General features: G+C 42.6%; 1 long non-coding RNA gene, 1 other non-coding gene and 1 pseudogene across 2 annotated transcripts; 1 reads left to right on the top strand and 2 right to left on the bottom strand.

Annotated features, from left to right (window-relative positions):
- Positions 1-285,042: 285,042 nt before the first annotated feature.
- LOC124735547 lies at positions 285,043-285,102 on the bottom strand (annotated as a pseudogene).
- A 310,211-nt stretch (positions 285,103-595,313) lies between these two features.
- On the top strand, positions 595,314-1,119,708 carry LOC124735541. The gene is made up of 3 exons (XR_007009445.1): positions 595,314-595,387; positions 925,005-925,072; positions 1,119,437-1,119,708. It is a non-coding gene; the product is annotated as an uncharacterized LOC124735541 (long non-coding RNA).
- Trnas-cga lies at positions 920,997-921,071 on the bottom strand. Its single transcript has one exon. It is a non-coding gene; the product is annotated as a tRNA-Ser (tRNA).
- Positions 1,119,709-1,153,433: the final 33,725 nt, after the last annotated feature.

Below are 1,153,433 nucleotides of genomic sequence, written 5' to 3'. Positions count from 1 at the left end.
AAATCCCGTAACCTACCAATAATACAATGTGATTAACCTCTCAATAAAACTGTCGCTCACTTATAACCTTTCAATAATGACTGTAAATTTAAACTTCTTGCTAGCAGCAACTTACTGCTACTGCTACACAGTTCGTACTGCAGTCAACACTGCTCTTTGGTCTCAGATTCTCTTATAGCTTACATATCGCAGGCAGCGCGTGAGCAATCCATCGAAACTACATCTGCTTGAGCGCGCTAGCAACAAATTCCTTAATCATGGACCTCTTACACACTTCTGGACCAAAGTGACACAAATCATTGGTAGCAATGAGAGCCACCACTTCATGTTGCTACTCCCTATGCTGCTTCTGGCACCCAAACGGGTCCGTTCGACTTCTGAATGATTCCACACTGTATGCACACCAGGGCACACTGACTTTCTTCCCATCCTTGGCAGCCATAAAACGCTCCAAACATTGGAGCTCTCAACTATCAATAATACCACCTTTGGTGTCTACAAAAGAGGCTGAGAGGTTTCCTGTGAATTAGGACAAGCGATTGCTTCTATCTGAGGGACAATGTCAGCCACAGACAACACCTGAATCGGTTTGTCAGACTAACCGGGGAAGTCTTATGTTGAGCCCCCTGGGAAGACTTTCACAGCCTGCCATGCCATGACGCGACATCCCACTCGTTCACCGGTGAGGGGTCAAGCTCAATGCGAGCAGTGACTGGACTGGCCGCCAGTGCCGACCGATCAGTGGACTCGTGGGTGGTGCTGGACGTCTGTTGGATCTCTATAGGCGGCCCACAACAGTGATGCCCAACACGTAGAGATTCAAAAACTAAACTACCAAAGCACACAATGAAAGCATACAGCTCGCTCCTGATTAGGAACCCGTAATATGTCACAATATCGGTAACTTCCCTGTTACTGCTGCTTTTTACCGGCTGTTTGTTCTTTCGAATCAGTGTTGGAGGCCCTAAACTTTAAATCGGGCTCCTAAACACTGTGCAAATTAGCATTTTTCATGTTAACACGTCGTTGTTAGAGATGTAAGAAGCGGTAACAGAATAGGTCTTTGGACGAACTAAAGATTAAATTTCATCCATTTTGTGGTCTGGTACTTATCCGGTTATACATTGAGCCGGATATTTGTATAATGGATTAATCGGGAACCTTCCGGCAGTATATATTTCGTTCCTGCATGTTGATGATCTACTGCCTGCTCTTGGCAACGGGCGTTGATTCTATGCTATCTCCCTACATTGTGCTACAGTTTTTTCGGTCTACTTCTTTTCTGTGAAATAAAGTTTCATTCGCAAACAGTCTCAGGGAACTTTCGAAGTTATCTAGAAAATGATTCACGTTAATCATAAACGGTGACAGTCCCACAACACTTCTTTGGTACTGTCCCAGAACTTCGTTTATATCAGACGATTTCTCGCAGTTAAGAATGACGAGTTGCGTTCTGACCTACTAGTAATTCCAGAGTCCAATGACAATACTGGTCCCATATTAAATAATCTGATATGTTGTACACTAGGTGACTGCGTGTATCTGTACAGGATCCCTTCCTGAGGCGAAAGACGCAATATCAACCAAGGAAGTGTTACCTACTGCCTTAAAAGATTTTCTCATTATCACTACTTGTGAAATCTGTATTGATTGCTTCAGAGGTAGTTTCCTTTATCCTAAAACGTCATAATAACCAAGGCAGAAAAATCGTTACATAGTTCCGCAGTAGGCTGATATCAGTGGTATTCGTCGGTAAATATTCGAGTCTGTGCTACGATCTTTCCCGAAAACAAGAATAACCTGTGCGTTCTTTTTTCAATCACGTGGATTTCTTTGCTCCGTTGACCTATATGAACTGCAGTTAGAATGGGGCAAGTGTTTTAGCACACACAATTTATGTCCAGTTACCGTTACTCAGTAGCGATTGCAGTCGATTTGCTATTTCGTTGGCATGTATCCCAATATATGTCGTTTCGGTGTTATGACGATGGTTGAAGCGAAGGACTGTGCAACTATCTGCAGTCGTGAAACATTTTCGAAGAGCTAAATTCCTTATTTCTGACATCTCTATAACAGCAATCTGTCGACAGGGTGTTGCTTACAAGGTTCGTCAGGCGCATTTTCTGTGGAATTTCGTCAGATTTTTCATATTTTGGTTTTACAATGCGAACCTGGTGCCAGCTCAAAGAAATTCTGCTCGTCCAGAGTCGACGGAAAGAGTCGCTTGGTATCCTGTTACACACACACACACACACACACACACAAGAAATGCGGCATATTACCAGTCCATTCGATAGAACGGTTCCATGGTACTCTAGTGACTTTTCAGTTTTATCGGCAGTAAAACACGAAGAATGGCCTGTAATCCACCAAATTGTATGTATTTTACTGTCGATAAACTGGAAATAGCCCTATAGTAATGTGGGACCGTTCTATTGAATTGGCTTGTAAAACTCCACATTAAAAATATATTCTTTTAACGGGAAAGAAACCAAAGCATTCGGTTCACATTGGGTGTCGCGTGAAAGTCGTGATAGTATATGTTAGGGCTGGCTCCAGTTCCACATTACAAAAACGATGTTGCTGATATCTGCCGAAACATCAGAGAAAATACACTTGACGACTCTTAGAGACACCCTGTATTTGCATCACAGCTTTATTGCCTGCTGCTTAGGAGTCACCACGTCTGAGAAGCTGAATTTTAAGATTTTACATAGTTTTTAAACTGTGTTTTTGTTCTCTCGTAAGTGTACTACGTTTCACGGAAAGCTGACTATACGTAAACGAGAGATCGCTCTGCGTTGTTCTGTAGGCAACCCGTCCGTCCTTTAATTTGTAAAAAGAATATTTTATAGCCGCTGTACAGCATACTTGTCTCCGACGTGTTTTTCATAATTTAGTCGACTCAAGACAGGATTCAAGATGTACGCTGTTATCTGAAAAAAACTGAACACGCACGTCTAAGCACTGGGTCGCGATCCCACGTATTTTCTGGTGTTAAGTAGTGCTAAATTACTCACGAATATAGCAGTTTTACTACAATAAGAACAAGTTGTTGCATCATGTTACAGAACTCTGAAACATTACTTTCGCCAATGTAAATTCATTCAAGTAAGTATAATATCAGCTATAAAATGGAGGTACAACAAGACTACGGTAAACTGACAGCTCGATATCAGAAAGAGACTAGTTGAGCTCTGCTCTAGAGCAATAACTTAGTTTTAGCAGGAAGTTTCAAGATTAACTTTTATTTCATTGATACCACATAAAATCCCAGCGGGAGTGCGGTGAGAGAGGCGAGAAACGATACGACGATTTCACTTGACACGTGGAAACTGCAATAAGACTGTCGCTCCACTAATGCGGATAGCAATAATGAAGTGATTCTGGATCTCAGTTAACACTTGGTCTTGTGCTATTGCCTCTGGTTCATGCATTACTCTTCTGCAAGTGATGTGGAAGGACTGTGCGAAAAGCAAAAACAATTTTATCTACACTGTTCATATACTTAAATAAATCACATACACTGAAGAACCAAAAAAAGAGGTAGACCTGCCTAACGACGTTTAGGGTCCCAGCGAGCACGCGGAAGTGCCGAAACACGACGAGGCATGGCCTCGACTAATGTCTGAAATAGTGCCAGAGGGAAATGACACCAAGAATCCTGCAGGGCTGTCCATAAATCCGTAAGAGTACGACTTCTGAACAGCACATTGCAAGGCATCCGAGATATGCTCAATAATGTTCATGTCTGGGGAGTTTAATGGCCAGCGGAAGTGTTTAAACTCGTAAGGGTGTTCCTGGAGCCACTCAGTAGAAATTCCGGGCGTGTGGGGTGTCGTATTTTTCTGCTGGAATTGCCCTTCTGAATGCACAATGGACATGAATGGATGCAGGTGATCAGACAGGATGCTTATGAACGTGTGACCTGTCAGAGTCGTATCTAAACGTTCCAGGGGTCCCACATCGCTCCAACTGCACACGGACCATACCATTACAGAGCCTCCGCGAGCTTGAACAGCCCCTAATGACGTGTAGGGTCCATGGATTCATAAGGTGTCTCCATACCCTTAAACGTCCATCATCTCGATACTATTTGAAACGAGACTTGTCCGACCAGGCAACATGCTTCCAACCATCACAAGTCCAATGTCGGTGTTGACGGGCCCAGACGAGGCTAAAGCTTTGCATAGTGCAGTCATCAACGGTACACGAGTGGGCCTTCGGCTCTGAGAGCCCATATCGATGACGTTTCGTTGAGTGCTTCGCACGCTGATAATTATTGACGGCCCAGCATTGAAATCTGCAGCAATTTCAAGGAGGGTTGCACTTCTGTCATGTGGAATGATTCCCCAAAGTCGTCATTGCTCCCTTCTTGCAAGCCGGCCGAAGTGGCCGTGCGGTTATAGGCGCTGCAGTCTGGAACCGCGAAACCGCTACGGGCGCAGGTTCAAATCCTGCCTCGGGCATGGATGTGTGTGATGTCCTTAGGTTAGTTAGGTTTAACTAGTTCTAAGTTCTAGGGGACTAATGACCTCAGAAGTTGAGTCCCATAGTGCTCAGAGCCATTTGAGCCTTCTTGCAAGGTCTTCATCCGGCCGCAGCGATGTCGGAGATTTGATGTTTTACTGGATTCCTGATATTCACGGTACACTCGTGAAATGGTCGTACCGGAAATCCCCACTTCATCGTTCGTGCGCCGACTATAACCCCACCTTCAAGCTCACTTAAATCTTGATAATCTATCTACCATTGCAGCATAAGTAACCGATCTAACAACTGCGTCAGACACTTGTCGTCTTATATAGGCGTTGCCGACCGCAGCGCCGAATTCTGTCTGCTGATATACCTCTGTATCTGAACACGCATGCGGCTTTCTATTGACAGCCTGTTTTTGGCCAGAACCTAACTCAGTAATTAATAACGTGTCACGAAAAATAACTAAGATGTTGATGCAGAATATATAAAGGACCTCTTACGCATTTAAAGTGTTTCTTCGCATCACGTGAACGATTAAATCTCTGGATCACAAAGGAATCTATTAACCGATTCGCTGATTTATCGCATTAGCTTTTTTTATCATTTTTAGACTTCCGCATCTTAATCATCGATAGGCGGAACCCATAAAGAGACACTGTGCTGCCCGTCTGTCTATCTGTCGGCTGTTGAACGCCATTTTTCTCAGGACCAGATAGACGCATGAAACTGCAACTTATGCCAGATACTAAGGTGAACAATCACTTGGCGGCAGAAAACATTGAAGCTTGTGAGTGAACGTAATCAGAAGATATCTCCGTTTATATCACATATTTTAATTCACGCTAACTCACTCATCAAAACCTAGAGGGTACTTCCCGTTGATCTAGGGTCCTGAAATTTGGAAAGAATCAAGTTTTACAGTAAAACTAAAATAAAAAATGCGAAATTTGTTAATTGTAGTTATATCACGGAAAACTGTTTTTGTGTTTTGTTATCCGTCCGTCTGTTAAGTCATCTTTTTCTCAGGAATGGGTGGAGGTATCAAGTTGAAATTTATGTCACGCACTAAAGTCTAAGGTCTCTAGAGAGTGCAATAAATGTATGTTTCTAAGTCAATGCAGTCAAAAGGTATGGATATTTATGTCACATATTTTGATACTCGCAAACTAACTCATAAAAAAAGGTCGGGTACGTCCCGTTGACCTAGAATCATGGAAAGAAACAAGGTTTCACATAAAAAGGAAAGAAAAAAATCAGAAAATGGCTAACTTGTTTTGTATGACGCAGAAAATATTGCTGTTTGTTATCCGTCTTCAAATTTAAAATTGTAACATTCTCGTAAGTCTTGGAATTCCCGGGACCGATATCTTGCCACTACGTCAATTTCTTGGGTAGATGAACTGCTTATGTGCATAACTAAGTCAGTACGTAACCCTAATGTCGCAAGCCCTACACGCACCTGGCCAACTATTTTTAACATCTTGCTACTTCCTTAAGACTTTTGCATCTTATTAACTTCAGCAATTAAAGGAAAAAGAGTAAAATATTGATTCAAAAGGAGTTAAATACAGTGCCTGATAAAGAAAAGAAAAATCTGAGGCACGAAGAGTAAATGGTTGGATATCAATAGAAACTCGTACACATGCACACTGTAGGTGGGTTAGAGTTGCAATTCTCTTAAGGGGCTCCGGAACGTCCTATACTTGCAATGTTAAAATAACGCTTATAAATTACATCTTTCCTCACAAAGTATTTGAGGTGGGACGTTGAACTTTTTACAGATTATTTATTGGAATATGGGCTACAACTTAACACAGGGATTTTACAAAATTTTAGTTCAGTTATTAATGATGATTTTTTTTCAATTGTAATGAAAATTCACAACATTTTTTTGCAATTTTTTATTTATATATTCAAAAATATACAGTTTTTTGGAAAAACGCTGTGTTAAATTATGCAGAAGGTACTGTGTAACATTTACTGAAAGTTTGAAACAAATATGTTTGGAAGATCCTTAGAAAACATGTAATTAGTATGAGAAAATAAAAGTTTTGGGAATCGAGCGACAAAGATTGGATTAACTTTTTAGTGCATTCCAGGTCAATAGGATGGATTATCTTCATCCTCTGCAAACTCCTCCTCCAGCTTCCTCTTGTTCCTCCTCCTGTTTACTCTTGCTTGTATTTCTAGACTCTTTACAGCCCTGTCTGCAGCCCGAAGGCGTTCCTTGTCTAAAGCAAGCATCGCTCGTACCATGTTAGAACCTATCTTCATTCCCATATTTCTAAATACCTTGCACCTTACAATGTTGCCATCATTGAAAGTCGCAACAGCATCATACACACCAAAGTGAAGTGTTTCTATTCCAACAAATACAGTCTTGGGGATTCTCGACCATATAACACTATTTACACTTTCATTGGGGTTTTGAGTTTTTCCGTCAATACACTTTTTCAACAGTTCAGGTGCTGCTAAGTCTCTGAAAATAGGTTTTATCACCTCCATTATTGCATGAGGCAGACTAAAATGTACCTGATGAACACGGACGTTAATAATAACACCATTTGACAGCAGTTTAACAGCGCCACAGTGGGTCACGCCCATGTAGAACACATTTCAAAAAAAATTTAAAAATAGTTGTAGTCTTCGGAATTGAATAAATTATATATCTATTAAAAGGTAATAGTCTGCAGATTCAGAAAATGCAAAAAACTAAAAACTGAGCTTTTCATGATTTTGAGCCTTTCCGGAGCCCCTTAAACAGGTAGAAGGGCTTCCAGAATGCATTAATGTTGTCGAGGTTTAAAGTTGTTCTCAGAGCTGGCGTGGACAGCGTCAGACGTTCAGCCATCATTGTCAAGAGCGCCGTGACGCCACGTACTCATGTGAGACAACGTTATCAGTAACTAATAGAGTAGGGCACACAGTGTGGATCTCCATCTGGGCAGCTGCTCGTGTTTGGGGCATTCGGGTGTGGCAGTAGCTCGATACTGGAATGCGTGGAAACGTAAAGGCAGGCATGTTCGTCGTCACTGTTACAGTGACCACATCTGGTCACCATAAGGGAGAATTGTAGTGTTGTGCAGCAGGCACATTGTGCGTCTGCCCTAAGTGGTAGGCCTACTGCATCATTCTGTGTGGTGCCGCACCACTGATCAAAGACTAACAGCAGCCAAACTTGCGAATTACCGTCCCCATGCATAGGCTGCCGATGTCACACAGGAATGTGCAGGGAAAGTGACGTAGGAGATCTGACCATTTGCTGGTGATATCTCAGAAAGATATGTATAACAAGTAATGAAAGAACAAAAAGTCGACAGAAGAACAGATGAAGGCATGTCTATAATATTAACATGACAAACGAGACCTGTAACAGAGGAAACTTAATCAAGAGCCAGAGCGGAAATAAGAAGTGGAAGACACAGAGAAGGTATGGAGGGATACAGAAACTTCAGTTACGAAAGCAGCCTTAGTAAAAAAGAAAAAGATGAAAAGGAGGAACTGATTAAAAATTTGTAGACAAGGATTAGGTAAAGTTATAAAGAAAAACAAGATTTTTATCTTATCTCTATGAATCGTCAGATTAACAAACAAGAAAAAAATTCAGCAAATCGAGCAATGAAACAACTTACGATAGGCTTATAAACGTAATACAAGGTGACAGTCACGAAATGCAACTGATAGCTTATAAGATAATGAAAACGCTAACTAAATTAGGAAAATAAATTACTCAAGTAATTAACACAAAACAAGCAAAATTGATAGAACTTTACAAGAACTTGTGGCGTGAAGACACATTCTAAACAAAGCAAAAAAGATAAAACTGAAATAGGATGTGTAAAGGATTTCCATATGGATGTATGAAGAGAAACCCTAAACTCCACAAAGAATAGATAAGCTACCGATAAGGATGGCATAAACACATAACTGATAAACTGTGAGGGTACCCTGCTACAAAAGGGATTACTACGTTTATTTAATATTTATTGGAGAAATGGAGTTATCCAGAAGCTACGTCACAACCAAAGATAAAATCACTGTCCACGAAGGGAGGCCTCGATAGCTACGAGAACTATTGAGGAATCAGTTTACTGGACACCGCATACAAAGTTCATGCAAGAATAAAAAACAAGATGATAAAGGTTGTAGCTGAGTTTATTGAGCGAAAAACAAACGGGATCTCGGAGAGGCAGGTGGACAACAGGTATAGTATTTATAATTAAATGAAGAATATAAAGACAGAGTGGGTATTCTAGGGAAAACCACTTAGCATTCATTGTATTCATTAAGGAATTCGATAATCCTTATAGAAAGAAACTGTGGCGAATTAGGAAGAAAAGAGGATATACACAACAGCTAATAAACGTTTTGAAAAGTGTACAAACACATGACTCTAATAGACACATATTATAAAAATGTATGTTTGTTACACATCTCCTAAACCAAGGGCCTCTTTCAACGTATCACTTACTGTCTGGAAAGTGTCGCTTTGCCAATAAGACCTACCTACCTGTCAGAGCGGTGGGTGTGAAAAATTAATGTAGGCCGCGATGTGCGAGTATTTAGCCACAAATTGAAGAAGGGAAAAAAAAGTTTATCGCTTATTCATTTTCACTCTCCATGCAGTAAAACTTTTGCATCAGGCGTGAGGTTTTAATTTACTATTTTTTGAGTCATCAGTCTTCTGACTGGTTTGATGCGGCCCGCCCCGAAATTCTCTCCGGTGCCAAACACTTCATCTCAGAGTTGACACTTGCAACCTACGTCCTCAGTTATATGGCGATTGATTCCAATCTTTCTTCCTCTACAGTTTTTGCCCTCTACAACTCCCTCTAGTACAATAGAAATCATTCTTTGATGTCTTAACAGGTATCCTATCATCCTGTCCCTTATCCTTGTCAGTGTTTTCCACATATTTTCTTCATCTCCGATTCTGTGCGTAACCTCCTCATCCTTATCAGTCCACTTAATTTTCAACATTCGTCTGTAGCATCACATCTCAAATTCTGATTTTCCCACAGTCCCTGTGTCACTGTCACACAATGCTGTGCTCCAAACATACATCATCAGAAATTTCTTTCTCAAAATAAGGCCCATGCTTGATACTAATAGACGTCTCTTGGCCAGCAATGCCTTTTCTGCCAGTGCTAGTCTGCTTTTCAAGTCCTCCTTGCTCCGTCCGTCGTTGGTTATTTTGATGCCTAGGCAGGAGAATTCCCCAACTTCATCTACTTCGTCACAATCAATCCTGATGTTAAATTTCTTGCTGTTCTCATTTCTGCTACTTCTCATTACCTTCGCCTTTTTCGATTTGTTTTCAATCCATATTGTGTACTCATTAAATTATTCATTCCATTCAGCGGATCACGTAATTCTTCTTCACTTTCACTCAGGATAGCAATGTCATCAACAAAGTGTATGATTGATAGCCTTTCACCCTGAAATTTAATTCTACTCCAGAACATTCCTTTTATTTCCATCATTACTTCCTCGATGTACATATTGAACAGTACGGGCCATAGAAAACCCTGTCTTTCACTCTTTTTAATCTGAGCACTTCGTTTTTGGTCGTCCACTCTCATTATTCCCTCTTCGCTCTTGTACATATTGTATATTACCGATCTGTCCCTATAGCTTACCCCTATTTTTCTCAGAATTTCGAACATCTTGCGCTGTTTTACATTGTCCAACGCTTTTTCCATGTCGACAAATCCTATGAACGTGTCTTGATTTTTCTTTTGTCCTGCTTCCATCGTCAGCCGCAACCTCAGAATTTCTCTGTGGTGGCTTTACCTTTCCCAAAGCCAAACTCATCGTCATCAATTTTATTTGCTATTTTTCTATATATTATTCTTGTCAGCAACTTGGATGCATGAGCTGTTAAGCTGATTGTGCGTCAATTCGCGCACTTGTCATCTCTTGCAGTCTTCGGAATTGTGTCGATGATATTTTTATGACTGGATGGTCGCCACGTTCATACATTCGACACACCAACGTTAACAGTCGTTTTGTTGCCACTTCCACCGTAAGAAATTCTGATGGTACTTTATCTGTCCCTTCTGCCTTATTTGATCTTAACCCTCCAAAGCTCTCTTAAATTCTCATTCCAATACAGAATTCCCTATATCTTCTAAATCGACCCCTGTTTCTTCTTCAATCACATCGGAAAAATCTTTCCCCCTCATACAGACCTTCAATGAACTGTTTCCACCTATCCACATTCTCCTCTGCATTTAACAGTGGAATTCCCGTGGCATTCTTAATGTTACCACTCTCGTTTTTAATTTCACCGAAGGTTATTTTGACTTTCCTATGTGTTGAATCAGTCCTTCGGACGATCATTTCCTTTTCCATTTCTTCACATTTCTCATGCATCCATTTCGTCTTAGCTTCCCTGCACTTCCTATTTATTTCCTTCCCCAGCGACTTGTATTACTGTATTCCTGAACTTCCCTGAAAATTTTTATACTTCCTTCTTTCATCGATCAACTAAACTATTTCTTCTGCTACCCATGGTTCCTTCGCAGTTAATTTATTAGTACCTATTGATACGTGTTACATGCCGGACACAATAGGAAGGACCAGGCCCCTTTGCTTTTTCTTTTATCATTCGTTTATTACGTCAGAGAAATACACATTTTAAGACAAATTTTAACTACATGAAATATTGCTCCCAGTAACGGTTAACATAAGCAGTGACAAAACTTAGTTCTCTTAAGGGTTTCTGTTGGCAACAAATTTTAAGGAGGTAATGTAAGGTTTGCCATTGAATCAGTAGTAGGTCACACTAAAGCTCATCTCTGTTCCCAGACACACATGGGGAAAATTTATACAAGACAAGATTTTGAAGGGAGCACATCAGTAAAACCGGTAGTGGAGCTAACTCGTGCCACTGAAGATCAAGGTACTAGACCGGGGCACGAGGTGGTATACAATGAGGTTGCATTAGTGGTATACTGCGCTCCAAAATATTAATTCAAATGGCCAATTCAAAATTAAGTACACATAAACCAGCATTAATTAACGAGGAGTGACACCAGTCGCTCGAAGGGATGACAACACTTAATTGAAAAGACGAATGCCGGAGGCAGCAGTAACATAAAACACCTTCTCCGAGTTTTAACCAGGAGTCAGTTCCCGCTATACAAGTAAACATTTAACCAAGCACAAGGAAGGAACCCCAAAGAGAAAATTCAAATAAAACCCCTAAAAGATTATAAAGGACAGGGAACCGCAACTATTTAAATTTAAAAGAATTAGCTCTCCCCAAAGGCAGTGTAAACGCTAAGACCACACTTGCCACCAAATCTGGTTACAAAAAGTCTTATACATTTGCTCCTTTCCTTTAAAAGAAACACAAGGCTGTTTAACTTCTGCTGGACGTCCGGTACGGCTTGTGTAGGACACACCAGGCAGAAACCCAAGCTAGGCGGTCGCAAGGCACGGCGACCAAAATCAGGAGAGCAGAAAGGCAGGCAGCCAAGACATATCCTCCATACTGAACTGGCAGACCGCGTACAATCAACTCCACATATACGTTGTTGCTTCCCACCAATAGCCTTAGAGAACTTCAAGGGTGTCTCATCATTCCTTAGTTCTTCCGTACCCCACTACTTTGCGAATTGGTTCTTCCTGACTAATCTCTTGAACTTCAGCCTAGTCTTCATCACTACCACATTGTGTTTTTAGTCTGTATCTGCTCTTGTGTTCGTCTTACAGTCTGATATCTGATTTCGGAATCTCAATCAGACCATGACTCAGAGCTTTCCGTATAGCCCGGCCTTTTCTAATCATCTCGTCTTGTGATTCTTCAACAGAGTATTCAGTATTGCTAGCTGAAATTTACTAAAGAACACAATTAGTTTTTCTCCTCATTCATTTCTTGACTCAAGCCCATACACTCCTGTAAACTTTTTTTCAACTCCTCCCCCTACAACAGCATTCCAGTCCCCCACGTCTATTAGATTTTCATCTCTATTTACGTACTGTATTACCCTTTCAATGTCCTCATATACTTTCTCTGTCTCTGAATCTTCAGCTTGTTACCTCAGCATGGTACTGGAACAATCGTTGTCGGTGTTTGTTTGCTGTTGTTTCTGATAAGAACAACCTTGTCACTGAACTGTTCATAGAAACACAATCTCTGCCTTAGCTTACTGTTCATAGAGAATGCTACTCCCCTTATTCCATTTCCTGCCGCTGTTGGTATTACCCTGTACTACTTGTGACCAGAAATACTTGTTTTCATCCATTTCACTTCACTGACCCCTAATATGCGCTATGTGACCAAAAGTATCAGGACGCCTGGCTGAAAATAACTTACAAGTTCGTTGCGCCCTCCATCGGTAATGCAGGAATTCAATATGGTTGTGGCCCACCCTCGGCGTCGATGAGAGCTTCCACACTCGCAGGAATATGTTCAATCGGGTGCTGGAAGGATTCTGGGGGAATGGCAGCCCATTCTCCACGGAGTGCTGCACTGAGGAATCGATGTCGGTCGGTGAGGCCTGGGACGAAGTCAGCTTTCCAAACCATCCCAAAGGTGTTCTATCGGATTCAGGTCAGGTCTCTATACAGGCCAGTCCATTACAGGGATGTTATTGGCGTGTAACCATTCCGCCACATGCCGTGTATTATGAACAGCTGCTCGATCGTGTTGAAAGATGCAATCGCTATCCCCGAATTCCTCCTCAACAGTGGGAAGCAAAAAGGTGCTTAAAACATCAGTGTAGGCCTGTGCTGTGGTAGTGCCACGCACAACACAAGGGGTGCAAGCTCCCTACCTGAAAAACACGACCACAGTATAACACAACCGCCTCCGAATTTTACTGCTGCCACTACACACGTTGGAACATGACATTCACCGGCCATTGGCCATACCCACACCATGCCATCGGATCGCCACATTGTATACAGTGATTTGTCACTCCAAACAACGTTTTTCCACTGTCCAGTTGTCCAATGTTGACCCTCCTTACACCAAGCGTGGTGTCGCTTGGCATTTACCGGCGTGATGTGTGGCTTATCAGCAGCCGCTCCACCACAAAATCCAAGTTTTTTTTGTCATAGTAGTTGCAAAAGCAAAACTAGGATAATGGAATGTAGTAGAATTAAATCGGGTGATGCTACGGGAATTAGATTAGGAAATGAGACGCTTAAAGTAATAAATGAGTTTTGCTATTTGGGAAGCAAAATAACTAACGAAGATCGAAGTAGAGAGGATATAAAATCGAGACTGGCAATGGCAAGGAAAACGTTTCTGAGGAAGAGAAATTTGTTAACATCGAGTACAGATTTAAGTGTCAGGAAGTCGTTTCTGAAAGTATTTGTATGGCGCTAAGCCATCTATGGAAGTGAAACGTGGACCATAAATAGTTTAGACAAGAAGAGAATAGAAGCTTTCGAAATGTGGTGCTACAGAAGAATGCTGAAGATTAGATGGTTAGATCACATAACTAATGAGGAGGTATTGAACAGAATTGAGAAGAAGAAGGGATCGGTTGGTAGGACATTTTCTGAGGCATCAAGGGATCACCAATTTAGTATTGGAGGGCAGCGTGGAGGGTAAAAATCGTAGAGGGAGAGCAAGAGATGAATACAGTAAACAGATTCAGAAGGATGTAGGTTGCAGTAGGTACTGGGAGATGAAGAAGCTTGCACAGGATAGAGTAGCATAAAGAGCTGCATCAAACCAGTCTCTGGACTGAAGACCACAACAACAGCAACTGTACTTGCAGTGGATCCTGATACAGTTTGAGATTCCTTTGTGATTGTGTGCATAGATGTCTGCCTGTAACACATTACGAACCTGTTCAAGTGTCGGCGGTCTCTGTCAGTTAACAGACGAGGTCGGCATGTACGATTTTGTGCTGTACGTGTCCCTTCACGTTTCCATTTCACTATCACGTCGGAAACAGTGGAACTAGGGATGTTTAGGAGTGTGGAAATCTCGCGTACAGATGTATGACACAAGTGACACCCAATACCTGACCACGTTCGAAGTCCGTGAGCTCCGCGGAGCGCCCATTCTGCTCTCTCACGATATCTAATGACTACTGAGATCGCCGATATGGAGTACCTGGCTGTAGGTGGCTGCACAATGCACCTAACATGAAAAACGTACGGTTTTTTGGAGGGGGGGGGTGTCCGAATACTTTTGATCACGTAGTGTATCTAGGCTAAACATTTGCATTTCCCTTTTCAGATTTTCGAGCTTCCCCATTTTCAAGATTCTGACATTCCACGATCCTGCTCGTAGAACGTTATTCTTTCGTTGATTACTCAGTCTCTTTCTGAACGTCACCTTTGCTTTGCCACTTCCCTCTCGGAGAACCGAATGGGGGCTAGTCCGGAACTTTTTCCCAACGGAGAGATCATCACGACACTTTGTTCAGTTACAGGCCATATGCCATGGTTACGTGTGTTTAATGCAGTGGTTTTCATTGTCTTCTACACCCTGATGACGTCGATCATTGCTGATTCTTCCGCCTTTTGGTTCAGTTTCCAATCCAAAGAAGATGAGGGCGCCCTCAACCTCTGTCTCCTCCTCCACCGTCTTTTACACTGACCTTGACAGTTCTTAAGCCAAAGTCTTCTGCCACCAAAACGGATTATTAATCAAAAATCAAGCGGAGACTGGTCTGGAACCAGGAACCGAGAACGTTTTGTCTAGTAGTCAGGGACGCTACCACCCTTTTCTTGCGTTTTGTTCGTTATTGTTCGTTGCATTTGTCCGTAGAGGGCGTCACATAATATCTGTTGAAGTTCGTTGTTGATCCGTTCACCCATTTTATTTTAATTTTTATTTATTTTTATTTATTTATTTTTTTATTACAGAGACAATTCAACACTCTGACGGAACACACTGAGCTACCGTGATGGCAACGCCTACATCACGAATGTCCATTCGACACATAATTTCAGGAAATAATACGTCGTAAACATTGAGCTGAGTGAAAACTACACAGCAGAGCGAAACTGGCTAGAGACACAGGTGAACTATGTGTAGAAATACACTGACGTAAAAAAGTCGCAACAACAAGAAAGAGTTGTGGGACATGAGCGCTGATGTTGGTTAAGAATACCTTTAAGCCGACGAAAACCCCATTAGCAACATCACACTGAGTTAGGACGGGGTCCTGTAACAGGGATACGACAAGGAGAACGTTTCTTCAGCGACACTGCAGAAAGACTTGGCAAGAATATCGCCACTGTACATGAATGCTGGGAGAATGGATAAATGGAAATGAGCGTATGGCATCGTTGGCTGGGAGGCCCTATTCAGGGAAGTTCGGCCGCCAAGTAGAAGTCTTATTTCATTCGACGCATCATGTCCGAGTGGAGAAAATCTCCAACCCGGCTGGGAATCGAACCCAGGCCTGCTTCCATGGGAGGCGAGCACGTTACCACCCAGCTAAGCGGGCGGATACGAGAATGTATAGCCGCTAGGAGACCGGGCTATGGACAGCCACGTAGGATTAGCGAGAGCGAACACCGTGTGCGGTGTTTGGCTCTGACGCATCATACGGCACTTGAAGCAGTAATTTGAGCAGCATTTGGCACCACAGTGGCACAGTTGTTACAAATCACACAAGGACAGCTCCGTCCCAGACGCCCAAACTGTGCATTACACTGAACTCAAGCCATTTGAGGCATCACTGGTATCAAGCGAAAGCTCATTGGAGGGCAAAGTGTAGGTCTGTTGTGTTTTGTTCTACTGGTGATAGACATATTTTGGTTAGAAGGAGTCCAGTCGAGGTCCTGCAACCCACCTGTCTGCATGCTAGACACACTGGACCTACAGCTGGAATTATGATCTGGGGTGCCATTTCTTATGACAGCAGGAATACTCTCATGGCTGTCTTATGCAGCCTGACAGGAAATTTGGTAATACGACCTGTTGTGCTGCCATTCTTGAACTGTATTCCAGAGGTTGTTTTCCAATTGGATAACGCCGATCCAAGTGCCGCTGTTGTAACGCGACATGCTCTACAGTCTCTTGGCCTGCTTCATCACCAGATCTCTCTTCAGTCCAACACATATGGGACATGATCGAACGATAATTCCAACGTCGTCCACACCAGCATTTACCGTCCCTGTATTTACTGACCGAGGGAAATCTATCCCACAAACTGCCAACCAGCCCCTGTACAACACAATACGTGCACGTTTGTGTGCTCGCGTTACATCGGTTATTAATGCACCAGCATTTCACGTTTGCAATGACTTCTCTTGCTATTACATTAACCTATGGTGTTACAGTAAGACCAATGTATTCCAGAATCTACATTAATTATATTTTATGGTTAAGAATTTTTTGTGTCTGTGTGTGAAATATGCTGAGTATGTGTGGAATATATGTGACATGCGGGTGAAACCACGGGTAAAAAGCTCCTCCTAAGAAAATACATCCATTTCACCCAAACTCAGTATCACATACGTAACAGTTTGGGGGTAAGAACAAGTAACCTCCTATTGAGGTAGGGATGATAGCTTAAAGAGGGATACAGGCAAAGGAGAGAAAATTCTTGAAGTAAAGATGATGATGATGATGATGAGCACTGACAATTTCTGGACAGACAGGTACAGTCAGTATCTGGACCACAAGAAACAACTGTTTAGGTGCCATGATGTAGCAGTGTTCCTCAATACTGGAGCCTCAGAAGTCTGGAGAGGACAACAGTATTTTAGGAGAAAAGTGGTTATCATTATTATTGCTCCTTTTCTTAGAAACGTGATTCGTTCTGACGACAGAAATGTTTGCTGTAAGATGAAAAAAATGTTTCATGGCTTGAACCGACTACGGCCTGACTTCTAGAAAACCCTACGAAATTACACCGTACTAGAGCAGCATATGTTACATCTAAATATGTACTACAATCAGGCTGGAATATGAGTAAAGTAGCTGAGTAATTCGATATGTATGGCCGCGGTCCATGGAACTCATCGGCAAGACTCAGCACAAGCAGGCGCACCTCCGAAGATGTCCAACGTAGCTTTGGGCGAAACGTCAGGGATAGAAGAGTTCCATGGACCACGGCAATACAACCCGGAAGAATTCTCGGCAGTTGAAACATCAGGTCGTGAAAGCCTTCACTGTATAACTGGATATGCCCTATTTGATCAACAATATCCATGTAATGCGCAATTTATCACTAGACGTCACAATAGACGGAGACACCAGTATAAAAGGAGGAAGGCATTATTCTGTTACTAGTAAAGAAGGAGTATCAGCAGAATCGGTAGATCAGGAGGGCTCAGTAGCTTCGAAAGTGAACTAATCGTTGGATATCACCTGCGCAACCGATTCATCATGGATAGTTCAACCCTTGTAAAGCTAGCCCTGTCAACTGTTAGTGATCTAATTGTGAAGTGGATACGTGAAGACAGCTCAACCAGGAGAAACAGACGTGACGGTCAGCATTGCGAAGGATTTGTGTAAAAAATACTACGAAATCAGCGGAAGGAACCACTTGTGAGTTCCAAGGTGCTAAGAGCAGTCCAGGTGGCACAATGAGTGGTATCTCATAAGCCACACGTTTTTGTAGTGAATTTCAAGCGATGGTTGAGGTGGTTCAAAGAGTGGCACTACTAGACGTTGTTTTATTGGGAACGAGTCATATGGACTGGAAGTATACATGCGGCAGTCCGATGGAAGAGTTTGGCGAAAGTCTGGGAAATTTTACCTGCCATCGTTTGTAGTGCCAACAGTACGAAGGAGATGGGTGTGTTTTTCGTGGTTAGGGTGCGGCCCCTTGTTGCCCTTAAGAAAACTCTGAATGCCGAACGATATCCACAAATGTTACAGCACTGTGTACCTCACCCGTAAAGGAACATTTCGAAGATGATGACTGCATCAGCATGAGAGTGCGCCCTATAAGAAAGCAACGTTCCTGAAATGGACAAACCTTCCCAGAGTCACCACCTAAACCCAATGAAACACCGTTGGAATGAGTTAAAACGTCGATTTCGTTCCAAACACCAGGGTCCTACATCAGTACCACTTCTGGTTTTGCTCTTGAGGAAGAAATGACTGGCATTCGCCCGTAGACATTGAAAAATCATTGAAAGTGTCCCCAAGAGAGTTCAAACGTCATAAAGGCGAACGGTGGACAAATTTCATATTAATGTCCACTAACAGCTGTCCGGATCGTTTTCCTCAGATATTGTATGTTTTCCTCGACAGAAACTAAATAATAAGAACCGATTTCGCACCTGCAGTTGAGAAAGTCACTGCCGTAATTTTAACTTTAGATCTACAGGGTGGTCCATTGATAGTGACCGGGCCAAATATTTCACAAAATAAGCATCAAACGAAAAACTACAAACAACGAAACTTGTCTAGCTTGAAGGAGAAAACCAGATGGCGCTATGGTTGGGCCGCTAGATGGCGCTTCTATAAGTCAAACGGATATCAACCACGTTTTTTTTTAAAATAGGAACTCCCAATTTTTATAACATATTCGTGTAGTACGTAATGAAATATGAATGTTTTAGTTGGACCACTTTCTTCGCTTTGTGATAGATGGCCCTGTAATAGTCACAAACGTAGAAGTGAGAGGTATCACGTAAGATTCCGCCAGTGCGGACGGTATTTGCTTCGTGACACATTACCCGTGTTAAAATGGAGCGTTTACCAATTGCGGAAAAGGTCGATATCGTGTTGATGTATGGCTATTGTGATCAAAATGCCAAATGGGTGATTGCTATGTATGGTGCTCGGCATCGTGGACGACATCATCCAAGTGTCCGGACCGTTCGCCGGATAATTACGTTATTTAAGGAAACAGGAAGTGTTCAGCCACATGTGAAACGTCAACCACGACCTGCAACAAATGATGATGCCCAAGCAGGTGTTTTAGCTGCTGTCACGGCTAATCCGCACATCAGTAACAGAAAAATTGCGCGAGAATCGGGAATCTCAAAAACGTCGGTGTTGAGAGGAATGTCGTTACACGTATTGCCAAATGCATTGAGGTTGACGGACATCATTTTGGGCATTTATTGCATTAATGTGATATTTATAGGTAACTACGCTGTAACAGCATGCGTTCTCAGAAATGATAAGTTCATAAAGGTACATGTATCATATTGGAAGAACCGAAACAAAATGTTCAAATGTATCTACGTTCTTTATTTTAATTTAAAAAAACCTACCTGCTACCAGCTGATCGTCTAAAATTGAGATCCATATGTTAGTGACTATTACAGCGCCATCTATCACAAAGCGGAAAAAGTGGTCCAACTAAAACATTCATATTTCTTTACGTACTACACGAATATGTAATAAAAATGTGGTTTCCTATTTTAAAAAAAAACGCAGTTGATATCCGTTTGACCTATGTCAGTACCATTTAGCGGGCCAAGCGTAGCGCCATCTGGTTTGCCTCTTCAAGCTAGACAAGTTTCGTTCTTTGCAGTTTTTATGGGCAGAAAGGGTTACAATTTTATACTCTACATGTTTTCTCTAGGTGGCCATATACCTGTAACAATTACACCCATTCGTTCTGAAATTAAGTTGCGCCACCATACAGATGGTCGACAGTAAAGGAAAAAAAAATGATTCGAGGGAAATTTCGCTGCGGTTGCGCCGCAACGCTAATCGCGATGAAGCGAACGGAAGTGTGGCGAAATAATTACACGTTTATTCCGTGAAAACGCTGGTAGCGGCGATGAAAAATGAACGCAGGCAGTCGGATCTCTGGCGCCGCCGCGGTTGGATTCCATTACACTCGGCACACGGCTAGAGCGAGAAACGGCCGCGATGGTTTCGATAAGTTGCGCGGCGCATGCTGGGTCGCGACCCCGATGGGAAACGCCGGCCGCCCGAGTGGAGGTGCGAAGCGGCCGTGAAATTACTCGCGCAGCTGGCGAGCGCGGGCGGGCGAATAAATGCGCGGCGGACGTACTGGCACATCTCAACTCTCGCAACCGCGCCGCCGTCACTTTTCTGTAAATTATCTTCCGTCTGCTTCGGAATGTGCCGACAGAGAACTGGGAACCGGTCAGCAGCGGGATTATATTTCACGCGCCTGTCTCGTCTGCGTCACAGCTCCCTCTAAATCTGTGCTCCACGTCTTGCTGTTGCAGCGCATCTCTGGTGCGTCTCGCATTTACTTGGCGGAGCGTAAACATACCCATTACGTTACTAAACGCGTGCAAAGTGCGAACGTTTTCCCTTGTAGTAACCTTTTTTTTTTCGTTTATCGTGTACTTGCAGCACAGGTACACGTCATTATGACCACCTGGTAATATCTGGAGTAGCCATCAATTGCAGAACAAACGAGTGCCCTGCAGCGACAAGATGTGGGCTCCTACTAGAACTGCATTTACACCTGTGCAACTTTCAGTGTGCCTTAGCTTAGATGCATCCGTTGGCTGCTCGAAGGCGCACTGAACGGTGTTAATTCGGGCTTGAGTCTAACTTTCACGCTCGTGCTTACTTCTGCAGGCGCTGGAATGCTCACCTTCCTGTCGGCGAGATTGATAGTACGTTAGACTTCGACCAGTGCGCAGTTTCGGTATCTAATAGAAAGCGGGATGTGGCCTCTCTTCATAACTGAGCAATCGACTCTTTCGCGTACCTCCAAGGAGGTTAGAATAAAGGGAGAAGAACCATGCTGTCGTGGGCTGAAGCCAGGGAGTGTGGTAAAACGTCACGTTTCTGTGCCAAAAACAATACTTTTTACCTCAAAACACTGCGTGAAACTTGCCCTTTCTTTTTAAAGCCACTGAATTCAGTCACACTATACGGTTATATCGAACAGTTGGGAACTTAATCCGTTGATGCGGAATTTTATTCGTTAATAATAGCAACATCGAGGCTAGACAGCTGAACATTTTAATTTAAATCTCATTATTAACTGTATTTGTTCACAGTACAAGATCTTTCCGAACATTTCGTTGCTTGTACTTATCAAAATTACCGATTTTCAAACTGTCAACATTGAAATGGCAATTTTAGTCCGATCCGAAAACTGTTTCAACTTGGGCGCATTTAAGGCTTCTCACTAAAATGAAAAACGTACACTCAACGTCAGGAAAAGCCTTTCTTTTCCCCCCACACACTATTATCTTCATGAATCACTTAGGTTAGTCTAAATGCTACTTATTTCATTTCTCTATTTTGCGAATTCCAGAATAAATATTTGACATGATTGTAAGTAACCATTACACTGAATAGTGCAGCCGTATTCAGTTATGATCTCTGTCAAAAGAAATTTCAGCAGTGGATATCACACTTAAATGATCATGTTATGTAACTCCAGTACTTTTTCTCACTAAATTCTTTCCTTTATTTCGCAAAATTATTAAGTAACATAGATTGGAGTAGTTCCATAAAACGTGAAATCAAAATGCACAAATTTTAAAAGCAAAAGGTTTTGTCTTCCTGCATACCAGTTCAAAAATCAGTATGTATAAGTTCTCAAATTGTACAATATCTCACACCACTGTTGTGTGTAGAATATATTCTTAGTGAACAAGAAGGAATGAATGTTTACTCAAAGTGGACACTAATTCATGGCTTTTGGTAATTATATTCCGATACAAAGAGTGTTACTTTGCTATTTTATTGTTTAGACATCTCCATACAATTGCAAACAGTGTTTGTAAAGTGACACACACAGTGGTTACGGTTACTACAAGCCACACCACAAGTTGGGAAACGGGGCCAAATTTCTAGTAGTTGAGATTTTCACACACAAATGTTTTATTCATATCTTACAGAAACTAGCAGTACGGCAAAATAGCCTTTCAAAACACGCCGCTAACGGCAATCAAGTAATTTATAGCAATACCACAGTTAAAAAAATTTAAAGAACATTAGTAAACAGGCTACTAAAGTAAATAGAGAAATTTGTTAATAAGGTACGGTGAGGTAGTGAAGCTACCAATACCGCCATTAAAAAATAAAAAAAATAAAATCGAAGGTCTCAGCAAACACACGATTAATGACAATAAAGGAATGGAGGAATTTAAAAAAGTTTTTAAACAAAAGTGTTCTGGAATATCATTAGAACGTAACAGATATGACGGACCCGTGTAAGGCGGCCACAAATCACCCACTCAGTGATGCTCAGGCTAGGCAGAATACTGACCAATTTAAAAACGCCCATAAACACAATTGCCACTCTCAGGCTGCTCATTGCACCGACTTTTAGCCAGCGAAAACTTGTAATAAGATGGCTTAACTTGCTGACAGAATTAGAGCTAACCTCGTGCAAGGAAACATTACATCACACAGTCCTGAATGAGCGACCACATGATCAACCAACAAGAAGCATGAATTTATTCATATCACACGACAGAGTAGCGAAACGATTAAACTGCCAAAACTACACCCCCCATCGGGCAGTAACGAGAGGAGGAGGAATGATCACAGTCTTCAATTACACCGGTGCCAGGGACAGGAAACCCGATAGCCAGAGGCCACAAGGCGGAAGAGACACTGGTTACGGAAACTTATTACTTAATGATTAAATCTTCAAATAACTTAACTTGCAATAATGCTCGAACAGTCAGTACACGACCTCCGATGGCAAGGATCCACACATCCGACCGCGCACGCGTCGCCAGTGTACCCAACACGCCACGGTCACGCGACAACACTCTCTCTCTCTCTGTCACCGGAGTTCACGTCTTCTCTGGAACGTTGACGGGTAGTGACCGCTGCTTCATGTCAAGTGTCTCCTTTTTAAACTCCAGTGTTGAAACGGAGGACTTAAAGAAGCTTGTTAACGTCCCACCAAGGTGAAATGATCAGCAACTACTTGTGGGGCGATTCTGTATACAACCAACCCGCGGGGAGCTCTTCCGTCAACTCGACCCGCTCGTTACACACAACCGACATACATCACGTGGCGACTCGATACGACGCCTGGTCCGCGCTGGCGAGCCACACTGCGTTCCCGCGCCCACCACACTCTCTTAGCGCACGCCCCTTCTTCCGCGCCACTGCACGAGGTGACAACCTGTCAAGGATCTCACTTCCTCCATAGCAGTTTCCCGGAGCAAAAACGCAGATATCGGTAGCAAACGGAAAAGACAACCAAGCAGTCACTTAATGACAGACAACATATCAAACAAACATGTCAGGGGAAGAAAAGGAAAACCAAAGCAATCTAAACACAAGGTGTAGCACGAGTCGATACACGGCTCATAAACATTTTGTGCATTTTGGAAAAATATGAACAAAGAAAAGTTCAAGAAACTCGTTCACTGCTACATCAATCACAAATTAAATGAAGAAGTTTCCCTACGCCCATACCTTCTTATTTGCATTTAACGAAACAAAAATTACTATGCTCTTTCAACTGTGATAGATGAAATTTCAATGAAAAAAATTTGTATCCTATCACGGTTACTAGAAAAGCTGTTACAGGCGTAACATTTAATATTTTTCTGGTGTGTTTGCTAGCAGTGCAGAAAAAACGTAAAATGTAATTACGGCAGCGCAGTAAATAAAACCACAATGTAGGTCCTAATACGTTTCAGTGAACATGTCGATATATTACATCAGCTCCTTGGTACAACATGTAGTACTCACTAGAACAGTTTTAGTAAGGAGAAATAATTTAAGAAGTATCCCTGTATGACTTTCTTGAATGCAAGAATTATTTGAAATGGAACATCCAGATGTGAAAGTTCATTTCTTTTCCTCTGTATCTCTTAGATTACATCTACTTGTTTCTTTGCAACATCACAAAAAATGTTTGCGTTGGCAGTTATGTTGATAGCTTCGGCCTCGCACTGTCGAACATAGTCAGGAGTATCAAACGTTTTCCTAGGAAAAATAGACAGCAGGTAATGTGTATTGTGTGAAACACAATGACAAACCTTTATCTGGCACATTTCAGAAATGTGGAAATTTAAAGAAGTTTGAAAAATTCCTTCACTCATTGCCTATTCCTCAGATGAACTTATCATGGAATATCAATGGAGTAATGAAGCGACAGGAAGAGTAGTTACAGTCACGCTGCAGTGTTCTACAGATGTTGTACTCAAAATGTTGGGACTTTAGAACCGTATATCAGGATAAAGTGCAGAGTGTTTATTAGAGAACTGAACAAAGCACTATTTACACAGAAATGGCTAACACTGTTACCAGTCCAGTTTCTTATGCTATTAAGTCTGATTATTTACAACATGAGAAGCTACCTGTTCACGCTTTTAATATGAAAATACTTCATAACCTAAAAAATAAATTTTCATATCTTAAAAGGAGGAAGAGTTCCCTTAACATTTCGAACAGCAGTATATATTTGCCACTACAATTTTCAGCAAAGAAGATTGTCGTATCGTCTAGAGATCGTGGTGCCGCACCAAAGCCGGCAACCCTAATCGATATTACAGACGTCAGTGTGTTCTCACTGCAATCCGCAACAACGTATGGAAGGCGTTCCAGAAGTTGGTGCCTCCCCTGTCAGCATAGCAAGGCCCTCGGGCTGAGGTCAGTACGGTGTCGAGTAGTAAGAGCTGTGCTCAGTTCGTAACCTCAGCTACAGCATAATCTTGTTGCACAATGACAGCTGATAAACTTCCTGATGAAATATACGTTCGTAAATATTGTATTTTGTACCAAAAAAGAACAGTTTGTTAAGTGCATCAAGTGATGCTTTGCTGGTCAATGGTAGTTGTGAATTATACAACACTCCCGCGGAAAAGAAGTGTGCAAAAGTTTAGTTAACCTTTTACCTGTTTAGATAATAAAGTTAAGTAGTATTTCATGTCTTACAGTTTGATGAGCTTTCTAATAGAGCAGTCAAAGAACTCACAGTTACGGATGGACGAAAATTGTTTCGTTTGGTCACAACAGTGGTCTTATGTTAAAATGACATTTATTTTGTACGTCCCACACAGAAAAGATACTGATGCTGTTTGAAGAATGATGAAGCATCATGTGCGGTCGTATGTGAAAGCTACACAGACTCTCATTAATGACTGCCCAACATATGTACAATATGCAAAATCCATACTGGTAATAGAAGGTCCAGCAGAGAAGTGGAAAATGTCTACCGACCAGTTAAAGCAGTAATGGAGTGGTATGGATTGTTATTCCGACACCCAAGTCTACATAGTCGGTGAAGCGCTAGGATACAAACAGGTTACTTGTCAGAGGAAGATTATGTACACTTCCATCTCGTGCACTCACTGCAGATCACAGTGTTCAAGAAGAAACACCCATAAGTCCTTACATTATCAGTTTCAATGATGAAAACTTTTCACTGTCTATTGGTCAATCAATATACGCACATCAAAAAAAGTTTTGCATCACCCTGGTGCCCAGAACTTCTGAACACAGACGTTGACTATGGATATTGTATTACAGACACAGTCCCTCTGACTGTTCAGAGGTGTCACTAAACCCGCCCAAAGATGTAAACAACAATGCATGAGCAGCGCCTACTAGACGGAGGGGGACCGACAGCTACAGTCACTCCACCAGGAAGGAGGTACACGAATCGTGTTGTTCGTAGTTGAACCATGCTTAGACGGTCAACACCGCGGTTCCATTGCGTCTGCATTGTCACTTTGTGCCAGGAAGGATTCTCAAGAAGGGAAACGTTCAGGCGCCTCGGAGTGAACCAAAGCAATGTTGTCCGGATATGGAGGAGATACAGACAGACAGGAACTGTCGATGACATGCCTCGTTCAGGCCGCCCAAGGGCTACTACTGCAGTCGATGAACACTTCCTACGGATTATGTCTCGGAGGAATCCTGACAGGAACGCCACCATGTTGAATAATGCTTTTCGTGCAGCCACAGGACGTCATGTTACGACTCAAACTGTGCGCAATAGGCTGCTTGATGCGCAACTTCACTCCCGTCGTCCATGGCGAGGTCCATCTTCGCAACCATTGCAACACTATGCAGCGCGGTACAGACGGGCCCAACAACATGCTGAATAGACCGCCCAGGATTGGCATCATGAGTGTCGCATATGCCTTCAACTAGACAATCATCGGAGACGTGTTCGGAGGTAACCCGGTCAGGCCGAACGTCTTACATACACTGTCTAGCGAGTGCAGCTAAGTGGAGGTTCCCTGCTGTTTTTGGGGTGGCATTACGTGGGGCCGATATACGCCACTGATGGTCATGGAAGGCGCCGTAACGGCTGTGAATGCCACCATCTGGTTGATAGTGCACCCATATCAGCAGCATATTGGTGATGCATTCGTTTTCATTGACGACAATTCGCGCCCCCATCGTGCACATCTTATGAATGACATCCATCAGGATAACGACATCGCTCGAATAGAGTGGCCAGCATGTTCTCCAGACATGTGTATATGAGATGTAAGAGAAATACATCTCAGCCGCAGTTGAGCACTGCATAAAATTTTCTGGTGACAAGTGAAAATTTGTGTCAGACTGGGACTGGAACTGGATTTTCCGCTTTATACGAGCCGTTACCTTAAGCCAGTCGGCTATCCAAACTCAGTCACTTCCGAACCAAATTCTCAACTTTTTGCACACTACACATGTAGCGTCCACCGTCGATTATGCTCACTGCTCATACTTTTAGATGATTTCCGCGCGGATCCAGACATAGTGCGGATTCGCACTGAAGTTATCATTACAGTCAAGGTGCATATATACTACTACAGTAATATTATTAATAGCCGTGGATTCTACATGTGTAGCATGCGACAATTTGACATTATGGATTGAAAGAAACTCGTATCCAAGCAACCGAAGCGGTAGTTCCGCTTCGCTCGCCGAGCGCGAAGGATCTTCATTTTTATGTCACTTGCCGCAACGTTGCTTGTGTGAAGTTTACATCTTTAGTGATGTTCTGTCTGCCGAACGAGTCGTAGCGCCTCTGCTCTGTCGTCTGTCTGTTTGTGTTCGTCTACTTGCAGCAGCGTCGGCCGCTCCGCTATGGCTACCATGGTTTTCAAGTGTATTCCACAAAAAGGCACTGTGAGTTTTACTTTCGATATAACAATGCGACACATGCAGTCCAGGTTTCCAGAAATCAACGATTGGCATCTCGATACAATTCATGTGAGCTCTGACCAGGTACACACCGCTTATTTCGATGCAGAAGTCTACGTGTATCACGTAAAATTTATGAATTCCCTTCACGTTGAAAGATTACTGTCGCGACAAGGTTCTCAAGTCCCGTTCAAGCATCGCAATAATTCCGTTAGTATGGTGTCACTCGCAGGTGATGAAATTAACTATACTAACGTTCGCGTGTTCAACCTCCCGCCGGAGGTTGATGAGAACTTTCTAAAGGACATATTGACTGCTTGTGGTTACTGTGAAAAATATCCGTCGTGAACCTGGTCTACTCAACACAGATTACAGTGTTATAGTGGAATTCGTTCAGTAGAAATACATGTCAAACGCAGTATTCCATCACGTTTACAGGTGTGTGGCTAACGCACTCATATCGTGTATAGTGGTCAAGAGGGAACTTGCTTCCTATGTAATGAATGAGGACACGTTCGGTCTAATTGCCCGCCGAGGGTTGTATTAAAGCCTCATTAATGCAGCGTCGAAAATTGACAGTTGCTAATCTTGTTCCTTCCACTTCCGACGTCGGACCTACTTCTGCTTCAGATCATAATGAACGAAACGTCAGTCCTGATAATCGCGTAAATGAATTTCTAACTTCATTTTCGCGACTGTTTCAGAATACGATTGCCCCCATTATAAGATCTGTAACAGTGACAAACAAGCGACGCCGCACTCAAAATAGTGAGGATTTGGCTGTGCCTTCTGCCCTAACCTCCTCCGCATCGATTGTGTCCCCGGATCCTCTCAATGCTTCGATACCTCCCGTCCGTGGTACGGTGAGTGGCGAAGAAGTTATCTCCAGCATTCCTCCTGCTCGAGAAGTGGCTCTTTCTGAGCTGCCTGTGTGTCGGAGTGGAGTCCCGTCCCCCCTCCCCCCGCACTTCGCCTTTATGTACTCCGAGACAATGCAATATCCTCCTGCTCCTTCGTCTTTAGCCGCGGATGGTTTCCCGAATTTTCCGCGTATAGCAACTCCCGAGGAGAATAAAATAAGCGACCAAGTATCACCTGTTGTATTGGTACTTCCACAGAATTCTTCCGCCTTAATGACTGGACCTACATTACATGTCCCTTGTTATGAGAGGCAGGAAGCTAAGCCTATGACCCCTCCCACGCCTCCGTCTGCAGAGACCGCAATGGCACGTAGCCGACAGAAACAGGGTATACAACCTGACCGTTGCGGTGTCACGTAAGAAATCTAATGAAAAGGGTTGCGATGATAGGGATTGTCGTCTCCCGATGCCTGATTCATCTGTGGACTCCGCGAGGGACCTTGACTCTCAGATGTCTCCCTAATTCTGCTCGATACGTTCCGTACATTCCTATGTAGCTGTGGCAAATGACACAAGCCTACACGTTCTTTTACTTAAATGTTAATCGTGTGGAGTCAGAACTGCGATGAACTGCGTTTGGCTTCGCTGCGTCAGTTCATTCACGATGCATGTGCAGACATTGTGTTCTTACAGGAGGTGTTATTTAGGAATTTCTCCTTACCTGGTTTTCGTATGTTCTTTAATGTCGCACCTGAATATTCTACGGGGACCGCCTAATTCTTTCGCTAAGCCATTCCTATCGCTGTCGACTTTTAATCTTCTCTTGGTTTTGTTATATGCCCTTTCTTGTACTGGTCGCACAGTAGATCGTTCGCACTTTTACGAAGAGGAAATTGTTTATCTGGTCCTCCGGGTATTCTGTTGAGTGGTGATTTTAATTGTATTTTGTGTGCTGCAGATCGAATTTTAATTTCTCTCTTGAATTACATGAATGGGTCCACTTCTTACGTGTGAAAGACGTCTGGATATGCAAATACCCGGCGTCAGTTAAAGATACCCACATTACTGCGACTTCTCGTAGCAGGTTAGATATGTTTCACTTATCAGACTGCCTGAGCGATAGTACTCTTAGTGATGAAGTCATCCCAGCATCCTCTATAGACCACTGTGCTGTTAATACAACACTCAATCTTGAACAGCAGCCTGTCAAATTGTTTCGCCGTCTGTGGACGTTGAACGTCGCTCATCTAGATGAACCTTCTCTCAATGACGTGATGCGAGCCATATGGGAGCGTACTCTACGGTCCGCTGGGAAATACTCCTATACCCTTGACTGGTGGACACAAGTGGCACAACAGAGGCTCAGGCAAACTTTGATACTTTTCTGTGCTACCAAATCTCAGATCACACCGCTCTGCGAATTGCTGATGTTAGGCGAGTAAAGGCAAAATTGTTGTTCTTGAAGTGAATACAAATGAAAGCCGCGTTCATTGGTGACGGAAAAACTGATTTCCATATATTACTTGCTTCGGCATCAGACCCGGCAGCGACGCATTTGTATTCATTCTCTCACGACAAATGATGGACGTATCGTAATGGCGCAAACTGATACAGTGTGTATGTTACACTAGTACTAAGTAGACATTTACGACATCGATGAGTACAATGAAACCTTTTACGACCCACTAATCAGCAGCTTGGATACGACAATTACATCTGAACATAATGCAACGCTCTTAGCTGCCTTTCAGCCTCGGGAAGTTTGCAAACGTATTGTGGGATCGCTTTCTCAGAAGTCCCCGGGTCTGGATGGACTTCCCAAGGAAGTGCGCTTTTGCCCGTTGTCGGGTGCTACCTTAACCTCCTTTTTGAATGAAGTATTAATGGATAGAGCAGTGCCGACCTCTTTCAAAGTTGGAAAAATTGTGTTAATCCAGGAATGCCCTGGACCGGCTACCCCTGATAGGTTTCGCTCAAATACTTTGTTAAACTCTGCGACGAGAGCAGTTAATAGTAGGATGACGGTTCTGATGGAGACGATTGTTGGAAAACATCGAAACTGCGTACCTGGTCGTACCCTTCTTACCCCTATAGACGAGTGCCGTGACGTGGTTTCGGTAGCTGCTGTAACGTCTGCCCCTTGTGCCCTTGCTTTTGTAGACTTCGATAAGGCAGCTGATCGTGTTAATCACGACTTTTTGCTTCGGATACTGGAGTCATTTGGTTTTACTATTGCACTCAAATCTATTTACGGGTATTTCGGCTTCGGTGGTTGTTAATGGCCAACTGATGTGAGGATAAATATCGGTAGCGAAGTGCCTCTAGGAAGCCCGCTGTCAATGACTTTGTTTGTGTTGTCTCTGGAGCCCCTACTTTGGACGCTAGCATCCCAGTTGCCAGGTTGGACGCTTTGCGGCGATACTATAGATGTTCGTTGATACGCGGATGACTGTATTACTTCGAAATACTGCGGTGATACCTCGACTGAAGGCTGTAATCGATGATTATTTTCGGAGTTCAGGTGCAGTACTTAATGAAAGTAAATTCAGGTTTCTGACCGTGCGAGGGTTTGATGACACTGTTGTTCCATCGCTACCGCAGTGGGTTCGCCTACATCTGTCGCTATCATCGTTGATCGCTGTCCTCTCAAAATGGCGACGCTCAATTCAGTTACAGAAAAAATTCAGGGAGCCATCGTAGAGCATGAAAGGAGTTCTCCCACTGTGATCCAGAAAGTCCGAATACTGGATACATATGTCTCATGCAAAGCTTCTTATGTGGGGCAAGTTTATCTGCTTCCCTCGATGTTGGCGAAGAAACTACAACAATTGTCGGTTTTTTATGGAAAAACATGTATTTCGCTTACGGTATGAGGTGATCACGAAACCTCGTTCCTTTGGGGGGTTGGGCCTGACTGATATGCGAAGGAAGACGCAGATGCTATATATGCGTCGTACATTTTTGACGATGGCTCAAGAAACTTTCACATTTACGTCTCGTTTATTTCTCTGTGTCTCTTGAACCCCCTAATTGACGTTGGTCGCATAAATTATGAGTTAAAACACATTCGTGACTTCTATCTTGCAGTGAGCTATTTAGTGGTGACATTTTATGGAGACCTGTCCTCACCATGAAATTCCTAAAGACTCGTTGAGAAGCAGTCCCCTATCCGATCCTCGTTGAAAGAGAATCGCCGCAAACGAACTGGACGACAGTTTGGTTCAGTATCAGTCTTCTGATTTTGTTGATGAGCGTGGAGTCCTCGTGGTATAAGGTATTAAACGACTTGATTCCAACGAGCGAGCGACTTTTCCGTATTGGGCTTAGCGACACGAATTTATGTAGCCGTTGTACGTCTACATCGCATTACTGGTGGAGGTCATATGACAAATTGGTCTTGGTTTAGGACACAACTGCCCTTCCTTACTCTTCTGAGACTATACCACACTACGGATATTATATTGCGCCCAGATTATTCCTTCTTCCCACTGTCGAAAACCCATACCGTTAGGTGATTGCTAGGACAATTCTTTCATGGTGTTGTAGAACGCGAGGGGGAAAATCACATGAACTTCATGCAGCACATGATCGCGACCTACTGGACATGGTTGCGAATTCCTCGATATCGAGACCTCTTCGCCAACATGTTGGAACTCGTTTTCAGTAGGTAAGGTGTTGATTAATTTCTTCAGATGAGAGGTATTTTTCTTTGTTATGTATATTCCCATTCGATTTGCTTCGGATTGTTCTCTCCTAGTTTCACTGTTCCTTTTGTTTTGTGTTTTGACTGACCATCGTTCCAGTGCTATTGTAAAATGTATGAAATAGATCAAGTATATATACACATGAGCATACACAATCATTGCAATGAAATTGGGATTCTTCTCAGTTTCCTGTTTAGAATATAATCTGATTTCGTTGTCCTTCTGCTTTTAGATTCTATATAACAACTAAAAACATGTAAAAATTACAAAAGAAAATTGACTATAACATAAAAAACTCTATAAATCAATTTTTGATACATATCATGAGAGATTGGTGGTGGTTTGTCGGCTATGTTCAACTTCTTCTTTTTTCTTTATTACTACTTCTATTTATTATTGTGTTACCATAATTAATTTTTTGTCCCATTTGCAGCTTGTATTACATGATGATTTGACTATGGTCTACTGCAGTGTCACGATAGTACCCAATCATTCTGATAATAATAAGAAAACAAAAGAAAAAACAAAAAGATTTCTGAGCTGACTACTCGAGTAAAGCGGGAAATCCGGGTTAGAGTCCCGGCTCTGCATAAATTTTCCCTTGTCGCCACCGAATACAATTCAATGTTCCATTGAGGCTAAGCTCTTTATTTCTCTTAATCCACATGTTGAACTGTTCATTCCACTCAACTGGTCCTGTAATTCTTCTTCACTTTCAATGATGATAGCAATGTCATCAGCGAGTCCTATCACTGATATCCCTTCGTCCCGAATTTTAATCCAACTATTGAACCATTCCATTACCTCCACCGTTGCCTGTTCATTGCGTAATTGAGCAGGTGGGGAAAAATAAACACATCAAACAAAGTTTAGCGTGATCTCGGTTCCGAGAGTTCCGAAACCTGTACGGAGAATTTTAATAGAAATCAACATAAACATCATTTCCGCTGTTTTTATTGCTCATGAAAACAAGAAGTAGTGGTCCACTTTGCTGTATACATCAGTACCTCTAATACCCAGTAACAAGTCCTCTTGCATTGATGCATGCCTGTATTCGTCATGGCATGCTATCCACAAGTTCATCAAAGTGGTGTTGGTCCAGATTGTCCCACTTCTCAAAGGCTATTCGGCGTAGAACCCTCAGAGTGGTTGGTGGGTCACGTCGTCCATGAACAGCCCTTTTCAGTCTATCCCAGGATTCATGTCTGGAGAACATGCTGGCCACTCTAGTCGAGCGATGTCGTTATCCTGAAGGAAGTGGTGGTGGTGGTGGTGAGTGTTTAACGTCCCGTCGACAACGAGGTCATTAGAGACGGAGCGCAAGCTCGGGTTAGGGAAGGATTGGGATGGAAATCGGCCGTGCCCTTTCAAAGGAACCATCTCGGCATTCGCCTGAAACGATTTAGGGAAATCACGGAAAAGCTAAATCAGGATGGCCGGAGACGGGATTGAACCGTCGTCCTCCCGAATGCGAGTCCAGTGTGCTAACCACTGCGCCACCTCGCTCGGATTGAAGGAAGTCATAAACAAGATGTGCACGATGGGGTCGCGAACTGTTATCATGAAGACGAATGCATCGCCTACATGCTGCCTATATGGTTGCACTATCGGTCGAAGGATGGCATTCACGTGTCACACAGCCGTTACGGCGCGTTCCATGATCACCAGCGGCGAACGTCGACCCCACATAATGCCACGCCAAAACAGCAGGGAACCTCCACCTTGCTGCACTCAGGTGGACAGTGTATGTAAGGATTTCATCCTGACAGGATTGCCTCCAAATACGTCTCAGACGATTGTCTGCTTAAAGGCATACGCAACACTCAATGGCGAAGAGAACATGATGCCAATCCTGAGCGGTCTATTCGACATGTTGTTGGGCCCATCTGTACCGCGCTGCATGGTGTCATGTTTGCAAAGATGGACCTCGCCAATGATGTCAGAGGAGATGTTGCGAATCATGCAGTCTATTGCGCACAGTTTGAGTCGTAACACGACGTCCTGTCGCACCAAGAAAAGCATTACTCAATATGGTGGCGTTGCTACGTTTCTCCGAGCCATGATCTGTAGGTAGCTGTCATCCACTGCAGTAATACCCTCCTCTGGGCCAGGGGGTTAGAATATGCTCAAGGTATAAGAGGCGACTTGAAGGAGTCTCACACGTTTCGGCCTTTGTGCGATGGTGCCCTGTGGGGTTTAACTTCCATTTTTCAAAATTTTCCCGTAGAGAGAGCCATCTAGGGAAGGGTGCCTTACATGGTGCATCGTGTCCATCGTGCATTGAGATCTTTAGCCAACTTTCTCGTCGCGGCATTGAAGTCCCGCTCATCCTCCATCTCTTCAGTGAGGGCAACTTCCTGGAAGCGTTTTCCTCCACCCACTATAGAGTGTCGTTTCCCGCGCCGACGAGGTTCAAATGGTTCGGAGCACTATGGGACTAACTTCTGAGGTTCAAATGGTTCAAATGGCTCTGAGCACTATGGGACTCAACTGCTGTGGTCATCAGTCCCCCAGAACTTAGAACTACTTAAACCTAACTAACCTAAGGACATCACAGACACCAATGCCCGAGGCAGGATTCGAACCTGCGAACATAGCAGCACGCTGCTCTGGACTGGAGCGCCTAGAACCGCACGGCCACCACGGCCAGCTAACTTCTGAGGTCATCAGTCCCCTAGAACTTAGAACTACTTAAACCTAACTACCCTATGGACATCACACACATCCATGCCTGAGGCAGGAATCGAACCTGCGACCGTAGCCGTAGCGCGGTTCCAGACTGTAGCGCCTAGAATCACTCGGCTACTTCGACCGGCCGTCGACGAGGACCATGGAATTCTTTGCACCTCATATCCAGCATGATGGCCAGTCTATTGTGGTGGGGTCGCCATGTACCATGTTGCTTGTAGCCCCCTGGTAACACAGGGATCACTCTCCTGATGTCTGCGCCATTAACTCCCCACATATGCCAAGGAGTATATGCTGTCACTCTGGGGCATTGGGACTCCTGGCAATGGCCATCCTGCCAGGTGGCCTTTTCTGTGGGTGGGTGGGGCCCGTAGGTTGGGCCCCTGTCAGAATGGGTGGCATCAGGGCGGATGACGCGCAATGAAGTGTACAAGATCATCACTTGCTGGTGATCGAATGCCAGCAGTCTCTAAGCTCTCTCAGTACAATACAATGAAGTATGATCCTACATCATTCCTCTCCTTGGCCACACCATGGAACGAATGCTAGGCTAAGGATGGCAGCGAACCTTATTCGCCACAGTACGTCATTTACGAGAGCTGATGGAGACTCTTTTCTCTCGATGAAGCCCCAGTTTTTTGTTGAGCATTTATAGGACAAGTTTGGGGAGGTGGAAGGCTGGTCGAAAACGCGGACAAAGTCGGTCTTCATAAAAACAGCATATTCTGCCCAGTAACGAGCATTACTGACTTGTGACAAGCTGGGGGATGTTTCCATTACCATCACACCTCATAAGAGCTAAAATATGATCCAAGGTTTTATATTCCACAGGGACCTTCTTTTGCAGTCTGATGACGAGCTGCACACCAACTTTGAGCGACAAGCAGTTCATTTCATCCGGCGCATCCACTGGGGTCCAAGGGGTAATCAGGTTGCCACTGGAGATTTCATCTTGGCATTTGAGGATGACACATTACCTGAGAAGGTAAAGGTGATGGTCTACCACTGTGACATCAAGCCATAGATCCCTCCCCCAATGCTGGAAGTTCAGCCACATGTCTTCTTGCTGTACTTCCAGCATCACATATCGAGATTTTGGACGTCCATCACATCCAAATACTTCATGTGCTCCACCTCCCATCAGTGTCAACTGCAGAGAGCATCGTTTCCCTGCTCACCAGACTGCCAGGTTTTACAGCGAAAAAGGAAAATCGTGGAATACAAGACCCTGGATTGACTGACCTACACTGAGGCAAAGAGGAAATTTGAGCTCCTATATCATTTGGTATGACCTCATATGTCGCCACTACAAAAACAGTTGTAGCCCCATCAGTTCGATCAGTTCCAGTCAGCCAGAACACTACACCTGTCCCCTTCATGGTGCTGTTGCTCCCACACCAACCACCTCAGGAGCACTGTCCTCCCCAACCATCGGGGGCAACAGTCTCCAATTCTGAGCCAGCTCTTTGGCTCTTCTGGCCAGGAAGGGTCCCTTGGGCCACTCCCTTCCCAGGTTTCTGATAGTGGGGAAGATGACACCTGCCAGTGGCTGAAGTGTCCAAACGCAGCTGGTCGTAGGGCTTCACGCTCATCCTCAGTCCCAGAGACTGAATCAGTGAGCCCTCCCAGCCACAGAAGAACAAAGATCAACAAAAGAAATCCAGAAAGAAGACCTCCAAGAGCAAATGAATTTTTGTGGCATCCGCACTACCACTGCCTTCAAGCTCTGCGTCTGAGGATGAGGTGAAGATCTAGATCCTCAGCAAACACCATATCTCGCCAGACCTTCAGAGACAATGGATATATGTTGTTCAGGATATAAGTCGGTGGCAGCAGGTAACCCAGAGGCGTAGACTACCTCACTGATTATTTCACACCTTCCCAGTTTCACGATCACATCATCCTCCAGTTAAATTCCAGCGGTGTTTTTCCACCACCTGGCTGAGCTACAGCAACAGTTAAGCTTTACATCTGCTTACTGCATTCCCCTCCAGGAAACCTGCTTCCCAAGAATGTGGACCCCTCCCTTTTGCAGCTACATGGGATATTACAAGAGCTGTAGCATTCCACTATTATTTATTATATATACCATGTATATAAAGAATATGTAACCCAAGTCCATCCAAATGATTAATAGAGTAACGTGTAAAAATTTGCAATAAAGCGATCCAGAATGTTAACAGTTAATTGCTAACAATAGTTCCCTATTATATTTTATGCATACACACTGATAGTGAAAAAAGTTCTGTAGCAAGGAGAAACTTTGCGACATCAACGAAAGTAGATAGATGTGTTTCTATGTCTGAAAGAAAATTTCTTTTGAAATTTCGCATCAGTCGCGCAAGAATGGCACTTGTGGCGTCGCTATGAGGATGCAAAGATGGTTTGCTTTATCCCCCTGTGGGCACAGGGGTTAGAATAGGCCCAAGGTATTCCTGCCTGTCTTAAGAGGCGACTAAAGGGAGTCTCACACCTTTCGGCCTTTATGTGATGGTCCCCTGTAGGATTGGACCTCCATTTTACCAAGTCTTCCTGATCCATCATGCATTGCAGTCTTTACCCCACTTTCTCATCGTGGCATTGCAGTCCCGGTCATTCTCCATCTCTTGAGTGAGGACACATTCCTGGGTGAATTTTCCTCCACCCACTATGCAGTGTCTGCGCTGATGACCATGGAATTCTTTGCACCTCATATCCAGCACGGTAGCCAGTCCATTGTGGTGGGGCCACTCTGTACCCTGTTGGTTGTAGCCCCCTGACAATACAGGGATCCGTCTGCTGATGCCTTTGCTGTTAACTCCCCACATATGCCATGGAGTAGATGCTCATCTCCCTGGGCATTGGGACTCCCGGCAATGGCCATCCTACCAGATGGACCTTGCTGAGGCTGAGAGGTGCCCGTGGGGAGGGCCACTGGTTGGAGTGGGTGGCATCAGGGTGGATGACTCACCATGAAGCGTAGTACGTCGTCTCTTGCTGTTGGTCCGCCGCCAATGGTCTCTGAGTGGGCAAAGTCGAACTTCAGTGATAAGATATACAACCCCAAATCCTTCCCCTCTCTGGCCACACTGTGGGAGGAACTTTAGGCCAAAGATGGCTGTGAAGCTTATTCGCCCCCGTACCTTGTATGTACAAGAGGTGATGGGGAATCTTTCATGTCTATCAAGCCTCAGTGTTTTGTGGAGCATTTATAGGACTTGTTTGGGGGGGGGGGGCCTGTCCAAAATGTGCTCTATGTCAGTCTTGACAAAAACAGTATCCTCTGCCCAGTCACAGGCATTACTCCCTTGTGACAAGTTTGAGGATGTTTCTGTTACCATCAGACCCCATAAGAGCTTAAATATGGTCCAGGGTAATGTATTCCACAGGGACATTTTTTTTCAGTCTGACGACGAGCTGCGCGCCAATTTAAAGTAGCGAGGTGATCATTTTGTCCAGCGCGTCCATCAGGGTCTGAGGGATAACCAAGTTGCCACTGGTGCCTTCATCTTGGCTGGTGACACATTACCCAAGAAGGTCAAGGTGATGGTCTACCATTGTGATGTAAAGCCATATATCCCTCCCCCGATGTGGTGCCTTAAGTGCTGGAAGTTTAGCCATATGTCTTCCAGCATCACATTTGAGACTGTGAATATCCATCACATCCCAATACTCCATGTGCCCAACCTCCCATCTGTGTCAACTGCAGAGAGCATAATTCTCCTTGTTCGCCAGACTGCAGGATTTTACAGAAAGGGAGGAAAATCATGGAATATAAGACACTGGACTGACTGACCTACACTGAGGCTACTAGAAAATTTGAGCACCTGCATCCTGTGGCTATGACCTGTTCTTACACTGCCACTACGAGAACAGTTGTCGCCTCATCAGTTTGTCGCATTCCTGTCGCCTCTCATAACCATGGTGGGGGAGGACACTTCCCTCCCTGTTGCTCCCACACCAACTAACTCAGGAGCAACACTCCCCCCCCCCCACCCCACCCCCAACCATCAGGGATATCAGTCCCCAATTCTGAGCCAGAGAAGAGTAAGTGTTTGGCTTCACTGGCCAGGAAAGTTCCCCTGGGTCACTCCATTCCCAGGGAGTGGGAAAGATGACACCCACCAGTAGCTGAAGAGTCCAAAAGCAGCTAGTCGTAGGGCTTCACGCTCATCCTCAGTCCCAGAGAATTAGTGAAGTCCTCTCAGCCAGGAAACTCAAGAAGCAGCGAGAGAAATCCGAAAAGAAGATCCCCAAGACCAAGAGAGTTGCGGTGGCACTCACACCGCAGCTACCTACAAGCTCTGCATCTGCAGATGAAGTGGAGATTCTGGCGTCCGCTGAGGACCTAGATCTCGGTGGACCCTCAGACACAATGGATATAGACTCCTCAGGCAAAAAGTCTGTGGCAGCAGGTGACCCTGAGGCATAAATTGCCTCATTGAATGTTCCGTGCTTTCCCAGTCCCATAATGACGTCGTCCTCCAGTGGAAATGCTGCGGTTTTTTCCACCGCCTGGCTGATCTATGGCAACTGTTAAGCTTTACACCTGCTTCCTGCATTGTCCTCCAGGAAACCTGGTTCCCGGCAGTGCAGACTCCTGCCCTCCATGGCTATTCGGGATACTACATGAATCGTAGCGACTATAACAGAGTGTCACAGTGAAGCTGTGCCCCTTCAAAGCCCTTTTGTAGCTATGGCTGTGAGAATAAGGCCGACCTGGAAATAATTGTCTGCAATTTATATCATCCTCCAGATGGTGCAGTATCCCTGAATGTATTAACTGCACTGATCGATCAACTTCCTAAACCTTTCGTACTTTTGGGAGATTTTAAGGCCCATAACCTATTGTGGGGTGGCACTGTGCTTACTGGCCGAGGCAGAGATGTCAGTACTCTACTGTCTCAGTTCGATCTCTGCCTCTTAAATACTGGGGCCGCCATACATTTCAGTGTGGCTCATGGTAGCTACTCGGCCATTGATTTATCAATTTGCAGTCCAGGACTTCTCCCATCTATCCACTGGAGAGCACATGACGACCTGTGTAGTAGTGACCACTTCCCCATCTTCCTGTCACTGCTCTGGCACCAGGCCCACGGACGCCTGCCCAGATGACCTTTAAACAAGGCAGACTGGGCCACTTTAACCTATGCTGTCACCACTGAATCTCCCCCACACGATAACATAGATGTGATGGTTGAGCAGGTGACTAAGACAATCGTTTCCGTAGTAGAAAACACGATCGCGCGCTCTTTAGGCTGCCCCCAGCGAAAGGAAGTTCCTTGGTGATCGCCAGAAGTAGCTGAGGCAATAAAGGACGTCCGCGAGCTCTACAGCAGCATAAGTGGCACCCTTCCATGGTACACCTCATAACCTTTAAACGATTGCGTTCCACGTTTGCCAACCTATCAAACGACGGAATTTCCTATTAAGTAGTAATGTTTTGAACTGTACTTACAGGTTGCGTAGACTATGTAAGAAACTGTCTACGCAACCTGTAAGTACAGTTCAAAACATTACTACTTAACAGGAAATACCAACCACCAGAACTGTTTATAACCTATAGGCACAGTGACAAAAATGTAAATAAAATAGCTAACATATGTACATATTCCAGGCCACTGATGGTGCCTTGCAGAAAATAAAGGCGAAACGCGTATGGCACTAAAATTGTGTTTTATTCAGTTGCTGTCAGACGGTCCATAAGTGAAAATTATCAATAAATCGTAGTATTACGTGCAACTGAGGAGGACAGGACCACAAAAGTTGAAGATCTTAATGCCGTCCGCTGCTCGATGGCTGTTGCTCACGCCGGCTTCGTTTATGTCCATGGTGAATAGCATTCCTTGCCTGATGGCTGCAGTGCTTTCATGGCCGAGGTGGTGGCTATATCTCGTGCTTTTGAGCATATCAGTTCATGCCCTGGAGAGCCGTTTCTTCTGTATACTGACTCCTTGAGCAGCTTACAAACTGTCGACCAGTGCTACCCTCGTCATCCTTTGGTAGCGACCATCCAGCGGTAGAACTATGCTCTGGAACGGTCTAGTCATTCAGCAGTGTTTGTCTGGACTCCAGGTCACGCCGGAATCCCAGGCAACTATCTTGCCGACACGCTGTCCAAAGAGGCTACAAAGAAACCGCTTATGGAGATAGGCTTCTCTGCAACTGACCTGCGTTCAGTATTACGCTGGAAAGTTTTGGGGCTTTGGGAGACGAAATGGCATAACATCAGCACGCACAACAAACTACGTGCCATAAAGGAGATTATGAATGTGTGGCAGTCCTCAATGCGAGCCTCTCGGAGGGACTCTGTGGTTCTCTGGCGGCTCCGCATTGGCCACGTTTGGTTCACCCACGTCTACCTCCTGCGGCGTGATGACCCACCTTAGTGTTGATGAGGCACTCGGCTGACAGTGGCCCATATCTTGATGAGCTGTCCTTCTTTGGCTGCCCTGCGACGAACTCTTCAGTTACTGGACTCGTTGCCATTAATGTTAGCTGACAGCACCTCATTGGCTAATTTAGTTTTACGTCTTATACGTGACGGTGGGTTTTATCATTCTATATAAGTTATAGTGCATGTCCTTTTCTCCTTTGTGTTCTGCACTCTAATACTTTTAGGATGGATGTTTTTAATGTGTCGCAGAGTGGCTGGCTCTTCCTTTTTACTCTCGTGGTCGGCCAGCCACAGTCATCTGCTCTCTTGCTTCTCTCTGTGGTTTTCTTTTCCTATTTTGTCCATAGTAGTGTTTGTTGTCCTTCTGCCATTCTTCTGGTGCTTTCTTTCTCGTGTTATTGTGCTGTACGTCTGCTTTCTTTTCTTCTTTCCCTTGTGTAATTATTTTACTGGGAACAAGGGACCGATGACCTCGCAGTTTGGTCCTTTTTGCCCCCTCTTTTAAACCAACCAACCAACCTGGTTTGCCTTTAATATTCGCTGTAACGGTTGTTATCGTTAGTTAAGATTGAGGTTGGACGTGATGACTTAAAGTTAGTCAAGATTGTCTTTAAAGTGACAAAGATGTCTTTATCATCACCCCACTGAGTTTCAACGAAGTCGTGAAGTAAGACTATGCAATACGACTGCTAGAAGCTGACTGTTCCTTCTGCGATATCGCAGAAAGGCTTAGCAGGAAAGTAGCCACTGTACATAATTACTGGCAGATGTGGGCACTGGAATATGTGGTTGCAAAAAAACCGGGCTCTCGACCGACCTTTGCGTCCGGAGTATGGCTCTGACGAATCGTAATGCATCTGCAGAAGCAATCTAAACTTGAATTGGCACCAGAGTGACACAAGAAACTGTTACAAATTGGTTCCTGCAAAGAAAGCCAAACATACTTTAGGGTGCATTCCACTGACTCTAAATCACCGTCATTTGCTACGTCAGTGGTGTCAAGCGAGAGTTCATTGGAGGGCAGCGTGGAGGCCTGTTGTGTCTTCTGACGTAAGATGGTTCTGCCTTGGTGCCGGTGATAGTTGTGTGTTGGTCAGGAGGAGGCCAGTTCAAATCCTGCAAGCAATCTGTCTGTGAGCTTGACACACTGGAGAAACACCTGGAATTATGGTCAGGCGTGCGATTTCACTTAGGAGCAGGAGCACTCTCGTACCCTGACTGCAAATCTGTGCGTCAATCCGGTGATTAAACCTGTTGTGTCGCAATTCACGAACGGGATTCTAGTGGGTGTATTCGAATAGGATAATGCTAACCCTCATGCCCTTCAGTGTTGACATGTTGCCTTGGCCTGCTCGATCAAAGATTTGTCTCTAATAGAGAACATCATCAGGCGACAACTGCGGAGTCATTCAAAAACAGCATTAACCGCCCCTGTATTGACCGACCACGTGCGACACGCATCCCACAAACTGACATCAAGCACCTGTAAGACACAATGCATACACGTTTGCATGCTTGCGTTCAACATTTTGGCGGGTACACCGGTTATTAATGTACAAGCATTTCACATTTGTAGTGGTTTATTTCGTGCATGTACTAACTTGTGATCTTGCAATGTTAATCACTTAAATATGTTACCTAGACAAATGTATTCATGAAATTTCATTACCCTACATTATTTTTTTGGTGTCGCGATTTTTTTCCGTAAATATATATTGCATGGGGGCTTAATTAAATAAATTGATTGAAAATACTTTTAGTTTTAGTAACTGTATGTCCGATTACGTAATGTCTCGTAATCGGTTGGCCCTGACTAGTATTATTACGCTATCTGACTGCAACAAACAATGTAAGAAAATTTTCGTAAACACAGTTAATTAATTAAGTCCCCAGCAACTAAAAAAACCTACAAAATCCAAGCACAAATGTAACTGTTCTGTATGTGGGAGTGTGACTCAACGTATGCATCTGGCACGGTTCTTTTCCAACAAGACAAGAATTTTTAAATACCAACTATACAGACGTGACAAAGGAAAATTAGAAAACTATAATTACGCAAGAAAACCAGAATTCCACTCTAATCCAAGAACACAAGCCAGATGCTTTGTTGACTGAACCTGTAGTGACACATTATTTCAGATAGACAATTAATAAAAAAAAACATTATAAATTTTACCTTCATATATATTGACGAAATGCACTCATTACAATAACATCTGCTATCTCTCCCATCAAATAACTGCATAAAACAAGGAGCAACACTCTTTACTACCACATCTCACTCCGACTTCACGACAATCACGAGCTCTTAACACACACTGTGCTCTCTACTAGCACTGACTGCCACGAACTCTCAACAACCACTGACTTCTACAATCTCATAACAAGCACTGTGGAGGCGGCTTAATAGTACTCTTTGGCGCACTCTCTGGCGCAGTGGCACAGTGTAGCCACCTTTCATATGCCCCTCCTCCACAGGCCAGAATTTGATGGTATTTTTGCCAGCATTGGTGGTGAAAATATCACCAAATTCGTCCACAAAAATACAGACAAAAATAAAAGATAATATTAATACCTAAATATCACATAATTAGTTAAAAATTTTGGCTTTGCACTGACCTTTCACTAACCTAACATATGAAATACAGTAAGCAATACAACTTCTTTTCATACATGTGACTTTACATAATAGTTTACAGAATATACAAAAAATCAGTTTATACAAATGTTCACATAAAATGCTTGCAATGATTAGTTTATACAAAAAAAAGACACTAACTGGTGACATCTTTTTAGTAGAAGCAGTCCATCAATTGCACCCAGTAAAGTTTAGCAGGTACACCCAGCAACAAGTCACATTAGTTCAGTAGAGGCAATCCATCAGAGGTACCCAGCAATGTTGAGTAGGTGCAGACAGCAACAAGTGACTTCATTTCAGTAGAAACAGTTCATTAGATGCACCCAGCAATGTTGAGAGCAGGTGCAGACAGCAACAAGTGACTTCATTTCAGTAGAAACAGTTCATCAGTTGCACCCAGCAATGTTGAGTTGGTGCAGACACCAACAAGTGACATTATTTTAGTAGAAGCAGTTCCATCTGTGGCACCCACTAAAGTTCAAGAGGTACACACAGCAAAAAGTCACATTAGTTCAGTAGAAGCAGTCCATCAGTTGCACCCTGCAATGTTGAGCAGGTGCAGACACCAACAAGTGACATCATTTCAGCAGAAGCAGTCAATCAGTTGCACCCAGCAATGTTGAGTAGGTGCAAACACCAACAAGTGATATCATTTCAGTAGAAACAGTCCATCAGTTGCACCCAGCAATGTTGAGAGCAGGTGCAGACACCAACAAGTGACATCATTTCAGCAGAAGCAGTCAATCAGTTGCACCCAGCAATGTTGAGTAGGTGCAAACACCAACAAGTGATATCATTTCAGTAGAAACAGTCCATCAGTTGCACCCAGCAATGTTGAGAGCAGGTGCAGACACCAACAAGTGACACCATTTCAGTAGAAGCAGTCCATTAGTGGCATCAGCAATGTTGATCAGGTGCACACAGCAACAGGGGACATCTTTTTAGTAAAAGCAGTACATTAGTGGCATCAGCAATGTTGATCAGGTGCACACAGCAACAGGGGACACCTTTTCAGTAGAAGCAGTACATTAGTGGCATCAGCAATGTTGATCAGGTGCACACAGCAACAGGGGACACCTTTTCAGTAGAAGCAGTCCATCAGTGGCACCCAGCAATATTGAGTAGGTGCAGACACCAACAAGTCTCATCTCTCAGCAGAAGCAGTTCCATAAAACTCACAAGCACTGATCACACTGTTTATCAGAGTTTATGAGCAGAAATTAAACATGTCCTAGTGGCTCCAATCATGTAGAAAAGGTACAGGTAACAGTCCATAATTTTTTTTTTTTTTTACAATCACTGATCACACAGTTCATCAGCAGAAATTAAACACGACCAAATGTCACACATCATGTTGAAAAGTGCAGGTAACAGTTCAGAATATTTATCTTCACTAATCAGACAGTTCAGGCATGAACAATAGTTTGAATGCACATACAAATGCTTTTACAGTAACATACAAATCATAACAAACACACAAATGATGTCAGATAATTGTCCTATTAACTATTACAATACACAAATACCAGTAAACCTATAATATTCATGGGTGTCAGTGCAAGCCACTACAAACAATAAAATAATGTTTAGGAGATAGGTGGGTAGGATTAGGAAAGGAAAACACACAGAACACACTCACTCATCTCTCATCCACATTAAGTACTACTGTGTAACTGAATAGTGTTAATTGTGTAAATGAAATTCTGTCTAAATCTGATGTTCATCATGTGTATCAAGTAGTACTGGCAGCAATGTATAACAGTCAATAATAGTTAGGTCAACGTCATAGTCATCATGTCAAGACCAATGTTTGCCAAGCCAGATCAAAATGTACTGTTGCTGAACAACTGCCAGTGAGCCAAGATATGCAATTACTTCCTCTCTCCAAAAAAAAGTATATACTGCTTAGTGATTTAACAAAGTGTGTGTATAGACTATCTTCCTTCTATTTTAGTGTTCTAGTCTGCTATCTTCATCCTCCTTGTTCCATAAGACCAACAAAAAAAATATGCTCCTCACTTACTTTACCTCTTATACACCAAAACTCCAATAATCATCAACTTAATCTCAATAATACCTCAATAATACCTCTTCAATACGTCTTATCATCAATATCATTTACCTTACCTCTCATCAACTTCATATAATCTCTATACCTCAATAATACGTCGATAAATGTGAACCTTATTGCCAATATCATCTCACTTCCAACACAACTCTTTCCTCTAGTCAGTCTCCTCGAACAAGTACAGATAAAATCCTAATGCAACTTCAATTCAGCATCCCATACAATCCGAAGACACAGTGTCAACACACAACCTCTGTGTAATCCATCTGACCCAAATTTTCTACTCATTATCACATAATCTCAATACGTCACTAATACTTCTTCAATACGTCGATACATAATGCAACTTCAATTCAGTATCCCATACAATCCGAAGACACAGTGTCCACACACAACCTCTGTGTAATCCATCTGACCCAAATTTTTTACTCATTATAAATTATAAGATACATTGTGGTTCCTTGTCCATCATTAAAAAAAAGAAATGCATACCTGACCTCTAACAGACTTAGTTCGAATAACTCTCAGTAATTAAGTACGATTACGGAGTGTGAATGATCATAATATTTCACAGTGTGTACACCACTTCAAGAATCATAGCAGAAGCAAACATGTGGAGTATTTTTTGTGTCAAGTGTCACTTCCTATTTCAATTGCTTACGAAAAATGCAGTCTAATAATTGTTAATGGTCTAAACCTAGTTTCGGTCTGTCATGTCGTTAGCCTCCTTCCTATTTGCATAAATTTATACAGCTTCCATAAAACCTCAGCTCATGTGACTTCAATGACTTTCTTGTACTAATGTGGTTCGTCGAATTATAGCAGTGAATTTTCATATCTTAAAAATATAAGGCACTGAGCGTAAGCAAAACAAGCAATAGCGAGTAAATAGACCAGTAAAGAACAGAATGTCAACAAGTGGATGCAGCACAATTCCTACAACGAGGCTCTGCCAAGCGAACAATCTATAATTAATACCATAGTGTGACCTAAACTCTATGTTTATACACTGTACATCAGCATTGCTATACACCAAATTAAAGAGCAGTTATGGCAACAAAACAGAAATGTGTAAATATGTAATCCATACAAAAAGCAGCAAACATATATCTTACGTAATAAACAAGTCATTAGCATCATATCAGCCTAAGCAAATAAATGTTCATATGTAATCTTAGCAAGTAAACATGGAGGCGCAAGCAGATAAATCACAAAGTATAACTTACATACATAACCACAGTCAGCACAATTAATCAGATGACAATTATAATTTAAATAAATAAGCACAGCAGGCACATAATTAAAAAATATGACATCAGTGAAAAAGCAGCGCAGCCAAGCGATGCATAATATACACAAGTTACAACCCAGTTCATTAATAATCATTGTCAAAATCAGTTAACGTACGCAAGCACGTCGCTCCACAAGTAAATTCATAGAACCTGAAATTAGCACAAAGTATGAATCACGTAATCGCGAGCAGCAAATTACGTCTAAAGTACGTACCTAAGTGGAAATATGTTACCTGAAAAATGAACTCAATTAATAGTTACCTTTTTTAGTTTATTAGTTTCTTCTTCGAAATTACATTCTTCCTGAAAATTTCCCGATAGCAAGTCGTCTTAACGTCGGACACGCACAGAATTTACCTGAAGTTCTTAAATACTTTATACAACCGTATCCTGCAAAATACTGAATGTTAATATCACAATTCAACAAGTCCTTATAGCTTTATACAGAATTTAGTCGGAGAAATTAGACTGAGTATTTGTTTACGGCTGTCAGTGCATTCGCACTGAGCGCTCGATCAGCTGTGGGCGCGTGACGTAGGAAGCTATTGTTCGCGGTCAACGACTGCCTTGTGCGGCGCGCAGACTTGACTGTTGCTTTGAGTATGTGCCGCCGCCAAAACACAGCGCGGTATCCTTGTACTCTCCGCATGTTTACATCTAGCTGTTGATTTCTCACAAGTATGTCATTCTACAAAAATTTTAACGTTTGATATATGATGTATTCCTTTAGAGCGTCGAGATTTAAGAGTTTCTACTTCAACAGTGTTATCATGTATAATTTTGCGAATTCTATATGGACCGTTATAAAGCAGAAAAAATTTGCGACACAAGCCTTTTCCTTTATGAGACAAACGGTGGGACTTAATTAATACCTTCTGACCAACTGACAAGATTTTTAAACGACCAGGACGTTTCGCTGATTTCTCTCTTCTAGCAGCCGCAGATGCAATATTTCGTAGAGCCAGGTTAACAACTTCAGAATGCCGCAGTTTCCGTGAAGGCGGAAAAGGAACGATTTCAGAAATGCGATTTGTTGGTGCTTTGTTTTTTAATATCATTATAGGCGGTAAAGAAGTTGAATCATTAGGAAGTTCATTCAGAATGTTTTGAAAAGTATGAAGATACTGATCCCACGTTCTGTGATCCTGATGACAATAAAGACGACACAATTTATTGATTTCCTTCATCCATCTCTCTGAAGCGTTAGATTGAGGGTGAAAAAGTGAAATGAAGATTGGTTTAATTTTACGACGCTGTAGAGTACGAAGCCAAATTTTAGAACGAAACTGTGATCCATTATCTGATATAACCTTATCAACATGACCAACTTCTTTAAGAAAATGTTTGATGAAAGCATTAGATACTGAACGAGCTGTTGCTTTGCGTAAAGGTGTAAAACACATATTTTGACGTCAGTTCCACTGCTACGAAAATGTACGCAAAACCATTAGTAGAACGAACCACTGGACCAAACAAATCGACTGCAGCCATGTCCTTTAATTTCGCTGGAATGACAGGAAACAACGGTGCTCTGTGAGAAATCGTTGGAGGCTTAGCCATTTGACATAATTTACATTTGGCAAGAACAGATCGAATACGTTTTTCCATATTACTGAAGTAACAATTTTCTCGTAATTTATGAAAGCATTTTCTGGGACCAAAGTGTGCATAACTGAAATGCGTATACCAAATCAATTTATTGACCCACTCATCAGGAATACAAACTAACCAAACGGAGTTGTCGACCGATTTTCGTTTAAAAAGAATGTCATTGCGAACTAGATAATGCTGTCTAATCGCTACGCTTTCCTTTCTCCTCCACTTTTCCTTAATGTCCTTCCAGATTGGATCCTTATTTTGCTCCTTAGCGATATCCTGGAGCGAAGACGAAATAAAGTTCTCAAACGCAACACCTTGAATATACATCAAACAATAATTGTTTTCTTTGCAGTCCTCTTCAGCACTTTGTTTCAAACCCATAGGTGCACGTGGTAAAGCATCGGCAACAATATTTGAAGAACCCTGTATGTAAACAATACTAAAGTCAAATTCCTGTAGGTACAGCGCCCATCGTGACAATCTGCCATGAGTTAATTTCGTTGACATAAGAAATTCCAGAGCTCGATGATCGGTGTAAACCTTAGTATGTCTGCCAAACAAAAAGGTGCGAAATTTTGTAAAAGCCCAAACAACAGCCAAAGCTTCAAGTTCCGTAATCGAATAATTCTTTTCTGATTTAGAAAGAACACGACTTCCAAATGCAATAGTTTTCTGGACTACAACGCCGTTTTCTTCTATCTCTTGAAATAAATGTGCACCTAGGCCTTTGTATGATGAGTCCGTCGCCAAACAAAATTCTTTTGATAAATCCGGATGTGAAAGAAGTGGAGCAGCAACTAAAGCATCACGAAGCTGTTCAAATTCTGACTGAGCTTCCTCATCCCAACACCAATTAGATTTCTTTCCAGATAGTTCACATAAACGAGGTGTGGCCAAATCGTCCAATTTAACAAAGCGTCTAAGAAAATTACAGACACCAAGGAAACTACGAACATCACGTTTTGTAGTAGGTACAGCATAATTACGAATAGCATCTAATTTCTCTGGATCAGGAAGAATACCTTCTGTAGAAATAATGTGACCGAGAAATTTCACCTGAGAACGACCAAATTCAGATTTTTCTAAGTTCACTGTAATACCAACTCGTGCAAAAATACGTAATAATGAATCCAAAATTTTGTTGTGCTCACTCCAAGAACGTTTAGCAATAAGAATGTCGTCAACATAAGAAGTAATGTTGTCACGAAGATAAACAGGTAAAATTTCATTTAAGCTACGAATGAATGCTGCTGAAGATACAGTAAGTCCAAACGGTAATTTCTGAAATTGGTAACAGTTACCAAAGGCTAAAAAGGCAGTATATTTTCTACAATCAGGGTGGAGTTCTATTTGCCAAAAACTTGCGCGCATATCAATCGTGGATAAGACTTTAATTCCATGGAAATGTTGAAGAAGTCCATCCAAATTTTGTGGGCGGTCAGTTTCAGGAATGATGATATTATTTATCTGTCTGGAATCCAGAACCAGACGAATTGATCCATCCTTTTTAAGAACAACGTGTAATGGGCTAGTATAAGGACTGACTGCAGGCTCAATAATGCCCTGATCTAACATGTACTGAAGTTCATTCTTAACCTTGTCTCTGTAAGCCAAAGGAATAGCGTACGTTTTTCCGCGAAATGGTGTGTGTTCTTTTACTTTAAATAAATATTGTAAGCCTTGTATAGTTCCTGTGTGATGACTAAACACTGTAGCATGTGAAGTCAAAATGTGGTGCAGCTCTTCTCTTGCAACGTCATCTGGCACTTCAGCTTTCTTAACCTTCTCTTTAATTAACTCTTCGCTATTAATTATCTCATCCATTGCGTCTCTGTATCTATTGTCATTATCATGAATAAACACATTGTCGTCATAATGCTCAACGAAAACATCAGAAGTAAGAAACCTTAAACATTTTGTATCTGACTCAGATCTTGTTAAACACTCGAAAAATTTTAAACATTTCGGCATTCCAGCAACAGTCAAATTTACACTTCCTTCTTTAAAGTTCAAAATTGCCTTATGTGCGTTAAGAAACTCCATACCTAATATAATTTGTGTACTGAGTAATGGAACAATGATAAAATTAGCAGAAAATTCGTATCCTTGACAAATGAAATTTAAATTGGTCTGTTGTTTGACCTCCACACTTTTTCCAGAAATCGCACCTCGAATTGTAGTTTTAGAAATAGGTAACACAGGACAAGCGATAGTTCTTACACATATACGAAAAACTGATTCACTAATGACATTCAGTGGGCTCCCAGAATCTAGTACTGCAGTGAACTTATTCTTACCCACACATACTTCAATAACAGGGTGTAAAAATGCGTCTACATTATTTTCCTTTTCGTCTAATAAAATGTCTCTCATGTCTTCCAGGCGTACGTAGTGTAAAGTCGTAGTGTCATTACTTTCTGAGCCGTCTATATTGCTGCCAGAAGCCGAAGCTACAAGTCATTGTCGATTGTTTGCGTCACGTCTTTGATTATTCGCGTCATTTCGCGGATCAATTTCAACGATTTGTACTTGTCTCTCAGACGTTCTGTCACGTGGAGGATGCCAATTAGGTCCCTCCTGTCTGCTAGATGCAAATTCTGGGTTGTGTCTGTTATTAAAATTTCTATTTTCCTGTCTGTCTGCATAACTACTTCTTGTATAATTTCGACTGTCACTTCTGAAATTATTATTGTACCTACTACCCTGGTTATTTCTGTAGTAAGAATTTCTATTACTGTATGAATGATTTCTGTCCTGATGATACCGATTACTGTTTCCGTATGATTGATCATTCCGATACGAATTACCGTTGTTATAGTTGTCTGTGTAATTTCTGTTAGAACGTCTGTTATTGTCATAGGGCTGGTATCTATTGTCGTGTCTGTTACGTCTGTCATTCTCAAAATTACCCATATAACGCCCGTTCCGACCACTATCACTTTTCTCTGAAAGTCTATTGTAATTACTGTTACTGAAAAAGTTACAAGAGGTCCCGTCGTCGTTGTCATACTCCAGTTCTTGCAACAAAGTCTTAAAAGTCTCAATGTCATCTTTACATCTTCCGGCCAAAGCAATTTGTCTTATGGATTGTGGCAACTTAGTTAAACAAATGCGAATTAATTCAGTCGGGCTATAAGGGTTGGACAGGAACTGATTCTTTCGAATCATGTCTTCAAAGTACTCTGCCGGCGTGCGGAACTCAGACTGTTTGAAATTACGCTGCATAATAAGACTGTGTTTGACTCTGTCTTGCGTGTTTTCGGACCAATATGCCGATAGAAATGCATGATAAAAATCATTTAGATTATTACAATCTCTAATGAGTGCGCGCATCCGCGTCGCTGGTTCGTTTTCTAAATATCCACACATAAATTCCAGTTTGTGACTTAGTGGCCAATTTGGTGGAAGTGCGTACATAAATTGATCTAACCATGCACATGGATGTATGTCATTCTTAGAATTGCGGAAAATCTTAAATTTCCGGACAGTCAAAAAGTGTTTATAATCAAAGTTTTCGCCTCGTGGCGACAAAGACCTACCGCGTCTGTCCCGGTCCGAATGTCGATTATTGTAAAGTTCGCGCGCCTGGCGCTCTCTTGTTGCATCCCGTAAATGAAACAAATTATTTTCTTCAAACCCCTCTGCTACCTGTGATTCCAAATTTCTTCTGCTATCTTTTCCTACAATTTCCCCTTCGATCTGCTTGACTTGCTTTCGTAATGCCTCAAATTCCCTTTTCACGCGTTCATTAAATTTTCCCTGATTCTCAACATGCTTATTTATGTTCTGATACTCTTCGGTTTCTGCAAATGGTAATGGGGCTGTATCATCCGAATCTCTGTCCCCATGTAAACTAAGATTTGTCAGTTTATCTGAAATTTCAACTCTTTCCGATAAGTCACCTAATTGTTCTTTCTGTTTATTTACGTCTTCCGTAAGTGTCGCGACTCGGGTTTCAGTATTGTCACATTTGGTAGCTAGCTGTTCATATTGTTGTGTTAGGTTATTTAATCTGTCATTTGGTACGGATTCCTCGATTCTTTCAAATATTTCTTTCTTATCGTTTGCACGTTGTAAATTTAACTCTGAAAATTTTTGTACTATCACGCGATCTCTTTCTTCCTGTTCTCTATCCTGTTCCCTTTGTCTGATTTCTACTGCAATTAATCTATTATTGTGAGAATTCAGAATCGGTTGTACTTCTTCCCTGATTTCTTTCTTTAATTCATCTTTCATATTTTTGAAACATGTCCCTATTCGTGAATCTATCCGTGTTTCCAAAGTTCCCATCTCTGTTTTAAATTCAGATCCTAACCGAGTTTCCATTGTTCCCATCCGTGTTTCCATTGTTCCCATTTGTGTTTTAATTGTTCCCATCTCAGTTTTAATTGTTCCTATCTCTGTTTTTAATTCAGATTGAAAATTTAATATTACACTCATCAACTGCTCCATATTAAATTGTTCAGAATTCTTTTCGCCCCTAACATCTCCCGCAAAACTAACTTCCTTCGTCACAGCTGTAAGGCTATCTGTGTTCGATACTATTTCAGAATCTTCTGTCGTTAATCTCCGATTCTGTGAATTTTCCGATTGAGAAAAATTTTGAAATGGTTCCGGACTGTCTTCCCGACTTATTACATTGTTTTCCACTTCATTATCCATCATACAGTTTTCCTCTGTTGGCGAGTTCGCCATGTCAACAATTTCGTCCTCACTATTCATCATTTTTGCCTTTTTCATTGATCGCGTAATCATTTACAAAATATACGAAAGATTCGTCACTGTACGAAAATCACACACAATGACCCCTTATCTCCAACAATACTATTCACACGCAATGTCTCCCTCAAACACGATCAATCGAACAATTGAAATAATTGCACAAGATTGTCAAACGCGTATACAAGGCAATAAAAATTAAATTTTGAAAAATACCATTAGAAGAATGCCAATTACCAAATCTACACATTCAATACAGACTACAATTACTGAACTACAAATTACTACAACAATACTACAGTCTACAATTTTCACAATCAGAAGAATCCAAGGGACGATCCGAAGCAGCGGTCGCCACGTGCATGGGGACTTAATTAAATAAATTGATTGAAAATACTTTTAGTTTTAGTAACTGTATGTCCGATTACGTAATGTCTCGTAATCGGTTGGCCCTGACTAGTATTATTACGCTATCTGACTGCAACAAACAATGTAAGAAAATTTTCGTAAACACAGTTAATTAATTAAGTCCCCAGCAACTAAAAAAACCTACAAAATCCAAGCACAAATGTAACTGTTCTGTATGTGGGAGTGTGACTCAACGTATGCATCTGGCACGGTTCTTTTCCAACAAGACAAGAATTTTTAAATACCAACTATACAGACGTGACAAAGGAAAATTAGAAAACTATAATTACGCAAGAAAACCAGAATTCCACTCTAATCCAAGAACACAAGCCAGATGCTTTGTTGACTGAACCTGTAGTGAGACATTATTTCAGATAGACAATTAATAAAAAAAAACATTATAAATTTTACCTTCATATATATTGACGAAATGCACTCATTACAATAACATCTGCTATCTCTCCCATCAAATAACTGCATAAAACAAGGAGCAACACTCTTTACTACCACATCTCACTCCGACTTCACGACAATCACGAGCTCTTAACACACACTGTGCTCTCTACTAGCACTGACTGCCACGAACTCTCAACAACCACTGACTTCTACAATCTCATAACAAGCACTGTGGAGGCGGCTTAATAGTACTCTTTGGCGCACTCTCTGGCGCAGTGGCACAGTGTAGCCACCTTTCAATATGTATATACAAAAGTTGTGCATCACCCTGGTTCCCAGAACTCCTGAAGACAGACGTTAACTGTGGATATTGTATTACAGACAGAGTCCCTTTGACCGCTCACAATGTCACTAATCCCGCCCAAAGACGTAAAAAATCATGCACGAGCAGCGCCTATTATTCGGCGGGAGTCCGACACACGATCAGTTCCAGTCATTCCACCAGGAAGGAGGTACACGGTTCCTGTTGCCTGTAGTTCAACCACGCCTAGTTGATCAATACCGCCGTTCCATCGCGTCCACATTGTTACTTTGTGCCACGAGGGGCTCTCAACAAGGGAAGTGTCTAGGCATCTCGAAGTGAACCAAAGTGATGTTGTTCGGACATGGAGGAGATACAGAGAGATAGGAACTGTCGATTACACGCCTCGCTCAGGCCGCCCAACGGCTACTACTGCAGAGGATGGCCACTACCTGCGGATTATGGCTCAGAGGAACGCAGACAGCAACGCCTCCATGTTGCATAATGCTTTTCGTGCAGCCACAGGACTCCGAGTTATGACTGAAACTGTGCACAATAGGCTGCATGATGTGCAACTTCATTACCGACGTCCATGGCGAGGTCCATCTTTGCAACCATGACACCTTACAGCGCGGTACAGATTGGCCCAACAACATGCCGAATGGACCGCTCAGAACTGGCACCAAGTTCTCTTCCCTTCAACCAGACATCCGTCAGAGACGTGTTTTGAGGCAACCTGGTCAGGCTGAACGGTCTAGACACACTGTGCAGCGAGTGCAGCAAGGCGGATGGTCCCTGCTGTTTCGGGGTGGCATTATGTGCAGCCGACGAACGCAGCTGGTGGTCATGGAAGGCACCGTAGCGGCTATAGGATACGTGAATGCCAACCTCCGACCGATAGTGCAATCATATCAGCAGAATATTGGCAAGGCGTTCGTCTTCGTGGACGACAATTCGCACCCGAATCGTCACATCTTGTGAATGACTTCTTTCAGGTTAACGACATCGCTCGACTAGAGTGGCCAGCATGTTCTCCAGACTTGAAACCTATTGAACATGCCTGAGACTGAAAAGGGCCCACCAACCACTCAGGGGTCCACGCCGAACCGCCGTTGAGAAGTGAGACAATCTGGATCAAAAGTGCCTTGATGAATATGTGGATAGTATACCACGACGAATACAGGCATGCATCAATGCAAGAGGACGTGCTACTGGGTATTAGAGGTACCGGTGAGTACAGCAATCTGGACCACCACCTCTGGAGGTCTCGCTCTACTGTGGTACAACATGCAGCGAGTGGTTTTCATGAGCAACAAAAAGGACGGAAATGATGTTTATGCAGATCTGTATTCGAATTTTCTGTACGGGTCCCGAAATTCATGGAACCGAGGTGATGCAAAACTATATATATAACCTTTGTCTTTCCGAAGTTTCATTAGGGTATCGTTAAAAATTTGAGGTAAATCGGTCCAGTACCTTTCAAAACGACGTGCCCTTGTATAGTAACGCAGCTTATGCCTCTTGATTTGTAGCACCGATTTACAGTGTCGAACGCCTTTTCCAAGTCGAAAAATCCTATGAATCTGCCTTAAGTTTTCTTATGTCTTGCTTCAGTTATTACTCGCAACGTCAGAGCTGCCTCTCTGGTGCACTCACAGTTCCTATTGTCAAATTGATCAACATCTAAGAGATTAACCAAATTTGCGCTCCTGCCACTTTTGTGATTGCAGGGCAGCCCTTCGTGTTAACGTACATCACCAAATCAGCTTTGGACTTGAGCTTTTCCGTATGCATTTAAATTTCTCTATGCGTTAACGATAAGCCCGTGTGATAAACAACAATGGACTTGTAAAATTTGTGGAAGATCGATAGCGTATTTGTTTCTTGTTGACTGATCCCGCGCACTATAAGGACGGAGTGAGACAATATGGAGGGTTACAGTTCCTCGGTCATTAAGTTCACACTGGAAACGGAAAACGTAAACCTGGACAAAGAAGCCTTCCTCTGCACTTCTGATGTTCATACAACGAAAACAAGAATAAAACGAGCGGTTCTGGTGTCCATGGTGTAAGAAAATATTCCTTCATTCTGATAAGGTAGGGGACAAACTTTTACAGTGGTATTGGACTACTAGTTTCAAGCACTGCATGTTTGCGATCCAAAGCCAGTAGACAGTGTCACAGTCCCGAAATTACTTCAAAATGACATACGGTTTCCTATTGCTCTTGTCAGACGTCCACATTTTAGTGGCGCATAATTATGTAAACCGAAACGTGTTATTCTTGCAGAGATTTCATCCCATATACTTTACAGCGTTCCATGTTTGGACACAAACATATTCGCGTATTTTGGACTACTGGCTGTAAACATTAAGCATCAAACGAAATATTTTGTTTTCCAGATAAACAAATGCTTATTGTTGTCAGCTTACCTCAGTATAGCTGTCCTATGATTTCAGCGGAGCCAGACAAAATTCTCAGATCATATTAGATATGAACACAGTAGATACCGGGAACTACAACATGAAACTGCAATGTGTAGAGCTCATTTCGTCACCATTGCTACTGACGCGGCATTTCTTATTTCCCCTCGCTATCAGTATTTCAGTAATTTAGAACACCATCTCTGAATTACGACTAAAATGTTTAAACGGTGTATTAGTTACAGTCCTCAAGTCCGTCACCGCACTAGTAATGCGTTTGGCAATCGCATCACTTCCCCTTCTTTTCGTAGTTTCATTATACTGTCGAAATAACACTGGAATATATTGCAGGCTTGTATGTAGGTATAAATGCGACACTTAGAGGCAGTGGTTAGAAAGAGGCATACATCTATACGCACGTATCATCTTTCAGCTGAGGCAAGAAGAGAAGTAGGGTTACTAGGCGCAAGCCACCCATGTGCACATGCACCTTAAAGAGGGACAGCAAGTTCCACAACAATTAAAAAAAAGACAAAAACTTAAATAGCTGTGGTCCAATAATAGACCAATGTGGACGCAGTTTCTTACACGTGGACACCATGTTTAGCATTACAAACGTCTGTGAAAGCTATAACAATGGGCGTGCAATGGACCGACTGCAAGAGCTTTGTGAACGAACAGAACGAATATTTACTATTATGTGACATTGTTAATAGTTTTACATCCGCCAGTACTTCTTCTCCTACTTTCCAAACCACTGTAATCTTCTGGCATAGCTTGTGGGGTTAGCACTCCTGGAAGAAGGTATATTGCGGAGACATCGCTTATCCACAACCTACAGGATTGTTTCCAGAATGAATTTCAATTCTTCAACGGACAGTGCGCTGATTTGCAACAGGTTCTGACTCGGTCTCGAACCTGGGATCTTTGGAATTTATCAGAAGACGCGCTGGCGGAAGATCGGCTGTGAGATCGTGCCATGATAATGTTTGTATAGTTCAGTCGGTGGAACACTTGTCCGCGAAAGAAAGGTGCCAGGTTCGAATGCAATCCAGCACACTATTTTAATCTGCTTGGAAGTTACAACTCAGCGCTTGCACCGCTACGGAGTGAAAATACATTCTGGGAACAATCCCATTGGCTGTGGCTAAACTAATACTGTGTAATATTGTATTTTGCGAGGGAAGTAGTACCAGGCATGCCGGAGAACTGTAAAGTCCGAAAAGTAGGAGATGAAGTACTGGCGAAAGTAAAGATAGTGGGTCGTAAATCGTGCATGGATACGTCGACAGAGTACTTGCCCACCAAAGGTAAGGGCCCGAAGTTCGAGTCCCGGTGCGGCACACAGTTTTGATATGTCAGAAAGTTTCAAACCAGTGAACAGTTCGGGAAAATCTTACTAGCACTTGTAAATGGCCACTATGGCCAGCAAGTGGCTGGCTGGTCGAATTAAGTAACACCCAGGCATGAGGTGCGTTTTGATGAACAGTGACACAAGGACTAAATTAATGAGAAAGCAATACAAACAAATATTTTATAAAGTTCTAGTTGACCAAGTTCCACAACACCAACGGAAGATTACCCTATTGTGAACAAAGCATTCTGTTTGACGCTGCTTAGAAAGTTTCCTCATAAAAACTGAATAGGTGAGAAAATAATTATAAACCGATTACAATTACACTTGATTACATGTACATAGACGGACATACCTACTGGAAGCCATAGGGATTGGCATCTAAATATGGTTCACCAGTTGAATACGTTAACACTTCTGCTCTTATTTCTCCCGGAACCTAGAAAGACATGTGCACGTCAAAAATTGAATAGAAATGTAAAGATAGTTAAATAATAAGTTCGTTTAGTGAGATACAGCTTTACATTGCAAAATTACACCAACAGAAATAAAAAGAAAATCGCAAGAAGGGGTTATGAACACTACTTTGAAATTAATGTAATCGAGGAACTGAAATGTTCACTGTCTACTGCAATACGCGTTTGTAATCGCTAGTGAGAGGACTTTGGACAGACTGAAAAGAATTACACATGATTCAACTAAGCACGGCCGCAGCTTCGAATCCTGCCTCGGGCATGGATGTGTGTGATGTCCTTAGGTTAGTTAGGTTTAAGTAGTTCTAAGTTCTAGGGGACTGATGACCTCAGATGTTAAGTTCCATAGTGCTCATAGCCATTTGAACCATTTTTTTCAACAAAGCGATTTTTTAAATTCTCTTGGGTCATGAACTTCTTCTTTCAGATTACCCCACAGAAAAAATTTCCAATGACGTCAGATCATCAAAACGTGCAGGACAGCTGATGCGGCCCTCATGGCGCCTATCCAGATACCGAGAAACACAGTGCGCGAAAGAATTGAAGGGTGACTTGCTGGAATCCCCGTCTTATACCTCGACTGATACGCTGAAGTCTCAAATTTGATTCTAAAGTACCTGCATCCTACCTCTGTAACGGTGAAAAGGCATGGCCCATTGCGATGTCATCCTTGGACTCAGCGACGCTTCAAAAAGAAACGTGTCGACACATTTGGAGTAAGACTGAAGCTTAGAAGTTCTTGTGGTGCGTCAAGTGGGCTAATGATGTCACATCGGTACCAAATTTTAACTACAATTCTGCTCAACGACAAGTCAGAGAACGGGGAGTTCGTCGCATCTAACCTCTTCACTTGATGCCTGCGCAATAGAGGTTAGAACTGCGACGCCCAGGACTGAAATATCACCATTTTCTTGTGAGTGAAACAGTGCGTGCTGACACCGGCAGTATTACCGAAGTGGGCGGTCTTAAAGGGATCCTTTGCTGATTCATTCGTGCACGTGTAAATGTTGTTGAATGAGTGCCTACACTGTCACTAGATTATAGTGAGCCAGGCATTCATCTTGTAGCCCCATATACATCTATGTATTTCGTGGTACTTCCATACGAAATACAGTAGCATTTTGGTAAGGAGTGATGTCTGTTTTTTGGCCATTAAGTAACGAAGTAACGACTAGTCACGTAATCTCCAATAATTCCGCACCAATAATCACCGTCTACAGCCTCATCCGGTAAGAGGTGGGAACACGTAAATCGTCTAGTAACATGGTAAAACTTTATTTGGATTTTGGAGGTCCATGTTATTGTGTGCGAGGCGTATTGACAACCAAACTTATGAACATGGTATCGCTCCCCAGTCAGTGCCACTGCTTCGAACTTTACAAATTGAAAAACTCTTTAAACAAGAGGAGATTAGCGAATGGACTAACGTACCCGTTCCCCCAACTTAAGTTCCATCGAACATATGTGATTCAAATGGTTCAAATGTCTCTAAGCACTATGAGACTTAATATCTGAGGTCATCAGTCCCCTAGACTTAAAATTACCTAAACCTAACTAACGTAAGTACCATCCATGCCCGAGGCAGGATTCGAACCTCCGACCGTAGCAACAGCGCAGTTCCGGACTGAAGCGCCTAGAACCGCTGGACCACAGCGGCCGGCGAACACATGTGAGGTGCATTGACAAGATATTTTGCAGTATGTTCATGAGAGTGTTGAGAGTAGTCTTAGAGGACCATTGCCATTTTGTTCATTCATGTGTCTTTGCAACTAAGTGCGTTCCTCGCCACAAGCGAATAGTGTGGCAGGCACTTAACTCATAGGAAAAACTCTCTCCTGCCATCTATCCACTAATGGAGCTCATAATCCTAAACCAAATGCTCAGAGCCTACCATCTAAAATGGTGAGAGACGGGAATGCGTAATTCAGCCAGGAGCTTTGTTGAACTTGATGGTTTTCTGGTTCAGATGTGGCGAGGCAAACTGTTACATGAGCTTGTGTTTTTTCTTACTTTTTTCTTAACTGAGTCATCAGCCTTCTGACTGGTTTGATACGGCATGCCACGAATTCCTCTCCTGAGTCAATCTCTTCGCCTCAGAGTAGCACTTGCGACTTACGTCTTCGGTCATTTGCTGTACGTAATCCAATCTCTGTCTTCCTCTACAGGTTTTACCTTCTACAGCTCCCTCTAGTACCATTGAAGTTATTCCCTGATGCCTTAACAGACGTCCAACTATCTTGTCTCTTCATTCTTGCCAGTGTTTTCCGCATATTCCTTTCATCGCCAATTCACCGAAGAACCTCCTCATTCCTTACCTTATCAGTCTACCTAATTTTCAACAACCTTCTGTAGCACTACAACTCAAATGCCTTGATTCTCTTCTGTTCCAGTTTTCCCACAGTCCATGAATAACTACCATACAATGCTCTGCTCCAAATGTACATTCTCAGAAATTTCTTCCTCAAATTAAGGCCTTTGCGCAAAACTATAGACCTATATCTCTGACGTCGATCTGTTGTAGAATTTTAGAATATGTTTTTTGCTCGCGTGCCATGTCGTTTTTGGAAACCCAGAATCTACTCTGTGGGAATCAACACGGATTCCGGAAACAGCGATCGTGTGAGACCCAACTCGCTTTATTTGTTCATGAGACCCAGAACATATTAGATACAGGCTCCCAGGTAGATGCCATTTTCCTTGACTTTCGGAAGGCGTTCGATACAGTTCCGCACTGTCGCCTGATAAACAAAAGTAAGAGGCTACGGAATATCAGACCAGCTGTGTGGCTGGATTGAAGAGTTTTTAGCAAACAGAACACAGCATGTTGTTATCAATGGAGACACGTCTACAGACGTTAAAGTAACCTCTGGCGTGCAACAGGGGAGTGTTATGGGACCATTGCTTTTCACAATATATATAAATGACCTAGTAGATAGTGTCGGAAGTTCCATGCAGCTTTTCGCGGATGATGCTGTAGTATACAGAGAAGTTGCAGCATTAGAAAATTGTAGCGAAATGAAGGAAGACCTGCAGCGGATAGGCACTTGGTGCAGGGAGTGGCAACTGACCCTTAACATAGACAAATGTAATGTATTGCGAATACATAGAAAGAAGGATCCTTTACTGTATGATTATATGATAGCGGAACAAACACTGGTAGCAGTTACTTCCGTAAAATATCTGGGAGTATGCGTGCGGAACGATTTGAAGTGGAATGATCATATAAAATTAATTGTTGGTAAGGCGGGTACCAGATTGAGATTTATTGGGAGAGTCCTTAGAAAATGTAGTCAATCAGCAAAGGAGGTGCCTTACAAAACACTCGTTCGACCTATACTTGAGTATTGCTCATCAGTGTGGGATCCGTACCAGATCGGGTTGACGGAGGAGATAGAGAAGATCCAAAGAAGAGCGGCGCGTTTCGTCACAGGGTTATTTGGTAACCGTGATAGCGTTACGGAGATGTTTAGCAAACTCAAGTGGCAGACTCTGTAAGAGAGGCGCTCTGCATCGCGGTGTAGCGTGCTCGCCAGGTTTCGAGAGGGTGCGTTTCTGGATGAGATATCGAATATATTGCTTCCCCCTACTTATACCTCCCGAGGAGATCACGAATGTAAAATTAGAGAGATTCGAGTGCGCACGGAGGCTTTCAGACAGTCGTTCTTCCCGCGAACCATACGCCACTGGAACAGGAAAGGCAGGTAATGACAGTGGCACGTAAAGTGTCCTCCGCCACGCACCGTTGGGTGGCTTGCGGAGTATAAATGTAGATGTAGATGTAATAGATTTCTGTTGGCCAGGAACGCAGTTTTTGCTAGTGCTAGCCTGCTTTTACGTCCTCCTTGCTCTGTCCGTTATGCGTTATTTTGCTAAGTAGCAGAAATCCTTAACTTCCTCTACTTCATGATCACCAACTTTGAAGTTGTTTCTCACTGCTCTCATTTATGCTACTTTTCATTACTTTCAACTTCCTTCGATGTACTCTATATCCTTATTCTGTATCCATTAAACTGCTCATTCCATTCAACTGATCTGCTACATTTCTGCTAAATTTCATTTCTTTTTTCTTTCTTCGGTGTACTCTCAATCCATATTCTGTATCCATTAGACAATTCATTCCATTCAACTGATCTGGAATTCTTCTTCGCTTTCGCTGAAGATAGTAATCAGCAAATCTTATCATTGAAATCGTTTCACTTTGAATATTAATTCCACTCTTGAACCTTTCTTTTGTTTCCGTCATTACTTCTTCAATCTGCAGGTTGAACAGTAGGAGCGAAATACTACATCCCTGTCTTACACCATTTTTAATCCGAACACTTGTTCTTGGTCTTCCACTTTTAATGCTCCCTCTTGACTGCTATACATATTGTGTATTACCCGTCTTTCCCTATACCTCACCCCTATATTTCTCAGAATTTTGCACATATTGCACTATATGGCATTGTCAAACGCTTTTTTCCAGGTCGGCAAATCACTTAAACGTGACTTGACTTTTTTTTCAGTCTTGCTTCCATTATCAGCCAACATGTCAGAGCTGCCTCTCTGGTGACTTTATCTTTCCTAAAGCCAAACTGATCGTCATGTAACGCATTCTGCATTGTCTTCTCCATTTTTCTGATTATTGTTCTTGCCAGCGAATTGGATGCATGAGCTGTTAAGCTGATTGTGCGATAATCCGACAACTCTAATGTCCGTTTTATGTGATCTGTTTAATGTTGTTGAGTCTGCATTAGTGCCACCTTGATCACAATGCAGTGGCACCTTTTTATACGTAGGCTATCGACTGTATTGTCAGCCTTACGATACGAATGGTTAGGAAATGGACTCAGGTGTCCGAATCTACATCAAGAAATAAGAGACACTTCTCCATGGAATTTATAACGGAGCTACAACCATTTGTTTCAAAAGTGTTATAATTTGCTATGACATAAAAAATCGCGGATCAACAAAAACGTCTTGTGTGAAGATATTAGGCCTGTCTGATTGACATAGTCGTCGGTAATAATGCTCGCCGTGAATCGGTCAACATCGTAGACGTGGGAAACGTAACTGACGTTACGCTCAGCCAGAGATAATATTGTTCCGTCGGCGAAAGACAGGGGCGCCAGCGGCTCTGCGCAGCGGGCTTGTAGCACGGGCCAGAGATACGGCGATCCGGCAGCGGCTGTGGCGGTGGAAACAGCTGAGTGTCGGCAGGAAATGGCGGGGCACGACTTACGCGCCGCTCCGGGCGATAAATATAGCTTCGGCCTGCGGGCGGGGCAGAGTAATTGCTCCTAATCGAGTCGCAGAATCAATTAGCGCGGGTCCGGTTCGTTAACACCGGGCTCGTAACGTTCGGAAGCCGCTCCTGTGGTCCTGTGGGTGTGACCGAAGACGAAGTTATGCCGTGTACGGCCAATAATGAGAAGCCAACTCGCGCCGTTAATTACGCCCTCTGCCGCCAACGCCTCTTCCTGTTTGTGCTCAGTTCTCCGCCTCTATTTTATGCTCGTGTGAGTTGTTACCAGGTGTAATACCTCTTGTTTGTAGGCACGACTATCAGGGTACCACTTTTCAGTGACTTTTACCACATACCAGTCCGATTTTTTCCATCATTATACCTTTAAATCGTACTAGTGGGAACAGAGGATAGAACTGAAATTCAGTTAAGCTCGGCAGTTAGGAATTTTATAAAAGAAAGAGTCGCTCTTACACTGTAAAATATTCACTGCCAGAAAAAAAATTAATACACCCTTTTAGAGATTTACATTTCACTCAAGATTTGTCGTTGCAACAGTGCATATGGAGTACATGGAATGATTACATTTACAGGTCAGTAGGACAGCGATTCTGATGTACCACGTATCAACCCATGCTGCAACACCCACATTAGCACGTGATGTATCCTCCATAGGCAGCAATACAGGCGCTGACTCTGACATCCAATCGATCTTAAAGATGGCGAATATTGTCCTGGCATGCTCACATAGTATTGTAAGAGTTGTTGGTTAGCAAGTCGCACGAGTCATTTCTCATCCCATCATACGCCACACATGCTCGATTGGAGATAATTCTGGAGATAATGCTGGCCAAGATAGTCGCTGCGTGTCTTGCAGAGCACATTGAGTTATACGGCCACTGTAGTGACGAGCATTATCCTGTTGGAACAATACTGAAACCTGGTAGTCAAGAGAAGGCAGGATTCGGTTACGATTGTGGGCGGGGTGGTAATCAGTTACTATTGGTTGTTTTTTACAGTCACATACAATTCCAGACTCAACAATAAATGAAAATACCATACGTTATCAATGAAGGAATAAACAACTGTGCAAATAATAGTATTTTCAGTGAATTACAATTTAGCAAATCACAATTAAATACAGATACAGCAGATAATGTCTTAGAAGCAAGCCACTGTGATCTGGGCAGAAGGCCTTACACGCCAGGAATGGCAATAAAGTAAGAATTGTTTAAAACTCTCTGCAACTTACAAACTACATTTATTGAAATATTAAAGGCAAGTCACCACAAACACAGCAAAAGTAAATTAGGTGTTAAGATTTACTGATAAAATACAAATACCAAATTAGAATATTAAGGCAAATGACCACAATCACGGCTGAAGGCCTTACACGCCAGGAACGGCAACATATAAAAAAATATAGAAACCTGCTGAAAACACCAAATACAATTGCAAAGGTTAATTAAAACAATCAAGCAACTAATCACCAAACGGGTGAAATGAGATGATGGTAAACTTTGTAACACAACCCTTAACATCGACTGAACACTACACTGCTAGATTTATTCCAGAAGGCGACCCTATCTATTAACTACACATATATAACCTTTAATGTAGGCATTACAAGGTATTGTAATAAATAATACACCAATAAACCACAAGGACCAGTACATAGGTCTCTTAAAGGGCACTGAGGCAGATTATACGCGCAGAAGGCGTGGACTGAAGGAGGGTTACACTGAACTACAGGACATCAGACCTCACATGTCTTACAAGAACAAAGGGGCCACAAACGGTGCTCCAGGAATCGACCTCTGAGAAGGTCAGGCAACAAACACTTTCGTGGGCGATGGGATAGGCAGCCAAGAGTTGCATTCACTTCACAAGACGGTAACTCAGACTAGTGGCAGTCTAACGAGTGAGTAATAATAAGCTTGCTGAAGCTACCTGGCGTCCGATAATCCAAATGCAACGATGGAACAATATGCCAAAGCCGGGACCAGCGGTCTGCTCTACGTCCCCAGAATACTGTGTATAGAGGGCCCGAAACGAGAAAGGAATCACTAGCACCAGAGTAGAAGAATCACCAACCGGCCTACAATCAAGAAAGCTGTCAAAACTACACACCTTACCGGACAGGAGCAGCAAGGCGAGGAAACGTACGCTGCCGTTACATACACTAACCCCCATGGCAGGTGACTGGGGCGTTAGCGGCCACTAGGCAAGAAAAATTACCGCTGGTTGAACTTAACAAATTGTAAAAAGCTGAACGCAGTAAATAGTGATAAGAAGTCGAGGAAAGCTAATCAGATCCGCCTTCCCCAAGCACTCCACTAACTGCTCAGCGCCTCGGCGACACTACGAACAGCAACACGAACCCAAGTCACTGGAGAATCGTGAGATTTCACAATGGTGGAGGTTTCTCTACTTGGATTGATATGCACTCATCTTAAAGCTTGCTGGATCCTGTTTACGACGAGGTCGAGCATCCTCGTGACCACAGCCGTTCCATCCGGCAGTCCACGCGTGCCTCAAGCGGTCCTAGCGTGTTCTCGTACTGCGTGGACCTGGCTCCACCTGAGTCCACAACCGAACTAGCCCACTCACACAACCCGGAAAAACAACGATGTCGCCCCAAAGATAGGGCAACAGTTACTACATGTCGATAACCGCTGCTGCTGCCACTAGCGGACAGGTAACGCTTGTGAAACCGAGTGGCGCCAGCCAACACGAGAAGGAGACAAAGAACCGCAACCATGTCAACTAAACAATACCATCTGCCCTCCAACAGAGGGCGGAAACGTACAAACAGCACAAACGTGAGCCGCAGCACAGCTCAAATGCATCACCTCCCTGTTGCAAAAACGGGTAAAGAAAGGGTCTAACAAAGTTCTGCACGTACCGAGCGCTGGTTCGCATCGCCTCCAGAAAAACAAAGGTGAACGAATGATGTTGCTTACCGCAACCAAGAGGATAAGGACTGGTCTGGGCCCAGTGTGTCATCGATGGATGCATTCTGCAGGACAGAGCTCACTACGTCTGCATCGTATGTGCAGCGACCGTCACCAGCGTGCATGCAGAATCTGCTTTCATTGCTGAAGACCATGGCGCACTATTCCATCTTCCTAGGTGGTTCTCTGAGGGCACCAAGTGAGCCGTGCCCGCAGATGCTGCAGTTTGAGTGGAAGGTGGGCTGGAGATTTGCGTCCTACTGCTAGTACTATGTTCGCGACTGTTCTTGTTGACACATCCGGGCTGACAAGCCCTCTATTTTGTGCTGTGGTAGCCCTACGATATGCTTCTGCTCCCCTTACAACAATCCTGGTGAGCATCTGTGCTGCGGGGAAGTTCAAAACCTCGTCTACAGGTGAGATAATGTTCAGGTGATCACTGTTACCAGCATTGTTACACAACTGACTCAGCACATCCAGTTTGTGTGGAAAATATCCGAAACGACCATTCGGCTACTCAGAAGGCCACAGTTTCATCTCTTTTAAACTCTCTCACTTGGCTGCAGGTATGGCTGCCAACCCGCTTCAGACGTTTGCACCACGCCCAGTCTTCTGGCTGTGAGCATATCCTATTAAAGGGCAAACACAGATGTCGATCTGGCAGTTATGCCACTACGATATACGTTGACAGGCGACCCTGAAACCATTATCATTGCATCTACTATCCCACAGGTGGCACATGCTGTCGGATCAAAATTGACGTTCTCTTTCCAGGTGTACCAATTTTTTCCTGCAGTGACTGTACGAATGCTCGATCTCAAGGCTGTATAAACTGGTGAGTTCTTTTTCGAGCTTCCAGTCTCGATGTTATTCAATATCAACGAGATTTCGTTCGGTTGTTCGTCGGTCATTGCCAAGTGGTGACTAATGCATGCTTGCGTCATTGTAGGGGAGTTTCTTTAAGTGTACCGCCTTTGAATTTTTATTTATTACACCCCAAACAGTAAGTTACAAGATTATTTAAATAATATTAACTTAATAGCAGGATGTTGCGCTTGGAATGTGATTCAAACAATGGAAACTATGTGAAAAGCAAATATTGCAATATGGGGACTTAAATTATTTTAATTCTTCATCTGTAAATATGATCCAAGACCAAAACCGGTAGATGCTTGGGTTTAAAATAAAAACAACTGCTGGTTCAAATATTCATTTTATACATTACGTAACCTTCTAAAAATGTTTACAAACAAACACACTAAACTCAAATTTCTCAACATCTGCAAGTGGTACAAATTAGGAATATTGTTATGTAATTAGTGTATCAGTGGGTTCATAAATTGTGCCAGCCTTATAAACTATGTCTCTGAGCTTAAAGAGACGTACTAGTCTAAGTTTATGCAAATGTTCCATATTTCAGTTTCTACAACATTATAGCAGGCATTGCAATATAACCTTTCCACTTCTTTCCCTCTCTTGAATAGACATTTTGAATTTCGTGCACCTGTTCATTTCTTCCATTTCTCTGTATAACGAATGAGCTTTCGTGGTCGTCTTACCACAGTCTTCAAAACACTTTCTTCTCACAGGTGCAGTTGTAGTTCCAGCTGTAATTCTTCTCATTTGCTTCAGTTAGCCCTTTGATTCGATGGACTGCTACTGACCTTACACCTTTCTTGCCTAGCCCTTGAAGTTTTTCGAAAAGCTTCCGTCATTTCCCCCTGAATTGGCCTTTTTACCTAACTCAACTTCTTCCACGCTGGAACTACGGGACAGTCCTTTTGATTTTGCAATTTCGAAGGCAGTTTTCCTACGTCGGACGTGCTCCCCCAAATCATTTGCTACTCCTTTTGAAAACACTTCATTGCAACCTAACATTTTTGTATGCTCGTTTGCAATTCTCGTTTTTATTTCCATAATGCTTATTCATTGTTGCCTTAGGCACATTTAATATATGTACAGATTCACTCAGTTATTTATGTATAGTTTTACAGATAAATGAATTTCGTCTGTGCTTCACTTTCCATAACGTATTTATGCTGACATATTCTAATACAAAACAATTATAGAATTATTAACTTAGGGTAAGAAACACATTAGAAGATTCATGAAGTCATTTCTAAACATTATGTTCCAATAATATTAAAAAAGAATTTTTTACGAGCAAGTATCTAAAATTGTACCGGTTCAATATTGGGAACTTACAGTGGTGCTTTTATATGCAGTGTCGTAATTTTCTCCTTGTTATTTCCCTACAAATGAAACACAACTAATACAGATTCACTACTGTCAGAAAACTAGGATTATTTCACGTTTGTTCCGCTCACAAAGAAATCATTATGTTACTACTTAAAACAGTGATTCTCTTCGCCATGTACAAAAAAAGTTGGTTGAAAACAACAACGGAATCAAAGCTATCTTAAGACGACCTATTCCTCAACACATAGAAGTTGTAGCTAACTATAGAGCTCTAAGAAGTACGTAGTACGAGCTGATGTCGCTGAATGTCAGAGTGCACATGCGGTACTAATTTCATGGTAGTGGGACAAATTATCAGCCCCTACAGCCGTGAATTGCCTGTCACGTCAGTGGTACCCAGTCTAGCCCCGAATAAGACAATGTTTCCATTAGTTTTCTGCCTGTGCTCTTACTGAAGCGGGGTATTTCTATCTCTCTCGCTTCTATCGTTATACTAACTTTGAAACCATCCGTATGAACAATGATGCTTCGCCATATGCAGTTCGGTGTCGGTTTACAAGAGTATGTTCTGATCTCACTGACATTTCGGAATTATGTGAGCGGAAACACCTTCCGCGCTCCGTATGGGACTGTTTAATGGTGCACACAGGTAGTGAGTAACAAAACTGTCCCTATGAGCTTTGGCACATTCCAAGTGTTCCAGGCTTCATAAGTTGTCGAATTTTCACTGGAGGCCTGAAGACTGAATCTATTTTACGCCTCTTCAGAAGCCACTTAATCATTCCTGTTACTGAACCGCACACGGCAAAAACGGCAAGACTTTCTATTTTCGTCGGGGGCAGGGGTGGGGGTGGTGGTTGGTGGAGGGTACGCGGGGAGGGCTGTTGCTGAGATATCCCTCCCTAGGCCCGACAAGACGCCTCCTGTGACGCGGCAAGGTAGGAGTAGGCGAAATGCAACAGGGATTAACAATATTAATGTGCTAATAGTAAACTGCAGGAGCGTCTATAGAAAGGTCCCACATTTGCTCTCATTAATAAACGGTCACAATGCCCATATATTACTAGGGACAGAAAGTTGGCTGAAACCAGACGTAAACAGTAATGAAATCCTAAACTCAGATTGGAATGTATACCGCAGAGACAGGCTGGGCAGTGAAGGGGGAGGCGTATTTATAGCGATAAGAAATGTAATAGTATCGATGGATATTGACGGAGATCCGAAATGTGAAATAATTTGGGTGAAGGTCACGGTTAAAGCAGGCTCAGACATTGTAATTGGATGTCTCTATAGGCCCCTGGCTCAACAGCTGTTGTGGCTGAGCGCCTGAAGGATAATTTCGAAAATATTTCGAGTAGATTTACCCACCATGTTATAGTTCTAGGTGGAGATTTTAATTTGCCGGATATAGACTGGGAGACTCAAACGTTCATAACGGGTGGCAGGGACAAAGAATCCAGTACAATTTTTTAAGTGCTTTATCTGAAAGCTACCTTGAGCAGTTAAACAGAGAACCGACTCGTGGCGATAACATTTTAGACCTTCTGGTGACAAACAGACCCGAACTATTTGAAACAGTTGACGCAGAACAGGGAATCAGTGATCATAAAGCGGTTACTGCTTCGATGATTAGAGCCGTGAATAGAAATACTAAAAAAGATAGGAAGATTTTTCTGTTTAGCAAGACAAAAAGCAGATTACAGAGTTTTGTCTCAAGTACAGATAGCGTTGAGGATCAGTGGACAAAGTTCAAAACCATCGTACAATATGCGTTAGATGAGTATGTGCGAAGCAAGAATGTAAGAGATGGAAAAGAGCCACCATGGTACAACAACCGAGTTAGAAAACTGCTGCGGAAGCAAATGGAACTTCACAGCAAACATAAACATAGCCAAAGCCTTGCAGAGAAACAAAAATTACGCGAAGCGAAATATAGTGTGAGGAGGGCTATGGGAGAGGCGTTCAATGAATTCGAAAGTAAAGTTCTGTGTACTGACTTGGCAGAAAACCGTAAGAAATTTTGGTCTTATGTCAAAGCGGTAGGTGGATCAAAATGAAATGCCCAGACACTCTGTGACCAAATTGGTACTGAAGCAGAGGATGACAGACTAAATGCCGAAATAATAAATGTCTTTTTCCAAAGCTGTTTCACAGAGGAAGACTGCACTTTAGTTTCTTCTCTAGATCGTCGCACAGATGACAAAATGGTAGATATCGAAGTAGACGACAGAGGGATAGAGAAACAATTAAAATCGCTCAAAAGAGGAAAGGCCGCTGGATATGATGGGATACCAGTTCGATTTTACACAGAGTACGTGAAGGAACTTGCCCGCCTTCTTGCAGCGGTGTACCGTAGGTCTCTAGAGGAGCGTAGCGTTCCAAAGGATTGGAAAAGGGCACAGGTCATCCCCGTTATCAAGAAGGAACGTCGAACAGATGTGCAGAACTTTAGACCTATATCTCTAACGTCGATCAGTTGTAGAATTTTGGAACACGTATTATGTTCGAGTATAATGACTTTTCTGGAGACTAGGAATCTACTCTGTACGAATCAGCATGGGTTTCGAAAAAGACGGTCGTGTGAAACTCAGCTCGCGCTATTCGTCCACGAGACTCAGAGGGCCATAGACGCGGGTTCACAGGTAGATGCCGTGTTTCTTGACTTCCGCAAGGCGTTCGATACAGTTCCCCACAGTCGTTTAATGAACAAAGTAAGAGCGTATGGACTATCAGACCAATTGTGTGATTGGATTGAAGAGTTCCTAGATAACAGAACGCAGCATGTCGTCGTCAATGGAGAGAAGTCTTCCGAAGTAAGAGTGATTTCAGATGTGCCGCAGGAGAGTGTCGTAGGACCGTTGCTATTCACAATATACATAAATGACCTCGTGGATGACATCGGAAGTTCACTGAGGCTTTTTGCGGATGATGCTGTGGTATATCGAGAGGTTGTAACAATGGAAAATTGTACTGAAATGCAGGAGGATCTGTAGCGAATTGATGCATGGTGCAGGGAATGGCAATTAAATCTCAATGTAGACAAGTGCAATGTGCTGCGAATACATAGAAAGATAGATCCCTTATCATTTAGCTACAAAATAGCAGGTCAGCAACTGGAAGCAGTTAATTCCATAAATTATCTGGGAGTACGCATTAGGAGTGATTTAAAATGGAATGATCATATAAAGTTGATCGTTGGTAAATCAGATGCCAGACTGAGATACATTGGAAGAATCCTAAGGAAATGCAATCCGAAAACAAAGGAAGTAGGTAACAGTACGCTTTTTCGCCCACTACTTGAATACTGCTCAGCAGTGTGGGATCCGTACCAGATAGGGTTGATAGAAGAGATAGACAAGATCCAACGGAGAGCAGCGCGCTTCTTTACAGGATCATTTAGCAATCGCGAAAGCGTTACGGAGATGATAGATAAACTCCAGTGGAAGAGGAGAGACGCTCAGTAGCTCGGTACGGGCTTTTGTCGAAGTTTCGAGAACATACCTTCACCAAAGAGTCAAGCAGTATATTGCTCCCTCCTACGTATATCTCGCGAAGAGACCATGAGGATAAAATCATAGAGATTAGAGCCCACACAGAAGCATACCGACAATCCTTCTTTCCACGAACAATACGAGTCTGGAATACAAGGGAGAACCGTTAGAGGTACTCAAGGTACCCTCCGCCACACACCGTCAGGTGGCTTGCTTAGTATTGATGTAGATGTAGATGTAGAGATCTTCGGTAAAGTGTCTTGCGAAAATTGTCGCTTGTTACAATCTTTTCATAGAATACATTCTATAAGCGGCTCTGTTCTTCCCGCAACATTTTGGCGTTTGAAAGGAGTTCCTCTTCATGCAGCATAATTCTCACAACGGGCCTTTACTGCGCTAGACGGTGGTAGCTGGCATTGTGCAGGTGTTGGTCCGTGTGGATGGGTTTCCGGTAAAGACTGAGGCTCAGTTTATGTTGATGCTTCACACACGAAATCAGCACACTCAATTTACTAGACAACTAAGAAATCAAATGTAGTAATAACTAACAAATGAAATACAATAATTTGAAAAAATGCACATAATCGTTATGGAAATAAGTAAATGGTGAAAGCTCTCTATTACTGTCAACGAATTAGTTTACACAAACGGTTACCTACATTACAGGAGTAGAACTCATTACCATCACAAATAAAGATTATACATTGAAGCGCCGAAGAAACTGGTATAGGCATGCGTTTTCAAATTCAGAGATATGTAAACAGGCAGAATACGGCACTGGGGTCGGCAACGCCTATGTAAGACAACAAGTGTCTGGCGCAGTTGTTAGATCGGTTTCTACTCCTACAATGGCAGGATATCAATATTTAAGTGAGTTTGATCGTGGTGTTATAGTCGCGGCACGAGCGATGTGACACAACACCTCCGAGGCAGCGATGTTGTTGGAATTTTCCCGTACGACCATTTCACGAGTACACCGTGAATATCAGGAATCCGGAAAAACATCAAATCTCCGACATCGCTGCAGCCAGAGAACAAATTCTTGCAACATTGGGACCAACGACGACTGAAGAGAATCGTCAACGTGACAGAATTGCAACCCTTCCGCATATTGCTGCAGATCTCAATGCTGGGCCATCAAAAAGTGTCAGAGTGTGAACCATTCAACGAAAAAACATCGATATGTGCTTTCGGAGCCCAAAGCCCACTCGTGTATCCTTAATGACTCGACGACACAAAGCTTTACGCATCGCCTGGGCCCGTCAACACCGATATTGGACTGTTGATGATTGGAAATATGTTTCCTGGACGGAAGAGTCTCGTTTCAAATTGTATCAAGCGGATAGATGTGTACGGGTATGGAGACAGCCATGAACCCTTCATGTCACCAGGGGACTGTTCAAGCTGGTGGAGGCTCTGTTATGATGTGGGGCGTGTGCAGTTGGAGTGATTTGCGACCCCTGATACGTCTAGATGCGCCTCTGACAGGTGACACGAACATAAACATCATGTATGATCACCTGCATCCATTCATTTCCATTGTGCATTCCGACGGACGTGGGCAATTCCAGCGGGACAATGCGACACCCCACGCGTTCCGAATTGCTACAGAGTGCATCGAGAAACACCCTTCTGAGTTTAAACACTTTCGCTGGTTCCCAAAATCTCTAGACATGAACATTTTGAGCGTATCATGGATGCCTTTCAACGTTCTGTTCGGAAGACATCTCCACTCCCTCGTACCCTTACGGATTTATGGACAGCCTTGCAGAATTCATGGTGTCAGTTCCCTGCGGCACTACTTCAGACATTAGCTGTGTCTACGCCACGTCGTGTAGCGACACTTCTGTGTTCTCGCGGGGACCCTACATGATATTAGGTAACTGTACCAGTTTGTTTGGCACTTCAGTGTACCATTTCCCTGTTTTGAAATAATTTAGAAATTTTTGTTGTGTTTCTCCATAGTCGCACATATTGTTATCAGGTTGTAATAGGTTACATTTTATCAGATTCGTTGCGACGAGGGATACATCATTTCTGATGTGATTTAGCATTTTCCACGACCTGTAGTTTAGTTCAACACCACATGGTGAGCCTTCTGAAATAGGGTAGCCGACAGGAGATTCATCCAAGGTGTAACTGAGGAACCGATATCTTGATTTTAGTCTTTTGGATCGATAAATAGTACCGTATAGTGGATGGCACTCATCAAATACCTTTTCGAACTGCTCGTTACAATCGTGAGCTCCATTACGAGACTTGGGACCGCTGAAACCTGAAGCTCGTTAGAGTTTTTCAGGAACAATGGGCTCCATGCATCCTGCGACTACCCTGCAGGTTTCGTTAAGGCTAACGATGATCTTTCTTGCATGCGCCGATCTAGACCAGACGCGTACTCAGCGGCGGAAAAACCAAGTGCTAAAGCGGTGGCTCTAAGCACAAAGGACTTACCACCACACTTACTGCCAGTCAGCGTTCTAAGTATATTGTTCCTCGCAGCTACATTATTTCGGTTTTTTTGTACTGATGTTTGAGCTGCTGCGTTTCTGGCCCCAGTTGCAATCGATTTTCATTTTCATCTTTGAATCGATTTCGACGTTGATTGCCCTCTTTCATATCTTTGGCGGCGCGCATTTAACTGCTGAGCGTGCGTTCTGCCGGACATCTTGTGTGGGTATCGGCGGTGTGAGGTGCAGTGACGTGGGACTGTGTACGTAGGCAGCACGCGGAAAGGCCGATTCGGCACGACGAAGGAGCGTGGCCAGCCGCTACGGCGTGTTGAATCGTGCAACGCCCATCCATTGCCCATGGTGATTTTATTTTCCCAGAGGTTGGAAGGACAAGTTCTATCGAGTCTGTTACAAGCTACACAGGCCGAATGAATTGGAGTCGTCGAGTTGCTTCGGGGGGTTGCGTGCATCTTAACTGAACATGCCAGTGTACTACAAACTATTTGGAATTGTTCTAGTTGTTTATCACGCAACTCAGTGTCGTGACTTGATACTTGACGGCAGTTAAGGAAGTGTGGCTACGTCCAACAAACCGACATGAAGCGTGGCTATATACGTAGCCTGCAGTGCAACGAGTAGTGCGGAGGTCGGTGTCTGGCGTTGCAAGCCATGCTGAGATATTTCTTTCTTTCCACCTTGTAGTTCATTATTGTAGTTTGGCGTTTAAATGTGTGCCGAGATAATTCTTGTCATTTTAACTTTAGGACATTATTGGTTCAAATGGCTCTGAGCACTATGGGACTTAACTGAGGTCATCTGTCCCCTAGAACTTAGAACTACTTGAACCTAACTAATCTAAGGACATCACACACATCCGTGCCGGAGGCAGGATTCGAACCTGCGACTGTAGCGGTCGCGCGGATCCAGAGTGTATTAGGATATTATCTTAATATTCCTTTTGTGAATTGATTAATCAAATTTTAATGGCCGTGAGTGGCGAAGTAACTCACGGAGGCTGATTTCATTGATAGTATTGTTCACCTGTTCTCTAGAAAAGATTGTGTATCTCTTGTCTCAGAATATTGTCCGCCAATGATGTGTTCTGCGTTGCAGTTAATTGGCAGTGTTCGACGCGAGCAAACTGGGAACAGAGTACCACGGTGGCAGAGTGATATTTAAGTCCCCCACCCCTTTACATCTCTGGTTTTGTTGTTACTGTCTTGTGATTCCATCCTTCCCGTGAAGAGTTATCTTTCTGAAGTCCCACCCCTTTACATCTCTGGTTGTGTTGTTGCTATCTTGTGATTACATCCTTCCCGTGAAGAGTTATTGTGTCTGAAGTCTTAATTGCTGTCCAAAGTTGAGTATATTTATGTTTAATTTGCTGTCTCGTGGATATCTTGTATTGATTAAAGTCCTTTGGTGTGCTCGCGTGTATCACTAATTCACATGCAGTACTAAAGCGGCCTCATTTTAGGGGCTGTCGTCATGTGGTCATGTTCTAGTAGTAATGATTTTAATAACATTGTTGATTAATCTACTGAGTTAAGTAAACTTGAAAATATGTTTGGTCAAATTAAAGCACCTCCTTAGTCGCGGAAGTGATTTTTATTGTAATAAAGCTTTTAGGAATAGTGTTTTCTTTAGGACAGTTGGCTAGCCAAATCTTAAAAGATCTGTCTTTTGTCAATTAATGTATTCTTTAGCTCGTTGGAAGTAATTAGAGTTCTGGTAGGAATCGTGTGGATATTAGTTCCACCTAAGTAACGAAGTTTATCTGAGTTAGTTTAAATGACCGGCCGGAGTGGCTGCACGGTTAAAGGCGCTCCAGTCTGGAACCGCACGACCGCTACGGTCGCAGGTTCGAATCCTGCCTCGGGCATGGATGTGTGTGATGTCCTGAGGTTAGTTAGGTTTAGGTAGTTCTAAGTTCTAGGGGGCTTATGACCACAGCAGTTGAGTCCCATAGTGCTCAGAGCCAGTTGAGCCATTTAGTTTAAATAGTTATATTAAATTTTAAGGTTTTCATGGGTCTTGTTCTAGTTAAAGAAATTTGTTCGTCATTTATCCAAGTGATCTGGCTTTATAAGGCAGTCGCTTTTATTATTGTGATTGTGATTTGATAATGCTTCATGATCGAATAAAGAAGTGTGAGGCAACTACAACGGATCACAATTGTGATTTCGGTGTGCCCTTATGACCCACACCCCAATGTTCGTATGTGAGGAGCCAGTCAAGCGGCAGTCCGAAGTATTTCGACTAGTCTGTGTGTTCAAAGGTAGACGCATTCCACGTAACATCCAGCTCTCTATTTGTTAGCCATGTGAGCACGTGAATAGTGCAAACTCTCGTTTTAGTGGGATTTTGTTTGAGAGAGTTGTCATCGCAATATGTTGATATAGCTTCTAGAGTACTCTCCAACCTTACTTCCTCAAAGATTCTTCCTTGCGCTGTGATACCCGAATCGTCAGCACAGAGAAAATGTCTCGTATTGGCTGATCGTTCGTGTACATGTTGAAGAGGATGGGGGCTAGAGCACTAAACTGAGCACGACCCTTTTTCTGCTTCCTTCAGCGACATTTCTTCCCTTCCAGTTTGATGTAAAACTGTCGATTCTGCAACAAGGAATTTATAATTTTTACTAGTTGATGGTCCCTAGTAATATCAAGAATTTTCAGTATTAGCTTCCAGTGGTTTACTGTGTCGTAGGCGGCACTTAGGCCCACCAAAGCCAAGAACATTATCAATGTTTTTAATGTATTTTCATATCCCACCTCTATATGTTCTGTGAGTTCTGGCCAGTACAAGATTTATCAGGCCTGAAGCCAGCTGGCTGCGTGACTAACTTTGAATCAGTGATGTTACTGATTTGATTAAGGATCAGCTTTCCATACAGTTAGAAAGTGTGGCACAGAAACGATAATTACTTGGTGAGCCAGGCTTTTGATTCTGCGAGTCCTATTTTGCATCTACGTATCAAGTCCATTTTCTCCGACCCATTTCTTTTGCCTTAATTCACTTGTTGTTAGTGCTGTTGCAAGAGTTTTGCCACAAGCTGTTGTGTCGTCACTGAAAGGGTCTTTTGAGTGCAGTTTCGCTAAGATGTTCTGGATGCCCTCGGAGAGGTTTGGTATGAAGTCCTGTCTACAGAATCTTGGAATGTCTTTTTCTGGCACGTTTCTGGGAATTCGTATGAAAAGTGTGTAGTTTCCGGGTACGGGATTTATGTTGTCAATTTCCTCATCTAATTCCCTGGAAATATACACCCACCTCAGCTTTTTTAACAAGTTTGACTGCCAAGAAGACCTCAGTTACAGGGGCCTAAGTTGAATTTTTTTTTTTTTTACGCAATCTGTTTTGGATATTGATGCCGACAAAGCAGTTTTTAGGATTGTAGCCTCGTTTCGAAATTTTGCTCAATAAGGAATAGGATAGCTTTGAGTCATGTAGGAGAAAGAAGTTATTGTCTTCCATCCATTCTTCTAACAGCTGGCCATTGCCATTAGTTTCTTCGTAACGGCAGTTTACACTATAGCAGTTGAAGTCACCTACGATAAGCTGTGTCTTTTTGTTTTTGAAATTCTGTAACATAATAAGCTTACGGTTTTCACCTGGGGCCTTATATACGAATGTTACTGTGAAGGTTCCGCGTTCTACAGTTAAGAGCTCAGTATCACTTACTGCAGTTTTCCCTGTGGAAGTAAAGGCCAAATCAGGTCTAATGAAAATTGCACTATTATGTTTAGTGTGAAGTATCTCTATGGTTAGATGCATTCCATTAATTTGGGACCTATGTGCTAATACACCTCTGTGTATTTCCTATATGCGTTAGGGATAGCTATTTAACAAATTAAAGGTACTTTACTGAAAAGACAAACAGCTAAAAAGTCTACCCACTCTCACACAACACACACACACACACACACATATACACACACACACACACACACACACACACACACACACACACACAGAAAGATAAAATGTAAACAAAATTCAGATTTGGCGCCAAACCCACTGATGGACAAATGAACACTGACTGGGCTGCGACACACGACCACCACGATTACAGTGTGTTTTGGTGAATTGTAAAGTGCTTTTTACGACCAGATTCCTGAAAATATGTGTTACGTTTACGTGTGCTTCACAACACCACATCAGGATTCTGAGAAAAAAGGGCTTTCCGCACAAAAACGTAAATAAAAGCGAATATATGGGCAAAATATGGCGACAAATCAAATTACCTTTAAGGCATAAAATTATAGGTTAACTCCCAACGAAATTTCACATCAACATCGTTTGGTAGCAGATGACAAGCTACCAGTACGAAAGAATTCGAAAGTGGTCATGCAAAACCATGCAAATCGAATGTAAAGGTATTAACTAACAGAAAGAAATAGTTGTTTGAACTAAATATTTCTATAATTTTGTAATCATTTAGTAAAAATGTTCACATTACATATTAAATAAAACAGAAAAGAGACGATTGCCAGAAGTGCCTTTTATTTGATTTCCTTCAGTGGTGGAGGGATTGGCTTATGTCCTCATGGACATCGTTTCCAGGAAGCGCCAGCATTTTCCAGTCCTATGGTAGCTTCGAGGGAAAATGTATACTCGGAGGCTCCTTCCGTGCTTCCCAAGTTACAAAGTACTTTCTAAGTGATTCCGATTATGTTCTTTCTTTCGTTTTAGAAAAGTAGTTGGTAGTTTGGTCCGTATATTGTCGCAGCCACCAGTAGAGTGCGAATATTATTTTCCTTTAATTCGCGGTAAACTTAAGTATCAACTTTCTTTTTTCCACTGTAGTACTGATGTATAAATTTCCTGAAGAAAGGTTTGTAACATCGGAAAACATACAGCAGTATTCTATTGTTTATTAGTAATTCTCTCAATTTGCTCTCAGCCCAAACGACGATTGTTAGCATCTCCCAGTAGCAGCTCGGTGGCTTGCTTTCGAAACTTTAAACGTCGTCATATATCGTATTGACACAGAATTAACGTTAATTTTTGTAATAAAAGGGATATTGCCCTTATGATGTAACTGAAACTCCCCGCCACCCCACCCCTCCCTCTCCTTCAACCCTGTGAACCATGGACCTTGCCGTCGGTGGGGAGGCTTGCGTGGTTCAAAAATGACTCTGAGCACCATGGGACTTAACTTCTGAGGTCATCAGTACCCTAGAACCTAGAACTACTTAAACCTAACTAAGCTAAGGACATCACACACATCCATTCCCAAGGCAGAATTCGAACCTACGACCGTAGCGGTCGCACGGTTCCAGACTGTAGCGCCTAGAACCGCTCGGCCACAACGGCCGGCGAGGCTTGCGCTCCCCAGTGATACTGACAGTTGTATCATGGGCGCAGCCGCAACGGAAGGGTATCTGTTTAGAGGGCAGACCAATGTGTGGTTTCTAAAGAGGGCCAGCAGCTTTTCGTTAGTTGTAGGGAAACAGTCTGGAGGATTGACTGATGTGGCCCTGTAACGGCAACCAAAACGGCCTTGCTGTGCTGGTACTGCGAACGGCTGAAACCAAGGGGAAACTACAACTGTAATTTTTCCCGAAGGCATGAAACTCTACTGCACGGTTAAATGATAATGGCGTCATCTTGGGTAAAATATGTCGGAAGTAAAGTAGCCCCCTTTCGGATCTCCGTGCGGGGACTTCTCCGTAAAATGTTGTCATAAGGGGAAATAAAACTAACGCTCTACGGATCGCAGCGTGAAATATAAGATAACTTAACAGAACAATTAAATGGGGTGGAAAATTTTATAAGGGAAATGAGGTTGGTGGCAGGAAGAACAGTACTATTGGTATGTGAATGCAGAGTTATAAATCGAAAATTAAACGTCTGTAATAAAGCAGTGCGTTTAGTAATGAATGAGAGAACAGGAATGCGGGTAAGCTACTATGAACAGCACAGCGAACACAGTATCAGAGCCAAGATAGACACGAAGTCCATGTCTGCCACAGTAGTACGAGTTTACATGTCAACTAGCTCCGCAGATGAAGAGATTGAAGGAATGTGTGATGAGATAAAAGAAATTATTCTGATTGTTAAAGGAGACAAAAATTAAATTGATGGGGTACTTGAATTCAATAGTAGGAAAAGGAAGAGAAGGATAAATACCACTTAACACTTCCGGGCTGAGATGCGGTGGTTCATACAAAGACTCTCCCCTGACGTTTCGCCTTCGACTGCGGAAGGTATCCTCCGAGGACAAACGGCGAACTGCAACGAAAACACGAGTGATCGCCTTATATGTAAGCCATCCAGAGGGCGCCGCCGTCAATCACGTGACGTCGGCTGTGCTATGATCTCTGATATTGCCAACTTTCTCAATTTCTCAATTGAAATTAATCGATTGTCATGCTATTGCTGCAATGTTGACATCCATATCTTATCCAGCTTAATGCCTTCATCTTTTCGATTAAAATTATTGCAGTGTTTGGCAATCTCAATGGCCTCTCCATACATTCGCGCATAATAATGCGACGTCTTTGCTATGACGGTCGTCTCACTAAACTTATTTCATGATCACCTTCCTGAAACACATGTTCCGCTACAGCCGATTTATCAATATGTGGGAGGCGGCAGGTTATTTTGTGTTCACCCAGACGGGTGTTGACGGTTCAAAAAAATGGTTCAAATGGCTCTGAGTACTATGGGACTCAACTGCTGAGGTCATTAGTCCCCTAGAACTTAGAACTAGTTAAACCTAACTAACCTAAGGACGTCACAAACATCCATGCCCGAGGCAGGATTCGAACCTGCGACCGTAGCGGTCTTGCGGTTCCAGACTGCAGCGCCTTTAACCGCACGGCCACTTCCGCCGGCTGTGTTGACGGCTATTTTCGTTGTGCCTATACAGGGTGTTCCAAAAAAGTACGGCCAAACTTTCAGGAAACATTCCACACACACAAAGAAAAAAAAAATGTTATGTGGACATGTGTCCGGAAACGCTTACTTTCCATGTTAGAGCTCATTTTATTAGTTCTCTTCAAATCACATTAATCATGGAATGGAAACACACAGCAACGGAACGTACCAGCGTGACTTCAAACACTTTGTTACAGGAAACGTTCAAAATGTCCTCCGTTAGCGAGGATACATGCATCCACCTCCGTCGCATGGAATCCCTGATGCGCTGATGCAGCCTTGGAGAATGGCGTATTGTATCACAGCCGTCCACAATACAAGCACGAAGAGTCTCTACATTTGGTACCGGGGTTGCGTAGACAAGAGCTTTCAAATGCCCCCATAAATAAAAGTCAAGAGGGTTGAGGTCAGGAGTGCGTGGAGACCATGGAATTGGTCCGCCTCTACCAATCCATCGGTCACCGAATCTGTTGTTGAGAAGCGTACGAACACTTCGACTGAAATGTGCAGGAGCTCCATCGTGCATGAACAACATGTTGTGTCGTACTTGTAAAGGCACATGTTCTAGCAGCACAGGTAGAGTATCCCGTATGAAATCATGATAACGTGCTCCATTGAGCGTTGATGGACGAAACTAAAATGAGCTCTAACACGGAAAATAAGCGTTTCCGGACACATGTCCACGTAACATCTTTATTTGTGTGTGAGGAATGTTTCCTGAAAGTTTGGCCGTACCTTTTTGTAACACCCTGTATAGACCTTTCCACAAATACACGGAATTTTATACACACCTGGTGTAGCTAGAGGATGTCGTTGATCTTTGGCAGACCTTAAACAATCTTATGCTTTCGTGGTGGGTCTGAAAACAGTTTCGACATCGTACCTGTATAAAATTTTTCCAATGCGATCAGTGACCTTACTGATGAATGGTAAGAGCACTTTACCCTTGGGCTGGTGTCGATTCTCGTCCGTCCTGGTTGTCAGTCTCCGGCGTCGTGCACGATCTATCTCTGTGTTGAAATACCCATTCTTCTTGAAGGTCACTCTAAGGTGTTCAATCATCTAAGTGAGCTGGTTCATACATTTTGTGCGCCCTGTCTATTAATGTTTTAATTAGATTAAGATTCATATCTCTTAAAGCACTAGATGAGATTTGCTATTTGGGCTGCAAAATACCTGAGAATTACTGAAGCAGAGAGAATGATAGGCAATGAGAAAAAGAGCATTACTGAAGAAGAGAAATTTGTTAACATCGACTATAGATCTAAGTGTTGGGAAATCTTTTCCGAGACTATTTGGAGTGTAAGAACGTATGCAACTAGGACATGGTCGATAAACAGTTTAGTCAGAAAGAAACTTTCGAGATGTGGTGCAACAAAAGGATGTTGTCACATAACTATTGAGGTATCGAATAGAACTGGGGACACATGAAATTTGTGTCACAGCTTGACGAAGAGATAGATTGATAGGCCAAATTGAGAGACGTCAAGGGATCACCAATGTAGTATTGGAAGAAACTGTGGGAGTAAAAATCGTAGAGGAAGAGCAAGAGATGAATACAGTAAGCATATTCAGAAGGATGTAGGTTGCTGTAGTTATTTAGAGATGAAGAGGCACATTGTAGAGCAGCACGGACAGCTGCATCTCATCAATTTTTGGACTGAAGACAATAACAGCAAAACCAACAACAATACCGCTGATGTCTCGAGGCCTCGTGTACGTTCCAGAATTTAATTATAAAACAGGTACTTTTAAATTCTCTATGCACCATGATATTCGAGATACACCTACAAAATATTAAGTGTATCTCGTGCGTCTGCACTGTGTCTTACATTTATTTGCTTCCGTTACCAAAAAAGCTCCGCTCTTGTAGACACAAGCGTAAAAGGGTCACTGGGTTTGGCATGTTATTCAGCTAGAAGTCCTCGTGGTAAAAACTTCGTTAAAGTCACCAACTGATTATTTCTAACTACACTACTGGCCATTAAAATTGCTACACCAAGAAAAAATGCAGATGATAATCGGGTATTCGTTGGACAAATATATTATACTAGAACTGACATGTGATTACATTTTCACGCAGTTTGGGTGCATAGATCCTGAGAAATCAGCTCCCAGAACAACCACCTCTGGCCGTAATAACGGCCTTGATATGCATGGGCATTGAGTCAAACAGAGCTTGGTTGGAGTGAACAGGTACAGCTGCCCATGCAGCTTCAACACGATACCACAGTTTATCAAGAGTAGTGACTGGCGTATTGTGACGAGTCAGTTGCTCTGCCACCATCGACCAGACGTTTTCAATTGGTGAGAGATTTGGAGAATGTGCTGGCCAGGGCAGCAGCTGAACATTTTCTGTATCCAGGGAGGCCCGTACAGGACCTACAACATGCGGTCGTGCATTATCCTGCTGAAATGTAGGGTTTCACAGGAATCGAATGAAGGGTAGAGCCATGGGTCGTAACAGATCTGAAATGTAACGTCCACTGTTCAAAGTGCCGTCAATGCAACCAAGAGGTGACCGAGACGTGTAACCGAAGGCATCCCATACCATCTCGCCGGATGATACGCCAGCATGGCGATGACGAATACATGCTTCCAATGTGCGTTCACCGCGATGTCGCCAAACACGGATGCGACCATCATGATGCTGTACACAGAACCTGGATTCATCCGAAAAAATGACGTTTTGCCATTCGCGCACCCAGGTTCGTCGTCGAGTACACGTTCGCAGGCGCTCCTGTCTGTGACGCAGCGTCAAGGGTAACCGCAGCCATGGTCTCCGAGCTGATAGTCCATGCTGCTGCAAACGTCGTCGAACTGTTCGTGCAGATGGTTGTTATCTTGCAAACGTCCCCATCTGTTGACCCAGGGATCGAGACGTGGCTGCACGATCCGTGACAGCCATGCGGATAAGATGCCTGTCATCTCGACTGCTAGTGATAGGAGGCCATTGGGATCCAGCACAGCGCTCCGTATTACCCTCCTGAACCCACGGATTCCATATTCTGCTAACAGTCATTGGATCTCGACCAATGGCGCGATACGATAAACTGCAATCGCGATAGGTTACAATCCGACCTTTATCAAAGTCGGAAACGTGATGGTACGCACTTATGATCCTTATTCGAGGCACCACAACAACGTTTCACCAGGCAACGCCGCGAACTGCTGTTTGTGTATGAGAAATCGATGTCTAAGTTTGTGCGGCGACTGTGTAGAGAAGTAGCTGGAATGTGTAATTAACCGTTGCAAATAAAACAGTTTTGATTTTCACTGTGGTTTCCATTTCGCGACCTATCGTTCCTTACTTTCCGAACAGCCCACGTACCCCAGAAATTGGTTCCTAAGTCAGTCGGACAGATGAATTGATGGCGTGCATGACTTTCACAGTTGGACTTGGTACAAATTTTCGGTTTCCACTTCAGTCTACATGAATATCTGTATGAGACCAATGAAATCTGTCAAATTGCGTCATTTCATTTGTATTAACAAAAGAACGGCTCAAGAGTGGAAATAAGATTCACTCATATCAAAAACTGATCTGGCTATTTTAGACAGGCAGTATATGAACACCGCGACTATCAATTTTTGCACTCGATGAGTAATGAGAAATGCATAACATAATAAGTGCATGTATATGTTACGACTGCTGCAGTTAAAAACCATTATATGTTTAATACCATGTAACTTTGATTCAAGTTGATGCAGTGATAAGAAGTGATTTGAAGATTGTCTCTTGAATGGAAATGGTTATGTCTGAATAAATATTGACATCACAACACCTTTTGTAGTTTCATGGCACTATCCTATAAATAAAGGGAAGCTACGCAACATTGTTTGAAAAAAATACTAGACAAGTTAACTGCATGCCCACCAGGATTAACCACATTTTAATCTTGAAGAAGTGCATTTCGCTGGCAAGATGACTTGTGCTTATTGATGAGTCTTCTGCCTTACTACTCAGCACAATGTCTTCAAATTGTACTGAGCGAACAATTCCTTGTCAAAAATGTTGGTCAGCTCTCTGTGGGTTTATTCAACCTATCCATGTGTCAAATTTCCTGTTGCACAGGTGGTTCGCCGGTTGCGGTGGTTTCGGCTCCGACTGAACCGCGACGCCACGGCAGTGAGTGACAGCAGCGCATGTGTTGCTTACAAACCCCGAGTTGCAAGGTGCTCTGTCCCTTCCCGCTCACCAACCTCCTTCGTCATTCGTTGTATCGCGATGACGGTTGCCGTGAAGTTCGACAACATTGGCTTGCTTTCCAGGTAGGCGCTATTCAGTCCTCCAGAATGTCAGGAACGCTGGTGTCCTGATCCTGGTGGGAAGGGAAGACATCCAAGTCGTCCCTTCAGTGACGGGGGAAGACTGTGGTGTTGAACTCTGCGATTGGTGGTTATGACAAGGTAGCCTTCTCTCACAGTAGCGACTGTTGTTGGCTGTAGCATGCACGATATCTACAACAGACTCGTACCAGACGTCACTTCGGTGCCATCAGGGAATCGAGTGTGAACATCATGCACACCATCGATTCATCTGACCGACTGACTTACCAGCTAAATTGCTGAGGTATCTATGGAGAGATGTAATGGCTAATGTTCACATGATATCATTCGTCATGATGACATAATGCTTGCTGTTACGAAGGTATAAGCGGTTTTCCTACTGTTGCGCTTGCTTGAAGAGTTCGTTACATTATAGAATTGGTTCGTGCAAGTTTTTGTTACCGTTTGTTCCATTCGCCTTAGCCTTTATTTCGTCGCATAACGAAGATGGCGTGACCCTGTTTCACTGCTGTGACCGACTAGATTTTGCTGAAGTCTGCCGCCTGGCTCGCCAGAAAACCGATGTAGTGCCTTGATGGCCATCTCGTGTCGACATTGCTGCAATGTAACAAGATAACTTCGTTCTGAGACTTTGAAAATTTTGCCCATTTTACTGCCCTATACAAACTGGTATGAAAAACAGAAAAAATAATAATAATCGACCCGCATTTTTAAGAAAAACCGAAAAATCTTAACCGGTACTGTAATAATCTTAATCCACAGATAAAATTCTTTACCAATCTAACCTATGTTACAATTTCTTTCCTCCTCTCTGGTACAACCCATTCGAGCTGGATCTCGTGTGTGGGCTTTAACTCTGATTTCGTTATTGCACTCCTTGTGGAAAGATAAACTGAACAAGTGACTGCTAGCACTGTGATAACACTAGTGGTTGCTACAATGATGGTAATTGTGACCTGCTTTCGCTCAGTGTGATATTCCTGAGCATGTTTTAACATTTGATCGACACAAATTAGCCCCTTTCTGCATCAATCAGTTTATCTATACTTTGTAATACCGTAGAATCTAGTGTGTAATTAGAAAGGAAATATTCTGAATAGGTAAAATGCTGAAGGGAACTTCTGGCCAATACAACACCGGTTGTGCGCTAGTAATTACTGTAGTACATACGATGGTTGCTGGCAGGTGAAAGTCTACTCCCTCTGTATCACATTAAGTTCTGATGGTTAAGCTGTAATTCTACTCTAGTCATTCCTGTAAAAGTCTTGTTTTATAAGACTTCATTTTTACCGTTTGGGCTTGTCTGTAGAAGAAATCCAGTAATTTCCGATTCACTTTATAACTACCTTGTTACACTCTGGTACATTCATATGTACCAAGAATAATAATAATTCTCATGATCGGTTATCTGTTTAAACTACTCAAGCAAGACAAATGATAATAATTTCATTAAAAAGCTAACCAAGATCTACTGATGAAACTATGGGTATTTCGTGTTGCTTAGATAAAAATAATACTTTATTAACCAAAAAAATAATCCATCTGTTAATAAAACTCCATCCACTTCCATATGGATGAACGGCATCACTTACTATACTCCATCTAGGCTTCATCCTCGCCATCATTCAGACGAAATAAATGTACTCACTTCCTCCTTAGAAATAAATGGGAATACAGGAGAAGGACCTATATTCCTAAGTATGCTACATGAAACAATGAAAACAAAGAAAGAAGATTCTACTATTATCTGTATCTCTACATGCACAACTATGTATTTCATGGCCTCAACCCATACGGCTTATTCTGCGGTATTTTATTTACTCTTTTCCTTCTTCATTCCAGTATGTAGCATCTCCACTAGTGCTTGAGGAAAGGTATCTGTGGATCCTCTGCAGAGGTTTAATTGTACTGATATGGGCCACAGAAATTCGTCCTGGTAATTATAACTTTACATTTACAGTCGACTTTACCTCAACCACCTGGTGGGAACATTGAAACCTTGTCAACAACTTTTTGTCTTACATTCAGAAGTGTAAGTGTTTGGTAGTAATACCCATTGACCTATCTGAAATTACGGTAAATTCGTCTTACTTAAACCTACATGCTATTGACGTTCTAGGATCATTTTAGCTTTTGCCAAACTCTGTTTAGAGCTTTTGCGAATACCTTAACGTGTTCACCTTCTTTTTCCAACATTGGTTGAATCACATCGATCGACGAAGGCATTTTGCGTTCATACAGCACCTCGTAAAGTGATAATCCTGTTTCTGAATTGTTGGCGCAATTTACAAAATCTAAATTTACGTTCCAGTCTAGGTGTTGAGAATTAATGTAATAGCTTAGCATCTTAAATATAGTTCTATGTACTCTTTTTGTATGACTATTTGCCTGCGGGTGGAATGGAGTAAGCGACACAACTGCTTAATGAGATCGGAAATGAAATTTGTCCCCTGATCCGTAATTATCCCTTGTGGCACCCTAGATTTAGGTATCCAATGATTTACCATAGCGTGAGCTACTGTGATTGCTTTCTCATCTAGTACTGCTATCATTAGCAGATACCTTCAGAAGTGATCAATAATTGTTAATACATACTTGGTATCCGACTGCCTCCTGTGAAATGGTCCCATAATATCTTCTCCTATTAATTGAAATGGATAGATTCTGGTAGTCTTTGTAATTGTACTTTTAGTGGCTTAAATCAGCACGTTGTGCACACAGAATACATTTCGTGATGTATTGTTGAATATCAGCGCATCTTGCGTCTCCACCAGAGTCTTTATGCTAAACTTTTGTCCCTTTTTCTCTTACTCTCATGACCTGATAACATATGACCGTGTGCTTGCTGTTTCTGTCCGCAAAGCTGTTGGAGTTCAGCATGCGATTCACACTTGTTTGATCTGCGCAAAACTCCATTTTGTATGACAAATTGTGGTTTTCTGCAATGCATCTGACACTCTTTATCATTTGCTTGTGCTTTGTTCACATCTTTTAGATCAAATTCAGGGACCTGAACTGCCTCAATCTCTCTACAAAGTGTGCCTTAATTTGCTATTTAACAAGCAGTTTGTGAATCACACTATACTGAAATCCACTTAGCTTCAAAACTCACTTTGTTAGACGACTTGAAGAATCATTAAGCCCTAATAGCCATTTTAAAGCTGCATGATCAGTAATCACTGTGGACTTAAGTCCATATAGATAACATCTAAAATAAGAAATACCATATATAAATGCTAACATCTCCTTTTCAGAGGTAGAATAATTTTGTTTGGCCTTACTAAGCTGAGAAGATGCATATGCAACTGGGTGTTCTGTCCCATCAGTGATAGGCCAAAAACTACTCCCAAGGCTTTACCACTTGTTTCACATAAAAAATGTAAATTCTTTTATGAAATCTGGAAGAAACAAAACTGGATATGAAGTTAATATATCTTTCAGATTTTGATTTGCTGTCTGACGCTTAGGTGTCCAGCTAAATGTAATACCTTTCTGAAATAATTTTGTTAGTGGCTGCACCACTTCAGAAACCCTTCACGAACTTTCTATACTAATTGGCTAATCAATGGAAGTATCTGAGGGAGCGAAAAGTCATGTACTGCTGGTTTAAGATGCGGATCTATTTACTCCATCTTGGATAATAGTATGCCCCAGATAGTTTATTTGTGATTGTGCAAAGTGACACTTATCAACGTTAAGCATTAGTCGAGCCTTTCTCACAGGCCGGTGGGGCCGAGCGGTTCTAGGCGCTTCAGCCTGGAACGGCGCGATCGCTACGGTTGCAGGTTCGAATCCTGTCTTGCGAATGGATGTGTGTGATTTCCTTAGATTAGTTAGGTTTAAGTAGCTCTAAGTTCTAGGGGACTGATGACCTCAGATGTTAAGTCCAATAGCGCTCAAAGCTATTTGATCCATTTGAGCCTGCTCAACTTGTCAAATATCATTTCCAAATGCTGAACATGTTCCAGCAGGCCTTTTGCAAATATAAATATATCATAGAGATACAACATGCATCTGTTTGGTTTTAAACCACTGAGTAATCCTTCCAATAAGCGTTGAAATATAACTGGTGCGTTTTTCAGCCCAAAAGGCGTCCTATAATACTGGTAGTGACCAGATGTCGTGGTATATGCTGTTTTAGGTCTATGCTCAGGGTGCACCTCGATTTCATTATGACCACTTCTTAAATCTAGGGTAGAAAAGAACTTAGACTGACCAAAATTATATAATGAGTCAGTGATATTATTGCTCAGGTACACACCTGTTATTGTTTTTTCATATAAAAATCAGTAGTCGCATCTGGTGACTACTTACCCACAATCACGATACTCCCTAATGATAGACTACCACTGCAACTGTTCTAACCAACGGAAATAACTTACCATCGAGTTCAATCGTCTGCTGCCAAAGATTGATTGTAGCACGACGCCTAACCAGTAACCAGAAATTCTAACCCAAGTATCACAACGACACTCTGTCCCACTATTGGCAACACTTCCATTTGCTCATGAAACCTTGTGTTTCCTATTCTGATTCAATCAACTACATAGCAGCCTATTGCGCGCAACCTATACCATCGCTGTAGTAGTGTACCGAGAATCAATAAGTATGCCCCTGCAGTCACCAAAAATTCATATTGTTTCCATTTCAAACAAGCTACCAGCGAACATTCTGTCTCTGCGTGCGCATTGAATGCGCTTCTGTTTCATGGGGTCGCTTCTCAATGAAAGGAAGATTCCCGTTGTCGTTTAACGATTTCTATTTCACATTATAGCACTTTGTTTCTTACACCTCTGTGCTTTGTGACCAATCCGTTGACGATTAAGACGCGGCGGTTGGTGACACTGTGCTTTAACATGATTTGTCCTTCCGCAGCGATAACATTCTTTGTTCGACACAAACATTTTCTAATTGTAACGAGACTTGATAGAACTGTTATCTCTTGCAGATAACTGGCGGCCTGCAGCACTGCTGCTGCACCTTACGGAGCTTACATTCTCATTCTGCGAGAACATTCTGGAGAAATCCACGTTAGGAACACATCCAGCGGCCTATCCCCAGCCTCTCTCAATAAAACTGCATCATTGTCCGGTTTCTCAGTCAACTCATAGGTTTGGGCGTCCAACTTGCGTATCCTTCCGAAAACGGTTCGACAGATTTTTCCGGAAACGCGTCGACAGTTTCATTTGTAAATTGTCTCATATTACTTAACTTTTCTCGAAGGAAACGAGCACTGCTTTGTCGTGCCGTTCCTTTAAGCCATTTTCCTACTCTGTAAATGTGATTACTTTGCTTAAAACCTCACAGTACGCGATGTACGTTTTAACCTCACCCAACAAGCGAATTTTTCCTTCTGCAATGGTGTTTGTTCAGACCAGTTCCACAAGCTGAATCAGGATAACACGTCTTGAATAAGAATAGTGACATCTCCGACGTTTTGCCAGGTTGGTTCAAATGGCTCTGAGCACTATGCGACTCAACTGCTGAGGTCATCAGTCGCCTAGAACTTAGAACTAATTAAACCTAACTAACCTAAGGACAGCACACAACACCCAGCCATCACGAGGCAGAGAAAATCCCTGACCCCGCCGGGAATGGAACCTGGGAACCCGGGCGTGGGAAGCGAGAACGCTACCGCACGACCACGTGATGCGGGCGTTTTGCCAGGAAAACGGGAAATAAGACTAACGGCTACAGGATCCATGAAAAGGAAAGGTACTGCCAGTATTGATTTAACTTCACTGCGAACTGATTGTGAAGGATCTAATTTTGATTACGTGACTACTTTGCCATTTGCTCGTTGTGTTCTTTCAATACTTCAATCTGTTCTGTCAGAGCTTATTCCGTGTCTGCTGTAATATCTGCTTGCGCTTGTGCCATAGTTGTGCAGTTTCCTTCTATCATAGCAAGCCTTAGGCACCAAATATACATTATAATGAATATCAAAATTTGCTTATTGCTGCCGGCCGCGGTGGTCTCGCGGTTCTAGGCGCTCAGTCCGGAATCGCGCGACTGCTACGGTCGCAGGTTCGAATCCTGCCTCGGACATGGATGTGTGTGATGTCCTTAGGTTAGTTAGGTTTCAGTAGTTCTAAGTTCTAGGGGACTGATGACCATCGATGTTAAGTCCCATAGTGCTCAGAGCCATTTGAACCATTTTTTTTGCTCATTGCTTCGTCTCATCGACACCTAATGACAGTAAAGCACTCGTTTTCATGACCATACTGCAAGTTGAATAAGTCAGCCGGCCGATGTGGCCGAGTGGTTCTAGGCGCTTCAATCTGGAACTGCGCGACCGCTCCGGTCGTAGGTTCGAATCCTGTCTTGGGTATGGATGTGTGTGATGTCCTTAGGTTAGTTAAGTTTAAGTAGTTCTAAGTTCTAGGGGACTGATGACGGCAGATATTAAGTCCCATAGTGGTCAGAGCCATTTGAATAAACCTACCACAAGATCACCAATTTAGTATTGGAGGGCCGTGTGGAGGGTAAAAATTGTAGAGGGAGACCAAGAGATGAATACACTAAGCAGATTCAGAAGCATGTAGGTTGCAGTAGGTACTGGGAGATGAAGAGGCTTGCACAGGATAGAGTAGCATGGAGAGCTGCATCAAACCAGTCTCAGGACTGAAGACCACAACAACAACAACCACAAGAATTACAAATTGTACAGTCTACCAGTACAGAATATACTTTACTGGATCCCGTCGAAATGTTGGAATTCGTGAGACAATATTGACCCTACGACGAGTCTTATAAAATAGATTAAGGAATGGCAAACCTACGTTTCTGGCATTTGTAGACTTAGAGAAAGCTTTTGACAATGTTGACTGGAATACTCTCTTTCAAATTCTGAAGATGGCAGGGGTAAAGTACAGGGAGCGAAAGGCTATTTACTATTTGTACAGAAACCAGATGGCAGTTATAAGAGTCGAGGGACATGAAAGGGAAGCAGTGGTTGGGAAGGGAGTGAGACAGGGTTGTAGCCTATCCCCGATGTTTTTCAATCTGTATATTGAGCAAGCAGTGAAGGAAACAAAAGAAAAATTCGCAGTAGGAATTAGAATCCGTGGAGAAGCAATAAAAACTTAGAGGTTCACCGATGACATTGTAATTCTGTCAGAGACGGCAAAGGATCTGGAAGAGCAGCTGAACGGAATGGACAGTCTCTTGAAAGGAGGATATAAGATGAACATCAACAAAAGCAAATCGAGGATAATGGAATGTAGTCAAATTGAATCGGGTGATGCTGCGGGAATTGGATTAGGAAATGAGAGGCTTAAAGTAGTAAATGAGTTTTGCTATTTCGGGAGCAAAATAACTGATGATGGTCAAAGTAGAGATGATATAAAATGTAGACTGGCAATGGCAAGGAAAGCGTTTCTGAAGAAGAGAAATTTGTTAACATCGAGTATAGATTTAAGAGTCAGGATGTCATTTCTGAAAGTATTTGTATGGAGTGTAGCCTTGTGGACGGTAAATAGTTTAGACAAGAAGAGTATAGAAGCTTTCGAAATGTGGTACTACAGAAGAATGTTGAAGATTAGATGGGTAGATCACATAACTAATGAGGAGGTATTGATTAGAATTGGAGACAAGAGAAATTTGTGGCACAACTAGGAGAAGGGATCGGTTGGTGGGGCATATTCTGAGGCATCAAGGGATCACCAATTTAGTTTTGGAGGGCAGCGTGGAGAGTAAAAATCGTAGAGGGAGACCAAGAGCTGAACACACCAAGTAGATTCGGTAGGATGTAGGGTGCTGTAAGTACTGGGAGATGAAGAAGCATGCACAGTATAGAGTAGCATGGAGAGCTGCATCAAACCAGTCTCAGGACTGAAGACCACAACAACAACAACAATTCTCCTTAAATTCAGATACTAGGCCTTACGAAAAGGAACTCTGACTCGCTGTCTTATTCTGGAAGTGATCACCACCAAAACACACATGTGTCAGAAACAAAGCATTTCAGTGACTGGCTCCACAACTGTTGTAGCTGTTGGCGTGGGTCGGGAGGCCCTCTCCCAGTTCGCTCATTGTCAGTTTTTCTTGTTAGGATGGTAGTGACCTGTGGTCGTCGGTAGCCGCACTGTAAGAATTCAGAATTAGTTATTTATTTATATAAAGGTGCAGGTACCGTTTCGACTCGTGGTTGGCATCGTCAGTCAATGCCCTCTGATGAATCTCGTTGTAAGTGGCCTTCAGCTTACTCGAGATAGTTGACATCGCACACTTCGTTCGAGCTGTCTGCTGCACTGTCGGTTCGCTCCTTTTGAGTGGTTTCGGCTCCGCCTGTACCGCGACGCCACGGCACAGAATGATGGCAGGGCGTGTATTGAACTTACACACCCAGACCGGTTGCCATGTAGTGGTGAAGTTCGACGATATTGGTCTGCGTCCAGGTAGACACCGTTCAGTCCGGCGGAATGTCATGAACGGTGGTGTCCTAATGCTGGTGGAAAGAAAAGATCTCCAAGTCCTGTCATCTGCGACAGAGGCAGACTTGGTGTTGAACTCTGTGACTGGTGGTTCTGGCGAGGTAACCATTTCTCCCAGTAGCGACTGTCGTTGTCTGTAGTGCGCAGGAAATCCACAACGAACTTGTGCCAGAAGTCACTTCGTCACAATCAGGGAATCGAGTATGAACGTCACGTACGCCAGCGATCCGTCTGACCGACTGCCTTACTGACGTATTTACGTCTATCCGATTTCGTTCGTCATGACTACGTAGTGCATTTCCTTCTGCCGTGCTTGCTTAACGAGTTTGTTATACGCTGAAGAGGCATAGAAACTGGTACACCTGCATAATATCGTGTAGGGCCCCCGCGAGCAGGCAGAAGTGCCGTAACACGACGTGGCGTGGACTCGACTAATGCCTGAAGTAGTTATGCAGAGAACTGACACCATGAATCCAGCGGGACTGTCCATAAATCACTAAGAATACGAGGGGTGTTTCTGAACAGCACGTTGCAAGGCATCCCTAATGTGCTTGATAATGTTCATGTCTGGAGAGCCTGGTGGCCAGCAGAAGTTTTTTAACTCAGAAGAGTGTTCCGGGAGCCACTCTGTAGCAGTTTTGGACGTATGAGGTGTCGCATTGTCGTGCTGGAATTGTCCACGACTGTCGGAATGCACAATGGACCGGAATGGATGCAGATGATAAGACCGGGTCCTTACGTACGTGTCACCTGTCAGAGTCGTATCTAGACGTATCACGGTTCCCATATCACAACAGCTGCACACGCCCCACGTCATTACAGAGCCTCCACCATCTTGGACAGTCCCCTGCTGGCATGCAGATTCCATGGATTCATGTCTCGATACCCGTAAACGCCTATAAGCTGGATACAATTTGAAACGAGACTTGTCAATCTTGTGCAGTCATCAAGGGTACATGAGTGGGCCTTAGGTTCCGAAAGCGCATATCGATGATGTTTAGGACGCGGACACTTGTTGATGGCCCAGCACTGAAATCTGCAGCAATTTGTCACGTTGAACGATTCTCTTCAGTAGTCGTTGGTCCCGTTCTTGTAGGATCTTTTGCTGGCCACAGCGATGTCGGAGATTTTTTATCGAATTCCTGATATGAGGAAATGGTCGTGAAATGGTCGTACAGGAGTATTCCCACTTCATCGCTACCTCGTAGATGCTGTGTCCCATTGCTCGTGTGTCGACTGTAACACCACGTGCAAACTCACTGAAATGTTGGTAACCTGCCATTGTAGCAGCAGTAACCGATCTAACAACTGCGCCAGACACTTGTTGTCTTATGTAGGTGTTGCCGACCACAGCGCCATATTCTGCCTTTTTACAAATATCTATGTTTGAACACGCATGCCCATATCAGTTTCTTTTGCGCTTCAGTGTATGTAGAACTGGTTGGTACGAGTTCTTCGTACCGTTTGTTGCATTCGTCTTAGTCTTTCTTTCATCACATAACGAAGAGGACGTAACCAGTTTCTTTGGTTCTGCATTATAGTACAAAAGTGGTTCGCACAAGTTCTTCGTCCCGTTTGTTGCATTTTAGCCTTTCTTTCGTCACACAACGAACGTGACGTAGCCCTGTTCGGCTGTTCTGACCCATTGCATTCTGCTGAAGTCTGCTGCATGGCTCGCTAGAAACACCGATTTAGGGTTTTGCCCCGCACCAGTCTCGATGACGAAATGTTTTCATTGTAGCCGCCTCGTGTTGACATTGCCGCAATGTAACGACATAGCTTCACTCTTGGACTTCGAAAGTTTTACCCGTTTTATTGCTCTGTACAAGGTTGGCATTGAAAAATGTGGTTGATAAATTGACTGGAAAGTTATTTATTCTGCTGTGAGAAATAGGAGGTGCTCTGCCCTCTACAATTCTGTCTCGTTTACGTTATCTTTCAAGGTCCACAGCGAATATTTAAGTCACATCAAGCAAGAGTGGGAGAATGGACGTAAGAGAACTACAAATGTGGGTGAGTACTGCTTTTGGCCAACAACTGATTAAAATAACTTGCCTTTTCTTGATTTCTGGTTTGTGTATAAAAATCGTTCTCCTTTAGAGCAAACTATCCCTTCCAAAAAGTGTGTGACATTACAGTTCATACCACCTGGAACCACTGGAGAAATTCAGCCTCTGGATTCTTGCTTTTTCAATGCGTATAAAACATTTTATGGCACTATCTGGAGCTACGCTTTAATGGATAGCCAGCTGCACGATAAGCTCCACGACAGACTATCGCATTCGGTAGCATGCCTTCATTTTACGTCTGTTCTCATCACCCTATTACACCAATATGATTCTACATGCATCCTTTAAAATTTGATACCTAGCCGAATGTCATGCACGTTGTTTGTATTTCCCTGGGAGTTTGCCTTCGATCTGGATGGCACGAATCTTTGTGATCACTGTGGCGAATCATTTTCAGTTCGATGTTCATGGTGCAAGTTAATGGTTCATTTTGAACATTTCTTGAATGTCAACGATATCCATTTTTTGAAGTGTAATACACACGTCCCATAGAAGATTGATCTCTGAACCTCTCGGACACACACTTTCTATCGTCCTCGTGATGCACATGGTGACCCATTAGCAGTCAATATTTTTCCTATCATTAAAGTTAAGAAAAAATTTTAAAATGAGCCTTACTAAATACTGAGCTGGACTCGTCTCATTCAAAGGGATTCCTGTAACCAGCGGCACCCGAGTTAGTGTCGTACACAGTTGTTATGGAAGGTAAGGACTTTATAGAAGATGCGTTTCATTCCCATACCACCATTAACTCCTCGTACCACCTGAAATATTTATTTCCATGAACTGTTTCATTATATCTGAGTACTCTGTCCTGGACGTTCAACCGTCAGCGTAATGTTCATCCTAATGGACTTGAAGAACCTGAATTTCATCTCATCAAAGTTTCGAAATAGATACTCAATAAAGGTAGGAAGAATAGAAAATTTACAGCCAGCTGTTATACGGTATAACTGCCAACGGCAACGATATCTCCAGTCAAGCTGAAAGATGTCCTCACTCATTTCCCAAGGAAAGCAAAACCGGAAACAATTGTGGAAGCCTCCATTGTCTATGGAGGCTACGTATCTCAAGCGATGTGAGGCAGCAGTGAAAGCAATTGTTCGCCAGGCTGCAGCGAAATTAGCCGCGTTCTAATTTAGCCTCCGGGATTTTTTGGTGTGGACGACGTTGTATTGTTTTTGGCCGCATCTGGAATGAGGAAATTGCAACCTGAGCTACAAATTGCTTTCTGAAGAAAGAAGGGAACCACCGCACCGTCGTGATTCACTCTCGCTTACACGTAGACACTATTTTTTCCCATGAAGGTGGATAGATATTATCTGCCTTTGGCACCAAACAACAAATTTTCCATTTCTTGAGGGGCAAATAATTAAAGCTTTCAATGTCTCCGAGAGTTATGTCAGTGGTGATTCCATTGTGCGCCAAAGTCTCACTCGACAATTCTTTTTTCTGGAAAGCCCCTATTGCTCCTCACTGAGATGTGTGTTCCTTTCTGAATGTAGGCGTGACTTGTAATTATTACATGGGGTTAAAAATGAAGAAGCAAAACTTTGGAAAACACAGTCCTCTCTGGGAAATAAGATAACACGAGATGAGAATGTGAAGAAGACTTATCTTCATCCGCGGAATTCAACAAATATCTATAATAATAAGCAGGTAGTTTTCAAAAGTGAACATTAGGCGCACAGATTGATTTGGAAATTAAACGACGATTTGGTAATTTTAGAGGAAAATAAATTAGATACGTTTGAAATACAGAATCACAGAAGCACATTAAGAAATATGTATTTTTGAGGCTCCTTGCTTGTTCCGATCTCAGTCTAACCATTTATAACGTGGTCTTCTCTTGTTACTCTTGCTTCTAGCATCCTGTTGATGTGTTCTGGCCATTTCATTGTCTTTTGCTCTGTTAATTCGGTCACTCGTGCATGATTGGCTAGCGGTAAGGCACGCGCCTGGAAATCAAGAGGTCGCGGTATCGAATCCCTGTGGGAACTTCGCAAATTTTCAGTCTGCTTCCAATCTGGTCTTCATCTCTCAACAATGTGTGTTGGTAGAACACTTGCCCGCGAAAGGCAAAGGTCCCGAGTTCGAGTCTCGGTCCGGCATACAGTTTTAATCCGCCAGGAAGTTTCAAGTTTCAATGTGTGGAGTCTCTGGATCACGTGGTTCGGATTTCGTTTTAAACTGTAGGTCCTCCTTCCCCAGTTGGATAATTAGGATAGATTAGGCACATGCGTGTGCTCCAATTAAAATTTTACAGTCGGTCATTGAGACTCCCGAAATTATCATCATCGTTTCTTATCTAATCCTACAGATTACAACCTTTGACACGCTTTCAAATTTCGCTGCTATGGCTTATTTTCTCAGTAAGTTTAACTTCCTTGATGTACACATCTGACTGTATGTCAAGGTGTACCCCTTACTTCACAAATTCTCAGTAAGTTTAACTTCCTTGATGTACACATCTGACTGTATGTCAAGGTGTACCCCTTACTTCACAAAATTTTATTTTTGTGTTCATTGTGCTGCATATCACCCATATTTATTTGCGTTCGTATTTATATTTTTGTGATGGTGGTGTACCTCAAAATTAAACAAATTAAAATGAGAAACATATTCTAAAACATGACCTTTTAGCACAATTTTGGAACATACAGTGTCTTTTCCTTTAAATGCTATGATTTTCGTATGACATATGTTAAAATTGTAGCCCTTGCATACCTGATCCAGGATATAATTTGCCTTTGCAGAGCGTCTCTACCCTTTAGTGAAGTTATTTGTTCGTGATTGAACATCCTCTTTTAATACGTCGATATGTCGTTTTTCATTGCATAACGGTGTTGTCGATATTGATACTAAAAAAATATGTGCGATAAGTTAAGCCATTATGTAACATGTCTATACAATTTTATAGTTCCAATCTTCTGCCTATATTTTCCATTATGAATTTCATTTGCCGGCCGGAGTGGCCGTGAGGTTCTAGGCGCTACAGTCTGGAACCGAGCGACCGCTACGACCGCAGGTTCGAATCCTGCCTCGGGCATGGATGCGTGTGTGTCCTTAGGTTAGTTAGGTTTAATTAGTTCTAAGTTCTAGGTGACTGATGACCTCAGAAGTTAAGTCGCATAGTGCTCAGAGTCATTTTTTTCATTTCTTGGATGTTTAATAACATATATTAAGTGCTTGGGATACAAGATACGCCGTTTTCAAAGGTAACCTCTGTGACTAGTAAATTAAACGATTTGTGTCCCTGGTTAGAAGCAGCCAATGCTTAAGATCTGAGTAAAAATCAGCAGCAATGGCAGACGAAGTCTTCAGTTGTACGGAGTCATACACGTTCTGCAAACAGCATTGTCTGAGAGGGCAGAGGAGTGGACAGAGTTTCAAGGTTCAGAAAACCCTCTTCTCCTTGAGAAGGGAACTGCGGTGTCAGAATTTATCAACGAATTGATAATGCAGAAGATATGAAAACCACGGCCATAATGACACATAATGTGTATCCACGGGACATGGGCTATTCCTTCATTCGGATACCCAGATGGAACTGCCATAGGTGAGGTGCCCTTGAGAGAAAGACTAAATAATCAACATAAAGCCAACATTGCACGAGACAGAATTTGGAATGTCAAAAGTCTGAATCTTGTCGTGATGTTAGAAAATCTAAAACGGGAAATGCAAAGGCTCGTTCTAGATATAGTAGAAGTTAGTGAAGTAAAATGAAAAGAAGATATGGATTTCTGGTCAGACGATTATATGATGAGGATTTCTGGTAAGACGAGTACATGAATATATCAACAAGAGCAGGAAATGATGTGACACGAGTAGGATTTGTCATGACCAGGGAGGTAGGGCAGAGACTGAGATTCTGTAAATATTTCAGCGATAGGATTACGCTCATCAAAATCGAAAGCAAACCAACACTAACAACAGGTACATGTGACAATCAGGAGATGAAGATAGAGAGGAATTGTACCATGGTATTGAGCGTATAATTCAGTACGCAGTAAGAGAATGAAATCTAATAATGATGAGTGATAGGAACACTAAAGTATGGGGAAGTGATAGAAGATAGAGTTACGGCTAAATATAGCCTAGGTAGCAGGAATGAGAGAGGAAGAAGTTGTGCAGTTCAGTTCAACAAGTGACACCGAATATGTTCAGAAAACACAAAAGGTTATATACTTGTAAAAGACCTGGAGGCACGACAGTATCCCAGCTGAAGATGGCTAAATATTTGCATTCGAAGTATCATGGCAGTATGTCACAATTATAACGTATACTTCATTTTTGGGGGCTCACTGCTGAAAAATGCAACTGATATTCGCTTGGCGGCGAAATTAATTAACAGAGATTGCGGCCTCAGCTTCGACAAATCGTGAAATGCTGAGCTTTCTATAATAAACTAACGAAGACGTTACCACAGTGCAGCTCACAGTGATATATCGACATACAAACGAGTATCGACCGGGCAGTCACATTACTAATTCTTAGCAAAAACTTCTAATAAATGAAACGTTTTCTCCGATAACTGCAAAATTAACCACACAGCAACTGACCTTCAACTGTCAATAACAAGCTTCCCGGAAGAAGTTTGTTTTAGAGTTGTCTGGGAGCGTACAGTTTCAACTACCGGCGAGCTAATCGGATGAAAGCACACAAAATGGTCAAAGGACCATGCTTCTGCAACTTCTCAGAAAGGGATATACAGGGTGTTACAAAAAGGTACGACCAAACTTTCACGAAACATTCCTCACACACAAATAAAGAAAATATGTTATGTGGCCATGTGCCCGGAAACGCTTCCTTTCCGTGTTAGAGCTCATTTTATTACTTCTCTTCAAATCACATTAATCATGGAATGGAAACACACAGCAACAGAACGTACCACCGTGACTTCAAACACTTTGTTACAGGAAATGTTCAAAATGTCCTTCGTTAGCGAGGATAAATGCATCCACCCTTCGTCGCATGGAATCCCTGATGTACTGATGCAGCCCTGGAGAATGGCGTATTGTATCACAGCCGTCCACAATACGAGCACGAAGAGTCTCTACATTTGGTACGGGGGTTGCGTAGACAAGAGCTTTCAAATGCCCCCATATATGAAAGTCAAGAGGGTTGAGGTCAGGAGAGCGTGGAGGCCATGGAATTGGTCCGCCTCTACCAATCCATCGGTCACCGAATCTGTTGTTGAGAAGCGTACGAACACTTCGACTGAAATGTGCAGGAGCTCCATCGTGCATGAACAACATGTTGTGTCGTACTTGTAAAGGCACATGTTCTAGCAGCACGGGTAGAGTATCCCGTATGAAATCATGATAACGTGCTCCATTGAGCGTAGATGGAAGAACTAAAATGAGCTCTAACATGGAAATTAAGCGTTTCCGGATACGTGTCCACATAACATCTTTTCTTTAATTGTGTGTGGGGAATGTTTCCTGAAAGTTTGGCCGTACCTTTTTGTAACACCCTGTATATCTCAAAGAATCTACGCTGTATGTATCGGTGCTGGCTACAGAGCGTCTTTGTAAAGTAACAACAAAGACTAGCTAATCGGGAGTTACCATGATCATGGAAATGACAAAGAAGGACTAGGCCTCTTTAACTACGAGGGGCGTTCAGAAAGTAAGCTCCCATCGGTCGTGAAATGGAAACGACTATGAAAATCCGATAAAGCTTTGCACAGATGTGTTGGGTAGTGTCTCTAGTATAACCCCAGTTAGCATCACGTCGCTCTTCTCATTTCTGAGCTCGCAGTGAGTGCGTAAAGATGTCTAGAAAATAGTGTCTGCCGCCAAGTACGAGGGCCTGGTGAGAAATTTCGCCTGAAGCTATGCAACTAACATTACATAACTGTCGTGCTGTTTCGTCTTCACGACAATTCTCAGCAGCATTCTGCAGGGGCAATGAAGATGCTCCTGCATCGTTTTCAAATGGAAATGTGAGATTACCCACAATACAGTCCGCAATTGTCACCCCCTGAGTTTCATCTCTGGTCACATGAACCGCTGTCTTTGAAGACAACATTTTGACACAGACAACGAGGTGTAGGCCAGCGTGGAGAATTGGCGGAAAGCACTGGCGGCTGCCTTCTATGATGAGACTATTGAAAAGTTGTTACAACGCTATGAAAAAAGTCTAAGTCAGAACGGCGACTACGTAGAGAAGTAGCTGAAAGGTGTAGCTAATTGTTACAAGTAAAACATTTCTGATGTTCACTGTGGTTTCAATTTGGCAATCAATCGGAGCTTACTTTCTGAACAGGCCTCGTAGCATCATTTATCCTTGGACAACAACATTTACTTTTATATAGTTTTTTAGTTAACAACAGGTCCCCTCTGAAAAACAGATAGGAAAATTGAAGTTAATTTGCCGTTACAAAGATGATGTCGTCGAAAATATTGAATCAGACAGCCTTTGAAATACAATAATAATAACAAAGAGATTGAAGAAAAAAGACGTTAAGAATATTGGCCTTTTTAAATTTTTTAAATTAAACAGTTTTAGATAAACCACCCAATTAAAATAATTCTAGATAAATTTCTTCAACACATTAGGCAGATACTGAAAATATTTAGACGAAAAATTTTACAATAAACTTATATCATGGATACAATATTATGAAACATTAAAGGGAAAATTTCGTGTTCGAAGCCAGTTAACCAAAGGCCTTTTGGCCAACGGCAAAAATTTTGTTTACACTGCAAGTCAGATAAGGTAAAATACTCCGTTTGAGCGCATACGACCAGGACGCGTGCGACTGCAGACAAACAGGAAGCCGCGTTGGGAATGCTCGAGAGCCGTGCACACAACCACAAGAAAGCCAGGTCCACGCTGCAAGAAGCCGCCGACACGGAACACTCTCCCAGCAACTTAGTAAGAGCTGTTAAGAAACAAGAAGGATACTACAAGTAATGTTATGGTTTAATCAGGATTGTACACATAGAGCCTTTCCGATAAGTTGATACGCCCAAGGAAATAAGCTGCGCTAACAGAGAACTACTGCAAGAGAGCTCCAATTTCTTCCAGGATTATATTAAACAACTCGCTAGGGTCTTATAGTGATAACAATCATTAAAATTTAGAAACAGCTACTACTCTCGCATACGAATTTTAAAACAGACACAATTGAAAAGCTAAATAAGTCGTAGGCCCCTGCTATAGCTATTCATGAGAACCGGGCACATTACGTAATCATAACACCATTAACAATAGCAATTTTTTTTAGAGAGAACGCTGACCATCACAGTAAGAGAAGTCAAAATCACACAGAGCAGACAGCGCAGTACACTAGTCCTAGAACCACAGAGCCAAATAATAAAGATTGCATGATGATTCAATGAACGTAAAAATGAACGTCTGCTCAAACAGTTTCCGGAGCGGGAAATCGGTGCACAGAGCTGAACAGTTAGCTGCGCACAGCGCAAACGAAAGAGACCATTGCCTTCTGCCCAGAACTGGCGGAGAAAGACGTGGTGCCGATCCGAACCGAGGGTCCGTTGCTCCAAGCACTGCTGATGCCCCCAGCTCCACACTGTGCGAAAACTACTCATCAACTGCCTGCAGTTCGCTCTTCGGAGGCCTCTCCTAGACGTGACTCTAGCGGCCGCTTTTGAAGACTAGGCGAGTCAGTGGTAACCGCTCAAGCGTGCGACCCTCGCCGCCTAGTGAGACGCTAGCCAAAAGTCATCGATAGTGAGAAGGGGAAATGAGCCGCCGCAACTCACACCAGTTCACTAGTTACTGGAAACAAATTGTTCAAGAACTGAAACTGCATGTCAAACAAGCACCTTCCAATCTGGTATTTAAGTGCGGCATCAAAATTACCTCTGTGGTGCCTATACATTCCATAGAGCCAAAGTGATCGTTATATAACAGATCCACAAATTTGCTAACCGTTACTCTGCATGTTATTCATGTAGGCAGTCTGGATGCATAAAACATTAACATAATTGTGGGATAAGTCTCATACTTCTAGACCGTTGCTATTCCGGGATTATGTGGATGTGGGGGTCTGATGGTATACTTCCAGACATAGAATCTAAGAAAAAACTTTAGTTGTTTTGTTAACCTTTACGACTTTAGAAATTCTTAAGGTGTTCCTTCTTATTTGATCAAAAGTCTTCCAAAACTATGTTAACTTCTGTCTGTAACACTGGATTCGCTATGTTTTCCGTATGTAATCTCTTATTTACCCCATCGAACAATTCCTCCAACTCACTGGGGCATTCAGTAAAATCGTATCCCTTATCGCTCTCTCCTCCGCGTTTATCAGCTGAATTCATTTTACAGTGTTAACGTTGACATCTTCGGTGTTAATTTCACCGAACAAGGTATTGGAGAATCTCTGTTATTCGCTTTCCCAAAGGCACCGTACAATTGCTTGCCGAATCCACGCACGAAAGTAGCTTTCCTTTTAGTAAGAGTATTTTTGACTATAAAGCGACTAACACCAGATGTCGAGAAAGTACTGGGATTCCAACAAGCAAGTTTGAGAAAGGGATAGTCAACTATAGACCACTTACATACAATACGGCAAGTGCTAGCAAAGAGCTGGGAATTCCGCAAAAATTGTCACTGCCTGTTTGTGGACTTCCAAAAAGCATATGATAATGTGAATAGACAAGCAATATGGCAAGAACTCGAAGGGGATCAAGGTCCCAGAAAGCTCATAAAACTGACACAGATATGCACCCAGGAGACAACATGCATGATGAAAGTAAATGGAAATATAACAAAGAAGTTCAAGGTGAGGACTGGAGTGCGACTAGAAGACTGCCTCTCCCCTCTCCTGTTTAACCTGGTACTGGAGAGAGCCCTGAGAAAGGTTGCAAGCCTAGAGACACGAATAGAGCTGGGAAGGAGGATCAACACCCTGACCTATGTGGATGATGTAGTTTTAATAGTAGAGAAACAGTGAGACTTGGTTCAGATGACAAGAACATTAATGGAAGAGGCAATAAGAGCAGGCCTGAAGTTGAATATGGATAAGACAGAATACCTTGTAGTTAGCAGTGAAAATTATTTCGGACCCATGAAGGTGGGGGACAGAGTCTTTGAAAGGGTAAAAGTTTTTAAATGTCTTGGGCCTATACTCAATGAAAGGAACGAGAGGGACCAGAAAATTACCGCACGAATACAAGCAGGAAACAGATGAAGGTTTGCTCAGGGAAAGCTGTTGTCCCGGTATCGAGATCCTCAAAGACCAAGATCTAGAAGACTATAATACAACCTGTAGTCTTATATGGAGCAGAAACCTGGATCATCACCCAACAGATGTAAAGAAAACTCCTGACATTTAAAAATGCCAGATTTTTGGGGCCAGTGAAGGATGGAGATGAATGGAGGAAAAGAAAGAACTGTGAATTGCAGGAGCTCTACAAGTCGAATGACATCGTGGTAGTGCTCAAAGAATGAAGTGGTATGGACACTTAATGCGCCGAGAAGGCCAGATCATCAGGCAAGTAGTGGAGAAAGATATTAGAGGCAAATGACCACGTGGAAGACCACGACTCCGATCGATTGATCAGGTCAGAGAGTATACGCTGGGGCTGTCTGAAGAAGAATGCATGGAAAGGACGCTGGACGACGCTGATTGGTGAGGCCAAAGACCGACTGCAGTCTTTGTGGCCAACGCAGTAAGTAAGTAATTTTTTACTATGAGCTGATTAGCTCCTACACAGACCGCGACGAAAGAAAATATAGAAGAAAATAATTTATTTATGAGCCACGTTTTAGGTGAGGTACTTACACGTACGACATGGACGTCACTAGATAGACTATCAGCGTCGGTGAAGACCTATGAGTGTATAATTGATTGCTGATGCCAACAAACCACTCTGACTTGTAACAACACACACAGGTTAGAAAGGAATGTACATGTTTGTGGCGTTTAATTTTAAATCTGAAATCCTGGTTTAATTAATTCGTCGTGTATTCAGTACTTCGTGCTTCCAGAGCGGTTTGCTTTGTGAATACGTATGCACGGAGGTATTTCTGTTTTGGAAGAGTTAACCTATAGGCCTCATTATCTTGGGCACATGGATCAACAACAGCGACAAAGAATGCGCAGTTCAAAGAGTGTGACTTTAGTACGACTTTCATTACAAACACGGCGCCGTTGTACGCTGGGTTTTGAGAGCCCATTTCGTTTGTTACTGCCGGGTTCAGCTCTGTGTCAGCTCTTACGCAGCATGTCATGCATACATTGGATTTTATGTCATAACAGTCTGCTCCGGCTTTGAACATCTGAACACTGGCAGCGAAACAGCTTTGTGACATTCGCATTGCGTACAGCGGGCCGGTTGCTGGATTAAATTAAGGCGGTAGTAGCGAAATATTTTTTATCACGCTAAACAGAATCTTTTTCCTATTGCACAGCCCTTTTTATATGGCATGTTTTCAGAGTTACGACCCCATTTATTGTACATGAATAGTGAGTAAGAAAATATTTCGTCAGTGCAGTGGTAAGTAACAGTTCCGCGTGGTACAGAAAATAGAAAAACTTTAAGTACACATAGCTAACACTCAAATGAGAAAAACCGCTCAAGTATAAGATTTAGTTAGTGTTAAATACTGATGTTTGCTTCTATGTAAGATGACAGCAGACTCATAATTGATTATGTTAAAATAATGTTCATGTCCCAGAGTTTTTGCGGGTGCATGTTGGAATCACTCTACGTACTTGCAGAGAACTTTGACATAACTGTGTTAATGAAGGACGTATGTATTCGCAAAATTTGGCTAAACAACGTAACAGAGCATGGGGATACATGATTCAAAACATTATCGACCATTGCGCACAGCGAGACTGTTGTTGACAAAGTTACGGATACAGCATTTTCATAATAGAAGAGGCTGTAATAATAATGTGTGGTGTCAATTGTAGAACATCCCGCAGAGTCTACTTCAAAACTCTTTTGACAACTTCACACACACACGCACACACACACACACACACACACACACACACACACACACACACACACACACACACACTCACACACACATACACATACACATACGTGCGCGCGCGAGCACTCATATTACGCGGGATGTCCCATTTATCTTGACCACCCTAAATAACTGTTTGTCCAGATGAAAATTACAAAAAGTTTCAAGCAAATGTTCTTTAGCCGTCAGGGGTCATCAATCAGCATGATTTCCTTCGTTGTAGCTTTGTTTTTTACAAATATATGAACAGCGGCATGGCTTTTTTTAAATGGCACCCTCTATATTTTTCCGGTAATTCTCTTCCTTTCCTAAAGATTATTCAAATATTTATCAGTGAACCATTCACTGAAACACAACGTTATTAATTACATAACATGACGTTCACACTCCCAGCGCTTAGTGCAGGTACTCGGGTAATGGAACACATCCACGTGCTGACGTTGACAGAGGACAAATGTAAACATAAGTAGAAATGCACACGGGTCATTCTGTCAACCATCGTCAGTTGAAGAGTTGTGCGAGTAGAATGTACACCAACGAAGAGAAGGTAGAAATTCTACTCATCTATGGGGAATGTAAATTTGCATATCAGTAATTGCAATACTGTTTTCTTATGCACGGCTAAATTTAGTTCAGTAGTCATTTTATATACTGTTTTGTAGAGTAGGCATACAGTAAAGGCCGTCATTCCTACAATCTGCATCGACATAACGTTTATTGTTGTTGTTGAAGGTATGCGAAATGCTACGCAGGCAGCGGAACTGTACAGAGAGTAATACCCCGACAAGAACCCTCCTTCCGGACGGATGTTTTCTCGTCTTGTTGCGACGCTTCAGGAAACGGGAAGTTTCAACCCACGACAACGCAATCGTCGTAGGACACGCACAGATGAAGCTGCCGAAGTTATTGTTCTCTCTTCCGTTGCTATATATGAATCTACATGTGAGCACACGACAGCTTGAACACGAGATTGGCATTCCTAAAACCAGTGTACATCGTATTCTTACACGTCACCGGGTCCATCCTTACCATGTACACTTACACCAAGAAATGCATGGGAATGATTTCCAGGATCGTGTATAGTTCTGCCAGTGGGCACAGCAGTAAATCCTCGCCAACCTGAACCTCTTCTCGAATGTTCTATTTACCGATGAGTGTTCCTTCTCAAACAAAGGACAGTTAAATACAAAGAACATGCATTATTGGTCCAGCAACAACCCACGATGGCTTAGGCAGGTGGAACATCAGCGTCAATGGAGAGTTAACGTCTGGGGTGGGATGATTGGTACTACAATTACTGGTCTTTATTTCATCAATGGTAGTCTAAACGGCACAGCGTATGCCAACTTCCTAGACGTATTCTTCCTCCTGGATGCAGTGCCGCAAAGAACCAGAATGCTTAAGTGGCATCAACACGACGGATGTCCAGCAATTGATGTCTTGTGTGCACGTCGTTTTCTGAACCGAAGGTATCCTGCCAGTTGGATTGGTCGAGGAGGAACAGTTACTTGACCTGCTAGGTCCCCTGATTTAAATCCTCTGGACTTTCTTCTTTCGGGATGCGTTAAAGATGTTGTCTGTCGCGATATTCCAACAACTCCAGAGGACACGCAGGAACGTATCGTGCTTGCTTGTAATTATCTTCAGCAGTCAACACTGGAAGCAGTATATAATTCATTCATTCAACGAGTGCACCAGTGTATCGGTGTCCAGGGTCACCACTTTGAGCACCTTTGAACGTTCTACTCCTGGGAAATGGGACAGGAGAGTCAAAGTCAATTTTGTGTTATGTTTTTACTTGGTTTTCATTTATTTTCTGACGACTCCAGCAAGTGGACAAGTTTGTGATTCCGGGTTCAAAGTCAGCGTTGTGTTACGTAATTAATAACGTTGTATTTCAGTTAATACATTTTTGAATATGTCTTTAGGAGAGGAAATGAATTACCGAATAAACAATACAGGGTGTCATTTAAAAAAGTCATACCGATGTTCATATCTTTGTAAATAAACAAAGATTCAACGAAGGCAATCATACTGATTGATGTCCCCCTGACGGCTAAAGAACATCTGCTTGAATCATTTTTTAATTTGAATCTGGAGAAAGAGTAAATTATAATGGTCAAGATAAATGGGACGCCCTGTATATGCCTTTTGGTATTACTTTAATTTCTTTTTCTCTACGTAATGAAATAAACATTAAATTAGGACCATGAACATTCTCTTCAAAGCCTTCGCAAAGTCAAAATTAGCAGGAAAAGGAGCCAGGTACATGAATTCAAATCAGTCTGACAAAGCACATTAAATGTCATGCAGTTAATATGGTGGAGTTAAGACTGAATTCAATCGCTCTCTTTTGGGCAACAGTTTCTAATCCCTTGAAGATATTCACAGTTAACCTTAAATTTAACGTTTTAGATTATTTTGTAGCTAGAACTAGTACTGTACCACAATAGTGTTTGGTAACGTTAAGTAATTTCATTGAACTCCACTTAAATTTAATTAAATATAAGTCTCTGACCTTTTTTTATCCAAGAGACCACTTTCCGCGGGATACATTTGGTACGAATAATTAGCTTATACGTGGACCATTCTGGTAATAGTTTCCTTAAGAGTAACTAGCCAGAACGCTAATATCTCTGTCTCTCTCTTCCTACGTGGAGGTTAATGATCGGTGTGGCAGAAAGATCTACCTTCTCCGCCGCCAGCTACAAAAAGGCACACGTCGTCCCGTATATACTCTGAGGAGCTGACCACGCTCGTCCGGTGACAGGGGTGACTGCCCATCATGTTCATTATAGCCCAGTGTTCTTGAAATATCCGGTGTCAGCGCGTCTCTTCAGTTCATACCACCTGCGGAGGGCTCAGTTGGCGATGTATCCTGAATACGGAGTAATTAACGTCTTATAAACAAAACGAGCACATTATTCATAGAGCAAAAGCGTTCATGCAATATCTGCATAATGAAACAGTGTTGCTCGTTCTGATGTATTACTGTAATTGTGAATGAACTATTACCATATCTGTAATGCTTGAGATAACATGTAGAGACACTATTTGCTCTTATGAATTACTTTACGCGGGCAGATGTAAAGAGTTCATTGAGCATTATATTTTCTTTCCTGATAAAAAGATACCTACATAGAGTGGGAGTTTAAAGTATTCATAACTGTAGAAATATCTCTGACAAGTGTTTGCTTCCTTCGTGTGGCTACCCTCTCCTCTCACTTCGCTTGTTATCTGCTCTCCTCCAGCTCCGTATCTGTACAGACGTTTATAATTATGTAAATTAATTTCCATAATAACAGTTACCAGAAAACAGATATATTTCATTGTGTCTCTTCATTTTCTTCTGCCATTAATGCTATTTATGTATTTTAACAACCTTTCCTTTGGAACTGTCTGTGAGTTTGTTTCATGATCAGTATTAGCCGGCTTCGACATGATCAGGTTAGCCACCGTTACGGCTATCTGTTCGAGATAACTACTAATTGTAATAATTACATAGAGACTGCTTGTTTTTATAATTAAGAAGTTTGATTTGCCAGTGCCAACAATATTGACGCATTTGAAATACTTTAAATTCACAATCCCAGAATAATTAACCAAGCCAGCTACTTCTAAAACACAATATTTTGTATTTTTATTTTAACATTTGATCTGTGCCGTCAGTGTAACATTTGATTACAAACAAAACAGGTCTGATTACTTTAAACTCGAATTGTAGGTCTTAATTTCCAATAATTGTCAGTATTTGTAATTGGTTTTTGCGCTGAAATTTGATTACCTTCAAACTGTATAACAATTTTGGTGGGCCCCTAAACATATTCAAAATTAGCATAGTAAGCTTATCCAGATATGTAACAGTTAGTGATATAATTAGCATCGTAATCTAATCCAAGTCTCTAATAGTTAGGTATTCTGCTTTAAACATGTGAGGTGCTGAATACTTGTTCTGTCGTACTAAAACCTACATAAGAAACGGCTCCTCGCTACCCTTAAATTAAACGACGTTACATGCACAACGGAAGATCCGCTTTGCAACAATACCTCAAATAGAATTGTTTGCATCCGTGCCTGAAATAATCCACACTGTTACCCAATACGGATGTGTTTATTTGTACAAGGTATTTTCCAGTATTGAATGGAAACTGCGAAGTCGCTGGGTAATGCCAATCAATAGTTTACTTCAGAAGCACTTTCATGTTTAAACTAGAGGAAAATTACGTCGTTAAAGGGCTCAGAAAATAATGTGAGTTTTGAGAGCTTGCGTCTTTAGACTAACTTGTCATTTACGCCCACTTGGAGTCAAGCATGTAACACAGAAAAAATGCTAATACAACATTGCACATATTCGTCTAAGTATTTCAACAAGAAATCTTTTACGTTCCTGGAAAAAACGGGATGAGACAGCAACTTCCTGAACACATGAGTGGCGAGAAATCAATGGCTGTCCGTTAACTTAGATTACGTCAAGTCCTCGTCACGTTACTACTATTTGAACACACCGAACCACATTACTGAGTCCTCAGAATCAAAGTTTTAAACTACGTAATAATGAATTTATTCTTCTTCTTCTGCCTTTCATAGATCAGGCATTTAGTTGTGTTCTGCTCCCAGTTTCATCCTTTAACAGCCCGTTCTGCGTCAATATTTCCTTTGAGATTATGTTGCAAGGCCATTTTTGGAATCCTAGCCTCATCCATTCGTTACAGATGTCCCTTCCAATTTTGTTCACGGTCTTCTCTTTTGTAGTTTACTGAAAAATTAATTAGTTCTTGTCTAATATCTTCATTAGGAATCCTGTTCAACTTGATAGGATATAGTCTTGTCTAACTTCTTGGTCTATTAATATATTTTCCCCTGTGTGATTGGGTATGACAAATATACTGTAAATTCCATTACAAAACATCTTGATGCAATTTATAAAATGATTTTGGTATCCAAGTTTTGCCATAATTTCATACAGGCTAATTCTATCTTTATTTCTGCGAAAGTCAGATAAGTTGGTAAATTACATTTCCTCTATCCTGTATTAGCTATGACACGGTAAATACGAGTATACTATCGATACATGATCTTCCTCTTATGAAGCCGTATTGTTTTTAAGAAGTAGCTCTTCAGTAATAATCTTTAATCCGTTATTCAATCTGTTTTGTAGGCGCTGTTCAACATACTATTATAATTTGAAGTATTGCTGCGATTCTCATTTTTAAACAGTGGTAACACATTTGCTTTAACCCAAAATTCTGGAATTTTAGTATTTAGCAAGCTGGTATTTATTACACATAAAATTCTCAGCTTAAGCAATAATCAACCATCTTTAGTCAATTCTATATTAATTCCGTCACGTTCTTGGAATTTTTTCCAGTTTTCTAAATAACATATTCCGTTTCTTGAAGTGTAGTTAAATATGTATCAATGTAATCAGTTATATTTTCATAATGGTTACTTGCCTTTGGATTATCCTATACATTCTTGTAATATCCTGTCCACTGTTCCTGAATTGCCACATGTTTCTCATATTCGTTTCAGTGTCTTACGATTTTGAAAGTGAAGTCTTGCCTGCCATGTTCTATCACTGCTACGATTGTAACACACCTGTCTAGATGAATCTTTCTTATCACTGATTTTGCTTTATTATTCATCAGCCTGTAGTTTTCTTCCGTTCGGTCATTGGGAGGTTGCAGAAAGCACTCGTAAGCTCTTTGTTTATCTGTTATTATTTCTTAAATTTCTCCATTCTCAATTTTAATCCAGTTTTCCTTTTGCCATGTTTTTCTACGTCTTCACCTGCTGCTTTATTTACAAAATATTTTATATTTTCACATTCTAGGTTCATATCAAGTAATAACTCAATCTATGTTGGCAGGCATGTGATTTACTTACTTTAAAGCTGCTTCGTTTGTCTCTGTCTGTAGATAATGAGCCCTTGCGTCTCTTCTATCTGGTTAGTAGTGTTGTTTTGACAGTAACCAAAAATCCCACTTGCTGAAAATACCACAGCCGAGGAGGATTTTAGTGTCTTCCACTAAAGAATCAGACTTCTTATTCTCTACAAAATAATGTATTTCCTCTTTAATTAATTAATGAATAACGCCATTTAAAATTAATCCATTAATTTTTATGGCGTTGGCGCTATACACAGCTAGATATATTTAACATGTGGCTATTACATTTCTGAAGATGCAAACAGCTAATTCGTGACTTTAGTACTCCGCCAAAAGCATATTACAAAATACTACAGATTGCCGCTTACGCAAAAGCGACCGTACGCTGAAGTGTAAATCATAACATGCTTGAAGTCCGCTTTCTAAAAGTGTTGGCGTCGAGGTGTTCCTCACATAGCAGATGGCAGATGTACTAGTACTATCACATAGTCCTTTCGGGATGCCCGCACTGTGCGCGATGAGACGGTGTGTGTACTAGCGAACGGCGAGAATGTACCTTTAGAATTAATATGGCAGGCACGTTAGGAGTGACTATATCATCTGCATGAAGCGTTGATTTGGTGAGGGACTCTGAGTGTTCTACCTCCTATTCCTTCTAACACTATCGGCATTACGTCGTAGTTATTCTGAGACCACAAACTTGATTAGGGAGCCACTACCTTCTTCATTTCATGTCCCATATGTGACATGCTCCAGTTGCTTGTAACGTAAGCATAGATTTTGATCCAGTGTCTGCTGATAGAATAATGCTGTTTGCAATACTTCTAATGCTACGTGCTCGATTGGATTTCTGCATGGACAGATTGTGAAAGAAGCTATCAGGCCACTGTCCGCGAAAGCATATCGTCAGATTAACGACTTCAACAGCGGAGCAGCCGCTTGACAGCTGGGGAAAAGAGCACAGCTGAAATTGGCAGTCTCTGAAGGGAATGTTATGCTACTGTCTGTCAGACAAATATCTGACACGAAACGTAAAACGGCTGTCACCGAAGCACCAATCTGAACGTCTTCTAATATAACCACACAGGTGTTGTAATTATTTTCTTAAATATTTTTAGATTGATTCACTGATTTGCGCCAGTATCGTTCGATACACCCTGACGGCTTTTGATCCAACCACCGTTATTTTGTTATTTAAGTTTCTGCTTCAGAAAAATAGATCAAATGGCTCTCAGCACTATGGGACTTAACATCTATGGTCATCAGTCCCCTAGAACTTAGAACTAGTTAAACCCAACTAACCTAAGGACAGCACACAACACCCAGTCATCACGAGGAAGAAAAAATCCCTGACCCCGCCGAGAATCGAACCCGGGAACCCGGGCGCGGGAAGCGAGAACTCTGCTTCAGAAGATCGCGCGATGCTGACAGGCGTTCGAGTCATCTTCTGCCACGTGGCATCATTCACATACTGTAACGGGTGGATGATGTCAACGTACTGCTCTTCGATGAAATTGTGCTTTCCTCAAACGACCTGTTAATGTTTTTAAATATTTCGTTAAGGATACATTTTATTACAGCCCCCACGAACAATGGACCTTGCCGTTGGCAGGGAGGCTTGCGTGCCTCGGCGATACAGATAGCCGTACCGCAGGTGCAACCACAACGGAGGGGCATCTGTTAAGAGGCCAGACAAACGCGTGGTTCCTGAAGAGGGGCAGCAGCCTTTTCAGTAGTTGCAGGGGCAACAGTCTGGATGATTGACTGATCTGGCCTTGTAACGCTACCCAAAACGGCCTTGCTGTGCTGATACTGCGAACGGTTGAAAGCAAGGGGAAACTACAGCCGTAATTTTTACCGAGGGCATGCAGCTTTTCTGTATGGTTAATGATGATGGCGTCCTCTTGGGTAAAATATTCCGGAGGTAAAATAGTCGCCAATTCGGATCTCCGGACGGGGACTACTCAAGAGGACGTCGTTATCAGGAGAAGGAAAACTGGCATTCTACGGATCGGAACGTGGAATGTCAGATCCCTTAATCGGGCAGATAGGTTAGAAAATTTAAAAAGGGAAATGGATAGGTTCAAGTTAGATATAGTGGGAATTAGTGAAGTTCGGTGTCAGGAGGAACAAGACTTTTGGTCAGGCGAATACAGGATTAAAAAAAAAAATCAAATAGTGTAATGCAGGAGTAGGTTTGATAATGAATAAAAAAATAGGAGTGCGGGTAAGCTACTACAAATAGCATAGTGACCGCATTATTGTGGCCAAGATAGACACGAAGCACACGCCTACTACAGTAGTACAAGTGTATATGCCAACTAGCTCTGCAGATTACGAAGAAATTGAAGAAATGTATGATGAAGTAAAAGAAATTATTCAGATAGTGAAGGGAGATGAAAATTTAATAGTTATGGGTCACTGGAATTCGGTAGTAGGAAAAGGGAGAGAAGGAAACGTAGTAGGTGAATATGGATTGGGGGACAGAAATGAAAGAGGAAGCCGCCTTGTAGAATTTTGCACAGAGCACAACTTAATCATAGTTACCACTTGGTTCAAGAATCATAAAAGAAGATTGTATAGATGGAAGAAGCCTGGAGATACTGACAGATTTCAGATAGATTATATAATCTTAGAGGCTAGAAGGAAAGGCAAACCTACGTTTCTAGCATTTGTAGACTTAGAAAAAGCTTTTGACAATGTTGACTGGAACACTCTCTTTCAAATTCTGAAGGTGGCTGGGGTAAAATACAGGGAGCGAAAGGCTATTTACAATTTGTATATAAACCAAATGGCAGTTATAAGAGTTGAGGGGCAAGAAAGGGAAGCAGTGGTTGGGAAGGGAGTGAGACAGGGCTGTAGTCTCTCCCCGATGTTATTCAATCTGTATATTGAGCAAGCAGTGAAGGAAACAAAAGAAAAATTCGGAGTAAGTATTAAAATCCGTGGAGAAGAAATAAAAACTTTGAGGTTCGCCGATGACATTGTAATTCTGTCAGGGACAGCAAAGGACTTGGAAGAGCAGTTGAACGGAATGTATAGTATCTTGAAGGGAGGATATAAGATGAACATCAACAGAAGCAAAACGAAGATAATGGAATGTAGTCGAATTAAGTCGGGTGATGTTGAGGGTATTAGATTAGGAAATGAGACACTGATGACCTCACAAGTTGTCCCATAGTGCTGAGAGCCGTTTGAACCATTTGAATTTCTGCAAGCTAATGAATATAGCTATCAACATATATCGACAACCAAAATTTACGTGAGTTGTTGCCTAGTTGACAGTAGCGGGTCGCAGAGACACATGTTTCATAAAATGAAAACAATAATTTTCGATGTCTGTCAGCTTAATGAAGTACAAATATTTACAATAATAAAAGAAGAAGCAAATCTAGTGAAGCTAGGGAATATGAAAAGACACGATACTAAAGGAAAACAAAATACTTAGAAATTAAAATATTATTCTTACGTCTCAAATTAACTAAAACTCTACTATCCACCAGTTCCGCATTGAACGTAGTGAAACTCTAGCAAAAAGTCTTACCACATATTATCTGTAGAGCTTTTGTTTCCTACAAGATTCCCAATGGCTTTGTGGAACTCGGTGAAATTCTAGCAAGCACAGTCCATGCGGTCTCCCATTCTTAAATTTTACGACACGCGGTATGCCTTTCTATCAGTAAATAATGTTTCAGATCGAATGACAGACAATCAAACAAACATAAACGTATGGCTTATATTTATTAGGTACTAATTATTGTATTAAGTACCTGCAACTGTGAGATCTTTAGAAGCAATTGAAGCCTCAGCTATGTAGTTAATAGAGGTTCCCTATTTTCGGATGATGCTCTAATTCCTGACAAATAGATGTTTGCTCCCTGGAGAGTGCAGCCGATGCGGAAACTAACCGAACTCCTTATACTTCGGCCGTTTTTGAGTCGGCTTGCCGCCAAGCCCATCAGTTGTGTTTTGTATATACAACGTAAGCATCGCAGTTGCATTGTACGTAGTCTCGTATTTTAGAGTTACTTATTAGTGATACATCATGTGTTATGAAACTTGTGAGTAGCATTTAAATGCAATAAATCAATTCAGTAGTTCAGTCATGTATGTCAAGTGGTATCGGTGCCTAGTATGGGATACTGTTAGAGTGTCTAGTTCCGACTGGGCCTCTTTAAAGATTTCGCTTTTCATTTCTTTTCAGGAGATGTCTGAGAAGAAAAGAAAGTACTGTTCATAGGAAAATATGAAGAAAGCTGTGCTAAGACTGAGAAACATGGCTGGAAGACGTACAAATGTCAAAACTACAAATGATACTATCAAAGCATTTACAAATGTATTATTATTGAAACCAACGGAGATTATCTCAACATTGATTGTTTGTAACAAAACAATATGCCCATAAATATGCAAACTTGAATTTTTCTTATGAAATAACCCTATCCAAAATTAGATAACACACTATCCAAATGTGTGCACTCCTTCAGTACACTGTCCAAAATGCCCAAGTTTCTGCAACATAAGTTATGAAGCATAATCTGTTGACTTTGATATAAAAGGTTATATACAACCAAAATCAATTATGTGCTACGTACCTCTGTCACTTATGGAGAGCTTTCAGCTGATATTCAGCCAACCATACCCATCGATTTCGTATTCGAAGATATGACACCGTACCCGACAGTCAGGCAACACCAATAATTTTATTGACTTTCTCATTTGAGAATTGAATTTTATTTTGTTTGCTTTTGATAGAAATATATTACTGCTACAACTCTGATTCTGCCGTTTCTTCTCGAAGTTCGAGGCTTTATTGTGAAAAGCTTACAAAAATTTACAATTCAAAGTGTTGGCTGGCCACTACGTTCTCCCTTATTTCTGACACCGCACGAGTATCAGGGCGCAGGAACTGGGCGTATTTAGAGGAAATCCGTGAGACGATCCACTTTCACACTTTCTCATAAGGCCGGAAGTGCTGGTTATCCAGGCCGTGCGCCATTGATCGAAAAGGAACAACGTTTGGAGAATATGGCAGGTGGGGTAGGAATTTCCAATTCATCGTTTCTAAGTGTGTTTTGACGAGTACACTGTCATGCTGCAAAATCACCTTTTGTATATCGGTGTATTGTGGCCGTTTGTCCTTCAGCGTTCGGCTAAGGCGCATCATTTGCTTTCTCTAACGACCTCAGTTGATTTTTTCCGTCGGTTTAACAGCTTAGAACATCTCTCTCCTGCCGCCATGCCGGTCTCCGACATCAACATCACCATCTTTGTAGCGTTGAAATCATTTTCTGCACGTTATTTCGCTAATAGGTGCCTCTCAACAGAGTATTTTTTCATGTTAAGCCAGAAAATTAAAACTTTCCGGAAATGAAGAGAACTGGGCTCGTATGTTGAAATGTTCAGTCGACATTAACTTTATGATACAAACACAAATAGACTAATATTTCGATGGTGTTAAGTTTACAAATGCCTAAGCTTATTGTAGACGCTTATGACCTAGCACCTACACCAGTGCTTGCCGCTACTCAGGCAGTTCCTAGATGGCTGAAGCAAAGTTTTAGACCAAATATTTCCTGTTAGCCGTCTGGAAATAGAATGGAATTTTCCTCACCCATTTCACTGATATGACTAATGTGTTCAGTCACCTACCGTAAGTACAGCTAATAAGTAAAAGTGCTATTAGTGAATTTGGAAGAGAAATTAACAGAGAAAGACATCGACTTAGTAGATAGTTTCGCTCTAACTCTACTCCCTTGTTTATTACGTTTATTACAGAGCGCATTATTACTGGATCTCTGATGTAGGTAACTGCTTGGCAGCGTGCAAAACTTCAAATTAGTAGGAAATGGAAGTGGAAAGACGGTTTGTTCACTTCAGTCCAACCAAGTGGTTTCATCAGAATTTTGTTTTTTTTTTTTAATTTTTTTTTTTTAGTTGTGAGACAATTATGAATGTTCAGTCGCCACCCATTATTCGTAGGATAGAATGATAACATTAAAAACAACTTTTCAGGCTTTCATCAGCGTCCTATGGACAATGGGCTCAGTTCTCCTCGACCGCTATCGAATTATCAGTTGCTGCCGCGTCGTCGATGGTCTCGTCCTTAAATAACGATGTCGCCATTTGTGACTTCTGCCGTGGCCAAGGAGGCATACGAGCTATGCAACGAACATGTGACGTCACACTACTCGGCTTATCCGCCAATCTTCGTGAATGCTCGGCTCCGTGTAGGGCCCATGGGAAATCAATATTTAATAGAAAAAATGCCCAGTAAAGGTCTTCATTTTGTCGTGTGCTATCGAGAACTTCTCAGCATCTAATTACCCAATCAAGAAGTGCTGTATTCATCTAAAATAGTTAGTCGCCCAGGGCTGGAGACGGCTGCTGGCATTCGCAAGACCTTCAGTGTCACGTGCTGTGACGTACGCGCCACGACCTGTCTTTCTCCTGGGCTTCAAGATCAGCGGACACGTGACGCAGCAAAGGATATAAGCGGAGCAAACGGTGTATCATTCTAGTGATGAATCGGGTCACAAATGAGAAAATCCACTGTCATAAGCGACTCTGAAAAAGAACAAATTTTGATGTACCGGCGCCTGGGAATAAATATCTCGGAAACTATTTCGATGGTTGTCTCCTGATATACCCTCAACCAAATTAAAAGTGCACTGCGCCAGGTTCGTGTACCGGCGGGAGCAGTATTTTGCTAAGGAGGACATTGAGAACATGAAAGGCGTCTTAACTGTCTTGCGTGGCCACCCATAGCTTTCACTCTGCCGGCTTATTTTCAGTGTGGTGTCTGAAGGTCGGTACAGGAATGGCAGCCCATTTTTCCTGAACAACTGAGACCAAAGAAAGTAGTGAAGCTCGAGGCTGGGGTCTGTAGTGACCGTCGACGTTATAACAGAGGCACTTCATTGGGCTTAGATCAGGCATCGCAAGACATGGCACATAAAAACTAAAAGTTATTTGGTTTTTAGAAGTTGTAACAAGCTAACTGTGCACAGTTTAATACTGAAGCAATTCATGTACATCAAAAACTCCCTCTAACGTGCCTCACAGGAATTGGTACATGAATAACAAAACTGATTCAGTTTTAACCCATGTAGAAAAATAATAGCTTACAGTTTAATACTGAATCAAATCACGGGCACAATAACTGGCCTAACGATTATGAGACAGGCAATCACTCCATGGCGTAGACGTGAGCTGAACTTTAGTGACACTACAGCCGAAGCATCCCCTCGCCCTCCCAGGAGACTCACCACTCTTTCGTGAGTTCGTGCTTGGCTACCATAGGGCCCCGAACTATGCATCACCTTTGCCTTCCGTGCTGCAAGTCTATCCTCCTACTATTCTTTTTCCCCTCCAATGGGGAACATGTCCGGGATAATATTTGGGAATGTGTTCTGATTTTTCATTAGTCTGACATCAAAACACTCCCTCCACTGTTTCTTCTTTCTTTCTTTCTTTTTTTTTCTCCATCTCCTGTCCTTCCAGTAGTTCATGGTTTGAGGTTCCTCTTTGTGTCTTCTTCTGCCGGCTGGAGTGGCCGTGCGGTTCTAGACGCTACAGTCTGGAAGCACGCGACCGCTACGGTCGCAGGTTCGAATCCCCCTCGGGCATGGATGTGTGTGATGTCCTTAGGTTAGTTAGGTTTAAGTAGTTCTAAGTTGTAGGCGACTGATGACCACAGATGTTAAGTCCTATAGTGCTCGGAGCCATTTGAACCTTTTTTTTTCTTTTTGTCTTCTTCCTCCCTGTGCGATCCTGAAGGCCGGTCCACGCATCTGCCACTTCGACTGGGTAACGCGTAATTCCCAGCCCCAGATCGAGAGATAGGACTCACATATCCACAGTACAGGACAAGCCCAGGAAGAGGTGATTGCCTGACCCATTACTTTCCCAGACTGCCAATTGCTTCCTCAGCCAGAAGTTCGGGAGGTGTGACTTGACGTGTGAACCACCACCCTTCTGACGGGATCCCAGTTGGAAGAAGCGCACCTTCGAAGAGACTGGGATTCATGGGGGATTTTCTCGCAATGCACCAATCACCATCTTGGTCTACGTGTACTAAACGTAAACAAAATGAGACCTGGCCCGTTTACACAACGCCAGTTTGCTTTTGGATACTAATTTTGATTCTGAAGCACAACAACTGCTTGCAGCTACACTCTTCCATGGCCATCCTGTTCGTGTCAAGGTCCATCTGATGTTGAGTTCTTCATGTGGTGTGTAAACTCGACTGCTCGATGGCTTGCCTAAGGGAGAAATCCAAATTTACCACTCCGATCAGGGCGTCATTGCAGTCCATCGGTTAATGAAAAATGTTGATACATCCTTAATGCGTTTATGCGCTTTTATTCTCAGATTTGATAGAGTCGTGCTTCCATCAACAGTCAAAGCAGGCTATGAAGTCATCACAGTCGAGGCGTACATTCTGAACCCAATGCACTGTTACAATTTGAAAACTTGCATGTTGTGTAAAAACGTGGCAAAATGTGTTACTTGTGGCAGAGGTACTCACATGGGCGATTGTCCACCTCCTTCTCCCTGCTGTATCAATTGCAATGGCGACTATACAGCCTCATCCCAAGAATGTCCCTCTATCACGACGACCAAGGAGATCCAGGTGAAGGAAAAACGGCCTTACCTTGTCGCCCGGAAGTTGTTGGCTACTTGCAAGCCTTGCATTTTACCATCAGGCACTTACAGTACCGTTCATGCTACACCTCGCTCCACAAATGACATGGCCAAGCAGACTTGCTATCTTAAATTCAGCACTGTGGTTGTAAAATCGCTCTGTGTCATAGTAGCATTCTCGTCGTCTTCTCCTCCATCTGTGCAAAAAACCGCTAAATTATCACCTCTGGCGCTGATACGACCTGCTACACAACTGGCAGGCTGGAAAGGACGAAAGGAACACTCTTGGAAAGACCTCCAGCCAATAAGCATCTATTTTCATCTGCCAACTGCCAAGGTTCCAAGAAATCAAACAAATCTCTTCAACGATGTCGTCACATAATGCCCTCACCCGGCCGACCTCAGTTTCGCCAGTGCGACTGCCAACGGTTTCCCACCCTGGAACCTACGTGCGACCCAGTGAGAATGCCAATGCCTTTGTGAATCTCATGGAGCAGGATCCTCCAGCCTCTGCGCCCTGTAGCAGTGAGTCTTCAAAGGCTAATAGCCACCAAGGCGGCAAACAATTTTTTCCCTCCTTCGGTTTCCTTGTCATGACTCTTCTCCAATGGAAAGTTCGTGGCGCTATATCCAACACGATGGGGTTGCAGTTGCCCTTGGAATCGCAGCGTCCGCTTGTTTTCTACCTCCAGGAAACAAAATTGTATCCTTGCGAATGCTTTGATATCTTGCATTTCTTTCCTGTGCCCTTCCATCTTCCCCCCAAGGACGCCATCCCATCTCATGCCGCTCATCCAAGATGACGTTCATAGTCAAACCATCTCACTGAATACCTGGCTGCAAGCGGTAAGAGTCCGCATTTTTCTTACTTTACCTTTTCTTTTTGTACTGTCTACAACCCTCTGCCGTTTTGTGTCACTAGACTTCCTTCAGATTACTGGGAACTAACTCACCCCTTTTTCCTACTCAGTGACCTTAATGTGCACCATCCTCTATGTGGCTCTTCAAGAACCTGTCCGAGTGGTGGCCTGTTGGCTGATCTTCAATTTAACCTCATCTACCTTAACACTGGAGCTCCCACATTCCTTTCAGACTCTACGCACGCCTATTCCCATTTGACCTCTTGCCCTGCACTCTCCACCTTCCCCATCGTCTCGAGTGGCCCGTTCTCTATGACACATACTCGAGCGACCATTGCTCGTGTGCTATCCGTTTGCTGAGTCCTACCCCACCAACTCGTAAACACAACAGGCAGCTTTCTGAGGCCGACTGGTAGCTTTATTCCTCCATGGCGGCCTTCGACGAACACCATTTCCACAGGTGTGATGACCAAGTAGAATACCTTACAAATGTTATCCTTGCCTTTGTAAAACATTCTGTTCCTCGCACTTCACCTTTTCTGCGCTGTGTCCTGATCACTTGGTCGTAGTTCACACGTGGAGACGTGCTCTCCACATTTTTAATCGTCATCCTACGGAGGCGAACTGCATTCGTTATCAACTGTTGCGTGCACAATGTCGTCGCATTCTTTGGAATAGCAGAACAGCTATTGGAGTTCATTTACCAGTTATTTTAACAGTTGCTCGTCTTCTTCCATCGTGTGGGCCAAATTCCGACAGCTGTCTGGAACCAAGGTTCATTCTCCAATATCTGGGGGCCTGACTGTAGCAGATGATATCATTATAGAATCCATTACTATAACCTACGTTTTGGGGCCGCTATTTTGAGGAGATTTCGAGCTACACCCACTACATACCTGCCTTCCCCCATCGGAAAGTAACGGAAGAGGAGTAAAAGCGATCTCCTCTCAGGGATGTGAATTCTGCAATACCACGTTTATTATGTGGTAGCTAGATCACGCTCTCACTCCATACCCTTCTTCCCCCCCCCCCCCCCCCCCCCCAGGGCTGGACGATATTGGCATTCATATGTTGCAGCACCTTTCTCTTGCAGTCAAGCACTTTCTCGCTCATACATACGGTCTCACCCGGCCGAATGGCGTGTTTCCCAGATACTGACATGAAGCCATTGTCATGACCTCAGCCTAGCTACCGATCCATTTTTCTCACCAGTTGTGTTTACCACGTAATGGAATGTATGATTGATGCCCAGCCGGTATGTTGGCTCGAGTCTCGCAATTTACTAATTACTTCACAGTGTATATTTCGACCGTGCCGTTCTGCAATTAAGTATCTCGTCAGTTTCCCAATCCACGTCATGAACGATTCTGGGCGGAAATACTAGACTGTGCACATGGTTTTGGATTTGTAGAAAGCCTGCATTACTTGTTATCCTCTGTACTCTCTCGACATGGGGCTTCCGAGGCCGCCAGGTTCGTTTCCTTAAGGAATTTTTAAAACACAGAATTTTCTAGGTATGTGTGGGCTCTGCCATGTTGGACACTTTCATCCAAGAAAACGGGGTGCCTTAGGGTTCCATCCTCGGCCTTCCGAGGCTGCCTGGCTCATTAGCCTCCGGAAGTTTTAAAAGGCAGAGCTTCCAAGGTACGTGTGGGTGCTGCAATGTGGTACATCTTTATCCAGGAAAGTGGGGCATCTCAGGGATCGACCCCTAAGGTCGCCCTCTTCGCTGCCGTCATTTACCACTATAGCCTGTCTTCATCCAGGCATCTAGGCTCCCTTTTTGTTGAGGATTTCGCGATCTATATAGTATAGTATTTCAATAAAATAAATGAGAGATGGCATAATTTATAGTGAGAAGGAAGTGAAGTGGAGCAGTCGTCTTTAGATGGAGCAGGCTAAGCGCAGTAGCATGTTACTTTCTCTTGGCTACAGTTTTCGTCGTGCTGCTCGGATAACGGATGTTTCTGCACGGAGCGATGCGCTGACCCGTGTGTCGTTCGTCGACAAAGCTCTGTTCAAAAAACTTTGCGATCAAGACAATTAAATAAACCACCATGTACATCAGCATCATGTACATCATATGATCGCTTTCGAGATTGTTTTGTTATGACAAATGCTATGCACATGTATTATTATTACAACTCACAAAATGCCAGATTTCGTATTTAATCAACAGTCAGATTGCATGATATATATGTAGATGATTCTTATAAGGATAGTATGAAAGCTTTCACGACCAGATGACATATCTTCTGATAAACCTTCCGGGATGTAAGGTCGTGGTCCATGAAACTCTTCAGCTCCTAACGTTTCGTCCAGAGCTGCGCTGGATGAAATGTTAGGAGCTGAAGAGTTTCATGGACCACGACCTTACATCCCGGAAGGTTTACCAGAAGATATCTTATAAGGATAGTTTTGCAATTCTAATTGTTTTCAAGTGCACACCGCTCCAAGTCTTTCGACGAAAATTGAGGCCACTTTCACTGGTTTACGCCAGAGTTGCTTTAGTTCAGTTTACAAGTCCTCGCCTATGGTAAGTTTTTCCCATTGTTTTTCGTCGATTCGGCTAACACATGGCATGGCAGTTCCAGTGATGCATACTTTTGTTTTCTCCACTTTTGTGATATGCGGTGTGTTCTGTTGTAGCTTTCGATGAAGTTGGAAGCCTCACAATCAGTTGGCATGTTCGTTTTCTACAACATTTGGGCCTTGTACTCCAACCAGACGGTAATTTTGTCACATTTCCAGTGGCTCATTTATGTTACAGCGTTGTGCCTCTGCTTCTAAACATTTTAAGAGATATTTTTGCAACAGCTCGAGATGGGTGTGTACTTTAAGTGTTTTGCTGATTTTTCGATTCTACCTTCTGTCGGTCAAACTAGACCAGGGCTTTTCCAAATCTACAACGTGCAGCTCATGTATCATACACTCTGCACACTCAATTGTAGATAAGTTCTCTGATGACGTTAGATGCAGCCAAGTGATTGTTGACCCAGACACAGCAGAGTAAAATAAAAGGATATATAAATAAATTAAATAATCCAAAAGACCAATATTCAATTCCTGGTACAGTAATTCTTATACAGACCCTTCGTACTTCCCGTAAATCGTTCTTATGATTGTTGCACCGATTTTTGGACACTTGGACACTTGGTCCTCGAAAGACCCCTATCGAATTCAATAGTGCTACTTCTGGTACAATCTGATTGTCGACGCATCCAGCAAGAAAAAAGATAAATAAGACCAGTTTGTGCGCTCTTAAGAGTTGCAACTGCATTCTGTTCCAGATCAGTCTCCACTCAAATGAACACTTCTCACAGCAAATTGTTGCTTTGGTTATCGAATCACGTGCGATATCTGTTTTCGTACTAATGTTAATGTGAGTCATTCTTAAATGTCCCAAAAGTGAATTTGAAATTTATGCAGTTACATTTATTGTGCTATTCACCAAGAAACAAATCAGTATCATACATCCAGGGGAAAGTAATATTTTCGATCTCTATAGTACATCTTACGAAACAATACAAATCTGGAAAGTTAATGAAGAATGTTTTTCTCGTTTCTCGTGGTCAACGCGAAATCAATGATTTCTTGATGCAATAATTTACCAACAGCCGTGTGTATTGTAGAAATTTATTTTATGAATTTCTTATGTGCTACCAGTTTCGGCATTACGTTGATGCCATCTTCAGGCCGCACACGTCGTAATCGTGTAATCGCTATACACGGAGGGAGCCATATAACTGCATGCGTAAATCAAATCGTTATGCAACAGCTCTTCGTGGGCAGGCGACACAAACTTAGGAGGTTTGCAGACATCGATCAACGAAGAAGAAGACGAAATCAATGAGGGTGTCAGGGCATGTATATATCTTTCGTCAGCGATTATTTTTTATAGTGGAAAACCAATTCTGAATCTCGATTTAGTACCGCACTTGTTACAAAAACGAAATACGTTTTGCTAAATTTAAAACTGTTCCGTGGCTAAGTTCAATACGTTCAGAAGACCAAGTTTTATGTATGACGTCTCGAGTGCATTTGCTGTGGTCACCTTCACCAAAGATCATCTCAAGTACAAGGTAATATAATACGGGCATTCTTACAAGATATAGGCATTGAAATCATAACGTAATCTCGTTCAATTTCACTTCTAGCTACCGCTCCTCTAACCAATGTTAGCAATAATAAAAATTATTTTCAGCGTTGTTGTCACAATACAATCTTTGACTGCAGGGAAACCGGAAGCGAAGAGAATCACGAGGTTTGAGATATAGTATTTCAAAGGGATGCTGAAAATTAAGCTGACTGATAAGAAATGAGATGGTCCTCTACAGAATTCCTGAGGATAGAAACTGGGGGAAAATTCTGAATGGCAGAAGGGACTGGATGGTAGGGTGTTATAAGACGTCTGAAAATTACATCTGTGATATTAAAACGAGAGGTAGAGGGGAATATTTTAGGGAAAACAGAGAGAAGAATTATACAACAAATAATAGGGATCATTTGCTATAGGACCTACTCGGAGATGAATATATTGACATAGGAGAGGAAATCATGGCGGTCTCGATCAAACCAGTCAGAACACTGACGACCTTTAGACATACATTTCCTCATATTCCCTAGCTCATCTCTAGAATTTACTCTTTCCCCAAGCTGCAAGCAATTTTAGAAACAAATGGTTCAAATGGCTCTGAGCACTATGGGACTCAACTGCTGAGGTCATTAGTCCCCTAGAACTTAGAACTAGTTAAACCTAACTAACCTAAGGACATCACAAACATCCATGCCCGAGGCAGGATTCGAACCTGCGACCGTAGCGGTCTTGCGATTCCAGACTGCAGCGCCTTTAACCGCACGGCCACTTCGGCCGGCAATTTTAGAAACATGTAATATTGTAGCATAGTGGAAGGGTTACAGTTTTCCGCAGACTCGTTACTTTCAGTTGCACTACTTGAGCTATTTCTAAACCTTAGAGTAAAGCCAATGACATGTAAACGCTATGTGGTGATCCGTGAGCGTGTTTGGATAGCGCTATTTTGAACACATTCTCGACAAAATAAGGGCTTTAGAAACTTTAAATGTCTTACATAGATTTGTCAGTAACAGCAGTGAGTAAGATACCAAAATGTGAGGAGCGTAAGTTAATTTTTGCAGTATAGCTTAATTAACCTGCAGAGCCTGTTAAATGTTCTCTGTCCCCAAACATTTTCATCGTTACGGGTGATATATCGTTTCATTCGAAAACGACTACAGATTTTCTCTTTCAGAAGAGTTCCTTCGTGTACAAAATGACACTTACTAGCAGTCGACTAATCTTATTTCACAGCAATATTTCTTGTTTAGTAGCATAAGCTATTTTTCATCTTGTCTGGCTATTGCCAGTCTATTGCTGACGATGATGTATACTTTTTTAAAGATAACCCAAATAACATATACTTGTGAAACCTCGTTACCAATAGCCCCTCGGTAATTTGTTGGGGAGATAATTTAGTACCGCGTAGCAACAGGTTACAAGACTGCCCTACGGCAGTTCACTGTTTCATTACACAGAAAGAGCCTGCGAAGAAATATTAAGGTATGAACGCAGAAAACGTAACTCATTTGTTTGTTGTACACACCTGTGTATGCGTTAGCAGTCACTGTAAAATTACCGACTATAACTTTTTAGACTTCATGTTCCAAAGTACCGATTCGACACCCACATCAGAAATGAGGAGTGGGCTGATTATGATCATCGTAAAAATAACCGATGTTCAACCGGCTACATTCACTAGGAAGAGTGACCCTTATCTAATACCTACTTGAGGCATTTTATCTCTCGTTTAGTTTGGAATTTTTCACCAGTTAAGCGTTTGTCTATGGTCTTACCGTATTCAGTCACCATATATTACAATAAAACAAAAAAATTCTTCTTCAGTCGTTAATTTCAATTTTATGCGTGCAAAAAGAATTGCAAATACACACGTCTTGTCGCAGTCTGGAGCTTGTTTGTGGATTATATCGCCGAATATAATTCGAAATATAATCACCCAACTTATAATGAATGGTCACATCATATTCACAGTGTGAATATTACAGACATTGCATCAGTCTAATTATTCTGAATTGATCGTACACTCTCTGGATACCACTTGCGTAAGATGATTTAAGGGGACAGTGTATGTCCTATGCCGCCAATGATAAATTATCGAATTTTGCGATCCATTATCTTGGCAACGTTTTAAGACACCTACTTACAATTTTTCAAATTATTGAATGCAACTTTCTAGATACACTGAACTACAATTATAACTAAAATTGTATTGTGGGTCATTTTTTTCAATCATTCAATTTTTGACAGAATTTTGTAGAGTAATGAACATAAAAACAAAACAACTCAGGATATTTTTAATCATTCTGGTTCCATATGTGTTGAATCTCACACAATGCTGTGAAAATTTCATGTCTCTACCATCCGTACTGTTATAGAAAACGAGCCATTTTTTTCGAAAAATGTAGTTCAGAGATATTGGTGTTTAAAACATTTTTGGTACATATTTTTATACAGACTTACATTTCTGCGTCTTTTATGCACTAGAATTGCCTTGCCCCATAGTCTGCCTCTTCCTCAGTGTCACAACAGCCCAGTGCTTGCCTCCTTTTCCTTCTTGCTTCTTTTGTCATTTGCTGAGCAGCTAACTCTGCTTTACATACACCAAGCTCATCCAGTTCCCGCAGTCCTTTAGCTGAGTTCTGTCCAAATCTTACCCATAACTTCTTTTAAAGTTCCCACCATTACAAGTTATTACAGCATCTGACACTGCTAACTTTAGTCATAAGGTCAACGAATATATTTTTAGGCACACATCACCACACGTCATTATTGATGGACTCATTCACATTCTGGGTCTTCCCATGTTAACACTTCTTTAGTAGCTCAGGATTTACCAAATCTCTGTAAATAGGTTTGATTGCCTCCATTATAACCAAAGGAAGAGAATTTTTACGTAAATTCATGCAGGGTGCCAGAAAATTCAGCTTGCCTATATTTACACCAAGTGTTTGATGCAGATGAACACAAAGCATGACATGGCTTTTTCACTGCTAGCACACGTGTTTTCAAGTACTTCAGAAGAAAATGCAGGTCTCACATATCTGTTACCCGTAAATTTGTGTTTCTTGTACTTTTACGCTAAGTCGTTTTATTTATGTATAAATAGCAATAGAAGTTAGCTTACTACAAAAATAGCAGATGATCACACTACCTTCAACGAAAACTAGTATCAGAAACAAAGGACTGATTTGTTTATTCGTAATGCCAGCTTTTGAGACGAAGGAGTAGGCACAAAATAAAGATATTCACAGCCTTCTAGACTGTGTAGTTTCCAAGATATGATTGCTCAATTGTGTCAGCATATGTGTAGCCACAAAATCTGACAGTCTCACGTCAGCATTCAAAACATTATTTGAAGGTCTCACAATTGTCTGATTTTAATGCGTTATATACAAAAATGTATATATAATGACATTCGGGATTACAAAATTATACGTTATTAGGTGATTCAGCTGTGCCCTGAAACAGAAGTTGTCCCTAGGATTGAATGACGAAACTGTCTAGCAATCAGGACCCAGTCTTGACTTAAGTGAACACATTGATTTTGGCGGTCTCATACAAACTCAAACTTCACTTGCTTGCGATGACCTATAACTGCAGTACTATTTCGTACTTGAAATTCTTGACCAGCAAGAAAATTACGAATTGCCTAACACACACACACACACACACACACACACACATATATATATATATATATATATATATATATCGAGTAGTACGGATTGCAAGTTTGAAGGCGAAGAGTCAAGTGCTGTCAGTGAACAGAACAAGTTAGTTTCCAAACAAAATACCCAGCTCAAACCGTTGACAAATGCATTATTACGCAGATAGTTTCGGTGCAATACAAATACAAAAATAAACGACTGTAAGGAAAGAGGCGAAATGCAATTACTCTCTACGTCTACGTGATAACTATGCTATTCACAATAAAGTGCCTGGCAAAGGGTTCAATGAACCACCTTCAAGCTGTCTCTCTACCGTTCCACTCTCGAATGGCGCACGGGAAAAACGAGCAATTAAATTTTTCTGTGTGAGCCATCATTTCTCTTATGTTATCGTGATGATCATTTCTCCCTGTGTAGGTGGGTGCCAACAGACTGTTTTCGCAATCGGAGGTGAAAATTGGTGATTGTAATTTCATGAGAAGATCCCGTCGCAACGAGAAACGCCTTTGTTTTAATGATTGCCACTCCAATTCACGTATCATGTCTGTGGCACCATCTCTCCTACTTCGCGATAATACAAAACGAGCTCCCCTTCTTTGTACTTTTTCAATATCATCCCTCAATCCCAACTAATGCGGATCACACACCGCACGGCAGTAGTCCTGAATAGGGTTAACAAGCGTGGTGTAAGCAGTCTCTACAGTAGACCTGTTGCACCTTCTAAGTGTTCTGCCAATGAGTCGCAGTCTTTGGTTGGCTCTACCCACAACATTATCTGTAGCGAGTAATGGGAGGCCGCGGGTCTCTTCTGCTAAAATACCGCAAAAATATCCCTGAGCGAGTTCCGAACGCTTTTGTCGGTGGAGATCTGGTTCATCGTCACGCTTTTTATGAGTAACGAGGAGAACACGGCAAGTGCCATAACCCGATTCCCCAGAAACTTCGCTCATTGGAAGAGGGGACAAGTTAGGCGAACAAGTATCTCGACTGATGTGTAGATAATAATGACCGTCAACATTTTCGACGCATTTTCGAGGCACTTTATGTGCCTTTTGCTGTGAAATATCCTCGAAAATACGTCCCAAATTTTGACCATCGTTTCCTTAGAACCGGTCGAGTTTCTACGGATAAGCCAAGGCACATGTCCACTTACTTGTCTCCTCTTCCACTGTGCGAAGTTCCTGAGACGTTGGGTGAAGACATTTGCAGTGTTGTCGTCGTCAGTCAGATTAAGCAAAATTCACCATCCATTCGATGGGTGAGGATTTCTCAAGCATAAGAAAGGACTGCAATAAAAAAGATTAAAAACAAATAAGATTTCCGATCGTAAGCGATGGCAATTGCGTTCGTGTAAGAACAAATTTTTAGTGAAGCATTTGGTTGCAAACAAGAATACAATTGTCGAGTAGTGGAAACAGAGCATTTAGTGGAGGTTAAATCTGTTACTAGCAAGAAAGTCAATAAGTACAAAGTGATGGAACTACCCGAAAATTAAATTGTAATACCCGAGAAATTTCTTTGAAAGTCGACGCATAGAGAAAGCGATGTTCTCACTCCCGGAAAGTTGAAAATGGAAAACAGAATAAACTTTTTACTTCACATTAGCATATCATAAAACTTTCCTGCGAAAATTATGCAGAATGCTAATCAACTTTTCGCCAGTTTTGTGATGTTGTTAACGTATGACTTCTTCGATACAAGAGAGCTGTCTGCTATACTTTATTATCAAATAATTTGCTGAGGGTCTTCTAGTAATAGACTGAAATATGGTACATCTCTATAGGCCAATTTACTAAAACTGATTAACAATCCTGCATCTAAATAGATGCCTACTATTATAATAACATTTACATAACAGTACAAGGGAGAATTAAAACACGTATGTAAAATAATACTATCTCATAGAAAATTTAATACTGAATTGATCACGCTTTTTCTAAAGGTTTCATTTTGTAAAAGCAGTTCCACTTGCTCTCCACTGAGTTCTTTAATGATGATGATGATGATGGTTTGTGGGGAACTCAACTGCGCGGGCATTACTGCCCGTGCAAGGACCCAATTTTGTACACAGTCCAATTGTTTACACAGTCCAATTGTTTACACAGTCCAATTAATCCACTGTCACGAATAATGACGATGATGATGAAATGATGAGGACAACACAAGCACCCACACCCCAGCAAGAGAAAATCCCCAACCCTGCCGGGAATGGAACCCGGGACCCCGTGATCCAGATGCAGCAACCCTAGCCACTAGACCACGAGCTGTGGACCAGAGTTCTTTAAACTCCACTGGGATACGGCATACATGCACGTAAATAACCTGCTGGGAAAAGGTTTTGCTCGAACCTCCCATGAATTTCATAGCCTTTTTCTATTTTATTTTATTTCGAAAAATCTCGATGCTGTTTCGACCAATAGAAATCGCTACGTAGAGGCCTCCGCGTAATGGAGATAAGAGTAAACCAGCATTTTCAGTGCAGTTAAGAAAATCGCCTTATGCATCCAATGACTAACGAGAAAATGCGACTTACCTTGTTTTGTCCGACAATATGCCTCGATCGGTTAAAGACAAAGCTTACAGCGAGGCGATTGAAGTCATAGGATGGCGGTATTCACGTATACAGTTGACGAGAGTACCGTTTACACAAGAAATAAAAGGGAAGTGCATTCGCGGAGCTGTTATTTGTACTCAACATGATTCATGCGAAAGGGTGTCCGACGTGATTCCGGCCGCAACTCTCGAACCAACAGATTTTGAACGCGGAAGGGTACACTACTAGCCATTAAAATTGCTACACCAAGAAGAAATGCAGATGATAAACGGGCATTCGTTGGACAAATATATTATACTGGAACTGACATCTGATTACATTTTCACGCAATTTGGGTGCACAGATCCTGAGAAATCAGTATCCAGAACAACCAACTCTGGCCGTAATAACGACCTTGATACGCCTGGGCATTGAGGCAAACAGAGCTTGGATGGCGAGTACAGGTTCATCAAGAGTAGTGAATGGCGTATTGTGACGAGCCAGTTGCTCGGTCATCATTGACCAGACATTTTCAATTGGTGGGAGATCTGGAGAATGTGCTGGCCACGGCAGCAGTCGAACATTTTCATTATCCAGAAAAACCCGTACAGGAACTGCAACATACGGTCGTGCATTATCCTGCTGAAATGTAGGGTTTCGCAAGGATCGAATGAAGGGTAGAGCCACAGGTCGTAACACACCTGAAATGTAACGTCCACTGTTCAAAGTGCCGTCCATGCGAACAAGAGGTGACCGAGACGTGTAACCAATGGCACCGCATACCATCAAGCCGGGTGATACGCCAGTATGGTGTTGACGGATACATGCTTCCAATGTGCGTTCACCGCGATGTCGCTAAACACGGATGCGACCATCATGATGCTGTAAACAGAACCTGGATTCATCCGAAAAGATGACGTTTTGCCATTCGTGCACTCAGGTTCGTCGTTGAGTACACCATCGCAGGCGCTCCTGTCTGTGATGCAGCGTCAAGGGTAACGAGCTGATAGTCCATACTGCTGCAAACGTCGTCGAACTGTTCGTGCAGGTGGGTGTTGTCTTGCGAACGTCCCCATCTGTTGACTCAGGGATCGAGACGTGGCTGCACGTTCCGTTACAGCCATGCGGATAAGATGTCTGTCACATCGACTGTTAGTGATACGAGGCCGTTGGGATCCGTATTACCCTCCTGAACCCACCGATTCCATATTCTGCTAACAGTCATTCGATCTCAACCAACGCGAGCAGCAATGTCGCGATACGATAAACCGCAATCGCTATAGGCTACAATCCGACCTTTATCATAGTCACAAACGTGATGGTACACATTTCTCCTCCTTACACGAGGCATCACAACAACGTTTCATCAGGTAACGCCGGTCAACTTCTGGTTGTGTATGAGAAATCGGTTGGAAACTTTCCTCATGTCAGCAAGTTGTAGGTGTCGTCACCGGCGCCAACCTTGTGTGAATGCTCTGAAAAGCTGATCATTTGCATATCACAGCATCTTCTTCCTATCGGTTAAATTTCGAGTCTGTACACGTCATCTTCGTGGTGTAGCAATTTTTATGGCCAGTTGTGTAGTTGGTGCTAAACGCTTGGGACGCTCCATTACGGAAATCTTTATTGAATTCGATATTCCGCGCTCCACAGTGTCAAGAGTGTGGTGAAAATTCCAAGTTTCAGGCGTTATCCCTCGCCGCGGACAACCAGTGGCCAACGAAATTCACTTATCGACCGAGAGCAGCGGTGTTTGCGTAGCATTGTCAGTGTTAACAAACAAGAAATGCTGCGTGAAATGACCTGAGAAATCAATGTGGTATGTCCAACGAACTTATCTGTTAGAACAGTGTGGCGAAATCTGGCGTTAATGGACTATGATAGTAGACAACCGAAGCGAGTGCATTTGTTAGCAGCACAACGTCACATGCAGCGCCTCTCCTAGGCGCCGGACCATGTCGATGTACCCAAGACGACTGGAAAACCGTGGCCTGGTCAGATGCGACTTTTGTTGGTAAGAGCTGATAGTAAGATTCGATAATGGTGCAGGCACCATGAAGACATGAAACCAAGTTCTCAACAAGGCTCTATGCAAGCTGGTGGCGGGCCGGCCTTGGTGGCCGAGCGGTTCTAGGCGCTACAGTCTGTAACCGCGCGACCACTACGGTCACAGGTTCGAATCCTGCTTCGGGAATGGATGTGTGTGATGTCCTTAGGTTATTTAGGTGTAAGTAGTTCTAGGTTCTAGGGGACTGATGACCTCAGAAGTTACGTCCCATAGTGCTCAGAGCCATTTGAACCATTTTTGAAGCTGGTGGCGGCTCCATAATGGTGCGGGCAGTATTTACATGGGTCCTCTGCTTCAACTGAACCGATCAGTGATTAGAAATTGTTATGTTCGGCCACTTGTAGACCATCTGCACCCATTCATGAACTTCATGCTCCCAAACAACGATGCGCCATGCTACCAAGCGACAGCTGTTTGCGACTGCTTGGAAGAACATTCTGGACAGTTCGAGTGAATAGTTTGGCCACCAAAATGGCCTGACATGAATCCCATCTTACATTTATGTGATATAATCGAGAGGTGAGTTCGTGCACGAACTCTTACACTGGCAACACTTTCGCATTTTAGACGGCTATAGAGACAGTATGGTTTACTGTATCTGCACGGTACCTCCAACGACTTGTTGAGTTCATGCCACGTCGATCTGCTAAACAACGCTGAGCAAAAGGAGGACCGAGACGGTATTTGGAGGTACCCCATGACTTTCACTTCATTGTAGAGAATGAGTAACCTCCTTTTTTTTACAGTGTCATCCCTAATACTCTCCAAATGCTGCAAAACAAAGGCAGCGAGTTTATGGTGTCCGTGACAAATCTATAAACGTCAATTCGAAATAGGATAAAGTATCACAGTTACCGATGTGGAGAATCTCTGTAGCTGCTAAACTCACTCAATGGGTCATTACTTTACATCAGCGATAAAATTTTAATTTTTGGGATTTCGGCGCGAACACTCCGTTTCATAATAATTAAAGTTTTCATCTGATCCAACTAAAAGAAACCAGTTCCACTAGAAACTCTAAACGGATCTCAACCTTCCACGTGGAATACTATGTCATGTGAGATATCTGTTTACGATTGGATCTAAATTTGTACTTTTTTTTTTTTTTTTTTTTTTTTTTTTTTTTTTTTTTTTTTTTTTTTTTTTTTTAGCTCAACGTCGGTGTATGTTGTGGACTAGCACATCTTTGTGAGAGAGTGGCATTTCCAACAAGACGAACATTGCAACGCGTTTTTATTCAAAGGATGCCTGTGACCGATAAATTCCAGGAAGACAGTGGTTGAAGACAACAGCCACTGCATTGCTCTTATTATTTACAAGACCGGTTTCGAACTTTCGAATCTCATTCTGAAATATTTAGTGTAACACAAACATATTATTCGTTCATGGGTATAAACGTTTCCTTTAAATTGGAGGAAGCGAGTTACAAACCTCCGTGCAGTCACTTCGCCTTAGGATTCTGTGTAGCTTTCCTGTAAAGACTGACGCGGCTTTCTAAAAGGCCGGAGGTGACTACCTTCATAATCCGTGTCGTATTCGTGTTTATGCTCCTCTCGGACTTCATCATCCATACGGTATTCGATTCCAATGATCCCACCATACCGACGTAAAGAAGGCTTGTTTCTTCATTTACAACTGAAGAAACGCTTGGATGGTGCAGTTCGTAGAACGTCATCCGCAAAGTGCTTCCCATCACGCAGTTTCAGTAGCTTAGTTGGCTCATGCAAACAACTTGCTGACAACAATAATATACATAAGAACGGAACAGAAAACTATAGATCTGTTACATGACGATCAGTTAGGATTTAGAAATAGTAAAGACACCTGACGTTTAACAATGGAAGTAACACTTAAGAACAATCAAAGATATGTTCACTGGATTTGTTGACCTAGGAAAACGTTGCACAATGTGAAATGGTGCAAGGTGTTTGAAATTTACAGAAAATAGGTGTAGGCTATAGGAGAAAAATGGTGATACCTATTAGAATTAAGGGGGGCAGGTGATAAGAATGGAAAACCAATAATGATATTCTCGCATTAGAAATGGTATTGGACAGGGATAAAGTCTGTCACCGCTGTTGTTCAATCTATATATCGAAGAGGCAATGAGGGAAACAAAAATTCAGGGAGATTACATTGAAAGTGATGGCGAAGTACAAGATCTGTTGAGTGAAGTGAACAATCTGATGGGTAGAGAATATCAATTGAGAGTGAACCATATAATGTCGAAAGTAGTGAGAAGTAGGAGAAATGAGATTAACGAGAAGATTAATGTCAAAATTGAGGACCACTAAGTAGACGAAGTGAAATAGTTCCTATGAGGGAACGTAACAAATGACGGAGTAAGCAAGAGGGGACATAAAAAGCAGAATAGCACATGCAAAGAGGTATTCCTCGCCAAAATAATTCTGTTAGTATCAAACACGGAGCTTGATTAGAGGAAGAAAATAGTGGAAATGTACATTTATCTGGAGCATAGCACTGATTGTAAGTGAATCATGGACGGTGGAAACTCGGGAAAAGGAAAGAATCCTTTTAGATGTGAGGTTATAGAAGGATATTGAAAATTTATTAGACCGATAAGAAATGAGAAGTCTCTCATCAAAGTCGGAGAGGACAGGAACACTTGGAACACGTTGACAAGAAAAAAGGACAAGATGATCGGATCTTTGTTACCTTTGTTCAGATATTAAGTATTAACTACAGTGGTACTTGACAGAACTATGGAAGGTAAGATCTGTAAGGGAATACAGAGATTCGAACTGAAATTCACTCAACACCATCGATGTCGTAGTGTGCAGTGGAACTCGGAGAGTAACAGGCTGGCGCAGCAGGATAATTCATAGCGGGCCTCATCGGCTCAGTCAGAATACCGAAAATCCCCTCCCCCTCCCCCAACTAATTGCATCTCCGCATCTATTGTGGTCTCATAGACAAGTGATTAGATATCCCAATAGGAAATAATCGAGGGAATTCAGGCGGGGAGACCTTGCAGGTTATGGAATAGGACATCCCCTTCCAATCCAGCCACCAGGATATAAGGCACTGAGGTGGTTGGGAACACCCACACTGAAGGGAGGCAGTGCACCGCCATACTGTATCCACATGCTCTCTCGAATAGCCAAGGGAACAATGTAAATGCGATATGACAGAGCCACGATACTGACAAGCAAAGTAAAGAAAACCTGCATGACTTCCCAGCAATCGGGCTTGTTCTTCCTGCTTCCTTGCAGGAAATAAAAGATGTCCATCTAAATAAACAGCACAATACGTCTAAAATTGTACGCATGTCAGTTGTAGATAAGCTGGAAAACATTAATGTTAGACAAAGCGGTAAACAAGTTTAATTCCGTATCTCCTCATGCTGGCTTCTCCGACCCCAGATTCCGTACCTCAAATTGCTCAGTGGAGCATTCTCTATGTCCTGCTACATTTCAGTACGCTCTTATGGAAACACCCTGTACGTGACACACAAATGAGACAAAATGTCCCGTGGCTTTCAGCCACTCACTTTATTGTGCTACAAAGTGGGAAAAATATATAGGAGTGACACCTGATAGATATACTACTTTCAAGAAACACTGCGTGAACTGCACGTCAACAGTTTTCCACCACGAACGATTATTCTACGGAAACTGGCCGGATCACAATGGAGTGGTCAACCTGAGACTCTATAAACCACTGGAATGGCACTACGGTGTTCTGCGGCATAGTATGCAGGTCCTGCTTGGTATAATTCAACAGATGCCAAGCAGATGGATGTAGATTTCGATGACACATGCAGAATTATAACATGTTGCTTGCAATCCACTCCAGTCGAATAGCTTTATCACTCGTAAAAACAGCACCTCGTCCTGTTCGAAAACAAATAGCAGCGAATGAGAGTGAAAAAAAGTGGAGCAGAAGAAACTGCGTCCTGTGTGTGAGCACGATCCGCACCCGCAACGACTTACGTGAAGGAGGAGTTGCGGTACAACATCGACGGCACTTAGAACACCTGCTGAAAAAGTTAGGTTGGAACTAAGGAGAGCTACCTTCGCCCTAGCTGGAAAAGGATTTCAGAAATTGTACCTCCTGCCTGTGCTGGGAAATGGACGTCTAGGAAGTCCCTGAACGGAAATTGGAAGATCAAAGATTAATTTGGCAAGATGGGGCTACACCAAGATGATATTCAGTGTGACTGTGGAGAAAACCACACCGTTTTTCTTCAAAGCTTCAATGACGAATGTGTCCCGCCTCCTACACAGGGGATCAACATCAAAGAACAGGAAAAGCACTGGAAGTGGCCAGATTTTAGTCATAACCGGGTGCAATGTGTGCAATATGTATGTTCCTGATACGAGAAAAAATAAATAACTAAAGCGGGCACATTTATTGGGTACATAAACTACAAATAAAAGTTAAGTGAATATGTAAAAAAGCAATCTTGTGTCAGATTTTACATTGAAAACAGTTTAGCACTGCCATTCTTCGAGAAAATTTGTTTGTTTCCTATCAACACTTACTCGGGATGTTTCGATCATGCCACTATAGTAGACCGGCTTCGTCGAAGGAGGAAAAATTTGCGGCTCTGTGCTGTGCCGCCGGCTCTTCCACAGTTAACGTCCCACGACCTCCGCGCTGCTCGTGATGTATGGCCTTACTGACCTCTGTCATGCCTTTCAGCCGAAGAACATTTGCACCTGGTAGTTTACGTAGAATAAATCTGCACTTGTTTCCTCGACATGAGTGGGCAGCAGGGCCGGTTCGCTGCTTGCTAGCTGGCTGCAAAATGACGTCCCGATACATCTGACCTGTTACAGTTCGCCGGCTGTGTGGCCGTGCGGTTCTAAGCGCTTCAGTTTGGAACCGCGTGACCGCTACGGTCGCAGGTTTGAATCCTGCCTCGGGCATGGATGTGTGTGATGTCCTTAGGCTAGTTAGGTTTAAGTAGTTGTAAGTTCTAGGGGACTGATGACCACAGATGTTAAGTCCCATAGTGCTCAGAGCCATTGGAGCCATTTTGCGGGCTAGCTCCAGAAGATCGGTCACTCCTCTCTCAGCGGACAGCATGTGGACTCATATGATAGCACAGATCTATCCGGCATGTTCGGACAGTTTTTTGTTGCTTCCATGAGCTTCATAGTTAAAAATCAAAGCATTGGAATATTTCCCGTATTTTTCACCAAATTTAGTTGCAGTCAGAGGCGAAGTAATTTCGTTCTGTAGTTCGTTACCGAAAGTTTATGTTATAAGAAGTCAATGCTCTTTTGCTAACGACCTCCTAACAGAGAAACTGGAAAGGATCTGGGTAAAGCTACGACTGTGGTGGAAAAACGTCCTGATCCATAGAACACTAAAGCAGTGGAAAATAATCGTCAGGTTCACTACTCAACATTTTGTATAAATGAAGTCTTTGTTTATATGTTATGCATTAATTATTACCATTATTATATCTCGAATAATATATATCTGTCTATATCCGGATCCCGCTCCAGCTACTGCCGGGTCTGGGTGCTGACGAGTTCTCTTCATTTGGCTCGGTCCTCCCACCACTTTTCTTCCTCCACTTGGTACCACGTCATACCTCTCCTTTCCACAGTTTTTCTCACTCCCACTTTCCACCGTGTTCTTGGGTGCCCTCTAGGTTTTTTCCATCCATCTTTAGTTCTTCCATAATTTTGGGGAGTCTCTGCCCATGCATTCCCTCAAACTGCCCATACCATCTTAATCTCTTTTTTTCAATTTCTTCTCTGATACTTTCTTGTTTAAGGTCTTTTCTAATCTCTGCATTCCTTACTCTGTCCATTCTTCTTTTCCCCTTAACTGCTCTGCGAAATTGCATTTCCCTGCTTGCAGTCTGCTCCAGTCCCTTTCTGTCATTGTACATGTTTCTCCAACATAGGGAAGTAATAATTCTTATACATACAGAGTTTTGCTTTTTCTGAAACTTCTTTATTCCAAATCAGGTGTTTTATTGTTGGTAGAAATTGCCTCCCTTCTGTAACCTCCTATTAATTTCGTTGGTTATTCTTCCAACTCTTGATATTTCACTCCCTAAATAAGTGAAACTTTCTACCACTTTGCGGGTAATGTTTCCGTTGATCTCATTCTCTCTTCCAAATACCATTATTTCACTCTTATCTTTATTTATTTTTAATCCATACCTTTGCATTATTTCCTTCCACGCATCAAGTTGTAACTGTACATCTACCTCTTCATCACCCCATATTACCATACCATCTGCAAAAATCATCTTCTTGTCTTTTTCTTTTACTATCTCTCCAACTGCCCTATTCATTATCTCCATCACAACGTTAAAAACTGCAGTAGATAGAATACTTCCTTGCTTAAGACCTTGGCTTATTTCGAAGTATTCAGAGTTCTCCAATGGTGTAATTCTACAATTGTGTCCTCTGTACATTGTCTTCATGGCATGTCTTTATGATATATATTATATGTTACATATGATATGTTATATACTAAATTAAGTACAAAATATCCTGGTTTATACCCTACTGTAATCGTAAATTTGACAAGGCTTTAGTAATCTAGGGTTAAATAGGGGAAGAATCAGCATTGGAAATAGCACTGGGATAGAGTAAGTGAAAGTAAGAACATTTTGTTTTGGAGAGAGCAGTTCATCAAATTGTTAACACCGTGTATTCCGTTGACAGAACTGTAAAACGCAGAGTATTAAAATATGTGTAGAATATTTTGGGAGGTGGTAGAACAAAAACCAGAAACAAGTCAAGTGAACATCTTTTCGGAAAAGCATACTAACTAAGGGCTGAAAAGTTGTCGATTGGAGGGGCTAAAAGACATCTGCTTGCGAATATGAGAGCAGTCGTTGGCTTGGTGTTACATCAGCGGGGTCTTCAGAATATTTTAAATTCTTTCTGTCGACTTGCACTCTAGTCTGAGCATCAGGTAGTCGGCTGTTGCATTTAAGTAGTGCTCTAGTTTCAGTCCTGTTAATGCCATTCTACAGTAAGTTATTAGCAACTCTTGGGATTGTAGCTGGACGACTTTTTTCCGCGACATTTCGGCTGGCAACCATTCATCCACCTTAACGTGAGTGTTTTGCCCTGGAGATTGTCAGTTCAAATTGCTAACATTGCACTAAGAAGTTGCGGAAGATTAATAACTCACAGCTCTGTTCCACCAAGGTTATATGGCTTTCAAGAGATTCACAAAGCAGTTCTTCCATTAAGTTCTGTTGTAAACAATATTAGTGCTGCGACGTATGACTTAGCTAAACATCTTGCATCTTGAATGAAATTTTCACTCTACAGCGAAGTGTGCGCTGATATGAAACTTCCCGGCAGATTAAAACTGTGTGCCGGACCGAGACTCGAACTCGGGACCTTTGCCTTACGCGGGCAAGTGCTCTACCAACTGCGCTACCCAAGCGCGACTCACGCCCCGTCCTCACAACAGGAGACGAGGTACTGGCAGGAGTAAAGCTGTGAGGACGTGGCGTGAGTCGTGCTTGGGTAGCTCAGTTGGTAAAGAAAACATTTTATGACCTATGACACGTCTAACGATAGCTAATTTTATGAATCTGACACATGAGTTTTAGCGCAGCGAGCCCGCATCCCGACAGGGACGGTGCACTTCGTATCATCGTTACGCATGTGCCTGCGCATCATGGATGGAGTCATAATCGAAGAGGGCGCAAAACTCGACAGAGTTTTAGCGGCTGCCTTTGCGCACGAGTCTCCGCACCTGCTTTTTATATAAATTTACCGATGTGAAGTAGCAGTCCCCATTACAAAACAATCAGCTGAGTATAGATGAGTGGTTGTGAGGTAAAATGTCGCCGCAAGAAGTCAAGATCATACAGCTACAATCCCAAAACATGATGGAATACTCTTTACGTCAGGAAAATTTCAAGGATCACAAATCGTGGCGTCTTATCTACTTGCACAAAAGGCACCACTGCATATGAGTGGTTCAGTGCATTTTCTTTTCCAGATGCTACTACTTGTTATTCATGAAAGCGTAATGCGAAATATAACTTCAAAATAAAATAAACCAATGCTATGGTTTAGGATACTGAAGTAGCTTACCTTTACATCGAAAAACATGCATGTCCCAACGAACGATCTGATTCCTCCTTTTTTTCATTCTTTCTTTTCTTTCTACTTTGCAATGGTTTTAGGAGCGTTACACACTTAAGCGGATGGCCCGCTCCGCCTTCCGCCCACGGTTGGCAGTCACGTATTCGTAAGGAACATTTCACAGTTGCCTGGACGGTCCGCACGCGATGGAACCATACGAGCGGACCTTCACGCCGCTAAGTGAGCGCGTCGGTTAAATAAACAGAAACAATTTGGTGCGAGCACAGCCCTGCGGATACCCCTCGCAGACGAAGCAGAAAAATTTCATTTCAGCATAAGAATTTCACTAGTATGGTAATGTTCCATGGAATATTTTCAAAATTTTCCACAATGTCTAGTGAGTTCTACACTGAAGTATTAATTAGTGAAGTTGAGGGAAGAACACACACACGGGATGCAACGCATGAAGACTATAAGAACGAAGAAACAAGTTACAAGGCAAGGAAAGAGATCAGGACAAATACAATACTTGGCTTTGAAAAGTTGATCGAGGCACATCAGAAGAAATGTGGTAAGTAAGCTCATATCTCCTTTGTATCTTTATTTCTTACATAAGATATACAGATTTAGAGTTAAAGAATCACAGAAATTCAAGAGTTTATTTTCTATGCAGTAAACTGCATAAAGATGTCCAACAGATTTCTGAGAATTTCTGTCTTTGAGGCAGTTGGTATGTGTTCAGTGAATCCCTTCGTTCATCTTCGTTGCATGAGAGGATGCAGTCAAATCCTCTCTCTTGCGTGAAAAATCTCTTGCGTTTGAAAATTCTGTTTTTGTAGATCAGATGGTCTTGAAATGACTTAATTGCAGCGAGTTCATCTCCATACGTGCTGTCAAACAGCACGATATGCCAGAGCACAGATGTCAGAGCACAGAATTCCTCTCTCGCTGGAATGCACAGAAGAACGCTCAGCCGCACGACTGGAAATCGTAGACGCGGATCCACTAAGCGGGCGCGGACCATCCACTAATTGTGTAACAGACCTAGCACATAGATCCTCTAAAACCTTAAACGGTCGAAAGCGTCTCTCAGTCCACACGTCTCAGATTGAGCTTTTTCCCTTTATCGTTATTTCATACCCCCTAATCGATTGAGTGTCGGTGAGAGGTGACAGTCAGCGGTACAGTCAACCAGCTCTTCAGCCACCGACTGAATCGACAAGAAAACATAATGAGATGAAAAACACTCACAGAAAAATGAAGCTTTTATACACTCTAAGGAAAAAAAAAAAACGACGCACCATCAAGGAAGTATCTGAAAGGGGAAGGAAACTGGTAGATGTGATCTACATGTACAAACAAAACAATGATTACACCTTGTAATGGTACTTGAATTACGTAACCATTACGGCACCTCATCTGAACCTCTCGATACCACTAATATTCTACTGTATTTCTGTTAACTACTTCACATATTTCTGAGATAACATACAGATTTGATTTCACTTTTGATACATCGATATGTTTATATTGCAATGATATTATTCTTATGTGTATTCCTTCTTTTGTCACTATGATCTTTGACGTACTTGTAACTCTGAATTTTGGGCGCGTAAGTGATTAACAGTTAGTTGTTAAGTTGTTAGAGAGTCGGACATTGAGAAAGTCAAGTGTTGGATGTCATGTTGGAAAGACGCATAGCGTAGTCCGCTTATAAAATGTGAACTTTAACAGTGACTGTGAGAGAGATGTTGTCAAGTATGTTTTGTATTGTGAAGCGATGTTTTGTGTGTTACGTGATATTGCAATAAAAGCAATTAAAAGGAAGTGTAACTTGAATTCGGAGTGATGATTATTTTTTTTTATATCACTATTGTGCTAACTTTGAAAGGTTTAATCTCCAAGAATGGTTTGTGAAGGGCATCTACAAAACTTTTGAATATAGCAGGATAAAACCTAGGCCTCTTTGCATCCGAGCTTGGAATCACAACCACCTAGATTTTCAACGATTGAGCCATGATTTTACGACGAGACCAGCGTGGCAAACACAAAAAGATGAGTGCCTAGTTTTTTCATTATTACGTGAAATGACTATTAACTGTGCTCTAATGACACCTGCCACATAATATGACTTGTTGCCCGATAATGCAGTATTTAGCAGCGTGAGCAACACCACAATCGTTATTAAAATTTTGACCTTTGTTGTGGTAGGATTGTTAGAACCTTCAGAAAAAAATTGGATATCTTATTCAAGAGAAGAGCTTTAGAAATTTAGCAACTGTATATCGCGTCGGTCCACCTCTGGCCTTTATGGAAGCAGTTCTTCGGATTAGTACTGACTGCCGAATTTTGTCGAGTTCGCACGTTGCATAGTCATAATCCCGATATGGTTGAAGGACCCTGCCCAAAATGCTCAAAAATTTGTCATCTGGCGAATGATCCAGCGACCTTGATGGCAGAGGAACGGTTTGGCAAGCACGAAGATCTTTCGCAAATGTAACCCTCATTGGCTTGCCGTTAAGTGCTGCGGATGCTAACAAAATGGTCCTCCTATGGAAAGAAACGGCACCCCAGATAATTACTCTTGGTTGTTGAGCTGTATAGTGGGCAACAGTCAGGTTGCAACCCACCACTATCCGTGGCGTCTTCAGATACGTCTTTGGCGTGGAATCTCATTGACTGGAGTAGAATAGTCTTCAGGAATCAACAGATGTAAAAACATTTGAAACATGATGCAAAACGCTTCAGTCCGGAACCACGCGGCTGCTGCAGTCGCAGGTACGAATCCTGCCTCGGGCATGGATGTGTGTGATGTCCTTAGGCTAGTTAGATTATAGTAGTTCTAAGTCTAGGGGACTGATGACCTCAGATGTTAAGTCCCATAGTGCTTAGAGCCGTTTGAACCATTTGATTCAAAACGCTGATGCTAAAAAGAAGTATTTCGCTGGACTCTAAAACTGGATGGACCCACCCAGGAATTGGTAGTCCTTTTGAAGGGCTAGTAGTTGATCGTAGAGAAGGGTCTTGGTGTAAGGATGGGGGACGGTTGCGCATTATCGACAGGTAGTAGTGGGTTGTTGTGATACAAGTGGTGGTGGAGTAGATGAGGTATCAGTGAGGCTAAAGGTTTTGGGAAAATGGGTGTGGGATAAGAGGGGAGAACAGGGGAAGGAGGAAATATGGAATGAAGGGAAAGAGACTTAAAGTTGTTAGGCTCGGTAGATGTCGGAACGGAGTTCATGATATGGGAGGGTAAGATTGATGTGGAAGGTGTGTATGTCTATGGTTGGTAGAATGCACGTATTTGTGGCGGCGTACTAGGATTGAAAAGCAGAGCAAAAACTGTAGGATCGTTGGAATAGAGTTTTCGGATGATGTAGATTGTTCAGAGGTGTTCAATGTGAGTGACGAGAGGTGTGGGTTTGATCAATCTGTGAAGAATCCTTGTGGGGAAAGTGCAGTCCCCACGTTCGGCCACTAAGTTGTTTTAGTCTGCTGTGGGCTTTCTGTTGGATGGGTAGTAGATGAGATTTCCACAGCAGTTGCTCGTCGATGGTTAACTGTATAGGGTGTTTGTAAGTGGTAAGTTAGAAGTTGTAGATACGAGGCACGGTTTCTGAGTCTTTTAATTATAGCCGGTTTTGGAAGGGTTGATCCATAGGAGCCATTGAATACACCAGGAGGTATTCTTATTGAGGTGGATTTGGAGCGATCGTTGCGATTTCCAGAACTTGAGTAGAGGACAAGAACAGCGCTGTCATCAGCATACTGAATGAGGTGGGCAGGTGTACGTGAATTGGGCATATCAGCAGTGTAGAGGCAATGAAGGAGAGGAGAGAAGATGGAGCCGTGGGGCATACCTGCAGTGGTTTGGAAGGTACGGGAATTGTTGCTGTTCATGGTGTAAAGCATAGGCGATTAGAGACGAAGAATATAATATATCAATTGCAAATGCGTAAATGTGGTGTCTGGAGAGAATTCAGATCGAGGAGTACGCCCTACATTTAAGGGGACGAAAATTCCCGAACCTGTGTGCTACGAGAAGCAGCTGCTGTAATGGCACAGGAAATTCAAGACAAAGATTTAAGACACACACTATTTCAAGACACTGACACACAACATAATGTTCTTTATTTCCTTGGTCAGGATTTTACTAATTCAGCTTAAGATATCTTAAAAAATACACCTATGTTCCACAAAGATAAAAGTATTGCCACCTGTTAGAAGCGCGGAGAACTACGAATATATGTGTAAATACTTCATTTTCTCGGTGCAGAGACTCAACTTTATTTCTAATCATTTTATGGTACTATTTTAAATGATCCAAAAATATGCAAATATGGGAGTGGGTAGTATAAAATGAAATATATGAATGTAAACATTTTCGTTAACGTGTCAAACAAATCTGCACACAAAAGAACTGCTCTGAGTAGCGCAAAGACATTATTTGTTGTCAAAAGAGTCGATCAGTGTCAGTCTGTGGCTGGCAATGGGTGACGCAGTGTGCTTTGAATACAGCTGCATCCGGAATGTAATCAGCAGGGAAACATGTTGATTACAGTATGTGAAGTGCTGGTGCATTCAGACTTCGGAGAAAGATGCTTACCGCTATGGAACATTTAACGTAAAAATTCCACGGACAGAATGAGAAACAGACGAAGATATCTGATACTAATTTCCTGACGACCGACGTCTATTCAATTAAGCTGGATGACAGACACTGTAAACTGCAGCTTTTCGATGCATTCTCTTGAACACTTTTAAGTTTAATTACATTTCTGTCCTGAGCCCTTCCGACGGGATTCGCACACTGTGACCTCCTCCGAGCTTGTGGCTGTCAGTTAGCGCCCTGCGTGGTCGGAATATAAGAGCCGCCTTTCATTCAAAAGCGAATTTTTCCTACTACTTTTTCGTGTCAAATTTATGCAGGAAATTCAATTCGTTTACACAACATCTTGCAACACCTTTCGCTGGCTAAATCTTCTGAAACTTTGTCATCTCTTATAAGTAATAACAACATCCACGACATTATTTTGTATTTAATACTGTTAAAGTAACAGATCTATTTGTTTATTTGAAGGGTTTAAATACTTTGTCAAATTCTTCGACACAGATTTACTGTATGTTACATGTGCTCCTGATTTGTTGTTGTACGGAAAATTTGGTTGGTAACATGACGTTTGATAGAGGTTATGGGCTGTTACACGTCTGATTACGATGTAACGATATACCTTAAGATGGTGTGTTTGTGACTGGTTACTCAATAAATAGATTAATATTGCTGCGTACAACATTGTTTTCCAACGATTTTTTATTGTTGTAAATCAGTGTGTCCTCCACACAGGCGCACAGTGCCTGAAAGATGCGTTGAACATGATCACCAGACGCACCTATCTCAGGCCAATAAGTCAGCCATAGCCAAGCTTTGTGTCTCCATAGGACATTCCATGGATTATTCTGCCCCGGAAATTTTTGACGAAATCCTTCTGGGATTCCGTTATTAAGGAACTGATGGATGTTTGTTAGTCGGGAGATCTTATCAATTGTGATGGCTCTCAACTGGGTATGAAGTGGGACCAAGTGATTTAACATTTTATGATCAGTGACAATGTTATTAATGTTTCATCCGAATTTTAACTCCACGAGCCCGCATTCCGACAGAGTGCGAACATGTAGTATCCCCGTTACGCATGCTGCTGCACACCATAGATGGTGCAATATTGGAAAGTCGATAGAGGTCGCTCATGTAGCGGCTGCCTTTGCACATGCGTCACCGCTTCAATTATCTGTATAAAGTTAACTACACGAACTAGCAATCTACCGTGGATAATTTCCTCCACGATAGAACCTTATTGATTACTCAGCAAGGACAACGCTCAAGCTTACGTACCCCTCAAGGCTCTGTATTGTCTCGCATCCTATCCAACATTTATGTTAATGAAATTCCAGTCATTCCACACTGCCACATGGCGCAGTATACCTATGATAACCGGCAGCAACATGGACCACCTCACTGCTCGTCTGCAGAGGCAGGAGGATGCGACAGTGACCTAGTGTCATTCAAACAAGATTGTCGTCAATGTCACCAAAACTACGGTAGTCTGCTTCACTAAACGGCGTCAAATCCTCCGACACAACATCACTATTGCAAGCGTCCAGGTCCCATGGTCCCCTGATACCAAATATCTAGGTATCCGGATGGATAAAAAACTGCTCTTTCATCGATATGTAGAATACATCACCCTAGAAGGACACAAGTTGATAAAAGCGTTGTACCAAATGTAAACCTAGAAACCGAGTTCCGACTGTACCGGATGGTTGTCCAACCTTCCCTGGCCCATGACTCCTCCGCAGGGGCCACGCAGACCCTCAAGCGCCTACAGAATGTTTCGGCGAAGCCCTCATACCCCTCCCCTCACGAGGGTAGTTACCTTCCACGAGGAAACGAACATGGTCACTCTGATGGCGTCTATTCGAGAGAAGTCAATGCGTCTGTATGACAAAGCGTTTGCCACGAGCGACACGGTCGCGGGCTTTCAAAACACTGGCACCACGACTCCCCGGCCCTGGCCCCGCCACCCTGTTCCTCTCACCATGCTTGAGGAATCATATTCCGGCCATGGCTAGCGATAGCCCTATTACGGCCAGTAATGAAGCGTCAGTGTTGATATGATCACTGGATATGTGTCAACCATCATAAGCCATTAATGTCGGCACCTAATGTAGTTGTGTTACCTGTTGCCTGCACCTTGAACTTCCACCGTCGGAGGGTGGCAGAGGACTTCAAGTCTGCCACACCATCAAGCAGAACTCAAATGATGTCCTTGGAATGACGTTATTGTCAGACAGAACAATTTTGCCTTCCACCAAAGCAGTAAGACCTTGATCCAAGAGTGACGCTGTATTTTAACCGAGCAGAAAAAAAATTGCAATCTACAGTTTACTTGAAATACCTGTTCTCAGATTTTCTCGGTATTGTTCCTCCAATAGAACGTCGCCTTCTCTCTATGGACTCCGATTTGAGGTCCCGAAGCAATACTTGCGTCAGTTCGAACCTACCAGTAACTAATTAGCAGTCCTCTTCAGATTTTCTTCGATATCTTCCTTTACTCCGGAGAGATCCTAAACACTCGAGCAATGCACAAGAATGGATCCCATTGGCGTCCTATATGTGGTCTCCTTCATAGCTGAACCACACTTTCCCACAATTCTCCCAAGAAACCAAAGTCAACCATTCGCCTTCGACGCTACAACTCATACATGCTCTTCCCATTTCATATTACCTTGCAACGTTAGACCTATATATTTAATTGACATGACTATATCAAACAGCATGTTAAAAATGCTGTATTCGAGCATTACCGTTTCCTTTTTCCTACTTCTCAGTAGTAAGTTCCATTTCTCTGCATTTAGAGCTGGCTGCAATTTATCACATGTAACTCATATGAAAAGAAATGTGTTGGTCAGTAAAATTTAAATAGTTTAAATTTGTGAAATTCAAATAACTCAAAGCTAATTTTAGACCTCAGACCGAAATATTGTGCAAAACTTTTGCTTGTGCTTCAGTACTACAATATACGTTTCCCACATGCTAACGGAGACAGCATTGTTCTCCGTCCTAAGTCACTTTATACACTACGTCAGTTTATAAACACAGCAGAGAATGAGATTTTCACTCTGCGGCGGAGTGTGCGCTGATATGAAACTTCCTGGCAGATTAAAACTGTGTGCCGGCCCGAGACTCGAACTCGGAACCTTTGAATTTCGCGAGTAAGTGCTCTACCATCTGAGCTACCCAATCACTCCGGAAAAAACGAGTGCTAGTTCCGTTGCTTCATTGCAAACAAATCGTACGTGCAATGAATCGCTACAGCTCCGCGCCATGTTTACCCTGTCTGGCCTACTGGCTGCCGATTATTACCACACACTGCCAACTAGCGCAGCACACCTCCCTCCTGTGAAGAAGATTCGTCTTCATCTGCGTCCTCTTTTTTTTTCCAAGATATTGCCCTCAAATACATCGCCCTTGCATAGACCCTCCATATACTCCTTCCGCCTTTCTGTTTTTCCTTCTTTGCTTAGGACTGGTTTTCCATCTGAGCTCTTGATATTCATACAAGTCGTTCTCCTCCCTCCGAAGGTTTAATTTGCCTGTAGACAGTATCTATCTTACCCCTATTGGTATATGCCTCTACATTCTTGCATTTGTCCTTTATACATCCCTGCTTAGCCATTGTGCGTGCCCTTCCTCTCGATCTCATTTTTGAGACGTTTGCATTCCTTTTCTCCTGCTTCATTCATTGTATTTTTATATTTTCTCCTTTCATCAGTTAAATTCAATATCTCTTCTGTTACCCAAGGATATCTACCAGCCCTCATCTTTTTGCCTACTTGTTCCTCTGCTGTCTTCACTATTTCTTAATTGAAATCCACCCATTCTTCTTCTAGTGTATATCTTTCCCGTGTTCTTTTCAAACGTTCCGTAATGCTAATTCTGAAACTCTCCACAATCTCTGGTTCTTTCAGTTTATCTAGGTCTCATCTCCTTAAATTACTTTCTTTTTACAGTTTCTTCAGTTTTAGTCTACAGTTCATAATCAATAAATTGTGGTCAGATTCCACATCCGCCCCTGGAAACGTCTTACAATTTAAAACCTGATTTCCACATCTCTGTGTTATCATTATACAATCTATCTGAAACCTTCGAGTGTCTGCCGGTCTCTCCCACATATACAAACTTTTTTCGTAATTCTTAAAGCAAGTGTCAGCTATGATTAAGTTATGCTCTGTGCAAAATTCAACCAGGCGACTTCCTATCTCATTCCTTAGCTCCAATCCATGATCACCTACTAATTTTCCTTTTTTTCCTTTTCCTACTGTCGAATCCAGTCTCCCAAGAGTATTAAATTTTAGTCTCCCTTAATTATCTCAATAATTTCTTTAATTACATCTTACATTTCTTCGATCTCGTCATCATCTGCGGAGCTAGTACTCAGAAACTCTGTGGCGTAACATATCGACTATTGGAAACCTCTGTTTGATAAATATCCATATTCAGATATGAAGTATGACATATCAAATGAATACAGGGCATACATCACTTTCCTTGAAAACCAAAAACAAACTAAAGACCTTACAATGAACACTTCTCTCGAGCTCCATTAACTACTGGAGTAAGAAAGGGACAGAGGCAGTGGTGAACGGAATGCTCTCCAGCAGACAGTTAAGGAGATTTGTGAGTTACTAAACATTGAGTGAATTGTGTGTACAAATTCATGACGTACAAGGCTAATGTAAACCACCCTCTTCATTTGAATGTCTTATCATATGTTGCTGGTGTTACGAGTAAATACTACGCACATACCTTGAAATGCAGTTGAGGGCGGAGAAACGGACACAGTCACTAAGATTAGCTGTAACATGTCCTAGAAGACAAGGAAGTTGGGTCATTTACAAAGACGACGCTGTATCGCGAATTGATGATTCTAAGAGATGTGTCATTTTTTGGAGATACATTAATTCCACAATGTTTGATGAACATCCTATTTTCAGAACAATGCTTCTATTTTTAATAACTTATGGGGTAATATGTTTCCACGATGTTTAGTAATGATTTAGGACATAGCCGTAGTAAACATGTAAGGAGCAGGAATTATTAATGAGATAGAAATCACGAGGTCACCAGCATTATTTTTGAGTAATTTAAAAGCAAAGTTACAGTGAGAGCTCTGTTATATATGTTAACGAAACTTACTTGCACTTTTTATACACACCCGTCGTTTTTGGAGTGACAGAGTGCTAACATGGATTTGGACAGATGTGCTGATACACTCCGGTATGTGACACTCTCCTAGCACTTTACACTCGGAAATAATCGTCACTCACGCAAACACAGTACCTGTCTAAGTCAGTACACACAACTTTACTTCTAGGACATAAAGACGGTCATCATCGGTAGTAATTTCATGTATCTTTTCTATTGCACTAAGGATCTAGATTTCAACTGACAGTGCGGCTATCATCAGAGCGTTATACACTGAAGTGCCCAAGAAACTGGGTTAAGACCCGTATTCAAATACAGAGACACGTAAACAGGCAGAATATGGCGCTGCAGTCGGCAACGCCTACGTAAGGCAGCAAGTGTCCGACGCAATTGTTTAATCGGGTACTGCTGCTATAATGGTTGTTTGAACGTGGTGTTATAGTTGGCGCACGAGAGATGGCACATAGTATCTCCGAGGTAGCAGTGAAGTGGGGATTTTCCCGTGCGGCCATTTCACGAGTATGCCATGTATCAATAATCCGCCAAAACATCAAGTCTCCGACATTGCTGCGGCCGGGAAAAGATCCTCCTAGAACGGGATCAACTACGACTGAAGAGAATCATTCGACGTGACAGAAGTGCAAACCTTCCGCAAACTGCTGCAGATTTCAGTGCTTGGCCATCAACAAGTGTCAGCGTGTGAAACATCATAGATATGGGCTTTCGGAGACGAAGACCCATTCGTGTACCTTGGATGACTGCACGACACAAAGCTTTACGCCTCACCTGGGGCAGCCGACACCGATTTTGGACTGTTGATGACTCGAAACATGTTGCCTTGTCGTACGAGTCTCGTTTCAAACTGTATTGATGGGATGGACGTGTGCGGATATGGAGACAACCTCATGAATTCATGGACCCTGCATTTCAGCAGGGGACTATTCAAGCTGGTGAAGGGTCTGTAATGGTGTGGGGTGTGTGCGGTTGGAGTGATTTGGGATATCTGATACGTCTAGATACGACTCTGACAAGCGACACGTAAGTAAGCATCCTGGCTGATCACCTGCATCCATTCGTGTCCATTGTGTATTCCGACGGACTTGGGTAATTCCAGCAGGAATTGTTACAGAGTGCCTTCAGGAACACTCTCCTCATTTTAAACTCTTCCGCTGCCCACCAGTCTCCCCAGACATGAACATTATTGAGCATCTCTGGGATGCCTTGCTACATGTTGTTCTGAAGAGATCTACAACCGCTCGTACTCTTACGGATTTATGGACAGCCCTGCAGAATTAGTGGTGTCAGTTCACTCCAGCACCACTTCAGTCATTAGCAGAATCCATGCCACGTCGTGCTGCGGCACTTCTGCGTTCTCGCAGGGGCTCTACACGATATTAGGCAGGTGTACAAATTTCTTTGGCTCTTCACTGTACGTGGTCATTAGACTCAACATAATTGGCTGGCTCTGAGCACTATGGGACTCAACTGCTGAGGTCATTAGTCCCCTAGAACTTAGAACTAGTTAAACCTAACTAACCTAAGGACATCACAAACATCCATGCCCGAGGCAGGATTCGAACCTGCGACCGTACAACATAATTGTAACAACAAATATTCCGATATAGCTTAGGCATGTCCAAGCATTAGTCCAATGTCACTTCTTCCACAACCAATCTTCTGTCTATGGCTACGTCACCTGTCACGGACAACAAAATGATGCGATGCTGCTGGGAGAGTTGTTGGCAGCCTTATCGCTAACAAATCAACAGCCACCAAACTACTGCTGATACTCTGGATGCTCTGCGCACAGTACTGTTACGTTCTTTCGAGATGCTGTCACGCCGTGCGAAGCCTCACATGCGTCTGCAGTCGGCACCCAGTAGGGTTCATAAATGCACCAGCACTCGAGAAATTACGTGATGCATTACACAACCCATTAATTGAAGAAAGATGCCGGTGGTCCCGAATCAATTCCCACAACTTATGAAACAGTCTTCATAAGTGAGGAAGAACTTATGAAAATGTGTGTGAAATCTTATGGGACTTAACTGCTAACGTCATCAGTCCCTAAGCTTACACACAACTTAAATTATCTTAAGGACAAACACACACACCCATGCCCCGGGACCAGCCGCACAGTCCATGACTGCAGCGCCTCAGACCGCTCGGATAATCCCGCGCGGCAGTCTTCATAAATATCTTCGCTTTCAGACGTGATACAAAAGGCACCACACTTACACCAATGACGTAAGTCCAGTAGCGTTCCGATTACACCCAGAAAGACCCTCAAATGGAGTAATAAACGTGCGCCATTAATGGTCAACATACTTCAGCAAACAGTCTCCGTGCAGCTTCAGCGGAAAAACTCTACAAAAGGAAAACAGGAGAATATTTAAACAGCTCGTACGTCATGAGACACATAACCATAAAAAACATTAAGTTCATTTGTACAGAAATATAGTTTCTTAACTTTCAGTTAAGTTCACCAAATCTGTCACTCACGTCAACATCTCGTATTTAGTCAGTTGCGAGTTCTGTAGATCATTTGGCCGACTTATTATCGAAATGATGTGGAACGAGTCAGTTTAGAAGATATGCATAAATGATTTCTTTTAACGCAATTGGCTTGAACAATACTGCGCATATTTTTTTCAGTCCTACTCATGCAACTACAGATAATCTAGTTTTTTTTTTTTTTTAATTTACCTGTTCTTATACAAACGGTAGCCTATGGAACAGAATGAGCTGTCAAGAAACAGGTATATAAGGTTAGATTAAATCTTGCTTTGCTACCTATCGGACATTTTATGTTGTAGAGCAACTGATCAAAAATTTTCCTTGATGCGTATTAAACTCTTTTTTGCGCCACTGACAGGAGAGTAAGAAGGGTAATAGGTCATTTATTCTTCTAGTGTTGTAGGCACGAACATTGCTGTTTTTCTGAAATTGCGATCGTTTGTTTATAACGAATATCATTAGTATATATATATATATATATATATATATATATATATATATATATATATATATATATTCTGAAAGTCAAATTATGATTTAGCCTGTAATCCATAATGCATTATTAAGTGTAAATTGGCAATAGATGTAGTGGCTTCACTCGTTTATTTACAAGACTAGCATTTATACGAAGATACCAAGTAGCAGCATTTAATTGACTGAGTAGCTCAGTAATATGCTCCATTGCGGCCGTTGTTGTAGTCGGATAAAAATGGTGAGTGAAGGACTCAGGCGATCCAGAAAACTTTCTCGATACAGGTGTTGTGCTGCTCTGCCATTGCTTGTCGAAACATTAACTTTGGGATTTGAACGTAAGTCTGTCTTCAAACTTAATTTATGTCCAAACAGTACGTTTACAGACATGGGTTCCTCATCCAAACTTTATCTACTAAGTCCCTTCTACAACATCTAGAAGCCTGTAATAGGAATTGTGAAACACTGGAAAAGGAACAGGAGTGGACTAGACGAATCTCGCGCAGTGGTTAGCACACTGGACTCGCATTCGGGAGGAAAACGATTCAATCCTGCGTCCAGCCATCCTGATTTAGGTTTTCCGTGATTTCCGTAAATCGCTCCAGGCATATGCCTGGATGGTTCCTTTGAAAGGGCACGGCTGACTTCCTTCCCCATCTTTCCCTAATCCGATGGGACTGATGACCTCGCTGTTTGGTCCACTCCCCCAAATCAACCAACCAACCAACAAAACATACCAACCGGTGGTATTTTATTGTTGAATGTTTGTCGTATTTGATGAGAGAGTATATAAACATTCTTACTCGAGCAACCCTTCTGAAATCCAAAATGTGATGTGCTGCGTAAATTGCTTCTACTTAAATGTGAATCTGCTCTTACTGTACATCTGTGAAGGATGTTGCTGCTACTTGTAGTTGCTACTGCTTCCCAATTGTTCTACGATCTAATACAGCTCTGACGCTGGCCAATCACATACGCACGCACTTAGCCACAACGTCGTCTTACAGGATACAGTTTATCAGTTATATCGGCCAGACGTGGAAATACATTTCAGAATTATTCGAAGTTCTCTGTATTGTAAGAATAATTTTATTGATCACTACCGACTTCAGAAACCCTTAACACATCAGAACATCACTTTCGCTTCAGCACACACTACATATAATGGTTCTATTCGCTTGACTCCCAGATTTCGTGAGCCACAAGCAACCCTTGCGGGCTTTTTAAACATCTGGAAATTTCAACGAATCAGCTTTGTGGTAAGATATTTCTTAGAACCGGACGTTCTCATATTTCATAACCTATTGTCCCACTTACATGACTGGGGAACAGTATCTGATGTCCCTGCGAATTCTTTAAAACTCGAATGAGCCCATTGGAATCCAACCACAACGTTCAGCATGTAATGTCGGAAGACTAGTCCAACATCTAGCAGCAGCGCGTATAAGCAAGGGAACCTTCCAGTCGAAACCAGGAAAATGTGAAAATGTTTCGCTGACAACTGAGATCTCATCCCAAGCCATAGACGCATAGGAACCTAAAATTCCAGCCCCAGTTAAAATGCATCACGAGTAATTACTCCTGTGAATACTCGCATTCGGAAATGCTCCTAATTAGTGCACCACTGGTCGTAATTTGCACTGTGGATGCCCTGCGGTCACTCATGGCTGCTCACTAATGTGATGGCTAAAACCACAAGCCGATAATACGACCACACCGAGATCCAGTTAATTACGGGAATCGTGCTAATCGACCGCTTCATGGCATTTCAGTTACATTTATTAACATAGTACGATTCTCAAAACAGGATTACACTACTTCAGAAGTCATACGTACAGCAAAAAATTATCTCTTTTTTCCATAGCCTATGATTGTCTCCCTTGCAACCAATGTATTTCAAATGTGGCTCTAAGGTGCCTACAACATTCCTCTCTGTAAGCGCAATATCGTGGCACACTGCGATGTCACCCCCGGGGTGGACGACGCTTCGTACAGGAAGGAGCAAGAAAAGACCAGAGTTCAGAAGTTCGCGTGAGCTGCAAGGTGGGTTAATGATATCATATTGGCAACAAATTTCACCACAACTCTGTCCATCACCACCGTGGACGTTTCACATGATTGGAAGGTGATCAAATCCCTCTTACCCAAATTTCACGCCTCTGCGATGGAAGTCATAATAGTTACATCCCGCGTGAAATCATGCGTTTTTCTTTTGGGTGCCGAGGAAAACATTTCATACACACTGCCTCTCGGAATCGACAAGAATAGCCATGAAGAACTTTCATAAAGTGCGTCAATGAAACTGTACTTTCTCTTGGGTCGTGTTTCTCACACATTTCTCGGTCGAAAATGATAGTTCGCAATGTGGTGTGCTAAACGACGACGTTCTTGACAACGTTCGACACTGAAGACACCCCTGAGGTGATTCAATCAACTCTACAAACATCGCGGGGTTATAGCCCCCTCCCACCGGTGGTTTTGAGTCCTCCCTCGGGCACGGGTGTGTGTGTGTGTGTGTTGTATAAGTTAGTTTAAGTAGTGTGTAAGTCTAGGGACCGATGACCTCAGCAGTTTTATCCCTTAGCAATTCACAAGCATTTGAACATTTGAGTTACAGCCCCATTGAACTGGGGCTGATCCCTTTGCAATGTAATGCGAATACAGTATTTGCTCTGGTGTACAAAATGAAACCAGTAGGGACCATTCAAAACAATTCGAAGAAGTCTGAACCGAAGCAGCTAAGGGGTGTTTACGCTTTTTCACTCCTCTTGTTTTGTGCCCTCGTGTGGGATGATTGCAACGTAGATATGTGCATAAATAAGACACCAGGGCGTCCCTCTATGAAGCCCGAAACATCCCCGCCACCCCCACTACACCCTCGCCCGCCCTAGCCCACCATCCTCCTCCCTCTCCCCACCCCGCCACCCCCGTTTCGGCAATTCCGCAACACCTTCGGTGACACTAACACGTCTCAGCATTCAGCACGTTAAAATTGTACGTAGAGAGACTTCTACAACCATTCAGCTGAGAGGTGCCTCTCAACTGCTCTAACGCTTATGGGCAGGCAACCCCACATAAGAGATGTCGAGGGGTTGCCTTCCCTTAGGAGCTAGAGTGGAGGCGTCGTCAAGGGAGTCGTCCTATTACTCATCATATTGCTCATCACACTGCGAACTGTCGTCTTCGACTGCGAAATGTATGGGAATCAACGCTCCAATGGAAGAGGTGATTTCATTGACGCCCTTTATCCACCTCTTAAGGGCGTTTCGTGTCAATTCCGAGCGGCCATGCGTCTGAAATGTTTTCCTCGGGCACCAATAAGAAAATCGCACGATTTCAACGCTGTGTATCACAGTTCTGACCTCTATTGGAGAGGTCTTAAAAGAATGCCTGAAATATGGGTAAGACACATTCACGACGGCGCTAGACGGAATTGTGGTGAAATTTGGCGCCCATGCGGCTAATTCATCTAACACTTCAGATGAACTGAACTCTGGCCTTTTTTTTCGAATGTAGCGACACCTTGCCGTATGAAACATGCAGAGACCAAGGGTGATGTCGCAGAGCACCACCGTTTTGCGCGTATAGACAGGAATCTTAGAGCCACATTTAAAACATGTGAGACCATTACATGGCTTCCAAACAGTGATACTTTTTTGAGCAATGTACTATTGTTACGAACTCAGTGAGTCTATCCCTGTAACAACATAATTCTGCACGACGATGTCGTGCTTTCTTGTCACTGACAGTAGCAATGGGAAAGTAACAGAAAATACGAGGCTGGTAATTATATTTCTGGAGTCATGATGCTATACAGTTTGCATGAATTTCAGGAACGACATCACATTTCATTTAGTAACGCAGATAATAAGATTAAAACTATATGGAATATTGAGAAACGAGAGACAGAACGACCAATCAGTGAACAAGATACTCCGTCACGTACCACATACATTGCGAAGGGTGTGTCAACAATAGAGTTAGCTAAACCGTGGATGCACAAGGTACTGCCAACTAAATGACTGTTGTGACCGATAACCCTCAAGCAGTGAGTGTTTATAAAATTTGAAATTTTGTACCCAAAATAGGATCATATCTTCAGTTGCACAAGCAAATGAATATATTAAAGTGTCACTTCACAAAATTCTATACAAATAAAGTGCGATTCACGAACGAGAGCAGTTTACATAGGTCGCGAGACACAGACGTGTAATGCCTTGTAAGCGTGTGCACGTGCTTTGCGTCCGAAGAGAACGTGTATCTTGCATATTATATCTTTATCTTACTTATGTAGAATTTGTCGCTTGCCATCACCATTAGCGACAACTCACAACAAATGGACTAATAATTGACTAAATAACTCCTTAAGATCACGTTTAATGCTCGCATTAGCTACGGCGTCCACATCAGAGAGCTCAGAACGCTATGGAACGCTCATTGGTAGTCGGAGAGCGCATGACGTAGGTACGCAGAACAATATCAAACTCGACCGCCATCGTTCGTGATTGCAAATGCCTTTAACTATGGAAGTAGCACCACTGTCCTCCGTTGAAATTAATAAAGTCTATTATAGTTCTCAAAATCAAAAGCTCATATAGTATTGATGTAATTTCAAACAAAATTCTGAAGAAACGGTCTTATTTAGCCGATAAGATCTTTCGTGATGTATGTGGTGCATCACTAACGCAAGGGCTTTTTCCAGACAGGTTAATTATTGCCGTTGTTAAACCTCTTTATAAGAATGAGGACAAGAAAGACACTAACGATGATTGTCCAATTTCCTTCCTGATGTCTTTGCCCAAAATATTCGAAAAAATAATGAACCCTAAAATGGTCTCAAATTTATTTGGCTTATTATGGTTTGGATTCCAAACGGTTGATGAAAGGTTTGAGCTAAAAACTATGCATTGTACACCTTCTCTCACCAAATAATATAATTCTTAAATAACATATCGCCGATTGGTATTTTTATGATCTTTCCGAGGAATTTTACTTTTTAGTTCATTTAACTTTATTACAAACAATATTATGATAAGGAAAGTTGCTACTCACCATATGCCGGAGATGCTGAGTTGCTGAATGTGGCTTCAGTTGCCTGAGACTGCAGTCGTGTGTGTGTGTGTGTGTGTGTGTGTGTCTGTGTGTGTGTGTGTGTGTGTGTGTGTGGTGTGTGTGTGTGTGTGTGTGTGTGTGTGTGTGTGTGTGTGTGTGTGTGTGTGTGTGTGTCATCTACACTCCTGGAAATTGAAATAAGAACACCGTGAATTCATTGTCCCAGGAAGGGGAAACTTTATTGACACATTCCTGGGGTCAGATACATCACATGATCACACTGACAGAACCACAGGCACATAGACACAGGCAACAGAGCATGCACAATGTCGGCACTAGTACAGTGTATATCCACCTTTCGCAGCAATGCAGGCTGCTATTCTCCCATGGAGACGATCGTAGAGATGCTGGATGTAGTCCTGTGGAACGGCTTGCCATGCCATTTCCACCTGGCGCCTCAGTTGGACCAGCGTTCGTGCTGGACGTGCAGACCGCGTGAGACGACGCTTCATCCAGTCCCAAACATGCTCAATGGGAGACAGATACGGAGATCTTGCTGGCCAGGGTAGTTGACTTACACCTTCTAGAGCACGTTGGGTGGCACGGGATACATGCGGACGTGCATTGTCCTGTTGGAACAGCAAGTTCCCTTGCCGGTCTAGGAATGGTAGAACGATGGGTTCGATGACGGTTTGGATGTACCGTGCACTATTCAGTGTCCCCTCGACGATCACCACTGGTGTACGGCCAGTGTAGGAGATCGCTCCCCACACCGTGATGCCGGGTGTTGGCCCTGTGTGCCTCGGTCGTATGCAGTCCTGATTGTGGCGCTCACCTGCACGGCGCCAAACACGCATACGACCATCATTGGCACCAAGGCAGAAGCGACTATCATCGCTGAAGACGACACGTCTCCATTCGTCCCTCCATTCACGCCTGTCGCGACACCACTGGAGGCGGGCTCCACGATGTTGGGGCGTGAGCGGAAGACGGCCTAACGGTGTGCGGGACCGTAGCCCAGCTTCATGGAGACAGTTGCGAATGGTCCTCGCCGATACCCCAGGAGCAACAGTGTCCCTAATTTGCTGGGAAGTGGCGGTGCGGTCCCCTACGGCACTGCGTAGGATCCTACGGTCTTGGCGTGCATCCGTGCGTCGCTGCGGTCCGGTCCCAGGTCGACGGGCACGTGCACCTTCCGCCGACCACTGGCGACAACATCGATGTACTGTGGAGACCTCACGCCCCACGTGTTGAGCAATTCGGCGGTACGTCCACCCGGCCTCCCGCATGCCCACTATACGCCCTCGCTCAATGTCCGTCAACTGCACATACGGTTCACGTCCACGCTGTCGCGGCATGCTACCAGTGTTAAAGACTGCGATGGAGCTCCGTATGCCACGGCAAACTGGCTGACACTGACGGCGGCGGTGCACAAATGCTGCGCAGCTAGCGCCATTCGACGGCCAACACCGCGGTTCCTGGTGTGTCCGCTGTGCCGTGTGTGTGATCATTGCTTGTACAGCCCTCTCGCAGTGTCCGGAGCAAGTATGGTGGGTCTGACACACCGGTGTCAATGTGTTCTTTTTTCCATTTCCAGGAGTGTATTTTTGACGGCCTTACTAGCCGAAAGCTTTATATGTGACAGTCTTTGCCCATCAGTGACCCAGCGTCTCCACTGTATTGTTACATTCCATCCTAGATTTCCCATTGTTTGATTTCTTAGAAACAATGTTTTTGGAAATGATAGCCTTATAAACACCTGGTATGAATTATACAGATTTTTTGAGTCATCATTTATTTTCCTTGTTTCGACGCGGCCCGCCACTAGTACTTCTGCCATACAACATCTTCATCTCGGAGTAACACTTGCACCCTACATCTCCAATTATTTGTTGCAAGTATTCCCGTCTCTGTCCACCCCAACAGTTTTTACCCTCTATAGGTCTCTCTAGTACCACCGAGGTTAGTCCCTTATATCTTAACACATATTCTGCCACCCTGACCCTTCTGCCTTCACTCTTTTCCGAATGTTCCTTTCTTCACCTATTGTGCTGAGAAACTCCTCATTCCTTAGCATATCAATCCACGTAAGTTTCAAAATTCTTCTGTAGCACTACATCCCAAACACTTCGTTTCTTTTTTTGTTCCACTTTTTCCTATGTCGATAGTTCATCACTACACATCGTTGTGTTCCGTAGGTACATTCTTAGAAATTTCTTAGTCGAATTAGAGCCGGCGTTCGATACCAGTACAGACCATGAATGGTCTCTTGTCCTCCTCACTTCGTCCGACAGGGATTATTTTGATCCCAAGGTAACAGAATTCGTTAACTTCGTCTATTAGTGACCACCAATTTTGAAGGTAAAATTTGTCGCTATGTTCATTGCTATGATATTGCATTACCTGTGTCGTTAAGAAGTACGATGCCATGTTCCTTCAAACGTGCATGTATTTTCTGGGTTACAGGCATCGAGGCGACTACAGACGTCACGAAGTGCGTGAAATATACTGATAGTTGCGAATGCGGACAACCGTCAGCTGTATAGCGGAATGACCACAATCAAAATTTGTGCCAGACGGGACGCGAACCTGGATTTCTCGCTTTACGCGAGCAGTTTTTTAACCTCTTCGGTTAGCCGTGCACGACCCCGGCCGGATCCTTCCATATATCCTCATTCCTGCGTCACTATCTGCACACGTTCAAGTTACGTAAGACCCGTACAAGGGACGGTGGCCGGGGGGAGTCCCTGCGTGGGTAGCCAAAGCTGTTAAGCCCACCGCTCGCGTAAAACGGTAAATCTGAGTTCATTGTGTTCGTTTCACTATATTGCTTATGGTTGTCGGTAATCTAAAGTGCGAATACATTCTATGAATTTTAATTTCTGATACTTCTGATTAAATTCGTTCTTTTCCAGTTTACTCTCAACCAATGTTCTATACTCATTACGCTGTTGATTCCAGTCAACAATTCCTGTAATTTTTCTTCACATTCAATGAGGATAGCAATGATGTCAGACCATCTTATCATTGATGTCCCTTCACACTGAATTTTAATCCCACTCTTACGTCTTTCTTTTATTTCTGTCATTGCTTCCTCGATGTATAGGTTGAACAGTAGGGTGAAAGACTGCATCCCTGTCCTACACTATTTCTAATCCGAGCTCTTTCTTCTTGGTCTTCCATTTTTATTGTTCCCTCTTGGTCTAGTACATATTGAAAATAGACCTACTTTCCATATAGCACACCTTGATTTTTCTCAGAATTTTGAACATATTGCACCATTTCACACCGTCGAACGCTTTTTCCAGGTCGACAAATCCTATGAAGGTGTCCTGATTTTCTTTCAGTCTTGCTTCATTATCAACCGCAGTGCCAGAACTGCCTTTCCGGCGTCTTTTACCTTTCCTTGTGCCAATATGATTGTCATCTAACAGACCCTCAATGCTTTCTCATTCTTTAATATACTATTCATGTCAGCACTTTGAATACATCAGCAGTTTGAATACATTAACTTCTAAGCTGAATATGCGATAATTCTCGCATTCGGCTCTATCTACCTTTGGTACTGTGTGGATGAGCTTTTTCCTAAACTATGATAGCATATCGCCAGCCTTACACGTTCTACATACTAATGTGAACAACCGACTACTTGTCAATTCCCCCAACGGTTTTAAAAATTCCGATGGACACTTTCGTAACTCTTTTGCCTCAGTGATTAAAATTCTTCTGGGTATTATGCCGCGTCATTGCTAAAAACTAACAACAATAATAAACTAAAACCGACGTTTCGGCCGAATTGCAACGGCCTTCCTCAGGACACGACAGGTTTTGCATGTGGATAGGTTCTTCTATTTATTACAGACTATCGATGTCTAACGTCACGGTTGTAAAATTTTTAATTTGCCCTTCTAATATGATTGGCTAGTCATGACGTTATGGAAGATGGAAAGAAAGAGGCTAATCGTGGATGTCCATGTCGTCAACGATTGGTAGCTGTCCGCCAATCAGCGTTAGGCTTCTGGACGGCAAGTTTTCCTCCTGGTGTGCGCGGAAGTGGCCTGACAGTTGCTCTACAGCTGTTTGTGCAGATACGCCTGTGAACAGTGCAGCTTCTGCCCCGCTACCCGCTCGCGGTCCGTTAGACTGGGATGGCCGGCAGCCAGGACGCCGGGAGTTTGTAGCCATTTTCTCTGTTGATGTTGTCACGCTGCTTAATAATTTCGATCGCCTCCCGTATTTTGCGGTCTCGCATCCACGATTCTTTCACCAGTACTCGGGCTTCCAGGAACCTGATAGGTTGTCCACAGTCACGGTGGTGTTCCGCTATCGCCGATTTATTATGTTGTTGTAACCGTACATAGCGTTCATGTTCTGCTACTCGTAAGCTGACAAGTCTCCCTGTTTCTCCAACGAAGGGAGCTCCGTACTCACACCGTAGTTCGTAAATACCTGCAGTGTTAAGATAGTTGACTACGTCCTTGGTGGAACCCATCATTTCGTGGATCCTGTGACTGCTTCGAAAAATTGGTTTGAAACCTCGTCGGCGGAGGACGTTGCCTACATACAATATTACAACAAGGATGCAAAACTTTAATCGAACTCCTTTGATTAACTTTAGATTGGCTGAAGGCCACGCTCAAAATCCAAGACACAAGGCCTAAGCAAGAAATTGAAATACAAGCTTCTTCTGGAGGTTTCAGCCAAGAATACTTTCTAAATCTGCGATCTAAACAGGCTCAAGGCCTTAGCAATCTAATTTTAATGGAACTTGGCTGGAGGCCGCATATTAAGCAATAAGAAGAGTTTCAATCAAAAATCAGAAGGCCGTATCTTAAAATATTTCATACAAAATTCGGCTGAAGGCCCCATACAAAAGCATAGCAATCTTACACCTTAACGGCAAGAGAAGAACATTAATTTAAGAGTTATTAAAACTCGGCTGAAGCCCGCACATCAACAAATAATTTAACGACTTAAGTCTTAGAAAGAAGAGTTTCAATTTTAAAAGGAAGAAGGCCGTATCTTAAAATATTTCATATAAAATTCGGCTGTTATAAATAATAACAATCTCATACCTTAAGGGCAAGACAAGAACTTTAATTTAAGACATTAATACTCAGCTGAAGGTCACACTTCAGCCAAATACCTAAAACCCAAACAGGGAAATTTCTATGTAACACACAGGGAACGGCGCTCAGCAGTTTCCAAGGGGCAGCCTGGGATTGTAACACTAACCCCCGTTTAGGTGAGACAGGCAGCCTGTCCAAAGACTTCTTAATGTGAAGGCAACCCAACCGACAGACAGCCAACCGACCAATCAACAAAATCAGTTCCGCTCCACGCAAACAGCAAAACGACCACAAGATTTCAATACAACGACACACAGAATATTGGCGCCCGCAGGAAAAAACAATATCTCAGCTGGACAGCAACAGCACGGGGAAAATACACTGCCGAAAATTACGTCCATGACCAGGGCAGGTAACCGGAACGTCAACGGCCACCAGGCAAATAACACCGCTGGTCAACTTCAATAACAGGGAATAAATTAAGCTCCACAGGAAAATGGCTGGAATCTTGGCCGACTTGAATACACACGCGTTGTTGCTCACGGGAATGTCCCAAAAGCGACAACCAGGATCAAACGAAGAAATGTAAACATGTAGTAGGTTAAGTGAGGACTCAACTTTCATGTCCAAGATCGGTGGGCGACGAACTTTGTAGCACTCGGAATTATCAACTCACACTCCAACCGCGCGTGCACACCTCCAGCGACCCCAGCCAGAGTACGCGCAACGGAGACTTCCTTGCTGCTCCACGACAACTGACCGACTACGCCGACCCAGAAACGGTGAAAGGACCAAACATACGTCGGACGATGAGACGGCCAACCCAACGACCAACCAACAGTCGTCACGCTCCAATCTCCCTCCGTCGGACAGTCCATGTGTGTGGACAGTGGTCGGCGAGCACTGGCTGTCCGCGCCTCACAGGCGCTCCGTCCCAACTTCACTGCTGCTGCGTCCCGACTGCACTGCTTGTCGGCCTCCAACTGACTGCCAGACACACGACGACCCGAAAATACTATCGGTCGCTCCAGAGACGGTACCACAGTGCACTTATTGATAAGCGCTGCTGCTGCCACTCACGGGCAAGTAAGGAAGGAAGTGAGTGACGCCAGTAAATGGAATAAGAAAACGAGGCGTCAGTACCGTAATGGTTCAAATGGCTCTGAGCATTATGGAACTTAATTTCTAAGGTCATCAGTCCCTAGAACTTAGAACTACTTAAACCTAACTAACATAAGGACATCACACACATCCATGCCCGAGGCAGGATTCGAACCTGCGACCGTAGCGGTCGCGCGGTTGCAGACTGTAGCGCCTAGAACCGCTCGGCCACCTCGGCCGGCAGTAGCGTAATAGAAGATGACAAACAATAAATGGAATGAACACGAGCGTGCACGCAAGTGTTGCCTAGTACAATCGTGAGCGCTAGGAATGGTGTCATTACAGCCCTCTCATTTGTAGTGTATTATTGTCGACATCAGTACGCTTGCATATATTTATGTTGGTGCAGACACGTGAACAACTGCATGTTTCATGATTATCTCAGTGGATTAGCTACAGAAGGACCATGGCATAAAGGGAAAATGGAACTTAAAGAGGCATTACATGCTTTTCAGATTGTAAAAAATGACAGTGGTGAATATTAATACAACATTCCAAGCTTATGCAGGTAACAACTGCATTCTTTATGGCAGCGCCATTAATATATAAGCGAGAAATTGTGTTCATAGCTCATTATCTAGGGATACGGTACTTAAAGTAGTTTTAGAATCATAGTTGTACTATTCTGTAGTAAGCTAGTGATAAATACATTTACTGATACTGATTGCCGGCAGAACATCAGTGGTTACATACAGAATAACAGTGGATGTGCCAGTAAGTAGACAGGATAACTTAATGCATGTTATTGTTGTTGTTGTTGTGGTCTTCAGTCCCGAGACTGGTTTGATGCAGCTCTCCATGCTACTCTATCCTGTGCAAGCTTTTTCATCTCCCAGTACCTACTGCAACCTACATCCTTCTGAATCTGCTTAGTGTATTCATCTCTTGGTCTCCCTCTACGATTTTTACCCTGCACGCTGCCCTCCAATACTAAATTGGTGATCCCTTGATGCCTCAGAACATGTCCTACCAACCGATCCCTTCTTCTGGTCAAGATGTGCCACAAACTTCTCTTCTCCCCAATCCTATTCAATACTTCCTCATTAGTTATGTGATCTACCCATCTAATCTTCAGCATTCGTCTTAGCACCACATTTCGAAAGCTTCTATTCTCTTCTTGTCTGATCTATTTATCGTCCATGTTTCACTTCCATACATGGCTACACTCCATACGAATACTTTCAGAAGTGACTTCCTGACATTTAAATCAATACTGGATGTTAACAAATTTCTCTTCTTCAGGAACGCTTTCCTTGCCATTGCCAGCCTACATTTTATATCCTCTCTACTTCAACCATCATCAGTTATTTTGCTCCCCAAATAGCAAAACTCCTTTACTACTTTAAGTGCCTCATTTCCTAATATAATTCCCTCAGCATCACCCGACTTAATTAGACTACATTCCATTATCCTTGTTTTGCTTTTGTTGATGTTCATCTTATATCCTCCTTTCAAGACACTGTCCATTCCATTCAACTGCTCTTTCAAGTCCTTGGCTGTCTCTGACAGAATTACTATGTCATCGGCGAACCTCAAAGTTTTTATTTCTTCTTCATGAATTTTAATACCTACTCCGAATTTTTCTTTTGTTTCCTTTACTGCTTGCTCAATATACAGATTGAACATCATCGGGGAGTGGCTACAACCCTGTCTTACTCCCTTTCCAACCACTGCTTCCCTTTCATGTCCCTCGACTCTTATAACTGCCATCTGGTTTCTGTACAAATTGTAAATAGCCTTTCGCTCCCTGTATTTTACCCCTGCCACCTTTAGAATTTGAAAGAGAGTATTCCAGTCAACATTGTCAAAAGCTTTCTCTAAGTCTACAAATGCTAGAAATGTAGGTTTGCCTTTCCTTAATCTTTCTTCTAAGATAAGTGGTAAGGTCAGTATTGCCTCACGTGTTCCAGTGTTTCCACGGAATCCAAACTGATCTTCCCCGAGGTCGGCTTCTACTAGTTTTTCCATTCGTCTGGAAAGAATTCGTGTTAGTATTTTGCAGCTGTGACTTATTAAACTGATAGTTCGGTAATTTTCACATCTGTCAACACCTGCTTTCTTTGGGATTGGAATTATTATATTCTTCTTGAAGTCGGAGGGTATTTTGCCTGTTTCATACATCTTGCTCACCAGATGGTAGATTTTTGTCAGGACTGGTTCTCCCAAGGCCGTCAGTAGCTCTAACGGAATGTTGTCTACTCCTGGGACCTTGTTTCGACTCAGGTCTTTCAGTGCTCTGTCCAACTCTTCACGCAGTATCATATCTCCCATTTCATCTTCATCTACATCCTCTTCCATTTCCATAATATTGTCCTCAAGTACATCGCCCTTGTATAGACCCTCTATATACTCCTTCCACCTTTCTGCTTTCCCTTCTTTGCTTAGAACTGGGTTTCCATCTGAGCTCTTGATATTCATACAAGTCATTCTCTTATCTCCAAAGGTCTCTTTAATTTTCCTGTAGGCAGTATCTATCTTACCATTAGTGAGATAGGCCTCAACATCCTTACATTTGTCCTCTAGCTATCCCTCCTTGCCATTTTGCACTTCCTGTCGATCTCATTTTTGAGACGTTTGTATTCCTTTTTGCCTGCTTCATTTACTGCGTTTTTGTATTTTCTCCTTTCATCAATTAAATTCAATATTTCTTCTGTTACCCAAGGATTTCTACTAGCCCTCGTCATTTTACCTACTTGATCCTCTGCTGCCGTCGCTACTTCGTCCCTCAAAGCTACCCATTCTTCTTCTACTGTATTTCTTTCCCCCATTCCTGTCAATTGTTCCCTTATGCTCTCCCTGAAACTCTGTACAACCTATGGTTCTTTCAGTTTATCCAGGTCCCATCTCCTAAAATTCCCACCTTTTTGCAGTTTCTTCAGTTTTAATGTACAGGTCAAACCAATAGATTGTGGTCAGAGTCCACATCCGCCCCTGGAAATGTCTTACAATTTAAAACCTGGTTCCTAAATCTCTGTCTTACCATTATATAATCTATCTGATACCTTTTAGTATCTCCAGGGTTCTTCCATGTATACAACCTTCTTTCATGATTCTTAAACCAAGTGTTAGTTATGATTATGTTGTGCTCTGTGCAAAATTCTACCAGGCGGCTTCCTCTTTCAATTCTTAGCCCCAATCCATATTCACCTACTATGTTTCCTTCTGTCCCTTTTCCTACACTCGAATTCCAGTCACCCATGACTATTAAATTTTCGTCTCCCTTCACAATCTGAATAATTTCTTTTATTTCATCATACATTTCTTCAATTTCTTCGTCATCTGCAGAGCTAGTTGGCATATAAACTTGTACTACTGTAGTAGGTGTGAGCTTCGTATCTATCTTGGCCACAATAATGCGTTCACTATGCTGTTTGTAGTAGCTTACCCGCATTCCTATTTTCCTATTCATTATTAAACCTACTCCTGCATTACCCCTATTTGATTTTGTGTTTATAACCCTGTAGTTACCTGACCAGAAGTCTTGTTCCTCCTGCCACCGAACTTCACTAATTCCCACCATATCTAACTTCAACCTATCCATTTCCCTTTTTAAATTTTCTAACCTACCTGCCCGATTAAGGGATCTGACATTCCACGCTCCGATCCGTAGAACGCCAGTTTTCTTTCTCCTGATAACGACAGCCTCTTGAGTAGTCCCCGCCCTGAAATCCGAATGGGGGACTATTTTACCTCCGGAATATTTTACCCAAGACGATGCCATCATCATTTAACCATACAGTAAAGCTGCATGCCCTTGGGAAAAATTACGGCTGTAGTTTCCCCTTGCTTTCAGCCGTTCGCAGTACCAGCACAGCAAGGCCGTTTTGGTTATTGTTACAAGGCCAGATCAGTCAATCATCCAGACTGTTGCCCTTGCAACTACTGAAAAGGCTGCTGCACCTCTTCAGGAACCACACGTTTGTCTGGCCTCTCAACAGGTACCCCTCCATTGTGGTTGCACCTACGGTACGGCTAAATGTATCACTGAGGCACGCAAGCCTCCCCACCAACGGCAAGGTCCATGGTTCATGGGGGGGACTTAATGCATATAGGCAGTAATTCTAGAAAATAGTACGTGGAGGTTGACGTTAATAAATGACAAAATACATAGTTCATAAGTAACCAGTCTAAATGCTGTCAGAACTCATAAGAAAGATCAGTATAGTAGAATATCTCTACAGTACATGAGATTTTAAAATGATATTTCTTGTAAACATTGACTATACAGAGAAGGGAAAATATAACAATAACAGATGTAAGGAATGCACATAACTACTGGTAAAGGTAGGAGTAAGGTAAGGGAAGTGTACTTTTGCTGCAAAAGAAACGCATTATCGTCCATAGTCGACAAATTGGTCACTCAAAATAAAGCAAGACAAAAATGCATGATAATTACACTATACTAAGCATAGAGAAGAAAATCCCCAAAGAAATCTGTATGCCTTAGGAACGAGAAGGTTATAGTACAATCATAGATTGCGAAGCATACAAAAGAAAAGAAATCGGTGATGAGAAACGGCTCTTTTTACCTGTAAAGCACGAGGAAATTACTAGCTGGTATTGTGAATGGCATAGTTAATGCAAACGAAAGTAATATCAGCAGGTGCTAAATGTTAGTATGCGTATTATATAAAAGCAGCATTAGCTCAGTATATCAAGTGGAACAAGTATGACTACTTTACCATTCAAAGGAAATTTTTTCTTTGCAATCCAAGGAGTAATATATGTATGTACCAAGTAATGTCACGTCCTTCTACAACAGTTAAAAATAGTTCTGTACCTCCGTTAATCCATTGTTCTGTTTTCATTAACTTCAAACTATTATAACGCATTTCACATTATAACAGTGTGACCCTTGTGTCATCCAATTTCTTTACCTTATCATTCACATAAAATCATTATTATCATTAGTAGAACAACATTGTGTCTTCATGATTATCACTTCATAAAATATTACCATAATCAAATTGAAAATTGCATCTAGCATACATAGCAAAATCGTTAGTACATGTCATTCTTGGTATTGCTGTAAAAATTGATTAGTGAAAACATATAAATAAGCTTGCAGTATACGGATGTTACCCTTAAGTTTCTATTTTGTTGTCTCCTGTAAAACATGCAAGAAATAAATTAGTTGGTACATAACGAAGGATGACCTTTATTGCACTTGTTTCGTTCATTTTCCATTAACATGTTGCGTATCCTCGATGTGTATATATATATATATATATATATATATATATATATATATATATATATATATATATATATATATATATTCACTTTTTATTTTACTTTACATGGTATCAACTTACTTTGGAACAGTGAACGAGCATGATGAGTAAATAGTAACGACCATATACAGTAAACATTGAAATCTTGAAATTTTGTTTCTAACTAAGAGGTAGTAGAGCTTAAAACTGTACTAAGTTACAAGACAAATAACAAATATATAGTGCACAGTGGAAATAAAAGTGCTAAAACTATAGAAAAATGCAGAAGGGAATTATTATGTCACACTGTGACAGTGTAGTATCAAATATTGTCTCAATCACGAAAAGAAAACGGTTTCATTCAATAAAATGTTTTACACTACTCATTCGATGATTGCCTCGTGGCTCTGTCGTACGTAAAGCATCTACATGAACAACTTTTCGATGCGGAAATGTCTTATTCTGTACGGGCTACTCCGCAGAAACTCGAACTTGTTGCACCTACTTTTGGCTGTGTTGGAAAGATGATAAGTGCGTATTAATACTTTTGATTAATTGTAAATTTACGGAAATGACTTGCCTGTTTCTGTCGCTTCTCTCTTCGTTCGTCTGTACGCTTAATATTGTTGATTGCAATGTCGATCTCATGGTTGTTGTTGTTGTGGTCTTCAGTCCTGAGACTGGTTTGATGCAGCTCTCCATGCTACTCTATCCTGTGCAAGCTTTTTCATCTCCCAGTACCTACTGCAACCTACATCCTTCTGAATCTGGTTAGTGTATTCATCTCTTGGTCTCCCTCTACGATTTTTACCCTCCACACTGCCCTCCAATACTAAATTGGTGATCCCTTGATGTCTCAGAACATGTCCTACCAACCGATCCCTTCTTCTGGTCAAGTTGTGCCACAAACTTCTCTTCTCCCCAATCCTATTCAATACTTCCTCATTAGTTATGTGATCTACCCATCTAATCTTCAGCATTCTTCTGTAGCACCACATTTCGAAAGCTTCTATTCTCTTCTTGTCCAATCTATTTATCGTCCATGTTTCACTTCCATACATGGCTACACTCCATACGAATACTTTCAGAAATGACTTCCTGACACTTAAATCAATACTGGATGTTAACAAATTTCTCTTCTTCAGAAACGCTTTCCTTGCCATTGCCAGCCTACATTTTATATCCTCTATACTTCGACCATCATCAGTTATTTTGCTCCCCAAATAGCAAAACTCCTTTACTACTTTAAGTGCCTCATTTCCTAATATAATTCCCTCAGCATCACCCGACTTAATTAGACTACATTCCATTATCCTTGTTTTGCTTTTGTTGATGTTCATCTTATATCCTCCTTTCAAGACACTGTCCATTCCATTCAACTGCTCTTCCAAGTCCTTGGCTGTCTCTGACAGAATTACAATGTCATCGGCGAACCTCAAAGTTTTTATTTCTTCTCCATGAATTTTAATACCTACTCCGAATTTTTCTTTTGTTTCCTTTACTGCTTGCTCAATATACAGATTGAACATCATCGGGGAGAGGCTAGAACCCTGTCTTACTCCCTTCCCAACCACTGCTTCCCTTTCATGTCCCTCGACTCTTATAACTGCCATCTGGTTTCTGTACAAATTGTAAATAGCCTTTCGCTCCCTGTATTTTACCCCTGCCACCTTTAGAATTTGAAAGAGAGTATTCCAGTCAACATTGTCAAAAGCTTTCTCTAAGTCTACAAATGCTAGAATCTCATGGTACGTAGTCGTAAAGCAGAAAATGCTATTAATTCCTTATTTTCGTTCGGCGGTTCAACAGGAAAAGGTAAATGTGTTTGAACTCTTTGAACCTTTGCTAGAAACTGCGCCATGCACTTTTGTTTTTCTTAGTGGAATAGATGGACAGGGATTATCGTGGTTACACTTATTAAAAGCAGCATCACTTATCACAACAACAGGTGAACCTGAATCTGTCACAGCGATAAATGTATGTGTACGTATTTGTATTTCGGTGATGGGGTGTGAAGCTGTCTTCTTAGTCTGATTCTTTTCTTGTAGAAGCGTTTCTCTAATGTTGTCGAAAGTGATTACATTTTCAGTTACTGTTTCGTGATCTTCTAATTGGTGATCGTCGGTGCAGGATAAAACAACAAGGTTGTCCTCTAGTCATGTACTACTCTGAATTTAATTGTCGAAGCTTGTCTCAATAATTTGTACAGTTCTACTATTGTGGTAATTAGGAATTTGAGGTGGATTTTGGATTGGATTGTTTGGGGGAAGAGACCAAACAGCGAGGTCATCGGTCTCATCGGATTAGGGAAGGACGGGGGAGGAAGTCGCTGTGCCCTTTCAAAGGAACCATCCCGGCATTTGCCTGGAGCGATTTAGGGAAATCACGGAGAACCTAAATCAGCATGGCCGGACGTGGGATTGAACCGTCGTCCTCCCGAATGCGAGTCCAGTGTGCTAACCACTGCGCCACCTCGCTCGGTTTTTGAGGTGCGTGTAAACGTTTGTTAGGTTCATTCGGAAAAAGTAGAGATGGTTGTTGAAATTGTCCTTGATTCTGGATGAAATTGGTATTGCCATAATTACGCTGAAAATTCTGATTATGACCTCTACGTCTGTTGCTGTAATTAATCTGATACGGAACATTTCGGTTGAAATGTGATATTTGGTTTCTACACACGAAATTATTGCCTTGTGGTGTACTATTATTGCTACGCTGTTGCATGCTCACGAAAGTTTGCGGTGAATCAATTAGGTTGGGTTGAACTTGCTGAGAATATTGTTTTCCGAAATTTCCAACTGGTTTGTTTTGTTTGTGAAATTGTTATTGAATATTCTGGTTTTTTCTGCCAAACTGTTGGTACTGTTGTTGGTTTTGTGAAAACTGATTATTAAAATTTTGAGGTCTGTGAAAAATTATTCTTAAAGTTATTGACTTTCCTAAACCTTGACTACGTCTGCCATTAAAATTTCCCGATGAGTTTGGATACAAATTCGTATTATTAGTGTTGCTATTTTGGGAAAATTTTTTATTGACAAATGAATAGTCTAAATTTTGTACTTCCAAAGCAGGTAAAAGATCGTGCAATGCAGCAATGCTTTCTTTTTGTGGCTCGGTAACAGGGAGACTCATAATGAACGCTGCAATTTAGTGATGCATAGCTGTGTTAATGTTGATTCACCATATGGCTAGGTAAGGTGCTGATTTTATTGAACCATGTGTTCAAAAATTTTCATAATGCTCGGTAAGTTAGAATTTTCAAAGGACAGTAAACTGATTAACTGATCTTCAATTTCTCGTTGCGTAGTTTCCACCAATAAGCTGACAAAAAGGCATTTTGAAATTCTTCTAATGAGTAGCGTTGTTCTGCAATGGGGCGCATCTTGGCGGCGGGCACGTTCTCCAAAATACTGCAAATGAATTCCAATTTAAGAAAAAAAGGCCAATTAGATGGTAACAAGAATTAAAACCGTTGTGCCCAGTCCAAGGGGTGGAGATCTGTTTTGTTATTGCGTAATACATCGGACTTACCTGCTGAGAAGAAATGCTTGTAATCGAAACCATCGCGTCGGACGTTGTTCCGCGTCTAATTGTCTCACATGTCATAATCTACCAAGACTGTGGTTTAGTGGTGTAGTATCAAATTGTTCTGGATGATTATATTGTAGGTTACTATGTACTTGATTGTATGGTATCTCATCTTAACGTGGCAATTTCATGGTGCAAACTTAATTTTACGAATGAGTGCAATACTTTGTGAGTTCAGCACATTAGTAGCGCGGTTCATAGATTGAGATTGTTGAGACATAACGAAAGGAGAAGGCAATGTGTCCTCAGATTTAGCATCGGCGTTACTTTCTAAAATTTCTATTCTGTTCGAAAGGTCACCTTGTTTTTCTGTGAATCTGAGCAGTATTATTGGAGTCATTTTCGTCTATCTGATTCTGCAGTTTTTTTTGTACACTTATTAAGTTTGCGTATGTCAGATTTGACTACTGTAGAAACAGTGTCAAGTTCTAATTGCTCAAGTCTACTGGTGACAGTTTGTACGTTTTCTTGGTGTTTTTTGTGTTGTTGACTCAAACGAGTTTCTATTTGTGTTTCTTGCTCTGTAAAATCGCTTTGCAGCTGCGTGTTTGTGTCTTTTACGGTTTGAAGAAAACAGGAAACCTTACTGTATCAAATTTTTATGTATTTTTCTATGGGAGCTATTACATTTTTGCTGATTTTATGTTGCTGGTGAGCAAGACTTTCACGTATCTGTTCGATCTTTTTGTTTTGTTGGTGAACGGCCTCATTTTGCTCTTCAAATCGACACATGCCTCTTTCTGCTGATTGAGGCGTTCATTAAGTCGCGTTTCTTGTTGTTCTATACTGTGTGTCAATTCCTCATGATTTTGTGTCTGTTAGTTTATCCCTTCACTAATTTGTGTAAAACATTCGCATTGTTTCTGCTGTGACTTTTTACTGCTATCTATGTTTTGTTGAAACCGCAACATAATGGCATTATTCGATAATTGACCATCAGTGTTCAAAGTAGAATGTTCAACAGTGTCAACATTTGACATGTCTGTTAAGTTTTGGGTATCCTCATTTTGAATGGATTCTAAAGGTAAATGATCAGAGTGCAAATTTTGTGCATGGGAAGTATATCAGCGGCTTCCGTATTTGAGGAATGTGCCATCTGATTTCGACATCGGTAGGTAAAGTAAAATTCGAGGTAGTTTGACTGTATGGCATTGAAGATGCACTTTCATTGCCTGTCGTGTGATGCACTGTTGTCAACGCAGGATTGTCAGAATTGGTATTCATTGCAACAGAGTTATTTGCAAATAAGTATTTCCGGCATTGTCCATGACTGAAATACGCGTAGTATTATTAATCGTTTTACGCGGCTTGATGCACAGATACAATCAAAGAACAAACAAACAGACAAGAAATAATGAGCAATTTGCCGTTGACCTGCTACGAATAATTGACACAGATTAGTAATTGCGCAGCGCAAATTTGATAACTACAATTATTAACCAATAAAGAGCAGAGCGTATGCTTGATTGTATTATTTCAAAATATTCCAAAAAGAACTTCGATCTGCACGAAGTTGTCGCCAAGTGAAACATGTAAGTCTGAAAGATGAATGAAATTAGGTGACTGACAGTCGCCTGCAACACATCTGTTCCAATGCGAATGGCATGCGAACGTGCAATTTTCCTCATCACTTAAGCGCTTTGCCCTGTACTGAAATTTTATGACGGTGAAAAATGTAAATTGTCAATAACTTTAAACCAAACCAAAGATGCATGAATTCACATAGCACAAAAAACTGAATCTAATGGAACACTATTGATCTGAAACTGGCCCTGGTAACAAAACAAAACTTGATCAATTTCAAAATAAAACTTCCTGTGCTTAATAAATGCAATACCTGAAATAATAAATCTTCTTACATTTATCTGCGCAATGGTGACGCTCTCTGTTAGTACTTTAAATTGTACAGTTAGCATACAGCTATTGTGGAAGGCTGTTGCTTAGCATACATTTTAATTAAATCGAATATGACTGAGACACTACTTGAGCACAATAGTTAATCAATAACGACATGAATCTGGGAAATGGTGCTGACTTATGGTAAGTAACAACATGGCACTAATATGAAACTTCCTGGCAAATTAAAACTGTGTGCCGGACCGAGACCCGAACTCGGGACCTTTGCCTTTCGCGGGCAAGTGTTCTACCAACTGAGCTACCCAAACACGTCTCACGCCCCGTTCACACAGCTTTACTGTGGTGTCACCGCCAGACACCACACTTGCTAGGTGGTAGCCTTTTAGATCGGCCGCGGTCCGGTAGTATACGTCGGACCCGCGTGTCACCACTGTCAGTAATTGCAGACCGAGCGCCGCCACACGGCAGGTCTAGAGAAACGTCCTGGCACTCGCCCCAGTTGTACAGCCGCCGTTGCTAGGAAAGGTTCACTGAGAATTACGCTCTCATTTGCCGAGACGATAGTTAGCATGGCCTTCAGGTAAGTCAATTGCTACGACCTAGCAAGGCGCCATCACCAAGTTATATTGAGATGATAATACTGTATCAACAAGACCAATGTTCACCAATTGTGGATTAAAGTTAAGTATTCCAGCAGCTACGTACTTTTCTTTATAGCATTCATTACGTATCCTGTTTCAGACCTCACGCCAGACTGCGTGAGCTTATAGCGTGCATTTCGGCTTCCTCAAACAACACGGTGTTGGCACTTCTGCCGACACTTCATTTACTTCTGCCAGTACCCCGTCTCCTGCGTTCCAAACTTTACAGAAGCTCTCCTGCGAACCTTGCAGAACTAGCACTCCTGAAAGAAAGGATACTGCGGAGACATGGCTTAGCCACAGCCCCGAGGTAGGAGGGAGGCAGTTATGGACAGTCTCGGGGAGGAGCAGATGTGTAGAGAGGGGGAGTTGAACCAAGACAGGGAGAAGAGAAGATAGAATGTAAGGGGGTGGGAGAACATCGTCAGGTGAAGGTGCAGATGCACGGAGGGAGGAGAAGATTGATATAGAGAGGGATAGGAGTAGATTCATAGAGTGTTTCTCCTAGAAAGAGCAGACAAACAGTTGTTAGCATCTCACTCAGACAATGAACTGCAATCATTTAGTTCCAGAATGATGAAAATAGAGGAATTATGGGCAAAGTTTAAACAGACTGTAAATCGTGCTCACGACAAGTGTGTGCCTAGTAAGTGGATTAAGGACGATTCAAAAGAGGATGCACAAATGACGACAGGCGTAGATTAGTAGAGATTTGTGCTTCTGTAACAAAATCTATGCACGAAGCGTACAACAGCTACCCCCGTCATACCTTGGCTAAAGATCTGGCGGAGAATCCGAAAAACTATGTGAAATCGCTAAGCGGATGTAAGACGGCCATCCAGTCACTCGTTGACCATTCTGGTTTAGCAGAAGAAGACAGCAAAAGGAAGGCCGAAATTCTAAATTCCATGTTGAAGAAATCTTTCATGGAGGACAAACGTACAAATGTACCGTCGTTTCACCATCGTACAGACTCCCGCATAGGTGTCATAGTTAAAAGCAGACTTTTAAAGAAACAAATCAAAAAATTGTTAACAAATTGGTCGCCAGGGACGGATAGAATCCCAATTCGGTTTTACAAAGAGTACTGTAGGTTACTGGACTCTTCCTTAGTTTGCATTTATCGCGACCAGCGCAAAGTGCCAAGCGACTGAAAAAAAGTGCAGGTGACGACACCTGTACGTATGGCGGGTAAAAGAAGGGTCCCCAAAATTACGGATCATTAACATCGGTTTGCTGCAGAATTCAAGAGCATATTCTGAGTTCGAATTTCATAAATTTCCTAGAGAACTGGAAGCTCATGTCCACTAATCAGCACGGCTTTAGAAAGCATCGCTCGTGCGAAACCTAGCTCGCTCTTTTCTTACATGATATACTGCGAATAATGGACGAAGGGCTACAGTCATAATCCATATTTCTATATTTCTGAAAAGCATTCCACACCGTACCCCACTGCAGGCTGTTAGCAAAGGTAGGAATAGATTCCCAGATATGTGACTGGATCGAAGACTTCTCAAGTAAACAAGTATGCTGTGCTCGAAGGCGAGTGTTCATCGGAGACAATGGTAAAATCTGGAGTGCCCTAGGGAAGTGTGATAGGACCGTTGCTATTTTCTGTTTACCTAAATGATCTGGCAGACAGGGTGGGCAGCAATCTGCGGTTGGTCGCTGATAATGCTGTACTGTACAGTAAGGGGTTCAAGATAAGTGACTGTAGGTTGATACAAGATGACCTAGACAAAAATTGTAGTTGGTGTGATGAGTGACAGCTGGATATTAAAGTGGAAAAATGTATGTTCATGCGGATGTACATCTACATGATTACTCTGCAATTCACATTTAAGTGCTTGGCAGAGGGATCATCGAACCACAATCATACTATCTCTCTACCATTCCACTCCCGAACAGCGTGCGGGAAAAACGAACGCCTAAACCTTTCTGTTCGAGCTCTGATTTCTCTTATTTTATTTTGATGATCATTCCTACCTATGTAGGTTGGGCTCGACAAAGTATTTTCGCATTCGGAAGAGAAAGTTGGTGACTGAAATTTCGTAAATATATCTCGCCGCGACGAAAAACGTCTTTGCTTTAATGACTTCCATCCCAACTCGCGTATCTTATCTGCCACACTCTCTCCCCTATTACGTGATAATACAAAACGATCTGCCCTTTTTTGCACCCTTTCGATGCCCTCCGTCAATCCCACCTGGTAAGTATCCCACACCGCGCAGCAATATTCTAACAGAGGACGAACGAGCGTAGTGTAAGCTGTCTCTTTAGTGCACTTGTTGCATCTTCTAAGTGTCCTGCCAATGAAACGCAACCTTTGGCTCGCCTTCCCCACAATATTATCTATGTGGTCTTTCCAACTGAAGTTGTTCGTGATTTTAACACCCAGGTACTTAGTTGAATTGACAGCCTTGAGAATTGTAATATTTATCGAGTAATCGAATTCCAATGGATTTCTTTTGGAACTCATGTGGATCACCTCACACTTTTCGTTATTTAGCGTCAACTGCCACCTGCCACACTATACAGCAATCTTTTCTAAATCGCTTTGCAACTGATACTGGTCTTCGGATGACCTTACAAGACGGTAAATTACAGCATCATCTGCGAACAACCTAAGAGAACTGCTCAGATTGTCACCCAGGTCATTTATATAGATCAGGAACAGCAGAGGTCCCAGGACGCTTCCCTGGGGAACACCTGGTATCACTTCAGTTTTACTCGATGATTTGTCGTCTATTACTACGAATTGTGAACTTCCTGACAGGAAATCACAAATCCATCCGCACACCTGAGACGATACCCCATAGGCCCGCAGCTTGATTAGAAGTCGCTTGTAAGGAACGGTGTCAAAAGCTTTCCGGAAATCTAGAAATACGGAATCAGCTTGAGATCCCCTGTCGATAGCGGCCATCACTTCGTGCGAATAAAGAGCTAGCTGCGTTGCACAAGAACGATGTTTTCTGAAACCATGTTCATTGCGTATCAATAGGTCGTTCCTTTCCAGGTGATTCCTAATGTTTGAATACAGTATATGCTCCAAAACCTACTGCAAACCGACGTCAATGATATAGATCTGTAATTCGATGGATTACTCCTACTACCCTTCTTAAACACTGGTGCGACCTGCGCAATTTTCCAATCTGTAGGTACAGATCTATCGGTGAGCGAGCGGTTGTATATGATTGCTAAGTAGGGAGCTATTGTATCAGCGTAATCTGAAAGGAACCTAATCGGTATACAATTTGGACATGAAGACTTGCCCGTATCAAGCGATTTGAGTTGCTTCACAACCCCTACGGTATCTACTTCTAAGGAACTCATGCTGGCAGCTGTTCGTGTTTCAAATTCTGGAATATTCCATTCGTCTTCCCTGCTGAAGGAAAACTAAACCAGTAACGTTCGGGTGCAGTATCAGTAGTGTCCTGGTTGACACAGTCGCGTCGTTTAAATGTCTGGGTGTAACGTTGTCAAGCGATATGAAATGGAACGAGCACGTGAGGACTGTGGTAGGGAAGGCGAATGGCTGACTTCGGTTTATTGGGAGAATTTTAGGAAAAAGTGGTTCACCTGTAAAGGAGACAGCATATAGGACGCTGGTGCGACCTATTCTTGAGTACTCTTCGAGTGTTTGGGATCCGTGCCAGGTCCGATTGAAAGAAGCCATCGGAGCAATTCAGAGGGGAGCCACTAGATTGTTACTGGTAGCTGAGATCAACATGCAAGTGCTACGGATATGCTTCGCGAGCCCAGGTGGAAATCTCTCGAGGGAAGAGGACCTACATTTCGAAGAACACTAATGAGAAAGCCTGGAGAACTGGCATCTGAAGCTCACTGAAGAACGATTCTACTGCCGCCAACATACACTTCGCGTAGAGACCACAGTGCAAGAAATTAGGGCTCATACGGAGAAATATACAGGGTGTTACAAAAAGGTACGGCCAAACTTTCAGGAAACATTCCTCACACATAAATAAAGAAAAGATGTTATGTGGACATGTGTCCGGAACGCTTAATTTCCATGTTAGAGCTAATTTTAGTTTCGTCAGTATGTACTGTACTTCCTCGATTCACCGCCAGTTGGCCCAATTGAAGGAAGGTAATGTTGACTTCGGTGCTTGTGTTGACCTGCGACTCATTGCTCTACAGTACTAGCATCAAGCACATCAGTACGTAGCATCAACAGGTTAGTGTTCATCACGAACGAGGTTTTGCAGTCAGTGCAATGTTTACAAATGCGGAGTTGGCCGAAGCCCATTTGATGTATGGATTAGCACGGGGCAATAGCCGTGGCGCGGTACGTTTGTATCGAGACAGATTTCCTGAACAGGAAGACGTTCGAAGCAATTGATCGGCGTCGTAGGGAGCACGGAACATTCCAGCCTATGACTCGCACTGCGGAAGACCTAGAACGACGAGGGCACCTGCAATGGACGAGGCAATTCTTCGTGCAGTTGACGATAACCCTAATGTCAGCGTCAGAGAAGTTGCGGCTGTACAAGGTAACGTTGTCCACGTCACTGTATGGAGAGTGCTACGGGAGAACCAGTTGTTTCCGTACCATTTACAGCGTGTGAAGGCACTATTAACAGCTGATTGGCCTCCACGGGTACACTACTGCGAACGGTTCATCCAACAATGTGTCAATCCTCATTTCAGTGCAAATGTTCTCTTTACGGATGAGGCTCCATTTCAACGTGATCAAATTATAAATTTTCACAATCAACATGTGTGGGCTGACGAGAATCCGCACGCAACTGTGCAATCACGTCATCAACACAGATTTTCTGTGAACGTTTAGGCAGAAATTGTTGGTGATGTCTTGATTGGGCCCCATGTTCTTCCATCTACGCTCAATGGAGCACGTTATCGTGATTTCATACGGGATACTCTACCTGTGCTGCTAGAACATGTCCCTTTACAAGTACGACACAACATGTGGATCATGCACGACGGAGCTCCTGCACGTTTCAGTTGAAGTGTTCGTACGCTTCTCAACAACAGATTCGGTGACCGATGGATTGGTAGAGGCGGACCAATTCCATGGCCTCCACGCTCTCCTGACCTCAACACTCTTCACTTTCATTTATGGGGGCATTTGAAAGCTCTTGTCTACGCAACCCCGGTACCAAATGTAGAGACTCTTCGTGCTCGTATTGTGGACGGCTGTGATACAATACGCCATTCTCCAGGGCTGCATCAGTGCGTCAGGTATTCCATGCGACGGAGGGTGGATGCATGTATCCTCGCTAACAGAGAACATTTTGAACATTTCCTGTAACGAAGTGTTTGAAGTCACGCTGGTACGTTCTGTTGCTGTGTGTTTCCATTCCATGATTAATGTGATTTGAAGAGAAGTAATAAAATCAGCTCTAACATGGAAAGTAAGCGTTTTCGTACACATGTCCACATAACATATTTTCTTTCTTTGTGTGTGAGGAATGTTTCCTGAAAGTTTGGCCGTACCTTTTTGTAACACCCTGTAGATAGTAATTTTTCCCTCGCACTATCTGCGAGTGGAACAGGGAAGAAAACGACTAGATGTGGTACAGCGTACCGTCCGGCACAAACCGTATGATGGTGACACACAGAGTGGTTACGGTTACTACAAGCCACACCACAAGTTGGGAAACGGGGCCAAATTTCTAGTAGTTTACTGTCGCGTTGAAATTTTCACAAATGTTTTATTCGTACCTTACAGAAACTAGCAGTACGGCAATAAACAGCCTTTTAAACACGCTGCTAACGGCAATGAAATAATTTATAACAATACAACAATTTAAATTGAAAAAAAAACACAGAAGCTAGAAATACGGCAATAAACTATCTTTTAAAACACGCCGCTAACTCCAATCAAAGTAATTTAAAGCAATACAACAATTTCAAAAAAAATTTAAAGAACATTAGTAAACAGTCTACAAAAGTAAATACAGAACCTTGTTAATAAAGTACGGTGAGGTGGTGAAGCTACCAACACCGCCATTAATCAAATTAAACAGGTCTCAGCAAACACACGATTAATGGCAATAAAAGGAATTTACAAACTCTGAGGATTTTAAAAATGTTTTAAACAAAAGTGCCCTGGAATATCATTAGAACATAACTGATATGACGAACTCGTGTAAGGCGGCCACAAATCACCTACTCAGGGATGCTCAGGCTAGACAGAATACTGACCAATTTAAATACGCCCGTAAACACAATTGCCACTCTCAGGTTGGTCACTGCACCGACTTATAGCCAGCGAAAACTTGTTATAAGATGGCTTAACTTGCTGACAGAATTAGAGCTAACCTCGTGCAAGGAAACATTACACCACACGGTCCTGAATGAGCGACCACATGATCAACCAACAAGAAGCATGAATTTACTCATAACCCACGACAGGATAGCGAAACAATTAAACTGCCAAAACTACACCTCCCATCGGGCAGTAACGAGAGGAGGAGGAAAGATCACTGTCTTCAATTACACCGGGGACAGAAAACCCGGTCGCGAAGGCCACAAGGCAGAAGAGACGCTGGTTACACAAAATTATTAATGATTAGACCTTCCACGAACTTAACTTGCAATTACGCTCGAACAGGCAGTACACGACCTCCGATGGCAAGGATCCACACATCCAACCGCGCACGCGTCGCAGGCGTACCCAACACGCCACGGTCACGCGACAACACGCTCTGTTACCGGAGATCACGTCTTCTCTGGAACGTTGACGGGTAGTGACCGCTCCTTCATGTTAAGTGTCTCCTTTTAAACTCCAGTGTTGAAACGGAGGATTTAAAGAAGCTTGTTAACGTCCCACCAAGGCGAAATGAACAGCAACTACTCGTGGGGCGATTCTGTATACAACCAACACGCGGGGAGCTCTTTCGTCAACTCGACACACAAACGACATACATCACTTGGCGACTCGGTACAACCGACCACGCCTGCTTCGCGCTGGAGAGCCACACTGCCCTCCCGTGTCCACCACACGCTCTCTGCGCGCAACGCCCCTACTTCCGCGCCACCACACGAGGTTACAACCGGTCAAAGATCTCACCTCCTCCATAGCAGTTTCCCGGAAGCAAAAATGCAGATATCGATAGCAGAGGGAAAAGACAACCAAGCAGCCACTTAATGACAGACAGCATATTAGAAAAACATGTCAGCGGAAGAAAAGGAAAACCAATGCAATCTAAACACAAGGTGTAGCACGAGTCGATACACGGCTCAGATGGCTTGCGGAGTATGTGCAGTAGGTGCACAAAGAGACGAAGAGATGAAGTGGAGGACATTAACAGAGAGGTGCTGATGGAGGAGATGGGCAGAAACAGGGGAAAGGAGAAGATGGACAAATAGAAGATTGAGATACACGAGCAACAGCCAGGTACACAATCAGAATGTCATAAATTTCACATATATTTTGCAAAACACATACAGATATCGATTAACACCTTCAGTGCAGTATTTTTTTTACACCTCCCCTCCTATTACTACAACGAAAAGATCGTCTTAGTATCTGATTTTTAGCAATTGCTGTGACGCACGGTAGCACTTAACTATTATGATGCTGTCAGTGGTAAACATGCACGAGTCAGTGTCTACTAGGAGTAACCTGTATGCCGATCAAACGAGAAATGTAAAAAAAAAAAAAAAAAAAAAAAAAAGAAGTACGCACTCTCAAGCCACGTCCTTGGTGACGATAGCACACGTTTTCCCATCTGAACGGGAAGTGTCGCTGTAATCCATAGGATGAAAATGGACGCTTCAACATCGATGATAGTTTGGCAGCACTGGCTTGTGGTCGAGCGTCCAGGTAGGCCTCGCCCTGAGATGCCACCAGGCGGTTTTTGTCGCTTGTGCGACAGCCAGATGTGGGTCCCTCCACTCATTAGCACATTTAATTGCACCTCGTTCCACGCGGTCCACAGCGGCCAACCGCGTTAAACAAAAAAAAATATTTATGGCCGTCGTTTCGGCTTACGCGGCACCGCTACTCTTGCCCGACAGATTTACGTCCAGATGTCTGAGCGAGATAGCCGCGGTTGGCATCACTGTCCTATGAAGATCCTGCGCGTGGTGCGTGCGACTGGCAAAGACCCTGCGGAACATGGAGGCTTGCACGTTACCACACGCGTTATTATCGAGGAGTACTCCATGCTTCATTTGGAACAGAAACCAGTTCCAAGCAACATACTTAAATGTCCAATTCTGCACTGTTAAGCACCTGTCAGTCTGACCGCGTCCGCTCGTAAAAGCTGTGTAAAGTCGTTTACAATATTTATACGTGTACTAGTAAAATGAACTATAAAAATTGTTCTTCTGTCTGCTGATGAAGTACAACGAGGTCTTAAGAAGATTATTTGCATTTTTATGTACCGCTCAGAGGTGCTACGCTCTTGACGTTTAAACGCTCTCATGAAAACAGCGCGTACTGGTCGTAATTTTTCAAGTTTATGCTTGCGTCAATAGTGGTACCGACCTCTCAGAATAACGAAGAAAGCTTAGATTCGTCCTGTGAGCCATAATACATCCTTTGCAGCGATTTTACTGTTCCTTCATAAAAAAAAATCTTCAGACAACTAGCACAGAAGGATCATACATGCTTTTATTTACTATGTGTTAAATTCTGCTTCGTGATACGACGAGGTACTTAATGCAGGACTACGATATAAAATTAATATTTACTTTATGGTTATCTCTACGTTCTACTACATACAGTTACGAACAGATTGTTGTATAATGTTTTGTACTGCATATACCCTTGAGCATCAAGTACGTATTAAAACTACAAGTGGACGACTATTGTGTTAAATTGCTGTCTTTTAATGTTAGTTAACAATGATTGACCCTGAAAAATATTTTTGAAACACTAGTGAAATTTTTATAAACGGTATGATATGTGATACCTCAAGACTTTGTAAGAGGCCCATGAATACGGAAGTTACTATCGAAATTACATCTGCTCGAGTGCGCTAGCAATAACTTCCTTATTCATGGACCTCTTACAACTTAAGCGGAACTATTACACACAAAACTTTGTATCTTCGTGTTGCTTTATTCCAAATAACAGATATATCCGTCTCACATGTTCCTCATGTCTGTTGTAGACTTTAGAATAAGTCACGATACACAATTGGTATCAAAAATTTCAAGAATTGTAATTAAACAGTTCAAAATACTTAAAATTACAATAGCAGAATTTCTCAAAGCATCATTGCTTTTCTTGATATTTCCATATGGATCAGTAGTACGTTAACATTACTTGTGCTAATTTCATTTTACTGTGTGTGGAGTGTGTAAATTAATTGTTGTCAGTAGTGAAGCAAAGGAATTCTTTTCGCTGCTCACATCCTATGATCCGGCATTCTGTTCTGTTCTTCTGAACGTGGCAGGTACGCGTGGTAATCAAGGTAAAAAAAAGTTAACCCCGCTACTACTAACGATAAACAAATTTGGCATAGAGTCCCCAGGTATCGTATATAATACATAAAAGTTTGAAGCTCATGTGTCCGTTATAATATTAATTTACAGTTAGCTAATAACTGAGGAAAGTCTGTAACGTATTACTACAGTATGTGAAAACTCTTATAATTGAAAACAGACAGCCCCTTTATTTCGCCGAAGCATGCTGTGCAGTTGCAGAATCCGAAGTTTGGCCCTCGTGGGGCTCGGCAGAAGGATGTAGAACGGCGGAGTGGCAAGTGCGATGTACTTCGTAGATGATTAAAACGTTCAGCTGCGTACACTCCCGAGAAAAAAATGAAACCTGTTGGTATCGTGTATGACACCTATTGACTAATGATATATTTATTGATGATATATTTATTGCGTAAATGCTACGGATGTATAAATTTAAATAGATGTGCTGGTGATATATCTTATTTGTTACGACAAAGGCAATGTAAATTATTTACAAAATGCAAAAAAGTTACTTCATACCTCTATAAACACCGTAAATAAAAAATTTAATTCTTACTTCAAAAAAGCAATAGTTATGTCTACAGAAATCTCGTAATACGAGTTATCATTGTGACGCTGCAGCATTAATTTGTTAATATAAAACAGCTGAATATGCACTCGTGATCTTCAGTCTCGCATTCTAAATTTACAGGTTAACTTGGGTTGTCCTTGAATATTACAAGAGTCGAAGGACATGAAGGGGAAGCAATTATTGAAAACAGAGTTGTAGGCCCTGATGTCATTAAATGTGTACTTTGAGCAAGCAGTAAACGAAATAAAGCAGAACTTCTGAAAGGAAGTTAATCTTCAGGGAGCAGAAATAAATTTATTAAATTTTGCTGATCACATTGCATTTCAATCGGAGACAGTTAAGAGCTTTGCAGTTGAACGGAAAGAACTGTGTCAAAAAGAGGAATTAAGAAGAAAAAATGATCATGGAATGTAGTCGAATGAAATCTGGGGATGTTGAGGAAGTTAGATTGGGATATGAGACGCTAAAAGAAGCATAATGGTTTTGATATCTGGAGAGTGAAATAACAGATGATGGCCGACGCAGAGACACTATATTCTTCTCACAATGCTATACATCGCGTCTCACCACTTGCTTCCTCCTCCAATAAAGAATATAGTCTTCGTGCTTGACTAATAAAAGATATCCGTGAAGTTTCTTTTATTTGTGATGGATTATTAGAACGATGGTAACATTGACAATACAGCACATATCTACCAACATTTTACGATGGAATAAGTGTCATACTCATCAGATCTTTTGGGCCTCTCGCAGTCAAAAGGCTGCAATTTGACAACGACGTATACTTATGTCAGACAGTCTTATATTCTGACTAAATGTAGGTTACCTATATTTCTCACCAATTTTCATAATTCTTCTACTATCTTAATGAAATGTTTGTTTAATTATGTATATACACCTTGTGCTTCATTTTTGTGTTTTTTTTGTGTTTAGATAACTTTTGCAGTGTTACTTGAAAATGGCGCAGAGGCTGAAATTGCAATCGTAGAGTCAACGGCGACTATGATGTCTTTTAAGAAAAACTATCATTCCAATTAGAGTAAGTATTTAAACGTAGCAATGCCAACTTCAATACACTTATGATCTGCTTTTAAAATGACCGTACACAGGACGGTAGCATATCTGCGGGAAAGTCAGCAAAGGCGTTTCTGATGCAGTCGAGCATGTCTTCATGGCCCTTTCGCACTTGCCGGTTCACTGGCTGATGTGGTCGAGCGGTTCTAGGCGCTTCAGTCTGGAACCACGCGACCGCTACGGTCGCAGGCTAGAATCCTGCCTTGGGTATGGATCTGTGTGATGTCCTTAGGTTAGTTAGGTTTAAGTAGTTCTAAGTTCTAGGGGACTGATGACCTCACATGTTAGGTCCCACAGTGCTCACACTCATTTGAACCACTTGCCGGTTCATCTTACATTATAAATACTCCCACACAAAGAAATCTGGCGACGTCAAATCCGGTGACCTAGCGGCCCAGTTAATAAGCCTCCTCTGTCAATCCGCCGACCAGTGTAAACACGGTCTCCCATGCTTCAGTTGCGTAATGCGCTGGGCATCCGCCATACTTAAATCACATACGGTGTCGAACGAGCCAGGGCAACATCCTGCTGTGGTAACGGTAGTTCCTGTTCCAAAAACATTCGATATTTGCATCCATTCACCGTACGATTGATAAAATACGGACCAGATTGTTTGCTCCCCATGATGCCTCACCATATGTTAATCAATCAAGGACCTTGCTGGTCAACTTGCCGTAAGAAGTCGGGATTGCGTACACTCCAGTAATACATGTAATGTCGGTTAACGCTGCCATGGTTTGTGAATGCAACCTCATCGGCAAATAGTACCTCGGAAAAGAACGCGGGAGTCGTTTACTGACATTCCGATTCTCAAGACACTATCCGGTTATGGACCTCGGCGCCATTAAGTTCTTGATGCAGTGACACGTGGTATGGATTACAGCTATGACGATGCAGTGTTGTGACAATATTACCTACAGACATACAGGAAACGCGGTGTAATTGTCGGGCTCTTATCCATGGATAGTGGTGCACTGCCGCTAGTACAGTTATTTCATTAGCCTCTGTCGTAACACGTTTGTTCTTTTCCTTTTGCCTCTCTGTACGCTGCCATCAGGCTTAAATGCATTCACAACCTGGTAAAAGTAGGAACGAGAACGATCGAACGCTAGGCATACAAGGCAACAGCAGTCTCAGCCTTTCTCTTACATTTTCCCTAAGTCAGAGTCATTTCAATTTTTTCCTCCTGTGGTTGTCAAAAAAAAAAAAAAATGGCTCTGAGCACTATGGGACTCAACTGCTGAGGTCATTAGTCCCCTAGACCTTAGAACTAGTTAAACCTAGCAAACCTAAGGACATCACAAACAGCCATGCCCAAGGCAGGATTCGAACCTGCGACCGTAGCGGTCTTGCGGATCCAGACTGCAGCGCCACTTCGGCCGGCTGTGGCTGTCACATTCAACGTTGATTTGTATGTCTGTTCTCCAAATGATGGAAAAATGTGCAAGCAATAAACGCGGTGAAAATATTGTAACTTTTAGAACCTCTATCTCTTCTACGTCTGCACAATACGTGAGTCCCGGTCGCAGTGTACTGTCTATTCAGGGCCGGCCAAACTCTGCACAGTGTGCAGACGTGCGGAAGTGCTGTACATGTGCGCACGTGTGCGACAGCGACATCTGTTATTAGACATGTGTCCTAAATGAACGGCGGCGGCTCCACTTCCCTGTCGTACAAGCAAGAGCGCAACATATCCAGTCTCGTTTACCCCTGGTGACCGTAACCTTAACAGAGAAGTACTGAGAAGTGGCAAGTACTGTGAAAAAGCAAAGGACGGGAGATCTATGTTCTCAGTCGTTTAAAAATGACTGGGAACTGCAATTATTTTTTGTAGCCGTTGGTGATAATTGTTTGCTGTGCCGCTGAATAATAGGCGTCCAGCGTAAGTTTTCAATTGAAAGAAATTAAAATGCATATCACAAATACGAGTGTAGTGTACTCAACAGTGAAGAACGGCAAGCAAAATTAAATGTCCTTAAGAAAATGGTTGAGCCACATCAACTCGATTTTACTGTACGTCAAAGTAACTGATACTTCTTGAACTCTTAGTTTCTTGTGTTACATTTATGTCTGTTTTACTGTAAGCTGTACAATGTACTGTTTTCAATTTTCCAGAATGACAACCACACTAAATGTTCATTGCGAGCAAGTTTTAAAATCGCATTAAGAATTGCACAATCTGGGAAACCATTTTCCGAAGGGGAGTTTGTGAAAGGGTGTCTGATTGATGCTGCAGAACTTGTGTCTCCCACGAACGTTAGCAGGTTTCAAGAAATCAATCTATCCAAACAAACAGCGACAAGACGTATCAGTGCTATGGCTGGCGATCTGCACAGGCAGCTAATAAATAAGGCTAAAGACTTTGTTGCTTTCTCTGTTGCGCTCGATTAAGCAACAGATCTTACACATACAGCCCAGGTTGTGATATACATACCAGGTGTCGATAACGCACTTTGTGTAACAGAGGAGCGACATCTGTGCGTAGAAACATGCACTACATGAACGCTGACGGCTGCGGCGTGCACGCTGTGACCGGGAAGTTGCACATGGGCAAGAGATCGCACGCGTGCAGAATTTCTGGCCGGCCCTGGCCTATATGATACGTCGTAGTTCGCTACACTGCCACGGTGGCGCGTCGAGTAGTCCCCTGTACGATGTATTGGAGGAATAAATATTTGTGAATGGGGTTTCTAATTAGAAGTTACGAAATACTGGCCTGCCCTACCCTCGCTGCATGGAGCTAGCATCCCACGTACCATTGGATATTCTGATGTGTCGGCAGCTGGGCCAACACCTTGTAGATCGAGATGGCTGAAAATGCACGCTAGACTAACGCAGACGGACGTGAAGTACTGGAACAGGCTACGTAATTAATGCTATGAAGAAAAGTACGTAGCTGGATTAATACTTATCTTTAATCAATCATTGTGGTACATCGCTCTTGACTATACACAGGAGACTTTAATTACAATCACTGTAAGGCTAATGGCGCCTTGCTAGTTCGTAGCCATTAACTTAGTTGAAGGCTATTCTGTCTCTCGGCTAATGAGAGAGAAAGGCTTCGTACATCTAGTCGCTAGCTAGGTCGTCCGTACAACTGGGGCGAGTGCTTGTTCGTATCACGAGACCTGCCTTGTGGTGGCGCTAGGTCTGCGATCACACAGTGGCGACACGCGGGTCTGACATGTACTAAATGGACCGCGGCCGATTTAATCTACCACCTAGCAAGTGTGGTGTCTGGCGGTGACACCACATATTCAAAGATCACTGAGAAGCATGTCGTAAATTACGATTCTGTACTCGTATCTATTCCTCCGACTACAGCACCATCTGTGGTGAAACGAAGAAAATGCTTCAGACAAAACGTATGAAGACCTTTCCGTAAAATCGTAATCTCTAATAAGAAACAGGGGATCCTGCTGAAGATATCAAAGTTGCCCCGGCCACTCACGCACGGTGTGGGGTAGCGGGTCAAGTATTGTATGTCCCCTCCGAGAGGAACAATTGGAGTTACAGCTCCTTTTGATCCGATGTATAGTTCTCGAGATATTTCTATGCCTTCAGTTAAAATTAACGCCCTGTACACTAGAGTCATTTTGTTAATGGCGCCACTGTTCATAACCAGCTGCTATACAGTAGCCACGAAACGTTTGTGTCGTACGCTCGTTAGATGTCGCTGTAGACGCACATATATTCTTCAGTAATATAATTGTACGATATGAAATAACAAGAATACAATCTCTTAAGTCTGTAGTGGATTTATCATACTTTCAGTTCATTACAGCAACAAAACGTAATTAATAAAAAAAGACGACTTAAGTGAGATTGTTGGAAAGGAAATAATTAATTGGCAATAATACCCATTCGGCCAATTCTAGATAAAAATATGGTGACATACATCAGAACAAGCTTACAGAATTCACAGAATAATATAAAAATGATAAAATAAATAGTGAAAGAATAATGAAAACTGATTGCATCAGTAATCAGCACCGCCTGTAAATGGGACCGCCAGAAGGCCGCATATGCAAGGAGTGGGCAGAGGAACTCAACCGCCAAAGGACCTTCGTACCTGCGACAAGCCGTTTCAAGAACAGAATGGTAAAACACCGTACCAGTCAATTAACAAGATTAACTAGTTTGTGAAATATATAAACAGAGAAAGCAGAACAAGGCACGAGAGTAACACGCTCAACGCATGGAAACGAAGTAAATACGTAAACCACTGTATACTAGATAAAAACGAAGACGAGATATATGTAAGAGGGGGGATCAGCGATTAAAGAAGAGCGACGTCAAGCAAAGCAAAGCAGACACTGGGTACAAAATTGCTCTGTCCACCGAGCGAGGTGGCGCAGTGGTTAGCACACTGGACTCGCATTCGGGAGGACGACGGTTCAATCCCGTCTCCGGCCATCCTGATTTAGGTTTTCCGTGATTTCCCTAAATCGTTTCAGGCGAATACCGAGATGGTTCCTTTGAAAGGGCACGGCCGATTTCCTTCCCAATCCTTCCCTAACCCGAGCTTGCGCTCCGTCTCTAATGACCTCGTTGTCGACGGGACGTTAAACACTAACCACCACCACCTGCTCTGTCCATTGAGCACTTTTGCTTGCATTTGTTTTTCCGCCCTACAAATTTCAAGCTCTTCGAACAATCTGAGAGCTCGGTCTTTTGCTCCTTACAGAGAATATGCCTATTAATTTTAATAATCAACAGCCTCAGTTGCACCGTTTACATAGAATTTACCTAGGTTTCAGTCGGGATGACCCAACCGTCTTCGGAATAACAGTAAACATCGTTTGTCCACAATGGACATCGTCAAGCTAAAACTACACATCCATAAATTATCGTCAGACTGTAAAAACTTATCTGAAGCTGCCTCGGCCGCACTTCGTGACCGCGATGCGGCAGCCAAGAGTGTTATACTGGAGTTCCAGTACAGCACTCGTGGCTGCCACATCGCAGTCGCGAAGTGGGCCCGAGGCAGTTTCAAATGGTTCAAATGGCTCTGTGCACTATGGGACTTAACATCTGAGGTCATCAGTCCCCTAGAATTACTTAAACCTAACTAACCTAAAGACATCACACACATCCATGCCCGATGCAGGTTTCGAACCTGCGAGCGTAGCGGTCGCGCGGTTCCAGACTGTAACGCCTAGAACCGCTCGGCAACTCTAGCCGGCCGAGGCAGTTTCAAATAAGTTTTTACAGTCTGGCGATAATTTATGGATATATAGTTTTAGCTTGACGATGTCCACTATGGACCAACGGTAGTTACTGTTTTTCTGAAGAAGGTTCCCGACTGAAACCTAGGTAAATTGTAGGTAAACGGTGTAGTTAAGGCTGTTGATTATTAAAATTAAAATTAATATTTGTACAGTTGCTGACAGGGCCGCGAAATTTTGAAGATATTTAAATATGCATATTATTCACAGTTCTCTGTGTAGAGTGATCAGTGTCTGATAAATACAATCCCAAAGCAGTTTTGTTGTGCGGGTATGAATACTCCTTAAACATTACGTCACAAGAGCAGCCTGTTTGGCTAATATGATATTTATCACAGTTATCGAGCTCAATCCTCTATATTCGTGAGACATTAAATTTCTCATTCCAGAAACGTCAAATTTGTCATACGCATGTTCCGGTTTATGTTATACTTTGTTTCAGAGTGCTGTTAACTTGAAACCCACATCTCTCACTACATTTGCTGAAACAGTTCTCTATTTTGTGAGTCATTTTGCAGTGAAATTTCAGTGCAATGTTTTCATTTTTTTCACTTAGTCACCTATCTTTGACGTACGTCAGACCAATCAGTTCTTAGATGCTTCTGCTCTCATTTTCTCCCAATAGGTCTTCATTCTATCTGATCTCTTCTTTCTTCCCTCCTCTGATATTTGAATTGGTTTCCTGGTGTTGATTTTAATCTTTTTTTTTATTTTGTAAAAGACGTACAAGATTTGTTTAATTACTGTGTTATGAGGTGGTGGTGGTGGTTAGTGTTTAACGTCCCGTCGACAACGAGGTCATTAGAGACGGAGCGCAAGCTCGGGTTAGGGAAGGATTGGGAAGGAAATCGGCCGTGCCCTTTCAAAGGAACCATCCCGGCATTTGCCTGAAACAATTTAGGGGAATCACGGAAAACCTAAATCAGGATGGCCGGAGTGTTATGAGGCCTTGATGTTCCAAGAGACAGCTTTTTATTATTGGTGTTTTTGGTTTTCTGGAAATCTATCTCAATTTTGGTCCTTCTTGCTTCAATAGCTTTCCCTTCAAGGTCGTTCCATTCAATCCATTCGCTTAGGTACTTGAAACTCCTAACCGTCTCTATTTTTTGAGCTCTTACTTTAATTCTCTTAGGAGTATCTAGTATATTCGCCATAAGCTTCGTTTTTTTGTAAGATATGTTAAGTCCTATCTTTCCTGCCTGATATTGTAACTCGGCGATTTGTTCTTTAGCTTCTTCCCACGTTTCCGCGAGCAGCATCATGTCGTCACCAAATGCCAAACACTTAATCGTTATTCCTTTTGTTTTCGTTCACAGTCTTATTCCCTCTCCATTTCTTGCATTCGATTCCCTCACAACTTTTTCGAGCGCACAGTTAAACAGCAGGGGTGAGAGGCCATCCCCTTGTCGGACCTCTGTTCTCAAAAGGTTCCGATAGTTCACTCATGAATCTGACTTTCGAGGACGTATTTGTGCGCGTCTCCTTCATGATGTTTAGAGTTTTCACGTCCACGCTAAACTGCTCCAAAATATTGAACAACAAGTCTCTGTATGTGGAATTGTAAGCTTTGCTCAAGTGTGCAAAAGGCACTATATACGGCTTTGCAATTTGGTGCTGATAATCTAAAATGTTTCTGAGGTTTAAGATCCGTTCCGAGCAGGATCTTCCTTTCCTAAACTCTGCTTGATACTCTCCAATTTGGCAATCCAGCTGAGATTCTTCTCTTTCTATTAAAACTCTGGACAATATCGTGTAGGCCACATCCACCAGGGAAATCTCTCTACAGTTGTTGGGATCAGATTTAGGACATTTTTGTGAAGAGGGTGTATCAGGGCCACTTTCCATTCCTCTGGAATGATTCCTTTTTTCCATATCTCCTCAAAAGGTTTCTGCGGTAATACAAGTACATTTTCGCTAGGGTACTTCCATAATTCGGCTGTTATCTTTTTTTCCCCCGATGCCTTGAAATTTTCCATATTATTTAGTATTGCCTGGATCTCACTAACAGATGGGGGTTAGAGTCTGGGTTGGGGGATGACTTCGATCCATCATCGGTGTGGTTCCTGGCAGTTTAGAAGTTCCTTGAAGTAGTCTGCTAGTATCTTACAGTTGCCCTGTTACTATACGCCATGTTCCCTTTTTTGTCGTGAAGTTGGAGAGTTTGGGATCATATCTGTTTAGCATCTCCACGAAGATCCGGTAATAGCTTCTCATGTTGTTCCTACCAAAGTCGTCATTTATCTTCCTGAGCAGTTGGTCTTCTTGCTCCTTCTTAACTTTCTTGATCTCCTTGGACACCATCTTTCTAGTTTCCACAAAATTCTGCCAGGCACTCTCGACATTTTTGGTTTGCGAGATGTGCCAAGCCTTCTTGCTCAGATCAAGTAGTCTATCACACTCATCGTTCCATCACCTGTGCTTCTTCAGTCTGGTAACAGGACCAAGATGTTCTGCCTTGGGTATTAAGACTCTTATCCATCTGCTTCCGGTCCTGGTCTTATAGGTCGCTGGTTAACTTGCCCTATGCCTCCTTCTTCTCCTTTATTTTCGCTGGATTATATCTCCTTTGTGCAAGGTTTTCCCTATGAAAGTTACTCTTAGGGATAATCTTCAGTTCCACTTTAGTAGGTAGTTGTCAGAGGAGGTTGGCCCCTCTGAGAACCCTAACATTTTAGGTTTCCTTATAAAATTTCCGCTTTATCGCAACATGATAGAACTACAATTCTCTCAGGAGGTGAAATCCACGTCCCCTGCTTTCTTGGCAATTTCTTAAAGCTAGTGGACTTCAAGACCAAACTCTGCGCCTGGTATTATTCGATGAGCCAGATACCATTTTGGTTCGTCCTGTAATGTGCCGGGTATCTCCCCAGTGTATGCTTGAACCTTTTCTCGCTGTCCACTTGGTCGTTAAAATCCCATAGAAGGGTGACGTTATGTTTTTCGGGGATCTTTTGGGTCGTGTCATCTAGTTTGTCCCAGAATAGTTCCACCCTCTCCTTATTCTTTTTGCTGTCAATGTTTATAGGGCGTGAACATTTACAACGGTATATGTTTTGTTAGTCGACTTAAACGTTAGTGTGGACAGCATTTCAGAATTAGACTCAGAGCCTAATACTTTCTTGTCAATTACGAAACCTTTCCCAAGGTGGGGCGCATTTTACATAACTCTTGTCCCCGTCTTCCCCTTAAGTACCCTGAGTCCTCCACTGTCCTCATCCAAGAACCTGGTCTCTTGCAAAGCAGTAATGATGATTTTATGTTCACTTAATGTGTCCGTTAGAGTCTTAAGTTCCCCCACTTTCAAAAGTGAATTTTCATTAAAAGTTGCTAAGTAGTTTGCTTTAGTGTATTTTATTTTGTTTGAGGTTCCAAGACTCTCTGATTTGTCTTTGCGTCACGTTGCAGACTCCCCAGAATCCGGATGTCTGCTTGCGCACTTATGTGCGGTGGATTGACCACCTGGGGTAATTAGTTTCACATCACACAGTTCCATGATTCATGATTCTTTGAGTTCTGGGGGTGACTTCTAGAGCCACCCTTTTTAAATGGTTCAAATAGCTCTGAGCACTATGGGACTTAACATCTATGGTCATCAGTCCCCTAGAACTTAGAACTACTTAAACCGAACTAACCTAAGGACATCACACAACACCCAGTCATCACGAGGCAGAGAAATTCCCTGACCCCGCCGGGAATCGAACCCTGGAACCCGGGCGCGGGAAGCGAGAACGCTACCGCACGACCACGAGCTGCGGACTGCCACCCTTATTACAACCGAGGTTGTTAACTCGGGAAGATTGTTCACAGCCGCCCCTTACATGGAGAAAGACGCTGAGCAAAGGCTGACAAATTTGAGAAAAGCTTCTTTTGGATTTTGAGTTGATTTTTCATTCATGGTTAATTCCACTAGACTCTTCCGCTGTCTCTGCTGTTGGGAATCGGATTCCTCTTCCACCTTCGAGACTAGTGACCAGGTTTCACCTAGTAATCCTAGGGAGGGGTCCTTACAGTCGGAGCCAGATGGACTCAGTTTCTTTTTCTTTTTTTTTTTTTTTTTTTTTTTTTTTTTTAACGAGGTGTTTCCCCTCCCCCTCCTCCTTCCTCATCACTTGCGAGATGAGGCCCCGGGCTTGGGACCGGCAATGACGGCGTTTGTTTTCATTTGTTCTTTATTGCTTGTATTTTTTGATTAAGTGTGCCTCTGTCTGCTATTTCTTATTATTCACTTCTTTAGCCGATTGTAAGGGCACGTGACATCATTTACAGAAAAATCGTCATATGTTGCAATTTGCTTCAAAATAATGAGTTCTTTGCGTATTTCGCTTTCGGCCAAAGGTGGACGAAGGTGCTGATGAATCATTGAGATGAAGAAGGGCTTTTTTTTGTATCGTGGGCGATGGAATGTGCTGGCATTGATTATTTTGTATCCCGCCTGAAAACTGAAATGTTGGCCGAATGCAGGAAGTGAGTAGGAGCAGGAAAAGGTGAAAATCTCTCGGTGCTGCTCTTAGAAATGGTTTCACTATATCACCATAGTAACTGAATACATAACGTGAATATATACAGAGGCATACATAACTTTGTACGTAGGTGCGAAGCCTTAGACCCGCCGTATGTAGAGCAAACCTGAAGCGAAGTGTCCGGCCACCTGCTGTTGATAAAATGGGCTGAATCTGGTGTTCGTAGAGCTCCACAGCGCTGACTAGAGGGCGCTGTCGTCGGTGTCTGTCGTAGTGCCAACTTAAGAACTTGCACCTACGCCGTGGCATCGTAGCTTTCGATACCACAGATTATACTATCGGTACATGTAGGTTTTAGAAAATTAAGAATTTATACTTGTCAATGTTCTTAATAGTAGGGTCAAGGTGGTTACTGGAGTTCTGTTTTACTACTAACTTTACTTCAACTTCCGTTGTAAAAGTTATGTTTGGGTACATGCTGCCTATTTCGTGGGCAAATCTGTTAACCTTAATGATGTCACCCTCTATCACAGTGGTTCCCAAACTGAGGGCAATTACCCCTGAACGGTAGAATGAAATTTTCTGTGGGGTGAAAACTAAACGATCGATTCTGTTTCTGTCACGAAACTGAATTACTTTCAAAAGATCACTAACATCATCACAATTTTGTAAGGTTCTAATACTGATTATATAATTTATCAATAATTACTGTTTCACAAATAGTTGCATTAATACGTTGGATGTTACAGTTTGATCACATAGTCCACCCACCACACACACATGCTGTGCTTTATCACGCACATTGCTGATGATAAAAGTGAGACATATACGTATCAAATGTTAAATATCTCCAGAAAATGTCTTCTCCAAGTTGTAGATAGTACCGGCAGTAGTCCCTAAATTGCTTCATTACTCGCTTTGAAACAGATAATTGAATTAATTGACCGTATGACACAGTATTAACTACATAAGTGGTACTATAGTGCTCTACACAGTATTATTATCTTTACCATCGTTGTTAATAGCTGTGGTCAGACACAAAGCATCAACAGCCTGAAATCATCTAATTTCTTCCAGTTCAGACCTAAGGAGAGCAGCAATCAACTGATTTACGAGCAGTAATTATAGCGCACACCTTTTAACTTGGTTGATTTTAAACGTGCAGTGTGCAGGTCAAGCAATTGTCGCAGTGGAGAAGAGTAATGCAGGGGAGAAGTGTCTACCGTCACTGTGGACACCTAGCTTTGTTATCTAAGAAGGAGTTGCGGGTAACACATGTGATGCACAACGAATACCTACGTCATTCATTGTAACTGACCGACCCCCCCCCCCCCCCCGCCCCAACGCACAGACACACATATACACACACAAACTAAATATCATTCGTCTTTCATTTCATCATTTTAAAAATAGGCAAGGGGGGAGGGCAGGGCTACTAGCTAATGATTGCTTGCACACAGGGATAATGGTTTAAGAAAGATTGGGAACCACAGCTCTATCAGTAATAAAATGTCGTCAACATACAGTTCATAATACATCGTTTTCTCTTAGCTGTTGAAACTTGGAAAAAAATTTACGTTCTAAATCGTTTATAAAAATATCTGCTAAGGTACCAGCTAGACTGTTACTCATCCGAAGCCCATCTTTTTCATAATATATTTTGTCGCTGACGGTAAAAGAATTGCAAGTTAAAGAAAAAGTAGAAATTCAATTAGTGCTGATCTCGTTATTGGTTAGCAGATTACGTCAAATTTTTTCAATAGTTTGTTTTATCGGGACATTACTGTAGAGATTTTATTACATCCAAGGATGCTAACGTCGCATTATTTGGTATATGTACATCCCTATTGCATTTGCAAGCTCAAAACTGTTTTTAACCTCAGGTTTAAGTTTCGTTAAGAAACGTGTTCCGTTTATAGGATAGTGGTGACATGTTTTTCACAACCGGAAGAACCGAATTTTGATTTTTGTGAATATTAACCAGGGATCTAAGCTGGGAAAGTTTCTTTTCATAATCGTTAAGAACAAATTGTGAGCAGTTTATCTTTTTATGCAAACTAGTCGGAATCTTCTCAGTTGGATCTCTATAGATTTCTATTACATTGTTTTCTACAAAGAACTCTTCCGTCTTCCTAATGCAGTCATCTTCATATCTAAGGACTTCTGTATTCCCCTTGTCTGCTTTAACGACCGTTGCCTTCTCTTTCTCTGTCTTTGCACGAAGATTTGTTAACAGTACAATCCTTGTGATTCACAACTTTACAAGAACCGTTTTGAACCGATAAAATTCTATTGATATTAAAGACTCTGTCCACAATTTCTAGTTTCATCAATCTAGCTGCTTGGCGTGCCATTTTAGTCTCAACTATGACTCGCTTAATATTTTGAGTGATACTATGTTGTAAACCTTTATTCAGTAAAGTATTTTCATCATCACTCAGTACAGTGTGAGGTGTTAGGCAAATGCAACACCTTCCATGAAAACCCTGACATGATAGGCAAATCCAGTAGTATGTCACATAGCTCCAAATAAATCGTGACATTAAATCAACCAAAGTAATACGAGTAACGAGTGAGCAAATGGAATACCACAGACTAACACAAGAATGCCCAAATGCATGTCATACCTTCCCACCGCGAGACATACGCAGTTCCGAGGGGAGAAACGAGAACAGAAGCCGAGAGCAGAACCGTGTTAAGCTAGAAGGCCCTGCGACAAGTGCCGGACACCCATGTCGCCAGCTAACCACCAGGAGCACCCCCCAGCCCATGTTAAAAGATAGAGCCCTCCAGAAGAACAGTATAGATCTTACGATAACACTAAAAGGGCCACACCAGCTGCAAGTTTTAGCGTGAGACTTTTTCGCGTCTCTGTTGCGTTGCAAACTTTAAAAACATTGCCCCACCACGAAAAGTATAACGTTTCTCATTGGATAGACAGAATTTTTGTAGGAAGAGCTTAAGGTTAACATTGAAACCCTGACTGGTCAGATGAAAACACAGTCAGATAGCTTTTTTTTAAAGCAACTTCAGTAAATTGTAGTAAGGAGAAGTTAGGAGAGAGTTGCTTCCGAGACGGCGAGCTGGACGGAGCTGCGCGGGCCGCCGCCCCCTGACGAACACCGACAAGGTAATGAACGCACGCGATGCCGCATTTTTGAGCGCGAAAGGCTTCACTCAGAACTGCAGAAGTCTCATCTGTTGCATCCCCTTTTTACGTAATACTAGTGTCGATCGTCAATTGAAGCTCATGGTATTCACATTTGCTACGTAAGTTAAAATCTGAAACGCGATGATTTTTCTGTTACATAATTATTGAGAAGCCACATCAGCCACTGTAATTTACGACAAGTTAGATAAGTAATTAAAGATAATTGAGGGTCACTGTAGACCATTTTGATAGTTTTCTCTTTTGTGAAACTTAATTTAAACCAAGATTATAGATGTGAAATGGCATAGGTCATCCTTCGATCCATTGTAGAACTTGGAAACCCATTCAGGGAATATTCGTTCACACTTTTGGTGAACGCAGTTGATTTTTATTATCCTGTATTAAAACATTTCCTTTTATCAATAGTGCAATTTATAAACGATGTTTTGTGAGTAGAATAAAATTTCCAATGGTAAACTTAACTGCTTTTTCGACATTATTTTACCAGGTAACTAAAAATAGGAAAGTCTTGAACCCCTTCCACTAAATTTAGTTAGTATTAAGATTCTTTTACAGGGAGTGCAGTGTAGCTGACGCTGAAATCATTAAGTATTTGGTTATATCATCGCTAGTCTCACTGAACTCTTCTGAACTCTACATGTCATATGTGATCTGGCGTCTCCTTACCAGCAACAGGTCCCAGGTTCAAACTAGTCCATTCCCTAAAAAACACGCTCAGAGCATCGTTGCGCGAAAGTGGTAGGGAGACACGATATAGAACAACAGACACCACGCAGAATGTTAGAACAGCACTAGTAAAATTAGGTACACTGTCACTGAAGCAATGTTGTCCAATGTAATCGTTACTTTTTACAACATTTGCAAACTGAGGTTTGATCAATTTAGCCAATTTTTGTTGGAAAATATTAAACGAGTTGTCACTTAACTATTTCCTTTTTATCAATCGTAGGTCGTGTTTTAGTCGTGTTTTGAATTTATTCCATTTTATTAGTGTAATGACTCGTACATCTGGTAAACCCACTACAGACTTTACCGACTGTATTCATCTTTTAATTCCATATCGCACAGTTATATGATTGGAGAGTACGTGTACGCCTACACTAGCGACATCTAACGAGCCTACGACACAAATATTTCGTGGCTACTGTACAGGAGCTTATTATGACCAGTAACGCTGTTAACAAGATTGGTATATACCAGATTTTATAGACGTTCGACGATGCTAAGCTGATTTTGTGTTTATTTTTTGACGATGTTACTATGGCTCCATTACGTTAGAACATGTTTCAAAACAGGTACACGTCATCATATTTAAAGCGCATAAAAAAATGCTCAAATGTGTGTGAAATCTTATGGGACTTAACTTCTAAGGTCATCAGTCCCTAAGCTTACACACTACTTAACCTAAATTATCCTAAGGACAAACACACACACCCATGCCCGAGGGAGGGCTCGAACCTCCGCCGGGACTAGCCGCAAAGTCCATGACTGCAGCGCCGAGACCGCTCGGCTAATCCCGTTAAAGCGCATAATTTTCGCACGTATGTCAATAATATTTTTCATCGAGCACTACCTAACTGTTCTAGCTGTAGACAATCCACTGCTTATATTTGGGTTTTTCCCATGTTTTGCTTTAAATCAGGAGATGGTCATTGCTGACCGAAAAAGATAGTCTGAAGACCTAGCAAGTTTGTGATTATAGGATGAAATAAAGAAATTTATAGTACACTTCCTGGATCACTGTTCTTTTCGCAACCATGTCGCAGTCTGAAAAAAATATTTCGCTGTGTATAAATGTGTTTCTCTTCTGAAGAAGGGATGGACCATAGATGTTAAGTCCCATAGTGCTCAGAGCCATTTTGATGGACGGTTTGGGATTGACGTTTCCAGCACCATAAGAAGGTCCTAGTGAGGATACAATAACTTTTTTATTAACTCTTTACTAATTTATACAGCTTGAACTCCACTAGTTGCGAACAGAGGACTAACACAAAAATCTTTAATTAATCCAAAAAACTCATATAGTCGCTCTCGTGCCTTTCCGTCTTCACAGAATATTCTGGCGCACTTGCATCATGATAGTGCAGTATACGGTGGACATGTGCTGCTCGGGAGACAGTGTGGGAAGATGGCGTCTCCGAGATGTCAGCGACGAACTGGCAGGGACAGGCAAGCACCGCTCGTGGCTTTCTGCCGCAGGTTAGGCTGGCGAAGTCTGTCAGCATAGCGGAATGTTCTGGCGTCTCAGCAGCGTGGTGATGGCGTTGCCAGGAGTCGAAGTCTGGACCGATTCTGAAGAGCAGGCTGGCTAACTAGGCTGAGCAGACAAGCAGATTTCCGTCATCTGCCACGCGGCAACAAGAGTTACGGCAGTGACTCCGACTGGCATGATAGCGCGTCAAATAATCCCATCTGGCCGAAAGCTGATGCCCTGATCTGGGCGGGCTTAAGGACTGCTAAATCTCAATGACTCTGAGGGAGGCGCAGCATTAGTGGATCACGTCGAATTATCAGGAATGAAGGCAATGACTGGCTGTAGTAATTGGCAGCAGGCAGAGCTGCAGTTCATTGACAGACCTGGTTTCATCGAGGATCGGTTTCAAGTCTAGTTCACAAACCTGACCTTTAAAATGTCCTCCCTTCTGCGAAATAAATTCGCCTTCGAATTTTTCTGAAGCACAGTTGACAATTTTTTATACTTCACATTCCCGCCTCCACTCACAGTGTCTCTTTGGCCTTCATATCATCTTAAGTTGTAGTCCTGGTAACAGCTACGTCACTTCACTTCATGGAAAGGTAATGGGACTCAGGAAGGCATTCTGACCCAAATACTTTTTGTACGCTAAATCCGTATCTTCCGCGTCCTCATGTTATTTATATCACTTTCCTACAAAGCTCGAATAGAAGTCTCACTTATAACGTCAGAACTCACATATGTGCTAAGTATATGACATGCTATACGGTGCAAACGTAAAGAAACAGGCACTTCCTGACCTGTACACTTCTCTTTTCTTTGACCAACATGACCGATACTTGACCACCATGACCTAGCTAGTAGTGAAAACTGTCTGCAAGTTCAACATCTTACAACTTATCTTTATCACCTAACAAGGAGAGTATATGTACAGCGGGTTACATTCTACCATAAGCTAGGTGGAACTGAACTTCCCTGTGGAACCACAATGGCTCTTTCACTGCCGTACTGGCCTGCGTGACCTCAGCCGTTTGCTCCAAATTTGCTTCGCAATTCGAAAGAGTTTATTTACAATAGTAGGAGATCCATTATAACCTTGCTTTGGTCACGTTCAGAGCATCTTGATGGGTGAATCTAACCGAACTCCCATAACTTACGAATATCAGTGTTTTCATTCTCCATTTGTTTCCTCTCTCTCTGAGAGACTCATCCGATACCACTTCTCCAGCTACAGGCACTATATCAGACCCACTTCTTCTGTGCAATAAAAATCTCTTTAATTTCCGCATACCTTCCAATACTTCTTACGCTTGGTTGGCAATTGCTGGTAGATTTACCGTTATCATGAACACGGCGTCCCGAGACACTTCGAACATTTTAATTGATAAGATTACGTCTAACGATCACCTAGCATCCGTGTTGTATCTCAGCATTTTTTACTGTTTTGGGACAGTGCCACAAGATGGGAAGACTGTAAAACGTAACGAAACAATACCGCTGCGAATCATTATTCTAGTTGTAATCCATAAGCAATGTACCACAGCTTAAACCTATCTGAACGAACTAAGTAGTACCTGCTAACAATTTTCCCTAGGTGTAACATCTGCCCAGATTACTTCTTCTAATATTCCTGACTTAGCCACTGCTTTAAATCATGCATGATGGTTACCTTTAATTACTAATATGTTTATTACCACCACAGTCCTTACTCAAACCAAAACATTTACTCTATACATTTCCTATTTACAGCAAAAATTCTTATGCCTCTTCTGGTTCATCTGCACGAAATTACCAATGTTTTCGAAATTCCCAAAGTTTTCCATCCCTAAGCCAGGCACACTGTCAGCAATGGCTGGTGTAATTCCCATTTTTACGCCAGAACCAAGGAACCACTGGATGTGACACAGTGCGCGGAACGAAATGAGCACGTAATTTGCACTGGGTGCGTATTACCAGAGCTAACAATTCGGCATTAGGTCCCTTACCGCACACTGCAACGTTATTTAACCCCCACACTATGAGAAAATGGAGAAAGGTCAAATCAAATGATGTTGGAAACCCCAAGAGTGAATATTAAAATTGAGGCTGCTACTTACATATGTCTATATCCGAGATGAATCTTCTGCACACTGTCTTCCTTTCTTTCATTTCGCTTCCCCCTTTCACAAAGGTACTACTAAGAAACCACGGCTATAGCTCTTCTTTTGTTTTTGTCGTTCATCTTCATCTTCACCTTGAACAGTCTTCCCAACACCAACTGTTACAGAGGGAAGAGATCGCTGTGTGCGGATGTGGATATCCGGCGAAGATGGGAGAGGTGTTTCGCAACAGAAGAAGATACTGCTGAGCATACAATAGCTTGTTAAGCAATTCTTTACTAACATGATTCCTATCACTTAACAGGTTGCGGACAGACATGCGGAGAGTGCAACCAACGCATACAGCCAATCGATCATATTTTCTTCATGTAACAGACTCTTATGACAAAGAAAAGGAAACCGGCTCTCCACACAGGACTCATACGAATGGTATGTTGTTGTTGTTGATGTTGTAGTCTTCAGTCCTGAGACTGGTTTGATGCAGCTCTCCATGCTACTCTATCCTGTGCAAGCTGCTTCATCTCCGAGTACGTACTGCAGCCTACATCCTTCTGAATCTGTTTAGTGTATTCATCTCTTGGTCTCCCTCTACGATTTTTATCGTCCACGCTGTGCTCCAATACTAAAGTGGTGATCCCTTGCCTCAGAACATGTCCCACCAGCCGATCCCTTCTTCTAGTCAAGTTGTGCCGCAAACTCCTCCCCAATTCTATTCAATACCTCCTCATTAGTTATGTGATCTATCCATCTAATCTTCAGCATTCTACTGCAGCACCACATTTCGAAAGTTTCCATTCTCTTCTTGTCCGGACTATTTATCGTCCATGTTTCACTTCCATACATGGCTACACTCCATACAAATACGCTCAGAAACGACTTCCTGACAAATCTATATGCGATGTGAACAAATTTCTCTTCTTCAGAAACACTTTCATTGCCATTACCAGTCTACATTTTATGTCCTCGCTACTTCGACCATCATCAGTTATTTTGCTCCCCAAATAGCAAAACTCCTTTATCACTTTAAGTGTCTCATTCCCTAATCTAATTCCCTCAGCATAACCCGAGTTAACTCGACTACATTACATTATCTTGGTTTTGCTTTTGTTGATATTCATCTTATATCCTCCTTTCTTTCATTTCGCTTCCCCCTTTCACAAAGGTACTACTAAGGAACTATGGCGATAGCTCTTCTTTTTTGGTCGTCTATCTTCATCTTCACCTTCAACAGTTTTCCCAACACCAACTGTTACAGAGGGAAGAGGTCGCTGTGTGCGGATGTGGATCATGTGTATATTGAGCAAGCAGTAAAGGAAACAAAAGAAAAATTCGGAGTAGGTATTAAAGTCCATGGAAAAGAAGTAAAAACGTTGAGGTTCGCCGATGACATTGCAATTCTGTCAGAGACAGCAAAGGACTTGGAAGAGCAGTTGAACGGAATTGACACTGTCTTGAAAGGAGGATATAAAATGAAGATCAACAAAAGCAAAACGAGGATAATGGAATGTAGTCGAATTAAGTCGGGTGATGCTAAGGGAATTAGATTAGAAAATGAGACACTTGAAGTAGTAAAGGAGTTTTGCTATTTGAGGAACAAAATAACTGATGATGGTCAAAGTAGAGAGGATATAAAATGTAGACTGGATAATGGCAAGGAAAGCTTTTCTGAAGAAGAGGAATTTGTTAACATCGAGTATAGTTTTAAGTGTCAGGAAGTCGTTTCTGAGCGTATTTGTATGGAGTGTAGCCATGTATGGAAGTGAAAAATGGACGATAAATGGTTTGGACAAGAAGAGAATAGAAGCTTTCGAAATGTGGTGCTACAGAAGAATGGTGAAGATTATATGGGTAGATCACATAACTAATGAGGAGGTACTGAATAGAATTGGGGAGAAGAGGAGTCTATGGCAAAACTTGACAAGAAGAAGGGACCGGTTGGTAGGACATGTTCTGAGGCATCAAGGGATCACAAATTTAGCATTGAAGGGCAGCGTGGAGGATAAAAATCGTAGAGGGAGACCAAGAGATGAATACACTAAGCAGATTCAGAAGGATGTAGGCTGCAGTACGTACTCGGAGATGAAGCAGCTTGCACAGGATAGAGTAGCATGGAGAGCTGCATCAAACCAGTCTCAGGACTGAAGACCACAACATTAACATGCTCCTTATATCGCACAAGTACAGACAAGAAAAAGATTACACTTTCAAAAAATCTGGACTATTTATTCAAGAGAAAGAGCTTCACAAACTAAATCAATAACGCGTTGGTCGACCTTCACCTCTGGCCCTTACGCAAGTAATTATTCGGCAGAGTTGTTGGATGTCTTCCCTAGGGATATCATACCACATCCTGTCCAACTGATATGTCAGATAATCGAAATCTGGAGCTGGTTGTAGGGCATTGCCCATGATTCTCCTAATGTTTTCTACATTGGATATATCCGGCGACCTTGCTGGCCAAGATAGGGTCTGACAAGCAGGAGGACAAGCTGTAGAAACCCTAGGCATATGCGGGTGGGCATAATCTTGCTGAAATGTAATCCCAGTATGGCTTTCCATGAAGGGCAACAAAATGGGGTACAGAATATCGCCGACGTACAGCTAAGGGTGCCATAGATGACAACCATAGGGTTCCTGCTATGAAAAGAAATGGCAGCCTAGACCATCACCCATGGTTGTCGGCCATATGGCGGGCTTCAGTTATGTTGACGTCTCCAACGCGTCCTCGCTGGTCGTTCGGTTTCAATTCGAATCGGGACTCATCACTGAATACAATTCAACTCCTAGAAATAAGATTACAGGCCGAAAACTTGTCTGGAGACATCATGATCAGGGGTGGGATGTCAACCTGACTGTCACCCGACATACTGACCAACTATGATGACTGATGGTCTGGGATGCCATTTCTTTTAAATATCAAGTACCCCTTTGGTTTTCGTCCGCAGCACCCTTACAGTACAGCGGTACGTCAACGATATGCCACTCACCGTTTCGTTTCCCTTCATGGCAAACAATCCTGGGCTTACATTTCAGTAAGAGAATGCCCGCTCACTAAACGGCGAGAATTTGTGCGGTTTATCTTCGTGCTTGCAGAACCCTACCTTCCCCGGAAAGGTCGCCGAATCTCTCCGAAATTGAAAAAGTTTAGCGAATTATAAGCAAGGCGTCTCAACTTCCTGTTTTTGATGATATGACGCGGCTATTGGACACAATTTGACACAATTTGGCACAATAGCCCATAGGTGAACATCCTACAACGTTGTCAATCAGTGCCAATACTAATATGTGCTTGCTTAAGGTCAGAGCTGGTCCAGTGCGTTACTCACTTGCTCACTTTGTGATGCTCTTTCGCTAGAACAAATCATCCATTTCTTCTCAAACTGTAAAAAATGGTTCAAATGGCTCTGAGCACTACGGGGCTTAACATCTGAGGTCATCAGTCCCCTAGAACTTAGAACTACTTAAACCTAACCAACCTAAGAACATCACACACATCCATGCCCGAGGCAGGATTCGAACCTGCGACCGTTGCAGTCCCGCGGTTCCGGACTGCAGCGACCAGAACCGCAAGACCTCCGCGGCCGGCTCTCAAACTGTAATTATTTTTTGTACATGTACATCACATCTACCGATGTCCGTCCTTCATCATGCATCATTTTATTTCTTATTCTTTATTTCCTTAGATGCTGCATTGAGGTGAAAAACACCTTGGAAGACCTTCTAATATCATGTATAATCTACTTTTGCCCGACGCAGAGCACCAACGCGACGTTGAGTGGACTTACCAAGTGGCTGGAAGTCCCCTACGGAAATACTGACCCATGATGCCTCTATAGCCATCGAGAATCCCGAAAGTGTTGCCAGTGCAGGATTTTGAGCACGAACTGACCTCTCGATTACATCCCATAAATTTTCGACGCGATTCACGTCGGGGGATATAGGTGGTCAACCCAGAATGTTTCAGACCAATAGCGAAAGACTGTTGCTGGGTGACATGGAGCATTCTCACCCATAAAAATTCCATCTTTGTTTGGCAACATGAAGTGCATGAATATCTGCAAAAGTTCCCCAGGTGGCCGAACACAGCCATCTCCAGTGAATGATCGGTTCAGTGGGACCAGAGGACGCAGATCACTCCACGTAAGCACAGTGCATTGCCAAGCAACCACGAATTTGAAGAGTGCCTTGTTGACAGCTCGCATCCATGGCTTCGTGAGGGCTTCGCGCCACACTCGAACCCTACCACCAGCTCTCACCAACTGAAATCTATAGTCCTCTGACGAGGTCACAGTTTCCCAGTCGTCTAGGGTCGAGGCGATAGGTTAACGAGCACAGGGGAGGCTATACTGGCGATGTCGTGCTGTTAGCAAAACGATTCGAATCGGTCGTCTGCTGTCATAGTCCATTAACGTCAAATTTCGCAGCGCTGTCCTAACGGATACGTTCGTCGTACGTCCCACATCGATCTCTGTGATTATTTCACGCAGTGTTGCTTGTCTTTTAGCATTGACAACTCTACGCAAACGCCGCTGCTCCTGATCGTTATGAGCTACAGATCTCGGAATATAGAATTTCTTAACGATGTATCAAATGGAATGTCCCATGCGTCTAGCTCCAACTACCAATCCGTGATCAAAGTCTGTTAACTCCAGTCACGCGGCCATAATCACTTTGGAAACCTTTTCATATCAATCACCTGAGTACAAATGACAGCTCCTCCAATGCACTGCCGTTTATGCACTCATGCTCATAAAGTAAGGATAATGCTGATACATGGTGAAACAACGCTCTGGCGGGCGGTCTGCGGGTTTAAATCACCTCGGGGTACGACTATGCGGTGCATTTGACCTGCGGTCGTCGCACAGTGGCGTTGGCAGTAGTCCACATATGCAGAGGTGTGTTGGTTGGTTGGTTTGTGGGATTAAAGGGACCAGACTAGGTGTGTTGGTGCATGTCAGAGTACGGTGCAGCGAATAAGTGTGCAGACGTTTTCAGACGTGCTATTGGTGACTGTGTGTTGAAAATGGCTCAAAGAACACATATTGACGTTGTGAGGGGTAGAATATTAGGGCGACTGGAGGGTGCTCAAACACAGCAGGTCGTATAGCACGGGCCTTCCGTGTGACACAAAGTGTGATCTCAAGATTGTGGCAACGATTCCAGCAGATAGGAAACGTGTCCAGGCGCTACAGTACGGGACGTCCACAGTGTACAACACCACAAGATGACGATATCTCACCATCCGTGCCCGCAGACGGCCACGGAGTACTGCAGGTAGCCTTACTCGGGACCTTACCGCAGCCACTGGAATAGTTGTCTCGACACACAGTCTACAGACTACTGAACAGACATAGTTTATTCGCCCGGAGACTTGCAAGGTACATTCCACCGACTCCTGGTCATAGGAGAGCCCATAAAGCCTGGTGTCAAGAACACAGTACATGGTCATTGGAACGGTGGTCCCAGGTTATGTTCACGGACGAGTCCAGGTATAGTCTGAACAGTGATTCTCGCCGGGTTTTCATCTGGCGTGAACTAGGAACCAACCCCTTAATGTCCTTGAAAGGGACCTGTATGGTTCAAATGGCTCTGAGCACTATGGGACTTAACATCGGAGGTCATTAGTCCCCTAGAACTTAGAACTACTTAAACCTAACTAAGGAGATCATACACATCCATGCCCGAGGCAGGATTCGAACCTGCGACCGTAGCAGTCACGCAGTTCCGGACTGAAGCGACTAGAACCGCTCGACCAGCGCTGCCGGCAGTCCTGTATGGAGGTCGTGGTTTGATGGTGTGGGATGGGATTATGATTGGTGCCCGGACACCCCTGCATGTCTTTGACGGAGGAACTGTAACATGTCAGGTGTATCGGGACGTCATTTTGCACCACTATGTCCGCCTTTTCAAGGGTGCAGTGGGTCCCACCTTCCTCCTGATGGATGATAACGCACAGCCCCACCGAGCTGCCATCGTGGAGGAGTACCTTGAAACAGAAGATATCACGCGAATGGAGTGGCCTGCCTGTTCTCCAGACCTAAACCCCATCGAGCACGTCTGGGATGCTCTCTGTCGACGTATCGGTGCACGTCTTCAAACCCCTACGATTAGATTAGATTAGATTAGATTAATTATTCATTCCATAGTCCCACAAAGGAGAGGAGCCTCCTGGGTGTGGAACATGTCACTTCAGGAGCTCCGTCAGGCACTGGTGCAAGAATGGAAGGCTATACCCCAGCAGCTGCTGGTCCACCTGATCCAGAGTATGCCATCTAGTCTGAATAGCAGACACATCAATGTTTTTTTAGCGATTTATGGGAATGGAAAGACGTTGAAACGTTATATATGTGCGCCGATGCATACTAATCTAGATGGTCCCCACGTAAATGAAAAACAGTTTATGTGGGACAGAAGGCTTGTCCACAACATGAAGTAGTGGTAAAATACATGCAGAATACGAATAAAAATAGTATTATAACATGGTTTTCATAAAACAAAGATAAGATGGATGACAGGGAAAGGATTATAAATTAAAAGATGAAAATCATGGTCCTTGCGTTCAAACATATTCTCAAACAAATCGAAACATGTTTTATCTCATAATTCTGTGTGTTCATTAAGCAGTAGTGATTGGTCTTGTTTTTTGGTGAATAAAAACCTCAAGTTCTTCCAAGGTACTTACCAGAAAATATTTAAGGACAGTGTGTAGGATTTGTAGATAAAATTCTGTATCACATTATGAATTTCTTATCCTAGATCAGATGTTGTCCAAACACTGATTTGTTACGCGATGTAACCATCTTATGCTCTTCAAACCTTTTTTTTAAACTTCAGTATGTCGGCCCTAAGTATATCTTAAGGCAACCTTACAACTTAATTTACATACCATGGACCTTGAAGATGGACATTTGTAATTTCCAGCAGTGAGTTTAAATTTATTTGACAAGATATTGGTGGTAGAGAATTGTAGTTAGATGTCAGTGTTTATAAACAATCTTTTGATCCTATCAGAATCAGATCCCATGTAGAACATTTTTAGAAATGGTTTTCCTACTTGACTGCTCTTCTGATCACTTTTTTTGGAAAAGAATATCAGCCATTTTAATACCACACCCATTCGCAGCAGCAATTTGTTTGAAAACAGAACTAGTTGACACAGCGGTCTGTCGATACCAATGAGCCCGCCAGATTCTGTAGACGGAGTCAATGCTTTAATTGTCTAATGATAACAGCATTACAGAAAGATATGAGGAAGTAAATGAAGATAGGATGGGAGATAAGACGGTGCGAAAGGAATTTGACAGAACACTAAAAGATATAAGCTGAAACTATATCCGCGGAGTAGATATTTCTTCGGAACTATAGATATCTTTGGAAGAGCTATCCATAACAAAACTATTCCATCTGTTTCCGGCACATATGAGACAAGCGAAATACACTCAAACACAAAGAGAATGCAATAAATCTCATTTCAAAAAATACAGATACTGACACGTCTGAATGCTACCAAGCTACAATAAGTCACAGTTTCATAGCACTAACACAAATAATTTACAAATGAATGGAAAGTCTTGTAGAGGCTGACCACGGTGAACGTCAGTTTGTGCTCCGGAGGCATGTAGGAACACGCGGAACGCACAAGGCAATACCGACCGTACAGCGTGTAGAGGCCTGTACAGCAGAAAATGTAGTGGAGGTCTGCGTGTATCAGTCTTCGGCCTGAAGATCATATCTACAACTACAGCGCTACCTTGCAACTTATGAAGCTCATCACAACATTTATAAACCGTAAAAGCGATGTGGAATGAAGCAAACGCGAACATTTGCAATTACGAAAAATTGTGATCATCTGCGGAATTCCTCTGAAGTGCAGTTCATGTGTTAAGAAGATCGCATACAAGAGTCCAGTGATAGAAGACGAAGAGGAATTTCGGGAGTACTTACTAGGTGCCCTACACGCTATCGAAAGGTTATAAAATCGCATTCGCTGATTGTAAGGCTATTTTCTGTCGCGAAACCTATTGAGGTAAAGCAGAAGGAAGCAGTGTCTGTGGAACAAATCCAGTGCATCTTCCGTCGATATCATAAGCCATATGAACAATTACAAATCTGCAATTAGAAGCTAGAACAGGAGATAAGACCACATACAGAAAGTGTATTCGTTGTTGAAAAAGTGAATGCAAATTTTTCCAGAACAAAATTTTTTTTTACATATTTTCATTCATTGCTCAAATGTAGTTTGGAAAATGTCTTTGATCTTAAAATCTGTAGGCTTTGGCACGAAGTAGTTGTATAGCTTAAGTCGTTATAAAAATAAAGTCTACTACTAACGCATGTTTTCAGCAGGTGTTTCAGTATGTTAATTGTGGTCACGAATTTTGATGTTAAGTCTATCATTCTTCACTCTTGGCTTTCTTCAGTTCACTCTAAGTTCATTTTCTGTACACATTAGACTCGTCATTCCATTCAATAGTTTCTGTAATTCTTTTCAGTTCCACTGTGGAAAGTAATGTCGCAAGCCAATCTTAATATCATTTCACTCCCACTTTTAATTCCATTCTTGAATGTTTGTTTTATTTCCGTCGTCGGCCCATCGATGTATAGATGGCACAACAGTGTCCCTTCTTCGTTCTTGTTCGTAATATATATTATCCGTCATTCCCCATATCTTCCTCTGATGGTACATGTCCCGACTCATTTATGTTAAAAACCTACTTGAATAGTTGTGTGTCTGCCATTTCCCCTGATGATTTTAGAAATTCTGTACGAATGTTAACGATGATATTAAGTCTTCCAAAACATTGACGCTAATAAAGGATTCCCCGCCCTGCGTCTCACATGTCGACTCACATTCCTTCTTCTGTCACGTCACCAGACAGTTCATCACAGTGGTCTTTAGAGTATTCTCTCCAGCTGGCTGTTCTCTTTTTTCACTAACAGTTTCCTATTTGCTGAAACAGCCCTTCCGACGACCACCTCAGTTCTGATTTCTTCGCAGTCATTTCGTCTTAACATCCGATATATTCCATTTCTAATTGACTTGTCGTTGCTGTAGTCTTCAGTCCAACGACTGCTTTGATGCAGCTCTCCATGTTGCTCTATTCTGCGTGAGGCTCTTCATCACTAACTGCTGGAAACTACATCCTTCAGAATCAGTACCATGTCATTAGTTATGTGACCTACCAATATACAGCATTCTTCTGAAGCACCATATCTCAAAAGCCTCTATTCTCTTCTTGTCTAAAATGTTTATTGTCTCTACTTCAGTTCCATACATGGCTACACTTCATACAAATTCTTTCAGAAAACACTTCCTAACATTTAAATACCAGGTGATAAAAAGTCAGTATAAATTTGAAAACATAATAAATCACCGAATCATGTAGATAGAGAGGTACAAAATGACACACATGCTTGGAATGACATGGGGTTTTATTAGAACCAAAAAAAATATAAAAAAAATGTCCGACAGATGGCGCTTCATCTGATCAGATTAGCAATAATTAGCATAACAAAGTAAGACAAAGCAAAGGATACGTTATACACCTGCTTATAATAATATGGTGTTTTATTAGAACAAAAAAAAAAAAAACAAAGTATTGCTAGACGCATGAAAGATTTCTTGCGCACGTCGTTTGGTGATGATCGTGTGCTCAGCCGCCACTCTCGTCATGCTTGGCCTCCCAGGTCCCCAGACCTCAGTCCGTGTGATTATTGGCTTTGGGGTTACGTGAAGTCGCAAGTGTATCGTGATCGACCGACATCACCAGGGATGCTGAAAGACAACATCTGACGCCAATGCCTCACCATAACTCCGGACATGCTTTACAGTGCTGTTCACAACATTATTCCTCGACTACAGCTATTGTTGAGGAATGATGGTAGATATATTGAGCATTTCCTGTAAAGAACATCACCTTTGCTTTGTCTTACTTTGTTATGCTAATTATTGCTAATCTGATCAGATGAAGCGCCATATGTCGGACATTTTTTATATTTTTTTGGTTCTAATAAAACCTCATGTCATTCCAAGCATGTGTGTCATTTTGTACCTCTCTATCTACATTATTCCGTGATTTATTCAGTTTTCAAACTTATACTGACTTTTTGATCACCCGGTATCTATTCAATATCAAAAATTTCTCTTCTTCAGAAACGCTTCTCCTATCATTACCTCTCTACATTTTATATCCTCTATGCTTCGGCCATCATCAGTTATTTTGCTGTCCAAACATCTCCTACTCTAAGTGTCTCGTTTCCTAATGTAACTCCCTCATCACCACATGGTTTAATTCGACTACATTCCATTATCGTTGTTTTGCTTTTGTTAATTTTCGTCTTCGTCCTCCATTAAAAAACTGTCCATTCCGTTCTGATTTCTATACGAGTTGAAAACAGCCTCTTGCTCCTTTTACTTTACTCCTGCTATGTTCAGAGTTTCAAAGAGAGTATTCCAGTCAACATTGTCAATAACTTTCTCGAAGCTTACAATTGGTTAAACCTAGGTTCGCTCTTGTAAGAGAAGTCATTGGGTCTGTATTGCTTCGGGTGTTCCTACATTTCTCCGGAATCCAAAGTAATTTCCCCAAGGACGGTTTCTACTAGTTGTAGCATTCTTCTTTAAAGACATCTTGTTAGTATTTTTCTAAGTGGCTTATATTGTCGTACTTCTTTCGTTACGGGTCTTATTTGTACTTATTTCTATCATCTATCACCTGAATTTTTTCTTACGTTACCGATTTATCAGCCATTACCTTCCGTGTATCTACAATGAGATGAAAGAAGTCACGGGATAGCGATGTGCAAGTATACAGATGGTGGTAGTCTCGCGTACATAAAGTATAAAACAGCAGTGGATTGGCGGATCTGTCAATTGTATTCAAGTGAGTCGTGCGAAAGAGTTTCATACTTCACTACGCCCGCACGCCTGGATTCAGCAGACTTTGAACTCGAAATATTAGCTGTGGCTAGACACATGGGACACCACATTTCGGAATTGGTTGGGGTATTCGCTATTCCGAGACCCACAGTCTCAATAGTGTGCTAAGAATTCCAGATTTGAGGCATTACTTCTGACCACAGACAACGCAATGGCAGACGGCCTTCGCTTAACGACTGAGGTTAGATTAGATTAGATTTACTTTCATTCCAATTGATCCGTAGTGAGGAGGTCCTCCAGGATATAGAAAATGTCAGAAAAACCACAATACAGGACAAATATTTACAACAAAAATAAGCTAATGTACCATTCCACGGTCCAAAGTGGAATGATTGTCATTTTTTAATGAACACTGTATGAAAGAGTCATTTTACAAATACTAATGCACTGCATTTAAAATAAAAAGTTTATTTATTTATTTAAAAAGTAATAAACGTTTAATACAACTACTATAGTACTTATTTACAATGAACACATTACTGCACTGAAATGGTACAGAAGTTAGATTGTACTTACACACACACACACACACACACACACACACACACACAAACACACACATATTTACAATGAAAACACTACTGCACTGAAATTGTGCAGAAGTTATAATATTACACACACAAATCAGTTAGTTGTACTGACAAAATCATCAATGGAGTAGGAGTTGGCCACCAATAAATCCTTTAGGCTTTTCTTAAACTGAATTTCATTGCTTGTTAAGCTTTTTATGGCTGCTGGCAAGTTATTGAAAATGTGTGTTCCTGAATAAAACAACCTTTTTGTACAAGACTAAGTGACTTTAAATCCTTGTGAAGATTATTGTTATTTCTAGTACTGATTCCATGAATTGAGCTGTTGGTTTGAAAGAGTGATATATTTTTAATGACAAATTTCATTAATGAATAAACATATTTGGAAGCAGTTGTTAGTATCCATAGTTCCCTAAACAGGCTTCTGCAGGATGTTCTTGAGTTCACACCACATATAACTCTTAAATGCACGTTTTTGTGCCCAGAAAACTTTAGCTTGGCTTGATGAATTACCCCAAAATATAGTCCCGTATGACATTATGGAATGCAAGTAAGCATAGTATGCCAGCTTCTTCAATTTTGTATCCCCTATGTCTGACACAATTCGCATTGCAAATAGAGATTTGTTAAGACGCTTCAGCAGTTCCATGGTGTGCTCCTCCCAGTTGAATTTGTTATCAACCTGTAATCCTAAGAATTTAACACTGTCCACTTCTTCTATCTGCTTGTCATTGTATGTTAGGCATATTCTCGTGGGACACCCCTTACAAGTTCTGAGCGGCATGTAGCGTGTTTTTTCAAAGTTTAGTGACAAAGAATTGGCTAGGAACCAGTGATTAATCTCCACAAATATTTTATTAGCTTTTCTTTCTAAAACTACACTTGATTTGCTATTTATTGCAATGTTTGTATCATCGGCAAACAAAACTAACTTGGCATCTGGTAATGTTACTGATGAGAGGTCATTCATATACACAATAAAAAGTAAAGGCCCCAAAATGGAACCTTGTAGGACCCCACATGTAATTAGATCCCAGTTGGATGATAGCAGATAGCTTGATACATGTCTCTTTCCTAATAACACCCTTTGTTTCCTGGCTGAGATATCAAATTTGAACCATTTCCAGCATTTGCTGTTGCACTATAATATTCTAATTTGCTTAAATAGATATTGTGATTTACACAGTCAAATGCCTTTGACAGATCACAAAATATACTAGTTGCCTGCAATTTTTTGTCTAATGACTAAGCACATTTTCACAGATAGCTCAATATGTTACTTAGCACAGAATCACATTCTTTAATTTGTTGATATTTCATCATACCCACTATATATTTTTGATTTTAAAGATTTTATGATGGACATTATTTCTGCTGGGGTAGTGAGGGTCAAATTCATATTATGGAAGTTACTTGAAATGTCTGGTCTGAGGTATTGCATAGCAACATCTACCGAACATGACAACCCCATCTTTTCAGTAACAGTTATAAAATGTTTGTTAAAAAGTTCTGCAACACATACACATCTGTCACCAATGTATCATTTACTCTTAATGCTATTTGTTCCTCGTCATGTCGGGTTCTACCGGTCTCCTCCTTCACTATATCCCATATTGATTTGTCATTTCTAACATACAAGCAACACTGGGTGAAATAAACGCAGAAATCAATGTTGGATCTACGACGAACGTATCCGTTAAGACAATGCGGCGAAATTTATCAATAATGGGCTGTGACAGCAGACGATCGCCACGAGTGCCTTTTTGAACAGTACAATGTCGCCCACAGAACTTCTCCTGGGCTCATGACAGCATCGGTTGGACCCTATGTGACCGGAAAACTATGGCCTGGTCAGGTGAGTGATGGTTCTGTGTGGTTCTTTTAGGGATTTCCACTCCTCTTCAACAGAAATACATACTGTGGTATTTACCATGGCAGTACCTTCATTTCTAGAGAATTTAATATGTTCATCACAATTCTTCAGTACCACAGTTTCCCAATTCCCTCCACATTGATTCTACCGGACTGTTATTGACTGAAAATGGTTATGTTCGGCTACTTGGAGAGCATTTTCAACCATTCAGTGGACTTCACGTACCTAAATAACGATAGTATGGATTACAGTATACCATGTCACCAGACCACAATGTCTTCGAATGGATTGAAGACTATTCTGGACAGTTCGAGCGAATTATTTGACCGTCCATCTATGAGTTATCAGACGTAATTGAGAGGTCATCTCATGAACAAAATCCAATACCGGCAACACTTTCGCAATTATGGATGGCTATAGAGGCACCATGGCTTAATATTTCTACAGGAGGATTCCAGGTCTTTATCACATCTTCTTGTAATTTTGAACACAGTCTTCGTTATTACTGTAAACGGCCTTGCCACAGTGGTAGCACCGGTTCTTGTCGTATCATTGATGTTATGCGCTGTCGGGCTTGGCGAGCACCAGGATGGATTACCGTCCGGGTGCATTCAGATCTTATGAGGCCCATTGAGGAGGTACTCCATGGAAACATAGCAGCTCCGGTCATGGAAGTTGACAACGGCCGAGAGAGCGGTGTGCTGACTACATGGCCCTCCACATCCGCACCCAGTGACGCCTGTCGGCTGAGGATGACACGACAGAGGTCGGCACCGTTGTGCCTTCCGAGTTTTTTTCGGTACTACTACCTCAAATATATTGCAGAACGCAATATCTCCTCTCTCGTTCCTACACGAAATCCCTTGCAATAGTTTATAGTTATTATATTTTTTATAGTCCTATAAATACTGTATTACTCCTTTAATAGCCACATTTACTGCCTCTATCTCTCCATTATGACCTTGTGACTTAGGCATACATATCGTAAATATTCTTATTTTTTGTTGATTATTGAATCACAGAATTATTATCAGAATCGTACGAACTCACTCTCTGCTCTCCCTACATATTGTTGATGAATCCTACTCCCGCTACAACTTTTTCTGCTGCTGTTGTACGAGGTGCATTCAAGTTCTAAGGCCTACGATTTTTTTTCTCCGGACTGGAAAGAGATAGAAACATTCGCATTGTTTTAAAATGAGGCCGCGTTCATTGTCAATATGTCCCAGAGATGGCAGCACCGTACGGCAGATGGAATTTTACCGCCATCGGCGAGAATGAGAGCTGTTTTAAATACTTAAAATGGCGACGTTTTCCTTACTTGAACAGCGTGCAATCATTCGTTTTCTGAATTTGCGTGGTGTGAAACCAATTGAAATTCATCGACAGTTGAAGGAGACATGTGGTGATGGAGTTATAGATGTGTCGAAAGTGTGTTCGTGGGCGTGACAGTTTAATGAAGGCAGAACATTGTGTGACAACAAACTGAAACAACCTCGGGCTCGCACAAGCTGGTCTGACGTCATGATCGAGAAAGTGGAGAGAATTGTTTTGGGGGATCGCCGAATGACTGTGGAACAGATCGCCTCCAGAGTTGGCATTTCTATGGGTTCTGTGCACACAATCCTGCATGACGACCTGAAAATGCGAAAAGTGTCATCCAGGTGGGTGCCACGAATGCTGACAGACGACCACATGCTGGCCGTGTGGCATGTTGCCAAGCAATGTTGACGCGCAATGACAGCATGAATGGGACTTTCTTTTCGTTGGTTGTGACAATGGATGAGATGTGGATGCCATTTTGCAATCCAGAAACAAAGCGCCAGTCAGCTCAATGGAAGCACACAGATTCATCGCCACCAAAAAAATTTCGGGTAACCGCCAGTGCTGAAAAAATGATGGTGTCCATGTTCTGGGACAGCGAGGGCGTAATCCTTACCCATTGCGTTCCAAAGGGCACTACGGTAACAGGTGCATCCTACGAAAATGTTTTGAAGAACAAATTCCTTCCTGCACTCCAACAAAAACGTCCGGGAAGGGCTGCGTGTGTGCTGTTTCACCAAGACAACGCATCCGCACATCGAGCTAACGTTACGCAACAGTTTCTTCGTGATAACAACTTTGAAGTGATTCCTCATGCTCCCTACTCACCTGACCTGGCTCCTAGTGACTTGGCTTTTTCCAACAATGAAAGACACTCTCCATGGCCGCACATTCACCAGCTGTGCTGCTATTGCCTCAGCGATTTTCCAGTGGTCAAAACAGACTCGTAAAGAAGCCTTCGCCGCTGCCATGAAATCATGGCGTCAGCGTGGTGAGAAATGTGTACGTCTGCAGGGCGATTACGTCGAGAAGTAACGCCAGTTTCATCGATTTCGTGTGAGTAGTTAATTAGAAAAAAAAAATCGGAGGCCTTAGAACTTGAATGCACCTCGTATTACCCTACAGTCGTCTGAACAGATTTCCCATTCCTCTTTCCTTTACATTCCACTTAGCGCCACGATGATTGCCGGCCGCTGTGGCCGAGTGCTACGGTCGCAGGTTCGAATCCTGCCTCTGGCATGGATGTGTGTGATGTCCTTAGGTTAGTTAGGTTTAGGTAGTTCTAAGTTCTAGGGGACTGATGACCTCAGATGTTAAGTCCCATAGTCCTTAGAGCCATTTAAACCACTGAACGATTATCTAGGGTGATGCTAGATTATCTAGGGTGAGCTTTCAAATTTCTGAAATTCCACTCTTCGTCTCTTACAATGTTAATCTTTCGTGGCTTTTTCATGGCCTCCTCATACTAGGTGGTGCCCTTCAGTAGATCCGATCGGAGGACGAAACCGGAATCTTTAATGCAGAGATCTTTGTGACACTTCTTCTTTTAGTTACAAGTCACATGTCTGGCGGATACACATTGTGTATTTTTTAACTGCGTTGGTTTCTATTGCTTTCCCCATCACTGCTCCTTCCTTTATTTAGGGGTGATTCCTCTCTCCAAGGACAAGAGGATGCCCCGAAACGCTACCAGTCCCTTCGCAATGTTTCACAGGTTGGTTAGCAGAACAAGGTTGATTTTTTATGCCGTAAATTGACGATTTTTGCTCAAAATGTGGCAATCGCCGATTTCCATTCCAAGACTGAGGACGTTACAATTACTACATTTTCGGTTCGGATTCCGAGACTCACCACCGCTTAAATTTTGATTAATAATCAGCATTGGTGACCGAAGACTTCACTCTCATCCTGCCAACGGCATTGTCAAAGAGGGCGGAGATGCGGACCGGCTTTCAGGGCATTCTCTTGTCCTTGGGGTAGGAAACTACCCCTAAAGGAGGAAGAATCAGCAATGATCAACGGCATGAGGATGGAGAAGGCAATGGAAACCACTGAATTACAGAATCGTAATATGTATCCACAGGAAATGTGGCCTGTAATTGAAAAACGATCACGATGATCTCTCCGTTGCCAAACGATTCCGGAATAGTCCCAGAGTCTGGTCTCTAGGAGGGGACTACGAAGCGGTAGATGACAATGAGAGAAAGATTCAACAACCAACGAAAGGATAAAGTTCTACGTGGCAGGGCGTGGAATGTCAGAAGATTGAATGTTCTAGGGAAGCTAGAAAACATGAAAACTGAAATTCAAAGGCTAAATCAAGATATAATAAGGGTCAGTGAAGTGAAATGGAAAGAAGAAAAGGATTTTTGGTCAGATGAGTATAGGGTAATATCAACGGCAGCAGAAAACGGTATAACGGGAGTAGAATTTGTTATGAATAGGAAGACAGGGCAGAGGGTGTGTTATTGTGAACAGTTCAGTGATGGGGTTGTTCTTACCAGAATAGACAGCAAAAGGACACCGACAACGATAGTTGGGACACACAATGATATCGAAGGATAGAGAAAGGGTAATATAGTACGTAAGGCGAGATGAAAATCTAACAGTCATGGGGGACTGGAATGCCGTTGTAAGGGAACGAGTAGAAGAAAAGATTACGGGAGAATATGGGCTTGGGACACATATTGAGAGAGGAGAAAGACTAATTGAGTTCTGTAATGAATTTAAGCCAATGATAAATGACGGACGGAGCAAGGAGGACGTTAAAAGCTGATTAGCACTGGCAAAAAAGGGCATTCCTGGTGAAGAGAATTCTACTGGTATCCAAATGGCTCTGAGCACTATGGGACTTAACAGCTGTGGTCATCAGTCCCCTAGAACTTAGAACTACTTAAATCTAACTAACCTAAGGACATCACACACATCCATGCCCGAGGCAGGATTCGAACCTGCGACCGTAGCAGTCGCGCGGTTCCGGACTGCGCGCCTAGATCCACGAGACCGCAGCGGCCGGCTACTGGTATCCATCATAGGCCTTAATTTGAGAATGAAACTGCTGGGAATGTACGTTTGGAGCACAGCATCGTATAATAGTGAAACATGCACTGTGCGGGAACTGGAAGAGAATCGAAGCATATGAAATGTGGTTTTACAGAAGAATGTTCAAAGTTAGGTGGAGTAGAAAAGTACGAAATAAGGAGGTGCTGCGCAGAACCCGAGAGGAAAGGAATATGTGGAAAATACTGACAAGGAGAAAGAACGGTAAAGTGTTGGCAGAAGAGCCAACACTGTGTTGCTAGAGGAGGCCGAAATGCACGAGTTTAATTACACGCTGACTGGCGCGAGGTCTGGAACAGTTAAAGGATTTGAGTCTAGCAAATAAAGTACGTAGCTGTTGGAATACTTAACTTTAATCCACAATTGGTGTACATCTCTCGTTACTGTACAGGCTTCACAATATTAATTATCAAATGCTATGGCGCCTTGCTAGATCGTAGCAAATGACGTAGCTGAAGGTTATGCTAACTATCGTCTCGGCAAATGAGAGCGTAATTGTCAGTGTAGCGTCGCTAGCAAAGTCGGCTGTACAACTGGGGCGAGTGCTAGGACGACTAGACCTGCCGTGTGGAGGCGCTCGGTCTGCAATCACTTACAGTGGTGACACGCGGGTCCGACATATACTAACGGACCGCGGCCGATTTAAAGGCTACCACCTAGCAAGTGTGGTGTCTGGTGGTGACACCACAAACAGTATGATGGGACATTTTTTACGACATCAGGGAATAACTTCCATGGTACCAGAAGGAGCTGGGCAGGGTAAAAACTGTAGAGCAAGACAGAGATTGGCTTACATACAGCAAATAATTTAGGACGTTGGCTGAAACTTGTACTCTGCGATGAAGAGGTTGGCACAGGAGAGGAATTCGTAGTGGGCTGCATCAAAGTAGTCAGAAGACTGAGACCATAAAAAAAGTATTATAAGTCAAGATCGCTTAATGTGAAATAGCTTATTTCATAACCAGATTCGACAATGACTTGCTGTCATCTCCAGGTTCTCAGACCTTTAGTGTACGGATATAACAGTGTTACTGTAGTAAGCTGCATGACCATAGAACAGTTACATACAAAGAGCCATATTACCTGAACATTAAATGTGACATGCCTTCTAGAAATATAACTAAACATCAATCATGTCGATATACTGAGAACATGCTCCAAATGTAATAGGGGAGACCGAGGCATATTGGCTCAATTTTTCTTCTTGATTTTTTCCAGACTCTATTTTGAATGCTTCCACTACCGTTTTTATGTGGGAACATTGGTACATTGGTTCAGCACCTTCACAACTAAGTTATTATGGTGTCTCAGTGATACCCTATTCATAAAAATAAATTTTGTATAGTAATACCACCTGGCTCAACCTACTCTTCCCATGGGGTAAGTTGGCGCAGTAGCTGGGAAAAGCTCTACACTGGTTTGTCAAGTATGTAAAACTTGCCAAATAAAATGTCCATATCATCAATAAATAGTATAGGAGCAAAATCAGGTCCATCACTGAATATGATGCGCCGACGACAACTAAGAAAGACTGAGCCGTTGAGGTTCAGAGATCATGTTAAATGGCTTCAAGCATAGCCTCCAGGCGGCGCCACCACACTAAGGCACCGATGTGTACACGATTATTTCGAAGATTATGCTAAATATTAATTGCCTTACGAAACTACCATCCATTGCTTATAATTTTTCTTATGAATCAAATCTTACCCAGTTGTTCTGTTATTTAGCACTTCACAACTGATATACTATGTTATGTGCATATGATGTGTCTAAGAATGTGCACAGTACAAAGCTATGTTTATATGCTTCCATTTACTGTCTGTCATTTACATCAAGTAATAATCTGTCTTGTTCTGGGAATGAAACTACTATGTACTTGTAATGGGTACGTATAGTAATCATAGATTATAAGCTATTCGACCACATACGTGGTTATGTATTTCTTTTGTGCTATGAGTCGTGTCAATGTTTATTGTCCAGTTGAAACTACCCTAATGTCTATAACTTTGCTATGTAACACAGTTTTAAAAGGTTTTTATGTAAATATTTGGTTAGTACAATCTCTGAAGTAATCATGTACACATCGCGGCCTCAGTGGTGTGGTGTCGCCTAGCGACCAAGCTTGAAACCACTTAACATGGGCCCGAAAGCGCAACGGTTCAGTCTTCCCCAGTTGATGTCGACGAATCACCATTGCTGACGTACTTATATTTGCTCCTGTACTCTTAATTGGTTCTGTCCATATTTTGTTTAGTAAGTTTTATGTATTTCACAAACCAGTGTGGAGTTGTATTATTATATTTGGAACATATTCTCAATAAGTCATCTAGACTGATGTATAATTACATTTCTGAGAGGTATGTAATTGCACAGTGCACTCATTCACGTACGTACAGGGATAGATTTTAAATTTTATCCGCGGTGTTTCTGGAAGGTAAGTAAGTATTGGTGATCATTTGTTCCTCTCTATACTGGTTACTTTTTGCAGACGGCCAGCCTGGAAAATTCCCAGGGTCCGATCATTAATCATGTGCGCTCTCAACCAGAACAACAGAACTAACACTAGTAACGGCTCTATCGACTGACAACGCTCTTTTATTCAGAAGGCGAGCCTGACAAATGAGGTTCGAGGCGCTGGGTGTGGAAACATCGCCATCCGCCTGCTTTCCGATTGGTTGTCTTCGCAGTAGCAATCAACTGGTGTCACCTGCGATCTGCGGCGTAGTCGAAACATCGTACCACGGTGCCGTTTCCCTGGATGAAAAAGTCGTCTGAATTTTCAAGGGTGGATCAGCTTTCAGTATTGTGACACTGCAAAATCCCTTCAGCTGTTAGTGCGATAACTGTTCTAGCATTGTCAGTACACTGTGTAAATCCTTACTTACGTCGAATGTTTGTAACAATGGAAATTCGTCTCACGGGAAAATTGGGCAAATACAACGAATTTACACCTACAGGGGGGTGCAGAAAAATATGGAAACAACAAAAACACATTACCACGCCTAATACGGTGTAGGGAAAAAGCTGGCATTCAAGGTAGCTTCTGCTAGTCTCGGGATGGATAAATACAGATCCTGTATGGTTTTCAAGGGAATTTTGTACCATTCTTCATGCAAAATAGCGGCACGTTCGAGTAAAGATGATGGAGTTGGGGCCCTTCTCTGTACATGTAGACCACAAAGGCTCAATAGTATTGATATCCGATGACTTTGGTGGCCAGGCGAGATCCGACAGTCCACCATCGTGCTCACAAAACCTGTCCTCGCCGACGACTTTTGTGAACAAAAAACCCTTGGTCTTGGAAAACAGCATCACCACTTGGTAACAAACATTGTACCGTGGGGTGGACCTGATCAGCCATAATGGTAAAACATCAATAAATGACTGATGATTCAGTGAGTGTGCAAAAAATGATTTTTGGTAGGTGGGTGGAATACTGTGTAGAGGAGCAAGGCAGCAAAGAGCGGGGTGAGCGATATAGATGTTCTGGCAACTGATACTAATAATCCATGTGTGAGTTCTCAAGAGACTGCGAGTGAATCTGGAATAAGTCAGCAACCTATTTGCGCATTCTGCGAGCAAACAGCTTATATCTGCATAATGTGTGATCTCAGAAGCACAATAATCAGTGAGGTGGCAGAAGACACATGGGACACTGTAGCTCGATATTGATGCTACACCACGAAAATAGGTTCTGTCTTCAAGGAAGTCTTTATACCGATGAAGCTGATGAGCTGAAGGTAACAAATATGCCGCTAAGAATCAGCACTGTCTGAGATGATTTCAAACTCAGAGGCAGTGTAGTGTGAAGGTTTGATATGGGGTTACTGGAGACTGATTGTCCCTTGCTTCGTTGAAGAAATCTTAAAGGCTAAATGATAATTACCTGACAGAGTGTAGATGGTAATCTGTAAATTTGACTGTTGCAAATTTTTTAAAATCCTTTATTTTCCCAAGATAGGAAACGCTGATTACTATTGCAACCGCTTAAAAGGTCATCCTTGAAGCAGGATACGAACGTGCGATATCTAGAACTAGGGAATAAATACGGCACTTTGTCATTACAGTGTTAACATCCAATGTCACTTACAATCGCTATTAGAATATACGTATTTGAAACACTGCACAAATATAGTTGCCGTATATGTTACAAGATACAATTGTCATGGCAGGCCACTGTCAGTCAATGTTAAGTGGATACCTGTGAGTCTACACACACAGTAACAGTCAGACTAGCTGGTATTTTGAAGTGGTTAACTTTGACTGACACTGTGGTCGCGCATGACTGCTGTGAATCATGTGACATACAACAATGCCCCGCACTGTAAGTGACATTTACTAAAGTATGGTTGCACTGTAATGACAAAGGTTCTGTAATGTATTAAGGTAACTCATACGAACTTTTCACAGGAATCCTTATATGACCGCATCAAAATGGCTGAGATATCGTACCAAGAAAGACGACTCTAACAATGTTATTCGAATCACCGGGAGAACAAAAATAGCGGATAAAAAATAGTCCAGAGTTTACATTATCGTTGTTGTAACTATCGATACAGTAAAATGGTCCAAATGGCTCTGAGCACTATTGGACTTAACATCTGTGGTCATCAGTCCCCTAGAACTTAGAACTACTTAGACCTAACTAACCTAAGGACATCACACACATCCATGCCCGAGGCAGGATTCGAACCTGCGACCGTAGCAGTCGCGTGGTTCCGGACTGAGCGCCCAGAACCGCTAGACCACCGCGGCCGGCGATACAGAAAAACAATTGATTAAATGCAGAGTAAGAGCACAGGTGCATCTTTTATACAGTTATTACATGAACAATTCATACGTGCAAATTCTGGTAGACGTTATGTAATGGTACATCGCCCCTTTGAAGGCATGAAGTTATACGGAACACCGAATACCTTCAAACCTACGACCAACTTTAGGGTAAAAGCGATGGTACCTTAAGATGCATCGTTTTAACCTCACAAAGTACCTTAGTACGTAACGGCAATCGGTAATGTTTTAATACACGTGTACAGTAATAAACTCGAAAAGTATTTCAGATAGTAGAACCAGACGAAAAAACTCATTAGTTATTTACACATATTGCGATTCCTACAGAAAATTATGATTCATTTCCAGTTTTTAAAGCATTTGAATCTATACAGGTAACGTAAGAACCCATGGATCAATCATAGACTGAAGTGATCAAAATGTTCACAGAAATAACAAAGTTTTTCAGACAAATGATGAACAAGCACTCACTCGGTTATCAATTACACATAATGCAGCCAATTTCAATAATTTCATAAGTCTGTATAGAATGAATCGTGACTTAATTATGATGCAGTTCATAAGCCTTTCTAGAAATTTGGCTCAATGCAATGCCAACTATACTCGACGTCCTCATGGATCGATGGTCAGCGATAGTCCAAGAGACTGTTGATGTTAGAAAAACACAATGTAGACGCTATTTCCTTTGTGAACGGATTAGGAATTCCGTTCAAAGAAATGTGAATTTATATAAAATCAAAGTCGACTCGTAGGCTTCTGACGGGGGGTGACGGAGAAAATGTCCAAATATGGTGAATTTATACCAAATCAAAGCAGACTCAATGTCTGTTGAGTACTGTTGAAATCTTCATAGAAAATGAATACCAAAGTAGACTCATGGGCATTAGGTGTAGTGGCTTGGCTCTGAGCACTATGGGACTTAACATCGGAGGTCATCGGTCCCCTATAACTTAGAAACACTTAAACCTAACTAACCTAAGGACATCACACTCATCCATGCCCGAGGCAGGATTCGAACCTACGACCGTAGCGGTCACGCGGTTCCCGACTAAAGCGTCTAGAACCGCTCGGCCAAACTGGCCGGGTTGACGTAGTGGTTTATTAAAATTTGTTTAGGTGATTTAGACTGAATGTAGACTCATTGCCTATATGTTCCGTGCAACTGCAGAAAAAACAGTTGGAGTTAGGGCGGGAGAGAGGCAGATCCTCCCCTTCTCCACTTGATGACTGCAGGCAGCCCCTCCATCCACACCGTCATGGTAGTGGCTGTATGCAGAATCAGCGTGCGTCGAGTGCATAGGCGCTCGTCGCAAGACTCTGAAATGTTGCTAACTGTTTGTTCAGTATGCCACAGAATTCATGAAACAAAGTAAAATAGCAGCAACAGTGTTTAATAAAGTCTTATTCACGCAAAGCTATGTACTGAACTGATGCCCCTCACAGTAAGCACATTCGTGTTTCATATAAAACGTCGGTCACGATCTGCTGCTCTAGGGACTTGTTTATACCCACTGTCTCTAAGTTGTACTGTACAGCCTGTCTGCCGGCCAACCGTTATTAGCGTTCAAAACATTTAACCTAAATAAAGATCTCTGCTTGACAGAGCAGAAAGGTCTCTTAAACTCACATTCATATTAAAGGGACGCCACACGCACTCATGGACACGGTATACATGTACATTTTAACTGCCCTCGCAGAATTTTTGGAGTTTAGCCATGTATGGAAGCGAAACTTGGACGACAAATAGTTTAGACAAGAAGAGAATAGAAGCTTTGTTTGACAAAATCCCGCTTGTGTGTGGCCTGTGGCAAGATGTGGAAAATCCTTAACGATTTTGTCAAAGAGGGTGACATTGTCTGCCCAAAGTCTGCCCACTGTACGGAGTATGGGATTATGTATTCGAATAAAACGGTTGAATTCCTAGTAAATTCCTTCTGTACGATTACTTCCCGAATGGAAACGGGAAATTAAAATCTGCTTGATGTTATGCTCTTGAAAAACTAACGCTAAGCTCATACAGTAAAATTCTAAGCACTATCGGACAGTGTTCCGTCCGGCATTCTTCAACCACTTTGCGATTGGTGCTTCGTGTGTGGACTATGTGACATATAATCAGGCATATTTTGAGAAAAAATCACCGCAACCACATATTTAATACCTTCCCTTCTGAGAGGGTACTGTCCAGCTATGCCAATGGAGTCCATTTCTGCAGGGTAAGTCCGTCGAATCGGATGGAAAGGAATTTTACTAAGCTAGATCATGGGTTTGGTTTTCAGATAGACAACGCACACTCCCAAAAAACGATGTACGTGAATGTGCAAAAAGTAACAGTAAGTGGCAATGTTCTTTTAACATTTTTCAGTTCCACAATGTTCCCAGGGCATGTGCATATACCTTATCAGGAAATCCTGGTAAGCACAAGGTATAAAGGTATACACACGCACCATAACACATTTCCAGTGTTATTCCGATGGAACAGTTCATAATTATGAAAGTATAATACTGACTCAGCTTGTGATTTGGTTGAAGCACCAGTACATGCTTGGCCTTAGACCACTTAGGATCCGCATCCTGTAGTTCAAATGGTTCAAATGGCTCTGAGCACTATGGGACTTAACTGCTGAGGTCATCAGTCCCCGAGAACTTACAACTACTTAAACCTAACTAACCTAAGGACATCACACACATCCATACGCAAGGCAGGATTCGAACCTGCGACCGTAGCAGTCGTTCTTACACATTTCCAGAGAATACCGTCAGTGAACAAGGTCCTTCCTTAATAACACTTTGTAAAGCCTCACGCGTTCACTAAACCAAGGCAGACCACAGGGTAACCTCGATAGGGCATCAGCGAGAACGTTTTCATTTTCTTTGATAAAGATAATTTCAAAATCATATCCTTAGAGAAACAACTTCCACCACATTAATCTCCGGCAAGTTAAAAGAAAGCTTCAAGGTTTGCGATCTCGGAAAACTTTGACATGCAGACGGCCGATAATAACTAAACTTTTTATATGACCAGCGAGGGACTCTAGATCCGTCGCAGAGTATGGCCTGTCACTGCTAGTGAAACTGATGACGCGGACTTCCATTCTGCAATCAACCTCTACTGTCTGAAATAAACAGGGTCAGAGTACTGTGCTCGACGAGGCGATAGAAAAATCCTCCTAGATACTAGGATAGTACAAGATTTCAAGGTGAACCTTTCTGTCGAAAGCTTCCTGGCACTGGAGACATGGGACCAGGGAGCATTTTTCTTTAACAACGATCTGGACTGTTTAAAATTTCATTTGAATTAACGGTCAAAAGGATGACGTCATGTCCAGAAATGAGTACAGCTGTTTTCTGGATGATGGTGGGAGACATTTGGCTGTTGCTTGTATCTTATCTGGATAGGGCTCATTACCTGCCAGAGATATGATATGTACTAAAAACTTGATCCTCCGTTTATCAGATTTCGACTTCTCCAAATTAGTAGTCACTCCTGAATCTGAAAATCGTTTCAAAACTTTCCCCAAAAGTTGTATGTGCTCTTCCCAGGAAGGTGTGGCTATTAGCATGTCGCCAACATAGACTATAACTTTGTCCAACAGACCCAACCTGTCACCAGGGCTGCAATAAACAAGCCAAAGTTTAAGTTCAGGCCGAACGGATGTACCTTAAACTGATGTGACAGTCCATAGAAGACAACAGCAGTATACTTTCTACACTTCTTTGACAATGGTATCTGCCAGTACGATCATTGGAAATCGAGTGTCGTTAGTTTAATCCCAGAAAACTCTTCGAGAGCTTCAGGACGGGATCCGATAGGCACGATAATTCTATTCGCTTCGTGTATCTGGAACTAAGCTCACAGCATCTCCTGGTTTTACTATAACTAATAGCGGACCACAATAGGGACAAAGCTAGATATCAATAATGACCCTCTAGCATTCTACGTTTCACCACTTCCCCTCTTGACCACAGTCTAGCATTAGTCTGATTACAATGCCAAGGGGGCAACATTCATGTGATAAATGTATCCTTTCAAATCTCTAGGTGTCTTAGAGAAAAATAGTACATTCGTCATCAGTAAGTGGATTACTTCATTCTGCATTAGTTAATTTTTTCTGTTCAAGGAACTCAGGCTCCTGTATTGGCATGAATTTTGTTTACATCAGGCAGATCGTCATTCATGTCGACTGACACTGGTTCTGAACAGGAGGTGGGAAAATGACTGTCTGCCCCCAGCACACTTACACCAACTAATTTAATTGACAAATGACAGTTCTTGGCAGCATTCGTTCTGACGTTCCTTGGAACGAATCAACTTATCATTAAGAAGTAGGGTGTTCTTAGCAATAAGTAGGGTGCACATTCCGCGTTGGAGGTTGAAGCACGCATCCTTCCATCTTAGAAGCTCCATCCCCACCAAGCAAGTTACGATTAGACGCTCAATCACTAAAAACGTCCGCCCATCGGCTCCGTTCTCAAATTCAAAAAACCTGTACCGGCATCTCTATTCCATGTGTGCGGGCACCAATAACTCAATTTCGCATCGGTAACGTCGGAATCCTTGTTTTCTCTGACGTGTGTGGCCATCACACTTATACTAGCACCATTGTCTATCATTTTAATATCTCCGACTATCCATGTACTGCCGCTTGTACATTATCTATCCAAATTTCATTGCATGATATCAAATCACTGCAAAGTTCATCTCGAATATCTTCATTATCATTATAATGAAAGATGTCGGTGAGTTCACTAGAACTGCAACCTTAATTCCCACGGCCACAATAAGGGAGCGAGATGAACATTTAGTTTGACGTATTATTTATTGTGAAGGTCGCTCATCCATGCATTCCACTACTTGTATTGTCTCTGTTGTGTTGGCAGAAGAGCCAACACCGTGTTACTACAGGAGGCCGAAATGCACGCGTTTTAGCTCACGCACGATGGCGTGAGGATGGAAGGACTATACTGACGTGATGTCTGAACATGACAAGGAATTAGAATTCAGAAAGAGGACGTAATTAGTTTGATACTTAACTTTAATCCATTAATAATGAACGTCGCTCTTGACGGTACACGAGTCACAATATTATCTGTTCAGAATACATTCATAGTAACTGAATATGGTGCCTTGCTAGGTCGTAGCAAATGACGTAGCTGAAGACTATGCTAAACTGTCCTCTCTGCAAATGAGGACGTATGTAGACAGAACCATCGCTAGCAAAGTCGCCATCTCGTGGTCGTGCGGTAGCGTTCTCGCTTCCCACGCCCGGGTTCCCGGGTTCGATTCCCGGCGGGGTCAGGGATTTTCTCTGCCTCGTGATGGCTGGGTGTTGTGTGCTGTCCTTAGGTTAGTTAGGTTTAAGTAGTTCTAAGTTCTAAGGGACTGATGACCATAGATGTTAAGTCCCATAGTGCTCAGAGCCACAGCAAAGTCGGCTGTCCAACTGGGGCGAGTGCTAGGGAGTCTCTCTAGACTGGACCTGCCGTGTGGCGACGCTCGGTCTGCAATCACTGATAGTGGCGACACGCGGGTCCGACGTATACTAACGGACCGCGGCCGATTTAAAGGCTACCACCTAGCAAGTGTGCTGCCTGGCAGTGACACCACAGTCTCATTCCACTGAGGTTGCGACCATCGTATCGTCGGTCTCAGAACGGAAATAGACCGATTCCATTCGTTATTCCTGTCCTGAGGATTATTAGGTCCTGGGTAATTTTGTCCCCACAGACTATCGTGTTTGTGTCCGGATGACCACAACGCTGCATGCACTCCATTCCGACGATTCTGATAACAAGAGTGGAATCAATTGTTCCAGTTCCTGCGCTGGAACCGAGCGCCGTTACGCGCTTGCTGATTTCTGTTTACATTGTGCGCAGCTTGCGGGGGTGGGGTCGCACCGGTGCAAGCAGCTATATTCCTTCCATTGTTACTGTAGTTGCCGGAATGCACTGTTGGCGCGCCACCGTTATAGCTAGTGTGTCGCATTTCGTCGTGGGTAATATTCAACGAATCAGCAACAGTTAAAAAATCCTCAATGTTATCGTTTGGCGCGTGAATCTGTTTTTCGGTTATATTAACGGGTAATTTTCCTTCGGTGCGATAGGACTGTCTTATTATTGCGTCTTGTTAATTTACCATTCCAAATATTAGCGGAGACTCCCTTGTTCAAAGAGGGATATCTCAAGATTGAATAGTTCCCTTCGCAAGCAGGCTTGTATATGCGGTGACAAAATACTTGTCCAAGGTCGCTTGTTCGAACTGTTCGTGAATACAACACTGCTCGGATGTTGTTGTGGCCCACAGCGCCGCTTCGCCTTGCACATAGGCTGCTGTAAATTACATCTTTTAACGATCTGCCCAGGATCTGAAACTGACGGTGCTTCAGTAGTATTTCCTTCACAAACACCACAGTTAAAGTTGTTACCGCACCCAAGGGATCCAGTGGGGAATTTCAATAAAGACAGTAAAGTCATGTTGCAGTAACGTTACGTTGCTTTCACTCGCCCCCGCCAAAACATCAGACAAAAAGAGTTGTGGAAATGCAGCCGTTCGCGGCGAACTTAGTATTACCGGAGTACACGCTTTAACTCGTCGACTTGTTGCCGTCAGCCAGGCAACTCATTTGTTAATACTTTTTCTATCTGACCTAGTCCGTTGCGAAGTGGCATGCCTAATGTGTTTAGCAATCACTGGTAACCAACCATTTCCAAACGGATCAAAGTTTTTCTTGCAAAGTAATCCATTAACTACCTTAATTTGTCCTTTCACATCCTCTGACTGATTTAAGGCAAGCATAATTTGAGATATCTTGGAGTCCTTCTGCTCAGCAGACAGATCCTGGAGTGCAGCGAGACAGTCACTTTCATCAAAGTCTTGATGGTCTTGCAAAGGGTTTCTTGAGAGACAGTCGGCATCTTTGTGATTTCTTCCACTTTTGTACACTATGGTAATGTCCTAAAGACGTAGTGCCCACCTGGTGAGTCGTCCTGTTGGATCCTTAAAACCTGTCATCCACAAAGTGAATGATGGTCTTTAACAACTGTCAACGGCCATCCATAGAGATATTGTCGAAATTTGCACATGGCTCAGATCACAGCAAGACATTTTCTTTCTGTAGTTGAGTAGTTTTTCTTGGTGTTTGTAACTGCCCTAGTAGCATAAGATATATATAACCTTCTCTTTTCCATCCGAAATCTGCACCAGAACAGCACCGATCCCATGCCCACTGGCATCTGTGTGTAGTTCTGTAGGTGCTGTCTCATCATACAGACCAAGTACAGGGTCAGTCGACAGAGCTTTTCGTAGCACATCGAATCTTGTTGAACACCACCTCAGATAAATTTAGCATAGGCTTTTAACAACTCTTGGAGTGGCCTGGCTTTGATACAAAACTCTTTGATAAAACAACGATAATAAGAACACAATCCGAGGAAGGTTCTCACATCTCTAATACTTTTGGGAATAGGAAATTCCATTATAGCTCTCACCTTTTCTGGGTCTGGCAGCACACCTTCATTTGACCCAAGGTCGCCAAGTATTTTGATTTCTTTTGCTCCAAAGAGACACTTTCTTGGATTGAGTTTCAGTCTGGCTTCTTGGAAACAGTTAAGAACGACCCTCGGTCTTTTTATGGGTTCATCAAATGTCTCTGAGAAAACTTTAATGTCATCTAAATAACAAAGACACATCGTCCACTTCAGTTGCCTTAGAAGATTACCCATCATTCGTTCAAAAGTTGCTGGTGCATTAAACAAACCAAACGGCATTACCTTAAACTCATACAGGCCCTCAGGTGATGATGAATACAGTTTTCTCACGATCAGCCTCATCTACTTCGATTTGCCAGTCTCCCGGGTACATGTCCATGGTTGAGAAAAACTTAGCCCCCTTCAGACAATCTAGTGTATCGTCAATTCGTGGAGGAGGGTAAACGTCCTTTTTAGTCATCTTGTTAAGCTTCCTGTAATCAACACAAAAGCGGCAACTGCCGTCCTTCCTTCCTGACGAGAACCACTGGTGACGACCATGGGCTCTGCAAAGGCTGAATGACGTCATTCTTCAACATTTTCTCTACCTCCTCGCGAATTATTCGATGATCCGTTGCTGCCACAGGTTGATAGTCTCCAGTGCTAATCCGGCGTCAGTTTGACTAATTTGCTCTTCATCTGTGGACTGAAGCATTCAGAGAGCTGTTGAAGAATGGCAAGAAGCTTCTTTTGTTGTTCCTTAGTGAGATGGGCAGGAGCTTCGAAATGGAGACCTTTATCACCGTGTTGGGGAGTGTCCTCTCCAGCGGCTAGCTTGCAGCGATGGTGACCTACGTCGACCTGCGCCGGATACTGGCACTTGTGATACCGCACACCTTCTTGTTCATCTTCGTCGTCCCGGAATTGGCATTGGCTAAGGTCGGTCTGCTGTGCTGTGGCTCATGCATCATCATATATCCACCGCCTTTCTCAACAAAGGAGCACCACATGTCCTGGTCGTCCGCAGTGGAAACATACTTGTTGGTTATCCTGCGTCCTCCAGACATCAGTCTTCCTTGGTGCCCAAACACGTTCCTCATGCGGCATTGTAGTTACGTAACTGCCTGGGCCTCGACTTTTTTAAAGTTGTAAAGGGAAATGAACGGCGATGGAGACCTTGCTCGGCGTGTTGGGCAGCGTCCTCTCCAGCGGCTAGCTTGCTGCGATGGTGACCTACGTCGTCCTGCACCCATATCTTCTTATTCGTCGTCCCGGAGTTCGCGTCGGCTACGATCGGTCTGCTGTCTTCTGGCGCGGGCGTCATCAAATATCCGCTGCCTCTCTTGACAATAGCGCAGCATATATCCCGGTCGTCCGCTGTGGAAACATGTTACCTGAGAACCCGGAAGGATGTCTCATGTGGTGGCACACAGTTGCTTTCATCGTGACATCCTCTTTTTCTTCTGTCTCCGATAGATTACGATCTGTTGAATATGGTTCGAACTCGGGTTTCTCGCCACGTAAACGGCGGCTCTGTCGTGGGCTGATGGGAGCCACTGTGTCGTCGATTAGTGAGATCGTCCTCCACCAGAATAATGTCACGTAGAGGAAGGTGTACGTAGGTGAATTACGAACACTAACTTTACTTAACGAAGGCTTATTCATCTCTTGCACATACAACAGCGCGGAGCGAACTGCCTCCGGCCAAAACACATACGGTATATATAGAGCTACAGAACATTCCAGTACAATGATTCTTTCCATTTGTGGATACTTAAAGAATTTACTCGAACCGAATATAGAAATTAAAATGTTCAAGATCAGGCGAGTGTTGAACTCACGACCCTCTATGTAACAAAGCGAATACCATAGCCACTAGACTGCGGCAACTGCACTACTTGCTTTCTTCTGCTACAATATAGTTGTTCTAAGAACAATTTATTCGTGCAAATTCTGTTAGATAAAATGAAATAGTACAACCTGTGGGATTGCTGCACATTTGCCCACAATGTATCAGTTGTGTGTCGTGCTTTCAGCAGTGGTCTGTGGAACACTCCTGCACCCGTACATCAGGTTCTGGACGTTCACGTACTACAGGCGCTCGTTCAAGGAAGAAATTCGGGAACATGTGGCACCCACTGGTTCGCCAGAGACCATTAGGAATCGTCTCCTGCAGCAGGATTAAGATCACTTGTGCATCTGACCAGGATACCATTGACACCACGACACCGTCAATGATGAAAGAGTTGACTGGAGAGCGAAATGACACTCTGTCGTACACACTGATGAGAGTAGGTTCCATCTCTACGCAAGTAATGGATGTTCATGTGTATGGTGTAGAGCTGGTGAGCTGCCTATTCCAGAGAGCATTTGCCCACGACACAGGTCACATCCCAGGCATCATTATGTGGATATCATCAGTTACAGCTCACAGTTACATTTGGCGTTTCTACCAGCTAAAGAAAACAGTCCCTGGTGCACTGCACAGGCTGTTATCTTCGTGGTACTGCCATTTATTCGACAGAAAGATGTGCCTTTCCAGCAGGGCACGTTTACGTACGGCTGCTGCCACGCAGTTGGCTCATTCAGAATTTGGCCATCAAGAGCATAAGATATCTCGCCAATGGAACACATACACTACTGGCCGTTAAAATTGCTACACCAAGAAGAAATGCAGATGATTAACGGATATTCATCGTACTAATATATTATACTAGAACTGACATGTGATTACATTTTCACGCAATTTGGGTGCATAGATCCTGAGAAATCAGTACCCAGAACAACCACCTCTGGCCGCATTAACAACCTTGATACACCTGGGCATTGAGTCAAACAGAGCTTGGATGGCGTGTACAGGTGCAGCTGCCCACGCAGCTTCAACACGATACCACAGTTCATCAAGACTAGTGACTGGCGTATTGTGACGAGCCAGTTGCTCGCCCATCATTCACCAGACTTTGAATTGGTGAAAGATCTGGAGAATGTGCTGGCCAGGGCAGCAATCGAACATGTTCTGTATCCCGAAAGGCCCTTACAATACCTGTAATATGCGGTCGTGCATTATTCTGCTGAAATGTGGGGTTTCGTAGGGGTCCACTGTTCAAAGTGCCGTCAGTGAGAACAAGAGGTGACCGAGACATGTAACCAATGGCACCGCATACCATCAAGCCGGGTGATACGCCAGTATGGCGTTGACGAATACATGCTTCCAATGTGCGTTCACCGCGATGTCGCTAAACACGGATGCGACCATCATGATGCTGTAAACAGAACCTGAATTCATCCGAAAATATGACGTTTTGCAATTCGTGCACCCAGGTTCGTCGTTGAGTACACCACCGCAGGCGCTCCTGTCTGTGATGCAGCGTGAAGGGTAATGAGCTGATAGTCCATACTGCTGCAAACGTCGTCGAACTTTTCGTGCAGGTGGGTGTTGTCTTTCTAACGTCCCCATCTGTTGACTCAGGAATCGATACGTGGCTGCACGATCTGTTACAGCCATAAGGATAAGATGCCTGTCATCTCGACTGCTAGTGATACGAGGCCGTTGGGATCCAGCACGGCGTTCCGTATTACCCTCCTGAATCCACCGATTCCATATTCTGGTAATTGTCATTGGATCTCGACCAACGCGACCAGCAACGTCGCGATACGATAAACCGCAATCGCGATAGGCTACAATCCGACCTTTAACAAAGTCAGAAACGTGATGGTACGCATTTCTACTCCTTACACGAGGCAACACATGTTTCACCAGGTAACGCCGGTCAACTGCTGTTTGTATATGAGAAATCGGTTGGAAACTTTCCTCATGTCAGCACGTTGTAGGTGCCAACCTTGTGTGAATGCTCTGAAAAGTTAATCATTTGCATATCACAGCATCATCTTCCTGTCGGTTAAATTTCGCGTCTGTAGCGCGTCATCTTCGTGGTGTAGGAATTGGAATGCCCAGTAGTGTATGTGACATGATGAAGCGGTAACCTACTCGTTCTTCAGGACCTGCAAGAACCATGCCGAATTCCCATAACAGCCACAAGATGCTTGGGGCATTGTACCGCAGGATGCCATTCGGCACTTTTATGGTCCTTTGCATGAGTGAGCACACCCCTGCGTTGCCGCCAGAGGAGCTGCACTATTTACTGATGCGACTATGTGGTGGCCGAGCGGCTAAAGGCGGTACTATTTGGAACCGCATGACCGCTACGGTCGCAGGTTCGAATCCTGCCTCGGCATGGATGTGTGTGATGTCCTTAGGTTAGTTAGGTTTAAGTAGTTCTAAGTTCTAGGGGACTTATGACCACAGCAGTTGAGTCCCATAGTGCTCAGAGCTATTTGAACCACTTTGAAGCGACTATGTGGGAATCTTCGACTGTGACATGTTTGTGTCATTTGTCTGAATTTTTTATCATATACTCCAAACATTGGTAGCTCGTGACTATACATTCTGGGTGTTCGCAAATTTTTAGATTCAATTAAATTTGAGAGTGTGAAATAGCACCAGCTGTATAACAGTTTCGTTTATGAACAAATTAATGCAACTGCAGCCGCTGCCATTAATAATAATGACAACAATAATATGCATAACTTGTCGGACGAAAGAATTATTTTTGTAGAATTTTGTTGTTTTGTACATAATTAAGTATAGTCTAGAGCAATCACGAAATACAGAATGTGTAAGCTTTTGCTACACTCCGTTGAGCATTTTTGTGTAAGTGGGAGTATTCGTGCTTGTTTATTTTTTCGTACAAGCGTACTAGATCCCTAAAAGCTGTATCAGCCCACAAATTAACTTCAGGGCTGTAAAATCATTCTTACGCTGTAACCTCACAACCACTTACGCCTCTTCTACACTTCTTTGTTAAATGTTTGCTTGTAGTCATGCTTATTTGATTTCGTCACTTTCTCAGTCAACGGATCTGGTCTGGGACGCTTTACTACCTTTGCGGCTAACTTATCCTGGTGATTTACTTTTCTGTTGGTACTTAAGGTAGATTCAACAGAGTTCGCGTTGACATTGCACACGAAAGCCGATTTCTGCACAGTAAACAACCAACTTCAAACGATAATTGCGTTTTTTGGAAATGATTAAATTCAGATAGTAATGTCTACTGACATGGTCTCTTGACTAGAATACAAATGGATTACAGTATGATGAAACGCAAAACTTAATACACTATAGCTCAATCAGAAACCCACAAAATAGGTTTTCTGTCAGTATAACAGTAACACATACTGGGTTCCAAACAAATTTTATTATATAGTGAGTTAACTGGCGTATGTGAGAAGTGTGGTACCTCATAAATGGATTAGTGGATTTATGCTCAGAAGTAAAAGTCTGCCGCAGTTTGCTACAACGAAGTGGCGCAAAAACTCGTGAAGATATGCTCGCGACCCTGACAGCAGGTTTCTCTGAGCCTAGGGGAGTAGCGCGGTAGATTTAATTGCCGCATTTTCAGTTTGCCATATCCGTTACGTCTAAAAGCATGCGAAGAAAAATAATCAATAAATCTGCAAGGTTTTGAAAGTTTGGGTATTCACGTGCTCTCACACAGCAACCCCCACCGACTCCTACAATGATGAACTTCTCTGTAACGTCACTAATGAATTAAATGACAGTTCTCTTGAGGGTATTGCGTATCTTTTTCCGCAGTTGTAATATACTGCTCTTCTTCTCTTCTGCTATGGTGATAAAAATGTAAACTGTCACCTGTCGCGGAGACAAGTGTAATATTTCTCTCCCTGTCTCTTCAGTCTTTTAATTTGTTTATACAGCTATCACACTCGAGTTTGTTGCCTTCACTGCGAGAACATGCTTATATACGAAATAGTACCGAGTATTTGCCTAATATGAACACGTGTGTCGTAAATTTGTTCTAGTATTAGTATTATTCAGTAGAAAAATGTAAAATGTCACTTTCATAAAATAACAGTACGAGTCAAATTACATTGTTTCATCGTCGCTTTACCTCGTATAACACATCCCTAACAGTCCTAAACTCGTCAAGTCTTGCGTTAAAAGTTCAGTTCCTTTCACATTCATACTGAAATAACTGTAAAGGTGACACCTTTCAAGAAACTCTGGGCTGCACAACTTCTCCCTCTTACGGCATGAAGAACATGCTTATAGTTAACTATAAATGCCATAACTAATAAAACCTGTTTGTTGTACCTATAACTTCTGAATATAGCAAAATTTAGTTATAATATTGTGTTAACATACAAATAAAAGAAAAAGCATTCTCCTTTTCATTCTTATTTTTAATGTTTGGATTTGCGATTTAAACGTGAAATGAATTTTTATATGAACCTTTACAGACAATGTAGTAAGTTCAATTCAGATGAAAAAGAGAGATAAAAACATTTTGAGGAAACGTCTGACAGAAACGTGATCACTGTTTCGTAATTTCAAAGTATTTTTATGTTGCTCTTTTTGTTGCTTACAGCAGTCGTTCACGCGCCCCTCTCCTTCAGAAAATTCAAGAAGTCACGTCAACTTTCAGGAAAGTTCACTTTTACTTGAAGCTCTCTTTTCACTAAGGCCATGGATATCCGATTTCTTTCTTTTGATTTCTGGTTCTTCATCATACTGAGGATTCCTTCAGGAGATGAGTTACTCGTAGGAACTGAACATTTACGTGTGATACAACCCTAACCAAGTGGTAATGGAAGGTGTCAGTTGTGGTCTGCTGCTTACAGAAATCTACACAAACCTGTCTTTTGCTTCATTTTGGATAAGTCCAGCACATGCATTTCGTAAATCACAGAATTCATTCTATGACTGGCCTTCATGCAGGTTGATATTCAGTTTGCTGGTGACCTTTACAGCACACTACCATTGCAGACGAAAATCTTCTTGTTTTTTAAGCGAAAGGTTTGTAAGCAGATTCAACACATTTTCTCAGAAATGTCATCGTATTGTGACAAATAATCAATGCAACGTGAGAAAAAAGACTGTACAACATTTACAAAAGTCAACCTCTGTAGCTTCGGTATTTCTTGCAAGATTTTATGAATTTCCTTTTCCAAGAATTTATGTTATCTCCTACTCTCTAGAGTTTGCTCTTAAAGTCCGTTATTGTTCTGTCCTGCTTAACAGAAGTAAATGAGCAATTTTCGAGATTGTTCAACACCAGTTTCAAACAATGGCTTTAAGGCTGCAAGAACCGTAGATAGCATTCAGGAAGTGAGTATTCAGTTTCTTAAGCATCATACTCCCACTTTGATGTCACAAACTGCCAAGTCAATCTTGAACGATCTTTCTCGCTCTTTGAAATAAAATATGATTTGATGGCAAACCAGTCAATCGCAATTTTGTCAATAGCAGGAACTACCGATAGACATGTTATATGGACGTGTCGTATTATTTCCATGAACTCTATTTCTGCAAACTTGGAAAATCGTCTGAGTGACTGAACATTTGATGCAGAGGAACCAAATTGTAAATTTTGAGAACTAATGCATCTACATCACTATCAAATGTTTTACGACCATGTATTACAGTATTACTTTGATACGACCATTGCAGTTAGCTCTCAAAATGGAAGGATTTTCGTTTTCCAGTAAGACAAAAACTTAATTGTTTTTGTCATAGTTCACTGGGGCATTGTTAGCATTTATGCAGTCACTTGATTGAGATGAGAGCCATTAGCTCTGTAATTTTCAATACTGCAATGAAAATGCCTTGTGTGTTTCTATGGTACTTTCACAAAATCTAGCAATCTCTGACGTATTTCATGATTAACATGACGGTAAGGTGTTGTATATTCTCGGTTCGACGTATCTGCGGACACAGAAAAACCAAAGGCTTAATGAAACTTACCTATGACTACATCTTGACTGTATGGGCCACGAACGTTTTTCGAGAACGTCATTACCTTATTTATTCCATGCGAAATTTCAGATACAATTTATTGTCTGCAAACATGTAATGACTTAATTCGTATTGGCAATCCAGTGACTTTTTGCGAAGGCCGTGTTTTGCACTGTGGTGAACAGACGCAGCTTCAGCACGTATCATGGCACCTTCTTTAGACGTGTGTTTCTTCACAAAGAAAGTAGTAATTGTTTCATTTTTACCGCACTGGTGTTGCTCCACAATGTGATTTGTGTCTTCTGACGATCTACTACAACTTTTCTTCCTTCAAATTTTGTCGAAAACGTGGCGGGGCAGATCACACACATTGCTGTGAAGTCGCTTCCTTTTATCAACCATGTGGAAAAATGATTGTTTTATAATTAGTCTTTGTAGGAACTTGTGTATCTTTTAACTTTTTTTTCATAACGGACGAACTTGACGAAGTGTCTTCATTATCATACCAAACATCTTTTCCGAAAGCCGATTGTTTCTGATTCAGGCTGGACGTGAAATGCTCTGGGAACTTAACAACGCAGTAATCCCCACTTCAACAGGCAAATGGGTATCTTTAGGGGAGGAAATTCATCATTCTTCCTCTTCGCATGATCTGAAAATTCGGCACAAGGAGGGTAAAAGTGTGTTCCGGGATCCTGAACAGTACTTTAAATTCCGGGACAATCCCACTGAAAACTGAATGGATGGCAACGCTAAAACATAGCTATGCTGCGTTTTCACATTAATTAAATTTGAATAGAAAATCGCTGATCATGGAAGCCTTTCCATTTACATTCCACTATCTAAATGTTCCTCCACGAGCAGTAGTAAAATACGAACATGATACTGCTTCAGCCATAAATCTCAAAACTATTCCCGTGTGCCTCTTCTCGAAATAACTGAATTGCTCAATCTCATACGAACATACGTAACATTTTCAACTGTCAGTTACACTTACTAGCAAATTCTTCACACTATTAACCCGTGACAAGCTTGTGTGCGACCGCTTCGTGCTGACGATCAACAACGACCCTACTGCACAAACCAAGACAACGCGTGATCAGTAACTATGGGACATGGTTGACGTTACACTGCAAAACGATGCACCCTTCAGAGAAAGGGCGCGCTCAGATTCTAAAATCCAGAACCCAGCTATAAGTAAGACTATCGTCACGTTATAACATAAAAGATAGCAATACTTATTAAACAATGTACAGGCTAATTATAATTAAAGTTAAACTTTCAAAATGCTGTAGATTGGTTCAAATGGCTCTGAGAACTATGGGACTTAACATCTATGGTCATCAGTCCCCTAGAACTTAGAACTTCTTAAACCTAACTAACCTAAGGATATCACACACATCCATGCCCGAGGCAGCATTCGAACCTGCGACCGTAGCGGTCACGCGGTTCTAGACTGAAGCGCCTAGATTCGCACGGCCACACCGGCCGGCAAAAATGCTGTAGAAATAATATCACTGGTCAGAATGACGTCAAACTACAACGGAATATTATCAGAGAAGGAGGGAAAAAGAATTGCAGAAGAAAAAGAGTACTGTGAAAATGGCGCTGTATGTGTCAGAATACGTAAATGAAAACCCCTGTCATCTGCATGACCCATTGAAGATGATATAAATACGCCTGGTACAGGGCTTTTCCTCCTTTCGTGTCGGCGACGTTCGTCGTGATTGTCTCAATGGTTGTAAATCCGTATTACAAGGACGATGATTGTGCACACCTCGCTCTGCTGAAGTTCCGTACACTGAAGGGTTTAAAGCAGGCGTTGGTCCGATGACTGCCGTGGGTCTGGAGAAAATGATTCGGAAATTCTAATAGACGGATTCTTTTGTTGTGCAACCTGGAAGAGGGAGGAAATAAATTGATTCGACGTCAGTGGAAGCAGTGGCCACAGCAATGCAGGAGGAGATAAGCGGTGTTGTGCAAACGTGTAGTGCACGGAGAATTGCCCAAACATTGAACATATCAGTGACCACAGTGCGTAAAATCCTACGAAACGTACTTCTTTGCTATCCATTCAAAATTACTCATGTGCACGAGTTGCTTCCTATTGACCTCCCAGCAACAAAGACCTTTGCTTTAGAATTTCTTGCCCGCATGGAAGTGGACAATGATTGGTCGTGGAAGATTTTGTGGACAGACGAAGCCCACTTCCATCTGACAGGAAATGTCAATACACAGAATTGTCTAATATGGGCAATGGAAAATCCACATGCAAATTAGCCAGTACCACTTCATCCTGAAAAGGTCACTGTGTGGTGCGGGTTTACGGCTTCATTTATCATAGGGCCATATTTTTTCGAAGAGACAATTACTTCCGGTCTTCTTACCTGTACCGTCGCTGGTAAGGGCTGTGAGTGTCTTTTGCGCAACCACGTCATTCCAGCTCTCCAACAGCGTGGATGTATAGATGGGATCATTTTTATGCAAGATGGCGCACATCTGCACATTGCAAATCCAGTTAAGCAACTGCTGAAGCTACATTTCGGAAATCCTAGAATTATCAGCCGCCATTTCCCTACAGCCTGGCTGTCCCGATCAGTGTGACTCCTGGCTGTGGGGCTTTCTGAAAGATGTTGTGCTCAGTGTTCCGTTTGCAAACTTAACTACATAGAAGGCACGCATTGAGCAATACATTCTGAACGTGACCCCGGAAACACTTCCATCAGTTGTGGAACATGCTGTTTCTCGGTTTCAACTTGTTGCAGAAAACGGTGGACAGCATACTGAACATGTTTTGCGCCAGTCACATAGAAATTAATAATCGGAATTGATTTGATTTTTGGCCTCCAGACCATTAAAAACCGATGTTAATGATGCTTTTTACATGGTTTTTGGCCTCGGGACGATTATAAACCGAATTTTCATATGACCTTGCCGTGATGGATGGGCTTGCGTAATGAACAGTATCACACCTGTACACCCATGCACACTGAGTAGTGCAGTTTATTTAACGTTAGACGCACACGTTAGGCATTTTTGTATGACTCACTTGTCATTTTTAGTCGACCACTATTAAATTATGATGCTTACAGCGCCATCTGTTGCTATACGTTTTTCCCCTTTTCCGCTAATATTCCGTTGCAGTTTGACGTCATTGTGGTGTCACGGCCAGACACCACACTTGCTAGATGGTAGCCTTTAAATCGGCCGCGGTCCGTTAGTATACTTCGGACCCGCGTGTCGCCACTATCAGTGATAGCAGACCGAGAGCCGCCACACGGCAGGTCTAGTCTAGAGAGACTCCCTAGCACTCGCCCCAGTTGTACAGCCGGCTTTGCTAGCGATGGTTCACTGCCTACATACGCTCTCGTTTGCAGAGACGACAGTTCAGCATAGCCTTCAGCTACGTCATTTGCTACGACCTAGCAAGGCGCCATATTCAGTTACTATAATTACTATCTTCAAAAATGTATTCTGAACAGATAATATTGTGAATCATGTACCGTCAAGAGCGACGTTCATCATTAATGGATTAAAGTTAAGTATCAAACTAATTACGTCCGCTTTCTGAATTCTCATTCCTTGTCATGTTCCAGACCTCACTTCACTATAGTTCTTTCCTCCTCACGCCAGCCTGCTTGAGCTAAATCGCATGCATTTCGGCCCCCACTCGTAACACGGTGTTGGCTCTTCTGCTAACGCAAAAGTCATTCTGACCAGAAGTGTTATTTCTGCAGCGGTTTGAAAGTTTAACTTTAAGTATAATCACCCTGAATACGTAGCTCAGTGAGATTAGTACCTGGTTTAAATTAAACTGTTGTCTACTCTTCCACCTTTGTGAACAGACTCTTAGTTGTGTCAAAGCAGAACACCCCACCTTTCTAACATGACAGTTCCATGTAAGAACACGAACTTCTGCCTAGAAAAAGAGTCAAATATTAGAAACAGACAAACGAAAGATTTTAAAAAATTAAGAGCTATTAGTGTAGTTGACTGAGTAAAACTAAAAGATGTGTTTATAAATGTTAACAGTAATCATGTTTACGTATTTTGTAAACTGACTCATTCCATATCATTTTGGTGCGCTCAAATGACCTATGTAAAATGTAACTAACATAAAACTGCAAATGGTTTTCTGTTCAGAATACAGGTACTATAATTCGTGAAAAACTACTGATCAGATTTGGAAAGTTAAATTAGGAGTAGGAATTGCAACAGCTCTATCTGAATAAGCGAAGTTAAACCGATGCCTGTGTAATAATTACTAAATCTCTGAAAAGAGACAATGCCCCTTTGACTGAGAACTTTCTCACAGTTCATAAGGATGAGAAAAAGAGTACTACATATGAAACAGTTCCGGATATATCTGCTGAATCACGTGGTGTGTTGGAGTTCCTTTCTACGTTGAGAGTTTTACAGAATCACTCTAATCATCCACCAAAGCATTCGTAACCACGTAAGGCTTTGAAGTCGGTACAAACATAAGCATACAAGGACAACAAAGTCTCTGTGATTTCCAGTGACGGCAGGTTATCATCTGCTGATGTGCTACAGCACACTGTAACTGCTGCGCTATAATTTTGGTGTTTCTCTGAAAATGCAAGCCGAAAACCGCACTGAAACTACGCCATTTCTCTTCGAATCCGGACTGTAAATTGCACTACAATTACACAATTTCTCTTCGAATGCGTGCTGGTATGCAACTAAAATGCACGGACTAAATGTTTTATTGCGTTTTCTCTCATATAACTAGGAATCGGCGTCAAGTGCTGAAATGACGGTCAGCTGCGCTACGATGGAGGCAGCTGTTTTCTACTGTACATGCCCTGATGTGACGTCATCCCTTCCGGTAATATGTGTGCTACTTTGTTCACAGCACCAGGTTAGTATTTTTCTTTGAAAGTGCATGTAACGTATTGTGCAAGCGCGGGGGATGAGGATATTTGTGGAGCATCTGAAGCAATGGCGCCATGAAATTGACTGACAATGCGTCGGCTTGGATTCGATTCCTGCTGTGACCTTTTCCCTCACTTTGTTTTATTAATTTCAGTGTTAAACTGTTAGTTGTATGAAGAAATACATTTGAACAGTTCAGTTAATATAAATGAGGGTAATGTATGAGCATTTTATCGAGATACGTTCGCTGTGTAACATACTATCAGCCTAATCGCCCCTGCTAACACACAGATGGAAGGCTTTGTAAACCGTCAGTGTGTCCATCTCTGTTCAAAACTCCGCCTGCTTAGCTGAGTGTTAACGTGTTTGCCTACCATGAAGTGGGCCCGGGTTCGATTCCCAGCAGGGTTGGCGATTTCCTTCACTCGTGGACTGGGTGTTGTGCTGTCTTAATTATCGTTACATCATCACCGACACGCAAGTCGCTCAATGTGGCGTTACCCGAAGTAAGAGTTGCGACTCGGCGGCCGAACTTCCCTCGACGGAGCCTCGCGCCCATGAATGCCACACGATCATTTGATTTTTTTTCTCTATCCAAACTTCAGAAGGACTGCCCTGTGGCGAGGATGATGTCATCTTTCGTGTTGTAGCGCATGCACACAGAGGTTACTTAATTTCGGAGAACAGGTCGTAATCACATCGACTCGTATCAGGTGAATATGTCAAATGGTCAGAATCTCCCACCTTCTGTATGCAGAAGTGCCGACATGGGTTTCGACGTGTGACACTGTATAATTGTCATGGGATGTAGTACCAGAAGGTGTCATCACTTTCTTCTGATTGTGGGGTGAAGGTAATGTCGCAACACATTGCAGTAGTAGGCTGCAGTGACTGAACTGGCTTCCCACACTTTCAGTCAGTACATACCGCAACACATGAGTCGCTTTTCACTGTTGTACTTCAACTGAACTTCTGCTATTATCTACAGACAATGAGCATGCAATTTGACACACAAAATGCAGTGTTGCCTCTGCTTTTTATCCAACCCATGTACATTCAGTTTTGTTATGATTACCTCCCCTGTTAATCAAAAGGCTATAGGCCACAACATTTTAGCACATCGATAAAATTTTTCACGATCCACCACTGATGACTTGGATAAAAGCACATCGTAATACTCTAGGTAACGAAAGAAAAGAAACAGTTAGCTAAGTAAACAGCTTCCTTTTGGGCAACACACACACGCTGGCCTATGCTGTGAAAGTCTGTTCATGTCTGCATCACTTCTGCTACATACTTCTATTCCAGTCTGCTCACTACATTGAAGCTTCGGTCTTCTTCTAGAACTCTTGTTACACGCACTTTCCAACATTGCCAAACCGACGATGACTCTGTCGTTCAGGCCAGGTCCTGCCAGCCGATCTCTTGTTTTAATTAGGTAATTTACTTTTTCTCCATTTCTCCAGTACTTAATGAATTATTCTATCTACTCGTTAAATGCCAGAATTAGATTTTCACTCTGCAGCGGAGTGTGCGCTGATATGAAACTTCCTGGCAGATTAAAACTGTGTGCCCGACCGAGACTCGAGCTCGGGACCTTTGCCTTTCGCGGGCAAGTGCTCTACCAACTGAGCTACCGAAGCACGACTCACACCCGGTACTCACAGCTTTACTTCTGCCAGTACCTCGTCTCCTACCTTCCAAACTTTACAGAAGCTCTCCTGCGAACCTTGCAGAACTAGCACTCCTGAAAGAAAGGATATTGCGGAGACATGGCTTAGCCACAGCCTGGGGGATGTTTCCAGAATGAGATTTTCACTCTGCAGCGGAGTGTGCGCTGATATGAAACTTCCTGGCAGATTAAAACTGTGTGCCCGACCGAGACTCGAACTCGGGACCTTTGCCTTTTGCGGGCAAGTGCTAGTTCTGCAAGGTTCGCAGGAGAGCTTCTGTAAAGTTTGGAAGGTAGGAGACGAGGTACTGGCAGAATTAAAGCTGTGAGTACCGGGCGTGAGTCGTGCTTCGGTAGCTCAGTTGGTAGAGTTTCCTACTCGTTAAATCTTCATCATTCTTCTGTAGCACCACATTTCAGTATCTTCCATTGTCTTCTTGTCAGAATTGTTTATCGTTCATGTTCCAGCTCCATGCAAGACTACAGACTACATCCAGAAAAAGACCTCCTGACTCATAATTTTGTATTCGATGTCAACATTTTTCCCATTTTCTGAAAAGGTTACTTGCTATTGCTATTTTCTGTTTTATATTCTCCTTACTTCTGCAGTCATCAGCCTTTTTTCTGCCCAAATAAGATCGGATGCAATTCCAGAACATGGAAAGACTCGGCAATTCTGCTCATGTGTAACGGACAGTTTAAAGTAGACGGGGGCGGCAGTGTGAATCTGGATCGAGGAGGGAGCCGTACCAGGGTAATGCATGCAGTGATGTGAAACTCTGTACCAAGAGTGGGTTAGTGGCTTACGCACCTGCCTAGTAAACAGGACACCCGGATTCAATTCCAGTCTTGGCACAAATTTTCACTCACCGCTTGAATCCATATGCACTTCAGTTTCTAATTTCCTAATCAGCATCGTCTGGCGTAATCCAGCTACGCTCTATTGCTTTTATTGTGAGTTTGTTGATATTCGTATTTTGCGGACGTTTAATGACTATCTGTTCCGTCCATCTGGTCTTCCTTGTGTTCTATTGACTTGACTGAGTTACAATGTCCAAGTCCTGTTTAAACACAAGCGCCAAATGTCGCCGCTTTGGGAGCGAAGCTGAGAGGAGTGCCAGAGGCGACACAACTGTGAGATTACCGCACAGGACTTATCACAGTTAACAGTGGCAGCTTGGGACGCCAAGTTCAGAGGGGACGCCAAGGGAGACTAAGTGCGAGATTCGTATAGAGTGTGCCTATCAGTAGCGAAAATCGACGTGACTGAAAGTTTACGAGGGAAAAGAGGAGAGGGATAGGGTGCCAAATGATAAGTCACATGTGGAAACATATTCTCGAACTGACCCTGACAACCTTGTCTCACTTCCTTCCAACCACAGTTTACTTTCATGAGCTTCGACCCTTTTGGCTGCGGAATGGTTTCTGTACAAGATACCGAAGACCTTTCGCTTCCTGTATTTTGTTTCTGCTATTTACATTATTTCGGAGAGTATCAACATTGTTGGAAACTATCATGAAATTTACAAATGTTAAATACTTAGAGTTTTCTTTCTTCGTTCGATCTTTTGAGACAGGTCATACACCAGTACTGATTTCCCATGTTCTCACTGTTTTTCCGAAACCAGATTTTCACTCTCTTCTTGAAGGCTAAGACTATTTCGTTTGTCCTGTATATGTTGCACACCAGGTGGGACAGTTTTGTCATTGCTGATTTACTATCGGATCTCAATAACATTGAATGTCGTTTGCTCCAGTGTCCTTGTTTCGACTTGGTTCTTTGACTGAATTGTCGAATTCTTGTCGTAGTATCGCATGTCCCTTCTTATTTTCATTTACTGAGTCTTCTCTTTCTACAATATTGTGTTAAAGTCAATTTCGCTTGTACACCTTTTAAATATTCCGTCCACCTATTAGCTCTTCTTTCTTTTCTTAGTACTGCATCTCCATCAGAGCTCTTGATATTCAAAAATCAATTTATCTTTTTTTTTTCCAAAGGTCACCTTAATTTTCCCGCAGACGGTGTCTAATTTTCCCTTAATTGTACATGCTTCAGTAGCCAAACACTTGTCTTCGAGCGTTTGTTGCTTTGTAATTTTGCCAATCTGGTGTTTTAACGACCCTATTCCCTTTTGTCCTATCGTAAGTTAAAATGAGTATTTCGTATGGTATTCAAGGATTTCTGCAGGGCCTTGTCTCTTCGTCTACTTGGTCTTCTGCTGCTTTCACTTTTTCGTCTGTCAAAGCAACCCTTACAACTTCTGCTATATTCCTTCCCCTCTCTCAAGCCAATAACTGACTGATGTTCCGTTTGAATCAGTCAATAACCTCTGCTACATACAGTTAAGGCAGATCCCATTACAACTGACCAACTGATTTGTGTGTGTGTGTGTAAGAACAATCTAACTTCTGTACCATTTCAGTGCAGTAATCTGTTCATTGTAAATAAGTGTATGTGTTTGTGTGTGTGTTTGTGTGTTTGTGTGTGTGTGTGTGTGTGTGTGTGTGTGTGTGTGTGTGTGTTAATGCGATCTTAGTAAATGAGTGTTTGTAAAATGATTTTTTCATATAGTGTTCATTAAAAAAATGACGATCATTCCACTTGGGATCTGTGGAAGGTACATTAGGTTATTTGTTTCAGTTGTAAACATTTGTCATGTATTATTGTTTTTCTGACATTTTCTACATCCTGGAGGATCTCCTTATTACGGATCAATTATAATGAAAGTAAATCTAATCTAATCTGACCTAATTTCTTTCAATTTCATCTGTTTTAATTTGCAGTTCGTAACCAAAAACTCTTTGTAAGAATTCCACAATTTTTATATGTCTAGATCGTATAGATCACTCTTGCATGCAGTTTTTTATACTTTCCAGGTGATGTTGTTTACATTTTGGCCCTAAGTTATACGTGCATCCAAGCTGTACTTTTAAAAAGTGGCGTTTGACCGTTTGACGTCTCTTTTTCATTCATGATCTACTAAAAATTAACTTCTACGAAGAAGAGAAAAATACGTATACTAAACTGCATTTAAAGAGATTTGAAATCAAGATTTCGTGTTGTGAATTGAAATAATCTACTTATGTTTACACCATCAGGTCCTTAAAGCTTTATGGTACAGAAGTCAACTGTTCCATTTATTATTTCATAATTTTTTCATAATATGGGGCCATAGTCATAATATCTTTCTTTGAAGTTATTACCGCCATTAAACCTTTGTTTATTTACAGTGTTCCATTTACACTTACACAATCATGATTTCGGCTTCAAAGTGCCATTACCAAGTGTTTTAAGTGTTATAAATTGCCTAAGATGGTACACTGTCGCATTTGAATATGACAGAATCCCATCTTAGGCAATTGATCACTGTAAATAAACAACAATCTAATGGTGGTACTGGCCTTTAAATATCTATTATTTCATTTTTCGGTACCTATATTTGTAGCTTATGAATTGAACGTGATATTTTCCTTTTCAGAATAGTATTAACTCGAAATAAATCAACCGAATGCGAATAACGTGGCATCAGGTGTGTTGGGTATAAAAGTACTACCTATTGGTGACATATCAAAAACTCCAACCCGAATTTCCCGCTTATCTGGAGTGGTCCCCTTAACCATTAGGCTATCCGAGCACGTCTCCCGGACAGACCCAACCTTCCGTATGCCACACTGTCTGCATCCCTGTATCATAGTTTCCTACATTCATTACTACATGCTCGCAGCTTTTCTCTTCCTGCACCAGTGAGTGTGAGTGTGAGACCACAAGGAATCTAAGCCTATGATGTTATCGCCTCTGCAGGTAATATTTACTTGCATGATTAAACACTGACGACTATTGACAGCTAATTTATGTCGAATTTATTTCGGACGGCTGTCAATGGTCATCACTGTCTCTTCATCCAGATAGTTAAACACTCTATACTACTCTGAAAGGAAAAATATCAGATTTAATGCAGGCGTTGCAAATATAGATACCGAAAAACGAAATAATAAATGAAACAGTTGACTTCTGTAGCATAAAGTTTTAAGGACCTTATGGCGTAGGCATAAATATACTCCAGTTTCGGTTAACAATGCCGAGTCCTGATTTCAAATTTCGTTAAATTCTGTTCTGTATAGTATATTATGAAGGAAAAAGAGACAGACTTCAAATTGTTAAATTCCACTTTTTAAAATTAATAAAGACACATTTCAGTACAAAATAAATTGAACTGACGTGCATGAAAGTGTCTAACGAAAAATTCTGTAAGTTCCCCTATTCGTACGGTATAACAGACTACAGTAGCTATGTGTAGAAATCTGATTCTGCTCAGGTTAGTACATGGTAGTAGTACATAATGCTAATTTTGGCCTGTTTCTCCGAATAACATGCAAATAGCCCCATAACTAAGCACCCCAGTATAATACTAATATTATAACAGAAAATATTTTTCAATTCTATTCCTAAATCATCAATGCTTTCGTAGTGATTAATTTGATGTAATTCTTGTTTGTTATGATGTTCATGCATAGCTAACGAGAGACATTAATGTTAGATTTACTAATAAATAGGTAATAAACCCGGTATTCTTAACATCTGGAACGAATCAGAGCGCCAGCGTGAGTCATGTAAAGAATTTAAATATGTAAATTTAATGGTAATGTGTACAGTTTACATAATTTTGTCGGTCTTTAGAGTAGGTCAAGGTTACATAAGGGCAGGACGCATGTTGGTTCAGATGAATTAGCTTTGCGAGATGTTGAGTCAAGATATGCGCAATGAGCGACATGTCAGTTGGGATTAAGGTGTTTTAATTTCTTCAGGCTACTCGACTTTTTTATTTTAGATTGTGTCGGAACTTCTGTACGAATAGGGGAACTTACAGAATTTTTCGATAGACACTTTCATGCACGTTAGTTCTGAAATGCAGTGTCGCGTTTTAAAGCTTGCCAAATTTCTGCTTAGGTTCATGGACTGAAAGATATCCACAACCGTTTTTTCAAACTTTGAACAGCAGTATGGTGAGCTGGACTTTGTGCATTCTACATCTACATACATTCTCCGAAAGCCCCCGTGTACGGCATGACGTAGGGTACCTAGTACAGCTACTATTATTTCCTTTCCGATTCCACTCGAAAATGAAGCGACGGAAAACGTCTGTCTGTATGTATCCCTACGAGCTCTCAGATCTTATATCTTTTCTTCGCCGTCCTTACGCGAAATGCACGTTGGCGGAAGCAGAAGCAGAGTCGTTCTGCAGTCAGCTACAAAAGCCGGTTCTCTAAATTTATCAATAGTGTTCTGCAGAAAGAAATTCGTCTTCCCTCCACGTATTCGGATTTCAGTTCACTCGCTTGTTTATCGAACCTACCGATAAAAATAAGAGGCGTATTTTTTAAAGTAAGGTCCGTCTGAACATAAGTACACAACGAAAGGTTATTTCAAAACAGTAAATTTATTTTCAGAAAGTACATACTTCACTCTATTTTTCGACATAGTTGGCAAGTTTGAACAGATGTATCATACCTATCAACCAATTTTAAAATACCCTCTTCATAAAAACTTGCCGCCTCCTCCGATAACCAAGAGTTGACTGCCGTTTTCACGTCGTCGTCATCATTGTAACGATTGCTACTGCGGTATTGGCTCTGAACAGCTATGCCAATGGAGTCTATTTCTGCAGGGTAAGTCCGTCGAATCGGATGAAAAGGAATTTTACTAAGCTAGATCATGGGTTTGGTTTTCAGACAGACAATGCACACTCCAAAAAAACGATGTACGTGCCTGTGCAAAAAGTAACAGTAAGTGGCAATGTTCTTTTAACATTCAGTTCCACGATGTTCCCAGGGCATGTGCATATACATGATCAGGAAATCCTGGTAAGCACAAGGTATAAAGGTATACACACGCACCATAACACATTTCCAGTATTATTCCGATGGAACAGTTCATAATTATGAAAGTATAATACTGACTCACCTTGTGATTTGGTTGAAGCACCAGTACATGCTTGGCCTTAGACCACTTAGGATCCGCATCCTGTAGTTCAAATGGTTCAAATGGCTCTGAGCACTATGGGACTTAAACTTCTGAGGTCATCAGTCCCCTAGAAATTAAACTACTTAAACCTAACTGACCTAAGGACAGCACACACATCCATGCCCGAGCCATGATTCGAACCTGCGACCGTAGCGGTCGCACGGTTCCAGACTGTAGCGCCTAGAACCGCTCGGCCACTCCGGCCGTCACACTGAGGTGTTGTTTGAGTTGGATGAACAGATGGTAATCACTAGGCGCCAGATCAGGACTGTAGGGTGGGTGGTTTAACACTTCCCAGGCAAAACTGTCCAATAAATCGCGGATTCTGACCAGCTGTGTGAGGTCTTGCACTGTCGTGGAGAAGGGCAATTCCCTTTCTCAACATACCGCGTTTTTTGTTTTGAATCACTCTGCGTAGCTTTCTCAGGTTTTGGCAGTATGCTTCTGCATTGATAGTGGTTTCTGCTTTTACCAGTTATCGATGGTCCTTAAAAATTACAATCTTCCATTAAAAAAATCTGAAGTAAAAACACGGTAGATAATAAAGTTTTACATCATAAACTTATGGAAAAATACTCTCCTCTTTGCGTGCTATCATTTGCCAATATCTCATTTAGATATCTCAAACCATTTTTGAAATATGAGGAATGTTGTCGATATTTCACTGCTGGCGCGCACGATGGGAGATGAGTGTAGTACATGGGATCAGTTTTCGTAAGACAGGGACAGATAGAGAACTCCACCCAGGTCTAAGGAAAAAGTCAATATCTTAACTAGATTTCATATGCAGCAACATATTATGTAAAATGCAGCAAACGCAAGATCATAGCGACGCCTGTTCTTCATTGCAAATTTTTTCGAACTTCGCGCAATGTCTTACTTCCATGCAAATAGCACAGTAACTATGACCATTAACGAAATGATGGACACACCATCAAGAAGCTGACATACAGAGCTGAAATTAACGTAAAAATCAATTTTAGTACCAAATAGTTTCTGTAAAATCGTTTGCGAAACATTGCAGGGTGTGCTCCTCGGTTCTGTAATCGGCGACCGGCCGAACGGGGAGCAAACACTGTCGGCCTCCATTCCAAACTCGCCTAGCGCTGTGGACGAAAGCTGGTCATTGCGCTTCTGCCACCATATTATGCGCGCACTCTACGTGCTCGACCCATTTCTGACCTAATTGTAGCGTTACACCTAGGTATTTAGTCGATGCGACTGTGTCAAGCAGCACATAAGTAATACTGTATTCGAACGTTACAGGACTGTTTTTCCTACTCATATTCATTAACTTATTTTTCCATACTTAGGACTTGCAATTATTCGTCGCATCAATTGAAAATTGTACGTCACCCTGTATCCTTCTACAGCTATTCAACGACGATATTTTCCCCTACACGACAGCGTCATCTGTGAACGGGTGCTGATACTTTATCGAGCTCACGAATCAATCTCTCACTGCAATCACAATATTTAGCAAGGTTTCAGTGAACAACTTAATTGCTGAATAGTGCTGATCTTAAAGACATTTATTCATATTGACAGCGATAATCGTAGCAGTAGTTTAGTTAATCCGCAGAAATTAACAGAAAACTAACAGAGCAGTCGAACAGATACGTGGCCGTCCCCTAGAAATCTAAGAAGATAAAAATTGTAGACCATCGATCATGCACTTAATTAAGCCTTTTTGCACAAAAATAGAGTGAAAACTGCATGCGAATAATATTCTAACCAAGGAACGGTCATGACTGACAAGACATCGTCCTTCCAACCTTTATAAGATGAGTTGCGTAGTTCTGCTATACTCCTTGAGGTTTTCAGTTTTTCCTTGATTTTGTTGAGTGCTTTGCTACTTAACTTTCTCACAAGAACATCTCCAACTGTAATTCGGTCTCTACTGTACGATGTGTGGTAGAGTTCGATGAGAACTGTGGCTTTGGTAATCATGAATCAATTGACTAAACAGAGTTGCCAGAGTTGATTCAAAGACTTTGCGGCACTTGCGTCGTCACTTTCCAGATAATCCTAGGAGGACTGCACTGAATTTCCCTGTATTCTATTAGATAGTGCGACCAGTCTCACATCCGCTTAGTACTCCCGTAGCTTCTGTGGGAATGAGCGGTAGATAACCCAGTCATTCCGACGTTGAACTTCTCTGAGAGGTAAGCCTCCACTTTTAGGCGCCTTTGCACGAGGTACCAGACCCAGTTTGCCACCACCTCTGGGCCCAAATGGGTTTCTCAGTGCTTATTCTGTTAGCTGCGCCTCGCAGAACGAAATTGCTCTCAACTTCATTAGGGGAGTCGGCACCGCAGCGCGCTGTGCGTAGGCCGCGGTGCCCTTAAGGGCAATTTTAGACTCGGGGGAACGAGCGGGTAACTTTTCATTTACCGCGTTGCTGCCGCTCAAAGCTCCATAGATTATAGAAGAAGGCCATTTCTGTCGACCTGAAGTTGCGTGGAAAATTTGTTACGACTTTCACTGAAATATTTACACATTTCTTCCCGTTAGAAGCAATGATTTAATATGGCAGTACTCATTAGAAGTTCGACTATTTATCAAAGGTCTCTTCGAGATTTCTTCATATGTTAGCAGTAGAGCCAGAGACATACCAGGCGAATCTGATGTTGTCGAAGACGACGTAATGCGTTGTTGGTAGATTTTTCCATCTCTCCTCAGCCCATCCCTTTGTCCAATTGCCCAATGTATAAAATGGCGGGAAATTCAAATATTAGAGCGAAATTCCAAGAATCCGAGATGATGGAGATAGGTCACTTGTCCTACGTATAAGATCCTGGTGACGCACCTCAGAGTACCCTGTATGATGTCAGATTCCAAAAGGCGATAAAAATGGTGAACTAGAGTACCTTCCAAGAGTATGAAATCCGAGCTGGTGGACGCTGCCGCCCAAAATGATTTTGTTCAACAATATTCATCGATGCATTACGTCTACCTATCGCCATGTGGCAGTACATCTAGTATGGGCGACCGGGGTAGTTTTGGTGATTCATGCATAATGGTTGGGGAGAATTAATGTTGCACGTGTATACAGTTTACTAATCTCCGAACATGATACACTTGCAGTCATCGTTATTGCGACGCTGTATTCCTTCTCTATGCGTGTCTTGTCAGGAATGAATTCGGACCTTACATTATTTTCATGGATAACAATGTACCGCCGCTTGTAATAGCAAAGTTCGAGGAGCTCTTGAAACGTGGGGATAGTCAACAAACGGGCTGGCTTGCCCGACTTAAATGCCATCGAACGCATGTGGGATGCGTTGGGCAACGTATTATAGCACGTCACATGCAGCAACAGATGGAAAAATTGAACACCCACATGAACTATTTACTAACCGTGTGGCCAGAGTGGGATGGCAGCACGTTGCAGAGTATACACTGCTGCCCGAAGTTATCACACATCCTACTAAGAACCATGTCCCATGTTTCTAATGTGTTGGCTGTAACGTATCGGTTTGAGTTCAGTGTAATTACTGTCTATGAATAAAAGTGTCTTTTCAGCTCATCTGCGTATTTCTTTCAGCTACTTTCTGTACTATACTGCAGCACTTCTTTCTATGTATGGTCCAAGTTTCATCTAGCTATGTTACTCGACAGCCACGCATCGTGTGAAAGTTACTTTTGCACACCTCTGCATTTCATTATGCAGTGGCATGGAGAAAAATATAAGAGTTCAATCAGGAATTGACATAATGCTAGGCCATAAAGGCAAAAAGAATAACAGCATACACTTTATATTATGAGTGACATACAACCGCTTTTAAATGATGACGGTAGGGGTTTATAAAACGGAATAAGGGTAAAATAGGAGATGGAGAAATTCAACGAGAAGTTACATTCAGTCAACAAAGAGCGTAATAAAACAGATATACTGTACTCCTGTGGAGACAGAATGATCGAGTTGGGAATTTCCGATCAAGGACGTTGCGGCGAAGTTCAGAGATGCCAGAATTAACAGTAAAATCGAGAAAATGCCGGAAGTTGCACATATAATGTCTGTAACTAATACATTTTGGAGTGATAGAGGTTGACGAACAATATTAGACGACGTGGTAGGTAATAGAAGAGGAGCGTTTCTAGTGAATGGTGTAACAGTATACAGAGTATGTGAGATACACAGCTACCATTACCTACTGACTGACGAAGTAATTCCAGAAATAGACGATCTACAACTAAGAAACAAATTGTTAACAGTAGAAGAGAAAACGAAGGAAGTTATACAACTGAACAGTTGAAAGAAAAATCCGTAGCAGAGCTCTATCAGCATAAAAAGATATTTAGTAGAAAATGAAACAAAGAAGAATATTAATGAAGAATGGAAGGAGGACAAACAACTGTATGAAAAGAGCAATGGTTAAACTGTTGGGCAAACGAATCACTTGGAAACAAAAGACTGAGAATATGCAATGACGAAATGGAACAGGCCCTAGCTAGCATATGAAATATACAGTGTAATCCAGAGAACAGTATATAGCTGCTCGGCAGAACAGTACTTAGTTGAAAAAAAAAATGGTGGCAGGCCGGTGTGGCCGTGCGATTCTAGGCGCTTCAGTCTGGAACCGCGTGACCGCGACGGTCGCAGGTTCAAATCCTGCCTCGGGCATATATGTGTGTGATGTCCTTAGGTTAGTTAGGTTTAAGTAGTTCTAAGTTCTAGGGGACTGATGATCATAGATGTTAAGTCCCATACTGCTCAGAGCCATTTTTGAAAAATTGGTGTGTGATGAGGGAGATAGACTTTGGCTACAAGTTATTTAAGATTTTAAATGAACGAGTAAGAGACAAAGCACGTATAGACATGATAACAGATGAAAAATCGACTGAAAATTTAGAGTATTTAGTTTAGCCCTGAGGCTGACATCGCTATTGCTAAAACGCTGTATCAGAGCCCGTATCCGAGTACAAGTTGTAGAGTGGGGCCAGCAAAATTAAAATATTCAGCATTTGCCATAATTCATTAAGTTTATTCGTAGTTGCGAATATTAACAACAACCAGTTGTATAATGGAATGACGACAATGAAAATTTGTCCGCGGTAGGAACTCAAACACGGATTTCCCGCTTATTGCAACTGATCGCCTGACTATTTGGCTATTTGAGCACAACTCACAACCACTTCAAATTTCCATATGTCGTCAAACACGTGTCTGCAATCTGTGCTGGTACCTCCATTACGTATATTCCCGCACAGGAGAGAGATTTTGTTTTTAAGTTGCTTGCCCGTGTAGGCGAATTAATACAACAGTGCAGTGCCTGAGTTTTTTCGAATACTATGCCAAATTACTTTGTCGTCATTGACGTCATTCCATCGTACAGCTAATGGTTGTTCATATTTGCAACTGGGAATATATTTCAGTACATTAGTCGCCGCAGTACCTGTTCCATAGGACATGCGTGCACGTGCGAAGAACATTGCATCGTATGCTGATGAACACAGACACTGCAACAAATTCCCGTAATTGTTGATGGAATTTAAAAATTTAAAATGCTTAATAAATCTACTCATTAAGAGGTAGAGCCTTATGTTAAAAGTTAAACACAATGAAACAATTATTTCAGTAATGGACTGTGTGTTTGTCTTTGAGCAGCGTAACTGACGGTGTGCAAATACACGGATTTCATTCATCCATTATTTGAGAATGAGAGCATTTAGCGGCTTTACACATTATTTGAAACCTTAACGGAACTTTTTCTCGCTGACGTCCCCGCAACATGACGGAAATAAATGTGTCTTGTTCTACATTTTCGCTGTTCATGCAGTCAGACTTCAGCATCACGCATGACGTCTAATTTATTACTTCTTTATTACTAACTCTGTTTGCAGTACAGGTTGCAAACAGTGTCCACATACACAACTAAATTTATCTGTTGAATTATGTCCTTGTAGGAAACACACAGTTCAGGAGATATGACATCTCGAACATTTAGATGAATGGAAAACTAACTTTTGCTTCAAATGGAAGACAAATTGTTTAGTGTATGTTCATGCAGTGTTTCATAGCATTAGGAACTTCCCATGATCTTCAAGGTTAATTTTAAACCTTTTCTAAACATCTTACTTACATTTTTAGAGATAAATATTTAACACGCTAACACACTTGTAAAGTAGTCAGACGTTTCAAAGTGTATTATTCATAAGAGTTATATTCTTTAAAGAATAGAGGATTTACTGGTCTCTGTTAATTCCTAAGACTGCAGAATAAGTATAAAGTACTGACTTCCTTAGGAGGGATAGAAACAGTAATAAGAGAACAGGAGTACCGAGAATAACTGGGACTAGAGGACATAAACACAGAACTCATAGAGAATGAATATCTTTTACTTTGCCTTCTTCGTGTACTAACTTGCTGGCTTATATGAGAAATCCCGATACCTGTAAACGTAGGCTTCCGTGGCCTTTGTCAGTCAATAAAATTCTTCTGGGTTTGGGGCCGCATTGTCAGCTATAAAATTCCGACGTTTCGACGACTAGTGAAAGACGCTTTCCTCAGAGTGTACTGCTAACGTCTGAATGAGCACTAGTTTGATTTCTTTGTACTACGGAGGAGGAGAGCTGTCATAGGATATGAGAGTAAGGAGGAAGGGTATTAGATGCAGAACCAAGCACGGAACGTCGAACTGCCACCATAGGTAAATGGGTCACTGAACGTTTGGGTGAAATTCTCGGTCGGCCAGGTATTAAGCCGATTTTTCGTAGCAATAACAAAATAAAAGGCATCTGGGCTCGAAGAAAGATACAACTGACAGGTTTCATGCTGCCGGAGTATATGAATGTAGACTGCTGTATGTAGGTGAGGCTGGGCGTTCAATAAACACAAGGTTATCTGGAGATATATCCTTGTCAAACAATACAACAAATCAGCTTTGGCAGAACACCAGGAACAGTGCAGGATGCAGATGGAATTTCGAGAGGCCCGAATACTGTCGAAACAGCCATTTAGTTTGAGAAGGAATATCAGAGAAGGTATAGAAATAGCCAAGCGACCCGACAACATGAATAGAGAAGACGAGTATCGATTTCCAGCATCTTGGCTGCCAACAGTGACAACTTTGCGGAAGGCCAGCTCTCGCAAAGCAACAGGCGGGCAGTAGGCCACAGCGGCGGGGGGTACACGGAGTGCTGATGCGCCCAGGTCGATACTAGGCAGTTAGTAAACAACGCTACACCGTAGTCTCCTATTCGCCGATTTCCACCAATGGCAAGCAATAAAGGAAACCCCAATGGAAAACGCCTATTTCCGCCAATGACAACACGCTTTCCACCTGATACCCTTCCCCCTCACCCTCAAATCCAATAACAGCAGTCCTCCATAGTATGGAACCAGTGCTCATTCAGCAGTTAGCAATACACCATGAGGAAGGCGTCTTGCAATAGTCGCCGAAACGGAATTATATAGTTGACAATGCGGCCTCAAATCCAGAAGAATTTTAATCACTGAATTCCTATACTGTTCCTTCTACATTTAAGAAAGGGAAAGGAAATAAGCCTACGAACTACTGAGGTATAAGTTTATTTAATTCAACACACAGATTATCCGTTGGTATAATAAGTAACCGATAAAAGCTAATAGCACAGTCACCCTTGCAAGAACAACTGTAAAGTTTCTGAAAATGGATAGCTTGTATTGACAATGTATCTTCTATGAAACAACCGAGGAAAGAAAGGAATGCAATTTGCCCACCTATATGGCATTTCTTAAACTATAAAAAGCTTTTGAAAAGATACACATGTATGATCTACAGAATACAAGGCTACAGATGGCTGCCCTCAGCACATGGTAATATGAATAAAAGATTAATAGAATGGCACCTGCTTCAGACTCAATTTATCTGATTACACTGAGGGAAATATAGTTATCAATCTATGGATAAGACAAGGGTGTGTATTATCACGTACATTTATAAAGACGACGTATTACACAGATGGATCAGGTGCTATCTGGAATTAAGTTGCGGAGGACCACTTTAAATTGGGAAACATGTGATGATGACTCAGTGATTACGCAAAGCTCTGAAGATAATCTTCAAAGAACTATTTATTCACCACACAAGATTTGTAAAGGATATAACTAAAATTTCTACCCTAAAATTTATAATCATGGCATTCCAGGGCAAGCACGCAAAAAGAGCAAGGTTGATTTTGGATGACAGAATTTTACAACAGCATCAACATTTTAATTATTTAGGCTGTTCAAAAATGGTACAAATGGCTCTAAACACAATGGGACTTAATATCTGAGGTCATTAGTCCCCTAGACTTAGAACTACTTAAACCTTACATTACGCACATCTATGCCCGAGGCAGGATTCGAACCTGCGACCGTAGGAACATCACGGTTCCGCACTGAAACGCCTAGAAACACTCGGCAACAGTGGCCGGACATTTAGGCTGTGATTAGGCGTACGATTACGATAGGGACATAAATAATCATTCACGAATATACTAAGTAATATGTGAAACTATTCGAAGAACACTGAAAACAGCAAGAAACAAAAAACTGCTAAAGCTGCACAAGATGACGAGAGTACTGATTATTGTATGTGGCAGTGAAACGTGGACATTAATACAGAAGGCCACAGCTATTGAAACCCAACCGAAATAAAATTCCTTGCAGCATTAATGTGACACACACGCCTTGATGAAATAAGAAATCGGTATATACGGCTTCAGTCACAAATATTTACAAAACGGGATCCAATGAACGAACATAGAAGTAAGTGGGAAGACCATTTGTAAAGAATGGTCAATAGAAGGATTGTGAAAGTACTCTGTCATAAAGACGTGTTGGTTGAAGAGACCCAGGACGACCAAGGTGTAGAAGGATTGAGGCTGTAACAGGCTGAAGGACGTAATCGGTAAAAGGATGATGATGGCGATGAAGACGATGGTTATGATGATGATCACGAAAATGTTAGTATTTCGGATGCTAATAGCGGCAAAGGAAACAAATCTCGTCGACAGGCAGCTTTCAGCTCAGTCAGCAATGGTAGCTGTGACACAGTCTGGTAAGTGTTTTTGTCCAACGGCTGTTGACAAACTGCATGAAGAAAGCAGCCTTTAACTTCATCGCCAGAACCTTACTGATGTGGAAAGGTACTGGGGTGATGACGCCAGTGTTGAATAGCACCGCTTCCCGTCGCACGCAACTGTAATTGCATAAACATTACGTACGAGCACACCACAATGGACTTAAATTTAGGAAAAGCGAGTTTTCCACTATTTTACACTTAAGACAGATTTCTAAAATGTGAATAATCGACCTGGTAACCATACAGGTCGTGCTACTGAGCTGTGATTTCGGAGGGGCGACTCATAGGAACGTGAGAAATCTGACAACCAAGGAGGCTGACCCGATACCACCAGATGCTCCACCTTTGATCGCCATCTGGAATTCTTAGATGACAGAGCTGCGGAAAACCCATTAGAGCAAGTGGAAATCTTGGATACCCCCTTCAACGTAAGACATCTGGCAACCATGCACGCTAGGTCTGCTATCCCCACGTAAGGCATCTTGGATTGTATATTCAGCACAAGTGACTTGCCAAAGTTATTGGCTGGCCCACTATTCACAGTTCCAAATCCTGGCTTCTGTTATTGTGGGACTAGCGCAATCGCAGTACAACGTATGGCATATGTCCGTCATCTTCAATTTTATGCTTAAGGCAGTTGATTTGGTCTGCCATTTAGGGTCACCATCTGGGATTCTGTAATTTTTTACAATATTACTCTTTCATAAAAGCAGCAGTCTAGCTAAAATTAAGTTGCATTAAAACAGTTTTGACCACAGTAGAATATTTATTTGTAACAGTAATCAGCTCTGGTCAGAATGCGACCATCTTCAGACCATAACTGCTCTGAGCAGTTGACGCTTATGGAGCCACCACCTTTATTCGTGGTATAATTGGTCTGAAGCTGTTACTTTGTGCTACCGTTACAAATAAATTTTTCATTTCAGTCAAGACATTTTAAAATCCGGGAATCTGACGTCATACAAACAATCTTAAGGTTCACCATTCTAGCTTTTATATTAAGACAAGTGACCGATATCTGCCATCTTTGATTGTTTGAGCCTCGCGCCAGATTTTGAATTCCTAACAATTATATGCGTAGGGCAATTGGTCTGTGATCGGGGGTGGAGAAGGAATGGAGGAGAAATCTGACAAAAATAGGAAGCAGTGCCAAACTCCCACAGTCTTCCACTTGATCTGTGGTTTATGTATCTATATTCAGCTACACAGGTCGAAGTGTGCCTTGATTGTGACCTGGTATGGGTATATCGTCTATAATGGTGTCAGCTGGGTCGTTGTTTAACACCACTAAATCATTTTAAATTCTTGTGCAATATCATACATCATTTACTCCACTGTTCTAATCAGCATATTCACACATTATTTCGCCACTGCCATAAGCAGGAATGAGCAGTAGCTCTCTGCCATTTATCTTATAAACTGTTGTTTTCTGTTGATAACCTAATTCTACGATATCAGTTTATAAAACCTTGACTATAAAATAATATCTTGTGATATTTGTAGTAATTAAACAGCAAATTCATTAAATAAATAATTAATTTTTTCTAAAATATTTACATAGTGATAAATTAATGAGCTAAGGATTTGATATTTTGCTTCCAACTGAAGTTATCCTGAAGCAGTTCAGCATCAAGGATTTATTTCAATGTAGATCAGAAAACGAACTCAAAGCGAATCCAGGAGATGACAATGTTGAAGTAGAATATGAAAATATTCAAAACACTTACAAAAATATCTCTGGAGGTACTAGGGACTGAGAGTAAGAGTCTAAGTAAACGGGATCCTCCATGGATGTCTGGAAGATGTTGATTAGAGAAAAGAAAAATCTCTATAAGAAATGGTTACCAACTAAATCACTACACAACAGGCAAAACTACCAGACAACGAGTTAGGAATTTAGAAACAACAAGATGTGTGCACAGAAATGTATTCAAATTGAGAGTCTAATAGGTGGATCAGAAACAACGGAAGTGTGGGGGACAATTACCAGTATGAAGAAAACACATGTAAACAAAGCAGTAGACAACAGAATTCTCTAAAAGGAATGGAAAAAGCATTATGTAGACCTTTTAACTGAAGCTAGGCCATGTTAAACGCAAGGGAATGAAGAAAAAATGGAAGTAGGCTGCTTCCCTACATCACCCTCTACTTACATTTATTTTGTTTATGAATGTTAATGAATGAAAAAAAATTTAATTACAAAAAGGGAAGCAAGAGTACAGTTTAATTCCCTATGAAAAATCAAAATTGAAATATAAACATGTAGAAACATTAAAGAAAACTGATTACCTACATTAATTATTTAAATTGTGGGCATGTTCACTGCCTTTTAAACAATGTCATTAGTCAAAATTTTAAGCAAAGTCAATGAAATATTTTGGCATACATATTGCCTTAGACAAAGAAACATATACAAATTGAAAAATTATGAAAATCTTAGATCCATTAAATACATTTTTACATACACGAATTCAAAGAAAATAACATGATACATAAACAGATGATTATCTCTTAGCAGTCTTTTCTAAACCTGAAAGAAAATCACAAATAATTTTTACACACGTGGTTGTAGCCGCTTTGGCTGGCGTCCTACACTTCCATTCACAAGGGTAGAGGAGGGGAAGTTGCTATAGTGTGCGTCCTTCACTGTCTCTCTAAATTACATGGGGGAAAGGGGAGGGGTCACTGTGAGTTGTGTCCAAGTCACTCCACGCTTTCACGCAGCTACCAGGCTGCCATTATCTGGTTTGTCCTGTAGAACAAACAAAAAGAGTGCCTCAGACTCTGTTCACTTAATATCTATGGGTGGGTCACAATGAAATGGGGATATATACATTTTATCCTTCAATATTTTGCTGGAACAAAGTTAACAGAACTTTTTCAGTATTACTCTCGCGGTTACTTAACTGTCATAAAATCGTTAAACAAATTGCTCAAAACGCCTTTAGTCATGTATTAGAGAAAATTTATGCTCCTAAGGCATACAATCATAAATCATATTTAATCTGAATTTATTATTTCTGGGCCGGAACACTGAACCAATGCTCGGTACATTCCTGATACATTTGTATTTTAAGCACTTAACTGACTCATCTTTGATTACCTTATTCTTAGAGATAGTATGAGTATGATTAGTGGTTGTTTTCTCAGCTTCTTTGTACATGTGAGTAACTTTTGGTAATAGTACACTACGTTTAGTTGACTACTAAATCCACTTATTGGTCCTTTGCTGTTGTCAGTTCCACATCTGCAATTAGGTACTTACTTACTTTGAAGTGTATTTATGCTGAGCTAAAATAATGTTTCACGTCTGTCAGTATGTTATTTATTTATTTTGCTAGTGTATGTACTTATTTAACACTCACTCTATTAATATTTAAAGCATAGGATAGCACATTTATTTCATATTCATAGTGTACTGCAGCTGATTAGTTTGCTCACATGGCAATCCATTTCCACTCGATCGGACGCTGAAACCTCAGGTAGTCTCTCTCAGACCTACCACTAAAGTGCATCAAGTAATTATGGACGAGCGTAATGCTAAATTCCTTAAACCTATAGGACACCATGAGCTGCTCTGTCTCATCTAACATAAGGGTACCTATGGTCGCATTCACGCCTCCAACTCATAACCTCAATACATGTAGGTGTATCCTGTCACACATTACACTAAAGTAATGGCCAGCGCCAACCTTATAAATACTTCAGGGACGTGTCCTTCACGTCTCAACCACAAACACTGCTCAATTCTATTACACTGCCTTTCCTTGCTATACCAGGTGAGCTTAATCTTACAACTTATCTGCATATTTTTCCTAACACTAAGCAATCTCTTTTACTATTTCTTAGTTAGCTCTAATGCATACACTAGGTTTCACTACCACTTCAGATCCTGCTTGTACATGAATTCATATATCTTTTTAAATTACTGTTGGTGCACCATTTCCAATAAAACAACACTTTGTAGTTACTATATTACCTGGGTTCTATACATACTTGTTACTCAAATAAATTTTATATCTTAATTACGTCATACTTCTCTATTGTTTGTCACTATTAGGTTTGTCACATTAGGTATTTTTCTTCACTAATCGGTAGATAGAATGGTTACATAACTCATGGCTTGATAGCCATGACAGTAAATTTTCATGTCTGGAAAGAAGAGGTCGAAATTTTTGTGGATAGGAAAGATGAAGAATGAGTGAGACCTGAAATGGAAAGAAGATCTCACACAGCTGGGACTGCACAGCTGCCACACTGTGTAGAGGTTACAGAACAACCTCCTCCCTACAGCATTCATTGGTTTAATGCTGTATTGATAACCATACCGGAAAATTTAATGTATGAAAGAAGAGGTCGAAATTTTTGAGGACAGGAAAGAGGAAGAATGAGTGAGATCTGAAATGGGAAAGAAGATCTCACACAGCTGGGACTGCACAGCTGCCACACTGAGTAGAGGTTACAGAACAACCTCCTCCCTACAGCATTCATTCATAACCTTTGACCAAGCCACGTCGATCTGAAAATACCTTATGATGCCTTTTTAAAAGCTGTCTCAGTTCTTCCTACTGATTAGCTGAAATTTTATCGATTTCCTGCAATTTAGCATCTATTTTGTCCAAAATAATTGCTTCTTCTTCTTCTGTGTTCAGCTTACTTGTACTAACATCCTCGTCCCAATACCTCCTATTTTTCAGAACTCGTATAGGCAGCTCCCAAGTTTCATTATCAGTTACTACATGTTTATCACTAAAAGGTACTATAATTACTCCGGTTATTGGCAAGACCATTCTTAACTGGCTTTTTTCAAAGTCAACAACACTCTGATATTTTGACAAGAAATCTATGCCAATTAAAATCTCAATACTGAGATTGTTTACAATTAAACATGGATGATCAATTAAATTACCATTAATGTTAAAGGGCAGCAAAGCTTCTTGCTTTATCGTTTTTGACACCTTTCCAGTAGCACCAATTATTCTTAGTCCTGATACCCTCATACTGTAAGCTTGTCTTTACCAGGTAATGCATCAAAAAAGGACTGAGATATCGCACTCACTTCACTTCCACTGTCTAAGAGACAATGTACATTGATACCCAACATATTCACTATTATTATAGGGTGGCTTATTCTAGGTGGTACAGGTGGTTCCTCAAATTCATCTAATAGTTCCTTTTGGATTTGTCTCCAACTAAAGTGATCGACATCTGTCTTCATTATATTTAGGTCACAGTGTGTAGGGGTTTCCTGAATTACAATTTCAGCTGCCTTTTCCAGTCGATCTATTAATTTCAAATCGAAACACCGCACGACTTCATTACATTTAGTTTGCTGAACATGACCCAAATTACTGTAGTCTGAGCGATTCTGCGCCTCCAGACCGTGCATAATACTAGTTACAGCTAAACCACTTTCACCATTATCGTCGGTTTCCTTCTCAAGTGACAACTGGTCACAGCTACTGGGTTCATCGACCCCCAACAGGCTACCCTCTACATTCTCACTTACCTCCTGTCCTAAATCTATTAGTACATTATCAACATCCTGCACAGGCACTTTAGATAACAGCACATCATCCTCATCGTAAATATAAGCATGAATTTCTTCTGCTTCTCCACCTGTCAATTCAGTATTTTGTAGCTCGTCCCTATCGTTACACTGCTGCGCCTTCTCTTTCTCTTCCCACTTAGAAAGCGTCTCTAACACGGTATCTACCAAATACTGTGAGTGATCTAATATTTCTGTTGTATCCTTAGATGCTACCGACACTTCATCCACCTGTTCAGTTTGAGTATTCTGATTTATCTTACCAATTCCCGTAACTACTGGCTTAGGAAAAGTAACCGCCTGGTGAGCGCCAGTGTCCTCATAGACGGGAACTAGTTTTCCTGCCTCGGCCTACTACCGTTTCCTTTATTTTCATTATTGTTGACCGACACAGCATTACTTTCCGTACTGTTGTTTACATGCATATTTCTGTTTGGAACAAAATTATTATCCCTTGGACGCCATTGTTGGTTCTGATAATTATTTCCCCAATTCCTACCTCTCTTAGGATGGCGAACACCTACTGTTCTGATGTTTACATTGCCATTTTGCTCGTTCCTAAAATTACTATTATTGTTATTGGCATTTCGGTTATTACGTGCTTGCTCCTCATTGGCAGCAACACGTTCTACACGTTCCAAATACTCAATGAAACGATCCAGATTGTCTCTAGGGGCTGATATAATTCTAGTTTGCCAATACCATGGCAGTTTGGCTCCAAGACCTAGTATTATTATTTCAGGTTTCAGCTTTTCGTCCAAATGTGACACACGTGAAATCCATGACCTAGAAAACTCTTTAATGGACTCCTTGCCTGCATTGAAGCGTTTTCCACTTCAAAATTCTCTCAACACTTCATTTTGCTTATTGCTAGACCAATACTCATTAATGAAAGCTGTTTTAAACTCCGCTAATGTTTTACACTTCAACATAACATCAGCTGACCAACGCATGGCGTCACCTGCTAAATGGCTTCTAACAAATGAGATTTTCTCTCGCTCAGACCAAGTTGGTGGAATCACATCTTCAAAATCGTTCCAGAAATCTAGCGGATGGATATTTTTATCTGGATCGAACCGCAAGAACTGCCGACACCCGATAAAAGCGGCGTTTGCAGCTACAACTTGTTGTATACTACCATTACCAGAAGTTACTGAAGCTACTTTACTCTCAATGTTAGCAATGTTAGTACTGATATTTTCTACTTTCATTTCAACATTTTCTACTCTTTGTACAATATGAGTAGTATCAGTTTTGATTCCATCTACATCTGCTTGACATATGTTTACTTTTATATTAACATCTTTAAATCTATCTGAGCCCAGTTCAGATTCCGCCTCGATCTTTCTGTTAACTTGAGCTCCAGCTTCGCATTTTCCATTTGGAAGTCTCTGCGAACCTCAGCAACTTCGGATTTAACTATTTTATACATTTCAGAAAACTGTTGAGCAACCTTTTTCTTAATATCCTCATGGTTGTAATCAATTTTATAATTCAAACTGTCTAGATCCTCTTTCAACTTATTGCAACCATTCTTGAAGGTATCGTCCATTACCTCCAATCGTTTATTAAAGTTTATTTGGCTGGCCACAATCCTGTTATTTACCTCAATTATATCAGATTTTAAATCAGCTGTCATTCTAGCATTACTGGCTGACATTTTTGCATTACTGGCAGCTATTGCTTGTAATATAACATTTAAATCAACAGCCCCAGCATCTTTGGGTTGCTCACTAGCTGGCTTTTTATCACACTCAGGTGACGAAAAACTAGCTCCAACACCAGAATCATCAAAACTAAATGAAACTTCTGATTGATTAGTCATATCTAACTTCTCCTTCTTAAACTCTACCACCTCTGTTGACTGATTCATTTTTAATTCAATAGAGAAACTATGATCCAATAAATTAACAATTTCTGCTTTCTGCTTTACTACAGGGGTCTCTATTATTGAATCATTGCCCCTTCCCACACTACTGTCAGGAGACAATAACTCATATTTCACTTTAACATTACTACTTTCATGCATATTTACACTTGAACCGTTGTCTGGATTTACAGTTCCCTCAACAGACATAGGTTCTGATTTAAGTTTAACCTCAGTTTCTTTTGGCGGTTCCATCGCCGACAGTCTTTTAGTGCAGGTTAGTAAAATTTTTAACAGCTTTTCACTTAACTTAGTTCCTTCTGCACGACGTATGGCATTGCCGGCGCGGCGTACCAGGATTCCTGATGCGACGTGGCACGTTGAACTGCAGACGGCTCTCCGACGGCTGTTGTGTGTTTGCGTGGCCCGCAATTGCAGGCGCTGCGCCGGCTGCTCCAGCGGACGACTGCGGTGCGGCGAGACTGGCTTCTCGCGATGCCGGCAGCACCGCTAGACTCAGTGCCAGCTCCGTCAATCCAGATGTGTTGTTAATCCAATTGCGTCGTCCACATGCACACGTAACACTTTCACTGTTCTATTACTCAGCTGCGTGTCGCATTCCACTGGCGAATCCGAATAGTTAAAAATCACTTCCACTTAGTTGATTTCCCGGCCGAGGCACCATATGTGGGGCGGCGAATAATTTGTAAAAAGATCTAATTGCTGTATAAATGCTTGCATGTTGAATCCGTTTCAGGCTTTTAGAATGTTGTTAATGCTATCTTTCGCCGTTCTCAACACTGGCTCTCTATTTACTTTTTAGCACCCAGAAAGTGATTTAACAAATGTGAAGCGTGTAACTAGAGTTCCTAGTGCCCACTTCATCTGAGAATACGATTATAGCTGCAGCTTATAGCTCTGAGGAATTAGGAGATTGTCCGCGATTTCTAATCAAAAACGGTTTTCCAAAATAGTTGGGTATATTCTGAAATTCACTGATAAAAAACACAAGTATCCCTACAACCTAACTAACAGAGCAGTTCAGAGTCTAATGCGCTGATGCAACTATAAATGTCCGAATTAAATGTTAAAATGAATGCTCGCCATAATTTGATGAGATTATTTCATCAAACGCGACGCTAAATATTTAGTAGAATGTCTGTCCCGCGACGGCACGTGAAAATACGACAATACGCAAACTGAAGCTAGATAATGAAAATCATCCCAGAATTAACACTTCAGTTGAAATGTTTTCATGGTTCCGCGTATCTCTAGTAACTTAATACGGCACCCGAGGCTGTTTGTAGCAGTGATACCGATGCGACGCGACTCCCGACACAGATGGCGTGTCATTCAGCGTCTGGAGAGAACTGGGGCCTTTCTTCCTCGCACAGCGTTCTTATATATAAAGCTGCGGTGCGGACGGCTAAGGGAACGCCTGATCAAATCGGCTCTCCCGACTAGCCGCTGGGCTAGTAATGCACCACTTCAAGTTACATCATAATTTATAGCTTCTTTTGCTGATGGCCGATGAAGCTCTTAATTTAAATGTGCATTAAGCACGCAGGTAAGTATTGATAATAAAATTTTGACATGGCTAAGTTAAACATTTTGGGCGAGAGAATTAATTTAATTACACTGCACGCAGTAGATGAGCTCTGAACTGGCCCTTTTGAGATCCGCTATCGCTATAATTTTATAGGTATTCAAAAGAAACTTTTCACATCTTCATAGTCATAGCGGACCTCCAACCTATTTAAATCTAAACATCCTAGCCTTATTTATTAGCCTACTTAATCTTTCTTGCTTCCTTCAGTTTTGAGACGAAAACCAGAAAATCATGAATTTCCACTAAAATCTTAATTTGTGAAATCCAAAGTACTGTTTTTATTAAATCATTATGAAAGATGAATCTAAATATAAATTTTGAAGTCTCTAGCTCTTTTCTGTTGCGCCAATGATTTTTTCAGAAAAACGTCCAAATTTCGAAAATGGCTGAAGTTATCGAACTGATATTTAACACACATTAATTTAGTATTATTCCTGACATGCTAGAAAAGTTTTAGGTCATTTGCTTGATTTTTAAGGTATTGCGCAACATTTATGATGTCAGAGCTAGTTACAGCAGACTGGCTGGCACACAATGGAAACTGATGTGAATTTACTACAGCGTGAGTAGGCTGCTTCCCTACACGGTGGTAGTATGCGCAGAAGACCACGTCGTTCTTGGACAGACCACATAAATGGAGTAATGGAACATTCCAGCATCGACAAGGAAGATGTGCTGGATAGAGTCTGCGCCACACTCGAATTCTACCATGAACTGTTTCCAACTGAAACCGGGACTCACTTGACGAGGCCACAGATTTCCAGTTGCTTGCGTCCATACGATATGGTAACAAAAATAGTTCAAATGGCTCTGAGCACTATGGGACTTAACATCTAAGGTCGTCAGTCCCCTAGAACTTAATACTACTTAAACCTAACTAACCTAAGGCCATCACACACATCCATGTCCGAGGCAGGATTCGAACCTGCGACCGTAGTAGTCGGGCGGTTCCAGACTGAAGCGCCTAGAACCGCTCGCCCACACCGGCCGGCGATATGGTAACAAGTCCAGGAGAGGTTCTGCAGGCGATGTCGTCTATTCTAAGGCGGTCTCGTGCTGCATGCTCGCGTTAAACGTTTTTACTTGAAACATTTTTCCTAAGGAGGCGGAGTCGTTATTCAGAGATCCCATGACCAACAGGTCTGAAGAGCAAGGTGTAATGCCAAATGCAGTCAATTACACAGGGAAAGACCAGGAAGACTGGTCCATAGAGTTCACTTAAGATGTACTGATGTGTCAGTAACCTACGATAATCCACCAACAGCAAAAGCTGTAGTGTCTGCGTCTAAATCCGAACACTGCTAGGAACTGTGTGCTTAAGCTATCACGTATAAATAGAGAAAAAGAAGCTATACTGCTAAATCATAATGAGTTGCATACAGTCGTTTGTCATAATTCTAATTTTGAAGCAGCCATGCAGTGCGCGGAACTTTATAAACAGTACAGAAACAGTTTTTAAGCTTGGAAGCATGTTGCAGGGTACGTTGTGCTGAGAAATAATTGCTAAAAAAGACATGTTGCTCGATTTTTGAGTTAAGTAGCACTGAAGTTAGCCAGTCAGACCGTTGTGCACGCAACTTCAAGCGGCCCACCAGATACAATTAGTGTCAGTTGTTCTCATAACGTGAATGATTGCATCCTCTGCCGAAGTTTTATATCGCTGAACATTTGCTTGTCAATGCAACCTGTCCTGCAACACCTTTGCACTCTTTTCAGATCGTTTCTGACCACCCAGTTTATAACGTTAAACTAAAAACTGTATGTACAACAATTTGTTGTTTCGTTTTCTTCCTCGCAATGTATTTTAACAGAAAACAGGAAAGCTCTATTTATGGACCTAGGCTTATGATGAGAAATCTACTCAGGAATCTGAATTGTCTGAAACATTGTAATCCATTCGAAAACTGAGACTATGTGTAATACTTCGATTGAAGCTACTATCTTGGCAGATATGGCAACTCCGGAGGTCTCTCTCATTCCTCTTAAAACAATGATCGCAAATGCATTACTCATTTATTTTAAGCGGCTTCAACTCCGGATCAAGGTTTCGTTTGCAGTACCAATAAAAAAGGCTCGAAGTCAGAGAGAATTGGGAAGGGGAGGAGAGTGGAAGTGGAGATGGACAGGGGAGGGGGGGCGGAGAAAATAGACGTAGAGACAAGGAGGAGGTTATGGACTGACCGAAGGGGAAGACGAGGAGGTGGGTAAAGAGATATTTAGGACAGAGAGAGAGAGAGAGAGAGAGAGAGAGAGAGAGAGAGAGAGAGACAGAGAGAGAGAGAGAGAGAGAGAGAGAGGACGGGAGACGGACATTAGGACGTACATACATACCCAATTACATTCAGCATTTGCGAAGCACTGTCAGGTCCGCTTGTATGAAATACTAAAGCTGTAAAACTGAAAAGAGCTGAAGATATCTCAGGGCATTTTCGTAGTTATATTTTCGATTGCGGTCTAGGCGTCGCTGCATCACGGTGAGTGCAGTATTCAGCTGAGGTGTCAGCTATGAACAGCATTGACTTGTTTTCTGGCACAGGGTGGAAGCAGGCGGACCAGGCAATTTGTATGTGGTAGCTCATCGCCATCGGCGTGCAGAACAGACATGCAAATTAGTCGTACACGCCTTTACAGTTTTCGAAGTATATGTGCTGGTTGAATCCATTTCCCAAGTTTGCAACATTTGGTGGTTGTTGTGTATCTGTATTTACATCTAGATCTATACTCTGCAAGCCACCTTATGGTGTGTAGCGAAGAGTACTTCGTGTAGTAGTATCACTTCACCTCCTCTTCATCTCCTGTTCAGTCACGTATGATCTGCTGAAAGAACGACTACTGGGAAGCCCGCATGTGAGTTCCAATCTCTCTGATTTTATCTTTCTGCTCTTCTCGTGAGTTGTACATAGGAAGAAACTATATACAGGGTGGTCCATTGATAGTGACCGGGCCAAATATCTCACGAAACAAGCATCGAACGAAAGTACTACAAAGGACGAAACTTGTCTAGCTTCAAGGGGGGAACCAGATGGCGCTATGGTTGGCCCGCTAGATAGCGCTGCCATAGGTCAAATGGATATCAACTGCGTTTTTTAATAGGAACCCCATTTTTTATTACATATTCGTGTAGTACGTAAAGAAATATGAATGTTTTAGTTGGACCACTTTTTTCGCTTTGTGATAGATGGCGCTGTAATAGTCACAAACGTATAAGTACGTGGTATCAAGTAACATTCCGCCAGTGCGGACGGTATTTGCTTCGTGATACATTACCCGTGTTAAAATGGACTGTTTACCAATTACGGAAAAGGTCGATACCGTGGTGATGTATGGCTATTGTGATCAAAATTCCCAACTGGCGTGTGCTATGTATGCTGCTCGGTATCATGGACAATATCATCTAAGTGTCCGGACCGTTCGCCGGATAGTTACGTTATTTCAGGAAACAGGAAGTATTCAGCGACTTGTGGAACGTCAACCACGACCTGCAACGAGCGATGATACCCAAGGTGTTTTAGCTGCTGTCGAGGCTAATCCGCAAACAGTAGCAGACAAATTACGCGAGAAGCGGGACTCTCAAAAATATCGGTGTTGAGAATGTTACATCAACATCGATTGCACCTGTACCATATTTCTATGCACCAGGGATTGCATGGCGACGACTCTGAACGTCGTGTACAGTTCTGCCACTGGGCGCAAGAGAAATTACGGGGCGATGACAGATTTTTTGCACGCGTTCTATTTAGCGACGAAGTGTCATTCACCAACAGCGCTAACGTAAGCCGGGATAATATGTACTATTGGGCAACGGAAGATCCACGATGGCTGCGACAAGTGGAACATCAGCGACCTTCGCGGGTTAATGTATGGTGCGGTATTATGGGAGGAAGGGTAATTGGCCCCCATTTTATCGATGGAAGTCTAAATGGTGCAATGTATGCTGAATTCCTACGTAATGTTCTACCGATGTTACTACAAGATGTTTCACTGCATGACAGAATGGCGATGTACTTCCAACATGATGGATGTCCGGCACATAGCGCGCGTGCGGTTGAAGCGGTATTGAATAGCATATTTCATGACAGGTGGATTGGTCGTCCAAGCACCACGCCATGGCCCGCACGTTCACCGGATCTGACATCCCCGGATTTCTTTCTGTGGGGAAAGTTGAAGGATATTTGCCGTCTTGATCCACCGACAACGCCTGACAACATACGTCTTGCGCATTGTCAATGCATCTGCGAACATTACGGAAGGCGAACTACTCGCTGTTGAGAGGAATGTCGTTACACGTATTGCCAAGTGCAGTGAGGTTGACGAACATCATTTTGAGCATTTATTGGACTAATGTGGTATTTACAGGTAATCACACTTTAACAACATGCGTTCTCAGAAATGATAAGTTTACAAGGGTATATGTATCACACTGGAGCAACCGAAGTAAAATGTTCAAACTTAACCTACGTTCTGTATTTTAATTTAAAAAAACCTACCTGTTACCAACTGTATGTCTAAAATTGTGAGCCATATGTTTGTGACTATTACAGCGCCATCTATCACAAAGCGAAAAAAGTGATCCCAGTAAAACATTCATATTTCTTTACGTACTACACGAATATGTAATGAAAAATGGGGGCTCCTATTTAAAACAACGCAGTTGATATCCGTTTGACCTATGGCAGCACCATCTAGCGGGCCAACCATAGCGCCATCTGGTTTCCCCCTTCAAGTTAGACAAGTTTCGTTCTTTGTAGTTTTTTTCGTTTGACGCTTATTTCGTCAGATATTTGGCCCGGTCACGATCAATGGACCACCCTGTACAGATGTTCTGCTCTAGCAATGTATGATATCAGAATTTTAGTAGTAAACCTCACTAAGATGAACACTGCCTCTCTTGTAACGTCTGCCACTAGGGTTCGCTGAACATCTCCGTGACGCTTTCGCTCTTATTAAATTTATCTGTTATGAATTGCGCTGCTGTTCTTTGGATTTTCTATATTTACTTTATCAATCCTATGTAGTACGGATACTAGACTGACGCGCAATATTCAGTTATTCGTGGAACTAAGGATTGTAAGCTTCTGTCTCTGTGAGTGGACTGCACTTCCTAAGAATTCTTCTACAGGTTGTCTACCATCTTCCGTACTGTAATTAATTTTGCTTGACGTTACACTTTACATCGCTTTGTGTACATACTTCTAGATATTTTATGGATGTCAGTGTTGGCAGTGATCGGTCTTCTGTTGTGTAGTCATACTACACTAGGTAGTTCTGGTCGACCGATGTGACCGAGCGGTTCTAGGCGCTTCAGTCCGGAATCGTGCGACTGCTACGGTCGCAGGTTCGAATCCTGCCTCGGGAATGGATGTGTGTGATATCCTTAGGTTAGTTAGATTTAAGTAGTTCTATGTACTAGCGGTCTGATGACCTCAGATGATAAGTACCATAGTGGTCAGAGCTATGTCAACCATTTTTAGGTAGTTCTGCGTGATGTTATGCTATACGTTGTTTATTTTGCACATCATATCGCAGTGTGTGTGCGATGCGTTGATTCTCTGCAGGTCTTTCTGCATTTTGCTGCAAGTTTCTAGTCTTATGACTTTTCTGTATATGATAGCATTAGTCGCAAAAAACTCGTGAAATTTCCGACGTAATCTATCAGGTCATTACAAACGGTTCTATAACACTCCTTTGTGCCAGATCCGAAGTCATTCTCACGTATGTGAGAGTTTTCGGCTGTGAGAGCTAAGAAGTTTTCAATCTAATCACACTGCTGTTCCGATATTCCGTACGCACGCATTTACATGCCAAACTGTATCTAACACCTTCTGTAAGCCAAGGAACATGGGACCAAGGGACGTACCACCATCTATTATATGACAAATAGACGAACAGAGCGTGCTGTGGTAACTATATATTGTACGTTATTCGGGCGTATTTAGCAGGCGACTTTTTGGTGGCCTCTGTAGAAATGACACGTTACTCAATGCTGCCTTCTGACTATTTTCGTGTTTTCAGTTGTACACCGACGCTATTTCGTTGTATCACAGTAACTCTTTAAATTGTAACCCAAAGCTACTGTTTGTCTGCCTTACTTAAAATCTCACATTCTTCGCATATTGCTTTTTATTCATCGCAGAAATTGAATGTTGTTCTAATTGTACTGACGTTGCGCCTTTACCTGAACGTTCGAGGTAAGCTTACTTATATCAACATACAAGATTTACTCCAAAATGATTTCAGGGTAATATACGAACAATCTGAAATTTTCAAAAACGGCAATCAAGATTCCGGACAGGAGGAGCTATACTGTCAGCTTGCTTAGAAGCAAATTGTAAAAAAATATATGCAGGACAACAAAGAAACATACATGACCGTAACTGATATCATTAGAGCTTCTGATCATATTAAAGGAAGTGGGCTCTTTCACATACTTAACACCAGTTTCCATAATCATGTAACTGAAGTCACAAAAAGTACTCAAGAAGAGTCATATATAACTATTACGACCAAAGATAATCAAAGCAGATAGAGCGTCCACCTACTGAAGTGTATCACCCAAGCTTTTTTAATTATACGTACATAAGAGAAATCATTTTTGCACGGATGAGTGAAGTACCATTTTAATATTTTAATCTAAAAAATCTAGACAATGTAAGGACGATGTTATTCGTTTATGATCCGGTAGTAATTGCAAAGACTGAGATCAATCTACAACGAGCAGCTTATCAACTACAAAGAATGTGTACTTCGAAGAACTTGCTGATATCTGACAACAAGTAACGATGATTTCATTTCATGGGAAAAATCAGATTATATTCAGAATCAGCAGAGGAAGTAAGGAATTTGAATAAGCAGGATGCAGTGTACTGCATGAAGACATAATTGATTTTCTACGTAAGATACAGGAATTTGGCTATTGGTACATTTAGACCAAATTCAAAAAGGATAAGAAGAAAAGAGAGACTTCTGAAGTTTTTCGAAACAGTGTCACTTCCATTTATAGTTCATGAATGCAAAACCTGTATAAGAATGTAAAAACAAAGACACTCAACGAAACGGTTTGCGGAAATGAGAGTTCTGACATGAAGCAGGTTGCATGAAGGAAATTCGAAAGCAAAATATAGATGTACGAGCGGATTTATGTTTCTAATTTTTTAAAAAAAAAGAAAGAAAATATACATGAGGAATACAAGAGGATCTAGAAAGAGAACATCAATGGGTTGGACAATTGCAAACAATAAAAAAAATTATAAAAATAAACCAAATAGACGAAAAAACTTAAGGAGACCTAAAACACGATAGATGGACTTTACCAATCCCTATACGCAGACCTGGCAGTCAGATCCTAATATGACCAAGAGATTAAAATGACGATGGTGATGTTCTGAAAAAAACTGTGTGATTCGAACGGAAATTTTCCTTCTAAATTTCGGTAAACCAAGCATTTATTTAATTTTGACGTTAGTATGCTATTTATTTTTTGTTTCACACCGTGATCCGCGTTTCATGTAACCCAGTTAAATCAGTACCATGACAATCGTTTCTTGGTATCACCTGCTTCCTCATATTTAGCTCTTTTTTACTTCAAGTAATTGATGTCCTGTAGTAGCCTTACGTCTGTTAATGAGCGAACGAATTCAAGCTTGCTAGGTCTCTGCAGATGGCAGTCTCGTCGATGATGATAGCCGTACACCGAAGTATATGTTTGATTTCAATGTTTTTATTGTTACATTTCTCTATGGTTAAACGTAGAAAGTTTTAATGAGTGTTGCTCTCCTGTTCCACAGTAAATGTAGATATTTTATTAATTTCGCGATAGTAGTTGTCCAAAAAGCTAAAATCTTCCACAACCCTCGTCAAGTGCACTGAGCGCTATTTCAGTGGTAACCTCACCACCGAGCTACATGAACACAACAACACATCAAAAAAAGAATGCGTTCTGTGCCCTAATTCACCCGCCGCAGCTTCTACGATTTTAAACTGCAGTCAATTCCACATCGCCCTCCGCTCAAAAAGGATATATCTCGAAGTTAACTGCTGCAGTCTGTAAAAGTGCTGCGCAGAACTTCAAATGAAAAGTTGCTTCGTTCTTTTGATCTGACTCATTCCTGAATGTTCCCAGTCTGAATTTCCTGCAATTACACTAATTGCTGTCATTGTCATTAGTATTCAATTTACTGTGGAATAAATTTCTATGGCTATTTGAAGTTAAACGATACGTTCCGAAACTTTCAGTACATCGTCGAAATCCATGGAAACCGAGGAAATTGCCGACGACTTAATTATTCTTCTTCATCGTTAATATGCAGAAATTTTCTTCTGTGGAGGCTGACGTGCAACTCAACTGATCATTCTCGTATTGTGCTGCTAGCGAGTTTCCACCATGACTCCAATTGCTGTGCTAGAAAATGTCCGCACCTGAACTGGAGAAGCAGCGAAAGAGAAGCATCGAAGATCTCTTCCTGTTTAACTTTGTAAACTAGAAAAGTCCCATTTTGCGAGTTTTGGTCTGTGTAATGGATACTCGGAAACTTTCCAGCCACACTTTTCCAATAATTACTTATGCAGTTCGTGAAATGTGGATAGATGTTCCCAAACAGCAGACATTTTCCTGATAACAACATTCTCACACTTGTTTCAAATAGCCAACCAGATAATATGCCATATTTCAAAGACATGAGTGCATGTATTAATATCTCTTCTCACCAATTTATCTTTGATTTATTTTTTGGTATGATTTTCATTTATGACGACGCAGTTGCGCACAATGCTCCGTTTGAATAAGTTACGTCCAGAGATTTTAACCAGGCTGTGATTGCTATCCCTGCAAGGCGCCTACGTTCGTCTGCCATGCGAAATTGTGAATCTGAAAAAAATAGAAACTCGACATCTTGTAGTAAGTAAATTTCTGTAGCTGCGCTATTAAAAAATAAAAACATCTGACTTATAAGTACTGTTATTCAAAAGAGTTAATTAAGGTTAATCAACTTTAAAACATGTAAGAGGTTTCAACTCCACTTTCCAGAGGCAGGCAGCATCACTTCCCGATCGCAAGAAGTAACAACTAAGTTTTTTAGACTTTAATGTCAATGGACAGCTTTGGGGATAAGCGGCAGTTATGACATGTGTCCAAGCACCAGTCTTCAGATATACTGTCTGGAAACATAGGCAGAATGTAATTATTGAAGTGACTCATATGTTTTATTATCGTAGCAACAACAAGAAAATTTCTTTTTCGTGTAATCAAAAATAGAATTCTAAAATTGAGAATGAGAAGAATCTGTGGAAAGACAGAGAGATATCGAACTTGATGAAGATGAGCTCCCGTACTCCGAGGAGCGTAGGGGACGATGCGGGAGACCCGCACCGCCGTACTAGGCAAGGTCCTAGCGGAGGTGGTTTGCCATTGCCTTCCTCCGACCGTAATGAGGATGATCGATGATGATGAAGACGACACAACAACACCCAGTCATCTCGAGGCAGGGAAAATCCCTGACCCCGCCGGGAATCGAACCCCGGACCCCATGCGCTGGAAGCGAGAACGCTACGGCAAGACCACGAGCTGCGGAAAAATGTGGAACGCTTCACGATTTTTCGTGTCATCCTTGCGCAGGGGCCATGCTAACTTACCAGATCAAAAATGAGACGAAAATTGGACCAAATAGCGTTAGCGAAAAAGCACGCAAGCTGACAACTTTAATTTGAAGTGGTTTCTGTATCCGTAAATTTGCTGAGTATTTAGTGCTTAACACTTGAGATTGTTTCAATCTCGAGTAGTAGCTCTTTCGTAATGACCATTAAATTAAATATAGTGTAGAGCATTGTTGTATATGGAAGCAAAGCTTCAAAAGTTGCTTTTAGTGAATGCAACTGTGTAATTTTTTGTTGTTTTTTCGGGAGCAAATATTTATATACGTTCAGTGTTAACAGTTTCACTGTATACCAACAACAATTTTTTTGTACAAGAAGTTGACTTTGTCACTATGATAAATGAGCTACGCGTCAAAATTTCTGAACTTTCTATGAATGTAGGACTGATCAGCGTTATAACTCAGGACATCAATCAAATTAATCCAGTCTCTGAGGAAGTTGGTCAAGCAATTTTGGAAGAAATAGGAAGTAAATTAAAAAAATGGTTCAAATGGCTCTGAGCACTATGGGACTCAACTGCTGAGGTCACTAGTCCCCTAGAACTTAGAACTAGTTAAACCTAACTAACCTAAGGACATCACAAACACCCATGCCCGAGGCAGGATTCGAACCTGCGACCGTAGCGGTCTCGCGGTTCCAGACTGCAGCGCCTTTAAGCGCACGGCCACTTCGGCCGGCGGGAAGTAAATTAGACAGACTCTATACGGAGGTCAGCAATAAGTTTAAAAAATGGAGCACCATTAAAAATCAGCAGTTACATAAAATCGCTGGTGAGAAGTTCACCTACGTGGATAGAAATCTAAGGACAGAAATGGGATAAGCCAATAGAACAAATTTTTAAACACTGTTGTGAACGAGAGGCATGTAGATGAAATATTGCCGATAGAGATCGAAGACTTCGAAACTAATTCTGACCCTGAAGAAAAAGAAGAAGACTTCAGAAAAGAGTGGGAGGCGGCGGTGCAATCTACAAGCATGTAGGAAATGGATGTTAAGTGCAGAAACGCCAGCATTTCACCTGTCACTTCCTTCTCACTGTGTGAAATTCCTTTGGTTCCTGTCTGACGAATGTCAACTTCGGCAACTGTTGTTAAGGATACAATGCAATGTTTATTTTGTTTATCGTTGCCATTGCTCTGCTCTGTATCAACACCACGAGCACTGTAGCACCACTGTGCGTTACCTGTCGACTAAGCAGTTCAACGACGCTCCATAGCCTCAGGCTGTGCTCACCATTGGATACCTTCAGACCCGCACCCTGTTGCCATTAGCAGCCAGTATTGTAGTTGAGTGGTAGACAATACTTGGGGCGTCGAATGCCGTAAACAACATTGGCGTTTTACGACTTCGCACTCTTGGGTTTTCTTGTAATTAAGATGATCAAAAGTTGCATTGTATGTTAACGTTAGAAAGTACCTAAAATAAATAACAATATAAGAGCTTTATTAAATACTAATACAAACGTGTTTACTTAAATCATATTCTATGCATAATACACATAAGTAGCAATATTAAGTATGAGCTTTTTAAAACGAAATAGTTTAAAAAGTAGCTACTCTTATGCACAGTTAACAAACGGAAGTATCAGTGTTTCAAGTGAAATAGTTTATAAAGTTTATACATGTATTCTCAGGTAGCTTGATACACTCATATGCAAGCAAAGGAAATATCACAAACTTTCTACACACATTTTAAATATTTTCGTGGAGCATTGTGAATATTGAGTTTATCACATACTTGTAGGCCACCATTTTTTTTCAGTGTGAAGGGAAAATAATGACAGTTCTTTTTCTCTTCCCTAGCTTGGAACTTCTTTTCTTTTGTTGGATCCCCATCTCTGTGCCATTCAACGAAACTATCTGAAATGGTTTTTTAGTCGTTATCCGGTCAGTCTGGAATTTGTAACATTATATGCATATGTCCTCTGATTACGCTGAGTTTTATTGTCATTCTGTGTAGTGCCTTAGTACCACTGTTGGGCGCCCTGGAACTCCCAAGTCAAATAGTTCATCTCACCGTGATAAGCTGTGTCCATTTCGGTGTTATGATTTACCCCTTCCTGGACAGAGTCAAAACCACCTTGTTCATTCTCGGACGTGCTGAGAATATCATACATATTTATTTCAGGATCCCTGTCATCGTCTGAATCTGATATGTAATGTTCTTCCGGAACATAGAGATGTCTCAATTATAGTTCTAATCACTCCTGTCGAAGTGCACCATTCTTTTGATGACAGAACGAAGGCTTATACGACCCTATTACACTGTTAGTGGCAAAACTTTCGTGGTATAAGGTCGTTGTTCACGAAACTCTTCTGTATCCCTCCATTAGTAACCATCAACAAATAATGACATATTTGAAAACTAGGGAGTATAGTACAAAAAACTTACTCATTTAAAGCAATATCCGTCTATTTGGCGGAGAAAAAAATCTTAACTTTGCAGTAATAGCCACTTATCAGACAATGTGGCTCACGTGTGTGCGGGAGTAAAATAATGCTGTCGCGAAAATGAAACAATAATGTCCACGTAATACCAAGTTCAGCTCACAAATTAAGCATAGAAAAAATCAGATTAGTTTGACTGTGCAGGTGTGCCAACTATACATTCAGAAGTGTTGTGCTCCCCTATGAGACGGACGTTAGGGACTGAACGTAAGTACGGTTACAATGAATGTAAATTCGAGAGTTAGCGCTTTGCACCACACAGTCGCAGTCGAGGAAGTTCGGAGTGCCCTTTCAAAATGAGTTGGCTCTCTAAGATGTCAGCACGGAGAGTACCTTATTGATGGCGAATCAGACGAGAATAGCAAGTCCACAGAGTAGAACCGAGGCATTTCTTAGAGGAAGGTATGCTCAAGCACTGACAATTTGCAACTCTTTTACCAGGGAAGAAAGATCGGCAACCGATGTGGATTTTGTCAAGTCATTCTGAGACGTGTTACCAAAAATTCAGAACGGCAAACGAACGATGGTATTCGCTGGTGGATTTATTTAAGGCAGTGCCACCTTGTGGGCTGCCGAAGCAGCATATCTGTGTAAAACGTTTAAGAATATCGAGTAAACTTTCCTTGGCAAATATTGGTCAAAGAGCATTCAAAAGATTTTGAGAGAATGAATCATGAATCTTTCAGCACCACCACCATCACCGCTACTAGAAATCTTCATCGATATTTTGAGAAATACTTGGACAAGGCCATCTTCTGGGCCCGGGAGATTCACAGACGGATATTCTGCGAATATTAAAAAAAATTATCCATCGGAGCCGGAGAGAGAAACTGGCCATTTTCCCTGAAGATGACATGGAATCTTTTCTGTTATTTGTAGACATATTGGATTTGCTCGAAGAACACAGGACAGCTATTGAAACAACTAATGAATAAGCAACATTCAGGGATCCTTGTGATGTAAAGGATAGGCGCTATGCAATTAAAAAATATTACAGCCAGTACACACTCTTGGAGCATTTCAACCTATAGCGAGTGTCAAGGCAGATTAATGACGCACAGACATCCTACTGACACAATGGTGATCGGGATTTCACGGACTGCAAGTCCGGCTGAACAGACAAAACGGTAGATATCGACCCATCTTTCAACGCAGACAATGAGAATTTCAGATCTGCAACAGACCTAGCCAGGAGTTAAATCGATGAGAACAGTGTCACTCACTGCAAAGGCTAGGAAATGTGGCGAGAATAGAAGCGTTAAACTGAAATTAGCCGATGAAAAGACGTGGTGTCCTGGCCTCGGGAACATTGCAACCATTCAACACAAGACAAGTTTGTTAAGATATCAGCACGGAGACTTATTGCAAGATGTTTTACACACCGAACTAATGGACTGTTCTACGAAAAAAGTTAAATAATCAGCAACTGAGATGAAGGTCTACAGAACAACGAACATAACAGCCGTTCAGGATACGGACGCAGAACTTTGTATTATGCAGAGTGAAACATACAAAGAAATCTATAGATATGTGTATTTAAAGTTGCATAAAATATTTTTGTCTGTCAGTAACGTATCCACTGGGCCTTCACCACCACTCCTCACCCTGCCGGGAGCTGCTGGACGCACAATTCAGTGATCAGCCGGAACATTATGACATATTACCTACTACCGATATAAACCCGTCCAGGCGATAGCAGCGTCACATAGCGAGGAATGACTGCTACTTAGACACATCCACGTGCAGGTAGTATAAGTGAGCGTTCTGTCCGTTTGTAGAACGCTATCTATCACTGAGGAATGATTGTGTTGGCCTGGAGTGTCGGCACGAGCGTTCTGCAAACTGCACGACTTGTCGGGTGTTCTAGGAGCGCAGTGGTGAGTGTCTTCAACACGTGGTGAAACCAAGGTGGAACCACGTCCAGACGTCGTGGTTAACCTTTCTTACAAACGTCAGACGTCGTAGGCTGAGCAGACTGGTAAGACAGGACAGGTGGCAATCTCCGGCGGAACTAACATCAGACTGTGATGTTGGAAACAGTACCAATGTATGTGAACACACAGAGCATCGGGACTGGACTTTGGTGCAGTGTCAGAGCGCTGCAAGGTCTGATGATCTCGATACCTTCTTCATCATGCTGATGGGAGGGCCACTTGACACTTGTATTGCTGACTGGAGACAATCTGACGGCGGTTCCATTACGCTATGGAGAACTTGTGCATCCATAGGTCCAGTGGGGCTCGTGCAAGGCATCATGACGGCCAAGGAGTATCATACACTGGTTGCAGGCCACGTACACCCCTTCATGATGATCGTGTTTCCCTATGGCAGTGGTGTTTTTCAACAAGATAATACGCCATGTCACAAGGCCAAGAGTCTGATTCGAGGAACACGTGGAGAGTTCCTATTGATACGATGTCCCCCTCCCCCCTCCACCCCCCCAGTGCCGCCCCTCCAACTTGGCAGACCTGAATCCGGTCGCACACATCTGGGATGGGATTGAACGTGGCCTCAGATCTCATCGTCCACCTCCCCGGAATTTACGGGATTAGGTGACTTGTATGCGCAGATGTGGTGTCAACTTCCTCCAGCGACCTACTAAGGTCTCATTGCTTCCTTGCCAAAGGTGGACATACCGGCTGTTAGGTAGATCTCATACAGCCGTACTGTGTCGATAAGTCGCGGTACGTCTTCCGCATGCCATCTTTGTCTCTATCAAACGCGAGCCGTTTTGATGTAAACAAGTGGCAGTGTGAGTTGGACGGCGGCAGGGGGTGGAGCAGGAAGGGTTATTCAGACAAGGCGTGTTGTGATTTGAGCCGTGATATTTCTCTAAGAGACGACTGGATTTCAATATTCGCGTGTTGAAGGATACGTTTTCATCCTGGCGGCTCCGGAGGACATGAGGCGGCCGAAGTTATTCCTACTGCGAAAGTCCGTGATTGCAGCGCCTTGGTTAACATGGAAGCGTGGCGTCTTAGAACTATGGTGAGTTACCTTACTTCTGTTGAGTGGATTTGGGGACAGTGTAAGGTTCGCAAAATGTTCCTTTGTATTCTCTTCCAAAGTGCGGCGCCGTTTGCTTAAGCGCCTTACTCGCCTTCACGGCGATTAGGAGTCAATCTTCTGCTTGCTTATGCCCCGGTCATGAATACGTTGAGCGCAAGTTCAGGCACCCGTACGCGTTTGTGCCAACTACTTATTATACGGGCGTGCATTGTGATTTTCTGTAATTACAACATACTTTGTTTTTACCTTCTTATACATGATAGCTTTCTGGAATTTAAGTTACCTCACTTATTGTTGTGAGTACCTTTGATGTTTGCTAATTATCAATTCTGGGAGAAAAGGACTCCTGCCAATTTCTTGGTATTTGAAGTACTACCTGCTAATGTAATCAAAGTTCATTGCCAACCTTGTGGATCTATTCAAATCTTGTTGATTTTCCGTCCTGCGCGGCGGCCCCTTGCTACCTTCACGCTATCGGGCGTTGTTTTGAAACTGAACTGCGGTTGGCAGGCGAATCTTCGTCGAGATTTTGGTGTGTGTTCATAATAAGACCAGGTTGTTTTTTTACTGTTAATAGTGGAGGGCTTGGTTTCTGCCCCTTTATTGATGTGTAGGTGCGTAGTTACGCTGTTAGCCGTATTATGTTCAGTTTCATGACTGAGGGGCGAAGTATCATTTATGATTTAATTATTTGTTGAACTTCAAGATCGTTTTTCTTACCAGGTAATACATACTAGTATTTACTAGCGCCATGCACAGAATTATCTCTGTTGTCCGGGTGGTTTCTGTATCTGATTTATGTTGAGTATCTAAGTACCTGGGTGGAGTCGCGGACCGTCCTACCTCCTGATCAATAGTAGTCGCGTGGGCAAAAATAATTTAAAAAAAGCTTCACACAGCATCGTACCTCTTGGCTTTTTTTCTTTTCTTAATTACGCATTTTTTGAAGTGTCTGTGTGTGTCCTTTTGGGGAACTGAATGTAAATTTAAGATCATTGTTTTAGTAAGTTTCCATTCCTTTGATGAGTGGTGTTGCGGAACATTCTGCAATACCAAGCAAATTGTAAACCAGTAAACTGGCTGTCAGAAAATACGATAAGGTGAATTGTTAAGTTGTTTGTGACACAAATTATTCTTGTAGTACCTGTCGCGTTGAAACAAAGATACTATATATAATTTTTGCATCATTCTTCTGTCACATATGCGGGTACTAAAACTCTTTGTGTCTTAATAGCCGGCCGGTGTGGTCGGCCAGTACTAGGCGCTTCAGTCTTGAACCCCGCGACCGCTACGGTCGCCGGTTCGAATCCTGCCTCGGGCATGGATATGTGTGGTGTCATTAGGTTAGTTACGTTTAAGTAGTTATAAGTTCTAGGGGACTGATGACCTCAGAAGTTAAGTCTCATAGTGCTCAGAGCCATTTTAACCCCCCTGCCTTTACGTACTGCATTACCCTTTCAATATCCTCATACACTTTCCCTATCTCATCATTTTGAGAATGCGACGTCGGCATTTATACCTCAGCTATCGCTGTCGGTGTTGGTTTGCTGTGGATTCTGATGAGCACAACCGTATCACTGAACTGTTCACAGTAACACACTCTCTGCCCTACGTTCATGTTCATAACGAATTAATGAATCCTACTCCTGTTATACCATTTTTTGCTGCTGTTGATATTACGACACTCATCTGGCCAGAAATCCTTTCTTCTTTCCATTTCACTTCACTGACTCTTGGTACATCTAGATTGAGACTTTGCATTTCCCTTTCCGATTTTCTAGCTTCCCTACCATGTTCAAGCTTCTGACATTCCATTCCCGACTTGTAGAACGTTATCCTTTCTTTGATTATTCAATCTTTTTGTCATGTGACCTCCCCATTGGCAGTCCCCTTCCAGAGATCCAAATGGAGGACTATTCCGGAATCCTTTACCAATGGAGAGATCATCATGACACTTTTACAATTACAGGCCGCATGTCCTGTGGATACACATTATGTATCTGACGAAAAGGTGTCTTAGCTAACGCACAGTCCGACAGACCGACAAAAAATGACAAAAAAGTATTTTTAATAAGATATAATTACAGGTTAACAATGTTCGAAATTTTTCCTTTACTTGTACTGTGTAACCTTCTTTGTTGTCACATTTCATGATCGTGGGTCAACAGGAAGTCGCCTTAGGCTTTGATGAACGATTTTACCAGTATAGAAATATGTGACATAAAAGGTTGTATCTTTTGACTGCTGTGTCTTATGGCGTTATATTCTTTGCAGCATGTACACCACAGCATGTGACATATATTTCAACGTGATATCACAGCCTGTTCCTGAGAAAGAGGGATCTTACCAGTCGGACCGACAGACAGACAGAGGGACTGACGGACGGGCAGAAAACAAATTGGTTCTATAAGGGTTCCGTTTTCACCGATTGAGGCAGGAATCCTATAAATTGCATGGGATGTTTCTGTTAAACCAAATGTGGTTTGCAAACCAAGCCTCAAATGTGTGTGTGAAACGCAAAGTTCACTAATCGCGTGAACTGGAAGTTTTGACTTATGACAGCGAAATTAGTTTCTTAACGCTCATTGCAATTCACAATACAACACTTGTTGGGAAACCTACTAGTGGATCAGAGAATAGACAGCAATGGAAAACGCAACCAAATCTGATGAAGTGGGCATATCATATGCCAGGCGGATTCCAACTGAAGAGAGCCTAATGCTACCCTTGATGCCTTCAAACATGTGCTTCTTCTAGACAAGTTGTGCCACAAATTCCTCTTCTCCCCAATTCTATTCAGTACCTCCTCATTGGGGGAAGTGGCAACAAAACGACTATTCACGTTGGTGAGTAGAATATATGAGTCTGAAGATATAGCATCTGACTTTCGGAAAAGCATCATCCACACAATTCCGAAGACGGCAAGAGCTGACAAGTGCGAGAATTATCGCACAATCAGCTTAACAGCTCATGCTTACAAGAATAATATACAGAAGAATGGAAAAGAAAATTGAGAATGCGCTAGGTGACGATCAGTTTGGCTTTAGGAAAACTAAAGGGACGAGAGAGGCAATTCTGACGTTACGGCTAATAATGGAAGCAAGGCTAAAGAAAAATCAGGACACTTTCATAGGATTTGTCGACTTGGAAAAAGCGTTCGACAATATAAAATGGTGCAAGCTATTCGAGATTCTGAAAAAAGTTGGGGTAAGATATAGGAAGAGACGGGTCATATACAATATGTACAACAACCAAGAGGGAATAATATGAGTGGACGATCAAGAACGAAGTGCTCGTATTAAGAAGGGTATAAGACAAGGCTATAGCCTTTCGCCCCTACTCTTCAATCTGTACAACGAGGAAGCAATGACGGAAATAAAAGAAAGGTTCGGGAGTGGAATAAAAATACAAGGTGAAAGGATATCAATGATACGATTCGCTGATGACATTGCTATCCTGAGTGAAAGTGAAGAAGAATTAAATGATCTGCTGAACGGAATGAACAGTCTAATGAGTACACAGTATGGTCTGAGAGTAAATCGGAGAAAGGCATTTCTGGCCAAGAGAAGTCTACTAATATCAAATACCGGCCTTAATTTGAGGAAGAAATTTCTGAGGATGTACGTCTGGAGTACAGCATTGTATGGTAGTGAAACATGGACTGTGGGAAAACCGGAACAGAAGAGAATCGAAGAATTTGAGATGTGGTGCTATAGAAGAATGTTGAAAATTAGGTGGACCGATAAGGTAAGGAATGAGGAAGTTCTACGCAGAATCGGAGAGGAAAGGAATTTGTGGAAAACACTGATAAGGAGAAGGGACAGGATGATAGGACATCTGCTAAGACATGAGGGAATGACTTCCGTGGTACTAGAGGGAGCTGTAGAGGGCAAAAACTGTAGAGGAAGACAGAGATTGGAATACGTCAAGCAAATAATTGAGAACGTAGGTTGCAAGTGCTACAAGATAAGGAGGTTAGCACAGGAAAGGAATTCGTGGCGGGCCGCATCAAACCAGTCAGTAGACTGATGACCAAAAAAAATTATCTAGCCATCTAATCCTCATGATTCTCTGTAGCACCACATTTCGAAAGCTCCTATTCACTTCTTGTTTAAACTATTTATCGCCCATGTTTCACTTCCATACATGGCCACACTCCATAAAAATACTTTCAGAAAAGACTTCGTCACACTTCAGTCTCTACCCTATGTTAACAAACTTCTCTTTTTCAGAAACGCTTTCCTTACCATTGCCAGTCTACATTTTATATCCTCTCTACTTCGACCATTAGTTATTTCGCTCCCCAAACAGAAAAACGCATGTACTACTTTAAATGTCTCATTTCCTAACCTAATTCCCTCAGTGGGACGTACAACGAACGTATCCCTTAGGACAGTGCGGCGAAGTTTGGCGTTAAGGGGCTGTGGCAGCAGACGACCGATACGAGTGCCTTTGCTAACAGCTCGACATTGCCTGCAGCGCCTGTCCTGGGCTCGTGACCATATCGGTCGGACCCTAGACTATTAGAAAACACTGGCCTTGTAGGTACCATTTCCGTTGATGAGAGCTGATTGTATGTTAAGAGTGAGGCACAGACAACATGAAACGACGGACTCAAGTTGTCATCAAGCACTGTCCAAGTTGGTGTTGGCTTCATAATGCTGAGTGCTCTGTTTTCATGGACTCGACGAACCGATCATTAACTGGAAATCGTTATATTCGCGACTTGGAGACCATTTGTACTTCATGTTTCCAAACGACAACGGAATTTTTATGGATGACAATGCGTCACGTCGGAACATTCTGGACAGTTCGAGGGAATGGTTTGGCCACTCAGATCGTCCGTCACGAACCCCATCGAACATTTAACAGACCTAATCGAATGGAAAGTTCGTGCACAAAAGACAGCATACGTAAAACTCTCACAATGTGGAACCCTGTAGGGACAGCGTGGATTAGTATTTCTTCAGGGGACGTTAAAGACTTGGTGGGTCCATGCCATGTTGAATTTGAGCTCTGCACTTGGCAAAAGGAAGACCATTACGATATTAGGAGGTATCCTGTGGTTGTTGTCAATTGAGTGCGCGTATTCAGGCTACGCTTCTTTCGTGGGGTCATCGGACCCCTGCTCGGAGACCCGGAGATAACGTAGTGGCAATGACGTGATTTGTAGAGTGTTATTTAGTACTTTTAGTTCCAAGGTCCACAGTTGGTCAAATTTTAATTCTTCTTCCCTTGTGTTAAAGATGTTTACGTGCCTTTTTAATTTCTATGGCCTCTTTGTGCATCCTAATGTAGTAACACTCCGATTTGATTAAACTATGGTATTCGAGAAACGAATTTTGTGGGACCCTGGCCCGAGTGCATGTTCTGCTACTACCGATTTACCTGTGATATGCAGCCGACAATTTCTCTTATGTTCCTTAAGGCATGTATTAACGCTTCTCTTTGTAGATACCATGTAGAAGGATGGAGTGTATAAAATCCGTTACAAATGCGATCAAGCATACGTAGAAACTACGAAAAGGAACCATTAACATACGTCTTAAGGAAAGCAGGAGCATTCGTAGTCTGGGCAAGATGGGTTCTTCGGCAGTAGCTGAACATGTGCTCCGACCAGGGAACCATAGGATTCGTCTCCCTGAGGCTACGCCACAGGAGGCATAGAAATTCAAAAACACATAGCAACTTTAACACGAAAGAATACTATTAACATTAGACACGTTGTGGCCTTAGTAACGTTATCTAGGTTACGTATGCATCGATGTTAGAGATTATACAGGCTATTACAGGTGTGATATTTGTTCCTGTGCCACATCTATATCTAAAAGACTGCATAACACGTATCAGCGACACTCCGCGATCTTGTGCAACCATCTGATGTCACCAACCGACCATTGCCTAGATACGTGCAAACAGTTCGTCGTTGAAGAGCTCCTTTGAGAGTATAACTTCTTTACGAGTTGTTTTAGGCTCTATTGATGTCTCCGCCACTGGAAAACTAAATGTTAGGCCGAGAAATAAGCCTTCTACCATGGCTTAGTGCCCATAAAACAAATATCACCAAGGACGTTACATCATTTACTGTTAGTTAACTGTTTGGTCACAGTGGGTAGATCGAACACAGCATGCTACTAACAGTTGTGAGCATATGTAGATGTTTGTCGTATTTTATAGCTTGCCGGTTTTTATATCAATTTTAATTTATCGTCTTGTCTTTATATTCGTTTCTTCTGAGTTACAGAGGGGACTTATCATCGGAAAAATGGGGCATTGCCCGGTTGCCCCCAGCCTACATACGCCGATGATGAGATTACTAAAGCCAAAATGATAACAAATGCCCTTGATTGATTCATTTAACACGGGGATATAATAAAACATCTTCCACAGCATTCAAAATCTCCGTCATTGAATACTGTCTTGTCACTGGAAGAAATTAAGCCCATTTAGTGCTATTCAGCATTTCTAATGTAATGGAAGACATTCTGTTTGGTTAAAGAAGCCACACTATCTAGGTTATGTGTGCATCAATATCGGAAATTATTCTGGTTATTGTAAGTGTCAAACTTGACCCTGTATCTACATCTGAAAGACTACTCTGTAATTCACACTTAAGAGCGTAGATCAATTAATCGAATTTCTGAGAACGTTGCACTGAAAGCCCAGTAGAAAATGAAGACTGCTAGAGTTTTCAACGTCTCTTGAATGAAATTGTGTACCGAATTAGCAAATTTTTTGACAGTTCCTATTTCTTAAATTATTGTCTTTACAATTCGATTTCATTTTCCTTTGCGCCACTTACGGACGTGGGAATGAAAGCCACGTTCTAGGATCTTCAGCACTTCACGTCGATTTTTGCAAATTACTTTTTCGCCTCTTTCCGTCAAGACATTCCTTCTCACAGTCACAGTAGCATCTGAAGGCATACTGGACTTTGCGAAGATGCAGGTAGGGGATTAGAGAACGTTGGCGCTCGTGGGGGGAGGGATTCATTCATTGACGGCTACTTTTCTCCGCTTTCCTGCTTCTCAATAAGACCTAAGGGAATATGCGCCCTTTCCATTCAAATACGTTCTTTCTTACAATCTCCTTAGCTCGGCTCAATATTCATTCCGCGTTCCCGATGAAACGACTTGCCGTTGAATCTGTTAGGGAATGGAGTGGCGTCATAGAAGTTTAATATGTGGCCCGGTAGCTGCTGTAGAAGACGATGTAACATTTCAATGGAGACAGCATCATATTTGCTGGAAAGGTCTTAACAAATATGATTACTGTCCTTGAAACATTTTTCTTCTACTCAAACAGGTATTTATTAACTGTGGATAAACCGAGTAGTAGTCAGCGTTTCCAGAGAAAAAGAGAAATTCATTTTATCCACCCTTCAATGGCGAAGTGATACTCATAAGGGCTCAGGTTCCTCAAGAATGTGAATCCAGTGTGATAAACACGCTACTAACCTGGAGCGAATTGGCCGGCCGGAGTGGCCGAGCGGTTCTAGGAGCTACAGTCCGGAACCGCGTGACTGCTACGGTCGCAGGTTCGACTCCTGCCTCGGGCATGGATGTGTGTGATGTCCTTAGGTTAGTTAGGTTTAAGTAGTTCTGAGTTCTAGGGGACTGATTATCTGAGAAGTTAAGTCCCATAGTGCTCAGAGCCATTATAACCTGGAGCGAATTGTATAATTTCATCTGTGTGCTTCGGTAGTATAGTTTCTTGAGTTTCTGCGTGTTAATTTAATATTTAATACAAACAATTCTCCCGTCTTCCTCTGCAGTTGCAGTCGCTTGTCCAGTTTGAGAGGAAACCTCTCTGCCTGCAAGATTCGGGCAATCACAGACGGTGGGATTATTGGTAGTTGGGAGCTCCAGTGTTATGCGCGATCGAGAGCCCCATAGGGATATGGCTGCCAGGGAGGGGAATAAAGCCAATGTGCACTCCGTGTATATACAGGGTGGAGTCATTACTGACGTAGAACAGGTCCTTCCGGATACCATAAAGAGCACAGGACGCAGTCAACTGTAAGTGTTAGCTTACGTCGGTCTTAGTGACGTGTGTTGCTTTGGATCGAAAGACATTTTCCCTGGTTTCGAGCGGTTAAATGGTAAAGGCTGCCAGTCTTGCATGAGAGATGAAAGAAGAGCTCACTATTTGTAGCATAGTCGACAGTACCGATCGCGGACCTCTAGTACACAGCCGAGTGGAGAGTATGAATCAGAGACTCAGACGGTTGTGCGACCGTGTAGGCTGTAGATTTCTCGACTTACGCCATAGGGTTGATTCATTGCGGGTTCTGCAGAAGACATCAAGAATCCACTACACGCTGCAGGCGGCTACACGGGTAGCAGGGGCTGAATAGCGTGGATTGGGTGGTTTTTTAGGTTAGAGGGTCTCGGGATGAGACGAGGGCTTCAGTATCAAAGGATGCAGGTCGAACAGGAAGAACGTAGATCCAGGAACCATCAGTATAACGACTGTAACCTGTCTTAGCTGTGCTGGGAAAGTACCAGATATCTAAGCTCTAATAGAAAGCACTGACGTTCAGATCGTTATAGGAACTGAAAGCTGGCTGAAGCAGGGGATAAGTTCTGCGGACATTTTTGCAAAGTACCTAAAGACGTTCAGAAAGGATAGGTTAAATACAGTTCACGGTGGCGTGTTTGTTGCTGTCAGAAATAGCTAACCGTGTAGTGACATTAATGTAGATAGTTACTGTGAGTTAGTATGGGCAGAGGTCATATTTTGAAACCGGTATAAAGTAATAATTTGATCCTTTTATTGCCCTCCAAACACATAGTACACAATTGCTGAGACCCTCAAAGAAAACTAAATTCAAAAACGTACCCGATCATAAAATTATTGTTGACAGTGACTTTAATTTACCCTCGATATGTTCGCAAAAATACATGTTTAAACCCGGAAGTACGCATAAAACGTCATCCAAAATTGTGCTAAACGCCGTCTCTGAAAATTGTTTCGAGCAGTTGGTTCATGAGCTCACGCGAATAGTAAACGGTTGTGAAAACACACTTGACATCTTATCAACAAATAAACCTGATATATATGAAGATAATAACTGTTATCGAAAGAACATATACCACTGATAACCGTACAGCTTCTCTAGAATAAACGATAATTAACTGCAACCCTCAGCTACTCACAGGTGTTGTTGATATACCTCAATGGGGACAGCTGAAAATGTGTGCCCCGACCGGTACTCTAACCCGGGATCTCCTACAAATATCTACACTCCTGGAAATGGAAAAAAGAACACATTGACACCGGTGTGTCAGACCCACCATACTTGCTCCGGACACTGCGAGAGGGCTGTACAAGCAATGATCACACGCACGGCACAGCGGACACACCAGGAACCGCGGTGTTGGCCGTCGAATGGCGCTAGCTGCACAGCATTTGTGCACCGCCGCCGTCAGTGTCAGCCAGTTTGCCGTGGCATACGGAGCTCCATCGCAGTCTTTAACACTGGTAGCATGCCGCGACAGCGTGGACGTGAACCGTATGTGCAGTTGACGGACTTTGAGCGAGGGCGTATAGTGGGCATGCGGGAGGCCGGGTGGACGTACCGCCGAATTGCTCAACACGTGGGGCGTGAGGTCTCCACAGTACATCGATGTTGTCGCCAGTGGTCGGCGGAAGGTGCACGTGCCCGTCGACCTGGGACCGGACCGCAGCGACGCACGGATGCACGCCAAGACCGTAGGATCCTACGCAGTGCCGTAGGGGACCGCACCGCCACTTCCCAGCAAATTAGGCACACTGTTGCTCCTGGGGTATCGGCGAGGACCATTCGCAACCGTCTCCATGAAGCTGGGCTACGGTCCCGCACACCGTTAGGCCGTCTTCCGCTCACGCCCCAACATCGTGCAGCCCGCCTCCAGTGGTGTCGCGACAGGCGTGAATGGAGGGACGAATGGAGACGTGTCGTCTTCAGCGATGAGAGTCGCTTCTGCCTTGGTGCCAATGATGGTCGTATGCGTGTTTGGCGCCGTGCAGGTGAGCGCCACAATCAGGACTGCATACGACCGATGCACACAGGGCCAACACCCGGCATCATGGTGTGGGGAGCGATCTCCTACACTGGCCGTACACCACTGGTGATCGTCGAGGGGACACTGAATAGTGCACGGTACATCCAAACCGTCATCGAACCCATCCTTCTACCATTCCTAGACCGGCAAGGGAACTTGCTGTTCCAACAGGACAATGCACGTCCGCATGTATCCCGTGCCACCCAACGTGCTCTAGAAGGTGTAAGTCAACTACCCTGGCCAGCAAGATCTCCGGATCTGTCCCCCATTGAGCATGTTTGGGACTGGATGAAGCGTCGTCTCACACGGTCTGCACGTCCAGCACGAACGCTGGTCCAACTGAGGCGCCAGGTGGAAATGGCATGGCAAGCCGTTCCACAGGACTACATCCAGCATCTCTACGATCGTCTCCATGGGAGAATAGCAGCCTGCATTGCTGCGAAAGGTGGATATACACTGTACTAGTGCCGACATTGTGCATGCTCTGTTGCCTGTGTCTATGTGCCTGTGGTTCTGTCAGTGTGATCATGTGATGTATCTGACCCCAGGAATGTGTCAATAAAGTTTCCCCTTCCTGGGACAATGAATTCGCGGTGTTCTTATTTCAATTTCCTGGAGTGTATTAGGTACATTACCTATGTAGGCTGGGAATGTGGGCCTCACAGGAAGCGTGCATGGGAAAGTCCCTGCAGTCGCGCTATTCTTCTGTGTCTTCCGTGGCTCAGAGGGATTGATCGTCTGCCATGTAAGCAGGAGATCCCGGCTTCAGGTCCCGGTCAGGGCACACGTTTTCAGCTGTCCCCATCGTGGTAAATCAATAACACCAGTCGGCAGCTGAGGTTTTCAATTAATTATCAAATAAACCTGAGCTAATAGCCGATACAGGTATTACTGAGCACAGGGTTGTCATAGCGAGGCCCGATACTGTAACCTCCAAATCCTCCAAAAATGAAGGAAAAATACATTTACGGAAAAAATAAAATAAAAATTCACTAGACGACTTCCTGACAGACAGTCTCCACTTCTTTCAAATTAACAATGCAAATATAGACCAGATGTGACTTGGCTGGGTTCAAATGGCTCTGAGCACTATGGGACTTAACATCTTAGGTCATCAGTCCCCTAGAACTTAGAACTACTTACACTTAACTAACCTAAAAATCACACACATCCATGCCCGAGGCAGGATTCGAACCTGTGACCGTAGCAGTCCCTCGGTTCCGGACTGCAGCGCCTAGATGTGACTTGAATTGAAAGAAATAGTGTCGAGACCGACTGAGAGATTTATACAAAAAATATTAACGAACGACGTAGCTGATCCCCCTTGGTACACAAAACGGGTCAGAACATTGTTGTAGAAACAAAGAAAAAAGCATGCCAAATTTAAACGAGCGCAAAATCTCCAAGGTTTGCTTTCTTTTACAGAAGCTCGAAATTTTGCGGGAACTTCAAAGCAAGATGCTTATATTAGTTTCCACAACTAAACTTTCTCTAAACCTGGCCAAAAATCCAAAAGCTGGCAGAAAATCCAAAACCTTGCGGAAAATTGAAAGAGATTCCGGTCACATTAAAGTATGTAAATGTTAAGACACAATGATGCCTTCCCCGCGCAGTAGCAATGGGAACACTATTAACGACATTGCTGCTAAAGTAGATTTCGGGTATGCAGTCGCACCTATAAAAGTTCTTCCACTGATATTTCGGCGGCGTATTGTGTCGCAAGCGCGTGAAGGCGCTAAGCGCGGCCTTACTTACTGCACCACGGCAGTACGCGCCTACTAGTTAGAGACACTGGTCGGCAGCAAAGAGATACGCTTACACACGCACCGCCTGTGGTGAACGCGTACAGACACTCGATTCGCTTATCGATACATGTTCTGTGACGGTGACAACATGACGACGTCCTTGTAGTTTAATTATCCCACGAGCCGGATTCCATGCTTTGTCCAAATTAAAACCATTGTCTCTATTAATTAAATTATTACCTAATCTAATCTCTATAGGTTCCTTGAAGACAGGATCCCAAAAGGAAGAGGTGGATGTTGGAATCTTCACACCACTGTAGTTCATGGATTGCCCAATATCAATAAGATGTTCGACCACAGCTGACTTGTCTGGCTGTGATAAGCGTGTGTATCTTCGATGTTCCACACATCTCTGATGAACGGTAGGTGTTGTTTGACCTCTGTATGACTTCTCACAATATCCGCAAGGAATCTGCTGCACACCCGCCGAACGAAGCAATAAACAACATACACCGTTCATGAGAGATGTGGAGAGATGAGAGATGTGTGGAACATCGAAGACACACATGCTTATCACAGCCAGACAAGTCAGCTGTGGCCGAACATTTTATTGATACAGGCCATTCATGAACTACAGTGATGTGAAGATTTTAACATCCACATCTTGTTTTCTGGATTCTGTTTTTAAGGAAGCTACAGAGATCAGATTAGCTAATACTTTAATAAATAGGGATAATGGTTTTAATTTGGACAAATCATGGATCCGGCTCTTGCGGTAATTAAACTGCAGAGAAGTCGTCATGGTGTCACCCCGCCGAACATACTTTCGATAAACGAATCCAATCTCTGAACGCCTTCGCCACAGGCGTCGCGTCTGCAAGCGTATCTCTTTGCCACCGACCAGCGTCTGTGACCCGCATCGCAGTACCGCCGCGTTGGAGCATATAACGCCGCGCTTGGCACCTTGTCTTCAGACTTGCGACTTTCTCTGAAGGTGACCGGACAATATGCGGCCGAAATATTAGTGAAAAAAGTTTATTTTCTCGGATATATGCCCGAAATTAATGGACTGTTCATTACGCCGGTAGTCCAGATATAAATGCCGACCTCGCAAACGGAGGATGAAGGAACAGAGAAAGTATATAAAGATAATGAACGGCTAATTCAGTACGTAAAAGGAGATGAAAATGAAATAGTTATGGGAGACTGGTATGCGGTAACAGGGGAAGGAGTAGAAGAAACGGTTGTGGGAGAATATGGGCTTGGTAGTAAGAATGAGAGAGGCGAAAGTGTGTTCTGCAGTAAAATTTCATATTGTGATAGCGAATACCGTCTTCAAGAATCACAAGAGGAGGAGGATTACTTGGAAGAATCAGGGAGATACAGGAAGATAGCAGTTAGATAATATGGTGGTCAGGCAGAGATTCCATAATCTCGTATAGGATTTTAAGGCATACCCAGCAGACTCGGATCAGAATTTGGTGATGATGAGGAGTAGGCTGAAGCTTAAGGGAATAGATAGGTTGAATGAATGCGAAAAGAAGTGGGATACAGGAACACGAAGAAATGAACTGATACACATGAAGTTATCTGGAGCTGTAAATACTGCATAGTAGGTAGTTTAGCTGAAGTAGAATGGACATCTCTAAAAAGGCAGTCACTGAGGTTGGAAGAAAAAACATGGATACGGAAGATAACTGCAAAGAAACCATGGGTAACAGAAGGAACACTTCGGTTGATAGATTTAAGAAAGAAATACGAAAATGTTCAGGGAAATTCAAGAATACAGAAATATAAATTACTTAGGAATGAAATAAACAGGAAGTGTTGGGAAGCTAAAGCGAAATGGCTACGTGAAAAATGTGAAGAAATTGAAAAATAAATGACTGTTAGGACTGACTCAGCATATAGAAATGTCAAAACAGTATTCAATGAAGTAAAAAAGCAAGGGTTGTAACAATAAGAGTGATATGGTAATTCCATTGTTAAATTCAGAGGAGAGAAATACTGGATGGGAAGGGTACATTGAGGGTCACTATGAGGGTAAGTATTTATCTGATGACATGATGAAACAAGAAACAGGAGTCGACAGGGGAGAGGTAAGTGATTCAGTATTAGAATCAAAATTTAAAGAGCTTTGGAAGATGTAAAATCAAATAGGAGAGAAAGGGTAGATAACATTTCATAAAAATTTCTAAAACAGTTGGTGGAAGTTGCAACAAAACGACTATTCGTGTTAGTGCTTCGAATGTATAAGATTCTCGATATACCACCAAGCTATCTGAAAAACATTATCCAAGTGGCTGACAAGAATAATACACAGAAGATTGGAAAAAGAAATTGAGGATCCGCTAAATGACTATCAGTTTACCTTTAGGAAATGCAAAGGCATCAGGCAGGCAGTTAAGACGTGGCTGTTGATGTAGAAGCAAGACCGATAAAAATCAAGATATGTTGTTGGATCTGTCAGTCTGCATAAAGCGTTCTACAGCATAAAATGGTGCAAGTTGTTCGAAATCCTGAGAAAAATAGGGTAAGCTGTAAGGAAAGACGGGTAGTATACAACGTATACAAGAAGGAAAATTGAAAGCGGAAGATCAAGAACCAAATGCAAGGATTAAAAAGCATCTAGTTTTTCGTCCCTGATGGAATTCAGAGGACGGTTCAAGAGTATCTGTTAAATGGAACGAACAGTCTAATCAGTACGGAATATGATTTGGGATTAAATCGAAGAAAGAAAAAAGTAATGAGATGTAGCAGAAATGAGAACAACGAGAAATTTAACACCAAATTGGTGATCATGAAGTAGGTGAAGTTAATGTACTCTGCATCCTAAGCTGTAAAATATCCCATGATGGACGGAACAAGAAGGGCATAAAAAGCGGACTAACACTGCCAAAGGATGGTACTGCTCAAGAAAAGTCTAGTGGCATCAGATATTGGTCTTAGTTAGAGGAACAAATTTCTAAGAATATACATTTGGAGCGCAGAATTGTATAACAGTGAAACATAAATTGTGGGGACACCGGAACTGAATATAATCAAAGCATCTGAGATATGCTACTTACGAACGTTGAAAATTAGGTGGGCTGATAAGGTAAGGAATGACGAGGTTTCCCGCAGAATGGGCGAGGAAAGAAATACATATGGAAAACACTGATAAGAAGAAGGGACAGGATGATAAGGACATGTATTAAGACATCAGGGAATGAATTCCATGGTACTAGAGGGACTTGTAGGGGGTAAAGTTGAAGACGAAGAAAGCGACTGGGATACAACTGGCCGGCCGCGGTGGTCTCGTGGTTCTAGGCGCTCAGTCCGGAACCGCGCGACTGCTGCGGTCGCAGGTTCGAATCCTGCCTCGGGCATGGATGTGTGTGGTGCCCTTAGGTTAGTTAGGTTTAAGTAGTTCTAAGTTCTAGGGGACTGATGACCACAGATGTTAAGTCCCATAGTACTCAGAGCCTTTTGAGAGCCATTTGGGATACAACTAAGCGGGATTTGGACGTGTACAATCTTGACTGAATTTACTGGTTGGAAGAATGACTGCAGCAAAGCTGCTATGATGCTCGGCAGACATCCTTGGTGATGCAAGGGTGGAGGTGGCAGCATTGGCAGGAGGCGATACATCACTTAGTACATGAACAGTTAACTTCTTCGTTGCTATCTTCCTGAGAGTTCCTAGTTTGGCTATGTAATGTGCAGCAACAATTAACGCCAAAATTCTAGCATATAAGAGAACCAACGTAACAGCATTTGTCATTGTTTTGTCATAGCGTAACAGTGTTTAACCATACGAAAGAGGGAATGAATATTCGGGTTTAAAGTCAACTAGTGTAAAATAGGAGACTGACTCTGTGGTATATAACTGTCAAAGTATGTATCGAGACATTGCGGAAATGTCCCGAGCTGGCTCCATAGATCCAGGTATTTCGAATGAGTCAGGTATTTTGTGCTGCAGGTAATTTACTGGGCACAGTAGAATAAAATTGACACACCTTCTATGGCTAATATAAGAGGCTGCGGATGTGAGTTATTTTCGACCAGTCAAAGGAAGTTGCATCAGGAATGTCACTGAAGTGTTGAGCAGTTACCACATAGCCCCGAGCAGCACGTGGACCAGAGTCGTGATACTGAGTCATGATATTATCAAAGCAGCATAAAAGCAGAGCCACAATGGTTTATGTGCCTTAATTGCTTAATGTTTGGACCATGGTCCTCTCATGGCTTACGTGACTGATATCTTACAGTTAGCAGAACAAGGACGTGCCAAATCCGTAAACATACTTCTCATTTCTAGGGGTACTGTAGTCTACCAGCCACCAGATACGAGTGGGACTACAATAGTTTGTGAGTCTAAATATGTGAGTCTACATGGACCACCAGTCTCTCAATTTCTTGATGCCTGTCTCCACTCGTTTGGACAGATGCTACTGCTATCATTAGCCATTTCATACACACTGGGTGTACGGTGATTCTGTATGCTTCTCCATTCTCCATCCTGTGCTAAAAGGCAGTAACACTTTCTGGACCATGTGACTTGACTGCACAATCACCAGGCAGCATTCAATGAAGCAGTCGGCATTAGTCATATTTTTTGGAACATCGGTGTGTATCAGGAGGCTGTGAGGTGGAATGAAACTAAGGTGTCTCTGGTCAGACGAATTTTGGATGATATCAACAGCAGCAGACGTGTGGATTTCAGAAAGACAATGAAACATTTTTCAATTATGTATGTTCGTTCTTTATTCTGACACTGAATTGTATTTGTGACTGGATATTTTACAGTGAGTGAGAAACAAACTACGTATTTTGAATGCAGGAAATAGTGCTTCAAGCTTGTATTAATAAGCAATGTGGGACCGGATCCCTGGAATTAAAACGATGCATGCCCCTAATGACGCCATTTGGAAGTTAACTACTTTTTATAAAACGCGATGATTTCTCTCTTACAATGCAAATAAATTGTCATTACAATGCTGCCCACTCACATGCAGTGTCACCGAAAGTAAAGATTTTCTATATAATTTTAAGAAAGAATCATTATAGCATCCATTTACATGAATCTTCCAACCACAAAACAAAAAAAACAGAAAGGTATTTCCAGACCCCATATTAAGAAATGACAAACATTCTGGAACTAATCACTGAGCAGAACTATTTTTCATTTGACAACCAGTTCCACTCACAAGATGATGAGCTTCTCATGGGGTCATCTAGCCAACATCTTCCTCAATCACTTTGAGAAAAGAATATTTGCAACCATGTAAGACCTAAGCAATACAGGGTAGTAGTCGCTACGTAGATGACATCACATGCCTTCTAGACGAAACACCCAGTCGAATTCAGCGACTCCACGATGACGTAAACATAGTTCATCGAAGCATAACTTCCACCATAGAAATAGGAAATAATAAAATGTTAAATTTCACAACACAGACTCAACAACCAAAATCAGTTCCCCATATTCAGGAAAGTCACCATAATCAGCACAGCCGAACACAAATACTCGGATCATCTGATTGCGTACAAACTAGCTGGTTTCCGACGCATGCTGCACAAACAGGAAAAACATCTACTCAATGAAGACAACTACAAAAATGAACTTTAGATAATGAAACAAGTAAGTTTAGAAAATGGACGTGACAGAAACATTATAGATAATCTGAATCACAATATTAAAACAAAAGGAAAGGGGTCAGGCACGCACGTACACACACACACACACACACACACACACACACACACAAACCAGGCGCGTGGGCGGTCAGAATTAATTGATGGTGGACCTAGCCATATTTCCAGTCGTAAATTTTCGAGGTAAACAGGTTTCCTACATTAATATGTGTATACCTGCTGGTGACAGACTGTGGAAGGAAAACAACTATAATACAGAACATAAAAAATGCAGGAAAACCACCATAAGTGCTAACAATGTGTATACGGAAAACTTTGTCTGCTTTTTCAAATTAGTAAATGCTTTCTTAAAAACTTGAACTCTTATATGAACAAATTACACCCGTTTCTTGTTGTTTAACTGAAAAAAAATAAGAAGCCTACTCATGATGCTGAAGATTCAGCGAAACATATTTGGGTAATAGGAAAAAATAAAAAATCTGTGTTCTGCTCAACGCGGTCCCCGCCTAAAATATGATAAAGTTCAGGAAACGAGCATTTGCAGGTAACTGCAGATAGATTCTACTGCTGCTAACGTACATTTCGCGTAGGACTTCGAAGACAAGAGGCTTTAGGCTCGTAAGGAAGCATGTCGCTTCTCTTTCGATCTGTTTGCGGGTAGAATAGGAAAGCAAATGACTAGTACTGGAACATGGTACCCTCCCCCCCCCCCCCCATTTCCCACACCAAGGCTTGCGTATTTTGTATGAAGATATAGATGTACATCGTAAGAAAGGTAGCCAGTTTCCTTACGGGTTCGTTTAATGATCGTGAGGTGGGGCAGGGAAGTGCACATCGAAGTCTAGTGGTATACTACATGTTACGAAGGCATTACGTAATACGGAGTAATTCACTGTTAAAATAACAGATATTTGAGTACGATAAAAACAAAGCACCAAATTATTTCCTCCCATCAGTACGTTGCGACGTGACAGTGACAGGACAATTAAATAACGCAGAACTCATACTGAGGCATGCCAACAGTATCTCCGCAAGCTCATAATTTACAGGTGTGACAGAAACACGGCGAAATGGAAGACAACTGTATACGAAGCTGCCTCCACCACGGACCGTAAGATGGACTGCTGAGTATAGATGTGAATGTTGTATTGCATGTTTTATCCTGTGTGATATTAACAAGAAGGAACGTACCTTTCTCAATGGTGTTGATTGATTCTGCTGTATAATGTGCGGATAGGGTCATTGTCACTGTAATTTACATACGCAAACTCTCTAGTTATACTTGATGTAATACGTAATGTATTTCTCTCAGTGTGCGAAAAGTAAATTCTGTTTGGCTCTCTCCGTTAGAATATCTATTTATTGAGTTTCACATTCTGGACTTGTATCAGAAAGCACATTCATGTTATCATGTCGTACACAATTCGGTATGGATAAATTATTACGTATTTTAACATTTGTAAATGGTGATAAAGGTAATCGACAACATCAAAAGAAAGAGATGTGCAAAAGAACTGAGGCTGCTTAATGTATGGTAATCTAAACTTTCCTACGCCTAAAATATTCAGATGGTGCATTCGAGGATGTACGAAATTCCAGTCCGAAAGTCTGCTTTGCATAAGGTACTGAAGAGCTGGCGCAAACCATGTCGAAGCACAAACGTTCCGTCAAGTTTACCACTCAGAACTGATATAAAAGACCCAAAAAAATGGAATTTTAAAGTGGATTATGTAAATTCCTGCTCTTTATACAGCAGAAAACTACAGTGTCAGATGCTGTCCTCTGTTTATTTCTCTTTTTGTCAGTCATTCCTTCTTTTTTTTCTTAACTTTCAGGCTACATCATAATTATGCTCGCAACACCACGCTGACACTCTCAAAGCTGTATTCTGACTTTCTCGCGAAAAGTACCCCAACACCGTAAACACTTTCTTTGCATGAGTTATCTGGGACCGCCCTGCTGCTATGGTCGCAAGTTCGAATCCTCCTTAGCGCATGGATGTGTGTGATGTCCTTAGGTTGGTTAGGTTTAAGTAGTTCTAAGTCTAGGGGACTGATGACCGCAGATGTTAAGTCCCATAGTGCTTAGAGCCATTTTTTGACGTAAGTTTTGCTATAATTAGTATTAATCATTCAGTCTGTAGGTTTTGTAGCCTTTATTCGATTAGGCTCTAAAGTTAGCTGTGAAGAACGAAGCGCCTGCTATTCAAATACCTTCTGTGAATTACAAGCAGCGAAATGTAAGAGCTATTTTTTAGCTATTTTTACGAACATCCTTTTAGAAGTTTCGAGGATGTTTGTGCAACTCTATAGAAAGAAAAAGATGATCGTATTATAATTTAGAATCCGACTTACAAATGTATGCAATAATAGATCTTCATTGTGACAATCCAATCTATAGTGTTTACATAGCGAAGGTGCTGAGCATAATTACGTTCTTGAACAAGTCTACTCGAGTACAGCTCATGGCAATTTACCACTAGATAGTGCGACAGATGGAAACCTCTGTTGCTTGACTTACTCGTATTTTGTACCGTATAGCATTATGCAGGTGTTCTTGAAGAAGCACAGAATTTTTGCATGTTGAATTATTAATCGTTGACTAGATCTGCTCGTATCAGTAGGATATAAGTGGAGCATAGGTGTTTTACTCGATCAAACAGTGGTTCTTAACAACTGTAGACTTTCATTGTTTTCCTTACCAGAACGGACTGAACGATGGCGTAAAGTACAAAAGCAAATATTTATTATTTATCATCCGTTACTGGAAGAAATTATTTTTAGTAGCTACATACTGGTTTTTAAGCACCGAAATCAAACATATCATAGAATGGCAAAAACTGTTCTGTCATGAAATCAATAGGGTGTAATAGGTTTTTTGCATTAATTTTCCGCCTGGTGTCTGAGAGGAACCCAATGCGTGGATACCCGCTAGTCGATGAAGGGTGAGGATAGCGAATATCTGCATATCCCAGGAAGTAGTCCTAGGAACAGTAAAAACCAGAACTCTAATGACAAAGCTTACAGTAAACGAAGTAAATGTCAAAAAAGCTGGATGTTTTATGTGTGGAATGAATGAATGAATGAATGAATGACAAGGTCAGCACAAAACAGTGAGTGGCATCAAAGCAGTTTCTGAGTTTTGAACTCCTGCGCTTGACTGAAGACTCGTCTCTCCTTTCCTTTGATATCAGTGCGTTCCTTCGTTTCGAAATGTAGTATCCATCATTATTGCAAAAAAAAAAAAAAAAAAAAAAAAATTCTGACTTTCGCTTAATTTAATTTGTCTGTAGCTTACGTTAAATCGGTGGTCTTGTTTTCTATGATTCCATTTTTTATCGCTTCCTGTGGTATCGTGTCAGGATGTGCTAACGAGCAGTACACAAATTTTGGCTGCTCCTGATACACACCGCCGCTCAGAATAGACACAAAGAGACCTCAGGAGATGACATAGAGGGCGTCCATGGAATCACCCCTTTTCCCGAGGCTTTGATTTCCACAACTTTGGCAGCTGAAAACGGCGGTTCGGAATACGATGAGCAACAAGAAAATACAGAAATCCACGCAGAATTGAAGCTGTGAGGACGGGTCGTGAGACGTGCTTGGGTAGCTCAGATGGTAGAGCACTTGCACAACGAAAGGCAAAGGTCCCGAGTTAGAGTCTCGGTCCGGCACACAGTTTTACTCTGCCAGGAAGCTTCATATTAGCGCACACTCCACTGCAGAGTGAAAATCTCACTAAAGAAAATATCCTTGACTACCTCTGACACTTCTGACTTCCTCGAACTTCTCAGTCCTTCTGTGGGGCTGCATCCCCACTGAATGTGGCCGCATCACTTTGAGTGCAGCGCGACCGTACACATTTGCTCTCGTACAGGTTGGAACCATTAGGGATAGTTCAAAATCATTTGACGAAATTTGAACGTGATCCGAAGCAGCAAGGGGTACTTTTCCTTTTGCAAACGTCCCGTGGCTTGATCACGGCGGAGTGCAACATTAGCATGTGCGTGAATAAAATGGCAAGACCCACACGATTCAGCTGCATCCTCGATGCCATCCACGCAGCTTTGTTGTATGTGTTACATAAATATGTCAGAAACGCTGACATCAGCTCAGTCCCATGGCTACTCTACCGCTTGAAGACAGGTAAATCCTACCCACGGAGCGTCGAAGGTGTTGCCTAACCCACAGGGGATAGAGCAGCCACTAGGCTGACACTGTGTCGTAATTTCTGCAGGCACACTATGTGAACAAAAGTGTCCGGACACCTGGCTGAAAATGACTTACAAGTTCGTGGTGTCCACCCTCGATAATTCTGGAATTCAGTATAGTGTTGGCTCACCCTTAGCCTTGATGACAGCTTCCACTCTCGTAGCATAAGATCAACCAGGTGCTGGAGGGTTTCTTGAGGAATGGCAGCCCGTTCTTTACGGAGTACTGCATTGAGGAGAGGTATCGACGTCGGTCGGTGAGGCCTGGCACGAAGTCGGCGTTCCAAAACATCCCAATGGTGTTGCATAGGATTCAGGTCAGGACTCCGTGCAGGCCAGTCCATTACGGAGATGTTATTGTCTGCCTGTACTGATTTTCAAATAGTATGCCAACTTTCCAGCAGTTGATGTTGAAAGTAAACGCCAAAGTAGAGTCCTACACGCAGCACCAAACTTCCGTTACATTTTTAGCACATAAAACAAAAAGAACTATAAATGTTATGTGACATGATTTGTCTAACAGTAACAAGTAAGATAGATTAGAAAAACATCTGACGCCGTTTTGAATGATGTCCGAAGTAATGCTCATCAAATGGGGTGCCGTTTGGCAATGCCTCTTCTCTTTCCTGGTGCTTAAAGTATTCTCTACTGAAACGTTTTTAAGGCTGAGGACTTGTTGGGCAATGGCTATGGATGATAATGATAAAAATATGTCAAGACCGCACTACAGCATGCTTTACGGTCTACAAAATCCAGCTGACCAATATCCTCTAATACCCTTTACAATTCGAAGGTTCTAACACTGGACTTTAAATTCTGAAACGGCACCTCATTTGCTGAACTTCATACACGTGTAAAATATCTATAGAACCTATTCTTTTAAAAGTGTTTTAGTTTCAAGCTTTTTTGAGAAAGCGTGATGTTTTAGACACCTACTTCATTTTCCTGACATGTTAAATTTATTACTCCATTCGGAGGGGGCCACTTCGACAGTTAAATATAGAACCAATGCTGCTTTTACACGGAAAATTTCTAGACATTGATGAAATTAGCGTTTTGACACTTCGATTAGCTAGCAGCAGCTGCTCGGTAAATATTTCAGTATTCCATAAAGTCACAAGTGAAGTTTTTCGTCAGTACCTTGATTACTTTCAATCAATTAAACATGTTATAACAAAACTAGATATCACTGTGGTCAATCCCATATCACAGTTGCCCACTTCTCAGTTTTCGCTTGGCAATACATATTCGACCAAAGCCCCTTTGTGTGATTTATAAGGAGTTTTGTTTTCTCTTCGCTCAAACATCAGACCAACAAACTGCAGTATATCCAATGGTATACCGAACACGAATTACCTTTCTTTCCTGTTCTGTCGTTTTTCTAGGTATTTAACCAACTTGTCATCCATGCGTTCTTTTTCGTACTAACTCGCTCGACAGTGTCATACAATAGATAGTACCAATGGTCTCTTAGTTATAATCAGAGACATCTTACAGATTCTAGCAGCAATGTTGATGCCTCCAACATTCGGTGTTATGATCTGTAGATTGACTTGCTTAAGGTGATTTTTTTTTTCTTTATGAGTCATCAGTCTTCTGACTGGCTTGGCGTGGCCCGCCATGAATTCCTCCCCAGTGTCAAACTTTTTGTCTAAGAGTAGCACTTGCAACCTACGTCCTCAATTGTTTCCTGAATGTATTTCAGTCTCTGTTTTTCGCTACTGCTTTTACCCTCTAAAACTCCCTCCAGTACCGTGGATATTATTCCCTGTGTCGTATCATCCTGTCCTTTCTTCTTGTCAGCGTTTTACATTTTTTTTTTCCTCGTTGATTCTGCGTAGAACCTCCTCATTCCCTACGTTATCAGTCTGAACATTCTTCTGCAGCACCACTTCTCAAACGCTTCTATATTCTTCTGTTCCGGTTTTCCCACTGTCCATGATTCACTACCACACAATACTGACTCCAAAGGTACATTTGCGGCGGGGCGGGGCCGTTCTGTCGTCCTTTCGTCCTTTTGTCTCCGTACTCTCTCTGTCACTTTCATCGAACAGATCACCTACCCCTATATTTCTTCCATTCGATGTCCCGATGTCCCTTCACGCTGCAGTAGTAGATACACGCTATGTAGTGTAAAGCAACATTGATGAAACCACTATCTAATACCTACCGCACAGGGGCCGCATAACTGAAGTTGCAAATGAGTCCCTGTAAGGTCATTTTCACAAATTTCGGGCGGTAGAATGCAATTTAACTGCAGAAAGCATTTGAAAATTCTGTTAATGCCTTTGTATACATAAGAAAGCACATGAAATGGCTATCAAGTCATTATTTAATGATGCAAATGCTTTATCATCCAAGCTCACTGTGTATCTAATATATTTCACACGTAAAAGTAGCCAGAATTCCTGTAAGTCCGTCCCTATTTATTTTTGGCATCTAAGCATAACGAGTTTAACTTTCGGTCCATGTCAGAAGTGCTCGTCAAAGTATTCCATCAAGATCACGGAATATGCCACGCGGAATTGTCTGTACGATCAAAAGATCACACGCTTATAAAACTTCAACTGATTATTCCCGAAATATCATCCTTTCCTCAAAATGTTCGTAACTTAAACCGCTTTAGTCACGACATGTTCTATCTGAAATGATCTCACTAGCTCTTCATTTTACATACTATTTTCTCGGAGACAAGTTAGCGAGTGATTCTCCCAATGCTCCTCTCCTCTCTGCCTGTCTAAGTATCTGCACGAGAGGACCGCTTAATTCTTATTGGCTGTTAATCTGAAATTTTGACAGGATCCCATTCTTAATAATAAAAGATTGCCTACCAAGTTTGAACAAAATCGGATGATAATTACTATGGTATATTTAGATTTGTACGGGGTATGAATTTGCGTACCGACTAAATGTTACTCGAGACAGTTCTCACGGCTGGTAACGTCAGCTGCGCTGTGAGTCAGAACGAAGAAAAAACATAGCCATCCTGAAGCCACCGTGCAGCATGGCTGCGTTTCTTACTGCACCGAATGTTATTTCGTAATAACTTGCTTCGTTACACATTCTCAGAAATTCCATCTTCAGACTAAGGCTTATGTTTGATTTAGTAGACTTCTGGGTCAGGAATGCCCTTTTTGCCAGTGCTTATTTCTTTTATGTCGTCTTTGCTCCGACTGTCATGGGTTATTTTGCTACCTAGATCACAGAATTCCCTAACCTCATCAACTTCTTCACCCCAAGTCTGGTGTTAAGTTTCTCGCTGCTCTCATTTCTGCTACCTCTCATTATTTTCGTCTTTCTCCGACTTATTCTCAACCCATAAATTGTACTCATTATACTACCATTCCATTCAACACATCCTCTAACTCTTCTTCACTTTCACTATGGATGGCAATATTGTAAGGTTTCAGGCAAATCCAACACCTTCCATGAAAACCCTGACATGATAAGCAAATCCAGTAGTATGTCACATAGCTCCGAATAAATCGTGACATTAAATTAACCAAAGTAATATGAGTAACTAGTGAGCAAATGGAATACCACAGACTAACACAAGAATGCCTAAATGCATGTCATACCTTCCCACTGTGAGACAGACGCAGTTTCGAGGGGAGAAACGAGAACAGAAGCCGAGAGCAGAACCGTGTTAAGCGAGAAGGCCCTACGATAAGGAACGGACACCCACGTCGCCAGCTAACTGCTAGGACCACACCACTCGCAAGTTTTAGCGTGAGACTTTTTCGCTTCTCTGTTACGTTGCAAACTTTAAAAACATTGCCCCACCACTAAAAGTATAACGTTCTCATTGGATAGACAGAATATTTGTAGGCGGAGCTTAATGTTAATATTCAGACCCTGATTGGTCAGATGAAAACACAGCCAGATAGTTTTTTTTTAACCAACTTCGGTAAATTGTAGTAAGGAGAAGTTAGGACAGGAGTTGCTTCCGAGAGGGCGAGCTGAACGGAGCTGCGCCGGCCGCCGCCCCCTGACGAACATCGACAAGGTAATGAACGCACGCGATGCCGCATTTTTGAGCGCATAAGGCTTCACTCAGAACTGCAGAAGTCTCATCTGTTACATCCCCTTTACGTAATACTAGTGTCGATCGTCAATTAAAGCTCATGGTGTTCACATTTGCCACTTGAAGTAAAAATCTGAAACGCGATGATTTTTCTGTTATATAGTTATTGAGAAGCCACATTAGCCACTGTAATTTTTGACAAGTTAGATAAGTAATTAAAGATAATTGAGGGTCACTGTAGACCATTTTGATAGTTTTCTCTTTTGTGAAACTTAATTTAAACCTAGATTATAGATGTGATATGGCATAGGTCATCCTTAGATCTATTGTAGAACTTGGAAACCCATTCAGGGAATATTCGTTCACATTTTTGTTGAACGCAGTCGGTTTTTACCATCCTGTATTAAAACATTTCCTTTTATCAATAGTGCAATTTATAAACAATGTTTTGTGAGTAGAATAAAATGTCCACTGGTAAACTTAACTGCTTTTTCGACGTTATTTTACCAGCAAACTTGAAATAGGAAAGCCTTGAACACCTTCCACTAAATTTAGTTAGTATTAAGATTCTTTTACAGGGAGTGCAGTGGGGCTAACGCTGAAATCATTAAGTATTTGGTAATATCATCGCTAGTCTCACTGATCTCTTCTGAATTCTACATGTCATGTGTGGTCTGGCGTCTCCTTACTAGCAACAGGTCCCAGGTTCAAACTAGTTCCCTAAAAAACACGCTCAGAGCGTCGTTGCGCGAAAGTGGTAGGAAGACACGATATACAACAAACAGACACCACGCAGAATGTTTAGAATATCATCAGCGAATCTTATCATATACATTTCTTTCCACCGGAATTTTAATACTACACTTGAATATTTCTTTTATTTCCGTCCTTGTTTCTTCGATGTATGGGTTAAGTGGTAGGGGTGAAAGAGTACATCCCTGTCTTACACCCTTTTTACTCCGAGCATTTCGTACTTGGTCTCCCACTCATCGTTCTCTCTTGATTTTTGAACATATTGTATGTTACCCGTCTTCCCTTACAGTTTATCCCTACTTTCCTCATAACTGCAAACACGTTTCACCATTTTATACTGTCGAACACCTTCCAGCGTCAACAAACGCTATGAACAAGTCTCTATTTTTCTTCTGTCCTGTTTCTATTATCAACCGCAACTTCAGAAATGCGTCTCTGCTACGTTTACCTTCCCTAAAGCCAAACTGATCGTCATCTAACAAAACTGCGATTTTCTTTTCCATTCTTCTGTGTATTATTCCTGCCAGAAACTTAGATGAATGTGAGCTGTGAGCTGACAGCGCGACAATTCTCGCACACTGTAAGCTCTTGCTATCTTGGGAATTGAATGGACGATTTTTTTCTCCGAACGTCTGATGGTAGACCGCCAGTCTTGTACATTCTACACACCAACGTGAATATTCGGTTTGTTGTCACTTCTGCCAACGGTTTTAGATATTCTGATGGAATTTTATCCATCCATTCTGGCTTATTTGACCGTAAGTCCTCCAAAACTCTTTTTAATTATAATTCTAGCATACCCGGTTAACCGTGCGGTCTAACGCACTGCTTTCCTGGAGACATCGTGTTGGTCCCCGGCACGAATCCGCCCGGCGGGTTAGTGTCGAGGTCGGGTGTGCCGGCCAGTCTGTGGATGGTTTTTAAGGCGAATGCGGGGTGGCCCCCTTCTTCCGCCTCAGTTACACTATGTCGGCGATTGCTGCGCAAACACTGTCTCCACGTACGTGTACATCATAATTACTCTACAATGCAGAAATTTGGGGTTACATTCGACTGGTGTGAGACGTTCCCCGGGTTTGGTGCGGGGCGGCGATGCGACTGGACTGATGCAGCCTGTTCTGAGCCACTGAGGGCTACGGCTGGGACGAAGCCTCTCCGTCGTTTCTCGAACCCCTTTTCAGTACAATACAATACATTATTCTAATATAGGATACCCTATCTCTTCCCGGCCAACTAGTGTTCGTTCTTCTATCACGTAATCATGCAAGTGTGCCCCACATAGTGGCCTTCAACACACTCTTTCTGTCCATCCATTCTCCTCTCTGCACCTAGCATTGGAATTTTTACTGCAGTCTAAATGTGACCGGTGTTGCTTTTAATTTTACCGAAGGTTGTTTTCACTTTTCTGTATGCTAAGTCAGTTCTTGCGCCAGTGAGTTCCTTTTTTGTTTTCTTCACGTTTTTCATGTAGTCATTTCGCATTAGCTTTCCTGCACTTCCTGTTTATTTCATTCTTAAGTAAAATGTATTTCTGTATTCCTGAAATTCCCTGAGCTTTACTTAGTTTAGCGTATGTACTGGGCGTCTGATGTATGGCGCAATTTTTCGTCATTCGTCGTGCATGAGTTGCACAATGACCATTTATGTGTAGCTGCGTTACACTGTATATGGGTTATACTTTTAATTAAGGTTGTTTTTAATCATGTCGTGTGTTCTGATTGTTAATACTCAAATTTGCAAGCTCATTTAAAAGAAACATTTAGCTGTTGTTACTCTAATTCTTCCGATGTTGTCTCAGAGATTTTGAAATTTTAAAGCGAGCTCGGTCCGCTAATTCCTTAAGTTATCATTAGCGTAGGTAAATTTTTAGCTCGACGGTTGTATTTCCATTTTATTAAAAATTAGTGTCTCTTAAATTAACTGCATGGCAATCATTCACAATTTAAAGAAAAATTACTCTATATATGTAGCACATCGTTGAAGTGTAATGAAGTTTGCAAAGTATCCTCACCAGCAGGTTCTTATTCTTTCGTCATCGTCGTGATAGCAAGGTGAAAAATTTTACCTTATAGTACTCTCGTTTTGGCGTTAGTGAAAAACGGAACGTCAACAGAAAATTGAGTCTACACTGTCTTAAACACATACACTCCTGGAAATGGAAAAAAGAACACATTGACACCGGTGTGTCAGACCCACCATACTTGCTCCGGACACTGCGAGAGGGCTGTACAAGCAATGATCACACGCACGGCACAGCGGACACACCAGGAACCGCGGTGTTGGCCGACGAATGGCGCTAGCTGCGCAGCATTTGTGCACCGCCGCCGTCAGTGTCAGCCAGTTTGCCGTGGCATACGGAGCTCCATCGCAGTCTTTAACACTTGTAGCATGCCGTGACAGCGTGGACGTGAACCGTATGTGCAGTTGACGGACTTTGAGCGAGGGCGTATAGTGGGCATGCGGGAGGCCGGGTGGACGTACCGCCGAATTGCTCAACACGTGGGGCGTGAGGTCTCCACAGTACATCGATGTTGTCGCCAGTGGTCGGCGGAAGGTGCACGTGCCCGTCGACCTGGGACCGGACCGCAGCGACGCACGGATGCACGCCAAGACCGTAGGATCCTACGCAGTGCCGTAGGGGACCGCACCGCCACTTCCCAGCAAATTAGGGACACTGTTGCTCCTGGGGTATCGGCGAGGACCATTCGCAACCGTCTCCATGAAGCTGGGCTACGGTCCCGCACACCGTTAGGCCGTCTTCCGCTCACGCCCCAACATCGTGCAGCCCGCCTCCAGTGGTGTCGCGACAGGCGTGAATGGAGGGACGAATGGAGACGTGTCGTCTTCAGCGATGAGAGTCACTTCTGCCTTGGTGCCAATGATGGTCGTATGCGTGTTTGGCGCCGTGCAGGTGAGCGCCACAATCAGGACTGCATACGACCGATGCACACAGGGCCAACACCCGGCATCATGGTGTGGGGAGCGATCTCCTACACTGGCCGTACACCACTGGTGATCGTCGAGGGGACACTGAATAGTGCACGGTACATCCAAACCGTCATCGAACCCATCCTTCTACCATTCCTAGACCGGCAAGGGAACTTGCTGTTCCAACAGGACAATCCACGTCCGCATGTATCCCGTGCCACCCAATGTGCTCTAGAAGGTGTAAGTCAACTACCCTGGCCAGCAAGATCTCCGGATCTGTCCCCCATTGAGCATGTTTGGGACTGGATGAAGCGTCGTCTCACGCGGTCTGCACGTCCAGCACGAACGCTGGTCCAACTGAGGCGCCAGGTGGAAATGGCATGGCAAGCCGTTCCACAGGACTACATCCAGCATCTCTACGATCGTCTCCATGGGAGAATAGCAGCCTGCATTGCTGCGAAAGGTGGATATACACTGTACTAGTGCCGACATTGTGCATGCTCTGTTGCCTGTGTCTATGTGTTTGTGGTTCTGTCAGTGTGATCATGTGATGTATCTGACCCCAGGAACGTGTCAATAAAGTTTCCCCTTCCTGGGACAATGAATTCACGGTGTTCTTATTTCAATTTCCAGGAGTGTATATAGCAGTGTACAACATGAAATAACATCGACTATGCAGGTATAACAGTGTGAAGTAAGGAATTCAGAAAAGTGTTTGTCTTAAAGTATGTAACTGAGCTTAAATGTTTCTCCACAGAAAAATTACATTAGACGCACACCACTGACCGCATAAGTGAATGTCGAAATACTACAATGTTCTACTGAAAATGCGATCTATGTGGAATACTTGTAATGATGCTGATGCCTACTAGGCAGAATAAAACGGAGGTAATACATGTTCTCATGTCTTAAATAAACGAAAAGCAGAATTGTATTCCAACGAAGCGATTCTAAGTCGTAAGCAGCTACTATAGCTGCAGAGGTTAATTAAACCTAGCACTAAAAATAAACTTGGAACATTACAACCGGTAAAAAAGAGTTCATTTTCTGTGCATCAGCGGATGTAACGTATAGGTATGGTGACTTTCCTGTCCTGGCACGTTTCTAATTAGTTCTGTTTTTCAGGTTAGTAAATGTTTCGACTTGTGTATTATATTTAAGCTAGTGCTGAAGAAAGATCATATACATGATAGCCTGTAACTCTTACACGAGCATTTATTCCTAAGGAATGACGGCAGCTGTTAACTGCGTTAACAAAATCTGTGGAGCCGGGCTACGTAATTTATATGTGAATATTTTGCTCTATCACGAATCTGTTGGATACTGATTAGCAGAATTTATAGTATTAAGATAACAAATAACAAGTCTCACTGCTCCTTAGTCTCCCAGTCAATCACTCCTACTACTTGGCTGTGAAACCGAACATACCAGAGACTGGTACATTCGAAAACCTCGCTGTACTGCCTTATAACTGATCGTTGTATAGATTGTTTATAAGTTTAATCTTATTTCCTTCGACATTCAATGCCTTTTACTCTTGTCACCATGTATTTAAATCTACTATCAGCATCATCTTTTAGAGATTAGATTAGTACTTGTTCCATAGATCATGAATACGACACTTCGTAATGATGTGGAACGTGTCAGGTTAATAAAAGGTGTCTATACAAGATATTACATTAGACAAAATATTACATGACACAGTTTTTTTTTTTTGTGGAGGTTGGGAAATTACCCTCCTACTATATCCAAAGAATCATCTAACGAGTAGAAGGAGTTGCCATTAAGTAGTTCTTTTAATTTCCTTTTAAATGCTATATGGCTATCTGTCAGACTTTTGATGCTATTAGGTAAGTGACCAAAGACTTTTGTGGCAGCATAATTTACCCCCTTCTGAGCCAAAGTTAGATTTAACCTTGAGTAGTGAAAGTCATCCTTTCTCCTAGTGTTGTAGCCATGTACACTGCACATTACTTTTCAATTAGTTCGGATTGTTAATAACAAATTTCATAAGTGAATATATATATCGTGAGGCTACAGTGAAGATTTCTAGCTCTTTAAATAAGTGTCTGCAGGATGATCTTGGATGAGCTCCAGCAATTATTCTGATTACACGCTTTTGTGCAATGAACACTATTTTACTCAATGATGAGTTACCCCAGAATATGATGCCACACGAAAGCAGAGAATGAAAATAGGCGAGGTAAGCTAATTTACTCAGATGAATATCGCCGAAATTTTGCAATGACCCTAATAACATAAGTAGTTGAACTCAAACGTTTCAGCAGATCCTCAGTGTGTTTTTTCCAGTTCAACCCCTCATCAATGCATACACCTAGAAATTTTGAACATTCTACCTTAGCTACTGATTTCTGATCCAAGTCTATATTTATTAATGCTGTCACTCCATTTATTGTATGGAACTGTATATACTGCGTTCTGTCAAAGTTTATTGAGAGCCCATTTGCAGAGAACCACTTAATGATGTTCTGAAAAACATCGTTTACAATTTCACCAGTTAATTCTTGTCTGTCGGGTGTGATAGTTATACTTGTATCATCGGCAAAGAGTACCAGCTTTGTATCTTCGTGAATATAGAGTGGCGAGTCATTTATATATATTAAGAGCAGCAGAGGACCCAAGACCGAACCTTGCGGCACCCCATTCTTGATTATTCCCCAGTTTGAGAAATCGCCAGGTTTTTGCATATTATGTGAACTGTTTATTTCAACTTTCTGCACTCTTCCAGGTAGGTATGATTTAAACCATTTGACCACTGTCCCATTCATACCACAGTACTTGAGCTTATCTAGAAGTATTCCATGATTTACACAATCAAAAGCCTTTGAGAGATCACATTGTTCTTCTAGTCAGTAAGTTTGACCCGTACATACTAGAAAATCTACTTGCAATACAGCAAGAAACGATTACAGAAAATTAGAAATGGGCAGCAAAATGGCCCATTTAATCTGTTAATCTTCAAACAATTTTCGTAACACCAGTGGCAGTGTGCAGAATCGTAAGCGCACTCATTACCTGCTAAGTTGCTAACATGTGCTGACCTATGCCGGTCACGCTGTAGTGGACGATGCTGCAACACCTGCGCGGTGTTCAGCCGCAACAAAAGCGAGCGCACAGTGGCTGGGCGGTCCGCCGATCGCTATCGGGCCAGCGACCGCGGCCGCGGCTGCGGACAGACATCAGCCGCGCTGAGCGACGGCCTGTATTAAAACGATGCTATCGCGCACTAACTCACCCTGATGGATGTCCGCGGACACGCCGCCCGCCAGCGCACATTTAATTAAATTCCTCAACTATATATTTCCTTGCGCGCACGTCTCCTGCTCGCGCTTCTGCTCCTGCAAGGCGGAACGCCCGTCTCGCCAGCTGCATGTGTCGTACGCTCTCTTGTTAAGGGCCAACGGAATGAGCGGCACGCGAGTGAACACGAGAGACAATCGTTCACGAATATGTAACATCCGAAACATGTCTAACCTACATATGAGAGAGACAAATTGATTCTGTAACGATTACAGCTTCAGTGGCGAATATCTGCTGCCTATGACATCGTTTAAATGCTAATGGTATGGCGATATGGAAAGGAACAAATACAGGGAACTACAGAAGAGCGCAAGATTTAATTTGGTAGAAGTCATTTGGGAAGATGCAGTTAATTTTATGAGGAAAACATTTGTATTTGACTACACAGGTAAACAGCCAATGCTCACTTAAACGTTCGTCATTGGCTAAGTCGTTTTCGACATTTCCATGATTCCCAATATTCCTTGAAACAATTTAAAGAAATACACTTGTCCACAGTACAATAACAACTTGAATAAACACTTTCCTACGATACATAGTACTGTTACATGTTTTTACATGTCCTTAACTGATGTTGGTAAAATATTTCAGTGGAGCGAAAGTACCGCGTGATCAAAAAGTCAGTATAAATTTGTAATTTAGACAGAGATGTAAAAATTGACTCACGTACTTGGAATGACATGGGGTTTTATTGGAACAGAAAAAAAACAAAGTTCACAAAATGTCCGACAGATGGCGCTGGATAGCAAAACGTCAGTGACTGGGCATGACAATCGTGTATAAAAGGAGCTGTAATGAGAGAGAGAGAGAGAATCAGATGCGCCAGCAGTCGCAGCATGTAGACGTTAGCTGAAAAGGCGCTTTTAGTGAACCTGTATTATCAGAATGTGGAATGTGCTAGTTCAGCGTTACGATCCTATCGCCATAGGAAGGGGATTCGAACGGGTAAAGGTCCGTTGACAAATGCAGCTGTGGCGAGAATGATTTCGAAGTTCGAAGCCCCGGGTTGTTTAGACGATAGACCCCGTAGTGGCCGACCGAGCACAAGGCGTAATGCTGCTGAGACAGTTCAGGAGGAAACGGAGACTGTAGTGGGTTCGTCTATGCACGGGGAAGTAAGCGCTCGTGCAGTCGCACGTCGTACCGGCATTCCATACACTACTGTTTGATTGGCACTTAGGCGTACCCTCCGATGCTATCCGTACAAAATCCATCGGCATCATGGACTGTTACCTGGTGATTTAGTGAAGCGGAGGGCATTTGCGTTGTGGGCGTTTCAAAAGATGGCGGAAGATTACAGTTGGTTGAGTAACATGTTGTGGACCGACGAAGTTCACGCGCCGAGAGTCTGTCAACGCCCACAACTGCAGAATTTGGGGTACCGAAAATCCTAGAACTGTCGTGGAAACTCCATTGCACGACGGGAAAGTCTCGGTATGGTTTGGATTTACCACATCTACCGTTAGCGGGCCTTTTTTCCGAGTAAATGCGTGATTCTGGTTTTGTAACTGCTACTGTGACGGGTGAGAGGTACGCCGATATGTTACAGAATCGCATCATCCCCAGTCTGGCTGATAAACACCAGCTGGAACGTACGATGTTTATGCAGGATGGCACTCCACCCCATATTGCAAGGCACGTGAAAGATCTCTTGCTCGTGTCGTTTGGTGATGATCGTGTGCTCAGCCTCCACTTTCGTCATGCTTGGCCTCCCAGGTCCCCAGACCTCAGTCCGTGTGATTATTGGCTTTGGGGTTACCTGAAGTCGCAAGAGTATCGTGATCGACCGACATCTCTATGGATGCTGAAAGACAACATCCGGTGCCAATGCCCCACCATAACTCCGGACATGCTTTACAGTGCTGTTCACAACATTATTTCTCGAATACAGCTATTGTTGAGGAATGATGGTGGACATATTGAGCATTTCCTGTAAAGAACATCACATTTGCTTTGTCTTACTTTGTATTTTTTTGGTTCTAATAAAACCCCATGTCATCCCAAGAATGTGTGTCAATTTGTACCTCTCTATCTACATTATTTCTTGATTTATTCAGTTTTCAAATATATACTGACTTTTTGATCACCCGGTAAGACGTCCCAGAAATTATGCAACAGATTATTGTCCGAATTTTCATAGCGAAACGAAGGTTGGGACATGGACCAATGGAATATCAATCTGACCGCCGTAAGGTTTAGCTCTGAAAAAAAAAAAAAAAAAAAAAAATTACTGCTTGCAAGTAATTAGAGCAATCAAAAAAAAAAAATACTAGCGGTTTGAGCGAAATTTGAAATGCACTGTTCAAAAGGTCGTCTCTTCTGGCGCATAGAAAGTTACATTGTCGTAGATTCTGTAGAGTTCTTTCTTTCGTATTGAAGAAAAATCGAATTACAGAGGAAGTTGAAACTTCCATGCTGTCTCCTAGTTTACAGGGTGTTCGTTTTTACTTGAGACAGCTAAATATCTCGTAAACGACGCATCGTTTAAAAAATGTATTTTTAAAGGGGACACCCGTCTGTGCGATAGCTGGTCACCACCTAACGACACCTCCTGGGTGAGCGGGATTAATTTTGTATTTTCAAATGGGAACCCCTCATTTTCATTGTATACTCGAATTCTACGACAAAGAATGTTTACAGTTTAATAAAACTGTTATTTCGCATTGTTGTAGACGGTGCTGTAATCGACTTATACTGAATGTGCCTGTTTTTACATTTAGGAAACGATACATCTGATTCTACACTTCATTTACGATGTAAATTGTCGATGTAAATCTAAGCCTTTGTGTTCCAACGGTTGGCACTGATGTTAAAATGTTACTTTAGCACTGCTACTGTGATGATACAGCACAAATAACATGGCTAGACATTGAAATTTCTGGCAAAGAAGCTACTTGTGTGGTTACGTAGTTTCCTATTGTGAGTGTCCCACCAAACCATAGGACTGCCTCATTTCGTTGGTCGCCCTAGAACGCCGCCATCAGAATGACTGATTTCGGTGCTGTTTCCACACAACTACATCTACATACATACTCCGCAATCCACCATACGGTGCGTTGCGGAGGGTACCTCGTACCACAACTAGCATCTTCTCTCCCTGTTCCGCTCCCAAACAGAACGAGGGAAAAATGACTGCCTCTGTACGAGCCCTAATCTCTCTTATCTTATCTTTGTGGCAGTAAAACTGTACTTCAGTCAGCCTCAAATGCTGGATCTCTAAATTTCCTCAGTAGCGATTCACGAAAAGCGCGCCTCCTTTCCTCTAAAGACTCCCACCCGAGTTCCTGAAGCATTTCCGTAACACTCGCGTGATGATAAAACCTATCAGTAACAAATCTAGCAGTCCGCCTCTGAATTGCTTCTTGCCCTCCGTCAATCCGACCTGACGGGGATCCCAAACGCTCGTGCAATAAAATACAACAGCCGTAGACGAATGTTGAAAATTGGGTGGACTGATAAGGTAAGGAATGAGGGGGTTCTACGCAAAACCGGAGAGGAAAGGAATATGTGGAAAACACTGATAAGGAGAAGGGACAGGGTGATAGGACATCTGCTAAGACATGAGGGAATGACTTCCATGGTACTAGAGGGAGCTGTAGAGGGCAAAAACTATAGAGGAAGGCAGAGATTGGAATACGTCAAGTAAATAATTGAGGACGTAGGTTGCAAGCGCTACTCCGAGATGAAGAGGTTAGCACAGGAAAGGAATTTGTGGCGGGCCGCATCAAACCAGTCAGTAGACTGATGACAAAAAAAAAAAAAAAAAAAGAAAAAATGCTGATCAGTGCTACACAGTGTCGCTTTATGGATCCTTTTGTGTGGGAACATAGTGCTGCTTATAGCCGTGCTTTGTGCCAGCGCAAACTGAATAACTCTGAGTCCATTATCATTTATGTATTCATGGAGGCTATGCTTTCCTGTTGCTGGACCGTAATGATATTTTCCAATCTGTGCATGTCTCCAATAATCATTTTAAGATCACGCACAGGGCATCCGTCATAGCCTTCTTTGAGGTTCTCATAGAAAGCTTTATCCTGATCATCTACTACTTCTGTGGATGCACGTACATTGGTCAATGAATAGTTAGAAAGTCGGCCCTTCAGACTCCTTTGTATAATTCTAGGTGTTATTTCAGTAAATCTACCCATTATATGTTCAAATTTTTTACCTTCAGTAATTTTTGAGAATTTTTTCGTAGAGAACAGTGGTTTGCTTAGTCCTTTAAAATCAATATAAACTGTCTCTAACGCAAGTCCGTCTTGTTGTTCCCGGTTTCGGTGTGCTACTGACCATCTTCAGACCTCTCTACTCCTTTAGGGAAGTTAGCTTCACTACGCCTCTAGAGCCATGCCTGCCCTATGTTGTGGGACACACTTTGTCTGTCTCCTCCGTCAAGACCAATCTGGCTTGGGTGATCCTGCCGGTAGCTACACTACGCCGGCAGGATAAATTAAATTTTGACGTGCGACAAAGCACAGATTCTCACAGTACTCCACATGAAAATTGCCCAATGGCGAAATTGCCATAGTGAATTCAAGAATAATAAAATTTTACTGTCAGAAATGATGATGACTATGTCGATGTTACAGAGACGTAAGCTAGATGATTCTTCTCTTATTCGAGACATCACTGGAACAGGACGGGAAGTAATTCGTAATATCAGCACGAGCTATCCTCTATCTTTCGATTATTAGCTTACCTTAAGGACAAGCTTGTAGTATAAGATTAAGAACCATATTTTCATGGGACGACAAACATATCATCATTCAGGGAGAACGAAGGAAGGAAGATAGGAAGATTAGGGTAAAACGTCCCGTTGATAACGAGGTCATTAGAGACAGTGCGCTGTTGAGAGGGCAGAAGGACGGCGTAGGTTATCTTCATTCAGAAATATTCTCAGCAATTAGTAACAAAGTGAAATTTATGAAATATGAAGAAATACTCAAATGAGGCTTCTCCTGCCGACCCATACAGCTGCTGCGCTTGGAGTGTTTCGAGAGCAGCTTATCGATTGCGGTGCGGGACACTGGAGAAGTGAGGACCATCACCACAAGCGCAAGCTCGGACCGTTTTTTAAAGGATCTGGAAGGAAATCAGCCTGTGCAAGACTCTTCATCTCCGAGTAGCTACTGCAACCTACTTCTCTCTGAATCTGCTTAGTGTAGTCATCTCTTGGTCTCTCTCTACGGTTTTTACTCTCCACGCTTCCTTCCAGTGCTAAATTGGTGGTCCCTTGATGCCTCAGAATGCGTCCTCTTTTCTTCTAATCAAGTTGTGCCACAAATTCCTCTTTTCCCCAGTTCTGTTTAGTATCTCCTCATTAGTTACGTGATCTACCCATCAAATCTTCAGCATTCTCCTGTAGAACCACATTTCCAATCTCTATTTATCGTTCATGTTTTACTTCCTTACATGGCTACACGCCATACAAATTCTTTCAGAAAAGACTTCCTGGAACTTGAGTCTATACTCGATGTTAACATATTTCTCCTCTCTGGAAACGTTTTCCTTGCCATCCCCAGTCTACATTTTATATCCTCTCTACTTCGACAGTCATAAGTTACTTTGCAGCCAAATAGCAAAACACATCGACTAGTTTAAGTGTCTCATTTCCCAAACTAATTCCCTCAGCATCACCTGATTTAATTCGACTACATGCCGTTATCGTCGTATTGCTTTTTTGATGTTCATCATATATCCTTCCTTCAAGACACTATCCATTCCGTTCAACTACTCTTCCACGTCCTTTGCTGTCCCTGACAGAATTACAATGTCATCGGTGAACCACAAAGTTTTTATTTCTTATCCATGGATTTTGTGCTTCCTGTCGATCTCATTGTTGAGACGTTTGTATTCCTTTCCACCTGCTTCATTTGTTGAGTTTTTATATTTTTTCGTTTTATCAATTAAATTCAATATCTCTTGTGTTACCCAAGGATTTCTACTAGCCCTCCTCTTTTGACCTACTTCATCCTCTGCTTCATTACTATACATCTCTCAAAGCTAACCATACTTCTTCTACTGTATTCCTTTTCCCTGTTCTTGTCAAATGTCCCATAATACTCTCTCTAAAACTCTCTACAACTTCTGGTTTTTTCAGTTTATTCAAGTCCCACATCCATAAATTCGTACATTTTTGCAGTTTCTTCAGTTTAATTTACACTTCATAACCAATAAATTGTGGTCAGTGTCCACATCTGCCCCTGGAAAAGTCTTACAATTTAAAACCTGGTTACTAAATCTGTCTTACCATTATATAATCAATCTGAAACCTTATCGGTGTGTCCAGGTCTCTTCCACGTATAGAACCTTGTTTCATGATTCTTACACCACGTGCTAGCGATGATTAAGTTCTGCTCTGTGCAAAATTCTACCAGGCGGCTTCCTCTTCTACTCCTTACCGCCAGTCCGTATTCGCCTACTACTTTTCCTTCTCTTTCCCTACTTCCGAATTACAGTCCTCCATGAATATTAAATTTTTATCTCTCCTAACTATCGGAATAATTTCTTTTATCTCATCATACATTTCTTCAATTTCTTCACCATCTTCAGAGCTCGTTGGCAAATTAAATTGTACTACTGCGATGCGCGTGGGCTTCGTGTCTATCTTTGCTACAATAATGTGTTCACTATGCTGCTCGTAGTAGCTTATCCACGTTCCTATGGTTTTATTCAAGGAGAAACGCCCTGTTCCTCCTGCCACCGACCTTCACTAATTCCCACTATACCTAACTTTAACCTATCCATTTCCCTTTTTCAATTTTCTAAACTTCCTGCCCGATTAACTGATCTGACATTCCTTGCTCCGGTCCAGTTCTGTTTCTCCTGATGACGACTTCCTCCTGAGTATTCCCCGCCGGGAAATCAGAATGGGGGACTACTTACACTATATACACAAATAAACGAGGACTCGGCTTTCAGTTTTTTCGAGGGCAGCTGGCTGATGCTTGGCTGTTCCCTTTTGTCCTTTACTGTACTGATCTTGTCTTGTAAGCATCGTTTCCCGCAGCTCTCAATAATTTCTGACAGAGTGCACTAGCTGTTAATCAAAATGTGTTCAGATACTTTATTACAATACTAGACTATACATTTATGTTAATAATCGTTTTACTGTTTGTGGGAAAGACGCAATATTTCGTCGTGGCACCGATCTCCCATTGGCGTGAGGCTGTTACTAACTTTTAATATCATTTTCTTCTTGTCGTACAACCTGAAGAAGTAGTCCCAGAGTTGTAATTAATTATGGAGCATAGAGCGGTTATCAGATGGTGATATGTAATTTGCTTTCCAGAAATTCCATAGGTCCACATTTTAGTTGTGCTGCTCGCAAAACCAATTTGCTATGACTACAACGTGCATTATTTAACTGCTTCGGTACTCATTTAATCAGCTGAGGTGAAAGCCAACGCACACACGTCAGTATTAAACAAAGAAGGGGGAGCTGAAAGGTGGAAGGAGTATTTTAAGAGTCTATATGAGGGGAGGAGACTTGAGAACAGTATTATAGAAAGAGAACAAGTAGATGAAAAGGAGATGTGAGGTATGATGCTGCGAGAAGAATCTGGCAAAGTACTGAAGGACACAAGAGGAAGCAACGCTCATTGGATGGACGACGTTCTCTCAGAATTACCGATAGCATTCGGAGAGCCAGTCACGACAAAATTATTCCACTTGGTGTGTAACACATAAGGGCCATGAGAAATACTCTGACTTCAGAAAGTAATAATTCCAATTCCAAAGAAGGTAGGTGCTGACAGTTGTTAATAGGTCATGGTAGAAAATTCTAATAAGTTATTTACAGAAGAATGCAAAAGCCGATAAGAGTTCAGGCCTTGGTGAAAATGTGCTTCGTTTCCGGAGAAGTGTACAAACACGCGAGGCATTACTGATCCTACGACTTACAATAGAGACAGGTAGCAGAAAGGCCAATCTACGAGTACAGGATCTGTAGTTTAGGAAAAGCAAATAACGTTATGGAAAGATCTGCACTCTGAAATTCTGAAGGTAGCAGGGATAAAATACAATGACCGAAATTTTATTTACAACTTTTACAGAAACCATACTGCACTTATAGGACATGAAGTACGTGGAAGGGAAACCACAGTTACAAGTGAGTGAGGCAAGGCTGTAGCCTATCCCTGATGTAATTCAATCTGTACACTGAGCAAGCTGTGATGTAAAGCAAGAAGAAATTAGGGAACGTAGTTAAATATTAAGAAGCACAAATAAAAATTTCGCGGGTGGCCTATGACACTGTAAATCTGTCAGAGACGGTTAAAGACGTGCAAGAGATGTTGAACAGAATGGATATTAATTTTGTAAACTTTCCTGTCGTAATAACTTCTGATATTCTTCACGGGTCTGCAGCCGGTTCATGTCGTTGTCCAGACACAATATTTCGCCGGACCAGCTGGCCGCCATCTTCAGGTGAGTCAATGCCCGTGCACTGCCTCGCCGGAACTGAATTCCAGCCACTTTTTTTTTTTTTTTTTTACTTTATTGTTATTTTAAAACCTGTACAACTCAGGTAGGCTGGCAGCGGCACACTACGCCGCTCTTCAGCCATAGCGTTTTACAAGAGTATAAAACATGGTGAATGACAATGAACAAAGTGACGGGCAAAAGAGAGAGGTCACAGAGACATAAAAAACACGGAGTCGTTCACATGTGACGATAACAACACTGAAAACACGTTGGCATGGCGCACAAAACACTGATGAGTCCAACGACACAAGCAAACGTAGGAGTGGGACGGTGGACACCAAAAACACTATACGACGTCACACACGAGACACAAAAGGCGACGATCTCCAGCGCGCGAATGTTCACCATACGTGTGCGAGTCCGGGGACCTGCCAAGAGAGGAGGAGGAGGAAGGGGAGTGGGAGAGCGAGAGGGGAGAGCAGAGATGCCACGGGCAGGGGAGATAGGGGGGAGGGAGGAAGGGGGAGAGGAAGCCCGGGGGAAGAGGGGGAAGGGAGGGGACAGGGAGATGGAAAAGGAAGAGAAGAGAAGGGAGGGAGGGTGCCGAAAGGAAAGGACACGGGAAGTGGGTTGCGGGGCAGGGTCAAAGTTGATAGGAGGGGTAGATGGAGGGGACGAGGACATCATCAGGGAGAGGGAGCTGGCGGAAGCCACCTTGGGAGAGGGTATGGAGGGTGGAGAGATGGAGACCGGGTGGGACGTGGGAATACAGGCGCGGCAGCGGGCGGGGGTGGGAGAGGATCGGGGAAATGAGCGGGTGGGGAGGATCAAGTTTACGTGAGGTGTACAGGATACGTATCCTTTCAAGGAAAAGGAGGAGGTGGGGGAAGGGGATGAGATCATACAGGATCCGCGTGGGGGAGGGGAGACGGATGCGATAGGCAAGGCGGAGAGCATGGCGTTCAAGGATTTGGAGGGATTTATAGAAGGTAGGGGGGGCGGAGATCCAGGCTGGATGGGCATAACAAAGGATAGGGCGGATGAGGGATTTATAGGTGTGGAGGATTGTGGAGGGGTCCAGACCCCACGTGCGGCCGGAAAGGAGCTTGAGGAGACGGAGTCGGGAACGTGCCTTGGCTTGGATTGTCTGGAGATGGGGAGTCCAGGAGAGGCGACGGTCGAGGGTGACTCCAAGGTACTTAAGGGTGGGAGTGAGGGCGATAGGACGGCCATAGACGGTGAGATAGAAATCAAGGAGGCGGAAGAAAGGGGTGGTTTTGCCTACAATGATCGCCTGGGTTTTGGAGGGATTGACCTTGAGCAACCACTGGTTGCACCAAGCGGTGAACCGGTCAAGATGGGATTGGAGAAGGCGTTGGGAGCGTTGCAGGGTGGGGGCAAGGGCGAGGAAGGCGGTGTCATCGGCAAACTGGAGGAGGTGGACGGGGGGCGACGGCGGCGGCATGTCCGCCGTGTACAAAAGGTACAGAAGGGGGGAGAGGACGGAGCCTTGGGGCACACCGGCGGAGGGGAAAAAGGTGTAGGAATCGGTGTTATGGATGGTGACATAGGAAGGACGGCGGGAGAGGAAGGAACCGATCAGACGGACGTAGTTAATGGGAAGGGCAAAGGTTTGGAGCTTGAAGAGGAGACCGGAATGCCAGACGCGGTCATACGCGCGTTCGAGGTCAAGTGAAAGGAAGATGGCGGAGCGACGGGAATTAAGCTGTTCGGAAAGGAGATGAGTGAGGTGAAGGAGAAGATCGTCGGAAGAGAAGGATGGCCGAAAGCCACACTGGGTGGCGGGAAGGAGGCGGTGCTGGCGAAGATGCTGGTGGATGCGGCGGGTGAGAATAGATTCTAGGACCTTGCTGAAGACCAAGGTAAGGCTGATGGGACGGTAGGAGGAGACGGCGAACGGCGGTTTGCCAGGTATAAGGAACATGAGGATACGGGAGGTTTTCCACAGGTCGGGGTAGTAACCGGTGGACAGGACTACATTGTAGAGCCTGGCCAGGGTGGAGAGGAAGGAGACAGGAGCTTCACGAAGGTGACGGTAGGTGGCACGATCGTGACCAGGAGCGGTGTTGCGTTTTGTGCGGAGTGTATCAATGAGATCCTGTGTAGTGATAGGGGCATTGAGTTCCGTGTGTGTAATGTTGTCCAAGTACTGGAAGCCAGGAGCGAGGGGAGGGGAAGAGGTGTCAGTTCGATCGCGGATATCTGGGAAGAGGGAGTAATCGAACTGGGGATCATCGGGGACGGAAAATACATCGGAGAGGTAGGAGGCGAAGTGATTGGCCTTACTAAGGGAGTCAGGGAAAGGGTGATCATCATGGAGAAGAGGATAATAGGGGGAGGGTTTAGTTCCGGTAAGGCGACGGAAGGCCGACCAGAACTTGGACGAGTTGATTGGTAGGGTTGCATTTAAACGGGTGCATGTCTGTCGCCAGTCCCGGCGTTTCTTAGCCGCGAGCAAATTACGAACGTGTCGCTGGAGTTGCCTTTCCAGCCACAGCGACGGAGACTTTATACACCATGAAGAGAGCACCGCGCGTGCGTGAGATGATGGGCAGCGCCTCCTGGCGGCAAGTAGACATGCAGCGCGCCGGTGGGAGAAGACGGCAGAAACGATAAATCGCAAACAGCGCTAGTTGGAAGAATCCAATGTTCGAAAAGAAGACCGTTGTTGTATAATGTCGGACAAAATCGGATTCCATATATTACTTAGAGGAAAACTTTTATCACTGTTAATAATATTACTGGATAATCTAATTTCAATGGATTCGCCGGCTGGTGTGGCCGTGCAGTTCTAGGCGCTTCAGTCTGGAACCGCGTGACCGCTACGGTCGCAGGTTCCAATCCTGCCTCGGGCATGGATGTGTGTGATGTCCTTAGGATAGGTTTAAGTAATTCCAAGTTCTCGGCGACTGATGACCTCAGAAGTTAAGTCCCATAGTGCTCAGAGCCCTTTGAACCATTTATTCAATGGATTCTTTAAGAACACATTCCTAGTAGCGAGAATCAGGAGAGATCAATTGTGTCTTGTCATACATCATCCTCTGTCCTTCGTTAAGTCAATGTTCGGCCACTGCCGACTTCCCAGGCTGGAACAACCGAGTGTGCCGATCATGTTCCACGCACCGGTCCTGAGTGGTTCGAATAACTTCTTTCCACAAGGACACGGAATTTCATAAACCTCGAGTATCCTCAAGCCCAAATTATCTTTAACTGAGCCAATAAGGGCTCTGGTCTTGGCCACCGGCGTAAAAACACTTTTAAGATTGTATTTTCTTAAAATTCTTGAAATTTTGGATAATATACTTCCCGCAAACGGTAAATAAGCAACAGCTTCAAAAGTATCCTCTATTGGGTCGCGTGACGGACCAAACTGAAGAGCGCGGCAAATTTGTTGCTCCGTATATCCATTCTGTTTAAAAACAATCTTCAAATGATCAAGTTCTGCTTTCAAATTTTCCTCGTCAGAAATGGCATAAACATTTTTCACCATAGTCCGCAAAACTCCACTACGTTGGTGTGGTGGATGACAGCTGGTCGCATGAAGATAGCGGTCAGTATGAGTAGATTTCCGATACACGCCATGTCCACAAGTCTCATCATCCTTTCTTTGAACTAAAACATCAAGAAATGGAAGTTTACCATCACTTTCAATTTCCATAGTAAATTTAATACTTGAATATAGACAGTTAAAATGATCTAGGAAGCGATTCAAAGCATCAACTCTATGTGGCCAAACCATAAAAATGTCATCAACGTATCTCAAAAAACACTTAGGTTTAAGAAACGAAGTTTTGAGTGCCATGTCCTCAGAGTCTTCCATAAAAAGGTGTGGAGAGTGGACTCCCCGTAGCCACCCCGTCAATTTGCTCAAAATATACATCATTAAAAAGAAAATACGTTGAAGTCAACACATGACGATATAACTTGGTAGTTTCTTCATCTAATTTCTCACCGATTAATAACAGGGACGATTCAAGAGGAACCCGAGTAAAGAGAGAAATAACATCAAAGCTAACGAGCAAGTCGCAAGGATCACAGTACAAACATTTTAATCGTCGAATAAATTAGGACGAATTTGATATGTGGTGTTCACATTTTCCCACATATGGCCGGAGGACTGAAGCTAAATATTTGGCCAATTTATAGGTAGGGGCGCCCAAGTTGCTGACAATGGGACGCAGAGGAATACCACTCTTATGGCATGTCTCTTGTGGCATGTCTAATGTTCGGGAAATTCCCCGTGCACTGACGTTTGCACACCACCACTCAAGCCCTTATGCAATGCTGTGGCTACATCTTCAACAGATGCCAGATGATCACCCGCTTTCCTCCCTCTGCCACATTGCAGTTCAAAAGAACCTCTTATTTCGAATTTCGTAATCATTTTCTCCAGATACTTAGCAGAAAGCGGAACAATGCGTCTTTTCAGTATCACTGATTGTCCGGAACTTCTACTTGGTTAATGGCACACAGTCACCGTTCCTGTAAAAGAGCTTTACCAGCGACGCGCCATCTTTCATGGAGACAGCCATGCTGGGCGTCTCGGGTGCAAACTGAAGAGCAGGCGTGTTGCGCGCTTCCGTTTGTGTGCACAATCGTTTCCTGACGCTTACAGGGCCGTCTATTGATCAAATTTCCGTCAAACATTTATTTTGTTCCACAACGTTTCCCCCTGCGTCAAGAATATGCTGTTCAAATTTGAAGTCATTCTGAGCAATGTTTCTGTTTCCACATTGTTCTAAAACTGTAACTTTGATTATGGATCCACTGTATACTGATTTACAGAGCGGACAAGACTCTGCCGACGGTCACGTTCCGTGATGAGTCCTGGATGACGAATACCCGGTCACCTGTTCACGGTTTCACCGTCTTTCAACCATAGGTGCCGAAGACATTTGCACAAATACAGCCAACCATCTTCGTCGTTTCCGAGACACTTGTTCAAAGGCGCAGGTCCATAGGAATCTGACCTTTGTCAAAGTCGCTTTTACTAGTGGATTTCCTTATTTGTGGCCTGTATCGCCGCTAGAACAATTTACCATTCATTTCAGCCTTGCGTACCTCGTCTTGCGCCATTAGGAGGTGTCGACTCTTGGGATAGCCAGTGGCAATATTGTTTTGGCTCATCGTTTTACCTATTTACTATTCCTAAATGGAGTAGTATTAGCGCCTGCCGCAATGTCCGAGAGGTTCTAGGAGCTTCAGTCCGCCACCGCGCTGCTGCTGCGGTCGCAGGTTCGAATCCTGCCTCGGACTTGGATGTGTGTGATGGCCTTAAGTTAGTTAGGTTTAAGTAGTTCTATTTAAGTAATTCTACGTTCTAGGGGACTGATGATCTCAGATGTAGTCCCATAGTGCTCAGAGCCATTTGAACAACATGAATAGCATTAGCCAAAAATTCCATAATGATATTGCCGAAAACATACAGCTTTTGAGATATGGGCCCTTGAAGATCCACAGATCAAAGACTGTATTGTATTTACAGCTGTGGTAAGATTGTAACACATGGCATGGTAAATCAGCACAATATGCTCGTATTGGTTGATGCAAATCCTAGATGTATCATGGAGTTGAGACATCTGGACCACTTCACTATCAGTGGCCACGAATTTTCCGTGACCGACTCATGGGGCCGTATAATCGTACTTTACCAAACAGACTAACAGGTAATTTCTATAATCGTGACCTGCGCTGTGCGTTACCAGCGCTAATGGAGAACGTTGTCCTCGCAGAAAGACAACGACTGTGGTATACGCACCTCCTTTTCTGTCGATCGTGTGGCAATACCTTACCGTGTCCAGTATAATTATCCAAGCTGTTATACCGTGGTCGGTTGATGAATTCGGAGGTGATTCCCAACGTTTCGTCTCCGACTGCGGGAGACATCTTCAAGGGGGTCCGTAGATTGACGGAAGGTCCAACACACACACTGGCTCGCTACTGACTGCCGCTAAATTCCGTGTCCGCGCGCCCCCGCGCCGCGGCGTGACGTCACGTGTTTTGAAAACGTCAGTGCAATTGGCCGCTGTCCGTCGCCGTCGATCGCCGTTGCCATCACCCAGTAGTGGACGAGTGGTACACATCTTCTTTAACACCGGTATCCATATACCGTTTAATTTGACGCCCTCCTCCTTTAGGTTGAAATTATTTGGGTGTTTAGCGATTTCGATTGCCTCTCTGTAGAGCCTTTCGTAGTATCCGCTCGTGGCCGCTAGTACTTGCGTCCCCTCGAAACGAATATTGTGGTTCCCTGGCTGGAAAGCATGCTCCGCAACAGCTGATCGTTCCGTTTCTCCTCTTCTACAATTTCCCTTGTGCTCTTCCAAACGTTTAGTAACAGTTCTTTTGGTGGTACCCACATAAACATCACCACAGCTGCAGCTCGTCCACTACTGGGTGATGGCAACGGCGATCGACGGCGACGGACAGCGGCCAATTGCACTGACGTTTTCAAAACACGTGACGTCACGCTGCGGCGCGGGGGCGCGCGGACACGGAATTTAGCGGCAGTCAGAAGCGAGCCAGTGTGTGTGTTGGACCTTCCATCAAGCTACGGACCCCCTTGAAGATGTCTCCCGCAGTCGGAGACGAAAAGTTGGGAATCACCTCAGAATTCATCAACCGACCACGGCATAACAGCCCGGATAATTATACTGGACATGATATTTCCGGCCGTGAAAGCTTACATTTTAGTATAATACCTTACCGAAGAAACTTCTTTGTTTGATAATTTTTTACTTAAATTGCAATAACTGAGACGGTGAGACCTATTTATTTAATTTTGAAACCACTGAGCGAAACTGAATTCAAGTGAACCTTCTTAAACTGCTGAGCGAAACTGACGTACTGTCACTTTACTTGTCTTTATTGTTTCAACACTGACGAACAGAATTTGCCGTGACAAACACAGCTCAAACTTCTGCTATTCATTAGTTACCCACAGCATTCAATGATAACCCTCACTGCTTTAAAATTAACTCAAAAGAATGGCCCTGAATTAGAAGAAATCCTAATATAACCCATACATTTCATAAGTCACTTACCTCACAGAAAATCTTCATTACACGAACTACAGCAATACAGCAAGCACCAATACAGCCAGCTAAATAAAAAGATTGTAACTACTGTAGGCTCTAACTACAAATAGGTATGTGATTAGCAAAAGAAAGATTTTGTTGCAGAGCAAACATTGTATTTAGCAGATTTTACCTTAATCATTTGACCACCAGTTCGAAAAATTATATAATCTTCAGTAAATCCATTATCATTTAACATTAAATCTCCATGACGGACACGTGTCCAGACTGTCCGCTTGCGTTAATACTTCAAACCTCCAACACTTCTCATTACTGCTGGCTATTAACGTCCATCTGCGAGTCCGACCAGCTACAGAGTCTCTTACAGAGGGCGCACAGCGCTGTCAGAGATTTTAATATAGTCTATAGCGATGCATAGCGCTGCCAACATACAAACTCATAAACAGGCTACTTACACCGTTAAATGTCCCCATAGCCAGAAATCCAACGGATTCAGCTCCAGTGAACAGGTAGGCCGTGCTACCGGGTTTCCTCGGCTAATCCATTATGGACGATGGATTAATCTTGGAGATCCATCGGCGCGCGGTGTGGATGAGCGGTATAAGGCGCCATGTCACGGACTCGCAGCCGCTCCCGCCGAAGCTTTGAGTCTTCCCTTGGGCGTCGCTGTGTATGTTGTTCTTAGCATTAGTTAGTTTAAGTCAGTCTAAATAGTGTAAGTCTAGGGACCGATGACCTCTGGAGTTTGGTCCCTTAGGAATTCACGCACATTTGACCATTTTTTTTTAGGTGATCCATTAGCATAGACTACCCATTCACCAGACCAGAATCCGTTGGGTTTCTGGCTGTGGGGAAATTTAACGCTATTGGCGTGTGCCCAACACGTCAACTGTATGCAAATATTGCAGGAGCACGTGACCAATGCAAGTAATGCAGTCCGACTGGACACACGATCCATGCGAAGAGGGACTGAAGGATGCGTCAGGATACGTGGTAGCAACCTGCAGCTCTGCCTACAGTATCTGTTTCTGCGTGACAGACAGGTGGCAATAAGAGGACAGATTGCTCCATATCTTAACAGGTGTCAGTTTCTGGACATACCGCCTCGGGAAACATTCTTCGTGTTTTGACCAGTTCTACTGAACCGTAAATTTACTTTCAAAACCTTTTCTTAAGAATTTACTTTATTTACTAGCGATTCATCAAGAACATTAACACACTTAATCACACTATGTGAGGGTGGAAGTACGTGCCAGTGGGTATCGGATGAAAACAAATTTCTTTCAACAAATGGATATTTTATTCCTAAAAGCCCGTTTTTTTAAACAGATTTAAAATTATAGTGAGAAAGCCCCCTCAAAATATCAAGTTACAATTTTATTCAAAGTCAGAAAGATCAAATATTGACAGTATGAGTTTTCGGGCTGAGAACCTTGCTGGTGCCTCTTGACACGGCCATAGTCACGACTGCTCACAACATCCTCTGAAAGACTACACTGGTGCCAATCTGCAACACACCACACCACATTACTTTAAACTAAAGATTTTAACAACTCACAGAAGCACATAAAGTATGCACCCCGTAGGAGGGATGGAAATGGTACCAAACACTGACATTAAAAAAAACTAACTTGCCACCGAAAGTGCAACTTGACTAAAAACAAAAAAAAAAAAACAAAAAACAACCTCTTACGGTGGAAGGGTGGCAACTTTTTATACTATAATGACCATTTAAAGAAAACATATTTTACATTAGACATATACTGCCTCTCAAGATGATAGGCAAGATAAAAACATATTTCAGGAATTCGGCCTTTACACATCAAGCAATAAATTCGTTAACACCGAATCCGACAAACATGACAGGGGCAGCTATTAACGTACGACAGCCCGACAGACAGACAGACACTGCCTAACAAATGCGGACGAGAGACAGACGAGCAGGCTGGGGACGAGAGACTGACCAAGAACACAAGTATAATTTAACAAGTAAATGAAACAAAATATCAATAATCACTTAACTTCTAATAAACTGCGATGTCTGGCGAAGACCTGGCGCAGCACCCCCAAAACGCTCTCCCGAACCGTCCGCTGCCAGCCTCTTCAAAGGACACAGGAAGACGCGCCGATCTCCCGTCTCATGGCGTCGTAGCTCACACCGGCCAGACCGATGTCGTGGGTTGACTCCTGTTGCTCTCGTGTCGGCCGCGAAGCCACTACCACTCGCTATACGGCGCGGCCCACTGGACTCACGTGGCGACCTCATATGCTCCGACGCTCAAGACGGACAAGTCATCTTGTGTCTCAGTGCGCGACCGACCAACCGGTCGATCCAACCGCCAATGACCATTCCCTGAACATACTCGAGCAAACTGGTGGCCTAACACATACTAGCACTCCGGACGACAGACAGACTCTAACTGTCCCACACTGACCCGGTTGACCAACTGACTAGACTCGCCGCCTAGCGAGTTTTTTTTTTCCTTCATTGATTTTCAATTCCCCCCGAAGGGGGAGGGCTGGCAGCTGCTTAGTACGCTGATCTACAGCCTACAGACTTATTTTAAGAAACGGAAGAAGAAAAGAAACAAGAAAAACAGGCGATAAAACGGTGACGTCAAGTGTAAAATGGCGGAAAATGCGGAAAGTTAAAACAGAAAGTAAAAAACACGGCGACAGTCTGGTTTCTGTTCGCAAGAGATAAAAGGCACACCCAGCGACAGTATGATGGCCGTTCGCAACACTTCCCAAAGACGCAACACGGAACAGTCACTGTAAAACACGCACTGTAGAAGACTCACTGTAGAACACTGCACGAAAGTGGCGGCACAAAGATGACACTCGCGAGCCAAAGGCAGATGGGGGGGGGGGGAACCTGGAGGAGGGGGAATAACAAGGAGGGAGGAAGGAAAAAAACTAAAAAGGGGGGACCAGGGAGGGAGAGGACTAAAAAAGAGGGAGAAGGGCAGACGCGAAAGGGGATGAGAGAAGCCAGAGGAGGGAAATGTAAAAGGACTCAGGGGAGAGAAGGGGGCAAAGAGAGGGGAAGTGGGAAAGAAAGAGGATGGAAGGGGGGGAGAGGGAGCCCGGGAAAAGGACAGAGGGAAGGAGGGGGAGTGAGGATCAGAGTTGATTGGAGGGAGAGAGGGCATCATCTGGGAGGGGGAAAGGAGATGTAGGGTGTAGAGATGGAGGGTAGGGTTGACACAACAGTGAAGACGTGGCAGGGAGCGGGGATGGGAGAGGAGAGGAGCAACCAGGGGGGTGAGGGGGTTCAAGGCGGCGGGTGGTGTAGAGGATGCAGATATGTTCGAGGAATAGGAGCAGATGGGGGAAAGGAATGAGATCATAGAGGATCCGCATGGGGAACAGGAGTCGTATATGGAAGGCGAGGCGGATGCATGACGCTCAAGGATCTGGAGGGACTTATAGAATTTGGGGGGGCGGGGGCAGATATCCAGGCACGACTGGCATAACAGAGGATGGGACGGATTAAGGATTTGTAGGTGTGGAGGATGGTAGAGGGGTGCAACCCCCATGTCCGGCCAGAGAGGAGTCGGAGGTGGTTGTGGGCTTTGGATTGGATGGAGCGGAGATGAGGGATCCAGGTGAGGCGACGGTCAATGATGAGGCCAAGGTAGATGAGGGTGGGGCTTAGCGAGCTCATAGCGTCCCTTAAATGCACGTGAACAGGCTGCCTTTCCTCGTTCACACCAGTGGGAGACCCCAAAGCTGCGATTGCCACAGTGGCGCCACCTCCAGAAACGGAGGGCGACTGCTTTACACCAGTAAATTTTATTACGGCTTAACTACCTCTTCTGGGAATATGCGACACTATATTTTTAAGTACCATGTACAGTGAACATAAACGGCCCTAGCAGTACGCCGGGCAATACTTTTCTTCTGAGTAAGTCTCTCCATTACGAATGACATACTGAGCTTTATTTGTCAACAAGCAATCCATCCTATCGCCACTGACAATTTTCATGTCGAGAAGCGGCTATGCCAACGCTCAGTCTGTCAAAAATGTCACAGAGACATCGGCGGGAGAACACGCAGCTGAGGTACCTTAAAAACGAGCAGAGTCAAGACGATGGGCGATTTGTTGGTAGCTCTTCCTAAAACCGCATCATAGTGGCTGTGAACTGACCTCCCCCTGCGAAATACGGCGAGTACACCAAGATACCGATCAAATTCCACACATCCATGATGTTGTCTGCAGTGTTCAAGCTGGTAGATGTACAAAAGGTAAGCACACCATCTCACTGGCTAACAAGGGTTCCCGCCACCCAGGTAGTGCCGTCCCTCACGGGAGTTCTTTCAGAGGCCTCGGTCCAGGTGGCCACAGCGGCGGAAGTCTTGCAGCAGAAGCAGAATTTGAAATTCAGAACGGACCGCACGGCTCGGCGCGTTTTGTTGCAGGCCCGCCAGCCGGGCTGTCGGCACCTTGTTAGTACGCCTGCCTAGGGCACTAACGAGGCCCGCTGATAACATCTGCTGCGCCGACACTTTGCGTCTTCGTCACCATCCGGCCTCCTCTGTTCTGCATGCTTGCAACTACAGGGACCAGAGACACCGCTGGCTGCCGGGGTATTCAGGAATGTTACCGCGATGCTCTGTGCTATTCAGCCTTGCCTCGCCTACTGAGTACATTTGCTTTCGAAGTCTCGTGATTAGGAGGGATATTATCCGTTCATCTCATGAAAACTGGCTTGATAGCAAAACTTACCCTCTCTTAAACACAAATAACGTACTAAATTTATATCTCAGCAGATCGGAAACCGACTATGTTACGCAATCTTAATTTTTTCACAAGAATTCATAGATGATATTTAGATTCGTATCTCTCTTTTTATCAGCACGTAACTGAAATTTTTAGTCTATATTTACGGTTTTACGTGGAACACTTTTCTAAGTTGTTAGACAGAGTTCTTGTTCTTTATTCAGCGAATATTTCAAGTGGCTGATTCATGAAAGATATTTATATGAGAACTTCTCCATTGTTGTGTTGCTATGGATTAATTTACTTTCTGTTTCATGTCATCTGCCTTATACTTCTTGTGCTTTAGGAAGTAAATACACGCGATATTTTCTCGAAACTAACTTACTATTTAAATACTTGTTTGTTGACACGCCGTTTCCTCACCATTTCTCACTCCTGTGTATAGCATCGTTTATTGAAAAAAGTAATGTAAATTGTTTTATCGATATATGACTACAATAGAGCGACTATACGTGCTCAGAGATTTGTAGCTAATATTATCTCTGTATCGTAGTATATAAGAAAAGATTTCATTGTTTTCTCTTGTCTTCTTCTTCTTCATCTTCTGTGCTTGGTTGGTTCTGATGTCGCAGATAGAGATTACGGTCGGTAAAAGAAATCATTTCTACCATATGCAGTGTATTTAAATTTTTGCAAAATATATGTCAGTGTCTAATGAAGTAACGGAGTATGTGTTTTTGTTAGTAGCAAGAATGTACCTTCCCTGTCCTCTTTATTTAAGTACGTAACAATTAAATGTTGCCTTGGCCATTGCTGTTAAATTTGATAACAACTTTTTCATGGCTATCTAATTCTGAAAATATTGAGAGAACTTGGTGTCACTAAACTAAAACGGCGTCTCATAATAATTTCCATTTCATTTTTAGCCAGAGGTACAGTTTTATTGAAATAAAGTATTCTAATCGTGTACGCTGCCATTGCACGTCGGCAGCTATACTAGAGCATCAAGCCTCACAGAGAAAAATAATTATTTGAATATTGTATTTAATTTGCTTATCGCGTAACAGTAAAGAAAGATATTTTTTTACCCATCGTGAGTAAGACGGATGTTTTCACGTTGGAATACGCATGATATTTCTGGCCATAGCGTCATGAGAAAATTTAGCTGTGGGTTTTAATCAACATAAAAGAGATTTTCTTCAATCAGACATTTTCATTCCAAATTAACGGAACAGTTTTTCCTCTCATTTAAAAAAAAGTAAGTTACGCGATAAGTGCATTCAGAATTTCCTTAGTACACGTTCCACTGTTCTGTTCTATCTCGTGTGCAATTTGTATGGACTTTTCATTTTTTTCGTAGCTTATTCTGTTTTGAAGCAGTACTACGTTGTCTACAAATTTTAACACTGGTAGATGCTACCGCCATAGAAATGATATTGATCTGAATTTTAAGCTTTACGCCCCCCAACTTCAGATTGAGTTTCTAGATTTTTCACATTTAACTACATTACTCTATCATCAGTAGCTGCTATGCATCATTCTACATTCTCTGCATTTCATCTTTATTCTATTAAACGAACGTCGTACTACACCTTATTATTTCAAAGACCTTTTCTTGGTCAACAAATCCAATGCCTGCTAAAAGGCATTCCATTAAATATCCGTTATCTATTAAGTGTAAGTTTCGAAATATTACTTTCCTATGTTTATATCTTCATTCTCTGAACTTGGAGTGGTCTTCACTCACTCGAATGTTTCTTACAGGTCTTCAATATATTATTCATAATATCATTTCAGAAACCTATGATTGTTCAAGTATTCTCACATTCATCCCTTTCTCTCATTGTGATAAAGAGATGATTAAACTATATTTGAAATCTGTTCCACTATTTCGACGCTAGATAAAAGAACCCACGTGGATATAATGTAACCGTGATAATACTGACTTCTCTTAACGTGTGACAGGTCAGATAAACCAGAGCTGTAGCAAAATCTGAGCCCACCGCTGAATTTCGCGCTTCTTTCCATCAACCTGCTCCTCTAAGGCTCTCAGTAACAAGTAACTATCTTATCGCTTTTGTGAATATGTAGCGGTTCTTTCATTTGCACTCATCTGAAATTTGACATGTGCCCTTCAAATATCTTAACTTCTTATTCGTCCCGACAGTTTCTCTTCCATGATACTACAATTTCCTGTAGGTTATTTCTCTCTTGTTAACTCTAGCCTTTTATTAATTTTTTTAATGAGAAATTCTGAAGAGTAAGAGATGGTTCAAATGGCTCTGAGCACTATGGGACTTAAAATCTGAGGTCATCAGTCCCCCAGAACTTAGAACTACTTAAACCTAACTAACCTAAGGACATCACACACATCCATGTCCGAGGCACGATTCGAACCTGCGAACGTAGTGGTAGCGCTGTTCCAGACTGAAGCGCCTAGGAAGAGTAGGAGAGAGTTACAGATAAAATTGAATCTGCGGACTGATTACTTTAACCGCATATCACAGTATGTAACATCTTCGCTTGCGAAACGCTAGCGACTAAGTTCGATTCTCAGTCCAGCACCCACATATACTCTGCTAGAGTATTTCACAATATCACACACTTCGCTGCAGAATGAAAGTTTAGTTTCTGAAAACTACCCGTAGACTATAGTTACCTGGAAGCCCTTCGTCTCAGAGCTCCAGTGGAGGAAGATATGAAGGAGGGCTTTAGCACAGTTGTGAAAGTAAAAGTAATATGCTGCCAGAAATGAGGTTACGACGACGGGTCACGATTTGTGGCTGGAAATCCCTCGTAGCCAGAGCATTACCAGTGGAAGCCGGTGAGGCGCCTCTTGGTCCCCTTCCGCAAAGCACAATTACGAAAGTTTCAGTTTCTGTTTCGTCTCATTCTTCCTTAACTTCGAAATGTACAACATTTCTTTTTTTTATTAGTTGCTGACTACTGTTCATTACTACAGAGTTGCTCTTAGTGTTTATACATTCCTATGTTATACGAAACCGTATTCAGTCCGTAAACTTTTGTCTGATCATACTGTGGTTACCTTTCAATCTTACTGTGTATCCTAGTATTTTCCAAATATATAGTCTTCTTGTTGGTTTAAATAACGGTGTTTGCTCAAACTAAATGAAATGAATTATTGTACTCTGGAAGTTCTTATTTGTTCTGTTCTTCCTGTTCTCAACTCCTCCCAGTTACCATTGCTGATATACTATTATAACCCCACAGGCCAATGAGAATTTCATTACACGTAAAATGTTACATGTTCACTTTACTTCGTACATATTCTCCACTTACATATCATCAGCTCTGAATTGCCCATAGACCTGTGCAGTGGTGTTGACTCGTTTTAGTTCATAGAAGTAATAGTAACTGCCTTTGTATCGAAGTTCCCAACTCGTAACGCTACAAATCGCCTGTTCAAAAATTCGCTGAAGCTTTTCGTGTTGTCTTAGTGTCTTCTGGTTAATCTTTCGTTTCTTTGCGCCCCACTCTAATAGCTTCTACTTACTTCGAAACAACTAACTGTGTTGAGATATTCTAACATTCCCAAAACAGTTGAGAGACAAGCTTCATAGTGTTACTTACAATAAACTCTTCCTGAGCAAGTTGAGACCATATAATCGGATGTACAACTTAAAAAAGCCTTCGGTAAATATAGAAGCTGACGTAGTGAATTAAAATTTGTGCTATGGGTGAGACACGAACTCAGATTTCTTGCTTACTAGGCAGATGTATTATGCACAACACCACATCGGCACTGAGAATAACAGAGCTGCTCGGACTGCTCGTCCGATGCCCATCCTAACACAAACTTCAATTCATGCCTCAGCCCATTTTGATTTTCTCCTTAAATTGTCAGTATGGTGAAGGCTGCCTGATGCAGCGTCACAACTTCTCAATCACAACTCTTGTATCACCAGGGCTGAGTGCACCCCTATTGTCAACAACGCTCGGCAGACTGGATGGTCACCCGTACAAGTGCTAGCCCTGCCCGACATAGCTTAACTTGAGTGATTTGATGGGAACCGATGTTACCGCTGCGGCAAGGCCATTACCAATTCATTGCTTTAACCTACATTATTATCACAGATGAAGGTGAGACTCATTATGTCTCAGCATTAGCGACTGTTTATGATATATAGAAAGAAGTAGTTTGCAAAGCAAGTGGACAACATAAAGCTTTATTAGACGACCACATGTCTTGAGGACGGACTTTTATGTCTTTAATCAGTCTTTTCCGTTACCTCCCTAACAACTGATCACAGCCGAATCTTCCATATTTTGGTAAAGGTTCCCTAGTGTATAGGATTTATTGTACTCTTACCGGTATCTCATTTAGCCATTGTTCCCTCATCTTATCAAATAGCTGTTTGTTGGATGTGGCTGGATCATTAACTACACGTCTACAACAGTGACTTATTTTGATAAGAGATCTTAACACCAGCTGTGATCGCGCAGAGGACTTTCAAAATCAGGTTGTCAAATACGTTACACTCAATGCTATTGTAAAGATACTTAGGATCAGTCGATAATATTGAGATTGAGTGTCGTGCAAGTTACGTTGTCTTGTTTATCTGCTGGAGGTTGTCTGGTTTGGGAGGGCCTGCAAGAAAATGTGTTACACAGACCTAACTTTCTACTTAATGTGAAGCTCTGAAACCACTCTGCGAGCGCGGGAGCACGTGCGTTTCCCTCGGGAGAGGTTTAAAGCGCATGGAGGGGAAAATTTCATGTAAATCAGGATACCCTCCATTCAGAGGTTGTTGCACGCAGCGACCGTTATTTTGATTTGAAAATTCCTGTGGAATTTTTTTTGGCAGATCTAGATTTCAGCTAGAAACTAGCACTACATGCATTAAATGCATTGACCAAAAATGATAGTGCATTGAGAATGGCTAGTTTCCAGCAAAAATCTAGATCTGCCAGTAAAAGCTCCAAAGGACGACTGATAGCTACTAAACTATCTATTCTCAGACGCTACCATGACAACTGGAACGAAATTTTACATGAAGGACGCAAATGAAGAGACGTGTCGTACATATACTTTACATGAAATTTGTAAAAAATGGATTTCAGCTATCAGTCGTCCTTTGCAATTTTTATTGGCAGATCTAGATTTACGCTGGAAACTAGCCACTCTCAATGCACTATCATTTTTGGTCAATGCATGTAATGCTTGTAGTGCATTGAGAATGGCTAGTTTCTAGCTGAAATTTAGACCTGCCCATAAAAAGTTCCAAAGGACGACTGAGAGCTGAAATCTATTATTTACAAATTTCATGTAAAGTATATGTGCGACATGTCTCTTCATTTGCATCCTTCGTGTAAAATTTCGTTCCAGTTGTCATTGGTAGCGTCTGAGAAGCGACGCTGCATTCAGTACGGACCAAAGCTGCTCTTTAATTTTTCTTATTGATCGATTTGACGTACGTATGAGAAAAATATATGTTTAGCTTAGAGCTTGTTGTGGGGCGTTAGAAACCGGGGCTGGGGGGGGGGGGGGGCATAAGTTCGTGTCCGTGCAAAATGCCTTAGCACTTTGGTCTGGATGATGAACTGTTTCATGTATACATTCTAAGCATCTTCAGGTTGAAATTAAAGTAATATTTGAATTGCCGTATTGGTTTTTGGATCATGGGTCAGGAAAAACAGACAATATACAAAATATGCAATAACCAAGAGGGAACCAAATGATGGAAGACCCTAAGAGCTATGACTGGAATAAGAATGGCGTAGATCAGAGTATCTTCCACACAGTTCAAACTAAGCTTCGAAGAAGCAATGACATATATTAAGGTAAGTTTCAGGAGTGGGATTAAAATTCGGGGTAAAGGATATTAATGATAAGATTCGCTGGTGGTATTGCTATACTCAGCGAATTTAGGGCAGAGTTACAGGAACAGGGAATGAATAACGCAATTATGGATACAAAATAGGACATGACGGACGCAGTATGAAGATATATGAAGTAGACTAGCGCAGGCAAAAAGGACACTCCTCGCTAAGACAAGCCTGGTAGTGCCCAATGTAAGTCTTAATTTGAGGAAGATCATTCTAAGAATCTACGTCTAGAACACTGTATTGAATGAAATTCCATCATGCACTGTGGAAAAACCAGGAAAGAAGAGAGTCGAAGCGTTTGACTTGCGGTGGTATAGAAAGGTGTTAAAATTAAGTTGACCAATAAGAAAAAAGTTCTTCGCAGAATCAGCAAGAAGAGCAATATGTCGAAACCACTGACTGGAAGAAAGGGCTACCGCATAGGACAAAAAAACTCTAGGGGAAGACAGTCATAGGAATATAGCAAACAAATAGCGAATTTGGGTGTAAATGCTACTCTTGAAGAAGCTGTAATTCCTCCCATGCAGTGTTCTGCTCCGATAGCATCCATCTTGTCTAAGTCCTTTCCTTCAGTAATGCTGCATCTTCCTTATGTTCAGATGGAATGTTCGTTAGTGCATAGATGAATCACATGAATTCTGCGAAGGCGACCAGCACACATTCATTTTTGTACTCTACCTATTCGCCTATTAATGAAACTTAGCCTCGCGGGGTAGCCGCGCGGTCTAGGGGCGCCATGTCACGGTCAACGCAGCTTTCCACTTCGGAGGTTAGAGTTCCGCTCTTGGGCATGGGAGTGTGCGTTTCCTTAGCGTAAGTTGAATTAGGTAGTGGGTAAGCTTAGGGACCAATGACCTCAGCAGTTTGGACCCATAATACCTTACCACAAATTTCCAAAATGAAACTTAAGTCCCCAGTTTCCCAAACGTACCGATGGACCCCTCAGGCTTCTCACACAACATACAGATTGGTACTCTGTCAGAGCACTGCACTGAATGGTCTGCAATATAAATACGATTGAACCTACTGATTGCCCAGAGGACACTTTGCCAACTTTCTCATTTCGGTAGTTCATCTAGAAGCTTTTGGTAGTCTGGAGGCCTGAAAATCACTTCTTCATCACCTTTTTCAACGCAATCATGTAACTACTGACATAACTGCAAAAAGTTGGAAAATCTGTTACGATCATCTGTATGAACAGTCGTGCTCAAAAGTATCCGAACGACCTGCATTGCATTTCACCTGATTTGCATGCAACCCACATAACACAGCTGTCTAGCTGGTCCTCTAATCGCTCCTTGGTACAGTCGTTTGAGTATTGAAAATGGTTCCAACAAGTCACCACTAGAAAACACTGCTCTGTGTCGCAATAAGTCAAGATGTTAAGTAATACCACGATACTACAAATATCGGGGAACACCTTATCGCAGATAAGACTGTCCTTAAGGCTCGTAAGCTCACACTTTGCAATAAATGACATACCTGAAATGTTACCACTCTCATTATTACGTCAGATAGGTAATGCAAGTAGTAAGTTCGTCGTATTTATGATTTCCTCTTCAAAGTAACATAACGAATTTATTATTTAACACAAAATGACATTAAAAATTTAAGTTATTCATGAGCAGCTTGTTGAGAATATGTATGAACTTCAAATGACGCGACGAACCGTCTCGTTCTGCATATGGATTCAAACCCACGTCATGCAGACTAAGCAAAGATTTCCTGACTGACGGAAACTAACAGTCATTCCTGATTAGGCATACAGACAGTGATTTACCTAGATTATAGACAGTATAAGTTAGTAAATATCAACTTTAAATTACATAATTCAGACATTTTTAAAGGACGCAAATTTCTACCCAGCACTAATGTCCCTGTTAACGAACTACGAGAGATGTTAAATATTGCTTCTTAACAGGTAACTTACTTGAAATGCCGTGAGGTAAAGCTTTGTATTGGAAAGGGATTCGAACCCAGAACGTAATCGGAATGATATCGAAGCACAATCAACTGCCACATTTCGGATTTTCTCGGCCGTAGCTAGATGTTTTAACTGAAATGACGAGACGAAACATTAACTTTTTCCTTCCCAGGACTCCAACCCGGCACCTATCGCTGTTATATTCTAGAGAAAACGAACGTTAAATATGGGTTGGTTGCACCTAGCAGCGACATGTGAGCATGATTTTTGAACTAGAAATAATATGACGAAGAGTTCAGTGCTGACTGGAAGTAGAACCCCACACATATCGTGGTTGACTACTCACAAAGAGACGACAGCTACCGAATTTTTCTCCACCAGCAGCTTGTAATAACATCTTGAACTAACAGTGATCTCGCAAATAGTTCTGTGTCTCACTGGGAGTCAAAAACGCAAGATATCGTTAGTGTTGACAACAAATGAAAATACATTAAAAATCTAATTTATTATCCACCAGCAGATACGTGTTCATATGCTAGAGCCTGATAATACGTAATGAAATCTTTAGTGTCGGGCCATGATTCGAACCCATTCACGCGCAATATGTGGAGATGTTGAGGAATCTGCAGTATTGAACAAACAACAAATTGTAGCCGAGCTGTATTGTCACGAAGGAATCAAATTCCGCGTTGAGGGCGGTCTGAGTTGCATTCCCTGTTCAGAACCAATGGTATCGATATACAGAAGGTCAGATACAAGATGGAGTAAGTATCCTGTGAGCCTACATAGCATTTGTTTCGTCACTAGAATTAAGTAACTAGTATAAGATAGGTTACTGGTGATAGTTACTGCATGTCGCCACTCCAGACTTTATTGTGGTCGAACCTAACGTCTACTTGGTAGAGAACGAATATCATTTTTAATGTGAATTTCAGACCACAATGCTATTGTATCTCCTTCACTCGGTGTAGCCAGAAGAGAATGGAATCTGTCTCTCCCTATCTAAAATCATTGACAGAAGTTGGGATTGAACCCAGACCATAGGTATATGAACCTAAAATCAGTCCAACAGACCACCAAATCCTCTTCCCTGTGACTCCTTTTTTTATCATAATGCCGTTGCGCCACACTGGAAGAGAATTCTGTCACACAGGCTCCCTGTAGTAATTTGCAGCGTGTTCAGTACATTCATTTACTTGGTTGACCAAATCACCATGAACTAGCTGCCTCGGCTACCCAGTGCATACATTCGACTCTATTTTGTAATCACCGAAATAAAATCACGTAACTGTCACCTACACAGAAATGTCAACAGTGTAGGATGCAGAAATTTAAATAGGAAGTGTTCCTTTCCAATTGAGCTACTGTATTGCGCTATCTGTTTGTTGAAAACATCGTGCAGTGCAAAAGAAAAGGTGTCACTGTTTGTCTCTCAGAAGTCTAGACCAGGCCATATGCATTTTCTCACAGCGCTGTGGAATGCAGAAGTTCTGGAGGCATTGTGTTTGAGTTCTTGAGATATTATAGCTACCTCTCAGCTAGTAGCGTAATGGCGAGCATAGCACACTGTAGATAAGATGTCGTGAGTTCGAGTACATTCTTTGCTACATTTTTTAAAACGCAGTTCTGCTGCCTGCTAAAGTTAACAATATAATGGAACTTGTAACATAATTCCCCTCACTTCTCAACCCAAAATAGTCGAATGTGAAAAAAGGACTAACTTTTGCGACATTTTGTTCTTTTCAGGTTTAATAGACAGCCAGGCAGCAGATGCATCTCGAAACTTTTGTAGTATGCGTGGGAAGAGCGCTTCGTGCCAAAATTCGTCGTAAAAGTATTTTCTACATTAGCTGCCGTCTGGTAGGGGCATTTTATTTTTCTTCATATCTTGTTTGACAGCTTTAACTCAGAACAAGTTTTCTACATGCATGTAATCAATAAACTGCATGTGCATGTTCAGACTGTTATAGATAACATCAGAGAATTCGTATATATCGTTGATTATTAATTTCTCTCTCATGTTTACTAAAGGAAAGCTATTGAAAATTGTGAACTGTATCATAACAAATGAAATAAAACTCCCCACGATAACCTTACGACGAAAGTCAGTTTTTTAAAACTGAGTACCTGTACACAAGCGTGCCTCTATCGACACAAATTAATAATATGGTACTCACTTAGATTTTGATTGGGTCTGTGTTTAATTGGTATGCTGTGTCATACTCAAGAAGTATGCAAATGTATTCCTAGAAACCCAGCGTTGTTAGGAAGTTGCAATGTATTTATGTAAAAATAAGGTAATCTAAGCTGGCTTTCACGTTTCTAAACTAAGTCGACTTTTGACTCATACACCATAAACTTTTTCAGCTCGAAACCAAAGCTCTGATCTTATATTCCTTAATGTAGAATTTTGAGAGTATAAGTGCAGAGACTGGTGACTGCGGATACCCTCCTGAACAACATTACATCACTATTCACTTATTTGTAGCCTAATGGTTACAGCTATTTGGTGTAACATGACTTTAGGCTGGTTAGTACCTCCAACCAAATGTGGGAAGTCCTAAATGCTTATTTTCCCCTGTATACACGTATATACCAAATGGTTTGTCTATATTGACAGACGTAGTTCACTTAGTGTTGCATTTACGACTGTGCCGAAAACATCAAGTAGAAAATTGGCACAGTACGTGACGAGTTTGCGGGAAGACTGCTAGACATAGAAAAAAAAGTACATTTTAAGGTTCTAATAATGGAAATATCTGCATTTATGTCCCAAACACCTTATAGTTACATATTTAATGTGTCTCTACTTTAAGTTTACTTTTCTCTGTTTCTCACCTATGTGCAACATTCTTGCATAGCTTACCATTTTTTTTAAAATTTCTGTCTGTATTCCATTACTAATCGGCGAAGAAAATTCAAGTTCTGGTTAGATTGGGAAAAATTAAATGTCTGAGGTGATTGTATGAGTGTTTCTACATCAAGTCACTAGCTTGTGTCCCTATATTAAAAGTCACGATATAGTTTGCAACCTAAAACTGAGTGTTTTTAAAATTGTCGATCTATGTGATTCAGTGAAATTAAATTTATTATTAGGACTGGCTTTATACTTGTTGAGAAAATAAGAAATCGCTATGCACATGAAGTAGTACAATACAAACACTGCCGCTACAATTGGCTAGTTCTGCAGTCCCTTCTTTTTATAATTGCATAGGCGATACGTTTGCTTTAAAAGTGTTGACATTATTTCGAAAAACGTTTATTACAAACACTTTGACCAGTTTCAGCTCCATTCGTAGTCAGCATTATAATTAACGAGTTGATTAATTAGAACATCATATCGAAACTGTTACAGCTGAGTGTCAAGTTGGAATCGTTTTTAGCTGTAAGTGATACACGTCTCCTGATTAGAGCTGGTTGTATTCACCATATCCTAAAACGCATCCACGTACGGTTGATTGATTAACCGACTGGGGTGCGGAAAAGCTACAAATCCTTCATCTTACAGAGTCTGGTCATACTCGCACTCGACTCTTATCAAATGACAAAGTGGTACACACAAACAGAATACAGTAGGTATTACTCGGCAAAGTGAACCGTTGGTAACTTGACCAACTACAGGCATGTATCCGTTCAAAGAAATGTACCGGTATGTTGTTACCTTACAGTGCAAGCACCGAAATCCATGGGGGAAAAAGCCTTTGCAAAATATATATTTGCACCACATAGTAAGATAAACAGAACTAACGACAGGAAGTTTACTGGTCACTATGAAAACTTAGAAAATAAATGCTACGGCTTATTGTGTAATATACACTCCTGGAAATTGAAATAAGAACACCGTGAATTCATTGTCCCAGGAAGGGGAAACTTTATTGACACATTCCTGGGGTCAGATACATCACATGATCACACTGACAGAACCACAGGCACATAGACACAGGCAACAGAGCATGCACAATGTCGACACTAGTACAGTGTATATCCACCTTTCGCAGCAATGCAGGCTGCTATTCTCCCATGGAGACGATCGTAGAGATGCTGGATGTAGTCCTGTGGAACGGCTTGCCATGCCATTTCCACCTGGCGCCTCAGTTGGACCAGCGTTCGTGCTGGACGTGCAGACCGCGTGAGACGACGCTTCATCCAGTCCCAAACATGCTCAATGGGGGACAGATCCGGAGATCTTGCTGGCCAGGGTAGTTGACTTACACCTTCTAGAGCACGTTGGGTGGCACGGGATACATGCGGACGTGCATTGTCCTGTTGGAACAGCAAGTTCCCTTGCCGGTCTAGGAATGGTACAACGATGGGTTCGATGACGGTTTGGATGTACCGTGCACTATTCAGTGTCCCCTCGACGATCACCAGTGGTGTACGGCCAGTGTAGGAGATCGCTCCCCACACCATGATGCCGGGTGTTGGCCCTGTGTGCCTCGGTCGTATGCTGTCCTGATTGTGACGCTCACCTGCACGGCGCCAAACACGCATACGACCATCATTGGCACCAAGGCAGAAGCGACTCTCATCGCTGAAGACGACACGTCTTCATTCGTCCCTCCATTCACGCCTGTCGCGACACCACTGGAGGCGGGCTGTACGATGTTGGGGCGTGAGCGGAAGACGGCCTAACGGTGTGCGGGACCGTAGCCCAGCTTCATGGAGACGGTTGCGAATGGTCCTCGCCGATACCCCAGGAGCAACAGTGTCCCTAATTTGCTGGGAAGTGGCGGTGCGGTCCCCTACGGCTCTGCGTAGGATCCTACGGTCTTGGCGTGCATCCGTGCGTCGCTGCGGTCCGGTCCCAGGTCGACGGGCACGTGCACCTTCCGCCGACCACTGGCGACAACATCGATGTACTGTGGAGACCTCACGCCCCACGTGTTGAGCAATTCGGCGGTACGTCCACCCGGCCTCCCGCATGCCCACTATACGCCCTCGCTCAAAGTCCGTCAACTGCACATACGGTTCACGTCCACGCTGTCGCGGCATGCTACCAGTGTTAAAGACTGCGATGGAGCTCCGTATGCCACGGCGAACTGGCTGACACTGACGGCGGCGGTGCACAAATGCTGCGCAGCTAGCGCCATTCGACGGCCAACACCGCGGTTCCTGGTGTGTCCACTGTGCCGTGCGTGTGATCATTGCTTGTACAGCCCTCTCGCAGTGTCCGGAGCAAGTATGGTGGGTCTGACACACCGGTGTCAATGTGTTCTTTTTTCTATTTCCAGGAGTGTAGATTACATACCAAGAGGCTCGATCTGAGTGGAGCTGGCCAGAGAAGTTTCGGGATTAAAAATGGCACAAAGCAGGGATGCAATATTTCCTAGTTACTACCTATCCTTTACATCGAAGAAACATTTAAGGAAGATGTAGAAAGATTCACATGTTGCACTCGGAGCCATTAATAACAATCACTGCTGAATTACTATTATCTGTGAAGGTGAGAAGGAATTACAGAGCCTGTTGAATGAGATGTACATTCGACGTAGCAGACGAAACAATGTAAGACCGAAATATGGGGAGTTGCAGAAATAACGTTAGCAGCAAACTTGCCTAACTGAAGACTACCAAACAGTGCTACGAATACTGGTATCTTGGAAGAATGCTAATGCGTGGTGAGTCAAATAAGTAGGCATCTTACCGGACGAGAAGAGAGCTTCTCTTGTCAAAAGGAGGTTACTAAAATCAATAATATACCTTAACTTGAGCAATAAATGTCTGAGATTATACATTTGAGTATATGAGTGAATCACGGACTGTGGAAAAACCAGAAAAGAAGAAAATTGAAGCGTTTGTTATGTGGTGTTGAAGAAGGATGCTAGGAGTTAAGTGGGCGGACTAATGAAACACGAGAAAGCTCTCTGTAATTTCAAGAGGGAAAGGAATATATAGAAAAAACTAACTACAATAATGGCTCAGATGACAGCTTTTGTGAAAGACAGCAGATTAAATTAGATGGGGAGCTGGGAAGGCCCCATAAAAAATGTGTCAGACGACTTGTGACTTCAAGAGAGAAATAACTTCGCTCGAATAATTCTAATGGATCAGTAGAATACCATTCAAATAGAAATAGAAGTCTGCCTTTTAGTTAAGTGGTAATTAGGCTCCTTGGAGCAAATAGAGTGTTTTGCAAGCATTTCATGTTTTTAATATTAATTAACTGTTCCCATACTGGCTATGTTTGGGAATGCTGACTGAGTGAAATAATGATGTATTTGTATTTTCTGCACCAGTCATTTTTATTTGTTTTATGTTTAATTTCACGTAACGCAGCGCGATTCAAGCATATTCTGCCCATCTTCATGCATTTATGCATACGGAAAAATGTCTTGCACTACGTAAACATAGAACTTTTTGTTAACTGTTATTTGCTATGGGGGCTGTTGTGTATTAGGAGGGCGGGGGGGGGGGGGGGGGGGGAGCACTGGTTGCCCAGGGACTGACGTCCAGCTATATCTTCTGCTTGGGTGGAGCTGTGTCTTGCTGTTTATTATGATTGGCACTGCATCTTGTGTGCGATACAAGATAGTATTGCATCAGTTATTGTGTTACGGTAACCGTATGAGACACTTTTCTGCATGACAGTTGTTCACTTTAGATTTTGGCGCCCGGAAGCTTCGTTTTTATCCTTGGTAGACTTGCTGTGCTGTTGTGTAACATTACGCTGTGAATTATTTATTTTGTAGCTAAATAGAGAAAAACCCATTTCAGAATTATGAAAACTGAATTTATTTCTGCTTTCGGAATAAACGGAACGTACTCCATATACTAAGAAGCATAATGTATTTGTTTCACTTCGGTAATATACGGTTGTTATTGAGCTTTTAAATAAGCACTGTTATGTTACACCGGTACCGCAATTTTAATTTCATCTCGTTTGTTATCTCTCACAACATTTCATACTTGTAAGCGTATTGCGCAAATATATTTTCAATTTCAATAATATTTAGGAAAATGAAGTATGAGGAAACGCATGAGATATAAAATAAAATTGTCTGGGGGTCATTCGTTCCGATGACCTTTGTGACTGGTGGCCACTGTCGACAAAGTTCAGAAGCATTTTTAATTAGTTTCAACCAGTACACCATAAATAAGTCGTCAGATAAAGAGAAACGCTATCATCATTACCATTAAAATAAAAAGTGGAGTTATCGGCCTGTTCGACGTCAGAACCGCTCACATCCTCTTTTTTTTTTAAAAAAAAAGATAGGCTGGCCCATATTTCTTTTTCCTTTGGGATTTTACTGAGGGAACTAATAATTCCAATTACTTCCATGCGTCGATTCCGGCAGCTAAAAATTACCTCTAATCTGCGGCACACTATTGTCATACAGAAACACTAGTACGTATCACTTGTTACGATACTTACGGTTTACGATGTATGGGATTTTCCAGGCACATACACATTTAAGAGCTTCAACAGGAAACTATTAGACACCTTTTGAAGTGGCAACTCACTACTTGAAACATCCATACATGTTGTAAGAAATGTGTGTGTGTGTGTGTGTGTGTGTGTGTGTGTGTGTGTGTTAAGCGAGAGTGTGAGTTCCAATCACCTCATAAACCACTACATCGATTTCAACCAAATTTTGTACACACATCCCTTACAGAGAGGCAACAGGGCGGGGGGTTAAGAACCAGCTTTCTGTCACTCCTGCAGCCAACATCAGGGAACCACTGACACCTGGCAGCGTTTCTGACATCTTTGAACTGCTAAGCGCAAACTGCTGTAGGCGAAAACGGTAGTCGTCTATAGCGCTATGAAGTAACGTTTACAAAATCACGTTGCAGACACACGAATCAGCTGCGCTAAGCGAACAGAAACTGTTCGGGATACTGTACTTATACATTTGTACATTTTGCATATTTCTTTGTAGGACTGTTTCATAATTTCAAAGGTGTTCCTACGAATAGATGTAAATGAAATTTTTTCGTTATTGCACTACTAATACAGTTTCACCCCTCCAGATTATACACGATAAAAGAACGATGTCAATTTATCACTTTCTCCAGTTATTATATTCGCAAATCACTAATGTAGTAACGGTTATCCACAGTGTTTGCTGTTGTTGCAGTAAAGTCGTAAGCGTAAGCAGACACACTAAGGCACATATAAATGCCGTATCTTTTTTTCTGTTTTCTCACGCGACGAGGGAAGATAATGTTGTCTCGAAAATGGTGTTCATACATAGCGCAGTTAATAAAGCAACAAAATATGCATAGTTCATACAAAAATGCAGCAGCTACGGAATTTCCTGCGCAGTTCGGACAAGTGCAGAGGGTGGGTATGCTAGTCATTGGGAGCTCCAACGTTATACGTGTGATGGATCTCCTCAGGGAGATAGCAGGCAAGGCGGGAAAGAATTCGAGTGTGCATCCAGTATGTTTGCCGGGAGATCTTATGCGCGATGCCGGTGGCTATCGAGCGCACTGGGCGCAACCGGCTGCATGTGGTGGCTCATGTCGGCACGAATAACGCCTGCCGATTAGGTTCTGAGGCCACTCTCGGTTCCTTTAGGCGGCTGGCTGATTTGGTGAAGGCAACTAGCAACGCACGCATGGTGCTAATCTGACTATTTTTAGTGTCGCACATTGGGTTGATCGTGGTCCTCTGGTTTGGAGCCATGTGGAAGGTATAGGCCACAGGCTCAGAAGACTCAGAAGACCCGGTATCAGATGCTAATTCCTCGACCTCCGCTACCGGGTTCAGAATTGTAGGTTTCTTCTTAATAGGTCAGGCGTGCACTACACGCAGAAAGCGGCTGCTAGGACAGCGTAGTACGTGGGGCAAGTACACGGGGCTTCAGGTTAGAGAACCCCTCTCTTGGGATCACACACGATTTGCCTGTTAAATCAGTCACAGCGACCGCAGAGAATCTTGGTCCTCGCATATCAGAGACAGAAAAGATTAATATGATTTTAGTAAACTGATGGAGCATCCAAGGAAAGATCCCAGAATTACTATCGCCTACTGAAGTTTGTAATTCACAGATAGTATGGGGAACAGAAAGCTGGTTGAAACCAGAGATCAATGACAAAGAAATCCTAAGTTAAGGTTGGAATATTTATCGTAAGGATAGGTTAGTCGCCAATAGCGGTGGCGTGTTAATTGCAGTAAGAAATTCTATAAAATAAAGACAAGTTTTCACGGATTCCGAATATGAATTAATCTGGGTCAAACTGAACATCAAAGAACGGTCAAAAATGGTGATCGGTTGCTTTTATAGACCACCTGGGTCAGGATGTATAGATGTAGAGCGCTTCAGACAGAACGTTGTAATACGGGGTGGCTTCAGCTTGCCAGGTATAAATTGGAAGTATTATGCTAATTCGTGTGGCATTGGTCTGAATGTCTTGTCCGAAAATTACCTTGAGAAGATAGACAACTAACTTGAGAGGGTAACGACTTACACCTCCTGGCAATAGACCTGAACATATCGAATCAGTTTATTAGGGGAAGGTAATCATAAGGCTGTGACATCACCTATGATGACGGGTCCTACAAGGAATGTGATACACTCTGCTAAACCCGCAGGAAAGGACACATAGAATAAATTGTGGAAAGGGGCCTAAATAACGCTGTCAGTTACACTCGAACATACAACTTTATTATTTGTTCAAACATTACAAGAGCCCATAAATTTTTTAAACACACAGCTTTAATCCTTGGGGCCTTAATTACCGGCTGAAAGCGATTTTAATTTAAAATGGCTAATGGTCAATAACTTAAAACGCAAGCATAATCAGAACTTGAAAAGACAAGCCTTATCATAAAACAGTTCTTTAGTTGGGCTGAAGGCCGAAGACTTAAAAATTGAAAAAAAAATTTTTAATGCCAAAGGGCTTACGTGAAACAGTACTTTAAACTAGGCTGAAGGCCTTAAGAGTAAATCAACTCTAAATTAAAACACAAAACCGCCTAGAAGCCGTACAAGTGTCAACAACAAGAACAAATTAAGAAAAAAAAAATAAGGCAGTCCACAAGGGCGCCCACATGTTCGTGGGTCGACCTGTAATTCAAACACTAACGCACGCTTAGGTGAGACAGGCAGTCGGGTCAACCATTCACGATTCGACGACAACCCAACCGACCGACAGTCAGTCAGCAGACCTACTGACAAGATAACTTACACTTCACCCGACCAGGGCACAACAGGGAGTTCAATCGAACAACATTTAAAATAACTTCTCAACCAAAATCACACAAACTACACACAGTTTCACGAACACTTGCACAAAGAACTAGACAATGCTAACGGCAGTGACTGTACAATAACAGGGACGAATCAATAGTCGGCACACATACCCAACCCATAAGCGATCGCCGGCCAAATACACGTCATCCGGCAATACGGCCGACCGACGACCAACCAAAGGCGTCGTTACTCCAATCATGTGTGTCGGCAAACGTCGGGCGAGTCATGGCGGTCCGGACCTCAATGCTGCTGCGCCCCGACTGAACTTGTGCCACTTGCCAACTCAAACACTGCCAGGTCCGAACTAACTGCTGGCACGTTCCAACTGACAGGTCGACACACGACGACCGGGAAGTAATAGCAGCCCAGGAAAGATAATACGCAGGGCTTATATCGATAAGCGCTGCTGCTGCCGCTCATGGTCAGGCAAAGCAGCAACTCAGTGACACAAGTAATTGAAACTAACATAACGAGGTGGCAGTATGGCCAAAACAGGATGATAAATAAGAGATGGCACGAACACGAGCCACGCATGGCTCAGAATGTTAAGAAAGGTAGGAGGATACATTTGCTCAGCAATGGTAACAGTATAGTCACGACGGGCCACCTCGTTATGTTAGTTTCAATTACTTGCGTCACTGAGTTGCTGCTTTGCCCGCCCATGAGCGGCAGCAGCAGCGCTTATCGATATGAGCCCTGCGTATTTTCTTTGCTGGACTGCTATTACTTCCCGGTCGTCGTTTGCTCAGCAATGGTGACAGTATAGTCACCATTGCTGAGCAAATATATCGTCCTACCTTTCTTAACATTCTGAGCCGTGCTTGGCTCGTGTTCGTGCCATCTTTTATTTCAGAATATCTCAGAAGTCAGCAACAAATATTTGGTGATGAGGGCGAAGATGTGGAGAACATATGGAAAAAATTCAAAGGCATCGTTTAATGTCTCATAGGCAGAGAAGTAAAAACCTAGCGGACAAACAAAAGCCGAACGAAGAGAAAATGAGCGTAAGGAGAGCAATGAGAGAAGCGTTCAATGATTTTGAAAGTAAGACGTTGTCAACCGACCTGTGTAAAAAGCGATTTTGGTCGCACGTAAAATCAGTAAGAGTGTCAAAACCATCTATTCTTTCCCTCAGCGACCACACCGGCACCGAAACGGAAAATAACAGTGAGAAAGTCGAAATATTGAATTCGATTTTCCGAAGTTATTTCACACCGGAAGATCGTAACACTGTCCCTCCTTTGAATCGTCGTACGATAGTCGAAATGGCGGCTATTGAGATAACTGATCGCGGAACTGAAAAGCAGCTACAATCGCTTAGGAGTGGAAAGGCGTCAGGACCAGTAGAGATACGTATAAGATTCTATAAAGATTATACGAAAGAACTTGCTACCCTTCTAGCAGTAATTTATCGCAAATCGCTTGAGGAACGGAAGGTACCTAACGACTTCAGAAAAGCGTAGGTCATTCCCGTTTTTAAGGACGGCCGTAAGACAAAATCGTTCAAATGATTCTGAGCACTATGGGACTGAGGTCATCAGTCCCCCAGGACTTAGAACTACTTAAACCTAACTAACCTAAGGACATCACACACATCCATGCCTGAGGCAGGATTCGAACCTGCGACCGTAGCAGTCACGCGGTTCCGGACTAAAGCGCCTAGAACCTCTCGGCCACTGCGGCCGGCGCCGTAAGACAGTTCCACACAATTATAGACCTATATCGTTGACGTCAGTCTGTTGTATAATTATGGAATAGGTTTTATGCTAATGAATTATGACGTTTTTGGAATATGAAGATCTCCTTTACAAAAATCGACATGGATTTCACAAACAGAGACCCTGCGAAACTCAGCTCGCTCTGTTCCTCCACGAGATCCACAGCGCAGTGGACAACGGCGCTCAGGTTGATGCCGTGTTCCTTGATTTCAGTAAGACATCTGACACTGTCCCGCGTTGCCGTTTAATGAAAAAAAAAAGAGCTTACCGAGTATCGAAGCAGACTTGCGACTGGATTTAAGACTTTCTTGCAGATAGATCTCAACACGTCGCTCTCAACGGAAGAAATTCTACAGATGTAAAGGTAATATCCAGAGTATCACAGGGAAACTGTGATAGGAGCGTTGCTGTTTACAATATATATAAACGATCTATTAGAAGGATGCTCTTCAAGGCTATTCGCAGGTGATGCAGTTGTCTATACCGAAGCAGCAACGCCAGAAGACAGTAAGAATCTGCAGAACGACCTGCAGCTAATTGATGAATGCTGGAGGCTCTGGCCGTTGACCCTGAACGTAAGTAAATGTAACATATTGCGCATAAAAAGTAAAACCATTACTGTACAGCTACACTATTAATAACAAACAGCTGCAGACTGCGCCAGCCGTAAAACATCTCGGTAACTATCCAGAGTGGCCTTAAGTTGAATGACCACATAGTACAAGGGCATGCAAATATGAATTGTGAGGGTGCTTTTCTCTTCTTTGTTTTCAGCGCCCTAAATCTCTATGAGCGGTAATGTGTCTCAAATTTCAGGTACGGTGTCACATCAATCTGTCACGTCACAAGCAGGGACGATCAACATTTCCATCATTTCCCCTTGCTCTTTGGTCCATATCTTGTACGCATCACCCCGGTACCCTTCTAGAAACTTCGTTTATTTTCTCGGAGGTGATAGCTGATAAAATGAACCGCTGCTTCCCCGGAACTCTGCCATTGGTGACATTGCTTCATCTCTCACAGCCATGACACTATCATTTTTTTCATGAGATGCCTCTTTATCTATTAAAAGTGTACTAACCTCTGCTATTACTGCATCCTTTTCTGTCAACATTTGATGCTTTATTTGTTCTTAAATAGCACATCCTTCTGCTATAGGTGCATCTTCTGCAATACCAAAGTACTGCCCAAGAATTTAGTTATTATTGCCTGTCTCATTGTTCAGGGTGAAACACTATCTCTGAGAACACACTTCCACATCACAAAGGTGATCTAATCTACTGTAACAGGAAATACAAACTCACCTGACGTACGGTGACTGCGCTGCTTCCAGAGCGATACGAAAATGTAGGGCTTTAGTAGAGAGGGAGGAAACCTATACTCGGCCTGTACATTCCTCTGTCTCCTGTCAATACCGATGCAGTATAGCAGCTAAAACTTTACAAAGAGTGTTCCTTTCTGGTCACTAACAATACAACCGCGACAACTACCGTAACATTTTCTTATAAGGTAACACGTTCACATGGCTATGTAGCATTTCGCTTTCATTCAGCCACGAAGCATTTAATTAAAGACAGCAACTCATTTAAAGACAGCACTCGCTCTAGGGGGAAGGGATTATTTTTTGTACTATACGTGACTAGAATGTAGTAACACTTTGTAATTGCTTCAGCATGGAAATTGAACGTTAGAACAGCCGCTCGATATCAGTTTCTTTGATTACGGCCAAATTCTGAATGCTCGATGGTGCTGACGTACCACCTCGAGAGCGCCATCGCCAAAATAAAAGTGCGGTGGACAACAAAACAAGATTCGTTTTCGACTTTTTCAAAGGACAGACGCTTCTCGATACAACAGACCACTCAAAAATCCAATACTGTACAACAGGACCGCTGAGCAGAAATACCATCCATAATCAGCGTCACGCCATTTGGTACAGAAGCCACCGATCCACAACACACAGCATAGAGGTTAGCATTTGCTCAGGAGCACTTCAAGCTCGAAGAATGGATTAAGAACACCTGCTCTAATGAACATTTTTTCTCTTTTTTCTACTTTTTCTTAGTTTTTTCTACCTATGACACATATGTACACGTTGAACAAAGGAAACGGATCGTCGGAAAGCACATATGGCGACACATACTATGTGTCGATGAGACAACGTCCATGTAGATGGTGAATGTATTCTCTTGAATGGGTACGGGGAAATAGGGGGGGGGGGGGGGGGGTGGGAAGTCTGTTGGGGACCTCAAACGGAATATTTAACGCTGCTGCAGATGTGTCTGCCATTGTCCCTCTCCGGTACAAGATCCTACAAGCCGATTAGGCGCATCTATACACAGGGTGTTGCATTATCCTGGCAGGTCGTGCCGGTGTGTTTTTATTTTGACTATACCTGTTTCGATCGCATAGTTCGCCCTAGACCATGTTTGTAAACAACCAGTTACTATTAATGCTACCTCTGGGTAGAACGTCGCACCGGAAAGCATTGCGGTATTTCAGTTGAAAGTAAAGTACCAGTAGAGACGCTTTAGAGACGTCTGCGAAACTGTGATGATAAAATCAATCACGGTACGATGAACATCCACGACTAATGATAGTCTGCATGATTACGTTATGCGCAGGTCTTGTCAACCAGGGAAGTTGCCCGTCCCGTGCACCGGAGACAAAGTGATGTGGTGTGGACATGGAATCAGTTGCAGTCGACAGGTACTGTTGAGGGCTTAAACGGCATCGGCCGTCCACATTCGACAGGTGCACAGACTGATCGATACCTACGACTTTGGAGGCAAAAGAAATCTGAGATGAGTGCTCCTAAACTCAATGCGTCGTTAGAATTGGTTTCAGGACGTTATTTATCGTTTAGAACTGTCAGGAGACGATTGAGGATTTAGATCTCCGTCCCTGAAGGCCATGACGAGAACTATATCTACATTTCAGCTTGGTAGACTCAATTCCAGATCAACAAGATATCATGTTGAATGGGCGGACCAGGACTGGGGTCGGATGAAACTAGGATCTGTTTGTTCGCTGATGCAGAAAATGAGTTTGGGTACAACCCAATAATATTCACCGCCTTCAACCCTACGTCACACATCTGCAATAAATTGATGGTGCAGTGATGTTCTGGTGTGGCATTACATCGAGTCACTGTATACATCTCCTGGTCGTTCAGGGCAGTCTCTCCGTTCTACAGTACAGGAACGAGATTCTGCAACCAATAGTGCAACCGTATTGTCAACATTTTTATGTCAATTTCATTCTCATAGATGGATAACTCGGGTGCTTATCGTGCTGTTCTCGTGAACACGTTCCTGCAGCATGGTACGACCACCAGAATGGAGTGTTATGCCGTTTCTCCGGACGTGAACCCAAATGAACATATATGATCGATGAAAGCGAGTTATACTTGGACGTCGACAACGATCACGTACTGCGCGTGACTTAACTCACAATCGCCATTGAAGAGTGGGACAAATGTGACCTGGGCTGGCTTGATCTCATCGATGTTATACCACAACAGATTCAAGGCTGCATCCGAGCAAGGGAACGAACGTTCATACACGTATAGATGCAGCTCTGGAGATCGGCGAAAATTCCCTATGGGAAAAAGAAAACGATTTGGTCATTACACAAATGTTTGTTTCTTCGATTAGGTGACCTGAACACACTGCACATCAATATATTCGCATGCCTAAGAGTCAGTTTTTCTTTTCTGTGCCATGAATTTTGAAGTAACTGGATGACGAAAATCTTTTGTTGATGTGTGTATTTGCAAGAGCAGAGTACCTTCAGCGGTCCCATCACTCAGAAATTGTGCCATAATGTCTACACGTACACAAAACGGATGTGTAACAGAGTTAGGTAGTGTCGACAGCATTGAACCGTAGTAAAGCGAGTGAATTATATATTGACATTGTTAAATTTTGTGTAGCGTTTCCAAAGACAAACCGGTGTTTATTTCAGTTTATACGCTCAGGTTTCTCAAATTCACAGCTGTAATTTTACCCTTCTTTGATTCTTTTATGATGTTATTATTGCTTTTTTACATAATTCCTCTTTACCATTTTAGTTGAATGTACTCTATCATTAAACTACTTCATTGATTATAATGTTTATTTTTATGTTACGCCGAATCTGCTTCACTTGTTAAGAAATTTTACCCTATAGGGAATACGCTCCTACCACTTCAGTAGCACAAATGAAAGAGAGACTTTCTTACGTTTTGTAGGATAGCGACAGCAGTAATTTCACCTAGTATATTAAACAAAATTTAAGTTTCGTTGTCGTCTGTAGAATTCTTTCTCTCTTCTGTGTTACATCATTGAGAGGGGCGCCATTAGCTGTGGCACTGTAAGCGAACTGTACGTGGATCAACAAAATGTGAACCAAATTTTTGGGTTCGCATCCTGCTTCGTCATAAGTTCATACATTTTTTGGTGTGGCTTTCATAAAGCACATAGTCCCTTCGTGTCGTTTAGATACCTGCAATCGTTCATAAGTGCCTACACATACCAGAACAAGGTTTTTAAAGCGCAAAACGGGGAGTGTTCTGTTATATATACAATATTCGTAGGGTGTAATTTATCTTGATAACGTTGCAAACATAACAGATTTGCAATATAATTGAAATGGTATCTGAAGCTTTTGGAAAGAGTTATGCAGTGACATATATCTTATTAATGTTTTAAGGGAATCTTTGCGCATAAATACGCAGAAAATATCATTGCGAGGGTCGTTGAGCATAGTTTACAGCTCATCCCAACAAAAACTGGCTACCCTGCCATCCTGGTTTCTTGGGATCTGCCACTTTCCCGGTTATTCCTCCTGTTTTAATAGATGTGCAACTGGAAATATCAGATAGGGTTATATCCCTTGCTCTTATTTTCAAAAGGTGTCGTGTGTCCTTCAAAAAACATTTCATAAAATATTTGCCTCAATACGAATATCTCGGTAAATGATATGTTCGAGAATAATAATAATAGAATAATAATAGCAACACCTTCTCTTATTTGCTTCTTATTACCGGCGAGAATCTTGTTTCGATATCATTAATAATGCACATAATTGACCAGAAGACTCTTCATGAACCTTCCACAGAACACGCAACTGAACGACAAAATAAGTGTGCTTTAAGATGACACGTTTGCATAATGAACGCAGCGATCACGTCATTATCGCTGCTTTGCTGTCCAATTATGAAAAGTATGCCAAGCCACTAGCCACTTTCTAAGCAGTGCACGCACATTAAATATCCTCACAACATGTGTCTCAATATTACGGAAGGAATTATAAGCCTTGGAAAGGTGTTGATGTAACAGGAATTAGTTTAGTGTTGGCGTGGTAGGCCGTATGTAAATTACGGAACGTGAAAACAAATTCAATTTCTTTAAAGTGTAAAAGCAGATGCTCTGTGACTACTGCGACATTTAACACAAGTTGAGGTACACGTGATCTGCAGTACACGGACAACATGTCATGCAACGTCCGCCGGATACCACTTTCGATGATTCACAGCGACAGCTACTCAGGACGAGAAGGAAGTCGGACATCATAGGGAAAGCGCCAGAGATGCATTCTGCAAACACGCGTGGATGATTCCATCGGCAGGCTTGAGGATGAACACCTCGCGAAAAGCCTGGCGGCCAATGAGAAGCGTGCCGAAAACTGATGAAATCATGCAACCACTGGGGTGGAATATAGACACAAAAAGCGTCGAGAACGCACACGTGCAGGTGTATGGATCTTCTGGCTGGCAGCAGGCGTTTTTATCTGCCTTAGAAAGCGAGAACGAGTCGACAATTCCAGTACCCCACAGGCACTGAGACGGAATGCAGACAAAGCGCCAAGAATTCTCACAGGGAGCCGTGTGGCACTAAAGAAGAAGTCAGCTTGCTTAAAAGAAATGTTTCTGGACGTTAAGGAGGTTGCTTATAAATCGCGAACGCAAACAGGTCCTTAGACGAAGCACAAATATGGGACTCTCCAGGCTTTCCGCCAAGAAATCTGTTACAAAGAAGCGTTTTGTGACTGCTTTCACAGCAACGTAGGAATGCAGAAAAACATCGAAACAGTGTGAGATCAACGCTGGAACAGCCTTGACAGTGACGGCTCTAACATTCTGCGTGGTGTCTGTCTGTTCTGAGTCGAGTCTCCCTACCACTTTCGCGCAACGACGCTCTGAAAGTGTTTTTTAGGGAATTACTAGTTTGAACCTGCGACCTGTTGCTGGTACGGAGACGCCAGACCACACATGACATGTAGAGTTCAGAAGAGTTCAGTGAGACTAGCGATGATATAATCAAATCTTAATAATTTCAGCGTCAGCTCCACTGCACTCCCTGTAAAAGAATCTTAATACCAACTAAATTTAGTAGAAGGGGTTCAAGGCTTTCCTATTTTCAGTTAGCTCGTAAAACAACGTCGAGAAAGTAGTTAAGTTTACCATTGGAATTTTTATTCTACTCACAAAACATTGTTTATAAATTTAACTATTGATGAAAGGAAATATTTTAATACAGGATGATAAAAACCAAGTGCGTACAACAAAATGTGAACGAATATTCTCTGAATGGGTTTCCAAGTTCTACAATGGATCGAAGGATGACCTATGCCATATCACATCTATAATCTAGGTTTAAATTAAGTTACATAAAAGAGAAAACTATGAATAATGGTCTACAGAGACTCTCAATTATCTTTAATTACTTATTTAACTTGTTGTAAATTACAGTGGCTGATGTGGCTTCTCAATAATAATATAACAGAAAAATCACTGCATTTCAGATTTTAACTTCTAGTAGCAAATGTGAATACCATGAGCTTTAATTAACGATCTACATTAGTATTATGCAAAAAGGGGGTGTAACAGATGAGACTTCTGCAGTTCTGAGTGCGGCATCGCGTGCGTTCATTTCCTTGTCGTTGGTTAGGCACCGTCAGGGGGCGGTGGACGGCGCAGCTCCACACACCTCGCCGTCTCGGAAGCAACTCTTCTCTAACTTCTCCTTACTACAATTTGCCGAAGTTGGTTTTAGAAGAACTATCTGGCTGTGTTTTCAACTGATCAATCAGGGTCTCAATGTCAACTTTAAGCTCCACCTACAAAAATTCTGTCTAACCAATGAGAAACGTTATACTTTTCCTTGTGGGGCAATGTTTTTAATGTTTGCAACTAACAGAGACGCGTATAGTCTCACGCTAAAACTTGCAGCTAGTGTGGCCCTTTTAATGTTATCGTAAGATCTATACTGTTCTTCTGCTGGGCTGTATCTTTTAACATTGGCTGGGGGTTGTCTTGGCGGTCAGCTGGCGACGTGGGTGTCCGTCCCTTATCGTAGGGCCTTCTAGCTTAACACAGTTCTGCTCTCGGCTTCTGTTCTTGTTTCTCCCCTCGGAACTGCGTCTGTTTCACGGTGGGAAGGTATGACATGCATTTAGGCGTTCTTGTGTTAGTCTATTGTATTCCATTTGCTCACTCGTTAATAGTATTACTTTGGTTAATGTAATGTCAGGATTTATTCGGAGCTATGTGACATACTGCCGGATTTGCTATCATGTCAGGGTTTTCATGCAAGGTGTTGGATTTGCCTGACACCTTACACGACGAGAAAAAGAGGCCTAATTTCGAGTCACGCACCAACCCACAAAAGATAGAAAGTTTCGATCCTGCGTCGAGAAATTCCGCAGTGCACTGCGAGGCTTGCTCATGAAAGGGCGATCAGTCATTTGACCAGCCAGCCAGTGTGGCCAAGTGGTTCTAGGCGCTTCAATCTAGAACCGCGCGACCGCTAGGGTCGCAGGTTAGAATCCTGTCTCGGGCATGGATGTGTGTGATGTCTTTAGGTTAGTTAGGTTTACGTAGTTCTAAGTTCTAGGGGGCTGATGACCTCAGATGTTAAGTCCCATAATAGTCAGAGCCATTTGAATCATTTTTGAGTCATTGGACCGCATTGCAAATGTAGTCCGCCAATGACATCGAGAGAGGAAAAATTCAACAAGTCGCTGAGCTCACAGAATTTGAGGAGGGCGGAAGAGAGTCAGTGACACAGCGCAGAAGCGAAAGGATTTGGAGGCTCTTCCTTCCATTGCCTTCATCTGTCTCCCGATACTGCGATAGCGCAGCTTCCACCACACAAGGTGTCTACGCGGGGACCGGTCCCCGCCTCGCCGCTAAGCTGGGACACGGAGGACACCTGTCGACTCACTACCGTGCAGCACCGAGGTGACGGGCTGTACCAACACTGAGACTGCCGCTGCCATCACCACACGACAAACGACTGTGAAGAATAGTGAGATGATTCATTTGCCCCTTCTTCCCCATACCCAGTCAAATGAGGCACCTTGAACAGAATGACTTCCTCGATGCTAAACAGCGTGAATTTCGGAAAAATCGGTCATATGGAACTCAAGTCAGACTTTTCTCGCGTAACATACTGGAAGCCATGGATCAAGGGAGTCAGGTAGAGATGGTATTTCTTGATTTCCGAAAAGTACCACACTTAGGCTTCTTCTCAAAAGCACGATCGTGTGGGGTATCACGTAAAATTTGTGTCTGGATTGAGGAGTTTTTGGTAGAGAGGACAGACCATGTTATTTTTAATGGAGGGTAACCGTCATGTGTAGAAATAACTCAGGGTGTGCCCCAGGGAAATGTGTTGGCATCCTTGCTGTTCATGTTGTTTATTAATGACTTTGCAGACAATACTAGTAAAATAAGGATTTTTGCTGATGATGCAGTAATCTATGATGAAATACTATTTGAAAGAAGCTGCATAAAAATTCGGACAGATCTTGATGAGGTTTCAAGGTGGTGCATAGATTGGTAACTTGCTTTTAAAATTCATCCAGGTAAATCATTGCACTTCACAAAACGAAGAAGCGTAGTATCCTATAATATGAGTGAATCACTGTTGCAGTCAGCCAACTCACAAAAATGCCTGGGCGAAACACTTTGTGGGAATATGAAATGGAATGATCACATTGCTTTGCATATGACTAAAGCAGGTGGATGACATCGGTTTATTGGTATAATACTGGGGAAGTGCATTCAGTCTACAAGGGAGATTCTGACAAATCATTCGCGCCACTGATTCTAGAATATTGCTCAAGTGTGTGTGACCCATCCCAGAAAGGTTTAACAGGGCATATTGAACGTATACAGAAAACGGCAACACGAACGGTCATATGTTTATATAAGCCGTGTGGTGGAGGGGGGGGGGGGGGGTAGGCGAATTGTCAAACTCATTGAAGGGACTGTGCTAGAAGACTCTTGCAGTGTCCATAGCAAGTCTGTTAACGAAGTTTCAAGAACCACCTTTAAATGATTAGGAATATACTACAACCCTACACATATCGCTCATGTAGGGACGGGTGAGGATAAGATTAGAATAATTACTGCACGCACAGAGGCATTCATACAATCATTCTTCCCGTGCTCCATACGTGAATCGAACATCTACATTGATCTACAGTCATGCTCAAAAGTATCCGAACGACCTGAATTGCATTTCGTCTGATTCGCATGCAACCCACATAACGCAGCTGTCTAGCAGGTCCTCTAATCGCTCCTTGGTACAGTCGTTTGACTATTGAAAATGGTTCCAACAAGTCACCACTAGAAATGAAATGTCGTGTAACGAGGGCCTCTCGTCAAGTAGACCGTTCGCCTGGTGCAAGTCTTTCGATTTGTCGCCACTCCGGCGACTTGCGCGTCGATGGGGATGAAATGATGATGATTAGGACAACACAACACCCAGTCCCTGAGCGGAGAAAATCTGTGACCCAGCTGGGAATCGAACCCGGGCCCTTTGGATTGACAGTCTGTCGCGCTGACCACTCAGCTACCGGGGGCGGACTACACCACTAGAAAAACACTGCTCTGAATCGCAATAACTCAAGATGTAAAGTAATTCTACGATACTACAAATATCAGTGAAAACCTTATCAGAGGTAAGACTGTCCTTAAGGCTTATAAGCTCACATTTATTACAGTAAATGACATACCTGAAATGTTACCACTCTCATTATTATGTCAGATAGGTAATGCACGTAGTAAGTTGGTCGTATTCATGATTTCCTCTTCAAAGTACTTAAAAATTAAAGTTATTCACGAGCAGCTAGTTGAGAATATGTATGAACTTCAAATGACACGACGAACCGTCTCGTTCTGCATATGGATTCAAACTCAGGTCATGCAGACTAAGCAAAGATTTCGTGACTGACGGAAACTAACAGTCATTCCTGATTAAGCATACAGAGAGTTATATACCTCGATTTTAGACAGTATCAGTTAGCAAACACCAACTTTACATTACAAACGCAAACATTTTTAACGGACACGAATTCCTACCCAGCACCAATTGTCCCTGTTAACAAACTACGAGAGATGTTAAATATTGCTTCTTAACAAGTAACTTATTTGAAATGCCGTGAGGTAAAGCCTCGTGTTGGACAGGGATTCGATCCCAGAACCTAATATGATAGATATTGAAGCACAATCAACTGTGACATATCGGATTTTCTCGGCAGTAGCTAGATGTTTTAACTGAAATGACGAGACGAAAAATTAATTTTTTCCTTCCCAGGACTCCAACCCGGCACCTATCGCTGTTATATTCTAGAGAAAACGAACGATAAATATAGGTTTGTTGCACCAGTAGCGACATGTGAGCATGTTTGAACTAGAAATAATGTGACGAAGGGTTCAGTGCTGACTGGGAATAGAGCTCCACGCATATCGTTGTTGACTACACACAAAGAGACGCCAGCTACCAAATTTTTCTCCATCAGCAGCTCGGAATAACATCTTGAACTTACAGTGATCTCACAAATAGTTCTGTGTGTCACTGGGAGTCGAAAACGTCAAATATCTTTAGTGTTGACAGCGCATGAAAATACATTATAAATCGAAATTATTATCCACCAGCAGATAGGTGTTCTCATGCTAGAGCTTGATAATACATAATGAAATCTTTAGTGCTGGGCCAGGATTCGAACCCACTCACGCGTAATGTGTGGAGATGTTGAGGAATCTGGAGTTTTGAACAAACAACAAACTGTAGCCGAGCTGTATTGTCGCGCCGGCCGAAGTGGCCGTGCGGTTCTAGGCGCTGCAGCCTGGAACCGCGAGATCGATACGGTCGCAGGTTCGAATCCTGCCTCGGGCATGGATGTGTGTGATGTCCTTAGGTTAGTTAGGTTTAACTAGTTGTAAGTTCTAGGGGACTAATGACCTCAGAAGTTGAGTCCCATAGTGCTCAGAGCCATTTGAACCATTTGTATTGTCACGAAGGGATCAAATTCCGCGTTAAGGGCGGTCTGAATTGCATTCCCAGTTCAGAACCAATTTTATCGACATACAGAAGCTCAGATAAAAGATGGAATAAGTGTCCTGTGAGCCTACATAGCGTTTGTTTCGTCACTAGAAATAAATAACTAGTACAAGAAAGGTTACTGGAGATAGAGTTTCTACATGTCGCCACTCCAGACTTTATTGTGGCTCAACATAACGTCTACTTGGTAGAGAAGGAATATCATTTTTAATGTGAATTTCAGACCACAATGCCATTATATCTTCTTCACTTGGTGTAGCCAGAAGAGAATGGAATCTGTCTCCCCTATTTAAAATCATTGACAGAAGTTGTGATTGAACCCAGACCATAGGTATATAAACCTAAAATCAGTCCAACAGACCACCAAATCCTCTTCCCTGTGACTCCTTTTTTTATCATAACGCCGTTGTACCATACTGTCTGAGAATTCTGACACACTGGCTCCCTGTATCAATTTGCAGCATGTTCAGTAAACTCATTTACTTGGTTGACCGAATCACCATCAACTAGCTGCCTCGGCTATCCAGTGCATGCATTCATCTTTATTTTGTAGTCACCAAAATAAAATCACGTAACTACCACGAACACAGAACTGCCAACAGTGTAGGATGCAGAAATTGAAACAGGAAGAGTTCCTTTCCACTTGAGCTACTCTATTGCGCTATCGGTTTGTTGAAAACGTCGTGCAGTGCAAAAGAAAAGGTACAACTGTTTGTCTCTCATAAGTATTGACCTGGCGATATGCATTATCCTACAGCGCTGTGGAACGCAGAAGTTCTGGAGGAATTGTTCTTGACTTCTGCAGCTGTTACAGCTGCGTGTCAGCTATCGCGCACGGTAGATGAGATGTCGCGAGTTCGAGTACATTGACTGCTATATTTTTTAAAACGCAATTCTGCTGTCTGCTAAAATTATCAATATAATGGAACTTGTAACATAATTTCCTTCACTTCTCAAACCAAAATAGTCGTATGTGGAAAAAGGGCTAACTTCTGCGACATTTTGTTCATTTCAGGTTTACTTTGTAGTATCGTAGTATTACTTTACATCTTGAGTTATATATACAGATCAGTGTTTTCTAGTGGTGACTTGTTGGAACCATTTTCAATAGTCAAACGACTGTACCAAGGAGCGATTGGAGGACCTGCTAGACAGCTGCGTTATGTGGGTTGCATGCGAATCAGGCGAAATGCAATTCAGGTCGTTCGGATACTTTTGAGTACGACTGTACATCCAAACTCCGCAAACCACCTGGCGGTGTGCGGCGGAGGGTATCTTGACTACCTCTATCGGTTCTCCCTTCTATTCCCGTCTCGTATTGTTCGTGGAAAGAAGGATTGTCGGTATGCCTCTGTGTGGGCTCTAATCTCTCTGATTTTATCCTCATGGTCTCTTCGCGAGATAAACGTAGGAGGGAGCAATATACTGCTTGACTCCTCGGTGAAGGTATATTCTCGAAACTTCAACAAAAGCCCGTACCGAGCTACTGAGCGTCTCTCCTGTAGAGTCTTCCACTGGAGTTTATCTATCATCTCCGTAACGCTTTCGCGATTACTAAATGATCCTGTAACGAAGCGCGCTGCTCTCCGTTGGATCTTCTCCTATCAACCCTATCTGGTACGGATCCCACACTGCTGAGCAGTATTCAAGCAGTGGGCGAACAAGCGTTCTGTAACCTATTTCCTTTGTTTTCGGATTGCATTTCCTTAGGTTTCTTCCAATGAATCTGTCTGGCATCTGGTTTACAGACGATCAACTGCATATGATCATTCCATTTTAAATCACTCCCAATGCGTACTCCCAGATAATTTAGGGAATTAACTGCTTCCAGTTGGTGACCTGCTATATTGTAGCTAAATGATAAGGGGTCTTACTTTCTGCGTATTCGCAGCACATGACACTTGCCTACATTGAGATTCAATTTCCGTTCCCTGCACCATGCCTCAATTCGCTGCAGATCCTCCCGAATTTCAGTACAATTTTCCATTGTTAGAACCTTTCGATATACCACAGCGTAATCCGCAAAAAGCCTCAGCGAACTTCCGATGTCATTCACAAAGTCATTTATGTATATTGTGAATAGCAACGGTCCTACGACACTCCCCTGTGGCACACCTGAAATCACTCTTACTTCGGAAGACTTACCTCCATTGAGAATGACATGCTGCGTTCTGTTATCTAGGAACTCTTCAATCCAATCACACAATTGGTCAGATAGTCAATATGCTCTTACTTTGTTCATTAAACGACTGTGGGGAACTGTATCGAACGCCTTGCGGAAGTCAAGAAACACGGCATCTACCTGGGAACCCGTGTCTATGGCCCTCTGAGTCTCGTGGACGAATAGCGCGAGCTGGGTTTCACACGATCATCTTTTTCGAAACCCATGCATATTCCTACAGAGTAGATTTCTAGTCTCCAGAAAAGTCATTATACTCGAACATAATACGTGTTCCAAAATTCTACAATTGATCGACGTTAGAGATATAGGTCTATAGTTCTGCACATCTGTTCGACGTCAGTTCTTGGAAACGGGGATGACCTGTGCCCTTTTCCAATCCTTAGGAACGCTACGCTCTTCAAGATGAAAATCTAATAACCGGTACAATGGTACTTAACTTCTGCCATGCACCTCACGGTGGTTTGCGGGGTATAGATATAGACATAGAAATTGGCCGTGAAATTTGTAATTTATTGTTTTTCTGTATGTCTGTGAAAGTTAATGGAATAAATGGAGTCGTTTCATATTTTATTCATCATTCTATGCCCCTTATTGAACCTTACCCTCATCACCGTTTGTTTCAGTGTCCTGCCAATAAAACGTAGTCTTCGTTTAGCCTTCCCCACAACATTTTCTGTGTGTTCCTTCCATTTTAAGTTGTAAGTAATTGTAATTCCTTGGCATTTATTGTATTTACAGCCTTTAGATTTGGCTGGTTTATCGTGTAACCGAAAATACACCTTTCAGCACTCACGTGGATGACGTCGCACTTATCGTTATTTAGGGTCAAGTGCCAATTTTTGCACTATACAGATAGCTTTTCTAAATCGGTTGGCAATTTGTTTTGATCTTCTGATGACTTTACTAGACGATAAACAACAGCGTCATCTGAAAACAACCTAAGACGTCTGCTTAGATTGTCCCCTAAATCGTTTATATAGATAAGGAACAGCAAAGGGCCTATAACACTACTTCGGGGAATATCAGAAATCACTTTTGTTTTATTCGGTAGCTTTCCGCCAGTTACTAAGAAGTTTGACCTCTCTAACCGGAAATCACTAATGCAGTCAAATAACTGAGACGACTTCGTATTGATGAACGATAATGCTTGACCTCATAGGGCACTGATGACCGATGTTCTTTTGGAAACGGAAGATATTGCACGCATGGCGTGGCTTACTCGCTCTCCCTGTTTGAATCCCATGGAGCATATCTGGGATGCACTACAGCGACGTGTTGCATCACGTCAGCATCCACCAACCAATCTCCGAGACTTGTGAGCAGCTCTGCAGGAAGAATGGGCGTTATTGCATCAACACGAGATTGATGACATCATTCACAGCGTGTCCCATCGTTGTCAGGCCTCTATTGGTGCCGGAGGCGGTCCCACCCCATACTGAGCACTTTAACAATTTGTCATAATTTGTCTGCAAATTGATAAGTTTGGAGAAACACGAAGACCATTTTTTCTGCCGTTATGTATTCTTTACATTGCTTCTACTTCACTATGACCTGTTTATACCGTTTTGTGGCAAAACAAACGCAATCCTGCAAAATTTCCGTTCGTTGCTTTAAATTTGTACACCAGTGTATTTAAAAAGCTGAAAAATACAGAGATGAATCATTAGTAAAGAACAGGAATAGACTCAGTAACAGGCCCACTACTTCTCAATAAGATAAAATTAATTATTGTTTCACAATAAAATACAGAGCTCGTTTAACAAATTACATGCTAATAGCGAGGCTCTAGCAAGAAGTGGGAAGAAGACAACAATGCCTTCATCGTAATCATGTGACAGTAAAAGTGAATACAGATAATGATAATAGTGTTGAATCATACTTCGTGTAACGTGACAGTTTCATCGCTGACTTCATTACAACACAGAGATTTGTTTCAAGATGCAAATCTTAAGCACCCTGAGGTCACCTGTGACAGAGGTGTGGAAAACCCTAAATAAGTCTGTATTCGCAAAGCAAAAACTGTCAACATTGGTGTTGTAAATACCAAACTCGAACTACTTAGATTATATTTTTCTTATCAGAACCGTCTAAGGCATACACTATCATGTGCGCTGTGCATGTTTTAATTTATTATGGATATGAAATGTTATATTTGACTGACGTCTTTCGACAATATTTTGACGTAATTCTGCTCCTATCACAGCACAATAAAAGACGAATATGTTCTGTGCAGATTACGTATGCATAGAAAGGAAACTGGCCTTTCGACTTATCTGGCATCTTCAAAGGCATTGAGATATTCGCGCATTTCTACTTGTTAGCATTAATAAAAAGTCATGTGATATACTGCATCGTGTCAAGTAAAGCAACGTGTTACGTGACACCATATCGTATAACATGATACATGCCATCATGTCATCCAACATCACATTCGTCATGTAGTGCAATACGACACAATGTATCATTAATGTATAGGCTGTACGCATCCTCACTCTGGAATACTTCCTATAATAGATGCACCTCGGCTCTCGGATGCTTCCTTTTGTAGATTCATTCAGTTCTCTAGAAGCGCTTGATTGTGTCTATTTATTCTTACACCCCTCACTTACATGCAACAGGGGATGGGTTTGAGGGAGAAATGGTCCCCGAGAGCAAAAAATCTACGCCACCCCCAGCCATAAATCAGAAAATTGTCTAAACCTACTCCCCGAAACGAATCCATCCACAGAAATTTTACCTCTCCAGAAAACAATTTTCGCTATTACGTGTATGCTCTTTAGCCATATGGCATTATGTATTGTTAACTAGGGCTGGCGAATCTTCTGGATTTTCGGCACAGCAGCAAGGACTTGCGCCTATAAATTGCAGGATGCAGGTGTGCCAACATCTTGCATATAAGAGAGCTGACTACGCTTGAAAAGTAGGGTTAACTCGCAAAAATGCGTTTATATACAAACGTATGTTTGTTTACGTATCTTTCAAGCAGCGAGATAAGTCGAAAAACTACTTCCCTTCTTTTACAACCCTAACTCTGCCCAGGACATACTCGCATTTTTTCCGCTATGATAGGAACATTTTCCATTCTGGTTGCCAACTTTTACTCAACCATAATATTCATGTTAGACAGCCATCGCTTGGCAACTGATAAATATTTTTGATTGACTAGGGTTAAGTCGCCTCTGTTGCACGCTTCTTTGTCTTTCGAAGCATGTTGCTTGAGTTGGACGTAGTTAGTCTGGCTCCTCTAAGGTTACCTGGTTCAACCTATCCAGCACGGGTTGCTGTGTCCTGATAACATACAAGCCTCAACGCCAAGTCTGAGGTCACGTATCCGTGGGAGGCTTTTGATTTGTTTTTTAACGTTTTCATATTTTTCATTTTTATTTTTATTGTTTTTCCATTTTATATTTGTATTTTTTAAAATTCTGTTTAACTTTTTACTGCTTTTTTTAATTTTTTGTTTTATAGTTGCACACATTTTATTCGTATACGCATGGGACTGTATACACAAACTTCTGAGCAAGTAATAACCATTAATACCTCATACAGTGCACAATATAACAGCAAACTTAATTATGACACCGAACGAAAGATTAAATAATATGCTAAGTTTATGATAATAATTTATGTAAATAATTTATATTGCTACATAAACTTACGATACAACCATATTACATAAACAGACTTACTTAAAAGCCTACTAAATAGCAAGCTGAACGATTGGCGCAAAAATGTTGTCATTCTTCATTTACAGTATGCAATAATAAAAACTGAAAATTAAGAAATCACTGCTAGGAACACCTGTGAATAATTCTGGCGCCAAATGTTGCAACAAGGAATCCAAATTAAGTATGGGTATGATTAGATGAACTAAGAAGTAGTGTGAAACAGTGTATGCACGACAAAATTCTTTTAACTTTTCAATCCTGCACGAAAACTGACGATATTAAGTTTGTTTTATCCGAAAATAAATTTTCTACAATGCAGTGCAATAGTTTTCGAAGAAAATGCAGTAAAACATTTTCTGTTATTTCGAAATAACGTGACTATTTTCTGCCAATTATTTTTATAGCAGTTAGTTTGATTTTCCGCGTGCGCATCGATAATGATTTAAAAGTTCGATCAAACAGTATATCACTTTGTACAGGGCTGGCTATAATTATGGCTTCGAACATGCATTGTTTTGCACGCCCAAAGATTTTTCAAAGATTTCAAGCTATTGGTGAATAACATAAATAACGAAACGATAATTAACTGCACTAGCCAGTTTTTTAATTATATCCACATGTAATGTAAAGCATTTCTACGAAACAGTTTCACGTGCAAACGTGTGATTTTTCGCACGTAACATTTTTGCTGACAATTCTTAAGTGCCGTAAGAATACATATTTTATTACTGTCGTATCACTTAAAACTGTCTGGCCACATGCGATTCTCGTAAAACACTATTTTATGTGCAACTTTAGACTGACTCATTATGGCACCCGGAACAGCGTTCATTTACAAAGGGTCGGCCATTAACTACATCTATTTGTTACCTTCTTACAAAATTTGAACCGATTCGTACAAGTTCGGAACACAGAAGCAGCATGCCTAAGAAAATTCACGGAAGTGTGTCTTTGCAAGTAAAATACGAATGATGATAGATTTTTGAAAGCCAGATTTCAATTTTATCGTAAAAAAGCATTTTTATTTATTAGATACACATTAAACCGTTTCCTCCCATTCGTTTCACGTAGGAACGAATTTTACCAGCTATATTTATCTCGACTTTAAACCAGTGTACCTCGAAAACAGATATAGAATACAGCATAAATAAAATTCGTTTTGCTTTTATGCATTTATCTGCCTTCGTGAAATTTGAACCGATTCTTATCAGTATATAAGTGGGACAATTCAGAAACCTCCCAGAAGAAAAAAGTTTTTTGAACGTAAAATCCAGGTAAAGCAAGATTTATTAAAACGGTTAAAACTTATCCCAGACTAAGTTCCGTTACACCGGTGAACCAAATTTAAGCCATCAGTCTTGCTACAGTCCGGAGTTATCTAAGGTTTTTGCATGTAATATCAGAACGGTGCACGTACTGGTGACAGCCCGGTTAAAATCTTTTGTAAAAGGAATTCATCGATTCCCAAAATTCACCTGGGCTCCAGCTGTGATTCGTCGTTCAAACGTTGCTTATTATACAGTAAGATAGCTAGAGTAGGACAGAGGTTCGAATGACTATACAAAACCCTATTAGTAAGTGCCAAACCAAAACCATTTCTTCCCATGTTCCTAGGTCAAATAGAAACCGATCACTCAAACATCCACCCCCCCCCCCTCCCCTTTCCACAACAAACCGTGATTGTTACACAGATTATTCCTTGGCACTGAAAGTTAACAATAATATGGTTCTGTGTCGTGAAGCTTACCGCCTGCCACCGACGACATCTGGCTCTGATGCCTGTAAAATCAGTTACCCAGCGAGAGAAACTGCCGTCAGTTCAGCGCAGCATTTTTGGGACAAATCGCTATACAAGTTGTTCAGAAATTCCCGTTACAGACTTCTAGGATTTGTAGGAAAAATGAAAAGACATCGAAAAAGATATGATTGTCGGAAGGACAGACTCAGCATACAGGAAAGTCAAAACAACCTTTGGTGACATTAAAAGCAACGGTGGTAACATTAAGAGTGCAACGGGAATTCCACTGTTAAACGCAGAGGAGAGAGCAGATAGGTGGAAAGAATACATTGAAAGCCTCTATGAGGGTGAAGATTTGTCTGATGTGATAGAAGAAGAAACAGGAGTCGATTTAGAAGAGATAGGGGATCCAGTATTAGAATCGGAATTTAAAAGAGCTTTGGAGGACTTACGGTCAAATAAGGCAGAAGGGATAGATAATATTCCATCAGAATTTCTAAAATCATTGGGGGAAGTGGCAACAAAACGACTATTCACGTTGGTGTGTAAAATATATGATATACCATCTGACTTTCGGAAAAGCATCATCCACACAATTCCGAAGACGGCAAGAGCTGACAAGTGCGAGAATTATCGCACAATCAGCTTAACAGCTCATGCATCGAAGCTGCTTACAAGAATAATATACAGAGGAATGGAAAAGGAAATTGAGAATGCGCTAGGTGACGATCAGTTTGGCTTTAGGAAAAGTAAAGGGACGAGAGAGGCAATTCTGACGTTACGGCTAGTAATGGAAGCAAGGCTAAAGAAAAATCAAGACACTTTCATAGGATTTGTCGACCTGGAAAAAGCGTTCGACAAGGTGCAAGCTGTTCGAGATTCTGAAAAAAGTAGGGGTAAGCTATAGGGAGAGACGGGTCATATACAATATGTACAACAACCAAGAGGGAATAATAAGAGTGGACGATCAGGAACCAAGTGCTCGTATTAAGAAGGGTGTAAGACAAGGCTGTAGCCTTTCGCCCCTACTCTTCAATCTGTACATCGAGGAAGCAATGATGGAAATAAAAGAAAGGTTCAGGAGTGGAATTAAAATACAAGGTGAACGGATATCAATGATACGATTCGCTGATGACATTGCTATCTTGAGTGAAAGTGAAGAAGAATTAAATGATCTGCTGAACGGAATGAACAGTCTAATGAGTACACAGTATGGTTTGAGAGTAAATCGGAGAAAGACGAAGGTAATGAGATGTAGTAGAAATGAGAACAGCGAGAAACTTAACATCAGGATTGATGGTCACGAAGTCAATGAAGTTAAGGAATTCTGCTACCTAGGCAGTAAAATAACCAATGACGGACGGAGCAAGGAGGACATCAAAAGCAGACTCGCTATGGCAAAAAAGGCATTTCTGGCCAAGAGAAGTCTACTAATATCAAATACCGGCCTTAATTTGAGGAAGAAATTTCTGAGTATGTACGTCTGGAGTACAGCATTGTATGGTAATGAAACATGGACTGTGGGAAAACCGGAACAGAAGAAAATCGAAGCATTTGAGATGTGGTGCTATAGACGAATGTTGAAAATTAGGTGGACTGATAAGGTAAGGAATGAGGAGGTTCTACGCAGAATCGGAGAGGAAAGGAATATGTGGAAAACACTGATAAGGAGAAGGGACAGGATGATAGGACATCTGCTAAGACATGAGGGAATGACTTCCATGGTACTAGAGGGAGCTGTAGAGGGCAAAAACAGTAGAGGAAGACAGAGATTGGAATACGTCAAGCAAATAATTGAGGACGTAGGTTGCAAGTGCTACTCTGAGATGAAGAGGTTAGCACAGGAAAGGAATTCGTGGCGGGCCGCATCAAACCAGTCAGTAGACTGATGACCAAAAAAAAAAAAAAAAAAGGATTTGTAGAGGGCAGTGTACAGATGATATTTTGATAGGACTCATGTCCGTGCTACATCCGTTTGACAACAAGTTTGTTACATAGGTATGCAACAGGGGGTAGTCATGGTGGAGGAGGTGGGGGTGTTACGTCGGATCGGCTAATTTCATCTGACTGTCATCTAAAGTCTGTCTGTCTCTCTGACCTGATTGTCTGTGTCAGAGCGACGTGGTAGTAGCGTACAGCGACACGTTACTTCTAAATGATGAAGCACACGATAACGGAGAAACTGTTCGTCTCCTGTATCAAGGTCGTCCTCCACAAAGTCCATCGCATTTTTTTTTCACCACAGTTACGCAACAACTTCGAGGAAGGGTACCATCACCGTCAGCAGGCGTGACTGGTGCTCCAAGCAGACTTCGCACATACGAATTTGAAGAAACCGCACTGAAGAGAACACGCCGAGCATTTTATTTGTCTACTAAGGAGTCGAACTGTAAAACATGTGATGAGATGGGCCACGCCTAATCAGTTACTTGTAAAAGTGGTCGCGTTTGTCAAAGTGTTTGCAAATGTTTCTAGCACGGAAACGGTACGTTGCCGGACGTGGGACCAGCTCAGTATCCTATCAACTGCTCATTCTCTTCTACAAGTGCTAGAAGTTTTTAACTGGATTTCCCGAAAACCCTGTATACATTTTCATCATCTATTTCTGTTGTCAGTGTGATGCGCCTTTCGGTCGTCAACGCTTTACCAACTTCTCTGAAAATTAAAATGAAAGCCACACCGGTACAAATGAGGTAGCATTACATCATTTCTGCAATTTGGGGTACAGATATTCCATTGAGTACAGATATCTCGTGAATTTCTATGGAAAAGTACTTGCAGTATTACTAAACTACGGATTTATCATTGTCGAACTCAACGGGAAATACTGTGGCTTTATCAGTCACTGTATAACATGAATTTGCTCATACCTCAGGATCTGCAGGGCACATTGTGTCTCTGTCTTGCAGTCAAGGCTGACCACATGCTACACAGAACAATACTGAAATACTGTCCCACAGTTATCTCTGTCGCTGCCTCGGACATTCTCAGTCGAGGTGCAGAGCAGGACCATTCAGTTATCCTGGGGTGCGAAGTCCACTGTAAATTCCTCAACTCCCTCACCATCGCAAGGAAAGCATGTATGCAGCACACATGACCAACGAACTCCTCGTCCATGGAGTGGGCGCCAAAAGGATATCTACCCGCCGCCCTGTCATCCTCTGCCTTGCGAAGTTCCGTGATTGCGATATTGAGAGTCTTTTGTGGTCACCAACCGCTCTCCCAGTCGCATTGCCGACCTTCCACACATCAGAGCCACTACTATTCGGTCAAGTAGCTCCTCAACCGGCGTCAAGAACCTGAGTGGACCATGTACCAATCCTTCCGCCAGTTAAAATCCTTCGCAGTATCAAAGCCTGCACACACTTCCCAGAAAGATACTTCTTCTCTAACTCCTTCTGCACAGCATAGTGACAACAGTAGTTTATGTTTCCTGATGCTCGTACAAGACGTGCCGCAAATCAGTGAGACTACATTCTATTCTTCATGACAGAGCGATGTTTCGCCGATCCTCAACAGTACCATCATTTTATACTACATGTGTGCTCGTGTGTGCATCATGTGTATTCCCATACGTAACAGGCGGAAGCCAAAATCAGTTTGTAACATGTTGTTTTGTAGGTTGGGCAACCACAGTCAAACTTTTACGTTTTTTCAAAGAAAATTCCACACTGGCTGTATGAATGATTTTTAGTAAAGCTGCGACAGGTTTCGTCCAATATACCGCCATCTGGTGAAAGCGGTAGCTAAAATTTAAAAAAAAAAATTAAAGAAGGTTTTTAAATTTGAACTACCTCTTTCACCAGATGACGGTATATTGGACATGAATGGTGGGGAGTGTCTACAGAGCAATGTTCAAAGTTACCATGTTGTAAATAGCGTATATTGCCTGGGGATGCACCGATAAGTGGCGCGAAAATGGTCACAGATTTAATAAAAGTCGCTCCTACAGCCAGTGCGGAATTTTCTTTGAAAAAAGTTTTCTGCCGTAGAAGTGAGAAGAAAATTGTGAAATATCGAAGTATTAAAAGAAGACCACTCCAGAAGCTGACATCATTTTGAATTCTATAGCGCGTAATGTGGACAAGCATACATCGGCGAGACTGGCAGGCCAATAGCAACTCGCATTCTGGAACACGAGCGCTATATTCGTCTAGGGCTAAACAACAAATCTGCAGTAGCAGAACATCAGCAAGACTGCGGAAAAGAAATAAAATTCAAGGAAGCCTGTGTGTTGGCCAATCAGCCGTTTATGACGAAACGCAAAACCAGAGCGGCCATTGAAATACTTAAACACCTTAGGACGGACTCAGGCTTACACCATCTTGGCTGCCAGCAATCAGGGCCCAACAGACAGCACTGTCAACAAATGGCACGAGCACTACCGGCGAGTAACTGCCGCAGCGCCGCCGACGTGCAGCATTTAGTAAACAGCAGCCAACTTCCCATTCGACGGTGACCACCAGTCATGGTACATAACCCAAAACACAACTGAGGTTACCTTCTCCCTTCACCACAATAACCTACTAAAATAAAGTTCCCTCTACTTCTTCCTTAAGTAACCAGTGAAACGAAATGTATGTTTTAAATTCTGACGTAATGGCATGCGCAGTGAACAGTGACAACAAAGTATAAGGGACACTGCATAGCTAGAACGCACCATTAGACCCAGAAGAAGGCCGCTGCAGCCGTGGCCGAAACGTTGGTTTCTCTCCAGCAGCAGTAGTTTCCTACATTATGACCCGGTACCATACCCAGAAAACTTTTATGTCGAATTAATCCCTGTTTCAGAAATAAACCACTGGCAGCTGTATGTGAAATTTTCTCCCCTCCCGTCGGAGGTTCGAGTCCTCCCTTGGGCATGGGTGTGTGTGTTGTCCTTAGCATAAGTTAGTTTAAGAACTTCCAGAATTGCAGCGCGTGAGCAATCGTAAGTATCGAAATAATTATGAAATATCCGCCTCGATTGCACAAACTACCTGATGTTTACCTAGGTTTCAGCGTGAATAACCACGCCTCCTTCAGAACAAATATAAAACAGCTTGCCTAGTTTAAATAGTGTGTAAGTCTAGTGAAGGATGACCTCAGAAATTTGGTCCCTTAGGAATTCACACACATTTGAACATTTTTTGAAATTTTATTTCTGAAGAGGTAATGTGACATCACGAAAGCGTTCGTGCTCCTGCAAATAAAAACAAAAATTCATATACAGCTGAGAGCGGTTTATTTCTGGAACATAGACACTGCTTAAGATTTTATTTGGACCCGATGACGGTCTGATCCTAGACTGAAATCGATTGTCTCTACTAAAATATGTTACAGCTGTGCACTGCTTAATGAATTCCTTAAGGATCTCACGTTGAAGTTTATCTCCTAACTCGATACCATTTCTTGCTGCTTATTTTTGATGATATCCAGGACGATTTTCTTTGTTTTTTTTTTATTCTTTTCTACGAGGGCTTTCAATAAGTAACACAACACATTTTTTTCTGAAGGAAGGTTGCTTTTATTCGGGTTTCCAATACACCATATTTTCGCTACAGAATCGTATTTTCCAACCCAATCTCCTTTCAATGTGACGGCCTTACGCCATCTTCTTGGGAGGGACTACTGGTCGACGTCGGGGCAAGCGTCGTGCTTCATCAATAACCTCCCCATCATCCACATACTGTTTCCCACTGAGTTCATTCTGGTGCGTGTGAGACCTTGTATTTTCATGGAAAAGAAAAAGTTCGTTCACATTTTTGCGGTTACGAACACGCGGAACTCATTCCTTTAATTTCCTGAGAGCAACACAATACATTTCAGAGTTGATCGGTGCACCACGATGGAGGACATCAAACAAAATAATGCCTTCAGCATCACAGAAGACCGTTGCCCTGATTTTACTGGATGAGGGTGAGGCTTTGAACTTTCTCTTTGGAAAGGACGTGGTTTGGCTCCACTCTGTGGGTTGCTGTTTTGTTTCCGGTTCGAAGTGATGAAGCCTTGTTTCATAGCCTGTGACGATGTTCGGCAAAAGATTGCTGCATCAATAACCCCCACATTATCTACATACTGCTTCCCGCGAAGTTCATCCTTCGTTGTCCCAAACAGATCGACCTCGTAGCGCGTAACAAATTCCGCACAGATGGTCCTCTGTTAGGCGGCGAGGAATCCAGCGGGAACACACCTTTCAGTACCCAACTGGTGGACAAGTGCATCAGCACTACCATCAGAGACGTCCAACTGGGCATTGAATGATCCGTCGATCAATTCGAATGAGACTGTCCGCCAGTTCCAACCATGCGGGAGTCACAGCAGTGTGGGCCTCCCGCGACGCGTGAGAGCGGACAATTTTTGCGCGACTTGTTGCGATGATGACAGACGCCTCACCCAACGACTCATCGCGCTTTTGCTCACTGCGATGTCTGCGTAGAGTTCTGAAGCGCCTGTGAACATCTGCGATGTTGTGGATTTCTGCCAAAACAGTTTGAGCCATGCTGAGGCTCGCGTTGGTGCCGTTGCTAGGTTGGCGTCGTTTAGTTGGTATAATTTGTCTTCTTCTTCTTCTTGTGTTCATTAGCGCCACTTCGTTGTCTGCCCGCTAGTGGCAGCAGCGGCGGTTATCGATATCTAGTAACGGTGGGACTATCTTTGGGGCGACGTTGTGGTGTTTCCGTGTCGGGTGAGTCGGCTGTTAGGTTGGGGACGGACGAGCAGCCAGGTCCGCGCAGCACGAGAACACGCCGGGACCAATGGCGGCACGCAAGCACTGCCGAGTGGAAGGTCTGCAGTCGCAAGGGGTACAACTTCGTAGTCAACCGGACCCGGGAAGTTTAATTTGAGTGGACCTTAATTCAAGTAGTTAAACCTCCACTATTGTGAGATCTCGCCATTTGCTTGCATGCTGCTGCTCGCAGTGTCGCCGAGACGAAGAGCAGTGACTGGAGCCTTTGGGGACGGTAAACTTAATTAGCCTTCCATCACTTCTTATTGTTAATTGTTGCATTCTATATGTTATTGTTTGTGAAGTTCAACCAGTGGTATTTTTCCTGCCTAGTGGCCGCTAACGCCCCAGTTACCTACCCTGGAGCTTAGCGTATGTTATGGCAGTGTACTTCTCCTCGCCTTGCCGCTGATGTCCGGTTAGGCGTGTAGTAAGGCAGCTTCCTCGATCTGTGGGCCGGGTGGTGTTTCCTACTCTGGTAATAGTGGTTCCTTTCTGCTTCTGGATGCTCTAAACACCAGAGTCTGAAGACGTAGTCCTCACCACCGGTTCCAGCTTGGGTGTGTTATTAAATCGTTGCATTGGTCATCGGACGTTAGGTAGATTCGGAAAATGATTATTGGCCATGCGCTTAAACTGCCACTAGTTTGAGTTACCATCTCGTCAATTGGATGCAACTCTTGGCTGCCCGTCTCATCGCTTGTGAAGTTTTGAGGGACTTTCCCAGGTAGATCCTTGCAGCAACGTCTGTGCCCCCCCCCCCCCAATCCTTACCCTTGGTTTGATCAGATTTGATGATTGTTTTAAAAAAATGATTGTAATTTTAAGCTGAAGAAGTTAACTAGTTCTTAAAAGATTGTTATTCAGGCCTTCAGCCGTGAAACAGTTATTAAATTGTTACTATTTGGGCCATCAACCGAGAAATAGTTGAATTTATTGTTATTAAGGCCTTCAGTCGTGAGTGTTACTTGTCTTAAAATTTTAATTAGACAATTGTATTATAGCAGTGAGATTTTGCTGGTTTTTTAAAATATATTTTAATAACTATAATTGCTGGTTGAAGTAGTTTAACTGGTTCTTAAGATTGCTCTTCAGTCCTTCAGCAGTGAAACAGTTTTAAATTATCACTATTGGGGCCTTTAGCCGAAAAATACTTTGAATTTGCTGTCATTAAGGCCTTCAGCCGTGGAACACATATTAACCTATTGTCACCTTTTAGCTGTTGTTGTTTCAAAATAAAGTGTACGTGACTGAAAAATAAACTAACCAACAGTAATTGGTTACTACCCCGTCCACAAGCGCAACCCAATCCTGCCTTCCTTGGTACCAAGTCACACAGCTCTCTGGTTCGAACGCATCTCCTTTTCAGACGTTATTTTGAAGACTACGTATAGCTCCGCCACCTATCGAGTCTCCATGAAACTACAGAGGCTGAAGTGTGTATAATCCACGACGTCCCACAACAGATTCCGCATTTATTTCAGTCGAAGTTGACCAAGAAAAAACGCTCCTTGCATATGAAATTCTTGGCATTAGATGCCGACGTAACGAATTTGGTATACGAATTTTGTGAATAATTTCTCGCTCTGTTTCCTGACACGTCGGATATGCTTGATATGGCCATGTGTGGATCTACTTGCAGGTCATTAGCTCAAAAACGGTAGCATCCACAGTCATAGCAATAATAAAAAGGACGTATTTTCATTTACCGCTGACATTTCCTTAACTTTTGGGTACCAATGTTATTTACCTTCAAAATCAGATAACTTGTTTTCAAATATAGTCTTACATGCAAGAGCCATCTTCTTTTTTTAAAAAAAAAAGAAAAAAAAAGTGGTAAGGTCTTATGCGGCTAAACTGCTGAGATCATCGGTTCCTATGGTTACGCACTGCTTAGTCTAACTTAAACTAACTTACGCTAAGGACAACACACACACCCATGCCCGAGGAAGGACTCGAACCTCCGACGGCGGACGTCGAGCCATCTGTCATCTTAATCAGTTCGTTATACAAAATCGGCTGTCACCTCTTGGATGAATTTCTGTGGACGTTCAAGAGAATGCTCATCTCAAGAGGATTTATTATGAAGTTAGTCAAAAGAACTTAATCCCTCGTATATGGATGTCACTATATTTTAGGCATATGTTAAACGGAAACCCCTTGTAGATTCTGAACTGCATGTAAGTGGTTCCATGACACAGAGATGGCACCAAAATGTCTTCAACGTTTCATTCTGAAACTATACCCGATCTTTTCATCTATCACAAAGTTTATATCATCTGCAAACCAAACCATCTTCCTATTTTGTAGAATTGTCTTTGAAAGTCCATAAATATATGTAAGTGTTCATACACAAAATAGTAATATTTAAGATGTAATCTTTTCAGATATCACATGTAATTAATTACCATTCGTAGTGGAAGGTGTGTTAGTGTTTGCGAAAGCTACAAACACTCTCACAGGAAGTGATGAACAAGCCTTGATATTCTAGTGACATGCAAGAGGTAATATGCAATGGCCATGGATAGTTTCCTAATGCTGTCTGACTCAAATAAAAGTACACTTTCGTATTAATGAATGAAACGGAAGTATACAGGCCTACATATCTCAAAAATAATACAAGAACATGATATATAATGACTTCCTGAGAGCAACAAGTGGTACTAATACGTACAGTATAACAACTCATCAATTATAGCGATCAGCGGTGTAGTGGACTTGTTTCCCAAGTAGGCATTCATGAATTCAGAGAGAATTCAGTAATTAACTCTCCGAAAAGTTATTAAATAGCGCTCCAATATCTTTCTTAAGTGAAGTAATAATAGTTCAGTAGCACAATCCACACATATATAACATAGCAACGGCAGCAACACGAAAGATATGTCGACTTACACTACTCCATTCCTGAAAACTAACTAGCATGCAAAGAGATAATGCTAAATTTTATCACCAGGTTCCAATCATGTCACTCGATACATAAACTTAATAATCACAATGTCTGTTACGTCATCAGTTGATCTGTGAAATGTTAACAAAATGGTGTTCCAATCTTTGAGACATATTTAAGCAAGGAATGAATAGAGAGAAGGATCCCTCTACTAAATTACTATCTAAATCGTGTTGTTAATAATAAATGTATTATTTCTCGTAAACGTGAATGAAAATTACATTATCGAGAATCCTATTCAATTAATCATTATGCCAAGCTTCTGTCAAAGGAAATATAATCCAATACTATCAACACAAAACACACCTTGAACTTCTTGTGATTTTTGACATGGAAGAAGAAGAAACGTGTAAAGAATCTAAAATGATCAGTAAACAGCTTTGTCAGGAATAATCATGTTATGTGCGTAGACTCACCGCGACAAATAAAGCGCGTTAATCAGAAATCATCTAAGAGTATGCTATGACGCCGTTACTATTTCGTAATTTCAGTCATCACAGAGAGAGATAGAGAGAGGGACGGGGGAGGAGGAGGAAGTGACAGGAAGAGAGAGAGAGAGAGAGAGAGAGAGAGAGAGAGAGAGAGAGAGAGAGAGAGACAGAGACAGAGACAGAGACAGATGGCAAATGGTTCAAATGGCTCTGAGCACTATGGGACTCAACATCTTAGGTCATAAGTCCCCTAGAACTTAGAACTATATAAACCTAACTAACCTAAGGACATCACACACACCCATGCCCAAGGCAGGATTCGAACCTGCGACCGGAGCAGCCTCGCGGTTCCGGACTGCAGCGCCAGAACCGCACGACCACCGCGGCCGGCGACAGAGACAGAAATAGTGATCGAAAGGACTGAGTCAGAATGCAATAAAGTTAAAACAACCTACGGTGAAACTAAAAGCAAAGGCGTGAAATTAAGATTGCGTACTGACCTTCAAATCTTTGTACACTGTGCACTCACCGGTAAACGGTATTGTGACGCTGTACTCCTCCACGGGCAATGAAGAGGAAAGTCTGTCTAATAACACACTAGAATAAAAAATGGGAGCCAACACCTAAGCGTGGGGGATCCATTATCAGTCTGAAGAAGAATCTTGGAAGATTTGTCCTCTAATAAGGTGGAAGGCGTAGATAACACTCCTTTAGAATCTACAAAATAATTGAGGAATTGGCAATCAGATGACTGTGTAAGATGGTCTGTAGTATCTTTGCCTCTGGAGGCACAGCATTAGACTTTCGAAAAAAAATCATCGCAACACTCTCGAAGACAGCTACGTCAGATCATTGCGAAAACTATCAGAGTAAGAAATGTATTCGTAAATTGGGAATACGACTGTGCATCAGCTATACTATTTTCTAGTCACATATAAAAATTTTTGCCGCACCAGGATTCGAACTCGCATATCCCGCTTTTCGCGAGCAGTAGTTTTATCATTCGGGCTGTCCTTGTCTGACTGACGGCCCGACCCAAACACACATCTACTTCCCATAGTGCTCGCATACAAATCATATGATTTACGCATAGGGAGAGACATTGTTTTTGTTCGTCAGATTGCCTTGGTTTTCCGTGAAGTATGGTAGAGCAGTGGTTGTATTTTACAGTGTCTGTATAGTTCGGCGGAAGGTTTTTCGGATATGAATGCATGTCAGAAGGGACGTTGCATCTAACTATACAGAGACACCGTGAAACGTAGACACTGCCCTACACAACTACCAGTTGAACAGCTCACGCATTCAAGCTGCTGACAAATACGATATACAATGAATGTAAAAGACAACTTTAGATCGTTTAGATGATGATCAGTTTCGATTTATGAACGGTAAAGGCACCAGAGAAATATTTGTGGTATTGATCTTGATGAAAGGCGTAAGATATTAAGAGATATCAAAACATCTACCTACAAAAAGAAAGATGGAAAAAGCTGCAAGATACAAATAATTCTCGGGCAAATACGGCTAATCTACGTGAGAAGACAGTAATATTCAATTTGTACAAGATTTAAGATGCAACACTGAGAGTGGATCACAAAGGATGATGTGCTCTGATTATAAGTGGTGTATAACGGGACGGAGCCTTTTGTCCTTACTGTTCAGTAATATACAGAAGAAGCAATGACGGAAAGAAAGGTTCAAGAGTGGGATTACATTCTGATGAAAGAGCATCAATGATAAGATTTGCTGATGAAATTGCTATCTTCAGTAAAAGGGAAGAAGAACTACACGGCAAAGCAGATGAAGTGGTTGAATTATACTACTCGGAAGGAAAAATACATGTGACGAATAAAGCCATGTAGGAAACAAAGTGGAGAAAATACATTCGTTGGTGTCGAAGAGAAGTCTACTAGTATGAAATACAGGTCTTAATTTGAGGAGTAAGTTTCTGAGAATGTACATTTGGAGCTTAGCGTGAATGATGGAATGTGCGAAAATCGTTAAAGAAGGACTCGAAGCGTTTGAGATATGGTGCGGTATGGGAAGATTGAAGATTAGGTGTGTTTTTTAAGATAAGGAATGAAGAGGTTCTCCGAAGAATCAGCGAAGCAAAGACCATGTGGGAAATACTGACAAGAAGAAGGAACATAATGATAGGACGTGTATTGTCGTAGCACGGAGTAACTTCCTTGATAAAAAGTGTAGTGATAGATATTAGAGTATGTTCAACAAGTAAATGATGACATCGGTGGAAGTGCTGCTCTGAAAGAAAGAGGTAGGCACGAGAGAAGATTTCGTGACGGGCCGCATGAAAGAGTTGGAAAACAGATGTCAGAAGAAAATGCAAATAACAGAAAAAAATACATTTGCCCATGGCTCCTGCTAAGTTGTTCTGCTTAGTCAGCTATCGGTGATAGTCTTAGCAGGCGAGTCAGCTGCTGCCAGGCCGTACTGAACATCGACCGGTGGAAGAGGCGCGCCTTCTTATGCGCGTGAGAACGCGACAGTGCGACGTGACGCTCCGGATTATTGTTAAGGCCTGATACAGACGTCAGGCGCGGGACTGCGTCGCTTTGTCTACCGAAACAGGTCCGCTCTGTGTCTGCCGCCACAGCCAGCCGCTGTTCAGGGGCAACAGCTTCCAGCTGCGCGTCCTCTGGTGATAACTGTCTCGGAGTCAGTGGGAAACTTTCAACCAGAAATGTAAGCCAGACTCTGGGCAGCGGCATTAATAGCGTGAGACAACGGTGCGTTTGCCTTCGTCGCCATTTCCGTAGGCCTGCATCGTGCGAGATGAGAAAAAAAATTAAGTAGGCTGAATGGAAATGGAAATAGGCGGTTGGATGATAAGATAAAAGAAAAAAGAAGATCAATAAGGAGAACAAGAAGGAAGAATTACGAGAAGAACAAAAGGGATTCGAAGACATTAAAATTGTAACAGGACAGAGATGTGTGAAATAAAATCATGGGGAGATTCGGAGTCCAGCGTTTACTAACCGTTGGTGATATAATTATGTTTAATGCTCGGTTCTTTTTCTTGTGTCTCAGACAGACAACAACATTGATCTATTCCTAACTGTTGATTGTAACGGAAGAGATGTGTTATTCCTTTCGTCATATCGAAATTAATCACATAACCAGTTTGTAGTTGCTATACACCTCTTTATTACATGCTCTTACTGAAATTAACAGTAACAACGATTATAACAAAAGGCACCTGCCCTACAGAACCACCACCAGGACTCAAATTAAAACCTTAATCCATATAAGTGCGATAGACACAGATCTTTCAAAATTTACTCAACCAATTTCCACTAATTAAAACAATGTTCCTAAAACCACCATTAATCAAATTTAACTGACATAACTGGATCACACAAACCTTTAAAACATACTTCATGACTTATATAGAAACTAGCTTTCACATAACTCATATCAAATTCTAAAACTGCTTCCAACAACTATGACATCTTCCATGGACTGATCTTAAGCAATTCTAACAAATTATAAGTATTATCAGATTAATACACTCAACTACGCTTCTCTTTAGTATTACTTACAGGTACGAGGTTCACATACATTTCATGCTCAGAATATAATAATAGCGTACAAAATAGTCTTAAAATGAAGCCGTTCCAATTTTACGTTGGAAATTGGTGATGGACGCGAGCAGACCGAAAGGTTCTAACAGATACAGGATATTCACTGACCAGAAGGTGAAGTACAACTATACTCAACCTTGAGCTACACTTAAGCTTCCGGAAAATCCCAATGCTCCATCGGAAAGATGGAACTGCAAGAGACTAACAACGTAACCATAGACACCGATCCAGGTCCTTAAATTTCCCTCTTCCACCGTGATACCCCGATCAGAGTTTTCTAGCGTCGACCACTGCCAATTATCTGAAACATAAAGTCATCAGCGGCAGACGCCATTCTGGCGCATCAGATGCACAAAACATATCTGCCCACCTGGTTATAAATGAGCCTTTAATTATACGCGGCACAAAATGAACCCAAGCAGAACTAACCTACATGACCACTTACCCACTAATGGCTGTTAAAATTTGATTAGCCAATTCTCTAGAACAAACAAACAAAATTATAACATAGAAAAAGAAATAAGGGAAATTATTTCGGCCCGCTCTCGAAAGCCAAGCACAGACTTAAGCACTACTTGGTATGACCTCTAGCTACGCCTTAAGCTCGGCTTAATGTCTATTTGTTGTGCTTAGCTAACACTCCCTTAAATGCCGTCAACATATCAGGCGGCAAGACCAAATACAGTGATAAGTAATTACTATTAAAAACAGTCTTGATCACAATTTATTTAACAAGGTGACCGGTTTCGACCACTACTGTGGTCATCTTCAGACCATTGAGTAGGAACCTCTTTCTGTTCCTACTCAATGGTCTGAAGATGACCACAGTAGTGGTCGAAACCGGTCACCTTGTTAAATAAATTGTGATCAAGACTGTTTTTAATAGTAATTATTTATAAGACATTGATCACTGCTGTTCACATAATGCATTCAAAAATAATACAGTGATAAGTAACTGAAACAATCAAGATAGTTTTCAGTGCACTCGCGTATCCAGTTAACATGAGCAGAACCCACCAAAGAACAATTCGACGACTCCAGTTAATTCTCTTTAAGTATCATGTAAAAGACGCGAAGGAACTCTGTTCTTAAAATCTCAAGGAAACCCCAATCACCGTCGGCAATGGTCCTGCATTCCAACGGCTAAACACGGCGCAGTAGGTGACCACGCTCCACCGTCGTACCTACTCGGCCACTCACCACGCTGCATACATCCACAGCGCCACACGTCACTGTCGCTCACACAGCTGATATCCGAACGCAAGCCCCAGCAGAGCGCGCTCGCGGCAGTAATATAGCCATTTTCCAAAGATGCGAAGAAGACAAGCAGGCATCGAAAATCGACTTACAACTTTTTTTTTTTTTTTTTTTTTTTTTTTTTTTTTTTTTTTCCCGCAGTCTTCTGACTGGTTTGATGCGGCTCGCCACAAATTTCTCTCTAGCATCGACCACTACATTACAGAGCAGGACTTGCAACCTTCGTCTTCCGCTACTTGCTGGATGTATTACAATCTGTGTCTTCCTCTAGAGTTTGGCCCCCTACAGCTCCCTCTAGTACCATGGAAGTCATTCCCTGATGTATAAACAGATGTCCTATCTTCATGTCTCTTCTTCTTGGCTGTGTTTTCCACATATTCCTTCCCTCTCCGAATCTTCGGAGAACTTCCTCATTTCTTACCTCACCAGACTAACTACTTTTCAACATTCATTTGTAGCACCACATCTCAAATGTTTCGATTCTATTCTGTTCTGGCTGCCCAAGTGTCCATGTTTCGCAACCATACAATGCTGTGTTGCAAACGTACACTCCCAGAAATTTCTTCCTCAATGCCTTTGGTTGGTACTAGTAGACTTCTGTTGGCCAGCAATGGCCTTTTTTGCCAGTGCGACGCCGCTTTTGATGTCCTTCTTCCTCCGTCCTTCATTGGTTATTTTGCTGTCTAGGTAGTTTGATGTGTGGTAGACATTACCATAGATAATCCAATGTGTGAAACCCATTGACGTTCAAAACAGTTTCCAGTCCTCTAAGAATAAGGGTTTCTTATCCCATTCTTCTTCCAAAACAGTGGTGTGGTTCAGATAACGATGACGGAGGTCGACAGCGATCAATCACGCTTCTCTCCAAACCAGACTACAGTAGCTCAGTAACACTGAGATATGATGTCTGTGGTGACCAGGTGAAATACGAAAATTTATCCACGTGCAAATGAAACCAGTCCAGGGCGAAGAGACCTCTGTGGAAAGGGGCCCTGTCGTCTTGTTGATCACTGCATCGCTTTTGAGGAAAAAACATTTAACTACGGACTGGATTTGATCAGCCAAAATGGTTACAGATGCGACATTACAGAGTGCCCATGGATCCCGTGGAATACCACGATATGGCTGCCCAAATCACCAGCAAACCCCGCCACGTTTTACTCTTGGGTTTTACTCGGCCAGACACTACAAAATGTGTGAAATAAGACTCATCCGACCAAATGAATCTCCTTCAGTTCTCCACAGGGGCTTCGACACCATGTTATCCTGTTACTGGAATTTGCATCATTGATGTACTGTTTCGGAATTAGAGATCCCCCTGCGATTGACAGCTTATATGGATCCATTCGTACTTTTTTGTGGCTGACATGGTTCGCGCGTGCAGTTCTGAAATGACTTTTGCTGCGATGCTCTTCTTATTTCTCGTTACAATCTTCTTCAAAGCCGTGCGGGGTAGCCGTGCCGTCTTAGGCGCCTTACCACGATTCGCGTGGCTCCCCCCATCGGAGGTTCGGGTCCTTCTTGGGCATGGGTGTGTGTGTGTTATCGTTAGCGTAAGTTAGTTTAAGTTAGATTAAGTAGTGTGTAAGTTTATAGATCGATGACTTTAGCAATTTGGTCCCATAGAACTTAGCACAAATTTCCAATTTTCTTCTTCAAAGACCATCTTCCACGATCACATAACACATACCTTCTTTCGCGTTATGACTTACCAAATGATGTTTTTTCCGTTTTCCCTGTATGCGGTATGTTGTGTTGGCAGAAGAGCCAACACCGTGTTACTAGAGGGGGCCGAAATGCACGTGTTTTAGCACACGCAGGCTGGCGTGAGGAGGGAATAACTATACTGACGTGAGGTCTGGAACATGAAAAGGGATTAGAATTCAGAATGCGGACGTAATTAGATTGATACTTAACTTTAATTCATTAATGATGAACATCGCTCGTGACGGTACATGATTCACAATATTGTCTGTTCAGAATTCATTCTAATTACTGAATATGGCGCCTTGCCAGGTCGTAGCTGAAGGCTATGCTAAACTGTCGTCTCTGTAAATGAGAGCGTGTGTAGACAGTGAACCATCGCTAGCAAAGTCGGCTGTACAACTGGGGCGAGTGCTAGGGAGTCTCTCTAGACCAGACCTGCCTTGTGGCGGCGCTCGGTCTGCAATCACTGATAGTGGCGACACGCGGGTCCGACGTATACTAACGGACCGCGGCCGATTTAAAGGGTACCACCTAGCAAGTGTGGTGTCTGGCGGTGACACCACACAGTATACATCTTCTACACGATGCCGCTTGAAACACCAAAGAATTTGGCTCTCTTAGCTACGGAAGCACCTTCCATTCAAGCAACAGGATTTTGCCCATGTTCGAATTCACTTTGCTTCAACATAACGCAGTCACAACTACACTGTTCTGGTCGCTGGCAACGTATTCACTGCACTGCACAGGTGCTGTTGGTGATCAAATAAAGCAGTGCATCCTACAGGTCTGCCTATCATCTGCATTCATGATAAAGCATTTGTTTCTCACGGTGTGAACATACGTTCATATCCTGACCAATTAATTCGCTTGTGCCGAGAACGATGTAACTCATCTGGTACGCTATCGCGCTTGTTCGGCGCCAACTAACCACTAACCTGCAATTGAGAAGAATTTCGAGACGTGTGCCACATACCTACGGAAGCCTGTCGAGGACGCGGTATTCATTCCATGCAGAACAACTGCAGTATTGCGTTCGCATGGTAGATCAACACGCCAATAATCTGGCGGACATAATGTTGCTCCATCAGTGTTTTCACGAACTTTTATCGGTTTGTTGTGGAGAAGTGTAAGACACACACACACACACACACACACACACACACACACACACACACACACACACACACACACACTCAATAACGAGACATTAGTTACCCAACCTAAAGGAGGAAGTGTAATCCTCGAATTTTACGGGACGGTCACGCTACTCCGAAACTATGGAGCATTGGTTCAAATGGCTCTATGGACTATGGGACAACATCTGAGGTCATCAGTCCCCTAGACTCAGAACTACGTAAACATAACTAACCTAAGGACGTCACACACATCCATGCCCGTGGCAGGATTCGAACCTGCGACCGTAGCAACCGCCTGGTTACGGACTGAATGGACTAGAGCCGCTCTGCCACAGCGGCCGTCTATGGAGCAATCTCCTCTTGTTTTTTGCCACGTTAAGTATAATTTCATTATGTGGAAGAACTGAACCAGTCGCTGTCTTGTTCTAGTTCGAATTGTGGTCGTGCGGTAGCGTTCTCGCTTCCCACGCACGGGTTCCCGGGTTCGATTCCCGGCAGGGTTAGGGATTTTATCTACCTCGTGATGACTGGGTGTTGTGTGATGTCTTTAGGTTAGTTAGGTTTAAGTAGTTCTAAGTTCTAGGGGACTGATGACCATAGATGTTAAGTCCCATAGTGCTCAGAGCCATTTGAACCATTTTTTTCTAGTTCGAACCCACTGTGTGATGAAGAGTTGTGCGGGCAGCTGGATATTAAATATCTACTACATTTCCACCCTCCTTCAGACGTATCGGTTCCAGCGTAGGCTTGTCGAATGGTAGCCAGTTTGCAGGACGTCCAGTTTGACATTTCGATACTGTTCGGCTCTTTTTCAAGAAAGAACACAGTCGTACTACCAATGCGGTTCTCATTCATCATATTTTCTGTCTGGGCCGTGCCACTTGTGTTACGACAAACACGGAGCTGCTGTTAATTTAGTCTCTCACGTCACGTACGCTCCATGAAAGAGCTGTACGGAACACAGACACGCCACTGCGCTATACGGAAGCTTTCCTGCTGCAGGAAAGCATCTGCCGGAAGAGCGACCAGCTACAAGTTCGCAGCTAAAGCTGATGGTGTGTGTTCACTAAATGTCTGACAGCTACACTGAGTGCTGCAACATGTGCTTACGGGTAACGTAAATACAAGCTCAAAGGCACTTCGTAACTCGGATGACTAATGGAGAAGGTTTAGCTGTAGCTGTGCTACCTTTATCATTGAAATAATCCTACTACACATGAATTCCCACGTTTTGCCTGTTGCTAACGAGCAGTCTGTCAACCTTCACTGGAAGAAGCTACCTCAAAAAGAGTAAACAAGGTAATCTACTGGTGGCGTGTTTGTGTACAGAGAAAAGCAGTGGTGCCGGGTGCTGTGGCCGAGCGGTTCTAGGGGCTTCAGTCAGAAACCACCCGGCTCTTACGGTCGCAGTTTCGAATCCTGCCTCGGGCATCGATGTGTGTGATGTCCTTGGGTTAGTTAGGTTTCGGTAGTTCTAAGTCTAGGGGACTGATGATCTCAGATGTTAAGCCCCATAGTGCTTAGTCATTTGAGCCATTTCAAAAGCAGTGGGCCGAAATAAAACTCGTCCAAAGAACGTACGCTAAGTAACAGAGAGAACAATGGTGTGCTTTCAGGAGTGCCTGGGTAGCTCAGTTGGTAGAGCACTTGCCCGCGAAAGGCAAAGGTCCCGATTTCGAGTCTCGGTCCGGCACACGGTTTTAACCTGCCAGGAAGTTTCATATCAGCGCACACTCCGCTGCAGAGTGAAAACCTCATTCTGTTCAGAGAGTTACGCACAAAATTTTGACGACCACTCCAGCCATCTTCTTTCGCTCCGCGTACTCACTGTGTGGACTCGCGACACTCGGTGTGTCACTTCATTTTTCAGAGTCCGTTAAACATCCCAGTTATTTAGATTTCACGACTTCTTTATCTAGGTAGTAAGCGTAATTACGCTATCCCAGAGACTTGCATTTGCACCAAGACCGTTGATCTCGTCGTATTTTGTTTGGTAATTATACTCTAGATAGTGCTCCACGACAACTGATTCCCTTAGTTCTTTTAGCTGGGTATGGTTCTGATATTTCTTGCACAGTTCCTCGACTGTTGTAGAACTAGCGTCCAAGTACTGAATGACACTTTTGCACTAAACTCGGTACTTAGGTAAGCGGTTCTTGGCTTCCCTTTTTCTTACTCTGTTTCAGTCTTTTCCTCGATTGTTTTTAATTTCGACTGCAACGTCCGTTTTGTTCGTCTATCTGAGTACTCATTCGTCAGAACACCGTTCGTAGGTGGTATAATACTGCGGAGAGGATCTCCTTGGCTAACGGACTTTGAGCTCCTTGAACGACAGTCTTTAGCACGAAGCGTCTTTCTGACAGATGGTGATGGTTCGAGGCGTGGAGATAGAGGTCGGTCTGACCCAGGTACACCAACGAAACATCACAGTCTGGTTGGCACATCAATAGTCGTAGTACTTGAAGAAGACAAATGGGTCGCCCTAAAAATATTGTGCATAAAATGGAATCAACAATTCCGCTGAACGCTCGGAAGCACACCATCAACAAATCACTACGAGAAAAGAACGATCAGAACAAAGCGACGTCAGAAAACCATCAGAACCTTAGAAAACAAAACTCAAGTAAAGACTGAATGTAGAAAACCCCTAATAAAAACCGCGAAGCCACACAGAATAACATGTGGAAATTATAAGGCCGTCGTGTCATAAGATCGCGAACAAGGAACAGTGAATTCCCACGACACGTAAAATATCCAAAAAATTTTCGGGAATGCATCCCAGTGGCTTCTTCGATAGTGTCCGCTATTTATGCAGCGGAGCACGATGTCATTTTCAAGACACAAATGCAATTAGATAGCGTTTGTGCAAGGAAATTTAAACATCTAGGTAGCCACGACGATACTGACCAAGATCCATAAAACGACATTTGCAGAAAGATAACATAGCCGGTGGTTTTAATTAAAGTCCATCTACCACACAGGTCCAGTGTGGGCTATAATTATCATATGCAGAGAAAATTCGTAGATATTTTGAGGTGTTAATGAGGTGTTAATGCAGAGCCGATTTACGCTGGAAAGAATTTTCGTGCTAGTTTTGGCCACCAGGTGGAAATCTGGCGCTGTGAATGCAAGTAAGATATATAGAAATGTTTCCATATGTAGTGGATTGCGAACTGGACGTGGAGCAGAAAAGGCCAAAAAAGTGAGAACGGCATAATGTTGATTGTATTATTAATAGTCGCTTACACAATTTGTTCAGTATGAGAACCAGAGACGTCAACGAGATGTTGTACAGCGCCAGATTTGCACCTGATGGTGAAAATTGTAATTATTTGTGTACATATTGGTTCTGCATTAACGCATTAGGATATCTACCAAGTTTCGCTTACATACGATAATTACAGCTCACACTGGTCCTCCGTGAGTAGCTGCACTTTAATTGCAATTATCTGGTACATACCGAGATCAACTAGCTCCACCACAGAACCAATGATGACGACCGTCGGTAAGTTGTCGATAGTGAATATAATAGCCATCAGGTGAGCAAGAACCGATAACTCCATTGCTCTGTCCTGTGGCCAGGGAGTGAGTAAGGTTTCAAGCACATTTAATCTCCACTGCCCCCTTAATAGTGTTAACTGCATGTGCTCGATAGAACGTGTATTTTTGCGTAGTCGTGATACTACCACGCTAGTTCTCGACAAAATATCACAAACAATAAATGTCGACACTGCAGAACTGAACAGCCAAGCCCCAAATGTCTACATTTATGAAATTACGTCCAGGGGATATCTTTCAAAAAACTGGCGTTTCCTTTTTTTCCTTTTTTTTAAAAAAAATGGCGTCGCAACAAAGCAATAGCAGAATCTGGACGGGCAACATAACAACATCTATCTAATCCTGAACAGTTGAAATTAAATGTTCAATAGATGTTTATGCAGCTATCACTAGTGTATTCGCTGTAGCTTTAGGAGAAATATAGGCCTTGTGTGATAACGATCAGTCATTAGCAAGGAAGACTGAACTAAATTTTCGAGTACATCGTATGATTTTCAGAAAGTTACCGACTGATACGTGCTTACAGGAAGATTGCAGGTTAAGGTAATTCAAGCTGCACTAGTGTCTCTGAAATACCGTAATTGTGCATATCTGAAATAAGAAAACAATTTCTAAAGCAACGTTCTACCCGTTTGGATACAAGCAATCCTTTTGGTCATTAAAAGTTCTTTATATCGCAAGCAGAAGCTTCATGAAGTTATAAGTAGAAAATGAAATTCCTTAATGATCTGTGTTAGAGAAAAAGATAAACTCAGTATTCAGATATCAGTTTTCTTCCTAAGAATATTCAACAAAGGAACTAATATTCAGAAATTTCTAGTCAATATCTTCGTTGTGATGATTTTGTATGTACTTAAGCAGTACTTTCTTCTAAAAGTTCTCGAGATGTTAAACGAAGCACGAACGTTTCATTATTAAAACTTGAGCGATAGTCATGGAGACCGAAAACCGTAGAAGCATTTAGAGAGGCGTTCTCTGCCGAAATTCTAATACATATGATGTCTGATTGCGTGTCTGATAGCATCAAAAGTGCTTTGGCAGGAACGATCGTCCTGGAGAGATCCAGTAGCACTGGGGATAGTCGTCTCATTAACGTCAACTCGCTGCCGCTGAGGAGGATTGGGAAAGTGCCTTTCGATGTGTCATCGCAAGCAGCATTTAAGTTGTGTGGCAAAGTAAAGCCACAAGTGGACGCTTAAGACCATAGCTGCTTTGTGCTCTAAAACCATAATCCAAAACAAAAAAAAAGTATAGTCACACTCCAGTCTTCAGATTGCAAGTGATAAGACGCCACAAGAAGTTCAATCAGTGACATTTTTAGGAACAGTTGCCTCGCTGCTGTTGGTTTCTTATAGTACGACACAAGCGAACAGAGGAATTTAGCTGTACCTTGCACGGTAACACCGCACCGAACAGTCTATGCACAGCAGAGTAGGGCTTTGGTAGTAAATGCTTGTATAAAGCCATCAGGTCTGTGGCACAGTATTACACGGTTTCATTTGAACATGACTATACAGAAATGAGAAGAGTAAGATAAAAAAGAAATGTTTCACGTAAAAAGCTGCTCTTTCGCGAATAGCTTTTGAACAAATGTGTTTCAATTGCATATCTTTTCCTATACATTCCCAGCTGAACGACATGACAATGATGATGATTTATGGGCGTGATCTACTGCCATAGGTATGGTGAAATTGTAGAATACGACACGAGTGCGAAAGTTATGAAATTTGATTTCTGTCGATTCACGAATTCCCATTCCTTCCACATCGTAACACTATTTTGTAATTCGAGGTAGAAAATACTTCGCTGCGACTGAGTTTACTGAATCCGTTTAACAGGGTCTCGCATTTGGATTAAATTTTAGCTTTACGAGATTATATGGAGGTATTCGTTCGGCGGTAGATTTTCTCCAACCAAATTTGCTTACTGTTACCTTTAGTCGGATTACAGTTTGAGGTACTTGGCAATCTCATGTTTTGCCACGAGTGCAATAACTACTATTCTGCATCGTTATACACTGGTGCGCAAAACCTGAGGACGAGAATGACTTTCGCATCATGTGTCAATGCTAAGAATCATGACTTCGTGAAACTTGCGCCGTACAAAGAAAGGAGTGTACGGTACAGCAGAGCAGAGCACAGAAATGAGAGAAACATGCAATAAGACGAACAGAAATGACATTTTCATTCCAGTACAGTCCCGCTATTCCGAACTAATCGCGACCGAACACTGCCCGGCTTAGCGGGAGTTCGGAATGGGCAGTTTTCATGAATAATGTCAACGTACTGACTTGTTAGGGGGTAAATTAAGTGCTGAGACTTCTGCTCAAGTGACCTTCTATGGCCATAGCGGAGACGTCGTACCCATCCCCCTCCCTCCCGCGCTTCAAACATGCACGGGTAGCCAAATGGTAGGGCGACCGCTTGCGATAAGCGGGAAACCCGGCTTCGAGTCCCAGTCCGGCACAAATTTTCATTGGCATCATTACATTCTACAGCTGATGGTTGTCCGTACTTACAATTGCAAAAACGTTTCTTTCATTCCAGTTTGCATAGGTCTGCTTCAATAGATAAATTTATTGCATGTGAAAAATACGAGTACACTGCCTAAACGCGTTTGCGTGGTCCCCAGACCTGAATCGTGTAGGGCAGTTTATGAATGCACCAGTGAAATTAATTGTAGCTAGTCAATCACCACGAAGAAATCTTCACTGCTACTCCTAAACGTCCTTTAGAAATTGTACCGACTGCCAATCGAGTAAAGAAAGGGGCATCAAGTAGCTTAAGGCTTGCCCATGGGAAAACCAAATCTGGATGGCCAGATGAGGACTAAAACCACCTTCCTTCATAATATGAATCAGAAGTCTTAACAACTGCGCCATCTCGCTCGGAAGGTACATATACTGCAACAGTGCTTCAAACATGTATGGCAGCTAGGCCTACACATATCCACTACTCAGGTAATATATGTTATGCATCGTCTTTTGCGATTTTAATAAAGGTGTTATTTAGATCACAAACGTTACACTTTATTTAAAAGCAAGTTCAGTGGTCGCTTTAATAATCTGTCTTTCTTACTTTTCCGAAGATGGAAAAAAAAAAGGTTCAAATGGCTCTGAGAAATATGGGACTTAACTTCTGAGGTCATCAGTCCCCTAGAACTTAGAACTACTTGAACCCAGCTAACCTAAGAACATCACACACATCAATGCCCGAGGCAGGATTCGAACCTGCGACCGCAGCGGTCGCGCGGTTCCAGACTGTAACGCCTAGAACTGCTCGGCCACTCTGGCCGGAGATTGTAAACAGGTTTAATGCTTTACATTATTACTATTAAACAGTATACACTACTCCTTTTACTCACTATTCCGCTTTGTGTGTTGCTGTTTCCAAACTACTGAGTGAGAATGTGCGTGTGCGTGCGCCTGTGTGTTTGTGTGTCTTTATATGCTGTAATAAACTAATAAAAAGTTGATCTAGGTTTATAGAAAAGACTGAAAATATAATTTTCTGCAATTTCGTGAAGCGATAGTCTTTTGCTTCTAAGGTTCGTAATTCACAAGTTCCATTGGAGTACACATTATCTGAACCACCATTCCCCGTCCCCATCCAACCAGTTCACACACACTTACACCCACCCACACACACAAAAACACACACACACACACACACACACACACACACACACACACACAAACCCGCGCGCGCGAATTGTCCTCCCCCACAAATCACAAACACAGTGCTTATTCTGAAGGCTGTACTTTCATTAATACGTCGTGGATGATAACGACTGCTAGCTTGTAGCCAAAATAAATTCCGTCTTAATAACGAATGACATTCCGAAACGAGAGATAAAGTAGCTGCAAATTTTTTACAGTCTCAGACGTATGACATACAAGATCGATACTAGTATCACACACACACACACACACACACACACACACACACACACACACACACACATATATATATATATATATAGGCGCTACAGTCCGGAAGTTCTAGGGGACTGATGACCTCAGCAGTTAAGTCCCATAGTGCTCAGAGCCATTTGAACCATTTTTTTGAACCTAACGTTACCGCTGGATATATTTCGTAAACCACATCAAATACTGACGAACCGATTCCACAGACCGAACGTGAGGAGAGGGGCTAGTGTAACTGTTTAATACAAACCATACAAAAATGCACGGAAGTATGTTTTTTAACACAAACCTACGTTTTTTTAAATGGAACCACGTTAGTTTTGTTAGCACGCCTGAACATATAAACAAATACGTAATCAGTGCCGTTTGTTGCATTGTAAAAGGTTAATTACATCCGAAAATATTGTAACCTAAAGTTGACGCTTGAAACCTCCGACGTTCAGTTGCGTGTTGTAACAAACACGGGCCACGGTCGGCGAGCAGCATCTGCAGGGACATGTTTACGATGACGACCGTGTTTACGAGTGTGGCTGTAGTGCACTGTTGTGGTTTGGTCTATCTATCGCAGTGTCCGCATGTAGCGCTTGCTGCTATTGTTATTCTGCATTCGTCTCCGCACGCAGACCAACTGTAGTACACCGTGTTACCAGACGTCTGTGATAGTGCAGTGTTGTAGGAACTGTGACCATAGTGTGTTCGAACTCTGAAAAGGCGGAGATGATACTCTTCTATGGCGAGTGTCGACGAAATGCAGCTGAAGCCTGCAGGGTGTATGCAGAAAGGTACCCGGACAGAGAGAATCCAACGTGCCGCAAATTGCAAAATATCTACCGCCAACTATATGCAACAGGTATGGTCGTAGCACGCAAACGAGTCCGTAACAGGCCCGTCACAGGAGAAGCGGGTGCAGTTGGTGTGTTAGCTGCTGTTGCCATGAACCCACACATGAGTACACGGGACATTGCGAGGGCCGGTGGACTGAGTCAAAGTAGTGTCACGCGCATACTGCATCGTCACCGCTTTCACCCGTTTCATGTGTCGCTACATCAGCAATTACATTGTGATGACTTTAATCGTCGAGTGCAATTCTGTCAATGGGCATTAACAGAGAATGCGTTGCAGTTCTGTTTACCGATGAATCGGATTTCACAAACCACGGGGCAGTGAATCTACGGAACATGCATTACTGGTCCGTGGACAATCCTCGCTGGCTCAGACAGGTAGAGCGACAGCGACCGTAGACTGTTAATGTATGGTGCGGAATCATTGGCGACCACCTCATTGGTCCTCACTTCATTGCAGGGGCATAAACAGCTGCAACATACATCGCGTTTCTACAAAATGATCTGCCAACGTTGCTCGAAAATATCCCACTGGAAACGCGTCGACGTATGTGGTATCAGCATGATGGTGCACCTGCACATTCCGCAATTAACACTAGGCTGACCCTTGACAGGATCCTCGACGGGCGTTTCATAGGACGTGGAGGACGCAAAAATTGGCCCGCCCGTTCTCCTGATCTTACACCTCTGGACTTCTTTCTGTGGGGTACGTTAAATGAGAATGTGTACCGTGATGTGCCTACAACCCCAGAGGATATGAAACAACGTATTGTGGCAGCCTGCGTTGCATTACACCAGATGTACTGCGGCATGTACGACATTCATTACGCCAGAGATTGCAGTTGTGTGCAGGAAATGATGGCCACCAAATTGAACATCTATTGGCCTGACATGTCGGGGCACACTCTATTCCACTCCGTAATTGAAAACGGAAACCACGTGTGTACGTGTACCTCACCCCTCATAGTAATGTGCATGTGCGTCAGTGAAAAAGACCAATAAAAAGGTGTGAGCATGTGGACGTAATGTGCTGTTCCAGTCTCTTCTGTACTTAAGGTCCATCACCGTTCCCTTTGGATCCCTACGTAATTCGGTGCTCTCCGATACACTCGATCGAACAGTGGAGGAGTGGTACTCAAGCGTCAACTTTATGTTAATTAACATTCTACAATGCAACAAACGGCACTGATTACGTATTTGTTTATATGTTCAGATGTGCTAGCAAAACTAACGGGGTTCCATTTAAAAATACGTAGGTTTGTGTTAAAAACATACTTCCGTGCATTTTTGTATGGTTTGTATTAACCAATTACAGTAGCCCCTCTCCTCAAGTTGGGTCTGTGGAATCGATTCGTCAGTATTTGAAGTGGTTTACGAAATATATCCAGCGGTAACGTTAGGTGACTCACCCTATATATATATATATATATATATATATATGACTGAGTGCCACATGTTCGCGGCGGTAGTGCTATATAGTTTATAACACTATTGTCTACTACTGCTGTACCATAACCTTAAAGCTGGAAGCAGGTTGTGCAATAAAACTATTTCATTAAAGCAATTATGGTACAACGCAACAGAGCAGTGTTACCCTCTGGGAGGAATTTTGTTATGTTGACCGTGTACCTAATGGAGGTAGCTTATCGGTAAATGAAAGTCAGAATTACGTAAATATTCGAACAGTAACAAACAATAATTTTGCCTAGCTATACTGTTTAAAGAATAAGGAAAACGGTCGCCAGCCTAATTAGGCAAGGTCAAGATTAACGTTCTCGTTTAAGCAAGTAGGTATAAGTAACTATAACGGGCAAACACAACCTAGACTTGGCCACACGCGAGTGCAATGAACTCCCTGACACATACATATGTTTTAAGATCGAAGCTAACAGCTGGAGCAGCACAAACTATTTGCAAAAATATAACAGATACCGAAACACACTATTACTTTCATGGCTTGTTCAAACTGAACGGTCTTTATAACATTACTATTAACATTCACTGCAGGATCATAAATAGTACATAGGTTAAGTCTCTCTCAGTTAAATACTTTACTATTTAAAATGAAATTTAGTTGGAATCCACTAACAAGTTGCTTCTCACTATCATTTGAATAAAGAAATTATGGTTTTCATAATTAGTGATCTTTCCGTTACTTGTTACCGAGCATTAACACAATAGACAAACTGTGGATCCTGTTATACTATTAATACGCACTTCTAATACACAAGAGAGACAAACACTTAGCAAACATGAGTATATAACGTTTCACAACTGCAGTTTTCCACTTTTACTACAGTGAGACACAAAATTAACATATATGTAAGATACTGACTCACCTTCCGCGATTTACAACAGGCAGTAATGAGATCATTTACTAAGCAAAACTTTATAAGCCTCAGTAGTCTTAAGAACTTTTAATTTGAAGTTGGCAACAACACATTAATAAACAATTTTACTAGGAAAATTATTTTCAGCAAGCATCATTAACTTTAACTCACTCTCTTGCCACATTAACTTTAACTTTCTTTTTACTATGTTCAAGAGGCATCAATTAGCAAAACACTGGGCGTTAATGTTCTTTCAGTAAGGACAGTCAGAAATCACTTTAGTTCAAACGGAGAGGAACCTGAGAGGTGTTATCATAAGGAGAAAAATCAAGGTAGGTACATAAATTCAGTTATAAATTACCTTAGATTTGAGCACACTAACACATCCATTAAGCTGATCCTTCACTGTACATTACTATAGTGCTCCATTACAGTGGTTGCGCAATGTGGTGGCGATTGCATGTTGGTAGGTGGAATTGCAGGTAGAATTGCTGGACTCTGTCATTTCTTGGTGGCGATGATAGATACAAATTCCAGAATAGTTCCAGCTATTTATCCATTCATCCGAGGCATTGGAAAGGGGCAGGAAAAGCCTCTCTCGGAACCAGCACAATATGCAACATTTACATGACAGTGCACAGTTTGGTAGCTCGCCCCCGACTGACTTTTGTTCCACCTTTTTCACCTAGGCCAACCACAATTTGCGCGCGCTACTCAGTTCCGTTCCCGAGGGGAACCACAACATCTTTTACGTACTAAAGAACTAAGAACCCTAAGTGAGGATCAGCAATTTACATAACAGCAAACAAACATTTTAAATAAAACAGAACATTTGCACATATTGACATTTCTACAAAAAATTATTCACACAAAATTACAATTATATACAGTAAGTTTCGTTCCCTCCAAATGGGACAAAGAATTTTAATGGCAGATACACTACATTGCACACAATCAAATCATGACATCAAAGTTTTTACAAAGAAAGGAATATACAATTTTGTGTTATCGATCCAAACACATTTACAGAAGCTCAACAATGTAACATTAAATAAAACAAAAGTAAAATAAATCCGCACAGCATTAGAGCTATGGTGTTACACGTTCACCGTAAAATGGCCGTTTTCCTGGTCTGGTCGTACACTCGGCACTAGGAATCTACCGTCAGCACGTACTTACACATGTTCCGTTGCTAACGATGTCCGACAACCATGGTGAGATGCAGGAGGGTGAATTATCACACCACCAGAGCACACAGTTTCTCCAACGTCAACAGCAACAACAGAAACTACAACATCAACGCGAACAGCAGCTTCTGCACCATCATCTACAAATGCAGTTTCAGCAGCAACAACTGGGTCAAAAGCTACCCTTTCAACTGTTGCTGATACAGGTACAACTCGAGCAATATCACCACTAACAGCCACAGTTGCATCAGATTAGTGAGCAAGTTAGCCATTACAGCAACCCTCCCAGCTTCACGGTTGAAGCTAATGCACCCGCAACTCAGCAGCAGGAAAGTGGTGCCCTAAGTAAATGGCTGTATGCCTACTCACCTGCTGTCCCAGACTGTGCTATGCGTGAGTTACCGGGTTCTGATTTCCCTTCTAGTAATGGCACAGTTCAGACTAACTCAGAACACTCAGAGTCAACCGTTGACTTCCACTGCTGCTGTCGTACGGCCAAGTGTCAACAGTCGGTACAATCGATCAGATGCAGGTCCCTATATTTCCTCCGTGGCGAGCTGCCAGGCACTTAAATGTGATTTGCAGAGTATCCATGTAGAAAACTCCACCTTACGTTGGTAGACAAGTTATTATTTTCCTACCATGACATTGTTGACATTAGTTCATCAGGCAGAAACACAGTTAAGTTAGAGCTGAAAACTGCTGTGGCTACCAGCACTTTGATAGAAGTCCCTGTTTTCAAAGATCGTAAGTCTAGTGTCTTTATACCCAACTTCCTGAACCATATGCATGGCATTATCCGTGATTTTGACATTGGCTTGACAGGCAAGGAGATCTTGACGCAATGTAGAGCATATATCCTGTCGCAAGTATCAATCGATAAACATCATTCACATCCTGAACAAACGGTGCCGATTCCAGTATGTCTAGCGTTCGTTTCGCTTCCAGGCTCTGCCCTCATATGTTGGTATTCTGGGGAAGCGTCGTTCAGTGGAACCGTCGCTCCAGTCACCCAATGTCGAAATTTCTGGCGTTTTCACCATACGGCAAGGCAATGTACAAGTCATACTCGTTGCAGCAAGTGTGAAAGTCCTCACCCAGCGGACTCATATGGAGCCGTCTCCGACGTGTTTAAATTCCTCTGCTCCGCACCCAGTGACAGACCGCTCATGCGCGGCCTTTCTCTATCAACAAGAGCCTACGCCACTTTTGAGAGAGTAATTGGAAGCTCGCGGATTTCATACACCGCTGATCTCAGCCAGCCTCCTGGTCCTCAAAATCCCCTGGATTTCCCTCCTCTACCTCCAAGGCACTCTCCGAAACCAATAGTCGCTTTACCCTATTCTTGTACACGAACAAGGCCACAGCCGGTGACTCTCCAGTTGGGCTCTCTTCCATAGGGTGCCGCGCATCGTCAAAATGACTTCCAGTCGGCAGACAGATCGAGTGCCATCTCTGCCACGAGTACAGTCAACAATCGCTGCCACTCTGTAATAGCAACGCATATGTCATCGAAAAGATTATCTCGTTTATAGTGCACCTCTTGGAAGACGCGAGGACACAGCCACCTGTAACATTACACATACAGCCTCTACGACAACTATTAACGACGCTACTTACACCTAGCAGCTGTGGTGGGCTTAGGATCCTCAAATGAAATGTACGACCTGCGACTGCCAATGAAGGTGTCCTCCGACATGAACTTTGGACGCGGAAGATAGCAGTGGCTGCCATCTCAGAGACGTGGTTCCAACCACATTCTGTTGTCTGTTTTCAAGCATAACAGGTTTACCGCCAAGACAGAGAAGATGTTCTAGGAGGTGTCGCTCTCTTCATTAATGATGGGCTATGTCACACTCCAGTACGGATATACCACGAGGTTATCGACAGTTTTCTAGAGTTAGCAGCCAGTCTCTCTACTCTCATCCGTCGCCTAATCATCGTGGTTCTACACAGCCGGCCAAGGTGGTATATTCCCCGTGAAGAGTGGCACGCACTGGCTAGGCAGTTAGCACCTCCATTCCTATTTTGTGGCGATTTTAAATTGCGCAATGACCTGTGGTGCCTGGAAGTAATGATAGGTTGAGTGATGGGAACCTTGAGTTTCTCGATAAGTTCCTTCTCAATGGTGGATCCCCTACGTTACTTCCGTTACCCGGACAGAGACCCTTTGACGTCCATTTGATTCTGTGTTTGGCGTTACTTTCTTCGTTTTCTACATGGACTACTCTTCCATATCCTAAGGGATCCAACCACTACGCTCCTCTTTTGTCGACATTTACTGCAGTGCCTATCACGGCCTATAGGCCATCTCGTGAATGGAACGTTATGCATGCAGATAAGGTGTAGTATGGCGCACTAATGGATGCCAAAAGCCCGCTATTTCACACTGTGGCGTCACCGCTGGCAAGGTGCAGTATGTTTAGGAATTATATCAATCTAGCGGCATCACATACTATCCCACAGAAAAGGATGATGGCTGGCACCAGCTCATCCCCAATGGCGTCGGTTGGCGCAACGGAGACTGGCTTCAGTGTCTTAAACATTCGTAGCACGTGGGGAAACTATGTTGCCTATACGTCCACTAAGCTCATTCTTGAGGCCCCCCAGGAAAGAACACTGGAGGAAGTTTTGTGACCAAGTATCTTTGCACACTCCTGTTGGACGTGTTTGGTCGATGGTGAACTCGCTCAAACGGAAGGCGGCACCTCCAAAGAGGTTGTAGATCTGGATAGACGAGTTGGCCGCCATTTTTGTACCTCCAACTGCCATGTCGGAACCGACCAATCTCGCGGTGGCAGGTGCCGCTGCCGATCTACGAGACGCTTGCTGAACTCCAGAGATCCCTGACGTCCTCATCAGATACATCGCCTGGCTATGAGCAGATCCATTACTCCATCATTGTTAATTTGTCTGACGATGGAAAGCGTGTTCTTGGGAACATCTTTAATGACATCTGCAGGGATGGAAGCGTTCCCTAGGACTGGAAGACTCAGACACTGAGGCCCGTACTGAAGCCTGGGAAAAACTTGTCAAGCGACATCGTATCGCCCCCGTTGCACTGTCACTCTGCGTGTGTAAGAGATTGGAACTTCCCCTTACGTCTCGCTTAGGTCGGTGGTTTGAAGGTGATAACTTGCTCCCACAGACGCAAAACGGCTTCCGTAATGGCAGAAGTACTTATGATAATATTACCTTGTTTGAGATGGACATTGAAAAGACATTCTTCACCAACGGATATTTAACAGTATTATTTACTGAAAGCGTATCGCAGTGTCCTGATACCGGAAGTTATCAACAAATTGCAACTACAGAATCTCCCAATCTCCCAGTGGTGATATTACGGTTTATACACAGTTTGCTTGGTTGCCGTATCGTATACATATCCGCGTCATGTATGTGGCACGATGTCTGTATATATGCTCACTTGCCGTGCTTTTAGGTGACGCGCCTATGGCTTGCTGACGCATGTCAGATCTTGGCCACATGGGAGTTCAAAACTGAGTTCCAGGGTGAGAAGAAATACAGCAGATGAAAGGAAGTAAGCAATAACCTAACTATGGCAGATACTGAAAGTGTAATGTCTCTTTATCACTCATAAACAATTCCAAAGTGTTACAGACAACGCAAAATGTCCATAACAGTGCCTACGGAAACACGCCGTTGGCGTCAGGTGATATGTTTCTTGTTATGTAGTTCGGGAATTACATAGAATTACTACACATATATAAAATGCGACGTTGTCTGTAGAGTACCCAAGAAGGCTGCATATGAAGTTCTCGTCTGGGGCGCTTTGTTGTGATCTCCAGAAGTTGGGCTAACTTTAGACATACCCAATAGCCATCATGTTATCCAAAAATATCTTGGTTTATGGGAATGTCTTTTTTTTTTTGTAGCGTACCGAAAATAATGAAAATCGTCTTTATCCGCCTTGTTCATGCCACGCTACTTTCCATTGCTGACTGCATTTTAATTTCATAACTTCTCCGACATACAACTTCTTTGAAAACGTTATTCAGAGAATTTTAAAGTCTACTTCAAACTGAGCACGCCTACACTGTACTGAAAGATTACTTCAGACGCTGCCTACGTACATACAATTTTGTGTGGAGGCACCACATGAAGAGCATTTGTAGTCCTCTACAACTTTTTACGTGGGGATAACAATCCCACCTCGTAAAATGGATGCGTTGCGGACATCACACATCGGTCTCGGAAGGATATGGGTTACAGGATGACGTCACGGCAAGGAAGATGGTTAATAAGAGGGAAAATGGATATCATGATAGCCTCCTGGAGTCTAAGGATACTTAAGAGGTCTGGCAAATAACAAGAAAATACAGACGAAATGTGTAAGTATACATTGATGACCTGCACTACAAGATATGCGATGGAAAGTACAAGGAATGATTGCATTGGGAAAAAATATACTGCAAAGTGTAGAGATGCAGCCCGTTACGGTACTAGTTTTCTTATACATAGAGCAAATAATTATTTTCAAAGCAGTTAGCGATAGGCTGTGTTCTTTGAGAGTTAGTATCCCATTTTCAACGTTACGATGACGTATGCCTATACCCCAGAGGAGGAATGAGATGAAATCGAGGAGGAAGCATTTCACTCCTCAAAGAGGATATCAGCAAAGCTCAAAGGCATGTTGCAAGGATGATCTGTGAAGATCTGAATGCAAAAACATGGAAATAAGAAATTTATAGGAACACAGTAGGGAAAGAAAGCCTGCAAGAATTCAGTAATAATAACGCACTAAGGTTGAGATACTTCACCAGAGATAAGGAGATGATAATATAAAGCATAAGGGACGGAAATATAATAAGTAGTGCACATGAGTATCTCCAGAGGGAGTTACAAGAGACCTGTGCGGCTGGTTCCTGGCGGAGGTTCGAGTCCTCCCTTGGGCGTGGGTGTGTGTGTTTGTCCTTAGGATACTTTAGGTTAAGTAGTGTGTAAGCTGTCAGAGACAGCAAAGGACCTGGAAGAGCAGTTGAACGGAATGGACAGTGTCTTGAAAGGAGGATATAAGATGAACATCAACAAAAGCAAAACAAGGATAATGGAATGTAGTCAAATTAAATCGGGTGATGCTGAGGGAATTAGATTAGGAAATGAGACACTTAAAGTAGTAAAGGAGTTTTGCTATTTGGGGAGCAAAATAACTGATGATGGTCGAAGTAGAGAGTATAAAATGTAGACTGGCAATGGGAAGGAAAGCGTTTCTGAAGAAGAGTAATTTGTTAACATCGAGTATAGATTTAAGTGTCAGGAAGTCGTTTCTGAAAGTATTTGTATGGAGTGTAGCCATGTATGGAAGTGAAACATGGACGATAACTAGTTTGGACAAGAAGAGAATAGAAACTTTCGAGATGTGGTGCTACAGAAGAATGCTGAGGATAAGGTGGGTAGATCACGTAACTAATGAGGAGGTATTGAATAGGATTGGGGAGAAGAGAAGTTTGTGGCACAATTTGTCTAGAAGAAGGGATCGGTTGATAGGACATGTTTTGAGGCATCAAGGGATCACAAATTTAGCATTGGAGGGCAGCGTGGAGAGTAAAAATCGTAGAGGGAGACCAAGAGATGAATACACTAAGCAGATTCAGAAGGATGTAGGTTGCAGTAGATACTGGGAGATGGAGAAGGTTGCACAGGATAGAGTAGCATGGAGAGGTGCATCAAACCAGTCTCAGGACTGAAGACCACAACAACAACAACAACAACAACAACAACAGTATGTAAGCTTAGGGACCGATGACCTTAGCAGTTAATGCCCATAAGATTTCACACTCGTTTGAACAAGAGACCAGATATAAAATGTTATTTTATACAAACTTCACGCACCACACATTATGGAAATTAGTAGCTGTTGAGGGACAGACAGAGACACGGACCATCAGCTAGTGCGTATCAGACACACAGAAGATAGGTATGGCAAGATATAAAAAAAAGTGTAGATGAAAAGTGAAACACAGCATAGAAATTCTCTAAATTAAATGAAAGCGGGGAGAATACAAGGAGAAATTAGAAAAGATTATCGAGAAGACCTTAAAGTTTACTTCAAACTGAGAACACTATAATGGAAAATTCCCTCATACTTCACGCACGTACGTACAATTTTGTGTGAGGGCGCCAGATGAAGAACATTTGTCGCCTCCCAGAATTTTTCTTCAACTACAGAGGTGCCACGGGAGTTGTAATTCGCCCGTACTACCCTTCGTTATTCGCGGCGTCGCATATTTGAATTCGTTAGTACCCGGAGCAGGCCGGTCATTTGCCAGACCTCTATTAGATACTCTTCCTTATTAGGCCTGGTACCCAACTCGAATGCATCAACTGCACGCACGAGACATTTATCTTTCATGTCAGGCAGCGTGTGTGTTGGAATGCCGTCGTACTTAGAGGATGGAAATACAAGTTTCGTTTTCTCTTAGAGTCACAAAGATCGCCCGTTTGTTTGAATTCCGCGGTTTTCTTCATGCTTGACTAATGCACGGACTGTATACATTGATCAACTAGAACATTATGGCCAGTTTCTGCTGTCGGTGTAAACCTGTCCAGGTGACATGAGTGTCACTTGGAATGACTGCTAGTCAGGCACACGCACGGTGCATGTAGTATCACTGAGCGTGCTGTCCGTGCGTAGAATGGAGCAGGTGAGCGATCTATCTGAGCTTGACCGATGACATATCGGCTCGGAGGATTGGCACGATCATTTCGGAAAATGCACTACTACTAGAGAAGACTTGCCAGGTGTTCGAGTAGTGCTATGCTGAGTGTCTTCAACACGTGGCGAAACAATGGTGAAACGATGTCCAGACGTCGTGGAATTGGGCGGCCCCCCTCATTAGGGATGTCGGACGTCGTAGAAAGTGCTAAAACAGGACAAGCGGCGAACTCTTTCGGAACTAACATCAGACTTTAAGGCTGGGCAGAGTACAAGAGTGTCTGAACACATAGTTCCCCGAACACCCCTAACGATGGGCCACCAGAGCCGACGACCCATGCATGTGCCAATGTTAATACCACGACATCGACACCTACGACTGATACGAGCAGGTGACCATCAGCAGTGGACGTTGGTGCAGTGGCAGAGCATTGGATGGTCTAATGAATCTCGATACCTTCTTTACCGATCGCAGGACACGAATGCATCGTCTTCCAAGGAGCACCTCCTAGACACCTGCGCTGCGGGATGGAGACAAGCTGGCGGCGACACCGTTATGCTCTTGGGAACATTCTTTTGGGCACCCATGGGGGCAGTGGAGCCGGTGCAAGGCATCACGACGGCCAAGGAGTGCCGTACACTGTTTACAGAGCATGTACATTCCTTCATGACGGTCATGTTTCCCGGCAGCAATGGTATTTTCAACAAGTAAATGTGCAATGTCACATAGCCAAGTGTGTGTTGGAATGGTTCGAGGAACACAGTGGCGAGTTCCGATTGACGTGCTGGTACCCCAACTCGCCAGCTCTTAACCCGATTGAACACATGGTCGAGGTGATTGAACGTAGCGTCAGATTTGAAGCCATCTTCGTCCAACGACCTACCAAGGCCTCGCTGCTTCCACGCCGCTACGCCTCGCCGCTGCCAGAGATGGCCATGCCGGCTGTTACGTACGTGATCATAATGTTCTGGCTGATCAGTGTAATCAAATACGTCTCCTGGTGGAACTGTCGACGTCATGACTGAACATTACGTTCATCTTCTCTGATCCAATGATTACAACCATCAACTATTTGTTTTTTTAAGCTACGCTTAAAAAAGGGACGCCAAAAAGGGATATAATAAAGTACGCGCAGTGAAATTCCAACCATACAAAAATTTGTGAAATCTTGGAAAGACTATGCTCTCAGCCATCGGTCTACCGGCGCCATGTGTGTCCTCCTCCGACGGAACTGCCCCACCCCAATAATGACAGCAACATAAACATTCTCTGGCATGAGAAGATCGTCACAAATTGTCGACATAATATGCTATTATATACACTCTTATACACTATTACAATGTGCAATGCATTTAGAGACGGAATAAATGATTAAATATTTGCTTTTTCTATCTGGAAGCATACGGCTTTAAGCTTGTAAATCAAGTTCACCTAGATCCGTCCGCAGCTCGTGGTCTCGCTGTCGTGTTCTCGCTTCCCGAGCACGGGGTCCCGGGTTCGATTCCCGGCGGGGTCAGGGATTTTCTCCTGCCTCGAGATGACTGGGTGTTCGTGTTGTCCTCATCACTTCATCATCATTCATGTACGTGGCGAGATTGGACTGAGCAAAGGTTGGGACTTTGTACGAGCGCTGATAACCGCGCAGTCGAGCGCCCCGTGAACCAAACATCAACATCACATCATCACCTAGATCTACATCATTACTCTGCACTTCACAATTAAGTACCTGGACGAGGTTCATCGAACGACCTTCATGATACTTCTGTACACCCCCCCTCCCCCACCTCGCCCTTCTCCTCACCAGCGTGCAGGAAAACGATTAGATATTTTCATACGAGCTCTTGATATCTCTTACTTTATTATAATGACCGTTCCTCCCTATGTAGGTAGGCGCCAACAAAATATTTTTACATTCTGGGCGGAACGTAGGTGAATGAAATTTCGTGAGAAGATTCTGACCAATGAAAAACGCCCTTGTTTTAATTACTATCACCCCATATCGCGTATCATATCTGTGGAACTCTCGCGATAATGCCAAACGAGCTGCCCTTCTTTGAACTTTTTAGATACACTCCGTCAGTCCTACCTGATGAGGATCCCATTCCACTTAGCTAGACTCAAGAACAGGACGGACACGCGTAGTGCAAGCCGTCTCTGTAGTAGACCTGTTACATTTTCTAAGTGTTGTGGCAATAAATTGCACTCTTTCGTTTGCTTTCTTCACAACATTGTGTATGTATCCTCACTCAGCCTCATAGAAAAACTTTGCAACAGGCAAAATGACTTACAATGTTACATCAACTGAAGGCTCTCGGTATCCACCATGTAAAACTCTTGCGAACGACACAACGCTGCCGCATCATATCGCTCCAAGTTAAGTTTTTCGTAATTGTAATTTGTATGTATTTAGTTCAGTTTATAGCCTTTAGATCTTTGTGACATATAGTGTAACCGTCGAGAGGATGACTTCAAACATTTCATTATTTAGAATCAATTGCCACTTTTTGTACAATACATATATCATTTCGGAATTCGGTTTGACCATCTGACTACTTTACAAGACGGTAAATGACAGCATCATCTATAAACAATTCGGGGAAAACTGGTCAGATTGTCTCCTAAATCATTTATGTAGATGAGGAACAACACTTCCTTAGTGAATGCCAGGCCTTACTTATGTTTTACTCGATTACTTCTCCTCAGTTATTACGAACTGTGTCATTTCTGACAGAAAATAACGAATTCAATCACATAACTGAAATAGTACTCCACAGGCACCACACGCTATGTCTAAGGGTCAAGAATGGTGTCAGAAGCCTAATGGAAATCTAATGATATGGAACTAGTTTGACGTCAGTAGTGGGGGAACAGCAATCCTGGTAATTTTTTTTTTTTTTGGGGTTGCGTACATAAGGAGCAGGTTTGCACTCAGGGCAAACCTATTGTTCTCCTTTGATTGACAGGCAGTAACCTATTGTTCTCTTCTGATTGACAGATCCTTAACGTACTGCTCCCCGCCCTCTCCTCTCCCCCCCCCCCCCCCCAACGCCTCAGGAAACCTCCAACCCATCCCCTCCCCTCTCTGCTACTGGTACACTTTCAGGTCAGAATTATTGGAATAGCCCCTCTCACTCCACAGGCACCACACACTTTGACTAATGGTCAAGAGTGGTGTCAGAAGCGTAATGGAAATCTAATGATATGGAACCAGTTTGACGTCAGTAGTGGGGGACAGCACTCCTGGTGATTTTTTTTTTTTTTTTGGGTTGCGTACATAAGATGCAGGTTTGCACTCAGGGCAAACCTATTGTTCTCCTTTGATTGACAGGCAGTAACCTATTGTTCTCTTCTGATTGACAGGTCCTTAACCTACTGTTCCCCGCCCTCTCCTCCCCCACCCCAACCAGTCAGGAAACCTCCAACCCATCCCCTCCCCTCTCTGCTACTGGTACACTTTCAGGTCAGAATTATTGGAATAGCTCCTCTCACTCCACAGGCGCCACACACTTTGACTAAGGGTCAAGAGTGGTGTCAGAAGCGTAATGGAAATCTAATGATATGGAACCAGTTTGACGTCAGTAGTGGGGGACAGCGCTCCTGGTGATTTTTTTTGGGTTGCGTACATAAGGAGCAGGTTTGCACTCAGGGCAAACCTATTGTTCTCCTTTGATTGACAGGCAGTAACCTATTGTTCTCTTCTGATTGACAGGTCCTTAACCTACTGTTCCCTCCCCTCTCCTTCCCCCCCCCCCCCGAAACCCCTCAGTAAACCTCCAACCCATCCCGTCCCCTCTCTGCTACTGGTACACCTTCAGATCAGAATTATTGGAATAGCCCCTCTCACTCCACGGCACCACACACTTTGACTAAGGGTCAAGAATGGTGTCAGAAGCGTAATGGAAATCTAATGATATGGAACCAGTTTGACGTCAGTAATGGGGGACAGTGCTCCTGGTGATTTTTTTTTTTTTTTGGGTTGCGTACATAAGGAGCAGGTTTGCACTCAGGGCAAACCTATTGTTCTTCTTTGATTGACAGGCAGTAACCTATTGTTCTCTTCTGATTGACAGGTCCTTAACCTACTGTTCCCCGCCCTCTCCTCCCCCCCCCAAACCCTCAGGAAACCTCCAACCCATCCCCTCCCCTCTCTGCTACTGGTACACTTTCAGGTCAGAATTATTGGAATAGCCCCTCTCACTCCACAGGCACCACACACTTTGACTAAGGGTCAAGAATGGTGTCAGAAGCGTAATGGAAATCTAATGATATGGAACCAGTTTGACGTCAGTAGTGGGGGACAGCACTCCTGGTGATTTTTTTTTTTTTGGGTTGCGTACATAAGGAGCAGGTTTGCACTCAGGGCAAACCTATTGTTCTCCTTTGATTGACAGGCAGTAACCTATTGTTCTCATCTGATTGACAGGTCCTTAACCTACTGTTCCGCGCCCTCTCCTCCCCCCCCCCCCAACCCCTCAGGAAACCTCCAACCCATCCCCTCCCCTCTCTGCTACTAGTACACTTTCAGGTCAGAATTATTGGAATAGCTCCTCTCACTCCACAGGCACCACACACTTTGACTGGTGTCAGAAGCGTAATGGAAATCTAATGATATGGAACCAGTTTGACGTCAGTAGTGGGGGACAGCACTCCTGGTGAATTTTTATTTTTTTTATTTTTGGGTTGCGTATATAAGGAGCAGGTTTGCACTCAGGGCAAACCTATTGTTCTCCTTTGATTGACAGGCAGTAACCTATTGTTCTCTTCTGATTGAGAGGTCCTTAACCTACTGTTCCCCGCCCTCTCCTCCCCCCCCCCCCAACCCCTCAGGAAACCTCCAACCCATCCCCTCCCCTCTCTGCTACTGGTACACTTTCAGGTCAGAATTATTGGAATAGCCCCTCTCACTCCACAGGCACCACACACTTTGACTAAGGGTCAAGAATGGTGTCAGAAGCGTAATGGAAATCTAATGATATGGAACCAGTTTGACGTCAGTAGTGGGGGAACAGCACTCCTGGTGATTTTTTTTGGGTTGCATACATAAGGAGCAGGTTTGCACTCAGGGCAAACCTATTGTTCTCCTTTGATTGACAGGCAGTAACCTATTGTTCTCTTTTGATTGACAGGTCCTTAACCTACTGTTCCCCGCCCTCTCCTCCCCCCCCCCAACCCCTCAGGAAACCTCCAACCCATCCCCTCCCCTCTCTGCTACTGGTACACTTTCAGGTCAGAATTATTGGAATAGCCCCTCTCACTCCACAGGCACCACACACTTTGACTAAGGGTCAAGAATGGTGTCAGAAGCGTAATGGAAATCTAATGATATGGAACCAGTTTGACGTCAGTAGTGGGGGAACAGCACTCCTGGTGATTGTTTTTTTTTTGGGTTGCGTACATAAGGAGCTGGTTTGCACTCAGGGCAAACCTATTTTTCTCCTTTGATTGACAGGCAGTAACCTATTGTTCTCTTCTGATTGACAGGTCCTTAACCTACTGTTCCCCGCCCTCTCCTCCCCCCCCCCAACGCCTCAGGAAACCTTCAACCCATCCCCTCCCCTCGCTGCTACTGGTAAACCAAAGGAGGCTTTGACCCGGCATGGTACATAATCCTACTATGAAGGCGTTCCGAGCGACTGGGGCAGCCCGAGGCACGATCCCCAGGCTTCAGTCAATCACGCTGATTTCCCCAGGAGGAACGTCAAAACCACGCCAACTAGAGCAGCCAGACAGATGTGGGCTCGTCAAGGCCGTCACATCAGCAACTGCACAGTCCTGAAAGATACACACCGGCTCACGACGCTCGCACCAGAAACGCCGTACGCCAGCGATACTGGCCAGCTGCTCAGCATCCAGCACGTACGGTCCGCCGAAGAACACTACCAACAATCGCACTTCCTTCTGGTTCGCTCCACTCCCTACCACAGAGACAAAAGACCCTCGAACTGACAAAGAAAGCGATCAGTTCGCCTGGCTCTAGCTGTCGACGTCGCCTTACGGCTCAATATGAAAACTGGCTTTTACTCTTCATCCACAAATCGCAGACTATCATTTGAGAAAAAGGCAAGCTGAGCTTTATATGAGCATGATTTCTACAACATTATCAAAATTTTCCCAGTTTTTGCAGATTAAAACATGGTGACCCAAGCATTATCAAACAAATCAGAAGACTGACGGCGGAAGTAACTTAAATCTAAATAAATAAATAAATAAAAGAATTGCCGAACACCGAAAGTGTGTGGATAGTATCGTGAAGTCTTTGTTGCTAGAGTTAGTGGACCTATCCATTTTCCGGTGTCGGTGTCCGTCTCGCTGCGGCAGAGTCGACTGTGTGTGTGAGTGTGTTTGTGTGTGTGTGTGTGTGTTTCGGTGAGGGGATGGGCAGCGACGGCGCCCATTCGGCGGCCGCTCATGAATAATGCACGCCTGCCCTGGCCGCCTGCATTTTCGTCTCTCCGCCTCCCTCCGCGTCACCCGCCGTCGCCGTATGGCAGAGAGATTGTAGCGTTCGAGGGACGCGCATCGCGTGACGGCGAGTGCCGCTGCGCTGTCAGCCGCAGCTCAGGCGGGGCCGGCGCGCCTCGGGCGCATCTGTCGACCGACGCCGCTTCCCAGGCCCGCCGTATGCAAAGGACACTGCGAGGAGCAGCGGGCGCCGTAGCCCCCGCGAGGCAGGTGAACGCGGTCGTCTGACGGCCAGCCTCATCTCACATTCTCGCTTTATTCGCCCGTTCCTGGATCCGTAGAGGACTGTTCCGTAAACAAATCGTTCCGAATGCTGTATCGGCCAGCGCGTAACCGGTCGGACGTATCTATGCGGCTGAAGAGCGAACTCCTCGCCTTTCTTCATACCGAGTGTTCGTAATTAAAGTATAGCTGCTCACAGGGGTCCACTGAGGACTGCAATTAAGCTAATGCAGTGAAACTTGATAGATATTCTAATGTGACATTGAGACCAGATTTGCGCTGGAAAAAATAGTTCCAATTTCGGCTACGAGTTGCAAGTCTGGCGCTGTGAATGCAAGAAAAACTTACAGAAACATTTCCTTATACATGGTGGTTCACTGATCATGACCGGGCAAAATATCTCACGAAATAAGCATCAAACAAAAAAACTACAAAGAACGAAACTTGTCTAGCTTAAAGGGGGAAACCAGATGGCGCTATGGTTGGCCCGCTAGATGGCGCTGCCATGGGTCAAACGGATATCAACTGTGTATTTTTTAAATAGGAACCCTCATTTTTTTATTACATATTCGTGTAGAACGTACAGAAATACGAATGTTTAGTTGGACCCTTTTTTCGCTTTCTGATAGATGGCGCTGTAATAGTCACAAACGTATGGTTCACAAACTTAGACGAACAGTTGCTAACTGGTAGGTTTTTTAAACTAAAATATAGAACGTAGGTACGTTTGAACATTTTATTTCGATTTTCCCAATGTCATACATGTACCTTTGTGAACTTATCATTTCTGAGAACGAATGATGTTACAGCGTGATTACCTGTAAATACCACATTAATGCAATAAATGCTACAAATTATGTCCGTTGACCTCAATGCATTTGGCAATTCATGTAACGACATTCCTCTCAACAGCGAGTACTTCGCCTACCGTAAAGTTCGCACATGCATTAACAATGCGCTGACGTATGTTGTCAGGCGTTGTCGGTGGATCGCGATACCAAATATCCTTCAACTTTCCCCCAGAAAGAAATCCGGGGACGTCAGATACGGTGAACGTGCGGGCCATGGTATGGTGCTTCGAAGACCAATGTTCCTGTCATGGAATATGCTATTCAGTATCGCTTCAACCGCACGCGAGCTATGTTCCGGACGTCCATCATGTTGGAAGTACATCGCCATTCTGTCATGCAGTGAAACATCTTGTAGTAACATCGGTAGAACATTACGTAGGAAATCAGCATACATTGCACCATTTAGATTGCCATCGATAAAATGGGGGCCAATTATACTTCCTCCAATAATACAGCAGCATACATTAACCCACCAAGGCCGCTGATGTTCCACTTGTCGCAGCCATCGTGAATTTTCCGTTGCCCAACAGTGTAGATTATGCCGCTTTACGTTGCCGCTGTTGGTGAATGACGCTCCGTCGCTAAATAGAACGCGTGCAAAGAATCTGTCTTCGTCCCGTAATTTCTCTTGTCCACAGTGGCACAACTGTACACGACGTTCAAAGCCATACTATGCCACGCAATTCCTGGTGCATAGAAATATGGTACGGATGCAATGGATGTTGATGCAGCATTCTCAACACCGACGTTTTTGAGATTCCCGATTCTCGCGCAATTGGTCTGCTACTGATATGCCGATTAGCCGCGACAGGAGCTAAAACACCTACTTGGGCATCATCATTTGTTGCAGGTCGTGGTTGACGTTTCACATGTGGCTGAACACTTCCTGTTTCCTTAAATAACGTAACTATCCGGCGAACGGTCCGGACACTTTGATGATGTCGTCCAGGATACCGAGCATCATACATAGCACACGCCCGTTGGGCATTTTGATCACAATAGCTATACATAAACACGATATCGACCTTTTCCGCAATTGGTAAACAGTCCATTTTAACCCGGGTTATGTATCACGAAGCAAATACCGTCCGCACTGGCGGAATGTTGCGTGGTACCACGTACTTATTTATACGCTTGTGACTATTACAGCGCCATCTATCACAAAGCGAAAAAAGTGGTCCAACTAAAACATTCTTATTTCTTTACGTACTACACGAATATGTAATAACAGATAGGGGTTCCTATTAAAAAAAACGCTGTTGATATCCGTTTGACCTATGGCAGCGCCATCTAGAGGGCGAACTATAGCGCCATCTGGTTTCCCTCTTCAAGCTAGACAGTTTCGTCTTTGTAGTTTTTTCGTTTGATGCTTATTTCGTGAGATATTTGGCGATGTCACTATAAGTGGTCCACCCTGTATAATGTATTAGGAATGGTAGGTGCACAAAAAACGTCAAACAAGTGAGAAAGGCATGCACTGAGGTGACAAAGCGATGTGTACATATACAGACGGCGGTAGTATCGCGTACACATGGTATCAAAGGGCAGTGCATTGCCGGAGCTGTCATTTGTACTCAACTGATACGTGTGAAATTTTTCCGACGTGGTTATGAACTCACTACAGAGATTAAGACATTCAACTCGAAATGGTTGTAAGAGCTAGACGCGTCGTCATAACACGTCTGGAATCGTTAAGGAATTCGGTATACCAAGATACACAGTGTCAATAATGTGTCGAGAATATCGAATTTCAGGCAATACTCACTACGGACAATGGAGTGGCCGGTGGCCTTCACTTAATGACCGAGAGCAGTCGTGTTTGCGTACAATTGTCAGTGCTAACACACAAGCAACACTACGTGAAATTACCGCAGAAATCAATGGGGACGTACGACGAACATATCTGTTAGGACAGGGCGGCGAAATTTGGCGTTAATCGCCGCGAGTGCCTTTGCTAACAGCACGACGTCGTCTGCAGTGCTACTCCTGGGCTCGTGACCATATCGGCTGGACCCTAGAGTGGGAAAGAAACCGTGGTCTGGTCATATTTCAGTCCCGATTTCAGTTGGTAAGAGCTCATAGTAGGGTTCGAGTGTAGTGCAGAAGCCATGAAACAAGGTTGCCAATAAGGCACTGTTGGCGGCTCCATAATGGTGTATGCTGTGTTTATATAGAATGGAACGGATTCTGTGGTACTACTAAACCGATCATTGACTGGAAACGGCTGTATTCGGTTACTTGGAGGCCATCTGACACCTGTCATGGGTTTCACTTTCCCAACCAACGATGGAATTTTTATGGATAACATGCCGTCATGTCACAGGACACCCTTGTGGTTTGAGGACCAATCTCGACAACTCGAGCGAATGATTTGGCCACTCGTATTGCCCGACATGAGTCCCATCGAACATCTCTAGGACATTATTGAGGAGTCAGTTCGTTCACAAAATCATGCACAGGCAACCATTTCGCTATTATGGACGGCAGTAGAGACACCGTAGTTGAATATTTCTGCAGAGTACTGCCGACGACTTGTGAAGTAATGCTACGTTGGGTTGATACATTACACTTGGAAAAAAGTCTGGCGTGATAGTTGGAAATACCCCAGTACTTTTGGCACCTCAGTGTAATGTTGATTTTATTACTAACCTCCGCTTAAACAATTTGTTCAGTACGAGTTTGGAAGACTTCGACGACATCCTGCATCCGGAAAACCACGTGATCAGCAGTCGCTTGCAGCTGTTCCGTTGCAGATCAGGTGGAGACCAAACGTGTCTCAGGTACACGCGCTCATCTAGACATCCCCAGTGCCAAAAGTCACGTGGATGCACAGGAGGTAATCTTGCAGGTGTGTATCTAGAAAACCGCTGGAGGTAACACGTTCGTTATAGTTTGCATTAAACAGATCTTTCACTGGTCGAACTACGTGAGGTGGTGCCGCATATTCGGTGAAAACAGTGTTTTCTACACAGTTCCACTCTTCCAATTAAGAAATCACATACTGTACAAGGAGGTCTCATTAACATGCAGACGTCACAGTACAGCTGACAGACCATCTGGGTTCATCCTCTTCAGAGAAGAATTGGCCAAGAATATACTTGTCAATCCACATCACACAGTCACATAATGCGAGTGAAATGGCTCTTCTGCACAAGACGTCGTTTAACAGAACCCAAACCTGTCATTTCTGTATCTACACTGTGCCCTGGAATGTAAAGTCGGCCTTGTCACACCGCAAATTATTGCCCTTGTATATGTCATAAACTTCCATCCGTCTCAAAAACCAAAGAACAAATTCAGAACGTACACTGTGTGATCAAGAGTAACCGGACACCCACAAAAACATATGCTTTTCTTGTAAGGTGCTTTGTGCTGTCACCTACTGCCAGATACTCCATATCAGCGACCTCAGTAGTCATTCGTGAGAGGAGAGTGGGGCGCTCCGCAGAACTCACAGACTTCGAACGTGGTCACGTGATTGGGTATCACTTGTGACATACGTCTGATTTCCACACTCCTAAACATACCTAGGGCCAGTGTTTCCGACGTGATAGTGAAGTGGAAAGGTGAAGGGACACGTACGGCACAAAAGCGTACAAGCCGACCTCGTCTGTTGACTGACAGAGACCGCCGATAGTTGAAAAGGAATATGTAATAGGCAGCCATCTATCCAGACAATCACACATGAATTCCAAACTGCATCAGGATCCACTGCAAGTACTATGACAGGTATGCAGAAGGTGAGAAAACTAGGATTTCGAGCTCATAAGCCACACATCACGCCGGTAGATACCAAACGAGGCCTCGCTTGGTGTAAGGAGCGTAAACATTGGACGGTTGAACAGTGGAAAAACGTTGTATGGAGTGACGAATCACGGTACACAATGTGGAGATCCGATGGCAGGGTGTGAGTATGCCTAATGCCCGGTGAATGTCATCTGCCAGCGTGTGTAATGCCAACAGTAATATTCGGAGGTGGTGGTGTTATGGTGTGGTCGTGTTTTCCATGGAGGGGGCTTGCACACCTTGTTGTTTTGCGTGGCACTATCACAGCACAGGCCTACATTGATGTTTTAAGAACCTTTTTGCTTCCGACTGTTGAAGAGCAATTCGTGAATGGCGATTGGATCTTTCAAAACGATTGATCACCTGTTCATAATGCACTGCCTGTGGCGGAGTGGTTACACGACAATAACATCCCTGTATAAGACTGGCCTGCACGGAGTTCTGACAAGAATCCTATAGAACACCTCCGGGATGTTGTGGAACGCCGACTTCGTGCCAGGCCTGGCCGACCGTCATTGATACGTATACTCAGTGCAGCACTCCGTGAAGGATGGACTGCCATTCCCCAAGGAACCTTCCAACACCTGATTGAGTGGATGCTGTCATCGAGGCTAAGGGTGGGCCAACACCATATTGAAGCCAGCATTACCGATGGAGGGCGCCACCAACTTGTATGTCATTGTCAGCCAGGTGCCCGAATACTTTTGATCACATAGTCTAGTTGCAGGTCATGAGACACCAGTTACTGCACCAGTGTAAAATAGGCCGCAAGATTTTCCATACTGTTGACAACAGGGTGGACACTTCTCTTGACGCTGCACTACCCGGAGCATGTGCTGCACTGCCAGTTACAGCAACAGCAATCTACTCAGCAACTTCCACCGCGAGCGGACGCCTTTCAGGTTACACATCAAGCTCTCACCTGTTTTGCTTGGTACAATACTGGGAACCCCAAATAGAAATTAAAATACTTTTTATTTCTAGAAACTCAAGAGAATTATACATTTAGGAGAGACTGTTGTACCCTCAGGATACTATATCTAGGAACACATCTTTCTTGTTCGGATTTTGAAGCTAGTCGCCAATTTCAGAATGACATGAAGAAAAACACACTAGCGACAGCCATAAGTGGTTTTCAGTGAGTAGTGTTTTGTGCAGCATTTGTAAATATTGTGAATTGTACACGTTCATGTTCTGTACAATGTATTAAAGATATTTGGAAGATATACTTAACTCTTCAGTTACAGAACTTCTTGTTAGTAAAATTCTCTATATTTAAAAATTAGACGTTTAACATGTTCACGGTTAAGCCAAATTTTTCTAGCTTGAAACTACAAATCTGCGTTAGTCTACAACAGCTTCAGAATATAAATGCATCAAAAAAAGTTTTTCATCAGCCCGTTTCCCAGAACTCCATAAGATGGACGTTGACTATGGATATTATGATCTTCTTTAAACCATTTAATGACATCGCACTTCTCCTCAGACCTTTCAGTCAGTGATTTGCACTGGATGCAGCACTGCAGCTCCTCCCGATTACATTAAACAGTTTCACAAAAAACGCACGGTGTCTTCTCGACAGTCATACTTTTCACTTGTTTATGACATGACAGCATGAATGGACATAAAGGCAGTGTAAAATGCCAGATTTTCACTTGTTGGCCAAATTTTTAATTATTTTTTCCAGTCTAAATCGGTTCGCATTAGCATATCTGTGAAGTTTCGCTGCCATCCGGTGACTACAGCCTCACTGGACCTCTGTGAGTATCTGTAGTTAATCATAATCATGCAGTATTTAACAACATGGCATAGTATTTAAACCTCGTCCTCCTTGCTGAGAAATCAGATTCAATAGACATCACCTAGTTAGATTGATTCACATATCAGTCAGTATTATTGTTGGGTACGCTACACCTGAGAAACGTCTTCTAAATCAAGAGCTGAACAACACTTTGTACACTACCATACACTTAGACTTGTTCTTTATCTTATGTAACACACAGCACACATTTTTGTAATTTTTTTCTTCTTAGTTGCTGATATGTGCATTTGAAATGAGCTCATGCTTTTGCCTTAAATCTCGTAGAGGTGGTCGCCTGCGGACGGAAAGCTCAGGTTCGTGCTCTCTCTCTGCAACGTTGATCCTGAAGTCGGTGCAGCAGTTTTCTTCCTTTCCACTTATCTCCATGTAAACCATGCAGCAGTTGAAAATACGCATAACGATAAGATAAGAAGTGTCTTTTTATACTGCTTCACTGCTTGTCCCATGATTGGAGAGGGAGCTGTCATCTGGTCTTGAAGATCTACGTCAAACTCGTCATACTCGAGGGTACTTTGAACTACTGTTTCTTTACAATCCGAATCACTAAAAGTCAAATATCTTACTTCGTTATCATTGTTGAAAACGCTATCAACAGGCTTATGGAAACTCTCCTCATTCTCACCGTGATTACTATGATAATCTACCACTTGTCGCACTTGGCGTTTCAGAATACGTTTAAGAGCCATCCTTTTAGCTCGAAATCGAAGTCAGTGCTCTGATATAGTGAAGCTCGCATTTGCAATCTGATTTCATCTTAAGATTCAAATAGCAGCTTCATGATACTATAGCTCGTCATTTTCTCTGCCTCGTGATGACTGGATGTTGTGTGATGTCCTTAGGTTATTTAGGTTTAAGAGGAGCCAGAGGTGCCTATGCTGCCCATGTTACAATCACTAAGTTTGAGGAACATTTATGAATAAACTACCAAATAGAAAAATTTGAATTTTTTTTACATATAGAGTGGTTTAGTATTGCAGTTATGACAGAGGTATTTTGGAGTATCTTTTCTAGTTTCCTTCCAATTATTTTTTTTATTAATGACCCAAAATTTTATACAAATAATTGCTTTATAATTAAACTGAAATGAAACTACTGAACATATTGCCAAATGGCTGTGTTACAATGTAAGTTTGACCACTAGGAGTGCTGTATAAAAATTTCATCTCTCTAGCTTGAGTGGATTTTGAGAAAATGTTCCTTATATTCGAAAAATTTTAATTTACGGGAAATAGCTATCAAAGTTTCTCAATACATCCCTGCACTATAGGATGGATTATCAGGGTCTTCTTCTTCATCCTCCAAAACCTTCCTCTTCTGTCTTATTTTCTGGCCTGTTGTTCCATCATACTTCATGTGCCTTTCTCTTCTTTCTGCTCTTCTTATCCTTTCTCTATCAATCTTTCTTAGTGCTCGTACAGTGTTCACTCCAGCTGTAACTCCTAATGCCTTCAGAACTTCATACTTCACACTGTTCCCTTGGTTGTAGGTTGCTATTGCATCATAAATGCAAAAGTGCAGTGTTTTTATGCTTACAAACACCCTTTTAGGAATCACTTTAATCAAATTGTTTACGCACTCATTAGGATTCTGCGTCTTTCCGTGTAGACATTTGTGTAACAATTCAGGCTGTGCTAAGTCATGAAAAATTGGTTTTATTGTTCCCTCCTGATTCTTGTAGATACTGCATATTACCCGCTTTACACAAGAAGTATAATACTAACAACAACAGGCGCAACACTGAACTAATTCGAAACGGTAAACAGCAAAGAGACGATGTTCCGCGCTCTTATTCATTGTAGTATCGCAACTTGGTATTAGTGTTAATTTTCTTTTCCCTACGTTCTTCCTCTTCTTATATACACGGTTACTAAAATGTGGCATCGTAACCAGAACAAAAGTGTACGACAATATTAAATGGAGCAAGATGTTCGAAATTCTGAGGAAAATAGAAGTAAGCTGTAAGGAAATACGGGTAATATTTGTCACAGAAAACAATGTAGTCAACCCTTGCACACTCGCTGTATGCGTAACATAAGGCGCTGTATGCATAACAGGCCGAGAAAATCCCAAGCACTTCGCCAGGAAGTTACGAGATGGTGTTAGATGCATTCAGCGGCCGCCCATTTCCTCTGAAGGCGTGGATGAAAATGATAATAACTCCACTTCTAGGGCGAGTAGAAAAATAATTCAAAGTTTAAATTAAAGAGGGATGTTCCAAATAATTTTCGTTAGCAAAAAAAAATCGTAATTTTTGGGATTTGACCACCTCCGGCTCCCCTTAAGTAGTTCTAAGTTCTAGGGGACTGATGACCATAGATGTTGAGTGCTCAGAGCCATTTGAACCATTTGAACAGCTCGTCATTTTATGCGACTGTGTCAAAGTACTTGTTGCTCAGTTGTCTTGAATAATAACCGCATGGCTGCTCTTGTAAATAATTTATTTAACGACCGGTTTCGTAGCATAGAAGCCATAGCATCATAAATATGTGAATTGAGAAAAAGCGTTCCCTACAGTTCTGGTCGACTTTGTTACAATCAGTAGTGAGAAACAGAGCAAATTACTTACAGGGGTCAATCATGACATCAAAGATGCGACGTGGACGAGATCGAACAGATTTTTCGCTTACCTGAAAGTTACCTTAGTGTATCATTTATTCGAAGACTAGGAACGTTCGGTCTCGTATACGTCGCAACTTTGTCATGAATAATCACCTAAGTAATTTCTTCTGTTTCTAACTATTGATTATAGTTGTAATTCGACCACAACTATAGAGGACGCTTTTTCTAAATTAACAGACTTAACCTGATGGAGTGGCTTCTAACAAGTAGTTCAATAAATTATTTACAAGAGCAGCGAAGAGGTTATTATTCAAGATATCTGCTTCTGTCTGCGGTTGTTCTTTATGCAAGCTAGTTGGTACTCAGTGTCTCAACATCAATTTCCTGAAGTACTATGACACAATTCTCAAAAATACTGCGCTATTAAGTCAACAACGTCTCAGTCCTATCAGTGGAGTAGCTGACACTTGAGTGGTATAAGAGCCGTAAAGAGTAAAGTGATTGATTCGAATATCGCTGGTGGAAACTATTCTTGATTTTGTTTAAATTGTATATTCAGTAACAAATACCAGAACATAATTTTAACAAAAATTACTTTTCATTACTAGTCGCATGAAGATGTAGGTAAATACGATAAATTAATATTTGGAACAAAAATGCGAAACCTCAAATAGAAATGGCTCTGAGAGCTTTGGGACTTAACTTCTGAGGTCATCAGTCCCATAGAACTTAGAACTACTTAAACATAACTAACCGAAGGACAACACACACATCCATGCCCGAGGCAGGATTCGAACCTGCGACCTTAGCGGTCGCGCGGTTCCAGACTGAAGTGCCTAGAACCGCTCGGCCATCCCGGCCGGCACCTCAAATATAAATTAAAATATTTTTTATTTCTAGAAACTCGAGAGAATAATACATTTAGGAGAGACTGTTGCACCCTGAGGACAGTATATCGAGGAACACATGTTTCTTGTAGGACTTTGAAGCTAGTCGCCAATTTCATAATGACATGAAGAAAAACACACTAGGGACAGCCATAAGTGGTTTTCAGCGAGTTGTGTTTAGTGCATTATTTGTAAGTATTGTGAGTTCTACACGTTTAAGCTCTGTACATTATATTAAAGATATTAGTTGCAGGACTTTATTGTTAGTAAAATTCTCTATATTTGTAAAATCAGTTGTTCAACATGTTGACGTTTAAGGCAAATTTTGCTAGCTTGCAAATACAAATTAGCATTAGTCTCCAATAGCTTCAGAATATACGCACATCAAAAAAAAAAAATTGCATCACCCCAGTTCCCAGAGCTCCTGAAGAAAGACGTTGACTTTGGATATTGTATCACAGACTGTTCACAGATGTCACTAAACCCGCCCAAAGATGTAAACAACCATGCATGGGCAGCGCTTTTAGACGGATGGGGTCCTACACCCGATCAGTTCCAGTCATTCCACTAGGAAGGAGGGTCAGGGATTTTCTCTGCCTCGTGATAACTGGGTGTTGTGTGATGTCCTTAGGTTAGTTAGGTTTAAGTAGTTCTAAGTTCTAGGGGACTGATGACCTTAGATGTTAAGTCCCATAGTGCTCACAGCCATTTGAACCATTTTGAACAATCTGGAGCCACAGTGCCTTGATAAAATTATTGACAGTATCCCACGAAGAATACAGACAAGAATCAATGCAGGAGGACGTGCTACTTGGTATTAGAGGTGTGTACAGCAATCTGGACTACCACCTCTGAATGTCAGCTGTGTGGTGGTACAACATGCAATGTGTTGTTTTCGTGAGCAATAAAAAGGGCGAAAATGATACTTATGTTGATGTGTATTCGAATTTTCTGAACAGATTCCAGAGCTCTCGGAACCGTGGTGATGAAAAATTCGTTTTGATGTGTGTATTTAAGTTGTAACTGGTTTTTCATAAATGTTCTTCTTTATTCGATTTCATTTATTGTTTATGTATATAGTAAAGGCGCAAGATGGCTGCGAGCAGAGTGATTGGCGTGCGCTAGTTCGACTCGACCAGGCCACCGAGAATGCTTGGATGGAACCGACAGCGGAAGTAGTAGCTGCGTCTTCTGGCACCGCTGACGTCGTCGCACTAGTCAAACCAGAGTTTAGTGTCGTTCTACAAGCACAGGACACAGTTGGGTTTCTTGTCCGAACCATGGCTGATGCTGTCACTGCAGCACTGACGGACGAAATACAGCAAACTTTGGAGGTGAATGAGAGTGAGATCGGTTCCATGAACAAATCATTAAAAGAAACCGAGAATAGGGCACGATTGCTCGAACAAAAACCGGTCGAGAAGTCTAACCTACTCGAGCAACGTTAGAGACGCAATAATCTCAGACTTTTCGTGGTTCCAGAGAATAAAATTGAGAATGCAGGGGATTTAGTGATGAATTTGTTCCACGAGAAGCTAGGTACGCAGGTGACACTGAAGGACTGTGAGAGATAGAATGAGACGTAGGACACCAGGATTTACAAAACCCAGGGCTTTCAAAGAATAAATTGGCGAAATAAGATTTGACAATACGAGACGATTGAACTCTGGTTTCGCAGGATAGAGCGGATCATGTTATGGCTGTGGAGGGGGTCGTAATCAGTTACTTTTAGTTGCACAAAACACACAATCTTTTATTTTCCTAAGAACCACTTAACTACACATTGCCTTAAAAGGATCAAATTAAAACAATACGGCTGAAGGCCTAGTTAAGAGAACTTGCTATACCTCCTGGGCTGAAGGCCCAAATCCATACCAAAAACAAGAACGGCCGAAGGCCTGAACACACATTATTAAAATTCATTTAAAGAATACACGTGGCTGAAGGCCTTACTTGCACCCCGGAGACTTCTGTCCCAACCGACCGACTGCCACACATACCACCACACGTAAATGTAGCGATCACACGAACGATGGTTCAGCAATAATAGTATTGATAAGCGATGCTGCTGCTACTGACGGAGGCAAGTCAGCAACTCGTTATGGTAGTAACTCGGGGAGAAATAAAAGGCCACTCGATTGAGACAAAATGCTAAAGGACAAACGGCATCAACGCGATCCGGCCATGGCTCAATGATCTCAACTCTGAAAGATTAAGGAGTTTGTATTACGCGATTTTGAGATCTGAGCTACAAAACGTATGGACAAATGATGGCAGGATAATGGCGAAGATGGAAAATGGAAAATTCAAAAGAACTCGACAGTCTGTGCTTTAGGAGATTATGAAATGCCAACTCCGGCTGCCGCTAGATTGTGTGTTTATGTTGTTATTGTACACCGCCAGAAAAACAAAATTAGTACACGTGGAATGACGATGATCGGATGAAGGCACATGCCACCAGGGAATAGTAAATGTATTGATAATGGTTTCAGCGTCATCCACCAACCGCTAGCGTAGTTGCAAAGCTATCAGAGCGGCCATCTACCCTTTAATAGGCAATGCTCACAGGCCGAAGACTCGGTGTGGTGCAAACGTGTGAAGGAAGCAGACCACCAAGTCGCAGAGGCGCACTCGCACTTCAAATGTCTCTGAGCACTATGGGACTTAACAGCTGAGGTCATCAGTCCACTAGAACTTAGAACCACTTAAACCTAACTCACCTAAGGACATCACAGACATCCATGCCCGAGGCAGGATTCGAACCTACGACCGTAGCAGTCGCGCGGCTCCAGCCTGTAGCGCCTAGAACCGCTCCTCCACTCTGGCCGACACTCGTACTTCCTGCAGCCAAGTGAGCGAGTTTGAAGCTGGTCAAATTGTAGTTTTGTGAGTGGCCGGATGGTCCTTTCGGAGAATTGCCACACAAGTTGGACGTGCTGCGTCAGCTTGGCAGCGATGCTGGTATCAGTGGCCACGTGAACTTTCTCACGCCCGTGTCGAGCTTCTGGATGTCCACACAACACAGAATCAGCCAGGATCATCGTACTGTAACGGGCGCAGTTGCAGATCGCATATCTAGTACAGCATAAGTAAGAGGGCTTGTGAACCGGGAAGTGTCAGTACGAACTGTTGCGAACCAGTTATTAGCTGTCCGACTAAAGACACGCAAACCTCTATCTCGTCTTCCACTCACGCCACAGGATCGACATGCAGGGCTCGACTGTGCCGTCAGAGGACCACTTGAAAGATGAAACGGCAAACCGTGGTCTTCAGCTGTGAAAGCAGTTTCTGCCTGTCCGCAAGTGATGGTCGTTTGCGTTTACAACTTAGACTTGGTGAGCGCTTTCCCGTAGACTGCAGTTTTCTGAGACACATTGGTCCCAACCCAGGCCTTTTCGTGTGGGGTGCGATAAACTGCGACTCTCGTTCACGGTTGATGTTTGTGGAGGGGACGCTAATCAGCGCTTAGTATAGGCAGAATGTTGTTAGAACCATTCTTTTGCCGGTCTTGCAACAGTAAGATGATGTGTTGTTCCAACAGAGTAATACTCGCCCCCACACTACGTATGAAACTCAATGTCCACTACAAGACGAGAGAAACTTTCCCGGCCAGCACAATCTCCAGACTTTCAACAACTGAGCAGGTGTGGGATGTGATGGAGCGAGATGTGACTCGTGCGACTCGTCAACCAACAACTCTTACGGAATTTCGCAAACAGGTCGAACAGACTTGGCATAACGTATCCCAGGACAGTATTCGCCATCTGCACTATCTACTGGATGTTAGCGTCAGCCCCCGAACAGCCGGCTGTGGAGGCTACTCCCCGTACTACTTCTGGTGCTAAAGCATGGGTCGCTACCTGGTACCTCAGAACCACTTCTGCTATTGATCTGTAAATGCAATCGTTTCATGTACTCGACATGCACTGTTGCAGCAACGAATCTTGAGTGAATTGGACCCCTCAAACAAAGCGTACTATGTGTTTTTTCCTGCTGTGTGTATTATAGGTAACCGTAACTTAACTTATAGTTAATTGTTCTGTTTTACATAGTTATTCATTTCTATTCCTACTGTTTTTATTTTCTTTGTCCATTACTGTATCTACTTACTATACCTTCCATTTATATTTTAGCAATTTGTTATGATACTATCGTTGTTATTCGTCATTAGCATCTTTTCTTTCGGTTATCTTGTATTCAGTACTGTTTCACACGGATTATTATAGCTCTGTTTACAGTGTTTCTTTTCCAGCTGCCGGTCAACTATTTAACGATCGCTGAAAAGCCGGCTGGTCTTGGTCACTAAGCGCCGGCCGGTGTGGCCGTGCGGTTCTAGGTGCTTCAGTCTGCAACCGCGTGACCGCTACGGTCGCAGGTTCGAGTCCTGCATCGGGCATGGATGTGTGTGATGTCCTTGAGTTAGTTAGGTTTATGTAGTTCTAAGTTCTAGGGGACTTATGACCTCAGATGTTAAGTCCCATAGTGCTCAGAGCCATTTGAATCATTATCTTTTTTTTGTCACTAAGCCTTCTTCCTCCCTGTAAATAACTGCCGCTTTGACTTCCATGAACCCGTACCTCTACCACAGCACGCTACGCTATGCTCTGTTCCCTCAACAGCACTGACCGAATCGCTAATGCCCAGCAGCGACATCCTCGCAACCTTTGCACCTGAACATACCAATCTCCACATTGCACACGTAAATGTGCAGTCCCTCCTATCTCACCTTGGCGTGTTCCATGACACATATTTCAGGACATAAACATCCATGTAACATTTCTATCAAATGCAAGACATGACAGATGTAACAGACGAGAGGTTGGAATAGGAGTGAACACATACCCTGATTTATTACCCACTGTGCAACACACATCCAACAACAATGAAGACAAACAAGTGGAATTTATGTTGATAGACATCAAATAACACAGAGTACCTGGCATGTGTCCTCTACAAATATCCTGAAGTAGGAAGGTTGCCTGCTACGAAGATGCTCTTTCAAGTCTCGAATCGACATACGAGCATATAATTAAATCTAGTGACATTAACAAAAGTTTTGTATGTAATACTCCTTCCAGTGCAAAATTTAAGAGGATTCTATCTTCGTCAAACGCGTCGCTACTTCAGCTTGCTCCCAACCACCATAAAAATAGTAGTCAGACTCTCATAGACACATCTGCAACGAAATCCACAGAATATTCGTACCAGTCTAATATCTCCACATTTCATGTCTATGCAAGACATAATTTTCGTACGATAATCGTTAGAATGTCCCAGAAACAAACCCCTGCTACCTAGGTATCGTAACGTCAAATGCATTAATTTATTTGAACTTGCAACTGAAGCGTAAGAAATAATATGGGGGAGGGGGGACGTCTTCTATTCGTTTTAGTTTTTGGGCCTTTAGTCTTCTGACTTGTTTGATGTGGCCCGCCAAGAATTCCTCTCCTGTGCCAGCCTCTTCGTCTCAGAAAAGCACTTATAACCTACTGTTACATACCATAACTTCAAATACCGTACATTAATTTATCTGAACTTGCAACTGAGGCGTAAGAAATAATATGGGAAGGAATGTCTTCTATTCCGTTCTTTATTTTTTGCGTCATCAGTCTTCTGACTGGATTGATGTGGCCCGCCAAGAATTCCTCTCATGTGCCAACCTCTCCTCTCTTTAAAGCACTTCGAATCTATGTCCTCGATTATTTGCTGGATGTATTCCAATCTGTCTTCCTCTACAGTTTTTTTCCCTCTATAGCTCTCTCTAGTACCATGGAAGTCATTTGCTCATGTCTTAACAGATGTCCTATCATCCTGTTCCTTTTCCTTATCAATGTTTTCCTCATACTCCTGCCCTCTCCGATTCTGCGCAGTACCTCATCGTTCCTTACCAAATCACTCCACCTGATATTCGACATCCGCCTGTAGCACCACATCTCAAATGCTTCGATTCTCTGTTCCTGTTTTCCCACAGTCCATGTTTCACTGCATAACAATGCTGTGCTCCAGACATATATAATCAGAATTTTCTTCCTCAAGATAAGGTCTCGCCTAGTAATCCAGTTTTGCCAAGGCTAGTCTAATTTTGATGTCCTCCTTTTTCCGTCCGTCATTGGTTACTTTGCTGCCTGGGTAACAGAATACCTTAACTTCATCTACTTCGTGTCTATCAATCCTGATGTTAAGTTTCTCGCTGCTCTCATTTCTGCTAATTCTCATTACTTTCGTCTTTCTTCGATTTACTCTCAGTCCATTATCCGTACTCATTACATTGTTCATTACATTCAGCATATCACGTGATTCTTCTTCACTTTCGCTCAGTGAATTGTATAATTGATATTCTTTCAGTTTGAATTTTAATTCCATTGCTGAACCTTTGTTTCATTTCCATCATTGGTTCTTCGACGTACAAATTAAACAGTATTATGGGGGGAGATGGGGGGGGGGGAGAGAGACTACGTGCCTGTCTTACACCCTTTTTAATCCAAGCGCTTCGTTCTTGGTCGTCCACTTTTATTATTCCTTCTTGGCTGTTGTATAAATTATATGTCTGTCTCTCCCTATATTTTAACCCATATTTCTCAGAATTTCCAAAATCTTGCACCATTTTACATTGTCGAACGCTATTTCGAGGTCGACAAATCCTATGAAAGTGTCTTCATTTTTCTTTAGTCTTGCTTCCATTATCAACCGCAACGTCAGAATTTCCTCTCTGCTGAATTTGCCTTTTCTAATGCCAATCTGATCGTCACTTAGCATATCCCCAATTTTCTCTTCCAGTCTTCTGTATATTGCTATTGACAGAAACTTTGATGCTTGAGATCTTGTTTGTGCGATAATTCTGACACTAGTCAAATGTTAACAGTTTCGGAACTGCGTGGATGATATTTTTCTGAAGTCAGATGGTCAGATGGTATGTCGCCAGATTTATACATTCCACACCAACGTGAAAAGTCGTTTTGTTGTCACTTCCCCCAATGATTTTAGAAATTCTAATACAATGTTATCTATCCCCTCTGCATTATTTTATCTGTATTATTTGATCTTCAGTCCTCCAAAGCTCTCTTACATTCTGATCTCATAGTGGATGCCATATCTCTTCTAAATCGACTTCTGCTTCTTCTATCACATCAGACAAATCTTCCCCTCATAGAGGCTTTCAATGTACTTTTTCCACTTATCCGCTCTCTCCTCTGCATTTAACAGTGGAATTTCCATGTTACAACATTTGCTTTTAATGTCACGGATGATTGTTTTCACTTTCCTGTATGCTGAGTCTGTCGTTTCAATGTTCATTTCTTTTTCAGTTTCTTCACATTTTTCATGGAACCATTCTGTCTTAGCTTCCCTGCTTCCTATTTATTTCATTCCTCAGCGACTTGTATTTCTGTATTCCTTAATTCGTCTGAACATTTTTGTACTTTCGTCTTTCATCGATCAACTGAAGTATTTCATGTGTTTCCCACAGTTCTTTCGCAGTTGCTTTGTTTGTACCTATGTTTTTCTTGCCATCTTCTGTGATTGCCCGTTTTAGAGACTGTTCATTCCTCTTCAACTGTACTGCCTACTGAGCTATTCGTTATTGCTGTAGCCTTAGAGAACTTCAAACGTATCTCTTCATCCTTTAGTACTTCCCAATGCCACTTCTTTGCCTATTGATTCTTCCTGGCTAATCAATTCAACCTGCTCTTCATAATTGCTACATTTTGATCTGAGTCTATATCTGCTCCTAGATGTGCCTTAAAATCCAATATCTGATTTCAGAATATCTGTCTGACAATGATGGAGACTAACTGATATCTTCCGGTTTCAACCCCCTCTTCTTGTGATTCTTGAACACATTGCTCGCTATTTCTAGCTGAAATTTATTACAAAACTCAATTAGCCTGTAAACTTTTCTTCTACTCCCTCCCCTACAACACTATACCAGTCCCCCATGATTATTAGATTTCCATCTCCATGTATGAACTGTATCACCCTTTCAATACCCTCATACATTTTCTCTATCTCTGCATCTTCAACTTGGGACGTCAGGATGTATACCTGAACTATCGCTGTCGGTGTTGGTTTGCTGTCGATTCTGACAGGAACTACCATCCTATCACTGGACTATTCATTGTAACACACTCTTTGCTCTACCTTTCTATTCGTAACGAATGCTACTACCGGTATACCGTTTTCTGCTGCTGTTGATATTACCCTATACTCACCGACCAGATATCCTTGTCTTCTTTACACTTCACTTCATTGACCCTTACTGTATCTTGATTGAGTCCCTACACTTCCTTTTTCAGATTTTCTAACTTCCGTACAAAATTCCATGCTATGACTCGTAAAACGTTATCGATTGGTTGATTATTTAATCTTTTCCTCGTGGTTTCCTCCTCCTTGGCAGCACCCTCGCGGAGATCCGAATGATGGACCATTTCACAATCTTTTGCGAATGATCATCATGACACTTTTCAATGACATGCCACATGTCCTGTGGATACACTTTATGTGTTTTAATACTGTTTTAGATTAGATTAGATTAGATTAATACTTGTTCCATAGATCATGAATACGTCACTTCGTAATGATGTGGAACGTCTCAGGTGATTTCCATTGCCTTCTGCATCTTTATGCCGTTGATCATTGGTGATTCTTCCGCCTTTAAGAGCAGTTTCCCGCCCCAAGTGCAAGAGAGTGCCCTGAATCTTTGTCCGCTCCTCCGCCCTCTTCGACAAGGCCGTTGGCAGAATGAAGGTGACTTCTTTTGTCGGTAGTCTTCAGCCACCAGTGTTAATTTAGAGTTTAAGCAGGGGAGAGGGGATGGGGATGTTTCGAATCCTTGACGAGGACGTTCTCATTATTAATAAAGACGCTATCCCTAGACCGCAGGTGCCACATTTATCCCCTTCTTAGACACAAACGTAGTACTTCAGGGATTAACTAAGGAACTTACTCAACTATAGGACAAATAAGGTGCCCTAAGTACCGAGAAACTAGGCAGGAAAGCTGTATCCCGGCTAACTGAAGAATTAAAACAACTCATGAATCTCAGAGACGCAGCATTTTGGGCATACAAACTGCACCCCATGCCTGACAATCATATTGCTTACAAGCAGAAGCGGAACAGAGAGGATTTGCAAGAATAAATAATAATTCCAAGTTTATCTTGCCACTGTAACGAAGAGCAAAACTCAGTAGCTATAGTGAAACATCGATAGAAAAATATTCATGAAACCTTGAATAGCAGGTTAATTGTTATAGTTAGTGTTTGTTTACTACTGCAATATTATACTTTAAAGATCGGTATATATAGTACTGCAGTATTTTTCTGATGACAAATAACATTAAAAGATAAATTTATTACTCTTCTGCACAGAAGAATTCATTTGCTTTTCTTTGTTTCCTTTTCCTTAACAATTAATTTACAAATATTGTCTTTATCACCTCTAAAGCAATCGACTGTTCCGCTGAAACAGTGGCGACTGAAGAAGTTACTTGCTAATAGTTTACAACTGATCTATTAGCTCCATCAGAGGAGGTGTATGCTTCAAATACCAACGCCTCATCATCCACTGACACGTTAAAATACTGATACATCTATGGTTGTATCAATTACTTCTGGATACATCTCAAGATCACTTTGAACATAATCCTGCATTTTTCCATCCACCACAACATTCTCACCAACATCTTCACTTTTGGAAATCCTTGTTTCTTTCCAGTAATTCGCAATCACTTTTTGCTCTACACTGTTCCAGGAACTGGCAGTCATGTCTCAAGCCTGCTTCATATTGAAACTATAGTGAATCTCAACCTATCTTTCAGTGTTTGCGATCTCGTGTTAAACTAGCCGTGAACAGTATTATGTCTTGTTCTTAATGATACACATGTCTAGTGGCTGAAGGATGGTACAGTTCGGGGGGGGGGGGGGGGGGGGGGGGGGGGAGGGTGGAGGGAAGATAGCATATAGCATAATTTTTCATTCTTCAACGCTGGCATGTTGTTATGTGCAATAGAACTATCCACCAGCAATGCAATTTTTTATTTTTCCTCGCCCTCTCTTTATTAAGCAAAGGCAGCCACTCACAGAAGAGGGCAGTCGTCATCCATGTTTTTCGATTTGCCTGCGACTGACCACAATAAAAGAAACACGTTTAGAATAGCGTAAAAAAAAGGAACACTAAATTAATCTGCTAGAGATATACACTGTATATACTCTTCATGCATACACATAACATTACAGCTGAAAATACTGACTCAGCTTGTAAATTAAAGTAAGGTAAAATTAAATGTATGTACTATTACCTGGCAAGCTTCTTCCACTTTTTTAAGCATCGGGGATATTATGGTCGTTCGATCACCAGCGGTGTCAACATATGCCTCCCCGACGCCTTGTTGCAGAGAAGAACCGTCACGCGGACGTCAGATGGCTTCTCTCCTTTACATTTTACAATCCCGTCTCATCTCATCTGCATTGTAATGTCTTCGTGACTGTACCTCTCCACCAGTTAACACGTGCTGTTTTTCTGCCAACATTCTGTGTTACCTAAAGCTGCTGATTTTTCTTCGCGTGAAATCACTTTAAACATGTTCCACGTCTCTCCTTAAATCTCTGCAACCGTACGTTACTTGTCTTAAAATTAGAATCACTGAGCAACATAGCGAATTCCAAGCCTTATTGTCATATCAGCGGGCCATTAATTGGTATGTCCTGCGCACACTTCTCATGAATCCATCGCAGTTTACTACTGTCGCCGGCCGGTTTGGCCGAACGGTTCTAGGCGCTACAGTCTGGAACCACGCGACCGCTACGGTCGCAGGTTCGAATCCTGCCTCGGGCATGGATGTATATGATGTCCTTAGGTTAGCCATTTTTTTACCACTGTCTACATCGTCACCAGCAGCTGTCTACATTCTTTGTCTTGAAGGGTCAAACTTGCCACCTGTAAAACTTTAATCATCTTGTTTTCTATTGCCAGTATTAACTTAATAAATTCATACTCAGTATTACTTATTCACGGTGTCAATATAGACACTCATATCATTTTAATACTGTTTCGCACATCAAAACTGTTACTTCTTAGGTAACTTCGATGTAAAAAAGATATTGTATGTGTGAAACGCTGGTCCGACGTAAGAAATGGTTTGAAGGCCCTAACAAGATAAAGTTAAATAAATAAACAAATAAATGAAAAATGAAAATAGTAGAGTAATAATATAACAGATGCGCCATTAAACACAGTTCTGTCAAGATTTTCTCGGTTGCAACGCTTTAATATTTAAATATAATGTTTGTTCACAACTACATGACCATGATCTGCCTTGGAACAATTTTTCGCCTTTGGACAAACCTTTCTTTCGCCGACTCCGATTTTTGTTTCCAAAAATAGGCTGCGTCACACAAAAGGTCGATGTTATCATTTAAGAACGGAACAACGAAGTATGTTAAGCTTCTATTACAGTGCTAGCTAGAGGAAAAGTCTGAAAACCGTTCAAAGTTCCACCCCTTACATCAGTAGGCCGGCCAGTGTGGCCGAGCGGTTCTAGGCGCTACATTCTGGGACCGCGCGACCGCTACGGTCGCAGGTTCGAATCCTGCCTCGGACATGGATGTGTGTGATGTCCTTAGGTTAGTTAGGTTTAAGCAGTTCTAAGTTCTAGGGGACTGATGACCTCAGAAGTTAATTCCCATAGCGCTCAGAGCCATTTGAACCATTTTACACAATCAAAAACAAAAGTACGACCTAATTTCTTTTGGTCAACGTTTCCATTTACTGATAAGTAGGGAAATCAAATAACAGAAGAAAGTTAATCCTAACAGTTTGGAGAAAATCAAACATGGGCAGTCCCTAAGCTCACTTTGTGAATAGGATCGACGTGATTTTAGAGACAGAAGGAGAGAGAAGGAATGAGGAAGAAGGAGGGAGGGAAAAGAGAGAGAGAGAATTAATAAATTAAAATGCCTTAAGACAAGGGCCCCATCTCGAAAATGTTAAATAAGAATTCAATTAAGCTTGTGTTCAGCTACATACTCCATAAACAGTTTTCTCGAAAATGTCCGAAAATGTCTTCGAAGTGTTTCGCGATGGAGTCCTCACATAAAAAGTTTTCGGTAAAGTTTCCATGTCAAATTCAGATAAAATTCCACTCTTTCGATGACTTCGTCCACGTGATAATGGATGTAGTCATCGAAAGCTTGCTCTTTTACCTTCTCTAGCATATTATTTTGATTGACCCGATCAAATACCTTTGACAAAGCATTTAAGATCCGATCTGATGATGTGTTATTACTTTATAATTTTTCATTGTCCTGTCACTTTAGTGTGATCACCTGTCAAAACCCTGAATAACCATAATTTGCAGCGTGGACCACTGCACGACGTGTAGGAACAGAGTCACTGAGGTTTCGGAGGGTACCGACAGGGATAGGAAGCCATGATGACTCCAATACAGTGGCCAGCTGTGCTAGGTTTTTCGGTTGGGGATCCACGCGTCGTGATCCATAGATTCTGGACCGGGTTTAAATCCGGTGAGCTTGGTGTCCAGAAAAACGGTAAACTCATCCTGTTGTCCATGGAACCATTCGCGTACACTGCCAGCTGTGTGACATGTTGCACCGTACTGCTGGTAGAAGCCATCGTGCAGAGTAAGTCGACTGCATGCCCTAGGGGTGGTAATGATCCGAGGTGACAGACGTTCATCCACTGTCCCTCCCAGAATCATGAGAGCAGCCAGAGAATGGCAGGAAAACATTTCCGTTCCGAAAAAGGTTGCAGCGTGTTTGCTTTTAGACGTTTCGCGCCGAATTCGCCAACAACCTACTGTTCGACAGAGGATAAAACGTGATGCATTCGAAAAGGTCACCTGTCGCCACTCAATAGACGTCCAGTTACAATACTGGCGTGCATATTCCACGATTTGTTGACTATGAACGCCAGGCAGCAAGGGTGAAAGAGCCAGAAGCCTGCTGCGAGGCCAGTATGCAGCAACGTTCGCTGAACGGTCTTTGTGGACACACTGCTGGTAGCATCTCGTCGCTCGGAAGCTCGATAGTTGCATATGTGTTCAATCATACACACCTTCGCAGCTGTCGGTCGCCCTGTTATCTATGGCCCGTGGAGCTTAATAGTTGCCTCGGCGCCGGTTTTCGATAGTGCAACTTTGACATGTACGGCATACTCTACCCACGGCGGCACACGATAAGTTTATAAACTTATCCGTTTCGGAAGTGCTTAAACTCTTGGCCAGGAAGTCATGACCTTCTAGACGTCAGGTAGTTCGCTGCGTTTCCGCATTACGACAGCGAATGCACTCTTTCCGGCGTCGAAACCCCAACATTTCCCACCCAATTGATACACTTAATAATTCCTGCATATGGCATGCTCCCACATGTCGTATGTGAGTGGTTATTGTAAGTTAAGGTCGAAAATATGGGGGGTCATATTAATGAGACTGAACCATATAGTATGTGCTAAGTAAATGTGTAAATACCTGTCTCAGTAGAGCGCCCGCTTTAAATAGTCCAAGTACCGCATTACCATAAAGGAGAATGAAAATCTTGGAGTATATTACCATCTCAAAAACTTTAAAAAGTGATAAAAGAGCTGACAATAGCCAGAAGTAATTGAGTCACTCTTCTTACAGAGACTTCTAACCTTGGCATATTTCAGTCTACCCGGTGAAACACCCTGAAATAATAGTGCATTACATGAATGACCAAATGCACTACATATCATAGGGCCACAAATTTTTAGTGCCTCACTGGAGGTATTACCTCCTCCCGCCTCACATCCCCCCACCTGCACTCTGCCTAAATGGTTCTACGTTTAACTTATTGATCATTTTCGTTGTTTGAAACGCGGATATGAGACAAAGCTTGCATTGATCTAATTGTTCTCTGTTTCGTTTCTGCTTTTTCTGTTTTGTTTTCTCTTCTGAACTACCCTGAAGAGCCAAAGAAACTGGCAGACCTGCCTAACATCGTGTAGGGCCCCCGCGAGCGGGCAGAAGTTCCCCAAGACGACGCGGCATGGACGGCTAATGTCTGAAGTAGTCCTGCAGGAAACTGACACCATGAATCCTGCAGGGCTGTCCATAAATCCGTAAGAGTACGAGGGGGTGGAGATCTCTTCTGAACAGCACGTTGCAAGGCATCCCAGATATGCTCAATAATGTTTATGACTAGGGAGTTTGCTGGCCAGCGGAAGTGTTTAAACTCAGAAGAGTGTTCCTGGACGTGTCCCTAGACGTATGGGCTATAACATTGTCCTGCTAGAATTGCCTAAATCCGTCGGAATTCACAATGGACATGAATAGATGCTTACGTACGTGTCACATGATAGTCATGCCCCAAACCATTACAGAGCCTCTCACAGCTTAAACAGTCTCCTGCTGACATGCAGGGTCCATGCATTCATGATGTTCCCTCCACACCCGTACACGTCCATCCGCTCGATACAATTTGAAACGAGACTCGTCTGACAAGGCAGCATGTTTCCAGTCATCAACAGTCCAATGTCGGTGTTGACGAGCCTAGGTGAGACGTAAAGCTTTGTATCATGCAGTCATCAAGGGTACACCAGTGAGCCTTCGACTCCGAAAGCCCACATCGATGATGTTTCGTTGAATGGTTCACACGCAGACACTTGTTGACGGCACTGCACTGAAATCTGCAGCAATTTGCGGAAGGGCTGTCCTTTTAGACGATTCTCTTCAGTCGTTGTTGGTCCCGTCCTTGAAGGATCTTTTCCGGTTGATGTTTCACCGAATTCCTGATGTTCGTGGTACACTCGTGAAATGGTCGTACGAGAAAATCCCCACTTTATCGCTACCTCGGAGATGCTGTGTCCCATCGTTCGTGCCCCGACTATAACACCACTTTCAATCTCACTTAAATCTTGAAACCTGCGATTGTAGCAGCAGTAACCGACGTAACTGCGCCAGGCACTTGTTGCCTTATACAGGCGCTGTCGACCACAGCGCCGTATTCTGACTGTTTACATATCTCTGTATTTGAGTATGCCTGTCTGTATCAGTTTCTTTGGCGCTTCAGTGTATCTGCACATTTAAAAATAATTAAAAATGTCTTCTACACATGAAGTCTTTTACGATGCTCCTACTCGTTTAACGATATTCCGAACTGAGTTGATTTTATGGCCTCATTTATGAGGTGCCAATGTCTACAGATGTCGGTGTTACTCTGAGTTGGGAAAAGTCGTGGAAGTACTACTCCTTATCGTACACCTCAAAATTTAACTGACGTAGTGGAAAATGAGGCATGCTGAGCTAAATCTCAAGCTCTCTATCGAGCAGATATGTCTAGTAAAGGGATTAATTTTCGCCCCGTTCCGATTTTGTCATTCTCAGAATCAGAAACACGACGCGTTATATAATCTCGTCAGTTTATCATCATAGAAAAGTTGTACTTACAGGTGTAATATGACCATTGAAACGACTCACCCCGATTTTTACTCAATTATTTCGTGCTTTCCGACAAGGCACGTGAACTTTCGCTAGTTATGGAAAACCCTCTTTAGAGTCTTTTACAGAAATTATTTGCTTCTATCAGCGTCAAGACTCTTGTATTCCGTTGTTAATTCATTCCAGCACAACTGGTGCTTAAAGAGCAGAGGTCTGCAGGTCTACGGACATGCATTTCATCTGCTGAGCCCGTCGGCATGTGTAAGTCAGCCACGATTAATTTCTTATCATGACAATAGCGTCAGTACACTACTGAAACTTGACAGTTCATGGTTCAAATGGTTCTGAGCACTATGGGACTTGACTTTTGAGGTCATTAGTCCCCTAGACTTATAACTACTTAAACCTAAGTAACCTAAGGACATCCCACACATCCATACCCGAGGCAGGATTCGAACCCTGCGACCGTAGCAGCAGCAAGGTTCCAGACTGAAGCGCCTAGAACCACTCGGCCACAGCGGCCGGCAAGGTAGTGGAAAGACTCGTATCATTGACTCACAGAACGGTATTTCATCTACATATACACACGGGTTCATACGTACGAATTTGAAACCTGATTCCTATAATCGCTTTCAGTCTATTTCTCGGCCGTTACATTCTCGAATAGCACGTAGGAAGAATTAATACCTCTTTCCGTGCGAGCACTGATTCATTTTATTATGAATGTCACTTATCCCGATATATATATATATATATATATATATATATATATATATATATATATATATATATATATATATGGGAGTCAACAAAGTATTTTGTAATGAACATCATTTCTCTCCATTTATGTCGGATCAATTACCACTTTGTGCACACTGTGTAAATCACTTTGCAATTTGTTTCGATCTTCTGATTAGAAGCTGATAAAATAATCAGTACGCGATTTAAAAGAGCTGCTATTAATGTCTCCTGAATCATTTATGTACGAGTAGATGAAGAACGGCAGAGGACCTGTAAAAACTTCCTTGGGAAACGCCAGATCTAACTCCGGTTTCACTATCTGACTTACCATGAATTACTAGGAATTGTAATGGTTTTAACAGGAAATCACAAATCCATTCGCACAACTGAGAGAATACAGAAAGTTTTATTCGAAGACGTTTGTTTGAGATGGCGTCAAAAACTTTCTGAAAATCTATGAATATAGAGGCAACCTGAGATCTCTTCCCTATAGCATGCAATACTTCGTATGAACAGTCAGCCGTATTCCATAAGAATAAACCGTGCTATGTATGTGTCAATAGATCGTTTTCTTCGATGTATTTCATAATGATGGACCACAGTATGTGTAGAAAAATTCTACCTGAAATGGATGTCGGTGATAAGAATTTATACTCCTAATTCACTGCATTACCTTTTATTTCCGTATTTGTGTGCTGGTGTGACCTGTGTAACTTTCAGCCGTTTGTTAAGAATCTTTCAGTTCATCTTCGACGGTGGTCCTGCAGGCACTTATTATAATAATGAAATAATGAAGCAGCCTTGTAATCCACTACATTAAGTAGCTAGCATTTCAGTTTTCCTGAAAATGAGTTAATCGAGGACAGGGAGTCCCAGTTCATGAATCAATGACAACACACTAGTCTAACTAGGCTTAAACTGTGCCGTACATCTATTGGTGAATGTTCGAACGGGAAATGATGGCACACGTAATGTTACTGGCCGTTAAGATTGCAGTTCTCAGAGTGCATGTGGAATTGGAAATTATGCTTTCGACCGTAGTAAAAAATTGTAAACGATGGTTGGTATGCGAAAGATAACCGGAAAACTGCGTTCCGTGTCATTACAGAACAACGATGGCACGACTACGCATGTATCTAGCGTAAGATGAGATAGTACGAAGACTTTCCAGTCACGAATACCTAGCTTATATTCAGGTCGGTGTTATTACGGTGCATACGTAGGTCTATATAATACGCAGATCAGCAGCTGAATTTACACCGGTTACGCTTGCACCTAAACTTTTATAGGCGACAAAATGGAGGTTGTAGTGTTTCGGCCCCTTAAATTGTCTCGTAGGCCAGGTCTCTGAGACGTGGGCGCCCTCTGATAACACATGGTAGCTTTTCCGCCTGCAGTGAAGTGCGTCTCACATAAAGCTACTCGTACTTCCATAAGATAAAGGGTGAGAGCTGTGGCTCTCCCGAATTGCGTATCCGATGCATCCCTAAAGCTGTGAATATAGGGTTGTGAAAAATACTGTTTTAGTTATGGAAAGAGTCTATCCATATGTCAGTGAGAGGTTGTGTAGTTTCATAGTTCTATTATACATTGTTACATAACACAATAATAATAATAAATAACATCTCGGCCTCGCCAAATTATCGCAGCATTACTTACACTTACGTTCGTACATGTGTTAATACATGCCACATTTCAGGCAGCAGTTGACTGAAGTTGTGGTGCGCTAATTTTTCAAAATAGGAAAACGGAGTGTTGTGCAGCGATTAATTCTCCGTGAAATAAGGTCTAACACAGACAGAAGTTAATTTGCAGCTTATAGGTGGACATGGTGGCTTTTCATTTTCAATTAACGCCGTGGAGAAATGGGCGGTGGAGTTTATACGTGGCTGTGAAAGCGTCCTAGGTGATCCACGCGAAGGAAAGTCCAAAAATTGCAAGCATTCCGTAAAACGTCGACAAAGTGCATGGCATGATTTTGGAAGATCTGCGCATAGAGGTATGTGAAATTACTGAAGCTCTAGCGATATCAAAGGAACGTGTTGGTCACTTCGCGCAGGGTGGGTGCTGTGTGTGCTTACTGCGGGTCACAAATGCATTCGCACGACATTTCCGAAAAAAAAAAACAGTAGGGGTGTTTTGCATCGATACGTGAGATGAATGGATTCATCACTACACATCCGAATCTGAACAGCAGTCTCTGCAGTGGATGGAAGCCGGTTCTTCAGTTCCAAAGAAAGTAGGGCGGAGCAATCAGCGGGATAGATCATGATGATGATGTTTTGGGGTGCGGGAGGAATTTTGCTGACTGACTACTTTGAAAAGGTAAAAAACATAACTGGAGAATATACTTGCAACTTCTAATGAAACTGGACGCAAGCTTTCCTGAAAACAAACCTGACTTATAGAAGAAAAACAATCATCTTCCGTCAGGACAATGGACTTGCCCACAAATGTGTGAGAATGGTGAAATTGACGGATTTGAGTTATGGAACGCATGAATTTCTACTCTATTCCCCAGGTTTGGGACTCTCGGTCTTCGATCTGTTCTCAAAACTTAAAAAATTCCTCACTCGTCAGCATATTTCCTCCAATCAAGAAGCCATTTCGGCGCTAGATAGGTACTTTGCAGCAATTCCGAAACAACAATTCAGAGGTGGGATAATGCCACTGGAACACCACTGCATGAAATATACTGATATTAGAGAAGAATATATTGAAAAATAAAACTTCTTTGAAAACATAAGTTGTCTTTGTCATTATGAGACCGCGAAATTTTCAGACCGCCATCTTACAGTGCCTGGTAAAAGAAGTGAAACAGCCTGAACATTGGGTCCGACGTCAGTGACACTTTCCGCGCGTAACCATCGTCGCGGGTACTTAGACGAACAGAGCTGAAATTCTCTCCGACAAGTTCAAATAGCTCTGAGCACTATGGGACAACTTCTCAGGCCATCAGTCCCCTAGAACATAGAACTACTTAAACCTAACTAACCTAAGGACATCACACACATCCATGCCAAGGATTCGAACCTGCGAACGTAGCGGTCGCGTGGTTCCAGACTGTAGCACCTAGAACCGCTCGGCCACCCCGGCCGGCTCTCCGACATGTACGATCGCTACCAGAGTGCATTAATGTAGTTCTTGTTTATTGTTGTTACCAAACCTGATAAGGTAGATAAGCGGCGTGGAGACCGTCAGATATTGAGAGAGAACTGTGAAGCACCCGTAGATACCGCGTACTCGAATGAGAGAGCATTATATATTGAAGCGCCAAAGAAACTGGTATTGGCATGCGTATTTAAAAACGGATATACAGGTATGTAAACCGGCAGAGTACGGAACTGCGATCGGAAACGCCTATATAAGACAACAAGTGTTTGGCGCAGTTCTTTGATCGGTTACTTTTGCTACAATGGCAGGTTATCAAGATTTGAGTAGTGTTATAGGCGGGGCACGAGAGGTGGGTCATAGCATCTACAGCACCTACGAGATAGCGACGAAGTGAGGCTTTCCTGTACGACCATTTCACAAGTATACCGTGAAATAAGGAATCCCCAAAAACATCAAATCTCCGACAACGCTTCAAGAACGGGACCGACGACGATTGAAGAGAGTAGTTCAACGTGACAGAAATTCAAGCCTTCCGCAAACTGATACAGAATGCTGGGCCATCAACAACCGTCAGCGTGCGAACCATTGAACAAAACATCATCGATATGAGCTTTCGGAGCCGAAGGCCCACTAGTGTACCTTTGATCAGTGCACTAAATAAGGCTTTACCCCTCGACTTTGCACGTCAACATCGACATTGGGCTGTTAATGTGTGGAAACACGTTACCTGATCGGACGAGTCTCGTTTCAAATTGTGTCGAGCGGATGGAAGTGTACGGGTGTGGAGACAGCCTCATGAATCCATGAACCCTGCACATCAGCAGGGGACTGTTCAAGCTGGTGCAGGCTCTGTAATGGTGTGGGGCGTGGCCAGGTGCAGTGATATGGGATCCCTGATACATCTAGATACGACTGCGGCAGGTGACACGTAGTAAGCATCATGTCTGGTCACGTGCATCCATTAATGCCCATTGTGCATTTTGACTTGGGCAATTCCAGCAGGACAGTGCGACACCCCACACGTCCAGAATTGCAACAGAGTGGCTCCAGGAACGCTCTTCTGAGTTTAAACACATCCGCGAGCCACAGAACTCCCCAGACATGAACATTATTGAACATACCTGGGATGCCATACAACGTGCTGTTCAGAAGAGATCTCCACCTTTCGTACTCTTACGGGTTTATGTACAGCTCTGCAGGTTTCATGGTGTCAATTCCCTCCAGAACTATTTCAGACGCTAGTCGAGTCCAGGCCAGGGCGTGCTGCGCACTTCTGCGGCGTGCTTGCGGGGCCCCTCACGATATTAGGCAGATGCACCACTTTCTTCGGCTCTTCAGTGTACGTTCCTGACAGAGTTTGAAATGGGGATCATTGGGGTTCTCCATTTGGCCGGCAGGTCGAATCGTAAAACATTCAGATTCGTGGAGAATTCATATGTAAAAATTACTGAATGTGTACGTGAGCGCAGGAGTACTCGTTCTCCACATTCCAGTCCACCACGTATGGCCGCCGCAGACGGCTTCAGAGTTGCATCTGGCAACCGGGAACAAGTAAAGGACTCCTTGCAACATCCTGTGTCATTCTGCATCATTGGTCGGAGTCTAGCAGCAGCCGGAATCAGCAATTTCCATCCCAGACGCCGGCTGCTGCTGCTGTTAACACCTTGGCACAAACTGTAGCATTTGGCGTGGCGCCGCTTTCGGACTGAATGGCGTCGCTTTGTGTTCACCGACGAATTGGCGTGCTGCACTACCGTGTATGTCTATCGTCCACGAATATAGGGCCCACATTGGGAGAGGTCCGATTTTTCCAATGTTGTAGAGGGCCACATCGGTGTTATACTGCTGTCAAGACGAGGACGCCGTCAAGTATGACTTCAGGGCGCAACTGGTAGTGAATCAGGGAACTCTGACGGCACAATGGTACGTAATGGAGATCCTCCATCCTCATATATCACTTTCCCTGTGACAGATTTCTGGTACACTTTCCAACAGGACAAAGCTCGTCCACACACGTCACGCGTCTATGAACTTCATCATGTTGACGTACTCTGATGCCACAAACGTTCTCAGATCCGTTCCCGATATAACAACTGTGAGACCAATTTAAGTGTCCGTCCTAGCGCCGATATCCAGGATATTAAGTATCAGTTACAACATTTACAACATTTGTGGGCCAGCTTGTGTCAGGAGAGGATACAATGGCTCTCTGAAAGCCTTCCTATCGGAATTAGTGCATGCATCTAGGACAGAGTCATGATGATGAGCGGTCTCATAGTGGCAACTTCATTGCAAATTAGACTCGATTTTGTAATCATAAAATAACATGGCATACCCTGTCAGCCCGTGAACTTTTATTTCGTTTCCTCCTCTCCTTCTGGATACTTAATTTATTTTTTCAGTTGGTGTAATTACTGTTATTATTGTTGGTATACTTGATATTTTACATAAAATACGACTATATGTGTATATATACTCTAGAAGTCACTGTATAATGTGTCATGGAGAGTACTTCATACCAATCTCAGCGCCTTTATATCCTTAGTACTCGCTTACTGTCTGGTTCCAAGCGGGTTTTAAATCCGCGCCAGACGGCATGGTCCTCTATCACCACTGGAGGGCTATCCAGCCGTCGCGCTCTAAGCCGTGGCTGAGCATGTTCCTGTCTCGTGTATAAAGTGAGGACGCCGCGGTGGAGCATGTGGTCCCAGCAGCCAATAGCGACGTACTGTATCCTATATATAATCGCCTGTCTCTCGCTCAGCTAGGTCCCACCACTCGACCCTAGCTTCCAGTACTTCGATCAGTTACCCCCTTCAGACATCAACACTCCCACCACTGCACACGACATCACTCCGCTCTAAATGCAACACCGCCCCTCGTCATGATGGTGTCACTTATGCCACCTCAAGGAATCCCTCCCCCCCTCTTATCCTTCCTGGCTGTCTTTGCTACCCTGTACAATGTCCTCCTCTCCACTGGATTTTACCCCGACCTGTGGAAGACTTTTCATGTCCTGCTGTTCCCTAAACCCAACAAACGCCCCTCTGATACCTCTTCCTACCGTTCCATCTGCCTCACCTCCGTGTTCAGTAAGGTCTTCGAGACCACCCTCTCTCACCATATTCGCCGACACCTTACCCAGCACCACCTCCTCCCCCTTACCCAGTGTGGCTTCCGGCCTTCCATCTCAGCTAGCTCCTTAATCTTACCAATCTTCTTTCCCTACAACTTAACTCCTGTCACTATGCTATCTTTGTTTCCCTCGACCTCCATAACGGCTACAACCGCGTCTGGCATCTCGGGCTCCTCTAAAAACTCCAGACCTATGCTCTTCCCATCAACCTCATCCGTCTCACTGCTTCCTTCCTCTCCTGTCGTCCCTCCTATGTGCATATCCACAATTCCAACTCCTGTAGTTTCTATCCCTCTGATGGCATGCTCCAAGACTCCATCCTTTTCCCTCCCCTCTATCTCCTGTACACTGTTGATATGCCCAAACCTCCCCTACCTGTTCATCTCCTCCAATCTGCTGATGACACCGCCTTCCTACCCCTCAACAGCCCCAACGTACCCTCTAAACCCACCTTGACCAATTCACCGCTTGGTGCAACCAGTGTTTCCTCTGTGTCAAGACCCGAGCGATCATCATAGGCAGCACCAACGGCACTTTCTGTCTCCATGATTTCTATCTCACCATTTATGGTCGTCCTATCGACCTCACTCCTACCCTCAAATACCTTGGTTTCACCCTCGATCGCCACCACACCTTGACTCCCCATCTCCTTACCATCTAACACAAAGCTCATAACACACTCAGCCTCCTGAAACTCCAGTCTGGCTAGACACGGGGTCTGCATCCTTCCACCATCCTTCACACCTACAAATCCTTGATCCGCCCCATCCTCTGTTATGCCAGCATTGCTTGGATTTCCACCCCTCTCAGGTTCTATAAACCACTCCAAATCCTTGAACGCCATGCACTGCGCCTCGCCTTCTGCATCCACCTTCCATCCCTCATGTGCACCCTCTACGACCTCATCCCTTTCCCCAACCGTCTCCTTTTTCTCGAACACATCTGCACACTATATATTGTCTGCCACCTTGATGCCCCTCACCCCCTGGTGTCTCCATTCCTCTCCACCCCCAGCCTGTGGCCATGCCTTTACCATTCCACCCTCTCTCCATCTCCACACCCTCCACCTCCTTTCCCAACGCAGCTTCCACTATCTAACCCTCCTGGATAATGAGCTTCAAGAAAATGGTTCAAATGGCTCTGAGTACTCTGCGACTTAACTTCTGAGGTCACCAGTCCCCTAGAACTTAGAACTACTTAAACCTAACTAACCTAAGTACATCACAGTCATCCATGCCTGAGGCAGGATTCGAACCTGCAACTGTAGCGGTAGCGAGGTTCCACACTGTAGCGCCTAGAACCGCTCGGCCACCCCAGCCGGTTAATGAGCTTCGCCCTGACATCTACCCTTCCTACCAAATTAACCCCATCTTCCTCCTCAGGGCTCCCTCTCCTCCCCCTCCCTTCTCCTGAGCAGCTTTCCCCTCCTCCAACCCCTCCGTCTCATGTGCTCCTTCAATGTCTCTGTATTCCCTCCTGCTTTGTCTTCCCTCTTCTTCTCCTGGCCCACCTGTCTCCTGCCTCTTGGTGCACCCGCTGACGCCCCCTACTCTTTTCATCCCACACCCTCCCCTGCTGCACCTTGCTCTCCCCTCCTTTTCCATCCTCTCAGGCCTCTGCCTCGGCAGGTCCCACCTGGCAGTTTTATTCTTTATCATGTGTGCTCCAAGTGAGTTTAAAGTGTGTTTTTCTGGAGTGCTTTTAATACTGTGGCCCCCTTTTAACCTGTGTGTGTGACTTCAGTGTCTTTTTTGTGTTCTACAAATCGGTAACTGTGTTTTTAATCTTTATGTCGACTTTTTTAACTGTCCCCCTATAAACGTCTCCATGTCAGTGTCTTTTTACCTCCCTTATCTCTCCTTACTCTGCTTTATGTCCCCCTTCTTTTATCGCCTTATATGTAACATTTTATACTTGTATTAGATGTTTATCACTCTGCTGAAGAGCGGCGGATTGTGACGCTGACAGCCCTCCCCTTCCCATTTGGGGCAGGGGAATAAAATCACAATAAAGAAAAAGAAAAGAAAAAGCTCTGCTAGGCAGTCTGAAGTTTGTGGAGTCTATCGACATGTCAGCAACATACAGTGTGTTTACAGTACTTTGCTTCCGTGTAAGAGTGCACGTTGTGGATTCGTTTGGTTGTCTCTTGTCCCCCTGTTGCTTCTTGCGTGATGTCGTCGTAACGTCTCGCTCGGTCGTCCGTCGTTGTTCGCGTCCGTCCTTTCCCGTTCGTTTCTTGTTTGCGGGCCGCTCCCGTTTGGTCCCGCCGCGCTTCGTTCTCGGCAACTCCATGAACGTTCCGGTCGTGGTTACAATATACTGAGTGAAAAATGACTAACTGTGTTTCTCCGCAAACACCTTCAGCCCTCTAATTTTATTTTCTCTATTCGTACTGCTAGATATGTGAATTGATGCAGAATCCTCCTTCTTGCCTAGATTCCCATGTTAGTTTGTTTAGCATCTTTATTATCTCTATTGCAATTTCGTATGTGCTATATCTACCCAACTTAGAAATACTCCTCTGAATCCAAGATCTGTTGTCATGTCTACTTGATAAGGACTCCAAACGCTGAACCAGCAGTTATGGTCGCGCTAGCTCTAGAACTGGTTGCATTTTCGTTTGTACGTGATTTGTCTTGTGCATGCAATTCACTTTACAAGAACACTTCCAGGACATTTATAAAACGACGTGGCGCGCTCCAAATGTGCGCCAATAATCCTTAAATATGTGCTATCTCTAGATACACATTTCCTTCTCGTGCGAAGCTCCTATCGATAAAGTGTGTAGTCAACCGACAGATAAATTGTTTTGATGCTGCAGCTACTATGAATCAAGACAGAATGGAATTAATGACATCTACCTGGTAAGCAGGAGATCTGGGTTCTAATTCTCAACTTTCCCCATTACATTAATCAATGCCCACTGGTAGCCAATGTCGTCAATTCCTTCGTGTCTTGTTCATATTAGCTGCAGGATCAACGTGGTGTATCTTCTTTTGATGAGTCCAATAGTACAGACACCACATGTATTCTTAAGGCGAGGACGGCCGATGATCTCTTCACTGCAGATGCATACCATGCTCTAACTCTGACAGTAATCGACGGTACACCGCACTTAAAGGGACAGTGGTCAATGATCACTACATTTGTAGTGTGTAGATCAGTTCAGAATTTAGGTCTGACGGGAGGCGTGCTGGGGTTTTCTGTGCAGTTCTTGACTGCTGTGTCCAGATGGCGTAGTGGTCAGTGCATTTGTCTAGTAAGCGGGAGACGTTGGTCCAAATCCCAATCCGACACAAATTTCCAACCTTCCCCATTGATTTAAATCAATGCACACTGGCAGATAAAGTTGTCCATTCCTTTGTGTCTATATTGTAATTTTATGCTACAACTGGTGGATATTTTTCCCAATAATTATACGTTAAAGCTGATTTACTCGGTCAGAACAAAAATCTCTGTACTGTTTGACAGTACATGATTTCCACGTATGTTATTGTCGTTAATCGTTTGCGGCAAGCTGAAAAATGTAATTGCTTGCTATTTTGGGTATCATTTCCGACAGGTGGTTTTGTCAGAAGCATTAATTTTCCAGATAGTTTCCCACTGTCGTAGCAGGTTTAATACGTGGCAGGTATTATAACATTAACTTGCATATTCCTGAATTGTCAGATTAACGGTGTTCTAGTATCAAAAGCAAGAAAAAACCATTGTTATCTGCCATTGTAAACAAGGAAGATTAACGCTGGTGCCTTTTCTCATTATTTATTACACTTTTGGGATGCATACTACATATTCCGGGAAAGAGAATCTTTCTACAGCTTTCACAGTTAATTTCATTCGCTTTTGTTTCGTAAATACACTCAGACTTTTATATTTACATATTCTTTTTTCCAGGATCATTGGCAAACTTACAAAATTGTAGTACTTATAATAGTTTTTTCTTAACCATACAGTAACATCATATCATAAAGTGTTCCCGAGGTAGATACAAAGACAGTAATTTTTTGTAGAACATACACCGGGTACCATTTGTAGCAGCATAAACTGATACAACACAAATGAAACAATCTTAACGATCAGATGTACAGCATTTCAGAATGAAATTTTAACTCTGCAGCGGAGTGTGCGCTGATATGAAAGTTCCCGGCAGATTAAAAGTGTGTGCCAGACAGAAATTCTAACTCTGGACTCTTGCCTTTCGAGGGCAAGTGCTTTACGAACTGAACCACTCAAGCAGGACTCACGACCCGCCCGACAGCTTTCCCTCGTGTCCTCCGTTCCACACCTGAAAGAAGCTCTCGTGCGAAATTTGCAAGGTCTCGAGTTGAGTCTCAGTCCGGCACACAGTTTTTATCTGCCAGGAAGTTTCATACAGCATACCGTTTATCAAGGTCCCACAGTAAATCAGTGCTCATACAATATATTTCTTTCTTGTTATGTGCACATCGCTGTATCGTATTAATGTGGTTTACAGAATTACAGAGTGGTAATCGCTGGTCATATCCTCATCAATAACCGAAAAAAAAGAAATTTTTACGGAATGGACACTGAAATGAATGGAACGCCAGTATGGGTCATAATACCGGAAAGAGAAATTCAGAGATTTGTGCACTGCTATAACACATTTGCAAGACACTAAAATGAATTTAATTAAGTACTCAGCAAATTCCGTAGTCGTGTCAACTGACAAAAATGTGAATTTCATGAAGGGGGGGGGGGGGGGGGAGAGAAAACGAAATGAAACTACATTGATGGTTTGTGGTGTTATTTCACTGATCACAAAATGTGATCTAATTTACTAAGAACTTGGCAGTACGAGCCCCTTATCACTATGGCGTTTGCACCTCTTCTGGATTGGATGTATGTGCTAATTTGATTGTGAAGGGCACTTAAGTGTGATTTGCAGAGTATCCATGTAGCTGTAGAGGCTGTTGTATGCCTCCGGTGGCAAACTGGCTTTTGATATCCGAGATACCGTCACTGCGACAGAGCTGACGTCTCAGCTGGTCCCGCACGTATTCTAGGTGGTGGTGGTTAGTGTTTAACGTCCCGTCGACAACGAGGTCATTAGAGACGGAGCGCAAGCTCGGGTTAGGGAAGGATTGGGAAGGAAATCGGCCGTGCCCTTTCAAAGGAACCATCCCGGCATTTGCCTGAAACGATTTAGGGAAATCACGGAAAATCTAAATCAGGATGGTTGGAGACGGGATTGAGCCGTCGTCCTCCCGAATGCGAGTCCAGTGTGCTAACCACTGCGCCACCTCGCTCGGTGCACGTATTCTACTGAGGATAGATAACGCAATTTTGCTGCCCACAAGAGTAGCTTAGCAAAACACACACAGTTCATGACACGCGTGCCACGTGTGGGGAACCGTTATCATGCTGAAAAATGGCACTACGTTACTGTCACATGAGAGGTAACACACGAGGACGAAGTATCTCCGTGACGTGCTGTCGTGCCTGCAGATGTCTTTCAGTAACTTTCAGCCGTGACCTGAAGTCGTACCTGATAGCTTACCATTGCACAGTGTCAGAAGTAACATCGCTGTGCCTTTCCAAAACGCTGGAATTATGCGACCTCTCCCTTGGTCGCCACCATACTCGCTGACGATGGGTCTCCGTGGTAGTGCAGAAAGGCGATTCATCGTTGAACACAATGGGGCAACATTAATGAGCATTCTGGGTGCTTCCCAAACGCAGCCGTTTCTGCTGCTGTGTTAACAGCAGCGCACAAGTGGGACAATAATTCCATACTGCAGTCCAACCAATGGTACGGAATGACGTAGAATGTTGCAGGAAGTCTGTTACTTGTTGTAGGATGGCTGGCACAGTTCTGAAGGCGTTACGAATTTTTGCGTCAAATAGTTACACGATAAAATTGTCTTTACAATAATTTATAAAATGTAAAAAAACCTGGTGAGTGTCATCAGCCGTTAACTATATAAGTTAATACCATTTTAGTACGTCAGATAATACGCCAAATGTGCGCTACCTCTTAGCGGTGACCGCACATCGTTCAGGATCTATTTTTGACTGCCTCTCGTAACTGCCTCAAAGCACAGAATTTTAAATATCTAATTGTGGTGTTCAAAGTTCCCGAACTACACTTCTTTGTGAATCTACATCTACATCGACGGTGCGTGGTGGAGGGTGCCCTGTACCACTGCTAGGCATTTTCTTTCCTGTTACACTCGCAAACAGAGCGAGGGAAAGACGACTCGCTATATGCCTGCCGGCCGGTGTGGCCGAACGGTTCTAGGCGCTTCAGTCTGGAACCGCGTGACCGCTACGGTCGGGTTCGAATCCTGCCTCGGGCATTGATGTGTGTGATGTCCTTAGGTCAGATAGGTTTAAGTAGCTATAATTTCTAGGGGACTGATGACCTCAGATGTTAAGTCCCATAGTGCTCAGAGCCATTTGAACCATTTGAACCTATATGCCTACATACGAACCCTAATTTCTCGTATCTTATCTTCGTGGTCGAGTCAGCTTCAAATGCCGATTCTCAACATTTTCTCAATAGCGTCTCTCGAAGAAAACGTGGCCTTCCCTCGAGGGATTCCAACTGGAGCCCCCGAAGCACCTCCGTAACATTTCTGTGTTGTTTGAACCTACCGGTAACAAATCTAGCAACCCGCCTCTGATTTACTTCCCTGTCTTCATTCAATCCGACATGGTACGGTCCCCCAATAAACCGAAGGCGACCATTCGCCTTGCCTGCCACAGTTCTCACATGCTCGTCCCATCTCATATCACTTTGCAACGCTACACCCACACATTTTAACGACTTGACTGTGTCAAGCAGGACACTAGCAATACTGTAGACTAACATTACAGGTTCGATGTGCCTACTCATCTGCATAAACTTACATGTTTCCACATTTAGGGGTAGCTGCTATTCATCACACAACCTGGAAACTTTGTCATAGTCGTCTTGTATCTTTCTCACTTAACTTCGACACCTTAGCACACACCATTGCTACATCAGCAAACTGCAGATTGCTGACCATCCTGTCCGCCAAATTATGTGTGTATATAGAGAACAACAGCTGTGCTACCACACTTTCCAGGAGTACTCCTGACGATACGATTGTCTCTGATGAAAATTCGCCGTCGAGGAGAAAATACAGGGTTCTATTACTGACGAAGTCATCGAGACATTCACATAGGCTATCTGTGAACTTATTCCATATGCTCGTACCTTCGTTAACAGCTTGCAATGGGGTACCGTGTCAAATGCTTTCCGGAAATCTAGGAATATGAGATTTGGCTGTTGCTCTTCATCCATAGTTCTCCGTACATCAAATGAGAAAGGTCAAGCTGACTTTCACAAAAGAGATGCTTTCTAAAACCATGCTTTTTCGTGGACATAAGCTACTCAGTGTCAAGAAAATTTATTATAGTCGAACTGAGAATATATTCGAGGATTCTGCAGCAAACAGAAGGATACTGATGTGTAATTTTGAGGGTCCGTACTTTTATCCTTGTTCTATACTGGATTCACCTGTGCCTTTTTCCAGTCGCTTGGGGCTTTGTGTTGGGTGAGAGACTCACTATAAATGCAAGCTTGATAAGGAGCCAATGCCGTAGAGTACTGTTTGTGAAATCAAACTGGGATTCCATCTGGACCTGGTGATTTATTTACTTACAAATCTTCCAGTTGTTTCTCTGCGCCAGGGCTTCTTATTACTATATCGTCCATACGGGAGTCTGTCCGATGGCCAAATGACGGTATCTTTGTAGGATTCTCCTGTGTCAACGATTTCTTGAACGTGACATTTAAAACTCGAGCTTTCGTTTGGTGTCGTTAAATGCCACACCAGATTGGTCAACAAGAGACTGAATGGAAGCCTTAGACCCGTTTAGTGATTTTACATGAGACCCGAATTTATTAGGGTTCTCTGACAGACCTTTCGCATACATCTTTTCACAGACGCCGGTATCTCTGCTAACCTTCACTTCTCGTCATGTGTGCTTTCTCTTTCGAGCCGAGAACGCAACAGCCTCTGCTTCCACAGCACCCTTCCAATTTTGTTATTAAACTATGGTGGGTCCAGTTACTAGGCCCATAACTCCCTAGACCACGTTTGAAAATCTGCTAAAACTTTGTTCATAATTCCTCTACATCCATCTTACTGGAACTGAGTGATGCCAGTTCACTGTGTAACTGAGAAGCTAATAACTGCTTATCTGCTGTATCTAGAAGAAACACTCTCCTAGCCTTCTTGACTGATTTATTAACTTTCGTAATCACATTTTCTATAACAACATCATGATCGCTAATCCCCGTTTCTATACTGACATTGTCGATAAGGTCTGAGCTATTTGTAGCTACAAGGTCAAAGATATTTCCACTGCGTGAGGGCACCTGAGTTAGTGCTCAAGACAGTTTTCAGATAACGTGTTCAAAAGTACACTACTGGCCATTAAAATTGCTACAGCGCTAAGATGACCTGCAACAGACGCGAAATTTAACCGAAAGGAAGAAGATGCTGTGATATGCAAATGATTAGCTAGCATACATGCTTGGCGCCGGTGGTGACACCTACAACGTGCTGACATGAGGAAAGTTTCCAACCGATTTCTCATACACAAACACCAATTGACCGGCGTTGCCTGGTGAAACGTTGTTGTGATGCCTCGTGTAAGGAGGAGAAATGCGTACACTCACGTTTCCGATTTTGATAAAGGTCGGATTGTAGCCTATCGCGAATGAGGTATATCGTATCGCGACATTGCTGATCGCGTTGGTCGAGATCCAATTACTGTTAGCAGAATATGGAATCGGTGGGTTCAGGAGGGTAATACGGAACGCCGTTCTGCATCCCAGCGGCCTCATATCACTAGCAGTCGAGGTGACAGGCATCTTATCCGCTTGGCTGTAACGAATCGTGCAGCTACGTCTCGATCCCCGAGTCAACAGATGGGGACGTTTGCAAGACAACAACCATCTGCACGAACAGTTCGACGACGTTTGCAGCAGATTGGGCTATCAGCTCGGGGACCGTGACTGCGGTTACCCTTAACGCTGCATCACATATAGGAGCGCCTGCGATGGTGTACTCACCGACGAACCTGGGTGCACGAATGGCAAAACGTCATTTTTTCGGATGAATCCAGGTTCTGTTCACAGCATCATGATGGTCGCATCCGTGTTTGGCGACATCGCGGTGAACGCACATTGGAAGTGTGTATTCGTCATCGCCATACTGGCGTATCACCCGGCGTGGTGGTGTGGTGTGCCATTGTTTACACGTCTCGGTCACCTCTTGTTCGCACTGACGTCACTTTGAACAGTGGACGTTACATTTCAGATGTGTTACGACCCGTGCCTCTACCCTTCATTCGATCCCTGCGAAACCCTACATTTCAGCAGGATAATGCACGACCGCATGTTGCAGGTCCTGTACGGGCCTTTCCGGATACAGAAAATGTTCGACTGCTGCCCTGGTCAGCACATTCTCCAGATCTCTCACCAACTGAAAACGTCTCGTCAGTGGTGGCCGAGCAACTGGCTCGTCACAATACGCCAGTCGCTTCTCTTGATGAACTGTGGTATCGTGTTGAAGCTGCATGGGCAACTGTACCTGTACACGCCATCGAAGCTCTGTTTGACTCAATGCCCAGCCGTATCAAGGCCGTTATTACGGCCAGATGTGGTTGTTCTCGGTCCTAATTTCTCAGGATCTATGCACCCAACTTGCGCGAAAATGTAATTACATGTCAGTTCTAGTATATTTGTCCAATGAATCTGCATTTCTTCTTGGTGTAACAATTTTAATGGCCAGTAGTGTATTTAGTATGACTGTCTGTCTGTACTCCCGCAATGAATTCATAGACATCCCAGTCTCTATACTCGATAGGTTAAAGCCTCCCCCAACAAATATTGCATGAGCTGGGTATTTACTCGCTATTCAGCCTAGACTATCTTTGAACGACTCTACAGCTGTCACAAAAGAATCGGGTGGCCAGTAAAAACATCAATTAACTTGGTTTCACTTACACCTGTTATACACGACCAGATAACTCCGTTGTCACACCCAACCTCGACCTGGCTAGAGAAAATACTTTTGTCAACTGCAAAGAATTCTCCCCCTCCTACGGCGTCTAAACTGTCTGTCCGGTCACCGTTCCACGACATGCCAAATACGTCACTTCGAGTTTTAGTCAGCTCTTGATCTCTTGAATAATTTGATAACTTTCGTGGAAATGCAGTAAATTCATGAACGTTAACACGAATACTTGGACAGTTTACTAATAAAATTATGACAGACGAAGTGTCTTTATTCTGAACGCCGTTTGAGTTCCACACGCATGGTTCTAAGCAGTATAGCACTTAACATCTGAGGCCATCAGTCCTCTAGACTTAAAACTACTTAAACCTAACTAAGCTAAGGACATCAAACACGTCCATGCCCGAGGCAAGATTCGAACCTGCGACCGTAGCAGCAGGGCGGTTCCTGACTGAAGCGCATAGAACTGCTCGGCCACTGCGGCCGGCGTTTGACTTCCCTTGCTGAATATCGACTGGCGGGATTTCATCAGAGCCCCTCAATCTACTGTCTAGCCTAAGAAACCTTCATGTGCGTTCCACAAGTCCACTGCTTTCCGAATAGCTGCTTCCTTTGCGTAGTACGCTTGACCTACAAAGCCCCACACGATAACGCAGGTCGGGAAATGAGCAGCCAAGACCGCTGCAGAGTCGACGATGTCTTCGGTTGAGACCCTCTACTCGGCTCGAAACCAAGGGGCCCCGATCAACTCCGGGAACAATGCTGCAAACTGTGAACTCTGCTTGCAGCCCGCGCACGAAGCCAGCAGTCTTCACCACTTCCGCCAGCCACCTGTACGAACTGAGGATCGCCTCAGAACCCAAGCGACAGATGTCGTTGGTGCGACGTGAACCACAACATGTAGACGACTGCATCCTGCACACTCGATAGCTGCAGGCAAGGCCCACCATCTCGGACGAGGCCCGCGGCAGACAAGAGTGCACATTTGTTTTCCTTCCAGCCCTGAACGCTGCTGCGCCAGGGGCTCCAAACCGCGCCTGACATTGGAGCTCCCAATAACTAGTAAACCCCTCCCAGTGTGCCTGCTCGGACCCTGCTGAAGGAACGACCACCTGTCCACGCACAGGATGGAGGGGTGAGGTCAGATGGCCAGTTTCCACATTGGCACTCCGCCTCGAGCGACGCAAACGCGTTATCACCAGCCCTGCTTAGAGGGCGGATCCATTGCGTCGTGTGCGCTAGCAGGTTCCTCGAAAGCAGAGCCCGTGGGCAAAAGAAGAGACACCTGGGGCATCCCACGCGACTCGTAGATTCTTCGCCACCGCTACACCCAGAGATAGCAACCTGAAGGTGATTGACGGCACCCAAAAGCGCATTCAGCTTTTCGCGAACTGCGGCCAGCTCCTCTTTCGTTCGCACGCAGCATGCACACATCCTAGCCATCCCAGCAAGACTAACTGAAGATGTAAACTATAAAAGCCTCGGGTAACCGTTATTATTTCGAAATACAGACCGAAGGAATTGCAGTCTTCTAAGGATGAGCAAATCATATATGAAAGGAAGGGTGAATGTCCAACAGTGAAAGGCACTGGCAATAAATGGTTCAGTGACTAGTTTAAAAGGCCGAAAAGGTTCGTCATGTTTTCTTTCCGTAGCCATCAAATGACCAACTTCTAAGATGCTCGTTATTGAAAAGTACACTGATCACTACATCCAAGCATTCTGGATGTATACATGTACATCTGCATCCACATGTATACTCTGCAAGCCATCTTAAGGTGCGTGGTGGAGGGTACATCAAGTACCAATGTCCCTTACCCCTATTACTACTCAGTCGCTAATGTTTTGCGGAAAGAACGATTGCTGGTAAGTAGCCGTGGGCTCGACTCTGCCTCAGTTTATCTTCATGGTCATTCCGCAAGATATATGCTGGTGAAGAAAATGGACTGATAGACTCTCCTAGGAACTTACGCTCTCGGAATTTTAGGAATGGATCATAACGTAATTTGTCGCACTTACTAAATGAACTGTAACGAAAAGTGCTGCTCTTCTTTGGATCTTGTGCATTTCGCTTGTGAGTCCTATCTGTTACAGATTTCATACTGACGAGCAATATTCAAGCAATACTTCCTTTGTCGATAGAACACATTTCCAGAGAATTTTTCCTATGAATCTCAGTCTGGCATCTGCATTACTGGTGGTTAATTGTATACGTTCGTTCCACTTCGAATCGCTCGTAGGCATTTTTGGAAGTAACTGCTTACAGTGAGTGTTCTCCAATTTGTTAATCATAATATAAAGGGTCTTTCCATGTGTTTGCAATACGTTACATTTGTTTATGCTGAGGGTCAAATGGTTCAAATGGCTCTGAACACTATGCGACTTAACTTCTGAAGTCATTAGTCGCCTAGAACTTAGAACTAATTAAACCTAACTAACCTAAGGACATCACACATATCCATGCCCGAGTCAGGATTCTAACCTGCGAACGTAGCGGCCGCTCGGTTCCAGACTGTAGCGCCTAGAACCGCACGGCCACTCCGGCCGGCGCTGAGGGCCAATTGCCACTCTCTGTACCAAGTTTCGATCCCCTGCTAGTGTTCCTGCATTTTTCTACAATTTTCCAGGATCCTTACTCCTCTGTATACAACAGCATCATCGGCGAAAAGCTTCGCATCATGCAGTACTGCACAAGTTTTCTTTGATATGGACGATGAATAATGTCTCCAAAGCCACCAAGAAAGTGTTTTAAAGTTTAAAAACAGGCTAAAAATTCATTTGTTTTGCTACAAAAGCCATTTTCGTCCCTAAGGTGTCAGTCAAATCACTGATACCTTTTACCACTGTTGTATCTTAAGGTTCCAAGTCTGGTATTTGTTCAGAACCGTAAAATAAAAATTTTGTTTCTGTTCTTTGTGAAACTTCGTGGACAGTTCGTGTATTTTTGTGCGAATTTATTTGAGACCAACATTTCGGCACCCCCTCAGATACTGACATCATTACAAATAGAAAACGAGTCGACACCGTAATGTGAGCGTCACGTGCTGGCACTGCAGAGATCAGCCATGAGCGCCGGATGCCACGTAGGTTGTCCCTCTGATTACTAGGGACCAAAGACAATCGGTCACCTCACGACGTAGAACGCAGCTGCCACACGTATAAGATCATTCCTCGGAAGAAAGCGTCTAGTAGTTACGAACACAGTCCTTAATTTGGGAAAGCAGTTAATGCAAATTTACATGTGGAGCACACCATTGTGTAGAAGTAATATACGGACTGTGGGTAAGCAGAAAAGAAGAGAAGCGAAGGATCTGAAACGCATTTTTACAGAACGATTCAGAATCTTACCTCCGCTGATTTGCTGAGTATATGAATACACGTGAAACACCAACAAGTATAACGGGTAAGATGGTAGGATATGTGTTTAGACATTAGGAAATGACTTCCATAGTACCAGAGGGAGCTATAGAGGGTATCGCAAGATAAAGATTGGAATATATATAAGTAATAATATGTTTTGTTGTTTTTGCTTTATTGCGTCCACTGACTAGTTCGATGCAGTCAGTCATGAGCTTCCCTCGCTTCATGTCAGTCTCTTGCATTGTAATTATTTGTTGTATACATCACACTCTATCTTTCCTCTATGTATTAACCTCAGGTAGCATGGAAGTTTCTCGTTGATGTCTTGACACGTGTTCCTTCTTCTTATCAATGTTTTCCAAATGTTCTTCTTCTCGTCGATTGTGCATTTCTTATATTACTTGCCCACCTAACTCTCACCCTTCCTTTGTAGCACCACATCTCAGACTCTGAAATTCCCTTCATTTCCGATTTTCCCGTTTTGCATGAATCACTTTCGTACAATTCTGTGCTCCAAAATTACGTTCTCAGAAATTTCTTCCTTGTATTAAGACCATATTTGACGCTAATGGATTTCTTTTGTACAGCAATATCCTCTTTGCCTGTGCTAGTTAGTCATTTATTTTCTCCTTGCTTCTACTGTCGTGTATTGTTTCCCTTCCAGCGTAGCAGAGTTTGTTCCCATCATGTACTTCGTGGTATCCAATTTTCATTATCGCTAATAAATACATCGGAAAAAGTTTTGCAACTTCCCGGTTCCCAGAACTCCTGAATATAGACGTTGACTATAGATATTGTATCACAGATACAGTCCCTTTGACTGTTCAGAGATGTCACTAAACCCGCCCAAAGTGGTATACAACCATGCATGATCAGAACCTATTAGACGGAGAGGGTCCGACAGCCGACAAGTTCCAGTCATTCCACCAGGAAGGAGGTACACGGCTCGTGTTGTCTGTACTTCAACCATGCGGTCAATACCGCGGTTTGATCGCATCCGCATTGTTACTTTGTGCCAGGAAGGGCTCTCAACAAGGGAAGTGTCGGGGAGTCAACCAAAGGGATGTTCATCGGACATGGAGATATAGAGAGACAAGAACTGTTGACGACATGCCTCGCTCAGGGCTACTACTGCAGTGGATGACCGCTAGCCGGCCGGTGTGGCCGAGCGGTTCTAGGCACTACAGTCTGGAACCGCGCAACGGCTACGGTCGCAGGTTCGAATCCTGCTTCGGGCATTGATGTGTGTGATGATGTCCTTAGGTTAGTTAGGTTTAAGTAATTCTAAGTTCTAGAGGACTGATGACGTCAGAAGTTAAGTCCCATAGTGCTCAGAGCCATTTGATGACCATTACCTATGGATTATGGGGTGGAGAAACCCTGACAGCAACGCCACCATGCTGAATAATGTATTGAGTGTAGACACAGGACGTCGTGTTCCGACTCAAACTGTGCACAATAGGCTGCATGGTGCGCAACTTCACTTCCGACGTCTATGGCGAGGTCCATCTTTGCAGCCACGACACCATGCAGCGCGGTAAAGATGGGTCCAACAACATGCCGAATGGACCGCTCAGGATTGGCATCACGTTCTCTTCACCGATGAGTGTCGTATATGCCTTAAACCAGGCAATCGTCAGAGATGTGCTTGGAGACAACCCGTTCAGGGTTTACGCATGAAATTCCGTAGGACCAAATTGAGGAGCAAATCTCCAAGTTCATGGAACGTTTCAGTACATGAAAACAGTCAGCACATAAGTTTAAGCAAACGCTATCAACAACACAATAAGAATCAGCTTAATTTTTCAAGGAACTCCTCGACAGACAACGCCCTAGACACACTGTACAGCGAGTGCAACAGGGTGGAGGTTCCCTGAATTATGTGAGGCCGACGTACGCCGCTGGTGGTCATGGAAGACACCGTAACGGCTGTACGATACGTGAATTCCATCATTTGACCGATAGTGCAACCATATCGATTGCATATTGGTAAGGCATTCGTCTTCATGGACAACCATTCGCGCCCCCATCGTGCACATCATGTGAATGACTTCCTCAAGGATTACGACATCGCTCGACTAGAGTGGCCAGCATGTTCTCCAGACATGAACCATATCGGCCATGGCTGGGATAGATTGAAAAGGGCTGTTCATGCACAATGGGACCCACCAACCACTCTGGGTGATCTACGTCAAATCGCCGTTGATGGGAGGGACAATCTGGACCAACAATGCCTTGATGAACTTGTGGATAGTATGCGACGAATACAGGCATGCATCAATGCAAGAGGACTTGCTACTGGGTATTAGAGGTGCGCAGTGTACAGGAGTCTGAACCACCACCTCTGAAGATCTTTCTGTATGGTGGTACAAAATGTAATAAAAAGGAGGAAATGATGTTTATGTTGACCTCCAATCGAATTTTCTGTACAGGTGCCGGAATTTTTGGAACAGAGGCGATGCAAAACTTTTTTTGATGTGTGTATTTGTGCTACACCTCAGTAAGTGGTCGGTCTTAAGTTTACTCCAAGTCCACAACGTGTGCCCATCAGATTGTTTAATCCGTTCAACAGATCCTGCAGTTCTTCTTCACTGTCAATGATCATAGCAATATCATCAGTCACTCCTATTGATACTGTACACTCTAAATTCCATTGTTGAAACTTTCTTATACTCGCGATGTGGCTTCTTCGATGTATAGACTGAACGTAGCCCAGGCTACATCCCTGTTTTACACCCTTTTAAATCCGAGAACATATTTCTTGGTCTTCAGTTCTAATTGTTACCTCCTTGTTCTCGTACATATTGTACAGTAGCATTCGTTCGATGTAACAGAGAATTACCTGAGAAATTCGGAAATCTTACACAATTTTTGACTGCCCAATACTTTGTCTAGGTCGACAAATCCTACGAAATTTTGTTTATGTTTCCTAAGTATATCTCCGTTTACAAGTGCAACGCCAGAACATCCGCTCTGTTGCCTTTACCTTATCTAAAGCCAAAATGACGAACGCCTAACACAATCACAGTTTTATTTTAAGTTGTTTAATTATAGACGCTGCCCTGGAATGAATAGACTGTCACGAGAAAGGGAAATTGAGAACAAAGAATAAAAAGAACATCACAATTTCGAATCCATAGTAATAACTGACGTTTATTGTTTTTTATACATGTACTAACATTGAAGATTTATAAGGTTCCTTGTTTGATGAAAATCAAATTGCAGCGGTACATGTAATTCAAAATTTGTAGGTGATATTTTAAGGATACACTACACAATAAAAACTGTCTGGGTAGAGTAATATTTTCACATGTCAGCTAGTCATTAAAAGTCATGTAACAAGGCTGTGTCACCTAGAGCCACAACCACTGCAGCTGCAGTGGTAACTGTTTGTAACCACCCTATTTCACTGACTTTCAACTTTAACAGAAGAATTACTTCACATGCAAATTAAATGTATCTTTACTCGGTTTCTATGGAAATAATAAAGCAACCATCTAGTCTCCGTGACTTGAAAATGTATGTGTAGATTTGGTTGTGACAACTGTTAACGAGCTTTTCATCTTTATGTCGTCTAGTAAGTATGCATTCGGAAGATTGGGTGTTGCGTCGTTAAAAAAAAAAAAAACTTTATATCTTAAAATAGCTTTATCGTTGTAATTTTGAGGTAAAAGTTACTGATCGAAGTCATTGTTTTGGGTAGGATGTTTTTATTTACGGAACAAAGCCTTTGTTTCATGGATTTATGTAATTAGATAATTTATCCCAGTTAGGTGTTTTCAAATTAACTGGTAGCGAAACAAATGACACAAGTTACAGAGGCTTCAAAAATAGAAAAATAGAAATGTACAAAACAGCTTATTGCACACACTCGTGACAGTGATAAACAGTATTCACGTATCAAAGCTTCCACACACTACCGTGAAGAAAGTATCATCTAATTGTATCCCTAATAAAGGTTAACTGTGAACGTGGTGATAACGGTTACAACCTGCATGCATATAACTAGTTGGCACAGTAAGAATATGAATTGTATTTAATATTACCGTCAGACGATGTTACAACTTGAACATATGTGAATTACATATGTAAAATGATAAAATCCAAACTCGAGCCAGCTTTTATCGCTGTATCAGCGTGAACCACACAAAAATCCTTTAGCTTAAGTATCAAATAAAATTCCCCATGACGTGGTCAATGTCAAAACCAAATGGCATACATTTAACTGCACGATTGTGTCATCAGCGATAGAAAAATTATCTGAAACAATCGAAATAAACACTTGGATAAAGACGTTACTACATGTACTAAATTTAAGGTTACGCAGAAAATTTCTAACGTGAAACGTGCTTATATCGGAGACATGAGAAACTTTAAGAAAATTTAGGTGGAAGACAGCGAATATAGAAGTTCCTTATTAAAAAAAAAGGGTTACAAATAGTTCACAAAACAGATATCTGTCGACATATACCTGTCCCCATTTATTTATTAGTTTGATTGCTGATGAATGCAAAACTTTTCATCTTTTAGAATATTCCCACATCTACACGTATAATGCTTTTGATTTCAGTAATTCTACCTATTTGTTGAAGTTATTACGAGAAGTAATAATCATATATTAATTCGTGAAAACATTATCTTGATGCTGTTTCTTTATTCTGTAATGCCCGTTTAGCTTCATTTCCTAGAGGAAATTAATTTACTGTTACAAACGCGTTTGTGATTTTGTGCATGGATAGTTGTCATTCGATTCCAAGCATAGCGTAAATAAATAATCCTCAATATTGTGAAACATATATGAAAATAATTGAGAAAAGTATGAATTTTTACAATTTGTCTACTGAACATAGGGTGGGAAGAGTATTCGTGGCTGCAGTAGATCGTCGTAGGGTAAAAAATAGTCTATTTCATAAAAGGCGCAAAAATTGCTTACCTCTTTCCTGCTGTCCAACGAGATGGTTCTAGGTGTCATCACGTTTTCCTTTTGTAGTATTTACCAGTGAAAGCTGAAGTGTAGTCTCTCGAGACTACATATACCATTCTGTCTGTGCAGAACGTACTTAGGATCCGTTTCTATCTCATTCTCTCCGGCCCGCTCTTCCTCGTTTGGTGTACGAAAATAAAACACTACGGAAATCTATTCTCCGCCGAGCCCTTGCACCAAAATACGCACGAAGGAACTAATTAGCTCAGCCTGCATCCAAAAGTAGAAGCCTCAGTCAGTCAAAATAATTAAACGAGGAGGAAAGTGAAAAATTTATGAATGCCAAAGTGGACTACGTAATCCTCTTTCTCGCATGAGTGAACTAACATGCTACCCTTGGCTAGCTTTTGCTTTATGTTTCCATTTCCCTGCAACAAGGATTTCGGAAGGAGGTTTCTGTAAAGAGATGTTCTGTGTTCTGTAGTGGAACAGCTTCATTAAAACATGTTTTGGAACGTTCGACGGCCTAAAGCATATATATTTGCGTATTTGTTCTCCCCCAGATTGTGAGAACTTATACGAGATGAGACTGAATTATTCATAAGGTAATGGCTGTGAAAAGAATTAATTTAGTAATTTTTTAGTACTTGTTGTCTTCATTTCAGTGTATTTCGATTGCTTTGGTGGCTCGATCAGAAGTATGATTTCTGCTAGTAGCAGAATATATAGGTTTTCATTTAGGATGTGTACTTAGAATGAGCTGTTGCAGCCACATTATCTTTTGAACAAACATTTAATTCTCTTCTTTTCGACACACAATTCAATTTCGACGGTCAAAGAAATCGTACACAATACTACATCGCATACACAGTACAGCAGCTTACCATCAACTTCATACAATAGCAACATCCAAGTAATCGTAAACAGCAACAAAGGTTATACATACACCAAAAGAATTAATTTTGTTAACAAATGAGTTACGTGTCGATTATCGTTCCCGACGTTCTTCTGAAAAGTCATAGTTAACAATTCCGATGTCAATGACTTCAAATGTAATTACAATTTTGAAGTAAATAGAATACATGAGCAATAATTATATTATTTGGAAAATAATTAATTCATTACTATTTATATTAGTTGCATCGTTTTATCGTTTAATTTTATATCTGAAAATAAATAACACGATACTTTACTATTTGTTTACTCAAAAACCAATTTTTCCCTGTATCAGAAGGATGTCTGTGTAGAAGGGAGTAGGCTTATTTCTGTGTATCGGGTAATCCGATTATTTTCTGTGTATCGAGTAATCCGATTATTTGTTTATATCGGCAAAGCCAATATGTGGCGGAAATGAACCATTGATCAGTTCCATTACAAGTAGAAAACAAGAAGCCCACAGGTCATAAGCTGCTAAATGTATTACATTTCCCTAATACATTGGCGACTGAGACTATAGTAAGTTGTTTGAGCCAGAAATGGGCGCAGACCCATTGAAGGATATCATGCAAAAAGTAATGAATTATTGTTCCTATTCTGAGCTTCGGGTTCTGCACAGTGACTGGACAAAAGGTGACTGAAATACTACAGATGTCAACGTAGATACGTAAACACGTGTATCTCTACATAATGATTTAAGTTTTGTTAAGTTCCAGAAGAATATTTATAAGAAATATGTGCGTAGTCTAATAAAATACAAAAGTTGCTAATTATTGTATCCTGTAAACGGTTCTAGTTTTTAAAATGAACATTTTTCTATGGAATAACGTGAATATTTATTACAGGAACTATCGAGGAAGTTTAAAATTCACTGTCTGTGAATCATGATTACACAAGTGAAATTTGCTATTAAAGCACGTAGAGAATAGCGTTTAACCCATTTCTCTTGTTCAATACTTGAAACTGGTACATAAATGGAGCCTCAACCAAGGCGTATTTTGTACAACGTATGAAATGAGTGATTTCCTAGAGGGTAATCCATCCAGTTCCAGAAGTGATCACTGCAAACCATCTTTCTTAATTTGAAACATGTCACATTAGCGCCTTGAGGTACTCGTAAAATACTTATTTTATACAACCTGTTTCAGTCGTTTGACCATCATCAGGTTCATAAAAGTATTCACAGCTTCATGTCAGGCTAAATATAAAATCTTTATCTTCTACTGATAAAACCTGCTATCGTTACATAATATAAATTAGGTCAATCTATAAAAATCAATCAATAAAAAGTGTACTAGATAGAGTACACATTAATGTTAAAACTGTAATTGGCATTAACGCTCTAAAAAGATTCGCATACGATTCTATTACGATATTTTCACCTGACGAGAACGACTTTATATTTCGTTTGGCATGATGCTGACAGTACTTTTACAAACCTGGTGGTGGTCAGACAACTGAAACTGATTGTTTAAACAAGGCATTTTTTCCAGTAGCGAGAATCGTTAAAATGACATTTTTCAAACATATTAGAGCAGTGGGTACAAACGCCTGCAAATATATTTTGATCTTTCTTAAGACTAATTTCGACAGTCATATCTCTCAGTACAGAGGAAATATCAGCAGCGAAAGAGGAGATCTCCCAGCGTCTTTTCTGTGAAAATCAGTATGATGTCACGTGTGTTCAGAAGGTTTATAGAGACAACCACGAAAGAAGACTTTAAATAAATAGAACGTATCTTATACGATCCCATCGCCAGTAAGGCATAGCAATATTTGTCAGATATGTGTAGCGCCACCACTATTTGGTTGGTGCTACTGCAGAAACTGGCAGTTCAGTCCCAGGAAGTGAAGGTCCCCTAAGGACCCAGCGACAGGGCTGGTTTCAGCGACAGGGCTCTTATACAGTATGAAGCAGACAAGGCGAAGCAGCGAAGGTGCCAGAACAATATGGGACAGCAAGCAGACACCGTGATGTTGGTCCTTCACCGCCATACCAACTTGTCGAACCCAGTGCACCATTCAGGCTAACTGCAGGAGCAGCCATACACCTACCCTGGAGAGCAGCAGATCAGCTAAAGTCTCTCACCCATCGCCACTGCCAGGGTTTCTCACACAACACTGGACTGTGTCAACTCCTACACGTTTTGTGAGATACTTGCACTCTGCTGCCACCACGAGTGATTAGTCGTGCTGAGCCTAACTGGGACGCTCACTGTTGGGCAGACTTCTGGTATCAATACTCCTGGGCACAGACATAACGTCCCACTGCCCATCAGCTAACAGCCACTGCACACCACGCATATTCCTCACCATATACTGAGAGAGGGTGTGGTCACTCCACATAACGATATAAATGTAGTTCACTTATGATGTTACGTGAGCTGCGATCGGTTTACACCTAGGGAGTGATCCACCCACACAACCCTGCCTGGCATAGAAATGGCCATCAAACTTGGTCCACTTCATTTGGTGGTAAAGTGGAAAATGACTACACGCCGTTCATGAATGAAGGAGATGCTTCGACTACTGCCCTCCACCCCATGTGCACTTCATTTGGTGGAAAGACCGTGGTAGACAATGCCTGCAACAGCCATTCATAGATGGAGAAGATGTCTCGACTACTGCAGTATTGCAGTCTTGTTTACATATGGTGAAGTGCTTGCGGTCTATTTGTTCGTGTTTCTTTTTGATTGAGAGTATCAATGGAACAAACATGTAATTAAATAGGTTAGTGTGGGTACTTAGTCATACACAGTGTTCTGTGTAGTTAAGATTGTAAGTTTGTAATATGTGTTATCAGGTTCAAAAGGTGTAGCCTGTTGTCTACAAGTTTATTTAAAGATTTCACGGAGCTGGAGTCTGAGAACTGTAGGGAATGTATGTTATTCAGCGTTGTTTGGGACGGACAAAGGTGCTGAGCAAGGGATATGGTTCGGTGAGTGAGCATGTAACGTAGTGAAAAGTATTGGGACAGTAGCACAAGTAAGTGTCCATGTGGTTTGTGCCTGAGTAATGTGTGAAGGTCAGTGACCACAGGAGCTACCATGGAGGAGGTTTTGAAGAGTGTAGAAGACGAAGCAGGCAAGACACGAGCGGACATTGAGAGACAGGAAGCACTTCGAGCTAGGCAGATAGGGAGTCTCCTGAATACGAGGAGAAATTCCGGAGGAGATCTGAGGGAGTAAGAAAAAAGTGAGGATGGGAAGAAGCATAAGAAGCAGAATGTAAGATGAAGGAGAAAGTGGAAACGGAGGAAATCAGACCTGTGTCCAGTTCACTTGTTCCCAGAGACCACTGATATTGTTAAACCTATGGTTTAGGTGAGGAGTAGGACGAAATTTGAACACTGGTGGAACAATCTTTTGAGTGGGAAATTTAAGATAATTAGTGAAGCAAATAATGCCGTTGTGCAACTTCCTGTCGGTTTAATCAGTGCTGGATGTTGTTGTTGATGTTAAGAGAAGTAACGTAGATGTCTCAGCTCCTATACAATATGAAATTGTGGAGTGTGAAGTAACTGTAGCGTTAGACGAAGTGACCTTGTGCTACGCATGACAGAATAAGGATAGCAACACGCGTCAGTTAAGTGCAGTAGTATGTGCCCCACTAGGAGCTAAGGTTCAAATGGCTCTGGGCACTATGGGACTTCTGAGATCATCAGTCCCCTAGAACTGAGAACTACTTAAACCTAATTAACCTAAGGACAACACACACATCCATGCCCGAGGCAGGATTCGAACCTGCGACCGTAGCGGACGCGCAGTTCCAGACTGTAGCGCCTAAAACCGCTCGGCCACCCCGGCCGGCTTGGAGATAAGGGATTCTGTTTGGAGGCCGTTTAGCATTGGGCAGATGTACAGCGAAGTACACGTGCCACTGATTATTGTGTCGCACAGCGTGCAGCTGCAGACGATGATGTTATGTTAGATACTATGGGACATGCACAAAAGGTTATTGAAGTTGATGGTTGTAGATTTTGTTCAAATGGTTAATTTTGTGGCGGCGTTCGTAGCGACAAACAATTCGCTGTAGAAACGGCTTACGAAGTCACCGCCACACTATTAATAGCGGGCCGATCGGTCCGCTGGAACAGTGAACAGAAAGATGAAAACCCAAACACTCTGATTAAATAAAAGTCGGTAATTATCTTTATTAACGAAGATACAGAAACACAGTAGTGAACTCCGTGTCTACAGAGATCTGTCTAGTTCGAGTCGGAGCGGCTAGGTCAGTGTCGGCTGACGACAAACAACTCTGCTGCGATGAACACACAACTGACTAGCAAGTACACAATTCGGCGGCGAGTATACAACTGAGCGGCGAATACAGAACTGTCCTAGCGCTCGCGACTCCAGCGCTTAAGAAGCCAGAAGCCAGCGGTGGCGCGCGCAGACTTGCGGCGATTTCCTGTCTCGCTGGCGCTGCTTATGCGGACGGCGTCCGGACTTTGATGCTGCCAACCTTTTGGCAGCGGGCTCGGGTGGCATTACTGGCTAGGATATAACAGTTAAAATGGTTGTGAACACTATGGGACTCAAAATCTGAGGTCACCAGTCCCCTAGAACTTAGAACTACTAGAACGTAACTAACCTAAGGACAGCCCGGCCGGTTGGCCGTGAGGGCTGACGCACTGTTTTCCTGGCGGGAAGGAGTGGGCCGTGCGAGCTAACGCAGTGCTTTCCTGCCGGGAAGGAACCGGCCAGTCTGTGGATGGTTTTTAGGCGGTTTTCCATCTGCCTCGGCGAATGCGGGCTGGTTCCCCTTATTCCGCCTCAGTTACACTACGTCGGCAATTGTTGTGCAAACAAGTTCGTCACGTACGCGTACACCACCATTACATTACCTCGCAAACTTAGGGATTATACTCGTCTGGTGTGAGACGTTCCCTGGGGAGTCCACCGGGGGTCGAACCTCACAACAACCCTGGGTTCGGTGTGAGGCGGCGGAGGAGTGAAGTGGGCCACTGTGGCCGAGCGGTTCTAGGCGCTTCAGTCCGGAACCACGCTGCTGCTACGGTCGCAGGTTCGAATCCTTCCTCGGGCATGGATGTGTGTGATGTCCTTAGGTTAGTTAGGTTTAAGTAGTTTCTAAGTCTAGGGGACTGATGACCTCAGATGTTAAGTCCCATAGTGCTTAGAGGCATTGGAACCATTTTGAGGAGTGAAGTGGACTGCGGTAGTCGTCATAGGGTTGTGGACCACTGCAGCTGCTGCGGGGACGGAGCCTCTCCGTCATTTCTAGGTCCCCAGTTAACATACAATACAATACAATACAATACAACCTAAGGACATCCCACACAACCATGACCGAGGCAGGGTTCGAACTTGCGATCGTAGCGGTGGAGCGGTTCCAGACTGAAGCGCCTAGAACCGATCGGCCACACCGGCCGGCGTAGATGTTGTGGAAGAAACAGTTCAGACACATACATTTCCTCACAAGCAGGGTGAACGTAGGAAAGGAAAAAGGAGACTGTTCCTGAAGTTAGTGATCGGGCCAACAAGGCGTAATCTGTCCAGGAGTGTGCTCCTGCGGTTCGTAATGTTGCAGTAAAGCCAGCACTGGGTCACAGTCTTGCAGAGGTAGCTGCTGACACGAGCTATGAGCTGATTACAGCAGTCTGATGTCCGGGGCTAGTATAAAATAGGTGAAGGATGCGAGACAGATCCGAGGTTACACGGGACAAATCGATAAAATTTCTGCAAAACACGTAAGGCATATGACTCCATTGACAGACAGACTCTTGGTAGGGTCCTGAAGAACAGAGGACCTGATGGAACTACACAAGAACTCATAAAAGAAATTCTGACAGACACAAAAGCAATGATGAGATTCAGAGGAGCACTGTCAGAAGAATTTGAGATCAAGACTGGTGTTAAACAGGGAGATGGATTGTCACCATTGTTGTTCAATATAGCACTGGACGAAGTGATCAGGCAGTGAAGAGTAATAAACGAAGAAATGGGAATACCAAAGATCCATATGGGGGAATGAAAGGACAACAGGGCTAAAGTGGACTGCCTAGCCTTTGCAGATGACATAACAATAGTGAGACGGAAGAAGACGCAAAGACACAACTCGACATCTTAAGTAAGGTGGCCAGACAGGTGGGACTGAGGATCGTCTGTAACAAGACAAAGACATTAAATATCACTGCAGACGGGGAAACACGAGGCACTGTGCAAATGGTGGACAAATTTAAATACCTGGAAGAATTTATGACAGGAAGGAACAGGAGCAAGAAGGGAATAACAGAGAGGAAAAATAGCTCAGCCTTCTGCATGACGAGAAAGATATACAATAAAAAGAATATATCCACAAAGGTAAAGATAAGCCACTAAAAGACAACGGTGAGGAATGCAGTATTATAAGCTGCTGAGACGGTGACACTAGGAAGAAATCGGGCACAACAACTAGAGAAAGAAGAGAGAAAAATACTGAGAAAAATACTCTGTCCCAAAAGAGGTGGATGCGAGGACCTAGGGAAGAATTGTACCGGAACATGAGAACAATATCCGGGAAAATCAGACTCAAGAGGGTAATGTTTGCTGGACATGTAGTTAGGATGAGTATGGACAGAATGACGAAGAGAGTGTGGGAAACAACAGGGAGGACAAAGGGAAAGACAGGAACCAAGTGGGTTGTTGAACTTCGGAAGGACTGTTTGGATTTGGGGCTGAAGGTCGAAGGAAAGGAAAATTGAAGAAATAGACACCGACTAATATGCCGCAGATCAATAACAGAGAAGAATACAGGAAAAGATTAGAGTGTCACTAGTGGAGCCGACAGGAGAAACGGACACTGCAGATCTCGAAAGAAGAGCGGGAGAGAAGAAGAGAAAGAATGAACAGGTTCTGGGGGAAGAAAAGGAAAATGTAGTCCAAGAAGCGGCTACCCGTGGCCTTACAGAGGCCGTAACGCAAGAAGAAGAAGACGAAAGCTTTTCATACGACAATGTGCAACACTGTATCAGGATGTTGTTTCGGGGCGCATCGGTTTCACAAAGCCAAGAATTTCGACAGGAGGTAAGTCTGTGATGAGCCCTACAGTGAAAGAGAAAAGTGGAACTGGCTGGAGTATTATGTGAGGTAGTACGGATGCGAGGATGGGTTTGGGAATATGATTTCTAAGAATAAGGAGAAAGGTTGTAGCAGAGATGAAGTTCTGAATGGTGTTCCAAAACGGTAGGTTAAACGAACACCGCACAGGCAAAAAAGATGACAACCGAAAGAATTTATGAGTCTAACTAAGTGCTGTTAATGAAAATTTATTCCAGATAATTTATTAAGGTAGAAAGAGTTTTTCAGTTTCAAAGTGAAAAATAAAAGATAATAGCTAAGTGAGTGAATTTTTTATGTGAGTAGTGTTAATAATTATGTATCCCAGTATTTACGATATTGTGAAGCAGTAATCAGGAGGGTCCGTTTGTAGTCGAGGTTGCAGCTAAGCGTGACATGGTGATATCCCATGGTGACATGTCTAGCGTAAGAAGATGACAGCAGTTGAGAGTTGCGTTGTAGGATTTTATGAGGAACTGTTTAACGTTTAAAGATGAGAGCGGAAGGTGTTACCCACTGATTGTGATCTGGGCCTGATAGCTGTAGAGCATACCTCACGACGCACCGGCCGCCGCTGTGGACCGCTTTCCTTCCTCAGCATTTGGCCGACGCAACGAGATGCTACAAATATATCTGCCTACGTTTTAATAAAATATTTCGCTTTTAAAAATTAGTTTTTGTGAGGATCCACAGCCTCTAAATACTTCATAAAAAATTGCAGTCATGAGATTCTTTTGCTTTAGACATGTACAACCAGATGCCATATTCCATAATTACATTAGCAGTGTTGTTGTTGTGGTCTTCAGTCCTGAGACTGGTTTGATGCAGCTCTCCATGCTACTCTATCCTGTGCAAGCTTTTTCATCTCCCAGTACTTACTGCAACCTACATCCTTCTGAATCTGCTTAGTGTATTCATCTCTTGGTCTCCCCCTACGATTTTTACCCTCCACGCTGCCCTCCAATACTAAATTGGTGATCCCTTGATGCCTCAGAACATGTCCTACCAACCGATCCCTTCTTCTGGTCAAGTTGTGCCACAAACTTCTCTTCTCCCCAATCCTATTCAATACTTCCTCATTAGTTATGTGATCTACCCATCTAATCTTCAGCATTCTTCTGTAGCACCACATTTCGAAAGCTTCTATTCTCTTCTTGTCCAAACTATTTATCGTCCATGTTTCACTTCCATACATGGCTACACTCCATACGAATACTTTCAGAAATGACTTCCTGACACTTAAATCAATACTGGATGTTAACAAATTTCTCTTCTTCAGAAACGCTTTCCTCGCCATTGCCAGCCTACATTTTATATCCTCTCTACTTCGACATTAGCAGTGAACCCACATCAAAAATGCTACAACCTCACGTCACACAATGGTAACTTTTAAGTATTGCAACTCGACAAGTTACAGCAGTTGTTATGATTATGTCCACGATACACATACATCCAAACATTCGACAAATATCGATAGTAAATATAAAAGGCTCACTACAAATATTGATGGCATGCCTGAAGTAGTGGATTTATTGCTCAACACATAAGCAACGGCCAAAGACTACTTAAGAACATAGAAACAGACGCTATGAAATATGTTTTGCAGAACATTACAAGTATTACATGAAGGAATAACGAATTTCGTAAAATATTTAACACTGGACACTCCATTAAATTTCAGTGTAGTAAACTTTATGAAAGCATATTATCGTAGGTCAAAATGACCCGAAGGCTGTGTATAGACTCACAGAAACCAGCCTATTAACATTTTATGTAGAAACGTAATCCATAAAAGCACATGTTCCATAATTTTTAAACTCAAATAATATTATATTAGAATTGACGAACCAGCAGAATCCTCTTACGGAGGACACTTTACAGACACAGGCATATGGATAAGTAGTGATAGCAGGTACCAGAAAGAGAAAAACTGCGAGTGTAATCAAAATTCATTCTTGAGTATACCTCATTGCAATCTACATCCGCAATTATTTCTGGATGTATTCGAATCTCTGTCTTTCTCTACAGTTTTGACCAACTACAGCTCGTTCCCGTACCATAGAGGTTATTTCCTGATGTCTTAACAGATGTCCTGTCATCCTGTCCCTTCTCCTTGCCAGTATTTTCTGTAGATTCCTCTCTCCGCCTGTTCTGCAAAGAACCTCCTCATTCCTTACCTTATCAGTCAACTTAATTTAACCATTCTTCTATATCACGACGTATTAAATTCTTCGATTCTCATCTAATCCCGTTTTCGAGCAGTCTAATTTTCACAACCATACAATGCTATGCTCCAAACAATACATTTTCAGAAATTTCTTCCTAAAATTAACTCTATGTCTGATACTAGTAAACACCCCTTGGCCAGGGATGCCCTTTTTGCCAGTATTAGTCATTAGTCTGTTCTTCATGTCCTCCTTGCACTGTCCGATATAGGTTACTATGCTGACTTGGTATCAGAATTCCTTACCTTCATCTATTTGTGATTATCAATTCTGATGTTAGGTTTCTCGCTATTGTCATTTCTGCTACTTGTTATTACTTTCGCCTTTCTTCGCTTTATTGCTCATTTACTAGACTGTTCACTCCATTCAGCAGATCCAGTCTAACTTCTTCATTTTCACTGTGGATATAAATGTCATCAGCGAATCTTAACATTGATATCGATTCAAGTTAAATTTTAATTCTACCAGTGAAGTTTTTCTTTTATTTCTATCATTGCGTCTTCGATATACAGTGTGTTTCCAAAAGAATTCCCTAGTTTTAATGTGTCCTAAAATCTGTACAAAGTGACACATATTATTCCAGTTTGTCGTGTTTGATTCATCAACTCTCAAAGTTTGGCTTCCCTGCACTTGGGAGGTCTGCTTGAGACAGCACCAGTGCTGCTTTTTCCCTCTGTTCCCTCAGTTCACTCCAGGCGTGCGTGCAGTGGACTGCAGAGCAGCTTAGCAACAATGCGTACTCCGTCCGCCTCCGTAGTGTAGCGGTAGCGTTATCGCCTACCACGCACGGGGCCCGGGTTCGATTACTGGCAGGGGACTGGTTTGTTGTGTGTCCATCATTGTCATTTTCATCATCATTGATTTGCAAGTCTCAGATGTGGCGTCACCTAAAAAGTACATGCAATTCGGCGGCTGAACTCCCAAGAATGGAGCCTCCCGGCCAACAATGCCATACGATCATTTCAATGCATACTCCGCAACAGAAAGTGCAGTGTTATTTGGCTTGTGAAAACATAGTTAGTTATAACAATGCAAGGTAATTTCAGACGTCAGTATGGTGGTAAACCACCTACAGCAAAAACTATTTGTCATTGGCTGAGAGCTGATAACCTATGAAGCGTTGTTGAACAGATGCTGTTTCGTGTGTTTGGAGCCCGAGGAAGTCATTGGCCAGACATAGTCTACTCCCAAGAATGGGGCCAACCCGGCCAACAATGCCATACGATCGTTTCAATGCATACTCCGCAACAGAAAGCGCAGTATTATTTGGCTTGTGAAAACTTAGTTAGTTATAACAATGCAAGGTAATTTCAGACGGCAGTATGGTGGTGAACCACCTACAGAAAAAATATCTGTCATTGTCTGAGAGCTGAGAACTTTTGAAGATGTTGTTGAACAGACCCTGTTTCATGTGTTTGGAGCCCGAGGAATTCATTGGTAAGACAGTCTACGAGGCCTGTTCAGAAAGTAGTGAATGTTTTGCCATTAAAAAAACTAAGTACAAGAAATATATTTATTATATACATCTGAAAGAACGACTGCCATACAACTTTTCCACATAGTCACCAAACACATTGAGGCACTTATAATAGCAGTGGACAAGCCTTGAAAGACCTTCAGTCTCCTGAGACTTGTTTTAGCCTAGCTTTTGAGTGACAATTTTAAACAACAAACTCCTTGAAACTTCTGGAAAAGAAAGCGAAAGCTCCGTTATTGTGAAGCGGCGGTTTTCACGAATAGTTTCATCAACTATAGCTACAACATCGTCTTTCACAATGCTCGGGCATCCACTCTTCTTTTCATCATGAACGTTGGTTCGGCCATTTTTAAACCGAATGCACGATTTCAGGACAGAACATTCGCTCATTACGTTGTTTCTGTACACGTCGCACAATTCACGAAAAATTTCTATAGGTTTTAGGTTTTTTGCCAACAAAAACCGTATCACAGACCGCACCTCACAACTGGCGGGATTTTCGATTGCGACGCACATTTCAAATTCGAATATCGAAAAAACCAAACACACAGAGACGTTGCCACTATCACGGACGGATGCCGACTGAGCTGCCGAGCACACACATACTAAAATATACGCGATCGGCGTGAGCCTAGCGGCGTCAGACGGAAACGTTCTCTACTTTCTGAATAGCCCTCGTACAATTAGGAATGCCTAAAGGTACTGTTTATGCGTAAAAGACTTAAACTGCGAGCCTACAAATTGCAACTGTTACATGAAATAAAACCTAGTGATAAAATCGAAAGGAATGAGTTTGTTGTTGACTTTCTACACAGAATTGTTGATGATGTCAATTTTTTAAAAAACAGATTCTCTTTTTTGGTGAGGTTACATTTCATGTCAGTGGAACAGTTAATCGTCATAACGGCAGAATTTGGGGGGCAGAGCATCCACACGAAGGTATTCAGCATCAACGTGACTCTCCCAAAGTTAATGTCTGGTGCGGTTTGATGGAAGATCGTGTGATTGGTCCTTTCATTTTTCTAGGAAAAACAATAAACGAAAACGTTTACTGTGACATGTTGACAGAGTCCATCTTTCCCCAAATGGACGATATTGAGGCGGAAAAGTGGTTTGTGTTTCCCCAACAAGATGGCGCCACACCTCATTATAATAACCATGGATAGGCAGGGCTGGCCCAATACCTTGGCCAACACGAAGCCCAGACTTAAGCCACTGCACTTTTCCTTTTGGGGCCACATAAAAAATGTGGTGTGCAGTGAAAAGATCAGAGACATCAATCATTTACAGGAAAGAATAGCCGCAGCGGTTCGGACCGTTATACTTGAAATGTTGATGAATACGTGTCGAGAAGTGGAATATCGTCTCGGCGTGTGCAGGGCAACAAATGGATCCCACGTTGGCGTCTACTAACATTCAACAAAACTAGAAGGAATTCTGTTTCATGATATGTACTCATTGACGTAATTTTTCACTAATTCCCCATCAAATTTATACTTTAAATAAGGGAGTTCCTTTTCAGACACCCTGCATAGATTAAATAGTAGGGGTCAAAGACTACATCTCTGCCTTTCAGCCGTTTTAATACGATCACTTCGTTTCTGGTCCCCCACTCTTATTGTTCCCTCTTAGTTCTTGTTAGTATTTCATATCAGTCTACTTTCCCTACAGCTTAATCATATTTTTCTCAGAATTTCCAACGGCTTCAGTAACTTGACATTGACGAACGCTTTTTCAAGACCAACAAATCCCATGAACGTGTCTTGAGTTTTGTTCAGTTTTGCTTCCATTATCAACCGCGTCGTCAGAACTGGCTGTCTCGTGCGTTTACCGTTCCTAAAGTCAAACTGATCATCATGTAACAGACCCCTAGGTTTCTTTTCCATTCTTCTGTATATTATTCTTCTCAGCAACTTGAATACATGAGCTGTTACGCTGAATGTGCTGTAAATTTTGCATCTGACCGCTCTTGCTATCTTCGGAACCGTGTGGATGATGTTTTCCCGAAAGTCTGATGGCATGCCGCCAGTGTCACACAGTAGAGACACATACGTGAATAGTCGCTTTATTGCCACTTCTCCAATCATTTTAAAAATTTCGATGGGATGTCATCCATCCCTTCTGCCTTTCTTATCCTAAGCCCTACATAGCTCTTTTAAATTCTGATTCAAGTACTGGATCTTCCATCTCTTCCTGGTCAACTCCTACTTTTTCTTACGTCATGAGACAAGTTCACCCCCTCATAGAGGCCTTCAGTGTATTCCTTCCGCTAATCTGGTCTCTCGTCTGCAGTTAGTGGCGGAACTTACATTGCACTCTTAATGTTAATGGCTTTACTTTTTGATGTGTTGGTAAATGTGCCAACACCTTGTAGATAGAGGCGGCCTAAATGCACGTTATCTAACGCAGACGGGCGTGAATTCTGGAACAGGATAAGTAGTGAATTCTAATAGCAAAAGTATGCAGCTCCTCGAATACTTAACTTTATTTTATCCTTGTGGTACATCGCTCTTGATAATACAAATAAGACTATCTTCAGATACAGTTAATGGCGCCTTGCTAGGTCGTAGCCATGGACTTAGCTGAAGGCTATTCTAACTGTCTCTCGGCAAATGAGAGAAAGGCTTCGTCAGTGTAGTCGCTAGCAAAGTCGTCGTACAACTGGGGCGAGTGCTCTTCCGTATCTCGAGACCTGCCTTGTGGTGGCGCTCGGTCTGCGATCACACAGTGGCGACACGCGGGTCCGACATGTACTAAATGGACCGCGGCCGATTTAAGCTACCACCTAGCAAGTGTGGTGTCTGGCGCTGACACCACATTCCTCCCCCGCAAATCGGCAAACGGTCGTGATATAAGGCTTCAGCCCGCCGTGGGGAGGACCCCATGTTGACGTATGCGATGAGGTGGGGAGCCTAACAACAGGCGAGGCTGTGCCACCCGCACCCGGCCAATCGGTCCGAGGGGAGCTAGGAAACGCCTGAAAACCTAGTCCAGGGTGCACGTCAACATGCGGTGTATGCGCCCGTAAAGAGACAGGAGGGGCCGAAGGGTCGACCTCCATTGCGTCGGGGTATCCGACGCGCGATGACGTCACGTGGTCCGGAGCGGGCAAGAGTTCCATGGCGGAGGAAGCGATCGGCGCGTGACCCAGGGAGGCGCTTGGCGGCTGCAGCGAAGCGTCGAATGCGGGCGGCGCCGGCGGGAGAACAGGTGGCGGCGGCGGCTGCGGCGGCGGCGCGTCGCCATGGGGCATCATCGGTAACACCTGGGGATGAGACGAGCCAGTAGATGGGTCCCCAGGGCGCTGACCGGACGGCACCGTCGCTGAAAGCAGACGGGGAGCGGCAGAACCCGTGCGACGACAGAGGCGCAGCTGATTGAGATGCCGACGCACCTCACCAGAGGCCCCCAAAACCAAATAAATCGCGCGGCCGAGGCAGCGAAGAATGCGCCCTGCGAGCCAACGCCGTGAACCTCGATAGTGGCGATAGAATACAACGTCGCCTGGAGCAAAAGCAGGAGTCTGCCGCTGCGCAGGAACCTGATGCGGCGGATGCAGCAAAGACATCAAGGTTCGATGAGGACGACCGTGGAGCAACTCAGCCGGCGAGCGACCATCTCGGGGCTGAGAGCGATACGAAGACAAAAAGAGCAACAATGCGTCCTCCCGAGAATGCGATTCTTTCAACTTCAACATCTGTGACTTGAAAGTCCGGACCAATCGTTCCGTGGCACCGTTTGACTGAGGTGAAAACGGCGCGGATGTCAGATGTTGAATACCATTGGCCTGGCAGAATGACTGAAATTCTGCTGACATGAATTGTGGGCCATTGTCGGAAACAATAGTCTGCGGAAGACCTTCAATGCAAAAGATAGCAGACAACGCTTGGATGGTGGCAGAGGACGTCGTGGAAGACACCCGGACAACAAAAGGAAAATTACTGAAGGCATCTACCAGAACCAACCATCGAGCATTCCAGAATGGACCAGCAAAATCGATGTGCAAGCGTTGCCAAGGGGAAGTGGCTTTTGGCCATGCAAAGACTTTCCGCGGCGGTGAGGATTGTTGTTCGGCACACGCCATGCAAGAAGAACACATATTCGTAATCGCAGCATCGATTCCGAACCAAGTACAGTGCTGACGAGCAAGTTGTTTCGTTCGCACTATACCCCAATGTCCTTAGTGAAGAAGCCGTAATACAGAGGACTGTAACGAACGTGGGACCACGACTCTGGACTGATCATTATCAGAACGCAACAACAAAACACCATGTCGAACAAAATGTCTCTCCTTATGAGCAAAAAATCGGCGAACCAACGGATCCTCGATCCGTGACTTTGACAAGGGCCATTGCGTACCAACAAAACGCAAAACCGTAGCAAGGACAGGGTCAGCAGCTGTGGCTGTAGCTACACGACGAAAATCAATCGGAAACGATTCGACCACTTCATCGGTTTCCGCATCAATGAACATGCAAGCAAGTTCGGAAGAATCGAATGCTTTATCCTCAGCAACAGGCAAACGGGACAACGCATCGGCGTTTCCGTACTTAGCAGTGGACCGATACAAGATATCGTAGCGGTACTGCGAGAGGAAAATAGACCAGCGAATGAATTTCTGCGCTGTACGCGGAGGTACAGGCTTGTGCGGATGAAAAAGCGACGTCAAAGGTTTGTGGTCTGTGATGATGGTAAAGTGACGACCATACAATAAATCATGGAACTTAGGAACACCAAACACGAGAGCCAAAGCTTCTTTCTCTATCTGTGAATAATTTCTTTGCGCAGATGAGAGCAATTTCGACGCAAAGGCAATAGGGCGATCATGCGAGCCAACTTTGTGCGCAGGCACAGCACCGATCCCGAAATCCGATGCATCTACCATTAACAAAAGGGGTTTCTGGGGATCGAATGGCGTAAGGCAAGTATTAGAAAGCAATGCCGATTTCAACTGGCGAAAGTCGCCTTCGCATTCCGTCGTCCAGACGAACGGAACACCTGTACGGCGTAAGCGATGAAGCGGAGCTGAAATGGAAAAGGCATTGCGCACATTCAATCACACCTTGTGATCCCGAATCGTGAAATGTTCTTGCGACCTCATCACGCAATGCGTGGGGAACATTGCGCGCTCGGAAAAATTTCGATTGCGCGTTGACTTTCAGTTCTACACGTGCTGCACAGTTCTTAGCGCAACCAAGGCCCGGTGCAAAAATGTCTGCAAATTCTTCACATAGACTAGAAACACTGTCTGAAGGCACAGTCTGATTCACTGATAGGACCTGATTGACTATAGACATGTTAAACAATTGAAATAAATCTAAACCAAACAAGTTCACTGCAGTAGAAGAACGAAGAACGTAAAATGACACAAGTTTTGATTGTCCCTTGTATGTTGCAAGAAGAGTGCACTGTCCTAACACAGGGATCTGCTGTCCTGAATAACTTTTTAACTGAACATTTGCGGCACGCAACGGAGGTTTGCCCAGTTGTTTGTACGTGTCGTGATTGAGCAACGAAACTGCAGCTCCGGTATCGAGCTGGAATGGTATGATCTTGCCATTAAAGTCCAAATCTACAAAAAGTTTATTGTCCTGCTGATGACAAGAGCGACTGTTTTGTGCAATTTGAACAGACACTGGTACAGAATCACTTGCTAATTGACGCGATTTCCGGCGACGTCGGCGCACACATTTTGTGGGACGAACACAGTCACTGTTAGAGAAAGTGGCACTGGACGAAGTGGATTTAACTACATGAATGTCCATGGGGGAAGGTCCACGAGCCTGAGTGTCCTTGGTTCGATTCCGGCGCGAAGCAAAAGGCCTGGAATGATTATGATTGTCCGATCTGAGCTTTTTCTGACAATCACTTTGAACATGTCCTTTCTTATTACAGAAAAAGCAAATAGCTTGGCGTGACGGGCAATTGTCGCGCGAATGTCTAGTAGCACACGGCGGGCATGATTTCACTGCCTTTGTGTGCTGGCGCGGCACACCTGGTTTAGAGCGTGGTGGCAGCTGTGCTGACGTGCGCGAGGGCAGTTGACCGGGCCGCGCTGCGCGCCCGACGGACCGGTTAATGTTACACACTGCTGGCGAAGTTTCAAAAGATTCCTGAGCACAGTCAAGTGCGTCTTGTCTATCTAATATGTCTATCACTTGTTGAAGGGAGGGATTAACTAGTTTCAAAATTTGCTCCCGTATGCGAACATCAGAAACGTTCTGTGCAATTGCATCACGCACCATAGTATCTGAATAAGGAAGGCCACAGTCACATTCAAATGAACAATCCCTAGTAAGGCCTTGCAAAGTTGCAACCCACTCCCGATTAGTTTGACCGGCCGTACGTTTGGTACGAAAGAAAGTATACCTCTTTGCAACTACATTAACTGTTTCTTTGAAATAGGCGTCCAATGCCGACAAAATTTCTTCGTATGACAGAGTTGCTACGTCGCGTCGAGGAAACAATTTCACTATCACACGGTAGGTGGACACAGCTACACACGAAAGCAAAAACGGCTGCCGCTCATTACCTTGAATTCTGTAGTCGGCGAGATGGAATCCAAATTGGCGTGACCACTCAGTCCATGATTCGTGCGCTGGATCGTAGTGCCTAAAAGGCGGTGCAACTGCATGTTGTGGCTGCGGTAGCGGCGAAGCGGCGGCCGCCGCATCGGTTTGAATGGCACGTTGACCCTGGACGAGCTGTCCAAGGGCATCCAATAACGCCGGCGTCTGCTGATTCTGCAAGCGATAAAATTCGGACAGTACATCTGGAGATTGTGGCGAAGCAATGACACAAGTAAATATAAGCAATTAGAAAGAACAAGACCCTATCCGTTGTCTCGTCGCCAATGATGTGTTGGTAAATGTGCCAACACCTTGTAGATAGAGGCGGCCTAAATGCACGCTGTCTAACGCAGACGGGCGTGAATTCTGGAACAGGATAAGTAGTGAATTCTCATAAGAAAAGTATGCAGCTCCTCGAATACTTAACTTTATTCCTTGTTGTGGTACATCGCTGTTGATAATACAAATAAGACTCTCTTCAGATACGGTTAATGGCGCCTTGCTAGGTCGTAGCCATGGACTTAGCTGAAGGCTATTCTAACTGTCTCTCGGCAAATGAGAGAAAGGCTTCGTCAGTGTAGTCGCTAGCAAAGTCGTCGTACAACTGGGGCGAGTGCTCTTCCGTATCTCGAGACCTGCCTTGTGGTGGCGCTCGGTCTGCGATCACACAGTGGCGACACGCGGGTCCGACATGTACTAAATGGACCGTGGCCAATTTAAGCTACCACCTAGCAAGTGTGGTGTCTGGCGGTGACACCACACTTTTAACTTCACTAAAGATTGTTTCGACTTTTCTGCATTCTTAATCAGTATTTCCGACAGAAATTTCTTTTCAGCTATTTTCACATTTTCACGCAGCCATATCACATTAGATTCCCTGCAATTCCTATTTATCTCATTCCTATGCGCCTTGTATTTCTGTATTCCTTAATTTCCCTGAACATTTTTTCACTTCTTTATTTCCCCGATCAGCTGAAGTATTTCTACTACTACTTTATGTTTCTTCACAAACATCTTCTACTTGCCTGTGTTTTTCTGTCCGGCATCTGTCGTTTTCCTTTTTAGAGATGTCTATTTCGAAACTGTCTAATGAAATATTCATTATTGCACTATCTATAGTGTCAGAGAACTTCAAGGGTGTATCTTCATTCCTCAGTACTTCTATATCCAACTTCTTTGCTCATTGATTCTCCCTCAATAGTCTCAAACTTTAGCCCATTCTTCATCTCTATTAAATTGTCACCTGAATGGGTGCGCCTCACAGTCCATAACGGTCAGGAACTTCTTCCTGGATATTATATAACCTATCTGGGGTCTTTCTGTATTTCCCGGCCTTTTCCAAGTATACCCCCTCCTCTTGTGGTTCTTAAACATAGTATTTTCTGTTACTAGCTTAAATTTATTCCAGAACTCAACCTTTCTCCTCCGCTATTTCTACTACCAAGCCCGTATTCTCCCGTAACCGTTTCTTCTACTCCTTCGCCTGCAATTTCTTTCCAATGTCCCATGGCCATTAGATTTTCATCTCCTTCATATACTTTCCCTGTCAAGTAAACTTTTGGTTACGGTATCAGCATGTGTATCTGAACCATTGTTGTCAGTGTTCATTTGCTGTCGATTCTGATGAGAACAACCCTATCTCTGAACCATTCGCAGTAAACCCTTCTCTACCTTACATTCCTATTTATAACGAATTCTACTCCTGTTACACAATTTTCATCTGCCGCTGATATTACTGAATACTCATCTAACCAGAAATCTTTGTCTTCTTTCTGTTTGACTTCACTGAATCCTCTATAGACTGAGCCTCTGAATTTCCCTTTTCAGATTTTCTAGCTTCCCTATCACGTTCTACCTTCTGACATTCCACGTCCCGACCCGTAGAACGTTACACTTTCGTTGATTTATTCGCTCTTTTCCTCATGGTCATCTCCCCATTGGCAGTCTCTCCCGGAGATACGAATGGGGGACTAGTCCGTAATCTTTTGTCAACTGAATAATCACTTTTTCAGTTACAGGCTATATGCCCTATCGATACACACTGCATGTCTTTCATGTAGTGGTTTCCATTGCCTTCTGCATCCTCATTGCTCACTACTCCGAATTTCAGACACAGTTTCCTATAACAAGGACACGAAAGTGCCCTGAACTTCTGCCTGCTCTTCAGCCCTCTTTGATAGGGTCGTTGGCAGAATTATGTGCTGACTTCTTATGCCGGAAGTCTTCGGTCACCATTGCTCACGATTTTTACTCCAAATTTAAACTGTGGTGGGCGTTTTGACTACTAGTGAAAGACGCTTCCCCTAGTTCACGAGTGTCCCATGACGTGCATCGGCGAGAATATGACCTAATACAGACCACTTAACAAAAAAAAAAAAAAAAAAACTGTAACATTCATAACTATTTTTTTAGAAGTCCATAGAGGACAGAAAAAGATTAACATATTTTAATCTATAGCCACAGATATGAAATGTCATGCAGGGCAGCTTTATTTCCGATGCAGTACCCTCACCTCTACTCGCCACAGCAACCGAGACCGCAGGTTAGTGGGCGTTCACCCCAGGCCCTGTGCACAGGGTTGTCAGCGCTCTCCTCAGGACTCACAGACGGATGTGAATGATGTTGAAATTCTGTCAGTTGAGATGAGCAGCAGCATAGTTTCACCAGTATCTAAACCATATGGCACAAGTTCCTCTTTCCATGAACCAAGCAATACACTTAGCCAAAGCACTCAGTCTGTTGTATGGTATTTCAGTAGTTAAAGTAGAGTGACTTCAATAGTCATAGCAGTGTTTGAGGTTATGGAGATGACGATGACAATGGTGAAGCGATGATAGAATGAGATAAGATGAGTCTTCTTATTTGAGATTTGAACGCGACGGAAAATTATAACCATCATTTAGTAGTGGACGTTGGATACGCAGTTATAGCCCTGACCTGGTTTACGTCAGCGATTCGGTTTTCTCCCAATACATCAAAAGCATAAGTATCCCCAGTCCCAAACATTAACTTTTGTCCTACTGTATGTCGGACGTTTTTCACTGTACGACCTAATCCAGTCCTAACCGGCAGACGCTGCAGCTTCAGGATGGCTAAATAGAGCATTTTTTCAGAGATTAGATAGTTTCGTGTGAAAGATAAACCCGCTATATGACTCATATGATGATTATGAGGCTGCTGCGTAAGAATCATCTAACAAATCAATTCCACGTGGGTGCCGCAAGTAATATATCCTTGAACTTTATAGAGAGAATATATCCGTCAACGGTTGCACGAGCAACTTCTTTGGTTATTAATGAGTGGAACTCTAAAACAAGTGAAGTGATGGGTCAGGCCCAATCAATTACTTGTAAAAGTCTTCGCGTAACCAACATAGTTTCAAATGGTTGCTTAGGGACCGATGACCTCAGCAGTTTGGTCCCAAAAGACCTTACCACAAATTCAATTCAAATTCAAACGTGTTGCAAGGATTCAAAACGTGCAAGATTCGTGGGTCCTGTAATCATTACCAATCAATGCGCATAGGAAGGCTACTCATTCCGGGCTATTTCAAAGGAAGGTGAACCAGGTGCTCCAGTTACTGTTTTCACGGAAGAAAACATCAACACTGCTGCTGTCATTCTGAGAAGGGATCGATGAATTACTTTAAGATCACTTTCTGAGATACTGAACATTTCATTGGGTGCCACCCACACGTTGGTGACAGAAAAATTACACATGACACGTGTTTGTACGCGCTGGGTTCCAAGACTGTTGATTCGCGGACAAATGGACATTCGCTTGCATGTCTGCATATAGTTAAAGTTCATGTTAGAGGAAAATCCAGAGTTTCTTTCTAATGTTATGAATGCTGATGAACTTGGCTACATCATTTTCATCCTGAGAGCAAACAGCAAAGCTCAGTGTGGAAACCTCCTTCATCACCAACCACCAAACAAGCAAAAGTGGTTTCTTCGGCTGTGAAAGTTATGGTCATATCTTCTTTGATGTCAGTGGAATGGTTTATCAGCATATTGTACCTGCAAGCACATCAGTAACAGGAAAATATTACAGGGAAGTCCTGAAAACATTGCAAATCCTTTTGAGGAGCAAAATACCATATTTACGTGAAGCAGGCTGGATGCTGCACCACGATGTTGCGCGGCTGCGTATTGCCAATGTTGCTGCTGAATATCTTGCAAAATTCAACCTGAATTGCATCCTCCACCCTCCATATAATCCGGATTTAGTCCCATGTGACTTTTCTATTCCCTAACATGAAGAAACGCCTTCGTGTGAGGCATTATCTACCATCAGAAGCATTGGTGAAGGCTGCGGAGGCGATTTTGAAGGACCTCTCGAAACATGGTTTCCAGCATGTATTTGAAGAGTTGCAGAAACACTGGGACAAGTGCATCGAATTCATGGGAGACTACTTTGAAAAGAACCATCAAAATTATGATAAAGAGTAAAGGCATGTCAAAAATAAAAATTATGATCATTCTTTACTGAACAGGCCTCGTATTATGTACTCACTCCACTGTGCAAGTCCCAGAAGTTTGTAACGTGAATTTCCGATCACCCTTAAACGAGGTGCCATAATTTAAACACATAGACGAAGGACATGGCACTTAGTGATAGGCGTCATCAGTTAAGTACTGGAAACTGTTAGTATATATCTGAACAGTTGTTCACTGGCAAATTACCAATGTCGAATTGATCTAGAGAGGAGAATGTTACGTGCGAGCAGTGTGGTGAGTTTATTTTTTCGTGCGTATGTCACTGCAGTAGTAGTTATTTTAAGGCATAGAACGTTGTCTTTGAGAATACTGGAGTATTCAGTTGGAAATGTATAACGGCCTAAATCAGCTGACAGCAATGTAAATAACAGTGATGGTGGAAAATGGAATTGCCCTTGAACGACTGCATCTCTTTTTGACAGTTGTTACTTCAAGCTGTTGCAGTAATTACGGCGCTGACATTGCTTCGATAAGGATCAAATTCTTTAGTAGTAGCAGCTCTTATGAGGTCCAAAGATAGAAGTAACAAATAATAAAGAAACCGCTACAAACTGGTCGAAGGCAGCCTTCAAGAGCTAGAAGGCCGTATGATACCGACAAAGTGACACTACCGTCACGCGACAGCTTCCTTTCAACAGTGCGTGTCGAAGTGCAGGTGTAAACGTAAGGAATTTACCGATGAATTATCAGCTCAGCAATGCGGTATGTATGTATGTACATGTGTGTGTGTGTGTGTGTGTGTGTGTGTGTGTGTGTGTGTGTGTGTTTCGAAACGATACCTTTTTCAATGGTAGTTCGTTTTTCAAATGTACTAAAGTAGCAGTGGCTTCCAAATTGGGCATCCAGTAGTACAGAGACCCTGTTCTACTATAAGCTGTATTAAAGATATCTGGGGCCAGATCGTTGAAATATTAAACCCCTAAGTTATAACCGTACAGGAGGGAACAGGATATATGAGAAACTTGGGGATGGGGGAGGGGGTGCAAAGGGGCACCCCCACCGGGCCTCTGATCACTGAGGGCCTCTAAATCTCGAGAATCTCACAACCTGACGACCAGACTATTTTCAATCAAATCCCAAACAAGGCCGAAATATGTTCAGCAAATAAGTGGCATTTTGGAGTTCGGGGCCCCATACGTATACAAAGTCATAAGTATTTATACCTGTTATGGCATCTGTCAGTGGCTGTGTTCCGTAGGACTTTTGTAAAATGTTCATCAAACTTGAAAACTGTAGAATGGTATCCAGTTGTCTGCAAGATACGGTTATTCTACGTCGAACATTCTCTGATATCTATTCAGTTCAAAAATATGCGCATTAGTGCAGTGAAGCGCTAACCAGTGATTGGTCAATATTTTGATTAAAGTACCATAGTCTAAAATTACTTTTACAAATGTTACTCGCAAATAGTTCCTCACCATTAGTATTTTGGTCACATTGTGCAAGAAAACTTTTCTGTACTGAAAGAAATGAAAAATTATCTTTGTTCGACGGTGAATCAAGAAAGACTAGCCAATCTGTCCATTTTATGAATTGAAGTAACAATTTAAAGTGAGATGTCTACAAAATTATTAACAATTTAAGTAAACTCAAAGGCAGGAAAACATGTAGACTACTGATTTCAGTAATATGAGGGTGCTTTCACAAATTATAGCAGCAGCTTTTTCTGAAAGCTGGTCTTTTATTCAGGATTACAATAAACCATATTATTCCCCACTCTTTTGGCTACAAAATCCTGTTTTTAAAAAATAATCTCCGTTGATTAACTTTTCATAACTGGGGTCCACAGTCATGTACTTTTTTTGATAGTCATGATGGTCACCCCAGTGACTGTTAAGTTTTTTATTTCCACTATTGCGGTTTCGGCATTAGGCCATTATGAAGTGCAGATGTTTTGGCTTTAAACCATGTCAACTTTATAAAAGCTGACACATTTATGTGTCTTTGTCATTTTCTGTTACGAATGTATATAACAGCTAATGACTGCGACATATATATGTGTCAGCGTGTATAAAGTTGACATGGCTTAAAGCCAAAACATTTGCACTTGATAATGGCCTAAGACCGATATTTCAATAGTGGAAATAAAAAGTTTAACAGTCAATGGCGTAAACATGATGTCTTTCAAAAAATCTCCGTTCAATGCGACGGCCTTAAGACACTTTACTGGGAGGACCTGCTTTCCTGCACGGTACCGAACTACTGGTCGACGCCGCAGCCAACGTCTCGCCACATCAATAACCTCCCCATCGTCCTCGTACTGCTTCCCACGTAGTACACACTTCACGTGGCCAAAGAGATGGAAGTCGGAAGAACCGAGATTTTGGTTGTAGGGTGGGTGAGGACGAATACCCCAATGAAGTTTTGAGAGTAACCCTCCGGTGCGACTTGCGTGAGGCCTTGCGTTGTCATGGAGAAAGAGAAGTTCGTTTTCAAATGTCTGAAGTCGTTCTGACGGTAGCACAACTGGCTTGATCGTTTGCACCATGAGGAAAGACATCAAACAGAATAACTCCTTCAGAGTCCCGAAGACCGTTCGCCATGGCTTTACCTCCTGAGGTGCAGCTTTGAACTTTCTCTTCGGAGTACAGCGGCGTGGCGCCACTTCATGTATTGCCGTTTCATTTCAGATTCAAAATTATGAACCCATGCTTGATCGCCTGAGACGATGTTCGACAAAAGGTTATCACGATCAGCCTCGCAACAAGCAAGCAGTTCCGCTCTTTAAGGTCTTCTGTCAGGCGTTGAGGAATCCAGCGGGCACAAACTTTTGAGTACCTCAACTGGTGGAGAGTGCGTCAGCGTAACCAACAGAAACGTCCAGTTGTGCTGCGACGTGTTTGATTGTGTTCAGTCGATCACCTCGAGTGAGAGTGTCCACATGTCCCAACATTGCAAGCGTCATAGTTGTGTGTGGCTGGCAGGCACGCGAGAGATCGGACATGTTTGCGTGACATTATTGGACCCAACGACTAGCCGTACTTTCTTTTACTGCCAGGTCTCCGTAGACAATCTATAAGCGAGTATGAATACATGTAATGCTCCTCTTTTCCACCAAAAGACACCCGATAATAGTTCTCTGCTGTCAGCGCATTCCTGTTACAGACACCATTCTGAAGGCTAACGAGGGAACCTTCTGGGAGGTGCATCGAGTTATGAGCTCCCACTTCGCCTGCTTACAGTGTGGGTAGGTACCTATCACACCCTATAACTGTAGGTGCCAATGCGGCCATGTTTTTGAAATATTGCCTGTTAAAATTTGGGCAGCTCTTTATATTCAGAAAAGTTGCACTAATGTGGCAAGTGAGCGAGTAGCCGATTGGCAGCCAGCACGGTAGCTCAGCGTGTTCGGTCAGAGGGTTAGCTGCCCTCTGTGATAAAAGAACTGAGTTAATCGATCGACGAACTTAAACGGATGTCTTACGACGTCCGCCCCGAGCAGATGCAACGAACTAAATACAATAGCACATCTCCCCTACAAGTCACATTTTGTTGCAGCACAACAAATTTAGCGGTATCGGGGTGGTGTATGGAAAAGTTAAAGCAGTGATGCCGAAAGGGGCACATGCATAGTATCAAATAAAATAATACAAAAGTATTATAGACGGGTCTTGAACCAGGGTCGCCTGGACGAGAGTCTAGTTCGGCTATTCGCCCACTTGCACAATAGTGAAACTTTTCTGTATATAAAGAGCTGCCCAAACTTTAACAGGCAATATTTCAAAACCGAGGCCGCATTGGCACCTACAATTTTAGGGTGTGATAGGTGCCTAACCACACTATAAGCAGGCGGAGTGGGAGCTCATAACTCGATGTACCTCCCAGAAGGTCCCCTCGTAAGTACAGCACCGCCACCCATCGGAACTTCGTGAAATTATTGCGTCTCAAGCGAGAATCGAGAATATTGTGCGGTGTCCCACAGCAAATTCTGCAATTTTTGAATGGAAATTGGCAGAGAAAAGAAATGTGTTGAATTACCTATTGAACGCCCCGGGTGACTACTATCTCTTATCGAAGTTACCAAATTAATTGATATTATAATTGTACAATCCTTGTTTCCAGATTTTTTTATTTTTTCTTTAATCTCTGCCTTATGGTTACTATACTAAAGGCTGATTCTTATTCTATGTTTCTCACCTATATACACTATGTGATCAAAGTATCCGGACATCCCCTGAAATAATGGACGATTGAACAGGGGAAAATCGTTGTGTGGAATGACGAATTACGGTACACAATGTGGCGCTCCGATGCCAGGGTGTGGGTTTGGCGAATGCCCAGTAAACGTCATCTGCCAGAGTGTGTAGTGCCAACAGTAAAATTCGGAGGCTGTGGTGTTATGGTGTCGTCGTGTTTTGCATGGAGGGGAATTGCACCTCTTGATGTTTTGCGTGGCACTATCACAGCACATTGATGTTTTAAGCACCTTCTTGCTTCCCACTGTTGAAGAGCAATTCGGGGATGGCGATTGCATCTTTCAACACGAACGACAACCTGTTCATAATGCATGGCCTTTGCCAGAGTGGTTACATGACAATAACATCCCTGTAATGGACTGGCCTGCACTGAGTGCTGACCTGAATCCTACAGAACACCTTTGGGATGTTTTGCAACGCCGACTTCGTGCCAGGCCTAACCGACCGACATTGATACCTCTCCTCACTGCAGCACTCCGTGAAGAATGGGCTGCCATTTCCCAAGAAACCTTCCAGAACCTGTTTGAACGTATTTCTGCGAGAGTGGAAGCTGACACCAAGGCTAAGGGTGTGCCAGCACCATGTTGAATTCCAGCATTACCGATGGACGGCGCCACGAGCTCAACTGGGTGTCCGGCTACTTTTGATCACATACTGTAAGCATGTATATTACAATTACTAGAGCATAATGTACACCCATTTCAAACACATAAGTTTTTGGTAACAATTACCTATATATTATTATTAATATTTTTACGGTGTACACTGAAAATACACCAGTTCCCAAGCAAATCGGAGATCTCATTTAGTTTCACTACCCCAGGTCTCCGGGGGGCTTAGTGTCACTAAAATTTGGGTAATAGGTGACTAAGGAACAAGAAAATAATCAAATACCTTTTTAACTTTTACTTTCCATGAAACAAAGAGAATCACTTGGCTAGTACGTTTCAGAGTTGCCTGACTTCGATAAATTTACTTCACATTAATTTTTTCATTGTTGGGTGTACTATTTTATGATGATATTACCTCGTTACACGTCGCATTTTAATTTGTCCTTTAACTAATATTTTTGTTTCATATTGGACTTTGATTATGGCTTGCACGTTGTACCACTGGCGGTTACCTGTTGGTATTCTTTCATCATTAGGATTCCGCGAGATGGCTTCATGGGAAAATGGTTGATAAGAAGTTCTGTTTGATAATGACGAAACGCGGTTGACGTAAAAAGAACGATTATTTACTGTCTTAAGCTACATTATGCTAAACTCACCACATTTAACAGACTACTACTGTACATTGCCAGGACTTGTATAACGAAACGTTATATTTATCCGTAGTAACATATCAATCGTAGTTAAGTTGTTTCCAACATGAGCTTCAGGAAACAGGTAATTAGGATTATCCGGAGATGGTGTACACTGAGGTGACATAGCTCATGGGCTACCTACTGATATTCGTGTAGGACCACATTTTGCCCACCTAGTTACATCAACATCCACATGGTTCATCGAACCATTTTCATACTACTTCTCTACCATTCCAATCTCGAATGACGCGTGGGAAAAATGAACACCTAAATCTTCCCGTTCGAGTTCTGATTTCTCTTATTTTATTATCATGATGATTTCTCTCCACGTAGGCTAGTGTCAAGAAAATATTTACGCATTCGGAATAGAAAGTTGGTGATTGAAATTTTGTAAATAGATCTCGCCTCAAAGAAAACCGCCTTTGTTTCAGTGACTGCCACCCCAACTCGCGTATCATATCACCCCTATTGCACGATAACACGAAACGAGCTGCCATTGTTTGCACTTTTTCGATGTGCTCCCTAAATCCTACCTGGTAAGGATCCCATACCGCGCAGCAATATTCCAGCAGAGGACGGACGAGTGTGATGTAGGCTGTGTCTTTAGTGGGTTTGTCGCATCTTCTAGCAGGCCGAAGTGGCCGTGCGGTTCTAGGCGCGGCAGTCTGGAACCGCGAGACCGCTACGGTCGCAGGTTCGAATCCTGCCTCGGACATGGATGTGTGTGATGTCCTTAGGTTAGTTAGGTTTAACTAGTTCTAAGTTCTAGGGGACTAATGACCTGCTCAGAGCCATTTGCACCATTTTTTCTCATCTTCTAAGTGTTCTGCCAACAAAGCGCAGTCTTTGTTTCGTCTTCCCCACAACATTATCCATGTTGTCGTCCCAATTTAAGTTGCTCGTAATTGTAATTCCTAGGTATTTAGTGGGACTGACAGCCTTAGATTTGTGCGATTTATCGTATACCCAAAATTTATCGGATTTCTTTTAGTACCCATGTGGATGACTTCGCACTTTCCTTTGTTTAGTGCTGATTGCCACTTTTAGTACCATACATAACTTCTCTCTAGATCATTTTTTAATTGGAATTGATCGTCTGATGCCTTTACTAGCGGGTAAGTCACAGCGTCATCTGCAAACAATCTAATGTGGCTGCTCAGATTATCACCTACATCATTTACATAAATCAGGAACAGCAGAGGGCCTATGACACGCCAGATATCACTTCTGTTCTACTCGATGATTTACCGTCTATCACTACGAAATGTGACCTCTCCGAGAGGAAATCACGGATCCTGTCACACAACTGAGACGATACTCCATATGCACGCAATTTGATTAATAGTCTCTTGTGGGGAACGGTATCAAAAGCCTTCTGGAAATCCAGGCATATGGAAACGATCTGAGATCCCTTGTTGACAGCACTCATTACTTCAAGGGAATAAAGCGCTAGCTGTGTTGCACAAGAATGATATTTTCTGAATCCGTGTTGGTTATGTATCAATAAGTCATTTTCTTCAAGGTGAATCATAATGTTCGAGTACAATATGTGTTCGAAAATCCTAATGCAAATTGAGATCAGTGATATGGGTCTGTAATTCAATGAGTTACTCCTATTTCCTTTCTTGAATTTTGGTTTGATCTGTGCTACTTTCCAGTCCTCAGGAACAGACCTTTCGTCAAGTGGCCAGTTGTATATGATTGCTAAGAAAGGCGCTATTCTGTCTGCATACTATATGGACTCAACAAATCGCTGGAAGTCTTCTGCAGATAATATACTGAACTATGCTACCTCTTTAGCAGCCCACAATTGCAAAACTGTTGCCGGTGCAGGATTTTGTGGGCGAGCTGATCTTTGGACTACGACCCATAAATGTTCGATGGGATCCATGTTGGGTAAATCACTTGCTCTAATTGTCCAGTATGTTCTTCAAACCAATTGCGAGCAATTGTGGCCCGGTGACGCGGCGCATTGTTACCCGTAAAAATTCCATCGGTTTTTCGGATATAATATCCACGAATGGCTTTAAATGTTACCCAGGCAGCCGAACACAATCACTTCCAGTCAATGATCAGTCCATTGGACCAGAGGATCCTATCCATTCCGTTTAAACACAGACCACCATATTATGGAAACACCACCGGCTTATACAGTGCCTTATTCGTCGTGTTTGTCCTTCACTCGAAAGCTACCATCAGCTCTTACTAACTGAAATCTGGAGTCATCTGACCAGACCACGGTTTTCCAGTCGTCTGGGGTCCAATTGTCTGGAGCACATAAGAGGCGCTGTAGACTACCTCGTGATGTTAGCAAATGTGCTGGGTGGCCTGCTGACATTGTCCATTAACGCCAAATTTCGCCTCACTATCCTCACGGCTACGTTCGTCGCTTTTTCTTTTTTTTTTTTTTTTTGGTCATCAGTCTACTGACTGGTTTGATGCGGCCAGCCATGAATTCCTTTCCTGTGCTAACCTCATCATCTCAGAGTAGCACTTGCAACCTACGTCCTCAATTATTTGCTTGACGTATTCCAATCTCTGTCTTCCTCTGCAGTTTTTGCCCTCTACAGCGCCCTCTAGTACCATGGAAGCCATTCCCTCATGTCTTAGCAGATGTCCTATCATCTCGTCCCTTATCAGTGTTTTCCACATATTCCTTTCCTCTCCGATTCTGCGTAGAACCTCCTCATTCCTTACCTTATCAGTCCACCTAATTTTCAACATTCGTCTATAGTACCACATCTCACATGCTTCGATTCTCTTCTCTTCCGGTTTTCCCACAGTCCATGTTTCACTACCATACAATGCTGTACTCCAGACGTACATCCCCAGAAATTTCTTCCTCAAATTAAGGCCGGTATTTGATATTAGTAGACTTCTCTTGGCCAGAAGTGCCTTTTTTGCCTTAGCGAGTCTGCTTTTGATGTCCCCCTTGCTCCGTCCGTCATTGGTTATTTTACTGCCTAGGCAGCAGAATTCCTTAACTTCATTGACTTCGTGTCCATCAATCCTGATGTTAAGTTTCTCGCTGTTCTCATTTCTACTACTTCTCATTACCTTCGTCTTTCTCCGATTAACTCTCAAACCATACTGTGTACTCATTAGACTATTCATTCCGATCAGCAGATCATTTAATTCTTCTTCACTTTCACTCAGGATAGCAATGTCATCAGCGAATCGTATCATTGATGTCCTTTCACCTTGTATTTTAATTCCACTCCTGAACCTTTCTTTTATTTCCATCACTGCTTCCTCGATGTACAAATTGAAGAGTAGGGGCGAAAGGCTACAGCCTTGTCTTACACCCTTCTTAATACGAGCACTTCGTTCTTGAGCGTCCACTCTTATTATTCCCTCTTGGTTGTTGTACATATGGTATATGACCCGTCTCTCCCTATAGCTTACCTCTACTTTTTTTCAGAATCTCGTACGTCCCACATTGATTCCTGCAGTTATTTCACGCAGTGTTGCTCATGTGTTGGCACTGGTAACTCTACGCAGACGTGGCTACTCTCGAGCGTTAAATGAAGGCCACTGACTTGTCTGTGGTGAGAGGTAGTGCCTGAAGTCTGGTATTCTCGAAACGCTCTTGAAACTGTGGTTCTCGAAGTACTGCATCCTGTAACCATTTCCGATGTGCATTACCATGACTTGCCCCTGCAGTGTATATAATCATTTACATCCACGGTACACTAACTCCGGCAACAAGTACCTTCATACATCGATTCAAACTACTCACAGTTTAAGAGCCGCAGTAGAGTATATATTACCGCTCGCCAGATATCTGTACACACATTCGTTCTTCTACTGGATAGCAGGTCGTTATTGTTAGTGCCAACGTTAATCACATGAATGTCCGTCACGTCACGTTGCAAATTAAAATGTGCGTTTACCGTGGTCAACGTCTTTAAATCAAAGGCCCAGACATGTCGGCGAATTTAACTGCGCCGTTGTGTTATCAGAGATATAAAAGCTGCATCAACAAAAGAAATAAATGCTTGGTCAAAGACGTTGTAGCGTATGCTAAACTACATTTTACACAGAAAATCTCGTAAGTATAACGTGCTTAAATCGGAGACATGTGGCACTTTAAGAAATCTTTGACGGAAGATAGGGAATCTACAAGCCCCTTACTGAAAAAATTTTTGTGAATAGTTAACAAGACTGCCACCTGTATTCATTTATTTATTAGTTTGGTTGCTGGTGAGTGAATAGGTTAGATAGGGCAAAAGACAGGTACTTTATTTCAGTTTCTATAGCAATGTGTCACATCACCAACAACTTTAATCTTAGCACAATCCAGTGCACCTTTAACCCATACGGACACAGACTTTCATTCATTTACTTTACGGCGATTCCTTGTGCTAACAGCCTACGACATTGTAGACATGTAGTAAGACGAACCACGATCTCTGTTATACACTTCACATACCTGAAATGTACGATAAGCAATAACTTGTCGGCTGTTAAAAGTCTCCAGCCGTGATACAGTCTCCACTTTAGCACGACGAACTAGAGCCACAGTAACCCAACCATTACCATGTGTACTAGCATCAGAATTAGTAAGTGTAAAATTCAGTATGCTTCCACAAAACACTGAAGGACCATGAAGAATAAGACTGTAACTGAAATAAAGAACCGTACCTTTCCTTTCACTAATAAAATAAAAAAAATAATAAATATTACACGACAGCAAAAAGGAAACCTATTGAGTCATGGTAAATGACCCGTCGCAAGTCATCCAGATACTGATTCACCGACATTTCAGAGTGGGGAACCATGGCAATGGGGGCAGTTGTGCTCCCATCTTTGATTGTATACACCAAATACTCATTTGCTGCCAGTTGCTACGATATATATCTTCGATATGCTAGTGTACTATGTGGTCGCCGGCCGTTGTGTCCAAGCCGTTCTAGGCGCTTCCGTTTGAAGCCGTGCGACCGCTACAGTCGCAGGTTCGAATCCTGCCTCGGAGATGGATGTGTGTGATGTCCTTAGTTTAGTTAGGTTTAAGTAGTTCTAAGTTCTAGGGGACTGATGACCTTCGATGTTTAGTCCCATAGTTGTCAGAGCCATTTGAACCATTTTAACTACGTGCGGCGTTGTAGGTACTTTTCGGTGCCTACTGGGTGTTCTAGCGTGACGCTACCAGTACTACTTGGTTCTTAGGACAAAGAGTCGTCGCAAGGTAAATGAATCCGAGTCTGTGCCCGTATGGGTTAAAGATGCACTGAACTGTGCTAAGATTAAAGTTGTTGGTAATGCGACACATTACAATAGATACTGACTAAAGTCATGGAATAACGATATGCTCATTTACAAATGGCGTTAGTATCGCGAACACAACGTATTAATGAGCTGTACATTGGCAGAGCTGTTAGTTGCACTCAGGTGATTCACATGGGAAGGTTTCCGACGTGAATAAGGCCGAGCGACGGGAATTAAAAGATTTTGAATACTGAACAGTAGCAGGAGCTCGACGTAAGGGACATTCCATTTCGGAAATCGTTAGGGGTTTCAGTATTACGGGATCCACAATGTCAAGAGTGTGCCGAGAATACCAAACTTCAGGAATTACTTCTGACCACGAACGACGCAGTGGCCGACCGCCTTCACTCAACGAGCGAGAGTAGCGACGTTTGCGTACAGTTTTCAAGCTAATAGGTAAGCAACACTGCAGAAATCGGTATGAGACTTCAGGCAGTGTATCCGCTAGGACACTGCGGCAGAATTTGGTGCTAAAGGTCTGTGGCAGCAAACGACAGACGTGAATGCCTTTGCTAACATTACGGCATAGCCTGCAGCTCATGTCCTGACCACCTGACTGTTTCTGTGGGACCCTAGACTACTGGAAACCGTGACTTGGTCAGATGAATCCCAAACTCAGTTCCTAAGAGCTGATGGTAGTGTTCGAATGTGGAACAGTCCCAACGAAGCCATGAACGCAAGTTTATCAACAAAACACTGTGTAAGCTGATAGTAGCTCCATAACGGTATCGGCTGTATTTATATGGAATGGACTCGATCCTCTGGTCCAACTGAATCATCATTGACTGGAAGTAGTTTTTCGGTTACTTGGAGATAATATTCAGCCATTCGTGGACTTCATGTTCCCAAACTACGATGGAGTTTTTATGGATCACAATGCGCCATGTCCGCGGACCACACTTGTTGATCCCATGTCACATCGCCTTGCTGCACTATTCCCAGCAAAAGGGGCTCCGAAACGATACTACGAGGTTTCCCGGACATTTCTCAACTAATTATATACAAACAACACTTTGGTGGTCATTCTACCTCTCATAGTGAATTAATCTAACCACTTACATACCCACCGAAGGTGTCTACGTGTACGAAGTTACAGTGACATCAGACTATCTCTGGGTGACCCACTGCTGATGACCCACTGCTGATGACCCACTGCTGATGAATGTCGTCGCTTTGTGTTAAACGATGAATCACGGTTATGCTCTACTCCAGATGACCATCGTCGGTGACTTAAGCGGCGATCTGCGGCGATATCACATTATTTCGAGACGCACAGAATTACTACTTTTCGTGTCACTCTGTGCGGAGCACTTGGTTATGACTGCGGGTCACGAGCGGCAGTGACTGAAGGCACTCAGATGGTACAACGGTACATCGTGGACATGCAGCGTCCCGATGCGTCAACTCCCAAGCGACACTATCGTGGTAAATTGGTCTGTCCTATTTCCCACGACCATAAATGTGAACGAAGTTGTGAATTTGATAAATGTACTCAGCCTCTCTAATATCGATGTATTGTTTGGAAGAAAAAAAAAAAGGTCCAAATGGCTCTGAGCACTATGGAACTTAACTTCTGAGGCCATCAATCCCCTAGAACTTAGAACTACTTAAACCTAACTAACCTAAGGACATCACACACATCCATACCCGAGGCAGGATTCGAACCTGCGACCGTAGCGGTCACGCGGTTCCAGACTGTAGCGCCTAGAACCGCTCGGCCACCCCGTCCGGCTGTTTGGAAGACTGTGCAAACACAGTGGCGAGAGATGTTGATCACAGAAGTTACTACTTTAGAAGAGAGTTGGACAGTCTGGCAATGTATTTGGTGCGAAAAGGATGGAAACTGGCCTGTCGTTACTGGAGGCAGCATTATTTAAAATAAGATTTTGTAATAAAAATTTTGAGGAAAGATATTGATGACATTACATTAATGAAAGAATGATCAGCCAACTCTTCAGCTAATCCATTTTTTAAAATTGTTGTAGCTATGTAGTTTCTTATTGTTAAAATATTTCCTATGGTTGATGTCTGCTATAGAAATTTTATAATGCAACATATTGTCTTGTCTTATAGTTGAAACTGGTGTCGATGAAGGTAACTGTACACGGGAAAGTTATTAAAATATATTTTGCTAATTTGTCTAGGTGTGAAAACTTTATGGAAAGGTGTATTGTTGTCATGTCTTAATGAAGCATAGTTAAAGTTGGAGTCTTTTTTCTGATTTATCAGTCGTTAAGCTTAGTTCCCCATTTTCATATTGACTTTCATGATTGTATTTGCCTACTCTCATTACACATCGCGAGTTGTTTACTGAGAAGCAGTTATGCAAAATGATAAGATACCATCCTGAATTTCACATCGCATGTACGGTAAATGAAGTTCGTTTTTTGTCAGTCACATCACTATTCCTAATAACGGCAGGTTGAATTGCAGTCGAGGGTTCCTTGCGCACAGGTAGATCAACAAAATTAATTGCCATCAAACTTTATGTCCACTATAAGGCACAGTGATTATCAGAGCGGTTTATGTGAAAATAATACATCAGTTCAGAGGCTTAATACTAGTAGAGTTCAGTAAACTGATATCTGTGAATATTCAAGCAATTTTATGACAAAGTTAGATGCATTAGTTTCTATGTTCAGTTGCTGTGTAATTATAATAACAATTCTAGTACAGTGGTTGTTTGCAATACTAACAATAAAGATTAGCTAAATTCTGGGCAAACATTTTGATGTGAATCATTTTGTTTTGCAGTCAGATGGCATATGTAAATTTCATTGATAACGGATTGCTTTCTGGCAGGTGAATTGCATATGTACCGGCTACTCTGGATTTCGCATAGTGTAGCGCGAGCTCCACGTATTCCCGTTGAAAATAAGATTTTCACGTGGTTCTGTTGTCCTGCACTGCAAATTACATATCTCGATATGAGCTTAGTTATAACATTAAACTTCCACATGTTGTCATGTTTCAATAGTTAAATGCTCTTCCACTCAAGGCACGTGTCTCTATGAACTTTGTGTGATACTGAGGTACTCCGATGGGCGACAAGACCTCCATCTCTGTCCCTGACACTACAATTGTTATTGGCCAGCTTACCTCAGGGATTTCGCATGAAAATGCGGGATGCAACGTCATACTGAGATGTGGGCTCATATCGCCAAGTTCTTTGTAAATTTGACTCGACATTGTAAGCCCTGAAATAGCATCACTTACCCGTCCAACCTGTTAAGTTTCATAAGCTTCATTTCATTTTCTCCTCCGCATCTAGGCTCTTCACATTTATTGTCAGACGGCGTTAAGTCACGTCCCATGTAAAGATGTAGTCTGTTCATAGGTCATAGGCTGCATGTGGTAATAATGTCCTAGAAAAGAGAAGTCTTCCATCATTGTGCAAGCAAGTATGGCTTTCCACCTTGCTGAGATCAAAAATTCGTTAGGCAGTGAACCACTGGCCGCTCAGCAACTGGGTGTCCCGACGAGGACCGTGAGACGGCGAAAACACAGATCTCAGCTGACTAGTCGACATATCAGCGGTGAATGAGTTGAGATAGCCCTTATTCTCATTTTTTGTACGTTCATACCCCCTACCCATCTATTCTGTATCCTCTAAAACTGCTGCATGGGTTCATTTGCGTCGTACTTCACAAATGTTTTTCCACCTGCTGTAGCCACCGACGGCAGCAGTAGAGATCCAGACAAAAAGGTTCGTCAGATCGCAGCAGCGACAATGCTCCAATTCACTGGTCTACACCGAGGGTGGTGCTCCAGGCAGCGGACACTCCCTTGCTAAACGTAGGGTCAAATGACGTCAACCAGTGGTGGCCTTAATTATATCTCTGCTTTTGTAGTGCACACAGACTGCCGAAAACAGTTCTGTGTAACACAAACGCAACGACAACGTGCTGCGATATTCAAGAAACAACTTTTTTTTTTTTTTTTTTTTTTTCACTCTATACAGGGTGGTCGGAAATTCCTGTTACAAACTTCTAGGAGATGTATAGGATAGTGAGTACATAACATTATGAATAGTAACCCATGTCCAGAAACGTATCGCTTCCGTACTACGACAGTTTCAATGCAGATGATTATCTCATCCACACCCACGTTAGGAATGTACGTAGGCGTGACCCAGTACAATTGCTGCAATCCATTTCAAAAGAATACTGACTTGTTCCGTTATTACATACGCATTTGCATTACAATTAACACATTATGGTTTACATTAGTCGACAATAACAAGAACCAAGCATCTATGGCACCAGCCGCAACATACCGATGCATTACAACAGCGGCTCGATGTGGCGACCACCAACGTCGTTACACACATTGTACCTCAGAAGCATGTTCTGGTACACTCTCTCCATCCCACCTGGTGTCTCTTCAATACATTGTGCAGCGGTCAGAGCTCGTGGCAGCAGATCTTCCTCTGTCTCTTCAGATGTCCCATAAATTAGGCTCTTCATACGACCCCACAAGAAGTAGTCCATAGGGGTTAAATCCAGCGATCATGGCGGCCACGCTGTTGGACCACCACGGCCTATCCATCTTTCACCATACCGTCTGTCGAGATGTCTCAGGGCAGCCAGTGAAAAGTGAGGTGGTGCTCCATCATGCTGAAACCACATTTCCTGACGGACATTCAATCGCACAGCTTCCAAAAAAGAGTCCATTACATGTCGTAGGAAGACTAAGTATGTGGGACCCGTGAGCTTGGATGGAAGGAGGTATGGTCCAATCGCATGACTGTCCAGAATACCTGCCCACACGTTAACCTGTCTTGAAATCCCTGAACATGCGTGGCATGAGGGTTTTTGTCCGTCCAGACATGGCTATTTCGAGCATTCAGAACACAATTCCTTGTGAACCAACATTCATCTGTGAAGAGAACTCGAAGTGAAAATGGGGGCGCATCGATGCAACGGTGCAGCAACCAAGTGCAGAAGGCGATGCGCTGTGGAAAGTCTGCTGGACCCATAGCGTTTACCCTTTGTAAGTGGTACGGATGTAGTTGTTGCTCATGATGGTCGTCCAAGACGGTACTGTGACTAACAGCCATTGCACGCGCAATTGTTCACGAACTCGTTGACGGGCTATCTTCAATGCGACGCAATGCACCTTCTTCAAATTCGGGAGTGTGGCGTCGCCGTGGACCACCACAGTCCTGCCTCCTCACGGTGTAGGTACCCGTTTCTCGTAGCCGTTGTGTAACTTGGGCAGACAGTTTGTGCGATGGACTGTGACGGTGTGGAAAACGTTCGTGATACAGCCGACTAGCAGCTCTTCCGTTACCTCCAGCTTCGCAGTACACAAAGAGAATGTCTGTGTATTCCGTAAACGTGTACTGCACCATGTTTCCTCTGTCGGTGATGCACAGGTATTGACTCGGTCTCACAGCAAAGCGGATAGTAAGTGACATCTGAGGATACTTTGACGTAGAACACGTCATCGTGTCTACCCTGTTGCATACCAGGACAGGGAACTCTGAGACGTTTCTCTTTCTCCAAGCAGACGTTGACGAGGTACACATCTGGATTGAAACCGTCGCAGAACGGAAACGATTCGATTCCGGACATGGGTTCCTATTCAAAAATGTTCTGTACTCACTACCCTCTACATGTCCTAGAAGTTTGTAACGGGAATTTGCGACCACCCTGTATTTCTGATGGCGTTCGGTAATACCCTTGAAATGATAAAATCCGCTACAATGGTCACATTTCAAGTGAATTGCTTGTTCGGGGGCTAAACAGGACGTCCCAGTCTGCGAACACAGAGCAGTTTGTGCTCGGCTATGCTGTGCCCCCACGGGACTGGAGGTACCAGAAAGACGAAGAGCTCATATTCAGTAATCAGTGTTTATCTACGGGCTGGCAATAAAATAATTAACTGTGTGGCCGATAGGGAAATTATCACCCCGTCTGACAACCTAATTTCAAACGTCGTCACAAACATTGCCGTCACTGTAATTCAGATAGCACCATAATATAGTGAAATTATTCAACGTGTATCGATATGAGTGTAGTACTGATTCACTTTCCAGACTGTAAGCTAAACCCATGCCACGTTCACATCTCGACCTGTAAGGCCTGCAGGAGATTGAACCGCGATTGTTTCAGTTTATAAAGGTAATAGAATTCGGCTCATGTATTTTGCAAATAGCGAAATGGAATTTCCGGTAGCCAAGCGCATTTGCTTGCCGAGCGAACTAATTTGTCTGTGTTCCTAGCAGCCTTGATTACCTTAACAATGGGACCGAGGTTCAGAATGCACTCAGCGGCCGTGCTATTAGCCTACTGTCCCATTAGCATACGTGAGCAGCTGAAAGGACGACGAGGCCCGTTTGGCACCACTGTCCATTGTCACGAGACGAGCACAGGAAAACGCAGTCACCCGAAACAGGCTATTCATAGAAACAGAAGCAATTAAAAATTGTTTGTGTTTTATTACATGTTTCCGTTGTATGAATTATATGGAAAGAGTGCTGTTAACTTTTCCAGCCCTGGGGTTTATGGATAAAAAATACATACTGAAATTTTCTAAATACCTCCACTTTTGTTGGGATTAATATAACTCTATATTCGCATTTAGTAAGTGAGTCGAAATGCCTCAGTGAAAACCGGTTTTTTAGATTTATTACCAAAATGTTTCTTCAGCCGTTTGCAATATGAGATTGTCGATTGTTTGTGATACAATGTATAAAAACTGAACCAATATTCTTCCTTCTTGCCTACCCTCATGTGCGCAAGTTGGTTATTATTACTAGTCTGACATCAGTGCACTATAACTTATATTACGGTCTTTACTGGCGTTCTTTCGTATATGTGTAATACACCAATCAATGGAAGGCTCCAACACAGGGCTTAATTTTGGCCGGAATAGCATTTTTGCTCCTCGCAGGGAAATTTTTTGAACCCTCCGGAAAAAGTCGGTAGCGGTAATTTAAAACAGTACACGTATATTGATTTGCAGCGTAACTATAATCTGCTGCCGCGCTGCTGAACGTGAGAATGGGGACCAATGTAATAATCAACATTCTCGTAATGACTGTCTTTGTTTACGACGCCAACAATCTCATAGGTCTGCAGCGCAAGCAGGGAAGTTCAGCTACATTCCCAAGTTGTGATCGGTGCATATCGCTTTGATATGAAATCTTCTCGTTTTATTGTTTTGATTAAAATAAATTATGTTTTAAAGGCTAACTTTAGGAACAGTATTTTATAAGAAATAATTTCCCGTGGTAAGATGTATCACAAGATTTCAAAAATCGAAAACTGTGATTTATATGATTTTTGGAAGGGGGAGAGGACATTAAAAGCACCTATAATTATAGTCATTAACCACTTCAATTTACGCATTCACGTGACTTTCGTTTCTGATTCGCAGGCATTGATATAATATAGCAGATATAATTTTTGACTTGTGAGCATTTTAACAACAGCCAACTATATTATTCCTTTCCACTTTCATTATGTCAGCTGCACAACTTAACAATTATGTATACTTGCAACATTTCTCCAAGTACCACGTATACTTACGAACGTCGGTAGGTATTTTACTGCCACTGTATATCGGTTATCCTTGGTGAAATATGATCACAAACTGCCAAAGCTTCAAATTTATAGTACCTTTTTGGTAAATATGGATCTCGAAGACCTGTGGGCATGTAATTGTGTCTAAAGTTGGACAGAAGTATCATTACGCAACTCACAAATACTATAGGGATGTTAACGTCACTTGTCTAGGCTATAAGCTGTAGCAACTCTAGTGAATCTGCTTGGATTTAATAAGCTGTCTTCGCACAAGTGCAGACAGTTAACGAGGGTGCGGTTACATCGCTCTATAAAATTACGTCAGACTGAATCTGAGCCGTGGAGGAATCGCTGGCGCCAATGATTCTAGTCTGGGCAGCAATCCATGTTATTGTAGCATGCTTGTTTTCTCTTTGGTTTTCCTCTTGTGGCAGGTATCTAAGTGTGGCGCTTCCGGCGACGTGTCTTGGTTTTCGGCTCGCGGACGCTAGAGGTCGTGCTTGCCCTTGGGTATGGGTGTACGTTGTGTTGGAGTCTCGCAGTGACTGCTACAGAGAAGCGTTGGTTGCTGGCGGCGTCTTGTTATGATCTGAGAAGTGTGTCGGCGCCGGATTGGTGGTGATAGTCTCTAATGTACCAGCGAGAGCGTGTACAGTACGACTTGCTTGATGCTGGATGCCTACGTACGCTATGTGGAGTCTCGTAGCTTGTTGTTAATAACAGTGGGCAACCGCTATTTTCTTTGAAGTGACATTGGTGGTCAATCTGATTGTAATTTGTGTTCACAGCCAGAAACAGTGTTTGACTGTGATTAGCCCCGCTGAGACGTAAATAAGGATTCACTTTTGGTTCCAGTAGATATATATTGAATAGTGGTATTAAGAGTATAAAATACAACCCAGTGATGAGAGTGCTAAGCGTGAATAGTGTGAAACCTACACGAGTCATTCTAACACAGTGCGCGGGCCATGTTTTGCATTAAGACAGTAGGTTTCTAATCTACTTAAGCATCTTGTGATCTCTACTGTGGTCTCCGTTTGAAGGGGCCGTGATCTTCGTGTCTTGTATTTTGGTTTTAATATTCTTGGTTTGCCAGGCCTTAACTTTTTCTGACTTCATGCCCGTTATTGGGGGGCGGGGGGGGGGGGAGAAGTGGGGGGGGGGGGGAGGGCTGCCTGTAAAAAATTTGAATTATCAACTGTAAGAAGGGAATAATTTTCCATGTCATTTATTTGAGGTTTTCTTTCTGTTAAGGATGTTAAATTTAAGGGGGCATAACATTTGAGTTAGAATGTTTTGTGTGGCCTCTTTTGGTTTGGTTGTCTGTCCTTCTTTTGTTTTAAAAATGTGACAGTGTACTACCCGCGGCGGGCACAACCAGTTCCGGATTGACTGATACGGGGGGTGGCGCCTTTGGCCAAATGTGTTCGGACGCCGTTAGCTCGGCCAGCTACGTTATGGTGGCTCTCCAGCTACTTTGCTGCATCTTCTTAATGTCGCTGTTCGCCCCAGTAGTTAACAGAAGTTGAGTATTTTTCCCTCGCTATTATTTGGGGATTTCTCTCGTTAGGGTGTTCAAGTTGTTCGTAGTAATTGGTTTCTCCTGCATTTGTGTGGGTCATCCGTCGGGGTGTGCCCGCTGTTGCGTGGAATTTTAAAGTGACTGTTAAAATAATTGTTTTGCACGTATTTGGTGTTATATTTGGAAGGAATTCGACGAGTGAGTTCTGTGAAATAGTCTTTATGTTATTAGTGGAATTCCGTTGAACTGTTTAATGGACTAAGCTTCCCACTGCTGAAATTTCTCTTTAACAAGTTGTTATTAAATTTTCTAACTATTGCTTAATACACCTGTGGGGACTTTGTGCCGGTAAATTCCTGTTACCTTTGTGGGAAATTACGATTGCCATTCATATTCATTGGGGTCCGTTTATTTGTTTCACTGAAATTGAAGGATCTTTACTTAACTTGTTTCATTCTATGTATTCATGTAAAGGGCTTTGATTATCCTTGTTATTGGTGACTATTGCAAACCCGGTTTTGTAAAACTGCTTTGAAGATATGCGTAATAAATCTTTGGGAACTACAAGCCTGTGTTTCCGTTTTCTTTTGATTTCACGACCCAGAGTCTTTGACACTGTAGCTGATTGCATGCTCTTAGGAAACTTCCTGATATATAAGAACTACGTGCAAGATTGCGGCTCGAATCTGGAACCTTGGCTTTCATGTGCCCTGAACTAACGACAGCTGCTTTCAGCCTGAAATATGATACCAGCCTCGCAACGCTTAACTAGACTGTTGAAGACAGTATGCTATTATATTCATCCAAACTTTGAACAGATTTAGCCACATAATTGCAGGGTGAGGGGGGGAGGGGGTAGGGGCTGGAGGGGACCTACATTTTATTATCGCCTTCTGAACACGTTAAAGTAGTCATTTTCTACATCAAAAAATCATTTGGTTGGACTATAGCCTAAAATACTCTGGCAAAGTTTAGGGTTCGAGTCCTGGTTTCATTGGTAATTTTAAACTGTGAGGAACAGACGACGAAGACATCATTAAGAGATGCTAAGCGAAAGTAAAGAAGGAATTATAGGACTTGCTGGATGGAAAGAACGCTACTGTGGAAGGAAAATGTGTTGACAGAAAACCAAATGAAAGACGAAAATAATGAGGAGTAGGAGGAATGTTATCGATGGGGTCTTAAGGCCAAACGCTGATTTAATGCAGCTCTCCATGTTACACCTTCCTGAGTATGTCTCGTTTGCTTCTTCATCTCTGAATAACTACTGCTAATTGCTTACTGTACTCATCTCTTGGCATCCCTCTACAATTTCTAACCTCCACACTTTCCTCCAATACTGAACTGGTGATCCCCTTAAGGTCTCAGAATGCTCCTAATCAAGATATACTTCTTTTTACTCTAGATATACCACAAATTTCTTTTACCTCCAGTTCTACTGAGTATATGCTCATTAGCTACGTATCCTACCCAGCTAATCTTTAGCATTCTTCTGTAGCATCACATTTCAGTAGGTTCTATTCTCTTGTTTTTGTACTGATACGACTTTCTTATTGTGTCGTAGCATTGTTATTCAGCCAGAAGTACGTATTTAAAACAATGTACCTACTCTTCGTCATATCACGAGAAACACTCACAGAGATCGCACCTCACATCTACCCGAAGTTATGATAGGTTCTTGTCCGCTCTCGCATTCTAGAAGCGGGCGATAGTTCTACAAGCCTCCCAGCAAACACTGTTTGGTTGTGTTGGAAGATTATAGGGAACCGCACTGCTGTCCCCCCTTCCTGTGCAGAGATTATCAGCAACATACTTTGCTAGTCACAGCAAATCTTGTTCTTTAAAAACCAATTACTCAACAGCCATCCAATTATGTGTGAATACTGAATGCATAATTTGAAACACTTTTGACATATAGAAGATATATGCATGTAAAGCTTCATGTAACTTTCTAAATTTGCTCTTTAGATATATTCTGCGTAATTTATTTTCATCAGAGATTATAACTCCCACTCTATGATTGAATGATAATGTCTTTGATTAACTGCAACTTGGCCTTGAAATGAAACAATCACTTCACTGAACCTTTCAGAGTGTTCTAAATATTTCGTTATCTGTTGTCACTTGAAGCCGATTTCTTATTAAAAACCAGATTAATCAAGCCCAATTGATTAAGTTTTTATCAACTAAAGATAACTTTCACTTTTTCATTAGTGTTTATTTAAATCACATCTTATATCAGTGTATTTTCTTTAATTTTCATTGCTCTTCCTGTTGTAGTACCAATTCTTCAAATATTCTCGAATTAGAACACCAAGATGTTTAAATAAATTTGAAAACTTTTCTTCCATCACAAAGTATATGGCGTCTTGCCACGTAAAAACATTTTTACAGTAACTTTGTAATGTATTCAATAGATTGTGGCCATTACGACGTTACTTAAACCAGATTAAAACTCTTGACAAATCGAGATCTCGTAACAGAGTGAGATATTTACAATAGAAATTATTTTTTTTTCTCTTTATCCATTCTCAATATAAGTAGGCATATGTTACATGGCAACTTATTCCTAAAGTGAACCCCATGGTCATTGTAGTCGATCATTAAACGCTGCATCATAACTGCAGTCTATATCGAACAGTATCAGTAACTACTCAGCCAATTAATTCTCCTCCCCTCTTTTTATTACGCTGAGGAGCCTATTACTTTCAGCAGCCTTGAACGTCTTCTGGCTGGCATAGACTACATCTAAGTTTATTGAAAAGGGCCAAGAGAGGTCATAAATGAGTTCAGAGCCAATAGGTGTTCTTGAAAGGAGGTAGACTACACATGCTAGCCTATCTGTCATAAAACACCTTTTTGAGACATCTAAGGAAATCCTTTGGGAAAGATAACGTTTTGAGCAAGGTTCAGACGCTAGAATGTGAAAATATAGGTGTTATATCCTAGCCAGTAATGCCACCCGAGCCCGCTGCCAAAAGGTTGGCAGCATCAAAGTCCGGACGCCGTCCGCATAAGCAGCGCCAGCGAGACAGGAAATCGCCGCAAGTCTGCGCGCGCCACCGCTGGCTTCTGGTTTGTTAAGCGCTGGAGTCGCGAGCGCTAGGACAGTTCTGTATTCGCCGCTCAGTTGTATACTCGCCACCGAATTGTGTACTTGCTAGTCAGTTGTGTGTTCATCGCAGCAGAGTTGTTGTTTGTCGTCAGCCGACGCTGACCTAGCCGCTCCGACTCGAACTAGACAGATTTCTGTAGACACCGAGTTCACTACTGTTTCTGTATCTTCGTTAATAAAGATAAGTACCGATTTTTATTTAATCAGAGTGTTTGGGTTTTCATCTTTCTGTTCACTGTTCCAGCGGACCGGTCGGCCCGCTATTAAAAGTGTGGCGGTGACTTCGTAAGCCGTTTCTACAGCGAATTGCTTGTCGCTACGAACCCCGCCACAAAACTGGCGACGAGGACTTCCGAACTCGTGTGCAGGGCTGGTTCAACTTGTTTCTGGTTATACTAATTATAGCGATAAAATTTTGGGGGCTGGTTTAATTTGTGTTCACAATGTCTGCCGACTTACAACAGTTGATCTTGTTACAGAGTCAGCAAATACAAAGTCTGGTGGAAGAAATCGCCAAACAAGCGGCTAATCCTCCAACACAAAAGGAACAAGCACAGGCAGCACCACCTTTCCGTGCTTTTGATGCATCACGAGAAGAATGGCGAGAATATTTCGCGCAGTTTCAGGCGCACATGACAGTCTACAAAGTCACAGGTACTGAGCGGCAGCTTTATTTAATTTCCACTGCAGGCGTGGAAATCTATCGACTACTTTGTAAGTTGTTCCCGGAATCCCAGCCAGAAGCTTTGGACTATGACGTTGTTGTTACCAAGCTTGCTGAGTATTTCGAGTCGCGAGTTCATGTGGCAGCAGCCAGATTCAGGTTCTTCAGATTAAAGAAACTGCCACATCAATCTAATAAACAGTGGTTAACAGATTTACGGGGCCTCACCCGTCAGTGCCGATTTAATTGTGTGTGTGGAGCTTCCTACAGTGATGTCATGTTACGAGACGCTATTACTCAAAACATTGCAGATTCTCGTATTCGTGCTGCTATCTTAAAGTTGCCTGACCCGTCATTAGAGACTGTGATGAACATCATTGAAGCCCAACATACTTTTGACTATGCTGAGTGTGAGTTAGATCAGCCATGTATTTCTCAAATTGCCTGTACTAAGCAAGTTATGTCACGCCCGCGGCCCCACCGGCAGAGTCAGACTGTAAACACTAGCCGGCCGCGTCATGTTAAACACATTCGTCAGCCGCGTGTGCAAAATGATGGAGTTAAGTCTTGCCCTACGTGTGTTCTTGCTCATCCTCGTGAAAGTTGCACGTTAAGAGACGCGGTTTCACTTTTGTCAAAGGAAAGGACACATCCAGACTGTTTGTTTGCGTAAACGCAAGAACAATTCTAGTGCTGACCAGCCCATGGATATTCATGTTCTTCAAAGCCAGCCCGCCCAGAAGATCGCGTTTAAAGACTCTTCCACGGTTCGTGTGGGTAATAAACTTGTTCGCAATAAGCCACCCAACCAGCCCTCTGCTATGCGACCCAAGCGTAATTCAAACGCTGTAAAAAGTAATGTACAGACTGCAAGTGAAGCGGGAGTTGTTGTTCCACCCGCCCAACCCACGAGTTGTCGTAAGCAGCGAACACGCGCTAAACGCGCTGATTTTGTGTCTTCCGCCTCCACTGCACCGATCCAGAGACAGTGTAATGAACTATTTGTGAAGCTACGCATCCAGGATAAGACCTTCAATTTTCAATTAGACACTGGTGCGTCTGTGACTCTCATAAATAGTGCTACGTATGCGGCTATCGGCCGCCCTAAACTTTCAGCGGCAAAACATTCTTTGGCTACTTATAGTGGAGAACAAATTCCTGTGTTAGGTGTATGTAGCGTGCCAGCCACATTCCGTGGCAATACAAAAACAGTTTCATTCACAGTGCTCCGCGCTACAGACAGTGTAAACATTTTCGGATTGGACTGTTTTGACTTGTTTGGCCTGTCTATCCACGACAATGTGTTGCAAATTAATTCTGTTGTTGTTCCTCAAGACAGCATAACCGATTTGTTTAAACAATACAGTGACATATTTAAAGAGGAACTAGGTTGTGCTGCGAACTTTGCCGCTCATATTACGTTAAAAGATAATGCTCAGCCTCGATTTTTTCGTGCTCGTCCAGTGCCTCACGCCCTCCGGGCACCTGTAGCAGACGAACTTCGTCGTTGGCAAAACAACGGTGTTATTCAACCTGTTTCAGCGAGCCAGTGGGCTTCTCCCTTAGTTATTATAAAGAAACCGTCTGGCAAGTTAAGTTTGTGTGCTGATTTTAAGTCGACAGTTAATCCTCAGACTGTCATTGATTCTTTTCCTTTGCCTAGACCGGACGAGCTGATGGATAAGTTAGGGGCAGCTCGTTTCTTTTCCAAAATTGATCTCCGTGAAGCATATTTGCAATTGCCCCTCGACGAGCAATCACAACAGTATTTTGTCATAAACACGTCGTTGGGGTTGTTCCGTTTTCTGCGTTTGCCTTTTGGTTGTGCGTCAGCTCCAGCTGTTTTTCAGCGTTTTTTTGTCACAACTTCTGGCTAATGTGCCATCGTGTTGCAACTATTTAGACGATATTGTTGTGTCCGGTCGGACGCCTGCTGAACATTTCCGTAATTTGGAGTGTTTGTTTAAAGTGTTGTCTCAGGCAGGCCTACGTTACAACATCGATAAATGTTCATTTTTCCTTACGGAGCTGGAGTATCTGGGACATGTTATTAATGCTCAAGGCATTCATCCCTCCCAGTCACATTTAGCAGCTATTCGTGATTTGCCCGCCCCTCGCAATCTGCAGGAATTGCAAGCAGTTCTTGGCAAATTGACATATTATATTAGGTTTATACCTAATGCATCACAGATTGCTGCACCGTTGCATCGTCTCCGCCGTAAGAATGTTCCATTTGTGTGGTCAGCTGATTGCCAATCAGCCTTTCAGCAGCTTAAAGAGGCTTTATTGAATGATCGTTGTCTGGTCCATTACGACCCTAACAAGCCTCTGGTGTTAGCTTGTGATGCCTCTTCTTTCGGCCTCGGTGCTGTGTTGTCTCACCGAGTCGGTAACACCGAACGTCCTATTGCGTTCGCATCTAAATTGCTAAACAAATCTCAGTGTAATTATAGCCAATTGGACAAGGAAGCGTTGGCTATTGTGTTCGGTGTCACAAAATTCCATCACTACCTCTATGGTAGACCATTCTCTTTAGTAACAGATCACCAGCCCCTGACGTCACTGTTTCATCCATCTAAACCAGTTCCTCAGCGGACAGCTCAGAGTCTACAACGTTGGGCTCTTTTGTTATCACAATACCAGTATGAGATACTGTATCGCCCTACAGCTCAGCATGCAAACGCTGACGCGCTTTCAACATTGCCGATTGCCGCGGATGATGTCTTCGATTCCTCTGACGACCCTTGCCATCAGATTGACGCCGATGAGCATCAATCCCTCCGGGATTTTCCGATTGATTATCGTCAGGTGGCACGTGAGACAGCTACGGATCCTCATCTGAGTTTACTATTACGTTTTGTTCAACGTGGTTGGCCGTCCAAGGCAAAGGACATATCGGATCCTGTGGTTCGTCGCTATTATCCGCAACGTCATCTGTTGTCTGTTTTGCACGGAGTTTTGCTGTTACGCACCGAGAATGACCAGCTTCGTGTAGTGGTTCCCCAAGTGCTCCAATCCAAGGTCCTCGCCTTGTTGCATCAAGGTCATTGGGGAGTGGTCCGCACCAAGCAGCTAGCCCGCCGTCATTGTACATGGATCGGCATTGATAAGCAGATTACGCAGATGTCTACAGATTGTTCGGCGTGTGCCGAACACCAAGCTGCTCCGCCTCAACGCTATTTTGAGTGGGCACGCCCTGCCGGTCCCTGGCAGCGAGTACATATTGATTTCGCTGGTCCATATTGGAATTCTCGTTGGCTCATCGTGATAGATGCATTTAGTAATTTTCCGTTTGTTGTGCCCATGCAGTCTACAACGTCTGCACAGACTATACAGGCGTTGACTTCAATTTTTTGTATTGAGGGTCTTCCAGAAGTTTTAGTGTCTGACAATGGTCCACAATTTACCTCTGCTGAATTTGAAAGTTTTTGTTCTGCCAATGGCATTCGCCATGTTCTTACTCCGCCGTTCCACCCTCAATCGAATGGTGCAGCGGAACGTTTTGTACGCACATTCAAGGATCATATGGACCGCCTTCGTGCTACGCACTCTCGTCAGCAGGCACTCATCACGTTCCTGTCGTCGTACCGGACCACGCCACGCGACGGCCCTTCGCCTGCGGAGCTTCTCCACGGCCGTCGTCATCGCACCCTACTACGGTTGTTGCACCCCCCGGATCCACCCGCCGCTTCTGAGCATCGCACGCGTTTTCAGCGCAACGACGCCGTTTTTTCCAGAGTTTATCACGGTCGCCGTCGTTGGGAACGTGGTACCGTGATAAGTGTCCAGGGTCGCGGTTTTTATACTGTTCAAGGTGCTACTGGGGTGCACAGGAGGCATCAGAACCAGTTGCGCCGCGCTGGCCGCCCGGATTCTGCCGCTCGTTCTTTGTCCACAGATTTGGTCCGCGGCGGGTTCCAGCCGCGCCTTCCGACTTCGCTGCCGCCCCCAGGGGAGCAGCAGCAGCCGTCGCCGCTACCACGCCGACAGCCCGTCCCGTTGATGCCTCCCGCGCAGCTTCATCCGGGAGCGCCCCAGGTGGTCGCTCCGGCGCCTGCGGTCCCTCTTCAGTCGCCACCGCCTTCGGAGCTGATGGACGTCGACCCCTCAGCCGGGCCGCCTTCCCAAGCGGTGGCTGTGCAGCCTGTCCTGCAGCCGCTTTCCTTGGGCACCCCCAAGGAGTCTGACACCGCAGCGCCTTGTCCGGCGCCCACTCAGCAGCCGTCGACGCAGCGTCAGGAGACGCTGCCTCTCTTCGTGGGTCCCGACGCCCCGTCGCGTCCAGTACCAGAAGCTGCGCCCGTGGTCACAGGCGTGCACCCTGACCTCGGTTTTCAGTCGGTGTTTCCCGAGGCCCCGCGCAGCCAATGCTGGGGTGCGGACCGGGGACTGCCACCGACAACAGTCTCCGCCCCGGTCTCTTCTGCTACGCCTGCGGCCAGACCCCTCCCCCGCCGTCGACGCTCGCCACGTCATTATTCAACGACGGTGCGGCGATTTCGGGGGGGGGAGGAGTGTTATATCCTAGCCAGTAATGCCACCCGAGCCTGCTGCCAAAAGGTTGGCAGCATCAAAGTCCGGACGCCGTCCGCATAAGCAGCGCCAGCGAGACAGGAAATCGCCGCAAGTCTGCGCGCGCCACCGCTGGCTTCTGGTTTGTTAAGCGCTGGAGTCGCGAGCGCTAGGACAGTTCTGTATTCGCCGCTCAGTTGTATACTCGCCACCGAATTGTGTACTTGCTAGTCAGTTGTGTGTTCATCGCAGCAGAGTTGTTGTTTGTCGTCAGCCGACGCTGACCTAGCCGCTCCGACTCGAACTAGACAGATTTCTGTAGACACCGAGTTCACTACTGTTTCTGTATCTTCGTTAATAAAGATAAGTACCGACTTTTATTTAATCAGAGTGTTTGGGTTTTCATCTTTCTGTTCACTGTTCCAGCGGACCGGTCGGCCCGCTATTGAAAGTGTGGCGGTGACTTCGTAAGCCGTTTCTACAGCGAATTGCTTGTCGCTACGAACACCGCCACAAAAATAGGATCCATCATTGCTCTGCGGTCTCAGCGCGAAAGAATATCAGTTTAAACTCCTCGCAACGAGTTCTCTGACTGGCTCACGTTTAATTGTTTCTGAAGAAAGTGCGCTTACCCATGTGTATCTATGCCACACGATATAGGAGGGTTTCAGACCAGTCTTGGAATGGGAGAATAATTTCTTTCTTCCTCCCCATGCCAGGCCATAGTTGGTTAATCACGACAAAATCTGAACTGTGGAGTTGTAACTTATTTACAAAATTATTATTGGCTGGAACTCACAAGGTTTGCTGCATCAAGTCGGGGAGATATCTACGTTGGCAGAACCACGCAAGTTTTGCAAAGTTCAAGTTACAAAAACGCTTGTGGACAGACAACTACGAGAGCAAATATTGTTGCTTGGAGATGAAAGAGTACAGTCTTGTTACCACACGGCCAGTGACATGAGACCTGCGTGTTGCAGACTGAGGTTTCCATGTTATCACGGAGTACAGACGGGTGAGCCTGAACTCAGAATTTCCAACCATTACTGCTGCGATCTTCCACATTCACGCTATATAAGAGTGGTAAATATGAGCCGGTGATTTAGACACTGGATTAAGGGGGACACAAGGTTAGTTAACTTACATCAGGGTATAATTGCACAGCCAACTAGCTACTTCCGTCGTGCGCTTTGGCCATTCCACTGGTGTGTATGTGTATTTTTCTGGGTTCTTTCTTTAATCTATTAGCCATTCTTGCAACCCATCCACAATTCACTGTCGTAGTTATGATTTTATTATGTCTCTCCATCTGTGCCAAGGTCAGACGTTATAATTTTAATCTCCTGTCCATTTATTAAATGTTGATATACTGTCACAGTGGATAATTTGTATGTTGATGATTTATCGTAATAAATCTAATTGTTACAGTGACCTCTTGTTTGTTACAGATCTACAATACAGCTCCATCCCTATATACTACTCTGATACTAAGTAATAAACAATTCACACACAATTATTATTGTGGCATTGACTTGATTCTGCTATCTTCTTTCTCTATTCAGAGTCATCTATGCCTGAATTACATTTTATTCTAGATGTGAATGGTTATTCCGTTTAACCCACTATCACTTCTTTTATGTCATATATGCTTCCGATGCTGAAAAAAGTAGGGGTAAGCTATAGGGAGAGACGGGTCATATACAATATGTACAACAACCAAGAAGGAATAATAAGAGTGGACGATCAAGAACGAAGTGCTCGTATTAAGAAGGGTGTAAGACAAGGTTGTAGCCTTTCGCCCCTACTCTCCAATCTGTACATCGAGGAAGCAATGATGGAAATAAAAGAAAGGTTCAGGAGTGGAATTAAAATACAAGGTGAAAGGATATCAATGATATGATTCGCTGATGACATTGCTATCCTGAGTGAAAGTGAAGAAGAATTAAATGATCTGCTGATCGGAATGAACAGTCTCATGAGTACACAGTATGGTTTGAGAGTAAATCGGAGAAAGACGAAGGTAATGAGAAGTAGCAGAAATGAGAACAGCGAGAAACTTAATATCAGGATTGATGGACACGAAGTCAATGAAGTTAAGGAATTCTGCTACCTAGGCAGTAAAATTACCAATGACGGACGGAGCAAGGAGGACATCAAAAGCAGACTCGCTATGGCAAAAAAGGCATTTCTGGCCAAGAGAAGTCTACTAATATCAAATACCGGCCTTAATTTGAGGAAGAAATTTCTGAGGATGTACATCTGGAGTACAGCATTGTATGGTAGTGAAACATGGACTGTGGGAAAACCAGAAGAGAAGAGAATCGAAGCATTTGAGATGTGGTGCTACAGACGAATGTTGAAAATTAGGTGGACTGATAAGATAAGGAATGAGGTTCTACGCAGAATCGGAGAGGAAAGGAATATGTGGAAAACACTGATAAGGAGAAGGGACAGGATGGTAGGACATCTGCCAAGACATGAGGGAATGACTTCCATGGTGCTACAGGGAGCTGTAGAGGGCAGAAACTGTAGAGGAAGACAGAGATTGGAATACGTCAAGCAAATAATTGAGGACGTAGGTTGCAAGTGCTACTCTGAGATGAAGAGATTAGCACAGGAAAGAAATTCGTGGCGGGCCGCATCAAACCAGTCAGTAGACTGATGACAAAAAAAAATAAAAAAAAAAAAAATGCTTCCGATACATTCTCGTGATACTATTGTTTAAGTAGAAATGTATATTTTTTATCATCCACCATGTGCATGATGCTCATTTTTCGTCTCTAAGTAATGTTTACATTTGCTTTTTCTCTTATTGGTTGTCACAACACTAACAGTGTTTCCTAATGTCTTACTACCTTTATCCACTTACATTATTAAATGCGCACCCCATAATACGATTCCATATGGGGAAATATCTTTTTTCACTAAAACTTTCCCATCTGTGGTACTTCAGGTAATAACTTTCAATATATTTTTTTCGTGACGTTACATTACATATAATTTTAACAACAAATTAAGTACGGTAAATTACACTTTCTTACTAAGCTTTGTCGTATGCAAACAGAAGCAGATACATTGTAACCACGTTGTTTCAAACATAAGTGAGGCATCTCTTCCCACAGCAAAAGCTCTTAAAATGATGATATAATTTCAGTGCATTCCACATTTCATTTCTCCTCTTCCTCACCAAAAGTGTCGTTAGCCCTTGCTATTACAAATCGAGAAAAAATTTATACTACGTCTTCTTGCAGATTTATGCGTATATAAATATTAAAAAAACAGGAAGTGACGGAAGTCACGGGATACCTCTTAACATAGAGTCGGAGCTCCCTTTTCCCAGCTTAGTGCTGGAACTCAGCGTATCATGGACCCAACTAACCGCTGAAAGTCCCTGCAGAAATATTGAGCCATGCTGCCTCAACAGCCTTCCATAACTGCAAAAGTGTAAGCACTGCAGGATTTTGTGCATTAACTGACCGCTTGATTGTCGGCCAGTGCGGCCGAGCGGTTCTAGGCGCTTCAGTCTGGAACTACGTGACCGCTACGGTCGCACGTTCTAATCCTGCCTCGGGCATGGATGTGTGGGACGTACTTAGGTTAGTTAGGTTTAAGTACCTCTAAGTTCTAGGGGACTGATGACCTCAGATGTTACGTCCCATAGTGCTCAGAGCCAGTTGTTTTTTTTTTTTGACCGCTTGATTATGACCCATAAATGTTGATGAGATTCACAACTGGAGATCCGGGTGTCCTTTTCATTCACTCGAACTGTCCAGGATGAACACATCGTGAACGATTGTGACCTGGTGATATGGCACATTGTCTTCCACAAATATTTCATCGTTGCTTGGGAACATTAAGGGTATGAGTGGCTGAACATAACCATTTCCAGTCAATGATCGGTACAGTTGGATCAGAGGACCCAATCTTTTCTATGTAAAGACCGCTCACACCTTTATGGAGCCAACACCAGATTGCACAGTGCTTGTTGACAACACAGGTCTATGGCTTCGTGGGGTCCGTGCCAAACTAGAACCCTACCATCTACATCTACATCTGCGTCTACATGGCTACTCTGCAAAGCATAGTTAAGTGCTCGGTAGAGAGTACATCGAACCACTTTCACAATAATTCTCTGTTATTCAACTCTCGACCAGCACGGGGAAAAAAACGAACACCTACATCTTTCCATGCGAAATATGATTTCCCTTATTTTATTACGATGACCATTTCTCCCTATGTATGCCGGCGTCGACAAAATGTTTTTGCATTCTGAGGAGAAGTTTGGGGATTGAAATTTCGTGTGAAGATCCCGCTGCAACGGAAAACGGCTTTGTTTTAATGATCTTCACCCCAAATCCTGTATCATGTCCATACTCTCTCTCCCCTATTTTTCGGTAAAACAAATGTGCTGCCCTTCTCTGAACTTTCTTGATGTACTCTGTTAATCCTATCTGGTAAGGATCCACACAACAAGCAGCGGAACTCCAAAAGGGGACAGCTAAGCAAAGTGTAGTCAGTCCCTTTAGTAGATGTGTTGCACCTTCTAAGTGTTCTGCCAATAAAATGCAGTCTTTGGTACGCCTTCTCCAAAACTTTTCCATATTTTGTTTCCAACAACTTGTTCATAATTGCAATTCCTAAGTATTTAGTTGAATTTACAGCCATTAAATTTCATTGATTTATCATGTAACCGAAGTTTACCGGATTCCTTTTAGCGCTCATGTGGGTTTTAACGGATCTTTTACGTTGGGATAAATTTATTTTATTTTTTGTTAGATGTTTTCGTTAAATAGCTGAATAAATTGTAATTAGGAATAATTTAACTAAGCAGAGTAGAGCAGATAAAGTCAAAGTGATGTTCATTGGGTGGACATTGTCGTAATGTAACGTCATTGCGTTGTTCGGCTGTTAAAACAAGTCGTTTGTGTACCGTTCTGCTGTTCGGTCGTGCGCGTATCTGAAAGTAATTAATTCGGGGACTATAATAAACTTTCACATAATAGTTAAGGGGTTAACTTCAGCGTTAATTTGAATTGTGGGCGACAGGATTAGTTTTGACACATACGTGAAAACTGACGTAACGAAAGTTGTTCGTATATCATCCTTGAACGTGACTTTTTGTTTAATTAACGATTGAAGGCTCATTGAAAGCTATTATGATTAGGATCAATCCCTCTTTCCTCCTAGATAGTGATCATTTATTTTCATTTACATCATAAGAAAAATGATTATTAATAAAAGTGATGTTAAATGACAATTTCGTGTTATTCCGTTAGTGTGGAACCGACGTAATATCTCTGAAATGACATTGATATATAATTTGTGTTAAATACTGAACTGAGATAGGAAGTAAATTGAAATTTATGAACATTTGATACTGAGACTATAGAAGCAGAAGCGCTTAAGGTTTCTCTTCACTAAAATGGCAAAATAGGTACGAACTTTAACTCAATAGTCGACATTATGTATTCCAAAGACATTAGCATTTCGTACTTATTTTGACGACGCGCTGTTAAACGAAGGAACGTTGAGTCTCTGTACCAGTAATAAAATTAAATCTAAAAACATAATTAATAACGGCGAACTCCGTTTTAACAAAGTATATTGCGTGTCGTCATCGGGCAATAACTGCTCAACCCTGGAGACTTGTGTGATGAAATTAGAAGTCGGGCATATGAAACAAACTTAAAAATCCATTCAAGCTACAGTGGAGTCGGCACAACACGACGCGGGGAGTTATAGAGTGACCTCACACTTTTTATTATTCAGCATCAATTGCTAATTTTCGCACCATAAGCTACCTTATAGAAATGGTTTTGCAATTGTTTTGATCTTCTGATGGCTTTACTAGGAGACAAATGACAGAATCATCCACAAACAACCTAAGACGGCTGCTCAAATTGTTTCCTAAATCGTTGATACAGATAAAGAGCAGTAGAGGGACTGTAACACTAAATAGAGGAATGCCAGAAATCGCTTATGCTATACTCGATAACATTCCATCAATTACTCTGAAGTGTGACCTCTGCAAGAGGAAATCATGAATCAAGTCGCATAACTGGGAGGATATTCCATAAGCACGCAATCTGATTACAAGCCACTAGTGAGGTGCGATTTCAAAAGCCTTCAGAAAATCCAGAAATATGGAATCAAGCCTAAAATCCTTATCGATGGCACGCAACACTTCGTTTGAGAAAAGAGATATTTGAGTTTCACAAAAGCGATGTTTTCTAAATCTGCGTTACCTGTGTGTCAATACACCCACCTCTTCGAAGTAATTCATAATGTTCGAACATAATATATGTTCCAGAATCCTGCCGCGCATCGATGTTAATGATATGGTCTAAATTTCTGAATTACTTCTACTGCCTTTCTTGAATACTGGTATGACCTGTGCAACTTTCCAATTTTTTGGAACGGATCTTTCATCGAGCAAGCGGTTCTGTATGATTGTTATGTATGGAGTACCAGCATACTCTGAAAGGAACTAATTGATACACAATCTGGACCAGAAATCTAGTCTTTATTATGTGATTTAATTTGCTTCACTGCTCAAAGGATATCCACTTCTAAATTACACATGTTGGCATTGATTCGCATCCTAGAACATTTACTTCGTGTTCCTTGTTGTACAAGTTGTGGAAAGCAGTGTTTAGTAGTACTACTTTAGGAGCACTCTATCGACAATATTTCCATTGCTATCACACAGAGAACGCACTGATGCGTCTTGCCACTAGCATAACTCAGATACGACCAGAAACGCTTTGGATTTTCGTTTGAAAACTATTATGATAGACTGTTCTCTCTTAAATATTTTCCATCTTAGGTTTCTATTGACGTATTCAGGTAAAATTAAATATAACAGTAAAAAATAAAGAGAACAGCTATACCATATATCATCCTGCTTTTTTTCTCGCCCTAGTGGCCTAGAAACATTCTGCACATCTGGACGTCTTCGACATTGTAGACACCTTTGTATTCCCCTGTAACGAGATAGTTAGTGTTTCTGTCTTATGTTGTTCAATAGCCACGACTTCCCAAATTTCATGGTTGTGTCAGTGAAACCTTTTTATTTTCTCTTTAGACTAATCACTAAGCCTCACTCGCTTCTTAAGTGGTCTTTTCTGTGCACTCTGTTTCTGTCGTCGTTAAACTGTATGGTGAATAAGGATTACCTCTATTGTACACTGGGATGGCCATTTTAATCTGTTTAATAAAGTCTGTCCTGCTATTTAACTGCCCGAGATTTCTAATGCTGCCAGTCCTGCACTCCAATGTGGCGGCTCGATCATTAGTCACGAAACCTCTAAGACTTTATATCCCTTAACTTTACCTATTTGCGCCGGCCGGAGTGGCCTAGCGGTTCTAGGCGCTACAGTCTGGAACCGCGCGACCACTACGGTCGCAGGTTCGAATCCTGCCTCGGGCATGGATGTGTGAGATGTCCTTAGGTTAGTTAGGTTTAAGCAGTTCTAAGTTCTAGGGGACTGATGACGTCAGAAGTTAAGTCTCATAGAGCTCAGAGCAATTTTTCCCCCCTATTCGTGCATTACGCTCTCAAAATCGTGGCCTACAAACAGCGTCTTTCACTATAATCAAAACGTCCTGGAACCAAGGTTCTAAAACCGTCACTGCTTAAATTTTGAATAAAAATTGCCAGAAATTTAGGCCAAAGACATCCAACATAAGAAGTTATTTTTGCTCTGCTAACGGCCTTGTCAAAGAGGATGGAGGAGGGGATATACATTGTGCAATATCTTGCCTTTGGTTTGGGCAACAACTCCTAAAAGGCGGAAGAATCAGCAATGATCAACTGTATAGAATGCAGAAGGCAATGGAAACCAGTGCGTTGAAGATACGTAATGTAGCCGCAGAAGATATGGCTTGTATCTGAAGAAGATTCATAATAATCTCTCCACTGGTGAAAGATTCCGGATTAGTCCCACATTCGGATATCCAGGAGAAGAAGGTGACCATGAGGAAAATATGAAATAACCAACGGAGGGAAACATTCTACGAGTCGGAGCATAGAATTTCGGGACTTACAACCTAGTAGCAGCGCCACAAAATGTGAGACGGATAATGCAAACGATCAGTGTAGATAGCCGCAGTCGGAAAGTGAAATGGAAAGAAGATAAGGATTCTTGGTTAGATGAAAATACGGTAATATCAGCAGCAGCAAAAAAATGGAGTAATGAGAATAAAGTTCGTTATGAATGGGAAAGTACTGCAGAAAGTGAGGTGCTAAGAGCAGTTCTGTGGTAGGGTTGTTCTTGTCAGATTCGACAGCAAATCGACAATGATAGTCGAGGTATATGTGCTGACGTCGCAAGCAGAAGATGAGGATTTCACAAAATACATGAAGATATCGAACGGGTAATTTGCTTTATAAAAGGAGATAAAAATCGAATAATCACGAGGGATAGGAAGCAGTTGCAAGTGAAGGAACATAAGAAAAGTTTACGGGAGGAATTGGTTAAGACAGTATGAATAAGAGGAGAAAGAGTAACTGAATTCTTCAACAAATTTCAGATGGTATTAGCGAATCAAAAAACAAGGAAGTATACTTCAAAAAAACACGGAAACACCGGAAGATTCTAACTGGATTACACCAAGGTCAGGCAGAGGTTCACTGGATTGTAAAGCGTACCCAGGAGTAGCTATAGACTCAGATCGTAATGTAGTTGTGATAAAGCTGGTGTGTAGGATCTCTGACGACGTACCGTCAGTCATTCGTAAAAATATTAACTACCCAATTCTGAAGATAGTAACGCAGACAAGTGCGAAAACTAATGCACAATTTGCATCCAAGCTGATGACAAGGATAATTCACTGAAGCGTCAAAGAAACCGGTGTTGGCACGCGTATTCGAATACAGTGTTATGTAAACTGGCAGAACATGGCGCTGTGGTCGGCAATGCCTGTATAAGACAGAGTGTCTGGCGCAGTTGTTACATCGGTTACTGCTGCTACAGTCGCAGGTTATCAAGATTTACGTGAGTTTTAACGTGGTGTTGTAGACGGCGCATGACCGATGGCACACAGCATCTCCGAGGTAACGATGAAGTCGGGATTTTACAGTACACTCATTCCACGAGTTTAACGTGAATATCAGGATCCAGTAAAACATCAAATCTCCGAAATCGCTGCGGCCGGAAAAGGTCCTGCAAGAAAGGGACCAACGACGGCTGAAGAGAATTCTTCAACGTGACGGAAGTGCAACACTACCACAAACTGATGCAGATTTCAGTGCTGGGCCATCAAGTGTCAGCGTGCGAGCCATTCAAAGACACATCATCGATATAGGCTTTAGGAGGCGAAAGTCCACTCGTGTGCCCTTGATGACTGCACAGCACAAAGCTTTACGTCTCGCCTGGGCCCGTCTCTACATCTACATTATACTCCGTAAGCCATCTAATTATATGTGGCGGAGGGTACTTTCGGTGCCACTACCTGATCCCTCCTACCCTATTCCACTCTCGAATAGTGCGTGGGAAGAATGATTGTCGGTAAGCTCTAATTTCCTCAGTGAAAGTGAAGAAATTACAAGATCTGTTGCGTGGAATTCCAGGTCCCGTAAACTGGCATACGGCCGGGAGAGCGGTCTTCTGACCACATGCCCCTGTAATACCACATCCAGTGACGCCTGTGATGACACGGCGGCCGGTCGGTTCCGTTGTGCCTTCATCGCCTGTGCGGGCGGATTTCAGTAGTTTTCTTTGTATGGAATTAACGGTGTAATGAGTACAGAATATAGACAAAAGAAACTGGAAAATGACAAAAGTAATGAGAAGTATCAGAAACGAGAATAGTATGAAACTTCTCATCAAAATTTATGATCAGAAAGTAGTCTAAGAAGTAGACTAACAGAGACTAAGAGAAGCCTACTGGTATCAAACATAGGCCTCAAATCGGGGAAGGAATTTCTGAGAATGTACAAAACACAGCGATGTACAGTCGTGAGTCATGAACAGTGGGAAAACTGGAGCAGAAGCGAATCGAAGGGATTGAAATATAGTGCTACAGAAAAAAAAGTTGACATTCAGCTGGACTACTAAGATAAGGAATCAGGAGGTTCTCCACAGAATCGCTGACGAAAGGAAGTTACGGAAAGCACTGACAAGAGAAGGGAAAGGATGACGAAATGCATCTACAAAAAGCTCCACAGAACTATAGGAAACTGTAGTGGGTAAAAACTTTGGAGGCAGAGATTGTAATACATCCAGCAAATGACTAGGGATGTAGGATGGAAGAGCGACTCTGAAATGATGAATTTTATACAGGAGAGGAATTCATGGAGAGACACATTATACCTCAGAAGACTGATCACAATAAACGTTCTGCATAATTGGCGAAATTCCTTCGTTGTCCGACTTACAGGGTTTTCTTCAGGACAGACCTTTTATATTCTTATGTGTTTCATGCTCATGCCTTTTAAGAATCTTGTGGACCTTTTACCAGGAAACTGGCTGCCATTGTTCAACACCACTCTCATTGGCACTTGATATTTCACAAAATAATCATCTCTTAAACACCTGATTGTGATGGATGCGATAGCTGTTTTAAACCATGCAGGTGCACCACACTTGACCAATATTATTGTACAACAAGGATGTACTTTAGAGCAATCATTCCTCTGGTAATGCGTCCAAGGAATCTGACACACACAAATCCTATAAACCCTTACGTATTACTGCATAAAATTTTAATGTACGATCATGATTTTGGTCCTTCACCCACTCACATTTAGTACATCATTGAATATTGTTCTTAAATAATCATGTTCTTAAATAATCTTGCTAAGTTCTTGCAATAACAAGACTTATTTAGATGCATCAAGCACTTTTTTGTAAAAAAAAAAAAAAATCCCGTATTGCAGATGGATACAGGGTAACTTTTTCCATCGTGTACGAACTCTAGAGATTGATCGATGAGAGGATACGGAACAAAAAAGATCTAATGAACTTATGTCCGGAAATGCATGGTTTCTATGCTAGAGACCTTTTATTCAATCATACTTTGTTACAGTGATTGCGGTCTAATATGCGCTGCACCGCGCAGCCACATTTACAGTATCCATGGTTTGCTTCCAGAAGGTGATACTGTTCCTCATACGTCATGCCCTAGAGTCCTTTGCTGCTGTAGTAATTGGTAATGTCGTCAGATTCACTTCTCTTGAGGACTCACCTTGCAGTGGATGTGATACAGCGTTGTACACAATCGTTCCGTATTCGAATGGAGAGCTTGCTGGAAAGGCAAACGGCAACTGGTGGCGGTCAGCAAGGTAGTATCAAGGGACATTTCCCCGCCGACAACTACCACAGCGTTCAATATTCGCAACAGTGTTTCACTGTTTGTCTGAGACAGCATCTTTTCAGGAAGCAAGAAATCATGAAGGACGTAACCGAAATGTTAGGACATCAGACTTGGTGGAAAATGTGATTAACATTCAGGAAGGCGACCACCGTGTCAATACCAGGCAGCTGGCCCTTATATACCGGGTAAGCCAGACGGCCGTGTGGAACAATCCCCGAGACGATTGTTACTACGCTCATCACTTACTCACGGGCAGGGCAGTTTTGTCACTGGTTTCTTCGTCAGGCAACCACGATTCCGGTATTTGTGTCATCCATCCTATTCGCAGATGATGCCACCTTTAGGCTGAGTGGTATCTTCAACTTTCACAACAATCATCTGTGAGATAGTATGACAGCGAATCATCATTATCGGTGCAGGCGGAATGTGTGGGCCGGGATACTTGGCGACCGCATTTGGGGACCAGTCTTCCTTCCACATCACCTAACTGACCGGAACTATCGGCGTTTTTTGCGGGTGACTTTGCCTCCCCTGCTGGAAGACGTGCCACTGGTGATTCAAGGGGTTATGTGGCTGCTGCATGATGGCGCTTCAGCCCACTTCGCCGTTAACGTCTGGACGCTTCTCTATCGTCTCTTCCACGGTCGATGGATTGGGCGAGAGGTTCTAGTTGCATGGGCTGCTCGTTCAACGGATCTCAACCCAGTGCGATTTCTGGTTACTGGGCCATCTCAAAAGTATCGTGTATGCAGAGCCCATTCCAGACGTGGAGACACTGGAGCAGCGTATTCATGCTGCCTGTGACACAATTCGGTTACAGCCTTTTCGATGTGAACATGTGAAACAAAACACCCTACGGCGCATACAAGCACTCGTTGAGCCACATGTAAACCATTTTCAACACATACTGTACCTGTGACTGCATTGTACAGCGCGTATTACCCGTAGACTGCAGTTTCTGTAACAATGTATGATTGAATAAATGGTGTCCAGCATGGAAACCACGCACTTACAGACATGAGTTCATTAGACCTTATTTATTCCACATCCTCTTATCGATCAGTGTCTACAGTTTGTACACGGTGCAGAGAAGTCACTCTGTATATATATAACAACTGATGTGTTACATGCACTGGTACGCCAATTACTTTTCACGTCACTCTTCCAATATAAGATGTCCTGGAATATTAACCAATAATCACACTTCTATCTTAGTCAACGATTGTCCTCCAAAGCTCGAATTACCTGGAGTACATGAGGTCGATCTTTCCTTCTTTCACTTTCCCTTGCAGCAGAGTTCATTCATTAATGTCTTTTATGCGATTTTACCAAATAGAGGTGTGGTAGTTTCTTGGCTACTAATTGGTGCACCATCCATACCGATTGGTAAACGCGAGAGAGCACCAGCAATTCCATTTTGTTTTCTTTCCACATACACCAGCACAAACCAAATTCTTGCAGGTAGTATACTCACTACTTGAATAACTCTTGTTGTAATTTGCTATTTATTAACAGCAACAGAGTTTTATGATCAGTATAAGTAATAGATTTGTGTCCAGTTAGAAGGTCTTGACTATCTAAACCACGAAACGAAGGCTAAAGCCTGTTTTGCAGTTTATGACTGCTCAACAAGCGACTTGCTTTGCCAATGCTTCTGTGGTTCCCAGGAGCCTTTAAATCTCCACGAAATATCGTAATCAGAGGCATCTGGAGAATTTTGAATACCTCATTAAATTATAGATGGTGTAGAGCACTGGAATTCATTAATTCCCTCTTAACGATGTTGAAAGCCTCCTTCTCTCTCTTACTCCATGTCAAGAAATTCAACACGTCTTGGTGTCTTGCGCTAAGGTCCAGCAGACATTGACTATCGATTCCTGCCATGGTGAGAAAAAATATTAATTTCTTCTATGACTCCAAATAAGGACAGTTGAAAATTGCTTGTGTTCTGTGCAGGTCAGTGTTACGTCTGCTCTACTGACGATATGACCTGAATTCTTGGCCTGCAAATGATGATTTCCTCAGTTTGATAGTAGTACCTTTTTTTAAGGAACGTGTCCATTACGTCTTTAGATATGCTCTTCACATGTTCTAGCAATAATCAGATCATCATTTAAATACACTATGAGCTCTTGCCCTAAATGTGGACCAAAAACCTTGTTCAGACACATCCTAAACACACTCACTGACACAAGCAGACCGAATGGTACAACAGTAAATGATACGATTTACCTCAGAAAAGTAACTTGTTATGGTACTAGATATTGGATGTAACAGAACTTGCCAATATCTAGCTATCACGTTCAAAAGTTTATATACTTCAGTCCTCCCTATTTTACCAAAATTCCCTTAGTCAGAATTGGTCTGTCCCTTTTCACTTCTGTATACTGGTTTAGCAGACATATGTCAAGGACTTGCCATAAATTGCCATAGAGCTTTTTCACAACTAAGACAGGATTCTGTACAGACTGTCTCAGCATTCAGTTACTCCTTGTACGAATATCGCACTAATTTCATTCTTAGCACATTATTAAAGCAAAGGGTACTGAATTAGGATTCATAAACAAACATTTACTCTCCATAATTTTTAACTGATACATTGTAATGGGACATCCTCCTTTAGCATTACTTCTCCTCAACAGTGGCTGTTAATACGAGTATCCCTTTTTGAATTTTGGACGGGTCAGAATTATATTAGTTGATTTACTGAAAAATGTCATATAATTTTATACACAGTGTAAGGTGGCAGAATAAATGAAGGTAAATTACGCAACCTTACATAAGAGTTTTATACTTCGTAATGGGAAGGTGAATATGACACTTTGGCAGTAGTGAGCCGATTTGCCTATAAGGATGTAATGCAAGAGGGATGACGCTTAATCAACGGTATGAACACCCCGCTCCTATATAACGCATGTCAATGAGCAGAAGATGAAACAAGCTGCGAGAGGAAACGTTTTGTGCGGAAGCAGGCGCGGGCAGAAACAGAGGCAGCACCACGGAAGGCACCAGCGAAAACCTCTTAGGGGGTGTCCTGTGGTGGGGGTCAGCGTCCAGACAGATGATGCATACTGGAAAGCAAGTAATGGGCCAACAGACGTAGGACAGAAAGTAGCTTTAGAAAACCGCGTTTCGGAATTCCAAATGCATATGAACAAAACCAGTGATGCAGTTGATAACGTGAACAGCGAGTGGTACACATGTGATGTACGCATGTAAGTTCTAGGCGTCTGGAGTGGGTGCAAAGTGTATGATTGGCGGAAGTGAACTAGAAAGCAGTAAAGTGCTGAGATTTTGACGCAGTTTAATGGTAGGGCCCTTGCAACTGGCAGAGAGAGTTCCCACAAAAGTAAGAGGAACGCTCCTATTTCCCGAGAAAAGCAGTGATGTGAAGAACCAGGGTGGGGAGACAGTTCGGCTACGAGAAAGACAATAGCAAAATTTTCGGGGGCTCTTCTGTGAACTGGTTTCAAGTACACGATGGAGTGCATTATGCTCTGTATGATGCAGAGGAGAAACATGTGTGAACACTGCATTCGCTACGGCTGACATTCACCTAGATATTAGCTGTAGCATCGTTGAGCTCCAGTTGTGGAGAAACGAACCAGCTAGTTTGTTAATTGTTCCTGGAAGGACTGAAAGGGCATTTTAATATGAACACTGCTCCAGCCATGTGCATGTATATCGCCATATTCCAAAAGTATGGATGAGTAACGAGAAACATAGGGAGAGTTTCTGCTGGAAAAAGCAGTAAAGGCTTAACTAGATTTTACAGGAATTTCAGAGGACGAGAGCAGCCATGCAGACAACAGCTCAGTAAATGCCGTAAGCAGAGGTGTAAACTTGTTGGTTCACCAGCTATCATCCACCGTAAACTAGAGCGACCTTGGGTAACCTTTCGCTCAGCTTGTCACAAAACTAACCATCCTCCATAAACTTGATTTTCCTCCTAAATAGTACCAAACTTCGAACTGGACTTGAATGATTTATCGTAGTCCTGGCCAACATAATGATGTAGTCGAGAGAATAATTTTGTAAAGAAACTTCTAGTTCAAATTTACCATTGTTGTGTTTAGGATTATTTAACTTTCTGAGGACGAGATGCATTCTTTTGACAATTGTTAACATTGCCAATTGTGTAAATTCGTGTATCTTTGTGATAAGATTGAAACATTAAACCAAAAATATTGACAGCTGACACAGCTGTTGTGCTGTCTTCAAAACCTTACAACAGTATGTTATGTTTCAAAAGAAAATTTATGAAAAGGAATTACTTTATAGAATATTATTGTTTCAATGTTATGATCCATAAGTACTAGTACTGAATATACAGTTAAAATTATTTCTTAGAAACATTTGAAATTACGAAATATAGGCACACTTAAGAATTCTGTTATTAATTATGCAAGTCTGTATTGTTCACTATATTTATTTCTAGATTCATTGATGAAATAATAATATAAATCAAAGCTAGTGGAAATTCGTTTGTTAAGAAAAACTGTAAACCCTTTGGAAATTGTTATTTCCATAGAGTGAGAGAGTCGTTAAGCTTGCCTCTGTTGTGATCGGACGTGTTTTTGTAATTTTGGGTGAACAATTTAATTATGCTTTGTAAACGTGAAAAATCAAAACACTGTACGATATACTGTAATGTGAGAAAATATGTTTATGTCAAAAAATGCTGCAACAACGATCTTCAGCTTTATTTAGTTCAAACCAACACCCGATGTGAGATTTTGAGCTTAAGCATCAGAACTCTAGACAAGAAGAACTGGAGCCATCTCAACATGACAAGCTAGGTAAACTAGAAAGTTTATTGTAATCTTTGCTCCTCTCAAATCTTCATAAATGACTTTGCTTATTAATTACTTGGACTGAACAATAGATGGAAGTAGGAAGGAGGGGGAAGATTACAACATGTCACTCTGGATAGCTCCATGTTGATTTGAGAATTCTTTTCTGTATCATATAAGTATGTCCGATAACTCCTCCTTTTCTTGAATACTTAAGAGTTCACTACTTCGAAACTTCTTTACTGTTTTCCAGTCAAGTTCTTTATTTTCAATCTCCATGGCTTTATTTTCTGTAGTTCATCCTACAGTCATCATTTCATATGTGTTGGAGAAAATCTCCAATAGGTTTTTATGCGTTTTCACATTTCTCCCACTAACAATGAATGGTGTTTCAATATAATGGCCTGGATTTGGCAGAGTTAATTTCTTATTGGCAAAATCCAGAACCACTCTATATTTTTCTAACCAATTCAGTCCAGGGGGCAGTGATACATTATAGCAAGGAACTATTAAGAAGTTTTGAACACATTTCAATGGCTCAAGTAGAATGGGTAATAATACCTCTCCCTTACAGGTTTTATTTGAACTCTAAGAATTCTGACTACATGTACTCCCTTTGTACATCATATCATACACTTCCCTTAACTTTAGCATGGAACTATTAAGAAATTTTGAACACATTTCAATGGCTCAAGTAGAATGGGTAATAATACCTCTCCCTTACAGGTTTTATTTGAAATCTAAGAATTCTGACTACATGTACTCCCTTTGTACATCATATCATACACTTCCCTTTACCTTTCTGTTTCTCAAAACAACTCCTTACTTAGAACATTAATTTCACTGCCTGAGTCTCAAATCATGTTCACAATGTATCATCCCATTTTTACCACTGTTATTTCTTTTATGGTTTTATTTTCTGGGAAAACTTCTCTTTCTTCTAGTAATTACCCTCTTAACTGTCATCCTTGACTTCAAGTATGAGAATAGTAATCTGCTGGGCCTGTTGTTCATTATTCCTTTTTGAATGTAACTGACCACCTCACAGAACGTTCTTCATTTTCCGTTTTCAACTGTTGTCATCCCAGTTTGCTGCTGATTGTTGGATGGACTACTAGGGTGCTGACCTTGGTAGTTATAACTAGTGTGGTTTCTCATTCTTTGATTGTTGAATTCGTTCTTTTAGTTTCAAAAAACTGATTAATATATGTTTCTACCTTTGTTTTTGGATTATCCCAGTTATCTGAAAGTACATTCTGATTTTGCCAGACCACCTGTTCTTCTTCCTGTTCTTCATGGAGAGTGTGTAAATGTCCAAAATAATGTAGCAGTTCATTAATTTTGATGCATCCCTTCATGAGTAGCTTGGGCTGTACGAAGATAGATGGGTGATTAGTTAATACACAGATTAACTGCACTTCATCTTCTGGCCCACCTAGGAGTTTGGCCATATGTAAATTCCATTTGAAATAATTTTATACACTCTCCATTTCCTCCTATAGGGTTATCCGAAAGTTCCAGGGCAGTTTTCTCCTAGTCCCCTGCATTCTTGAATAATCTGATAGATTCAGTAAAATACTTTGCATTCATGATTCCCCTCTCCTGTGCCCCATCCCCCAATTTATCCATGGCAAACTCTACCTTTTTGTAGTCGTCCATGAACAACGTAACCTCCCTTCGAGTGACTTCAGAAAAGGGGTGGATGCAGTCCATTCCAAGGCTTAAATGACAGGATCTATTTAGTCCACCCCATTTCACTCTCACATCCCCATTGCTCCAGGAAGTTTCTGCCTCAACCAGAGGGTTCTTTCTTCCCCTCTATCGGTTCATTTTCCTGGAATCTTTCATTAGAGCTATCCATGGTGCAGTGCTTTGTACTACCGTGATTGTCCTCTTACCACTTCGTGAGTGTACTCTCTACAGGTCACGTACCCGTTTCTTCCATTATTCCTTTTCTAACAATATAACTTTACAGTGGCCTTTATTCATCTCCTTGCTGCTGAGGAAGATGTAGACTCTTAACATAAGTTCCCATATTTTCTAGGTCAGTCGTACCGCTTTCCTGTTGTCATTTTATACAACACACTTACGCCTGTAAATTACCTAAAATATATCGTAGCTTTTCAATAGTGTCTTCTTGTAGTCGAGCATGATCAACTTTAGAAGTGCCCAGTGACGCACTGATTTCTTCCCTAAGATATTGAACCTTGTTATTCACACTGATGGGTATCCTTAATATTCTCTTCGAGATCTTAGCTAGACATAATCTTAAAATTACTGATCCCTTCACCTAATCTAACTATTTTCTTATCCATTACTACCTTTTCTAGTTTATGTTCGTTTACATGGGTGTCCAGTGTTGTAGTATTGTTATCTATTAACCTGACAGATCTCCTTTAAATAGTACTACTTGTGTTTCAATAGCTTCATTTTCTACATGCTTCATTAATATGAACATTTAATTGTTCGTTTACTTTCTTATTTAAACTCGTTTCTAATATTGTGCTGAACCTTCTTCAATTTTTCTCCCATTTCTTTCACACAGTTAGCATTATTTCTAAATAGGCTATTATTCATCTATCGGAATATTTTTATATTCGTAGAGAGGGGTGATTTGAGGCCTATCGGCAATCACAATGGAAGCTGCCAGGTGAATACTAATTACAAAGCCACACGTACTGAAACAGTAACTAGCATCACCCATTTTTCGATACAACTCGCGGTACAAACATTACTTATGGAGATACATTAGAGCCTCTTTAACTGCCTTGTTGTCTTGGAGCAAGTATGCATTATTGCGCTTTAGAAATAGCTATGTAACTTCCACGTGCACCTGAAAAGGGTTAAAGAAAAGTTAACGCAATGAAGGAACACTTAAAAAAGTGACTGTTTACTGTTTTCGGTATTTTTATTGAAAACATAGTCGACGGTTCTCAAACATCTGTAATTGATAAGCTTAAGCTGCATTATAAACAGTTTCTACAAATTTATAAAGAACGAAATTCTTTTTGGTGTGCTCCACTGCGAGAATTCTACTTGAAAATTTCTCTAGAGAGTAGTTTAATTTTTACATAAATTCGGACGTTCAGAAAATATTTTTTAATCAGCTTCATAAGGTTAATATTGGCTTTGTGCAAATTGAAAGTACTCTGAATTATATTTTCTCTTGCGAATCCAGACGATTTTACTGTATCCAACCAAGTCTGTTCTACAAGTGGATAATCTTGTATTGGACTCGCCGTATATTTTCGAAGAAAAATTCTCAGTTTTATTTCATTATGTGTGAAATGAATATCTTAAAAATGAGTCTCAATACCTTTGTCTGTTTTGTTAGGAAAGTTTTGAAATAATGAGGTGCGGTGACGTGTATTACGATAAAGCACTTACAATAACGCTTGGTGAAGTCCAAAATGAGTAATAGGACTTGGATGTCCGGAAAGCGTAGGAAAGTGCTCGACAACTACTATGCAGAAAATTTGCTCAGTGAGAGGAAAAACAAAACCTAGTCCACATATAGCGTCACGTCCGTTTCCAAACGAATGTGAGCGTCGACCATATTGTAGTTCTCGCTGTATCATTTCCATGCAAGATCTTTCGCATTCCACACTTGGTGGACGTTGCAGTTGCTATAATCGCATAACTGTTTTTGTTACTAAACACGTATTTCGTTTCCCAGGAAAAAATAATTCCTGAAATATAAAGTTAATTTTACTGCTCATTCGGAGAGCTGTTTGTAATTACTTTTCACCATTACCTCTCAAACCGGTTCACACAAATCGAAAAAGAAAACCACTATGATCTCTATTAAACGTACACAATCAAAGACCGTTGTTCCGGAGAGTTGTTAACACGATGCACGTCCGCACAGCATATCAGCAAAAAAGCTGAAACAGTCTGTAAGTAATTCCTCTAGTAGATGAAATGTAATTTATCGCTGTTTTTATGGTCAAGTGGTGCCTTCGCATGCTTCATGTACTATTTGAGCGTTTAGCAGCTGTCTTACCAGCTCCCGTGTACCGATGCTCAGATAATATCTTTACGTGACTAGATGAAATTTAGAATCGTTGACGGCAACTTATTGACAGAATAAAACTGCGCGCCGTGCCAGGACTCGAACCCGGAACGCTGCTTTCCATGAGTGTGTTTTAACAGACCGGGTTATCCAGACACGACGCACGACGCTCCCTAACAGCTTCAGTTCAGCTGCCACCTTCACCTAACTTTCTAAGCTTCTACGGCTCTCTGAGGACGAGTCGTCTGTCATAGAAGGACCAATAAAGAAAACTTTAAAAAATACTCCGCTGGAAACTGAAAGAATAAGTGTCGTTGACTGATAATTCAGTGTATTCTGACACTATATCTTGCTCTTTATTCTGGACCAAGTCTCTTCAACATCTTAAGGACTTACTAAATGCTGCCAGATTATTTAAACAATTTTTCTTGCGACGAAACAACTGAATATTCCAGCCATTTGTCACTGTAGCCTGAGAACCAATTAATCCGGTTTCGATTTGTTGGTTGTAGGTCCGTCAGTTACGCAAAACAGCGTTTTTTCCAAGTTCTCAAACATGTTTCAGTACCTTTTTGCCGTCATTAGTGGGTTTCTGTTTTATTTAATCTGTAATGTATACATTTTTACTAGATGATTACAAAATTATAGGAATATTCAGATCAACTATTCGATTCATCTAGTTAGTACCTTTACACCGGATTTCATAGTTTTTCAGGATCACTTGTGCATTATTTAGTAGTGGTAGCTTGTAATCTGCAACCAAATGATGTTGATGGGAAATCTTATTGGGAGTTAACCTATCGTTTTATGCTCTAAACGTAATTTAGTTCGTCGCGATATTCGTTTTTAATTACGTTTTTGCGTGGAAAGCCCTTTTTTCTCAGCATCCTGATGAGGTGTTGTGAAGCAAACGAAAAATTACACATATTTTCACAAAATATGGCCGTAAAAGGACTTTGAACTTCAGCCCAGTCAGTATTGATTTGTTCACCAGTAAATTTGACGCCTAATTTGAATTTTGTTTCCATTTTATCTTTGTATTTGTGAGTGTACTGTACGCTTCTTAGCTGGTTGTGATGTCTTTTACGTAGTGTTCCTTTATTGTGTAAAATGGTGAGTCCTTGCCGAGTGTAGTGTTTCCATTTTTCGTGTGTGTGTGTGTGTGTGTGTGTGTGTGTGTGTGTGTGTGTGTGTGTCTGTGTGAGTGCGTCTAGTTTGACTATTTAGCTGTTCGTGTTGCCTTTTTTGTAAAGTATCTTTAATGTGTTAAACAGTGTGCCCATGCAGAGTGTAATGTATTCATTTATGACCTGTTTTCCCTCTTCTATTGTCTTCTGTATGTGGAAGATATCGTCAATGGTCAGTTTGCTGTATAGGCTGTGGCTGGATTTTAGTATTCTTAAGCCTGTTTCTATTGTGGTTGGGCGGTATTGTGGGTTATTAGGTAGTCAGCAAATGTGATATGGAAAATGTTACTTTTTAAAGCTCTGAGATGTTCTGAATATCTGAAGTTTCTGCATGTCTGTCCTATGTATAATGACTGGTAAGTGTAAAGCTCTGAGATGTTCTGAATATCTGGTTTTGAAGTTTCTGTATGTCTGTCCTATGTATAGTGACTGGTAAGTGTTGCATGTGAGTTCATATATTCCTGATCTGTTAATTTTATCCGTGGTTGTTTCCCGTGTTCTGATCTTTTTCTGTGTTCTCTCTTCCGTCCTGTATCCTATTTGGAGTCCCTGTTTCTTTAATATGTGAACAGTTTTGTTGTTGTAGATGAGTATATACCATTTCGTTTTGTGTGTATCTTGTTGCTCACTTGCGTCTTGTGTTTGGTCATTGTTTGTGTTTGGTTTTGTCCTAGGTTGGCTGAGGACTTGTGAGTGTGGTATGTTCATTTTTAACTGAAAACACGGGAAACACAAGGAGCTGCAAATCTAAATGATGAATAATCCAGTTTTAATGCTGTAGAGAATATCAGGAATAACCTATATAACAGTTAAAGACACTTGCAGTGCCTCAAGCAACTCGACTTTCCCAGTGTCGGCTACTCCGGGGTGATAGTGTTGTTTTCAGTCAGCTACGTGTGTTACACTACATAGTCTTAATCCATTTCATAGGTGCTAGAGTCACTGTTTTGAACCTTTGTATTCCGAGCACTGGATCAGGCCGCGCCTGCACGCTGTTGTAAAAGTGTGTCAACGAAAGTGAGTGTTGAGACAGTGCGGTCTCAGAAGGTTTGAAGTGAGCGTCAGTGTCAAGAATTTACCTCTACTGAGAAAAGTGGAAGTAAATACCAGCCCATAGGCGTTTCTCTTTATTTATTTACACTCTGTTTGTACGTATCTGTTCAGTTTTAGATTTGTTGCCTAGTGTTTACTACGGACTCTATATGATCACTACATATGCAGTATTACTGTAAGAACTAATTATTATCTCTATGGTGTTAATGAAAGGCGATGACAATTGGACTGAATTTAATGTGAATCTGTATAGAATGCATGAGTTGGATTCGTTCGGAACATCGACTGTACTCTTTCTGAAGATGGAATCAGTTACAAGCGTCAGATATCTAGTGGACTGCACCTGGAAATGTTCAAGATGGAGCGAACACATACATTTAGTTGTAGAGAGAACTCTAGGAATCAAATTTCTTCTTTTAAGCAGACCGCTCAAAATATTTTCCTATATATGCCCCGAGGGCCAAAAGAAAACGCTTGAACAATACTGGAATTGTTTTGGTTTTAGCTGTGTCGTATGGAAATGAGATGTACCGCCTGTCGCTGTATCCGTATCAACAGACAAGAACAGTCTCACCTGCTGATCTTTTGTTCCCTGGACTATGCAGACATACATCACTTACAGCAGGCAGTAATGTTATCTGGGCTAAAGGAGGTGAAAGGAAGACAACCACAGATTAGCATCAGGCAGTTAATTTACAATAATTCAAATATATTCAAAAGGAAAACACACAGGTGCAAGGTTTTCTCGTTACGAAGAATGAACTTTAGCCAATTCATGATTCTGGGATACATAGCGAGCTGCTAAATTGCTGTAGCACAAGATAAATATTCCCGAAAACCCAAGAGAATCAAAAGGAAACTATAATGACTCATCCAGTCCTTGGCGAGGATGATGATCGGAAAAACTTATAAGAACTTTGGGAACTACGAATCACGAATTAAAGCAGTTAGACATGAGGAATCAAGCAATAAAAGCACACAAACAGGTAAGACGCAACAATTCTTACCGCCTTAGCATCGACGGAGCTTAATGCCCGTTGTTCATGTAGAAAACACTGTATTTCTATATTAATCATGGCCGAAGTAGCCACTAGCGTTCTACGATGAAACATCTTGACTACAGCTGATTGATTCTACACCTGCTTGCTTCCGAAGTGATGGATGCCGACACATGTAAGGGAGAGCCGACCAAAGTGGCCATGGTGGCCAAAGTGCCCTTGGAGCTACAAGGTGCCGGGATCGCGTGGGAGATGTATCACCTTGTTCTCCCTGGAGCGTCCATTCAACCAGTGAAGACTACGTTGTCTGTTGTGTCGGACTTTAGAGCTATAGTGTTTCTGTAAATTTTAGTTCTCCTGGCACAAGGTACAGGTAAGTAATCTGTGTATTTCTTACTGATTGGAAATATCACGTAAACCTTTTTAAATGAAATTGTGTTGAAATTGTCATATCTTGACTCCAAGATTCTACTTTAGTTACTGCAAATCCGGTCATCCTATTAGAGGTCTTTCAGTTTTTGTGTACAGTCTTGAATGCGGGCAAAGTGACCTTCTCGACACTGCCTTTTGCACACTTTGTGTGGGGGGAAAGCGTGAAAGCAGGGGTCGAAAGAAGAGCTCCGCGGCGAACCTTTCTTATAAAAGTGATCTAGAAGCGGTAAATAAAGAAAGAATAAAGAAAGCAAGAATAAGGAAAACCGGAAAGCTGCTGAAGAGATGAAATGTGATAGAAAGGAAAAACGAGGAAGAATTTTAAGGCCAGAAGAGCAGTTGATATAGTACTGTGTTCTGGGCTCACGAAATCTATACAAGAGGTGAGGTCACTGTTTGACTTTTGTTAAAAGTATAATTCAAGTCATGTTTCACAATAAAATAGATTTAGTTCTTTGTTCAAACATATATTGTCCCGTATTTTTTGGGTTTAAATCTAAGTGGTCACTTCGCCCGCTCATATCCGAGAGTTGGCCGATTTGTCAAAACTGAGTTGTTTGAGTACTTAATTTGATCCTAAGGTGATTAAACTATTCCAAATTCCACTTCAGCAGTCATAGATTATGATCAATGATATCTGTGAATTGTCTAAAAAATAGGAATACCTTAGCCTGGCCACTCTGCCTTGCTCTCCCCTACAGAAAAATGGATGCAACTCCTGCACTGTTACTAACAACGAAGTGAAGCCAGCACTGAACTGTAACGATTTTGAGCTGGGAGAGCACCCCTCCATAGCTTGGTAGCTTGGAAGCAACCTCTCTTTTCCTCTATAGGAAAAGTTCCATATACGCAACAGGACTGGGTATGGCAAAGCAAACGGATCTTGCTACTATCAGCGGGAGGGGCAGCTAGGCATTCGAAAGCTCTGGTTGGTGACACTGTGGTGGCGCCAGTTCTCTGAACGTGGGCGGGACTCGTGTCCTCACATGTAAATACGATCGCAGCTTGAATTTGAAAGTAACTGAACTAAGAGTCTACAAATTTTCTCCAACTTGTGACTTTCCTGAATTAACTGGTTACAGAAAATGAAAATTACTATGCCTGCTCTTCCATTTGATGGTCCTCTACTCAGGCGAGCAATCGGCGGTTTCACTTTGCCTGGGAAAATTAATTTCACTACATAAATTGAGTAATTTCATAAACTTTTTAATTAACTGATTTAGATGCCCGTGATTACTGACACTGAACACTTACCAACACAATATGAACCTATGTTTGGGAACGTGATTTCAATTTAATTTGTAAGAGGGCTGGACCGCACAGCTCCTGAGGATTCTCCACGTGCTTTATTCGCATACGTCTCAGAAAACTCTCCGGGTTTCAACGTGAGTGGGCAAAAGATTAACAGGTCTCTTCTGTCTTTCTATCATGGGTTTCGGCAAATTTCTTGTATGTGAAAGAGGACCTGTTGACTAAGGGTGAACAATGGTCATTCTGGAGCTAAATTTTTCTGTAACAGCTACTTCGTTACCTGTGGCAACTTGTTGGACACTTTCGAAAATTGGCAATTACGTTTAGACAGTCAGATGATGTTTTTCAAAACTGGTAACTGCAGTTTTGTTACAAGAAAATGTAAGAAGACTGAAAAGACCCTATCTCCTTATTCGCAATATTGGTGGCACACTTGCCCTCACGAATAATGCGGAAAGCGTATGGACATAGTAGTTTGAACGGGTGAAGCACTATCCTCACTATATATAGAAGCTCCAACTTGAAAATAGATGACAAAAAATTGAAGTGATCGCTTCTAAAGTCCAAGAAGGGGTCCAAGAACAAGGGAATGAAAGTATTTTCGAAAATCGGGAGCCACACCCACGTGCACTTACCGCTACGAGTAGTATGAAGAGTCAACAACAGTGCGTTGAGTATGACATAGGCCTGAAGTTTGCAATGGAAAATTGTTCCTCGTATCGAAACCCAAGCCCAATATTTTGAGTTAAATTCCTCCTCAGAATATCGTGCAGTGGCGGCGTGTGACGCTCTCTTCATTGAGAATCTTAAACCCGGTGGTCGCCTTGGTGCAAATCTACAGGAGTAGGTTAGGTGCTGGATATGGGTTTCACTCTCTCCCTACAATCTTCCTCATATATAATTGATATAGCATCAAACTATACACATTCGTTGCAGTCACCAAAACTCAGTAGATTTGGTAAGGCACACAGCAAAAGGTGGGAGGAGTGATAACCTGCTGGCCCTCAAAAAGATACAACGTAATATGAACAACATTTATTGAAAATTAAGAAATTGTTATATCAAGATATTAATCACACTAGCGCATAGAAACAATACTAAATTACAGTAGGTACAGTCTATTGACCTTCAAATTCATCAGAGACTATCATACGTGAATATTCCAAGGTTTAGATGTGACCTTTTTTTTTTGTCATCGGTCTACTGACTGGTTTGATGCGGCCCGCCAAGAATTCCTTTCCTGTGCTAACCTCTTCATCTCAGAGTAGCACTTGCAACCTACGTCCTCAATTATTTGCTTGACGTATTCCAATCTCTGTCTTCCTCTACAGTTTTTGCCCTCTACAGCTCCCTCTAGTACCATGGAAGTCATTCCCTCATGTCTTAGCAGATGTCCTATCATCTTGTCCCGTCTCCTTATCAGTGTTTTCCACATATTCCTTTCCTCTCCGGTTCTGCGTAGAACCTCCTCATTCCTTACCTTATCAGTCCACCTAATTTTCAATATTCGCCTATAGCACCACATCCCAAATTCTTCGATTCTCTTCTGTTCCGGTTTTCCCACAGTCCATGTTTCACTACCATACAATGCTGTAATCCAGACGTACATCCTCAGAAATTTCTTCCTCAAACTAAGGCCGTTATTTGATATTAGTAGACTTCTCTTGGCCAGAAATGCCTTTCTTGCCATATCGAGTCTGCTTTTGATGTCCTCCTTGCTCCGTCCGTCATTGGTTATTTTACTGCCTAGGTAGCAGAATTCCTTAACTTCATTGACTTCGTGACCATCAATCCTGATGTTAAGTTTCTCGCTGTTCTCATTTCTACTACTTCTCATTACCTTCGTCTTTACTCTCAAACCATACTGTGTACTCATTAGACTGTTCATTCCGTTCAGCAGATCATTTAATTCTTCTTCACTTTCACTCAGGATAGCAATGTCATCAGCGAATCGTATCATTGATATTCTTTCACCTTGCATTTTAATTGAAGAGTAGGGGCGACAGGCTACAGCCATGTCTTACACCCTTCTTAATACGAGCATTTCGTTCTTGATCGTCCACTCATATTATTCCCTCTTGGTTGTTGTACATATTGTATATGACCTGTCTCTCCCTATAGCTTACCCCGACTTTTTTCAGTATCTCGAACAGCTTACACCATTTTATATTGTCGAACGCTTTTTCCAGGTCGACAAATCCTATGAAAGTGTCTTGATTTTTCTTTAGCCTTGCTTCCATTAGTAGCCGTAACGTCAGAATTGCCTCTCTCTTCCCTTTACTTTTCATAAAGCCAAACTGATCGTCACCTAGCGCATTCTCAATTTTCTTTTCCATTCTTCTGTATATTATTCTTGTAAGCAGCTTCGATGCATGAGCTGTTAAGCTGATGGTGCGATAATTCTCGCACTTGTCAGGTCTTGCCGTCTTCGGAATTGTGTGGATGATGCTTTTCCGAAAGTCAGATGGTATATCGCCAGACTCATATATTCTACACACCAATGTGAATACTCGTTTTGTTGCCACTTCCCCCAATGATTTTAGAAATTCTGATGGAATGTTATCTATCCCTTCTGCCTTATTTGACCGTAAGTCCTCCAAAGCTCTTTTAAATTCCGATTCTAATACTGGGTCCCCTATCTCTTCTAAATCGTCTCCTGTTTATTCTTCTATCACAACAAACAAATCTTCACTCTCACAGAGACTTTCAATGTATTCTTTCCACCTATCTGCTCTCTCCTCTGCATTTAACAGTGGAATTCCCGTTGCACTCTTAATGTTACCAACGTTGCTTTTAATGTCACCAAAGGTTGTTTTGACTTTCCTGTATGCTGAGTCTGTCCTTCCGACAATCATATCTTTTTCGATGTCTTCACATTTTTCCTGCAGCCATTTCGTCTTAGCTTCCCTGCACTTCCTATTTATTTGGTTCTTCAGCAACTTGTATTTCTGTATTCCTGATTTTCCCGGAACATGTTTGTACTTCCTCCTGTTATCAATCAACTGAAGTATTTCTTCTGTTACCCATGGTTTCTTCGCAGCTACCTTCTTTGTACCTATGTTTTCCTTCCCAACTTCTGTGATGGCCCTATTTAGAGACGTCCTTTCCTCTTCAACTGTACTGCCGACTGCGATATTCCTAATTGTTCTATTTATAGCGTTAGAGAACTTCAAACGTATCTCGTCATTCCTTAGTACTTCAGTATCCCACTTCTTTGCGTATTGATTCTTCCTGACTAATGTCTTGAACTTCAGCCTACTCTTCATCACTACCATATTGTGATCTGAGTCTATATTTGCTCCTGGGTACGCCTTACAATCCAGTATCTGATTTCGGAATCTCTGTCTGACCATGATGTAATGTAATTGAAATCTTCACGTATCTCCCGGCATTTTCCAAGTATACCTCCTCCTCTCGTGATTCTTGAACAGGGTATCCGCTATTACTAGCTTAAACTCGTTACAGAACTCAATTAGCATTTCTCCTCTTTCATTCCTTGCCCCAAGCCCATATTCTCCTGTAACCTTTTCTTCTACTCCTTCCCCTACAACTGCATTCCAGTTGCCCATGACTGTTAGATTTTCGTCCCCCTTTACATACTGCATTACCCTTTCAATATCCTCATACACTTTCTCTAACTGTTAATCTTCAGCTTGCGACGTTGGCATGTATACCTGAACTATGTGGCCTTAAATAAAACAATCATTTACTGCAATAGCATTAAAACGCACAGTTTAGCAGAACGTGACTTGTGTCACCTTGGACAAGACTTGACTTCGACTAAATCAAATATATAACATAGCTAAACGTGACGTATACAATCTTTAAGAAAAGAGGAATGTAATTTAACAGTAACAAAAGATGTATTATAGCCAAACTCACGGAAACAGACTCGAAAGATATAAAAAATAGTTCAGACGTGATGTATGCCACTTTTAAGAAAAAAATAAATTTACTCAAGCACAACATAGCTTAGAGGTGACGAATGTCACTTTTCAAAAAACGGAAGGAGATAATGGTGTATGTTTTAAATCCCAACTCTATTAACTAAAATGGTCCCAAATTATACACTAACAGGGCGTGAGGTGCCGCACCTTCAAAGAAAGCAAGCATTGTTTTGCTTCAAAATTTACACCCGTGTCAGGAGTGGAAAGTCATATAAACCGACCTCGACAAAGTAGTACGGAATGAGAAATTCTTAGCAGTCATGGGACAGCTATGAAACAAACGAAGTCGCTCAAGTAATAACCCTTCGGCCGACCACTGTGGCCGAGCGGTTCTAGGTGCTTCAGTCGGGAACCGCGCTGCTGCTGCGGCCGCAGGCTGGAATCCTGCCCTGGGCATGGTTGTGTGTGATGCCGTTAGTTAGGTTTAAGTAGTTGTAAGTCTAGGGGACTGATGACCTCAAATGTTAACTGCCATAATGCCTAGAGCCATTTGAACCAATTATTAACCGTTCGTAAAGGACAAACGTAAAAGCAATATATCCAAATTTCACAACACCCACCGCTCCACACTGGATCCTTAGTGACAGTTACTGCAGTGGAGTAATCAGATAACAGGCAACAGATTTTGATTAAGGTCTAAGTTTGAAAGTGTGGCGTTCACAGCGCCTACTTCTGAGAAGACTGTACTTAGCATTAAAACAAGATATTAAAAGATAGTGCTATTCAAATGAACTAAATGACTCACCGAGTCAACGAGACTGGATCGTCAACAAACCACTGCGCAAACACTTAAATTATAGTTAAACACCAGCGATGAGACTAAAGTCCACTCTACAAGGCAGAATGGCGCGGACGATACACAAATTTAAACTGAGCCAAGGAGCAACCGTCACCTGGCCTCAACTGGCTTCTGTTAACTTAGCAGTGAGCTTCCGTACGTAAGCTGGAATACAGACCGAATTACAGTAATTAAGTAAAATACAAATAAGAGAATACAATCACCTTAGCAGTGAGGTATCGACATCAACAAACACAATCCTGTCCGAATCTACCGTCGGCGCAATAAAGTCTGAACATTAACAGACCTAGTGCAAACGACAGGTACATAAATCTTATAGAGATCAGTGACTCTTGCACTTTCAAAGTTAAGTAAACGCCACCTGAAACATAGTGAAATTTATACATGGTTACGAAATATCTTAATGTTAATCGGTGATAATCAAGAAACGCGACCAAGGCAGAAATTAAATTAAAACTTATTTATATATTGGAAATGACCGGTGCTATCCACGACCTATAGCAGAAGTTCGACTTTACTCATCTACGTTGATGAGCATCAATTGGACATAGATTGTGTGACTCAGAATATCTGACAACACATTCAAGTAACAAATCACAAGGTACAATAACTGCTGACAGTATGCAATCCTCACTGTCGTGACACTGGTATTGAAAGGCGAGTGAATCCCAAGGGCTTGATAACTACGTATTTCCAAAAGCGAATTTCTCGTAAGCCTTGCAGTTGCACAAGTGCTGTAGGAAGAAGGCAGGCGTGCCGCAGGTTCTGTGAATACAGGCAGAACTATACGTGTCGGAACTCCGTGACGTACAAACGCTGGCAGCCGCTGCCAGCACCCATCAGCAAAGTTAACTGCAGCAGCCCAGCAAAGCTACTCGGCACACGTCCGGCACACACTTCCGAGCCGTCAACACCGCCTCTCCACTCTGTTCACACAGAGCCTCCCAACCTCTCGCCACAGAAACGACCTCCAGCGGTCAATCCACCCGCCCCCTCCCCTCACCTTCCCCTCCCCGATGCTTGATGCAACAGTTACATTAAGGGGCTCCGGAACGCCCTATACTTGCAATGTTAAAATAATGCTTATAAACTACATCTTTCCTCACAAAGTATTTGAGGTAGGAAGTTGAACTTTTTACAGATTATTTATTGGAATATGGGCTACAACTTAAAACAGGGATTTTACAAAATGTTAGTTCAGTTATTAAAGATGATTTTTTTTCAATTGTAATGAAAATTCACAACATTTTTTTGCAATTTTTAATTTATGTATTCAAAAATATACAGTTTTTTTGGAAAATGGCTGTGTTAAATTATGCAGAAGGTACTGTGTAATATTTACTGAAAGTTTGAAACAAATATGTTTGGAAGATCCTTAGAAAACATGTAATTAGTATGAGAAAATTAAAGTTTTGGGAATCGAGCGACAAAGATTGGATTAACTTTTTAGTGCATTCCAGGTCCATAGGATGGATTACCTTCATCCTCTGCAAACTCCTCCTCCAGCTTCCTCTTGTTCCTCCTCCTGTTTACTCTTGCTTGTATTTCTAGACTCTTTACAGTCCTGTCTGCAGCCCGAAGGCGTTCCTTGTCTAAAGCAAGCATCGCTCGTTGTTGTGTTCGTAGATTTTGCTACCATTTTCTTCAGTTGCAGTTACTGCAACACTGTTCTAAAAGGTGGTCATGTATGAACACTTATCACATTTCAGTTGTATTTCACTAGCAAGTCCTACGTGCTTTATTATGGAGAGTTCCAGACCAACTTCACTACAATGAATACATCTTACACAGTTTGAAAAAATTCCTTTGAGAACCGACATATCAAATATTTCATTCACATCCGATTCGCCCATAAAACATTCATAGTTTTCACTCATTGAACCAAGCTTCTTCTGTGAAGTATTTTCTTTCCCACTTTGACTGCTATGGGCAGGTGTACTTGAGAGGTTAGGTTCACTCACTTGGTTGTCGTCTTTATTGTTTACAGTAATAACACATACCTTTGGCTTTCCAACATTTATCCTTTTCTTAAAAGCCTTCAGAGGATTTCTAATAACTTTACTTTTACTCATTATTATACTTCAACAAAACAGAGACTCAAGAAACAGAATTAATTACGAATATTTTCGAGATAACGACAGAGTAAATAAACATGAAACAATCGACAATCACACCAGCGATATATGTTGAGCCATCACAGGTTAGCCACAACACATACTTTATCTCACATCACTAAAATGTACCTGATGAACACGGACGTTAATAATAACACCATTTGACAGCAGTTTAACAGCGCCACAGTAGGTCACGCCCATGTAGAACACATTTCAAAAAAAATTTAAAAATAGTTGTAGTCTTCGGAATTGAATAAATTATATATCTATTAAAAGGTAATAGTCTGCAGATTCAGAAAACGCAAAAAAGTAAAAATTGAACTTTTCATGATTTTGAGCCTTTCCGGAGCCCCTTAAAGAAGACGAAGAACTTATTAATTTACCAGCTGCATCGTACAACATACACCAATGACGCAAGTCCCACACATCGCTGAAGAAGGGGTGATTATGAGTGGTAGTTGTGCGTAATGAAAACAGTAAAGCATCCAGAAGGGCAGGAAAAAACGAAATGAAACTTAACAGGCTGAGAGGCTATGTGATGTTATTTCAGTGATTACAAAATCGAGTCCAAGTTATAAAGGAATTGGCAAAATGAGCCCACTTACCAATATGACGCTGCACCTCTCTGCTTTCGATGGTTCCAGTGATTATGTTGAGAATGGTGTGATGAAGCCGTTGTATCCTCACCTGAGGCGAACCGGTCCACAACTCTTGGCGTCTTTGATACCTTGGATGCTGGCACCAGAACAGAGTTGACGTGCAAGCTGGTCCCATGCACGTCCCATCGGGAACGGATCCAGGAATCTTTATGACCACAGGAGTATCTCACAGTCTCGCAGACAGTTCATAGAGACAAGTGCCATGTATGTGAGGCGGGGCGGGTTTGAAAAATGCGTATTGATTGTCACTGTCTCTCGTTGTTGCGTTAACTACAACCTCAGTACAGCGTCTGATCATGAGTCAGTTTATCTCCATACGTAGATACTGTCCAGAGGATGTTAAAAGCAGCGTTGAAGAAAAACACCGTCAATACTTACGTTCGCAAAGTCTGCGTAAACTCTGGTAGCAAGCTATCCTGTAATATAACAAATTTCAGGTAGAGGGCGATTGCTTCATCTCTTTAGAAAAACGGCAAAATTCTACAGGGAGTTCTTTTATTTCTTTAGGTCCAAAATTAAATACTTGCCATCAGCCCATATTTACTTAACGGCTAATATCACTGTCCTCAGTTCACATTTCATACAACCCAGTACCCACACAAGGCAGCCAAGAATGTACTTAAGTCCAACCCAAATTCTTACGCGATTTACAGTCATTACTCTGCTACAATATACGAGTTTCACATTAGGTCCTCTTTCAGTGGAATTCTAATAAAGAAATTTCTCGCCAACTATTTCGTAGATGAGTATGAAACATGTCACGCGGAATTCTACAAAGGCAGAAAGTTCACAGGCTGTCCGTAAATGCAACTGCTTTCACAGCAATACTATCCGGACGCGAAATACCAGTAACTTCTTCATTTTACTCATAATGTAGACGGACACGTCCAACATGACCTGTACGTCCGATAGCTGGCCAACGACTCCTAATGCCGTTCCTTCCGGAGTCTATAACTAATTCCAGTGTTTGGTAAATCGGTTGTTCAAAATGACCAGCCAATCAAAACTAAAACTGTCCTACGCCAATCATTATTCACAGATGCATTTATGTCACTTCATCATGCAAATCTTAATAAAGTGTTCAACAAAACCAAACGAAAAGAAAACTAAGCTTGAAATCACTTTAGAAAAATATTACTCTGAAAATGGCTATTCTGACTGCCTTCTTACAAAAGCAAGTACCCTTGGCCATACGTCATCAGCACGGTGGGGAAATTACATTTTTCATTGCAACTTGCTTGCTTAACACTTTCCAATGACATAGTTATGTAATGTTTAACATGAGATAATATTGAATTTTTTTCATATGTCCCACATACACACTCTCACTCATTCTCATTTACTCACACAACAACCCATTAAATAAATACTTATCTTTTCTGAAATTTATATTAGGAAAATGAAAAATAGTTAACGTATTTAATTATGAAAACACAAACAAATTGACCTAACATTTAGTGAACTTCCGTAATGATTCCAAATGATACTAAAAGACAAATTGTTATGGATCCTAACTGACTTTAATCTTACAAGTGTCGATTTGGGGTGTTATAGGTAATTTCCTAAAACTCTGAAAGTATACAAGCTAGAAAGCTGATATTTTTACGCAATCTTGTTTATAATAACAAAGAGCAGTATATTGACTTTTACCTAAATTGGGTAATAGTTAACGTAGTTCATTTAGATTCTTAGGGGCTTGAATATTCTGTTGCTTCCCACAGCAAGGCTAGCGACAGGTGCAAATGAGTCACACTGAGACACAAGTGGCTGTTTCTGTCACCGCCAACGGCTCCAAAGCTTAGAGCCGTACTGCAGAGTAGTGCAATAAATGCTATTGCGTATTGACTCACGGCGTTACATATGGACGAGCCTTTTCCACTGAAAAACCGAGCCCCAGTCGAAATGGCAGAGGGCGTGGAGCTCGGAGTGGTAAGGTGCTGAACCGGGAAAAAAGACGGAGATTCCAGCAGCATTTAAACATTATTAGCCGTCCAAAATAGTCGTTATAAGAGCCACCATAATACCGTCAATGAATCCCATAATGAGTATGAAACTTCAAGTTACTAATTTTTTTAATTTAAAGTTCGCCACATGCGAATTTTGAATGTAATAAAAATGAGAAACTCAATATTAATGAAATTTAAACAGTGAGAATAAGTGACGACATTAAATCATAATTCAAGAAGCAAAAGAAGTATATTTCGTTGTTAGTTAGGTGCTGGCGTAGGTGATGAACTTGAGCTGGGGCCAGACATCCTACAGTCCCTTCATTCAGTTCAGATTTGAGGAACAGAAACCAGATAGCCACAAGGTGTCAACAGAAGTAAAACAGATTCGTATGGCAGAAATCTCAGATGTCGTGGCTCAGTAATTTTGGAAATAATTGAGGCAACTCAACAGACGAGTATTTTAATGAGCGACGCATAAAAAATAGGCTCATAACAATGTAGTGCATAAAGCTTTTGGTTCATAAGTTAACGTCAACTAGATTTATTAGTGTTGGTGTGTAGCGGTCTTTAGTGCTCCGTGAAATTGTGCATGTGGCTACTAACTTTGGATTGTACTGAATATCATGAATAAAGAGGAGATTGCTTGGGGTCTGCAAAAACTGACATGTCATACAAACATGCAAATTATTCTGCCTTGTGTGTGCCATCTTGCCAGTTTTAATTAATTGTGAACATATGACTGAAGAGGAATAAATGTGTCACTTGACTTACATGGTGAGATGTAAATTCAAACTGACGTTTGAAACTCGTAGTTTATAGCTGGGAATAATCTTGATTTCCCATTGTGTTATCAACTCTTGGCATGACATATTAATAATTTATGTGAAGTTCCAGAATCCAGCGATTTCTTATCCTACTACTTTTGTAGAATAACAGCGGCCATAAACTGCCTAGCTGCCGTGCCTTGCACATGGCACAGCCGTTTCTCTGCCGTCGACTTTGACTTGAAGGAACTGTTCCAGAAGAATTGCTTGAAATGAATTATAATAACCAAATAATCAAAACTGAGCTAAAATATTATCACATTGTAAAATTATACTGGTGGCACTGTGACATGACGAAAGAAACTGTACCACATTGATTGTAAATATATGGTTTGTAATCGCTGTGAGACTGCATTAATGTGTTTTGTAGGTCCTGTACTGTTGGTGAGGATCGACAACACCAATTATAAGCGAGGAGTGGTCTGAAAAAAAGGAAGGATAAGTTGCTGAAAATCACAAGCCAATAGAATACATTTCCATTTTTCCATTCACTTGTATGAAGAGTGGAATAGTTGATTAGTATTCTGGAAAGATTTGACATTTCTCCATTGTTGTAGTGTAGAAGTAACTAGCATCACTTACTGACGAAGAACAGTGCGTGTGACGTGTTCTCTTTGGAAGCACCATTAAACTGTTTGTTATTAAATTATATAGATATAACTTAATTGGGGCAATATTCAGCTAATATCAGTATAATTGTATTTCTTGTTACTCTCAATATTGATATTAGAGGAGATTTTAATTTTTCCATTAACTTAACATGGTATGGTTCAGATGTATAATCAAATTAAGATGGAAACCGTACAACAAGGTAATGTTAAGCAGGTCATGGTGGATATTGAAGTCGCCACTAGCGACCAACATATTGTGGATTTGTTAATGGAATAGTTTTGCAAAATTAGGAAATTCGACAGGACTGTGATCTTAGATAAGCTCAGTGTATTGCCTAGAAACGAGGCACTGAACAACAGGAGAATATGCAAATTAAAATCGATGTAGCAAATGCTCACACTGTCCTATGAAGAAAGATATCAGTCACGAGTCAAACTGACTAACAAAATTTCGTAATATCAAAACTACGTTATGCAAGGAAACCTCTAAATCTCATGTCATTTTAGCTAGTGAGATATGTGAATTTACAAACGCTCATTAGCACTTGTTGGAAGCAATTTCATGTTGAAGCATGGAAGTATCTGAAATCCGCCAGTACCAAGAACCAATAACCGTTAGAAAAATTTTTCTGCTTAACTTCATTCTACAGTGCTTTTATTCTGAATAGTCTACTGAAAGCTGAACCATTGCATATTTTAAGAAAGGGTATAACATGGTACTGGTCTGAAGACTGTCATGCTGAAATTAATAAAGAAAGGCCCTTATGGTCTCGAAACTATTTTCCTTAAATTTCATGATTGTTTTGTAAATGCCCAAATAGCCCCAGCATAAAGATTGTTGAAAATAGTTAAGGCATACTGGAGCCAGTTCTTTAGGAAGAAAATTTGTTAATATTACCATCAGAGCGGGTATGGTAACACAACAGGGCATTGCCAATATAATACCCCAAAATCTTTTGACTGTCGTTAAGTTGCTGTTTAAAAATACTTTAAATGAGGATCTTGATTCTGTCTCTCCTGCAAACCTCCAGAAAACGTCGGTACTTCAGTCATGACCGTAGAGAAACATGCGGATTCTTGGCTGACTAGCAGTTGTTCGGCTACTTTCGGCTAACACAAACATACGACTAAGAGTATCAGCGATTTAGTTGTCGGTACCCCTAATATGTCTGACTTGTAAACGGAAGGCAGAAAAACTGTCAGTCCAATGGGCAATTCCATCTGTTTCACAGGGCCTGTCCAACACACAGCTCAAGAACAGGTTATTAGTTTCTAGCTAGAATTGCATATGCTTGAGATTGACTTAAAATTTCTCAAGAGCAAAGAGCAGACCCAGGGCTTCCAACGTGTACAATGAAGATTTAAGTTTGGCAGGTGATAAGGCGCTTGAAGAACAAGATACTGGCTTTGGTTCACCATTATAGTCATGCAGTAACACATTGCTGTCCTGGTATTAGATGTGTCTGTCTGAAGAAGATACGAGCTCAAAATAAGAAACAGCCAGAATAGAGAAGCTACTTAAAGCCATTTTCAAAGCATCGAATTTAGATTGGTGGGCTTGAGTCCGGAGGAATTTTTCACCCAACCTACGTGACTGATTGAGAGGTTGGGCCAATTGGGCGATATTTGAAATAAATTTTCTAAAAAATTCGCCATGGCTGTACATCTACATATACATTTCTTATCCTTAGATGGAGGAAATTGATAGCCTAAATGCTATCATGATCAGTCCTGATGCCATCAACCGAGGCAATGTATCCGAAAGAGGATATTTTCCAGTGGGCTGAAATTGACCTTAAAAGGTTTTCCAGTTGACCTGGCTTCCTGTAAAAGATGCAAAACCTGGCTGAAATGATCAAGACATTCATGAAAAGTTTTAATGTATATGACAACACCATTTACATAAAAGTAAGCACATTTGAATTTCAGTTCATCTAAAATACAAAACCTGACAACGCAGTCCACAAGTGAACAATACAAATGAAACAACGTGATATTTGAACAAATTCTATTCCACACAGAATCGGGTAGGTGGCTTACACCCTTCGACCAGCAGCACCTGCTGATGGGCCTGATTAATTTAAAGAATAATAAAATACAGGGCTCTAACAAACCAAATAAAACAATTATGGAGAGCCGCTGAAGGGACCGATTCCAATAGAACCGTCTGGTTCAGGACCCAGAAATCCACAAACGGCGGATAACACGCACAATTAGGATTCGGCACTATGAAAATAGGTGCAGTATACAGTGAAAATGAGGGCCCAACCACTTCGTTGGCCAAAAAGTGATCTATGATGTGAAATAATTCATTTATTTTTAAGAGGGGGAAAAAGATGAAGAGCTTGGCATACAAGAAATTGATCTGTAAGCTGAATTTGATAATTTTTTTTTCGTGACCGCTAATTCGTCAGTAAGGTTTATAATACATTCAGATGCTCCACACTAAAAGTAATTACTTTATCTTGAGCATCACAAACACCTGAATATAATAATTATTAGGTAACAAATGTCTTTGGCGGGCTGGAGCTTAACCCGCGATCGTTCGTGCCTGTTGTTTGTTACACTATAGCCCCTGTATTAGATTCTTTCTAACAAAAATAACTTTTACGTTTTTTAGCTGTAAGTTTTATACCAAACTACATTTCTCGTGAAAATTTCTTCATTATTGCTAGCACATTGCAAATACGTATGACCATCAAATGAAACATGTATGTTGATAACCTACAGCAGTTCAGCGCTACATTCATAATATCCCTTCTACCAGCGCGTCCACATAATCATAGTTAGTGAAAAACTAAGGTGAATTTCATTCCTGTTTGATCAGACTGTGGCGGATCCAGCTCCTTGAGACTTTTTCACTTCTACGAGGTACGTATAAAGTCTTGAACACTCCATGAATAAGCTGCTGGCATTCTGTCTAATAGTTTCTGGTTTGTGTGTTACAAAATACTGTAAATTAGTGTCTGGAGAAAATAGTTTCCAGCAATCCAGAACCGTTTTTGAATTTTTTGTTTGCACCTTTACTACTGGAAACTGTGTCACAATATTCTGACGAGTAGTTTTTGCTGGAGGAGCTGCGTTCATGAACCATTAAGTTTTCCATCTCTTCGTTGGTACGTAACACGGTTAGCAGAAGTTGGGAATTCAATACACACAGTTTCAGAATGGCTGTCAGATGGCTCTGTCACTGTGCCGATCTCTTCATGCTCATATTGTATGTCGGTACCTGAAGTCATGCACTCTATGTAGACATTTTCGTCTAGCTGTTCCTCTCACCACGCCAATAGTAATTCGTCTGTCATGAAAGAGCGTGTAAGCAACTATTTCATTCAACATGTAAAACACAATAGGAATATTTATTTAGCTTACAAAAAAGTAATAAATGCAGAATACGTGCAGGAGAAAAAATTAACCCAGTCGCATTTTATTAGCACAAAGAAAGAGACTAAGAGAAACAAGGCTGGGTTTCAGGAATACAGAAGACGAAGTTGGAAATTTGTGTTAAGTTCCTATGGGACCAAACTGCTGAGGTCATCGGTCCCTAGGCTTACACACTACATAATCTAAATTAAACTAACTTACGCTAAGGACAATACACACACCCATGCCCCATCGAGGACTCGAACCTCCGATGGGGTTGGAGCAGCGCGAACCGCGGCGAGTCGCCGTAGACCACGCAGCTACCCGTCACGGCCGTTACAAAAGACATTGGACCGTAATACCTACAGCGTGAGAAAAAGGTCAACAATTCCAACTACTTAAAACAAAGCTTCTATCTTCAGTTGCAGGTAGAGATATCAAAGAAAGCGTTGTTTGGTCAACTCTTCAATATCTTCAAAGCATATTGCAATACGAATCACGAATCTCAGATTTAATTTTCAAGTGTCAGCGATCGCGGGTTAAAGAGAAAAACCTGTTTGCCCGAGTAATTTGAAACGCTCCATGTCTTCTTTATGAAATCGCAGCCAAGAAATACATCAGCGGAGGAAGCATTCACATCGGTAGAACCTATTGGTCATGACAACCCATGAACTCTTTCCTTGGCAAGGATTTCCCCAGACACAGGCAGCAATTCCTCGTTCACATAAAACTTAACTGCAAGAAAGTAAATATTAACAACTACGAGCACGCTAACAATACCACTGATCATCAAGCAGAAAAATTTTGTTACCTGAATCCAACAAAACATAATCCGGGTCATTGTTTAGGATGGCGCAAACAAATGGAAAATTCAGTACCACAAGGCATACCATCTTATGACAGCTTCTTGATGGCCCATCGTAATTCTCACTGAGAGGTACTGACTGATGGTGTCAGCTCTCTTTTTAACCTTGCCTCGCAGTACTGGAAAGTTGCGCGCTATGTGACCTAATTTCTTCCTGCGGACACAAGTTCTGCCATCAGAAGCAAACTATTTGTTTCTCTACTTATCAGACGATGTGTTTTAAGAGAAAAGGGAAAGTTGCGCGCTATGAGACCTAATTTCTTCCTGCGGACACAAGTTCTGCCATCAGAAGCAAACTATTTGTTTCTCTACTTATCAGACGATGTGTTTTAAGAGAAAAGGGATCAACTTCCATTCACGAGTGCCGCACTTATTGTCACTTAACTATGGGTCCCATATACTGCCAGACACATTATATTATTCGGCAAAAGTGATTTGATTGTGAGAGAATAGAATACGAAAAAGAACTTCCGGGTGCAGCCCCTCTAGCATATTATCAACCACTTCTGTTAAGTAGTCGTAAGGCAGAAAGATAACAGCCGCCCACTTTGGTCGAGCGTTTCTAGGCGCTTCAATCTGGAACCACGCTGCTGCTACGGTCGCAGGTTCGAACACTGCCTCGGGCATGGATGTGTGTGATGTCCTTAGGTGAGTTAGGTTTAAGTAGTTCTAAGTCTAGGGAACTGACGACCTGAGATGTTAAGTCCCATAGTGATTAGAACTATTTGAACAATTTTGAAACAGATAACATGTCTATCCAAATATCCTCAGTGTGCCGTACGAATGGTTCATTAGTTTTCGAACACGGTAAAAATTTCCATTGGCCAATTCATTTTCACCTCTAACTTCACGAATATTCGTAAAGCTTATTTATGCTACTCAATCACTGATTCACCATTATCAAGTGCTTGGGCTGTAAATCTGCTTAATTTGCCACAGATTAATGGGTAGATAGTCGGAATTATTACTGTATCAATCATTTGAAGAACATTAGCTGCATTTTGTAAACGCAGTTAGCCACAAAACGTCAATAATTTCACAACTTGTTTTTGTGAAAAATTTATTGTTGTTTCGTATTATTGAGAAGAGTGGATTGGATAATTTTCTTAACCGTTACCACTTGCCCCATTAATCTTGACTGTGACTCCAATATCATAACAGAGGAAAAACGGTACACTTCATCCTGGCTAGTGGTATCTTAGCAGTTTGGTAAGGTAATACTGGTACTATGTTGCAAGTGAATGACATAACCGTGAAGTTGTTCGGTAATAGGATCTGATTTCGAGTCAATATTCACTGCCCGTAAGTCCAGAGCATGGTTACACAAATGATTTAAAGGCACCTGCATTCTGAATACCTGGGAACGTGAAGGGGAGGTACCCTGGAGCAATTCAATATTCGCCTCCTCCCCACAGCGCGAGCATCCCGTACCTCAATGATGTTGGCAGTAGTCATACCGAATTTGTGTTTCAGTGCTCTGTGCAGTGCCCAACAGCACCTTCGTCACCTGCAGTACCTCTGTGCTTAGAAATTAAGTGAGAGTGATAAGATGCTGAAACGAATGAAACAAAGACTTTTAACAACATTTATTCGTCTCAGTAGCATTACAAGCAACAACCTGTAAGAACCTCCAAAATTTATTAAGTAATCCCACAATCTTAATGACCAAGTTAATAAACATTTTTATAAAACCTAACGTTTGGCACATCAGACTTTTGAATGCGATAAACAGCGAGAGAATCCCTATTAAAAAACTTCAAGTGTGAAAACAATTGAAAATATTAAATCACTACTCAAAGAACTGGAACAATTACCATCTGGTTATTGGTCAGGAATTGTCACAAGGTCCCTTCATTCATATCACATTTGGTAAATTAAAATACACACAGGGTAAAATTTAAAACACAAGGTGACAACAACAGATGTAAGTTACAAATACACGACCGTTCGGCATTGACTATGACTCAGTAGTTTTGGGATGGTTGTGGAAATTTAATGCATGAGGATTTAAGAGAGACCAAACACTTTTAAAAGAATAATACTCATAATTGTTTTAACAGAGAAACCTTTTAGAAAGTTCGCAATTTTAAAAAGTTTTAATTTTTTTAGTAAATAAATACAGAAAAAATACTTCTATACAAGAAGTCTAATTGCTAGCTTTTTGCAAGAAGGCTTTAAGTAATTCGAGTACGCACTGGTAACTCGGAATGCTGTTCCACATAACAGACAAAGATCAATGATGGTCACTAATAACAGCTAGGCAGCGTTACATCGACTGCTCAAATTAAATCTCTATAGAATGTAATCCCATCGTGTGATCAATGAAAGAACAAGGGCTTTAGTTACACTGTTCTTCTCCAGTCCTTGGTGTGTACTGAATACGGGCTGCTCAGCATCGACAGCCCAAAGCAATAGAAATAAGAACGCTGAAGTTCATGGTTCCTTGACACAGAACCATTCCATATGTACCCATTTACCTTGTCGTGTTAATGGCAGTCAATGTGTGGCTTAGTAATTCCGTAGTCCAACGGCCACTCAGCTAATCCAGATGCAGCTCTGAAGGGGTTAGTATGTGCTTGGTGCATAATACACTTATCTTCCATTCTGGTGGTCAAACGTCGACCGGAACCTTGACGATGCTTCTGCCTGCCCTAACATTCCTCCGCAGCGACAGGTCACTGTCACTCCAGAAGTCTCACAGACCTTAATATTCCACTATTTGAACAGCTGGCCAAATGGAGCTCTACAATGAAACCAGTCTCTTACTGTGTCAGGAGCTGATTGCGATGTCTCACACATGCAATCACCATCTCTGTGTCCTTCACAGTGATCTCCTAACATCTGACACTGTTCACACGCATTACATGCCCTAAGACGACAAATAGCAACACGAAACACGAACCGCACTAATACACTGTTTTGGACATGATGCATGTCACAGAAAATATTGAAACTCCAATCAGTTAGATACCCAACGATGGGTTATACATATATATGAAGTTACACTGAAATCCAACCGTGTCTTCTGCTTCACTTTTTTGTGTCAGGCAGTGTAAACAGCTGAGCCCTACGCTCAGAATTTCCTAAATAATAGTGCCATAACACTCGTTCTTTTTCTTTCCTCTCATCACAAACGGTCTGGCGGATTATTTGGTCGACTAAAACTTCCAAAATAAAACTTATCAATAGTCACGAGCACACTGAAATGCATAATCTCCAGCACGCAGATAGGATCAGCGCTAGACATCGTGACCTTGAATCAGCGTCAGTCACACAGGAGTCCAAACCCAGACTCCTACAGCCATCAGAAGAGAGCTGGATGGGATGCAGTGATGAGAATATAGCTACGCTCGAAAACGCCAAGATGACACTGAAGATAACAAGTTTATTAAGCTGCAATATATAATGGTTTTTCCCAAATCGTTGTGCCACAGCAGGCGGGCACAGCAGCGTCCTCGTCAGACGAAGAGTAATGGTATGCACTTGATTTGGGTTTCCACCAGCTTAGCGAAGATTTAGGTTGCAGCGTCATGGGGTGGCTGTCGACCTATGGACACCAGCAGCCTCCAGGGCTATGTATCGATCACTACAGCTCTCGTTAACATCGAAGATTTGCATTCGGGAGTCATGCCTCCAGGCCTACCTTAAGTATTTGCTGATTCGCAGGTATCAGCGCTAAGGTTCGGGACGAGCAGGAGAAGTGGCCCTACCTCTCAAAGGCGGATGATGAGTGGCGGATGATGAACAACGTCTTGGTCGTGCAGGTCAACTCTCCAGCTTGTCGGCTTGATGATGGTGGTGGCATTTGCGGCCCATCAGCAATGCCTCAGAAGTTGACAGTGCAGCTGGAAATAAAGGCATCCTGCCAACCGTAATTGTCCTGAATAGCCGATCAAAGACAGCTAGGCTTCCGAGGGTTGACTTCCATAGCCTGTCCTCTGAACTGACACAAGGGATGGGACTGCGCCACACTGGGCAGTCGGCAATCCTCACTCAGCATTTGTTAGGAAGGTGGTGTATCTACGTTGGCGCTTCCCATGCGCACTGCAATGGTGATGATGGAACTGACATCACTTGTCTTGCTTTTCCCTTGATTTCAGCCCTCCTAGTGGCTTCGAATTTCGAAAATTCACCTTGCTTTTCTACTGATTTGTTACCTGTTCCTGGCAGATTAAAATTGTGTGCCGGACCGAGACTCGAACTCGGGATCTTTGCCTTTTGCGGGCAGGTGTCCTACCATCGGAGCTACCCAAGCACGACTCACAGCTTTGCTCCTGCCAGTATCTCGTTTCCTACCTTCCAAAGTTCACAGAAGCTCTCCTGCGAACCTTGCAGAACTATCACTCCTGGAAGAAATACATTGTGGAGACATGGCTTAGGCACAGCCTGGGGAATGCTTCCAGAACGAGATTTTCACTCTGCAGTGGAGTGTGTGCTGATATGAAACACAGTTTTAATCTACCAGGAACTTTCATATCAGCACACACTCCACTGCAGAGTGAAAATCTCATTTTGGAAACATCCCCCAGGCTGTGGCAAAGTCATGTCTCCACAATATATTTCATCCAGGAGTGCTAGTTCTGCAAGGGTTCTGCAAGGTTCGCATGAGAGCTTCTGAGAAGTTTGGAAGACAGGAGACGAGATACTGGCAGAAGTAAAGCTGTGAGGAAGGAGCGTGAGTCGTGCTTGGGTAGCTCAGATGGTAGAGCACCTGCCTGCAAAAGGCAAACATCCCAAGTTAGAGTCTCGGTCAGGCACACAGTTTTAATCCGCCAGGAAGTTTAACGCTCTCAAATGTCATCTATCGGCCTAAGGGCGGAAGGAATTTTAGATGTACACTGGTCACCAGAGTTGTTCCACGAGGCTTCGTATTCTGTACTTCTGCTACTGCTGGTATTTGTGGCAATGGATCGATAGTTCCCATAAAAGGCTTAATGCCCCATGTGAATAATCGAAGTCTTCATTGGCATCTGTATTTTAACATTGACAGGTGACACCTCTACCACTACTTGGTATCGGGTCAGCAATTTATTTGTTCTGCCGTTTGGTGCGTTTGGATACGTCATTAATACCCAGTGGCCAACACTAAATTGCAATAACCGCCATATGCATTGTCTTGTCTGCTCTTGTTATTATGAGGCTTTTGAATTTGTGCGTTTTACTTGTCAAATGCCTCGTAATTCCTTAGTAAACATTACTACTGATTCTACGTTGTACCCAAGGTTTGAAAGGTGAAGGCATTTTTCTTCCATATATTACTTCGTGTGGTGAAACATTGGTACCTGTATGGATTTTGGAATTTTGTGAACCAGTTATAAAATTTAAATACGTCTACCAATTTTCACCATTATTTATAACTTAATAGCTTGGCATCCTGGAAATCATATGATGAACTCTCTCCATTCTCCCATTGGCTTGAAGGAGAAAGTGGCTTGTTCGCAGATTCCAAAATCGGAACAGTCGTCACAACTGCTTCTTAGGATTGGACTTGAAACTGTTATCCTGGTCTGCAATTAATGTGTCCAGAAATCCCGATGTGAACAACCAATTATTATACAAACGGTTGAGCAACTGTACCCTCTGTTTGCCAGGATTTCCAACCATTACTATACAATGCAAAAAATATTGAGTTATTTAAACATGTATTTATTTCTTGTTAGCGTTAGCGTTTAATTAAAGGGTCCTGAAATATCCACCCGAGACATTTCAAATTGTTTAGACGATTTCAGTAGACGGCCAGTGGCTATGAACAGCTTGTTGTGCATAAGGTACGCAGTTCCTGAGATTCTGCGTGACATCACTTTGTCCAGTCCTCCACCAAAATATTTCGGCAATTCCTCTTTTAGTTACTCTTCGCCCACCAGGCCCTGACAACGTATGCTCATGTGCTTCCACCAATACTTTATTCCAGAAAGCTATAGCTACTACTACTTATAGCCTGCACTTTTTGGTTCTGCATAGCAAGCCATTGTACATCACGATCTGAGATCGTGGCTTTGATAGTCAGCAGCAGCAGCTTGAGCATTTCGAACCTCAGTGACGCTATTCCCAGTGTTTGCAAAACTTCATTTCTTCTTCTCATATTGGCAGCGTTAGCATGCCTTTTCCCTATCTTATGTATTACCTCATAACCAGTTACTCAAAATGGAGCGCCCACCTGAAAATCGGCTGTAAGGGTCTTTCACTCCTAATAACTATTTGAGACCAGGGTGATTCGTTACTACTTTGCACTTTTGGCCATTTAAATAACAGCCGAAGTATGTAATACCATCGATTACTGCTAAATCTTCTTCTCAGTTGTGGAACAATTGTTCAACTGTTATGACGTTTACACTACAGGATGCGCTTAACCATCTGCATTGCGTCCTAGGACATCCTCAAAAGCTATATTCCTTGCACCACAAAACAGAATAAACTCTTCTTCAAAATCGGGGAATATCGAAACTGGATCCAACGTCAGCGATCGTTTGGCAGTATCAAATATCCTCTAATATTTGGTAGATCTTTCAAATTTGCCTTCTTTTCATAAAAAAGTGGTTCAAAGGTCCCATAATTTCAGTAAACTCCTCTACAAATCGACTATAATAATTACATAGTCCTATGTAACTCTGCAACTGCTAAACAGTCTTCCATTGCGAAAAATTCTGAAATTCTGCAAACAAGCATGGATCTGTCTTCACATCTTTCTTGCTAATTACGTGCCTAAGATAATTTACATCTGTTGCTGCAAAATCACAATTATCGTGCTGTTCTCCGTCTTTTGAATATCTCCTCCAACCACTGCACACGCTCTTGCACGTCCTTTGAAAACAATATAATGTCAACAAGATTGATCACACATTGCTTTGGTTTCAATCTCCTAAGTGCCCCATCGAAAAATCTCTGAAAGATGGTAAGACCAAGCTTGAGTCGAAATGGCAATTTAACGATACTAGAAATGACACTCTGGAATGGAAAATGTGTTCTTTGGTCGATTCTGTGGCGCTACCTCTAGATGATGGAATCTGCTCTTAAATCCGTTGTGGAGAAATAGTTACACTGAAACAAGTTTTAGAGGGTCTCTGTTACGTTTGGTATCAGATACGCATCAGGAATCATTCATGCACTGAAGTATCAGTATTCATACGAGTGTCAGTCCAAAAGAAATGCACACTATTTTTTTTAAATCCATCTTTGATTCTACATATTTGAAAGTTTTACAGTGTGTGGATATATCCTTTAGGAAGAATATTTTAATCTCTCCACATAATTTTCATCCCTACCAACTGACTTGTCCCATCTCAGAACCAGCGCCTGTCTACCCGCACGGTAAAATTCTGGACCAACCTGTTGGAGCCATTGTTTGGCAGCGTGTACAAGTGAGTCATCATCTTCAAACCTTGTTCCACGAAGAGAGTCTTTCAGTTTCCCAAAGAGATGATGGTCACATGGAGCCAGGTCAGGACTGTATGGCGAGTATTTCAGTGTTGTCCATCCGAGTTTTGTGATCGCTTCCATGATTTTTTGACTGACATGTGGCCGTGCATCGTCGTGCAACAGCGAAACATCCTACTTTTGCTGATGTGGTCGAACACGACTCAGTCGAGATTGAAGTTTCTTCAGTCTCGTCACATATGCGTCAGAATTTGTGGTGGTTCCTCTTGGCATGATGGTCACAAGCAAGAGTCCTTCAGAATCGAAACGCACCGTTGCCATAACTTTTCCAGCAGAATGTGTTGTTTTGAATTTTGATTTCTTGAGTGAATTTGCATGATGCCACTCCACTGATTGCCTCTTCGTCTCTGGTGAAAAATATGGAGCCATGTTTCATCACCTGTCACAATTCTTCCCAGAAATTCATCTCCACCATTCTCGTACTGTTCCAAAAGTTCGCTGCATACTGTTTTTCTTGTTTCATTGTGAGCCACTGTCAACATCCTGGGAACCCACCTAGCACAAACCTTTTTTAACGCCAACACTTTCAGTATTCTGCAAACACTTCCTTCCCCTATCCCAACGTAGCGTGACAGTTCGTACACTGTGATGTGTCTGTCAGCAGTCACCATTTCGTTAACTCTCTGCATATTGTCTGGAGTGTGTGCAGTACGAGGCCTGCCGGTGCGAGGACAATCCGCTTTCATCACGTAACCTGCTTGCCCACCGGCTAACTCTACTGCGATCGACAGCAGCATCTCCATACACCTTTTTCAACCTCTTGTGGATGTTTCCCACTGTCTCGTTTTCACAGCACAGGAATCCTATGACAGCACGTTACTTCTGACGAACGTCAAGTGTAGTAGCCATCTTGAAGACATGCTGTGACGGTGCCACTCACGGGAACAAGTGGAACCAAGTTTGAAAACAAGCGGGAAGGATGTATCTACACACTGTAAGACTTTCACACATGCAGAATGAAAACTGCATTTTCAAAAAAATAGTGTGCATTTCTTTTGGAGTGACCCTCGTAGCAAACTCTGTGCTTCTTAAGGCCACCTGTTGATTTCTTCAGCACCAAAATTACGAATGCTCACCAGGAACTACCACTATACCCAATAACAAAGTCAGCTCGATTTTGGTCGATAAATTCTTTCATTATATGTTGCACACTTTGGAACTTGATAGGGATTCTTGTACACTGGAACATTATTCCCTGTTGGTATTGCATATTGCATGATTGGAATTGCTGGTAATGGACCACCTGGATGAAACAAATACATCAAATGCACTAACATAGCTCCCATTACTTCTATTTCATCTGCCTGTTAATCTTCCGCTTTCATACGTAATGCAGTTTCATACGTAACGCAGTTTGCTTGTGCCAGAGTTCCTCATTTGACCTACCCAAGCCGTCATCCTCCAAACGATCCAAATTAGCTTCGTCACTTTCAGACTGAGGTCCTCTAAGATGTTCTAAGTGGGTGAGTCAAATTAAAATCTTAAATATTTCTTTAAATATTATTTATTGTGCAGAAGTGGTACAAAGCTGTATCACTTTTCATCATAATCTCCCCCACGTTCAATGCAAGTCCTCTAGCGCTTACTAAGTGCATAAAATCCTTTAGAAAAAAATTCTTTTGGTAGTCCGCGCAACCACTCATACTCTTCATCAGAGCGGAACTTCTTTCCTCCCATTGTGTCTTTGAGTGGTCCAAAAGAATGGAAATCACTTGGGGCAAGGTCTGGTGAGTATGGTGGATGAGGAAAGCACTCAAAATGCAGGTCTGTTATTGTTGGATCTGTTGTACGGGCAGTGTGGGGCCCTGCATTGTCATGTTGCATAAGGACACCTGCTGACAGCAATCCGCGTCGCTTTGATTTGATTGCAGGCTGCAGACGATTTTTTAGGAGATGTGTGTATGATGCACTAAGGCAAGAACTAAGAAATTGCTCAAACAGAAGAGAATGGAAATATAGCAGAACTTCAGTTATTTATTACTGTCGAATACAGCCCTGGCGCACATTAGGTGTCAGATAAAAAGACGGTGAAAGGCGAAGAATTAAACGCAGCCCTGATTTCGGGTAAGTTTACACATAAGTCATTACCCCTTCTACGTGAATGCAGGCTTCCCCGGTGGGTGCTGTTAACGAAATCTTATCGGGGTTCCATCAGGGTGGCTACATTGATATTCAGCGACGTTTCGATGAGTGATATCCTCATCTCCTTCGCCAAGGGAGATGAGAATTTCAACGCAGCCACCCGGAAGCTGATGAAAGTGACACTCGTCGAAACGTTGCGGAATTTCAACGTAGCCGCCATGGTGGAAGCCGGAGAAGACTCCGCCATTACTTCTCGTTATCGCGACTGCCAATGCAGTTACGGAAACTTGACTGCAGTCTTTTAATCACAATATGGGCACGTTGTCACGAGTCGTTACTAAGAAAAAGGGGGAAAAAGTATGGAAATCCTGCTGGCAACACCGTCAGTTACAGGTCCAGAAGAATCAGAGGTTTAGTAAAGGATAGTTAAGCATTGCGGTATAAAATCCAAGATCTGATTCTCAGGACGGCTTCTGCCTTTCGACAAAGCTGCCCCACCCATATTCAGTATCCACTGATATATTACTAAACGATCCACGATACCCTGTTATAAAGACCACAGGTGATCCCCAAGGCTTATACTTATCCTCCCTCGTGTCACACATTTATGGTCTTAAACTACATCTTAAAAACAGTCATAAGCCACTTACAGTATGTTAACAGATTACTCTGTCACTATATTATGGGACAATTTCATATTTAAGGTGGTGAAAAAAGTGTCTGATGACTTATGAAACTACACAGAGGTAGAAAAGCTAGCAGTGGCCAACACAAAACACATATACATATTGTATATCACCTATAGTTTGTGCTTATTTTGGCGATAATTTCGTACGTCTTGCTCCATTTTACATTGTCGAACGCTTTTTTTAGGCTGACAAATCCTGTATTCGAGATTTGATTTTTGTTCCATTGTCAAGTATAATGACAGATTTGAGTTTATCTGTTTTAATGCCGGCCGCGGTGGTCTAGCGGTTCTAGGCGCTCAGTCCGGAACCGCATGACTGCTACGGTCGCAGGTTCGAATCCTGCCTCGGGCATGGATGTGTGTGATGCCCTTAGGTTAGTTAGGTTTAAGTAATTCTAAGTTCTAGGGGACTGATGACCACAGATGTTAAGTCCCATAGTGCTCAGAGCCATTTTTTTTTTAATGCTAAACTGGTGGTCATTTAAGACACTCCCAGTTATCTTTTCTTTGTGTTATTATAGTCAGTATTTCGGATGCTTCAGCAGTTGAGGTGATTCTGCAACAGTCCTCGCATCGCGGTTACCTGCGTTTGCTATCCTCAACGATACTTTTTCTGTATTCTGAGTGCGAGGTGATCGTATTTACATTCCTGAAGCCATTCACAGAGGGAAATAACAAGGAAACGAAAACACAGTTGTAGTTCACATTATTACAAAATGGTTCATATGGCTCTGAGCACTACGCGACTTAACTTCTGAGGTCATCAGTCGCCTAGAACTAAGAACTAATTAAACCTAACTAACCTACGGACATCAGACACATCCATGACCGAGGCTGGATTCGAACCTGCGACCGTAGCGGTCGCTCGGCTGCAGACTCTAGCGCCTAGAACCGCATGGCCACTCCGGCCGCACCACAATTATTACACATATCCTCAAAAACAGATTTACAATACCTTTTACAAAACTGTTCTTTCAATAGCCACCAATAATAAATATGATTAAAAACCTTAGACAGCCTTTACAAGAGTATGTGGAATGAATCAAAATAAGTATAGGTTCTTCCTTTTAACTAAATAACAAATATCCCCAGACAAATATAGATGACAAGCGTAATTGCACACAAATTTAACACGAATTTACAGGGACTAAATCCCCACTGATAAAACAAGCAACAGTACAGAATATTAAATAAGAAATTTTAAGTAAAGAGGAAATTCTCCAACGTGGCTCTTAGACCAATAAATAATCTAATAAACAATAGAACAACGGAATTCCACCAATTATATAGTGATTTATTCTACTGAACTCACTCGTGAAACAACAATAGTTAGGCAGAAAAGGAAGTTAATAGTCAGTTTCACGCAACAGCAGGCATACCCAACGGATGACCCACCCTAATACTAGAGTGAGCAAACTACTAAAAACAGGGGCCACACCTTGGCGCAGCCCGAACACAGTAACGAGGGGACTCTACTAATAATTGTAGGAGAGAATACTCAACTTCTGTCAACAACTGGTGCGAGCAGCGACTCTGACAGGATACAGCGCAATATTGCCGAGCGTCATCAAAACGTAGCTGGCCTAGCTAACGGCGTCCGAACATATTTCAGTGATGGCGCCGACCCTGTGGTGGCCATTCTGGAACTGACTGCGCCCGCCTCTCGTAGTACACTGCAACATTTAAAAAAAAAAAAAAACGATGAGAGATAACCAAACCAAAGAACACAACACAAACAGTCTTATTTAAGAGATATCACCCCCCCTCCCTTTAAATTAAAAACCCTTAACACGTGCAAGACCTCAAACAAATAGCATGGATAATTATTCACTTCTTACAGCTCATAATTCTTTACTCTTACAGGCAGACCCCAATAACAAGCATAAAGTCTGGAGAAGTAAACGGCCTACCAAACCAAGAGCATAAAAACCCATAATAGAAGACACCAAAGTCACTGCGCCCTCAAACTGACACCACAGAATAAAGCATAAGATACTCAAGTAACATTACAAGCACATCGTCTTAACACTAAGGCCTGCGCACTATCCTAGAATGACTCATGCAGCCTTCACACTACTCACGTTTAGTGCTCCCGTCACTGAGCAGTGTTTTACACTCTTGATTCCACTTCTCAACATATACCGGAACCAAGAGTGAATTCCTTATTCCCGCGACGGGGGGGGGGGGGGGGGGGGGGGGGGGATAATCACAGACAAATCACTGTTTCCGGCTGTGAACACAAATTACGATCAGATGGATCACAAAGCACAAATTCGAAGAAATAGCAGATTTCCACATAGCACACATTGGCACCCAGCATCAGGTATTACAATACACACACTTGCTAGTGCACTGGAGGCCATCACCACCAGCCCACCGCACACACCTCAACTCATAACACAGCGCCGTGAGCAGCCAACGCACCGCCGTAACGGCCACTCCAAGACTCACCAACACGACATATGCCCAAGAATGGGCAAGCAGGACCACTAGGGCTCCGGAGCGGGAAAACAAGAGAACCGTAGCTGCTGGAAGCGCCGCCCTTAAATAGTGGCCAGAAGAGAAAACCCAAAGAGAAAACGCGCATGCCAGAACGAACGGGGTTACTGCCCCTACCAGATAAGAGAATCACTGGCGCCGGCCACTTCCCCACGGTTCACTGAAGGTACGTCTGCAGACTCAGAGATTGACGTCAGTAGTATAGTTGACATTTCTTGCAATTATGTTAGAAATTTCGAAAGAATGTAATCTATGTCTTCCGTCTTATTTGATCAGAAGACTTCAAAGCTCTGGAAAACTAACAAACACATCCAGTGTCGACTCACAGTTCTTTCTCCTCCGCCGTCCCCATCACCCCCTGTCCGTAACCTAAAGAGGCCTTCAGTATACTTTTTCCGGCTACCTGTTTTCTCCGCAGTCGTTTAACAGTCTTAATGTCAAAACGTGATCCAAGTCTATGTCTGCTCCTGAATACGGCTTACAATTCAGTGTTTGTCTTAGAATGCCCTGTTTGACCAAGATGTAAACCAGTTGAATCCTCAATGTATGTCCAACATTTTCCTCCTATTGTGATTTTTGAGCAGCGCATTCGCTACTGTAAGCTGGAATATATTGTAGCAACCAGTCTTTCTTCTCTCATATTCTATTTAAACCTTACTCCCCCGTACATATGTCCTCTGTGCCTTCAGCCACTAAGTTCTAAACATCACTTAATATTATATTTCCACCTCCATTTTTTTTTTTTTCATCAGTCTACTGACTGGTTTGATGTGGCCCGCCACAAATTCCTTTCCTGTGCTAACCTCTTCATCTCAGAGTAGCACATGCAACCTACGTTCTCAATTATTTGCTTGACGTATTACAATCTCTGTCTTCCTCTACAGTTTTTGCCCTCTACAGTTCCCTCTAGTACCATCGAAGTCATTCCTTCATGTCTTAGCAGATGTCCTATCATCCTGTCCCTTCTCCTTATCAGTGTTTTCCACATATTCGTTTCCGATTCTGAGTAGAACCTCCTCATTCCTTACCTTATCAGTCCACCTAATTTTCAACATTCTTCTATAGCACCACATCTCAAATGCTTCGATACTCTTCTGTTCCGGTTTTCCCACAGTCCATGTTCCACTACCATACAATGCTGTACTCCAGACGTAAATCCTCAGAAATTTCTTTCTCAAATTATGGCCGGTATTTGATATTAGTAGACTTCTCTTGGCCAGAAATGCCTTTTTTGCCATAGCGAGTCTGCTTTTGATGTCCTCCTTGCTCCGTCCGTCATTGGTTATTTTACTGCCTAGGTAGCAGAATTCCTTAACTTCATTGACTTCGTGTCCATCAATCCTGATGTTAAGTTTCTCGCTGTTCTCATTTCTACTACTTCTCATTACCTTCGTCTTTCTCCGATTTACTCTCAAACCATACTGTGTACTCATTAGACTGTTCATTCCGATCAGCAGATCATTTAATTCTTCTTCACTTTCACTCAGGATAGCAATGTCATCAGCGAATCGTATCATTGATATCCTTTCACCTTGTATTTTAATTCCACTCCTGAACCTTTCTTTTATTTCCATCATTGCTTCCTCGATGTACAGATTGAAGAGTAGGGGCGAAAGGCTACAGCCTTGTCTTACACCCTTCTTAATACGAGCACTTCGTTCTTGATCGTCCACTCGTATTATTCCCTCTTGGTTGTTGTACATATTGTATATGACCCGTCTCTCCCTATAGCTTACCCCTACTTTTTTCAGAATCTCTAACAGCTTGCACCATTTTATATTGTCGAACGGATTTTCCAGGTCGACAAATCCTATGAAAGTGTCTTGATTTTTCTTTAGCCTTGCTTCCATTATTAGCCGTAACGTCAGAATTGCCTCTCTCGTCCCTTTACTTTTCCTAAAGCCAAACTGATCGTCACCTAGCGCATTCTCAATTTTCTTTTCCATTCTTCTGTGTATTATTCTTGTAAGCATCTTCGATGCATGAGCTATTAAGCTGATTGTGCGATAATTCTCGCACTTGTCAGCTCTTGCCGTCTTCGGAATTGTGTGGATGATGCTTTTCCGAAAGTCAGATGGTATTTCGCCAGACTCATACAGGGTGTTTCCAAAATTACCGGTAAATTTGAAACGGCAATAAAAACTAAACGAGCAGCGATAGAAATACACCGTTTGTTGCAATATGCTTGGGACAACAGTACATTTTCAGGCGGACAAACTTTCGAAATTACAGTAGTTACAATTTTCAACAACAGATGGCGCTGCAAGTGATGTGAAAGATACAGAAGACAACGCAGTCTGTGGGTGCGCCATTCTGTACGTCGTCTTTCTGCTGTAAGCGTGTGCTGTTCACAACGTGCAAGTGTGCTGTAGACAACATGGCTTATTCCTTAAAACAGAGGATTTTTCTGGTGTTGGAATTCTACCGCCTAGAACACAGTGTTGTTGCAACAGGACGAAGTTTTCAACGGAGGTTTAATGTAACCAAAGGACCGAAAAGCGATACAATAAAGGATCGGTTTGAAAAATTTCAACGGACTGGGAGCGTGACGGGAGAACGTGCTGGAAAGGTAGGGCGACCGCGTACAGCAACCACAGAGGGCAACGCGCAGCTAGTGCAGCAGGTGATCCAACAGCGGCCTCGGGTTTCCGTTCGCCGTGTTGCAGCTGCGGTCCAAATGACGCCAACTCCATGTATCGTCTCATGCGCCAGAGTTTACACCTCTATCCATACAATATTCAAACGCGGCAACCCCTCAGCGCCGCTACCATTGCTGCACGAGAGACATTCGCTAACGATATAGTGCACAGGATTGATGATGGCGATATGCATGTGGGCAGCATTTGGTTTACTGACGAAGCTTATTTTTACCTGGACGGCTTCGTCAATAAACAGAACTGGCGCATATGGGGAACCGAAAAGCCCCATGTTGCAGTCCCATCGTCCCTGCATCCTCAAAAAGTACTGGTCTGGGCCACCATTTCTTCCAAAGGAATCATTGGCCCATTTTTCAGGTCCGAAACGATTACTGCATCACGCTATCTGGACATTCTTCGTGAATTTGTGGAGGTACAAACTGCCTTAGACGAAACTGCGAACACCTTGTGGTTTATGCAAGATGGTGCCCGGCCACATCGCACGGCCGACGTCTTTAATTTCCTGAATGAATATTTCGATGATCGTGTGATTGCTTTGGGCTATCCGAAACATAAAGGAGGCGGCGTGGATTGGCCTCCCTATTCGCCAGACATGAACCCCTGTGACTTCTTTCTGTTTGGACACTTGAAAGACCAGGTGTACCGCCAGAATCCAGAAACAATTGAACAGCTGAAGCAGTACATCTCATCTGCATGTGAAGCCATTCCGCCAGACACGTTGTCAAAGGTTTCGGGTAATTTCATTCAGAGACTACGCGATATTATTGCTACGCATGGTGGATACGTGGAAAATATCGTACTATAGAGTTTCCCAGACCGCAGCGCCATCTGTTGTTGAAAATTGTAACTACTGTAATTTCGAAAGTTTGTCTGCCTGAAAATGTACTGATGTCCCAAGCATATTGCAACAAACGGTGTATTTCTATCGCTGCTCGTTTAGTTTTTATTGCCGTTTCAAATATACCGGTCATTTTTGAAACACCCTGTATCTTCTACACACCAACGTGAATAGTCGTTTTGTTGCCACTTCCCCCAATGATTTTAGAAATTCTGATGTAATGTTATCTATCCCTTCTGCCTTATTTGACCGTAAGTCCTCCAAAGCTCTTTTAAATTCCGATTCTAATACTAGATTCCCTATCTCTTCTAAATCGACTCCTGTTTCTTCTTCTATCACAGCGGACAAATCTTCACCCTCATAGAGGCTTTCAATGTATTCTTTCCGCCTATCTGCTCTCTCCTCTGAATTTAACAGTGGAATTCCCGTTGCACTCTTAATGTTACCACCGTTGCTTTTAATGTCACCAAAGGTTGTTTTGACTTTCATGTATGCTGAGTCTGTCCTTCCGACAATCATATCTTTTTCGATGTCTTCACATTTTTCCTGCAGCCATTTCGTCTTAGCTTCCCTGCACTTCCTATTTATTTCATTCCTCAGCGACTTGTATTTCTGTATTCCTGATTTTCCCGGAACGTGTTTGTACTTCCTCCTTTCATCAATCGACTGAAGTATTTCTTCTGTTACCCATCCCATGGTTTCTTCGCAACTACTTCCTTTGTACCTATGTTTTCCTTCCCAACTTCTGTGATGGCCCATTTTAGAGATGTCCATTCCTCTTCAACTGTACTGCCTACTGCGCTATTCCTTATTGCTGTATCTATAGCGTTAGAGAACTTCAAACGTATCTCGTCATTCCTTGGTGCTTAGTACTTAGTACTATAAATACTGAAATACTATTCTGATACTCTCATATTCTTTCTCTATTTCTTCGTCTTCTGCTTCTGAAGTTGGCCTGTATGCGTGAAATTGTTGTTCTTTGCATTAAAAAAATGGTTCAAATGGCTCTGAGCACTATGAGACTTAACGTCTGAGGTCATCAATCCCCTAAACTTAGAACTACTTGAACCTAACTAACCTAAGGACATCACACACATCCATGCCTGAGGTAGGATTCGAACCTGCGACCGATGCGGTCACGCGGTTCCAGACTGAAGAGCCTAGAACCGCTCTGCCACAACGGCCGGCTGTTGTTGGCATTAATCTGTTGTCGATTCTTATGAGAATTTCCAATCACTGAATTGTTAACATAAATTTACTTTTACTCATGGTGTGTCTGTCTCTTGTTTACTATTTTATGCTGCTGATGATATTGCCCTGTATCCGTCTAACCAGAAAGGCTTTCCTCCCTTCCGCTTCACTTCAACACACTCCAGTATGTCTAGATTCAGCCTTTCCATTCCACTTTTTAAGATTTTCTATGTCCCCGATACTGTTAAAACTTCTGAAATTCCACGCTCTGTCTCGTAAAGGTTATCCTTTCGTATCGATCTTTTTCTTATGGTCATTTACCAATTGGCAGCCGCCTCCGGGATATCCGAATGGCCGGCTAATGCAATTGAGAGATCATGAGGACACTCTTTCAGTTATGGGTACATGTCCTGTCGGAACACATCGTGTGCCTTTAATGCAGTGGTTTCCACTGCCTCCTGCATCCTCGTGCTATCTATCACTGTTTATTACTACGTTTTTAAACAGCAGTTTCACACCCTGAAGTGGCTCCCGACCTCACCGCTCCTTCACCAATTGTGGCAAGACCGTTGGCGGAACGAAGATGACTCCCTATATCACTTAAGGGAACCAAGTGAAAATATTTAAATGAATGGAGAGAACGAATATTTGTGCCACGTTACACCCCAGTCTTTCCTGAACCAAAATATGTATCGTTTCAGCATGTGCCGTGCATATTAACAGGAACTCAAGACCATTTTCTAAACAACTACGCTTCTCTTTCTGTCGGGTGCCAATTGAGATGTTCATCAAGGCTGCAGCAGGCTTTACCTTAATTCTATTTATTCTTCGACCACTGTTTTGCAAGTTGGTCAGCTTGGTATTAAGTGAGTGTAGGTAACATTTGAACTTCGGTTGAGCGTTCTGTTTTAGTTTCATTCGTCGTAGTGATGTGAAATAGTAATTGATTTTAGGAAATAATTCCATTGGGTTTATGGTTACATCTTATACCGCGCAAATTGTGAACATAGAAAGAAAGTTTAACAGCAGAAATAAATTTAAATGTAACACGAGGATCATGGTATTCGCTCTGTCCATCAGGCCTCTAATCGTGGTGTAGATATGAGAGACGTAATATAACTGTTAACTGGTGATGAATATAAACTCTGCCCTACCAATGTCAATAGCAGATGTTATGAAACGTATCTATAGATACTGTAAACCAACTAACAAACAAACACACAAAAACAAACAAACGCAAAATTTCAATGAAAGTTTCAATGACTGTGTGTGGGAATGCTTGCCTAAAACAGTGTTTGTGGGCCTCAAGCCCCTTAAAAACTGGTGATATGGATGCAGTGTTGTTACAATGATGGGTCACCAAGCAGGCTGGAAGTTTTGTGATATGATCATCGAATGTGGGGTGAATATTAAGAATGCTGTCATTTGACCAGCTGAAGGTGCGGGAGACTGAGGAAAGTACCCTACAAGTCACAAATGTGGCCGCAGTTCAAAAGAGGGCGACCAGACGTAAGGGTACAGAAACCCGCGACGGTGACAGCTATGGGCTTGGCGAATTTGAACTTTGAAACCACTTTGAAATATTGTCAACGACTTTAAACGCATTTTCCCGAAAGCATGAAATTCTTAGCTTTCGGTACAATTTTCTCTGATACCAAGACATCTATGTTAATGATACTTGGTACAGAGATTAAGTACATCTTTTTCGTTAAAATGTGCAAGAATTACGGCAATCAATTAAACGGTTTTGACAAAGATTTTGATTTTTTTAAAATGTCAATTGTTCAATTCACGTACCTGTTTTGAAATTTATACTGTGATAACAATGGTACTGTTGTATCACTAATAAACTTTGAAGGCAATGTGACAAATTACGCATTTTTCAAGTTTAGTTTGAATTGAAAAAGGAGGTTTTGAGGAAAGCATATAAACGATAGTATGATCAACCGTAGGACAGTCCCTAACGACTGGGTCCACTTAAGTTTTCGTCGACCATTGCTGGCGATTTTTATTCAATGTTTCAGCATTGGCTGGGATCTAACCCTGGACCCAGGACTTTTATAACCAGTCAAAGATGCTACACTTACAGTAGCCCGTTCTCACACCTGCAGGCAAATGAAGACATTTTCATACAAAATCTTAAGTAGCTACATTTAATAAGTGCCAGTTACAAAAGATTCATTCTTTGACAGAAGTACCACGCTTTCAGTTTCGGGTAGTGCTCATTTTTAATATTCTTCTCAGTGAAGTAAAACTCTGGTGAATTTTGTAGATCAAACACATTGCTATAACGAGCGCAAAAGCAAAGAATATACTATGTTCGCCTATTCAGCGGGATGATTTTTAATGAACGCTTTATTACGGTTTCATTTTGGATATGCCTCTCTACGATTTTTTATGCAGAATAAATAGTCGCTTATTAATTTGTCTCCACTAAGCTGTGTTTACTTTGTTTTGTTTGTTTGCAGTCAATCTGGGATCTCTATGACTTATTTCTGAGACTGATGTAACATTTCACCTCCAAGTATGTTGTTCATAGAAATTAAGTGCCTCATTACGAAGCCATAGAGCTTCGAAATCGATAGAAACCATAAAGACAGCTGAGTAAAGACAAAGTTGTAAGTGAATAGTCTTTATTCTGCATAGTAAAATATTTAACGGCTGAGAAACCGGGGCTTCTCCTGGCATACCGAATGTTCTGATCACTTAGGGAACTGCAGCCGAGTAACGTCCTTAGCAACATTCGATCTTTCGACATGTGAACACCCATTTATTATCAAGGCACAAATGAAAACGAGAAATCTGTGTGTATTGCACTCGATGGGCGGGTTACGTCAACCAGAAACAGAGGACGGTGTATGCAGAGGGACAACACTACTGTGAACAATTATTGACATCACATGCCCAGGGATATCCAACGCCAGAAGTTGTCGATGGTGATATATTAATTAATGAGCCGTGAGAAAGTCCGCTAAAATTGTCCCTCTCTTGTTCGAGTAGGGAGACTACAGGATTCCAGGCAGAATTTAAGCATAAACCTCCACCTTTATAACGGCAGTTGTTAGTTTTGTCTCAACGGATTCCTTAATAATAGAGTCCCAGTAACTGTAACTGCACGACACAGCGTGTTGCCTTAGTGCACCGGGCGGCGGCAATAAGGTTCCTCCATAGTCCAGATGGTATGACCTGTGGATGGAATGCAACCCGCCTTATGCAAACTAAAAGCTTCCCTTACAGTTTCTATTTGGGCCCGAATGTATGGTGGTCGAAAAACGCATTTCATGCCATGTGCTCTTAGAATCCTGTTAAAAATACTACTTAGGTCTGGCAAGAAATCTGTAGAGTTAAGCGCTACGCAGTTATTTTCATTGCTCATCCGATTCACGATTGTTCGATAGCGTGACTCGCGCGCGATTTGCTCCCACTACACCCATTCCAGCGATAAGTATCCTCAAGATTAGCTAACTCAGCTGACAAACGTCCAAGGTTTGGGACGCCATGGGTGCTATGGGCCAATGTGTCAAGTAGATCAGTGTGTCCCCCTTATTGATCCTTCTTAGCTGGCTTTCTACAAAACGCACGTCTCAATGTGCAGTCATCATTCTTCCTGACCAAAATATCAAGAAAATAAAAGGCAGATATTTGTTTCGTCCAAACTGAAGCAATTATTTGGAGGGGTAGTATGGCGGCTACAATCCTACCGAATCCAGAGCAGGTTCCTCGAAATATTCCGTAAAAGAATTGGCGACAACACATGACGAAGAGATCCCGGACATCGATTAAGAAGTAAGTCTAACGTTTCGAGAGAGGAACGCGAGTGAATAGAGAGACAGTCTCAGAACTTAATAAAATACCAGGCTCGTGATGGAGGTATTAGTCACTGTCAAATCACACCTCCCGATTGCTAAGAGACCTGGAGGAAGATGGAACAAAGAAAGGTATGAGCTCCAGAAATTTGGTAAGATCTGACGTACGGATGTAGCATTCGGTGTATGTCCGTGATTTGTGTAAAAATGAAATGATCGTATGGCATTTATTGGCCGGGATATCCCCTTTGGGGTTCGGCCGTCATATTGCAAGTCTTTTTAGTCGACGCCACTTCGGCGACTTGCGTGTCAGTGATGATGAAAATGATGATATAGGACACACAATACCCAGTCGCCTCCCGGGAATTGAACCCGCGCCCCCTTGCGTGGAAGGCGATAACGCTAGAGCTGCGCTACGCAGGCAGACCGTCGTTCGTCAGATCTGCCGGTACTGGAAGAAATTCTGTACCTTCACAATCTCCCACCCCCCTCCTCCCACCTGAACTTCAGTTACGATCTGTACCACATTGGTCTTATACAACACCGGCTTGTGAATGTCGTGAAGCTCGACAGTTTCTTGTTCAGTTGCTCTAAAACTAAACCTGTAGGCGGCATATAACTCTTCTGCAAGCCCGCGAGTATATGAGCCAGTTTTAATCACGTTCACGTAAAATATGACACGCTATCGGTCTCCTGAAGCAACGCCCCGATGGTAACAGACAGGACGTCTGTAGAACAACAGCCTCTTGTTTGACAGAACTAAAATGTGAGTAGCTTCTGGGCAGTGGCCTTACTGTACACAGTATCTTTATACAGGGTGTTACAAAAAGGTACGGCCAAACTTTCAGGAAACATTCCCCACACACAAATAAAGAAAAGATGTTATGTGGACATGTGTCCGGAAACGCTTAATTTCCATGTTAGAGCTCATTTTAGTTTCGTTAGTATGTACTACACTCCTGGAAATGGAAAAAAGAACACATTGACACCGGTGTGTCAGACCCACCATACTTGCTCCGGACACTGCGAGAGGGCTGTACAAGCAATGATCACACGCACGGCACAGCGGACACACCAGGAACCGCGGTGTTGGCCGTCGAATGGTGCTAGCTGCGCAGCATTTGTGCACCGCCGCCGTCAGTGTCAGCCAGTTTGCCGTGGCATACGGAGCTCCATCGCAGTCTTTAACACTGGTAGCATGCCGCGACAGCGTGGACGTGAACCGTATGTGCAGTTGACGGACTTTGAGCGAGAGCGTATAGTGGGCGTGCGGGAGGCCGGGTGGACGTACCGCCGAATTGCTCAACACGTGGGGCGTGAGGTCTCCACAGTACATCGATGTTGTCGCCAGCGGTCGGCGGAAGGTGCACGTGCCCGTCGACCTGGGACCGGACCGCAGCGACGCACGGATGCACGCCAAGACCGTAGGATCCTACGCAGTGCCGTAAGGGACCGCACCGCCACTTCCCAGCAAATTAGGGACACTGTTGCTCCTGGGGTATCGGCGAGGACCATTCGCAACCGTCTCCATGAAGCTGGGCTACGGTCCCGCACACCGTTAGGCCGTCTTCCGCTCACGCCCCAACATCGTGCAGCCCGCCTCCAGTGGTGTCGCGACAGGCGTGAATGGAGGGACGAATGGAGACGTGTCGTCTTCAGCGATGAGAGTCGCTTCTGCCTTGGTGCCAATGATGGTCGTATGCGTGTTTGGCGCCGTGCAGGTGAGCGCCACAATCAGGACTGCATACGACCGAGGCACACAGGGCCAACACCAGGCATCATGGTGTGGGGAGCGATCTCCTACACTGGCCGTACACCACCGGTGATCGTCGAGGGACACTGAATAGTGCACGTTATATCCAAACCGTCATCGAACCCATCGTTCTACCATTCCTAGACCGGCAAGGGAACTTGCTGTTCCAACAGGACAATGCACGTCCGCATGTATCCCGTGCCACCTAACGTGCTCTAGAAGGTGTAAGTCAACTACCCTGGCCAGCAAGATCTCCGGATCTGTCTCCCATTGATCATGTTTGGGACTGGATGAAGCGTCGTCTCACGCGGTCTGCACGTCCAGCACGAACGCTGGTCCAACTGAGGCGCCAGGTGGAAATGGCATGGCAAGCCGTTCCACAGGACTACATCCAGCATCTCTATGATCGTCTCCATGGGAGAATAGCAGCCTTCATTGCTGCGAAAGGTGGATATACACTGTGCTAGTGCCGACATTGTGCATGCTCTGTTGCCTGTGTCTATGTGCCTGTGGTTCTGTCAGTGTGATCATGTGATGTATCTGACCCCAGGAATGTGTCAATAAAGTTTCCCCTTCCTGGGAAAATGAATTCACGGTGTTCTTATTTCAATTTCCAGGAGTGTATATTTCCTCGATTCACCGCCAGTTGGCCCAATTGAAGGAAGGTAATGTTGACTTCGGTCCTTGTGTTGACATGCGACTCATTGCTCTACAGTACTAGTATCAAGCACAGCAGTACGCAGCATCAACAGGTTAGTGTTCATCACGAACGTGGTCTTTCAGTCAGTGCAATGTTTACAAATGCTGAGTTGGCAGATGCCCATTTGATGTATGGATTAGCACGTGGCGTGGCGCGGTACGTTTGTATCGAGACGTATTTCCAGAAGGAAGATGTCCCGACAGGAAGATGTTCGAAGCAATTGACCGGCGTCTTAGGGAGCACGGAACATTCCAGCCTATGACTCGCGACTGGGGAAGACCTAGAACGACGAGGACACCTGCACTGGACGAGGCAATTCTTCGTGCAGTTGACGATAACCCTAATGTCAGCGTCAGAGAAGTTGCTGCTGTACAAGGTAACGTTGACCACGTCACTGCAGCCATGGTCTCTGAGCTGATAGTCCATGCTGCTGCAAACGTCGTCGAACTGTTCGTGCAGATGGTTGTTGTATTGCAAACGTCCCCATCTGTCGACTCAGGGATCGAGACGCGGCTCCACGATTCGTTACAGCCTGCGGATAAGATGCCTGTCATCTCCACTGCTAGTGATACGAGGCCGTTGGGACCCAGCACGACGTACCATATTACCCTCCTCAAGCCACCGGTTCTATATTATGCTAACAGTCACTGGATGATAGCTAGGCTCAATACCGTTTCTTGCAAATCCACCAGAAACAAACGCAAAGTAATTTTATTTAAAAAAAGCGGATAAAGTGTCACTAGAAGCCTTCCTAAGAGACAATCTCCATTCCTTCCGAACTGACTATGCAAGTGTAGACGAGATGTGGCTCAAGTTCAAAGATATAGTAGCAACAGCAATTGAGAGATTCATACCTCATAAACTGGAAAGAGATGGAATCGATCCCCCATGGTACACAAAACAGGTCCTAACGCTGTTGCAGAGGCAAAGGAAACAGCATGCAAAGTTCAGAAGAACGCGAAATCCCGAAGATTGGCTAAAATTTACAGACGCGCGAAATTTGGCACGGACTTCAATGCGAGATGCCTTTAATAGGTTCCACAACGAAACATTGTCTCGAAATTTGGTAGAAAATCCAAAGAAATTCTGGTCGTATGTAAAGTACGCAAGCGGCAAGACGCAGTCAATACCTTCGCTGCGCAGTGCCGATGGTACTGTTACCGACGACTGTGCCGCTGGAGCGGAGTTATTGAACGCAGTTTTCCGAAATTCCTTCACCAGGGAAGACGAATGGAATATTCCAGAATTTGAAACACGAACACCTGCTAGCATAAGTTTCTTAGAAGTAGATACCTTAGGGGTTGCGGAGCAACTCAAATCGCTTGATACGGGCAAGTCTTCAGGTCCAGATTGTATACCGATTAGGTTCCTTTCAGATTACGCTGATACAATAACTCCCTACAACCGCTCGCTCACCGATAGATCTGTACCTACAGATTGGAAACTTGCGCAGGAGCACCAGTGTTTAAGAAGGGTAGTAGGAGTAATCCATCGAACTACAGGCCTATATCATTGTAGTGTGTCATTGCAGTAGGGTTTTGGAGCATATACAGTATTCAAACATTATGAATCACCTCGAAGGGAACGATCTATTGATACGTAATCAGCACGGTTTCAGAAAACATCGTTCTTGTGCAACGCTCTTTATTCGCAAGAAGTAATGGCCGCTATCGACAGGGGATCTCAAGTTGATTTCGTATTTCTAGATTTCCGGAAAGCTTTTGACACCGTTCCCCACAAGCGACTTCTAATCAAGCTGCGGGCTTACGGAGTATCGTCTCAGTTGTGCAACTGTATTCGTGATTTCCTGTCAGGAAGGTCGCAGTTCGTAGTAAGAGACGGCAAATCATTGAGTAAAACTGATGTGATGTCAGGTAATCCCCAGGGAAGCGTCCTGGGACCTCTGCTGTTCTTGATCTACACTCCTGGAAATTGAAATAAGAACACCGTGAATTCATTGTCCCAGGAAGGGGAAACTTTATTGACACATTCCTGGGGTCAGATACATCACATTATCACTCTGACAGAACCACAGGCACATAGACACAGGCAACAGAGCATGCACAATGTCGGCACTAGTACAGTGTATATCCACCTTTCGCAGCAATGCAGGCTGCTATTCTCCCATGGAGACGATCATAGAGATGCTGGATGTAGTCCTGTGGAACGGCTTGCCATGCCATTTCCACCTGGCGCCTCAGTTGGACCAGCGTTCGTGCTGGACGTGCAGACCGCGTGAGACGACGCTTCATCCAGTCCCAAACATGATCAATGGGGGACAGATCCGGAGATCTTGCTGGCCAGGGTAGTTGACTTACACCTTCTAGAGCACGTTGGGTGGCACGGGATACATGCGGACGTGCATTGTCCTGTTGGAACAGCAAGTTCCCTTGCCGGTCTAGGAATGGTAGAACGATGGGTTCGATGACGGTTTGAATGTACCGTGCACTATTCAGTGTCCCCTCGACGATCACCAGTGGTGTACGGCCAGTGTAGGAGATCGCTCCCCACACCATGATGCCGGGTGTTGGCCCTGTGTGCCTCGGTCGTATGCAGTCCTGATTGTGGCGCTCACCTGCACGGCGCCAAACACGCATACGACCATCATTGGCACCAAGGCAGAAGCGACTCTCATCGCTGAAGACGACACGTCTCCATTCGTCCCTCCATTCACGCCTGTCGCGACACCACTGGAGGCGGGCTGCGCGATGTTGGGGCGTGAGCAGAAGACGGCCTAACGGTGTGCGGGACCGTAGCCCAGCTTCATGGAGACGGTTGCGAATAGTCCTCGCCGATACCCCAGGAGCAACAGTGTCCCTAATTTTCTGGGAAGTGGCGGTGCGGTCCCCTACGGCACTGCGTAGGATCCTACGGTCTTGGCGTGCATCCGTGCGTCGCTGCGGTCCGGTCCCAGGTCGACGGGCACGTGCACCTTCCGCCGACCACTGGCGACAACATCGATGTACTGTGGAGACCTCACGCCCCACGTGTTGAGCAATTCGGCGGTACGTCCACCCGGCCTCCCGCATGCCCACTATACGCGCTCGCTCAAAGTCCGTCAACTGCACATACGGTTCATGTCCACGCTGTCGCGGCATGCTACCAGTGTTAAAGACTGCGATGGAGCTCCGTATGCCACGGCAAACTGGCTGACACTGACGGCGGCGGTGCACAAATGCTGCGCAGCTAGCGCCATTCGACGGCCAACACCGCGGTTCCTGGTGTGTCCGCTGTGCCGTGCGTGTGATCATTGCTTGTACAGCCCTCTCGCAGTGTCCGGAGCAAGTATAGTGGGTCTGACACACCGGTGTCAATGTGTTCTTTTTTCCATTTCCAGGAGTGTATATAAATGACCTGGGTGACAATCTGAGCAGTTCTCTTAGGTTGTTCGCAGATGATGCTGTAATTTACCGTCTAGTAAGGTCATCCGAAGACCAGTATCAGTTGCAGAGCTATTTATAAGAGATTGTTATATGGTGTGGCAAGTGGCAGTTGACGCTAAATAACGAAAAGTGTGAGGTGATCCACATGAGTTCCAAAAGAAATCCGTTGGAATTCGATTACTCGATAAATAGTACAATTCTCAAGGCTGTCAATTCAACTAAGTACCTGGGTGTTAAAATTACGAACAACGTCAGTTGGAAAGACCACATAGATAATATTCTGGGGTAGGCGAGCCAAAGGTTGCGTTTCATTGGCAGGACACTTAGAAGATGCAACAAGCCCACTAAAGAGACAGCTTACACTACACTAGTTCGTCCTCTCTTAGAATATTGCTGTGCGGTGTGAGATCCTTACCAGGTGGGGTTGACGGACGACATCGAAAGGGTGCAAAAAAGGGCAGCTCGTTTTGTATTATCTCGTAATAGGGGAGAGTGTGTGGCAGATATGATACGCGAGTTGAGATAGAAGTCATTAAAGCAAAGACGTTTTTCGACACAGCGAGATCTATTCACGAAATTTCAGTCACCAACTTTCTCTTCCGAAAGCGAAAATATTTTGTTGAGCCCAACCTACATAGGTAGGAATGATCATCAAAATAAAATAAGAGAAATCAGAGCTCTAACAGAAAGGTTTATGTGTTCGTTTTTCCCGCGTGCTGTTCGGGAGTGGAATGCTAGAGAGATAGTATGATTCTGGTTCGATGAACCCTCTGCCAAGCACTTAAATGTGAATTGCAGAGTAGTCATGTAGATGTAGATGTAGATCTCGACCAACGCGAGCAGCAATATCGCGATACTATAAACCGCAATCGCGATAGGCTGCAATCCGACCTTTATCAAAGTCGGAAATGAGATGGCACGCATTTCTCCTCCTTACAGGAGGCATCACAACAACGTTTCACCAGGCAACGCCGGTCAACTGCTGTTTGTGTATGGGAAATCGGTTGGAATCTTTCCTTATGTCATCACGTTGTAGGTGTCTCCACCGACGCCAACCTTGTGTGAATGCTCTGAAAAGCTAATCATTTGCATATCACAGCATCTTCTTCCTGTCGGTTAGATTTCGCGTCTGTAGCACGTCATCTTCGTGGTGTAGCAGATTTAATGGCCATTAGTGTATATGTAAGATTATATTATTTCCATTAAAGTTATTCACTCTATTTTTTATCGCACCTCGTATGAGAGACGGAGGGAAATCCATATGGAGTTTGACGTATTTTGCTTCGCTCCTCGAATGGTCCAGCTTTGAGTGCAGTACCACTGTCACGTTTGTTTACCCTTTCGTTCGACGTGGACCACGCCTCCAACGAACCGGCCACCGCGGTGGCTGCTCAGCACCTGTTCCTCGCGGGGAGCTAGCAGGTGCCGAGCAGCGCCTCGGCGGCAGAAGAGCGACGCGGCCGCCGCCCGCGTGGGTTCGGCCGCTGCGGCCACGGGTGCCCGGTGCGCATGCGCGCGGCCGGCGACGCCGCTGTTGGCGCGGATTGCGAGCGGCCGCCAGCCAGTGGGTCCGCGGCTCCCAGACAGCTCGCGCGCCTCCACAAGCCAGGCACAGGGCCCGGCCCTTCAGCAGCCGACGGCGGCGCCTAGCTCCCGTGAGTACGGCCGCCGCTTCCTCTCGCTGCCGTGTCCTGTGTCCGCACACCACAACGCCCCTCCGTGTCATCACAGTGTTCCGCTAGTGGAGACACGCGTCGTGATATTTACCTTGTTGACAACAAAACAAATCAGGGGCCCTCCTATTACACTGGACTGCCAAATAAACGCGACAATCTCCTGCAATGAGCCTCGAATATAATGTTGAAAACATTGAGCATAGGCTTCCGTGGCCATTGTTACTGCTCATGAAACCCAACTAGACGTGTGATTGTATCATAATACGAGTGCAAAACTAAACGTGATCTTTATTAGGATTCATGCTTCACATCGTTGTTTGAACGCAATATTTAGTAACAAACTGTCCCCAATCAATGCTCAGTGCCTCTTTTCTGTTAACACGGTGCTAGTCTCTTAGGTAGATGCCATTACCTGTGGACTGGCTAAACTATCTGTATTTTAAGTTATAATTCGTGTGTACAAATATTCAGTTGGAGTTTCAAAACACTTTTACGGTTATTAGACCTTCTAGTTTGACTACACGTGTTTTGCTGTTGGTAGTAATAAAATTTGAATACACCGACGGAACTTCAATTTAGTAGTAATAGTAGAAATGGCAGAGAACAGTTCGTTTCTAAGTATCTAAGCAAACACGTACTCTTCCTGTATACATTTCTTTTACAGCCAGTTTACGTCTAAGGTACCACACAAAACACAATATCCTTTGACAACAACACCGACTTTTCGAATCTGTGAAAATAATACGATAACTCATCTTCAAAAACGTGAAGAATTCCTGCACTTTTCAGATGTCGTTTAATGTGAATGCCCAAATATTTCGTTCTTATCGTGTACAGACTCGTCGAGTTCATTGTAAATCATTTCTCCTCTTCGCTGCACACTTTTGAACGTAACAAAAAGCACACAAAATGCACGGAACAGAGAGAAATCGAACGTCACCGAAAGCCTACGAAACAAGAAGCGATAACAAAGATGTCAATAACGCTACTGTCATCTAGATACCCTGCAGGTCTGACAGATGATTACAGGAACCGTAAAAATACTTTCGAAACACGAAACCGTCGTAACTGGCGTGACATAATACTAAGTCCGCCGCGCGCTAAGTGTTAATATATTAACACAGATTGAATTGTCTAAGAATTGCACGCTTTTTATTTTATGAACCGGTCAAGATATCGAAATGAGAATTACAGCATGTGATAGCGCACAAACGGTCGCGTGATTTCCTTACATGTTTAATCTACTTAACTCGTGTAAACTAATCCAGCGAGGTGGCACATTGGTTAGCTCGCTGGACTCTTGATTCGGCAGGACGACGGTTGAAATCCCCGTCCGACCATTCACGTGTAGGTTTTCCATCATTTTCCTACATCCTTCCGGGCAAATGTCGCGATGGATCCTCTGGAGATGGCAACGCTGAATTCCATCCCTGGCCGTCTGTAACTACCTCGATGTCGACGGGACCTCAAACCTTTATCTTCTTTCCTTCCTTTACAGCCAAACGGGATACTGAAGCAATTACGTCTTTTCTTTAATATAGCGGTATACAAGTTTAAGGACTTCCGAAAACTCTCAAAAAGATGAGTACAGTGATATAACGGATGTTAATTGGTGCTAACACTATATATCTGAGAAGTATAAAAGTGAAAGGCTAAGCGGCCGTTGGTGGCTATTGTGGTGTAAACACGGCCAGGGTACATCGTCATGTCAAACCTTTCGGCAGTTTGTTTTCACGGGAGCTGTCATTGAAACACATCTACACGCAAATGAAGTAGATTTCCTAAACGTCTTCAGATACGCTGGACGTTATCATATAACTCAAATTAGAATAATTTGTCGTATGTCGAAGGACCGAGAGAAAATAAATGATTGATCTTAGAAGAGCAGCGCTATCACCTTGCTGCATGTAATGACGGAGACTGGCATAAGAGCCCCATTTACGTCGCAATAGCGAATTTCAGCTCATTCCTCACACATACTCACGTAACGTTTCAACGCTCACGTTAAGAAGCTTTATACAATCATTACAGTACTTTTCAACAAGTTTAGAATGCTGTCAGAAAAATACGTCATTCCAATTAAAAAATACTTTCTTCTGTATATCATGGATACAGGAATTAAGAGGATTAAACATGGAAAAACAAAATCAGGTGATTCTCTGCGTTTTCCCATATACGGTAATCTCTGTTCCGATATCTTGAACTATTCACGAAAAAAAGTTGTGTAAGATTTTGCTGCTTCACCCTGAATATTTAAGATACCCATAACGTTTAGGAATTAATATATAGACGAAATATCGTTAAAATCAGCTGCACGTAACATCCAGGATGCACTTGAAACTAAAATGCCTGTTAACTGCTTTGTTTTGGTTTTGAACTGGTACATGTTTTTTACATTTATGCTCTCATCCAATTAGCTCCTAGTTCATTGCTGATTTTTTTAAATAATATTGCGTATTGTCGAAGCCGGCGGGACATCGACATCGAATAACACCGATAATAATGTGACTAATCCTGTAGCACTATGGTGTGACCTAGATCGTCGTTTGCCGATGGAAGTTCTTCACATATAATGAAACTTTTGTTCGTTTGAGATATATTGTAAACGATTGCAGTTAGGAGACATCTTAAACGTAAAGCCTTTCAACATTATACACTGCAATGGCAGCATGAAACACAAACTCACGTTAGAAGTGGTTGTAATATAACATTCCTGTAACATATTAACTGTTGCTGAACTTAACTGTAATTTAGACAACTGTCTCACTTTCAGTAAGATATAAGGGAAGAAGTAAGTGATCGGTATTTTAAGCGTACTCTTATCAAATGAGAGCTCACTGTAATGTCATGAAATTACTATTATACTGTTCAAAATGCATTGTGTGCGAACATGGTATTCACCTGCTCGATCTCACCAGGATGTTAATGGTAGCAGATACATGAGGTTATCATGTATTTGCATTTATAGCGTCAAGACCGACGAGTACATGAAGATGCTTTTGTTAGTTATCACCCAAGTTAATTTTTGTCTGATGGGAACGTCTTCCCTATACGAAACTTCAGTTACGGTGTTCTGGTAACATTCAGTCTTTATTGAATAACGATTGATTGTGACTTCAAACGTTCAAATTTACGATAATAGGCCCAAATATTCCACAAAACGTTAGTGATGTAATAGAAATGGGAACCTCTTTCATTCGAAGTAACTATATTTTGTCATGGATTACAATTCGCGTCATGTGATATTTCTGTATATTTCTATCTTAAATGCCAATGCTAAATAAGTCTGTACAAAGATTGCAGGCAAATTAAATAAGTGTATTGTAATTTAATGATACAACAGCATGAACATTTCTTTTGATGAGAACATATTCTATGTAGTAAAATGATTTTAACAAAGTTTTGCTGACAACGAATTATTAAAAGAAATTCTACGCCAATATACTGCTGGTGTATAAAAACGACTGACATAGCGCAATTTTGACCACAACGTTAGTTCACGTAGTACTCAAGTTTGCAAATGTGATGGGTTTGGTTCTCTTTAATAACGTCAACTAGCCATCACATACGCTTTTCGCATTAAATTGTAGTTTGCTTCCAAAACTAGTGATTCATAATATACCGTCGCGAACAGTGACGTAAAAGCGTCAACAGCAATAAAACACAATGTTTTAGACGGTAGAAACGGAACGTGGAATGTTTCTTAAAAGACGTATTGTGTCTTCAGCATTGGAAACACCTATTATTTGTCTGGAAGCCACTAAATAGGCAGTTGGCACTGCGATCTACAAACTACTGGCACTTCACCGATAGTATGAAACTCGTGTTATTTTAGCCACTATAGCAGAGGACAGCGTTCAGCGCAAAGATGGCTGGTGCAGAAAGGTAAATATGTAAATCGCAGTTGCTTGCATCCATATGAGCTCATGTGTTCTCTGATTAAAGTTCCACTCTTGGGCTATTCTCCGCCATTCCTGCTTTCAGATCAGTTTGTTTCAAAACAATTTTATAAACAGTGAAAAAACAAAATACCTGTTCTCAGTATTACCAGAATTTAACAATAGATTCTCCAGAGCACTAAAGGTTTGATATTGGTGTTTATATGTTTCCAGCATGCACAACGTCGGTGATTTTGACTACTAGCTGGACATGTACGCTCTGCATGTTTCTTATGTTTACATATTTCTTCAGTCGTATCTCGGTTTGCTGACCTGAAGGAAGCATGAGAATACATTTTGTGAAGCTGCACAGAGTTCCATCCGTGTTCCTTTGTACTTGAGCTTTGTGCTACGCTCAAACATTAAATAAAATGGTGGATAAAAATTATGAATTGTCCCTAGTGTTTTGTCTGATGCACAAAAATAGCTAAGGAATATTGTTTTACATATTTCACATTCAACGTATAAATGTACGTTATACACATCATACAGGGCATCTACATAACTTTGTGAGTGAAACATCTGATATCTGTTATGCGAATTCACCATAGTTTATCAGCGATTTGTTTACTATGGATGATCAAGCCACTGTATGTTAATCACTCTGATGTTGTAATCTTTCGATACTTTTAGTTTCGCCTATTAGTTCTGTTTGATACGGCGCCGGCGCACTAGAGTTAACTTCAGAGAGTGGGTCGCGCGAGTGTTTAGTAAGATACCTCCTCTGTAGAGTGATTGCTTTTCCCCAGCACCCTACCAATAAATCCACTGTACCTGTCCTGAGACGATATTATCATTTCATTTCACATCCCAGCCAACTGTTACATCCAGGTATTTGTATGGGATGACTGATTTTAGTTGTGACTCAGTGACCTTGTGATTATAGGGTGGCACTTTACTTGATTTTGTGAAGTGCGCAGCTATACATTACTCGCCATTTAAAGCGTGTTACTAACCTTTGGACGATGTAGAAATCACGATCTAGTGACATTTATGCAGCTTTTTTTGGATAATAACTTACTTCATTATAGTTAACAGCACCCATTGCAAAAAGCCTGACACTACTATTACAAGTGAGTCCGAAACTGTCTCTTAATGCAAAAGAAGGAACCGACTCACCTTAGTGAAACATTTTTATTTTTGAATATAGTCATCGAGTAACGTAATACACTCGATCCAGCGATGGTCCAAGGCTTGAACTCATATCGAAAACTAGATTCCTTCATACCTGCAAAATACCCGTCAACTTCGGCCGTCAGTTTCTCGTTTGAAGAGAATCACCGCCCACCAAGGAAAATTCTGGGCTTGGGAAGGAGGTGCGACTGAAATCGCCAAATCAGCCGAATAAGTTTCGTAACAAATGGTACCTTTGTTCAGGAAGTTTTGCCACGGCAACGACACTTGTTTGGCTGCGCATTGTCTTGATGAAAGATGACTTCTTCCTTGCCAATCCTAGCCTTTTTTCGCCTTAGGCTGTATTTGGCCCAGAGGGTTAGTATAGTATTGTCACGTAATGGTTTGACCAGTGGGAAGATAATCTATCAGCATAATCGCTTTTACAACGGACGTAAAGACCTTTCCGGTCGACACTATTACCTTTCCTTTCTCCGGTGGTTGTGAATCAACTCGTTTCCACTGCTCTGACTGTTGTTTTATCTCTGGTGTGTGGTCGCGGACTCAAGTTTCACCTGTTGTCGTAAATTGTCTGCGTGGCCAGTAATAAGGCTGTACGGCTTTGATGGTAAGGATCCCATCGCAGTTCTCTGAGACAGCACGCCTAGAGTTACTTCTACATCTGCCAAACACTCTTCCTCCAAAATAGCACACTATGTCCTCCCTACCAAGAAGTGCTTAATTAAAATAACAATTTAATAGTGTAAAGGAAATATATGGTTTAAATGAAATACTGAGAATTACCGACCTTCACTAACCTCTTACTCTTGTCAAGTTTAACTCACTGACGTTCATTAAAGGCTAACTAAGATTTTTAAATTTCAATTCATTTAAGTCTGTTGTATAGATCTATTAAAGTTCCTATGGTGAAATGAGAAAAAAGAAATTGGAGACATAGATATTTCTTGATAACATTCTGTGTTTGTCGTACACGCTGCTCGGTATCTCGTAAAACAGAAAATACTGAGAAGACGGTCACCGTAGAATTCTGTACGCTTCACGCCGCTGGAGATGCTAGTTCTTCTTATGCTGGGACTTGAAAAAGAATTCAGCGGAGCACTTCAGACAGGCCGTAGACTACCCTTCAACGTAGCGGTCTCCACTGAGTAATGATCACTGGTCTGCTTAAGGAAAAAATTTTTAGAATGAAATATTCACTCTGCAGCGGAGTGTGCGCTGATATGAAGCTTCCTAGCAGATTAAAACTGTGTGCGGGACCGAGACTCGAACTCGAGACCTTTGCCTTTCGCGGGCAAGTGCTCTACCAACTGAGCAACCCAAGCACGACTCACGCCCCCTCCTCACAGCTTTACTTCTGCCAGTATCTAGTCTCTTACCTTCGAAACTTCACAGAAGCTCTCCTGCGAACCTTACAGAACTAGCACTCCTAGAAGAAAGGATATTGCGAAGACATGGCTTAGCAACAGCCTGTGGGTGTAACGACTTTAACGGAGAAAATTCTTCCAGTGTAAAGCCGAAGCACAGACAGGCTCAAACCCACGATCATTCCTCATGGATTCCAACTCTCCGAATGCTGTCTATCTTTATCGGTAATTATCTCAGTGTGTTTTATTGATGAAAACTATTTTACCTTTTCAAATATCTTGGATTTATTCACAGAAATCGTTTGGGAGCTAACTGAATTCTTCTACAGCTATAGAACGTCGTAGACAAATCCAGAACAAAAGAAAATTCATAAATAATTACTCTCGTAACATACAATGAATCAGAGATAACCTAGCATCCCCGACGACAACAGGTGAAACATGGGTCCACGACCATACTCCAGAGAGAAAACAACAGTCAGAGCGGTGTAAACGAGTTGATTCACCACCACCGAAGAGGGGAAGGGTGTTATTGTCGACCGGAAAGGTCATGACGTTCGTTTTCTGCGATGTGAAAGCGATTACGCTGATAGATTATTTTACCACTGGTCAAACTATTACGTGAAAATACTACGCTAACCTCCTGGGCCAAATACAGATTGTAACAGATTGTATATTGTTATCTCTGGTTACGACTAACTCGCAACTGGGGAAAGTTCATTTAAAACTGTTGCGTGAAAGACGCACTAAGTCACATTTAAAAATATTGTCTCATGTCTGCGACCTATATTAATACTATTTCATGTCAATACGTTTTAACATGCGATAAATTAATACACGCATATCGTGTCATTAATACAATCCACTCACTAATTTAGTTTGAAACGCTGTGTGACCGTACTTCCATTAATGAGCGTTGCTGAGGCACCAATTCAAACGATTTTCATACTGCTTTTGCCCGAGGCCTCTATTAATAGATTTCAAGATGTCGTGTCAGAAGACCGGAGTTGATATTGTAGATAATTTAAAGTATGTTCACCATTAGGTATCAAATTTACGGCTTTTATAGAAGAACAGAGGCTGTGAGAGGGTGTGAAATACGAAATTATTTGTGTATATGACGAAGACCAAGCGCCTTCGTGCGTTGGCGTACTAACGCCACTCGGTCGGCGCGGTTTAAAAAGACAGCCTGCGGGTCGTGCTCGCGTCCGCCTTCTCCCGTCTCGGCGAGGCTAACTTCTGCAAGGTCGTTGAACGACCTCTGCGCGATATAGCGCCGCCTTTCGCATTGACTCACGACGCTTCCCTCGCCTCACTGGTAAACACTGCAGCCGCGAAGCACTTTCGGCGAGATTGGAAGTGCCCTCGACAATATATCTCTGTTCCCTCACTAATTATGAGCATGGGAACAGCAGCCCGTTTTTTAACGCACAAAACGAAGATGCCTACGTTTACAGGACGTCATCGTTTTCTCGCTGCTGATGATTAGTGCGTTAATAAGCTTCGAAACAATGGAGGTACTCTTAGCAGATGGCGTTAATTGGTAGTTACTTGATTTCACAGTAGCTACATGCGAGTGAAGACAATATACGGACTTGAGTTTTTGTATCCATGAGGACATTACGCTTCTGAGACACCATAAGAATCTTGTTGGAATGCACCAATGGGCCCGTTGTTTTAATAAGAAGCGAATGTGACTGTAATTATCTTGAAACAGCAATTTCCCAGGCTTTAAATCACTATAGTGCCCTCTATTGCATATCAAACTAATATTCATAAATTACACGTGCAACAAAACTTTGAGTCGTCTATTCGTAAGGCACAAAACAACCAGCCATTTATTTAGGTGAGGTTTTGTAAGATCTTCACTTGCTGGACGTATTATTATTATTGTTATTATTGTTATTATTATTATTATTATTATTATTATTATTATAACTATTGTAAGCCTTGCTGCGGGCTTCCCTTGTGCTCCTCGGTCCATGACATCTTGCTTTCTTTTTGGATGCTCGTCTCGATGTAGACAAATTCTTGCAATCTCTCTGCGCAGGAGATCGTAGTTGAAGGCATCGTCTAATTTCTAAGGTTTAGAGTATTATAAACCAGGTCATAGTGGATTTTGGTTTCTATGTTCAAAAGCTCAAATACCTTTGTAGTCAACCAGTTCCTGGCTTTGGTTTAGATGCCAGGGAACTGATCAACTTTTATACTGTTCATATTTTCGTGAAAGCTATTCTTTTGAGACGTGAATAATATTTGAAATATAGGATAAGTTAAAAGAAAAAGTTCATAAACAAGTTAATGGAATCTGTTAGTATACATGCACTTTATACACTGAAGATCCAAAGAAACTGGTACAACTATCTAATATCGTGTAGGTGCCCCGCGAGCATACAGATGTGCAGCAATACGACGTGTTTAGAGTAGATTTTCTAAAAATGCAATTGAATCTAATAATGACATGTCGTTAAAGAAACAGTGGCTCACAGCAGGTATCAGAGTCTCTTCACAACGAGAAAGGGATTGTACAAAATATCCAAAACAACTAACGACCTATAAATGGTTTCTTATTATAAAAAGTACTTTGACATATTATGGAAGTTGTAAAAAAAATCCTGGAGTTGCACCTCGTAATTTGTCAACAGGAAAATAAGCTAGTCCTGTGTCCAGTGATAACTTGGCTAATACCCATTCAAAGTCAAAAATGTCTGACCCGGTAGAATGGCCCATTGGGAATGGATACCGTTTTCATGGAGGACATTGGAGTGAGAGCGTTGGAATCAGAGGCCCTTAAACTAACCGTAATTTGGATATATGTAGACAATACTTCCATAGTGTGTCTTCATGGAGAAGATATTTAAATGAAGTTCTTGCATCACCTCAGTTTCACTCATAAGAGCATTCGATTGACTGGTCATCGGGGCTCAGTTCGAAGTGGGATTCATAACTGATGACAGTTCTACTCCAGTAATAATATTCCAGGCCGAAAACCTGTCTGGAGACAGCCCGGACAGTGGGGGTATAACAGTCCGAATGTTGCCCTCCAGACGGCCCGACAACCAGGGAAGATAGTGTTGCCATTTCTTTTCATAATAGGACCCTCTTGGTTTCATCGCGGCATCTTTACAGCACAGCGATACGTTGACGATATTGTACGACCTGTTTCGTTGCCTTCATGGCAAACGACCCCGGCCCTACATTTAAGCAAGTTAATGAAGTTAATGCCCGTCAGCACACAGCGAGGATTCCTACTACTTGTCTTCATGCTTGCCAAACCGTATCTTGGCCAGCGACATCGCTGGATATCTCAACAATTGAGAGCGTTTGGAGAATTGTGGGCAGGACCCTCCAACACCCCGGGATTTTGACGATCAAACGCGCCAGTTGGACACAATATGGCACGATGTGTCTCAGGTGGACATCCAACAATTCTGTCAAGCAATTTCTAGCCGAATGCCTGCTTGCATAATGGCCATAGGTGGATCAACATGTTACTGACTTGGTCAATTTTTGAAGCTGTTTCTCTTGAATAAATCATCTAATTTTTCTGACGTCGTGATCATTTGTTAGCTGTAATTGTACATCACATCTACTGATTTTAGTTCAAAAATGGTTCAAATGGCTCTGAACACTATGGGACTTAACATCTGAGGTCATCAGTCCCCTAGACTTAGAACTACTTAAACCTAACTAACCTGAGGACATCACGCACATCCATGCCCGAGGCAGGATTCAAACCTGCGAACGTAGCAGTCGCGCGGTTCCGGGCTGAAGCACCTAGAACCGCTCGGCCTCCGCGGCCGGCCTGATTTTAGTCCCACTCAGATAACCCCTTAATTCCTTTGTGGTACTTTCTTGTTTTTTTCTTGGGGTGAATGTGGCTGGACAAGTCGGGACACGTGTACCATATTGGTAACTCCCAGTACTACTTTTCTTGTTTCCCTGGTCGTAGTTTCCAGTGTTGTGGAGATTCGTCATACAGTTACATAAATTGTAATGAAACGCTTTTTCGGTAAACATCAACATAAACAACATCCGCATTCTTCTAATCTGCCATAAATCAAATTTTCTCTCAGACGTATCAAATGCGCTCTATGTTTGACAAGCGCGTCAAACAGTATACAACACGCTCAAATATTAAACAAATATAGTAAAGTTTGACAAATTGTTTGGTTGTGCACGTGGAAAGTAACAGAACTGTCAGTCTTGTGAAACTCTGTAGGGTGGATTTAGAGAACCCGTATTCGACGAAGGATGCGCGGACCATACCGCTGCCACCGTATTACACCTCGCACATAATGGCCACGAGAGAGAGATTAAGGCGCTTAGTACAGAACACGCGAATGTTGTTACGAAGAACTCTAATTCCTGCACTGTACAGTTGGCTACAGAATACAAATGCGTATTTAGTGCCGCAAACTATCCACATGTGGATCGTTTCACTTACGTTAGCGAAAGTGCGACTTTGAACCATTTACGTGTTCACTAATCTGGAGTAGCCTCCCCTTCAATTTGTATGATCCAGTGAGTCTTTTGCATTGCTTCCAATGTTTGGCAGTGTTGTTCGCATAAATACCGTATTGCAAATGTATTATACGGCACAATATTATATCTAGTGATGTGTTGATCATGATTCAGCATGGATATATGATCTTACACACACACACACACACACACACACACACACACACACACACACACACACACACACACCCCAAAGTGATGTTCATGAGATAAATTCTGCTCTTAACAATGAATCTAAATAGATTGTGTAGTTTCTAGTTATTATTCATCCTTGACAGTCTCACCATCTTCAAGTTGTTTGGTATCTATTTCACTACTTTGACGAAGTAGGGTATTTGTTCACAGTTTACTAACCTGTTTTTCAGTTATCTACATTTCATGCTTCGTAGAGAATTAAACGTCTATTACATACACTAGGGGCAGTGTAATTATTTTGCAATCTAATTTATGCAGATTGGTTTTTTATGAAGTGACACAGACTTCATGTACTACTTTTATACTTGACTCCTTGATAATGGGACAATGCTACAGAAAGACAGCGAACACGAACGTTAAAGAAATAAAATTAAATCAGTGTACTTATGGAATACTTTCATTTTTCAAAACGTGTCTCTTCAGATACTGCAAGAAGAGCAATTATTTAAAATACGTATTCGGGACAGTATAACCAAAACTTAAAAAATACCTCAGAAATGAGAATCACTGTACCTCTGCTAGGAACTGTTTAGAGGAATAAGAAATGTGAAGAAAGAGTTACGAATGTTGACGTAGAACAAATTACGGTGAATTAGGTTCTGTCTGCCTCTTATCATTCTTTAGTTGGTTACCTTATCAAAACTGAGTGCATACTATAAAAACTGACCACGGAAAGATGGTAGTCGCAAGAAAGAGTATATATATAGCTCACTTTACATGTAGCGTAAATAGGAGTCCAACAATAACAGCTGACGCTTTATATGTGACGAAAGAAATTGTCGACCTTTGCTGCACTAGAAATAACTCAGAGGCGACAGACAAAAATTTAACCCGGACCAGGAGCCGAACCCGTATCTCCCGCTTTACACAAGCTCTCAGCCGCGCTGTGTAGCCGTGCGGTTTAGGGCGCCTTGCCATGGTTCGCGCGGTTACCCCCGTCGGAGGTTCGAGTCCTCCCTCGGGCATCGGTGCATCGGTGTGTGTGTTGTCCCTAGCCTAAGTTAGTTTAAGTTAGATTAGGTAGTGTGTAAGCCTAGGGACCGATGACCTTAGCACTTTGGTCGCATAGGAGCTTACCACAAATTTCCAAATTTCCACAAGCGCTCACCTGAATCGTTTCGGCTATCCGAGAACGTCTCGTGTCCGACTCAAAGCTCGATATGCCGCACACTGCAGGACAGTAGCTCTACGCTATTCCCGGGAGAGGTCGAATATTATTCTGCAGCTGCACAAAGAGATCGATCGATACACCGTCGGACCCATACACTATGTACAGGGTGTTTCAAAAATGACCGGTATATTTGAAACGGCAATAAAAACTAATCGAGCAGCGATAGAAATACAACGTTTGTTGCAATATGCTTGGGAAAACAGTACATTTTCAGGCGAACAAACTTTCGAAATTACAGTAGTTACAATTTTCAACAACAGATGGCGCTGCAAGTGATGTGAAAGATATAGAAGACAACGCAATCTGTGGGTGCGCCATTCTGTACGTCGTCTTTCTGCTGTAAGCGTGTGCTGTTCACAACGTGTGCTGTAGACAACATGGTTTATTCCTTAGAACAGAGGATTTTTCTGGTGTTGGAATTCCACCGCCTAGAACACAGTGTTGTTGCAACAAGACGAAGTTTTCAACGGAGTAAACCAAAGGACCGAAAAGCGATACAATAAAGGATCTGTTTGAAAAATTTCAACGGACTGGGAACGTGACGGATGAACGTACTGGAAAGGTAGGGCGACCGCGTACGGCAACCACAGAGGGCAACGCGCAGCTAGTGCAGCAGGTGATCCAACAGTGGCCTCGGGTTTCCGTTCGCCGTGTTGCAGCTGCGGTCCAAATGACGCCAACGTCCACGTATCGTCTCCTGCGCCATAGTTTACACCTCTATCCATACAAAATTCAAACGCGGCAACCCCTCAGCGCCGCTACCACTGCTGCACGAGAGACATTCGCTAACGATATAGTGCACAGGATTGATGACGGCGATATGCATGTGGGCAGCATTTGGTTTACTGACGCTTATTTTTACCTGGACGGCTTCGTCAATAAACAGAACTGGCGCATATGGGGAACTGAAAAGCCCCATGTTGCAGTCCCATCGTCCCTGCATCCTCAAAAAGTACTGGTCTGGGCCGCCATTTCTTCCAAAGGAATCATTGGCCCATTTTTCAGATCCGAAACGATTACTGCATCACGCTATCTGGACATTCTTCGTGAATTTGTGGCGGTACAAACTGCCTTAGACGACACTGCGAACACCTCGTGGTTTATGCAAGATGGTGCCCGGCCACATCGCACGGCCGACGTCTTTAATTTCCTGAATGAATATTTCGATGATCGTGTGATTGCTTTGGGCTTTCCGAAACATACAGGAGGCGGCATGGATTGGCCTCCCTATTCGCCAGACATGAACCCCTGTGACTTCTTTCTGTGGGGACATTTGAAAGACCAGGTGTACCGCCAGAATCCAGAAACAATTGAACAGCTGAAGCAGTACATCTCATCTGCATGTGAAGCCATTCCGCCAGACACGTTGTCAAAGGTTTCGGGTAATTTCATTCAGAGACTACGCCATATTGTTGCTACGCATGGTGGATATGTGGAAAATATCGTACTATAGAGTTTCCCAGACCGCAGCGCCATCTGTTGTTGAAAATTGTAACTACTGTAATTTCGAAAGTTTGTCTGCCTGAAAATGTACTGTTGTCCCAAGCATATTGCAACAAAAGGTGTATTTCTATCGCTGCTCGTTTAGTTTTTATTGCCGTTTCAAATATACCGGTCATTTTTGAAACACCCTGTAGTTGTGTGTGTGATCTTTCATACATGCATGTGCGAAAGAACAGACACCATACCTATATAACTGACGCTTCATGTTCTTGCAGGTAAGATTTCTGCTTAATTTTTTGTTGTATCTTTTGATAAAATACCTTTGATCACGGTTTTGTACACCTGGTATTAACAGCGTTTTGGTGGATGTGAGTCAGCTATGTAGATGGAGGGCGCTACATGCGACTCTCAGCGTTTGTAAAGCTAGTGCTACGCGAATGACGAGTAGAAAATTCTCATCAGTTTTATTTTCTTCCTGAAATTACGTTGTCGGAACTTACAATGCCATTCACTTCGTTAAATTTACTAGAGAGACACTTACAGAGGCAATTCATGGAATACGTTTTAATGTCTCTAACTGCGTTGAGTTGCATTATGGCTGTATTACGGAGCGCTTTACTCTCTTCACATCCGTCGTAAGTGGCGCGGAATGGTAGTTCGCTGCACTCTGCGGATTGGATGCTTAAAAGTAGATGACGTTGCATATTATAATCTAAGTTGCGTCTAATGGGACGTACCATCAACTTTCTAGAGGCGCAGTGGCTCTATGGTAAATATTTCGCAAAAGTATTCTGAAACGTTCACAGTTCTTAAGCGTAAGGAGGTGGAGCCTCAGTATGTTGTGGACTGTGGAGTCCACTACGATGAAAATCTCGCTGCCGCTGGTAAAGTTTGATACTAATGTCCTAGTAGGACGGATGCGTGTGTTCTAGGACAGCACACGCACACAATGAAAGTAGCACAGAATACTGAATAGTAAAATATATTACTCAACTTTAGTAACGCAGGTTACAGCAACTGTAGAATGCAGATTTAGCCCATCTGTCCTGCTCTGACTGCAGTTCCATTAACACATCTAAGCATTGTTCTCTGAAGTAAAGTCAGAAAAAGCTTCTCTTCTGTCTTGAAGTACTGGTCGGAGAACAATTCCAAACTAACAGTACTGAACTTCATCTCCAAGCAGGCTGTCCGTATCCATTAGGCCGGCCAGAGTGGCCGAGCGGTTCTAGGCGCTATAGTCCAGAACCGCGCGACCGCTACGGTCGCAGGTTCGAATCCTGCCTCAGGCGTGGATGTGTGTGATGTCCTTAGGTTAGTTAGGTTTAAGTAGGTCTAAGTTCTAGGGGACTGATGACCTCAGATGTTAAGTCCATAGTGCTAAGAGCCATTTGAACCATTTTTTGTCCATTACACTATAATTCTATTCACTGTGCTGTTTTTGCTGAAGACTATTCACTGTGCTGTTTCTTCTCAAGAGTAACCAGTGTCTATCTATCGGTCACTGTTTCCGTATTATTCGATGACTAGAGGACTTGAATCACGACGGAAGTTCAGCAGAAACTCCCTAGCAAGAGTCGGACTGACTTAGGACTTGCGTCTGATGACTTGTGCTGGTGCACGGTTACTTAAGCGCGTGTCCTGGTGTAGCTGCCGCTCCACGGCGGTGATTCTAGCGGGCAGCGGTGTTGGTTTACGTGCAGCGATGTTCCTGCTGCAGTCGGACGTCCACGGTGCTTCTGGTACCAACTGTCGCAAACTCTCCTTGTTGATACTTCAGTACAGACAGGTGGGGAACTCGATGGCGGCCAACAAATATCTCAGGAGGATCTTTCACGCTCGTTCCAACGCTGTCCGATCCACGACAGATCTTTGACAGGTAAGAATAAGTCTACATCTACATCCATACTCTGCAAGCCACCTGACGGTGTGTGGCGGAGGGTACCTTGAGTACCTCTATCGGTTCTGCCTTCTATTCCAGTCTCGTATCGTTCATGGAAAGAAGGATTGTCGGTATGCCTCTGTGTGGGCTCTAATCTCTCTGATTTTATCCTCATGGTCTCTTCGCGGGATATACGTAGGAGGAAGCAATATACTGCTTGACTCCTCGGTGAAGGTATGTTCTCGAAACTTCACCAAACGCCCGTACCGAGCTACTGAACGTCTCTCCTGCAGAGTCTTCCACTTGAGTTTATCTATCATCTCCGTAACGCTTTCGCGATTACCAAATAGTCCTGTAAAAAAGCGCGCTGCTCTCCGTTGGATCTTCTCTATCTCTTCTATCAACCTTATCTGGTACGGATCCACACTGGTGAGCAGTATTCAAGCAGTGGACGAACAAGCGTACTGTAACCTACTTCCTCTGTTTTCGAATTGCATTTTCTTAGGATTCTTCCAATAAATATCAGGCTGGCATCTGCTTTACCGGCGATCAACTTTATATGATCATTCCATTTTAAATCACTCCTCACGCGTACTCCCAGATAATTTATGGAATTAACTGCTTCCAGTTGCTGACCTGCTATTTTGTAGCCAAATAAGGGATCTATCTTTCTATGTATTCGCAGCACATTACACTTGTCTACATCGAGATGAATTGCCATTCCCTGCACCATGCGTCAATTCACTGCAGTTCCTCCTGCATTTCAGTACAATTTTCCATTGTTACAACCTCCCGATATACCGCAGCATCATCCACAAAAAGCCTCAGCGAACTTCCGATGTCATCCACAGGGTCACATATGTATATTGTGAACAGCAACGGTCCTACGACACTCCCCTGCGGCACACCTGAAATCACTCTTACTTCGGAAGACTTCTCTCCATTGAGAATGACATGCTGCGTTCTGTTATCTATGAACAATCCAATCACACGATTGGTCTGATAGTCCATATGCTCTTACTTTGTTCATTAAACGACTGTGGGGAACTGTATCGAACGCCTTGCGGAAGTCAAGAAACACGGCATCTACGTGGGAACCCATGTCTATGGCCCTCTGAGTCTCGTGGACGAATAGCGCGAGCTGGGTTTCACACGATCGTCTTTTTCGAAACCCATGCTGATTCCTACAGAGTAGATTTCTAGTCTCCAGAAATGTCATTATACTCGAACATAATACGTGTTCCAAAATTCTACAACTGATCGACGTTAAAGATATAGATCTATAGTTCTGCACATCTGTTCGACAATACGTCAAATCATCTTTTTGTGGTCATAAGATTGATGTTGGAGGCTACTTTCTTCACCTCACTGTCTCTTTCATGTTGTTCTCAAATAGTACTCGGACGCATCTGCTTGAAGGATTTGTCACTGTACGTATCAGGTAAGTTTCATGTAACACTGCATACCACAGTCACACGCCATAAGTCCGATCATTAATAATTTTAGCATAGGTAAAATTCTAAATCGCGGCATTTTGTGTTCCTTTGAGGTAAAACGACCTCTGATATTCTGGAGCGTAATTCCTTGCTCAAAGAGTGTTGCGAAGCGATAGTTAAATTTTCTACGCCCGCCTATGAAAGACTGTTTACGTCTGTTAGGCACTTATTTTTTTTTTTTTTTTTTTACTTTTGAGGTCAAGGCGTTTTCTCCCACTTTACTAACGTGGTCTCCTTCGTTTCAGAACAATAATAGACAAAATTTCATGTTATTTTGGAATAGGCAGATGGCAGAGCCGGATTAAACTTGATGATGTAGGCCCAATGTCCTAAATTTCTCGTTGCAAAATAGACTTTCATTTAACTGATAACTACATCTTAGGTATTTTCAGTCCTCTTCTAGCGTAATTATGTACCTGCTTCGCCCAGATACTTTTCGTACAGTTCTTTAGTTATTCTACTCTTATTCCGGTTAATCGGTATACGAAACAGTTTTGCACAGCAAAATATGCTGCATATCCTTTCCAGCATGTGAAATCGACAATGCATTTTTTGATGCCGACTCATCAGCTTTCACTCAAAGTTTACAGTTCGGTTCGATTTGTGGTGTGAAATTACGGCTTCACATGCGTGATACTTCTGGCTCACGGCCAGACTCAAACCTCCATATGTCTACACGTATTTATTACATTATTTGTGAATTGCTGGAGCCAACGAATAAGAATTAGCTTGTAGCTCATTGATCACTAGTATCAACCGATATTTTCGTTCTTGTCATATTTAAAGCACTTAATGTTGTAAAAACCTTATACTGCGAAGTACATTCAGAGAAACCATTGATAGTGACCGGCCAAATATCTCACGAAATAAGCGTCGAACGAAAAAATTACAAAGAACGAAACGCGTCTACCTTTAAGGGGGAACCAGATGGCGCTATGCTTGGCCCGCTAGATGGCGCTGCCATACGTCAATCGGATATCAATTGTATTTTTTTTTTAATGGGAACCGCTATTTTTATTACATATTCGTGTAGTACCTAAAGAAATAGGAATGTTTTAGTTCGACCACTTTTTTCGCTTTGTGATAGATGGCGCTGTAATAGTCACAAACTTATAAGTACCGGATATCACATAACATTCCGCCAGTGCGGACGGTATTTGCTTCGTGATACATTACCCGTGTTAAAATGGACCGTTTACCAATTGCGGAAAAGGTCGATATCGTGTTGATGTATGTCTATTGTGATCAAAATTCCCAACAGGCGTATGCTATGTATGCTGCTCGGTATCCTGGACGACATCATCCAAGTGTCCGGACCGCTCGCCGGATAGTTACGTTATTTAAGGAAACAGGAAGTGTTCAGCCACATGTGAAACGTCAACCACGACCTGCAACAAATGATGACGCCCAAGTAGGTGTTTTAACTGCTGTCGCGGCTGATCTGCACATCAGTAGCAGACAAATTGCGCGAGAATCGGGAATCTCACAAACGTCGGTGTTGAGAATGCTACATCAACTTCGATTACACCTGTACCATATTTCTATGCACCAGGAATTGCATGGCGACGACTTTGAACGTCGTGTACAGTTCTACCAATGGGCACAAGAGAAATTACGAGACGATGACAGATTTTTTGCACGCGTTCTATTTAGCGACGAAGCGTCATTCACCAACAGCGGTAACGTAAACCGTTATAATACGCAATATTGGGCAACGGAAAATCCAAGATGGCTGCGACAAGTGGAACATCAGCGACCTTGGCGGGTTAATGTATGGTGCAGCATTATGGGAGAAAGGATAATTGGCCCCCATTTTATCGATAGCAATCTAAATGGTGCAATGTATGCTGATTTCCTACGTAATGATCTACCGATGTTACTACAAGATGTTTCGCTGCATGACAGAATGGCGATGTACTTCCAACATGATCGATGCTCGGCACATACCTCGCGTGCGGTTGAAGCGGTATTGAGTAGAATTTTTCATGACAGGTGGATTGGTAGTCGAAGAATGGCCCGCAACTTCACCGGATCTGACGTCCCCGGATTCCCTTCGGTGGGGAAAGTTGAATTATATTTGCTATTGTGATCCACCGACAACGCCTGACAAGATGCGTCAGCGCAATGTCAATGCACGTGCGAACATTACCTAAGGCGAACTACTCGCTGTTGAATGTCGTTACACTTATTGCCAACCGCATTGATGTTGAAGGACGTCATTTTGAGCATTTATTGCATTAGTGTGGTATTTACAGGTGATCACGCTGAAATAGCATGCATTCTCAGAAATGATAAGTTCACAAAGGTACATGTATCGCATTGGAACAACCGAAATAAAATGTTCAAACGTACCTACGTTCTGCATTTTAATTTAAACAAACCTACCTGTTACCAATTGTTAGTCTAAAATTTTGAGCCATATGTTTATGAGTATTAAAGCGCCATCTATCACAAAACGAAAAAAGTGGTCCAACTGAAACATTCATATTTCTTTACGTACTACACGAATACGTAATAAAATATTGGGGTTCCTAATTTTAAAAAACGCAGTTGATATCCGTTTGACCTATGGCAGCGCCATCTTGTTTCCCCCTTCAAGCTAGAAGAAGTTTCGTTCTTTGTAGTTTTTTTTCGTTTGACGCTTATTTCGTGAGATATTTGGCCCGGTCACGATCGATGGACCTCCCTGTTTAATAGGCAAATATCTGATAATTACTTTAGTGCATGTTATGTAGATACATTGGACATCAACTACGAAAAATATTAGGGGAATCCACTCTGTAACTCCTACCCATTCATTTCCCGAATTTGGTTGAAGTCTTCTTAAATGTGTATGAACATTATTGAAACACAGCTTTTCGCGTTTAAATTTTAAATTTGGTCACCGGTTAACAAACACGGGATTCACCTTGCAGGAAGATTTAGCATATGTAAATATGCCAATATGGCAGTATCACTTTAGGACATTGTGTAAAAAAGTTCTGAGTATGGTCATTACGGACTGAAACCGGTCACCGTCTAAAGAATTGATATTGTGATCAGAGACTGGAATAAAAAAGCATTTTATATTTAAATATTCTTGTAGAACTTATTGTGCTCTTTAAGTTACATCCATATTTTTTACGTATTTTTATTTTACGCATGTGACCAAGTGAGTTAAAAGTACGTAGTCATAGAACGGGTGAGGCCGTACTTAACAGAACAGCAAAAAGCAAAGTTCCGCGGTTTGTTCCACAAGGGCCAGTCGGGATGGACCGGCCACCGGCCACCGTGCCATCTCCTGCCAATAGCATCATGTGGATGGGGTATTGAGGAGCATGGGGTCGACACACCGATATCATTGTCGTGATCAACTTTCTTGACTTTGGAGCCTGAACATGTCATTCAAGTAGTTCCTCAATTGGCATTACAAGGCTAAGTGAACCCAGTAGCTTTCAAGGAACAAATCCGTGGCAGTGCCAGGAATCAAGCACGGGTACTCCGCGTTGCAGCCAGACACACTGACCATTGAGCTACGGAGGCGCAAGCTTTACAGTATGTTGTTAGAAAAATTACAGATGAAGGATTAAAAAAAAAAGAAAACATGGGAAAACTGTGAGAGATTATAACAATAAATTGCACATTCCAAAGAAAAGTTCACGATTACTGTGAGGAAGTCTGACCCAGAATGGGAGTAGTCTACCACAGGGAAACTTTTGAACTCGGTGTCACCTACTGCTCACAATTTACTTCATGTGTTGTAGCCGTTCACGGATTTCGTGCATCGTTGCAGTTTGTGGACACCTTTCACTTGGACCACTGTAAGGCGATATACGTCCCCATATTAATTCGGCTACCCATTTCTGAACAGGCGTAATGACGGATTCGTCTCCTTGCAAGACTTCATCTGCCACTAAATGGAAGCCATCAGCAATAAACCAGCCGGAATATAGAATTATTACCTTAGCTGAAAGATGTCAATATGCCATCAGTTATTCCGAAATGGAGACGTCGCTGCGAACCGCACTGGTTTCGGATTTTTCTTCAAACATTGAATTATAGCTTTGCGAAATATATATTACTGACTGTTTGAGCAGTGGGAAACCGGCAACGTTAACAAACAAATGTAAGTACCGGGAAACTTGTGTGTTGGCAGTACAGTTCCTCAGCTGATAGAGAATAATCTTGCCACGGCACAGTATTCTAATTTATCCATATGATTAAACACATAAATGGAGTCTAATTTAGAAAGCTGTACAAACTAAAAAGAATCCGATGGAAGCTTGACACCTAATTGTATTATTACCATCACAACAAATAATTTGTTTGACATCAGCACCATCTCTTTGTTACGCCTAGAGACATCCTTATTGCCTTGCGATTTCTCAGAATCGATAAAAGCAAGTACCGACGTGATTACTTTTAAAAGGACACTGCCGATTTCCTTCCACATTTTGATTCTAACCGACTTTGTGCTCCGTAAATAATGCAATGTCGCGAGTTTAAGCCTGAATCTTTCTTCTTCCCTTCTTGCTTGTCCGCTTATTTGACGGGAAAAGATTTGTGTAGCAAGCAACTTTCTGTATTAACTTCAACAAACGTGGCAAGAAACACTAGGAAGGAGCTTACGGCGATTTGTATGCTGCCGACCCAAAAATGGCTCCACCATCCACCCCGGCATATCATTCGACACTGACTGCCGTGATATCTCTAAATAAATTCAATCCAGTGCTGAGATGGTTCCTTATCGACTAACTAATCAATTACACTTCCTGTCCTTGTCGAACTCCGCCAGCACACCATCGTCGGTGGCCCTCATAGTGCACCGGAAGCTCAATCAAAGCAAATTAAAAGACTTCCAACTACATCTACTACCGAACATGCGAACAGATGCTCGACGTGAATGTTTTCTCGGTGGCTGTAGATATTTACACACTGTACAAGCAGCCAACGAATCCAGAGGACTCTGGCGTTGTGTTGCTCTTGTTTTAGTTGCTATAACGGTTCTTACGGCGTCAGCCGTTTCCACGGACAATGTGCAGGTCACTCTTATAATGCAAGATAGTATCTACATTAACGGCCAGCTGTAGCAATTAGCGTCCGTATTTCGCGGAACAAATCAGCAGCATCTGGTATTCCTTATTCAGACATCACGAATCAACGTTCCCGATCGCGTGTCAGAAGCGGCTGTGCGTGTGGCGATGAACAATGTCGCTCGAGGCTGCTGATCAATGTGTCATCAGGGAACTGACACGAAATCATTCGCGAGCTATGCGACCGGTGTGGTCTGCACACAAGTACTGCTCGGCCATAATCGTTTCGAGCACCATCTGGAAAACCTTTACGCTTCAAATTACTTCAACAAATACATTAATTACGTTATTATGTAGGTAGAACTACTGGAATTTTGAAACGACGTGGAACGTTTTAGTTTGTGAAATACGTGACTCCTAAGAAATCTCCCAGCGGACAAACAGAATTCAGATCGGATAATGAAACACCACGGAAGCCTGAAGTATGTTGAAACGCAGCGCAGACGTCATTAATTCGACGTTAGATAAGCGTAATCTTTCCGTACAATTCTCCTTCGAATGGACGGAATCCACTCATTCTAGTTCTCTCTGAAAAATTTTGTAGCTTTCGTTTGTAATACAGGAATAACTGTGCTCTAAATACGATCAAAGGATTAGGATGATTAAAACGGGCACAGAAATGCTTTCGCACTTCTCCAATTACGGGCTAACAAAGGTATGTACACTGTATTGGTAAACAGCTCCGTACCATTTCGAATTATCTCCGTCGAATCCACATGGATAAGTTACAATTGATCTTATTTCGCTTTTATTGCAACGCTAACTCTTCCACATACTCTTTCCATTAAGGAGACACACATACTGCTACACTTTCCGTACCAAATTTAAGGATCGATGTTATTAAAGGATATCATGCCAAAGGTAAAACTAGACAGTGGGAAGACATTTGCTCCCACTCTGAATACACAAAGGGGATGTTTGGCACCTATTGTCAAAGAGATTTCGATACATTGGTAACTTTTCTCTGGATGCTATTCGTCTGCAGGCTGTAAAATCTTCTGTTTACACTGATCTTTTATAACTAAAGTATTAAGGAAACGCTAAATTTTTGGGCTGTGTGAAGATCTTAATCTCTGAGAATTTCTTTTATATGGCGAAGAAGCAAATTTTATGGATGCTGCGAAATTTCAACAACAATTTGAACCCGGACCATATAAAAGATTTACGAAGTAACCAGACGACTTAACATTTATGATTCTTTCAGCAGCTTTCGTCCTTACCCTAGCTTGTCGCTCTAAATTCTTTGGTTTCCACTCAGCATTTCTTTTGTTCTCATTGGATATGAAAGCCATAGCGCCATTAATGTATTTTACAGATCACATGCCAAGAATATTATTTTTCTGTAAGTGGCAGTAGCATCAAATAATACAAGATGTAGAATATAATATTTTCTGTGTACAAATCTTGAATCTTTACTGGCTTATTTTCACATACCTATTCCAAATGCAACAGACACAGTCTCACCGCATGTTTGCAGATATAACTATAATCTGTCAAACGTAGCTATGGACATCATACAATCAATTTTTATACATCTGACTGGTACTGTTTTACTGAATAGATGTCTGCATGCTAGTTCACAGAATGAGAATGAGAGAGTGAATAACGCGATTTGGACTACAATTCTGCTCCTCAAATCGTTTCAGTGAATGCTGATGTTTCCTCACACACTATCTCACGACTACACTTATTCTGTTCCTTACATACAGTAACTTCTAGGATGTTCCTCTATTTAAAAACATTACTGAATCGCTCTACGTTCGCACTAAGTTCAATTTCCATAGTAACAACAAAAATATTACGTTATTTTACAGAAACACCGTCTGAATAGGAAACAATAAGTGCCATGTTAGACAACTGTGTCAACAACCTTTGAACGACAGACTTCAGGGAGATGAAATGTGACGACAAACATATATCACCACATTTTTAGAGAATTAATTAAACAATTCTTTTCGATATAAAAACCGAAAACAGTTTTTTCAGTACCTATGACCGGATTCCAGTTAATGAAAGTTTAATGTGCTGTTAATTTCCAATCGTCCTAAAGCACGATGAACAAGTTTTATCTTTTTATTCGAACGACGTATGTTCTATTTAATCTTAAAATGTTCATTGCGGTTCATATTGAACTTCGATCACCATGTTAGAGCACATCATTCTGATTTATTTTTCCTTTTGGAGACGAGCATTATTATTCTGTTAAAGGAAAGGAATGGTGTCAACAGTCACCAAACTGTGGAAAGAGTCTTGTCTGAAATGTAGTAATGAACACTAAGTTCATCATCTGCTCAATAGCAGGAGTGGTTAAGGTCAGATTGGCACTGGCGCTCAGCTGGAAGGCTGCCGGTTCGAAACCTAAAATAAATTTTCATTCCCGGTATTAGATTAGCAAGGGGCGGTGGCGTACTGGTATGAAGCTCTTGGTCGTTAGATTTTGGGCCAAATGTCAACTACATACCATACCTCTCTGCAGCGTCTCGTGGAATGCACTCATTCATCCGGTCAGCATTTCCAGAAGGTAGCAACTCCGATGGCCTTATTGTTTCCCTCGTTCAGGTCCTGTGTTGTGCAGGGTTGTTAAAGTTGAGGACAAATTAGCAGGTGGGCCGGGTCCTGTGTTCTGCCGCACTCGCAGGATGCATCTCCATCAACTGGAAGAATGCCCCATATTCGCATGTTGGTCTTGCAAAGAGAAAAGCCCACTCTAAGACGATTGAGCGATCTCCAAATAGGGTAGGGCGTTTCATGGAGCTAGCTCTTTCTTTACAGTGATATCAGGTGATAGCTTGCTCTTCCATCTGGTGATGCGGTTAGACTCTGGTGTTCCCTTTAGTGGTTGAGTCCTGGTGATGAAGCTCTTTGTCGACTTCAGCCGACGGACTACAGCCTGATGATCATGCAGTGGATGTCGGGGATCCTGTTTGCTCAGCCCTCTCTACAGCAGCAGCAACACCCCTTCTAATAGTGGAGGCAGCTATTCCAACAATCGGGTGGATTTTATCGACTAGAGTTCGCTTCATACATCCCGGCAAGATTCGGACGGTCTCATTGATTGCCATATCAACCTGTTTGGTTTGAGTGGAATGAGGACATGTAACGCTGCTGGTGGTGATTCGCCCGTGGGACGGGGACATTAATCTAGGCGTTATTCGGTTCTGGTGCGTTTCAAGAAGAGTAGGATACGTCAGGTACCGAATTACGTCCTTTATATTCTTTGACCGTCGGTACTCGTGATCGTCATCATTATCATTATCATCATCAGCATCATCATCATCATCATCTTCTTCTTCTTCTTCTTCTTCTTCTTTAGCATCATCCTCGACGAAGACGACAAAATACGGTAATTTACACAGAATGCAGACACTTCGAACACAGTTCCTCATACTCGGAGAGACTCTGTGTGTGAAGAATTAGGGAGCTATCTTTTACTTGGTGATTAGTAAGTTCATTTTGACCCGGCTCAATCACCAAGTAAGAATGGAAGTCTCTGCTCATTACAATAATTCAGTCAACGTTCACTCCCAATGCTCGACCCACTCAAATACCGTTGCCTAGGTATCAAGGAGCATATACGCTGACGTGGCAGAAGTCACACGCTTAAGGTATGCGCATGTACAGATGGCGGTAGAAAATGGGCAGCGCATTGGTGGAGCTGTCATTTGTAATCAGGTGATTCATGAAAAAAGGTTTCCGACGGTGTTACGGCCTCACAGCGGGAATTAACAGATCTTCAACGCGGAATTGCAGTTACAGCCAGACGTATCAAATATTCCATTTTGGAAATCGTTAGGGAATTCAATAGCCGCGCGGGATTAGCCGAGCGGTCCGGGGCACTGCAGTCATGGACTGTGCGGCTGGTCCCGGCGGAGGTTAGAGTCCTCCCTCGTGCATGGCTGTGTGTTTGTCCTAAGGATAATTTAGGTTAAGTAGTGTGTATCTTAGCAGTTAAGTCCCATAAGATTTCACACAAATCTTTTACAATTCAAAATTCCGAGATCCACAGTGCCAAGACTGTGCCGAGATTACCAAATTTCAGAAATTATCTTTCACTACGGACAACCGAGATCAGTGCTAACAGACAAGCAAAACCAAGTGAAATAACCACAGAATTCAGTGTGGGAGGAACGACGAACGTATCCCTTACTGCGGTGAAATTTGTCATTAATGGGCTATGGCAGTTGGTGACCGACGCTGGTGCCTTTGCTAACTGCACGACATCGACTGTAGCGCCGCTCCTGGGCTTACCGCCAAACTGCAAAACCATGGGATAGTCAGATGAATTCTGATTTCGGTTGAGCCGGGATATGGTTGGAGTGTGGCGTCGATCGCACGAAGCCATGGACCCAAATCGTCAAGAAGACATTGTGCAAGCTGGCGGTGGCCCCACAATGATGTGGCCTCTATTTACAAGGAATGGAGTGGGTCCTCTGGTCGAAATGAATTGATAATTCACTGTAAATTGTTGTATTTGCATACATGGAGACCCTTTATAGTCATTTGTGAACTTCATGTTCCCAAACGAAACAGCGATGGAATTTTCATGGATGACAATGCTTCCTCTCATCGGGCCGCAATTGTTCGAGCGAATGATTTGGTCACCTAGATCGCCCACATGAATCGCATTGAAGATTTATGAGACATTATCGAGAGTTCAGTCCGCGCACGAAATGCTGCACCGGCAGAACTCTGGCAGTCCTATTTACAAAGGCTTGTTGAATCCATGCCATGTCGAGCTGCTGCCCTAAGCCGGGATAAAGCTGGTCCTACACGATATTGGAAGATACTCTATGCTATTGTTGCCTCACTGTAATCCCAAATAAGTCGACAATCGTTTCATAAAATGTTTTACAGCAGCATAAAACAGTTTTAGTCTTCTAAGAAAAGTGAGTAAGATGATGCAGTGGTCAAGGTACTGGATTTGCATTTGGGAAGAGTGGATGCAAATCTTCTACTGAAGGCAAATATCAGGATGGTTTCTTTGAAAAACAAACCCCGATTTGCTTCCTCCTTCTCAGTGTCGATTTTAAGGAAGGAACGAAAAGTATCGTTTCGTCAACAATGAAGTCATTAGTACGGAGTCTAAGCTCTGATTGGGGATAGATTGAGAAGGCATGGCCGTGGCCTTTTGAAAGGATAAATCCCAGCAGTTTCCTTAATTCGTTTTATGAAAATCAGTGAAAACCTAAACCTGTATGGGGACTAGAACCGGCGTCCTCCCAGTCGCTACTGGATCCGCAACCGGTGTTATGATAAACGCAACAGTTTCATATTACTCTGGAAGAATCAAGTGAGCCAAGATCTCTAGGAAGTCGTTTTATTATTGTGACCGTTTTCGAACTACGCTCTTATCATCGGGTCTACATGATGTACACGCTTGTTGCAATACCCAAAATATGGGCATCTAATAATGCTACATTATCAAATGATGACAGCGTAGGTCTGTCGAAACTGGTCATACTAATAAACGTAACTGTTAGCGATTTTGACAAATTTGATTCTTCGGGAATATTAAAACTCTCTGATGGCCCCCAATGACTAAAGAAATGTGAAACATATATAAGGACAGCTTCAGTTCCACCTAACCTACTACTAAACTCACGAACTCTCTCGGTCTTAGTGATATTCATTGAGAACAGTAAGCTTCGTCAGATATAAACTGGTCCTGTCGCACTCGGAACTAATGACCTTGCCGTCGACGGAACACTGAACCGTAGTCTTGCTCCCTCCCTCTCTCCCTTGCTTACTTATTTCTGGACGCTGCACTATGCTAAAGAAATAAACTGCATCGACCATCTGTGGATCACTATGACGATGATCGCTATACCCGAGCAACGGTCCTCTCCAATAGCTTATGGTAACGAATCTTGTCTCCCATCACAATTCTCTTAGTAAACAAGTGATTGACTCCACGGGTGGGTGCAGCGTTCACATTGCATTATACACATAGACAAGATCTTAAAGTTCCGAATAATTTCAACATTAATACGCGTCAATTTTTCGTAAGTGACTAAAAGAGCATGAGGCGTCTTAATACAGCGAAAATTTAGTGCTTTGTTTTGTGCAACCTTAGTAGGGACAAGATACGACTAAAAACGTTCAGCCAATGGGCGTTTAGATCGCTGAAGCCGGGCGGATCTGACGTCACGTTTGCGGACATTGTGACGGAAGTTTATCGCGGAACACTCAGATTGTAAGACCCTACTCCCGAATAGTCGGATCTTGTCTCTACTAAGGTAGCACAACTTTGCCTCCTATAATATTATCGTTAATGCTCCTTGCTGACGCATAATTATCAGATGCACATGTAGCCTGGCTGCTACCGCGAATTCCCGATCGCATAAATGTGCGTAATACTTAGCATAAACACGTGAAGGGAATGCACGTATGCATTACATGTTTCCGCGATGTTATTACTTCACGATAACGTCACTATTAGTGAAAGTATTTCCAACGATTGAAGCCTTCCGTATGGAATGTCCAAATCTGTTGGTCACCTACTTAGTCATGCATCTTTCGTACTTTCCAGTGTCTCATTCTGGCTTTAAAGCATGTCTATGACGATTCCGTAAAGTTCTTGCTACAATAGACATTTGGAAACCAAGATGACGAGTTGCAGTTGGCGTTCATTTGACCATGTACACTTGTGAAGAGCAAATAACTCGGCTGCTCGTCATTGTTATACGTGGCCGAGTCACAGTACTGTTATCACGTATCAAAAGAGTCAGAAGCCTGAACAACCATCTTTCTTAGCGCAAACGTGCAGGGAGGAAGTGAATGAGGTTCTGGAAAGTACCGACAGGTATGTGGAGCCACGTCGACTCAAGTGCCGTGGCCAGCTGCGATAAGTTTCTCGGTTGACAATCTATTGACGAACAGCCCGATTGACCTGGTCCCTCATATTCTAGATTGTGCTAAAATCCAGGGCGCTTTGTCGCCACTGAAGTACAGAAAACTCATACCGGTGCTTTTCAAATGGTTCAGATGGCTCCGAGCACTATGGGACTTAACATCTGAGGTCATAAGTCCCCTAGAACTTAGAAGTACTTAAACCTAACTAACCTAAGGACATCACACACATCCATGCCCGAGGCAGGATTCGAACCTGCGACCGTAGCGGTAGTGCGGTTCCAGACTGGAGTGCCTAGAACCACTCGGCCCCGGTGCTCTTCCAATCACGCACGTACACTGCAAGCTGTGTGACATGTTGCATTGTCCTGCTGGTAGGTGGCATCATGCTGAGGAAAAATGAAACAGGTTGTGGGGATGGACATGGTCTCCAGGCATACTTGCGTTAATCGATTGTGCCTTCAATGACGTGATTGCCCAGGGAACGCCACGAAAACATTCCGCAGACCATAACACTTCCTGCACCGATCTGGACCCATCCGACGATTGTTGTAGGCCGTACACGCCAACGGGCCATCTGTCCAATGAATAACAAAGCGTGATAGGTGTGGGAAGGCCTGAATAAAACGGTCTCGGTTTTCCAGCAGCGTCAATTCGAATAAAATCCTCGAGCTTTCGATGACCATCTCCGACATCATTGTAAGAAGTTCACTGACTGCCGGGGCTGCTACGGTTTCTCGCTTGTGTAGGTATGATATCATCAGCAGCCAATCAGATAGATCCAATGTGCTGCGCACGTAAGTCGACCCGGGGAGCTAGCGAAGCTGTTGCCCGTGGCAGCACCGGTGACCTCACGTGTTGCTGGATGCAGGCGCCACGTTTGAAACTGCCGCTCCCGCGTCGCGCATCTGTCTTTGCTTTCATTCGATGTCCAACGCCCGTCCCCATGCCCTGGTGAGTGTGTACCTCCGTTCTCTGTAGAAACTCTTGTTGTTTAAACGAATCTCTGCCGCTTCCTTCATAACGGAGGGCCTATATGTACATACTTGTGCCAACACTTTTGCATTTTCGAACTGTATTTTATGTCCGTTTTCTAGGCAGTGCTCCGCTATGGACGACTTGTCTAGCTCCCTTCGTTTTATATGTCGCTTGTGCTCAGCAGAACGCTCCGCAACCGTGCGAATTGTTTGTCCGATATACATGCTGCCACATCCACAGGGTACACCATAAAGGCCGGACACTCGAAGAGCAATGTCGTCTTTAACAGTGCACAACATGCCTGGTATCTTGGGGGCGGGCCGAAACACTAGTCTTAGCCCATGTTTCAAAGCAGACGTCCTAACTTGCTGCTAGTTGCTCCACAGTATGGCAGGAATGCAGTCCGTTTGGCCTCTTCTACTGATTCAGTAGACGTCTTTCGTCGGCGGCCCTTGAAAGGGTTTGCGATGTCTCTTTTGCTGTGTCCATTTTCCCCGAAAACACGTTTTAAGTTCTGCAATTCAGACTGCAGGTGGTCGTCGTCAGAGATAATCTTGGCTCTATGAACCAACGTGTTCAAGACCGCTTTCTTGTGTACAGGGTGGTGGAAACTATTGGCGTTCCAGTACCGATCTGCCGATCTGTGTGTGTCGGTTTCCCGTACACTGAATGACCAAGCTGGTCTCCTACCTTCCGCTCAACCGAAACATCCAAGAATGGTAGCTTGCCGTGCTTCTAAAAAAAAAAGAAAAAAGTCATCAGTCCCTACGCCTACTACACTACACACTACTCAACCTAAATTATCCTAAGGACAAAGACACACACCCATGCGCGAGGGAGGATTCGAACCTCCGCCGGGATAACCCGCAAAATCCAAGACTGCAGCGCCCTAGACCGCTCGCTTAATCCCGCGCGGCGTGCTTCTCCATCTCGACCGTAAATTTAATGCTAAGATGGACACCGTTGATGTGATCGACGAACTGCTGTAGTGTATCTTCACCATACGGACGCATAGAGAAGGTGACTTCAACGTATCGTAGAAAGCAAGACGGCCGTCGTGTTGCAGTTTGCAGAGCCTGCTCCTCACTACTCCACGAAGAAATTTGCGACTGCTGGAGACAGTGGTGGTTCCATGCGTGTGCCGCCCATCATCTCGTAATATTCATAGCAGTACAAAAAGTACGTTGTCTTTACGACGTGACGGAACAACTTAATGATTCCAGATGGAAAATGTTGGGCCAAAAGATCTAGCGAATCTTGTATTGGCACTCTAGTAAAAAGTGACCCAACGTCCAGGCTAACTATTAGCTCGTTTGGGCTTACCTTCATTCTCTTGAGTGTGTCAACAAATTTCTAAGAGTTGACAACATGGTGTTCACAGTGTTCCAATTTTGATGCTAATAATCCTGCCAGATGTTTAGCAAGTCTGTAGGTGGGCGAATTGATTGCACTAACAATGGGTCTCAGAGTAACACTTTCCTTGTGTATCTTTGGTAATGGGAAGGCCTCCTGTTACGATTCAGTGGACGTCCAGTTGCGGGATATCCGTGCAAGTTGTAGCCTCCATTGCCGATGATCAGCAGTCAGCGTGGTTGCATGAACTAGGCGCCTACTGTCAGGCCCAATATGCACCATGATTCGCTGGGGGTCGTCAAGGAGACACTGTTGCTAGGCCATTGGTTCATCTGGTTGGTCAGCTGCTTAACAGTAGCACGTCCATTCTCACGTACGCGTCTTCGCAGCCGGCGCTCACCCCTGCGATCTATGACTTGTGCTGCACCACAGTTGCTTCGGTGCCGCATTTGATAGCGCAATTTTGCAATTCACGGTATACTTTGACCATGGCGTCACAGGAATAGTTTACAAAGTCAGCTGTTTCGGAGATGGTTACATCCTTGGCCCGAAATCCTATATTATACCTTTTTGGACATCAGACAAATCGCTCGGTTTCCGTATTATTATAAGGACTGCACTGTTTTCCGCGTCCCGTTTGAAAATCTTTATGTAAGCACTGTCAGTACTGACGCCAGGTGTTTGTGAGTGAGTGTTGCACGTTGTCATCGGCGTCACAATAATGTCATTGGACAGTAGCGATGTCACTACTTTAACAATTTACGCAGTTCTTACACAGAGATCCTCGAATCTATAATCAGAGCTGTATTTCCAACATGTATCACAGGATAGTGCCTAGGTATTATTCTATAGTTTCAAAGCGTTAACCATTCCTCCCAGGTGCGAAACAACCGGCATGTGCAAGAGACCTCAAATGCTTATCATTCGCAGTTGTAATACTTTAAATAAGGTTGCCAGGATAAGTATTAATCACGCTTTAAAAGAGGGCTTGATCGCTTTGGAGCGATCTTGATAGAGTAGGAATGATACCAGCAGTCATGTGACCCTTCACTGATAACGTTAAGTCACGACAGTGAAGTTGGGGGTATGAGGCAATCGGTAGTATAGAATCAGTACAGTAAGACGAATAACTGATAAGGTAAGGAATAAGGAGGTTCTCCACAGAATCGGCGAGGAAACGAATATAGGGAAAACAGTGACGAGAAGAAAGGACAGAACGATAGGTTATCTGTTAAGACCTCACGGAATAACTTCCATGGTACCAGAGGGAGCTGTAGAGAGTAAAACAACAAAGGAAGAGTGGAATACATCCAGAAAAAAATTCAGGACGTAGGCTGAAGTGTTACTCTGAGATGAAGAGGAATTTGTGGCGGGCCGCATAAAAACAATCGGAAGACTAATCACAAAAGAAAGAGAGATGGAGAGAGGGGGTAAACATGAAGTCACAGAACCAGATGCGAGTGTCTCTCCTTTCCAGTGAGGGGGACATAACGCATTGGACATTTGAAGTCAGATAAATCGAAACACAATTGCTCATAGCAGCAGATAAATCTGCACTTCAACATAGAAACTCGTGGCGTGTAGAATCATCAACAAGCTGCGATTTTCATCATTTTAGAAGGATGCAAAGCGTCAAGCGCATCCCCAGCCTAATGAAGTGTTTAACCTGCAGTGTGTGGACGTCGTAGTTCAGGCATGAGGTTGTTCTGTGGTGCTTTGGAAGCACGAGGGCGTGCTGAAAAGTAATCTCTCAGATTATTTTATTCTGTTTTCGACATCAGCTGTGGTATTACAGTCATGCATATTACTCAGTCGACTTTCCTCTTCGCTAACGCAGGCTGCAATCCTCTGACGCTAGAGGGCTCCAAACTGTAGCGCGTAACATGACCGCGATGTGTAACATAACTACACTACTGGCCACTAAAATTGATATACCACGAGGATGACGTGCTACAGACACGAATCTTAACCGACAGGAAGAAGATGCTGTGATATGCAAATTATTAGCTTTTCAGAGCATTCACACAAGGTTGGCGCCGGTGCCGACACTTACAACGTGCTGACATCAGGAAAGTTTCCAACCGATTTCTCATACACAAACAGCAGTTGACCGGCGTTCCCTGGTGAAACGTTGTTGTGATGCCTCGTGTAAGGAGGAGAAATGAGTACCATCACGTTTCCAAGTTTGATAAAGGTCGGATTGTAGCCTGTCGCGATTGCGGTTTATCGTATCGCGACATTGGTGCTCGCGTTGGTCGAGACCCAATGACTGTTAGCAGAATATGGAATCGGTGGGTTCAGGAGGGTAATACGGAACGCCGTGCTGGATCCCAACGGCCTCGTATCACTAGCAGTCGAGATGATAGGTATCTTATTCGCATGGTTGTAACGGATCGAGCAGCCATGTCTCGATCCCTGAGTCAACAGATGGGAACGTTTGCAAGACAACAACCATCTGGGCGAACAGTTCGACGACGTTCGCAGCAGCATGGACTGTCAGCTCGGAGACCATGGCTGCGGTTACCCTTGACGCTGCATCACAGACACTTTATTTCACTATCACAGATAGTTCTACATGCAGTTCCCTCTTGGCCCCATGCTATTTTCAGTTGTTTCCAGAACTTAAAGAACACTTTAGAGGACTTCACTGATAACGATGAAGGGGTGCAAGCAGATATTCTACACTGAAGAGCGAAAGAAACTGGAACATCAGCCTAATTTCGTGTAGGTCCCCTGCCAGCACGCAGAAGTGAAACAACACGACTTGGTGTGGACTCGACTAATTTCTGTAGTAGTGGTGGAGGGAATTGGCACTATGAAGCCAGCACGGCTTGCCATAAAACTGTAAGAGCAGGAGGGGGTGGAGATCTCTTCTGAACAGAACGTTGCGAGACATAACAGATGTGCTCAATAATGTTCATGTCTGGGGACTTTAGTGGCAGAAGTGTTTAAACTCAGAAGAGTGATCCTGGAGTCACTCTGTAGCAATTCTGGACGTGTGGGGTATCGCATTTTCCTGCTGGAATTGCCCAAGTCCTTCGGAATACGCAATGGACATGAATGGATGCAGGTGATCAGGCAGGATACTCACGTACGTGACCTGTCAGAGTCGTATCTGGACGTACCAGGCGTCCCACATCACTTCAACTGCATGCGCCCCACACCATTACAGAGCCTCCACCAACTTAGTCTCCCGCTGACATGCAGGTTCCATGGATTCATGAGGTTGTCTCCATCCGCTCGATACAATTAAAAACGAGACTCGTCAGACCAGAAAACATGTTTCCAGTCATCAACACTCCAATGTCGATGTTGACGGGCCCAGACGAGGCATAAGGTGTTGTGTTGTGCAGTCATCAAGTGTGCACGAGCGAGCCTTCGCGTCTCAAAGCCCATATCGATGTCGTTTCGTTGAAGGGTTCGCACGCTGACACTTGATGGCCCAGCATTGAAACATGCAGCAATTTGCAGAAGGGTAGCACTGCACAAGACTCCTCTGTCGTTGTTGGTCCCTTCCTTGCAGTGTCATTTCCAGGCCGCAGCGATGTCGGAGATTTGATGTTTTAGCAGATTCCTGATATTCACGGTGCACTTGAGAAATGGTCGTGTGGGGAAAATCCCCACTTCATCGCCGGCCTCGGTGGCCGTGCGGTTCTGGCGCTGCAGTCCGGAACCGCGGGACTACTACGGTCGCAGGTTCGAATCCTGCCTCGGGCATGGGTGTGTGTGATGTCCTTAGGTTTGTTAGGTTTAAGTAGTTATAAGTTCTAGGGGCTTATGACCTAAGATGTTGAGTCCCATAGTGCTCAGAGCCATTTGAACCCACTTCATCGCTTCTCGGAGATGCCGTGTCCCATCGCTCGTGCGCCGACTATAACGCCACGTACAAATTCACTCAGATCTTGATTACATGCGATTGCAGAAGCAGCAACCGATCTAACAGCAGCGTCGAATGCTTGTTGTCTTATATAGGCGTTGCCGACCGCAGCGCCGTATCCTGCCTGCTTACATATCTCTGTATTTGAATACGCATCCGTATATGAGTTCTTTTGGCGCTTCAGTCTACAATGACGTCATCAACAAACTGGTCTGTCGCTGGGAGGAATGTGTTCATCGACAGGGTAACTATGTTCACAAATAAATATGTAGACATGAAGAATAAAGGTGTAGGATGTTAATAAAGTTCATTTTATTTAGAAAGCTTCGAGTTTTCACATAAGAAATCGGAGGCATTACTTTTATGCACGCCCTTACATTTTTGGTATCATGAACGACCACACACTGAGATTACAGTGAAATTGATTCGATATGCTTATTTTGGCATCCTCGGGGACCAAGTGTTACTTTTTGTTCCACTTCTTCATGATGGGCAAAGAGGATAATTATAAAATACATGAAACGTTTTCAAAAATCGGTATAGATAAATGGCTAAACATAACGTAACAAGTGAGAGTGTACGTAAGTGAAAGACAAACCCTCGAAGTTTTCTATGCATATTGTGCCGCCAAGTTAGTTTGAGAAAGCGTCGAAAATGCCACCGCAAATCTTAGTTGCTGAAAATGGGTGCGAATAAGACACAAAAAGCACTTTTTAAGCTAAAATGTCAGTTGATAATGAGTGTGCAAGGAGATATCCTGGAAACTGTCACAAGATACCATCAGCTTACAACAGTGAAGTGGTGCAAGAAAACTGTGAAGGATTGTCGGTTGTGCAATGCAAAACGTACGGGCCGACAGGCCGAGTCAGAACAGACAGTGCACCGTGTGAAGCACTTGATGTTGCAAAGTCCCACGAAGTCTACCTGTTGAAATCGTGCGGAACTATACATCCCTCAGGCAATAGTGTGAAGAATCCTTCGCAAACGATTAACAGTGAAACAGTAGATATTGCAGCTTGTGCAAACCATAAGACAATGTGCCAAACTGTGCCATATGCGGTTCGGCGTTGTTATTCAAAACGATGTTAGAGATGACCACTACAAAAGCAAATTAATCTTCTGTAACGAAGTCACTTTCCATCCTTCAAGGAAGTTCACCGGAGCAGCCGCGCGGGATTAGCCGAGCGGTCTAGGCGCTGCAGTCATGGACTGTGCGGCTGACCCCGGCGGAGGTTAGAGTCCTCCCTCGGGCATGTGTGTGTGTGTGTGTGTGTGTGTGTGTGTGTGTGTGTGTGTGTGTGTGTGTGTTTGTCCTTAAGATAATTTAGGTTAAGTAGTGTGTAAGCTTAGGGACAGATGACCTTAGCAACTATGTCTCGTAAGATTTCACACACATTGGAACAATTTTTCAACGGACGCTACACACACACACTTGATGGGGAAAGAAAAGTGAAATGCGTATGTCGAAAACGTGTGCGATTGTGTAATTCTGTAAAGTTAACGTTTTCTGTGCCGTGCCAAAAACACGGTCAATGGACTATTCTTCTTCACTTAGAGGTCAGTGGTGTATCACTTGTCTCCACATGCTGAAATTATGGCTCGTGCCACAATGTAGTACTGATAGCATTGCTTTCATCTTCCAGCGAGATGGCAAACCCCCAAATTTCGTCGATTGTGTAAGACACATTCCGGATGAGGCGTTATCACGCCGCTAGTCAGGCTGCGCTGATGACGTTCATCTGGCGCTACTCCCGTGTCCACCATTCTTTACGTTTGCAATTTTTCCTTGCGGGGTTTCATCAGTGATAATGTTGCACCTCTACCAAAGAACCTCGACGACTTGCGGTACAATTTTGTAGCAGCTTCTGACAACCTAGGTCAGGTATGGGTAGATGTATACCGTATCACGAGGGGAGGACACACAAACTTTTCAAACTTATAGTAAAATTATTTTTTTTTTGAGAGTTTGTCTTCCACATTCTATATTAGCTGTTATTTTGCTGTCGGCAGTTTCTCTGTACCGATTTCTTTTGAAGATGACGACAGATCTGTTCACATAGTTGGAAGCATATTTGCGTGGTACGACGTACAGTTCCCCTAACATACCACGACAAGCCATCTACACTCATAAATTAAGCACAACGCTGGTACATGGTGAAACAACGCTATGGTGGACGGTTTGCGGGTTTAAATCACCTCGGGGTATGACCAAGCGGTAGCGCTGGCAGCAGTCCACATACACAAAGGAGTGTTGGTGCATGTCAGAGTACGGTGCAGCAAGTTAGTGTGCAGACGTTTTCAGACGTGCTCATGGTGACCGTGTGTTGAAAATGGCTCAAAGAACACATATTGATGACGTTATGAGGGGTAGAATACTAGGGCGACTGTAGTTTGGTCAAAGCAGGTCGTAGCACAAAGTGTGATGTCACGAGTATGGCAACGATTCCAGCAGACAGGAAACGTGTCCAGGCGCTACAATACGGGACGTCCACGGTGTATAACACCACAAGAAGACCGATATCTCACTATCAGTGCCCGCAGAAGGCCACGGAGTACTGCAGGTAGCCTTGCTCGGGACCTTACCGCAGCCACTGGAACAGCTGTCTCCAGACACGTCGTCTATAGACAACTGAACAGACATGGTTGATTCGCCCGGAGACCTGAAAGGTGCATTCCACTGACCCCTGGTCACAGGAGAGCCCGTAAAGTCTTGTGTCAAGAACACAGTACAAGGTCATTATAGCAGTTGTCCCAGGTTATGATCACGGACACGTCCAGGTATAGTCTGAACAGTGATTGTCGCCGGGTTTTCATCTGGCATGAACCAGGAACGAGATACCAACCCCTTAATGTCCTTCAAAGGGTCCTGTATGGAGGTCGTGGTTTGATGGTGTGGGGTGGGATTATGATTGGTGCACGTACACCCCTGCATGTGTTTGAAAGAGGAACTGTAACAGGTCAGGTGTATCGGGACGTCATTTTGCACCAGTGTGTCCGCCTTTTCAGGGGTGCAGTGGGTGCCACCTTCCTCCTGATGGATGATAACACACGGCCCCACCGAGCTGCCATCGTGGAGGAGTAGTTTGAAACAGAAGATATCGGGCGAATGGTATCGTCTGCATGTTCTCCAGACCCCATCGAGCACGTCTGGGATGCTCTCGATCGGCGTACCGCTGCACGTCTTCAAACCCATTGGACACTTCAGGAGCTCCGACAGGTACTGGTGCAAGAATAGGAGGCTATACCCCAGCAGCTGCTCGACCACCTGTACAGAGTATGCCAACTAGTTGTGCGGCCTGTGTACTTGTGCATGGTGGTCGTATCCCATATTGATGTCGGTGTAGATGGGCGTTTTGTGTGTTTCGGGCCTGTTTTCTAAACTTATCTCCAATACCGTGGACTTACAGATCTGCGTCGTGTGTGTTCCCTATGTCCCTATGCTACTAGCGCAAGTTTTGTGTAGTGCCACGTTGTGTGGCATGACATTAGCAATTATCCTTAATTTATGAGATTGAGCGTAAATCGCCCAATATTATCCCACAGAAATTATGTGGAACTGTTTGGAAGTTGAAACATGGCAGTCCCCTCAATCGGCAACTCTGAGGGCTTTAGTTATACAGAGCTGTGCAGAATGAAAAGAAGGATATGGGTGATTTAGTATGACGCCGCTGTTTGCCTGCGCGAAATGTGTGTGTTCTGCATTGAGGAATGGCTTCCATTTCAAATTAGACCCTTGTGGAGTCCTGAGAATGGAGCATTTGCTGTTGAGGCGTATTTTTGAAAATTATGAACCTTCCATGAGAGTTTAGCATCTACTTCGTCGCCATTTCGAGTTGAAACGACATGAGGAAGTCCCGGATCGTTGGACGAGCGTACGGTAGGTGAGAAAGATCCAGACTCCTGCATCAGGTCCAAAGGGGAGAACTTTAGCGTGACGAAGGTCGCGACAGACGGCGGAGAGAGTGGACTTGTTGCATCAAGCACTTGATGGAAGGTCTCAGGCTTCTGCTGCGAGACTTGCCTTGGCACAGACACTTTCAGGTCGTTCCCACGGCACACCATCTGTGACAACCTGTTCATCCATCCATACAAACTGAATGTCGTATAGAAAGTAAACGAATAATGCCATCGAACTACCACCTTCCACTTCCTGCAACTTTCGGGAGCCAACCCGCAGGTGAGAAACAACTGACTGATATGGAATGAGACCCGTTTTCATCTTGACCGTGGTGTAAATGAATTACAGATACTGAGCGCCACGTCAGCTCCATGGTTAAACCATGCAGGTCACGGAATTATTCGTGCACTGCCTGGAGGAATGCAAGGAACCTGATAGCGGTAATGTCTATGGTATTATATTCAAAACCAAGTAAAAGGGCGCGTATGATATATAATAGCATATGTTTTGAAACCTCCCCTTAGAAAAATGGCTCTGAGCACTATGGGATTTAACTTCTGAGGTCATAAGTCCCCTAGAACTTAGAACTACTTAAACCTATCGAACCTAAGGACATCACACACATCCATGCCCGAGACAGGATTCGAACCTGCGACCGTAGCGGTCTCGCGGTTCCAGACTGTAGCGCCTAGGACCGCTCGGCCACTCCGGCTGGCCCCTCCCCTTAGAAAAATTTATGAATGATTGTCCTGATAAACCCCTTACGTTATTTAATTTTCAAACAGCTGAGCAGAACTGAACGTACTCAGACATTTTTCTCTTTACTTATTCTGATCAGCACTAAACTGACACACAATATTTTTAGCGCAACGCAATCTGACTTTCAATAATCCCTACAAAAGAATGCTCTGACTAACGATAACCTATACCTTTCATGAATCACTTACTTCCCAAAAATCTTCGTTACTCGAACTACTGCAATACAGCGAGCGCCAATAATGCCAGCTAAATAAAAGATTCTAACTACTGAAGTCACTATAACTACTGATAGGCATAGTTAGCAAATGAAAGATTTTGAAAGAGAACAAACAATGTATTTACCTTAATATTGTTCAAAAGTCATTATATATATATATATATCAGTTCATGACATCCAGTCTTACAAATTTACTGTCTCTGATGGACACACGTCCACATCACCCACTCTCAAAACTCCGCCATCTCTCTCCTCACATCCACCACTGCTGGCGGCTCACCTCCAACTGCGCAACGCTATGCGCTGTTCGCATCCTACTGCCCAACACTACAATAGCAAATATTACAACAATGCCACCCAGCCACAGAGTGCACACAGCACAGCCAGTGATTTTAATACAGAGCGCTACGTGGCGTTACCAATATAAAAACCTAAACAGCCTACTTACAGTTTCAATGTTTATTTCAATAAGTTTGTTTATTTGTTCCGAAGTTCTGTCGCTTTCGTTTCCTACCACTCATTCTCCCGGATACCGTGTGGCGTGTCTGAAGACGGTGTACTCTTCCTCGGAACTGAGGCCGTTATCCACACTAGCGGCTGTGTTTCACGTAACATAGTAATGTCTCCTGAGGCTGACTAATATTTCATCCAGTGGAATAATATTCCCTCACATTTTCTGCTTGTTTGTGGCATGTGCCATTATTTTATTCTCGTCAGAACATATAAAACTGGAAGAGGAGTATTTTATACGACTGTTTTTAATTTTTGAATTCATATTCTCTTCTCGGAATTATTTCAGAAACATCATGACAGTATAGCAGAGTACAGAGGACTGTGCGTGTCGGGCATCACACCACCGCCGACTCTGCTGTGCGCCGCGCAGACAGAAGACTGTCGCCGGAAGGGAAGCCCGCCGCGTGGTTTCGTCGAGGGCCCGAGGCGCGTACGGCGCTCAGAATGAGTCGGCCTGCAGCCTGCACAACGCCGACACGCCACCCACAGCCGCAAAATTGTTCCCGAAACTGTACAAAATGAGAGCGAAAAAAATGTGGCGGCAGTCGCACTCGGAGACGAAATGAGTCGCGTTTATGAGAACACGAACAAAAAGGCGACAGCAATATGAAACTCGGTGGAGTGGGGGGAGGGGGGGGGATGCTGTCGGTAAATAGTGAGCTGAGTATTGCGTGATTATCTTAAAGGGATAGAGAATCCCCTATCCTCGCAATGTGAAATTATGCCTGTTATAGGGAACATTTGCTCACAAACTACAGGAGCTAGAGAGAGACGGCCGCTGTGGTCGAGCGGTTCTAGGCGCCTCAGTCCGGAACCACGCGGCTGCTACGGTCGCAGGTTGGAATCCTGTCTCGGGTATGGATGTGTGTGATCTCCTTAGGTTAGTTAGGTTTAAGTAGTGCTAAGCCTAGGGGACTGATGACCTCAGATGTTAGGTCACACAGTGCTTAGAGCCATTTGAACCATTTTTTGAGATAGAGAGATAAAATTTTTACTGTATGTGCATTGACACGTTGTAACATTACTAAAGCAACAGTATTTTCATATAAATTACTTACAGATATTTTAGACTTACCTTACAGTTAATTTTTCATCAATTTTCAACTATCACCTTTAAATCTTTTGTAAATGACGTAATTCAAAAATCAGTGTTTCAGTATGTACGAAAACCCCGTGTGACTGTGACACGAATGTTTCAGACTTCTAGTTTCAGCAGTAGCTGAGATAATGTTTTTACAAGAAGTAAAAAGTACGCATACGAGAGAAAGAAGATTAAAACGTTCCTGATCCATAGTTAACACAGAAAGGTGCTTGCAAACAGAATGTCATCAGCATGTTATGCCCATAGAATTCTATCATCAGTGTGTAACATACGGTGTCTTTTAGTTACATACAGTGTCTTTTAGTTACATATTATTCTTATGTACACTCAATTCTTAGCTATGGCATTCGTTTTTGGGGAACAAACGCACAAAATATGAACCCAATTTTCGAACTCCACAAAAGAGCCATAAGAATAATAACCAAAAATACTAGTCGAGCTCACTGTAAAGATCTGTTCAAAGCACAAGGGATTTTAACTGCCCCATGTGAATACATTTACCAGTCAGTTGTACACATCAAAAATAACATTGTTAATTACTTCACAAACAGCTCTCTGCATGCCATGCAACAGGGGATAGACTCAACTTACATTTACGAAGAAAAAATAAACATAGAACTCAAAACAGCATTTTCTACCAAGGAATAAAACTCTACAATAAATTACCAAAAGAGATTAAAGAAATTGCAAAAATACACTTATTTAAAAAGGCAGTTAAAAAGTACCTGTTATGCAATACATTTTATACATTGAAGGATTACTTAGATAAAACAGAATAGGGGTTTTATAAAAAAAATTATAGAAATAAATAATAATAATAATAAAACATCCAACATTCCACATAACACCTTCACTTCATGTTTTTTCTTCCATCTTCTTTCCTTTCTAGAAATACTTGCCCCCAAAGTATCCATAGCACAATACTAACACCTCTTCCTCTTTCCGAGCGCAACATCTTACTCATTATGGAGGGATGCTGACTCAGTTTTTCAGGATAGTGAATGGGAAGTTGCGGTACAGAAAATGGCCCAGAAATCACCAGTGTGTGTGTGTGTGTGTGTGTGTGTGTTTGCGCGTGCGCGTGCGTGTGTGTGTGTGTGTGTGTGTGTGTGTGTGTGTGTGTGTGTGTGTGTGTGTGTGTGTGTGTGCGCGTGTGTGTAGTGAGTGAAGTGTTATGAAACAATTGGTGTATAGTGTGTGCAGTGACTGATAGTGAGATATGAGTGAACAGTGTGGCATTACATTATTTAATAAGTTATTTGTAAGAAAAGTATTGTATACCAGGAGTAAATCTAACGATTGTCTCTAACTAGGATTCTGTAAATATATGTGTACACGAATTAGTTTATTTTAAATTGATATAAACTTGTAAATACTTTGACATGTCCTATATCTTTGTAAAAAGAGATCTACGGATGAATAAAACTGCTACTACTACTACTACAACTACAACTACAACACCTAACACCTTCACAGTCTTCATAACCATCTTCAAGTCTCCTTTGGCACCTGCATTGCTTTTTTTCATTAACGTCTTGATTATATTGTCTGCGTCCCTTAGTCTGTGCCGATATAAAGTCAACATAGCACGTACTATGCGGGGTAGAACACGCAAACCCAACTTTTCAAGGACGTTGCATTTAGTAATACTCTCAGGAGTGAATGTTGCCCCAGCATCAGACACTCCAAACTGCACTGTATTAATTCTAGCTAAAAATGTTTTTGGGAGGCGATGCCATATGACACTGTTCAAGCTTTCGCTAGGGTTCTGCATCCTTCCATGAAGGCATTTCATCAGAAGAGTTCTGTAAGCCAGATCTCTGCAGGTGGATTTAATTTCTTCCGTGACGGTTACTGGTAGACTGTGGTGATGACTATTGTTCTCCCCAGTTATTAGTTCAAGTGGCTCTGAGCACTATGGAACTTAACTTCTGAGGTCATCAGTCCCCTATAACTTAGAACTACTTAAATCTAACCAACCTAAGGACATCACACGCATCCATGCCCGAGGCAGGATTCGAACCTGCGACCAGACTGTAGCGCCTAGAACCGCTCGGTCACTTCGGCCAGCAGTTATTAGTCCCCAGTTGTATTTACACCAGTTTTTTCACCTTTGGGGCACAAACAGTGTTCCGTATGCTCATCTGTGGATGCCGAGGGGAAACACAAAGCCCATACAGCTTTCTTCAATTCTTCAAGATTGCCTTTACTTCTCCTGATTGCTAGGCCATAGCAATTCCATATGAGGCCTATCATGGAATCAGTCAATCATCCTTCCCATCCAAGGTTTTCCCATCATCTAGGACTTTTTTTATAACTGATTTTAACCTTCTCAACCTGGCACCCATTCTCTTCTGCACATTTCCAACATATTAAATTTTGCTTGTATTTACACTGCTCCCATCTGGTTTGCTTTCCAAACCTCCCGTCTTTGAATGCTTTAGAGCCACTATCTCCCAGATACTGAACATAGAGTACTTTATACCACTCAGAAGAGCGATGAAAATTGTTTTTCACGCCAGAAAACTCCATGCCACCACTACTACCATAATAATTAGTAAGACAATCATCGCGATGTTCATTTTTCAAGCTAACCATTCATCAACAGTATTTGGACATCATCGCAACACCAGTAACCTTACCAGTGTCAACACCAGTTGCTGTGATACCACCATTGTTGTAGATATGACCCCTTTTTTGCCACGTGCCATCAAAAACTGCTGTGAGGTCACAGTTGTCATTATCTTTCACCAGTTCTTCCACAGCTTGCTCCATTGACTTCTGTGCTACATCTTCAGATGCGGATCCTATTAAATTGTTGTAAGCACAAGACTTTGAAGGCACAAAGGCAAGATTAAGAACACCACATAGCATATCATCTGCTGCTTTCCACTTACCAATTGTTCGCAACCCCTAGACTAACCTAACATTTGCACTATAAAATTCAGTTTTCTTGTGTCAGTTACTTACAGTTACGGAAACAGATCTTGGAAACCGCTGTATTTACAAACACTGTGTATTAAATTAAAGTGGGCAGACAAGCCGACACCGATTCTACTTTCAGAGAAACGTTTTCTTGACCTTCTTGCATCACACACTGTTTTCAAGAGCTTCGCGCAGTATACTCTTATCAGTGAGTTCAAAAACTTCCTTCTGTTTATGAAGTAAATTATGTTTCTCTTCCAAATTTCTGAGTATTTTATGAAATACACTGTTTCCATTTGGAGTAAGTTCGTTCAGCAAATCAGAAGTAAGTGGTCTCACATTTTCCAACAATAATGATGAAGATATGCTTCGCTTTGATTGTGAATCACCTTTTTCCTTTCTTTTTGCCAGTTTACAAGCATTTTAAACACTTGTGTCCTGCCTCTAGGCATTTTCACTGAGGAAAATGAAACACTAAATATGAAAGAACTGGACATAAGAACTTTAGTGTAGCACACTGTTTACAAACAATCCAGAGTAAAAAACTCAGAGTAACTTCATGGAACCAGAGACAAACAATTTCTGAAAAATGGTGTGTAAAGAGCTACTGGAAAGCGGGATATTTGAATTCCAAACTTTACAGAAGCTCTTCTGCGAACCATGCAGAACTAGCACTCCTGAAAGAAAGGATATTACGGAGACATGGCTTAGCCACAGCCTGGGGGATGTTTGGAAGGTAGGAGACAGGATACTGGCAGAAGTAAAGCTGTGAGTACCGGGCGTGAATCGTGATTCGGTAGCTCAGATGGTAGAGCACTTGCCCGCGAAAGGCAAAGGTCCCGAGTTCGAGTCTCGGTCGAGCACACAGTTTTAATCTGCCAGGAAGTTTCATATCAGCGCATACTCCGCTGCAGAGTGAAAATCTCAAATGGTTCAAATGGCTCTGAGCACTATGGGACTCAACTGCTGAGGTCATTAGTCCCCTAGAACTTAGAGCTAGTTAAACCTAACTAACCTAAGGACATCACACACATCCATGCCCGAGGCAGGATTCGAACCTGCGACCGTAGCGGTCTCGCGGTTCCAGACTGCAAAGCCAGAACCGAGCGGCCACTTCGGCCGGCGAGTGTAATTGAAATGGAAACGACTACTAGTTGTTCAGCGCTCCGTACGGTAACTTGCGGACTATGTACGTAGATGTAGATATTCCAATACGGTCACAATTCTACGATGAATCTGTGTACAATTTAAGACATTTTGCCCACAGGATTCTTACTCCAAAGGTGACCAAGTGGAATGTGTTTCTGCTTTCGTTTTATATATATAGCGGATTTTTAACTGTGCGGAGGTCTGTGCTCTGATCTGAAACTGCTTCGTTGGGTGATTAAAGCTGTATGCAGCGCCGGGGCTAGAACCTGAATTATCTGAGCACGACTCACGACCCGCCCACACAGCTTTAATTCTGCCAGTACCTCTGTCTTCTCTCTCAAATAACAAACTTCACAGAAGTTCTTCAGCATTCCTAGTGCTACTAGCACTCTAGGAAGAAACGATATAGCAGGTAAATGGCTTTTCTACAGCTTAAGAAATTCTTCCCAGTGTGAATTTTCACGCTACAGCTGTTCATGCATTGACATAACTTCCTGGCTGGCAAAATTTGTCAGCCGGACTGGGACGCGAATCCAGGATCTTTGCCTTTGCGGATAAGTACTCTATCAATGGAAGTTCAAGTACCGATTCATCAAACAGTTTTAATCTACCAGCTGTTTCATTTTTTTTCTTTTTGGTTCTTTTCTCGTATTTTGATTTCTTGAATTTCTTTAGTTGCATTTGCAGCAATGGTCCACAGTGGAACGTAAAACAAACATGTGGTGTAAAGTTAACTCAGATCCAAAATTCACAAGGGAAATAATGTGGTAGTTACTCAACCGGAACCGAATTCATCACGAAATTAGTCAAATTAGATTCTCCTACGTTTTCCGAAATACTATCACGGCCGACTGAGTTATTGCTAAATGACACTGTTGTTGGGACTTTAAACGCCTCTTTTTTTGACAACCACAAATCGCAAAATATCAAAACACATTCGGGACACTGTACTCAGGGATGATCTGCCGAGGAACGGCTTTCATCAGGGGTCGACTGTATCAGTTGCTAGGATGTACAGTGCGGACGAAATAAAACTGACCGAAATGCGTCTGCAGTCAGATTCAGTAATTTCGGATGTATGAATGAATGCACATAGCAGGCATCATATTCCAGAACAGTCTCTCGGCTGGTTTGTTGCTATGTCTTCTACTTACACGGAATTATCATCACTCCCAAAATCCTCTACAGACTGTTCTGAATACTCCAACCTTTGTGTTTTCCTTCCTCTACTGCTCCTTCCAGTTCTATTCCGGCGTAGCCGGTGTTCCACTAACCTGTCACATCTTCTGCTAAGGGTTTTCAGTAGATTTATCTCCTCACTGTATATGTTTCCTATAAGCGGTGATCAAATGAAAACGAGGCAGTTGGGAAAAAATTAAGCAAATTGTTGATTATTTCAATAGTAATCGCCTAAGCAGTTACTATATTTATCCCACTGTGAGATGTTTTCGTGCAAAAGTGTTTTGCCTGAATGGAGGATGTGTATGGGTTTACCAGTAAAACTTTCTCAACGTAGTCTAAACAACCGTGACGCATGTGGGCTGGCATTATCCTGCAACAGAATAATGGCATCCGTCAACATTCCTGGTCGTTTGTACTTCAAGACGCACTTCAATTTTTGCACAGTCATCACCTATCTCTGCGCGTTAACTGCGGTGCAATATTCCAGATCGTCAATGAGTAGGGCCCCTCGCAGATAAAGAAAAAAATATCATACACTATATGATCATAAGTATCCGGACACGTGACCGAAAACGACTTACAAGTTCGTGGAGTCCTCCATTGGTAAAGCTGGAATTCAGTATGATGTTGGCCCATACTTAGCCTTGATGACAGCTTCCACTCTCGCAGGCATACGTTCAATCAGGTGCTGGAAGGATTCTTGGGGGATGGCAGCCAATTCTTCACGGAGTGCTGCACTGAGGAGAGGCATCTATGTCGGTCGGTGATGCCTGGCAAGAAATCGACGTTCCAAAACATCCCAAAGGTGTTTTATAGGATTCAGGTCAGGATTCTGTGCAGGCCAGTTCATTACAGGGACGTTATTGTCGTGTAGCCACTCCACCACAGACCATGCATTATGGACCGGTGCTCGATCGTGCTGAAAGATGCAATCGCCATCCCCGAATTGCTCTTCAACAGTGGGAAGCGATAAGGTGCTTAAAACATCAATGTAGGCCTGCGCCGTGATAGTGCCACACAAAAGCAAGGGGTGCAAGCCTCCTCCATGAAAAACACGACCACACCATAACACCACCGCCTCCGAATTTTACTGTTGGCGCTACACACGGTGGCAGTTGTTCACCGGTCATTCGCCATACCCACACCATGCTATCGGATCGCCAAACTGAGTGCCGTGATTCGTGAATCCACACAACGTTTTTCTACTGTTCAATCGTCCAATGTTTACGCTCCTTACACCAAGCGAGCCGTCGTTTCGGGTTTACCGGCGTGATGTCTGGCTTATGAGCAGCCGCTCGACCATGAAATCCTGTTTTTACACCTCCCGTTTAACTTTCGTAGTACCTGGAGTAGATCCCGATGCAGTTTGGAATTCCTGTGTGATGGTCTGGGTAAATGTCTGCTTATTACACATTACGACCCTTCTCAACGGTCGGCGGTCTCTGTCAGTCAACAAACGAGGTCGGCCTTTACGGTTTTGTGCTGTGCGTGCCCCTTCATGTTTCCACTTCACTATCAAATCGGAAACTATGGACCTTGGGATGTTCAGGAGTGTGGACATATCACGTACAGACGTATGACACAAGTGACACCCAATGACCTGACCAAGTTCGAAATCCGTGAGCTCCGCGGAGTGACTCATTCTGCTCTCTCTCTCGATGTCTACTGAGGTCGCTGATATGAAATACCTGGCAGCAGGTGGCAGCACAATGCACCTAATATGGAGAACGTACGTTTTGTGGGTGTCTGGATACTTTTGATCAGATAGTGTACATTACCGTGTCTGACGTGCCTGTTTACACTACATGAGATTGTCATATTTTTGTAGCTGTGAAGAAACCCGTTCGTTGTCGTCGATTTGCTTCCGATGAAAAGGTGCACGCCTGAATACAATCATGATTCCGCAGGCAACCACAAAGTTTTTCCACGAAGCATGACCTCGTCTCACAGGTGGACAAATGTACTATCAGTTATGTCAGTTACTTTTGGAATAGTTAACAGCTTACTTACTTTTCTTTCCATCTGTCTCGTTTTTATTTTACTACGCCTTGTACTCCTTCATTTCGGCCTTTTCTGTCCATTAATTTTGTAACATTCTTCAATACCGGCACAGTTCAAATACTTCCAGTTTCATCTGCGGATTTTTCATGGCCTTATTATCACTTCTGTACAACGCTCTCTCAAGAGGTGTAGTGGAGGGAGGTTACGCAATTGTGAGCCACGTATTCCAAGTTCCGGAGGAGGCCAGTTCATATCCCGTTCTGCCATCCACATTTAGCTTTCCGTAGGTTTCCTGACTCGCTTCTTCATGTAAATCTACATCCATAATCAACAAACCATTGTGAACTGAATCTAAGAGCATACTTTCACCTGCACCTCTTATTGCGACTCCATATTCCATTAACGTATGCGCCACAGGATGAATAAACGACTCAGTGCACGTTCTGAGTAGTCTAACATTTTTCTGTATCCCTACGGAACGTTGAATAGTGGGACGTAGTAGATTTCTACATTCATCACTTAAAGCTGGTTCCTGAAACTTTGCAAATACTATGTTTTTTTGGAATAGTTAGCGTCTATCTTCAGTTTATGATGTCTCTCCGTGACTGACATGAACAAGACAAACCTGTGACCATATGTGCTGCCCTTATTTTTATACATTAAATATTTACTGTTAGTTCTATTTGCCACGGGTGCCACGCACTTGAGTGATGTTCTATGATGGGTCACACCAGTGTTTTGTATGGAGTCTCCATTGTGGGCTGATTTTATTTCCTAAAATTCTACCAATTATTCATAGTCAGTGATATTCTTTGCCTACGACTGGTTATACGTGATCGTTCCATTTCATTTTTCTACTTATTTTAACACTCAAGTATTTCTATGAGATGACCAATTCGAATTGTAACTCGTTGATACTCTAGTCGTACGATACTACGCTTCTCGTTTCAGGAAGTGCACCGTTCTACGTATCTGAACTTTTTGAACAAATTGCTACTTTCTGGACCACTTTAGAATCTTATCAGGAGCCGACTGAATATTTGTGCAGCAATTTTTTTCAGACAGTAGTTCCTTGCAGATGATACGTCATCCGCGAAAAGTCTCAGATTACAATTAATATTTACAAAAAAAGAAGAAAAAAACTCGAAACAGCTGTTTGTTTTCAGAAGTTATTTTATCTTTTCGACCAGTTTCGACATCTCATTAATGCCATCTTCAGCTCCCTACATGTTAAAAACGAGTATACATGTCTAGCAGATATCTTTCACTTAAGGTAGCGTTCTACGCCTGTGCCAGTGTTCTTCCGGTATTTTCCGTGCTTAGCTGTCCTGTGCAATGTAACTGACTGATCGCTCACCTACAATGAGAACCGCACATCTGAGCGATACATCGGATATTGTGTTAGTAAGCCACTACAATGGACATGTACGGTACTTACTTGTTAAGCTGGATCTTTCCTGAATGAGGCGAATATGTAAGATTTTTAGGCTACACCCCCCCCCCCCCTGCTGACCTCATAGACTCGCACGCCCATAATGCAGCGAAGAATGGCTGTTCAGACAGCGGACTGCCGTGTCGCCATATCGACAGCGGAACATCCCGTGACAGAGGCGACCGTGATTAGAACAGGGCGTGCTATCACCGTGGCATGTTTAGCGCCGCACGCAACATGGCGCAGCCGACAACGGCAGATAATGAGCTTTCTGATTTAGACACCCACAGCTGATGCTTCACTACTTCTAAAATTTGCGTTTGTCTGCTTACATACTGAGACCCTTATACTCAAATTCCCTCACCTGTGTAACAGCTAAAGATACTGAATAGGAAACAATGAGACAGTGTCCCACAAGACTCTATCTTAGTTCCTTTTCTGTTTCGTATACATTAATAAACTTCCACATTTCAGTACTGCAAGATGTGATTTTCTTCTACTTGCATGTCAAGTACAAGTTACAGAAACCAATTTTAGTCCTCCAGCTGGAAAAGTAGCTAATGAAATATTTAAATATATCAGTTTGTTGAAAGAGAGAGCGATCGTCTTTGGATTTTGACTACATTCAGTAAAAAATGTTGTGTGTCACATAAAATAAAACTGCAATTTTTTTTAACACTGAGGTATAAGACGAAAACAGTCTTCAGTTTCCGGCACCTCAACTAGATTACAACTCGATTAGGGAACCTTAATGAATCACCTCACTTCAGCTTCATTAGTAGAATGCTTTACTTTCGGTGATTCGAGATTGAAGAAATCAGTTTACTGAAAAATTTACGTAACAGCTAGTCACTGAAGCCTTTCTTTTGGAAATTGGTAGCACGTCGACAACACATAAACGCATTGTAACAACTGTATCAGTTGCTAGTACTAGATCGTATTGCAGATGCTACTTAAAAAAAATACATGGAAAACATCTGGAAGACAACATAATCCACATTGTTGAACTGCCGCACGCAAGTCAGACTCTGATAGGAGCGAAGACGCGTACATTTCGCTCTATGTCCTCCGATATGACCTCAATGGGAGTCAGGAAATGCAATCTGGTAACCGTGTCTCAAACCATTCAATCACTTGCAGAGATGTTGTTTAGCGCATTGTCTTACCAAAATTAAAGGTTGGCATGTGACTCCACAGATGGACGTACATAATCTAAAACCGTTCTTTTGTGGTTTGATGACGCCCGGCACGATATCTTCTCCTGCGCATACCTCTTCATATCACAATAACATCTGAATTCAGCATTCTAATTTCTTGAAAATATATTCTTCCCCTACGGTTCTTGCTATCCACGTCTCTCTCAAGTATTGTAGTATCTTGGAATTACTTACTGGTATCTTACCAAATGGTCTGTTGTGGTGCCAAGGTTTCTAGCAGGGGTGGATGTTGTACCTATAGCATAGTGTACCTAGGAATATACGAAGTTTCTTGGCCGGTTCGTTGGAGTAATAACTGATTTTAAAACCACGTGACGGAATCTTAACACACCCTAAGCAGTGTCCGTCATTTACTACACTTCTTGTTGATGTTGTTGTTGTAGGACTTTAGGTGTGTTTTGTTCAGCATTGCAAATATTTCGCGTTCTACATAGGAAAGCGCTGTGTAACATAATAAATATATTTAGAATATTGTTCATTCCTCAGATACAGAACTTTATGGTGGGTCAATTGGTACATATTTTCAGAACTATTTATGTAACAATTGGACATTTGAGCTATATTTCGTCAGTCGTGAACCATCTTATGTCTTGCATCAGAACAAGGTCTTTTACCATGGAACATGTAATACCTGCGCATGAAATGCGTTTCTTTATTGTCTTCACAGTTTTACCTGTCTTGAAAATGGGTTATGTTAGCTTGTAATAAATTCTATTTCAAAATGTATTAAACTTGTAACTGGTTTTTGAATATACTTCTGCTTAATTGAATTTCCCTTACTGACGGTTGGTATGTAGTATAGTAAAAATGCGACAGACAACCTACTAAATACATTGACAAGATAAAGTAGACTACAATGCTTTTAAATCTCATTCGGACACTTGTTTTCAGGAACATTACCATGTTATACCTGGGAAAAATTGGAGTGTTTCTTGTAATTTGAGAAAAAAGACTTCAGTACGTGAAAAGTGAAACTTATCACATTAAAATGGAGTATGAAAGTCTATTAAATTTTCTTACAGCTAGAGGCGAAAGTCTGAAACGTGTATCAGTGTTCGACACTCTTCCCTAAGTGTTTCTCCTTATATTCTTTTCTTCGCCGATCCGTGGACGATGTCCTTGTTTCTAGACTGCCCATTTAATTTTAAGAACGCTTCAATAACACCACATGTCTTGCGATTTTCGCACATTCCACGTTTCACTTCGATACAGTGCTGTACTGTAGACGTACAGTTTCTGAAACTTCGTGCTACTGAGCCTTATCTTTCATACTACTAAACGTCTCTTGGCAAGACATGTCTCAATATCTATGATAATATGTTTATCCGCCATGCATTATTTTGCTTCCAAGGTACCGGGATTCCTTCATTTTCAACGTGGTCTCAGGTTTTGATCTTAAGTTTATCGCTGTCTTTTCTGCTATACCTCTTACACCTTAGTTCGTTTGTTCTTAACCCATATTTTATGCTGTGTATTCGATGACTTGTTTCCTCTTACGTCTACGGTTAGTGACGATGGGGCCACCTTTCTCACATAAACGTTCTCCATACAACTACCCTCTTGAATGACAGCCGAAAAGCGAATGTGATTGCTCTCCAACCACCCCTTGTACGGCCCTGGTCATTCAGGCAATGTTCGCGTGTGTACCACGACAATGTTGCCGCTGTCGTGTGCGAGGAACCGAGAAAAAGGTACTGGCAGTGTACGGCTCCTGGCGAGCAGCCGTCCAACATTGATCTGGCTTGTGACTGGCTGTCCATCTATTCATAGTTATGTGCTGTGATAAGGGGAAGCCAAGGAGATGCTCGTCGTACTCACAGCCAACGTTTTCCTAACAAGACACACCCACCTGTACTTCGTAGGCGTTTCCGAGAAACAAGTATTCTTCAGAGGTGTGTGTGTGTGTTTGTGTGTGTGTGTGTGTGTGTGAAATTTTTTGTTTTTGTTTCCACTTTTTTATGTGGCTGTTGACGACTCAAAACTTCCGCTATTTGGTGTTTTGTCTCCTTTACTCCTATCTTATTTTACATTCTACCAGAACTTTCATCTCATATATTTACAGACTGTAGAAAGTTCGTTAACAGCAAATGCTCTTAATACCGTACCTGATCTGTAGCCCATCATACTTTGTTCTGAAACAACCTCTCTGCACCTGAAGTAACAGTACAGCGGATGAGTCAGTGCTCCATACTTTCTGTAAGCACTTTCTGGGAGAGTGTACTCAGGAGAAAGATCGAAGACATTTGTAAAGACACTCATTTCACTTTCGTGAAATTCTGAAACGTGAAACTATTAAAAAATTATATTAATCACCACGTGTACTAAAGATGCCTATTAATGGTATGTACCTAATAGTAGCTTTCTATTGCTGGCAGCGGAACACGAATGAGCGTAGTGGTGAGTGACAGAGTAGTCTTGAGTATCCACGGTTAATCACTCAGTTTCCTCCGTCAGATCTTGGTGTCTTTGAAATTACACTGAATTGATATGGATGTGTGTGTGATATGAGTTTTCAGTTTCGTTAGATTTTTGGGAGGACACAACTTCCCACTCATGACTCTCGTTGCTTACGCCCTTGGCTCTTTGTGCTGATCCTTTAGCTTATAGAACAAAGAAAAAATGACTTTATGCTTCTGTATGCGTCCTAATCTTTCTTATTCTCTTCGTCCTTTTGAGGTATAAACGCTGGAGACAGAAGTTTTGTTACACATCTTACCTCGGATACCAGTTCTTCACATTTGCTCATCACAATGTCGCGAGTTCAGCCTCGCCGCCCTAGTAACGATTAGCATCTGCATAGTGTGAGTTAGTCTTTACTGTAACTACGACGGTTGGAACTTTAATAGTGGCAACTATTTATTTAGAGCTCGTACAAAATAGATACTTTTTTCAAAGTTTTACTGAAGTTCAAAGTAGTCACCAGCACTGCGTATAGCCCGTTCCCAGTGATGTGGAAGTCGTAGGATACTCTTAGAAGTGCCAGCTGTGTTGACAGTTGAAGCGGTCCAGTCTATTGACCGAAGAATTTGTAGCAGTTCTGAAGCGAATGCCGTGAAGTGTTTCCTTCAGTTTAGAAACTGAGTTGAACTCACGAGGGCTTAACTCCGGGGAGTGCAGTAGGTGGTATAGCACTTAGCAGCATCAGTCAAATCAGTAAGTCTGTACTTTACGTGCTTGAGCGTTGTCCTGCAAAATGATGGTCAGGTCCTGCAGAAAGTGTCATCACTTCTGTCTCTAAGCTGGTTGTTGGTTGTGTTCCAAAAATGAACAGCATAGAGACAGAAGTGATGGTACTTTTTGCAGGACCTGACCATTTTGAAGGACAATGGTCAAGCACGTACAGTGCAAGCTGCTACTAATAAATGGCTCTGAGCACTATGGGACTGAACTTCTGAGGTCATCAGTCCCCTAGACTTAGAACTACTTAAACCTAACTAACCTAAGGACATCACACACATCCATGCCCGAGGCAGGATTCAAACCTGCGACCGTAGCAGTCGCGCAGTTCCAGACCGAAGCGCCTAGAACCGCTCGGTCACTCCGGCCGGTGGAAGCTGCTACTGATTCGTTTGGCTGATGGGGCTGCTATGTGCTATAACACCTACTGCACTCCCCTGACTTTAAGCCCCTGTAAGTTCAACTCGATTTCGAAACTGATGAAAACACTTCACGGCATTCTCTTCAGAACCGCTTTAAATTCGTCTGGCAGTAGACCGCGACGCTCGAACTGTCAACACAACTGGCACTACTAAGAGTATCCTACGACTTCCACATCGCTGGCAACGGGTTATAAACAATGCTGGTGACTACTTTGACGGTCAGTACAACTTCGAAACACGTATCTATTTTGTACGGGATGTAAATAAGTAGTTGCCACTATTAAAGTTCCAACCCTCGTATAATGAAAATTGTAGCAGGGTGTCTCTGTCTTCTATTCAGGTCAGCTTCTAGGTATACTGGATAAGACCTACTCGTAAGTAGTGCTGCAGTGTTTGTTGGTATCTTGTATGCAGCTTGTTTGGCAGCAGCACTGCTGCCACTCAGAATCTTCCCATTAAGATGCTAATTCTGAGAAGTCCCCCTCCTTTGCCATCAGTTTTAAAGTAGAGTATTAAAGTGTAGGAGTTTCTTGAGATTAAGCTGCGCATCTATACTAAGCACTGTATTTCAAGCTCCCAAAATACACTCCACGAATAATCATAAACACAAGAGGAAGAACAAATGGCTCTGAGAACTATGGGACTTAACTTCTGAGGTCTTCAGACCCATAAAACATAGATCTACTTAAACCTAACTAACCTAAGGACATCACACACATCCATGCCCTAGGCAGGATTCGAACCTGCGACCGTAGCGGTCGCGCGGTTCCAGACTGTAGCGCCTAGAACCGTTCGGCCACAACGGCCGGCAACAAATTTATGTTCAAACTCGAGAGTCACAGGGAAATAACGCAGAGGTAACAAAATTTTAAAGTCACCACACCTTATTACAAAGGCTTTACACTAATTGAATAGCTGTAACTAAAGAAAACACCGTTAATTCAATACTGTTACAAAACGGGAGCAACATGCTCCCAGGCTCCAGCTTATGCCGACAGCGGCCTACTGCAACAACATGAGCGCTCTTGTTACAGGTTGGTGCAAATAAATGGCTCTGAGCACTATGGGACTTAACATCTATCGTCATCAGTCCCTTAGAACTTAGAACTACTTAAACCTAACTAACCTAAGGACATCACATAACACCCAGTCATCACGAGGCAGAGAAAATTCCTGAGCCCGCCGGGAATCGAACCCGGGAACCCGGGCGCGGGCAGGTTGGTGCAGGAAACTTCTAAAACAAGAAGTAAACATACAGGGTGAAAAGTATATAAACCGACAAACTCTGAGAGGTTGTAGGGGACATCAAAACAAAAGTTTTTTCCCCAATGTCATTTTTTCCTATGTGGAGTATTTAAACCGGTAGAGGATTTCTCTGGCGGCAAATTAATTAAACCAACAAACACTTTTCCGTTTTTTTGTGACATAGACACAACACATTAACAGAACCCAATTTCAGTTACAGTAGATTCCATTGACACGTGAACAAAGGTTACACCGTCGGATCATGTTCTGTCTGACACGGGCAAAACCCCAGGAGTATCCTGAATTGTTCCTGCTGCTACTACTATCCGGGCAACCAGATCCTCTTCTGATGTAACAGGAGTTGCGTAAACAAGGTTGCACATCTCTCCCCACACAAAAAAGTCCAGAGGGGACATATCTGGGAATCGAGCAGGCCATGGTACAGGACCACCTCTGCCAGTCCACGTTTCTGGGAACCGTCCGTTCGTCGGACCGTCGTCCAAGCACACGACGACTCAAATGTGTCGGCGCCCCGTCATGTTAGAACCACATGTGTTGTATTGTAGGAAGCAGGACGTCTTCCAGCAATTCTGTCAATGCTCTGGCGAGAAAATTGTAATAGTGCCTGCCATTTAATGGTCTAGGTAGCAGATACGACCCAATTAAACAGTCCCCAACAACACCGACCCGCACATTAACGAAGAACCGCACTTTATAATCGCAAGTAACTGTGGCATGTGGGTTATCCTCACTACAAATATGCGATCTGTGCATGTTGAAGACTCCATCACGCCCCAACGTTGCTTCATCGGTAAACAACACAGAGGATGGATATGTAGGATGCATTCACACTGTTCCAGGTTTCACTGCGAAAACTGTGCTCTGGGTGGATAATCAACTGGTTCCAGGTTGTGGACACGATCTAAGTGAGATGGATGTAACAATTGCTCTCGAAGGACTGTTCTTGCATTCGTCTGATTCGTCCCCATGTTACGTGCAATTGCACGAGTGCTGATTGAGGATCCCGCTCGACACTGCTGCAAGACAGCTTCCCGAAATTGCAGTGTTCTTACCGTGCGGCGGCGTCCCTGTCCAGGTAATCTGCTAAATGACCCGGTCTCACGCAGACGTTGGTACACACCAGCAAAGGTCGTATGATGCGGGGTACGGCGATTAGGACATTGTTGTTGAAAACCCGCTGTGCAGCTCGTCCGTTGTGGTGCGCTACGTAGTACGCACCGACCATATCAGTGTACTCCTCCAGGTGTATCGCTCCATTAGTAAACAGAGACAATGCACTACTACACTGGTGGATAGCAGTTGCCTACAACTGAAAAGCGTAATACGCCCTCTAACAACTGAAGATCGTAATACGGCCTCTAATAGCAGAAGAGCGTAATACGGCCTCCACCGGTTTCAATGATCCTCATAGGAACAAATGACATTGGGGAAAAATATTTGTTTTGATGTCCCCTACAACCTCCCAGAGTTTGTCGGTTTAAATACTTTTCACCCTGTATATAAGTTTATTTCTTCCTTCTGCCACTACTGTCCGTCCACCTGCCGTTCTGTCTTTTCTTCCTTACGGCTTCAGTGCTCCACTCCCACCATCTCGCGGTGAGGTGGGTTGTAGGGTTTCAAAATGACTGTATTTTGTTATATGTAATACAATCATTTTGAAACCCTACAACCCACCTCAAGTTCGAGAGATGTAACAAACAGTTACAGCAGTTACTAAAGAATATTTTTATGCATGAGGAAGCCTTACGTTTCTTTAAAACCATCTTAAAATAAAAGATACATAGCATTAGCTAATAGCACCGTAATAACTATTCAGTAGTTGATTTCCCTGCTAGAAATGAAACTCTAGCCGTAGCAAAGGAATTTTCAAACGGTTACTGCCGCAAATGGAACAATGATTGCAAGTTAGAGGAATTGAATCAGGGTCTCTTTCAATAAGCTCAACACCGCTTAGAACAGCTTAGTAAAATCTAAATCATTAGAAGGTAGCTTCAAAGCCACTTTAACATAACGGACAATAATAAAGCTACGGATACTGAAGATAACATACAAAATTCATATAAAACTAATGGAATTTAGTGCTGTTGGGCAGAGGGTGAAACCCATTAAAACAAAGCAGGGGCACTGGCAATAAACAGTCTTACAGATGCTCTACCTTATCATGGCGAAGTGTCGTTCACATTTATTCAACCTCATAGAATAAGTTTCCGCTAGCTAAAACGCCTTCCAATGCCACACCAACTAAAGGCACCTAGCATCCACCGTATACCCCTTTTGCGAGCCGTACGTTGCTCGATCTCAATTACTGTCTACCGCAACTATTAATTTCACGTAGGCACCACACTACTTGGTGCCTCCTATAATCTGAATTCCAGGTGCAACACAGCAAGCCGCTCGGTGAGTCAACTGTCACATTCACCTGCTTCTGCCCCCATTGTCCGCCCACCTGCCGCTCTGTTCTTGCTTGCGGCTTCGGTGCTCCACTCCCACCATCACGCGACGAGCGATACGTCGCCGGTGTAACGCATCATTCTCTGGAATCAACAACGGACAATTTAGGACTCCATTGGAATCTCCACCCTGTTACTCTGCACAAAAAAAATACTTGCACATCACTGAAAATACATGTAATACGGAATAAGTACTATGTTCTTAAGGAATGTGTTTACATTGATGGTGCCCCCTTTTCGCCGCTCAGTAAAATGCTACAGTACCTAAACATATCCTTCAATCCCTTCAAGCTTCCTAGAAAGATAGAGTACCGTATGCGGCATACAGGAAGGGTCACAAAAACAAAGAGAAATGGAAAAAATCTGCGAGGTAAAGTATGGTTCATACCAGACCCCAGTTTTTGCAATAGCCGTTCAGCATGATGAGAGCCGACATCTCCAACAGATTTTACAGAGACGCACAAAGATTCTCAAGATTAATATTGCAGCGGCTCGTTGTGGACGGTCAGGCTCAGTGCTTTGCGCAACGGACCTGGCCACAAAGTTGGCTTCCATTGGTGCGCCAGTGGACGGAGCAGTCCAGCTTTCTAGCTGACAAATACCGACTATTTCGAGTACAAGGGTTTCGATGGACGTAACAGGGAGTTCGATAGCTCACTGAATATCTGCTCGATCTGTGCACACATGTCAATTTTATGTCCAGTTTTATATTCCCAATAGCCCTATTGTATAATTCAACAACGTTTGACTAAGATCGTATACGTAGTATTACTGCTAACAATTCAGTTCTCAAGGAGCAATTGAGCAGCCCATATTTCTGTGCTTCCCCTTTTTTGCATTTAGAGTGATTTCCTTTGAAAGAAGTGTCTTTTGTCTCAAAATATTACGCATTTATAACTATGTAAAGCCGGCCGTGTGGCCGAGCGGTTCTAGGCGCTTCAGTCTGGAACCGCGCCACCGCTACGGTCGCAGGTTCGAATCCTGCCTCGCGCATGGATGTGTGAGATGTCCTTAGGTTAGTTAGGTTTAAGTACTAAGTTCTACGGGACTGATGACCTCAGATGTTAAGTCCCATAGTGCTCAGCCATTTGAACCATTTTTAACTATGTAAACGTGACATCTTTATTAGAAGTAACACCGGCCCCAGAATAGAACCTTGAGAGCCTCCTGCAGAAATTATCAATTCACTCGATCTGCGATTATTTACGATGATATATTTATTTTATTTAGTAGAGATGACTCATTGTCCACGATAACATTGTTTACTATCCTATGACTTGCTCCGGAGGACTTACCTCATCCATGTTATTCGAAAAAAATGGTTCAAATGTCTCTGAGCACTATGGGACTAAACGTCTGAGGTCATCAGTCCCCTAGAACTTAGAACTACTTAAACCTAACTAACCTAAGGACATCACACACATCCATGCCCGAGGCAGGATTCGAACGTGCGACAGTAGCGGTCACGTGGTTCCAGACTTAAGCGCCTACAACCGCACGGCCACACTGGCCGGCTGTTATTCGAACAATCCATTTACAGGTTGATGAGAGTCTAAAACAGTTTCAACCGGAGCTATGTGTTCTTATGTCTTATCCGCTAAGATAATTTTCGTCATATTTTTCAGTTCCAAAATGCAGGATTATTTTGATTAATGAGGGAAAACTACAGGAAACGTCCTCCGAGAGGAGAAGCGGAAAAGATCATGCAGACATGCGGTTGGAAATTCATTCCTAGGTTCGAGATTATATATACAAGATGAAACCTCTTGGCAGATTCAAGCTGTGTACCGAACCGCGACTCGATCTCGGACTTTTGCCTTTCGTGGGCAAGTGCTCTACCGACTGACGTGCCTAAACACGACTCTCAACTTCTCCTCACAGCTCTACTTCAATTAGTACCTCATCTCCTACCTTTCTGGCAGAATTAAAGCTGTGAGGACGTGTCGTGAGTCGTGCTTGAGTACCTCAGTCTGCGCAGTGGTGCTCGACTTGCGGGTAAGTGAAAACAGAAGTAAGCAGAGGACTTGCCAGCGAAAGGCAAAGGTCCTGAGTTCGATACTCTGTCCAGCACACACTTTTAATTTGTCAGGAAGTTTCATATCAGGCCACATGCCGGTGCAGAGTCAGAATCTCATTCTGTAAACATCTCTCAGGCCGCGATATCCTTTCTTCCAGGAGACATGCCTCCGCGATATCCTTTCTTCCAGGAGTGCTAGCCCCACACGTTTAGCGGGAGAATTTCTCAGAACTTTGGAGGGTAGGAGACGTGGTACTGGCGAGGTCAAGCTCTGAAAAATGTCGTCAGTTGTTCCTGGGTAGCTCAGCTGATAGAGGAATTTATTGCGATAGGCAAAGGTCCCAAGTTTGAGTCTCAGTCCAGCACACAATTTTAATCTGCCAGGAAATTTCATACTAGCGCATAGTGAAAATCTCATTCCAGATGAAAGCTGTTTGACAGTGAAGGTTTTCGTGGTGGAAAGCGCACAGAAAACACACCAGGAAAGTGGGGTTATCCTGCCTGTACCAGTGTTCTAGATCCACTCTCAAGAGGGTAGTGAGATGGAGCACCATGGGCACGAAGGGAAATCACTTCGTACCACCAAAGCCACGTGTTCCAGATGGGGAGGCGGCTATATGACCAATGTCCAGACAGTACAAATATGCCTCACATGTGAGGTGTTATGGAAGGATAACTGGTACCATGCAGCCATTACCAAAAATTATCGCCCAAGCGTTGAAGCTGTACCTTTACTCAGGCCTCGTTGCCACCGCACTATGGGAATTTTCCATAACCCACAGGAGGGCGTTGTGAACGTTGATGATACCGCCCCCGTAAAGCTAAGCCTCATCTATGAACAGGATGGCTGACAGAGATCGATAGTACTGATGTGTGAGCGTGCCCCACCGCAGACAGCATTACTACCCTCTTCACTATGGTGTTGAAACAATAAACAGAACAATTCCCTTTTCTGGATTATTCTCGTGTGTGATTTCAAACACTAAAAGCTTCACAGTCAAAGAGCTTTTATCTCTACCATCCAGTGGGCGTACCTACCTTGGAATGTATTTCCGGCCGCCTTTGCACAATAGGAAAACCGCTACTACCAGTGCAGAAAAATATTCGAATATGTTCCTGTATATTTAAAGGACTCTGACTGAAATGTGGGGTAACAACTGCCTCATTCTACCTTTCTCAGCACCTTTAAAATTCCCCCAAATATTTTTGCATGCGAACACACTCATGCTTTTTTTTACATGCAACTCACCTCAAACTCCAACAAGCTCCCCTAACTATAACTCACTCACCCACTAGTCCACCACTGTAAGTCGCTCATGTACATCCACTCCCAGTTGTCCTTTCTCACTCACTCATTCAGCCCAATTCATGGCCATTATCTCTTCGCCTCTCGCTACCACTGTCTCTTACGTCACAGCCACAGTGCCCTTCGTTCTGTCCTACAACGACAATCTCCTCTGTGTCTGTCTTCCTCGTTTCATTGTCATATATTATGTCTCTCATTGTAACTGGCTCTCACCGACTTCTACTGTCTCTTTCTCTTTATTCCTCCTCCTCCCCTGGCACTATCTCTTTCACCCCTTTGCTAAGATTGTTCTGTCGCCGTCAACTATGCTCTACTCCCACTGTGTCCTTCTTTCTTTCACACTGCTATTATCCGCTTCGCTCTTTCTATACCACAACCACTATCTTCCAGTGTTCATCACTTTTCCTCTCTCTCTGCCATTGCAACTGCCTTCTTCTCCCTCAGCATTAAGGAAGGACGAATACGTTCGCATCCAGAGATTTTGGAAAAATTTTTTAAAGGTAGAATGAGGTAGCTGGTAACCCACTTTTCAGCCAGAGTCTTTTAAGTGAACAGAAACATAACCACAGTTTTTTCCTCCGGTAGGGGCATTTCTCCTCTGGTCCCCTTCTTTTTCCTACTGCAGCAGGAAAACAAATGTATTGGTCAGTAAACTGTCACTTACCTGAATTTGAAATACGCAAAACGAATTTTATCCCTCAGACCTGATTTCACGTGCAAAAATGTTTGCATGTGTTTCCGTACTACAAGATTCCTAGATAACGGAAGCTCGCTACATACCGTTTCTCCGTACTATATCATTTTATGAACTACTTTTTCGCCTCACACTAGAGTTTACGGCCATGTCTTACATGTCCAAGAAGGGTAACTTAGAACCTCTGTGTCTCGGAAAAGGATAAAGATACGAAGATAATTCTCCAGTTTGTTCACGATCGGAATCCTAGAAATACATCGTAAAAATTTCAACTGGTTTCTGTGCATAGCCGTTTTGGAATTCTCGCCTGGGTTTTAGTCCGCTGGTGATGGTGAAAATACAATGGGAAAAACCTTTTTTGTGGGGTTTTCGAGGAACTGCACATGAACTAATGATGCCTCCGCAAGTACCATCAAACACATCGTAGACTCATCAGGTGCAAAAAGAACCAACTGATTGTCTCCATTTGCCTAAGCAAAAGGAGGTATGTAAGTGTCATACTTTGGCCCTGTACTGTAGGATACGACTATAAGATGATCTTTCTGTTTGCTATACAGATGGTCCCTAGCGCAGCGACTATGCAAAACAGTTGACCCTACGTTTTTACCACCAACAGAACCCGAAGCAAGAGCATCGCAAAATTGTTTTCATGCGCGGCGTTTTGGAACATGCTAGATACGTTTGCTGTCGGATGCATAGCCATAAGATTTGTTCTGCACTTTATCTCTCAGGGATCATTTCGTGCAGATTATTCCTATTTAGCAAAATAATCCTGTATAGTTTAATAAGCTTATCTACGCACTATTTATCATTCTACCAATTATTTCTTTACGAGTTCTGAAACATAGTAAACGTGCTACCGCGCTTAACTGACCTATGAATGCATCGAAGCACTGCACAAATAATAGAATGGAGTTTGAATGCAAACCGCTTTTTGTGTTACGCTCGTTAAAACCAGAACGAGGTTTATGGTGTAAAACATTTGATCGATTGAATATGGCAACTGAATTAACGGTCCGTCGAATCCTAATACATTATTTAGCGTGGGAATTTTGTCTGTTCCCTTAAATCCTATTTACAAGACTGCATGTTATACGAAAAATACAACACGCATTTCAAATAATGACGGAGAGCTTTTTTCCCCCATTTGTGTGCTCAACGTCCACCTGCTGTCGGAAACACCAAACGAAGCCTAGTACTGAATATCAGAAACCTAAATGTACGATAACGCTGAGCTTTCGTACGTAAACTAAACGGACATGGACGAGGCGACGAGTCAGTGGCCATTATGTTTCTCGATGAGTGTGACACGGGGTGTTAATATGGTAGTGACTGTAATATATACTGCAAGGATATAGATCGAGCACTTCGCTCTAGGCAGAGAATCATGAGCAAAGACGAACAACAGTCGTCCAACGACAAGGTTTTTCTTCCGTTCATTAGTAAGGTCGCATATTACATAGAGAAAGTGTTAAGCAAGTATGGTGTGGAAACTATTTTCAGACCAACCAGGAAAATAAACAAACACTGAAGATCTGCCAAAGATGCACTACGCCCTTTGGTTACACCGGGGTTATGTAAAATTCCTTGTAGTTGTAGACAGGTGTATATCGGTACCACAAAAAGTGCGTGAACACCCATCTTGTTGAACATAAGAGGAATTGCCGCCTGGGTCATACGGATAAATCGGCCGTACCAGAAAATGTTTACCAGGAAGGTAATCGTGAAATAAAATTCAGCGAGGCGAGCGTCATATCTAAAACCTCGCATTATTATGCACGCATTTATAGAGAGGCTATTGAGACTGATAATCACCGTAATAATTATAACAGGAAAGACGAAGGTCTTAAACTGGATAAAATTAGGATGTCAGCGTTGTACTGGAAGCGGAAGATCGATTATTTTCAATCGAGAATGTTGGCATTACCAGAGACAGTCTCATAGCCGACGCCACGTGATGGACAGTGGCGCCCTCTGTACAGCCTATATAATCAGCGCTTCCTCGAGTTCTCTTTGCAGTTCGCCGATTTACCTCGGAGGATGTCTGCCGCAGTCGCAGACGAAAATTTAATAGTCATGGGTGACTGGAATTCGTCAGTAGGAAAAGGGAGAGAAGGAAACATAGTAGGTGAATATGGATTGGGGGGAAGAAATGAAAGAGGAAGCCGCCTTGTAGAATTTTGCACAGAGCATAACTTAATCATAGCTAACACTTGGTTCAAGAATCATAAAGGAAGGTTGTATACCTGGAAGAATCCTGGAGATACTAAAAGGTATCAGATTATATAATGGTAAGACAGAGATTTTGGAACCAGGTTTTAAATTGTAAGACATTTCCAGGGGCAGATGTGGATTCTGACCACAATCTATTGGTTATGAACTGCAGATTGAAACTGAAGAAACTGCAAAAAGGTGGGAATCTAAGGAGATGGGACCTGGACAAACTGAAAGAACCAGAGGTTGTAGAGAGTTTCAGGGAGAGCATAAGGGAACAATTGACAGGAATGGGGGAAAGAAATACAGTAGAAGAAGAATGGGTAGCTATGAGAGATGTAGTGAAGGCAGCCGACGATCAAGTAGGTAAAAAGGCGAGGGCTAGTAGAAATCCTTGGGTAACAGAAGAAATATTGAATTTAATTGATGAAAGGAGAAAATATAAAAATGCAGTAAATGAAGCAGGCAAAAAGGAATACAAACGTCTCAAAAATGAGATCGACAGGAAGTGCAAAATGGCTAAGCAGGGATGGCTAGAGGACAAATGTAAGCTTGTCTCACTAGGGGTAAGATAGATACTGCCTACAGGAAAATTAAAGAGACGTTTGGAGAGAAAAGAACCACTTGTATGAATATCAAGAGCTCAGATGGCAACCCAGTTCTAAGCAAGGAAGGGAAGGCAGAAAGGTGGAAGGAGTATATAGAGGGTTTGTACAAGGGCGATGTACTTGAGGACAATATTATGGAAATGGAAGAGGATGTAGATGAAGATGAAATGAGAGATATGATACTGCGTGAAGAGTTTGACAGAGCAATGAAAGACCTGAGTCGAAACAAGGCCCCGGGAGTAGACAACATTCTATTAGAACTACTGATGGTCTTGGGAGAGCCAGTCCTGACAAAACTCTACCAGCTGGTGAGCAAGATGTATGAGACATGCGAAATACCCTCAGACTTCAAGAAGAATATAATAATTCCAATCCCAAAGAAAGCAGGTGTTGACAGATCAACAAAAGCAAAACGAGGATAATGGAATGTAGTCAAATTAAATCGGGTGATGCTGAGGGAATTAGATTAGGAAATGAGACACTTAAAGTAGTAAAGGAATTTTGCTATTTAGGGAGTAAAATAACTTATGATGGTCGAAGTAGAGAGGATATAAAATGTAGACTGGCAATGGCAAGGAAATCGTTTCTGAAGAAGAGAAATTTGTTAACGTCGTGTATAGATTTAAGTGTCAGGAAGTCGTTTCTGAAAGTATTTGTATGGAGTGTAGCCATGTATGGAAGTGAAACATGGACGATAACTAGTTTGGACAAGAAGAGAATAGAAGCTTTCAAAATGTGGTGCTACAGAAGAATGCTGAAGATAAGGTGGGTAGATCACGTAACTAATGAAGTATTGAATAGGATTGGGGAGAAGAGAAGTTTGTGGCACAACTTGACTAGAAGAAGGGATCGGTTGGTAGGACATGTTTTGAGGCATATTGGAACACGTGAGGCAATACTGACCTTATGACTTATCTTAGACGAAATATTAAGGAAAGACAAACCTATGTTTCTAGCATTTGTAGACTTAGAGAAAGCTTTTGACAATGTTGACTGGAATACTCTCTTTCAAATTATAATGGTGGCAAGGGTAAAATACAGGTAGCGAAAGGCTGTTTACAATTTGTACAGAAACCAGATGTTAGTTGTAAGCGTCGAGGGGCATGAAAGGGAAGCAGTGTTTGGGAAGGGAGTGAGACAGGGTTGCAGCCTCTCCCCAATGTTATTCAACTGTATATTGAGCAAGCAGTAAAGGAAAGAAACGAAAAATTCTGAGTAGGTATTATCTCGTCGAACGAGAGATTAGAGTAACGAAAACAATGGACTTCACATCATCTTCTTCTCCTCCACAGTTAAAGAAATCTCCCCTTTCGACTTACTGCGATCTTAGAAGTCTATATAGCCTTCCGGATTTCAAAGAACCACCACAAAGATGAGTGCCGGAGTTGTTCCTTCAAAGCCAAGGTTAACGCTTTCCTGGATGTTCAGAGATGAGCTAGTTCTCTGTTTTCGACTACCTATATGTTGTTATTCAGGGTTGCTGATAGGTTGTTGTGTCGGTGACGCGTTTAAATATTACATGAGAGTGACGACGTCGGGAACAGTAGAACTGAGGTGGCCACCAAGCTTAAATACTCATCAGACGGAAGAACCAACCGGTGTTCTCACATGGCATGACAATAAATACACCGTCCGTTTAACCGTGGCGTACAAGCGGTGTCAGCGCAGTAACTACTGTAGCATCTTGAGTTAACAACTGCAAACAACATATATGGATTCGAACAGTCAATTGTGAGCAAGCAGTGCTAAGCAGTGGACCTTGGACGTGTGGCCGTAGTGTCAACACTGTTGTCTTACATAGGTCAATGGTGCAATGAACCAAACATCTCTAAATGTTTTGAAGAAGATAAACGTTTGTGTAAAGTTTGTTTTGCATACCTCGGATAGCGAGCAAAATCAACGTCACTTGGAAATCTGCCGCTAGTTGTTTGTAATGAAAAATACAGACAGTTCTTTTGTGGAAAATAAGACGATGAATGACGTGGCTTGGTGTTGTCATGAATCTATCAGGAATCGATCATATTCTATCATAAAATGACCAAGAGCAGAATAGATCTATGATGATTCACCGAAAAGATGTTGAGCAGCGTTATGCCAGATTATTAAGTATGTAGCTCATATGAAACGTGCCTTTCATAGGTACAGGTCTGGTTGGACAAGGAACGGACAGTCATAGGGCCGTGACCTTCCAGTGGGGACCGATAGAGGCGGCGCAGTGGTTAGCATACTCGACTTGCATTCGGATGGAACACGGTTCAAACCCGCGTCCGGCTATCCTGATTTGGGTTTTTCTTGATTTACCTAAATAGCTTCAGGAAAACCACGGGATTGTTTCTTTGAAAGGGCACGGCCGACCTCCTTCCCCATCCTCCCCTAATCCGATGAGACCATGACCTCGCTGTTTGGTCCCCTCCCCCCAATCCACCAACCAACTTACAGCAGGAAGGAACAAAACTCGAAATTCGCTAGAGCGGTCGGTATTAAAGGTTTCACAACAGCTCTATCTCACTTGCATTATTCCTAGAGTTCAATAATGTGTTATTTTTACGTTTACACAAAGAAATTGGGGGTAGGGTTGTTTGGGGAAGACCAGACAGCGAGGTCATCGGTCTCATCGGATTAGGGAAGGACGGGGAAGGAAGTCTGCCGTGCCCTTTCAAAGGATCCATCCCGGCATTTGCCTGGAGTGATTTAGGGAAATCAGGGAAAACCTAAACCAGGATAGCCGGACGCTGGATTGAACCGTCGTCCTCCCGAATGCGAGTCCAGTGTGATAGCCACTGCGCCACCTCTTTCGGTACACAAAGAAATTATTTTATATGAAAACGAAGAAAAATTTATTGTATAATATTCATTTATCTCTCAACACCAATCGCTATAGATGACAGTGCGACCATGATGATGAAGAAAGAAGTTGGTATCTATTTTGTTTAGCTCAAGTACTCATTAGCATATCAGAGACAGTTAGCCTGCCTGTTTCTTTCGGGTGATGGCCCATATATGTATCTCAACAGTGGAACTAAAGTATGACGATACGAACGTAAGGAGAGCCGACTGCCGGTTCCGGACCACAGAAAATCTCCGACCCGGCCGGGAATCAAACTCAGGCCCTTTTGGTCAGAAATCCACAGGGCTGACCGTGCAGCTACAGAGGCGAACAGGCAGCGTGCTTCTTTACTGTGCTTCTTTAACCGCCAGAGCGATGGCGCACTGACTGAAGACAGACGTTTCTGATCCTGTCAGCTAAGTAAATTGTCATCATTCCTCTCAAAGTGTGGTAACTAACAAGACATATTATCGAAACATATCCAAACGAGCAAATACATCGAATTGCGGTTTTTTCAAAGTTATAACGGACAATGTGACAAATTTTCGGATGTGTGAGAGTAATTTTTTAACTTTTATCACCAGCGAATCATTACACAGATGTTTATTTCTAGAATGGAGCTATACATTTTTTCCGTGACACTGTTGCAAAGACCCTTCGAAGAATCACACAGTGCAAGCTGCAAGCTTTCACGAGGACATTTAGATTTTTGGTGATTTGTATGTGCATTACCAAGTGACCCAAAGAATATTTCCCCGCCTAAAATCCCGTCTTCTAGTGAAGGAGGTATCGTCAGAGACTATAAAAACCAAGAAAGCAGCTACAATCTGAAACAACAAGACGAAAACAAGATCATTTGACGTCTGGGCAACACTGATAAGCTGGCAGCAGCGTAACATGCAGTGGGACCAGGGAACCCCGGGATTCGTTTCTCCGACAGTACGGTATTATCAAGATCTGATCATTCCTATGCTACGATGTACGGGTCAAGAGGAATTTGTGATACCTACAGTCAGCTTTGACCTGTGACATCACTTAACGAGATGATGCAGTGGTTAGCACACTTGACCCGCATACGACGGCGTTTCGCTTTCGATGACGCTGGTTTAGTTTTTCGTGATTTCCCTGAGTCGCTCCAGCCAAACGCCGAGATGGCTCTTGTCAAAATGAGCACAACCGATTTCCTTCCCCATCGATTAATCATTCCTAGCTTGTGCTCCGTAACTAATGACCTAGATGTCGACGAGATGTTAAACCCTACTCTATCTACTTTTTTGTGATACCATTTCTTAGTGTTCAATTCGATTTGCAATTATTAATAGCGCTATAAGTTGTCGTATTTTCTTCGATTACGAGAGAAATTATAATTTTAATCTTTTCTTGGCATGAGGTACGAAATAACATCTGATTTCTTTCGAAGGAAATCTTTACCACATTTTTTTAAAAATTCAGACTGTTTATAGTGTTCCCTACTACAGCCGAAGCGTTTCCTTAAGACACTCGTCTCGATTTCATTCAGATGTACTGTGTTGAGTTGTAGTGTGATAAACAATTTGGTTTACTACTGATACGTAGATATATTTTTGTAACTGCAGTCTCCACTTGAGCTACTTAGCTAAAGTGTATTTTCGATATCGGCTTTGATTTACTTACGTTAAATATGGTTTTAGTCCCTAACGTGTATTGTGATTCCCACTGCAACTGTTTTACTATTCTCGACCCGTTTTCTTACCGTTGTATAGTGTAAGTTCTTTTTGTGACGATCATTTCGATTTAGCACTGGTAAGTATGTATGTACTGAACTGTATACAGTAGTTTTCTCTTGAGCCTTAGCTAAAGAGTATTTCCCAATAGTAGCTTCATTTTATTTATGAGTTTCTTTTTCAGTTCATACTGTGTGTCACGGAGCAAACTACAACTGTAGAGCTGTCTTCATGATACTCGATTCGGCCGAATTCCGAGAAATAATTAAGTAGGTTCTTGTCACTAATGTATCAATTTACTACTTGAAAGTACGTACGTGCGCAACTGCGTGTTGTCATCTGCTCTTGGAGTGTGAAACATAAAGCTGAAGTATATTTTCTTCAGGAAAAATGTGTTCTCTAAATTAGTACTGCATTTCCTTACGTCCATCATAGCTGTGCTGCTTCTTTTTACTGCATTCATTTTCGTTTATTCTTGACAAATATTTAATGTGCTTCTTGTCAAATCTTTTTCGATTTAGGCCTACTATTGCAGAGCCCCTAAATTCGAAACTGTGTGTCGCAATATCCCCTTGAGCTATATAGGTAAAGTTCCGCTATTAACTAGCATGTCTGTCGACAAATATTTCTGTTGAGCTCCTACTGCCTTTTGTTGTTCCCATTACAGCATGGTTCCGTTTCTTCATCAGTATTTAAAGTGCTTCCTATTAAAATGTTCCAGATTTTCTGCTGGAAAGTACATATATTCGAAATTCCGTATCATAATCTCACATTTGGTGCTCTGCAGCTTGTAGAAATTTTAAGTATGTCATATTAATAATTGACTGTATCACACAAGTTGCTTGTTGGTAGTGATTTATTTTATACTAGTTTTGGGCTTTGTCCATAATTACCGGTGTCTTATACTCTACGTTCTCTAGTGTATGACACGTAATAATACGATTATATGACTTATACACATACATATAATCAGCGTAAGGATAAGGAATTACCGCGCGGGATAGCCGAGCGGTCTTCGGCGCTGCAGTCATGGTCTGTGCGGCTGGTCCGGCGGAGGTTCGAGTCCTCCCTCGGGCATGTGTGTGTGTGTGTGTGTGTGTGTGTGTGTGTGTGTGTGTGTGTGTGTGTGTGTGTGTGTGTTTGTCCCTAGGATAATTTAGGTCAAGTAGTGTGTAAGCTTAGGGACTGATGACCTTAGCAGTTAAGTCCCATAAGATTTCACACACATTCGATAAGGAATTTCTACGAAAATATACTCAGTTTCTATTATCCTGTTTGCCTGTGTGTACATTGTATGAATGACATAATCGTAGTTTTACATGAATGTTGCGAAATACTGTAATTGTCATTCGATAGAGAACATTACGTGTAAGACACCGCTGATGCTCAGCAAGATCCGACACTAAACTAAACTCCGTCCGAACAGCCTCGGAAGGTCCAACAGTACTGACCGGCCGACGTGTTGTTCTCACCCGAGAAGCGTCATTGGATGCGGATATGGAGGGATACGTGGTCAGCACGCCGCTTTAGCGGCCGTTGTCAGTTTTTGTCATCAGAAGCCCGAAGCTAGTCCGGTAAAACAAAACACTTCGAATAAGCAGCTTACGGCAAACAATTCGTTATTAGTATGAGATAAAAGTCTTGACCAATGCAGATGAAGTTTATTTTCCGGTACCAGCTACCATTCATTTACGATCAATATTCATTTTAGGTTTGTAATATGTCTCTCGATGTCTGATGCAGTACTTTAACTTATTTTTATCACACTAGATCTGTTTTATTGCAAAAAATGTTTCACTTATTTATATGGGATTGATTAGTGGAAGTGAATATAAAGGCAAGGTTCCTACGAAAGTAAGAGCACAACGCCTGAAGCATTCATTTAAAGAATTCATTAAGAAAGTAATAGATACATCCAGAATGAGATTTTCTCTCTACAGCGGAGTGTGCACTGATATGAAACTTCCTGACAGTTTAAAACTGTGTGCCGGACCGAGACTCGAACGCGGGAAGGTAGGAGACGAGGTACTGACAGAATTGAAGCTGTGAGGACAGGTCGTGAGTCGTGCTTGGGTAGCTCAGTTGGTAGAGCACTTGCTCACGTAAGGCAAAGGTCCAGAGTTCGAGTCTAGGTCCGGCACACAGTTTTAATCTGTCAGGAAGTTTCGTATTAGTAGATACATGTCATACACAATCAATCATGATGGAATTACAGAGTCTGTTTTATAACACGTGTAACAAAATAACGCGTTTGCATTTGCCGGATAGAAATTGGTATAAAGGAAGTTAGTACTTTGTCTAACCTACATTCTTCCTAATGACATCAAAAATTCTCTTCGACATTGATTTTATTAGGGTTTGTAGTTCTTAGAGTTAAATTGTCGCCCACTCTTGTGGTATCCTCCTTTCAGCTCACATATGGTCTCAAATCGCGTTTCATTCCAATAAACACGCCTTGTAATTATTCCCCAGAGCTTTTCCACGGGGTTCAAATCCTGGCTGCAAGCAGGAGAGAATAAGGCATCGACGTCTTTTTCTTCATAGCACTATTTGGTCGTAGCAGAAATGTGCACAGATGAGTTATCTTGTTGAAACATTTTGACGTCCGTCCCCTAGGCTCTTATTCACTCTGATATTTTGTGTCTCCAAAATCTCAGTGTACATTTTAGAGTTTTTTCTAGAAATCAACGAAGCAATGTGTAATTTGAAATTAGACAAGTAGTGGGCCTTAGTGCATTTTGGAAAAAAAAAGAAAAATAAAAAATTTTGCGGCAACTCTTCCGTTCTACAAGGTGCGTAACACACGTCGGTAATCTTAGGGTGGCTACGCACTCATGGCTACTCACTCATGGCTTACGCAAGCATGCAAAATTTCCCGCGCTTCCACGTGGCTCAGGCTTGCTTGTACAAGCATCAGTTTCTTTTCCAGGAAATGTCGGGCTCAGACAACGATGCGCTGACTTTGATAATCGCTTTGTTTGTGCTACTAAAAAAGCAAAAGAGGACGCATGATATGTTGAGTAAAGCATGGTTAAGAAACGGAAATATTATTCCGAAAGTAATTATTCATGGTAGACACGTGACGATATTTCCGTTTTTCTTCTCCTTTACTTCATTTAATATTGTATTCTTTGATTTGTCGTACGTTACAGTATACTGTTTGTAGAGACCGTAACTTAACAGGACAAAAGACTTAAATCAATGCCAGACCACACACTAGCGCTGCGAATTCTGCAACAATCCAATATCTTTGGTTCACTTTCAGCGATCAGCCTCCATCCGATTTGCTCCCATCCTATTTTCATCTGCTTCAAAAAGTTAAAGAACGACTTCAAGGACTTCATTTTGATAACGATGAAGCGGAGAAAAGAGAAGTGCGATTGTGACTCTGACAAAGAAATCAAACATTCTACAGTGACGGTAACAATAAATGGCTCTGAGCACTATGGGACTTAATATCTATGGTAATCAGTCCCCTAGAACTTAGAACTACTTAAACCTAACCTAAGGACATCACACACATCCATGCCCGAGGCAGGATTCGAACCTGCGACCGTAGCAGTCGCGCGGCTCCGGACTGAGCACCTAGAACCGCTAGACCACCGCGGCCGGCGACGGTAACAATAAACCGGTCTCCCGTTGGGAGATATCTGTTCGTCGCCAGGGTGACTATGTTTAGAAGTAAATATATAGAAATGTTGAATAAATATTTACAACGTTAATTACATTTTTATTTAAAATGCTTGAACAGTTTTCACATAATAAATTCGGAGGCATTTCTCCTCAGCATGCTCTCCTATTTAAATAGGAGTAAGATACATTACATGCTTTCTGGCTCTAAGGGCACAATAGGAACTGACAGAGCTACGAGAGTTCTGTGTAATGGTTTCTTCCAGAATCCCGTTTAATTTCTGGAGTGACCAGTGAATTGCATTCATCGACATCCAGTTGCCAGGTCTTACGAGAGGCACTGCTGTGTGTGGCGTATTGTCAACGTGGACATCTGACGGCTAGGTTGGTTATTTAATCACTGGAGTGCTTTAGCGTCCTCAAGAGTTAAATCGATTCCTTCTGCACCCACCCAACTTAAACGTGAGCTCTGACTATGACGTATAATCCGGACGTTACAAAAGTTGAAACTTCTCGAATGCCCTCGGAGCAGCGAAGGCTAAACTCTCTCATGCGAAAGCAATCGCAAAAGTGCTGGAATTTCTGTCCGTCCAGTGAGAAACCTTTTTTTACGCTCTACCTCTCGCGATCTGTCCTTTGTAGCATCAAGTATGCGGAGAACTTGCAGTGACAACAAAAGCCTGGGAGCAAGTTCTCGCCCAATTCTTAATTTTAATTTATCTTGCTCCGAGGAACTGTGCGAGCCAAACCTACTTGGTTTCTACTTACGAATCACTACGTACGTCACAGAGAGCTGTTTACTAAATTTAAAGTCAAGAAAATAAGACGACAAATTTTAAAAATTCAAAGAGAATATTTAAAATAGTATATGCAATAAATATCACGTTAGTGTGCAGTAATGCAAACTACTAATGCGGGGAATTTCTGACACAGTAAAATGAGTTTACCCAAGAAACTAATTAAAGTTAGATACATGGGGTTAATAACTCTGTGTGTGAGTTTTAGAAATATCGTTCCTTGCAGGAGTGCTGGTTCTGCAAGGTTCGCAGAAGAGCTTCTGTGAAGTTTGCAACGGAGGTGACGAGGTACTGGCAGAATTGACGCTGTGAGGGCGAGTCGTCAGTCATGCTTGGGTAGCTCAGTTGGTAGAGCACTTCCTTGAGTCTCGGGCCGACACACAGTTTTAATCTGCCAGGAAGTTTTGATGAGTTTCATTCCCCATCTAGTGTATACTGGGCGAAGGAGGCAGATTCTTTTAATGAGTTCACTGCAACCCTAAATCCCATGGAGAAACATATGTTGGAATCTCCAGTCCCTTGAAAACAGGATACTAAGTTCACGAGCTGACAACGCGGATCGTTTTCTCTGACCTTTTGTCGGCTAAGGCCCTTGTTTGTAAATGCATCGTGTTCTTTGAGAGTGTAAAATAGGGCATATCATAGTGTAGTTACAATGTAAACATGATTTTATGTTTTAGTGTCAGAGACAGTGGATAGTATGGTTGTAGTAACCATAGCAACATTAAATGTCTGCAGAAAATTCTAAATGCGATATTTCCAACACAGATTCTGTCATAAATTTTCGATCTCACTGACCTTTACCATATTGTAAAAAGAAAATTTCGCTTCTACCCCTTCATAACGTGATGATGACCGAATGATACTTCAACGTCACAGAAGACTTCTGAACAAATAAAATCTGTTGTCTCCGCAGTGTTCACGAGCCTTTGTGCGTGACACTAGATAAAATCCTAACCCTGTCATCTGTTTATCTCTTTATTCTGTTAAGAATCGCCGATTATGGATCTCCTTTTATCGTTATATGTTTTAAGTGGGATATTTCAGGTAGAAACGAAAATTTCTTGTTAGACAAAGAGATTATTAAATTTTTTTTGCTGTTCCTTGCCACTATAAGATTGTTCCCTTCAGAGCCACTCATCCATTTCCAACATGCATCCATTAGCCATTTTGATGAAAACCGCTTTATAAAATCGCACTGGCGATATAAATATCGTGATGTAAATTTCTTCATTACAATGTTGCTTTCATAATGGTGGCTTTCACAGGTGAACCAATTTGTTTCCATACCTCATTCGGCGAAATATTTGGTAACGGCATTTCAGCTCAAACTACATTAACAAGCATTGAGGTACAGTGTTCATAGTTACACTCACGTAATTGAACTGCATGTTTTTGTTGATAGCAGTGGTTTTAGTAATTGTCTGACATATTTCGGCTGATCTCCATCTGTAACTGGAAAAAGAAGACAATGTTTCAAAAAGCAACTGTGTATTTAACAAGACTGGCAGTCATTAGTTTAATTATTGCGTGAACAACGTAAATGCAATATATCTTTTAAAATGTTAGTAAGTGCTGATATGGGGGCTAGATAAATATTTGATAGTAACTACATGTAAGGAAACCGCTTCATTGACATGTTTCGGATACTTGCATAAGGGTGAAAAACTTAATACAGCCAGTATGGGTTCATGTGAAATATTACACATTCCAAAAACCTTATGTTTTGGAGCGTGTAATATTCACATAATCCCATTCTGCCTCGATGAATTCTTTTCCCTAACTTGATTCTGAAGATGAATGTTTTCGAAACACGTTAGAAAAGCAGTTGCCTTACGTGTAGTGACTATTAAATATTTACCCAGGGTCCACATCAGCACTGTTCCATAGTTTAAATTCGATAAAATGGACGCTTGCGTGACTACGTGTCACATCTTGAACAATGTGTCTTCTCACACTAATAAAACAAGTGAGAATTGAAAGATATAAGGGACGCGGCAAGAGACTATTTTCCTATTTTTTTAAACGGTAATAAAGAACGAGATAACGGTTAAGTAGATAATATCATCAGTTTTGTCGCTAGAGACTGTAATAGCAGGCTAATAGCATTCGGAAACAGCGTCTAATAAGAAAACTGTTTGCACACTGAATGGCATTGTGTATCGCACGAACAACGAATAATTTGATACCACGTAATCGCCTGGCACACCCTTAAAGTATCGAAGGACTACACGTCTACAAAGGTTAGAATCTGTATACAGTTAATAAATACTACTGGTTACATCAATGTAAAACGATGAAGACAAATACGAAGCCACTAATACAAAAACTATAATGCTGTGGTAAAATAAATGGTTTAAATCTCAAGTGTAAATTCCAAGTTTTGTGAAGAACGAGATACATTCACAATAATTTTTTGATCCCGACATATTTAGGTGACATTAACGCATGTTCAACTTAAATGTAAATATTATTATAGTAAAAGTACGAAATAAATATTCAGTTACATACAGGGTGTTAGGCGCTTAAATGCAGATATTGTGATCGTTGGGACCTTAAAAGTTCCCACTTCAATTAGGTGTCCTTTCTCTGGATCCAACAGTCTTCCCACAAAAACATCGCTTAATTTACTACCTGATGTTTCTTTACACGCTCATAACTGAACCACTAAGTGGACTGTGCCCGTCAGTATAGACTGTCTTTTGTCTATGCATGCACACATCCACACCTCAACACCTGACCTGCTGCCTAGGGGAAAACAATCAATAACGGCTTGCTCTTGCCACATTTTCTTGGAGGTACTAATCAACCTAAAAATATACCATTCTGAAAAGCTATAGTTATTAGTACGAAAATGCAATGAATATTGATGTAACATTGTTCAGTACACTGTCCTCAGTCACCAATAAAAATATCTGCACCTGTACCCTTAATAACCTGTATACACGTTGTCATAAAATAAACCCCTAATCTATCACCAATGACGAAATGAAATGATCATATGTCAGTATTGGCCATAGTCACCTGGTGCTAGTACTTCTATCTGATGCCACTTCAGCGACTTCCGTGTCGATAAAGATGAGATGAAATGATAAAGACAAAACGAACACCCACTCCTCGACCGACAAATTTTCGACCTGGTCGGGAGTCGAAGCCTGTACCTCGAATCTAGAGGCAGCAATGCTAACCATTCTTTTAAACCAGTATATATCCATTCCTTTAAGTTCAAATGTGAACAACAACATATACCCACCTACAGCTTTATTTGGTACGTAGTGGAACTGTCGATATAAATGAAATTATGTGTACATGTGAGAAACATAAAAAAAAAAAAAAATGTGGAGGTAAGTGGAGGGCAGAAATTATGACGGTTCTATTTACACATATTGCGAGCGTACACGTAGCACCGCAGCTGCTCGGAGACTACACTTAGGAAATAGGCACACGAATGCCTGTGTTGTATTAATCTACGAAGTGGCATGTTTGATTTACCACACAATTACGTGAAACATTCTCTGCCAATGGTTTATTAGTATCTGAAACGTAATGTATGAGCCGATATCATCAACGCAACGGGCGATGAACCGCTTGAGAAACTTCGTGCACATCGGAAATGGTGGCTCGACAAACACACTGCCAGGCTCTTGAGTGTGATTTGCGGAGTATGCATATAGATGTAGATCAAAAGACAGTCGTCCTCTGCCATTGAGAAACGAAAGATCTACTCGTACTTCACAAAGAATACAAGTTTGCGATATGTCTGTGAAAAGTGATGAACATTATTCGTGAAATATAACATGGTAATGTGCCTACGTATCAACACGCAGTAGGGTGTTGGTCGCAATATTCCTCGTTTGATGCGGCCCTAACCATCGCAGTTATTTCATATCGCGGCAGTCGAATCGGTGTTCGAATAGAATTGTAGGTTCAGGAAGGATAGCGAGCAATGGGAAACCAACGTACAACGAACAGGAGAAAAAAAATGTTACTTTACGAGAATCGGCGTCCTCTATGCCGTGAAGATACTGATGCAGGCTCCTCCATTTATTGCAAGAAAAGGGCTCACGTATTTTAAATGAAAATTTTTGCATTAAGTCTCGTCAAGAGTACAATACTTTTATTAAAGTACTGATTATAATGTAATATCATGACGAGCGAGAGAAACGTCCAAAGACGACAAACCTGATCCGATAATTATAGATAAATCTAATCGTTACTGAAGCGATTGTCGACATCATTGTTAGAAGAGAATGACCCATTAACTAACAAGGTTCTAATGTAAAAACTATAGGCAAGGAACTAAAAGCGATACAACGTAAGTAAGGAAAGAACACGGAAAGTATTCGGCCGTTATATCCTCGAACAATTCGTCGTATAAAGTTACGGTTACTAACATGGAAAACAATCATGTCTCACATTTTAAATGAATTCCAGATACGGAGTTTTAATAATACACACTATTTAACTCAAAATTACGGTACATAGAAAGAGGGGTGCTTATGTTACAACAGTCGGACAATAAAAGAAGCATAAATGTGGCGAGAATGAAAGAACAACAATGTTTCATTTGTTTTACAGAAAACGATTCACTGAGTTCCTTGCCGTTGGGCCTCTTTAGCAAACGTATCTTGTCAAAGCTCATTACGTTAATTTTAATTAAATGAAGTACCTCCCAAAAAAAATAATTCTTTATAGGTTTATGTAGTTTCATGCAGTGACGCATTAATATATTTAATAGCTAACATATACAATATTATAGTCCCAACTACTACGCTTAGACAGTATACTGATAGTTAGAATAGTAAAATGAAGTTGAGATTAGTGAATGCTGTAGCTTGCATTAGTTTATGAAAGGTAATCTACTGGGACAAGGCAGTAAAATTAATTATAAAGCATGAATTGAAGAATGAATTATTCTCAGTATCATGGATCAGGTGTTTCATCGACAGATTACCGAGGAATTCCCCGTATTTCCTGATCCAGTTGTTAAGTAACAAGGGCTTCTGTTCTTCCCCCAAGTGTTGCCCAGTCACTCCACCACATCGTCCATGTTAGGATTTCCAACAAGTAAAGCTCAAACAAAATAACAGTAAATATTATGAGATATGGAACCTGAGCACTGCAGTGTAACAGCATGTCAGTGCCGGTTTGGAGAGACAAAAATATCGTCGTCGGGACACACGAAAATAATGTGACTACAGCGGCAATAGCGGTGCGGAATTACCTATAATTGCCGAAGTGGTGTAATTATATTCCGCAACAGAGTATTTGAAGAGACATCAAGTACATACCTGAACAGTCTTTCACAGAATCGAATATATTATCCATTCTGTTGTGGTCTCAAGCCAGGCAATACCATGTTCAACCACGTTGCTGGTCACTATTTAAAACCTATAAGATGAGAGCGGTCACCGTTACCGGTAACAACGTTATAGGTTTTATAAAGGGACCAGGAGCGTAATTTTGAGCATTTTTAGTAAAAATGCCAAAGCAATATACCAACGTTGTATTTCCAAAAAGTGGGCATCCAGCTAGTTCGAGAGGATGGAGTCTAGACACGTAAGTCTCTTGTATTGCTATGTGTTAAGACATCAAAGAAAGAATCAGATCATAGCCGTGGCGGAGGCATGATTAGTTAATCTACGTTAGATCAATCTTAAAATGTCAAATCAGCCACCATTTCACAGGACAAAAACACTAAAACTGACGTGTTTCAAATGTCAAGCCGTTATCATAAGAATTATTATAAGAGTCTCTAAAAGTGCTGAAGAGAAAAATATGAATAAGAATATTAAAATTCCGTTGGCGCCTTCCTTGCAAACGTGTCTTTTTAAAATGCACTTCATGTCATCCACCCAGCTGATAGACTAGAATGAAGTGACATAACCTATGCCGTCCTGAGGACTGCCATCGTCACAGTAACAGCCTTTAGAATGGCTGCCAATACTTAGGACGGCACTTGTAATTTCGTTATAGTTTGAAAAATTTAGATTACCGCTTTGAGCTGCTGATAAAACATTTATCTAAACAACTATTTATCTAAACAACCATTTTCGGTCGACCGACCGTCATCGGGTTGTTAAATGCATGTGCAATATGATATGAAAGCATTGACTTCAGATAAAAAACGATTAATTGTCACTGTTGTCATATCATAATGCAAATTAAATCTGCAATCTATAACCTGTGCTAAGCAGCGCGTTTTTTCATCTTACAGTAGCAAACAGCAGCGCCGAAATTTACTGGAGAAAACAGTCTTTCTCCTCTCTCATTAGTACTACGAAGCCCCTTGTTCTTCCGTAACTGATTCTTCTGTGCGTTCTCGTACAACCGCATTCTAGTTCCCCACGATTATTAGTTTACACACAGAATTAGCAGTTCAAATATACTTTCCCTATTTCTTCATCTTTTGCGTCTGATGTTGACATGTATACCTGAACTACTGTTGTCGACGTTGATTTTCTGTCAAATCGGATGAGAACAACTGATCAAACTTACCACTAAAGTGTTCGCAGTAACTCTCTCTCTCTGCCCTTCCGTCCTATTCATTACGAACCGAACGCCCATTATACCATTTGCTGTTACTATTGATTTTACCCCACATTCTTCCGACCAGGACCATACATAATACACTCCTGGAAATTGAAATAAGAACACCGTGAATTCATTGTCCCAGGAAGGGGAAACTTTATTGACACATTCCTGGGGTCAGATACATCACATGATCACACTGACAGAACCACAGGCACATAGACACAGGCAACAGAGCATGCACAATGTCGGCACTAGTACAGTGTATATCCACCTTTCGCAGCAATGCAGGCTGCTATTCTCCCATGGAGACGATCGTAGAGATGCTGGATGTAGTCCTGTGGAACGGCTTGCCATGCCATTTCCACCTGGCGCCTCAGTTGGACCAGCGTTCGTGCTGGACGTGCAGACCGCGTGAGACGATGCTTCATCCAGTCCCAAACATGCTCAATGGGGGACAGATCCGGAGATCTTGCTGGCCAGGGTAGTTGACTTACACCTTCTAGAGCACGTTGGGTGGCACGGGATACATGCGGACGTGCATTGTCCTGTTGGAACAGCAAGTTCCCTTGCCGGTCTAGGAATGGTAGAACGATGGGTTCGATGATGGTTTGGATGTACCGTGCACTATTCAGTGTCCCCTCGACGATCACCAGTGGTGTACGGCCAGTGTAGGAGATCGCTCCCCACACCATGATGCCGGGTGTTGGCCCTGTGTGCCTCGGTCGTATGCGGTCCTGATTGTGGCGCTCACCTGCACGGCGCCAAACACGCATACGACCATCATTGGCACCAAGGCAGAAGCGACTCTCATCGCTGAAGACGACACGTCTCCATTCGTCCCTCCATTCACGCCTGTCGCGACACCACTGGAGGCGGGCTGCACGATGTTGGGGCGTGAGCGGAAGACGGCCTAACGGTGTGCGGGACCGTAGCCCAGCTTCATGGAGACGGTTGCGAATGGTCCTCGCCGATACCCCAGGAGCAACAGTGTCCCTAATTTTCTGGGAAGTGGCGGTGCGGTCCCTTACGGCACTACGTAGGATCCTACGGTCTTGGCGTGCATCCGTGCGTCGCTGCGGTCCGGTCCCAGGTCGACGGGCACGTGCACCTTCCGCCGACCACTGGCGACAACATCGATGTACTGTGGAGAGCTCACGCCTTACGTGTTGAGCAATTCGGCGGTACGTCCACCCGGCCTCCCGCATGCCCACTATACGCCCTCGCTCAAAGTCCGTCAACTGCACATACGGTTCACGTCCACGCTGTCGCGGCATGCTACCAGTGTTAAAGACTGCGATGGAGCTCCGTATGCCACGGCAAACTGGCTGACACTGACGGCGGCGGTGCACAAATGCTGCGCAGCTAGCGCCATTCGACGGCCAACACCGCGGTTCCTGGTGTGTCCACTGTGCCGTGCGTGTGATCATTGCTTGTACAGCCCTCTCGCAGTGTCCGGAGCAAGTATGGTGGGTCTGACACACCGGTGTCAATGTGTTCTTTTTTCCATTTCCAGGAGTGTATTTTCATTTTATTTTATAGCTACACTGACCGTTTGCATTTCTCTTTTCGGATTTTATAGTTTCTCAACAACATTTCAATATCTGCAATAACGCGTTCCGACTCGCAGAACATTTCCCTTTCGCTAATCCATCTTTTTCTCATGATCACGTCCCCCTTTCCGCCCCTCCAGGAGATCATAATGGGGGGACTAATTCGGAATCTTTTGCCAATGGAGAGATCATTGTGACACATGTCATGTGGGTACACATTGTGTGTCCTTAATTCCGTGGTTTCCATTGTCTTCTGCAGCCTTATTCCGTCGATTTTTCCGCATTTTAGAGGCATTTCTCCGCCCCAAAGGCAAGAGAGTGCCCTGAACTTCAGTCAGCTCCTCTGCAATCTTTGACAAGACCGTACGCAACACAATGGTGACTTCTTATGCCGGAACTCTTTTGTTACGTTAAGTAATAATTTTTATTCAAAATTCAAGCATTGCTTATGTACGAACCCGTGATGGAGTACATTGTTATTACTAGTCAAAGACGCTACCCCCTGTTTTTTCTTCTATGTGTTACTTCGCCATTTTTCGCCAGCAGTTCTGCGAGGATATCGTATGATACCACTGAAACACTATCAAACTCAACTTCACTACGTTGTTTTTATTAGAGGGGGTGACCAGACGCCTAACCGAACATTCTGAGCTACCAAGCCAGCATTGCTAGAGTACTGGTTACATGCTACTCCCTGTCTTATTCCCTCGTTCATGACTCTGCAGAAGTAAAAGAAAAAGATGGTATCGATACTGAGTCTTGCAGCGAGCCCAGTCGGAATGACAGCTTGTCCCCTTGGTTCAATTCAACGGTTATTCTTGTAAGCTGCTCCTTCTTATCTCGAAATACTACAGTTCACTTCATTTGAAGGGAATCGGACTTCTAGAAGGGACGCTGCTTACAAATAGATACCTCCCGGAAAAAAAAAATCAAACCAGTAGGCTGCGACTATTCATTCACACTCATGCACGACCCATTCAGATTAATGTGACAACCGGCTGTCGTCGACGACAACGTGCAGTAACCGCTTACAGACAGTAGGTGGCAGTACAGGAAGTGCAGAGCGTAAAAGTATTCCAGCGCACGCAGAAAACAGGTAGACGTCACCACAATTAAGGAATGGAACGATTCATCCGACGTCTAAAGGGGTTTGATCATTGGCTTTCGGGCCAAGGGCGAAAGCATTTGTCACACGGCTAAGTTTGTAAACTGTTCGCGTGCTGCTGCTGTTAAAGTACACCGTGGATGGCAAATTGGCGCTATCCGAAACAGGCAAAGAGGCAGCTGTGGTAAACCAAGGGCCATAAATGACGTGGGTGACCGATGGCTGCGGAGACGTGTGCGGGCGAACAGACGTGCAACCGTTGAGCAACTGACCGCATAGATGAGCCAAGAGGTCACATAGAGAACGTTGCTGTGCATTGGCCCTGGTGGCAGCCAATTGATTCATGCACCCACGCTAACTGCTGTTCATCAGTGCCGAAGTTTGGATTTTACATGGCAGTACCGCATCTTTGCGTCCACTGATTGGGGGCAGGTGGCCTTTTCAGATGAATTACGTTTTATGCTCCATCGGACAGGTCGCCGTTTTTGTGAACAGCGTGGAACGTTTGAAATCGAACACCCTGAAGCAAGGAAATAGCCTTACGCTCTGGGAAATGTTTTAGTGGCATTATCTGGATGACCTCTTCATTCTAAAAGGAGAATGAATCAACACAAATATTCGTCTACCTTTGGGGACTATTTCAAACCCTAATTGCAGTCTTTTTTCCTCGTCAAAATGGCACTTACCAGCAAGACAATGCAACGTGTCACAATGCACGCAGTGAACGTGCGTGGTTCTAAGACCACCAGGAAAAGTTTACCGTACTCCCCTGGCCAACAACACCCAGATCTTAACACAATCTAGAATCTGTGGGATCGTCTCGATTGGACTGTTCGCACCATGGACGCTCAACCGAGAAACCTAGCGACACTGGGGTCGCCATGGTTCCATAACCCTGTCCGGACTTTTCAGAACCTTATTGACTCTCTTCCCAGACGTCTCCAGCTGTAAGGGTGATTAATCACGCTTTTGACAGGTTGTCACACTGAAGTGACTGGAGAGTGTACTATTCCCAAATCATAGACCGTTTATTCCAGAGAAGCCACCCTTTTCTGATGTCAATAAGGCACGAATCTGATTAAAAATGTAACAATATCTACAAATTATTCCTAATGTCGGTGTCGGCACTAACAAAAGGTATTTGTTTGCCCAGCGAGAAATGTTCTCCAATTAAACTCTTTAAATCAACAATTATGTACGTAACAATACACCCCTAGATTTACTGCAACTCCTTAAATACTTCTCAAGTTTTGTGTGTCCATTTTCTGCGGCTCTATGCCCTGGTAACTCAATCGATCTCAACCAACTCCTGCTAACTCGGCGTGTTTGCTGCTGCATGCATTATCGGCGCAACAAGACAATGCGCTAGCCGCTAAAAAGATGCGTAACAGCAAAAACGCAAGTAAGGGTCACAGCCAAGCGAATGCTAAGTCAAAGACGCCATGATCTAATACTGTGTTACTAGCCCTTCGATATTGTAGATATGAGCTACTCGTCTGCATTTGTATTTTATTCCGATTCAGAGTTTACAATCTTTTTACCTCTATTCTGATCATAGAATCTGGATGACGAAAGCGTGTACTAAGATTATGATATTTTTTATTTCGCATTTGATTCAAGATTACAACTGGATTTACATCGTCCATAGTGTTTAGGAATCAGTGATATTCTGTGTCCAGTTGCATCAGATTTTTAGATAATCTTACGTTGCAGAGATTTACTGCTGCTGACTGCTTTGGTCTAAGGTAGTGTGTCGCATTCAGTGCATCTGAGCCAAAAATATTTCTACCAGAGTAAATAAGTGCACCAACTTTAGTGCCAGAAAGATTCGTTTTAATTAAGATTGCCTCACTCAGTGGAAGAGCTCGCTTAATTAGAAAGTAAGCACCGAGCCCGCCGTGAAATGCCAAAGGTGTCGCGGTGTTTGTCATTTCGTCTGCTATTAAGGCTCGCAGTTCCACGTTTTAGTTCTTGGTGGTATTTCCCAAAAGTCGTTTCCTTGGTCCTTCTTTATCTAAAGTAACAATGCAATTTATAGAAAAAGTTGTCGTTTTGATTAATCAGCCGTAAAATCAACGTAAATTATCACAACCATGAGATATGTAACAGTAAACATAAGCAAAATATTCAGAGAATATCTATACATTTCTCTCCTTTCTCTAGTAAGTACAAGAAAACATTTTCCTGAGCTCCGAAACAATGACTATTGTTGGCCTTTCGGACTAATGTTATTCTATTTCTGAGGCAAACGTATTTCGAAACTGCTTCATGCATCACGGTGATAGTGGCAGCTCATGAATGGACCCAACAGCCTATAGCGGACAGCCACAGAGGAAGCTGTGTGACAACCTAGATTGAACGTCTCGACGACGATGGTGCTTTAAGATAGGTCGGCCGGTTACAAATTTTCCAAGTGCCCAACGGACTCGCCCTCTGCCCAGGAATTCAGCGATATTCCTAATCAGAAATACCTGCACTAAGGTCTGTGAATTTTTTTAATGTTTATACCGTACTACTGCTGATTTACGGCGTGAAGGCACTTTAGTAACAAGTATACTGCGTAGGTCAAACGGACGTCAGAGGAAAGACTGCAATATGTTGCTTGAAGAACACGAAGCTGTGAGGGCAGCATTATGATTTGGGAGATTATTAGAGGTATTCTCTGAGACCATTAAACCACTTCCACGCCGTTTGATGGGTTTGAGTACGAGTCAGTCATTCTACTTTGTGACTGTTTCCACTGTTTCCTTGACGAAATATGGGCTCTTTGGATTTCAGCCTGCACTGGAGTCCATATAATAGCTCGCAGTCGCTGACATTAGAGCAAAATGATGTGCTATCGTCTACTAAATAAATGTTTGTAATAAAGTTTCTCACGAGTGCAATATAGCTTGCCAGCGTATGTTCTTACTTGAACAGACATGCTGCGTTATTTTCACCCTGAACGACTACGTGATTGCCTTTTTGCAAATAAATACTGCAGATGAAATGCATTCGCAGTTGCAATTGTGGACAACCATCAGCTGTATAAGACAACAACAAAATTTGTGCCGGACCAAGTTTCGAATACGGATTTCCCGCTTACTGTGAGCGGTTGCCTTACTATTAGGCTATCCAAGTAACTGCAAATATTTTTCGTGTACTTCATAACGGTTCTAGTCATCGCATTGCCTGTTCCTTCGGACATCCGTGCATCGTCTAAATCCCAAGGTAGAACATTTTGTCATTAGTCTGCTGACTGGTTTGATGCGGCCCGTCACGTATTCCTTTCCTGTGCTAACCTCTTCATCTCAGAGTAGCACTTGCAACCTACGTCCTCAATTATTTGCTTGACGTATTCCAATCTCTGTCTTCCTCTACAGTTTTTGCCCTCTACAGCTCCCTCTAGTACCATAGAAGTCATTCCCTCATGTCTTAGCAGATGTCCTATCATCCTGTCCCTTCTCCTTATCAGTGTTTTCCACATATTCCTTTCCTCTCCGATTCTGCGTAGAACCTCCTCATTCATACCTTATCAGTCCATCTAATTTTCAACATTCGTCTATATCACCACATCTCAAATGCTTCGATTCTCTTCTGTTCCGGTTTTCCCACAGTCCATGATTCACTACCATACAATACTGTACTCCAGACGTACATCCTCAGAAATTTCTTCCTCAAATTAAGGCCGATATTTGATATTAGTAGACTTCTCTTGGCCAGATATGCCTTTTTTGCCATAGCGAGTCTGCTTTTGATGTCCTCCTTGCTCCGTCCGTCATTGGTTATTTTACTGCCTAGGTAGTAGAATTCCTTAACCTCATTGACTTCGTGACCATCAATCCTGATGTTAAGTTTCTCGCAGTTCTCATTTCTACTACTTCTCATTACCTTCGTCTTTCTCAGATTTACTCTCAAACCATACTGTGTACTCATTAGACTGTTCATTCCGTTCAGCAGATCATTTAATTCTTCTTCACTTTCACTCAGGATAGCAATGTCATCAGCGAATCGTATCATTGATATGCTTTCACCTTGTATTTTAATTAAGCACAGCAATATGTCGACGATATTCTACACCCCGTTTTATTTCCCTTTTCAGCAAGCCATCCTTGGTTTACATTTCAGGAAGATAACGCCCGCACACGGCGACAGTTTCCGCTACTCGTCTTCGTTCTTCCGAAATCTTAACTTGGCCAGCAGGGCCGCCACATCTCTCCCAAATGAGAACGTTTGGAGCATTGTAGATAGGGCCGTGCAACGGGCTCGAGGTTTTGATGAGCTAACACGCCAACTGGGCAGAATTTGACACGACATCCATCAGGAGGGCATCCAACAACTATAACAGACAATGCTTGCATAAGGGCCAGATGTGGACCATCGCGTTACTGACTTGGTCAGTTTCTGAAGCTCTTTCTCACGAATAAATAAACCAGTTTTTCTGAAATTGCCGCTCAGTATATCTGCGTGGCCTGATGCGGCTTGCCACGGTTCGCGCGGCTTCCCCGTTGGAGGTTCGGGTCCTCCCTCGCGCACTGGTCTGTGTTTGCTGTCCTTAGCGTACGTAAGTTAGATGAAGTAGTGTGTATGCCTACGCACGGATGACCTCAGCAGTTCAGTCCCATAGCAACTTACTACAAACTTCCAAATTTTTCTGAAAGTGTAAACATTTGTTTGTCTGCACATGCACATTACTTCAACCTACTCCCGTCCCATTAAGATAATTCGCTCATGTTGTGCCTTTTTTTGTATTAAAGATTGTGATTGAAGTTCAATTGACGTACTCTTGCTTTGCTGAATTATCTGAAGTTGTGCTTAGCGTTTGTAACATCGCTTTCCAATGTCAACGCGTATCACTTCAGTATGTAATTGATCATTTCTCCTTCCACTCGATATACTGGTAAGACTGGTCTGATTATTACATTAACTGAATACAATACGTACAGTACCACGTCCTCTTCTACCTTGTTCCAAAGCAGTCGTCATCTTTTACTAGCAAGACCCACAATTCATCACTCGGCTCCTGTGACAGAGGCGTTGTCCGTCGCTTCAAAGCAGGTTAGAATTGATTCTTGCCTCCTTGATTCCGCCAAAATCTGATGAACTGCAGGATTTGAAAGCAAATAAATAACCAGGTCGAGATGCAAGCCCAGTTAGAGTGTACAAAGTAGTACTCCACAGTACTGGATCCTTACCTAGCTTGCATCCATCATGAATCTCTCATCCAGCACAAAGTCCAAAGCGACTGAAAAAAGGCGCTGGTGACTCCAGTATATTAAAAGGGTAAAAGCACGGACCCGCAAAATTGCAGACCAATATCCCTAACGACTGTCTGCTGCAGGATCCTTGAACATATTCTTAGTTCCAATATATTTAACTTTTTTGAGACTGAAAAGTTTATGTCCAATAATCAGCATGGTTTTAGAAAGTTTCGCTCGTGGGTAACTCAGCTTGCCCTTTCCTCACATGAGTACTTCGAACTAACGAAGGGCAACAGTCAGATTTCATATTTCTAGATTTCCGGAGAGTGTTTGACACGGTGCTCCATTACTGGCTGCTAACGAAGGTACGAGCATTTGGAATGAGTTCACAGGTATGTGAATGGCTCGAAGACTGTTTAAATAGTAGACCTCATTATGTTGTCTTCGGCGGCAAGTTTACATCAGAGACAAGTATATCGTCAGGTGTGCCCATGGAAATCTCATAAGACCACTGTTGTTCTCTATATACACAAATGATTTAGCGGACAGGGCGAACAGCAATCTGCGGTTGTTTGCTGATGACGCCGTGGTGTACGTAGGTGTCTAAGTGGAATGACTGTAGGAAGATACAAGACAACTTAGATAAAATTTCCAGGTGGTGTAATGAATTTAAGGTGGATAAGTAGGAAGATCAAACCTCCAACGTGCGGATACAGTATAACTAATGTCTCGCTTGACAGAGTCAAGTCGTTTAAACGTCTGGGCGTAACGTTGAAAAGCGATACGAGGTGGGACGAAGATGTGAGAACTGTGGTAGAGAAGGCGAATGGTCGACATAGGTGAATAGAGAGAATTTTTGGAATGATTGGTTCATCTGTAAAGGAGACCACATGTAGGACGTTGGTGCGACCTGTTCTTGAGTGCTGATCGAGTGTTTGGGATCCGTACCAAGTCGGATTGAAGGAATACATCGAAGCAATTCAGAGGCGGGCCGTTAGGTGGCTTCGAACAAAACGTGTTACGGAGATGCTTCATGAACTCAAAAGGGAGTTCTTCGAGGGAAGACTAGGAAAACTATGCTCTTTTCGAGAAACACTACTGAGAAAATTTATAGAACCGGCATTTGAAGCTGTCTGCCGAAAGATTCTTCTGCCGTAAAGACCACGAAGATGTGATATGAGAAATTAGGGCTCATACGGAGGCATACAGACATTGGTTTTTACCTCGCTCTGTTTACGGGGGGAACAGGAAAGGAAATGAGAAGTAGTGGTGTGCTACGCACAGTGCATTGGCTTGCTGAGTATCGATGTAGATGTAAATTTAGATGCAGATCGGACTTACTGAGACCAAGCTGTCGGCCGACGTTATCGGGCGACCTCTGGCGATGGTGTCTGGCGACCGATGTCGGCTCCATTGTGACCGCTGATATTCCGTAGAAGCTCAGAGGACAAGACAGAATAAATGTCTCCGTATATGTAAAGAGTAAAAAAAAAAGCTATTAGAGATACAGATCACAGGGAAACTCTGTTTGCACGCCTCAGTAAATTCAGGAGTTTGTGTACCACGATTAACGAAAAAGATCTACGTTCTTAACAAGAAAAGATCATTACCATATATATATATATATATATATATATATATATATACAGAAAAATCTACGCTGTGTCATTCTAGAGTGACGTGGTAAGTAATTTACGACCACTGGATTGATAGATTATTGATCCACGATGATGGATATTGACAGCAAATTCTCAAGTGATGTTTGTCAATCACGGTAAACGTAAGACTAGGTGGCCGGAAAAAATTCTGAAACGCTCGGTTCTTGACTGCGTGGAGGATGGCAGTGGAATACGTGTCCTTTACTTGTTATAGTAGTACTTATGAATTATGGCTTTCTTGTGACTGCACTACCATAAAATACTGAACTCTAAACTTACTTATTCAGAAATCTCTTCTTCCAATTAATGCCTACGGTATGATAGTAAAAGACTTCTTTCGAATCTGAAAGTTCTTTTTGCCTTTGCTAATGTACAGTCATGCTCAAAAGTATCCGAACGACCTGATTTGTATTTCGCCTGATTCGCATGCAACCGGCATAACGCAGCTGTCTAGCAGGTCCTCTAATCACTCCTTGGTACAGCCGTTTGACTATTGAAAATGGTTCCAACAAGTCACCACTAGAAAACACTGCTCTGTATCGCAGTAACTCAAGATGTAAAGTAATACCACGATGCTACAAATATCAGGGAACACCTTTCACAGATAAGACTGTCCTTAAGGCTTGTAAGCTCACATTTATTGCAATAAATACCTAAAATGTTACGACTCTCATTATTACGTCAGATAGGTAACGCACGTAGTAAGTTCGTCGTATTCATGATTCCTTCTTCAAAGTAACATACCCTACTTATTATTTAACACAAAATGACATTAAAAATTTAAGTAATCAACGAGCAGTTAGTTGAGAATATGTATGAACTTCAAATGACACGACGAACCGTCTCGTTCTGCATATCGATTCAAACCCAGGTTAGGCAGACTAAGCAAAGATTTAGTGACTGACGCAAACTAACAGTCATTCCTGATTAGGCATACAGCATACAGAGAGTGAAATACCTCGATTTTAGACTGTATCAGTTAGCAAATATCAACTTTAAATTACATAACGCAAACATTTTTAACGGACGCGAATTCCTACCCAGCATCTCTTAACGAACTACGAGACATGTTAAATATTGCTTCTTCACAAGTAACTTACTTGAAATGCCATGAGGTAAAGCTTTGTGTTGGACAGGGATTCGAACTCCGAACCTAGTCGGATTGCTATCGAAGCACAACCAACTGTGACATATCGGATTTTCTCGGCAGTAGCTAGATGTTTTAACTGAAATGACGAGACGAAACATTATTTTTTTCCTTCCCAGGACTCCAACCCGGGACCTATCGCTTTTATATTCTAGAGAAAACTAACGTTAAATATGGGTTTCTTGCACCAGCAGCGACATGTGAGCATGTTTGAACTAGAAATAATATGACGAAGCGTTCAGTGCTCACTGGGAATAGAGTCCCACACATATCGTTGTTGACTACACACAAAGAGACGTCAGTTACCGAATTTTTCTCCACCAGCAGCTCGGAATAACATCTTGAACTGACAGTGATCTCGCAAATAGTTCTGTATCCCACTGGGAGTCAAAAACGTCAGATATCGTTAGTGTTGACAACGAATGAAAATACATTAAAAATCAAAATTATTATCCACCAGTAGATAGGTGTTCTCATTCTAGAGCTTGATAATACATAATGAAATCTTTAGTGCAGTGCCAGGATTCGAACCCATTCTCGCGCAATATGTGGAGATGGTGAGGAATCTGCAGTTTTGAACAAAAACCAAATTTTGGCCGAGCTGTATTGTCACGAAGGGATCAAATTCCGCGTTAAGGGCGGTCTGAGTTGCATTCTCAGTTCAGAACCAATTTTGTCGAAATACAGAAGCTCAGAAAAAAGATGGAATAAGTGTCCTGTGACCCTACATAGCGTTTGTTTCGTCGCTAGAAATAAATAACTAGTATAAGAAAGGTTACTGGTGATAGAGTTTCTACATGTCGCCACTCCAGACTTTATTGTGGTTCAACCTAACGTCTACTTGGTAGAGATAGAATATCATCTTTAAAGTGAATTTTAGACCACACTGCCATTATATCTTCTTCACTCGGTGTAGCCAGAAGAGAGTGGAATCTGTCTCTCCCTATCTAAAATCATTGACAGAATTTGGGATTGAACCCAGACCATAGGTACAAGAACCTACCATCAGTCCAATAGACCACCAAATCCTCATTTCTGTGACTCATTATTGTATCGTAACACCGTTGCGCCACACTGGATGAGAATTCTGACTCACAAGCTCCCTGTAGTAAACTGCAGCATGTTCAGTAAATTCATTTACTTGGTTGACCGAATCACCATGAACTAGCTGCCTCGACTACCCAGTGCATACATTCGACTCTGTTTTGTAATCACCGAATTAATATCACGTAACTGCCACTTACATAGACAGTGTAGGACGCAGAAATTTAAATAGGAAGTGTTCCTTTCCACTAGAGCTATTCTATTGCGCTATCTGTTTGTAAAAAACATCGTGCAGCGCAAAAGAAAGACTGTAACTGTTTCTTTCAGAAGTTTAGACCCGGCCATTTGCATTATATCGCAGAGTTGCGGTAGGCAGAAGCTCTGGAGGAATTGTTGTTGTTCAGCTCTGGAGCTGTTGGAGCTATGTGTCAGCTAGTAGCGTAATGGAAAGTGTCGTGCTCCATAGTGGAGATGTCGCGAGTTCCAATGCATTTACTGCTAATTTTTTTGTAAAACGCAATTCTGCCGTCTGCTGAAGTTACCAATGTAATGGAACTTTGAACATATTCACTTCTCAACCCAAAATAGTCGCATGTGGAAAAAGGGCTAACTTCTGTGACATTTTGTTCTTTTCAAGTTACTAGACAGCCAGGCAGCAGATGCATCTCGAAGCTTTTGTATTATATATGGGGAGAGCGCATCGTGCCCAAATACGTCTGAAACGTATTTTCTACATTAGCTGTCGTGTGGTAGTGACATCGTATTCTTCTTCAAACACTGTTTGACAGCTTTACCTCAGAACAAGTTTTCTACATGCATGTAATCAATAAACTGCATGTGCATTGTCAGACTGTTATAGATAACGTCAGAGAATTCGCATATATGGTTAATGATTAATTTGTCTCTCATGTTTACTATTGTTTTAACAACACTAAAGGAAACCTTACGAAAATTGTGCACTGTATTATAAGAAATGAAATAAAACTACCCACGATAGCATTACGACGAAAGTCTGTTTTAATAAAACTGAGTATCTGTACAGAAGCGTGCCTCTATCGACACGAATTAGTAAAATACTACTCACTTAGATTTTGATTGGGTCTGTGTTTAATTGGTTTGCTGTGTCATACTCAAGAGGTATGCAAATGTGGCGTTTCATAAATATAGTTATGTATTTCTAGAAACCCAAAATTTGCTTGTCAGCAGGGGAAAGAGGCGTTGCCTGTTGTGCAGCATTGTAAGTTTTTCATCATTGCACTATGAGCCGAAAGTATTTTCTTACGATTTCCTTATTGATGTTTGATCTGATAGCTTGTAGCTCTTTCACAGAAGGGGTAAAAACGTTGAAGTCAGCGAGACTGGAACTGCGAACCGTAACAGACGCTTTTTTTACACGTCAGCACATTACCACAGAGCTGGCAAAGAGGTGTGTGTCTTAGCTTCCTCTTACGAGGGCAATAGTGGCTAGAACTCATAAACCGCTACTTAAAGGACGAGATTAGTTGCGATTTCCATCTGCAACGACTTTCCTGGGCTGAAAACCGTAAGTTTACAATCTTTCGTTACACCTCAAACGATAATAACTCAGATTATTCAATGGAAATGACAGGTAAAATAAAGTGAACTTTGAGGCTTAATTCCGTGCACACCAGGAAGTAACTCGTCGATCACAGAGTTGCCAAACATACGTTGCCTTGTTGCCAAATCTCAGTTACAGTACCAGCAGGAAGCAGACGAACCGACGTGATCCTACAGCGGGCTGGGAAGTGACCATAGCTGGTGTCTCCAAGTCGCAGCAGCTACGGCCTGGAATACGTAATGCGTTTGATTCGCATTTCTGTAACTAGGTTTAGGGACTGAAGCGTTGTTACTAATAATACTCAGAATTGACTGCAAACTAAGCATCATAAATCAGTAACTCTCATAGTTGTTTTTATATTTCTTTCGTAAGTGTACTCAAAACTAAGAAACTCATACAGAGACGTTTTCGTGCCTCGCCCATAGTCGAGCACAGCAAACAAATAAAAAAAATGTGTGTGTGTGTGTGTGTGTGTGTGTGTGTGTGTGTGTGTGTGTGTGTGTGTGTGTGTGTGTGTGTGTGTGCGAGAGAGGGAGAGAGAGAGAGAGCGTAAAAAATTGTTGTAAAGAAATTGAATCATGGTATGTAAAGAAATCTTTCATTTAAAATGACACGTTCCACATCATTACGAAATGTCGTATTCATGATGTGTGGAACAAGAATTAATCTAATCTAATATAATCACATCATATTGATGACTAGCCACGAAGACTCATGAATTACGGAACTCCTATCAAGACCCTATCATCCCTGTTAGCTAACCACGAAATATGTCTGATATACCTCCATTCAGAAGTAACAAAGTGTGCATCCATTTAAAGATAACGCGTATGATGTGAAGTTCTGTGACGGAGATACGAACCCAACACGTAATCGGATTGTTAACTAAGAAAAATCAAATGTTACGTATCGGTTTTTCTTACGAGCCACTAGGTGTTTGAATCTAAAATAAGGATACAAACTTTTGTGCCTAAGCGACAATCGAACTGCACACCTACCTTGCATCCACGAATATAGCTTAAGTATCAGTTGCTTACTCACCAACAGTAAGATGTGTGCGTGTCTGACCAGAAATAACGACACCTACTGCGATTGTTGGCAACACCACATGAACAGACATTAAAAATGCACATTAATTTTCACTACCAGATGGGTGTGCACTTGATAGGGCTTAAAATGAAATTATGAATATTTTTGTACTGGATCGTTTGGAGGAGACCTAGAGAAGACTGCAGTCTTGGGAAAAGGAACGAAATGATTGAACTATACTGTTCCCAGAGATTCAGACCCTCGAAAGAGGAGATACGAATTCGAATCACAGTCCAGCAACAAATTTTTCAACGTCTCTAGTTCAATCAAGTACAAGTAAATTAAGAGCCCTGTTCCTTTCAATGGCTATCGGTTCATCAAATAAAATAAAATTTTTAATGTAAGTAAATTTACTGGCGACTGTATGTCTGTTTGCCTTGAATTCCGCTATGTCACTTCCCAACGTAAACCGGCTCTGCCCAGTTGGTAATGAAGGAACGTGATGTTTAATGCGGATTGTAGATTCTAAAGTCATTTTCTTGAGGTTACAAGAGGTAAAATAAATCTGTTTCTGCCTCTTTAAAGTAAATGCCTGAACACACGCATTGCAACTGTGACAACTCGTTCCACCAGACGTTCGTGGCCTCATATCCCAGCCCCAAAAGTGTGCTGAAACGGATGATGTGCTTAACTTACAAAATTAGTCACGGTGGAAAAACTGCGATGCTATTAAATGGTTAAGTAGAAGTAAGCGTCTGACGCGGAGATTATGCTATTCTCATGTCACCAGGATGTAAAAACTCTTCTAGGCGTCATAGGCTCGAAGTAAAGCCATTTTGAATTTTCACAAAATGAGCAAATTCTCAGTTCGAGAAAATCCACTGTGAAGTGTGAAGTTACCGGATAATTCGATTATTACTGTCATTATTACTATCATTTTATTCATAACGTGATATTATGATTATGGGTAGCCGAGGCAGCTAGTTCATGGTGATTCGGTCAACCAAGTAAATGAATTTACTGAACATGCTGCAGTTTACTACAGGGAGCCTGTGAGTCAGAATTCTCATCCAGTGTGGCGCAAAGGTGTTACGATACAATAATGAGTCACAGAAATGAGGATTTGGTGGTCTGTTGGACTGATGATAGGTTCTTATGCCTATGATCTGGGTTCGATTCCCACTTCTGTCAATGATTTTAGATAGGGAGAGAAAGATTTCTTTCCCTTCCTGCTACACTAAGATATAATGGCAGTGTGGTCCAAAATTCACTTTAGAGATGATATTCCATCTCTGCCAAGTAGACGTTAGGTTGAACTACAATAAAGTCTGGAGTGGCGACATGTAGAAACTCTATCACCAGTAACCTTTCTTATACTAGTTATTTACTTCTAGAGATGAAACAAACGCTATGTAGGGTCACAGGTCACTTATTCCATCTTTTATCTGAGCTTCTGTATTTCGACAAAATTGGTTCTGAACTGAGAATGCAACTCAGACCGCCCTTAACGCGGAATTTGATCCCTTCGTGACAATACAGCTCGGCTACAATTCGTTGTATGTTCAAAACTGCAGATTCCTCAACATTTCCACATATTACGCGTGAATGGGTTCGAATCCTGGCCCGGCACTAAAGATTTCATTATGTACTATCAAGCTCTAGAATGAGAACACCTATCTGCTGGTGGATAGTAATTTTGATTTTTAATGTATTTTCATTCGTTGTCAAGACTAACGATATCTGACGTTTTTTACTCCCAGTGGGACACAGAACTATTTGCGAGATCACTGTAAGTTCAAGATGTTATTCCGAGCTGCTGGTGGAGAAAAATTCGGTAACTGACGTCTCTTTGTGTGTAGTCAACAACGATATGTGTGGGACTCTATTCCCAGTGAGCACTGAACGCTTCGTCATTGTATTTCTAGTTCAAACATGCTCACATGTCGCTGCTGGTGCAACAAACCCATATTTAACGTTCGTTTTCTCTAGATTATAACAGCAACAGGTCCCGGGTTGGAGTCCAGAGAAGGAAAAAAATAATGTTTCGTCTCGTCATTTCAGTTAAAACATCTAGCTACTGCCGAGAAAATCCGATATGTCACAGTTGGTTGTGCTTCGATAGCAATCCGATTAGGTTCGGAGTTCGAATCCCTGTCCAACACAAAGCTTTACCTCATGGCATTTCAAGTAAGTTACTTGTGAAGAAGCAATATTTAACATCTCTCGTAGTTCGTTAAGAGATGCTGGGTAGGAATTCGCGTCCGTTAAAAATGTTTACGTTATGTAATTTAAAGTTGATATTTGCTAACTGATACAGTCTAAAATCGAGGTATTTCACTCTCTGTATGCTGTATGCCTAATCAGGAATGACTGTTAGTTTGCGTCAGTCACTAAATCTTTGCTTAGTCTGCCTAACCTGGGTTTGAATCGATATGCGGAACGAGACGGTTCGTCGTGTCATTTGAAGTTCATACATATTCTCAACTAACTGCTCGTTGATTACTTAAATTTTTAATGTCATTTTGTGTTAAATAATAAGTAGGGTATGTTACTTTGAAGATCAAATCATGAATACGACGAACTTACTACGTGCGTTACCTATCTGACGTAATAATGAGAGTGGTAACATTTCAGGTATGTCATTTATTGTAATAAATGTGAGCTTACAAGCCTTAAAGACAGTCTTATCTGTCATAAGGTGTTCCCTGATATTTGTAGCATCGTGGTATTACTTTACATCTTGAGTTACTGCGATACAGAGCAGTGTTTTCTAAAAGTGACTTGTTGGAACCATTTTCAATAGTCAAACGACTGTACCAAGGAGTGATTAGAGGACATGCTAGACAGCTGCGTTATGCCGCTTGCATGCGAATCAGGTGAAATACAATTCAGGTCTTTCGGATACTTTTGAGCATGACTGTACATTTTATGTCGTTCGTCTGTCACGACTAATCTGGCTACAAAGGTAGCGGCTTCCTTCACTTCGTAGTCACCAACTGTGATGTTAAGTTAATGGCTAATCTCATTTCTACTGCATCACATTACTTTCGTCTTTCTTCGGTTTACTCTCAACCTGTGCTCTGTGCTCAGCAGATTAGTCATTGCATTCAGTATGTCCTGCACATCTTTCTCTTCGTTTGCGGATAGCAATGTCATCAGCGAATCTTATAATTTTTGTTATTTCGACCTGAATTTTACTCCCATTCGTGAACCATTCTCTTATTTCCATCATTGCTTCTTTGATGTCCAGATTCACCTGTGCAGAGAGAAGTCTGTACCCTGTCTTGCAGCATTTTTATCCGGGGACTTCGTTCTTGCCCTTACAATGTTATTTTGAGGTAATGGCGTTAATGATGTACAATAGTGGAAAGAAAAGGTAATCGATATTTTGAAAATTTTACGATAGCGCAGAAACAAACATCTGCCACCAAATCGTAAAGAAATTGTGACACATAATGCTGATCAATCACGGTTAGAAGTTATTTAGGTTTTGTTCTTTGTGTGGATACTCACACATTTTTTTGATTTCTGAAACATATCTCCAAACGTAAACTAAGTTTTGAAGTTGAAACTCCGTTACAGTATGGCTGTACGTGCGATTGCTCCACACTTCAGACATCCTACTCAAAATCCGAAAATGAAACACCAAAAAAATCTTGAATGGGAAACCAATCTTTCTGCACCTCGATATGAATATATGTTGGTATTTTTCGTTTAGATGGGCAGAACTTTAAGAAAAGAAGAACAGAGGAATGAGAAATAAAATACGATCAGCGGTCATTTGTGACGACGAATATTGCTATCTGGCTTTTATTTCGAATACTTCTTAAAAATTCTCCAGTGCGCAATCAGTTTTGCAGTGGAACCAGGAATGATAATGCAAAGCTGATGGGTTGGTAAATATTCAGTGTACTTCGGAAGAACAGTTTTCTATAGTCCTCTGTACGTACCCTACTGTCCATTATCGTTACTATTCGAGGAGGAAATATGCCTTACTCTTTACGAAAGGTCGAACATACAGGAAGATGCGTGCCCCTGCAATATACATCGTAGCATAGATGAGGTACATGGAAATTTGACGATTGCACAATTGTATACAATCTACGAGAATTCAGTGTGACGTAAGCCTCCAAAGCTGCAATCAGTATACTAAAAGTCGTGGGTTGAAAACTAAATAAGGCCTGAAAGCTTTCGTAGGGAGCGATCGTCCAAGTGATTTCTGTGCGTATCCACTAAGTCTCAGCAGGAATTGGTGGAGAGCTGTGACAAACTAACGATCATGAGACTTCCAAAGACGCTGTATGGACAACAAGTCAAACTAACTTCCAGGAACTCTATTCATTGGTCCGCGTGTGCAGATGGACACTTTCCACCTGAAATACAGGAAACCAGATTCCCTGAAGCAGAAGTGGTATCTCTCCTCCTGAAAAACCACCCAACGGAGTTGTTGCCGTTCAGATTTACCTCAAAGCGTAGGGGGCCGGGATCGTGCGTTGTAGCTAATAACGCCCAAGACTGTCCTACTTGTTGTTCACCCGTTAACGCTTTTAGTCACAACAAACTGAAAAAAATAGAATTTTTAAAATTTGCCAAATAGTACACTTTTATTATCATAGTAGGCAACGAATATAAGAAGAAACCGGGAAAAGGTAAATAATCTATTGCTTTAGGGTGGTCCCACTTGACGTTGTTGTTGTTGTGGTCTTCAGTCCTGAGACTGGTTTGATGCAGCTCTCCATGCTACTCTATCCTGTGCAAGCTTCTTCATCTCCCAGTACCTACTGCAACCTACATCTTTCTGAATCTGCTTAGTGTATTGATCTCTTGGTCTCCCTCTACGATTTTTACCCTCCACGCTGCTCTCCAATGCTAAATTTGTGATCCCTTGATGCCTCATAACATGTCCTACCAACCGATCCCTTTTTCTAGTCAAGTTGTGCCACAAACTTCTCTTCTCCCAAATCCTATTCAATACCTCCTCATTAGTTACGTCATCTACCCACCTTATCTTCAGCATTCTTCATTAGCACCACATTTCGAAAGCTTCTATTCTCTTCTTGTCCAAACTGGTTATCGTCCATGTTTCACTTCCATACATGGCTACACTCCATACAAATACTTTCGGAAATGACTTCCTGACACTTAAATCTATACTCGATGTTAACAAATTTCTCTTCTTCAGAAACGATTTCCTTGCCATTGCCAGTCTACATTTTATATCCTCTCTACTTCGACCATCATCAGTTATTTTGCTCCCCAAATAGCAAAACTCCTTTACTACTTTAAGTGTCTCATTTCCCAATCTAATTCCCTCAGCATCACCCGACTTAGACTACATTCCATTATCCTTGTTTTGCTTTGTTGATGTTCATCTCATATCCTCCTTTCAAGACAATGTCCATTCCGTTCAACTGCTCTTCCAAGTCCTTTGCTGTCTCTGACAGAATTACAATGTCATCGGCGAACCTCAAAGTTTTTACTTCTTCTCCATGAATTTTAATACCTACTCCGAATTTTTCTTTTGTTTCCTTTACTGCTTGCTCAATATACAGATTGAATAACATCGGGGAGAGGCTACAACCCTGTCTCACTCCTTTCCCAACCACTGCTTCCCTTTCATGATCCTCGACTCTTATAACTGCCATCTGGTTTCTGTACAAATTGTAAATAGCCTTTCGCTCCCTGTATTTGACCCCTGCCACCTTCAGAATTTGATACAGAGTATTCCAATTAACGTTGTCAAAAGCTTTCTCTAAGTCTACAAATGCTAGAAACGTAGGTTTGCCTTTTCTTAATCTTTCTTCTAAGATAAGTCGTAAGGTTAGTATTGCCTCACGTGATCCAACATTTCAGCGGAATCCAAACTGATCTTCCCAGAGGTCCGCTTCTACTAGTTTTTCCATTCGTCTGTAAAGAATTCGCGTTAGTATTTTGCAGCTGTGGCTTATTAAACTGATAGTTAGGTAATTTTCACATCTGTCAACACCTGCTTTCTTTGGGATTGGAATTATTATATTCTTCTTGAAGTCTGTGGGTATTTCGCCTGTCTCATACATCTTGCTCAGCAGATGGTAGAGTTTTGTCATGACTGGCTCTCCCAAGGCCATCAGTAGTTCTAATGGAATGTTGTCTAGTTCCGGGGCCTTGTTTCGACTCAGGTCTTTCAGTGCTCTGTCAAACTCTTCACGCAGTATCGTATCTCCCATTTCATCTTCATCTACATCCTCTTCCATTTCCATAATATTGTCCTCAAGTACATCGCCCTTGTATAAACCTTCTATATACTCCTTCCACCTTTCTGCCTTCCCTTCTTTGCTTAGAATGGGTTGCCATCTGAGCTCTTGATATTCATACAAGTGGTTCTCTTCTCTCCAAAGGTCTCTTTAATTTTCCTGTAGGCAGTATCTATCTTACCCCTAGTGAAACAAGCCTCTACATCCTTACGTTTGTCCTCTAGCCATCCATCCCTGCTTAGCCATTTTGCACTTCCTGTCGATCTCATTTTTGAGACGTTTGTATTCCTTTTTGCCTGCTTCATTTACTGCATTTATATATTTTCTCCTTTCATCAATTAAATTCAATATTTCTTCTGTTACCCAAGGATTTCTATTAGCCCTCGTCTTTTTACCTACTTGATCCTCTGCTGCCTTCACTACTTCATCCCTCAGAGCTATCCATTCTTCTTCTACTGTATTTCTTTCCCCCATTCCTGTCAATTGTTCCCTTATGCTCTCCCTGAAACTCTCTACAACCTCTGGTTCTTTCAGTTTATCCAGGTCCCATCTCCTTAAATTCCCACCTTTTTGCAGTTTCTTCAGTTTCAATCTGCAGTTCATAATCAATATATTGTGGTCAGAATCCACATCTCCCCCTGGAAATGTCTTACAATTTAAAACCTGGTTCCTAAATCTCTGTCTTACCATTATATAATCTATCTGATACCGTTTAGTATCTCCAGGATTCTTCCAGGTATACAACCTTCTTTTATGATTCTTGAACCAAGTGTTAGCTATGATTAAGTTATGCTCTGTGCAAAATTCTACAAGGCGGCTTCCTCTTTCATTTCTTCCCCCCAATCCATATTCACGTACTATGTTTCATTCTCTCCCTTTTCCTAGTGACGAATTCCAGTCACCCATGACTATTAAATTTTCGTCTCCCTTCACTACCTGAATAATTTCTTTTATTTCATCATACATTTCATCAATTTCTTCATCATCTGCACAGCTAGTTAGCATATAAACTTGTACTACTGTAGTAGGCATGGGCTTTGTGTCTATCTTGGCCACAATAACGCGTTCACTATTCTGCTTATAGTAGCTAACCCGCACTCCTATTTTTTTAATTCATTATTAAACCTACTCCTGCATTACCCCTGTTTGATTTTGTATTTATAACCCTGTAATCACCTGACCAAAAGTCTTGTTCCTCCTGCCACCGAACTTCACTAATTCCCACTATATCTAACTTTAACCTATCCATTTCCCTTTTTAAATTTTCTAACCTACCTGCCCGATTAAGGGATCTGACATTCCACGCTCCGATCCGTAGAACGCCAGTTTTCTTTCTCCTGATAACGAAGTCCTCTTGAGTAGTCCCCGCCCGGAGATCCGAATGGGGGACTATTTTACCTCCGGAATATTTTACCCAAGAGGACGCCATCATCATTTAATCATGCAGTAAAGCTGTATGCCCTCGGGAAAATTTACGGCTGTAGTTTCGCCTTTCTTTCAGCCGTTCGCAGTACCAGCACAGCAAGGCCGTTTTGGTTAATGTTACAAGGCCAGATCAGTCAATCATCCAGACTGTTGCCCCTGCAACTACTGAAAATGCAGCTGCCCCTCTTCAGGAACCACATGTTTGTCTGGCCGCTCAACAGATACCCCTCCGTTGTGGTTGCACCTACGGTACGGCCATCTGTATCGCTGAGGCACGCAAACCTCCCCACCAACGGCAAGGTTCATGGTTCATGGTTGACGTATTCGAAAGCAAATGCGCATTTTTCCTAGACGCAGTCCCGCATCTCGAAACGTCCATTGCCTTGTAGTGGTTGTGTGGAGGATGTACATCGCTGACGTCGCCGAGTGGAATGTCGTGTTCGCAGTGCAACGATCTACGCAGTAAACTCCGCGATCTGCCCCTGTAGTGATGCTGTATCAGAATCGGGCGGTGAGCTAAGAGCCGCTGCCGTTTCAGGCGGGTACATCTCCGTGATACCGCCTGCGGTCTGCGCTAACGCGTCAAGGACTCAGGAGCAGACTGTATGAATCTTCTGTGCGTCTGGAGGGAGACGTGACAGTCAGATGTTCATCATAATGTCTTCATTAACGACATTGCTCGCTAGTGTTCTCAACTGCGAGGGACTGCGGTCTCCTAACTCCTCTGTTCTCAACAACTTCTCAACTCGTAAAAGTGCATAAAGGTGTAATATCTCACCTGGCGAAGTGCGTTTCTGTGCTTGAGGTCCCAACCTTCTGTGGTACCAGCAGATCTTCTTTGACGAAGGCGATCGGCCGCAAGAAATTCACAATGCCTAGAACGTGTTAGAGTCCCAAATAATAAGCAAAATGGCCTTAAAGCTTAATACATTCTGTATGAGAACTACTTATTACCCCAGTACCTTCATTTTGAAACTCACATTTGCGCTATAATGACTTTAGATATCTTGCTTCGAACGCTGTAAGTGCCTGCTGCAGTGCACTGCTTTCGTAGAAGTAACTTATTGTACCACTAGATGCCTCTGTCTTGCAACAGCATGCTAAAACCATTGATACTTCAAAACAAAACCAACAAAATAACGGTATCAAGCAGCAGCCGCTGGAATACAAAGGATTAAACCGCTACAGAACGCGGTTGGTGCCTTAGGGCCCAACATACACGCGTCCACATCTGTAGGACAGTGTAGCCACAAATAGAATTCCTAAAGGCTTATCTAAGGCTATCGCAGGGTTGATCTATGTTTCGATGACCATTGTAGGAGGTTGATGCTACGTTTGTGTTCTAATTTTTTTTTCCTTTAGTTCGGAATCCACGCCAACTTCTGCACAGCAAACCACTATGAAGTACAGGACAATCTTCCTACCAAGGAATCGAAATCCATCACCAACTTTATCTGCAACTGAGCCAAAGTTGTCTGCTTCACAATCCGACAAATTGTTGTATTCAAGTATCTGTTGGAACTGAATGATTCTTCACATGACTCATTCATATTGTAATCGTACGATACCGTTTTTATGTGTTCTGTAGTACTGAGGCTCACATTTCTCAACATTAAATAAGTCATCGATTTCTTCGCCACTTTTAAATGATATCAGTATGTGATACAATATATTTGCAGCTTCTATCAGTCACTACTTCATCTGAAAAATCGCTCAGGACAATCAAAAAGTTTCTGTTTGAGGGTGTTGCTGCAGCGCATATGCAGAATAGCTCGTCCTCGATGCGTTTATGTAAGCATCGAAATCTAAACAAAAGCGTAGTGTTTTATTCGTGTCTTACCGACATGCGTGCGGTAAACGTGGAAACGTTTACTTTGGCGACCTTGTTACCAAATGCGTCCAAACAGAACCAGCGAGCTGAGAGCTTTCCTTGGTTGCCGAAAGACTAATGCTGGCAGACATTGTAAGGATGTGTCAGAACTCTCCGTTACCTAAAACAATGTATCCAACTTAACGCTATTCTTTGCATTGTGTAAGCACTAAGATATCGACAGTAACAATCAGAGGGAGAAACTTGGGAGCACGATTCTAAGCATTGTTGTGAGACGAGGTTTGTCTGCGAGAGTGGAAGAGTTGTGTCGGTCGAGAGCTCGGAGACGCAAGACGTGTCACGCTGCACTCACGTCGGTGATGGCATATCTTACCACACTCAAGGCCTGATTTCATTTATACAACCAGGAGAGATCTAGATGGCTTAACTACGCTTGAAGATGGAAGTAAAAGTAAAATTCACAAGCATAGCGCAAAAGCAATTACCGCGTTAGGTTCTTGATTGTTAGTCTGAGTTTGCAATAATCCCATGTTTTGCTTGTCAGTGAGAGAAGTCTCCTTATCCTCCAAAGAATAACAATTATTCCCCAATTATAATTAACATTTTGTGGTTACTAAATGTTAATGTAACTTTGAAACTGAAATAATTTGTTAATCTGGCACTCAGCCATTATTCAGACATATCATTTGTCATTGTCATTATTAATACCTGTTCATGATAATTCTGAAGTTTTAAATAAACTTAATTAATGGCATCCCTTCTCAAAAGTCATTTAGTAGCTAACAGGACCCAGCAAACGCCTTTTTTTAAAATTCATTCTTAGTAACAATAAGCTTTAGCCGCTGCTGCTGCATGCTGCTGCGCATTGCTGTAAACCACGTGTAAAACGGCAGTTATCTGAAGAGGTGAGTGTAAAAGTTAGGGCAAAGCAGAGACACCGACACACCACGTCATGTCGTGTACTCTAGTCCAGTAAATTTCGTTGCACAAATCAGATTCTGTTTCACTTGTAAATTCGTGTTCAAAAACGTCAGATAGCTTATCCAATATTAGTTTCAAATTTTTCATGTAACGATCTGTTGCGGGCTTAAATGACAGTGAAACTGGCACTCATACAACATACACATAGTGTTAATGCAGGTTACATTTAGTTTACTGATAGCTCAGGTTGCTTGTTGAGTCCAGTTTGACAGATGAACATAGGCAATACTCGCTGTAGCTAGGTTACATATTTGTTGCAAATACACTATGTGACCAATTAGTATCCGGAAACTTGGCCAAAAGTTACTTACTAGTTCATGGGGTCCTCCACGGGTAATGCTCGAATTCAGTATGGTGTTGGCCCATCCTTAGCCTTACACGAAGCGAGGCGTCGTTTGGCATTTACCGGCGTGATGTGTTGCTTATGAGCAGCCGCTCGTCCATGAAATCCAAGTTTTCTCACCTCCCGCCTAACTGCCATACCAATTGTAGCGGATCCTGATGCAGTTTGGAATTCCTGTGTGATGGTCTGGATAGCTGTGTGCCTATTACACATTACGACCCTCTTCGGCTGTCGGCGGTCTCTGTCAGTCAACAGGCGAGGTCGACATGTACGATTTCGTGCTGTACGTGTCTCTTCACGTTTTCACTTCACTATCACATCGGAAACAGTGGACCTAGGGATGTTCAGGAGTGTGGAAACCTCGCGTACAGACGTGTGTCATAAGTGATACCCAATCACCTGACCACTTTCGAAGTCCGTGAGTTCCGCGGAGGGTACCATTCTGCTCTGTCACGATGTCTAACAACTACTGAGGTCGCTGATATGGAGTACCTGGCAGTAAGTGGCAGCACAATGCACCTAATATGAAGTATATTTCTGGGGGTGTCCGGATACCTTTGATCACATAGTGTGCATTAAAACAAGCATCGGCGGATGCAGAACGTGTACAGGGCAGCCTGTATGTCTAAGACCACTGTTGTGTAATGGTGCGCGGCATGGGTTATGCACGTCGTCTTCTCACAAATGTCGTAACGCAGATGTTACACCAACTGAAGTGGGAGACACCCGGACCTCTCCCCATGTGATTATAACGCCTCTGATCCTATAGAAAGGCCTTGAAGGATCGACGACTCTTGTCGGACGAGGATGTGGAGGCAGTTACGGTCTTCTTTCAAGCAACAGAAAACTGTGTTTTACTAAAAGGGTGTCTTCAATCTGGTACGTCGGAGGGATGATTGCATCTGTGCTCACGGCGAGTTTACCTTATTGGCACACAGATTGTGGACTGTACGTCTCTCGAACGGAAAATTTTTGATCTCCTCTTATATTAATATTATCTGCTACGTCATTAACATATAACAAGTGCAATGATGATCCAATACTCCGCCCTGTGGCACGGCTGAAGTTTCTTCTACCTCTGTCGATGATTCCCCGTCCAAGATAAAAAATGCTGCATCGTATCCACCTAGAAATATTCTGTTTATATACATATACACGTTTGGTACGTCATATGATAACCTAGCGAGGTTTAGCAGTGGGTATCGCAGTGGAGACGCACTCAGGAAGACCACAGCTCCAATTCCCGTCCGGCCATCCAGACTGCCTGTATGCCTCAGTACGAGACCTAATTTCTCTTACCTCACGTTCGTCATAGACTGAAGTGTTGGATATTCTCCGCTCTAAGAATATAAGAATCTATCAGTCGTGTACCGGGAAGCACAGTCCGGAACTAGTAGGACCATGCCTGGCAGCTTCGTCTCATCCGCCAATTCGCACACATACAACGCCTCTGATAACGGACCGTATTCGCCAGCTGTACACTACAGCTCCGAGGGCCGGTCTCCTCAAAGGCAAACTGTGGCGACCATCAAACAGCTGCCTGTCCATCAGCATAGCCCACACTAGCTCTTCTCTCGAACGGAGTCAACAAGAGCACTGCTAGCCAAGGCCCTCGCAGACGGGATACTCATTAGGGTACTGTACCAACCTCCCCTCACCCATTTATTTAGTACTGACAGGTTATGTAGGGCATGACTGCAACATATGAAAACAGGAAGAAGCAAGTCTTAACCGTTTTCGAGAAATCCGAGTTTGAAAGTTTTACTCTTATTTATATACATCGTACAGCTGAGCGTGTTAAGTGGTTGGTTTCAGAAGCGTGAGGTCGATGGGTTGAATATCCCTGCCTGGACCTTTTTCCTTCCCACGTAATTGTTATGACTATGCATACCGCCGTTACTGAATGATTCATTTATTATTTTAATAATCTTGATATTAAAAAAAATTTCTTAAATAGATTGGAAAGAAATGATACACAAGAACTTTCGGACAATAGCCATTTTATTTATACTATTTTATTGACATGTGTGGCAAGTGTAATGTGTAACCTGTCGACAACTGTACGAATCAGGATGACATTGGTTATAGAACCATGGGAAAAGCCTATTGCGATATACTGCACTTTCAATGAACGCCGAATCTTCGCACGTGCATTTATTTTGTGTCTATTGCAAAATATATTTGGGTTATATTTTATATGTGGTTCTCTGTCATCACACAATTTCGCAGCGTACCACGCATAGCTGTTGTTAAAATTACGTGGTAGTGAGATCAATAAGAGTATCCGAAGCGACATTCAACCCACAGACCTTGCGTTTATGAAAGCAAACATTTAGTCGCTTGGCTGCGGAATCCCTGGTTACAAGCGACCATAACCAGTATGTAAGCAATCCTAAAATATTCCACAAGATTTCGGGATTGCAGCCGGATCTCATCGACTTCTTTCCACGATATTTCGGCTGACAACCTTACAGCCATCTTCAGGTGAGTATTTGACACTGGAGATTGCTAGTGCAAGTCGCTCTATTTATACGTAAAAGTGCCGCAGGCGCTCATGCGCAAGTTACCGTAGCATGCGCGCCACCTGTCGATTCCAAGGCCCTCTACAATATTACTGCATCTATGGAGCGCCAACGAATGGGTGGAAAAGTAAAACAGGCACGCAGACGTGTCCAAAACAATAAAATGCAAAACTTCAATATTAAAATTAAAATTACTTGTCGCTCGACATGTCAGAAGCCATAAAAAGTTTTCTTTTTGTTGAAATTAAAGAAATCAACGGGTCCCAGGCCTTATTCAATAAAAAGCCGCCATCACGATTAATGAGATTTTCCGCTAAACGTATTTCCACGGATTCCTTCACAACTGAATCCCAGAAGGATCTCGATGGGGCCAAGATTTTCGTGGCCGAATAATCCATAGTATGTCCTGTGGAAATACAATGTTCGGCTATGGCCGACTTACTGGGCTGTAAAAGGCGAGTGTGGCGCTCATGTTCAACGCAGCGGTCGTGTCCTGTGCGTGTGGTTTGATGTAGGCTTTCCCACACTCGCAAGGTATTTTATAAATTCCAGCCTTCCGTAATACCAGATCATCCTTGGCTGAGCCCAGAAGAGCACGAGTCTTTGTAGGTGGCCGAAAGATTGCTTTCACACGATGTTTCTTTAAAATTCTGCCTACTTTCGATGAAATGTTCCCGACATATGGGAGAAATGCTCTGGACTTAAACACCTCCTTATCCTCATGATCTTGTGGGTCGTCACGTTTTTTCCTCCTTAAAGCAGTACTTTTTATGGCTTCTGACATGTCGAGCGACAAGTAATTTTAATTTTAATATTGAAATTTTGCATTTTATTGTTTTGGACACGTCTGCGTGCCTGTTTTACTTTTTTCACGCATTCGTTGGCGCTCCATAGATGCAGTAATATTGTAGAGGGCCTTGGAAACGACAGGTGGCGCGCATGCTACGGTAACTTGTGCATGCGCGCCTGCGGCACTTTTACATATGAATAGAGCGACTTGCACTAGCAATCTCTTACGGCCATCCTCTCCACCTCACTCCTACCCTCAAATACCTTGGCCTCACACTCGACCGCCACCTCACCTGGACTCCTCATCTCCTTACCAATCAAAACAAAGCTCACAATCGCCTCCGCCTCCTGAAACTCCTGTCCGGCCGGACGTGGGGTCTGCATCCTTCCACCATCCTTCACACCTACAAATCCATGATCCGCCCCATCCTTTGTTATGCCAGCATCGCTTGGATTTCCGCCCCTCCCCGGTTCTATAAAGCCCTCCAAATCCTCGAACGCCATGCACTCCGCCTCGCCTTCTGCATGCCCCCACGCGCATCCTCTATGACCTCATCCCCTTCCCCCACCTTCTCCTTTTCCTTGAACACATCCGCACACTATATATTGTCCGCCGCCTTGATCCCCCTCACCCCCTGATGTCTCCCTTCCTCTCCACTCCCAACCAGTTGCTGCGCCTTTACCGTTGTGTCCCTCCCTCTCTCCATCTCCACACCCTCCATCTCCTTTCCCAACACAACTTCCACCATCTACCACTCCCGGATGATGAGCTTCGCCCTGACATCTACCCTTCCTACCAACCCTAACCCCCTCTTCCTGCCTCCTCCTCAGGGCTCCCTCTCCTCCCTCTCCCTCCTTCTGAGCGGATTTCCCCTCCTACTCCGCATCCATCTCTTGTGCCTTCTTTCAGTGTCTCTGCGCTCCCTCCTGCCCTGTCTTCCCTTTTCCTCTCCCGCCCCATGTGTCTCCTGCCTCTTCGTGAACCCACGGTTGCCCCTCCTCTCTTCATCCCGCCGCTTCCCCAGCTGCCCCATGCTCTCCCCTCCTTTTCCATCCTCTCTGACCTTTCCCTCGGCAGGTCCCGCCTGGTAGTTTTATTCTTCGTCGTGTGTGCTCCAAGTGGGTTTTAAGTGTGTTGTTTCGGAGTGTTTTTAATACTGTGGCCAACTTTTAACCTGTGCATGTGCATCCAGTGTCTTCTCTGTGTTTTAAGAATCGCCAACTGTGTTTTTTAACTTTCTGGTGACTTTTTTAACTGTCCCCAATGAACGTCTACATGTCAGTGTATTTTTACCTCCATTTTCTCCCCTTACTCTGTTCTATGTTCCCCTTTTTTACCTCCTTATGTATGTATTATTTTATTCTTGTTTTAGTTGTCATGTCACTCGGCTGAAGAGCGGCGGATTGTGCTGCTGACAGCCCTCCCCTGCCCATATGGGGCAGGGGCATGAAATCACAATAAAGAAAAAAAAAACTAGCAATCTCCAGTGTCAAACACTCGCCTGAAGATGGCTGTATGGTTGTCAGCCGAAATATCGTGGAAAGAAGTCGATGACATCCGGCTGCAATCCCGAAATCTTGTGGAATATTCGATACGCCGGGAAAATTTCAAGAGTCAATCCTAAGATATTCAAACTCGATTTTCACGAAATCTGTTGATAGTTGCATTGTGCTGTTTACGTATTTCCAGATGCTACTCGTGCCCTACACGGCCTGTCAGTAGGAATCAGTGGGGAGAAGTTCGTAGGGTAGGGTCCACTTGTCAGACACCTCACCCAGCCGGGGCGCGTGCGACAAACGAGGCACCTGGTCAGCGCAGCCTTGAGCACGCTTACAGATCTCTAGGTCTCGATAGCGGACAGGCTCATATATCATCACGTTATATTCATGTAGACATAATTCCGAATGTGTGGTTGCAAGTCGTAACTGTCCTTCAGTAGAAAATATGGTCCTACTTAGTAAAAACCTATTTCAGATATTAATTTTGCTATGAAGTCTGTATCTAATTGGGTTCAAATACCTTAATAACAAATGCAGTAAGATTTTATAACGTGTTTTACACTCGCACCTGCTGAAGCCGGTGTTCCACGTGTCAGTCTGGCATTTGGCTGCTATATAGAACTCATTTCTGCAGTAAGGTACTAATTCTTCCAAACTCCTGTGGATCATCACGTAAGGCTTGACAAGACTTCAAACCTACTCCCTACTTGCCTTCAAACTGAACTGATTACGTGAAATATGTAACTTTAGAAAAATACCCTGAAAATGTCCCCTTTGTTTGCAAAATTTTGACCCAAGAATAATTGTTAATGATATCTACCCACAGTTTTGTGGAATGTTTCAGAATAAGAGTTGCTTTTATTGCGCAACTGATAATCACATGCAGTGAGTATGTACAACCTCACACTCTAAACCTAACGTCTATCTACATTATAAAACATAAAGTCGAACATAATCTACCAATGCTAACTTACCTTACAGTAAAATACCTTCTCGCAATAAGTTCATGAATAAGCCTAAGTAAAGTCTCCGAGTGATATTTATGATTTATGTATATTAATGATAGGCATGAAAATCCAGAGAATTTAATTTCAGAAAGAGTCTTGCACAGTGTCTTTTTTTAATCGTTGCATTAATAACACATATTGTGTCAACTGAACGGCGGTTTTCGATGCAGCACTGCTAGTAGTTTTCTGGCGTTGGTCGTACAACTTTCTGAAGAACCTGGTTGTTTGGTTTTTGATGGCGCTGGAAGAAGTCTCAGAAGCTGGAATTTATAAAGAAGTCAATAATCGATCTACACAGATCACCCGAAATTCTCCCGTGTGCAAGTAGGGCTTCATGGATGAAAAGTGGAAAATAATGGCCAATAAGCGGATATTAAATATTTCGTAAAAAGAAAAATAGTATATCTCTAAGGAAATGGTAGCTGTCGCTGCAGGTTCCTACTATATAGCCAATCTGCATCAATTCACACGAACTATGTATGAGATGAGCTGCCTTAGGATGTCGTAATGACAAATAATGAAATAAAATCTCTGCATACTTTTTAGACATTAGTCAAAATTATATTCGGGAATGAGTAGTACACTTTTATACACAAATCGACTTGACTCTGATGCTAGTTGAGTACTAGTATTTCATATAAATATAACGAAAATTCGATAATGGCGGCACACTGTACTGTCTCTTTCCTGGTGCCACTCAACCATCTTCCTGCTTGTGACCTGGTTCTGCTATCCCCTTCACTTTTATGTATGGACTAGGCTTTCAGGGCGCTATTTGCCCTCACTTCATCAACAGAAGACATAAGGTCTGTAAATGGATCTGTGATCATGTTTTGGTACTTTATTTGTAACGGTCCGCCTCGATCACACATTTGAGATCATTTTTACGACTTGACATGAAAGATGGGGAGTGGCTCTAAGCCAGTTATCTTTCGCCGATGACTTGTCAAAAACAATGTTTATAAGCTGAAAATGCATTTGTAACTGGCACGAAACCGGTCGTGACTATTAATAAACGCGGCCGAGGTGGCCGACCGGTTCTAGGCGCTACAATCTGGAAACGCGCGACCGCTACGGTCGCAGGTTCGAATCCTGCCTCGGGCATGGATGTGTGTGATGTCCTTAGGTTGGTTAGGTTTAACTAGTTCTAAGTTCTAGGAGACTGATGACCTCAGATGTTAAGTCCCATAGTGCTCAGAGCCATTTGAACCATTTAGAACTTTTAATAAAAGGTATTCTACAATCAATGCGGCGCAGTTTAAAATAGCATGTTCAGTGATATGTTACCTTTTTGTGAATGGAATCTTGCACATATGTTAGTTTCTTCTTTTTACATCACTTATAGCGGTAGTGATGCACAGTTAAAATGCAATTGTAGTAAGGTGCCTCTTTAATTCTGTGGTGTAGGTTTTCCAGTATTATTTCATTATCTGACTACGTTACTTTTATATCTTACGAGTCCCATAAGACCCCCAGGGGGTCAACAAATTTTTTGTGGATACGTGCGTGGTGAGCACGGGACTCCGAGCTTCTGCAGCTCTCTTTCCTTTCCGGGATGCAAAAATTTTTTTTCCACATCCCTCCACGATTCTTCCCCTACCCCCCCCCCCCCCGTATCCTCTCTATCTTTGGGAGAATGTTTTGCGGCTCCATCTGGTGGAAACGGATGCTTGTAAACTAATGTAAAGTATCTGTCCTTCCTTTGTCCTTCTCTTTCCTTGATTCTTCACATTACCTTCTTCTCCGATGCGGCGTTTCAGAATTCTTCTCTTCTTTCCTTTTCTTTGTTCCTCCCTTTTGCCTTCTTTCCTCCCTATGCGGGTCTGAAGGCCGACACACGCGTTCCCACACGTAGCCGGCGAAGGGGTAACGCGTAATTCCCCACCCCAGGTAGGCATGTAGGACACCTACGGACATTCTAAAAAGGCTAGGACCAAGGAGGAGTGATTACCCGAGCAAGTACCTTCCAAACATGAAGATTGGTCCCTCCGTCTATTTCTCGGGAGGTGTGACCTGAGGTGTGGACGATCACCTAAGGTGGGAGTGCCCTCAGAGAGGCGCCCCACTAGGAAGAAGCACGCCATTGGTGACACCAGTAATCATGGGAGATACTTTCGCAAAGGTTTCTTTTCTTCTACAAATTTTCCCTCATGAGAAAACTAGATGCGTCTCAGCCACTGGAAATTTTTCTATCAAAGTTCCTTGTTGTTTCTCGGTGAACCCTTTCATTATTCAGAATGGTGTCGACGAAATTGCAGGTCCTTTAAAGTCTTAATTCAGGTTACACAACGGCACCTTGTTGTTAGAAACAGACAGTGCCCTCCAGGCACACAAATATCTTTGAACTACACTGCTACACACCTTCCCTGTCGGGGTGGAAGCACACTGTACTTTAAACACATCACGCGGGGTGGTTTATACAAGATCACTCGACGAATTATCGAATGAAGACATTCAAAATTACCTGTGTGATCAGGGAGTAACGGCCGTATATCGGGAAATGAAAAGAGTTGAAAAAGAATTGGTACCAAACCGCACTCTCTTCTTTATGTTTGACAGAGTTCAACTTCCATCGAACATTAAAGCGGGCTATGAGATAATTTCAGTTCGCCTTTCCATCCCCAACCCTACGCATTGCTATCAGAAACAGAGGTTTAATTATACCCAAAAGTCGTTTTCCAATCTGGCCAAATGTGTTACCTGTGGCACGGATGCCCATGAGAGTGATTGTCCACCCCCCATCCCCTCGTAGCATTAACTGTATGGGACACCACACAGCTTAAAGATGAACGAATGATTCAAGAAATCCGAGTGAAGGAAAAGGTGCTTTGAAGCTCATAAGTTACTCGCCAGTAGGAAGCCCACTATTCTCCCAGTGGGTAAATATAGCACTATCCTCTCCTCTCCTCGACCTATTAAGGAGGTGTCCATGCGGACTTGCGATCTCACCTTTAGCGCCACGGCTCAACCTTCATCGGCTTCTGTTGAATATGGGCCCCAAAATCGGGCGGCAGGACTTCCAAAAAAGAGCCTACTCGTGAAGATTTTTTTTGTCCCCAGACCTCAAAACTCTCCTCCTTCATCTCAACCTCTTGCTTCTAAGAAGGCTCATAAGAAATACAGTTCCTCTCCCTCTCCACCACTGTGGCCTTTCTACAGCGCCACCCAACAGTAGCCTCTCTCGGCCGCCTTCCGTGTCGCCGAGACGCACCGCTGGCGGCTGATCAACCAGCCGATCACTGGTAGCAGGAGCTGTCCACGAACAACCTATCGATCAGGATCTTCTGCCTCTGGCTGAACGCCATTCCACGCCATAGGCCACCAGCTCTCAGTGGTCGCTGAGTTGATGGCAACTGTGGTGAAGTTTTTCTCTTTTTCGTCCACCCTGTGTCAGTTATCCATTGGACTATCCGCGGAATCGTTCCAATCGGGATGGTCGATCCTCTTACGCTCATACTCCCCGGTCATCTTCTGTCTCCAGGAAACAAAGCTACATCCCCATGATCGCTTTGTCTTCCCTCAGTTTCAATCAGTCGGATCTCCTCTCTCTTGTTGGTGCTCCAGTGCATGGGGGACATGATTCTTCTCCATGATACTATCCATTATGACGCAATCCCCTTACACAGCTCTTTCCAAGCTGTCGCTCTACGTCTTTCACTTTCTGGATACACCTTTTCTCGTTGTACCACATACATTCTATCGTCCACACCAATGGCAAGAGCCGATCTCCGTCATCTCCTTGGTCAGCTCCCACCCCCCTTTTTGTTGGTTGGGGACTTCAGTGGCCACCATCCACTTTAAGACTCTTCGTGTCCTTGTCCAAGGGGCTCCCTATTAATTGACCTCTTCCACCATGCAGATCTTATTTGCCTCAACACTGGGGACCCTACATTTTTGTCTTCCTCCACGTCAACCTACTCTCATTTGGACCTTTCTGTCGGTAATATTAGGTTAGCAAGGCACTTTGAATGGTTCGCTTTTGCTGATACAAACTGGAGTGAGCATTTTCCATTTGTTCTTTGATTACAGCCACAGCTGCCATCTATGCGCCCAAGTCACTGGAAATTTTCCCAAGCCGATTGGACACTTTTCTCCTCTCTAACAACATTTGATGACTGTCAGATTCCTATCATCGACGATCAGGTCACTGATGTTGTGGAAGTTATTCTTACAGCTGTGGAACTTTCAATACCTCATACTTCCCCTTTGCCTCGGCCCCTCCCAGTTCCTTGGTGAAACGAAGCATGCCATGACACAAAACGCGAGCGGAGACGTGCTCTTCACGATTTCCGCCATCATCCTACGATGGCCAACTGTATCTGCTATAAGCACTTACGTGCACGATTCCATCGCTTCATACGTGATAGCGCGAAGGCAAGGTGAGATTTCTTTACCACCATCGCTCCCTCATCTGTAGTTTGGAGTCGAATTCCACGGTTATCCCGCATGTCTAGGTTTTCCCCGACCTCTTGGCTAACTGTCACCCAAGATACTTTAGCGGACACAGTCGCAGTTTCTAACTCATTAGATCAACACTTTGCTGAGATTTCGAGCTCTTCTAAATACCCACCAGCCTTTCGCGTGAAGAAACAATCGGCAAAAGTGCGATATCTTGCTCTCTCCTCTCAAAATAGGGAGACATATACTTCGGTTTTTTATATGCGGGAACTCCAACCCGTACTCGCTTCCTCTCGCTCTTCCGCCCCAAGACCAGATGGCATCCACGTCCAAATATTACTGCATTTATTATACCCTAGTCTGCGTTACCTCCTTCGCCTTTATAATCGAATTTTGAGTGACAGTATCTTTCCCAGATGATGACGGCAAGCTATCTTCATTCCTGTTCCGAAACCCGGAAAGGACAAACAACGCTCCTCTAGCTATCACCCAATCTCTCTCGCATGTGGTGTATGTAAGGCTTTGGAACATATGGTAAATTGCTATTTAGGCTGGTGTCTGGGGTCTCGAAAAAGCATTGTTCAGCAGGTGACCGTCTCCTTGCTCTCTCTACTTATATCACGAACAATTTTTTCAGGAAACGCCAAACGGTAGCTATATTTTTTGAGCTGTGGAGGGCATACGACACCTGTTGGACGACAGGAATCCTCTGCACACCTCTTGGGGCTTTCGAGGTCGGCTGTCCCTTTTCATCCGTGAATTTATGACACAGCGCACAGTTAAGGTGCAGTGAACACTATCCCATACTTTATCCCAATAAAACAGGGTGCCGAGGGGCTCCATGCTAAGTGTTGTACTGTTAGCCATCGCCATGGATCCAGTTATGGATTGTTTCCTCTCCAATGTCTCGGGCTCCCTCTTTGTTGACGATTTTACAATCTGCTACAGCTCTCAACGGACCAGCCTTCTAGAAAGACGTCTTCAAGGATGTCTCACTCGCCTCCACTCATGGAACATCGAAACTGGCTTCCGATTTACTCCCAGTAAGACTGTAAATTTTTGGCGTCGTATGATGTTTTATCTACCTTCCCTACGTCTAAGCCCTGTTGACCTTCCGTTTGCGGACGTAGCCAAATTCTTGGGACTCACGTTTGACAGAAAACTGTGCTGGTCTTCCCACATTTCATAACTTCCAGCTCGATGTCTGCGATCCCTCAACACTCTCGATGTTCTGAGTGGTACCTTCTGAAAAGCGTTCATAGTGGTCCTCCTCCGCCTCTATCGCACCTTAGTGAGCTCGAAATTGACCATGGAAGCATAGTTCACTCCTCTGCAGGGCGTCTGTTCTTAGGCGTCTAGATTCTGTCCACCACCATGGATTGTGCTTAGCGTCTGTAGCTTTTTACAATAGTCCCGTGGAAAACCTTTACACTGAGACTGCTGAACGTCTGCTGTCCAATCGGCGAGCTGCCCTCCTGAGTCGTTACACTAGTCATTTGTCTTCCATGCCTGCTCATCTGACACATGCCCTTTTTTTGAAACCTCCGTCTTTGATTTAGAGTATGCAGGCAGCCCTCTCTCTCTACTACCACTGGAAGTCCGAACCCGTCAACTGTTACATTCACATTCCTTCCAATTTCCTAAAACTTTCTTGACAAATGGGTATACGACGCCACCTGCCTTCTCCGTGACCTTTGTCAGCTTCCCTCCCCCCTCCCCCTCCCCCGGGCATTTGCTGCTCTATAGGCACAAATGAAGGCTGCCATATTTATTTACAATGACGGCTCCAAGACCACGTTCGGTGTCTGGAGTGCCTATATTACTGACGACACCCCTACTGGCTTTCGGCTTCCCGACCAGTGTTCGGTTTTTACTGTGTTTACCCTATTCTCCAGGCTGTCCAATACATCCGTCGCCATCAGCGGATCTAGTATATGCTCTTATTTGCTCAGCTCTCTTCTCAATCACCAAGCTCTTTGTCCCGTCCAGCGTCTGGTCCACCAGATTCAGGACTGCTTCTCCATGCCGGCCGGAGTGGCCGTGCGGTTCTAGGCGCTACAGTCTGGAACCGAGCGACCGCTACGGACACAAGTTCGAATCCTGCCTCGGGCATGGATGTGTGTCATGTCCTTAGGTTAGTTAGGTTTAATTAGTTCTAAGTTCTAGGCGACTGATGACCTAAGAAGTTAAGTCGCATAGTGCTCAGAGCCATTTGAACCACTTTTTTGCTTCTCCATGCTACAATTGGGGACATCTCTGTGGCATTCCTCTGGATCCCAGGGCATGTTAGGGTATGCAGGCAGTAGAAACGAGGCAGCCATATAACAGCAAAGGCTGCTGTCTATCTTCCTCAGCCCGCTGTTTTAATGGAACACACATTGGTCTGCACATCAGGATATCCCGGCCTCATCATCGGAAGAAGGTAACTAGACACCGGCCTGGACACTGTCTTTTTAGCCGTCGACATCTTTTAAGTGGTGACCCTCCCCCGCTTTGTCCTCACTGCTCTCAACCGAAGACAGACATCTTTTACTTCAATGCCCCTATTTTAATCCGCTACGCGCCCGCTTACAGCTGTCGCCTGATATATCCCCCCTCCTTAAGTTTATAAGTGTTAGAGTGATGATACCGGTCATTTGAATCGCTTTTCAGGAAAAACAGGCCTCCTTCAATAGCATTTTTCTGAAATTTCCTTCCGTTTTTCAGTTCCCTCCTTCTCGAGCTTCTCTCCCATCCCTGCTGACTTAAATTCCTGTTTATATCCTTCACTAAGCCATGATGGGCACTTATGACCACAACTGTTTTGCTCCCTGAAACCATAAGCCAAACAGAGTTCGGTAAAATTTATTGGGTCTGAGCACTATGGAACTTAACTTCTGAGGTCATCAGTCCCCTAGAACTTAGAACTACTTAAGCCTAACTAACCTAAGGACGTCAAACACATCCATGTCCGAGGTAGGATTTGAACCTATGACCGTAGCGGTAACGCGGTTCCAGACTTTAGCGTCTAGAACCGCTCCGCCACCCCGACTGGCAAAATTTGTTAAACTGAATGTGTGCTGCGTTTTGTCAAAATTTAATGGTAATCGTTTTGTTTTGAACCACTGTTGATGTTTTCAAATCTGTAATCAGCTAATATTAAATAAAACAACTATCGTAAGTTTTTAAACCTATCTTCACTAGTATCATCTATAAGAAGGAGAAAATTTGCAACTACTTACGATATAGATGGGATGCCATTTATGAATACCAGAAAAAAAGTTAGATCTGAAGATAAAACCAGACTCACACCTGTGTGATTAGTATAAAGTAATGGTTAACTGATTCTAGTGCATCGTATATCAAGATTAATGTAAATAGTTCATCAGCCGGCCTTTTTTAAAATACAAACTCTTTGTTAATAACTTATAGTACTATTTACTGAGTCTTTACAATCTATTAGGAACATTGGCCGGCCGCGGTGGTCTCGCGGTTCTAGGCGCTCAGTCCGGAACCGCGCGACTGCTACGGTCGCAGGTTCGAATCCTGCCTCGGGCATGGATGTGTGTGATGTCCTTAGGTTAGTTAGGTTTAAGTAGTTCTAAGTTCTAGGGGACTGATGACCTCAGATGTTAAGTCCCATAGTGCTCAGAGCCACTTGAACATTTTTATTAGGAACATTACGTATGTAGATTGTGGACAGTTGGGAATGTGGGTCTGACGGGAAGCGTGCATCGGATAAGTCCCGGTAGTCGCGCTATTCATCTGTGTCCTCGGTGGCTCATATGGATAGAGCGTCTGTTTGAAAATTTGGGGTTATCTTGTAGCAGCGATTCCAGAAATTTGCTCAGTAGCCCGATCTGTTTTTCTTGTCTCATTTTTACTGTATTCAAATCTTAGGTTCTTCCTGGAATATATTCATTTTCTGGAAACAAAAGTGATGTTTAATGTGGTGATGACATTACTTAGAGTCTTACAGTTAAGTCCTCAATGTGATTTTGTTGTTATCATATACGTACTTCGGTGCTAATGAGAGCTTTCCTTTACATTCTTCCTAGTGCTCGAATTCCGTTCGTAAATCAGTGCTTAGTAGTATTTAATCTACTTTTGTATTAACCTACAACGTTCTCACAGAATACATTATATTTTCCATTGACATAAGGCTCGTTCCAAGCAACTACCCAGTCTGTACTTTGCAAATACTTCTCGATGTCTCTAATTTCTTTTCCATTGTTTATTTATAGGTTTCGTAGCTATCAACTGTTCTCTAAGAAAGTGAACATGCGATAGTATTGTAGCTCTTTCAGTGACAGTCGGCCGTTTCCGTACGAATTGCAAAGTATGAATTCCGCGAACGACAACACGTCCTCGAAAGCAGAAACGAAAATAAGCCGCAACATAAATGAGAGCGCAGAAACGCCTTCCAAATTGAGCATAAATTCGCCTTTTATTTGTTGCATTCTTCGTTACCCCATCGCCTGTATTATTTTCCGTGTGAAACTTTTCACCGGCATCACAGGTTTACAACGGTTGAAAAATCTCCGAGAACTTCTACATTATTCGCGCGCGGAATTTCTATACTCAGTCGCACAACGTAAGACCACCGCTGGACCACCCGTAGTGCAATCTGTTGGCGTGTCCTCCAGACTCAGATTCTCTCCTCCGGCAGCGGTAATTTCGCTTTTCGCCTGGGAAAAAATAATCTGTAGAAATGATACCTCCCATCTGTGGTGTTCCTTAATCGCAAACTCCAGTGAAGGCGTTACACGAACCTCGAGTCGTAAGAATCCAGAGGTTCCAGAAATATAATTAACGGAAAGACTCACTGTTTATCAAGATAATACGAGCCCTACCGTAACTTCTGGTAACTCTGTGCTGTAAGAAATAACCGTAAACGTGTGCAGCCTTTGCAGGAAGTTATAAGAAGCATTTTGATTATTTAGTTTGCACTGCTGATTAATGTGACGGTAAGAAAACGACCACGCCTGTTATTTTAAGTTCGTTCATTATGCCACGAGCAGTTTAAATCCACAAGAGCATCGTTAGGTGATAAATAGCCAGAAATGTGTCGGTGTCACTATTAAGCATTTTAATTGCTTAAGTGCCAGCCACTTATTTAAAACTACTTCCACCTGTGCCAGCCCGTTATCTCTCTCTCCTTCACCCAGTGTCGGGAATTTTCACTATAATCTGACTCTCTAGCTCAAGAAATAACGGTAGCCTATTTTTCTTACTTTGAACTAAAGCTTATTAATTACTTTTTAAGTAAATGTACATTACATTGTTCTTTTGTTAAACCTCTCATCATCACAGGGCGTGAAAAAATCTACTTTTCAGTTGCAAAAAATGATTATTTTTAAATTTCATTTGCAATTTACAATGGAAAAAGTTTGGGTTTAAACTTACGTACATACTGCCCAAGTTCGGTCGAGTCGTAGTTCCTGCACAAATGTCACTTCGGAAGATGGAAATTGCTAGTCGCAGTAAGTTCCATAATTCCAGAGAATCGTTCGAATTTATAACAAATTCGAGAATGAATAGGAATATGTAGTGTTACGACGAATCTCATAGGTTATAATTTCGTGGATCGTTGTAGCATTTTACATGAGACAACCGCGCCGCAGAGAAGAATAACAGTACATGGAATGTAATCTTCGAGCGTCAGGTGCTTCTTTACGATTTTTGAAAATAATCGCAGGAAAATGACAGTGACGGAATGTGTTATTACAGAACGTCAGGCCTGTAAAGTAAGTCAGCAAAAAACTTGCTGAACTTGATACGTACCTGGATAAATAAGTAATGGAAAATTGAGGCCAGTCAAGAAGAGGTATCGCACGGTATGTAACAAGTGCGAACAAGTGCGAAAGTATAATTTCCTTTCACAATTCGAGCTGCGAACTGACACTAAAGCGTTCTGTACTGAAGTCTTAATTACTCTATTTCTTTTTACAGGGACAAAAACTGTCTCAAACAGCAGCCGCATTATCGAATCCCACTACCTTCGTTGTTGTTGTCCATTTGGTTGTTGTCCATTTTGTTGTTGACTTCTTTGAAGCCACTTCGTCTCCTAGTAACTACTGTATCCTCTGTGCATCTGAACCTGCTTACTGTGTTCATGGCGATGACTTCCTATAAATTTTTACCCCATACACTTCCCTCCATTACCAAACCGATTATTCCTTGATGCTTCAGAAAGTGTCTAATCAAGGTGCGCTATAAAATTGTTTCACCAATTCCATTCAGTACATCTTCAGTAGTTATTCGACCGACACATCTAATTGACAGCGTACCCTCCAGATTAGCCGAGGGCGCAAATGTGCTGCATCCTGGACTCAAGTAGGCGCTCGGGTCCCGGATCGAATACGCCTGGCGGATTAACGGCGAGGGCCGGGGTTCTGTCAGGCCTGGATGTGGTTTTTAGGCCGTTTTCCACATCCCTCTAGGTGAATACGGGGCTGGTCCCCACGTCCCGCCTCAGTTACACGATTCGTAGACACTTGAAATCGTTGGCACTCTTTATGGCTTACACTAGACAGCTAGGGTACACTAATTCTGTCCTGGGGGATACAGGGTGGCGAAAGGAAGGGCATCCAGCCACCCTCTGACGCTAACGTCGCCAAATCCCTAGTAACAAGGCTCACACTGCGTTGAAGTGGGACAAAGGCCCAAAGTTCTCACACATCTAATTGTCAATGTACTTCTATAGCACCACGTTTCAAAAGCTGTTATTCTTTCCTGAACTGCTTACCGTCCACTTTATACTCATGCAGAAAGCTACTTTCCAGAAGAATAACTTCAAAGACCACTTCCTAATATATAATTTTATGTTCAAAGTAAACTTAGTACTGTTCTTCAGAAAAGATTTTCCTGCTATAGCCAGTCGGCATTTTAAATTACATTTTAAATCGGTCATCATCAATAAATTTCCTGCCAACAAAACAAAATTCATCTACTTTTTACAGCGTCTCGTTTCCTAACGTAATTACTATAGCATCGCGTGATTTATCTACATTCCATTCCATTCTACTCCAGTTCCCTATCGCCTATAATGACTGCTTTGTGGACAGAACATTAAACTATAATCCTCCCGGCCTTCCTTCCTTCTTCATAACCTTCGTCCTCTTTCCACTGCCCATATTTTAATGTCGATGGTCGTCTCGTAAGCTTTTCTCAAGACACTATCCACACTCTTCCAAGTCCTCAGCAGGCTCGGACAGAATGACTTCATCAGTAAAACTTAGAGTTCTATGTTTTTTCTCCCTGAACTTCTATTCCCTTTCAGAATTTCTGCTTCGTTTCGTTTAATGCTTGGTCTCCGTGTAGATTGAACAACGCTTCGGACAGACCAGTGGTTTCCAGCCTGGAGTAATTACTTTCTGGGGTGAAAAATGAAATTCTCTTTGACGTAAAACAAATTGGGTTCGACTGTGTTTCAGTTATTAAATTATTTATAAAGGTAATTAAAATTATTACTTTCCATAAGACTCTAATACTGGTCTGGTAACGCATGACACAGTGTGGTGGTTACAGTTTGTGTAACAAATATAAGAATAAAACTTCCTCAAATACTCCACTTACAAGACACATGCTTTGCGCTTTGCATCGTCCAACCATGACAGTAAAAATTCATACACATCACACACTATGTGAGCAAGAGTATCCGCACACCCCCCAAAACATATTTTTCTCATGTTAGGTGCATTGTGCTGCCACCTACTGCCAGGTACTCTATATCAGCGACCTCAGTAGTCATTAGACATTGTGAGAGAGCAGAATGGAACGCTCCGTGGAACTCACGGACTTCGAACTCGTCAGGTGATTGGGTGTCACTTGCGTCATACGTGTGTACGCGAGATTCCCACACTCCTAACCGTCCCTAGGTCTACTGTTTCCGATTTGATAGTAAGTGGAAAGGTGAAGGGACACGTACAACACAAAAGAGTACAGGCCGACATCGACTGTTGACTGACAGAGACCGCCGACAGTTGAAGAGGGTCGTAATGTGTAATAGGCAGACATCTGTCTAGACCAGGGCCGCACAAGGTGCATCCACCGGTGCATCGCACAGTGCATAGTGCAGAAGACGGCTGCGCTATGTTGACGACGGTGCAGACCCCCCACTCCTCGGCTTTGCGCAACAGCGCTGCCTCTCACTTCCTTAGCTTGTGTCGCTCGCGCCGCCTGTCTGGACCTGTTTCAATGCTTTTACCCTGTTGTCTTCATCATTGCCAAATACTAATGTACACTAGGTGGAGAGCTTAGTTTGGTGTACCGGTACAGTAGACATTTATATAATAACTGCAATGGTAACAATTTTAAATTTGGTTTCAACACAAATGTATCTTCCTATGTGCTCTTTATTTTATTTGCAATTATGCTACTAAGATCTGGAACGAGAGATTGGCTGACAGCAATTCTAAGAGAATTTTTTAAATTACAATTAGAAATACTCGCACGAAATTTAATTTTTGGACAAGACAAAACAGACAAAAACCTTTCACATACACAAGTGGAACCAAACATAGAAATAATCTTCGCTGCTTCTCTGTGTAACTTGGGAAATTCTTCCTTCGGCAAATTCTGGTAGAATTAGAGCAAACCTTTTGTATTGTAAAACACATCCTTTCGGTGAACATCGCTTTGCAAATCAATTAGTTCGAAATGTAAATCTGAAGGCGCACTTTCAATATCCATCGAAAAACGTTTCACAAAAACATCGAGAATTGGCTGCAGATAGGCAATTTCCTGAAACAATAACAAAGCCAATGTTAATAAATGAAAGTAATGTAAGCCGTTGTTTCGAAGTACTAAAATGCGATAGATTTTAATAAACATGTAATGTGTACTATTGGTTTTAATGTAATGTTGCACTTGCATATGTGACGCAATCTCCTTTATTTAGTTGTATGTCATATACCGGCACATTACCTGGAATCGGTTGTTAAACGCATTTTCAAGGGATTGTAGCACCTCGACGTATTTTTCAAAGCGCGCTCCTTCCTGCACAGATGCTGTCAAACAAAAACATAGTACCGTTTTGATTAGAGCGGTTATAAAAATCAGGCTGTTTTAATTAAGGTACAATTTATATCTCGCTTACCTAGTTCAGGAAAGTGTTGCGTATTTTTCTTTGAAAGGTTGTTTTTGAGGAGCTTCAGTTTGTACTGGTAAGCGTTTATTTTGCTGATCATATCGTTGACGAGATTGTTTTCTTTTTGGAGTTTCAGACTTAAATCATTTAGGAGAGCCATAATGTCTGCTAAATCAGCTACCCATTCAGGGTAATGAAAAAGTGGCTCCGGACGTCCTTTGCTCTCCAAAAACTGAGCCACAGTGTGGCGTAGTCGAAAAATTCGGGAAATCACTTTCCCTTTGCTGAGCCAGCGCACCTCAGGTTGGTAGAGAATATCTGGATACTCCTCTACAAAGGATATCAAAAATTCTTTGAATTGGCGATAAGTGAGTCCATGAGAACGAATGTAGTTCACGATACGCACCACTACCTTCATCACATCTTGAAGACCGATAACTTTCGCACAAAGAGCCTCTTGGTGTGCAAAACAATGAACGGAAGGTAAATTCGGCATGTTAAATTTTTTCCGCAGTAGGCCAATAAACCCTTTTGCTTTACCGCACATTGCAGGTGCCCCGTCTGTAGTTACGGAAAACAGTTTTTCCCAAGGGAGTCATATTCCTTCAGCTGCCATTTCAACAGCTGCTAAAATATCCGCCCCTCTGTGTCCTTCAACGAAATCATATCCAGGAGCTCTTCCGTTACATGTAGGTCGTCGTCCACGCCACGCAAAAATATTGCTAACTGAGCCGTGTCGTTAATATCCGTGGACTCATGAAGTGCGATGGAGTACGCTAGGAAGTTTTCAATTTTGGCTGCCAGTTGTTCATGCAAATTCTCAGCAATGTCGTTGATTCTCAGATGTATCGTCATTCTGGAAAGTGGTATTCTGCTGTAAGCGGGAGCTAATGTGGGATTCATTGTCTCTACTACGTCCAGCGTAATGTTTTTTATTAATGGCCCGTCCATAAATGACCTCCCAGTTCTTGCTAAACGTAGAGCAACTTTGTAACTAGCTCTGAGAGTCCTTTCGCAACACCCCTCATCTTCTTCACCCTAAAGTAGAGAAAGAAAGATATGTTAGAAATAATTTATGCGAAAACGAAAACTAAGGAATCTAAACAAATGTTATTTCGTTTCGCATTACCTTTAACCAAAATATACATGCTAAAGTACTTGCAACAAACCTCGTTTGTAGACACAGAATTCTCTCCTGCAAGAGTTTGCAACTTCCGTAATTCTTCCTCTCTGGCATCCCCTGTTATATCACTATACTTCTCTGAATGCAATTTGCTGTAGTGCCTTTCAATAGACGATTTTCTGACACACGTAATTAGTGTACCGCAGATTAGACATTTGGCTTTATCGTCACAACGAACAAAAAAAGTAGGAGAGTTCGCATTCCGGTTTAAATTGACTCTGGGCAATTTTCCCTTTTTTTGGAGCAGATGGTTCCATTATTCCGGTAATTGTCTTGCGCTTACGTATTGCAATGTTGACTAAGCCGTCTGGCAGCGCATTCAGCAGCGCACGGCGTCGGCCTCACCAAGTATGCCGAGTTGAGGCGAAGTATGCCGAGTTGAACCGATGCACTGTGCAGGCACTCGCTGCACCTCGGTTTGCACGCGTGCGGTTTTCCGTGTTTGTGCGGCCCTGATCTAGACCGTCACACAGGAATTCCAACCTGCGCCACTATCCACTGCAAGTACCATAACAGTTAGACGGGAGGTGAGAAAACTGGGATTTCATGGACGAGCGGCCGCTCATAAGCCACACATCACGTCGGTAAATTTCAAACGACGCTTCGCTTCGTGTAAGGAGCGTAAACATTGGACGATTGAACTGTGTGGAGGGAGGAATCACGGTACTCAATGTGGCGATCCTATGGCAGGGTATGAGTTTGATGAATATCTGGTGTGCCTTCATTAAAATTCGGTGGTGTTATGGTTTGGTAGTGTATTCCATGGAGGGCTTGCACCCCTTGTTGTTTTGCGTGGCACTATCACAGCAAAGGCCTACGTCGATGTATTAAGCATCTTCTTGCGTCCTACTGTTGAAGACCAAATCGGGGATGACGATTGCATCTTTCAACACGATCGACCACCTGTTCATAATGCACGACCTACGGCGGAGTGGTTACACGACAGTAACATCTCTGTAATGGACTGGCCTGCACAGAGTCCTGGCCTGAATCCTACACAACACCTTTGGGATATTTTGGAACGCCGACTTATTGCCTGGCCTCACCGATCGACATCGATACCTCTCCTCAGTGCAGGACTCCATGAAGAATTCCATTCCCCAGGAAACCTTCCAGCACCTAATTGAGCGTATGCTTGTGAGAGTGGAAACTGTCATCAAGGCTAAGGGTGAGCCAACACCATATTTAATTCTAGCATAGCCGATGGAGGGAGCCAAGGACTTGTAAATCATTTTTAGCTGGGTGTCTGGATACTTTTTATCACGTAGTGTATATGCTTAAATATCTCATGATAATGCCTTCTCTCAATTGTACGTGATGACCCCAAAGTATCAGAATTTGCTTCATTATTCACTGCACAACAGTAACTGTGTAATGGTTGCTATAATACGGTGGTGCCTACACAGTGTTGTTATTTTTGTTATTATTACTAGTGGCAGTAGTCATACACAAAGGAGTACAAGCCCGAAGCCTTGCAGCTTCTGCCACTTTAGACTAAGGATGCCAGCAATCAAGCGATTTAGAAACAGTAAATGTACTTTGCTCATTGTAACTTGGCTAGCTTTGCATGGGAGTGAAGGGCATGTGTGAATCACATGTCATTAGGGAGAGGAGTACTGCAGAGGAAGCATGTTTTGTAACAGGTTTCTACCCTCAGCGAAGACAGTTACCTTCATTTTCCCAGATGTTCTAGGTGGCACTCGAATGCATTGACAACTGTGTCATTCTGTAAAAAAATATAAGAAAACGTTGTGAGAGGTAAGCAATACGTATTGTCTTATTCACACATTAGTTTGTGGTTTAATGAAACATCAACAAAAACCAAATATAAGAAAAATCTGAAGTTAGACACTAATCTTTATGACGGTGAAGATGTGAGGGAGAGGCAGTTATTAGTCACTAACTGATTACAAGTTGAGCTAATGGGCTCAGAAAGGTTGAGAAGCGCTGGGATAGATTAACCGTGTCTTACTCATTTCTCAACTGCTACTTCCCTTCCGCGTCTTCGTTGCTTATAATATTCCAGTCAGAATTTTGTAAAACTTTCAAATAACCTGCCTTACTTAGAGAAATTTCATCACCATTAGGAATAATACCGTCAGGAATAACGTCACACTCGTACCCATATAAAATCTCAGAGACAAAAGGTATTAGATAACGATGTGAGAGAGGCTGTTTTTCGGAGATTTTACGACTAGAAGTTCCCTTGGTCTTCAGAAAGAACTGAAAATACTTTTTATTTGTGATGAAAAATGTCCTCCTCCTGACGAATCTGTTTTTGGGCCGTCACGCGTGAAACGTAGGGAAGATTCGTCGCTTCCGCCTCCTTCTCCACTTAGGGGTTCGCAGCTGACCCGGAAGAAAGTGGGCGAGCCATAAATATCCACGCGAAGGGGGAGCGGCCAACTTCATACATACCTAATTGAAAATGTGAATATATTTACCGCCACCACCCGCCTGTGAAGTCCGTTTGCAGTCCAGATAAATCTCTCCGCCACCGCACTTTCTGTTATCGCCACCAAATTATGTTCTGTCAGTTTGGAAAGCCGGGACACCCCCATAAATACAGCACTTAGGGGCTGAGACCGCTATCTGATCAGTCTAGCGAATTCAGAAAGGCGTATTACAAATAAACGTAGACGCAGATGTCTTTACGTCAGCGAACAGTAAAGTGCATGCAGCCGCTGTATAAGTTACCGTCTGATTCTCCGGCGCTATCCGGTCACTTATTTATGGCAATTTCTCAGAACGTAAATTCATGGGAAAGAGTTTCTTCAACGCTATGCAGGGTTCTGCTCATTTCTGAAACTACAGAACCATTGCTCCCTCAGCACACGATACCTATAAAGCCATGTGTACTCTCACGAAAAAGTTAAACATCTTCGAAAACTATTTATTCGACACTAATTACCGTAGTTTTCCATCACTTTAATATGTTAGCACATTCCAAGCTACACTGCAACACATACGACTGATTTGGGTGACTTGACCACATAGAAATTTTTTTTACAGATGTAATGGAAGAGAGAATTAGGATTTCTTAAGTGAAGATCACTTTGGCTTTGGAAAAAATAAGGGCACCAGTGTCACTTCACGCTTCATAATGAAAATAAGTCTTAAGAAAAATCACGACACCTTCACAGGATTTATCGACCTAGAAAATAATGTAGAATGATGCAGAATGTTGAAAATTCGCAGAAAAATAGATGTAAGCAATAGGGAAACGTAATCGTTACAGCGCGGAAGAGCTGCAATAAACATGTCTGAAAAGGCCGCTCGAGAAATCACTGTTGGGTGGGGGGGGAGGGGGGGGGGGGAGATGGAGGATGAGTGTGTCTTGGTGCTCGATTCCTACTTAGATTATAAACATGGAACGTGGGGAAAAAGTTTTTGGTTTAGACCGGACAAATGGCCATTTCTATAGCCACTCGAACATGTCTTATTGTAGCTATGTTACGGTATGTAAAGCAAGCTTAGACTCTAAACGGAGCAGGCACCCAGGGTAATCAAGCAAATCGATTAATTCCTTTTGCAAATATTTTAATTCGTCTGAAATAATTCCTGAGTTAATGGTACCATTTTCATGTGCATCGTTCGGATTTTACGAGCAGAAACAGTAGTTATTAAATAACTAATGACTGGGCGAGACTATGGGTCAAAACCTGTTCCACCGGTGTATCATTCTTGGAGTAAGATAAGTTTCAACCGTTTGCAAAAATCGTGCTCCGTTTGGATTTTACATGCAAAAAACACGATTTTATGGGAGGTTTTTGAAGCGTGCCGTTTGTGTACTTTAAACGTCTACAAATCGGTTCAAACTACGCACGAAGGTAGATAAACGGATACAATCACAAGGAAATTTTTTTATCCAATAATCTTTATCCGTTGCCGAGATACGATGGTTTAAAGTCGAGTTAAATGTACCACATAAAATTCTTTCTTATGCGAACTGAATGAGCAGAACTGGTTTAAAGTGAATCAAATAAATAAAAAACAAAAAACTTCTTACAGTAAAGTTGGAAACTCGCTATCAAAAATCTAGCTTCGTTCGGATTTTCCGTGCAAAAACACGTTTATTTTGAGGGATTTTTGTACGCGCTCTCCTTCTGTGTTCCAGATTTGTGCAAACTGATTCAAATTTTTAATAAGATAAATGCAGCTAATGGTCATCCCATTGATTTATGAAAGCTTAATCCGTTGCCGCAACATAATCAACATCGTTCGGAGGGTAATAAAACACGTTCAACGGATCGTCGCGCCTGATTCAACAAAAATCTACATCAGTTGCCAAACTATGGCAGTTTCATGACAAAATTATGGCAGAATAAAATTTTGGAACAACGAAAAATGCACGTATCGCAGCACAAAAAGACGAATATCTTCTATATAGAGTTAAGGATCTAAAAGAAGGAATTAGCTTTTCGACGTACCTGGCGAATTCAGAGACATTTAAACATAAGTATCTTGAAATATTCCCCAGCGCAGTGAGCTTCCTTAGCCCACCCTCTGTTACATGTATGATGAGGATTGTCGGATCAAAAAAACACAAACTTATGTGCTTCTGTAGAGTGGGATGCATCTACAATGGGAACTATCAGAGAGTTGGGGAAGTATCGCAGAGTGAGGGTGCATTCACCCTAAACTTTAATGACACGTAATGTTATAATCTACGATATGGCAAATGATATGGCGGATGACATGATGGCATGTGTCATGTTATACGACATATCATCATGTATCATGTTATTTTGCTTGACAAGGTGTAATATACGACGTGACATGGGTACTAACAGTAAGACGTAAAAGACCGTGAATATCTGAAGATGTTTCGATTTAAATGCCTTTGGAGCTGTCAGATAAATCGGAAAGCTGGTTCCCTTCTTTTACATCCCTAACTCGAAACAGGTTATATATTAATAAGGAACAATAGGAATGGAAGACAAACCACGAAGTGCTACGATTGAAGAGGGTGTGAGACAGGAAAGCAGCCTTTACCACTACTGTTAAATCTGTACATTGAAGAAGCAATGACAGATATGAAAGGTTCAGGGGAGTGTTCGCAGTTCAGGTTGAAAGAATTTCATTGATAAGATTCACTGATGACATTTTTACCCGCACTGAAAGTGAATACGAAATAAAGAACGTACTGAATAGAATGAACAGTCTACCGAGTACACAATATGGATTGAATTTAAACAGAAGAAATACGAAGTAGCAAAAATGAGGTTCATTACAAACTAGACATCAAACATCTTGTAAAACAAGGCAAGGAGGAGAGCAGACTAGCACATACAAATTGGGTTTCCCTGGGCGAGAGATTTCCACTACGACGCCATGCTGAAACGTAATGTCTCCGACTGTTTTACTATGTTTACAATGTTGGCTGAGGTATTACATGTCATGAGTATTATTCGGCCAACTTTTCCGCTCCGCTGATGCAAGTTGCTATACTCTACCACTAGAGAGCTCCGAAATGCAGTGTGTAATATGGCAGCGTTTATCAGAAATAGCGTACGATAATCGAGTTCCTAACCGTAACAAACATGCCTCCAATTGAACTCTATAGAAAAATGAGAGCTGTGTTCAGTAATCATTCTGTTGACCTCATTAATGTGCGGCGTTGGGTTGTTCGTGCTCTTAATGAAGGAAACATTGGCACTAGCCTCAACGACTGTGGCAGAGCCCCACGTGGACGGCAATCAGCGAGAATCTTCGGAATCTGGTTCAGAGAAAATCGTCAGATAAAACAAGCACATTTTTCGTGTAAATATGGCATATCGCAAGAGCGTGCACAGCCCATAATTGGAACCCTACGGTGCAGAAAACTGTGTACACGGTGAGTGCCTCGGATGTTCACTTCTGACACGAAACAGAGGAGATTGGACAGCTACCATCAGTTTCTTTTACGGGTTGAATGTCAGGGGGATGGGTTCCAGAATAACCGTGTACGAGGCGATGAAAGCTGGGCTCACCATTTTGACACCGAAAACAAAGAGAGCATGATTGGAATTCTGCCACAAAGTACCACCGACGACAGCAAAGTTCAGTCCATGCCATCAGCAGGCAAAGCCACGCTTGCAGTGTTCTGGAATGCTCAGGCAGTAGTGTATTTGTAACTCATGCCTAAAGACATCACCATAAACTCTGCAAGATACTGCGAGACCTCCAGAAAACTGAAATCACGAGTTCGAAGATTTGGACCAAAGATAAAGCTACCCGTCCTTCTGCATGACAATGCCGGACGATATGCGAGCGCCGCAATATCTGCAACAAAGCGACGTCTTGGGTTCACTGACATGGATCATCTGCCATACAGTCCCGACTTGGCCCCATCTTATTTTCATTTGTCTACAAAACTTAAATAACGCTTTCGAGGACCTCATTTTGATAGTAATGAAGTGGTGCAAGCAGAGGTGAGGTTGTGGCAACGGCAACAAAGTCCAACATTCTACACTGACGGTATCAACAACCTGGTCTCCCGTTGGTAGAAACATGCTCATCACCATGGCGACTATGTTGGGAAATAAAAATTTAGATATTAAGAATAAAGACATAGAATGTTAAGAAATTTTCTTTTATTTAAAAAAACTTTAAGGGTTTTCAAATAAAAAATTCGGATCCTTTACTTTTAAGCACACCCTCGAAGTATCGAAGATAGGCTTAATCTACTGAGAACGTACACCTGAAGCCAAGCGTTGTATGCAAGCGAATGGTGGACTATAGGATAACTGGAAAAGAAGGAATTCGATGCGTCTGAGATGCGATGCTGTGGAAGGATGTTGAAAATTAGGCGAGCTGACAAGAAGTGAGTTCTCCGCAGAATCGGCGAAGAAACGAACATGAGGAAATCATTGATATCACGAAGGGACTGGATGACTAGACATGACTAATAAAGGAATAGCTGCTATGGTACTTGATTCAGCTATAGAGGGTAAATACTGTAGAGGATGACACAGAATGAAATATTTGCAACACATAGTTGAGGGAGAAAGTCGTCGTTTCATCAAGCTGTTCTTTGAAACAGTACTTTATTCAGCAAGATTTGTTTCGAAATAGTGCTTTATTACGTTTAATAGAGAATTGTTTTTAAGTATGGCGTGGTAGAACGATTTCTTTCTTCAAATTTATGACGCTGCAGTGCCAGCCCAGAAGAAGTCAAATGACTCAGCATGATGGGAGCAAATGCTGTTCTGATATGAAAAGGGCACGGTGGAGGAATTCGCAGCGAATCTCATGACAGCAGTCAGAAGGCCGGTGGGGGGGGGGGGGGGGGGGGGGGATAGGCATCAGCTATGCATTTCGTCCTTGCCTAGCTTTTCGTGCTTCTGCCTGGATCCATAAATGATCCACATTTTGTTTGCACCCTTAAATATGAAATCGTTCAAGGAAAGGTGAAGTTTGTAAGGTAGGAGACGAGGTACTGGCAGAATTGAATCTGTGAGGACGGATCGTGAGTCATGCTTGTGTAGCTGAGATGGTAGAGCACTTGCCCGTGAAAGGGAAAGGTCCCAAATTTGAGCCTCGGTTTGGCACACAGTTTTAATCTGCCAGGGAGTTTCATATCAGCGCACACTCCACTGCTGAGTGAAAATCTCATTCTGGGGAAGACAGCATTTGAATACATCCAGCACATAATAGAGGACGCAGGTTGTACTGTAACAGCCACTCGAAGCGCAGAGATTGATGCAAAAGTGGAATTTGTGGCGAAGGGCATCAAACTATACAGGAGATTGATGAGTACCAAATTCGGCCGATATCATTACACACGCTTCTGAGATACTCTTGCTTTAACCACAGATGATTGTAGGGGTGAAAAATCTATCTCATTCTCATAATATTTCTTTTCTAAATTGGTCCCAAATTCAGGCCAAATCGGTACATGAATTGCTGGGTTATGGATATTACAATCTCTAACACCTTTACTATCGGCAACTCCCGTTCGCCCAACGTCATACGTTCCAGATGTATAGGGAGAGACAAAGACACACGCACACGCACACCCATTATAAAGCCGATCGGAGCAGTTGCAATTTTCCAGTATCTCCCAAAAAGGTAGCAAGTACATAAAACAATTCATGTGCAATTGTCACTTTATAACGAAGCCCTTGGTAGAAAAGTGCACGGGATGTTGTGCTCCTGAAGATATCGAACGACTACAGTCACTTTGGAAACATCGTAATTTCTATGTACTCATCTGGCAGCCTTGGACGAATGATGTAGTGCAAATGGGAAATAGTTTTCCTTCTGCTTGAATTTCACACATGAGTCTTCAAAATTCTACATGGCCCTGTTAAATTTCTTCCAAGAGCTGATTCGGAAGGGTGTTATTTGTTGACCATACCACTTGCCGAGGAATGAAAATCCTAAACAGGCATTGGAAACAGTAGATCTCTTGTGCAAATAGTCTGTTATTTCTGGAGGTGACGTTCCAATTCGCACTGATTTCTGATCCCTTATATTTTGTTGTAAACTGTTGTAGCTGATGGTTACAATGTCAACCTTCAGAACTATTTTTTCCTCATATTATGGATCGTAATCTTATTGCAAAGATATTGTGTACCAAATTGTAGGTTGCTGAAGGTATCATAGCCTTTCACTATCTGAGAAGGGATGTCCGAAGTAAATACTTTGGAGAATGGAAGCGTTAGCGAATATTGCGGCCATGTGCTGTTCCTTTTCGTATAACGTCATCGGCTGCTGACTGGTTTGTACTTCCTCGTCCGACTGAAACCGACGTCCGCAAATGCCTTTCTTCAGGTCGCCAAATACCTGAAAACCAAATGGTGAATGATCCAAGCTGTACAGAGAGTGTTGTAGTGTTTCCGTACCAAATCGCTGATGTGTAACCTTCGTCCGATAGCAGTGGGCCAGCGGACGTTATCGCGCAACAAGATCATTCAGTCCGACAACATTCCGACAGTCCGAGGGCAAAGGGCAAAGCAAACAGTGGAAGCAACCCACATCAATTCCATAAAAGAAATACCAAGCTGTACAATTTCCGGTAAGGATATGATGACCTCCTCCTTCGACTGTAGGTGCCCTCCGCTCGCAGAGTTCGTCGAGCGTGGAACCACAATCAATGCGCACCGCTATAAAGATACTTTGCAGAGACTGCAATATGCCATAAAGTCAGGACGACCAGGAATGCTATCGGAAGGATCTTTCGCTGTGTGATTTTAACATCTTTTGCAACGTGAGGAAAGACGCACGTGAACGTCGGTTTCAGTTGGACGAGGGCGTGCGAGAGATGGTGCGCTTGTGGATCCGTCAGCGGCCGACATTTTTCTACGACACAGAAACTGTTCGTCTCGTCTCCCAGTGGGATAAATGTTTTAACGTGTGTGGTGATTACTTTCGAGTAGAACCACTCCATAAACCCAATGCGGCTGGTATTCGGTTTTTATTTAACTACTCCTTACAAAATTATATGGTGAGATTCCGGCTAGCATCATTCAGCTTTGCGTAATATCATTTGCAGAATTTCCAGATCTTTAAAATGAATTTTCCAACTGTCAAATGCTACGAAAGTAGTAACTGAATGCTGCACTTAATTCAGCGCAAGAATCTGCTATAGGAGAACACTGTTTCCCTGCAATGATTCTTAAATGGTTGCTTATTTCCACGCTTGGAGAAAAACACTTGTTTGATAGGACGGTACTATAAATATGTGACAACAGAATAATAAATAATTAGGAGTATTTCAAAAAATGATACGTAACTTGGGTACAGTTTGATGCATGGCAATCTGATGTCGAAACTAATACATTGGTATTTAAATAATTTCGCTCTCTCTTGGCGGTCTATAACATTGCATGTGCGAATGATAGCAATGTTTACAGTCACACTGTTACTGATTTCAATACAAGCAGTCGTTATCGCATCTACGTCGTTTAGTTTTATATGACTGGCATCGATCTTCCAAGAGATCATCTTCAGATCTTACATTTCTTGATGAAAGTAAGAATCATTGGCGTGGAGAGTAGTTATCTCCACGACCTCACAAATCGACCTGCTCCACGCCAAAGGTTCTTATAGACGTCAAGGAATGTAAGATCTGAAGATGATCTCTCAGAAGATCGATGCCGGCAATCTAAAAACATTAATAGATCGCTGTTTACCATGGAATAATCTTCCAAAAAAAAAATATACGCTGTTACTGATCGTAGTTCCCTGTAAATATCGTCTGCTAAATCGTAGTTTTCAGGGTATAGAAATGATTGTCGGCAGAACTGACTCAGCGCATAGGTAAGTCAAGACCAAGTTTCGGTGAAATTAAAAGGAAGAATGCTAACATTAAGAGATCAACGGGAATTCCACCGCTAAATTCAGAGGAGGCAACGGACAGATGGAAAGAGTACATTGAAGGCCTCTATGATGCAGAAAATTTGTCTCATGTGGTAGAAGAAACAGGAGTCGATTTAGAAGAGTTAGGGGATCTAGTATTAGAATCTGAAGACAGCTTTGGACGACTTCAGATCAAATAAGGCTATTCCACAAGAATTTCTAAAATCATTGGGGGAAGAGGCAACTAAACAACTGTTCACGTTGGTGTGTAGAATATATGAATTTGGCGACATACCATGTGACTTTCGGAAAATTATCATCCCCACAATTTCGAATACTGCAAGGCCTGGCAAGTGACATAATTATTGTACAATCAGTTTAACGGATCATGCATCAAAGTTACTGAAACATAGGAAAAAATTTATGATTTTCTAGATGACGATCAGTTTCGCTTCAGGAAATGTAAAGACACCAGAGAGGCAATTCTGACGTTGGTATTGGTGTTGTTGTTGTTGTTGTTGTGGTGGTCTTCTGTCCTAAGACTGGTTTGATGCAGCTCTCCATGCTACCCTATGCTGTGCAAGTTTCTTCATCTCCCAGTACCTACTGCCACTACATCCTTCTGAATCTGCTTAGTGTATTCATCTCTTGGTCTCCCTCTACGATTTTTACCCTCCACGCTGCCCTCCAATGCTAAATTTGTGACCCCCTTGATGCCTCAGAACATGTCCTACCAACCGATCCCTTCTTCTAGTCAAGTTGTGCCACAAACTCCTCTTCTCCCCAATTCTATTCAGTACCTCCTCATTAGTTATGTGATCAACCCATCTAATCTTCAGCATTCTTCTGTAACACCACATTTCGAAAGCTTCTATTCTCTTCCTGTCCTAACTATTTATCGTCCGTGTTTCACTTCCATACATGGATACACTCCATGCGAATACTTTCAGAATCGACTTCCTGCCACTTAAATCTATACTCGATGTTAACAAATTTCTCTTCTTCAGAAACGCTTTCCTTGCCATTGCCAGTCTGCATTTTATATCCTCTCTACTTCGACCATCATCAGTTATTTTGCTCCCCAAATAGCAAAACTCCTTTACTACTTTAAGTGTCTCATTTCCCAATCTAATTCCCTCAGCATCACCCGACTTAATTCGACTACATTCCATTATCCTCGTTTTGCTTTTGTTGATGTTCATATCCTCCTTTCAAGACACTGTCCATTCCGTTCAACTGCTCATCCAAGTCCTTTGCTGTCTCTGACAGAATTACAATGTCATCGGCGAACCTCAAAGTTTTTATTTCTTCCCCATGGATTTTAATACCTACTCCGAATTTTTCGTTTGTTTCCTTTACTGCTTGCTCAATATACAGTTGAATATCATTGGGGAGAGGCTGCAACCCTGTCTCACTCCCTTCCCAAACACTGCTTCCCATTCATGCCCCTCGACGCTTATAACTAACATCTGGTTTCTGTACAAATTGTAAACAGCCTTTCGCTACCTGTATTTTACCCTTGCCACCTTTATAATTTGAAAGAGAGTATTCCAGTCAACATTGTCAAAAGCTTTCTCTAAGTCTACAAATGCTAGAAACATAGGTTTGCGTTTCCTTAATATTTCGTCTAAGATAAGTCATAAGGTCAGTATTGCCTCACGTGTTCCAATATTTCTACGGAATCCAAACTGATCATCCCCGAAGTCGGCTTCTACCAGTTTTTCTATTCGTCTGTAAAGATTTCGTGTTAGTATTTTGCAGCTGTGACTTATTAAACTGATAGTTCGGTAATTTTCACATCTGGCTACACCTGCTTTCTTTGGGATTGGAATTATTATATTCTTCTTGAAGTCTGAGGGTATTTCGCCTGTCTCATACATTTTGCTCACCAGATGGTAGAACTTTGCCAGCACTGGCTCTCCCAAGGCCGTCAATAGTTCTAATGGAATGTTGTCTACTCCTGGGGCCTTGTTTCGACTTAGGTGTTTCAGTGCTCTGTCAAACTCGGCACGCACTATCGTATCTCCCATTTCATCTTCATCTACATCCTCTTTCATTTCCATAAAATTGTCCTCATGTACGTCGCCCTTGTATAGACCCTCTATATACTCCTTCCACCTTTCTGCTTTCCCTTCTTTGCTTAGAACTGGGTTTCCATCTGAGCTCTTGATATTCATACAAGTGGTTCTCTTTTCTCCAAAAGTCTCTTTAATTTTCCTGTAGGCAGTATCTGTCTTACCCCTAGTGAGATAAGCCTCTACATCCTTACATTTGTCCTCTAGCCATCCCTGCTTAGCCATTTTGCACTTCCTGTCGATCTCATTTTTGAGACGTTTGCATTCCTTTTTGCCTGCTTCATTTACTGCATTTTTATATTTTCTCCTTTCATCAATTAAATTCAATTTTTCTTCTGTTACCCAAGGAGTTCTACTAGCCCTCGTCTTTTTACCTACTTGATCCTCTGCTGCCTTCACTACTTCATCCCTCAAAGCTACTCATTCTTCTTCTACTGTACTTCTTTCCCCCATTCCTGTCAATTGTTCCCTTATGCTCTCCATGAAACTCTGTAAAACCTCTGGTTTAGTCAGTTTATTCAGGTCCCATCTTCTTACATTCCCACCTTTTGGCAGTTTATTCAGTTTTAATCTACAGATCATAACCAATAGATTGTGGTCAGAGTCCACATCTGCCCCTGGAAATGTCTTACAATTTAAAACCTGGTTCCTAAATCTCTGTCTTACCATTATATAATCCATATGATACCTTTTAGTATCTCCAGATACATCATCAGCCATCTCACTCTCCCAGATAATGAAATCGCTCTTTTACTCATCCTACCAGCTGTAGGTCCACCTCACCCATTTCACCTCATCAGGGATACTTCTCCCTCCCCAGCCCACATTTCCTTACCCCATTTTTTCCCTGTCTGCCTTTTTTTTCCCACCTCACCCCCATTTTCCCAACAGTTATTTCCCTGCCAATACTGACCTCTACTCCACCACGCTCCTGTCCCTACAGCCACTCTTCCACCATCGATACAATGCTCTGTTCCTGTATCCTTATGACACTACATTCCTACTCTTCTCACTGGCCAATCTTTTCCCATTCAACAACAGACTCCCTAACTCAGGGCAGATCCTTCCACAATTTAGTGCAACTACTCTGGCGGAAAAGAGCCTAGTTCTTTTAAAAAAAATCAAAGTGCATGATTGTATCTTTTTTTTTTTTTAATGAAGGAACGAGAAAGCTAATCGTTTCATGAACCACTGTTCATCTAAGTGGAAACAGATTACGAATGTCTATATCCTTTAAGGGGTCAAAAGAAAATGAGATGAAAAAGTTAGGCACCCCATCCTCTAGATACACTGTAAGGCAAAAAAGACAAAAAACGGTGCAGCATTAGGGGATTATCTGATTGGGACGGGGATCGGTACATCTGATGCCTATGTACGGACGAACAAATGATTACAACTTCATAAATATTGGATGATTCATTCAAGAGAAAGAACGAACTGTGATACTAAATAACGCATTAGTCCACATCTGGCCCTTATCCAAGCAGTTAATCGGTTTCCAATCACTGATAAAGTTGTTGGGTGTTCCCTGAGGGATATCATGCCAAATTAGCAAATGTGAGTCGAGAAGATTCGAGAATTTGACGAGTTGCTGAAGTATCCTTGCAGGGAGAAAGGCAGAGTGCATGGGGTTCCAGGATCTGGAGGGACTTTCAGAAATTTGGAGGGGGGAAGGGGGTCCTGGAGTCATCAACATTCACGTAGGATCATTTGCGTCAAGGTTTCATATGTGTGGGTAACAATAGGGGAGCAATCCCCAACTTCGGCCAGTTATTAATTAGTTTTAGCAGTTTCAGTCTCTCTTGGGCTTTTCGTTGGAGCGTTAGTAGTTGAGGTTTCCCTGTTAGTTGCTAATTAATTGTGAGTGGAAGATATTTTAGTGTGTTAGCTGGATGGGATTGTCATAAGCGTCAAGGGAGAAGTCATTGAGATTATTATTCCCTGGGGTCTGGAAGGGTTGATCTTGAGGACCCAATGGTTACACGAGGAGGTGAACTGATTGAGACAGGTTTGGATAGATCGTTGGGATTTCTGGGGTGTAGGATAGAGAGCGAGGAAAGCAATGTTATCAGCATACAGTGAAGGTTGACTGATAGAGTCTCAAGAGATTGGAATGCCTTAGGCGAGGGAGACAAAAATAGTGTAGCGAATATACCGATGTTGAGCTGGTGGGACAAGAGAAGTATCAGAGTTCAAGAGCTCGTCATCAGAAGAGAAGGAGGGACAAAAACTAAACTGGTTAGTGGAATGCAGGTGGTGTTGGTTCAGGTTTTGATGGAAGTGTCGGGAGAGAATGGATTCAAGGACACATGGCAGGGTAGGAGGAGATATCAGTCGGGCGTTTCTGTAGGTTAAGAAAAAGTAGGAGACTGGAGGTTTACCACATCTCAGTACACAAACATGTAGAGAGGTTAGTGGTATAAACAGTTCAAGGGTGACGAGAAGGGAGGGTGCATTCTTTGAGGTGGATAGATGATGTGGTCGTGATGTGGTTGTGCTGCCTTTCCTGTGAAGTACTTGTTTTATGTCATGTGCTGTGACGATGTGTACAATTATCCTGTTAATAAACGAGGGTACAGCCAATCACAGACCGAGCACATAACTCGAAAGAGTCAGAATTAAAACCAGAAAACTTACTGCGTGTAGTTATAGTCACGTTAGAGAACACTCTATACACACCCTTTCGTTGTTGAACATCAGTTGGTGCTAACAAAAATGGTTCAAATGGCTCTGAGCACTATGGGACTCAACTGCTGAGGTCATAAGTCCCCTAGAACTTAGAACTACTTAAACCTAACCAACCTAAGGACAACACACACATCCATACCCGAGGCAGGATTCGAACCTGCGACCGTAGCGGTCGCGCGGTTCCAGACTGTAGCGCCAGAACCGCTCGGCCACCAGCGGCCGGCTTGGTGCTAACAGATATAGAGCTGAGGTGCCCCACATGAAGAAACTGATAGGTGTAATTGTATGATGGATTCGATTGTGATGATTTCTAAGAAGATGAAGTGTGACATTTGCGTCTTTGTGGACGAACATTACCCGAAAAATTCCTCTGTGTTCTAATGGTAGGAGCTTTAAGCACGTATCCGAGGAGAGTGGAACAGGTGCTGTCTGGTACTGATACAGGTGTAGCACTGTAGGTGGTGCTCATGTAAATAATTTACGATGCAATCTAAAAGTTGTTTCAACAATGTTAGCGAGACGCAGATTTAGATTATTTACCGCTCATGACTTGCCGTTGGTGACAACCGTTCGACTATCTTCAATGACGGCGCCACGGGGTTTGGTGACTGTGACTGTTCATTCCGCTGGGAAAGGAGATGATAACACTTGATACTGTGTATCTGCTATAAGCATATATGCCAAATAAAGACAAAAATCTTTCCATTTGCATTATTGTTTTGAATAATATTGAATCTTTAGTTTCATCGTGCATCCGTGCACTTATCGACATTTACCTAAAATACTGACTTAGTATGGGAATCAGCTTTTCACAAATTATCCGACGTGATATTTTCCGCGTAAGCACATTTACCAAGGATACACCTTCCACATATTTTTCAATAAGCACTCTTTTCTCTTGGATGTCATATCAGTCTTTAGCGATAGCTGCGCCTCCCAGAAATATTCTGTAATTGTTTTGTGTAACCACTTCCATTGGAAAACAACAATGTGCGCCTTATTCAGGAGTTGTAACATATCTCATTAGAAAGCTTATTTTCTTCTAGTTTCTGAAATGTAACATTCTTTGCTACGTAACATCTGGTGAATGTGGGGAACAAGAATCGCAGAGGTTAACGTTCGTGGACAGCTCGCCGTCAATAGTATCTTACGCTCTACCTTTATCAGGCAGCATCTTTCATTGCTTTCTAAACTTTGCATACCTTCGATTTTAAGTGTGCCAGAGCTTCTGACATGTCATCTTTTTGTGAACAAAAGTTTGTTCGTTTTCGAAGCAAAGTTGAAGTTTACATCTCCAAGTCCTTCTATTAGGAACTTTCTGTAGACCTCTTTCGAAAACTATCGTTCATACCAGCTCACGATTCATGGCATACCTCACTTGATTCTGAAGTATCGTTTGAAATATTTAGTTTTCTTCAAATTCTCTTCTATCCAGACTTGATTTGAAATTTCCAGCGCAATGTTTATTTAAAAAAATAAAGTAGATGAAGACGGTCTTTCTTTCTATCATATTGTGGAACGTTTCTGCCGTGTTACCACAAATCTATTTCCCTTGTTGTATAAATCTAGCTTAACTGCTGTGATTAGTTACCTGTTTTCTTCGTTATATTCATTGTGGATGAAGAACTGCAGCTGTGATGAAATTGGCGGTTTATGTAGATATGATACGCACAAGTTAGTTTTTGAATTTAAAACGGCTTATTGTGCCAATAACTACTTTGAAAGCTGAGCTTCAGATTGTTTTACAGAGACATTGTATTCTGGACCATACGTAAGGTCTGGTGCCGGCTAACGAAATTTTAATCCACATTTTTCGAAATGAATTAGTGTCAGATAACAAGATGCTATCAAGTGTTAGTCTATTGAAACATAACGATCTTACACTTTCGTACACATTTCGTTAACGTTTCCGTTTGTCGCCAACACCAAGACCTTAGCGTCGAAAAAATAATTTTCCTTTAGCACATCTCATGACGAGCCTGCGGTGTCTCACAAACTAGTAAAACAAATCGTAAAAAATTCAGAAAGCGACTTGTTTTGCATATCCTACATACAATAACATTCAACTTCTTTCGCCAGTCGCTGTGGTCGAGCGGCTCTAGGCGCTTCAGTCCGGCGCCGTGCGGCTGCTACGTTCACAGGTTCGAATCCTATCTCGGACAAGGATATGTGTGATGTCCTTAGGTTAGTTAGGTTTAAGTAATTCTAAGTCCAGGGGACTGATGACCTCATAGTGCTTAGAGCCATTTGAACCATTTCAACTTTTTTCTTAAGTTATTCTTAATCAGTATCTGCTGGTCTTCAACCTTAATCTCTGTGATACACTCTTTCTCTTTTGGTCATCAGTCTTCTGACTGGTTTGTTGCGGCCCGCCACGAATTCTTCTCTTTTTCCAACTTCTTCATCTCATAGTAACACTTAATTTCAGATTAGTACATGCTAAGACAAAAAAAAAAAAAAAAAAATACGCGACGCCACGCACAGCGAAGGAGAAATCGATAGATGTGATGCACGTTTACAGGTATACGAATGATTATAATTTCAGTAAAATTGGATGATTTATTCAAGAGCAAGAGCTTTACAAACTGAGCGGGTCAGTAGCTCATTGGTCCACCTCTGACCCTTATGCAAACAGTTATTCGACTTGGCACTGGATGACAGAGTTCTTGGATGTCCTCCTTGAGGGACATCATGCCAAATTCTGGCCAATTGGCGAGTTAGATCATCAAAATCTTGGGCTGGTTAGAATGCCCTGCCTATAATGCTCGAAACGTTCTGAATTGGGGTGAGATGCAGCAAACTAGCTGACCAAGGTATGGTTTGGCAAGGACAAAGAAAAGATGTAGAAACTCTCGCTACGTGCTGGCGGGTATTATCTTGCTGAAATGTAGACCCAGGATGGGCTGGCATGAAAAGCAACCAAACGGGGCATAGAATATCATCGATGTACCACTCTACCGTCGCCCTGAAATCTCAACGACTGGAGTAAAATTATCTTCAGCGATGAGTCTCGCTTCGAAACATGCCCCGATGACCAGTGAAGACGTGTCTTGAGACGCCCCAGACAGCGGTGGGAGACCAATCTGACTGCCGCCCACCGTTCGGTCCAACAGCCAGGAGTGATGATCCGGGGTGCCATTTCTTTTCATTGCAGGACCCCTTTGGTTGGCATCTGAGGCACCTTTATAGCACAGCTGCATGTCGAAGATATTCTAAGACCTATTTTTCTTCCTTTCATACCAGGCCATCCGCGGCTTACACATCACCAAGATAGTGCCCGCTCACACATGGAGAGTGTTTATACTGCTGGTATTCGCGCATGTCGAACCGTACCTTAGCCAGAAAGGTCTCCACATATCTTCGAAATTGAGAACGTTGGATCATTAAGGATAGGGGCCTTCTAACATCTCAGCATTTTGTCTTGCTAACGTGCCAATTTGGCACGATATCCCTCAGGGAACACCCAACAACTTTATCAGTGATTGGAAACCGAATAACTGCTTGGATAAGGGCCAGATTTGGACTAATGCGTTATTTAGTTTCACAGTTCGTTCTTTCTCTTGAATGAATCATCCAATATTTATGAATCTGTAATCATTTGTTCGTCCGTACATAGGCATCAGATGTACCGATCCCCGTCCCAGTCGGATAATCCCCTAATGCTGCACCGTTTTTTGTCTTTTTTGCCTTACAGTGTATCTAGAGGATGGGGTGCCTAACTTTTTCATCTCATTTTCCTTTGACCCCTTAAAGGATAAAGACATTCGTAATCTGTTTCCACTTAGATGAACAGTGGTTCATGAAACGATTAGCTTTCTCGTTCCTTCATGAAAAAAAAAGATACAATCATGCACTTTGATTTTTAAAAAAATAACTAGGCTCTTTTCCGCCAGAGTAGTAAACGTCTTTATGGAATTCCGTGGTTTAATTATTTTGTAGTTCCACCAAACAAACACGGAGTAAAATTATATTGAATAGAGGGAAATTTGTGGTGTTGTTGCGGCCCTTGATAGGCCTGCCAAATGGACTTTTATGCGCTGCGAAAGAGCAATTGTGTGGTTCACGTTTTCGGTGACTCATTTTGCAGGAGTTCCATAAATTTTCCCAAATTTGACTGCTTGGGCTTTAACACTGTAACGTTTCACTTTCATTTACAAGTAAATCACATGACGGCTGTCGGGTAAATGTCTTTGCCCTCACACTAAGAAGTTTCTCATTATTTCTTTCGCATATTTCACCGTAAAAATTAAGAAGACAATTTCTTATCTGTATCCGATCTGTATCTTCCGAACCCATTATCCTCCTAACAACTTCCTAATAAAACGTTAGAAATACAAGGGTGTATCAAATATGAGCCCGAATTCAAATCTAGCTGCCGTGTTAGTGGACGGTGACCTTGACAGGATGCCGGTGGGGATGTCTGTGGTGCCACAGTTAGCTTGACGTGACCGCTCAAGTAAGGCCACCTTGTGCGAGTAAGAAGTACCCAGTTCTATTGCGCAGCGCATAGTCACAGCGCTAAGGAATGCATTAAACCTGCGGAAACTTTGAGGAGGCTCGGTGCACAATGTGGGAAAGAAACCTTTCCGAAGACTTAGTGGCGTAAAATATCTGTAACATGACGGGTTGCTGTAGAATGCGTACCCAACCAAAGACGAGGATGGACAAATATCGCACCGAACACCTTATCGCAAAGATCACATAAGCCTTTCCGAAATTGCTTCGGCGGCAGATATAAGCCATGTAAGTGTTCAAGCCATCGTAAAAGCTGTACATATCGTAATAAATGGTTATGAAAGTTCTCTATAGTGTGGGGTATATTTGCCACTATAGGCATCTTTACATGTCTTAACACATGAGTGATACGGATCCTTTGGCTACCAAAGATTGTAGCATTGTTGAGTAAAGCTCGGGTTATAGTTCATGTTAGTTCCAGTCTTTTCAGTGTGATTAATAAAGGTAGAATACAATTTCAAAATGTTACATTTTGTCATTTATAAAGATCTGAAAGCAGTTGTCTACTATGGAGGGAGAGAGAGCTTTGTTTCACGGCCGAGTGAACATCTTGGATGGCGGACGTAACGCACAAATAATTGAGATGCTCCCTGATGCATAATTGAGTCAGAGGATGATGTAAGAGGATTTTATAGAGACAGGGCTCATTTGGAAAGAAGGATATTTACGTTGAGCTGATTTTGCTGCAAGCATTAGCCGACTAATTATTATAGTGTACAGATTTCAATGTATGTAACAATACTGCATGTTGGCCTCCTGAGTGAATTATCAGTCAAGATTTAGGAATTTTAATTAGCTTCCTCCCACGATTTCTACTTAAAAATATTTCATAAGAAGAGTAAGGACTAAAGCTTACGGAATTGAAGTTTTGTGTATAAAAGTAATTTTTATGGTGTATGACGATGATAAAAAAAAGAGTTGTGGTTGATGTTACTTCCAATATTGTCCGTGTCATTAACAACGGTGTAATATAATTTCGAAATACTATATTTTGTCATTTATAAAATTAGGACTGAAAATTATCCTCACTGTTAGATGAAGAGTGTATTTGATAAAACCTGCAGTGTCACGCCTTGAACTACTGCATGGGCAGTGAATCATATTTTCGGAAAGAGAACAAAAGTTTAATTTACGAAAGTACAATAAAAATAAGATAACGCACATTGCCGCGCAGTAATTTATATCAGGAACATCAATTCAGCACTTCACATTCTTGCATTGTGTAGGCAGAGTAGAGCCGACTTACCCGTTGCAAGATAAGATACAATTTTGGGGTCTCAATGATGTTTTTGAGAGAATATTCATTAGAATATTCATTTGTAGAAATGCTGTGAACTTAGCCGGCCGCGGTGGTCTACAGGTTCAGGCGCTCAGTCCGGAACCGCGCGACTGCTACGGTCGCAGGTTCGAATCCTGCCTCGGGCATGGATGTATGTGATGTCCTTAGGTTAGTCAGGTTTAATTAGTTCTTAGTTATAGGCGACTGATGACCTCGGAAGTTAAGTCGAGAGCCATTTGCTGCGAACTTACTGCTCTTACGTGGTTCCATGTTTCTAGCGTTTACTGTTTGTTTAAGCCTGTCTTAGTGTTTAACTATCCTTTTCTTTGTCTTCAAGTCAGCAACGGCCTAAAAATTCCAGATTAAACAGCAATTATGCCATATGAAGTTGTCACAATAGGTAATTTTCCACTGCGAAGATTGTCCTTGATCGAGACTGGCAGTGAATAAATGTACTGTGAACGGCACAATGTTGTCATGCATATCTCCAGATTTACAAAATTTCATATAAATTCAGTTTGTGCGTTTTCCTAACAGGAAACACTTTCGTTACGCAACAGTTACCCATTCTGTGTGACTGGTTCATGACAAAGCCATTCTTAGTGTTATTAACGACATTCTTTAAATTCAATATCATTTACCGGTAATCAGATGCAGTGTAATTGGTATCACGCTCAAAAGAATTTTGCACCATTGCAAAGGCGATTGTAGACGAGAGACTGTAAGCTTAATTTAAAAGTATTTCGTTTCAGATTACTAATGAGAGGTTTTGTCACAAGCAGTTACCAGTTAACGAGTTTAAACGTAACTAATAAATTATGCCACTGGACCATGCAAGGCCGCATTCTGCTGCTTTAAGGAGGGAAAAACTGGAAGTAATTCATTCTGGAACATCCTCCTTACAATTCAGGTAGATCACCTTAGTGTTACTGCATGTTTAGACCGCCAGAACAAGAACTTGGGGATTTACCACAACGCAGGTGTAGAAGACTTCGTGCGCAAGTGGTTGCCCACACGTACCCATTCTTTCCTCAGGATCGCATAAAACAGTCGCCAGTTCGATGGTTAAAATCTGTAGTAAAGTGACTTTACTATGTAGAAAAATGAGGTGGGCGTTCTAACAACCCTACGACAACAAAGGTCAAAAATTAATTATGATTGCAGTGCTGCTCACGCTGCTAAATGTTGCATTTTCGGGGAACAACAAAGTTATGTGGCAGGTGCCATTAGAGCACAGTTGATAAAGTCATTTCATGAAATAATGGATAAACTAGGCACTCATCTTTTCGTGTTTCCCACGCTGGTCTCGTTGTGAACTCATGGCTCAATCGTCGAAAATCTAGGTAGTGATGATTACAAGCTCGGATGCAAAGAGGCCTAGGTGTTATTCGGCGATATTCAAAAGTTTTACAGATGCGCTTCACAAACCATTCTTGAAAATTAAACTTTTGCAAGTTAAGACAATGGTGATGTAAAAAAGTAATCAGCACTCCGAATTTAAGTTACACTTCTTTTTTATTACTTTTGTTTCAACATCACTTCACTATATAAAACATACATGAAAATATCTTCCTCACTGTTAAAGTTCACACTTCATAAACTGACTACAATTTGCGTCTTTTCAGCATGACGACCAAGACCTGACTCTCTAATAACCGCTTACGCGCCCAAACATCAGAGGTAAAAGTACGTCAAAGATCATACGGACAAAAGAAAAAATTCACATAAGAATAATATCATTGCAATATAAACACATCGATGTATCAGAGTACTTCTACATTAATGAAATCAAATCTGAATGTTGTCTCAGAAATATGTTAACTACTTTACAGAAAGACAGTAGAATATTGCTGGTATTGAGAGGTTGAGGTGAGGTGCCGCAGTGGCTACGTAATTAAAGTACCATTACGGCGTATTTTTGTTTTAGTTGATTTAATTTCGCTTCGTATTTGATATCCCATTTCTACGGGGGGCGTTCTATAAGTACTGCAAGATATTTTTTTCTGAAAGCAGGTTGGTTTTATTCATGATTACATTACACCATATTATTCCCCAATCTTTTGGCTATAAAACCCAATTTCTCAATCTCCGCTCGATGCGACTGCCTTACCCCCATCTAACAACGAGGTCACATGGTACCACTGTGCTGGTCGACGTCGACGTCGAAGTCAATGTCTTACTGCATCCTTCATTGGACCAAACATATGGGTCAGCAGGCGCGAGATCCGGGCTGCAGAGTGATTGAGAAATAACAGTCGAATGAAGTTTTGTGAGGTCCGATCGGATGGTCAGACTTGTGTGAGAGCTTGCCGTATCATTGAGAAGGAGAAGTTCGTTTTCGCCCGTCGGCCACCTCAAATGAGAACGTCCGCAGTTTTAGCATTGCAGGGGGCATATTTGGGTACGGCCGGTCGGTAAGCGGGAGATCGGACGGGTTTGTGCGACCGCGTTGGGATGATAAGACACCTCAACCAACGACTCACCGCTGTTTTGTTCACTACTATGTTTCTGTAGATATTTCGGAAGCTCCTACGAGTATATGCGATGCTTTGTTTTTCGCCAAAAGAAAATGACAGCTCTCCGCTTGCAACGGTCCTCCGCACAGGCCCCATTTTGAAGGCTACGTATGGAACCACCACCTATTGCAACTTCATGAAAGTAGACAGGCTGAAGCGGGTATATTCCACGATGTCCCACAGCAAATCTCGAATATTTTCAACTGAAAATGGCCGAATTTAATGTATTGAATTACTTACCGACACCCCCTCGTAAAAATCCCGCTACGGCCGCGATACTTTGCCACGCACGGTATCCACGTGTGGAACTCGAGAGCTGGTCGGAATGCCGAACTGTTGCGGGTCGTGGGGCTGTGTGACCTGACATGTGTCGCTAGCGCTGTCACTGCCGTGATTAATAGGCGGCCAGTGACACGGAGAAACAGGAAAGCGTGCGCCTGCTCCAAAACAGGCAGCTGCACGGTGTAGGGGCTATCTGGCAAACCATCTGTCACACATATCTTCACTTAGTCCTTCACAGCTCTCCCAAAACAAATATTTACATACGCCACAAAAAGCTGCTAATGTATTTCTTATTTCGCTATTGGAGTAGATAGTTTGTCACCTGGCAGAAGGAACACACTGTCGCTTCCAAGTTGCCGCGTGACGACGACGACGACGACGACGACACAAATTGTGCTGAAATTAATAAACAATTTTGCCGTTCCTTTGTGTTTTGCACGAATTGTGTTAAACAAGTAACCACAATTTTACAATGTCACATATTTCTTCATATCGCGAGATGTTTCCGTTGTTGTGTTGATACAGGTCTAAAAAGTAGCTGTACAGTGTTAGCTTTGTAACGTATTTACAAGGGACGTTCAATAAGTAATGCAACACATTTTTTCTCGGCCAATTTCGGTTGAAAATGAGCAATTTTCTGTGGGACATTGTGGAATATTCACGTTCCAGCCCCTATAATTCCGATCGGTGGTGAGATATACGTAGCCTTCAAAACTGCATCTGTAACGGTGGTGTGTTCCAAGCATAAAGCCGTTTCTTTTGGTTTCTGTCTGTAACGGTGGCGTGTTCCAAGCAGAAAGCTGTTTGTTTTGGCGGAAAACTAGAGTACCACAGATATTCATAGGTGCTTGCAGAATGTCTACGGAGACTTGGCAGTAAACAGAAACACGATGGGCAGATGGGTCAGGTATCTGTCATCACCGAAACAAGGGCCGGCCGGGGTGGCCAAGCGGTTAAAGGCGCTACAGTCTGGAACCGCGTGACTGCTACGGTGGCAGGTTCCAATCCTGCCTCGGGCATGGATGTGTGTGATGTCATTAGGTTAGTTAGGTTTAAGTAGTTCTAAGTTCTGAGGGACTGATGACCACAGCAGTTAAGTCCCATAGTGCTCAGAGCCATTTGAACCATTTTTTTATTCCACATCCACTGGAAGAAGTACTTGCTGTTGCACTGACTGCTAAATGAACAGAAAATTTTACGGTCATAAAGCTGTACTAGATTGACTAATAGCAAACAGATTAAGTGCAATAATAAAACTGTAGCACTACAATGAAAGCTGTGCAGTTTCTTTCTCGGAGGAAAGATTTACAATCCAAAACAGAAGTATGGCTCGCAAAAAATAGCCATACAAGGAAATTATTATATCGCAGGATAGCGGAGGTGCAGAAGGCACGCAAAGGAAAGAGCACACAAAATTAGTGTTAAATACTGCGCCCTGGGTGGTACAAGTAGTCACAACCTTCATAAAATTAACAGACTTTCAATCTCTTTGTGTTTGGCCAGTTCAAGAATCAACAGTGCGTACAAGGAGTGAGATCAACAACCATTCAGTTGGCTGAGCCACAATTATATAACACAATTAAGTAAATAAATCTAGTGACTACTCAACTGGAAAAATAGCCAGTTAACGATTCAATAGTTTAAATGAGGCAGAAATAAATAAAAAATTAAAAGGAGAGTTGCAGTAAGCGCGCTATGATTAAGACTCAAATACATACATCGTCGTGCTGTACGACCCCATCTTGTCGAAATGCAGTGGGCTCTGAAACATCATGTGGTGCAGAGCCATTTGCACCCGGCTGGCCGTTCGGTCGGGCGTGGACTTGGCTCCGCTTTCGGACGCTGCTCTTGCTCTATTAACGAGGCGGACTTCAACCAAGACCCACCAGAATAAACGCAAGTGGTAGCCTAATTAACATAGAAATGGAAACTTAGTGCAGGAACTGGGCCAGGCCTCTAGCATAGATAGAAAGACGCCGCGAGACAGCCATAATTACAGCAACAAAAGAATCTAGTAAATAGTTCTTCAATGAGTTAACGGAGTGAGCCGGCCGGAGTGGCCGAGCGGTTCTAGGTGCTATAGTCTGGAGCTGCGCGACCGCTACGGTCGCAGGTTCGAATCCTGCCTCGGGCATGGATGTGTGTGATGTCCTTAGGTTAGTTAGGTTTAAGTAGTTGTAAATTGTAGGGGACTGATGACCACAGCAGTTAAGTCCGCTAGTGCTCAGAGCCATTTGAACCATTTAACAGAGTGAAACTGACGAAACTTATAAGGCGGGCAAAATCTAAGTACAGCTACCGAGCAAGAAATTCGACTGCCACACACAGCTTGCACTAAACTCGTACCAAGTGGGCGAGGTGTAAACATGTAACCGCCACCTCGAGCGGATCACTAGGTCCCAAGCTAATGCATTCGGTTGGCTAACGAACCCCTGACTTACGTCAGATGGAAAATAATTTTTGAATAACGCTGTAACCATTTATAAGATAGTACTAACAAACGCAAAATAAAGTCCTGACTGAGGGGGACTTAATAATTAAGTTGAAGAGGCACAACCCTTACAAAGAGTAAAAAAATAAAACCACGGTCACTTGGTAGTATAAACACCTGATAAGGCAATAGATGACATTATGAACTCCAGTAATAGTACATGCAGGACGTGGCACATGAAATGAACCTACTTAAAATATAAACGAGCGCCGCAAAAAATCCGACGCCTTACAGCAAATAACATTCAAATTGGAGGATTAAGTAAAGAAACAAATTCAGTAGTTTTATAGGAGAACACACACAACTTTCCTGCCTAGAGACACAGGCACAACCAGTAATCACAAGTCTGATACGGATCTGGGCGTGAACCTCGAACAAACAGGAAACTACCGAAATAAACAGCCACGGTACTGGTACAAGATTTGGCAGCTACATTTATGGTTACTGCCGGTGATTGGCTCGTTCGCATCCATAAACAAAATCGGAAGCTCACCTGACACGTCTGTACAACAATCCAGGAAGGTAGCGTGGAGCCGACAGACAACTTCAGCACAGTGTCTCCAGGGATCGGTAGGTCGCTGAAGCACGTAACACGATCCTTCCCTCGGTAAGCGTCAAATACGTCCAAATGTTTCCAGCCGGCCGCAACCGACATGATAATGGTTCACAATTCAGGGACCCGCGTGCATGTCTCTTCCTGGTATCGCTGATATGCGCAGAGCCTGTGACTGTTAACTGCCGAACTTGTATGAGCCTTCAACTGCCGGCAAATTACTCGCTCGCCGCCAGCTTCCAACTCCGCCGCCTCACCCCGGGCGCACTGTATCGCCTTCCTACTAATGTCACTGCCTTCCGCCTCCCATCTCCGAACGAACCACGCACTCCTAAAGCAAAAACGATCTGGTAGATATCGTAGCGCAACCTATCGAGCGCGCAGTGGTTCACCTCCAAGAACGGAAAGAGTGCATCAAACTCACAGAAATGGATGGTAATCATTGCTTTGCCGGTCTCCTATGAATAAAAGAAGTTTAAAGAGTGGTATAAGTGTTTCGAAGAAGATCGTAAAGACGTTGAGGATCAAGAGTGTCCTGAGAGCCCTGCACATTATGAACCTATGAAATCATGGATAAAGTGAAAGTAATGTTTATGAACAATAACAGTAAGTGAGGTGGCTGATGATGATGTCATATCAATTCGTTCATGACAAGAAATGCTTTCGGATTTTTGGCTATAAAAAGTAAGATAGCAAAATATGTTCCAAAATAGTTGAATAACGAGCAACAGAGCGATTGCAAGATGCTCAGGAGTCGTAATAGGTAAAGAAACATTGTTTTAGGGATGTTGTGGTCTTCAGTCCTGAGACTGGTTTGACGCAGCTCTCCATGCTACCCTATCCTGTGCAAGCTTCTTCATCTCCCATTACTTACTGCAACCCACATCCTTCTGAATCTGCTTAGTATATTCATCTCTTGGTCTCCCTCTACGATTTTTACCCTCCACGCTGCCCTCCAATGCTAAATTTGTGATCTCTTGATGCCTCAGAACATGTCCTACTAACCGGTCCCTTCTTTTTGTCAATTTATGCCACATACTCTTCCCCAATTCTATTCAGTACCTTCTCATTAGTTATGTGATCTACCCATCTTATTTTCAGCATTCTTCTGTAGCACCACATTTCGAAACCTTCTATTCTCTTCTTGTCCAAACTATTAATCGTCCATGTTTCACTTCCATACATGGCTCCACTCCATACAAATACTTTCACAAACGACTTCCTGACACTTAAAACTAAACTCGATGTTAACAAATTTCTCTTCTTCAGAAACGCTTTCCTTGCCATTGCCAGTCTGCATTTTATATCCTCTCTACTTCGACCAGTTAATTTGCTCCCCAAATAGCAAAACTCCTTTACTACTTTAAGTGTCTCATTTCCCAATCTAATTCCCTCAGCATCACCCGACTTAATTCGACTACATTCCATTATCCTCGTTTTGCTTTTGTTGATGTTCATCTTATATCCTCCTTTCAAGACACTGTCCATTCCGTTCAACTGATCTTCTAAGTCCTTTGCTGTCTCTAACAGAATTACAATGTCATCGGTGAACCTCAAAGTTTTTATTTCTTCTTCATCGATTTTAATACTTACTCCGAAATTTTACTTTGTTTCCTTTACTGCTTTCTCAATATACAGATTGAATAACATCGGGGAGAGGCTACAACCCTGTCTCACTCCCTTCCCAACCACTGCTCCCTTTCATGCCCCTCGAGTCTTATAACTGCCATCTGGTTTCTGTACAAATTGTAAACAGCCTTTCGCTCCCTGTATTTTACCCCTGCCACCTTTAGAATTTGAAAGAGAGTATTCCAGTCAATATTGTCAAAAGCGTTCTCTAAGTCTACAAATGCTAGGAACGTAGGTTTGCCTTTCCTTAATCCTTCGTCTAAGAGAAGTCGTAAGGTCAGTATTGCCTCACGTGTTCCAATATTTCTACGGAATCGAAACTGATCATCCCCGAGGTCGGCTTCTACCAGTTTTTCCATTCGTCTGTAAAGAATTCGTGTTAGTATTTTGCAGCTGTGACTTATTAAACTGATAGTTCGCTAATTTTCACATCTGTCTACACCTTCTTTCTTTGGGATGGAATTATTATATTCTTCTTGAAGTCTGAGGGTATTTCGCCTGTCCCATACATCTTGCTCACCAGATGGTAGAGTTTTATCAGGACTGGCTCTTCCAAGGCCGTCAGTAGTTCCAATGGAATGTTGTCTACTCCGGGGGCCTTGTTTCGACTCAGGTGTTTCAGTGATCTGTCACTCTCTTCGCGCGGTATCGTATCGCCTATTTCATCTTCATCTATATCCTCTTCCATTTCCATAATATTGTCCTCAAGTACTTCGCCCTTGTATAGACCCTCTATATACTCTTTCTGCTTTCCCTTCTTTGCTTAGAACTGGGTTTCCATCTGAGCTCTTGATATTCATACAAGTGGTTCTCTGTTCTCCAAAGGTCTCTTTAATTTTCCTGTAAGCAGTATCTATCTTACCCCTAGTGAGATAAGCCTCTACATCCTTACATTTGTCCTGTATGCATCCCTGCTTAGCCATTTTGCACTTCCTGTCGATCTCATTTTTGGGACGTTTGTATTCCTTTTTGCCTGCTTCATTTACTGCATTTTTATATTTTCTCCCTTCATCTTATAAGTTCAATATTTCTTCTGTTACCCAAGGAGTTCTACTAGCCCTCGTCTTTTTACCTACTTGATCCCGTGCTGCCTTCACTACTTCATCCCTCAGAGCTACCCATCCTTTTCTACTGTACTTCTTTCCCCCATTCCTGTCAATTGTTCCCTTATGCTCTCCCTGAAACTCTGTACAACCTCTGGTTCTTTCGGTTTATCCAGATCCCATCTCCTTAAATTTCCACCTTTCTGCAGTTTCTTCAGTTTTAATCTACAGTTCATATCCAATAGATTGTGGTTAGAATCCACATCTGCCCCTGGAAATGTCTTACAGTTTAAAACCTGGGTCCTATATCTCCGTCTTACTATTATATAATCTATCTGATACCTTCAATATCTCCAGGATTCTTCCATGTATACAACCTTCTTTTATGATTCTTGAACCAAGTGTTAGCTATGATTAAGTTACGCTCTGTGCAAAACTCTACCAGGCGGCGTCCTCTTCCATTTCTTAGCGCCAATCCATATTCAGCTACTACGTTTCCTTCTCTCCCTTTTCCTACTCTCGAATTCCAGTCACCCATGACCATTAAATTTTCGTCTCGCTTCACTACCTGAATAATTTCTTTTATCTCATCATACATTTCTTCAATTTATTCATCATCTGCAGAGCTAGTTGCAAATAAACTTGTACTACTGTAGTAGGCGTGGGCTTCGTGTAACGCCAATATTAAACCTGAATCCTCTCGGCGGAAACATTCTGGATAGGCAAAACTGTTAAATTCTCGACAACTGTTATCAAATATAAAGCTTGACCTCACTGTGATTTTAACAGCATAGAGCTCCATGCGTTGCTCTTATTACATCGATCATTAAAGGATACTACTTTAATTTCGTTTGTGTGGTTAAACAATTCATGGTTTGTGCTCCACTCCGACGCACTTGCTCACACTTCACTGACTGATCGTGAATTTTTGGTCAAAAACTATATTGCATTGATGCGTTTCCTTCCCCCCTCCACCCCCACCACCACCCCCCACCCCCCACCCCAAAAAAAGAAGTCTCACAAAGCCGCGCTTTTACGAGTATAGATTAGATTAAAAACCACATCACAAAGTGTTCAAATCATTCCAAATTCATTTTGTGATTAGAAGAATCATTGTCTTACGAATAAATATCTAATGGGCCCAATTCTCACGCCCATAACATTCATGTAAACCCATAAATAACATTCCCTCCAAATAACAAAAATTCCCCGTTATTGCTTGAACAGACCCCATATAAAAATGTCATGTGTTGAAACGTTGTTCTCGGTCACAGCGCTCAATGAAACTTCGCTTAACGGACTGCTGATTTTATAAAGATAGTGGTTAAGTCTTTCCATATACGGTGATAACAAAGTGTTCGATACTCCACTAGATCTTTAAGTACTCTACAAGAGCAAAACATCGTCTACATCTACATACATACTCCCAAAGCGTGGCGGAGGGTATTTCCCACCAAAACTAACATCTTATCTCCCTGTTCCATTCCCAAACAGAACGAGGGAAAAATGACTGCCTATATGCCTCTGTACGAGCCCTAATCTCTCTTATCTTATCTTTGTGGTCTTTCCACGAAATGTAAATTGGCTGCAGTAAAATTGTACTGCAATCAGCCTCAAATGCTGGTTCTCTAAATTTCCTCAGTAGCGATTCACGAAAAGAACAGCCTCTTTTCCACTAGAGACTCCCACCGGAGTCCCTGAAGCATTTCCGTAACACTCGCGTGATGATCAAACATACCAGTTACAAATCTAGCAGCCCCCCTCTGAATTTCTTCTATGTCCTCCCTCAATCCGACCTGATAAGGATCCCAAACGCTCGAGAAGTACTCAAGAATAGGTCGTATTGGTGTTTTATAAGCGGTCTCCTTCACAGATGAACCACACCTTTCCAAAATTCTACCAATGAACCGAAGACGACTATCCGCCTTCCCCACAACTGCCATTACATGCTTGTCCCACTTCATATCGCTCTGCAATGTTACGCCCAAATATTTAATCGACTGTGTCAAGCGCTACACTACTAATGGAGTATTCAAACATTACAGGCTTTTTTCCTATTCATCTGCATTAATTTACATTTATCTATATTTAGAGTTAGCTGCCATTCTTTACACCAATCACAAATCCTGTCCAAGTCATCTTGTATCCTCCTACAGTCACTCAACGACGACACCTTCCCGTACACCACAGCATCATCAGAAAACAGCCGCACATTGCTGTCCACCCTATTCAAAAGATCATTTATGTAGATAGAAAACAACAGCGGACCTACCACACTTCCCTGGGGCTCTCCAGATGATACCCTCACCTCCGATGAACGCTCACCATCGATGACAAAGTACTGGGTTCTATTACTTAAGAAGTCATCGAGCCACTCACATACTTCGGAACCAATCCCATATGCTCGTACCTTAGGAGTCTGCAGTGGGGCATCGAGTCCATCAGAAATCCTATCAAGTCTCACATTTCATCCAGCATGCTCCGAAATTCCACCTGCGGCGCACTTTACATTTCATTGATCAAACAATTATTTATTATCAGACAGTTACACAAATTGTGTCATATAATGCACAAAAGAGTAATGAAATAAGGACCAGTAGGGAACAGATCAATAGGCAGACGAAGATGGAAGGGGAGACATCAAATAGCAACTAATCGCACACTATAGCGGCACGGAACAACAGGACGTAACGGGTAAATACCTAATATTTAAAAAAGAAAAGAAAGGGAAATACAGTTGGTCAAAAATATGGGAACTCGGCGATAAGTGCAAGTTTGTAGATATTTGAAGATATTAGCCAAGTTTGCAAGCTGGGTTGTTGTATTGAACCACGAAAGGCACGGTCAGGATAGTGTTCTGTGTATATGTGAGTGCATTACGTCGGATAGAAGTGAATTCGAGCTAGGATCGTTTCTTTGCGCACGTATGAAGGGGGCTTCCTTAGCCAAAGGAGCAGAAGTATTTAATGTTTGAAAAAGCGCCATATACACACATCAAAAAACTTTTGCATCACCTCGTTTCCGAGAGATCGGGAACCTGTCCAGAAAATTGGAATAGAGACCAACATAAACATCAATTCCGCACTTTTTATTGCTCATGAAAACCACACATTGCATGTAGTCGTCTATTACCCAGTAGAACGTCCTCTTCCATTGATGCATGCCTGTGTTCGTTGTAGCATACTATCCAGAAGTTCATCAAGGCACTGTTGGTCCAGATTGTCCCACTGCTCAATGGCAATCCGGTGTAGATCCCCCAGAATGGTTGGTGGGTCACGTCTATAAACAGACCTTTTCAATCTATCCCAGGCATGTCCGATAGGGTTCACGTCTGGAAAACATCATACTGATGGAAGTCATTCACAAGATGTGCACGATGGGGGTGCGAATTGTCGTCCATGAAGACGAGTGCCTCGCCAATATTCTGCCGATATGGTTGCACTATCGGTCGGAGGATGGCATTCACGTATCGGACCTCCACCTCGCTGGACAGTGAGCCTTAGGCGTTCAGCCTGACCGGGTTGCCTCCAAACACGTCTCCGACGATTGTCTGGTTTGCGACACTCATCGGTGAAGAGAACCTGTTGACAGTCCTGAGCGCTCCATTCGGCATGTTGTTGCGCCCATCTGTACCGCGCTGGACGGTGTCGTGGCTGCAAATATGGTCCTCTCCATGGACGTCGGGAGTGAAGTTGCGCATCATGCAGCATATTGCGGACAGTTTGAGTCCTAACACTACGTCCTGTGGCTATACGAAAAGGATTATTCAATATGATGGCGTTGTTGTAAGGGTTCTGCGGGCCATTATCTGTAGGTAGCGGTCATCCAATACATCCCTTGGGGAGCCTAAGCGAGGCATGTCCTCTGTATCACCACTATGTCCGAACAACATCGCTTTGGTTCACTCCGAGACGCCTGGACACTTACGTTTTTGAGAGCCGTTCCTGGCAGAAAGTAACAATGCGGACGCCGTAGAACTTCGGTATTGACCGTATAGGCATAGTTGAACTACAGACAACGCGAGCCGTATACGTCGTTCCTGGTGAAATGATTGGAACTGATCGACTGCCGAAACCCCCTTCGTCTAATAGGCGCTGTTCATGCATGGTTGTTTACACCTTTGAGCCAGTCTAGTGACTGAATAGTCAAAGGGACTGGGTCTGTGATAAAACATACACAGTCAACGTCATCTTTAGGAGTTATGGGAACTGGGGTGACGCAAAAAAAATTTTGATGTGTGTAGAAGGTTTATACCACATATAAGGAGAGCGAGAAAACACCATCAGCCAAGCCACAACGTGGACGAGAGTGAGTGACTAGCAGTTGTCATGGACACTCATTGAAGAGGATTGTGACGAAAAATTAGAGGACGACATGTGAAAAAGTTACTGTAGAAAGGAATTTTGCACTCACCAACCCTGACAACACGAAGAGAGGCACTAAGCAGAAAATGGCAAAGCATGCACGAAGTCATGAGACCTAGACTACAGAGCAGACGAAGAATGCCAGTTGATCGGATGACCCTGGTTTCACAATGTTTCCGCATTCCAATAGTGGGACATGGCAGAGGTTCGTTGATCATTTGGGAAGCCATGTCGTGGTATTCCGTGGTCCCATGGTTACTTTGGAAGTTCGCATTACTTCCAAGGGTTACCTGCCCTTTATCGCTAGTCATATCCATCCCATTGTTCAATAGCTGTTCACCAATGCTGTTTTCGAGGACGGCACGACCCCGCCGGCAGAAGTGGCCGAGCGGTTCTAGGCGCTACAGTCTGGAACCGCGTGACCGCTACGGTCGCAGGTTCGAATCCTGCCTCGGGCATGGATGTGTGTGATGTCCTTAGGTTAGTTAGGTTTAAGTAGTCCTAAGTTCTAGGGGACTGATGACCTCAAAAGTTAAGTCCCATAGTGGTGTGAGCCATTTGAACCATTTTTTCACAACCCCTGTTCACTCAGCTCACATCGTCCAGGAATTGTTTTGCGAGCTCGAGAATGGGTTTTCACATGTCTGGCCAGCACAGTGACCAGATCTCACTACAGTTGTGCCTTTGTGGTCCAGTTTGGAGGAAAGGGAGCATGTTCACCATCCACCTACATCATCGTTACCTCTGCTTGCTAGCCGTTATCAACTGAACTTGTTGCCGGCCATTTTGGCCGAGCGGTTCTAGGCGCTTCAGTCTGGACCCGCGTGACTCCTACGGTCGCCGTTTCGAATCCTGCCTCGGGCATGGATGTGTGTAATGTTAGGTTTAAGCAGTTATAAGTTCTAGGGGACTGATGACCTCTGATGTTGTCCCATAGTGCTCAGAGCCATTCTAAGCATTTGAACATGAACCTGCCACACATTTTTAGCAAGAGTGGTATAAGAATCCCTAGAAGTCGATACCATACCTTTATTTATCCGTTCGGAGACGGCCGGAAGTTTTGTTTCAATGGCAACAATTTCCCTCCACCGTATAATCCACGATAATGTGTTGTGCTTTTGGTGTTCCCGTAATTTTTTCCACCCCCGGTAGCTTATGGCATGCACTTAACGGTGGTTTTCCGAGTGTAGTTGTAAATGTAAGCAAAGTCCAAGCTTGCAGCTGCAGCTCCGAGAGCATTACCGACGGAGGGAAAGGTACATCACTGCGGCCAAACGTGAGCGGCAGTACGTACGCTTAATACGACGATTCGGACCCGAAACGTCATGTCTCCACTGTATACGAAATGCCAAGATCTGTCGGGCACATCTCGAGGCAGTGTTGCAATACCCGCTGTCTGCAGAATTGGATGGTTGATTTGCAGATCGCACATCCTGTTCTCGGGTCACGGGCTGTTCAGGACCGGAGACAAGAAGCTGGCGGTAATAATTCATGGGCCACCGAACGCCGTCAGCTCAGCATTCCTTGAACGGCTGCCAGCATTGTCTGCAGGAGCCGGCGTCTTCCGCGCCGCCTCCTACGCTGCGCCGCGCGGCTCCAGCGCCGTCCAGCGCTCGGTGCGCGCGCCTCCAGCCAATTACATCCTTCGGCGTTCCGGCGCGAACCAACCTCGTAAATCGAACGCTCGCTCCGGCCGAGCGGCCGCGCTGTCCCGGGGCAGCGACGCTGCGCGACGCCGGGCGACGTCTGACAGACAAACGGCGGACGCGGACGTTCTGCGTCGTGCGCCGGCTGCAAGAAATGCCGGCCTGCCCCTGGGGCGCAACGCCCGCTTGACAAGTGTCCGCGACCGGGCGAATGTTTAGCAGGTACTCCGGCGTATCCAGTGGCCCGCGGCTTGACGGCCCGCGACATGACAGCTGCAAGCCGTCACCGCGGCCGGGTCCCGCTTTCCTCCGCTTTATGTATACAGTACCAGACGCAAAAGCAGCTACCCCTCTCAACAGCCTGTTTCTTGTCAAACGAGATTCTGCGAAGTTTTTTCAATTTTCATTTTTTTAAATTTTCGAAACTCGAGCAAAACAAGAAAGAGAAGCGAATCTAGCATGTGCAATTCCTTTTTGCAGTAGCTCGTTAAAAATTAAATGGCAAGATAAATGAACAAGTTCTAAAACTACTTTCTGCGGAAATTGTAGGAAAGAGAGGAAACGAGTTGTGTCACGAATCCACCGATCCACAATACATGCAATAAATTTGCTGTCACGGTCCCCTTCGAAGCGGTCAGTCGATGCTGTTGCGGAGACCAAAGGGTTTTACAAGCGCCAGATCGACGCTGCACACCGGATGTTTCCACTTACTGGTCACTCTGGACTACACGAATAGGATTGTTACCTAAAGCTTCCCACGAGGGCAACATAGTGTGAGGCGGAGCAGCAAAAGTTGACCCCCATTAGCATGGGGTGGCTGGAACACAAGAGACTTCACCAGCTGCTGGAGGCTAAGCAAACTGACCTCTTTCTACTTCCTCCTCCTCCTCCTCCTCCTCTTCTTCTTCTTCTTCTTCTTCAGGTCACGGATTAGGCATTAAACTGTAACATTTTGAAGAATCAGCCTCGGTTGCGCAAATTTTCTTGTCTTTACCAGGTTTCGGCTAAATTAATCTAGCCTTCTTCAGAAGCATAAAATTACCATAACATGCCGGAGTAAGGCACAGTCAACATTAAAATTAAAACCTATAGTACCGTGGTATCATGTCGAAGTAGTAGTTTTAATTCGACATGGTACCACGGTACCATAGGTTTTAATTTTAATGTTGGCTGTGCCTTACTCTGGCATGTTATGGTAATTTTATGCTTCTGAAGAAGGCTAGATTAATTTAGCAGAAATCTGGTAAAGACCAGAAAATTTGCGTAACTGAGGCTGATTCTTCAAAATATTAGTCTATCAGAGTTGCTGACGGGTCTACAATATGCTAAAAATTCTTACATTAAGCCTTTCAATCTTCGCAAATTGTCCGTCGTACACAAAGCAGAAATTTTGGGAACACATCTATTGGCTGAAGAGTTATGGAAAAAAAAACCTAACCGTAAGCTTATGAAAAAGACACTTCGAATACTAGCACAGTGGTTTCTGCTGGTATGGTAATCAGACCCATGTCAAGATGTTTAAGCAACTGCGTTATATGATTTTGAACCCGCAGTTCAATTCTAGCAGTCGGTCATCTAGCAGTGGATGCACTGCGAATTGCTGCCTTTACTTCGAATGATTGCTGCAAGATCCGTGTGGTAGGAAATAGAAACTGTGAGAGAAAGCCGAAAACTGTCTGCACAACATTTTTCTAGTTATAACAACAATACAAAATTTTCAATGAAATTTTTTTCAATATAGTCGCTCTGCTTTTCAGTTCACTTAGTCCATCGTTGCATACTCTTTCATATATCCTCAGGGAAGGGCAGCGATTCACTTATGCACTTTTTGGTTCACCTCTTCATCGCTAGTGAGTCAACAGCCTGTTCAAACCGTCTTTAAGTGGGACAAACAAATGGAAATCAGATGCGGTGAGAGCAGGACTGCATGTAAGGTTCTCTAACACCTCTAAATGCATATTATGGGCTGCGAATTGTAGGCGTCCGTTAAAATGAGAATTTAGAGAACACTGTTTGACAGGGCAAAGTATTTCATACTCTGGGCATCCGCAGCTGTTGAAAAGCTTGATGTTAAGAACTTCGCTGTCAGCTGATAAAATTGCTGTTTTGTTGATACACAACCGGTTTCGCGGCCTAATACCCTATCATCAGATGCAACAGTGGGAAAGGTCGTACGTGTACCCATCGCCCCTAGTCAAGATATGTTATTCAGTGAATACTGTCGCCAACATAATGTAGATAACATTCACTGAATAATATATCTTGACCAGAAGCGGTGGCCACTACAATGATTTTTTAACATTGCTACACCTGATGACGCGGCTTTAGACCGGGAAAACCGGATTTGTACCTAGAAAACATCAATTTTACGAGCTGTCAGAGGAGTTCTTATTACCATCTTGCGTGTGACAGTAGATTTCAGCATTTTCTAGAATTGCAGGTTCCACCTCGCTGTATATCGTATCACTGTAACACTACCTTTACACTGTTGGCCCTATTTTCCACAATTACGCTCGTGCATCCCAGAAAACTTTTTGTGTTTTTCCTGCAGAGGATTGAGCCTGTAATTTGCTTTTGGTATAAGAATCAGAATTGTTCCTTTCAATGCTCTCTGGCTCAAAGCGATGGAACATCCGTTGATGACTAGTTTCCAAAGCATGTCATCTTCATTAACACGAGAGTCGAGCAGCTACTGACACGCTATGACACGGTCGCATTTGTGCTCTTGACTGAACTGTTCTAGGAGCCATCTTTCACATACTTTACGAAAGTTAAGTCTGTTATAGTTGATATCGTAAGGAGAACAATGTGCATTCGATTTACCACTTCATCAACAGTTAATCATCGGATATTTGGAACCTTGTCATGGACTTGCTCCGTCTCGGCATCAGTAGTGTATGTGGTTGGGTGGCTGGACATACTGCTCTTTCCTCGATTTTCATTGCTATAAATTGTTCATTCCACTGGTAAACACTTCGCTGTGAGAAAACGTTGCCCCCGCATTGTTCTGATGTGTTCTACAGACCCCTCCTGGTACAAGCGCTGTTCTTTATTGGTACGAAAGGAGACTGGCCCAGTCATGTTTAGTTGACAATATACTGGCAGAAAACGCTGATCTGCGTCAGTACAAAGGGACTGTGTTGTCCAGCGTTTGGTGGGTGCTGCGAACCTAATGAGGATTAGTATCCACGTACATATACAGTGTGTAACAAAAATGTACCGCACAAGTGGCAGGGCACACTCCTCACACGTGTATGAAGAAATTATGTTACATGAGCATGGGTCTGGAAACGCTTTGTTCCCGTGTTATTACTCATTTTCTCCAACTCGTTAATCATAGGAAACACGCACGAACACAACGCATCAGCATATCACATGAAACTCTTTCTCGCAGATGTTCAGTATGTCCTCTGTGGGCATTGATACACGCATCAGCGCGTCGTCATAGTGAATTTCGGATGCGCTGATGTATACCTGGATTATTAAGTTTGGTTTCGCAACTTTCCATAACATGGGCTCGGGGTCTCTGAACAGCTTGTGCACCCCACAAATAAAAGTCTAGTGGGTTTAGGTCCTGAGAGCATGGAGGCCAGGCAACAGGTCCAACTCACCTATCCATCTGTTACCGAATCCGTTACTTACAAGGGAACCACCCCATCGCACCCCTCTCAGATTTAGTTATAAATTGACACAGTGGATAGGCCTTGAAAAACTGAACACAGAACAATCGAGAAAACAGGAAGAAGTTGTGTGGAACTATGAAAAAATAAACAAAATATACAAACTGAGTAGTCCATGCACAAGATGTGCAACATCAAGGCCACTGTTAGCTGAGGAGTGCCGTGGTCCCGTGGTTAGAGTGAGCAGCTGCGGAACGAGAGGTCCTTGGTTCAAGTCTTCCCTCGAGTGAAAAATTTACTTTCTTTATTTTCGCAAAGTTACGATCTGTCCGTTCATTCATTAACGTCTCTGTTCACTGTAATAAGTTTAGTGTCTGTGTTTTGCGACCGCACCGCAAAACCGTGCGATTAGTAGACGAAAGGACGTGCCTCTCTAATAGGAACCGAAAACATTTGATCGCAAGGTCATAGATCAACCGGTTCCTCCACAGGAAAACACGTCTGATATATTCTATACGACACTGGTGACGGGATGTGCGTCACATGACAGGAATATGTTGTCGACCCACCTAACTTGCACACCTGGCGAATGGGTAAAAAGATTCTTCTACCTTGCCCGATTTAGGTTTTCTTGTGGATTGATAATCACTCCCAAAAAGTGATAAAAACATAAGAGTTTGTCACATAAACTGCAACAAATGAATGCAACAGTTTCACAGTCGCACAGTTTTCCCTGTGCTCTGTCAAAACAAATGTTTTTTACGTTTTCAAATGTTTCCGTGTGTAGACCGTCAAATCCTGCGTATGTCCAAGCAAATCTGAACATATCCTGGAATTTTGGAGAGCGAAGTTGATTGTATGTGTGCGCCTGAACTTTGATAATAGTCTGAAAACAAAAAATTAAACTTTTCACTCGAGAGAAGACTTGAACCAAGGAGCTCTCGTTCCGGAGCTGCTCACGCTAACCACGGGACCACGGCGCTCGTAAGCTCATATTCTCCTTGATGTTGTCTACCTTGCACATGGACTACTCAGTTTGTATATTTTGCTTATTTTTTTCATAGTTCCACACAACTTCTTCCGGTTTTCTCGATTGATCTGTGTTCAGTTTTTCAAGGCCTATCCCTGTGCCAGCTTATAACAAAATCTGAGGGGGGTGCGATGGGGAGGTTCCCTTGTTAGAAGCCGACGGACATTAACATCGAAATGGCAGCTGTTTCATCGTGCATGAAGTACATGTTTTGTCACACAGCTAAAGGAATATCTGCCAACCGACCAGGTACAGCATTCTCTCCGAAATTATGATAACTTTGTCCGCTGAGCCTGTCAAACAGTCACCAACAGCGCCGGCCCATATACTGACAGAAATTTCTTGTTTACGTCTTGCTTCAACTGTTGGGTGAGGATCGGCGTCTGCCAATGCATGCCTATTGTGCAAATTTACAGTCTAATCTCGTTGGCCGGCAGATGTGGTCGAGCGGTTCTAGGCGCTTCAGTCTAGAACCCTGCGACCGCTTCGATCGCACGTTTGAATCCTGCCTCGGGCATGGATGTGTGTGATGTCTCTAGGTTAGTTAGGTTTAAGTAGTTCAAAGCGCTAGGGGGCTGATGACCTCAAATGTTGTCCCATAGTCCTCAGAGCCATTTGAACCATTTTGATCTCGTTGAAACGACACCTCTTCCTTGAACAGCACCATATCACTAAAATTAGTGCAGACACTTTGTTGAATAAACCATTCGCAGAAGAGTACCCGTGCAGGAAAATCACCTGCTGATAGTGGCTGGACGTGCTGTAAATGATATGGATACAGTTGATCCTCGTGTAACATTTCCCAGACAGTCATGTGGCCAACATTCAATGTTGCGGCTACATGCCTTGTACTGACACTATGGTCGTCGTCAGCCGCATGAGAAACTGCCGCCTCCCGTTGCGGAGTCCTCGTCATTCTAGGCCTCCACTGGTCTCGAGTAGTATCACACCTAACGCTCCGTGTTTCCTAAAACGATCAGTGGCTTCGAACGTTATCCAGTCGGGGCACCTTCGTCCTGGAATTCTTTCCCGGTACAAACATCATCTACCATCTCTGCATTTGTGCAAACTGCCATTACACGAGCCAAATATGTGATTACGTGCTTATCTCTGTGCTTGCAAAGGTCGTACTGATCCCTGTAGCTGTTTATGTTACCCACAAATAAGCAACGATGTACGTCGCATGGCAACAGGGACATGTAAAACAGAACACTGGCGGTGCACAATGTAACCGGACTTCACCTAGTATGAGTGCTCCCCACGATTCTAACGTCCTATTCATGTGTGTTCCCCATGAGAAATGGGCTGCGGGAAATGAGTTGTAAAATGGAAACAAAGCTTTTCCAAACCACTGTTCATGTAACATAATTTCTTCATCCACCTGTGAGGAATATGTCGTGCAACTTATGCCGTTCATTTTTGTTCCGAAAATCCAGCGGCCATATAATTAACTATTCAAAGATTTTAATAACGTTGGCAGCGTTTTGGACATTGAAATGTATCAACGATAATTCTTGAAAGTTTGTGCCGGACTGAGACACGAACCCGAACTTTATGATTTGTGCTAACCTCGGCCATCCTAGCGCACTCTTCCCTTCCGACCCAATTTTTCGTTACTCACTACTGACATAGTGACACGTACCCATGAACCCATTACTTGCAGTGCTTATTTATATATATATATATATATATATATATATATATATATATATATATATATATATGAAACACTCGTGTATGTATGTATATATGTACGTATATATTTATTTCCGACTATTATTTTATGATCTCAAAATACTTAAATTAGGAGGATCTACCTTACAGATCTGGTCTTCACACATATACATATGACGTGCAAGGAAACAACCATTGTAAGTCATGTGTAAGTTTCGTGTCACCGGAAAAACTGTAAAGTGTCTATTTCCAATGATTAGCGTTTTACAACGTCCGTTTTGGCGTTTTGGCCATGAGTTGGGTGAAGTAATTAAATAACTGGCGTATCTCATTTTCTCTCGATTAGTGCTACCGTGTGAGATAGCGCAGCGGTTAAGATACTGGACTCACAATCCAGACACGAGTGTTTCACTTCTCGGTTCTACCATCCAAAATTTTCTGTGCTGTTCCTAATCCACTTGTTCCTTTGAAGGAACCTGTGCTCCAAAGATTTTGTTGTCGGTCTGATCTGTTATTGCATTAGTGGCAGTAGTCAGAAATGAATCACTGGCACTTGAAGTGTTCCAATTCCGTCCATTCAGACGTGAAGCATCTAGCAATCGACTTATTTACAAACAACTGGCGTAGGGCATTAACTTTAATGTGGTTGACTTTAAATGAAGGAGCAGCGTGTAGGTAAAGCAAGTGAGGCTACAGAGAGGAAGCACGTTCTGTAACAAGTGTCTACCTTCAAGATGCATAGTTAACTTCCTTACCTGAAGGGGGCTTGGAGGCAACACTTGCGGTATTTTGAGAATTGCTCCATCACTCCATAAGAAAGGTGTTAGAAATAAGCGGTACCAACTGTCTTATTGACATATTAGTTCATTGTTTAATGTACACTAAAGAAAAATCATTTATCTTTCGTCGTTTGAGAAATAAGTGTTCAAAGAAAATCTTTCATATTCTCAAATTTAGTTAGGAGCTAATGGTTGTGGGAATCGGGGTGCGGACAGGAGGGTGCACTAGTTAATAATCTGATTGCTCTCAGAGATAATAAAAATGGTTCAAATGGCTCTGAGCACTTCTGAGGCCATCAGTCCCCTAGAACTTAGATCTACTTAAACCTAACTAACCTAAGGACATCACACACATCCATGGCCGAGGAAGGATTCGAACCTGCGACCGTAGCGGTCGCGTGGTCCGAGGCTGTAGCGCCTAGAACCGCTCGGCCACTCCGGCCGTCTCAGGGATAACAGAATGATCTGGACCCACCGCAGTACGGTATAGCCCATTGGTAAAGTGGAGTATCATGTGGTAATTCGTTTTCTGCATCCGAAGGGTAACAGCACTTTGTAGTTGATGGTGTGTTGGTAAGTCTGTAGAGTCTGCATCAATACGGCATCGACAATACGTCATCATATGACTCATTACTAAGGTGGCACAGATGCTCTCCGTACGGTCAGACAACTTTGTAAACGAATTTCAAGACTATCTGTCTCTGAAATGATGCATCTGCCTCAAGACAGTCCACTCGAAATTATTTCTACGGCAGCCTGATCACCATGGAAGAGCGTTCTCTGTAACACTATAACGTCGACATAGAGAAGCAGTGCAGTGGATTTATGGTCATTTACATGGCTAAAAAACAGCAAGACTCAACCATCATAGTTCGTGGTTATGATTAGTGTTTTTTCTGACTGTCACAATGTGATGCTGACATTGTTTAAATGGAAAAGCGTCAAAGGGGCATACTAGTCAAATCTTCTCATGTCGTTGCAGGAGACTGTCAAGACGAAGCGTCGCGGAAAATCTATCTAACGGGGAGTTGTTCTCCACGACAAAATCCCAGTTCATTCTGCACTGGCAATTGTCATACATGCTGCCTCTTTGGGCTAACAAATTTTGCTTCTCTCCCCCCTGCGCCTCACATCGTCGTCTTTCCGTTGTATTCTCTTACCTTGCCAGCAACGACTTCCTTCTCCTACTTCGTATGACTGTGGGAAGACTGAAAAAGAAGCTAATCCAAGATCTTGGGATATTTTATAACAGAAGGCTGCTGGAAAATAAGTAGATTGGTAAGTGTTGGTAAGATTCTCCGCAAAATTGCCGAGGGAAGGAATATACGGTAAATGTACAACAGAACAAGCGAAATGACAGTAAGGATAGAGTTGAAATATACAAATAGCTCAGTGCAGAGGGCCAAATCTGAAGGGCAATAGAATGGCTCTAATATGGCCGACATGCAGTATCATGCAGTACGTTGTGTATTATGACAAGATAAAACTGCAATTGTCCGGTCATAACTGAGAATTCGTTCATTGTTGTAGGAGATGGCTGACTGAAACTATAACATATGAAACATTTGTTCACTTTATTACAAGAATGATAAAAATAATTAAGGAACTTTATACAACTCACTGCCATAGGAATGAGCCGAATATTTACAACTGGTTTTGAACAGCAAAATATCACTTGATGTACACAATTGCAACTCTACTCTTGGAGCACGAGTTCAACACTTGAAAAAGTACAGTTCTATCTGAGACTTGAATAGCATTGGTGTCGTAACTCGATGACCTCTTTTGCAGAGGTCGCGAAATGTGGGTCTATATCGACATCTGCACGATGGCGCTACAGTGCTGAGAGAGAGAGAGAGAGAGAGAGAGAGAGAGAGAGAGAGAGAGAGAGAGAGAGAGAGAGAGCGTGTCTTCAGGAGCGCCAGCCATTCGCCGTCGCTAATGTCTGTGGCATCCATCACACCCATTCAGTACACCTGCTGAACCAGTGCGGGAAAGAAAATGTTACAAGGGTGTTGGAGTAATTTAGATGACTTCTTTAGTCACCTAGTAACAATAGACGAATCCTGCGTCTACCACTATGTCGCTGAAACAATGGGGCAAAGCAAGTAGTGGAGTTAACAATGCTTGTAAAGGCCATACCACCAAAATCTACTGATGAGGAGAAGTGAAGGAGGCTGTCCTAGAAGAAGAAGTCCTAGAGCGTGCTGATGTCTCACAGTAACGCCACTGTTCATTCTCCATATTACACAGTCACTCATGCTTCTCCTTTCACTCATGCTGCTTCTTGGAGGCAAACGCTCCGCCTTCCCTGTTTCGTATCCTCCAGATGTGTCACACAGACTTCTTAACTGTTTATTCTCGTATGACGAAACCATTTCGTGGCAAACATGTCCAGTTGGAACATTTCCTGATTAGCCAAAACGCAGTCCTCTTCTGGGTGGTTACACATAAAGTGCAGCTGCTCACAGAGGTCCCTTGTGGGCCGTAATTATCATATTGTATCATATGGCAGGCAAAAGTGATAGATGTTCTAATGCCGTCAATTGCGTATCTGCCACTGCAGTGCAAGAAAGACGTATAAAAATGTTCCCTCGAGTAATGGATATGGAATGGTTTTTGGGTAGGAAATGTCAAACAAGTCAGCCAGACATAATGTTGACCTCATTATTAACCGCCGCTTACACACTTTGTTCTATATGACCACCAGAGACGTCGATCAAAGAATAGTGTTTATTTTATTATTAATCAATGCCTACTCAGTTTGTTCTGCTTGAGCACCAGAGACGCCGACAAGATGGTGTACAGCGCCAGATTTCGCTCTGGTGGCCAAAATTGGAACTACTTTTATTTCGTCATAAATCGGTTCCGCATTAATACCTTAGCATATCTACCGAGTTCCGATGCCATACGATAATTACAACCCACAATGGATCTCCGAGAGTAGCTGCACGTTAACCGCCCAGAACAATCGAGGTCTCCATCAAGCCATTACTAGTTGAGAAAAAGTGTGAACATGTAAAGAAGTACTGACACCAAATTTTGCTGTCACAGCATGATATGATTTATTCTTTTCGCGGTGTTAACTGAAGCCATGTTCTTACCTCTAACGCATTGTGTAAAGTAACAATAGCACGAATATTAATTGTCTGCTGTATTTCACGTAAGTTAAGTGACACCGTCTCCATCCTCTTTACGTCTACAAATTTTGGATAAATTATCTCGTAAATGGTTCAAATGGTTCTGAGCACTGTGGGACTTAACATCTTAGGTCACCAGTCCCCTAGAACTTAGAACTAGTTAAACCTAACTAACCTAAGGACATCACACACATCCATGCCCGAGGCATGATTTGAACCTGCGACCGTAGCAGTCGCGCGGTTCCGGACTGAAGCGCCTAGAACCGCTCGGCCACAACGACCGGCGTCTCGTAAATCACTCTTCTCATTAGAGATGTAAGAAAACAATGGCCAGAGGATGCAATTCGTCGAGATTGTGTTTGTGGAAGCGAAACACGAACACCATCATAAAACTGGACAGTTTCACTAAATAGAATTTCCTAGCAAAAAATGAAGACCTATAATTTCGTTTGTTCAAAACCAGTTCTTCAAGAATAGAAGTTGTCCTCTTTATGGCAAATTTCTAAATCGAGCCGTCTGTCAGGTTAAAAGCATGTTTTTTAAGCATACAACCAGGTGTAACTGCTGTTACTTCACGCAATTATCGTCTCAATTAAAATAAAATTTTTTGCTATCATAACAGTGTTCATGTACAATGTACAGAAAATGAGTATCAGCTATGATTTCTCTGATTAATTTACTACATTCCTTGACACAATGGTTATGTCATCCAAAAACTCTGACAGACTCACAACGCCGCTTCGGTTAAGACTACAAAGATAATGTGAATGTCCTTTCTAGTACCACGGAACTGTAATGATGTCACAGCTCACAAAGAATCATCAATACTTAAAACGATATCGTACTGTCAAATATACGGTCTTCAGTTTTCGTAGGGTATTCGTACGGTGCGCGTACATGCAGTGAGGGTTCTTTGACAGTAACACTGTATTCGCTTTATTTCCGGCGACCGTGATGTATGGATGTGATGTCAGCAGTCCCGCTTCCTTGCTTGGAAGAGGGACAAGTGATGGATGATGCAGCCGACACATGATGAAATCTGCCGCAAACAAGCACCTAATGGAGACGCCAGTAACCGTCCTATAAAGACTCCCTATAAATCTCGGAGTAAAGCTTTTATAAAAACGTGAATGGTGGTAACAGTCGTCGAAGTGAGAGGCAAGCAGCAAACGGAGCTTTATGCAATTTCAGTTACGCAGTTACAGAAATGATGTATGTAACGTAAGCAACCAGATAAATTTGAAGCATCTGTGATAAACATCTCCGATTTTTCGGTTAATTCAAGGGGGATAAGGAACAAAGAACATGCATTTAAAAGGAGATATGAAATGTCTTCAGATACATCTTCATGTTAATTTAGCGAAGAGATGAAGTTTTTGTCATTCATAGTATAAGAATATTTTCATTACTGCAGTAGAATAACTTTCTATGGTGAATGTAGAATGAACTATGTGCCCGTAATAGTATTCGTCTCGATAATGTGTATACAGCTGACGTAAAAATTCTACTTTACATGTTTAAATAGGTGAACTACTTTGTACGGAAGATGGTAGAAATAGCCGCCATTTGACATCGAGGCTAACTTGTCAGACTGTGAGACACACGTAGTTTTCTATGTGTGAGGGGTGGTAGAACTACTGTTTTAATAGGCTGTAGCTCTTCCACCGTGTAGAAGATTATCTAATCTCAACTGACCCCACTCCTAGGGAGATAAGGTGGTCTTGTATGATGGGCTGTTTCATTGTTTTTGCTTGCTGTCTCATAACCACAGAACACCTTATCAATTCGTGGCAAAGTTGCATCTTCGGTATGCTCTGCCGTTCCATCTTCTTCAAAATGTATATTTAACCGATCACCACCTTTCAGCTGACCCACAAATGCATTTCAGACGTACAGGTCAGCTTTAACAATTTTCACCCAATTTTTAAGTTTTCCCACAAATAAATCTGGATGCTGATGTCGAGGATATTTGTGTTTTACAAATTATGACTTTCACGGGTTTTTAGGGATCTTTCTTAAGCATAGAATTTTTAAGGAGTTCATTGGTTATATGCATTATAGTAATAGGTCATTTCAATATCTTACGGAAGCAAGAAACTATATCATTACATGTTTAAACTTTTGTGATCTAAATCATGAAATCTATGGTTTAAATGGTTCTGAGCACTATGGGACTTAACATCTGAGGTCATCAGTCCCCTAGAACTTAGAACTACTTAAACCTAACTAACCTAAGGACATCACACACATACATGCCCGAGGTAGGATTCGAACCTGCGACCGTAGCGGTCGCGCCGTTCCAGACTGAAGCGCCTAGAACCGCTCGGCCACTCCGGCCGGCATGAAATCTCTGTAAGATGAGACAAAAGGAAAGACTTACTGAAGAATTACATATTTATCAATCATCATAATTTTTAACGTTTGTAGCTCAACGTACATCACTTTGCTAAGGATCACAACTGACAGATGAATTTTGGAAATAAGCTACCATATAAGTGTATTTCAAGGGTTCTTACAGTATGAGTAAAAGCGACGAACAAAACACACACACACACACACACACACACACACACACACACACACACACACACACACACACACACACACACACTTGGTAGCTGTAGAAAATATCGTTCCGTATCACAAACCACAAATAAAATCAACAAACAATGAGAATGACAAAATTATATTACTGCAGTGGAATGCAGATTAATCTGTTTTTGCCCGCCGAAGCGTAAACTGAATGTTATTTGAATTCATATATGTACCAGGTTGAAAACGGAAGACACCTATATCATCAATTTGGCAGATACATGTGACCGATACATTGCATTCCGCCAACTGAAACTAGTTCCTTCTCACGCTAGGTAGATTCAGTGTCATGACTGTGATACCTCTGTAGCACATGCTTCAGAAAAAAAGAATGTTACATCGTCATCGGAAAGCTTCCATGAGTGTGAAATTGCGCTTTTCAGAGTAATGAGTTCAGTTAAAAATGTTTAGATATAAACAAACACGTGGCAAATCAAGATCCAACTATATATTCTCCCCAAACAATTGTTATACTAAAATAGAGTAAGTCACTCAGTAGACAAAAATGACTAAGCGGTGCAGTGAGCAACTTAAACAATAAAATTCACTGAGAGTGAACCACATCTCTATGTTAGGGAATTCAGATAGTCTACCTAAAACGAATGGAGGATTTGTCAAATCACAGAACAAATTTTGAACAAAAATTATTCTTGAGAAGTTCTGTTTTTTCAGTTATGATAATGCATTTCTCCATTACATACAAAACAGGGTAAATAAAAAGTATTGAAGATTGCGTAATGCTATACTAAGCTTAAACGATAAATGTTAACAAAACACAACAGAAGTGTAGGTGAAGTCGAGAAGAATAGTTTCATACAGGACCCTTTTGGTCTAGGAACTCAGCAGGGAACAACCTCAAATTGTCCAAAAAAAGGCACCTAAATCACGCCACGTGCGTGCCGTGCAAGATTTTGTCTAAAAGCGTCTGTTTATGATACAAATTCCTTTCTTTTTCACTAACAGAATTTTGAAATGACGTCTGTTCTGGCTCAAAATGTTGTGAATTTAAAGCGCACCAACCCACAGTTTAAATCGTTCAGATCAGTGGTCCTGAAACTGTGACCCGCGGTTCTCAGCGACATATTATAACAACACTAGCTGACAAATCAAATATTGCCCGGGTATTAATATTCTCAATTTTCTGTTAGAAACGAAAACAAAACACGAACTGTATTTGCAGTGTAACGTCGGAAAAGTTTCACTTCCATGTATTCGTGGAAGCATTTTTTAAATCATGAAACAGTTTCTGTACGTTAGGTGAAGATGCTCCGCATGCCTGCAACGCTATTTTTTGAAGGTCTGTATGGCAACACCCCTTCGGAATTCTATAAATAAAAGTTGAAAGCTGTCAAAAGTGCTGCCAGTTGTCAGGGATTTCATTAAATTGATTCGACTGTTGGATTGTCTTAGTAGTGAAGATGCATGATGCGACATTTTTTCACTCATTATTAAAGACGTCATATCTCCTGAACTATGACAGTTAAGTAGTTCTTAATCCAGCATCGGTTGTTGCCCGACAATAAGGGATATGTGTGTCAAATTTTGTTGAAGTTGATCCTGTGTTTATGAGGAGATGTGGAACATACGAACACACATACATCCATTTTTGTAACTAACTGCCGAGTCATGTAACGTGAAGAGGTTCTTAAGAGTTTATCTTTCCTGCTCAGTAACTAACAAAAATACTTACGTTAATTGACCTGGGTGAATTCGATCGTGAGCTGAGTAATATTGGTAGCTTACCTAAGGAGCAGAGCGGTGAGTAGTGCAGCCACCGCAGAGTTACAAGGTGTGGGAGGAGGAGTGTTTTACTGTTCGTCTTCCACTACTGACAACCCAGTGGTGCGCTGTGGTATACATTTTGTCAGGGAAGTTGCATGGATTCTGTTATGCGCATTGCAGAGACAGTCATCTTCAAATGCGGTACTTAATTGTAGCAAGGGATATTATATTATATTGAGACTGTTCTAATACAACACTTTTCGTAGAAGATAACTGACATTAAAAATATGTAGTAAGTATTTTTGATCGTGTCTCGTATTGCATAAAGCATTTAGATATAAGTACAGTTACTGTTATTAAACGCCCAGCACAAACCGCTAGCAGTGGAAACTTCAAATGTGGAGAACGTGACGTGTGGCTTATGCTGTAGGTGCCGTTTAAGAAGAGATTTTTCGTAATTACAACCCAGGGTGTGAAATAGGGGATGAAGGACTTTTTGCAAAATGTCGCTATTAACTCAATTTTCAAGCTAGACCTACGAAAATTAGTAATTGGTTTCTGGCTCAGAAACAGAGAAATACATGTTACAGCATTTTTGGAAATTTAACCCTCTAGGGATGAATAGCTTTTTTTAAAAAAATTGTATCATTATTAAAGAAATATTAAAGTATTTTTAAAGCTACATCTATGAACATTGGTATTTGACTTCTTGGTTACAAATAAAAAATACTTGTTTCAGTGTGTTTGGAAACTGAACCCCTAAGGGAGTGAAATATGGGATGAGATTTTTATGAAAATATTTTATTATGAAAGCATTTTTAAAGCTAAATCTATGAAAACTTAAATTTGGCTCCTCATTTAGAAATTAAAAAATACCTATATCACTGTTTTTGAAAATTCAACCCCTAAGGGGATGAAATATGTGGTAAAATATTTTATAAAATTATTTAATTGCGAAAGCATCTTTAAAGCTAAATCTTTGAAAATTGGCGTTTGGCTTCTCGGTTAGAGATGAAAAAATATTTAGTAAATTCGGAAATTCAACCCTCTAGTGGGTGAAATAGCACCACACTGATTCACTGACTCATCATTACTCGGCCCGAACCACTAAGGATAGAAACTTGAAGTTTGGAGAGGGTGTGGATCTTATACTGTGGCCATCGTTTAAGAAGGGATTGTTCGATATACCAATCCCAAGGGTGTCAAATAGGGGACGAAAGGCTTTTTGAAAGTATGTCGCTATTAAGGGAATTTTGAAGCTAGAACTACCTAAACTGGTATCTGTTTTCTCAGTCAGAAAATAAAAAAATGTGATTCAGCATTCTAGAAAATTCAACTACTAAAACGGTAAAATAGTGGGAGAAAGTTTTCTGGAAATAAATCATCACTAATACTAAAGGGTTTTAACGATATATCTGTGACACTTAGTATTTGACCTCTCGCTAGCAAATAATAAGTACATGTTTAAGTGTTTCTGGAAATTCTACCCATAAGGGAGTGCAATAGGGAGTGACAATTTTTGAGAAAATATTTCGTTGCATTAATAAAATTTTAAACTTAAATTTATGAGGATTGGTATTTCACTTCTCGGTCAGAGATAAAGAAATAATTTTTAGGGGATGAAAGTTGCTATGGAAATATCTGCACAAGAACTCAAAAGGCATGATCAACAAAACCTATAGAACCCAGCTACGAGAGTAACTTTTTGGTGAGAAGTACATTTGGAAAAGATCAGGATTATATGGCCTTAATCAGCGTGAAAAGCTTATAAGGTGGCTGAAGTTCGCGAACAAAATAAAAACTCGATTATATAAAAACAAAACAAATCTCTGAAGACCATAGAATCCAAGCGAGCGAAGCAGCAGGTGATAAGCTAGCAGTCGGTTGATAATTGGCTGACAGACAACTCAAGAACGCTTCGTAAGCCAATTACAGTGTCCCAACTTTGGCGTTGTTGAGCTTGGCAGGAATCTGAAACAAAGAAAAGTCACAATGGTGCCGACTTTTAACAATGAGTAGTACCTCGATGTCGCGGTCAACTCACGCCACCCTCAGTATACAGGATGAGTCACTAACTATTGCCACCAACAATAACTCCAAAAGTATGACAGTTGCTGAAACGTTTGTGGGACAAAAGTTGCACAGGACAACAGGGGCCATAATAAGACTTTTTTGTTGGTAGGTGGGGTCGCTTCAGAGATGTGAAGCTTCAAATGGTCAAAATGGCTCTAAGCACTATGGGACTTAACATCTGAGGTCATCAGTCCACTAGACTTAGAACTACTTAAACATAACTAACCTAAGGACATCACACACATCCATGACCGAGGCATTATTCGAACTTGCGACCGTAGAAGCAGCGCGGTTCTGGACTGAAGCACCTAGAACCGCTCGGTCACAGGGGCCTGCTGATATGAAGGTCAACTTTTTTTTTAAAAATAGGATGTTATACTTTGGTACTTATTTTCTGATAGCGGCTATTGAGACATACCGTACCGGACGAGAATGTTGTTTACACAAAGCGACTGTCGTGTGTCATAGCACACAAAGTAGAACAATGAAAGCTACGAAAACCAAACTCAAGTAAGAACAGATGAGTAGAAAACATGTACGAAAACGTTGTAAGTAAACGGAGAGTCTCCAAAATGTCTTTTGAACGTACTGTTTCCACATGTCGTTTTACCATACCAAGCCACTACATACAGTCTACAAATTAAACTTGAGTTTTTTTGAGACACACAGACTTAGAGCATTTGTAACAAATATATTGTGTTTTGCTATATTCACTCTTAGGCACCGCAGTCTGGTTCACACTCCCATCGTCTTGTTGTTCGACCCCCACCATTCTGTTGACATATCTTTTGAGAGGTCGGTTGATATGCTTACTGCCAGCCCTGGTTAGTAATTGGCCTCTGACAAGAGCCTTCCCAAGCGATTGCAAAAAGTCTCTCCTCGTGGTCTCCCCCTGGTTGTTATTTCTGAAGACGTGTTTGTTAACTTCACCTCGACAACATACGTGAATGTGAAACCCCTTTGTGCTCCCTGTCCTTAACAAATCAGACTGATAGGCAGGACGGGTCTGTGAGACCCCTCGTAGCATCGGTGGCACAAACGAACACAGTAGCAAGGCAAGGTTAATGAAGAATTGTGTGACGAAGACCTTACTATATTTCAGAGTTATGCCACGCGTAGTTTCGAATTCTCTATCGATATTACACTGAATTCTGCTCGAGGACTCCAAGATGTTAACGTGCACGTAATGCGTAAGTCTTGCTACTTAATATTTCCATCCTTACTGATCTAACAATGTGCTGGACTGAGATTCGAGCCTGCAACCGTAATTTGCTGACTGAGAAATCTAGGCAAGACTCACTATCCGCTTAAAAAGTTTCAATTCTCTCACTACCTCCTTCCAACCTTCCAAACTACTCAGAAGCTCTCCCACAAGTCTTAATGGTTCAGCACACCTACATATACGAATAACACGAGGAAATAGTGTACCCAGAGGCTGCGGATTGTATCCATATGGAACATTTCAGTTCTCGAATCAAGAACATTGCCTTTCCTGGGCAATGTTGTTACCGACTGTGCTTTCCGGGTACAACTTAAGACACAATATCATAGCTTCAATTCTTCCTGCAGCGCTAATCGAATAAAGTGTGCACGAGAATTTTTCATAAGCACTAATAGAACTATAAGGACAGGTTGTGAGTTATGACAGAATAGCTCCGTCGTTAAGTGTATTGTCTGCGGAAGCTATGTTTCCGACTTCAAACACTAGTCCGAGAGCACAGTGTTATCTGCCAGGAATGTTAAGGATTCTTGCTGACGGGTTTCTCTCAATAGCACAGGGAACATTTTAACTGAGTGATGTGATTTATAAGTTAGAACCGTACACGTCGAACTTGAATCGCCACGTGCGGAATGGGCCTTAGTCATTTCATACTAGTTTTAAGAAAACAAGTAAAACCATTCTTTCTTTTCTTCTGAAAAAGTGTTAATAATATATACATATATATATCAGTGTTCGTTTCACATCGTGAAAAAATGTAAATTGTGGACATAAAAACAGTTCAGACTTCGATGACTGAAGTAGTTTTAAGAGTAGTTACTGTCTTTTCTCTAAACAAATTAGTCCACGAGTGGCTTCAATAATAACAAATAATTAAACATTTATTACAAGAAAATTCACTTTTGCTCTTTGTCAAATGCACCATGATACTGGTAAGAATGTGGATTTTCTATTCTCTTGGAACATTTTTATGGCATGTTTCAACAGGAATACAAGTCTTCTCCTAAAATTGCTGCCACAAAGTCTTGAAACCCTGTATATCTGTGGTATCAGTATCCGTCATAATAAATTTTTGGCCTTCGCTGGAGTTCATGAGCTTTGATAGTTCCTGTATTGTATAGCACCTGTCATGCTTTATAAGTTCCCTTCTAATTGTGCTGTAATAGCTGGCACAAGGGAGAAAATAATTCCCCTGTCCGATAAAGAGGTTCAATTTTCTCAAACTCTTTAAAGTCTGTCCATGCGAAAAACATTCTCGATACAACAAGATTTTTGTACTGTGCTCCACTATTGTTAGAACAGAAGTGCAGTTCGGCGGCTGATGAAGGAACGTTCTGCAGAAACGTACGGGGGAATTGCATACTTTATTGGACCCTTGCTCTCCATTGCCTTGATTAAATACGTGGTGTGCGAGAAAAGTAATGAAAATGATAACACTGCAAACGATCTGGCAACGTTCTGTTCTAAATGTGTTGACCGGTGTGTTCATCCCTTCTAGACGCTGAGTCCGATTTCACCTCCGTACAGCCAGCAGGTGGTTTTTGAGATCGCCGTGAAGTTGTGTCTTTTGCCTCTACTGTTCAGTCTGTACATCGAAAAAGCAATGGTGGAGATAAAAGAAAGGTTCAGAAGTGGAATTAAAATTCAAGGTGAATGGATATCAATGATACGATTCGCTGATGACATTGCTATCCTGAATGAAAGTGAAGAATTACATGAACTCCTGAATTCAATCAACAGTCTAATGAGTACTGAATATGGATTGGGAGTAAATCAAAGAAAGACATACGGACTGAGAAGTACCAGAAATGAGAACAGCAGGAAACTTAACATCATGACTGATGGTTACGAAGTAGGTGAAGTCAAGGAATTCTGCTACATAGGCAGCAAAATAACAAATTACGGACTGAGCAAGGAAGACATGAAAAGCAGACTAGCACTGGCATTCCTGGCCAAGAGAAGAGTGCTAGTATCAAACACAGGCCTTAAGTGGAGGGAGAAATTTCTGAGAATGTACGTTTGGAGCTCATCATTGAATGGTAGTGAAACATGGACTGTGACAAAAGCGGAACAGAAGAGAACTGAAGTTGTTGGGATGTGGTGCTACAGATGAACGTTGAATATTAGGTGGACTGGTAAGGTAAGGAATTAGAAAGTATTGCGCAGAATCGGAGAGGTAATGAATATGCGGAGAACATTGACAAGGAGAGGGGAAGGATGATAGATCTATTAAGGCATAAGGGAATGACTCTCTGGGTACTAGAGAGAGCTGTTGAGGGCAAAAACTGTAGAGGAAGACAGAGATGGGATTACATCAAGCAGATCAAGTGCTACTCGGACATGAAAAGACTAGCACTGGAGGGGGATTCTGGGAGGCCCCATCAAACCAGTCAGAAGATTGATGACTGAAAAAAGAAAAAAAGAAATGGCCATCTTTGGCTCTGCTAGCAAATAGTTATCAGCTGTCCATTCGGCTCTATGTTGTATGGATCCATTCACAGCGATAACCCCCAACGCTGATGTAACATGAAAGAGTTCACTCCCTAGCAGCGCTTATATATTTACGACGTAATTTCCATTACGATGTAACAACAGGTAACTGTGTATAAACATGAAGCGTTTATGATTTTATGAAATGATTTGTTCATAATGTACTACATCATTGTAAATGTGAAACTTTTATTTTCAGTTAGTAATTCATAGGTATATTTTAGGTATATTATCTGATGTCAATGATTTTATATTCGGCTAACATGACGCTGCAAATGCTTTTAAGTGAGTATGTAACATTTAATTGTGCGTGTGTGTAGCTAACATTCACACAAACTAACAGAACTGGTAATGCTACTTATGTATTATTTCAGTTTGTTGTGCAGCAACCTGATGATGACCAGTCGACCGAAACTGGTTGTTTGGCTAGTGATTTTATCAGCAGGTCAAGGCGATAAACATATTTTTTTCGAATATCTATGACTTGCAGGGCACCAGTTCCTGAAGGTATATTGAAAAGCAAATTAAAATACGACGGAAGATGCAAGGAGGACGTAAACAGTAGAGCATCACAGGAGAAAAAGGCATTACAGGCCTAAGATCTCTACTTGTGTAATGAGGAAGGAATTTCTGAGAATGCACGTATAGAGCATAGCATTGTATGGCAGTTAATCATGGACTGTGAGAAAACCGGAAATGAAGAGAATCTAAGCTTCTGACGTTTGTTGTTATATAAGGATGTTGAAATATAGATCTACTGACAAGATAAGCAATGACAAAGTTCTCCGCAGAATCGATGAATAAAGGACCACATGGAAGACGGTGAGCAGAAGAAAGACTATGATAAGACATGTGTTAAGATATCAGGAAATAACTTCCACGACACTAGAAAGTGAGCAGTAGAGGAGGAAAATTGTGGTGGTAGAGACTGGAATACATCTACTCAGTAATGGAGGACGCAGAGCGCAAATGCAAATCCGGTATGAACAGGCTGGCACAAGAGGCAAACCGGTGACGGGCCGCACCAAACTTGTCAAAACAATGATGACGTACAGAAACTCTCACGTCATGGGTAACATCCATTGATGCTGCTATCCTCACAATCGACTCTGCCCAACAAGAATGTACATGTCAGCCTGTTTCTATATCACAATATGAAAATCAATTCTTTTCCTTGAAAATGTTACAAGGACCGAGTTGCAATATAGCAATGAAACACAGCCAGAAGTGTAAAAGATTAGCATTTTAGCAGTCTTCAGCAACTCTGGTCGTACATAATGAAATAATAAGCAACAAGTTACAGAAAGGAAATTTAATTTCTTTACCGGTTTCAGACACTTAGTATCCTTCAAATGGTTATGCCTATCGCATTTCATGCAAGTGGTTGCTTTCTATTTCATTATATCGTATAAAGAATTTATATAGTCTGCGTATCCGTTTTACGAAACGTTAATGGATAAGGTAGTATGGTAACAAGTCTAAGCCATCAGGTGGTTTCTTCTGTGTGGTAACTTTAAGGCAACAGTAAACCCACAAACTTTATCGGATTCATTTCGTCTTTAACGTCCGGAGGAACAGATGGACGAGTGGGACAGGGCAGATACCTTTCTAAGATAGATCTGCAGGAGGCGTGTGTAAAGGTATCGATGGACGACCAGTCCAAGCAATACTTAGTCGTAAACACTCACTTCCGTTTATTACAGTTTCAAAGAACCCCATTTGGAAGTGTTCCCTGGAACAGTTGACGGCGAAAGTTCCGTCTTGTGCCAACTATCAAGACGATATTGTCGTGGCGCGTTATACGCTTACGAAACATGTAGCAAGTTTAGACTGCTTATTTCAACTTGTCCATTAAGTTACTATAGTGACAAGTCTTATTAGGGATTTTGTTTTACCTTGGGTTTCGTCGTAGAGTACCAAGATGTTCTTCAACGATATGGCTATCCAAAGTACATTCTCATAACACAGATGCATACGTACGTATGTTCTCTTTGTGTTTGCTTGAAATAATGTAGATGATTATTTTATGAAAATGAGGTGAGGGGTCTAAGAATACAACACCAACTTTAGTACTGGTACGATATTTTATCAAAGTCAGAACACTCCATTACGTCTGAAGACGTGTTTGTTCTCAGTTTAATCACAACTTTTACCGAGTTTGCAGAGCGCCAGAGAGGCAAGTTGGCCGCTTCCCAGAGGGGCTAGTGCAACTTTTAAATCAATCAAAACCTAGCTGCACAATTCCACGCCGCGCACTTGAGACCGCGGATGAAAGTGTCGCGGAAGGAATTTTTCTGCTCGCTGTCGGAGAGTGATGAATAGCACCCTCGTCCAGGGGTCTCCCACTGGGACTCCACTAGAGTCCCGCCACCGGATAGCCAGAGCTGCAGATGTGTCTGCCAGCGTAATGAATGCAGTCCAGTCGAATTAGCTTCTCCTTGCTCTACTGAGTGAAAGCGTTCTCTGTAATAAAATACTTGCCATTTAAAGTTGGCCACGACATTTAGCCACCAAGGCAGTTCACGTTATTTGGTAAGGCTTAACCAACTATGTTCTTGGGTATCCAGAGAAGAGGCTCAGTGGTTGAAAAGGTTCATTCTTGTTTTGCAACAGTAAAGTCGACCTCCCCGTCCGGTTGTTCAGAAATATATTTTACGCCGTTTCCTCAAAATTGTATCATTATTCGTTAGATGATTTTTGCTGCCTTGTGCTTTTTCCATCCGTCTTGGGGGAATGCGCGTTTGGTCCGTAATGATCTGATGGCCACTGGAACGTTAATAAATACTTTTTTTTAGACTTCGGGAATAATCGTGGTATTACGGAGACGGAAAAAAAGGGCATCTAGATGTAAGAAACAAATTATGACACACATCGCAGGTGCAAAATACCGGACGTAATCGCTGGTTTGACAGTTACTCATTGCTAAACTTGTCAAGAGATCTAATGAAAATTAAGACCACACATTTTATGTTGTATAACATTACTTACATCTGGAAAACGATGGTGTGCGAGATATCTTCACTGTTTAAGACATGGTGTCAAGTGGATACTGCCGGGCAGCTGGTAATGCATTGAAAATTCGTTGTGTAACTGAAACATAATTCTTGGGTTCAAGAACGAATTACCTATAACATGAATGGGACGGAAAATAATTCAAGTACTTCGCTACAGTTTACAATATTTATTACTTTTACAGTCCTATCCATTTCATGGCCCTGCACGATAATACGGTTATTTTTCTCCGGGCAGGCGTGACACAACAGACGTTCATGAGTTTATCCATCCCTTGGTCTGGTTGTTGCACTATATTATTTTCCGTGTTTCTTTATAGAACTTGAGACATTTACCAAGGCCGTCTTCTTCATTTAGTTACTCGCATTTTGTATACCGTTCCTTTTAAGAAAGTACGTTTTAACAAAATTTGGATAAGAGTGATAGCGGTGTCCAGCAATCTCTACGGTTTACTATAAGCGATTAGAACATGTCGATTCTACTTATTCTGTACCCGTTTCTCTTGAGGGCCATTAAGCTTTTCGTACATTTAGTATCCAAACGTTATTAAGTTACATACTGATTTCACTGGATCTGATTTCAAAAATTTAATTTTCCTCCAATTTCTATTTTTTCTCTTCCGATGCACCGGTTGCAATGCATTACATATAATTTTTCTACATACTGAAAAACCAAACACTATTTATTACAACGTATATCACATATATTCCCTCCATGATTCGTATTGAATCTCTGGAGGTATTCGCAGAAGCTATTCATAAAGTTCTGAGTCATTTCTTGAGGAATGATTGCCTCAGCTCAGATCATGGCTTTCACTTCATCAGTACTTCGGAGTCAGAGTGAAAAATCTTTGTTCTTGAGCTGATCCCCGTAGGAAAAACGAAAACCAACCTTGTAGTCTCGCCGGATATGATCGATCACCAGATCGAGAGAGTTATCGACGTTGAAATCGGTTCCTCTGTGCAGTCACTGAATTACGGGCCATAAGGGCAGTTGTCCGTCTTGAGGAGACTATATTGCATTTGGACGGCAATGTTCAGGTGTGGAATGAAGAAATTGTTAACTGGTCGCATACCCCTCAGAACTGACACTCATTTGTTGCTGTCTTTAAAAAAATAGTTTATCGATTCCAATGTACTGTCCAATAGCACACTAGACGACGTCGTTTGGGGTAGCTTTGGACTGCTCATGAATGATTAGCGGCCTGTAGAGCTGTGTGTACCAACTTTACCTTCCGGTAGTAAATGCTGATCCACTTGTTTATAAGGATGAATAAATCTTGATTCACAATGCTGTGCAAAAGCGTGCGATGGATTTGAATGTCTTGAAATGGCGACAGACAAATTGTTGTGGGCCTCGTTGTAGAAGTTCTCGAACTCGCCGGATATTTTCCGGTGCTCCATCTGTCATTTCGCGTCCCTTATGCTTTCCATTAGCTCAGTAGATAGTCCAGTTGAAGAGGGATCCACATTCCAAAAATCACAGCAGTTGGAAATACAAACATGGACGGTAAACTACAGAGAAATACTTCTGTTAATCGGCGAAAGAAGGAAGTACAAACATGTTCTGGGACATTCTGGAATACAGAAATACGACTCACTGAGGAATGAAATAAATATGAAGTGCAGGGAAACGAAGGTGAAAGGGCTATTTGAAAAATGTGAATAAATCGAGAAAGGAATTACTGTCGAAGGGACTGAATGAGCATGCAGAGAAACCAAAAAACCTGTGCGAAATTAAAGGCAAGAATGTAATGGAAATTGTTAAACGCAGAGGATAGAGCCGATATATGAGGGGCATGACCAGTCTCATGATGTGATGGAAGAAGTAGTCTACAAGGAAGACATAGGTGATCCAGTATTAGAATTGCAATTTAAAAGAGCTTTGCACAACTTGAGTTCAAGTAAGGTGGAAAATATATGGTTCAAATGGCTCTAAGCACTATGGGACTTAACATCTGTGGTCATCAGTGCGCTAGAACTTAGAACTACTTAAAGCTAACTAACCTAAGGACATCACACACATCCATGCCCGAGGCAGGATTCGAGCCTGCGACCGGAGCGGTCACGCGGTTCCAGACTGAAGCGCCTTTAACCGCACGGCCACACCGGCCGGCCGGAAAATATATATAACATTCCATTGGAAATTCTAAAATCACTGGAGGGGGGGGGGGGGGGGGGGGGGGAGTGACAACAAAACGAATCTTCCCGCTGGTGCATGGAATTATGAGAATGGCGACGTACAAATAGATTGTTGGCAAAAGCATCGTCCACACAATTCCGAAGATAGCAAGTGCCGACAAATCAGAGGATTATTGCACAAGCTGTTTAAAAGCTCATGCATAAAAATTGAGGGTTTGTTAGAGGACGACAGTTTAGCTTTAGGCAAAGTAGAGGCGTCAGATACGCATTTCTGACGTTGCGGTCGGAAATGGAAACAAAACTGAAGTAAAATCAGGACACGTTTCATAGGATTGAACCACCTGGAAGAACCGGTTGACTATGTCGTATGATGCAATTTGTTCGAAATTCTGAGAAAAATAGGAGTAAGCTTAGGTACATAAAATGTGTACAAGAATTAACAAGAAAAAATAAGTGCGGATGGCCAAGAACGAAATGCTTGGAATTAAATAAAGATGTAAGACGGGTTTGTAGTCTTTCACCGCTACTGCTTAGCCTATACATCGAAGAAGCAATGACGTAAATAAAGTTTCATGAGCAAGATTAAAATTCAAGCTGAAAGAGCATCAAATATAAATTTCGCTGATGACTTGGCTATTTTCAGTGAAAGTCAAGAATAATTACTAGATCAGTTGAATGGAATAAATAATCTAATAATACGGTTGAAGGTAAACAGGAAAAAGACAAAGGAATTGAGATGTAGTAGAAATGAGAACAGCGATAAGCTTAACAACAAAGTTGAGGATCACGAATTAGACGACGTTAGGCGCCCCTGCTACACTGGAAGCAGGGAGGACGTGAAAAGCAGACTAGCTGTCACGAAAAGGACATTCCTGTCCAAGAGAAGTCTACTAATATCAAACATAATGCTTAATTTGAGAACGAAATTTATGGAGCACAGATCTGTATGGCACTGAAACACGGACTACGCAAAAACAGTTGCAGAAGACAATCGAAGCATTTGAGATGTGGTGCTACAGACGAATGTTGAAAATTTCGTAGACAGGTAAGGTATGCAATGAGCAATGAGGAGGCTCTCTGCAGAATCGGAAGGAAAGGAATACGTGTAAAACAGTGACGTGAAGAAGGGACAGGATAATACGATATCTGTTAAGACATCGGGGAGTAACTTCCGTGGTACAAGGGGGAACTGTAGAGAGTAGGAACTGCAGAGGAAGACAGAGAACCGAGACTGGAATACGTCCAGTAAATAATTGAGGGTACAGGTTGTAAGTGCTAGTCTGAAAAGTGAAGTTTGGCACACGAATTCGTGGGGACGTATCAAACCAGTGACAAGGCTGACTGACTGATGGCCAAAAAAGAAAGAGAGGAGAGAGAGAAAAAAGCTTTCTTTACGTTGCATACAGAACCCATCTGACGCCATTGTTTTCTCCATCTGGATGTTGCCCTACTGCCTCAGAACGCACCTGCACTAGCCAGTGTCACATACTGAAGTCACTCATGACGCTGTGTGCCTTCGATTAGATAGAGTAAATGGCGCGAGCACATCTACGTCTTAGCAGGACGGCCAGATGAAAACGTACCATTTCCCTTACCCCAACCTGTATTTATCATTCCACTTAAGGACTCTCCCGATAGTTATTGCTAGGTATTATGCGGTAGATACTGTTTCCAGTCACTTGTCTCCTACAATGTTGCTGGCGAGCAATGAATCTCTCCCTTCTTAAGCGCAATACGTTATACTTATTTACGTCCTGTGTCAACTGTCACACGTTACCGTTTGTTGGCAGCGTACAGCCAGAGCAAACATTAATAATGCAAGTCATACTTGGAGATGTTAGTGAACAAAGAGAACGTTGCTTCAACGATGCAACCAGCGTACAGGTTGGTACGTCCGCTGTAAGTGCCCCTTCCGTATCGAGCAGTAAGCGGTACAGCCGCAGCGAACGCACGACTGGTTGCCTCGCATACATACCGCGTTTATCAAGCCGTCTGCGCTCAGTACTCGATGCTATCACACATCCGGTAGCTGCTGTAAAGGTATCCTTTAGTTTTAATGCTGAGGCAGTACTACCACTGACGCCTGCCCCTCACCATAGTGCAACTGCACTCTCTCGATGCCGAACTTGGGGCTCGTCGTCGGATGGAGGAAATGATATGAGTCTTCTGTCTGGCTTGATGCAGCCCTTGACTATTTCCATCCTGTAAAAACCTCATCATCCCAAAATAGTATCCAACACCCGTCAATTTTTTGTTGTATGTACCGTAACCTTCGTCCTGACCTACAGTTTCTACGCCGGCCGGTGTGGCCGAGCGGTTCTAGGCGCTTCAGTCTGGAACCGCGCAACTGCTACGGTCGCAGGTTCGAATCCAGCCTCGGGCATGGCTGTGTGTGATGTCCTTAGGTTATTTAGGTTTAAGTAGTTCTAAGTTCTAGGGGACTGATGACCTCAGCAGTTAAGTCCCATAGTGCTCAGAGCCAGCCTACAGTTTCTTCTCTCTACAGCTACCTCCAGTACCGCGGAATTTATTCCCCGATGTGTTAACACAAATACTAGCGTCCTTTCTCTTTTTCCACAGTTTATTTCTACACGGACCTGCGGATGTACACCATATTGCCTTTGTAAGCGTTCCACTTGTTTTTAACTTTTCTAACGCCACATCGGAAGTGCTTCAAATTCAGTTTCCCAGTTTTCCGCAGATCATGATTCATTTTCACACAATTCTGTGTTCCAGACATGCAGTATATTGTCAGATATTTTTTCTTTACAATTTCAGACGTTTGATACTAGTAAGACTTCTTTTGGTGTGAAAAGACCTCTTTTGTGCTAGTTTGTTTCTTACTTTGTCCTAGTTTCTTTCGTCATGTATTTTTTTGGTTCCGAGATGGCAGGATAATATCACTTTGTGTACCGCGTGTTTTTCGAATTGAGTAACGCGTTGAACTGAACGACGTACAGAACTTTCCATGGTTCTTCAACTGAGACTTTCCATTTGCACAGCAAGCCATAACAATGTTTTCCGTGAGAATCTGGAGAACCTGGTGGCCACGGCTTCGGTCGAACGGTCGAACTCCCATTGTATCGAGACAGGTCCGGAGAGCACAGAAAACATTCGATGTTGTACAATCGCTGGTTAGTGGAAAGGCATGAAGACTAATGTTTTTTTTTTTTTTATCTTACATCACATCTATACGAACGAGTGTACTTCCCTCATAGCCGCAGGTTTTCGTAAACCGATGGAGTAACGGGTAACTATCGAGAGGATAAAACCGCAGGTCATCCTCGTTTTCAAAAGGGGTCGTAGAACTGATGCACATAATTGACGTCAATCTGCTGTATCGTTGACGTCAATACGCTGTAAAAAATATGGAACACGTCTTACATTCGAAAATTATCACGATAGAAAAATCTCTATATAAAAATCAAATGGATTGCGCAAACGGTGATCTTGTAAAACTCAAAGCGGTCTGTTCCCTCACGAGATCCATGACACTGTAGACACACTGCTCAGGATGATGTTGTGTTCCTTGACTTCAGGAAAGGATTTGACACCGTTCCAAACTGCGTTTTAGTGAAAAAATGCTTACTTAGTATCGGAACAAATTTCCTACTGCATTCAAAACTTTCTTACGGACGGAATTCAACGGATCATTTAATTTTTATTTATTTTTTTGAGTCATCTATCTTTTGTCTGGTTTGATGCTGCTCACCGCGAATTCCTCTCCTGTGCCAACTTCTCCACCTCAGAGTATCACTTGCAAGCAACGTTATCAATTATTTGCCGGATGTACTCTAATCTGTCTTCCTGTAGATGTTTTACCCCTTGTATCTTCCTCTAGTACTATTGAAGTTATTCCCTGACATCTTAAGAGATAACCTAACATCCTGTCCGTTCTTCTTCTCTGTCTTTCCCAACTTATTCCTATCCCACCGATTCTACGGAAAATCTCATTTCTAACCTTATCAGTCCACCTAATTCTCAACCTTCATCTGTAGCACCACATCCAAATGGTTCAATTCTCTTCTTTTCCTGTCTTCCCTTAGCCCATATGTCACTACCGTACAAATTGTTTGGTCCAAACATATATTCTCAGAAATTTCTTCCTCAAATGTAGGTGGTGTTTGATACGAGTAGGCTGCTCTTGGTCAATTATGCCCTATTTTTTACTGCTGGTCAGCTTTTTATGTCCTCCCTGCTCCGCCTGTCTAGGTAGTAGTATTCCTTAACTTCATCTAATTTATGATCACAAATTTTCTCTCTGTCCTCATTTCTGTTACTGCTCATTACTTACGTCTCTCCTCGATTTACTCACAAACTATATTCTGTACTCACTGCACTGTTAATTCCATTCAACAGATCGTGTAATTCTTCTTTGCCTTTCACGTCACTCTTAACGAAAGAAATTCGACAGATGTGAAGGTAATTCTCGGAGTACCCAAAGGTAGTCTGATAGGACTGTTACTGTTTACAGTGCACATAAATAATCTGTGATACGGTTCTCTGTAACACCTGAAAGCAGTATCGACTTGTAGGACTGCCTGCAGAGGATTGATGAGTGGTGCAGGCCCAGGCAGTTTTCCCCTGAACGTAAATAAAGGTAACTTATTGCGCACATATAGGAAAAGAAATCCAGTACTATACAACTACATCATAGAAGACAAATTCCTGGAAACAGGATCTGCCGTAAAATACCTAGGAGTAAATATTCAGATCGGCCTGAAGCGAAATGACCACACACAAAGAGGTAGGAAAATCGGGTGCCAGATTCAGATTCAATGGAAGCATCTTAACGAAATGTGCATCATCTACAAAGGAAATAGCTTACCAGGCTCTTGTTCGACCGATTCTTGAGTATTGTTCATTAATCTGGGATCTTTAGCAGTGGTAGACGCTACAAGAGCGGCGTTGTGCATCACGCAGAGAGCACTTTCTGGGAACTGGGTAACATTTATTTCCTTCCACGTACAGCTCCCGAAATGACCACGATAAGAAATGTCGAGAAATTAGAGCTGATACAGAGGATTACCGACAATCATTCTTCACGCGCACCATTCGCGAGTGGAAGAGGGAGGGGGATTAGTTAGTGGTAGCACAAGTTCCCTCCGCCGCCACCAGCCTTCAGAAATATAAAGCACGCTTTCCAAATTATCGGATACGCAAACCCTGGGTAATCGTGTTGTGTACCTTTGGCATCCCATACCGTCACGTCGGATTCTGGGCTCGTTTTGACGATGATGACTGCAATACTGCAACGTCTGCTTTCCTCAGAACCTCCACACACACAGCTACCCATCACAACGCAGTAGCCGGACGCTGTGACCGAGCGGTTCTAGGCGCTTCAGTTTGGAACCGCCTGACCACTACGGTCGCAGGTTCGAATTCTGCCTCGGGTATGGATGTGTGTGATGTTCTTAGATTGGTTAGGTTTAAGTGGTTCTAAGTTCTAGGGGACTGATTAACTCAGGTGTTAAGTCCCATAGTGTTCAGAGCTGTTTGAGCCTTTTTGGAATGACGCAGTACAGAGGACCGTGACTACTTTGTAAACACAATTGGTACAAGCCTATGCCCGGTGTTCTTGGGCGCAACAGTGGCATCGTACCTCTCTCTCTCTCTCTCTCTCTCTCTCTCTCTCTCTCTCTCTGCCGCCACGTCGAAGGAAACCAGGGAAACACCGCAGTGGTCGACCTGCCGACATCCCGCGTTGTTCCAGAAGTCGTCGTCTGTCTGACCGGTTACTTGACTTGCTGCGAACCATCCCACTTCATGACTTAAAGTACATGACGTGACTATACGATCCAGCACGTTTGAGTGAGCTGTCCTCTCAGGTAAAAGTTACACAAATGTCATGGGATAGCGATATGTACATATACATACTTCGAACGGGGAATGGTAGCTGCAGCTAGACATATGAGACTTTCTATTACGGAAATCGTTAGGGAATTCAGTACTCCTAGATTCACAGTGTCAAGAGTGTACCAAGAGCACCTCTCATCACGGGCAATGTAGTGGCCCACGGATTTCATTTAACGACCGAGAGTAGAGGCGTCTTCGTAGAGTTGTCGCTGCTAACAGACAAAAAACACTGAGTGAAATAACCGCAGAAATAAATGTGTAACGTACGGAAAACGAATCCGTTAAGTCAGTGGGGCGAAATTTAGGTTAATGGGCTATCAGCAGACGACCAACGCGAGTGCCTTTGCTTCATCTCGACATCGCCCACTGCGAGTCTATTGGGCTCGTGACCATATCGATTGTACCCTAGGCGATTGGAAAATAGCCTGGTCAGATGAGTCCCTATTTCTGATCGTGAGAGCTAATTGTAGGATTCGAGTGCAGGCCCCACGAAGTCATGGACCTAAGTTTCAACAAGGCACAGTGGAAGCTGGTGGTGGCTACATAACGGTGTGCGCAAGGTTTACAGGGATCATTGACAAGAAATGGCTACGTTCCGTCACTTGGAGACCATTTTCAGCCATTCCATTTTTTTATGTATGACATTGCACCATGTTACCGAGCCACAGTTGTTCGTGATTCGTTTGAAGATCATTATTGAGATTAGAGCGAACAGTTTGCCCGCCCACATCGCCCAATATGAATCCCATCGAACATGTATGGGAACAGTCGAGAGTGAGTTCGTGCACAAAACCTGCACCTGCAACATTTTCGCGATTATTGAAGGCTGTAGTGGGAATAGTAAAAGTGGACGACTAAGAAAGAACTGTTCGAATTAAAAATGGTGTAAGACAGTGATATAGTCTGTGCATTGAATAAGCAAGTATTGAAATAAAACAGGGGTTCAGGAGTAGAATTAAAATTCAAGGTGAAAGGATATACGATTCGCTGATTGCTACCCTGAGTGAATGTGAAGAAGAATTACATGATCTGCTGACATATCAGATTACTGGTGACAGATCCTATGAAGTCTATTATTCATGACCGAATGTTTTTAGAGCTCCGTTCCTCAGTCAGTAGAAACTAAACTTTTGAGGATCACTTTTTTGTCCATCCCTCTTCCTACTTGTCTCTCTGTCTGTCGGTGTGTCTGTCTGAGCGGCTGTTGAGAGTTTTCAAAGAAAAGAGAAAAAGATATCAAGCTGAAATTTATGTCATGTACTAAGGTGTACTGTGCCCTGGCGCTGTAAAAATTTTTAGTTTTCAAGTCTATTGCAATCAAAATACATGGTCATTTCTTGATACAAACTCACTCATCCGAACTTACAGGTTACTTCCCGTTGCCATAGAATTATGAAATTTGGCAAAAAGCAAGGTTCCACAGAACAGGTAAACGAATAAATCCGAAAACGTGGATCTACAATTATACCACATAAAAATATTTTCTTGGCATTACGAAGTTGCATCGCACTAGACATCCGACAAAAATCTCAGGAACTCGTTTTCAGTAACAGGTATGGTGATTCACGAGGAGTTTTGGTATATATTGTCGCAGAAGAAGCTGTGTAGCACCATGGTCTAGTGGTTAAGATACTGAACTGTTGCATCGAGGTTCATGAGTTCAAAACACACATGGACTGTACAGTTTTAATTTCTATATTCGGTTCGAGTACCTTCTAGAAGTATCCACAAATGTCAAGAATCATTGTACTGGAATGTTCTGTAGCTCTATACATACTGTGTGTGTTCTGGCCGCAGGCGGTTTGCTCCGCGCTCTTGTATATGCAAGTGCCGGATAAACCTTCGTTAAATGAAGTTAGAGTTCGTCGTTTATCTACTCACACCTTCTTCTACGTGACAATAGAATTTACAATTATTTCGCACTACGATGAAGTGAAGCCCCTGCTGCTGTGAAAACGGTGCCTTTGTCATTAGCGGTGACAGGCGTAACGCCGCCCGACTACCCCGCTGACATTTCTACGCCTGCTGCACGTACGGCATCTGTAATGCTGCGGAGAATTCTCGTAACTGGAGGAGGATTGCACTTCCACTGTTTCCGATGAGGTTCCAATATCCCATGTAATATCCGTTGAAGCATTGTCAAAAAGTTGGACATTTGCTTAACATAAATAACATCACAGCCGACTGTACCATTTGCTTCTCTGGCGTGGCCGAGCGGTTCTAGGCGCTACAGTCTGGAACCGGGCGACTGCTATGGTCGCAGGTTCGAATCCTGGGTCGGGCATGGATGTTTGTGATGTCCTTAGGTTAGTTTAAGTAGTTCTAAGTTCTAGGGGACGATGACCTCAGATGTTATGTCCCATAGTGCTCAGAGCCATTTGAACCATTTGAACCAGCTTCTCTGGGCACTTCACTCATACCTTGCTACTTGCCAAATTTCGCAATCGTAGGTCAACGGGAAGTAGCCTATGGGTTTTGATGAGTGAGTTTGTATCAAGGAATGTCCGTATATTTTGATCGCATTAACTTAAAAACTTGAAATTTTTACACCTCCAGTGGTCAGTAGACCTTACTACGTGGCATAAATTTCATCTTGATACATTCTCCCCTTTCCTTTCAGCACGGGGTCTCAGAAGGTGGATGGAGAGACAGACAGTAGACGGAGGAACGGTCAGTAAAGTGATCCTCAAGGATTCAGTTCTTACCGATTGAAGTACGGAGCTCTAAAAACATTCGATCACCAGCGACATATCTTATAGGATGTATACAATTCATACTGTAATAAATGGAAAGTCAATAACAGTCCCCGAAATACAATAAACAAGCAGGCTACAACGCGAAAAATGTCCGTAGCAGATACACATTGTCTGCACAATGCGTCTGTAACGAGGCCCCGAAAAGCAGTTTTAAGTAGTATTGAAAGTCTAAGGTAGGTAATAATATGATTTAAGGCTCCAACAGTTTCCCCAATTTAAAGAAAACACTCCAACAAACCTCTTCCAGTGACTCCTAACGGAAATGATCCGCCTTCATTAATGACCCTTTTCCTGCGACTAAGCAAATCTAATTTACAACGCTCCCTTTTGGCTTCGCCTGATAAAGGACGAGTTAAAGGCAAAAGTCTCTGTAAACCTGTTTTATCTTCGTCTGTTTGGAGTACATGGGTTTTCATATAGATTTCATTTTAAACACATTTAGTCTTCTTCTGATTCAGTGAATGTTCCTTGAGGTAATATCAAAAACAGGTAAAAGTTATTCGCTATGACTTCTTATCGTACTTGTCGAATAAGACACACAAAGATTAGACTAATGCTAATCAGCACGTTTCTTAACCAGCAGATGCTAGAGTGTTCAGGTTCTTTTTATAATAACGTCCTTCCCCTTCGCAACACATTTTACCACATTAAAAGAAGGAATTGCAGATGATAGCATTAGCTCTCTCATGGAAAGTGTCCTTTAGTTTACCACTTGTTTAGCCATTAAGTCTTTCGTAAATCTTTTCGAGCAGATCTATAAAAACTTGTATGTGTAATTTGTGTGATCAGATTAATTAAACTTTCCTTATCGAAAGACATGGAGCCATTCGGGTTTATAACTAGTGACGAGAACAGGCGAAGTAAATGCGTCTGTAATTGTCAGACAACAGAGCTTGTTAACATAACTCCAAAATTCATAAAATGGCGAATGCAAAATTACACACTAAATTTAAACGTGAAACTTAAAATTAAAGCATTCTCGAAAGTCTTAGATTACCCGAAAGCAATATCTTGCCGGTATCGATTCCCCAGATATATAAACTATCTCTATACTGAATTTGTACTGAACCATCGGAGTGCGAATCCTCCTCGCAATTTTCCGGGATTTTTACATATTTTAAATCACTTTTTGATACTTGTCTCCATTGTTTCAAAAGATGGGATAATCGTTCAGATCTCGTGGTCTTCATTCTGAGGACTGGTTTACTGAAATTTTTCACACAAGTCCATCCTGTTGGAAGTCACTTCCTCTTTCCATTAATGCTGTACCCTGCAGTCACCTGAGCCAGTTTACGGCAGTCAACCCTTACTGCCGGCCGAGGTGGCCTAGCGGCTCTAGGCGCTTCCGTCTGGAACCGCGCGACCGCTACGGTCGCAGGTTCGAATCCTGCCTCGGGCATGGATGTTTGTGATGTCCTTAGGTTACTTAAGTTGAAGCAGTTCTAAGTTCTAAGGGACTGATGACCTCAGATGTTAAGTCCCATAGTGCTCAGACCCATTTTGAACCAACCCTTACTCCCATCACACCCCTCGCACCTACCTCTTTATCATACCACTACCTAGTTGAAAATTCCTTGGTGCTTATTTTCTTTTAGTTAAGTTTTGTCATTAATTTCCCGTCTCCCCATCTCAGTTCATTAACTATAATTCCCTTTGGAAATTTGTCCTTGGTTTCCTTTACTGCTTGATTGATGTACATAGGCCATAACCTACAACTCTGTCTCACTTCTTCCTCAACAACCCACACTCGAATGGTGATCTTTTTTCCCGGTCATTGATTTTTTTTGATAGCGTTGTTGCAAGGATTATAACAATTCTTGGAATAATAAATCTAATAAAAACTCTTGTAGATAGAATTAAGTTTGTTTTTCTTGATTTATATCAATCTTTCGGATTGGAAGTCAGATGTACTATTTATACTAGAAAAACAATTATCTACCTCATCAATTGATAGAAATATATAAAAATAATCATACTACCTCTACGGATCACTTTACTCTTAACACTGCCATCTGGTTAATCTACAAACTTTAAACAATCTTTTGCTTTCTGTATTTCGTCCCTGTTATTTTCATAATTTCAGGGTGTCTTCCAGTCAAGAAAGTCAAAAGTTTTCACAGCGCCTTCAAATGCTACAAGAGTAGCTTTTCTTCAGTCGGTTTTCTAAGATACGTCATAGTGTCAGTTTTGCCTTTTGTGTTTTGCACATGTCCAGATTCCAAACTGATATTCCTACAACTCAACTTTCACCGGTATTTCTAATCTTATGTTCGCAATTCGAATCAGTATTTTGCATCCATTATTTATTAAGTTCGCTTAATGTTCACCTCCGACAGCATACACTTCCATTGGAATTCCATAATAATATGTTTCGAATATCCTGATCTTTGTCTGCACCATAAGTACCGAGAGTCGGAAGATTGATGATTAATATAATATCTTTGGACAATGGTCTGGCGTGTGTCATTCTTAACATATGTCACTTAAATAAGACATTGTTAGTATGTGACTATTAATAAAACAAGAAAAAGACAGTTCTGTTCGATTCACCGTGGTCGAGAGGTAGCGTCTTTGGCTAGTATAAAAAAAGTCGTGGGTCCTGACTTCGAAGGTCACCGCACCTTTAATTTTGAATAAAAATCATCAGGAATAACGGTGAAAGACTTCGGGCATAATAATTCACTCTCGTTATGCCAAGGCGCTGTCGAAGACGGTGGAGGTGCAGACAGAAGTTCAGGGCACTCCCTTGCCCTGGGGTGGAAAGCTGTCCCTAAAGCCGAAAGAGCAATAATCAACGGTATGAAACCACTGAATTAAAGACACATGATGTGTAGCCGCAGGACATGTGACCTCTAATTTAAAGTGTAATGATGATCTCTCCATTGATAAAAGATTCCGGAATACCCCCCATTCGTATCTCTGGAAGGGAAAGGTCAAATGGGAGGAGACCATGAGACAATGATTGAATAAACAACAAAAGAATAACCTTCTGCGAATCGGGGCGTGGAACGTCAGAAGCCAGAATGTGGTAGGGAAGCTAGAAAACCTGAAAAGTCTCAATCAAGGCATAGTGGGACCCGGTGAAGTGAAATTGAACGAAGACAAGAATTCCTGGTAGGATAATTGTAGAGTAGTGTCAACAGTAGCAGAAAATGGAAGATAGGGCAGAAATTGTAAGCGGAAGGAAATGTGCTTGATGTACTGGAGGAAATCCGAAATAGGATGCTCGTTTCAAAGGAACCATTAGGCTAAAATTAATAAACAGGGCTGAGGATTATGATAGAAGATTAATTTGTCGCCTTGACAGTTAAGGCCCATACAACGGCATTCCAGTTCCCCATGACTTAGATTTTCATCTCCCTTTACTACTGAATTACGCTTTTAATATCCTCTCCATACTTTGCTTGCGACTTTGATGTATATACCTGAACTATCGTTGTCGACGTTGGTTTTCTGTCGATTCTGATGAGAATAACCCTATCATTGAATTTTCACCGTAACACACTCTCTGCCTTACCTTCCTATTCATAACGAATCCTAGTCCAGTTATACCATTTTCTGCTGCTGTCGATATTACCCTATACTCATCTGACCAGAAATCCTTGTCTTATTTCCATTTCACTTCACTGACCCCTACTATATCTAGATTGAGCGTTTGCAGTTTCCTTTTCAGATTTTCTAGTTTCCCTACCACGTTCAAGCTTCTGACATTCCACGCACAGACTCGTACAATACTGTTTCGTTGAGTATTCATGGTTACCTCCCGTTTGGTAGTCCCCTCCCGGAGATCCGAATGTGGTACTATTCCGGAATTCTTTGCTAAAGGAGAGATCATCATGACACTTCTTCAATACAGGCAACATATCCTGTGGATACAAGTGTCTTTAATGCAGTGGTTTCCATTTCCTTCTGCTTCCACATGCCGTTGATCTTAGTTGATTCTTCCGCCTTCAGGGGCAGTTTCCCATCCCTAGGATAAGAGATTGCCCCGAACCTGTGTCCGCTCCTCCGCCGTCTTTGACATGACCGTTTGCAGAATGATGGTGACTTCTTATGCCGGAAGTCTTCGGTCACCAATGCTGACAATTACTCAAAGTTTAAGCAGCCGCGGAATAACTACCAGCGACCGAAGACGTTTTGATTATGAATCAAAGATATTACCCCAAGACCACTATTAGAATCAGAATTTAAAAGAGCTTTGGACGACCCACGAGCAATTAAGGCAGACTGAGTACAAAACATTCGATCGGAATTTCTAAAATGATAGGGAGAAGTGGCAAAAAAGCGGCTACTCACATTGATGTGTAGAATGCATTACACTGGCGACGTGCCATCAGACTTTCAGATTGATATCATCCATATATTTCCGAAGATAGCAAGAGGCGACAAGTCCGAGAATTATGGCACAATGATCGTAACAGTTCATCCATCCAAACTGCCGAAACGTATACTAGTGACGATCAGTGTAGCTTTACGGAACGTAAAGGCACCATAGAGGTATATCTGACGCTTGGCTCATAATGGAAGCAAGACCGAAAAAAGAGCAAGACTTGTTCATAGGATTTGTCGAACTGCGAAAAGCATTCGACCATGTAAAATGGTGCGATATGTCAGAAATTTTGAGGAAAGAGGGGTAGGCCATAGGAAAAGACGAGTCATGTACAATATACAGGGTGTCCCAGCTATCTTGTCCACCCAAAATATCTCTGGAACAATAACAGCTATTGGAAAACGACTTTCACCGGTATCAATGTAGGGCTGCGGCCCATGAATGTACATATTTGGAAACATTCTAAAACGAAAGAATATGTGTTTTTTAACACAAACTTATGTTTTTTTAAATGGACCTCCTATATTTTTTCTTCAGCAATCCATAGCACGACAAAGCTCATACACAATGGCGTTGATTGCATCGCAATATTCCCATTACATCCCGAGATATTAAGACGCGAAGTTGACGCTTGAAACACCCGACATGCGCTGCTAGCGCACGTCCTGAGGCTCAGACGTGAACCCCATGCTGCCCGTAATCGCGATGTGATTGACATGTGTAATCACACCTCCATACTTATCAAGAGGTCCGAAACGAATAATACGGTCTTCTGCCATCAACTCTCATAAGCACATAATGGTTTCCCTCTTGCACGTTTTACGTATCTACGTATACAATATGAACCAGTACCGATCGGTGTACACCTGTGAGGTTGTCTTATTTATCCTGCACACCCAAAATAAGGTTTATCTAATGCGTTATATGACCCATTGTGCCTGTCGCACAGGGCCTGGCTCTACCTAGTCAAGTGTCCAACGTAGTTCCCACTACTGCCACAGTTACCACTTCGCCTTGTTTATGATTTGCGACCCATGCAAACTCCTGTACTCCACCACCCTCCGAGCATCCCATTTGTTGTTGCTTTGGCGTGCAGTACACCGATTGCCAGTGTAGTCGTGCATCAGAGTAATCTAGTGAGGGCACGTAGGTAGTACACATTGTGAATAAACGTTGTGTTGTGGAACTTATACTGTACAGTATAATGTACACACATGAAGATATGGTAGAAATGCTGCTGATCTATGGAGAATGTACGTTGACGGGAAATACGTTATGAGATTGCTTGTTTGTTGATAGTACTGTTAGCGAACATTATGATTATTAAGTTAATATGTCTGTTTTCTACCCTACTCTACATACGTGTACTGTACCCCGTTGTAGGTGGACGAAATGCTGTTCAGGCAGAACGACTGTACAGAAGACGATTCCCTGACAAGCCATCGCCTTCGCGCCGGATGTTTGGTCGTCTCACATCTCGTCTACGTGAAACGGGAAGCTTAAATCCAAGACCTCGACATCGTCCTAGAACATGCACAGATGAACGTGCTGAAGTTGCTGTGCTCGCTACCATAGCTGTGAATCCTCAAATCAGCACACGTCAAATTGAACGTGAAGTTGGTGTGTCGAAATCAAGTGCACAGCGTATTCTTAAACGTCATAAATTTCATCCTTACCATGTTCATTTACACCAGGATCTTCATGGAAATGGCTTCCGCAATAGGGTAACATTTTGTCGGTGGGCTCAGTAAAAACTTCTGACTAATCCAAATTTTTTTGCAGATGTTCTCTTTACCGACGAGGCATCATTCTCCAACAAAGGAATTGTCAATATGAAGAATATGCATTATTGGTCCGCAGACAATCCAAAATGGCTCCGTCAGGTAGAGCATCAACGTCCGTGGAAAGTTAATGTTTGGTGTGGGATTATTGGAGATACCATTATCGGACCTTTCTTTATAAATGGCATCCAAAATGGCAGACAATATTCCAGATTTATACGACACAATCTTCCTGTTCTCTTGGACACCGTACCTCTGAACCGGAGAATGGTCATGTGGTGTCAGTATGATGGATGCCCTGCACATAACGCCTTGCGAGTACGACGACTTCTGAACCGTAAGTTCCCTGGTAGGTGGATTGAACGAGGTGGCCCAGTTAGGTGGCCTGCCCGATCTCCGGACCTTACACCGCTGGATTATTTTCTTTGGGGAGCAGTGAAGGATGCTGTTTACCAACATGAACCAACAACACCAGAGGACATGAAGCAACGCATTTTTGATGCTTGTACAGCCATCAAAGAGGAAACAGTAGCACGAAGTAGGGCATCCTTCATCCGCAGAGTGACCCTATGTATGCAAGCCAATGGGCATCACTTTGAGCATGAGATGTGAACGCTATGTTTAGTATGTAGTGCTGGTATCGCAGTGGAAGTTTCTACAAAGGGCCATTTTACCCAGTGATGTTAAGAAACATTTGTTTGCAACAATTTGTCATTTAACGCATTAGATAAACATAACATTGATAATTATGTGATAATGAAACTAATTGGTTAAACATGTTTACATTCGTCCTCTATGTCCTAACTTAACTTCCCAAATCAAAACATTTTTACCTAAAACCCGGTAAAACATTTAGTCCACTTGCTCGTTTCACTAAAACCATCAACATGAATTTTACTATTACGAGTGAATGATTAACTGTCACTTGCGCTAGATCTACAGTAAAGTGAAGTTTTAACTTTGAACGACATTACCTTTTTAGCAACGGATTAACGATAAGCGAAGTTAACTTTGTGACTAACGTTGCGGTACACAGATATGTTACAGAACCGCATCACCCCTAGCCTACGGGATAAATACCTGCTGGAATGTACGACGTTAATGCAGAATGGCAGCAGACCGTATTATTCGTTTCGGACCTCTTGATAAGTATGGGAGTGTGATTACGCATGTCAATCACATCGCGATTACGGGCAGCATGGGGTTCACGCCTGAGCCTCAGAACGTGCGCTAGCAGCGCATGTCGGGCGGTGCAATCAACGCCATTGTGTATGTGGTTTGGCATGCTATGGATTGCTGAAGAAAAAATATAGGAGGTCCATTTAAAACAACATAAGTTTGTGTTAAAAAACACATGCTTTCGTTTTAGAATGTTTTCAAATATATACATTCATGGGCCCCAGCCCTACGTTGTTACCGGTGAAAGTCATTTTCCAGTAGCTGTTATTGTTCCAGAGATATTTTGGGTGGACAAGATAGCTGGGACACCCTGTATACAAGAACCAAGAAATAACAATAAGTCTGGAAGACAAATAACGAAGTGCTCGGATTAAAAAAGGGGGTAAGGTGGGGATGTAGTCTTCTGCCCCTACTGTTCAGTCTGTGTGTCGAAGAAGCAATAACAGGAATAAAAGAATGGTTCAAGGATGGGGTTAAAATAAAGGTCAGTAATAAGATTAGCTGATGACATCATTATTCTCATTCAAAGTGAAAAATAATTACGGGGCTTGCTGAACGGAATGAATAGTCTAATGCGCACAGAATGTGAACTGAGAGCAGACGTAATAAAGACGAAAGTAATGACAAGTAGCAAAAATGTGAAAGCAAGAAACTTAACACCGGAATTTGGATCGCGAAGTAAGTGGAGTTAAGCATTTCCGCTACCATCAGCAGTTAAATGATCCTGCTGGACGGAGCAAGGACATAAAAAGTAGACTAGCACAGCAAACAGCCCATTCCTGGCCTAGAGACGACTACTAGCATCAGACATAGATATTAATTTGAGGAACAAATTTCTGACAGTAAACGTTTGACAGTGAAACATGGACTGTGGGGAAACGGGAAGAGAATCATAGATTTTGAGAATTTCGAGAAGTAGATAGACCGATAACGTAAGGAATGTGGAGGTTCTCCGTAGAACTGGTAGGATAGGAACATGTGGAAAATATAGAAAAGAAGAAGGATGAGGATGATAGAAGATCTATTCAAAAATTGGTAAATATCTCTCATAGAACTAAAGCGAGCTGCAGAGGGTAAAAAGTGTAAAGGAAGACATACACCGGAATAGATCCACAAGTAATTGAGTACGTACCGTGCAAGGGTTACTGTGAGATGAAGAGATAGGCACAGGAGAGGAATTCGTGGCGGGACGCATAAAACCAATCAGAAGACACGACTGAAGCTGGCCAGTGTGGCCGAGCGGTTCTAGGCGCCTCAGTCTGGAACCGCGCGACCGCTACGGTCGCATGTTCGAATCCTGCCTCGAGCATGGATGTGTGTGATGTACGTAGGTTAGTTAGGTTTAAGTACTTCTAAGTTCTAGGGGACGGATGACCTCAGAAGTTAATTCTCATAGTGCTCACAGCCATTTGAACCAACTCTCTTCGTGGACAAGGTTCGAAGATGGTGACTCCCTTGAGCACGCTGCCAAACAGTGGCTCCAATAGGTTGGTCCAGAATTTTACCGTGCGGGTGTAGAGGCGCTGGTTCCAAGGCAGTAGAGTGGGATGGAAATTATCTGGAGAAATGAAAATATTGTTCCTAAAGGATGTATCTACACACTGCAAAACTTTCAAACATGTAGAGTAAAAGATGGATTTAAAAAGCAATAGTGAGCATTTCTTTTGGAGTGACCCTCGTACGTATCTTCTCTTTATCCGGCAAACAGATAACAACATCAACAGCTGACGAGATGGTATTTAACGGAACGATGCTAATTCGGCGCTGCTACAAACAGCCCGTTAACCGCCACAAGTGACACAGTTTTCAGACCGCCCGCAACGCGGAAATCCCGCTGCCGGTAGCGGATGCCGGCATCCTGGGTAGCACATCACGGCGCAGCACATCGCACCGCATCGCAATCGCCTCCCCGCACGCCACGGGTCTCGCCGCAACGCGAACTGGACCAGGGCGTCGGATTTTCCTGTGTTTTGCAGCGCACCTGATTTTGTGGCTAGACTTCATATAATGCTGAAGTTTAAGTCTGTATAATAACACTGAAGAAAATATTTCTCCTAAAAACATTTCACTGACAAGTGATGTGATAAGTCGTACATCACTGTAGAAGTGTATGATGACCAGAGACGGGATTGCAGGATAAAAAGCTCCAAATATGTATGAAAAATGCTGAAAATATGCATCAAAAGTGTCGAAAAAGGCAATACAAAATAATAAAAAGCATAGTAAGTGCTACGTGCGATAAATCTCGAAGTTGGTCTTTTACATATCGATTACGAGGAAGAGCGCTAGGACGCGAAAAATCGAGATGCTCATCTCATTATCAGTGTACTTTGTTGTAGAGGTTTGGCAGGATCCTTTAAAAAATAGCGAAAAGAAGACACATTCCTTATTTCAAATATTGTTATTTCTATGCTATTGTTGTCGTTAACAAGCGAATACGATGTTAATCGCCGCGAAACAGTCGATAGGCACAAGTGTGCCGGCCGGGGTGGCCGAGCGGTTGTAGGCGCTTCAGTCTGGAACCGCGCGACCGCTACGGTCGCAGGTTCGAATCCTGCCTCGGGCATCGACGTGTGTGATGTCCTTAGGTTAGTTAGGTTTAAGTAGTTCTAAGTTCTAGGGGACTGTTGACCTCAGATGTTAAGTCCCATAGTGCTCAGAGCCATTTGAACCATTTTTTTTCTTGTTACTGTTGTAAACACAAAATATCAGGTACTGTTGCAAAAGTTCGGTAGTAAGTTTGTGTTTTCGATCACTCAGATTATATTTATAGGCAGAAAAGGATCGTTCTACATCAAGTAAGGTAACTCTACACTATATGAATTTTAGTGCTATGATGGCACTTACTGTTTCTGGGAAAAGTTAACTCCTCCCAAAACACTCAGTTTGAGACAAGTGTTCCAAACCTAAGTTATTGTTCAAAATGTTTTAAAACTTTTCTTTAAGTTTTTTCGGCAATACCTCCGGTAATGAGGAGCTCACTAGATTAATTTTATTCATCATTTGAATTGATTCATTCAACGCCAAACATTGAGTTTCAAGCTTTTCAATGTTCGCAGCTATGCGGAAAAAATTGAATGCTGGTCACAGACATTTTTTTCGATTCTGGAATCATTAAATGCTTCCTCTTCAGGCAAACCGCCAAAGCCACGTCACTATCGCAGTCTTTACTGCACCTCTGATCGCCTCAAATAGTTCTTTGCACAACAACACTGCTTCGATCCACCTGCTCCGACAAGTTACCATTGGTTCGGGAAGTAAAGACAAATTTGGTAGTTTTTCTTTGTAGATCTTGATGCGAGAAGGTATGTTAAGAAACACTTTCTTTGCGGATAAAATCAGTTTATTCACATTCCCAAAAGTGGATTGTTGTTCTTCAGCAAGGCGACGTACTTCGTAAGCTAAGCATGTCACATGAGCCAAATTAGAATAAAATACTTGCAGGGCTTTTCCTGCTTTGATCATACAGGGAGCAGCATCTAAGTGAAACACAATCTATCTTTCATCTACAGAACATTCTGGAAATATTTATTTTAATTCCGTTATTAACAGATCAGGGAGTCTTCGAATAATTCAAGTTCTTTGCAGGCCTTAAATAGAAGAAGGCACTTGTTTAACGCACAACCAGTTATCAAATTTTGCAATTTAGCGGGCACAAGTGCCGGTAGTTTCGTCATCCGAAATCCGATTAATGTTGTCCTTGAGTGCATTGCGTATTTCTTTTAGAACATCTAGGTAAATTGTAGGTACGTAGTTTTTACGCAACGTTGATTTCTCTGGTATATTTTGATTTAAGCAATATTTGCACAGGAAATCTCTGAGGATAGGGTTTGTAAGTTTGTGAAGAGGAATATTACTTGCAATGAACGCGTCGTATAAATCTATGTTAAAGCTACTTTTTTGTTTACCTTTGGAGATTAAATCTCTGTTAACGCCACTTGCATTGCTGCGACGTGAAGGCTTATCTCGACATGCTGTTCTATTTGAAACTCTTTTGTTTTGCAAGGAACTCGAAAATATAAAACATTTCCGTCATATGTAAATGTCCCAGGGTGGTCAAATATCCATGAAACGCCAGTTCTTTTTTCGAGAGAAATGGTGTGGTGCAAAACACGTTACACGTATACACGTTAAACTTTCTACGGATTGAACGAAAATTAAACTGAAACAATGGACGGGCGACTAACAATTTGTTGTCCACACGTTCGGTATAAGACGGGAGGGGATTAACCGGTGGCGCAGGCGGGGGTGGCAGGCACATTGACTATGCCCGCCTGTTCCTGTTCAGTGATCAGTTCAGTAACCGGTAGCCTATCGGTTAGAGATTGCACGCAATTGTACGGTACGCCGCGGTCACTCTGTGGGACGATAAAGAGCCAGAGCCCGCAAGTCTCATCAGTGACAACATCCCAATGCCATTTAGTTCTCCAGTCGACTCTGTCACAGTACTGGAGCAGTCAGCCTTGACCACTGACACAAATGATCTTAATCCTGCAGCCAGCAGTCGGTTGTCAGTGATACCTGATGACACGGCTGGTGCAACATCTGCCCGGATTTCGTCCCTGGATAATTTTCGGTCGGCCACCGCTGCTCACACAATGCGTCGATCTTGATGTGCATCTGTATTACGTAGGCGTCCAGCCTCTGGTCTACAGGTGTGGGAATGTTTCACAGGCTGCCTTCAGCAGCGATGCATTGTGGCCAGCACTTGCAGCAATCCGTCGATGCTTCCATCCAGATTACCACAGCCCGACTATGTGACCCCGTTCGTGGCCGAAGCCGTTCAAATGGAAGTACTTACTCGTCGGCGGGGCATGGTTGTACCCTAGATTGAATACGGCACACGTTGTTCAACACTAAAGGCAGCACCGTTACTGACTGCAAGGTCGAAACACAGCGGCACACAATTGCCGAAGAGTGTGAGAAATGAACCACTGACAGTACAATCCTCATTATGCACACATTATACCCTGGTGCCACTTGAACACAGTTCTTGAGGATGTTACATTTTTTTGTTTTTGTAATCACTCATAATGCACACTTATCCTGGTGACAATTGGAGCACAGTCTCTGAGGAAGTTACATTTTTTTGTTTTTGGAAGTGTATATTGCTACATCTAACTCAATTCTATGTGTTCGAACCTGCGCTGGATTTCCTACTCGTTTATCTGGTCCTCATCAACACAAATTTCTGGAATATCCAGATTAACTTTTTGTTTTGTTTTCTTTTTTTCTTTCGTTTTTCATTTTCTTGGCGTGAAATTCTACCGGAGAACATCAAACGAGTATACGGAAGGCAGCTATTCGATTAAATAATTGACAATATGGACAAGTTGTTTTGATTACTGTACTGAAATTGGTACAGATCAAAGATGTTGCTTTTATGGCTGCACCTTATTAGGATCATGTTACTGAACTATCGATTTTAGTGATGGAAAATAGAATGTATATATACTACTTATTTACAGGATTCTGGAAGGCATAACGTCAGAAATTGTATGATTTACAAATTGTTGTGGATTGGCAGGACACCAACCCACTAAATTTAGAGGAAGCCGAAAGGCACGTGTTTTAGCTCACGCAGGCTGGCGTGAGGTCTGGAACAGGACATGGCAATTAGAACTTAGAAAAACGGACGCAGATGGTGGAATACTTAACTTTAATCCATTAATGTTGAACGTAGCTCTTGTCTACATTATTTATAATATCAGTAGCAACTGATAATGACGCCTTGATAAGTCGTAGCAAATGGCGTAGCTGAAGGCTATGCTAACTATCGTCTCGGCAAATGAGAGCGTATTTTGTCAGTGAACCATCGCTAGCAAATTCGGTTGTACAACTGGGGCGAGTGCTAGGAAGTGTCTCTAGACCTGCCGTGTGGTGGCGCTCGGTCTGCAACCACTGACAGTGGCGACACGCGGGTCCGACGTATACTAACGGACCGCGGCCGATTTAAAGGCTACCACCTAGCAAGTGTCGTGTCTGGCGGTGACACCACATTCCTCCCCCGCAAATCGGCGTACGGTTGTGTTATAAGGCTTTCGCCCGCCGTGGGGAGGACCCCATGTTGACGTATGAGACGAGGTGGGGAGTCTAACAACAGGCGAGGCTGTGCCACCTGCACCCTGCCATTCGGTTCGAGGGGAGCTAGGAAACGCCTGAAAACCTGCTCCAGGGTGCACGCCAACATGCGGTGTATGCGCCCGCAGAGAGACAGGAGGGGCCAAAGGGTCGACCTCCATCTAGCCGGGGTACCCGACGGGCGAAGACGGCATATGGTCCGGAGCGGGCAAGAGGTCCATGTCGGAGGACAACTGGTCACTGGAAGCGATCGGCGGGGCGTGACCCAGGGAGGCGCCCGGCGGTTGCAGCGACGCGTCCACTGCGGGCGTCGCCGGCGGGAGAACAGGTGGCGGCAGCGGCGCGTCGCCATGGGGCAAAATGGAAGGCAGCGTCGGTATCACCTGGGGCTGAGGCGAGCCAGTAGATGGGTCCCCAGGGCGCTGACCGGATGGCACCGTCGCTGAAAGCAGACAGCGAGCGGCAGATCCCATGCGACGACAGAGGCGCAGCTGGTTGAGATGCCGGCGCACCTCACCAGAGGCCCCCAAAACCAGATACATAGCGCGGCCGAGGGAGCGAAGAATGCGCCCTTCGAGCTAACGCCGTGAACCTCATTAGTGACGATAGTAGACAACGTCGCCTGGAGCAAAAGCAGGTGTCTGCCGCTGCACAGAAACCTGATGTGGCGGATGTAGCAAAGACATCAAGGTTCGATGAGGGCGACCGTGGAGCAACTCAGCCGGCGAGCGACCGTCTCGGGGCTAAGAGAGCGATACAAGGACAAAAAGAGGAATAATGCGTTCTCCCGAGAATGCGACGCTTTCAACTTCAACATCTGTGACTTGAAAGTCCTGACCAATCGTTCAGCGGCACCGTTTGACTATGGCGAAAATGGCGCGGACGTCAGATGTTGAATACCATTGGCCTTGCAGAATGACACATTCTGCGGACATGAATTGTGGGCCATTGTCGGAAACAATAGTCTGTGGAAGACCTTCAATGCAAAAGATAGCAGATAACGCTTGGATGGTGGCAGATGACGTCGTGGAAGACATCCGGACAACAAAAGGAAAATTACTGAATGAATCTACCACAACCAACCATCGAGCATTCCAGAATGGACCAGCAAAATCGATGTGTAAGCGTTGCCAAGGGGAAGTGGTTTTCGGCCATGCAAAGAATTTCCGCGGTGGTGCGGATTGTTGTGCGGCACACGCCATGCAAGAAGAGCACATATTCGTAATCGCAGCATCGATTCCGAACCAAGTACAGTGCCGACGAGCAAGTTGTTTCGTTCTCACTGTACCCCAATGTCCTTGGTGGAGAAGCCGTAAGACAGAGGACTGTAACGAACGTGGGACCACGACCCTGGACTGATCAGTATCAGAACGCAACAGCAAAACACCATGTCGTACAAAAAGTCTCTCCTTGTGAGCAAAAAATCTGCGAACTAACGTATCCCTGATCCGTGACTTTGACAAGGACTATTGCGTAGCAACAAAACGCAGAACGGTAGCAAGGACAGGGTCAGCAGCTGCGGCTGCAGCTATACGACGAAAATCAATTGGAAACGATTCGACCACGTCATCGGTTTCCGCATCAATGAACATGCAAGCAAGTTCGGAGGAATCGAATGCTCTATCCTCAGCAACAGGCAAATGGAACAACGCATCGGCATTTCCGTGCTTAGCAGTGGACCGATACAAGATATCGTAGCGGTACTGCGAGAGGAAAATAGACCAGCGAATAAATTTCTGCACTGTACGCGGAGGTACAGGCTTGTTCGGGTGAAAAAGCGATGCCAAAGGTTTGTGGTCTGTGATGATGGTAAAGTGGCGACCATACAAGAAATCATGAAACTTGGTAACACCAAATACGAGAGCCAATGCTTCTTTCTCGATCTGTGAATAATGCCTTTGCGCAGACGAGAGCAATTTGGACGCAAAGGCAATAGGGCGATGATGCGGTTCATCTTTCTGCGCAAGCACAGCACCAATCCCGAAATCCGATGCATCCGCCATCAACAAAAGGGGTTTCTGGGGATCGAATGGTGTAAGGCAAGTATTGGAAACCAACGCCGATTTCAACTGGCAAAAGGCGCATTCACATTCCGTCGTCCAGACGAACGGAACACCTTTACGGCGTAAGCGATGAAGCGGAGCTGAAATGGAAGTGGCGTGTGGAACATATCGTTGATAATAGCAGATTTTTCCCAGCACACTCTGTAGCTACTTCAAATTCTGCGGCGAAGGCAAGTCTTGTATGGCGCAGAGGTGCTCAGGACTAGGATGTATGCCTTGGGCATTGAGTACATGTCCCAGGTAGGGTAAGTCGCGAGCAAAAAACACACATTTGTCCTTCCGCAAGTGAAGACCATTTTGTCGCAAGACCTTAAATAATGTTCTGAGATTGGCTAAATGTTATCTTCCATCGTTCTGGAGATCACAATATCGTCCAGATAGGTCGCTGCAGTAGGGACCGACGCACAAACAGTTTGCAGATATTGCTGAAACAATGCAGGGGCAGACGCACACCCGAATGGCAGTCGTTTGAATCGATACAAACCAAGATGACTGTTAACCACCAAAACGCGCTGGGAGTCTTCGTCCACCGGTTTTTGCAAGTACGCATCTGCTAGGTCCAACTTCGAAAAATATTTACCCGGGCACAGTTTGTCAAAAAGATCTTTCGGGCGGGGTAAAGGAAAAGGTGCAATCACTAGTTGTGGATTCACTGTTGCTTTGAAGTCCACATGAAGTCTCAATTTTCCAGAAGGTTTTGGCAAAATTACTAAGGGTGATGCCCAGAGAGAAGCCTGCACACGTTCAATCACACCTTGTGATTCCAAATCGTGTAATGTTTTTGCGACCTCATCACGCAACGCGTGGGGAACATTGCGCGCTCTGAAAAATTTCGGTTGCGCGTTTACTTTCAGTTCCAAATGTGCTTTATAGTTCTTAGCGCAACCAAGGCCTGGTGCAAAAATGTCTGCAAATTCTTCACATAGACGAGAAACACTGTCTGAAGGCACAGTCTGGTTCACTGATAGGACCTGATTTACTATAGACAAGTTAAACAACTGAAATAAATCGAAACCATACAAGTTCACTGCAGAAGAAGAATGAAGGACGTACAATGACAAGTTTTGTTTGTCCCTTGTATGTTGCAAGAAGGCTGCACTGTCCTAACACAGGGAGCCTGTGACCTGAATAGCCACTGAGCTTAACATTTCCGGCACGCAACGGAGGTGTGCCCAGCTGTTTGTACGTGTCTTGATTGATCAGTGAAACTTCAGCTCCGGTATCGAGCTGGAATGGTATCACTTGGCTGTTAATGTCCAAGTCTACAAAAAGTTTATTGTCCTGTTGACGACAAGAGCGACTGTCTCGTGCAACGTGAACTGACACTGGTACAAAATCACTTGCGACTGGACGGGATTTAGGGCGATGTCAACACACACTTTTTGTGGGATGAACACACTGTTTGAGAGAGTGGCACTGAGCGGAGTGGAATGAACTACATGAATTTCCATGGGCGAAGTTTCACGAGCCTGAGTATTTTTGGTTCGATTCCGATTCCGGCGCGAAGCAAAGGGCCTGGAATGATTGTGAGTGTCTGATCGGAGCTTTTTCTGGCAAACACTCTGCACATTTCCTGTTTTATTACAGAAAAAGCAAATAGCCTGGCGTGACGGGCAATTCTCACACGAATGTCTAGTAGCACACCGCGGGCATGATTTTAGCACTGCATTTGCATGCCTGCGCGGCACACGTGGCTGAGAGCCTGGTGGCCGTTACGCGGGCGGGTGCAAGGACTGTTTACTGTTCCATGCAGCGCGCCCGGCGGGCCGGTTAACCTGACACACGGGTGGCGAAGTTTCAAATGATTCCTGAGCAAAGTCAAGTGTGTCCTGCCGATCCAATATGTCCATCACTTGTTGAAGGGAGGGATTGACTAGTTTCAAAATATGTTCCCTTATACGATTATCAGAAACGTTCTGTGCAATTGCATCACGTACCATAGTATCTGAATAAGGGAGTCCACATTGACACTCAAAAGCACAATACCTAGTAAGGCCTTGCTAAGATGCAACCCACTCCCTATTAGTCTGACCGGCCATACGTTTTGTACAAAAGAAGGCATACCTTTTTGCAACTACATTGACTGATTCTTTGAAATATGAATGTAATGCAGACAAAATTTCGTCGTAGGACAGAGTTGTTATGTCGCGTTGGGGAAATAAATTGATATCACATGGTACGTTTGGACGCCGACGAATGCTAACAAAAAGGTTGCCACTTGTTACCTTGAATTCTGTAGGCGGCGAGATGGAATCCAAATTGGCGGGACCACTCCGTCCAGCTTTCCAGTGCAGTATCAAAAGGTCGAAAATTTTGTGCAACAGCATGTTGTGGATGCGTTAGCGGTGGAGCGGCGGCTGCCACATCGTTTTGCATTGCTCGTTTACCCTGGACGAGCTGTCCAAGGGCATCCAATAAGGCCTGCGTCTGCTGATTCTGCAAGCAATAAAATTCGGACAGTACATCTGGAGATGGTGGCGAAGCCATTACACAAGTAAATCAGGGCAGTATAGTTAAGAACGCAGAAAACCTCGTCGCCAAAATGTTGTGGATTGGCAGGAGACCAACCCACTAAATTTAGAGGAAGCCGAAAGGCACGCGTTTTAGCTCACGCAGGCTGGCGTGAGGTCTGGAACAGGACAAGGAAATTAGAACTTAGAAAAACGGAGGCAGATGGTGGAATACTTAACTTTAATCCATTAATGTTGAACGTAGCTCTTGTCTACATTATTTACAATATCAACAGCAACTGATAATGACGCCTTGGTAAGTCGTAGCAAATGGCGTAGCTGAAGGCTATGCTAACTATCGTCTCGGCAAATGAGAGCGTATTTTGTCAGTGAACCATCGCTAGCTAAGTCGGTTGTACAACTGGGGCGAGTGCTAGGAAGTGTCTCTAGACCTGCCGTGTGGCGGCGCTCGGTCTGCAATCACTGATAGTGGCGACACGCGGGTCCGACATATACTAACGGACCGCGGCCGATTTAAAGGCTACCACCTAGAGAGTGTGGTGTCTGGCGGTGACACCACACAAATTATGCAATAAATTGAAAGAGAACGCTCGAAGTTGCAATGTTCATATTTTTTATTAATTCAGGACCAGTTTCGAACCTAAGCTCATTATCAAATGATCCACAAACCTACTCAGTAACATCCGACACCACGTGACTATTAATTCTAGTTTAACAGTTCTTGTAAATTAGTACACACCTAAGCTTTATTCATCTAACTGAGACATCGCAGTGTGGAAAGTCACGTTGCACAGTCAGGTGAATGAAGTTTGGCCCTTCACTAATGTTCAAATGGTTCAAATGGCTCTGAGCACTATGGGACTTAACATCTGAGGTCATCAGGCCCCTAGACCTGCAACTACGTCAACCTAACTAACCTAAGAACATCACACAAATCCATGCCCGAGGCAGGATTCGAACTCGCGACCGTAGCATCCGCGTGGTTCCGGACTGAAGCACCTAGAACCGATCGGCCATCACGACCGGCAGCACTAATGTGCAAGAAGTTTTGAACTAGAATGAACCGCCATGTGGATGTCGTAATGAATTTTACTACATAGGTTAGTAGATGATTGAATAATGAGCTTAGGTTCGAAACCAGTCATCAAGTAATAAAGGAAATTAAATTGCAACTTCGACGTTCTCCGCACTTAATTGCTTAATTTTGAAAATTGTATGGCCTGTAATTTGTGATTCCACTGCTGAACTTGTCAATACATCTGAATTCCTTGCAGTGGTTGTAAACTTTCTTGATGCTGGGATGTAGACCATAGTGACGTAGTTACCTGGTTGTAGAGTGGCAGTGCTGCTGGTTTTTGCATGATAACTAAAGGCGAAATTTGTATTGCGCCTGTTGTACAGCATAGAACAGCAGTGATGGTAAAGCGGTCTACGAAAGAAGCGTTTCACCTGACGAATAATGACTCGTGCGGAGGCAAAATCACAGCTGGAAAATCTAACGGTTTACCTAGAAGATCGCCTGCACGCAGTTCCAGCCGGCTTGATGTTTAATGATACCTGTACGCGATCGCGCTGCTCTCAAATGCCAACCACGTTTGCAACAAAAGAATCTTACGCGCGATTTCAGTAAATATACGTGAGTAGGCTACATTAACAATACATTTTAAGTGCCAATGAAGGTGGTTCTTGTTGGAGGCAAAATGAAAGGTTTGTGTATCGTAGTGCATGGGGGAGATTTCGCATTTATAATGAATGATCAGAAAACTTGTCCGAAGGCCGTACAGTCCAGAATAACAGTGCGAATCAGACAGAATAAGCGAGAGCGTTGAGCCAATCATGCCACCGTCGCACGAGGTTTAAGATAACCGTTTTGTAGAACATCATGTCATGCTGCGTGAAGAAGACAGCCTGCTGCACATTCTTGTACAAAAGGAATCATCGATCCTTAATTCCATTCTTAAGGAACCGATATAATCTCATTAGGAGAGACTATAATGGGAGTGTTCGAGTGTCTCCCGCTTTAGTTGGCGTAACTTTTGAACTACGACTTTAGCGATATGAGGACGTGCATTATCAGGAATCCACCATCGCGCCATTCCACAACGCTGGTTTTCGACGGTCATGCTACTCCATACATATTCTTCATTTTCCCATGAGTGTCTACCGGCGTTCGTCCTTCGGCAGCCAAGAGGAGAAGAACAGAACGCTCGTCCGGTACGGATGCATTCGGTAATAACGTAGCCACAGATTACTTTTCCGAATTTACCATATGTAAGCCTCAAATACGCCAACGTCACACTAGTCCTTTGCCCACATATCGATGCTTAAATCCCCGTATCGGAGTCGCGCAACGTTGCATATACGCTGCAACAACGTCCTCAAATGTGAACTTTTTGGTCGATCCATACAGTAGAATATTTCCAGATCATCCGAGTTTTCGGTAATCCGGATTACACCCGGTCCCACCTAGTCCGGATAAACGAGATTTCTGTGTGCCTCTAAAACATTGTTGAAAAAGGTTCAACAGCTCCTGGAAGTGACGATTGAAGTACCCACGCATTTTGTGTTTAACATAAGAGAGCAAAAGTGAATTCGTTAGGTGAAAAAGCAGATGAATATGAATAATGCGATATAATTACAATATTTTTTGTGATATTATAAAATGCTTGAAGCGCAGTGTAACATCTGTCATCATCATGATGAAAAATAGTTCGAAGTTTTCGGTCGCCTTTTGTATTTTCCTCGGTCATATTTGCTAAACAAATCACTGAGTACCATTTATCATGCACTGTTAATCGATCCTTTAAAGCAGTGGTTGCGGTCGTTAAGAGTAACCATAGTACGACGGACGTTCAATAAGTAATGCAACACATTTTTTTTTCTGAAAGCAAGTTGATTTTATTCAGGATTATAATACAACACTCTGTTGACCGGAAAACCCCATTTTTCAGCATAATATTCGTTCTATACGACGGCCTTAAGTCACCTTACTGGGAGGACCTGTTTGATCGCACTACTGGCCAACGTTAAAGACAAAGCCTTATTGCATCAGTAACCTCCCAATCATCCATGTACTGCTTCCCGGTCAGTGCATTCTACGTTGGACCAGATGGATGAAAGTCGGAAGGTGCGAGATAAAGGTGGTAGTGTAGATGAGGAAGAACAATCGACTGAACAATAAGTTTCCTTTTATTTACGTCTATGGTCACAAACTTTTTGTTAACAGATTACCAGTTTCGGTCGATAATGACCATCATCAGATCTGCAGCCATAGTGGCATCGTCAAATGTTAAATGCAAAATCAGCACCAGCATCGTCAATTATACATAAAAACCATCATATGCACGAGTCATGTTGTCAGTGCCTACACCTGATGATGGTCACTATAGACCGAAACCGGTGACCATAGACATAAATTAAAGGAAACATTGTATATACGGGTCACTGTTTTATTCACGACAATGTCGCAGCTTGTGATCCACTGGACTATAAACTCTCTGGCAAGCAGACTTGTCTGAGGCCTTGCATTATCATGTAGAAGGAGAAGTAAGTTTGCATTTTTGTGACGACGAACTGCTGAAGTCATTTCCTGAAGTTAACGTAACGGGCTTTAGAGTTGATAGTAGCAGCATAACGGAGGACATCAAACGGAATAAACCCTTCAGAGTCTCAGAAAACCGTCGCCATGACTGTACCGGCTTAGAGTGCAGCTTTGACCTTTTTGTTGGGGCGAGAGATGGTGTGGCGCCACCCCATGAATTGCTATTTGGTTCCCGGTTCGAAGTGATGAATCCATATTTCATCGACTGTGACAATGTTCGACAAAAAATTTTTACAATCATCCTCGTAACGCGCAAGCGATTCCGTACAGATAGTCCTTAGGCGACGGAGAATCCAGTGGGTATACCTCTGAATACACAAACTGGTGGACGAGCCTGTCAGCACTATCAATAGACACGTCCAGCTGAAAATCGTGGTCTTCGATTGCGATCCACCAATGAATGATCTCGAAAGAGAGTGTCCGCACGTTGCAACATTGCAAGAGGCAGATCACAAGTGTGTGCCGCCAGCCGGCACGCAGGAGATCGGACAAGTTTGCGGGATCTTGTAACAATGACGGACGTCTCGTCCAACGTCTCACCGTGCTTTTATTCACTGCCAAGAATTCGCATACTGCAAGCATCGATGACTAACTGCTATGCTCTGGTTTTCCACCAAAAGAGAATGACGCCTCTCTGCTTGGAACGCAACTCCCTTACAGGCATTTGAAGGCTAAGTACGGCGACGTCACCTACCGAAACTTCATGAAACTTTAGGGGCTGAAGCGGGAATACTTCGCGATGTTCCATAACACATTCCGCATTTTTTTTTTTTTTTTCGAATTGAAATTTGGGGAGAAAAAATGTATTGCAATACGTATTGAGCGCCGAATCAGTCACTTGCTGCTTCACTTCCGTTTCATACACCCAAGTTTCTAACGGCGTTGTATACTGACTTTTTCCCACTACATCGGTTGAATCTTTTGAGCATCTAGTCAAACCAATCGCTACGATCCTTGTTTTGAGCTTCGGTTATATTGTGTGGTAAGCATGGAGAGCAGACCTTCTTTCAAATCTAGTCCGTTATTTAGCTAGTTTCGTATTCCATATATTACTTCTTTTACATGCAAACAAACATTCAGATGCAAATATAGCTATATGAGGGTCAATCACAAGCATAATCTTCCAGAATGAGATTTTCATTGTCCAGCGGAGAGTGCGCTGATATGAAACATCCTCACAGATTAAAATTGTATGCCGAACCCAGACTCGAACTCGGGACCTTTGCCTATCGCGCGCAAGTGCTCTACCAAAGAGTGCGATTCTCGGTCCGGCACACAATTTTAATCTGTCACGAAGTTTCAAGGGTAATTTTTTTTAATACTGTTTTGAGTTAATAATTACTATCTGAACAGTCCCTTTCCATCTACACTGTAGAACATTAAAATGTAAGGCTTGTTTGTGACGAAGCTCTCTGTAAACATTAATTGATCATTAAGCTTCAAGCAACAAGAACGGAGACAGAGAAAAATCATAAATGCATGAAGAATGACAAATTACGTTCAAACTCGGGAATTCTAGCAACCTAACCCAAAGGCAATAAATTTTAAATTCTCAGTCATTTATTACAGTATTTTACATTAATTAAAAAGTTGCAACAAAAAAGTACTATTAATAACAAAGCTCTTACAAAGCGGCCACAACCCGCTCCCAGGCCATATATCATGCCGAAAGCAGCCGACTGCAGTAACATGAACAGTCTGGTTACAGGGTGGTACAGATAGCATCTAAAACAAGAAACGAGCATACATATAACAAGAAATACAATTACTTTGAAAGTCCAATATCCGCAACGGGCTCAGGATTATAATACACAATTACAGAAGTATCAGTATGAAAGAATATTTTCATAAATAAGAAAAGTTTTAAAAACCCAACTGTAAGTAAGAAATACGTGGTGTCAGCTAATGGCGTCGCTAAAATTAGGGAGCAGTTAATTTGCTTTTTAGAAATGAAACTCTGCCAGTAACCGGTCAACAGCAAAACAATTTGCAATCGGTTAATGTGGTAAGCTAATCGAGCAGTGATTGCAAACTTAAGTAAATAAGTAGGAATCTCGATACCGCTAAAGGTAGTTCAGTAAAATGTAAATCAAGCAACAGCTTCAAAACAATTTTCACACATAATAATCAAACTCCTGTCTTTTAAGCGCAGCCAGCATGTCGACCGCTAACGGTAACACACAAAATTCACACAGCACTAACAGCAATCAGTGCTGTTAGGAACAGGGCGATAGCCTCTCAAACAATGAAAATACGAGCAGTGAACACAGCTTTACAGACTTGCCGATGCTCACCCGCATCATGCCGAAGTTGAGTTCATCTTTGTTCAGTCACAGAGAATAACTTTCTATCAGCCACAACGCCTTCCAGTGTGACAACACCTAGTGGCACCAAACATCCACCGAATTCTAGTTCAGCGAGCTACACAGTGTGGCCACCAAGTGTGGTTACAACAGCGGAATCAACCAGCTGCCACGTGGAACTTCCACCATACCAGGGGCTGTATCTCCTTGCAACCCCGTACGCGACGGGTTAATAACACTCCACGACACTGCTCAATCTCCACTGCTGCCCACCATAACTGTTAAAGTACACTTGGACACCGTACCACCTACTGCCTGCCGTAAATTGAAATCCGAGCGAAGCACAGCAAGCCGCTCTGTGTGTGAGCCGCGGCATTCAGCCTTTGTCACGGCTCTCACTCCCCGGTCTGTCTTTTCCTCCCCTCAAGCTTCGGCGTTCCACGACCACCACTTCGTGGCGAGCGATACATCGTGGACCGAAAGCAACACCGATACCACTAAGGACCACCCCACTACCCACCACCTTTTACACATAATGAAAATTGAAATCCTCCACCGCAGTCGAAGGAGTTGGTGCGGAGCAACTTTTTCTGTTTGTTTCAAAATTTAACTTTTCTCTGTGTCAGACATTTCATATCCTTGGGTAGATGATCAATGATTTCGGTTGCACTTAGTGCACCAACTTTTGTGGTAAAGACGACTTTTAATATACACTCATGCTCATAAATTGAGGATAATTGCAGAAAGTGGTGCCGCACAACGTGGCACTACACAAAACTGGCGCTAATAGCATAGGCACATAGGGAACACACACGACACAGATCTGTAAGTCTACAGTATTGGTAATATGTTGAGAAAACCGTCCGAAACACATGTGCTACAAAACGCCACTGTTTCCTGCGCATGTACCCCGACATGAGTATGGGATATGATCACCATGCACACGTACACAGGCCGCACAACGGGTTGGCATACTCTGCAACAGGTGGTCGAACAGCCTCTGGGGTATAGCCTCCCATTCTTGCACCAGTGCCTCCCGGTGCTCCCGAAGTGACCTAGGGGTTTGAAGACGTGCAGCGATACGTCGACCGAGAGCATCCCAGACTTGCTCATGGGGTTTAAGTCTGAAGAACAAGCAGGCCATTCGCATGTTTCAAGATACTTCTCCACGATGGCAGCTCGGTGGGGCCGTGCATTATCATCCAACAGGATGAAGGTGGGACCCACTGCACCCCTGAAAAGGCGGACATACTGGTGCAAAATGACGTCCCGGTACACGTAACCTCTTACAGTTCCTCTGTCAAAGAGATGCAGCGGTTTACGTGCACCAATCATAATCCCATCCCACACCATCAAACCACGACCTCCATACAGGTCCCTCTCAAGGACATTAAGGGGTTGGTATCTGGTTCCTGGTTCATGCCCGATGAAAATCCGGCGAGAATCACTGTTCAGACTATACCTGGACTCGTCCGTGAACATAACCTGTGACCACTGTTCCAATGACCGTATACTGTGTTCTTGATACCAGGCTTTACGGGCTCTCCTGTGACCAGGGGTCAGTGGAATGCGCCTTGCAGGTCTCTGGGCGAATAATCCGTGTATGTTTAGTCGTGGCTGTGGTGAGGTCCCGAGCAAGGCTACCTGGCCGTCTGCGGGCACTGATGGTGAGATTTCGGTCTCCTTGTCGTGTTGTACATTGCGGACATCCGGTGCTGTAGCGCCTGGACACGTTTCCTGTCTGCTGGAATCGTTGCCATAATATTGAGATCACACTTTGTGACACACGGAGGGCCCGAGCTACGAGCAGCTGTGTTTGACCAGCCTCCAGTCGCTCTAGTATTCTACCCCTCATAACGTCATCAATATTTCTTTGAGCAATTTTCAACACACAGTCACCGTTAGCACGTCTTAAAACGTCTGCACACTTACTCGCTGCACCGTACTCTGACATGCACCAACACACCTGTGCGTATGTGGACTGCTGCCAGCGCCACCGTGCGACGACGGCAGGTCAGATGCACCGCGTGGTCATACCCCGAGGTGATTTAAACCCACAAACCTCCCACCAGAGCGTTGTTTCACCGTGTATCGTCATTATCCTTAATTTATGAGCAAGAGTGTAGAATTATGAATATCGTTTTTCTTCTACCTTTGTAATTATGTAATCCGTTGTTCCCTTTCAGTTGTAGAGGGTTATTTACAATACACTTTATGACATAACAAGCATTCTGTGAAGCAGTAGCCAAAATGCATAACTCTTTAAACAGCCGCCTACAAGATGATCGTTAGTCACCACCATCCTGTTGAGTGATGACTTATTTTTTCAAGATGTCACTTCAGAACAATAACTGCGTGTCATATAAAAATGTAAACCAAGGCAGTGGCTAGGGGGGAGGGGGGGGGGGGGGCAGAAAAGGGAAGAAAAGAGAAGAAGCTATTGATGTCAGCTTCATCGGGACTTTAGGCGGAATCAGTGGCGAAAAGTGAAAAATATTTCCCTGACCGAGATTGGAAACCAGGTTCTCCTGCTCGCTAGGCAGATGCGGTATCCACCGCACCACCCGGACGCAGTATTTATCACAACTGCGCAGACAATCTCGGCACTCAGTCATCCCTGTTCATTTCCTCGATACTCACTACTCTCAGACTCCAGCAGGTGCTCGAACGTAATTGTGTATTCACACTCAATGTGGTGCATTCATCGAGGAGAGACACCGCGTATTCACATAATAGATAATTTAACTGTGCCAATAGTTCGTAATTTAAAATGTCTATCAAAATATGATTTCAACTGTACATTCAGAACTAACACTTATAGATTATAACATCGACACTAAAACATTTTATAACGTAATTCATTTCCATAAATTTTAGCTTGAATTATAACATGCTGTGTATAGAATTATAATGCAGTTTTCAGACAAGCAACTGAGCTAATACTGACCTGTCCAAAATTCGAAAAATAACACTTGTATCGACAACTACTGTTAAGGAAAAGCAATTTTAGAGGAGGATGTCCCGTTATAAGTGCTCAGTGTCGTGACCATTAGAATTCTACTGCGTATTGTACCGCGTTATTGTGTAGAATACGTTAATTATAAACTGTAAAACCAAAGTTTCGACCGTGTTTAGGGCAAGACTGGAGGAAAGGTTCCTCTATTTATTACAGACAATCGGTGCCAATACGTCATGCTTGCAAAACTTTATTGGTCCTTAAATATAACAGGCTAGTCATGACGAATGGGAGGGGGATGGAAAGAAGCTATTTCTGGCCGAGCCTGCTTGTCAGTGACTGACGACAGTTGCAAATCAGCGTTTGGCTTCTGGTGTGAGCGGAAATACACTGACAATCTAGTTTTTTTATGTCCATCCTATTGACAGCAAGTCTTGGTTACGACGGCCGTTCACTATTGTGAGAAAATGAAACCCCTACAGCCATCCTAATGACTTCATTTATCTTGTCGCTACCAGTTTCGGCGCTTCAATGCGCCATCTTCTGGCAGTTGATGCTTGGAGTACAGACACCAAAGTTTTCAGACAGTCTGCGTAGCCAGTTATGTTGGCCACTGATGCGGTATATATAGGGATCGTATCAATCCTTTCAGCATCAACTAGAGCCCGAAGATGGAACATTGAAGCGCCGAAACTGGTAGCAACGAAATAAACAAAATCATAAGGACGGCTGTATGCGTTTCATTTTCTCACAACACTAACAACGTCAACAGCTGTTAAGGCTGTTGCGTCCGTGCCCCGTGAGACTTCTGTCCCGCGATTGCTCGCGCTCCGTTGAACAGGGACAGCCGTCCTCTCTGTTGTCTGGCTGCTTAATAATTTGAATCATTTCTAGGATTTTGCGTGGGGGCGTCCAAGACCTTTCTCCAGCACAGGGTCTTCGTGGAACAAGGTACGCTTGGCACTGTTAGAGTGGGCTTCCGCTATCGCCGATTTATTATCCTGTGCTAATCCCACGTAGGTTTCGTGTTTTGCTACTCGTGTGCTAATTGATCACCGTCTCGTACTGCCAAAAACGTTCGTTTTACAGTTTATATTTAAGGTATTCTGTACAATGACAGAGTACCACACCCAGAAGAATTTTAATCATCATTCTAGTGGTTGTTAGGAGATACTCATTAGTCGTCATCGGACGTGACTAACATTTATGTTGCAACACATTCAACGGATTTTTGGGGCCAACAATGCGACATTCCTTCAAAGATAAATCATTCTCTTCTCATAATTGTGCGGCATCGTGACGAGTTTCATACCCGTTAGTAATAAATTATCGTATTCTAAACTTATTCCTGAATCAGATCATCATTCCATAGAGGAACATGACTAGCATTTACTTCTGTCTTAGTTCTTTTATATACAATTCCCATGACATACATAACACACGCGACTGGTTTCTGTGATATCCTGACAATCTTTAGAAATTTTAAGTGTTAATCACGCATAACTAACCGAGTGTACTGAACATAATAACGACACTCTTAACATTATAAATGAAAACCAGTATTCGTCGTTCTTCCGAAATTAAGTACCTTAACCAGCATCTGCCCAATGGGATATGCAAGACATGAATTGTCACTCTCAGACACATCAGATGCAGCATATCCACTCTTCTGATGGTGAAGGTTCCTGTTTGCTTATCTGGAATTTACTACCTTGTGTTCCTTCCTCCGTGTGGCTCAACGGCTGAGGACCAAACCACAAATCCTAATGACACTTACTGGGAAATTAAGACTTTGACCCCGACCGAACCTCGAACTCGGGACCTTAGCCTTTCGCGGGCAAGTCTCTGGCAACTGAGCTACCCAAGGACGACTGAGGACCTGTCCTCACAGCTATACTTCGCCAGTACCTCGTCTCCTCGCTCCAAACTTCACTTCACAGGACAGCGCACACCAGCGCAGAGTGTAAATGTCATTCTGATTACAAATCCAAATGTCTTGAACCAATTGTTCATCCTAAGATTATTTGTGTCATCTACTGCATCTTTCAGCTGTGCCAATAATTTTTAATATCTCAAATGCTAAGTTGCACCACGTTTCAAGTCTGCCCCTACAGCAGGCTGCATGAATAAGTTCATTGTTCGGAGAATAGCAGTGACAGATAATGTTAGGCATGAATATACCTAGATCACTGTAGTCTTTAAACAAACTTCCCGCTTGATGTTATACATACATAAGACAACTTCACGACCTTTTTAATGCCGTGGTGGTTAAGTAAGGAGAGAGTTTCCTCTGAATAATTTGGGAGTGGGATTAAAAAAAGAAAGACTGATAGGATGTCAGTGATAAGATTCGCTAATGACGTTGCTGTGCTCAGTGTGCGTGAGGAAGAGGAGCTGTATCTGTTAAATGGCATCGACAATTTAATGACAATTAACAAGAAGAGTAACCTGAAGAGGCAATAGTAATGAGTAGTAGCAGAAATGGTATTAGCAATTAGAAACTTTAGGCCGACAAAGTAGATAAGAGAATCTATTCTGCTACCTTAGAAGCAAAGTAACCCACGACGAACAAAGAAGGAACACAGTAAAAGCAACGGACACATGCCAAGACGACAATCCTGGCTAAAAGAAGTCGCTTGGTATCAAATATAGGTCTTAATATGAAGAAGAAATTTCTGAGATTGTATGTTTGGAGCACAGCGTTTTATGACAGTGAATCATGGACAGTAAGAAAACCGGAACAGAAGAGAAACAGAGCATTTGAGATTGGTGCTGCAGATTAATGTTGAAAAATAGATGAACTGATAACGAATGCAGTAGTTCTCCGCAGAATCGGTAAAGAAAGAAACATATGGAGAACACTGACAGCTAGAAGGAACATAATGGTAGGAAGTGCTAAGACATCAGGAAATAATCTCCATGGTACTAGAGGGAGCCCTAGAGCGTAAAATCTGCATGGGGATGCAGAGATAGGAATGCATCCAGCAAGTAACTGAGGTCGTAGGATGCAAGTGCTACTGCGAGGTGCAAAGGTTGGTACAGGAGAGGTGACAGGCCGTATCGCTGATGTATCACAATCGGAAGACAGTTGATAAAGAAAAAGATAATTTCATGCTGTAACACGTCTTCATTTTATCTTTATTGCTACATAAATTACAAGAAAACGTACTGACAAATGATGAAGGGCTGTAGAGAGTGTCTTCAGTAAAGAATGGGCGATAGAATCCTGTGTACAAATACGTCATGGCCTCTGCAACCTTCGATATGTATGCGAAATGCGAACAATAAAGCAATCTAGCCCCGACGTATGGACCCCTATGCATCGCAGGAAATAGGTGTTGTATTTTGTAGGCTTCCATCACCTACGGCTACCTATCGCTTCTCGTATTTTGTGCTGTATTGAGAATCTTATTCGTCCCGTCTCCGGCTCTTCTTTTGTAACATTTAGAGAGAAGGAAAACCGTCGTACGTGACTAGTACGGCTGTCGACGCTTAGAGACTATTCTCTTGCAGTCAAAGTCCCCGAAAAATACGTTACTGAACGTACATTCGAGTCTATAGAAGAATATACCATTGAACAATGTTTTTACATTAAAGCATCCGAGAAGACGTCCGATAACAGAAACGATATCAGCAGCATCTCTAGGTGTAACAATTTCTTCCTCTACGTCTGCAAAGCACATTTGTCATGTTCCCCTTTTGTTATATTTTTCAGTGAGAAAATTTCATCCATGAAATGCGTTCCTTGAAAGTCTGAAATATACGCTGCCTGGCAAAAAGAGTGGGACGCCCATGAAATGATTGTGAGCGTATGTGAGACAACTTCAGTGGTTACACACTCGAGTCAAATTTACAAATAACTTCACAGTATGAAATGAGTATGACATTGCACTCCTGACCTGTATGCGTGTAATTGGGTACGAAAGGGTGTCTTAAAGCCGTTGTATCCTCTCGTTAGGTAAGCTGGCCCACAAATGTTGCAACTAGTCCTTGACAGTGAAATGGAGATGACGTCCCAAATAGTCCCGGACTTGTTTTATAGGAGGCAGATATGGGGATCTTCCTGGCGGCGGAAGTACTTCAAAATCACGCAGACAGCTCATAGAGACACCTCCCACGTGTAGGAAAGCATTATCCTGTTGAAAAATGGCATCATGAAACTGTCTGACTCAGGATGTACTGTCCGCAGCTCGTGGTCTAGTGGCTAGCGTTGCTGCCTCTGGATCACGGGTCCCCGGTTCGATTCCCGGCTGGCTTGAGGATTTTCTCTGCCCGGGGACTGGATGTTTGTGTTGCTCTTATCATTTCATCATCATAACCATCATTCGTGACAGTGGCTAGGTTTGACTGAGTAAAAAGCTGGTCTCTACGGGCGCTTTGACCGCACAGTTGAGCGCCACACAAACCAGACATCATCATCATCATCATCATCGTCATCAGGATTTGTATCGTTATGCCATCAGTTCTCGGATTTCCAGCCAGGTGGCAGAATTAAAACATCTCGATGAATGTCATACTCATCATCTTCAGGCGATGTGTCGAGATAAGCCGATGCTGCGGCATTTATGGTAGTGGAGTGCCGCCCTCCCCCTATCTACGGTGTAACGTGTGTTGGCGGGGAGGCGGAGTTAAGCTGCGGTTGTGGGGCTGGTGGGTGCTCCATGGGCGAGCTGGAGGGTGCTGGTTGCCCTCTCGCCTTATTGCTGCTAACATCAGACTCCCTGCCGCCCTTAGTTGGTACACTCCGTCTCTGTTAAAAAGACCCTCATAGACCCGTATTCAATGGATTCCTTTATGACGCTGTTCCAATAGTTGTTTTCTCAGCAAAGCACCTTGGTCTGGAACTCAAAGGGTGGTTTTCCTTGAGGCTATGCTCTACCATCGCTGACTCTTCTGTCTGCCACCGTCGCACACGCCTGATGTGTTCCTCGCAGCTTTTCGAAATACAGCGCTGCGTTTGCCAGGTGTACTGTTGGCCACATTCGTAGCCCATGCTGTATATACCAGGTACAATCTTTTTTTAGTTGGTCTTTCGCAGAGCCAACCCTCTCTTTCGTCTTCGGCAATGTTCGTAAGACGGTTTTTATGTTGGATGTTTGAATAGCCCCATACTTTTGGCTAGAGTGGTCTCAAGAGCGGAAACAAAGCGTGTCTCTTATCTTTTCCTTCCTCTTTCCGGTTTCCAGCTGCTTGAATGCCCTATTATAATACGCTTCATTGTATCGATTTTTGCAGAACACTTCCTTCAGGCGTTATAGTTCGTCCAGGAGGCTTTATTTATTGCAGAAGACATGCATCCTGTGTACCAGGGTGGACCGCACAGCCTGCTGGGGCGGTGGATGGTGGCAGATCATTGCATATTCAGTGTCTTCTTCATATATACTGAGTGATATAGCGTTACCATCTGCTCTTTCCTTATCTGTATGTCGAGGAGTGAGAGACAACCGTTCTCCTCAATTTCCATGGTGAAAGCAATGTTCTGATGGGTGCTATTAAGGTGACCCACATACTCTTCCAGCATCCTCCTGCCGTTCTCCCATACCATAAAAGTATAGTCGACCTAATGGGAGATGGACTTGCATTTCTACTGACAGGTTTGAAGACCCACCTCCGCGAAGTGTTCCATATAGATGTCTGCGATTCCTGGAGCCAGTGGTGTCCCCATGGTTACTCCATACATGTGTTCATTTCACATGAAATAGGTGGTCCTTATTCCACGGCCAAAGAGTTTAACTATTTGCGGCTCAAAAAATTAAGACAGCAGTGCCAAAGAGTGTATTAGAAGTGCTTCCGTGAACAGCCATGTAACGTCGAAACTCACGAGCAGGTCATCTCTTTGTGATCTCATATCCTTCAGCTATTCTCTCTGTCGGTCTACCCCTGCTCCCTCCGTCTGTCCATGCCCTGCATTCCTCGCTCTCTATCCAGCTCCAAATGAACTCCATCCCAATGAGAGGTGGTTCCAACCCACACAGTACTGAGGGATTTAGGACATCTTTTCAATAGCATTTAAAACTTAGAGCGCGATGCCAGACGTCGTTTGTAGATCAGCCGCACAGTCCATGACTGCTGCGCCATAGACCACTCGGCTACTCCCGCGCGGCTGCTGGCCATAACACTTTGACAGGAACATGAAATTGTTTTGGCTGATAAACGAGAACATTTAAGAAACATCCAGTTCTTTGAAAAAAATATATGACCTGGACTCGGAGGCGGTACTGATTATGATGAATTACTAACACAGAGGTATTTTGGCAAAATTATATTGCAAGTTAAGTTTGTCTTATCAGAAACGTCTGACAAGTGAAGTTATATTAGTCACAATTGATTCACAAACAAGGAGATATAAAGAGCAAGCATTATCTAACCACATTCATCCAACGTAAATGCCAAATTACATATAGCTCTGTTAACAAATCTTAGAAGCACTACAAAACTAAAATATCCTATTAGCCTTTTTATCAGTTTGCGTAGATTCTGGGGTTATTTAGCAATTACAAATTATCAGCCATCTCATCTATACTAACGAGATCGCAAAATAAAATCATTGTTTAACATCTTTACCTTGTTTGCATGAAGACTTCTGCTTCCTGTTCAACACTACTGACGAACGAATATTAATCAAATACTTCGTGGCTTCACACAACACACCACAAAAACTGACTACTCCATCGTCTTCCGCTCACAGGTAGCTAGCTACCTACTACATCTATGCGCCAAGCGCTCTCCAGCACTACAAAAAATGTTCAAATGTGTGTGAAATCTTATGGGGCTTAACTGCTAAGGTCACTAGTCCCTAAGCTTACACACAACTTAACCTAAATTATCCTAAGGACAAACATACACACACCCATGCCCGAGGGAGGACTCGAACCTCTGCCGGGACCAGCCGCACAGTCCATGACTGCAGCGCCCAAGACCGCTCGGCTAATCCCGCGCGGCTCCAGCGCTACAATCTCAGACCAAAAACAGTATCTTTGGCTCAGCGGTCGTGTCCAGTCAGCGATCCGCATTGTCGAGGCTATCACAGACATACATCGTTTACAAAATCATATTCGGGTGCCACGTACAAATGTGCCCCAGTAGACTCCTTTCAGGGTTAGATATTTTCTTGGTATCTTATGTCTGTAGCTAAGCTTTGCACTGTAAAAGACAGCTGAGGCGTAGTCTGGCACAATGCGTTTGACCAATATGGGGGACGGTGTCGGCTGAATCCCGCTCGAGGCTCGTGGGGTGGATTCGCAGAATGCAGCAGCCATTAGCGGCAAATTGCTCCCCGCCGGCTGCCATGCTGGGAACAGCAGAGTGTGTGATTTGGCGGAACCGTAATAACTGCGTGGGCCCGGGCGCCGTCTCCGCAGCAGCCGCTAACGGAGCTCTCAAGGAGACCACTGCGGGCGTGTGCGCCGCCGAATATCCCCCTGCGTACGATTACGACGGTAAACGTAGACATCGCGTACGTTGTAATTTTTCCTTCTCGAGTCGGTTCGTACCTTTCGCACCTGTTACAGCGAACGTTTTCGTCAATAGCTCAATATGCTTGGTGGTTGCGAGTGGCCCTACTCACAAACGCTTACTGTTGTATAACTCCCATTCGGTACCGTTCATACATTCATTTTTTTTTCCCTCTCGGTATGTCTGTGTGAAACCCAGTGAGTTAGGTGAGCTTCGTGCTGTTGTCGATCGTTGATAATAGTACGTGAGACGATGGATCATTTCTACCAAAAGTAAATTCCTTCCGTGTCATAGGTCGATTTTTGCGTATATCATTACAACGTGGATTAAACGTATTATGAGCTCAAGGAAGAGTAATTAATCGTTCAGGATTTCAATTCTAAATGTGGTTTTTACGTTATTTGATTAGACGTGGCAAATATCGCCCATTGATAAGAAGAAGCGTTGCGGATTGTTACAAACTGAGGAAACGAATTTATCTCGTAGTGGCAAAATTTTCTGTCCCTTTTGGAGCACCATCCTAGCCACCATCAGTTATGATTTAAAAATGGTTCAAATGACTCTGAGCACTATGGGACTGAACAGCTGAGGTAATCAGTTCCCTAGAACTTAGAGCTACTTAAACCTAACTGAACTAAGGACATCACACACATCCATGCCCGAGGCAGGATTCGAACCTGCAACCGTAGCGGTCGCGCGGTTCCAGACTAAAGCGCCTAGAACCGCTCGCCCACATGATTTAACTTTAATATCAATTAAGGCTATACGACAGGGAAACTGTGTACAAGACCGGGACTGGAATTGAGAACCTTCGCCTTTCATTGGAAAATTGTCTACCAATTGAGCTATCCAAGCAGGACTGACGACCAGCCCACACAGAAATACATCCGCCACTGCTTCTAGCCTACCCTCCAAACTTTGCAGAAGCTTCGCTGCATACATTGTTGTAATAGCAATCGGCATAATTTCTTCCAGCAGTGCTAGTACATAAAGATATGCAGGATACTTTCTGTGATATTTGGAAGGTAGCAGAGAGTTACTGGTGGAATTAAAGTTGTGATGGCCGATCGTCAGGCGTTCCTGGATAGCCTGGTCAGAAGAGGACTTGCTTATAAAATGCAAGGTTTCAGCGTTCGAATCCAGTTCCGGTGCACACTCTAATCTGCTTGGAAGTTCCAAATCAGTGGTGACTTCCATGCAGAAAGAATATTCAATCTAATGTCAGTCTCTACACGGGTGCCAGTTTGAGATTCATTGGGAGAGTCCTCAGTAAATGTAGTCCATCAACAAAGGAGGTGGCTTACAAAACACTCGTTCGACCTGTACTTGAGTATTGCTCCTCAGTGTGGGATCCGTACCAGGTCGGGTTGACAGAGGAGACAGAGAAGATCCAAAGAAGAGTGGCGCGTTTCGTCACAGGGTTATTTAGTAAGCGTGATAGCGTTACGGAGATGTTTAGCAAACTTAAGTGGCAGACTCTGCAAGAGAGGCGCTCTGCATCGTCGTGCAACTTGCTGTCCAGGTTTCGAGAGGTTGCGTTTCTGGATGAGGTATCGAATATATTGCTTCCCACTACTTATACCTCCCGAGGAGATCACGAATGTAAAATTAGAGATATTCGAGCGCGCACGAAGGCTTTCTGGCAGTCGTTCTTCCCGCGAACCATACGTGACTGGTACAGAAAAGGGAGGTAATGACAGTGGCACGTAAAATGCCCTCCGCCACACTCCGTTGGGTGGCTTGCGAAATGTAGATGTAGATGTACAAATAATAAAAGACACTGTGGCTGGTTTTGACCTTCTACTGTGACAACGTTCAGATGGTGTTAACTGCAGTTTTAGGGAAACATGCCTCATTTACACAGATACTTGCATGTTTTAATTACCACCACCATCATCATTAGCTTCCTCTTTTTTTTATGAATCTGCATGCCTATTCCAGTCCGTCTACCTCTTCCTTGCATTCTCAAACATTTTTCACTATCGGTCTGTGTTCAAAACCACGTTTCGGTAGCCGTTCTTTGCCCACTAGAAGGACATTTATGTACCAACTTTGTCTCTATTCTCGGACTTTTCTAGTGTTGAGAAGATCTTCAATTTTCTTCTGATGTCTACATTGCAGCTAATATCCAGTTTACTGCATCCTTTCAGTTCTCTCGAAAATTCCATAAAAGTTGTGTAATTTCCGCCTCTAGCGATGGCCCTGGGAACCATATTTCACTCCCAAAGGGAGTTGCGGTTTCCTATCATTACCTTGTAGAATGCTGTCTTCCATTGTCCTCTCCAGACAGCGTTGTATATCTATGAGAAACTAGCTAGTTTTCGCTCATTTTCCCATTACTTAATTTGATATTTGTTCGTGACAACTGCCGTCTAAGTGTATTATTTTTATTTTTCCTGTAGAGTACATAGCTATATATTTCACTGTAATAACGTAGATTATTTCATATAAATTGCATTTATAAAGGGTGTTTCCTTAAGAGCGTTCCAAAAGTTTAACAGTACATAGAGGCCGCTTCACTGAACAATTTGAAGTAGGAAACCTGTGGTCGGAGAAGCAGGCTTAAGGAAACAATAGGAATAAAATCATAGTACTGAGTTCTTTTTATTTACATTAGTTACAGTTAACTACAAATGCCAGCATTGGCACAATGAACGCACCATTCGTACTGCAACTTACAAAATGTGCTGAAACTAACGGTCTTAAACATCAGTGCATGAGGATCTGACGCACCCTGAGAAATATCCCTGTCGTGTTTCGAATCACATAAAAGGCACCTACAATTCTGGCAACTAATTCCATCTCCGTATCCGCTGGCGTCTCATACACAACCCCATAGGAAATAATGAAGAGGATTCAGGTCAGGTGAGCTCGAAGAACATGTATTAGGTCCTCCCCCTCCAATCCAGCGACAAGGAAATACTTCCTAGTAATTAGGCACGTCCTCCTGGTTTCAAATGGTTCAAGTGGCTCTGAGCACTATGGGACTCAACATCAGAGGTCATCAGTCCCCTAGAACCTAGAACTACTTAAACCTAACTAACCTAAGGACATCACACACATCCATGCCCGAGACAGGATTCGAACCTGCGACCGTAGCAGTCACGCGGTTCCGGACTGAAGTGCCTAGAACCGCACGGACACCCCGGCAGGCTCCTGGTTTCCTTGCGGGAAATAAGGAATTTACATGTAAGCAAACAGCACTGTACATGTAAACTTGCACGCATGTTAGCTGTAAAGAAGATGGAAAACAGTAAAGATAGACAGACAGGTAGGCGAGCTTACTTCCATATCTCCTGAAGCTGGCTTCTCCGACCCCACGTTCTCTACCTCAAATTGTTCAGGGGAGCTCTCTCTATGTCCTGTTACATTTTTGCACGCTCTTACGGAAACACCCTGTAGATAGTTACATCGTGTGTTTATATATTTTACGGCAACAGACGACGAATGTTTTAGCTTATGACGGCTACTGCTTCTGTAAAGTCGTCTACTTGTCACCGTTATATTATTCGTCTTGACTGAGACATCTCATTCACCTTTCTCTATGTCATCAATCTCATAAGCTTATGACAGCACATCTCAGTAATGGCGTACATCGTTATGCAAATTTCTCACCCCAGACTTCGCCCCCGGAGAAATGTTCTGCCAGTTTTATTGGCGACTAGCCGTCCATTGAGAGCGCAAACTGCATCCTAATTGCTCTCTGATAGCTGCGCTGTGTGTTCGTTCAGCACTCGCGGGTCAGTGTATGATGCGAAGAGCGTCGTTATAGAGCTGACCATCTTCAGTTTCGTAAACACATAACGCCGTAGTTCAGATCACTGAAAATACTCGTGCAAGCTGGGGCCTTAATCTAAAATAGTGAGTTGCATTCGCTATGACAAAAGTTCTGCACCGACTATTCAGACGCTTCATTAGTTTTCTAATTCTTACCTTTGTAAATCTCTCTATGGATACGTGAATCGTCGTCAGATATGTAAATCAACACCTTCTGCCACATTACCTGCAAAGTGGTCTGTTCGTATTCCACATGCATGTGTGCTTTGGGGCATTACAGTGAACAGGTACCCGTCCGGCATTATGTTAGAGACATTGTTAAGGTTCATTCTAGGAACACAGCGACTGATTTTGTTGTTTAGTTAATTGGGTTTCCAGATTTTTCAGAGTAAAGGAAAGATCTTAATGCGTGTTCGGTGGCAACGATCGAAACTCCAAATCAGTCGCCTCGAATTTAAAATTATATGTAATGGTCTATTATGGTCCGACGTATTGGCTTTTCTCACCGCAGCTACGAATACTTCGAACCTGTTGGGGAGAAAGAATCACACGCATTAACAGCGCACATGTTGAATAACACAGTAAAAAATTACACTTTTCACATGAAGATTGCTGTACCGGTCTGGTTTCTTCTATCATCACCACCACAATCATCATCATGATCATCATCATCCGTATATGTCCAAAGGCAGGTTTTCATGTGTGGACTTTCCATGCTGTCCTCTCTTCTGCCGCCCTCTTCAGTCCCTGTAATTACCGCGTTCTTTTATGTCGTCTGCCACCTTGCATCTTCTGCTGTGTTGATCTCGGATGCACCATTATTCGGCGAAAACCCGCTGCTTTGTCAAGGGAGTCCGCTACAATTTTCGCCATGCTGACCCTCCGTGATGCTCCAGACGTCGTCATAAGGCTCGTATGATACTAGTCTTGATGCATATTAGCTCGCCCGTAATAGTATGAGGGGATGGAGATCTTCTCTGAACAGCACATTACAAGGCATCCAAGATATGCTGACTAATGTTCATGTCTGTGGACTATGGTGGCCAGTGGATGAGTTTAAACTCAGAAGAGTGTTCCTGCGGCCATTCTGGACGAGTGGGGCGTCGCATTGTTCTGCTGGAATTGCCCAGCTCCTTCGTAATGCACAACGAACAAGAATGGATGCAGGTAATCTGACAGCATTCTTACCTACGTGTGACCTGTCGGAGTAGTAGCTGCTGACATACGGGATCCATGGATTCATGAGGATGTCTCCATACCCGTACACGTCCATCCGCTCGACACAACTTGAAACGCGACTCGTTCGACCATGCAATATGCTTCAAGTCATCAACAGTCCCACGTCGGTGTTGACGGGCACAGGCGAGGCTTAGAGCTATGTCTCGTGCAGTCATCAAGCGTACACTAGGGGACCTTCAGCTACGAAAGTCCATATGGATCTGATGTTTCGTTGAGTGGTTCGCATGGCGACACTTATTGAAATCTGCAGCAGTTTACGGAAGGGCTGCACTTCTGTCACGCTGAGCGAATCCATTCGGTCGTCGTTGCTCCTGTTCTTGCAGGATATTTTTACTGCCACAGCGATGTTGGAGATTTGATGTTTTACCGGATTTCTGATATTGATGGTACTCTCGTGAAATTGTCGTACGGAAAAATCCCAACTACATCGCCACCTCGTGCGCCGGCGATAAAAACACAGTCAGACTCACGTAAATCTTGATAACTTGCCATTGTAGCATGCAGTAATCGATCTAACAACTGCACTAGACATTTGTTGTCTTATATAAGCGTTGCCGACCGCAGTGTCGTATTCTGCCTGTTTACGTGTCTCTGTATTTGAATACGCATGTCTACACCAGTTTCTTTGGGGCTTCATGTAGTACGCTTCGCAGCAGTTCCACATTTTTATTCATGGCACCTTTATGATGATCAGATGTGAATTGCCAGCCTGTGAGTATACACGGTTGACTCACAATAACGTGACGACCGCCTATGTTCGACATCAACGTGCCTGGTCAGGGTGGGTTGGGTGGGCGTGGCAAATGTGTAGCCGTTGCCGTTACGCGAAACAGAGCGATTTATCTGACGTCCAAATGAGTATGGCCATTGGCTTTCGGGCCAAGGATGGAAGCATTTCCAATACGCGTAAGTTTATAAACTGTTCACTTGCTGCTGTGGTTCGAATATACTGTGCGCGACAAAATGGCGCTATCCAAAACCGTCACCGAGGCAATTGTGGTTCACCACGGGCCATAGATGACGTGGTGACGACAACTGCGGAAATGTGTACGGGCAAACAGACATTCAACTGCGTGGCAACTGACCGGCTAGATGAAACAAGGGCCGACCAGCAGCGTCTGCTCAACGACCATTCACCGAACGTTGCTGCCTGTTGCCCTCCACAGCAGGCACTTGGTTCGTGCACCCATGCTTACTTCTGGTCATGGGCGAGTAACGCGATGAAGTCTGGAATTTTCACGCCAATACCACAACTGGCCTACTGAGTGGCGACAGCTGGCATTTAAAATGAATCACTTTTTAATCACTATCGGCTGTAGGCGTCTAATGCATGAATCGTTTGACAGCAGATACCCTCCATGCGTTGTGGTCTGTGTAAGGTTTTCGTTGCATTCTCTGGGTGAAACTGTTCACTTACCTTCTTGTAAAGTCATCAGATGATCAAAACGACTATCTAAATGATTTAGTCAAGATATCTGTCCGGTGAAAAAAGTGACAGTTGACTCTATATAAAGAAAAGTATGAAGTCATAAAAAATTTGCATTACAAAATAATTAACACAGCTCTGAAAACTGTGAACTCAACTAAATTAGGGGTTACAATTACGAATAATTTAAATTGGAACAATCACAATATGTGGAAAGCAAACAAAAGATTACTTTTTTTGTTAGTACAGAGGTCTGCTAAAGAAGCTGCTTACACTACCCTTGTCTGCCCTCTTCTGGAGTATTGCTGCGTGGTGTGGGATCCGCATCCGAAAGTATTGACGGAAGACACAGAAAAAGATCAAGAAGCGAAGCTCCTTTTGAATTATTGCGAAATAAGGAAGATAGAGACACGGATATGATACACGAGTTGGTGTAGTAGTCCTTAAAAACATGCTTTTGCGTTGTGGCAGGACCCTCTCATGAAGTTTCAATCATTAACTTTCTCCTCATATTGTGAATATATTTTGTTAGCGCCCACCTACATAGGAAGAGAGGATCGTTGTAGTAAAATAAGAGAAATCAGACACCGCACGGAAAGAGTTACGTGTTCGTTTTCCACATGCGCTCTTCGAGAGTGGAGTGGTGGAGAAGTAGCTAAAGTGGTTCAATGAAACCTATGCTAGGCACTTAATTGTGAATTTTAGAGTAATCATTTAGATGTATATGTAGATATGGACGTTATCTCGTTGTTCTGGAAGGCACAATGAATCAACAAAGGTATGCATCTATCCTTCGGACCATGTCCACCCCTACACACAGTTCGCTTTCTCCTCGGCTCGATGGCATCTACCAGAAGGACAATGCGATCAATGCTGCACACTACTCGCAGTGTACACGCACTGTTCGAACAACACCAGCATGAGCTTATCCTATTTACTTGACCACCAGCACACGGAATTAAAACCCAGTCGAGATTCTGTGGGACCACTTTGACAGGGCAGTACACTCCATGGATCGTCAACCGAGAAATCTAGCGCAGCTGCCCATGGGATTGGAGTCAGTACTTTCCAGCATCTCATAGTCTTTTCCTACACATCATACAGCGGTCTACATAAGAGGCATTTTCTTTCGAGCTTTCGACAGGTGGTCACATTAATGTAACTTGATAATTTATCAACACCAAACTACTCCGTAACGACTCCTAGGAAATGATGTGATCCGTTGATGAAAACACACAAGAAAAATCACTAAATAACTTTCTGTCGTTATTTCTCATCCAAGCCATCAATGAAAATTGTTTTTAAGGCAGACTTTGTTTTTGGCAAATTAAATTACGATGGAGACATCAGCTAGATGAGAATAAAGAGCTTACAGTGTCAACGATATGTATACGTATACTAAACGTGGATTAATTATTTCGGGAAATGTAACAGAGTAGCAGTATGAAATGGAGCGGGTATAAGAAAGGCTGTTGTAGGGAGATCGAATACAAGGCTACTGTTTGTTTATAAAATGTACCGCATCCGCTAACGGTTATAAATTGAGTAGTGGACGAGGGTTTGACCTTCTTATCAAATTTTTGTGAGACACGAGAGAGAGAGAGAGAGAGAGAGAGAGAGAGAGAGAGAGAGAGAGAGAGAGAGAAGGGGGGAGAGCGAGGGAGAATGTATTTTAGAATGTGGTTTCAAGTGTAGTGTTTTTAATTTCCAGATTTACACAGTTCCAGAGATAATAAAGTAATACAGTCACTAATGGTGCTTAAAAGGTGGTTTTTCATGTCGCAGAAAACAGTGAAGCGAAATCGGAGAAATCTTATTAATTATGAAAGAAAAAAGCTTAGAATTTAATGTCCCGTTTATCACGAGATCATTAGGAGTGGAGTAAAAGATTGGATTGGGAAAAGATCTAGCATGTCTTTTCCAAATGATCCATTCCCTCATTTACCTTAAGTGGCTTTGGGAAACAGGTCTGGTTGGTCTGATGAGAACTTGAACAGCCATCCTCTGTCTGACTACTGCAAAGCCTCGCTCAGCACGAAGTAAATATTCGATAACAGTGATCAGAATTATCATTGTACATCCTCTTTGTCACGGTAAAATATATTTCGAGCAATATAAAATAATTCGTAATACATTTCACGTAAAAGTCGTAAGAACGTGCTAGCAGAAATAGGATAAATTTAATATTTTGGGCACCATAAAATAATGAACAAGAAAGGCAGTAACTGGTAGTATTGTGCTCCTTTGTTCCGTGATTCTGCAGAGAATATGAGGCCTTGTTCTAAGACTCGTGGACACTTCATCAAAGGAATAATGATACCTATAACACTTTTGACAGACGTAGTTATTCTTTATTGAAGTCTAAACATCTGAAACTGAGGCGGTACGACCCACAAATCAATAACAAATATTTTATTCGCATGATGCATGATGATTGTGTGATGCAAAGCACAATATTGTTTTAAACAGCTGCATAAATCTGTATAAATTGTCAAAAGTCGTCTGGATTCAACTCACTGTGTACAAACATCCGTGTTATATTAACAATGGCAGATTAGATTCTATTTGCTTAAGGTACAACCATCCAAGTGCGTTAGTGATACACTAACTAAAACGATGTAATATGTACTCTGGTTATTAATTAGTTGTCAGAGAATCAAGCATCTTCACCAAAGCAATGGGACACATATAGCTCAAAACTGAAATGCAGAAAGACAAAACCAATAATTAGGAAGCAACGTATGTTCTACAGCGATAAGCTGAGCCCCTTTTCTGGGATGAAGGTGACTCACAAAAGCAAACCGATCGTTTTTTGTACGCGTATGTGAGAGGTGGAATGAAAAGGAGAAAAAGTGTACCTTGAATCAGTTCAGTAGAACAATAAATACAAGTTTTTTGTTTATATGGCCAGCAAATAACGACATATTTCCTACCAATTTTTTCCATTTCACATATTCTATATCATACCAAGATATCACAAACATCGTCCTTGGGATATGTAAAAGGTAACACGGTTGACATAAAAATAATACCATACTAACATTATTTTTTTTCTTTCTTTCTGGGTAAACGGACAACGGTAGGTCTTTTGTAGCGTCAACAATCATCTTAAGACACAGCACGCACAAAGATAACAGTGCACTGCCTTCAGGCCCTCAAAGCCCCGTTGCTTTGTGCGAAAGCTACCAAAGCGCGCTTTGTCTCTGGAGAACAATAGAGGGGTCTAGTCTATGGAAACGCGACCAGACAGCCTCCCTCGCTCACTTCCTGTATAAACTAGCAGAGGAATTGACCCATTTATTTGGTTGACGCTTGAGAATTTTGTCTCGGTGGAAAATGTGAAACTGAAAGGTCTATATATTTTTATTTCCTGGACAGCATCAGTCTGAACCTTTTGTAAAGTTACGTAATGCTATTTAATTTTAGATGGGTTGCAGTCTGGTAGTGAAGGGATCGTACAAAATACTTTCTACGTTTTAATTAAATTGACCAAGCAGTGTAAATGTCATCCGCCCATTAATTTACTGGGGCAAAGAACTTTTTCGCTTCATGAAATAGACGTAATATACGCATAAAGAACAACATAGACCCATGAGAAAAACCAACAGTTATCAAATACAGTTTCCGCAAACATTCTTTCAATAATTTGTGCAGTATACACAGTACTACTTCACTATAATCCTAAGCTTGCTTTTACTTTCGTAGGAAACATTTCTGCTAAGCCAGTCATAGTGTATGGTATTGCCTAAAATTCTGGAGATAATGTTTGTAACTTTAAAGCATGAGTACTCGTCAGTTAGGTTAACACCTATGTAGTAGTTTATCAATGATAAATTATACCCAATCCAATCTTTTAATGTATGTCAGCCATCGATTGCCAATGAGTTTGCTTTCAATATGGCTGCTAGTGGTATAGCAAATATTACTTCAACTTACATGAGATTCTTTACATTCTTACGTTATAACGGAACACAGAAACTGTCAGGAGATAGAATTCCTTTACATTCACTGAATTTTTCGTCGATACTTGACTGAACATTACAATAATATTAAATTCAGTTCCAAACGACGCTAGGAGAGTCTTCTTTGAATTTCCTGGACCTTAACATAGACGTTAACCCTCATTTACACTATGTGGAAAAACACGTACCGATACTGAAAGTTCCCTGAATCCAAGAAATCACAAACATGCAGGTTCCCGTGGTCCATCGCTTCAGGCCAATTCCATTCTCTGAATCGCTTTTTCATAGCAATTTATAGCCAAATTTATCACTTAGGGTAATGGCTGTAGCTCTGACGTGCAGGCAATATTGTATGGAAAAGAAGAATGCGTAAAATTAAATCACTTCTGTGCTCTCGTCAAACAGAATCAATCAGGAGACACAAAAACTGGTGTCCTATACCATAAAAGAACAAAACTTCAGATAGTTTTACAAAAGAGTTAACGTCTCGTGACTACAGACTTGTGATCTATAATAACAACATGGCCGAATCACAGTTTGATAATAAAAACAAAATGGAACCTTAGGCACATTGTGGCTTGTATGACAGTACCAGCTTCACTTTCGAAAAATATATGTTGTTGAGTCGGCCAGAGCTGTGGCAGATTATCGCAACATGAGAGGAACTGGAGGATAGGTAAGGCAGATTCAAACTTTGCCTAATACGAGAGCAAAATATGTAGTTGCACTACACTCCAAAGGGATCAGGTCACTTTGAGTGGCGTCGAAGCCCCACGATGTCCTAAGAATAGAGTTGAATCGTCCGCAGAACGTCTACTATGTCGGGCATTGTTACTATCGTCAGTTTGTTGCTCAGTGCACTGAGAATTGTCGTTTTAGGCGGCGAAATGTGTGGCACCACAAGGTAAGGGGCTCTTTTCTTCACACCCTTTGTCATCTCTTGAGGCCTTCATTCTAATTGGTGGTGTGTCTGAAGTGCTTTCCTCGGCCACCCATATTAAAACCGAGAGTTTTAAAATCTGAGCGTCGCGGTTCTGATCGCCTTCGCAGAGGCGTGAAACGAAGGGTTAAATGAGGGTAAGAATGGGTGGAACGACTTTTTCATCGTGTGACACGGTCATCAAGGTGTTGGTCAGAATTGTGGTGAGAATTGGTGCCAACCCAAAATACACCCCACACAAATCTGAGCTGCTCTCTGGTCTTTCTTTCGCCAGTGTCGGCCGCTTGCTGTTTGAAGCGTAATCGAGGCCGGTGGTGTCATTGCGTGGTGCCACGCTTTCACACCATCACAGAAGGTTTTAGGCATCTTTGAGCAAAATTTCAAACTTACGTGTCACAATGGGAGACAATTACCGGGTTTCGGAAAAGTTATCTTTTAACTGTGTTTCGCACTGTATTTTCTGTATTTTCGACGTCTCTTGTAGGATGTATGACAATTTTTTTGAGATGCTACTAGTTTGGAGTTCCGTGGTTTGAGAAATCGGCTGACCCTCATGCAAGAGACCGTTTTGTTCAATGTAGGTCGCGTTGAAACTCAGATCAGACTCTGCAAACAGACTATTGACAATTGGTAGTGAATGACAAATAATGAAATTTTGTTTGCTTGGTGTATATAGTACATCTATATCTACATCTACATAGACTCTCCGCAAGCCACAGTACGGTGCATGGCGGATGGTATCCCGTACCACCGCTAGTCATTCCCTTTCCTGTTCCACTCACAAATAGAGCGAGGAAACAATGACGGTCTATGTGCCTCCGTATGAACCCTAATTTCTCGTATTTTATCTGCGTGGTCCGTATGCGCAATGTATGCTGGTGACAGTAGAATCGTTCGGCAATTTGAAATGCCGGTTCTCTAAACTTCCTCAGTAGGCTTTCTAGAGAAGGACGTCGCCTGTCCTCCAGGGATTCCCGTCTGAGCTCCCGAAGCATATCCGCAACACTTCTGTGTTGTTTGAACCTAGCAGCAACACATCTAGCAGCGCGCCTCCGAATTGCTTCGATGTCTTCCTTCTATCCGACATGGTACGGAACCCAAACATCCGAGCAGTACTCAAGAACAGGTCGCACCAGCGTCCTATATGCAGTCTCCTTCCTCTGTATGAAAATCACTGGCTGTGCTGTGTGCCGTCTGTGGCTGCTTTGCATTGTTGTAATACTCGCCATTGTAGTGTTAGGCAGCTGGCTGCGAACAGCGCGTAGCGTTGCGCAGTTGGAGGTGAGCCGTCAGCAGTGGTGGATGTGGGGTGAGAGATGGCGGAGTTTTGTAATTTGTCATGAACTGCTACATATATTATGACTATTAAGGTAAATACATTGTTTGTTCTCTATTAATATCTTTCATTTGCTAACTATCCCTATCAGTAGTTAGTGCCTTCCGTAGTTTGAATCTTTTATTGAGCTGGCAGTAGTGGCGCTCGCTGTATTGCATTAGTTCGAGTAACCAAGATTTTTGTAAGGTAAGTGATTTGGGAAACGTATAGGTTATATTAGACAGGGCCATTCTTTTGTAGGGATTATTGAAAGTCAGATTGCGTTGCGCTAAAAAAATATTGTGTGTCACTTTAAGCACAGTCTTGTATAATTCCTCTAAGGGGACGTTTCACAGTCTCCTTTACAGGTGAACCACTCTTTCCTGAAATTCTCCCAATAAACCGAAGTCGACCGATCGCCTTTCCTAACACAGTTCTGACATGCTCGTTCGATCTCATATTTCTTTGCAAACGTTACGCCCAGATGTTTAACCGACGTCACTGTGTCAAGCCGGCCACTAGTATTATTGTATCCGAAAATTACAAGTTTGGCCTCCCTACTGATGCGCATCAGCATAAATTTTTCGACACATAGGGCTGGCTGCCATTCTTAATACCACCTGGAAATTCTGTCTAAGTTGCCTTGTGTCGTCCTATAGTCACTGAACTTCGACATATTGCCATACATCACGCCATTATCGGGAAATAACCACAGATTGCTGCCCACCCTGTTCGCTAAATCATTTATGTACATAGAAAACCTGTAGTAGAAGACATTACCCGTTTTAAATTTTCAAAGTATTGGATTACACAGACTGCGAAATGTAGACCACATAACTATCAACTCTGGCAACGTTATTGGCTCCACTCAAACTGCGCATCGAGGACACCTGAATTTGGATGACGTCTGGAGAACATACTGATCGCGGTAACAGTGAAACATATTTTGTATCGAGATAGGTCAAGGCTGCACAGTTAACATGTGGCGTTTCGCCTTGTGCAAAAGGAAACGTCAGAGGGAACTTTGAAGATAGCGCTCAGCCAACGGCCTTAACTCGTCAAAAATTTGACGGCTACTATCCGAATTTCTGGCTATGCAAACGAGAGGTAGTCGAGTTGTGAATCGACTGACTCCGAAAGCCATTAGGCTGGGTATTCTGCAGCCTAAGGATGACGAGAGTAATCTCGGCAGCCGTCGTTCTGCTCCAACCTCGATACACGGACACGTCCTTGGTGCTGGGCACAGCACGGCGTGAAGAAATCATCGCTCGTGCGGAACTTAACTTGCCATTTTCTCACAAGTTATGCAGCGAGCTGTGGGCGAAGGACAATAGGTAGATTCTATGTTTCTAGAGTTCCAAATATCACTGCACGCGATGGTCCACTGGAGACTGTTAAGGAAGGTACTAGCGTATGGAATTGGTTCATAGACATGTGAATAGGGAGAATTGGCTGTGAGCACTATGGGACTTAATATCTGAGGTCATCAGTCCCCTAGAACTTAGAACTACTTAAACCTAACCTAACGACATCAGAAGCGGTAGCGTGGTTCCAAACTGAAGCGCCTAGAATCTCTCGACCACACCGGCCGGCAGTATGGAGAGTTCTTCGGTAATAGAATGCGGTACGTTGTCTTCGACGACGGGTCTTCAGGAGTGCCCCACGGAAGTGTGAAAGAACCGCTATTACTTTCTACATTCATAAATGGACTGGCGGACAGGAAGGACAGCAACCTGCAGTTGTTTGCAGGTGATGCTGCTGCGTAAGAGAAGGTGTCGAAGTTGAGTGAATGCAGGAGGACTTAGGCAAGATTTATACATTCCTGGAAATTGAAATAAGAGCACCGTGAATTCATTGTCCCAGGAAGGGGAAACTTTATTGACACATTCCTGGGGTCAGATACATCACATGATCACACTGACAGAACCACAGGCACATAGACACAGGCAACAGAGCATGCACAATGTCGGCACTAGTACAGTGTATATCCACCTTTCGCAGCAATGCAGGCTGCTATTCTCCCATGGAGACGATCGTAGGGATGCTGGATGTAGTCCTGTGGAACGGCTTGCCATGCCATTTCCACCTGGCGCCTCAGTTGGACCAGCGTTCGTGCTGGACGTGCAGACCGCGTGAGACGACGCTTCATCCAGTCCCAAACATGCTCAATGGGGGACAGATCCGGAGATCTTGCTGGCCAGGGTAGTTGACTTACACCTTCTAGAGCACGTTGGGTGGCACGGGATACATGCGGACGTGCATTGTCCTGTTGGAACAACAAGTTCCCTTGCCGGTCTAGGAATGGTAGAACGATGGGTTCGATGACGGTTTGGATGTACCGCGCACTATTCAGTGTCCCCTCGACGATCACCAGTGGTGTACCGCCAGTGTAGGAGATCGCTCCCCACACCATGATGCCGGGTGTTGGCCCTGTGTGCCTCGGTCGTATGCAGTCCTGATTGTGGCGCTCACCTGCACGGCGCCAAACACGCATACGACCTCATTGGCACCAAGGCAGAAGCGACTCTCATCGCTGAAGACGACATGTCTCCATTCGTCCCTCCATTCACGCCTGTCGCGACACCACTGTAGGCGGGCTGCACGATGTTGGGGCGTGAGCGGACGACGGCCTAACGGTGTGCGGGACCGTAGCCCAGCTTCATGGAGACGGTTGCGAATGGTCCTCGCCGATACCCCAGGAGCAACAGTGTCCCTAATTTGCTGGGAAGTGGCGGTGCGGTCCCCTACGGCACTGCGTAGGATCCTACGGTCTTGGCGTGCATCCGTGCGTCGCTGCGGTCCGGTCCCAGGTCGACGGGCACGTGCACCTTCTGCCGACCACTGGCGACAACATTGATGTACTGTGGAGACCTCACGCCCCACGTGTTGAGCAATTCGGCGGTACGTCCACCCGGCCTCCCGCATGCCCACTATACGCCCTCGCTCAAAGTCCGTCAGCTGCACATACGGTTCACGTCCACGCTGTCGCGGCATGCTACCAGTGTTAAAGACTGCGATGGAGCTCCATATGCCACGGCAAACTGGCTGACACTGACGGCGGCGGTGCACAAATGCTGCGCAGCTAGCGCCATTCGACGGCCAACACCGCGGTTCCTGGTGTGTCCGCTGTGCCGTGCGTGTGATCATTGCTTGTACAGCCCTCTCGCAGTGTTCGAGGCAAGTATGGTGGGTCTGACACACCGGTGTCAATGTGTTCTTTTTTCCATTTCCAGGAGTGTAGTTGGTGTGATTGACAGCAGCTAGCTGTAAATGTAGAAAAATCTATTGTAGTGTAGATGAGTAGACAAAAGAAATCCATAGTGTTTGAATACAGCATTAGTAGAGCCCTGGGTGACACAGACACGTTTAAATATCTCGGCGTAGCCTTGCAGTTGGTATGAAATGGAACCATCATGTAAGGTTTGTGGTAGGGAAAGTGATTGGTCGATTTCTGTTTATTCAGAGAATTTTAGGGAAGTGAGGTCCATCTTTAAAGCAGACTGCTTATTGGGTGCTAGTGCGACCTATTCTTGAATATTGCTATAGTGTTTGGGATCCAGATTAAAGGAACACATCGAATCCATTCAGAGGCGGTCTGCTAGATTTGTTACCCGAATGTTCGAGCAACGTGCAAGTATTACAGAGATGCCTCGGGAACCCAAATGGGAATCCCTGGAGGGAAGGTGACCATATTTTGGAGGTACACTAATGGGAAAATTTAGAACATTTGAAGTTGCTGCAGAGCAGTTCTTCTGCCGCCAAACATATATTTCGCGTGAGGGCTACGAAGATAAGAGATGAAAAATTAAGACTCATACAGAAGCATTCAGACGACCGTTTTTCCCTTGCTCTGTTCACGAGTGGAACAGTATAGGAAACGATTACTGGTGGGACAATGTACCCTCCGCTCTGTACCGTACGGCGCCTTGCGAAGTATGTAGGGTTTTAACGCAGATACAGAAATAGTACCGAACGTATATGTACAAACATCATGTACTTTGTAAAAATATTTATTGACAATCCTGCTAAAAGTCTCTGCACCAATGCTTGTATGTCACACAGGTTTGTGCATATAATCATCCATGTTTCAAGGCAGAGATCGAAGTCGCATCGATAGTAAGAAAGATACTTGTATTTTTATTCTCAGGCTGGCGGTTATAATTTTTCCACAGATTCATGCATATGAGACATCATATGAACACGTGCTTACAGTGTGGTTTTTTAGTAAACGTTACATCGTTTTTTTACATGTGACGTTTTAATACAACAGTAATTGTATTGTTCCTGAAAGCAATTTGCGTGCCATATACATTATAATTCCGTAGAAATGTTGGAACACGTGAGGCAATACTGAACCTACGGCTAATCTTAGAAGGGCAAACCTACGTTTCTAGCATTTGTAGACTTAGAGAAAGCTTTTGACAATGTTGACTGGAATACTCTCTTTAAATTTATGAAAATGGCAGGGGTAAAATACAGGGAGCGAAAGGCTATTTACAATTTGTGCAGAACCAGATGGCAGTTATAAGAGACGAGGGTCATGAAAGGGAGGCAGTGGTTGGGAAGGGATTGAGACAGGGTTGTAGTCTCTCCCCGATGTTATTCAATCTGTATATTGAGCAAGCAGTGAAGGAAACAAAAGGGAAATTCGGAGTAGGTATTAAAATCCATGGAGACGAAATAAAAACATTGAGGTTCGCCGATGACATTGTAATTCTGTCAGAGACAGCAAAGGACTTGGAAGAGCAGTTGAACGGAATGGATAGTGTCTTCAAAGGAGGATATAAGATGAGCATCAACAAAAGCAAAACTAGGATAATGGAATGTAGTCGAATTAAGTCGGGTGATGCTGAGGGAATTAGATTAGGAAATGAGTCACTTAAAGTAGTAAAGGAGTTTTGCTATTTGGGGAGCAAAATAACTGATGGTGGTCGAAGTAGAGAGGATATAAAATGTAGACTGGCAATCGCAAAGAATGTGTTTCTGAAGAAGAGAAATTTGTTAACATCCAGTATTGATTTAAGTATCAGGAAGTCATTTCTGAAAGTATTTGTATGGAGTGTAGCCATGTATGGAAGTGAAACATGGACGATATATAGTTTAGACAAGAAGAGAATAGAAGCTTTCGAAATGTGGTGCTACAGAAGAATGCTGAACATTAGATGGGTTGATCACATAAGTATTGAATAGGATGGGGGAGAAGAGGAGTTTGTGGCACAACTTGACTAGAAGAAGGGATCGGTTGGTAGGACATGTTCTGAGGCATCAAGGGATCACCAATTTAGTTTTGGAGGGCAGCGTGGAGGGTAAAAATCGTTGAGGGAGACCAAGAGATGAATACACTAAGCAGATTTAGAAGGATGTAGGTTGCAGTAGGTACTGGGAGATGAAGAAGCTTGCACAGGATAGAGTAGCATGGAGAGCTGCATCAAACCAGTCTCAGGACTGAAGACCACAACAATAACAACAACAATACATTATAATTTGGGTGACAGTTGCGCTGTGTGCATATACTCGTGGTATCAGATTTTTTTAATCAACTGAAAACGATGTGTTCACACATATTACTAAAAGTAACTGCTATGTTTGTTTAACATACAATATAGTTATATGACTGTCGCGTCTTTGCTCTCTTACTTTACTATGGCCTGTCATAGGTTTTGCAAACGCACTTCAAAATGGGTGGTCTCTGAAACCAGTAGTGTAAAGCACAGCCTAGCGGAATCATGCCATCCTTCTCTCTGGACAGAATGTGTTCCAGCTGCAGTCTAATTTTTACATGAAGGATGCTCATTAGACGAAGCACAAAGTGATTTTCTCACTAACAAACACCATTCGAATTCTACTTCTGAATGAGAAACTAGGTGCATAAGACAGAATACAGATTGTAGATCTATTAGTGATACCTACTTCGTGTGTACTATAGTACACTTCACGCCAATTTGACGTTTGTTGCATGCTGGCTGGATGGTATAATTTTAATGAGCAGCTGTATAGATGTTATTGTTATAGGACGGTTGCTACTTTTTCGCTTTGGTTAGTCATTGGATACGAAAAGCTCTTAGTATTTGGAGTATGGTACAAACAAATTACAGTGAATCTAACCATCCTGGAAATTTTGTAAGAATAGGAAGGAATTTCAAATACATGCGCATGTAAGAATCCTCTGAAAAATGTGAAAATCGTACTCTTATTTTCCGCATTCTATTCAGGAAGTGAACAGACACGGAAGCGACTTATATCCATAAACCGCTGAATTGTTCACGACAGTTGTTGCAGCGGCCGAGCATAGTGACATGAGACACGTGTTGCCTAACCGCTAGGCGTCAGCATGTTGACTCCTGTCTGAATGAGACAGAGGACGCAGTACACTGCAAAACACAAGCGAACGTTCCTTTAGGGTTCACTTGCGATGTTTTCATCTGGCAGTATGAACGTTTAGGGGTTTCATTTATTTTGTTTAACGTATGGCATCACGTCGCACAAGGACAATCACAGCTGTACAGTAAATCGGCGCATCTTCCACTATTTGTCCTTATTCTGTTGAGTGCAGACTTGATCCTGCGACGCTCTTCAAACCCTGGTATCCTGGTAGAGATGATCTGCAGCTGAGATAGCGATGTCTTGCCGTATTTCTATCCGTGCTGTTGTTGCTCTGTTTTCCACAATAGATTTTACACCCTTTAGACGTGGGTGATGGGAGCGAAGTCGGTTTTTACAGAGTACATCTACATCTACATTTATACTTCGCAAGCCACCCAACGGTGTGTGGCGGAGGGCACTTTACGTTCCACTGTCATTACCTCCCTTTCCTGTTCCAGTCGCGTATGGTTCGCGGGAAGAACGACTGTCTGAAAGCCTCCGTGCGCGCTCGAATCTCTCTAATTTTACATTCGTGATCTCCTCGGGAGGTATAAGTAGGGGGAAGCAATATATTCGATACCTCATCCAGAAACGCACCCTCTCGAAACCTGGCGAGCAAGCTACACCGCGATGCAAAGCGCCTCTCTTGCAGAGTCTGCCACTTGAGTTTGCTAAACATCTCCGTAACGCTATCACGCTTACCAAATAACCCTGTGACGAAACGCGCCGCTCTTCTTTGGATCTTCTCTATCTCCTCCGTGAACCCGATCTGGTACGCATCCCACACTGATGAGCAATACTCAAGTATAGGTCGAACGACAGTTTTGTTAGCCACTTCCTTTGTTGATGGACTACATTTTCTAAGGACTCTCCCAATGATTCTCAACCTGGTACCCGCCTTACCAACAATTAATTTTATATGATCATTCCACTTCAAATCGTTCCGTGCGCATACTCCCAGATATTTTACAGAAGTAGCTGCTACCAGTGTTTGTTCCGCTATCATATAATCATACAATAAAGGATCCTTCTTTCTATGTATTCGCAATACATTACATTTGTCTACGTTAAGGGTCAGTTCCACTCCCTGCACCAAGTGCCTATCGGCTGCAGATCTTCCTGCATTTCGCTACAATTTTCTAATGCTGCAACTTCTCTGTATACTACAGCATCATCCGCGAAAAGCCGCATGGAATACAGGAATTGTATAGTGAGGTAAGGATCACCAAATATTTTTGCAAACTCCCGTTTGAGAGCAGCTTCAGGGCGCGAAAGTGGGCAGCTGTGCGGCTGAGAATAGGCAGCCATAAAGTGGAAGTGTTTCTGATTATTCCTGTGATGATGGGTATTGTCTGGTTGAGCAACGTATCGACGAGTCTGGTGCGTCAGCTGTTGATCTAGACTGCAGCGCAGTATTCTGTCACAGGGTACAGTAGCCCAAGAGCGGAAGTTCTTAGTGTTGGAGCTGATGATCCCCATGTCGTGCCACAAAGTTCCTGCAAGGTATTGTTCCTAGACTTCACCTTAGCGGCAGTTTTCAACCAGTTCTGTTTGAAGCTGACGGTCCTTACAAGAGTGATCCTGTAGATAAATCGGACTTTCGGTAGGAAAGAGCTGTTTCCTTTCAAAATATACTTCATTTTTCTTTTTTTGCGAGCTTATTGTTAAAGTGGAAGATGGTGACTTCTGTTTCGGAAGCACTTGCCTGTATGCTTCAGTTATGGAAGTAATTGCCTACAATTTGTAGGTCCTTAGTCAAGATGGAATCTGTGACGCTGAAGTCTTTTTGCGTCACAGTAATCCAAAATTTCCTTGATGTTGTCTCAGGCATGTCTGCTATAGACACAGAAAACAGAGCAGGGGCTAGTACTGATCCTTGTGGAACACCATTATCAAGCTGCATTAGACGAGTCATCTTGTTACCCATTAGAACGTATAGGGTTAATGTGTACAGTTAAAGATATAGGACCCTCTTTACGCTTTTGCATGTCTGACGCTGTGTTGATCACATTTGAAATGTTAGAATGAGATGCCGGACAGTAGGCACTATGACTGTGTGGACAAGAGGAAAATTTAGTTTATTAGAACGAATAGTATGGAACACTGTGCGACATACACTACTGGACATTAAAATTTCTGCATCCCGCCTGGAAGGCGGCGCGTAGGTAGGAGAAGGAGCACGAAAAATACGTCTGTGCTGCAGTGAGTAAAAATGGTGTACTGGTGCAAGAAAGAAGACATAACTTTGTACAAATGCGAAGTCTTCGACCCGTCGCATGGAGAGCAAACTGAAGCCAAACTTCCTGGCTGGCTGCACCTGATGAAATGGGCTGAAGCAGTCGTGGAGTTCGTAGAACTCGACAGCGCCGGCTAGAGAGCGCTGTCGTCTCTGTCTCGTGGTAGTGCCAACCTTTGAAACTATGCGTTGCTATCGATACCACAAAAATTGCTACACCATAAAATGACGCACTACAGACGCGAAATTTAACCGATAGTGAGAAGATGTGGTGATATGCAAATGATTAGCTTTTCATAGCATTCACAAAACGTTGGCGCCAGTGGCGCCACCTACAAGTTTCCAACCGATTTCTCATACACAAACAGCAGTTGACCGGCGCTGCCTGGTGAAACGTTGTTGTGGTCCCTCGTGTAAGGAGGAGAAATGCGTACCATCACGTTTCCGACTTTGATAAAAGTCGGATTGTAGCCTATCGCGATTGCGGTTTATCGTATCGCAACATTGCTGCTCGCGTTGGTCGAGATCCAATGACTGTTAGCAGAATATGGAATCTGTGGGTTCAGGAGGGTAATACGGAACGCCGTGCTGGTTCCAACGGCCTCGTAGCACTAGCAGTCGAGATGACAGGCATCTTATCCGCATGGCTGTAACGGATGGTGCAGCCACTTCTCGATCCCAGAGTCAACAGACGGAACGTTTGCAAGACAACAACCATCTGCACAAACAGTTCGACGACGTTTGCAGCAGCATGGACTATCAGCTCGAAGACCATGGCTGCGGTTACCCTTGACGCTGCATCACAGACAGGAGCGCCTGCGATGGTGCACTCAACGACGCACCTGGGTTCACGAATGGCAAAACGTCTTTTTTTCTAATGAATCCAGTTTCTGTTTACAGCATCATAATGGTCGCATCCATGTTTGGCGGCATCGCGGTGAACACACATTGGAAGCGTGTATTCGTCATCGCTATACTGACGTATCACCCGGCGTGATGGTATGGGGTGCTATTGGTTACACGTCTCGGTCACCTGTTTTTCGCATTGACGGCACTTTGAACAGTGGACGTTACATTTCAGATGTGTTACGACCCGTGGCTCTACCCTAGATTCGATCCCTTCGAAACCCTACATTTTAGCAGGATAATGCACGACCGCATGTTGCAGGTCCTGTAAGGATCTTTCTGGATAGAGATAATATTCAACTGCTGCCCTGGCCAGCACATTCTCCAGATCTCTCACCAATTGAAAACGTCTGCTCAATGGTGGCCGAGCAACTGGTTCGTCACAATACGCCAGTCACTACTCTTGATGAACTGTGGTATCGTGTTGAAGCCGCATAGGCAGCTGTACCTTTACACGCCATCCAACCTCTGTTTGATTCAATGCCCAGGCGCATCAAGGCCGTTACTATGGCCAAAGGTGATTGTTCTGGGTACTGATTTCTCAGGATCTATGCACGGAAATTACGTGAAAATGTAATAACATGTCAGTTATAGTATAATATATTTGTCCAATGAATATCCGTTTGTCATCTGTATCTCTTCTTGGTGTAGCAATTTTAATGGCCAGTAGTGTGGTATGGAAAATTGAGAGCATGGTCGACGCCAGCAGTACATCATATCGCCGACTGAAATGCTTCGAGCGCAACAGAAATCTCTAGTAAATTTCGTACGATATCGTAAACATTCGTACATACCGTGTTAACCATAATTTTTTTTATTACAGTTTGATTACTGAGTAGCGAAACTCTTATACTTTCTACAGCATTTATTATGCAGACATTGATCTGTAAAAAATTCCTTTTGGCGTACAAAATGCCATAGTTTCGAGCTTAAATTTTGAATAGTTCCACGTCTATAAGGTTGCACGCTCACACCACTTGCTCGGTCCCAGTTCCCACTGGTGCCCTTTCTGGTGTTACCCGCCTCGCTGTCTGCATTCCAACCATGAGAACTCCCTTCTTACTAGTTCCCGCAGTAATCTGTACCTCCTCTCAACATAAAGACTTAATCTTAACGGCAGCGTTCGTATACTGTTTTAAAACGGAAAATAAATATTGTCTGAAATGAGAGGGGTCTCAAATACACACTCTATAGCAGCACATTGACAGATCTGCGGTACATTTCCTGACAGTGCAGTAGTAGATGTACTTCTCCCTACAATCCAGAGGATTCAGCTTTGTGTTATAATTTCATATAGCTTGCAATGATGGGGTCCCATACTCCGAGGAGCGTAGGGGACGATGCGGGAGACCCGCATCGCCGACTAGGCGAGGTCCTAGAGGAGGTGGTTTGCCATTGCCTTCCTTTGACTGCAATGGGGATGAATGATGAGGATGAAGACGACACAACAACACCCAGTCATCTAAAGGAATGGAAAATTCCCTGAACCCGCTGGGAATCGAACCCGGGACACCTTGAGCGGGAAGCGTGAACGCCACCCCAAGACCACGAGCTGCGGACAGCTTGCAATGGTAGGACTGAAAATTTTAAGATCACCTATTAATCTTGTACAACTAGGCGTAACTGCATTATAAGGATAACGTTGTCAATACCGTAGAAAAGTTATCCAGTTAAAGTGTATGGAACTTTGTCTATTTTTGTACTGCAAATTAATATCCGTGAATCCTGTAACCTCTATACACAAAATGGGTTCAGAAGCCATGCTTCAAAGAAACTTTCAATAGCAGGTGGCCAAGTGAAGCTTTGATAACCTCTGTAATCGAGGCAAAAAGCTTCTGAGGAAATTACCCATTCCTGTGTAATTCATCAATTTTTCCCTAGAGACTGGGGATCCACGGTCCATTTGGACTCATCACGTCTCTGTTTTCCTTCTCCTGTGGGCTAATCGGATTCTGTTTTGGAGTTCTCTGTTGCAAGAAATCTCTCTCGTCTGTCTCTAGGGATTACTGCTCTGAGACAAAAGAAGAGATTGAATGTGAGATACTATCTACAGTTTCAAACCGAGAATCTATGTGTTATTATCCAGTTTCTGCTTATTTAGTTTTCTCATCAGCATAACCCAACCACTCCATATTATATTATATAACTCATTGATGCAATGTCTTTATTTCTACTTCAAGTTCTTCCTGAATATTTTTATTACAGTCTGGCCTACTTCATTTTTTCCTGAGTTTCCTTTGCTATCTTTGAAAAACATTGCTGCTGCTTCACGTTCCATACCGCTAGATTCACTGAAGTAACCCCAGGTCCTGTCGTTAAACTACCCAGCAGCCGAATGGCACCTCTACTTTCATGTATGAGCGCGTTGCTATTTCTGTAAATAAAATCATTTTAAAGTTGCTAGTACAAAATTTCACCACAGGTACTCAAATACCACACAAATATGTTCTCCAAGAATTGCTGTCACGATTGGCCACGAAAGTGTAAAAATGATACCACTAGATCTGCTTTCAGTACATTAGCTCCTCGTCTCGTCTGTTCATAAATTCATTAATCAACTGTCTCCACAGTCTGGGTGAAGCGTTGACGTTTCAGAAAACATTTTAATTGTCTGTATGCGACAACAGCAATACTGTGCAGTGAAATTGTTACAGTATGTATAGTTAATTTATCACTTTTTAATGTTTACTGACTAATAAAAAAAGTCTGTTAATGTTTATACGTTGGAAATGTCAAAGATATGCTATAGAATCAACGACATGTGATATTTATTCTTGATTAATGGATCCAGTAGTGTTTATGTTAGAAGACATGCCGTGATCGGGCTTCTACGTTCGAAGAGTTGGTTTCCAGAGAATGTTAATAACGACCTCTGTTTTACCTGCAACATGACACCGAGTCCTGGTTGTGTAGATTGCTCCTTTCATGGTGCCACTTCGTGGAAAAATGATTAAATCGAAGAAAAACCCATAGTTAGTCGATAGGCATTGTAAATAATTATTTTAATTTGCTTTTTCAGCAGAAACTGTTACTATAAGAAATTAGTTCCGATTGCACAGTCCTGATTAATCATGTTAGACATTTTGTCGAAAATTGACATCACTTCTGCACCTGTTTCATTATCTGACTTTTAATACTCGCATCTTTTCGCACCCTCGAAATTCTATGTCAAATGTTACTCTTCTCAATACGTTGAACGCACTTTCTTTTGATCCGTCGCCGCCCCCCTCGCTGCTGCCATCCGACTCACAATGAATTAGCGTCCTTTCCCTTCCGTGAGATGCGTCTGCTTGCGTCGCACGCTCTAATCCCGTATACAGTACCCTGGGGTTGACTAAAACAAAACATGCACCTTTCACGTGACCATCAGAAAAGCGCGGTACTCTTCTGAACATTTCCTTTTTCTTAAGGCATTTTTGCAATCAAACATCAAAGTGGCACTAAGTTGAAGGGCAAATTTAGATATTCAGTTACGTATAAAGAAGTTACGCTTTCCGAGGATATGGTCATCTTAAAACAGTTACAAAATTGCAGTTTCTGTTTTGATTCAACGCTGATACAGAGAAGCTGACCAGAATACTCACATGATGGACAATACCATCCATTGTTTTCTTACTGGTTTCATGATATCTTTCACCACTTCCTCTCTTGTAACAACGACCTCATTGTTATTTGTTGTATATATTCCAGTCTCTGTCTCCGCCTACAATTTTTACCCTCTTCAGCTGCCTCTAGTGGCATAGATGTGCCCTGATGACTTAATACATGTCCTGTCACTCTCTCCTTCATCTTCTTTCTTCTTGTCAGTGTTACCTACAGTTTCTTTCCTCGCCGATTCTGCAGAGCACCTCCATATGTACCGGGTGATCAAAAAGTCAGTATAAATTTGAAAACTGAATAAATCACGGAGTAATGTAGACAGAGAGGTACAAACTGACACACATGCTTGGAATGACATGGGGCTATATTAGAACAAAAAAAAACAAAAAACAAAAGTTCAAAGAATGTCCGACAGATGGCCCTTCATTTAATCAGAATAGCAATAATTAGCATAACAAAGTAAGACAAAGCAAAGATGATGTTCTTTACAGGAAATGTTCAATATGTCCACCATCATTTCTCAACAGTAGCTGTAGTAGAGGAATAATGTTGTGAACAGCACTGTAAAGCATGTCCGGAGTTATGGTGAGGTATTGGCTTCGGATGTTGTCTTTCAGCATCCCTAGATATGTCGGTCGATCACGATACACTTGCGACTTCAGGTAACCCCAAAGTCAATAATCGCGCAGACTGAGGTCTGGGGACCTGGGAGGCCGAGCATGACGAAAGTGGCGGCTGAGCACACGATCATCACCAAACGACGCGCGCAAGAGATCTTTCACGGGTCTAGCAATATGGGGTGGAGCGCCATCCCGCATAAACGTCGTACGTGTTTATCAGCCAGGCTGGGGATGATGCGATTCTGTAACATACCGGCGTACCTCTCACCCGTCACGGTAGCAGTCACAAAACCAGAATCAAGCATTTCCTCGAAGAAAAAAGGCCCGATAACGGTAGATGTGGTAAATCCAACCCACACCGTGACTTTCTCGTCGTGCAATGGAGTTTCGACGACAGTTCTAGGATTTTCGGTATCCCAAATTCTGCAGTTGTGGGCGTTGACAGGCCCTCGGAGCGTGAAACGAGCTTCGCTGGTCCACAACACGTTACTCAACCAATCTTCATCTTCCGCCATCTTTTGAAACGCCCATACCGCAAAAGCCCTCCGCTTCGCTAAATCGCCAGGTAACAGTTCATGATGCCGATGGATTTTGTACGGATAGCATCGGAGGGTACGCCTCAGTGCCAACCAAACAGTAGTGTATGGAATGCCGGTGCTACGTGCGACTGTACGAACGTTGACTTCCCAGTGCACAGACGAACCCGCTACAGTCTCCATTTCATCCTGAACTGTCTCAGCAGCATTTCGCCTTGTGCTCAGTCGGCCACTACGGGGTCTATCGTCTAAACAACCCGTGGCTTCGAACTCGTTCTCGCCACAGCTGCATTTGTCGACGGACCTTTACCCGTTCGAATCCCCTTCCTAGGGCGATAGGATTGTAACGCTGAACTAGCACATTCCCCATTGTGATAACACAGCTTTTTTGTTCTAATAAAACCCCGTGTCATTCCAAGCATGTGTGTCAATTTTTACCTCTCTATCTACTTTATTCCGTGGTTTATTAAGTTTTCAAATTTATACTGACTTTTTGATCACCCGCTATTTTGTTATCAGTACACACTGATTTTCAACATCCTTCTGTAGCACACATTTCAAATACTACGATTTTCTTATTTTTCAGTTTTCTCGCAGACCATGATTCGCTTCCAAACAATCCGAAAAGCGTACATTTTTAGAATATGCTTCCGCACATTTTTATTTCAGTAGAATGCAGCAAGTGAAGCAGTCAAAAAGAAATAAAACGTCTTAAAAATGAGATCGACAGGAAGTGTAAAATGGCTAAGCAGGGATGCCTACAGGACAAATGTAAGGATGTAGAGGCTTATCTCACTATGTGTAAGATAGATACTGGCTTCAGGAAAATTAAAGAGACCTTTGGAGAAAGGAGAACCACTTGCATGAATATCAAGAGGTTTGATGGATACTCAGTTCTGAGCAAAGAAGGAAAAGCAGAAAGGTGGAAGGATTATACAGAGGGTCTATACAAAGGCGATGTACTTGAGGACAATATTATGGAAATGGAAGAGGATGTAGATGAAGTTGAAATGGGAGATATGATACTGCTTGAAGAGTTTGACAGAGCACTGAGAGACATGAGTCGAAACAAGGCCCCGGAGTAGACAACATTCCATTAGAACTACTGACAGCCTTGGGAGACAGCCTTGGGAGAGCCAGTCCTGACAAAACTCTACCATCTGGTGAGCAAGATGTATGAGACAGGCGAAATACCCTTAGACTTCAAGAAGAATATAATAATTTCAATTTTAAAGATAGCAGGCGTTGACATATGTGAAAATTAATAAGAAACAGCTGCAAAATACTAACGCGAATTCTTTACAGATGAATGGAAAAACTGGTAGAAGCCGACCTCGTAGAAGATCAGTTTGGATTCCGTCAAAATGTTCGAACACGTGAGGCAATACTGGCCCTACGACTTATCTTAGAAGAAAGATTAAAGAAAGGCAAACATACGTTTCTAGCATTTGTAGACTTAGAGAAAGGTTTGACAATGTTGACTGGAATACTCTCTTTAAAATTCTAATGGTGGCAGGGGTGAAATACAGGGGGCGAAAGGCTATTTACAATTTGTACAGAAACCAGACGGCAGTTATATGAGTTGAGGGCCATGAAAGGGAACCAGTGGTCGGGAAGGGAGTGAGACAGGGTTGTAGCCTCTCCCCGTTGCTATTCAATCTGTATATTGAGCAAGTACTAAAGCAAACAAAAGAAAAGTTCGGAGTAGGTATTAAAATCCATGGAGAAGAAATAAAAACTTTGAGGTTCGCCGATGACATTGTAATTCTGTCAGAGACAGCAAATGACTTGGAAGAGCAGTTGAACGGAATGGACAGTGTCTTGAAAGGAGGAAATAAGATGAACATCAACGAAAGCAAAACGAGGATAATTGAATGTAGTCGAATTAAGTCGGGTGATGCTGAGGGAATTAGATTAGGAAATGAGACACTTAAAGCAGTAAAGGAGTTTCGCTACTTAGGGAGCAAAATAACTGATGATGGTCGAAGTAGAGAGGACATAAAATGTAGACTGGCAATGGCGTGGAAAGCGTTTCTGAAGAAGAGAAATTTGTTAACATCCAGTATTGATTTAAGTGTCAGGAAGTCATTTATGAAAGTATTTGTATGGAGTGTAGCCATGTATGGATGTGAAACATGGACGATATATAGTTTAGACAAGAAGAGAATAGAAGCTTTCGAAATGTGGTGCTACAGAAGAATGCTGAACATTAGATGGGTGGATCACCTAACTAATGAGGAGGTATTGAATAGAATTGGGGAAAAGAGGAGGAGTTTGTGGCACAACTTGACTAGAAGAAGAGATCGGTTGGTAGGACATGTTCTGAGGCATCAAGGGATCACCAATTTAGTTTTGGAGGGCAGCGTGGAGGGTAAAAATCGTAGAGGGAGGCCAAGAGATGAATACACTAAGCAGATTGAGAAGGATGTAGGCTGCAGTAGGTACTGGGAGATAAAGAGGCTTGCACAGGATAGAGTAGCATGGAGAGCTGCATTAAACCAATCTCAGGACTGAAGACCACAACCACAACAGAATTCTTTTGACAAATAATTCCCATTTTTCAGTGGAAATGCTTTTTGTGTCCTTCTTGCTTCGTCCGTCATGTCTCTTTGCTTCAAAAAATAGAATAATTTCAGTTTCGTCCCCAATTTTCATATTAATTTTATCGTTATATAATTTCTGCTCTCCTCACTACTTTCGTCTCTCTTTGGTTAACTCCCAGTGCATACTTTGTGCTCACTAGGCTGTTTAGTCCATCCAACAATTCTCCTTATTTACTGACGATTTGCCTTGTTGGCTATGGCTTTTTTGCTAGCTGTTATGAAACTATGTAGTTATTCTGTTTTTTGAAGCAAAGTGACATGACGGATGAAGGATGAAGAACATAAAAGTCATACGCATTGGAAAAGAGGGCATTTCTTGCCAAAACAATTCTACCGATATAAAATTTTGAGGAAGAAAATTCTGAAAATTTAGTGTTTTAGGATTGAAGTGAGAGCATGTTTATTCATCACCGTTGGGAGGGTGGTAAACCCGACCATTGTCGTCGCACATAAACTTCGATCAGGTTACATACATTAGCTACAGGGGTCTAGATCCAGGTCTGCTCGAAGTTCAGAAGAATGGAGAGGACTGTGTTTTAGTCTGCCATTTTCCACCGGGCCTAAATAGAGTTTGCTTATATTCTGTGAGACATTTTCAGATACAGCAAAAAAAAAAAAAAAAAAAAAAAAAAAAAAAAAAAAAAAAAAAACTACTCCAACAAATGCCACTCCAAATTGCTCCTCATCAGCCATTTCATATGAGACCATAGAGGTATCTACATTCATTTTCAGTCACTTCACCGACAAAAGGTCAGTTTTATAGCTACACATGACATAAATCTTGTAGAATAGGAGATAAATGGACATGTATTCAGAACACCACGCACCAAGGATCCCCGAAATGGCACGTTGATCAATAACACGCTGGAGTCAAAGACCAAATCAGTAGGTTTTACATAGACTTCCTGACTTATTGATGTAGTTTCTTTGTTGCTTCCCCAAACCATTGCCTCTTTTACAAGCTTGCAGTTTGTATCTTTGAACAGACGTTCTTTTTAATAGATTTCGATGTAATATATTTACTGCTATATTTTTGGCACTAGAATTTTTATAACAAGTTATTTAACTGGTATAATCCATAACCGTATGAGTGATGTGTTCCGATAATTTGTGGCCATCAGCATCTCTAGTATATATTGTTGCATATACAATTCATCACGGCCGCACACGCAAGGCCCTTTCGGCTAAATTTTACTCCGCACAAATTGCTGTAACTGGAAAGCTTTGTTTGCAGATTGGATTTCGACGAGTTGCATATGCAACAATATAAACAAGATCTGACAGATGACGCTAATTGCTCATAAAGCTAGATACTGCATGTCATCACATGATCATGATCAAGATCACCACCACCACCACCACCACCACCACCACCACCATCATCATCATCAACATCAACAAAATCATCATCATCATCATCAGAGGCACAGCAACACTTCTGTAAAAGGTTATTCCATTCTTTCCTGTTTATTGCCAAACTTCTCATGTTCTAAATTCCAATCTTGCTTATGTCCTATCTGACTCCTTCCTCCTGGTTCATTGAAGCACTGTGTTGATTACTTTCCTGACCAAACCACCTTTTTTATCTTAGTGCAAATGGCAATGCCTGCTTTATTATTTAGATTATATAAGGTGTATAAAAACACGTATGCAAAATGATAGTGTGTTTAGATTCACAGCAACTGGCATCTACATGCTTTCTCTAACATGTTTATAAGAAACGGCTGTTTTACAAATAACTATAATGGCCACAGCTCCTGCGAAACGAGCAACCAGCTCTTCTGGAGTGTCCGTTGACGTCGTAAATAAAACTTTTCACCTCACCCTCCCTCCTCTCTTGCATACCCAAAGAAAAAGAAATCCGCGGGATGTCAGCAGAATCTCTGGAACAATACCAAACGGCTGTTTGAACACCGCCTCCGAACATATCAAACGTTGTTGTCGTCATATAAAAAAAAGTTGCTTTTTACATTTCGGAACATTAAAAGTTCATAGACGTAGTTTTTTTGACACCCAATACAATTCGTATTAGAAGCTACCCTTACAGACACCAGTTTCTTTGGCTGGCTCAATAATTTATCTTTCTTTCAAATATGCTAAGTTGCTTTTCGTCGAATTTCGATCGTTTCTAGACTGGATGTCGTCAATATTGTTAACTTGTTTGCAAAGCAAAGTTTCCATTCCCAGACAAGTATATCGAAAGGTTACTCATCTAGAGATCATTTTGCTTATGCATCGAAAACTATTTCAAGTATACTGAATAGAAGCCTTGAGCAGTCGGTATAACAGACCGCTCAGGCATTGTCTTGTTAAAAAAAAAGGTTCAAATGGTTCTGAGCACTATGGGACTTAACATCTATGGTCATCAGTCCCCTAGAACTTAGAACTACTTAAACCTAACTAACCTAAGGACATCACACACATCCATGCACGAGGCAGAATTCGAACCTGCGACAGTAGCGGTCGCGCGGTTCCAGACTGAAGCTTCTAGAACCGCTCGGCCACTCCGGCCGGCTGTCTTGTTGAAGTACGAAGTGCTGTCAGTATTATACAGAGGAAATGTACTCACGATAATATGCAAAGAATTCCCACATGACCTAATGAGAGATTAACATGAAGTCTCAAACATACGCTGTATTACATTGTTTACTTCTTTCTCTTTTGAAGTCTTTAAACCCTTTCTAAACTCCGAGGTGAATTGCAGCTCGTATAGTGACGACCGCTAATGAAGGCGTCCCTAATGACCCCGCTGTGGACGGGACGTTAAACTCTAACCATCCCTCCTGCCTCTAATTAAGCTACATGTCACAGCATGTGTCTGCGGTGCTCCGTGTGTATAACTGAAGCGTCTGTGTAACCTGAGGTTTGAATGAAGTCCTCTGAACTGAAGGTTCCATTGAACCGTGGTAGCAGATACATCCAAGCGTTTTGCAGTGGACGCCAATATCACAGCTGTTCCAGCATTGGTTGGTGCGCAGCTGTGTGGGTGGGTTGCCTCTGACATCATGCGGCCTCAACAAGCACTGATCCGTGGTTCTGTTCTACTGGGGCATATCACAGGTTCTGTCTACTACCTCTACGCCACCTTGTTTCTGGTAATGATTCAATAATTACAAATAATATTATTATTATTATTATTTTCGATTATTCCCAATTAAGAGAGCGTTTGAACTTGAATTCCTTTATGATGATTGTTTGTGTTTTTTCTGAGCCCAAATTTTCATCATGTGTTCACTGTGTTGTTTCTTTCGCTCCGCTGTCCATTTGCATCCCGGTCTCTTTTGTGTTGTCGTGTCAAATTTATGTTTTTTGATGATGTTCCTGAATTCAGTTCTATTTTCTGCATCGTTTACTGTTATGTGTGCTTGTCTGAGGTCCTCTTCAACTTCTTTTATCCATTTTGTTTTTCCCCTGCCTGAGTTGATGACTTTAAGAATTCGCTTTGAATTTCAAATTACAAATTTTAATTTGAAATTCAATTACAAATAATATTAATAATAGTACATTTTTAATTGAAATAAACTACATAAATTGTTTTAACGGCACGAAGAATGTGTTTACGTCAGTGCTCAGTACATCACTGTAACATGACTCCCAAAATCATACAATTCAGAGAAATACAGCACCTGAAAAGGATTCTTCCGAAAATTTAAGTACCTGTGACAATCATGTGATTTACGACTCCTGTAGCAACAAATTTCTCAGACTTTGACAACGCAACGGGTTACACAATACAAAATCGCGGTGTGTCCTCACAGTTATCCGTATACAACTTGGAGGAACTATTCTGAAAGAATGGGGCCATACGAGCGGGCAAATGAGAGCAATGATGAAGAAACTTCCTGGCACATTAAAACTGTGTGCCCGACCGAGACTCGAACTCGGGACCTTTGCCTTTCGCGGGCAAGTGCTCTACCAACTGAGTTCTGCAAGGTTCGCAGGAGAGCTTCTGTAAAGTTTGGAAGGTAGGAGACGAGGTACTGGCAGAAGTAAAGCTGTGAGTACCGGGCGTGAGTCGTGCTTCGGTAGCTCAGTTGGTAGAGCACATGCCCGCGAAAGGCAATGGTCCCGAGTTCGAGTCTCGGTCGGGCACACAGTTTTAATCTGCCAGGAAGTTTCATATCAGCGCACACTCCGCTGCAGAGTGAAAATCTCATTCTGAGAGCAATGATGTTTCTTTCGGTTGTTTCCGGCTATGTTGGGGAAGTCAGCCTTTTTGTCGCATTTTTCTTAGTGAAGGGTCCTTCCTTGTTACATTTTACTTGCCTAGGTCGCATCTAAAATAAAAAGAGAAAACCTTAATGTAATTCTTCAGGCTTTCCCGGCGACCTGTTTACATCCTGAGGCGTCGTGTGTTCTGCCGGATATCAGTATCGTCCATGCACAATACTTTGATAACGTGAGTCGTTGTCTTCATCTGGTGCTACCTGAGACTGTTGTTATGTATGGATGTTACTGGTATCCAGCAAAACACCTGACGGCTCAAGATCCCAGAGAAAAATGTTGTTCATAAAAACTTCTACCTACTTACAATATGTGCAATATGAATAATACCAGAAAGTTACCCCCGAACACACCATAAAATATCGGTATAGAATGTAACATGTCACATGTTGTAAAATCAGGTACTGAATCATCAAAAGTGCTGCCTGGTGCCTGATCCTGCTATTTAAAGTAAAAACAAACTTGCATCAGGTAGAGGATGAAATTGTATGTACAATTACAGAACAAAATTTATCATAACAAAGCGAAGTTGAACAATATGCAATGAAATACTGGCAGGTTAACATCCGAGAGTACAAGAGTTCAACAACTGAAAATAATGAAACAGTAATTGTAATGTGCACACTACTAGTTGATAACGTAAAGTTCTCCTTAGTAAATTACAAGCACCATCAATTGTCAACCAACCTGCTATTGAAATCTAAACCCTTTTATTTGAAGCTTGGGAGTTGACCACTTTCCTTTTAGCTAAAAAAAATTTTATTTCACAAATTTATATAAAATGCAGTTACGTGAAATGTATGGATGCGTGGTTACAACTTGACAATGGCCGAAGAGCACTCGGTTGAAGTCTCGTGGTGTTTTAACTACTTGACTCAACTGGAAGCTCGAGAAAATTTTATCACAACCAGTATGCTTACCCTGGATTCCGTAAAGTATCGAACTTCCATGTATGTTGAGAACTGTTTAGATTTTTTTGAAAAACTAGTTTTCCTCTTTTGTAATGTGATGTAATTTTACAGGTGTCTTCAGTGGTATATATGGATACTATTACAAAAGTAGGTACGGAGCTAAGTCAGTAGAAAGAAATGATAAATTAAGACTTAATGCTTGATGCTGATGTTTTACTGCATGAGCAATTATCAGCTAGTAAGCGACAAACTGTTTTTCATTCATTATTCTGTAGGATTATAAGTGAAACTAAGTTTAGAAAAAACTTTGAAATTATTTTTGAAGTTTGTTGAAAGTCCACAAGTGCTCTCATTATCAAACACTGAATGAATGTAGTGTGCCGGCCGCGGTGGCCGTGCGGTTCTAGGCGCTTCAGTCCGGAACCGCGAGACTGCTACGGTCGCAGGTACGAATCCTGCCTGGGGCATGGATGTGTGTGATGCCCCTAGGTTAGTTAGGTTTAAGTAGTTCTAAGTTCTAGGGGACTGATGACCTCAGATGTTAAGTCCCATAATGCTCAGAGCCATTTGAACCATTTTTGAACGTAGTCTGTGGGCAGTAAATTACGATGCTTCAAGACGTATATATTGCTTCTAGCTCTCATACTTGACTTCTTGTGTTGAACCCTTAACGTAAGATTGTACCTCTTAACGAGTAGATTGTGACAGCATTTTAACGTATTAAATTGATTCAATACTTGTATGAAATACTGAAAATCAAATTTTTGTTGCCCTTGTACATTGATAGACAGGCAAGTGGAAATTGTTAATCGTTCCGTTTCGTAACATAGATAAAAGAAAACTAACTCACTTTATAAATAATGACTTCTATTCTTCGCGAACGGAATATATGAATACGATTCGTTTGTAAAGTCTGTACTTTGCTTCTGACATCTCTTTTCAAGTTTGGTTCCCGAGGTTTTGAGAAAGATTTGTTTTAAAATTTGATAACGAAAGGCGGCATCATTACTGTCAAGAATGTTGCGAAGTTTATGCATCATTTTGATTTGCAGCTCATTGTATTGGCTGTGTTTGCAGTTAAAATTGTTGGATGTGAGGTCCGCCAGTTATGCAAAACACCGTTTTTCTCAGTACCCAAACCTGTTTCGGCAGTGGGTTTTTGTTTTTATTTATTCTTTACATTTAGTGTGCATGAATTTTCTGGATCACTTGTGTGTTAATTACTACAGGCAGCTTGTCATGGTTTCGTGTGGCAAGTACTTGCATTCTCCGCATAATGCTGAGGTGTTGTGATGCACACGTAACTATAACAAGTATTTTTCACAAATAACGTAGTAAAACACTTTTCCCACACTGTCATCATCATCATCATCATCATCATCATGAACATCTTACGGCGTGTGGCAGTGGCTACCAACGGTATCCCCAACACCCCTCCCCACCACCATTCCCTGTTCCATCCCAAATTGCGCATATGAAATGTTATTGTTGGTATCTCTCAGTATTAGCTTTAATTTCTCGAATTTTCTCGTTGTGGTCATTTTTGCGGGACGAAGTAATACGTTGTTCAACCCTTCTTAGAATTAAAGTACTAAACCCATCTGTGATGCACAATGCCGCCCTTGTACCCCTTGCCACTGCGTTGAGCACATCGCTAAGACTTACGCACCGGCTCGCGTAGCGAAACGCGCCACTCTATGATGCAACTTCTCTATCCCAGCTTGGTAAAGGTCCCAGAATGATGAACAGTACTCAAGCATCGCTCGAAACACTTCTTTTGTGGATGAACTATGTTTTTTTTTATTCTTCCAATTAATTTCTTCCAGACACCGACTTTTGCTACAGTTTGTTTTACGTTAGCATTTCACTAACCTCAGCGTAACCTAGATTGGATTGCCGCCAATTCTGTAATCGTGCGATAGTGAATTTCTTCGTCCGTTACGTCCAATACGTTACATTCATTTACGTTCCGTATGAACTGTCAGTCCCTTCACATAGATTCTTTGTAGGTCTTCCTTAATGCGTTACTGTCTTCTGATGTTGCTATTTTTTATGCACAACGGCATCGTGTATTAACAGTCTCATGCAGCATCCGACTTTATTCCATCACATCATTTATGTATGTTGTAAGCAATAACGATCCTATCACACTTCCTTGGATTAGTCCCGTAATTTTATATGTGTCGACTTTTTTCGGTTAATAGTAAGGTGATAAGTTCTGCACCATTTTTTATGTTTTCCTGAACGACAGTGCTGACTCTCATGGATCAATAGGGACCAACAAAGAGATCCTTATTTGTGGAATCGATTTTTATTTTTATAGAGGAGATTTTCGTTCTCCGAATACATTATTATATGTGATTATAAAACAAGTTGCAAAGTACTCCCTCTATTCAAGCCACATTTCATTTCCTTATGTTTCAGTTTTACAATTTTGTATCGTGTCTGCATATTCCATGTAACATTCAGTGATTAAAGCGGTAGAGTGTGAAATTTGAGTTCACACGATGGCTGAAGGAGCCGATGAATCGTACGACGTTGGCAGTATACGGTGGCGTGAGGCGCTGGGGCTATACATCAAGTAACGCCTTTTACGCCAGCAGCGAGGTACGTAGGTAAAGCACACTTGCTCTGGCGGGAAGCAGGCAATCTTGCTTATTAAATATTTGTAAACATTTTCCAGTACAGACCCACAGATTGTAAGTACTTTCTTAGAACAATATTGCAAAGCCATAAATCTGCCGTCTTAACAAATAAATGAATAATGTCTAAGCTGACGAAAGTGTACGAAGCTATATTAGTTAGTCGCCAATAGGATCCTTCCGATCAAGTTCTGTCGTAAGACGATACTGTCAGAAAATCGTTAGTTTCAAGTTAATCATTATTAATTGTGTCGATATTATCAGTTTATGGTGTTAAGTAAATAAATGCATTATAATGGCAGCTCATTTGAACGTTATTCCGAATAATGCAAGCTTCCCGCTTCATCACTTAAAATCACAGGAAGTAGAACCACACTATGCAAAGAATCCGTCGGCGCTGATATTGCTTCTGCCAGGGACATAAAAGTCAAGAGGATCACGGCAAAACAGGTAGGAAGAATCGTACTCGACGACTGACTACGATTTTCAAAGGATGGAAAAGCACGGCCATCCGTAGTGTAGACCTCTTATATCACCCTCTACGGACTCATTGGTTAAACTGAAACATTTCTAGATGTTTAGTCCAAGTGAGGGTTCTTCCAATGTTCCATGGTTCTACAACAGACTGACGTCAGTGATATGGCTTTTAACTACGTGCATCCCTCCTACGGTCCTTCTTGAAAACTATAGTGGCTTGAGCTTTCCCAGTTCGTAAGTGCCCTTCGTTACTCCAGCGACCGGTTCCGCTTAGCAGCTCCTCTGCCCACTCGAAAAAGACCAATGTATATGTTTTCTTGTTCGAAGAAGTAGTTCAGTGACCTGCTTCTAGTCTACAAGACACTGAAGGATGTGAGACTAAGGTGCGTCTTCCCACAAGCCTATAAACTGTCCTCTTTCACAACCTGTAAGCTGCTTACACGGCGTCCTTTGATATCGAAGAAGTATTTTCGACAGTTTACAGCTCGCCCAACGATGCACTTGTGGTTAATCTGATGAGACGTTATCTATTTATAACGGCCACTCTATACATCGGAGCAACTAAAGAGACAAGAGGGGCGAGTCTGTTCTGTATTTATAGCAAACTGTATTTCCTTCTTTATATTTTCCACAAATTCTCTTCTGCCGAATGGTTCACGGTATTGTTATCCAGGTGTACATGAACGGCCGGTCGTCTTTATGACGCCTGTGTAGCTTACTTTCTCTTCATTATGTATTCATTTCTTTCTTTCCCCTTATTTCTTGTCATATAGTTTTCGTGGGACTTTTTTTTTGTTTTTTTTTTACTCGGTCATCAGTCTTCTGACTGGTTTGATGCCGCCCACCAAGAATTTCTCTCCTGTGCCAACCTCTTCATCACAGAGTAGCACTTGCAATCTACGTCCTCAATTATTTGCTAGATGTATTCCAATATCTGAATTTCCCTGCAGTTTTTTTCCCCTCTACAGCTCCCTCTAGAGCTTTGGAAGTCATTCCCCAATGTTTTAACAGATGTCATACCATCCTGTCCCTTTTCCTTGTCAAGCCGCTTGGTCTAGAGCGCTTTGTCATGATTCGCTCGGCTTATCCCGTCGGAGGTTCGAGTCCTCCCTCGGGCATAGGTGTTGTCCTTCGCGTAAGTTAGTTGAAGTTAGATTAAGTAGTGTGTAAACCTAGGGACCGATGACCTCAGCAGTTTGGTCCCATAGGAGCTTACCACAAGTTATCTCCTTGTCAGTGTTTCCCACATATTTCTTTCCTCCCCGATTCTGCGCAAGACCTCCTCATTCCTTACATCAGTCCACCTAAATTTCATCATTCGTCTGTAGCACCACACCTCAACTTCTTGGATTGTGATCCTGTTTCCCCACACCATGTTTCACTACCATACAAGGCTGTGCTCCAAACGTACATTCTAAGAAATTTCTTCCTCAAATTAAAGCGCATGTTTCGTGGTATATGACCACTGAGAAAAGAATCTCACAAGGCACAAGCTTTCGACCTGGTGTAACCCCGTTCGGAAATATAATATTCATGCCACATTCTCTGAGGCCATGGGGCCACACAGTCCAATCGCCAAAAGTTTGACTGTGTGTTTGACAGTGTGTCTGGCGCCCAAAAGGCGATATATTGTCGCCGAAACGTTAGAGTTATTAGGAGATACAAATACTGTTTGTAACTTTTTTCAGGGTGTTTTTAAAAGCAGCTGTAAAATTTCAATGATCACTTCAAAAAAGTCAACCTCCGACTTTCTCTACATATTCGCCCCTCAGTGCGCCGTGGTCGTCTCAACTATGGATGGCTTGAGGATACCTTGGTTGTAGAAATCTCCATTTTTGGCTGTCCAGGATATGATCCACTTGGCAATCACGTCCTATGATCGCATTCGGGAGGACGACGGTTCAATCCCGCGTCCGGCCATCCTGATTTAGGTTTTCCGTGATTTCCCTAAATCGCTCCAGGCAAATGCCGAGATGGTTCCTTTCAGAGGGCACGGCCGACTTCCTTCCCCGTCCTTCCCTAATCCGATGAGACCGGTGACCTCGCTGTCTGGTCTCCTTCCCCAAAAACAACCAACCAACCAACCAACGTCCTATGAAACAGACACCGCTCTCAAATATACACATGTGCCTTTGTTTCTTCTGTAGAACATACTAGTATATGATTTAGAGAGCCTTCAGTTCTCAGAATATCATTCCGCTCTCATCTGTTTCCCCATAGTTTCAGTAATCTTTTGCACACGTTATGCGATTTCTCGGAATTTTCATGTTCTTTTTTAAGTCTGACTGTGTGGTTTGGATTTTTCATTCGAAAAACGAACGAGCTTCAAGCTGATCGGTTTTCAGTTCTTGTTTTGTACCGGTAGGACTTAAATTACGTTGCCCTTAGGTGAGTAGTTTCTTTCATCGATGTCTGGCTGTTCGTGTAACCTTTTCTGCCACGTGGTTCTTTCTGTCCAATTTAGGTGATTTAGTATTCCTGTGGGTTAATGAAACAATATTTTAGATCTGAATGTATTTGACATATTAATTCTTTTTCAATTCCACGGCGTGTGGTTTCTGTGCTTTAGTTAGGCCGATGGAGCAACCTTTGCATCTTTTATTTGTTCGTGGTACATATTGTAATCTTTCCAGTTCCTTTTATTCCTTCTTCGTGGTGTTAGCGTGAATTTCGTGAGCATAACACTATTCGTGTTTTACGAGTATTCAGTGATTTATAAGTCCATCAGTAAAAGTATTTGGCTATCTAAAGCAGGCACCAGCAGCCGTAGTATCATTATGTAAATGTTGTTCCAATTGTTAGCATAAAATAAATGTTTATTCAAAGTTTGAATTCAATTTCACAGTTACTGTTATCCCACACTTCACAATCTATGTTTAATAGGCTGCATCGTACAACATTGTTCTCTTGTGCAATGACCCATTCCTTTATTTTCTTGTTAAGAAAATATTCACTATATGAACTGCTCAATATACACTGAAGAGCCAAAGAAATTGGTACACCTGACCAATACCTCGTAGGGCCCCGTGAGTAAGCAGAAGTGCGTCAACACAATGTGGCATGAACTCAACTAATGTCTGAAGTAGTGCCGGAGGGAACTGACAGCATGAATCCTGCAGGGCTGTCCATAAATCCGTAAGATTACGAAGGGTAGCACGTTGCAAGACATCCAAGATACACTAAGTGATTAAAAGTACTTATAAGTTCGTGGCGCCTTCCATCGGTAATGCTGGAATTCAGTACGGGGTTGGCCCACCCTTAGCCTTTATGACAGCTTCCATCCTCGCAGTCATATATTCAGTCAGGTGCTGGAAGATTTCTTGGGGAATGGCAGCCCATTCTTCATGGAATGCTGCACTGAGGAGACATATCGATGTCGGTCGGTGAGGCCTGGCACGAAGTCGGCGTTCCAAAACAGGTTTTCTATAGGATTCAGGTCAGGACTCTGTGCAGGCCAGTCCATTACAGGGATATTATTGTGGTGTAACCATTCCACCATAGGCCGCGAATTATGAACAGGTGCTCGATCGAGTTAAAAGATGCAATCACCATCCCCGAATTGCTGTTCAACAGTGGGAAGCAAGAAGGTGCTTAAAACATCAGTGTCGGCCCATTCTGTGATAGTGTTACGCAAAACAACAATGGGTGCAAGCCCCCTCCATGAAAAACACTACCACACCATAAAAACACAGCCTTCGAATTTTACTGTAGGCACTATACACGCTGGTAGAGGACGTTCACCGGACATTCGCCACACTCACACGCTGCCATCGGATCGCCACATTGTATACAGTGATTCGTCACTCAACACAACGTTTTTTCCACTGTTCAATGTTTACGCTCCTTACACCAAGCGAGGCGTCGTTTGGCATTTACCGGCGTTATGTGTGGCTTATGAACAGCTGCTCGACCATGAAGTTTTCTGACCTCCCGCCTAACATGTAGTGGACCCTAATGCAGTTTCGAATTCCTGTGAGATGGTCTGGATAGATGTCTGCCTATTAGACAATACGACCCCTGTAAGGTGGCTATAATTTTGCACCTTACAAGCACTCATTCACGTACTTTGCCGTGAACTACAACCACAATTAGATATCATTTTATAAGTTGTACATCGTATATATGAATAATTAAATGAGACTGACATTGTTACGTACGCCTTGTAAATAATTGTTAATGTTTATTGCATGAAAAGTGTAATGAATGGCTGCCTATACTAGAAAAGGTTGGATCGCCAATGGCGATGAAACAGCAGGCGGAACTAAAGCTCTGGATGGAAGGCCCGCACAGGTGTTGGTCCTGCTGAAACACAGGAATTAGCTAGACGGACGTCGTGGCAGCTGAGTTCTGGAGCACAATAGGGCGACAGGCAGCCGCTATTGTAGTAGGGCTGGTAGGATAACCTGATAATACTTCCGAACTCTGCAAATTTTGGACGCAGGTGAGAGGAACGAAGAAGCGGCGCCTCGGAAACCACGCAGGCTGGGTTATTTCCGAATATTTTTACTCAGAAGCGTACCATTGTACGAGTAAAGCTTTTTCCTTGCAAACTTTCCGCGCTGGACGACAAAAGACTAAAATATGGTTGGTCGGAGTTCGGAAGAATCTGTAGAGAGGGAGAATATTCCGTGGTTTCGGGAATATGATTCGTTTTCGGAATTACGATGGTGGGGAGCTAAGCCTTGTTGGGAAGCCAGCGATGGAGAGTCGAGGTCTTCCGTTGTGAGCGCCCGTGTGTGACGGTCGCTCGATATCAGCTTTGGTGATACAGACGGACTTGCTGGCTTTGCTCTCAGGAGAGTTGGTAGTTAGAACAGTTAGGCACTGCACTGTTGCAAACCTATACAATCCTGGACTGCACCTCCGGTTTGGAAGTCGTCCTTGAGTACGCAGCGTATGTTGAGAGCACTTCCTCTGCCTATACTTACGTTGAGACGTTATCTGAGCTTCGTCCTTGTGGTTGACAGTTCGCATTTCTCGTCTGTAGAACACAGAGAGGAGAATACAGTATTAGAGTGTTTTAGTCAGAGGAACGCCTTCTGCCGTCCTAGTGTTCGAAAGAGTTTATTTGTGGCTGGGGTTCTTCCATCGTCGCAGACGAGTACGAGAACCATCGCTTCGACGTACTGGACGCAGTACACACAGTGATATTGCAAATTGCTTCGGTTTATTAGGGCTATAAAAGTTAAACAGTTGTCATCACGTTTATTTCTACTGAGATTCCACACCACCGTAGATCATCTTTGAAAGTAGTGTCTTCTATTGTTTGGTACGTAGATGATGTCAGTCATTTCCCGTTATTGAAATTTGATCACGCAGTCTTAATAAGGGGTGGAGTTGGGCAATTGATTAGTAATTTTAGTGAGGAAATGTAAACTTTGAAATATAAAGTTTTTTTTTAATCTACAATAAATACATAAGTAGGAACAACGTTTATCATTTAGTAGTATCTGTTGCCTTAATCATTCATTTATGTTTAGGTTGTAATTTATATGTTAAAGTCCATTAAGAGATCCTAAGATCTGCTTCAGGGGGTAGTCAGATAGTACCAAATCTTCATTTTAGCGTTTATTATTTTCCGTTGCTCACATTTACTTTTACACCTGCCTGGAGTAGCATATTGGACCATCTTCAACTGTCGGCGGTCTCTATCAATCAATAGACGAGGTCGACCTGTACGCTTTTGTTCTTCACGTGTACCTTCACGTTTCCACTTCACTGTCACATCGGAAACAGTGGACCTAGGAATGTTTAAGAGTGTAGAAATGTCGCGTATAGATGTATGACACGAGTGACACCCAATCACCTAACCACGTTCGAGGTCCGTGAGTTTCACTGAGCGCCCCATTCTGCTCTCACGATGTCTAATGACTGCTGAGGTCTCTGATATGGAGTACCTGGCAATAGGTGGCAGCACAATGAACGTAAAATGAAAAAGTATGTTGTTTGGGTGTTAGGATACTTTTGATAACATGTGTATGCTCAATAATGTTAATGTCTGGGGTGCTCGGTGGCCAGCGGAAGTATTTAAACCAAGAAGAGTGTTCCTGAAGCCACTCTGTAGCAGTTTTTGACGTGGGTTTGTCGCACTGTCCTGCTGGAATTGCCGAAGTCCGTCGGAATGCACAGTGAACTTGAATAGATTCAGGTGATCACACAGGATGCTTATGTACGTTTCACCTGTCGGAGTCGTATCTAGACGTATCAGGGGTCACATATGACTACAACTGCACACAACCCACGCCATTACAGTGTCTACAAAGGCTTGAACTGTCTCCTGCTGACATGTATGGTCCACGGATTCATGAGCTTATCTTCACATCCGTACACGCCCATCCGATCGACAGTCCAATGTCGGTGTTGACGAGCCCAGGAGAGGCGTAAAGCTTTGTTTCGTGGAGTGATCGAGGGTACACGGGTGGACCGGCTGCGAAAGAAGAAAACAATAATGTTTCGCTGAATGGTTCGCACGCTGACACTTGCTGATGGCCCAGAACTGAAATCTGCAGCAATTTGCGGAAGGGTTTCACTTCTGTCAGATTGAACGATTTTAGTCGTCGTTGGTCACGTTCTTGCAGGATCTTTTTCCGGCCACAGTGATGGAGATTTGGTGTTTTACCGGATCCCTGATATTCACGATACACTCGTCAATTGATCGTAGAGAAAATTGCTACCTCGGAGATGCTGTGTCCCATCGTTCGTGCGCCGATTATAATACCACGTTAAAACTGACTTAAAGCTTGATAACCTGCCATTGGGGCAGCAGTAACCGATCTAAAAACTGCGCAGACAGCTGTTGTCTTATATAGGGGTTGCAGGCAGCAGTGCCGCATTTTACCTGTTTACATATCTCTCTATTTGAATACGCATGCCTATACCAGTTTCTTTGTCGCTTCAGTGTAGGAACAGATGGTTGATTGACTAATGAGTAACGCTCAACTTTCCATATGCTCAAAGAACCAGTATTCGAATGTGCACTACACTTTGGGGTAGTGGCTTAACCTGTGCTTGCTAAATTTAAATTATTCCTGTCGCGCTAGAAGAATCACGTAGTGCTTTAGATACTTCTAATTAACCTTGAAACTCCGTAAGTAACAGCAACATTGGCTCATTTAATTTATCACATGTAAATCAATGTTCAGTCGATTACTATTCAGTACTATCTATTAACCGACCGCAGCTCGTAGTCTCGCGGTATCGTTCTCGCCTTTAGAACACTGGGTCACAGGTTCGATTCCCGACGGGGTCAGGGATTTTCACCTGCCTCGAGATGACTGGATGTTGTTGTGTCGTTTTCATCATCATCATTCGTCACCATTACAGTAGGAGGAAGGCAATGGCAAACCATCTCCGCTAGGACCTTGCCTAATACTGCAGTGCTGGTCCCCCGCATCGTCCCTTCAGCTCTGTTACGAAGTATGGGAATTCATCATAAGCTGTTAGCTTTTAATGGTGACCGTAAATAAAACGTACGGCTTGTGTATTGGCTTACGGCTTAAAGAATTTACAAAAATCCCTATTGAATGCTCGTATATCTCTATCAACAGAATAACATGCGTAATATACCTAACGTTCGTCTTAAACTTATTTAGAAACCTTTAAAACTCTCAGCATCTCCGTGTGCAATGACAGTTGGGTCTTAACCATTTCCGATGATGGAAAATCTACGTCTTTACTCCTTTAATGCACCGATAATCGCAAAGAGCAGCAGCACTATTGCTGCTGTTCTGGTAAAACAGGTTATCGAATAAAGCCCTGCTCAACTCGTCCAGACTCACATTGACTGTCTGCAAATTAATGCGCACTGATGTTTGTATTTCAGTCATAGGTCGCCATACCTGTATCGCAGCATAACATCATGTCATGACACGAACTGGCGGCTGCTATGACCGAGCGGTTCTAGGAGCTTTAGTCCGGAACCGCGCTGCTGCTGCGGTCCCAAGATCCAGTCCTGCCTCGGGCATGGATGTGTGTGATGTCCTTAGGTTAGTTAGATTTAAGTAGTTCTAAGACTAGGGGACTGATGACCTCAGTCCCTTAGTGCTTAGAGCCATTTTTGAATCATGACACTAACTGAACTAACAACGCAAATTCCACAGAGCGCAGTCTGAACATCATTCCTATAAAACTAAGTACCTATACAGCAAATAGTTTTGCCTTTGCACTGCCTAAAATAGCAAAACTTTAATTGTAGCCAACCTGTACAACCTTATTCAAATTATTAAACGCTCCAACACGTCGAAGTAATTGCAAACGAGGAGCTGGGAGTGGTAAAGTACCAAGCTGTAAAGAAACGCAGCATATGACCCAGAAAAGTTTATTAAATAGACATTCCTCAAATGTTCTAAATTTCATTTAATATGCGAAAATAACAGACTCATAAAATTCAAGGATTGACCAATAAATTCTGTTTGTATCCTTCTCAATGATGGTCTGTGGGACTTTGGTCGTTCACTTACGTTACCTGAAGGCATCGGTTTGGTGTTATTCTGTTGTACTACAATCATTTTCGGTGACTCAGTATACCATCTTCAAACCTGTATGCATAAACAGTGACGATAGCATGCCGCGCAGGGTAGCCGAGCGGTCTAGGCGTCTTGTCACGGCCCGAGCAGCTTTCCTGGTCTGAGGTTCGAGTCCTCCCTCGGACCCTCGGGCATAGGGGTGTGTGTCGTCTTTAGCGTAAGATAGTTTAAGTTAGATTAAGTAGTGTGTAGGCTTATGAACCGATGACCTCAGCAGTTTGGTCCCATAAGACCTTACCACAAATAAAGAATTATAGATTCATTAACTTAGTATCCATGCAAATACAAAGACAGATTAAAAACAGAATAAAAATCAAGGACAGTATTATATCATTAGTCGGCTTTACTGTCTGTCCGACAGTGTTGTCTGCTCTTATTCTCACTTGGGGGTAGTTGGGAGTGACCCCGTCAGAGGCACGTTTCTTGTTAAAGTTGTTTGCTGATGCTATCTTCACTAGCTTGAACTTCTTACTAATAGATATAACGGGTGTTTCATTTTAAGGATTGACAAAAAAAAGCAAACTTGATGTACCCTATCAGGTAATGGGACAGTCCTGCAGAGTTTTTAGTAAGGTCACTCTATGGAGACAGCATCAGGCATCAACACCAACAAGAGATGTGTGTCTGAAGGCCAGATACCTGACTTTAAATTGGTGTTATTGAAGCTACCCCTTTTGTAAAGAATGCATTAATAAAGAGAAAACCCTCAAGGCTTCACTTAAAAGAGCAAACAGTAAAATTAAATCTGAATATCAAAATCAGTTGCATAGAGGCAAGACAAATAGTATTCATAGAGAAAAATACCAGCGACGTATATTACCAGTGTAAGGTAGCCCAAGCGGTAAACACTTCAAATAAAATTGTGGTTAAGTCTTGAAGCTCATGGTATAAAGATCTGTATGGCACAGCGGACAGCTGTGTAACTGTATAAAAAGGAACTCAGTGAAGTTATTTTGCCTACTTATATAAGAAAACTGGACAGGAGACGCTGGACAAATATAGTGTGTACACAAACTGAAAACGGAGCAGCTCTCTCTGTGAAGAAAGTCACTTTTCCGGAAGAACACTGCAACCGACGTGCGGGACGTGTAAGAGTCAACTTCCTCTGTAGCACCGTCAAACGGAGTGCAGAGATTTACGTAGATTCTGACCACGCGCTTTTCTTGCATTAGGATTATTAGTACTTCATATTTGTAGTTCATATAGTACTAACGCGTTTAGTGGCAAATAAGCACCACTGCTTTGCCACTTATTAAGAAGGTGAGATACGGAAGAGTTGGTATAACTCTATGAAACACCCAGTAGCTGCATTTTGTGAAGTAATGTAGTAGAGAGAAAGGAGAATTGCCTGCTTGCCCTTCGTTTTACTGACCCATTAAGGAAGGAAGTGCATGAGCACAAACTGACGACCTACCTTCCTAAGTATTATGACCTCCACCCCAACCTTTCCACCCTGTTACGCTCTCAAAAGAATGGATATACCTCAGTACTGTTCTACTGTACATAGATGTAGGACCCACAGTTAATATCTGTTCTTAACCTGCGTTATTCTACATACATCATTTTCATACAATGGAGATACTGTTTTTAATAATCTACGATGCTTCCATCCCCTAGAACGCGGAAACTATTTGTCCTGAAGAAATAAATAGGACTTATTGTAGGAAATTTAGTGTAGTTTAATTTTGTACTGGAAACATATAAGCTAGAAGCCGCGGTTATCGAGACAAACATTAAAAGTTTAAATGCCCTCACCCTCATGACCATTTCACACCGGTCAGGGCCAGCCGCGGTGGCCGTGCGGTTCTAGGCGCTTCAGTCCGGAACCGCGAGACTGATACGGTCGCAGGTTGGAATCCTGCCTCGGTCATGGGTGTGTGTGATGTCCTTAGGTTAGTTAGGTTTAATTAGTTCTAAGTTCTGGGTGACTGATGACCCCAGAAGTGAAGTCGCATAGTGCTCAGAGCCATTTGAGCCAACCATTTTGAACACTGGTCAGGATTTATAGTACGTTGTTCATGACACTCTCACCTCTTTGCGACTACACGATTTTTTTCTCCCAGTCGACATTTTTTGGTCTTCGCTGACAGGGCAATACGTCCACTGTCTCGAGTCTACAGTACAGTCAACCATCCCCGCTAGACACACACACACACACACACACACACACACACACACACACTCACACTCACACTCACACACATATATATATATATATATATATATATATATATATATATATATAAAATCACCGCGAGTCTATGCGCGCGGCTCCTCTACGCGGCCTGCTTGTATACACTGAGATGACGGAGGTCATGGGATAGCGATATGCACGTACACAAATGGCCGTAGAACCGCATACACAAGGTGCGAAAGGGCAGCTCACTGGCGGAGCTGTCATTTGTACTGAGGTGATTAATGTGAAAAGGTGTCCGACGGGATTGTGACTGGATGACGGGAATTAACAGACCTCAAACGAGGAATGGTAGTTGGAGCTAGAAGCATGGGACATTCCATTTCAAATTTCGTTAAAGAATTCAATATTTCGAGATCCTTAGTGTCAAAAGTGCACCAAGAAGACCCAATTTCAGGCGTTACCTCTCACCACGGACAACGCAATGCCAGACGGCCTTCACTTAACGAAGGAGAAAAGGTTCAAATGGCTCTGAGCACTATGCGACTTAACTTCTGAGGTCATCAGTCGCCTAGAACTCAGAACTAATTAAACCTAACGAACCTAAGGACATCACACACATACATGCCCGAGGCAGGATTCGAACCTGCGACCGTAGCGGTCGCTTGGCTCCAGACTGTAGCGCCTAGAACCGCACGGCCACTCCGGCCGGCAACGAAGGAGAGCAGCGGCGTTGCGTGTAGTTGCCAGGGATAACAGACAAGCGACACTGCGCGACATAACTGGAGAAATAAATGTGGGAAGCACGATGAACGTATCCATTAAGAGATTGCGGCGAAATATGGCGTTAATGGGTGAATTGCCTTTGTGGGCCCTTGACCTTGTCGCTTGGACCCTAGTCGACTGGAAAACCCTTGGCCTGGTCAGAGGAGACTCGATACCAGTTGGTAATAGATGATGGTGGGGTTCGTGTGTACCGTAGACTACACGAGGCCATGGACCCAAGTTGTCAACAAGGCACTAAGCCTGTTGGGACTCCATAGTGGTGCGGACTGTGGATGGACTTGACTAGGTCCTCTGGTCTAACTGATCCTATCGTTGGCTGCAGATGGTTATTTTCGGCTAGTTGGAAACCTTTTGCAGAAATTCATGTTCCCAAAAAAAAGATGAACTTTTTATGGACGACAAGGCGCTTTGTCACCTTGCAATAATTGTTAGCCATTGGTTTGAAGAACATGTTGGACAATTGGAGCGAATGATCTGGCCAGCTGGATCGCTCGACGTGGGATATAATTGAGAGTTCATATCGTGCACAGTATTCAGCACCGGCAACACTTTCTCCATGATCGTTGGCTGTAGAGCCAGCATGGCACGTACTTCTGCAGACTTCCAACAACTGATGTAATCCATTCTGCACTACGCCGGGTAAATGGAGGTCCGACACGATATTAAGAGCTATCCCTGTGACCGTTGTCACCTCAGTGCAGATAGCGCAGTAACAGCGGTAGGTTCAAAGCGTGCGGGCAACAGCCACAATGTGATTTAGAAATGAACGTGAAACCTCGTGAGTTACAATTCAGGTGAATTTTAGCACTCATTTTAGTATCTGGAACGAATCGGCAGGAAGAAAGCAATAAAGGGAGAATGAAACTAGTATCCCCGAGGGAGGACTCGAATCTCCGATCTCCGGCGAAAGGGGGGGGGGGTGGAGTGGGGGGGCGGCGCCCATTTAGTGACATGTTGCCTCTAACCGCGTGCCCAATAGAGTTCTGGAAGATTTGCGATCAAATAAAGCGAATTGCCTAGATATTCATTGAGGTTTCTACAGTGAGTGGGGGCGTGGCACCCAAACGACTATGCAAGTGGTTTATATAATCTGTGTCTCGATACATATCACCAGACTTTTGAAAAAATATCATCAGTGCTGAAGGTAACTAGGGTGAGTAAGTGTAAGAACTGTCAAACAATCAGCTGACAAGCTTTTGCATCCAAGTTGTTGAGAACAATAATATACAGAAGGATATAAAATAAAATTCAAGGTCTTACATGACAAACAGTTTGCCTTTAGGAAAGATGAGGTCACCAGAGAGAGAATTCTGTCGTTGCTCTTGATAATGGAAGTAGGACATAACAAATATCAAGATAAGAGCTACAAAGAACGTTCGACAGTGTGAAATGGTGCAAGTTATTCGAAAAATAGGGATAATATATAGGCAATGACGCATAGTAAACAATACGTACGAGAACCGAGAGGGAACAATAGGAATGGAAGACCAAGAAATAAATATTTATACTAAAACGGAAGACAGAAACCCTCGTTGGTCGCTAATATTCAGTGTATACTTCGAAGAAGCAAGGTTCATGCGTGGGATTAAAATTGTAGAAGATAGGATCCCCTGATGACATTGCTATCCTTAATGAAATTCAAGAACGATTACGAGACATTTCGAATAAAATGCTAAGGGGACGGAAGAGAAACGAATGTAATGAGGAGTAAGAGAAATGAGTTTAGCAACAAAGTTATCACTAAAATTAGTGACCACGAAGTGGACGAAACTGAGGGTCTGTGCTTCCTTGGAACCAAAAAACACATGACGTACAAAGCAGGCAGCACATAGATAGCAAGCTATCATACACTACGAGGACATCCTAGGCCAAAAGAAGTCCAGTAGTATCAAACAAAGGCCTTAAATTGAGGAAGAAATTTCTGATAGCGTTTCTCTGAAACTCAGTATTGTATGCTATAGTAAAAGCGGAAAAGAAGACAATCAAAGCATTTGACCAGCGCTGTAATAGGAAACCGAAATTAGGTGGACCGATAAGGTATTAAACGAGGCTGTTGTCCGCAGCAGGCCGCTGTGGCCGAGCGGTTCTAGGCGCTTCAGTTTGGAACTGCGCGACCGCTACGGTAGCAGGTTCGAATCTTGCCACGGGCATGGATGTTTGTGATGTCCTTAGGTTAGTTAGGTTTAAGTAGTTCTAAGTTCTAGGGGACTGATGACCATAGTCCCATAGTGCTGAGAGCCATTTTTTTGTTGCCCGCAGAGTATACAAGGAGGAATAACATCTGGAAAACATTGACAAGAAAAGGTGACAGGATGGTAGGGCACGTGTTAAGACGTAAAGGAATAAATTTGGTACTTGATACTTTTGGAGCATGTAGAGGATAAAATCCGCAGGGGTGAAGAGAGAATGTAATACTGCCAACAGCTGACAGATTAAGTGTGATGAGTGCAGCACTGAGAAGAGGAGAGGAATTCCTGATGACGTGCATCAAAACCATTATAAGAGAGGTGACCCATAGAAATGAATCAATTCTATTTGAGGGTCCGTGGCTGGTCATGGATTTGTTTAGGAAACAGAAGTTCCATTGCTAATCTGGCAAGCTGCAACCTGACATCATCATTGGATACAATTAGACAAAATCAGAAAGGAAACAAACCATGAATGACTGGCGTATGGTGAAGGAAATAATGTGAGGTAAAATGGTAAATGTCGGATTAATTACCCGTATAATCGATCTAGCTCTAAACAGACATACATGGTAGACAAGTGATTTTAGACGGGCACTAGAACTCTTGGAAAGTTAAGAACATAATTATCAACACGTACGAATTGTCTAGATATCAGGGAAGTTATGGACCAGGCAAGCAGCTGAAAGCAAAGCCTACTAAATGAATAAACCACGAAATTGAAATCCTTATTCTCTATTCAAGGATTAAAGATTTAAAAGTAGTGATTATAGACAAACTATGTTCTACTTCAGGACATAAGAACTACCAGAAACTGCTTTGATACTTCATTTCCAAATACCTTATAAAGCCGTATCTTCTCACATTGTTATTTTCCATCTGAGGATATAAAAAGACGTTTTTCGCTTGTGTGTTAGTTCAGAACTTGCAGTTGCTGGTCTCATAGTACACGAACTAGAAGTGTCTAATTTCAAAAACTTAGACAATCTACAGTAATTTTGAGAACTTGCTTAGGTTTCTCGCGAATGTAACCTGTAAATAGTCTGCAGCGCGTTTCGCTGTTTATGTTGAAAATTTTGCTATTTTGGGCAGATTTACTGGAATAATCCTGGACACGTACATAATAAATCTATTAATACAGTGGGTGAAGACTGACGAATTTATTCAAAAGTATGAACATCAAAAATTGACGAATGGGAGGAAGAAATAACATTGATCTCTTTCTACTTGAAAACAAAAAAACAGAACTTTCGAGGAAAAGGTGGGTGCAGTCAGGTTTGAAATTCATGCAGTCTCAGATGGCAGGAAATCGCTACCATTAGCTAAAGCTGTACGTGATACTATACAGCTCCAACATTCGGAGGAGCTGAAATTCATTCCGTGTACTGCAAACAGCGACATTGGTTCCCGAACTCGATGCGCACTTGTATAAATGTATATAGGCGGGACAAGTCCTTTGACTGTTTCAGAGCCATATCTAGTGGCAAATTACGAGCAAATGCCTACGCTAAGAGCTTCATTTCGTGCTGTAACTTCGCTATGTAGATCGTATGAACCGGATCGGAAACCCTTGGCAAGGCCATTGCCGGTTGATAGTAAGGCTTAAGAGGTCCCAGCACCTCCATTATCTTAATCATCCCCTTCGTATCTTACAGTGATCGAGTGCCAGGGTGATTATCGATACACAGTTTAATTACATACACATCGAAGCCTACTAGTTAATTGCAGGGTATCGAATCACAAGGAAGTTCACCATTTAATTAACGTATCAGTTATTGGGATCTGCATTAGGCAAATTATTTCTGACTTCCAGCGGATTATTACGGCACTTTACGCAGAGTCTCAAGGCGCAAAGGGAAATTAAGTGTAAGTGCATCCAATTTAGAGTAAACATATAGCTTCATACCATCGTAACGGAACTAACGAGAGCGGACGAAACTGTTGTCAAAAAATTCCGCAACATAATTTTTCAATCTTTGTAACTACGTCATGGTGCACAATCTCGTAACCTACAGTCAAAGTCATTTATTTATGAAAATTTTATTTTGAAACACCACAGCAGAAGGCTTAGTTATTAAGCACTTGGTGATAATAACAGAAATGAAAACAGGAATATGTGAGGTACTATAAAAATATACGAGTAGTGGTATAAAATTTTAGAGTACGGCCCAAAAATGCAGAGAAAACGGAAATGGCAGGGAGCATGGATCTTTGAGCAGTAAGGCGCTGAGTTTAACAAATACGATATATATATATCTATATATATATATATATATATAATAAAACACAACTAATTTATACAGAATTTTAATAAACTAAATGAACTCAGAACTATTTATCCACAAAAATATTTTAACACATAGCACGAATTCAGAAAATATCGTTCTTGTGAAGCACAACGAGTTGTTTATTCGCAAGGAGGAATTATTCCTGTCGACAGGTCATCCCAGATTGATTCCATAATCCAAAAGGCTTTTGACACCATTCCTCACACGAGACTTCTAATCAAACATCGTCACAGCTGCGCCACTGGATTTGCGATTTCCTGTCAGGAAGATCACACCTCGCAGCAACTGATGGAAAGTCATCGAGTTAAACAGAAGGGAAACATGGCGTTCCCCAAGGAAGTGTTAAAGTACTTTTGCTGTTGCTAATCTATTTAAAGGGTTTAGAAGACAATCTGAGAATCCCTATTAGATTGTTTACAGGTGAGGATGTCATTTACCGTATAGTTACGCCATTACAAAGTCAAAACCAAATATAAAATCACTTACACACTATATCTGTATAGTGCAAAAAAGTGTCAGTTGGTTGGTTGGTTGGTTTTGGGGAAGGAGACCAGACAGCGTGGTCATCGGTCTCATCGGATTAGGGAAGGATGGGGAAGGAAGTCGGCCGTGCCCTTTCAGAGGAACCATCCCGGCATTTGCCTGGAGTGATTTAGGGAAATCACGGAAAACCTAAATCAGGATGGCCGGACGCGGGATTGAACCGTCGTCCTCCCGAATGCGAGTCCAGTGTCGAACCACTGCGCCACCTCGCTCGGTAAGTGTCAGTTGACTCTAAGTAGGGAAACGTGCGAGGTCTTCCACACGAGCACCAAAAGGAAACCGTTAAATGTCTGGTCATACGATAAATCACACAAAACGAGGATAATGGAATGTAGTCGAATTAAGTCGGGGAAATGCTGAGGGAATTAGATTAAGAGATGTAAAGCAGTTTTGCTATTTGGGGAACAAAATAACTGATGATGGTCGAAGTAGAGAGGATATAAAAGGTAGACTGGCAATGGCAAGGAAAACGTTTCTGAAGAAGAGAAATTTGTTAACATCGAGTATAGATTTAAGTGTCAGGAAGCCGTTTCTGAAAGTATTTGTATGGAGTGTCGCCGTGTATTGAAGTGAAACATGGACGATAAATAGTTTGGACAAGAAGAGAATGGAAGCTTTCGAAATGTGGTGCTACAGAAGAATGCTGAACATTAGATGGGTGGATCACATAACTAATGAGGAGGTATTGAATAGAATTGGGAAGAAGAGAAGTTTGTGGCACAACTTGACTAGAAGAAGGGATCGGTTGGTAGGACATGTCCTGAGGCATCAAGGGATCACAAATTTAGCATTGGAGGGCAGCGTGGAGGGTAAAAATCGTAGAGGGAGACCAAGAGATGAATACACTAATCAGATTCAGAAGGATGTAGGTTGCAGTAAGTACTGGGAGATGATGAAGCTTGCACAGGATAGAGTAGCATGGAGAGCTGCATCAAACCAGTCTCAGCCGGCCGTTGTGGCCGAGCGGTTCTAGGCGCTTCAGTCCGGAACCGCACGACTGCTACGGTCGCAGGTTCGAATCCTGCCCCGGGCATGGATGTGTGTGGTGTCCTTAGGTTAGTTAGGTTTAAGTAGTTCTAAGTTCTAGGGGACTGATGACCTCAGATGTTAAGTCCCATAGTGCTCAGAGCCATTTGAGCCAAACCAGTCTCAGGACTGAAGACAACAACAACAACAACAACAACATGAAGGCTGTCAATTCAACTAAATACCTAGGTATTACAGTTACGAACAAGCTAAATAGCACTAACAGATAACGTTGAGAGAAAGGCAAACCAAATACTGCGTTATTGGCTAAAAACTTAGAAAAATGGCACTGAGCACTATGCGACTTAACTTCTGAGGTCATCAGCCGCTTAGAGCTTAGAACTAATTAAACCTAACTAACCTAAGGACATCACACACATCCATGCCCGAGGCAGGATTCGAACCTGCGACCGTAGCGGTCGCTCGGTTCCAGATTGTAGCGCCTAGAACCGCACGGTCACTCCGGCTGGCAAAAACTTAAAAGTTCCAACAGATCTACGAAAGAGGCTTCCTACACTACATTTATCCGTCCTTTGCTCGTGTATTTGTGCGTGGTATGGGATCCTTATCGGATAGGATTTACAGAGGACATTCAAAACTCCAAAGAAGGGCAGCTCGTTTTATATTATCGCGAGATAGGGGAGAGAGTCTCTCAAATGTGATAAGCGAGTTACGATGGCAATTACTGAAACAAAGGCATTCAGTGTTGAAAAAAAAAATATTTTATTGATGGCAATCAATGAATGATCATCATAGTAAAGTAAAAGTAATCAGATCTCTTACAGATTTAAGTGTTAATTTTTTTCTCACATTGTTCGATATTGGGACCGTAGAGAAATAGTTCGGTGAACGCTCTGCCACGAATTTGAAGTGAATCGCATAGTAGTCATGTAGATGCAGATATAGTTGTAGATGCTCACCATTTATTTCTACGAAAACAATGTTGAAATAACGAACGATGGCAGGTGTACATCCATTAACTAAGGCAGCAGAAATGGAAGCTACACAGACAGAGACGATGCAACCTGAAGCCACGCAGTCAGGGAGTAATTCTTCGCTGGTGTCGGCATGTTCTTCATAGTGAAAGATAACCGACAACAGCGCGGTGTCAATTTCATAAATTTTCGTAATGTATTTAATAATCTGGTATGTTTTTCTAGCAGTTCGTAATGTTAACATTATTTGTTAGGGAGAGGAACTTTCCGTTCTAATTAGTGAACCACTGCAGCTGTGCACAGGTTTTTGTCTTATAAGGTGACTTCATAGTTCCTAGCCTTTGCGAAAGAAATAAGTGACTAAGTTTACGAAGATTATGAAAGCACTTAGCTGGAAACTACTGAACGTTGTGGTGGTTGTGTCGTCCCCTGGCGTATTTTTACCTGTGAACATACTGAAACAAATGATTTAATATTCTTTCTGTAACATGTGAAAAACATTAACATTTTTTCATGTGAAGTGCATCGACTGAAATGGACAAAGGCAATAATCAGGATTTATTATCTGTGAAGATAATGATTAACGATAGCAATATATATATACTGCTCATTTTCATTTGTCTGATAAAAGAGAAGGTACCTTTCCGAGTAGTACCGCTAACCTAGCAAGACGCACTCTCACCACGTTTTATATTGACTGGTCTGTAATAAGTGTGATAACTGTTATATATCTAAGTAGTTTTCAGAATACAAAATTTTATTTCTTACCGTTGAAACTATGTTTTATTTATACGAGAATTGTGCTCTATCCTGCAGTTATTAAAAGTCTTATTAGTTATGATCTTACCCTATTTTTGTCCGCAATTGCGGTCGGTACAACTATTTTTGGTAATTATGACTCTTCTAGCCCAGATATCATTGAATTAACGTACTTAGTTTATCCGTTCATGAAACCGAGAATGTTTCTTAGTCAACATATTCATTTTCTGATGCAAATCTTGTCGCACTGGCCACTAAAGTCGAATACGTTATTTTTCTCGCAGGCACCATTAAAGAGAAAGCTACATCTAAATATGCTTCATGCAATCAAAATTAACAAACCAGTGTGCTATCAATATATATGCACTCATACAAACCCTAAAGTTTCAACTCATGAGACCAAAATAGATCATGTTCATATATTGATTATGCTTTGGTGTGCAGTAACATATCTGGACTATAACGTAACTTCAGTAAAAGGAAATAATTATAATCAACTATTTAGCACACTGAAGTCTGGCGGGCTACCCTGTCATCATACATAACACAGCAAGACAAGTGCTCTGAGAGATTCACGCATGCAGTTAAATCCCTCCAAAGACTTGTAAGGCTGCCCCCTCTTGAGACGCCAAGCAAACCGTCGTTAGAAAAAATATTCCAAAGTTGTTCATTAACTGGTAAGAAACGACACGAAAGCTAGCATAGGTCACAAACGCTAATAAAATATTAATGATTAGAATCTTCGAATTGGGTTGACTGATTAGTTAGCACAGAAAGGGATACGACAAGTGGAAACATTAAAATTTATTAAGCATGTCACGCCAGCAAGTGCTACCAACAAAGTCGAGGCTGAGTTTTCGTCTGACCATTGATGCGCTTGTTACTGAAAGTTGCGGAACCCAGTTGATTTTGGTCCCACTGCACTCTGCACATTTTCGTGAAACATGCTTCATAATATATACTATTTACTCATATTTCCTATTACAGCTCTTGCACTTTTCCGTGTTTCAGTTAAAATGGTAGGATGTAGATGCGCCTATGTAAAACTGTTTTTACTTCTTACCCAAGCGCGTTTCGGCAATTCTGTGCCATCAGTGGATTTCGCTTGTTGAAAAACTGTCAGAAGTGACAACATTTTAGGTTGTAACTGATCTAACAAAATGAGGCCTAAAGACAATTTTCGTTCGTTTTTGTTCTTATCTTGGTTTTACACTGGATGATTTCGCAGGATCATCTGTATGGTGTCCTACACTGATAGCTTGTCGTCTGCAAGCAAGAAGATGTAAATGTGAATTCTGTCAACGTGTTAACACGTCCCTTGGTTTTTAAAAACGTGAATATGATGTGATACAATGTTTTGCGTCTACATTTTTTACTACACACGTTTTGTTGTGATTGACCTTTCTTCTTTCGCGTTCTGAGGGCACTACACATAAATATTAAATGTACTTAGTGTAATTTCAGTTTTACAGACCCTTCTATACTCTGAAAAAACGCTACGTGCACAATGTTGTTGAGTGCCCTAACCCGGTCGGCGTTCATTTATTCCTAAGTGTGTTTGGCATCGAATCTGAATTATGTATTTACCACACCAAACATTACCAAAATTCAACGGATGTGTTAACTAATTGATAAAATTCACATTTACATCGTTTCGTTTGCAGATGACAAACTGTCAGTGCAGGACACCATACAGATGATCCTGCAAAATCATATAATGTAAAACCAAGATAAGAACAAAAACGAAAAGAAACCTGTCTTTATGCCTTATTTTGTTAGATCAGTCACAACCTAAAATATGTTCACTTCTTACAGTTTTTAAATGAACAGAACCCACTGACGATGGCACAGAGGTGTCGAAACGTGCTTGGGTAACAAAAGGTGGAACCTGGTCTTAGTCACTGTGGTTCGTACGTAGATGGCAGATTACACTTGGAACCTGTAGATGACGCTTTTCGGCGTCGAAGCTAGTAGCACGTTTTGAGTAAACGACGTTGTATAACAATACAGCTGTTGGTTTCAGTTATTATTATTCAAGTTCTTGCTCACTTCGTTGTAGAGTACTTGGCACTCGGACATTAAACAGCTGCAGTGGAGCGGGGCGAGTGACAAATAACCGGTGCGCGAAGTATGTAAACTGTACTTTCAGAATCTATTCAGTCACTTAGTGACCATGCGGGCACCCAAACGAATGATAGCAGATAGAAGGCCGAAATACTCAATTCGGTCTTCCGAAATTGTTTCAGCGCTGAAGCTCTTAACACGATCCTCCTAGCCGGCAGCTGTCGCCGAGCGGTTCTACGCGCTTCAGTCCGGAACCGCGCTGCTGCTACGGTCGCAAGTTCGAATCCTGCCTCGGGCTTGGATGTGTGTGATGTCTTTAGGTTATTTAGGTTTAAGTAGTTCTAAGTCTAGGGGACTGATGACCTCAGATGTTAAGCCCTATAGTGCATAGAGCCATTTGAACCAGAATGGAAGATATTGAGATAACTGATCGTGGAATAGAAAAGTATCTCTAGCAGCTGCTTACGTAGTTCTCTGGAGCAACGAATGGTAACCAGCGATTCGAAAAATATGGACGACTACTTCGTATCGTGTCTGTGCAGCATGTAGTATACATCTCAGCTAAAGATTATTGCAGCCTACTCATTAAAAATTGTTTCAATAAAGACATGTTGCTGCTCAATAATACATCGTCTGGCGTGACAGTCTTCGCCATTCCACTTTCGCAACAACTTCGTTAGAATGCTGCCACATCTTTGCACTGGCGCGTATCTTCACCATGGCAGCCACTAGTTTGCCTATCGACTTTACAACTTCAGTGGAAAGAAGCCTGCTGCCTCATCTTTGGAACGGCGTCCAACTTCACCATGGCAACCAGTGGTTCCAAATGGTTCACTAACAGGCCTTGAGAGGGAAACCCATGTACTGTCAAACTGAAGTTCATTTATCCTAAATATTTAAACATTTTTAACGCTTCTTAATTGACAATAGCTGTTTAATGAGCTAAGTTTAGTGTGTGTTTATTTTTATTTCTTGACAATGTTGATTTAACTAAGAAATTTTACATTATTGTTCGACTTATACCTCATTGGTTAGTAATGACATCATGCCGTCAGAAGTGGGCGGAGCCTCCATTACATATAGTAAGACGTGCACAGGTTTCTCCAGCAGTGTTTCTCCAGCAGAAAGAGGTTTGTACTCAATGGTAATTCATCGTTTTATGGCTTTATAACTTTATGTATTTTATTTAATGTATGTAGCCCTCTAATTAAAGCTTTGTATACGACTTGTAGGTCTGATGACGATCACGGTAGTGGTCGAAACCGGTCACCTTAATAAATAAATCATGATCAAGACTGTTTTTAATAGTAAATATTTGTAACACATTGATCACTGTCACTCCCATAATGTATTCAAAAGTAATTGATTCGAAAAAGACTGAGATCATTCCCGTTTTCAAGGAGGGTCGTAGTACAGGTGCTCATACCTATAGAGCTATACCGTTGACGTCAACCTTTTTGTAGAATTATGGAACAGGTATTATGCTCAAGATTTATGACGTTTCTGGAGAGAGAAAATCTTTCCTATAAAAAAATCAACATCGATTCCGTAAACATTACGAAACAGCTCTCTGCTGCTCCATGAGGTCCGTAGCGAGGTGGACAACGGTGCTTAGAACGACGCCATGGTCCCTGATTTTAGGGTAGCGTTTGACACAGTTACACAATGCAATGTAAAAAGTTCGACCTTACCGAATGTCGGATCAGTTTGGTGACTGAATTCAAGACTTCTTTGGAGATAGACGACAGAAGTAAAGGTAATTTCCGGAGTACACCAAGGAAGTGTGAGAGATCCATTATTATTTTCAATGTATATAAATGCACTAGTAGGAGGCGTCGGAAGCTCTTCAAAACTGTTCGCAGATGATGTGGTTGTCTGTAAGAAAGTAGCAAAGTCAGAAGATAGTATCGGTTTGCAAAAGGGTCTAGTCTCTGGCAGTTGACCCTGAATACAAGCAGTTTTAATACATTACGCATACCACTACTGATGGAAAAATTGGTGGAAACGGTATCTACCGTAAGATATCTAGGACTAACTGCACTATGTGATCAGAAGTATCCGGACATCTGGCTGAAAATGACCTACAAATTCGTGGCGCCCTCCATCCGTAATGCTGGTATTAAGTATGATGTTGGCCCACCCTTAGCCTTGATGACAGCTTCCGCTCTAGCAGGCATACGTTCAGTCAGGTGCTGCAAGGTTTCTTGGGGAATGGCAGCCCGTTCTTCACGGGGTGCTGCACTGAGGAGAGGCATCGATGTCGGCCGGTGAGGCCTGGCACGAAGTCGGCGTTTCAAAACATCCTAAAAGTGTTCTATAGGACTCAGGTCAGAACCTTGTGCAGGCCAGTCCATTACAGAGATGTTATTGCAGTGTAACCATTACGCCACAGACCGTGCATTATGAACAGGTGCTCGATCGTGTTGAAAGGTGCAATCCCCATCCCCGAATAGCCCTTTAACAGTGGGAAGCGAGAAGGTGCGTAAAACATTAATGTAGGCCTGTGCTGCGATAGTGCCACGCAAAACTGCAAGGGATGCAAGCTCGTTCGCTGAAAAACACGACCACACCATAAAACCACCGCCTCCGAATTTTACTGTTGGCACTACGCACGCTGGCAGATGACATTCACCAGTCATTCGCCGTACCCACACCGTGCAATCGGATCGCCATATTGTATACTGTGATTCGTCACTCCACACAACGTTTTTCCGCTGTTCAGTCGTCCAGTTTACGCTCCTTACACCAAGCCTGGCGTCGTTTGGCATTTACCGGCGTGATGTGTGGCTTACGAGCAGCCGCTCGATCATGAAATCCCAGTTTTTTCACCTCCCGTCTGTCATACTACTTGCAGTGGATCCTGATGCAGTTTGGAATTCCTGCGTGATGGTCTGGATACATGTCTGCCTATTACACATTACGTCCCTCTTAAACTGTCAGCGTTCTCTGTCAGTGAGCAGAAGAGGTCGGCCTGTACGCTCTTGTGTTGTACGTGTCTACGTTTCCACTTCCTATCACGTCGGAGTGGACGTAGGGATGTTTAGAAGTGTGGAAACCTTGCGTACAGGCGTACGACACAAGTGACACCTGCCCACTTTCGAAGTCCATGAGTTCCGCGGAGCGCCCCATTCTTCTCTGTCACGATGTCTAATGACTACTGATGTCGCTAATATGGAGTACCTAGCAGTAGATGGCAGCACAATACAACTAATATGAAAAAAAGTATTTTTTGGGGGTGTCCGGATACTTTTGATCACATATTGTATTCAGAACCAGAAGTGGAATGACGAGATAAAGCAAATTGTTCGTAAAGCAGACGCCAGACTCAGATACATAGGAAGAATCCCAAAGGAAATGTAACTCATCTACGAAGGAAGCGGCTTACAAGGCACTTGTTCGATCGATTCTTGAGGATTGTTCATAAACCTGAAACTCTTACCAGGTAGGAATGTTGCAAGAGATAGAGAATTTCCAAAGATGAACGGCGCGTTTGTGATGAGATCGTTAAGTCGGCGCGAGGTTGTTGCAGAGATGAAACTTCCTGGCAGATTAAAACTGTGTGCGGGACAGAGACTCGAAGTCGGGACCTTTGCCTTTCGCGGGCAAGTGCTCTACCAACTGAGCTACCCAAGCACGACTAACACCCCGTCCTCACAGCTTTACTTCCGCCAGTATCTCGTCTCGTACCTTCCAAACCTTACAGAAGCTGTGAGGACGGGGCGTGAGTCGTGCTTGGGTAGCTCAGTTGGTAGAGGAGTTGTCCGCGAAAGGCAAAGGTCCTGACTTCGAGTCTCGGTCCGGCACACAGTTTTAATCTGCCAGGAAGTTTCATATCAGCGCACACTCCGCTGTAGAGTGAAAATCTCATTCTAGTTGCAGAGCCGGCCGCGGTGGTCTAGCGGTTCTAGGCGCTCAGTCCGGAACCGCGCGACTGCTACGGTCGCAGGTTCGAATCCTGCCTCGGGCATGGATGTATGTGATGTCCTTAGGTTAGTTAGGTTTAAGTAGTTCTAAGGGACTGATGACCACAGCTGTTAAGTCCCATAGTGCTCAGAGCCATTTGAGCCAGTTGCAGAAATTCTTAACAGACCCCAGTGGCTAACGCTACTGAGAGGTTTACTACTAAAATATCTTGAGCATACATTTCGGAAATAGCTGGTCAACATATTACTTTCTCCCGCATACATCTTCGCGAAATGACACGATGAAAAAATTGGGGGAAGTCAGAGCTCATATCCAACAATTCTTCCTATGAGCCGTGCAGCATAACAGGGATGGGATCGTCAGTTTATCATAAATACCCGCCCCCATACGCTGTCAAATGTCTTGCAGTGTACTGATGCTGAAAGTCATAACTGTGAACTATCAGAATTATCGAAAAGTCCGCATTAGTACGTAGTTTAGCCTCCATGGGCGGCAATGCGGGCGCCGACTTTTGTATTCAGTCCATCGTACAGTGTCGAATACTGTCCTGGAATACTTCGCGCCGCTCCTGATCGACTTGTTCTGTAAGAATTGTTGATTGAGAGTCGTACGTGTCACTTCTTGTCCCATTATATCCCACACGTGTTCGATTAAAGAGAAGTTGGAAGACTGTGTTGGCCAGGGAAGTTGCCGCACGTTGAGTTCCACAGGCAGTGTGTCGGCGAGCATTATCCTGTCGAAACAATATATCACCTTGCCTTTGCGAGAACGCCAAAAGAATGCGCCGAACAACATTCTGCAGTTACCGAACGCCGGTTAGCGTTCCTTCAGAAACACTGAAGGTGAATGAGAGCTGCAGCTTGTCTGGGTCTGTGTGCCTTGAACGGATGCACTTTACGAGACAGCGCGCACCAGGACTATGTCGTGCGCGAACGACCATTACTTGCGTGCAGACACACTCTGCTTTCATCGCTGCAGACAACGGCACAGCATTCCAATTGATCCCCTGACGGCACTAAACGAGCCGTCCACGTCGATGCTATGGCGTGAGTGTAAGACGGTCTAGAGGTGTGTGTGTCCACTGCTCATGACCGGTTCGTAACACTTCGTGTTTACTATCTGGGCTAACAAGCCCTCATATCTGTGCTGTGGCAGTTGTACAATCTGCCACTGCTGCCTTTACAATACGACGATCCTGGCGGACGCGTTTGTGCTGCATGAACGTCCAGCACCTTGTCTACTGGTGTGAGAGTTTTCATGTGACTACTGATACCAGTATCGTTGCATAACTAACGAAGAACGCACAATCTACGTGGAAAGTCTCTGAAAGGACCATCCCGCCATTCTGAAGGCCACAATTTGACCCTCTTCAAACTCGCTCAGTTGGGTAGGAAGAACGAGTGCGTCTCCGTGGCATGCCTGCCTGCTTGCTACAAACATCTGCACTACACTAAACCTTCTTGTTGCCAGCATTCTCTATTAAAGGGCGAAAACAGATGGCGCTCTGGTAGCTATGCCACAAAACTATCGCCGGCAGATGTGGCCGAGCGGTTCTAGGTGCTTCAGTCTGGAACCGCGTGACTGCTGTGTTAACAGGTTCGAATCCTTCCTCGGGCATGGATGTGTGTGATGTCCTTAGGTTAGTTAGGTTTAAGTAGTTATAAGCTCTAGGGGACTGATGGCATCAGATGTTGTCCCATAGTGCTCAGAGCCATTGTGAACCACTACACTATCTACTGGTGGACGACGTTGAAACCATTATCAGTAGAGGTAGGGGTGTAAATGTGGAAGCGTGTGGGTAATGTGGAAACGTCTTGTATCTGGTCTGCAGAGTGCTGCACTGTAGTGGGATAGCCTTAAATTATTGCAGTAGTTCCTATTTGTCACGGTAGAGGGTTAGAAGTCAGTTGAGCTACAGATGCCGTGACAGTGATGCAATTTACGTTCGCGCATTTACTAAACCTTTTTCGAGATAAGTTGTGCTATTATATTTATCTATATACTTCGTAGTTATCTTTCTTTACGTGTGATAGCTTATAAAGGGAGGTGCATAGCAGGTTTTAGCAGTCCTTTGTCAACCTTAAATGGATATTTGCTTAATGTAATCTGCCGAGATTTAAAATGGCCATTGTGTAGGTAATGTGGAGCATACATACGATGGCATTGTGGAAACGTTTCCAAAATACCAGCATATTACTTCCATTACGTTTTGCGTCTGTTTCTAGATGCCACGATAGCTAGCTGATCGGAAACCAAGAGCTATTGTGAAGAAGTGGGATGCTGAAAACGTGATTAAGGCTATAATAGCCTCAAGGGAAAGCAGGTGGGGTTAAGAAGAGCCGTAAAATCTTTCTGTGTACCTCAGACGACACTTTAAAAGGTTTGTGCATAGTGATATGTCACCTGAAGAATGTGTTTCTTTGAGACTTGGACGTAAGCTGTTGGTGCCGTATCTCATTGAAATGGATAAAACAGAAAGTCAACATCGTTGTCAAATACCTCATCAAATACGTGTGTGTCTCCACAAGATATCATGCCAGTCCCTCCTCTAAAGAGGACGGTTTCCAACACGGGTCTTAAGCCAGGTTCATCAGCTGTTTTGACATCTTGGCCTTATAAAACCCGCCTTGAAGACTCTTTACTGAAGGGTAAATAGAAGCTTCCTAAGTCACCTGCCAAAAGCAAGAGAAAACGTGAAGCTCCTCCTAGAAAACCGTGCAAAAAACGGCTCAAGTTATCTGAGGATTCAGATGAAGAGCCCAATGCACCAACTGTCTCTTCAGGCGAATAACATTTGGATCTCGAAGTTGGGGAAGAAAAACCTACTGAAGAAGATGAAATTTGTATTTTTTGTGAAGGCGCATTTTCCAAAGACATTCGGGGAGAATTATGGATTAAGTGTGTAGTGTGTGAGGAGTAGAGTCGCCGGCCGAAGTGGCCGTGCGGTTAAAGGCGCTGCAGTCTGGAACCGCAAGACCGCTACGGTCGCAGGTTCGAATCCTGCCTCGGGCATGGATGTTTGTGATGTCCTTCGGTTAGTTAGGTTTAACTAGTTCTAAGTTCTAGGGGACTAATGACCTCAGCAGTTGAGTCCCATAGTGCTCAGAGCCATTTGAACCATTTTTTTGAGGAGTAGAGTCACTCTCTGGGTGCCGGAAATGGAGATATTTACATACGCGATTTTGCAAGTGAACTTTGCTTATGAAACTTTTTTCTACTACAGTTGCGTTTAAAAATATTTTTGTATAATTTAAATTTCATATAAAATAAAATAGTTTCTAACATTTTCAATAGTTTTCGTTTGAAGTAGTCAGTTTCCCACAATTTTAAGGCGTTTCCAAATTACCCGCACTTCTTGAAAAATTGGTGAGTTGTTGTGCAAGCAGAAAATGTTTTTTAATTTTTAACGTATTTAGTTTTTGTGTTTCGTTGCTAAAATATTGTGAATTAGCTTTGGCTAATTTTTGAAGCTGAAAGAGAAGTAAACATTTCCTTTTTACAGCAAAAACAAACTGGATTTCCACATTTACACCCCTACCTCTACATCTACATCCTCCAGGTGGCATATGCCGTCATCGGATCAAAATCGACGTCGTCTTTCCAGGTGTACTAATTTTTTTTTTTTTTTTCGACAGTGTATTTCGGAGATATTGTGCACGGAATTAAGATTAGATTTCTGGAGCTGTTCTTGTCGTCGTTTTACAGTACCTCTATTATGTATAGTGTATTGTTTTATGCCCTTTTATTTTAAAGCTGAAGATATCTGAGTGGCAGAACACGGTGCACTTGGTACAAAGTTCGTTTTTGTAGACTGAGCGCTGGATTTCTGCTTAAGATTCTTCTGTGCGCACGGTCGCATGTGTTGCGTTTATTAATAAGTGTATATAAAACGAGTCATCCCCTATCCACTTCCCACGCTCACAGTTTCCTGCATCAGACTATCAATAACGATTCGCAAACATAAGTTACAAAGTGACTGTACGTACTCCTAAACATTGAGCTGTTACTTGCAGAGTAGCCTACTATTACGTACGACATTTGGTCTCCTATTGCGCACACATTGTATAGAATATTTTGGTAGTGCGAAGTGAAGTCGTAATCAAGATTGGTCGGGAAAGATAGAACTGAAAAGACGTTGTAAAATTATTCCCTACTTCAGCAGTGGAAATCAGTCTGTAACGCTATAAGATCACGACACAAGACTAACCTAGCATAGTGGTTGTGCCATGCCGGACGCGGGTATTCTCAGCACATCCCCTGTGCTTAAGTGGATTGCCTTGTAGGGAAGGGATTAAGCGGCTGTCGCCAACTGTAAATCGGACTGCAAATGCCGACACACATGTTTGCTGGCTTAAGGACCTAAGGTTTCTATTGACTTATTTCTCGTGTTATAAAGATGTTTCAGGTGCTTCGTACAGACATCTAGTCCTCTAGAATCACAGAAAATATTCCTTGCTTATAGAAAATCTCAATGGTTATAACTTAAGTGTTGAATAATTCATCACTGATAATGGGAATGACGGTGAAGTAATACGCATACACAATTGTAATTGAAACTATGAACCAGAACATTTGATAGATTTCATTAATATTCAAAATACATATGGAAGTAGTGTCCCTCCTGATTTCTTTGGTCGTGTGACGTTGTCTGATTCACTAGATCAGTATGATTGCTCATACGATGTAGTGTAGTCCTGATAAGCTCCATTATAGAAAGAGACAGAGTAGGAGGTGAACAGCTGCTGGTCATTTCAGGTTACCTATAAATTTCCTTACAGTGATATTCTTTACTCTCCTGTTCATTTCCTAGAGATACAGATTTCGCGGTCGTAACATACCATCATCAGAAATTTGACAGAAATAGTCTGATAAGCTTCCACAAAAGACTGCAACCTAGATTTGATTAGACTATGCATCTCTGCCAGGTGCCTGATGATGTAATCATGCAACCAATAAAGCTTTTTGGCCCGCCGCGAATTCCTCACCTGTGTCAACGTCTTCACCGCGGAGTAGCTCTTGAATCCCACGTACTCTGTTATTTGTTGGAGGTATTCCGGTCTGTCTTCCCACACAGATTTTACCCTCCCTCTGGTACCATGAAAATTATTGCTACATGTTCAAATGGCTCTGAGCACTATGCGACTTAACTTCTGAGGTCATCAGTCGCCTAGAACTTAGAACTAATTAAACCTAACTAACCTAAGGACGTCACACGCATCCATGCCCTAGGCAGGATTCGAACCTGCGACCGTAGCGGTCGCTCGGTTCCAGACCGTAACGCCTAGAACCGCACGGCCACTCTGGCCGGCTGCTACATGTTCCCACATGTCCTATCATCTTGTACCTCCTTCTTGTCGCTATTTTTCATAAGTTCCTTTCTTGGAAGAACTTCCTCATTCCTTAGGCCAAGCCAACCGCGGTGTCCGAGCGGTTCTAGGCGCTTCAGTCCGAAACCGCTCGACTACTACAGTCGCAGGTTCGAATCCCGCCTCGGGCATGAATGTGTGTGATGTCCTTAGGTCAGTTAGGTTTAAGTAGTTCTAAGTTCTGGGGGACTGATGACCTCAGATGTTAAGTCCCATAGTGCTCAGAGCCATTTGAACCATTTGAGCCGTAGTCCACCTAATTGACAATATATTTCTACAGCATAAGTCAAATCCTTCCACTGTCTTCTTTCTCGTTGTTCAAACAGTCTGTGTTTCACTACCATACACTGTTGTAGTGGAAAGGTGAAAATCTCAGACATTTATTTTTGAAATTAAAATGTATGTTTGATATAATTAAATTTCTTTCGGCCAATGATGCCCTCTTTGCTGTGGTGTTCTACTTTCTTGTTCTCCTTGTTTCGTGTGTCCCGAGTTATTTTGCTTTCTTGGCACCAGAATTTCCTCATATTGACTACTTTGCAATCCTCAGTATTTGTGTTAAGTTTAACCGTAATCTGAAGTCCGCTACTGTTTTATACTTTCGTCTATTTTCAGTTTACTCTCAATCCATATTCTCTAGTGATTAGCTTGATCGCTCCAGTCAATAGTTCCTGTAATTCTTCTTCGCTGTGGACAACAATGTCATCAGCAAATCTCATCATCGATATCCTTTCATCCTGATGTGTGGACTGTACAGTAGGATCGAAAGACTGTATCCCTGCTTTATACCCCTTTAATCCGAGCACTTCGTTCTTGTTCTTCAGATTTCAGATGATTTATTCTTCTTGTTTCCTCTTGCTTCTTGTACATATCGTATGTTACACATTTTCCCCTGTGGTTTACTGTTTTATTCAGAATTTTCAAAGATCTTGCTTTGTGCAAATCGACAAATTCAATAAAAATGTCTTGATTTTCTGTAAGTCTTTTTTCTATGATGTGTGATATGAACTTCCTGGAAAATTAAATCTGTGTACCTGACCGAGACTCGAACCAGTGGCCTTTGTCTTTCGCGGGCAAGTGCTCTACGATCTAAGCTACCCAAGCACGACTCACGACCCGTCCTCACACCTTCAGTTCTGCCAGTATCTCGTCTCCCACCTTACAAACTTTACACAAGCTCTTCTGCTAACATAGCAGAACTAGCACTCCTGGAAGAGAGGAAATTGTGGAGACAGGGCTTATCTACAGCTTGGGGAATGTTTCCAGCATGAGATTTTCACTCTGCAGAGTAGTGTGCGCTGATATGAAACTTTCTGGTAGATTAAAACTGTGTACTGGACCGAGACTCGAACTCGCAAAAGAGATTCTGTGCAGTTTGGAAGGTAGGAGACGAGATACTGGCAGAACTGAAGCTGTGAGGACGGGTCGTTAGTCGTGCTTGGGTAGCTCAGATGGTAGAGCACTTGCCCGCGAAAGGCAAAAGTCCCGAGTTTGAGTCTCGGTCCGGCACACAGTTTTAATCCGCCTGGAAGTTTCGTATCAGAGCACACTCCTCTGCAGAGTGAAAATCTCACTCTGGGATGTGAGATCCGCTATCTAGATCCTTTACCTTTGGTAAAGTCAAACCGATCCTCTTTTTTCATTTCATTCTCCTGTATGTTATCATTTTCAGCAAATTTAATGCATGTGCTGCTAAGCTGACTGAGCGATAGTATTCGCTTTTCTCTGCTGTTACTATCTTCGTGATTGTGTGGACGATGATATGTCACCAGATGTATATGGATTCTACACATCAACTTCAATAACTGATTGGTTGCTACTTCCCGAAAAATTTTAGAAATTGCGATGCAATGGTATTGTAAGTAGGCTGTTTATGTTTTCTTATTGGTAACGCCACGTAGCGCTCTGTGTGAGAATCACTGGCTGTGCTGTGTGCAGTCTGTGGCTAGTTTGCACTGTTGTCTGCCATTGTAGTGTTGGGCAGCGGCAGCTGGATGTGAACAGCGCGTAGCGTTGCGCAGTTGGAGGTGAGCCGCCAGCAGTGGTGGATGTGGGGAGAGAGATGGCGGAGTTTTGTAATTTCTCATGAACTGCTATATATATTATGACTATTAAGGTAAATACATTGTTTGTTCTCTATCAAAATCTTTCTTTTGCTAACTGTGCCTATCAGTAGTTAGTGCCTTCCTTAGTTTGAATCTTTTATTTAGCTGGCAGTAGTGGCGCTCGCTGTATTGCTGTAGCTTGAGTAACGAAGATTTTTGTGAGGTAAGTGATTTGTGAAACGTATAGGTTAATGTTAGCCAGGGCCATTCTTTTGTAGTGATTTTTGAAAGTCAGATTGCATTGCGCTAAAAAAATATTGTGTCTCAGGTTAAGCACAGTCCTGTACAATTTTTCAAAGGGGACGTTTCAGTATCTATACCCTCTGACCACCTGGGATCGCAAGTGTTACGCTGAATCAGTCCTTACGACGACCATCTCATTTTCAGTTCCCTCACATTTTTTCCGGTAGCCACTTCGTCATGGCTTTCTTGCACATCCTATTTATTTAATTACTATGTACCCGATACTGACGCATTCCTGTGCATTTCTGTACTTTCTTCTTTCGTCGATCAGCTGGAGTGTTCCTGATGTTATCAGTATCTTCGCTGTTAGTTCCCTTGTACCTATATTTATCCGTTCAACTTCTGTGATTGCCTTGTTTTTTGATGTCCATCCCCCTTCAACTGACATGGCTATGGTGGTATTCATTGCTAAAGTACATGCAGCTTTAGAGAACTTCAGGTGCACCTCATCATTCCTCAGCACTTCTGTATCCCAGTTCTTTCACATTGATTCTTCTGGGCCATTCTCTTAAATTTCAGTCAATTAATGATGAATATAAATTGTGAGCCAAGTCTATATAATCACTTGCGTAAAACTTAGAATCCAGAATCGGATTTCAGAAACTCCGTCAGACCACGATAAAATTCAGATGGAATCGTCTCCTGTCTGCAGGACTTTTCCAAATGTAATTCCTCCTCTTCTGATTTCTGAACAGCTTATTCATTATTGCTAGCTGAAATTTATTGCAAACTCATATTAGTCCTTGCTACAACTATGCCCACATTTTGCCGATCTTTCTTCTATTCCTTCTTGTGCTGTCACGAACCACCCCTCTCCCCCTCCCCCCCTGAAAAGTAGATTAACATCTCCTTCTACGTACTTAAATATCCATTAAATAGCCTCATACTTCGTCTAGCTCTTCATTTTGTGCTTGTGACTGTAGAATTATTATCAGAGCTATTGTTTTTAGCGTTAATTTGTTGTCCATTAGGATGAGAATAATTCTATTATTGAAGTGTTCACAGTAACAAACTCTCTGCTCCATCCACCTATCCCGTATTCTACTAATTTTAATATTATCCTGTATTCGTCTCACCAATAGTCCGGTTTCCATTTCGCTTCACTGTCACTGTGTCCAGACTGAGTCTTCGTAGTTTCGGTTTCGGATTTTCTAGCTTCCCTACACATATACATGGTTCTGATAGTCCACGTCTCCACTCGGTGAATGCAACCCTTTCGCTGATTATGCAATATTTTAGTCCATTTCCGAAGATCTTAATGGGGTCTAAGCCATAATATTTTGCTAATGGAGAGATCTCATGATACTGTTTCAATTACAAGCCACATACCACGTGTCTTTAATGCAGTTGTTTCATTTGCCTTTTGCATCCTCATTCCGTTGATTGCTGATTTTTCCGATTTTTAAGAGAAATTTCCCATCCAAAGCGCAAGAGATTTTCGTGAAACTTTGGGCAACTTTGTCAAGCCGTTGGCAGAACAAGGGTCAGTCCTTACATCGGACGTCCTCGTCTATCAGTTGCTGTTGATTTTTATTCAAAGTTTAAACAGTTCTCTCTTCTAAGCCGAAATCTCGGATTTTTTCCATTACTATTCACACATGTCTCTAAACCAAAGGTCTTTCTAAAGCACCATAAAAGAAGCAAGATTGGCCATGTTGTGTAGGGTAACTGAAGGTAATTTCACAGTGCAGTTCTTAACGCCATGTGCAGTTTAGTGGCTAGACTGGAAATATTCTGATGGTGGCAGTACTGCGTACGTAGCGAATGACATAAGGGGTGAGTTTCCTCTGTATGCTTGTAGCGTCTTTGCACCAACACAAACCTCGGAGTCTGACAGCCATACGAAAGAGGTCCCGTGGTTAAGGTTGCTTTCTATTGACGCTGAATATTTTCCGTGAGTTAAAGGAGGCACATAGAAATGTCTGACGTAATTCTCATTTAATTTTCTATTAATGTGTGATTAAAATGCATTCTTTCGTGTATTAAAGCATATAAAATGATTTTCGAATGCTTAAATATTTTTCAATACATTTGTTAAAAACTGTGATAAGACATCTGCAGGTAGTAACGCCATTTCTATATTTTTTTCAAGTGGGTGACGATATGGGTAAGCCCTGTCAAAATCTTCGTGGAAAGTGGACTAATGCGGAAGGCCATTGAAACAGATATGGAATTAATGGTTCAGATTCTTCAAGGATATTTAACATCCCACGAAGTACTCTGCGACACTGGCTGATCAAGGATGAAGGGAAGACGCGAACTAGGAAACTTGCCCGTAATACTGTGCCGAATCGCAACATGCAATGTTGCGAACTTAAAAAAAGAGTTGTCGGGTAGCAGTAAGTTGGTTTTGGTGTCATCAACAAACTTCGAGCAGGTAGACGTTGGTTTGAAGGATTTCTAAAGCGTAATCCGCACGTTAGTCTTAGGAAGGGTGAAAATTTACGTTATGATAGGCTTATGCGATTCAGTATGCGCACAGTGAAGGACTTCTTCATGTCTGTTTTTCTACGTTTGACCAATCAGAACTGTTGTTCCATCAAATTTATAATGTGGATGGGACAGGGCTTCAGTTAATTTTCAGTGTTGGCAACAAAGTTCCCCCTCGAAAGGGCAGTAAAAGACGGTATGTGACAACACATGGACACCAAGGAGAAACAATTGCATGTTTTAGTGCTACTGGTACGCGGATTCCGCCCGTGGTGTCATGAAGCATGTGATAATGAAGCTGTAAAAAAAATCAGGACTGTTTACATTGTGCTCAGATGGCTGTGCTGAAACTGAAATTGACTGAATCAAAAGTTCGTAGCATGCTGAAATTTTGCGTTCTTTTCGTAACTGTAGAGTGTATCACTTCCATTATTGGTTACATATATGCATGATTTTAATTTTTGACTATTGCATGTTACGATGGGTGTCATAAATGTGAGAGAACACAGTGGCCTTATCACCTTCAATGCTCCTTAGAAAAACTAGTTTTCCCTGTCCTACATAAAAATTATACCTGGAAAATACTGAGCATATGGCAGTTATGTTTAAAGGAAAACGTAAGGGAGGTACTAGAACAGGACTCGTGAAAAATTGGGCATTTAGCATAAATCTATACAACGTTAGAGACAATTAAGTGAACGCATGGCGTTATTACCTTCGTTTACATTATCCTTTATTACACTTCTGGCCATTAAAATTGCTACACCAAGAAGAATTGCAGATGATAAGCGGATATTCATTGGACAAATATATTAGACTAGAACTGGCATTTGATAACATTTTCACGCAATTTGGGTGCATAGATCCTGACAAATCACTACCCAGAAAAACCACCTCTGGCCGTAATAACGGCCTTGATACGCCTGGGCATTGAGTCAAACAGAGCTTGGATGGCATGTACATGTACAGTTGCCCATGCAGCTTCAACAAGATACCACAGTTCATCAAGAGTAGTGACTGGCGTATTGTGACGAGCCAGTTGCTCGGCCACCATTGACCAGACGTTACCAATTGATGAGAGATCTGGAGAATGTGCCGGCCAGGGAAGCAATCGAACATTTTCTGTATCAAGAAAGGCCCGTACAGGACCTGCAATATGCGGTCGTGCACTATCCTACTGAAATGTAGGGCTTTGCAGGGATTGAATGAAGGGTACAGCCATATCTGAAATGTAACGTCCACTGTTCAAAGTGCCGTAAATGCGAACAAGAGGCGACAGAGACGTGTCACCAATGGCACCCTATACCATCACGCCGCGTGATACGCCAGTATGGCGATGACGAATACACGCTTCCAATGTGCGTTCACCGCGATGTCGCCAAACACGGATGCGACCATCATGATACTGCAAACAGAGCCTGGATTCATCCGAAAAAATGACGTTTTGCCATTCGTGCACCCAGGTTCGTCGTTGAGTACACCATAGCAGGCGCTCCTGTCTGTGATACAGCGTCATTGGTAACCGCAGTCATGGTCTCCGATACGAGGCCGTTGGGATCCAGCACGGCGTTCCGTATTACCCTCCTGAAAACACCGATTCCATATTCTGCTAACAGTCATCGAATCTCGACCAACGCGAGCAGCAATGTCGCGATAAGATAAACCGCAATCGCGATAGGCTACAATCCGACCTTTATCAAAGTCGGAAACGTGATGGTACGCATTTCTCCTCCTTACACGAGGCTTCACAACAACGTTTCATCAGGCAACGCCGGTCAACTGCTGTTTTTGTATGAGAAATCGGTTGAAAACTTTTCTCATGTCAGCACGTTGTAGGTGTCACCACCGGTGCCAACCGTGTGTGAATGCTCTGAAAAGCTAATCATTTGCATATCACAGCATCTTCGTCCTGTCGGTTAAATTTCGCGTCTGTAGCACGTCATTTTTGTGGTGTAGCAATTTTAGTGGCCAGTAGTGTAAATAATGTTCCAACAGAATTGAAAGTTCTTATCTTTTGTGTTGAAACATTTCGTTACTCGCATATTATCTTCTCCACACACAGTTCGTGTCCGACTCAGACGGAGTACGTAGTTGCAACATTCACTCGTTGAGCGCTAGACAAAAAAAGTGCATGTTTTGCACAGAAAATGGTGCAAGTTTAATTTTCTGTAGGTGTCCAGCAGAAATCAAAAACTGGGTGATAAACCCCAAGCTTTCAAATGCAGTTTGAGGGATTTCCTTGTTGCACGTTCCTATTCTGTGCAGGTATTCATCGCGGTAGGTGACAACTTTTGTATATCACCAGTTTTCTGCTGTATAGGTAGGTCTTTCGTGTCACCACTTCCTGCGATCTGTTGCTTCCGCCCTTACGTTGCTGCATGTGCTGCCGTCGGTCACATCATCCAGAATCAGAAACCTCTTCCTCCTTTGCCTCCTCTTCCCTTCCCATGTACCCCTCTTCCTTTCCGAATGTATATCCTGGCCAGTTCCTTTTCCTCTTCCTATTCACATTCAGTGTCTGATCTCCCGCTCATTTCAGTACCTCCTCACTTCTTACTCTATTCACCCAATTTATTCTTTCCATTATATACCATATTCACATCACAAAATACCGCAGACTTTCTCTTTCTTCCCCATGTGTTCACGTTTCATCACCATGCATGACCATATTTCACACAAAATATTTTATTACACTTTTCCTCAAATCTTCGTCCTTATTGATGCAGAAAATTTCCTTTTTACTACAAAATGTCTCTTTCTCCATTGCTGTCCCGGCTTTAATTTCTTTGCTGCTCTTCCAGTCGGTTTCTATCCTACTTCCAAGATGTTTAAGGCTTTGCACATGTTCTAATGTTTCTCCATTCAACATGTTCCTTACCCTTTTATTTCTTCCTAGCGTCAATTTCATGGCCCATTATTTTCGCATGAGTGTTGCCTGCTATATTTTTTTATATTTTTCCTTCTGATACTAGAAGTACTGTATTGTCTGCAAACCTCAAACACCATTTATTCTTACTTCAGTTTCTCTGTTACGTGTAACTCTCTCACGATTTTATCGTGTTGCAATTCTTTAATTTTTCCAGTTACGATTTTTCTAATGAGCATTCTATAAAGCATGTAGTGACCGATTCAGTGACCAACTACGTTTGGCTTGTGTGGCCCCAGGGAACCTGAAGGGTAGTTAAATAAAAATAATTATTTCTGTGAAAAGTAAGTTTTAATATACAACATTTTTAAATCAGACTAAATTCTCTTGACGCCATGCAGATTTCTAATCCTGATATGGATGGTTCTGAAAATTTGTGATTGTGAATTTTTAACAGGTATGAAGATACTACTAATTTTATAACGTAAAGCTTGGGGTGCCTGAAATAATCATAGTTAGGGAGTAAACTGCTTGTGCATAAATTACGTATTGTATGCATCCTAAATTTCTCGTTATAAATCTTAGAAGTATTTTCAAACCTATTAAAAATTCAAAGTCAGAAATTTTTTGAAGTATTTGGGTAGGATTAGGAATCTGTACGATACTAAGAGAAATTATTTTATAGTTTTTAGTCTGATATAAAAAAATGTTATGTTAAATATTTATTTTTATTAAAATGATTATTATTGCTGCAAAGTACCATGGCCGGAATAGGACAAGGATTTCGAATGACTGCAAGAAGCAGCACAGGATGTCTAACCTGGAAGAGGCCTTCCAACAGCAATTAGCTGAGTGTCAACACGAGGAAAACAGCAAGAGAAAAACTATCAACAGAGATGGCCCAGAATAATAATAAAGTTCAAATGAGCAATCCAAAAGCAAAAACCTAAGATGCAGGGATATTTCAGACCAAACCAATGGTGTCGGCCTGCCCATTCTTGTGTCAAGTGGGACTTTCCGATTTATGTTTTTTTCTGGAAAATTCAGTCACTATGTATTTAAAAAGCCCGATGATGACTAAGTGTATCGTCGAAACCGGTTGCCAGTACATTGATAACGAACTTACAGCTGATGGCATTGTCGAAAATTGTGATGATAAACCAATGGGGTGTTATGAGAACGATATGAGAACACTGCGAATATATGTAACTGTAGGCAGAGCTTTACCTCTGTTGTGTGGCCAAGGGCAGGAATTGACTGGCAAGGTGGTCGTGGCCCTGTGTATTGCTGCAGAGGCTATGCTAGTGCTCTAAGAGGAGGCAATGCTGTCTAGTGGCTGTCACGGAGCTCCGTGCGTACTGCGAGGAAGTTCGGGAACACTTTCAATTATTTATTGCACAAGAACTAAACATTGTACAGATTTCATACATATTTCATTTTGACGAGAAACTCTGAAAGTTTTTCTTACAAACATTTGATATGCAAACCATGAGGGACCCGGCAGACGTAAATACGGTTATTGATTTCTTTTCATATCCGTCCCAGCATGGCATCGTCGACTGTAGCAGTTTCTTCCCGTATTCTCTCCCGGAGCTCTGCTGCATCACGTGGTAGAGGCGGTACATACACCAGATGTTCAATGTGTCCCCACAGGAAAAAGTCACACGGAGTGAGATATGGTGATTGGGGAGACCATTACATGAAACAGCTGTCCTCCTCTGTAGCACGGCTGATCCATCGATACGGCAGCTCCGTGCTTGCGAGTAGCGCTATCGGCAGATGACCAAACCTGGTAGTCAAGGAAGGCAGGATTCGGTTACGATTGTGGACGGGGCCGTAATCAGTCACTGTTGATTCCCTTTCACAATTACAAACATTTATTTTAAAACGGTAATTCCAGACTCAGAAATAAATAAAGATATCACACGTTATTGATGAAGGAACAAACATCTGTGTAATTAATAGTGCTTTCAGTATGTTACAAATTACCAGATCAGCATAAAATACAGACACAACAAATAATGTTTTAAAAACAAACCAGTGTGATACCAATTAGAATTTTAAGGCAAGTATCTACAGTCACAGCTGAAGGCCATTAACGACAAGAACGGCAATTATAAAAAGATTTAACAAACATATTGTAAAACAGCAATGCAATAGCAAGGTTAATTTAAAAATACAGGCAACTGATCACCAAACGCGTGAGACAAAATGATGGGCAACTTGGCAGCACAACCATTTAAACCTGCTATAACTCCAAAACTGGGAATTATATAAAAAATTTAGAACCATCTAATAAAACATCAAATACAGTAATAAAATACAAGGGCCTGGCACAGACGGTGCACCAGGAATTGACCTCTGAGTAGGTCTGGCAAAAACACACTCGCGAGCGATGAGATAAGCAGCCAACAGTTGTATTCCCTTCTCAAGATGGTAACTTAGACTAGTGACAGTCTAACGAATGACGAATGATAATCTTGCTGAGGCTACCTGAGTCCGATAAACCAAATGCAAAGATGGAACAATTCGCCAAAGCCGGAACCGGCGATGTGGACTCAAATAAATGGTTCAAATGGCTCTGAGCACTATGGGACTCAACTTCTGAGGTCATTAGTCCCCTAAAACTTAGAACTAGTTAAACCTAACTAACGTAAGGACATCACAAACATCCATGCCCGAGGCAGGATTCGAACCTGCGACCGTAGCGGTCTTGCGGTTCCAGACTGCAGCGCCTTTAACCGCACGGCCACTTCGGCCGGCGATGTGGACTCTGCCCGCAGAATACTGTGCTTACAGCGTGTGGAACAAGGAAGGAATCACTACCACTAGAGTAGAAGAATCGCCAACCAACCTACAATCAAGAATGCTGTCAAAACTACACGCCTCACCGAACAGCAGCGCCAAGGCGAGCAAACGTACACTGCCGTTACATACACTAACCCCCAGGGCAGGTAACTGGGGCGTTAGCGGCCACGAGGCAGGAAAAATACCGTTGGTTGAATTTAACAGATAGCAACAAACGGAACGCGATAAATAGTAATTAGAAGTCCAGGAAAGATAATCAGATCCCCCTTCCCCAAGCACTCCACTCGCTGCTCTTCGCCTCAACAGTACAAGCAGCAACACGAAGTCACTGGAGAACCGCAAGATCTCACAATGGTGAAGGTTTCTCGACTTGAATACAAATGCACTCAACTTAAAATTTGCAGGTTCCAGTTTACGACGAGGTCGTGCACCCTCTTGACCACAGGCCTTGGATCGGGCAGTCCATGCGCGCTGCCAGCTGTCCTGGTGTGTTCTCGTACTGTGCGGACCTGGCTCCTCCTGAGCCTCCAACCTAACTGCACACTGACGCGACCCGGAAGAACCGCAAAGTCGCCCCCAAAGATAGGGCAACAGTTGCTCCATATCGATAACCGACGCTGCTGCCACTAACGGACAGGCAATGCTTGCAAAACCAAGTGGCGGCAGCCAACACCAGAAGAGACAAACAACCGCAATCATGTCAACTAAATGATACAGTCTGGCCTCCAAGAGAGGACAGAAAGCTACAAACAGCACCAACACGAGCCGCAGCATGGCTCATACACTGTGGCGGTATACATGAAAAAAAAAAATCTGGGTTTCTCTTCAAAATGACGTATGTATGATATCTGTACAATGTTTCGTTCTTGTGGAGCAAATAATTGAAAGTCAACCTGAGCTTCATGTACACCATGCACAATAAGCTAGTTCTGCAAGGCAGCCGAAACGTAGGGCGCTACCACACCCGCCTGCACCCATAGAGGGTTAGCCATACAGACAAGAAAGCGAATGTTAAAAATATATATCTGCTCAATCGCTTGTTTACAGTGTAAAACACTAAGACTGACGCGTTTCGGAAGTCAAGCTTCCATCATGAGAATAATAAAAAATAAAGAACCTGTTAAAACTCGCTAAAATGGAACATGCACCAGGCACAATAAAATTGATAATAAAATTAAAACATAGTGGCTACTTCCTTTGTTGCAGCCGTGTCTTCCAAGGTGCTTCTCCACATAGTCGTCAAAATACAAAAAGCTCTGAAATGGTGTCGCCTATGGTGTTCAACATCTAACCACATGGCTCTCTCCTCTATCGTAAGCCGCCCGTTGATACCAACCCACCACGTAACCAAACACCATACTGAAACGCGAGTGAGTTCACGCGCAAGTAAACAAGGAAGTCACAGAGATGTCTATACAAACAGATAATTTATACATGTTCCAAGGACCTCATGAAATGATGGTATCCAGCCAATTGCTAAAAATGTAGTTTCTAAAAGAAACCAGTCAAATGTTTGAAAAAGTTATTTGTATCACCAGTTAGCTATTCATTCAGTGTGTTCTGATTATCCACGCTATGTATCGTAATTTCCAACTGTTGTAGTAGATCCAGCTTTTGCGTTTGTCCTGTATGTAAAATAACAATATTCTGATCTATTCCCAACATGGGTTGTCCCGTTTCACAAATATGCGTGGCTACAGCTGACTTCGAAATTATTAAGCCGGAAAACACCGCTATGTTCTTTGTAACGAGAGCCATGTGGTTAGATATTGAACACCATAGGCATCGCCATTTTAGAGTTTTTTGTATTTTGACGACTATGTGGAGATGCACCTTGGAAGACATCGCTGCAACAAGGGAAGTAGCCACGATGTTTTAATTTTATTATCAATTGTATTGTGCCTGGTGCACGTTCCATTTTAGCGAGTTTTAACAGGTTCTTTTACTTTTTATTATTCTGATGATGGAAGCTTGACTTCCGAAACGCGTCAATATTAGTGCTTTACACTATAAACAAGTGGTTGAGCCGATATATTTTTTAACATTGACATTCACAACCACGACCTCTCATACAGTATGGATAAAATCAAAGAATGCTAATGATGTTGCCGTGTCATATCGTTCTGAGCCGTTTAAAATTTGAGGTTTCTATGTCATCCGGAAGATGGTTTGAAATTAATTTCGAACTTTACACAGAACACACAGATAAGAAAGCGGGTTAATAGAAAAAGCATGAAAAATAGAAAATTCATCGCACACCAAAAATCGAGCTCAGAGTGAGTGCAAGGTACAGCGAGATTGCTTTACTGTGTGTTACTGACCTAGGCTACGAAGGAGGCTGGAATATGACACAGCAGTGTTTTATTTCGTCCTGAGGGAGAGCAGTCAACAGTCACCAGGAGGATTTCGAGGGGCGTAAAACTGCGCGCGACCTCTGAGTGCCTTCTTGGCCCGGTGGTGGGGGTAACTGGAGGTCGTAAATCCCAGTCGAGCTGTACAGCCGGCGCCCGGTAGCGGCAATACCAGAAGCTGCCTCCGCTCTGGGGAGGGGAGGTCACGAATAGCGGTGCCCGATACTGCCGCTGCACGGGCTGCTGGCTGACCGCCGCTCCTCTCACTTCATCCCGAACACCCCCCTCCCCCTGTCCCCCTCACCACCCCCCCCCCCCCACAGCTCCACCCACTTTCCCTATATTCTCCGCCCTCCCGCCGCGACTTCCGATGAGAAAACCAGGAGCAACAGGCCTCCGTTCGTCGGATGGAGTACCGCATCTGTACAAAGAAGCCACGTAACCGATTCAGATACTTTTTTGCCGTTCTGCAGCTCGCAATGAAAACCCGCCCACTGCTGCTGCTTCTTCTTCTCCGTCAAGTGTTGCGGAAGGACGGAGCGGGCTTTTAAATAATGGACCGGCTTGTGCTGTGGTGCGGAAGCAGTGCGCATCGGAAAGTCGGCGGTGTAGCACTGCGCGACGCCCGCTCGCCTGCTGGCCGATGAATAAAACACGGGGCTCGCAGCCGGGCGGGCGCGTTTTTGTTCCACAGAGTGGATGTCTTTCAGCGGCTTGCAGGTACAAAACTGGTCAGTACAATCGTATTCAGAAAAGGAGACACGTGTTCCAGAGCAGGAATGAGTTGCAAAACTTGCAATCGCCCTGTGTTGTAGCACCCCCCCCCCCCCCCCCGCCACCCCCCCCCCTCACACACACACACACACACACACACACACACACACACACACACACACACTCACTCTGTCCCACACAACTCATTCCCGTTCATCCTATGACTGTCGTACTAAACTTCCCACACGTTAGCCATAAGTTGACCCGTTTAGTTTCGTGATTTACACCGTCATTCATATGCATCTGGATACATATTTGGCGAGGCAGGTACCTAGGATTCTGTTCCTTGGGGTAGGGGTGGCCAATCAACGAGTGTCTCCTCATCTCTCCCCATATCGCTCCCCGTACAATTAGTTCACCACAGTTGCGTCGATTGTAATAATTATCAATAATAACTATACGAATTACTCTCCTGTGCCAGCCTCATTCTCTCAGAGTAGCCATTCTAACCTACATCTACATCTACATCTACATCGATACTCTGCAAATCACATTTAAGTGCCTGGCAGAGGGTTCATCGAACCACCTTAACAATTTTCGATATAGCGCGCGGAAAGAATAAACACCTGTAGCTTTCCGTACGAGCTCTGATTACCCTTATTTTATCTTCGTAGATCGGTGTCAACAAAATATTTTCGCATTCGGGGGAGAAAGTTGGTGATCGGAATTTCGTGAGAAGATTCTTGGCAACGAAAAACGCCTTTCTTTTAATAACGCCCAGCTAAAATCCTGCATCATTTCTGTCACACTCTCTCCCAAATTTCGCGATAATACAAAACGTGCTGCCTTTCTTTGAACTTTTTCGATGTGCTCCGTCAGTCCTATCTGGTAAGGATCCCACAGCGCGCAGCAGTATTCTAAGTGTCCTGCCAATAAAACGCAGTCTACGTCCGCAATTATTTGTTTGCTGGATGTATTCCAATCTCTGTCTTCCTCTACAGTTTTCACTCTCTACAGCTCCCTCAAGTACCATGGAAGTTATTCCCTGATATTTTAAAGATGTCCTGTCATCCTACTCCTTCTTCTTGTTAGTGTTTTCCACTTCTTCCTTTCCTCTCCTATTCTGCGCAGGGCCTCCTCATTCCTTATCTTATCAGAACACTTACTTTTCATAATTTGGCTGTAGCACCACATCTCAAATGCTTCGATTCTCTTCTGCTCCTGTTTCCCAACGGTCCATGTTTCACTGCCATACAATCTCGTGCTCAAAACGTACATTCTCAGTAATTTCTTCCTCAATTTAACGCTATGTTTGATACAGTAGCTTCCTCTTGGCAAGGACTGCCCTTTTTGCCAGTGCTGCTCTCCTTCTGATGTCCTCCTTGCTCCGTCCGTCATTTGTTATTTTGCTGCGTAGACGGCATAATTCCTTGACTTCATCTACTTCGTAGCCATGAATTCCAATGTTAAGTTTCTCGTTGTTCTGATTTCTGCTACTTCTCATTACTTTCGTCTTTATTCAGTTTGCTCGCAGTCCATATTCTGTACTCATTAAACTGATCATTCCATTCAGCGCATCACATAATTCTTCTTCAATTACACAAAGGATAGCAATATCATCAGTGAATCTTATCATTGATATCCTTTCACCTTGAATTGTAATCCCACTCCTGAACCTTTCTTTTATTTCCATCATTGCTTCTTCCATAAACACTAGGGACGAAAGACTACGTCTCTGTCTTACCCTTTTAATCCGAGCACTTTGTTCTTCGTTGTCCACTCTTATCGTCCCTCTTGGCTCTTGTACATATTGTATATTACGCGTCTATCCCTACAGCTTACGTCTATTTTTCTCAGAATTCGTAATACCTTTCCCCATTTTTCATTATCGAACGCTTTTTCCAGGTCGTTAACTCCTATGAACTTGTCTTGATTTTTCTTTATTGTTACTTCTATTATTAGCCTCAACGTGAGAAGTGCCTCCCTTGTCCCTTTACCTTTCGTAAATCCAAACTGATTGTATTTCCTTTTCTATTCTGATGGAATGTTATCTATCCCTTGACTCCTCTTCGATCTTAAGTCTTTCAAAGCTCTTTTAAATTCTGATTCTAATACTGAATCACCTATCTCTTCTAAACTGACTCCTGTTTCTTCTTCCATCACGTTATCAGAGAAGTCTCCCCCCCCCCCCTGTCCCGCGCCTCATAGAGGCCTTCAATGTACTCATTCCACCTATTCGCTCTATTCTCTGCGTTTAACAGTGGAATTCACATTGCACTCTAAATGACGCCACCCTTCCTTTAATTTCATCGACAGTTGATCTGACCTTCCTATGTGCTGAGTCCGCTCTTTCGACAATCATTTGTTTTTCGATTTCTTCACATTTTTCCTGCCACCATTTCGTCTTAGCTTCCCCACACTTTATATTTACTTCATTCCTAAGTGACTTGTATCTCTGTATTTCTGACTTCGCGAAACATTTTTGTACTTTCTTATTTCATCGCTCTACTGACGTACTTCTTCTGCTCCACATCGTTTCTTCGCATATAGCTTCTTTGCACAGACTGTTCTCTTTACAAGTTCTGTGATTTCCATTCCTCTTCACTTGACTGCTTCCGAGCTATTCCTTATCGCAGAATCTGTAGTCTTCAGGAACTTCAAGCATCTCTCTTCATTCCTTAGCACTTCCGTATTCCACTTCTTTGCGCATTCATTCTTCTTGACTGTTGTCTTAAACTTGAGCCTACTCTTCATCATTGCTAAATGGTGATCTGCGTACACCTTACAATCTAGTATCTGATTTCGAAATCTCTGCCTGCCTATGATGTAATCTAGCTGAAATCTTTCTGTACCTCCAGGCCTCTTCCAAGTATGTCTTCTCCTCTTGTGGTCCTTTAACAGAATATTTGGTGTTACTAACTGAATTTTATTACAGAACTCAGTTAGTCTTTCTCCTCTCTCATACCTAGCACCAAGTCCATATTCCCCCGTAATCCTTTGTTCTACTCCTTCCCCTGCAATCGCATTCCAGTTACCCATGGCTATTAGATTTTCATCTCCCTTTGTGTACTATATCACCCATTCAATATCGTGATATACTTTCTGTGTCTCGTCATCGTCAGCTTCTGACGTCGGAATGTATGCCTGAAGTGTCGTTGCCGGTGTTGGTTTGCTGTCGACTGGGATGTGAACAGCTCAGTCACTGAACTGTTCACAGTAACTCACTCTTTGTCCTACCTTTATATTTATAACGAATCCAACTCCCACTATCACATTTTCTGTTGTTGTTGGTATTACCCCCTACTCATATGACCAGAAATCCTTGTCTTCTCTCTATTATTTTGACAAACCACGCCGCGACTAGCAGATCCTTATCGTTTTGTTGATTATTAAATCTTTTTCTCCCTGTCTCCTCCCCCTTGGCAGTCCCCTCCCGGAGATCCGAATAGGAAACTATTACGGAATTTTTGCCAAAGTAGAGTTCACCATAACACCTTTACAACTGCAGATCACATGTGCTGTGGACACACCTTGTGTCTTTAATGCAGCGGTTTCCATTGCCTTCTTCATGCTCATGCCGTTGATCATTGCTGACTCCTCAACCTCTGGGCCCTGAATCTCTCTCCGCTCCTCCTCCCTTTTTACATGTCCAATGGCAGAATGAGGGTGACTTCTTATGCTGGAGGTCTCCGGCTGCCAAATCTGATGATTTTTTTAAAATATGTTTATGTGTGTATGTATGTATGTTGCACATCTCGTAACCACTCGATCGATTTCAACCATATTTGGTGCACTTATAACTTACTGTCTGGAAATACTGTCTGTGGGGGGGTATGAATCACATACCTATCAAAAGGCCGGGGCTGGGGGTGAAAAGGAATGTAGCCCACGATGCGCGAATATTCAGACTCTATTCATGCTGTATTGGACAGTGGGAGAACACAGTAACTCGCAACAAACTTTAGACCTAATTTCAACGCTTTACTAAACTTTTTCTCATTGCCAACCCCCACTAAACGATGAAACCAAACCACTTTATCGCATACTACTTTTTAGCTGTTCGTGAGTTAAATTGACGCTTGAGACACGACGTTTTAATTTATTAGTTCTTTACTATTACTTGTATGTTCGACGCACTTTGCAGGCAGTACTCAAATACAACACTGAATGTGCCTGCAAATTATATCACTTAGTTCACCAGGTATGACGTCATAAATGCTGAGCTTCGTAAAAAAATGCTGCATTATGCAAGACGTTTAAATTTCTCACTTCTTTGCTACTTACTCTGTACGCATCATATTTCGCAGACACATATGCTGCTCAATGTCTTTGAAACATTATACCATCGTACGACGCAAGCTTCTAGAGATATTATGTCATGAATATTGAACTGTGTGAAAACAAAACTGCAGGGTGAAATTCGCTACAGATGCTGGTGAAATATGTGTACAAATATGTGTAAAATATATTCAGTGCATGTCAAATACATGTGAAGTTTGCTTACGTGGGTAAAGCCATGGGTAAAAAGCTCCTACTGGGATAGAGGTAATAGTGGAGTAAAATGTGGGAAGAAGTACATATACAGGGACTGGAAGGAGGAGAACGGATGGACAGAGCGAGAGACGGGAAACGGACAGAGGACGAAATGGTCAGACAGGGGGGGGAGGGGCGGAGAGAGGAAGGGGGGGAAGGGGGAGAGGGGAGGAGGAGGAAGAGATGGATAGAGAGGGAGAGGAGTAGGAGCGTATATGCAGAGAGGGGGAAGAGGAATTGGGCAGAGAAAGGGAATACGAAATACACATAAAAACGAAAGAGGAGGAGATCGACACAGGGGAGAGGAGGAGACAGAGAGACAAAGAAAAGAGGAGGAGATGTACACAGGGGGAAGAGCAGACGGCGTAATGCAGCAACGACGAGTACTCAGCTAGTGCCTTAACATAATAGTAATAATGACGAAATCGAACACCTCAGATTGATGTGGGACTTATGACTTCAGACCGATCGAATGGTAGTACACAATACAACAGGCATCAGAATTGTGGAGAAAAAAAAGTGTGGATCAATGACGTTGCATACCTCATGCTAACAGGATCGACAAGAAACAACTTGCAAAACTAACGTGTATGGAAATATGAAAATCGAACTGCGACGACTGTGGCACAAACCGACGAAAATAGTTCTAGTGTTTCTCGGCACACTGGGAGCTATTGTAAAAGACTTTAGTGGACATTTGAAAATCACCACCATTTATAAAGTAAACATCTGCTAACGACAAAGAGCCACTTTATGGAGATCTGTACGAATTATATGCCGATACAGCCCGTAGTCTGAGACACTCGGGATGTGACCAGCAATAAAACAAAAAAAATCAGTATCGTGAGCTCATTTTCTGCGTACACACTACTGATAATAACTAATAATGATGATAATAATAATAATAATATTCTGGTTACATCATTACTTAGTGTACTGCTTTAGCACGGTGTTCTAGAAATCGTAATTCAGAAAAATATAAAACTTGAAATACAAGGTGAGTGAGGAGGAGAGGTACGTGTTTTACAGATGATACAATTAGTGATTCTGAACAAAAAACTTGATGTGCACATATGCGCTATTACGAATGGTTTCCGAGGTAAAACACTTTTAATGTTCATTTCTATTTATTTTCTATATTATTCATTTTCATTGTTTAAGCGTACCACGGTAGTAGGAAGTTGAGACTAACATTTTGATACAGGACGCTTGTGGACTGTCAAGTCGGAAAACTACCTCAAACTGGTCCAAAAAAATTTACTTAAGCTACAGCGCGCGCGCGTCGTGCGAGGATTCCAATATTCTTGCGATCTCTTATCGAAGACTGTTAGTCCTAGACAAAAAATAAATAGGACCTCTTTTTGTTGCAAATTTAATTTACTTTAATTGTGTACTGAGACACGTTTTCGTTGGAGTGTGCGGTTTTCGAGTTACTGAAGAAAAATGTACAGAAGTGATATTAAACTTGTTCTACCTCGGAAACCATTCGCAATAGGGCATATGTTCATATGAAGTTTTTTTTTTTTTTTTTTTTTTTTTGTTCAGAATCACTAATACTATCGCGTCTCAAAGCGCGTACATTTCCTCCTCACTCACCGTGTATATTCTTCCGAAAATTTGAGGAGTATCTGTCGTGCAGTTGATTTAATAATCTTAATACGAAACAAACTCTCACAACTTTGACAATTTCATAATTTACATGGCATAAAACAGACGAAGTGTTTCAGTATTTCATTAAGCGCGATTGTTTTTATTGGGGTCTTCATCCTCCATCTTTTCTTATTTAGTTCCCCAGCTTCCTGTGGTCTACCCGTTCTTTAGGTGATGCACTAATGAGACTCACTGACAAAAGAGATAACTACACTTTTAGCATATCCAGTACTGATTTATGTCCTATCATTATTCACGTTTCCATCGGCAGTATTTCGAGCAACAGCAACCTCACAGGTTGTTAATATCTGTAATGTATCCTCAGCCTGCCGGCCGGGTTGGCCGAGCGGTTCTAGGCGCTACAGTCTGGAACCGCGCGACCGCTACTGTCGTAGGTTCGAATCCTGCCTCGGGCATGGATGTGTGTGATGTCCTTAGGTTAGCTAGGTTTAAGTAGTTCTAAGTTCTAGGGGACTGATGACCTTAGAAGTTACGTGCCATAGTGCTCAGAGCCATTTGAACCATTTATCCTCAACCTGAGTGTTACTCTGAACACCACAGGACTCTTTTGAGTGTGCTGATACTGGAGGTGATACGACCGTGCAATTAATTTATCCATCCAGCCATACATAGTTTACGTAAACGCCAAGACATGAGGCGACTTGGCATTTTTCGCGTTAATAAATCGTCCTCACATATGAAAGAGAGGTGCGTAACTGCCGAGGTTTGAAACCTGTCATTTGACTTAGACAGTGAAGTGTGTTTATACTACTTTAAACCCAAGACTACGTTCCATGCCACCGTCAGCGTCAAGACACTCATTTTTAATAAATTCTCCAAATACACTCTAAAAAAGCCAACCTTAAGAAGGATCTGTGCGATGATTCCGAGTATCTAAATAGTAGGAGAACGTGCGCCTGAGACGATCGTGTTTTAAATTCCAGATGCAACTTTTCAGTCGATTCCTTAAATAACTGCAGGCGAATGTCTAAATATTCTTGTGAATCGGCATCGTCGAGATCCATTCTCGTCTTTGGTCCGAGCATCCAGTAAAATTGAAGAAAATATTTGTGATAAATGTGATACTATGTAGGTGCAAAGAACGGATAAATATTAATGGTCAGATGATGATAAATAAATTCGAAGTAACAACGTCAGCTCGTATCATCTGTTGAAAGTTACGACCGCCAATTACAACACATGTATTACTTTTATTCCTAAGCGGATTACGATACTGGACACATCACTGTATTACAGCTTAAGACGTTCACACCGGCGATGAGAATTTTGCTTCTCACTATGGGGCGGCGAGCAAATTCATGCTTTCCTGCAACTTACGGCGCAACTTTTCCTGTTCGCCACCGTGGCACCCTGGTTAAATTCCAGCGCCATAGGCAGCTGTTTTAATATGCTAACCATTTATTTTGAAAGTCATAAAATAATTTACATAGTTTTCACAAATTACATGAATTTTATGAAAGCTCTCTCGTTGAAGGGTCACAGAAAACTGCATTTACAGCAGTTAGTTGCGCCTGGATGATAGGTGATAAATCATACGTTAATGCATTGCTGGTACCATGGTTAGTAGAGTAGAGCGCGTACCTTCAGCTGCACACTCCAGCCACTCACCGTCTGGTGGCTTGCTGAGTATTGATGTAGATGTTCAATGAAAATAGTCCGAAGAAATTTAATTCATCTGTGGCCATAAAAATGGCCATGGGTTTCAAGGTACATTCGTGATAACAGCCTGTTGATAACGTCGCCGGCCTGTGTGGGCGAGCGGTTCTAGGCGCTTCAGTCTGGAACCGCGCGACTGCTACTGTCGCAGGCTCGAATCCTGCCTCGGGCATGGATGTGTGTGATGTCCTTAGGTTAGTTAGGTTTAAATACTAAGTTCTAGGGGACTGATGACCTCAGAAGTTAAGTCCCATAGTGCTCAGAGCCATTTTTTGATAACGTTGTTTATTGCGTGTGTGTGTGTGTGTGTGTGTGTGTGTGTGTGTGTGTGTGTGTGTGTGTGTGTGCGCTCAAGGACGAAGTGATCAGCACCCCAACGTAATTAGTAGAAACGGATGTCGTTGAAACGTAAGGAATGCGTTGTTTTAGACGGACTGGCTGGTATCGCCTAGATACAATGCATGCTACACAACGATACGTCCTCGGTATACATGAGGAGCTTTTCGGATGTACGCTCTTCGTCAGGCAACTCTGCGCTCCCCGTCCGCCAGTGGAGGTAATTGCGTTAGGCCAGATGCCGTCGCTCCTGAATACGGCAGTGACGACGGCCGCTGTAATCAGAACCAACCTTGTTTCCTATGCGTGGGACCGGCGACAGAGTTTGTCGCGTGAAAACATAGGGGCAGAAACTGGCGAGCGAGTCTGCCGAGACCTTAACGAGAGCCCATAGTCTCGGGGCACAACTGAGCTACGATTGGCACTGCGTACAGTTTATTTCAAACTTTCAATCATCCAATAAAATGACTAAGTTTGTCCGGTCAAAAGTTTGCACGAGTTTCCAACACGTTTCATACGATGAAGGGAGAATTCATTTTCGACCGTCCTCCGTAAGGTAAACCTTTTTCCCCCTTTCAGTTTGCTCTTTGTTTGACTAAGGTTTACACTAAGTAATTTCGGTTTTCATGTAATCCTATTTTTTAATAATCCTTTAGCCAATATTATATTAGGATTATGCATCAACATTTCATAATCCATGAGCATAAGAAAACAACTACTACAGCATTCATAGAATGAGGACTTTCATGCAATGTTAAATATTTACACGTCGCAAGAGACTTTATCAAAGGTACATACACAGTCACTAAGTGGTAGCATTTCTGTATCTCCTGTTGCTTCTCATACTTTCAAATATTCCTCTTCTAATCTATGCCCTTATTTATGATTCTGTACCTGACGCGTTCCTCTGTGAAGTCTTTACAGGAAAACATGACTACAGAGAAAAATCTCAAACAGTAGTTTCAGCATCGTCGAGTGAGGTGGCTCAGCCGTTAGCACACTGGAATCGCATTCTGGAGAACGACGGTTCAAACTCATGACCGCAATCCTGAGCTGGGTTTTCCATTATTTTCCCCAAATCGCTTCAGGCCACACGAGAGGCAGTGCTACGATGTAAAGGTGGGGAGTGTAGAGGTGGAGACTCCGAAATTCTGCAACCTGCGGCTATGGGACCCAAGAACAAACCGTTCAGTATATTGTGTCGGAGACTACCCTGTAAGAAAGAATCCAAAACCATTCAGTGAGTTCGTTAATGCTGCTCCCTTTGCTACCAGCTGTCTTCATTCACCAGATGATGAACTCTGATTGAACGTATCTGTTTTAATTAACAATCCTAATTTTATAGTTTAAATGGTCTCTTTTTCGGTATTACGCATTTGGTATAGCACATTAATTTTCAGTATTTAAAGACGAAAAAGATGAGAGAACGACGCGCTATGACGGAATTATCCAATACTTTATATATGTACATGTGCAGAAAAACAAATCATTACAATTTCATAAAAATTGAATGATTCGTTCAAGAGAAAGAGCACAAATTGAGCAAGTCAGTAAGGCCTTTTGTCTGCCACTGGCCCTTGTGCAAACACTTATACTGCTTGGCACTGATTGGTTGTCCTCCTGAGGGTTATCGTGCTAAATTTTGTTCAACTGTCGGTGTAGATAGTAAAATCCCAAAATTAAGGACCTGGCCCGTATTCCTCCAAATGTTCTCAGTTGGGGAGGGATCCGGCCACCGTGTTGGCCAAGGTAGGGTTTGGCAAGCAGGAAGACAAGCAGCAGGAACTCTCGTCGTGTGCGGACGGTCATTATCTTGCTGAAATGTGAGCCCAGAGTGGCTTACCATGAAAGACAAAAAAACTGGGAACCGAAGGGGTATTGCTACGAAACGAAATCAGACTGTCACCTCTGGATGTCAGGCTTTGAGGTGTAGACAGTTAAGTTGCTACCCCACCTCAAGACATGTCTTGAATGGCCATAGTGGCCCATTCGAAGTGGGACTCATCAGTGAAAACAATGTTTACTTCAGTGAGATTCCAGGCCGAATACTAGTCTGAAACGCCCTAGTGGGATACCAAGAGTCATGGCCTGAGCTGCCATTTTCTTTCATAGGACGAAACCTTTGGCTGTCATACGCGGCATCCTTCCACCATAGCCGTACACCGATGATACTTCATGACCCATTTTCTCTCCCATCATCGCAAGCCATCTTGGGCTTACATTTCAGCAAGATTATACCCGCCCTCCACGGCGAGAGTTGCTTGCCAAACCCTGCCTTGGCCAGCAAGGTAGCCATATCTCTCCGCAACTGAGAACATCTGGAGCAATATGGGCAGGGCCTCCAACCAGCTCGGGATTTTGACGATCTAAAGCACCAATTGGAGAGAATGTGGCACAATATCCCTCAGGAGGACATCCAACAACACTTTCAATCAAACCTATCAGTCAAAACTATCAACACTGCTTGCGTAAGGGGCAGGGGCTGACCAACGAGTAACTGACATACTCAGTTTGTGATGCAGTTTCTCTTGAATAAGTTTTCCTGAAACTTTAATCATTTGTTTGTCTGTACAAGTATATCAGAACTACCGATTTCCGTCCCATTTGTATGATTCTTTCGTGGTATGTAGTTTTTGTGTGAGTGAGTTTTACCTTGTGCCTAAATCCTTAGATGTGAAATAGCATATTATGTGTTCCTTAATATTTGCTGTCGCCACCATACAATAAACAAATAAATAATAAATGATCTCTGACCCTTAAATTTCAGTCTGGATTCTGTTCAATCTGTAAATAACCCATCTCTCCTTGTGTTTCATCTCTGTTATCTTCAAACTTTCGAAAAGAAGTTGGGCCATCAGTGTAAAACGTTTATCTAGATTTACAAATTCTATAAACATAGGTTTGAGTTTTTCAACCTATATTCTATGATAAGTCACAGTTTCCAATTCTGGAAGACACAAACCTATAGATTATGTTGAGTGTAATATCGTAGAGATGCGAAAATAAGCACGAAATAGAAAATGCTGGAGGACAGTGATGACGTAAATAAGTATCATTTGGTAAGCTGCGCAAACATAGATTACCTCGACCGCATTTGAATTTGAGCATCGGCTGAAATGTGATATGCTCAGTCCATTTGAAGCTACTCTTTCCGACACGGTTGCCTTTGCATGCAAGTTAAGAAGCCGACTAAAATATTCAAGACTGTCAGCCCCTTTTTCCTCGGTTTCTTTAAGAATCACCTTCAAAGGTGCTCCACCCGAATGAAGTGGCACAGATACCTCCCTGCAGCTTTAGCTCCCCTCTGAATCATTAATGCACACGCCGCGGCAACACCGGCAGATGCCGACTAGTGCACCAGACGGAATCTGTCGGCCGTAATCCGCCGACAGCAAGTTTTCCGAGGAATCAGAGAAAGCACGTGGAAGAGGCAGCGGCCACGCCACGCCACGCTGCCGGAATGCTCTGCGCCGTAAACAGTTTTAGGCGGACTTGCGAGTAAACCGAGAGCTGGCGCCGGGACGCACAACAGAGAGGGTCCGTGGCATTCACAGGAGCTCGCGGGACGCTGCTAACAGGGCCTCTGATGTTTTAATAACGTAAGCACGACACGGCGGTCGCGGCTGCCTCAAAGCAAAGGCGAACAGCGGCCTTTGTTGGGGGCGTCTCGCCACCTTGTTCCAGCCTGTACACAGCACCGCATGACATAATCCGTAAAATTACGGTGGAAAGAGGCGAGTGGGTGGTATTTCAGCACCTTTACAGACGCTGCTTATCCAAACTGTCACTACCTTTCATGGCTGTGTTAGTGTTTTAAGTGGCCTGCAATACCAAAATGTCACTACTTTTTATGACTGTGCGCTGAAAGATGTTTGTAGTGGTCTGCAATAAAGATGAAAGTAGCTTCCACCTGATGTATCACCGCCAAGTTCAATTGGTTCAAATAGCTTCAGCGCTATAGGACTTAACATCTGAGGTCACCAGTCCCCTAGAACTTAGAACTACTTAAACATAGCTAACCTAAGGACATCACATACATCCATGCCCGAGGCAGGATTCGAACCTGCGACCGTAGCGGTGGCGCTGTTCCAGGCTGAAGCCACCGCCAAGTAGCATACCTCGAAGGACCTTGGCCTGTACACAGAAAGAACCACTACAGTGCAGTAGATTATAGTGTAGTACAATACAGTACAGTAGAGTGTAGTACAGAAGATAAAAGAAAGAAATACGCCATGAGACGAACAGAAATGACACTTTTATTCAAAGACAATAATTACACTGCAGTCACCGCGATTTCTGATGGTCCTCTAGTCATTACAAAAGGTGGGGCATGGTTCTTAATAGGATGATCAGTACGTAGAGCTATGCTTGCTTTGATACCTGCTTCCACGCTGACCAAAATACCGTATTGGTAACGAGTTCTTGTAGAAAAGCGTTCTATTCCATGCACCAGTATTGTTGCCTGCTATTTGATGGTGGTTGTTGCACGTGTGTATGCTGCAATGCGTCTCCCCAATGCACCCTGCACGTGGTTGATGATATTTAAACCGATGGAACGGAGCGGCCAGTCCATTCCAAGAACTGTCCACCTGCTCTGTTCGATGAGGTTACGCATCCTCATACACGGAAATGAAGGCAGGGGCGAATGCACCGCTGTAAAGATACACATGTCGTAGAAGTACAGCGTTGACTGGGGGGTGTGAATTGTTCAAGGATATGGGAATCGGTGCACCTAGTCATCACTATGCGTCTCCATACCATAATAGCTAGATGACCATTGTGGGGTCTTCAAGCAATGGATGTGGCTAACCTTGTAGTACTCTCTGCTAGACCGTGCTAATACTCTACGAATACGGTCCACTATTGTCCGGCTGAGGCTGTCGGGAGGATCGGTTATATTCACTTCTTGCAGAGGTTCGTTTCTAAAACAAACCAAGTACGAAATTTTGAACTATACGAAGAAACTTCCTGCCAGATTAAAACTGTATGCCGGACCGAGACTCGAACTCGGGACCTTTGCCTTTCGTGGGCAAATGCTCTACCAACTGAGCTACCCAAGCACGACTCACGCCCCGTCCTCACAGCTTTACTTATGCCAGTACCTCGTCTCCTACCTTCCAAACTTCACACAAGCTCCTCTGGGAACCTAGCAGAACTAGCACTTCTGGAAGAAAGGATACTGCGGAGACATGGCTTAGCCACAGCGTGAGGGATGTTTCCAGAATGAGATTTTCACTCTGCAGTGGAGTGTGCGCTGATATGAAACTTCCTGGCAGATTAAAACTGTGTGCTGGACCGAGACTCGAACTCGGGACCTTTGTCTTTCGCGGGAAAGTGCTCTACCAACTGAGCTACCCAAGCACGACTCACGCTCCGTCCTCACAGCTTTACTTCTACCATATCAGCGCACACTCCGCTGCAGAGTGAAAATCTCATTCTGGAAACATCCCCCAGGTTGTGTCTAAGCCATGTCTCCGCAATATCCTTTCTTTCAGGAGTGCTAGTTTTGCAAGGTTCGCAGGAGAGCTTCTGTTAAGTTTGGAAGGTAGGAGACGAGGTACTGGCAGAAGTAAAGCTGTGAGGACGGGGAGTGAGTCGTGCTTGGGTAGCTCAGTTGGTAGAGCACTTGCCCGCGAAAGGCAAAGGTCCCGAGTTCGAGTCTCGGTCCGGCACACGGTTTTAATCTGCCAGGAAGTTTCATATCAGCGCACACTCCGCTGCAGAGTGAAAATCTCATTCTGTGTACGAATAAAGCTGACAAAGCGAACAGAATTAGAAAGATCGATATGGAAAGGGACATTTAAATTAGAATAATTTTATGCAGTGTCCGAAAGTGTCTTATTATGTTACATTACAGCCAGCTTTGTTACTGTATTGTTTTGTATTGTATGGAACTGGGGACCTAGAAATTACGGAGAGGCTTCGTCCCCGCCGTAGCCCTCAGTGGCCCACAAGCCAACAACAGGCTACAGCAGTCCACTCACCCCACCGCCTCCCCGCACCGAACCCGGGGTTATTGTGCGGTTCGGCCCCCAGTGGAACCCATCGGGAACGTCTCACATCCGACGAGTGTAACCTCAATGTTTGCGTGGCAGAGTAATTATGGTGTACGCGTACATGGAGATAGTGTTTACGGAATAAGGGGAACCAACCCGCATTCGCCGAGGCAGATGGAAAACCGCCTTAAAAACCATCCACAGACAGGCCGCCACACCGGACCTCGACACTAATCCGCGGGGCGGATTCGTGCCGGAGTCCGGCACGCCTTCCCGCCGAGGAAGCAGTGCGTTAGACCGCACGGCTAATCGGGCATCCGCATTAAACGTAACTCACAATACCTAGCGACTTGAGTATAGTGGTCCGCCACAGCCGCGCTTCAAGTACAAAGGTTATTTTTGTCTGTTGATTTATAACAGTCACTTGAAAACTTATTTCGCCCGTAGTTTGATAAGCCTTCGTTTCTGCAATGTTATGAATTTAGATTTATCTTCCGTATGCCTACTAAAGAAAATCTCAGCATCCTTTTCGCCACGAGGTATAGCCCATAAAATATCACTTCCGTCTATCCAGTATTCCAAAGATAGCATTATCACGTTTAATTTGATCTTAAAGTCTAAAAAATCGACTTCACTTAATCCACAATATACTCCGCTCAGACTCAATTCGTAACAATTATGTTCATATAAACTTTCCGACTGAACACTTCAAAATTAACTTCACTTTTTATCCACTTTATTACAGTGAAATCATACAGTTATAAATAGCCACCTACCAAACATGAACAACGTGGATGAGTGAGTTTGCACCCATTCGTGACTAAAGCTGAACACGAACTCTCTCGATCTTTACAGTATCAATTCCATACAAAATCTTTTTCAGTTTTTAACCTTCTTAGTTTTTTCCATTATTACGGAGAGGTTGGTCGAGTCGCTTCGGGACGTCTGCTTTGGCACTCTATAGTCGTTGTCAAGCTTCTCATGGCCGGTAACTCTGACTATGTGGCGACGGGAAAACCTTTCCTTCCGCCACAGCCACACCCCCGCTCGTATCATGAAACAGAAAGAAACACAGACATTTCTTCCAGTATTACAGTTGTAGCAAAAAAATATAAAATTCATTTTAGCGTATCTAAACAGTATAACAAACTTACAGCTACTTACATTCTGTGTGTCACATGGCGGGAACAAATCGATGGTGCAGCTCTCCTAACACTGTATCATCACAGCTACCTACGTTTATTTGTAGCGTCAACAGTGAAGCACGGATCAGGTAGTGCTAATATATGGTAGGGATTTTCGTGGTTACGGCGTTTTCCTCTTATGGCGCTTACGAAAATACTAAATGCAGAGGAATATTAATACTACATCCACTAGACGAACACTTTGCGAACGGTGGTTGATTGTATCAGCACGACAATGCCTCAGTGAGGCAATGGTTTGTAGACCATAACATTCCGGAAATACTGCGTCCTCCCCAGAGTCTCTGCCTGAATCCAATGGAACACATTTCGGACGTGTTACAAAGTCTTGGTTCGGCACACAGATTTAACCTGTCAAGGACGTCTACATATTCGCAGCCCTGTGCCTCTTGAGTGCTCCGAATTGTAGTGGTGTGTAACGGAACTATGTCGGTGCATGAAAGACAGCGTGCTGTAATAGAGTTTATTTTAAGAATTCGTTCACACATGGCGCACCCTATCCTTCAACACGACAGTGCCAGTCCAACACGTGCAGTGTGACAACTGCAGCAATCCCATCCTTGCGTTCACCGTCATCAATCATCCTCCATACAGACCCGAATGGGCCAAATTCAATTTATCTGTTTCCAAAACTTAAAGAACGCCTTAGAGAACTTCACCTTGCTAGTGATGAAGTGGTGCAAGCAGAGATGAGATTGAGGCTCCGAGAAAGAAGCCAAATATTCTACAGTGATGCTGTAGACAAACCGATCTCTTGATGGGAGAAATGTGTTCATCGCCAGGGCGACTATGTTGAGAAATAAATATGTAGATATGGAGAATAAAGAAGAAATGTGATAATAACATTTGTTTTACTTAAATATCTTCAATGGTTTTTCAGGTCAATAATTCTCAGGCATTACTTTTCTTACATAAAAGATTGTTACGACCAGTTTCCTGGGAATTATAACGTCGAAAACGGCGAAGCTGGTCGATAATAACGTGCTAGTGTCGTCATAACCTGTGGAAAGTGGTTAAGGTTGGTGAAACCACTAGTAGCAATTATGTAACGTTACATTGTGCAATTACACTTTGGGAAACTGATTAATATCATGACTCAGCTTGGAAATCTGAAGCATTTTATTCACATTTCTTCATTATAAACGCTAAAATGAGTCCAGTTATTGCAGTCAACAACTAATTTTACAGTGGTAGCACACTGGACTCGCATTCGGGAGGACGACGGTTCAATCCCATGTCCGGCCAACCTGATTTAGGTTTTCCGTGATTTCCCTAAATTGCTCCAGGCAAATGCTGGGATGGTTCCTTTGAAAGAGTACGGCCGATTTCCTTCCCCATCTTCCCCTAATCCGATGAGACCGATGACCTCGCTGTTTGATCTCTTTCCCCCAAACAATCCAATCCAAAAACTAGTTTTATTTATTTAATTATGGATATTGCAGTAAAGAAATAAATAAAAGAGTCGTTGATGTGTACAAACGCAATTGAGATACTATGTGTATCAGAGGTATCGAAGTCATTAACACAGCACTTCCTGGGCCAGTCTTATGCTGTCGACTTAAAGAAATCGGTGTGTTCAGTGCAACATATCACTTCTGTACACCATAGTTCTATCGTACAAGTCGCACTAGTGTGCCTCCCAAGTGAGTCTACAGATTCCATGCAGAGCTTTCGTTTTGTAAAGTTGACACAATATTACATTTTTCTATGTGTCTTGTCAAAGTACACAAATATATTTTAAAACGTGTTTCAGTTTAGCTGTGCTGATTGCTAACGGAAACATTTCTGTGTTTCAGGCGTACTGAAAAAGCAACGGATCGATGGCAGTTTTATCCTGAGGCCTTGTAGGCGGAATATTCAGTGTGTAAGTAGATAAATCAGATTCTGTTGTAAGTAGGCTGTTTAGGTTTTTATGTTGGTAACGCCACATAGTGGTCTGTATGAAAATCACTGACTGTGCTCTGTGCAGTCTGTGGCTGGTTGGGCTCATTGTTGGAATATTCGCGTATGTAGTGTTGGGCAGTTAGGTGTGAACAGCGCGTAGCGTTGCGCAGTTGGAGGTGACCCGCCAGCAGTAATGGATGTAGAAAGAGAGATGCCAGAGTTTTGAGAGGTCACTATAAACGGACGATCTGGACGTGTGTCCGCCAGAAAAAGGAAATTTCTAAAGATGGATGTCATATATATATATATGATGACTTTTGAACATTATTAAGGTAAATACATTGTTTGCTCTCTATCAAAATCTTTCATTTGCTAACTATGCCTATCATTAGTTATTGCCTTCGGTAGTTGGAATATTTTATTTTACTGGCAGTATTGGCACTCGCTGTATTGCAGTAGTTCGAGTAACGAAGACTTTTGTGAGGTAAGTGATTCATGAAAGGTATAGGTTATTGTTAGTCAGGGCCATTCTTTTGTGGGGATTATTGAAAGTCAGATTGCGTTGCGCTAAAAAAATAGTGTGTGTCAGTTTCGTGATGATCAGAATAAGTAAAGAGAGAACTGTCTGAGTACGTTCATTTTTGCTCAGCTTTTTGTAAATAAAATGACGTAACAGGTTTACCAGCAGAGTAATTCATAATTTTTTCTAAGGAGGGGGCGTTTCATTGTCATATAATTTCTCTTACCGGTTGTAGACAGACGTATTCTTCCAGAAACATACCGGTACTTGAGCGTTTCAACAATCACGTATCACTTGCCTAACTCATCTTACTGTTAGGGAATGATATCTTTTCTAGATTCCTTCTCCCCCTACAGGTTACTTGTGTATCCCTTACTAAATAAGAGGAATTTCGTTCCTCCCAACCACTACCAATCATCTCGGTCTCCCTCCCTCCCTCCCTCCTTCTCTCTCTCTCTCTCTCTCTCTCTCTCTCTCTAGGTGTGTGTTTGTGTGTGTGTGTGTGTGTGTGTGTGTGTGTGTGTGTGTGTGTGTGTGCGCGCCCGCGTGAGCGTATGTGCGTGTGGTTCTTATAATCTCCTGCACCAAATATTTTGTAAACTTCTGAGCAAAGTTCTCGAATATTCTGAAATCGAGAATGGGCGAATGATTTCAAATTTTCTTAAAAGACTTCCAGAGTTTTGCAACAGGATTCGGAGAAACGCCGCGAGTAATGAGGATAATGGTCAAGGGCAATACGTCAGTAGTGCGCAGATACGTGGAGAATTTGTGTCTGACGGGAGGCGCGCTTGAGTACTCAATGCAGTTGCGATGGCCACTGTCTCTGAATGGTACAGTGGTCAGAGCATCTGCCTAGTAAGCAAGAGACTCGGGTGCGAATACCGATCCAGCACAAATTTTCGGCTTTCCCCATTGACTTAGATTCTATTAGATTCAGTTTTCGTCCCATAGATCCAAAAATGAAATGACTCTTATGGGCGTGGAACATGTCACAAAGTATAACATAAAAAACCCAAGACATTTAAATATGATACCCACTTTCTTATCATTTGTCAAAATATGCGAATCCATTACAGTAAATTGGAACTTATAATATTTACAGAATTAATACACTGTCAGAATTAAACATGGTTATGCACTTCCAATAAGTTTATCATAATGTTGACTCTTGTGACCAAGTACTGCCAAAACTGAAATTCAACAGATATTTTTATTTAAGCTTATCCAACAGTCCAAATGAGCTGCCTGTCAAAAAGTCTTTCAGCCTCTGTTTGAACTGTGCTTTATCTGAAACCGTTTTTAATGGTTGCTGGCAGTTTATTGGAAATGTGTGTTCCTGAATATTGGACCCCTTTTTGTAAGTGATTTCAAGCCATTAACTACATTGTTCTTATTCCTAATACTGATACTATATGTTGAGCTATCGGCTGGAAATAGAGATATATTACTTGCAACAAATTTCATTAAGGAATTAATGTACAGAGAAGCAATGGTTAGAATACAGAGTTCCTTGAACAGGTTTCTACATGATAATCTTACATCACAAATGAGTCTTATTACAAGCCTTTGCATTCTAAAAACTTTTGCTCGGTTTGCAGAGTTACCCCAAAATATGATCTCATGACATTATAGAATGAAAATCAGCAGAGAACGCAAGTAATTTCTGTCCTAATGTCTCCTACATCTGACATTATTCACACTTCAAATATAGACTTTTTTTAGGCTCTTCAGCAATTCCGTGGTATGTCCTTCCCAACTGAATTTAACGTTGCCAACCTCTTCGTCTTCGATTAATGTTAATCAATGCCCGCTAGCTTCTACATGTCGTCATTAATTTGTGTCTTGTTTGGTAAAGGCTGCAGGATCAAAATACAGACAACTTGAGTCACGAAAGATGTAACACCACTTTTATTTCATGAGCTGTTACACAAATCGAAACACGGCAAATGTTAGAGCGTTGGGGGGCATATATTTTTTGTTTTGTTGATATTTTAGCGCTTCTGAGATATTGAAGGAAGTACATTTTTTTAAGTGGAGTCACATACTTTTTTTTTACTGCATTCGACAACTCTTGAGAAGACACAGTGACATAGCGTTTGTTAATGTCGACGTTCAAACTTGTCGTAAAAAAATTCGAGAACTGTCCTAAAATTTGAGAGCACGGTGGCCGGAATTGGCATTAGCGGTGCAGACACCGTCTAGCAGAGCTCTCGTGCTACGCTATGTCAGAAAGTCAACACATTTGCCTGTTTACTTGTCTGCACTGCAGGCCGCTCATTTCTGCTTCAACATTCATTGCGTGCAGACATGTACAAAAGCGAAGAGAAGCTGATATGTTTTATATGGCGAATGTAAAAGAAATACCGCAAAAACAGTACATCGGTCTAGGGCCATGTCCGACGTGCCAGGCCATTGCACGAATTATTAAGACGCTAGCGAGGACGGGGTGCTCGAACGTCAAAAAGAGAGCAATAAAGAGGACTGCAACTGACAGAGAACACGAAGAAGCTGTTCCGGCTGCGGCACTAATCATCCCGCACAGTTGTACGTGACACATTACATGGAATGTGGAATCAGCAAGACGAGTGTCATTCGCATCCTGCGTCGACAGCGTTTCCATCCTTAACATCTGACGCTACATCAGGCGCTCGACGACCGTGATTTCGAACGTCGTACAGAATTTTGTCGGTTTGTCGTTCAGCAGCTGAGAGACAGCCCTACATTTCTACCTACGTGTGATTTTTAACGACGAAGCAACGATAATGTAAATTTGCTTAACATGCATTACTAGGCATCCGAGAATCCACACTGGCTTCGTCATTTGCAACATAAACGGCCGTGGAGTGTAAACTTATGGCGCAGCATCGTACGAAATTACATTGTGGGATCATACTTCATCTAAGTCGTTCTAAATGGACATTCGTACGCACGCTTTCTAACGAACATTCTGAGGGCTCTTCTAGAGGAGGTGCCACTGGATATTCCACAGTGTATGTGGCTGCAACACGACGTCGTCCAGCTCACCCGTCCCGTGTTTCAACGCAGATAGTGATTGGGAACTTTACTGACGTTGAGTAGGACGAAATTCTGTTGTCAAATGGCCTACGAGGTCGCCCGTTTTCACTCCTCTTGATTTCTTTCTTTGGGGAGCACTCAAAGATGCCGTCTATGACGACGCCCAAACTACGCCTAATGATGTGTGTTGTCGAATCGCCTGCGCATGCTCTACCATATCATCAACTGTAATTACACCTGTTCATCGTTCTTCCGAACGACGATTGCAAATGTGCCTTTCAGTCCATGTTCAACAATTTGACCTCATGCTTAAATAAATCATAAACTTATTTTTTAGAAGACAATACTTATTTTACGTGATTTTGGGTATTACAAAATCATTTTCAGTAAGGTGTTTGTTCCATTTACGTGTGTACGAAATTGCATTGCAATGTAAATAAATCGACAGCGTGTACTGAACGCATCTGATAACACTTTCATTACGGGCTTACATTCAGAATCAAGATACGTTTCGTTAAGGAGAATGTTTATTTTTTGGTGTTCAGGTACTCATTAAAATATTTTAATAAAATGTTTAGTTTAACGAATGTATCCCACGTGATATAATTTAGAACAGTGCAGGTAGAGACAGTTGTCCGACAACAAGTAATTTATCCCTAAGAAATACAAAGCCAGTTACAAGAAAAGATAGGCCCAATATTCTTTGTAACATTTGGATATTTAATACCGTAGTTGCTTTTTGCACCGTATAAGACCTCCGTATTTTCGAAGAACGAACAGCTGATTTCTCTGTTTTAGCTCCGGTAAATCTTAAATGATAACAGAGATGTGAAATAGTTCTCCTTATAGCCCATTGTGATGAGCTACATTCTATCATAGGTCGTACTTCCATATATAACATTCGTAGGTGAACCTGCAACTAGGTCGTAAGTTGGTTCAGGTGGAAATGGGCCTGTATTCCTGTAGCGCAGGCCTACCTTATAACATAAAATTACGCAGTCTAGTCCGAGACGCCTGCTTGGCAGTGTTTGCACAGCAAATGCCGTTTCCGGCCACCATGATCTCGCATTACAGGAAATTTCTCTATTTTTTATTACAAGTTTCCATGTCAACATTAACAAACACTATATCACTGTAATTGTCTTCTCAAGAGTTACCGAATGCAATTATAAAAAGTTTATATTCCATTAATAAAAAGTAATTTCTTCAATATCTCAGCTGATACCAACGCTAAAAATATTAACCAACAAAAACATACGTGCCCCTCGACGCTCTGAGATTTTCCGAAAACCACTTTTAGATATGTGTAAGCGATCACGAAATAATAGGGATGTTATTACACCTTACATGACTCACCATTTATAACTGAGCTTGGCTCGCTTAAGTTTGATTGGGGCTGAAAGGAAATTATAAACGAAATATGGTGTTGTCAAAACTATGTTTTGTGTAATGAAAATTTAACTAAAATATCACGTTAATTTCGGTTATCAATCAAAAACATTACAGTCTGTAAATCAGTTCAAAGCACTGTATATGCTATAAGAAAATAAGAAACAAAATTTCGTACGATCACCTTATAATCTCTTACATGCAAGCAGCTACCAATAACGGTATACAGAGGATTGGAAATGAATGCTGAGGATTTATTATACGCCGATAAGTTTGGTTTTACAACAATAAGAAATTACGAAAGCAGTTCTGATGTGATACTCGATAATGGAAGGATGCTTAAGAAAAATCAAGACAAATCATAGATGACTTGGAGATCTTACAATTAATTTTTCCCCGCGACATTTGAATCTCATCCTTATCTACGATAATAATGGAAGCTGAAGATGAGAATTAAAATTTGTGCCACGTACAGGACTCGAACCCTGGTCTTCTTGCTTATTAGGCAGTTTGTGTTGGGGAGGACATTCGACTTGGGTAGGTCGTGCAGTAATGTTGATCATAGGGCTGCGGTTATGTAATGATCAGCATTTTTTCTAGTAAGCAGAAAGACCCGAGTTCGAGTCCCAGCCACGACACAAATTTTAATTCATTTCTACAGCTTCCATCATTATCATACAAATCATAGAGTTCGTCCACGTAGAAAAAGGGTCAACAGTGTAAGATGGAGGAATACGTTCTAAACATTGCGGAAAATAGGATTGATAATATACCATATGTAGAAGAACCAAGAAGGACCGATGTGACTGGAAGAGCAGAACGAGGTGCTCAGACTGAAAGGTGTAAGACAACTACGCCACATTTCTGCCCTTCTGTTGTCTGTACATCGAAAAAGATAAGACCAAATGATAAATAGTGCGAGAGTAACTAAGGGTGGAGGGATATCGATGATAATATTAACTGCTGATATAGCTCTTCTCAGCTAAGGAGAGAAGAAATACGGAATTTGTTGAGCGGAATTGTCGAATGATATGGAATATGAATTCAGAATAAAATGAAGGAGGAAAGTAATGAGGAGTACAGATATGAAAATAGTGCTAAACTTAATATGGTTGACCACAAAGTAGAAATTAAGATGTCCTGCTCTCTTGAAAGCAAAATATCCCATGACGGACTAAGCAAGGAGCGCACAAAAAGCTGTGTAGTCCGGACAAAAAAGATATTACTGTTCAAAACACGTCTGCTAGGATCAAACGCTTTCGATAATGAGAGGAATAAATTTCTGGGAATGTATATTTGTAGTACAGCATGTAGGATAGTGAATTATGAACTGTAGGAAAACCTAGAAGGAAGGGAATTGAAGCAGATTAGTTGCAGCGCTCTGTCATGCCTTTTTTACCCTTTATCAGCGATTTACAACCCCTCCCCTCCATCCCACCCTCTCCGATTACACCAACTATGTAATGTAGAAATGGCAGCCTGTCATGCTATTAACTTTGAATGTATAGACTTCCCACCTCCCTTCCTTCTCCTCTTTTCCATCCCTCTAAGCATCTTGGGTTGTTATCAAATGTTTATTTATGATCTAATTCATTGTCCAATTTGGACTACACGCTTCCTTATTTCTGTATTTTAGTGTGATACCCTTGATATTTATTACAAAAATAGGATAATTTATAACCCAAGGTGGCGTTCAATAAGGCTGATACTATGGTATAACAATCAAACATGGCTCTCCAAGATGGCGGATAGTCGATGATCACCAAGAGGTCAGCTATTGTATGAATCTGCTCCTATGACTTTTCTGTAGGCATAGCCCAGAGCAAAATGGCGAGAAATTTTAAAAAATCTAGCAAGTTACCATAGTTCTTGTCCTACCAAAAATAATTCATGCGCAGAGACTTGGCAGAAGATAACAGGAATACAACAAAATGTCGTTATTAATTGATTTCTGTCTTTTTAGGGGGCCAAGAATATCTCTAATAACAATAAGAAAAGAGTGGATAGGCATATGGTTGATCTGTTCCATGCCATGGGTCAGAGCTATGGATTTTAAATACTGACCTGAAAGAAGAATAACAACTGTGGAAATCTGTTATTTACGAAGCAGTGCCAGAATATCAAAAATCTAAAAGAAAACTCATGACGAAGCGAGAACCCGAATGAAAGCAGATGAAAGACTGATAGACAGAATTGAAAGAACAGACAGAACTGAAGAAGAATAACAAACTATTTCTCCACAGACTTTCAGACACTTCTTTCAAGTCATTCCAAGCAGAGCATTAGCCTTGTTAGAAAGTAAGGGTAGTGATAGTCCATCTTAATGCTTGCGAATAGGTGACCAGCTATTGTAGTTTACAACATTACGCCAGAAAGCTGCAAAATTTTACCAAATGAATTGGTTGCTCACGTTACAGTTGCATTAACGTGGAATTATCTGAGCCGTGGACAGTTTCAGGTTGCAAGTGGGAAAATAATACAGTCCAGTTATTGCAGAAACGAACGTACGGAAAAAAATGGGATTGTTGTTGGAGGCACCCGTCACTTTTCTGCTTAGCTATGCTAGTAGGCCTCTGAAAATTTCCGTGGGTGCATATTGCAACCTGTTGTGTTGTTGTTGATAGCGAAGTAACGTTCACAGCAAGCAAATTTTTTGCTTGTTTGTAATAGTGGTACATCATTTAAATCAAAATCATTGTAAATCTTCCCCGAAACATGTTCCCCTTGTTAATGAAATATTTTTTACGTAGGATGCAAGAAATGTTATCTTTTGAGGTTCGGTGAATTTTATCGCGTTTGCTGTCTGGTCACTCCTCTGCAAACATATACGGAACTCAGCCCAGAGTTTCACGTCTTGAGTGTGCTGATGTTCATTCCTCCTGAAAATATACGGGCTATACATCGTTTGTCAATTAATGAGCAAGTAGATTAAACAGCTTCCGAACATACAGTCGACATTAGCAGTTTGGTGAATGAATCGTGCTGATTCGGAAAACGAATATTCAGAACCAAATACTATTCATTGTGTTATTTGTTATTAATATATCGATAAGGATGCAAATTTCGTTATGTATCCTAACGCTCCTTAAAGAAAAATTAATGTAGCTAGAAAGAATCTTAAAACAGAGATTAAAATTCAGTGGGCAGAGGTATCTATGACAAGTTTCACAGACGTCTTTTTTCCCCTATATAAATGCAATGAAGGTTCAGAAGAACTGTTGAAAGGAGTAAATTACATCCTCAGCTGGAAACATGACTTCAAGAGAAGCAAACACAAATACGATGAGGGAAATGGAAATGAAAACCAAGACTTGCTTAAAATCGACGTAAGGAACGAAGCTGTAGTGTAGGGAGTAGAAGGACTAAAATTTATAGACAGATTAAAATTATGTGCCTGACCGTTTCTCGAACCTGACGTCTTCCAAAAAATTCGATCTAGTAAGCAAGATTACACAGGATGGCCGAATCAGAGAGGATGTCAGAATTATATTAGCTCAGGCGAAGAGCGGTTTCTTCAAGTTTGAGATCTAGTGTTATAAAGGGATTGAAGAAGTAGTTGCAGAAAGTGTTTGCCTAAATCACAGTATTATCTAGAATCGGACCATCAAAAATCCGAAAAAGAGGATGAAAATGATTCGGGGTGTGGAATCCGTAGGGTATACTTTGGAGTTCAACAGGAGTGATTAAGAGGGGGAATTTTATCAGTTAACGCCATAGGACACGAAGTGATACAAGGATGTAAAGATGTTAATAGAACTCGCAGGAGGTGGAAATCCTCGCGACTCTTGCTGGGAAGAGTGTAGATCCGATGAAACCTTTGAGGTGCGAAAGACGAAGGAAACAGTAACCCCTTTGTTCTAGAACGAAACTACCTCTATGTAGCTCAAAGTGCGCTGAAGAATTAAAACTGTGTGAATCGTGCCTGAATAGCTGCGCCAGTAACTGCGTTATCCGCAATAACGTGGGTTTAAATCCAAGTTCCAGCCTAATTCACAGTTGTAATCGTTCAGAAACTTATAATACCGATACTAATTTTGATGGTTTTGTTTCTGTGCTCTTGTTGATTGAAAGCTGTCCCAAGTTAGTTTACGTTCTAGCGTCCGCAACCCTAGGATGTAGTGCAGCAAATCTTCCAGAAACCCAACATTTGGTTATCCTTTTCAATTCCGTCAACGTCCCGCTGCTAAAATCGTAATTTACTGGCTAATATACGTTGTTTTGGTTCTCTCTGTTGTATTTCTGTCCTGTACCAACGTCCCGTACCAAGCATGCAGCTTTACTGTATGGTTAATGATGATGGCGTCCTCTTGGGTAAAATATTCCGGAGGTAAAATAGTCCCCCATTCGGATCTCCGGGCAGGGACTACTCGAGAGGACGTCGTTATCAGGAGAAAGAAAACTGGCGTTCTACGGATCGGAGCGTGGAATGTCAGATCCCTTAATCGGGTAAGTAGGTTAGAAAATTTAAAAAGGGAAATGGATAGGTTAAAGTTAGATATAGTGGAAATTATTGAAGTTCCGTGTCAGGAGGAACAAGACTTTTGGTTAGGCGAATACAGGATTATAAATACAAAGTTAAATAGGGGTAATGCGGGAGTAGGTTTAATAATGAATAAATGAATAGGAATGCGGGTAAGCTACTACAAACAACATAGTGAACACATTATTGTGGCCAAGATGGACTCGAAGCCCACGCCTACTACGGTAGTACAGGTTTATATGCCAACTAGCTCTGCAGATGACGAAGAAATTGAAGAAATGTATGACGAAATAAAAGAAATTGAAGAAATGTATGACGAAATTAAAGAAATTATTCAGATAGTGAAGTTAGCCGAAAATTTAATAGTCATGGGTGACTGGAACTCGGTAGTAGGAAAAGGGAGAGAAGGAAACATAGTAGATGAATATGGATTGGGGCTAAGAAATGAAAGAGGAAGCCGCCTGGTAGAATTTTGCACAGAGCACAACTTAATCATAGTTAACACTTGGTTCAAGAATCATAAAAGAAGGTTGTATACATGGAAGAAGCCTGGAGATACTGACAGATTTCAGATAGATTATGTAATGGTAAGACAGAGATTTAGGAACCAGGTTTCAAATTGTAAGACATTTCCAGGGGCAGATGTTGATTCTAACCACAATCTATTGGTTATGAACTGTAGATTAAAACTGAAGAAACTGCAGAAAGGTGGGAATTTAAGAAGATGGGACCTGGATAAACTGACTAAACAAGAGGTTGTACAGAGTTTCAGGGAGAGCGTAAGGGAACAAATGGTAGGAATGCGGGAAAGAAATACAGTAGAAGAAGAATGGGTTGCTTTGAGGGATGAAGTAGTGAAGGCAGCAGAGGATAAAGCAGGTAAAAAGACGAGGGCTAGTAGAAATCCTTGCGTAACAGAAGAAATATTGAATTTAACTGATGAAAGGAGAAAATATAAAAATGCAGTAAATGAAGTTGGATAAAAGGAATACAAACGTCTCAAAAATTAGATCGACAGGAAGTGGAAAATGGCTAAGCAGGCATGGCTGGAAGATAAATGCAAGGATGTACAGGCTGATCTCACTAGGGGTAAGATAGATACTGCCTACAGGAAAATTAAAGAGACCTTTGGAGAAAAGACAACCACTTGTATGAATATTAAGAGCTCAGATGGAAACCCAGTTCTAAGCAAAGAAGGGAAAGCAGAAAGGTGGAAGGAGTATATAGAGGGTCTGTACAAGGGCGATGTACTTCAGGACAATATTATGGAAAGGGAAGAGGATGTAGATGAAGATGAAGATGAAATGGGAGATATGATACTGAGTGAAGAGTTTGACAGAGCACTGAAAGACCTAAGTCGAAACAAGGCCCTGGGAGTAGACAACATTCCATTAGAACTACTGACAGCCTTGGGAGAGCCAGTCCTGACAAAACTCTACCATCTGGTGAGCAAGATGTATGAGACAGGCGAAAAACCTTCAACAAGAAGAATTTAATAATTCCAATCCTAAAGAAAGTAGGTGCTGACAGATGTGACAATTACCGAACAATCAGTTTAATAAGTCACAGCCGCAAAAAACTAACCCGAATTCTTTACAGACGACTGGAAACATAGGTAGAAGCCGACCTCGGGGAAGATCAGTTTGGATTCTGTAGAAATATTGGAACACGTGAGGCAATACTGACCCTACAACTTATCTTAGAAGCTAGATTAAGGAAAGGCAAACCTATTGAGCAAGCAGAAAAGAAAAATTCGGAGTAAGTATTAAAATCCATGGAGAAGAAATAAAAACTTTGAGGTTCGCCGATGACATTGTAATTCTGTCAGAGACTGCAAAGGGCTTGGAAGAGCAGTTGAACGGAACGGATAGTGTCTTGAAAGGATGATATAAGATGAACATCAACAAAAGCAAAACGAGGATAATGGAATGTAGTGGAATTAAGTCGGGCGATGCTGAGAGTGTTAGATTAGGAAATGAGACACTTAATGTAGTAAAGGAGTTTTGCTATTTGGGGAGCAAAATAGCTGATGATGGTCGAAGTAGAGAGAATATAAAATGTAGACTGGCAATGGGAAGGAAAGCGTTTCTGAAGAAGAGAAATTTGTTAACATCGAGTATAGATTTGTCAGGAAGTCGTTTCTGAAAGTATTTGTATGGAGTGTAGCCATGTATGGAAGTGAAACATGGACGATAAATAGTTTGTACAAGAATAGAAGCTTTCGAAATATGGTGCTGCAGAAGAATGCTGAAGATTAGATTGGTAGATCACATAAGTAGTGAGGAGGTGTTGAATAGGATTGGGGAGAAGTGTGTGGCACAACTTGGCTAGAAGAAGGGATCGGTTGTTAGGACGTGTTCTGAGGCATCAAGGGATCACCAATTTAGTATTGGAGGGCAGTGTAGAGGGTAAAAATCGTAGAGGGAGACCAAGAGATGAATACACCAAGCAGATTCAGAAGGATGTAGTTGCAGTAGGTACTGGGAGATGATGAAGCTTGCACAGGATAGAGTAGCATGGAGAGCTGCATCAAACCAGTCTCAGGACTGAAGACCACAACAACAACACAAAAACCAACGTCCCAACGTCTTGTGTTGGAATGTATCCCATTTATGTGATTTAGATATCCTCTTCGTAACTACCTCCCACATTCTATTCCTAACATTGCTTCTGTTTTCTGGGTTACGTCTTAGTTGTCCATGGGAATTTTCGTAGCCTTCGAAATATTCAATCCATCTGATTTCGCCTACTCCAGTGGCCAGGTTTCCTTCGACTAAAGAAGCGCACGTGGTGGCTACTTTTAGTAAAGAAAAATATTTTTTTCGATGTGGAATGTCATCTTACAGTATGCTACTTAAACCTGACTCATTCTGGTTATTATCTCTTTTCTACTACAAGTATCTGCTTTATTAATCTAGTCAAGCAAACAAAATCTTCTACATTCTCAAAACTCGTAACACATCGGCCTTCACAGTCCGTTTGTTCACTTCGTAAAATTTCGTTATCGAACTGTTTAGTCTTATACTTCACTTGTCATCAAGTATGTTTTCCATGGCATTTGGCAGGGATTGTTGTCCTCAATAAAGAATTTTTTCCTTTCCACTATGGGAAGATTGTACAACTACCGATTTTGAACTATTTCAGAATAAAAGCAGCCTTGGTTGCAGAACTATTTAATATTAATAACGCGTTTCACGCTTTTGGGGCATCATCAAATTGCGTAAAAGTAGCTAGGTATATAACTCATGCGTCATCAAGCCATGTAAAATGGAAAATGGATAAAAAAGTAACTGGATATGGATAGTTCTTATAAAGGATGGGTTCCACACCCATTTTTCATTTTATATGGCTTGATGACGAATGGATTACTTACGCGGCTACTTTTACACCATTTAATGACGCTCCAAAATGGTGGAAGCCGTTATTGATATTAAATATCTTTGCAACCACGACTATTTTTACTCTGAAATCCTCATTAAACATGTAGATTATAGTTCTCACTAAAGGATCAGTCTGAAATATTTCCGAGTTTCCGTTGGACCGTTTCAAACAAATCATATTTACCGTACATAAATAGCTAATGATTGGTTACATAAATAAAAAATTGGCTTAGGAGCCAAATTTAGTAGGTAAACTGCCTGACGTATAGTTCCAAGACACAATGTGACCTGACGTTGAAGTTAATCCTCTTGAAGACTATTCAGTGCAGTTATTCTCAATGCTCTGAAGAATGCCTTCGTTCTCGAGACGACTGTTCTCGTGACCTATGGCCAATCCGTTGAACACTTGTTATTCTAAATGAGCTGTGAACTGTAATTAATCACCAATCACTACTAATTCAGCTCTATTTGTCGGTGAAAATATAGTTACTAGGATTGTACAATTTTACATTGTTAACTCTTTCCAAGCTTTTCTGTGGAACAGATTCGCGCTAGTTCACATCTGTTTTGCCTTTTCTGCTACTCTCAGATCACTCACTGTCTCTTAGTTCAAAATGCGACCCCGAGATAACATTTCATTACTGAAACAAGTTCACCCTTTTCTTTTCTCACGCTGATTTATAGTGCCTCAGTGCCGAGAGCAGAATCCATTAGATGCAGTTACTCAGTCTAGATTCTTCCTGAGGCTTACAGTCGCAGGTCTGGGGTGTGGCCCGCTGCGTGGGGCGCTAACGGTCTCTCAAAAGAAATGCAGTGCCCTGCATTTCTGGCACAGTGCCCATTACGTATGTAGCAATTCCACAAATCGGGGTGCAATTCGTGACGCTCTCGACTGCATGCTGGAATTATTCCCTATTTACGACGATTCAGTCTGATCCGTACAATAGTAATGTGCAGAAGTAAAGCTCAGATTACGCGGAGACTTGCAACACGTTCATGAGCAAGGAAAGCGCATCATGTGCCATTAAAAGAGAGCAGTAGCAAGTGGTATTACCAGAGCTATTTACTTCACATGCAAAGCATTTTCCGCGACGCAGAACTACTCTGCTGCTAGGAAGATTTTCAACAAGCCAACGCAAATTCAGATTCGTATAGTACCTACTGCAGCATTTTATTCACACGAAACTTACAAGGCTTTTCTGAAAGACCATCAGACAGTCCTAGCCACAACAGATTGTCAACTTTGTTGCGTTTTTATTCGCTTATCTTTTTGATACACATTCTGCACGAATAAATTGATCAGGGATAGGAATTAAGTAGCAAATACGCCGGGAAAGCCAGTATCAAGCCTGGAGTCCCTTTTCTGGACACGTGCCGGTACCACGGCATACGGTGTAAGAGATGTATCATCATGCTTCCCGAAACAAATGTATGATGTGTATTGAATGAAGTCCAAAATGTTGGAATGCAGGGAATTGACTACAGGGAGCGTACAAAAATATGGAAACACCCAAAACACATTACTATGCCTAATACGGTGTAGGAAAGCCATTAGCATTCAAAACAGTTTCTAATCGTCTCGGAATGAATAAATACAGGCCTTGTATGTTTTTCTAGCGAATCTTACACCATACTTCCCGCAAAATAGTGACATGTGCAGGTAATGACGATGGAAGTGGATCAAGCACCCTTCTCTTCAAAGTAGACCACAAAGGTTCAAAAATATTGTGATGTGTTGACTTTGGAGGCTAGCTTATCTGGCTGCTACAATTCATCCTCGTGCTCGCAAAACCAGTCCTGGACGATGTGATCTATGGAACAAGAGTCCTGTCGTCTTGGAAGCACAATCTCCACCGGGATACAGACATTCCACCCTGGCACGGATCTGATCATTCAAAGCAGTCACATAATATTTGGCAGTAGTGCGACCTTTCAGGGTAACCAAGGGGCCACATGAAACACGCCGAAGATACGGTGTGATACAGGATTTATTCGCCCAACTGACTTCCTTCCATTCCTACACAGAGCGGGTTTTATGGCTTCGACACCAAGTTGTCCTCTTACAGGCATACATCACTGCTGAGTGGTTTTGGAATTACAAATTGCCCTGCAGTCCGCTTTTTTTTTAAAAAAAGAAAAGCTTCATTCGTATTTTTGTGGTAATTACAGAGTTCGCGAGTGGGACATTCAGTTCTGCAGTGAATTGTGCAGTTTTCGTCCTCTCATTTTTCATTACAGTCCTCTTCGATGATCGTGTGTCACCATCACTCAACACAGACTTTCGTGCGCGTTGTGACTTAGGGACGGTAGTGGTTTTCCGCTTTCCCAGTACATATTTTCCATACGGTGCCTCTTGAAACACCAAACACTTCAAATTTTAGAAAGCATTCATGACTATAGCATAGCGATTGATAAAAAATGTTAAAAATCAATCAAAAGAGCCTCGATCGCGTTTTAAGATTTTATATTTGTTTGCGACTGGTTTTGGTCCCTTCCTCGGCTGACTACCATACTTCTACGGATCTCGCTCCGTCCACCGCCGCCAGCAACCATAATGGCGGTGTAAGCCTGAAGATGGACCGGGGAAAGGGCCGAAACCGATTTCCAAAAAATATAAAATCTGAAAACGCGACCGAGACTGTTGTCATTGATTTTTGTCAAACACTTCGATTACATAAGTTGCGGAAGCACGCACGCCGCGAGCACCGATAATTCACTTAGCTCCGACATAATGCATTCACAACTCAACTACACAGGCTTCGGTAGCCTCTCGGTTTATTTTTGAGCATGAATGTATTCCGGTGTTTCCACATTTTTGCGCAACCCCCATAGATACAGGATATTAGTAATTTCCACCACCTCCTCCCACGCTTCAGATTTCGTGCCTTGTGAGTAATGAAATGAAGTGATCGGTCTCAAATGCAATGGATGAATGATAAACTACTATTTTTATTAGAACAGCTGTCCTTCAGAATTTTGTTAAACGACAGCGGCACATTTGTCGCGTGAATTATTTACTCCTGTAGAACGTGTATTCTGAACTAATGCGATCTGTCTCGAAGCCACTAGTTCAGAGAAACTAAACAGTCCTAGATGTCTACGAAACGGACTGATGTACGGGCTTCTACACGTAGTTCCGAAAATTTACGTACTAGTCCGCACGTAGCAGCCTGTACACTAACTGTAGTATATTACGGCCCTGATGCGATCCAGAATCAGTAAAGTTACGTCCCCACACGGCCATGTAGTTCGCCACTCATTAATGAAGAGAAGTTGCCGCGTCGCCAGGAGCCGTGCCTGCTATAGGTAATTACGTGAGTACGCAGATAAAAACTCTGTTTTTGTCCAGAAGGCGTTGGAAACTACGAAAAGTTCTTTATTAGACTGTCGCCGTGTTGACTCCTAAGGCAATACCTTTAATCTGTGTATCCATTTTTTATGTTTATGTTTATGAGAACAACAAAATCTTACCCGTTGTATAGAAAAATGCTAAGGCCATGGACAAATTGTAGACTCTAATACTGAAGATAAGATAATGTGTGTGTGTGTGTGTGTGTGTGTGTGTGTGTGTGTGTGTGTGTGTGTGTGTGTGGGAGGGGGGGGGGGGGTTGTGTGCTGTTTCTGTTATATATGTGTGTGTTGTCTCCGTTATGTATGTGTGTGTTGCCTCTGTTATGTATGTGTGTGTTGTTTCTATTAATCATATGTGTGTTATTTCTGCTACGTATCTGTGTGTGTCATTTATTTCTGTTGTGTGTACTGCGGACTATATGAAATACCTTCATGACTTCAGTTTTCTCTGTATCACAACTAACACTACCACGTGTTACCAACACGACCGTGGCGAGACACTGTTTTAGATTAGATTAGATTAGATTAATTATTCATTCATTCCATAGACCCACAAAACAGGGGATCCTCCTGGGTGTGGAACATGTCAGATAAATACATTACAAAAATGTAAGTAGAAAAACTTGAGTTTCATTAATTTTAATAATCCTCGGTCAATAAACAGTAAAATTATGTATATGAATTAAAATTAAACTTCTAATATTTACAGATTTATTGCTTACATCTGCTTTCATTAGATCCATCATTCACACAGTAGCTAGTTACTTGGCTATTACAACCAAGTATTGTCAAAAATTATAGTAAATTATTCATTTCAATGATCCTCAGTTAAGAACAGTCAAATTATACACAAGACTGAAAATTAAAATTCCACCATTTACAGACTTAAGACTTAAATCTGCTTTCCATACATCCATCTTTCACACAGTAGGTAGTTACTTGGCTGTTACAAGCAAATATTGTCAAAAATTAAAGTACAATAAATTTTCATTAATATGGTCTACTGCACTTGTTGAGAAATTCATGGATGGAATAGGAGTTGGCCACCAAAAATTCTTTTAAATTATGTTTAAATTGTGCCTTGTCTGAAACTAAACTCTTAATGGTTGTTGGTAACTTACTGAAAATATGAGTTGCTGAATACTGGAATCCTTTCTCGGCAAGAGTAAGTGATTTTAAATCTTTATGTATATTGTTATTACTCCTAGTATTGATACTGTGTACTAATCAGTTAGTTGGAAATGAGATGGATTATTTACAATAAACTTCGTTAAGGAATAAATATACTGAGAAGCTGTGGTTAGTATGCCCAATTGTTTGAATAGGTTTCGACATGATGTTCTTGGATTTACACTACACATTACCCGTATTATATGCTTCTGTACTCTAAACATTTTTTTTTTTTCGGTTTGTGGAGTAACCCCAAAATAAGATACTATATGACATAATGGAGTGAAAATAAGCAAAATACGCCAGTTTTTTAATATTTATACCTCCTATGTCTGGCATCATTCGCATTGCAAACACAGACTCGTTTAGGCGCTTTAGCAGTTCGTTAGCATGTCGTTCCCAACTGAATTTATTGTCAAGTTGTAATCCCAAGAAATTTACACTCTCAACTTCTCCTATTTCCATGTCATCATATTTTATACACACACTAGAAGGAAATCCCTTGAAAGTTCTGAACTTCACATAGAGGGGCTTTTCAGAGTTTAATGGCAGTGAATTGTCTATTTATTAATGTCAGTAAAAATTTGATTAGCTGCCCTTGCTAAATTTATATTTAATTTACTATTTATTGCAATGTTTGTACCATCTGCAAATAAGACAAACTTGGCATCTGGTAATGTAACAGATGACAGGTCATTAATATACACAAGAAAAAGTAGTGTATCTAGTATCGAACCTTGGGGAAAACCACATGTAATTTCTTCCCAGTCAGATGATGTCTGTAAACGGAGATACTACCTTTTCCGTGCCAGCAGCTCTGCACGTACAACTTACGCTACTTAGCGCTACATTTCCAGCTAAGTTTGATTATATCTAAACATACTACCTTCTCTGTGCCGGTGGGACGGCCACATACTCCACTTTCAATATAAAACCTCAAAATTGGAATTTTTTGCAGTTACACCTTTCCCATGTCAGTCCTCAGTTACCAATGATTCATAATCACTATTCGTTATTACTGAGGATTGGGACGTCGGTATGATTTTTGGTTTCGACTGAACGGCGCGGAAGTCGACACGCTGCAGCCCCATCTACTGGCGAGTTACAGTAAAGTGGATAACGCGAAAAATTTCTCTGTGCTCACATACCCATGTATACTAATTTTTATGGCGATCGACTGAACGGTATGTAACTTTATGTGTAGCAGCCATCTAGTGACGAGTTGCAGAAAACTGGACTGCAAAGCAACCTTCTCCATAGAAGAAAAGGTATATGTGACAACTTTCATGGAAATCGGTCAAAAGATATCGAAGGATATTAATCCCAAACAGATATACAAACATCCATTTTTATATTTGTATAGGTTTTAATCATATACTGCTGCGTTTCCATCATTAACCACGATGCCATCTGTAGTAAACCTAATTTTGTATCTGAAAAGATATATCAGCTAATGACTATTCAATAATGCAAATATGTTAACAACCTACTGTTAGTGAACCTCGGCATAGATCCCAGATTATTTGATCTACGTTGACGCAGAATCTTCTTTTATTCAGTCATACTCTTCGAACTGCGAGGCACGCCTTATCAAATATTTCTTATCCACCTGACATTGAGAAGTATTTGTCCGAAAAGCGGTGGATTGTGTCTGCTATGAGAACGGAAAAATCAAATATTGTATTAATTTCGTTGTAGTTCACACATCTCTTAATGTCTTTCCTCAATACTATTACAATAATATTTACATTGGAAAGAACAAAATATGTGTTCGACAGTAAGTACCACAGATTTTGTTTCCTTTATGCAGCTTCTTTCTCTAATGAGAATACAATAAAATAAATGTAATACGGATAATTCTTGTATTATACACGTATGCACATTTACTACGACGGCATGCTGGAAAGTAATGTCTCTTGATTTTTTACCTGAAAACCTTTATACCATTTTAAATAAAACTAACATTATTAATATCATAGATCTTTCAATGTAGGCTCTCACGGCCGGTGTCTCTTTCAGTTAAAGTTCCGGGCTGAGAGACCGTGGTCAGTATATAAAACTACTTTCCGACGTTTCGTCTCCAAACGCGGGAGACATCTTCCGGTTACTGTCACTAACGCTTGACGGACTCTCGCATTTGCAGAGCGTATCAACGATACGACTTGCTGATGACATTGCTGTCCTGGGTGAAACTGGAGAAGAATTACAGGATCAGCTGAATGGAATGAACAGACTAATGAGTACAGAATATGGATTGAGAGTAAATCCAAGAAAGACGAAAGTAATGAGAAGTAAAGAAATGACAATAGCGGAATACTTAACATAAGGATTAATGGTCACCAAGTAGATGGTTAAGGAATTGTCACCTAGGCATCAAAGGAACCAATGACGGACTGAGGAAGGAGGACATCAGAAGCAGACTAGCGGCCAGACAAAGTCTACTAATATCAAACATAGGCCTCAATTTGAGAAAGAAATTTCTTAGAATGTACATCTGGAGCACAGCATTGTATGGTGAAACATGGAATGTGTGGAAACCGGAACAGAAAAGATTCGAAGTATTTAAGATGTGGTGCTATAGGCATGAGGAGATCCTGCGCGGAATCACCGGAGGGAAAGAATATGTGGAAAACACTGTCAAGAAGGGGCAGGATGATAGGACATCTGTTAAGGCATCAGGGAACGACTTCCATGGTACTAGAAGGAGCCATAGAGGGCAAAAACCGTAGAAGAAGACAGAGATTGTAAAACATCCAGCAAATAATTGAGGACTTATGGTGCAGCAAGTGCTATTCAGAGACGAAGAGGTTGCACAGTAGAAGGATTTGTAGCGGGCCGCATGAAACAAATCAGAAGACTGGTGAAACAAAAGAAAGAAAACGAAAATAGAGGTCACCACAATACGTCACGTGATGCCATTTGACTACTCCAGATGGCGTCATCATTCTCGAATAAAAGTAATCGATTGTCATTGGAACCACCAATATAAGTGTCAACAAAGCCATAGCCCCAACACAAAATAAACTGTCATCTGGAATATATCGAAAAATCGGCTTGGTATAACATATTTCTCGAGATGGGAAACATAAAAAACATTTAATGAGATGAGCACTTTAGCAAGGACATTGCATTACCATGCACACAGGAGATTAATAAATATTATAACAATTTTAATAAAAAAGAAGGTTTGAAGTTATATAATATATGAATATCGACTTTGCGCCAACAGAATGGAACTTAACATCTGAGGTCATCAGTCCCCTAGAACTTAGAACTACTTAAACCGAACTAACCTAAGGACGTCACACACATCCAAGCCCGAGGCAGGATTGGAACCTGCAACCGTAGCGGTCGTGCGGTTCCAGACTGAAGCGCCTAGAACCGCTCGGCCACTCCGGCCGGCCAACAAAATGACAGTCGATTATTTTGGTACAGAATAATGAACGCCATCACGACATAGTCACACAGTCGACATCACGTGACGTATGGTGGTGCCCTCCACGCGCTCTGTAAAATCGAGCCCCTCAGGGCTTAGCGGCAGATGCAGTATTACCTCCCGTAGTTGGAGACGAAAGGGCAGGAAGCAGTTTTATGCATAGACCACGACCTCTCATACCAGGTACAAGTCGTCTCAGAGTTGAAGAACGTCTTTTTCTTACCGTATGGGTGTATGAAAGGGAGCGAATGGGTGTAACATGTGACGAAATTAGGGAAAAACTTTTTAATCGCTTCAAGAAAGAAACCCCAATGGAGACCAGAAACTGGAAAAAAAGGCTTTTGAGAATTGAGTCTGTGACACACGTACTACTAAGTGGAAGACCAAGGAACTATGAAAATGATAATGTAATCACTGAATGCTTAAATGCATCATTGCTTCGTTCTCCAGCAAAATCGACAAAGAAGCCGTCGGCGATGCTCGTTTCGTGAGCCTCCATATCTCGCTGGATGAAGAAAGAAGGTTGCTGTTCATTTTCGACCTGGCAGCATCAATGGATTAAGTGACAATTACAGAAATACGTGACATGATTTGTACCAACGGTTATGTAACTCTACAAAGTTGGCCTGCTGATTGATGGTGTCTCTGGACGCTACTGGATGTCTGCTCGAGACTGGTTCATCAACCAGTTTCCGTTATGGATTGGACGTGCAGGGTCTCATACACGGTTGCCCAGGAACCCGAACGAGGTGCGATAATTAGCTGTGATCCTTCTTAAAGGAAAAGGTTTTCGCACCTCTCATTAGTTCCGCTGAAGAGGTGATAAAAGAGATTACTCGTACACTGAAAATGATCACTCCCGAATCGCTGCGTCGGACAAGCATGTCACCAAACCCAACTCGGCAACTAGAATCACGCTCAGCATGCACATACAGTTTGAAATATACACAAAGTGTGTAAGAACATCCGCTTTAAGTTACTTCAATCTTATAATTGTCATTTCTTGTTAAATACAATTTCTGCTAGAACAAGGGGGTCGTTTCATGATCTTTTCCTTTGATGTTGCCTCTTGTTTCAATACAATTTCTGATCGTAGTTTCTGGCTCACCCTCTAAAAGTATCCAGCCAGCTACTGCAGTCTGTGTGTTTTTTGGCTGCTGCAGAACTTTACGTTCAGTTTTATGTGCTGCTGTGAGCAGTGGCTCTTCTCGATCTTTTTGTCAGTTTTATATGATTCGCTATGAATTCCTGTCCCGTGCGAAAATCCTAACCCCAGCTTGGCACTTACACCCAAGTCTTCAATTATTTCTTGGATGTCATCGAATCTCTGTTTTTCCACACAGTTTATTCCCCCTACAGTTCGATCTGGTATCATGAAGGTTACTCCTTGATGTCGTAATATACACTGACGGAAAAAATCGTAACGCCAGAAAATAATTCATGTGTACTAATGAAATTTCGGAAATTCATTTGTCTAGGTAACATATTTAAATGATTGACATTGCAAGATCACAGGTTACTGTAAGCGCGAGCTAAGCCATTGCAAATGTGAAGTGCTGATGCGCTACATGGTTTCTGGCTCGGACCTGACCTTCAAATAACCGATTCGTAACATTTCGTCGTGTCACTGTGATGCCAAATGCTGCTCAGACTGCTGTTGCAGACGCAGCACTATGCGCCACAGCCATACGCCTCTCGGTAGCGTCAGTTGACCGCCGGAAGCCCGATCTCCTTGCGTCCGTGCCTCCCCTTGTCCACCGCTGTCAGCAGTCTGTACAGTGGCCACATTCACGCCAAACCTTTCCGCAGCATCACAGAAGGAACATCGAGTTTCCCGTAACCCTGTTAGGCGCCCTCGTTCAAAGTCAGTCAGCTGCTCGTAATGGCGTCTTCGTCATTTTACAACTAACGCTCACGGCTGTTACAGCAAGAGTTTAAAGAAAAGTTGATTTAAACAAAAATGATTCAAATGGCTCTGAGCACTATAGGACTTAACTGCTGAGGTCATCAGTCCCTTAGAACAGAACTACTTAAACCTAACTAACCTAAGGACATCACACACATCCATGCCCGAGGCAGGATTCGAACCTGCGATCGTAGCGGTCGTGCAATTCCAAACTGTAGCGCCTAGAACCGCTCGGCCACTCCGGCCGGCAGTTCGTTTTCATCCTCATACTGACGGTACTGGCTCCACTCACATGCGACTGGTGCGAAACTTGAATGGACATCATCTTTCAGAGGTGGAAATACACACACCCACTTTGCGTCGCACAACTCCTTTTTTGTGTTGGGATTTTTTCTCCGAGGCATATGATATCTGGTAGCCAAACAGTACCTATCTTTCATGTACTCAGTCATCGAAAGAGGCTCGTAAAAGCAGGCATTCCATTGTTGCTGTTGTGGTGTTCAGTCCTGTGACTGGTTTGATGCAGCTCTCCATGCTACTCTATCATATGCAAGCTGCTTCATCTCCCAGTACCTACTGCAACCTACATCCTTCTGAATCTGCTTAGTGTATTCATCTCTTGGTCTCCCTCTACGATTTTTACCCTCCATGCTGCCCTCTAATGCTAAATTTGTGATCCCTTGATGCCTCAGAACATGTCCTACCAACCGATCCCTTCTTCTAGTCAAGTTGTGCCACAAACTTCTCTTCTCCCCAATCCTATTCAATACCTCCTCATTCGTTATATGATCTACCCATCTAATCTTCAGCATTCTTCTGTAGCAACGCATTTCGAGAGCTTCCGTTCTCTTCTTATCCAAACTATTCATCGTCCATGTTTCACTTCTATACACGGCTACACTCCATACGAATACTTTCAGAAACGACTTCTTCGCAAACCTATAATCGATGTTAACAATTTTCTCTTCTTTAGAAACTCTTTCCTTGCCATTGCCAGTCTACATTTTATATCCTCTCTACTTCGACCACCATCAGTTATTTTGCTCCCCAAATAGCAAAACTCCTTTACTACTCTGTATCATTTCCTAATCTAATTTCCTCAGCATCACCCGACTTAATTCGACTACATTCCATTATCCTCGTTTTGCTTTTGTTAATGTTCATCTTATATCCTCCTTTCAAGACACTGTCCATTGCGTTCAACTGCTCTTCCAAGTACTTGGCAGTCTCTGACAGAATTACAATGTCATCGGCGAACCTCAAAGTTTTTATTTCTTCTCCATGGATTTTAATAGCTACTCCGAATTTTTCTTTCGTTTCCTTTACTGCTTGCTCAATATACAGATTGGATAACATCGGGGAGAGGCTACAACCCTGTCTCACTCCCTTCCCAACTACTGCTTCCCTTTCATGCCCCTCAACTCTTATAACTGCCATCTGGTTTCTGTACAAATTGTAAATAGCCTTTCGTTCCCTGTATCTTACCCCTGCCACCTTCAGAATTTTAAAGAGAGTATTCCAGTCAATATTGTCAAAAGCTTTCTCTAAGTCTACAAATGCTAGAAACGTAGGTTTGCCTTTCCTTAATCTAGCTTCTAAGATAATTCGTAGGGTCAGTGTTGCCTCACGTGTCCCAATATTTCTACGGACTCCAAACTGATCCACCCCGAGGTTGGCTTCTACCAGTTTTTCCATTCGTCTGTAAAGAATTCGTATTAGTATTTTGCAGCCGTGACTTATTAAACTGACAGTTCGGTAATTTTCACATCTGTCAACACCTGATTTCATTGGGAGGCATTCCATACTAGCTACACTTCTCATGATACAAGTATCTTTCGACGTGACCATCTGGTAGCAATACTACAATCTCCACAGCAAAGCGAAGTACAGTGTGCTCTTTTAAGGGAGTGACTAGCGTGTTGTCCGGTGGGCTTACCGGCCGCGTGTGATGAGGCGGGCTCAACCAGGACGCCACGCCGCTGTGAGCCACTCAACGCGCCGCGTCAGCGCCGAGAGGTGCCGGTTAACACGCAGCAAGTGCTCTCTGGACACTTCAAAGTCATTTGCATCCAGCCGGCGTTGTCCCTCGCGTACACTCGTGGTGCTTGCAGACAGGAAATGTGAAACACGAACGTCTCGTTAGCCGCACATGAATCTTCTGCTGACGCCTCTGAAGGTGAAATGTAGCAGCATGCGATTCGTGCCTCGCGAGGTGTCCGCTGATTCGTGATCTGATTACAAACAGTTTGGTTACGCAGAACAAATGACAGTAAAATTGGAAACGACGGAATAAGTTTTTTCTGCGTAGTAACATTATTTGCGGGTATCAGCTGCTTCGATGTCATAGCCTGAATTGCAGGTAACGTCAGTGTCAGGCTTTCGCTTATCTAGAATCATTGGAGGATAGGCTTAAACAAATGTTATCGATAGTTTATACAGGAGGGCAGCGTGAAAAGTCACAGACATAAGGTAAAGATTCCGACTGTAGTCCCCTGGGGATGACCCGCATTTGATCTCTCACGAAGTCTTGTTTGAGTGGCGTGAGAATGGAAAATGCTGAAAAAATCTCGTAACCGCCACATACTAAAAGTAATATGAAAATCTATTTGGAAAAAATAAAGGAATGCAAAACAGATTTTTAGTGTCAAAGACGGTTTCTATATTAACAAAACATCAGATACGTTCTTTTTCCTAATTTAGTAAATAAAACATAAAAAAGTAAGCACTTTGGTTTATTAGCTTAGAAAAGTAGACGCATCAGATGCTTAGATCACCGCTTTAGGAGGGCAGGCACATCTGATGGTGCTCTCACCGACAGAACCTGACCATAAAACACAGCAAAAACGGCGTTATCACAGCCTTTTAGACTTTTCTACAAATTTTAAATAGTGGGTCGCTGCATATTTAAATGTTATTGTGTGGTCTAATAAGCTTATGAAATGATTTTCAAAGTATGATCTAAGAATCATCCTTAATCTTCAACGTCGCTCTCATATGAAGACCACGAATATGAATTTACTAATCTAACTCAGGTGCGAGTGAACTATTATCACACTACGTCCAAGATTAAAACAGGAAGGTAAGATAATGTATGGTACATTCCTTAAAGATCATCGTGGTCTAGAGATAGCGCTTTTAGGTAGCAACATAAAACATACGTGGTCCTGCGTTTGATCACAACTTTTTGTAAGAGTCATCAGAAATGGCGGTCAAAGACTTGCGGTATAAGGAATCACCTTTGTTCTGCGAAGACCTTGACAGCTAGGGTGGAGGAGCGAACAGAAGTTCGGAAGAATCTCTTGGCCTTCGGGCGCGAAATTTACCCTAAAACGTGGAGGAATCAGCAATGATCTGCAGTATGGGGATGCAAAAGGCAATGAAAACAACAGCATCAGTGACATATGATGTGTATCCGCAGGGAATATGGGCTGTAAGTGAAAAAGTGTCATCATTATCTCTCCATTGGAAAAAAATACCGAGTTAGTGTCCCTCTCCGATTTCCGGGAAGGGTAATGCCAAGTGAGGAGTAGCCGTGAAGAGAAGATGGAATAACTATGACAGAGTAACACTATACTAGACGGAGAATGGAATTCACATGCCTGAATGTGTTAAGAAAGGTAGAAGTTCTGAACAGCAAAGGCAGAAAGCGAGTGAGTCCGTTCCTTGAGGCGTGCCACCTTCACAAACAGTGATCGGTAATGCAAAACATGACAGTCGTGCTGTAACTGCAATGCATAAGAGGTGGATTTGACAGATCTGTCTCATTTGTAATGGTTGCGTTCGGAATTACAGCAATTGTGTGTAAATAAGCATGCATGTCATTCCTTAACTGTGATGAGGCGTGGCTACAAAAGGCATGCAAATACCTTTGCACTTCAATATACACACACTGATACGTTACAAGCTTTTTAATTAATGTATAAATATAGATATGTATTAGTTTTCACATACTTGTCGACCATTTTACTTAGAAATTGAGAAAAGAACATTAGCATATCAGTAATATTGTGAATAAGTGTATTCGATTTTGTAACAGGTTCCAGTTTTTTTAGACAATCTGTTAGCTCTGAGCCTACGGAACGTACATTGTATCTGCCCTCTGATGTCTGAGGTGTATCACCCCGTCGACTACCACGTCATCATATGACAAACTACCTGCGTCAATATACACAGATGAGGCAAGGTATTTCGACAAGTGCCTACCACAAGGTTGAACGCAGTGCAGCTAGCCACGGTGGTCCATTGTGGGCAGTAATTATCGTATGGCAGCGAAACCTGGTAGACATTATAGTGAGTTAATGCAGCATCGATTTACGCTGAAAAAGAAAATTAGTTCCAGTTTCGGCCGCCGGGTGCAAATATGGCGCTGTACAGATCTCGTCAACGTCTCCCGTGCTGATATTGAACAAACTGGGTAAGTTGCGGTTCATAATAAACGTTACACCTCACTTGTTTGACCGTTTATGCCCACGTCCCATTCATAATTCATTACATATGAAAAAATTTTATACGTCTTTCTTGCATTCACAGCTCCAGATTTTCAACTAGTGACCAAAACTGGAACTATTTTTTCCGGCGTAAGTCAGTTCCATATTAACGTATTAGAATATCTATCATGTTTTGCTGCCATATGATAATACAGCCGACACTGGAGTTCTGGGACTTTAATTATATCCACCCGGCACATGAGCAGGAAAAAAACTCTTCGATTTGGCCCTGAACACCACGTGATGGTCGAACGACCGCCGTGTCATCCTACTATGCGAAATTTTAAAATATAAACAAATACTATTTTCAACACAAACTTGTGTATTTTTAAATGGACACTTCCTATTATTTGTATGCAATCAATAGCATGAAAAATCAGAAAAATAATGGCATTGATATCATCGCAATATGTCAATTACATCCCGACAAATTGCGAAGCGAAGTTGACGCTTGAAATAAATGAAGCGCACTGCTAGCGCACGTTCTGAGACTCAAGCGTTTACCTCACGCTGCCGTTAATCCTAATGTGATTAACGTACTACGTCAGTGGAGTGTTAATGTATGGTGTGGTATTGTATGACAACACATCATTGTCCCATGTTTCATAGATGGCACTCCTAAAGGGGGATAGTTTAGCCCTTTCTTGAGCTGTACGTTACTTGAACCCGTCCGCCTCTCGTAATGTGCCAAATAATGCGGTATCAGAATGATGGATGTCCTGAGCATAATGTTTATTGTTGCGAAATGACACCTAGAGGTACAATTAGTGGTAACACACTTGGTTTCACGTTTCTAAACCTCTTAATTTCTGTAATATGTGGCTTGTAAAGGATAACATCGGCGTCGCGGTTTCTGACGTAATGCATCGCATGTAGTACTGTGCTAGGAACAGGGGTTGCCTGCACTGGCTCCTGTATCCTGCCGTAAACATACCGATATCACCACGACATGCTCTACCTTCAGAGTACAAGGGTCTCCTAATCTGGTCTGCTGAACTGCTCTCATACTGTAACGTAATTCACATACGTGGCCACATTAAAACCGTTTTCTTGTGGCTTGACATTTACTGTCATATAGTCGATATGCCAGCCTTCAGCAATGAAGATAAACTGGATATTATTTTAATTTGTGGACAATGTCACAGATATGCAACCACAGCTGTGACACAGAATGCTGAAGGCTATCCAGATCGACGGTGTCCGTCAGGTCGAACCATTGGCAGCATCTGCAAGACACTCAAGGAAACAGGAAGCTGGGCTCCCACAAAATCTCGACGTACAACGCCAGCGACTGCCAATGGAAACGAAATAGCTGTTCTGACTGCTGAAGCGCACAATTCTCAGGTGAGTTTATGAGAAATTGCCCAAGGTGTAGGAATGAACCACAGCAGTGTGTGCAGAATCTTGCATCGGCATCGGTTTCATCCGTTCCACTTGTCACTGCACCAGGAACTGTACGGGAATGACTTTGAATCCCGCATTGCATTCTGTCGTTTTGTACTTCAGCAGTTGCAAGGTAAGCCGGCCGCGGTGGTCTAGCGGTTCTGGCGCTGCAGTCCGGAACCGCGGGACTGCTACGGTTGCAGGTTCGAATCCTGCCTCGGGCATGGGTGCGTGTGATGTCCTTAAGTTAGTTAGGTTTGAGTAGTTCTAAGTTCTAGGGGACTTATGACCTAAGATGTTGAGTCCCATAGTGCTCAGAGCCATTTGAACCATTAGTTGCAAGGCAATCCAGTCTTCCTAAGCAATACGTTGTTTAAGGACGAAGTTTCATTTACAGATCATGGTAATGTAAATCTGCGGAACATGCACTACTGGTCAGTACAAAATCCCCACTGAATTCGCCAAGCTGCTCATCAACGACAGTAGACTGTCAGTGTTTGGTGCGGTATCATTTAGAACTGTATTGTAAGTCGCTATTTTTACCGTGGAACATTAGATGGACAGCGATATTCATCATTTCTTCAACACACACTAGCGCTCCTCATGGAGGATCTAGGGTTGTAAACTCATTTATCAATGTGGTTACAACATGATGGATGTCCCGAACCCAATGCAAAAGTTTCCAGAGACATTCTAGATGCGACATTTCCAAATAGTTGGATGGGGCGGGAAGGTACTGTCTGATGGCCAGCACTGTCCCCCGACTTGACACCGTTAGACTTCTTTCACTGGGGCGTAGTGAGAGACAGAGTGTATCAAGAACCCCCAATGACAGTAGAGGATTTGCAATATCGTGTTACTGCGGCGTGTGTGGCAGTATCTGTCGAACTGTACAATCAAATGGTTCAAATGGCTCTGAGCACTATGGGACTCAACTGCTGAGGTCATTAGTCCCCTAGAACTTAGAACTAGTTAAACCTAACTAACCTAAGGACATCACACACATCCATGCCCGAGGCAGGATTCGAAACTGCGACCGTAGCGGTCTCGCGGTTCCAGACTGCAGCGCCAGAACCGCTCGGCCACTTCGGCCGGCGAACTGTAAAATCTGTCCAACACTCTCTCGTTACCTGTCCTCAAACGTGTATTGATGCAAACGGAGGGCACTTCAAACATACGTTAGCGTGATACAGTTTCATTGGTCAAGATGTGGGTGTATTTTCTATGCTGGATGTAATGCGCAACGATACAGTTTCTGTGGGTGACAGGGCACTAGTAAATGTGTTTAGCAGAGTGAATTAAGTGCGTTATCTCTAATTGCAGCTCTAGTTGATATTTCGCTAGAATAAACATACATCAACAATTTGAAGAACGTAACTTTGTGTTGGACGTGTTACTTGTTTATTTTTGTGGATTGTGCGTACCTTCCCATTGTGTGAGCCCCTGACACAGGCAGCGTGAGGTACACGCTTGAGTCTCAGGATGTGCAATAGCTGTGAGCTTCATTTATTTCAATGGTAAACTTCGCTCCACAATGTTTTCGGAATGTAATTGACGTATTGTGATGCAACCAACGCCATTATTTTTGTGATTATTCATGCTTCTGATTGCAGACGAAATAATAGGGGGGTCCATTTAAAAATACAGATGGTTGTGTTGAAAGTAGTATTTGTTTACGGTTTAAAATTTCGCGTAGTATTTGGTTTCCTAAGGCCCTGCGGCACGTTCCTGCTGGTGAAAACCGTTGTTGTTCTTTGAGGCGGCAGATGAGCCACCCGGTAGATTGTCATTGTGTGTGTGTGTGTGTGTGTGTGTGTGTGTGTGTGTGTGTGTGATGTAAAGCATTGTTCCTTTTTAAAAAAAATCAAAATATTCTAAGTAAATCGGAATGTGGCATTGAGTGAATGAATAAACCAGAGCAGAGGAATAAGAAAAGTAAAGAATGTCACAGCACTCAGAAACTGCAAACATGCAGCCTCTATCACATTGACAATTTTGTATCTGTCGGAAAAAATATATCGTAAACTGCATCTTTTTACAGATTTTAAGTACGGCGTAATGCCCAGTTTTTATTAAAAGCGCATGAACACACATACGAATGCCACCTGACTAACGTGCGGTACTGGTATCCTCTACACGGGAAAGTGTTTAAGTTGTAAGCAACGGCACTCTTACACATAGTGTACCTGCAGTCTTATGCTTCCTTGGTCGATATGTCTACACGTTCATTGCTCGGTCGCAGAAAGACGTCATACGTTTTACAGTCGCAGTTCCCAAGCGAACGTAAATGTTGACGTTAAGGTCTGGTCCTTCTAAGAAAATCCACATAAAACTAAATGAAATACAAAGTGCTTCATCGGAACGACAGCCAGCACCAAATTCGTGCTGTGAGTTGTCTGTTACACCTAAAATTCGTGTTCAACCGATACTTAAATTTAATTTTACAACAAATATTCAGCAAATTTTTGTCGTAGCATAAATTTGCGTTATGTAACGTAATGTTTTCTGCAGCTTAACACTGAAGACAGCTACAACCAAAATTTACAATAAAAAAGGTCATAATTCACAGTTAACTGGTATCTCAAAATAATTTTAAAATACAAGATAAACGCATTCCTTCAATAATTCTACAATTTCTTGAATGAAGAAAACTGCCCAATTGCAGTCAGCGAAAACTATATCTAGCAAAATCCATTGAAATATAATTAAAGCCCACTCGTGCAAGGAGCGTAGTGTTGAAAACACTAAAGCAACTTCATCCGACAGACCATATGACCAGATGTGCCAGATTCCAATACACCCGCACGTACTAAAACTGGCCAACAAATTTTACGCTTCCTTAAGTAACTTAAAATTTGTATTCGGAGCGGGTTCACTGGATTACATAAAAGAAAAGAAATACAAATCCAGTGATCGTGCAGGCCTATAGAACCGACAGGTGGCATAGAGTTCAAAATCCTACTGTGCGAACCAACTGTCAGATATTCTCATTAGGTATTGCTGAGGTTTTAATTTCCAGCTAAGGTAAGCAAAAAGAGTCACCAGTTTGTCGGTGGTAGGCCTCTGGTTTCCCGGTCATGGTGCTGCTACACGATGGACGATTTCACATAGTGTGGCGCAGAAAATGGCACACTTTCAGCGGAGGAAGTGTTTATGTAGTGACGAGACACAGAAATGGGGTGGGCGTGTGAGGGCGTGGCTTTCCAGGTCAATTCACCCAAAGTAGTGCTGATGTATGAAGAATGCGAAAGCTAGGTGGGGGAGAATTGCGTCCACATTATGTCAAAATGTAAGCTAACATGTCGAAACGCAGCTGTTAGTTAGGGATACAGATACTTTTACATTGCTGAACTTTGTATGAAATAAACTAACCATGTTACGTGTAAATATTAGGCAGAGATACACAGATGTTGACAGAGGGGAGACTGTAAGCGAGAGGAAGGAAGCCAATGATGACTTGTGAATAGATATCAATAGTACCCATGATGAGAGAACGAGTGTCGTGATGCGATACGTGCGTGACCACAATGAATAAATGAATTAACATAAAGTCACCAGTGGTGAAAAAACACTGGTATCAGTGAAATGATCTGTCGTTGTATGCTAGCATATACTTTTATGTATTGGTAGCCATATTTAACATAAGCTCAGTACAATGTAATCCCTGCGACAAATGTGATGCACCTAGAAAGGGTCATATTTACAAAGAACTTGGCAGTATGAGGCCACTTGTAGTTACGACACTGAACCCCTGTCTGGCCAGGATAAATGTACTGATTCGGTTCGGATTGTTGTTAGAAAGCCGCTATGTCCTCTCTTGATGCAAGCTGGCTCATAACTCTCTCAAATGATTCTTGATCTGAATACGTATGTTCTATCGACGATGTGGTGATGTCGTTGCCTGCGTAAGTACCTCAGAATCATCCACACAATTGACTGACAAGGGGAGGCCGCCAATTGTGAAATTCAGATTCGATTCATACTGCGCATAATAAAAGCTCGTAGCCAAAGGTGTAATGTGGCAAAGCACCAAGATGCACTTCTGAGCCGTTGTCGAGAAAATCGACAATTAAAAGAAACCGTTGCGGTGAAATACTCTCTACGATTAATAATTTCCTACAGCGTCGTGGCGCAGCGGTAAGCGCTCGGGTTCGTAATCCGAAGGTCGCCGGATCGAATCTCGCGCCATGCAACATTTTTCTTATTATTAGTTTTTTGTAATTATATATATATACTATTAATGAATTGCTTATGTGTGTTGGTGAAGGCGGATCGCTCTCCAAATGTACCGCCTCCATTTTTCCCTTTTTTTTAACAGGGTGTACCAAAGCTCTCCCGTCCGCACTGATTTTCGACGATGTTATAAGTTGCGCTAGGGACCGCATCTACCTTCTTTCGAAGTTAGCACGCAACTACGCTGTTACGCGGCGGCTCGTTTCGGCCCATTCAACATCCGTCCTTCAAGTGTAACGAGCGAGTAACGGAGTTTATATTGTATACCTGCCACAGCAAATTTGTGTTCGTGGTGTCTCTATTCTAATTCGAACGTTTGACTTACGCTATACGTATTCGTTTCGGAATATCGTTTCTACGTCTTCCGTTAACTATACGTGGATAACATTATGAAGATAATTAGTAACATTTGTGAAATACAATTTTTTTGCGGAAAACATAATGATGTTCGAAGTCGCCAGTTTTTCCACGACAAACGACTTTCAACAACTTATTATATGCATAATTGTTGCAACTGATTGCCGGGAATTATATATATATATATATATATATACACTCCTGGAAATTGAAATAAGAACACCGTGAATTCATTGTCCCAGGAAGGGGAAACTTTAATGACACATTCCTGGGGTCAGATACATCACATGATCACACTGACAGAACCACAGGCACATAGACACGGGCAACAGAGCATGCACAATGTCGGCACTAGTACAGTGTATATCCACCTTTCGCAGCAATGCAGGCTGCTATTCTCCCATGGAGACGATCGTAGAGATGCTGGATGTAGTCCTGTGGAACGGCTTGCCATGCCATTTCCACCTGGCGCCTCAGTTGGACCAGCGTTCGTGCTGGACGTGCAGACCGCGTGAGACGACGCTTCATCCAGTCCCAAACATGCTCAATGGGGGACAGATCCGGAGATCTTGCTGGCCAGGGTAGTTGACTTACACCTTCTAGAGCACGTTGGGTGGCACGGGATACATGCGGACGTGCATTGTCCTGTTGGAACAGAAAGTTCCCTTTCCGGTCTAGGAATGGTAGAACGATGGGTTCGATGACGGTTTGGATGTACCGTGCACTATTCAGTGTCCCCTCGACTATCACCAGTGGTGTACGGCCAGTGTAGGAGATCGCTCCCCACACCATGATGCCGGGTGTTGGCCCTGTGTGCCTCGGTCGTATGCAGTCCTGATTGTGGCGCTCACCTGCACGGCGCCAAACACGCATACGACCATCATTGGCACCAAGGCAGAAGCGACTCTCATCGCTGAAGACGACACGTCTCCATTCGTCCCTCCATTCACGCCTGTCGCGACACCACTGGAGGCGGGCTGCACGATGTTGGGGCGTGAGCGGAAGACGGCCTAACGGTGTGCGGGACCGTAGCCCAGCTTCATGGAGACGGTTGCGAATGGTCCTCGCCGATACCCCAGGAGCAACAGTGTCCCTAATTTGCTGGGAAGTGGCGGTGCGGTCCCCTACGGCACTGCGTAGGATCCTACGGTCTTGGCGTGCATCCGTGCGTCGCTGCGGTCCGGTCCCAGGTCGACGGGCACGTGCACCTTCCGCCGACCACTGGCGACAACATCGATGTACTGTGGAGACCTCACGCCCCACGTGTTGAGCAATTCGGCGGTACGTCCACCCGGCCTCCCGCATGCCCACTATACGCCCTCGCTCAAAGTCCGTCAACTGCACATACGGTTCACGTCCACGCTGTCGCGGCATGCTACCAGTGTTAAAGACTGCGATGGAGCTCCGTATGCCACGGCAAACTGGGTGACACTGACGGCGGCGGTGCACAAATGCTGCGCAGCTAGCGCCATTCGACGGCCAACACCGCGGTTCCTGGTGTGTCCGCTGTGCCGTGCGTGTGATCATTGCTTGTACAGCCCTCTCGCAGTGTCCGGAGCAAGTATGGTGGGTCTGACACAAAGGTGTCAATGTGTTCTTTTTTCCATTTCCAGGAGTATATATAATATATATATAATGTTTTTAATTACAAATAACAAATACTAAAAAAAGGTTGCATGGCGCGAGATTCGATCCGGCGACCTTCGGATTACGAACCCGAGCGCTTACCGCTGCGCCACGACGCTGTAGAAGATGGTTAATCGTAGAGAATATTTCACCGCAACGGTTTAACTGTCGATTTTCTCGACAACGGCTGAGAAGTGCATCTTGGTGCTTTGCCACATTACACCTCTGGCCATGAGCTTTTATTATGAGCAGTATGAATCGAATCTGAATCTCACAATTGGCGGCCTCCCCTTGTGAGACACGTATCATATGTAAACAAGCATTGTCCTGTTGGAAAATGGCGCTATGGTACCATCGCCTCTGAGGTAACGCATGAGGATAGAGGACGTTGTTAACATACGGCTGTGCCGCCAGAGGTCCCTGAAAACTCTGTGGCTCTTCGCGCCATGAAGGCAGGAGTAACACTGCTGTGCTTCTCCGGAATACTGGAAGAATGGGTCCTCACCGCAGGTCGACGCCATACGCGTGCGTGATGCCATCCCGCTAAACTCAGAGCGACGCCATTCAACGGCTGCCTACGCATGGGGTATTATTCCATAGTCCGGCTTGTGCTAGTCTCGGGCCAATGGCGCAGGTTGACACACATTATTGCAGGGATGCCACTATTTCTTCTCGAAGGGGAGGTGCTGGAATGAAGGGCGCTTGAGGCACAACAGGTCGGTCGTCCTTCGTGATGGTCAGACGCGTTCGATTGGAACCATGGCGACGAATGTGGCTGGCCTCACGTTCCCATGCTGTCCAACATTGGGCCACTGCCAGATGCGAATGCCTCAGAAGTCTGGATAAGGCACTAGCCGACCAAATGTAGATCCATAATGAGACCCCTTTGACTCCTGTCATCTACCCATAACCTTGTCTCTGTGTGTCCTCCACAGTGATAACTCAACATTTAGCACTGTTCGCATCCATTCGTGTACCGTACCAGATTAACACTAATTACACTCTGGCGGATGTTATTCTGTCACAGAGATTTGAAACTCGTGTCAATTCCGTGCTCGTGTATAACGCTACACTGACAGCCGACCATGTCTTTTGGGTCTTTCACTTGTTTTGTCAGGCAGTGTATGTGAGTTAAGTAAACTCAGATGCATATGAAGTCATGCTGCCTCAGGATTTGCCGAGCCACAGTCTAACTGGAAAGCTCCTCATAATATAGAACACAAACAGGCTGTATAGGAATAACATTTGCAAGGAAATCAGAGCTGGTTGTAAGTGTAGGCTATTTTCCCTATCTGTGCAGGCAAAACTCCGAGACATACCGAGGTAGCTGCAAACCGAAGGGCAGCGAGAAAAATTTACCTTAAAACAACTTTATGCATTAAGTTTTTTTTTCCATTACTTATTTTCACTTCACGTTCTAATGAAGTACCAGTTTTTATATGTACTTCGTTTTAAGCCATATTATGTTAATTAACATTAACTTAATAATTAAAATAATTACTTTTACGTAAATAATATCCAACTTCATGAATGTATCGAACGATCTGGCTCAAACAAGCAGGATGCCAGTCTTTCTAGTTTTTCTTTTCTTTCCTTTTTTTAATTCAATAAATAAATAAACAAGTTCGAGCAAATAGTGGAAACTCGTTTCGGAATATCAGACACTGTGCTGTAAACAGGTATAAGTTCTTCACTGCCGTGTTCGGAACAAATTTCAGGAAATATTCAGAGACTTTTACTGGCATACTCGTACGTTTCTTTCTTTCGTCGGCTATATAGATGTGTAAACGCAGTCTAAACCTGGCTTCCATTTCCGTCGACATTTTCTCCTTATTCTTGCGTCACATAATGGGCAGTTGCGAACGTCTACCTCTATTGACGAGCCTATTCGCTGCACCTTTTCTTTGGGTAATTAATCAACAGAGCGTCCTCCCCCGATAGCTGAGTGGTCAGCGCGACAGACTGTCAATCCTAAGGGCCCGGGTTCGATTCCCGGTTGAGTCGGAGATTTTCTCCGCTCAGGGACAGGGTGTTGTGTTGTCCTTATCATCATTTCATCCCCATCGACGCGCAAGTCGCGGAAGTGGCGTCAAACCGAAAGACTTGCACCAGGCAAGCGGTCTACCCGACGGGAGGCCCTGTCACAAGTCATTAATTAATTATTATCAACAGAGTGGTTTATTTGTTTGATTTCGTAAGGTAATTGTTGTTGTTGTTGTTGTGGTCTTCAGTCCTGAGACTGGTTTGATGCAGCTCTCCACGCTACTCTATCCTGTGCAAGCTTCTTCGAGTACTCACTGCAACCTACATCCTTCTGAATCTGCTTAGTGTATTCATCTCTTGGTCTCCCTCTACGATTTTTACACTCCATGCTGCCCTCTAATGCTAAATTTGTGATCCCTTGATGCCTCAGAACAGGTCCTACCAACCGGTCCCTTCTTCTTGTTAAGTTGTGCCACAAACTGCTCTTCTCCCCAATTCTATCCATACCTCCTCATTAGTTATGTGACCTACCCATCTAATCTTCAGCATTCTTCTGTATCTCCACATTTCGGAAGCTTCTATTCTCTTCTTGTCCAAACTATTTAGCGCCCATGTTTCATGCAAGGTAAACACTATATTTTATGGAACAAACTGATATCGGAAATAAAATATGAAATTGTAGTTCCACCAGCGATGCATTTATGAGAAATTTAAAATACAACAATAATGTAACTGTGATACTATGAACTCCACAGAACAATAGGCTTTCCGGTTCTGCTGTATGGCAGTTAAACACGTATTTTATTTTGTTTGAATAAAGGTTGTAGGAGCCGAAAATGAAACCTATCCAAGAAACGGAAGTCTATAAAAGAAGAGAGGGGAAACATATCTCAGGAGTAATGACAGAGCTAAAAAAAAAAACAAGGTGTGAACGAAGGGACCAGGAACATAGAACAGACTATCCTAGTACTCAGAAACGGATACCCACGGAGGATGATTACGTGATAATGTTACAGACTTTCAGGAATGAAGGCAAATGTATCAATTTGAGGTTAGGGACCCTGGTCCAGAAACGACCGAATCGAAAGTTATAAGCGAAAATCTTTCTGATACCTCTGGCAGTAGACCTTTTCCACTGCATGCTCTTTGCTTTGCGTTTTGGGAGGAGGTAGTAAGGACCAAAACAAGAAAAAGAGATGCGTGACACTGTAATACAGATGAGGATGGCCCATAGTCATTACGGTATCCACTGTAGAGGCCATATTTGCTAGACAACGTTCCTCTTGTTTCGGCCCACACTACCATCTCCCAAAATATCGAAAGCTTAGGATATGCAATGGAAGACCTCCACTATTTTCACTTAAAATTTTAGACTCAGTCGTTTCTGGAACAGTCCCTAAGCTCAAATCCAAACATTTACGCTTCTCTGTCATATACAACTGCTGCCGTAGGAAACTCTAGCGACAACAACGTTCCTTACTTGTCAACACTTTGGGAAGTATTACTGTATTCGACAGCGTTTTGAATAATGCGGTGCTAATTAAGACACGACCACACTTTGGGAAGTATTACTGTATTCGACAGCGTTTTGAATAACGCGGTGCTAATTAAGACACGACCATAAGTACTGAAAAACATACTACTGCTTCTGGAAACATTTGATAGCCCACTTGCAAGTTATAAGATTTATTTTACTGTGTGTTAATACGGGTCTGGATTGAAACAGACTGATTTAAAACAATTGGCCCGCTACCAGTCGTTAGTAATGAATACTTATGACGTGGCACGACAAACTTCAGGCTTGAAATTACATGACCACAACTGAAAATAAAGATTATTGAAAGCAAGTGCGCCACTACAACAGCATGAAAGTGCTTACAGGTTTTAATTATCTCCTGTGCGGAGGCCGAGCTGTTCTAGGTGCTTCAGTCCGGAACCGCGTGACTCCTACCGTCGCAGGTTCGAATCCTGCCTCAGGCATGGATGTGTGTGATGTCCTTAGGTTAGTGAGGTTTAAGTAGTTCTAAGTTCCACGGGACTGATGACAACAGATGTTCCATAGCATACCTCTTATGAGGTCGTCTCGGAGTCTTTATACGAGGGCAGCACTATTCGTAGTCCGAACGATATTTTCGTCTCTTGGGTTTACTTTTTCTCTGTAGACTTCGCATTCAACCATCCTCATCAGGAGCAATCTAATGCAGTCAGTTCGGGGAGCTTTTTTTTTGTCATCAGTCTACTGACTGGTTTGATGCGGCCCGCCACGAATTTCTTTCCTGTGCTAACCTCTTCATCTCAGAGTAGCACTTGCAACCTACGTCCTCAATTATTTGCTTGACGTTTTCCAATCTCTGTCTTCCTCTACAGTTTGTGCCCTCTACATCTCCCTCTAGTACCATGGAAGTCATTCCCTCATGTCTTAGCAGATGTCCTATCATCCTGTTCCTTCTCCTTATCAGTGTTTTCCACATATTCCTTTCCGATTCTGCGTAGAACCTCCTCATTCCTTACCTTATCAGTCCACCTAATTTTCAACATCCGTCTATAGCACCACATCTCAAATGCTTCGATTCCCTTCTGTTCCGGTGTTCCCACAGTCCATGTTTCACTACCATACAATGCTGTACTCCAGACGTACATCCTCAGAAATTTCTTCCTCAAATTAAGGCCGGTATTTGATATTAGTAGACTTCTCTTGGCTAGAAATGCCTTTTTTGCCATAGCGAGTCTGCTTTTGATGTCCTCCTTGCTCCGTCCGTCATTGGTTATTTTACTGCCTAGGTAGCAGAATTCCTTAACTTCATTGACTTCGTGACCATCAATCCTGATGTTAAGTTTCTCGCTGTTCTCATTTCTACTACTTCTCATTACCTTCGTCTTTCTCCGATTTACTCTCAAACCATACTGTATACTCATTAGACTGTTCATTCCGTTCAGCAGATCACTTAATTCTTCTTCACTTTCACTCAGGATAGCAATGTCATCAGCGAATCGTATCATTGATATCCTTTCACCTTGTATTTTAATTCCACTCCTGAACCTTTCTTTTATTTCCATCATTTGCTTCCTCGATGTACAGATTGAAGAGAAGGGGCGAAAGGCTACAGCCTTGTCTTACACCCTTCTTAATACGAGCACTTCGATCTTGATCGTCCATTCTTATTATTCCCTCTTGTTTGTTGTACATATTGTATATGACCCGTCTCTCCCTATAGCTTACCCCTACTTTTTTCAGAATCTCGAACAGCTTGCACCATTTTATATTGTCGAACGCTTTTTCCAAGTCGACAAATCCTATGAAAGTGTCCTGAATTTTCTTTAGCCTTGCTTCCATTATTAGCCGTAACGTCAGAATTGCCTCTCTCGTCCCTTTACTTTTCCTAAAGCCAAACTGATCGTCATCTAGCGCATTCTCAATTTTCTTTTCCATTCTTCTGTATGTTATTCTTGTAAGCAGCTTCGATGCATGAGCTGTTAAGCTGATTGTGCGATAATTCTCGCACTTGTCAGCTCTTGCCGTCTTCGGAATTGTGTGGATGATGCTTTTCCGAAAGTCAGATGGTATATCGCCAGACTCATATAGTCTACACACCAATGTGAATACTCGTTTTGTTGCCACTTCCCCCAATGATTTTAGAAATTCTGATGGAATGTTATCTATCCCTTCTGCCTTATTTGACAGTAAGTCCTCCAAAGCTCTTTTAAATTCCGATTCTAATACTGGATCCCCTATCTCTTCTAAATCGACTCCTGTTTCTTCTTCTATCACATCAGACAAATCTTCACCCTCATAGAGGCTTTCAATGTATTCTTTCCACCTATCTGCTCTCTCCTCTGCATTTAACAGTGGAATTCCCATTGCACTCTTAATGTTACTACCGTTGCTTTTAATGTCACCAAAGGTTGTTTCGACTTTCCTGTATGCTGAGTCTGTCATTCCGACAATCATATCTTTTTCGATGTCTTCACATTTTTCCTGCAGCCATTTCGTCTTAGCTTCCCTGCGCTTCCTATTTATTTCATTCCTCAGCGACTTGTATTTCTGTATTCAGGATTTTCCCGGAACATGTTTGTACTTCCTCCTTTCATCAATCAACTGAAGTATTTCTTCTGTTACCCATGGTTTCTTCGCAGCTACCTTCTTTGTACCTATGTTTTCCTTCCCAACTTCTGTGATGGCCCTTTTTAGAGATGTCCATTCCTCGTCAACTGTACTGCCTACTGCGCTATTCCTTATTGCTGTATCTATAGCGTTAGAAAACTTCAAACGTATCTTGTCATTCCTTAGTACTTCCGTACCCCACTTCTTTGCGTATTGATTCTTCCTGAGTAATGTCTTCAACTTCAGCCTACTCTTCATCACTACTATATTGTGATCTGAGTCTATATCTGCTCCTGGGTACGCCTTACAATCCAGTATCTGATTTGGGAATCTCTGTCTGACCATGATGTAATCTAATTGAAATCTTTCCGTATCTCCCGGCCTTCTCCAAGTATACCCCCTCCTCTTGTGATTCTTGAACAGGGTATTCGCTATTACTAGCTGAAACTTGTTACAAAACTCAATTAGTCTTTCTCCTCTTTCATTCCTTGTCCCAAGCTCATATTCTCCTGTAACCTTTTCTTATGTCAGCGAAACATGACTGCTGCCGACCCGTCTTCGGGCTAACATTGAGTTCAGATCAGGGGCGGCCAAGATATCGGCTCTGGGACCGTACCATGGCACAATGCCAGAGCGCTCAGCCCGACTAGCACGTCCCCTCTTCCCCCCCATCGGCATGTCTAGCGCGAAGACGGGGAAGAGGACAAACTGCCAACGCACTGCATACGACTTGGTTTTATGTTTCAGATTTCTAAACAAAACAAACTTTCAGTCCTATTTAATTGTTTTTGGCACGCTGAATGCATAACATAATTTTTTTATCTGGTACGGAGTGTCGATATAAAGACAGACGCAGAAAATTTCACAGAGTTTCGCACTCTAGTTGCCACGTAATTTAGCACTCCGTCTTCAGGCCGTGAGTAGGCTACCGGGACCATCCGACCGCCGTGTCATCCTCAGGGGAGGATGCGGATAGGAGGGGCGTGGGCACAGCACACCGCTCTCCCGGCCGTTACGATGGTATTCTTGACCGAAGCCGCTACTATTCGGTCGAGTAGCTCCTCAATTGGCATCACGAGGCTGAGTGAACCCCGAAAAATGGCAACAGCGCATCGCGGCCTGGATGGTCACCCATCCAAATGCCGGCCACGCCCGACAGCGCTTAACTTCGGTGATCTCACGGGAACCGGTGTATCCACTGCGGCAAGGCCGTTGCCCAGTTACCACGTAATAGTGGCTTATTTGATTTCATAATTCAAAAAGAGGTCTTTCACAGAAATACGCTGATTGAGATATTGTAGCACTTTTGCAACCTCATTATGGAGACTTGAAACTCTACCTGAAGAAAGAAATGTAGACGTCCAGGACAGTTTGAAAGTAATGAGATTAATTATTAAAACAGGAATTACCTTGAATAGTAATCAGTTACATTCGCACCTGCACAGGGACGCATTTACCTCAAACGGCAATCGTCCCTAAAAAAAATTCGAAAACAGTTGCAAGATTGACAGTGTCCTCGAAAACCTTTATACATCTATCCATTCTTCAATCACGAATTTTCTGTAACGCCAGGAGGTAAGGGAACTGAATTGTCTATGTTGCAATGCGTCCCTTCTACAGCACGGTTTGATTTTGAAAAGCATCCCCATGAAATAAGAAAGAAGTTACCTTGCACTGTCTTAATGTACACATTGTGCAGTAAACTCCACTTAAAATGCAAATTCTACAATCCGTTCCAGATGCTCTAATTGTCGTTCCTCCACTACTTTTCCTTTGTAAATTCACATGAGCGAGTTTTAAATCGAAAATTCGTTGTAGGCTTGCCACTTGACTTGATCAACGTACTGCGGTAATATGCGAAGTCTCTACACTCTTCGTTCAGATCCATTGAAAACTGTTGCTACTGACAACGGGATAATACATGTGACTTTAGAAATTTTATTATTCCTACTACCAATTTCTTCACATGCTTCATACCTGCAAATTTAGATCAAAGTTCTTGTTGATGTACAGAACAATAAATCTCGTCTATCGAATGTTGGAATTTTTTGCTCTTTCGTTGTCAGCTAAATCTTTAAATTGTTTTGTATGGTACTGTAGTATTGTTTCATAGTAAATAAGCAGTAACCATTGCTTATGCGAACTGATAATTCGGTTCCTCCTATTCTGTCATGCCCATTCATTTTGAGGGACAATGACGATAGAACACCAGACACCCTCTTTTTCTGCAAACAACCCCTGGACCTGTGAAGGTCTTTCATACCAGGAACAAATAGTGAAGGGTAAAAAGCGGTGACAGCACCAGACTACCAAACTCAGAGTTTTGCCGAACCAAAACTGCTACACCGCAATGCCAAACGAAATGTCGCACTCCTCCATATACAGTATGTGATGAAAGGTATCCGGATTCCTAGCTGAAAATGACTTTCAAGTTCGTGGTTCCCTCCAGGGGAATTCAGTATGGTGTTGGCCTACCTTTAGCATTGATGACAGCTCCCACCCTCGCAGTCACAGGCATACGTTCAATCACGTGTTGGAAGGTTTCTTGGAGAATGGCAGTGTGACTTAGGAAGTCGGGATGAGGGGTACACTGAGCATGGAAGGTCAAGGCCCCTAATATGTCACTCCTTAACACAACAACTAGCAAATCAATAATTAACAATTTATTCAAAACAAGCTTTTATAAAACAGATAAGAGGCAATCAACACGTGGCCATGTTTAAGACAATATCAAAATATACAATCACAACAACTGACTTAAAAGATTAGCCACGGAGATTTCAATACTTAAGAAACATAAATTACAATCTGAAGGTGATTTTAAAAGGTGGCGCAGATAGATTTTTCTTTCTTTTAAGGCAATAATCTGCAATATGAAAGTGATTTAAAAGCACACCAGTTCGTTACAAACCCAAATAACACAAGGAGCACAACAAGTTAATTAAAACAATTGATTGACGAGCAATATAAAACCTTTTTTTTACCTATACATGAAACAGGTTAGATCTCTACCAAACGGGCAGTGACGCCAGGCTGCCCTGGGCAGAAGGTAACTTACAGTGACCCGGCGGGGTCAGGGATTTTCTCTGCCTCGTGATGGCTGGGTGTTGTGTGATGTCCTTAGGTTAGTTAGGTTTAAGTAGTTCTAAGTTCTAGGGGACTGATGACCATAGATGTTAAGTCCCATAGTGCTCAGGGCCATTTGAACCATTTTTTGAACTTACAGTGCCGGAAGCACCAGACCAGCCGTCCAAAATAACACCTAAACGCCGGGGCCCAACCAGCAGTCACTTCCCATTAGACGTCACGTCACAGCTTCTGTGCACCGAAGCAGAACGTGGCACCTCTCCCACACACACCAACTGGCAGAAAACTGGAACACAAACAGACCGCACAAAACACGTCAAACACAAAGTAATTAATATAAGTTAAGAAATCAATAAACAACAATGTAAATGAAGAACCAATAAATGCTTTCAATAGAAGTGACTCGAGTTTTACAGCAATATCAATGCTGTAAAACATTTAAAATAAAAACTGTACACATAAAGAATGCTGAAAATATACTATCAGACTTTTACACTCTCATAGTTTGCCAAACAATATTTCCACATATGATTAAAGGCGACAATGTGTACAAAGATGAAATGGAAAAAAATTCAAGATAATACAACGTTATTCAAATGCACTAATTTACAAAGATACTAGATTTTGTGCACTTCAATTTCGTTGCAAAAGTCAGCATTATAGCTGCCAATTGTGTAAGCCTGGCATGCAAAAAATTACTAGACTAATATCTTCAATACCTCACAGTTACTACATAATTTGGGACCACAGATTTTTTAAAGAGAGTAGTGACTGCTGTTCTCCATGCGGTCACACACATCGCCGGCTGCTCCTACTTCAGCAACACGTACATAATGTAAGCCACCCAACAGGTACATTCGCTGCAACGCAAATCGTTCAACGTAAATGAAGGCACCAAAATCATACCTTCGATGGAGAGCGTTGTTAGAGATGGTCTCGAGGGATGGGTCTCTCCAAGAAAACAGGCACCAAGGCAATGCGACGAACAGCGCCCCGAGTTGACATCACAAACTCGCGACCTTGTTGCAAGGTAGACCGGCCTACTGGTGGAGCCCGCGCTTTTTCCTCCTTCGTCCCAGCGAACACGTCCTTCCGCCTCGTAGCGAGTCCGACCCCAACTGCCGCGACCGCAAAACAGCCCCCAGATCATAACAGGGGCAAAGATCGTAGTACAGCCGGGTCATCGATAGCGATGTGCCAAAGAGCTGGTGTGCCAGAAAAGGCGCACCACGGCTCAGGCAGTCCATTCTTAAACGAGTGCTGCACTGAGGAGAGGTATCGATGTCGGTCGGTGAGGCATGGCATAAAGTCGGCGTTCCAAAATATCCCAGATTTGTTCCATAGGACTCAAGTCACGCCTCTGTGCAGGTCAGTCCATGACAGGGACGTTATTTACGTGTAACTACTCCGCCACAGCCGGTGAAATATAAACAGGTGATCGATCATGTTGAGAGATGCAATCGCCATCCTCGAACTGCTCTTCAACAGTGGGAAGCAAGAAGGTCCTTAAAACATCAATGTAGGCCTATGTTGTGATAGTGCCACGCAAAACAACAAGGGGTGCAAGCCTCCGCCATGAAAAACACGACCTCACCATAACCAAATTTTAGTGTTGGCACTACACACGCTGGCAGATGACGTTCACCGGGCATTCGCCATAGCCACACCCTGCCATCGGATCGCCACATCGTCTACCGTGATTTGTCACTGCACACAACGTTTTTATACTGTTCAATGGTCCAATTTTTACGCTCCTTACATCAAGCGAGGCGTTGTTTGACATTTACTGATGTGTGGCTTATGAGAAGCCGCTTGACCATGAAATCCAACATTTCTCACTTCCCGCCTAGCCGTCATATTACTTGCAGTGGATCCTGATGCAGTTTGGAATTGCTGTGTGAAGGTCTGGATTGATGTCGGCCTATTACACATTACGACCCTCTAGAACTATCGGCGGTCCCTGTCTGTCAACAGACGAGGTCCTCCTGCACACTTTTGTGCTGTACGTATCCCTTCACGTTTCCACTTCACTATCACATAGGAAACAGTGGACCTAGGGATGTTCAGGAGCTTGGAAACCTCGCGTACAGACGTATGACACAAGTGACACCCTATCACTTGACCACGTTCGAAGTCCGTGAGTTCCGCCGAGTGCCCCATTCTACTCTCTCACGATCCCTAATGACTACTGAGGTTACTGATATGAAGTACTTGGCAGTAGGTGGCAGCACAATGCACTCATATGAAAAACGTGTCATTTTGGGAGTGTCCGGATACTTTTGATCACATAATGTGTTTCTGTGAAATACCAAACAAAGTCGAGTGACAGGCTCGAGCTTGGCCTGCAGACGGCCCGCACAAGCTGCGTGTGTGAAGTTGGCAAGCCGTGGCAACCCTGGTTTAAATGACGTGTGTGGCCGAGCGGTTCTAGGCGCTACCGCTGTGGTCGCAAAAAAAATGGTTGGTTCAAACGGCTCTGAGCACTATGGGACTTAACATCTATGGTCATCAGTCCCCTAGAACTTAGAACTACTTAAACCTAACTAACCTAAGGACATCACACAACACCCAGTCATCACGAGGCAGAGAAAATCCCTGACCCCGCCGGGAATCGAACCCGGGAACCCGGGCGTGGGAAGCGAGAACGCTACCGCACGGCTATGGTCGCAGGTTCGAATCCTGCCTCGGGCATGGATGTGTGTGACGTCCTTAGGTTAGTTAGGTTTAAGTAGTTCTAAGTTCTAGGGGACTGATGACCTTAGAAGTTAAGTCCCATAGTGCTCAGAGACATTTTTTTAAATTAGGTGTCACGTGACGGCTGTAATAAGTAGATCCCCTTTGATTCTGGAAGATCACACCTGTCCTTGAGGCCAAAGGAAGCTCTTTGGCTAATGGAGGAAATTTGATTTCAAAATAGGCTATGTAGCGACATCCTGTATTACAATGTGGTTACCCCGACAGACTGAATAAACAGATTGTCTAATGGTCAATGCCAAACCTTTGCAGAGAAGCGTTCTTTACAAGGTAATGTAGGTTTTCATCGGGCCGCCAATATTAGCTAAGAATGGTTTTGATACCGTCACCACTGAAAGTGGCTCCATCAGTAAAGACTGTGCATGGCATTTCGCGGCGATTTCAAATCAGACAACAATAAAATTGTACTCTACGTTCGTCTCTTTCTCAAAATCGGTACGTGTAAAATTTCTTCGTTTACTTGTTGAAATTGCAAGTTTTCATAACAATAATGAAGTCTTCTTCACCCATACTTTTATATCAACGTTCAAATGAAACACGACTGCTCTGCAACACACCGCTGCGCGCAGTTCGATGAAAACATGCGTAAACACTCCTAAATCTGGGGCTCTGCAGATTTGAAATCATCTACGTGTTCTCTACAAACAGCATCCAATGCAAAATCTGTGTCCAAATAAATCGGTAACTCAGCAGTTCCCAATATGTGCGGAGTTCGGAAACGGTACAATAAAATCGGACAACAATTCACAATTACAGCTGAAAAGTTTTATTATGTAAATTAAAACACGACTTCACGTGTTGTGGAGCGATCTTACAACTGTCTCATGAATCGATAGTGAGAATGTTACACACTAGTCGTCAAATACGCGATACGATTAGCACAGCGTGTTCTGGGGCTATGTTATCCCATTGTCAAGTGCTGTAAAACAAGGAAACACATTAAAATACCACACATATTGCAACCATGTAATTCTATACTGCCCTGTGATATAACATATCGTAACTGGAACAGAGTCTGAAGTATGGTACTGGCACATGGAAAGACTGGATTGGGAAAGATAGAGTTTATGAAATGAAGTTCCAGCGCAATCGGTCACAAAATTTAACACAAGATTTAAACAGCGTAAGAAGAAAGAGATTGGGTCAGCGGCGGTGGCTAAGCACCTTAAGAATGAGCAGTAGCTTCTCGGTAGCATCACAGACACCATGAGTGTATTTGCAATTAAAGGAAAAAGTGTGGTTGTTATTTAGAAAAATGTTGAGCTTTTTCTGTGCTTTCAGAAAGCAATACGCCAGCGTGTTAAGTGAGAAATGTCCAAGAGAGCATTTCTGGGCCACTTTAGAAATGTGTTGCTTTAGAAGCAGCCACCAGATTATACTACCTGGTTTAGAATGTGCCCTGTTCGTCATTTTATATAAACGCACACATTGGAGCCTAAGTGCAGTATCGATTTTTAGGATTTGCTAGGACTTGTATTTTTCAAAGATTTTATAGTAGACAGTAGCAGTGAAGAATAAAGATGTAGAATATTAATAATGTTTGTTTTATTTCAAAATCTTTAAGAGTTTTCGCACATAAAATTCGGAGGCATTACTTTTCAGCTCACATTCGATCTATCGGTGGAAGATTTTAGTTTCCAACTGAGCAATAGGCGAGTATTATGTGCGAACATGAGATGTTTACGTTTGAGGTGCCTAACGGCATAGAAACTTTAAGGTATACTATGTTTCAGGGCATTATGGTTGTCAGTATGCATTGTACTGCGATATATTGATTTTTTTTACTTATTTTATGGCATTTTACAATGGGATGACTTAATTACGGAATACGTTGTGGTAAACGTATCACACATTTGGGAACTGATGTTTAGCAGTTTCATTACTGCTACAGCTTCACAGCTTGAACTTCTAAATTAAAACGAGATACGAGAAATAAACCCATTGAAACTATTGTGCCAAAATGCGGAATGAAAACTAAACTCTCTACTCAAAATATTTGCAGTAGTGCAGTATGTATTTGACGTTGTCTGTATAGTTCGAAGCAGTGTTCCTTCCGACACGCATGCATATGGAAGTTCGGGTCGATTCTGTAGGCGTGCTCGGATAGGCGGCAAATTCGGGTTCGAGTCCCGATCCGACTCAAATTTTCATATGTTTCTAGTAACTTGTGCAGCTGTGGTGTAACTGGTATTGTCAATCTGCGAACACATTTTTAATTTAACGCGGCTGTTGATCGTCAGCAGCCATTGTTCCTTCGGACATGAAGGCAACCTGACGAAAAATAATATTTTGCGAACACTATGAGATGTAGAAATGAGGCAATGGATGTTTGGCTCAAGCCAGGAGGTGTGCCTGAGTAGCCAAAGTGGTTAAGGCCGACCACATATACATCTACATGTACAACTACAAGGACACTCCCCAAATCACGATAAAGTGCATCGCAGACGGTTCATTGAACCACATTCAAAATAATTCTCTATTACTCCAATCTCGAACATTGCACGGAAAAAATGAACACGTATAACTTTCCGTGCGGGCTCTGATTTTTCTTATTTTATTACGATGATGATTTCTCCCCGTAGAGGTCGGCATCAACAAAATATTTTCGCATTCGGAGGAGAAAGTTGGTGATTGACATTTCGTGAGAACATTTCACCGCAACATGAAACGCATTAGTTTTAATGATGTCCATCCCAATTCCCGTATAATGTCAATGACACACTCTTCCCTGCTTCGCAATAATACAAACCGTACTGCTCTTGCGGGCCTTGGTGGCCGAGCGGTTCTAGGCGTTTCAGTCCGGAACCGCGCGACTGCTACTGTCGCAGGTTCGAATCCTGCCTCGGGCATGGGTGTGTGTGATGTCCTTAGGTTAGTTACCTTTAAGTAGTTCTAAGTTCTAAGGGACTGATGACCTCAGATGTTAAGTCCCATAGTGCTCAGAGCCATTTGAACTATTCGTACTGCTCTTCTTTGAACTTTCTCGATGTACTTCGTTAATCCTATCTGGTAAGGATAGTACTCCATAAGATGGCGGACAGGGGTGATATAGGCTATCTCTTCAGTAGAGCTGTTATATTTTCGAACTATTTTGACAGTAAAACACAGTTAAGCGAGAAATCAGGGTTCGAGTCCGGGTTTGGTACAAATTTTCATACGTATCTAGTAAATTGTGTAGCTGTTGTGTATCAGTGTTCACAATTTGCGAACACATTTCATAATCACAGTAAAAATTAGGAATACGAGTATTTTATAGGCGACCTTTTATTCGAATTAATCTGTGACATCATTCCCTCACAGAGGATGTCGCACATAAACCCAGCACGCTTCGCGCCCAAGGTTCAAGTAACAACAACATAACAAAAGAAAATACATAATGGTAACGTTAAAAAACATGTAGCTACCTACTCAAAAGAAATGCTGCTGAAAATGATGGTCTTGGGCACCCAGGCATCGCTGACTTCGTGTGGTGACGTTATCAGCAACAAGCTGTAATTCTGCAGGCGTCATGTTGATTTCTCTAGTAATTAACCGTGTAAGATAATCTGTTATGCGAGGATTGCCAGAATACGTTTTGCTTTTTACTGAGCCCTACTATATGATACGTTCGGTGACTCTGGGGGCTAGAGGCATCCACTGACCATTTCTTCTGGGAAAATGTTGGTTATGTGGGCCTTACTGTGGTTGGCAGTGTGAGAGGTTACATCATCTTGCTCGGTTACTGCATACAGTTTCGCTGCACATGTCAATTGTGCACAGAGAGAGGCAAACATCTCTAGATGTCTGGCTCTGTTTAGATTGTAACTGAAGAAATTGGGGCCAATAATGCTCAGCCCGGAAATGTTTTTGTAAATTTGTGGCAAGTTTCTATGGGACCAAACTGCTGAGGTTATCGGTCCCTAGGCTTACACCCTACTTAATTTTAACTACACTAACATTCGCTAAGGACAACACACACATCCATGCCGATGGAGGACTCGAACCCCCGACGGGGGGAGCCGTGCGAACCGTGGCAAGGCGCCCTAGACCGCGAGGCTACCCCGTTCGGCACTTATGCCGGAAAAGACACGTTAAAAACCTATCTTCGCTTAGTGGAGAGATTCTTCATACAGAATACGTGGGTTGTCCTGCACCAGTGTCTGCAATTCCGGGAGTATACATAACCTGTCAAATGCAACCAGGCTTCATTCGACGTCAAGTACGCAAGGGGTCAAAGTAGACGTTATCATTTGATGTTAACAGCCAGTTACAAAAATGAACTCTCTTTTCCTTATCCCCAGTTATCACCTACTGCACTAGATTCGCGCGATAGGCTTTTAATATCATATCTTTTAGTAGGCGATGACACGACGTACGAGATCGACCAACCTTCTGCGATACCATCTTATGTGCTTGCGGGCCCTTCCCGAAATGTCCATGCGAATTGTATCTACAGTTTCAGGATCCTTCACTATCGGTCGCCTATTCCTCTGCATATTTCTTGAATAGTGCTTGTTGCGCTATGGAGGGGGGGGGGGGGGGGGGGCGGGGACTGTGTGTTTCCAGGACACATCGCTTCAAACACTTCATTGCATTCCTTGATGGAGCCTGTCGTTTTGTAAATCTGCACAATATCAATTCGCCGTTCTAATGCAAACTGCCCCACTGCTGCAGCAACTCAACAAGCCGAGCTTCTCACAACAAATAACGCACCAACACACAGCTGCACTCAATTTTCCGATGAAATCCAGTGTAGCCAGCTTTCCAGACTGTGTAGCCAACTTATACTAGAACTGAAACTTGAAACTTCCTGGCAGATTAAAACTGTGTGCCGGACCGACACTTGAAATCGGGACCTTTGCCTTTCGCAGACAAGTGCTCTACCATCTGAGCTACCGAAGCACGACTCACGCCCCGTCCTCACAGCCCCACGTCTGCCAGTACCTCGTCTCCTATTTTCCAAACTTAAACGAAGCTCTCCTGCGAACCTTGCAGCACTAGCACTCCTGAAAGAAAGGGTATTGCGGAGGCATCGCTCAGCCACAGACTGGGGAGTGTTTCCAGAATGAGATTTTCACTCTGCAGTGTGCGCTGATATGAAACTTCCTGCCGGATTAAAACTGTGTGCCGAACCGAGACTCAAACTCCAGGTCTTTGCCTTTCGCGGGCAAGTGCTCTACTAGAACTGATTAACTGTACGTGAGGCGTACTGGTTTTATGTGGGACTCCGTTTATACAGGGTGTTACAAAAAGGTACGGCCAAACTTTCAGGAAACATTCCTCACACACAAAGAAAGAAAATATGTTACGTGGACATGTGTCCGGAAACGCTTACTTTCCATGTTAGAACTCATTTTATTACTTCTCTTCAAATCACATTAATCATGGAATGGAAACACACAGCAGCAGAACGTACCAGCGTGACTTCAAACACTTTGTTACAGGAAATGTTCAAAATGTCCTCCATTAGCGAGGGTCGCATGGAATCCCTGATGCGCTGATGCAGCCCTGGAGAATGGCGTATTGCATCACAGCCGTCCACAATACGAGCACGAAGAGTCTCTACATTTGGTACCGGGGTTGCGTAGACAAGAGCTTTCAAATGCCCCCATAAATGAAAGTCAAGAAGGTTGAGGTTAGGAGAGCGTGGAGGCCATGGAATTGGTCCGCCTCTACCAATCCACCGGTCACCGAATCTGTTGTTGAGAAGCGTACGAACACTTCGACTGAAATGTGCAGGAGCTCCATCGTGCATGAACCGCATGTTGTGTCGTACTTGTAAAGGCACTTGTTCTAGCAGCACAGGTAGAGTATCCCGTATGAAATCATGATAATGTGCTCCATTTAGCGTAAGTGGAAGAACGTGGGGTCCAATCAAGACATCACCAACAATGCCTGCCCAAACGTTCACAGAAAATCTGTGTTGATGGCGTGATTGCACAATTGCGTGCGGATTCTCGTCAGCCCACACATGCTGATAGTGAAAATTTACAATTTGGTGACGTTGGAATGAAGCCTCATCCGTAAAGAGAACATTTGCACTGAAATGAGGATTGACACATTGTTGGATGAACCATTCGCAGAAGTGTACCCGTGGAGGCCTATCAGCTGCTGATAGTGCCTGCACACGCTGTACATGGTACGGAAACAACTGGTTCTCCCGTAGCACTCTCCATACAGTGACGTGGTCAACGTTACCTTGTACAGCAGCAACTTCTCTGACGCTGACATTAGGGTTATCGTCAACTGAACGAAGACTTGCCTCGTCCATTGCAGGTGTCCTCGTCGTTCTAGGTCATCCCCAGTCGCGAGTCATAGGCTGGAATGTTCCGTGCTCCCTAAGACGCCGATCAATTGCTTCGAACGGTTTCCTGTCGGGACACCTTCGTTCTGGAAATCTGTCTCGATACAAACGTACCGCGCCACGGCTATTGCCCGTGGTAATACATACATCAAATGGGCATCTGCCAACTCAACACAAGCACCGAAGTCAACATTACCTTCCTTCAATTGGGCCAACTGGCGGTGAATCGAGGAAGTACAGTACATACTGACGAAACTGAAATGAGCTCTAACATGGAAATTAAGTGCTTCCGGACACATGTCCACATAACATGTTTTCTTTATTTGTGTGTGAGGAATGTTTTCTGAAAGTTTGGCCGTACCTTTTTGTAACACCCTGTATTTCCTCTCCCACCTGAACACCATGTATGCTACAAATGAAAGTTAGCATTTTACCCTGCTCGCCTCAGACTAACAGTTCTCCACGTGTTCTTAACGTGGGACGGGGAACTGTGACGCCCAGTTCCGAACGAGATCACCGCCGTCAGAAGGCTTCATCTCGAGATGAGTAAGCTGCGCTTCGCGGTCCCTGGGCGCCGATAGAAGAGTGCGGCGTCGGGGAAGCTCAGCCAGCCGTGACGGCGCGGCGCCCCGGTATTGCCGCCGTCCGTCACCACAAGTGCCGACTCCCTCAGGAATCCGGGAAGCCGGTGGAGGGGATGACCGGGGCGCTACGCGACGGGAATCCAGGCCAGAGTGTCGCCGGCCCGCGCGTGGCGACTGCTGCTGCCACTGGCGGGGCAGAGAATGCGGCCTCGCGAAGGCCAGCTCGCCCGTCCACGCATGATTTGCTCGCTGCCCTGGAATGCGGAGCATGGAAGCGACTCTCGCATGGTCAGCTGTCAGCGAAGCGTCGGTTGCTATTTTCTGTTTTATCTGTTGATGGCCTCGGCGATGACCCAGAAGCAGATTGCGGGCAGTCACTATGTCTTCAGAGCACCAGTGAAAGCGTTGGAATAAATACATGTCACAAGAGAAAGAAGAACTAAAAATATTGTTGCGATGTTTTTCACCACGGAGTCCTTTCATATAAAGGTCTCGGTTCACTTGCCGCCTCAAATTCGGATAAAATTCCAAGCTTTCGATGATGATAATGAATTCGTTGTCAGTGACTGAAACTATCAAAAACTTGTTTTTTTTGGTCAGTTGCAGTATCACCGGTGTACAGCGCTCTGACTGTCTTGGTGTAGGAGTAAAATTTTGCTATCTCACAGTGACATTAACGCGATGACATCATTGTATTGCACGTTGAATGTGTGGTGGTGGGACTTCAAATTACGTACCATCATCCGAAGGTGGAACGTCGCCGGTAAGAGGGTGTACGGTGGCTATAATTTCTCACCTTACAAGCACTCATCTACATACTTTGCCGTGATTTACAACCAGAATTAGGTATCATTTGATAGATTGTACATCGTATATGTAAATATTTGAAGAAGACTGACATTGCCACGTACACCTTGTAAATAGCAAAATGAGATTTCCACTCTGCAGCGGAGTGTGCGCTGATATGAAACTATTTGGCAGATTAAAATTGTGTGCCGGACCGAGACTCGGACTCAGGACCTTTGTCTTTTGATGGCAAGTGCTCTACCATTTTTTTTCTTTTTTTTCGGTATGGTTCGTTGCCTCTGGTCGATTCAGACGTCACAAGACATCCTTTCAAATTGATCGTTGGTTCTTTGAACCAGTTTTTTTTATTATAGAGAGCACGCAGCCCTCTGACCAAACACGCTGAGCTACCGTGTCGGCTTACCATCTGAGCTACCCAAGCATGACTCTGCCAGTACCTCGTTTCCTGTCTTCCGAACCTTACCGAAGCTCTCCTGCGAAACCTTGCAAAACTAGCACTCCTGAAGAAAGGATATTGCGGAGACATGGCTTAGCCACAGCCTATGGGATGTTTCCAGAATATGAACGCTTATTGCATGAAAGGTGACGGAGTGTCTTTATTATCAAAATGGCGTAATCAATGATTGCCTATATTAATAGAGGTTGGAACGCCAGTGGAAATGAAACTGCAGGCGTAATTCAGGCCTACGGTGGAAAAGCCCACACAAGTGTGTTGGTCCTGCTTAACACAGGAAGCAGCCCTAGCCGGACAGTAGGGGCACCTGAGCGCTGAAGCACAATAGAGTGGCGGCTGGTCAGTATTGTAGCTAGGCCAGAAGGATAACCGGACACTCTGAAAATCTTCGAAGCAGCAAAGAGGAACAAGGGTGCGTTACTTCGGAAATCATGCAGGCTGGGTTAATTCTGAGAAGTGTACCATTGTATGAATTCATGATTGACGGGGATAGGTATTTCCTCACAAACTTTCCGCGCTGGACGACAAAAGATTAAGCTATGGTTGGTCGGCGTTCGGAATAATCTGTAGAGAGGGAGAACATTCAATGGTTTCACGAATATGATTCGCCTTGTGCGGTTATGAGGGAGTGGAGCCGAGCTTTCAGTCCGGAACGACGCTGCTGCTACGGTCGCAGGTTCGAATCCTGCCTCGGTCATGGATGTGAGTGCTGTCCTAAGTCTAGGGGACTGATGAAGTCAGATGTTAAGTCCCATAGTGCTTAGAGTCATTTGAACCATATTTTGGAGCCGAGTTTTGCTGGGAAGCCAACGGTGGTGAGAAATGGTCTTCCGTTACGAGCGCCCGTGCTTGGCTGTCGCTTAGTATCAGCTGTTGGTGGTAAGATGGACTTGGTGTCTTTGCACTCAAGAGGCACTGTACTTTTGCGAACTTATATGATTCTGGACTTCGCCTTCGGTCGGGGAGTCGTCGTTGAGTACGCAGCTTTCAGTGATTGATAGCGCTTCTTCTCCCTATACTCTCATTGTGACGTTATCTGAACTCCGTTCTTTTGGCTGGGGGTTCGCGTTTCTCTTCTGTAGAACACGGAGAGGAGAAGACCGTATTAGATTATACTAGTCAGAGGACCGTCTGCTGCCGTTCTAGTGTTTGAATGAGTTGTTCTTATATTTTGTGGCTGGAGTGCTTCCGTCGTCACAGACGTATACGAGAACCATTACTCCGACGCACCTGACGCAGTACATACCGTGACATTGCTTACTGCTTCGGCTTATTAGGTGTATAAAGCTAAACAGCTGTGATCACGTAACTTTTATTTCCACTGAGGTTGCACACCATTCTAGGTCATCTTCTAGCGTTTGGTACATAGACGATGTCAGTCATCTCGTGTTATTTATATTAGATCGCGTAGCCATAAAAAGGGGCATATTTGGGCAATTGATCACTAATATTACTTAGGACATTCATGTGTGTCCCTTTATGTTCATTGGACATTAATATATAAAGATTTGTAATATCTAAAGGGTTTTAATCTACAATAAATGTACAAGCAGAAACAGCATTTATCATTTTGTAGTTACTACTTCCCTTAATCATACGTTTATGTTTATGTTGTAATTTATATGTTAAAGAACAAGAAGGAGGAGATAATATCACCATTAAGACATCCTAAGATCTGCTTCAGGGGGTAGTCAGACAGCGTCAAATCTTCATTTTCGCGTTCAGTATTTTCTGTTGCGCACATTCATTTTACACTCGCTTGGAGTAGCATCTTGGAAGGTGACACAAATACATATGTAGTGATAGTGGTGGTGATATGGTGGTTGTGGTGCCATGAGTTTCACATTAAGAGTGGCTGTATCGTGGCATGAACATGCCAGGTTCCCTCTTTGATACGCATCCGATTGGATGGATTACGTACAGAGGTGGTGCCCCCTGAGTCCATAGCTTTTGCTTGCGCTTTCTATCTAGTGATTCTTGCAGCGCCACCCTTCTCATCAGTCAACTCCGAGAAGTATTCCTCTGCCTATTTAATTTATTTTTATTTATTTCTTCTTCCAACTGCACATCTCCATCATTGCTAAGTGCATAGCCATTGTCTCTATTGAAGTTGTTTTCATATGTGACCATTCAACTTGGTTCCAAGATCAAGCATCTGAAATGGGTGTTCAGAGGGAATGAGTGCTCTGTCCGTGACATTATATCAGTGCTGTTGAGGAAATCATGACACGACGCCGTTCAAACATGCTAAGAACAAGAAGACATAGCGTGTCTTCCATTATGTGGTGTAACAACTAGCAAGTTATGTAGTGACCTAAACAGGCAAGGAATCACAGCAGTCTTCTGGCCACCCAGAAAATTGGAAGAAATGTTCCTACTAGTTTACGACAATCTCGGCCTGAAAGTGCCAGGAATTTATAATATTTTTTGCGAGTGTGGTATGAATTAGGTGGACCATTGTATATGCGTCGTGCATTAAGGTCACCTTAAATATAGGCTTTTGGCTAAGCCGGCAGCGGCTGAGAGGGTATGGGACAGGGTACGGAGGGTGTAGGGACGGGGGGTCGTGGTGGTGAAGATGTGGTGTCATAGCAGGCTTGGTGATCAGAGAGCAGACAATTGGCTTATTGGAGACTAGTTTTCAGACAGCACAGATGTTCGATGTGGGTGAGGAGGAATGGGAATCTGATGATATGATAGAGGATCCAATGGGGGGAGGGTAAACGAATCCAGAAAGCGAGACGGAGTGCATGGCGTTCGAGGATTTGGAGGGATTTACAGAACTTTGGTCGGTAAGAGATCCACACAACATTTATGTAACAAAGGATTGGTCGGAGTGGCGTAATCCCAAGGTTCGACCTGTTAATGATTTTTAGTAGTTTAGTCTATTGTTGACTTTCTGTTGGATGGTTAGTACGTGGAGTCTCCACGTTAGTCGCTGATGGAGAGTTAGTCCAACATATTCTAGTATATTAGTTGGATAGGACAGTTGTAAATGGTAATGTAGAAGTCACGACGGTGGAAGCTTCGCATGGTTCCCCCTATAATTAATGCATATGTTTTGGAGGGTTTGATCTTGAACTGCCTCAGTACTTGTTTTTTCTTTTTTGTTTTATTTTCACTTCATTCCCCTGCCCCATGAGGGCAGCGGTGGACTGGCAGCGACACAATTCGCCGCTCTTCAGCCAAGAGATTACATAGAATACTACAGGGAAACATACATAAATATGGAGGTCAGCACTGGCACAGCACAACCTGTTAAATAAGCACAAGATTTTGTTTGCATTTATGAAAATACTTCCTCAGCTACGAACTGTTTGGACTACGTAATCAGACAAGCAGTCGAAATTAGACTTCGTGAAAACAGTTTGAGTAGGGACACCTGTTATGGACTTCGTATTGCAACGAGCCATGCAACTGACAAGGAGAAACCTATAAAATAGTTCTCACAGTTCACAGCCTGATGCGATGGTTGGCGATTCAAGCATCTCTACAGAGCACAAGCCAAAAATTATGGAAGTAAAGCGCGTCACCTCCGTATGCGCCGCCACGACGTAATCCAAGCAATCGGATGCCATCCTGTGGATGTAAAAGAGGCAACCTTGTCAGTTCGTGACAGTCATTTTTATTCTCTGAAGAAGATGGTGGAGGTTACTAGCATCGAAAGTTTGGAATTTTATCCGAATTTGACGGGCCAAGTGAACTAAGAACATTTTATGCAACTAAAAATATTACATCCATAATTAAGAGGCAAGGTGGGAAGTAAATTAAAATTTCATAAGAGTAATAGAACTATGAGGAATGCAGGTACCATTGTGACGCACAGTAGTGTTCGAATCTGGATCAAGCATCTAACTTTACCCCAGCAGTACCAAAGAATGTTTCATAATGCACATTACCAAAGGGAGGGAGGGGGGGAGGGGGGGGAGCAAGCAGGGTACTTTACGGTCACCCGAAAAAAAATTTAAGAAATAAAAAAACTTTGTTATTGTTGTTGACTTATAGTTACAACTTTCTTTTTAAACAGGTACGGCTGTGCAAGAGGTTTCCGGAATCTGAAAATACTTTTTCAGTCAGTTTTAGCAATACCAATGCACTTTCGATAACATGTGCTACTAACTTTATGACCACAAAAAAAATGCAATTTCGTTCCTTGTTGCTTTTATTCTCAATATACTTTTTAAAGAGATACTGATATGTAAGTAAGGCCCTGAGCCTGGAGATACCGAATAAGACATCCGTAGGGCATCCGCTAGTGAAACTTAAATTTTTGGTTTAAGTTGAAATGAAAAACTTAAAACATACGAGTATATACAGTCTGGTAGAAGAATTCATTAAAAACAATATTTTTTAAATATAAAGCATCTTGATTACAATATTTTCTGAAGGGGAGCACAAAGTACCCCCCACTCCCACACCTTGGTGTTGCTACGGTTAATTCCTATAAATGATCAAAACGTTGCTTCCTTTTTTAAATCTACCGTCGGCGAAAATTTTGCGAGGAGTAGATGGGACGCTTTTCAAACCCTGTTACGTGTGTTCAGCTCCCTTGAATCCATTCCCCCCCCCCCCCCCCCCCCTCGCCCTCCCCAATACTCTTCGAGGTACGGAGAGCCATGGACACAGGCGTTCAGGTTGATGCCCTATTCCTTGAACGCCGGACGGAATACGTACAGTTCAGCACTGTCGTTAAGTGAACAACCAATACATTCACTGCGCAGTACCAATGGTAATACTAAAGTGGAGTTATTAAGCACAGTTTTATGAAATTCCTTCATCAAAGAAGACAAACTAAATGTTCCAGAATTCCAATCAAGAACAACTGCCAGTATAATTAACTTAGAAGTAGAAATCTTCGGTGAAGCGAAGAGGCTTAAAGTACTTAATAAAGGCAACTCCGCCAGCAGACATAGCATACTATCATTAAGATCCTTTCAAAGTATACTGATAGGCCCATATTTCAGAATCGTATTCAACCGCTCGCTCAACAAAAGATACGTTGTACAAGCCACACCAATGTTCAAGATCGAAATAGGAGTTATCCGCTGAATTGCAGACCTGTATCACTGACGTCCATTTGCAGTAGCATCATGAAACATATACTTTGTCCGATCATTATGAATTACCTTGAAGGTAACGGTCTATTAACACATAGCACAAATCATAAAATCTCGATCTGCTGAAACGCAACTAACTGCTTATTCGCTGGAAGTAATGAGTGCTATTGACAGGGGATCTCTGATTTCATATTTCTAGACATCCAGAAGGTTTTTGACACCGTTCCCCACAAGCAACTTCTAGTCAAACTGAATGCTTGTGGAGTAGCGCTTGAGTTGTGGGACTGGATGTATCATTTCCTATCACAAATATAAAACAGAAGTGATCTCTGACGTTAGCCAAGGAAGTGGTATAGGACCTGTGCTAAATTGTAAACACGATTTAGGAGACAATCTGAGTAGCACTTTTTGATTGTTTGCACATTCTTCTGTAATTTATCGTCTAGTTCAGTCATTAGAGGATCAAAACCAATTGCAAAATGACGCGAAAATGGTGCGAAACGTGACAATTGTTTTTGAATAAGAAGTAGTGTAAGGTCACTCGCGTAAGTACTAGAAGAAATCCGTTAAATTTCAGTTACACGATAAATCACACAAATCTAAAAGCTGTCAATTGAGATACATAAGAGTTCCTAGGAGTTAAAATGAAGAACAATTTAAAATGGAACGCCCACATAGATAATGTTGAGGGTAAGGTAAACCATAGAGTTCATTTTTCTGCCATAACACTTAGAAGATGCAACACATCTACTAAAGAGGCCGTCTACACTGCGGGATCCTTACGAGACAGGACTGTCGGAGGACATCGAAAAAGTTCAAAGAGGGAGAACTCGCGTTTTACTATTGCGAAATAGGAGGAGTGTAACCGATATGACATGTGGCTTGATGTGACAATCATTTAAGCAAAGGCGTTTTTCGTTGTGGAGGGAATTTTTCATGAGAGACTACGTGATCAAAAGTATCAGGACGTCCCCAAAAACATAAGTTTTTTTCATATTAGGTGCATAGTGCTGCCACCTACTGCCAGGTACTCCATATCAGCGACCTCAGTAGTCATTAGGCATCGTGAGACAGCAGAATGGGGTGCAACGCGGAACTCACGGACTTCAAACGTGGTCAGATGATTGGGTATCTCTTGCGTCATACGTCTGTACGCGAGATTTCCACACTCCTAAACATCCCTATGTCCACTGTTTCCGATGTGATAGTGAAGTGGTAACGTGAAGGGTCTCGTACGGCACAAAAGCGTTCAGGCCGAACTCTTCTGTTGACTGACAGAGACCGCCAACAGTTGAAGAGGGTCGTAATGTGTAATAGGCAGACATCTATCCGGACCATCACCCAGGACTTCCAAACTGCATCAGGATCCACTGCAAGTACTATGACAGTTAGGCGGGAGGTGAGAAAAGTTGGGTTTCAGGGTCGAACGGCTGCTCATAAGCCACACATCAATCCGGTAAACGCCAAACGACGCCTTGCTTTCTGTAAGGAACGTAAACATTGGAAGATTGGACAGTGGAAAAACGTTGTGTGGAGTGAAGAATCACGGTACACAATGTGGCGATCCGATGGGAGGGTGTGGGTATGGCAAATGCCCGGTGAACGTCATCTGCCAGCGTGTATAGTGCCAACAGTAGAATTAGGGGGCGGTGGTGTTATGGTGTAGTCGTGTTTTTCATGGAGGGGGCTTGCAGCCCTTGTTGTTTCGCGTGACACTATCACAGCACAGGCCTACATTGATATTTTAAGCACCTTGTTGCTTCCCACTGTTGAAGAGCAATTCGGAAATGGCGACTGCCCCCTTTCAACACGATCGAGCACCTGTTCATAATGCACGGCATGTGGAGGAGTGGTTACACGAAAATAACTTCCCTATAATGGACTGGAGTGCGCAGAGTACTGACCTGTGTGCTACAGAACATCTTTGAGATGTTTCGCAAAGCCGACTTCGTGCCAAGCCTCACCAACCGACATCGATACCTCTCCTGAGTGCAACACTCCGTGAATAATGGGCTGACATTCCCCAAAAAAGCTTCCACCACCCGATTGAAAGTATGCTTGCTAGAGTGGAAGCTGTCATAAAGGCTAAAGGTGAGCTAACACCATATTGAACTCCAGCATTACCGATGGAGAGCGCCACGAAATTGTAAGTCGTTTTCAGACAGGTGTCCGGATACGTTTGATCACATATTGTATTTAGTCTCTAATTATCACCGCTGAATGTGAAAATATTTCGTTATTGTCAGAGTACAGAAGGAGAAATGATCATCCTAATAAAGCAAGAGGTCGTAAGGATAAATTTTGAGTGTTCATTTTTCCATGTGCTATTTGGGAGTGGAACGATGGAGAAATAGTCTGAAGAACACTCTTCCAGTCACTTCAGTAGAAATTGCAGAAAAGCGATGTTGACGTAACTGAGTTCAGACTTTCTTGCAGACTGAACTCAACATGTCGTCCTTCACAGACAAGATAATTTCGTGGAAGCGCCGCTAGTGGATGACACTCGACGTTCTGCTGGCGATGCTGTCGACAGGAAAGTTGCAATAGCAAGAGCAGTGCAGTCAAAATGTGATGCTCATATAGCGTTATTAACCTCTGGGGTTGTTCGGCCACCTGGAGCAAGTCTTTCTATTCGACGTCGCTTCGGCTGCATGGCTGTGGTCACCAAGACGGCAATGCGTGTTATGCAACACGTGCTTCCATCCTGGCCACCAGACTGGTAATGAGTTCTTGTGGTAGGGCGTTCCATTCCTCCACCAGCGCGATTAACAAAGCTGGATGGTCGTTGGTGATGCACATCGGACTGCGCAGTTGGAGGACCTCTTGGAACGACAGGATATTCGGCGAATGGAGTGGTCTGCCCTTTCGATCGACTTAAGTCTCGTCGAGTACATACACTGCAGCACATCCGCATGCACCAACAACCGCCCAGCAGCTGTCAAATCCGCTGATAGAGGGCCGCTCTACCACAAGAACTGCTTAGCAATCTTGTAGCCAGCATGGGAGCACGCTGCAAACATGCGTTGCCGTTCGTGATGATCATACATTTTATAAGAACCATTTCCATCCTTTAATAACGTCGATGGGACCATCATGAAAGCCGGCCGCTATGACCGAGCGGTTCTAGACGCTCCAATACGGAACCGCGCTGCTGCTACGGTCGCCGGTTCGAATCCGGCCTTGGGCATGGATGTGTGTGATGTCCTTAGATTAGTTGGATTTAAGCAGTTCTAAGTCTAGGGGACTGATGACCTCAGATGTTAAATCCCATAGTGCTTAGACCCATTTGAACCATTTTTGAACCATCATGAATCGCGGAGACGTCAGTACAAAACTATTTACGAGGACGTAGTGAAAAGTAGAAGTCTTATAGCTTTTTAAATAAAACAATAGTGATTAACATTCTACATCTTTATTTTTCATGTCTACATGGCCTGTTTATAGTCATCCTGGCGACGAACACATGTCCCCAACGAGATACATGTTTGTTGGTATCAGCACAATAGAATATTTTGGTTTATTGACGGAGCCACATATTCACCTGTGCCTGCTACGCTTCATCACTTTCGCAGTGAAATCTTCGAAGGTGTTGTTGAAGTTCTGGAAAGGGAGGCCTGGTCGATGTCACTGAACTTAAGGCGTCGGATTGTTGCAGATGTTGGTCAGCTCATGTGTGACCTGGCATTGTGTTGAAGGAGAGGATGTTCCATATGTGGACGAAATCTCCGAATTTGAAACTCACGCATCAACATAGTTATGTTGCACAGCATCATGTTACATGCTACAATCCAGAGGCCTCTAGTGGCAGAGGGCTGCAAATGTGTAGACCTGATGAACGAAGCTGTAGAATATCAATAATTTTTGCTTTATTTAAAAAGCTTTTCACACAAAAAATTCGGGTATATTACGGTTCAGCACACCCTGTTATATTCCTCTCATGTCCGCCCCCGATAGCTGAGTGGTTAGCGCGACAGAATGTCAATCCTCAGGCCACCGGTTCGATTCCCGGTTGGGTCGGAGACTTTCTCCGCTCAGGGTGTGGTGTCACCGCCAGACACCACACTTGCTAGGTGGTAGCCTTTAAATCGGCCGCGGTCCATTAGTATACGGCGGACCCGCGTGTCGCCACTGTCAGTGATCGCAGACCGAGCGCCACCACACGGCAGGTCTAGAGAGACGTACTAGCATTCGCCCCAGTTGTACAGCCGACTTTGCAAGGAACGGTTCACTGACAAATACGCTCTCATTTGCCGAGACGATAGTTAGCATAGCCTTCAGCTACATTTGCTACGACCTAGCAAGGCGCCGTATTCAATTGATATTGAGATTCTATTAATGTATCATCAAGAGCGATGTTCTACAAATGTGGATTAAAGTTAAGTATTCCAGAAGCTACGTACTTTTCTTTATAGCATTCATTACGTATCTTGTTTCAGACCTAACGCCAGCCTGCGTGAGTTCAAGCGCGTGCCTTTCGGCTTCCTCTAGGCTGTCTGGTCTAGACACAACACAGGGACTGGGTGTTGTGTTGTCCTAATCATCATCTTTTCATCCCTATCGATGCTAAAGTCGCCGGAGTGGCGTCAAATCGAAAGAATTGCACTCCTCGAACGGTCTACCCGACGGAAGGCCCTAGTCACACGACATTTACATTTTTATTCCTCTCATTCTGTATTTATTTCTGTTACCTTCTCTACTATACTGCAGCAGTTCTTTCTATGTATGGTCCAAGTTACATCGAGCCATGGTACATGGCAGTATTACGTCATGCGAAAGTCCCTTTCGTCCTTAAGTTTTGCACACCTGCTCATGCGTATTTGCAGAAGGGTGTGTATATACCGTCACCAGAAGACCTTTGTTATACCAAAGAGCTACTATCCCTATTTTTCACCCCCAAAATTTGCTCACAAAGTGGTAGCTGATGAAAATCTCCTTCGACCGTTTTTTTTCTTTATTACAACGTCTGATAACGTTGCCAAGTGAAATCAACAGAGAAGGTATTGGAGAGACAAAGGTAGATGTCGTGTTTCACCACGGAAGCGTTTAGTAACAGCGAAGGCGTCACGGAGATGCATTATGCATCAGAGAGAGGTGGCTGTTAAAATTCCAAGAAGAGTCGGGCAACAAATTGCTTCCGCCAACACACTTCTTCCCAAACAGCTACGAGCACAAAGTTAAAGAGATTTACAAGGGCCTACTGGCAGTCGTGCTAGTGGTTACAAAATAAAAGCGGGAGAATCGTATTGGTGCCGTAATGAGACGCCGCAATTCCACGGCAGTTAAAATGCCGCCCCAACATGACGACAGGCAGGTATACCGTGAACGTCGTCGTATGCGGCCGTTCATGGAACGCGCATCTTTGTCTGTGCTCTGCAAACCAATGCTCTTGAATGTACGCCGACCTTTGCAGTGGTCCGTCAGCTGCGCTCGTGCGACTACGATGGTCCGGCGGGTACAGCATGGACGGGCTGTTGGAGGCTACGCCTCGGGCCTTTGAATTGTCTGGATGTCGCAAGTGGTCGGTATTTCTCATAAATGGCCGAGTAAAAGCTGGTTAACCCAAAAATATTGTATGTAACTACCGTATTGGATCATGACTTTAGTAATCCTGATTTTTAATTAGGGCAAGATCGTAACCTGTGTATTCAGTCGTCCTGTTCAATTACAGGCGTTCGCTCGAAAAACATGGTAACCAACAAAATGAAAACTTACCGGAAATCAGCTGTTAAGTTTTGAGGAAAATATCAAATAGTTTGTTCTAACAAAACTCACATAATTATGTTGCGCAGATATTCTATGTGTACCGAAAAGTAAAACTCGTCTTAGCTGCTCCTCATAACATTTTGTTTGCGAATATAAGAACTAAAATCAGAGGAAAGATGCCCGTAGATACCATATTTTTCATTCACGTATGAGACACTGCTACCTTTTTATCTGCCAGATACCATGTTTCACAACAACTGACGTTAAATGTTGCTTCTGGTACGTGGCAGTTACCACATAGATGGAACCTTACCAGGATGTTTACAGTGCAGTGGTGTAACATGATAATCACATTGGAAATAAAATGAAATAGCAAAAAGTTGTATTACCAATTGTTTTATTAGTAGCTTTTAGGTACAATAATTTTACATTTAATGCTCAGGAACTAAGCTCGTGTAATATCCGTGATATGCCTTTGGAATATACTTGAACAGGCTGAGGACATCGCGCAATCTATCCTTATGACTGTTATTGGTGTATTATACAGCAGTGGAAGAGGTGCGTCAAATTTCCCCAGAAAGTCTTCTGTAAGAGGATGACCTTTCAGCTTCAATGATATTTCTTCACCAGATCCGAAATACGATTTATGAACAGTCAGAGAATCCGGTTCTTCGCGGACCAACAGAAGTTTGACAGACGCAGCAATTACATTCTTGGGTGCTCTAAACAATGCCTTCAGTGAAGAAACTTGAAAGAAATCTCCCTGCTGCATTCTGTACACATTAAAGGGAGGTGAGCGTTGGGCGCTTTTCAAGATCTGTCCCCATTCCTCCGGGCAGTATACATACTGAATGTGATCCCTCACATACTGCTCTACTCGGCCGAAATGTCTATCTGATGGCAACATAGTATGTCGAACTACTGGAAAAACATTTTCAACACGTTTTACATGGCCGCTTGCCAATAATTTAAACCAGAGAGCGACTACTGCCCAGTTTTTACGTATTTTGACCACAGCAGTTATCTGATATTACCATCAATTTCTTGCACTGTATGTCATTCACGGTGAAGTGTTTCAATATGCAACTTGCAATTTCATCACTTCCTCTCCTAGCAGTAGCTTCGTCCTAGTAATAAAAGTACCCTACATTATAGGAGCAATCATGAACGCTGATGTTGTAGCAAAACAATTTTCTTTTGTAAAATGCAGGTCCAGTGGATAATTTTGGAATGGGGACTCCTGTTGTTTGGTTGGTTGGTTGTTTCGGGGAAGGAGACCAGACAGCGAGGTCATCGGTCTCATCGGATTAGGGAAGGACGGGGAAGGAAGTCGGCCGTGCCCTTTGAAAGGAACCATCCCGGCATTTGCCTGGAGCGTTTTAGGGAAATCACGGAAAACCTAAATCAGGATGGCCGGATGAGGGATTGAACCGTCGTCCTCCCGAATGCGAGTCCGCCTGTTGGAGATCAAATGTTAGAACAAGGGCTTCTTTGTCCCCTGGGGAAACTTGCAAAAATTTTTGGCCGGCAGCAGCATGTAGGTGGTGTCTCTCGATTTTGTGTCCAATTTCTTGGACTTTAGCGTCATTTTTATCGTTTTCGGCTTGTTGCAGTTCAATTCTCATTGAGTCGCAGTCCTTACATGTGTCTGTCTTAGGAGACTTGAATCCTATATTAAATTCTTCCGTAAATATTATTCTGAACTTGTCTGAAGATACAGGGCTGCTACCACTTTCTGAACAGAACTGAGTATATTCTTCAAAACAACGTTTAACTGTGTATTCCATAGACATAAACATCTTATAGGGATTTTTGCGCCTGGGTACTGACTTTCGTATTTGGGAAGTTTTGATATAAAAGTATGAACATTTTTTATATCGTCTTCTGAATACTTTTTCTTGTGGTGCCCATGTGCACCTCTTTTATATGATGGTGGAGTATGAGCGCCATTGGTTTTTTTTTTTTTTTAAACCAAAATTTCGACTCTCCACCTACATTTTTGCAGGCCATGGATGTTGAGGAAAGCAGTTTTAAATACTTCTACTTTTTGCCCTTCAACCAAGATATTGTAGGTAATGGTAAATTTTCTTCGAGAGGGACTTCCACTCTTTTTCGTACTTGTGGCAGTTTTTTTAACATCTATTAGACCAAATAGATAAGCGTTTTGGATGTTGTAGTTTCCCATTCTATTGAACTCTTCAAACACGGAGTGTCGTTCGTTAGCATCAATCTTTGAAAAACATTTTTTCTTAGAAAGGCAATCTGGGCCTGCTACTCGAGGTGCTTGTGGATTTCCTTTTCTTCGATAAGACAAATAACTTTTACCTAAATTTCTTAATTTTTTTATTTTTCTCCTGTTGGTTTACCCCGTGTTTCCTTTTTCTACCTTTTTTGTTTGATTTTTCCTCATCATCTACAGTATCCTTTTGTTCAAGAGGTACCGACGGTCCTGCATAACGGACTCTACTAGGCGGATTAGATTTTCCGGAAGCAGTAGGTGACCTTACATCCGCATTGTTTTCATCATGACTGTTGGTTGTAGACCTACTGGTACATGGTTCTGATTCACAATCCTGGTTGATATTGAGCGCGATCGATTTCTCAGACAAAACAAGGAATACTTGTATCGAAAAGCTCATTACCCTTCTTTCCAAAAAAAAAAAGTGCAAGGAATAATGATAAAAATCTCGTGTGCCTCCCGATTCTGTTGCTAGTCTATCAACTTGAAGCCACTTGGGAGGTTCCCGTATCCCCAACCTGCAAGAGAAGGGATCTACAGTTCATCGCGGAAGCCGAACCGCGGCTGTATCTGGCGTAATTCGTATGTTATTGAAAACGATCGGTCCGAGGATTAACTGAAAACGCTTCGTGATCCGACCAGGATTCAATCTCGTGACCTTTGGCTTGGTAGTCAAGCGCTTAAGTCTCTACACTGCAGGACGTAAGGTAAAAGTGTTGTGTTTACGTTTCAGGCAGACATTTCTTCTGAAGAGTTGAGTTACACTATGATAATAGAAAAAATCCTGAGTGATTTAACCTAGTGGGAGTAAAACATGGTAACTCTAGTGGATACCGTGGTCACCTTCGCACCTATTTATAATTTGCGAGTCAAAATGAAACCTATTTCGGTTATTTCTATATAATACTTCGTGTTTATGATTTACGAAGTTTGGTTACCACGTACTCAGTTCATATTTGATGAAAGGAACGTTCAGAATTTCCGTTTTTGAGAAGTTTCAATACGGAACAGGCAGTAAAACTTGGTAAGTGCAGTACATACCATCTTTTACTTCAAACAGATTAAGAAATAAAGGCATGTGTTCTTACCTTTTAAAGGAGTAATTTCCATCCGATTTGTTTGTACTCATAAACAGGATAATACTCTGGGCTTTCATCTTCGTCATTACAGGAAGAACTGTAGTCAGAATTATTGTTTGCGCTCGAAACTTTCAAGTTCCTCTTCACTACGGAACAGACTGTGTCGGGCCGCCATGTTTGTTACTTACAATGTTTTACCTGCAGTCAGCTGTCACTTACCATAACATAATACCAACATAATGTCTTACAACGTACACATCTCCCACAGATTCCTTCACCAACCTATGAAATCAGCTGTAAGGAGTCCGACATTGCCAAAAACGCCAATTGGCAAAAATTGTTTGATACCATGCTCTACGACCGAGTGCCTCAATTAAAGTGTTAGAGCAGTGTTAGAGCAGGATAACCAACAGGGTTATTGCTTACAGTGTGATATAATTCGAATTATTTTTAAATCGCTCTTAAATCCAAGTTATGATCTAAGTGATTTGACAGTTAATATATAGTTGTTCTATTTTATTTATTATTGGTCGTTTGATGACTGTTAATGTTAAATGTGTTTTTCTTGGTACTGTGGAGGTGCACGTTAAAATAATTAATGTTCAAATGTTTTTTGCATTATGAATCTTGTGTACTCAACTATGTACTCATTAGTGTTCCTTTTTCCTTGCTTGATATTTTTTTAGGGAATAAAACATGTTTTTGAGGAATGATTAATCACAGCTCAATCCATCCCCACACCTTCCTGTTTCGTTACAATATTTCTCACCAGAAATATCTTCTGCAATACATGAAAACGGAACATGCACAGGTATTGATGTAGACGTGGAAAATTCCCTTGTTTCTCCTGCGTTACATATCTAATGACCTAAAATTTTCTACGTTCCTTGCGCACCATATTATTCCCAGTAATCAAGTCAGCGCTACGTTCCACTTCTTTCGTGGTTTCTCCTGTCAAAGTTCTGCTGTACTGTTCAAATTTCCATAGCTTTCCTCCAATTTATTCTGTTTGACACAGATAAGGAAGATCTGTATCCGAATACATAAGAACTAAAGTAATGACAGACAATCTGAAATCAACGCAGATACGTCTTTGACAGCCGTGTAAATAAACAAATCTATTTCCATGAAATTTCGGCAAACAGAGTGAATGGTTCAAATGGCTCTGAGCACTATGGGACTCAACAACTTTGGTCATCAGTCCCCTAGAACTTAGAACTACGTAAACCTAACTAACCTAAGGACATCACACACATCCACGCCCGAGGCAGGATTCGAACCTGCGACCGTAGCGATCGCTCGGTTCCAGACTGCAGCGCCTAGAACCGCTCGGCCACACCGGCCGGCCAAACAGAGTGAGCCAGGAGCTTGTTTCAGTTGACTGATCATTCATCGGTTACCACTAGACCATAATAATTTTCACATCAGCGATATTTCCGATATGAAATCGAATCTTGCAACACAATGGAACTATCTCCTTAAGTTAAACGAATGATTACACCGGACAATATTTGAGCGCGTGTCGTAACCTTCTCTGCGGTTGAATACACAACTTTTGTATTCTAGTGTCAGTGCTAGTTAGTTTGTTAGTTATCAGTCCTTCATCTACTCCGATCTCGTCGTTCAGCACAGTCTTGTAAAAGGAAGTGGGCAAGAAAGGAAGAAAAATTACGCTTTCACGTTCACTCAAAGACGACGTCAGTAGAGAAGGCTCAGAAATTCGGGTTGAGAAACGGCCGTGATGGAACCTGATCGCGTCCTTTGGGAAGAAGCATGCATATCCCGGCGCGTCCATTGCTCGTGGTCTAGTGGCTAGCGTTGCTGCCTCTAGATCACCGCGTCCCGGGTTCGATTCCCGGCCGGGTTGGAGATTCTCTCCATCCGGGTAGTGGGTGTTTGTGTTGTCCTCATCTTTTCATCCTCATCGTCATTCATGAAAGCTGCGGGACTGGAGTGAGTATAGATTGGGAATTTGTACGGGCGCTGATAACCGCGCAGTTGAGCGCCAAACAAATCAAACATTATCGTCACTATCCCGGCGTTTGTCTTCACAATTTTACTGAAACATAAGTCTGGACGGCCAGAAGGGGATTTGAGCAGGCGCCTCCGCCTACGCAGGTCAAGAGTCTTACCATTAAGGGATATTCACACATGTACCTGTGTTTGCCCCACATGCAAGAAGAAGCATTCGTTAGGCGAATGTCTGTTTTCAAAACGTGAGGTCCCCACACCTAGACAGAAGCATTCACATTTTCAAGTGTTCAAGATGTCCACTTTGCTATCAGCACCGCCGCCGCACAGCAAGTTTATACAGAGATGTTGGGCGTAGTGCGTGACTGTTGAGGCACGAGAAAATTGCATTGTAAGGTGAGAATGTCCTCGGATTTCTCAGGTGTCACCCCACGTTTGTATAAATGCACGGATGACTTCTATGTAAATAAATATCTGAATATGCCTCCGAGCCCAGACACTCTTTGTTGTACCTGTTTGATTATGAATGTACCGTAGAAAAGGAAATCTTCAGTAGAGTTTTGTTCTACTCTGACGATAACGTAAAAGGGGCAGGTTTTGTTACTGCTACGCTGACGACCCCTGTCTGTTGTTGACCTGGTGACAGCGTCGAACGCATCTAGAAGGTACCTTGAGGAAGGTATAACATGTCAGCTACGGAAGGTAGCAGTCAGAGTTGGATAAGGATGTCGTCGGGGTGCACACGATGAATTAACAAAACTAACATTTGAGATAGGACGTCGACGGTACAAAGAATGTTGCGAGTATTACAAGTAAAAAATTAAACAAGTACGTAAGTTATTTAAATCTTTCACAAGGGGTCTAACATAAATGATCAGGGTTGTGAAATCGGTAGTAGGTTTGAATGTTGACTGTTTGTCCCGAGATCTAAGTAAACAATAATAATTTACAACACAAAAGAAAAGTAAATGCTGGTTTCATCTTTAATTTCGTTACCTTCTCCCGAAAATAACTGCCAAGGAAATTTACAGTATTACCACCACACTTAAAAACCCCATTTCCTTTTTGGGGCCGATTACATCACACAAAAACAGAGTGAAAATAACATTTTCAGAATCATGAAAATTAACAGACAGTTGCTTTATAACAGGATAAATATTCCAAAGTGACACAAGTAACCAATTGTACATGAACTGTGGTAATTACTTCACATCTCAGTTATGCAGCCCTGGTATAGTATAACGGTTACTCACTGTAGTAGTGCACTCACTAATTTATATTTTATAATGAGAGTAAATCTATGTAAATAAAATTAAAAGCCCCATATATGAAAGCTCATTACCCGAGAAAAGTTTGACCGAATTTATGGCCTTTTTTTGTGTGTGTTCGCTATTATTATGATAAAGTTTGTACGAAATAAAATTTTTGGAAAATACGAAAAGTCGATAATTAACGTCAACTCCCGCATATATGAAATATCATCAGTCAAGAACGGCTTGATAGATTTGAATGATTTTTGTCTTTATTGTGTTCCTAATTATCAGGACAACGTTTGTATGGAAGAAATTTTTAGAAAAACCACCGGAAAAGTCATAAATTAAAATCAGTTGTGGAAGATCAGCGCTCGAGAACGGCGCGACCCATTCTTTTTCTCGTAGTGGGGATGGCAATAGTACTTTCGGTATAAAATGGAAAATTGTTTTCATAACAAAAAAATAAATTTCACAGTTATGTATAAAATATATAAATACATGAGTAAGATAGTAAGATATGAAGGGGAAACGTTGTTACCGAAAATCTCTCACAGTTCTTGACCGGTTTATTAGGAACTGTTACATGACACTCAAATGTCAATTCGGACGCAGGATATATATAAACACTTCCAATTTTTACGCGATACTCTGATGAACATTCGGGCGGACATAGGCTACATATTTTCGTAATATCTTATATATACAGGGTGTTACAAAAAGGTACGGCCAAACTTTCAAGAAACATTCCTCACACACAAAGAAAGAAATGTTATGTGGACATGCGTCCGGAAAAGCTTACTTTCCATGTCAGAGCTCATTTTAAACTTCTCTTCAAATCAAATTAACCCTGGAATGGAAACACACAGCAACCGAACGTATCAGCATGACTTCAAACACTTTGTTACAGGAAATGTTCAAAATGTCCTCCGTTAGCGAGGATACATGCATCCACCCTCCGTCGCATGGAATCCCTGATGCGCTGATGCAGCCCTGGAGAATGGCGTATTGTATCACAGCCATCAACAATACGAGCACGAAGAGTCTCTGCGTTTGGTACCGGAGTTGCGTAGACAAGAACTTTCAAATGCCCTCGTAAATGAGTCAAGAGGGTTGAGGTCAGGAGAGAGTGGAGGCCATGGAATTGGACCACCTTTACCAATCCATCGGTCACCGAATCTGTTGTTGAGAAGCGTATGAACACTTCGACTGAAATGTGCAGGAGCTCCATCGGGCATGAACCACATGTTGTGTCGTACTTGTAAAGACACATGTTCTAGCAGCACAGGTAGAGTATCCCGTATGAGATCATGATAACGTGCTCCACTGAGCGTAGGTGGAAGAACGTGGGGCCCAATCAAGACATCACCAACAATGCCTGCCCAAACTTTCACGGAAAATCTGTGTTGGTGACGTGATTGCACAATTGCGTGCGGATTCTCGTCAGCCCACACATGTTGATTGTGAAAATTTACAATTTGATCACGTTGGAATGAAGCCTCATCCGTAAAGAGAACATTTGCACTGAAATGAGGATTGACACATTGTTGGATGAACCATTCGCAGAAGTGTACCCGTGGAGGCCAATCAGCTGCTGATAGTGCCTGCACACGCTGTACAGCCGGCCGGACTGGCCGAGCGGTTCTAGGCTCTACAGTCTGGAACCGCGCGACAGCAACGGTCGCAGGTTTGAATCCTGCCTCGGGCATGGATGTGTGTGATGTCCTTCGGTTAGTTAAGTTTAAGTAGTTGAGTCCCATAGTGCTCAGAGCCATTTGAACCATTTTTTAACCACGCTGTACATGGTACACTCTCCATACAGTGACGTGATCAACGTTACCTTGTACAGCAACAACTTCTCTGACGCTGACATTAGGGTTATTGTCAACTGCACGAGGAAGTACAGTACATACTGACGAAACTAAAATGAGCTCTAACATGGAAATTAAGCGTTTCCGGACACATGCCCACATAACATCTTTTCTTTATTTGTGTGTGAGGAATGATTCCTGAAAGTTTGGCCGTACCTTTTTGTAACACCCTGTACATCGGGCGTGGGCGGTGGTCATAGTAATCCGATTAATCTACGTATAAGGATTTCTCACAATTAATCATTATGAGTACAGATTTTTCCAGTTAAATAAAATGCATTGTACTTACATGACATCGGTCGTCTCATTATCAATTTTAAGATCTAGGAAGAGTTTTGTTCCTCATTGTAAGCCCTTGGACTCTAGCCCGCTTTTAGAGAACATGTCTGTGCCACCAGCTTCGCTGATGCACGACGACAGTACACCTGGTTGACCTGTGGTTAGAGCGGCATCAGTGAAGAAGCTTATGCTTGCTTATTTGCAGGTTTGTGTGAAATCACTGATGTGCACATGCTGGGAAAGGGACATGTACCTACACGTGAGTGTAGTTGCGTGTGGGGCAAGCTCAGTCACACGGTGACTTGGCGCAACGCACGCAAGTGTGAATGTATCTTTCGTGTAACGGCCGTAGGCACGGGAAGTTGCGCAGGTGTGCACACCAACTCGCTCGAACAAATTATGTGTATGGTGCGACAGGGTGAGGCGGGAGGTGGGGGGGGGGGGGGTGGATTCTTACGCAATGAAGAGCTTTTCTCTGCTTGCAGATAGCGACGGTGTCTCTCTCAGAGCTAGACACGTGCATCGACATCGACTAGAAATTACTGGGCAGACAGAACCTCAGGACGGACCAGTGTTTGCCTCTGTTGTGTGTCAGCGCAGCCAAATACTCCAACGTAAATGGGTCGGCGATCCTGTGTGGGGTCAACAGCGCTGACCCTGCCTCTGCCCAGGGCGCGATAGTGGCGCCCGGCTGCCGGCCGATGTGCCTCGCACGACGGCACAAACACCGCTGAGTGACTGGCCTAAACAAACAGCTTCGGGCCGGACCTCGATTCCGCGAGGTGAACAGCTGTGCTCCTAACTTGTCCTCACAGCTTTGCTTCCCTCAGTACGTCGCCTCATACCTGTCGTGAGGATGGGTTATGAGTCGCGCTTGGTTAGCTAGCGAAAACCGAAGGTCTCGACTTCGTCTCTCCGTCCAGTACAGTCATATCAGTGCACACTTCACTGCAGGGTGAAAAATATCGTTCTGGAAACATACGCTAGGCTGACGAGATAAAAGTTTTCTGTGTATGGTACCGCATCATAATGTAAAAAACTACTGCGGCTGGAGAACGAAATTTTAAATGGGTGTGAAATCTTAACTGCTAAGGTCGTCAGTCCCTAAGCTTACACACTACTTAACCTATATTATCCTAAGGACAAACACACACACCCATGCCCGAGGGAGGACTCGAACCTCCGCCGGGACCAGCCGCAGAGACCATGACTGCAGCGACCCAGACCGCGCGGCTAACCCCGCGCGGCGTGGCTGGAGAAAAACCAACGTTTCCGCCACGGTTGCAGCGGCCTTCTTCTGGGTCTACACAATTATACCCTAGGCTTTGAATAACCCGTGCCTGCAATACATTTCCTTCCAGGAGCGCTAGTCTTGCAAAAAAATAGTTCAAATAGCTCTGAGCACTATGGCACTTAACATCTGAGGTAATCAGTCCCCTAGAACTTAGAACTACTTAAACCTAACTAGCCTAAGGATATCACATACATCAATGCCCGAGGGAGGATTCGAACCTGAGACCGTAGCTGTCGCGCAGTTCCAGAGTGAAGCGCCTAGAACCGCTCGGTCACAGTGGCCGGCTGCTAGTCTTGCAAGTTTCGCGGGAGAGCTGTTGTTAAGTCTGGAAGGTAGGAGATGAGGTTCTGGCGGAAGTAAACCTGTCAGGACAGGGCGTCAGTCATGCATTGGTAGCTCACTCAGTGGAACACTTGTCCACGAAATACAAAGCTCCTGAGTTCGAGTCTCGGTTCGCCACACAGTTTTAATTTGCTAGTACGTTTCATAGTAGAGCGTTAACTATGGGGATACGAACGTACGGATAACAGAGTAGAGAAAATCTCCGACCTGGTCGGGAATCGAACACGGGCCTCTTTGGTCAGCAGTTCGCCATGCTGACTGCACAGCAGCTATCGATGCGGACAAAGAACTAATGTTGACATAAGAACAGACGAAGATTGTCACAGTCGATACTTAGCTATGCCACCATTTGACTTGATGGAAACCAGAATACAGCCCATCATCTTCACTCCCATTCGCTTCCTCTTTTTTTTCCTTCCTACCTATGCACAGGACTGTTTATCGTCTGCGTTCCAGTTTCGTAAGTGACTGCACACCAGATATACACCTTCAATAGAGACATGTGTGTAAACTGGTGCTGGAAAAATTCTCTTTTTTTAGAAATAATTTTTCCTTATATTTTCACTCTGTTTTTAACATCCTTTCTACCTTGGTCATAGACATTTAGCAGTCCAAATAACAAAACTCGGCTACTACTTTCAGTGTCTCATTGTCTAATCTAATTCCCTCAACGTCGCTTGATGTAATTCGACTACATTTCAGTGTCATTGTTTCATGTCAGTGGGACAATTTCTTTCGGAATCTTAATCCTTCACCTGCAAGACGTTTCTCCTGTGACGTTACTCAACATCATGCACCTCTCAGGCCTTGTGAACTAATCTGTAACACACTGCCGGAAAAAACAATTAGTAAACTCTTTTAGAGGTTTCCAATTCACTCATTATTCATTGTTGCAACAGTACATATAGGGTATATGAAATGATTACATTTACAGACGAATAGCACAATCGGTTCTGAGATACCATGTATCAATCCATGCTGAAACGCCCCTTTCAGTGCGTGGATTATGAGATGATGTATTTTCACACCGACGCAAATGGTTCAAATGGCTCTGAGCACTATGGGACTTAAATTCTGAGGTTATCAGTCCCCTAGAACTTAGAACTACTTAAAGCTAACTAACCTAAGGACATCACACATATCCATGCCCGAAGCAGGATTCGAACCTGCGACCGTAGCGGTCGCGCGGTTCCAGACTGTAGCGCCTAGAACCGCTCGGCCACCCCGGCCGGCACACCGACACATCTCGTCGCATAAAAAACTCATTTGCGTAATGAAAGAGGCCAAGAGCCTTTTATTTGCCAAGGTATAACATTTAACTACGCATTATAATGATGTATTTTGACGATTTACAAGGAGAAATGAATCGAGCGCCACTGACGCTCCGAAGAAACTATAGACTACTTCAACGCGCATGTAAAAACATCGATAATAGAGACAGACTCTAAAGACATTTGAAAAAATAAAAAAAGCAAGGGCGCAACCGATCGTGCACGGCCGGACGATATCACTCTCTTTTTATATCCTGTATAATACGGACTCACCATTACATAGGCGTCATTATTAGTCATGTAATTTGTTAAACCCTACAGATAAATGCTGTTGCATGTGGGACTAGTGTGTGTAAGAAACGCTGATAACGAATGGATATTTCTACGTGATTTCTAAACTTTTCAAGCCACTCAAGCTCTGTCATTGTTATTGACGCGAGTGTTAACTTCTTACATGTACGTTAAGTCCAAGTTCGTAATTATAGTGTCAATTACTCTAAATTTGTGTTTTCTTAATCATTTACTTCCTATGTCCCAAGCTTTATTACAGAGCCAACCGTGTCCGACGTGTCATTGTGCGGACAGAACAGCCTAGGCCGACGTTAATATACTGCTTATATTCCCCCTTGTAATATTCTTCAAACTCAGTTTTAAACTGGCCCTTAGGTACATTTTCAGTGCGAGTGAAGTACGGGAATTTCGTAGGAAACTTTACTACTCCAACCGCACATCGCTCGCACAAAGCCTCACTGTTCCACAGTGGTACGCGGCACTTTCTAAACGGGAAAGGGAGACACGCAAGTATATGTTGCTTCCCCTTCTCAATATGATGCTTAATAATAATTCCTTACATCAGAAGTAGCCTCCACGGGCGGCAATACAAGCGCTGGCTCTGACATCCAGTCGATCGTACAGATAGAGGATATTGTCCTGGGATACGTTATGTCACGCCTGCTCGACCTGTTCACGTAGTTCGGTAACAGCTGTTGGTTGACTAGTCGCGCGAGTCACTTCGCGTCCCAGCATATCCTACACGTGATCGAGTGGAGAAAAGCCCACAGATCGTGGTGGCCAGGGGAGTTTGCTGCACGTCTTGCAGAGTACGTTGAGGTTCACAGGGAGAGTGTGGACGAGCATCATCCTGTTGGAAGAAAATACCACCTTCCTGTTGAAAGAATGGAAAAAGAAAGGGTCTAATACCACTATGCACTTACAGAGAGCCGGTTAGAGTGCCTTCTAGAAACATCAAAGATGAACGACGCTTGTGGTTTATCTCTATTCAGACCATAAAACCTGGGGTACGGTCAGTGTGTCTTGGACGAATGCACTCTCCGAGACAGCTCTCACCAAATCAACGTCATAAACGCAAACTACCATCACTTGTGTGTTAGCAGAATGTGCCTTTATATCTGAAGACCACGGCACACCATTCCAACTTCCTCTGATGGCACCAGCAAGCCATGCAGGTCGATGCTGTGGCATGAGTGGAAGACGAGCAAGAGGTGTGCGCTCCCATAGTCCTTCTGCTGACAATGTTTTGCAACAGTCCTGAGACGTGTGGCTCCAGGCCCTATTATCTGTGCTGTAATAGGTGTACCATCTGCCACTGCTGCCCTTGCAATACGAATATGCTGGCAGGTGTTTATTGAGTGGACGTCCAGAACGTCTGCGGGTGTGAGAACACTTAATCACTGACGCCAGCGTAGTTGGACAACTGACGCAGCATGTTCAACTTGCATGGCAATTCTCAGAAAGGACCATCCCGCCACTCGGAAGGCCATAGTTTAACCCTTTTCAAACTCGCCCAGTTGGCCATAGGAACCACAGGTGCGTCTGCGTGGCGTGTTTACCCGCTTGCTTCGCACGTCTGCACCGCAATGAGCCTTTTAACGGAGAGCAGTCCCTACTAAAGTGCAGACACAGCTGGTGCTCTGGCAACTATGCCACCACGCTGTGTGTTGGCGGAAAACGTTGAAGCCATTATCAGTACATCTACTATCCCTCGGGTGGCATATGACATTATCGAATGAGAAATCGAAGTCGTCTTTCCAGGTGCACTTTTTTTTCGGACAGTGTACATCGTGCTGCTGTTGTTGTTTCCTTCCTTTCGCAGTTGCATTAAATGAAGTCGAAGGTGGTGCCTTTCTAAAGAGGTTTAGTTATAGGGGCTACCGGTATTACAGCTGTGAGGAAGAGAGTACGGGCAGTGGTCGTGGACGCCGCTGCGCCTCTGACCACCTATCGACACTGCGACGTCGTGGCTGGCTTAGCGCCGCCAGCGAGTAATCGCCACCGTCCGATATCGCCAAGAAAGGTCTGGCACGGCGACAGTCTAATGGCGCAGGCGACGGATGGCCTGCGATACGCGAGGCGAGGAGCGGTGAGCGCTTTGTGTGCGCCGACCAGCCGGTGGTATCCGCGCCTCTACAAAGTGCTCACCGTCTGAAGCGAATATCAGACGCTGGCTTACCTGCACCTGGCCCTTATGGAAATTGTTCCCACAAGCGCACTTCGCAGCTAACCAATATTTTTATGTTGGTTTGTGTCTGTCATGTTCTGAATTACTATATGTGTGGTAAATATAGCTCTTTACTGAAAGCCTTTCGCCGGCCGATGTGACCGAGCGGTTCTAGGCGCTTCAGTCCGGAACCGCGCGACTGCTACGGTCGCAAGTTTGAATGCTGCCTGGGGCATGGATGTTTGTGATGTCCTTAGGTTAGTTAGCTCTAAGTAGTTCTAAGTTCTAGGGGACTGATGACCTCAGATGTTAAGTCCCAGTCCTGAGAGCCATTTGAACCATTTGAAAGCCTCTCCTGTACACTCGAACGGGTCTAGTTTACCCGAGGCACTCTTTACGAAGGAATTAGTCATCATGAGATTATTTGTCAATTATTGCACGCCTTGCGGATATTCTACGGATTTCATTCCATTAATGCATTTCTTTCCACTGTTGATCATTGTCGATTCTTCCGCATTTGGGGAGTGGGGAAGAGGGTGTTTCTTACCCTAGCAGGCTCAGACCAGGAATTAAGGCTCACGGGAAGAGTGAGGGGGGAGAAATTGTCACTTTCTCTGCTAACCCCACTTTCCACAATTAAAACATTTCATCATGGCCGCTTTTAACTATTCCACAATTGCCTAATATTTTTATAAACTTTATAAAACCACAATAACAAGCTCTGTACTTTTTAATTCCGTCTTCACACTGGTTTTGTGAGGCCTCCACGAATTCTTCTCTTGTAACAACTCCATCTCCGAGCTCAGAGCAGCACTTACCACCTACGGACTCAACCATCTATTGGATGTCTACAGGTCCCTCTAGCTCCATCAAAATTTTTCCCTGATCTTAACGTAAATATTTGCAGATGTTGATGTCCGACAGCTCCTATACATTTGAAAAATGTCATTTACCGCACTGAGCTGCTGCTAAAATTATTTATACAAACAGTTTCATTCGTCTGACCGCCACCAGGTCATAAATATATTCACAGCCAAATTTTAGGCTAAACATAAAATAGTTATTGTCAGGTGATGAAACAAGGAATAACACCCTGTTCTCATATCGTATTGCAAATAACGCCGCCAGTCTATAGAAACTGTGCTTGACTACGCTCCCTAACACAGTTTTAATAGATTAACGACTTAATTTGTATTACGATATTATAACACTCAATTATTCATGGTTTTATCGCCTGATAATGACTATTTTTATTTCGCATAAATGATGATGCGGATATTTTTATGAAACTGATGATCAAACGAGTGAAACTGGTTGTACAAATAAAGTATTTTGCCCGTAGCTCAAAGCGGTAATGTGACATTTATCGAAGCCTTAACATATGTCCTGTCATCTTCTTCCCTCTTCTTATCAGTGTTTTCCATATGTTCGTCTCCTCGCTGATCCTGCAGAGATCCTTCTCATTCCTTATCAGTCCAAATAGTTTTTAATATCTTTCCAAACGCTTCGATTTTCTTCTGTTTCGGTTTTTCCACACTCCATGTTTCACTACTGTTCAGTACCGTGCTCCATTCTCAGATACATCTCTGATACTTGTCTACTTCTCTTGGCCACGAATGCCTCCTTTAGATGGGCTAGTCTAGTTTTATTTCTCCTTGTTTCGTCCGTCATGTAATTCTAAGGCTGCCTTCAAGGTACCAGGATTAGTTGAAATCGTCTACTTCGTGGTCCACAGCTTTCATTCTATTGCTAATCACATTTCAGCTACTCCTCATTATTTTAATCTTTCTTCAATTTACTCTCAATCTGTATCCTGTACTCATTAAACTGCTTATTCCATTCAACAAGGTCTCATATTTCACTTTCATTATCATAGCAATGTCACCAGCAAATCCTGTCATTGACAGCCTATCACCAAGAATGTTAAACCCACTCTCGAATCTTCCTTTTATTTACTTTTATTACCCTCGTCTTACACCCTTTTTAATCTTAGCACTTCGTCCTTGGTCTTCCATCTTTATTATCCCCCGTTGATTCTTGTACAGCACTGAAGTCATGGACTGTGCGGCTGGTCTCGGCGGAGGTTCGAGTCCTCCCTCGGGCATGGGTGTGTGTGTTTGTACTTAGGATAATTTAGGTTAAGTAGTGTGTAAGCTTAGGGACTGATGACCTTAGCAGTTAAGTCCCATAAGATTTCACACGCGTTTGAACATTTGATTCTTGTAAATATTTTGTATTATCCGTCTCTCCGTATACCTTAGTTCTATTTTTCTAAAATTTCCAACATCTTGTTCCATTTTACATTGTCAAACGTTCTTTCTGTGTCGACAAATCCTAGTACCACATATGAAGCGTAATCTGGATGGAGAATATCAAATCTAATTGTCATAAGTTTTACATCAACGCGACGAATTTATAGCGATAGAGCGAGCGGAGGAATTGGGACAAACCCTTTATTTAGCCTTCATACGCGAGAGACGGGCACCGTCAATTGGTATTATGGATACGATTGTCATAATCTATGGATAATATAAGGTGTCGTACCTTCTGCTTCTGGACAGGACACCAGAAGTTGTTACCAGGATATACGTATAACAACAGGAGGAATTTTATCCAGACGACCACAGCAGTGTTACTTCCACATTCCAGTGTCCGGCTATTGCAGTTCAAATGACAAACGACGTCTCTGTGCTATTAAAACAAGTCGATTATTCCACTTTTCTTGCGTCAAACCACCAACTGTAAATTTGCTGTCAAGAAATTATCTGTTTGTTGTTTATTCGTGATGTAATGTATCTATAGTGCCGCTTTATTACCTATGGTATTTTGTGGAGTATTACTGTGGTACAACTACACATTCCTATCTCACTGTATTGTTATCGGTGTAATTGTACCTTGGCGGAAAGAAGGGCAAGTAATCTTAATCGAGAGTCCACTAAAAATATAAAAAGTTATGAATGTTATAATTTTATTTATGATCCCTGTTATGGTTGTATCTCCAGTGATCTTAATCCGTGTGTAGAGTATTGACGCATTCTGAGGCTCTGCTACAAATACGTTACGATGCACTCAGGCTGTACTGAGTAATACAGAACTCTCGTGTTTAAATATGTATTTTATTATAGTTACTCGACCTACTAACTTACACGATGCCCTACGTAGCATAGGGTGCGATTTCTGAGAAGAGTTTCCTATATGCATGTTTGGGTACGTTAATGAATATCATCAAACTGTAATTATTTTGGTCAGCATCACGGAAAACCTGATAAACATTGTGCAATATTTTCTATGCACGTGGGGGCAAATCTCCTCTTCCCGACGAAGAGTCGGAAGCAAGTGGTGGAAGCGACCGTGCCAATACAAAAAATGGTTCAAATGGGTCTGAGCACTATGGGACTTAACATCTGTGGTCATCAGTCCCCTAGAACTTAGAACTACTTAAACCTAACTAACCTAAGGACATCACACACATCCATGCCCGAGGCAGGATTCGAACCTGCGACCGTAGCAGTCGCGCTGTTCCGGACTGAGCGCCTAGAACCGCTAAAACCACCGCGGCCAGCCCCACAACACAGAAAACCACAACGCACCAGCAAGTAATGGTCCCCTATAGGCGACTTGTAATTGAACTGTGATCGGCTGACAAAAACAGTCACGGTTCTAACCTAAACAAAAACAAAATGGACATCTTAGAAACGGCTACGAATGGATTGTGATATTTCTTGTGAACTCCTTTTTTGGAGCGTATTCGATGGCCTGTAGCACGTGAATGGAATTAATATACCGGGCGTTCGGTAATTTTGGTTACAAAGTCTCTAGAACTTTTAGAGGGGAGTGAGATCATAATGTTTTGAATAGAAACCTATCTTCGGGAACATACCGTTTCCGTTCTACAACGGTTTCAATTCAGATTTGTAACGCGTCCACGTCTTCTGAGGGAAAGAGAAAAGTTTCAGTTGCATGTCTTGGTTGGCAATAGGATGATAATCATCGTAGGTACAGTGTGGCTATGTAGACTTTCCCGGCGTATTAGTACACTACTGGCCATTAAAATTTCTACACCACGAAGATGACGCGCTAGGGACGCGAAATTTAACCGACAGGAAGAAGATGCTGTGATATGCAAATGATTAGCTTTTCAGAGCATTCACACAAGATTGGCGACACCTACAAGGTGCTGACGTGAGGAAAGTTTCCAACCGATTTCTCATACACAAACAGCAGTTGACCGTCATTGCCTGGTGAAACGTTGTTGTGATGCCTCGTCTAAGGAGGAGAAATGTGTACCATCACGTTTCCGACTTTGATAAAGGTCGGATTGTAGCCTATTGCGATTCCAGTTTATCGTATCGCGACATTGCTGCTCGCGTTGGTCGAGATCCAATGACTGTTAGCAGAACATGGAATCGGTGGGTTCAGGAGGGTCATACGGAACGCCGTGTTGGATCCCAACGGCCTCGTATCACTAGCAGTCGAGATGACAGGCATCTGATCCGGGTGGTTGTAACGGATCGTGCCGCCACGTCTCGATCCCTGAGTCAACAGATGGGGACGTTTGCAAGACAAAAACCACCTGCACAAACAGTTCGACGACGTTTGCAGCAGCATGGACTATCAGATCGGAGATCATGGCTGCGGTTACCCTTGAAGCTGCGTCACAGACAGGAGCGCCTGCGATGGTGTACTCAACGACCAACCTGGATGCACGAATGGAAAAATGTCATTTTTTCGGATGAATCCAGGTTCTGTTTACAGCATCATGATGGTCGCATCCGTGTTTGGTGACATAGCGGTGAACGCACATTGAAAGCGAGTATTCGTCATCGCCATACTGGCGTATCACCCCGCGTGATGGTATGGGGTGCCATTAGTTACACGTCTCGGTCACCTCTTGTTCGCATTGACGGCACTTTGAACAGTGGCCGTTACATATCAGATGTGTTACGACCCGTGGATCTACTCTTCATCCGATCCCTGCGAAACCCTACATTTCAGCAGGATAATGCACGACCGCATGTTGCAGGTCCTGTAAGGGCTTTTCTAGATACAGAAAATGTTCGACTGCTGCCCTGGCTAGCACATTCTCCAGATCTCTCACCAACTGAAAACGTCTGGTCATTGGTGGGTGAGCAACTGGCTCGTCACAATACGCCAGTCACTACTCTTGATGAACTGTGGTATCGTGTTGAAGCTGCATGGGCAGCTGTACCTGTACACGCCATCCAAGCTGTATTTTGACTCAATGTCCAGACGTATCAAGGCCGTTATTAGGGCCAGAGGTGGTTGTTCTGGGTACTAATGTCTCAGGATCTATGCACCCAAACTGCGTGAAAGTGTAATCATATGTCAGTTCTAGTATAATATATTTGTTCAACGAATACTCGTTTATCATCTGTATTTCTTCTTCGTGTAGCAATTTTAATGGCCAGTAGTGTATATCAAATTCTTGTCGAGTTTCTAGCCGGATCAAACTGTCATCTGAGCACCGCTGAAATATTGTGCTCAGATGAGAGTCTGATCCAGCTGGAAACCCGACAAGAATTTGATATCGTAGATACAATGTTTGTAATAACGTTGGAGGTCGCCGCAGCGAACCACTCTTGTAATGCATCCTCGTACGTACAGCATGCGGAGTTACATATTGTTTTGTAATAATGTAAACACGTAATGTTTAAGTTTTAATAGAAGAAAATGTGCTTTAGCGATAAATAGGAGTTTCGTTACGTTTCCTTTCCAATTGTTACCTAATAACTGTACTGCTTCAAGCCTAATTCAATTCCTTAAGCAGAAGTGGAGGAGTTAAACATCTGAATTGAAACTGTCGGAGAATGGAAACGATACGTTTCTGGACATGTGTTAGTCCTAGAAGTTGTTATGGGAATTTTCCAACACCCTGTATAATTACGAGAGGTCGATTTTGAAACACTGTCTTACATCTGGTTTTTGGCGCTAGCCGCAGCGTTCAGATTGGGAACAACTTCTTGCGCACACATTTTCTAGCATGGTAAATCTTGCGATTATCGTGTTCATTTATCACTTATGCACTAACGTGAATTTGTTTCCTTGTTATTAATACAATGGAGCAGACTTCGGTAACGGACGAACCTCTCATTAGCTACAATGTTCCTAGTCGAGCCTGGGAATGAACCAATAAAGAGAATCCGAGAGTTCGCGGGATCCATTTCTCGTCGCACCACCGAAATTTTCATTCTGCTTTTAATCGGCCTCCACGTATCAACGACTTGAGGAGTCACTAGGATCTACAGAATTCCAAGTTAAACAGTGGGTCCTATTTCCGCAGTTGAATAACTGGGTTGGATCAGAGACACGTGAGTGGCCCCTACTGTCGAAAGGGATCCACCCATCCACCGAGCTACACGAAATCATTGTTAAGTTTACCTAGTTGTACATGAACTGTTCGCTGTTACGTCGAGCATTATTTCAGTGTATTGGGTTTCTTTGGTGTCAGAAGTATCGTTCAGAGTTCAGCCCCTTATCATACGTCTCTGTACTGACCCATATATCTCGTATTCGAACTTTTGTTCAGTCACCAATGACCGCGACATTGACGGCTAGCAGCAAGTGTGTCAGAACCAGTTTTTCTTTAAAGCAGTGCTGATAAAGGTGTAATATAGAGGAAGTAGCCATCAACTATCAGTAAACAATTAGAATATAAACAATTGAATCAAACTGTGGTGACCATCAACTGGACTGCTCTCCACATCATAATCTTTTATAGAGTGCCTACACTTCCAGTTGCGCTAGTGTACGGCGTTGAATTATTAAATACTAACCAGCCACTTTAGCTACAGTTTCCAATGTCAGATTGGTAATGTTGTTGGTCTGGCAGGAGACATCCGCTAGACTGTGCCTTCTCGACTGTACCTCAACGAGTGGTGTAGATGGATACGTATGACTTCTTAAAAGTTAGGTTTTGGATAGACCTCATTTATTATTCGAAATTAGGTCGTCGAGTAAACAAACATTCTTGCATGTCTAGCCCCATTAGAAATAGTTAATTACTATTTTGCCATTTCGTGTTACAGAGATATTTCATACGTCGACTGTGTAAAAGCAGCACCGAGTTTCTGATGAAGTCTGCGTTCCCAGTACGCTTGTTTCTCCACTTAGCACACAGCTCTTCTGCGGCGTTAATTTTCGCAACCGTCACCCGGAATACTAATTTACGCTCTTTTGCGGCGTTAATTTTCGCAACCGTCACCCGGAATACTAATTTACTTTACGGCAGTGGTCGTTATAGAAGGCTATTAATGGTACAAGTTCGAATCCCAAGTGGCATTTAAGAAAACAGCGGGTGGCGTTCGATATCTGACATTTTTCTCCTGGTATTTTAACAACGAAGAAGAAGAAGAAGAAAAGATAACGCCTATATAGTTGTTTGCTCTATCGGTGCTTGTCAATGTCGCACGAATGTAGAACTGTTGGAACGGTAGTAACAGTACCTGCGCTAGGTACGAGTGAGTACCATTTGCGCCAATGAGACAGACAAAAAAATTGTAATTATACGATTTTTTTTTTTAAATGCCATTTTACAGAGAAAGAAAATTAGAACTACTCGTCATAGACACATTTGTTGTTATTACATAAAAGCTTGTCATCCAGTCTAAAAACCTGCTGGGGTTTACGAGTCTGTAATGCTCTTATTGAAAAGTTACCATTGTATCTGTTTTATTGGTTACGTTGAAGGTACATTTATGACTACTTTGCGCATAGCAGACGGAGAATCTCTGTTAATAGGTACTACCACTGCTTACCACACGGACACAAGATTGTGAAAAGTGTAGGAATCGGTAAGAGTAGTCTGAACAAATGGAAGAACTATAGAACTAAGTTAACTATGTGAATGTAGACTTCCTTTCCTGGCTGTATACTACTGCTGTAAAACATGTGACCAATTTCATTCCTTTTGCAACGACATTTGATAAACTTTTTGTGAAGGAATTATTAGTGAAAAAATCTTTAGGTCTATAACATGATCCTTTACGGTGGCTCAGGTCCCGTATGAGTATGCTTGAGTAGAAACTGTCTCTTAGGAATAAATTTTAAAGGACAAAAAGTTTCGCAAATGTTTAAAGTAAGATTATTTTTTAAAACTTTAAGCAAATTAAACATACTGGTTCTCCATTTCATAAACTTACATGTACTGAAAAAATAATAGGCCATCAAATTAATCACGAGAAGACTCTATTCAACAACTCCGTGGTCCCTTATGAAGCAATTTATAACGAAAGAAGTAATACTAATTGCGTGCAATCAATCGCACATATAATTGAAGGAACTGTAAGCTGCGACTCAGGAAACTGGCAGCATAATGAGACAAGAGAAGAAAATGGAAAACGCACATTTTATTCTGATAGGAATATACATAAATCACTCTCTTAAAAGAAAATACGCAGCTGATTGATAAACAATGTAGAAAGTATCTGAAGATTTGATACTAACGTCTAAGAAGTACGATTACCTTCAATGTGAAGACCATCTCTTTGCTCCCAGACTTTACTTGTTAGCAATGCACATCTCGATTTTTATAGTTATGAAGCATTGTCGCTGGCATCTAATACGCTGCTGCCCATTAAGATTGCATCATTATGAAGTCAAAATGCAAAAGCATGAATTTGACGTGAAGTATACCACGTGTCTAGATATACACTCATAAAAAAATGTTTTGCATCACCTCGTTTCCGAGAGTTCCGTAACCTGTACAGAAAATTGGAATAGAGATCAACATCAACATTATTTCCACTCTTTCTATTGCTCATGAAAACTACACTTTGCATGTTGTACCACGATACAGCGACACCTTCAGAGGTGGTGGTCCAGATTGCTGCACACACCCGTACCTCTAATACCCAGTAGCACGTCCTCTTGCATTGATGCATGCTTGTATTCGTCGTGGCATACTGTCCACAAGTTCATCGACGCACTGTTGGTCCAGATTGTCTCACCCTTCAACGGCGATTCACGTAGTCCACAAACAGCCCTTTTCAATCTATATTAGACATGTTCGATAGGGTTCATGTCTGGAGAAGATGCTGGCCGCTCTAGTCGAGCGATGTCGTTATGCTGAAGGAAGACATTCGCAAGATGTGCACGATGGGGACATGAATTGTCGAACATGGAGACGGATGCCTCGCCAATATGTTGCCAATACGGTTGCACTATCTATCGGAGGATGGCATTCACATATCATGCATCCGTCACGGCGCTTTCCATGACCACCAGTGGCGTACGTTGGCCCCACATAATGCCTCCACAAAACAGCAGGGAACCTCCTCCTAGCTGCACTCGCTGGACAGTGTGTCTAAGGCGTTTAGCCTGACCGGGTTGCCTCCAAACACGTCTCCGACGATTGTCTGGTTGAAGGCATATGCGACACTCATCGATGAAGAGAACGTGATGCCAATCCTGAGCAGTCCATTCGGCATGTTGTTGGGCCCATCTGTACCGCGCTGCATGGTGTCGTGGTTGCAAAGATGGACCTCGCCCTGGACGTCGGGAGTGAAGTTGCGCATCATGCAGCCTATTGCGCACAGTTTGAGTCGTAACACGACGTCCCTCAGCTGCACGAAAAGTATTATTCAACATCGTGGCGTTGCTGTCAAGTTTCCTCCATAATCCGTAGGTAGCGGTTATTCACTGCAGTAGTAGCCCTTGGACGGCCTGAGCGAGGTATATCATCGACATTTCCTGTGTCTCTGTATCTCCTACATGTCCGAACAACATCGCTTTGGTTCAATCCGAGACTCCTGGACACTTCCCTTTTGAAGAGCCCTTCTTGGCGCAAAGTAACAATGTAACAATGTAGTATAATGACTGGAACTGATGGGCTGTCTGACCCCCTCCGTCTAACAAGTGCTACCCATGCACGGTTGTTTACGTCTTTGGGGGGGGGGGGGGGGGTTGTTAGTGACATCGCTGAACAGTCAGAGGGAATCTCTCAGGGATACAGTATCCACTGTCAACGTCTATCTTTGACAGTTCTGGGAACCGGGTTTATGCAAAACATTTTTTAATGTATGTATAAATGGTCAGCGAGCGATGGACAGGAGTATCACCATCAACATTCTGGGTACAAGGAAAAATAATGTAACGGGTTTCTCATTCATAAATCGCATTTTACCGCTACCCGCTTTCTTAGTGATAATAGCGTGCTAGAAGAAAGAATGTGTAGCAGCGCGTGTAGGAATTAGACAGCAGCTGAATCACAGCCTATCGAGTCTGTGGTTAATCGTTCCACGTAACTGCTGCTTCCAGTAGTCTAAATCCTGCGACTGGGTGTGTGGATATGAAAACGGTAGGTTCAGGGGTTTCGTTCTCAATGGATCCGTGCGACTAGTGCCTGAGAGGAAGAGATAATATTCGCTCAACAGTGCAGGATCGCACAGTACTCCAAATACCTTGAGTCACGAAATGGACTTCTTTGCAGCGAAACGAGTATCCACTTGACAGTGCTACGAACTGAAGGTCACATCGGACGGCCGGAAAGGCGACGATTGCTGCAGCTTCCCCTAACGCACTAGCAAAGTGTGACATGTCAACAGTGGAGCACATGACAAGAGTGGAACCATGCCAAATGTTCAGGTGAGATCCGGTTCCGCGTAAGGCATCAAGACGGACATATCCATGTCTGGAGTCTTTGAGGACAAAGAACGTCACCTGACTGCACTCGTCATCGTCGTACAGGTCCAGCTGATTGAGAAATGGTTCGGGGAGCTACTGCCCATACGATACGATCACCTCTGGCTTGCATAGGCGGTTGTTTGGACAACCACCTCGGTAAAGAGAATGTTCGACTGTTGGCGTGATCAGCACCATCACCAGTTCTCTCATCCGCTCAGAACCTCTGATCAGGGGTTAATGAGTGCCTGGCATGGCACCATTCACCAGTCGCTATGACTCATGAAAGCTGACGTAGCATTAAAAACGCATAATTAACATACCCAGTCTGTTTTCCAACCTCAGTTCGACAGAATTACCATTACAGTTAGTGCGATTCGTGCTGGCCGATGTGGCACCTTCGTGTAATATTTTTCCATCCCTTTACAAACGCAAAGCAATATCAGATTTAATAATCTGTTCCCCCTATCCTATTATACTGGCACAATTAGCTAAATTTCTATGTTTGTATCCATCCTAACTTTCCAGATTTTGTATTAATGTTTCAATATACGATTTATCCCGTGGGACTGAGTTCTATTGTCATCTTAGGCTAAATTTTCTGGATCATGATAATCATCGTTAGTGTTTTACAGGCCGCTGATGATGTTCCTTTAACATTTGAGAGCCAATGATCCGATTCAACTTCTACTGGTATACTGAAAACATAAATGTCAGTGCTACAGCTGCCATTATATTTTATCAATATAATGAGTCATTCACCATTATGAGAGGACATTTGATAGTACTCGACATAGGAAAGTGAAGAAGAAATAATACGTGTTAATGGATCGTTTTTTGTACATGACATTGTTCTGTTTACTGCATTTATGTAAAACCAGTGGAAGAATGTTATCGAATTACTTCGGAAATAGACTATGTAATCAATTATATTAAGACAAAAGTATAATGTATAGCCAACCTATGATAATGTACAAAACTGACCAACCATCTTCAGCTGGTCCTCTAGGAGAAGAACGGGGTGTGGGGACAAAGGAGGCGAGTATTTGGGACAGTAAAGGTTACACTTGCTGCACAGCAAGGAAACAGTGCTGTGAAGATTGGGGCTCTGCATCCAACAATAACGTGCTCATAAGGCTTGTAAATACCTGGCAGCCGCAGTAGCAAAAGTCCCTTAATACCGTCTCTTTGAGAGGTGGCACACCACTCTCTCACTTTAACAACATTGTCAGTCAGATTAACATTCATACTTTAGGACATGATCTCATTTTTCCCTGGTACCATATTTTCTATGTGTGGTTAATGGCCGACCGGGATGGCCGAGCGGTTCTAGGCGCTACAGTCCGGAACCGCGCGACTGATATGATCGCAGGTTCGAATCCTGCCTCGGACATGGATGTGTGTGATGTCCTTAGGTTAGTTAGGTTTAAGTAGTTCTAAGTTCTAGGGGACTTATGACATCAGAAGTTAAGCCCCATAGCGCTCAGAGCCATTTTTTTGTGGTTAATGACCTTTTCTATACGAGGAAATTGAGGCAAAATGTTCTTGTAACTGCATGAGTAACATATAGAAGTCTTGTGCCCAGGGGGCTGTATCAGAGGTGACCGATAACAGGGAATAAGATGAATTGGGACCAATAAATGCTGAGTGCAATGACCTGGCTGTGTGAGAGAGTCTGGGGAGCAGTGTTCAGTAGTTCTTCCAAAACACACTCTGCCTTCTGCTTAGGGTCATTACCCAAGGGCGCCAGTTCCCAATACATTTTACATCGGCCAGGTGCAAGTCCGTCATGCAAGATGACCAGATAGCCAAAAGTGGAAGACATTTAGGAGAGACTGCTGTAAACTGAGCTTTTGTGGAAATGGTGGGAAGATCATAAATCTCTGCGCATTCTCACGTCAGAAGCTGGGGCGATATACAGGGTGTTACAAAAAGATACGGCCAAACTTCCAGGAAACATTCGTCACACACAAATAAAGAAAATATGTTATGTCGGCATGTGTCCGGAAACGCTTAATTTCCATGTTAGATCTCATTTTAGTTTCGTCAGTATATACTGTACTTCCTCGATTCACCGCCAGTTGGCCCAGTTGAAGGAAAGTAATGTTGACTTCGGTGCTTGTGTTGACATGCGACTAATTGATCTACAGTACTAGCATCGAGCACATCAGTACGTAGCATCATCAGGTTAGTGTTCATCACGAACGTGGTTTTGCAGTCAGTGCAATGTTTACAAATGCGTAGTTGACAGATGCCCATTTGTTGTATGCACTAGCACGGGGCAACAGCCGTGGCGCGGTACGTTTGTATCGAGACAGATTTCCAGAACGAAGGTGTCCCGACAGGAAGACGTTCGAAGCAACTGATCGGCATCTTAGGGAGCACGGAACATTCCAGCCTATGACTCGCGACTGGGGAAGATCTAGAACGACGAGGACATCTGCAATGGACGAGGCAATTCTTCGTGTAGTTAACGATAACCCTAATGTCAGCGTCAGAGAAGTTGCTGCTGTACAAGGTAACGTTGACCACGTCACTGTATGGAGAGTGCTACGGGAGAACCAGTTGTTTCCGTACGATGTACAGCGTGTGCAGGCACTATCAGCAGCTGATTGGCTTCCACGTGTTCACTTCTGCGAATGGTTCATCCAACAATGTGTCAATCCTCATTTCAGTGCAAATGTTCTCTTTACGGATGAGGCTTCATTCCAACGTGATCAAATTGTAAATTTTCACAATCAGCGTGTGTGTACTGACGAGAATCCGCACGCAATTGTGGAATCACGTCATCAACACAGATGTTCTGTGAACGTTTGGGCAGGCATTGTTGGTGATGTCTTGATTAGGCCCCATGTTCTTTCACCTACGCTCAATGGAGCACGTTATCATGATTTCATACGGGATACTCTACCTGTGCTGCTAGAACATGTGCCTTTACAAGTACGACACAACATGTGGTTCATGCACGATGGAGCTCCTGCACATTTCAGTCGAAGTGTTCATACGCTTCTCAACAACAGATTCGGTGACCGATGGATTGGTCCATGCGAACCAATTCCATGGCCTCCACGCTCTCCTGACCTCAACCCCCTTGACTTTCATTTATCGGGGCACTTGAAAGCTCTTGTCTACGCAACCCCGGTACCAAATGTAGAGACTCTTCGTGCTCGTAATGCGGACGGCTGTGATACAATATGCCATTCTCCAGGGCTGCATCAGCGCATCAGGGATTCCATGGGACGGAGGGTGGATGCATGTACCCTCGCTAACGGAGGACATTTTGAACATTCCCTGTAACAAAGTGTTTGAAGTCACGCTGGTACGTTCTGTTGCTGTGTGTTTCCATTCCATGATTAATGTGATTTGAAGTAATAAAATGAGCTCTAACATGGAAAGTAAGCGTTTCCGGATACATGTCCACATAACATATTTTCTTTCTTTGTGTGTGAGGAATGTTTCTTGAAAGTTTGGCCGTACCTTTTTGTAACACCCTGTAGACTGGCTGGCGTATGTGTCTAGAGGAGGTGGGACTGTAACCACTCCCCTTGATGCCAGAAAGACACTACATTCTTTTAGTGAGCCGCAAAACATATGTTTCAGAGGCACAACGGTCTGGGAAGTTTAATAGCTTTCTTTCAGAAATTGGAAGTGGTCATCCCAGAAAGATAATATCACTCCATAAATGAGGGTCTGTGGTCCCATCTAGGTAGATGGTTTTTTGCCAAAATATGGTCATGCTTACCATTAGAACGAAGCCTCCATAGACTAAAACCTTTTTCAGACAAGAGGTATTTGGAATCGCTGATTGGCTCCTGTTAGCATACGCAGAGTAGAGGCTTATTCCCCCCGCTTGGGAATCTTTAAACACTACGTAAGCATCTTTGCTTTATTATCTTCAAAAAATATTCCTTGTATAGCAAGTTGTCTTTCTCATTAACAGCTTTTTTTTAACTATTTCTAAACATTAGCTACAAGAGTTACACCATCTTCCAACATTAGCATTACTGTTTATTTCCCTTCCTCTTTTGAAATTTTCTTTCAGTCCCATCATCATTACTTGTACCTAAACAACAGCACTTTGTGCTGTAACCCTTGTTTATAACGTTCTTAAAGCGGATGTGTGTTTCTTCAACTTCCAAGGTTAATTTTTGGTATGTCGTAAGTCATGCGTCTGTTCTTTACCTTAGCTCTATCCACTGCAGGATTTAGAACACCTTACCACAACTTGATTGTAAAAGACTTCCTCTAGATGGAAAAATTCTAGGGATATGACTTTAATTTTCTTTATTTCCCTCTCTGTTGCAATGTGCAGTAACAGGTCTGATTCGTGTAAACAAACCGGTCTTAGCCCAGAGCCTCTTTAATTCCCTTTTCTATTCTTCTATGTATTATTTTGGTTTGCAGTTTAAATGCACCATTTATCGAAAGAATCAGTAGCTTTCATGCTTTCCATTCTATACCTGCACGTTTAATGAGCTTAACCTTTAATACCAGAAAAACTGTTTTCTAAATCTCATCTTGTCATTCGGATTCATGTTTCGTAATTCTGCTGAGATAAATTTCGGTTAAAAAGACATTTCTGTCCACACGTTTAGTGACCTCATAGTTGAAGGGACAGCGAACAGTAGTCTTCCTTCCTAAGATTCTGTCAGATCGGATTGCTGGACAACACATTTCTTCTTTATCTATATTATCTCCCTTCATCAAGCCTCGGGATATTATTTTCAGCTGCACAGACCATTTCTGTAGTATAGACGCACCGTCTATCTACCGTTATTTTTTCTGCATGTAATGTAGCTCCCTATCACGTTTACATGTTACTTCTCCTAGGATTCTTCAGTTTTCCTATACACCTATTGATAATCCCTACAGTCTCCTGCTATATCACACACTCCGATTTATGTTCATTTTCTCGTTCTTAGCATTATTAAATTAACTTCTTTTGTAGATAAACTGAGTGAGTGATTGGGCTTTCAGTGTATCGATGCAGTAATGTCCTCCCTCAATTATTTTCCGCTGCTTTACATTGTACTCACTTTTGTTGAAATGTAATTTGCATCACTGCTCATTAAATCTAAGAATTTACTGTTGATCTCCGTTCTGTCTAAACTTTTCAACATAATAATTTGACTTATAGCATTTTTCCCTTTTTTATGCCATCCTCTTTTCTTACATTTTCAGGCCCTTACACGGTTGAATTAGTAAATGCTTTCCTTTTACAAGTGGATGTTCGTGCGTTACTCATTGAAACATATTACCCGTGGCCACAAAAATACGACGAATTGAATCTGCGTTGTGGTGCATGCAGGGGAGTGCGCATGTGCTTTTTAAACGTGTGTATCGATATGTACGAGTATGTTTCTAATCTATTTATGCCCATCAGTTTTAGATTACTCAGTGATTTCTATATTATGATCGGAGCTTATTTCCGCATTTACGTATGCTTCCCAGAGTAGAATTTGATTGCTAAATCTAGGCGAAAATAAACAGCAAAAACGAAAAACTGCAAGACAGCGAGACTTTCTTGTTTGTTCGCTGTCACGCGATCTCTACAAGTACGTCACCATCCACAACTTGTTTACTATTCGGTTGTATGTATATCAGCGGTAGTATTAATCAATCGTCCTCTCTTTCCACTCTTGGCGCCTGTATTTAGCGAGCTAAGTTGACTCTCAGTCTGGCTCTGTTTATGCATGGAGGCCTGATAAGCGTTTAAGCACTTTGCTTTATTTTTACGTAGTAGCTCCGTCACCAGAATTAGCCCAATTTAATTTTAGGACAGCGGGTATTTTGCTGGTAGGCCTATATTTGGCGCAATATGACAAACAAAGCTTACCCACTCTTTTAATATTTATCTTTTTGTTTGCTATCTAGGTTGCCAAAACACGACAGATTCTTAACACACTTCCTTTTTTTCACAAGAACAATGACATTTTGTGCAGGAGAGTTCGAAGCTGAAGGCAAAAAAGCTGTCGGACGTATTGTAGCAAATTTTGACACCAGTAACACTGTAGCAGAAAGGAACAGCTTGACATCAACGGAGACAAAAAATGGTTCAAATGGCTCTGAGCACTATGGGACTCAACATCTGAGGTCATCAGTCCCGTAGAACTTAGAACTACTTAAACCTAACTAACCTAAGGACATCACACACATCCATGCCCGAGGCAGGATTCGAACCTGCGATCGTAGCAGTCACGCGGTTCCGGACTGAAGTGCCTAGAACCGCACCGCCACCACGGCCGGCTCAACAGAGAAAATCATGCACTAACGTGGACCTTAATTAGCGAGCGGTGTGGAGAAGGAAATACAGCTTGCGGCGCGATGAGAAGAATTTCTCGGTGAGTATTAAGGTTAAGCCGATGTAGTGTAATATCTTCTGTTGCAACGGGACTCGTCTGAGCTGGCTGCGTTTTCTCTAACGATCAATGTGACTATAGTAGACTGAGTGCATCGCTACGTCTATATTCCCCAAACCAATGTGAAGTGACTGGTAGAGGGCACTTCCCAATGTACCAGTTATTACGGCTTCCTCCCGTTCCATTTGCATATGGAGTACTGGAAAATTGATTACTTAACGCATCCGTAGCACTGTAATAAAAGTAATTTTGTCTTTCCGAAACAAATGGATGCAATATGTAATGAGCAATATATTACATAGATTCCTCACTTAAAGGTGTTTCTTGAAACATTGTATCTTGGCTTCAACAAGACTCCAAAATGAAATTCCATTCTGAAGCGGAACGTGTGCTAAGTGCCAGTTCAATACTTCTTGGCAGATTAAAACTGATTGCTGGACGGTGACTCGAAATTGGGAACCAGGTTCGCCAACTAGTCTGTCAGGCAGGTTAATTCTGCAAGGAAGTTTCTTCCACGAATGCCGGACCGGTACTCGAAATTAGGAACCAGTTTCGACGCCTAGTTTGTCAGGCAGGTTAATTTTGTAAGGAAGTTTCTTCCACGGGACAGTTTGGTTCTGTATTCAAGTATCTGCCAGTTTAGTTTTTCAGCATATTGTTCAAGCTGTCAAACGTGTCAAATAAATCTGTGACTACTTGTGCTTCCTTTCCTTGAGCACCTTCAATTACCTCTGTTAATTAAATTTCGTAAGGATTCCACACATTTGAGCTATATTCTCGGATGGGTCTCTCTCGTGTTTCACAGGCAACTTCTTTTGTACACTGTATTTTTCCAGAGTCACACCAACGAATGAGCCGGCCGAAGTGGCCGTGCGGTTAAAGGCGCTGCAGTCTGGAACCGCAAGACCGCTACGGCCGCAGGCTCGAATCCTGCCTCGGGCATGGATGTTTGTGATGTACTTAGGTTAGTTAGGTTTAAGTAGTTCTAAGTTCTAGGGGACTGATGACCTCAGCAGTTGAGTCCCATAGTGCTCAGAGCCATTTGAACCAACACCAACGAATAGAAGTCTGTCACTGCTTTCGGAACAACTGTCTTGAAAAATAGGGGCGTACAGAGTTGAGAACGGATATTGTCCTGCAGATCGGAATGAATATATGTTTTCTTCACTCATCTCGTCATCACTCTCGTGGAGGAATTGAAGCAAGATGAATTTCGACTTGTCTACACTTCTGGCAACTATATCTCTGACGCATTAAGTTCTTTGTTGCGAGAGTAATTTAATGGTATAAATTGCTCTTTGACATCTGCTTCCATTCGTAAGCGCTTAGCATAAAACAGCGTCTTGCAGTCATTTCTTTTATGTAGTTCGCAGAGGTCTACAACAACTATCACACAGAGCCACAGAGATCTGTGGACTGACAAGTATCACGAAGAAAACTGATTCCCCTTGTGCGTTTTGTTGTTTCGAGTCCGTGGTATTGCAATGCTATTTTTATTCAGTCAAATTATCTAGGATCTTTCAAATAGAGCAACCACAGATTTCATCTATGTTTGCTCAGGAATGTTCAGCTTCCTCTTATGTAACAGAGATTCCCGGCGGGATCAGGAATTTTCAGCTGCCTCGAGATGGCTGGGTGTTTGTGCTGTCCTCATCATTTCATTATCATTTATGAAAGTGGGCCCGCATCTCGTGGTCGTGCGGTAGCGTTCTCGCTTCCCACGCCCGGGTTCCCGGGTTCGATTCCCGGCGGGGTCAGGGATTTTCTCTGCCTCGTGATGGCTGGGTGTTGTGTGCTGTCCTTAAGTTAGTTAGGTTTAAGTAGTTCTAAGTTCTAGGGGACTGATGACCATAGACGTTAAGTCCCATAGTGCTCAGAGCCATTTTTTTTATGAAAGTGGCGAGATTGGACTGAGCAAAGGTTGGGAATTTGTACGGGCGCTGATAACCGCGCAGTTGAGCGTCCCTCAAACCAATCATCGTCATCATCATCATCATCTGTAAGAGAGGCAGGAAGCTTGTACATTGAAGCGTTCTGAGCTTCAGGACCTCCTAATCAGATACTTTGATTTATTCTGAGCCTGTGTAGGTGCTACACATCACATTTGTAAAGGTTACATTTTACTTGTAAAAGAACATGTTACATAATGACGTACGCATGTGAACTAACACAAAAAATTGCAAGCATTCTAAGGAATCCGGGCCTCTATGCGGCATATAAAACAGCAAATACCGTTTAAACGTGTTTAAACACCTCAACACCCAAGAAAAACCAATCCCAAGTATCATTGTATACTAGCTCAAATTTCAGAGCTCGGTAATTTTTGAGAATATTTCTCTTCCCTTGAGGAACAGTGGTTCTTTTTCTGTTTCTTAAAAATGCGCATCCACAGTCACAACAGCAAGAAATTTCTTGCTTCCTGTAGGAAATCTCGGGTTTCGGCCTGTTTTAGACCATCTTCAGACCTACCATCGTGATGGTATACGGTGGACGTAAACGGAGCAGGCGCTACGACTCCACAACGCTGACTGCTCACTGAGTAGTTAGCGTAGCCTGCTCCGTTTACGTCCACCGTCTACCATCACGGTGGTTGTTCTGAAGATGGTCTAAAACAGATTGAGAAACGCAACTTCCTATTAAAAGAAAACATGTTTCTTGCGGTTGTGACTGGGTATGTGCTTTTTTAAGTCAAATTTCAAAGTTGTAATGGAGCATATGTTGGACTATCAAGCAAGAGTTAACTACCAGATGTGGAAAAAGGAGAGAGAGAGAGAGAGAGAGAGAGAGAGAGAGAGAATCGGACGATGGAAGCATGACACTTATCACTCCACATTTGCAGAATATTTAGAACAGTACAGTCGTCAGGCTAAGATGTCTTGAGAGTGCTAGAATAGATAATCAAAACTAATATTTTATCAGAATAGAAAATACTATCACATTAAAAAAGCCATAGCAGAGGACAAGCAGCTAATCACTGACCAGACGTATATGAACGGCAACTCACTACTAAAACCTGAGCGTCCCCCCCCCCCCCCCCCCCCCCCCCCACACACACACACACACAAATGTGCGCAGTTACATTTGCACAGATATAAACATTGACTATAGACATTAAAAAAACATGACAAATTTGGCAACAAAACACTAAACAAATGATAGAAGGGTGTGTGGGCAATGCTGAAAATTGTTACAATGCTATAGACTGTATAACAGCGTTACAACACGTGTAGATTACTATCAGGGCACACAGTTCATAGCGAAACATGTATTGAGGAAACTGTTCGTAGCTTACATGAACAATAACGCAATATGTACGCTGAAAGCGCTGCGTAAGCCTGGCAGTTATGATTCTCAGGCTACTGGTGCTGCCTTCATAAATTGATGCGAAACACTTCTGGCAGAACAAATGTATTGTCTTTACTCAGTAGCATACAGGCATAGTAACGTAAAACTCGGCAATATTATATGGTGCTTGCTTCTTCTGACTCTTACAGGACGTGGCATTGACTCCAGTTTTTTCGGGTCGAGCTCCGGCTAGCACCAGCTTTTGTATGATTTATAGTTTGTACCATGAGCGTGAACCATCTAAGATGGCTTAGAACGTGGAAGTTATTAGAATGAACAATAGCAACAGAAAACTCTTAACAGGAAAGCTTTTACGTCCAGCGCTCTTGCAGTGTAAAAGAAAGTAATAAACGACCAGATTGATGTAACAAGACACTTATCACTTTAGCCACTAAAATGTCAGACTAAATAACAACTTACTCGATCACCCTAACACTGTCAATTCCATAAGGAAACTAGTATTTGCTATCCCTCCACTGAAATTTCGTCCACTTCCCAAGCAAAAAACGGCCAGAAAACACATAGCGACAACTGGCAACACTGTCAATAGTGAACACAGACAACCACCACAATTTAAAAAACAGTGTCTTAGTGAAATATGCCCGGAAATATCGTGAGGTACACAAGCCATCGAGATACAATTATTGGGCGTCGCATAAACAGTAAGCAGGACCAAAAAGTAACTTAACCTTAAGAAATCTGCGCTCCTAAAAGTTTTTCCTTAATTGACAATAAGAAAATAACGAAAACGCTCTAATATAGCAACATATCTGGACACATTACACCACATGTTTACTATACTAGGGGGTGTCATAATGAATGGTATAAACGCATACGGCTGAAAGCACGTGATACTAAAAGGAAACACATCTAAGTAAACATGGGTTCTAAGCAGCTTACCTTAAGAACTATGAGCACTTATTCAACTTCGATACTGCGAAACATATCTCTTCTTCCGTCAGCTCTTTGCTTCCATATTTTAGGAGAATGTAGTACGGGCCAAAACAAGAAGAAATCGTCCATTAAACATGAGCTTTTGAAGTGCATACCTTAACAGGTATGAGCACTTGTTTAAAGGAAGAGGTATGTTTGACGGTATAGAGGATGAAAAAGTGCTCATAGCTCTTAAGATATGTAAAGCCTCAGCTTCTAGCTACAGTGTACTTTCAACAGTTGACGTTTACGTCATCATTCTTGATACATTCAACACTCTTTATACATAAAACAGACAAGTATTACATGCAACGGAGGAGGCATCGTAAATAAAAGGAAGCGATACGTGCATGGCATAAAAAAGATTTTTTTTACTTACTTAGGCGGACCGCATCTCCAAGAATTTGATAATAATAGTAATAATAATTTTTCTTCATCTTGTGTGGTACATGGTGTGGCCTCTTGCGTTCATGTTTCGGTTGGAAATTGTATAACGAACGTATGAGTGTCTGGGAATTGATTTTGCAACCTATATGCTTCTGGAGTCCTTCAACTATCAACTTTAACCAATCATATTTGAAGTAGGGCTCCATCTCCATTCCCGTGGATTAAAACCAGAACGGCGCAGGCTGCACTTTTTATCCGGGCAGTGACGTACAAAGCTCCTTGATAGGATCTCTTCAAGTGGTCAAATTAAATGTAGGCGTACGCGTACTGCTTTCAAGTTCCATGACGTCAGTGAAACGTGACGAGAATTATTCCTCTTTATTTTACAGTTGATTCCCACTGGTTTGATAGCGGGCGTCAGTAACAATGACTGATTGGTGGAGTCATTTAAGTGTGTGTGTGGGGGGGGGGGGAGGGGGGAGAGGAGGGAGGGACAGTGGGGTGTATCTATCCAGGTCTGAGAGTAACTTCCAAAACTCGATACCACTATAATATCTGCTGCCTGTAAAGATTGTAACTGAGACTATTTTAGCGCATCCACAGTGAAAAACGTGGGAGATATTTACGCATAATGCAGTGATTTTTGGGTTAATGGTCAAAAGAGGAAAACAGAATTACACCACTCCTTCGACAAGCAGTGTATGCCAAGTGACTGTATCAAGTTTCAGCGTTGATGTAGATTACCCTCTCTATTTAATGGTAACATATTTCCTTCCAGATATTCTGGATGTGTCTATGTCCTTTTAATAACAAAAGAAACTCATCAAAGGCTGCACATTCAAGATATGGCTGTTGCCTGCAGCAGCGACAAACTATGATATTCAGATTTTCAGGAAAGACAGCAGACGCTGATACCATATTACACTGAGTCAAAAACTAGCAACTGTACGATGTATACTACAAAAGCAACTGAGAACCAAAGAGAAACATCAGATGGGTAGGACTAATGCTAGTGTCAGTTTTTATTTCAAGAGTCTTATTACCATGATAAAAAAAGTAGTAAAATAGTGAAAACAAAGATGCTTGGTATTTCTAAGATGAAAGGATAGTCCAACATAATTTTTTCTTCCAGCGCATTACAGTTAACGAACATAAGTACCTACAAGTACTAGAATAATTACGCGAATCATGGTGAAAAAAGGATATATGTATTATGGCAATCAAGAAATGACTCCGTCACGACAGCGACCCCCCCTAGCCCCTCCCCCCGTCCCCCTCCGAGTACCACACACTCACCCTTTAGGGATAAGAAGCTTTGATGGAAAACAATTGTCATCACTGTCACACCATCTCCCTGTCATTTTCTCTAGAATGAAAAAGCGGAGTCTTTTCAAGACACAAAATTCACTGGAGGCACAATGTAGCATAAATTCGAACAGCTATCAAAGTTGTTTTCTTCACTGGATTTAATGTCTGGACAAGTAAACCTGATTCAATGTGCACTATTTAGAAAGTTAACAGTTTTAAAAATTTCACTGTAATACAAATTATTAAGCTGAATTGTTCTTCTTACTAAGGTCGCAGGTTCGAATCCTGCCTCGGGCATGGATGTGTGTGATGTCCTTAGGTTAGTTAGGTTTCAGTAGTTCTAAGTTCTAGGGGACTGATGACCTCAGATGTTAAGTCCCATAGTGCTCAGAGCCATTTGAACCATTTTTTTTGTTCTTCTTAGTATTTTTTCGTATCCTGTATAACGTGTATCCAAAACAAAACTCTTTACATTGGAAAAAAATAAGAGAGCCACATGAGATGTGAGACGAATTATTTTCATATTCATTGGAGAATACACTGTGTTACCATTTTTTGACGCACTAAAATCAATATTCCCAGAGACTCGGCTCCTTCTTTCTGTCCACTGCGCTGTTATCATTACCCCCGTGATCATTAAGCTTCAGATTTCTTGGAGATGAACCTATGGCAAATGGTACCTCTGAGTGTTTGCGTGAGATGTGTTCGGATGGAGTACAGGTTTAACATCCCATCGTCGTCGAAGTCATTAGAGGCATGGTACGATTTCGGATTGGAAAAGGATGTGTTAAAGATAAGATTCGCTGATAATATTGCCTCTTCTCGGTGAAAGTCAGAGCAAGTTAAAGATAAGATTCGCTGATAATATTGCCTCTTCTCAGTGAAAGTCATAGCAAGTTAAAGATAAGATTCGCTGATAATATTGCCCCTTCTCAGTGAAAGTCAGAGCAAGTTGAAAGATGGTGAATGGACTGGACACAGAATTTGGTAGAAGTGTTAAGAAAGCTAAGTCTACGGCGATTCGTATTAACAAATGGTTCAAATGGCTCTGAGCATTATGGGACTTAACATCTATGGTCATCAGTCCCCTAGAACTTAGAACTACTTAAACCTAACTAACCTAAGGACATCACACAACACCCAGCCATCACGAGGCAGAGAAAATCCCTGACCCCGCCGGGAATCGAACCCGAGAACCCGGGCGTGGGAAGCGAGAACGCTACCGCACGACCACGAGATGCGGGCTTCGTATTAACAGCAAGAGGAATAGCGACGTGCATAATATGTAAACTGGATAAGAAACTGTAGTGGATAAAGTACATAAGTGCTGCTATTTAGGAAGTAATATTATAAAGGATACAGTTGAAGTAGCTGAAGAATGCCTCCATCAGTAAAAGATCAATTTTGGTACTAAACACTGGTATGTAACTCTGGTCAAAGTTTCAGATAGAAAATGCATCTTAGTTTATGTGTGAAACATGGATGATGAAAGAACCTGTAGAAATCAATGGAAATGGGGAGCAATCAAAGAATATTAAAAATGATCAGATAAGACAAAGCATGAATAATTACGGGAGCGAATGGGTAAGGCTAGCAGTCTGTGTAAAATATCTAACACAAAAAGGAACAAGTCAACAAGATGACTGCTATGGCATTCAAGAAAAGTTTATTTGGCTAGAAAAATCAAGGGGAGCAAACCAAGGCAACATACAGAGCAGAATATAAGGGGTTTTTAGGCGTACTATGTTGTCATGTGAAGATCAAACAACAGCCATAAAATAAGAAGCTGAAGGAACCATTAAAACAGCCAGAAGATATAAGAAAAATAATTGAAGATTGAAATTAAGAAAAAAATGTGCAATTAACTGACTTGGAAACGAGACTAGGGAAGATGGAAGCTAAAGGATAACAAATTGAGATAAGTAAAACGTAACTGGTATTCACACTTTAAGTCACTTGACAAAAGACCTCTTGACCATCTTAGCCCACATTTAGAAAATATAAAGCTTAAACTGCTTGTGCTCAGTGTCCTGTCAGGAAATAACGTACTGAATATCATAAATGTCAACAGCAGTGTCCTACACTGCCTTTTCATGTCTGCTCGTTTATGTTATCTCCCCTCACACAACCACCGAACAAAAATACACAAAATAAGACACAGAAGTAGAAGAGAGAGACAGAGGGGTACAGGAAGGAATGAGTAGTGAGAATGCCTGATAAGGCAAGAAGCGGCCCGACGTTGTGTAGCGGCGAGCTCATTCACGTTGCACAGCCTGGCAAAGTAGGCCGCCCGCGTATCGCGACGTATTTGTCAGCCGTCAGCGCGTGCCGCCCAGTCCCTAATTGATACCAGTGCTTAGTTACAGGCAGATAGCACGCCACACAGTATGCATGGCACAACATGCCGACATTTCCTTTCATCTTAAACGTCATCATTTACTATCTTGTTGCTGCTACAGCGCCTACTCGTTAGTTTAATCGTTCAAACTGGATAATTTTGCATAGTGGTCAATGTACTGATTTCGCACTAAATACCCCTCCTGTCATCTAAATTTAGATTTTTCATAGTTTTTCTAAATGAATTAAGGCGAATGCGGGACGCTTCCTTGGAGCATAGATCGCAGTTTGTTTGTATGCTCCTTCACAAGCTGCCATTCTACTCCTAACGACTTCCTTATCGAAGGATATTAAGGTTTACACTTCATCCTCCATCCAAAAATCTCCGCTTTTTATGGTACTGGCCAGCCGCTATGGCCGAGCTGTTCTAGGCGCTTCAGTCCGGAACCGCGATGCTGCTACGGTCGCAGGTTCAAATCCTGTCTCGGGCATGGATGTGTGTGATGTCCTTAGGTTAGTTAGTTTTAGGTAGTTCTAAGTCTAGGGGACTGAAGACCGCAGATGTTAATTAAGTCTCATAGTGCTTAGAGCCATTTGAACCATTTTTAATGCCACTCATTGGATACACTCAAGTTTTAAGGTCGGTATCCTTTTCTTTTGTCAGTCTAGCGTCTTAACCGTATATGTGCCATGTGTTTGCTTGTGACGAATATTTGTGCAGTGACATGATGCTACTTATGGTCATCGAACTACAAGCTTAAGTGGACGACATAGCTGACCTATTGTGGTACGTATTGATACATTTTCTGCAATCACCGTGAAACAAGAATCGTAGGTTTGAGGCAATGGTATTAGTATGCAATACAGGAGAGTACGGTGCGGCATTGTGAGAGACTTACGACAAATGATTGTTTCCCTGCTATATATATAACCGCAATATAGATAGTACATTACAAGAAGAATTAGAAGAAAGACAATTTATTGATGTTGGAAGCCCTTGGGTAGTGGTACTGCTTCGCTCTACTACACAGTCTTCTAGTCCGACGTATCGCCCTCCTTGCAGAGGCTTTCATCCGAGATCTAATTGCACGTTTTACGGTTCTGAAAAAAATCTGCTTCAGTAATAGAAAGAGTGATAGATTAAATAACACAAGGCTTGTAATGAACTGTAAGAACGGTCAATTTTAGACACTGCTGGCTACTTTTCCAAAGCCGGAATGGTCTGTGAATGGAAACTTATTTGGAAAATTTGGAAATTTGTCTTATGGGACCAAACTGTTGAGGTCATCGGTCCCTAAGCTTACACACTATTTAGACTAACTTAAACTAACCTACGCTAAGGACGACACACACACCCATGCCCGAGGGATGACTCGAACCTCCGACGGGGGAGCCGCGCGGACCGTGACAAGAAGCCTCACATCGCGAGGCTATCCCGCGCGGCTGGAAATTTATTCTCGACGAAAAGTAAAGTATTTGAGTACTAATAACACACGTGGAAAAAATACAAAATTTGGAATTGAATACAACTTTTCTTGGCCAGCATTTGTGAAATTTTGACGTAGGCGGTAAATGCCGACGTCAGTAACCAAAAATGATAAACCGCAAATAAGTACATTATTATAAAATTAGTAATTGATGTAGAAATGAAAGGTTCGAAAGAATAATTATGGTCGTAGGTCACAAGTTACTACCTGTGAACATCAACCAAGGTTGATAGAACACCATTAATAGCTTTCAATACGTAAACTGCTGAAACTTCCTGCCAGATTAAAACTGTGTGCTAGACCGAGACTCGAACTCGGGACCTTTTGCCAATTCTACCAATGTGGTAGAGCACTTGCCCGCGAAAGGCAAAGGTGCCGAATTCGAGTCTCGGTCCGGCTCACAGTTTTAATCTGCTAGGAAGTTTCATATAAGCGCACACTCTGCTGCAGAGTGAAAATCACATTCTGGAAACATCCCCCAGACTGTGGCTAAGCCATGTCTCCTTAATATCCTTTCTTTCAGGAGTGCTAGTTCTGCAAGGTTCGGAGGAGAGCTTCTGTAAAGTTTGGAAGGTAGGAGAGGAGGCACTGGCAGAAGTAAAGCTGTGAGGACGGGGCGTGAGTCGTGCTTGGGTAGCTCAGATGGTAGAGCGCTTGCTCACGAAAGGCAAAGGTCCCGAGTTCGAGTCTCGGTCCGGCACACAGTTTTAATCTGCCAGGAAGTTTCATATCAGTGCAACTCCACTGCAGAGTGAAAATCTCATTCGAGTAAATTACTAGTTAACTGCCTTTTGTCACGTGTGATGCCAATTATTAGAAAAATTTATCGCGAATAACGAGAGTGACGGAATCAACTAAGCTCATAATGTAAATTTAACGGTTTATTTATTGTGAGATTAAAGTGTATGAGTGCACCGCTTGGAGGAATCATCTCAGGATTCTCAATGAAAAAGCATGAAACAGAATTTACACAATTAAAAGAGAGAAGAGGAAATAAAGGGGAAGAAGTAACTCATACAGTCAGTGATCTGTCTGAGAAAACATGGACGATGATGACATGAACGATGGTGATTGGTTGTGATGGTGTCGGCGTCACCAGGATTCTCAACTGCGTGATTACCAGCGTCTATGCTGAATACGACGGCATATTCTACGGTACACTACACAGGGTGATGCCATGATGATGTTAAAAACTCTCAGTAATGTGTCAGCTTAGGTTAAGGGCCCTTGATGCGGAAACGTCCAAATCGAAAGTTGAAAGCTAAAATCGTTCCAATACCTCTGATAATGGAATATATGCACCGGTACTGTTGTTGTTAAGAGTGAGGGATTAGGCATCTTTCAGAGCTGGGAGTAGTGACCAAAGGAAGACGAAAATATCTTATAAACACTGGCAGTAAAATGCATACTTTAAGAAGTATGAGCACTTGCTTATCATCACTCCGGTGAAACACATGTTTTATAGTCAAGAAGTGCTCATAGATCTTAAGGGACGCGTTTTAGAGCCCATGTTTACCACACTTTTTTTCTAGTTTTCGTCTATACTACCAACTCCGAAAATTGCCTGCCGTAAATCTTCGCAACAACATTATCTGTCGGTTAAAGGCGCTGCAGTCTACTTGGCGGTGGCTTCAGCCTGGAACCGCGCGACCGCTACGGTCGCAGGTTCGAATCCTGCCTCGGGCATGGATGTTTGTGATGTCCTTAGGTTAGTTAGGTTTAACTAGTTCTAAGTTCTAGGGAACTAATGACCTCAGCAGTTGAGTCCCATAGTGCTCAGAGCCATTTGAACCATTTTGAACATTATCTGTACCTGTATTCCACTGTCAGAGGTATTTGGACACGGTCGTTTCCGGATCATGGTGGCTTACCTCAAATTGTTACAATTACCATTCCCCCTGACGCCTAAAAGTATGTAACATCATCACAGAATCAAAAATGGTTCAAATGGCTCTGAGCATATGGGACTTAACAGCTATGGTCATCAGTCCCCTAGAACTTAGAACTACTTAAACCTAACTAACCTAAAGACATCACACAACACCCAGTCATCACGAGGCAGAGAAAATCCCTGACCCCGCCGGGAATCGAACCCGGGACTCCGGGCGCGTGAAACGAGAGCGCTACCGCACGACCACGAGCTGCGGACCCATCACAGAATCATCCTGTATATGAGATCACTATACGCTGGTCAACGAGGCTCAGTTAGAAGTGGGACTCATCGCTGAAGACACTTCTACTCCAGTCAGTCAGGTTACAGAGCGAAGACGTGGCTCCCCGGGCAGTGATGGGATACCAGTCTGACTGTCGCCCGCCATACAGCTGGACAACGAGGAGTGGTAGTCTGAGATACCCTTTGATTGCCATCTGCGGCACCTTTACAGCAGAGAGGTACGTCAACGATATTCTACGCCCCGTTTTTTTGTCCTTCATGGCAAGCTATCCTGGGCTCACATTTCGACAAGATAATGGCCGCCCGCATACGGGGAGAGATTCTACTGCTTGTCTTCGTACTTGCCAACCGCCGCCTTGGCCTGCAAGGTCACCGGATCTCTCGCCAAATGAGAACATTTCGAGTATTATGTGCAGGGTCCTCCAATCTTCTTTGGAGTTTGACGATGCAACGCGTCAGTTGAACAGAATTTGGCAAGGTATCCCTAGCAGGACATCCAGCAACTGCGTCAGTCAATGTCAAGCCGAATAAGTGATTGCATAAGAGAGAGAGGTCGACCAATGCTTTCGACTTGCTTAATTTGCGAAGCTCTTCTCCTGAATAATCTTCCAATTTTTCTGAAATTGTAATCATTTGTTTCTCTACATCTACATCACCCTACCGATTTCCCTACCGTTCTAATAATTTCTTCGTTATGAGTCTTTTCTTCTTAGAATGTATTTTTTAGGGAGTTTAGAGTAGTGGACACGAGATTACTACTACTGGGATGGCGGACACGTACTGTCTCGTGTCAGCCAATCGGAGATACCAAGTTTCAAATCTCCATCCCATCATCCAGGTTTTGCTTTTCCAATGTTTATTTCTGTTTGACGTAGGGAGGAGATTGTACCTTTTTAGAGTAAGACTACCGCGTCTAGCTGATTTCGGTTTCGACCTTCTGAAAGCGTCAGGTATGCTGAAGACAGTCAAACGAACTTTAACATCGTACTTACTTAAATATAACTTGCCGCAAAACTGGCAGCTTTGATGGTATCTTTTAATACCGCAACGAACGACCAATTTCGATTACGAGCTATAGGAAATGGTGTCTACGAAACATGGCCTTTGCATGGTACCTACCTTGGGCATTTTCCACTGCTTGCTGATATTGAATCGTATGCAATTTATGAACCTGTCGCATCGGAATGTTTCAGAAAACCAAAGATGGCGTATCGACAGGAAATCAAACCCTTCAAAATTTGAGTAATTCTCAAAAACTCCACATACCACATTTCAGCAGGAAAAAGTTTCGCCGCAAGTGGTCTACAATAAGCAAGACTATTCAAAGAACGATGTGTCCCATAGCTTCCTTGAATGCTCCAACTACCTAATATGTCTCTCACCGCACATTTATGGGGTATGATGGTCACTAACTTGTTCATCACAGATCCACAGAAACATTATTCATCACTTACAAAAGGAGTGGAGGAAGATTTTCAAAGAATATATATACGTTTTTGCTTCCTTGCATGAGGAATTCAAGTTAGAGGAATTGCGCAGAACTGTAACCCTGATATTTCATTGTTACGTAATTCTTAAAGGTTTAATATTAATTTCAAGGAAGGAATACTATAGGTAAACACCTCAGCGACGAGGCCATCGGTTGAAGTAAGGACGTGGAAGAAAATTGAGCGTGTTCTTTCCAAGGCAATAATTTTGGCATTTGCTTAAACCGACAGACAAGATAAATATGCCATGGCGGAATAAGTATCTGAACCACTATCCTCCCGAATGTGCCACCTCGCCCTATGAACGTGTAGCCATCTTGTTCCCGCAACTTTCACAAATGTTTATTTTAACATCAATTTCTGTGTGAAGCAGAATTCTGATTCAGTGTTTTTCAAAGTTTAGGCCATTTTGGCAGACACGTTACTACACTATGGTAACTACGAAATAACTCATCTTAGGCTTGATAAGGTCAAATTCGCCAGAGGAGTCGAAGTAAAGAAATTTTTTGTTAGTTTTTTTAGATGGAACAATAAAGGAAAAAAATATTATATACACAAATTCGCCACTCTTTGCATACTGTACCAACAATTATAGGCACATTATTCAATAATGCGTATTGCCACCCAGTAATACACAGATAAGTGTACTTTTGTGTAGTGATACACTGCTAAATCCGTAGTTTGATGAAAACGAGATTAACAGAGGAACAGCATCATAGAAAAATTTTGGCATCATTAAGGAAATATTGAAACATATGCTGAAAGTTAAAGAAAAGTCAACCACCAACGAGATTGCTATAGGTAAGGAAACAGGTAAAAAAAAGACTTAGTTCGCAGTTATTGCCTACTACAGTAACATTTCTAACAAGAAAGCACAAATTTTTAAAAACATGAAAATCGAAATCGATATTTGAATCAAAACCACTCATAGACAGAGATAATTAAATGAATCAAGACTATTATTTCTCATAATCAAGCTCTCTCGCTCACATCTTACACTACAATTACTTTATAGAACATAGTTCGGAAATTCCTTGTTCGCCGTTCGGATCCTTCTCTGCTGCCCCATTGACCACGCCAGTGGCCCGTCTGTATTTATATATAGACGTGACAGGAGACAGGGGTTAAACTGCTTCATTTATTCTCAAAACATTCCTCAAGCCAGGCGTTAGCTCGCGCGCCGAGCGTGCCTAAGTACGTCACGTTTCTTTGCTATCGGTTCTATGGTGACAATGCTCTCTTCCGAAAGTTCTCCAGTTTTACATACATGAAATGAAATTTTAATTAATTGTTTGCAAATACGCGTAGAGTTTCTGCACTGTACTGACATTCACATATACGAGGGTCAGTCAAAAAGTAATGCCTCCTATTTTTTTTTCTACGTTTAATTGTCAGGAAATTTAAATGCAATTACATAGGTTGAAAACCACAACATTGAGGATCATTTTGTCATTTTTCAATGTAATCTCCGCCCATCTCTACAGTTTTGGTCCATCTTTGAACAAGGGCATGTATCCCAGCACGGTAAAAATCACAGCTCTGCTTCCTAAGCCATTGACGCACGGATGTTTTGACGGCCTCCTCATCTTCAAAATGAATCCCACGATGAGCTTCTTTTAGTGGCCTGAACAGATGGAAGTCTGATGGTGCCAGGTCAGGGCTGTATGGGGGATGAGGCAAAACTTCCCATCCAATTTTGACAATCTCGTCAGAGGTGTGACGACTGGTGTGTGGTCTTGCATTGTCATGCAAAAGAAGAACATCTGCCATTGATTTTGTTGGGCGAACTCGCTGAAGACGTGCTTTAAGTTTGTTGAGGGTTGTGACGTATTGAACAGAATTTTTGTGCATCCCTGCTCCAAAAAATCAACCAGAATCACACCCTCTGTATTCCAGAAAACTGTTGCCATAACTTTCCCTGCCGATCGCACATTTTTGAATTTTTTCTTCCTCGGCGAGCTTGTGTGACGCCACTCCATTGACTGCCTCTTTGATTCGGGCTCAAAAAAATGCACCCATGTTTCGTCCCCGGTCACAATTTTTTTCAGAAACTCATCTCCCTCCAAACGGAAGCGCTGCAAGTGTTGGGAGGCTATTGTTTTCCTTGCCTCTTTATTCTGATCGGTTAACATTCTTGGAACCCACCGTGCACAAACTTTTGAGTACCCCAATTGTTTAATAATCGTGATCACACTGCCTTTACTAAGAGAAATAATGCGACACACTTCATCTGCAGTCACCCGACGGTCACCACGAATGATGTCATCAACTTGCTGAATGTTGTGTGGAGTCACTGCACTCACCGGCCTGCCGCTCCGCTTTTCGTCAGTCAACGGTGTTTGCCCTTCAGCTTCCTTACAACGACGAACCCATCGTCTAACAGTGCTGACATCCACTGTCACAACACCATACACCTTCTTCAGTCTTTCATGAATGCGTATGGGCGTTTCACCTTCTGCATTCAAGAATTCAATCACACAACGCTGTCTCAAACGAACATCGATGTCGGCCATCTTACAAACTTCTGCTGTGCTGCCACCTGTTGACACAGAAAGTTACTACTGCAGTGGATTGCAGAAGAAGGTTTGAGGAATGGCGCCAAATTCAAATTTTTCACTTAACTTAATTTCTTTAAGTAGAAAAAAAATGGGAGGCATTACTTTTTGACCGACCCTCGTAGTTAGCTGCAGTATTTTATTAAATGAAGACAGCACATGTATTTTACGGGATTCTTCCGGGTTTCAAAAGGCTCTAAGCACTATGGGACTTAACATCTGAGGTCATCAGTCCCCTAACTAACCAAAGGACATCACACACATCCATGCCCAAGGCAGGATTCGAACCTGCGACCGTAGCAGCAGCGCTGTTCCGGACTGAATCGCCTAGAACCGCTCGGCCACAGCAGCCGGCTCTTCCTAGTTTCATCCCTCGGGTTCAGTTCGTGATAGAAAAGTAAGGTCACTAGTTGCAGATAGCCCTAGGAACCATTTTTTATCCAACGGAAGCAACATATTAGTGTCACTATCCTACAGCATAAGGTCAAAGTATGAATATTACACAGTCCTCCAGCTTATGCAGATGGAGCAAATCGTTTGGCTCTTTTTGCATTTGATGTGGCCTATCGTGACCCTCAAGGGGCTTATGGATTGACCGTTAGTTCGTAGATATTCCATTGATATTTCATTATATCCCACCCCCCCCCCCCCCCAAAAGAAAAGAAACAACAGTGTTTACCAATTTTTCACAACAGAACCGTGGCGCGGTTTCCTAGACGGCTATGCGTAGAAAATGGCTGATTTTTTTACGCTATATTATCAAGTCCGATATCTCAACAAAAAAAAATTGTAAGTTTTATCGATATCTTTATTCGCTTCCGAGTTACAGATGCTCAAAGTTAACTTACATTTACGCGCAAAATACGCACCTACATTATTGTGTGAAATGAAATCCAAATAATAATTAACCACAGCGTACTGCTAAAATTTTAACATTACATTCTCTAGGCATTTATTTAGAAGTAACATCTTCCTGTATTCAAGTATTTTTATCCGTTACCGGGAAACACTCCAAAAACATCAATTTTTGGGTACCAAAACCGAGCTGCAGATTTCAATACGATTCTGCACAGAAAACAAGTGTAATTTTTACGAGATATTCCTACGATCCCGCTCTCGAACAACCTCGAGAATTCACTTGACATCTTCATCCGTTTCCGCGATACAATGGATCAAAGTACCTTACTTGTACACGTAAAATACGCACGTAAGATCCGGTGCGACGTGAAAACATGGCTTAAAAAGGACTTAAATCAGAGGTAAAGCTGTAAAGGGTCTCCATTAACATCGGGAGGGTTCTTCGAATTATATGTTGTAGTAAAGAAACTCATGCCACACTTTTGTGCACCTAAGAGCCAGTCTGTGATTTAAAATTTATTTTGCGTTATTTCAGTTTCACACAAGTAAAGTATTAAAATTTTACCGACTTTTGAAGTTCTTTCTATATGAGTGGCATTCACAGCCGTGCCAGAGAAAAGAAGGTAACCAGCATAAAAATACTCCTATTGGAGCACAAAAAAGACGACTGCGCTCCTCTTTAAAAGACTCTGAAAAGTGGGGTAGCAGCTGCCTCATTCTACCTTCCTCAGCCCCTTTAAAAATTTTCCAAAATCTTTGGCATGTGAACATATTCGGCCTTTTTCGTGCTGAGAGATGCTGATACAGAGACAGTGGGAAAGAGACGGAATAGTAATAGGTACTGGAAAATAATAGACAGTTTTTTTTGGTATAGAAAGAGCGAAGGAGAGAGACACACAATGGAACATAGTTGACAGTGACAGACCAGTGCTAGGAAGAGAGTGAAGGAGACAGCGCCAGTGGGAGAAGAATAAAGAGAAGGAAAAAGTGGAATTGTGTGGTAGCCAGTGAAAATGAAAAACAAGATCTATGACAATGACAACGAGGAAGAGGCAGATTGTGACAGTGAGAAGAGACAGCAACAGTGAAATGAAATGAGTGTGATAGTGAGAGGAGACGACAACAGTGCGACAGAGCGAAGGATACTGTGGCTGAGAGACAGGAGACAATGTTAGTTTGAGAGACACAAAGAAATAATGAGAATGAGTTGGGCTGAATGAGTGAGTGAATGGGCATATGGGAGTGGATGGGTACTTCGCGATATATTCGTCAGATCGTCGTACGAGAAAATCTCCACTCCTCGTTACTTCGGAGGTGCTGTGTCCCAACGCTTGTGCGCTGACTATAATACCACTTTCATACTCATTTAGATATTGATAACCTACTATTGTAGCAGCAGTAACCGTTATAAAAACAGCGCCAGACACTTGTTGTCTTATATAGGTGTTGCCGACCGCAGCGCCGTATTCTGCCTCTCTACATGTTTCTGTCTTTGAATACGCATGCCTATTCCAGTTTCTTTGGCTCTTAAGTGTAGATCCTTCCTTAAATGGGTCAGTGGAAAACTTTGGCTGAACTGACAGGTAGACTATTGACCCTCTGACAGAGGCACGTTAAAGGGCTTGGCTCTGGCATGGATGGATAGTGTAGCAAAATGTTGGACACGTGCTTGGTGCAACAGCGTCCCTGCAGCAGTAGTGGATGGAGAATTAAGGGGCGCAATACACCTAATCTAGCAGCACATTGGATTGACCGCATCGAACTGTGCAGGTGGAAGAGCTCTTGGAACTAGAGGATATACGGCGCACAAACCGGCTTGACTGTTCCCCTAGCGTAAATCAGATCTAGCAAGTGTGGGATGCGTTGGGGAGACGTAGAGAAGTATTGCTGTACGTCCATATGCACCAACGGCCATCCACCACTTGTCAACCGCGCTGGTGGTGCCCTACAACATTAACTGCTCACCAGTCTTGTGGTCATCATGGGGGCAGGTTTCAGAGCATATATTTCGTCCCTGGTGAACACACTCCCTATTAAGAACCGTACATCGACTCTTCTCTTGTCCACGGCACCATCGTAAATCGCTGTGATTTCATTGTAATTATTATCTTTGAGCAAAAGTGTCATTTCTATTCGTCTAACATTGTATTTGCCTCAGTTGTCTTCTCTACTGTGCAGTCTAAATTTCATCGAACTATTTAACTTGACAGTGACACATTATGCAGAAGTAATTTCGTCAGTAAGGTTTGTAAATTCGTGTGTTATGAATAATTGACAATTATTTGTATGCAGTCGTGATATTGAAAATGAAAAAAAAGTAACCATGAAGAAGAAGCCTGGACGATGATGACATTCCAGTATATTTTAATGGAAACATTTTGAAGTTTACAAATGCAAATAGGAGAGCGTAATGGAACAAGGTGGAGGACCGCTGCGAGATGAACATCTGTGTCGAGGGGCTGACAGATCTGAGTAAATAAGGAGCACTCGCCATGTCGTGACTTGCGTATAGCGCGACAGGAGCTGGAGTATGTCAACAGCGTGCCTCTCTCCATCTCGTTAGAGACCGCGTGTATGGCGCCATGCATCATGTAACACGACCAAATGAGTCCCCTACCTGTTCCGCATGTATGCTGTTCCCAAGTTACAAAGGCATTCGGGGATACTGGCTCTGCAAAGGGGCCCATTGCTTTGCACCCTCTGTCTGGTAAGGCACTCCTCCGTGGGAAATAAGGAATTCTTATGCTTACAAAATTTTAGAGAATTCCACCTCAAAGAGAACAATAAAATTCTAAAACGAATATAATATTATACTAAATGTATGCCAAACAATTTGAATGTTCCTTTAGGGGGAAACTGTGAATAAAATACTTAACTAGTTACAACTGAAGTCGGTTTACTTAAAACATGATCGATTTTGGTCATTACCCCATCTTTGGCTCAAATGGTCAAAATGGCTCTGAACACTATGGGACTTGACATCTGAGGTCATCAGTCCCCTAGAACTTGGAACTACTTAGACCTAACTAACCTAAGGACATCACACACATCCATGCCCGAGACAGGATTCGAACCTGCGACCATAGCGGCGGCTATCCCATCTTTAAGTGTTTGCACTCAGTTTAGTCTTTACAAATTCAATGTTGCAGTTCACGAACATAAAAACACAAACTGCGTTATCTTGGAGAGAATGAGAGTCGCAAAGTGACAAGAGTCGAATAAACTAATAAACGTAGATATAGATGGAATATCCACATGATAATAGGATATGTGACTCCAAAGTAGTAGTTGGGAGCACCAAATTTACGTTGTTGTTGTTGTGGTCTTCAGTCCTGAGACTGGTTTGATGCAGCTCTCCATGCTACTCTATCCTGTGCAAGCTTCTTCATCTCCCAGTACCTACTGCAACCTACATCCTTCTGAATCTGTTTAGTGTATTCATCTCTTGGTCTCCCTCTACGATTTTTACCCTCCATGCTGCCCTCCAGTACTAAATTGGTGATGCCTTGATGCCTCAGAACATGTCCTACCAACCAATCTCTTCTTCTAGTTAAGTTGTGGCACAAACTCCTCTTATCCCCAATCCTCTTCAACACCACCTCATTTGTTATGTGATCTACCCATCTTATCTACACCATTCTTCTGTAGCACCACATTTCGAAAGCTTCTATTCTCTTCTTATCCAAACTATTTATCGTCCACGTTTCACTTCCATACATGGCTACGCTCCATACAAATACTTTTAGAAATGACTTCCTGACACTTAAATCAATACTTGATGTTAACAAATTTCTCTTCGTCAGAAAGGCTTTCCTTGTCATTGCCAGTCTACATTTGATATCCTCTCTGTTTTCACCATCATCAGTTATTTTGCTCACCTAATAGCAAAACTTATGTACTACTTTAAGTGTCTCATTTCCTAATCTAATTCCCTCAGCATCACCCGACTTAATTCGACTACATTCCATTATCCTCGTTTTGCTTTTGTTGATGTTCATCTTATACCCTCCTTTTATGACACTGTCCATACCGTTAAACTGCTCTTCCAAGTCCTTTGCTGTCTCTGACAGAATTACAATGTCATCGGCGAACCTCAATTTTTTTATTTCTTCTCCATGGATTTTAATACCTACTCCGAATTTTTCTTTTGTTTCCTTCACTGCTAGTTCAATATACAGATTGAATAACATCGGGGATAGGCTACAACCCTGTCTCACTCCCTTCCCAACCACTGCTTCCCTTTCGTGGCCCACGACTCTAATAACTGCCATCTGCTTTCTGTACAAATTATAAATAGCCTTCCGCTCCCTGTTTTTTACCCCTGCCACCTTCAGAATTTGAAAGAGAGTATTCCAGTCAACATTGTCAAAAGCTTTCTCTAAGTCTACAAATGCTAGAAACGTAAGTTTGCCTTTCCTTAATCTAGCTTCTAAGATAAGTCGTAGGGTCAGTATTGCCTCACGTGTTCCAACATTTCTACGGAATCCAAACTGATCTTCTTCGAGGTCAGCTTCTACCTGTTTTTCCATTCATCTGTAGAGAATGCGCGTTAATATTTTGCAGCTGTGACTCATTAAACTGATTGTTCGGTAATTTTCGCATCTGTCAGCACCTGCTTTCTTTGGGATTGGAATTATTATATTCTTCTTGAGGCCTGAGGGTATTTCGCCTGTCTCATACATCTTGCTCACCAGATGTTAGAGTTTTGTCAGGACTGGCTCTCCCAAGGTCGTCAGTAATTCTAATGGAAAGTTGTCTACTCCCGGGGCCTTGTTTCTACTCAGGTCTTTCAGTGCTCTATCAAATTCTTCACGCAGTATCGTATCTCCCATTTCATCTTCATCTACATCCTCTTCCATTTCCATAATATTGTCCTCAATTTCTGTATTCACATAAAATTTACACTTAAAACGTTTTGAACTGGGAACGAAACGAGAATTCACAAGATTCACATTCGAATGCAGAAATAATGGTCAAACAGATTGGCATTTTCATATAGAGAAATGTTACAGACATGAAAAGATAGAATACATTAGAATTACTCTGTCAAATTATAATATTTGACTTTTTTGATACATTACATGTTGAATTAAGTATACTCTTATTATTGATAAATGTAAAGAGCCGTAATTAAAGCTATAAAAATGGTTCAAATGGCTCTGAACACTATGGGACTTAACATCTGTGGTCATCAGTCCCCTAGAACTTGGAACTACTTCAACCTAACCAACCTAAGGACATCACACACATCCATGCCCGAGGCAGAATTCGAACCTGCGACCGTAGCGGTCACGCGGTTCCAGACTGTAGCGCCTAGAACCGCACGGCCACACCGGCCGGCCAATTAAAGCTATAGTTTTGATTCAAAGGGAGCAATGTTTGATACATTGTCTATTATGTAAACAAATTCAAAATGTATGCTAAAATTGAGCAGTGAGTATAAAGTAATCTGTATTCATAAAGCGAACTTTCAGAGGAGTTTTAGAAATAAAGTAATTTGTGTGATATTATCTCACGTGATAAGGAGTTTAATTATAGAACATTTTTCTAACTTGTGGTTGTGAGAGAAGAATGGATTAGTGCTTTTGTTTCTAAATAATTCATGGAACATTTGTAGAAATTTTTTGTTTGTTCACTGTACTTTTTTTATTGACGATGAGAAGTGATGAGTTGGAATTGCAGATGAAAATATGAAGTTCTTCAAGGGGATTCTATTTCTTTCTTTTCTTGACAGTTTGTAAAGTCTGAAGGCTCTCTTTATATCTGTGGTTGAATGAACATAGAGATACCAGCACTCCAAAGCAAAGGTGAGGGTGCATGTTGGACTCGTAAGCTGGTGAAAACAGCCAGCCTATGGAAAGAAAAATAATTATTAGATAACAATTCGAAAGTAAACGTAACGAAGTATCCATCTATCAATCAAGTTCATTGGTTTATATTAACAATCAACATTAAGTTTTTACATTATTCCCAAACAAAAAAGAACCAGCATACTGCATGTAAGGAGCAGCACTGATTCGTTACAACAGCAGCAGCTCGATGAGGCGACCACCAACGTTATCACAGACACTATACACGTTAGCTTATCAATCCTACTGCGAGCCAGGACAATGAACTCTTTCTCTCTGCAGACATCGACGCGTTACACTTCTGAACTGAGACTGTCGTAGAACAGAAATGTTAAGTTTTCGGACACATGCTCCTATTCAGGAAGTTACATAAACACTCTCGTCTGTATACAAGTCCTAAAACTTTGGAATGCGTGTTTCCGAACACTCTGTGTATTGGACGAAATTCGTGAGCGCCTTTTTGTGAATCGTGAAAACTTTGTTCTGTTACCATATTTTGACTCCCTAAGGTAACTTAATCTTATGATCATAAATTATGGATCAAAACAACAAACATAAATCAATGATATAATAATGAAGAGTTTATTTATTCTTCGTGTCACCCCAACAAAACATCATCATTAAATATAGAAAGACAAACAAACAACTATATAAAAGTAAAATGTTAAGCTTTTGTATATTGTATTTTCCGAGCTTAAGGCTGAGGAACAGCCCATAGTTTGCCTAAACAAGTGTGGAAAACCACCTAAACACAACCCTCAGGCAGGCCGATATACCACACCAACGATCGGTAACTTGCTGCACGCATTCGATCCGGTATTCATGTCATGATATTATAATCGTAGGTTCTGAACTTTTCAGCCATTTCACATGCATTATCAAAGTATGTGACATAAAAAGTAATGTTAAAGTAATAAGCGGTGAAATACATGATGCCCTTTAAAATATAAAGGTTAGTAGCAAGTGCGACTCCCTTGTTTACCGGTATTCGTGCACAAAATTGGACAGTTGATGAAAACACCATTTTGGGTCAAAATTCAGCCAAATCTCAAGCAAATGCGCTTAATTTCAGGGGTGGTGTTCATCTTCGTCACTCCTCGCAACCAAATCATTTTACTTTTCGATTACCGGTATAGGAAGCAGGACTGCATATTAATCACTTGAAAAAATATATGTTCATAAATTAAGACACTCTTCCCTGAACACATTAGCGTATAAATGTTATAAAAATGGTTCTCTATGAGAAAGTTAATTGCTGTAATGACATTTTTACAGTGCCAGCATATAGTCAATTTAAACCGAAACTGCTTACACATTTTAATAAATTTTATTCAGCAGGTGGTGTTGTACATATATATTTTTATACTTATCTATAGAAGGTAACCCAGACGTCCGGTAACATATGAAAATTCAATACTTCACGGAATAATGTAGGAAGAGAGACAAAAATTGACACACATGCTTGAAATAATACGGGATTTTGATGAAATAAAATAAATTCACAAAATGACCCAGAGATGGTGCTTCCTATGATACACAAACAATAATTTTCATAACAATTGAATTTTAGCAAAGGCTGTGTTCTTTAAAACAAAAGCTGAAAATGTAGGTCGTCATTCCTCTGGGCCCGGGTTCAATTCCCGGCTGGGTCGGGAAATTTTCTCTGCACAGGGACTGGGTGTTGTGCTGTCCTCATCATCATCCTATCACCCTCATCGACTGCAGGTCGCCGAAGTGGCGTCAAATTGAAAGACCAGCACCCGGCGAACGGTCTGCCCGACGGGGGGACCCTAGCCTTACGATTAAATAAATAAATTCATCAACAACACCTGTAGCCGAGGAACAGCGTCGTAAACAGCACTGTACAGAATAACAGAATATCAGTAGGTATGATGAGAAAGTGCCGTCGGATGTTGTCTTTCAGCACATCTAATGAGGTCGGACGATCGTGGTAGACTTGCGTCTTCAGGTAACCCCACAATCAATAATTATACGGACTGAGGTCTGGGACCTGGGAGGCCAATCACGACGGATGTGGGTTATCTGCACGCGATCGTCACCAAACGATATGCGGAAGAAATCTTTCACAAGCGTAACAATAGTGGGTGGAGCGTCATCCTGCGTAAAAGCTGTACCTTCCAACAGGTGTTTACCAGCTACGCTAGGTATGATCGAACTCCCTCTGTCATTACAGCTCATTTTGTACACTACTCTCGTGTGGCGTCATTGACGAGCTGCTGTCATGCTCCGTCTGCTGGCGTGGTTTTGCACTCGATTTTGGTTTCAATTAATCCCATGTAATTTCAGCCAAGTGTGTCAAGTTTTACCTCTCTACCTACACTGTTACGTGAATTATTGCATTTTAAAACGTCAACGGACTTTTGAGACACCCTGTGTATTATTAACTATATTGATGCCCTATCCTTACAGTTATTGCTGAAGAGATATGCTCCATAAAAACGAGTCATATAGAGACACAAATAAAAAAAGAAATATTCTGTATTCAAGTCCTTGACACGTATCCTTCCAGTTGGCTTTTATGCGACCAACAGTTCTGGACTTGCGTCACGAGTGCTCCTTCATGCTCTTGACTAGTCATGTTGGTAACATCTGTCGCATCATTGTGAATGTGAAGTGCTGGTACTCGAGAAGAATTTTTTCATCCAGACGCAATGCAGTGTCACCCCAGCTGTGTCTGTCTGATTACATATGTTTCACAGTTACGAGCAGAAATGGTGGCGACAGAGCGGTAGCGTTCTCGCTTCCCGCGCCCGGGTTCCTGTGTTCGATTGCCGGTGGGGTCAGGGATTTTCTCTGCCTCGTGATGGCTGGGTGTTGTGTGCTGTCCTTAGGTTAGTTAGGTTTAAGTAGTTCTAAGTTCTAGGGGACTGATGACCATAGATGTTAAGTCACATAGTGCTCAGAGCCATTGGTGGCGACAGAACTCAATTCTGGAGCGAGGCCTAAATCAGTTTTGTTACTTAGTGGGTTAGAGACCTGCGTGCATTGTTAACAACAAGTCACTATTGTACTTATCGGTTCAGTAACCGATCCACTAGCAGCAAGGAAACAGTAAAATCAGTTAATCTAAAAAAGAAAAAAAAACACATTGATGCTATGTGGCAGTGCCTTCAGCAAGAACCGGATTCAGAACTTTGCTATATTACCCGTATTTGTCTAAATCATACAGAGAACGGCAATATATTTTGTGCTTTAATATGATACCATAATCCTTATCCATTCCTTTTATATCTTTGGACTCCTGTTCTCTGCACAATGGTCGTCGCAGGACCTTATTTCCGAACAATAGAAAGATCGCAGTGGTCCAAACTGTGATTACATTTTCACTTCGTCCATCCGACCTACACATTTAAAGGCATTCCCTGCTTGGCAAGTCTTTCTATCTGGCGATTTTAGGTTCACTTGTGGAAATCAGTATGAAACAGTACTCATATGTTAGTTTGGCAAATAGGCTATGTGGTGTCTGAGGCACGCTGCTATTTCCTCAGCCGTTGGTATCGAAGGTAGACTAATGAAATCGAAGCCAAAGCCGTGTATTGTCGGAAAAGCATTACCTGGTACGCCCCGAGCTTTTCTCGTACCTCGCACATTAACTGAAATCTAAAACATCTAATCCATTAAGCACTTACATTCATACTTCACTTTTTACCAACATTTTACTCCAAAATATGGCCAAAACGTTCTTTAGTGACTTTGAAGTTAAGCCATATTGAGAGTTATGAATTTGGCCTAGATATTTATGATACGTGTAGCTATGGGTCGAGTAATGAATTGAATGAGAGGAACGAGCCTTGAAAAACATCATCATTTGCGAGACGAGATACAGATCTACCTCAAAATTAAGATTACTTAAGCGAACCGAAGTATGGCAGATAATGGATACACCATATATATATAGCAAGAGTTTTCAATGAAAATTTATGGCCATATCAAATATCGACAAGGAATAGAAAGAAGTTTCTGAGTTTACAAGGAACAGCGATTCGTCAGCGTGAAACGTGGACCGTTGTGAAAACAAAGAAAAATAAATTGCATGAATGGAATAGCACAGATGGAGAACGTGAATTAAATTGAAAGTGGTAGTAATAAACGAAGGCGTACTACAAAGAAAAAGTCAGAATGTAATTCTATGATAGTCGTTTCCAGAAGAAGAACACTGGTATGTGAGCACTGAAGGACTAATAGAAAGGGAAAACTGAACTAATACTACTAGTAGTAATGGTAATAGTAGCAGCAGCGCTAATAGTAGTCGGGCTTCTTAAGGTACTATAAATGGGGAAGAAAAGGTTTCGTAAAAAATACAATTTTTGCAGTGTCTCACAGGTACCAGCTGCGTACGCGAAACGGATTCAGTAGTAACGAGACGTACGTAGTGAAGACTTTCGTACGTTAGACACCACTCAGCTGAGAAAGGTACACAGCGCTGCAATTTAATGTCATGGTAGAGTTTACAAAGTAATACCAGAGTGGCAATTTTTTTTTTTTTTTTCAGAATAGAATCCTCCGACTACTTGAAGTTTTAAAGCGTTAAATGTTGCACAACGACGATGTTTCCGAGACACGGGAAAGTGCGAGAATAACCAAATGAGACAACTGGGAACGAGTTTGTGCAACTGATCTGTGCGAGGAAACCAAACGTTGTTTGTGAGACGATTACGAACAGAGCCTGCTGTTGCTCACGAGATGTAGTTGCCCTACAAAATATATTTTTGGTAGCCGGACCTCCATATGTGTAGGCTGGACATCCGGTAGTATGCACACCACGCACGGCAGTAGAGAGATAGGTCGATTATTAGGGGACCAGCAACATTGTGAATCGACGGTATTACAACGGAAGAATTTGCTCTTCATAGATAATCCCGCTTCAGTCTGTGGAATGAGTGTCTTCTGCCAGCCGATGTGACCGAGCGGTTCTAGGCGCTTCAGTCCGGAACCACGCTGCTGCTACGGTCGCAGGTTCGAATCTGCCCCGGGCATGGATGTGTGTGATGTCCTTAGGTTAATTAGGTTTAAGTAGTTCTAAGTCTAGGGGACTGATGACATCAGAAGTCAAGTCCCATAGTGCTTAGAGCCATTTGATCCATTTGATTGTCTTCTGGAAGGGATGTGGTAGCTGTTACAAAACCCGAAACATTGTGCCAAGAGACCTGAATGTCAGTGGTGTTGTAATGCGTGGATAACGATATTGTACACTAGCTCACAAAGGCTGAAAAGCAGCCACATTCGCAGAAGTGCGAGTCCTCGTTTCTATCATCGAGCGAAAGCCGAAATGGTAGATACTGAGATAAGTCATAGTGGAGCAAAAACGCAGTCACAACCGCTTAACAGCAGAAATTCGTCTCTACCAGATGAGGTACGTGTGAGCTTCTGCACAGATTATGAGAAAGAGTTTGCTCAGCTTCTAATAGTAGTTTATCGTAGGTCGTCAGAGCAACGAAGGGCAGCTATCGAATGGAAAAATCGGCCATTCCTGTTTGCAAGACGTATTGTAGGACACATGCAAATAATTATAGGCATAAATCACTGACGGCAGTATGTTGTGGAGCATGTTTTATGCTCAAGCATTATGACATTTTTTGAGAACTAACATATTCTCTATAAAAAAGTTAAAAAAGCTCATGGATTCCCTAAGTAGATATCTTGCGGAACTCAGTTCGCTCTGTTCTTCTACGTGATACAGAGCACTGTAGACAACCTCATCCATTGATGCTGTGTTAGATTTCTGCAAGGCCTTCGAAACAGGTCTTGACTGCCGTTTGGTCAGCAAGTTTACGAGCCTAAACAGTATCGGACCAGATATTCAATCCCGTTCCTTTGAGAGCGACGGGTTGAGTTCTGTCCGCACCTTAAGTTTTGTTCTTTCGAAAATGTACGAAAGAATGGGCACCACGCGGAATCCGCAGATGTGATACATATTGTGTAAGCTGAAGGTGATGACGGGAGAAAGGATAGGAACTATTGATGTCATCTGCCTCGGGACTTTTCGTTAAGTCAGTGGTGACGAGTAAAAATTTATGCCAGAGCGGGATTCGAATCCGGGGTCTCCTGCTTACTACGCAGCTGCATTGATCACTGCACCACCTGGACGCAGTACTTATCGCTGTTCTATGGACCATCTCGCATCATACTCCCACCTAGCCGCACCTATCCCCAGTCCCTGTCTATGTCCTCCAGGCTCTATGATCTGTTTCATACCGTCGGAATCTCGATGTGATTGTTCGCAGATCATGTACTTGTTTGTAGGAACGGAGCACCACCCGAAGACTGCACCAAATTACAGGAAGACCTCCGGAAGATCGATGATGCTGCAGTGCTTGGCAATTTACCCAAAACGTAAATAAATAATTTTACGGTGTGGACATCCACAGCTTAAATACACGATACAAATACTTATATGAAATTTAAAAAATATATGTTAAAATCTTCCAAATAACTTTTCGAAGCTGCATTAGCTGTTAGCAGTTCCTTTATTACAGGCTCATACACAGCCCCGTTTGCACCCAACGTCCTCAGCTATCTGCTGGATGTTCTCCAGTCTCTGTCTTCCTCTACAATTTTTACCCTCTAAAGTTCCGTCTGGTACAATGGAGGTTATTTCCTGAGCCCTTAAGACATATCCTGTTAGCCTGTCCTTGTTCTTGTCAGTGTTTTACGTATGATACTTCCTTCATGGACTGTGCGGAAAACCTGCCATATAATGCTGTGTTCCAAATGTACGTTCTTGGGAATTTCTTACTCAGACTGAGAAATTTGTTTTATATTAACATACTTCTTTTGGTCAGGAAAGCCCACTTAACCTGTGCTACCCTCCTCTTTGTGTCCCCTCGCTTCGTCCGTCATGAGTTGTTTTGCTTTCTCTTTCTCCTTCTTCTTTTCCTGGTGCCTTATCCATCAGGTTTTGCAGGGTCGGCATTGCTAGGAATGGATTTGGATTTGGCAATGCCAATTTTAAGGGTGGCAGGATATCCTTCCTGTCCGCGTCTAGTGTAATCCATGTAACAGTGTCAACGTGTTCAGATGTCTGCGAGTCGTGAAAATGAGGCGGAACATGGGGACCAGCCCAGTATTCACCTAGCGGGATGTGGAAAACTGCCTAAAAACCACATCTAGCCTGGCGACGTCGGTAGTCCGCCGGACGGATTCAATCAGGGACCGGCGCGCCTATCCGAGTCTAGAAAACAGCGCATTCGCGCTCTCGGCTAACCTGGTGGGTTGAGTTGTCTTGCTTCCAAGGTAGCAGAATTCTTTAACTTTGTCTATGCCACGGTCCCGAATTTTGAGGTGCTTTTATAGCTAGTCTCATCTCTGCTACTCTTCATTACTTTCGTCCTTCTTCGGTTTACTCTCAATCTATATACTATACCCATTAATTATTCATTAATTTAACTGATTCTGTAATTCTTCTTCGCCTTCATTGAGTACAGCAATGTCATAAGCAAAATTTATCGTTTACCCTTTCGCCCTGAATTTTAATCCCTCTGTAGAACCTCTCTTTTATTTCCGTCATTGCCTCTTCGATCTGTAGGCTGAACAGTAAGGGCGAATGACTATATTACTGTCTTACACCCATATTTATCCGAGCACTTCGTTCTTGGTCTTCAGGTCTCATTGTTTCCTCTTGGTTCTTCTACAAACTGTATATCACCGGTCTTCCCTTCAAACGTACTCCAACGTTTCACACAATTTCGAATACCTTGCACCATTTTACGTTGCCGAACGCATTTCCCAAGTCAACAGATCCTACCAACGTGTCTTGATTTTTGTATCTGGGAATCAACGCCCCAAGAGAAGAGATGGTTTCACTGATGCCCTTTATGCCCCATTCCCGAGGCCTTTTCGTGTCTATACTGAGCGGCAGTGTTCTTCAATGTTTTCCTCTCCCGCATCTCGTGGTCGTGCGGTAGCGTTCTCGCTTCCCACGCCCGGGTTCCCGGGTTCGATTCCCGGCGGGGTCAGGGATTTTCTCTGCCTCGTGATGGCTGGGTGTTGTGTGCTGCCCTTAGGTTAGTTAGGTTTAAGTAGTTCTACGTTCTAGAGGACTGATGACCATAGATGTTAAGTCCCATAGCGCTCAGAGCCATTTTTTTTTTTTGTTTTCCTCGGCCACCCATAGGAAAACCGCAGTGACTTCAACGCTGGGCGTCGCTGTTCTGACCTCCAGCACAGAGGCATCAAGAGAAGGGTTGAAATGTGGGTGAGCGGGTATGCCACGACCTTCCCATAGTACGACACGTCCACGGTGGCATTGGGCATAGTTGCTGTAAATTTGGTGCCAATGTTGCATCACTGAACCACTTTACACGTCACATGAACTTCAGACCTGTGGCCTTTCCTTCGCAGAGCCCGAAGGTGACGTCGAAGGGCGTACGGTTTTACACGGTAACCGAGGAACATTGTAGGCAACTACGAGTCAAATTATACATTTAGATGTCACACTGGGAAACAATTGCTGTATTTAAAAAAACGACCCTTTAATTCTGTTGTGCAGTGAATTTACAGAATTGTAAAATTTGAAGATTCATTAACAAATAAAAACCATTTATTCGTTTTATCTTCTGTATTCTTAATTATTCACGTGACTAGTTCAAAAGATATGAACTTCAACGTTGTAAGTGCTCTTTACGTCTTCAAAAACCATGTCTACTTCTCACAAAAGGTTCGACAAGATTCCTTCTACGGCATCCAAAACGTGACAGTTTGTCGCAATAATTGAAACGCGACTGCCTCTTACAACCCTTCCCACCAAGTGCGAGCGAGAGCAGACATTACGTTTGAGGCATAGGAGTTTAAATCATTTACGTCGCTGTCAAAGGCATTCTTCAAATTAACTGGTATATGAAACTTCCTGGCAGATTAAAACTATGTGTCAGACTGGGAGTCGAATCCAGAAGCTTTGCCTGTTGGGAGGTACCTAAGCTGAGGTACCTAAGCGCGACTCTCGACCCATATTCATCGTTTTAATGATACATACTAATACATATTTAACGAAACGGAATGAAAATAAATTTAGATATTCTCATGTTACGATTTCAAAATGATCTTAATCAAAAAAATGGGCCAAATGGTTCTGAGCACTATGGGACTTAACTGCTGTGGTCATCAGTCCCCTAGAACTTAGAACTACTTGAACCTAACTAACCTAAGGACATCACACGCATCCATGCCCGAGGCAGGATTCGAACCTGCGACCATAGAGGTCGCGCGGTTCCAGACTGTAGGGCCTAGAACCGCTCGGCCTCTCCGGCCGGCGATCTTAATCACATAAAATGTAAACAGAAATGAATGAAACATGAAATTTTGGTAAACGTAAATTTATATGAGCTTTTTCACGTGTAAATGAAAATATCGACACACATCGGTATCACAGAAATTATTATGTGTGTGTGTGTTCATAATGTACTACAAAAGAAAAATCTATCGCTGTATTTTTGTGTCTCGATAGTACAGTGTTTATCAGTATATTATAATTACCCTAAAACAGTCTGAAATTAGCATTATTTCTCGATGTACTGCTGGCACTGCCGTAAATAGCTTTCATGAATTGATGCCGCATGCTGGGGTAGAAAAAATAAACGTTGTCTGTAGGCATCTGCTGCATAGGAACACAGGATGGTAATCTGAGGGTTCGCACCAGTCACACAACGTAATGTGAAGTGAATAGTATCCGCTGACCAGCTCAAGCTCTGGTGGGACCTACGAAGCGCTGGAGACGACAAGGTTTCTCCACTACTTCAACACTCACTGTTGTGCTTGTGTACGAAGCCACAATCACCCACTAACTATCTGAGAACATAAAAAAGTATGTATGTTGAGGATGAAACTATACACCACATATTTACTTACCACCAATGTTCACCTACGTGAGTCCAGTGGACCATTTCTGTGATGCATCGGAAACACCTCTAAAATTTAACGCAGTACATAAAATATTTATTGCCTCCATTGATGTTTATGCGTTAGTGCTTTTTACTGCTACATCTTTGTGTGTATGTGTGTCTAATTTGGCCACTGAGCTAATTACTTTAACTTCAGTAGTGATTATATAGATATTTCTAGAGCTTGCAGCAGCAGCCAAGTTTTAATTTAAACCTTTCCGCAGCAAGTTTTGCTCCTGGGCTGTTTAACATTTGCTATGTTAGCTAGTCTGTTGTGTATGCTTTATGTGAACGGACAAATAGCACCGTTGATATGTTTGCTTACTCTTCATAACTTAATTAAAAAAATGAATGTAGCCAATCTTGTTCTACTACAATTCTCTTGCGTAATTCTTTGACAGACGAATAAAGTTGTGCTACAATTGGGTTGTTGTTGTAAGGTTGTGAGCATTAAGAATGGAGTTCGAAACAACTGGTTTAATTTGTATTTATTTTTATAGGCTCTTTTGATTTCAACTTTTATACATGCCACGTCACATTTCTGCTTAACTACTCGAGCGGAAATGAGTTGGTTTTTATTTGGTACAAGAGCCTACCTTGGAGTAATCTCAGGCTCTAGGGATTATTTGTTGGAGCGGATTTACGCGTTGATTTTCATGACCTTTCCTACATCACGAACGGGCAGAATTCGCGTCCGTACATAAATAAACAGGAGTTGGGCGTGCATATTTACAGATTAAATAAAGTTTACAATAATCCGCGCTGACGCTAACTGAATACTAATTACACTTTTTAAAGCATATGTATACAAAAATATAAAACTTAGAGTACTGTAAATTTCTAAATCTCTATATTTAAAAAAAGGTACATGTTAAAACTATATATCAGATCGTTTCACGCTTGATAAAAGCACACTACGTAAGGTGAAAGTACGAAAATTTTTCAAAATGCGCTTTTACGCGTAATCTGTACAATTGAATCATAAATGCATTGTATGAAATGTGGTACGTAGCATTGCCGCTACCATAATTTTATACGTGACACCACGCAGTTTTTGGACATTACATGGAATGTAAAGGTGATGTTAAAAAGCTTTAAAACGTGAGATACCAATGTAAGGCGAGGCTGCTATCGGTACGAAGCACAGTTCTTAAAATAAAGGTGGAGGCACTTTGGATGAGCTACCGTGTACCTAGGTAACATCCAGAAGAGCTCTTCTTACAGAAAATCTTTAAAAATGTAAAGTACGTCCTGTGTCGGAAGTCGCATTGTCCATTTCGGCAATTAAGGTAGCTACATTTTCGATTAGCACCTTTTCGTTCTCGATGAGGACCTTTTAAATATAGTGGGATATCGTTCAGAGGGTGTGCCCAGTGGTGTGCTCACCATATTCCTTTTTGTAATTCTGTTTATAGCTGTGTTCCTTACATTGCGTAAAGAAGTTTGCATAAGTCTTATATCATGTAAAGAAGTTTACATAAAACTTTGTCGGAAGTGAACGACACGTTAAATGCTAGATAAAATACTAATACCAAACGAATTATTAAATTCAAATGTTGGTTGGACACTAAGCAAGGTATGTGCCTGTTTTATTCAGTTTACTTGGGGCGATCGTCACACCTACACGGAAGTGTTCTCAATGGATACTACGGCAAGTGTGTCACGAATTACGTTCACGAAAACTACGAATATCAGTAGATGGTTCACGCCTGAATCCCCGAAAACAGTTAGCCTGATAAAGAATCTCTTGCTGGCCTCTTTCGTCTTTACTTGGTAGAACAATTTGAAAAACACGAAATTGTGCCACGATGTTTTGCTTATAAGATCGTCGTCACAGTCAGAAACCGTTTCGCCAGACAAAGTAACACGTGGCCGCATCTTTATCATTATAAGTGTAAGGTACAGGATGAAAATTATTGAATTATATGAAAAAACATTAATTAGTTGCACACTACGGCGTGCACGCACTTTATAAACGCCACTACAGATATTCGGAATTAGCTTATAACGTGGTCGATATGCCTGACATTATTGGCGATGATGCGGCGCAGACGAACAGCGAAATTCTGCATGACCCGCTGAAGTGTCGGAACATCGATGCTGTCAGTGACTTCCTGAACAGCTGTTTTCAGCTCAGCAATGGTCATTTTTGTACACCTTGCATTTAATATAGCCTCACAGAAAGGAATCATATGTGTTCAAATCCGGAGAACATGGTTGCCAATCGAGAGCCATTCCAGTGGCCTCCGGGTGCCCTGGAGCCAGAATGCGGTCACCAAAGTACTTATCCAGGACTTCAAACACTCTCCTGCTTCGATGGGGTCGAGCTTCGTCTTACATGAACCACATCTTTAGGGACAGTTTGGATAATGAGGATTAAATCATCTTCCAGAACCTTCACGTGCCATTCGGAACTCACCGTTCCATCAAGGAACATCGCACCAATTATTCCATGACTGGACATTGCACAGCACACACAGTTATCCGTCCCCCCAATTGCGCCAATTTTGCTTGTTGGCGAACCCATCCTAATAAAAGTGGGCTTCGTCCCTCAAGCAAACAATACAATTCCCATCACGTCCTGCCGCCAACCGAGTAGTTTGAACGTCCTAACTCAAACCGTTCAGAACCTATGACGATTTTATTTCATGTAGTTCAATAATTGTCAACCTGTAAGTTCGCTTGGAAACGGAGTCTTCACTGTAGGGGCGTTGTATGTCGTTCTAGCGGGTGAGCGTGTTTTCTGAAATATGATGTGATGGTGTTCGCAATTGCACAAGTGAAGTTAACGGCTCCCTACCTCTGGATAGTTAATCCCGCTGATCAGCGTATTATGGATTCTTCCCAGTCAACACAAAGAGCTGTCATCCAATTTTTTGGCGAAAAAAGAGAGTATGCTTCACAAATTTACTACAAGATGAAGGAGAGAAGTGTTTTGCACCGTGTACATTATCCTGGTGTGTCAGAGTTATGAGGGTGGCTGTATGGAAAAGCATACCCTTGGTCTCCTTAAGAAATTTCGATGGGAGGTCCTAGAACTTCCTCTTTACAGCCCTAGTATCTCTCCATGACACTCGCATTTGTTCGGTCCCTTAAAGCAGTCTCCGAAACGTCAGAGTTTTATCTACGACAAGGAAGTGCTGGACACAGTGAAAGAGGGGACCCGTGAACTACCCAGCACTTGGATCGGTGTATCAATCTCAGTGGCAATTATGCAAAGTTATACCGCTTCATATGAACTGTAATTATAATGTTGTTTTCAAAATTTCCTCAAGTATAACTGTAGGCTCCTTTTACTTTGGCGCACCGTATACTGTAAAACTAAAATATTACTCAGCAATAACATATTAGCACATCAAAATGGCTCTGAGCACTATGGGACTTAACACTGATGTCATCAGTGCCCTAGAACTTAGAACTTCTTAAACCTAACTAACCTAAGGACATCACACACATCCATGCCCGAGGCTGGATTCGAACCTGCGACCGTAGTGGTCACGCGGTTCCAGACTGAAGCGCCTAGAACCGCTCGGATACACCGGCCGGCCTGCAAAGCATCAGTAGCAACAGTCATGCAATGACATCCATTGGTAATATAGGCCAACAAGATTACGACGTTAAGTAGGTATTTGAAAGGGTCATCGAGAGCGATCCAAAGTGTAAACCATAATCTCACAAGATGTAGGTAATCAACAAGGAAAATGGCCAGTTACATAAGTAATAATTGCATCAAATATCCATTATATGCAATTGTACAGCAAATAATATAGCGGGAAATGTATATGCTACGGTATGTAATACCTGCTCTATAGTTGTATATAAAGGGAATTTGATGCAATTTTCGATTATGCTACTGGCCACTTTCCTTCTTTATTATTGGCATCTTGCGATATTATGTTTTGCAACATTTCTAGCTCTTGATGAAGCCTTTAAATACCAGGTGTTTATAATTAATCTTTCCCTATTTAACAAGTTATAACACGGAGACAAACTACCGTACGAGGACCAAACTTGGTATCATTTATGTCAAGAACACGGGGAAGAGAAATAATGCAGAATCAATTCAACTGAAATACTTTTAATTAATGTGCTGCTGTGGTACATCATACCATTACGTATCAGGCAACTGGACGTTATTGCTAGCAAGTTTGGTACTCGTACGGTAATTAGTTTCCTTTTTATAACGCGTTAAATAGGGGATTTTTAACTATAACTATCCGGTATATACTGTTCTAGTCTTGTTGGCCCATAGTATGAAAGTTTTTCATTGTAAGAGTGTTGTTAATGATGATGTTTTCCAGTGTATATTTAACTGGATTTTTACAATTTGAACGACCTGAAGATGGTTGTTGTAAGCGACGGAAACATCATGTTTTAATCTCACAATATAAATAGCGGTCCAGGCAGCAAAGGATTTTCCATTAAAAATTTTTTGTTTGATTAATTACATTAAGGCTGTTGTTTTCTTCCTGACAATTTCAGGCTTCACTAGGAAAATGAGTTGTTTTTACTTTTTTGTTTTTGTTTTTTATTGCTTCTAGCACGACAGTTAACGCGACACAAAGCATGCCCTCAGTACAGTTACTGATAAGTTTCACTTTAGTTCATTTTTGCGCAGTAATACCCGAAGTAGTAAAGGCAGCTGAGGATCAAGTAGGTAAAAAGACGAGGGCTAGTAGAAATCCTTGGGTAACAGAAGAAATATTGAATTTAATTGATGAAAGGAGAAAATATAAAAGTGCAGTAAATGAAGCAGGCAAAAAGGAATAAAAACGTCTCAAAAATGAGATCGAGAGGAAGTGCAAAATGGCTAAGCAGGGATGGCTAGAGGACAAATGTAAGGATGTAGAGGCTTATCGCACTAGGGTAAGATAGATACTGCCTACAGGAAAATTAAAGAGACCTTTGGAGAAAAGAGAAGCACTTGTCTGAATATCAAGAGCTCAGATGGAAACCCAGTTCTAACCAAAGAAGGGTCTATACAAGGGCGATGTAGTTGAGGACAATATTATAGAAATGGAAGAGAATGTAGATGAAGATGAAATGGGAGATGCGATACTGCGTGAAGAGTTTGACAGAGCACTGAAAGACCTGAGTCAAAACAAGGCCGCGGGAGTAGACAACATTCCATTGGAACTACTGACGGCCTTGGGAGAGCCAGTCCTGACAAAACTCTACCATCTGGTGAGGAAGATGTATGAGACAGGCGAAATACCCTCAGACTTCAAGAAGAACATAATAATTCCAATCCCAAAGAAAGCAGGTGTTGACAGATGTGAAAATTACTGAACAATCAGTTTAATAAGTCACAGCTGCAAAATACTAACGCGAGTTCTGTATAGACGAATGGAAAAACTGGTAGAAGCCGACCTCGGGGAAGATCAGTTTGGATTCCGTAGAAATATTGGAACACGTGAGGCAATACTGGCCTTACGACTTATCTTAGAAGAAAGATTAAGGAAAGGCAAACCAACGTTTCTAGCATTTCTAGACTTAGAGAAAGCTTTTGACAATGTTGACCGGAATACTCTCTTCCAAATTCTAAAGGTGGCAGGGGTAAAATACAGGGAGCGAAAGGCTATTTACAATTTGTACAGAAACCAGATGGCAGTTATAAGAGTCAAGGGGCATGAAAGGGAAGCAGCGGTTGGGAAGGGAGTGAGACAGGGTTGTAGCCTCTCCCAATGTTATTCAATCTGTATATTGAGCAAGCAGTAAAGGAAACAAAAGAAAAATTCGGAGTAGGTATTAAAATCCATGGAGAAGAAATAAAAACTTTGAGGTTCGCCGATGACATTGCAATTCTGTCAGAGACAGCAAAGGACTTGGAAGAGCAGTTGAACGGAATGGACATTGTCTTGAAAGGAGGATATGAGATGAACATCAACAAAAGCAAAACGAGGATAATGGAATGTAGTGGAATTAAGTCAGGTGATGCTGAGGGAATTAGATTAGGAAATGAGACACTTAAAGCAGTAAAGGAGTTTTGCTATTTGGAGAGCAAAATAACTGATGATGGTCGAAGTAGAGAAGATATAAAATGTAGACTGGCAATGGCAAGGAAAGCGTTTGTGAAGAAGAGAAATTTGTTAACATCGAGTATAGATTTAAGTGTCAGGAAGTCGTTTCTGAAAGTATTTGTATGGAGTGTAGCCATGTATGGAAGTGAAACATGGACGATAAATAGTTTGGACAGGAAGAGAATAGAAGCTTTCGAAATGTGGTGCTACAGAAGAATGCTGAAGATTAGATGGGTAGATCACATAACTAATGAGGAGGTATTGAATAGAATTGGGGAGAAGAGGAGTTTGTGGCACAACTTGACGGGAAGAAGGGACCGGTTGGTTGGAAATGTTCTGAGTCATCAAGGGATCACAAATTTAGCATTGGAGGGCAGCATGGAGGGTAAAAATCGTAGAGGGAGACCAAGAGATGAATACACTAAGCAGATTCAGAAGGATGTAGGTTGCAGTAGGTACTGGGAGATGAAGATCCTTGCACAGGATAGGGTAGCATGGAGAGCTGCATCAAACCAGTCTCAGGACTGAAGACCACAACAAACAAACAACAATACCCGAACGCTTACGCCTCTTGTAATGGCTGGTAATTGTATATGGGAGAGTTTCTCACGAGAACACGTAACTGAACAAGTTTACTATCTAAAATCTTCTACCTGTTATCGTTCTCGTCCCCATAAAGACGTAGACAACTGAACATCCCGAGAGTAATAACACGTAGTTTCCTCACTACAGATGGTATAGGTCAGTATAGCCGCGCGGGATTAGCCGAGAGGTTTAAGGCGCTGCAGTCATGGACCGTGCGGTTGGTCCCGGCGGATGTTCGACTCCTCCCTCGGGCATTATTGTTTGTGTCCTTATGATAATTTAGGTTAGGTAGTGTGTAAGCTTAGGGACTGGTGACCCCGAAAGATTTCACATACATTCGAGCATTACCCTTTTTTTTTTTTTTTTTTTTTTTTTTAGGTCAGTATAAACAGTATTGTAACAACATGAAAGCTGTTATGATGCAGGCTTAAACAATGAAACTTAAATACCCCATGTTGATTTAGTGAAGACACAGCAAAATGGTCACGAAGATTTTATTTAAATCCACATTTGATAACAATTCACCCAACCAAGGCATCATAAAAAACCTGGTTTGGTCATTTTACTGTTCTGTACAACATCCGTAAACTGCAATTAAATTATTTAAAGCCATTAAGTAAAATGCTAGCTAAGAGAAAAATACACATCTTTGCGTCTGAACTGTGTTACAAAATCTACATGTTATTAAGCCCATGCTGTATAGGACAAGACTTGGTGTCTAAATACAGCATAAGAAATAAAAATTCCTTTCGAGAACCTTTAGCTTTTTATGATCGACAAACAAAAACTGGTGGTCTTCAGTCCCTTATCGTTCCAGAACTGGCAGCCCGTAAATTTTCCTTCCAAACGATAAAAGGGTGAAATTTCGGTACTATGTCGAGACAGGCAAGGGTAATATTCGCCAGTGCACATGTAGAGACTGTCGGAAGAACAGCTTGAAACTGAATGAAAGGAAAACGTGCTCGTAGCAGGTGTAATGTCTCTCAGAATCACAGATGAGTGAAACGAAGTTTAGAAGCCCTCTTTACAAGCACCCTCCCGGGGCGTTCTCTCTAGGGACGTCACAGGGAACGTCGTTTCGCCCCCTCCCCCCCCCCCCCCCCCGGCGCCAGTTTCCGCCGCCTCTGGTGCCTCCCTTGCGTCAGTGGCACCCTGGCTACACCCCTTCTGTTCTGCTCCCGTACGCACCGATCACACAGTTTCTGCAGCCGCCTCCTTCGTCACACTCCGTCGGGCGCTGCCGATGCGTTACATGTGTTTCTCCACAGCGAACACAAACTGCGGCCGGAAATCTTCTTCCTTCTCCCTTTACCCGTTTTTTCCCACTTATTAGACTATTTCTCTCGCGGTGGAGACGCTACATCCTCGAGTTACGATAACGGAACGTGCAGAGAAGAACTTCCAGAACAAATTGCATGTCCCCGGGGCGTCCGTCACTTGGGAAATAGTACCACCCAGTTGCACATGCATCGCTGCGGGAGAGGTTGGTAGGGCTGAAAGGAGGAGGGTTAGGGGACGTGACCTGTTGATATAGACTGGCGTGGCACAGATATATAGCAGGGAAGGTGGGAATCGAGCAGCGTATGATGGAAGTCAGTAGCTGGGGTTGTCTTGACCGGAGGAAGCTCGTAGCAGCGAAACTATTGCATCTGTATTTTTCATGGCAGTCTTTTGACTCACATGTTGCTCTGCTTTACATCCGCAATCTTTTCAACTCGTAATACACGTAACATCTATCTGATGATAGCCAGTTTCTGAACATGCAGCCTTCCCTTCGCATTGCTCGTTCTAGTTCCCGGTGCATTAGTACACGTCTTAGTATCCTTTTGTTTCTAAAGACGAAAGATACCAGTGCAAATACCATCGAATTTTTATGTGAAAAGTCTGAAAGCTTTTTAAATAAAACAAATATTATTAACATTTTACATCCTTGCAATTCATGTCTACATGTTTGCAGCCCTCTGCGACTAGAGGGCTCCGAATAGTATCTTAAAACATGACGGTGTGTAAGGTAACTATGTCCGTGTGTGAGAAGCAGCATGCTGTAATCGAGTTTCGAATTCGAAGATTTTGTACATACATGGAGCACCCTTTTCTACAGCATGACACTACCCGACTCCGCACGAGCCCTGCATATCTGAAACAATCAAATACGTTACATTCACTATCACCAATCATCCTGAACTTTTCTGTCTTCTTAAGATCTTCGAGTACTTCAGTTTGATACTGGTGAAAATTAGGACCGGCCGTTGTGGACGAGCGGTTCTAGGTGCTTCAGTCTGGAACCGCGCGACTGCTACGGTCACAGGTTCGAATCCTGCCTCGGGCATTGATGTTAGGTTAGTTAGGTTTAAATAGTTGTAAGTTCCAGGTGACTCATCAGTCAGATGGTAAGTCCCATAGTGCTCAGAGCCATTTGAACCATTTTTGAAAATTAGAGGCGACGTCACGCGGTATTGCTGAGAGCATCGGGACTGGACAAATTGGCAGAAGGGACAAGATAAGATAAATGAAATTAGATTTAACGAGAAAATACCTGCAGGTCACCCATGAAGGTAAGATCAACACATTCCATAATGAGTAGATGGAGACTAAAAGTCTTCAATGGTTTCCACAGGATGAAAGAATGAGTAATGACAAGTGACTTAAGAGGGTGTTAATGTGGCCCCCGAGAAGAGCCAAAAGGGGGCGGTCACCTTCGTCATTGCAATTATATATTGATCGAGTAATGGATGAGAAGGCTTTCGATTGGAATAAGTGATACTACTGAAACGAGAAGAAGACTAAGCTGTTAAGGAAAGTGTCGAAGAATGGGTAAGTACTGTTCCAGATCTAGTGAAAAAATGTGTATCTACGTCCACCTGACGCTCTCAGTTACTTACTGCATTTCTTTAGCTGATGCAGCGACGTATGAAATACTGCCTTGTGACTAGACCTGTTGGATATAGTATGAATTTGTTACTGAATAATGCAAATGCTACGAGACTGGAAATACAGTTTCGTTACTGCCTGAAATGTTTCGCTACTTGCACGTTCTCTTCCCCGCAGGATGGACGTGCCCGCTCGGAAGTTTTCAAGTTTCTCTATTCGCCATGTTTTTCATCACGTATTCAGTTCATGACCGGCTCGGGCTGAGTCGGCAGTATTCATATGCATCCAGTTGCTACTATCTTATGTTTTCGTTGATTAATGCATGAGCAATAGGTGGCGTAAGTGACTTGCACTGAAATAACGTGTCTCATGGATCTCTTAGTTCAACCTAACCAGCTTGATTAGAAATTCTTATATTATCTGAATGAGGAATTCTGCAGACGTAATCACTGGGTGAAGAGGCGCAGTGGGTAGCATTCAGGAGGTCAAATGGTTCAAATGGCTCTGAGCACTATGGGACTTAACATCTGTGGTCATCAGTCCCATAGAACTTAGAACTACTTAAACCTAACTAACCTAAGGACATCACACACATCCATGCCCGAGGCACGATTCGAACCTGCGACCGTAGCGGTCACGCGGTTCCAAACTGAAGCGCCTAGAACCGCACGGAAACAGAGGCCGGCTCAGGAGGTCACTGTAGTCAAATTTATGTCAGGCAGTCCACTTTTAGGTTTTCCGAAATTTCCCTAAACCACTTGTAGTAAGTGCCAGAATGTTTTCTTTCAAAGGACACGCCCAATTTTTCTTCCAGTCCTTCATCAACCCTGCCTGTGCTGCTTCTCTAATGATATCGTAATCGACGGGACGTTAAATCCTTTTGCAACCGCAATGCCATGATACCAAGAACCGTCATCGCTAGTTAATGTTAAGTTACTGATTTTGTATCATGTGTGTGATCATAATTTCTTATAGTTTTACCAAATAATTGATACCATTGGAAAATTTAAATTTTAAGAGCAGTATAGGCTGAGGACCGAAAGGGAATGGGGCTGTGGGGGCGTATACCTATCAGAAAATATAATTTGTATACAATAAAATCACGAAACATTTTGCAATAAGTAACACAATGTACAATAAATGTAGATCCTTAAGAGAATTCTTTAAGTTACACCCAAGAATGGCTATTAGGAGTTAACTTTTCATAACAGCATTAAGTGCTTGCCTAGTCGAGGTAGAGTAACGAAACCCAATCCCAGAATTATTAGAATCGAAAGACTGAGACAACAAAATGTAAAGTATAGGAGGACAGTACGAACTGTTCACAAAACAAGAGAATTCTTTCATACAAGGACGTGTCTCAATAATTAACAAAATCTATATATATTATAAAATGGATAATGTTATAACCAGGTATAACGCAATAAATATATCACAGTTCTACACTTTGTTAACACAATCCTGATACGAATAATTCTGTAACCAAGCGCCAAGTGGTAGGCGCAGCCTATCCCGTTTGCTTGCCGTATAGTCGTATAAATTTTTATGTACTCGACATTGATTGGTTGCCGTTTTATGGCAGTATCTGTATTTCCTATCAATATTTACCTGCAAAATTTTGCCCGAATCGATTGCCAGCACACTGCTCTGACCATTTTACAAAATTTTTTACGCACCCTGTAGACTTATCACGTAACTAAACACGACGGTAAAACTGGAAGACTTCGATATTTCAAGGAGGTTGGCGGAATTCTTATAAACGACCACACGATATTTCTGCAAGCACATACGAGTATCTTGTGGTTTTACAGTCTCCAGACCATCATAAGTCACGAAAGACGCCCGACAGAAGTGATTCAAGGGCGTCTGGCGCACCTATGCCACGCGGATGATACTATAAATAAAAGCTGAGGTTTCAGAGAGATGCTGTCATCAGTACGCGCTTTGAATTCGCTGAATGTCATAAAGATCGCCCTTTGAGATCACAACCGTATCATTTTAAAAGCAATGTACACATGGATGTCTGAGGTCTTACTCTACAAGCTGGCTCACGTACCAAAGAGAGCGAAGATATTCGAAATAAGACAGAGTATAAATTTAGCGACTGACACCTCTGTCAGCTATGCAACCACATGTATCACCTTCGCTGATCTCTTCAGGACGTTTATTTTTCACCATCGGCGTATGCTGCCCCATCCTATGTTTCGTAGTACTATCCATTGCCACAAGCAAGTCACCGTAGTTTTTAGTCTTTTATATCAATTACTGATGCACTTTTCCATAGTGGTCAAATCATTTATTCCGGATGAATATTCTATATTTATTGGGGACAACGTGCCAAGTTGACGATGTTGGAGCTTAACCACTATTAATGAATTCATAGCCTCTTGTTATATTGTAACTACCTTTCTTTATTTTGCCGTAATCACAATTATTTTGCCAGTTTTAAAAGCTAATGCGAAAGTATCACCCCGCCTCATTGCTGTGGCAAGGTGAACTTGGTTTTGGGGCAAGATGACAATACAGAGAAAAATTGAATGCATTTTTATTCTTACATTAATTAATTAAACACTGCTACGTATTTATTGTACAGGTTATTTCGTTGAAAATTAATATAACTCAACGTTATTGGTTTCCAACAATACAAGTTTTGCTGCTCTGAAGATCGAACGCTTCTCATCCCATCGGATGTGTTATTTGCAACACTCCATCAGTAGAGCTCATCACATTCAAGGACACTGTACTTCTTTGGAAGTTTCTTTGTTTTTTTAAATGTCATTATTATCTGCTATTAATTTAATAGGTAGGTTTCTTAAAATATTTGCGCATAACGTCCTGGGCATTTCTATTTTTTTTACACGTGGTCTCGCTTTAGGCAATGGTTTAAATTCCAAAATACTTCGGTGGTATTTCGGATTAATGGGTGCAGTATTTATTGAAGATCCTGGTGCTTCGTTATGGTGTACCTCACGTTCATCAGGACATTCTTTAGGAGTTTCTTTGGGTTTAGGTGCCGCAGCCTGAACAAGAGCATCTTCAGTTTCAGCATTTCAGTAACACGGACGCGATCTGTGGTTTTCGCCGCAGCAAACTGATGCTCATTAAACACCTATCACAAGGTTCGCAATCTCCGGTGTGTCTGTTATTATGACCGATATGTCGCCACACAGACAGCTACCAAGTTGCAGCTGTTAACGCAATGGTGCATACTTCTTCTCATTACTTTTTGGTAAGGACTTACACTTTTTGCTGAAACAATAGTTAGCGTCAATACAGTATTATCATGATCTGGCAAACACGGAAGTAAAATTCTAAATGTTAGAAATTTAAATGTTAGGAAGTCTTTTCTGAAAATATTTATTTGCAGTGTAGCCTTGTATGGAAGCAAAACCTTGACGATGTGGTGTATAGAGAAGAAGAGTGAACAAGTTCGGGAATTGCTAAAAATTAGATTGGTACATCAGCTAAAATATTAAGTACTGATTAAAAGTGAGAAGAAAAGACCATTAAGGTAAAACTTGGATCGACTGATAGGACACGTTCTGAGGCATTGAGGAGTGGTCAGGATTCCTGTGGTGGGAAGTGTGTTGGGAAGGAGAGGGGAACAAAATCGCAGAGGAAAGCCAAGGTTTGACTATAACACTCAGATCCGTGACGGTAAGGGCTCAGTAGTTATGTAGAGATGACGAGGCTTGCATGGAGAGCTACATCAAAATCAATCTTCAGCATGAAGACCACAACAACGACAACACCAGTGTGTCAACACATCAGCGCGGTTAAAAAAGTTTACGTGTTACGACGGAATGTTTAATTAAGGACTTGCCGCGGCCCCTTTGTCAGTAATCTCAGCGATCAGCCGCGGTCGATCGGCGGCCGGACGTGTGTTGACATAACGGTGGGCGGAGTGTGTTCCGTGTTAGCACAGGCTCTGTCGGTGGCGAGGTAAACTATTCTCTGCAGAGCTGCGGCGTCGCCGCTTCCTGGGATGATTGTTTTAGGATTGGAGCGAAGTATTTGTTCTCACGGCGTGAGGGGCGCTGTCAGCACGCAGGGAAGCGCCAGACGCTCACTGGCAGCGTGCTTACTCACTCCCCCACAGGCAGCTGTGTCCATCCGCTAAGGAGGCAGCGACAGATCAGGCGGCCGACGCGTTCAGAAAATCTGGACTCGGTTCTTTCGCGAGGTGACACTGAGACAAACACAGTGTGTGTTGACGGACAGAGCAGCCCCGAGAGGGAAAACTGCACTGACTTTGAAGAGCCTCATCTCGACAAATGTTACACAGATAGTAAGTTTAGCACCCCATCTAAAGATGCCTGGCCAGGTATTGTAAAAGAAGTTATCGTTTGCGTTAGCGTTCATTTCAAAACAAACTGCCAGCGTAAACAAACATTCATGAAGTAACAGTTAACAGAAAGCTAGACACTATATTTTTATATCTGTTTTGCACGCCGTGACCAGACGCACAAAACTACCTACTGTCTCACAGCCATCTATCTAGACAGAACCAGCGAGTTCAGTCGTCAAATATACTTCCACAAATACTAGAGTAGATTTGAGTTCTTATCAACAATTACAGCCGGCCGGAGTGGCCGAGCGGTTAAAGGCGCTACAGTCTGGAACCGCACGACCGCTACGGTCGCAGGTTCGAATCCTGCCTCGGGTATTGATGTGTGTGATGTCCTTAAGTTAGTTAGGTTTAAGTAGTTCTAAGTTCTAGGGGACTTATGACCACAGCAGTTGAGTCCCATAGTGCTCAGAGCCATTTCAACAATTACAATGCATGTATCTCTTTCTACTGTTTACTGTTGACACCATTGTTGTTAAAAGTATTAAATCATACTTCTAGTTTTCATCTGTAAGTAGAAGAGCGTCATCTTGGCACCTGTAGAAGCTGGAGTTTGGACCTCACTTTCGCACTTGTAATGAAGAGTGAAGATAATATCAGAAGTGATAGTAACAGTGCAGATAGCCCGAATGATAGTGACGACACACAAATTCTTTGATAAGTCTGCATAAATAATATTCTGAACATATTTTCATGACTGTTAGTTCATATCTTGTATTTATGCAAAATATTCTGCTATTTAATTTTGATACTCGAGGAATGTAATGTTTTGACAGGTCAATAATTGCTTCATTACACCAAACGACAGGGAGGCTTTCAATGAAAATGGGGTATCTGGCCAAGGTATCTCAGAGCGTCGGTTCAGCGGACTGGCCGCCCACTGTAATAAAAGACTAAGTGAAGGTTATATCGATGGCGTATGAGAGACAGAACTGCAGAAGGAGAAGTATGAAAAACGGAAAGAAAACACAAAAAGTGATGTAGTGGTTAGTGTAGTGTTGCAGCTTTTAAATCGTGAGGTACTGAATTCGATTCCCGGTCGGGTTGCAGATTTTCTTCGCTGAGGATCTCGGTCTATTTGTTGTCCCATTATTCCATTTCATCTTTATTGTCACGCTAGTGCCCAAAGTGACATCAAATGGAAAGATTATACCAAACAGCTGAACAACACTAGACAGGGCCTCCTGATAAATAATATCACACAATCATTTCATTCCATCATCGTGTCAATGATTTTTTTTCGCCTTTTGCCTTAGTTATACAATGTTTACTTGAAAAAAAAAATTGCATCTCGGATACACTCTCTCTCTCTCTCTCTCTCTCTCTCTCTCTCTCTCTCTCTCTCTTCCTCTCACACACACACACGCGCGCGCGCGCACACACACACACACACACACACACACACACACACACACACACACTCACACAATCGTCTGCCACAGTGCCTTTGTGCTGTTTCTGGATCTCTGGTTTCACAAATGACTCAGATTTCACTGGCTTGTTATGATGCTTCTATGCACGAAGGGTGTAGTTATTTGCAGGAAATGATTACAGAGTTATGTACCTGGAGCACCTGGTCCACTAGGCCGTAACGGATAATGGGTGACCCTCATCAAGTCTTTTTGAAAACAAACAGCTGCTGCAGCACACCATGCACTTATAACGTCCCGTTCTTTCACTAGACGGACTTTTCCTTTAAAAACTTAGACGCAAACCTAACCTCACAATTTTGAGTCAGCCGTTACAATAGCACCCTAACGTGTGATCATAAATCCACAATGATGAGTCAGCCATATTCAGCCCATACAATAGCACTGTAAGGTGTGATCACAAAGAGTACACAGTTACCCACCATAACATTAGGGGCGTTAAAAAAGATGGGTATGGGGAACATAATGTTTTACACCAGGAGTGTGCTGTATCATCACCCTGGCTTCTTTAGAGCCACAAAGTTGTTTTAAATTTGATTAATTTAAAAAAAACATTCCAAATATCATTTCTAGATATGTGTTTGGTAATATTTTAGATGAGCATTTGAAATATTGTATGTACATAGAATCAAAAGTGGGATAATCCCTTGCCTGCTCAAAGTTCTCCATGATAGTGTTTCCAGAATCCGGCAACCAAATTACTCCCGGTCTATCATGCGAGCTGTACGCGATTATGAAGGCACTGAAGCAGATGAGAACAACAGAACTTGTTTCCCATCTGCCCCAATGTCCTTAGCGCTTTACGGGCCATTCGACAAATATCTCCAGCAAAGAAAGTAGTACGACATTAACTTTTCTTGCTGCAACGGCATATAAAGGTAGTGATAATCTGGTGGGGAATTGGACACCTGGGAGTAAAGAGACATGAGCAAGCTGAGGTAGCAACGAAGAAGGCTTGCAGGGATAACAGACCTGAACAGTATGATATTCGCTGCAGGCTGCGAACTCTCTGTTGAATCAAAAGCCGCGTGCATCAATTAGGGACAGAGTGGTTCGAAATGAGGGGCAACAACCTGCGGGCTGTGAGACACTCTGACATTCGCAGCGTTCCTGCTTCCGGCCACACAGGTGGGATCAAATCCTGCTCACTTGTCTCCGAACAGAACATAGCTCCTTTACGCATGGCCTTTTGCTTCGGCGAGAGGACCAGTCCATTTGTGACGTCCGTGGCGTAAGGTTTCCACTACGCTTTATTTTAACACAGTGCGCTTTTATGTTATGACGAGCGGGCAGCAACAGATTTAAGCGGGAACCTGTCCCCTGTTTTAGCGGATTACGAGGCCAGTGTAATTCCCTATTTAAAGTTTTGTGAATGTCTATAATCCATCCTAAGCTGTCAACATAAAGGTTTTAGGGTGTTGCAGAGTGACTGTTTCATTCTTCATTAGTACAGTGAACAGTCTTCCCCAATTTCTACTGTTCTGCTTCACGCCTTTCACTATGTCTTTCCTCTTTTAATTGGCAGTTTGAGAATTGACTATTGAAGTGGTGTAAGTTTGTGTGTGTGATCCAGAAACATCGTAGGGGCAATGAAAGTTCTGCAACAGTAATGCGGTGACCGTCACACACGGTGCAACTTTAGAGGTTCATTTATGTATTAGCTGACACAATGGCGTCACAGCGGACCTCTGTATAATATAAAACTCAGGCAGACTGAGCAGAGGCTAGAACGTCCGTGCACCTATTTCTGCCACAAAATGATGATAATTTGTGAGAGCAAAATCATTACCGTAGGACGACCTGCAGGAAGTTGTTACTTGAGGGCAGCATAACCTCCATGTGATGCATGTTCGGCAACCATCTTGATTCCATCGTTGTTTCTTGGTGAACAATGACGATGTTGCAGGACTGTCCATTCTCTAGACGATGAAAACTGCCACTTCTCTTACTGAAGGTATATATGAATACGAACCCCTTCCATAGCTAAAATTTGTTTTGCATATATTTGGAAAATAATAGCTCAAGAACTGTCTTCCTTCCTAATAAATGATGCACTATCGCTAAAAAAGTTTTAAGATGACCGATTTAGAAAATTATTGAACTGGGCCCATGTATCTCAGGAACCTAACTGGACCCATGTTTCATTTTGACCTAGGGTTTTCAGAGTTAAATTGGTAATTTTAGAACGATTTAATCAGGATGACAATTATAATTCGAGAACACATTTATTCTCCTGGCAGTGAAAAACATGAAATATAACCATAGGTTTTCAACGTAACATTTGAAAATGGCTTTGACGTACCACACACCTATGTTTCGATACAGTCTATGAAGTTTTCCGGAACATATACGTCCACTGCATGCAAATTATGTACAAAAGAGCAGAATTACTGAGATGTGTAGTAACGTTTCAAAATACTGTCTATGATGTACAAGAAACCACAATTAGTTACTTCAGACATTCTTGGATTGCATAAAATGGTGATTTGATCTGATTTTCGTGTGCACTATGCCGCCTATAAAAATGTGCCGCCACATTTGATCGGTCACAGCCGTCTACACCAAAGCAAAAAAATCACAACGCCAGAAAATTATTAATGTATAGTTATGAAATTCCGGGAATAGATTTGTCACGGTAACATACTTTACTGAGCTGAAATTTGCATGAAAATCCAGTGAGACAAAGTAGCTATTTGGGTACACTGTTAATAACTTTTCTTACGTCTTGACCACACTTTCATTTTCCCAACTACCTTACGTGTTTCGACTTCCCGTCATTTTCAAAGGCACTGTTATGTCAGACATATAAAATTGTTCATTAGATACATTTTATCACGTCAGCATTCCCTATCACAAGACAAGTGCAAAGTGGTTGGAAGATCACAAGTTAACGTAAGCGCGAAATAAATCAAATGCGAAATGCTGGTTTATTAATAACCATTGTAACAGACGGAATGTTGAATTCAAGGATGCAGACGTTCATGAATTGTATTGTGGAGATGTCGGAAGTCAGTTTGTGGGATAGAATTCCATGATTATTAAACTTGCTCAGTATAGGGGCCGATAATGGTGTTTGTGGGGGACGCTGGAGTTACCGTCCGATGATGCTTGATTGGAGACACATTTGGTGATCGAAAAGGCGAAGGAATGTACAGCATGATGGGTTATAATAGCGGAAGGTGGGCGACCATTATCCTGTTGAAAAACAAAAACCTGGAATATTGTTTATGAATGGCAGCACAACAGGTCCAGTCACCGACTGACGTGCAGATTTACAATCAGGTGGCATGTGATAACCAGGAGAGTGCTTCTGCTGTCATACAAATCGCATCCACAGACCAAAACTCCGGATGTAGGTCCAGTGCATCTAGCACGCAGACATATTGGCTGCACGCCTTCAATTGCCCTCCTCCTAGCAAACACACAGCCGTCATTGGCACCGAGGCAGAACCAGCTTTCATCATAAAATACAACAGACCTTCATCCTGACCTCAAATGAGCTCTCGTTGACACCACTGAATTCGTAAATGGCGGTGGTTTAGAGTGAGTGGAATGCTCGTTACGTGGCGTCTGGGTCGGAGCTGTCCTTGAAGAAATCGATTAGTAACAATTCGATGTGTCACTGCGGTGCCAACTGTTCCTCAGTTTCCTGCTACAGTAGTTGTACGATGCACCAAAGGTATACGCCGAAGGTGACGGCCTTCCTTTTCGACTGTGCCACGTGACTGTCGCGAACCCGGTCTTCTTGCGACCGAACAAGCTCGTCAAAACCGCTCATGGGAATCATATATAGTGGGTACATTCCAACCAAGTCATTTTAAAATACTGCAGAAGGAACATTAAGCATCTTGTAGATTTATTACACGATTTCGCTCAAGTCGATGTTGATAAGTGCGCCCTCGTCGCATTAAAAGCATTCTTGACTAATATCAACTCACCACGTCCAGTCTCAAGGGTAACTAACACTCACGACAGTGAAAGCGTGTATTTAATGCAAACCCGACTTGCATCCTCACATAGGCGCTACTAGCGACTCTCTTATGTGACTCGCACGAATCTTGAACAGGCATTGTCTGTAAGATGTAGAAACACGCCTGCCAACTTTCTTTTAAGTCGCACAACTCCTCATTGGTATGCGATTTCTTTTTGTCATCAGTGTATATAGCGTGGTCCATTGATCGTGACCGGCCCGAATATCTCACGAAATAAGCGTCAAATGAAAAAACTACAAAGAACGAAACTTGTCTAGCTTGAAGGGGGAAACCAGATGGCGCTATGGTTGGCCCGCTAGATGCCGATGCCATAGGTCAAACGGATATCAACGGCGTTTTTTTTAAAATAGGAACCCCCATTTTTTATTACATATTCGTCTAGTACGTAAAGAAATATGAATGTTTTAGCTGGGCCACTTTTTTCGCTTTGTGTTAGATGGCGCTGTAATAGCCACAAACATATGGCTCACAATTTTAGACGAACAGTTAGTAACAGGTAGGTTTTTTTAAATTAAAATACGGAACGTAGGTACGTTTGAACATTTTATTTTGGTCATTCCAATGTGGTATATGTATCTTTGTGAATTTATCATTTCTGAGAACGCATGCTGTTACAGCGTGATTACCTGTAAATACCACATTAATGCAATAAATGCTCAAAATGATGTCCGTCAACCTCAATGCATTTGGCAATACGTGTAACGAAATTCCTCTCAACAGCGAGTAGTTCGCCTTCCGTGATGTTTGCACATGCATTGACAATGCGCTGACGCATGTAGTCAGGTGTTGTCGGTGGATCACGATAGCAAATATTCTTCAACTTTCCCCACAGAAAGAAATCCGGGGACATCAGAGCCAGTGAACGTGTGGGCCATGCTATGGTGCTTCGACGACCAATCCACCTGTCATGAAATATGCTATTCGATACCGCTTCAATCGCACGCGAGCTATGTGCCGGACATCCATCATGTTGGAAGTACATCGCCAATCTGTCATGCAGTGAAACAACTTGTAGTAACATCGGTAGAACATTACGTAGAAAATCAGCATACATTGCACCATTTAGATCACCATCGGTAAAATGGGGGTCAATTATCCTTCCTCCCATAATGCCGCACCATACATTAACCCGCCAAGATCGCTGATGTTCCACTTGTCGCTGAGCCGCAGCCATCGTGGATATTCCGTTGCCCAATAGTGCATATTATGCCGGTTTACGTTACCGCTGTTGGTGAATAGCGCTTCGTCGCTAAATAGAACGTGTGCAAAAAATCTGTCATCGTCCCGTAATTTCTCTTGTGCACAGTGGCAGAACTGTACACGACTTTCAAAGTCGTCGTCATGCAGTTCCTCGTGTATAGAAGTATGGTACGGGTGCAATCGATGTTGATGTAGCTTTCTCAACACCGACGTTTTTGAGATTCCCGATTCTCGCGCAATTTGTCTGCTACTGATATGCGGATTAGCCGCGGCAGCAGCAAAAACACCTACTTGGGCATCATCATTTGTTGCAGGTTGTGGTTGGCGTTTCAGATGTGGCCGAACACTTCCTGTTTCCTTAAATAACGTAGCTATCCGGCGAACGGTCCGAACACTTGGAGATGTCGTCCAGGACACCGAGCAGCATACATAGCACACGCCCGTTGGGCATTTTGATCACAACAGCCATACATTAACACGATATCGACCTTTTCCGCAATTGGTAAACGGTCCATTTTAACACGGATAATGTATCATGAAGCAAATACCGTCCGCACTAGCGGAATGCTACGTGATACGACGTACTTATACGTTTGTGACTATTACAGCGCCATCTATCACAAAGCGAAAAAAGTGGTCCAACTAAAAAATTCATATTTCTTTACGTATTACACTAATATGTGATAAAAATGGGGGTTCCTATTTAAAAAAAAACCAGTTGATATCCGTGTGACCTACAGCAGCGCCATCTAGCGAGCCAACCACAGCACCACCTGGTTTCCCCCCTTCAAGCTAGATGAGTTGCGTTCTTCGTAGTTTTTTCGTTTGAGGCTTATTCTGTGAGATATTTGGCCCGGTCACTATCAATGGACCAACCTGTATAGCTATCCACAGTATTTTTTTCCAACTCTTGAAAGTATATCGCTACCTGTTATCATTATAATGATATGAGATGTACACGTCTCAACGCACAAAACTGTGTATTACTGTAGCGAGATACGTATCGCATCAGTCTAGAACTTCTGATTTAACTATATATATAATCATCTTTCCGTATCCTACATTCTCTTTTGTGAATTTTGTGCATTATTAAATGTGTAATACAATGCAGTGGGAATGCACATTTAAAAGCCGAAATGCGTAATAACTTTATTTCTATAACTCGCAGAAGTCAACTGACAGTGTGGTGATATCTGTACTATGGTTTCTTAACAGAGTTTCATCTTTTTTCAAAACATCTCATTGCACAGTCATCGCATATGCAGTTTGGTGCTAATGGGGAGACCAACAGTAATTACAATAATCAACACTTATATATTATCCAACTATTGTTGAAGAGCACGATACGTTTTACAGAAGTGGCTTTGAACTGGGTGAACATCTAACTGAAGAGGAAGCAGTTGATATAAGGTACGGTTTTGCATCATAGACACAAGAATTGCAACCACGAGATCTGTAATAATTCGTCCTTGCTGACTAGAGGATGTTGATTTTAGCAGAGATTTCATACGACTTTTACCTCTCGCAGTCAGCAGGAGCGCCACTTTCTTATGTTGCGACGGCCGTCCTGTAAGTGCTGAGTGGGATGGAACCCCTGCCTCCGCAGAAACTTCAAGGCAGACGTCGGAAGCAAGTTTTGCGACGGCGTGATAACTTGCAGTGCAGGGAAGTTTGCCTGCAGGGGTAAGCACTCGGAGGTGCCTCTTTGCCACTCACTCCGCGACTCCTGCGCGAATTTCATTCCCACGTCATGTGCTCTACCCGACTCGAGCTCTTTCCATCTTCCTTTCACTTTTAACATATCTGCGGTTAATGCCCTTACCTACTTCCCATTCATCACAAATACTCAGAGCGATCTGTAACCTGTGGAATATCGTAAAATGCAGTACGTGGTGGCACACCGAATATTATTTGCTTCACATACTTTGAATCTTTAACGTTGCATTCTAAAGGATTTTGAGCGTCTCACTTGAAGCGGAAGGAATACTTTTAGCCCAAGAGCTTGTCTTAAGTGGTGTAGATTTATTAAATGATCTTACGATTTTTAGTGACATTGTTGGATTTCCATTATTTCTCATCAGAAAAAAGCTACCTCGACGGCTGATGTTTTTGATGACATTGGTACAAACTTTGTTTGGATGTATAGTTTATTCATAGGTCTTCTGATGATCCCAGCAGTTTCTTTTACAAATTAACAGAGTTTCGCCATAATTTTTGTTTCTCGTACCAGTGATATACTAACTGTACTACGTAGTATTTGCCTTTGAAACGTAGCGCGGCTACTGAGGACGCTAGGCAACTTTTGAGTGGACAGTGTGCAGTCTGTCTAATCTAGAGCCGGAGAATGGACGCGAGGCGCTTAGTTAAGTAAAGGTATGAATGTGGAGATAACAGATAAGAAACGAAATGATATCGCGAGTTATTTGCGCAGAATGTGTCTTACGTCGATTATTTCAGATAGCTCGAATAATTACCGCTGTTAATGAACGTACGTCTGTAAAGGTGCAACAGTGAACAGCATGTGAATAAGAATTAGAACCCATATCAGGTAATATCTGATAATAAATTGCCTACCGGAGTGAAATATGACTTCAAAAATTACACTGGGCAACAACCAAAATAACGTCATGGGTTTCTCAGCTGATTTAGACTAATTTTGGTGTTCTGAGTCCTAATATCACATTGATTTTGCTCTATCAGGTCAACTTTTTGAGATACAGCCATAGGCCTACATGACCATTTTTCCCTGAAATGTAAGCCTTTTTATAGGCTTCAATATGCTAATATTAGGGGTTATAAGGGGATTATTCAGGACATATGAAAACAAAAGAAGCCTTTAAGATTGTAACAGTTAATCATTCCAATAGATGCCTTTTTTTCTTACTATAGTATAAAATTTATTCTAATTTTTATTGTCTGACAGTCAACGGCATATTTCTATTACTATTTCAGATTGATATGGCTTCTGCGCGACGTTCATGCATGAATAATCCAGACGTTTTCTGCTACATCTGCGGAGAATACATGCTTTCAGTGGACAGGAAGAACATCACGGGATTTGTGAAGAACGCCTACCAGGCTTACTTTCATGTCAAGCTGGTTGACCAAGATAAGCCCTGGGCACCGCACACGGTCTGCAAGAAGTGCGTGGAATACCTCCGGCGGTGGACGAAGGGCACGAAAACTTCACTGAAGTTTGGGATTCCGATGGTTTGGAGGGAGCCCTTTGACCATGCATCGGATTGCTACTTCTGCGCCATCAATACTACTGGCATCAACCGGAAGAATCGGCACAGCCTCCAGTACCCCGACCTTCCATCTGCCCGCCGTCCAGTTGCTCACTGCGAAGAAATTCCTGTACCAGCGTTCACAGAGCTTCCTAAGATCGACGACGAGGCGACCACTGCAGACGAGGGAGGATATATAGCAAACGAGGAGTATGAAGCACAAGATGGTCGGCAGCTCTTTTCACAATGTGAGCTTAATGATCTTGTTCGGGATCTCAGCTTGTCGAAGACTTCATCCGAGCTGTTGGCCTCCAGACTCAAAGAGAAAAATCTACTTGGCGAGGACGCGCGTATCACTTTCTTTCGTAGAAGGCATGAGGACTACATGGGCTACTTCTGCCAGGAGGAAGACCTAGTGTACTGCCGAGATGTCGCCGGTCTTCTTGTTAAACTCGGGGCTCCTACATACGATCCGAGAGATTGGCGACTCTTTATTGACAGCTGCTAGAGCTCTTTGAAGTGTGTGCTCCTCCACAACGGGAACGAGTTCGCCTCAATCCCTCTTGCTCACTCCACAACTCTCGTAGAGAAATATGAAGCAGTGAAGTACGTGCTCGACAAAATATGAGCAGCACCAATGGATCATCTGCGTCGACTTCAAGATGGTGAACTTTCTACTTGGTCAGCAGTCCGGGTTCACGAAATACCCATGCTTTATATATATGTGGGACAGTCGAGACAGAGCCCAGCAGTATGTAAAGAAAGTGTGGCCGCCACGAGAGCAGTTAGTACCTGGTGCGAGAAACATCATAAACGAACCTCTTGTTGACCGGGAGAAGATATTGATCCCACCGCTACACATGAAGCTTGGGTTAATGAAACAGTTCACGCGTGCTCTGGACAAGGATGGGAGGTGCTTCCACTACCTGTGCCGAGCCTTTCCGCGACTGACCATTGAGAAGCTGAAGGCCGGCATTTTCGATGGGCCACAGATACGGCAGCTCATAAAGGACACAGAGTTCGAAAACTCCATGAACACGTTAGAGTGCGCCGCGTGGAAATCGTTTGTGCAGATGGTGAACAACTTCCTGGGGAACACGAAGGCAGCAAACCACGCCAGACTCATCAGCAGCATGATAGAGGCCTTTCAAAAGCTCGGGTGTTTGATGAGTATAAAGATGCACTTCCTGTACTCACACATGGAGAAGTTTCCTGAAAACCTTGGGGCGATGAGCGACGAGCAGGGAGAAAGGTTCCATCAGGACATGCGCCAAATGGAGGATAGGTACCAGGGGAGGTGGGACGCAGTCATGATGGCGGACTACTGCTGGATGCTGAAGAGAGACAACCCAGCAGCTGCTCACAAACGGGAATCGAAGAAACGCCGATTCATGCCGTGAACTCTGAACTTTTGTGTCACGTAACGCTCATTGTTATACTAATATTATGATAAATATGCTTATTTAATTTGATGGAGTAAATAAAAACTTAATGAATTTGCATACGTTGACTTTTATTTCTTGAGGAAAACGGAAAAAATCTTCCGGGGTTTCTCAGCAGATGATACAAAGAAATTTGTTTTTTTACAAAAAATCGATTTTTAAAAATTTCTGTAGCAAAAAATTCTGACCTGCTAGAACAAAACCAAGGTCATTTTCGGACTCAGGGCATCAAAATTAGTCTAATTCAGCGGGAAAACCCTAGACTTTTTTAAAAAAATCTTTTTTTGTTGCCCAGTGTTATTATTCAATACTTCCCATACATTAATAGTAGATCTCATAGTAATGACTGACTGTGATCGTATTAGTTAAGAGACATGGACATTGTTAGAAACAAACTTATGTGAGTGCAAGTACTAAGTAAACAATAATATTGTCGCAAATTATTATGATTAGAATTTATGAGGAATGGGCTTACAATACGGCTCACCTAAGCGAGATACCTTATGAACACTAGCGACAAATTATGCTATTAATGGTCATTATTAGTCAGCAAGCGGATCAGAAGTGATACACATTAGTTCAGTATAAACCAAGATCCTAACAAGGAGGTTGGGCACAGCTTTCTGTTGTCCCGTTTGGCGCTAATCTGAAGAAGCAGGCCACGCGTGAACACAGAGTTTCACATTCCGTTTTACATCAATATCTATACACCTTACCTTGTGAAATATGTGGCAATTTGGGTGCTAATGTCAAGTCCCCTTTCTTCATTTTGATGTGCACGGGAAGAGTCAGTGTTGGCAGGCCTTTAATTTTGACGTCAATGCTATTTAATCATGTAATCGAACATGCTCATTCAGAATCTTAATGGTAAAGGCATCAGGAATGCAACCGCCTCACGAATGCAACTGCCACTGCAGTTGGTCGATAATCTCCATGACGCTCCCGCACACACCATACTAAACCATGACGAAACGCACTGATCTTCATTTCTAGCTTCCCTTCCCTCTCTTTTAATACTCCCAGATAACGGTCTCAGAACGACGAACTAATAACGATGGAGTAACTTACATTTTTCCGGTGAATTTAAATTTGACGTTTGCCTTTTATGCAAATAAAGGACTTTCCGTCGTTGATACATAGCCAGTAAAAAAAGGTTAAGTACGGAGAAGACTAGGAGGAAATGAAATGGAATTTCACGGATTGAAATGGTGTGTGATGCCAGGTCGCTTATTATAACACCGAGTCAGTTTTACAAGGAACTTGGCAATGTGGTTTATAAGCCAATTCAGTATGCCGTTGCATCCCATCTGGCCTTGAGGGATGCACTGCTTTGGTTGAGAAGGGTGTCAAGAAGACGTTGTATCCCCTTATCAGAATAGCTGATCCACAGCTTTTGTATCTGGTAATCGATATCCTGAGATGAAACTGACGTTAAATGTTGTCCCAAGTTTGCTCTATGAGGAACAGAGTTGGGAATTTTTCTAAGTACGGGAATATTTCGGCATCATGCAGACAGTTCATATGTATACATGGCATATGTGGACGCGTATTTTCCTGTCGGAAAATGGCACCACGCTAATGACGCACGAGGATATACACTAAAGAGCCAAACAAAGTGGTACACCTGTCTAATGTCGTGTAGAACCTCTGCGAGCACGCAGAGGTGCCGCAACACGACGCGACATGAGCTCGAATAATATCTGAAGTATTGCTGCAGGGATTTGACACCACGAATCATGCAGGGCTGTCCACAGATGAGCAAGAGTATGAGGGGGTGGTGATCTCTTTTGAATAGCACGTTGCCAGATATCCCAGATAGGCTCGATAATGTTCATGTCTGGGGAGTTTGGCGGCCAGAGGAAGTGTTTAAATTCAGAAGAGTGTTTCTGGAGCCTCTCTGTATGCATTCTCGACATTTAGGGGATCACGTTGTCCTGCTGCAATCGGTCAAGTCCGTCGGGATGCACAATAGACATGAACGGATGCAGGTGATCAGGCAGGATGCTTACGTACATGTCACCTGTCAGAGTCGTGTCGAGACATATCGGGGGTCTCGTATCACACCAACCGCACACGCCCCACACCATTACAGAGCCTCCAACAGTTTGAATAGCCCCCTGCTTACATTCAGGGTCCATCGATTCATGAGACTGTCTCCGTAGCCGTACACGTATATCCGCTCGACATAATTTGAAACGAGACTCGCCTGACCAGGAAACATATTCCCAGTTATCAACAGTCCAATACCGGTGCTGACGGGCCCAGGCGAGGCGTAAAGCTTTGTGTCGTGCAGTCATCAATGGTATACGAGTGGGTCTTCTGCTCTGAAATCCCGTATTAATGATGTTTCGTTGAATGGTTCGCACACTGGTACTTGTTGATGGCCTGGCATTGAAATCTACAGAAATTTCCGGAAGGGTTGCACTTCTGTCACTTTGAACGATTCTCTTCATTCGTTGTTGATCCCGTTCTTGAAGGGTCTTTTCCCGGCTGCAGCAATGTCGAAGATTTTATGGTTTGCCAGATTCCTGATATTCACGGTACACTCGTGAAATAATAGCACGGGAAAATCCCCTCTTCATCGCTAACTCGAAGATGTTGTGTCCCATCGCTCGTGCGCCGACTATAGCACCACGATGAAACTAACCTAAATCTTGATAATGTGCCATTGTAGCAGCAATAACCGATCCAACAACTGCGGCAGGCACTTGTTTTATATGGGCGTTGCCGATCGCAGCGCTTTATTCTGCCTATTTACATATTCCAGTATTTGAATACGCATGCCTATACCAGTTTCCTTTGCGCTTCAGTGTAGGGTGTCCGAGACGTACCGTTGTGCCGTCAGAGGTTCCTCAATAACTACCAGAGGTGACCTGAAATATCTGATGGCTTCCCACACTGCGACGCTGTGACTCTCCAAAATATTGAAAGAATAGGACCTCTCTCCAGGTAGCCGCCATAGTCGCCGACGGCGGTTACCTGGGGTAGCGCAGAAGTGCCGTTCATGGCTAGCACAACTCAACGCTACTCCATGCTTCCTGGTCTCGGCATATCTCTAAACGCAGCCGTTTATGTGATGCTATTAACTGCAGACAACTTATGGGACTGCAGTTCCCTGCTCCAGCTGCTGCTAATCTCCACCCAATGAAGCGAGTTGATACAGAAAGTTGCAGGAAGCACATTACTTGTCCTTTGATGACAGACGCAATTGTAAAGAGGTTATGATCGGCTTGGTGCACAATATGGTGGTTCTCCCTTGTGGTGATCAGGCGTGGTCGACTTGAATCTTGACGACTGCGCGTGCCCTGTCGTTCACATACACCTCAACGTCTGGCTGATCTCACATCCGAATGCCCACGGGGCTGGACACTCCTCGAATTGACTGCCTGGCAAAATGGAGACTCACAATTAGGCCCATCTGGAAGTATATTACGTGCTATCTTACACGGTACGCATTTTACACTAACATCTGTCGCCGTTTACACCCCTTCGCCTTACCAAGGCTGGAGCTATAGTTAAACACAAGCAGTACGAATGAAAGCTGTGGCCGTTCTACCTGTCGCGGAAAAGTGCAACTTTAATCATTTACACATCTCCCAATGAAGTGCATGTTCACGAAGGTCATTCACTTCCGACCATGCCTTCTGGAAACCTCAGTCTTTTGCCAAGCAGCGCGCTTGGTCCTAGCAGAGTCGTCACTGTTCTCTTCAAACTTTTATTCTGAAAATTATACCTGAAATGTATTATGTATCATCACGAGAAATCATACTCTCTATCAGAGAAGGAGGTGGTTTCTCATTGCTATCGGTGAAAATTGGACTAACTGTTTAAGTTGTTTGAATAAAAATGTTACTGCTCTTTCATTGGAAGAGTTTTGGATACACACTTCATAATTGCAGGGAAAAGTATCAATGCCCTTGGCTTTTGATTTACGAAATAATAATATAATTACAACCACTTTGTAGGTTAATTCTTGAGAACTACCAATTACAGCTATACCTATTAATTGTCGACTTCTGTTACAAAACAACTGAAATATATACTTCAAATGTCGCCTACAATTACGTTTAATTGCTAACGGATAGTTCCAAGCTGGTGGAGACAATACTGTCTTCACTAATGCACTGTTATTTTTATTAATTATTTAGCCTTTTCATTGATCGACTTATCTTTCATTAGGCAGCCATGAAATTTCGGTTACTAAATGTTTGGCCTTTATGAGGGGTGCAGAGAAGAATTTGCTATTTTGCTCTTACAATAGCGCTGCTCATTTTCGATACAGTTACGTTTTTGGTCACTTTATATCCTTCATTGTTTCGGTTAAGTTTGATTGCCTCAAGCACGTCTAGGGAGACATGGTGTAATTGCGAAGTCGATCACGTGAATTAAATACTATCAATAAAAGAGGTGAAACCGATAACAGTACGTTAACAAAACACAGCTGAATACCCGTAAGGTTCCACCCAAGAAGATGAATTTCAAAAAGATATGAAAAATACGTGTGTGACCACCTGTGTGGCGCAGTGGCTAGATCCTTCGGATACGGGCCTAGATTTATCATAACACTCAGTGATAACATGGGCAAAAACAGTTGTACTGGTAGTTAGAGGTCGTCATCGAGTATGAAACACTCGATCCCACAGCCTGAATTCTGTCACTCACAGAACCCTGTCAGAAGATTCAAATGGTTCAAATGGCTCCAAGCACTATGGGACTTGACATCTGAGGTCATCAGTCCGCTACACTTAGAACTACTTAAACCTAACTAACCTAAGGACACCACACACCTCCATGCCCGATGCAGGATTCGAACTTGCGACCGTAGCAGCAGCGCAGTTACGGACTGAAGCGCTTAGAACCGCTTTGCCACGGCGGCCGGCCCCTGTCGAAAACCACGAAGTGACTTCAAAATGTAAGTTGCACATTATCATGATACACTACACTTCACAGTGCGGCAGATACACGATAATATTTTTCAACATAGTCACCAAGTCTATGTGAATCGAAGAAACTGAAATGAAGCGATTAGGAAATCATAAAAGCCCAGTCCCCGAACGAAGAATAAAATTCCCGTACCTGTCGAGAATCGAACCCAGAACCCCTCAAGCTAACGGCAGCAGCGCTAACCACTCGACTAAGAGTTCCACAATACAATGTGTATCGTGGGTCAGCATCACCAGTGTCCGTGCATCCTTTGTCGAGTTACTGGCACCATTTCACTACGGCTAGACTTGACACTGTATTTGGTGTGTAAGCTGTGAGAATTTCACTGTGAATCTGTGTCTAATTTAGAGATTTTGCCCACAAGAATCTTACAATCTCAAGTACTTCAAACTTTGGCGTGCGTTATCAGTTTTCGCTCCATTTCACTCGTCCAAGATGATTAACCTGTTATCGGTACTGCTGGAGAATTGTCTCTGCTGGACACCCAAATCATGTGTTGTCATTCTCTTCTGACAATGCACCATCTTGTTGTGTAATGGTCTTAGTTAGACGACACGTGTGACGTTATTTTTTTGAGTCCTTACGTACTTCTCTCAACCGCAGGCTGTATTGATGGTAGTTCTCTGAGTAAATCGCAACTGACAAAGTATCTGACATTTATCGAAACTGATGACAACAGATCTTGCTATTGCGTTTTTAATTACCCGACCTATAGGTTTCATTCAGCGTGTATTGCACATCACATTGCTCTGGACAGAGCATATTTTACTGGTTTATTGAATATGTTGCTGGCTCAACAATTAACTAGGGCCATGTTTTAGAGTTCTTTACTATGAAATCAAATAAACGAGAGTAAAAATCTTGAGATGATGTTACTAGAGGTGAAAAGAAACTATATAAGCACATGACCAAGAACTATTCTAATTAGACAGTTTTTGAATATTTAACTTGTGCTGACATACAAGACGAAAACAGAATCGCGTATCGTTCATAGAGATAGATGTCCACCCAGAAAGATAATTTTGTAGTAGACAATGATATGGAAGTAAGTATTTAAGTAGAAGACAATCTGTTAAAAGCGGATCAGTTTGGTTTTAAGGAAGTTAAAGACACGATAGAGGTGGTCCTGATCTTACGCATAGTAGAATCAAGACATTAAAAAATCAAGATGCTTTAATTGTTTTTGCTGACCAGACAAGAAAATGTGATGTAAGCCGGAATTCTTTGCAAAACAGGTACACACTATACATGGTGTATCATAATTAATGGCGTCAACACATACAGTTCAAAGTACACGATAGTAGAAGCAAAAAAGTCTCAGTTAAAATAGGATCGAAAATGCATACATTAAGAGATACGAGTAATATTTCACCATCGATACTGTTAATCAAACTTTTTCTACTGCAAGCTCTTTCCTTTCCACATTTTGGGAAGTAGTAATATAGACCAAAACAAGAAAAAATGCCCAGTAAACATGTGCTCTAAAATGTATAACTTAAGAGCTATGAGCACGTGCTTACCTTCGCTACTTGGAAACACAAATCTTCTAATGAACAATTGCTCATAACTTTTAAGGTATGCATTTTAGAGCAAATGTTTACTGGACATGTTTTTCTTGTTTTGGTCCACACTACTACTTCCCAAAATGTGGAAAGCAAAGAGTTTGCAGTAGAAGAAATTTGTTTCACAGTATCGAAGATGAAAAATTGCTGGTAGCTCTTAAGGTATGCATTTTCGACCCTATTTTTACTGAGACCTGTTTGCTTCTAGTATCGAGTACTTCCAACTGTATGCGCTTACGCCATTAATTATGACACACCCTGTATAATCAAGATGGATACTACACATAAAATCTGAGATCGAAGAGAGAACAATAGGATTACAAGACTAAGAAGCTAGTGCTAGGATTAAGAAAGGACGAATGCAATGATTCAGTGTTTCTCCTCTATCTTTGAACCTATGAGATACATTCCGAAGACGCAATGAAGGAAATAAGTGAGATACAAACTCACGGTGAAAGGATACAGATGATAAGATTCGCTTATATGATTTCTGTCTAAAATTAAAGTGGGGAAGAATTACATGAATGGACAGTGTGCCAACTACAGAATGTGAATTTAGAGTAAAACAAAGGCGATATTTGCTTCGAAGCAAAACAATACGTAAAGGACGAAACGGTCGCGAATCCTGAGGAAGCAGAAATTGTTGCACTTTCGGTTGATAAAAGAAGGCGGGAATGTCGACAGGCAGAAGTTAGAGGAAATTCGAGTGTTCATAAGAGGATCGGTGCGTGCAGCAAGTGGAAGTGTTTCCACTGTCATATATTAGCAAAGATCTTGCCGAGAACCCGAGAACATTCTGGTGACAAGTAAAATCCGTAAGAGGGTGTAGGGCTTCAATACAGCCATCCGTCCACCAGTCTGGAGAGGCAATAGGAGACAGAAATGGAAAGCTAAAATTATAAATTTCGTGTTTAATAAGTCATTCACGGAGAAGAATCATATTAACATACCATCGGTTGACTTTCGTACAGACTCCTGGATGGAGGACGAGGAAAAAGACGTCCCTGGAGTAGAGAAGGAACTGAAAGAGTTAAAAACAACTAAGTCGTCAGCTGCAGATATAATCTGTTCCCTTTCGCAGATAGTATTCTGCGGCGTTGGCCCCTTACTTACCTTGAATTTATAGCAAAACTCATGCAAAATGCGCAGTCCCAAGCGACTGGAATAAAGCTCAGCATACTCCTGTACACAAAAGGGCTAAAAGAAGAGACCCTCATAACTACAGATCAATATCCCTACCATCGGTTTGGTGCAGACAAGGTGGTAAGTTCCTATGGGGCCAAACTGCTGAGGTCATCGGTCTCTAGGCTTACACACTACTTAATCTAACTTAGACTAACTTACGCTAAGGACAACACATGCACCCATGCCCGAGGGAGGACTCGAACCTCCGACGGGGTCGGGGGGAGCCGAGCGAACCGTGACAAGGTGCCTCAAACCAAGTTGGAGAAGAATTCTTGAACGTGCGAATGTAATGGTTTTCCTTAACATGAAAACCTTCTGTTCACATATCAATATGGATTTAGAAAGCATCACTTAGTGTGCCATTTTCTCGCATGATATTCTGCAAACCAGAGCCCTGCAACCGGGTAGCCTATCCGCGTGGCTCACAAATGCCTGTGGTGTGCGGTTGAGAGCGCTAATACGATTCGCTAACGTTGGCGGAAGTTGCTAAACACAACCGCATGAGCGCAAGCATACGCGGCTGGTACAGCCGCGTGAGACGTGCGGGTTTCTCTTGCCTGCACTCATTTCCACACAGGCTGCGAATTAACAGTGTGCCCATGCACGAAGCGCTTTAGTTAGCACCTGACTTGGGCGAAATTTATGCTACTGGCGAATAACGAATACAGATATAAATTAATAATCGTTATTCGTGAATAAAAAATAAACCAAAATATTATTCACCTGCACGATAAAAACACTTATTTGTCATCTGTGAATAAATAGTGTTAAGGATAATAGAGAAATTTGAAATCCAATTGCATTTATAACTCCAATTCTTCGTCAATCGTTAAATGAATGTACTTTCCGGTTCTTTTAAGTCAGTTTTCAGAACTATCCTTTCTACTAAACATCTCATCAGAGAGTTTATTTGGTTTACGGAGAATTACCGTTATGACACTAAAGAAAAACGTTCCGCGTATGCAGCGCACACCAGAATTCGTTTCTAATCAAGACTTCGATGTATGAGTTTCAGCTCATAATCTTCTTCAGCAAAAATTGAGAGCTCTTCAATTACGCTGTAATTTTTGGCAAAGAATTCGTTGCGTTCGACTTAAGCTTCACTTCTCTAATCGCATTCCCAATAAAATCTTCTTTTTACGTCATAATGTCATCCGAAGTTCGTGACCCGATTTCTTTTACAATTCGTTGGCTGTTATATGTCTGAAGTTTGTCGTAAGCCTCTCTTGGTCATGAACAGCAATAAAAGCAATAAAGATGGACTATTTGTTTTTAAGTAATGGATAAGACTTTACAGCAATAATTGCAGTTGGAATTCTATTTTTTTTAAATTTTTTTTTATTCATCAGCCTTCTAACTGGTTTGAGGCGGCCTGCAGTTGGTATAGAAAGGTGACAATGGTCTCTTGACATTCCACAATACTCAAGTTGGAAGTGTGCTGCAACATTATGAACTCTTTTGAATACTCGAACCCAGTGTGCCGTCCGCGGTGGCCGAGCGGTTCTAGGTGCTTCAGTCCGGAACCATGTGACAGCTACGATCGCAGATTCGAATCCTGCCTCGGGCATGGATGTGTGTAATGTCCTTAGGTTAGTTAGGTTTAAGTACTTGTAAGTTCTAGGGGACTGATGACCTCAGATATTAAGTCCCATACTGCTCAGAGCCATTTGAACCATTTTTGAACCCAGTGTCTTGAATCTCAAAGGTTTAAGTGCAAAGACGGATGTTGGATCGAAAAACTATTTCATATTCTAACAACAAGCTCACTCAGAATTAATTATAAAACACTTAAGGTGACTCTGGATGACCAGCAACATTCCATAAACATTGTAGGAGACCTTAAATTAAAAGGTCTGGTGATGTTAAGAACCACTGAGTTCTTGCCTGGTTCATTCATTTTGAAGAACTACAAGGCGCACATCCGATAGTGTTAGCAATCTAAGAAAGTTTTTGAAGATTGAGATCTTTTGTCGGCTGCATTCTCATCGTTTGCTGCTTACGTAGAGTTCTTGCACCATGTTACCAGTGGAAGAGGGAGACGTATTGGCAGGTGCAGAGACAGATGAAGGGTACAGAGCCGGTAGTGAAGCAAGGCTGTAACGCGATAGGCATTCAGTCTGCGGCAGCCAATAAAAGGAAAGCCGCGCATTGTAGCCGGCGTACTGGGCCGTTGTGACAGCCAGCTGGCTCCGCGCTGTCGGTTGTGGAGAACTTATGGCTGCCTTCAGTGCACGTGCACTTGTCGAAGCAGCTAGACCTTCCTTGCATCGTGAAATAACTTTCATGACGATTGTTCTGGCACATTATTTTGCAAAACACAGCACTCATTTTTTACGGAATTGTAAATTTATCTCGAACATCCTTACTGGGCGATGAAAAATTCTCCGTTCTCCATTTATTTGAATGAGTGTATTCGACACACCGCCTAGTCCGGAACAGCCGGTTTTTAAATGTTTTTTTTATTGTTTGTTAAACTCCTAGCTTCATAAGAAACCATTAAGTGTCCATACATAGCAAATACCTCGTATCCGGCAATGATGTTCGGTATAAGTGCTCCCTTGTTTGACATAGGATTTTCCCCTGACGTTAGTAAATTTTTACTAATAAGGTTTTGATGCAAAACTGATTGCGTAAAAAAAGATGAGTCACTATATTCTCCGTATGCTCCAACATGTATGTAAGTGAACTTATGATCCGCAGCACATAAAGAAAGTAAAACGACGGAAAAAATAATTTTTATACTTATAGTAAGGTACGTTCCTCACGAGAAAAAAGGCATAACATACTCCACGTCCACCTCGCTCAGCTGATCGGTCACCACTGACCGTCAACTGTCCGACTACATTGGTTGCTTACCATTGCGACTGTCCAGTGCGTTATAGCCCAAACTGCTGAGGCCATCCGCTTATAAGCACTTTTATGTTTCAGTGAAGTGTGCTCAACTTGACGGATGGTTTCAGCACTGCAGTGCTTTACTATGCATGGTGGTGTGCCCTTGACTTCTACCGTCTGTGAACAATATAGCCACTTAGAGAGAGATCTACATTTCAACACGTACTCTGAAATACGGTGCAATTTGACTTGGTATTAATGTCATTGTTATACATAAAACAAGGGACAATAAGAGATAAAATAATTTAGCCAACAGGGGAACGAACCCTAAGTCTATGTTTTTTAGTCTGCATCTTAAGCCACATTTCTAGGCACATTTCTGGGTAAACCATAAAAAATTATTTATAAAACAGAAACTGCACTGAACCAAGGACACAAATACTAATTTTGTACAAAAACTAAGGAAATAAAATATAAAGGCCTTCTATGTTATTCGTTATTTAATTTACAGATAATTTATTGGCGAATAATTTTTTTAGAATGATCTGCTTATTCGAATAATTATCTAGATAGAAATATATTTGCATAATACCCATCTCTTTTCACCAGTACACTTTTCACTTTTGTTCTCTTTCTGTTCATATTATCAAATGTAGTAGGTCCTACTGTCCACTTGCTCGATTTTTTCATGAAAGCCCACAGTGTTAGCAGCTGACTGAAAGTGAGCATTAATTCATCAGCTACTATTTCACAGAAATGTGCAGTTCCACAACTGAAACAATTACCTTCAACAACATTCAATGTTCGGTTATCACCTAAATTTTCATTACGCTCTGGTAACACTTAGTGACTCGGGCACACAGCGCACACCTCCTCCATAGAAAACATGGAAAATCGACAGATAGAAAGAAATTCTAATTGCATTTAAACGCTTGGCGGGCCATCAGTGCCGCTACATTGTGTCGAATCTGTGAGCGCGCAGCTATGGCCTCTGACGTCATCTGCAGGGGTCTGACCAGCGTGGGAGACATGTGAGCCAGACCGAAATCCTGTTGCCTATCTGTTCCCTTACCCGCATGGCGAGATCACGCGGCTGTTACCCGTCACTCGGTGAGTGAGCACCGCGTGATACCGAGTGAGTGAGCTTCCAGCCGCGTGTTGATGTAGAGGAGTGCTATTCACACGGCTTCACCATGTGGCTGCGGCGCTCTACTGCAAACCGTGGATGAGGTGCATCAGGCAGATTCCATATTCACGTATTTCCTGAACAAGTTTGAGACGGTGACCCAAAGCAAACTGTTGACGAATGTCCGCCACATGGCTTAGGTTCCCAGATATGCTAGGATAGTGGGGCAAAGCGATATCTGGGGCATATCCAACTGATATAAAATTAACTGACTAATTAATCCCTTCCTGTCCCTCAAGCACTGAGAAATTACATCCTCCCCCTGGGAAATCACCCCTCCTCTCCCCGACCCCACCCCTCTCCCCTCACCAAGACATATTGGTGGGAAAGTCTAATTTATAATGTAAAGTCAAATTTTCGCTGTAAACTCAAATTTTCTCAGTAAGTTCAGTTGTCAGTTACATTGCAGAGGATATAATAATAATAATAATAATAATAATAATAATAATATTAATAAAGAACATATTATCACTTCAATATGCATATATGTTGGTGTGGAAGGTTGTAAGATACATTCTTTATTTCATCATTTTTGGAAGGTTCAAATATTACACTTCTGGAGGATTGAGAACTACATACACAAATTAAATATTTACACAGCACATATCATCAATGGTAGCCCATTTAAAAAAAAAATCATATATACGTGTGAGACAGGGTTGTAGCCTCTCCCCGATGTTATTCAATCTGTATATTGAGCAAGCAGTAAAGGAAACGAAAGAAAAATTCGGAGTAGGTATTAAAAGCCATGGAGAAGAAATAAAAACTTTGAGGTTCGCCGGTGACATTGTAATTCTGTCAGAGACAGCAAAGGGCTTGGAAGAGCAGTTGAATGGAATGGACAGTGTCTTGAAAGGAGTATATAAGATGAACATCAACAAAAGCAAAACGAGGATAATTGAATGTAGTCGAATTAAGTCGGGTGATGCTGAGGGAATTAGATTAGGAAATGAGACACTTAAAGTAGTAAAGGAGTTTTGCTACTTGGGGAGCAAAATAACTGATGATGGTCGAAGTAGAGAAGATATAAAATGTAGACTGGCAATGGCAAGGAAAGCTTTTAATGAATTATGGCCAACCTTCAGTGAACTCGAATTTTCAGATCATTGTTATATAGTTATTTGCATGACTTGTCATGTACCCAACGTATACTTACGTGTAAATGTCATTTATTCTACATATCTAAATCATGTCGTCACAGATCCTCAATTTTCTTTTTCAGTTCGTCTGTTTGTTAATCTTGTCAGTAGTCGCCAGTCCCATGGATTCTGCACACCAACATAAATAATCATGTGGTTGCCTTTTCACCCTAATCAAATTAGAAATTCCGATGGAGTGTTATCCATCCCTTCTGTTTTACTTGTCTTCAAAAATGGTTCAAATGGCTCTGAGCACTATGGGATTTAACATCTGAGGTCATCAGTCCCCTAGAACTTAGAACTACTTAAACCTAACCAACCTAATGACATCACATACATCCGTGCCCGAGGCAGAATTCGAACCTGCGACCGTAGCAGTTGCGCGGCTCCGGGCTGAAGCCCCTAGAACCGGTTGGCCACCGCAGCCGTCTTTACTTGTGTCTCAAGTCTTCTAGAACTCATTCAACTTGTGACTCTAATACCGAATCCCCTTGACGACTCCAGTTTCTTCTTCTATAAAGTTGTAAGACAAATCCTCCCTCTCGCAGAGCCCTTCACAATACTCTTTCCACCTACTCATTCTTTCCTCCGTGTTTAACAGTGGGATTCCCATTGCACTCTTAATGTTACCACTCTTGCCTTTTACCTTTCTATAAGCTAAGTCAGTCCTTCCAACGACCATTTCTGTTTAGATTTCACTACAATTTTTTCCCTGCAACCATATCGCTTTGACTGCCCTGTACTTCCTGTTTATTTCGTTCCTAAGGTATTTATATAGCTAGATTGCCATCTTTCTATGAACATTTTCTATGAACGCCTGTTCATCGATCAATTGAGGTACAGACACAAATTTTTTCATTGCAGTCACCCTGTGAGACGAATGTTAGAAGTATTCATATGTTTGCTCACAACAGTTAGAAGCAGCAGTAAAGATATCACCTCTCAGCCTCTCTATTGTCAGAGTATGGCTTACCTACCCCCTCTCCCCCCCCCCCCATATATACACGAATCTTTCAGTTTTCGATGTATAGCGATACATATCCCTAGCGAAGGCACAGACCCCCAGCTAAGTTCCTCGAAACCCCATCACGTTGCGACAGCACATTGTATTACTAGAAGGCTGTCCAGCCCTCTACCCAACACTGAGTGCTATCACAATGAGAAAAAAATAACACACTAACATTTAGGGAAGTTTGTGTCGTGATATATATATTTACGATTGCTGCTGCTTCTAGTGATTTGTAGTCAGTAACATAATAGAACAATAGCATGTCTCTTCGGGTATTTTAGATTCAATGGTTACAGTTATCTACATTCAGCTCCAATGCCCATCAACCCTCAATCCTCTGCAAATCGCTATTGCTTACTAGTGTCGCAAGCCTGCTATAGACAGGAGCCTGCATCTAAATACACACGAGTTCCACAAACCACTGTGCACTATGGACTATGTCATAGCAGTATTATTGATTTCTTCGTTTCTTTTCCAGTTACATAATGAACGAGTAAAAGTGAATGTGTGTATGCCTCTATATATACCCCAATCTCCTCTATGACTTTAATGGCCAAGAAAGCCTCACTGCTGCAGCTTTAGAATACGAGAACTGCACTCAGAAAATCTGATACATTTACAATTTATCAATAACGAATGATTGTCTATAAATATGTCTCTGTACATGTCTTAATCTCTTTTATCATACTCTAATAATCGCTACAGGCAGTAGGAGAGGGATTTTCCAAGTGGGAGGAGGGACTTCCCAGTGTGTTTGGGAGGGGGATGGGGTGGTCTGATTAATTTAATTAATGAGTCAATCAATTTAATATCAAAATTGTGTCAGAACTCTCCTTGCAACAGCGCTTGCGAGTGGTCCCGAGACGTTATTTTTAAGCAACGGAACCCAGTACACTATTTACCAGGGGGATAGGAAGGATAATGACTAATAGTGTTACATACTACCCTTCACCATGTACCGTGCAGTGCCTTGTGAAGTATGTATGTAAATGAAGATGAAGCAAAGAGGATGTAAGAAGTAGACTAACACGTCCAGTTAGAGGAATCCTTACTAAAGGAAGTCTAATAGTTTCAGACATAGGCCTTAAATGGAAAAAAATTCTGAAAAAATACGCCTGGGGTACAGCATCCTACAGAAGTGAATCATGGACCGTGGGGAAATAAGAAACGAAGAGAAATGCAGTGTCAGTAGTGTGACGTTACAAAGTACACTATGTGATGAAAAGTACCCGGACATCCCCAAAAACATACGTTTATCATATTAGGTGTATTGTGCTGCCAGCTACTGACAGGTACACCATATCAGTGACCTCAGTAGTCATTAGACATCGTGAGAGAGCAGAATGGAGCGCTGCGAGGAAATCACGGACTTCGAACGTGGTCAGGTGATTGGGTGTCACTAGTCATATGTCTGCACGCGAAATTTCCACACTCCTAAACATCCCTAGGTCCACTGTTTACGATGTGATAGTGAAGTGGAAACGTGAAGGGACACGTTCAGCACAAAAGCGTATAGGCCGACCTCGTCTGTTGAATGACAGAGGCTGCCGACAGTTGAAGAGGGTGGTAATATGTAATAGGCAGACTTCTATCCAGACCATCATATAGGATTTCCAGACTGCATCAGGATCCACTGCAAGTACTATCACAGTTAGGTGGGAAGTGAGAAAACTTAGATTTCATGGTCGAGCGGCTGCTCATAAGCCACACATCACGCCGGTAAATGTCAAACGACGCCTCGCTTGGTGTAAGGAGCGTAAACATTTGACGACTGAACAGTGGATAAACGTCGTGTGCAGTGACTAATCACGTACACAATGTAGCCATCCGATGGCAGGGTGTGGGTATGGCGAATGTCCGGTGAACGTAATCTGCCAGCGTCTGTAGTGCCAATAGTAGAATTCGGAGGCTGTGGTGTTATGGTGTGGTCGTGTTTTTCGTGGAGGGGCCTTGCACCCCTTGTTATTCTGCATGACACTATCACATAACAGGACTACATTGGTGTTTTAAGCACCTTTTTGCTTCCAACAATTGAAGAGCAATTCGGGAATAGCGATTTAATCTTTCAACGCAATCGAACACCTATAATGCACGGCCTGTGGTGGAGTGGTTACACAACAATAACATTCCTGTAATGGAGTGGGCTGCCCGGGGTCCTGACCTGAATCTTATAGAAGACCTTTAGGATGTTTCGTAACGCCGACTTCGTACTGGGCCTCACCGACCGACATCGATATGTCTCCTCAGTGCAGCACTTCGTGAAGAATGGACTGCCATTCCCCTAGAAACCTTTCTTTCCTAACTGAACGTATGCCTGCGAGAGTGGAAGCCGTCATCAATGCTAAAGGTGGGCCAACACCATATTGAATTCCAGCATTACCAATGGAGTGCGCCACGCACTTCTAAGTCATTTTCAGCCAGGTGTCCGTGAATTGATAGGATAAGAAATGATGTCGTTCTCCATGGATTTGGAGAAGAGAAGAATTTCGAATAGTGGATGTACTAAGTTTTCTTTTATTTGCATATTTTATTTATTGTTCGGCTTTATGTATCTTGAAACGGAGAGAAACAAAATTTTTACTCTTTGTAGGATTTATACGTTAATTGCAGAAAATAATGGGAATAGAAAACCGAAAATCTGTACCCAAGGACTAGAAAGCTGCACAGGTCGCACCAATATTCAGAAATGGAATCACCGACTAAATTACTGGCCCGTATCATTAATAATGATATGTAGCTGGATTTTGTAACACACATTGGGTTCGAACATTATGAATCACCTCTAAGAGAACGGTCTACCGACACACAGTTCAAATGGTTCAAATGGCTGTGAGCACTGTAAGACTTAACATCTGAGGTCATCAGCCCATAAACTTAGAACTACTTAAACCTAACTAACCTAAGGACATCACACACATCCATGCCCGACGCAGGATTCGAATCTGTGACCGTAGCAGCGCAGCAGACTGAATCACCGTGGACTGAAGCACCTAGAACCGCTCGGCCACAGTTGACGGCGATACACGGTCAACAACGATTTAGAAAACATCGTTCTTGTGAAGCACAATTAGCTGTTTACTTGCACGGAGTGTTGAATGCTATTAACAAGGGATATCAAATTGTCTCTGTATTTCTAGAGTTCAAGAAGTCTTCTGACACTGTACCTCACTAGCGGCTTTAGTCAAATTCCGTGCTTGTAGAATATCGTCTCAGTTATGCGACTGGATTTATGATTGTCTGTCATAGAAGTCACAATTCATAGTAATTGATGGAAAATGATCGAGTAACACAGAAGTGACTTCTGGCGTTCCTCGAGGTAGCTGTATAGACCCTCTGCTGTCCCTTATCTATGTAAACGATTTAGGAGACAATCTGAGCAAACGTCATACGTATTGTGCAGATGATGCTATCGTTTATCGTCTGTTAAAAGCATCAGAAGATCAACCGAATTGCAAAACGATTTAGAAAAAATATCAGCATGGTGCGAAAATTGGGAATTGATCCTAAACAATGAAAAGTGTGAGGTCACCCACATGAGTGATAAGACGCTTCCCTTAAACTTCGGTTACGCGATAAATCAGTCAAGGCCGTAAATTCAACTAAATACCGAGGAATTACAATTACGAACAACTTAAATTGGAAATAACACATAGAAAATATAATGGGGAAGGCGAACAAAAGACTGCAATTTATTGGCAGAAGACAGAAGATGGAACACGTCTGTTAAAGAGACCGTCCACGCTACGCTTGTCTGTCCTCTCTTGGAGTACTGGTGCGTGGTGTGGGATCCGTACCAGATACGATTAAAGGGTACAACCAGAAAGTTCAAAGAAGAGCAGCATGTTTCGTATCATCGAGAAATAGGGGAGAGAAAGTCACGGACGTGATAGAGGATTTTGGGTGGACATCATTAAAACAAAGACGTTTCTCGTTACAGAATAATCGAAATTTAAATCACCAACTTCCTCCTCAGAAAGTTAAATGTTTTTTAACGTCAACCTATGTAGGAAAAATCGATCATCATAATAAAATAAGGGAAATCAGAGGTCACGCGGAAAGATGTAGGAGTTCGCTTCTTTCCGAGCTCTTCGAGTGTGTAATAATGGAGAATTATTATGAAGGTGATTCAATTAACCCTCTGCCAGGGACTTAAGTGTGATTTGCCGAGTCTCCATGTAGATGTAAATGTAGGTGTTGAACTTATGGGTAGTATGCCACGACGAATACAGGCATTCACCAATGCAAGAGGACGGGCTACTGTGTATTAGAGGTACCGGTGTGTACAGCAATCTGGACCACCACCTCTGAAGGTCTCCCTGTATGCAATTTGTGTTTTTCGTGAGCAATAAGAAGGGCGGAAATGCTGTTTATTTTGATCTCTATTCCAGTTTCCTGTACAGGTTACGGAACTCTCGGAACCAAGGTGATGCAAAACTTTTTTTGATGTGTGTAAGTGGAACAGGTCTTCTACGTTAATTAAATGGAGTTAAAGGAAATCCGTTAAATACCAAAGTAATGGGCTGATGCCAATTAAGGGAACCTTCGAATCGTGAAATGCTCTCCAACTGAAATTAATGGCTTATTTACGATATGCACGGCAAGGCTGGTGTGTAGTAGGTAGAATTCAGTCAAACAAGAAGTGACTAGAAATTAAAGTCACCTGGTTTCACGTCCTGTAGAGTTTCACTCTCTCAACTACAGGGGTTGGACAAATAAATGGAAACACCGCGCAACACGAACGCTTGTACATAAACGTAAATGCCAGACACGTCTGGTGGTTGCGCTCTTGTATGTGACCACGAATGGCCCTGGCTCCTTGTCCTCAATACTTTGCAAGTGTTACCCGTGATCGTAACAATGTACTATGTACTTGTGAGTGCATTATGTCGGAGCTAAGTGAATTCGAACGTGGGCGAACTGTTGGCGCTCGTAATGTGGATGCTTCCGTAATCAAGGTAGCCGAAATATTTGGTGTTTGAGGAGCCACCGTATGGAAGATATTCGTTTAGGTTGAATCCTGCAAACTGTGGATGAAGGGAAACATGTGGATTCCATAGTCATATATTTTATTAGTGTATCTGAGTCGCCGGTAGCGGTGGCCAAGCAATTCTAGGCTCTTCAGTCCGGAACCGCGCGACCGCTACGGTCGCACTTTCGTATCCTGCCTCGGGCATGGATATGTGTGATGTCCTTAGGTTAGGTTTAAGTAGTTCTAAGTTCTAGGGGACTGATGACCCCAGATGTTAAGTCCCATAGTGCTCAGAGCCTTTTTTTATTTTTATTTTTTTTATTTGAGTCGGTGCCATACTGCCGGTGGTTAATGAAGGTACAAGCATACGGTATAGTTTGCCAGATATGTGAGTGGATTGTAGACGTTTAAGTAGGAAAAACGTAGTATATTGTCTTCGTCGACGAGTATTCATCAGAGACAGGGTTACTCCAAGGAAATGTGACAGGGCCGCTGTTACTTTCTACACACATAAATGATATAGCGAACAGGGTAAGTATCAGTCTCTGGCAGTTTGCTGATGATGCTGTGGTGCATGGGAACGTGTCGTCGTTGAGTGACTGTAGGTGGATGTAAGGTGACTTAGACAAGATTTCTAGTTGGTGTGATGAATGACGGCTTGCTCTAAATGCAGAAGAAAGAAAGCTAATGCAGATGAGTAGGGAAAACAAAACCATAAAGTTTAAATGCAGCATTAACAGTGTGCTGTTTGACATAGTCACGTCTATTAAATCTCTAGGCGTAACGTTTCAAAATAATATGAAATTGAATAAGCTTCTAAGGATTGTACTAGGAAGGGCGCATGGTCGACTTCCGTTTAGTGAGAGAATTTTAATAAAGTATGGATCATCTTTAAAGGAGGCCGTATAGAGCAATCCATTGTTGAGTACTGTTCGAGTGTTTGAGATCCGCACCAGATCGGATTAAAGAAAGACGTAGAAGAAGTTCGGAGGCGGGCTACTAGATTTGTTATCGGTAGGTTCGAACAACACGAAAGTATTATGGAAATCTTTTGAGAACTCAGGTGGGAATCACTGGAGAAAAGGTGGCATTGTTTCCGAGGAGTGCTATTGACAAACTTTTGAGAACCGGCATTTGAGGCTGACTGCAGAACGATTCTACTGCCGCCAATGTGCGTAGCGAGTAAGTACCACGAAGATAAGATTAGAGAAATTAGGACTCGTACAGAGGCATATAGATATTCTTTTTTCCCTAGCTCTGTTTTTGGTTGGAACAGGAAATGAAGTGGCTAGTAGTTTTACAGTGTACCCTCTGCCACGCATCCTACGGTGGCTTGCGGACTATGCAAGTAAATGTAGGAGCAGATGTAGAAAGCGGAATATCATCACGCAGTAAGCCAAAACGCAGACGAGAGTATTTGTTTAGTGATCATGACAGACGGCCACTGAAGAGGATTTGAAATAAGAGGATGACAGCTACAACAGTAACTGCAGAACCCTGTTAACAATGAATTGCAGGGCAGGCTGGAATTTCAAAACCACTCATAGTTTATGCTAATTCCCGTCATAAATGATACAGGTTCCTGTAGCAGCAAAACGTGGTGCCAAAGCTACAAAATGGGGCATAAGCCATAAAACGTAGAATGTGGAGCAATGGAAGAAAGTTATTTGTTCGGATCATACATGTCAGGGGCTCGGTAATGATCTGGGCAACCATACCGTGATATTTCGAGGACCCCTTGTTTACTCTGCAAGGTTATATTACTGACGGGATTAGGTGACTATTCCGGTTTGTAATTTCCATTCCATGGTACAATGTTTGTTTGTAAATGAGGAGGCTATCTTACAGGACTGGTTTAGTGAACACGAAAATGAACTGTCGTATTTCCTATGGTCACCACAGTCACTAGGTCTCAATATTATTATAACTTTCTAGTTTGCTTTGGAAATAGCGTTACCTGAACTATGTTGGAGGATGAATGATATAAGATTCTCGGTAAAACAATATAGGACTCGTATCCACCCGTTCCAAGACAACTTGAAGCTGTTATGAATGGCAACGGTTTTATTAGATGTTTTAAGCATGCTAATCTACTGTTTTTGGTCCTTCAAGTACCTCTCCGACCTCTGTACGTCAGGTCATATGAATAGGTGCTTGTATGAAGAACCTTTGGTATGACATTGTTCCTGAAATAGCTTTCTCTGACGTATCAACGCCCCCACAATGTGTCGACGCAAAAATAGTAGAAGTCGATGTTAAAGCTTACACCTGCCACGGCTTTTAGGACAAAATTGCTAGTTGTAGTACCCTTAACCACAAATATTCCTCAGATATAGTTTGTAAGCTGATGTTCTTACCAAGGCTGCAAGAGAATTCACGATGCTCTTATCTCTGGAAGTTGATAGTAAAACGGGAACTACGTTACTTTGATGGCTCATTCCTCAACTTTGAAACACACTTCACTTATAGGCCTTCTTTTATTCGCGGAAGCTTTTAAAAGCTCTGTTTGGCTTCTTGAGAAAAACACATCAAAACCCTCCACGAGGGGACAACAAGACGTAACCGGAGAACAGCTGAAGCTGAGAATGTAGTTAATAAATCACCCGCCATTCGACGTCCCACTTAACTTTTCCTGGTAGTACATTAAGGTTCTATTATCGTTTCAGTGTAGCAAAGTAACAATATGATACAATAAAGCGACGAGGATAATTAATATCCAGGTAACTAATATTTATTCAGAAGAAGAAAACCTAGAACAGTACTTTTAGCGCAGTGTTTCCTACGCTGTTCTATAGAGGTGGCGGTATAACATAGACACAGTGGTCCACCTACATTATCCACACAGTGGGTAAAATACAGGAGGTATTAGTTATTTTCGAAAGGAGCAAGAAAATACTTGCGACTCAACCTCTGTTCATTCATAATACCCAACTCCGCTTGCCCCGTCATCTTTGCCAAATACTTGTTACTTCCGCTACCTTAATGTTATAGTAGCTGATATGTACTAATCACAACTCTAGTAAGTGGTAATCCGACTACAGTAGTGACCTTTTGTGTCATTTAATACAGTTGCCTCGTAGTTTTCCTACTTTCAACGAATTTTGATCGTCATGTCTGGTGCATGTCTGTTTTCCGCTTCTATCTAATTGTGTTCCAATAATCCTTGCTGCGCCAACAAACTGTTACCAGCAATTTATTAGCTATACGAATTCAAGGGCGACTGGAATGCAGTTGTAGGGGAGGGAGTAGAAGAAAAGGTTACAGGAGAATATGGGCTTGGGACAAGGAATGAAAGAGGAGAAAGACTATCTTAGTTCTGTTACAAGTTTCAGCTAGTAATAGCGAATACCCTGTTCAAGAATCACAAGAGGAGGAGGTATACTTGGAAAAGGCCGGGAGATACGGGAAGATTTCAATTAGATTACATCATGGTCATACAGAGATTCCGAAATCAGATACTGGACTGTAAGGCGTACCCAGGAGCAGATATAGACAGATCACAATATAGTAGTGATGAAGAGTAGGCTGAAGTTCAAGACATTAGTCAGGAAGAACCAATACGCAAAGAAGTGGGATACGGAAGTACTAAGGAATGATGAGATACGTTTGAAGTTCTCTAACGCTATAGATACAGCAATAAGGAATAGCGCAGTAGGCAGTACAGTAGAAGAGGAATGGACATCTCTAGAAAGGGCCGTCACAGAAGTTGGGAAGGAAAACATAGGTACAAAGAAGGTAGCTGCGAAGAAAGCATGGGTAACAGAAGAAATACTTCAGTTGATTGATGAAAGGAGGAAGTACAAACATGTTCTGGGAAAATCTGAAATACAGAAATAAAAGTCGCTGAGGAATGAAATAAATAGGAAGTGCAGGGAAGCTAAGACGAAATGGCTGCAGGAAAAATGTGAAGACATCGAAAAAGATATGACTGTCGGAAGGACAGACTCAGCATACAGGAAAGTCAAAACAACCTTTGGTGACATTAAAAGCAACGGTGGTAACATTAAGAGTGCAACGGGAATTCCACTGTTAAATGCAGAGGAGAGAGCAGATAGATGGAAAGAATACATTGAAAGCTTCTATGAGGGTGAAGATTTGTCTGATGTGATAGAAGAAGAAACAGGAGTCGATTTAGAAGAGATAGGGGATCCAGTATTAGAATCGGAATTTAAAAGAGCTTTGGAGGACTTACGGTCAAATAAGGCAGAAGGGATAGATAACATTCCATCAGAATTTCTAAAATCATTGGGGGAAGTGGCAACAAAAAGACTATTCACGTTGGTGTGTAGAATATATGAGTCTGGCGACATACCATCTGACTTTCGGAAAAGCATCATCCACACAATTCCGAAGACTGCAAGAGCTGACAAGTGCGAGAATTATCGCACAATCAGCTTAACAGCTCATGAATCGAAGCTACTTACAAGAATAATATATAGAAGAATGGAAAAGAAAATTGAGAATGCGCTAGGTGAAGATCAGTTTGGCTTTAGGAAAAGTAAACGGACGAGAGAGGCAATTCTGACGTTACGGCTAATAATGGAAGCAAGGCTAAAGAAAAATCAAGACATTTTCATAGGATTTGTCGACCTGGAAAAAGCGATCGACAATATAAAATGGTGCAAGCTGTTCGAGATTCTGAAAAAAGTAGGGGTAAGCTATAGGGAGAGACGGGTAATATACAATATGTACGACAACCAAGAGGGAATAGTAAGAGTGGGCGATCAAGAACGAAGTGCTCGTATTAAGAAGGGTGTCAGACATGGCTGTAGCCTTTCGCCCCTACTCTTCAATCTGTACATCGAGGAAGCAACGATGGAAATAAAAGAAAGGTTCAGGAGTGGAATTAAAATACAAGGTGAAAGGATATCAATGATACGATTCGCTGATGACATTGCTATCCTGAGTAAAAATGTAGAAGAATTAAATGATCTGCTGAACGGAATGAAGTCTAATGAGTACACAGTATGGTTTGAGAGTAAATCGGAGAAAGACGAAGGTAATGAGAAGTAGTAGAAATGAGAACAGCGAGAAACTTAACATCAGGATTGATGATCACGAAGTCAATGAAGCTAAGGAATTCTGCTACCTAGGCAGTAAAATAACCAATGACGGACGGAGCAAGGAGGACATCAAAAGCAGACTCGCTATGGCAAAAAAGGCATTTCTGGCCAAGAGAAGTCTACTAATATCACATACCGGCCTTAATTTGAGGAAGAAATTTCTGAGGATGTACGTCTGGAGTACAGCATTGTACGGTAGTGAAACATGGACTGTGGGAAAACCGGAACAGAAGAGAATCGAAGCATTTGAGATGTGGTGCTATAGACGAATGTTGAAAATTAGGTGGACTGATAAGGTAAGGAATGAGGAGTTTCTACGCAGAATAGGAGAGGAAAGGAATATGTGGATAACACTGATAAGGAGAAGGGACAGGATGATAGGACATCTGCTAAGACATGAAGGAATGACTTCCATGGCACTAGAGGGAGTGTGGAGGGCAAAAACTGTAGAGGAAGACAGAGGTTGGAATACGGCAAGCAAATAATTGAGGACGCAGGTTGCAAGTGCTACTCTGAGATGAAGGGGTTAGCACAGGAAAGGAATTCGTGGCGAGTCGCATAAAAAAAAATAAAAATGAAACGAATTCAAGTGTAGGTAAGGCACCAACTTGTAATGTTAGGGACGCTTTTCACCCTGCTCTTTCTGCTACCGTCTGAGAGTTTCATTCAAAATTTCTTGTCCTGTTCATACGCCTTTTTATTTACACTCTCTGATGTTAAGAATCTGAGGTTTTCTGATGAATAATCGCATTTCTGTTTCATATGTAAGTCATCTGATCCTGTCATTGACCATACGTACCACCGAAAATCGTTTTTGTAATATACTGAACGCCATCTTTATAAACCGATATAGGTTCCATGTAAAATATGGTACACACAATACCGACATAATGTTCCAACATTTTCTGCTTCAATCCGTGCGAGAAAACATTCCGTACTCTAGCAGAAGACATAATTATTTGTTAGTCTTTAGCCAAATGTGTTTCATTACTCTTGTCACATTATCACTGGGCGCTTATCTGTTTTTCATAATATATAATTTTATAGAATATCTCTCACTTCATTACGTCGTCTGGTACAGCAACCATATGCGGAATATTTGAATTTAAATCAGTCTCAGTTGCAATTTATTCACTTCATAAAGAACCAAGACTGTTTCTAATTCAAATACATTTTATGTCTTTCCTCATTATCTCTCCACTTAACCCACATGTCTATACTTAATTCAGGATACCAATATTGTTGACATGGATAGACTAAACCTTCTTATCAGTACTGGATTTTGATTTTATGCCTTATCGCAAATTCCGAATCTTTGACGATAGTTTCTTCATACACGCTTGTAGTTTTAGATGTTACAACACGACTGCAGTGGTACGCAGTGCAATCTCAAAATTCACAAAACGCATTCTTAGAGCAAATAAAGACATGCACTGATGCTGCCAAACTGTGTTTGGATAATAAAAAACACATGATTATGTCGTTACTGAAAGGTTGTTTCTGAAAACCACAGCTTGGTGTGGTGTTACAAGTGAGTAGGCGAGTTACTTGTCCATCTAGGGGTGACACTGAGGAGAGTTGAATCTGCTTGCTTGATTGGGTATGAGTCAGGCGAGATCAGGTGCAGATACAAGGAGTGCGTGCGGGAAAGGGGCAAACCCTGTGGCTGGGATAATTTGGTGCTTAAAATGACCTACAACTCTACAAGAAATGGCGGAGTGTCAGATAAGCAGAAAAATGGCTTCTTACAGCTCTTCAAGACTATAATTTCACATTCAAGTATTAAACATGTCTACACAACTGTGATCTCCAAAAATGAGGTACATCTAGTGACACAACAATAGCTCAATCTCTCTAAAACTACAGAAGTTAATATTTCGCAATGGATAAACATTGTCACGGAACCTCTGAATTAACTTTTAAATGCTTCATGCGATTTCAACGTACGGTATCTCAGATGATAGAATTGCAGTATAGCTATCATCTCTCAAAGCTACCTGTCTGTATCTACTTTATTTCCTGATTTATTGCATTTTTGTCATCTTTCCACTACATAAACGTTTGTCGGAACATCACATCCTCCACGATTACACAGCAAATGAATACAGCATAAAATACCTCACATTTTCTGATATTTCCGTATTTATTTAAGTATGTATTTATTTTCATTTTGTTATAATTCTGTATTTATTTAATGAACAGTTTACTATTTTGCCACTAACTCTATTTAAATATTAATAGCAGTTGATAATACAAAATACAGTAATTTAAGAGGTCATCAGTTATATGTATTTCGGACACCATCTTTGTAAAAGAGTGTGAGAATGTTCTTCTGACAAGCAAGTCTACGTAATTCTTTGAACAACATTTAATGGCAAATTATTGTCATTTATCATGAGTGCACTGAAACTTCCCCTTTTGTTAGTAAAGAATGACTGTGCTGGTAAAACTTCTACTTTACTTGATTTCCAAACTTCTGAGTGAAACTGAACGTACTGAGACTGTTTTTTAATTTAGCGCAACGCAATCTGACTTTCAAAATGGTTTAAATGGCTCTGAGCACTATGGGACTTAACATCTATGGTCATCAGTCCCATAGAACTTAGAACTACTTAAACCTAACCACATCACACAACACCCAGTCATCACGAGGCAGAGAAAATCCCTGACCCCGCCGGGAATCGAACCTGGGCGCGGGAAGCGAGAACGCTACCGCACGACCAATCTGAGTTTCCATAATCCCTCCAAAAGAATGGCCCTGACTAACAATAACCTTTGCCCTTCATGAGTCACGTACCTCACAAAAATTTTCGTTACTCGAACTACTGCAATACAGCGAGCGCCAGTACTGCCAGCTAAATAAAACATTCTAACTACTGAAGGCACTAACTACTAGGCATATAGTTAGCAAATGAAAGATTTTGATAGAGAACAAGCAATGTATTTACCGTTAATAATGTTGAAAAGTCATTCGTGACATCCAGTTTAACAAATTTCCTTTTTCTGACGGACACATTTCCAGATCGTACGCTCATATTAACATCTCAGAACTTTGGCAACTCTCTGCCCACATCCACCACTGCTGGCGGCTCACCTAAAACTGGTCAACGCTACGGACTGTTCACACCCAACTGCCCAACACTACACTGGCGAATAACTTCCAACAATGAATCCAACCAGCCACAGACTGCACACAGCGCAGTCAGCGATTTTATTAGAGAGCGCTACGTGGCGTTACCAACATAAAAACGTAAACAGCCTACTTACAGCACTTGTGAAAGAAATGGTTCAAATGGCTCTGAGCGCTATGGGACTTAACTTCTGAGGTCATCAGTCCCCTAGAACTTAGAACTACTTACACCTAAGGACATCACACACATCCATGCCCGAAGCAGGATTCGAACCTGCGACCGTAGCGTCGCGCGGTTCCAGACTGTATCGCCTAGAACCGCTCGGCCACCCCGGCCGGCACTTGTGAAAGAATACTGACTTATTTATTTGTGGGCGAATCCTTATTTATCTTATCACTTATTTATTGTGAATGGTCTGAGTACAATAAATTGCTTATAAAATTACTTTGTTTAAATATTTCTGTAATACATTAGCTTAGTCCGAGAAGTGCCCAAGTTCAGTCAACTGAAGCTTTCATTCAACGGAAAAACAAACAGTAATGGGAAACTATGGGGTTCAAGTGGAGAGGGGGGGGGGGGGGGTTCGAGTGAAGAAATCAAGGACGATTCTGGAGTGCTTTGTGTTTGTGCTTCAAGAAGGCAGACCTGACTGTGATATAAAGTGGTATTTAATCATGTAATTGGCCGATTGTTGGCGGTGAATCGTCGCCACCATACTTTTGAAGAGAGAAATGAATGTGCCCAGTAGTAGGACTCTTTTTTTTTTCCCACTTATATTACAGAACTGCGGATAAACAGAGTGTGAGTTACTATTCTTTGTATCACGTATGATGTTTTGTAAATCATCGTGTTGAACTATGAATTGTTTTGAGTTGGTGAATATTTCCTGTAATGTGAAAACGAAATTCACTTACTTTTCGTGTTTCTTTCATTGCTATTTAGTTTAGGGATTTTGTTACTTCAGAATGGTACCAACGCTCTCAATGTAACTTTACTGCATATGATAGGAATATTTTCTATCTGTACTTTAAGTGAATGTGATAGGACCACTGCCCACTTATTTAGGATGTCCTCTCTTTAATAAGCATTATTCAGCGTAATTCTCTGTCGCCTGCATCAATTACAGACGTTAGAATAGAACCCTCTTTATTAAATAATTCATTTAACATTTATTTACTATTTCTGTGTATTTTATTATCTCGTAATTCTAGCTAATGCATAGTCTATTTGACTACGGGATTACAACAACAGATTATTATTTGCAGCGAATTAGCTGAGGGGCATGGAAGCAAACGTGTTTGGGTCGATCCCATGACTACACTCAGTTATTCTTTTTAAACATAGCTATGCATTCTCATAGTAATTGAAGAACAAGTAACCATAGGTAAAGACACATTTTTTTACGTCTCTGGGATGCTGTTTAGAAGAGCAACTCGTGTGGAACTTCGTTAGGTACAGCCTCAATGAGTATGTTCACCTTGTAGAATACACAGACATGTTATTTGTGGATGGTTACTGTAATGGCATTGCCTGTGGTGCTGTGACAGAAAACCAGTGATGTTTCCCTGATTGACGAACCCTTGTAGCAGGTTATTCTCCATGGTATTTCAACCATTATGTTGATCTCGAGCAATACCCAGTGTACACATAACATCAGTGCATAATGCCATCCAGTCAGTTGAGGAAAGATCTTACATTCTTGCAATGGTATAACGGAGTCACACCACCAGTATAGGGTGCATTAGCCATCAGCTAGTTTCGAACATCTCTTGTAAGATTGATCAGTCATGTGTCCCACCATTATTCTGTCCACTACAGAACCTACACAGCATTTCAGTAAGAAATATTCTCACTTATCTTCATAATCACTCATGGATGAGTCTATTTAACTCGCTTCAGTTCTGTAACAATCAAAAATAATACACATGTTCCTAAGATTTTTCGATTTATTTTCACACATAGAATCATCTTACAAATTATGTGACATTTCCCCTGAACCACCCTGTGTGTGTCGAATGTGGCACAGCGCTAAGCCCACTGGGCTTGCATTCAGGAGGATGACAGTTTAAATCCATGTCCGGCCAACCAGATTTAAATTTTCTGTGATTACCCTAAATCATCCAGGCAAATGCCAGTATGGCTCCTTTGAAGGGTATGGCCGGTTTCCAGCCACCAGGGTGCATTAGTGTGGGTCTCTTATTTGGTCAGCTTTTCGAATCATGCAGTATCCAAGTTTTCTGGACATTTAGAAGTGACAGTTGCCCAATATTGGAATGTGTGCCAAGGTTCCTGTCAACCACGTTCGATCACAAAAAGTGACGATCACAGTACTATACACCCAGTACATCGTACCATATTTTCATTTGTGCCTGATATCAAAGAACATGTAATGGACTCCCTGCTACATTCTGTATCATCCCACACCATCGGTAGGGGACCAGCAGCAGCTGAACTAAGGAATTGGCGTCCCAAGCGTAGAATGCCGTTTGCTTCACAACAAAAACTATTCTGTTTGGAGTAGTGCTATAAGAGCGAAACTCGGACTGCTGATGAATAACGTTGCATTGTGCTCAGCAATGAATCGCAGTTGTTCAGAACCCTGGATGACAATTGGCAGTGGCAATCGCGGAGACTTGGAAGGGACCCCATTCCACAAGTGTTTTGGAGGGGCATGGTGATGCCAATTCTGGTGTCATTGTGATATGAGCCATCAGGTAGGACAGCAGGTCATGTCTTCTAGTGATTGAGGAATTCCTTATGGCACAACGATACAGCATGTACATCCTCATGTGTTACCTCTCTTGTGACAGTATTATGATTTTTTTATCTGTACAATGCTTATGAACACATGGGATGTGTCTCTCTGAACAGTGTTTTATATTGAAATACTCCAGCGGCAGATAGGATATCCAGATCTCTTCCCAATAGAACTTGTATGCCACCAACTTAAATGTCATCTCTCTCCCTGTCCCCTTATGCAGGATGTCAACAACCGTTACAATCGGGTGGGCAAGCTTTACTCAGGAAAGCATACAACCATGTTAAGGTACCCTTTCTAACCGAATCAGTGCATGTGTTCCTGAGTTTCTGGAGGGAGGTGCACTTTCATACTAGTGAGTGGAATCATACTGTCTAGTGCTTTGCACATTGGGTCTATGTTCAAAGTTGTAGTAAGTAAATAACATCACATATCATTTCAATCTGAACAGTTCGATTTTATCTCCTGTTCATCTTCTGGACGTTTCACTTTTTTGTCAGGCAGTGTAGAAATATTAAAAGTGCAGTGATAGACTGCCTGCCAACCAAAACTATTCTAATTATTATTTACAAGCACACACACACACACACACACACACACACACACACACACACACAAAAGCCTTACAAGCTTTGCAAACCGTTTCTGATCACGCTGTGTATACTGCTCCACTGCAACACACTTGCTGTGCAGTGCAGCATGCATGATGGGACCTGGAAAACCTTTTCTTGCCCCCAAACATCTAGGCTGCCCTCTAACGCAGGTCAGTAAGATAGGCAAATAGTATTCCTACACTCCACCCTGTTGTACAGGACAGCCTATATGGCAGGGGCTGAGAAGCACTTTTTAGACATACCTCCGTTGCTGGGGGAGCTAGGAGATTATAAACCCCACAATACATACTTGTGAAGTTTGCTGGTTGTGTGCCAAATTTGGTTGAAATGGGTTGGGAGGAGATCCCAGACATGGTTGTGTGTACCTAACAAGAAAAAAAATATCACAAACATGGGCTCTAAAATGCATACCTTAAGAAGCACGAGCACTTTTTCATTTTCGTTCCTGCGAAACAATTCTCTTCTACTGCAAGCTCTTTGACATTACGAACGACGTACACTATGCAGTAAACAGATGAGGACATATTGTTCTGTTATTGTACATCGCTACAGTATGCAGTAAACATCTGTTAAAGTTGTTGCTGTAAACCATATTTACAATTGTCAGTAACGAAATGCATACATTAGTTCTAATTCGACCAGTCTATGTTTAGATAAGTTTGTGAAATGTTTTTACATTTTAGTTTTATCTTTGCACTTACGAGAATAATGGAAGTACACTATTCCACATAGGAAATTGCAAACATCATATTCTCTTTAATATGGCATGTGCAGGTCGTACATAATAGCCAGCAGATTTCATCAGAAGCTCTACTTTTTCACAATAACAGAATAAAGTGTTCTGTCTTGTTTACTCATTTTTACTGCGTTTGTTAGGTCGTTCGTAATAGCAGACAGCTTGAAGTAGAAGCGATGTGTTTCACAGTAGTGAAGATGGATTGCAGACACTTGAAGTAGAAGAGATGTGTTTCACAGTAGTGAAGATGGACAAGTGCTCATGGCTCTTTAGGTATGCATCTTATGCTGTGTTTAAGACGACCACCTCTCAGGCCATTTTTTCGTACTTTTTAGCTGTCGAAAACTTCGCAGGTTCATCGTTTCCCTGATAGCAGTCCATGTACGTACTGACGCTAGAAACGTTCTGCGATGGTGTTCAAGTTGTCATGTCATAGATTATTGTTTCAGACCGTTTGCTTCCTCCAGTTGTTTTCTTTTCGTGGGCTGAACGAATTCGATTGGTATAGAAGAGGTCAACAGGCACCCTAGAAAAGCTGGTTGCCCGCCTGGCTGATGCAACCATTACTAGTGACGTGTCAGACAGTCATTAACACGCAGATGACAGTTGCTGATTAATGTAAACCGACGACATTTTCAGCAACTCCTCTGAAAACACATTCTGAACACTGTCTCTGAACATACCTAGCGTCAGTGGTCTAACAAGTTTGATGGTGAAGAAAGTAAACACGGAAATTGGCACCGTCTCGTTATTGGTATTAGTTCTATAGTGAGTAATGTGGCCTGTTAGCCAAATGTCACTATTTTGCCTGTGTTCAGTCTTGTCTCAAGATGTAACTGATTCGTATTTCTTGTGAGATTGTCCTGCCAACACCATAGACATTTTCATCGTCGTTCATATAAAGAATGAGCTTTTGCACAAAAAGGAAAGTGTGACAGGTACATCAAAATTCCAATAGTTGCCTTGGAACAAGGTTTCACGTGAAGTTTTTACACTCGTATGTGACACTTAACACCGAAAGTAACTTTCGCTTGATATGCCACTGCTAAGAAACGTAGCTCGATGAAACTTGTGTCATACATAGAATGAACTGTTACAGTACATTCAAAACGACGGAGCACAGCAATGAGTCGTTCTTTCTTTCATGTTTTATTAAAGAAAATCTATATTTCGGCTAGTAGCTAGCCATCATCAATGAATTATTTCTGAGTTTTAATGCATGTCTCCGTACGTCAGTCCCCTGTTGTTCAGGCTCCTTTCAGAGTCCATTTGAGTTGTGAATGCACTGTGACGGGAGGGGCAGGGGACTGACGTATTAGGACATGTACTGAAAATCAGAAATAATGCATTGATAATGGCTAGATACAAGCCGAAATATAGATCTGCTTTAATAAAACATGAAAGAAAGGACGACTGATTGCTGTGCATCATGATTTTGAAAGTTACATCACAGTCATTGAATGCATTCCACATTCCTGACGGATGGTAACTCGATATTATAGTACAGTACAGAAGGTAACGGAAAGAACTGAGCAATGAGACGAACAGAAATGACACTTTTATCGAATGACAATCATTACACTGAAGTCATCACGATTTATAATGATCCCCTAGACTTTACAAAAGACGGCACGTGGTTCTTAGTAGGGTGTGTGACCACAACGGAGAAGAATCCATGCTCTGCAACGTGCTCCCACAAGACTGGTAAGGTGTTCTTGTGGTACGGCGTTCCATTCCTCCCTCAGCGCCCTGGACGGTCGTTGATGTACGTGGGTGTGCTACAGCACGCCTGTTCGATGCGGTCGCACATTGCCATCCGTAAAAAGTAATCCAGGACCGAACGCGACCCCGAAAAGACGTAGGCGGGGAAGAAGTACATTGCCACAATAACATAGACGGGTAACTGCACTATGTTCGAAATTTTGTATTCAACTCGTCCATGCAACATTATGCCTCCCTACAACATAAATCCTGAACCACCAGAACCATCATATTCGAAGATGTTCCTGGCTGCACTGAGTTCTCACCATCTCCTGAATCACTACTGTGACAGAATCTGCTCTCATCCGAGAAGATAATGATGATGATGATATTCATCATTTGGATTTGCAACTCCTTGTGTTTACTGTATTTGCAGTTTTGTTGGATGTAAGGTCCACCAGTTATGTAAAACACCTTTTTCCCAAGTTCCCAAACATGTTGCAGCACCACTGCGCCATGATCAATGAATTTCTGTTTTATTTAATCTCTAATGTGAATATTTTTTACGAAGTTTTTACAAAATTATGTGGATATTTAGTTCAAACAACAATTCGTTTCTTTTTGTTATTACCTTTACACGTGGTGTGCATGATCTTTCAGGACCACGTGTGCATTATTTATTACTGGTAGCTTGACATCTGCAACCAAACTATGTTGATGAGGAATGTTGTTGGAAATTTTGGCATCGCTGCAATGACGAATGACATCTGTAAAATATTTGAGTACCAAATTTGCCAGGAAGCAACCGATGAAATCTGTTTAGTGATAGAGACATGCCGCAGTAGAGCGGTTTATATTTACCCAGAGATTGACGTTAATATTTTACACTCTCTGTCTTTCATGTAGATGCAATAAATACTATATCTTATTGCCTACTGGGTAATACAAGTCTTATTATTATACGTTTTATGTAAACCAAGTCCTGAGGCTACGGAAATACGTGCATATCTAGATGGAACCTACTACTGGCATTAAAGACTTCTGTTGCATTGGTAGCTTCACTGCGCCGAAAGTAATTGAGTTAGATTTAGTTCTACGTAGAATTGTCCGACTGTCTCTTGAGTCAATTCCTTTTATCATGATTGCATTTTTCTCTGTTTTTAAGAACAATATTAATGCCATTCGTACGTCTTCAGTGCCATGTGCTGATGTCTCCACATTCCCAGAGGCTCCGTTGCTATTGTACACCACTCAGCGGATAGTGGACATTCTTGTTTATTTTTACTCCGTCTGCCTAGGATGCATTCTTTGTGATACTCGTCTACGTATCATCGAAAAGAAATGTGCTCCGGTTTATAAGTATCACGGTCGCACCAATGCAAGCTGTGCCATGCGATATACCTCTTCACTTGTTATTCAGGCGCTTTCGGATGCCGTTCAGTAATGATTATAAAAAATACTAGTTCTTCTAAGTCGACAAAAATTTAAGACTGTATTATGCCACTTGCTACTTTTTAATTAGAAAATCATTACAGAAATTCCATGAGTAAGTTACGTGTAATTGTCATTTACTGCAGGTGGGAATTATTATTGCGCATACAAATAATAATGAGACCAAACAATCACTGAGAAAATTAGGATACGTCTGCAGGATAAACGATTAAAATACGGCCACCTAGGACATGCTCAATAATCGCTGATAAAATTGACATATGTAGGCAGGACAAACAAATTTGGGAAAACACCCGACAGCTAGTCTCAATGCACTCAACCCCTCCAAAGGTGACATACAAATACACGTTCCAAAATTCTTATTTACAGAACATATAGAAACAAAAGAATAACCACTTCAGTGAACCACTGAGAAAGTAAGATTAATGCCATGTGTCTCAGCATTCGTGACTACGCATCCGAGAGCCATAATCTGTTCCTAATAAATATGTTCATTAGTGCCTATTTACTTATGTGGCGATAGTTCTGAATATCCAGTGCTTAACTTAAGAGTGAAATCATCCATAGCCGTTGTCACTGAAGCTAAAATATTGTAGGTTATTACGCCGCGTCATGGCTTCCTTCAAATTTTTTTCATATGGTATCAACTTTTTGGCCCCTGTCCTGTGATCTTCAGTATTATAGGGTCTCCATGGATAACTGAACACTGTCAAAGATCAGTGACGCGGTCATTTGAAGAAGAGCTTTTTCCCGAGCTTGTTAGGAAGAAGTTGGATTATCGAGCAAATTTTTTCTGGCTACTATTGGTGTGCCATCCTCATTGGATATGCAGTGAAAGATGCAGAGAAAGAGAGTAGGAATGTGTACCAAAACTTGGCTGTCGACCTTCAGAGGTGGCTTCCTCGTAGTTGTTTGCATTCCTTGCGCACGGTGGCTGCATATTTATCTCCTTGATGGCGCGAAGTCATGAAGCTGGAATCCTATAGCCGCCATCTCTAATGAAACGACTCTGGTACTTTGAAACATCAACGCTTCTCTGACTTTCCTTCAGTAAATGTTGCATTCCTTGGCTATTACTCGTACACATTTGCTACAACTTTCACACTTTGTTTTAAACGCATGTGAGTTTCGTACGCTTTAACATCTACTTTTACTGTCCTTTCAGTTTTCAATGTGGAGTTGATCAGGTGCGTCCATTTTGAAAGTCTTTTACTGTTCTGTCTGCAAAATGAGGTCTTTTACAATTCTTCCGAAGAAATTGGAATATGACGTCATTAGCTCTGGAAACGAAAGGTAACACAGAATGGAAAGTATTTCCTCGACCTTCCCAGGGTAATTAATACTATTTCGTTTGAAAGTCCTCTACGTAGATAAAGCATTGTAATGTCTTTCTTAAGAAATTCAACTGCTTGCCAGCTTATTTTCAGTGATACGTTGCGTCTGGGCTGGCTGTTTCTGATGAGGTATCTAAATATCTATTTGTTTACACTTTGAGTCCTATTATCACTTTTTCTATAGATCAAGACATTTAGGAACGGTAGACAGATATCACTATCTCTAAGGTTAAGTTGATTCTCGATTGAAAAGCTTCTAAGAAACCGAGGAATCTATGAAGCTTTTCCATACTGTGTGACTATATAACAAATGTATCATCCAAGCGCGGAGCCAATAAGAAATCTTAATTCGCGTATAATTTTATGTCCGTCGTTCATAATGCTCCATAATGATGGAGATGACGCTAGCCGACACAATTGTTTGAATAACGAAGTACGAGGTGCTGACTATTGCAAAACTTATTGTTACAGCGACGAGTCGGTTTGGTTATTGTTTGGGCCTCTGTGTCATGCATACACTGGATCTTTGATCTTACGGAATCGCACAGTGATTTTATAGTCAGTCCAACAGTGATCAGATAGCGCCATTAACTCAGAAATGAGATTTGGAAACCACACTTTAACACACTGACTAACTTAAGGTAATCTCAACGCTAACAGTAGGATCTATGTTCGTCAATATGAGAATTCACTGTTCAGTTTGTAGCGACTCATATGAACGATAACAGTAAGTTGTTTGAAGAATCTATATCTTTGTTGTATTGTATTGTATGTTAACCAGAGGCCTATAAACGACGGAGAAGGTCTGTCCCCGCCGCAGCCGCAGTGGTCCACAACCCCACGACGACTACCGTAGCCCACTTCACCCCTCCGCCGCCCCACACCTAACAACTCTTTCAGGGTTACTGTGCGGATCAGCCCCCGGTGAAACCCCCCGCCCCTCCCCCCCACCATCACCACCACCCTCCCCAGGGAACGTCTCACACCAGACGAGTGTATCCCCTATGTTTGTGTGGTAGTGTAATGGTGGTGTACGCGTACGTGGAGAACTTGTTTCCGCAGCAATCGCCGATATAGTGTAACTGAGGCAGAATAAGGGGAACCAGCGCGCATTCTCGAGGCAGATGGATAACCACCTACAAACCATCCGCAGACTGGCCGGCTCACCGGATCTCGACACAAGTCCGCCGGACGGATTCGTGCCGGGGACCAGGCGCTCCTTCCCAATCCGGAAAGCCGTGCGTTAGACAGCACGGCTAACGGGTGGGCTATCTCTTGGTTATTTTGTTTCATTTAATTATACTGAAGACATCGCATTTTATTATGGTCGCCTAGACATTACAGAAGATGGGAAATGGTTCTTAATGTGGTGTGTGTTCATCACGGAGGGTGATGCATGCTCTGCAACGTGGTGCTATACCGATAACAAGATTTGTAAGCAGTTATTGTGGTAGGGCATTCCATTCCTCGACCAGAGCGGTAAACAACTTCTGCACGGTCATCGGTGCATGTGGAGATGCTCCACCACATTTCAAACAGGGGAAGCAGGAGACCAGTCCATTCGCCTAACATCCTCTCGTCGTAAGGGCTACTCCTGCGCTGATTCACAAGGTCGGGCATTGCCATTCCTGAAAACGAAAACAAGGCCAAAAGCGCGCTTGAAAAGACGAACAGTAGAAAGGAGTACAGTGTCACAGTAACCTTGACCTGTGGGCTTACAGTGTTCAGAGGTCTGGAGAGTAGAACGTCCATTCAACGTTATATCTCCCCACACCATAGCACCTGGACCACCAAAACGATCAATTTTCACGATCTTCTTGGTCGCATTACGTGTTCCCACATCTCGCCACATGTGGTTACGTCCATAATCACTACGCAGATTGAACACGTGACCCTAGTGTTCGCTGATCCAGTTCTTACTTAAATCTGTGGACACGGAACACCCACCCATCCAAGTTATTTCGACACTTTACTCCTTATTATGTTATTGTACAGCGTCAGTGATAAGAGTTCACGTTATGCAATGCGTCGATCAACAGCAGTTCATTGAATATTATGAAATTTTATTCGTAAAATGCGAGTACAAATTTTTTTAGTGGTCATATCAGTGACGTATGAAAATTTGTCCCAGAACGGGACTTGCACCCAGACTTCTCGCTTAACCTGAGGAGTTACCTTAACGACTTCGGCTATCCGACTACGCCTCGAGGACCGAGCCAAATCTCAACACGTCCCACTTGCCCCCGTTTCCTAATGCTGGCACACACATTTCGTGATTCTCTCCACAGAGGAACATTCGATGTGATCGTCGTTTTAACCGGTTGAGGTGTGTAAAATTTATGTTGTTGTACAGTGTCTGAGTGGACAATTCACCTCATACAATGTTCTTGCACACGTGCCTGCATATCTGAAGGCGCAGATACTGCGTGACGATCCGGAGCTGCTCATTAAACATTACAAAATTTAATTCGCAAGTTGTGAATCTGGGTTGTAGGCTTGCTCATACTGAGTAAATATTCACCTTGAAGGAAGCCAACTTCGTAGGCAACATTGCATTCATAAAGCCTTTATTTACGATGACCGGTTTCGGTGAACAACCGTCATGTGATCTGTGAACTGTGTAGATAAAAAGTATATATGTTACATTATGAGAAAATGCATACAATGTCATGAATTGAATACGTAGTGTGATGTATTACACCTACGTCGTTAAGGATTAAAACAAGTATCTAACTAGAGCTATAAATTTATTTCATATCTCACTTAGCTGGACAGCACACGTTAGAAGCAGTGGGATGTCAGAGTACTTGCAGTATGTACAGTACATACTTACAGTACTTAAAATATGTAGATCCAAGCGTATTCGTCCCATATTACAAGTCACACGTTACATACCTGGTACAGGATCACCGCTGAAAGTATGGTTCAAATGGCTTTGAGCGCTATGAGACTTAACTTCTGAGTCATCAGTCCCCTAGAACTTAGAACTACCTAAACCCAACTAACCTAAGGACATCACACACATCTATGCCCGAGGCAGGATTCGAACCTGCGACCGTAGCGGTCGCGTGGTTCCAGACTGTAGCGCCTAGAACCGCACGGCCACCACGTCCGGCGCTGAAAATATTAGAGAACATGTTTACGTTTACCGCTGCTAGAGGCCGCATGTTTATTCATGTCATTGTCAATTGCAAATATAAATATGTATTTCAATAAAAATATGAGAATGACATACATCTTTAAAATTTTTGTTGCAGATAGAAGCTTAAGCATTTTATCGAACATTATAGAACAGCAAGAGCTTACGAAACCTTACAGAGGTAAAACAAGAAGTCGAAGAAGACAATCAGTAGATGTGAAGTACGTGTACAGTCAAAACAAATGATTACAATTTCAGGAAAACTAGATGATGTATGCAAGAGAAAGAGATTCTTTTTTTAAAAAATGAAAATAAAAGAGTGTAACTTATTCTGTAAAATAAAATATTGCAGGAGCGAAACCTATCAGACAAGTGTCACAAAATATTGGATAAATTTACTACAAATTCAATACAGAGAACTATATCATTTATATTGACTACATATTACCAGACAGAAAAGTCGTTCAGAGATGCTTTATGGACGTAATTCCTCCTAGATATAAGGACACAATAATATTATAAAGAAACAACGTTAGAATTAAGTACGATTTGATATAATAATGATCGAAAATACAATGACATAAGTACACTATAATAATTATAAGCCACGCAGGATTAGCAGAGCGGCCTAGGACGCTGCAGCCATGGACTGTGCGGCTGGTCGCGGCGGACGTTCGAGTCCTCCCTCGGACATGGGTGTGTGTGTTTGTCCTTAGGATAATTTAAGTTAAGTAGTGCGTAAGCTTAGGGACTGATGACCTTAGCAGTTAAGTCCCATAAGATTTCACACGCGTTTGAACATTTTTTGAATAATTATAAATATCTCAATAGAGAGAGTTGAAAATAACAGTTCCGGAGAAACGAGCTCGTTGTGAATCAGTGCAATAAATCACGAGTTAAATAAAACAATTTGCTGCTGACCTTGTACCAGCCGAAAGAAAGTGTCATCTTTTCCCCTTTTGTACGCTGTCGGCTCTGCGGATGATTTGCTAAAATATTTGTAAGTGATGGCGTTACGTATGTTACGGTCACGGAAAACATAAAAATGTTGCCAACCAATTTCTCATACGGCAAACTTATATTTTTCGGCATTTTCGTTACAAGCGTTAAGTCTAAAGCGAAATACTCACTTGTGAACTGACGTCGGTTTGTGAAAACTCCGTTTCGCTGTTTGGCACCGTTTAGGAAATATTTGGAGTGCCCTGTATATTAACTGTGCCGACAGCTGCTGACGGTTTTCTTCTTCCATTTCCATGTTGCAGCAGCGGGGAGAGATTGGAGAGACGGGCCGGAGCCGCGCTTAACTGGCGCTGTTTCATCGGCGGCTGGAAGGTATCGACAGGCGCCACTCGAGGCCAACAGCTGGAAGCGAGTGTCCAGAGAGAGGGAGAGGGGTGGAGGAGATAAGGGCGGCCCGGAAAGAATAGCGAGGGCATCAACAGCGTATGGCGGCCAGCATGCTGGCCAGAGGCGACGCGACGCCGGTGTCAGCCGCGGTGCGTGAGTGCGTGAGGCGCGCGCGGCCGGTGCGTGAGCGGGCCACCTGCTGAGCGGCGAGGCGCGACACGCGGCCCGGCCAGACATGGACGCCAGCGCCAGCGCCGGCGGCAATGCGACCGCCCCCAGCCTGTTGCCCGCCGACGGCGCTGACAACCTCACGGCGGACGCCGGCGCCGCCAACGACACCCAGGAGGTTATCAACTCCTTCTACTTCTACGAGGTGAGTAGACGCGCACCATCGATCGTGCGCATTTTTCTTGACGTCTGCTCTTCAGAATTATTAACGCAACAACCTGGCGCCATTTTTTTGCCCCACCCGAAGTTTGCCGGTGGCGGTGCTGGTGGGGAGTATATACGGAGGTGACAAAACTCGTGGGATGGCGATACGCACATACAGGGTGTTACAAAGTGGTACGGCCAAACTTTCAGGAAACATGCCTCACACACAAATAAAGAAAAGATGTAGACATGTGTCCGGAAACGCTTAATTTCCATGTTAGAGCTCATTTCAGTTTCGTCCACCTACGCTCAATGGAGCACGTTATCATGATTTCATACGGAATACTCTACCTGTGCTGCTAGAACATGTGCCTTTACAAGTACGACACAACATGTGGTTCATGCACGATGGAGCTCCTGCACATGTCAGTCGAAGTGTTCGTACGCTTCTCAACAACAGCTTCTGTGACCGATGGATTGGTAGAGGTGGACCAATTCCATGGCCTCCACGCTCTCCTGACCTCAACCCTCTTGACTTTCATTTATGGGGGCATTTGAAAGCTCTTGTCTACGCAACCCCGGTACCAAATGTAGAGACTCTTCGTGCTCGTATTGTGAACGGCTGTGATACAATACGCCATTATCCAGGGCTGCATCAGCGCATCAGGGATTCCATGCGACGGAGGGTGGATGCATGTATCCTCGCTAACGGAGGACATTTTGAACATTTCCTGTAACAAAGTGTTTGAAGTCACGCTGGTACGTTCTGTTGCTGTGTGTTTCCATTCCATGATTAATGTGATTTGAAGAGAAGTAATAAAATGAGCTCTAACATGGAAAGTAAGCGTTTCCGGACACATGCCCACATAACATATTTTCTTTCTTTGTGTGTGAGGAATGTTTCCTGAAAGTTTGGCCGTACCTTTTTGTAACACCCTGTATACATACGGCGGAAGTTTCGCGTACACAAGGTATAAAAGAGCAGTGCACTGGCGGAGCTGTCATTTTTACTCAGGTTTCCGATGTGGTTATAGCCACACGACGGAAATTAACAGACACTGAACGCGGAATGGCAGTTGTACTTAGACCCAGGGATATCCTACATCTAAAATTCTGAATTCAATATTCCGAGATCCACAGTATCAACAGTGTGTCGAGAACAGCAAATTTCCGGAATTACCTCTCACTACAGTCAACGCAGCTGCCGACGGCCGTCACTTAACTACCAAGATCAGCGGAATTGCGTGTAGTTGTCAGTGCTAACAGACAAGCGACACTGCGCGACATATAAATGCGGGATGTACGACGAACGTATCCCTTAAGACAGTGCGGCGAAATATGGCGGTAATGGGCTACGGCAGCAGACGATCGACGCGACTGCCTTTGCTAACACCACCTCCAGCGCCTCTCCTGCGTTCGTGACCATATCGGTTGGACCATAGACGACTGGAAAACTGTTGCCTCGTCAAACCAGTCGTGATTTCATTTCGTAAGACCTGCTGACGGAGTTCGGATGTGGCGCAGACCCCACGAAGACATTGGCACGAGTTATCAAGATGGTACTGTGCAACCAGTGGTGGCTCCGTAATGGTGAAGGCTGTATTTGACATGGATTGGACTGGTCCTCTGGTCCAGCTCAACCGAAGAATGATTGCCTACCGAAGTCGCGGGGTCCAAACGATGCATATCGAACGTGCGTTTGTAAATCGATCATGCGACTCTGGTGGCCGGCGTTATGAGTATGTTTACGGTGGTCGCTACAGTAACGACAAAAGAAGAGTGTTACAAAAATACTTGTAATTACAAACGAGACGACTTACCTTACTCGTCGTCGGTGTTGTCGTCATGTGAAAGTCCAGTTCTCTTTCTGCCATAGCCTGGATAAATTCTGCCAATATCACGCAAAATATAGTTAGAGTTTCACTTGCGTTAACTTTTTCCTGCAAACACAACTTGTGGAAATAGAGGTACTGAAACAAGTATAGTTCGTCTCTTTGTCCTGTACGTCCTTCCTTTTTAATGGAAAACTTCACATATTTCCATAGTCGCTCGATGTTCTGCATGTGGCCGGCCGCAGTGGCCGTGCGGTTCTAGGCACTGCAGTCCGGAACCGCGGGACTGCTACGGTCCCGTTCGAATCCTGCCTCGGGCATGGATGTGTGTGATGTCCTTACGTTAGTTAGGTTTAAGTAGTTCTAAGTTCTAGGGGACTGATGAACTAAGATGTTAAGTCCCATAGTGCTCAGAGCCATTTTTTTTTCATTCTGCGTGTTATCCGAAGAAACGAACTCTACAGAGTGGTTGATGAACTCGTGGTCGAATCCTTCTGCTTTGAGTGTCTTGCAGGACTGAAAACTGTCTGTATGACTTTAGTACCAGGCAGTATGAAGTGTTTTATCAGACGCACTAAAGTGACATTGTCTGTAGACAGTATGTGACAACGAAACACTTACGGGACTCTCGTTCTACCGAATACCGAAATACGATCAATTGTACTCTTTGAAGGTCATCATCTCTGCTTCTTCCTTCTTGCTATGTGAGATTCGTCCACTTCAACAACTTTACTCCGTTCACCGATAGGTACACTGTCGCTCGTCACTACCACATAACACACTTCTCTGCAAAACTAGAAATATTCGCACATGGTAGTAGCAGATCAGTCAGTTTCCGATGGTGTTACTTGCAAGGTGCACTCTCGAATCCAGCAAGATAGAAGAATTACGTTGGTCTGGATGGATAATTTGGAAGAGTTAAATCACGTATTGTTCCTGATACTCATTCGTTTTCCGCAATGAAATTGTAACGATATTTAGGCATCGAAACTCTTCTTTCAAAGTTTAAGACACTTCGCACCACCACAGTCTAAGCGGCCCCTCCTTTCCTCGTCCGGTAGTACTCCATATTTGCGACAAAAAGTGAAACAATTTTCAACGCTGGATAAGCATCGAATTAGTTTTTGTAGCGTGAGAGAATCTGCCGAATAAACGTCAACAACACCAGACATCCCACTCACTACCGACATAAATCGTCTGGGTTTCCCTAGCGACTCAAAAATAATTCGGGGAGGTATGTAACTTAGAGCAACTAAAGGAACGACGGAAAACAGATAAAAATGACGATCACAAATAACTGATCATAACGCCCGCCACCAGTCGCATGATCGATTTACAATCGCACGTTCGATATGCATCGTCGGACCCCGCGACTTCGATAGGCAATCATGCTTGGAAATTACCGAGTTCGGGTGTGGCGTAGACCCCACGAAGACATTGGCACGAGTTATCAAGAAGGCATGTTCAAACCAGTGGTGGCTCCGTAATGGTGTAGGCTGTATTTGACATGGATTGGACTGGTCCTCTGATCCAGTTAAACGGATAGTTAACTGAAAATGGTTATGTTCTGTTACTTGGAGACCATTTGCAGCTACTCATTGACTTAATGTTTCCAAACATCGACGTCACGTCATCAGGCCGTAATTGTTCGCGAATGGTTTGAAGAACATTCTGGACAGTTCGAGCGAATGATTTGTCCACAAAGATCGCCCGACGTGAGTCCCTTAACAAGCAACATCGGCAACACTTTCGCAATTGTGGGTAGCTATAGAGAGAGCGTGGCTCAATATTTCTGTTGGGGACTTCCAACGACTCGTAGAGCCCATGCCACGCCGAGCTGCACTACGTCGAGAAAAAGGAGGCTCGACATGATATTAGGACATATCCGATGACTTTCTTCGCCTTAGTAGTTTTCCCCTCCACTGCGAGGCCTTTGTTTATATGGAATTGTTGCGCAGGTGGCACACGTTTGTCAAGCGACGGAATACTGTGTATTGAGTGAAAGTGTTTCAAGTGAAGTGACGAAATAAAAGTATTCTGTTCGGCTAAGAGTATTCCTTTATGATTCATATGAACATAGATAATCAGCGCGTGCCGTAAGAAGATTATTTCAAGAGTAATTTCCTGATGTTCAAAATCATAGTCGTAGAACGATTCATCTGTTGATAACTAAACATCTTGAAACGGGAAGCGCTCTTCACAGGAAACAAAGACACTCACATACAGGACTTGCAGAAGGAACTCTAAATAACATTGGACATGTCCTGGAAAGGTCTCCAAGAAAATCAGTTGGACAACTTTCTCAGGGAGTGGCAATTTCCTAATGCTTTTTTCAAACGGCTGAAACGTTGCCGAAGTTACAACCGTATAAAATAACTGCAGTGCGAGAGCCTAAACATGGTGTCACTGCAAAAAGTTTGCGGTTTTGTGAATGGATTTTGAATAGGGAACATGACCGAGAAATTGACCCTCACTTAACTTTCTTATCGAGCTAATCGCGGTTCCACCTGAATGGCTACCTCAGTTCAGAAAATGACCGTAACAGATGTTCTGAAGAACCTAACGTAATACACGAGGCTCCCCCGCACGACAAAGAAAAGGCAATGTGGTGCGTTGTTGGCGTTGAAAGAATAAGTCATTTTTTTAGGAAACAATTAACATCGAGAGATAGGTGAAAAACATTTTGCTGCCTTTCTTCGGCCATTTAAATGAGAGAACGTGATTTCGCCAACTTTCAACAGGACATAGTGACGGCACATAAAGCCAACTTCTCATTACAGGAAACTCATGACATGTTTCAAGATGGCTATCACAAACAAAATACGGGCTTCTCGGTCATCGGAATTAACCCCCTGCCATTTATATCTCTGGGAGGCATTAAAAAAACATTCATCAAGAAACTGCTGCCATTTCTCAGAGGGAACTGCAGAGTATAATGAGCATTTTCCTAAACAGGTGTGGGAAATGCTTGAACAACGGAAGGAGGAAGTACCAGTGCCTGCTTGATTAATATTCGTGAGTATTTTACTTTTATTTTTAAGTGTTTTCGTTACGTATGCTAGAAATAACTTACGCAGCAAACCGTTCTCTACTTAAGGCAGAGCTCCCGTCACCCGCTCCGCGGGCACAGCAGCCAGCGTCGCAGGCCGCGAACGCGCTGTCGTTAACGACTGATCAACCTGCATAAGAAGATGTAAAATCTTTTAAAACAGACACCCGCTGCGAGTTACAGGTTACCTACTTAACGGCTTCCAGGAGTAACAAAGATATGAATTCAGTATTTCACGTAATTATGAAAATTTTCAGTGGCACACTAATATCAGCCCCACCCCATCGATTGTCTGTCCAAATTGAGCCACATTCTGCCCCCTCTACTTCATCGGCAAAAAGCAGCTCTTCTCCGTAACTTTAAACGCATACAATGCAACCCGAATCTCCCTACCCATCAGATATACGGTTATCTCAGAAAGAAACCGGCATCGATAGGAAAGCCGCCTATGAAAACCACCATGGAACTGCGCACGTATCAGATCAACTTAACAGACTCATGAGAACTAGACTGAACAGAGGTTTGACCTTCACATCACAAGGAATTCCTCTCACATAAGAAAGAAACCGCCTACCTATGACTGAGCGAGCAGAACGTGTACAAAGATCAACTGAATACGCACCAACCATGGCAGAAGCGCAGAGTCTCTTCATAGACTCTTTTCACAGATGGGGTAAGACTCCTCCTCTAAAATGAGATTGTGGAACACTCAGGAAAACCGTTCGTCACATTGTTACAGAATGTCCCAACAGGACACATCATGGAATGTTCGACGATTTCCTAATGGCAACGAACGAGTCAATCGATTACATTAAGAATTTAAATGTCTGTTTCTAAATTGCATGTGTGGCTTTGTGTGTGTGTGTGTGTGTGTGTGTGTGTGTGTGTGTGTGTTCGTGATTGTCAGGATAAAGCTAGTTTGTAAGACACTTTTTGGAAAATTCAACGGAGAAGTCGGAAATTAACATCAATAGCCGCATGTACGAAACGCAGTCAATTAAGAAAGGTTTGACAGATTTGGTTGATTTATTGTCTTTGTGTTCGTAAATGTCAGGAGAGAGTTTGTACGAAAGATAATGTAAACTCGGAAATTAAAGTCAGTTGTGAAAGATCGTTACTTGGAGAATCGTTGTTACCAAAAATCCCGAAAAGTTCTACACCGATTTACTACAGACTTTTACACGACACTCTAACAACCCTTCGACGGACATAGGCTACATATTTTTGTAAATATATATGAACATTCATCAAACCAGTCTCAGGACTGAAGACCACAACATATGAACATTCGGACGGACATAGGCCATACATTTTTGTAATATATGAGGCCTACATATATATATATGTCTAATTATAAAGCGGAAACTTTGTTACCAAAAATCTCGAAAAGACCTTGACGTACTTACTTCAAATTTTTACGCGGTACTCTACTGAACATTCAGACGGAAGTGGATGTAGAGAAGTGAGTGGAGGAGATGGGGCGAGGAGGACATGCATGGAGGGCGATGGGAGACGAGAAGATCAGCAGAGAAGTAGGCAAGGAATTTAGGACGCACGTACAATTCCCATACATATTTAGCAATTGCGAAGCATTGTTTGGTTCGCTAGTAAATAATAAATTGACTGAATATAGAAGTTTAAAATGCTGTCGTAAAACACTCATTAAGAGATATAATTTCGTGTAAAGTTGTAACACACCAAGTCAAGAATTAAAATCTGACAGGGGCACCATCAGAAGTATTAATCTTGGATTCTGATGAGTCTCAGGCACGCCGTGTACGGGCTTGTCCTGAGGACCTGGTTAGCGTTTTTCAAGCGTGGGCCCCTACTAGCAAAGAAAATCGATGTCGAAGTTTTATGTGTATCTGCTATACCCGTAACGTTTGTAATGTTTCGACCGAGCAACCGCAGCGCAGCGGCTTCGCTCACCACTACTATACTTGTAGTATGGATTTACCCCCCACCCCCCCTTGATGGCTACTTCTTTTGCAGCACCTCAAAATTTTCACCAAAAAATTCGAAAAGATACCGACTTATGAAATTCTAACAGAGATATCGTTTCGAAGAAAGTTTCCATAAAAATACATTCTTCAAATCTGCATCAAATTATTGCACCTGTGTTCATGGAAGTGATCAAAATCGTGTAGTTCGCATCGTCGGTGATTGAGAAAAGAACAGTCTTTTTTAATTAAAACGAACTGTGTTTTCTGTTATCGCTTCCGAAAAACCTGTGTGCTGCAAGACAGTAGCTCTTACGAAATGTGTGTCGTGCTCCACGTATCTGTGTTTTGGTAGCTTCTGCGACCAATACCATCCGGAATTCGGTGCTAGCACTGCAAGAAATAGCCATTAAGACGAATCTGTAATCTATTGTCCAACAAACAGAATATACATTTGTAGAAAGTTTGCTCTAATTTATTAATGAAATTACAACTGATAAAATGAGCATTATTCAATAGTTTTGCTTGAAGTATACTATTTAATGGTATTCTGTATGATACAAGTAAAAAAAGACATAAAAGATAGACGAACAGCGTTTGGAACCGTACCATCAACCGCGAGCATAGTAGCTCTGAGCCTTAGCCCCAGCACTATTCTCTCTCTCTCCCGCCCGTTATGGGTATGGGAGAAACGTATAAAATTTCAACTTCGATTTTCTCGCATACTAGGGACCGTCGCATGAAAAGTCGCCAGCCAGATACTCCAGACAGGTCCCTCTACAACGTATTTACAGGATGACAGGTATTTAACTACATTAAATAAAACTGTCGTAACTTCTGAAAGGTTTGCGTTAGGGCATTCAAACCGCACGGTTGGCCACTAGGCATGATGCGAAATCGTATGCGGTTGCATGGTTTGGTATAGCGACGAAGCCCACTTTCATTTGGATAGATTCTTCAATAAGCAAAATTAACGGGTTTGGGGGACTGAAAAGCCGTATTTCGCGATTAAGAAGTCTCTTCACCCTCAACAGGTCACTGTGTGGTGTACAACGTCCAGTCACGGAATAATCGGTGCGATATTCCTTGATGGCACGGTGATTACGGTACGTGAAGGTTTTGGAAGATGATTTAACCTCATTATCCAAAGTGAACCTGATTTCGATAAGATGTGGTTCATGCGCTCTGGAGACAGCATTCTGCCTCTGGAGATGCCCAGAGACCACTGGCATAGACCACGATTATCCGCCATATTCTCCACAGCTGAACACATGTAACTACTTGTTGTGCGGTTATATTAAAGACAAGGTGTACAGCAACAACCCCAAAACCATTTCTGAGACGAAAACAGCTCTTCAGAAGGTCGTCGACAGCATTGATGTTCCGACACTTCAGACGGTCATGCAGAATTTCGCTATTCGTCTTCTACTACTTGTTGTGGGGTTATATTAAAGACAAGGTGAACAGCAAGAAACCCAAAACCGTTTCTGAGACGAAAACAGCCCTTCAGGAGGTCATCGACAGCATCGATGTTCCGACACTTCGGCGGCTCATGCAGAATTTCGCTATCCGTCTGCGCCACTTCATCGTCAATGATGGCAGGCGTATCGAACATGTCATAACCTAAATCCGAATATCTGTAGTGACGTTTACATGTTGAATAAAGTGCGTGCACGCCGTAGTCTGTAACTAATTTACGTTTTTTTGTTTTTCGTATACATCAATAATTGCCACGCTGTAACACTCATCACAACCAGTGATTAACAGGTCTCATGGTTCCCTCGTGAGGCTGCACAACTCATGGCACACAAACTGCATTCTTGCATTGCTTGACAATGAGTACTCTCGATGACTACCAGCATACCATTCGAAAACTACATTTTTGCTGTACTTGCAGAAAACCTTCACATCTAGCATGAGGTTTTAATTTATTACTTCTGGACTATCATAAGGTGCACTCAAAAAGAAACGAGCCAAAAACTATACAATAAAAACCGCTGAAGGGATCGTAATGCCATTGCTATGAAAGCAGTCCCCATGAAAGCGCTGAGACCCCAAACTTACCGTTCGATCGTCACGGGCGCACACTCACGACAAATCGAACGTATACAAGCGTCGAACGTCCAGTGACTCAGTGGTGCAGATAATAGAAAAAGTGATGCTTCAAAAAAAGAGCAAGGAAGTGCCGTGTGTTTACTTACAGCGGAATCAGTGCGGATGACGGAAATTTACCAGACAAGATACAGTTGAATGAATAGAACTGCGTGTCCGTTGTAAGGGTCAAGCGCCTGATGCCGTGGGACGCTCTGGAACGCCACACCGAGTTACCGATACGATTGCCCAGAGGGTTGGTGCGCTCATTATTAAAGACTGATGACCTTCAATGGCAGCGATTGCCCCAGAGTTGGGCCTGAGCGTCGAAATAGCAATGGACATCCAGTGCTCTTCGTAGACTTGTGCCATTCCTCTATATATTTCCGTTCCCTGCATTCCTTCACCAGTAAGGAAACGCACTATGTTCTTTTTCTGAGTTTCTGAAACCTTCATTTCAATATTTCCAGCTCTACTGTGAAGTGAACGGGCAACGCGTGTGCGTGATCGTTCTTTCGTCACGTGGGTGTGCGCACCCGTGACCATCGAGCGGTGAGTTGGGAGTCTCGGCGCTTTTATGGGGACCACACTTGTTTCCATAGGCAATGGCATTACGATCCCTTCAGCGGTTTTATACAGCTTTTGGCTCGTTTGTTTTTGAGCGCGCCTTATAATTTTATTAGTACACATTTCGAGAGAGTATCAACACATTATTTCTGAGTGTACCTGCAAAGCTATGTCATTTCACGACATATAGTTCAGTAGGCATTTCATAAAACAGTTAAAGTAGTTAAGGTCTTCTTGTCCACTTGGCAAATCGCCTGTTGGCTTTTGTCTCGGGTTCTTCGGCTGACGTTTCTATGGCGATCGTCAAACAAACGTGGGAAAAAAAGAAAAAAACTGAGGCAAAATCCAGCAGGCAGTGTGTCGTATGTTATAAACATAGAGATGAGTGAAAAAAAAGGAAAACTGGCCAGGTGCAAGTAGAGCTCTCGTACTTATGTATAAAGACAGTTCATCCATTCTTGGAATCGAGGCTCTCGGCCATTTTTCCCTGTTATTGACACTGATACTAGGAAGATATCGCAGACTAGTCTGGTCTGCGAATGTTTGTTTCACGTACAACCTGAAATGTCATATCTACGTGCAGTATCACTCCTGGATATCCGATGATATATAAATCCCGAAAAGCGTCATATGACCAATAGAGGCCTCCCTTGCCTGATGTTTACCTTTTACCATTGCGACCCAGTCAGCCTGAATGTAGAACTACTGATTATTCTAACGTCTTCAGCTCCTGCGACCAGCAAGCTGGACGTTAATTTTTCATTTTGCTTTGAGTGCGACTACAGCTTCTTCTACCCAGTATCCATGTGTCCATTACGATACACACTTTAGCTGTATACAGAATTTTTTTCTCAGTGATATATTTTTCCGTAGTGTGTAATGGCGCTCGCTGTCCCCGACCTTTCAGCAATGTCTTCCCCAAACAAACGTAACTAAAAATATCGTACACAGTTTTCTGCTATTATTTATCGTCATTGTTGTTATAAATAGATCTACAAATTATGTTACAGTAACTTAACATCGTTACTTCTTAATTATTTGTAAGTGTAAACTATGACGTCCAGCAGGCTGGACATAGGAAAATCTCTGCTCGGTTTAGTAGTAACTAAAAACTACCATTACAGTGCTCATTTATGACGTCTATATGCCATATACTCAGCAAAAAATATTTGAAATAATAGAAAAATATTGCTTGTGCCTGGAGATGTTAATTGCAAATGTTCAAATGTGTGTGAAATCTTATGGGACTTAACTGCTAAGGCCATCAGTCCCTAAGCTTACACACTACTTAACCTAAATTATCCTAAGGACAAACACACACACCCATGCCCGAGGGAGGACTCGAACCTCCGCCGGGACCAGCCGCACAGTCCAAGACTGCAACGCCTAGACCGCTCGGCTAATCCTGCGCGGCTGTTAATTTCAACTTTGATGTCAGATAACAAATAACAAAAAAAATTTTCGTGTGTAATAATTTCATATTAATAACTTTCGAATTTTCTTCGTTTACATGTACTGCGAAACCTTGCTTCTTGTCAAATTCCATCTTCTAGTCAATGGAAAATATCCTATCATATCTTACGAGCGAGTTTGCTAGTATCAAAATATGTGGCCTAAACGGCAGTATCCTTCTTATTGCAGTGTCTTGGAAACTTAAATATTTGAAACCGCGAAGAGAACATCGATAGATGTACCCGTTCTTGAGACAAGCAGAGTTTAGCAGTCGGACAACCAGACAGTCGGACAGCCAGACAGACACAAACAGACAGACCGACCGACGAATGCACAACGAAGTGACCCTACAAGTGTCCAGCTTCTACGGACTGGAGCACTGAACTCTTATGTGTCTTTTCTTAAAACGGAGCCAAAATTACCCGGTCTATAGTCATCCTGTGTTTGATAATGAGAGAACTTATGGACTTCCAACAAACCTTTTCTGAGCATTTTATACACGGAATATCGATTCTTTACACAATGTGATAGCAGCGTAAGAGCGGGTGTCATTACAATTTTTATAATTCGAAAGGAATAGGAATGAAATACACAGACTCATTGCCTTTTTCGTAAATATCCTCTGTAGATATCTTCCTATGATACAGCTGTACATGACAGAAACACAGACAGTACATTCTCAACATTTGCCCATACTTTCCGAGCAGTTGTGATCCAATCTTCCCAGTTGCATGTTAACTGGAAGCATCTGCAATCGTGAATTCCTGCAGGAATGAAAGTTTCCCTCATATAGAAAATTGCCTTTATTTACTGTTACTTTAATAAATAACAAACGCGTGTAACTATTTACCGGTGCAGCAGTTGTTGTTCTGCGACTGTGTCCAGCAATGAAGGGCAGTTAACGAGGCGATGTTGCCGTGAAACCTCTCGTTATGAGTCCTGGGGCGGAGAAGCTCAGAGGGCGGGAGAGCTTATCTATTTTTAATGGAAATTTTAGTGGCCACCTATTTTGAGGGCCGTTAATTTCTAATCAGTATGCAAAGCGTCCGGTTCGTTCGGGCGACGGAGCCTCTGGAATAAGTTCACTGGAGCAAAAGCGTGGCCGCCGCCGCTTAGCTCAAGGCACGGACTAGCCCTGCCGAGGCCCGCATAAGCCGAGGTCTCGGCCCAGGCCTAGGCTATTACTTAATTTATGGAGAACCATTAATTTATCGCAGCTGTTACTCATACTGATTATCCCACAACGGGAAGGGGTTGACGCAGCTGCCTTACTAGGTGATTTACTGCTTGCTTCTTACAATTTATTTATTTTTTCCCTTTTTTCGAGAATTAAGACCTGTTTTGGTCACTTTCACAGGATATGAATGGTAGTTATTATAGAAAACGTATTACAAACTACAGAGTCATCACTCACGTGCTTGAATGCTGATATGTGCAATACTAGCATTGATATTCGGAGGCTCTTTTTGATGAATTCAGCCACACATTGTGTAATTCATCACTCATGCTTTTAAATAACATTAAGAAAAGTCTCTTTCTCATCATGTGCATTAAAAAATTAAAATGGCTAGTTGTGATACTCAGATTTCTGTCTCTTAAGAAGGATTTGTGGTTCTACCTCCATTAGAAGCTCTTTGTTTCCCTTACAACAACATATTTCAGCGTTGTCTAAGGAATGGGCACTTTTAAACCCTTTAATTTCCTTATATCCCCTTCTTTCAGAGAGGAAAATGAATTAAAACGTCGTTGACGATGCTTAGACTGTCAAAACATGTTGGAGTAAGAGTATTACACCTTGACTTAGGAAAAAGATACTCTAAAAATTTTGTTCGGGAAAATTTCTCAGCTCATTTTGCGATAAAAGCTTCACCTCCAGTTTATTTAGCAACTTCCATGTGTATCTAATATGTAATGGTAGTATACTGAAAAACAACCACACACACACACACACACACAAACACACACACACACACACACACACACACACACACACACACACAAACAGACATGACATGTGTAGAACTTTTGCATCATGGGAGTAAAGTTAGAGGGAGTGAACGATAATGCCAACATAAAATTCTCGGTATTCACTGCACCTAAATGTCATAATCGCGCGGGATTAGCCGAGCGGTGTAGGGCGATGCAGTCATGGACTGTGTGGCTGGTCCCGGCGGAGGTTCGAGTCCTCCCTCGGGCATGGGTGTGTATGTTTGTTCTTAGGATAATTTAGGTTATGTAGTGTGTAAGCTTAGCGAATGATGACCTTAGCAGTTAAGTCCCATCAGATTTGGCTGGCTCTGAGCACTATGGGACTTAACTTCTGAGGTCATCAGTCCCATAGAACTTAGAACTACTTAAACCTAACTAACCTACGGACATCACAAACATCCATGCCCGAGGCAGGATTCGAACCTGCGACCGTAGCGGTCACGCGGTTCCAAACTGTAGCGCCCAGAACCACTCGGCCACGCTGGCCGGCCCCATCAGATTTCACACACATTTTTTTGAACGTGCTATGATTGCGTAACCGGGCAATAATTGTTCGAATAACTTTAGGGCTATTAGCTTCCGAACGCTGCAAGTCTACAATGTCTTTATTCTGTGGTATATGATGACGTCATATAGTGTGAATGATTTTGTGGTAGATTACTACTACAGGATTACTAAGTATTCTTTTAATATCACTCCAAGTGTCTTCAGCAGCATATAGAGTGCAATAGTTTTCAAGTTACAATTTCGTATTGACTGTTCAAACTATCCTCCATTTGCCCATTTGGCTAGCCGCACTGTCCAATGCACTGCTTCCCGAGCGTGAAGGTGTGCCAGTCCTGGACACAAATCCGTCCGGCCAGTCAGTGTCGAAGTCCTGTGTTCCAGTCAGCCTGTGGATGGTTTTTAAGACTGTTTTCCATCTACCTCGGCGAATGCGAGCTGTTTCCCCTTATTCCGTCTCAGTTACACTATGTCGGCGATTACTGCGCAAACACTGTTTCCACGTAGGCGTACACCATAATTATTCTACCACTTAAACATTCGGGGTTACACACGTCTGGTATGAGACGCTGAGGGATGAGCCGCACAATAACCCTGGGTTCGGTGTGGGGCAGCAGTGAGATGGTTGGACTGTTGTGGCCTGTTGTGCAGGGCCACGATGGGACAAAGCCTCTCTCTCGTTTCTAGGTCTCTGATTTAATACGCAGTACACACAAATTCTCCATTTGCTTCTGCATGAGCATGCTTTCATCGAATTATGGATTGGTAGACCATATGAAACACCACCAAAATTGTGTCCAACGAATTTCCCGGCATCTACAACATTCTTTCAACAAGATAACACAGGACCACATATTGTCCATGGCGCTTGTTGTACCTCTAAAGAGAAGGTATTTTGCTGTTGTTCTAGCTAGCATGTTCTTTGGGTCTCTAATAACATCTGATCAATGACTGATGAGACTCTACCATTCCAACATTTTCCAGTCACTACAAACTCTGGCAAGCAGTTGGATCAACATGGAATCGTATACCTACACATATCCTCTCTCGGGATTAAGGGTAGGATCCCTACAGTGGCAGGTGAATTGGGTTGTTGATGTGTCATGTATCGCAGTGCTTCCACAAGGTTGCGATGTGTTGGTGGTGGTGGTGGTGGTGGTGGTGGTGGTGGTGGTGGTGGTGGCAGTGGCAGGTGTTGACTGGTGGTCCACCATATAAACATACTTGGTTGAGAAAGTCTTTTGTTATAATATTTACAGTGCTGGATGAAACTGGAGGGGCAGTCCTTGGCATCTGTGATATAAGCAGTCACAGCCACTGAAACATATCAGCATCAGCAGTTGTCTGCCAGGAGGGTATCGCATAGCATGCAGTGCGATGGTGGCTTGCAGTATCATGCTGGAATCAGCACTATAGAAGAGCGCTGATGCAAAGCAGTGGCAACTACTGGAAAAGGGCAGCAGGAAGCAGCCTCAGCCGCCGACTTGCTTTAGTAACTCATTTGAAAACATACCATAGCAGATAGGATTAATCCACAGCCTCCAGCATGGCTGACGTTATGGCATGTGCTGGCTACAGGAGATGAACAGCAGTGATGCACAGGTTGGTGGTGGCTGGGCTACCTTATGACCCAGACTCAAAACCACTTTTTCATTAGGGAGGCAGACATCAGAAGATGGTTGTCACACAGCAGGTGACACAATGGCCGAAGTTGCTACATAAAGATTCAGCCAAGGTGGAGGTACACACCTCAGCTGAATCTCTATGTATACATACTACAGAATGATGCGTTAGCGAATATGTATTCATGGTTACTGAATGTGTGCTCTTATGTCATAGCACCTAGTCATTGAGATTATGTGCACTTCCTTCCTCGCGGTAGAAACCTGATGAATCGATACCGGATCTGTTTGTTACACTGGCAAAGCTGTAATGCAACACATCCAGTCTCAGTTCGACTCAGTGGGCAGCTGTTTTAGATTCTTTGTTGCTGCTGGCTCTGTGTTGTAGCTGACATGCCAAGCATACCCTCAAATCATCCACTAATTTGTTCTCCCTACATTCTGTTCATGGAAAATCGGTAAATATTCATTATTTGCTAACGTTCCTTGTGTTACAGCTGTAATGGCCTGAATTATGTTTAGAAGAACACATGTATACGATTCACAACCTTCGCCATACTTTGCCGTTTCTATCCCTTTAGAGATACCTCCAAGAGACTGATTGCACTGAGATACCGAGTGATCAAAAAGACAGTATGAATTTGAAAACTTAATAAATCACGGAATAATGTAGATAGAGATGTACAAATTGACACACATGCTTGGAATGACATGGGGTTGTATTAGAACCAAAAAAAAAAGTATTGCTAGATGCGTGAAAGATCTCCTGCGCGCGTCGGTTGGTGATGATCGTGTGCTCAGCCGCCACTTTCGTCATGCTTGGCCTCCCAGGTCCCCAGACCTCAGTCCGAGCGATTATTGGCTTTGAGGTTACCTGAAGTTGCAAGTGTATCGTGATCGAGCGACATCTCTAGGGATGCTGAATGACAACATCCGACGCCAATGCCTCACCATAGCTCCGGACATGCTTTACAGTCCCGTTCACAACATTATTCCTCGACTACAGATATTGTTGAGGAATGAAGGTGAATATATTGAGCATTTCCTGTAAAGAACATCATCTTTGCTTTGTCTTACTATGTTACGCTAATTATTGCTATTCTGATAAGATGAAGCGCCATCTGTCGGACATTTTTTGAACTGTTGTATTTTTTTTTTTTTTTTTGTTCTAGTAAAACCCCATGTCATTCCAAGCATGCGTGTCAATTTGTACCTCTCTATCTACATTATTCCGTGATTTATTCAGTTTTCATTTTTATACTGACTTTTTGATCACCCACTATGTTACCCTGAGGAACAAGGCACGTGAAAGCCTTTCTAATGACATTTTTTCTCGTATTAGCAAGTGAAGTGACTACAGATTTTCGTACTAAAGAGTGCAGTGGCTAGAAAGTCTAGTTCTTTCGTGTGAGGCCATGACGGTCCTACAGCAAGCAGGAGCTGCCACAGGGCCCCGCGGGTCACACATGCAAATTCCGCGCGCCGGACGTTCCTGCATAATGACGGGAGCCCAACCAGACACGCCCACCTTCGTGCCGGCAGCCTCTGCACCGCGATGATGGCTGCTGGACATCGAACCCGAAGGCGTTCCCTCTAGTGGAGGCGGTGTGTTTTTATGACGAGTATTTGCGAAAATTAACTACGCCTAACGTGCAAGTTTCGTGTCCCTAGGAGCTGAAGAGTTCACCGTTCGCGTGCAATCGTTGTTTCGATTGGCGACTGCCGCTCTCCGCACGACAAACTGCCACTTCCAAGCACCCTTCCCCCCCCCCCCGTAAGTGCAGATTACATGTCCCGTAGTTTTATGTCTGCAGACACCTCGTTGGAAATTAGAATCTCCCTTTGGATATTGGCATGTCTTTTACTTGCTTCTACAGATCACTCAAGATATTGTTAAGTAATAATGACGTTACATGTCAGTCGTGTATTACATACAGACGTTTAAATGATCATGCTATTATCGTGAAATGAAAGCCTGCAGTAATATCATTTCCATGCTTTGCATTAGTTCAACAATCGATGCGTTGATAAAGGCCCCAAATCCTAATCATATGTGCAAGCCAGATTCACAGTTACAAATCCAAAAAAACAAAATAACTCCCCTAATAACAATGACGCGGCTATTGCAGATCTCGCTGGATGTCAGTAAAGTCTGCGACGCATAACGTGGACGTTATTTGGTAGTTAACATTTTTGGAAATTTGTCTTAAGGTGTCATGGGACCAAACTTCTGAGATCATCGATCCCTAAGCTTAAGCACTACTTAATCTAACTTAGAGTAACTTACACTAAGGACAACACACATACCCATGCCCGAGGGAGGACTCGAAACACCGACGGGGAAAAAACAGGGCAGACCGTGACAAGGCGCCCTAGTCCGCCCGGCTACCCCGCGCTGCTATATTAGTTAATAATTAGTAGCAACACTGTAGAAACACTTCGTTTTGGGCGAAATAATGTATAATAACCATGAGATAATATTTATTGCCCGGAAAAGTTGCAAAATAAGTCAACAAGTATAAAAATGTCTATCGCATGAAACAAAAGATCGAAGAACATATCGATATTTAAAGTAACGTAGGTAAGTACGAGAAAAACTATATTATTTTTGCAGTTGTCCTGAGTGAGAAGTAAAATGAAACATCGAAAGGGGCTGTTGACGTCATTCGATTATTCTGATGAAAAATATTCTGCCACGCATGCATTTAGCAGTGGCAACTCCAAAGAGACTCGGGGTACTCACTGCCTAGTCCGCAGTGAACAGAAACCATTGAGTGAAAATGTGAGCGGATAACTGTAGTGTCTTCTGGACATTTTTCGTTATCGCTGAGAGGTGCGGTTAATAGGAACGAAAAACGAAACACAGGCGATGGAGACGATGTTCCAGTGTCGACTGATGTGAAATGACGATCGAGAATGCGGCTTTTCTTTCCTGAGCTCTACAATGAGGTGAAATAGTCGTGGTATACCTCCTAGTATCGTGTCGAACCTCCTTTTGCCCGGCGAAGTGCAACAACTCGACTTGGAATGGACTCAACAAGTCGTTGGAAGTCCTCTGCAGAAATAGAGCGCCATGCTTCCTCTACATCAGTCCACAATTGCGAAAGTGTTGCCAGTGCAGAACTTTTTGCACGAACTGACCTCTCCATTATGTCTCATAAGTCTTCGATGGGATTCGTGACTGGTGAATTTACGGAAATTAGGTAACTTGTGCGTGCAGATGCGGTGCCAGCTCCCTCCAGCAACCTACCAAGCCCCATTGCTTCCATGACACGACAGGTGGCCGCTGTTATTCGCGCCAAAGGTGGCCATAGTGTTCTGGCCGGCCAGTGTATAAATGACAGGATTTCACCAATATGTAATGCTAGACAGCCGTCATCACCTTTCTTAAGGATGACCAAATGTGCTAATAAAACACACTTGTTGTGTAAGGCGGAATCTAATGCTACAGTTCATTGTTTTAAGTGTGCTTACGTAGTTATAGAATGTGCCATTTAACGTCACATATGACGATTAGCCATTTTCTATACTACTGCCGGCCGAAGTGGCCGAGCGGTTCTAGACGCTACAGTCTGGAACCGCGCGACCGCTACGGTCGCAGGTTCGAATCTTGCCTCGGGCATGGGTGTGTCTGATGTCCTTAGGTTAGTTAGGTTTAAGTAGTTCTAAGTTCTAGGGGACTGATGACCTCAGAAGTTAAGTCCCATAGTGCTCAGAGCCATTTGAACCATTTTTAATCTACTGGCCATTACAATTGCTACACCAAGAAGAAATGCAGATGATAAACGGGTATTCATTGGACAAATATATTATACTAGAACCTGACATGTGATTACATTTTCACGCAATTTCGGTTCATAGATCTCGAGAAATCAGTACCCAGAACAACCACTTCCGGCCGTAATAACGGCCTTGATACGCCTGGGCACTGCGTCAAACAGAGCTTGGATGGCGTGTAGAGGTACAGCTGCCAGAGGTACTGACGAGCCAGTTGCTCGGCCACCATTGACCAGACGTTTTCTATTGGTGAGAGATCAGGAGAGTGTGTTGGCCAGGGCAGCAGTCGAACATTTTCTGTAGCCAGAAATGACCGTACGGGACTTGCAACATGCGGTCGTGCGTAATGTAGGGTTTCGCAGGGATCGAATGAAGGGTAGAACCACAGGTCGTAACACATCTGAAATGTAACGTCCACTGTTCAAAGTGCCGTCAATGCGAACAAGAGGTGACCGAGACGTGTAACCAATGGCACCCCATACCATCACGCCGGATGATACGCCAGTATGGCGATGACGAATACACGCTTCCAATGTGCGTTCACCGCGATCTCGCCAAAGACGGATGCGGCCATCATGATGCTGTAAACAGAACCTGGATTCATCCGAAGAAATGACGTTTTGCCATTCGTGCACCCAGGTTCGTCGTTGAGTACCCCATCGCAGGCGCTCCTGTCTGTGATGCAGCGTCAAGGGTAACCGCATCCATGGTCTGCGAGCAGATAGTCCATGCTGTTGCAAACGTCGTCGAACTGTTCGTGCAGATGGTTGTTGCCTTGCAAAAGTCCCCATCTCCTGGCTCAGGGATCGAGACGTGGCTGCACGATCCGTGCGGATAAGATGCCAGTTATCTCGACTGCTAGTGATACGAGGCCGTTGGAATCCAGCACGGCGTTCCGTATTACCCTCCTGAACCCACCGACTCCATACTCTGCTAACAGTCGTTGGATCTCGAGTAACGCGAGCACCAATGTCGCGATACGATAAACCGCAATCGCGAAAGGCTACAATACGACCTTTATCAAAGTCGGAAACGTGATGGTACGCATTTCTCCTTCTTACACGAGGCATCACAACAACGTTCCACCAGGCAACGCCGGTCAACTGCTGTTTGTGTATGCGAAATAGTTTGGAAACTTTCCTCATGTAAGCACGTTGTAGGTGTCGCCACCGGCGCCAACCTTGTGTGAATGCTCCGAAAAGCTAATCACAGCCTTTTCTTCCTGTCGGTTAAATTTTGCGACTGTAGCACGTCATCTTCGTGGTTTAGCAATTTTTATGACCAGTAATGTAGTTATGATGACGATATGTAAGCGTCACATTTCTTCTTACACTTATCTATTGTGGTCACTATGACTGATTTCCGTTCCAAATATTGTTTGATGATCTATTTTAGGATCTGAGAATGACTATGTCAAGTTGATGAAGCAAAATTTTAAATGGCACACTATTAATTAATGAAGGGTGTAGCTTCACTTTACACTTCATCTATACAAAAATACATGCTCACTATTAGGCACGTGCCTCAATTATTAAAGTATTAAAGTAAAATTAAACTATATCAAAGTCCTAAGCGGGACACGGGTTACACAGAAGAGGCGCATTTGACCTGTTTGTTTGCTGTGCTTTCTAAAAGTCACTGTTGACGTCAGCGATAGTGTTACGTTCGTTATATGTAACGGTACTCTACCGTTACATGCCAATTTCTCCCATTTTGCCAGAATTAGTTACGACGATTGTGGATTAACTGTCGATACGAGTTACATATCATGTACTGAGTGTACAGATAGCGGCGCTTAAATCCGGGAGGACTAACATTTTTTTATATACATTTATTAAAACAAAACACAAATGAAAATCGCTTTACATATAAGTAGTGGTCTCTTCCAAGAGTAACATTACTCGATGTAGCCCCCTTCAGCCGCAATGACCGCCTCCAACCTTGTCCTGAAGGGATCGCAAGCACTCCTTAAAACAAAGCTGTCGATATTCGCGAACTCTGCTTCGATAGCGGTGCCTAGAAATGCGACATTAGAGCGCCTTATTGGTAACTCTTTCGACTACTCTCCAAACATAGTAGTCGAGGGAGCTCAAATCCGGACTATTCTGGGCCAGAACTCCTTTGACCGCAACATGTCATTGTCGTCCGGAGCCAGTTTTGGACTAAATGATAGGTATGAGGTCCTCCTCTGCCATCCGACGCATTGTTCGCACACTGACATGCAATACTGACGCCATTTCCCTCATCGATTACCTCGGGTCCTCCGAAAATAGCGGCTGATCCTCTTCGATGACTGCTGTAGATAGTGACACGCGTTTACTCGAATGAGGTTCCCTCATCGGATTAGCGGAACCTTATCCACACTTCTCCGAAGCATTACACTTGGCCACAACATGGTAAACAATTGAACTCGGGTACCCGAAGAATCGAACTATTTCCGTGGGCGAACGTCCAGTGCGAAGTCTTTCGATAATCGCGGATCTTCGGTTATTCTCTACACTTGTCCCTAACATCTGGACCATTCTGGGATTCTGACTGTTTACTAGATAACTATGACTTTCAAGAACGCGAATCTCGACCACCGGCGGAACTACGATATGGCGGGAAATTCAAGTTGAAAGTTGTCCGGATCTAAGCGTCGCGCACTGTATAAGCTATTACATCAAACGCATGTTTTAGTGGCTTTTGGCCGAACCTTTATGTTACTGAACAGCAGGTCACCACGTTCCCCGGAGCTTAATCCACTAGATTTTTATTTGTGGGGACACTTAAAGGAAAAAGTTTATAGCACTCCATCCGGTGATGTAAACAACATAGCTCACGCGCATGACACTAAGGCAATGATGGATGTAACTGTGTTGCGTATGGTCCAGCAAAGAATGATCATCGAGTGACGAAGTGTTTGCAAATTCAAGATGGTAGCTTTGAACATCTTTTCTAACGTAAATCTTGCTCGTATTTGTATATACCGACCCTATGAAGATAGGCCAGGATGTCAAACGTACAGAATGGAATTATTAAGCATAGCATATAGTCCAATCTAACGTAGCCCACCTATTGTGTGTTTTTGTACGTCATTGGAGGCAGACAATGTTACTGTGTCCACCATTATTTTCTGTGGGCTTTATTTGTGTCTAGGACGAAACAAAGATCATGTTATGTCTCAATGTTTCAATAAAAATAACAGTCATAGAAATAAGTACATAAAATACCGCACTGCGGAGTTATAAATTGGATACAATTTGGTGCTTTAACCGAAAAAAAAATTTGTTTCGCGCGAGCGCAACTCTAAAAGAACTTCAGTCTTCCTACGGCGAAAGTATTATTTCATCCGTAAACAGAAAATAAATATTAGAAGACGGCTCCTTCTTCTCCCTGGTCTGTTCTTGCATGCGTTTTTAACCAAAGTTGTCACTGCTTGTTACAGATAATTTTATTTTCTTTCTAGATATCACTACCCACAGCCGTCCCCTATGTTTTCTTGTCTCGGATTTTAAGATTTTCTTGCACTGATTGACATGTATATTACATCAATCATGAAGTAACCGATTAAAATTTACTTTCGTTGATTTGCAATACCACGTGTCTTTTGTACAACCGTGGAAAAATCATTGCTTAATGTCTCACCTATAACTCCCTTGTAATGTTTACCCGTTTAATAGTACTTGACAGACGGCACATTATTTTCCAGCTTTGCCTCAATCGTTGTGCCTTAATTTTCAAGGAACGAAAACGGTAGAAACTGCAGTATTCTTCTAATTCTTCTAAAGGATAGAACAACGTTTCTGTAACAGTACGGAATAATAGCTGCCTTTGATAAATGTCTGTATCAAGAACAACTCTAGATTATGTTCTGAAGCGGCAGCAACATGTACAATCAGAATTAGGGTAGTATTCAAAAAGTAAACTTACAGTGGAATGCAGCTAGTCTGTGTTGATTCGTGAGGATGGTCAGTATTCGCCTGTTTCTTATGCTTGCCCGCAGAACAACTCACTCGTCTCCGGTCCTTCTTTTCCCTGTTAATTGCACGACGTCTTGCTCTGTAATGTAACACAACTATTATTAACCTTTCGCATGAACCAGTTCCGTCCTACTCAACGTAGTGAAATGAGAAAATTACACTCTTGCCATTCGAAATAATATGCAAGTACCTTGTTATTTTGGGTGCGATGTACCTCCTCAAATAAGTATTCGCATCAGTTTAGCAATACACCAGTGTGTTTGACTAGTTTTTAAGTAGTTAACTGCTGTCTGACGTGAGACGGGGAGTGAGATGGAATTATTGTTATTATTTACTTTTACGCCCTAAGGGAACACGAGCTGTACAATATGAGGCATTATCAAAGCTTTGTTTCAGCTTTCCTTTGGGCCCTTATTACTTTCATTCAGATGGAATGGTCTCTTTTTCATTCATCATACTAAGCTGCTCTTGGGTTTTTCTGACAGGCCAACTATCCCGTCGTGAATTCGCTCTCTAAATATTTTCAGCTCTTGTTTTAGTCGTGTTCAAAAATGGTTCAAATGGCTCTGAGCACTATGGGACTTAACATCTGTGGTCATCAGTCCCCTAGAACTTAGAACTACTTAAACCTAACTAACCTAAGGACATCACACACATCCATGCCCGAGGCAGGATTCGAACCTGCGACCGTAGCAGTCGCGCGGTTCCGGACTGAGCGCCTAGAACCGCTAGACCATCTTAGTCGTGTTATAATTGCGCATTTCAGTTTCTTCCAATTTTTTTTCAGTTTTTGCTTTACTGAGAGTTTTGTTGTATTCCAAAACCTGTTAAGTTTTAACATACCCATATAATTTTAGCCTGCAATTTTCCATAACGAAAGGATGACGTGTCCGCTTTAAGTTTCCATATTAGTTGAATAACGTCCAGTGGTTCGTTTTTTTGCTTTCTGAAGCTGAAGCACTGGCTAACATCTTTTATGGAATTATTTTACAGTATAGTGAACCAAAGACATTTGTACAAGAAGGTAAAACAGTTCAAAAACTCTTGAACATCAGTGACTGATGCGTGACATCCTGGCCAGCCAATTGGAGTATCAATCAGTTACCTTGAAACACGCGATGTTGACATTATTCTTGAAGACCGACATGTTGTAGTTCACCACACAACAAGAAAATTTTCAGTAAGTTTTGTCACAGATCCTAACGTTATCAGTAACAAGCTCAAGTGCAGCAAAACAAGTGCAAGATGTGTCCCGAAATACACTCCTGGAAATGGAAAAAAGAACACACTGACACCGGTGTGTCAGACCCACCATACTTGCTCCGGACACTGCGAGAGGGCTGTACAAGCAATGATCACACGCACGGCACAGCGGACACACCAGGAACCGCGATGTTGGCCGTCGAATGGCGCTAGCTGCGCAGCATTTGTGCACCGCCGCCGTCTGTGTGAGCCAGTTTGCCGTGGCATACGGAGCTCCATCGCAGTCTTTAACACTGGTAGCATGCCGCGACAGCGTGGACGTGAACCGTATGCGCAGTTGACGGACTTTGAGCGAGGGCGTATAGTGGGCATGCGGGAGGCCGGGTGGACGTACCGCCGAATTGCTCAACACGTGGGGCGTGAGGTCTCCACAGTACATCGATGTTGTCGCCAGTGGTCGGCGGAAGGTGCACGTGCCCGTCGACCTGGGACCGGACCGCAGCGACGCACGGATGCACGCCAAGACCGTAGGATCCTACGCAGTGCCGTAGGGGACCGCACCGCCACTTCCCAGCAAATTAGGGACACTGTTGCTCCTGGGGTATCGGCGAGGACCATTCGCAACCGTCTCCATGAAGCTGGGCTACGGTCCCGCACACCGTTAGGCCGTCTTCCGCTCACGCCCCAACATCGTGCAGCCCGCCTCCAGTGGTGTCGCGACAGGCGTGAATGGAGGGACGAATGGAGACGTGTCGTCTTCAGCGATGAGAGTCGCTTCTGCCTTGGTGCCAATGATGGTCGTATGCGTGTTTGGCGCCGTGCAGGTGAGCGCCACAATCAGGACTGCATACGACCGAGGCACACAGGGCCAACACCCGGCATCATGGTGTGGGGAGCGATCTCCTACACTGGCCGTACACCACTGGATGTCGAGGGGACACTGAATAGTGCACGGTACATCCAAACCGTCATCGAACCCATCGTTCTACCATTCCTAGACCGGCAAGGGAACTTGCTGTTCCAACGGGACAATGCACGTCCGCATGTATCCCGTGCCACCCAACGTGCTCTAGAAGGTGTAAGTCAACTACCCTGGCCAGCAAGATCTCCGGATCTGTCCCCCATTGAGCATGTTTGGGACTGGATGAAGCGTCGTCTCACGCGGTCTGCACGTCCAGCACGAACGCTGGTCCAACTGAGGCGCCAGGTGGAAATGGCATGGCAAGCCGTTCCACAGGACTACATCCAGCATCTCTACGGTTGTCTCCATGGGAGAATAGCAGCCTGCATTGCTGCGAAAGGTGGATATACACTGTACTAGTGCCGACATTGTGCATGCTCTGTTGCCTGTGTCTACGTGCCTGTGGTTCTGTCAGTGTGATCATGTGATGTATCTGACCCCAGGAATGTGTCAATAAAGTTTCCCCTTCCTGGGACAATGAATTCACGGTGTTCTTATTTCAATTTCCAGGAGTGTAGTTTAAAGTCTAGCTCAGATTCCACGGAAATATGTAGTTAAGGTAACATTACAATGAAACAAGTCTCACAGTGTGTGCAGATTTGAATGAATGCTATGAAACGAGAAGTGACGCTTTTGTAAGCAAAAGATTAACGTACAATGAAACTCGAGTTCGCCAGTTTGCAACGGAGTCAAATTACAAAGCAGGAAATGGAAGTACACCATCTCCGTGTCCAACAAAAATTCAGAACGCAAAAATCAGTGGGAAAAGTAATGGCGGTCTTTTGGGATACCCAACGTGTCGTCTTTCATGACTATTTGGAATATCAGCGTACAATAAACAGCGCCTATCACTTAACGTAATAATGAACAAAGTAAAGCCAGCAATGAGAGAAAAACGTAGCGAATCTCAATGAATAGGTGTGGTATTGCCACTCGACATGGCTGTCCCTCATATCGTCAAGTTGACTTGAGAAACCATAGAAAAAATGGTTCGAAGCTACTACCCCATTCTCCTTACAGTCTATACTTTGCTTCCTCGGATTTTCATTTCTTTGGTCCACTAAAATACGCATCACGTGGATAAGAGTTCAGCAACAACGAGGAGGTGAAAGTAATATGGGAAAATAGTTCAGACATGAAAACAAAGATTTCATTGGATTAGGTATTAAAATGTAGTTCGTCAATGGGGAAATTGTATTAATATTGGTGGGGATCCTCCCCCCCATGAACCATGGACCTTGCCGTTGGTGGGGAGGCTTGCGTGCCTCAGCGATACAGATAGCCGGACCGTAGGTGCAACCACAACGGAGGGGTATCTGTTGAGAGGCCAGACAAACGTGTGGTTCCTGAAGAGGGGCAGCAGCCTTTTCAGTAGCTGCAAGGGCAACAGTCTGGATGATTGACTGATCTGGCCTTGTAACAATAACCAAAACGGCCTTGCTGTGCTGGTACTGCGAACGGCTGAAAGCAAGGGGAAACTACAGCCGTAATTTTTCCCGAGGGCATGCAGCTTTACTGTATGATTACATGATGATGGCGTCCTCTTGGGTAAAATATTCCGGAGGTAAAATAGTCCCCCATTCGGATCTCCGGGCGGGGACTACTCAAGAGGATGTTGTTATCAGGAGAAAGAAAACTGGCGTTCTACGGATCGGAGCGTGGAATGTCAGATCCCTTAATCGGGCAGGTAGGTTAGAAAATTTAAAAAGGGAAATGGATAGGTTGAAGTTAGATATAGTGGGAATTAGTGAAGTTCGGTGGCAGGAGGAACAAGACTTCTGGTCAGGTGACTACAGGGTTATAAACACAAAATCAAATAGGGGTAATGCAGGAGTAGGTTTAATAATGAATAGGAAAATAGGAATGCGGGTAAGCTACTACAAACAGCATAGTGAACGCATTATTGTGGCCAAGATAGATACGAAGCCCACGCCTACTACAGTAGTACAAGTTTATATGCCAACTAGCTCTGCAGATGACGAAGAAATTGAAGAAATGTATGATGAAATAAAAGAAATTATTCAGATTGTGAAGGGAGACGAAAATTTAATAGTCATGGGTGACTGGAATTCGAGTGTAGGAAAAGGGAGAGAAGGAAACATAGTAGGTGAATATGGATTGGGGGACAGAAATGAAAGAGGAAGCCGCCTGGTCGAATTTTGCACAGAGCACAACATAATCATAACTAACACTTGGTTTAAGAATCATGAAAGAAGGTTGTATACATGGAAGAACCCTGGAGATACTAAAAGGTATCAGATAGATTATATAATGGTAAGACAGAGATTTAGGAACCAGGTTTTAAATTGTAAGACATTTCCAGGGGCAGATGTGGACTCTGACCACAATCTATTGGTTATGACCTGTAGATTAAAACTGAAGAAACTGCAAAAAGGTAGGAATTTAAGGAGATGGGACCTGGATAAACTAAAAGAACCAGAGGTTGTACAGAGATTCAGGGAGAGCATAAGGGAGCAATTGACAGGAATGGGGGAAATAAATACAGTAGAAGAAGAATGGGTAGCTTTGAGGGATGAAGTAGTGAAGGCAGCAGAGGATCAAGTAGGTAAAAAGACGAGGGCTAGTAGAAATCCTTGGGTAACAGAAGAAATATTGAATTTAATTGATGAAAGGAGAAAATATAAAAATGCAGTAAGTGAAACAGGCAAAAAGGAATACAAACGTCTCAAAAATGAGATCGACAGGAAGTGCAAAATGGCTAAGCAGGGATGGCTAGAGGACAAATGTAAGGATGTAGAGGCCTATCTCACTAGGGGTAAGATAGATACCGCCTACAGGAAAATTAAAGAGACCTTTGGAGATAAGAGAACGACTTGTATGAATATCAAGAGCTCAGATGGAAACCCAGTTCTAAGCAAAGAAGGGAAAGCAGAAAGGTGGAAGGAGTATATAGAGGGTCTATACAAGGGCGATGTACTTGAGGACAATATTATGGAAATGGAAGAGGATGTAGATGAAGATGAAATGGGAGATATGATACTGCGTGAAGAGTTTGACAGAGCACTGAAAGATCTGAGTCGAAACAAGGCTCCCGGAGTAGACAATATTCCATTGGAACTACTGACGGCCGTGGGAGAGCCAGTCCTGACAAAACTCTACCATCTGGTAAGCAAGATGTATGAAACAGGCGAAATACCCTCAGACTTCAAGAAGAATATAATAATTCCAATCCCAAAGAAAGCAGGTGTTGACAGATGTGAAAATTACCGAACTATCAGCTTAATAAGTCACAGCTGCAAAACACTAACACGAATTCTTTACAGACGAATGGAAAAACTAGTAGAAGCCAACCTCGGGGAAGATCAGTTTGGATTCCGTAGAAACACTGGAACACGTGAGGCAATACTGACCTTACGACTTATCTTAGAAGAAAGATTAAGGAAAGGCAAACCTACGTTTCTAGCATTTGTAGACTTAGAGAAAGCTTTTGACAATGTTGACTGGAATACTCTCTTTCAAATTCTAAAGGTGGCAGGGGTAAAATACAGGGAGCGAAAGGCTATTTACAATTTGTACAGAAACCAGATGGCAGTTATAAGAGTCGAGGGACATGAAAGGGAAGCAGTGGTTGGGAAGGGAGTAAGACAGGGTTGTAGCCTCTCCCCGATGTTGTTCAATCTGTATATTGAGCAAGCAGTAAAGGAAACAAAAGAAAAATTCGGAGTAGGTATTAAAATTCATGGAGAAGAAATAAAAACTTTGAGGTTCGCCGATGACATTGTAATTCTGTCAGAGACAGCAAAGGACTTGGAAGAGCAGTTGAATGGAATGGACAGTGTCTTGAAAGGAGGATATAAGATGAGCATCAACAAAAGCAAAACAAGGATAATGGAATGTAGTCTAATTAATTCGGGTGATGCTGAGGGAATTAGATTAGGAAATGAGGCACTTAAAGTAGTAAAGGAGTTTTGCTATTTGGGGAGCAAAATAACTGATGATGGTCGAAGTAGAGAGGATATAAAATGTAGGCTGGCAATGGCAAGGAAAGCGTTTCTGAAGAAGAGAAATTTGTTAACATCCAGTATAGATTTAAGTGTCAGGAAGTCATTTCTGAAAGTATTTGTATGGAGTGTAGCCATGTATGGAAGTGAAACATGGACGATAAATAGTTTGGACAAGAAGAGAATAGAAGCTTTCGAAATGTGGTGCTACAGAAGAATGCTGAAGATTAGATGGGTAGATCACATAACTAATGAGGAAGTATTGAATAGGATTGGGGAGAAGAGAAGTTTGTGGCACAACTTGACCAGAAGAAGGGATCGGTTGGTAGGACATGTTCTGAGGCATCAAGGGATCACCAATTTAGTATTGGAGGGCAGCGTGGAGGGTAAAAATCGTAGAGGGAGACCAAGAGATGAATACACTAAGCAGATTCAGAAGGATGTAGGTTGCAGTAGGTACTGGGAGATGAAAAAGCTTGCACAGGATAGAGTAGCATGGAGAGCTGCATCAAACCAGTCTCAGGACTGAAGACCACAACAACAACAACAAACATTGGTGGGGATTTTGTTGAGAAGTGGTAAAAGTCGTATTTTGTAAAAATACGCAGTTTTTATCTGAGATAGTTGATCTCCTTTCATTACATGTTCACATACTTTCAATTTCTTTATTTCCTTCAGCTCATCTCTACTTTTCTTCTTTAGCGTAATTTGGACCTAAAAACTTCCTGAACACTTTCCATTGTTTATTTTGGATGGGGACAATGGTTGGATGACTGTGTTTTTATGTAAAGCTTTCATGTTCACCAGTTGCTTTGTTACTTTTTAACCTTTCAATTTGTCCAGCTGTTTCCTCTTTATTTGGTGCTTTTGAATGCGGACTGCTTGTTCGTAGAAATTCTGGTGGTCTCAGGGCCAATCAGATATTTTTCTTAAGTACTTGCAGTTGTCTTGGTTCTTAAGTGCAAATTTTCCAGCTTCCTTTCTGAAGCAGACGTTTGGGACTGGTTTATCTCTTTAATTTTGTTTTGAATATTTTATAAAATGTTCAAGTGTTGTTTTGTGGGAGTGTTCTTCAATTTCAAAGAGTGACTGCTCACATGTCGCCTTTTCCTTTTGTCTAAGTAATTATGAAGCCTGTTTTCTTGTTGTATGGAACATACCACGAGCATTTTCTAATTTCTTAGTTTTCCGTGTTTTGAAAGCCCTGTGTCAATATTTTACTTCCTGTTCAAAGGCTTCAGTACGTCAAAAATATCTTTTTCCGCCATTGTAAAGAAATTTGGAATTGGGAAATTTTGATAAGCTTGGGTTTCGATTCTTCCCAACTTTGTGCTTCTGTTTTGATGAATTCCTTTGCTTATAGCGGTGGCTGGATTTATCTAGTACTAAATTTATTAACTATAACATTCTGTTGTTGAGTTTTAGGAGTTTTAAATTTATTTACGCTCCAGTTTCGTATTCGTGTGAGACTACATTTGATCCTTTGGAATTATTTTACAAGCACAGCGCTTTAAATAAGTTTAATGTTTACCGCGTGCAAATGAATGGAATCAAGTTTAATGATTACAATGTGCAAGTAAGTGGAATCCCTCTTTTTGGTATGGTGATCAAGACTACAGAAGTTCACTATCATGCTTCTAAAGCACGATTCTGAGCTTGACAAGTGGGTAGATATCCTGCTGGAAGATGATGTCGCAATCAGGTAAGGTAGTCCACTATAATTTCCACAAACTCCACACCTGTCAAAAGCCCCTCAGTTACTACCTCAGTTCCCATGCAAGCCCTAGGGAATATACTCCACAGCATAATATTATCGCCAATGACCTGTATTCGTGGAGCGGTTAATGTTTAGAGCAGCTGTTTGCTTGGTTGATGGTGCATCCGGGCCCGATCGTATCCGGGCATGGCCATCTACTTGGTGTAACAGAAACAGGATTCCTCCAACCAGGCGATACATCCCACGATTCAGATTCGACGATCCTGTTCCCAGAGAAATCGCAGATGACGATTGCCTTGAGTCTAACATGGCAAAAAGGAGGGTTTGGCTGTTGCAGAGTTAATAATGTGCACTTAATGGCTGTGTCCTGAAACTTGCTTGCACCAGCGATGTACATTGCTGTGAGATCTGCCACAAAGTCCCACACTCAGGAAATGAGCGCAGAGTAGCAGATGCATTAATCCCGTATCGCCCTTCAAGGCAGTGTTACGGTGATGGTGGTAGGCCATTGCCTTCATCCGACATGTTTTGTTGTGTCAAGTATGTATCTGTATCGTTTGGATGATTGTTACTAGTGCTTGTACAGTGTAGTGTTGGGTTTCTTTTATTATGGATGAAAGGATGGGAGAGAGTGGCACCCGCAGCAGAACATAGCCTGCTCCTCTCGAACGTCACTAACGGGCCGCCGTGCCTAACGCCTCCAGCCGATGAACGGCTCATCATCAACATTGTCACATGCCTTCTCTTCATAAGACACTGTGGAGAGGTTTGGAATTTAACGGAGATGGGTTCGTTTGGGTTGGGTTGGGTTGTGGTGGGGGAGCAGACCAGACACAGCGAGGTCATCTGTCTCATAGGATTAGGGAAGGAAGTCGCCCGTGCCCTTTCAAAGGAACCATCCCGGCATTTGCCTGGAGTGATTTAGGGAAATCACGGAAAACCTACATCAGGATGGCCGGACGCGGGATTGAACCGCCGAATCCGAGTCCAGTGTGCTAAACACTCAGCCACCTCGCTCGGTTTTAAAGCAGAATATTCGCGCAAATTTTAGTAATCAATAACCTTATGGCACTACGTCTCCTGTTCTTGGCGGCCAAGTACTGACAGTGAATAATTTCTATCACCAGGATTCGAATCAACATACTTATAAATTGAGCGCCACCGTCCATGCATGCGTTAGGACGACTGGTAGTCCTGCAAAAGATTATCGTCTATCCTGTTTTACAGAGCAGTCGGATTGAGGCGTGGGCGTCTAACTCCCTGTCGCCCATTGGCGGTGCCACTTTCCAAAGGTGCACGTGGCAGTACCACACAAGTAGCAGAGCTGCTTCGTCATTTACTAGATGCTCCTCCACACGGGAAGGACCTTAACAATTGCCCTTTCTAGAACCCACTTAATTATCGCCGTTACATTGCATTCCCATTTCCTCCCAGCTTTGCTTATGTGCACCCATCAAAAATTTTTGCATCACCTCGGTTCCGAGAGTTCCGGAACCTGTACAGAAAAATGGAATGGAGATCAACATAAACATCATTTCCGCCTTTTTTATTGCTCATCAAAACCACACACTGCATGTTATCCCACCATACAGCGAGACCTTCAGAGGTTGTGATCCAGATTGCTGTTCACACCTGTATCTCTAATATCCAGTAGCATGTCCTCTTGCATTGATGCATTCCTGTATTCGTCGTAGCATACTATCCACAAGTTCATCAAGCACTGTTGGTCCAGATTGTCCCACTCCTCAACTGCGATTCAGCGTAGATCCCTCACAGGTAGGTGGCTCACATCGTCCATAAACAGCCCTTTTTAATCTATCCTAGGCATGTTCGATAGGGCTCATATCTAGGGAACATGCTGGTCACTCCAGTCGAGCGATGTCGTTATCCTGAAGGAATTCATTCACAAAACTTGCAAGGTGGGGGCGCGAATTGTCGTCCATGAAGACGAATGCCTCGCCAATATCCAGCCGGTATGGTTACACTATCGGTCGGAGGATGGTATTCACGTATCGTACAGCCGTTAAGGCACCTTCCATGACCACCAGCGGCCTAAGGCCGCCCCAAAAAACTGCAGGCAACCTCCACATTGCTGCACGCGCTGGACAGTGTGTCTAAGGCGTACAGCCTGACCGGGTTGTCTCCAAACACGTCTACTACGATTGTCTGGTTGAAGGCATATGCGACTCTCATCGGTGATGAGAACGTGATGACAATCCTCAGCGGTCTATTCGGCATGTTGTTGGGCTCAGCTGTCACGCGCTGCATGGTGTCGTGGTTGCGAAGATGGACCTCGCCATGGACGTCAGGAGTGAAGTTGCGCATCATGCAGCCTATCGCGCACAGTAACACGACGTCCTGTGGCCTGCATGAAAAGCATTATTCAACACAGTGGCGTTGGTGTTAAGGTCCCTCCGAGCCATAATCCGTAGGTAGCTGTCATCCACTGCAGTAGTAGCCCTTGTGCGGCCTGAGCGAGGCATGTCATCGACAGTTCCTGTCTCTCCTCCATGTCCGAACAACATAGCTTTGGTTCACTCCGAGAGCCCTTCAGGACACAAAGTAACAATGCGGACGGTGTTGAACCACGGTATTGACCATCTAGACATGGCTGAACTACAGAGGAGCCCTGTACCTCCTTCCTGGTGGAACGATTGGAACGGATCAGCTGTTGGACCCCGTCTAATAGGCTTTGCTCACTCACGGTTGTTTACCGCTTTGGGTGGGTTTAGTGACATCTCTGAACAGTCAAAGGGACTTTATCTGTGGTACAATATCCACAGTCAACGTCTGTCTTCAGGAGTTCTGGGAACTGGGGTGACGTTAAACTTTTTTTTATATGTGTACTTTCCTCATTTCATCAGGTCACGGCAACGCACCAGGCGTCATTAGATTTAGCAGTGGGCATCGCT

The sequence above is a fragment of the Schistocerca piceifrons genome, unplaced genomic scaffold, assembly GCF_021461385.2.
Source record: "Schistocerca piceifrons isolate TAMUIC-IGC-003096 unplaced genomic scaffold, iqSchPice1.1 HiC_scaffold_1682, whole genome shotgun sequence".
In the NCBI taxonomy this organism is placed as follows: Eukaryota; Metazoa; Arthropoda; class Insecta; order Orthoptera; family Acrididae; genus Schistocerca; species Schistocerca piceifrons.
Note: the sequence above shows the minus strand (reverse complement) of the source record. Positions and strands in the feature narration are given on the sequence as shown.